Raw genomic sequence first — 1,153,433 nt, 5'->3', positions numbered from 1 at the left:
TTCAGATTGCATTTGAGTTATTTCAGATTAGTGTGAAGAACAGGGGCACTAGAGGTAGGTTTCAACTCACCATAAATCTCGGACCACAAACCTTTATGCCTAATTGCAAAGCTAGGAAATGATAAGGAATTGCACTCCGACGTTGACAGAATGCTCCTTTAACTATTAAAAAAAAAGTAATTGCCAGAATGGCTAAAGCGTGAATTTGGTTAAGCAACATAAACAGACTCTCACAAAGGGACTTGGCATGGCAAACCAGCAGCCTCTGCTCCTCTCACCTCGCTTTCTCCAAAACATACATAAAGGACATCCAACATTGGACATTTTTAAGTTCAGGTAGGCGGTACGGCCATCTTTGTTTGGGCCATGCCCATGATGGGTGAAGTGCTAGAATGGAGGCAGAGGAAGTGAGACACAGAGGCAGGTTAGAGGTGAGAGAAAAGTGTTAAAAGTAAGCTTTTAATTTGGTTTTGAACAAATCCGTGTGGACTGTTTCCCGGATATCCGGGGGAAGAGAATGTCATGCAAGTGGAGCAAGAAGAGAGAACATAAGGAAGATTAAGCACAGGGAGGGCAAGAAGCCACAAAGGTAGTTGAGGAGGCAGGACAGAGATTATGAGAAGGCTTAGAGTTGGACAGAGGAGGATAGATACAGTGGTTCCTTACCATGGATAGACATTTTAATCTTGCCCTGTTTTGCATCATCAGCCATCCAGCCTTGTGGTGGTACAAGCAAGTAGGTGTGAAGTGAGGGAGCTCAAATAGAGTCCGGTAGTGAAGTTGGCGATCTTGTAGAGAGACAGAAAGCATAGTTGAGGAGGCCAAAGAGGATGCTGGCACACTTGTCCAGTTTAGGGAAGACAAGAATGGTTAAGAGATGCTTGGCAGTATTGAAAGGAAGGAGATCCCTGATTTTCCTAATATTTAGGAGGTTGAGGCGAGCTGCTTAGATTTAGGTTTAGATTAGGCGTTTTTCCAACCTACCTATACAGCTTCATAAAAACCCTTGAACTGTAATCACTTGTGTCTGTCTTTACTGTTGCCACCATGAGTTCCTTATAGTTGAGAGGTGTCGTTGCTCCAGGAGACAGAATTGTTGAGGTGCAAGGTAGGGTTCAATCCAGGCAAGGACTTGATCGCAAATCCCAAGTAGAAAGAGAGTAATAAGGAGATCAAAGTGATTGACAGTGTCAAAGGCAGCAGACTGGTCAAGGTGATAGGTTTGAGTGCTTAGCAGAGGCGATGAAGTTGGACACATTCATGAGAGTAGTTGCTGTGGAGGGACAGGAGCGGAAACCTGCTTGTAGGTGCTCTCGAAGGTTGTGGATGTCTAATAAATTGGTAAGTCAGTTGAACACAACCCTTTCGAGCACTTTAGAGTGGTGAGGAAGGAGAGACACAGGGCGAAGGTTAGCCTCTAGGGTCGGGTCAGTCCCCCGCATTATTAGGAGAGGGAAGACCGTTGCTGTTTTTAAAACAGATGGAAAGCAAGCGGAGTCGCAGGACAGGTTGAAGAGTTAAGCAAAGTTAGAAGCCACTATAGGGGCAACAGGCTTGACCAGCTGAGGACCAAGAGGGTCTGATGAGGCACAAGAGGGGTTAGCCTTCATCAATAGAGATAGCACTTTGTCAGTATTGGTGTGACTAAAGTGGGAGATGGAGGCAGAGGATGATGGTAGAGTAGAAAGAGTGTAAAATGTAGGAGGAAGCGAGCGTGAGGAAGGCCGGCAGAGAGTCTCTAATTTTGGTAATGTTTGCAGCAAAGTATTCAGCTAGGTCATTAGATGTGAGAGTGGAGTTGACAGTCATAGACTTAGTGTCATGCGTCTGGGTACCTGGAGGCTGTGGAATAGATATCGTTGGGGCGGCCATTGAATGTTCCATCACGTTTTCTTTAATGGTGTGGTGACTGTCTAGCTTTTTCCTAACTCACTGCTAACTGGGAGGTATTTTACATACTTTCTCCCAGCAACCCGTGCGTTGCAACCACAGAGTTACGCTTTCGCTTTTCTCCCATGGTAACGCTCAGCACTCTGTTCCCTCGCTATTTGGATTTTCTTCCCTTTTGGTTCCTTACAGATTCTATACCCCTTTCCCTCCATTTTCTTTCCTCCTCCTTTTCTATTTGGCGGTTTTCATTCGCCGCCGCTTTCTCTCCTGGTGTTTTTCACAAACTGCCTGCCCGCAGATGTGACGGCGGCGCTCTGGTGTCCAGACCGCTGCTTGGTTCATGACACTTTCCTCCACCTGCCTTTCTCTTGCTGCACGCAACCTACCTCTCAATACGCTGCAGTTTTCTCTTGCACACGCTGCTATCAACTAACTGAAGTCGACCTCGGAGTACACTACAATTTCCGGATTGCTACTGCGCCTGGTTACCATCATTCTCCACGCAACCACCAACAACAGAAGACTTCTGCCTGCAACAAAATCTGGCAATCAGGGTTTTTTCAGCTTCCCGCTTTTTTCCCGAATTTCACCTGCCTTGGTGGTGGAGCCACAGGGCTACAGCTCACCGGTGGCCACTGTGGCTTCCTATCGAGACAGGTCTCTACCACAGCAACGTAACGAGGAACGCCAATACCGACAAAGCCAGGACCACTATCGATCAGACTCCAGTACTTCAGTTGAGGAGACGGAGAAGGGCAGTGGGTCAGAAGAGGTTGAACCAGTCTATGACACTTAGGAGGAGTGAGTTTAGGGTTCCTGGTAGCCAGCGAGTATGGTTGGCGTGAGAGTCAATAAGTGCCAGGTAGAATCCCCTTTTCGCTCAATCAAGCGTGGACTTGAGAGAGTCGGTGCAGAGAGGTGGAGTTGCAGGTCCTCATGCATGTTGGTACGCCTCCATTTGCGCAGCAGCCGACGCATGTCTGTGCAGAGAGAGCGTATGAATGGGGTGACCCATGGTTGAGGATGCTGAGACTTGGGGGTGAAAGTAAGCAGTGGGAAGTGAGAGGAAAATGAGTCATATAGCAGGAATTGAAAGCTGAAGAAGGTGGTGTCGGTGGAAGAGATAGTGAAGGAGGAGAGTGAGAACTGTAGGTCAGAAAGTGGGGAATGGCAGAAGATTTGCATTTCCTTTTAGTAATAGGTGAAGCAAGTGGTGAGGAAAGGGCAGAGAGTGGAAATCAGATGGTGGTAGAAACAACTGAGTGATCACATATGGATGGTGTGACAGCATTAGTGGCAGAGAGAGCAGTGGAGATGAATAAAAGATCTAAAAAGTTACCCCCTGTGTGGGTGTGTAGGTAGGTAGGCTATGGATAGAGGTTTTGTAGCATGTTAAAAAATAAATAAAGTTATTGTTGCATATAAAAGTGTTCTGTAAGCAACACACTCATATCACAGTGATTTGCAAGGTAAATAAGCTTTATTAACATAACATCAAATATCACAATTGTAGCAACTTGAGTGGTCGTAACAACCAATCCGCTTGCTCAGATTGCGGGATTACTCCCACAATACAAACATGGATTCTGAATAAGCTCGGAGCTGCGGGCACTCGCTCTGTCGACTTTCCCCCACTCACTCCAGTCTCTGCTCCTCCACCTCAAACTCCTCCCCACTTATCTAATTCATCTGGCGGCAGCGCTGCACCTGAATCCCAGGCCACAATGGAAATGGAAGAAGGTTCTCCGCTTGGAGCCCCGCTTTCCATTTCATTGGTGACCTACTTAGATAAGTATTTGTTTCAATTAACAGGATGTCGCGAGAGCTCGACCTGTTCATTCAAACAAATATATTACTATCAGCACACTAGATTAAAAACCCAGGGTGCCAATAGCAACACCCGAGCCCGAGAGCCAGATCAAGTGTTAACGGCACTGTAGGCCATCGTTATGGTACCCGTACATTACCATATGATCTGGCACCGCCAGCCTGGGTGTTATTGCTCCAATAATATTCAGAGATAAAAACATCAATACAGCTACCACAAACTGATAATTACCATCAGAGTATGCAGCAGTAATGAAAACCTGAAATATGTTATTAAAATTAAGGGTAGCCAATGAAGTCTATGGATTTCCAAATAAAGGCAATGGAAGAGAATGATCATTAGTCAGGATGCGTTAAAAAACAAAACAAAAAACACTAATGGTTTTCAACTATTCTTTCATGTCAAATCAAAGGTTTCTAATTGAAAATAAAAATGTGTCTTAATTTACCCAAAGAAGGCCATGGAAATGAATGGTCAAATAAGTACAAAATGTTAAAATGTTAGACCTAACAAAACTGCTGCTCTTAAAGTGATCTCGTATACAGAATCACATTTTTTTGATGAAAATACAATTCTATGTCAAGACACGGAGGCTCGTTGTAAGCCCTTTCTTCATCCCGAAGGACTCCTGACCGATATCCTGCCCAAAGACGACGACAACAACCCTGAGACCAAGCGGTAGGTCGAAATCGCTGCGGATGATGTCTGGTGGGGAAGGGACACACACAGGCCAGTCTATCCAACAAGCAACGACGCGGTGAACAGAGGATGCCGTGTTTCTAGTGACAAGTGAACCGCGGCCGACAGGGTGGGGAATGAGGAGCAGACGAGCAGAGGATTGAGTGGACCTGCAGCGGCTAACGTAGCGAAAAGAGGAAAACTAGGGGCACCGGCTTCAAGAGTAAATGCTGGGGTCATACACACGTGTCTCCCCAACCCCACCGAAATGAGGGGAAGCAGGAAGGTCCTACAGACGAGGAACCCAGATGAAACGGGTGGGGGCCATTGTACAACAAAGAGGACACTGTGTTTACACAAGTAAACATCACAGATGCTGGGCTTTTCTCATCTCGAACTCCGGTGAATGGAACTTCCAATGGCACTTTACACGCGGCTGCAGGGCATTCTCCATTATGGCACCCTTCGTTCTGGGAAGAAGGGGGCGGGGCCTGGTGGGGATTATCTAAACTCCTCAGTATGAAGGATCCTGATTGGTCTAGGAGTCTACAGCCCATATATAAACCAGAAAGCAAGGAAGGGCTAACAAGTGTTTCTCCCTTCTGTTTCAGAACAGAGAGAAGGGCGAAGAAGGAACTTCAGAACTGCGTTGGGTTTATGAGGACTAACACCAGGTTCTGTCCTTATCCTCAGAGGAGCCCCAGACCAAAGCTGTATTTGGACTACTTTAAGGAGAGTTATCCTAATATTTATTTTTCAGAGTTTTTTCTAATCAATAAAAGACTACTTTTATTTAAACCCAAATCCTGTCCAGTGTGTTCTTACACATTTTGGTGGCAGCGTTGGGATCCTGGAACACGCCACGGAGGCCATAATCAAGGCCCTAACCGACAGTCGACAACAATTGCAACAACTCATGTAGGTCCAGAGCTACCAAGCGCAGACAGACTAACAGGCGCTACAACAGGCCTTACAGCTAGAAGCAGCCAACCAAGATGCCTTGAAACAAGTCACAGAAGCCATGGCAGCTTCAAGGGCTACAAGTATAGCCCCATCCAATGTGCTGCAGAACTACCAACAAGGAGGTGATCCGGGATATTTCTTCACGAATTTCGAAAGAGTGGCCTGAAATTCACAGTGTCCGGTGGAAAAATGGGGACACTTCATTGCACCCTTGTTAACGGGTCCCATGCAAGGGGCTTATCAGGCTGCCAATCCAGCAGGTGACTCGACATATGCAGACATCAAGAAAACCATCCTGGAAAGGATGGGGGTCGACGAAGAGGCCTACAGGGCAAGGCCAAGAGAAACCAGACTACATAATGGTGAGACGCCAAGACAACTATATTATAGAATCCACGATCTCAGTGACAAATGGCTAAAACCTGCATCAGGATCAGTGAAAGAAAGTATGGATAAAATCAAACTCAAACAGTTTGTAGAAGCCTTATCAGCCGCCATGCAAAGATGGATTTTCCAACGCCATCGATCTACGTTGGCTGAAGCCAGTGACATAGCTTCTGCCTTTCAGAAAGCAGGGCCCTCACGTATAGCTCCTACGGACTCACCCAAGATGGTACCACGAGGAACAAGCACTGGAGAAACCAAACCCTTGCGATCTGAAGCAAGGGGACCTGTTTGGCCAGCCATCAACCGACAGCCCCAATGTTTTGATTGTGGGGAGTGGGGGCATATAGCCCGATTTTGTCCCAAAAAACCAAAAGCAGAGCCAATGGAGATTGGGTGGGCTCAACCAAGACAGTTCCCCCGAAGCGAGCGCCTTATCTCGTAGAAGTCAGAGTGGATGGAAAGCCATGCCAAGGGCTTCTCCACACCGGAAGCGAACAGTCAGCCATAAGACCAGAAGTAAGTGGGGATAGAATGGCTGGGGAACTTATGATAACGATAAAGTGCGTGCATGGGGATACAAAATCTTACCCGACAAAGGAGGTAGACTTAGAGGTCAATGGGGTGCTTTCCAGAATGAGGGTTGCCATAATGCCACACTTACCCGCACCAGTGTTAGTGGGAATTGACCTACCATCATTTCAGGAATGTGTGAACGATACAGAATGGCTCAAAACCAGCCCTTATCACAACTTTGAGATCGAACCACAGGACAGTAAACCCCATAAGACAACCAAGAGAGAAACGAGAGAAGCCAAGAGAAAATGGGCTTTATCCAATCGGTATGTAGGGCTAATAGATTGGTTACCGGAAGACCGGAAGAAAACCTTCTGGAACGAACTGTTGGTGGATCCAACATTGAGAACTGCAAGGGAACAAGCAATCCCCAGTCCTGGGTTAGGAACTGGATACCCCTGGTTCAAGGCAAGGAAGGGTCTTATTTATTTACCGCATAACAGTAGACCCACAAAAAGGGGAAATAGAACAATTATTGATAGCAGCGAGCTTCAGACCCACAGTATTAAGATTGGCACATGATGATGTAGTATGGGGTCATCTTGGCAAGGATAAAACTCAAGACAAACTGTTAAAACATTTTTTTGGCCAGGTATATATAGGGAAGTGGCCAAACATTGTGAAGAGTGCTCAGTTTGTCAGAAGACCAGTCCTAACAAACCTCAAAAGCGCTGCTACATCCCATGCCACTTATAAAAGCACCTTTTTCTAGGATCGGTATGGACCTTGTGGGACCACTAGAGCCTAGCAGCCACAGCCACCAGTATATACTGGTCATAGTAGACTACGCCACTAGATACCCGGAGGCTTTTCCCATGAGTGGTATAAGTTCCACGCAAGTATGTAACCAACTGGTTCCGTTTCTTTCACGAGTAGGGTTACCAACAGAGATCGTGACTGACCAGGGAAGGTGTTTTGTTTCGGGGTTGATGAAAAACGTGTGCCAACAACTACGCATTAAGCAAATACGTACTTCCATTTATCACCCTCAGACCTATGGGCTAGTGGAGAGATATAACAAAACAATCAAAATGATGCTGAAGAGGGTCACCGCACCCACGGGCAAAGACTGGGACAGAGTGTTACCCTGGGTACTGATAATATTGAGGGATACTCCACAGTCCTCCACAGGGTTCTCTCCTTTTGAGTTGTTATTCGGACACCAGCCAAAAACCATTCTAGACATAGCCAAAAACGAGTGGGAAGAACAAGAGGAAGAGATACATCTCACGGACTATGTAATAGATCTAAGAACCCATTTTACCAACTTGAGGGAAATGGCGTGGAAAACCTGGGGAGAGCTCAATCCTCTCAGGAGAAGTATTACAACAAAAACACTAGAGTCAGAACATTCCATATGGGTGACAAGGTACTTGTTTTGTTGCCCACGTCCCAAAACAAAATGTTGGCACAATGGCAAGGGCCCTATAAGATCACAGCTATATTAGGCCCAGTGAATTATCTGGTGGAACAACCAGATACAAAAGAAAAGGTTCAGAACTACTATATCAACCTTTTGAAGGAGTCGAAGGAGGCAATCATACGGTTGCCCATGACCAGCAACAAAAAACAGATATGGGCATTATTAGGCCATGTAGGATATTACAGGCGATTTATACCTCTTTTTTCCAGTATCTCCAGCCTACTCACCGAAGCCCTTAAGTCTGCTTACAAAGGGGATATCTTACAAGACAAGCAGGCCATAACGGCATTCCAGACTCTCAAAGACCACATCACAGCCCTGCCGGTACTACAGTGTCCTGATTTTGAGAAACCTTTCTTTGTACAAGCAGACGCCTCCAGAACAGGCTTAGGTGCGGTCCTGTTGCAAAGTACGGATGAAGATCTATATCCAGTGCCGTTTATAAGCTCCAAACTCTTGACTCACGAGATGGTATATTCACCCCTGGAGAAAGAGTGTCTAGCCATAAAGTGGGCCATTGAAACCCTCAGGTACTATCTGTTGGGTAGACCCTTCACGGTTTTTACCTATCATGCTCCCCTACAATGGTTGGCGATACATAAAGATTCCAATCATAGAGTTTTGAGATGGTTTCTTAGGCATCCAGTTATATTTTCGAATGTAATAATTTCGAAAGTCAAAATGTCGAAAATATAATTTCGAAAATAATAATGTCGAATAAACAAATCGAATTTTTTTTAAATAATTCTACATACATGGTAAGTTTTTTAGTACAGTATATATTTTATTAAACAGTAAAACTGGTATATAGTATATTAAAAAGTAACATTATGTACTTTATTAAATTGTAACTTTGGTTATATAAATATTTTATTAAATAACGTGTATTAAATAATATCATTTATAAATATTTTATTTAAATAATATTTGTATTTGTGAGTTTTAACTTGGATTAAATTTATATCTATTTTCACTACTAGATGGTGACATTTTATCACAAATTGCAATGTATTTATTATTGTTATTCCTTAAAGTTTTGACGTAACTGTACGTCAGCGTTACGTTGACGTAAGCGCCATTTTTAAAGTCCATTTCTTACGCGCTTTTGTTCCGGTCGGGTCTCCTCGCTGCGGGTTCTTGGACTTTTTGTTTTTGGATGTTTTTTTTGTGGAATTCCTGGACCTGATGGATTGTTTTTTTTTCATATGGATTTTTCCTTTGGATCGTGGATTGGAATATGGATTTTGACCCTTTTTTTGCTAGATCCGGCTTTTCGTCCGTGGATTGGGATATGGATTTTGGTTTTTTTCTTCGCTGGATTTAACTTTTTGAGCATGGGTTCTGACTTTTTTTTGGCTGGATTTCACCTTTCGTTTGTGGATTGGGATGTGGATTTTTTTTTATTTTGTCTGTTTTTTACTTTGGACTGTTTGGAATTGTTGGGCACGTTGGATTGGCATCGTTGGTTACGTTGGATTTGCCCTGGAGGATTGTGGATTCTTCAATCTGTGAGTATTTTAAATTATATGCAATTGAGTCCAAGTAGTTGTGTCTTTCTTCTTGTTCAAACTGTTTTACTATTTGTTAAATTCTTTGCTCATAGTCTCGGTATTTCCTTCTTTTCAAATGTGTGTTTTCAAGTGAAATGCTTTGGGATAGTCTAAATTCTTTACTTTTTGGTTTCATTCATTCGTTTAACCCTTACTAATCGTCCTTTTGTGTGTTTTTCGTCATTCATAATGTGTGATATCTACCCATTTATTGTGGAAGGTGAGACGGTTCCGTGGGGGATTGAGGGGGGGTTAGGGGGAACCCCCTCCCATAACAACATTACTGTTTTGGACATTTTACATTGATATTTGAGCATTGCGTTTTCGATTTTTTTTTTTTTCTTTTTCAAATGTTTTTTTTTCAAATGTTTTCTTTTTTAATAAATGACTTTGCCTATTGTATGTATGTAATTTCGACATATTTACGTTCAACATTTTTTTTCGACATTTTTGCTTTTCAGTATTATTTTTTTCGATATTATCACTATAAAGCGGTTTCTTGCTCTACAAGCCTTTTGTTTCAAGATTGTGCATAAACCAGCAGCATTTCACATGGTGCCTGATTGTGTAAGGCCCTTCTTCAGCCCGAAAGACTCCCGACCGATCTCCTGCCCAAAGACGACGGCTACAACCCTGAGACCAAGCGGGAGGTCGAAATCGGTGCGGATGATGTCTGGTGGGGAAGGGACACACACAGGCCAGTCTACCCAACAAGCAATGACACAGTGAACAGAGGATGCTGTGTTTCCAGTGACAAGTGAGCCGCGGCCGACGGGCTGGGGAATGAGGAGCAGACGAGCAGAGGGTTGAATGGACCTGCGGTGGCTCACGTAGCGAAATGAGGAAAACTGGGGGCACTGGGTTCAAGAGTAAACGCCGGGGTCATACACACGTGTCTCCCCAACGCCACCGAAACGAGGGGAAGCAGGGAGGTCCTACAGACGGGGAAGCCAGATGAAACAGGTGGGAGCCGTTGTACAACAAAGAGGACACTGTGTTTACACAACAAAGTAAACATCACAGAGGCTGGGCTTTTCTCACCTCAAACTCCGGTGAATGGAACTTCCAATGGCACTTTACACGCGGCTGCAGGGCATTCTCCATTATGGCACCTTTTGTTCTGGGAAGTAGGGGGTGGGGCCTGGGGGGCTTATCTAAGCTCCACAGTATGAAGGATCCTGATTGGTCTAGGAGTCTACAGCCCCTATATAAACCAGAAAGCAAGGAAGGACTAACAAGAGTTTGTCCCTTCTGTTTCAGAACAGAGAGAAGGGCGAAGAAGGAGCTTCAGAAATGCGCTGGGTTTATGAGGACTAACACCAGGTTCTGTCCTTCTCCTCAGAGGAGCCCCAGACCAAAGCTGTATTTGGACTACCTTTAAGGAGAGTTATCCTGATATTTATTTTTCTGAGTTTTTTCTAGTCAATAAAAGACTACTTTTATTTAAACCCAGATCCTGTCCAGTGTGTTCTTACACTCGTATAATGCTTTCTCACAACTTTACTGTTCGAGCAGCATCATAAAAAACAATAACAAAACTCAGCGCATAAAACTACAAGTTCCAACAGTTTAAAGTCTATTTGTAGTTCTTCTGTCATTGGACAAAAAAAACATGTGACCTTATTAACCAATCTCTATAGTTCATAGTCCATCTCTATATAACAAATCCACCATGTTGTCTCCTACTCTTCCTTTGCTGCTCGGGTATCCAGTTAAGTACATAACATTACTTGCTTGATTGTGAAGGATTATGCTTATGGTGTTATGTTTATGGTACATGACTTATGCGCGCGAGGGATAACGCGTAGCGTTTAGGAAACATGGCAGAGCATATCCGCAGGGGTTTTAGGAGATTAGTTTAATTATAGAATGCGGTGCGACGGGACGAACAGTTCCGGCGCCCGGTTGGAACGCAGAGGGCACTTCAGCCACGGAAGTGCGAGGAGCACAATGGTGACTTATTAAGGTTTCCGGTGTTCCTCGTTTACTACTTCCGTGACTTCGTAGGGATTGCCCGCAACACGGAAAGCCCGACTTTCTGTCAGATAGTGACGGTTATCTCCCCAACATTCGGTTTACAGAGGGGGTCACTGCTTGCAAGATCGAGCGCATCAGAGCATTTCAGGTTGACAGGCCAACACCATAAGAAGCATATGAAGGAGAAGAGCATATTAACGCTGTACCACCACCACCTAGTGGCCGAAAACGGCATTGCAGCCATTAAGAGACTTATGAAACAGACAAGCCTACAAAGCGGCTAATAAAGGTACTAATCTGCCCTAAAATATACAAAGGACTGGTACAGGCCCAAGATACCTGGGATTATTTATATAGTGGAATTACTGTTCCCAAACAAACTCAGCATGTCCAGCTCAAGTGAAGAGGGTAGGGCTCAAGTGAGCCAGGAAAGATTGTAACCCACCATGAGAGAGATATTACAACTAGCTCTAGGTCACAGTATGGGGCACAGCTCCCAACAGCTGGCGATCATGGCGGACTGGATAAAGTTCTCCAGAGGTAATGGAAGAGCTGAGAGGGACAGGAGGTCCAGGAATGGGGGAAGAAAGAAAGCCTGCAAGGCCAAAAAGGCCAAGACCCCCCAGCCCCAGGCTCACCACTGAAAGGCAGGGGAAAGAGAAAGGCTATAAGCCATGACGATAAAGGGCGCAAATGGCGAGAGGACACCTCTGACATCTCAGAGGGGTATAAAGAAGATGAATGGGGGAGCTAATCATCGGAAGAAGAGGTAGAGGGCATATCCTCAGAAGAGGAGGGAGTAAAAAGGGCTTCCAAGAAAAAGAAAATGGAAGACAAGGAGGATAAGGCCGGGGACGAATTTGATCCAGACTCCTTGATACACCCACATTCCTCAGAATAGGAACTGCCGGCCAAGATAGCAGCATATATAAAGAAAAACTGAGAACACTGCTGGCAAAAGATGCCAGAAACAAATTGACGGCACAATGCCCAAGACCTCATCTACCGGAAGGCTTTGCAGAGACCCCAGACATTGATGACAGCATGGTCACATTCATGGGTAGGTATGTACATTATATTAAAAAAGGACTAGACAGATCCTGGCGCTCATGTCAAGATAACATGTTAAATATAATTGGACTCCTTACAAAAATCATGGAGATGGCAGAAGAAGCAAAAGGAAAAAATGAAGCTATAGATCCTACTATACTATCTGGTTGGGCCCAGAGAGCAATATCATTACTGGGCAACGCCAATAGTGCGATTATGGCACAAAGAAGGAGGTCAGTTGTTTGGGAGGAGCTAGTGCCTTCCTGCACCCCCCAAGCGCCTTACAATTAGGCAAGACTTGTGTTGACTGTTTCTAAAGGACTATAGCACTGAGAAAGCCTTTTTCATGCAGATAAAATCACACACAGAGATGGGTGGCCAGTAAATGAAGATAGTTATTATTTGAATATAAAGTCTAAATAATTATTAGTTGACTACTGTCACGCACTCCACTCACTCTCCCTCCAGTTCTTCTAGGGCTCCCATTTCCCGCCTCTGTACCTCCAGTTCCCCCCGTCCTCTGGCCCGGTTCCGAGACTCACATGTGCTTTCCTCGAATCCTCAGGTGCCACGGCGCCAAGTGCCACAGCGCAAAGTTCGGCATGCTGCTTGCTCACGGAGACGCCCGCTCCATTGGTGTCTTCCCTGACGCTTGCGAGACCGGCTTCTTCCGCGTCACATGACCACCGCCTCCCGCTCGCGTGTTTCTAACCTACGCTCACGTGACGCGGTCAAGGCTCATGTGACCGGGAGGAAATAGCAGCGCTAGTATTTAAACGGCTGCATCGTAGGGCTTCGGTGCTTCACAGCTGTTCTCTTGGACTTCTATACAGCGCTATTCTTGTCTTTTGTCACTTCTGGATTTTGGACTCGGATTTCACTACGGACTGCTATCGGATCACCCCTGGCTCTGGTTTCTACTTCTTGGATTCATTGCTACGACCACGGACTGCCTCTCGGATTCCTATCCACTACGTTCCGCCTTCATTGTACGGATTCTGGTACCCGGTGGGCCCGGCTCTTGCAACACTGCTGGGATCGCTACACTGCTAAGAAATATTCCAACACTGCCAAGAAATATTCCAACAAAAAGTGTCCCACCCTTCGCCTCTAAAAAGTGGCCCATCCCTTGCTTCACGACCCTTGAGCTCTGATGACATCATCGGAAGTGATGTCATTTCACCCCACCCAAAGTGACATCCCGGGAAGCGATGAAACACGACCTTTCACCACTTGACAAAACAGGAAGTGGCATCAAATAGCATTGTTCCTAAGTACACTACGAAAAATAGGGTTATGATTTCACTAATGTGATATACATTTAATACAAGAATGGATCACCATATGCATCATTAATATCTGTGTGTATAGATCCATATTGGCAAATTACTGAGAATGCAAGGCCAAATGATAATATGTTATTGTATAGCAGTTACGCTTAAGCTCTTTTTTATAGAACAAATATGCATACAATATCATCCAACCTGTGTTGGTACTCATTTATTGAGCTACAATTTTTTTTCCAAACCAGCCCATGCATGGCCAGAAACCAGCCCCCACGCCCCAGGGACAATTTCGGCCCAGCCACGGGCCGTAAGGCCAGGGGGCCAATCCAACCCTGGGTGTCTCCACCCTCGCCCTCTTCCTCTTCCGCTGGATGGGAAGAACGGATTTGGCTTCCTTTCGGCCTGCTTCCAGTGGTATCTGTCAGCTTGGGGCCTGTTACTTGAGAAGCAGCTGGCGGAGCGGTCCCTGCCTCTTCCAGTCCTGCCAAAAACCAGTCTGCCAAACACTCTCTTCAAAGAGGCTTGGGCTTTATTGATCGCCACATATGAGTTTGCGAAGTTCTTTTATAAAAGCATCACCTAATAGTTTCCCTTTAGCCGAGGCTGCTTCCTCTGATGTGGCCAGCTCACTGAGCTTGGGATCAATCTTGACCAGGATTGACATTCTTCTTTCCACCATAATCGCACTGTTGGCGTTGCCCAGTAAGCATATTGCTCTCTGGGCCCAACTAGATAGTATAGTCGGACCTATAGCTGACATTTTTTCCTTTTGCTTCTTCTGCCATCTCCATGATTTTTGTAAGGGGTCCAATTACATCTAACATGTTATCTTGACATGAGCGCCAGGATCTGTCTAGTCCTTTTTTAATATCTTTTATATACCTCCCCATGAACGTGACCATGCTGTCATCAATATCTGGAGTCCCTGCAATACCTTCCGGTAGGTGAGGTCTTGGGCACTCTGTGTCATGGTTTGTGGTTATGGTCGTGGAAATATGGCTTCCTCTCATGCAGGGAAACCAGGTTGCAGAAAGAACAATGCCGTTTTCACAATACCATTTCTAAACGTACTTTCCCTTTAAGGAAAATCCTCCATATTGGCCGTTTGATGGACAGATGGTGGTTGCCATGGAAACAGTGGCATCCGTTACGCATGGGAGGGACTAGACGAGTCCGGTGATCTGGTCCTTTCAGTTCTGTTTCAGAGGGAGACGGCGCTTTTGAACTTTTCCCAGTACGCCGTACTTTTGTCCTCCATATTTTTGTCCTGGAATCTTCACGTTGCCAAAATTCTTGCCTGGTTTTTGGATACTGTTTTCGCTCTGCCCTTGTTGGATTTGGCGCTTGGTTATTTTCTTGATTCACGAATTACCTGAACTTGGAACGTCCACGTGCTGTCAAAAGCCTTAACCCTTAACTTGTTGCCTTACCTGCTCTTCCGCCCCTGCAGCCTCGAATGGGTTCTAACCGCTGGTCTCCAGTGACTTGGAACTCCATGACATCAGCTGTTCATCTATTTCTTCGTCTTCCTTGAATAAGGGAACTTGCGTAACGATTGAGCACGCCCAACACTTTTCTCTTAGTTGAGGACACGAAAGTGCGCACCGAGGGATCAGCTGTTTCTTCCTTTTTCTCTGGACCATCTCTGAGGACGTGAATGCGCGCAGCGAGGGATCAGCTGTTTCTTCCTTTCGTTGGACCATTGGTGGAAACGCGAACTTTCCGGATTAAGGAACTGCCTTTGGTACACCAAAGTTCAAGCTTTCCATATTTGGCTTTCATGGTTCTTCATCCGTTCTGATTATTTCTTATCATGTTTCATCTGATTCCTGGGTAAGATCTACTCCTACTTATTACATATCAGTGTACCTCAGGTTAGTGTACTTTGCTGATACTTTGCTTTACTTATTTAGATCCAACAACTTCACCTGCCTGTCATGTTCCAATATTCTGAGTCAAGTCATCATCCAGTACAGGTTAGTGCTTAGATCAGGGGTCTCCAACCTTTACGTAAGCTAGAGCTACTTGTAGTGGAGGCCAACAGTGGAGAGCTACTAGCGGGCGATATCAGGGTGGGGATATTTATAAGCCTCGGAATTTTTACCAATATTTTTTTGGCTCGATAATTTCGCCCTCTATAAACAGATGGAATAACATATGCCTTCACGAATATATTAAGAACTTCAAAAACCTCTTTGTTGCATTATTATTTATTAGTAGCTGTCTCAAAAAGACAGATATTTGTTGGACTACCACACAAATATCCTGTAATTTTTGTGCCCCTTCCTTTGTGTTTTATGCAGGCTTTCTACATGCTAGGTACACTATTATTTTCCAAATTAAAAAAAAAGTAATTTCCAAATTGAAAAATGTTGCTTGCGTTCACAAAAGTTTTCTTTGAAATGTTTTTTTTTGTCAGACACCACACATACTCTGTTATTTGCCAGTAAGATAGCTCAGCGGCTTGAGCACTCGCTGCTGCAATCTGAGCACATAAATAACACATCATTATCATTATTTGTGTGCCCCTCTTGCGTTCACAAAAGTTTTCTTTGAAATGTTTTTTTTTGTCAGACACCACACATACTCTGTTATTTGCCAGTAAGATAGCTCAGCGGCTTGAGCACTCGCTGCTGCAATCTGAGCGTGATCTGCAGGTCGCAGGTTAAAATCCCGGCAAGGCCAACTCAGCCTTTCATCCTTCTGAGGTCGATACATGAGTACCAATTTCAGTTGGGTGATATTGCATGTAAATATGTGCTCTGTAAAGCGCTTTGGATTAAGGCGCTATATAAATAACACATCATTATCATTATTTGTGTGCCCCTCTGTGTTTTAGCACAAATTATATTTATAAAGATGTTATATGCTTGTCAAACTGGTTAATCACAAATGCTTCTGTTATGCTGACAGCAGTTTTTAGGAAATTAAACTGTGGGTTCATGGGTGCCAACATTTGATTTTCACAGGGGCAGAAATATCCCCACCTCAGCCCTGAATATCAGCAAGCAACCAGCCCAACCCATACCCTGGCCAAACACATTGTATAGCACTTTTTTTATAATGCATTGCAAAAAGTCATACGATTAACAACCTGTAGTTTTGAATATATAACATCTCAGCATCGGTCTGTCAACCTGCTGAACTACCCTGGTAGGCTTCTACTGTACAGCGTGTCTATGGATTGCTTAATGTACTAAAAGTGGGTGTACTTGTGTCATGAAAGTGATTTAAAGTGGAAATGTACGGTGTGGAATTTGGAAAGAAATTGCACCATATTTTAAATATTATTTTGAACATTTCCAGGCGAGCAGCAGTGCTACTGTGATATTTTCATTGCGTGGTCACAATGATCCTGATCCTGCCCCAGCCCCTCCAACATCTCTGGCAAACAAGAGCAGCTTGCTTAAGAAAGACTGTCGTGGGGGCGCACAAGGCCAACTGTGGTACTACAGGCGGCCTGCAGAAGCATAACGTGATACTGACATTTGTCAGTGGATTTACAAGCAGTTCCAAGTGGCACAGTAGCCAAGCTCTCTGCCTGCAATTGGGCCGGCTAGGGTTCTGAACACGGAACATGGCTGCAAAAAGCTCCATTAAATAATATAACTTAGGATAAATGTTTATTTTTCGGTATCTTCAGCGCGGGCGACTGAAAAGGCTCAGGCGAGCTACTAGTCGCCCGCGATCGACTGTTTGGCGACCTCTGGCTTAGATAGTCTATGTTAAGCACTGTAGTTCGACATTGCCATTAACAGTGCCTTTTTCCTCCTTACAGCCTGGCGTTCCGTGGGATCCATAGTCCAACAAATTAGTCTATCTGTATGTGTATTTAAGACATCCGAGGGTCACGTTGGTGGGAAGACTAATATTCTTCACTACATGTAAAGTAACACGGAAGATGATTTTCTTAGTTTTCTGATTGGCATGATACTCTGCCCTCAATTTGTTTCTGGCTTCTTTTGCCAGCAGGGTTCTCAGTCTTTTCTTTATATATGCAGCTATATGGACCGGCGGCTCCCATTCTGAGGAACAAGGGTGTATCAGGGAGTCCGGATCAAATTGAAAGGTAGCCCAACTTACAGGGGTACCCCTTTAATTATACGGCTACCCCTAATCACGCTCACACCAGATTAAAGTTCACCCCTCTAGGGAAATAAGGCCAAAAGTCTTATCTTGCAAGCATAACACATTTAATCTGTACAAAAATGAGGATGGCGCAAAGAACTCTGCTCCCTGAATGGCATTCTGTCCCTCTTCCGTTCCTGGCTCCTGCAGACTGGTGCTATGCAGGCAGTTTAAATACTCTTGACTTGGTCACTTGATACTGGCATGGCTCATCCAAACTGTCCTTCTTCCCTTACAAGGGGTGCTGCAGTCTTCCTTCCTGCATGGCCGGGTTTCCATTTAAGACAAACTACTTAGCATACTGCTAGCCTATGCAAGAATACATTGTATCTCATGTTTATCATCATTCTACTACATTATAAAAATGTATATATAAACACACCTTACCGCCATACTTTCCACACTGCACTCAATATACTTATATTTTATCTGGTCCAGTAATTCCCCTTAAAACCCTTGTTTTTCATATTGCTGCATTGTGTGCATAGAGCCTTTAGCCTGCATGGGTTTTTGATGGACAGGAAACAGCTGCTGAGTTACCTCGTGCTGTCTGCCAGCCTTAGCGAACACCACAGCAATGCCTTTAGTTGACTTTTAGCACAGGCTGCATTCCTTTTGACACAGAGCCTACTTCTGTCATGCGTTGAGATTTTAAAACTACATAGAATAACATTTACAAGTGTAGTTGTTGTGTTTTGACTGTCGTGTAGTCGAAGAGTCCTCTGTCCACAAATGCCGCACAGAGAGAATCTAAGCCACTCTCTGTACAACCTTTGAGGCCACAGGTGGGAGATGTTCTTCCGGAACTGCGGAACTCGTGGAACCCCGAACCACTGTAAGGAAAACACTGGTTAAGTATTAAGCCAAAACAGCATCAACAACCAATCAACAAATAAGTGGAACGGTCTTACCAGGAGGTGTCTGTGGAGAAACAGTTGTACCTATAGGGGAGGTTCCGAGACCCAACGATACCAAGAAAGAGATACAGACCAGATCAACATCAGAGATGATGTCCCTGAGAGAGCTAGCGAGACTAGTGGGACGCCTGGCATCGTCAATACAGGCGATATTCCCGGGCCCCCTATATTACAGTGCCTTTCTGAGACTAAAAATCCAACACCTCAGGAGAGGCGCATCCTACGAACAAAGGATACCCCTTTCTATAGAAGCGAAGGAAGAATGGTAGTTATAACACATGGATGCCTGGAATGGAAGGGCAATGTTTGGCTCATCCCGGGACCTAGTGATAGAATATGATGCCAGCAGGTGGGGATAGAGAGCCAGATGCAGTGATCTGTCAACAGGGGGCAGATGGTCATGGTCATGGTCAGGGGAAGAATTAAATCTTCACATAAATTGCCTAGAGCTGCTAGTAGGATCCTTTGCGGTGAAATGTTGGACACGAGAAAGCATAATGCTGCATACTCCTCAAGATGGACAACGTCTCGGCAGTCCGTTATATAAACAGACTAGGAGGCACAAGGTCAAGAATTTTAGCAGGGCTATCGAAAGAATTTTTGCACCTGTCCCTGCAGAGTGGGATATCAGTGTCGGCACAATATTAACCAGGCCATCAGAACGAGATGGCAGACTGGAACTCCAGATTCCTCAGGGACGCCAGCGATTGGAAGCTGGATGAGAGAGCATTCCAGACACTGATGAAGACATGGGATCCATGCAAAACAGACCTCTTTGCATCGAGGTTGAACAAGCGAATTGCTTGTTTTTTCAGTTGGAGGCCGGACCCGGAGGCGGAAGCGATAGACGCATTCCTGCAACAGTGGGGTCCGAGCAAAGAATACGATTTCCCTCCCTTTGCAATGATTGCGAGGACTGTAGCGCAAGTGAGGAGACAATGGTACTGATTACGTCGGATTGGAGAGGTCAAGAATGGATCTCAGACCTGCTAGAGATGACTTGCGACAATCTGATAGCATAATCGAGGTTAGACCTCATAGTGAGGGACGACACGGGGGGGGGGGTTCACCCTCTGGTGAGGACAGGCAGCCTCAATTTCATTCCGTGGGCAATTTCAGGGGATCCTGGCTAGGATTATCGGAAGAAGATGAACAGATTATTGATGAAGCCTGGGCACCTGGAGCCAAGAAGGCATACAGAACAGCCTGGTCAGGCTGACACAATTGGTGTGTGGAAAGGGACATACATCCCACTATCCCACTAGAACAGATGTAGTTCACATAGCTAATTATCTGGCACAGCTACCAGCCCAGGGCAAAGTGTATAGGACTATCAACACAGCCCGCTCAGCTGTCTCTGCGGGATACCCAAGAACAGAAGGGATAGCAGTGGGAGAACATCCTCTAATTTGCAGTCTATTGAAAGGAGTTAGAATAATTACACCTCCAAGTCATAAATATGACCATGTATGGGACATAGATAAAGTCCTGAGAAAGTTTATATCGTGGGCAGACAATGACGAATTGACAAGGAAAGTGTTATCAGCCAACCTAGTTATGTTTGTTGTCGTGTAAGAGGTTATTTGACGTCAGTGCATTAGAGCTCAATAGGAGGGCACTATCCCCTCAAGGAATAACGTTTGATATAGTGAAAAGCACAAAAACTTGGTTAAGATCAATATTCTATCAAGCATTCCCAGATCAACCCAAATTGTGTCCAGTGAGATGCATTACAGCATATGAGTCCATGACTAGGGAATGGAAACCACCCGGGGTGAATCAGCTAATCATAGCCATAAGCTAACCTTTTGGGGTAGTAGCATCAGCAACGCTAGCTAGATGGATTAGATGGGTTATGACACAAGCGGGAGTAGATCCAGAATCTTGTGGGGCACACTCAGTGAGGTGAGCCAGGGCCTCAAAGGCTTTTCAAGCAGGTGTCACAAATTGGGGATTTATCCGTAATGTCCAAATCACTTGTAGTTCTTTCCTCCCCCTCCTTCTCACCTGAAGAAATATCCTTGGAGGTTTTCTTTCTTCTTTCTTTGACGGATGATTTCTTTTTTATGAGATATGGTCTACCACGGAACGACGCCACACTGGTTGCGGAAGGTTTCTGGAAACCAGTGGCCCCAGGACCGTGATAGCCAGAACGGGGAAAAAGCTGCGCAGGCAAAAAACCCCGGAACCTTCTTGCAGAAGGGATGGTAACCACAAGGCACTGAAGATCGTTGGAGACACGAAAGCTTTGAGCAGGCAAGTGAGAATCAGGTAGCGGAACGGGGACCTGAGAGAAATCCCTCGTAGAAACGGAAGCGCTCAGGGAAACCTGGAGAAGGCGTCGCCGAGAGCGACCCCACAGGTAAGGGGAGACGAGAAGCCGAGGCAAAGATACGTCAAAGCTTCCCTGAGGGCAGAGAAGAGAGACAGAGAGAGCAAAGGGAGGGGAACTGAGAAAGAGTTCCAGCAGGTAATAGCGTAGAGAGAGAAGGAGAAAAAGAAGGTACGGAGAGAGGGGCGAGTACCCAAGGAAAGGCAGGGCTCAGCAGAGCCAAGAGAAATGAACAGGAGCGTGACAACAGCAGGATAGTGAAACACACACAGTTGCAACGCGGCGAGCCAGCAGCAACTGAACGCTGATATACAGGGGGCGGCCATGTTGGAAAAAGACTATACCGCAGCTCAGAAAACATGTCAAACGTAATGGAACAAATGATGGCTGCCCAATTTCCATCGATCCCAATGCTTGGCGAAAAAGGGGCACATGACAGTATGCCCCCCTCCAGTGCGGGAGAACCCTGGTTTACCCGGATGGGCCCGATAGAACTGTTTTACCAGTCGGGGGGCATGAACATTGGAACTTGGTTCCCAGGAGTCTTCAGATGACGGGTTACCCTTTCAAGAAAGCAGAAATTCCAAACGTCCCCGATGATAACGGGAATCCTTGATCTTGGCTACTTCATATTCTTCCCCCTCTGGCCCTTGTTCCTCCACCAAGGGACCGAAAGGGGCTGTCGGAATGTCAGCCAAAGCCGGGCGTAACTGGGAAGCATGAAACACAGGATGAATTCTTTTCATGCTGTTAGGCAGCTGTAGTCGGAAAGTGACAGATTTATTTGAGAAGTCACTGTATAGGGTCCCACAAACCTGGGTGACAACTTAGATGGGTGAATCCACCTGGGAAGAAATCTGGTGGACAGCCAGACCCTTGATCCTGTCTTAATTGCGGGTGTCTCAACACGTCTTCGATCTGCCAAGCGCTTGCATCGGTCTAGAGCTTGAATCAGGGCTGTCTTGGCCGTTCGGTGTGCCTCCGTGCTGTAGACGGCCCTCAATAGTGGGACATACTGATGCGGAATCTGAGACTGGTAAAATACTTCTCGGATGTATTCCAAAGGTATTGAAAAAAGGACTCAGTCCCGTGGCAGAATGGATGCAATTATTATAAGCAAATTCGGCGGTAGGCAATAGATCATACCAGTTGTCTTGTGTATCATTGGTATAGCATCGAAGATATTGTTCCAATGTTCCGTTGAGTCTCCCGGTCTGCTCGTTTGATACCCAATCTCTGACAGAGAGATGTCCAGAATTTCAAGGTATATTGACTTCCTCGGTCCGAGATAATTTTAGTAGGCAATCCGTGCAACCGAAATATATCTCGTACAAATACTGGGAGGCCGTAGGAATTCCCGGGAAGGGGGAAAAATGAGCGAATTTAGTGAGTGTATCGATAGTGACTATGATACACATGTGGCCTCGAGATTCTGGAAGGTCCACTACAAAATCTGTAGAAATCTGTTCCCAAGGGACCTTGGGTAAGGGAATCTGTTCAAATAATCCAATGGGTTTTTTATTACAATTCTTGTTTCGGGTACATTGAGCACATGCTTGGACGTACTTCTTTATGTCAGAGGACATTCCTTGCCAAAAGAACGATCTTTGAACTAGAGCCTCCGTGTTCTTCATACCCCGATGCCCTGCAGTGGTGTGGTCGTGACACCAAGATAACACCTTCTGCTGCAAGCTGACCTTCGGCAAGAACAATCTCTTGTCAACAAAGCACAAACCGTCTCTCAGGTTCACTTGAATATGAGGTGAAGAAGAAACAGGTAATGGAGCCTTAGTGGTGGCGAACCTGACTTGAGAGAGGAATGACGAGACAATGGCAATAAACACTCTGTCGGGAAACAACCTTTCTTTTTGGATCTGTGAAGGGTCTTCCGTGGAATACCGACGGGAGAGTGCATCTGCAATCACGTTCTGAGTACCAGGTACGTATGTGATCTCGAAGTCAAATGGGCAAAGAAGTGTGCCCACCTAGCTTGGCGAGAGTTTACACATTCCATATTCTGCAAAGACCTGAGATTCTTGTGCTCTGTTCTAATGAGGAAAGGATGACCTCCTCCTTGCAACAGATGCCTCCACTCTTCACAGGCCAATTTGATGGCTAATTGCTCTCTTTCAATAACAGAATAATTCCGTTGGCTGGTTGTGAGAGTCTTCAAGAGATATGCAATGGGATGTTCCTCTCCTTCCTCTTCCTGCAGGAGAACAGCTCCCACTGCGTTTGCTGAGGCGTCCGCCTCTACAATAAACCTTTTGTCTTGGTTGGGTTGAACCAGAATGGGTGCCGAACTAAATCTTTGCTTCAAGGCCAGAAATGCTGTCTCAGCTGCAGGAGACCCAACAAAGGGTTGATTTTCTTTCTTTAAAAGAGCGGTAATGGGAGCTACTGTGGTGGAAAAATCTTGAATACATTTCCTGTAAAAATTAGTGAAACCCAGGAATCTCTGGACCTCCTTTATAGTCTTCGGAGATGGCCAGTCCAAGATGGCTGAGAACTTCTTATTGTCCATCTTTATCCCCTCTTGGGAGAGTATGAATCCTAAATATTGGACAGATGAGACAAGGAATTCACATTTACTGGGTTTTACCAAAAGATGGTTCTCTTGAAGACGATGGAAGACTTCGTTGAGGTGAATGATGTGATCTTGGTGGGTTTTTGAAAATACCAAGATGTCGTCAAGGTAAATGATCACTGAATGAAATAACAAGTCTGAAAAAGTGTGATCCATGAATCGTTGAAAAATGGCAGGGGCATTGACCAAACCAAAAGGCATGACCTTATACTCATACAGGCCGTAGGGTGTTCGAAACGCTGTTTTCCATTCATCGCCTGTCTGGATGCGCAAGAGATGATAAGCATTTCTTGAATCGAGCTTCGAAAAAACTGTGGCTCCTCTCACAGCTTCCAGTATGTCTGCAATAAGGGGAAAGGGGTATCTATCACGAATAGTTACCAAGTTGAGCCCACAATAGTCAATGCAGGGTCTAAGCTCCGTGGAGTCTCTTTTAGCGATGAAAAACAACGGGGCACCAGCAGGAGATTTTGAGGGTTGAATAAGGCCATTGGTTAAGTTGGCATCCAAGTATTTCCGGAGTACTTCCTTTTCTTTCAGGGACAGAGAAAACCTTCTGCCAAAAGGAACTAAGGCATCAGTTACTAAATCGATGGCACAGTCTTCAAGACGGTGTGGAGGAAGTTCATACTCTGCCTTTTCCATGAAGACTTGATCATATACCTGAAACTGAGGAGGAATTAAGTGAATAGTTTGTGATTGAGCTTCGACTGACTGTAGAATCGCAGGTTAGTAGCTTGCAGATTGTAGGCCGGATTGTTGGCAATGTGGTGAAAGGAAACTGAGGGTGTTCTTAGACCAGTCTATGGTGGGATTGTGTAGCCGAAGCCAGGCAATGCCCAGGATGATGCTGCCCGAATAATCTTGAAGCATATGGCCTCCTTATGCTGTTGAATGATAAGGCTGATCAGTTCCGTGGAATGGTTAATGGGACCCGAGCAAAGAGGAGTACCATCAACTCCCTCTACCTTGAGATCTTCCTGATTGAGAACGCGCTGGATACCCATCTTCTCGGCCCACAAGGTGTCCACAAAATTGCCAGCTGCTCCGCAATCTATGAGAGCGAGAGTCTCTACTGACTTATCTCTTCAGGACAAGTGTAGAGTAACCACCATCAAACAGGTGTCTTCTGACTGCGTGGAAGCTGTGATGGATAATGAAACATAGGGAATTTCTGTAATTCCTCGAACCGTGTCCCCCCTAGGCATTTAATTATTAATTAGGCATTTTTATACAGCGCTACGAACCCTCAGGTATCTGAGCGCTGCTTATTATTACCCACGGTGTGTGGTGCTCATTTATCGACCTCGGAAGGATGAAAGGCTGAGTTTGGCCCCGCCGGGATTCGAACCTGCGTTAACAGGCTCTGCACGGATGTCAATGCGAGCGCTCTACTCGCTGTGCCACTTGACCTAGGTTCGAGGCACCCCGTTTCCCGACCTTCTTGGAGGGACTTCGGAACAATCTCGAAGCAGATGTGAAGAGGATCCACAATACATGCAGAGACCTGAGTCTCTGCGTCTCTTCCGTTCTTCTTGAGTAAGTGGAGCCCTCATGGATCCAATTTGCATTGGTTCTTCCTTGCTTAGGGTTGTAGATGAAGGTGAGGGAGGTGGAACGGGGGCAGGAAAACCTGTTATTCCTTTCCCTCTCTTCTCTTGTCTGCGATCATTTATTCAGTGTACCATCAGTAGGACTACTGACACAAGTTCTGAGAAAGAGGCGGGCCTAGGAACTCTTGCCAATTCATCCTTTAGTTCCTCCTTGAGACCTCTGCGAAATATAGTGAATTGCGCCTGTTCTGACCAGGTGGATTCGGTAGCTAGTCGCTTAAACTTTGTGATGTAGGACAAAAGATCCATATGGCCTTGTTGTACCTCCAGGAGCTCCTCACACGCCATGTAGGTTATTTCTGGTCTTTCAAAAGTCTGTCTTAGCTTGGTAAGAAATGCTTCCCAATCTTGTAGGACCGGATCATTTCCGGTAACCAACGGGTTGGCCCAGGCCAAAGCGTTTCCGGACATATTGGAAACTGCAAACCCTACCTTGCTCAGACCTGTCGAGTATGCTGTGGGTCGAAAGGCAAAGTACACATTACAGGCTTCAATGAATTCTTTAAGTGATTTAGGTGTGCCATCAAATCTACCCACAGACAGAGGTAGTGAAGGGAGATCAGAACGTGTTTCCCGTGTAGACACCAATTGTCTAAGTACATTGTTCTCCACCTTAAGGTTTTGTACTTCTTGATTGAGATTACGGACTTCCACATTAAGGGACTGGACTGCAGTAACCAATTCCTGGAGTTGTTCGAGGGTAGCCATCTCGGTTTGTGTTGGGCGTTGCAAACTGTCACAAATTGGGAATTTATCCGTAATGTCCAAATCACTTTCTAGTTCTGTTTCCTCCCCCTCCTCACCTGAAGAAATATCCTTGGAGGTTTTCTTTCTTCTTTCTTTGACGGATGATTTCTTTTTTATGAGATACGGTCTACCACGGAACGACGCCACACTGGTTGCGGAAGGTTTCTGGAAACCGGTGGATCGTGATGGCCAGAACAGGGAAAAAGCCGCACAGGCAAAAAACCCCAGAACCTTCTTGCAGAAGGGATGGTAACCACAAGGCACTGAAGATCGTTGGAGACACGAAAGCTTTGAGCAGGCAAGTGAGAATAAGGTAGCGTAACGGGGACCTGAGAGAAATCCCCTGTAGAAACGGAAGCGCTCAGGGAAACCTGGAGAAGGCGTCGCCGAGAGCGACCCCACAGGGAAGGGGAGACGAGAAGCCGAGGCAAAGATACGTCATAGCTTTCCTGAGGGCAGAGAAGAGAGACAGAGAGAGCGAAAGGAGGGGAACTGAGAAAGAGTTCCAGCAGGTAATAGCGTAGAGAGAGAAGGAGAAAAAGAAGGTACGGAGAGAGGGGCGAGTACCCAAGGAAAGGCAGGGCTCAGCAGACCCAAGAGAAATGAACAGCAGCGTGACAACAGCAGGATAGCGAAACACACACAGTTGCAACGCGGCGAGCCGGCAGCAACTGAACGCTGATATACAGGGGGCGGCCATGTTGGAAAAAGACTAGACCGCAGCTCAGAAAACATGTCAAACGTAATGGAACAAACGATGGCGGCCCAATTTCCATCGATCCCAATGCTTGGCGAAAAAGGGGCGCATGACAGCAGGGGCCAAATTAGAAGACATCATGAAGGCAGCAGACTGGTCGAAAGAATTGACGTTTAAAACATTTTTTTTAAGCCAGTGTCAACGTTGGTGGTAAGTAAGCTTTGAACAAGCGTAATACGAGCCTCTGTGTCTTGGCATAGAATTCAGATTTTCCATACAAACGTTACAGAAAGTCATAATTCTATTAAAGACATGGAGACAAAGGATTATCCCACCCAGTAATCGATGTTATAGATGTTAATGTGATGTCTTCTGTGATGACAATAATGTAAAAATTGTTATGTTGTCAAAAATGATTATGGAATGGTTTTATACGCATGTCGATTACCCACCCTCGAGACAGTAGTTTGAAATATGGTTTGTGTATCCGGTTCAATGGCGGATAATAAATCAACAGGATCATGAGGGTATATCAAGGGATCTGTTAAAGCGTCGACCGGTTGGGATGCTGCAAGTTATAAGAGACCAGACAAAGAAAGAGTAGACAACATGGTGGACAGGATATATAGAGATGGACTATGGACTGTGGTGATTGGTTAATAAGGTCACATGGTTTATGACCAATAACAGAAGAACTACAAAAAGACTTTGAACTGTTGGGACTTGTAGTTTTATGCGCTTTTCAGAGTTTTGTTATCGTTTCTTTATGATGCTGCTCCAACAGTATAGTTGTGAGAGAGCATAATGCTTCGCCTCCGTATCTATAATAGAATTATGACTTTCTGTAACGTATGTATGAAAAATCTGAATTTTCTGTGCCATCACTCCTAGCAGAAAAGGTATTAGAATGAATGGCCCAATATGCAAATCATAATTAAAGTCAAAACAAAGCTCATAACTGATCTTTACACTTTTTTGATACTTTCTTCAAAAGTGTCAAGGTGAAAATAATTTGTTAAAGCTTTACTTCCCGCAAAAAGGCGATGAAAGGGAATGGCAAAAAGTGTTAAAACATCAAAAGGAACTTGTCTTAACATGATCTGTTATGTGTAACTGAGATGGTTTATAGCGAAAGTGGAACTTTCTGTGCCTTCACTCCTGGCAAAGAGTCCACATCATTGAATAAATAAATATGCAAAATGTTTAAAATAAAAATAAAACTACCACCACCAGTGGTTTTACAATTATCTCTAATATATACGCATGTCATCTTTGGATTAAAAAGCGTTGTTAACAGTTTAGAGGCTATAAAAAAGAATGCTATAATTTACAAAACAAATTAAGTCCAAACTAATATCACTGCTTATGTTGATCCCATCACTCATGCATTATGCAAATATTCCTAGATGAAAATAGTTGTTTTGATTTTATTCCCAGCAAGAGCACAATAAAAGTGAACACTAAGCAGGCAAAATATATTAAAAAGTCAAAAGTAACTTCTCGACTGGTGTTCAAATGATCTATAATATATGATCAAGACTTTTTAGATCAACATATTTTTTGTGTCTTCATTCTCAGCAAAGAGGTAATTAAAAGAAATGTTAAAATGTGCAAATATTGCTTAAATGTCAAAACTAGCAACCACCCATCTTAAAATCTTAAAATTATCTTTAATATTTAAACAAGATGTGTTTAAGTGAAAAAAACATGTTTTGAGACTTTACTTCAAAATCGGCATAATATGTTTAAAGTCAAATGAACATTGCTCAAATACATAATCCATGGTGCGGCTTTGGTACGGGGAGTTAGCAAAGAGAAAGGTGACCTGTGGAGAGGCCGACATATGAGCCGATGTGCTTCTGTTGGGCAAGGTACACAGAAGGTTCTTTCAAGTTCACAGTGTTCTTTCAAGATGGTGGCGTGAAAAGAGTGAACTGAATGACCAACTCTGATCAACGCAACAACCGGATAAAGATATTTATGACAAGACAAAATACTGTGAATGCATTAAGAGCCAAAACCCAGAGAAAAACAAATCAGAACTACTAGAGCTACTAACCACTGTATACTGTTAAAAAATCGATTTAAAAAAAAAAGAATCTGTGTATATCATATTACTGTGAAGTAACAGTAACAAATGTTATGATAATAGGGACAACTATTGTATTGGAGTCGAGAAAACATTGAACACCATGCATGATGAATATGCGTGTGTGAGTTTAATGTGCAGGAATGTCCTAAATGCATAATAGTCTAAAACAATTTGTTATTTGAATACAACTTATTCTGCCTTGAGAAAGTCCGGGTACGGCCGAAACAATTCAATTGCTCGTGCCTCCAAATGGAGAATGTTGGCACTACCTAAAAGAGATGCAAGACTAAGGGCCTCATTACAAGTCGGCCGGTATGGAAATAAGGGTGCCTGTAGCAATGTACTGGCACCCTTTCTGGACCGGCAGACTACAACTCTGCTTTCCGGGTCCTCTGCACCTGGCAGGTCTGACCTTCTGGGCGCAACGGCCCCGGAAAGCAGAGTTGTCACGGAAGTACCGGCACCGTTAGCAACGGTGCCGGTGCTTCCGCGTCCCCATTCCCGTGGAGTCCTATTTGACTCCACGGGAATGGGGACTTAACAAATCTGCCGCCTGACTTCCTGCTCCACCGGGACTTGTGTACCGGTGGCACCTGGAATTCAGGCAGTGGATTTGGTGTTACAAGAACACTGGCAACCCGCCGGTAGTACTACCGTTGTCCTCATATTGAGACCCTAAATATCTTTAGTAATAAACCAATAAGAAACCAAGTTTAAAAGTGAATTAATTTTTTTAATTTAGAAGCTAAGGCGCAAATCTCCAATCTACCAACCCACACGATATATAATTTACTAACCGACTCACTAGTGAATATCAGTCAATGCTAGCATTATGCTGCCAAGCAACACCAACCACTCATCAAAAAATTTAAGATGCAAGGCAGGCACACTGAACAATATTCACTTCTTTTTACTGTTTATATTTTGTCCTTCATGCTGGATTCCTTCCACTTTTAAGTGCTGTAAAAGATCTAGGCAACTGTCTACCCAGGGCAGAAAAACATGCCACACATTATGCTTAGTTGGACTTTGCTGGGCACACAGGTGGCAAGAAATGGAAATCATTTTGGCTTATAACTGGAGGCAGGAGTTTGTGGAAATGATTTGAGGGCATGCAGGACACTGCTACAGTGAAGAGATGCACCATTGTGATGCTGGGTGACTCAAACATAATGCATCACTGAAGACTGAAATGGCTTGAATAAACTAAAAACCACTGGTAAAGTGCTGGGCCACCCACCCAAAATAATTGTTCAACCTGCCATGCCACTACAGAAGGGGTAGACGATTATCTGGAGGGTTGCCCACAGCAATGCCAGTGGTTGTGATGAATTTAATACCTTACAGCTATCAGTCTCTAGTTCTATGTCACACTGAGTGAGATAGCTATACCCAGACATGGTGCTGAGACTCTTTTGCATGGAGAAAAGGCTACACTTCTCTGATGATACCTCACAAAACCTACATGATCTAGGCCCAGGAACAGCAGAAACCTCATATGACAAAATGGTTACTTTAAGATCTTTTTCAATAGGTCAAAAGGTCTTGTTATTTCTGACGACTTCTGAAAATAAGTTAATATCTAAGTGGCTCGGACCATATGAGTTATTAGAACAAACAGGACACTGTAACTACAAAAATTCCCAACCTGACTGCCGAATAAAGACCTAGATATATCATGTGAATCTTTTAAAAGAATGGAAGGAAAATCCTACAGAGTGTACTGCCACTATTCTATCCTTTTTGTTGCCTGAAGACTCTGATAACAAAGTCCTAATTCCACCCAAACTTAGTAATAAACAGAAACAAGATCTATATGAGGTCATACTGCAATTTCCTGATGTATTTAGAGAGGAACCAGGGAGAGTGAAGGATATCTACGATCATATCCGTACTCCTGAAGGCAAAGTGGTAAATTTAAAACCCTATACATGACCTGAATATACAAAGGCAACCATCATCCAAGAAGTCAATCAAATGCTTGAGGCTTATATTATTGAACCATCTATTAGCCCCTGGTCGTCCCTCATTGTGTTAGTGGCAAACCCCGATGGGAGCTGGAGATTCTGTATTTACTTTAAGAATGTCAACGCCATCTCTGCTTTTGGTTCGTACCCAATGCCTCACATTGATGACCTAACTCACTGACTGGGTAATGCTGTCTATCTCTCTACCATAGCCCTTACAAAAGGCTATTTGCAGGTTCCATTATACAGTTCTAACAAAGAAAATACTGCCTTTGCAACACCCATAGGTCTGTTTTAGTTTAAAGTCCTCCAGTTCGGACTACATTGGGCCCCCCACTACATTCCAACAGTTGATGGACAAGATCTTACAACCATACTCTGATTTCTGTGGGGCCTATATAGACGATATTGTATTAGACAGTAAAAGCTGTGAAGATCATGTCTACCATCTGTACACAGTAATGCAAGTATTGAGAAAGGCAGGCTTAACTGTGAATCCAAAATAATGCAAATTTGCTCAGTCAGCAATCAAATATCTAGGGTGTTTTGTGGGTAATGGCACTGTACAACCCCAACAGAAAAAAGTTAAAGTCGTCATTGACACCCCATAAAGTCTGCAAGGGCACTCAGTAATCTCTGCAAGCCGACCTGAAAGTGGTCCATGACCACAATATCATCGGCATATGCCAACCACTTAACTTTTTTGTTTCCTAGTTTTGGGGCTACCAAGCCCTTTCCTGCCAACCACTCACCCAAGTCTGCCATAAACAGGATAAAAAGGAAAGGAGCCAATAGACACCCCTGATGGACTCCCTTCTATGAGGCAGTTGGTCTAGAAAGTAGTCCTGATTTCCCCAGCCTTACTGTTAACGTTGTGCCTTGATGTACATGAACCAAAATATTTATTTATTTAAGAGGTTGTCTGGGAGGCACCACTTCTTTAATTTATTCCACAGTTTATTCCTATTCATGGTATCAAATGCACGTGATAGGTCCACCCAAGCTCAGAAGAGGGGAGATCCATCTTTTACGCGAGTAGTAGCAGTCATACAGCCCAAGGTGAAGAGATTTATAATCGTGGAAATTCCTTTTCTATACCTGTCTGTTTCTTCTGTAGAATATCCCTCTGAATGGCTCAGGCCTCCAATTTCCCCAGTAAGAGACCACAAAAAATCTTTCCATCAGCATCTAGCAATGAGATGGGACGGTAGCTGTCCGCCATAAGGCGGTCACCCTTTTTATATAGAGGAATAATAATTGCATTCTTCCAGGAATCTAGAAACGTTTGTGACACTAATATATTTTCAAACAGGATCTTTAGGACAACCGCCCATGTCATAGGATTCTTCTTCAAGATGGAATTGGAAAGGCCATTCGGCCCTGGGGCTCTAGAGCTAGAGGATTTCCTTATTAGATGTACTATGTCGCACACTGAAACCACCATCAGCAAGTTAGTAGTGGTTGCACCATACTGGTCTACAGAGCTAGCCTGGGCATAAAGCCTAGTGAAATATTCCACCCAAACCTTTTCATCTATACACAGTGTTTGTGTAGAGTCAGACTTGGTATGAACCGAGTTAGCAATGGTCCAAAAATTCCTAGAATTACTTATTAGTACTGCTTTTAACATGTCTTCCCCCATCTCTATGAGAAAACAGAAACCTGTGAGTGTCACACATCGGGGTCTGAGTGACCCGCGCACCTCTTCATCACGCCAGGTGAAACAAACCAACAAGGTACCTACCAAAGTTGTGACGCTTCTCCACAATATCCGATGTTTTTCAGCCCCTTACTTCTCTCGGTGGCGGTTACTCTGGAGGTTGGGCTCAACAACATCAAAGGTATCGACAACCTAGCCTTTGCCTACAACTCCCAGGAAACCTAATTTTGCGTGTAGTTCCGACTATTCGGAACATGAGCTCTGACGGGCTTACGGCGCTCCGCCTCCTGAGTATATTAGGCACTGCAGTGGTAAGGACGCTGCTTCTGATTAAAGTTGCAACCGGCATCTGAAGTTTCGTCTTCTGTGCCTTCCAGCATTCCCATGTACCAAATTCTGAGAATTCTCAAATACCTTTGACTTCCTGTGTACCGGACCCTTGCCTGCTCTACGGTTTGCTTGTTTCCTGATTCTGTACTGTTTTCTGCCTACCTATGTACCAGACTTTTACCTGTCCTACGGATTGCTTTCTTCCTGAGTCTGTACCGTCATTAGCCCGCTTGTGTATCGGATTTTGCTGCCTGTTTACTGGATTGCCTTCCTTCTGTCCTGATTTATTTACCACCGCCTTCTCTTCCCAGCTGCCTTCAAGTACTGTGTACTGTACCATTCCAGTGTTCTTTTGTGGATTTCGACTCCATTCCGAGGTTTTGGATTTGCTCCCTCAAGTGCACGCAAGGACGCTTTGCTGATTAAACATAAAAACTAAAACTCTTTTTCTGAAAGTGCACACAGGGACGCCTTGCTGTATACTGTGTACCTACCCGTATCTAGTGCGCCCCTCGTGCCGCCCGGGTATAGGTTCCCTACTAACCTTCCTGTTTATTGTTTTGTACCTCCGTTGTTCTAGTTTAGGTTATTTCAACTCCTGTCCAATTCCTTCTGGTAAGACTTCCTTCATTTCTATTCCTATCTGAATCTATTAATTTCTTACCCGAATCCTCAAAATAGAAGTTAATCTCTTTTCTGTACTTACAGGGGAAATTCTATTTCTGTTCCTTTTCGATGATAAGGGGAGTGGGTGTCCAAGGTACTTTCTTCTTCTGAGAGGCTTTTCTCTTTTGATGATCTTTGCTTTTTCCAAGTATTTACCAATTGTCCTTTTCTTTTTAGCTGGGTCCGTGGTGGTGTGTTCTCCCCGCTCTTTTGGGTGATCAGTCTCTCAGTCTGTAATTCAGTACAGCTGAGGGTCATATCATCAAAAAGAGCTTATTCCCTCAACAGAGAGGAGGCTCAGGTGGAGGCTCCATCTCGAGCTCTTCAATCAACATCCGGTACTTCCTTCCTGGTCGCTTGCCTGAACCACTCGCCGGCCGCTGAGTAACAGTGAGATCTAGCCCAGTTTTTGTATTATTCGTTATTTGCTTCAAAGTCATACTACAGCTTTTGGAGTCCTTTATCAGTTTCTTAATTCTGTTTTTCTCTGCTCTCACCCCTTTCTACTTGTCATGGATTTCGCAGTGTCAAAGAAGTGTTTATGATTTTGGGAGGGACAACTTTCCCCATTATTGGTTTATTCAAGCCCCAGAGAAAGTTGATAGAAGTGTCTGGTTGACAGTATTCCTTCAGCTTTTCCTTACTGAGATCATCCACTGCACCTTCTAGCTTTTGACTCAGAATAAGGCCTCCCTGCTTAAACTTAATTACTCTATTGCATGCCAGATTTGCCTCTAACAGTTGGCTGTATATGGGATAGTTTATAGCATTTCCCACATCAAACACAAAGTCCAACATTACATGATCACTATCCTTATTTTGTATCGCATTCAACTTTAAGCATTTATCAAAAAAATTCCTTGACAAAAAGACGTAATCAATTGTTGAGAAGGACGTCTCTCTGCTCCACTTGGGAACACCCAAGAGCACACCCTTCACATTATTATCCAGCATTAGCATATTCCAATCCCTCATAAAAGCAACCCAACTATAACAATTTTTGGTGTTGTCCTTTACCCTATGAGGAGGCTCATATGAGAGGATACACTAAGCATTAAAATCCCCCAGTATCAAAAAATAATCTGATGGATATTTCGACACAATTGTCACTAAGAGATCTGATAAACTTTGAAAAAAGACTGATAGTTCACTATTCAACGGGTTCCAATACACTATTATCGCTACCCAGTATACATTAGTCTTTTGATCTCTAATCTTCATTCTCACTGCCAATAAGCCTTGCATGGAGTTTGATATCAGAGAGCAATCACAAAACACAACTTTCCTACATGCCATCAGCAGACCGCCACTAGGGCGGCCTTGTCCCCTACTAGTGTCACGTTGCTCAAAAATAGAGAATCCCTCAATCCCAATTACATCAGTTAACCAGGTTTCTTGAAATATAATTAGATCAAAATTATGAAAAATAAACAATCTTTGTGAGTCCTTAGAGAAGGAGTTTAATCCTCTCGTGTTCCATGAGAGACATCTTATTTCCCGTTTGGCTAGAGCTTCTGCTCTGGTAAACCAATTTTTTGAATCACTTGCGCTATAATTTCAGGCACTATTTCCCAGATGTTTGATGCCCCTCCCCAGTTGCCAGTGCGAACAGTCATATTTTGTTGTGGCAATTCTGAATCACTGATTGTATTCTGTTCCATCTTATTTGGAGTAGTTCTGGATATACTAAAACCTCTCTTCTGCCATTCTATACTGGAATCCATCATCGCCTCCAAGGCTAATCTTGATTTCATTTGTAATTTGGCATTTGAAGTCTATGGAAACTCCAGGAAGCTAACACGATCAATGTCTCCAGAGGACAGGTACTTAAGGAGATTCATAGATTTAATTTCATTTAGGATAGCGGGCCGATTTAAGGGATTACCTAGCTTACTGAAGTCCCTATTACTTAAGAACACGTTCAGTCTAGACATGTTGCTGGAAATCTTTTTATTAATCGGCAACTGGGCACTGCTATTGATTGCCGAGGAGGGGATTGCTTCGTTAGACCACATATCTCCCTTACATTACTACTGATAGGGCCTTCACTAGTCAACCTCTCCTCTGTTCCTCGATTTACTTGTAAATCATCAGTGTCACAAGCACCACTTGAAGTCCCAACTTTTTGTAATAACCAAGCCCCTTTTTTCAAAAGTATTGGGGCACTTTTCAAGATAGGTGGGCTCGATTTAGGTAGTTGCTTTTTACATAGATAAATCGGGGCTATTTTCTTCGGCACAACCGGCAAATCCGTTTAACAACTCACTGTTGCTTTTACAATTAACGCTGAGTTTTCCTGTTGGGGTTTCTTAACATCCCCTTCCATAAGATTAGCTTTCCTCGTGGCCTTGACATTAGCCTTTTCAGCATTTTTCAAATCTTTTTTTCAGTTTTCTTACAAATTGTTTACTTGAGGCTTGTCGTACCTTTATCTCCCTTTTCTTCTCCACCACTCTTGGGTTATTCCGTTCTTCCTCCCTTCTCTTCCTCTTTGTCCTTCTATTCATTTTCTTTTTGTTTAAGGGAACCACTACTGGATCTTTATCCGTCAGCAGATCACTGGCTGAACCTTGCGATCCTTCATCCTCTGCCAATTGTGCCAGCCGCATAAATTCTTCCATGGTGGAGGATGACAACGGGGTATCATCCCATAAACCTTCCTCACTCAGATTTTCTGCCTCCTTTTGGGGGATAATTAATCCTTGATTGATGGCGCCTTGGTCCAGTTTTTCCCGTTATCCTGCTCATAGCGTTCCTTAGCTCAGTTCCTTGCAAAATCAGGATATCAAATTTTCCTGTTTGCTCCTTCTGGAGACATTGTAGTACCTCCCACGATTTTTTTTTGTCCTCATTCGTGGCTGATTTTAAAGCCACCAAGTAAGAATCAACTGACTCCAACTCTTTAGTTCATTCTAACAAGATTTCTGAGTCTTGGTCTACTTCCCTCTTGATATTTTCGAAAACCTTTACCAAGGAGCCCGATATGAAGTTCAGGGCCACAATCGTTGGAGGACCCAACTCAGATCCTTGATCACGTATTTGTCTTGTTTCTTTACCCAAATGACCAATCTTCCTTGTCTCCAATGTCAGAGGCGAATTAGTGTCCCCTTCTCGTGGGGACCATACCCCTGGTACCTGATTGAGTTCGAAAGATAGGTCTATTTGAGGAACCTCACCGCCCTCTTCCTCCATTCCAGAATGTACTATACTTATCACAGACTGTTCGTTGATTTCTGGGCTTCTGTCATGATTCCTGCCCCTCATGTCCCCAGCCCTCCAAGATGTCAGGCTGGAGCCAGGCCACAATCACCTACATGGCCCTCAAGGGCCTCTCCATCCCTCCAAAGACCCACTTGGAGTCAGACTTGGCGCTTGTGGCACCAGGCTCACTCACTCCCATAGGATAACATTGGGGATTGGACTTATAGTGCATTGATGGGGACAAGATGGATGCCCCCACATATTTCGGTTCCCAGAACTGCATGTGCAGTTTAGTCTTTTGGGTGTGGTTCAGCCCAGAGACACCTGGGATAACCAGAGATTATTTAAGCCACGACCAGGCTGAGAAACATGCTTTGTGTTTTCTGCACCTGCAGCGTGACACTCACCGTGTTCGGATCGGTCTCCAGTAGGCCTGCATCTTTCTTCTGCGCTCAGCTCCTGCAAGAACAAGAACGCTGTTAGGAACAACCTTACCTTGCGGCGCTTCTGCCCATCATTCATCGCTCCTTCTGTTCTGTGGGCATCTTCGGCGGTGTCATTCCCATCCCGGCACACCGCTTCCTTCGGAAAAGGGAAAAGAACAGAAAAAAAGCACTAGTAAGCATTCAGCAAATCTTCGCTTATTTTTAAAGACTGTACGAGCTTCAAACGCTTACCTGAATCCCAGCCGCTTTGGGGGAACTTTGTCTCCGGAACTTCTCATCCATCTGCAAGAGGGAAAATACACTCCAGGTTAGCGTGGAAACATCTAGAGGCGCCGCATACTGCGCTTACTCACCGCATTTCTTCTTCATAACCGGCATCCACGCTGAAAACGTCGCGGCACCTAAAAGACACAGAAAAAGAACTCAGTTCAATACGAAAGGGTCACATCGCACATCGCCCTCTCACTCACCGTCAGCTTTCTCCCTCCTATAAGTTCATTCCCCCTGGACTGTCTAATACCGACGAGCTCTGGAGTTAGCCCAACAAAGATTAAAGTTGCTACATGAAAGATCTTATTCTACACCAAGGAACTCACCTGAAAAAGCACAGCGAATGTCAAATTTGATGTATACACTCACAGCAAACACAATGAAAAATACCATCAATAATTACTTTAACATTGAACCTGGAACAGCTACAAAGGTCTTGAATGAGGTGCCTTTAGAAGTAAACCTGGAAGAGTTGCAGCAAATCCAGTTAAAGCTAAAGATCTATTAAAAAAGAATGGATTGGATCAGGACGTTATCAAAGATGAGAGAGTCAAAAGTAACCTCTTCTTGGTCAGAGCTGGATAAGCCTAGAGCAAATATTCCAGCCTATTTGCAAAAAGGTATTAACCCAAGGATTAGATTGGAGTTTTTGAGATTTCGGTTGAACTTGGTTCGGACCTGGAAAATTCTGCATATCAGAGACCCTACTGCTTTTCCAACTAATCTATGTGACCTATGCGAGGAGGGGGTAAAACAAACTGTGGCCCATTTATTATCAAATTGCCCAGGGACTTGGGTGATTAGACAGAAAAGGTTAAAGAGATTTGTTCATGACCCCAGAATGCTAAACTCAAAATTGTTCCGGCAAAGGGTGTGTCAGGAGCAGGAATCCTTCCTCACAGCAGAAGTGATAGCAGTGATAATAGAACTAAAGCTGTTGGCCAACTGATTGTGGTGAAATTTGAGTATGTGGTTAAAATTTGGATGATGACATTTCTTTGTAAGATGTTCTTTTAATTCTTGTGTAAAAAGTTGAAAATGTTGACTAATATTCACAATAAAAAAAAAAAAATTAAAATGATGATCCCGAAAAGATCAAGTTGGATGAGGAAGATCAACATTGTTCTACCACATTTAAAGAAACTGCCAGAGCCCCATTGTAAAGAGTATCAGGTAATATTATCCCCACCAATAATATCGCCATATATATGGTCATCGGGAAAGGCCATAGGTGATATTAGTGGGGATAATTTTGGGGGTAAATGGGAGCGGGGATTGCAGGGGTGTCCCCTGCTCCCTTTAAAATATTATGGGGGTTGCGGGTGTGTCCCCCGCAGGTTCAGTGGGTTAATATTGGCACAAAAATACAGCGCCATTCTTGTATGGCGATATTTGTGTGGGGATATTAACACATGGAACCTTGTAAAGGTAGCTGATTTCCCCAAAGAGTTAATCCAGCAAAGGGATGCCTCTTTAATGGGATTAGGAGCTGTCCTCTCTCAAGATTATGATGGACTGGAACACCCCATACGCTACATCAGTGGAAGGTTATTTCCCAGAGAAAAGAACTAGTCAGTTATTGAACTGGAGGCCCTGGCAATCAAGTTGGCCATACTCCATCTGAAATATTACCTGTTGGGATAGAAATTCAGATTAGTTACCGATCATTCCCCCTAGTATGGATAAGCTAACTCAAAGAGACAAACCCAAGAGATATGCAATGGTTCTTGGACCTTCAGCCATACTGTTTCACAGTGGAACGCCTGAAGGGTGGAGACCAGGGAAACATTGACTTCCTCTCCAGGTTTCCCTGTGAAACATTGAGGTCCAACCTGCATAGGTGAAGGGTATATGAGGAACCTGAGGGCATCCTCACTTCTTTTTCCTGGGTATCCTCTTCTCAGGTGGCCTGAGAAAGGCCATTGCTTTTGGATCCCGACCCTGGGGGTGGATAGACAAGGGAGGATCACCTGGGCAGAGGAGACTTAGGGAGTGGGGAGAGGACGTCCTTAGGTGAGACATGGTATCCCCTATTTCCCTTTCACAATGAACCTGCCATCCCCCAAGGTTTTATAGGCTTTTGCCAGCCCTTTACCTGTTCTTCCCCTAAAATGTTCCTTAAAACACACCAGTATATTACTGGGACAAAGAAGAGGACAACTAGAACAACACATCCTCATTTTTTTTAATGCAGACACATATCGACCCCAGCCAGGTAATGAGATGAGGTGGAGGACAACAAGAGTAAAGTAGGACTACTGCTTAAGTGATGAGTGGTCTAATCCTTTTTGGAATAGGCATGGAGGCGGGAACTTTGAAAGCCCGAAACCCTGTGAATGCAGGGTCAGCTGTGGGTGAACGCCCACGAACTGCTGGGTGCTGGCAGACCTCTCTGTTGTAGCGGTGTGGTAGGAGGAGTGCTTGAGACCCGTGGAAAAGTGCAGAGTTTATGCAGTGGGGAGCAAAGGTACATGACGCTGGAGGCCGGTGGCGAGCTGCGGGAAGGAGACCGGCGGGACCGAAGGAAGTGGTTGTGTGAGTCCTGAGTCACAGAGGAAGTACTGCTGGGTGAGCACGAGCCATGGAAGACCGCTGGGAGAAGCCGTGAAGCCCTGCACAGGTAGAAAGGAATGAGTGCAACCAGAAGAGGGGGGACCCCGGGCTGGCCGGCAGTGATAGAAATCAAGTTATTAACATTAAGGTAAATGAAAGAACACGTTGCTATTTGAATGAAAGCTAATCAAAGCCATTTTGAATACCGAGCGAAACAAAAGCAAGTTGTTAACACTTTTGAATCTTGAGTGGAATAAAAGGAAGATTGTGAATCTTACTCAGGGGAAGTTTGTGAACTTTATTGAAACGAAGAACCACATTACATGAAAAACCAAGCATCAGCAACAGCCCAAATACAAAGAACTGTGTTACCTGATAAACAAGTGCTAGTAAAGGCAAGAGAATACAAAGAGGTGTACTGTATAGGAAATACTGCATTGGCCAAAGCAAAAGAGTGCAAAGAACTTTGGTATAAGGAAATAAGTATTGGCAAGAGCAAAGGAAACATAAGAAAGTGTAACAAGTGCATGGTGGCCAGCCAAGCCATGGTACAGCATCAGGAGAGTGTGACACATGTGAATGAAGCAAGCATCACTGTTAAGGAGAACCAGTGAACTGGTGTTGATGGAAAAGCATCCAAAAAGGTGAAACGGTTGTGTGACCCGTAATGTGGTGGACCGTGTGGTCCGACAACTGTGCCTAGAGTAGACCGGCTGCATCTGAATAGAAAAGCCACTGAAACACCTATAATTAAGTTTGTGTTTTGCAACAACCGTTTAGGTGATTTTGAAGCCAAGTGTTGTTTTGAAAAGCTGGAACATTTAAACTCTTGGGGAAGGGAAACCCTGTGCTTTGTGAACTATTCTGAACTTGGCGAAGGGGAAGCTGATTACAAGCCAGGAGCTAGAAGAAGCTCTGAACTCTTTTTTTGAAAAACTATTCATTTTGATGCTGAGATCCCTACACATTGTATGAAGTTAGTTATAAGAGCAAGTATATGTTTTGGACATGGACAGATAATTGCTTTGGACTTCCTGGCGCAGACTATCGTTAGTTTTCTTTAGGTTGGAAATCCCACCTTAGAATAGGGCAAGTTAGGCGTTATTCCACCCTGTCTTTTTGAGTTAATAAAACTTTGTTCAGCAAACCTGAACCTGTTGTCTGTTTCTCACACATGATGCCTTCACAATCTGTATCATTTCTCAATATCTTAACCACCTTTGTTTGGCTTGGGCATGTTTGGTTCTTTTGTAATTGCCTAATTTAATTTCTCTTTTGGCTTTGCCAATGATGGTTCCTCTTTTCTTCGACAATGTCCCTTGTCCTAAATTCAAGTATTGCCCCCTTTGATAGTTGACTCTCACTATGCCCCACAAGCACACTTCTCTGATATTATTATCCAGTTATTAACTCACCCTCTGTGCCTTCTTACATCAGCATGAATCACATTGATGCAGCAAGCGGGTGGTTATGGAGTGCTCTGGGATCACAATGTAAATGTGAACTCACCGGGTTTGGCATGCGCGTCCGTTTGCCTCGCTGCCTTTTAGGTCTTCTGTGTTAGTTTCCTTTGCGTGGCCTGGCAATCTCCTCTGCACGGCTTCCTGTGACTCGCATCTGTCAGTTTCAGAGCTCTCCCGGCTCCCACTGCAACTCGGAACGCCTCTGACTCCTGTGCTCGTCTGACCATGGGAAAAGGTGAAATTGGCACGCCTTCCTCTGCAACTGTAAATTTGCGCCTCTGAGACCCACTCTGGACTAGCATCAATATTACACCCTGCAGAGGTCCCGTCGTCCCCACTCCAGTTTGCATTCGGCCTCTGCTGCCACATGGGGACTATTAAACTGTTTGACTTGCTGCTACTGCTGTCTCCTTCTCATTTACTTCCCTCCTTAATGGCCTGCACCTGAGGGGGCTTTTTATGTCTCCCAGTCCTCCTCAGGTGTGGGATAGTCCTCTTCCTCGTCCCAGTACTCATTAAATTATGGGACTTGAAGTCCCCAGCATCAAGTTTGGTTTCTACAGGGCAATTAATGTTAATATGTACACTACTCTTCCCAAGTATATTAACACATGGAATCCTGTAATGGTTACACAAAGTTTAAGAATGGTATTTCTCAGGATTTGAATTGGTGGCCATTACCGACTCCTCTTCGTAAGACGCCACACAGAGACGGTGAGTCAATCTGAGCAAAGTGGGGACCCCAGGGTGTTTCGGCAACCGTGCCAAATACAAACTGTGCACATTGAAGCTACAGAGAAAGAGACTGATTTTAAATCAAGGAAACCTACAGTGAATTCAATCACCAGCCATATGAATGCATGGAATTCAAATATGGGGCGAAACCACTGAGAATGTAGAACCAATCAACTGTACAATATCCACAAAGATATATACAATTGTGAAAGTGAGAGAGGAACTGTGAATATAAGATGTCTTGGCAAGCGAGTATACCAGGGAATCACAAGTGCATAAGAAGTCCTGGCAGGGGAGTATATCAGCCAGTTGCAAACCTCCAGGAAGTCCCAAGAAATTATATAAACTGTGTTTACTGAATGAGAATGAAATTTTGAAAGATGAAACTACAAAGCTGAGTATTTTTCAACTATCAGGATTATTGTGAACCACAACAAATACAAAGAACTGTTAGACCATGAATTTTTGGCATTACAGAAGAATCCAAGGGAAGGCAATCACCCTCTGGAACAAGATCTGTTTTGCCTTGGAGAACGTTTATGTTGAAACTGTTCTATTTTTCTTTATAAACTATTTTTGCAATCACCAGGTTAAAGACATTCACCTTATGGTTTGATTTGTAGTATGAGGTTCAGTATGGAACGTTTGGGCACAAGGACAGTTTTGATTTTGCCATCCCGACACAGACAGATCCTTAGTTTTTGGCTTTAAGTAGTGTGAAGAATCCTGCAGATGTCATGCACCGTATCCGATCCTGGCGCATGTTGCCCCGGGTTCCCTTACACACCCCTTGAAGCTCCTTTCATGTTCACTTCTACGTACATCCAGCGGTCTAGTTCTTTTTCCGCTTTCGGGTGTACGTAGGTCTACAATAGCCACGCCCCCTTCTGCGCATCGCGTTGCAACCATTTCGGTCTGCTGTTCTGTTTCGCAGCCGCTGTTGCTGTATGCTCATGCCTTTTCTTTCTTGCTTTCGCTCCGGTTCTCTTGCGGAGCATCTTCTTATCTGTTCTTACCTTTATCAACTTCCCTGTTTTCTTTCAGCCCTTCTCCGTACGGCTCATTCCCTGTTCGGTTTCTTCCGCTCTTCTTCCTCTTTCCTATTTACGGTCTTGACTCCTCCCTCTCTTTTCTCCTCCTTTGTTTTGGCTCCTGCTGGCTTGCTCCAGTCCCGCCTGTTTATTGCTGCTGTTTTGTAATTTTTAGCTTCTGGATTAATCGTTCCTTTGGTCATTGGAATCCATTTCCCTTATTCAAAGACCACTCTTCAAAAGGAGCCCAGTTTCCAAGAAGATTCCTGTCTGCCCCATCAATGGGTGTTTTTTCTGCCATTAGCTGTTTTTTCCCTTCATTTGTCCCCAGGGGGGTGCTCTTCACCAGCCTTCATTGTGGTTTCCTCCCGTGTGAGACACAAACATCAGACAAAAAAAGAAAAGGATTACAGAGCCAGAAGATCCCTCAGTCCAGAGGACGAGGATTACAACAGTACAGGTGAGGAGGAGGAGGGAAGTTGGGACATCACAAACACACAGAACACAGAGTCTGACAGCAGATCCTTCACTGGAACCCTGCCTAAAGTCTCCTCTTAGGTGGCCAGTGGAAGGCAGATGCTTCCTGAGCCCTACCCGGGGGTGGTGTACTGCGGGAGGATCACCTGGGTGGAGACAGGGCCCAGTGAAGTGAGGAGATTCCGTGGGATGAGACACAGTATTTTTCCTCCAAGGAGACTCTTAACACTGTACCAAAAGAGGTACTTGTCATTTTAATGTCTCTCAACCTCCTATTAAACCTAAGGTGATGAACGCTAAGGATGTAACAACAAAGTGTACTTTACCAAAAGAAAGACTCTTTTTGGTATCTAAAATGAAAGGCCTTCCTCAACTCCAAGGGTACGATACAAAGGATTGTGGAAATGTTGTCTTCTCTAAACCATCTTCCTCTGAACAAATTAAAACCCACAGCCCCTCTGTTAAAATGACTAAGGGAATTAAATCTACACTTAAAAGTAAACAAGAAGTAGAAAAACATTGATAAGACAAACTACATGTCACAGAATCCTAGTGTGACTGAGATGAAGAAGAGGACTGAAGAGACATGTAGGTATAGCGGTCAGGCAATTAAGCCTAATAACCATTTCAGAAATCAGGCAATTGAGGCTGATGACTCACACTTGAAGCCAATTGTCAAACCTGTGAGGCATAAAAGGCTGCAGCAGGAGAATATGGGGAAGGAGCTGGAGCAGGAGTTGGAAGGCTGGCAGTAGTAGTAGAGGAGAAACACAAGGCTGGCAATTCACAAGTAAGTGGGAGCACAAAAGGGACGCCGGAAGGTAGAGACCGCAGATTTAACCTGCAAGTTCTGAGAGGGTCCTCTGTTCTCAAAACATGTATTGCAGAGGAAGACGTGCTAGAAGTGAAGGTTTCCCCATGTGAGCTGATTTACTGTGATCGTGTGGTAACCCAAGGCCAGAGGCAGAAGGCAAGCCAAAGGTTTTGGGAGCGAAGGAGACTCCCAATTAAGGGGGCCAGACCGGAGACACCCGTGCTGGAGAAGTTTGTGGGTCACAAGTGAGCCCAAAGAAGTAGCAGAGGTCAAGGAAGTCGGGAGAGCGAAGCAGCTGCAACCGCAGTGTCCCTGAGGCCAGTGAGTGAAGCTTGTGCTCAGAAGCACTTAATAAGCCTTGCCGGTAACCGTAACCAGCTGCATATCAACCCGCTTAGAGTTGAAAGCAAGTAAAATGTGTTTGTCACTTTCAAATTCACGTTAAAAATTAAAATGTAGCACGCATGCATATTTTGAAAGCTAGAGTGTTAGCGTGGAAAGTAAAGACCATTCTATTAATTGTTAAACATTTTTCAGATTACCGGAGTAGTCGCGTGCCTTTAATTTTTGGAAAAGGAACGCTGTTTTTATCCATTCCGAAAACTCACAGATACTGTCTTACAAGAGTTACTAGTGAAATGAGCACAACGGAAGGTTGCATGAGACCAATTATGTTTCCCAAACAAAGTCAGAAGTTGCCTATTTACCCTTAGGCAGGAATACAATTTCATTCAGATCTTTAAGTTTGAAAATCTATCTTAAAGAGTGGTCACATGTGCCTAATTATGGTTTCACTTTGAAGACTAAATCTTGTAACATTCTGAATTGACATTCTTTATTCTATGAAGTGGCCATACGGAAGAAAATAACAAGCAATACCCAGGCCAAGAGGTGAATCCTTTTTCCAGTGAAACAAGTACTGTTTAAACCCCTACATATAAAAGGTGAAGTTGTCAACAGTCCGGTGGCCTTGCATTGTTACCTGAAGCTGAAAGAGTGGCACTGCTGCTTCTGGTAATTACTTAGACCGAAGGTGTGTGAACAAGTCTGGGGAATGGGAATTTGGAAGGAACAATGGGGAAATAAACTGTAATGCTGCAGACTGCTGAAGCTGAGAGGAAGTCACTCTTTTGGGCAGAGGAAGGTTACCCGTTGTGGCAGTCATACATAAGGGCTTCCCCCTTTTTGGAAGTCACTAAAGGGAAGAGTGCCTTGCCTACCTGTAGAGGTCAAAGTGTCTTGTTCTGTAACGCTTACCTCTGGGGCCCTGCAGGAGTGCCTGGTCCGGTCTGTCAGCGAACTCTCGTCCGGTCTGTGAATGCCTTTTGTTGATGCCCAAAATGCTCCCTCCACTCTGCTCGCTGCAGGTGAACTCACCCAGCGGTCAGAGGGGCAGGAGTGATCTGGAGGTACGGGATCTGGATCACTCTTATGTTGCGCCTCCGCGGCGTGCTGTACCAAGTCTCTTAGTTTCTTTACTGCCCGGTTTCCTCACTGGCTGGTGTTAGTCCTGCTCAGTTCCTTTCACTGAGCTTTGTAGTTTCCCCGGTACACTCCCCTCGAGTTCCTTCACTGGGGCGTGGCGGTTCCAGTTGCTCCACTGGTGAAATGGGCGCCCAGACCTGCTGCGACCCCCTTATTCGCCGCCTGTAGTGTTATTGTTTTTAATATTAGGCAATGCCCTATTGACTGCGCTACTTAGTTCAATACCCTGTTTCCTCCCTAGGGTTGGTATGCAGATGGAAAAGGTTGGCGTAGATGAATACAGGCACTGCTGCTGATTCAGGTAAAGTATTGCGAGGGTGGCGGGTGGGATTATTGACAAGAGCGCCACTTACCATATGTCTTTTTTTGTCTTTCTTTATTCAGGTTTGATGGATGCAGAACTCTGTTGCGCGGGTGGAATCCAGCGGGCGCTGCAGAGCGGGATGCAGGACTCCGATGCGCGGGTGGAATCCAGCAGGCGCTGCAGAGCGGGCGTTGCTGAAGAAGTCAGAAGAGTCCTGCGATCCGGATTCAGGTAAGATCGTGACCCGCGTAGGGAAGACTCTGTTTTCCCACGTAGTCAAACGCGATGCCTTCACTCGTAGTGCAGATCGGAAGTTCGAATCTTGATCCGTCGTGCAGAATGAAACAGGACCGTGACAGGCAAGCGTCACGCTGGCAGCTGAAGAAAACGCTAAGCACTGGGTGTGGCCCAGGGCAGGTTTTATATAGCCCTGGGCCCACCCAGAACCACTAGACCACCCTGGAAACCAACCCGGTGGCCCTCTACGGGCCATGTTGAATATCACTGTTGGGTTCAGCCTGGAAGCCATCTTGGAGGGGGCCAAAGGCACCCATAAGCCTATGTCTGCGCCAAACAGCCAGTTTCTTAGTCCAGGTGCTTCTCTGGGCCTTTGGGATTCCCGGAATCGTGACATGTTCTTACATGCCTAATAATTCTGAAATATAAAACTAAAGCAGAAGTACCTGAACTGTGGTGGTATATAAATTTGTCAGTGGATGTTACATTGAGGTAGTTTGGAGTAGTGGCAAACTGTGATACAAAGATGACTGAAGGGTGGTTGCTAAGTGGGAAAAAGCAACCCAAACAGAAGCATCCTGACAATTATAGCAAATGTAATGCAGAGGCCCTAACTAATTGTAAAGATGTAGCTCAATAAATTCTATTCTTTGAACTGGGGAAACCAATATTGAAGAGAAGACATCCAGGATTACCATTGAACTGGAAGGGGATCTTTTCAACCAAACCAGAGAATTCTTACCAGTGAATTTTTTGTTTGAACTTTTGGTTTGACTTGGAGTTGATAAGAACTGGTTCAAGACTTTTCTTTTCCTTTGAACATTTTACAGTGACTTTAAAACCTTGGGGAAAGGGATTTTACCAGGACAGGTGAAGGTCATCCAGATATTGTTCATTTTGTGTGTATTATCTTATGTTGCTTTATTATTATTATTCTTTGAATGTTTTGTTGTTTAGAGTTAGGGCCAGTTTACCTATGTTAAGAATTGTTCTCTTAGCCTTCAGACTAGGTAGGGAATTCCCTGATATAGAATGGCAAGCAAGGGTTTATTTGCAAATGTTTTCTTTAATAAAATGTCCAATCTTGAGAAATCTACAAGCAGTTGTCTGTCTCACATTACTGACCACTCACAGTAAGCAAACTCCTCTAGAGCAGGGACAGAGAGGCCTTTTTCCCAACCTTTTCGGTTAATAAAAATCTTTAACCAAAAACATGACAACTTTGTGTCCGACTTTCATTTCTGACCCCTCACAGTTGGTTTCTCTAAACCTTTCTTTAAAGTAAAATAAGAGTTGGGGAAATGCCTTCCTGTCCCAAATACTCGGAGGGGTTTCCCTGACTCTAAATAATAGTCTAAGGATTCTGTACGGATATTAAATCCACCATTGTGTCAAAAACCTATTTCCAACCCTAACACTTATAACTCAAACTAGGGTGCAAAAGAATCTTCTCCTTCACTGGAGAAGGGCCAAAGTCCTTTTCCAGTTCATAAAGCAAAGTTCCAAAAATGGTGCAACTGAACGACTTCCATAAAGATGAATAACCTTGTTCCACGACAGTGTCAGATTCTCACACTGACAAGAGAGGGCTTCCCTTCTCTTAGTTTTTCTACTATGCCCACAAATATCAAGGGGTTTGCTACCCTTTCCCTTGGATTCTGCCAAAAGATGATAAACCTTGTCCGACGTAGTCAGGTTCTCACACTGACAAGAGAAGGGTTCCTTTCTATAAAGTCTTTCTTGGCTATTGTGGTAAATCTAGCAATGTCATCACTCCCTCTCCGGGTAAACTATCTTCCCATATGGCCAGGGAAGGGCAGCTGCTACCTGATCCTGACCCTGGTGGTGGCTGCCTAAGGGAGGACCATATTGGGAGAGATAACCCTCAGGGGGGGGGGGGAGACTCACTAGCAGGAACATGGTATCCCCCTTCCCACTCAGGGTATGACACCAACCCCTTGAATTCCCAAACCTGAATGGAATATTGTGATATAGATCTAGTCCATCCACTTTGCACTGAAAGTATGGCTCTTTCCTGTACTTTTTACAAAAGGACTGAGACGAGGAAACGCACAAGAGCAATGCAGAGCATTGAAGCTGCAGAACTAGAGATGTGCTCTAGCGGTTGGATGGAGCCGATAGGTGCCGGGACATTTAAAACAGGGGCACAGCGTGGAAGATGGGGAACCACTACAGCTGATGCGGGTTGGGAAGCGAGGAAGAAGCCAACTGTAGCAGGAGAGCTCCAACCGGCAGCATCACAAGAAGCTCAGAGTTCAAAGGTACGCCACACGGGGACCTGCAGCAGGAGACGCTGTGGAGAGGAGGCCAAGGCATTGCGGGTACCGGAAAGTAGATGAGATGCCAACAGAAGGAGGAGATGACCAGCTGGAGAAACCAAAAAGCATGGAGAATGCTGAAGCCACCACGAAGAGACCGGTGACCACAGCGAGGAGAATTGGGACACCAGAGCACTTTGCAGCATGCACCGCATGCCGAAGAGAGACAGTGATATTCACAGAGCGTACCTGAGCAACGGTGCTGGGACGCAGAGTGCTTTACAAAATGAAACAAATGAAGGAGGGGGGGTCAAAGACCTGGTGGCTGAATGAGTCAGGCTGTTACATGTGGAGGAAGTCCTTGTAGAAGAGTGTACCAGGCAACATGTTGTGAGTCTGGGACCTGCACCCAATCATAAAGTGAACATTGTGAAAGCCCTGGCAGGAGAGTATAACAGGCAACCTGTTGCAAGTCTGCGACCCACACACAATTATAAAGTGAACATTGTGAAAGTCCTGGAAGGAGAGTATACCAGGGAATGTGATTTTGAGTCTGGGACCCACACCTCAATTGTGACTAACCTGTCAGAGGCAAGAAGAGGAAAGACGACCTCTTATGTGTGTGAAATCCAGGCGACGGGAACCATACCCCCTGGACTGGAAAGTTGATTTAATTGTGAAAGCCATGGAGAGGACGACAACCCCTTGACTGTGTGAAATCCTGGGGAAGGGTACCATACCCCTTGGACTGGAAAACTGCATTTTTTAGGAAATACATCTGTAGTTGTGAACTAAAAAGAGCTGGAGAAGCTCAGGGGAAGGGGAACCCCTCCTGAGGATTGTGGAACTTTGATTATTTGCTTATTTGTGCACCTTTTGGAACGTTCTGTTGGAACTTTGGAGAAAGCAACTGTGATAAATCCTGCAGAGTCCTCATAGAATCCCTGCCTAAAGTCGCCTCCCAGGTGGCCAGAGGAAAGCAGCCGCTACCTGATCCTAACCCTTGGGGTGGTATTAGCTGGGTGGATCACCCCAGGGAATGGGATCACTCCGTTGGGAGGGATGCAGTAGTCACCCTCTTCTGAGGGTGAGGATTCCTTGATACCAGAATACCTAATGGCTTGTTGCCGTAGTAAGACTTCCCTTCCCTCTTTTTCCCAGGTTTTTAGTTCTGAAAACCCCTATCGGAAATGTCAGAATGATACATGGAGGGACCAGGGAACTAATAGCACCTCTTCTGATAATTCTAATTCCATCTCGAGTTTGAATTATGAATTCAAGAATCACCCATACATTCCTTTAAAACCTTTTTCTGCAGATACATTTTATGAATCGTTGAACCAGAGGGAATTAAAAGATGTAAAACGAAACAAGAACATTAGGGACTTCAAGTCCCATAGATGCTCTAGGTACTGGGACGAGAATGAGGCGCTCAGAGGCACAGAACTGCAGTACACAGTGTAGTGGTTCTAATGACCCACACCTGAGTGGGGCATTAGAATATTTAAAGCCCCTTCAGGTGCAGGCCATTAGAAGAAGCAGTAGGAGAAGTAGTCAGCAGCCGTGTATGCAGAAAAGGCAGAGCAATTAAGACGCCAGGATCCGCCGCCGTGTTTGTAGCAGAGTATGGTGCTGAGGGAGTCACAGGAGTTCAAAGCCTGAGCTACAGAGGTCGTGCAGCTGGAACCAGTGATGAGACAGGCTGCCCTGTGGGACAGAGAAGCTCTCCGTATCTCATACCTTACTCCGGTGACTGACGAGCATCGGAGAATGCAAGAAACAACACAGGTTCCTGTTGTGAAAGGCGCAAGACATGGGAATACGACCGTAGCTGTCAGATGCTTGGTACCCGAAGACCCGAAGTACCCGAAGACCAAAGAAGCAGCAGCAGCAGGTTAAGCAGACGTACAAGGAGAGACCAGTGAGTTGGCTTTTGATAGATGACCCCAGGGCGCTCCGTAAGAAGAAGAAGCAAAAGGAGAACGTTTTCAACTATCATTGCCCAAGTTAAGAGGGGGCAATTTTTAAGAAAGACTGTAACTATTACTGCCAAGTAAAGAGGGGGCAATATTGAACCTAAACTGTAACCATCACAGCCAACGAGAAGAGAGGGTAATATTGAAGCAAGATTATAACCGACATTGCCAAAGTAAAGAGGAGGCAATATGGAAGCCAGATAACAACCAGCATTGCCTAAGCAAAGAAAGGCCATTACAAAAAAGGTAAACTGCTTTCTTAAAGAGAGAAGCTTGAAAAAGAGACATTACCAGCAGTCAGCTAGTGTAATAGTAGAAACCCAAAGGTGGCAGGAGAGAAGCCCTCCTTGTGGAAATTATCAAGGGGTAGGGGAACATGACCTGCATTGCATGTGACAAACAAATCAGTTGAACTAACAGCATCAATGTGTGTTGTGTCCTTATGGAAGAAGTTGTAAATCTCAATGTTGTTGAAAGTCAAAGACTTTGCTAGTGTTTTAAGTAAGCCTCACCACTGGGTACCTGTAGTAGTGGCAGTAGTTTTATCCTGGCAGGCGAATATACCAGGAAAGGTATTGTTAGTGGTAGTCCTGGCAGGTTATTGGGCCAGGAAGAAGATATTAAGTACTGCATTGTGGTGAAAGGTTGTGGTGGAACTAAAGTGGGAAGGCCACAAATGTGTTTCATAAAGTGGTAAAACCATCCTGATTAAAACATTGTTGTTTATAAAGAAAGAATTTGAAGTAGTTGTCTTTTCCAAAGAAGAGAAGTTCTATTTAAATATTCCCTGGAACTGTGAAGACACAGACATTTTCGTTTGACAAACAAGAGCTTGCAGAAAACTTTATTCTGAAGTGTGATGATCCTTGTTTATTCATAAACCAATCCAAGTGCCAAGTGAAACCCTCATCAAGGCAAACAATGCTGTGTTGAAAGCAGAACTTGGCTATTGAAATTAACTTTTGTGTTGACCTTGAAGTAAAACTTGACTATTGTAAAGAACTTTACTAATTGGAACTTTTATTTGGAAAATCCTGCATTAATCCTGGGGAAGGGGATCTGACCCTGGTCACAAGGATATTTGGTTATAAGGTTTGTGTTTGAGTCTAAGTATTACTTTGTTGAGTCTGAACAGCCATATCTGTATGATTTTATTTTATTTATGTATTTATTGTTCGCTTGTTAGGCGCTTATACAGCAAGTAAAATACTGCTTCAAAGCACCCACAGGGCAAAGGTGGAGACAAGGAGAGTGAAACACATTAAAACACAATATTGAAAGCAGTGGAGGGAAAATGAAAAAGGAGGAACTGTAACGCTCACCTGATTCCCATAGAGGCGCCGGTCTTGACTGGGCGTTTACCGTATCTGCAAAGGTGATGTGTAACACACGGCTGGCTCTTTGGGCTGGACCTCTGTGCACTGTATGTCTGACTTGAAGGGTAAGATGTCTGCAGATAGAAAATATGGGATTAAGGAACTGGGTTATTGAATGTCTCTCTCTTCTTCCCTTTCTCTTCTCCTGTAGAACCCCAAAGGTTAACGCTCTCACCTTAGGTAAGTGAACGCCGTGCTCTCCATCTGCCTCGGGGCAGGGTGCTGTAACCAGTTTCTTCACTGGATAAGGGGAGCAGGCCTCTTGACTTCAGAGGACTGCTGTCCGTCGTTTACTGCACGACCGGTAAGTTTCGAGTAATTCTAATGTCTTTAAAGTCTTTAGTAATGATGTTTCTTGTTTTGCAGGGTTCCGGCGATGGCGGATGACGGGCTGAAATGAGTTGAAGATGGAGCCCGTGTGATGAATAGAAGCGCCTGGAAGCACGTAAGTAAGCGCTTGTTGCCTGCTTCACGATGCGCTCTAACTGTCTTTTTATTTTGCAGGTACAAGTTCGGAGCGGCTGCAGGGTGCCGGAATACCCACTGGGTTAAATGTGGAAAGGAGTAATGGCACGTGAGTATTAAAGTTCCCCAATGTCTTTAAATGCACCTTGTTTTGTCTTTCAGATGCGGGATGCAGCGCCGAAGGCCTCCGGAGCGTGCGAAGAGTTGGTAAGCTTTTGTCTTTCAGATGCCGGAATGCAGTGTGAAGACCTCCGGAGCGCACAAAGAGTAGGTAAGCCTTTGTCTTTCAGATGCCGGAATGCAGCGCGAGGCATTGGTGACAGCCGATGGACCAGGTAAGTGAAGAGCTGTCACTGAAGACCGTAATGCTAACCTGTTCTTTCTTGTCTTTATAGGTGTTGCTGAAGACTGGATTCAGGATGGTAAGCCTTTTTCCTTAGGCCCAGGATCAGATGCAGAAGACACGATGAACGTTCTGCTGCAGAGGATGCAGAATAACGCAAAGCAAGATTCATCCATCGGGTGTGGTTTAAATAGCCTCCTGTAGTGCTTAGGTGTCTCCTTCCACAGCCACGCCTAGGTAAGAAAAGAGTTCCTGCTTTCCAGAAGAGTTCCAGTGTTCTGAATCTAGGGAGTGGCTCCTGCCCCACCCAACAGGAAAAGTAGTTCCAAACAGAAGAGGATCAGAGGCTCAACTGGCAGGCAAGTAAGCAGCATGGTCTGCTGCAGGTAAGTCCACCCAAGCATTATGAGCCCGGCGCTTCCAGCGCTGGGACTGGGCATATTTATGAGCCTGGTGCCACTGGCGCCAGGACTGGGTCCAAAAGGTCCCAATTGGGACTGGTTGGCACTCAGAACCTGGGTTATGGATCTGCTTCCAAGGGAGTTGGTAAAACCCTGACCTTTTGGAAGCAGAGATCATGACAGTACCCCCCCTCAAGGCCCCTCCCAAACCGGGCTTCTCCGGGGGTTTCGGCTTGTCAGGAAATGTTCGGTGAAATCTTTTGATTAGACGAGGAGCGTGGACATATTCAGCAGGTTCCCAGGATCTCTCTTGGGGGCCGTAGCCTTTCCAGTCAATTAGGTAAAATAGTTTAGATTTGGAGATCTTGGAGTCCAGAATGCTTTTGACTTCAAACTCGAGTTCTCCATCAACTAGGATAGGTTTTGGAGATTTAGTTAGTCGGGTTTGAGGTTGCACGGGTTTTAATAGAGAGACGTGGAAGACCGGATGTATCTTCATGTGCGGGGGCAAGTCCAACTTGACCGCTACTGGGTTTACTATGGTAGTGATGGAATAGGGACCAAGGTATCTTGGGTTGAATGTGCGTGGCCCTTTTAGAGGTAGATATTTGGTGGATAACCAGACTTGATCCCCTACTTGATATTGAGGGACTTCCTTCCGATGTTGATCTGCTCCTTTCTTGTATTGTTCTTTAGCCCTTTGAAGGTGAGAAACAGCTTTCTTAAAGGCTTGGGTGATTGTAGAATGCAGGTAGTCTACTGCTGGTGTTTCAAGATCTTGGAGGGGATCCAACTCCGAGGTTCGAGGGTGACTGCCGTACAAAAGAAAAAACGGGATTTTCCCAGTTCCCGAATGGACAGAGTTATTGTAGGCATATTCGGCTATCCAAAGGATGTCTTTCCAAGTTTTTTCAGTTTGTTGCAGCATGCAGCGTAAATACTGTTCCAGAGTTTGATTGGTCCTCTCGGTTTGTCCGTCGGTCTGAGGGTGGTGACTGGTCGATAGTCTCACATCAATTTGAGCCGACCGACAGCAACTTCGCCCAAAATGAGAAATAAATTGACTACCTCGATCCGAAATTAGAACCGAAGGAAAACCGTGCAGTCGGACGATGTTTTCGAGAAATTCTCGGGCCAGAGTTGCTGCTGTTGGCAAGCCTTTGAGCGGAATGAAATGCGCCATCTTGGAGAATAAGTCCACGATTACTAGAATCGTATTGTATCCGGAGCATGGAGGTAGATCGGTGATGAAGTCCATAGAAAGCGTATGCCAAGGGCGAGGTGGGATGTCAATAGGGCGTAAGAGGCCTGCTGGTCTTTCCTTTTGACTCTTGTTTTGGGCGCATACGCCACAGGACATTATAAAGTCTCTGATATCTTTTTTCCAAGACGGCCACCAGAAGTAGCGCTTGATCTTTTCTGAGGTCTTGGCCATACCGGGATGTCCTTCCATTAAAGAATCGTGATAACAAGAGATTACTTTTTTCTGTAAATCTGTGCTGGGTAGGTATAATCGTTCTTGGAAATACAATAAGTTGTCCTTTACTGCAAAGTCCTTTCCCTGCAGATGCCAATTCTGTATGTCTGCTGGAGTTACAAGTTGCCTGGCCTTATCCTTAACTTCCTCTATGGATTCTGTGGCGATTACACCCAGAATTCTTTGTTCGGGAATGATTGGTACAGGTTTAGGGTTGATCAAGTGTTCTTCCACTCCCATCCGAGAAACGGCATCAGCTTTACCGTTCTTTGTACCAGGTCGATAGGTAATTATGAAGTCAAACTCGGCAAAGAATAATGCCCAACGGAGTTGTCTAGAGGATTGGGCTTTTGCGGTTTTCAAATATTGCAGGTTTCGGTGATCCGTAATCACAGTAACGGTGTGTCGGGCCCCCAGCAGATAATGCCGCCAAGCCTTAAAGGCAGACTTGATAGCCAGAAGTTCCTTGTCAGTAATCGTGTAATTGATTTCAGGAGGCGAGAATTTGCGGGACCAAAATGCCACGGGATGCAACTGATTGGTTACCGGGTCCTTTTGTGATAGAACTGCCCCCATGGCAAGGCTTGAAGCATCAGTTTCCACGATGTAGGGGAGTTCGGGGCGAGGGTGTTTTAAGATTGGTGCAGAGATAAATTTAGTCTTCAAATCCTGGAAAGCTTGTTCCGCCTCGGTAGACCATTCAAAACGTTTGTTTTTCTTTAACAAGGCAGTGATGGGCTGGACTATTCGAGAGAATTCGGGGATAAACCTGCGGTAAAAGTTAGCGAAGCCTAACATGCTTTGCACACCTTTTACGGAGGATGGTGATGGCCATTTGAGAACTGCATCGACCTTCTTTGAATCCATACGCACTCCGCCAGGTGATAATATGAATCCCAAGAATTCAACTTCAGTCACGTTGAAAACACATTTTTCCAACTTAGCGAAAAGTTTGTGTTGACGCAATCTTTCGAGGACCATTTTCACGTGTTTCCGATGTTCAGATTCCGATGAAGAATAAACGAGGATGTTGTCAATGTAAACAACAACACACACATCTATGAGCTCTCTGAGGACATCTTTCATAAAATATTGAAAGGCGGCCGGGGCATTGCAAAGTCCGAAGGGCATGACCTGATATTCAAATAGTCCATACTTGGTGCGGAAGGCCGTCTTCCATTCATCGCCCTCTTTTACTCGTACCAAGTGGTAAGCTCCTCTAAGATCCAGCTTTGTATATATGCATGCTTTTCTGACTTGGTCCAGGAGTTCAGGGATCAAAGGTAACGGATATCTATTCTTAACGGTGATCTGGTTCAGGGAGCGATAATCTATACAAGTTCTAAGGTCTCCTTCCTTTTTTGGAACGAAGAACAAAGCTGAAGAAGCAGGGGACTTGGAAGGACGAATAAACCCATTTGCCAGGTATTGATCCAGGTATTGTCGAAGGTGAAGGTTCTCAGGCTCGGTGAGGGCATAAATTCTACTACAAGGAGGAGTAGATCCAGGTATCAGGTCTATCTGGCAGTCATAAGACCTATGAGGAGGTAGAGAGTTAGCCTGATCCTTCCGGAAAACATCTTGGTATTCTAGGTATTCGGGAGGTAACTGGGGAGTCTCTGAAGAAATTGCTGCCAGTGCAACACCAGGTGGAGGGTGACAAGTAGAGACACATTCTGGAAACTGGACCGTTCTTGCTCGCCAATCGATCTGAGGATTGTGCTTCTCTAACCAAGGAATTCCTAGAATAATCTGGAACTGAGGGGCCTTGATCACATCGAACACGATCTTCTCATGGTGTCCATCTTGACTTACTAGCGTCACTTCTTGGGTGGTATGCGTTACTGGTCCGGAGGCTATCTCCGTACCATCCACCGTAGTAATGACGTCCTTTACAGCCTTTGGACAAAGAGTCAGATTCATCCTCAAAACCATTTCATGATCCACATAATTGCCGATGGCACCGCTGTCGACGTAAGCTTCAATCGCATGTAATCGATCCGGATGTTCAGGGCTAATGAGGACCATAGGTATCACGAAATGCGAGGTCACTGAACTGGTTTTAACGCTCGGCAAGAGGACCTCTATTCTTGTCGGGCAAGGTCGTTTCCCTGCTCAGAGTTTGTGACCCTGGTAACTGCAGCTCCTACTGCCTTCTTGGCTGGTTTCACCGGACAGTCTCGAAGAAAGTGCCCCGAGTTTCCGCAATAGAGGCATAATTGCAGCTGTTTTCTCCTTTCCCGCTCCTTTTGTGTTAGTGGTCCTTTCAGGCCCCCTATTTGCATGGGTTCCCCGGTGTCTACTCCTTTGGTAGGAGTTGGTGGTTTGGAAAATACTCGAGCATCAAACTTGGAACGATCGGCCTTCCTGTTCTGCAGTCTGTGGTCAATTTGAACGACTAAGTCAATATAGTCCGAACAGTCTTGCGGGGGATTCACTACTTGGGCTAACACATCTTTGAGCTCTCCACGTAGACCTCTATAAAACAGCGTAATCCTTTTGTCCTCAGGCCATCGAGTTTCCACTATCAGTCTGTTGAAAGACGCAATATAAGCCAAACGGTCTTGATTACCCTGTCGCAATGAAAGGAGCTCATTGTCCAAGGCCTGCCCCTGTGAATGTCTTGCAAACAGTTTTTCCATACTGAGCTGAAAAGCTTGAAAATCATGGAGAACCGGATCATCTTGATTAACTAGAGGGATCGACCAGTCTGCCGCATTGCCACTAAGGTACGAAAGCACGAAAGCTACCTTAGCTTGATCAGTTGGAAAGGCTGCTGGCCGGCATAAGAAGTGCAACCGGCACTGATTAATAAATACTGCAAACCTCTTTGGGTCACCAGAAAATCGTTCGGGCGGAGCCAGAGGTACATTCCTAGGTAGGTTGATCTGCACTGGGTTCGTAGAGGATGTTGAAGGAAGATTTGCCCCTGATGCGGGTAACGGAGTTTGTCCGGCTTGTGACTGTAGCAATTGTCTAGCGAGATCGTCTGTTCGCTCCTTGGAAATAATCAGTTCCCTTCTTAGAGCATTCGTCTCCTGACGGGCTGCATGCACTTCTGCTCTTAGTTCCCCAAGTAACTGGGCTAGCTGGTCGGTATCCGAGGTTTCCATAGCGCCTGGGTGGGAGTTTTGCGGTAGGCTTTGTGTTCTGTAACGCTCACCTGATTCCCGCAGAGGCGCCGGTCTTGCCTGGGTGAATGCCGTATCTTCAAAGGTGATGTGTAACACACGGTTGGCTCTTTGGGCTGGACCTCTGTGCACTGTATGTCTGACTCCAAGAGTAAGATGTCTTAGGTAAGTGAACGCCGAGCTCTCCATCTGCCTCGGGGCAGGGTGCCGTAACCAGTTTCTTCACTGGATAAGGGTGCAGGCCTCTTGACCTCAGAGGACTGCTGTCCGTCGTTAACTGCACGAACGGTAAGTTCTGGGCACTTCAAATGTCTTAAAAGTCTTTTGTAATGATATCTCTTGTTTTGCAGGGTTCCGGCGATGGCGGGCTGATGAGAGTTGAGGATCGAACCCGCGTGAGGAATAGAAGCGCCTGGAAGCACGTAAGTAAGCGCTTGTAGCCTGCTTCACGATGCGCACTAACTGTCCCTTTTATCTTGCAGGTACAAGTTCGGAGCTTTAGAGAAGCTGAAGGGTGCTGGAATACCCACTGGATTCGGCGTGGGAAGGAGTAATGGCACGTGAGTAATAAAGTTGCCCAATGTCTTTAAACGCACCTTCTTTTGTCTTTCAGATGCGGGATGCAGCGCCGAAGGCCTCCGGAGCATGCGAAGAGTAGGTAAGCCTTTGTCTTTCAGATGCCGGAATGCAGCGCGAGGCGTTGGTGACAGCCGATGGACCAGGTAAGAGATGCGCTGCCACTGAAGACCGTAGTGCTAACCTGTTCTTTCTTTGTCTTTACAGGTGCTGCTGAAGACTGGATTCCAGGATGGTAAGCCTTTGTTCCCTTAGGCCTAGGATCAGAAGCAGAAGACACGATGAGCGTTCTGCTGCAGAGAATGCAGAATAACACAAAGCAAGATTCATCCATCGGGTGTGGTTTAAATAGCCTCCTGTAGTGCTTAGGTGTCTCCTTCCACAGCCACGCCTAGGTAAGAAAAGAGTTCCTGCTTTCCAGAAGAGTTCCAGTATTCTGAACCTAGGGAGTGGCTCCTGCCCCACCCAACAGGAAAAGTAGTCCCAAACAGAAGAGGATCAGGTGTTCAACTGGCAGGTAAGTAAGCAGCATGGTCTGCTGCAGGTAAGTCCACCCAAGCATTATGAGCCCGGCGCTTCCAGCGCTGGGACTGGGCATCTTTATGAGCCTGGTGCCACTGGCGCCAGGACAGGGTCCAAAAGGTCCCAATTGGGACTGGCTGGCACTCGGAACCGGGGTTATGGGTCTGCTTCCAAGGGAGTCGGGCAAGTCCTGATCTTTTGGAAGCAGAGATCATGACAGGAAAATATAGAAGATGATCGGATAACTAATTTCCCTAAAGAAAGTTGTGAATTAAAAGTTGAAGGGACACGAAGTCCAAAGTCTACAGCAGTATTATGTTTCTCCTGTGGATTGTCTGACCATTTAGCTCAACATTGTCTTTCTAATAAAAGAGAAGAGCCAATGGAGATTGGCTACATGATAAGAGATGAATGGGGAGAAGTAGAACGTGTTAATAATTTGTTTCTTGGTAACAATGGCTTTAAAACACACGACTTCGCAATGGTAAATGGAATTCCAGTTAAGGCTTTAATTGATTCTGGGAGTTAAACAGACAGCCATAAGATCCAATTTAGTAACACTTAAAAATCATAAAAAGAGTTATCCAATTAAAGTGATTTGTGTACACGGGGATGAGGAGGTCTATCATAGAACCCCAGTAACTGTTGGAATCCAAGGAAAGGCTACTGTAATAAATGCTGCCATTATCCCAGGTTTACCTGAGGAAACAATTATCGGAACAGACTTACAAGATTTTAAAACATTACAAAGCAATGCCAACAAACCTTTCTTTTCATCTTATTCACCAAAGAATTCTTGGGTACAAGAGAATACCTTCTCAGAAGAGCCAGTGTGGAATTGGGAACATTCCACACAAAAGTCCACTTTGAATATGGGGTGGGGACTGGTGGGTTAGAGGTTATTGGTTTTACAACATATTAAAGTTTCCCCCAACTATCCCTCCTCCTCCTAACCCCCCTTACCCCAGGAGCAACTTCTGAGCAGTCTCTGGTCCATTCCTTCCATGGACGGGTTGCTATAGTTCATTGCAGTTCCAAAAGCTTTAGGCGCTAAGGGCACCATGCTACCCGAAAATCACCTTGGGGAAGGCTAGAGTTTCTCCCCAGTCTTTTGCAAAGTTATGCGCATTGTTCTCCATGGCATACATTGCCCATTTCAAGGCTATGGTTTCCCATATTTTCTGCAGCCAATCCTGCAACATGGGTACCTCTGTGCTTTTCCACCTCTGCGCTATTAATATCATAGCTGCAAGTGTTAGGACCACCCTCGAGGTCTGGGCTATCTCACTGCGGCACCCCCTTTGATTCCTAATAGAATCTGTTCCGGTGGTCTGCTATCCCCCGCTCCGTAGGCCTGGCCCTGCACTCTCTGCACCTCCCTCCAAAATGGCTCTATCTTTGTGCATTTCCACCAGAAGTGCTCCGTTGTGCCCTGCATCCCACATCCCCTCCAGCAATTCCCTTACGCACCCGGGTATATCTCATGGAGGCGAGCTGGCGTATAGTGCCATTCGAGTAGTATCTTGTACCATGCTTCTTGCGGCTGGGATGCTCTTGCCAATTTAGGGATCATCCTCCACAGCCTTTCCCATTCCTCCCTTCCGATATACCTCCCCAGAGGCTGTTCCCACCTTCGCTTGTACGGCCATTGCTGCCTAGGGGTTGCTTCATCTAATACCCTATACAAGTTAGATATCAACCCGTTGGAGCCGTCGTTAGTTAGGAATTTTTCAAATTGCATTATCTTCCTAGTTGCTGCTTCTTTAATTCTGGGGTGCAATACCCAATGTCGTAATTGCGCACACCCAAGCCTCTCTCCTTCCTTCACTGCAAATTCCCTTTTGCATTCCTCAAATGAGAGAATTTCCTCCCCCTGAAACATATCTCGCAGCTTCTTGCACCCCCCTTCCTGCCATTGCTTAAATGCCCCTTTCTTCAACCCCGGTGTAAATTCCCCATTATTGACTATCGGTGCGAAGGGGGAGTGAAAGGTTGTGATTCCCCTGGTCTATCCCAGTTGTCCGCCACTAATTTGGTGATGGAGCTCTTGTATATATGCTTATGCCTGTTCTGTTTCGGTAGCCACAACACTTCTGCCAAGTTATGATGCGCTACTACCCTATCCATTTTCACCCATTGTTTATTTTGCATGTTCTCCCCCTCCTGGAGCCATTCTCTGATCACCCGTAGCTGCGTAGCTTCATAATACTGCTAGAAATTTGGCAGCGCTAGTCCTCCCTCCCTTCTGGGTGTCGTCAGTAGCTGTCTGCTAACTGTCGCCCTCTTACCCTCTCAATGGAACTCGCTAGTCAAAGCCTTTATTTCCTTAAAGAAACTTGCCGGTACCTCCTGAGGGATCGCCTGGAATAGATACAGCATTCGCGGCAGCGTGACCATTTTTACCAAAGCCATTCTTCCCACCATGGGATCCGAAGTGCCCTCCACTTGTGGAAGTCCCGTTTAATGCCTTTCAGCAGCAGGGGGTAGTTAGCTGCATACCAGCTCGCCAGGGTTGCCGTGATTTTCACTCTCAGGTACCTAATTCCCCCTGGGCTCCACACAAAGGGGGTGGCTGCCCTCAGTGCTTTGCGGTCCCCTGCCCACAACGTTAGATTCAGTCATTCTGATTTGACCGCGTTGATCTTCAGGCCTGAAACTGCCCCAAACTCCTCTAACAAGGCTCTGTCTCGCCCTAATAGACTCCGTTGGTGCCGTCAGCGTGAGCCGCATGTCATCCGCGAACGCCGCCACTTTTTGCTGTCGCCCCCCAAATGGGATGCCTCTTATCTCTTCTGTTTCCTGTATTGCCTGTAAGAGAGGCTCTAAATAGATTGCATATAGGATAGGGGACAACCGGCACCCTTGTTTCGGGCCTCTGCTCAGTCTAAAAGGTCTGGACATAGCCCCATTCACTGCCACTCTCACCGAGAGCCCCTGATAGTTAGCCCAACCATTGTCAGGAATTCCCTATCAAGACCCACTTTTTGCATTACCCGAAATAAGAAGGACCACTCCACGCGGTCAAAAGCTTTTTCTGCGTCCAGTGCCAAAAGGACTGCGGGAGTGTCCGTCTTTTGTACCTTTTCCAGTAAGTGGTACACCCTCCTGATGTTGTCTGATGTCTGCCTACCTCTAATAAATCCCGCCTGATCCGGTTGGATCAGCTCCAGAAGGTGGTCCTGAAGCCTGTTGACCAAGATCTTGGTATATATCTTAGCATCTATGTTTATCAATGCAATGGGTCTGTAAGATGTTCTCTCCTCAGGATTTTTGTTTCAGGATGAGGGTTAGTCTGGCCTCTTCCATAGATGGGGTTATTCTACCCGTGGCCCTAAATGTATTAAAGAGGTATGTCAGGTGCAGGGTTAATTCGGCTGCAAATGTTTTATAAAAGGCCGCTGTATAGCCATCTGGGCCCGGGGCCTTATTCGACGGTAGGTTAGCTATCACCCTCCTTACTTCGTCCTCCGTGATCTCCCGGTTAAGAGTCTCCTGCGCCTCCCTCCCAATCCTGCACATCGTCACCCTTTCCAAGAATTCCGTCTGTGGGAGAGCTTGGGGATTTTGGGATGAATATAGGGATTCATAGAATTGTGCTAGCGTTTCCTGAATGTCCCCCGACTGTGTGACCCGCTCCCCTGTTCCCGTTTTCAAGGCTGTTATCGCATGTTTTGATTACGCCCCCCCCCAATAGGCTCGCTAGGAGCGCATCTGCTTTGTTTGCTTTGGCGTAGTATTTTTGACGGACGGTGAGCAGTGCCCCTCCCGCAGCCCGCTCTCTCAACCCTCCCCCTTAGCTCTGCCAACATTACAGCCCCCTCCAATCACCGATCCTCCCGTCCCGCCCCCTATACCATGCTACGTTAAGATCTCCCATCAGGATTATTGGGCCCCGTGCGTTGTCTTCCAATAGCCCTAAAAAAGGGCCTCAGGAATTGCTCCTGGCCTGAGTTTGGTGCATACACTACCGCCATGATATAGGGGAGATCCTGGTAGGTCCCCCTGACTACGATGTACCTGCCCTCCTTGTCTCGTAGAGTTTCAAGGACACTGAAGTCCACAGTGTTTTTGATTGCTAGGGCCACTCCCCCGTTTTGTTTTTTGCTGAGGCATGCAGAATCTGATCGAACCCCTGCAGCCTTAATCTCCCCTGGTCTTTATGCATGAGGTGTGTTTCTTGCAATCCCAGAATATCCGGCCCCTCTTTCCACGTAAATTGTTCCAATTCTTTCCTCTACAGGGGGGTATTAAGCCCCTTGACATTATGGGTCAACCACTTGTATATATATTGATTTAGCCATGCCCCTTCTCTGCTGATAACGCCTGTTTACCCAATCTCTGAGATATTCCCCTGCGCCCCCTTTGCTCAGTTCTTTCTCCTTACTCCCCCCTTTAATGCTCCTGCCCACTTCCGCTCCCAACTCCCCTCCCTGATTTTCCCCAACTCCCCCCTGCTCTCCTTCCCCTCTCCCCTCCCTTTCTGGAAGTACTTGCCCTTCCCGCTTCTCCTCCTCTCTGTCTTCAGGCATTCCCGCCCTTTCTAATTCCAAGATGTTTATCCCCCCTCCCCTGCCCTGTTACCTCCTTCCGAGGCCCACCGCCTCTGTGATATTGCTTGTTTAGGAGTTCTCTTGTTCCCCTGTTCTATTTGCCTCTCCTGCGTCCTGTTCTTTTTCCTTTTGGGGGGGTCTGCCCGCTCTCTCGCCTCTACTCCTTTTTTCCCCCACTGTAGTCCATTCCCAGGTTCTTGGTCTTGGCTGAGAGTCTGCAGTCTTTGCTCCCATTGTTGTGTGCTCTTCATCCAAATCCAGTTGCATAATGTCAGCTCCCTCTTGTACCGACGTGACTCGCTTCTGTCCTCCTTCCCAGTCAAACACTAAGCCGAACGGGAAGGTCCACTTGTAACGCACACCTTGCTCGTTAAGTGCTTTTATAACTGGTGCCATCTGTCGTCTCTTTACGAGCGTTATATTGGCCAGGTCTTGGTACAGTGTTATTTGCTGCCCCTGGTATATAATAGGTTCCCGTTTCCTTGCTTCCCGAAGAACTTTTGCCTTTTGCGCATACCTGGTGAAGGCTGCAAGCACGTCCCTTGGTATTGCCACCGGGCCTTTAACCATCCTGCCTACTCTGTGAAGGCGGTCTAATTCTATGACATCCGGGTCCTCTTCTCCGAGAATTTCAGCAAAGATGTTCTGAACTTCTCCCTTGAGTTCTCTAATCTTATGTTAACCCTGCGGGATCTGTTTTCCATGTCCTCCATTTGAATTTCCAGATTCTGCATAGCATTGTCTAGGCGCTCTATGGCCTCACTGTTAGCCATTGTCTCCTTGTCCACTTCCTGCAGACCTTTTTCTAGGATATCAGTTATTTCGCCCAGCTGTCTCATGTCATGTCGAATTTCCCCCAATGCTGAGGTTAGATCGGACCTTAATAGTTGAAATTGCTCTTGGAAAGTCTTGGCCAGGCTGTCCTGTAATGCTAGCATATCTCCCCTGAAGTCCTCTCTTGACATGGGGGCAGCAGGGTCCGTGTGCTCCAGGGTACGACTTCCATTCATTCTTTCCTGGCTCTGTTTAGGCAGGGCCCTTACATACTGCGCTGGCCAGATGTTTGGTAGAGTGCCCGGCACGTCTCCAGAGGCCTCTGCCGCTCTGCCCCCTTTCCCCTTGTTGTTTAGAGACATGATCCTTCAGCTTCTGCTGGTATGTCCCTCCCAATGGGTTTCTGTGCTGCTCCCTGTCTTGTCCCCCCCCCTGTTTGAAATCGAGGCTCGTGGTGGTGTCCCCACGTCGTCTCCAGCGGGTTTCCCCCACTTCCTACCACAAGCAGCAGCGTGACTGAGCCTTTCCTTTTGTTGGGGTTAGCCCTCCTGTACTGCCCAGGTGCACCTTGGGGCGAATCCTCTTGCGGACCTATTGCAGGCTAAATGGTGTGTTGCAGTCTGTTTTTGGCAGAGACCCTATGTCGGTGGGGATCCAGGGCACTCACTTTCCCTCTGCCCACTCGGCTCCTGTTTCCTGCTGTGGGCCAACAGTTGCCTCTGCTCCCACCTTGCCTGTGTTGGGCTAATTCCCCAAGGCCCCAGCACTCGGCCCCCGGATCGCCCCTCCATATGGAAGCAGCCTTCATCTGGATCGCTGCTGGGCCCGTGCCCTGCTTTTCTTCGGGTTCGGGGGGGAGGGGAGGATCGGCCCCGGGCCCTCCGCAACCTTACGGCGCCTCTCCTCTGACTCCTCTTCCGGCTACCCCGGCCTCCGAGCCCCCGGCACCTGGGTCCGCCTTTGCTTCTACACACTGTCCCCGGGGCCTCCGCACTCACCGTCTCTCTGTGCTGTGTCCTCCGTTCCCCCATGTCACGGACGATCCACACCGATGTTCATGCGGGGAGAGGTAGCAGGGGGGCCCCACTGGCGCTCTCTACTCACTCCAGCCCAGTTTGAGTTGGTGGGTGTGCTGTGCAGTGTCTCTCTGTCCCTCGGGTCGGTGCAGTCTTGCAGAACCTCCTCTCTTGGGTGGGGGTGTCCTCCGCGTTACTTCTACGTGCTGTAGAGCGTGGGTCACCGGGCCTCCCCTTCAGGAGATCACCGGCGCCTGCCGCCGGCAGGGAATTTCCCTTCTTTTTCTTTCTTCGGAGCTGCCGTTATCCACTGGCGGACTTCTGCACTGGCAGACCTCAGCTCCCGATGCAGTGTCCTTTGTAGGTGCCCTTTCGCTGTCGGCTGCTAACCCGCTGGCCGGGTGGTGGGCCCTATATTGCTTCTGGAGACCGCCGTCAGCACGTCTATACTGTGCTGGCCGCCACTCTTCACTTTAGGACTTTTTAATTTCTAACCTGGAGAGAGTGAGACATTTTTCCTACTCTCTCATGTATTTTTCTGTGATTTAGACTCTGTGTTTCTTTTGACCTTGGAGTCTGACAAACTCCATAGTCATCATCTTTACATTGTGACACACAGCACCTTCAGTGCAGTGGCACAGGGAAATCTCTTAGATTTCGCAAAGGTTTAAATACCTTCTCTTGGTGAAACTACTGTTTGTAAGAGCAGTGAAGTGAAATTGATTTTACTTACATTTTGTATCTTTCTAGACCCAGCACACATCTTACAATAGGGTGCTGCAGGGGTTACTTAGTATCCCATTTGTCTAGTTTCTCATGTAACATTTTTTATGTCACCCTTTCTACAATTAATGACTGGTGGCAGTGGTTTACCTTTTTACTACCATTGTATGTTTTTACCATGGGCTGCAATTGCAGCTGCAGTAAAGCACCCATTGGTGCCCATTTTGTGAAAATGGCCCAGTCTTCTTTTTTCACTATTTCTAGTTGGAAAGGTCCTTCTTGAGATTTACTCTGCGCGCCAAACCAGGTTTGGTCCCTTTGTTCATTTTGTCTTTGGCGGGATTCACTGGTGAAGGCCACCTCTGGCTCCAGCGTGTCTGGCAGGGCAGGAAGTGATGGAGGTGCCCAAAACTCCCTGTGCTTAATCCCCTTTGTTACAGGAATGCACCCAAAGATGATTGATTGTCTGGTTGTCCTTGGAGGACAGCCACCCTGCTGTGTGAGGGACAGCTAGGCTGCAAATGAATGGGAGAAACCTGCATAAAAGGCAAGGCTTTTGGCTTGGAAGGCAGAGTTGACCACTGGACGAAGGAATCCAAAGAAGAACTTGGAAGAGATGCTTGCTGCAACTCCTGGACCGTTGGTTTTCCCGGGGAAGCCCTGCTGCATTGCTGAAGCTCTGAATTTTCCTCGAATAGAGAAGCCCTGCAACGGATGACTTCTCCCCTTGGGTTGGTGGAACCAATCAACCTCATAGCGAACTCGTCTGGACATCCTCTCGGAGCTGGCTGTACTTCCATTGCTGCTGCAGGAACCGACTGTGTCTTGTTTTTAAATCGGACCCGAGCTACAGGAAGATCTCCCATGAAGCAGAACTGACCAAGCCTGAGCCACCTCAACAGAGTGCTGGACCCCAGATGCGAGGAAAGTCCATAAGGTATCCGAGAACCGCAGTGGTGCTATTTGCTATTTGCGAGAGCCGCGAGAAGCTGAAACTGCGAAGTGCTGCTGATCTGAAATGTGCCCATTGCTGTTGCTGACCTTCACTTCGTAGTGCAGGAGTCCCCAGACGTCCTCCCTCTTGGCCCCACGACTGAGGCCCAGGAAAAACAGGATCTGTAGACCTACACAGGAACAGAAGCCAGCTTGAACCACTTTCATAAGACCAAAGGTACTGTAAAACTAAGGGGACTTACCTCTTGTTGTGTAGCCTTGCTAGCTCTCAGTTGAGACTTGTCTTGGTTGCTTTTGCAGAGTTGCTTGCAGCTTTGCCTCTCACAAGCCTCCCAGCTTGTGGCCCTACAGTGATTTCATTTTCTACAAATACTTCCAAAACAATGTGCAAGACTTTTTTACTCACCTGTAAGAAGTGCTTCAGCTCACCTAGATTTGTGCTCAATTAATATTGGCTGCCCTGCCTCCCTGAAAGACTCTTCTATCCTCTGACTTGGTGCTTTAACTATCCCTCACCAAAAGACACACATCCTACAACTTGTGTAGCTGGGAAAGGATTAATTTACTTTGCATTGGGGGTTCAAAAGTACTTACCTGCTTAAGATTATTTGTTAACCATTGTTTTATTCCCTAACCCCTTTTCTTTGACAGCAAACTCAGTATTGCTCTAAATGTACTGGTGATATATCAATGTTGACAGTGTCCTAGTTATTTAAGTCACCTCAGGGTGTAGGAAGTGTCTGTGTGCCATCCCAAATGGGTATCTACTGATGTAAAGCAACTGAGAGTGTGTATTTTGAAGTATATCTTTGTGTTACATATGTTTGCTCCCTTCTAAAGAAAGCTTATTCAACTGACTGGTAAATTAATAAATAATTGTTTAATCAAGAAACCTTGAGTGTAAGTGTTCATTTGGATACTTGTCACTGTGAATCTCTATGTTACAACCCTACAGCTCACATTGCTACCTCTTGAGATAAGCCTTGCTGCTCATTAACTCTACCAACTTGTGTAGTACCTGCTTATACCAAAGGTTGGGTTAACTATTGCCAAGTGGACAGGGCTGGTGTAGTCTCCCACAGGGAGGGTACTGCATATGATCTTGCATAACACCAGGTCTTTAGGGGAAGTTTATGTGATGAATCCTGGGAGGTCCTCACAGAATCACTGCCTATAGTCTCCTCCCAAATGGCCAGGGGTACGCAGTCGCTACCTGATCCTAACCTTGGGGGTGGAATGAGCCTGGTGGATTACCTGGGAGGAGAAGGACCCCAAAGGAATAGGATGGCTCTGTTGGCAGAGACGCAGTATTCATCCTTTTCTGAGGGTGAGGTTTGTATTGTATTGTATTGTTTATTTATATAGCGCCTACACACAGGACAGTGTTTCAAAGCGCTCCAGGAGGGTGGGAACAAGGGGAAAAACAACTTTCGCTCAGAGCCCTTGATATTCGCAGACAATAATAGTCTGCAAGGCAGCGTAAGTGCGTAAAATACATTTACGGTTCAGACACAGCAAATAGGCCTGACAGCGATTCTGCAGTTGTACAAGTGCAATTAAGGGGAGAAGACAGGGGAGAACAGACAGACAATCTTCAGGCATGTGCATTTGGATTGTGCAAGTGCATAGAGGGTAACGGGGAGGGGGAGGTTCAAGTGCGCCGAGTCTGTGGAGACTGGGGTAAATGCAGAGAGAGGAACTCTCTCGGGTTATTACAAGTACAAGAGAGGACTGGCAGGATGCCTGGGACCTGTGAGACTCTGAGGTACACCAGGCGGGCAGTTAGAAAGCTGGAAGGAAAAGGAGGGAGAGATGGAAAGAGCAGAGAGCTAGGGTTTAGCAGGTAGAGGGAGAGCGAAGGAAGAGGTGAAGAGGTTTCTTTGATACCTCTGAGTAACCTAATGGGCGTTCTTACTTCTTTTTTCCAAATTTCCTCTGCTCAGGTGGCCAGGGAAAGGCCATCGCTTTTGGATCCCGACTCTGGGGGTGGATATGCAGGGGAGGAGCACCTGGGTGGAGGAGAGTTGGGGAGTGCAGAAAGGATGTCCTTGGGCGAGACACAGTATTTCCCATTTCACAATGAACCTTGAGTCTCAGAAGCCTTTATAGGGTACTGTCAAACCCCCCGTTTCTTCCTTCCAAAATTACTCTCAGAAATACCATCACTATAGAGGGACAAGGAGGAGATCAACTAGGAGGACACCTACTTTATATAGGTAGGTTAAACCCACATCAATCTCCTCTTGTTAATACAGAGAAATTTCAGAGCCATAACAAAACAGGGAAGAAACAACTGGGAACTGGGCCCCCTTCCATTCAGTCTTTTCCTCTTGCACACACACAAACTGTTCCACATTCATACTCCTTTAAGACTGGGATGAGGAAGAGGCAGGTGGATGTTTTGCACACTTCCAGTCATTCAAGCCACTTTGGTACTGAGACGAGGAAGAGGACTATGGAGTACCATTACAATGGCCAGGCATGTCTCACTAAAGTAATTAACTATGGTCAGGCAAAGGACTTGCACCAGCAACCAATTGAGAGGCTACAGGTGCATAAAAGGAGAGACGGGCAGGAGCGAGCTAGAAAACCTGCCTAGGAAGAAGGACGCAGCAACCCAACGTGGAGCAAGCTGGAGAGGGGCCGGTAAAAAGGATGCTGAACGATGCAGATGGGTGAGAGAGACGCCAGGGCCCGAGCGAGCCACAAGAGGGTCGCAACCCCAGCAGTCCCCTCTGTCGTGCGTCCACAGCCGGAGCTGAAAATACTGCACAAGTGAAAAGAAAGTAATGTGCATTTATGAACGCAGTGAAAACAAGTAATAAGCATTGATGGACAGTGTGAAAGTATGAACATAGTGAAAGCTAGTAATGAACACTTACGAACTAAGTGAAAAGCAAGTGATAAGTACTAATGGACATTATCAGAGCAAGGTGGTGAAAAGGAATAAATAGCACGGAATGAACTATGTGAAAGTCATGTTGTGTCATAACGAAGAGACTGCCTTTGTGGTTGCCAATTCTGTAAAACTGGAAATGTTGCACTATGATACTATGTAAACAAAAATAGAACGGCAGAATCACAAAAACACAGGAAATCGGTTCATTTCAAAGCAAAATTGCATCATTATTTATGCCTTGCATTGCACGGCAAAATGTCACTCATTTCTATACAAGCAAGCAAATCAGCACTATCTAAGCATGAGTGAAACTACCCCAGCCCATCCGGCCTCTCTCTAGTAATGCTCTCTAGCATTAGCAAATAGCAAAATCCCCAACACTAAAATTGTGTGACGTCTCTATTCTCTCTCAACCAGCTGTTGAGACGTCCCCTTCCCTCTTGCTAGCTCTCTCTAACAGCAGCTCCCCAACACACTCTGAATCTACTCCTGTCTCCTTCTTCATCTACTGCCGTCTGATCTACTCAACAGAAACCCCCACAGTTATACATTAGCACTGTGGCTATGAAGCACTTTACATATATGCGCAGTAAGCATTTCATGGAAAACAGAATGTGTCTATGTGCATACATGATCGTTTATTTAGAACTCATTGACATGAAATCTTTCTATAGTCTAAAGCAAGCATAGTGTGTCTTTTTGCTCGATTCAGCAGTTTAGTTTGCAGAAACTGAACACGCATTCTCCTCACTCAGAAAGGCCGTTTCTCTGTGGCAAGGAGTAGCTGTCTGCCAAAGGGCAGTTGTTTATCAAAGCATATCTCTCACTCCGTGTTCGCGGCGAAAACAATTCCCCTATCCGTGCATGAAGCTGACTTCATGAATGGACAAGAAGCAATAGTGCTTAGTGCCTAGAAACATGCTACAAATGTGCATTCTACAAGCTAATATATATGTGCATGGTATCTCACCAAATATGGAACCATTATAGCTTGGACCAAAACTATAGTGCTCAAACATGGCCTATTCTAGATGAATTCAAAATGAGCGCATGTACGAATGAATGAATAATGAATGGATTAATGGATGACTTAATGGATTAATCACACGGTAACTATCATAGAAAAATGCAGTTTCACAAACGAGCCTTTTATCATGTGATAATACATTTCATAATACCAATACTAAGACATAAGTGTCAGGTGTCAGTAATAACATGGCTAAGGAACAAGTAAATAGTGTAGCTAAATTCTCTGAAATACTCAAGAATACTAAAGCATACTAAAACAATATCATGGATATTTCAATAGTGCCACTGGAACAGTAATACCATTGAACAAGCATAGTGACACTCTATCAGTAGTGTCCTGGTAAGACCATAAAATACATAGTTGCAAGTGTGTCAGATTTCCGGAAACATGCACATGGCATGAAAAACTAGACAAGCTGTGGCATTCAATAAGCAGGCAGCATCCTAATGATGACTCCCAAACATTGCAATGGTGACAAAACGTGGTGCATTCATTCTAATAACCTGAATTCATTTCTCTAAATGATGCATAGAAATTCGTGTTAATAGCAAACAGCAAATAGCAAAATATAAATATATCTCATCCTGGTGCTCATAATGCATAACTATCAAAGCATATGTATTCAAAATTGAAAACTAAGCATAGCAAATCAAAGCATAGGAAGTATAGCAGGTGTTAGATGACATGCCAATCAGTTTCAGTTTTCTCTCATGTTGTACATTCTCTTTTCTCTTTTGCACACAAGAGACAGTTCTTATTGTTTCCAGTCATTAGCAAGTGACCAAGTGTAACATATGTCTCTAGCTGACCGGACCTGATAATTTCAGTCTGTGGCCAAACTGTATGTGTGTCCTCACATCTGCACAACCCTTACATGGGCATAGCATAGCGTAGTTCCAGTGTCCAGCATATGGTGTGGACATCAGTGTCTATCCAGAAGCCTCACTGACATGGGCTCAATCACGGGATCAAATCATGGGATCAAATCATTGCTCACTTCTCACTGCATTGCAAACAGGCACCTTCGAGCAAAATGGAGCAAACAATACATTGGTTTCATGTGGGTGCCAAACAAATTCTCTTCTCATTCTGCAATCTGTAGTGGCACTTTCCTCAAGCTTTCCCTCAATACAGAAACTCTCCCTAATCTATCCTTTGATACCGATGTATCATGGCATTCTCGCACAGAGCGATTTCTGATCAATTCAGAAAGATTCAAATCTTCAACAGCCCTCATGTTGCTCCAAACAAGGGCAAATATTTCTCTTCTCTCTATCAAAACAAAGCAAAGCACCGGGGGGTTCGTTTCAGTACGTAACTCCATCCCACTAACCCCAACCTCTACCCCTTCATTAGGGTCAAAGGCAAGGTAAATATTTCCAAATTCTTCTGTCGCCGTATATGCAAACAGCTCGCAAAATGGACTTGTGGCAAACATTTCCCATTTCGAAAACAAAGCAAGGAAACATCTTCATGTGCAAGGATTTCTACGAGGCAAATCTCGGTCAACCTGGAAATCAGCCAGCAGGCAAGCTTCTCTCCATGTACTTCTTGAAGCAGAACAGATATCTTGTTCAAAACTTCAAGGCCAAAGGCATTCCGCAGAATTTCGCTGCTTTTTGCGAACATCACGTGGCACGGATGTTCAGTCTCAGGTCAGTCTGTATCGCAATCAGTCTGGGTCCGTCTGGGTCATCAGGTCTCCATGACTCCTGAGTCTCTGTTACATGGGATTGCTGTTACACTTCTTACCTGTGTGGAATAGAAGACGGACATCACTGCTATAAGGACTCAGCTGCACCAGGGTTCTGTCCATCCTCGGGAGAGGGGTCACAGGGCTGCAGTCCACAGGCGGCCACTGTGGCTTCCTCCCGAGGTAGGGCCTCTCTTCTCAAAAAGGAAAAAGATTACAGTTCCACACAGCGTTTGAACCACAGCCGCCTGACTCCAGTGACACAGGTGAGGAGGAAGGGGAGAGTTACGGGTCAGGGGAAGAAGAGAAGGGATTCGACACCATCGCAGTGAGGAGGTCTAAAACATATCTGTTCTGTAGGGCCACTAATCTTATTGCTCTTATTTCTTCTTGTATTGCGCTAAATCCATTCACCGTCAAATTTATTATCATCATGAGCTCCCATCGAGTAATTGGGAGCCATTTTGCATTTGCATATATCTGTGATCCGGGATGCAGTAGTGATGCAAAGAACATTTGTGTCCTGCTAAATAGTCTGTATGATGCTGGTACATCATCCAGCGCAACTTCTGATCGTCCTCATGAGTAGTTCCCTTCTCTCTTCACCCTTTTCAGCCCCTCTTTCTCGTCAGTGCTGTTACGTCATGAGCATGTTATTTGCTGCAGTGACCTCTTCTTTCTCGTATTTCCATTTTGGGGAATTCGTCAATCTTCACATCTTTTCTTGGTACGACCAATGAGGGTATGTTGATGTGCGCCAGGGAGCATATTCCTTCCCAGTCGGCGGGAGTTTGTCATATGCCTTGAATCCATAGACCCAATAGTGGTCCATGAGCACCGCAGTTCCTGTTTTTATTTCAGGGATCTTCTCTATTCATCTGCAGCCTTCATTTTCTCCTACTACGTCTTCGCCGTCATGTTGGTAGCACAAAGCTGGTGTTGTTAGGGGAATGATAGTGAGTGGTCCTTTTTCCTTCTCCACCCAAGTTAATAGACTAGCGCTTTTGTCCCATTCTTTAAGGCACTTATCGTTTTCTTCTTGCACCTTGTTCACTGCCGCTTTCGTTAATGTCAGTGACTTACCTCCCACTACTCCATCCTCCCATCCATCCTTCATATACATCTTTCCATATGCCAATACCTGTGGTCGTTCCCAGCAACCGGGTTCTCCCCCTGTCTCCTTCTCTCTCCAGTTGCATGGCAAGCAATCTAACGTGATACTCTTCGTTTCTCCCTTTTCTGGACCCTCAGTAATATATTGTAGAGCTTCTGTGTGCTGCCAGTAGTTGTTCATCATCGGTAATGTTTTAATGTAATTATCTTTATAAGGGAAGGTTGCCCTGGACATCCATCTGAATGTCGGTGTCTTCCCTTGGAACCTTCCTCGTGTCTGGAACATCGTGAGGTATAGGAGACATTGTGCTGTTGCCACTGTTACTTCAGTTGCTACGAATGTTCTGGCAGTGATCAGTGAGCAGACATAGCAGCTCTCCCCTGTAGTGTCCCTACCAATTTTGGACATGTGCTTATACCACATGTTGTTTGTTACGTGTGCAGTGTCAGTGAGGTATGTGTCAACGCCCTTAATGTCTGTGCCAACACTGCGCTTACCTCTCCTTACCTTATCAGCAGTGTCTTCTGTACCACCTGACACAGTAGTCCATGCAGCTTAGGTGGGGGAAGTGTTAATATTGGATACAGCGTAAACATGCAAGGCGAGGTACAACTGCCAGAGGGCAGTAGCTAAGAGGCCAGTAGATAGCAGTAACCACACAGTTGTTGTAAGCAATTTTATTAACAATGCCATTCTTATTGTACCTACACTGCCTGTTGAGCAACTGATGAGATGATAAAGTTGCCCACCTGAAAATCGCGATAAGAGAGCGTTATTGTGTCAGTTTTTGTAAGTACTCTTAAGCTCAGTGTACTAAATAATCACTTAATACCCATGCACATATTTCTTCCCAAATTTTCTGTATAGAGGAATCTCAGTGTGTAGGCAGCACAGGATATGACTTTGCTCAAGTTGTGGGTACGTTTGGGCCAAATACTCGAATACTTGGTAGTATATCTCGGATGATCATGCTCTAAAATGTATGGGCCTCCTGATGGCGTGGTCAAATTGGTTGGAAAAGGCTTCGGGATGGTCAACAGGGGGCAACATTGAGTACCTTAAGCAACTTTAGGTAATGACAAATATCCCTTACTAATGATATAACAGTCGCAGAACCCTGCATGTGCGAATAAGAAGAATGTTAAGACAGTGCTAACACAGTGTAGTGAACAATAAGAACTGTGCATGCGGAATGGTCAAATTAACTGAGGGTGCTACAACATATTTACTATACTTTGTTCGAGGCAGTGGAAGAGATATTGGACAGGATAATATATTCCTTTTTGAGTATTCACTGTTGTGGGGATGGGGATCACGTTCTTCTACTGGTCAAGTTGCACCAGTGTTGCAGTGGGAATATCGGGGACTTGGGAGCGTCTGACCATTGTGTGGCCAGTAGTCTCTTGTTCACTTTTACTTGGGATGTTATCAAGTTCGGAATTGATTGTGCCTCTAGTACTTTCTTGTACGTTGCTTGTTGCTGTAGCGTTGACCCTGTCGATTTCTGTGGTGGCGCGTTGGGGTGAGGCTGATGCTTTGTAGGGCTTGATGTCTTGGGAGTGTTACCAAACCGGCTTCCCTTGTAATTTGACTGCTCTCTCTGTGATCGCCTCGACAGTGTGGGGACCTGTGAAACGAGGCACGTTCCAGCACCTTGTAAAGTTTGTTAGGAGAACTTGGTCCCCTATTGTAATGGGCGGTTCCTTATGTATCTGTGGGATATTGTCGTCTGCTTGTATACTGTCTTCCGACCTCCCCTGTGTCGGTTGTATCTGGCGAGAGATAAAAGAAGCGCTAGAAACAAGTGAATTCATATATTCATACATTTAATTTCCAATAACATCAGATGCCGATTCACAATCTTTGATCGCCCTCGTGTGCGGAGCCAAAGGGAGATGCATATAGCGTCCTGTTACTGTAAAGACTGGAGGGGGTGTCTGTACTCCTGCTCTCTATATGGTAGAGGAGAGGCACAGAGGACCCCAGGCCAAGAATCTCTATTACGGTAGCAATGGACGAGCAATCGAGGCCTAACTTCTCAGGAGGTGATGCAGGGTTGTTCTTAAGTACAGTGTAGTCCCCAAGCACCCATAAAGGAATGTCCACACACTGTATTAGTTAAAACACAATCTTTATGTAATTAAGGTTCAAAGTTATATACACAATCTCAATAACTCACTTTGTGCTCAGTTAATCTACAATGGCAAATATATACAGTTCTAAATGGTACTACAATTATTATCAGATTTCATTAAAGTGCATCAACTGTACTCTGGTCATATGTCACACAAATTAATTAATAAAGCTAACCAAAAATAGACATAGGAGGAAAGCAGTTGGTTAGAACAATTGGCAGAATACTGGCCCCTACCACTAGACACAGTTCTGTGTGGTGATCCCACCACCTACGCAACCTGTAAAATAAAGATATACTACAAGCCCAGTCCATATATTGTTCAATGAGTCTTATTCCCTTCTAAAATTTTTCTGCCACCCCAATGTACCTATAATGGCAGAGTTCCTCGATGAGACGTCGAGGGATTCTTCTTGAGTGACACCCTTTAAATCAGGAGCCACAGATCATTGATGGGCCTTGAAGAAAGTGAACTCGGTGTCGAGAATCCTCAATGGAATTTTAGCGGCATCGAGGCAGCAGCTTCAGTCATGGCGGTGTTCGTCGATGACGAGTTGAAGACGTCCTGCAAGGAAGAGGCTTGCGGGGCACCTCGATGTCGATAGTTCAGGACCGCAAAGTGTTTGTGAAGAACTTTGGCCCAGCAAGGGCGCTGAGTCGTCCCGCCTCACTACGGTCTTTGGGTGGTGGGAAACCCACCAGCGGATGCTCCTCGGCGCGTCGACGGCCTGGCGTTCTCCGGCGGGATAAGGTGGTCGGCGGTGCAGATGAGCGCATCCAGGAATCAAAATGTCTTAATCAATGGAGCGTGCGGCTCCGCTCGTCAGTGGCACGGCGTCAAGCAGTCCCTGCCTCTGGGCAACACAGCTTCGACGAGCCTCCAGCGGTTAGAGCAAACCTGCAAACCTCGGCGGTCCCCATCTCCGGTCGGCAGCCTGTCGTGGGTCTGACTTCCAGGGAGCTAGGGCGAAGGTCAGCAGTGCTCGATGGTCCCTCGGAGCTCGGGAAGAGGGTGCCTAACCAGGTCCTCTCTTGGATCAGTCTCGACATCACAGCGGCTTTCAGATTGCGGTGTAGGTAACAGCAGTAAACCTTCTTCGGGCTCGGTTTCGAGATCAAGCGTCAGTTTCGAATTCTGACCGAATTCTAGCAGTGAGAGGCCCCCAGATATACTGTAGATCTCCCATTCATTCTGCTGGGTCACACTCATTCAACCAATCACTCAGAAGGGCATTCAGCAGTCAGTCAGACAATCAGGCATACAGTGCATTCAGGCCTTTCTCCTTTCTCTCAGACACTCGCAACAAGGAATGTGTATTGGGGCAAGTACCCAGCCATTCAACACTACACACTACATTCATACCAGTTTCCAGCAGGGCTGTCTCAGTCATTGTGTTTCATACCAGAACCAGACATCCACAACAAGAAGTGCATATTGGTCACACACTCCATTCACCCAGGTCCCACCCACAGGGTGTACCCACAACATACAGTCACAGGGAAGGCTCCAGCCAGTCTGGCCTGGACTTCACTAGAATACCATATATGGAACTTCCACCCAACAGCCAGTCGGGGGGAAGGGACACAGTGGGGCTTCCCAGGTCTTAGGGAAAACAAGGTAACAGGCAATAGAAAGCAAGAGGCCACAGGGGCCATCTTGTTTCCTATTGGGAATGAACTGATTCCAATGGCAGGGTCTGGGTATCCCAAAATGGAGGATACTCAGAGCACCTGTCAAATTCAGTATGGAGCTGCCACCAGCCCATACCCTGCTTTGTGGGCCACACACAGGTGGCCAAAAACATACACCAGCGGCACAGGGTTGCACCCCCACCTATGGGTGCCATAAGGGTATCCCATGGGTCTGTACACCAAACCAAAAATAGGAAGAGCTGCACTGCCAGGGGTATCACATGGACTCCTGGGCAGAAAACAATACAGAACACAAATGAGAAAGGACTACAGGACAAGGACAGGGAGGCCCTGTCCCTCCAATGCATTTACAGCAACACAGTTGCCCCCCCCCCAGACTAGGTTAGGGTGCCTAATCTTCCACGAGATAGACACCCTCATCCAGACGGTCAACATACCTTCTGGAAAGGCCATCTGCATTATCGTGACTCTTCCCTGGTCTATGCTCTATGGTGACGTCTAGCCCTTGCAGGCCTATGGACCACCTGAGCAGTTTCGGGTTATCACCCTTTACCTGCATAAGCAACTTCAGGGGCTTATGATCTGTTTGGACCTTGAAGGTAGACCCCATAAGGTAGGGCCTAAAACACCTAAGGCTCCAAACTATGCTAAAACATTATTCCTTTTCAACAGTAGCCCACCTAAGTTCTCTACCCTTGAGTTGTCTACTGATGAATATGATTGGATGTGCCCTCCCTTTGACATCTAACTGGGACAAGACAGCTCCAATTCCGGTGTTGCAGGCATCCGTCTGGACAAAAAAGAGTTTGCTGAAGTCAGGCGCACATAACACAGGTGCCCTACACAGACTTTCTTTGAAGCCATCAAAGGCCCTCTGACAGTCTTCAGTCCAATTAACCTTCCTAGGCTGTTTAAGTGAAGTCAGAGCTGTCAGAGGTGCAGCTATGGTTCCATAGTCCACCATGAAATTGCGATAATACCCAGTGAGGCCCAAAAAAGGCTCTAACCTGGGTTTGAGTAGTGGGAGTCTCCCAGTCATGTACATCCTGTACTTTACTGGGGAGAGGTTGGATTTGACCCCCTCCTACCTCATGACCAAGATACGTGACTTTCCCCTGAGCTATCTCGCACTTGGTGGCCTTGATAGTGAGATTAGCCCTTTTCAAGCCCTGCAACACCTTATCCAGATGTGCCAAATGCTCTTCCCAGGTGGAACTGTAGACGGCAATGTCGTCTAAGTAGGCCACACAGAAGGCCCCCAGCCCACTGAGCGCATGATTGACCAATCTCTGGAAGGTGGCAGGGGCATTCTTTAACCCAAAAGGCATGACCCTAAACTGGTAGAGTCCCTCAGGTGTTTAGAATGCCTTCTTTTCCTTGGAATGGTCTATCAGAGCTATTTGCCAATAGCCTGAGGTAAGGTTAAAGGTGCCCACAAATTTGGCAGCACCTATGGTGTCCACAAGCTTATCAGCCCTGGGTAATGGGTGCACGTCGGTTTTGGTGATGGCATTGACTCCTCGGTAGTCCACACAGAACCTCCAGTCCTTGGTACCTGCCTGGGAACTTGCCTTGGGGACAAGGACCACAGGACTGGACCAGGGTCTGGTTGAGGGTTCAATAACACCCAGATCCAACATCTTGGCAACCCAAGCCTGGGTGTGGTTCTTAATGGTATCTGATATACGGTAGCACCTGCTTTTGACAGGCACACTGTCACTAGTGTCAATTTCATGCCTACACCACAGTGTAAGGCCTGGTGTCAGTGAAAACAGAGAGGCATACTGCCGGAGCAAAGCCCTGCAGGCCCTCTGCTGCTCTGTCATCAGATATGGAGAGAGATGTACTCCCTCTACTGAGCCACCCTGAGGGTTGCTATGCAGCAAATCAGGAAGGGGCTCACTCTCATCCTCTTCTTGCTCTGAAGCTAGCAAGAGACATGAGACCTCACCTCGCCTATGGAAAGGCTTGAGTCTGTTGATGTGGAATACTTGAGGGGCTACCCCAGAGACTCCCATGTCAACCAGATACTTGACTTCGCCCATCTTGGAGATTATCCTGAAGGGTCCAGTCCATTTGTCTGCCAAAGCTTGAGGGTTGGTAGGCTTCATCACAAGGATCTCCTGGCCTGGAGTCCAATTCACTTGCAAGGCTTTAAGGTCTTGCCAGTACTTATTGAATTCCTGGCTGGCCTTGAGATTCGCTGTCGCCTGACCCATCATCTGTGTCATCCTCCATCTGAGGCCTAACACATAGTCTCCCACTTGCTTGGCAGGACCTGGAGGGGTGGCTTCAGCACCTTTTCTGATCAAGGCAAGGGGCGCCCTCATGGGATGTCCAAAGAGTAACTCAAAGGGGCTGAAACCAACACCCTCTTGAGGTACCTCTCTGTAAGCGAACAGCAGGCATGGCAGGAGGAGATCCCATTTCCTCTTTAGTGGCTCTTCCAAAGCGCCCAGCATGCCCTTGAGAGTTTTATTAAATCTTTCAACCAGACCATTGGTCTGGGAATGGTAAGTGGTGGAGAACTTGTAGGTTACCCCGCACTCCTTCCATGGGAGTTTCATGTAACTAGACATGAAGTTGGATCCTCTGTCAGAGACAACCTCCTTAGGGAATCCAACACGGCTGAAAATGCCCAGGAGAGCCCTGGCAACCACCTTGGCAGTAACAGTCCGAAGGGGTATAGCCTCAGGGTACCTGGTGGCATGATCAACCAAGACCAGGATAAACCGATGTCCACCTGAAGTGGGAGGGCCAAGGGGACCAACAATGTCGATGCCCACCCCCTCAAACGGTGTGCCAACCACTGGCAACTGCTGCAGAGGGGCAATGACACTGCCTCAAGTCTTGCCAGACAACTGACAAGTTGGGCAGGTCCTGCAGTGGGACTCCACTTCTACTCCCATCCGGTGCCAGTAGAAATGGACAGAGAGCCTCTACTTAGTCTTCTTGGTACCAAGATGACCAGCTAAGGGCACCTCATGCGCCAACTGCAGCAGGAAGGGCCTGTAAACCACCAACCTCTTGAGGGCACCAGGTTCAGGCTTAGTGGGCTCACTAACAAAGGAGCTCACCCTCCCAATAGATCCGGAATGTCCTAGGCATTTCTCCTTGTGCCTGGGACAGGGCCTTTTTTCCTCAGACCCTCGAGAGAGTGGCACTCTCTTTGTCCCTTACAGAAGTCCGTCCGGGAGGGTCCCCCTTCAGCCAACAGGCATTGAAGGTCGGGGTGGTCCTCCGGGTTGAGCGCCTCTCCCGCAGGGGGGTCTTCTGATTCTCCTCCCTCAGGAGTTGAGTTTGGGTTTTCCCCTGCACCCAGCCCGTCCGGAGTATGGATCCCAATGGGTGCTGTAGGAACAGCAGGAAGAGAAGGAGCCCCCTTCACAGAGGTGGCCTTCTTGTTCTTCCGTCTTCTTGCCTTAGGCCTCGCCTTTGGCTCTGGTACCTGACTCACAGCCAGACCCTGTGTCACCTGTGACCTAGTGACTACAGCAGCAGTCATGGGTAGACCATCTGAGATCAACCCCAACTCTACTAGATCATTTCCTAACAGAATGTTAGCAGGGACATTGTCCTGAACCAGGACAGGAAGCTTTGCTGTCTTGTCTCCAATCATCAGTGTGATTAAGGCTACAGGCGATAATTTGGGAGGCCCACCAGCTAACCTGGTGGTTCTCAGAGGAGCACCTACATAGTCCTCTGGCTTGAGCAGGGTCCTGTCCACCACTCTCATGCTTGCCCTAGTGTCTCTCAAACCATTAGAAGGCTGGCCATTTAAGAGGACAGGCACTTCTCAAAAGCTATGGGTGTTCTGTGGGAGTGTCATGTTAACTAAAAATATCTATTTATTGTACTTTGTAGATATACTGAGAAGAAAAATAGCTGGTAGATTACTTCTGAAGAAGGGGACATTATTGCCCCGAAACGCGTCAAGTTAAAGGCACACAAGGATTCCCTTAACTTATATGACTAGTATTAATGAACTGCTATGTTATGTGTGTGTGAATTGTGGATAATACAGATTATGCCAATATCTACCGATGAATCGGATCATACCGAACAAATATGTACTACTAATTGATAGTAGCAAACTGTGTGGAAAATATAACAATTTTTGAACTTGCTACATTATGGTGAATGTACATATCTATACCTATATATCCCTTTTTTATATAAAGATTTACTCAGATGACTTTCTTGTTTGAAAAATACTCATATGAAAATTATTTTTCTTTTAAATGTTATGTCAAATACATTAGAAATATTTTGGTTGTATTTACAATCAACATAGGGTGTGCAGGGGATGGGAGTGTTCCACAAGATTGTGGACACCTGCTGTTTTCATATTCTTAGATACAACCCAGTTTCAGGGTTGGCTTTCTCCCCCGCACCCTACTAATTACCTTAAACCACTATTAGTTACTTAAACAGGTGTGCTCTAGACACCTCTTGGGTATTAGCTGTGGGATTGTCGCCAGTACTTCTGCGTACTGGTCCCAGGCCCCAGGGGACACTAGGGAAATCTCTACAGGAGCACTGAATGTGATCCCTGTAGAGGAGGGGAGGACAGTGGCCTTCACCTCAGGCATGGGGTAAGGGTAGGTCAGGCAGACAGCCTGGACTCCAAGTACCTTACCTTTACACTTGGGGTCACCCTTGTTGTGATCCAGAGCCCCACAGTCCCAACAAGGGCCAGGAATGCGGGGTATGGTACTGGAACCACTGGGAGCCTGCTTTGCAGCAGGTGGACCCCTAATCGTATTCCCACCCACAGATGACTTATCCCCACTAGACTTTTGGGTCTTAGGAGAGGAAGGGTTTGGTTTACCAGACTGTGATTGCTTTTGGGACACCTCAGCTTTCTGAGGGGTCCCCTTTTCTTTGCCCTTGTGCTTCCCACTGGAGTCCTTAAAGGACACCCAGTGCGAGACCCACTTGTCAACCATCCTGGCCAGCTTAAAGGGATCCAAAATATTCCGGTCAGTACCCTACTGACGCAGCTCTGGTGAACAAAAGTCGCATGCTCCGCGGGCACCACCGCTGCCTTGTACCATCCACCAGATATTAGAGTAGTGCGTCCCAGTCCGACCTGAAGCTCGGGTGGTCTCCCTGTAGTGAGTAAGTAAGCCACTCCAGCGCCAGCAATGACCACATCTTTACCACCCACTCATGGTCCTGCGGCGGGTCCTTCGCTTTCCATCTGCGAGCTAGGACCATAGTAGCCGTCATCATTATTGCGTAAAGCTTGCGGCCCGTCTTAGACTTAATGGCTGCTAGGGACCCCCCAGGCCCAGCATCGCCAGCCCCTTGTTCTCCCCGTAGTGAAGACCCAAAACTTGTTTGAGTGCGCCCATATCCCCGTCCAATAAGTCTCAGGTTTTGGCCACTCCCACCATATTTGCTCCCAAGTTCCCACTGTACCGCATTGTCTCCAGCAAAGAGGGGATACCCCACGGTACATTTTGTGGCGTTTAGAGGGGGTCACGTGCCATTGGGGGAGCAGCTTCATCCACATCTCCCTTGTTTGAGGTGATCGTGTTAGCTTTGGTATTTGCTTCCATAACCAACTCCAGTCGTCGTCTTCAATGGCGGACCCAATAGCTAGTTCCCAGTTCTTAACATAGACTAGCCGTGGAGGGTCCTCTCGTGCCTTCATGTGCCTATATATGGCTGTGATAGGATGCTTGTCCCCCGAGTCCCTGCAGAGAAATCTTTCAAAGGGGGTTCGTTGTCGAGTTGCTGCTTGCTTTATGGTGGGATGGGTCGGGCCAATGCCCCCCCTCGAACATGTCCCGTACCATCCTGCACCCCCATTGATGCCAACGTTGAAAATCAGATGTGTTATGGCCAGGAACGAACTGTGGGTTATTAAATAATGGGGTAAAGGGCGATGGATGCGATGTTAGGTGGGCTTGTTGCACTGCCTCATCACAGGTACAGGCTGCCAGGGCTAGAATTGCACTACTATATAACCGAGATGGCCTGTCCTGCTTCGGCTTCCACAAGACCCCTTCAAGGTCCTCCCCCAGGACCGCCCTGTCCATGGGCCTCCATATCTTCCCCTAAGTTGTCTTTTTGCCTGTCCCGGAGAACCTTCAGTTGGGCTGCCCTATAGTACCCCCTGAAGTCAGGTGATCCCATGCCCCCACCGTCAGTGGGAGCTCTCATCACCCTAGCCGCTATCCTTGGGGGCTTATTGGCCCACACAAACCTGCTGACAATTTTGTTCAGTGACCTTAAGAAGGCTGGAGGGACGTGCGCTGGCAAGGCAGCAAAGTGATACAAGAGCTTTGGGAGTACAGTAATTTTTAAGGTGTTAATACGACCTAGCCAAGAAATCGCCAAGGGCACGCAGTTAATCATCTTACTCTTTAACTTCTCCAGAAGGGGTGTATAATTCGCCTGATACAAATGTTCCACATTTGTCGTCAATTTTACTCCCAGATAGGTGAGAGAATGCTCCACCAATATATAGGGAGAGGTACGCTTTAAGGAGTGGGCTTCTGGAATCGGGATTGTGAGGTTGAGAATTTCTGTTTTTGAAGCGTTTATTTTCAGGCCCGCCACGCTTCCAAAGTGAGCTAATTCAGCTTCCAATGCAGGAATCGCAGTGCTCAATTCTGTGCACTTCCCCTGTGAAGGGAATACCAGTTATGAGTGGGTTGGAGCGCACAGCTTCAAGGAATGGTTCCAGATGAAGGGCATACAATATTGGGGCAGAGGGCATCCCTGCTTGGTGCCCCTCTCGACTAGCACCGGTTCAGACAGTTGTCCGTTCACCGCCAGTCTGAGGGTGGGGTGTCTATAATTGGCTCTAATCTTATCCATAAATTTGGGGCCAAAACCCATCCTGACCATGGGTGCGAAGAGGAATCCCCACTCCACCCGATCAAACGCCTTCTCCGCGTCAATTGCCATCAGGAGAGCGGGGACTCCCTTCTTGTGGGCCTTCTCTATTAAGTGGGCCAACCTTCTGACGTTGTCTGTGGTTTGTCTACCTCTGACAAATCCTGACTGATCCGGGAGAACTAGGTGTTAGGCAGAAACCTGTGCAGTTCCCTTGGGGAACACTGCAAAAGATTTAAGACCACAGGTAGAGCAGTAAACCCCTTTGGTAGCAGTCCGCACCACCCAGATTTACCTGGTAGCTGTGGCTGAGCAGTCAGACCTCTCTCAAGAAGAGTTAGGCAGTATGCAAAGTATACACAATATGTACCAAAACACAATAGCACAAGCAAACACTGACCAGAGCTTGGTTTCAAAAGAATATAGTTATTTATTTAAAAACACACATAAGTAAAAACACTCTAACAACGAATATGGTAAAAACACTCCAACACAGTTATAATGAAAGTAAATTCAATCCTTTCTCCTATCTAGACAACTCTAGGTTAACACCACTTAATTAAAACAGAGGTGAGTGCTTAACGTTAGATGACACTCTAGTAGTTTCCAAGAAAGGGAGAGAAAAAGCAGAAATAGGTTAGACACACCACTCTAAGGTCCAGAACACTTGCAATAGGCTTAAAGAAGAATAAAGTCACAGGTGAGCAAAAGTCACTAGGCAGGGCCCACTCTTAGAGTAGCCGGAGCAAAAATGTGCCCAAGATCACACTGTTAGTTAGAGATTCAAAGTCTTGCAAAGAGTCAGAAAGAGTTTAGAGTGGCTCAGAAAGTTTAGCCAAAGTGTCCCAGGCACTCCCAGGTTCGAAAGCCGGGGACTAAATCTACCCCGTACAGTCGGTAGCAAGGGAAGCCAGGCGGAACACAGTACCTTAAGCGGAAAGGATCCTCCAGCGGGGGCAGTTGTTCCAGGCAGTGACAGCAAGGCTCGACGTCGGTCAGGGGAGAAGAATATCTCGCTGAAGAGCAGAAGAGAAAGGTCGTAGCACTGCCCGGGAAGAAACCAGCCGCGGAGTCCTCCGGTTAAAGGGTTGGTACCGACTTTCGCGGTATGGGGGTAAAGTGTGGTATTCCGGATGCCGGGGTGCTTGGCACAGGCAAGGCGGCCACGAGATACCTCAAAAGAACGGAAAGAAGGCGAAAACTGGTTGTCCCCACCAGTCAAGGGAAGGAGCCACTCCGTTAAGAGTTCTCCTCGGTCGTCGGGAAAAAGTGGTGAGACGGTTCAGCAGGGCTCCACCGGGTGGTGTCGTCGAAGCAGGTCGGCTCAGCTCTTCCCTCGTCGGATTCTTGGTCCTGTGGCGACTTCTGAAGTCCCAGTCCCCAAAGCCCTGCTTTTATGCAACAAGCCCCCATTCACCCAGCCTAGCTGTCACTCAAACATGCTAAGTGGTGAGCCGGGCGGCTCACCACTTGGGCCAATCAGGACGGAGTGCGACTTGAGTTACCAAGGTAACTCAGTCCAGGGTGCCTAAATCCCCCTCCACCCCTCCTAAGTACCCCAGACAGAGTGGCACCACTTTGGAGGGCTTCTGTGGAGAAGCCCGCCAAAAGTGGAACAAAGGGCTCCACTTTGGGTCAGAGTTACAGAGGCGAACACCAACGCCATTTTAGAATCAAGTTTTGGCAAAAAGTCCCAACCGGAGTTATAAAAATAAATATATAAACCGGCGGTATGTTTAAGGCTACCGTAAATAAATAATTAAATGTGTTAGCCTAAAACAATGGGAAATCCCATAGGAAAATATTCGCGGTCAAATATAAAAAGTAGTTTCCACTGCCACCAGCCAAAACTCGATCAGGGGGGACGGAGACGTGCCCCCTCGACTAACAGACCCTGGGGCAATCGAATTGCCCCAGCCAGTACGTCCACAATATGATGGTTTGTACTGGTTCTGTTCAGGATTCAAGACTAGCAAAGTCTTTGGTGACTTTACATGCCCTGGGAGACAGTAGTCAGTCCCAGGGTATGGAGTCTATGTTGGGGAGTCCCTAGGACACCCCTGGGTCACGGCACAGAGGGTGCTGTGTGACCCACATCACAAAAATACATGAGGCCCTATGGAGTAAAAGACCCCATAGCCCATTCAACACAAGGTTTAACCAAGAAAACACACTTCAACATGTCCAAGAGTGAGGGTAAAAGAGTCTCACTCTTGGCAGGAGAAAAAATTAAACCCCAGAAATCCAGCAAAGCTGCTGGGGGACTCACTAGGTAGGGAAATTCAGCCTAAACAGAGAATTCTCCCTAACACTCGCCCCCCCCAGACTAAGGGACAGGAGGATTTAATCCACTCCTGGATGAACCTCATACCTCTAGTCGATGATATACATCCTAGAGAGTCCATCAGCATTTTGATGGTGACACCTTGACCTATGCTTAAGGGAGAACTCAAAGGTTTTCTTTTGCAAGCTAAAGGACCTACAAACCCTTTGAGGAACATCAGTCTTTTTGTTATAGGGGATCTGGTTGACCAGTCCCTCAGAAGTTGGTACAACTTCTGAACCTATGTTAGGCTTTTTCAAGGGGTCCTTACAAAGGATTCCCTGAGATCTAGAGGGGCCTCCAAGGTTCCTCACCACCTCTCTTGTGGGAGCAGGTTGGGTCTTAGGCCTCTTGGTTGGAGGGGTTGGGGTTAGGCACTGCACCTGCTTCCCCTTCCTCTTAGATCTACCCTTACCTATTTTAGGAGTTTCCCCCCTAACATTAGGATTTGAGTTGGGGTCTTCAGTAGAAGGTCCAACAGTCTGAAGGTTTTTGGCCTTAGACTTTTCTTTTCTGGTTTTCCACCAGCACTGAGAATTACCAGTTCTCTCAGGTCCAGATAGGGGCCTAGTTGGTCTATCCACCTCTTCCTCAGAAGCAGGGGGAGTCAGAGACTCTGAGACTAGGGGAACAATGATGGAGCTTGGTTGGGGCACCCATGTTCCTAGCATACTATCCTGAAATGTGCCTGGGTTAGAGGTCAACTTACTAACACCAGGGCTTGTAGTGGGGTTCTCAGTAGAGGGTCCCACAGGCTTGGAAGGGTCCTTCAAGGTAGCCTTTCTAGCCAATTTGGTTAAGTTCTGCTTCTCCATACTGGGAGGCCTGGGGGTATGTGACACTACTCCTAGAGTTCTTAGGTCATTCCCTAACAGGACCTTCCCAGGTACCTCAGTCTGAACACTGACAGGGATCCTCACTGTCATGTTGTTACACTGAATGAGGGCTGGTAGAATAGGAACCATTTGGACAGGGCCTCCAGACATCTTAGTGGGACCTTTGGGTGCTTTGGCCACATCCTCAGGTTGAAAGAAGCTTTCATCCACTACTGTTCTGCTGGCCCCAGTGTCTCTCCTGGCAGGAGTATCCTGGCCATTGACAAGAACACTGTCCACATAATACACCTTAGAGTTAACAGGTAGGGAGTTATACACAACCCTATTCTGGGGACTAACCAGACCCATAGGCTCTAAGTTTACAGTTGCTTGAAGACCCAAGGGTTCTTCAGCAAAGAGTTCAAAGTGGGCACTAGCCATCTGTACTTCATCCTCAGGAGTGAAGGCTAAGGAGACTGTGCTGATCCCTGCAGGTTTACCCTTGCACTTGGGATCTCCTTTGATATGGTCAGTACCCTGACAGACATAGCATTGTCCAAATGCTCTCTGGAAGGGTGGCTTGCTCTGACCTCCTTCTGGCTTGTGGCCAGAAGGTACACTAGCCTGATTCGGTTTACCCTGGGGCTTACCCTGGTTATTTGGTTGTTTGTGGCCCTCTTGGGTATGGGAGGTATTAGAATTCTCTTTGGGGTCCTTTTTAGGCTGTTTCTCCCCATCCTTCTTCTGAGTTACCCCAGAATCCTTGTGAGTGGCCCTGTTGGCAACCCACAAGTCAGCAGCCTTAGCTAGCTTCCTAGGATCCAATTCCTGTGAATCAGCCAAGTGCTGTCTGAGCTCAGGAGAGCAGGCATCATAAATTGACTCCAACATAAAGAGATTTCTCATCCCCTCATAAGTGTTCACCTTGTAACCCTTAATCCATCCCTCTAAGTTTTTCAAACATTCACTCACCCAGGTAGCCCAAGGGGTACCATCATGCTTTTTGAGGCTCCTAAACCTCTTAAGATACTGGGAAGGGGTCTTCCCAAACCTAGCTATCAAAGCTAGTTTCACACATTCATAGTCCTTCCTATCCTCCTCCCCCATCTCCATTACCACATCAGTTGCAACAGGGGGAAGCCTAGAGAACAACCAGGTGAGTAAGTCATTTCCTGTGATGTTCTGGAGCCCATGATTATATTCAAACAGAGACAACCAATCCAACACATCCAACTTAGGCTCATACATACCAACCAATTCTTTAGGCATCCGGGGTCTTTTAGGACTGGAACTTCTAGAGGAGCCAGAGAGAGAAACATTCTCAACAGATAATTTCTTCATTTCTAAGTCATACTTGAGCTCCATTTCCCTTAGCCTTAGTTCTTTGTCAGTTTGAGCATTAAGTTTCTTATACTCCAATTCTAGCTTCATTTTCTCCAGTTCAAAGTACTGAGGACTAAATGTGGGACCTGGTAAAGGTCCAGTAGGTACAGCAGGTAGAGCAGGCAGAGGCCTAGGGGGGACAGTTACAACAGCCTCACCCTCCTCTTCTGACTCTTCCTCAGAAACATCAACATTTTGCTCCATGTTAACTTCAACACTGTCATCTACAGTTGCTGGAGTGGTAGGTTCCTCTGAACCATCACCCAGACTTTGGTTAGCTAACAATCTTTCAATCAGCTCCATTTTCTTGCCCTTAGTCAGGAGATCCTTATGTTTACAGAGCACTCTTAAACAATCAGCAGTTTTGGCTGCAAGGGACTCTTGACTATAGCTTTCTATAACTGACATGTTAGAGGTTTTACTTTTTCAGTGCTAAGCTTTGTGGTTAGTTGCACTAAGGTATCTAAAGCACAATAAAATGTATACTCAATACAAATCCCACCGCTGTACACCAGTGTTAGGCAGAAACCTGTGCAGTTCCCTTGGGGAACACTGCAAAAGATTTAAGACCACAGGTAGAGCAGTAAACCCCTTTGGTAGCAGTCCGCACCACCCAGATTTACCTGGTAGCTGTGGCTGAGCAGTCAGACCTCTCTCAAGAAGAGTTAGGCAGTATGCAAAGTATACACAATATGTACCAAAACACAATAGCACAAGCAAACACTGACCAGAGCTTGGTTTCAAAAGAATATAGTTATTTATTTAAAAACACACATAAGTAAAAACACTCTAACAACGAATATGGTAAAAACACTCCAACACAGTTATAATGAAAGTAAATTCAATCCTTTCTCCTATCTAGACAACTCTAGGTTAACACCACTTAATTAAAACAGAGGTGAGTGCTTAACGTTAGATGACACTCTAGTAGTTTCCAAGAAAGGGAGAGAAAAAGCAGAAATAGGTTAGACACACCACTCTAAGGTCCAGAACACTTGCAATAGGCTTAAAGAAGAATAAAGTCACAGGTGAGCAAAAGTCACTAGGCAGGGCCCACTCTTAGAGTAGCCGGAGCAAAAATGTGCCCAAGATCACACTGTTAGTTAGAGATTCAAAGTCTTGCAAAGAGTCAGAAAGAGTTTAGAGTGGCTCAGAAAGTTTAGCCAAAGTGTCCCAGGCACTCCCAGGTTCGAAAGCCGGGGACTAAATCTACCCCGTACAGTCGGTAGCAAGGGAAGCCAGGCGGAACACAGTACCTTAAGCGGAAAGGATCCTCCAGCGGGGGCAGTTGTTCCAGGCAGTGACAGCAAGGCTCGACGTCGGTCAGGGGAGAAGAATATCTCGCTGAAGAGCAGAAGAGAAAGGTCGTAGCACTGCCCGGGAAGAAACCAGCCGCGGAGTCCTCCGGTTAAAGGGTTGGTACCGACTTTCGCGGTATGGGGGTAAAGTGTGGTATTCCGGATGCCGGGGTGCTTGGCACAGGCAAGGCGGCCACGAGATACCTCAAAAGAACGGAAAGAAGGCGAAAACTGGTTGTCCCCACCAGTCAAGGGAAGGAGCCACTCCGTTAAGAGTTCTCCTCGGTCGTCGGGAAAAAGTGGTGAGACGGTTCAGCAGGGCTCCACCGGGTGGTGTCGTCGAAGCAGGTCGGCTCAGCTCTTCCCTCGTCGGATTCTTGGTCCTGTGGCGACTTCTGAAGTCCCAGTCCCCAAAGCCCTGCTTTTATGCAACAAGCCCCCATTCACCCAGCCTAGCTGTCACTCAAACATGCTAAGTGGTGAGCCGGGCGGCTCACCACTTGGGCCAATCAGGACGGAGTGCGACTTGAGTTACCAAGGTAACTCAGTCCAGGGTGCCTAAATCCCCCTCCACCCCTCCTAAGTACCCCAGACAGAGTGGCACCACTTTGGAGGGCTTCTGTGGAGAAGCCCGCCAAAAGTGGAACAAAGGGCTCCACTTTGGGTCAGAGTTACAGAGGCGAACACCAACGCCATTTTAGAATCAAGTTTTGGCAAAAAGTCCCAACCGGAGTTATAAAAATAAATATATAAACCGGCGGTATGTTTAAGGCTACCGTAAATAAATAATTAAATGTGTTAGCCTAAAACAATGGGAAATCCCATAGGAAAATATTCGCGGTCAAATATAAAAAGTAGTTTCCACTGCCACCAGCCAAAACTCGATCAGGGGGGACGGAGACGTGCCCCCTCGACTAACAGACCCTGGGGCAATCGAATTGCCCCAGCCAGTACGTCCACAATATGATGGTTTGTACTGGTTCTGTTCAGGATTCAAGACTAGCAAAGTCTTTGGTGACTTTACATGCCCTGGGAGACAGTAGTCAGTCCCAGGGTATGGAGTCTATGTTGGGGAGTCCCTAGGACACCCCTGGGTCACGGCACAGAGGGTGCTGTGTGACCCACATCACAAAAATACATGAGGCCCTATGGAGTAAAAGACCCCATAGCCCATTCAACACAAGGTTTAACCAAGAAAACACACTTCAACATGTCCAAGAGTGAGGGTAAAAGAGTCTCACTCTTGGCAGGAGAAAAAATTAAACCCCAGAAATCCAGCAAAGCTGCTGGGGGACTCACTAGGTAGGGAAATTCAGCCTAAACAGAGAATTCTCCCTAACACTAGGTTCGGGAGCAAATGATCTAATCTTTTTGCTAAGATCTTGCCATGTATTTTAGAATCAACATTGATTAAAGCTAATTGGCGATAGGAGGTGCACTTGGTTGGGTCCTTGCCCTTTTTATGAATGAGGACGACTTTCGCCTCATCCATTGTTCCAGTGATTGCGCTATCTCGCCCTATTTGATTAAAGTGCTGGGTCCGAATGGGGATGAGGGTTTCCCTATGCAGTTTGTAGAATTCTGCCACATAGCCATCCGGGCCCGGCGACTTAAGATTAGGTAGAGCTCTGATTGCCTCTCTGACTTCATCCTCTGTATGTAACGCTCACCTGGTATCCACGGGGACGTCACTCAGCCTGTTCTGACCTCTTACAACCTCAAATCCTTCCCTGGAGTCTACTCGACTGGAGACTGGGCCTGAAACACAGGTTTGGTAGAGTTTAACTCCCTATTGTCTCTGTGTGCTTGAACCTCTTCTTCCCCGGGGTCCAACCCTTCCCTTTGATCCACAGCTCACCTTGTTTTCTTGGAAAGTGTGCTCTCCGTCTTGCTTTCAGTGCAGGGGCGCGTTGATTGATGCAGGCTCGTTGCTGCCTAGTTACTTCACTGGCAAGAGTCCGACAGGTAAGTATAATGAGTCTTTTGAACAGTTCTCTAACTTTGTTCCTTTCCTTCCTTAGATGATGGCCGGCGTCCGGAGATGGCGACGTGCTTCTGAGATGAGTAGCGCTGAAGGTGAGTGAGAGCGCGATGCGACCCTTTCGTATTTGTATTTGTCATGCGCGGGAGGCATACCAGCTCGCTTCCTATCAGACAGAACGTCCAAACCACTACAGACCGGGATAGCAGCACTCCCACTCCCGACAATTCCCCGACCAGCAGTAGCGCTAGACTCCCCAGGCTGCAGGCAGTTCAAGGCTTTAGATTACCTGTGGTGCAGGGGAAGCGGCGTTCCTTCTTGCAACGCAGGGGCATTGGTCATTCTTGCTGGAACCCCCGTTTCCATTGGCAACTTCCCTAGGGAGACTGGGATCGGGTAGGAGGACCCGATCGCATTGGCTTCCTGGTTGCGGGACGCTTTCCCGGTCACGTGTCTCGCCCCCTGCTCACGTGATCGGGAACCGCCGTGCATAAAGCCGGCCAGTTCGAAATGCTTGTTGCTTCACAGCTGTTCTTCGTATCGCTGTTCAGCATTTCGTCTCGGATTCAAGATGTAGGGTACCCGACCTCGGCTTACGGATCACAGACTTCTTTGCTCGCTCCTTTTGTACTACTACTTCAACCGGCACAGACCACATGGATTTTGACCTTTGGACAACGTATACCGGACTGCCCCCGAAACACTCCCTGGTTTGTTGACTTTTTCCTGCTCACCTGGCATCGACCTCGGAGTGCTTTTGGACTTGCCTTTGCCTTGCCCTAATCTGTCACGAATCACGCGCAAGCATTCAAGCCTTACCCTGTGCCACGAATCAACCAGGTGTTTGCAGTCGGCTCAGCCGGCTTCAGGAACTTCACTGTGCGCCCCCTGCAACACAAAAGCGATACCAGGATAGTCTTGCAGGACTTAGGTACAAACACTTCAGTTATTTACACGTGCCTGCATTTCTGTATACTGTGCCTGCTTGTGCTAAACTTGCCTTCCTTCCCACAGTCTTGGGGTCTTCGGTGGCGCCTGGTTCCTGTGCAAACAACACCAACACCTGTGGCTTCAAGGCTCGCACAAAGAGTGTATTCTATCTCTTTGTGGGGAATTTGGGGACAGAGGCCCTATTACTCTTCACGACACAGCAGGTCTGACAGTATTGAACTGAGTTATTTTTCTGTGTCTTTTAGGTGCCGCGATGTTTTCAGCGTAGATGCCGGTTATGAAGAAGAAATGCGGTGAGTAAGCCGGGTATGCAGCGCCTCCAAAAGTTTCCACGCTAACCTGGAGTGTCTTTTCGCTCTTGCAGATGGATGAGAAGTTCCGAAGACAGAGTTCCCCCAGAGCGGCTGGGATTCAGGTAAGCCTTTGAAGCTCGTACAGTCTTTAAAAATAAGCGAAGATTTGCAGAATGCTTACTAATGCCTTTTTTCTGTTCTTTTCCCTTTTCCTTAGGAAGCAGCATGCCGGGATGGCAATGACACCGCCGAAGATGCCAGCAGAACAGAAGGAGCGATGAATGATGGGCAGAAGCGCCACAAGGTAAGGCTGTTCCTAACAGTGTTCTTCTTCTTGCAGGAGCTGAGCGCAGAAGAAAGATGCAGGCCTACTGGAGACCGATCCGAACACAGTGAATGTAACGCTGCAGGTGCAGAAAACACAAAGCATGTTTCTCAGCCTGGGCGTGGTTTAAATAGTCTCTGGGTATCCCAGGTGTCTCTGGGCTGAACCACACGCAAAAGACTCGACTGCACATGCAGTTCTGGGAACCGAAATATGTGGAGGCATCCATCTTGTCCCCATCAATGCACTACAAGTCCAATCCCCAATGTTATCCTATTGGAGTGAGTGAGTCTGGTACCACAAGTCTGACTCCAAGTGGGTCTTTGGAGGGATGGAGAGGCCCTTGGGGGCCATGTAGATGATCGTGGCCTTTGACTCTATCCCCCTATAGAACTGCTATTATCCACCCTCAAGAGTCAGGCCCCCGAAAAAAGAGGGTTTCGCCCATATATATTTTTCCTCCTGGCTCCTGCCTGACATCTTGGAGAGCTGGGGACATGAGGGGCAGGAATCGAGTGTTTCCATCTCATCTTGGGTTACACGGGGCAATGTAACCCTGTCTAGGTACTCTAGTTGGGAGGACTCTCTGGGGTATCAGACGCATACAGCGTGGAATAGAATCAGGCAAATTCCCTTAAGATGTCCTCATTTTTAGTGCTGGTGCTCCCTCCTTCCATCTTAATTTTCAATATTGTCTTCTCCCTCTGGTCCTTTCTAAGCATTCTTGCGGGCAGTTGGTCTGCCTTATTGCCTTTAATATAATATTTCTGCCTAAGACGTAATAGGCTTCGTTCAGCAGCTCTGGTCTGGATCAGGTCCAGCTGAGCCCGAATCACCCTGTACTCCCTTTTAGTAGCCGGGGTCTGATTTATTCCCATGTTTGCGGTAACCCCCCTGAGTGCTTCCTCCAGGCGTGCCTCCTCTACTCTTAGTTCTCTATCCCTTCTCGCCTTAAGCGCTATTATCGCTCCTCTCAGGGTCGCCTTAAAGGCGTCCCACCTAATCTGGGGTGGTGTGTCCTCTACTGGGTTCTCCGCAAAGAAACGTTTGATTTCCTCTTCGATCTCTTGGACCAGAACTTGATCTTTGAAGAGGGCGGAGGGATAGTACCATTTCCATAGTCCCGGGGGTCTGCCCTTCGCTTTCAGGGTTATAATCAAGGGGGCATGATCGGAGAGGGTAGTGGAGCCGATGGTGATATCCAGCACCCTTCCCAGAAGGGTAGCAGACAGCCAGATATAGTCTATTCTTGAGTGGGACCGGTGTGCATGTGAATAAAAAGTATACCCCCCAGGTTCCCCCCGTATCTCACGCCACGCATCCACTAGGCCCAGGTTACTGATTTTCTCCTTCAGATCCTGTGTCGGTCTCCCTTGTGGGCCTCCTCATCCCGCCGATCTATCCTTTGCCGGGTCCCACGGGATGTTGAAATCGCTAGTAAGGACAATAGGGGACTTAGCGAAATTCTCAAGTTTTCCCAATGCGCTCTGAATAAAGGGGTCTTGAGCCGTATTTGGGGCATATATCGTCGCCACAGTGAAAGAGAGATCATTGCCCTCCAGGGATACTGCCAGGTCGTCTACAACCTTCCCAGTAATATGTAGCTCCAGCCCGTCCCTAAGTGCCAGTAGAACCCCCGCTTTCTTTTCAGATTGGGTAGCTTGCATTGCCCTAGAATAGCCTCACAGCTTAACCCTTCCGCGGTCAGCCGTTCGGATATGAGTTTCTTGCAGAGTGATAATGAGCCGTCCGCGCCTGATAAAGCGCTCTACTTTCTTACGCTTAATCGGCAAATTGTGGCCGTTAACATTGAGGGAAAGGATTCTCATTGCTCGTTGGTTAGGCATGGTGTTTCAAAGCCCTACAGTATGGGTCACGTGAGCCCCCTCTTATTGACCCGCCCTCCTCCCTTAGGCTTCCTCCTTTGGTGTACGCTGCAGAACCCTTTCTTTCGCATCCAGATCTCTGGGTCCCCCAAACTGCCTGTCCCCCGCTCCCTCCCCCCTGGCAGCGTGAGACGACTGGCCTCAGCCCCCCTCAAATCCAACCTCAAGAGTCGTCCCATCACTTGCCTTCCCAGTGTTCCAACACGGGACCTCACCATCCCATTCCAAGGAGTAAATGCCCCTCTCCTACCTCCAAAGCCCTTTAGGTATTGCTGAAAACCTCGACCTCGCCTCAGTCTTTCCCGGCTTCTTATGCCCTCCCCAGGCATCCTTGTATTACTTCTCCCTCCGGATTCTATGTTGGTAGTCGCCCCTTGTAAGCTTCTGGGCCATTCTTAACTCCTGCCCCTTCCATTATGATGATTTTTTCAAGACTAGCTTGTCGAGTTTCCGTTCTTCCTAGTCTTCTTTGAGCGGGCCGTAGACCATTCCCATTCTCTACGTCCAGTTCGCTCGGACGGAGTCGGAGTGGGTGGCGATGAAGCATCCTCCTCAAGCCCCAACGGGGCGAGACCCTGTTCACAGGTGGTTATCTTCTGCGCCTTTCCTTGCCATACGAAGGCCTGGCCGAAGGGATGTAGCCATCTATAACGAGTACCCTGGGCTCTTAAGTGTGCGAGCACCTGGCCCATCCTTCGGCGTTTGTTTAGTGTTGCTTGCGCCAAATCCTGATAAAGTGCAATCTCTGTGCCGTTATACGTGATTCTACTTACCTTGCGTGCTGCTGAGAGGATTCCCTCCTTCGTCGAGAAGCTATGCAATGCCACTAGGACATCTCTAGGTCTAGTACCTGGCTCCACTCGTTTGGGGCCCACTCTGTGAATCCTATCAAAGGTCACGTCTATCATGCCTGGCGCCTCCAGGAGATCCACAAAAATGCCCTTAACCACTTTGGGGAGATCCTGATCCTGGGTGTCCTCCGGGAGGGCCTTAATGCGGATATTCGAGCGCCTGGACCTGTTTTCCAAGTCTTCCACCTGGAGTTGTAGGTTGTGCATGGCCATCGCCAGAGTGTCCAGGAGTGAATCCGTCTTTCGTGCATCCTCGGCTAAGTCCTGGATCGCCCTCTCATTCGTATCCACCCTTTCCTCTATTTTACTGATATCTCTCTTGATCTCCTGAATGCCCTCCGCCAGGTCCTCCCAGAGGGCGTCCATTTGCTTTTGGCCCACAGCAGTGATCTTTTCTACAATATCGGCCAGCAGGAGCTTCAGTGCTGATTGCATGATGAGTTGCTCCTGGGCTTCCAGGTCCGCCAGTGGTTCCCCTGCCGGGCCGACGTTGGAAGTCTTTCCCTGGGCATCCTCCGAGTCCTTGGCCCACATCTATGTCAGTGCGTTCTCCTGTAGCCTCCATAGGGGCCTTTGGAGGGATTGGGTGTCGGGTGTCCTTGATTTTGTTCTTAGACATGGTGTCACAATCACACTTACAGGAAAGGAAGAGAGATAGACCGTCTCCCCCGAACCACGGAAGCCAAATGAACTCGACCCTCCCACCGTGGTTGGCACAGACACCTGATATATAAAACAGGTCGCCAGGTGGCAGCCAATGGGGGGAAGAGGGGATAGGGAGAGGTTGTGGATAGGATGGGGAATTTAGGAACACCGGAAAAAGGGTAAGGAACTCCTACTTCGGATGGGACAGGGGAAACACCAGGAAAGAACCCTACTCTGTCCAGCATGTAACACTGACCACGTATATAACCTAACTTCCTACCTAGTACACCTTACTATGTGTACTAACCCCTGTTGTTGGTGTCCTGCTCTCTATATGGTAGAGGAGAGGCCCAGAGGACCCCAGCCAAGATTCTCTATTACGGTAGCAATGGACGAGCAATCAAGGCCTAGCTTCTCAGGAAGTGATGCAGGCTAGTTCTTAAGTACAGTGTAGTCCCCAAGCACCCACAAAGGAATGTCCACAGACTGCATTTGTTAAAACACAGTATTTATGTAATTAAGGTTCAAAGTTATATACACAATCACAATAACTCACTTTGTGCTCAGTTAATCTACAATGGCAAATATATACAGTTCTAAGTGGTGCCACAATTATTATCAGATTTCATTAAAGTGCATCAACTGTACTCTGGTCAAATGTCACACAAATCAATTAATAAAGGTAACCAACAATAGAAATAGGAGGAAAGCAGTTGGTTAGAACAATTGGCAGAATACTGGCCCCTACCACTAGACACAGTTCTGTGTGGAGATCCCCCCACCTGGGCAACCTGTAAAATAAAGATATACTACAAGCCCAGTCCATATACTGTTCAATGAGTCTTATTCCCTTCTAAAATGGTTCTACCACCCCAATATACCTGGAATAGCAGAGTTCCTTGAGGAGGCGTCGAGGGATCCTTCTTGAGTGACTCGCTTTAAAGCAGGAGCCACAGTTCGTCGATGGGCCTCAAAGAAAGTGAACTCGGTGTCGAGAATCCTCGATGGAAGTTCGCCGTCATCGAGGCAGCAGCTTCGGTCCTGGCGGTGCTCGTTGATGATGAGTCGAAGACGCCCTGCAAGGAAGAGGCGTGCAGAACACCTCGATGTCGATAGTTCAGGACCGCAAAGAGTTTGTGATGAACTTTGGCCCAGCAAGGGCGTTGAGTTGTCTGGCGTCTCTACAGTCTTTGGATGGCGGGAAACCCACCGGTGGATGCTCCTCGGCGCGTTGACGGCCTGGCCTTCTCCGGCAGGATAAGGCGGTCGGTGGTGCGGGTGAGCGCGTCCGGGAATCAAAATGTCTTAATCGATGGAGCGTACGGCTCCGGTCGTCGATGGCACAGCGTCAAGCGGTGCCCACTTCTGGGCAACACGGCTTCGATGGGCCTCCAGCAGTTATAGCAAACCTGGGAACCCTGGTTGACGACGGTGGACGGAATGTCTGGTGCTTATCTTCGTTCTCCTCGGCGGTTCCTGTCTCCGGTTGGCAGCCTGTTGAGGGTCTGACTTCCAGGGAGCTTTGGCAAAAGCTAGCGGTGCTCGATGGTCACTCCAGTTCGCGAAGAGGGTGCCTAACCAGGTCCTCTCTTGGATCAGTCTCAACATCACGGCGGCTTTCAAATTGCCGTGAAGATAACAGCAGTCAACATTTTGCTTTGGGCTCGGCTACGAGATCAAGCATCAGTTTCAACTTCAGCTTCTGAACAAATTCTAGCATTGAGAGGCCCCCAGATATACTGTTGATCTCCCATTTACTCTGCTGGGTCACACTAAGGCAACCAATCACTCAGAAGGGCATTCAGCAGTCAGTCAGACAATCAGGCATACAGTGCATTCAGGCCATTCGCTTCCCTCTCAGACACTCACAACAAGGAATGTATTGAGACAAGTAACCAGCCATTCAACACTACACACTGCATTCATACCAGTTTCGGGCAGGGCTGTCTCATTCATTTTATTTCATACCAGAAACCAGACATCCACAACAAGGAGTGCATATTGGTCACACACTCCATTCACCCAGGTCCCACCCACAGGGTGTACCCACAACATACAGTCACTGGGAAGGCTCTATCCAGTCTGGCCTGGACTTCACTGCAATACCATATATGGAACTTCCACCCAACAGCCAGTCGGGGAAGGAATAGAGTCAGGGCTTCCCAGGTCTTTGGGAAAACAAGGTAACAGGCAATAGAAAGCAAGAGGCCACAGGGACCATCTTGTTTCCTATCAGGAATCAAATGATTCCAATGACAGGGCCTGGGTATCCCAAAATGGAGGATACTCAGAGCACCTGTCAAATTGAGCATGGAGCTGCCACCAGACCATACCCTGCTCTGTGGGCCACACACAGGTGCCTAAAAACATACACTAGGGGCACAGGGTTGCACCCCCACCCATGGGGGCCATAAGGGTATCCCATGGGTGTCATGAAATTGCACCACCGCCCCCTTTGGACCTCCTGGTCCCTTCGACAACATGCCCGAATGAACCCAACACCCTCTCAACATGGCGGACGCAGCTCCTGGATGCACGGTACAGTTTTCAGCGCACCTAGATAAGCGCCACACCCCTGCGGTTCTGTGCGTATCAATGCACTCACAATCCCGTGTTCGAGTGTTGTTCCTCGCGCTCGCTCCTAGGGATTTCCCTCACCTGAATTGTGTTTTCCTGGACTTCGGCTACTGTGTCTTCGGCGGCTCCCTTCCAGGACAGCTCTCGCGGTGCCCTCGAACCACCTGCCGCTTGCCCACAATTTTCGGAGCTTCCAGCTTACACCTGCAACTGTGGTCACTGCGCAGCGGCTTCCCTTGCAGGGCTGCTTCCGCGGTTGCATTGGGCCGTCTCACCGCTTGCCAGGATTCAGGAGCTTCCGGGTCTTGCCTGCAACTGCGGCCACCGCACCCCCAGGACTGATCCAGTGGTTGTCCTCGGACTGCCTCACCGCCTACCCAGAATTGCTGAGGCATTCAGGACTTACTTGCAAGGACGGTTGCCGCGCAGCGGCTCTCCCTCCAGGACTGTTCTCGCGGTTGCCCTTGGACCGCTTACGGCTTACCCAGGATTTCTCCTGAGCTTTCAGACCTCACCGCAGCAATGCTCCACACCTCTCTATCCAGGACTGACCTTGCAGTTGCTAGCGAACTGCCACTCTCAAAGGCTGAACCTCAAGTTACCTGTCACAGACAGCGTGGCGTCTGCAGAAGCCCGTCCTTATCTTCACGACACCCGCAGCTCTAGGAAAAGCAGGCAGACAACAAGAATGAAGCCAACCAAGCCTAAACAGGTGAGCCCCCAATCCAGACGTGACAATGGGTCTGTACACCAAACCAAAAATCGGAAGAGCTGCACTGCCAGGAGTTCCACATGGACTCCTGAGCAGAAAACAATACAGAACACAAATGAAAAAGGACTACAGGACAAGGACAGGAGGCCCTGTCCCTCCATTGCATTTCCAGCATCACAGATGCCACCTTATGGGGCGTTAATTGGTGGTCGGACCCAGGGTTGTTTTGTAATTCAAATAGTGCAAAGGGCAGGCAGTGGAGCCAATTATTTTTGGTACTCTGCTGAATTTTGGCTATGCTTTCTTTCAGGAGGCCGCTGAGCCATTCACACATACCATTGGCTTGTGGGTGATATGCACAGGCAAATTTGTGTTTTATTCCTAACAGGGCCCTTATGTGTTGTAACAGTTCATTGGTGAAGTGAGGACCATTGTCAGACCGTAGAACCTCGCATACTCCCCATCTTGGAAATACTTTTTGGACCAGGAATTTGGCAGCTCTGAGGGCATCGGCATGGGAACATGGTCCCGCCTCTACCCATCTTGAAAAGGGGCAGACCACCACAATCATGTATCGGTAACTTTGACATAAGTTGATCATATCCACGTAGTCAATGTGGAAATGTAAAAACAGCCCTTCAGGTCGTGGTATCCTCCTCTTGCTCCTCTTATAACTCTTAATGTGTGTCCAGCAGTGAACAGTTGACACGGAATGCAATTGCTGATGTCAGTTACACCTTTTCGCCGATGGCAGATTAGGCGTCATTGGTCCCTGTGTGGAGCTATGATTCGAGGAAACTCAGGTATTGTCATGATGCCTACCCCCGCAGTAAAAGCCCAGCGGCCCCTTATAGGGGCTCTTTGGACTCTGTTCTGGCGCCGTTGCCGCCAGGCTCATGTTGGACATCAGTCCTGGCGCCATAGGCGCCAGGCTCATAAAGGAAGGTGTTTTGTGCACTTACCTGATGCAGACCATGCTGCAAGATTCAGGCCTCCCTGAGACCTGAAAGGGACTATTTTTTCATTGGGACTATTTTGCCACTCGGGCGTGGCCAGGGAAGGATACTTACCTGGAACTACTTTGGGGGCTATTTAAGCCACGCCCAGACAGTAGCTCACGCTTCGCGTTGTTCTGCATCCAAGCAGCTGAACGCTCACCATGTCTGCGCCTGCATCTGGTCTCCAGCCACGCCCGCCTCGATCCTGGAACACCTATAAGGAAAGAAGAGAAGAGAAAGGTGAAAACCAAGAATTTTATCAAACTTCTTACCTGCATCCGGAACCTTCACGCCAGCGTTCCTGAGAAAAGACTTTCATTTAAAAGCACTGCGTTGCTCGCTGCAGCGCCGCGCTTCACTCACCTGTCCTCGGGAGTTCTTCTGGCTCCACCGCGACTGTCTGCACTGGTCGCCACATCTCTGCGCCTAGAGGAGAGAAGAAGAGACAAAAGGTGAGCAGAAGGAACATATGAGGAAAGCCTAATTTTCCGCCATAACACTTACCGGTCTTCTGTTGGTGGACCATTCCTCATTTCGGGTCGGCGCCGCTTCGTTGGCAGGTACCGCACCCCGGCCCCTATGGGGAAAGGACAAAGGACATTACTGGGGGAATATAAAGACATTAAGAGGAATCGCCCCCATCGCTAACTCACCTGAGTTTACCATCGGCAATTCAATCCCTCAACGCATCGCCTTCATTCTGCACCTGAAATAAAGGACAGATCACAGGTTAGGAAGGCAACAGAAAAGAAGGCTCAACATTTGAACTTTTGTAATCTTCATACTTACGGCGTTCCGCTCGGAAAAGTCAAGTGGATTTTGCCAGCGCCATTCTGAAAACCAGTGAAGTAACTGGAAAAACACGCGCCCCTGCACCAGAAGCAGGATGGAGAGTTCATCCTTTCAAACCATAAGGTGAGCTTCAACCGGGGATTTCGGAGGAAGTTAGAGAAGAATGAAGGGGGGAAGGGGAGAGCAAGCACACTATTCTGCAGACTGTTGATCCCCTTTCTCATTTGCAGAAGGATATTCCTACTGGCCAGACAAGCAAGATTTGCGGGTCCTGTTCAGTCGGTGTTCCGAGTTCTGCGCATCACGCTCGAAGAGGCCACAGCAACCCAGACTAGACCAGCGCCTCCGTGGGAGTCAGGTGAGCGTTACAGGTATAGCAAGGGAAACCTGTGCCAGCCGTCTTGTTTCACGTTGCCGTCAGGAACACGTGATCAGTCATCTGATCCCTCTTAAGGAACCCGGAACTCAGTTCCGGCGCGTCGCTTCTGCTGAATGTGTTGCTCCATAAGTTCGCAGAAATTCTGACCCCCGAACTCCATCCTATCGACAACTATCTAACTCTCTTTTTCTCACTAACGTTCCTTTTGGTTGTAGAATTGTGTCTCGTCTCGGGCTGCTCACTTCCTCTCCCTCGATCAGTCCAGGGGATTATCCCGTTCCTTCAAGCGGGGCCTTCCATTTTGTATCCCGCTCTAGACAGTAAGTCCGCCTAGCGGAAGTAAGTCCCGTTCCTACATTTGACTTATCTTTACCTTGTTTAGAACCATACTTATCATTCTTCCTTTGTCAGTTGTTCTCCTCCTCTCTGGACTACAACTTCTTCAACTGCCAGGAAAGACCCATTCGAAGGATCTAACTCCAGTCATATCTAAAGTTAGTTTTCGTACTCTCCACATCAATTTACCCTTCATTCTGCCCATCTTATAACTCACCTGTAATTCTCTCCTCCTGTAGGTCTCTGTCCACTACACCACCTAGAGAAGGGCCTTCCTGTGAGAAAGCCAGTCCTGACGTCCGGAGTCTTTCCTTCAAGAAAACTGGCAAGATCTCCAGGTTTTTTTCCCCAGAGGGTTTCCCTGGGGTTCGTGTTTCCCCTCACCGATTCTTATATGTTCGGTGCTAGGGGGGAACAGGGATTCCGGGGTGATTCTTCTCCTCTGCAGTTGCTGCTCCGAACAAGTTGGCATCCGATCAGGTTAGTGTTTGTACTCCTAAAATATCCTTTTGGGATTTGGTTATACAATACCGAGAGGTACTAATCTCAACGGATTTATAACTGTAACAGTACGCGACGCCCAAGAAGATAGCTGACAAGATCGGGTGGCAATAACATGGAGCAGCAAATGCAACAATTAATGGCCGCTATGCAGTCTATGTCACTAGAAATGCAAGCTATCAAGCAGGATAATGCACAATTAACGCAACAGGTGACCCTAGCCTTTTCTGAGACTCTCCCAATTTCATTGAGCATGGGCAGGTTTGATGGGGATCCTCATAAATTCAAGGAATTTTTGTATAGTTGCACTGTGCAATTTACATTTAAACCCAGATTCTTTCCAACCAATAAAGATAAAGTGGGATTTTTGGTCACGCATTTATCTGGTCCTGCCCTAGCATGGGCTACCCCTTTAGTTACGTCAGGTAACGCTGTATTAAATTCCAACCCTGCGTTTGTAAACAGTCTGAGATCTATGTTTAGTCGCCAGGAAATTTCAGTTACTACTCAAGAGAAGCTTTTTGATCTCCGCCAGGGAAACAATGACCTTCTTGCTTATATCACCCAGTTTAAACCGTTGTCCTCAGAGGTTGGATGGCCAAATGACGGTCTTTTAACGTTGTTTCGCCAAGGACTCTCTGAGGAACTGAAGGACGAGGTTTCCAAAGTTCCTCGACCGGCCAATTTGGCTGAAATGATAACCCTCACCATGCAAATAGACTACCGGCTTCAAGAAAGGGCGCATGAAAAGAAGAAGCCTAAGGGAATCCGTACTCATTCTGATCCTCTGCCCAGTGTTCTCAAAGCTCCTACGGTGGATGAACCCATGCAGATTGGATCTGTCAAGGGTCCTTTAACACACACCGAAAGAGAACGAAGGAAGACCCTGGGACTTTGTATGTATTGTGGCTCCTCTTCTCACATATTACGTGATTGTCCGATAGTCCCTCCGCGCAGAACCTGACCTCAGATGGCGGGAAACGCCAAAACCCTGCCGTAGAGGGAACCACGGTAGGGAAATCCATTCAGAGTTCCCCACATCATTTAGGATTGTCTTCTGAACAGCCCGTCTTCAACCAATCCATGATTGTACTAGCATTGACCTTTAGCCTTCCAGATCGTTTAATTCAAAATATCCCAGCCTTACTCGACTGTGCGGCAGCAGGAAACTTTTTGGATGACCATTGGGCAGCTACAAACAGCATCGCAAGGTCTCTTAAATCTTGCTCCACACCAATCCAAGGTGTAGATGGCAGTCCCTTAATCTCTGGGCCTATTCGAGAGCAAACCAGTCCTGTGACTTGTCTGATTGCCTCGCATAAGTAGAGTTTGACTTTCGATCTGATAAAGGCTTCCCACTTCCCTGTCATTTTGGGACTCCCTTGGTTACGCACTCATAACCCGTTTATAAATTGGACGGCAGGGACTCTTTTTTTGGGTTTGGAGTATTGTTTAGCCCATTGTATATCTCAAGAGGCGGTCGGAATTCAAGTCCCATCGGAAATTTCCAATATTCCCACAACTTCCTCTATCAATCAGTTAAAGACAGTGCCAGAATGTCATCAGCAATACTACAAAGTCTTTTCAAAACCCCTCTTTCCCTCTTTACCACCTCATCACCGAGATGATTGCCACATCACCCTGCTCCCCGATCAACCTCTTCCGTTTGGACGGATGTATGTCCTGTCCCAAAAAGAAAAGGTGGCTCTCAAGGAATATCTTCATTCTAATCTACAGAATGGGTTAATTACTTAGTCCAAATCTCCAGCTGGGGCCTCTCTCTTTTTTATCCCAAAGAAAGACTCAGAAGAGTTACGTCCTTGCATAGACTATCAAGGACTCAATAAGATCACCGTCCCAGATAAGTACCCGATGCCTCTGATTAAAGACATCCTGGAAGCGGTTCAAGGAGCAGCACTTTACACCAAACTAGATCTTCGCGGGGCTTACCATCTGATCCGAATCGCCCCCGGAGACGAATGGAAAACAGCTTTTCGCACACCCTTTGGACACTTTCAGTATCAGGTGATGCCTTTTGGACTGGTAAATGCACCCGCTGTTTTCCAAAGGTTTATGGATCATTTATTCTCCGACATTCTTCTTCATTTTGTAATCATCTATTTGGATGATATACTAGTGTTCTCTGCAAATGACGGTGACCATATTCGCCACATGAACATCGTCTTGGAGCGTCTTCAGGCTAATCAACTGTATTGTAAGGCCGAAAAATGTGAGTTTCATCAAGCACAGGTCACCTACCTGAGATTCGTCCTATCAGCTCACGGTATCTCCATGGACCAGAGGAAGGTTTCAGCCGTCCTAGATTGGCCATCCCCCACATCGGTTAAAGAGATCCAACGATTTCTAGGATTTGAAAATGTTTATCGAATGTTTATTCCTTGTTATTCTGAGACTGTCTTACCCATAACAAGGTTACTCAAGAAGGGCGTACGTTTCAAGTGGGACGAACAGGCTCAACATGCATTTGATACCTGGAAAGGCCTCTTTACCTCTGCATCAGGCTTGGTCACTCCAGATCAGACTCGTCGATTTATTGTAGAAACTGACGCCTCTCATTATGCGTTACGGGCGGTCCTATTACAACAATCAAGTACTGGTGACAAAAGACACGTAGCCTATCTTTCGAAGACATTCACTCCTTCTGAAGAAAATTAATTGGTTCTTGAAAATGAGGTTCTGGCTATAAAGAAAGCCTTTGAAGAATGGAGACACCTCTTATTAGGTTCTCCCTTCCCAGTAGTGGTACGTACGGACCATCAAAACCTTAAAGTACTTCAGCAGGCCCAAACCACCAATAGCAGACAAGCACGATGGGCACATTTTTTTCTCCCATATCGGATCGAGTTCACCTTTTTACCACGGAATCAGAACCTACGAGCGGATGCTTTATCTCGTAAGAATCCTCATGCTACTAGGTTCTGTTCTGAAAAAATGTTTCCCCGAGCCCGATTTGTCTCCATCATTTTTGACTTTAGCACTTAAATCTGAAACCTCGAATCAAAGTCAACTGTGTGAAGGGTTAGCTACTTCCTACCATCTAACCAGAGATCAGGGATTGTATTTTCATGAAGGCCAAGTATTGATTCCTACTTACCCATTACAATTGGAGGTTCTTCGGATGTGTCATGACACCCGTGCAGCGGGACATCGAGGCATTCAGACTACTCTCGACTTGATTAAACTACACTTTTGGTGGCCTACCCTTCAGTCGGACGTCAAAGATTATGTGAAGGCATGCAGTATTTGTATACAATCGAAGACACTACGGTCTCCTCCCTTCGGATTGTTGGCTCGCATGCCTATACCAGAAAGACCGTGGCAAGTCATCTCTACTGACTTCATAGTCGATCTTCCACCCTCTTCTCAGAATACTACTATTATGGTCACTGTCGACTATTTCACCAAGATGGCACACTTCACTCCATTACCCAAGCTTCCTGGAACTGCTCAGATGGCTAAGATATTCATCTCAGAAATATTCTCAAGACATGGTCTTCCAGATACTATCATTTCCGATAGAGGTCCTCAATATACATCCTGTTACTGGAAGGGAGTATGCCAAGCCTTAAGCATCAAGAGAGCTCTGAGTTCAGGATATCATCCCCAGACCAACGGGCAAACGGAACGTTTGAATCAGACGTTAGAGGGCTACCTCCGCTGCTTTGTGTCGGCTGCTCAAGACAACTGGGTAGAGCTTTTATCTTTTGCAGAGTTCGCTTATAGCAATGCCAGGCATACAGCATTAAAGACAAGTCCCTTCTACTGTTCTTATGGATACCATCCTTCATTTATGCAGTCCATCTCCTCAACCTCATCACGAATTCCTGGAGTGGACAGTTTGATAGCTGATATACAAGAGGGACATCGGACGGCAAATGTTGCACTGCAAACAGCACAAGATCATGCCAAGAAATATGCAGATAAATGCCGTCAAGTCGTGCCAGTTTTGAACCCAGGGGACAAAGTTTGGTTGGCCTCTCGCTTTCTGCCCAAACATCTGATCCCTTCCAAACTATCCTCAAGATTCTTTGAACCCTTTGAAGTACTAGAACGGGTGGGATCTGTGGCAGTGCGATTATCCTTACCTCCCTCTTGGTCTCACATTCACACTGTTTTCCACTTGTCCCAGATCAGGCTGGATGTACCAGACCGTTTCCCTCGGTCCACCAAACCGTTACCTCCTCCCGCTATGACCACTTCTGGGGCTGAATATGAAGTTGCCGGTATCTGTGATTCTAGATATCGTCAAGGCCGTCTCCAATTCCTTATTGATTGGAAGGGTTACTGCCCTGCTGACAGAACATGGGAACCGGCATCAGGTGTACATGCACCTCGATTGGTGCGCCGTTTCTTTCGCCTTCACCCGGGTAAACCGAGTTTGCCTCCCCTGAGGAGGGGGCATACTGTTACACCATTTCGCCGATGGCAGATTAGGCATCATTGGTCCCTGTGTGGAGCTGTGATTCGAGGAAACTCCGGTATAGCAGGGGAAACCTGTGCCAGCAGTCTAGTTGTTTCACGTTGCCGTCAGGAACACGTGATCAGTCATTTGATCCCTCTTAAGGAACCCGGAACTCCGCTCCGGCGCGTCGCTTCTGCTGAATGTGATGCTCCGTAAGTTCGCAGAGATTCTGACCCCCGAACTCCATCCTATCGACAACTATCTAACTCTATTTTTCTCACTAACGTTCCTTTTGGTTGTAGAATTGTGTCTCGTCTCGGGCTGCTCACTTCCTCTCCCTCGATCAGTCCAGGGAATTCTTCCGTTCCTTCAAGCGGGGCCTTCCGTTTTGTATCCCGCTCTAGACAGAAAGTCCGCCTAGCGGAAGTTAGTCCCGTTCCTACATTTCACTTATCTTTACCTTGTTTAGAACCATACTTATCATTCTTCCTTTGTCAGTTGTTCTCCTCCTCTCTGGACTACAGCTCCTTCAACTGCCAGGAAAGACCCATTCGAAGGATCTAACTCCAGTCATATCTAAAGTTAGTTTTCGTACTCTCCACATCAATTTACCCTTCATTCTGCCCTTCTTATAACTCACCTGTCATTCTCTCGTCCTGTAGGTCTCTTTCCACTACACCACCTAGAGAAGGGCCTTCCTGTGAGAAAGCCAGTCCTGACGTCCGGAGTCTTTCCTTCAAGAAGACTGATTCAAGATCTCCAGGGTTTTTTTCCCCAGAGGGTTTCCCTGGGGTTCGTGTTTCCCCTCACCGATGCTTATATGTTCGGTGCTAGGGGGGAACAGGGATTCCGGGGTGATTCTTCTCCTCTGCAGTTGCTGCTCCGAACAAGTTGGCATCCGATCAGGTTAGTGTTTGTACTCCTAAAATATCCTTTTGGGATTTGGTTATACAATACCGAGAGGTACTAATCTCAACGGATTTATAACTGCAACAATGGGTGCATTTAGGTCAGGACAGAACCATGATTCTCCAATGCTTGTTGCAATTACTTCTTTCCCTGTGTGCGTGGGATGATGCAGTAGTGTTAGTGCTGTTTTCAATAGTGCGAGGGGCATCACTTTCTTCCCTGTATTATTGTGTCGCCATAGGGCATCAGTAGGAGACATTGAACATCCTCTTTTTAGCCAGAGTTCTTTTTCATTCATTGGTGCAGCTGCCTGATAAAGCGCTCTACTTTCTTACGCTTAATCGGCAAATTGTGGCCGTTAACATTGAGGGAAAGGATTCTCATTGCTCGTTGGTTAGGCATGGTGTTTCAAAGCCCTACAGTATGGGTCACGTGAGCCCCCTCTTATTGACCCGCCCTCCTCCCTTAGGCTTCCTCCTTTGGTGTACGCTGCAGAACCCTTTCTTTCGCATCCAGATCTCTGGGTCCCCCAAACTGCCTGTCCCCCGCTCCCTCCCCCCTGGCAGCGTGAGACGTCTGGCCTCAGCCCCCCTCAAATCCAACCTCAAGAGTCGTCCCATCGCTTGCCTTCCCAGTGTTCCAACACGGGACCTCACCATCCCATTCCAAGGAGTAAATGCCCCTCTCCTACCTCCAAAGCCCTTTAGGTATTGCTGAAAACCTCGACCTCGCCTCAGTCTTTCCCGGCTTCTTATGCCCTCCCCAGGCATCCTTGTATTACTTCTCCCTCCGGATTCTATGTTGGTAGTCGCCCCTTGTAAGCTTCTGGGCCATTCTTAACTCCTGCCCCTTCCATTATGATGATTTTTTCAAGACTAGCTTGTCGAGTTTCCGTTCTTCCTAGTCTTCTTTGAGCGGGCCGTAGACCATTCCCATCCTCTACGTCCAGTTCGCTCGGACGAAGTCGGAGTGGGTGGCGATGAAGCATCCTCCTCAAGCCCCAACGGGGCGAGACCCTGTTCACAGGTGGTTATCTTCTGCGCCTTTCCTTGCCATACGAAGGCCTGGCCGAAGGGATGTAGCCATCTATAACGAGTACCCTGGGCTCTTAAGTGTGCGAGCACCCGGCCCATCCTTCGGCGTTTGTTTAGTGTTGCTTGCGCCAAATCCTGATAAAGTGCAATCTCTGTGCCGTTATACGTGATTCTACTTACCTTGCGTGCTGCTGAGAGGATTCCCTCCTTCGTCGAGAAGCTATGCAATGCCACTAGGACATCTCTAGGTCTAGTACCTGGCTCCACTCGTTTGGGGCCCACTCTGTGAATCCTATCAAAGGTCACGTCTATCATGCCTGGCGCCTCCAGGAGATCCACAAAAATGCCCTTAACCACTTTGGGGAGATCCTGATCCTGGGTGTCCTCCGGGAGGGCCTTAATGCGGATATTCGAGCGCCTGGACCTGTTTTCCAAGTCTTCCACCTGAAGTTGTAGGTTGTGCATGGCAATCGCCAGAGTGTCCAGGAGTGAATCCGTCTTTCGTGCATCCTCGGCTAAGTCCTGGATCGCCCTCTCATTCGTATCCACCCTTTCCTCTATTTTACTGATATCTCTCTTGATCTCCTGAATGCCCTCCGCCAGGTCCTCCCAGAGGGCGTCCATTTGCTTTTGGCCCACAGCGGTGATCTTTTCTACAATATCGGCCAGCAGGAGCTTCAGTGCTGATTGCATGATGAGTTGCTCCTGGGCTTCCAGGTCCGCCAGTGGTTCCCCTGCCGGGCCGACGTTGGAAGTCTTTCCCTGGGCATCCTCCGAGTCCTTGGCCCACATCTATGTCAGTGCGTTCTCCTGTAGCCTCCATAGGGGCCTTTGGAGGGATTGGGTGTCGGGTGTCCTTGATTTTGTTCTTAGACATGGTGTCACAATCACACTTACAGGAAAGGAAGAGAGATCGACCGTCTCCCCCGAACCACGGAAGCCAAATGAACTCGACCCTCCCACCGTGGTTGGCACAGACACCTGATATATAAAACAGGTCGCCAGGTGGCAGCCAATGGGGGGAAGAGGGGATAGGGAGAGGTTGTGGATAGGATGGGGAATTTAGGAACACCGGAAAAAGGGTAAGGAACTCCTACTTCGGATGGGACAGGGGAAACACCAGGAAAGAACCCTACTCTGTCCAGCATGTAACACTGACCACGTATATAACCTAACTTCCTACCTAGTACACCTTACTATGTGTACTAACCCCTGTTGTTGGTGTCCTGCTCTCTATATGGTAGAGGAGAGGCCCAGAGGACCCCAGCCAAGATTCTCTATTACGGTAGCAATGGACGAGCAATCAAGGCCTAGCTTCTCAGGAAGTGATGCAGGCTAGTTCTTAAGTACAGTGTAGTCCCCAAGCACCCACAAAGGAATGTCCACAGACTGCATTTGTTAAAACACAGTATTTATGTAATTAAGGTTCAAAGTTATATACACAATCACAATAACTCACTTTGTGCTCAGTTAATCTACAATGGCAAATATATACAGTTCTAAGTGGTACCACAATTATTATCAGATTTCATTAAAGTGCATCAACTGTACTCTGGTCAAATGTCACACAAATCAATTAATAAAGGTAACCAACAATAGAAATAGGAGGAAAGCAGTTGGTTAGAACAATTGACAGAATACTGGCCCCTACCACTAGACACAGTTCTGTGTGGAGATCCCCCCACCTGGGCAACCTGTAAAATAAAGATATACTACAAGCCCAGTCCATATACTGTTCAATGAGTCTTATTCCCTTCTAAAATGGTTCTACCACCCCAATATACCTGGAATAGCAGAGTTCCTTGAGGAGGCGTCGAGGGATCCTTCTTGAGTGACTCGCTTTAAAGCAGGAGCCACAGTTCGTCGATGGGCCTCAAAGAAAGTGAACTCGGTGTCGAGAATCCTCGATGGAAGTTCGCCGTCATCGAGGCAGCAGCTTCGGTCCTGGCGGTGCTCGTTGATGATGAGTCGAAGACGCCCTGCAAGGAAGAGGCGTGCAGAACACCTCGATGTCGATAGTTCAGGACCGCAAAGAGTTTGTGATGAACTTTGGCCCAGCAAGGGCGTTGAGTTGTCTGGCGTCTCTACAGTCTTTGGATGGCGGGAAACCCACCGGTGGATGCTCCTCGGCGCGTTGACGGCCTGGCCTTCTCCGGCAGGATAAGGCGGTCGGTGGTGCGGGTGAGCGCGTCCGGGAATCAAAATGTCTTAATCGATGGAGCGTACGGCTCCGGTCGTCGATGGCACAGCGTCAAGCGGTGCCCACTTCTGGGCAACACGGCTTCGATGGGCCTCCAGCAGTTATAGCAAACCTGGGAACCCTGGTTGACGACGGTGGACGGAATGTCTGGTGCTTATCTTCGTTCTCCTCGGCGGTTCCTGTCTCCGGTTGGCAGCCTGTTGAGGGTCTGACTTCCAGGGAGCTTTGGCAAAAGCTAGCGGTGCTCGATGGTGACTCCAGTTCGCGAAGAGGGTGCCTAACCAGGTATCTCTTGGATCAGTCTCAACATCACGGCGGCTTTCAAATTGCCGTGAAGATAACAGCAGTCAACATTTTGCTTTGGGCTCGGCTACGAGATCAAGCATCAGTTTCAACTTCAGCTTCTGAACAAATTCTAGCATTGAGAGGCCCCCAGATATACTGTTGATCTCCCATTTACTCTGCTGGGTCACACTAAGGCAACCAATCACTCAGAAGGGCATTCAGCAGTCAGTCAGACAATCAGGCATACAGTGCATTCAGGCCATTCTCTTCCCTCTCAGACACTCACAACAAGGAATGTATTGAGACAAGTAACCAGCCATTCAACACTACACACTGCATTCATACCAGTTTCGGCAGGGCTGTCTCATTCATTTTATTTCATACCAGAAACCAGACATCCACAACAAGGAGTGCATATTGGTCACACACTCCATTCACCCAGGTCCCACCCACAGGGTGTACCCACAACATACAGTCACTGGGAAGGCTCTATCCAGTCTGGCCTGGACTTCACTACAATACCATATATGGAACTTCCACCCAACAGCCAGTCGAAGGAAGGAATAGAGTCAGGGCTTCCCAGGTCTTTGGGAAAACAAGGTAATAGGCAATAGAAAGCAAGAGGCCACAGGGGCCATCTTGTTTCCTATCAGGAATCAAATGATTCCAATGACAGGGCCTGGGTATCCCAAAATGGAGGATACTCAGAGCACCTGTCAAATTGAGCATGGAGCTGCCACCAGACCATACCCTGCTCTGTGGGCCACACACAGGTGCCTAAAAACATACACTAGGGGCACAGGGTTGCACCCCCACCCATGGGTGCCATAAGGGTATCCCATGGGTGTCATGAAATTGCACCACCGCCCCCTTTAGACCTCCTGGTCCCTTCGACAACATGCCCGAATGAACCCAACACCCTCTCAACATGGCGGACGCAGCTCCTGGATGCACGGTACAGTTTTCAGTGCACCTAGATAAGCGCCACACCCCTGCGGTTCTGTGCGTATCAATGCACTCACAATCCCGTGTTCGAGTGTTGTTCCTCGCGCTCGCTCCTAGGGATTTCCCTCACCTGAATTGTGTTTTCCTGGACTTCGGCTACTGTGTCTTCGGCGGCTCCCTTCCAGGACAGCTCTCGCGGTGCCCTCGAACCACCTGCCGCTTGCCCACAATTTTCGGAGCTTCCAGCTTACACCTGCAACTGCGGTCACTGCGCAGCGGCTTCCCTTGCAGGGCTGCTTCCGCGGTTGCATTGGGCCGTCTCACCGCTTGCCAGGATTCAGGAGCTTCCGGGTCTTGCCTGCAACTGCGGCCACCGCACCCCCAGGACTGATCCAGTGGTTGTCCTCGGACTGCCTCACCGCCTACCCAGAATTGCTGAGGCATTCAGGACTTACTTGCAAGGACGGTTGCCGCGCAGCGGCTCTCCCTCCAGGACTGTTCTCGCGGTTGCCCTTGGACCGCTTACGGCTTACCCAGGATTTCTCCTGAGCTTTCAGACCTCACCGCAGCAATGCTCCACACCTCTCTATCCAGGACTGACCTTGCAGTTGCTAGCGAACTGCCACTCTCAAAGGCTGAACCTCAAGTTACCTGTCACAGACAGCGTGGCGTCTGCAGAAGCCCGTCCTTATCTTCACGACACCCGCAGCTCTAGGAAAAGCAGGCAGACAACAAGAACGAAGCCAACCAAGCCTAAACAGGTGAGCCCCCAATCCAGACGTGACAATGGGTCTGTACACCAAACCAAAAATCGGAAGAGCTGCACTGCCAGGAGTTCCACATGGACTCCTGAGCAGAAAACAATACAGAACACAAATGAAAAAGGACTACAGGACAAGGACAGGAAGCCCTGTCCCTCCATTGCATTTCCAGCATCACAGGTGCCACCTTATGGGGCGTTAATTGGTGGTCGGACCCAGGGTTGTTTTGTAATTCAAATAGTGCAAAGGGCAGGCAGTGGAGCCAATTTTTTTTGGTACTCTGCTGAATTTTGGCTATGCTTTCTTTCAGGAGGCCGTTGAGCCATTCACACATACCATTGGCTTGTGGGTGATATGCACAGGCAAATTTGTGTTTTATTCCTAACAGGGCCCTTATGTGTTGTAACAGTTCATTGGTGAAGTGAGGACCATTGTCAGACCGTAGAACCTCGCATACTCCCCATCTTGGAAATACTTTTTGGACCAGGAATTTGGCAGCTCTGAGGGCATCGGCATGGGAACATGGTCCCGCCTCTACCCATCTTGAAAAGGGGCAGACCACCACAATCATGTATCGGTAACTTTGACATAAGTTGATCATATCCACGTAGTCAATGTGGAAATGTAAAAACAGCCCTTCAGGTCGTGGTATCCTCCTCTTGCTCCTCTTATAACTCTTAATGTGTGTCCAGCAGTGAACAGTTGACACGGAATGCAATTGCTGATGTCAGTTACACCTTTTCGCCGATGGCAGATTAGGCGTCATTGGTCCCTGTGTGGAGCTATGATTCGAGGAAACTCAGGTATTGTCATGATGCCTACCCCCGGAGTAAAAGCCCAGCGGCCCCTTATAGGGGCTCTTTGGACTCTGTTCTGGCGCCGTTGCCGCCAGGCTCATGTTGGACATCAGTCCTGGCGCCATAGGCGCCAGGCTCATAAAGGAAGGTGTTTTGTGCACTTACCTGATGCAGACCATGCTGCAAGATTCAGGCCTCCCTGAGACCTGAAAGGGACTATTTTTTCATTGGGACTATTTTGCCACTCGGGCGTGGCCAGGGAAGGATACTTACCTGGAACTACTTTGGGGGCTATTTAAGCCACGCCCAGACAGTAGCTCACGCTTCGCGTTGTTCTGCATCCAAGCAGCTGAACGCTCACCGTGTCTGCGCCTGCATCTGGTCTCCAGCCACGCCCGCCTCGATCCTGGAACACCTATAAGGAAAGAAGAGAAGAGAAAGGTGAAAACCAAGAATTTTATCAAACTTCTTACCTGCATCCGGAACCTTCACGCCAGCGTTCCTGAGAAAAGACTTTCATTTAAAAGCACTGCGTTGCTCGCTGCAGCGCCGCGCTTCACTCACCTGTCCTCGGGAGTTCTTCTGGCTCCACCGCGACTGTCTGCACTGGTCGCCACATCTCTGCGCCTAGAGGAGAGAAGAAGAGACAAAAGGTGAGCAGAAGGAACATATGAGGAAAGCCTAATTTTCCGCCATAACACTTACCGGTCTTCTGTTGGTGGACCATTCCTCATTTCGGGCCAGCGCCGCTTCGTTGGCAGGTACCGCACCCCGGCCCCTATGGGGAAAGGACAAAGGACATTACTGGGGGAATATAAAGACATTAAGAGGAATCGCCCCCATCGCTAACTCACCTGAGTTTACCATCGGCAATTCAATCCCTCAACGCATCGCCTTCATTCTGCACCTGAAATAAAGGACAGATCACAGGTTAGGAAGGCAACAGAAAAGAAGGCTCAACATTTGAACTTTTGTAATCTTCATACTTACGGCGTTCCGCTCGGAAAAGTCAAGTGGATTTTGCCAGCGCCATTCTGAAAACCAGTGAAGTAACTGGAAAAAAACCATAAGGTGAGCTTCAACCGGGGATTTCGGAGGAAGTTAGAGAAGAATGAAGGGGGGAAGGGGAGAGCAAGCACACTATTCTGCAGACTGTTAATCCCCTTTCTCATTTGCACAAGGATATTCCTACTGGCCAGACAAGCAAGATTTGCGGGTCCTGTTCGGTGTTCCGAGTTCTGCGCATCACGCTCGAAGAGGCCACAGCAACCCAGACTAGACCAGCGCCTCCGTGGGAGTCAGGTGAGCGTTACAGGTATAGCAAGGGAAACCTGTGCCAGCCGTCTTGTTTCACGTTGCCGTCAGGAACACGTGATCAGTCATCTGATCCCTCTTAAGGAACCCGGAACTCAGTTCCGGCGCGTCGCTTCTGCTGAATGTGTTGCTCCATAAGTTCGTAGAGATTCTGACCCCCGAACTCCATCCTATCGACAACTATCTAACTCTCTTTTTCTCACTAACGTTCCTTTTGGTTGTAGAATTGTGTCTCGTCTCGGGCTGCTCACTTCCTCTCCCTCGATCAGTCCAGGGGATTATCCCGTTCCTTCAAGCGGGGCCTTCCATTTTGTATCCCGCTCTAGACAGTAAGTCCGCCTAGCGGAAGTAAGTCCCGTTCCTACATTTGACTTATCTTTACCTTGTTTAGAACCATACTTATCATTCTTCCTTTGTCAGTTGTTCTCCTCCTCTCTGGACTACAACTTCTTCAACTGCCAGGAAAGACCCATTCGAAGGATCTAACTCCAGTCATATCTAAAGTTAGTTTTCGTACTCTCCACATCAATTTACCCTTCATTCTGCCCTTCTTATAACTCACCTGTAATTCTCTCCTCCTGTAGGTCTCTTTCCACTACACCACCTAGAGAAGGGCCTTCCTGTGAGAAAGCCAGTCCTGACGTCCGGAGTCTTTCCTTCAAGAAAACTGGCAAGATCTCCAGGTTTTTTTCCCCAGAGGGTTTCCCTGGGGTTCGTGTTTCCCCTCACCGATTCTTATATGTTCGGTGCTAGGGGGGAACAGGGATTCCGGGGTGATTCTTCTTCTCTGCAGTTGCTGCTCCGAACAAGTTGGCATCCGATCAGGTTAGTGTTTGTACTCCTAAAATATCCTTTTGGGATTTGGTTATACAATACCGAGAGGTACTAATCTCAACGGATTTATAACTGTAACAGTACGCGACGCCCAAGAAGATAGCTGACAAGATCGGGTGGCAATAACATGGAGCAGCAAATGCAACAATTAATGGCCGCTATGCAGTCTATGTCACTAGAAATGCAAGCTATCAAGCAGGATAATGCACAATTAACGCAACAGGTGACCCTAGCCTTTTCTGAGACTCTCCCAATTTCATTGAGCATGGGCAGGTTTGATGGGGATCCTCATAAATTCAAGGAATTTTTGGATAGTTGCACTGTGCAATTTACATTTAAACCCAGATTCTTTCCAACCAATAAAGATAAAGTGGGATTTTTGGTCACGCATTTATCTGGTCCTGCCCTAGCATGGGCTACCCCTTTAGTTACGTCAGGTAACGCTGTATTAAATTCCAACCCTGCGTTTGTAAACAGTCTGAGATCTATGTTTAGTCGCCAGGAAATTTCAGTTACTACTCAAGAGAAGCTTTTTGATCTCCGCCAGGGAAACAATGACCTTCTTGCTTATATCACCCAGTTTAAACAGTTGTCCTCAGAGGTTGGATGGCCAAATGACGGTCTTTTAACGTTGTTTCGCCAAGGACTCTCTGAGGAACTGAAGGACGAGGTTTCCAAAGTTCCTCGACCGGCCAATTTGGCTGAAATGATAACCCTCACCATGCAAATAGACTACCGGCTTCAAGAAAGGGCGCATGAAAAGAAGAAGCCTAAGGGAATCCGTACTCATTCTGATCCTCTGCCCAGTGTTCTCAAAGCTCCTACGGTGGATGAACCCATGCAGATTGGATCTGTCAAGGGTCCTTTAACGCACACCGAAAGAGAACGAAGGAAGACCCTGGGACTTTGTATGTATTGTGGCTCCTCTTCTCACATATTACGTGATTGTCCGATAGTCCCTCCGCACAGAACCTGACCTCAGATGGCAGGAAACGCCATAACCCTGCCGTAGAGGGAACCACGGTAGGGAAATCCATTCAGAGTTCCCCACATCATTTAGGATTGTCTTCTGAACAGCCCGTCTTCAACCAATCCATGATTGTACTAGCATTGACCTTTAGCCTTCCAGATCGTTTAATTCAAAATATCCCAGCCTTACTCGACTGTGCGGCAGCAGGAAACTTTTTGGATGACCATTGGGCAGCTACAAACAGCATCGCAAGGTCTCTTAAATCTTGCTCCACACCAATCCAAGGTGTAGATGGCAGTCCCTTAATCTCTGGGCCTATTCGAGAGCAAACCAGTCCTGTGACTTGTCTGATTGCCTCGCATAAGTAGAGTTTGACTTTCGATCTGATAAAGGCTTCCCACTTCCCTGTCATTTTGGGACTCCCTTGGTTACGCACTCATAACCCGTTTATAAATTGGACGGCAGGGACTCTTTTTTTGGGTTTGGAGTATTGTTTAGCCCATTGTATATCTCAAGAGGCGGTCGGAATTCAAGTCCCATCGGAAATTTCCAATATTCCCACAACTTCCTCTATCAATCAGTTAAAGACAGTGCCAGAATGTCATCAGCAATACTACAAAGTCTTTTCAAAACCCCTCTTTCCCTCTTTACCACCTCATCACCGAGATGATTGCCACATCACCCTGCTCCCCGATCAACCTCTTCCGTTTGGACGGATGTATGTCCTGTCCCAAAAAGAAAAGGTGGCTCTCAAGGAATATCTTCATTCTAATCTACAGAATGGGTTAATTACTTAGTCCAAATCTCCAGCTGGGGCCTCTCTCTTTTTTATCCCAAAGAAAGACTCAGAAGAGTTACGTCCTTGCATAGACTATCAAGGACTCAATAAGATCACCGTCCCAGATAAGTACCCGATGCCTCTGATTAAAGACATCCTGGAAGCGGTTCAAGGAGCAGCACTTTACACCAAACTAGATCTTCGCGGGGCTTACCATCTGATCCGAATCGCCCCCGGAGACGAATGGAAAACAGCTTTTCGCACACCCTTTGGACACTTTCAGTATCAGGTGATGCCTTTTGGACTGGTAAATGCACCCGCTGTTTTCCAAAGGTTTATGGATCATTTATTCTCCGACATTCTTCTTCATTTTGTAATCATCTATTTGGATGATATACTAGTGTTCTCTGCAAATGACGGTGACCATATTCGCCACATGAACATCGTCTTGGAGCGTCTTCAGGCTAATCAACTGTATTGTAAGGCCGAAAAATGTGAGTTTCATCAAGCACAGATCACCTACCTGAGATTCGTCCTATCAGCTCACGGTATCTCCATGGACCAGAGGAAGGTTTCAGCCGTCCTAGATTGGCCATCCCCCACATCGGTTAAAGAGATCCAACGATTTCTAGGATTTGAAAATGTTTATCGAATGTTTATTCCTTGTTATTCTGAGACTGTCTTACCCATAACAAGGTTACTCAAGAAGGGCGTACGTTTCAAGTTGGACGAACAGGCTCAACATGCATTTGATACCTGGAAAGGCCTCTTTACCTCTGCATCAGGCTTGGTCACTCCAGATCAGACTCGTCGATTTATTGTAGAAACTGACGCCTCTCATTATGCGTTACGGGCGGTCCTATTACAACAATCAAGTACTGGTGACAAAAGACACGTAGCCTATCTTTCGAAGACATTCACTCCTTCTGAAGAAAATTAATTGGTTCTTGAAAATGAGGTTCTGGCTATAAAGAAAGCCTTTGAAGAATGGAGACACCTCTTATTAGGTTTTCCCTTCCCAGTAGTGGTACGTACGGACCATCAAAACCTTAAAGTACTTCAGCAGGCCCAAACCACCAATAGCAGACAAGCACGATGGGCACATTTTTTTCTCCCATATCGGATCGAGTTCACCTTTTTACCACGGAATCAGAACCTACGAGCGGATGCTTTATCTCGTAAGAATCCTCATGCTACTAGGTTCTGTTCTGAAAAAATGTTTCCCCGAGCCCGATTTGTCTCCATCATTTTTGACTTTAGCACTTAAATCTGAAACCTCGAATCAAAGTCAACTGTGTGAAGGGTTAGCTACTTCCTACCATCTAACCAGAGATCAGGGATTGTATTTTCATGAAGGCCAAGTATTGATTCCTACTTACCCATTACAATTGGAGGTTCTTCGGATGTGTCATGACACCCGTGCAGCGGGACATCGAGGCATTCAGACTACTCTCGACTTGATTAAACGACACTTTTGGTGGCCTACCCTTCAGTCGGACGTCAAAGATTATGTGAAGGCATGTAGTATTTGTATACAATCGAAGACACTACGGTCTCCTCCCTTCGGATTGTTGGCTCGCATGCCTATACCAGAAAGACCGTGGCAAGTCATCTCTACTGACTTCATAGTCGATCTTCCACCTTCTTCTCAGAATACTACTATTATGGTCACTGTCGACTATTTCACCAAGATGGCACACTTCACTCCATTACCCAAGCTTCCTGGAACTGCTCAGATGGCTAAGATATTCATCTCAGAAATATTCTCAAGACATGGTCTTCCAGATACTATCATTTCCGATAGAGGTCCTCAATATACATCCTGTTACTGGAAGGGAGTATGCCAAGCCTTAAGCATCAAGAGAGCTCTGAGTTCAGGATATCATCCCCAGACCAACGGGCAAACGGAATGTTTGAATCAGACGTTAGAGGGCTACCTCCGCTGCTTTGTGTCGGCTGCTCAAGACAACTGGGTAGAGCTTTTATCTTTTGCAGAGTTCGCTTATAGCAATGCCAGGCATACAGCATTAAAGACAAGTCCCTTCTACTGTTCTTATGGATACCATCCTTCATTTATGCAGTCCATCTCCTCAACCTCATCACGAATTCCTGGAGTGGACAGTTTGATAGCTGATATACAAGAGGGACATCGGACGGCAAATGTTGCACTGCAAACAGCACAAGATCATGCCAAGAAATATGCAGATAAATGCCGTCAAGTCGTGCCAGTTTTGAACCCAGGGGACAAAGTTTGGTTGGCCTCTCGCTTTCTGCCCAAACATCTGATCCCTTCCAAACTATCCTCAAGATTCTTTGAACCCTTTGAAGTACTAGAACGGGTGGGATCTGTGGCAGTGCGATTATCCTTACCTCCCTCTTGGTCTCACATTCACACTGTTTTCCACTTGTCCCAGATCAGGCTGGATGTACCAGACCGTTTCCCTCGGTCCACCAAACCGTTACCTCCTCCCGCTATGACCACTTCTGGGGCTGAATATGAAGTTGCCGGTATCTGTGATTCTAGATATCGTCAAGGCCGTCTCCAATTCCTTATTGATTGGAAGGGTTACTGCCCTGCTGACAGAACATGGGAACCGGCATCAGGTGTACATGCACCTCGATTGGTGCGCCGTTTCTTTCGCCTTCACCCGGGTAAACCGGGTTTGCCTCCCCTGAGGAGGGGGCATACTGTTACACCATTTCGCCGATGGCAGATTAGGCATCATTGGTCCCTGTGTGGAGCTATGATTCGAGGAAACTCCGGTATAGCAAGGGAAACCTGTGCCAGCAGTCTAGTTGTTTCACGTTGCCGTCAGGAACACGTGATCAGTCATTTGATCCCTCTTAAGGAACCCGGAACTCCGCTCCGGCGCGTCGCTTCTGCTGAATGTGATGCTCCGTAAGTTCGCAGAGATTCTGACCCCCGAACTCCATCCTATCGACAACTATCTAACTCTCTTTTTCTCACTAACGTTCCTTTTGGTTGTAGAATTGTGTCTCGTCTCGGGCTGCTCACTTCCTCTCCCTCGATCAGTCCAGGGAATTCTCCCGTTCCTTCAAGCGGGGCCTTCCGTTTTGTATCCCGCTCTAGACAGAAAGTCCGCCTAGCGGAAGTTAGTCCCGTTCCTACATTTCACTTATCTTTACCTTGTTTAGAACCATACTTATCATTCTTCCTTTGTCAGTTGTTCTCCTCCTCTCTGGACTACAACTCCTTTAACTGCCAGGAAAGACCCATTTGAAGGATCTAACTCCAGTCATATCTAAAGTTAGTTTTCGTACTCTCCACATCAATTTACCCTTCATTCTGCCCTTCTTATAACTCACCTGTCATTCTCTCGTCCTGTAGGTCTCTTTCCACTACACCACCTAGAGAAGGGCCTTCCTGTGAGAAAGCCAGTCCTGACGTCCGGAGTCTTTCCTTCAAGAAGACTGATTCAAGATCTCCAGGGTTTTTTTCCCCAGAGGGTTTCCCTGGGGTTCGTGTTTCCCCTCACCGATGCTTATATGTTCGGTGCTAAGGGGGAACAGGGATTCCGGGGTGATTCTTCTCCTCTGCAGTTGCTGCTCCGAACAAGTTGGCATCCGATCAGGTTAGTGTTTGTACTCCTAAAATATCCTTTTGGGATTTGGTTATACAATACCGAGAGGTACTAATCTCAACGGATTTATAACTGCAACAATGGGTGCATTTAGGTCAGGACAGAACCATGATTCTCCAATGCTTGTTGCAATTACTTCTTTCCCTGTGTGCGTGGGATGATGCAGTAGTGTTAGTGCTGTTTTCAATAGTGCGAGGGGCATCACTTTCTTCCCTGTATTATTGTGTCGCCATAGGGCATCAGTAGGAGACATTGAACATCCTCTTTTTAGCCAGAGTTCTTTTTCATTCATTGGTGCAGCTGCCTGTAATTCCATTATTTGAGTTTCTGGTAAGTGATTGTATCCCTCTTTCATCAACATTTGTCTCAACCCTCCCCTTTCTTTTTGTTTTTCTTTTAAATACCACATTTCCCCAAAATATGATGCACACTTTGCGTGATAATTTGCTGCTTCATTCCCCTATGAGATCATTTCCTCCCCATTAGTATGTACTTGGCACTTGACTTATGCTAATTACACTGGATATGTTACAACGTCTATTAGCTCTCCCAACAGTAATGCATGCTGTACAGGTGTCCCATCTGCTCTCCTGAATCCTCTTCTCAGCCATCTCCCTAGTCCTGAATGTACTGTTGACGTCACGTAGGTGCTGTCTGAGTAAATTGTCACGCTCTTCCCTTCACACTCCCGTAGGGCTAGTATTAGTGCCACTAATTCTGCTGCCTGTGCTGAATACTGCAGAGGTAATCAGACACTCTTCACTATTTCACTTGTCCAGTCCTCGTTCAATCTGACCACTGCTGCCCCTGTTCTCCTGATGCCATCACCTTGATCAATTGTTGAAGACCCATCAATATACAGTACCTCTACCCCCTCAAGTGCATCTTCCTCTACCTTCCGTGTTTCAGTGCAAAACTCTATGCGTTCACTGCAGTCGTGAGCCCATTCTCCAGGTTAGTGGATATCTGCCAGGAACTGCTGGGTTTACATTTGTTTGCCTTACTGTTGTCAGTGTGCTTTTAGACCTGTGCAGGATCGCAAAGAGGGCATGCTCAACATAAAGGGTGGTTGTACACCCCATTGTTATTGATGAAACCTTCTCTACTGAGAAAGCTGCAGCAGCCAGGTGTTGTTCGAACAGGAAGTGTCCTTTCATTACTGGATCTAATTGCCCACTGTAATAGGCAATTGGCTTGTGGCCCATGCATGTTTTTTGTATCAGTACTGCTTTCATGACCACCCCGTTGGAATGCGAAAACAGGAAGAATTCCTTTTTATTGTCTGTGGTCCCTAGAACTGGGGCTGCAGAGATTGCTTCCTTCCGCTCGTTGAATGCTTCTGTCATTTCCCTAGTCCAACCTAGTGGCTTTATTTCCCTCTGTGCTTCCTTCAGTGCTGTAAGAAGAGGACATGTGTAGGTGCCTAGGAACCACTGTAACTCCCTTACTGTTTTAGGTTGTGGTGTGTTAAGTATAGTCTGTGCTCTTTTGGGCGCTATGTGTCTGCTGTTTTGGGATATCAACTGTCCAATGTACAGTACCACAATGCCATGAAAACTAATTTTGCGTGTAGTTGGGTAGCGTACCGTGACTGTGTTAAGGTCAATGTCCATTAATTTACACTTATTTCCCTCCTACCGTATTCCCATGTGTGTGATGCCACTTCTTGCTGTACTTACCTTTAGTGTATTCAGACTATCTACAGGGCTTTCCTTAGACTTGTTTGTATTGTTTTGTCCTCCCCCCTTCTTTTTCATCTCTTATTTTCCTTTCTAACTCTGCTTTTATTGCTTCAGTAGCCCTTTGAATTGCCTGCTCATCCTCGTTTTCCTGATCACGTTCTCTTACCATCCTTGCCAACCTTAACTCCTTCATCCTCTTCTCCTCATACCGACGCGTTGCTTGTAATAGTATTTTCTTTTTCCATAACACCATCTCCCTCTCCCTCTCTTTTTCTCCCATGATGTCTATTGCCTCCCTCTCCTTCTCCATCTCTCCCCTTTGCCTCTCCTACCTCGTGTTTATCTCCATTAAGTCTCTACCCTCCCTCTGCAACAGTTTCACCCGCTCCTTTCGGCCCCTGTCCTGTAATTCCAATTTCTTTGCTGTTGCTCTCTTCCGCTCCCTGTCGTCTTCCTCTAGTTTCGCTTCCTCGTCTCCCTGTAATTGCTCTGCCTCTTCTACCTGTGTTGCCCTTCCTCTGCAATCATGTCCCAGCTCCAGCCCTTCTTTTGCCATTGTGGCGCCTTCCGCCTCCCCTGTGGTACCGCTTTTAACTTCAAGAGTATCTGTGCCGCTACCCACTCCTCTGAGCCTATTCCTGCAAATTCTGTCTTTGCGCACCTCAGTCCGTCCTCATCGAGCTCTGGGCTGTCGGCCACCTCACTTGTGCCTCGCTGTCACTCACTTTGGGCATATGGGGGCAGTTTATATGTAGGGTTTGAGTAGCCTTCTGCTGCTTTTAATTCTCTTAATGGATATATGCCCTGCTCCTCCTCCTCCTCTGTGTCATCTGATGTTATGCTAGCTGGTGTGAGAGGTGGAACGGGAGTGTCCGTACCCTCCTCCTTCCCCTCCTGTAAATTCATCATCCATAGCCTGTCCTGGAACATACGCCACAGTTCGAATATCTCCATACGGTTAGCTAATTTCTTTCCTTTGTATGTGCTCTGTAAGTGGGTCAGTAGTGATTGCAGCACTTCCTTGGAGAAACTGCCGTTAGGCGGCCATGGTCTTGCTATTTTCCCTTCCGTGCTTTTGGACCATTGTATACTATATTGTATTATCTTTATAAGGAGGCAGTGTCTTGGAAAGGTGCTGGATGGGAGTCACCGTCCTATACATAACCCCCACACCTCCGTGCAAATACATAACAATTTTGTGTTTTACCTGACCTCTAATTGAGGATTTCGATGCTTCGATGTCAAAGGGTATGTTACAATTTGCGGATGGGAAAAGACCACAACTGGGACAGCGAAGATTTAAACTGTGTTTATTCCTCAGTAACAAACTTAACAACACCAGGAATGTCGAACTTCAGAGTTCAAGATCAAAGGGCCGTCGAGCAACTGTCCCTTCCCCGGCTGGCCCTGTAGAATGTGGCGGTTCCGCCAGACTTTCTTTGAGAGTCTTTGAACCAACCTGGCCCCTCAGGTATAGCCTCCTCGTGGTTCAACTGAACTGAGTTGCTGGCTGTCTCTCCACGTTGCTATTCTTTGACAGTTTGTTTTAATAACAGGACAGGTGGACGTTAGCTTCCTTCTCCACCATATCCACTGATATCTGGATGCAGTCTATGTCCAGGGCAGGTCCCTGGGTTCATTTCACATAGCATCAAGCCTGCAGGCAGACACCTTCCTCCTTGCGGAGCTTTGTTCCCTGATAAGCCGCTCCCCTCCGGATCCTTCAATTCCACACACTCTGGCCGTCGTTCTGCACACAGGCTTCTGCCGCGGTACAGCACCGGCAGGCTGCGCGGCCCTTATTGGCTGCTTGGGACGGGCCTCTCCTGTCGAGGCACCCGTCAGCTTCACGGCCGATGCCGTTGTAAAGACTAGTAGGGGTGTCTGTACTTCCGCTCTCTATATGGTAGAGGAGAGGCACAGAGGACCCCAGCCAAGATTCTCTATTATTGGTACGTGGTCGAGCAATCAAGGCCTAGCTTCTCAGGAGGTGATGCAGGCTGGTTCTTAAGTACAGTGTAGTCCCCGAACCCCCCACAAAGGAATGTCCACACATTGTATTACGGAAAACACAGTCTTTATATTATTAATATTTAAAGGTATGTACACGATCACAATAACGCACTTTGTACTCAGAAGTCAATAATGATAAATATATACAATTCTAAAGTGGTACCACTAATGTTATCCATTCTCATTGAAGTGCATCAACTGTACGGTTAAAATGTCACACAGATTAATAACAAGGAAACCAGCAATAGAGATAGGCAGGAACGTAAGGTGGTTGAAACAATAGGCAGAATGCTGACCCCTACCACTAGGCACAGTTCTGTGTGGAGATCCTCCCACCTGGGCAACCGGTAAATAAAGATATATAGCACAAGCCCAGTCCATATATTGTCCGATAGTCTTACTTCCTCCTATTAAGGTTTTACCCCCCCAATGTACCTGGTGGAGTAGAGGTCTCCGACGATGCGTCGACCGATCCTTCTTGAGTGACTCCCTTCCAGGCAGGATCCACGGATCATCGAGAGGTGTCGAGGACCTTGGCGTTCGGTGTCGGGGAATCGACAGCCCTTCTTGAGAGCCCTCCCTTTAAGGCGGGAGTCACGGGTCGTCGAACGTCCGACGGTGACAGGTTGAACTATGGGCGTGAAGTGGCAGCTTCGTTCCTATCAGTGCTCGTCGACGACAGAGCTTTAGCGTCCTGCAAGGAAGAGGCATGCGGGGCACCTCGGTGACGATAGTTCTGGACCGCAAAGAGATGATGAAGAACTGTGGCCTAGCAAGGGCGTCGAGTCGTCAGCGTCTCTGTGGTCTTTAGGTGGCGGGAAACCCACCGGTGGATGCTCCTCGGCGCGTCGACGGTCAGGCCTTCTCCAGCGGGGGACAAGCGGGTAACGATGCCGACGAGAGCGTTCGATTATCAATGGAAGTTCTTAGGCAAACGGGAGCACGGCGGCTCCGGTCGGCGATGGCGGTCGTCGACAGTGGCGGACAACAGTCTGAGTGCGTCTCTTTGAGATTCCACGGCAGTCCCCGTCTCGGGTCGGCAGCCGGTCGAAGGTCTGTCTACCAGGGAGCTTTGGCAAAGATCAGCTGTGCACGATGGTCCCTCGTAGTTCGGGAAGAGGGCGCCTTACCAGGTCCTCTCTGGGTCAGTCCTTGGAGGCACAGCAGCTTTCAGATTGTGAAGGAGAGCAACAGCAATTCTTCTCGTCCAGCAGGGCTTCAAGGTAAAGCGTCAGTTACTCCAGTTACTTGTTGTAGTGGACTTCAGCTTCTGAACACGATTCCTAGCAGTGAGAGGTCCCCAGATATACTGTTGATCTCCCATTCATTCCGCTGGGTCACACTCAAGCATCCAATCACGACTACGGGCATTCATGCAGGCAGGCAGCCAATCAGGCATACGAGATATTCAGGCCATTCACTTCTCTCCAGACACTCACAACAAGTTATGTGTATTGGGACAAGTACCGAGCCATTCAAGACTCCAAGCTGCATTCATACCGGTTTCGGGCAGGGTTGCCTCAGTCATTGTGTCAACCACCAGATACTAGACACCCACAACACAGAATGCATATTCGTCACACACTCTATTCACCCAGGTCCCACCCACAGGAGGTACCCACAACATACATCACCGGGAAGGCTCCAGCTAGTCTGGCCGGGCCTTCACAACAACACCATATATGGCATTTCCACCCAACAGCCAGTCAGGGGGAAGGGACAGAGTCAGGGCTTCCCAGGACTTTGGGAAAACAAGGTAATAGGTAATAGAAAGCAAGAGACCACAGGGGCCATCTTGTTTTCCATCAGGAATCAACTGATCCCAATGGCAGGGCCGGGGTATCCCAAAATGGTGCCCAAAAACATGCACTAGGGACACAGGGTTGTACCCCCACCCAGGGGTGCCATAAGGGTATCCCACGGGTCTGTTCAACAAACCAAAAGAAAGAGAGCTGCACCGCCAGGAGTCCCACATGAACTCCTGCGCGGAAAACACGACAGAACACACAGTAAAAAGCAGTAAAGGACAAGAATACAGAGGCCCTGTCCCTCTGATGCATTTCCAGCATCACAGTCGTGACTCCTCCTACACGAGGGTGGGGGCCAGAGCCGAGTCGCTCGCTCCCGGCCGCCTCCAACGAACAGCTGATGCCTGCCAGCGCCTGTTCCTTAGCCCTTTCTCTGCAACGGCGGGCTGCGAGGGAAACCCCGTCAAACACAGCTGACTGGGCACAGCTGTTTGTCAACAGAGGCGGCGTACAGAAGGCTCTCCCTAACCTCCCATCACTTCACAGGGTTTTCCGGTTCAACAAGTAAACAAACAACTTGGAACACTTGGCACAACCGGTGCAACTCTTCTTTCTTCTCCTCCAACTCTTTGTCTCCCTCAATACGCCCACTCGTACATAGGCTCTTCCTCTGGGAGGCCCTTCTCTGGTTCCTCCTATATATTTTCACCCACCAGGAAAGTTCAGAAAGTTCAGAAAAAAACAAAAACAAATCCAATATTAAAGTAAAGCACCTCCGGCAGGATAAACACTATCAACCATTGGAGCAGCATAATGTCCATCAAACTAGTCAGTCCCTCCCTCTATGACATCACACATTACGCTTCCTTGCTTGGCTTGCCTTGCCTGGCTTTAATTGGCTCTGATTACCCTTTTCCTCCGGCGCTTTGTCACAGGGTAATAAGGCGATTACAGTTGAATATTTCAGTGCATTTACTGTGCAATATTTAATACTTTTCTCTGCGTACAAGCCTCTGCGGCTCTGTATCTTATGCAGCGTACTCTGTATACAGCCCCGCCTTCACCAGAGCTGCCGTTGTCCGGCACACCACCTTACTCATGCACATGCGTCTTCCACGCACTGCCACTGGTTCACCTGACTACCAAGCCAAATGCTGTACTGCTAACCCTTCACCGTTTACACCGAACCGTCCTATGCACCAACCTGTGGGTGACGTCACCAAGCTAAAATTCAACACATGAGAGACACTTTGTGCAAGCTCAGAACAATGACTCGTTGCTTCAACCACACATCAACACCCCACAAGGACCCCAAAACCCCACAGCTGTCTTCCCACCTCCCAGGAGTGGAGTATACTCGTCAACTCTATTGTTATTAAACTGCACCCGCCGTGTCGCTTGACATGTGATATGTCTCTCACCAGGGAGACTTAACCAGTTAATGCACCTTCCGCAATCTAGGATAGCTCTGGCTAACCCTCACAGGGATATGTCATCTATGCACCTGAACTAAAACGTCCAACTCATAGGAATACCACACACCTACATATACATTCACTGTTCATGTCTATCGAGTGAACAATCCCTACTTAACATAGGAACCTGTTGCATTGCAACCCGATCGCTCAAGAAACAAAGAAAAGGGACTTCTACCTCTGCTCCGGTCCCTACCCCCATGCACGTGCTATCAGAATTTCAATACCAACAGTTATCATAGTTTACATCCTCCCATCCTATTTACACAACCCCCCCACCCAAACAAATATTTGTTGCTGATTGCGTGGACCACACTTACTTTTGTTCAGTGTCTGCCGGCGCCGCTCGGCCGCTAGCTCCCCGTTATCCGCTCGTCTCACCCCCTCTGGACAGCTTGGACACCTCCCCGACCGCGGACGGGATCATTTTGAAGTCCGCTCCCGACGACCAATCCCCGGTTGCGCTGTCCGGTTGTCTCGCAATTCCAGCGAGCATCCTGCAGTCCTCCGAGGTCCAATTGCTAAGGAGGCAGCACCTGGCCAGGCTGACGTCACAAACAATCTCAACAGTGCCTCCAACTTGTTAGGGCGACCCCCAGGCAGGCAGAGCCGTGCTAGGAGTTCGCAGACACCCAGCTCATGGAAGGCCCTAACTCCTTCCCTGTCCCGAAGAAGTCGAGGTCCACACAAATAGCAAAATGTCTCTGCAGTTTTATTACAGACAACAAAACACACGGGCATTATATGCATGGTGGGAAGTCCATGCACATCTCGCCCATTCAGGCTCGCAGGCCAGTTTTCTTACATCGTGACGTCACAATTGCCGTCACTTAGTTGGATGCTTCCCTAAAACCTATTACCACTCAGGATAGGTCGCTGATTGGTAGTCCCCGTATGCGACCCTATAGAAAAGTGATGTGAGTGGATGAGGCTGTGACAAGTGGTACGCTTGTATCATCGCTAACACTGTTACATAAAATTTGTTACAGTGAGCGGACCCTGTGATTGGTCAGTGACCCCTGCCAACTGCCCCTAGACCCAAGGGTTCTGATTGGCCAGACTGCGGGCCCCCAAGCCTGGGACAAACTCAGTTCCCAGCACGCGAAACACCTGCTTGTAATACATGTATACTATGTGTCAGCAAGGTGCACCTATGTGGCAGCGGTTACAATAGTGTGTGGAAGACTAATGTCATGAGAGCATTCCATTCCCATCATACAAGAGTATCTGGAGAGTTGTGAGTTTGTTGCAATCCGCTGTCTGGTCGTGGGACGGTTGCTCCTTCCCAGCCTCCGAGTCCTGGCCCAGTATCAGCTTGGGCGGGTCAAGTGTTTGGAGATCACTCTTGCAAGCTTAATTGCTTCGAATTAGTGTGAATTTTGCAGGGAATATTCCTTGCTGCAGCCGGTGTCACCTTGGCTCTGCGTGTGGAATTTCACTCACAACATTGTGGCCTTGGCTGTGCCGTCGCTCCAGCCGTGGCTGTTCTGCTTGTACAGTATCTTGTGAGGCTTGAGATTGCTCTGAGACGATCATGGCCTGCTGGATTTCTTAAGGCCTAGTCTGGCTTCTAATACCTGTTAGCTATAGTGTCCATAGGTTAGTGCATCATGGCTGCCAGGTCTCAGATCCCTTGAGTGCTCCTGTCACGCCATAGGGTTAGTTGCATGTAATCATCTGCAAGCATGTACACAAGCTCTTCTTGCTTCTTGCGTTTCTGCGTTGCTGTATCAAGCCTAAGTGGCAGAATAATAAACGTGCAGACAGTATGTACATGTCACTGTCCTCTAACTCATAGAGCTGTACACATGTGTTCTTCATGTAGGTTGGATGTGTGAGTGTCCCGAATGTTCGCACTGCACGTGTGCTTCCTGTCTAACGTGGCTGTGTCGTTGTGATGTCTCTAATGACTTGAGGAATGGCTTCTTGGTGTTTCTAGTCGATTCTGTCCATGTAGCTGTTTCCAGCTCTGTCTTGCATGTCTTCATCCACTCTGGGTAGAGTTTGTATTGCTGCAGGGTTGTAAAGTCTGCTGACAGGGTATCTTTTGTGGTAATTGTCTATCATGGGAGCAGTGGGAATTACTGTGAGCTTGTATGATCGATGGCCATATTGTCGTTGGGGCTTCTTCTGGTTGGGGTGTCTTTTGGGACGGAAGGCATATCCTGATTTTCCCTTTTCAGTCTGCGGCTTCGTTCCCGCAAGAGATAAAATCTGTTTGCTTAGTATACGCTGCGCATTTAACAACCACTATGGCTACTGGGAGTTGTAGTGCCTTAATAAGCCTGTCCAATAAGGATGCGTGCTGCACTGGAGTGCGGCCGCATGGAGGTAGCCCCTCCTTTTCCTTCGGGCTAATTCTGTGTGTACGATTGACGTCACATGGGCGGAGTCACTGTACACCGTCACCTCCTGCCCTTCGTGTTTCTCGAAAGTGCCAATAAGTGCTACTAATTCTGCTGCTTGCACTGAAAAGTGAGACGGTAGCCTTGCATTTGCTACAACTTCAAATTCTCCATTTAATCTGTGTCTCACTACTTCTGTGTCTGAATGCCTTTCTCCAATAGTCTGATCAATTTTGGAAGAACCATCAATAATGAGAATTTCCCCTCCCGACCAAAGCATTCTCCTTCACACAGGGTATATCATCATAAAATTCAACATAATTGAGGGGGCGCACAGGTGATGGCAGCCTGAGTGTCATGTTCCCGCCAGGCCGGGCCTTCTAGGGAATTGACCCCCCGCTAGAATGCCCCCCCAGGAATTCTGAACGTGAGGCCAGTGGGGTGATCATCCAAGGTAAACCCAGAGAGAAAGACTGGAGTCAGGGGCTTCCCGCATCTCGGAGAACGAGCCCCCTTCATACCAGACAGGCAGAACGAAAGGCCCTGCATGGAGCGCCCAGGACGGGAGGTCTGGGGCTGGTGTTGAGTGCGAGAGGCCGCAACGGTGTGGAGGTGCGGTTGCCCCCCCAAGGAGGCATCATGATAGGGATTTGGTGGTCGCACTGCCCTCTCCACTACTCGGAGGCACAAGGGGGGAATCAGAATGAGACCAGGCGAAGGGGCACCGGAGCGTGCAGCCCAGCAGAAGTGGCTGGGCGAGCTGGCCGGAACCAAGGGGGGTGCGAGCTCGCCCACACCCCGGGACAGAGCCCCCCCAAGCCAGGTGCAGAGACAACTGGGAAAGGAGGTCCAGAGCGGGAGGAGGCCTGCTGGGTCATAACACGGCTTCTTCTGCATAGTAAGGAGGATCCTGAACAGAGGCATCGCCGGAGGCCAACAGGGAGAAGGGTTCAGGCATCCGTCTTCACAGAATCGCCACGTACACAATAGGCGAGGTGAGCAGCAACAGGACCCCGTGGCCCTGGGCAGAGGACGGGGTACGCCCACTGAGACCTGGGGGTGTGGGGCCTGTGGGAGCCCATACAGGGCGGCTTGACCGCTGTGTCAGAGGGGGAAGCCGCCGGAAATACAAGCAACGATACCTGGTGGTCACCGTGGACACCACCCGGGCCCGGGGAAGGCCTCGGGCCGGGCAGTGAGCCCACACAGGCAACCTTCAACAGTGGGCCGCAAGCATCGCAACTGTTTTAATCCTGACCACTACCTACCACCAGGCCGAGTCCCTGATTCTCGCGACTGGCCCCCGCCCGTGGCAGCCCAGTGGTGTTGGACTAAAACCCCCATTTGGAGATCCTCACGGCAAGCCCAGAGAAAGAGGCTGACAGCACCAGGACAGTCCTCCACACGACAGGCACAGGGACCCTCCCGTCTGAGTGTGCCCTCAGCCCATAGTACTAAGGGGAACAGCCATAGGAAATCAAGCCTCTGTGGACTGGGGCACATAGGAGCAGGGAATAAAGCCCCCCTCCTCCTGGTTCGAGCTCTCAGCATCAGGAGGCCCCCAAGGCCCCTGGAAGGGGCAAGAAGACAACAGAGAAGATGCCCCCCCAGGGCCGGGACACAGCATTTAACTCAGAGAGTGGACCCTGGTCGCACCCGGGGCATATACCCGCCCAAGAACAGCTCACCAGGACAGCTCCAAGCACTAGAACAAGCCCAATAACCAGAACTGTGTGGGGTGTAACGGCTTCTTGGAGAGAAGGGAGGCCCCCTCCAGTCCCCCTACACCAGGTTACCACAGTCCCAAAAGGGATTGGAAGCACCAAGTAGAAACTAATCACACAGGTGGCGTACCTGGTGCTCTGGCTCCCGAGGTTGGAGGGGAAAAGGTGGAACCCCCCCCACTCCGCACGACACCCAGTTAGTGTCATTATACAGGGCTTAATGCCATACATGCTGCATTCGGGAGACAGAGCCAAGGACCCTCACAAGGAGAACCTCCTCCACACCGAGCGTCCCCGGACGAAAAACATCCTGGGATTCCCTCACCAGTAGGTGGGCTCCAGACAATACCAAGCGATCCCTGACAGGATGAGGGCCCCCGAGGATGATCACCGGGGCATGTGCTCGCCCTGCCCAAAGCCCTCACTCTACAAAGCCTGGACACAAGGGGAGAGTACCACAAAAGACGTTCCCAGTTGCGCCCGAGAGAGGGGGAGGGACAGCCCATTCTACTAACCTTGGGATCACAGACTCAATACTCTGCCAGCGACTATACAGGGGCTACATGAGCTGGAGAACAACCCTCCAGGAATTCCGTTTCCGAGAAGCGACGGGGGACCAGAGAGACCCGGCCGTGGAAAACAAAATAGACAAGGCTGAGAATCCTACGGTGAACACCACGACCATGGAACAGTGTTTGTGGCCATACTGCAAGAAATAAGGGACATGCGCTCGGACATTAGTCTGAGGTTTGAGAAAATGGACCACAGAGGGGGCAAAGTGGAAGACAGGTTACAACAACTGGAGACCAATCAATCATCCTCGGCGACCATAGAAACACAGATAGACACCAGGCTTTCAGCCCTGGAGAAGAGAGACGAGGACAGAGCCCTGCAAATGGACGATTTCGAGAATGGGGAGAGAAGGAACAACCTCTTTGGCGTTCCGGAGGTGGAAGGGGAAACAGAGAGAGACATCTGCAGAGTGGTTAGAGATGTGATCCACCTTCTGTTTGGAAATGAGGCAACGACAGAACCCACAATAGACAGGGCACAGAGGGCGGAGGGCAGGGCGGGCGGCCCCCGCTCCATTCTAGTGCGCTTCCATTACTACTCTGAGAAGACACAAGTCCTTGAGGAAGCCAAGAAAGCTTGCAGCATCATGTATAACAATGCTAGGATATCGATTTCCCAGGTTCTGTCAGCTTTCACATTAGCTAGACGTAGACTGTGCCGTCCCCTGACCCAATGCCTGTGGGAAAAGGGGGTGCGATACCGGTGGGGATACCCACCCTCCCTGACCTTCGAATATATGGGCCAGAGAACAAGCCTGGTCTCCAAGGACGACATCCGAGAATACGTGAACACTTCAGATGACCAGAGACAACCCACGGGGGAGGCAGCGGCTGAAACAAGTGGAAAAGGAAACGCAAGGGATAGGAGAAGGATCCCGGGATCCAGAAAGTTTAAGAAACGTAATACTCCCCCACCGACCCGGAGAGAGGCCGGAGAAGCCTTGACGGATGACAGAGACTCCAGACAGAGCCAAGGTAGGTGTCCAGAAGTCGGATTTGTAACACGGCGGCTCCCGCAGAAAATAGCAAGTATAGGGGGAGCCTTCATGAGGGTGTGACTTTCACGATCGGAGGGGGGTATGAGGGCGCTCAAAGCGAGAGACAACTTTGATGAGGGGCCTGGCCCCAGCGGCAACAATGATGGTCCAGTTAAGCACCAGGAATGGTTGAACTTTTTGGCTGGGCTCTGGGGAAGGGGGGGAGAGGGGACATGGGGGGTAATTCTGTAGGAGTTAGTAGGGAGAAAGGGGGGGCATTTGGGGGCAGGCTCCACCCGGGGGGAAGGAGTATGGGGGGCATGGACAAAGGGACACAGTGGTCTCAAACTTACAGCGAGCCGCTCGGGCGTGGCGAGCACAATGCGAAACCAGTCGGGGAATACCAGGTCTCAGGAATGGCTGACAGCCTGCCGATACTGGAGATAGGCTCTCTCAACATTAGGGGAATGAACTCGCCAACAAAACGGTCCCTCCTAGACAGGGAATTTAGAAGGGCTAAGCTGGACCTGCTCTTCCTCCAGGAAACACACTGGGTAAGGGGAAAGGAACCGATCCTCCGAGTTAGAGGGATAGGGGTGGTGATTTACGCCTCGTACAAAACAAAAAAAGGAGGGGTGTCGATCATCATGGCCAGCGATTTCGGCTTTAAACCGGAGGCCTTGATTAGGGACCCAGAGGGTCGCTACTTATTAGTTAAAGGAAAGCTCCAGGGAGCCCAGCTGACCCTTGCGGTGGTATACGGCCCGAACAAGGGTCAGGTACTATTTTGGGAAGAGGTAAGTGACAAGTTAAGACTCTTCATGGAGGGCACTCTAATTGTGGGGGGGGGGGGCTTCAACATGGTAATGCACCCCACACGAGATAGGAAGAGAATGGCCCCCCACTTTCTCCAGGCAGTGGATGACCCCATATCTCGGAACTTCCGCAACATTACTCATGAGCTGGGTCCGGAAGACACCCTCCCGAGCCCGGTGGAAGGTGACCCCCAATACACATATTCCTCGAAAACCCACAAAACTTTCTCCAGGATAGACCATATCCTGATACACAACTCCTTGTTTGCCTATACGAGGGGCCACAGAGTGGACCCAGTCCCCTGGTCCAACCACAAACTAGTTAGGATCACCTTAATGGGAAGCTGGGGTAGACAATGAAGAAGTAGATGCAAATGTAATGACGCCATGCTGAAGGACCCGGTAATTGCCAAAACGGTGCTAGAAAGTATAATACAATATTTCGAACTGAACGGTAATGGAGAGGTCAGCCCACATATCTTATGGGATGCATTCAAGGCTACCATCCGGGGTGTCCTGTTGAAGGAGGGAGCTCAAAAGAAAAGGGAAAGAGACATTCTGGAGAAGGCCCTTTGGGATGAAATAGCAGAACTACAGCCTGGGCAAGTGCCAGGCAAGTCGATCAAACTGGACCAGGCAGCTGCTCTAGATAGGTGTAAGACCCAACTAAAGGATCTCTTACTGTCTAAAACAGTGAGGAGCCTTCAACTCCACAAACAAAAATATTATGAGTAGTGGGACAGGGCAGACAAAATCCTGCCCTGGAAACTGAGGGAATCCCAGAAAAGTAAAATGGTAAAAGCCACAAAATCTGATGAGGGTGGGTTAATCTATGACAACCCGAACAAGGAAGGGGCCTGTGATGCTGGAAATGCATCAGAGGGACAGGGCCTCTGAATGCTTGTCCTTTATTGCTTTTTATCATGTGTTGTGACTTGTTTTCCGCGCAGGAGCTCATGTGGGACTCCTGGCAGATCGGCTCTTCCTGTATTTGGTTTGGTGAACACACCCTTAGGATACCCTTATGGCAACCATGGGTGGGAGTACGACCCTGTACTCCTAGTGTATATTTTTGGGCACCTGTGTGTGGCCCACAGAGCAGGGTATGGGCTGGTGGCAGCTCCGTGCTCAATTGATAGGTGCCCTGAGCGTCCTCCATTTTGGGATGCCCAGGCCCTGTCATTGGAATTGGTGGATTCCTGATGGAGACAAGATGGCCCCCATTGCCCCTTACCTTCCGTCGCCTGTTACCTTGGATTCCTGAAGTCCCGGGAAGCCCTGACTCTTTCCCTTCCCCCTGACTGGCTGTTGGGTGGAAGTTCCATATATGGTAGTGTGGGGAAGTGCCGACCAGACTGGCTGGAGCCTTCCCAACGACCGTATGTTGTGGGTACGCCCGTGGGGTGGGACCTGGGTGAATGGAATGTGTGACGAATACGCATTCTGTGTTGTGGGTGTCTAGTATCTGGTGTTTGACACAATGACTGAGACAGCCCTGACCGAAACTGGTATGAATGCAGTGTGTAGTGCTGAATGGCAGAGTGTTTGTCTGAATCTACATTCTGTGTTGTGAGTGTCTGGATGGAGACCGCCAAGGAGAATGACGAGAAGCACTGGACAGCCGTCCACCGTCGATGACCGCCGTATCCAACCGGAGCCGCCTTTGCCTAAGAACATTTGATCCATGGACTCCCTTGTTCACCCTCGTCGACTGCTTTCGTCCTGCCGGAGAAAGTCTAGTTCGTCGACGACCGAGGAGAATCCACTGGTGGGTTTCGTGCCACGTGAACGCCGATGAAGCTTCTGAAGCCAGCCTTGGTCACGTCCCGTTCACCGACGCCAGACGCCGACGACTCAACGCCCTTGCTAGGCCAAAGTTCTTCCCTACCTCTTTGCAGATACAAACCATCGTCGTTGAGGTGCACCACATGCCTTCCCTGTTGCAGGACATTTTCGATCACTTGTCTATGAGCACTGCAAGGACCGAAGCTGCTGCCACAACGACAACGTTCACCCTTTCTTCATCTCTGAAGTTCGACAACCCTTGGCTTCTGCTTGAAAGGGAGCGCACTCAAGAAGGGCCCATTGCTTCCCCGATGAAGAACTCGACAACACAAGGTACATTTGGGTTGCAGAACTATAGACAATATATGAACTGGGCTTGTAGTGCATCTTCTTTTACAGGTTGCCCAGGTGGGGGGATCCCCATACAGAATTGTGTCTAGGTAACAGGGCCAGTATTCTGCCAATTGTCTAAATCAACTTGTCTTCCTCCTACACTCTATGGTTGATATCGTTTTTCTGTATTGATTCAAATGCTATTGGAACTGAGTACAGTTGATGCATATTAATGGAATCAGAGTAATCGTGGTACCACCTAGAACTGTATATATTTACCAATTGAAAATTTTCGGAGCACAAAGTGTATTATCGTGATTGTGTATTTAACCTTGAACCTTATTTATATAAAGACTGTGGGCCTCATTACACGGTAGGCGGTAAGGGTTTACCGGTACCGCCTTACTACGAGGTCCCTTTGCGGGTTGGGGAATTTAACGGCTGCTTTTTGCAGGTGTTAAAAACCAATCCGCAAAGGGACCCAGGGAGCTAATTACGGTACCGCAATTTGCGGTGCCGTAATAAGCGCCTTCCCCATTCCCATTATGCCCTATGGGGCAAAAATGGGAATGGGGAAGGGCAATGGTGGAAGGGGAATTACCGCCCCGCCAACCTTGGAATGGGGCAGTAAGTCCCCTTTCCACCAAGGCGGTGCCGGTATTTTACCGGCATGAACCATGGCGCTAGTAGCGCCATGGTTCTCCACCTACCGTGTAATGAGGCCCTGTGTTTTAACTAACATAGTGTGTAGACATTCCTGTTTGGGTGCTTGGGGACTACACTCTACTTAAGAACCAGCCTGCATCACCTCCTGAGAAGCTAGGCCTTGATTGCTCATCCATTGCTACCATAATAGAGAATCTTGGCTGGGGTCCTCTGTGCCTCTCCTCTGACGTATAGGGAGCAGGAGTACAGATACCCCCCACAGGTGGTTGCTTTACAGGGCCTTTAAAGGGTACTATGAAAAACTGTATAAATCTGAGTTTGATGGGAATGATGCCCTTCTCGAGGACTTTTTGGGAAAGATTGCAATACCTGGCCTAGCCAGAGAAGCAGCGGACAACTAAGAGGCCCCAATAACGGAGGAGGAAGTTGTTCAGGTGATTAAGGGGATGAAGGGAGACATGACACCGGGGGACGACGGGTGTTCAGTGAAATTTTGCAAGCTGTTCCGGTCCACCCTCGCCCCACATCTAGCTAAAACCTTCAATGCAGTCCTCAGGGGTGAAATCCTGCCTGAAACGATGATGAAGGCCATAATTGTGGTGTTACCGAAGTAGGGTAAAGACCCGGCAGAGTGCTCCTTGTACCGCCCAATATCGTTACTTAATACAGATTTTTTTTTACAACTCTTTTTATTAATATTTTAACAAAACAAACAGACACCATAGTATGAATGTACAATAGCAGCACAAGCAGCGGGGTCATAAGCAAAGAGTGTAGACGGTAAATAATACAGGCTCGACATAAAGACATGGATCTTCACACTCTTTCACCATGGGGGGGGAGAGGAGGTGAGAGAGGGGGTACCAGCAGGTGAGGTTCACCAGTTCTACGGTGGACCTTCTTTGGTGTCCCGTACTCAGTTCCTACTCCTCCCACTTCACCCATATTTTCCAAAATTTCCGAGGCACCCCCTTGCGGTGTAAATGTGTCTTTCCAGGGAGGCACATCTGTTCATTTCGTTGGACCATCAGTCTATGCATATTTTATCTGCAGACCACCATGTAGCTGCAGCTATTCTCTTTACTACCCCTAGAGCCACCCCCAGGAAAGCTTTTTCGTATTTAGTGAAGTCTGTTTCTCCCCACAGCCCCAGCAGTATCAGTTTCGGGTCTCTTGGCACTGGGGATCCCATTATCTCATAGAGTTTAGTAGTGCACACCGCCCAAAATGGCTGTAGTACTCTGCAGTCCCAGATCATGCGGAAAAGGGTGCCCTCTGCTCTTTTACATCGGAGGCATTCCCCATCCCCGCCCCCACCCCATCCAGCCATTAATGCTCTAGAATAGTATGACCTGTCTAATATTCAGAGCTGTATCAGTCTCAGCTTGGCATCAATGCTAATTTCTCAGGGAACATCAACGCCTCCACCCATTCTTCCATCTCCAATGTGCCCAGGTCCTTTTCCCATTTATTTTTTTACCATTTAGTTTTGTGCCAAAGGAGTTGAGCACTTGGTAGAGACTGTAGGTGACCTTAGAGGGAATGCAATCCAGGAGAATGTTTGTTTCCAGCGGGGAGGAGGCGGTTATAGCCGCCAGGTTCGTGAATTGGGTGTTGATGGCATGTGTGAGCTGTGCATATCTGAAGCGGTCCATTGGTTGCAATCCATGCTTCCCTTTCAGGGTTTCAAAATCAACAAATTGCCCTCCCTGAATGATATTCGCCAGTGTGCATACTCCACTCTTCTCCCAAGAACCGAACATCCCATTCTTTGTATTTCGGGGAGGTATGTGTTGTGCCATAAGGGCTGGATCAGTGTTGGCTTGCAGCCCCATCCTATGTGTTGGTGCGCCGCTTCCCAAACTTGGCGGGTATGATGTGTTCTTCTTGGTGTCCCTTTTGAACGAATGTTGTCGTCATATAGTATCTGAAGGGGGGAAAGGGAGCTGCTATAAATCATTTCAACCCAGATATGCGGGAGCCTTGGGTCGCCATGTAACCATTAGTTGACTACCCCTGCCTGTGCAGCCCAGTAGTAGATGCGTATATTTCGTAATCCAAGTCCACCCTCCCATACTGAGCGTTGTAGGGTTCTGAGCGCAATGCAGGGTTGCTTCTCGCCCCAGAGCAGTGTGCGTTGGGTTCTGTCAATGTCCACAAAGGTTTTGTTACGGATGGGGAGTGGGGCGTTCCGTAGGACATAGAGGAGCCTCGGGAGCGTCATCATTTTAAACAACGCCGCCCTCACTTAATACAGATGATAAAGTCCTAGCTAAGGTACTGGGTAAAAGGATGCAGGCAATTATGCCCATCCTGGTCCATGGCGACCAAGTGGGTTTCATTAGGGGACGCCAGGGTTCGGATAATATCCGGAAGACCATAGACCTCATCCACCACGCTCAGGAGTCTGACTTAAATGCTAGCTTGCTTTACCTCGATTCGGAGAAAGCCTTCGACGGAGTAGAATGCCGATATATGATGGTCCTCCTTCAGAAAAAGGGATTCAGGAGAATATGAAGAAATGTATAGCCGCCCTATACAGAGCCCCCAGAGTGAAAGTACAGGTAAACGGGGTGCTTACAGCACCCTTTAACCTCACCTGGGTACCAGGCATGGATGCCCCCTGACCCCCCCTGATCTATGTCCTTATAATGGAACCCCTAGCGATAGCAGCAAGGAGTCTCCGGAAATACGGGGAATACGCAGGGGCCTGGTTGAATTCAAACTCTTCCTGTTTGCGGATGACATCTTGGGCTACATAGTAGATCCGCACCTGTCGCTTCCCACCCTTCTCTCCCTAATTAATACCTTTTGGGTCTTTTCCGGGCTGAAAGTAAATAAATCCAAATCTATGTTGCTTCCACTTCGAGCTCACGACCGGACCTTGGATAAGCTGTCTACCTTCCTTGGGGTTAGGGTCGAAAAAACCGCAATTCAGTACTTAAGCGTGTCTATCCCCAGGGACCTTTCAACACTGGCTTTGGGCAACTATACTCCCCTATTGGCCAACATCAAATCAGATCTAAAACGATGGTGCAACATGATCCTGTCATGGTATGGCCGCAAGATTAATATTTTACTGAGACTCCTGTATTCATTCACCGCCCTCCCCACAATGGTCCCTGAACATATCCTCAAGGACCAAAAGAACGTTTCTCACCCTTCCCAGGGAGGAGGGGGGCTTCGGCCTTCCTGACTTTCGTCATTACCACAGAGCAGCCCAGCTCCGGATCCTCCTGGAGCACATGAAAGATGACAAGGGCACGTATGGGACCTACCTAGAAGATATGGATACCCATCCGATTAAAGGGAGGGATTGTCATGGTTAAAGGTCTGGAGCGCTGTGCTCAGAATTCAAGACCCGTTGTTACCACTAATCGTCAGCTTTTTGCTTTATGCAACAAGCAGCTCAATAAAGGTTTCCCTGACTCAAACAAATATGTTCATCAACGTTTACGAGTCCGGAAGACTCCTTTCCATGGTAGCTGGAAGCTACCATGGAGACTGAGGCGTCCGTTGCTAGGGGGAAGTTACCGACATCCTGGATTCGGAAGCAGGGCTCACGTTATCAAGCCTTCATTAGTCCCGCCCTTGCATTTTCACTCTGCTTCTGATTAGCGTTGTTTCTTGTTGTTTATGAAGTTCATGCTGCCAAACCTTCCTCTGTTTTTTTACCTGCCTTTCCCCCGCTCCTTGTCTGTTTTGGTAACCTTTTGCACTTCTTGATTAACGGACCCACCTGCTACGCTATCGTGACCGCGCTCTGCTTACTCCTTGGTATCGTCTTGACTCGCCTGCTCTGCGACCTGGATTGTCTCACTGGACCACGCGCTGTTAACCGCCTGCTTTTTCGTCGACCCGGATTTCCCTCAGGATACAATTCCCTGCTTCACAAAACTTTACATTGGATTGCCTGATAGTATCCTGTTCCACACACTGACTAGAGACTTCGGTGGGTGTGTGTGTCTTTAGGCGTCCTCGTATCAACGGTACAGGGAATTCTGGACATTAGGTGTCCGTGTGCCGGCAGGATAGACATTTTGTATTTCTTTACCTGTCACGAACTTACCCCATTGTCATATTTCAAGAACTCACAGATTCATCCTGGTAAGACTAATTCTCCTCTTGCTGCTTTATCTGCAAATATATAATTATTTTGCACTAATTGTTTTCCAAACCCTCTTGTTCATAGACCACCAGCTACCGTACTGTGCATCTTTAGAACTGACCTCTTGATTTATCTACCATAATAGCACAGGTCAGTTTAATCTCTGCCTTTTGCCTTGAGTGTCATATTGTAATTATAAACACTAATCATACGTGTTTTCCTTGCAGCCATTGGTGTCTCGGGGGAATCCAGTCTTTCAATTAATCGATCCCTCTGCATGTTTCTTGGTACATCCAGAGGGGCACATTAGTCGGAAGAATTCTTCTTCTACACTATGGGGTCAAGCCATTGAAGGAGAATTCTGACTGGGATCTCTTGTGAGCCCTGCAAAAGGATATCCCGCATAGATTACGAGACCACCCTACGCTAGGCGTACTGTGGTCCCTGTGGAGAAAGGGCACACAAACAGGACACCTATCAACATGGCCCTCCCCAATGGTATCACTCTGGGGCCCTGTTCTTGGGTTGGGAGACAGGGGATTCAGGAATGCACAGGAATGGTCAGAGAGAGGTTTGGAAAGGGATGGCTAAATATTCCGGGAAGGGGAGTTCTTAGCTTCTGAAGAGCTGGGTAAGGCTCTAGGCCCAGACATGATCACAGTATTTGAGTACTTGAGACTGAAGGGTCTCATGTGCAACCAGAAAGGGGGCGAAAACCTCAGGAGATGCCTGACCCCGTCTGTGAGAGCCCTCGACTCAGCCAGATCATGGAAGGGTATGGTTTCCAGGTTCTATAAAGGGATCGACGCTAACAACTTAAAAGTGAGACAGACATTCTGACATTTCTGGAACGACCTAGCAAGGGAGGAACTCACAGAAGAGGATCGGGGTAAGGTTTTTAGAATAGCATTTCATGGGAACATTTTCATAGCAGATATGGAGCATAATTTCAAGGTACTTCAGGGTTGCCATAGAGACCCTCTTAATATATCCAAAATGTTCCCTGGGGTCTCCCCAAGGTGCCCTAGGGGCTGCGGCCACATAGGCTTAAGGGCCCACATGTGGTGGTTCTGCCCTCAAATACAGGTATACTGAGAGAATCTGAGGGGGTGGATGGCCGAGGTCATAGAGGAAACACTCCCACAGGACCCGCTGACAATGTTACTAGGTAGGGGCACAAGAAGCAATATTCAAAGAAATCTGAGGTAACGCCACTGAAACAGTTTCAGAAGCGGCACGCAACACAAAGGGAGGGGTTTAAGAGCAAGAATTCACATGACCGGGCGTAACGTTGGTCTGCGTGAAAGGCGGTACATGGAGAAGTGAAGTGGATGCCAGCATTGCCATGCCAACTTCCAGGCACCTGGCTGAGTCCTTGGCAACACGAAGCGTCTGTGCCTAGGAAGCTGGAAACGAGCTTGCAAATGCTTTGACCCAGAAAGTGCTGTGAGGAGCGTGAGAGAGCTCAATGAGGGCTTCAGTCTCCCATCAGCAGAGAAACGGGAGCGAAGCTTGAAAGAGACCTTCTTTGTATCCATGATTACTCCTTATTCCGATAAGACAAAGCCCAGATACGGTATGGTTGGTGCCCAAAAGACACATTTCTCTAGTTTGACCAGTAGGTGATTCTGTAGAAGGAACTCCAAGACCTCACAAACCTGTTTGTGGTGTACCGATGGATCTGTAGAATATACGAGGATTTCATCTAGATATACTATTACCAACATGAACATGAGGTCTGAAAACAATCTGTCCATGAATCGCTGGAACACAGCGGGAGCGTTAACCAGACGGAACAGCATTACCTTGTAGTCAAACAGGCCAAAAGGCGTGGGGAATGCGGTTTTCCATTTGTCGCCTGCTGTTATCCAGATTAAATGGTATGCGTTGCATAGATCCAGTTTTGAGATCTTTGCTCCTTGTACTGCCTCTATGATATTGGTAATCACAGGCATCGTATACCTGCCTCTTATCGTCACTTTGTTCAGGCCTCTGTAGTCAATAAACGGTCATAGTTTGTCTGAGTCTCGCTTGGGAATAAAGAAAAGCGATGCCCCTGCGGGGGATTTAGAGGGTTCAATTAAACCGTTGTGAAGGTTACTGTCCAAGTATTTCCTGAGGGCACTCCTTTCTACCAGAGAAAAGGAAAACATCCTTCCAAATGGTACTAGTGCATTGGGAACTGGGTCTATACCACAGTCCTCAGGTCTGTGTGGTGGTAATTCCACCGTAACCCTTTCTGTGAACACTTGCTGAAAACGGCTCAGCTCCAGTGGAAGTACATGGACACTCAATGGTTTGTCTGTAGTTGTAGACATAGTTTGCATCTTGCTGTACGCCATCAGAGGACGACAGTGCTGTTTACAGTGTTCTGACTCAAAACTCTGTTGATTCCGGGACCAGTCAATCAGTGGAGTGTGTTGTCGGAGCCAGGTAATTCCCAGAATGATGGGAAAGTGAGCGGCTCTGATAATGTCAAACTGGATCCTTTCAGTATGCTGCGAGATAAAGACCTGGAGTTCTTCAGTAGTTGACTTATGAGACCTGAAGACAGGGGAGATCAGTCCACCCATTCCACCTTCTGTCCTTCCTTGCCATTAACTCTCTGCAGACCCACTCGGTCAGCCCACACAGTGTCCACAAAATTCCCTGCTGCTCCGCAGTCGAGTAGGGCCAATACCTCCAACTCTTCCGGAACCATACTGACCCGGACTGGTATAACCATGAGACGGGAATCTTCTGTAATGCTTGATGATGATACTGACAGGGATACATATGGACTGTTGTTGTTTCCTCGGACACCCGTCCTTCTTAGGAAAGAGGACGATCATTTCCCGACCGCCGTGGGGGTACTTCAGGACATTCACGTAAGAGATGTTTATCTGAACCACAGTATGCACATAATCCCTTATCTCGTCTGCGCTTCCTTTCTTCAGCCGTGGGTGGACCTCCAGCTGCCCCAATCTGCATGGCTACCCGAGGGGGTGTTGTGTAACTCAAGGAAGGGGTCTCTCACTGTCTCCTCCTTTTGCTTCTTCTTTCCAAAAGTCTGAATTCTATTTGAAGGGCTGAGGACAATAGATCCGCAAAAGTGGAAGACCGGCGAGAGCGTGCCACTCATCCTTGATCTCTTCTTTGAGACCTTGTCAATAAATGGCAAACTGAGCCTGTTCTGGCAAGCCTACCTGGGTTGCCAATGTCTTGAAGTTGGATATGTAGGTGAGCATATCCGAAGAGCCCTGGTGTACATCTAATACCTCTTCACAAGCCGAAAAAGGGATCTCGGGCCTCTCGAAAGTCTGCTGGAGAAGGGCTTTGAACCTGTCAAAATCCTGTAAAATAGTTACAAGAGGTGTTGCCCAAGTTAATGCATTGCCAATCATGTTAGATATGAGAAACCCAACCCGAGTCTGGCTGGTGGCAAACGTAGTGGGTCTAAATGTAAAGTATGCAGTGCATGCATCCAGAAATTCTTTGACCTTCTTTGAGGAGCCGTCAAATTTACCAGATGGTAAGGACATGGGAGGCAGTTCGGGGGGAGGAGGTTCCCTAGGTGTGACCATCTGTCGTAATACTGCATTTTCAGTCTTAATGGTCTGAAGCTCTTGTGAAAGTCTCTGTACCACTTCCAGAAGTTCCTGTACCTGCTCCACCGTGGCCATGTTCCCTTTTGGGCGTTGCAATCCGTCAAAACTGTTTGTATCAAGATCACTACCCTCCGACCCGTAGTAAAAGGTTCCCTCCTCCCCTGAATGACTTGAGTCTGAGTTGTGGAAGTGAGGGTTTGTCAATAGGCACAAATCCTTTCCTTCCTTGTGTGTGGTTGCTCTGCCTCGAAGGGAAGCCACAGTGACAGCGCAAAGGCAGTACCCTAGCCCCCCCCCCTCCAGAGCATGCAGGTGAGGGGAAAAAGTGGATGCAGAAAAAAAACCCTCCAAGACGTTATAGATGATGCTGGATGACTTGCAGCAGGCTCCAAACAGGATGAAGTTCCAGATGGCTGTGTAGCTTCAGTAACGCGCTCCAAATGGAAAAGAGATGGATGCGAAATCCGAATAGAGTTTGTAGTAAGGCTCAGTTAGAATGACACAGGAGAAGAGGTTCCGGATACTGGAACTGGAATATTAGCTCTGTGAGTGAGAAAACACAGAGTCGTAGATCTGATAAAGCAGCAGAGGTGGGACTCCGATAGCAAGAGGTTGGCTCAGTAGAGGGAGAGCGTGTAGTTGTGGCTCCGATATGGTTGTGGAGGTGGGACTCTGATTGCCAGGACTCGAAAACGGGCAACAGAGGAAAGGTACGCTGTAGAACAGCAAAGGGGGAATGTAGATACAGAAAAGGTCAGCAGCACGCTGAGGCACGGAAAGTAAAGAGGAAGAATATTAGAGTACAGGGAGCAGGGCAGGGGACGCGCTCAGAGCGGGTGTAGAGCCGAGCGTTAAATTAGCTATCCCAAGTGTAGAAGCTGGAAAGTCACAAACAAAGCTCTGAATTGTGTAGACCAGCAGTCGAAAGGTAACTGTGAGGTTGCAATGCAACGAATGCTGGGAGGATAGGAAATACATACTACCATGTGCATAAAAGACTTGGCCGTCACCACACCCAGTGAGGAAAATGTGATGGAATGCCTAATGGCCGCCCCACCTCCACCGCTTCCACACCCTCCAGGAGATCTGACGCATGACAGTTTCATCAATGCTGAAATGGTCTGAAATATACCTTCATCAGTTTCTTGAGACATTGGGCCTCATTACAACCCAGGCGTTAAGGGGTTAACGGTGCCGTAAAAGGTGTCAGCGCCGTTAAACCCTTAACCTGATTACGAGGTCCCTTTGTGGGTTGCACTTTAACGCCTGCTTTTAGCAGGCGTTAAAAAACCAACCCGCAAAGGGACCTAGGAGCTAATTACGGCACCGTAATGTACGGTGCCGTAATTAGCGCCTTCCCCATTCCCATTGAGCCCTATGGGCCAAAAATGGGAATGGGCCATGGTGAATGAGGAATTACCACCCTGCCAACCTTGGAATGGGGTGGTAAGTCCGCCATTCACCATGGCGGACCCCGGCATGGACCATGGTGCTAATAGCACCATGGTTTAGCGCCGGGGTCGTAATTAGGCCCATTGGGTACTGCTTTGCTCAAGGTAAAATCGCTCCTGGCTTCAGCTTTATTTTAATTTCCCCTATTTCCTTTAATAAACCTACGTCATAAGGAGAGAAGAGAGTAGCCGCCATGGGTCATGGCGACTAACAGGTCCTGAGGGGTAGCAAGTGAACTTACGGCACCAGGTGGGGATTAAAGCATCAAAAAGAAAGGTCTTAAGATGTTTTCTGAATTGTTGCAGTGTCGTGGACTGTTTAAGATGAAGAGGGATTGTGTTCCAGTTCTTAGGGCCCCAGGCCACAAAACTTGCTTCACCCAATTTCTTCAAGAGGGTACGTGGTTGCGCCAATAGCAGAAGACTGTTTGAGCGTAGCGTACGCTTAGGAAGCGCTATCTGGAGCCTAGTTTTCAGATATTCCGGGGCTTTGCCTGAGAGGCATTTAAAGACTATTACTAATCCTTTGAATTTGAGCCGCTGCTCAATAGAGAGCCAGTGTAACTTTTTGCGGTGCTCTGTAATGTGAGTTTGACGACTTAGGCCACATGCAGCTCGAACAGCTCCATTCTGTATAGTTTGGAGACTCTTAATATTTCTTTTTGAAGTGCCTATCAGGAGGCTATTGCAGTAGTCTAACTTGGTTTTGACTATGACTGCTGCAATGGATGCTCTATTGGCTTCGGACAAATATGGTCTTATTTGCCATAGGAGATGTGTGAAGAAGCTGCATGATGACTTGAGGTAAGATACATGCTTCTGAAAGGTCATATAAGTATCAAAGTAAACTCCCAATGTCTTTACGGAGTCTGATACATGAATGTTGTTACCGCCAATTACAAAAGCAGTGTAATCTGGGTCCATATTTCTATGCCTAAACGGTGTACTAATAACCAGCAGCTCTGTTTTTTTGTCATTTAGGGCAAAAGAGTTAAGAGCCATCCATTTTTGAATGGTATCATAGATTTCATTTACAGTAGCTAGATCGTCCTTGTAGACCCCAGATAGTTTAATCACTATCTGCGTGTCATCGGCATTATTAGCAAATTGTATGCCCATTGATTTTAGCAGATCACATAGGCATTTAATGTAAATATTAAAAAGTAGTGGGGATAGGCATGATCCCTGAGGGACACCACATGTCACAGGAATTTTTAAAGATTTAAAAGATCCCTTCGCGACACACGCATTCCTGGGGCCCAGGAAAGATTTTAGCCAGCGTACTGCTTCAGGAGAGCATAAGCTGGTTTTTTGGAGTCTTTCAGCTAGTAGTTTGTGGTCGACCAAGTCGAACACAGAGGAAAGATCCAGCAGGAGCAACAGAGCAGAGTTGCCCTCCTCAAGTATTTCTGTTATATTGGCCTTAAGATCTAGCAGTGCCGTCTCCGTTCCATGATTGGCTCTAAAACCGGACTGTTCCCTGGCCAGAATGTTATTATTTTCGACAAATTTCTCCAGCTGTACATAAGCTATTTTGTCCAATATTTTAAGTATAAAAGGAACATTTGTGATGGGACGATAATTCTCTGGTAGCAGGGGTCAAGATTATCCTTCTTAAGTAGAGGGGTGATCCATGCCTCCTTTATACTGATAGGAACAACGGCTTCCTGAAAAGAGCGGTTGACGAGTTCTGTTACCCATGGGGTGAGGGTATTAGCGAATTCCTTAAAAAGTGTGGTGGGAAAGATATCTCCCTTACATGATGTAGGTTTAAGGCCTTCAATGATCGCTAGAACCTCTGACTCTGTCATGCTAGTAAAGGAGAATGGTTTTATACCATGATGCGGGGGTTCTGGAAGAGAGGGTAGTGATGATTCAGTTAGGCACTGAGACTCATTTTTATCCCTAATGCGTCCTTGATTGAGTTCAGTTTTGTGAGTGAAACTATCGAGTATGTTTTGGCACCATTCATTGTTTATGGTGAGCCTATGTTCATTGTTGGGGTTTTTAAGTTAATTAAGGACTGTAAAGAGTTCTTTGGATTTTATTGCAGCTTTTTCATTTCTGTCATTAAGAGACAGTTGTTTGGCCTCCACCACAAGACATTTGTATTCTCTGGCTGCGACTTGATAGGTCAGTACGGTGGAGGGGGACGGGTGCTTACGCCACTGGCGTTCGCATCTCCGTTTGTTTTTTCTGGCAAATATTATATCGGGCGTGAGCTGAAGTTTAAAGCCTTGCTTCTTCTTACTTTTCATCTGTCAGAGGGGGGCAAGGATATCAAAGGCCTTGTTGGTTATGTTTCTAAAGGCAATGGTAAAGTCTTCCAATGATAAGTTACCCTTCAGAGGGGGTAGCGTCAACTGTAATATTTTTTATATGACGTGATTCAGTTATACTACTGGTTTTTATCGGGGTCAGGTTAAATTTTAGTGCTAGTACGAAGTGCACCAGGAGGTGGTCGGACCATGGGCATGGATCTATGTTAGTAACACTGGGTGTAATATTCCTAGTCAGAATCCAATCAAGTGTGTTTCCAGCTTTGTGGATAGGTTTATCCACTGACTGTACAAACCCGATGGAGGAGAGTGTTTCAAGAAGGGATTGGACTTCTGTGTCGTGAAGGTTGTTTGCCCATAGGTTGAAATCTCCTAAAATAGCAGCAGCAGTATTAATTTTACATATACTTCCTATGAGAGCTAACAGTTGTTCCTCAAAGAGAGGAGATTCTCTAGGGGGTCTATAGATGATTCTAAGGCTCAGAGAGTGAGTTGTGTCCGTATTAAGTTTAAGTTGAATTGCTTCGCATGAATCAAGTTGAGGGGGAGATGATATATAAAAATCTAAAGATTTAAAAATATTCGCAACCCCACCTCCGCGTCCGGACTTGTGGTCAACATGTAAGCACTTATATCCTGCTGGAGTAGCAAGAGCTATAGTATGCAAAGCTGTGTCATGAAACCATGTCTCAGTTAGGACAAGGAGATCATAATTATTATGTATGATGTTGTCAGCAATCTCAGTTGCATGTAGTACCATGGAACGTGTATTCAAGAGGCCACATTTGAGAGTGTTGCCATTTGTATGGGTTGGAGGGTGTTGTTTATTTACTTTTGTTGGTGTGGTTCCCCTTGTGGTATGTCTGTGCTATCACAGTCAGCTGATTTAGTAATAAGGTGCTCACATGTTGTACTAGAGAGAACATAATCACTTACTCCACCAAGTGTGGTATGAGAGGAGTTGTCCTTTTTGAGAGAACAGTTGGCTTCTGCCTGTAGCCGTAATCTACGATTCCTTTGAATCATAGATACGAGTTCTATTTGGGTGTTGTCTTTTGCAGGCATAGCTAATATCTGATCTAATTACTGATTACTAATAGCATACAGAGGATAGAGAAAGTAGGGAAATTGCTATGCTATGCACTCACCTGTAGCGAACCGGAGCAAACCGACCCCTACGCGCCGGCGCTTACGCGCCTGATGTGAGGTTAAATACACGTCAGGACCACAAACGAGATGGGATTTTTAGTTCCTTGCAGGCTCCGCTCAGAAAACGAGTGGAAGCTGCTAATGCCCTTAACACAGCTTCTAAATGCTCTTTCACAGTGAAAAGGCACAGGAGCAGAGCAGAATTCAAATTATAAACTTATTTCAGTTTATTTCAGGTCAGACCTGGCGGCGGAAAGGCACCCGGCCACAGACCTTGTAGTTTGCCGGTCCAGAAACAATGGTACCGGCAAGCATACCAGTACCCTTGTTTCCATACCGGCAAGCATGTAAGGAGGCCCTTTGTCTTTTCTTTCTTGTTCATCCTTATTGTATCTTTGCCTAACTTCCGCAATGCTTTTCCTATCTATTTTAAGTAATATCTGTCCTTCCATCCATTCGTTCTGCACGAGCGCTATCTCGTCAGCTTTATCCTTCTCTCCTTTGCATCGCTTAATCTCCATATCTATTTATGTCAACAGATTCGACCGATCACTCCTTTCTTCTTTGTCTTGTATGATCTTATAGATCTCTTCTTTTCTCTTATTTTCCTCTGGACTATCATCGCTACTATAAGCGGGAGGTTCGTGTATTGGATTACTATACCCTGTTACCGCTTTCAACCAACCCTATTTCTTCTGTACCAGCACTTTTTACTTCGGTTGAGGTAAGGGGAGCTGAGGGCTCAACACCGTCCTCCTTACGCTGACTAAGCATTCACTCCTCAGGTGGCAGATCTTTCCTTTCGTCCTGGTACATTTTCCAGAGCGCTAGAATCGCTAATCTTTTCTTTAATTTCTTCCCTGTGTACACAACGTGCAAATATGTAGTCATGCATTGCAATACCGCTTTTGACAACGATCCCCCTTGTGGCCACGGCATGAACATTTTATCTGCTGTGCCGTTCACCTATTCCGCACTATACTGTTTGAGCTTGGGCATGTGCTTTCGTAATGTTTTATATAAGCGCATCAGAGGAGTATCTTCCATAATGACAACCCTCAATTGACTGTCAATACTTACCAGATTTATGAAATAACCTTTTTACTTAAATCACTACTTTTTGAATGCCTTTAAAACAACAAATATGAGCACGCACCATCAATCGCCGCTCAAGCCACTAATTTCCTAATTAGCTATCTCTACCTTTTAATTGGTACCAATCACTTTGCTAAGCTTAATCACTTTTGCGTCCCAACTTTTTCAATGACTTCACAACTTCTATTGCTCTTCGATATGTTTACTCAACAAACAACATACAGACTGGTCGACATTACACTTTAATTAACACTGTGATCACCTTTTTTTCTCTCACGTTTACTTTTTACCCTATACAGGGTTTCAGACGTCACCTTACGTAAACCTGTTTACGTGTTATGTGTTTCTGTTCTACCCCGTTGTGGTTTGAAACATCTCCTTCTGAAACTCCCTTGAGCCAGGACTCTAGGCTCTACCTTTTCTTCACACAATATTTCCCGTTCCTTAATAGTTATCAGAATCCCATCTCCTTCATTTGCCATTCCTCTTAGTCTATCACCATTCGTTCGTTAATCGACTGAAGGCCTTCGGTATCGACTCCTCCTCCAATCCGACCATTTCGCCTTTTGTCCGCAGAGCGCCTGTGGAAACCGGGCAGGGATTTCATCAAAGGGGGATCTGCCCACCGTCCAGGTTCTTCTTGCAAGTTTATTTCTATCGGGCGCTCTCCACAGGAAACCCAGCGATCTTCCGGCTAATGTCGGAGAATGCCCGATCGCCCGAAACAGTGGAGACAAACTAGTTTGGATCTTTTCCAACCATCCGCACCTCTACTAGGTGAGCATATGGCCATTTGGGTATTGTGCATGCAAAAAATCGGAATGCAGAATAACTCTGACACCAAATAATCGAACCAACTCAGGAAGATGGCAAAGGTGCTTTTTTATTAACAATTATCTAAAACAGGGAGTTACAACGGACATCAACGGACGTTCGTTCAAGCTCTCAGTGCATCAGGCGCAACGTCATACTACGCGGCAAATAAGAAAAACCTATGAGGGATTGTGATAGGTTCAAGGGGAATATCGAAGTATACTTTCTATAGGGGCTGAGATTGTGATTGGGTGTCTACTGTAAGGTGGACAACTTATGCCTACCTCTAAAACATGTAATCTTCAACACTATTAAGCACACGGTATATCATTGGCTCTCAAACTATAAGACCCTTCGTTATAAATCCTTCTATAATTGGTTGGCACGCTCGTGCCACGTCTAGAACATTCGGTTCACTTAGCAGCACGTAAACTCAGACCCAGGTGCCGGGAGGTGGACTTGATTTTACCTCACCACCCAATTTTTATTTATTTATTTATTTAGTTAGTTATTTAGTTATTTCTTTAGCACCGAAACCCGCAGGCATCAGGGCGCATTACATAAAGACAAGGACAACAGGAAAGTGACAGGACAGAAGAGCAGGATTACTGGTCCTGAGTAGATTACTTTACATGGGGCCTCATTATGAGTTTGCTGGTAAGAAAACAAGATTACCGTGTCTGTGTAGCACTGCTGCCAGAATCTACAGTAGATTCTGAGTCAGCGTGCATGCACATTCCAGCATGCCGGTAACGGTGAGGCTCCCAAAACCCCCAATACCAACATCATTGATTCTGCAGGCACCAGCACAGCATCCTCGATGCCGGAAGTACCGGTACCCTGATGCCGATAATACCGGCACTGGAAGCAACGTCATCACGCCGGAACGGGAAAAGCACCGGCGCCCATCTTTAAAAACGCAATCCATTGAAATCCTCAACCTACAGCACCTGGACCAGAGAAATGAGCAGTGTGGAAGCAAGCTGAGGAAGATGGCTATGAGGCAAGGCACAGTCCATCGCAGAAAGCCAAGGTTCAGCAACATCAAGCTTAATATTCTAGCTGATACCTTGGTGGAACACGCTGATGTTGTTTTTTGCGCCGACCTGCAGCGGGGAGCCCAACTGCACAAGAAAGCTGTGTGGGAGGAGGTTGCCCAAAAGGTCTCTGCGGTGGGGACAACACTACGGACTGTATGTGAATGCAGAAAGCGGTGGGATGATCTCTGGCTGCGGGTCCGCAACCTGCTCTCTGCTAATCGCAGCCAGGGCCTGGGCACAGGAGGTGGACCACCATCCCCAATCAAACTTGCCACTTGGGAGGAGACGTGCAGCATAGTGATGAATATGGAGGGAATCGAGGGCGTCAGTGGTGCAGAGACGGAAGTCCCAACATCGGACGATGACGGTGAGAGACCCTTAGCATAATACCAAAGTCACAACACACACCTCCAACTACAACTACAATGGCAAAGTCCCAATGGCAAGTAGATGAGATGTCCCTGCCACGAATACACTCAACAAGCCCCACTGACACAACCCACATGAGTCCTCAATTGCCAACACAAGCACCATCTGCATGTGCACACACACATAAACATCACCGTACAGATGCAGGCCTGACCACTGTGCCATGTCATGGCACGGTGCACACATCACCACTGCCAACTGCACACCTGACCCACCCACCATGCCCATGCATGCAGTGTAAACATCAATGCATCTACGCACATAATGTGAGCACATCTGTCCCACTTCTAAACAACACATGGCACACAGCCACTGGGGCATGGCCACAACACGCAAACCACGAGACACCTGTAGGCCATCCAACAAACACCATGCACAACATGGCTGCACGAGAAGGATGCTCAAAAGCCGCACCCCCCCCCATTCCTGTATGCACCATGGCTCCCCCTGCAACATGTCCATGAGAATGCGCAGGACTCAGAATGTACTAGCATCGATGTATGTAGGATGTATGATGACCCATGACTGATGCCCTGCCTCACTGTCCCCCACAGGCACAGGAACAGACAGCGAGGAAGAACACGCCCCAACAACCAAAAAAGCTGCACATTGGAGCTGTGGTGATGACAACGCCTCCTCCAGCCAGGGGCCTTCGACCTCAAAGGCAGGACTGAAGCGTGCCACAGCTTCCACGCCACAGCCCACCAGCCAAGAGGAAACACAGGCTGTCCAGCAGGCCGAACAGGAACAACCTACCCCCACCAAGGCACCCCAACAAAGACCCACTGCTGCCAGCAAGTCACACCATCCTAAAGCCACTCTTGGCATGAAGGCCCCACGCAAAACAAACACATCTGGGGCACAGGAACAACCTCTGGTGGAAGAACTGGGATCCCCAGTGGCCAGTGACGTGGAGGAGCCACAATCAGCGGCCACAATTGAGCAGAGTGAAGCGGCCCAATCTGCCCAACAGAGTGATGAGGAATAGGTGGCAGACCCCCTAGACAACAGCATGCATGACAACCGCGAAAGTACGCCACCCATGCAGGCAGCCACACGTTACTGTCCGGTACATAGCTCAGCTGGACACAGCACAGTGAAGGACAGTGCCCCTGACAACAACATGGTGGAAGCTGTATACAGTCCCGGGAGCTCATACACCCCACCTCCCATGCAACCACCTGCTGCACAACACATCCAGGATATGCAGGGGCGGCTGTCCCGCATGGAGGGGCGGCAGCAGGCCATGCAGGACATGATTGTGGCAGATGGCAAAGCAACATGGCAGGCCATGCAGGATGGCCTGCAGGAGAATGCCAGGGTAGTGAGCCGGGCTGTGTACCGCATGGTTGGTGTACTCAGTTGGTGACCGCTATGGCAGAGCAGAGGAATACCAACACTGACCCCCAACCTGCTCCATCATCGAGCACGACACCAGCGAGTTCCACACACACAAGCCTGGTGTGTCGCTCCCTGTGATGTATGCGCCGCACAGACGCTCAACCCCCTCCTCCAAAAAGGGGCCGTGAGTAGTTGGACTCACATGTGCATGTTGTGAGGGAGTAGTGGTGAAGTCGTGGTGGGGGTACTGGGGGGTTGTTGGGTTTTAGGGTGCTGGGGTTGGGGGTATTGCGTGTTGGGGTATTGGGTATGAGGTCATAGGGTATGGTGGTAGTGGCATTGGGGGTAGTGGGTTTGGGGGTTCTGGGGTTGGGGGTTGTGGGGGTGGGGGTAGTGGGGTTAATTATCTTGGGATAGTGGTGCACTTTCAGCAATGGCAATGTGTACATAGTTCATTTCTGTTCAATACAGCTGGTGTGAGTAAGGAAAACACATGACTGGACATTGCTTCTTGAGTGTGTGTCAATTTAATTTTGTACAGTGCCTAGTGTCCCCCATTCCCAGTGCCTTATGTTCCTCAGTCCATCAAAAGCATTGTTTAATCAAATCTTGGCGTGCCGCACGTCCTTCATGCACATTGTGCCGCGGGAGATTTCCAGCATCTTCCCCATCTTCATCCTCATCCTCATCTTCAGATGCCATCAGGTCCATGTCAGGGGGCAGGGGTACGTTGCGCCGGATGCACATGTTGTGCAGCATGGCACAAACCAACACTATCTTGCCCACCTTCTCCGGCCCGTAAATGAGTGCCCCACTCGACCTGCTGAGGCAACGAAACCGGGCCTTCAACAGCCCAAAAGTCTGCTCAATCGTGACACGAGTGCGTGCATGTGCACGGTTGTAGTCCTCTTCATGCCTGTTGACTGGTTGACTAATGGGGGACAGGAGCCACAGCTTCAGGGGATACCCAGCATCACCTGCATGGGAACAATGGAACGTGTACTTGTGATTAATTCGGTCATTCCTTGTGACCACTGCCTGTACAGTCTTCATGATTGCATGCAACAGATCATTCATGACTGCACTTGACTTGTTCCTTATTGAAAGACCCACGTAAGTGTACTTAGGGATGACCAATGGTTGGGGGGATGGGTGCTGGTCATGTCTCAGGGACCTTTCCATCAGAAACAGTACTCACACAGATGAAGGCAAAAGGTCCATGATGTCCTCACATCTGATGGATGTGTTGCCAATGTAAATGGACTATGCATGTACAGTGCATCATGACACTTTTGCCTGATGTGCTTCATGATACACAGTGGTTTCCAAATCATGCATTCAACTTCTTGATGTCACCATGTATATGTCCATCAACGCCTTCCCCCATATGACAAAGGCACATTCACATTGGTGGTATGGTCCGCCTGTGAAGGGTGACGTTTCTGTGGTAAGGCTGTGTGGGTACTGGCATGGTGGAAATGAGGTAATGTGGATGAATCCTGCACCACTCAATAATATATTAGTGGTGGTAACTGATTGATGATTGCAATAGTTACCATGCTTGACCCGTTGCATTTGGGAGTGTCCCATAAGGTGTCTGGACAGGTAGACTGGTCTGCGTGTGTATCTGTGTGGTGGGTGCAGTGACTGAGATTTCCCTGTGTGACAGTTGGATTTAGCTCAGGCATGACAGGTTGACCCGTGATTTACTTTGCTGTGCTCATGTATTTCATGCATTGTGAGTGCAGTGTGGTGCGTTGTGGTACCTGTGGTTCATGTCTAATGATGTTCCTGATGCATGTACTGGTGTGGGCACTGTGTATATTGCTTCCATGTACGCACAGCTGTGTAGGCATGCCACATCTTCATCCATTGGCTGTGTCCCACATCCTGTTAAATTCACTAGGGTCACAGTTTTAGGCACCGAGGACACTGGCCCTCATTACGACCCTGGCGGAAAGCAACCGACCGGACCGCCATAGCGTAAATAGCGTTTCCGCCATTGCACGACGGAGCAAAGTGCGGCTCATTCCGACCCATCGGGCACGAGCACCACGCCATGGCGGAAGTGCAAAGTCCGCGATGGCGGAAATGACCCCAAAACGGCCCACACCGCCGCCGTACGGCGCCCTAGGTGCAATTCCGCCACCCATCTTAGCGGTCACCGCAATGAGCGGCAATCGGAAAGTACGGTGACCGTAAATATACGGAAACGGAAGTAAAAACATGGTCCCGGAACGGGAAACATCACGCCGTACACCTATAAAAACACTATTTCCACACAACCATTAAAAATACTACCCTGAGACACATCCCAACCCGACATCCACCCTAGTGAAACCAAGAAAAATGGGAAAAGTAGCGAAGAAAGCGTGCGACCGCAAGCGGCAGGTCCACTTCTCCCGTGAGGAACTCACCGTGCTCACAGAGACCCTCCAGGAGAATGCTGCCGTCGTCTTCTCCACGCAAATGACCAGGACGGCACTTGCGAACAAGAAGGCCATATGGGCCCTGGTGGCACAGCGGGTAAGTGCGGTGGGGACCGCACCCCGCAACCCACAGCAATGCAGAAAGCGATGGGACGACCTGCGGATCCGCGTCCGTAGCATACTTTCTGCCAACCGCAACATTGCCACAGCTACCGGGGGAGGATCGGAATCACCCATCAAGTTGACCCCCTGGGAAGAAATCTGTGCCTCCACCATTGGAATGGAGAGTATAGAGGGAGTCGGAGGGATGGAGAAAGGAGTGCAGACATCCGAAGAATCAGGTAGGTGTCCCAAATAAAACAATGCTAAAACCACAATGTCCAACCATGTGAAGTACCACGTGTCCACATAGTGCAACAGTAACACATGTCCAGGAGACCGTCCACATACATAGGCCCGATAGCACACGTTAAAACTCACATTAAATACATAAATAATTAAAAATCCTAAAAACACCCTCTACACGTGCAGCAGGCACACCCTAACTGCAGGCTGCAAAACAACTGCACCCTCACTCCACACAAAAAAGAAACCACCTCCAAGGCCCCAACCCAAATCACCCTCAGGTACCACCCCAATGCATGTGATACATTGCCATTCCAATTTCCACAGACCCATTTATAACGCTCGCCCTCCTTTACTCCACCACAGGGTCCGATTCAAACGACGAGCTCCAGGACACCCCTACCAGCACACCTGCAAAGAGGGCCAAGACCGACGGCCAAACACCCTCCACCTCAGCTGCACGCATCAAGACACGGCAGCAGCACAAATCAAGTGGCAGCACACAGGAGGGAACTTCAACAGGCACCCCAGCAGCCAGCATGCCCACAACAGCACCACCACAGGTCCCCCCAATGGATGCCACAGTAGGCACTGCTTCTGGTGGCAGCAGCACCATAGGTGACACTGCATTAATGGCAGCATGCTCCGACACAGAAAACGGGGATGTCGAAGTCAGATCCATCCATGACCTGTCTCAATCCCCCTGTCTGTTCCATCCCGTACACCATGAGGATACCACGCAGGGGCACCCACAAGAAGACGACTGGCCATCCCCCACAAGCCCTGTGGCAAGGCAACATGAGGTGACCAGCCCCTCTGTGACACCACCGCAAGTGGCCATGGCCCAGCAGAGGCAACAGTCCCTCGACCAGGTAATCGTGCAACAGCAGCAACTGGCCACGCTCCTCAAGGACCATGCCGATGAATGTGGGGGCACTAAGGCAGACATAGAAACATCAACTGAGACACTTAGGGCAGAAATGGAGAGAAGTACAGAGACACTAAGGGCACAAATGGAGAGTAGCACCGAGAGCCTGAGAGTAGAAATGGAGAGAAGCACCGAGAGCCTGAGAGTACAAATGGAGAGAAGCACCGAGAGCCTGAGGGGGGAACTGCATGCGACGTCCAAAGACGTATGTGCCGAACTTGCCGCTGTGCGCCGTGTGCTCACTGAGCTCTCACAAACCCTCAGGGACATGCATGGACGTGAGCAGGCAGAGACATCATCCGTTGCAAGTTCCGTCCAGGGCAGCCCCCAACGTAGATCTGGGAGGAACCTGCGCTCCACAGGCAGGGGTGCCCCTGATACCCGGAGAGGGGGCTTGCAATAGCGACTGCCCACTGACAATGAGCATCTTTGGACACTGGTGTTCGGGGGGGAGGTAGGAGGGTGGAGGGGGTGTGTTGTGCTCACTTGGGTGGCGGGTCGATGGGGTGTGTAACATGATTTCACATATGCCATAAACAATGCACGATCATCCAATGAGATGTGTGGACATTGATCTTTGTGTACGAGGCCATTATAGGCGTACAGTCCATATTGTGCATGTTCCAGACACACACAGTGCCACAAGTCCCGTGTCCATGTATCAGCCACCAGGCGTGAGTGCTAGAAGCATGCATCTATGATATGCTGACGAATGTCACGGCCCTCCTGTGCCTCGCAGACTCCTTGAGGTGCTGCCACATCCCCACCCTCATCATGACCATCTTCAGGTGCTTGCAGTTCTGCGTCAGGGGGCATGGGCACATTTCTACGTACGCACATGTTGTGTAGCATGACACATGCCATGACCATCTTTGCAACCTTCTCATGGCGGTACAGGAGTGCCCCGCCAGACCTGCTGAGGCAGCGGAAACGAGTCTTCAGTAGGCCGAATGCCTGTTCTATGACTACACGGGTACGTGAGTGGGCATGGTTGTAGTCCTCCTCATGCTGGTCCCGTGGGTTCCGGAGTGGTGTAAGGAGCCATCTCTTCAGTGGATACCCGGCATCACCTGTATGTGGACAATAAAGGATGTTTGAGGAATGCCATTGCTACGTACGCACCCCCCCTTCCTGCCAGGTCATTGCCGCATCACATACCCCACATCATCATGCTTGAAATGAGACTCACCGAGTAGCCAGGATCTGTTCCCTGCGTGTCGCTCCATGTAGCGTGGTATTGTAGAGTTCCTCAAGACCATAGAATCATGGGTTGATCCAGGGAATCGGGCACAACAATGTGTAATGATCCTGTTGGAGTCACACACCATTTGTACATTCAGAGAATGAAATTGTTTTCGGTTGCGGTACTGGGCCTCCATGGCATGTGGGACGACCAATTCCACATGGGTGCAGTCGATGGCACCAATGCAACCCGGTATGCCGCCAAGTGCATGGAATCCCACTTTTGCGTTCGTAATCTCCTGCTCCGAGCGTGGTAGAGAGATGTAGTCGTCTGCGTGCTTCAGGAGGGCATCGAGCACTTGCAATAGTGTCCGTGAGAACAGTGGCTGTGAAATGCCATGCAACTGTCCGACTGTGTGCTGGTAGGTGCCTGTGGCCAGGAAGTGTAGTACAGACACCACCTTCAGTAGGGGTGGGATGGCGGTTGGGCTATCTATCATGCTGACAAGGTCAGCCTGTGTCATGTCCACAATGGCGGTTATGGTGTCCCGGTCCAAACGGTAGAGGGTGTGGATCTGCTCATCAGTGAGGTCGAACGGATGTGCTCGGAGGCGTGGGATTGCGGGCTGCCTGCGTGGTGGTAGTGGCTGTGCTGGCGGCCCTTGCTGGCCCTGCCTTGCCCTCCTCCTCCTCCTGCGTCTCCTCCGTGCGGCCGGTTGTTGTAGTAGTTGGTGTTCGTCTTCTTCTTGAAGTTGTAGTACTTGCAGTGCTATCAGGTCCCCCAGGGCCAACATCGCTAGTCCTGCCGGTAGCATTTCGGAGTGGGTGTGGTTGTGGGAGGGGGTTGGGTGTGCAATTTATGTGTTTTCAGGCTGTATAGCCTCCACCTGTGGTGATTCATTCCACCTGTGCAAGCTGCAATCCCCTTTGGGCGAGCACGTCCCGCACACAACGCTGCAATTCGACGAATGGCATCTTGCTATTGCAATCATGTATTTGTTCCCGATGGCAGTGTAATATTGGTTGATATGTTCATTCTGCTATGGTCCCATTGGTTCACATACTATCTTTGCAGTCGCGAACAGACTTGTGAAGGGTCAGTGGAACGTAGTACTCGAGTTACGGTGGACCCTCTTGCAACACTGTACCGAGGTTCACCGACGGGCGGGTCGTCCCATTTGTGAGTGAAGGCAGTTGCCATTTTCACACACAGCCGCACTAGATGGATTAATTTGTGATTTCAAGCGGCCACAGATGCCTTTTCGACGTGATGTTGCAAATGAGGAATTCGAAGGACAGCGCTTTCGGTTTTCAGCTAGCGGCGAGGAGATGCCCACAGGTCTGACTGCAAATATAACGTTCTATTGTTCAATGTCCTTGGGACAGGGGCCATGGCGAGAATGCAATGATTGATATGAATAGTATGGGATGCGCAATAGCGAAGTGGGCGATGAGGCCGGACGTTCCCAAATACATGTTACTTCACAACACTGGAATTCCGGGCTGGAGCACAGTGGATTTAGCAGGCTGCATAACGCACAGACTCAATGGAAATTTCACATGTTATGTGAGTATGAAATCAGGCGTTTACATTACGGGATGAGGGAATGATGTATGGTTGCATGGACAGATGATTTAATACAGAGTTTGCCATGTACGGGGCTTCTTGGAATATATCCACCTCCCCTGCGCTATGTGATGCAGGGCTGCCATAGTGGGACCATCGTCTATCTGGCCTTGTTGAACCCTCCCTGTCTCGACGCGCCTTCAGACACTTGTGTCTATGCACGTTACTAATCCCATCTGATGGATTCTGTTTTAACAGACGCATGCACAGAAACACTCGTTTGTAATAGTGTTTTCACCTCGATATAGATAGTTATGATTCGCAAGTGGTTTTTGGGTGGTGATGATCCCTTGGAGTGGGCTAGCATGCATATGGCTGTGGATTTGGTGTGATCATTGAAGTGAGTAATTCAAATGCAGTTCTGATGCCCATACTATTCTTTTTCATTTCATTTGGGTGACAGGTATCTCCTCCCCTTTTGCCACTGCCATCTGTATGCCACTCCTGCAGATGGATTTTACTCCCGACACCTGCTGCTTCGTGTTAATCAGTGGAGCACCATTACGATCTTATGGGACGTTCGCCAATGGGCCACATGCCCTTACGCAGTACTAGTGGCTAGGAGCAACATTTCGGCCTTTCAGCTGGACTAGTGCCTCCCTAATGGGACGGCCATGCGGTTCGAGGCGCTTCCATGTTGCCTTTTCGTACGAGAATGTAGGCCCTGTGTACCATGAGGGAACAGGGCGTCACACAAGAAATAGCTGGTCATTTATTGCGGATGCAGCCCACAATGGTGAATTATATTTTTGGGTTCATGGCCTAATGGCTGTATGGGCTTGGTGAATTTGTTGTGCATTAAATTTCTATTCTGATATGAACCGTGTAGCGTTCTTCTTTGCAAGTGATGTGGCATATTCCTATTTGGGGAGCGATGTATTGTGAGGAGATCTGCATTGGGTTCCAGCTTCGGAGTATAGTTGCGTGGTACTGTGCTGGGCGCGTTTGCCTACGGAGCCCAGTGAGGTCAGGGATTAGGGCTGCCAATATGACTGTTTTAATGGTGTCATGCTCAGGGGCGGGGGATTGGCTTTTGTGTAACAGATGCCGGTCAGCCAGGTGGATTGGTGGAATGATGTGATTATCAGAATATGGCTGGTCACAGGTGCCTGTGTTTGCGTGCGTTTCTTGGAGGGAGACTGAGGTCATGTCCATTTGTGTAGCTTCTGTATTCGTGCCATCTGTGCCCTGCAGCTCCCATTGGCCCCTCTTGAGGTTCATTTGTTCGTTGGCAGGCATGGGTGACTTGTACATTTCACTGGTTGCATTGTGTGACTTCATTGCACCTACGAGGAGTTGTGCAATGTGGCCAGGGAGTGGTGTACAGGCACTCAGTAGGGCCGTTTACGGTTGGTTCGCGATGCCGTACTTCTCACCATGGCGGAATGGTACTTTCCGCCGTGCGTGATGGCGTTAGGTGCATGTCCGCTAGGGTCAGAATTTGCGTACCGTTGCGCCATGGTGGTATTTGCGGTTTGGCATGGCGCGCGTGCGCGTACTTGGTGCAGTTAGCGTTGGCGTTCACTACAGTGGCGCTGATGGCATCGTACTTTGCGGTGACGGGTCATGATCGCACCGAGCGCTATTCGATGGCGGTATTGCATTTCCGCCATCGTTTTTCGATTTCCGCCAGGGTCGTAATGAGGGCAACTGTGTGTGGTCTCGTTCCATGTGATATCTTGCTGTGTAGGTTTGGGATGTAGAGGTGTGTAGGTGTGGTCCCTCATGCGGCTTTGACTTCTATAGCCCAACGCAGTATATCTGCACTTCATTGCATTCATTGCATCCCTGCTAATGTTCACGCCTATTTTCTGGGGTGATTATGGATTCATGCATGTGGTGTGCACTTGTGTTGCTCATTCAGGCCATCCAGTGCTATGTTGCCAGCAGTCAGGTTGCCTGTGCTTGTGTTTCCCCCCAATCAACACCCCTCATGGCCCTGTGGTTAGGCTTACCCAGCGGACAGGTACATTGTACAGCATGTTGTGCCATGTAGCGGGGAAGCGTGGAATTGCGCAGCACCATGGCATCATGTGTGGAGCCTGGGAATCTGGCACAGCAATGCGTTATGATTTTGCTTGCATTGCACACCATCTGGACATTCAAGGAATGGTAGAGTTTCCTGTTGTGATACACTGCCTCCACAGCATGCCAGACTACCAGCTCTACATGGGTGCAGTTGATGGCACCAATGACGTTTGGCATGCCTGCCAGTGCATGGAATGCTATTTTGGTTGCATTCACCTCCTCCACGGTCCGTGGTAGTTTGATGTGGTCCCTGGCGTGTTTCATGAGTGCATCTACCACCTGGTTGAGCACACGGGAGAAACAGGGTTGTGAGATTCCATGCAGCTGCCCCAATGTGTGCTGGTAGGTACCTGTGGCAAGGAAGTGTAGCACAGGCACTACCTTCAGCAAGGGAGGGGGAGGCTGTCCGGATGTTGATGAGGCTCACCAGGTCATCATGGATGAGGTCCACTATTGTGGTGATGGTGTCCCTGTCCAGGCGGCACAGGGTGTGGATCTGTGCAGGGGTGCATCAAATGGATGACCTTTTGGTGAGGGAATGGTGGCTGCCTGCGGGGTACAACTGGCTGCGCTATTGGTATGTGCTAGCCCAGTCTCGCCCTCCTTCTCCTCCTGTGCCTCTGCTGCATTCTCTGGTTCACTGCCTGCTCAAGGAGTAGCAGTGCAGGCATGTCCTCTAGCTCTAGTATTGCAACTGCCAATGGTAGCATTGTGGATTTGGGAGGTGTGTGGGAGTGCTCCTTTTGTGCTGTGCCAGACTCCATTGTCTCCACCTGTGCTGATTGTGTGCACCTGTGGCAGGTTTCTACACAGCAGATTTCTAATAACGTCTGCTCCGCGATGCCGGTGTTAACAGCATCAAGGTATCCGTCATTACCGGCATCTCCATGCCGGTATTTGCATGTCTGTGTGACTCTTAATGTGCACTTCGCAGCGGCAAGCCGGTGTCACAGGCATGGCTGCCGCGTGTCCACGCTCATACCGCCAAGGACGAGCCCGGTCACAGTGGGTCCATGTCGATGCCGGTGACACCGGCATCGCTGTTCGTAATACTCTGGTCTGGTAAACGATGCTGGTACAGTCATACCGGCATCGGTTTTACTGGACCGGCAACCTTGTAATGAGGCCCATGGTCTTTAGTACCCATGCCTTCTGCTATGAATATTGTCTTTGAACTTGGCCTTGCAAAGTATTCTTGTCTCTGGGAATAAATGGGAGTGCAGGCTTTCACTATCGTTGTTCTAGGACTCCATGCTCAACTCTATTTCCATCGTGGGCTCACCTGACAGGAGACCACGATTTGGTCCATTTTTGCGGCATTTAAATGTCTTAAATGAATAAAACTTGGTATTGGCACGCTTCATGTTCTTTCTTTGCACCTTAACAAGGGATGATGCAGCTTCTCACGTTCATTGATTGCAAGAATAGATAACTGGCCTTGGCTGCCTCAGCTTTGACACCAGGCATGACAGCCTTGCCATTCGTAACCCCGATCTCATCTTATTTTTGCTGCAACACAGTTCTCTGCCTTTCCTCTCCATGGGTGTGGGTATACCAAATTCATGACACTGATGTCCAGTTTCTATACAATGGTGGCTTCGCCTGCAGTCTACTAACTACATATAGCCAGCTTCTAAGATTACTTAATCTACTTGTGTTACAGCATCTGTGCAGTTATTGAACGGCTTGCATTTTTCGCAGTGCTCCGCACACGTGCAATATTCTTTTCAAACATGAAAGTTTACTCGATTCTTAACTCCGTCATCAGTTTCTGTAAAATCCATGCATTCTTCTTCAGCCAGTATTCTCAAGGTGTCATGTTCGTCTTTCGTGATGTCACCAGCTCCTCTTTCACTCTTTTTCCTATTCCTTCAGGGAGATCCTCCCTTAGATTATCGTCTCTTCGTGGATACATTTGATAAGGTTTTCTCAGTGGGTACCTTCTTTCGAATACTTGCTGTGGTATAGTCACAACTGCTGGTGTTAAGCATGGCATACTCTCAGGCTTCCCACATATAGAAGGTAGGGGCGGGATTTCCTGCAGAAGCATGTAACTGCTCCTCTACATGGTAATGAAGTATCCGGTAGTAAATCATTGTCTCAATGCTCTTTGCGATGAGGAGGCAATTCTCGTGGGGTGACATCTCAAAGATGTCCTGGAAACCATGATAGTGGACTGGGATGGAAAGCGCCACTGATGATGCTAAGGGAACAAACAGACCAGTTTGTATGTCTTCAGTCTTCTTGGAAAGACAAAAACGATAGCAATGTTGAGACCGGAAGTGGATGGTGTTCAGTGTCCAATCAATACTCGGGTTATGCTTTCTTAACCAGGGAATCCTCAATATTACCGGGAAGTGTGCTGCACATATCGGGTTGAAAGAGATATTGTCCTCGTGATTGAACATGGAAACGTGAATTGTACAGGTATCCTGGATGATGGGACCCGAGGTCAACAGCGAACCGTCATCCCCTTTGTCAGGATTGGGATTCTTCTTGTCCCGTCTCAGAATTTTCTTTTCCATGGCTCAGCTAAGATCCATGAAATTACCTGCAGCACCACAGTCTAGCATTTCTTGTACTTTCATTGGTGGTGGGTTGGCTATGGATAACAGTACGCCAAAGACCATAAGTCGGTTGTCTTCCATATCTTCCTTTCTTTGACTGTGGTTACAGGGAATTGTGTATCCTTCCACGTCCTTAGCCCTGGTTAAGGTCGGGGTGGTCTGCTTCCCAGACGTCGAGGGCGTACCTCTGGACAGTTTCTTAATAGATGTTTATTTGACCCACAGTACATGCAGATTCCCTGATCTTTCGTTTCTTTCATTACTCTGGAGTCAGAGGCCCTCTAGCAGTTCCTATCTGCATTAGTTCGTCTGTCACCGGCTTCTCTGCCTGAAGGGGAATAGGTGGAGTGACAGCTTGAAAAACTCTTGTCTTCCTCTTCTCAGTTCTTCTCTCTGCCAGACAGAATTCGATTTGTAATGAGAGGGAAGCCAACTCCTGGAAAGAGGCTGGTCTTGCTATTTGAGCCAGCTCGTCCTTTGTTTCCTCCTGCAGCCCTCTCCGGAATATGGTCTGCTGTGCAGTCTCCGTCCAATCCGCTTCGGTAGCCATCTTCTGGAAGTGTGAAACATAGTTCTGAACGTCTGAGGAGCCTTGTTTTATATCCAACAAGTTTTCAAAAGAAGCAAAGAGGACTTCAGGTCTCTCAAAACGCTCCTTAAATAGACGTACAGAATGACTGTAGTCATTTAAGGCAGGGTCCAACGCTGTAACCATGGGAGTAGCCCATTCCAAGCATTGCCCACCAGATTGGAGATCAGAAACCCAACTCTTGCCCTGTCAGACTCATAAGACCTTGGGTGAAAAGTTAAGTAAACCTGGCAAGCATCCAGTAACTCCTTCAGACGATGTGGAGCGATGTCGTATTTACCAAACGGGAAGGCTAGAGGTGGGAGACAGCTTGTCGTCGTAAGGCAACATTTTCTGCTCTGAGATTCTGCACCTCTACTGTTAGACCTTGAATAGAAGCCTCCAGCTCCTGGTATTGTTCTAGACTGGCCATAGTTGGATCTGGGCGTTGGAAACTCCAAAGATCAGCAGAAGAACCCTCTTCAACCTCCTCACCTGTATCTTCAGAGGATTCTTACTTTAACTCGCCCGTCTTCTTTCTTCTTCATTGTTCGCTCGTCTTTTCTTTCTTTGTGAAGAGGTAAAGGCGAGCTCCTCCGGAGGCCACTTTGCCTGGTTGATCCACAACCAAAGCAGTGTGGGCCCTGTGGAGCCAACCCTCTCTGATCAGGGAAAAGGCCTTGTGGCAAAAAACGTTGTTGAATTAAGTGTGAGGTGGACTTTGTTCTGCGGTGTTCTGCTATCTTTGAATTGTGAATCAAGGATAATGCCTCTTCTTGTAGTTCTTTTGTGGGTTAGAAAAGCCTATTACCTTTGAAGACAAGTCTGTGTTTAGAAGTGAGACAATGTTTTGATAGGAGTTCAGGTTCTGGATGAAGACGTGTGGCATGTCTTACACGATCCAAAAACACAGTTACCTGACAGATGATGTGTCATGCCTGCCAAGGCACTTCCACCTGGTCCGGCGGCAAGCCTGCGTTGATAATGCTGCAAGAGAGGCATTATGCACATAGATCGGCAGTCAGGCCGTTCTATTCATGCTGGCGTCTGTTTGACACTCTCCCTGGTAAGCGGCGCTTACAACAGGGACGCCGTACATGAATCACGTGTTTGCCTAGTTCCAGTTGTCATATGGTTTTGGAGCGAACGTATTTACAGGCATGCCGGGTGACGTTCGCTGTTTCTGATTATTGTTTGTTCCTGGTCGAAGCTGCGGATACTTCGAATCCTTCTTGTTACTCAGTATCCAGTTTTCTATTAGCTGTTTTGCATCCTGTGTTCGTGAATTATAGCAGACTTCTACACAGCTATCCTTTCCATGTTTGTATTACCGAGCGGACTACAAAGCAGCCAGCTGTTCTGCATTCCTTTCTGCGTTTTGTTCCTGAGCAGGGATTTCAAAGGAGCCTGTTCTTCTGCTTGGGTATTACCGAGTGGACTGCAAAGCAACCAGCTGTTCCGCATTCTTAATCATCAAGCGGACAAGCTGTGCCTTACCTCCGGAGTATTCCGAATTGCCAGCTGTATTGCAGCTACCGTCTTTGCACAGTTCTGTCAGTTTGTTTGAACTCAGTTGTTTCCCTTCACACACGTACAGAGTGGAAGCAATAGTGAGTGGAACTATTTGCTTCCACGCACTTAGCTACGTCTTTCTATTTTTGGTTACATTTGCAAGGGCATTGGATTTCTAACCCCTCAGATCCAGGCATTATCACCATCGTAAATTACTGACTACCGACATCACTGCATTGAACCAAGTGTTACTTCATACCAAACTCAGGTCCCTCATTTTTGGTTGTCTTATATGTGCACCGAACTTTGTGGATGCTACCCAGGGGTGCACCAACCCAGTCCTAGTGCGAACCTCGTGCCGTTCGGGTACTATTTTCCTTACTAACTTCCCTTTCCCTGGTCGTTGTTGCCTTTGGATTTTCTGTTTGCAAGACTACCTTGGATCCTCTTTCTGCATTACCCTACGCCCCAACAGGTTAGTTGCTCTTCTAGATTATGAGATAGTGTTGTCATCAATTTAGGATGGACACTAAATGTTGTTTTTTTCTTATACAGCTTGGGGTGTTATTGTTTTCCGTGCCCTTTCCATTGATTCATCGCTCTCACTGTAAAATACTTATCAAACAGAGGGATTCATCAATTGGAAGGTCTTATTTAATTCAAGCAAGACTGTCTCCACCTGACTCTGTCATTTGTACAACTGATAGGAAGATATCTATTCTACAGGGGTAACTGGCCAAGAGTCAACCTGAATCCTTTAATGGTCCAGGTGAGTTCTGCCTTAACCATATTAAAGTAACCCTTAGTTTAACAGATGGTGGTATGTGGAAACATGGCTCTGAGGGAGGTTTTTGTTCCATACGAGTAATCGAAGAGGGTTACAAGGCATCAGCAACCAAATTCTTTGTCCCTGGGAGGAAGGTCAATAGAAACCGGAATTGCAGGAAGAAATAAGCCCACCTGGCTTGGCGTGTGTTCCGGCATTGGCAAGACTGTAACATGAATAGATTCCTATGGTCAGTTCTGATTTCGGTCTCTTTCTCTGCTCCTAAAAGGTAATGTCTCCACTCTGTGCAAGCCAACTTCATAGCTAACACCGAATAATGCACTTCTGCAGGTTGTAATGTTTGGAATAGAAGGCAATCAGATGTTCTTCTAGATCTTCACCGAGTTGTTTAAGTACAGCCCTGACTGCTCTATCAGAAGCGTTGGTTTCAACGATAAAGGTTTAGTGTTTATCTCAGAGTAATCAAGATAGGAGCAGTGGTAAAGGCAGATTTTAAGTTCTGAAAGGCTCTTTCTTTGTCGGCATTCCAAAGAAATCAAGCTTCTTTCTTGAGAAGGGATGTCAAAGGTAGTACGAGATTGGAAAAGGAGGGTATAAACTTCCTGTAGAAGTTTGCAAGACCAATGAACTGTTGAACATCTTTTACTGTGGTAGGTATCTTCCTATGCAAGATTGCTTTGACCTTGCATGGTCCATAGCTATGCCATCCTTGGAAAGTATGTAACCCAAATATGGAACTGTAGAAGCATCAAAAGTATATTTTTCCAGTTTGACTTGTAGATGGTTTTCCTGTAGGCAAGCAAGCACTTTCCTTACATGATCAGAGTGTTCTGTGGGTTGAGAGGAAAATACGAGGATGTCATCTAGATATACGATGAGAACGTGAAAAAGCAAATCTGCAAATATATGGTCCATGAATCTTTGGAAGACAGATGGTGCATTTGCCAATCCAAATGGCATAACCCTATATTCATAATGAATATATTCATAATGACCAAAGGATGTGCTGAAGGCAGTCTTCCATTCGTCGCCTTCCTGGATCCGTATCAAATGGTAGGCTCTACGAAGATCTAGTTTTGTGAAGATGGTAGCATGTTGCACTGCATCCAAGATATCTGGTATAAGGGGTAAAAGATAGCGATCTTTGATCGTAACCGCATTTAAGCCTCGGTAGTCAAGTCACAGTCTCAGCTCGGGTGTCTCTTCTTTGGAATAAAGAAAAGAGAGGCACCAACAGAGGAGACAGACTCTCTTATGAGGCCATTTTCTAGGTTTTCCTGAAGGTAGAGTTTTAGGGTTACTTTCTCAAGCGAAACATGCAGTTAAATGGCACTATGGTGTTTCTTTAATAAGTGGCTGGAACAATCTTCTGGACGGTGAGGAGGTGCCTTTCTTTTTTGAATACTTTCTGGTAGTCCTGGTACTTTTGTGGTAAGGTGATAGCGAGGGAAACAGTTGTAGCAGTCAATGCTTTGGTAGCCCAGAACCAGAGCAGTTTCTAGCCAACTTGGTACCCAGGGTCCAACACCAAAATGCACCCCTCCCGCCCCCCGCGACTGGCACACATCACCCCCAAACTAGACCTATGTGTCGTGCGACAAAACCCCTCCTCAATATGAATAAATAATTGCTATTTAAAAGAAGCTGGGTTCATTACATTGTAATGCAAGTACTTTACAGGTTGAATTCTAAGGTGAAAACACAGCTGTTGTTGTCCAAGTAAATTGATTTACTGTCACCTTGCCTGAAAGCAGCTTAAAACTGTCCATACTGGCACACTGCGGTGTGACCAGCCTACCTGGGTCTGAGGGCCCACTGGCCCTGTGTTGCAGGAGTTCTGTTCGTACCACTTCACGTGTATTTCGCATGGGGCAATACTAGACTAAACATATGAATTATTTTCTCTGATGGAAGTTTATCATTCCAAGAGGGACAGTCTGGTACATTCTTACTTTACTCTTTCAAAATATCTCTATGAGATTGGGAAATGGGACAAATTGCATCAGTGAGGGTTCCTGTATGGTTTGCATTAACTCACAGAGCATTTCAGGACTATTACAGTGATCAGATATCTGTATAATGGATAAACAAGTCTGTGATGAAAGGATTGTATGTGTGAATCTCTAGATTCATAACAGATGCATGGCTTGGTTTTAACATCACTGTTCACAACACTCACTCCAACATTATAATGTTTGTAACCATAAAACATACATACTCATTTGGGCAGCTTAAGTTTTTGGATGTGAGTATAAAATGGCTGCAACATCAGACACTCACATGAGGTACAAGAGCACTTTCACTTCTTGTTTCTGAATAATTTTAGATGAGGAAGGGCTGGGTCTCAGTGTGCGCATGCCCAACCCCCAATACAGAAACATCGTTTGGGAATTATATGTATAGACAATACAGCATACTTTAGATGAGAGACCCAATAAAAAATGCACTGAAAGGCTACACAGAAAGTATTGTACCTCTTACAAACTTTATCCTTACCAGTAATAAGCTGATGAGGCGTTTTAAAGACAATTGGCTTCTAATGCATAGTAAAGGGTCCACAGTTCCTCAGCCACTACCTCCTCACTATTGCACAGGCCCCAGAGGTTATTTCTGCAAAAACTAGCAGGCGCATGCTTTATCTAACAGAGCTGGCATTAGCGTCTCTTATTAGTGCTGGCCTGCAGCTAGTGAAAATCATGGTGTGGCAGTGTAGAAAGGGCATTTGGACTAGCGGCTGTACAATTTGAGGCAACTTCTTTGATTGCTTCATGCGTTTAAGTGTGGGCACGTTATGGCATGCTCTTTAGAGGCACATACACAAAACGTTCCAGTATGCTATTGTATGGACTTTGGACACATCAGACAAAGGCACATAGATGCCATTAACCAACAGGACGGTGGCTTGTGCAGCGCACAAAACATTGCTGCACACATATCACTGCATTGATTTGCCATGGACTACTATCTGCATGGTGACACACAATGAGGACTACGTTCCTAATCAAGGTGCCAAGTGATATTATGTTGCCATCTGGTGTGCTAGCTAGGCAGTGGCTGACTAGTTTAGAAAATTAAAAGACCTTTGATGCTGAGCACACACATTTAGTCCATGTCCCAAAGCAGCCACTACAATACTTAGCAAGAAAATGACAGTTAACCTTTAAAAGTAATATAAAAACACATTTTTGGTGTTTCAAATAAAGAGACATGAAAATAAAGAAAATAGTTTAAACTTTTTCTGTGTGGCATTTTAATTATCTTTGATGAATGCATACGCTTGATCAGCTAACTGATACTTGTACTAGCCTGGTGAATAGAAATGCCCCATGTTCAGTTCTTAAAACTCAAATGCTAAGCACATACACAGCCTCATCACGAGTTTGGCGGTAATCCTTAAATGCGGCGGTAACGCTATTACCGCAGCATTTAAGGGTCTTCCAAATCATGGGTTTGGCAGGATTTACCCCCAGCTCTAAGCTGGGGGTAAATCCGCTGCGAATTTGCGATTTTCCACGCAATTACCGTGCGGTAATACCGCCGACTGTAGTCGCGCCGAAAATTCCCCATTGTGTTAACCCGTGATCCGGCGCTAATAGCGCCAGGGGGTTTGGCAGTAACGCTATTAGTGCCGGCGGTATCCCGGCGGTAATACTGCTGGGATACCGCCCAACTTGTGATGAGGCCTACTGTGTAAAAACAATGGCTTGTTAAATGAGCCATCACTTATAAATTGTCCCACTTGAAAGGCTGTCAACACAAAGAATGAGGGGAAAAGGGTGTGTGATTCCAGAGCATCTCACATGCAGCGTTTGGAATACGCGTTCCTCTTTTTGTATATTCAAGGCATCACACTCATCCACAAGTCGACAGAGAGCAGCCAGCCGCACATTGCAGAGGAGCACCCACCGGCACAGCAGGCTCCTTAATACTTTGTCCAGCAAGATCAGTCAGCTTTCTGGGTGGGCCCCTTAGTGCGCCCCCCTCCTGGGCTGTTTAGCTCTGCTCCCCAGGCTGTTGACTGCTCCGCCTGGGCCAAGAAAAGGGGCTGGCCGGCACCAACACATGTTGAACATGCCAGTTAAGCAATTGGATACCCAAAACTCAGAACCCAAAAAGAGTGTGTGTGCTCTCCAGTTGATATATTGAGATAGCCAAGGAATCCCGAGTATGATGGGGTAGTGTGCCGCTTGAATAAGATCGAACTGGATCAATTCTTGATGGCAGTGAATCAACAATCCAAGTGGTAGAGTGTTTTCAGTAATGGGACCACTTTGCAACAACCGGCCATCCACTCCTTCTATGGGAATATGTTCTTGCTTCCTTCTTTTGTAAGGGAACAGACATTTGTTTGGCCCAAGTATTGTCCATGAATATACCGTCTGCACCTGAATCTACCTTGAATAGAACGTTCTTCCGAGACCTGTAGAGTAACTTGTAAAACCAATAAAGGAGTGGACTCCTTTAAAGTGGTGAATATGACATTGCTGTCTTGCCGAGAGGAAAATTTCAATTGCTCCCAAGCCTGTATCCTAGTTAGGGTCGGGGTTGATATTTTCCTTACGTCGAGATGCTAAAGGGCAAAGGCGAAGTAGAAGAGCATCCGAACTACAGTACATACAGAGATCATTCCGTCTGCCTCTGTTTCGTTCCTCAACCGACAAGGGTCCTTGGGCGGTTCCCAGTTGCATGGGCTCAGATGTTTCCTTGTGGGTTTCTGACGTATTGGTAGTAGTAGCATGGAAACGAGAGAAAGAAAGGTTACGTGATTTTTTGAGTTCTTGTTTCCTCTCCTGTAGTTGGTATTCCATTTGAATCACAAGTTGAATCAACAGATCTAACCTAGGAGGGCGTGGAACTCATGACAGCTCATCCTTTAGTTCTTCTGATAATCCTTTTCGGTATAAAGTGAAACATGCCTGATCCATCCAATCCACTTGTGATGCTAGCTGTCTGAATTTGGCATTGTATGTCAAGATGTCCATTGACCCTTGTTATAACTCCAACAGTTCTTCTTGAGCTGAATGAGTCAAGTCAGGACGGTCAAAAATGATTTTCGAGGCTGCTATAAACCCGGCATACTTTTGGGGAGACCGGGGTCCGTTGCACCCGCTCCCTCTCCCACTTCCTGGCGGATCTACCCGCGCTTTCGCGCTTGGGCGTTCGCTGGGGGGAGAGGTGCTGGGGCCGGTGCTAGAGGGCTGCGGCGCATGCGCGGGAAACCACTGTCTCGGTTCCGCGCATGCGCCGTAGATTGGGCCTCCATGCTGGGAAGGGCTTGCCTTCCAAGCCTCGTTCTGGGTCCGCCGGCACTCGGAAACAAAACGGCTTGCGTTTCAGGCCTTGCGATTGCCGGCGGCCCATAAGAGGAACCGCGAGCAGTAGCAATTTGCGTCTCAACGCGGTTGCTACGGTCGTGTTGCTTGCTCCTGCTTCTTGTGGTTCCTGTTCCCTGTGCCTGGTCTTGCTTCAGCTCCAGCCTTCTCTTTGGTCTCCTTGCCTTGCTGGTCCCCAGCCTGCCTGGTTCCCAGTCTCCTGTTTCCTGCTTGGGCTCTTCTTGGCTCCTGTCTGCTCCACGAGCCTTCCTGGGGTCCAGTTCCTTGTCCCCTTCTTTTCCCTGGGGGACCCCTGTTCCTTGTCCTGGGTTCTCCCTGGGTCTTTCTGGGCTTAGCCTCTCCTCCAGCTTTCCTGGGGCCCTCGTTCACTGTCCTTGGAATTACCTTAGGGATCCCAACTCTTGGTGGTCTCCCCAACCAATCTGGTTCCCTTTGCCTGTCTGGACCTGCATGGTGCCTCATCCTTTTGACCAACTGTACCTCGAGCAGATCAGTCATCCCAGACCAGTTACTTAAAGCTGCTTGAACTTGTCTCCCTGTGGACTGGGGGCCTGACCTTGTATTCATCTGAGAGGTTCCTGGACTATCTTGCTTCATCACCGGATCATATACCTTTGGAATAGACTCTTTTGGACTTCACCCGTATCCAGTAACTTTCCATCAGACTGTGGCCTCTCCTGCCTGTGCTTGCACAGTCCCTTCGTCACGTTAATCAGGAGAGTGCTTTCCGTGACGCTGGGAGTTGGTCCATTCACCACCCTGTGTCATTTGGGTGGTGGAGAGGCTGGTTCCTCGAGTCACATGCTCGTCATTTCACTGGATGCAGCCTGGCGGTCCCAACTAGACCCACTGTCAAGAAAACAGGTACACAGTTCTCACGCATTTCTCTGCTTGACACATAGGAGTCAAGAATGGGGTTGTTTAAATATATATATGAGTAACCATGAAGCCCACTTTTGCCCTATCGGTGTGGCATGAGACTTCTCTGAAAGAAAACTGAACGGCACATGCATATAAGAATTTCTTTAAACGTTTTGGATTTCCTGAAAGCTTTTCAAGAGACGTCAAGGTCCCGGGGAGGCCTGCAGGTTAAGCATCTCGGGCTTGTAGTGCTTGTCTGGGATAAGCATTTTCTGCCTTAACGTTTTGCACTTCTAAAGTGAGGTTTTCAGGGGCCGCCATTAGGTCTTGTAACTGAGCCATCAAATCTTCTTGGCGCTGCAATCTTTTAGGCTTTGTGCTCACCTGTTGTTTGCTGGCGATCTTGCTCATGGTGTCGGGCAAATAGGGATGGTCCTCTCTGCCTACCAGAACTCCCTAAGGTGATACAGGGTGAACTGGCTGCCAGAGTGGCCAGTCCCATGAGGTGAAAAAAGCTCTGTCCACGGGGTAAAAAACCTCTTCTGATTCAGTAGAAGTACTGTAGTAGGATTCTGGCATGAGGAAAGTGTCAGGATAACTCCAGACAAAGTAATATAAAGTACTGTAGCAGGGTTCTGGCATGAGGAAAGTGCCAGGATAACTCCAGACAAAGTAATAGAAAGTACTGCAGCAGGGTTCTGGCGTGAGGAAGGTGGCAGGATAACTTCAGGCAAAGCAATAGAAGGACTGATAAGGCAAGATGAATGGAAAAGAATAACTCAAGACAAGCGGCCGCGATTAAACACAGGAGAACAAAAGGGGCAGGAACAGGAGGAAGCAGGAAGGAAGGCTCTGAGGGTTCAGAGCTGGCAAGAAGGAACCAGAACATGTGGCAAATTAGTGTGTATCAGCAACAAAGTTTCCCCGCGTAGAGCCAGCGTTCTGTTCCAGTATTTGGTTGTATTGGATAGGCTCCTCCCTCTCCAGCATTGGGTAGGTGGCGGCCATCTTGGGATTGGCCGAATTCATACTGCAGAGTCCAGAGTCGGCCATGAAAAGATTGGCAAGGTGCTTCGCAGAGCGAAGCAAAGAGGGAACCTTCTTCCTACGGTGCAGAAAGGACCATAAGGGACGTCGAGACCTGACATCTGTGTGGTGAGGAGATCCTATGGGATGAGACACTTAGCCTCATTACACGGTAGGCAGAGGTCCAAGGTGCTATTAGCACCTTGGTCCATGCCGGTAAAATACTGGCACCGCCTTGGTGGAAAGGGGAATTACTGCCCTATTCCAAGGTTGGCGGGGCGGTATTTCCCCCTTCCCCCATTGCCCTTCCCCATTCCCATTTTTGCCCCATAGGGCTCTATGGGAATGGGGAAGGCGCTAATTACGGTGCCGCAAATTGCGGTACCGTAATTAGCACCCTGGTCCCTTTGTGGGTTGGTTTTTAACGCCTGCTAAACAGCAGTACCTACCCGCAAAGGGACCTCGTAGTAAGGCGGTAAGGGTTAACGGTCACCGATAATGTTACCGGTGACCTCCGTGTAATGAGGCCCACTGTATTTGTCTTTAAAGGGGAAGAACCTTTCACAAGTACCAAGGAATGTAATGGCTTATTGTCATTATGATTTTTCTAATCCACAAATTAAGCATTCTGATGTGGGTCAAGCTAAGATAAAATTCTTAAACATCCTATGTAAATAAAGGCCATCTTAGACTTATAACGGTAGAAACCCCCCAATTTACAGAAGTACATGGAAAGGAAATCTGTTAATAAAGGCTTAAAAGAATTGCCTTCTCCTTTTCAAGTAAATACTGGTGATGATTCCTTAAATATACTTAGGGCAATCAAACTTGTGTTTAAAAGTGGAATGCTGACTAGAAAACCTGACTCTGTTGCTGGGGGCTCCAACTCCCATAATCCCATATGTACTCTGAGGAATCTGAGGGCGTCCTCACTTCTTTCCCCAATATTTCCTTCTCCCAGGTGGCCTAGCAAAGGCTGTTGATATTGGATCCTGACCCTGGCTGTGGATATGCGAGGGAGGATCACCTGGGTGGAGGAGACATGGGCCCTCATTCCGAATTTGGAGGTAAGTAACGCTCCTTACCGGCATGGCGTAAATAGCGTGTCCGGGCAGTCACCAGTCCGCTAATAGAGGACTATTACGACTTTGCGGGCACAAGCTTCACGCCATGCCGGTAAGGTCATTAGCGCCATGCCATTAAAGGCACCTAAAATGCCCTTTGCTGCATCAAGCATAGTGCAGATAACACTACCGACAAGGTCCAATGCGGCATTAGCGGTGACCGCTATTAGCGGTGACCGCTAATAACGGTCACCGCTATTAACGGTCACCGCTAATAAGCGGAACCGGAAGTAGCGTCATCGCACAGGAATGGGAAGGAGCACGGCGGCCATCTTTAAAAACACAATCCATCGCCATCCTCACCACACAGGACCCCTCAGACTCTGCTTTTTTTTGGAAAAGATCCACCTATAACACCACTATGCCAAGGCCCTGAAGAAGGGAGCTGCCCACCTGTGGAAAGAAAGTTTCAATGAGGATGAGCTGCAGATGCTGGTAGACACACTGCAGGAGCATTCTGCATAGTTTTCTCTAATAACATGAAGAGAGAGGCCGTACTGAAGAAGAAGGAAATATGGGCACTTGTTGCTCAGAAGGTCAGTGCTGTGGGGAACATCCCACGCACGATCAAAGACTGTCGCAAACGCTGGGACGACCTGCGACTAAGGGTACGAAACATCCTCTCAATGAACCGCAGCCAGGCAATGGGAACAGGAGGAGGTCCCAGTTCTCCAATCAAGCTCACCCCATGGGAGGACATATGTGCCAGCATGATAGGAATGGAGGGGATTGAAGGTGTTGGCGAGATGGAGTGTGGCGCCACAACATCGGGCGATGGAGGTGAGTGTCCAAAGTAAACATTGTAATGCCAAATCTGATGAAAGTCAATCAATATGTCAGTTCAAAAGAGTCAAGCATTGGTCCAACACACACACACACACTCCCAGCAAAGTAGGCGGACGCATTACAGACACATGCAAATGCCTGCTGCAAGGCAATATCGTACATGACACATACCACACAAAGATGTAAATGCCATGAGTCACACAACGTGCAGGCCCAAAATACTATGCATGTCACATAGCAGTGCTCTTGGGCAACATGAGTGACGCCGACGTATGCCTGCATAAACCACCCATGTATCAAAGAACGTGCTCATCCCAACACAAATGCCTATTACCCCCAATTGTGTGGATGAGCAATTGTCCTAATGTATGTATGATGCCTATTAAAACCTCACTCATGCCGTCCCTCTCTTCGACCCCCACAGGCCCTGACCATGACAGCGATGGGCAGGACACAACCCCTGCACAGTCCACACCCCGGAAGAGGTCCCTAGGATGACAGCAACCGCCCTTCGACCTCAAGGGGACAACCCAGGGGGCGCCGTGTACCAACAGGCAAGCCACCCCAGGTACCCATTACACCGGTGCCACCAAGGCCCGTAGAGGGCGAAGCACCACCACCAACCATTGGCCATCCTGATGATTCTGGCGAGGCACCACGATCCGAGGTGGCAGCCACAGCACCCCTGGCTCTGGAGGACCCACAGGACGACATATGGGTTCCCATGGAGGACGATGTTTTGGAAGTGGTCCATATCCCAAGTCCATCGGCATCCCCCCTTATATCGTCCCTCGTTACAGAGCACGCCACCAGCCCGGATCAGTCGGAAGGCCACTGCAGTCCAATCTTGACCACTAGGCAGGACAGCCAGGGACCCACTGCCTCAACAGGTGCACCCGCAGGGCCGCAGCGGTCTGACCTGCTTACTGCCCTTGTGCGGGAGTTTATCGAGGACAACCGACTGGCCAGACAGGAGTGGCGTGAACTTTGACACTCTAGGCAGGTCCATCACGAACAACACTGCCTCCCTGGCAAAATCTTTTGCTGAGAACACCAGCCGCCTCTGTGAGGAGGGCTCGGCCCTCCACCAGGTCCTAGGTCCGCATAGCGGATGCTATGGAGGCAGGGCATCCTGCTTCACTATCCCAGCAGGCGGCCACACCATCTTCATCAAGCTCCACACAGACAAGCCCGCTCCGCAGGTCGGCACGTACCCTGCGTCGGCAAGACATGCCGCCACCTGGACCTGGGAGTGCCAATTGAGTGTCAGGGCAGGCTCATGTAGGCATTGGAGACTCGATGGGACACGTGTGGGGGAGTTGTGGGGGAGAGTGGGAGGGGTGTGAGGGTGTGTGGGGGAGTTGTGAGGGGAGGGGGAGGGGGGAAGGTGTGTGGGGGAGTTGTGGGGGCAGGGGGAGAGGGGTGAGGGTGGTGGAGGGTTTTTGCACTTGCATTTACATTGTTATAGTTAATACACCCGTTGTGTAGAAAACAAGACCTGAGTGGACATTCTTCATTGCGCATGTGTCATTTATTCATTTACAGTGCATAGTGTACATGTACCCCCACACCCAGTGCCCTCTGTCCAACCATCACGTCACCCTCTGCTGCCAGGTGTGTCCGAAAAATTGTGCAATCACTGACTGGCGCACAGCACGTCCCTCCTGTGCATCGGCACCGCCATGATGTCCAGCCACATCTTCTTCTTCCCCTTCATCATCAACAGGTGGTAGCAGTTCAATGTCAGGGGGGAGGGGCACGTTGCGGCGGATGCACATATTGTGCAGCATGACACATGTCATGATGATCTTGGCCACCTTCTCATGTCTGTAGAGGAGTGCCCCACCCGACCGGCTGAGGCAGCTAAATCGTGCCTTCAACAGGCCAAAGGTCTGCTCAATGACAACACGGGTACGGGTATGGGAACGATTGTAGTCCTCCTCGTGCCTGTTCTGTGTGTTGCGGACAGGGGTGAGGAGCCACGGCTTCAAGGAATAGCCACTATCACCTGCATGAGAGTCAATTAAAGGTCAATGTTAGGCGATTCATGATGGATAGTTGTACTAGTCACACTTGCCTGCAGGTTATCGTTGCCCACATGCACATGTCCCTGGACGTATTGACGCCATTTTAAGTCCCTCAATGTGTCCTGTGCCATGGACTAATGATGTGGGTTGCATCTTCAAGATGATACATGGTGTGCACTGACGTCTTGTTGCACATGCATCGTGTACGCATTCAGCTGTGTCAGTGTCACATTAGTGAGGTGTTGTGTTCTGTGAGATTTACTTAGAGGGAGCATTGGCAGTAGTCTGTGCAATATTGGGCAATCAGTGCTGATCATTCCCATGGAGACATGCAGCACTCGTGTGGGTGTGCCGGCCCTGTGACAGACAGTGGATTCCCTAGTAGGTTCAGTTTGATGCACTCACAGGAATGCTGTCTTGTGTGGTGATACGCTGGAGACAGCACCATAGTGCATATGCACTGCAAGGTGCTGGATGGCCTTACGGAGGGCGACGGCCGCTGATGAGTGGGGCACATGATGTGGGGTGGTTTCCTGTTAGTCATGTAGTGATAGGTGTCGACCTTACTTCATTCATTTGGGATTTGGGTATCATGTACCTTTTGTGATGGTTTGGGGCACAGTTTTCGGTGATGTGCACATTGTGCAGTCACATCAACATTGACAGCATGGTGGTGTGTGCATCTATCCCCCCATTTCAATGCCATGTGCCAGTCCTGCAACTTACCAAGCAGCCAAGCACGTCGTCCAGCATGTCGCTCCATGAAGCGTGGTAGCGTGGAGTTCCGCAGGACCATTGAGTAATGAGTTGATCCGAGATATCGGGCACAACAATGTGTGATGATCTTGCTGGCGTCGCATACCATCTGCACATTGATGGAGTGGTATTGCTTGCAGTTGCATTACACCACCTCCATGGCATGCGGGACCACCAACTCCACGTGGGTGCCGTCGAGGGCACCTACACAATTTGGCATGCCTGCCAGTGCATGGAAGGCAACTTTTGTATCAAATATCTCCTGGGGAGTCCGTGGTAGGGATATGTAGTCCCCTGTGTGCTTGAGGAGGGCATCCAGCACTTGGTTCAGAATCCGATAATATAAGGGTTGTGATATGCCATGCATGTGCCCCACTGTGTGCTGGTAGGTGCCTGTGGCAAGGAAGTGGAGCACAGGCACTACCTTCAGTAGAGGGGGGATGGCGGTGCGTATTTCAATGAGGCTCACTATGTCGTTGTGTATCAGGTCCACCATGGTGCTGATGGTGTCCCGGTCCAGATGGTACAGGGTGTGGATCTGCTCAGGGGTTAGGTTGAAAGGACTGACTCTGATGTGAGGGATTGGGGGCTGCCGGCATGGTAACGATGGCTGCACTGGTGGGGAATGCTGGGCCTGTCTCACCCTCCTTCTCCTCCTGCGTCTCCTCTGTGGTGCCAGCTATTGTTGTTGTTGATGTTGTGGCAATGCAGGCATGTCCTCTAGCTACAGTAATGCTACTACTATTGGAATCATCTTGGTGTGGGAGGGGGTGCGGTGTGTGGGTGTGCTCCTTTTGTACTGGGCCAGACTCCATTGCCTCCACCTGTGCTGATTGTGTGCACCTGTGGCAGTTGGGAACACTGCTCAGGGCACTTTACAGTAGGTCGGCGATGCTGGTATTTACGGCATGCCGGTAACCACTTTTTCCTCCTTCATGCGGCCGTTATTTGCATGTCCGCTTCACTTGTGATCTAGTCCAGTTTGCGGCATTCCGCTATTGCCGGTATGGTGGGTCGCGTGCCCGCGCCCAGACCGCTATTAACGGCACTGTACTTTACGATGCCGCTAGTAGCGGTCTGGCTGGTCAGAATAGCCCGTAGCGGTAATCGATGCCGGTATTCCTTTACTGTCTAACAAACCCACCCTATCTACTCCAGGGTACCACACCTTGACCAGTCCTTCTTCACCCACCACCCTCATTCTCAGACCTACACACAAGCCCCACATTACAATCTATAGCACTCACCGCCACAAGTGTCCCCACGAACGTCACCCCACGCCCACTTCCCACTCCCCATGCCGGCGCCACCTGTTGACCTCCTTGGATCGCTTCCCCCACCACGTCCAAGCTGAAGGACACCTCACCGCCTCCCCCATCTCCACAGAGGGGCCGCTCTTCCCAGCTCCGCCAGGGAATACGTCCATTCACTATTCACACATGCTTCTCAGTGCATGATGGCATACTACATTATACCGCTACTTGAGACCACGCCGGCGCTCCCGGCTGACCTACCCCCTTATATCACTTTCCCCGACCACTGCCAAGATAACGGACACCTCACCGCCCTTCCCGTCTCCTCAGAGGGGCCGCTCTTCCCAGCTCCGCCAGGGAACCCGCCCACTCATTTTTGACACATTACACACATGCTTATCAGTGCATGGCATAATATAATATCCTGCAACTTAAGACCACACGACGACTGCACACGTGTGCAAACCCGCGCAGCCTTGCCCTGCATTGTTTGGCCCCTCGCCAACAGGCCACTAGTCAGCCTCTGAATGCACTCCTGGGCACGACTCTTCACCATTAGGGATCTACACACTTGTGTCACCACTGCTACACGCACAAGCTCTCCTCTGCACTTAGTGCCCCACTACAACACGGTCCCACACACCATCATCACTACGTGCACACCCCACTTGAAACATGCCACGCAACCCACCGACCTCCACATCACGTACCAGCATACATTGCCAAGACAGCAGACACCTCACACATCCTCCCTCCTTCCCCAGAGAGGCTGTCTCACCCAGCTCCCACATTGACTTACCATGGATGAACTAACACACATGTGCCAACATGCTCTTATTTATTCGGACCATTTCCTCTGTTCTAGTGGCTATCCAGCATCCATACTTAAGGACCAGCACCAACCATAAACTCCAGTAAGACATCTTACCAACTAATGATTAAATACAGTTAAACACCAATCACCCAAGCTAACCAAACGTCTCCTCTTCTTTTCTTGTTTTTATGTCCTCTCTTTGGTGCGTTAACCCGCGGTCTCTACAAAATATACCCACAGTTTTTTATAAAACATGTTTCCTTATGTATGAACCAACATGCAAATGTCACACATGTCACTACACCACCCACTGTACTAATCACAATATGTATATGAACCATGTATGCGATTTACAATTCATCAATGTCATACAACATGTTGGGTCGCGATTTGCCATGGAAACTTACCAGGCCACCAAATAAAAACATGCACCTTCGTGTGACCAACCGCTACACATGCCCAATTAACCAAGGGCAATTACGTGCTAATTAAATCAAGACTACATACATGTTGTGGGTGGCCTGCCATGGACATCCGGCAGGCCCCCATAGTGCTGCAACCATGCCTGTGGGGGATTTGGGCCTGCACAGGTCATCCGGCAGGCCCCAGGGTGCTATATGACACCAGCACCATTGGGGGCGGGAGCAGCACTTGCCATGCCCCTGACCATGCGGATCTCTGCCACCGTGCTGGCACGAGGGTCCCACGTCATCAGAGCATGCAGGCCGGTGCCCCCACGTGTAGGCCTGCAGGCCTACATAAATGAGACACGGACTCAGGAGTTCCTCTTCTGGAGTTTGCAGCCGCTCTGTCCACGTGTATGCAGATCTCCATTTTATTAGCTTGGGCCACAGCACAGTCATTGCCCGTGTTAAAAGGGCAATACACAAGGGGAGTGATACATCCCCTTAAAGGGGCAAAACTTGTGGGAGGGTCCCACACCACAATCCTCCTTTTTCATAACAAATAACTATTCCTAAACCTAGACGATCCCCTTCCCCCCCATTACAAACAACCTGTCAGAATTCTCCTTCATAAACTTGACCCCGTAGTGTAGAAGAAGAATTCTTCCCACTAATGTATCCCTCTGGATGTATGAATAAACATACAGAGAGATCAATTAATTGAAAGACTGGATTCCCTCGAAACCTTCGTGGCTGTAAAGAGAGACACGTAAGGCTAATATCTTGACTCAAAACCGTAGTATAAGCGTGCAAGATTAGATAATAACACTAACCTGTGAAGCTAGTGACAAAACCAAGATATTAGGTAGGGAATCTACACAGTAGTCGTGAAAGTTCCTGTAACACAAATCACAACAAGATAGTTGGATATAGTATTACAATATCTGACACAGAAATGAACAAAAGGCGTAAGGCCAGAAACTAAACGAGAAGTATGATGGAGTAACAAATTACTAGGACCTGAGGTAATCTGAGCAATGGAGTTTCTCCAGATCCTATGCCTGAACCAGGTGTCTACTGTGTAAAAAAACCACCAGAGCTAGAAATAAAGAATAGGTAGACAGAATCAGTAAGTTAACGTACCAGAGTTACTTCCACGAAACAATCCCACGTCGCAGCGGAGGCTAAGTCTGGCTCCCACGTTGCAGCGGATGCTGAAAGAATACCGCGGAGCAGCTGAGGCTGGAAAACAACTCCCCCTTAGCAGCGGAGGCTGAATTGGGCTCCCACGTCGCAGCGGATGCTGACTGAATCCCGCGGAGCAGCCGAGGCTGAAAACAACTCCCACGTTGCAGCAGAGGCTGGACTACGTTTGCGGTAAGGAGGAGGAAGGACTAGAGTGGTAAATAAACCAAGAAATCACCAAAAATAGAAATTAAGCGGAAGTCCAAAAATAAAGTTTCAATTAGGGTACCAAAATACACAGGGTCAGGAAAGGAGCGAGTCGAGGCAGTCCGAGTCGAAAAACACAGGCGGGCGGCATCAAGGACAAAAGGAGCAGGCAAAAGACAATCCAGAGACGTAAGACAATAATTCTAATAACCAGGTAGTTCAGGGTACAAAGACAGACAAGGAAGATCCAAAATTCAGGTAAAACAACGTTAGCCAGAAATACGAAGAAAATACGAAATAACCACAAGACAGAAAAAGCTCAATCAGAAGCACTGAAGCCTGGACAAGGCGGGGCTAAAATAGAGAAGGTCATGTGACTAGCGTTTGCTTCCTGAACACCGGTTCCCTCCCCTTGACAACAGCTTCCAAAGTTTCCAAGGTAACCTCCAACCCCTTCTGCAGGTAAAGAGACAAATCCTTTGTTGTTTTTAGTCGTTCTTCCGTGCTAGATAAGTTTTACCAGGGAATTTAGCAAGCTGTGAACTTCTTGAATACTGTCCCGAGTGCCGTGGCATGACACAACCTTATTTGTGCTACTTCCGACTACTAGGATCAACAACAACTAGGATATGCCACGTCAACACACACAGAGCTCACCTGGTCGTGGACATACTATACATACTAACACACTATCCACACAACTCGCGGGTGACAGTCGTGATTGGTGAACCGCTGGTGAAATGTTGGCAATCTGACCACATGTTTCAAAACCCTTTATTAACCTGGGGTGTGGAAACTGCAAACACTGAATGATGCCATTGGTAGCTGCTGGCACCATATAGCCCACCCCTACAAACTGCGAGATCACTGCTTCCTCTGGCTGTCCTTTACTGAAACCACTTTAAGCATATAACTAAGGTGCAGGCTCTCAGCATCAAAACATGTGTTTGCGGAGCCCTCATTGAGCAATTGCAGGACTGCTGGAAACTAGTTCACTTTCCACCAACGTCCGTTCGTGATATTTATTTCCATGGGTCCAGGTCCATTGGTATTACAGTTCACAGAAACCGGCAAAGCTGCACCTGGGGACGCCAGCGGCCCCATCGGCTTAGTCCCTTGATGTTATGGCGGCTTAGTCCTTGATGTTTTGGCATGCAGCGAGACGCTGACACCAGGGCATCTAGTTGGTGCCATATGATGTTGACAAGGCATGGGGTGACAGCATGTTATTCACCCCCCTTCTCCTCTGTCACTCTCTTGCAGACAGGATTGTCACCACTGCAGTGTCACAGGAGGGCGCACAAGCACCCTTGTGGAGCTGCAACCCTCACTTGCTCGTTGCACTTCTTCCTGATGATGGGTGCCAGGGCTGCATGATGTTGGTTGGCCAGACACAGGTGATGGGGTGCATGGGCTATTTCTTTTCCTCCCCCAGGCAGGGGCCTCTGCTGTTGATGGAGCAGCAGTAACGACCAGTCCTTCTTCCAGGCCGGACATTTGAGCTGGTGACATCCAAGCTCGGGGCTGGCAGGAATTAGAGCCAGGGCAACATGTTTCTGGGCAGTGTCAGGGCCATTTCCTGTTCCAGTTTCTCCCTCTCTCTGGGACACCTGCTTGTCGGTGCTCATGCTTGTGGAGGTGGGGTGGCACCCGTCACCTCCACTGGATTGTGCATACACATCATGTGGGGGCTCCAAACCAGGAGCTGGTTGATGCATGGACATGTGACTTCGAAACTCCATGTCTTCTAATCCTGAAATACTCAGATCACAGGAGCTCCCCAATTCACTGCACAGCGCCCAGGATCCTTAGTCTGTGCCAGGGCCAGTCTCTGCCTCTCGTCTGGCTCCAACATGGCTCACCTCCTCCACACTACCAAAACAGCAACACTCCTTCACTTCTGTGCCACGGTCTGTTCAATGGCATGGCACGCACTTTCTTCCAGTGTTGGCTTCCACTTCAGAGTCGCTGCTTGTTTTGCCGGGGCTGAATAACGTCCACAATTGCAGAGACAGCATGGCAAGTATCACTTTCGCCAGACTGCATGCTCGACCGCGTGTGGAAGGATGCATGGATTTGGTTGACCGGGCAAAAACCATTTCCCCTGGCCTGTCCTGCTATTCCCTCCTTGGTAGTATAGGGCATATCTTGCTGCCTTCCTTGTGTCGTTATATACCCTCTCATGAGTAGAAAACAGCAGGCCATTCCCCACGCTGTTCTTGCCTTCTTGCCCTTTCCCATCTCTGGGGTGATTTTGGCAGGGCACACCCTCTTTCTTATTGAAGCTTTGGTGCGTCTCGTGCTGCACCTGGAAAGCTTCTACCTCTTGCTCCTGGCCTCTGGCACTCATGTCTTCCTCTGCCGCTCTCAGAGATAGTGTCTTGCTACCTCTAGTCTTCCTCACACTGTTGCCGTGCCCATAGGCCTGGTGTCAGAACCAAACCGACATCCTGCCTCACCTCCCATAGCTGGCACAGCTACCGACTACACCTTGGAGGTGTGTCATGAGGAAAACCATTTGGAAAGATGCTGGCCAATCCCTGGAATTCACCAAATGGACCTCAGTGTCGGGCATCTGTACGTGGTCAACCCTTGAGGGGCAGTGCTGGGATCCTAGGACTTCTTCAATGCCTTTCGCATAAGTCTGCTTGCATGTCTGGATGAAGACCGTGTGTGACCATGCAGCTGCTGTTAAGGTTCCTTTGGTTGTCTTGGCAGCACCTCCCGGTGTTTTTCAACAGCGCGTTCCTTTTATTTTATTTTTTCACAGAAACCCTCTGGCATCCGATGCTCTATTACCAGAGGGTGCGATGGACAGCACAGTGAAGATCTGGCACACACCGCCCACGGCCGCCAGGGGTACCACAGGAGATTTTCTGGCATGGCGCTATGCAGGAAGGCACTGACCCCTGTAGCCCCACGGTGCACGCAGCCGACTTCTTCTAAAATTTCCCCTGCTCCAATACAGCATTTTATCTCACTACTTTGCTAAGTATGTGTCTGGTTGGTTGATTCCCACACTCTTCTACCGTAACTTCGATCTTATTTCTGGAGGCAAAGATGGATGTGCGAGAGGCGAGGGCCAGTTTTCTGGGGATGCCCTTGGACTTGGACAAACACTCTCCAATCTTCCGGAGGACTCTTTAAGGGATGCGAGAAATGTTCGAGCCGTGTAGCTACGACTTTCATGAACTGTCCTGGTGATGGCCCTGGAGGGGTTCTGAGCCAGGATGACGTGAGTTGGATACATCGGAAAAGGTGTTTTTTCTGGTGGCTCTGTCCCACAGACCGTGCAGCGAGATGCAGAAATTCACTGCTGGCCACCTGCCCCATACCACGTGCAGCTGGGGTTCAGTTTGTCCTGTATTGCATAATAGATCCGTGCGCCCACTGTCACTGAGCTACCTGTGCTGCCGACATACGTGTGGATGGGGCTCTGGCTGCTCTCAGACTGCAGGCACAGAGCACCCCCCACATCATGGAGCCGGCACTCTCTTGCCTCTATTTCTTTCACCACAGGGCGGCCCGGGAGAATCCATCCTGGGCAGTCGGGTCTTACTTTCACCTCTGGCGGCTTGGGTGTTTCTGTTACATTGGTCAAACCTCAGACCACCTTTCAACTTTAACTCCAACACGGAGCTGCTGTGCCACCAATGCTGTCGGCCAAGTCCCGCTTCAGTGGGGCTGCCAGCACAATGGAGTGCTACCCGCCCTACCTGTTGCAGCGGGCAGCCCCTGTGCATCCACGCTCCGACTCGGATAAACTTCTTCATCTCGCTGGCCGCCTAGCCCGGGATCTTCATGAGGGCTTGGCCGGGCGGCCAGCTGGAGATTTCATGGGGCTCTCTGTTGCCGCGTGGGTGGTGAAAGAGGGGGCAGGCACTCACCTCCCTCTCTCTTCGCTCTGTGTCCCCAGCCGTGAGCCTGGGCTGCGGCCGCCCCACTTCTTCTTACGGCTGCGGCTGTGCATCGCTGCATTCCCTTAACGGCATAGGATGCTGCAGGCCGACCCTCCCTGGCCGCACGAGCACCCTCTTCACAGAGGGCCGCGGCCAGGGAGGGTCCGCCAGCAGGGTCCCCGTCTCCCCATTTCTCCACCATGGGAAGGGGGCTGGCACTCACCTGCATCATCCCCGCGGTGGCTGCCGCACCATAATTTACTGAACGGCAGACACTCAAGTGTCTTGACCTTTCACTTACCAAGATCCACTAGATGTGAGTGCATTTTATCACGGATCCAGCGCCAATACTTACGAGATTTCAACTTCCACTCTTACCTCCACATGGGAATTTGTGAGCTTGTCCCACTGAAACCTTGTTCATGGCAGCAGGAAGAAAACAGGCTTTATGAGAACCAGATCAGCGCAGGGGTCTGTCTTTCCTAATAGTTCACACCCATCAATTCCACATTGATTACATTGTAGAATAGTGTATATTTTTTTTTGTAAAGGTATAATGCACAAGTATTGATTAAGGGCTGGAGATCTACGAAGAGCTGAACCTAGTGTGTAAGCCTTCTTTGTACATTTAAACGTCCTGTAAGCCACCACCACTGCACATACATTCCGGGCTATTGTTCGCTTGATTTTGTATTTGCTTTTAAAAAATATATATAATAACTTAATTGCATTTGTGGGGCATTTTGGTTTGTTTTCTTTGTTGAGATGTGCTATATATGGGTGAGATTGTATTCTAATCTTTATTGTTCAAGGCTTTTCAATAAAGTTATTTTTCACATAAGAAGAGGGTCGAAAACAGAGTTATCCCTTAGGATTAAACTACTGCTTTTCCGTTTCCGGCAACTTTTTTTTTGAAGACTTCATTTCCCAGAGTTACCCCTTGCGGGGCGCGTGACGGTAGTTCCGGCGCAGGGTTGTAGCGAGAGCGGCGGGCGTCGGGTCGGGGCTGCTTGTTGTTGGAGCCAAGATGGCGGCGGTGGCGCCGCAGCCCCCCCAAGCTGAGGCGGCTGAGCCTTGGTACGTGGCGCTGCTGGGCCTGGCTGAACATTTCCGAACCTCCAGCCCTCCAAAGGTTAAGCTGTGCGTGCACTGCTTGCAGGCAGTGCTGGGGAGCAAGCCGGGGCCACGGCAGGAGGCCCGGACACACCTGCAGTTGGGTTCCGTGCTGCACCATCATACCAAGAACCGTGAGCTGGCAAGAGGACACTTGGAGAAGGCGGTGAGCTACCGGTGGAGCCATGGGTAGAACACCGCGGTTGTGGGGTTGTTTTACGGTCACGTCCAATACATTGGGATAAGTTGAAGGGGTTGGCATGGGGTAGGTGCTCAATTCCTACTAGCTTCACTACGAACGTGGAGTTGCATGGGGATTTCTGGAGAAAACTGCGAGGGACAGGACTGACTTGAGTGTAATAGACCATACCTTGCAATAGGTACAAGAGTAGGCTGACAAGGCGAGGGGGCGTGAACTTGGATCTGCGAACTAGTGCCAGTTGTTTTCCTTTTGCAATGATTTGAAGCGCAGCAGGCGATATGCAACAAGGGGCCACTACCGCAAGGTAACGTGATGCGAGTATGGAATCTGTCATGTTATAAAAGTTGGAGCACAGTGGGTGGTGTGACAGTCAGTCCCGTTATCGCCAGCTTAAAGTTCAGGGCACCAGTGACAATCTGTGGAAAGAGACCATTCATACTAGGGTGGGTCTGTTTGAGGCTATGTGAGGATACGTTTGTGTTAGCATATGGAGGGCGATGTGGCAGTATCATACATTTCTACACGGAACTGGATTTTGAAAAAGATCACATGTATGTATGATGGTAAGCAGGAGCAGACTGGGGGGCGGAGCTGGGTGATATTCGACCAGAGGAAGACGCGGGTACTACTAGGTGGCGGTACTGTGCCATTCTGTCAATATCTGTGAGGTGGCCTAGGTAACGATAAGTGGAGGGGTTTCAAGTGATGGAAAGCAGAGACACCGGGCCAGTAATCTTTCACGTGGATGGCCTGGACACTGTGTGTGCTTAGAGTTTGGGTAATGCTTCTCGAGCGCACCAGTTTATTTTGTATATCTGTATAGTGCAACAGAACCTTAAGATACAGGTAACGATGGTAAATGGTGCAGTTCGTGCTTCCACGTGGTTGTGAATTTGGTGCGGAGAACTCAATTGGATACCAGTGCTGGAATATTGGAGGAGGTGCACGTCTGCAGGGAGCTCAGAGTTGCTCCGTGGTTATAAAGCTGCTGCAAACAGGCTTTACATTAGTGTGTTGAGGGCCTGTGTATGTAGTGCAAAGCTGATCAGTTGAAAGGGGCAATAGGTTAGTTGTTTATGTTATTGATTGGTAGACTATTTCAGTATAGCGATTTGCGGACTTTGGCGCAAACCATACATTTGTGTTTTCCCCTGACTGGAGCCTGGGTGGGGTGTTGTGGTCTTGACGGTGTACATTTCTAGTCTGTCTATATTCGGCTACAGTTATTGGCGATCATGGCATGAGTGACTCAGACTGTGTAGTTTTTTTTAATTTTGAAAACACTTTTTTTATTTACTTGAAAAAAAACAAAAAAACGATTTTTACAAGTTCTCAAGGAAAAGAAAATTCTAAGTAACTAAAGCAGGGAAAAAGCCAGGAAAAGACGAGCAAATGCAGTCAAACGATGGAAAGGGGCGACGAGACGTGACCAAACAAGAGTGTACAGTTGCATTTAGATGTTGAAAATGGTAGGGGAGATGATAGAACCAAGAGGGACTCTGTAAGTCTAAAGCACAGTCTATGCAGAATAATTCCCCTTAAAAAAGAATCTTTTTATTGGTTTCGTTGCTGCGCCATACAAAGAGACAATAGCGAAAAAAATGAAAACATCCCAACGTCAACTCTCATCCTTGTATAGTGCCATTGTAGGAGCACTTCGATCCACATTTCCCTTACCTGAATGGAGCAAGTTACTTTTGGGGTTGCTTCCCACAGGTATTCCCAGTGTCTTCTTGGGATTGGCTCCCCTAGAGTTTTTTTTTCCTCATATAGTTGCATTGAACATGCTCCTCTTGCTCGTTCAAATATCTATAGAGATTTGACACCCATTTTTTTTTAACCAGTGAGAGTGTTTATATATTATTCAGTCTTGTAGCAGCCGCCTTAATAGCTGGGGTACGTAACCAGTGTTTCAATTGGTTATATTTAAATTGGCCTATGTCCTGGACACATTCCTTGAACGATTAGAGGGTCTGTCCCTGATGCATGTCACATATCTTTTGGCAACCCATCTTTTCCCACTTTATAATTGCCCCCTTTTCCATGCTTGTCTGGAATTCCTGGTTCCCAAACATTGAGTAGAATGAAGATGGCTCCACCGTTAGTACCTCTGTCCAATTGCCGAGTCAGTACTTCACCCCAAGTATCTCACTGATCCTAACGGGGTGTCCGTTTAGTTTATTCAGCCACAGAGTCCTGGGTGGGAAGATCCCTGTCTTGTCATGCCCATATTTTATGTTGACCTCCGGCTAACCATTCCTTAATGACCCGCAGCTGGGCTGGCTTGTACAATCTATACAAATGGAGGAATGCCAGGCCCCCCTGTCCTTGGGAGCCGTAAGTGTGGTCATTGCTACCCTGGGTTGTCTTTTCTTCCAAATGTATGACGAGATGGCCTTATGAAGCGATTGAAAGAAAGTCTTTGGGATCCTGATGGGTAGTGCTCGAAAGTAATACAAATTTTACTGTCATTCTCCACCACCATGTAATTGTAAGAGGATTCCATTTATTGAGATCATCTCAAATTTTTTCCGGTAACTGCAGGTACTTTGCCCCATACATTTGCTCCATTTTTTTAGAGGGTTATGCCTAATTATGCTATTCCTTTTTCCGCCTGTTTTAGTTGCATTCTCGCCCCTAGCCTATCCATCACTTCGGGGTCTACCAATGGGTTCACAATTCCCATTATGCCTTTTTATTTTTTTACCCTGGTATCGCCCCAATTGTTTCCAATTCCTTCATTAATACCGGCAACAAGCATTCCGGGTCGGACAAGGCCACTAGCATATCGTCTGCAAATGCTATTGCTTTATTTGCCTCTCCCGCCATTTCTATTCCCGCCAGCTGATTAACTCCCGAATTCTATCACTAGGGCTTCTAGGTAACTAGCATATATATATATATATATATATAACACAGCAGGGATGGTGGGCAGCCTTGTTTAGTGCACCGTCCTAATTTAACTTTTACTGAGCCTACTACTTTTAGGTTTATGCGAATTGTCGGTGTATTATACTTAGCCAGCACCGTATGGAGAGATTTTGTGCCAAGCTCCATATGTTTCTAGTATATGGAACAGCATGGACTATTCGACCCTGTCAAATGCTTTTTCTCTGTCTAATGACACTAGTATTGCAGAGTTTTGGGTTATTCCCGTCTTCTCTATTAGGTGGCAGATTCTGCGAGCATTGTCAAATGTTTGTCTTGATGGTATGAAGTCCGATTCATCTACTGCTGAAATTTATAGGGCAGGGTCAGTTTCGGCAGTAGTCGAGTTAGCCTATGTGCCAATATCTTTGTATATAAATTTGCGTCCACATTTATTAGCTCTATTGGACAATATGATCCTTGCCTTATTGGGTATTTGCCCGGTCTGTGAAACATTCCCTTAATTTAATACTATTTGAAAGTTAGAAATTGTATTATGTCTGTTTGGAAAAATAGGCTGCAGGTACTTGGGAGTTCATTTTCAAGCTCGCGTTCGAGCCATGTCCCTAAGGTTTATGTGTTGTGCAGTGTTTCTGTATGTCTCCCTTGCATTGCCGTGGTGGTGTGCACAGGTCGGAGCTTGAATTCCTGATACCGCCTCTGATTCCTCTACCCTCACACCTCCAAAGTAGCTCTGCTGCCTTATTTTTTTACCTCTGGTCCTTGGCAAAAGCACTTGAAAGTCCATGCCCCTACAGGCCATGCAAGCTAAATTCAAGTTTGATTCAGACAGCTTGAACTACGTATTGTAGTACTCTGAGCAGTAAGCAGAGGTGAAAGGTTAGTGCTTGGTCCACCTTCAAACTTTCTTTGTAAAATGGTGACCATGAGTGCTGGATTTGTAATGCCTGCTACCCATCACCACCATTTATCTTGTGAGGCACCTGTGCCAAGCATTCTACTGGGTTAGTGAATTGAGGTGGAGCATGGTGGAAGACAAAACACTTCTAGAAGTGACTTGACTCAGCATAAATAACAAATTGACCATAAGTATTTACCAAATGTGCTGTCCACATCTGTAGATGCTGTCTCATTCCAGGGGAAAACCGTGGTGCAAGGAGCCCCATGAGCAATGTGCAATACTTTCTTCTGCCTCTCAGATCCTCTAAACTGATGTTCAGTCCCAGTAACTGGGTAGTTCCTTAAAAAATGAAGATTTTGACACCATGCTCTGGTGGTACAAATTGCATCAATGGTAGCAAGATGTTGTGCAACAAACCAATTGTGAGTTAGGCCCTCCAGAGGAACAGTCTGCCTTCCTCTTTGAGAGTAACTTTTCTCTTATTTGATAACCATCATACTCTAGAGCATGGGTCTGCAACCTTTGGCTCGCCCGACGTTTTGGACTACAACTCCCATCATCTCTAGCCACCATAGTCAATGGTGAGAGATCATGGGAGTCACAGTCCGCATGGGCCTGCAACCTTTGGCTCGCCCGACGTTTTGGACTACAACTCCCACCATAGTCAATGGTGAGAGATCATGGGAGTCACAGTCCACCACGTGGGGAGAGTCAGTTGCAGACCCTTGCTCTAGAGGAATGCTTGATCAGTAAAACAGTAGACCCTCAATCATGCTGACCTACTGATCCGCCTTGTAAAGTGCTTTGTCATTAAAGCGATGGATAGCAATTCAGTTCAGGATACTTTTTCTTCAACCAACATTCTCCAACTGCATGGTGCTGCAAGGCTCCACCCTGTCCTTTTGTCTTTTCCATACTTCTCTCCCTTATACTAGTGGAACGGACCTTGTCTCCTTTCTCCTGGCTTCTACATCATATACTGAAGATGCTCAAATTGCCTTTGTAGCCAGCGACTTCCCTTCAGCTCCAGACCAGATGGTTTTTGGTCTTTCCCTTTTATAAAAGTTTGGCTGTTCAACAGGGATCCTAACTCCTCGCACATCTTAGTTGGTTTTCTTTCCTACTGTGCCCTGGCCTGCTTCACTGGGCCCCCGTCTCACCTTGGTTCAGTCCCCTCAAAACCTGGGAGTTCTCATTGTTAGTTCACTGTGAGCGAGAGGTCAGGTTGTTCCTTCAGGACTACCGTTTTAAAGCCACTCGTTTTGCCTGATTAATTTTTTAATTGCTTTTACATGTTTTTAAGCTGTGACTTAACTGCTTATACTGTTGTACCGCTGCTACTAATTGGGGTGCATTGCGTGTGGTACTGCTCCCCAGAGGATCATTGTTCTCTTGATACTGGTGTTCTCCCCCATACTGGGCTTCCCGACTCACTTCCTATCTTTATTAATTGCTGTTGCACACGCCTTGTTGATTTTTCTCTCTGCCATAAATGTGCAAGAGAGACCGCGCGGGCAGGGGCGCAGTCAGCGTGCCGAATGCGCTCTTAACGCAAGCCTGTCTGTGCCCTTCCGGGCCTCGGCTCTTGCAAGTAACAGCTTCCCCCCCATTGCATTGTTTTCTCGCATGATGCATTGATAGCTCTGGCTCCCACCACAATGAATTGGCGTCTCTCTCTGGCGTTTCTCTGATTTGCCAGAGGCGACTGATGCCCCTCTCACCCTCTTGAAAGAAAGGTTTTCTATTTAATGACCGCTCCGCTGTGGGCCATCGTGATATTTTTTATGTTGTAGATACCTATGGGCCTGATGTCTTGTGCATCACCGAAACGTGGTTTAATGCCCGCTCTGGACCAGATACCATCCAAATGCTTCCTTCCAACTACACAATTTTACAACTTAATCGACCCCCCCAAACTAGGAGATGGAGTCGGCCTGAAATCTTTCAACTGCCAGGTCATTGAGTTCTCACCCAAACTTACTTTAGCTACTTTTTATTAAAATGCAGGCTTCTTCTGAAAATTCTGTGTAATCGCCCTCCTGGTTACGCCACTAACCAGTTGTGGGCGAGTTTGTACAAGCTCTGGCTGATTTCTCTTTAATCTATCCGAAGATAGTAATACTTGGTGATTTTAATCTCAATCTTAATCGCCCACCCGATACACATGCCTCTAAACTTGTCTTTTCACTAGCGGACTACAGCTTTTCCTTAGGTAACCATAGTTGTACGCATCCAGGTGGCAATCAGCTTGATCTTAATTTTTCTAATATCTGTCACCTTCAATCCCTTACCACTGCTCTGGTCAGACCACCATTTGCTCCCTTTTTCCTTTTCTTTTGCACAAACTAAAAATAGATCCAGCCCTCAGCTGAAATATCAACTCTGTTGGTCTAAGTTCCTTCTTGAGTCTATTTTTGACTCTATTGAAACATTGACCCATTTGGGTATTGAGGGTACTAATGCATGCAATGCCTTAGTCTATGCCCTACAGTTAACTCTTTACTTGCATGTGGTGCGACTGGGTCCCATGGATGCTCTGTTGCTGGGCTATGTCAGCTGCTGCCTGATCAATGTCTCCCTGTACTTTGATACATTTGCATAACAGTTCTGTCTTTTTGCTTGGTCTCTTGGTGTATGTTCTTCTAGTTTATTTCTGACTTTTGGCCCTTGAGTTAGGGCGGCTCCTCATGTCTTGTGCATTCCTTGCTCTTGTTATCCAGTCTGCTCTTAGTTGTTACTTCCTTTTTTAGACGATTGATTTCTATTACCGTGATTAACATTGTACTTGTGCCTTCTGTTCACTTGTATCTTCTTTTCTAAGGGTTCGCCATGTGTGGCTCGTTCCAACCTTTTCGCTTATCTGGATTGAACTTGACAAGGCTTTGGAGTCCAGTTTCTCTTTCCTCCCTGTGGTGACACAATACATGTTTACGTAGTTTGCAGAGAAGCCAGATGTCCTATGTTGTCTCTACACCTTGCATAAACTGCAGTCTGAGAAATTGATTGATTGGGTTAGTTTTCCTACAGTCGGGTCAGTTTTGCTAACATATGTTGCAAGTACCCGATAATCTCTCTAGTTGGCAACTTTTCCTCTAGGAGGTGGTACTTTGGCATAGGTGTGCCTGGTGTTGCTGGGGGAGAAAGGTAAAACCACATTCTAGATTCACTCGGATTCATGCAATTTTTGTATAGCCACATTTACTCGCACTGTGGCTTATCATAATAATAAATAATAATAATCTAAAGGCAGCATTATGACATGGGTTGAAATTGGGATTTGTTGACCAGAAACAAAAATCAGCTCTTGGCTATCGGGCATAACCAGTTAGGCAGGAGCTACCTCTGGAAAACCAGGAGCTAGTACATGGCGCGCATCAAATCCCACTTGGCACCAGGTGCAAACTAATTTTTGTCCATTTTAAACTATTCAGTATGCTCTAACTGACCTTTTAGGTGTGTTCGTACACTTTTAATATGCATTCCTGAACATACAGAATTAATATCGCATAGCTAGGTTAGGATGGCACTATTTGACACAGGAGACAAAAGTAGCTCCTGGTAGCTGCTGGTTTAAAGCCTACCAGGGTCCCTTTGGCTATAGCAAGGTGCTAAATAGCTCCCAACTCCTGGCAGTTTCGAACCATGTATGAATTGCTAATTGGATGAATAACTTGTGTATTTATTATTGCAGACTGCGGCCAAAACAAAAAGGTCTAAACCACCTGACCAAATAAAAAAAGCCACTAAATTAATCTGCAAGAAGAAAGTAAATGGCCTCATGAAAGCAGTTGTCTTCCCTGGGATTTTTAAGATGACTTTGCCAGTACTGCCACAACGTTTGTTTTATTTTTAATTCAAACAGGAATTTCCAGGATTTAAAGGAGCACATTTTCAGGTGTCTCTAGCGCGAGCTGGCTTACTTGCAAATCAGATTCATGCTCCTCTCACTGGGACTTTATTGTGAATGACCAGTATAAGCATACAGAAAGCTTCTGATTAGTCAATTTCATATGGCCATTGCACAGTACTTGCACCTGGGGGACAACAGAAGTAGCAGTTGAGAATTTCCTATCATGTCACCAAGAATCATGAAGGCAGCCATGCCTTTAAGCAGTCTGGGCAATTGAGTGTCCAGGCAAGCTGCGTGGGCCAGGTCCAGGAAAAGGTTTTGGGGCAAGCAGAGTAGGAAGATCAGTGTCCAATGGGATGGGAGGCGACCTGTGTCTGTTCTGACCAAATAGCCTCATCTCCATCCACCACTGCATGGGACTGATCACAGCCTGAGTCAGGTTTGAAACTTGTTTGACCAAATTAATTAGTTTCAGCTTGTTTGCCTGGAGGCTAAGGGTGTTCAGAGAGTTAAGCAGTCGCCACAGATATCTGCGTGCAACGATAAGCATACTGACGGGATTCCTGGCAATGCCTTTTCAGGCTGTCCACGGTCCTCACATTGCGTGAAAATAGTGTATTAACACTTAATACATTGCTTAGTATTTGGACGAATCCAGCATAAAATTTGATCTAGCTGCACAACAAGCAAAGGATGTATGTCTGGGTATAGTCCCACTGGAAAGATTATCCTGGCTTACTTGCTCATTAGACCCAGCCTATTACACCCACCAAATCTAACACCATGGAAGACTAAAACTATGTATGATTAATTCGACTGCGGAGAGTGAAGATGGTATAGTAGCCTAAAAAGTTAAAATATTTTGCCACTGAATGTTAAGTGGAGTTTATTTAGTCAAATTGTAAGACTTGCCACCTTTTCCAAATTTGAATCCTGTTAAAAATTTTGACAATTAAATCATGCAGATTAAATCATGATTTGACTCATATATTTAAATTGTCATATATTTAAATAAATATTTAAATAAAAATCCTTGATACCAAACCTTTGAATTGTATCCTCTTGATGTCTTTCCGTGATGGTTATATTAATACCCACACCCAGAGTGTGGGGTCCCCTGTGTCTTTCAGAAAATAAAATATATACAAGATTTGACAATGCCACTATTCTGTATCTAAGCCGCACAGGTAAGTGGGGTTGAGACCTGTCCTACATTTAGACATCTGACTGATTGTGGTCCACTGTATGGAAGATGAATGTATCAAAGTTGGAGGCAAGATGGAGGACGAACTGGGTACTAAAATGGGAGTTGATTTAATGATGGTCATTCATAGCTGCCTTGATTAGCATGCAATATGAATGTTCTGGGCTTATTTATTGGGTTATTTATTGAGCGTGGACCTAGCATTGATGATCAGTGTAGCGCTTTGCAAGTTGTAGGGGGGTGGGGCATACACGGTGAAGAAAGCAGAGTTACTGGGATGCAGTGAAATGACAAGGGGCTGTAGGCGGTTTGTCAGCAAGGGATAAACCGGCAATTAGGGGACAATACAGTGGGAGGCAGATCACTGAGGTTGGGTGCAGTGTGGGTTTAGGAGGAGCCGTTCCTTGAATAGAAGGGGTGCGAGTGCCTTCCTGAAAATGTACAAGTGAAGGATTGAGTCTCGTGTTGACGGGGAGTTGGTTACCGATTCTGTGGTTGAAGAGAGAGGACTGTCCTCTTTCTTTCCTTCGTGTACCATTGGAGTTGGTCTGCACATGTCCTTGCTTCTGGTGGAGCTTAGGCCTCTGAGATGGTCAGCGAGCTAGCTTGGGAATAGACAGTCTTGTGGATGATGCAGCAGCATTTGAAGGTGATATATGCTTCCTTAGTCTTTAGTGATCCGGTCACTTTATGTACTTATTGAGCAGGTATTTGCTAGTGCTCCTGGTTCGTTTTTTTTTTTTTTTTTTTTTTTTTTTTTTTTTGATTGTCTAAAATTATTTCACTCGTAGCAAGTAGGGTGACCTAATGACTGGCATGGAGATGCAATGTTGCTTAGAAGCTTCAAGGGGTGTCTTGCGGTTGATGCCTAGCGTTTAAATTATGTTTTTAAAGTCTTGCATCTTTGCACCCTTTTTGTAAGGTCAAGGCGGGGCGTTACTATGCCATGGATATCACTTTTTAAACAGCCTCTTGAAATTGTTGTAAGAACAGGATTTCTAATGTGCGAGGAACTGTAGACTGAGCGGGTTTGTTTTGAAGGATATTGTTGTTGGTTCAGGAATTGTGGAAGAGAGTTCCACAGGGAGGGCTGTAACTGTCTGTAACCATTGACTCGAGTAGGCTGTTTTCAAACTACTTGGAGGCTTCATGGATGATAAGTATGTTGATTTTAGAAAAGGAGGCTATAAGCAGGTATACTGCCCCACTACACTAAAACCTTGCATTTGTCTTTGCCACCCAAAACACTTGTGAGTAGGAAATTCGTATTACTTAATGTGAACGGGTTTGTGACTGTGTGGGCTAGAGCGAGTGGCTGGCCCACCACAAAACTAGAAGCTGCAAGTACTGTTATTATTTTTGAGCACTGTCCTAGTTTCGAAAAGAAACGGAGCTCTTTTCAGAGATAACCGAACAGATGTACAACGCTGGTAGGATTCAAAAGGGCTTCAGAAAAGAGGTACTGGGAGGAGAGGGGTGGATGGCGTCTAGCGAGTCTTGTGTTGTGTGGGGGAGTTGTGATGGCCTAGGTGTTGAAGAGTCCTTGAAGAGGTGTCACGAGTTCTATTCTGAATTGTAGGAGCGAGTCCGATGCTTATGTGGTGGAGGTTCCATAGTCTTGTGGTGTAGGCAGAGAAGTCTTCTTTTCTGGTCCTAGCCTCTTTTACAGCAGTGGATTTGAAGTCTGCACGCGTCATGGATTCTGGTGTTGCGCGGTCAATAAGAGATGCAGAGTGTCTTCGCAAAGTATTTGGGTGACTTGAAGGCAGCTGCCTTTATAGATGATGCAGCAAGACTAGAAGGTGATTGGTGCGTGTAGCGGGAGCCAGTGAAGGTCGATGAGGGCCGATGTGGCTATAATTGCATAGACCCTTGATGAGGCATGCAGCCGCGTGTAGGACACTTCTCAGGGGCATAAGGGCGGACGACTGAAGGCGTTCAAGGAGGGCATTGCCCCCATCCAGGTGTGATAGGACCAGTGCTTAAATGGTGGCTCTGATGCTGTCCGGAGGGGTGAAGAGCTTGACTTTGCGCAGTAGGTAGAGTCTGAGTTTTCTTTGCTGTTTGTGTCTTGAAGGATAGGTGTTTGTCGATATGGAACCTGAGTGAATTGGCGCAGGAGGTCAGCTCTGGTGTGAAGCCCTCCAGGTTCCTGGTTGATAGACAGGTCTGGATGTCTGGGTGTTAGTGAGGAGTAGGATTTCGGTCTTGGCAGGGTTGAGCTTCAAGAATGCACTGGATATCCAAGACTGGATCAGCGAACAGGATTTGAGTCGGTGGATGTCCTTCATGGAGTCCATCTTGAGGTATCTGTGTATTGGTGGAGGTGGAGGTGGATGTTGTCTGTGGCTAGGAGTGCTCCCAGCGGCTCAATGTATAGATTGAAGGTCATTGGGGGGAGGATAACCCCTGCAGGACTCCACAGGTGATGGGTAGCATTGGCAATCTAGAGGAGTCCATATGAACAGCTGGTGGTTGGCGAGGTAGGACTTGAACCAGCGTAGGACAAGGTTGCTGATCCTCATGCACCGATGAAGGGTGTTCGTGAGCACCTGGTGGTCTACAGCATCAAAAGCATTCGAGAGTTCAAGTGGAACCAGGAGGCAGGGGTGGCTGGTGTGATTTCTCGATCTTCCTTAGGAAGGGAAGATGGGTGATGCAGTGTTAGTAACCTAGGTTGTCCGGATCCAGAGTGGGTTTCTTTAGTGACAATTTCTCCTATCTATAGGGTTGATGGGGAAGGTGCCTTTTTAAAGGAGCGGTGGTTGATCTCCAGGTAGGGAAGGAGCGCTTCTGTGTGGAGGGTCTTGAGGATGGATGCTGTGGAGGGTCTTGAGGATGGATGCAGTAAGGATGTTGTCTGTATACACCATGTGGCTTTGAGGGAGGCCATGGTTTCTATCAGGCCCTCTATAGAGTGTCTTGTCCAGGGTGTTGAAATTTCACAAGGCGAGAAGTTGAGGTGTTTTTGGATGCAGAGCTGATGTCTGTGCTGGCGAATCCTGCTGATTTTGATGATGAAGGTGTTAATGGTGGTGGATTTTTCGATGGATTGTGGTATGAGATGGCACAGGAGTCTGGTATGGTATGGAGACAGGGATTCTAAAAGATAATGCTCATGGCTGTTTGATGGCTGCTGGACTAAGGGCAGCTGGATAACTGGTGTGACAAAGGAGTGGGATGGATGAGAAAGCAGCGTGTCTCGTGCTGTATTTCCACAACAGCCTGCAGCACCCTTAAAAAGCAATAGAACAAGAGGGGATTTGTGGCAGTTGTGAAAACGGTCTAACGTTGGAAGTAGAAATTGTATGGTGAAGGCAGTAAGAATGTTAAAACCAAGAATATAGTTCCTGGGTTTCTTAGGATATGCAGATATGCATGGACACGTCAGAAGATGGAGCAGATGGCAGGCCTAAGAGGTGTCAATGAGAGTTGTGGACGATGGATGGGCAGGAAAGGGTATTTCCCGAATTGAAAACTGAGGTAGGGAATCAGGGAGAGAAGGCAGTTGTGTTGGGGTGACAGCTGGGTCATCTTTAAACTTTAGTAGAAACTAACAAGGGATCACATGGAATTCATGTTTGGAGGTAAGGGGGTGTAGTGGCAGGCACATTAAACTTGCACTATATATATATATTTTTTTAACTTTATTTTAAATCAAGGCAGGATGACAAGTACAAACATTATAAGCAGTGATTATTTAGGCATGTTGATCCCCAGTCCTTTATCTCCCCCCCCCCCCCCCCCCCCGAGTTTCCTCCCTCCCCCCTTGGTCCATCTGTCCCTCAGGCATTGTAGGTGGTCTCTTCCCTCCCGGGCTGTCCAGATTGCGCCTCAGCGTCTATGTATCTTCCTCCGGGATCTCCTGATTTTTTTTAAAGATCCAGCGGGCCCCAGTAGGTTTATAGGTCAGGGCAGGGAAGCGCTGGTCGAATTCCAGCAGTGGGGCCCAGATATTCTGGAAACGATGAAGAGTTCCCGCTTGTGCTGCCGTCACTTTCTCCGCTACCAGAATGTCCCAAAGTTTGGTCCACCATTGGGCTATGTGAGGGCCTTCCGGGGTTTTCCAAACTCTGGCCACCACCGTTTTCCCTGCTAGTAGGCAGTGGGTTAGTAGTTTCGCTCTGGTCCCGGAGCGCGGGTAGGTCCCGGGAATTGGAGCTCCCAGCAAAACCGGTTCTGGTTCCAGGGGAATCGTTGTTCCGGTAATTTGTGTGATGGACCCCAGGCATGCTTTCCAGAATTGTTGGACCTTTGGGCAAGCCCACCACATGTGGAAGAAGGAGCCTGGGTGGCCGCATCCTCTCCAGCAAGAATGATCCACCTGGGGGTTCATATGGTGAAGTCTGAGGGGCGGGTAGTACCACCGCAGCGTGATCTTGTACGCACATTCCCTATTGGTGATACAGGTGGACGAGGTGTGTGTTCTGGTCCATATGTCCACCCAGGTTTGATCCTCTGTCGGGTGACCCAGGTCCGCCTCCCATTGGGCCATGCAGCAGGTTTTTGTGGTCAGAAAGTCACTTGGGAAGCGCCTGTATAGGGTGGATACTCTGCCGCGGTTTGGAAGGTCTCCCAGAGTGAGTTCTAGGGCAGTAGGAGGGCGTGTCGCTGCTTGCAGAGTTTGGGGATGTGAGCACCAGTGGCGTAATTGAATGTATGTGAATCTATCCCTTTCCTGGAGTTGGAATTTCTCCTTGCATTGGGCGAATGTGAGAGGTCCCCCCCCGTATACAGCTGGTCTATGGTCTCCAGCCCGCCTTTGATCCAGTTAAGAAAGTTGCGAGGATTCGTTCCCGGTGCGAACGTTGGATTATGGAAGACCGGGGTGCGTGGGCTCAGTCCTCTTGGCACTCCCTTTCGTTTTAGCGCCCAGTCCCAGGTGCTAAGGGTGTGTTGGGTTGATAGCAGGAGCTCTCTCCATTGGGTCCTGAGGGGGGGCGGGATGTGTGGTAGGAATCGTAAGGGTAGGGGCACTCGTGATTGTTCCAGCTCTACCCATCTAGGGCGGTTTGTCGTATTTTGCCAAGCCTGGACCTGGGCCAGTTGGGCTGCAAGTCTGGGACCCCCAGCCCTCCCAGTTTGGAACTCCCCAGCATGGTTCTGAGAGGGATTCTCACTTTCTTACCTTTCCAGATAAAGTTCAGCATTTTTCTCTGGATCCCTCGAAGAGTTGGTGTGGGGATCGCTACTGGTAGGGAGGCACAGGCGTATAGGAATCTCGGAAGGAGGTTCATCTTGCATGCAGTGATGCGCCCGAGCAGTGAGATCTCTTGGATCCCCCAGCGCTTCAAGTCGCCTTCCAGTTCTTTAAAGAGTCGGGGGAAATTGGCTTTGTACGTGTCTCTTGGGTCAGCCGGGATGTGGACCCCTAGATAGGGGATGGCCCTCTTTTCCCATGTTATCGGGCACATCTTAGTCAGTGGTTCATGTTCTGCTGGGGTGAGGCCGATACCCAGGGCGGATGATTTATCGAAGTTTATGGTGAGGCCTGAGACTTCGCCATAGCTGGTGATTTCACGTATCGCGTGTTTTAGAGATGAGTGGGCCGCCGAGATCGTAAGCAGAATGTCATCCGCGTATAGGGCGATTTTGTGATGCGTGGGGCCACTTTGCATGCCCTTGATTTGGTCATTTCACCTGATCTTTTGTGCGAAGGGCTCCATGGTGAGTGCAAAGAGCAAGGGCGACAGTGGACAGCCTTGCCAGGTTCCGCACGATAAGGGGATCGGGGCCGAGTTATGTCCGTTGATTCTCAGGCTAGTTTTAGGGCTATTATAGTTGGCTAGAACCATCGTTTGGAAAGCTGGCCCGAAGCTGAAGGCCCCTAGGGTGTGTCTCATGAATGTCCAATCCACCCTACCAAATGCCTTAGCTGCGTCGAGAGCCACTAAGACTAGTTTTCGGGCGTTCCGGGAGGCAAGGTCCACCAGGTTCAGGGTTCTCCGGATGTTGTCACCTGCTGTCCGGTGTAGGATGAAACCTGCCTTGTCGGGGTGAATGATCTTCGGCAAGATGCGGTTTAAGCGGGTTGCTAGAATTTTTGAGTATATGTTCGCGTCGATGTTTAAAAGTGCGATCGGCCTGTAGGACATTATGCTTCTCGGATCTTTTCCAGGTTTAGGCAGGAGGATGGTGGTTGATTCCTGCATCGATGGGGTCACCGCTCCCGTTTCCCTGAAGGAGTTGAATAGGGTAACCAGGTGGGGGGTCAGTTGTGCTCTGAATAGTTTGTAAAACCTGGTTGAAAAGCCGTCTGGGCCGGGGGCCCGTGTTTTAAGTGATTTGATGGCTTCCTCAATTTCCTCCCCTGTAATGGGCTCCTCCAGTTTGTCTCTCGTTGCGTCGGAGAGACGGGGCACTGCTGCCTGCTGCAGGTATTCCTTCTGTTGTGGTAAGTTTCGTGGGGTTGCCTTCATGATTTGGGTCAGATAATCTATTGCGAGGCGTTGCTTTTCGGGCTCTGAGTATAGTGTGACCCCGTTGGAATCACGCAGGCCCGTGATTGCGTTGACGCGTCTCTGCTTGGCTAGCTTGGCCACCAGGAACTTGTTCGCCTTGTTACCCTTCGCGTAGTATGACTGTTTGGCCTTCGCCATTAGTTGGGCGGTTTGTTCCGCATAGTGGGCTTCCAGTTTTTTCCGTGCTGTATGAATGATCCGTTGCGTTTTGGGGGACCAGCCTTTCTCCTTATGGAGTGCCTCGGCCTCTCTTAGTTCGTTCTCTAGAGCCGTCTGGGTCTGACGCCTGTCTCGGTGGTAGGCCGCACCATGGGCTATCAGGGAGCCCCTGATTACTGCCTTCATGGCGTCCCAGTTGTTGGCTAATGAGGTGTCTGAGGCTGGGTTTTCGTTAAAGAAATTTCTTATTCCTGTTGCGATCTTGTCTCTGGTGGCCATGTCGTTAAGGATCGGGTCGTACAACATCCATTTGCGTGGGTTATTGAGGTTAGGGTTCTGAACCCGGAGTTCCAGGAGCACTGGGGCGTGGTCGGATATCGCTCTTGTGCCAATGGAGACTTCTTTGACTGAGGGGAACGTTTGCGGAGAGATCAGGAACAGGTCGAGCTTTGAAAAGGTGCGATGGACGAAAGAGTAAAAAGAGAAATCTTTTTCGTCAGGGTGGAACACCTGCCATGAGTCATTATCTCCAGGGTCCTGAAGAGTCGGAGGAGGCTAAGTGCTTGGGCGAAGTCGCCTGGAGTCGGGGGGTGTGACCGGTCTTTGGTGGGGTCGGGAACCCCATTGAAGTCTCCACCGACAATTGTTTGGCCCTCCACAAAGCTAGCGAGAGATGTGCCCAAGGAGTCATAGAAGTGTGATTGTCCAGTGTTAGGGGCGTACACTGAGATGAGAGTATATAGGTCTCCCACTAGGAGGCATTTGACCGCTGTAAATCAGCCATCTGGGCATATTTTCGTTTCCAGGATCTGTGGGTTCAGGTCTTTCCTGAAGAGGATCGCCGTACCTCCTTTTTTGTTTGTGCCAGAGGCGAAGAATTGGAGCGGGAATAACCAGAAACGAAGCCGGGTCACATCTGCCGGCAGCAGGTGAGTCTCTTGGAGCATGGCTATCGCTGCGTCTTCGTCCCGGAGTTTCAGTAGAATTGCCTTTCGCTTGTTAGGGGAGTTCAGGCCATTAACATTCAGGGAGAGGACCCGAAGCGTCTGGAGGTCCGCTGAAGACTTACTCTCCTTTCCTTGGGTTAGGGGGGGGTCGTGGGGCGGTGATTCAACTGCCATGTCTGTTAGGGAATCTCTTGATATCATCCCGCATTTGAAGTTTTAATGCGGAAACCCAATGGGGGCCCGCAACTTTAACTGGGGGGTAGACCGACATTGTAAGTACGGTCGTACCCTCGGCCAACAGGGCCAACTGTCCCATCATGTATCATGTATCGTGTACTGTGGGTTTCCAGGGAACAAAAGTTGGAAAGTATCCTTGGAGTGGGTATGAACCATGGGTATGGCCCGCCGCCACCGCCTTCAAGGTTCCTTAGCTCAAAACCTAGGTGGCGGGTCCTACTTTAGGTAGGAGCATCTGCGTCCAGGCTCAATTGCTGACAGAACCTGGGACCGTGGAAGCGTCCTCGTTCATCTCTTTCTGTTGCTCCGCTGGGTTGACGACCATGGCGTGCGTTTGGGCTTTGGGGAGGGAAGCGGTCCAGAGTCTTCGGTCCCCTCCGGGTTTGGCGTGGAAGGATCTCGGGGCGAGGCTGGATGTAAGATTTTCTCTGCGTCTTCCAAGTGGCTGATTCGGCGTAGGGTGCCATTTATGTAAACTGGAGAGCTGTCAGAAGCAGCCACCTGTAACGGATCTGTTGCTCCTGAAGGAACACTGTCAGAGGCCGAAGTGCTCTTCTTTTCTGGAGAGTAAGTGGAGAGAGGTCCTGGTATATTTGAAGTGGGGTGCTCTGAAAAGTGATCTCATCTCCTTGGCGACTGATATTGCCTCTTTGGTAGTGAAGAAGTGGGCCCTGGTAATAACATCTGGGGGGGGGCTCCGAATCTGTCCCACGGCGCGAGCGCAGTCTGTGGGTCCGGTCCAGCAGGAGCTGGGATTTGTCCAGGTCCGGGTGTAGGGCCTCAAAGACGTAATCTAGCCACAGATAACAATATGTAAGTCTGTGGCTAGGAGTGCTCCCAGCGGCTCAATGTATAGATTGAAGGTCATTGGGGGGAGGATAAAGCCCTGCAGGACTCCACAGGTGATGGGTAGCATTGGCAATCTAGAGGAGTCCATATGAACAGCTGGTGGTTGGCGAGGTAGGACTTGAACCAGCGTAGGACAAGGTTGCTGATCCTCATGCACCGATGAAGGGTGTTCGTGAGCACCTGGTGGTCTACAGCATCAAAAGCATTCGAGAGTTCAAGTGGAACCAGGAGGCAGGGTGGCTGGTGTGATTTCTCGATCTTCCCTAGGAAGGGAAGATGGGTGATGCAGTGTTAGTAACCTAGGTTGTCCGGATCCAGAGTGGGTTTCTTTAGTGACAATTTCTCCTATCTATAGGGTTGATGGGGAAGGTGCCTTTTTAAAGGAGCGGTGGTTGATCTCCAGGTAGGGAAGGAGCGCTTCTGTGTGGAGGGTCTTGAGGATGGATGCTGTGGAGGGTCTTGAGGATGGATGCAGTAAGGATGTTGTCTGTATACACCATGTGGCTTTGAGGGAGGCCATGGTTTCTATCAGGCCCTCTATAGAGTGTCTTGTCCAGGGTATTGAAATTTCACAAGGCGAGAAGTTGAGGTGTTTTTGGATGCAGAGCTGATGTCTGTGCTGGCGAATCCTGCTGATTTTGATGATGAAGGTGTTAATGGTGGTGGATTTTTCGATGGATTGTGGTATGAGATGGCACAGGAGTCTGGTATGGTATGGAGACAGGGATTCTAAAAGATAATGCTCATGACTGTTTGATGGCTGCTGGACTAAGGGCAGCTGGATAACTGGTGTGACAAAGGAGTGGGATGGATGAGAAAGCAGCGTGTCTCGTGCTGTATTTCCACAACAGCCTGCAGCACCCTTAAAAAGCAATAGAACAAGAGGGGATTTGTGGCAGTTGTGAAAACGGTCTAACGTTGGAAGTAGAAATTGTATGGTGAAGGCAGTAAGAATGTTAAAACCAAGAATATAGTTCCTGGGGTTCTTAGGATATGCAGATATGCATGGACACGTCAGAAGATGGAGCAGATGGCAGGCCTAAGAGGTGTCAATGAGAGTTGTGGACGATGGATGGGCAGGAAAGGGTATTTCCCGAATTGAAAACTGAGGACGCGAATGCAGAGGTTATTGCGACGTGCCCTATTTTCAAGGTCTTCGTGTTTGAACTCCAGGATCTCGTATTTGTGGTGCAGGGAATCGATGGTTTTTTGCACTTCCCCCAGTGTGGTAGTATGATCCTGAGAATGGTCCTCGATCTCTCCGAGCCTCTGTTCGATTTCTGTGACCCTTTGGTCCGTCTGATCAACTTTAGCGGTGAGTTCCGAAAGGCAGGCGCGGAACTCCGATTTAATATCCGCCATGAAGGCTATTAGGTCTCCTTTGGTAGCGAGGGCGCCCCTGTCTTCTTGTGGCTTCTGTGGGGTCAGTTTAGGAGGATCCTGTGTCTTGGGTTTCTCCGGCGCAGTAAACATGCCTAGATATGTGCCCTTGCTCACCTTAGTTTGCCTCGACATACTGCTCGTATCAGGCGTTCTTGATTGAGAGAGTAGCAGCGGGGCCCAGGGCGGCGGGAGACCGCACTCGGGGTGTATATCGCACTCGACCTCCACTCTGGGCCAGATCTGGGCGAGTGGGCAGGGGCGCCCCAGGAAGCGTTGGTGTGGGGGAAGGTCTCCGTCGGGAACGGTGCAGGATGGCCGATAGTTGTATGAGGGGGGGGTATGTCGCTACCATGAGGCCCACAGGTTCAAGGCCTCTCTGGATGAAAGCAAGTCTTCCGCTGCCTCCCCGCCCCTCCTCCGGTCTCCATCGGTGGTCCCTCGGTGGTGGAGGTTCCAGGTCCCTCTATGAGCCTCTCGTGTGCGGTTCTGTGATGATGTCGGCTGTCGCTGAGCGGGGGTCCCGACACGTTCTTGGTATGAATCGGATGGTTCTGTGCTAGAGTCCGCTCCCCCTCTCCCCGGCGTTCTAGGGCCCCGCTACCACCAGGTGCGGAGTGTGCTGCTGGGTTCCGGCTTGGCGGCCATCTTGGTTTCTTCGGTTGGAGACGGGGGAGAAGTTCGGCCGCTGAATTCTGGTAGAACGCCTCCTCGGTCGAAGGCTATGTTTGGCTATGTTTGGCCAGGTTGTGCCATGTCGGTTCCGGTCGCCTTAGATGGCATTGGCGACGCGGAAACCCACTTAGAACCGCCGGGATTTGACGGCGGCGGCCATCCCACGGGCGGCCTCAGAGGAGCGACCACATCGATGGCGCTCCAAGCCACGTCCCCTTGCACTATATTTTTTCTTCGCACTGTTTTTAATTTTTCATGGGACAAAAAAAATCATAATACAAGCTGTTGTAAGCCCAAATGACAGCCCCACCATTTTCCTCTTCCCCGCTCAAGAACTACCAAGCCCAACTGAGTGTTGGGGACAAGTACTATCGAAATATTAAGACCAAGTATTGGTTCATGACTGATGTAGTGAGTTCAACAAACCATGCAAAAGCAAATAAAGGGTTTCGTGTCTTTACTATATAAAATCTTTTGCATAGAGACCGTCTTACTTAGAAATTCAAGGGGTGTCCAGAGTGGAACCCTAAGAGATGAGTGTACTGTCATATCTAGCGTCAATTTGCACACTCCACTGCCCACTGGCTTCTGATAATTGACTCAAGGAACACCATTTCTTTTGTGTATGTGGAGTAGTGAGGGTGGTTATTGACTTTTTATGTATGGCTAGTAGCTTACAACGTGACATTTTTGCCTCTTATGTAATCTATTGTAAACCAAACAATAGTAAAAAGCGTCGACAAACTTTCACCCTGTGGAAGTGATGGGCAACCATGCAGGTCAGTGACTTGTACTCGGCTATAGGTCAACTGCCAACCCAAACAGGATATCTTGGAACATGGGGGTAAAACATTCAAGTTGCACGCTACCAGCAAGCCTAAGGCACTTGCCACCTCAATTCAATACATAACACACAATTATTATCTTGCCAAGAGTTCAATATCTTTAGCCAATGGCTAGTACACATTTTACGCACTGTTAAAATGTAAGGCAACCCAACTGGGAACGCTGAGAATCCTGAAGCAACAACATAAGCAGCTTCATACTGTAATATTGCAAAATCGTTAGTTACACACTTCTAAAACCTGTGTGCAACCAGAAATTAGAGGATCAAATTCTTGGATACTGGATGTACTTGGTCTGAGGCTTTACAACAAAATGTTTAATTGTAAAAATGCCATTTCCTGGCTTGACTCACTGGTTAGATAATAAAAAAACTAGACCAAAGCAGGATAGAGTAGCAATGCCTAGTATTGGGGATGAAGGCAAACTTGAAGGCAGTTTGTACATTTTATGTAAAATAAAGTTTGGCACAAGCGTCTTTAGGTCAACACCCCATGCTCCACAACCGTGGGCACGATTTTTCAAAACGCAGTTGCTTTTAACTCAGTTTACTGTCTGTCATAAAAACAGAAGTGCCATGTCTGCAGTGCACCTCTCAGCAACATTTGTACAAGTGGACCATGGATAACGTTGCTTATTTTGTCTGTACTTGTGGACATGGTGGTTCTGATCTGTGTGGCAGATTGAGATTGAAAGCTCTTCTGGGACATTTGTCCAGGACTAAACCTTGTCAGTTGCCTGTGCTGGGACAGTTTCCAACCCATCTCCGAAGGAATTCCAGCTGCGGGATCCGATCTCAGATTGCACCATGTTTATATTTGTTTGCTGATCACACCAAGCTGTACCAAAAGGTGGGGTTTTCAGAATGTTTACTGCCTGGTGTGTTGCAGCTATGGCACCATGAATGGCAGCCCCCTCTGATATATATCCAGCTAAGGCTGAGATTTTCCTCTGTGCATCGGAATGGCTTCCTCTGACAAGGTTTGGTTTTTTTGTTTTGTTGTTGGGTGGAACTTCTGGTCTACCTATTTGGCGTTTTTGTTTGAGATGTATTTCTAAAAATGTTGATTTTCTTTCATTTAAAAAAAAAAAATATCCAATTTCCCCGGCAGTTCTTTTCAGTATTCCGGGCTGGTCCTTGGCCATTTTAACAGGGCGAAAGCCACTACTGGTAAAAGCCCAATATTTGAATTATTTTGTTTCAGAAACCTATTTGACATTGGGGACTAGAAAATGTGCTAGCTTAGTGACTTGAATGTGCACCGGCTGGACTGTGCAGCTTAAGACCGTTCTAGAATGTCATGTGGTAATTACATGATTGAGAGGCTCAAGAGTACCATGGGGACCTGAGTAATATATGCCCTCCTTGCAACCAGAGTCACCCTCCAAACAAGTGAAATACTATCTCTTGTATGTAGAGCATCATATAGGAAACCTTCAAAAATAGATTCCCCTCCATTGAGTGCCCTACAAATACTGTTAGTCTATCAAGATTTGTACGAGGAGTCTGACCTTTATTTTGTCATTTGTATAGCGCGCTAAACCCCTAGGCATCAAGACGCTGCTTACAGAAAAAAGTTAAGCATGAAGGCAAGGCAATGCTTAAGATATAGCTTGTTAACGTCTGTTAACCTCTAGTAAGACTTGCAGGAGAATTGCTCTATTTTCCCATATTATGAAAAAAGCCACGTTTTAAGGTGCTTGTGGAAGGCCCAGTAAAAGTGTTCAGATTTTAATGTTGGTGGGAGTGCATTCAATTTCTTTCCCGCAATAACTGGGAAGCTGAGAACAGATCTTTGAAGTTTGAATCTTGGAGTGGCGAGGAGGTGCATGTTAGGTAGAAGGGGTCGGTCTGGTATACTGAATTTTATTAATATTTTGAGACCGTATGTAGGGGCAGTGTTACAGATGCACTTGTGGGTAATGGCTAGTTTTGAACCGTATCCGTTCGCGGATAGACAGCCAGTGCGCATTTCTTCTAGCTGTGTTAATGTGATCTTTTTTTTTTGGGCTGCTCTGGGTGCATTTTGATTGATTTGCAGCTTATTGATGCGAGTACTGCTGCCAGCAAGTAAGGAGTTGAAATAGTCCAGTCTGGATCCTATTGGTGCTCTTGCAATTGTACTGCAGCTGTTGGAGGGGAGGGATGGCCTACATGCGTTTATTAGCTTGGTAGTGTAGGCTGCCGAAAGAGGCAATTGCGTTTACTTGCTTAGTGACATAGTTGAGGCCAAGTAGACCCTGCAAGTTTTGACTTCCTGATAGACTTGGATAGTGATGCATTGATAATGAAGGGTTAGTAGGCCCTGTCAAGTCCAGGCCTGGATGGTTTGATGTGTCGCACCTAAAGTGTTAGAGGATGTGGATATCATCTCTATACTATAGAGTAGGAGATAACCTGGAGGTCGAAGAGTAGCTTTGTGTAGCCATTGTAAAGGGTAGATGAGACGCAAGAGCCCTGGTGGATGCCACACGTGACTGGGCTGAGGCTGAAGGCGAGAATACTCGGATGGTTCTGTTGGAGAGGAAGGATAAGATCCAGGTAGTTGCCTTAATAAAGAAGTGGGCTGCTGGAGAGGGGTGTTAAAGCCAAAGAGGTTGTTGGATTCCATTTGTGACTAAATCTGTAGGTACGCTGCTCTGTCCTGAAATTTGAGGAGGAATGAGACGGTTGCGAGAGGGCGGTAGTTGGTTGGAATGTTGGGATCTAAAGTGTTATTTAGTAAGGGTAGGACCACCCCCCCTCCCCCCAGCATTGGTTGACTGTAACTGAGAGAGTGAAGAATTGATAAGTGACGAAATTAATTGTGCTAGTGCTTCTGCAGAGTTTTTCATGACTGAGGCAGGGCAAATGGCCCCTTGGCATCTGGAAGGCTTGATGCCTTTGATAATTTTAATTGCCTCCGGTTCTGAGACAGGTTTTACGTCAAGGGTGGTTGTGTTGGGGAGGGGGTTTAAAATCAGTTGGAACATCCTAATGTAGTTTGTTTTTCTTTATCGTGGTCTTTTTTGGTAGTGTTATTTTGTCAAGTCCGCGGCAGTTTGTATATTTGTGCACCAAATGTCTTTCGAACAGTTATTGGACGGGGAATTGGAGATTTATTCGGGTAATATGGCAAAGAGCTCTCGGGTGGGTGGGTTGGCATTATCAATTCAGCCATTCTATGTGCAGCTTTCTACTTAAAGTATGGCCAGTTTGTAGTGTTTCACTAAAGTGGTGAAGTGCGCTTTATGAGGCGGTTGGATCATTCCTCCATGAAGTTTCAGCTGCTCGTTTATTTGTACAGAGTACTTTAAGGGGTCAGGTGAACTAAGTTTTGAGATGATTTGGCTCTGCGTGTCCCCATAGGTGCTGGTGGTGTTGGTGTGCATTAGGGAAAGATTGTAGGCATCTACCGTTGTGGATGGGTCGGTGGGAATTACTTGATAGCGGTTATAGGTCAAAGGTTTGAATCAAAATGCTCGAAATACAATAGGGGGGAATCAAAAATGTCGTTTTTATTATTTTTTTTCTGGGGGGGGGGTGGTGCACCCCAAACCCCCTTTTTGTGGTTAAACCCAAAAAAAGATATATTTCAAAAAATAAAAAAATCCGACCCTTTCGTTTTAGGTCCTATTGACTTGACCCTATGGCATTCGATCCTTTTGGATTCGAAACTTTGACCGGACACCCTTGATAGCCAGTGAGAAGCATTTAACAGGAGCAAGATAATGTGCTGGAGTAATGCTCTGTGAATTTCTAGTTGGAGTGGCCGGCAACGGTGTTGGTGTGTCAAGTGGTTGTTTCCCGATAGGAATACTAAAGAAGATTTAGTGATCAGACCATGGGTAATGCACGTTTGAAACGATCGCGTTAATAGTTTAATTTAGCCAGACAATCTGGGATTTGGCCTTTCATCTTGGGTTGGGTTCAAGATATATTGTGTGAAGCCTAGAGCCTCTAAGGTTTGCTAAAGCAAGGGTGTTGGAGTCTGTGCTGTCGTCGTAGCCTAGGTTGACATGGCCCAAGAGGAAGTTTCTGGAGGAAAGCTTGGGCTTGGCTGAGAGTTGTGTGATGTCTAAAAGTATAGGAACTGCTGGTCGATGGATCAGATGTAGGGTTATGGTGGCGGTGTAGGATATTTTATAGTCAGTAATGCACCTGATTTGATGGCAGATTAGCTCTTCTGATGCTTAGGGAGTATATGACGATAATCCATCGCCCCCTTCTTGTGTCGAATTTGTCTTTGCGGAAGTTGGAATAATTATTGGGGACCTCAAGGGAAAAGGTAGGGCCCGAGGTAGCATGCAGTCAAGTTTCTGTTATGTCTAATAGTTTGGCGTTATTAGATCGAGTCACAAATGTGTAGGGCATGAACGGTCTTTGATCTGGCATATATACGGGTTCCTTTGATCAGAGTGGCTTCTTTCTGGCTATGTTTGGTTAGCTGACTACTCGGCTGTGTATCATATAGGTCTAGATGTAGTGTGGGAGAGGATAATCTTTTGATGGGGCGGGGTTGTAAACTTGTGGTCGGAGTTCGGTAGCGAAGCAGCAGTGTAATTGTGGGGTACGCTGTTAGCCATATGAGCTGGCGCCAAGGCAGGTGGGCAGAGAAGGGGGCAAAAGTAAGTCTAGGTTGCTGGAGGCACTCTCCATAAGCAATATGGTTCTTTGTGAAGTTGCCATTCCTTGTTTCTTTGCTATGCAGTCATGGGCACTGAGCATAAAGGTATGGTCGACGCGGACTGCAGTGAATGGACAGTTTAGAGCATTTTTGAGAGGCACTCTAAGGATACGCGGGGGCGTGCATGCTTGGAGGCGCTTGTTCCCCATTATATTAGGCAATGGTTTGCAGACAGGACCTGAGAAACAGGTTGTATGCACTGAGAGACGCTGAAACCTTGTGCGCCACAGCATGGTTTAGCAGTGCAACAAGCGGAGGCTGTGTTGAATATTCAAGCTCTGTTTGCGACTGGGGGTGAAGTAGGGGAGTTGGGAGGGGTGCGTTGCTGCAGGAGGTTGATAGAAGGGTGGATATATTTGTGTTGAGGCAGGACAGGAGACATTGATAGTTGAAAGGATGATTTGCTAATGTAAGAAAGGATGTACTGTTGGTAGTATGCAATGCTTGTGTGGCCTGATGGGGCCAGACAGGGGAATCTGAAGGCCTTGGCGGTTGATGGGCGTCGCCTACTGGCTCGCATGGATCCTGGGCACATCATCTGGAGCAGGCCAATCAGCTGCTGTAGGAGGCAGGCTTGGAGCCTCCTCCCATCGGAAGGGCAGCTCGGTGATAACACAGCGGCCATTTTAGCTAGGCCTATTTCAAATGTAGGCAAAATTGAATTGATTAATTTTTCAGCATTATTTTGCAGCGATTCATTAAAGGGCAATTTCTTCAGTTGTAGCCCATCAGGGCTTACCTTTGTGATTTGCTTGAAGGTTAATCCTCATCCCTTGAAAAGCCAATCAGCACAGAAATATTTTAGATGGTCTCTGTAGTAATGTTTGGATTAAAAATCATGTAAATGTTGTTGGTCCCTTGCCTGCTAAGTCTGAAGGGAAGCCATGTCTAAAGCACTGGGTGCGTGAGCTAGGTAGACGTTAATAGAAGTTGAGTAAGAACTTTGGGAGAGTGCAAGTGAAAGAGGAATTTTTGTACCCAGGAATTGAGAGAATGGGACACAGGTGAGGGCTAGAGTTGAGGCGATGTGAATTTAAGGCAAGTGGGGAAATTGGGAGATAAGACGTGGTGAGACAATGAGTTGAATAGGAAAAATAAGAGATGAGGTTGATTGTATGGTGGGTGAGTGTTTTTAAAGGGTTCAAATGAGTGAATTGAGTTCAGACATGTACAGGACTACCAAGACTGAGGTCAATGGGCACCTGGGTGGAAGAGGCACAAGATGAGGGTACAGAGTGCATTTTAGATGCATATCGGAATAGATGGTGGTCAGAGTAGAACTGAGGTGGAGGTTGATGAGGGGGTAGACTGGGAGACAAGTGTGATAGGAGAGCATAGTCTAAAAATTAGTACAGAAGGGAAATCGGAGATCTGGTTGAATGAAGATGGAATGGATATGGATGTGAGAATTGTGTGGCCTCAAGGTGAGCATACTGTAGAGGCAATGGCGACGTTTCTGACAGAGGGGCTGATGTAGACTGTAACAGGATGGAGACTGTGGCAGAAGATGAAGAGATGAGTTGGTTGTATGAGGAAGATTACAGGTGAGGGGGCACTGGGTAGAGGTGGGGACAGATAAAGGCAAGGGTGCGATAGATGAGCACTATAAAATCGGGTCAGGCGGAAGGAGGGATGCAAGAGCTTTAGGAAATTAATGTGAACAGAAGAAAGTTATATCCAGGGCGGCAAAAGTAAGCTTTTGGTGAGCTGGCTTACCTGAATGGGTGATGGCGTGAGAACAAGTGAGAATTAGAAAGTGCAGGTCCCACATACATGAATTTAAGAATTGGTAATGGAGTTGAAAGAATGAGGATCCTGGGAATGGGACCTTGATGAATGGTACTAAATAGAATTACCAGTAGAAATTTAAATATGAATTGCAATTCAACATGTTGAATGTCGAACTGCCTCTTTCTGCAGAATTCAGATTTTTCACTGTTTTGTTGTATATTTTCCTGCTCCTATGTCGGTTGTTCCTTGTTGGTATACTTTTTAACCCTGCATCCTAATTTTCTTTAGTCTTTGAGAAGTGTGAGGCTAGCTCTGCCCCCGGCAGTCTGGTACCCTCTAAAGAGGCTGTGTAGTAATTCTGAAGCGGCGAGTCTTGAGGGGCAAGCTAGTCTTTAGGTGATGACTTCAGGGATGACTGTAGCATCGTGTGGGACAGTTAAGGGGGTCATGGGTGGCCGGTGGTGGTTGTGTTTTGTGAGGGTGGCTGGCCCATTCTTGCAGGGTTTAGTTTATTATTTGTAGAGTGCACCTAACCCTGAGGTCTCTGGGCGCTTGAGCTTAGGTGATTGTTACATATAAATACATAAAGAGACAGTTGGGCCATACATAAAGACAGTTGAGACAAAGTTTGTTGACTTGGGTTACAACAGTCAACGTACCAACATCAAGAAAAAAAATACAGCAAGGCTGCAATAGAGGAGCAACTCACAAATATCAGTGGTGGATCCGGTAGGAGTTAAGTTTAATGCTGTTGGGCAAGGAGCCAACCTTTAGATCTAAAGGGCCAAAAAGACAGTTCAGCCCTGATGGAAGTTGGGAGAGAGTTCCAGCATTTCGCAAATAGCGCAGCGAAACTGGAACCACCTGCATTTTTCAGTTTGTGCTTGGGGATGTTGAGACCGTGTGAATAGAATGATCTTGTGAGTGTGGACGGCTGGTTCCTGGTGAATTTGTCAGCCACATATTTAGAGGCTGAGTGTGACGTGCATTAATGCTTGATGACTAGTTGACGCAACAAAGGGAGCCAGCCTATGTCACGTCGAGTGGCAGAGATGTGATTTGAGCGTGGGATATTTAAAGCAGATCTCAGAGCATTGTTCTGAAGAACTTGTAATTTAAAATTTAATGAGATTGTGTTCAGTAGATCCAGTAGAATAAGGTGTTGCAGTAGTCAAATTTAGATAAAAGCAATGCTCTGGCGAGCGTAATGCAATTAGTGGACAAGTAGGGTTTGCAGGCATTGATCAGTTTGTTGGTGTAAGCTGTAGTTGAAGCTGTAGTGTTAACTCGTTTTTTGAGGGAGAGCGAAGAATCTAAGACACCTAGATTTTTGACTTCATTGGCTACTTTAATGATTCCATCAATGTTGAAAGTCTTATATCGAGCCTGAAGTTTGTTTAGATGAGCTAGGGATCCAATGATCAGACATTCTGTCTTGTCGTTTAGACAAAGGCTGTGGGCAGCCATCCACGCCTGAATTTTGAGGTAAACATCAGCATTTTTGAGTCTTTATCATAGCAGTTGGTGAGAGTAATGAGGCCCTGTGTAGGTGACACCCAGGCTATCAAGAAGATCAAAGAGGAGCTTTGTGAAAATGTTGTAAAGCGTGGGAGAAACACACAAACCCTGTGGGACTCCACAAGAGATTGGTACTGGATCTGCAGCCGCTGTGGGTACTAAGACCTATGTTATGTTCGAAAGAAAGGATTGGATCCAACTGGCGGCATTTGGAGATAATGATGCAGCAGTGATCAAATGTTTGAGGATCTGATGGTCAACAAGATCAAACACTGCTGAGAGGTCCAGCAGTAGAAGAATGGGCAGATTGCCTCTGTCTTTGGTTTCATCCTTTTGGATTTTTAGATCCAGGAGGACAGTTTCAGTGCCGTGCCTGGGTCTGAAACCGGATTGATGCAGGCCTAGGAGGCTGTTGTCCTCCAGGTGTTTGTGTGTGTAGATAGGCCACTCTGTCTAGTAATTTTAGGAGGAATGGAATTGTTGGAGGTCTGTAATAGGTACATTTGGATCTAGATTGGGTTTTTTGAGGGGCATAACCCATGCATCTAAGATTATTAGGGACTGAGCAGCTTTCAAAGCATCAGTTAATCAATGCAGTGATGAAAAGAGCTAGATCTCTTGCTCCTTCCTTAATAACTGAGGCTGGGCAGGTATGTCCCTGGCATCTTGGCGGTTTTAGACCACTGATGATGATTTCAACTTTTATGGTGAATGGAGAGAAGTAGAAAATGTGACACGGAGGAGGTTGCTGGTCAGGCAGTTTGCATGAGTGAGAACTTAGGCTGTTTTTAGTCTCGATTTAGCTTGAAGTAAGGTTATTTTGCCAGATGAGGCTTTCTGGATATTGGCGCACCAGGCCGCATCTTTGATGTAGGCATCTGTAGGTGGTGCCTGCCCCTCCAATTCTTAGTAAAGAGCTCTTTCGTACCAGATTTGGCGTTCTGAATTCTGACATTGTAGATCTCTCGTTTGGTATTAAGAATAGCAGCTTTATAAGTAGTAGCAGCAGTAGTGAACTTTTCCTTGTTAAGGATAGGTGTTTTTCTCCAAGTAGCTTCGGATTATCTTTTTAGTTATGGACGGTTTTTAGGTCAGCCATGAACCATTTATTTAAATGGGCTGAGGGTACAGCCTTCCTTAAATTAAATTGGGGCAATTTTATTTAGGGCTTGTCCTAAGGTACAATTGTACAGATCTACCAATGAGAACGGGTCCTTATCTAGATTTTTTAAAGGATCGCTAATGGGCTGTAGAAGGGCTAATACGTTTGTTACAAATTTCTGGACAGTTTGTGGGGCGATAGCAGTGCTGGAATTGGGGCAGGCACCTTCCTGTAAGCTAAAGGTGATGCAATGATGGTCTGACCAGGCACAGTTTCATTGTTGAAGATTGTTGTACAATTTAGGTCTGCTAGCCAATCCAAAGTTCTACCCTTGTTTGTGGGCTCATTGATGCAGTGCTTAAAGCCACGTTGTGAGATACATTTTCTGTGGCTGTGGCGTTAGTCCTTGATGTCATGAAGCCCTAAATAAAGATCTCCCAACAGGATGTTTTGGGATCCAGGTTTTGCGTTTTGGGTTAGGAGGGTAACGTCTTCCTCAAAGTAGGAGATTGAGACAGGGGGCCGGTAAATAAAATGGAGTAGAAGTGTGCAGGTGCCAGGTGCCTGAGGGAGTTTGACGGACAAGTTCAGCCGAGGAGAAGCTAGTTTTGGAACATTCTCTAAAGGCCCAGATGCGATTAGGCTATAAAAAGCCACTCCCCCCCCCCGCTTTGCCAGTGCCTCTATCTGCTCTGATGATGATTTAGTTATCTGGGAGGGCTAAGGACGTTGTTGGTCCTTGCATGTCATGAGTTTAAAGTGCAAGGTACTGTGGTGGCAGCTAAGGAGCAGACTGGTAGGATCTTTTTTGATAAGAGTTGTGATTGTTTACTTTTTACATTGCCGCTTACCTCCACCAGTTATTTAGTCTCCTCAGATTAATGTGTGGGTAATGTTTGTGTGAAAGTGCTAGAAAATATATTTTAATGAGAGATCTGTTCAAATTCTTTGACACTCTAGTATTTCAAGTTTTTAATCCTACCCCCACAACTCCTATTCATCCCCATTCAAGTTATTTGGCATATAAAAAGAAGTCTTCTGTCTTTGTGTGTGTATACAACATATATATATGGTCCTTCCCACGTGTCAGTGGTAGTAGCTATGATGAACTAGGAATGCGACGCGGGCAGAGTGCGATTTGCCGTAAACGTCTATTCAATGAAAACTGGAATGAAAAATACCTCACTGGCCCCAAGGGCCTGTCGTGTGTCAAGATGTCCAAAAGCAAAAATGTCCTGTCAGATATCCTATCCTAGTCCTCACACTCTAAAAGTAACTCTAAGGTGCTACAGGTAATATGTCTCGTTTGCAAAGTGTGCAAATGTTCAAGTTCAACACACAGGTGTAAATCCAACAAAGTTCCAAATTAATAATGTTCAGTCGCAGGGATTCACTCCCTTCCCCAGGTTTCTCTCCACCAAACAAAAGAATAACCACCTTCTCTGTAATTTAAAAGTAAATCGCCCCTCTCCTCTTGATGTTCCAGAGGAAATGGTCTCCCTTTCACCAAGTCCTTCCCACATTCAACATAATCCAACAATCCTAAGGGCATGAATCTTCCTTAGGGATTCTCCGACTTGCACAACACGAACTGGTACACTCCCCTGCCAGGTTTTTTACATTCACTGTAGTTCACTTCACCTTCTTGGCTTTACCTGGTATACTCTCCTGCCAGGACTTCCTTTATATAGTAAACTTTATACACATTTGACTTTGCCTGATACTCTCATTAACCAGATCTTTTCAGTCTACCTGTTGCACGTTTTTCCCAACATGTATTTTCTGACACAATGGATCCCAGATCCTTTTCTAATCACTTCTTTATGTATTTATAGCGTGCTGCAGCCCATAGGCATCGGGGGGGGGGGGCGTGGGCTAAGAGAGGCAGGACAGCATAGGAGGACAGGACAAGCGGGATGGTTGTCAGTTAGTGGGACGCAGCTAAGTAGAGGGGGCGTTTACTTAAACAGTGCCGTTTTCAGATTTTTTCTGAATGTCGAATAGTTGTGATCAAGTCGGAGATCAAGTGGGAGTCTGTTCCATTTAATCGTGGCTAGGCTGGGGAAAGGTCGGCCCAAGCCATTGGTTTTATTTGTCCAGTTTTGAACAACCCTTTATTATTTTGGATGACTTGGCATTGCCTAAGGCACTTTTTGCTGGCACCAAGCATTATGGAGTTTCCATAATCTAGTCTGGATAATATGATAGCTCTAGCGATGTTGGAGCTATTTTGTTGGCTCGGTGGGGATTGATTTGTTTTAAGAGTCTTTGGTGGTATTGACATTTCCATTTAAGGAATGCTTCCTGTGCTTCATCCATGCCTCAACGGAGTTGTAGACCGAATTGAGCCTACTATTGTCCGTGGTGTGGCAGCCAGTTAGTTCTAATACCAGTTGCGTATCTGCGAAGTTCGTGAAGAATATGCCCAAGGTGTGTGTTCTGCCTTGAAAGCTTGAATTGCTAATCTGCTTCGCTTTACATTGCCAGCACTGCAAGCTGCATTGAGCTCTTGCTGGACGCTGCTGCCGCTTCCTGGAGGAGGCGGTCCTGAGGCATGTCACGTGACTGATCACGTGTGAGAACTGCAACCTTAAATTGAGCCGCGAACCACCCTTGCGGCCAAAGCCCCTAGGAGCAAGGGCGAGGAGATTCTGTTTTGCTGTTTGGCTGTAGGGCGTCAAAATGCAGCCTGTCTCTCTGGCAAATGACTTGCTCTCTAAACCTCTGCTGCCAGCTTCTACAGAAGGCACCCGTCGGAAAATAAGGACCTTGTCTTATCCATCTACACGTCTGCAACAACGTCGGGAGAATGAGAGGAACGTTCAACACCTATTACCGCTCACTCCCCAGTTGCCTCGAGTGATTGAAGCAAGTCAAGTAAGTCAATTAAGATCTGTAGAGGAAGAGAAATTCGAAGAGCCTATTGATACGCAATATAATGCAGGCGCTTTTTCTTCAAGTAGGTTAGGGGTAGGAGCGGGTGTCTTGGACTTGACCACCCCTTGCCAGATTGCTCTTGCTGACAAATTGAATTTATTATCACATGACAGCGTCTTGGAAAAAGAGATAAAATGCTTATGAAGGCTGTGAATGACTATGGGCCTAATGTTGTTCCTGTTAGTCTTTCTGCTGTGTTTGCTGTTCCTAGGTTGGATGTTTTGGCTCGCATAGCGACCGAGAAATTGCAAGCTCATCTGTCGTATGAGAGCATTTTGGAACCAGTGTCTGTTTTAGACGCGCCTTGTGAGGAATTTAACCACTGTTCTGGTCAGTGTGGTTTTGTAATGGATCCTGTTCCACTTCCTTCTTCGTTACCTGATCCTCCCAACAGGCGGAATTCTATCGAAATTGTAAACAAACTTTTGGTTGATCTAGAACAAATCAATTGCTCGTGCTAGTCTTAAACATAATAAGACCCGACCTGTTGAGTCAACACAAGCTTCAAATACAAGTAATAGTCAAGGTACTCTGATGGTTGAGTCGGATAATAATTGATTTTCTGGCTCCATCAAACGAAGTAGGATTGAAGTCAGTAAATCTCCAGAAATACATTGTTCACAATCGAGACCTAGACTTTCTAATAGCAAGTCTGCAAATAGTCCTGAGTCCTCTTTCTCTAAGGTTCAGTCTTAACAGCCTATTGGTGTAAGCAGAAATGCCAATATATTAACCATTCCAACAAATACTGAGAATGTTGAGAGTCAGACAACAGACTGCTCTTCTGATGATGAATCCTCTGAATCATCAATCATGGAACGCGCATTTCCTAAAGTTCCAAGAACTTATTATAAAACAGCAGCTCGAATTCCTTGTGAGCCAGATTATGGAAAAAATGTCAAAAGAACTTTTACTGATCCTGATGTCTTCTATGTCTATAACACTTTCACCGTTTGTCAAATTATATGAGCAGGTCCAAGATGGTGTGAAAGATTTGACAATGTTAGTTGCACTTTTGAATACAAAAATGTGTGCAATTGAACATGCAAGTTTGTCGTCCACACAGTTGTTAGGTAAAATGTCAGATAAAATGGACAGCAGTTTAACAAACACGAACGACCAACGGTTAAAAGATGCTGATGACAAGAAATTACTTGCTGAAGTGGCCAAACAGGCGCTAAGTATCCTACAACGACAAAGTTCGAAATCTGCCTCATTTCCTAGTATTGAAGCACCATTTACAAGGCCTTGTAATTCTTCGAGTGGCCGACTAAATGTTTCTGAAGTAATTACTATTCCTCCATCAGCACCCAGTGACTTATTGCCCCCAGATCTCACTCTTCTACCAGACGCTGGCAAAGTCTGTGCTGTGGAAATTTCAGATCTGGCAAATAAAACGCAGCCCATTGATTTACCCGTTACTGTTAAGGACTGTTATGTGAAGTGTTCTACCAGTAAGTAAAGTTTATTCCTTTTCTTCTGCTTAACAAAGTCTTAAGCAACCTGATAATGGTGCAAACCAAGATATCCAGGAGCCTGCAACCTCTAATGTAGCACTCGAGGTTGTTGAAAAGGTTGTTATCCGGGAAGCATTGGCAGATAAGACTACTACAGAGCCCGTTGCTATTTCCGATGAACAAGAAGCATTGTTTGATATATTTAACATCAAGATTAAATCGGATGCTAAACATCAGAGTGTGAAAGTAAACCAGCAAAAAAAATCAAAGAATATAACTAAGAGGAAGCCTCGTGCTATGAATGGTTCTCGCAAGTTCTTGCGAAACTTAAAAGCTATAAGCTTTACCCTCAATCCTGTTACAATCAACAAAGAACAAAATGATAACTTAGTTGAGCCTGAAAAGTCTGCAGTTTGTGTCATCTTCGATAAACCTGTGACTAACTTACCTGAATCTGATGTGGATTTGTTAGATCTTTCAACACATGATCATAATGATGACACTGAAATTGTGACAGAAATTCAATCAAAAGGTTCAAATGACACAAATCAGGTTAACTTGGCTGTAACTTCTCTTCCTAACATCATCTTATCTGAACCCTTGCAGAATTCAAGACTGTGCTTCATTGTGCCCACGAAAGAATCACAACTCGTTGGTAATTTGAAACCTGAAAGCTCGAGGGTTCTTACTTTGGGACAAAGATGGAAAAACCCTATCAATGTACGAACATGGCAAACTGAAGGACTCAACTGCCAATGATGTGTACAGTCGGGTAGGGAGTTCTACAATTACTCCCTTTGACACTGTCGGCTAACAAACAAGAAAGTGAAAACAGGAAGGATCATTTTTCAAGAGCTCTAACAAATGAGCACGCCTTAACACCAGCATCTTCCTCGAAGAATCAAACTAAACTGCCATTCTTTAAAAAGCCGACTTCTAAATAGCAACTGATTTTGGAACATATAGCGTCGAATAATGATGGTCTTACACTAAATAGGAACAACGTCCTCCGTTTACTTCATTATGTACCTAATCTTCGGACAATTGAAACGGGGGATATTAGAACTGTGGAATTCTGTAAAGAACCACAAAACGATATTGTCCGTTTGCATATCGATTCTGGGATCATACGTAACATCCTTTTGGACTCTGCTACTGTTCCTTTATCAATGGGCTTTGACATTCGAGAAGATCAAATTCCACAAGAAACCAATCCATCTGTTCAGAAAGATTGTATCCTTTCAAGGACAATTCAATCTGACTCCCAATTGCAATCAAAGGACGTTGTTGGGTGCCTTGATGGTCTCGGGTCAACCCACCTCATGGGGATTGCAATCGACCCTCCGAGGAGCCTCAATGTTGATGGTCTGCCCCCCAAGACAACAAATGCACCCCGGATGAGTGAACAAATTCAAATAACCTTTTTTTGTGTCGGATCTGCTGCAAACAATAACAGCGCTACGGATGTCATTGCAGTCGGCCCTACACAGTCGAATGATTGGGATTGGATTGCCAAATCCTTGGCTAATAATCAACGAAGCGAATGCCTAAAACCTGGAAATCGAACTTTTGTAACACTAGCATCATGGAACTCTCGTGGGTTTAGCCACTTGTTTTCACACTCCTGGCTTATGGGATTGGACTTTGTGTATATCCAGGAGACATGGCTATCAGAGTCTCCGCTATGTGATGAGTTTGAAGTGGCCTTAAATCCTGCGATCCAGAACAAACGAGGTAGACCTATGGCCGGTCTGCTCACTATGATAAGGAAAAGCTCTGGGTATCAAATCAAAGAGAGTAGAAATATAACACCATATCTTCAATTTGTATCGGTTAGAGTAGAGAACAAAGCAAAATGTCCCGTGGACTTAATATCAATCATTAATGTGTATTGGCAACATCAATCGACTAGTGCAAAAATGTTTATTGATCAAATTTCAACCCTTCTTGATACCATCTATGAAAATGAATTGTCTCCTAAAATTGTTTTGTGCGGTGATTTAAATATTGATTGCCTAAAAAGCAAAGACTAGGACAATAGATGCGACAATCACTACCCAAAATGTCTTGTTGTGGGTTGCAGAGATGTCTGCGCGAGGAATGTCGATGCTTAATGGATGTACTACTGGAGACATCCCTGCGAAACCTACTTGGAAAAGGATGACTCAGAAATCTAATCGTGACTATTTTTATGTTTCTGATGACCTTCATGCTAGAGTGCAGTCACTTCAGGTGGTGGAAAAAAAAGAAAGTGATCATCACTTATTGACATTGGTAATTTCCGCATATGATAAGCCAGTTGCTCATTGGGGACACGATATTTCTGTCGAATCCAATAGGATCCGTCTGCGTTTAGCAAATAAAGAGGTTAAGAACATAAATCAAGCATTCCTAAAAGAACCGAATCAAATTGAATATCAGCATTTACTAACACAATTTAAAGAGACTAACAAGGGACTAAGAAGTCAAACGTTTCAACGATCCCATGTCTTTGACTTGAACATTTTGAAACGTAAACGCCGAATGAGAATGGAGATTAGACGATGTCCAAGAGATTCGACCAGTATGTCCACCTTGCAAAGGAAAAAAATAAAGCAATCATACAAAAACTGGTTAAAACAGCATAGAGCTCATCTGCTCCAACTTGATGCGGAAGCCATGATGTCAAAACTGGCAAATAAAAATACAGAGACTTTTGGAACCTTGTAAACAATCTTAGTGCTCCTCGAGATGCCCTACAAGAAAATATGGTATCAGAGGAAAGATGGATTAATCATTACACATTACTCTATAGTTCCAAAGGCGATGCTAAAAGATCTTTAGTGCCAGAGTTGAACCGTTGGGATCTAAAATTTGAGAAATCTGACATCTTGGAGACCATTACTAAATTAAGTTCATCTCGAGCCCCTGGGCCTGATGGTCTGACCAATTTCGCCTTGAAACAAAATCCTGTGGAATGGACCGACTTTTGCTACGATCTTTTTACCAAGATTGCTCTTATTGCTACACCACCAACCACTCGGAAAAGTGCCATGATTGTGCCATTTTTTAAAAAAGGCAATCGCTTATATCCTAGCCATTATCGACCCATTGCCTTACTTGATGTCTTGGGAAAGATTTATGCAACTTTTCTACAGCGAGATCTACGGAGATCGTCATTATCTAGCAATCATACAGACATCCGACAAACTGGGTTCATTAAAGGTGTTAGCTGTATTCTTAACCTTTTGTTAATTTGTTGAAAATGAACAACCTCCCAGTTGGTGGAAAAATCTATATTGCATCCATTGATCTATCCCACGCTTTTGACAGTATTAATCGCAAATTACTATGGGAACAGGTGTCCAAATGGAACTGTCCTGCCAGCTTAATTCTTGCCATTAAAGATCTACATACCGATACAAACATACGTATTAGGCTGGATAAAACTGGTAGGCTGTCTGAGGCCATCCAGACATTTTGTGGGGTAAAACAGCGCTGCCCCCTGGCAGCAATCATTTTCAATCTCTTTTTGTCGGATGTGGATCAAACTCTGAAAGAAGCTGCCTCATTTCCCCCGAAAATCAATGGTTGTCATATTGGCCATACATATGATTTATGCAGACAACCTAATTTTGATTGATTTAATGCCGATTGGTTTACAACGCAGTTTGAATGCCCTTCAAAAATACGTGAAAAATAATGACTTGGTTATTAACACCACTAAATCCGAGATCATAGTATTGCAAAAGCTACAAGGGTCCCATGCACGAACCCGACAAAAATTTCCATGGTACTTGGGTGACAAACTGTTAACCACTACATCGGAAATTAAATATTTGGGTACTGTGTTTAATTCGAACATAAACGATGCACCATGGGTCAACAACATTAAAACGAAATGTAAAACTGTCAAATCAAGCGACTTGGCTCAATAAAAAATATGGCAAATTTTTGCTTCTACCGGTGTTAGCGTTCTATAAACAGAAAGCTGTACCTGCTCTTCTATATGGAAGGGAGTGTGCTCTTGGGTGCTCAGCTGGTTTATGGAACCAATTGGAAAATATATTTTGATCACATGTTTTATCTCTTCCACGGGGTACTCCGACAGCCTGCATCAGACATGAGCTCAGTCTGATTTCACTCAATGCAAGAGTCTGTTGGTCTACGCTTAATCTGTACCGAAAAATAACACCATCTTCCCAAAACCCCCAATTTGAGATTCTGAACCTGGCGAATCAAACGACGATAGTGTCTGTTTTTTCCATATGGGTAGAGCGTTCTAAGAAGATCCTGAAGGAATTGGGCACTGACACTCGCACTCTGCAGACAAATCCTAACCACGTTAAATTAAAGTTGTGGAGACAAGATTGGATTTTAACGAGTGAGCAATGTCAAAAACCTCGCATAATGAAGAATGTGCCTCCTCTGAAAAGAAGTGTTAATGAAATCCAAAACTATTTAGTGAAATTTCCGGATATACACCGAAGAAAAATTTATATGAAATTTCGTCTAAATGCTTTACAGACGAGAGAACGCTCTAGCCTATGGGTGAACAATGCTACCATGCTGGAATTATGTAGGTTGTGTAACGAATCGGAAGAATCACTTAAACATCTAATAATGACATGCCCAGCCTTATCTGGTGAAAGATGCAATCACCTGGGGAAATTCAGCAATGCACGCCCATCATTGAGTCTAGAGGACTGGTAGCAGGTACTTTTTGATGAAAGTGACAGAAGGCTTACTATAGCCTTGACTTTTTTCTTACAAGCTTTCTTCTCCCGGAAACCCTTGTCTGTGACCTAAATTGGTGATGGACTGTTTTAAGTAACGAATGCTGTATTGGAAAAACCATTCTTTTAAAAAAAGACTATCCCTGTTGTCAGGACGGATTGTAAGATGTGTAATGATGTGTTTTTTCCATTTTTAAAGGTTTGTAATAAACCAAATAAAAAAATAAAAAATATGCCCAAGTTGGTCAGAAGGGTGCAGAGACAACGCATATAGATGTTATATAGAAGTGGTGAAAAACGGTCTCCTTGAGGGACTCCACAATCTACCTGCTGAGGGGCCAATGTGTGGTCAACCCATTGGATCCTGGAGCTCCTATTTCCCAGGAAAGATGCTATCTGTACAATGGCATCTGGTGAGCAGTTGCCTGACTTCTCTAGGGCCTCTCAGTGTTTCTGGTGATCTTACCTTGTAATCGAATGTTGCACAGGTTCTACTTACCTGCTCAGGTTTCCATCAGCTCACACGGTTTCCTTCAGTATGTGGTACTCTCCAAAGCTCCCCTGCACCCCTCAGCGGGCTAACCGGCTCTCGGTAGCAGCTTCGGGGTCCTTCGCGTCTCATATGGCAGTATGTGTCTTGTTATTGAGCCTGTGGAACGCTTTGTTCGCTTGTCTGCTTCCACCTTTCCCCCAGCTCCACTAGGCCTCATCTCCTCCTGGCATCACAATGACTGTGCTCCGACCTGAGTGTGCTGTCGAGTCCTGGGAGCTTAATCTGGAGACAGTCTGCTTCCCTTGGAAGTTGTTAACCGCATCCAAGACGGCGGAACCCCGCTGTGTCTCCGGCAGACATCATCCCAGCTGTGTAAGGAGACAAACTCTGTGCTTCTTTTCCCAGCATGATTTTAAACCATGTTGGGCCAATTTGAAGTCTTCCAACTACTACACTGTTGCCTTTGTTTCACATTGGGAGTAATCCTCATTGCTACTTGCCTTGCTTCCTCCTTTCGGTTCTTCTGTTCTTTGCTCTCCATTTAGGAATATGGTCAGAAAAATTGGTCGGGTTGTTGAAGGGAATAATGGCAGTATGCCAATGGGCTATGACGGATGGAGGGCATATCCTCAAAAGGGAAAGGGGGGGCATTGTATTAAACAAGATGTCATGCCATCCTCCCTCATGTAGCTGCTCCCAGGGCTAGGATCAGGTACAGGCTGCCATCCCCAGGCCACATGAGGAGAGGCTATTCCAGGGGAAGGAGTGATGACATCAGATTCATCACATAGTGCTTTCAGTGGTGAACCAAACTCATGTGAAATAGTAACACAGGTCAGCTACAAAACCACACACAGCCCACAAAAAAATTGGCAAAAGACATAGGCAGCTTTAAGATTGTGTATACCCATATATTGTGGCAGACTATAAAGAGCATAAAGAAAAATAACCATAAACAAGGTTTATCATTTCTTAACGCTACCAGATTTGATCATCATTACACATGCTAAAATTAACGCAGTAAAAAAGTAGCATACTGTCAGCTATAGAGACCGCATTATTGCATAGGATATAAACCTGATTAGCATTTAACAAAGAAAGTACAATTCATAATTTTGAAACACCAGCTTGAGCAATCATGGAGTTCATGTTTTGTTTGTCTAAGCTATACTATTTGATCAGGAATGGAGTGACATAATAAAACACCCCGTCACTCTAACGTATGCAAAGGTTCAACCAACACACTTGAAACTCATGGTTTCCTGGGCTTGCTGCTCTGACCCGCTATCGACTGCTCTTCCCAACCCCACACGATCTTGTGGTTTGCCTGCTGCAGAAACTCCTTAGCCTTACTCTGTTGTGCTTTTTATATTAACCATTGTGACTTAGCCTACATGTACTATGTGTGTCTCTCTCGGTCTGGAGAGAAAGTCTAGAGTCTGAATCTGCTCTTGTGCTTCGGTTTGCATTGCGCACATGATTTACCTATGTGAAAACTCAATCGACAGGTACTGTCTTCACCTCTTGGATATTAACCTTACAGTGAATGTGCTCCCTGTTGGGACAAGAGCAAAGCATGTCATTCGCTCGTTGACCCCTTTAAAGCCTCAATCTAGTGAATGCCTTTTTTTTCAGAGGGAAACGGCTACATTTGTCTTCAGCCACTCTAATTCCTATTTTGGTATTGTTTCCTGCCTTTGGCTTCTTAGCGCAGAAGCAACTCTTTACACCCACAAGCTCATCTTAAAACGAGAAGCTTGTGATGGTCTTTCTTCTGTTTGAAAGGGGAAACACTGTTCACCTTTTGCTGACCCTAACGGCAAGTGCCTGTGAGTTTACAGTTAGTGTCTGATTCTGTCTTTTGGAAGCCAAGCTCGCATTGTGTGAGAATGGGTATTTCTTTGTCCAAAGGACATCCATCGCTTATTACTATGATCGTGTATTTTTCAAGGCATTAAGCTGTTAGACAAGAGGCTTCTATTCTGTGGTTAGGAAGCTCTGCGCTTGCTTTTAGTCTTAACTTTGTCTTTTGACACTAGCCTTTGCCGTATGTGCAACTGTGTACTTCGTATTCACCGCACGCACAGTGAGTGAAGTTGTCTAATCTGTGGCACACCTGCCTTAGCTTGTTCGTAACTTTTGTAAATCGTGACAGTAGTGACAGGATTTGGATACATTATGGATCTGGTGGGAGAGGGTTGGGCCCGAGTCCGTTGTGCAGCCAATGTTTTTAACTGTTGTAGGTAGGTGGGGGGTGCTGAGGGAGTTGGGCCATGGGAGTAGTTGCGAGAGCCGGGCTGTGATTCTGCACACCATGATCGTTTTTCCTGGGTTCAGAAGGAGGTGGTTTCTTGTCATCCATAGGTCTAAATCTCTGAGGCAAGCTGCTAGGATGGGGTCGTGGATCAAAGCCTGTTTTGGATTCTCAGGATAATTTGGGTATTGTCAGCATAGTTCTAGTGAGTGAGGATGTGCGTGCGGATGATACCTGGCAGAGGGGTCAAGTAGAGGTTAAAAAGGAGAGCTGAGAGGCAAGCTCCTTGGGGTACTCTAGTGTTCATGGGGGCGAGCGGTCGATAGCAAAGGGGGAGGAAAGTCTTTCCTTTTGAGGAAAGAGGCAATCCATTTGAGTGCGAAGTCTTGGATTCCTAGGGAGTGGAATCGGTCAAGGAGGATTAAGTGGTTAATGGTGTCAAAAGCTGCTGAGAGCGCTGAGAGAGGGAGAGGAGCCAATAATGCACACCCCATATTATGCCGAAACTTTGAGGTCATCCCAGATCGAGATCAGTGTGGTTTCTGTTCTGTGACATGGCTGGAAGCCTGATTGAGCGGTGTCGAGTAGGTTGTTGGATTCTGCAAAATGGTTGAGCTGAGAGTATGCAGAGCGGCCGAGACTGGCCTGTAATTCATTTGCTGGAGGGGGGTCCATAGATGCTTTTTTCAGCAGGAGGTTGACATGCGCTACTTTGAAAGGTTCTGGGAAGACTGAGGTGAGGGAGTCATTGAGTATGGACGTTTTTGTTCACCTGCACAGGTGGAGAACATTTCTTTGCGGAGAGAGGCTGGACAAGGGTTGGGGGAGGGGGGGCGACCTGGAGGGTCTGCTGTTGGACAGTAATTTGAGGACCTCCTTGCTTGAGATGGGGTTGAGCGTTGAAGGATGACATTACAAGGTTGGAACAGTGGAATCTGGAGGAGCGGGTGTTCGGCAGGGCGTTGGAGTGGAATGTTTGGCATTAAGGGAGGCCTTCCTGCCAGTGCTGTGTTGCGAGAGGTTGTCGCACAACGATTGTGTGGACGTGGTCAGGGCAATGGTGCAGGAAGGCTTCACGAATTCAAAGATGATCCTATAGAGCTCTTTGCTGCTACAGTTAAGTATTCCTTTATCTGTAGTAGGCTTTTTTGGCCTTTTGGATCCGCTATGTAGTTGCAGTGATGGAGTGTGAACACAGACCTGCTGTGATGGGTTTTGGATGCTCACCATTTGCACTCGAGAGAGTGATATTTTTTTGTTGGCTTTTGGAAACCTTCAGGTGGGGTGTGAACCATTTCGGGGATGGTCATAGGTGGGTTGCAGGGGGGCAGGAGGGTGTGAGAGGAATGAGTGCTTCTTTAAGCCACAAGTCAAATGCTTCGATCAGTAAGGGCCCTACAGGAGGCGGGGTGCTGGTAGAGTGCGTAGCAGGGCGCCAGGTCAGGTAGTAACTTGACTTTGTTCCAGCATTTGTGATCTTGTGCAGGAGCAGGGTGGGCCTTAATTGGGGGGGGGAGGGTGCTGACAGAGAAAGGTGTTTGTCCAGATGAGGGCTTTCGGGCTGGATGCAGAGACTAGGTCTGAGGAGTTGAAAATTGCATCAAGGGTGTGACCTCCAGTGTGGGTGGGGCTGTCGTATGTCGAGAAAGGTAGAGTGCCTCTAGACTGTTGACCAGGGGTTGGCTCATGGAGTTGTTGGGCACATCAAACCAAATATTAAAATCTCCTAGTAGTGGGAGTGCTGGGTGGGTGACCAGAGTGGTAGCAAGTTAGTCGCAGAGACTGTTGGAAAAATGTCTGTCATATCCACGTGGCCTATATATTAGTAGGAAGTTGTGAGAGAGAGTGGGCAGCAGAGAGAATCTGACTAGAATAGATTCACAGTTGGCTTTGCATGACTGGGTTTTGGTGAGTGAGATGGAGAAATGGTTTGTGGAGGATCGCTGCTCTGCCACCTCTGGAGGGTCTGTTGTGGGAGGTGAGTAGTATGGAGGGAAAGCCTTGTGCGCGACTGGTTCGAAATCCTTGGAGACCCATGTTTCAGTGATGAAGACAAGATCAGGATTGTTAGAGGATAGGTCAAAGATGCAGTCTGTTTTTGGCCACAGAGCGGGCATTGAGAAGGAGACAAGTGACCCGATGGGACCTGGCGGATCGCTTGATACTTGTGGCGGGACAGGCTCGGTAAAACAGAGTAGCAGGGTGTGGGTGGGGTGTAGCGTGGGGCTGGGACAGTTTGGGGGACAAACTGACAGGGTTGGTAGTGGTGGTTCCGGTCAGCAATACTCTTTGTGGGGGTGGTTATTAGGATGAGCAGCAGGAAGAGGGAGGGAGGGAGGAAGGAAGGGAGTGAGTGGTCAGTGGCTCGTTTGTGTGAGATGAAAGGAGGGGCATAGGCGGTAGGAAGGTGGGCAGTGAGCGCTGCTTGGGTTGTGTGAAGGGTCTGGCAAGTTGTTGAGCGAGGTTCCTGTCCGGAGGCGGCTCTGGGTTCTGGTGTACTGGGCAAGCGGTCGTGTTGAAAGAGGGAGAGTTGTGGAGAGGGTAGCAGGGAGGTCCGGATGGCTGGAGGGGCAAGAAGTGTCGAAGGTGAGGGCTTTGAGTGTTGGTGGGGGTGGTGAGAGGAGGAAGGTCTTCAAAGAGGGCACAGGTTGTGTATGGAGAGGTGGCAAGGCATGCTGGGGGGTGGTGGGGTTTGTAAATGAAGTAGCTATTATGATGGACATGGGCCGGGAGGGGTCCTTTTTGGGTTGCGGAAGAGTTCCTCTCCTTTGTACGTTGGCGTGCGTGTGGTGAGGGGTTATGTGCGGGAGTGGTACTCTGGGTGATTGTGGTGCAGAATGATCAGCGTTGTGGGGGTTGGGAGGTGGTCGTGGTTGTCGTGGTGTCCCTGTCTGGTTGGGATTGCAAGTCCTAGTTGTGTGAGGGATTTGTGCAGCAAGTGAGAAATGTACATATTGCAGTGAATAGCTACAGGTAGAGACTGATTTAGGTCAGTATCTGTGCTGAAGCACCGAAGTCTAAAGACACTGCAGTTTTTAAAGTTGGATCAGGAATACCTCAACGGAAGGAATGGCGGGCTTTTTCCCACAGCAGCAAGCAGTCTGCAGCGAGATGTGAGATACGTGGATGGTTGGAAAATGCCCAGAGGGAGGTAGCATGTAAAATGGAGGAACTAACATTAAGTCCAATACCAATGTGCACAGCGTGAGGGGGCACACCAGTAGGTTCACTAACACATGGATTACGGACAGCAGTAGATTCACTCGTTTTTAGCCTTGGGACACTTGTACAGAGGGGCCCAGAGCGGGGGCACAACAGCAAATGCAGTAACAATTGCTAGACGTGGGAGGGCGCCTAGTGCGGTTGCACAACAGTAAATGCAGTAACACCTAGATTTCGGGCACTTGGCTAGAGGGAGAGATTGCCTAACCCAGGGTTACCAGGGGTACAAACCGTAAATCCAATGACGATGCTCGGAGTGGGGCACAAACAGTAGATTCACTAATACCTAGATTTGGGACATCTGGATAGTTGGAGAAACGTATAAATGGGGGCGGGGGGGTTTCGACAGTCAACGGGCAAATACAGTAGCACCACGATTGCCACCACGAAAGGTCAAAATGCGAGATATGGTGAAGGGGCACAGTCTACCTGGATGCAAGATATGGATAAGTGATTTGTTAAATAGGTTTGTAGCTTGCATGGGGACGATTTAGTTAATTTACAATGTAGAAAATCTATATAATTATAAAATTACACCATGCATGTTGGTTCTTCTCATGTGACTTGCACTGTAATTGGATAAGGCTTTTGCAATTTAAACACATGTATTTCGAAGGGATTGTCCTCCGACTTATTCCTCATTTGTGATGTTACCCATCCCAGCTTGCTGGCCTCGGAATGTTTTCAGTAGAGGGCGCTGTGCGTCAACGTCCTTGGAGTTGCTGTCCTTTGACCGCCTTTGTCTCGGCGCTGACGTCACCGTGCATATAAATAGATTTGCGCAGCGTCCGTTGCTCAGTTCCATTTTTCTGTGCTTCGTGGGCCTCGGAAACGTGTTGCTCAGTTCGTTCTTCAAGAAAATTCACTTATGCTTTGAAGATATCGTCTTAATTCGATGGCTTCTTCATCCGAACCATCGACCCCTCGGCTCCGGCTTCAAAAAGTGTTGATTGGTTGATCAGAGCAATATCTTCGGAACACGCTCAGATCCATCTGGATTATGTCTGCCAATTCCTTCACATGCTGGGATTCTCCCTCAACTTGAAGTCACAGATGATACCATTACAGACTCCAGTTCATTGGAGCAGTCCTGGACACTTCCCTGGGAAAAGCCTTGCCACCAGTGAGGGCTCAAGATATTCTGCAGATGGTCAACAAGTTTCAAAATGCCCAACGTCTTCCAGCCTTTGACTGTTTGAGGTTGCTAGGCCTCATGGCATCCTGCATTTTCCTAGTGCCAGAGGCTTGCCTGAGCCTCCAGTGGGCACTAAGAACCCAGTGGTCGCAATTCTCAGGAAGAATGTCAGATCTCCTACAAGTCCCGGACAGAGTGGCTTGAGACCTTCAGTGGTGGGCTTGTCCGGGGAACATTTTGAAAGAACTGTTTTGGCAACCATGGCCGGAGATAACAGTAGTCACGGATGCCTCACTCACGGGGTGGGGAGCCCATGCCAACGACTTGACCATCAGCGGTCGTTGGTCTCCATCTGAGTCCCGACTACATATCAACCTGTTAGAGCTGAGAGCAATCAGACTAGCGCTGAAGGCTTTTCTGCCATCAGTACAGGGGGGGAAAAAATGTCCTGATAATGACGGACAACACAGTGGCCATGCACTACCTCAACAAAAGAGGGGTAGGATCACTGCCACTGTGCAGAGAGGCAATGCAGCTCTGGTTTTGGGCAATTCGGGTAGGAATCTCTCCATCAGCAGTTCAACTAGCCGGAGAGAAGAACTTGATGGCGGACGCTCTGAGCAGGCAGAGTACAGTTTCCCACGAGTGTCAGCTAGCTCAGGAAGTCTTTCAAGAGATCTTCGCCCTTTGAGGAACCCCTCAAGTGGATCTGTTCGCCACCAGCATCAACAGGAAGTGCGATCAGTTTTGTTCAAGGGAATTTCCTCCGAGAGGAGCTCTAGGAGATGCGTTCGTAGTGGACTGGAGTTTCCACTCCTGTACGCGTTTCCTCCAGTCCCTGTCATTCCTCAAATGATCAGGAGGTTGAGAAGATTCCGGAAAACCATGGTCCTAATTGCCCTATATTGGGCCAGGAGAACGTGGTACCCGGACCTTCTGGACATGTCCATCTGCTCTCCAATTCGTCTTCCGCAAAGAGGATCTTCTCTTGCAGAAGGGCGGTCAGGTTCTCCATCCAGACATCAGAACCCTCAACCCTCACGCTTGGTTTCTGGAAGGTTAAGATACAAATATTGGGATCTCCCGGATGACGTCATGGAGGTGTTGCTTTCGGCTAGAAGGCCGGCAACAATGAATTTATACTGATGCCACTGGAACCAATTTTGCAGCTGGTGTAGAGAAAAGAATATTGAACCCTTTTCATGCAGTACACCTATGTATTTAGCAAATTCAGTTCTTCAAGTTGGTAAGATCAAGGGATACCTCGCAGCGCTATCAAACTTTAAGCGCACTACAGAGGAACCTTCATATTTCAAATTACCTCTGGTAGTCCAATTTCTGAAAGGGTTAACTAATGTTTATCCCCCAAAGCCTTTCTAAGTTCCATTGTGGGACCTAAATCTAGTCCTAAATTTTCTGATGGGTACTCCTTTTGAACCACTCCATTCTTGTTGATAAAGATTTCTCACTCTTAAAACAGTCTTTCTAGTGGCTCTAACATCTGTCAGAGTGAGAGAATTACAAGCTCTATCTTGCAAATCTCCCCATACAAGTGAAGCCCAATTTTCTCCGAAAGGTGGTTTCTGAATTCCACATTACTCATAAAATAACGTTAACCTTAATTCTATCCTCCTCCCACCCAGGGGAAGAGGTTACATAGGCTGGATCCAAGGCGTGCCTTGAGTTTTTATATTGGCAGACTTGCTAGGATAAGGCAAGCGGACCAATTGTTTGTAGGTTATACAGGACACACATTAGGAATGCCAATCACAAAACAGGCCACTTCAAGATGGATTATTTTAACCATTCTAGAATGCTACAAATTGGTAGGGAAAGAGCCCCCTCAACATCTTGGGGCTCATTCAACCAGGGGTATCGCCGCCTCTTGGGCTCTCCAGAGAGGGGTTCCGATTCGGGACATATGTGCGGCTGCCACATGCGCCTCCGCACTTACGTTTTACACAATTGTACAGCCTGGATTCCTCTTCTAGCCAGGAGACAAGATTTTGCAAAGCTGTTATATTCTGTACATTCTTAAAGGGAATATTAATTTTTACTCCCACCTCCTCTTTCACACCACTGCTATGGGAGTCTATCAAAGATGAGGGATAAGTCGGAGGACACAATCCCTTCGAAGAACAAGTTACTTCTTACCTTGTAACGTTCTTTCGATGGGATATTCCTCCTCCGTATTCCTTATCGCCCCTCCCATCCATCCCCGCAGTAAAACTTCCCTTGTGGTTGCAGCTTATGCTCCTTCAAGGTCAACCAATTCTTGCACAGCTAATTTCAAGCTTCAAAACTGAACTGAGCAACGGACGCTGCGCGAGTCTATTCGCACGGTGACGTTGGCGCCGAGACGGAGGCTGTCGAGGGACATCAACTCGAAGGATGTCGATGCGCAGCGCCCTCTACTGAAAGAATTTCCGAGGCCAGCGAGCTGGGATGATTAACATCAAAGATAAGGAGTACGTCGGAGGAAAGTCCCATCGAAAGGACGCTACATGGTAAGAAGTAAATTGTTCTTCTTAGTATTCTGAATTGGCCACAGGGCAGCCAGAAGCTACCAACATCTCTTTGTTGTAATGCCTACGATTTGAATCTATTTAAACGTTGATGGGGTGTGAGTGACTCGTAATGCTGCATGTTGCCGCTGATATTTCAATGTGTCCCCGGCCACAAACTCTAGGTTCTTGACACAGGGAAGCTGGGTAGAAATGTTGTTGGGCTTGCGAACAATGCTGTGCAGGGCTCGACATTGATTGGATAAAATGGGGGTAAAGGCAGCTCCTGGGTATGCACCATCAACCAGTGACCAGGCGCTACCACTGTGGACTAATAGCTTTCTGAATATCTAACTTTCTCATAAAATGGAAACCTATAATTGTCCATTATTTATGACCAATTATGCTTTGAATGTTGTGTACATGTGTCGTAATGTTTGAGATATTTACATCCGTTGGCATGGGTAGCCAAAAGTAGCTCCTCGTGTCAAGCGAACCATGCTCTTCTAGGCTACAATCGGGAGCTAAATAGGTTCCAGCTCCCCTCAATTTTGAGCCCTGCCCTGTATTAGGCTACCTGGACATTTGAGACCTGACCTGGTCCCTGTAGTTGCAGTAGAGGAAATGACCAACGTTAGTCGCCCCTCAGCCGACTCTGGACGGCAGCATCTTTTGCCACTGGGGACTGTTGTGGATTTGTGCTCTGTTTGGTGGACCATGAGCTTTTTACCCACGTCGGAGGGTACTTTCCTCTGACGCAACTGCAGGGCGTGTGGCGCCAGCACTGTGACACAGGTCTCATCTGCAGAACTGTCCGCTAGTGGAGGGGCAGAAACACAGTGCTGGGAGCAAGCATCAGCATCGCGAGAGAAGCCCCCCCACACACGCACACCCACCCCCCTCTGCCAACAAGCACAGATGGAAAGGCCCGACTGCCCAACGGTACATGATGTCGGACACTGCCAGGGCCTCTCACCATAATACCCAACTAGCAGGACAGAAGGGCCTCTACCAGCTCATCACCAAATTTGTAGAGGTAAGGACCCACACCAGACTCCCAACTGTCATCTGTTCTTTTATTATGCAGAGAGCCAGATGTCAAATGGGACATATGGAAGGAGGATTTCAGGACTGTTTTGACCTTACATGGCCATATATAAGAGTGTCATTTCATTTTCCCTTGTTCCCTCCCTTGTCATGAAGCGCTTTGAAACATAGTTTATTTTAAGTATATAGAGCTTATACACAATCACATGTACAGTATAGAGTGCAGCAGGGCCCGTCTGATGCACATCTTAGGTATTGGGGACAGGTGCATTTTAAAGTCTACCAGATTTTAGCTCCTCCTGGTGTTGTCTTTGGTGAAGGTGAGGAGACCCCATATGCTCATGAAACTTTTTTAAATAAATTGGACAAGCTTTTACTGTTTTTTCTTAAGAATGGAAAATTGGGACTTTTTTAAAAGACTGGAGAACTCTAATATAGTCTCTGAGATTACTGAAACATCACTGAATTTTTTATGGCCGAGATGACCCTTTTTGCGTTGGGCTTCTTTGGTTGCACCAAGTGCCATGATCAGGTCAACACTAATGCTACAGAGGATAGTGGAAAGGGTGTTGGGGAAACAGAATATTTGGTAGGTATGGCAACTGTTGACACTTGTGACTTTCATTAGCAGAACTAACTATTTTGTTATGCTTTGCCATATGAAGTAAGGGCTTGTTTAACTTCTGCCATTGAGGAATTCCAACTCATGTAAGGTGTCTGTTTTTATGTCTGGTGTAGAGTGCAGGACTTTCCCTCATGGTGTTGGCCAGGAAAGGGCCCATGAGCACGAGGGGTTAATGTTGCGTACACCATAATGACTGGGGGTGTGGCGAACTGGGGCAATGTTACAATTTCATATGTATCCAGTGTAGTTGGTTATGAATGTAACTTTTTGTTTAGAACTATACATATTGGATTTGCACGCAGAAAGAGAAAATGCTAAAGCCACAAAATGTAACATGAACAGGATTCACACATTGGGTGCTCGGAAGTATGTGGAAACAGAGGTTTTTAATGTGCATGCAAAGATGGGACCTGCCCTGAAGAAACCACTAAGAAGGATATTATTAAATTTACTTGTACACTGAGTAACCTATAAATGGGATTTATAAATGTGTTCAGACTTTGCAGCTAGTAGTTGGTGTGGTGAATTTCAGGTAGTTGGGTAATTCTGTTTCTTCAGCCTTGGGGCTTGACTGGAGAGGCAACCAGTGACCAAGCAGCAGGTTATCTGTCGAACAGGACAGTGGTTTATGGCTTAGTTCTGTAGGGAACAGATGTGATATTTTCCATTGAATTAGTCTTGCCGGCCATTTGCTTGGGCTTGCAATAGAAGACTGGATGAGTTGGCACCTGAGGCCATGGTGTCCGGTGCTCAATTGTTTTCTCATGGTGAAACTAGAGGCCATACATGGTGATGTGGTAGTCGTATAAATTACAATGTTTTAAATGGAGCCAGTAAACTGGGGCGGCTGAGATAACTATTAATTGTTCAAAGAAAACTTGTTTGCTCAGCTTTTCCTCATATTGCTAAAGTATCCATGCAGACCATGTCCAGTAACACTTAAGGTTAAAGGGCCTGGGCCAGTTGTTAATAGTAATGAAGAATGTTTTGTCATTTTGTGACCTACTATAGACTAATCCTAAGAAGTGCTGTACAATGAATATGATCTGAAGATGGTAGTAAAGATTGTTGATGACCAAAGAGAAGAACGATGAAACCTTTTTGTGTATGTCTTGTCCAAGTGTGTGTGGGTGAATTGTAATGAACTATCTGGGAGTGTTTTACGGTTGCACAATTGGACATAATGTATCAACTGATGTGGTTTGTTGAGACTTGGGTTGGTTTGACTCCATGCATCATCTAACTGCTCCCTGGACGATTGTACAATTTTTTAACTTTACGTAAAAAACCTGCACTCATTCCTCACGTGGTGTACCTGCTTTGGTCTATGATAATTAAGGGTTCACCCCCCCCCCCACAAATGCTCACTGTGCATGCCTATATTTATGTATGTTATTGAAAACCAAAAAGTGAATTGCTGGCCTGGCTTTGTTCCAGACCAGCTGCCTAGCTGCTGCCTAAGAAGCAAAGCTCAGTCTATGCAACATACAGGAGCATGGCCTGAACTAAACACAGGGCTTCTGACATTGTATTCTCCTCTTCTATGGGACTCAGTGGAATGGTGACTGCAAATGAGTTTTGGTATGGAAGGTGGCAAGCTGGAGCAACCAGAAGGCACAAGGTCAGCTGCTTTGAGTGTGCCAAAGTAGGCGTGCTATGACGCTCCAAGGTCTGGCCAGATAGCCATGTGCATTAATATGGTAATCAACTCTGGCCTAGGCACTGGAGAAGTCCATAAATGTGGCCCCTTCCTCAACAGGAGTGTGCAAAAGAGGCGCTGTGTGTTTTGAGGGGCGGTGTTAGTAGGAACATTTTGTTTTCACAGAGCAGTCTTAGTTTTTCGCCCCGTCCCTTGTACTCCATACTTTTTTGGGACATTCCGTCCATCGGGATGGGAGTACTTTTGAAGCATCAAAAAATATCTTTTTTCTCATTTTTATTTTTATGCTGGGCCACCACAGGTGATTGTAGCCCCTCCTTCCTGACCTCTGCCCTGCGCATCGCCCTTCAGTCCTTATCTCTGCAGTTGGCGCTTGCATCTTAGGGAATTTTTTCTTTGTTCGCTTGTCCTTCATATTCCTGCTCCGGTTCCATGGTAGTCTTCCATCATCTGTGGCGCAGCATCTAGGATTTGTGTATTGTTCGCACAAGCGTCGTTTCACGAGGGCGAATCCCCATTGTCTGTCTAGAGTGCTTGAGCCCGGAACACCGGTGGTAACCTTGCTTCTACTGAGACTTCCTCTCCGTCCGTGCACTACAGCGTCGGCTTGTCAAATGGGAGCAGGTGTTCCAACAAATTTCTCCTTTGCGTTTATTGCATTTTATCGAAGAAAAAAGCGTCTGGTAAGTTCTTCCTTTTTTTTAGGGCACCCCAGCCAGGGAGACTCCTTCCCGGGGTCTTCTGGTCCTGCGAGGGACTGGTGGCTCTGGTGCCAGGGTTCTCCCTGAGGTGACTCAGAAGGGATCTACTTTCGGGGCGCTGTCGGAACTGGATCTTCATCCGAGGGCTAAAGCTAGGCACATCATTTCTGGGGCTGTCTTCACTGGGTTAGTTCCTGAGGTTTCCAAGTATGAAACTAAATGTACTGAGACTAGTCTCGAGGTTTCCTGTACAGTGACTGAAGGCACCAGGGTTACCACCTGATAAGACTAGGGGCTATAATTAAAACCAGCAATATCGAGGAGCCCCCTTTGTGGGCTCTGTCTACGGGGGGTGACCCAAACCTTCCCACAATCAATCCTGTGGTTAAACTGATTCTTCTGAGGGGGACAAAGAAGGAAGGCAAATTCCTTAAGTCTTCAAGTACCAGCCCTAACGAGGTTCCACACCAAGGGCTAATTCTTCGACAGAATCTAAGGGGTCTCAGAAGCGCTCTAGATCTGCTAGCAGAGTCTCTGCCGAGGATCCCTGTCACAAGGCTAAAATGAACAAAGTCCCCTGATACCGCTGTGGTGACAATGGCCTCACTGACATCTGTGAAGCAGTTCACTTTAGGCAGTAACAATATGGTTGCTCCACTCACGCCGTCTGAAGTGTCCATTTTGATGACCTCTTTCACAACAACGTTCTCGACTGGTGCGGAGGTGGTCTGTTTTTGGAGCATAGCAACCTTTTCCACAGAATGTGGACAATAGGAATCACTTTCGCCCTCCAATGGATTGGCGTGCTCGTTTTCCGTTGCAACAGTCTTTCTCCCTCCTATGTCCACACAGTTAGTTTATGTGGATTCGAGCTGGTGGAGGGCTACCCTGGCAACCAGTCTCTGCAATCCTGGTTGTATGCCCCTCCAGAGTAGCCTCTACCCACTCCTGTGCCTTGATCTTCCTTTTAGGACACTTTTGGCAAATTCCGGCCCTCATGCACTGTGGCCCAACAAAGACATACTTTAAGGATCTATTCATAGAAATGTATCCTAAGCCTCTCGAGCCACAGCCTGCTCCAGCAGCTCAACAGGTTCCGGTTTTGTGCTGCCCCCCCCCTCCACTATTGCCACTGCCTCCACTTTCACCTGTGTATAAGTCTCGCGTTGCGCAGTCAAGTCTGTCCATGGGATCTGAGGGGCCACATGCTGCGGATTACTTCGGTTCTTGCTGCATTGGACAAATATCAAGCGGACCAGGATAGCTAGGACCAGCCCCACTCTGTCAGAGCCTTTCATGACCGGGTTGTGGATATGCTGTAGCTGCTAGATATTCAGATACCTGAGCCTCCGGCTCCACAAGGTGTACTTTCAGGAGCCTTGCCGCTTTTGACACAGGAGCGCAGAGGCCTCTTAATCAAAGGGATGTGCTAGCTGTAGATCACAAGGTCTGGGGGGGGGGGACCCTCATTCCGTGCAGAACCTGAACAGGAAAATTGACACTTGCTACCCTTGCCAGAAGACATACACTTGACTGCATGTCCACTCCCCAACTGTGGTGGCAGCAGCTGTGTGCCAGTCACCCTCAACATACTCTACAACAGCTTCTCTGGTTCTGTCCAAGGAGGACAAGCTTCTTGATGTCATTGGGAGAAAGGTATTTTCCATTTCTGCTGTCAGGCTGCAAATACAGAGGCCTTCCTGGCAGCAGCAAATCTCAAGCTGGGGAAGGCGCTGAGTTTCAGGACTGTATCTCTCCCGATAAGCATTCTAAAATCTTGAAGCCTATCCAATCCCAGATTGCTGGCTCAGAAGCTGCTGGAGGCTGCTGCCCATCATGTAGACACTTCTGCTCTGGGCCTTATGGTTCGAGTAGACTTCTCACGCCAAGCGTTTCTGCGTGCTACAAAGTTATTGAGGGAGGTTCAGGACAAAGTACTTTATCTTCCCTTCAAAGGTAAAAATTGTTTTACTCCTCCACCGTTGAACAAAACCAAGGCAAACACACAAACAGCAAAATCATTGTTGGTCCTTTCCCAAACCCCAGCTAATGCTGCCTATACACAGAGGTCGGAGACTCAAGGTTTCAGAGGGTTCCAGGAGCGCCAGGCCGAAGGTCCCTCTGGTGGGCCTTGCTGCAAGCACCAAAGGCCAGAGTGGCTATTTTTTTTCTCTCGGTCATCAGACTCTTCTTCGGCAACAGCTGGTCTCACCGCTGATAAAACATCTAAATTATGTTTTCCATTGGTCTCATGAGACTCTGGTGGGAGGACGAATATTGTCTCATCTGCAGTCGTGACAGACCATCACAGAAGACTGTTTTGTCCGTCGCCCTAGCGGGTTTGTGCTTGCCCCCTCCTTCATACCCCACCATCTTCAGCAGACTGGGCCTCCTCCCTCAGAGCCAAGGTACAGAAACTCTAGACCTCAGAGAAATGGAACCTCAACACTTCTATTGACTGTATTGTCCTTTATATCAGACCTTGCAGCCTCTGGCATCCATGTATTTTCGTGCACAACATACCTCTCTGCCATTGCAGCTCATCTGTCTACAGACAGTTGCTCCTTTTCACTGGCAAATCCAGTAATGGAGGCATCTCGCAGGTTTTCTTCATCTCATTCCTAGGGTCAGGCCTCCTCATCCAAAATGGGATATGAATGTGGTCCTCACCGCTTTGTATCATAAGCCATTTGAACCTATGCCCTCTAACGAGCTCAATTACCTTTCTTGAAAAGTGGCCTTCTTGATTGAGGTAAAATCTGCGACAAGAATAAGTGAGCGGCAAGCTCTGTCAAACATCCGTTCCTAACATTCCACAAGGATAAGGTTGTGCTACGCACTCCTTCGTTCGTTCAAAAAATTGTCTGAGTTCCAGTATCCTTACCGTTTTTTTTCCCGAATCTGGTTTCTGATGCAGAGAGGGTTCTACAAAACCTAGACTTCAGACGAGCTCTGAAGTTTAACCCCGACAGAACAAGCGAACTTGTCTTCACAACTTTGTGTGGTGACCCAAAAGGGAAACCTGCTTTCGAAAGCATCCATCGCACGCTGGATCGCTTCATGCATCTCCAAGGCTTACACAATTCAAGTGCTTCAGCCCCCAAAGGGCAATCATGCACATGTGGTCTGTGGTAAAGTGGCTGCTGTTGCCTTCCAGAAATATTTCCCTTGTGAGTCCATAGCCAAGGCTGCTACGTGGGCTTCCCTTTCTTGCAGACACTATGATCTTGACCTAAGCTCCTGGACTGATGCCCAGTTCGCCCAGGCAGTTCTCAAGGACCTGTTCTAATGAGGGAAAGTTCCATCCTCCAGTTTCTTTGGTCAGTGCTTGGGGAATCTCCCAAACGTATGGAGGGAAGGGACGTAGGAGTATAACAAAGTTACTCACTGTAGTAACTACCTTACTCCTACTCCATAGTCCCCTTTCCTCCATACGCACGCCCGCCACCCCCTCTAATAAGTAACTGCTGTTTTGCTAAATGGTCTTTCGACTTTGGCGATAGAAATGGACTGATGGGCGATGCTGCGGGCGGTGCTCAGGAATGGGGTGGGCAACGATTTACATGCAGTGGCACTACGTAAAAATAAAAGTGTCCATTTTTGGATGCTTCAAAAGTGCTAGGGTTCTGTCCTGATGGACAGAATGTTCCAAAAAATATTACAAAGGGCACTATGGATTAGGCGTAAGGTAGTAACGTAGTTAGTCCCCCGCTCTTCATCTCCTTCAAGGAAAGGAGGTGCAATTCAATAAAACCACCACACCGGCGCGGAGCACTGTAAGAGGCGCAGTGTTTTGTTTGGTCGCTGGTGCGTGGGCCCGGCATGAACTTCCTACTTTGTGGTGCGAAACTTGTATCTTCTAAACTCCTTACAATGGTTTAGTGACGTGCTCATTTGTTCATTGAGGCAATTTGGGAATGTAGGTCCTGGAACCGGACGCATAGCCCTAACAAGCCTAATCATCATTGCTCAATACAAACGTTTGCGACTATATGCCATGGGAGACACTGTGGGCAACTGAGCCTTTGATCTCCCAGAAAGTTGAACTGCTGGGAATTCCTCTCTTGACGTGTGACCTTAAAGTCCGGAAAGTCGGCGGGCTAGTGCTCTCGGATTGCCTTCATTTGCACTCCACAAGCTTTGTAATCGACAAAAAATCTGAAAGGGAGAGTCTGCAGGCAATTGGCATTTGATCTCCCTTGTTCTAATCTTAACTCAGTTTAAGGTGAAGACGGTCACATTTGGGCCGGTGTATGCGATTCCTGCTACTAAGCTCCTACAAGCTTGAAACCTTCATGAACGACAATTTGTGCTTTTTGCAAGTTTACTCCTTTTTTATTTACGTTGATGAGTAGTTTTTGTCTGTTTTTGACATTTTTTATTATATGGTGCTTGTATTGTCCCGTATTGGGCATTTTTTGTTTATTCTTGACTATTGTGTTTTGGGCATCAGTGGAGGTTGGAACCAGAGTTCCAAATCGCCTAATGTTGGTAGGTCTGAGAAGTGGTAAGTGTCTAATGGAGTAGGGTACAGTATCTTGAATACACCTATTCTGGTCATTTAACTAAACGTTCAAAACACTCCATGCAATCCTCAGGTTGTAAATACTCCTGATGCAATTTCTCTACCTAAATTTGGGCCAATGAATCTTGAAGCCATAAACGTCTGCTCTAATGTTGAATACTTTAAGTTGGTAATGGCTCCGAAAGAGCCTATTGATGTTTCCACTCCCAATCAGGATACAAACCAAAATGGCACACACTAGCCGAACTCACATTATGAATAGTAAGTCACAACCCAAGTAGGGGACTCGTCATGCTTCTTAACTCAGTTGATCGGGAGGACCTTCTAAATTGTGGTGATAATCATTTTATCTGTCAATCATTGCACCAGTGGTATTAACCGAGGTGGGGAAACTTGTCAGATTGTCTTTAGGCCCACCAACTCCACGCTCATTACTACCTCCTTCATTTGACGAAGTTTATTTAATCATGCTAGTGTTCTTCCCAAGTGTTCTGAGGGGATTACTTTGAGTAAAATGTTACTTGTCTGTCTTTGCTCCCCCTGTTACTCATTTCAATCAAGTCACATTGTCATTGCAAAAAGAAAGTGCTCTTCCCCCACAGAGGCTTGAATGAAATGCTGAGATCTTCCCAGTTTGGTCAGGAGGACCATGATTCGAGTCGGAGGGCATTTCGTTAGGGGATTATATCTGTAACGCTCACCTGATTCCCGTAGAGGCGCCGGTCTTGACTGGGCGTATACCGTATCTTCAAAGGTGATGTGTAACACACGGCTGGCTCTTTGGGCTGGACCTCTGTGCACTGTATGTCTGACTCGAAGGGTAAGATGTCTTAGGTAAGTGAACGCCGTGCTCTCCATCTGCCTCGGGGCAGGGTGCTGTGACCAGTTTCTTCACTGGATAAGGGGAGCAGGCCTCTTGACTTCAGAGGACTGCTGTCCGTCGTTTACTGCACGAACGGTAAGTTTCGAGTAATTCTAATGTCTTTAAAGTCTTTAGTAATGATGTTTCTTGTTTTGCAGGGTTCCGGCGATGGCGGATGACGGGCTGAAGAAGATGGAGCCCGTGTGATGAATAGAAGCGCCTAGAAGCACGTAAGTAAGCGCTTGTTGCCTGCTTCACGATGCGCTCTAACTGTCTTTTTATTTTGCAGGTACAAGTTCGGAGCGGCTGCAGGGTGCCGGAATACCCACTGGGTTAGATGTGGAAAGGAGTAATGGCACGTGAGTATTAAAGTTCCCCAATGTCTTTAAACGCACCTGGTTTTGTCTTTCAGATGCGGGATGCAGCGCCGAAGGCCTCCGGAGCGTGCGAAGAGTTGGTAAACTTTTGTCTTTCAGATGCCGGAATGCAGCGCGAGGCGTTGGTGACAGCCGATGGACCATGTAAGTGAAGCCCTGTCACTGAAGACCGTAATGCTAACCTGTTCTTTCTTGTCTTTTATAGGTGTTGCTGAAGACTGGATTCAGGATGGTAAGCCTTTTTCCTTAGGCCCAGGATCAGATGCAGAAGACACGATGAGCGTTCTGCTGCAGAGGATGCAGAATAACGCAAAGCAAGATTCATCCATCGGGTGTGGTTTAAATAGCCTCCTGTAGTGCTTAGTTGTCTCCTTCCACAGCCACGCCTAGGTAAGAAAAGAGTTCCTGCTTTCCAGAAGAGTTCCAGTGTTCTGAACCTAGGGAGTGGCTCCTGCCCCACCCAACAGGAAAAGTAGTTCCAAACAGAAGAGGATCAGAGGCTCAACTGGCAGGCAAGTAAGCAGCATGGTCTGCTGCAGGTAACTCCACCCAAGCATTATGAGCCCGGCGCTTCCAGCGCTGGGACTGGGCATATTCATGAGCCTGGTGCCACTGGCGCCAGGACTGGGTCCAAAAGGTCCCAATTGGGACTGGTTGGCACTCGGAACCTGGGTTATGGATCTGCTTCCAAGGGAGTTGGGAAAACCCTGACCTTTTGGAAGCAGAGATCATGACAATATCTGCCCATGGGACTCTTCAATTGATATCTGCTCCTTCCCAGTATTAACTAGAACTCTGAATTTACTGGATAGGGGGCGTGATAAGACACAATTTGATATCCGGGAGGTTAAGTAAACATTGATATAAGATTCATATAATGGAGGGTTTCATTTTGGTTATGGTTCGGAAAAATCTTGATGGCTTTGATAAGAGAGCTTGCAGAGTATCAACTGCATGTCAGACACAAAGGATAAATGATGATCCTTCAATTCATTCTGTAAACTTATCAATTGGTGTCCAGACCTCATCAATACCAGCTGTAATGCGCTAGAAGTTAATGCGTAAACTGTAGGTAGATGACATTCAGGAGTGTCTGCCATTATGTAAATAGGCTTGCGCAGCGTGTGCAGAATACATTTGGAATCTGTTGGGACATTGTGAACTGTGTCTAAATTGGCAACGATGGAGAGGGATATTCAGACCCTGTTGTGCTCCTTGAGAATGGGCCCTTACACAGAGATCATGGAAACAAGGGTGCGTCTGAATCAGCAGGAGTTAGATTCTTCTCCACCAAATAGTCCCAACTCCATTGATGGAATTAATATCGCAGGGACAAACTACTTGGGAACAGGAGTTGACAAACCCTTCCATCTTGAAGCCTGTATCTCTTAAGTCTCCATCATTAACTATTAACTTCTGCAGAATTAGATGCAAAGAAAACAAAACCAGAAGAAAAGCAAATAACTCTAAGAATTGCAAAGAATAAAAAGAAAAACATTTAAGCTGCTAAAATCCATCGCCTTAATTCTACAATAGTGTCCGTAATTTGCCTATCGAGAATGTGATCATTGATCTGACTACATTGGGCAATACAGTAGAAAACTGCATGGATGTGCAGACTGCCTTTACTCTGTCTGTTATGTGGTTTTATTGAAAAACAATCTGGGAAACTGGAGCAGAGCGCAACTGTGTTCCCTTACTTCAGGTGAGGTAGTTTCATTAACCAAACCCAAGGTCATGCAAGTTAACTCATTGGTCCTGCCATCTCAGGTGAGGGAACCAAATTGAGTAAACTGCCTTTGTTTTCCACATCTACTGTAGCTCATAAACGGGAGACACCCGCTGTTGCTTTATCTGTGCCTACGTTGTCTCCTGTAGCTGACTCCTTTATGAATCATCAAATTGGACCAAAAGCTGAAACCTATTCCTCTAAGATTATGGTATGGGAGAGCGACTTCAAAATGAATGGTACTGGCTGAATAAATAGAGTTGGACCTTTTCAAACAAATACCAATGTTGAGATCACAAACTTCAGATGACATTGAATGGGTTACCCTGCCTCAGAGTAACAATCGTATGTTTTGTGTCAGTACGATCTGTTATTTCAATACCTATATGGGATCAGCGCCATAATGTAATGAGCTTGGGCTATAAGTTTGTTATGGACTCCTTGGATGATGCTACGATATTGTTTAATGTAAAATTGCCTACTGATATAAATATCTTCAACTGGGTGAGATACAGTTGGCTACAATGGACTCTGTGGCAACTCAAATATCAGGATTGCCTAAAGTGGGTCAGGATTGGTCATGGGTAGAACTACCGATAAAACGTTTATGGCACGCCAATGGGGGCTTTCCCAACTCTAGCCATCGATCAATCGGTATGTCATGGAACACTTGTGGCATGAACATTCTTGGTTTCATAATCCAGCGCAACAGATCAAAGCAATGATCTTGATGATCCAGGAAACCATGGTGGGCTCGCATTTTCAGCTAAATGGATATGAGACATAAACTTGTCCTGCCACTAGAGCAGTTACTGGTCGAACTAGTAGTGGATTAGTAATAGCAATTGAGGTCTATTACAATTGACATTGATGGTAATTCATTGCCTATAGTGGACTAACAACTCATGGTTAGTTACGTATGGTCTGGGAACTGAGGGATAATCTCATTCCTGAGCTATGAAATTATGGGATTGAAAAGCTCTGCGGCTAAATTATTCTTGAATTTCAAAGCAACATAAACCCTGAAAAAGAAGAAATCCAGGCGATCAATGACAATGTTTCAAGGGGACTTGGGGGTCTGATGTCACTGATCGCAACCATCTTTGAAAATGGCCAGGATTGGTCATGGGTTCAACCCGTTTTGAGACCCATCGGACAAGGCACGGGCAACCCTGACAACATCAAGGTTGAGCTGATTTCCTGGAATGTGTGTGGAGGCACTCATTTATTCAAATTTATAAAACCTATTAATGAAGGTCTGCTATGCATTTGCATGTTCCAGGAAACCATACTCGCGACTTGATTTCGAACTTGTCGGTTTTCATACTGTCACCAGCCCAGCAGTAAAAGAGTTACTGTGAAGACTCGGGGGGAGGCCTGGCACTGGCCATAGATCATGATCTTGGGATTGAATGTGAATTGGTCTTTCAAAATGAGTGGTTGCTGGCGATCAAGCTACTTTTGGGCTCTAGACAATTTCCTTTATTACTGGTTAATATGTATTGCACCCTGCTTAGTCTTTCGACAATCCAAGATTTTCAAGATCAAGGTTTTCCTGGTGAACATCTTCCAAACATGGTTCGAGGAGGGCCATAAGAACATAATAATCTTAGGGGGGTAGGGGAGGAGACTTTAACTGCGCTTTGGCTTCTCTTTTGATCGATTCTAAAGCTACCACCTCTAACTTGCAATATAATGTTGAATGAGGTATGTGCTGGGATAGTTTTCTTGGTGAAAGATGTTTCTCGTATACCTGGAAAAGAGGAGATATAACTTCAGGATCGATTCGTTTTACATCTTTAATGACAATTGGGCCTGAATGTGCTTACCTGAACTATATTAGTCCTGATTTGGGCAACCATCTACTCCTGTCTTTGTTTGACTCTCCCCTTCCCAATTCTTCGATCTTGGACCCTATTTAGTAGGCCTAACCGAGGCTGGAGGGGGCGTGTCCTTAATTGGAATAGAAAGACTGTGGTGAAACTGAGCCAGCTATTGACGAATTCCTTGTCAAATGTGAGCCCTTACTCCCATTACTTGGGAGCGATCAGTGATAGTGAGTTTGGTACGGCAGATTAGAACTAACTGTCTAGTTGTAACAATTCTTTGCTTCTGGTGTGATTACGACATATCTTCCAGATAGCAGAATCTGTTCATCCAAGAACCTTAAATGAAAAACTCCCTGAGTTTAAAAACCAGCACCTGAGTAGGGTAGACTATTCGGTTGCTAAGAAAATAATCTATCTAACTCATACACATTTCTGAAATCCCTCAGGATTGAATTGTATTTACCTATTCGGACCACGCTTTGCCAACTCTGTTAAGCAGGATCAATACATTTTGGGCTACCATTAATTGAACTCTGTTTTAAGGACAAGGGTACGGGACTATTATGTTAAATATGCACTGCCGGAAAGCTTTGAAGATTCCCACGACCTTGACCTGGGCCCTATTGGTACTAATTCCTGCCCATGGGACACAGTTGACATAATTTGGGCCATCAGTAGATTGAAGCCTTTTCGTACCCTGTGCCCTGACAGCATTTTACTGTTTGTTGTAAAAGCTCTACAGACATGGGCAGAGATACTCAAACCTAATGTTCGATCAAATTTATCTGACCCATGCTATTCCTGTTTCCTAGACTCAATCCATCATTATCCCCATTTTTAAAAAGGGTGATTCTCTGGACCCTAATTACTATAGGCTTATCGCTCTTGAGGGACCTTAACCAGGTTGTTAAACGATCTAAACTGTTTAGCAGATTCCAGATAGGGTTTAGGCAGGACATGAGCACTTCCATTAACGCCACCATTATGGCCCACCTACGACAATATATCCATCGTGCACAAGTAGTGCCTAGCACCTTTGACTGTTAGATCTAGGCTGTGGTATAAACCTCTGGGCATGAATGTGCCTGGATAGTTGGTACAGTTATTTGCTCTTCTCCACACAAATACAATACTGCGAATTTGATTGACTAAGGGGTCCTTGTCGAGAGTGGTAAAATCCTTTGTATTCCTGAAACGGGGATGCACTTTGGCCCCAATAATTATCAATGCGTATGTTAGATGCTTGGGTCTGTGGTAGGGCCCCCTCCATCCCCTATATCTCATTGCCAAGGTTGGGCAACATTAGGTTAGACTGGCTAGCCTTTGCCAATGATTTCATACTCTTTGACAAAATATCTAGGGGCCTGCAAAGCAAGAGAACACTTTCGAATATGCATTAGTTAAGTCTTTCACCCAACACCTTTAAATCTAAGGTGATAGTTTTTTAAAAGGGCACTAAATTGCCCTGGCCCATGCGACCTGAAGGAGTCAAACTGGTGCTTTCAGTGACCTATTTGGGCTACAGTCTTACAAGGCTACTGGGGGTTACTGGGAAAATCTTTCTCTACGTTAAGGTGAGAAAACTGGCCCCTCAAATGAAATGTTTGTTGACTAGACTGTACTTCTACAGATGAGTCATTTCTATCCAACCAAGATAGAACCTGTGATCCTCTATGGCCTAGACATGTCTTCATGATCTGGGCAACCTGCTTAACATCATACAAGGCAAGTTGTGGAAGGAGCTTCTATCTGTGGCTATACCCAACGCAGTCATTGTACACAGACCATGCTTAGCCTCTCTGAATGCTCGTCGTATTTGGGAACAGCTTACGACATACAAGAAAATAGTTGATTCTCATGAGGATTCTGAGGATTTAAACAGTTATGAAGGAGGATTCTCTCACTAAATGTCTTTAGAGTGAGGATGCATAATACTATGTTCTATCGGGGTGTCCGAGTTAGACCTGACAAAGCGACCAGGGGTTGTTAAAAGGTGTTTTTTTTTTTTTTCTTTTTTCTGGCTGATTGGGCAGAGACTATTGATGGCATTGGGACCTATGCCACGTATGGGGATTACTCAATTACACTCATTCCAGAGAATGCATTCCACAGTATTTACAATGCTTTCCCTTCAACCAGATACATGCAAACTATATGCGCTTCTGGTTGAACCAGTTTCACTCGAGCGAAAGGACTAAGTACTGGAAGGACCATCTTAGTAGACACCCATCATTAAATTGTAGATTCTTTGGTAATTCGGACACCGAAACATTGGGCTGCATGTCCACATTTTGTCATTAGTAGGTCGTCCTGTTTTAAGGGAACATGCTTTGCTGCAGACTAATGTGGGGCACATGTTTCTTAAATTTTTGCTTTGAACAATTGCTTGATTATTTCAGATGAATTGAAAGCGCTAATATGATTAGATGTTCAAATGTACGAGCTCTGGGAATTGCATGTAATCTGTTTTCTTGTTTGCTGTTATTTTTACCTTATGTTTCTGTTGCATAAGGTTTTCTGTAAAACATAAATGCAAACAAAATTGCAATTGATAGAAATCTCAAACTTGAGACTTGATTAGTTCATTCTTCCAACTGTCTTTGAGCTGTTAATGTGGACCTATTGGAAGGAAATAAATTGCTATTAGTGACTGTGTATTGAAGCCCAGCAAAGTTTTTAATTGGAAGAGTTCCTCCAAACATTAATGCATCTTTTGGACAATTGGGTCATCTTACATCCTAATAGTTCGATCATAGCAGGTGTGGATTTCCATTGCGATTGCTCAGAGGGTCTAAAAATCAAGAATGACTATGCTTGAATCGGCGACCTTCAAAAGTGTACTTAAAGGAAGTATATGTGACACATCTTGCAGAATGGGAGCTTTGGCAGTTGGATGTGTGAATAAAGTCACCTTTCTACGTATACCTGGCATAGAGGTGGCTCTCACTCAAGGATAGATTATTTCTATGTAATTTCAAATATCAAATCTAATTGTGGGTATATGAATAATAGAGATCATATGATGCTTGAATTTGATTATGTAAAGCAAGGTCATGTGTTTGAAATAAATCCCTCACTTGCGTTTCTTGAATTTGATCGTCCAGTTATCTCCCTAAAATGGAATAACAAATGAAGTACAGTGTTCGTGAATCTGCTAAAATTGGTAGTCTGTTCCTCTGGAGTCCTATGTAAGGAAAATATGTATTATTCGGACAGGGACAACCTGATATCAGATATTGTGATATACAGTCTGAAGACAACTGTTGGTTCAAACAGGCATAGATCTGTAAAGTTAAACTTGCATGCTTAAGATAAGGAAGTTGTTTTGACTAAATGTGACAAACAAAGAAAATGTAGACGCCTTCGAAAGTTGAATCTTCCATCAATACAATATAAAGAAGAAAAGGGACATAAATGCCAGGCCCCCAGGAACCTACTCAAATCATTGAGGATTAACGTGCATACAAGAGACAATCGGGCCATGATCAAAAATGTGTGTAATAACCACACTAGAGCCATTTGCTCTACCAAGAATCAAACCGTTAAGTGTCGGGACAATCTGGAATCTCAGATGAAGTCTGGGTCAAATTATTTTTGGAAAAATACAAATTGCTGCAAACTTTCACTTTTGTGACCGATCCCTGGGACGGTCTACGTCTGCAGGGCCCTTGCCCCTGGGATGAAGACCTCACGTGGGCAGTTAACAAACTAAACCATTAAGAGCGGCTGGCCCAGACTGTGTCCCATAATTTTTATTGAAAAAGACTCCTTACTTTGGGCTTCCATACTAAAAATAAATTGTGAAATATTTATCACACTCTATTCTAAAATCGTGGTCCCAGTCTCTTGTTCCAATCTTCAAAAAAGTTGATCCCTCTGTTGCCTCAAACTGTAGACTTGTAGCCCTTAATGATGACTCATCTAAGGTGTTTGCATATTTGATTTTCAGGGTGCTGGAAAGTATCTTGCACCAGACAGATGCTCTATCACGTTTTCAGGTGGGCTTTCGCAAAAGGATGGGGACTCGCTTGAATGCGCCAATACTGGCACATCAAAAGCATCAAGCAGTCATTTGGGTCCCATATTTTTGGCTTCACTAGATAGGACATCTGCCTTTGTATGCTATGTAATAAGACCAATCTCATGGAACACTCTTGATGATGAATTCCTATGAGATTGGTACAGCTAGTGGCTGTGTTACAACATGACACACTTATAGAATTGGTCTTACACAGGAAGGAGATCTAACAAGCAATTCCGACATACTCTGGGGTTAAGCAGGGTTCTTGTATGGCATCCACCCTATTCTTTATCTTGGTGACATCGATATTGTAATAATAGTAAAATAACTCCTGTAAGAGTGGGCAGCCTAAGAATACTACGACCTCATTTTTTTTTTAAACACACCTATGGAGTTGCAAGCTAAGTTTACATTATTCATGCAGTATAGCACAATAAAATCATCTTCAGGCTAATGCCCTTAAATTGAAAATCGTTGTCTTTACAGTATCCCAGAAGGTAAAAACAATGAGGTGGACTGTGCGCTCAAAATAAAGTCTTGAAACTAAGATATTTAGGGTACAATCTTTGTAACTCCTCATCTATTTGTGTGTGGAAGGAGTTTCTGGGAGCCCAATTATGACCCCTTCTATCTCAAATGAACTGCCTTTTTTTTATTTTTTCACATTTTTTTTTGTTCCTTTTTAGAGCTCGCAAGTTTTCATTGTTGCCAATCATTGATTGTGTTGTAGATTTAGCATATCTTAATTTACGCTTTGGAAATGTGTTTAGAGTTCATATATTCACTTCTATTTAATCAGTGACTGATATGGAATTCAGTCTTTTGTTTTGCCTACTCGTTTGCCCAATGCAATAATGAGGCACGAGTTGGGGTTTAGTCTCTTTATTCTCAAGACTCGGCAACTTGCCAGTTATATGAAAATCCTAGAACCACATACAAAATTCTCTGAGGATCTGGGCTTAATGTTCAAGGAGACTTGCGCTTATTCTGTGAATATTTATGGTCACTGGATGCAATCTCTACTCTGCACTTTTGTCAAGTGAGAAGGAACTGATTCACTGCCCAGAGCAAGTTTAAAAGAAGCTAGATAACCATGATTGGTTTTAAACTGAGTCTATGCGTACCTACAGACTCCATAAAGAGTATGCATGTGCGCTTTCGGTTCAACTATTTCCTAACCAGGGAATGCACCAGGCACTGTCTTTTTTGTAAGACTTAAAATGAGAACAAGCACTGTCGCTTTTGTACATATTCTGCAGAAGTACTAACGTTAAACACTGGATATTAAAATGCCTGCACTTTGGTCCTCTTATATCAGACATTTGGCGTTGATATGTCCATGAAATCTGACTGTTTTAATGTTTTTTTGGTCCTGGCTCATGTGGGGTATGACGTGGCATTTGTAACGCGCCTATACACAAGTGTTTCGAGGCGCGGCGTGGGTGGGTGGGTGGGGGGGCGGGGTAACACGGGGAGACAGACAACGATCCTACTAGGTCAGGTGTCATGCAGATCGCGCAAGGGTAGAAGGGAAGGGAAGGGAAGGGAAGGGAAAAGTGCAGGGGGGAAAGGGAGAGGGGAAAAGTGCAGTACATGGTTAATAGAATACAGGATAAATAACGAGGGCCAGCTAGTGGCAAGTGCGAGGTAAGTGCAGATAAGTGCTGGGACAATGTTGCTCTTGTTATAGCCCTAACTCGCTTTTTAGATGCTGTGAATTTTCAACTGTAGGGACAGGCATCTTTGAACAAATGTATATAGGTTGTTGGAAGTATGTATAGTTTATTAACTGTTTTTTTTTTTTAAATCCTGAATTGTTGGGGGCCCTTGCAAAGGTATGCTGATTTTAAAGGATGTTTTAGATGATTGGTAATTTGTAGATGAAGGATTGGTTTACTCTAAGGAAATTTCAATTATGGTTCTACGATGAAATGTAGATTTGTAAAAGTTGATTTAACTCAGCTAGATACAATAAAAAACAAACCTAATAAAACATTGACATGAGTCCCATTACTTGTCACAAGTGGACATCAACTCAGGCTAATATTGACATACAAATCCCAATATTGATGTGCACAAACACAGGGTGATGCTCGTTTAGGAACATGGGTTAGGAGCATCTTAATCACATGATGGTGGAAGCCCATATGTATACAACCACTAGTTGAAGTGAACATAAGCCTATGGTGCAAGTGTCGATAAACTCGGGGTAATGTCGGCTTACACTCCTACAAAGTGTATCGCTAGACTCTCCACATAACATGGGTGCATACAAAATATTTAGTCAAAGTCTGAAGACTGGATACACGAGTGAGTAAACGCCGGCTGATATTGAATTTTGGAGCCTGAAGCATGTATTAATTGACAGTGTCTTTGGAAGCTCATTATGTAAGAATCGACAAATTAATGTAGTGCAAACATGATGGAAAAGCTCGAAAGCAACCACAAAATCCACATGATTTACCAACCTGGGGTGCAGATTAACTAATGCCCCATGCAGCGCAAAATATCTAGAAGCCTTCACTCTACACGAATACATTAGTCTTTTTAGATCGCCAAACCTCAACATTGCATCAGAGAAATTTTGCCCTGATATTACTAAATTTACTTTACCTCTTTCCTTTTGCCGATTCCAAAATGCCATGCCATGAATGTGCCAAAACACTGATCAATATCATAAACTGTGGCATTAAAACATTTTCATACTGACGCCGCCCCCGACCCCAAACCCCCCTGCCCCACCCCCGGAGTAAAAATATTTTTGCCCCGCCCCCCATCCACCCACCCCTGACTTGAGCGTCGGCCCCCCTCAACAGACAGAAAGGATGCCCAGGGGGCCCCAAGCACTTTAAAATATAAGCAGATTATCTACTGCTTAATATTTCCTAGTCAAAACAGTCCACCCAATCCTTTATATTATAAATCATCGTAATCCCTTTTTAAAGAGATTGCGCACCCCTGGACATGACTTGTACACCCAAGTTATTTAATTGTGTCCCCCAAAGGTATACATAAACGCTGTAATGTTGACAAACTGAATCAAAACGCAGGGAAAATTTGACATTGCACAGAAACCCAGATCAATAGTGACCCAAGCCCCTGACACAAGTATGTATAAACAGGGGGTATTGTTATAATGGGCCCATAACGTGTGCATGAACTCAGGGCAATGGAATGTTAACATGATCCCCTTAGCATGTGTGTGCATAAACTGGAACAGATGCCTGGTTAACGTGGCTCACAGAATGAAGTGTGTAAATCTATGCTAATGTCATAAACTTGTAAAAATGTGACCATTCGAAGTCCATAACTTGCGTGGACATAAACGTTGTGTAATGTTTACTTAAGAAGCCGACGGTTTCAGCGCCTCCTTTTCTCGACAATAAGCACACAGGATAATGTCTATTGAATAGGCACATGTTGACACAAAAGCCCACACCTGAAGAATGTGTAAACGCAGGCCAATATTAGCATTCGAATGTCACCTGTACGATTATAAGGTCCAGCGTTAGTGTTCATAAACCCAATTTAATGACATCCAAATTCATGCCTGGTGAGCGCTTAAGTTCATGGCAATGTACTGTACTGTACCATTACAAGACTGTGCAAAAGCAAATGTTGCCATGCTGTGTTGCAAATTGCATATTTCTCAAATGTTCATGTTAAAGGACATTTGTACCGCGCATTATCGCCACCAAAGTGGTCCTCTGGCGGCTCTGAAAAGGGAAGCGAGGGGGGGGTTAGTGGGAAGGAGCTGGCAAAGTGCAAGAGAGCAGTGATGTGCTGTTGGCGGCCTCAGCCCGGTGGGTCTGTTGGCTGGGTTTGGGTGTTTTGCGGCCGGTAGTCGTGGTGTACTGTTGTGTGTCTGTGTTTTTTGTTTTCTTGTTGCTATGTAGTGAAGTTTGTGCGGTTTGTTGTGCTGCAGGTTTGTGGTTGTTTGGAGTTTAAGAGATGTATGCAGAGGGGGAAATTGTTACTGCAGTTGATTAGTTGGCATCTCTATCCTGACTTGAGGCGGTGGGTTTCTGTATTCTCCCCAGATGGGTTTTGGTAGCACCCCTATGCATCTGTCATGATCTGAGTCCATCCAGCCTTCAAGGTCCCTTTTACATCTGGCCCCCTCCGCCCCCAGCCTGCCTTGCAGCGCTACCCATCTTCCCTTCCCACTCGTACAGCCATTGCACCTGCCTACGAATCCTGACAAGTCCAACCACTAGTACCTGGTGGGAACTAAAGGGCGAGTGTGTATGTTTGGTGGGATTACGTAGGGTTTGTTGATTCCGTCTCCGTGGGTGTCGCCGGTGTTGCCCTCGACCCGGTGAGACTCGTCCGGGTGCCGTGGGAGCTTCCCAATGGGTTCTGGGAGCGGTCCGTGTCTGGTTTAGTCTAGTCATCCCTTTTCGTTTCCGTTTTCAGTTTGTGGTGTTGAATAGCCAGGTTTTTAGTAATTTCCTAAATTTTAGGTTATCTTTGGTGTTTCTCATTTCTTTTGGGATGTCCCAGGTTTTTGCAGCTAAGTGGTAGGAGGTGCCTCCAAATTTTTCTTGAGGTATGGTTTTGGTTCCAGGCGGATTTCGTTGCATGACCTGAGGAATCTAGTAGGCTTGTAGATTATTTTCTTTTGTAGGAATTCTGCTCCTTGTCCGCCGATTGCCCTGTGCGTTATGCACATTGTTTTGAAGGTGATGCAATGTTTTATTGGGAGCTTCAAATTAACAGCAGAATGTTTGGGGGTCCATAAAATGAAAAGGTGATGTAAAGCAAGATCTTTCCCAATACAACTAACCCCAAAAATGGGGTCCTCCATTAAGAATGATTGAGGATGGCACTGATTAACCCTAGGAGCTAGGCATATATGACATGGATTATCAAATACAATACCCTATCCAATAACAATAGCAATATTAAAATGAACAAATCATTGACTTCAAAATAATGAAAGGAGCACCCTACCAAATCATCTGTTACGTTTAAATGTAATTAGCATAAGACCTACTGAAGTGCATCATTTTCTATTTTTATTACCATTTTTGCTTTCAGGTGCTCCAGTTTTGACATTAGAAATGTGTCCGAAGAGGAAAAAATGCTATTTGTTGATACCTCGACTACTGTTGTAGTGCAGAGTTTGCAAGATAACCTATGAGTTTGGACAACCCAAAATCCCAATCTAGACACAGTATTCTGTGCCAATAAAACGCTAAGGTACAGCTTAAATAAAATAGAAAATTATTGGTCTACATCAAAAAATAGTACACATAAAAGGGGGAAGCACAAAACGCAAAGTGCTTCATACAGAAGAAACAAACTTGGATCAATCTCAATTTCAAACAGGGAAAAATAAGGGAGGAAAACACAACTATTTATCATACTTTGGAGGTGTAAATCTCTATAGACCAAGTAAGAAAACCACACTTGAGTGGAAAAAGTGTAGGCTCATAAATGGAAAAGACCCCGTGTGGAGATAGTGTGGGCGGACCCCAGGATGGTCACAAAGTATGGAAAAGGAAAGGGGACAGGTTACATAAATCATAATTCAACTAACAATTATTTGCGATTAAAGCAAAACAATTAAACAATTGTAACGCCAAGTACGCAGGCAGGGGAAGGTGGACAAGTGAGCTAGGGTGGAGCACAAATACTTGTTCAGTAACGGTGGTATCAGGAGAGCACCTATGTCCCCTTGCTGTTAACGCATTTCCATGGTGAATTTGAGCAAGTAGAGCCACTTTCGTCAGGGCGGACTTAGAGGACCCTGTGAAGAAAAGGAGGGGTGGAGTAAATATATACATGGGCTGTGTGAAAGTGGCAACACATACATGGGAATGAGTCTAAACGGGAGGAAGTATAGCTAAAAATGGGGTTACTGGCAATTAAGAGAACCCCTCTTAGGCATTACATGATTCTTGCTGTGAGAAGAGAGCCAAAGACCTTAGAATTGGATGCTGGCCCTCTGGAGCAGCTAAGGCTGGAATGACAAACAGTAAGTACATAGTCGTGGAAAAACCCATCTGGTGCTGCAGCGTCCTTGTGCGTGTTTGTAGACCTATAAAATATCCCTGCGAGTGGTATGAAACGGTGAAAGAAACAAACTGTGTTTAAATGGCGTCCAAACCCACCATGTTTCCATGTGATCGTAACATTCAGCAAGATTTATAATTTCAATTGAAGGTCGTTGCAGAAGACAGACCGTGTATATCTTGCCCAGATTCCACCAATGTGGAATCTGGGAAAGGTGGAAAGCCTTCTTGGCAACAGGTGGCATTGCCTTGGGGACAGAAAAGTCATTGGGGCTGGTTTGAATCATCCACCCTGTGGTTGCAGCCAAACTGGTCTATGAGGGAGACATAAGCGAAAAGGCCATAATGAAGATCACTTTTAAGCAAAACAGAACTCTCTGGCGTCTCGCCTTTTCACCCACTTACCAACGCATTTTCCACGATCCGTAGATTAGTACGGACGTTACCTGTAAGTCAATTAATGCAAATGTCAAACATGCTGCCGTCTGCTGGGAACAGGTCTGCAGACTGTGTAGCAGAAACTCGGCACTGTGGGACCTTGTGCTGCTTAAATTGCTCATGGTGGAGCCGGAATGCAGGTTGCCATGGGGAACCGTAGCCGGCGCCAATGATGCTAGGATATGGAATGAAACGAACAATGTGTGAGCCGCTATGCAGCTGTTTCAACCATGTCTACTGTCTGATTCTCCACAATAGTTAATGGTGAGGGATCATTGGCGTCGTAACCCAGAACATCATGAGAGCTGGAAGTTGCAGACATCTTCCTTTGTTGGACATGCTAGATCATAATATCCCTAATTCTCATGACAAGAATCAGAGCTCTTGTGGTAAAAAATTAACTTTAAACAGGGATTGAAATGAGGATACGAGTAGCAATAGCTACCACTGGGTAACAAGTAACTAGTACTTAGCATGCTACAAATCTAACTTATGCGTAAGATGTTAATGATGGCTTTAATCTATTTTTATATATGACCCATTATGCTATGAATGTTTTCTAAATGTACCCCAGTGTTCCATTATACCAATTCCCAAAGAGTTAATGTCAAACAGATGGGTGTGAAAGTTACCAGATGACCTAGAAGTCAAAAGGCTATAACCAGGAGCTAAATGGCTCCCAGCAATTTCAAGCCCTGTTTGCGCTCCGAGCTGAAATCCGATTCCCTTCAAGAATATATACAGGGCAGTCTTTAAAATATCATCTCTTATTTCTCTTGCCTCTTTACTTGGAGAACTAAATGTAATTCGAAAATTAATTTTCGATGTGTGGTTTTCATCGCAAACGTTACTAGTCATGAGTAATTTAACTTAATCTTGCTTCATTCCCAATGTACCTTTTCCTGGGGAATTGAAATCATCCAGATATATTTTGGGGAGGCGGTTGCAAAATTGAGTCTGATAGCCAATTGGATATAATGTTTGTAAGCGCTCCCCTTTTTGAGTGTTTGTAGATCTAGGCAAATGTAAAAGCGAAGTGTTCATTAACATGGGCTAGTGTTGACATAGGGTGTACATAATATACGTATGCCTAAAAACAGTGTATTACAGGGTTTGAAATTGAAGGGAGCTGGCAGCCATTTAGCTCATGCTTGTAGCCTAGAAGAGCTTTGTTGGCTTGTTACAAGCAGCTGCCCGTAGCTATGTTTGGCTTCCCAGACCAAATTATTCTTAATAAAGCTATTGTGAATTTAACATTCGGACACTATACAACATTTAAAGCATAAGGGGTCATAAATAATGGACAATATGTTTTCCATGTCTGTGGAAGTTAGATTTTCATAACTATGTACTAGCTCCTCATTCCCCAGTGGTACCTCTGTGTCAATCGTTAATGCTAGCTACCCAGGAGCTGTTTGGCTCCTGGTTATTGTGCAGAATCAGGATGGGGCGCGGACATGTTAGAGATTTTTACTGTGTTTAAAGTGAATACATACCCATCTTTCCCTATGTCTAAGTGGTGTTTCCTATTGTACGGTTTAAGTGCTCATCAGTCAGTGTGAATGTCCAAAACCAGCCAGTCCGCTGGCCAAATCGAACCGATTTGAGCCTACCACTAGTAATTATCACAGGGTTTTCTTGGCTTTCATGTTGGGCTCAATAGACCAAGCATAAATAGTCTTTCACAATCCCCCTGGATTAAGTTCTGCAGTTAATTTAGAGCACTGGTTGTATCACTGTCCACTTTCTGGAATTGTTTTCGTTCCTTTAAGGCTCTTTCTGTCTCCCCTGTAGGGCTTGAGGCCATCTGAGCCATCAACATATCTGAGAGGAGAAAAATATACCAATTTCCCATTACACTTCACCTCTTCCCAGAGTGCTATTTCATGTAAACCTTAACTTTGAGCTCATGGGTCTGCACTCCCGAAGTGTCCGTTATCTTCTGCTTATCCTCGGAATATGGGTTGACTTTTCACTTTTCCAAGGGTAGCAAGATTCCCACTCTATTGCTTTCCCACTTTCAGGTTATCGTATTTCTTCTGATATCATTAACACAGTTCTGATTCATCACATTGTTCCCATCTCTTAGCATGAATACTGGGACAAGGTTTGATTAACTTGTACAAGTCACTCTTGTTTTTATGTCCTGTATTATCTTCTGTGTTAACTGGCAATGTCAACTGTACCTGTAGGATGTTGGGCTCTCTTTTGTGTTTGTCGGAGCTCATTGGCTTACCTTCCACCGGATCAATCCTCTGCATTTCATTCTTGCTTTCAGGATATCACTGGTGCTGTGATTCGGTTCATGAGGTGTTTCCTCCTATTGGTGGCATCTTTGTCCTGGGATGAAATTAACATTGTGTAAGCCTGTGCTAAACGCAGCTCCTGGTTATCCAGTGTTAACCAGCTGCTAGGAGCTACCACTAGGGAAAACGTAGCTAATTCATAGCGTTCCCCAAATGTAACTTCCACATAAGATGCAAACTTCACATTTTGTCCATTATTTAGGAACCCTTATTTCAATGTTGTATAGATGTGTGCTAACATTTATTTTTAGTTTGTCCCCAATGCACACAGTTACTTTCAGATGGGTGTGTGCTTGGGGAGCCAAAAGTAGTTAATGGTAGCTGTTGCTTTCATGATAACCAGGCTCTTGTAGGCCACAAGCAGGAGCTAAATGGCTTACAACTCCCCTCCATGTGTATCCCTAGTGGTAATTTTACTGGTCGGCTTCCTACCACAATTACTTTGTGGTCACACCATCACCGAACTCTGTTCCTCCTTACTCTGATTTCTTCCTTTGTCACACAGTTTCTTTCGGCATCAGAACAGCTCAGTCTTATGTCTTATGCATGCTCTGCGTCAGCCCTAGTACATACAGGGGACCCTCTAACCACCCCCTGATTCTCTCGGCTCCGTGTCTCCCCTGGTGCACGCTCTCTGCTCCGTGTCTCCCCTGGTGCACGCTCTCTGCTCCGTGTCTCCCCTGGTGCACGCTCTCGGCTCCGTGTCTCCCCTGGTGCACGCTCTCGGCTCCGTGTCTCCCCTGGTGCACGCTCTCGGCTCTGTCTCCCCCGTCCCGCCACCTGGTGCACACTCTCTTGGCTTGGCTCTGCGCTCCCCCCCAGTGCGTGCTCTCTTGGCTTGGCTCTGCGTCCACCCCATACCCCCCGCCCACGGTGAACGCTCTTGGCTCTGTGTCCCAGTCCCCCCCCCCAAGCTCTTGGCTCTGTGTCCCCCCCCCGTGCACGCTCTTTTGGCTCTGCGCCCCCCCCACCCCCACAATGGTGCACGCTCTTGGCTCTGCATCCCCCTCCAAAACCGCCCCCACCCACCCCGGGCCACGCTCTCTCGGCTCTGCGTCCTCTCGGATCTGCATCCCCCTTGGTGCACGTTCTCTCGCCCCTGCGTGGCCCCTCTGCCGCCTTGGCACAGTCCAATGTAGACTTGGATTTAAAGAGACAGCCTCCGTTTCTGGTTGCTGATAATAGGTACACTTTTTATCTTCAGGAAACTGATCATTTTCTGGTGTATTATAAGTCATTATAAGCCATCACTTGGATGTCACTAGGGAGTTCCTCACTTGTTCCCAAAGGGGTACCCTCTCCTGGTGAGGTGACAATCACGCTAGCCTCATGGGTGGAGGGGGGGCTTCCCTCCATTCATCAAATAATCCAATGTTAATTTTGGTCCTTGTATTGACCTAAGAATATGAAATATGATACATATCTCATTGACAAACTCTTTAGATGTTTGTGTAAACAAGGAGACATTTTTTTATAAGCCTGTAATGATTGTGTAAACTCAAAATAATGTTGATGCGTATTACATTGACATGAGGCCCATATCTTGATTGTTGATGCAAGGCACCCATACGACTCTGCATATAAAGTTATTTTTGGTTTTTTTAAACGTTGCTTTTTATTTGCATTGTAACAATCAATAAGTGTTTCTTGTGTTACACCCATGTTAGATGAAGTTAGTCTGTCAGCCGCCGCGCCCCCCCCCTACCGCATCCCCGCCCCCCTCCCCCACCCTCCTCAATCAGTGCATTCATGGAACAAACATTTAAACAATAGAACCTCTCGGATGGATACACAGGGATAGTCGGTGCATTAAGTGGTCTAGAGTGTATTTGATTGGCTCCTCTATAGGATCTCTTCTGCACTTACCCTCCATCCTGGACAGCAACAGCCCCTATTCCTTTCTGAAGGAATCCCTGTAGTGGTTCACAATGGCTGTCAACCTCTCCATTTTAATCTTGTTACAGTTTACATTCTCATTCCTGCCTCGTGGCCAATCTCCCCACCCCCCAATGTTGGGGCATTGCCAGTCACCCGGCCCTTAACATCACCTTGTACACCCTAGGCAACCGGTACTCTTTGGTCCCTGGTCAGGATTCATAGTAGCATCTGGAGCAGGTTGAGGCTCAGCTGGCCTCCTACAAGGTCCTTGATATAGCTAAGGAGCTCCCAGCAGAAGGTGCGAATTCTGGGACATTTCCACCAGATGTGAGCGAGGGACCCCCACCAAACCACAGCCTCTTTGTCCCACTTTGGGTCCGTAAACATCCCCTTCAGGCTTAGATATTCAAAGATCAAAATCCTGTCACTGCCCAGTCCCTCTTGGATTTCCTCTTAGCACCTAAAGTGGCCTTCTCAAAATAATTGTCCCGCCCTCTCCAGTGCTCCACTGCCATCCGACCACTGTTGGGCACACCTCATCCCCTGCCTAATCCGATGGAACGGGGGGGGGGCACAGATCTAAGCCATCGTTGAGGGCCAGGATGAAAAGTCTGTTTGCACCATTTGTTTTCCACAGGGCCCACAGAACGGCCAGTGTGGGGTGCTCTCTTGCTTCTCTCGGGATGTCCCTTGACAGAGCCCATAGGTAGTCTCTCACCTTAACGGGTGCATTTCCAAGTAAGGCCAGTAGGTCCGAAGGTTCTCCCTCAAATATTCCAGCAGTACTCTGTTGGGCTGCTTTATAATATAGGTACGGGTAGCCAAAGCCCTCCCCCCTGATCCCGTGGGATTGTCGGGGTAACCCACTTCATTTGCATTCTCTTATCCTGCCAGATGAATATGGGATATTACCTCCTTCTGATCCCCAAAGAGGTTTTCGGCAGCCTCAAACAGAGGGCGTTTAACAGAGTAACCTAGGGAGGATATTCGTTTTCACCGCCACCATCTGCCTATACCACGATAGGGTCAAAGGCCTCCATCTCTGGAGGTCATTCTTAATCTTAAGTAATATCGGAACAAAATTCGCTTTCGGGAGGCCAGAAAGATCCCTTGTCAATATTACCCCGAAGTAGGGGTGTCAAGGTTTTGATTTACTAGTGGTATGACAACCTTCTTGCCAAATGAAGGTATACCTTGATTATTGCGGTATAGCATTCACATTTAACCGTAATCTTAAATAATAAAATGGTGCTAAGAAAGGTCATAAAGACTTGCGCCACAAACCAGACTGGTCCAAGATCTCTTTTTATATCCATGTATTTTAGTTCAACAAAGCTGAGCCAAATCTGGACTGACTCTGGTGGTCCAGTTTGACCTTTACTAAAAGCTAAACAAAGTTAGCATTTTGTATGTTGTCTCTGCTGTGACACTCTGACACAGTACATTTTCTTAGGTTTTTGCTTCCTTGCTGATGATCAATTTATGTGGTGCAATATAAAACAAACATGTCCCTTCCTATCTTCCACATCACAGAATAAAGGCGGTCAACGGCAAATGGGCACTGGTTTCCTAAAGAAGCAATCGTCTTCACAGGTGGCAGGCCTCTCCAACAGGTGTTCAATAAAACGTTTTACACTTGTTACTTTGGAGCAATTGACTATTCTCGAAGACGAGTCAAGTACATTATATGGCTCGCATTACACAAATTCAATGATAACCAAGAAAATCTGCTTTCTTAATACGCATTAAGAAGCATGCTCTATTATAATCTATGCACCACGTATCGGTTTAAGCCCTTTAACTATGTTGAAGTGAATTCCTTCATATTTTTCTAACCTATTGATTATGTGAGGTGATCAGGTACGTGTGGTTGGGGAATGGGGTTGCAAAGTGTTAGAACTGAAACTATGTGTACCAAAAAACATTTATTAAGGCTTTTTTCCACTGTTTTACATTGCGATACCTTTAACACCACCACCACCACATCATAAAAATGTCTTACCATATAATTATGTTGGCAGGTTTATCTGGCTGCTGGTCAAAGAGAATCGACATTAACACTCGGTCAGCGACCACATCTTTCAAAACAAGCCCTAGGGGGACGCCCCTTTTTTTGGCCATGATTCTGAAAGGGTTTTGTTTTGGTAGAGCTGAATCTGATCGGGTTTTTGGGAGCGGTTCACTCTCAGGATGTCCGGTGCCTAACCCTCGGGAGCTTTCCCTGGAAAAATCAAGCTTGTCTATATCTGATTAACAAGATGAAAGATCGATCCAAAATATCATGCTTGGCAATTCAATGGCCCAGTGTTATGTACAAATAAAAATATACATGCTTTCAACCTTTTTAATAGCCACGTGACTCCTTACAGACATTGTTGTATAAAAAAACGATTCAGACGTCAAAACCGTATTCAGTGCTGTATACAGATTTTTATTATCAAATTATGTTGGGTTTTTGGCATAAGAGATTCAGAAATAGTGGGTATTTCAGTAGTGAGATTCCTCGACCCACAGCAATAATGGATTCAAATAAGTGCCTGGAAAGGCACAGCTGTGTGCATCAGATGTTCTTGCACAAAATAAAAACCATGAAGTAAATGGATATTATGTAATTTCAGAACCTGATTTAGCAAGTTTGAAAACTTGAGATTCATACCAATTATTTATCATTTGATCACATCAAACATATATGCCACTGAGGTTTACCACTTTTGCGGCATGGTTTTCTCTAACTTACTTGGAATAGCAACCAACCATTGCTTTTACACCACTACTAAAAGTACCTTAAAGATATGAATTCATTAAAGAAGCGCTCTTACAAGTTTTTGAAAACTGGAATGTTGAAGTATAAATTCTCATGTCATCAATTCTTTGTTCATGACCATGTATGTGGTCAGTTGTGTTATTAGTCACAATACACTTAGTAAAGGGTAAATTGTGAAGCATGGGCAACTAAAATATCCCCCCCATTCAGGCAAGGACTTCAGTCTCCCAGTGGTATCTTGACTTTGTGCAGCTCACTTAATACAGGACACCAATGCCTGCTGATTTGTCTTGCATTCTTTTCGCAAAAATATTCACTCTCCACCTAAAAAATTACACTGATTTAAGTCTCACCTCACCAATGTAATATCAGATAAACCCTCATCTGACATGTCAAAAACAAGCACACTTTACCAATAACTGAAGCTGTGCACAAATCTCAGATTAAAGAGGAAATTATTTCGCCCATTGCATAAGCAATTCCAGTTATCCAACTGGAATGCCCCCGCCCCCCAAAAAAAATTAGAATGCCATCCATTTAAATAGAGAATTGCTGATTTTAAAGAAGCCGCGATTGAGGGGGTCTAACCAGAAGATATGCCTCTTGGATTCAACCAACAAATAAGCAAAGGATTCTTTGATACAAAGGTTTCCAGAGAAAAGTGAGACTGAGGTCCAATCATAAAATACCTTCACTGGGATTTCAGTGTCTGTTCTCCTGTCCACTTGACTCGATGCCAGTGCAGTTTCCCCAGGTCTGGTGGTGGGAAGGAACAACTCCTTTTAGGTCGCAGCAGGCGCAAACACTTCTGCAAATCTCTATGCATGCAGGCAGGCCAGGGAGCGCCTTACTACTAGGTGCTTGCAGCCATGCCGTTGGAGTCTACAGTTCTTATACTCTTGGCACAGTGATGGTTGGAGACTACACTGGAAAACTTTCCCAGATAGCGCAGCCAACCACATCAGCTCAGATAAAGTACTGCACGTGCCACTCAAGCTTTTCCAAATAAGGCTAATTTATTTAGGACCTTAACTAATGTGCACTGATGGTACGTGCTGAGGGGGGAGGCAAAGGTTAAGCATACTGGCTCCTGGTTGCTCTCTACCCTCGCATAGCATTTTGTTTTCCACTTGATGACTAAGTAAAAAGGCGTAAAAAGAAATGCTCGCTTTACCACGGCCTACCCTGAAGAAATTTAAATCCCTCTGCCCCACTCATTGTGACGTTCCTGGGATCCTGCAAGTATTGATATTTTATTTGTATCACACTCATGCAAGTGTTTCAGAACTCAAGGAGGGAGAAGAAAAACGATCTTACTAGGCTTAGTGACATTGAGAATGTGCATGTGCGTAGAATGGCAAAGGCCCCAGATAGTTGGCACTGCAGAGCGATTGTGCCGAGCAGGGAGGTTTTCTTGCAAATAAAAGCAGACCTGGAACAAAATGCTTTACTGCTAGATTGCGCATGCAATTGCAGGGGAGCACTGGCACAAAGGGGCTGGTGGCAAGGGCAGCTGTGCACAATTTGTGTAAAACTAAGTTGGCTGAGTTAAAGGAATAGTGCGCTCAAATATTGTCCCGAGCGTTCGGCCATGAGTTTTTAAGCATACATTGATCAATCGTACAAACATTTCCTATGTACCTTACCCTAGTTTTCCTCACTTTTATGTGCGAAATCAGGCAGCAGGGCGTGGCCATCTTGTGCTAATCTTATTGGTTGCTGCATCGCCCTAAAGTGAACTACCCTGGCGGCACTAAATCATATCTCCTGCCCCAGAGGCTGACATCACTAGACTAGTGCGGCCCATTTCACAGCGCCAATGCACGACTCGTGTCAACGTTCTCTGTGCTCCAGCTAATGACATGTCTCCATGGAAATGGCAGGCCACCTCTTTCCTCGGGTATAAACAGACTGCTTCTCATCAGACATCATCAGATTTGCTTTCCCAATCGTTTCACCGTCTTTTATTTGTGTGTATCCTGTGGCTTGTTTCTGCTCTGTTAAGCTTTCTTCGATGCTCGTAGCCCGTGCGAACATATACTAGTACTATCATTACTATCTATTTTAATTTTGTTCCGTAATGGCAACATTACGGCCCTACCAGTACGAGCCGGAGTATTCCAAGGTGGAATTACTCTAAAGAGAAGGATGCAGAAACGATGAGGCTTCGGACAACAGTTGGGAGTATGAATCACCAGATCAAGAGCCTGCGCTTAGTTGCATTGATGACGTCACCACCTGGTGTAACTGCTATCAGTGCGAAGTAATGCCAACCGGGGAGAACTGCTGCTGCAGAGAAAATTCTGTCTGCTTGTCCTACATATCGGAAGACGAGACACGGCTGCCTTGCGTTACCGAGCTGCATGACTTCAGGGCAGCCTGCCTCACACGTTCCGTGTTGAGGATTATGATGGTGCCTATGCACGAACTTCGCAACAGTTCGTCCTCGCAATCCAAGTAACGGGTAAGTGTACTTTAGATGTGATGTCACTTAGGCCACTAATATTTCATGTTTTTCTCCTATATTGTCTTAACTTTGATCTATCACTGCCAAATGAATGTATCTGGCAATTCAATACATTTCTCGCAGTTTGGGTAAATCATAGTGGTTATCTTATGTGTCTTTCACGTACAACCAAGAAACAATATTTCGAAGGGATTGTGTCCTCCGACGTATTCCTTATCTTTGATAATTAGTCTCCAGCTTGCTGGCCTCGGAAAAACATTTTCTCAGAGGGCGCTGCGCATCGATGTCCGAGTTGGTGACCCTCGACAGCCACCGTATCGGCACCGACGTCACCATGCCCATAAATAGCCACGCGCAGCGTCTGTTGCTCAGTTCCGTTTTTCCACGCTTCGTGGTGCCTCGGAATATCGTTGCTCAGTTCTTCAGTCAAATATACTTCATTATTCCTTGAATACCGACTCGTACTCGATGGCTTCCTCATCTGAATAGACGACTCCACGGTCCGGCTTCAAAAAATGTCGAGACTGTGGAAAGAAAATGTCGTTGACGGATCCTCAGAGGATCGGTTTGTGGTACCCGGGAGTCGAGCACCATTGTTCAGAGTGCGAGGACTGCATGTCCATGACGGCGAAAGCCTTGAAGTAGCGTAAGGGGAAGCTCGAGGGAGGTAAGGCAGTTAAAACTTCTTTGAAAGTTTCCTCGGCGGAGTCGAGACTTTCGTCTCCTTGCCATCACAAGACATTCTCGTTCTAGGTCTCGAAGCAGTTCCCATCACTCTTCGAGATTTAAGCATTCAAAAAAGAGACGTCGAAAGTCCCCTTCCTCGTCTTCCGTTTCTCCGAAAAGGGTCTCCTGCCCCACAAAACATAGCTCTCAGGCTGAGTGGGAGGAATTCAGGAGAAAGATGCTTAGCGTCTTCGAGAAAGCGGCCTCGACCCCCTCGAAGACTGCTGAGGGTGATACCTTGGGTGAAAGACCCAAAAAATCAAAACGCCGCTGTTTGGGAGAATTTTCTGTAAAGGCTAATTTCCCAAACCTAGTGAGTCCCCCAGCAGCTTTGCTGGCTTTTTGGGGTTTATTTTTTTCTCCTGCTAAGAGTGAAACTCCCACTCTTAGACATGGTTTGAGGTGTTCCTTTGACTTTGTATGTGTTCTATGGGCTATGGGGTCCTTTACCCCATAGGGCTTCATGTGTGTTTGATATGTGGGTTACACAGCACCCTCCGTGCAGTAACCCAGGGGTGTCGTAGCGACCCCCAAACATAGACTCATACCCTGAGATTGACTACTGTCTCCCAGGGCATGTAAAGTAACCATTGGCTTTACTAGTCTCAAATTGTGAACAGAACCAGTACAAACCATCATATTGTGGATGTACTGGCCGGGGCAATTTGATTGCCCCGGGGTCTGTTCGAGGGGGTACTGTCAAGTCCCCCCCCCCCCCCCGGACCGAGTTTTGGCTGGTGGCAGTGGATACTACTTTTTATATTCAACCGCAAATATATTCCTATGGGATTTTCCCATTGTTCGAGGCTACCACTTCAAACATACTGCCGGTTTATTAAATTAATATAAATTCACCAGTTGGTATTTTTTGCCGAAACTTGTTTCCAAAACGGCGTTTGTGTTCGCTTCTGTGACTCCAACCCAAGTCGAGAGCTTTGTTCCACTTTTTGGAGGGCTTCTCCACAGAAGCCTCCAAAAGTGGTGCCACTCTGGGTACCACAGGGGGTGAGGGAGGGGGTTTAGGCACCCTGGACTGAGTTGCCTCGGCAACTCAAGTTGCACTCTTGTGATTGGCTCACCACTTGGCATGTTTGAGTGACAGCTAGGCGGAATGAATGGGGGTTTTCTGCATAAAAGCTGGGCTTTGGGGACTGGAACTTCAGAAGTCGCCACAGGACCTAAAGAATCCGAGGAGCGAGAAGCCGAGCCGACCTGCAACGACGACACCACCGGTGGAGCCCTGCTGAACCGTCTCACCACTTTTCCTGACGACAGAGGAGATCTTCAGTCCGGAGAGTCTTCTTCCTTTGACTGGTGGGGATAACCAGTTTGGCCGTCTTTTCGCCTTCCTGGACCATCTCATGGCCGCCTTGCCCGTGCCAAGCACCCCAGCAACCGGAATACCATGCTTTACCACTACTGCGAAGAAAAGGGTAGTACCTTGTAACCTCTGCGGCTGGTTTCTTCCTTGGCAGTGCAACGACCGTCATCTTTCCTCCACGTCGAGACCTCCTCTTCCTCTGGACGAAACACCGACTTGCACCCGCTGCCAGGAACAACTGCCCCCGTTGGAGCGTTCTTCCCATTTCAGGTACTGTCCCGCCTGGCTTCCCTTGCGACAGATCGTTTGGGTTGACGGCAAATCCTCGACTTTCTAACCTGGGTTAGCCTGGGGCCCGTTAACTAACTTTTTCTGACTTGATCTCAATCTTTTGTGAACTATCTACAAAGACTCTTTGGGCATAACCCCACTGTGTGAGCCTGGACATATTTCGCTTGCTCTCTCTAAGAGTGGGCCTGGCATTTGAACTTCCTTGCTCTCCAGTAGACTTTGCCTAACCTGCCTCACTGTGGTTCTTTGATAGGTATTGAAATTGTGTGCTTTCATAAATCTGCCTTTTTCCCTCCCTCCCTTTTTCTATAACTTATTAGAATGCCATCTTATGTGAAGCGTTCACCTGTCTGAAAATAAGTGGTGTTTCTCATTAAAGGGATGGTCTAGTAAAAAATTTTATTTAAAAAATAGATAGGCCACATAAAAAAAAATACTAGCATCCTCCGTTTTAAAACTTCCTATGTAAAATTTTGAGCTATTCAAGCTCAAAATTCGAAAAAGCAAGCACAGGGGCGCAGCCATTTTGTGAAATGGAGGCCCTCCTGTGCTGGCTTTTGCGGCACTAATGAAGGAAAAGCCAGCCAGCTGTAGTAAACAAAGTCTACCGCTGGGTGGCTTTCCCTTCATTAGTGCCGGGACTCGGAGGATGTGGACCGGAGACCAGAGCAGGAAAGCTGCAGCTGAATCTCGGTAAGTGCTATTTATTTTTTTTTACAAAAAATAAGCACGAGCTGCGTTTTTTTTCTAAGTTTTCCGGCCTGGAGGAGCCCGGAAAACTTAGAAATAAAACCGCAGCTTTAAAAAAGTTGTATTTATGTTTGTGGTCGCTTTTGAAGCTTATTGTGTTGGAAAACGCTGCGGTTTTTCTTTCCAAGTTTCTCAGGCTCCTCCGGCTCGGAGGAGCCTGAGAAACTTGGAAAGAAAAACCGCAGCCAACACAACCGCGTGTGTTTCTGCCCTTCAAACTGGCATCGATTCTGCTGACAGCATCAGCAGGGCAATGGCAGCAAGTACATCAACACGGAGATTTGCTTGGTTGCGAGAAGTCTGGTTTTGCTCCAGATGTGCAAAGCAGACTCTTGAATATGCCCTTTGACGGCTCTTCTTTGTTTGGTAAGAAGGCGGATGACAGTTTAGAAAAGCTACAAACATCAAAGGCAGCAGCAAAATCCCTGGGAGCTGCAATCCGTCAGACACCATATCGCCCCTCAGGAACCTCTTGGAGAGGTAAGTCTTTTCGCTTCTATTCCGCATTCGGAAGAGGCAGAGGACAGCCGGTTCAAAGGAGTCAGAAAAGATTCACCCGAGGTGGACGGGTTAAAAATACAAAAGCCGCAGCAGGTGCCGCTTTACACTCGGCATCTGCATCAGCTGCCTCCAAACCGCTCTAAGGACTCTCCTCACAAGACACCAGTATGGGGCAGGTTAACTCAACATCTGACGGAATGGCAGGCTATTACGTCAGATGCTTGGGTATTGGAGACAGTTGTCCAAGGTTACTGCCTGCCTTTTCTACGCATCCCTCTGAGTCATCCACCAGGGAACAGCTCTCTGAAAGTTCCAGATCAGCTCCTCTTGCAGGAAATTGTAGACCTTCTAGAGCAGGGGTCTCCAACCTTTACGTTAGCTAGAGCTACTTGTAGTGGAGGCCAACAGTGGAGAGCTACTAGCGGGCGATATCGGGGTGGGGCTCTTTATAAACGTCAGAATTTTTACCAATTTCTTTTGTCCCGATTATTTCCCCTCTATAAACAGATGGAATAACACATGCCTTCACGATTATATTAAGAACTTCAAACCTCTTTGTTGCATTTTTATTTATTAGTAGCTGTCTAAAAAAGACAGATATTTGTTGGACTACCACACAAATATCCTGTAATTTCTGTGCCCCTTCCTTTGGGTTTTAAGCAGGCTTTCTACATGCTAAGCACACTATTGTTTCCCAAATGTGCATTTCACACTTCCATAAAAAAAACAAAAGTAATTCCCAAATTGAAAAATGCTGCTTGCGTTTACGAGTTTTCTTTGAAATGTTTTTTTTGTCAGACACCACGCATACTCTGTTATTTGTGTGACCCTCTGTGTTTTAGCACAAGTTATATTTATAAAGATGTTGTATGCTTGTCAAACTGGTTAATCACAAATAAATGCTTCTGTTATGCTGACAGCAGTTTTTAGGAAATTAAACTGTGGGTTCATGGATGCCAACTTTTGATTTTCACGACAGGGGCAGAAATATCCCCACCTCTGCCCTGAATATAAGCAAGCAACCAGCCCAACCATACCCTGGCCAAACACATTTTATAGCATTTTTTTTTTTAAGGCATTGCAAAAAGTCATACGATTAACAATCTGTAGTTGTGAATATATAACATCTCAGCATCGGTCTGTCAACCTGCTGAGCTACCCTGGTAGGCTTCTACTGTACAGCGTGTCTATGGATCGCTTAGTGTACCAAGTGTGTGTACCTGGGTCATGGAAGTGATTTAAAGTGGAAATGTACAGTATGGAGTTTGGAAAAAAGCCACATGAAAGAAATTGCACCATTTTAAAAATGTTACTTTGAACATTTCCAGGCGAGCGGCATTGCTACTGTGATGTTTTCATTGCGTGGTCTCAATGATTCTGATCCTGCCCCAGCCCCTCCAACATGTCTGGCAAACAAGAGCAGCTTGCTTAAGCAAGACAGTGTAGTGGGGGGGGGGCGCACAAGGCCATCTGTGGTACTACAGGCGGCCTGCAGACGCAGAACGTGATACTGACATCTGTCAGTGGATTTACAAGCAACTTCAAGTGGCAAAGCAGCTAAGCTGTCTACCCTGCAATTGGGAGGACCAGGGTTCGAATCCTGAACACCGACAACGCACCATTAAATTTAACTTGGGCAGTACAGTGCGGGCGTATGAAAAGGCTCAGGCGAGCTACTAGTCACCCACGATCGACCATTTGGCGACCTCTGTGCTAGAGAAAGGTGCCATAGAACCGGTACCTGTAGCGGAGAGGAACAAGGGCTGGTACCCCCCCCTCCCGCCCCCACCCCCTCTCTACTTTCTCATACCGAAGAAAGACGGAGGACTGAGACCTATCTTGGACTTGCGAGAATTGAACAAGTTCCTCAGGAAGGACAAGTTCAAGATGGTAACTCTCTCTCAGATCCTTCAGGCCCGCCAGCTCCAGGACTGGCTGGTATCTCTGGACCTCCAGGATGCTTATTTCCATGTGCCAATCCATCTCAAACACAGGGATACCTGAGGTTCGCAATTGGCGGCTCTCATCAATTTCGAGTTCTGCCCTTTGGACTGACCTCTGCCCCGAGGGTCTTCACCAAGTTAATGTCGGTAGTGGCTGCAGTCTAAGGAGGGGAGGGATTCACGTCTACCCCTACCTGGACGATTGGCTGATCAGGGCTGTATCTTCGGAACAAGTTCAGATCCAGCTAGATTATGTCTGCCACTTGCTTCACAAACTGGGCTTCTCCCTCAATTTAAAGAAGTCATAGAGGATCCCATCACAGAGACTCCAGTTCATCGGAGCGGTCCTGGACACTTCTCTGGGAAAAGCCTCGCCAACAGAGGTGAGGGCTCACGATATTCTGCAGATGGTCACCAAGTTTCAAAATGCCCAACATCTCCCAGCCTTCGCCTTTTTGAGGTTGCTAGGCCCCATGGCATCCTGCATCTTACTTGTGCCAGAGGCTCGCCTGAGAATGAGATCTCTCCAGTGGGCACTAAGAACCCAGTGGTCGCAGTTCTCAGGAAAAATGACAGATCTCCTTCGGATTCCGGGCAAGGTAGCCCGAGACCTTCAATGGTGGTATTATCGAGAGAACATTTTGAAAGGAGAACTGTTTTGGCAACCATGGCCAGAGATAACAGTAGTCACGGACGCCTCACTCACGGGGTGGGGAGCCCGTGCCAACGACTTGACCATCAGCGGTCGTTGATCTCCATCGGAGTCCAGACTACACATCAACCTATTGGAGCTGAGAGCGATCAGACTAGCGCTGAAAGCTTTCCTGCCATCAGGGAAAAAATGTCCTGATAATGACGGACAACACAGAGGCCATGCACTACCTCAACATAAAGAGGCGTGGGATCACTGCCACTGTGCAGAGAAGCAATGCAGCTCTGGTTTTGGGCAATTCAAGAAGGAATCTCTCGATCGGCAGTTCCCCTAGCCGGAGAGAAGAACTTGACGGCGGACGCTCTGAGCAGGCTGGGCACAGTCTCCCACGAGTGGGAACTAGCTCAGGAAGTCCTTCAGGATATCTTCGCCCTTTGGGGAACCCCTCAAGTGGATCTGTTCGCCACCAGTACCAACAGGAAGTGCGATCTGTTTTGTTCAAGGGAATTTTCTCCCGAGAGGAGCTCTAGGGGACGCGTTCGTAGTGGACTGGGAGTTTCCACTCCTGTACGCGTTTCCACCAGTCCCTGTCATTCCTCAAATGATCAGGAGGTTGAGAAGATTCTGGAGGACCATGATCCTAATTGCCCCAGACTGGGCCAGGAGAAAGTGGTACCCGGACCTTCTGGACATGTCCATCTGCCCTCCAATTCGCCTTCCACTCAAGGAGAATCTTCTCTCACAGAAGGGAGGTCAGGTTCTCCATCCAGACATCGGAACCCTCAACCTTCATGCTTGGCTTCTGAAAGGTTGAGATACACGGATTGGGACCTCCCTGATGACGTCATGGAGGTGTTGCTTTCGGCCAGAAGGCCAGCAACAAAGTCTTTATACCGCTGCCGTTGGAACAAATTTTACAGCTGGTGTAGAGATGAGAATATCTACCCCTTTTCATGTGGTACGGTGTTATCCTTTCTACTCTATTTAGCAAATTCAGGCCTTTTATGTTGGCACGATGAAGGGCTATCGCGCAGCGCTATCGATTTTCAAGCGCACTGCAGAGGAGCCGTCGTATTTCAAATTACCCGTAGTAATAACATTTCTAAAGGGATTAACTAATGTCGATCCTCCAAGACCATTCCAAGTTCACTTATGGGACTTAAATTTAGTCTTACATTTCCTTATGGGTACTCCTTTCGAACCACTCCACTCTTGTTCGCTAAGATTTCTCACCCTTAAAACTGTCTTATTAGTGGCACTAACATCTGCTACATAGGGTGAGCGAATTACAAGCTCTATCTTGTAAACCCCCATATACAATTTTTCATGAAGAAAGTTGTCCTACAGGTGAAGTCTAATTTCCTCCCAAAGGTGGTTTCTGAATTCCACATCACTCAGAAAATTACCTTACCTTCATTCTATCCTCCTCCCCATCCGGGGAAAGAGGAAGAAAGGCTACATAGGCTGGACCCAAGGCGGGCTTTAATCTTTTACATCAGCAGACCCGCTAGGATTAGGCAAGCAGACCAACTGTTCGTAGGTTACTCGGGGCACAAATTGGGACTACCGATAACAAAACAGACCATTTCCAGATGGATTATTTTGGCCATTCTGGAATGTTACAAACTAGCAGGGAAAGTGCCTCCTCAAAATCTTAGGGCTCATTCAACCAGGGGTATTGCATCCTCTTCGGCCTTCTAAAGAGGGGTTCCGGTTCGAGACATATGTGCGCCTGCCACATGGTTGTCCGCACATACCTTCACAAGATTTTACAACCCTGCTTCCTCCTCTAGTCAAGAGACTAGGTTTGGCAAAGCCGTATTACATTCTGTTCATTCCTAAAGGGAAACATGGCGTTTTTACTCCCACTTCCAATTACACACCACTATGGGAGTCTATCAAAGATGAGGAATACGTCGGAGGACACAATCCCTTCGAAGAACAAGTTACTTCTTACCTGGTAACGTTCTTTCGATGGGATGTTCCTCCAACGTATTCCTTATCGCCCCTCCCATCCATCCCCGCAGTAATACTTCCCTTGTGGTTGCAGCTTATGCTCCTTCAAGGTCAATAACCAATTCATGCAGGACTTCGCTTATGCTACAAAACGGAACTGAGCAACGGACGCTGCGCGTGGCTATTTATGGGCATGGTGACGTCGCGTCGATACAGTGGCTGTCGAGGGACACCAACTCGACGGACATCGATGCGCAGCGCCCTCTACTGAGAAATTTTCTGAGGCCAGCAAGAACATCCCATCGAAAGAACGTTACCAGGTAAGAAGTAACTTGTTCTTCTGTGTTCCAAATGTAATGCATAGTTCACTTTTGTAATGTGTTTACACTTTAAAGCCCAAGTTGATCTGCGAAGTAACATTTGTACTGGCAACAATCCCATAGGATGCAAAATTGCATTTTCAACTAAGGTTGGATACTTATCTTGTTCGTTTAAATAGTTTCTATCTTTCTCTTCCACAGGCGGTACAGGCTGGTGGCCTATTGTGCGTTTACATGCTGGCTTTATGGAGTGATTGGTACAGGGGATTTTCCCACACTGTGCTGCAACTCGAAGTATGTAATGTGTAGTACACTTGTGCCATCAACATCAGCAACAAAATAAAATACAACTGAACCTTTATGAATGGTGGTTTCAATTTTACAGTCAATCAAGGACACGCTCACTTGTCCGGGCAGGGCGATCTGGGTGGGAATGGGCAAGTTGCCAAACACCATGTATAAGTCAAAGGTATCTTCTGCGCAGGGGCCATTGTGCACATGGCCTCCCCATACCCAGTGTCTCCAGGCAGGCTCCCCTGAAGCAGGCTGCGCCACTGCTATCCACATGACCACACCATATACACATCACTCATTCACATACACACCCACTTTTCTAATTCTTTTTAAACCCCTTAATATTGATCGTGAGAACCTCTGTGCACTGCAAGTCCACTCGTGATCGTGCTACATGAGAACATCTGTGACCACTGGAAGTCAGCTAGTCCTGTTCTCCTGCTACTAACTACCCTGCTTGCTGAATCTAACTGTTGGTCAAGGTAAGGGCAGGCCACCTAATCATCTCCTCTTGATCTCTAAATTCGTATCTATTTCGAACGAATGTACCCAGTCGTGTAATGTTTTAATCTCATTGCCATTACCATTGACTTCTGTTTGATTTGTTCTGTTCTCTATATATAGCAATTGTCATCAATGTCAATTGGGATAGGATTGCATCCTTCGCGGACCGTATCTATAAGCATGTTTCTTTTTGATGCACGATGGTACATTCAAGGGACGAGTAACACGTTGCGATATACACACACCAATCAATTGTGTATGAAAGTTCACCTAGAATAGTCTGCTATGCTACACAGGTTTTGCTTCCGTGACCAAAACATACTTTGCATAGAAAAATGTATGACACAATTCCATGTTTCTTACGCGTTCATGCAAAATAATTTTTTTCACGATGTGGACTTTACTTTTTTTGTAATAGATTTTTCAGCAATGCCTGCTTGTATGGTTTACGGTTGCTGTTTTAAGAGCCATAGCAAACCTAAAGGCACAATAATGCATATATTTCTGAGGAATATAGATCTAATAAGAGAATGGATCAGATATTGCAGATTTGCCCCAGAAGAGCTTGAAAGTAGAGCCCAGTATGTTTTAGGGGACTTGATGGGTGATAGATTCCGCAGCCTGCACTTTGCCACCAATATGTACGATGAATGTACACAAAGAAGCATCGACTCAGAATGTCTAGTAAATTGCTTCCAAATGCAATTCCAACTCTATTCATGCGCACGCTGCCTCAGGTGAGTCACGGTTCATGATTTAGCTGTATGCCTTGGGGTACTGAAGCAATAACTTCATGGATGGATTGGTGCTTTAGGTGCAAATGTTTCTTACTAAACTTTGCATATTTACCAGATTGTAGTGCTTTAGAACTATACCCCTTTTTGCTAGACACATGTCCATGGTTTTAAGAGCATCCTAGAAAATGATTTATGAACACAGAAAACTATGCTATAGTGCCCTTCACACAGCACAATATTTTCTTTAATTGGTTGTTTCACATGTCAATGTAGATGAGCAGACACATCCAGTATAACAATGGTGAGCCATACAGACTTCAAGAAGTTCATATTCTTGAGTCGGATCTTCCCACATCTAATGGAAATCTTTTTTCCCCTTTACCACTTTGTGACAATGCACTGAAAATGAAGGAGCAAGATTCTGAATCCATTTCTTTCCCTGAGTCAACAACTTTGAGCACCTATCGGGTTGTGTTATTTCACTATTCGATTACGGAAATGTAGCCTGCATGGAATTTTAGATGATATGAAATACTTTACATATACTGTCGTTTGTTTACATAATGTTTCATTTCTGTGTTTTTATTGATATGTATCATTGACTTCATCCGATTGTCTCTTCAATTTCACTGTTTTCATCCGTACTAAAACAAGTACTGTTACAGGGTGATGCAGGGACTTTGACTAAAATTACATCATCCTTTGGAGCTGGTCCGGGGCATGGTGTATCCATGCTGACAGTTCACTTGAACGTATATCTTGCATCTGATACTATTAGACCGTGACATTATTATAAACGATCATCTTTTCAGACTTTTACCATTTGAGTTCTAACGTTACAATTCCTACCCTAATGCCGAATGCAATGCAAAATGCTTGAGTGAAACATTACAAACGGTGGGTTTTGTACAGTGATCTCTAATAGAGTACAATAGCCATCGATCAGGTGAATTTCAAAATGTATATTTTGACTAAATGACGTACACATTTTACGAAGTTATGTATGTAAGCGATGTGTGCGAGGATAGAATTTGATTTTAAAAAATGCTTGACTTTTTTTTAATGAATATTCCTTTCAACGGATGTATACAAGGTCTGGAATTAGGAGGCACATGTATCAGAGGTGTTGGACCAGCTTGCTGGTGCAGTCACAGTGAAGAACACCGTTTCACAGAAAATCAAGAAAACAAGGGTAACTAACAATTTTTTTACAAACAGTGGTTTGGGCTGGTGTCTTTATAACATGTTTTAAAAAAAATCTAAAGTGCTATATACTGTACATTGTTTTTACAACCCATCTCCTAGAGGCCCATAAGAAACCGAAGTATGAGGCTCACCTGGTCTCTGCGGAGGCGTTGGGGCATGGTTGCAGCCCTCCCTGAACTTGGATTACCCCCTTCAGGCCACTCCCTCAGTAGAAAAGCTGAGCGCGGTGGTACGTGGTGATACTGATCCTGTGAATTATGGAAGATAAGCTCTCGTCCTGCTACTTCTGGCAGGGGCGCTGAATGGGATCTAGTTCCTTCACTGATCCCTGATAAGGAGGAGTCAAGTCCAGCTGCGACTATGCTCCTCCTTATGATTGGTAATTCTTTCTTGAGCTCTGGTGATGCTGTTCGTTGTTTAATGTCTTTATATGTTGCTCCTATTTATGCCTGCAATGTCTCTTCTGTTTTTCTTCCCTTAGATGGAAATGCGGCCTCAATGCAGCTGTGAGAGGCGGCTGGTTGGAAGATGGATGCTACCGCAATGTTTGACAGCAGGTAAGTGATGGTTTAAGGTAAGGCGTCAAGTATGGCAAAGAGCAACCTTAAACTGACTGTTTTTTCGATGTCTAACCTTCGGTTCGCCGAAGAGATGTACAGGTAAGAACAGCTTCCCCCAGTTGGTAAGTATGCTGGCAGGAAGCAGGATGTCGAGGAAGCAGGATCTTCAAGGGTAAGTCTGACCTCAGGTCACAGTGAGCGTTACACTGCTTGCAAGTGCAGAATAACGCGAAGCGTTTGTCTTGAGGTTTGGGGCAGCTTATATAGCTGAGATCGTGGGCATGCCCATTAGGGCCAGCTTACTAGCCACACCCTGCCACTCCTAGAGAGTGAGCACGTGCGAAGGCAATCCATTAGCAGCCACACACAATAATACACTTGGGGCTGCTTAATGGATGGAATGTTCAAGGTTAATGCATCTGAAGTGCTATGTCCATAATAAAAGCTTTTTGGCATTAAATGGATGTTCTTGTTTACTTTTGTTCACGAGCCTGGCTCCAAAGTAAAGTGTCCACCCAGGTCTCCTGTGCCCCTGACTTCATGACCATGACACACAGACAACAAATAAAATCAAAGATGCTGCTTGCCAACAGATTTCACCATGGAGCAACTACAATGGCCAGAAAAATAATGGAAAGTATCCGGCGAAGCAAGCAGTGTTTTTGGACCATTGCTACAATGTGAGAACTCAAGATGAAGAAACTGAATACAAGGACGATGCTTTTGAATTACTCTGACCACTTCAGACAATCTACACCCTCAAAAAAGGTCCACCCAATAAACAATAGACATTGATGGTTTCTCCAATTCGTGTGCAAATAACACAAGCTGAAATAACAGACGCTGAAGCCTCAACGCAATTGAATGAGGAAATAGCCAACGATCTCCACTTCAGTGTGCCCTGTTTGGCCGATATGGCCATCAGTTGAGTAACAAACCACATTCATGCAGGATGATAGTGTAATAAAGGAACACAAATACATTGTATTCGACATTGCCTGGTACAGATTATACTGATGCTGAAATGTGTCCATCCAGTGAGGTGTGTGGTGGGGGGAGGAGTATGCAGGGAGCCATTGGTGAATGTGATTAGTGTATCACAAGGCATTAACTGGAAAATCCAAGCCACCTGTGCCCTGCTCCATTTTCATGGTCCGCTCAACCTATGCTGGGCAAAGTGCCACCTGGAAATCTATTGTGTGCATCAGCTTTACTTTTCAGTGGCTCTACTTGTAGTAAGTTGTCAAGCTTCTGTCAATTTGTGGGACTTAAATTTCTTGATAAAACGCAGTATTATAAATATCAGAATTTTTATTCCCTGCTATTAGTGAAGCCTGGAGAATTGAACAAATGGCAATTGAAAGGACATTCTCTGACAACAGTTTCAGGCTAGCTTGCGGTGGACAGTGTGACAGCCCCGGATTTTCAGCAAAGTAATGCACATACCACTTTCAGGACATGGAACTAAAAGAAATTTCATTTCGGTGGTCGTGCAGGTGTCTGAATGTAAATCCTCAGTGGCCATGGGGAAACATGCATTTATAAAATCCCTGGAAGAGCCCCAATCGAGGGGAATGCAAATAGACATCATAGCCACCGACATACATGTTTCAATAGCCAAGGCCATGCAAGAGCAGTTTCCAAACAGTCACCATCAATTTGATGTATGGCACGTTGCCAAATCAATCAATAAAAAAAAATCACAACTGCTGGTAAAAAAATAGGTTTGGAAAATATTTTAGTGGTCCCAGTCTTTGAGCAACCATCTTTGGTGGAGCTCCAAGACTTGTGGTGGGTCTGTGGAAAATCTACTTGAAAAATGGTGGTCATTGATGCACCACTGTTTCAATGTTCACTCATGGACAGAGAACCAACATTTTCACCAGTGTGCACATGGACCTTTATCGGAGGAACAGGGAACGCAAGAAGTGGTTGGTTCCATCTTCACCTCCACACAAAGCTCTTGAGAAGATTGTGTTTGATAAAACTCTATCAAGAGATCTGAAGGGACTCACAGAATTCTGTCACACAGGTGATTTGGAGGTGTTCCACAATATGTGCCTAAAGTACAGGCCCAAGAGATTGGATTTCGTCATAGACTGGATGCAACATCGGACTTTACTAGAGGTCTTGGTGCATAACAAGAACGTAGGGAGAGAACAATCGAGGACTGCGGGAAACTTTGGGATGGTTCGTTACACAATGGCCCTTACGAAAAGAAGCAAAAAATGGGTGGTCAAGCCAATATACCAGGAAATGGAATTCTATTTTGTGAAAGATCTTACTTAGACTGTTGGACATACACACTCATTGAATCGCTCATTATTTTGTTCCTAGGACTCCTACATTGCCACAAAACATTTCAAACGTGCCCTATCCACTGAAAGCAGACCTCGTGGAACAGTTCACTTCCCAGTACAAATGATTATATAAACATTGTTGAACAAATAGTTGCTAAAGTGTCCAATTTGTCTTTGAAATGTGTCCTTTGTGTGCAAGAAGTGCCATACAGTGTAACGCTGTGCTTTCACACTTCCTGCTTTCGTCGAGCTCTTGTGGGTCCTTCACTGATCTGGGCAGGGTCAGATGGATATCCGCATGAAACTAACTTTGGGGTTCTGCAGTTGCTTTACCATGCACGTGTCCTAATAGCTGCATAATACGTGTCCCCCAAAGGAATGAGACCTAGGCTACATAAGAAACTTGCCACGCAAGAACTACAGACTGTAAGCAAAACAACGCATCAAAGGGGGCTGTTGGTGAGAAATGGGTATCTTCTGACCTGTATTTTTATGGGGGCATGTTAGGGGTCGTTGCTAGCGGATGCCTTATCCGAAGGGCCGATCTATGGTTTGCGGCCCTCAACGCCGTGGGGATAGGGTTCAGTGTTAACAAAATATGACAATACCTGATTAGGTATATGGGAGGTGAAGCTGAGGAGGTGCGGGGGTAAGATCTGGGGACCATATGCGTTCAAAGGGAACAGGGGTCATGGGTTCAGGGGACCGTAACCTGGCAGGAGGGGGCTGGAGATGGCATGAGTCAATGAGTAGAAACGGATTGTGCACTAGGGTTGGAGCAGGGCCTGCTCTGACATTCTCGTACAAGCGGATTTTGTCAGGGCTCGCTACTTGCAAAAATGATTAGTTGATTTGCTTTGAGAACAGGAGACGGGCTGAGCTCACAGGTGTTTGGTGCTTGCTGTGCGAGGCGCTGGGAGAGAGCTGTTCACCAGAGGAACACTAAAAATAAGGAATTTGGAAGTAAACTTACAGTTTTCATAAAAGAAAGTGAATCACTAGAAATTTTGTGCGGCATTGGTGGATGCCAGCAAACTATTTATTTTCCAAAAATATTTCAGATGCCACTGTGGTCTGCAAGGCTATTTGCTCACATTGGAAGTGAATGTGACAGCGTTTGAATTTTGCTTGAGCTGTGCACACCCACACATCCTACTCAGTATAAGGTTCGATTGTGTTTCATCCTTGGAAGAAAGGGAGGATTCCGAATGGAATGATTGGAGGGAGGTGTGTAATACCGTGAAATATGATAAGGTTCACCATTGCAAAACTGGATCTGAACGGAGTCTGTGCCTTACGCTGAGAAAATGGAAATGCCAAATATTATGTACGTTTTACTATAGACGATTTTATAGACTAACGAGTAAAGGTTTCATTATCGGACCGTTATTGCTGGCTTACATTGTAATGGGTTGTTTGTGGCATATTGCAACGTCACGCAAAAACAGCCTGTGTGTATACTTGTCTTTGTCCCGGTCAAATAGGCAGTCCAGCACCAAAATGCACGTAGTCAACATCTGGGTTCCTCCAGGTTCCACCAACGCCAAATTTTACGCTAATATTCTGTTACAATCCAGTCTTTGTTCTTCGAATTCTTCGGTCAACTTCCGCATCCCATTGCGAGCTAATCATACTCTATAGCACTAACCTCTCAAGCACATCGTAGACTCCAACTTTCCATGATGTTTTCTGTTTCCATTGTTTCACGTTTGTGTTCAGCGTTAGTTTTCACACGGTGCAGAGTTAATGGGTAAATTGATAAATTTAAATAAAGAACGACCACTGAGACACATTTCTGTTATGTTTTCTACACCGCTACAGCCTGCCTTTCTGAGTATGTCATCGATTCCACATACCAATTGATTGCATCTTTAGCCGGCAGCTGCAGATACACTTAAATGGCTGGATGACAATGACGCTGTTTTGGGCCGATATGCCCTTTTGCGGTACCAGCGATAAGGAGCAACCTGACCTAGTTCATAGTTTACGGTGGCTTAGCAGCAAGCTGATGCCAAAGCCTTTCAATTGACGGATGCATCCAATGCGATTCTTATACCCAAAAGGAACACTGTGTGACTCACGATAAACATTTGTGGATTGAGAACAAAGAGAAATTACCAATGTGGTTGAATATGGCAATCGCTGGATGTTCTCGGAGCGTTTATTGTGAAATAAAAGCACATGATAAATTGCAGAGTATTGCGTTTTCCTTTAATGTTTTGTATTCAAAATTGAGACAAAGGTGAGAGGATGTGTTGATATTCCGGTCTCTGCGTCGATATTCCAGTCTCTGCGTCAACTGACTTCAACACGTAGGTGATGACTGGGCACGTCTTGTCTACACTGCACAGTAAAATGGAGATAGGTAGAGAATATCGCTAGGAATGATGTGATGTCAGCCTCATGAGCGGGGGACATGATGGCTAATAAGCTGAAGTTTGTTTATATATTCGAGCCACATCTTGGGCAGTAAAAGATGTTGACCCTCATATTTGTATTCATGGTTTCATGGTATATTAGACCAAATCAGGATACTGTCAGTCCCACAGTGTTTTTCATAAGGGAACATTCTCTCGCGTGTATACCCTGGGGGTCACCAACTAATTTTAACTAATTTTAATTTCAAAGGTAATCAAATGCAAATACTTTCAAGATGAGTTATCTTCTAGATCACAAGTGACAACTCAACCTGCCCTGTGTTGTTGGGGTGTATATCGGGCACAGGGTAATGCTTTCACCTTTCTGGCTTTCCTTGGCCATCTGGGCCCTTTGTTTCCCATCCACCACCAGTCCCAGGTGTGATGACACAATGATCGCCACCCCACTTTTTCTCTTTGTACCCGAAGCCATGAGCACCTCCCCCACCTGTTTTTCCCGAGTCTTGTTTCCTCCCTCCCCCCCTCTTCCAGTGTCTCCTGAACCATGAGGATGTCCATTTTAGCCTGTCTAAATTCCAGTAGGGTTAATGATGGCTTGCTAGGCAAATTTAGCCTTCTGACATTGAGTGAGCCATTAGTGCCATCCCTCCCCTTGAGAAATCATATACTTTTGTGATAGAACTGTCCCCTGAACCACCGAAAAAAGTCAAACCATGTAAACTCCCTCTGGGTGAACCCCAAATTGCCTACTTCTCCCTCCCACCCCTGAGCATCTGACCCAGACACCCGTACCCCTACGAGTCAGGATTGGATCAGCAGAAGGCCAACAGGAGGCTCTCAAACCACATCTTATTGTTTTTGAGCTCCCCCACCCGCAGCAGTCTTCCAGCATAATCATTACCACTGAGATGACAGGGCACGCTTTTAACCCATCTTACTCCTCTCTAGGCCTCCCCCTCATTTGCCCTCAAGTATAGCCCATTGTCGGCCCTCGCTTTAAACAGTGACCCTTGATCTCCCATAGTCAGCCCACCGTCTGCTCTCGCTGTCCAGTGACATTTACCAGCCTCCCCCCTCATATGGCCAGATAATGGGCCAGAGGGCTCCTCATGAGGTATTGAGCTTTTTATACTTACCCCTGCCATCTTGCGTCTATTTCTAGCTACCACAGGCTGAGCACTTTATGCAGCGGTCTCTCCCGTGGCTGATGCTGAGAGTCCCCAATGAGTTCTTCTGAAACTATACTTAAGTCGCTTTCCATGGCTAGTCGGTAGTCTTGGCGTTCAGATTCAAGGATCAGGGAGAAGGGCAAGCCCCAGCGATATCACACTCCTTTTATTGGACAGCCATTTGGTGAGTAAATTGCATCCTTCTCCTTGTAAGAGTCGGCGCTGAGAGTCCTGGAAAAGGGTCACTTGGACATACCCATTTATTTATTTTACATTTGTATAGCGCACAAATAGCCCGTGGGCATCGAGGCACTGTTACTTTCAAGGAACTTAGTTACAGGGAGGGTACAGCAGGTAAATGCATTAGAAGTGTTTGTACACTGATACATGCATGGTACATAGTTTAAGGAGTACAAGTTACACAATACATTTGAGGTCATTCAGGCTGGGTTGATGATTGTGGTGCATATTTATGCAAAGAGCAGTTTTTATGGCTTTGTGGAAAGCCATGAGGGATATTTCTCAGAGGGTAGGAGGTAGAGCATTCCAGTGTGAGGGTGCGATGCAGGGGAAGCTGTTAGGCTCACCTGGTATCCACGGGGACGCCACCCAGCCAGTTGGTCGTTGGTGCCCTTCCCAATGATTCCCTGGTGTGGTCTCGGTGTCGATGGGATTCCGCCTGGAAATGAAGACTAGATTAGGACTGGGCGACCAAGATAAGTTTTCCCTCACCTCCCTTGTGTTTCCAGCCCCTCCAGGTTCTCTTCTCACCTGGCTGTCGGAATCGGTGGGCTCTCCGTCCTGCTCTCTGGGCAGGGGCGCGTTGTCTTTTGTGGGCGGTCCAGTAACTTCACTGACTGCTGCCCTTGTAGTGTCTTTCAGATAGGTCTTATTGCGATTGATGGTGGTGTAATTCTTGCATGCCTTTTCTCTGTTATAAATGTCTCTTTATTATCTCCCTAGGAGCGCGGAGTGTCAGCTTGGAGAACTGGATATGCTGGTTCTCACCGGGAGATGATGGCGAGATATGATGCGGTAAGGAGGCGCTTTGCGTAGCGCAGCCATGTCTTGTCCTCACTGACCTGTGCTTTTCTCTCTTCGTAGGTTGCGGCGAGTTCCCAGCGCAGATATAGTTCCAGAGCTATGCCGGCCGACAAGCAACCAACCAACCAGGAACGACTTTGCGCTTTGTGATTGTAATGTCTCCACTACCTCCTTTAATGATGTCTTTCTCCTTTTCTCGGGTCCTTCGATCTGGGTGTTGAACTCCACCAACAGAGCTGCCTAGGAGCTGCCAGCAGTGAAGGATGATGAATGCGGTTAAGATTCTTCTGCTAACGATGTTCTTGGTTTTTCTGCAGGTCCGGAATTCACCGGGCTCGTGAGAAAGCTGGACACGGTGAGCGTCACTTTGCTAGAAGCAAAGTAACGCGAAGCGTGTTGTCTTGTTCGGGTGTGGTTTAAATAGCCACTGTAAAGTAGTCCAGGTAAAGTAGTCCCTAGGCCACCACACCCAAAACACTAGACCGCATAGCTTGGTTCTAGGAACCAATCTATGTGGATGCCTCCATGTTGGCTGAAAGCCTAAATAAAGTAGTCCCTCAAGCAGATGTCTTTCCTTACTGATGAGCCTGGCGCCAAAGGTGCCATGACTGGCCCCGAGAGGGCCTGAGAAGTGGATGCCAGGCCTTATTAGTGATCAGAGCCTTGATTCCACCTGGCCAATGGGCTTGCCAGTGGGGATCAGGGCTGAGGGTTGTGACAAAGCTAGAGCCACCTGCTCTAGTTCTTTTTACCAAGGGTACACAAAGCATGTTGGTGTAGGGTGATCTCTTTGGTCTTGTTGAGGTGGAGGGGTGGATCCTTTGGATAGATATTCGGGTGCGGTGTGGTGGATGCACTTGCGAGTCAGAGCCTTAAATATGAATCTTTGTCTTATTGGGAGCCAGTGGGTTGAGTTCCTGGCTGCAGTGATGTGCTCCCTTTTGAAAATGCCTTGAGCCGCGCGGAGCACATTGTTCTGGATGACTTATCCAGATTTTTAGTGGCGGTCCCTTGGAAGAGTACACTGCAGTAGTCTAGCCTTGAGCATGTGATTGCTCTGGCTATGTTCGTGCAATTCTCTTTGGATAAAAAAGGCCTGGTTGTGTTGAATAGTTTAGCATGGTACGTTGCAGCGGAAGAGATTGCATTGATTTGTCTATTCATGGAAAGGTTCGAGTCCAGGTAGACTCTGAGGGTTTTGACTGAGTCAGAGACTGGTATTTTAATATAGTCAATAGTGAAGTGACTGTACTGGATATCAAGGTTTTTTTAGTGTCTGGGGAACCTACCAGAAGGAGTTGTCTTGTAGGAATTGAGGCAAAGTCTGTTGTCTGCTATCCAAGCTTGGATGGTGTTGTAGATGTTGAGTGTGGAGGAGTCTGTGTCGTAGTTGCCAATGAGGGTGAGGAGGATCTGTGTATCATCCGCGTAATTGTTGTAGGAGATGCCCAATGCGTAGAGGATGAGGAAGAGTGGGCGAGGAAAGATGTTGGTGTGGGAGAGAGGCAGGATCCTTGGTGTACTCCACAGAGCATGATTGTGGGTGCGGCGGAGGCCAGGTCGGAGAATACTTGCATGGTCCTGCAAGAAGGTGATCCAGGCCCTGGCGTTGTGGGAGAATCTGGCAGTGGTGGAGGCAAAGGACGTTATGGTCTACAAGGTTGAATGCTGCAGAGAGGTCCAGGAGTAGGAGTAAGGCTGGTTTGCCTAGGTCTTTGGCATCGTCCATCTTTTTTTTAGGTCCAGTAGGGTGGTTTCAGTCCCATGCGTTAGGCAAAAGCCAGATTGACGAAGTCCTAGGAGTTTGTTTTCTTCAATGAAGTGTTGCACCTGCAAGTATGCTGCTTTGTCCAATATTTTGAGTAGGAAATGGATGGTAGTGATAGGTCTGTAGTTGTTGGGAGAGGACGGGTGGAGCGTAGGTTTTTTTTAAGAGGGGGCGGTTACCAACGAGGATTTGAGTCTTATTTATTACAATGTGACCCACCACATGTGCTGAAAACATCCTCCCAGGATCATATCGGAACACTTACTGTCAACACCTCTTTCAGATAGACCCCTCCACCCTGCAAATCTATTAAAATCATGACTGTCACCCCATTGCTAATAAAACCTGGGTTGGACCCGAAAGATCGAAGTAACATTAAACCAGTCAAGTTTTGCCGTTTTCTGTTGGAAATCTTTAAGTTTGCTACAGGGCAACTTCAGCGCTTTGTGAAAGAAGAAAACATCCTGCACAAACAACTATCCGGTTTGAGGCAAGCTAATAGCACTGATTGACCTGAAGACCCATGTGTTGACGATAATGGATGAAGGAAAAGCTGGTGTACTCGTGTTGCTTGACTTGTCTGCTGCTTTTGGTTTTATGGACCATGACAAGTTAGTGCAAGCTCTCAAACAGGCTGGACATTGCTCAAAGGGGGCAGTCGATTGGATTCACTCCTTCTTTGCCAACCAAATGTCCAAAGTTCACTGGGGGGACGCTTTCTCGTCTCTAGCTCCCATTAGGTGTGGAGAACCACAGGGTGCCAGTCTGTCACCTTTGCTCTTTAATCCATACCTCTGACATCTCTGCACCCTGTTTGAGGGCACCGGCACAGTCTATTCTAACTACACTGACATTCAGCTGGTCAGAGCGGAGTGGCAACTACTCTCAGGACTCTAGTCAAATCTTGGGCGTTAACAACCTCATTGAGGCATGGATGACCATGAATTGGATGTGCCCAAACGGCAGTAAAACCAACCTCCTTATTTACGGCTCCTTGCAGGTTCTCGCTAAGTTTAGCAGATTTCACTATCTTTTACTATTAAGAACCATACAATCCCTGTCCTAGGCAAAGTAGAAAACTTTAGGCATCTCTTTGGAATACTCGATGAGCGCCGAAGCCCATATCAAATAAAAATTGTCTACGCCTGCTTAGACACATCAGGCCTCTGATCAGTGAAGAAAACTGCACCACAATTACCCGAGTTACTATATTCCCAAGGCTGGACTACGGCAACGCGCTCCTAATTGGGGCAAATACTGCTTGTCTGACTAAATGTCAGAAAATCCAGAACAGCGCTGTGCGTATCCTGCAAGACATTGAGGCGAGAACAAATCTCGGCCAGTAGAAGAAACCTACACTGGTTGAAAGTGGAAGACAGGATTGCTTTCAAATCTAGCACACCAGTACACTGCTGTCTATTTGGCACAGCTCCCCTCAATCTGAAAACACTAATTTGTCCATACATCCCTAGCAGATTGATGGCATTCATGAAGCCCGGGGTAGATCAATATCATTGCCCATAAACTGTCCAACGGTCTGGGCAGTTCCATCCCTGTTAGAGCGGCTAATATCTGGAACAAACTCCCATCTGCTCAAAGACTGGAACGAAATAAGTTGAATTTCCGCCATGCTTAACAAAAAAAACTGCCCTCTAAGTAATCACTAGGATAGACTGTTTTGGACCCTCTTTTCTGTGTCTCGTCACATTTGTCTCCTTTCTCCACGTTGGCGCCCTGGTGCCTGCAGGCTTCGTTACCTTATAAATCTATAAATAAATCAAAATAAAATATGATGGAACACGAGGGGGTTCCAGTTCTTTAAAAAATCGGTTGATGAGGGAGGAAATATTTGGCAAATTTGATTTGATCATGTTTTAAGAGACACGGCGGACTATCTGCTTTAGAGTGGATGGGTTTTCAATTTTAGTGCATTTAGCCATTAGTTATGGCGTGCCCAACTGGTGGCAATTTCATTCTGCGCAGTACCAGGTATATTGGCGGCAAAAGTTGATCCTAAGGGGAGACTATTCTGCCCCGCCAATAGTAGTGATTAACATCTATTTGAATCACTCGAACTCCATCCTGTTGGTTTTTCTATCCTCCAATGTCTGATGTACTGTGAAGAATTAATACCCTATGTGGCCCCGTGGGGATAATTTTGTTGGGGGCGACATCAGCTCTCAATGTATTTGATCAAGCACACAGGTAGGCACTAAACGTAGAGCTTTCTCAGAGTGGAAGGCAATGGAATTCTTTTCTAATAGATTGGGATCTTGTAATGGCGAATGTGGACATGTAAGGGGATGTTACTCGGGCATGTACATGGAAGGGGGGCCTGTCTGGTTCCACTATTGATTACCTTTGTTGAACTGATGACTGGTTTGGGATATGTACATATTTTTGTTTGTGACCGAGGCAGCAGTGATCATAACATGCTGATCAGGTTTTATTTTTATTTTATTTTTGTTTATCCCGTTTTGGATTTTGAAAAATGCCAGTCTAGAGCACTTGGTGTCAACAACGGTACGCACAGAATAGTAAAGTTAGAAAGGCTTGGCGCTAGTTTAAACCATAGCCTACAAACTACTCTTGAGACTCTCAGAATCTGAGCTGAGAATCTTGTGTAATGCCTCTAAATTTTTATATTTCTTATGGAATTCTAACTTCCCTTAACCACCTGCAGAAACCACAAAGTATTGGAGTCTCACAAATTTAATGTAATTTGAGTTACTGCCTGATTCTCCTTGGTTGCGCCATCTAACTAGGGAAAATATTATGCAATTCTTCGCTCTTCCCCTACCATGGCTGCCGGTCTAACTAATCAGATACTTGAATCTGATATTGACGTTTGGTCTAGCGTCCTGCTGGCCTTGTTTAATGAGCTTATGTCTCCCTGAATCGTGGCGCTTGGCCATCATTATTCCAATTTATAAGAAGGGCAATCATACCGATAGCAAACTACCGCCCGATCACTTTTCTCAATGATGATGGTATAATCTTTGCCGGGCAGTTCTGAGGGAACGGGGGTGCTAGTTAGAAATCAAGGACATTTTATCAAAGCATCAAGTAGGTTTCCGTAAGGGTCTTTCAACCTTTTATTGAAATAGTGAGCAGTAAGTCCTTTTCCAGCGGTGGCCCCATTTCATTTTTTGTGCATGCATACACCTTTTGAAGGCCTTTGATGTTGTAAACGGGGCATGTCTTTGGTCTAAGCTGAGAAAAAAAGCAGAAGAGAACAAAATGTTGCAGCAATCGCCTTGTAATTCTTTAAGTTCATTGTGCTTGAAAAATACAAAATCAGAATAGTATAGTTATAACCTTATCCTTAAACCAAGAATCGGGGCATGAATTGTTGGACCTACTGTGGCCTATCATCCAACTTCAAACAAGGTACAATACAAAACAAAGGTGCATTACCCCTATTTCACGTTTCCAACCATAGGAAAAAGATCGCCCTCTGGAAAACTATAATGGATATCAAGAGAAACAAGAGGCTCATGCTTATGCAAAAAAACGGACTGGAGCGCGTCGTGCCACTGTCTGTGGTTGTATAAATACAGCACTTTCTTCCTCCAACTGTAAGATGTTTGGTTTAAGTGTAACGATGCCTTTAAATTCTGGGGTCTTTCGCACAGTCCCCTTTATGCCCAAACTCTGAGTGAGACGTGGGCTAACCGAGCAGGCTTGACTCTCCTATGTGAGGGAATTATATTGGGATCCATGCTTGGATGTCAGACTCTGATGTGAAAAAACCTTTGCATGATAGTCTAGAGTTGGAAGTTAATGAGGCTGACATAACCAAGATATTGGTCGAGCTTAAGGCATCCAGGACTCTAGGCCCGGATGGTCTGGCAAATGTACTAAAAAGGAGCCTACAATATTGGGCTAAACTGTTATAATTCATGTTTGTAAGCATCATTAGTGTTCTACCCAGCAGCCAGCTTAGTTACATGTTGATTTCCAACCACAAGAAGGGTCTTTGACTGAACCCACCAATTTCCTGCTATTAGCAATACTGGGCACGAGCAAAAAATTATTTCTACTATTGTTGAGGTTACTAGCCAGCTGGGCCGAGGAAAAAAAACACTTAAGCACCAACAACTCTGGTTCAGAAGGTGATGTTCCATGACCGATGCCATGTGAGTTCTGCAATTCATGTTTCCTGATGTTCGATGCAGAGTGGACGATGCTCTCTATCTCTGCTTTATAGATTATTCAGCAGCTTTTGACTGCGTGTCACAGGCCCTGCTATGGTAGAAGGTGGAATGCTGCAGCATTAATAAACATTTGCTCCATTACATTAAACTGATATATACCAACACCAATGTTATGGTGAGATGTCTCAGGACGGCTCCATCTCTGCACCCATGGCTTCCAACAAGGAACTCAAGCAGGTGTGCATTATTGCACCCCTCTTATTCAACCTTTGTTGCAGTTAGGGCTGCAGCACTGAACCCGTCTCGTATGCAGATGACAGTGCTGTTGGATCGGACCCCTCTGGGCCGCCAGCGTTTCATGGATGCACTCTTCAGTATACCACATAGAACCGGCTCAGAGTGAATCAAAGCAAAACTAAGATCTTACAGGTTGGGCTGGACGTGGTGGACCAATATCTATCTGGGGCTGCCCTTCGTGTCCCTAATTATTTACAAAACAGGACTCCTCAAAAGCCACTAGCAGGATGTTAAAAGCTTAAGCAGCATGGGTGGTGGTTCGACAGAGGGCTATTGGAAGTGTACACAAAGTCCATCATTCCATGCCTACTCTATGGCCTAGAGACTCTCCCAGGTAAATTGGTTAACTGGTTGAACCCCCTTGAGTGGATGATACTAGGATCGCTCCTAGGGCTTCCTCTCTGACCACATTGTGGGAGATGGCTCGTTTTACATTTGTTACTGATAATGCAAGCTGATTTGTCATCTTCTACTGAAACCATACTAGCCCAGTTTGCTGAACATCTTTGCCATAGGGTTGGTAACACTGCACATGTGATTAAAACGGGTTACATAACTGTAATGTCCAATTGATTGGCGCAAATAAAAAATGTCTTCAAAAACGCCAAGTCCTGCCAAATGATACTATTTGTATCATAAAGGGGATCTCTGGAGAGAGAACATCTCCGCCAGGAGACAGGTTTTGCACTTGCTTCCAGTCTCGGCACGCATACAGTTTAAGGCAGCCACTCTTGTCCACAGATACATGGGAGCACCCCAGCATTCGTGAAAACCCTATAGACCATATACAAGCTCAACTAACCTGCCGCGGGTTAGGTGCCCCAGATTTAAACTAACAAATAGCCTAGGTAGGTCCTTGGCTTTCTTGGCAGCCCATTTCTGGAACTCGCTTCTGCTTAAACTACGACAGGAAGTAAACTTTTTTTTCTGCAAGTCCCTAAAGACTACTCTTTAATTGAAGCAGACGTCCATAGGCTCCACATGTCCTACTCCCTGCCTCCTTCTCCTGTTCGGTCTTCATTTGTACTACTGTGTTTTTGTGCGCTTTGATGCCTGTGGGTTTTTCAGGGCTATATAAATACAAATAAAAAGAACACGCAGGCTCACTTAGATGCCATTGGACTATGCCTTCATGACCTGGAGAATCCTGGTTATTTTTACAAAACCTAAATCACTGCTGGGACTGTGCAGTGTCAGTAGACACACCATCTTCAAAAATACACTATTCATCTACTGAAAATGGTGGTGTTGCCCCAACTACTTTACAGGTGTGCATGGCTCCAATACTCGTCCCTCCGCAGTACCCTTAAACGTAACTACCAGATGTTCCCGGCACTACCACCAGACGACCCTGCCATCGAGGAACTGACCTCCCCCCTCGCCCACTAGAGGTAAAATATCTAGACTATACACAATGCTGCAATCCCGATCTATTCCAAAATTTACTAAGCTCAAGCGGGCATGGGAGGCTGATCTTTGTGCTGAGATGTCGGATGAACGCTGGGCACATGTGTGAACGCATACACCGGGTGCCTTTCAACTCCCGTTTCAAACTGATTCAGTTTAAAGTACTGCACAGGTTCCACTACACCCCGAACAGATTACACCGCATGTCCAGTGATCACCCCTCTAGCTGCCCTAGATGCGGTCAGGAAGCGGCTGATTACATTCACATGATTTGGGCCTGTCCCCATCTTTCACAGTTCTGGAATGCAGTATGCTCGACAGCATCTGCCATGCTCGACCACCCCATCAACCCCTCCCCAGCGGGATGCCTCTTCCCCGACCTCCCAGGCCTTTCCCGGAACTCCAAAAAATTGGCTGTCCTCTGCATGCTTCTCGCAGTACGATCTATATTACTTTGCTGGCTTCGCCCCACACCTCCCACCCATGCCCAATGGCTAAAAGCGGTCACGTGGGCCTCGGACTCTGAGGAAGCTTGGTCTCACCTACAGCCTATCCACCCTAGACCTAGGAACATTTGGCTCAGATTCCGATCTTATATGTCTGACCTGTACGCGACACCGGATGCATCCTCCCCAGCTGCTTTTCCCTCCCAGCTCGGGTCCTCGCTCTCATCATAGCTCTCTTACACACTGTCCATGTTACAAAAATACCCAGTTGTCATGATTATACGTGAAGCAACCTTTGTATGCTTATATTGTGTATAGCTGTATTCACTTTGTACTTGCCTGGCGTTGTTCGCCTGTGTTATGCTTCCACACTGAATAAAAAAAGTAAAAAAAAAATATACACTATTCAGAATGTTAAGCAGGGATCTTCCCCACACAAACCATGGAACTATCTAACAAATATGCAGCTTGTCTCTCCGACGATTCATACTATACCTTTGCTTAAACCTGCTTTCAGTCTTGGAGTAAACCGTAGCGTGGGCCAATATTCCCTGTGATCAAACCTAGTCGACTCTGTAAGGTGCAGGGCCAGACCGGCAGACATACTTACAAGTTATGCAACCCTGTGCGATTATTATGTGAGGGGTTTTGGCCACTCCAGAGAGCATTTGCGCAGATCAGTTTTGGGCCACCATTTACCAGGCTTTGAGTTTAGTTATTGTGGCAGCTGCACTGTTTTGGAGCAGCTATTACTCCAACTGCTGTTCAAATGAAAAGTTGAAATTGCAAATTTTAAGGTTAATGTTATCCTCGTATTGGGGGATGTTTTATAGACTATATACAATGGTGTAATTTCTTTTTTATATTTAAAAATATAGCTTTATATGTATAAAAAAGGCTAGCTATGTTGGCCATACACTTTTTAATAAAACGAATAAACCAACAACCAAACTAGGAATGCATGTTGTAAGCAATGGGCATCAATGAATCATGGATTCATAGCCTTTAAAATCTGACCAGAGTGAATTTTTTGTTTATTTACTTTTTATTGTTAGAGTTGTAAAAGTGGTCACAGTTCATTCTTATCAACCGACAGAAATGCAGTGCATCATGACAGCAGTATATCTTGTTGTGGTGATTCAGGCGTGAAGACAACATTGAACATTGTGGTGAGATATTTAATACCATTATTCTTGCTTTGATCATAATTTGTCTGGTGACAGGGCCGCCAGGTATTATCGGAACTCAGTCCAGTCATTGCTCGGGTGGGACGTAGGAGAAAGTCCAAATACACAGGTCTGGTCCAGGTTAGTGCTAACAACCAGGTTTTAGGACGGGGTGGGGCAACATGCTTCCACTTCAACAGTATGCATCTCTTTGCAATCATACAACCTATATTTACAAATGAGCCTAAGACCTTTGTTTGGGAGCTTATCCCATACTCCAAATAGGGGTCCCATCAGGGTGTGTTCAAGGGAAACATCCACTACATCAGAGAGGGCTTGTAATACTGTGTGCCAGAATGCTCTGTTTGGTGCCGGACCAGAACATATGAATGTGATCGGCAGGGCTAAGTGCATCTGGGACAGGTATGCACCTCTTCCTGGAAAATCTTACTGAGTTTTTCGGGGGTGGAGTATAGTTGGTTCAGCTATTTGTATTGTATGATATGGCATTTGTAATGCGCCTATACACAAGTGGTTCAAGGCGCGATGAGACAAGGGAGGGAAGACTGACACCGATCATACTTGGCCAAGAGACATTAAGATCGCGCATAGGGGAAAAGTGCCAGGGGAAAGGAGAGTGGGCAGTGCTGTATGTGGATTCAATTCAATAATGAAGCGTGGCAAGCAGGTGGCAGTTGCAAGGACAAGTGCAAACAGCAGGTGTCCAAAGGTGCAGGTAGGCGGACTGTAGTGTTGGATACAGACCCAAGTGCAAGGGTTGCCGGGAGGCAGTGTGAGTGTGCAACTGGATGGGCAGGGACCTGGGCCCACAATCGGAGCGTAGCCAGGTGACCAGTGCAGTATCAGACAGGAAATCGGCAGAGGAGAGGGTGAGGAGGCAGAAGCAAGGGGGGGGGGGTAGAAAGGTCTTACAGTGCTTTCTGCAACTGGAGATGGTTCTCCTGTTTCAGAGAGATGGGGAGGATGTTCCAGACGGAGGCCATAGGATCTGAATCTGAAATTCAAGACCACCTGCTTAGTGTGTGCACACATACTATCCACTGGATATCAGACTCTTCAATCCCCATATCCTCGGACCAATCCTGGCGTATTGGCAGGGATGAGGTGTCGTGGGTGTTCAATGTTTTGTAGAGCGTTGACAGGATGCAACGGCTACTGCTGGAGTTGGCAATAAAAGCCAGCTCGGTCTCGGGTGGTGGGGGGGGTTAGGGGTTATGGGTTGGGGAGAAGGGGGGAGAGCTCTGTGGGTGTCATGATTCCTGCCCCTCATGTCCCCAGCCCTCCAAGATGTCAGGCTGGAGCCAGGCCACGATCACCTACATGGCCCTCAAGGGCCTCTCCATCCCTCCAAAGACCCACTTGAAGTCAGACTTGGCGCTTGTGGCACCAGACTCACTCACTCCCATAGGATTACATTGGGGATAGGACTTGTAGTGCATTGATGGGGACAAGATGGATGACCCCACATATTTCGGTTCCCAGAACTGCATGTGCAGTCTAGTCTTTTGGGTGTGGTTCAGCCCAGAGACACCTGGGATACCCAGAGACTATTTAAGCCACGCCTAGGCTGTGAAACATGCTTTGTTTTTTCTGCACCTGCAGTGTGACTCACCGTGTTCGGATCGGTCTCCAGTAGGTCTGCATCTTTCTTCTGCGCTCAGCTACTGCAACAAGAACACCGTTAGGAACAGTTTTACCTTGCGGCGATTCTGCCCATCATTCATCGCTCCTTCTGTTCTGCGGGCATTTTCGGCGGTGTCATTCCCATGTCGGCACACCGCTTCCGAAGGAAAAGGGAAAAGAACAGAAAAAAGGCATTAGTAAGCATTCAGCAAATCTTCGCTTATTTTTAAAGACTGTACAAGCTTCAAACACTTAACTGAATCCCAGCCGCTCTGGAGGAACTCTGTCTCCGGAACTTCTCATCCATCTGGAAGAGGGAAAAGACACTCCAGGTTAGCGTGGAAACATCTAGAGGTGGCGCATACCGTGCTTACTCACCGCATTTCTTCTTCATAACCGGCATCCACGTTGAAAACGTCGCGGCACCTAAAAGACACAGAAAAAGAACTCAGTTCAATACAAATACGAAAGGGGTGCATTGCGCTCACTCACCTTCAGCGCTACTCATCTCAGCAGCACGTCGCCATCCCCGGACGCCGGCCATCATATAAGGAAGGAAAGGAACGAAGTTAGAGAACTGTTCAAAAGACTCATTATACTTACCTGTCGGACTCTTGCCAGTGAAGTAACTAGGCAGCAACGAACCTGTATCAATCAACGTGCCCCTGCGCTGAAAGCAGGACGGAGAGCACACTTTCCAAGAAAACAAGGTGAGCTGTGGATCAAAGGGAAGGGTGGGACCCCGGGGAAGAAGGGGTTCAAGCACAGACAGTAGGGAGTTAAACTCGACCAATCCTGTGTTTCATGCCCAGTCTCCAGTCGAGTAGACTCCAAGGAAGGGTTCGAGGTGGTAAGAGGTCAGAACAGGCTGAGTGACGTCCCTGTGGATACCAGGTGAGCATTACAGTGGGGTACGATGGCCACTGCGATTCCTCGGCCGCTGTAGCCTGTAATATTGCATGAGTTCAACAGACCTATATGCTGTCCAACACAAGCGTCCTAAGGTCTGACTCTCCCACCGCCTGGTGCTCAAGTTTGACATGCAGAGGTTGGAATTCTTCATACCATTAGGAAGCATATTGGGCTTCTGCAGCCAGCCAGTATAACTCTAGGTCAGGAGCCATAAAGTCCTCTTTATCTTACGGGGGGGTCATGTTGACCCACTTTTTCTGGACTGTTCCAGCAAGAACTGAGCAGAGTGTCTGAAGTCTTGAAGGGTCTGCCAGGCCTGGGACATTGGCGAATATACACAATAGTTTGGTAACCAGCACATCTTGATGGGGGGGGAAATTCCCTGCCATTTGGATAGCTTGCTTGTCACTTGTCTTCTACGGCCTCATAGTTGTCATTCAAGAGGGAGGGTCTCACACCGGAGATCCACATTCCTAGATATTTGATCCCATTAGGGGACCAACAGAGGAAACCCCCCAGTTCGTTGCTTAGTGCTGCTAGGTATTGGGAACATTTCTGATTTCAAGTAGTTTATTGTGAACCCGGAGAACCAACCCTGCTAGATAATGTCTTGGGGGCGCATGGAGGCGCAGGGGGGGGTGTTTGGTGGGGGGCAACGGTATCTAGATTCCTTTGAGGATCCCTACATATAGTAGGACATCAGCATAGAGAGAGTTTTTCAGGTTGTCCGCTCATGCGTATCCCCTCACCCCCACTGTTTCCATGGCGAGCGCATATCCTATCCGCCATTGGTTCAATGACCAAAGGTCTTGAGCACCCACTAGTCTGTGGTAATTCCCTCCCATGCGTGAAAGAATAACTGACCCCTGACCGCGTAGGAGAAAAGAATCTGGGACAGTGGACATCCCTGGCGGGTGACTCTGCCACGCTCAAAGGGTTCAGATTTAGAAAGATTGAACAAGAGACTAGCTGAGGGATTAGTATATAGCAGGTTTATATAGCGTAGCATTTCCAGGCTGGCACCCATCTCTGCAAGCACCCCCCACAGGTACTCCCACAAGACAATCAGCCGCCGGATCTATTCTGGCCATTACATCAAACAGGCGACTCATTTTCAGCGGTTGAGTTGCCCAGGACAAAACCTCTGGTCTTTGTGGATCAAATGAGGCATCAGCAGGAGAAGTCTATTGGCGAGAGCTTTGGCATAAATCTTAGTGTCAACGTTCATGAGGGAGAGGGTCCTATAGGAACCACAATCGTTACTCCGTTAGGCTTAAGCAGGCTAGTTATGGTGGCCTCGCGTATGGATGGGGGCAGGGTCCACACCTCGACGCTGAGGGACGAGTTTTTGGTAAAATTCTGATGCAAGTCCATCAGGACCTGGGGCCTTGCCCTTGGGTAGGTTGTAAACCACCGTGAGGATCTCTTCCATGGACAGGTGGGTCTCTAGGGCCTCCCTGGCCTGCGGGTACAGTTGCGAAAAGTGTACTCCCTCAAACATGGAATTTACAGTTTGAGCGCCGTGCTGGTTGTCAGATGTATAGTCATTTCTGATGCTTAGAATCACATGCTGTGCATATAGTCTGACATCTGGTGGTAATCGTGGAGTATTGCCTCTCGTCTTTCGAGTATCGTAAGGGGATGTCGACATGGGCGTGCTTGTAACACTATCCCTAACGTGACATGTAGTGTATTAAAAAACCCTCCTGTGTCGAGGTCCCTCAGATTGTTTTTTTCAACCCAGCTAGCTGGTCGCCTTAAGCGGAGCTCTTAAAAAATGCTAATTAAATTCTTTGTCAAAGACATTCAGTCGTACTTATCTACCACTGCAAACGACCACTCCAGATCTGGCCGACCTATACAGTAGGGAGAGTGGGGTCCGGGGCTCTTGTCAAGAATGGATTTCCTTCTCCCCTTTCTTTGCCCTCGCTATAAACCTTGCTATGGACAAGACACCTTTTTAAATGTTGCCCTTCTTGTAAAGGCAAGGACACGCAGCGGAGGTGGATTAAGTGTCTCCCTCGATCACCACGAGGCGTGCTGACGGTCTTGCCAGCTCGTATCCTAAGACGATTAAAGAACGGGGAGTTAAAGGGTGGGCGGCCTATGCCATGATGCAGGCCGAGGGTAGCTTCCCCCACCGCCTCAGGTGCAGAGGAATTGAGCGACGGCCATGGCTCCGATACAGATGCCATCGATCTATCTTCGGAGCGGCTGCACTCAGTCACCCGGACCTGCCAGGCAGGCCGGCCACCAGTTCTGCTATGGGGAGTGCACCTCCCAGCGACGGGGATGCACACACTACTCACAAAGGTAAACGCACAACCCCCCAACCGCCTCGACTGACTCGTCTGGACGGTCAAAGACACCAATGGGTAGATCTATTTCCTTGGCGGAACCTGCTGATCCGCAGGGTTGGCAGCCTCCCTGCAACTGCCTAAGCGGCATGCATCCGGAGCTTCTACTGACCAGAGCGTCAGCACCAAGATTCACAAGAGTGCCGAGACGCCTCTTCAGAGCATGCTGACGCAAAAACTACTGGCAACTGCGAAGTCTATGGCGAAGCCACTAGAACAGTTGAAACATCTCCCAGAGACGCTGATCATACGGGAGTCTTGCAAAGATTGTCTCGGCGGCTATAAGCCTAAAGGCAGGACGAGGGATAAGTCCACACACCGAGAAAGGCAGGAAGACTATTCTGTATGTCCCCAGCCCCTGGCTAAGACCCTTGCAGATAAATCTCAACGCACTAAGCACTCTGACTCCCAAAAGGAGCCCTTCCCTCCTTGTTGACCAGAGACCGATTTGAAGGCTGTATGGATAGACTTTCCAAATTTGTGGACTTTTCAGAAAGGTTTGCCACACTTAAAAGGGCTAGCGAAGAAGACCTGTGCCCTACTGTATCTAAGTTTCAAATGTCCACCTGCCCTCTTCATGAGGAGGCGTTTCACTTGACGGAACCAGAGGAAGTTCCTCGGGACCTGCATGTTCAGGAAGATGATCCATTTGAGGAACGTAGTGACCCTGTTCCAAATTGGGGGAACGAGCAACCAGTGGATAATGCACAATGGCTGTCACCAACCAATACACCTGATCCAGACACATTGGGCATGGACCCCCCTCCTCGCCTAGAAGGTGGGCATCTCCCATAGATGACAGATGGCATTTAATGCTATTCTAAAGAAATCTGTTGCCAATTTTCACATTGGCACGCAAGAAGCAGTGCTAGACACTGACTTCGTGGAGGATATCCAGAAGGAGAAACCACCTGCTGAACTCCATTAAACGTTGTATCGCTCCCTCTTTGCTAACTCCATCGCAATCCAGAGCTGTGAACCCACAGGTAGAGAAGCTTTTTTGCCCCTCACCTACTGACCCGCTCTACATTCAGGGACATGCCACGCCACATTTCCTAGTGGGGACTACGACCAGGAAGAGAACAGGAGTACCCTTGTCCACGGGCAAAGCTCTGCTGGACAAGGACTGCAGAAAGTTGTATGCCCTGGGGAAGTGTCATAACTGCGGCTGCCTACTCCACCAGAATTGCCAACAATACCACATTGTTGGCCAGCTTCAACGACCTACAGTGGTTCCTGAACCAAGTGTCAAACCTGCTGGCGATTGTGTCAGAGGGGAGGCAGGTAAATCATAATATTCTTAATACCTTAGATGCTACAGAGACAGCAGGTATTACTCCTACGTCCCGTCCCCTTTCCTCCATACTTATGGGACATCTCTCCGTCCTTTGGGGCGGGACCGGAGCACTTTGTAAAAAGCATCAACATTTTTTTCAAAAATGTGTCCTTCTTTCCTGCGCCGGGCCCGGCATGCGGCCGTAACTCCACCCACCTTGGCTCCGCCCCGCGCATCGCCCTCAGTCCTTTTCTCCGCACGATCGGGGCCAGACGCACTTGCATCTTCGGAAGATTTTCTTCCTTTTTTTCCCCCTCTCTGGCTCTCGCTAGCGTTCGTTTACTAGTCTGTCTTTTAAACTAGATTTTCGAGACTGTTCATTGTGTCACCGTCTCTTCGCGAGGGCGGATCCCCATCCTCTTTGTCTAGAGTGTTTGGGTCCGGAACACCGTTGCAACTCCTGTTTTTACTGTGACTCCCTTTCGGTCCGGGCACTTCAACGTCGGTGGGAGGTGGTGTTCGGACGGACTCCTCCTTCTCATTTTCAGGCGTTCATCGGCGAGAAGAAAAAAGGCCCAGTAAGTTCTTTAATTTTCAGAGCACCCCGGTTGGGGGATACCTTCCCGGGTTCCCCTCGGGCCGGGAGGGGCGTTGATTGCTCTGTTACCGGAGTTCGCCCTGAGGTGCCTGTCGGGCCTAATAATTCTACCGGAGGTTTCTCCGAGGGTCTCCGTAAGGGGCCTGTGATCACCGGAGTACGCTCTGAGGCCCCTCCTGTGGGGGCTGTGTGTAGACCCAGTTCTACTGAGTCGTGGGGTACCTGAGCTTGCTCTGAGGCCGCTCTTTCGGCTTCCCTCAAAAACAAAACCGGGGTACGCCCCGAGGTCTTGGCTGGGCTTGCGATTACCGGACGGATGTTCGAGGCCCGTGCCAATAAGACTTCTACCGGGCCTAGGTCCGAGGGCCCGCGTACAGAGGCTAAGGATACCAACAGTTCTGAGGGGCCGGGCAAGGCCCTGTCGGTGACAGCGCACCATCCCGCTCTTGCGGTGACACCAGATCTGTTGAGGGGGCAAAGATCAAATTTTCTTCTTTTACCGGCAGTGCCGAGGCTCTTCCTTCGAAGGCTCAGTTAGCGGTTGGTATGTCGCAGAAACATTCCAGGCCTCATAGTACCGGCTCGGCCGAGGTTCCTTACGTTAAGGCTAAAATTAAGACCCCTGATCCATCGACGGGGACCCCCGCCTCACGTGCCACAGTTCCCCTCAGATGAGGACAAAATGGCGGCCGTTCCAGCCACGACCATGGCGGCCATTTTAGGTACTACCACTACGCCATCGGCCCCTGGTGTAGGGTCCGGTCCTTCGGGTGAACCTAAGGTCCCTTGTGCGCATCCTTACCGGCCGGTTTATGATTGGAACACTCGGATGCTTCTTCCGCACAATGTTTCGTTGCCTGCGGGGGCGGCTCCCTTGATTTATGTGGATACGTCGGCAGAGGGGCCGGTGTGGCACCCTTACCCGTTACGTCCCTGTATTTGTCCACCTCATGAGAGGCCTCCTCAGGTTCTGCAACAATCTCCTGAGGACGCCTTTTTCGGTAAATTTCAAGCGCTTATGCGCACCAACCTCATGAGGGAATATTTCAAGGGGCTTTTCAAGGAGATATGTCCACCTGCGCCTCCGGCTCCACCCGTTCCGACGGTGGTTCCGCCGGCGCCTCCCTTGCCCGTGGTGCCTCCCCCTGCGCTTCCTCCTGTGCCACCATTGTCTCCAGTGGACAAGGCAGTGCCTGACATGGCTCAGCAGGATCCGGACCTGTTAGATGACCCTCAAGGCGATTAGGACAACGTGGACCTGCCCTGCTCTACCAGAGCTTTCCATGACTGGGTACTGGACATGATGAGCTTCTTAGATGTTCCGGTGCCCGAGGCACCTGCTCCGTAGGAGGGCGTGCTTTCTGGGGCATTCACCTTGTCTCCTTAGGAGCGTACCGGCCTGTTCTTGCAGAAGGACATTCTGGCCGAGGTCCGAAGAGTTTGGGAAAAGCCACACTCGGGACGTTTTGTAAATAAAAAGATTGACGCGAGGTACAGGCTACATTCCTCGGAAGAAGTGGCCTGGTTGTCTTGTCCACCTCCCTCCTCCACAGTGGTGGCTGCGGCCATGTTGCAATCCAGACCTGCAGCTTCCTCCTCCGCGACGGCGACTCCGGTCTTGGGAAAGGAGGACAAGCTCCTGGCCTCCCTAGAGAGGAAAATCTTTGCCAATTCAGCCTTGCAGTTTAGGCAGGCCAATGCAGAATTGATTTTGGCGGGAGTTAACATGTGAATGTGGAGAGGTCTGTCGGAGTTTGAGGAGCTTATTCCAGTCGAGAAGCTGGAGGATTTCAGAGGAGGCCTTTCCGATGCGAGGGTCTTGGCCCAGGATCTCCTGGAGGCTGCGGCTCATCACGTAGACACCTCGGCTTGGGGTCTGATGCTAGGGGTTGATACCTCGCGGCAAGCATGGCTACATGCCACTAAGTTCTCGAAGGAGGTGCAAGACAAGGTTCTGGACCTTCCATTTGATAGTAAGGAGCTTTTTCACTCTTCTACTGATGTAGAGCTCACCAAAACCAAAGACAGCACACAGCAAAATCATTGTCTGTTCTGGTTAAAGCTCCCTTCAAGGCTTAAAGGCTGTTGTCACAAGGTCGACCTTCCTCTGGTTTTAGGGGCTTCCTCGACCGCAAATCTCGCAGAGTGGATACTCACAACAACGCACGCTGTTTTTCTCCCGCTCCTCAGCCTCCTCATCAGGTTCAGGTGCCACCGCCACCGATCAGCCTACCAAATGAGGGTTTTCCGCGCTCGCACGAGACCCCGGTGGGAGGACGCATTGCGTCTCATTGGGAGACGTGGCAGACCATCACAGAAGACAGATGGGTCTGGTCAGTCGCTCGAGCGGGCTTCTGCTTACCTTTACCCCCTACCTCACCTCTCAACCCTCCTTTTCAGCTGTTGGGCTCACCCTCCCTCAAGGCCGAGGTTCAGAAACTTCTGCTCCTCAGAGCTGTGGAACCGTTCCCCTTGGGGAGCGAGGGGAGGGCTTCTACTCCCGGCTGTTTACGGTGGCCAAACCCAACCAGGCTGGCCTGCGCACCATCCTAGACCTTTCCTAGTTCAATCTTTCCCTAACCCAAGAGAAATTCAAGATGATCACGCCCGGCCAGATTCGCTCCTCATTGCAGCTGGGTGATTGTCTCAGCGTGGTGGATCTTCAGGATTCGTACATGCATATCCTGATTTGGAACCCACACAGGAGATACCTCTGTTTCTCTTTGGGAGAGAAGCACTTCCAGTTTCGGGTGCTTCCTTTTGGCCTCAGTTCGGCGCCGCGTGTCTTCACGAAGATGTCGGTGATCGCGGCCCATCTTCGTCTCCAGGGTATCTATGTGTATCCCTATTTGGACGACTGGCTCCTACACAGCCCTTGCCCGTTGGCAGCAGCGGGCAACCTCCACTCTCTCCTTCACTTCCTGTTCCTTCTTGGGCTGTTGGTGAACTGGCAGAAATCCTTGACGCTCACAGGACCTGACTTTCCTGGGTTTTCCTTGGAACACGATGGACTGCAGAGTTTATCTGACCGGGGACAGAATGGTAGATCTGTTGGCCACGTGTCAGATGTTCACGCAGTTGGAGAGCATGTCGGCCTGGTGGTTCCAGAGGCTTCTGGGCCTCATGGCCTCGTGTGTACTGGCTCTTCCTCTTGCTCGTCTCAAAATGAGACGGACCCAGATGGCTCTTCGGAGTTCCTGGCATCAGGCTGTGGACTCGGATTCCAAATGGATAATGATTCCGGATTCCATGAGAGTGGACCTGGACTGGTGGTCTGCTCTCAGCAACCTATCAGTGGGCGTGGGGTTCCAGGACCCAGCCCGATGGTGACGATAACGACAGACTCCTCCCTTTTCGGGTGGGGTGCGACGTTAGATCATCTTCAGGTCTTGGACCTCTGGTCACCTCATGACAAGCTCCTGCACATAAATCAATTGGAGCTTCTGGCGATTTTTCTGGCGCTCAAGGCGTTCAGACCCCTCATTGTCAACAAGGTGGTCCGCATAAGAACGGACAATGCGGTGTCCATGTACTACATGAACAAGCAAGGGGGAACGAAGTCTCCCCCTCTCGTGGATCTGTCCATCCAGATTTGGCAGTGGGCCGTGCTTCATGGGGTTTGGCTGCTTGCAGTGCACATCCCGGGCCGGCTGAATGTCACCGCGGATGCCCTCAGCCAGCGGACAGTGGTCAGCTACGAGTGGGAGTTGAAGGCGGAGATCCTCTCATGGATTTTCTCGCATTGGGGCACACCGGAGGTGGAACTCTTCACCACAGCGGTAAACAACCTTCCTCAGTACGCCTCCAGAGGGGGGCTGGGAGCCTCCTCTCCGGGGGTTGCACTTGAGATCCCATGGCACAACATGAGAGCATGCGCCTTCCCGCCTCTTCCTCCGGTTCATCGAGCAATTTGGAAGTTGAAGAGCTCTGTCAACTGTTCTCTTCTACTGATAGCTCCGTGGTGGCCGGCCAGGTTTTGGTTCTCAGAACTTCAAGACCTGTCGGTGTGTCCGCCAATCAGGTTACCAGTAACTCCCGATCTTCACCAAGGGGAACAGCAGATGTGGCACCCCTCCCCACAATCGCTCAACTTGGCGGCATGGTGCCTGAGTTCACGGCTCTAGAGCCTTTGGGTTTGTCTGCGGATAACATGCGCATTATCCAGGCAGCCAGGAAACCCTCGACCAGATCCCAGTACAAGAGTAAATGGCTCAGGTTCTGTCATTGGTGCTTGGAGAAACAACTGGACCTGAGCGTGGCGACGATTGACACGGTGCTGTCCTTTGTCTCCTCCCTAGCGGAGTCAGGGGTTCATGTCTTGTCCTGCAGGACTTATCTTTCGGTGATTTCCGCCTACCGCTCTACAGACCGGTATTCTTATTCGTTAACTAACCCGGTGGTGAAGACATTTTGCTGGTTTGACACGCCTCTACCCTCTGGTTCGTAGTCTGCACCCGCCTTGGGACCTAAATGTAGTTCTGACTGCGCTGTGCCATAAACCTTTTGAGCCAATGGCTACGGTTGACCTCGTACGTGTCCTGGAAAGTTTCCTTTCTAGTAGCTGTTACGTCAGCGAGGTGAGTGAGCTCCAGGCATTGTCGGTAGAGCATCCTTTCTTGGTCTTCCACAAGGACAAGGTAGTCCTTCGGACGAACCCAGCTTTCCTACCAAAGGTAGTGACCGAATTCCATCTGAATCAGTCGATTTCCCTTCCGGTCTTTTTTCCGAACCCTGCCTCGGAGGCGGAAAGGGTTCTACACTGCCTGGATGTCTGAAGAGCTCTTAACTTCTACCTGGACAGGACTTCTGAGCTTCGGAGCTCTTCCCAACTGTTTGTGACCTTCGGTAAACCCCAGGGCAGGCCGGCGTCTAAGGCCTCCATTTCCAGATGGATTGCTGCCTGTATCACAGAATCTTTCACCGTCCAAAAGCTGAAACCTCCTAAAGGTATCCATGCACATCAGGTGCGAGGCAAGGCAGCCGCGGTTGCTTTTCAGAAGTATGTTCCCTGGGAGTCCATCGCTAGAGCAGCTACTTGGGCCTCCCCATCTGCTTTCTGTAAGCAATACTGCCTCGATTTGAGCTCTAGAGCTTACGCTCAGTTCGCCCAGGCTGTGCTGAAGAACCTGTTTCAGTAAGGGGTATTTCCATCCACCCATAGTTCCTGTAAGGAGTGCTTGGGAATCTCCCATAAGTATGGAGGAAAGGGGACGGGACCTAGGAGTATTACCAGGTTACTCACTGTAGTGACCACCTTACTCCTAGTCCATAGTCCCCTTTCCTCCATACGCCCGCCCGCCGTCCCCTCTAATAAGGTTCCTGTTATTGCTAATGGGTCTTGACCCTGCGATAGAAAAGGACCGATGGGAGATGCGCGGGGCGGAGCCAAGGTGGATGGGGTTATGGCCGCGTGCCGGGCCCCGCTCAAGAAAGAGAGGAAGGACACATTTTTGAAAGAAATGTGGATGCTTTTTCAAAGTGCTCCGGTCCCGTCCCACTGGACGGAGAGATGTCCCATAAGTATGGAGGAAAGGGGACTATGGACTAGGAGTAAGGTGGTCACTACGGTGAGTAACCTGGTAATTCACCAGCGAGATGGAAACGCTTACTGCTCCTGTCGTAGACAATCTTTCCCTTGTTCCCCTCACAATCAGTATGGAGCAGGTAACGCATGGTCCTCAGGACAGGCAGGCTGCCTCAAACCAATATCAGTCTAGAGGACAGGTCGTGGCAAAGGAAGGGGTAGAAGCACCACCCCTAGATGCTCCCCGGCCTCATCAGAAATGATTCTCTGATCCCATGCTTCTCTGGTCGGGGGACAGTTAAGATTCTTTCACGCATGGGAGGGAATTGTCACAGACCAGTGGGTGCTCAAGACATTCACCCACGGTTACTGTATCTAGTTCAGCTGACCACCTCGATACCAACCTCTGAAGACCAGGCGGTTGTCAACGGAACATCTGAAAATCCTACTGCAAGAGGTTGAGATCCTGCAGGAAAAGGGCGCAATCCAAGTTATCCCGTTCTACAGGTAAACAAGGGTATTTATTCACTGTACTTCCTTGTACCTAAAAAGGATCTCACCATGCGCCCTGTGCTAGACTTGCGCCCAGCGAAGAAATTTGTCAAACCACAAAAGTTTCGAATAACATAGTAAGAGGTAATCCACTACTAAAATGGGGATTACATGGCAACATGGGACATGAAAGTTGCATACTTTGATATTTCAATGTTGCCGGCGCACAGAAAATACCTAGGTTCATATGACGAGCGCCATCAGTTCAAGGTCCTTCCCTTTGGCATTGCCTCAGCCCCAAGGATATTTACACAGGTGCTGGCAGTAGCGTTGGCTCATCTGCGCAGGCAATCCATGCCAGTTTTTCCTTACTTCGCCTGCTTCATAACGGGGGCTTTTCAAACACCCAAAAGCCTATACATCTACTCTTTAGTCTAGGATTCTCAATAAACGAGAAGTCTAGCCTAGACCTCCAGCCAAGTCAAATAATTTCTGGGGGCTCTGATTCAGACAGAAGACAACCTAGTCTTCCCCTCAACGAAAGAGTTCAAATCCCTCAATATGTAGCCAGTCTGCAGGTGATGGTACGCAAAGCCATGTGACTGTTAGGCATGATGGCCTCCTGAATTTTTTTCGTCCCACACGCATGCTTGTGCATGCGCCCCATGCAAAAGTGGCTCAAGTGGCTCAACAGCCAGTGGTGTCAGTCCAGTGGACAATGGAACGATCTAGTGGTTGTCTCAGCAGCCTTTGTTCTCTCTCTGTAGTGGTGGTCGAGGGGAAGACCTTCACCACCCCCGCAGTAGAAGCCACTCTTATGACGGAGCCATCTCACATGGGGTGCCAGGGGCCCTTCCCTCCTCCAGCATACGGTGCAGTGTTTAGTCCCCAGCAGTAGCGTCCAACCACGTAAATCTGCAGCTGTTAGCAGTGTTCCAAGCCCTGAAGGTGTTTCAGACAGTTACCAGGGAAGACGGTACTAGTCCTCACGGACAGCACCAGTCATGTGAATTACCTGAACAAGCAAGGGGCCACTCGCTCTCCAGGGTTATCCAAACTGTCTCAATGTTACAGGGGAACTGAACCTTCTGGCGGACGTACTCCGCAGACTCTTCCCGCTACCCACAGAGTACAAATGGCGACTACACGAAGACATAGTCTTCAATGTTTTTTCGCAGAAAGGGGCTTCCCAGAGATCGACTTGGTCGCAACTCTGGAGAACTCACAATGCCCAGATTATGCCTCCAGCTAACCTTGGAACCGCTCCAAGGGTAATAGTCTGTGGATAACATGGTCAGGGAAATTTGTTCACGCTTTTCCGCCGACTCCTCTACTCAACAAGATTATGCACAAGATGCACCAGTAACCAGTCACAATGACATTGGTGGCCCCAATGTGGGTCCGCCAACCCTTGTTTTCCCATCTGAGGGAGATGTCAATCTCTGCTCCAATGAAACTACCTTGCCCATACAATATGCTATCGGACAAAGGGGGAGACACTTGATCCATGCCGCAAACTCAATTTAGCAGCCTGGCTCCTGAGGTCATAGAGTTCAGGCACCTCAAGCTTCCTCAGAGATGCATGGACCTACTTGGAGGCAATAAAGTCTAACTGACATTGCTACTCCAATAAATGGAAACACTTCGTCATCTGGTGTAATTCCAAGAGCATCATTCCTATAGACTGTTCACCAAACATATTGGATTATACCCGGCTCATCTACTGGATTTAGGCCTGGTTTTTAATTCTCTGAAGGTCCACTTAACTGCATTTTTAGCATACACCACATTCCAGAAAAAGGCTTGTGGTGGAATATCCCAGTTAAGGGTTTCATTGATGGGGTTAAGACTTAATCCCCCTATTTCAAACCCGGCTCTCGGATGTGACCTAAATGTGGTACTAACTAGACTTGCGGGATCTCCCTTTTGAACCGATGCATACGGCTAGCCTTCAAGCACTCACAAGACCGCCTTCCTGGTGGCAGTCAGTAAGAAGAGTTAGTGAACTACAGGCCCTTTCAGTTTTTGACCCATTTGTCACTTCCACAAAGACAAGGTGGTTCTGCACTCACCCAGGGTTTGCACCCAAATTCTTTTCCAAGTTCAGAAAGAAACCTACACACACACACTATATGTGCGCAGGGCTGTCATCTGGAAAAGACTAGACCACTAAGGAAAACCAACCAGTTTTTCGTCTCAGTGGCATATGGTAGAGAAGGGGGACCCTGTCTCTAAATCAGCCATTTCGAAGTGGATTGTCAATTGCATCACATTGCTACACTCTTGCCAAGAGAGATCTGCTCTTCAAGCCTAGAGCACACTACTCTGGGCACTGGGGCTTCCATAGCATTCATTGCAAATGTCCCTCTCGAGTACCTTTGCAAAGCAGCAACCTGGAGTTCTGTACACACCTTTACAAAACACTACTGCCTGTATACTCGCTCTAGGTCTGATTCTATAGTGGGACAAGCTGTACTAAGACATCGCTTCACTACTGTTCCTTCTCACCTCGCTCCAACTCTTGAGTACTGCTCGTAAGTCTATGCACAATGTGATTCTAAGCAGATTCACAAGCATCAGAAGACATGTATTATTCACTGTAATAGCATTTCTGATGGTTGTATCTGCTTAGATTGTGACATGCACCCACCCGTCGTCCTTGCTCGGAGAAAGGAACATAATGTTACTACTACTTCTCTCTTTCTGTACTCGCTCACGATACTCGTAAGGCTCCCCCACTGCAGAAAAAAATACAATCGGAGGGACCTCCACGCATGAGGGATTTTGTGTATACTACACGTCACGGATAGTGTAACGGGCCCGCCCATGTCGACGCCCCCGTTCGATCCTCAAAAGACGAGATGCAATACTCTGCGATTACCACTAGATGTTGGACTATATGCACAGCATGTGAATCTAAGATACAATAATCAGAAATGCTATTATGGTAAGTAATGCATGTCCTATAGAAGTCGGGGGAATAATTTAAGGATCTCCTGGTCTGACCAGTGGGGGGTTCCCTAGTGTCAATAATGCAGTTCACCTGGGCATGACCGCCTAGGGATTTAGCCAGCCTCGCCAATTTTCCACCCGCCCTCTCACCCGCTCTATTTTCTGGCAGCCCGCGGACAGGAGATATAACGCACCTCCCGGAGGGCGTGTGCCTCGAATTGCTCCAGAGTAGTCCAGCTCCAGGGATTTGAGTTGGGCCTCTGATCGCTTGAGGTCATTTCTTTTTTTTTTTTTAATTTTTTTAAATTTTTTTTAAGATTTTGTCATTTTCCATGTTTGAACATTAATTAGCCCGTTCCCTGCTGAAGTCCCTCCTGCCCATCCCAATCCTCCCCTCGCCCCCCCCCCCCCCCCGATTGCTGCGGCTGAGGGCACCATTGTTCACGGTAGTCTTTGAGGAAATTTTGGACCAGGTCCCACTCAATTTTGAATTTCGCATAATCTCCCTGAATAGTGTAGGTTACCCATTGCAATGAGGTGTGGTGCCATATTTTGGCTATCCATTCCTGTTCATTGGGGATCATGGTTTGCTTCCACCTTTGCGCAATTGCGGAGAGGACACCACACTTCTGACCAAACCACAGAGGGAAGCGTGTATGGTCCTGAGTGTCCAGCACGTTGCTCAGGCCCAGCATAGTTTCTCCATATCCTCTCCGTATTTGGGGACCGAAGATGATTTTTCATTTCTTTACTGACCACTTTCAGAACGGCTTCAGGACAGGGCAGGACCACCAGATAAGGAGCCATGTGCCTACCTCTTTGCATCCCCGCCAGCAAGTCTGAGATACTGGGGGGTATATTTTATGTAGCTTCTATGGGGTTAAGAGCCACTGCACCAGTATCTTGGTCCACATTTCCATGATCTGCATCCCTCTCGTTAATTTGGGTATTCGCTGCCACACTTCTCACCATTGTTCTTCGGAGATCAGGAGAGGTAGCATGCCAGCCCATTGTTTCATATAGGGCCTCTGGGACTAATCTGCTGGCGTGATGACTAGCTTGTACAGTTTGCTTATCACTTGGCTATCGCCGGATTGCCGGGGTTCAATAGCAAGTACCTTTCTAGCTGGGTGAAGACTCTGGCAATGGGTTATTTCATGTCTCATTAGGAGAGCCAGTTCGACAGTTGAGCGTAGTGATACAAATCTTCCTCCCTCAACCTATAGTTTGTTTACAGAGATGGAATGATTTAACCTCCTCCCACTCCATGTCTCTGGCACAGGTGCAGCCCTCCTCTTCCCACCTAGCAAATGCTAATTTCTCCAACCCCGGGGTGAATTGTGGATTCCCAAAAAGGGGGTGAACGATGATGGATCGGGTGTGACCCTTGCCCTCTTAACCATAGCGGCTCTTGTGTTTCCCACCAGGGCCAGTATTCTGCTTCTTTACATGTTTGGGGGGTGGGGGGGTGGCTTGTCAGCTCTGGGGTATAACAGGATCTTGTCCATGGGCCTATCCACGACTGCCCTGTCCATCCTACGCCACATGCTGTCTCGATTCCCATTGAACCAGTCTCTTGATTATGCTCAGTTGGGCTGCTTGGTAGTAAATCAAGCAGTTCGGGACTCCCAATTCCCCCGCCCCTGTCAGTCAGCACTATTAGTTCAAGGTGCTGCCCTTTGGTATAGCTTCGGCTCCATTGGTATTCATCAAAGTACTGGCGGCACACCTGCGTAGGGAGGCAATCCTGGTGTATCCTTACCTGGATGACTGGCTCATCACGGGGGAGACCCCAGTAATTTGCAGGTCAAACATTCAAAGAATGATCGACGACCTCTTTGAATTGGGTTTCTCCATAAACGAGAAAAAGTCAAGTCTGGTGCCAGGCACCTCCAAACAGTTCTTAGGAGCTGTCTTAGACACTCAAGAGGGGTTGGCTTTTCTATCAGAGGAAAGAATTATGAATCTACTACTGCAAATTCCTTTTTACAAGCCCGGTCACCAGATAAGGGTCCGCAAAGCAATGCGTTTGCCAGGCATGATGGCGTCATGGATTTACCTGGTCACCGACGTGCGCCTGCGACCAATGCAAGAATGGTTGGCGAAACGGTGGTCTCGGGCAAGTGGTCAGTGGGATGATCTAGTGGTCATTTCGCCAACACTTGTTCAAAGTCTACTGGTGGACAAGAGAACCTGTCAAAGGGGTAACCCTTCTATGATCCAGAAGTACAGGCTGTAGTCACTACAGATGCATCCCTGTCAGGGTGGGGGAGCACATCTCCTCCTCCTCCACACAGCTCAGGGTCTCTGGTCTCACACAATAGCCAAGAATCGTATCAATCTGCTAGAGGTTCTGGCAGTATTCAGAGCGCACCTGTTGAACCTGTCAGTGCAGAACCTGACAGACAGCACAACAGCGATGTTTTACCTAAACAAACAGGAAGGGACTCGTTCGCCAAATCTATCCAAGCTTGCCCAGAAAATTTGGAGATGGGCACCCAGACGGAACATTTACCTGCCATCTCAACATGTTCCAAGGGATCTCAATTCGCTAGCGGACGCATTAAACAGAGATCCCCTCCCAAGAGAACACAAATGGTGTCTACTCAGAAGTCGTAGAAGACATCTTCACAGTGGGGTTTCCCCACTACAGACCTATTCGTCACAAGCGAAAAAAGGCAATGCCCAGAATTCGCATCCAGGTTCCCCCAGCCAGACTCCAAGGGGAACGCCCTGTGGATTAACTGGTAAGGAATGTTTGCCTACGCTTTTCCACCAACCCCTCATGAGTAAAGTGGTCAACAAGATGCACAGGGAATCAATGACGCTCGTCCTAGTTGCTACCATGTGGCCGAGGCAACCGTGGTTCCCACACCTACGCAGACTAGCAGTGTGCAAACCCATCAGACTCCCGTGCTGGTACAACCTACAGTCCCAGCACCAAGGACAAACAGTGCAACCTCAACCCAACTCGATGAACCTGGCAGCATGGCTCCTGAAGTCAGAGTTTGGACATCTCAACTTACCACAGAGCTGTATGGACATCCTAAAGGAATCTAGGAAACCTAACACGAGGCACTGTTACTTTGATAAATGGAAAAGATTCATTATCTGGTGCCAGAATAAGCAAATCAACCCAGTTGATTGAACTTCCAATATGGTCACTTACATGCACCACCTGCTGGATGCAGGCATGGTATTTAACTCACTAAAGGTACATCTGGCAGCGCTGTCAGCCTACACCACTTCCCACAACAAGGTTTCATGGTGGAAAGTACCAGTGGTTAAAGCCTTCATGGAAGGGGTAAAGCGACTCCACCCTCCAATTTCAAACCCACCACCTGGTTGGGGCCTTAATGTGGTGCTTGCTAAACTCATGGGCCCACCATTTGAACCCATGCATAAAGCCAGTCTTAAACACCTGACCTATAAAACTGCCTTCTTAGTAGCCATTACATCCATAAGAAGGGTCAGTAAAATTCAGGCTCTGTCAGTGCAGGATCCTTTTTTTACTGTTCATAAGGATAAACTGGTTCTGCGTACACACCCTAGGTTCTCATCCAAGTTTATTTCTAAATTCCACGTTAACCAGTCCATCGAGCTTCTGGCCTTCTTCCCAGAACCCAAAAGCTCTGCTGAGGTGAAACTACACACTCTAGATGTGCGAAGAGCCGTCCTCTACTATGTAGACAAGACCAGACTGCTAAGGAAAACAGACCAACTGTTTGTCTCCGTAGCTACAGGCAGAGAAGGAGTTCGCGTCTCTAAAGGTGCCATCTCCAAATGGATAGTCAATTGTATCCGTTTGTTACTCCCTTTCTGAAAACACGCTTTTTATGCCAAGAGCCCACTCTACAAGAGGCGTTGGGGCCACTATGGCTTTCATTGCAAATGTACCCCTTGACACCATTTGCAAAGCAGCTACTTGGAGCTTGGAGCTCTATTCACACTTTTACTCGGCACTACTGCATTGACACTCATTCCAAGGCAGATACTTAATTTGGACAAGTGGTTCTAAGACATCTGTTTGCTCATGACCCTTCTCACATCCCACCTCCTTCCACTGCTCGCTCCTCTATGCACAGCATGTGATCTAAGCAGATTCCACAAACCTCAGAAGGGATACATTACTCACCGTAATCGTATTTCTGATGCTTATATCTGCTTAGATTCACATGCACCTGCCCTTACTTCCCTCTGAGAGAAGGCGCATGGATGCTTGTAGTGTTACATTTCTATCTATCTGCTTGGATTATCTGTACTCGCTCTACTTCTCATGCTACCTCGTGTCAGAAAAAATACAATCTGAGGATCCTACACGCGTGAGGGATCATGGGTACAGTGGATGTCACACTAGGGATAGTATTACTGGCACGCCCTGTGCCGATGTCAATTTTCAAGTTTCGAAAAACAAACTGTAATACACCGCAGCTTCCACTAGATGTCTGCATCAGAAATACGATTACGGTGAGTGATATATATCTCTGTGCAGGGCCTGTGAAGTCCACTGTACTCAAGGTCCTTCATGCGTCCAGGGGCCTCAGATTGTTTTTTCTGCTATCATCGGATTCTAAATTGCAGAGTTCCTATTGGCTAATGCCATTGATTAAAATTGAATACTCTTTCCTTTTAAATTGCGGACCTTCAACTAACATCCAAGGTAGTAATAAGATCCTTCGCCCACAGACCCATTGTACATCAGGGGCCAGTTAAGACCAGATTCACTAGCAGTGACCACAACTCACAAAAGGGCAGGAACACCTAGCCTCATTGGAAGCACCCCCTTCTAAGGAAAGCAAGAACCTTTACAATCGGAGTAAAATGTGGCCACCTCAGCGGCTTTTCAAACAAGGATAGCCAACACCACCACTTTATTGGCCTTTACAACTGCCACAAGTGGGAGTAGATTGCAACACTAATGACCTCGGCTCCGCAACCTCTGAAGTCGCAACTGTCTCTGGCAGTAGCGGATGGAAAAGCAGTCAAACTGCATCCTAAAAAATAACTTGGATGCTGGGGACAATACAGGCAGAATAATCGCTGAGGAGACACTTACTCCTACGTCCCGTCCCCTTTCTTCCATACTTGTTGGACATTCCGTCCTTTGGGACGGGACCGCAGCACTTTTGTCCAAACGCATCACATTTTTAAGATTTTGTCATTGTTTCACTAGGCGACAGCACGTGGCCGTAAATCCGCCCACCTGAGCTCCGCCCTGCGCATCGCCCTTCAGTCCTTTTCTTTGTGTCGTCGGGGCTGGATGCACTAGCATCAGCAGCAATTTTTTTCTTTATTCCCTTTGTCCTTCCTGCTCTGGTTCCCTGGTCATCAAGTCCTCAGTCTGTGCCACACCATCCGGGATCAGTGTCTTGTTCCTCATGCGAATGTAGTTTTGCGAGCGCGGATCCCCGCTCTTTGTCTTGAGTGTCTAAGCCTGGAACATCGTTGGGATGCGTGTTTTTATTGCGATTTCCTCTCCGTCCGGGCACTCAAGCGTCTTCGGTGGAAGGAGCTGTTTCTACACGTTCCCCCACTGCATTTTCAGCTCATTGACGAGAAAAATAAATGCCCTGCAAGTTCTTTACTTTTTAGGGTGCCTCGGCCAGGGGGACTCCTTCCCGGGGTCTTCCAGGACTGGGAGGAGCTAGAGTAGCTCTGTTACAGGGGCATCCCTGAGGTTTCCCACAGTGGCCCTGCCAAATCCAGACGCTCTTCTGCGGTTCCCCGTTTTGGGGCTAAAGTTCAACCCACTTCCTATGTGGCTCTGGATACCGGGGTTCACCCTGAGGTCTCCATTTCTTGATTTTTTTTTTTTTATTCCCCCCCACCCCCCACGACTCAAGGTCCCTCTTGAGGGAGCTATGTCCCGGGTTCCATACTGATGTTCCTGTTCTTGGGCCTAAATCCAGTACCGGCAGAGTTGAGGGATCCTCTTTGAGAGTCCTGTCGGTGACGTACATTCCTCAACCTTCCCACGTTCAGGGTCGTGGTGGTACCAGCTCTATCGAGGGCTCAAATATGGCTGTCACGCACCTCCGGCCTTCTAGTACTGGCCCTGCCGAGACTCCTCAATTGGAGGCTAATTATGGGGCAGTTCCTAAGATGACCAGTAAACACCCTAGACCTGCCTGTACCGGCTTGGCCGAGGATCCTTGTTTCAAGCCTAAAATGTCAGACCCCTGACTACCCAGAGGAGACTGTTGCCTCACTTTCTCCTGTGACATATTTCACCTCAGGTGTTGACAAAATGGTGGCTCAACCTCCACGGTGGCCATTTTGTATACCTCTTACACCAATGTTCACTACAGCTGGTGCTGGGGGGGGGGGGAGAATCCCTTTTGGGGATGGACAGATTTTTCCACACCATGTGGATAACAAAAACCTGTTCTGCCCTTCAGTGGATTGGCATGCTTGGGCATCGCTGCCTCAAGCGGTCTAGCTTCCCTCCTGGTTCTGCACCCCTGATCTATGTGGCTCCAGCTGGTGGAGGGCCTTCCTGGCAACCATCCTCATTGCGTTCATGGGGGTATGCCCATTCCGAGCGGCCTCTGCCTTCTCAAGCGTTTTCTGGGACATTTCACTCATGCATTCTGACCCCCTGAGGTCCTACTTTAAGGGTCTTTTCAAGGAAATTATCTTGCACCTCCTTTGCTGCATTATGCCCTGGCTGCTCCTTCACCGGTCCCGGTGGTGCCACTTCCTCCACCTCTACCTGCTGGACCTCCTCCATCACTTTCTCCTCTGCCTTTTCTATTCCTGATCGAAAAAACATTGAGTGCCCCGCGAGACACTTCAAGACCTGAGTCGCCACGTGCAGCGGATCAGTCTCCTGCTCCTGCTTCACCGGATGAGGGCCAGGCAGATCAGGACAGCGATGAACAGCCCCACTCTATTGGAGCGGTTCATGACCGGGTGCTGGATATGATGGCTTTGCTTGTTATTCAGTGCCTGAGGGCCCCTGCACCACAGGAGGGGTGCTTTCTGCAGCATTTACTCGATCACTGCAGGAGCGCACTGGCCCGTTCGTCCAGAAGGATGTCTTGGCTGAGGCTTGCAAGGTTTGAGAGAAACCCCATACCGGGCAGCATCTCCAGAGGATTGACGCTCGATACAAGCTTAACGTCTCGGAAGAAATAGCCTTGTCGGTTTGTCCGCTCAATCGTCTATGGTGGTGGCAGCAGCCCCCCTCAGTCCAAACCAGCCTCTACATCCTCCGCTGCAGCGGCTCAAATCCTCTCCAAGGAGGGCAAACTTCTTGACGAAATTGGCAAGAAAGTACTTTCCAATTCGGTGCTCCAACTTCAGCTAACACTGACTTCACTTTTAAAAAAAAATAACTATTTGATTGTGGTACACAACATTGCAGCAACATGACATTCCATATATATCTACAACAGATGTTCAGTTTAGGTCATGACATATACAGTATTTACAAACCTGACTCATTTCTGGGCCCTGTCGGGCTGCTACTGGCCTAGACCAACTCATAAAGATGCACTCTGAACGGGGCCCAAATGTCCTTTGGTTTACTTGTATTCGGGAGTGCCATTACATACTGGTCCTCGCACTCATTAACATACATTAGCTCTTTGAGGAAGTGATTTACGTGTTACGCTCACCTGGTTCCCACAGGGGCGTCGATCGGACCCGGACAGCTGCAGTCTCCACCAACGTGATGCGTAGTGCAGAGATGAGTCTGGACTGGCCCGCCTAATCTTGTCTGCTGGACTCGTAGAAGTATTCTGCTGCAAGTGGAGAAAGGCATTTAGCCACCCCTGGACTTTAGTGATGGCCCCCCAACTGTTCTCGTTCTCCCCACTAAGCACCTCCGATATCCCCTCTTGGTAACCTCACCTTATGTTTTTAAATGATGAGCTCTCCATCCTGCATGGCATGCAGGGGCGCGTAGAGACCAGTTACTTCACTGGTTTGAAGGTACTGGAGGAGTTCCGGAGGAATATTGACCCCAGTGTCTATAAAGTTCAAAGAGTTCAATATGTCCGATGTTCACTCTTGTTCCATTCCCTCGTTAGGTTGCAGCTGGGTCCAAAAGAATATTGCCTGGAGGCAGCTGATGGCGTTCATGTAAGAGTCTGTATTAACAAACACTGTCCGGTAAAAGTTGCATGAGTTTAACTTACTGTTTTCTCTCCCTTTTATAGGTGCAGCATAGGAAGATGCAGCGAATTAAAGGATAATGCCTCCGGTGGTAAAGCAGGTAAGCCTATGGTGGCAAGAGATTGTCTTTGTCGGTTTTCTCGGCTCACCTTGTTGTTCCTTTTGTTTTCCCCCCAGGTGCTGGCTTTCGACGAATAAAATGGAGGCAGCGCCAAGTCGAAAGATGTAGTGGACTGGTGAGTATAACGTGGCGTTGCTGCTGGCGAAGCGACGCGTGCTGAAATAATGTCCTTTCCAGGCTCGGAGCTGTGCTGGGTCCGGAATCGGGTAAGGAATCAAATGTCCATGATCTAACCTTCTTTTCCTTTTGTCTAAGAGCTCCGAATTCGAGGCGGGCGTGGCAGAAGACTGGATGCTGACTTGCAGACACGGTGAGCGTTATGCTGCTTGATGCAGAATAACACGAAGCATGGGCTGTTGTTCGGGCGTGGTTTAAATAACCTGCTAAGTAGTCCCAGGTAAGAAGTTCCCCAGAAACACCCCCCCCCCCCCCCCCCCCCCGAGTGAAAAAAAGTCCCTGTAATAAAATAGTCCCATCCAGGCCTCATGTTGGCTTGGACTCATTTGCAGCATGGTCTGCAAAAGGTAAGTAAAGTCTATGAGCCTGGCGCCAGGACTGATTTCTATGATGAGCCTGGCGCCTTAGGCGCCAGGACTGAATCCAAACAGCCCCCAGTCGGGGCTGTTGGGGTTTTAATGAGTATCTGGATGCCTGCTCCCGGGGCTGATGGACTCGATCCGGATGCCCGGGGGTAGGCTTCATGACACGTGTGGTGCCTGTGCGCTCTTCCACTTCTGCAGAATAAATTTCTTGGCCACTGAGCATGTAATATTGAAGAGCCTTCTGGTCACCTCAGGTCTCTTTCCTATATCCCCAAATAGGTATTTTTGTGGTGTGGTGTCTGCCGGGATCTGTGTGACCCCTTCCAGGATTTTCGCTACCTCCCCCCAGAATCCACCTATGTGTGGGCAACTCCAGTACATGTGAAATGAGCCAGCTTGTTCTGTTCTGTATTTCTGGCATCTACCGGGGCAATTTTGAGTACATTTTTGGGGGGTATAATGTAACTTGTTCAAAACCTTAAATTGAATCAACCGGAGGCCTGCGTTCATGAATAGCCTTTTGGTCAGTTCACAGTATCTCGCCCAGGATTCGTCTGTTATGGTGATACCCAGGTCTGTTATCGTGTTTATCATCAGGGTGTTGGCCTGTATGGCCGTGTAAAGTCCTGAGACACTGGTTCCCGACCGGGTGGACAGAGCCACGAGGCATGGGTGTGGTGGAGGCTTGTCCGAGAACAGTGGCCATCTAGCCTTGAAGGCCATTCTCATTCTGTGATATTGCAGTATCATCCAGTGGGGGAAAATGTCTGATTTTAAATTCTCCCTCCGGGTCCCATGTCTTCGTATGATGTTGCTATACCGGGGAAGTTCCAGAACGGGGCCTCCGAATAATATGGCATCTCCAACCCACGCCTACGGTAGATCTTGGACCATGCGTGTACTGTTGTACTGACGTATCAAATGGGCATTCATCTTTGTGTTTGTCTTTAAAGATGACCGACCTTAAGTCGGTTGGGAGTGCTGCGTGTTTCTCTAAACAGATGTGTGATGTGTCCTGGTCATCGTACAAGCGTCTGACAAACGGCCTGTGCCACCAGGCAATATAGTTCACAGTCTGGGGCTGCAATGCCACCTTTTATTGTAGGGTTCCACCATTTTCTCACATTTCATTCTGGCTGACCCCCCCCCCCCCCGACGAACTCCACAGCCATGCATCTAAGAGTATCAAAGAACTGTTTACCATGCCATATCGGGATATTAGTAAATATATTTCTGATGTTTGTTAATCTGCTTAGAATCCCATGCTGTGCATAGGTCCGACATCCAGTGGTCACTGCGGAGTATTGCATTTTGTTTTTCGTAGTCGAAAAGGGGACGTCGACAAGGCGTGTCTAACACTATCCCTATAGTGACGTGCATTGTACACACAATCCCTCATGCGTCAAGGTCCCTCTGATTGTTTTTTTCCGCCCAGCTACTGATCGCCTTTATGTGGAGCTCCTCGAGAGACATTGCCAAATAGTTTCTTCGACCTTTGGTCGTTTGTTATTAATATCAATAACGGAGATCCCTCCCTCGACGCAGAGCCGTTTCTCCGCCGAGCAAGATCTTCGACGGAAGGACGAGCGGAGGGGATCCTTCAGCGCTGCCGAACACGTGGCCTGGCCTCGCCGGCCATACACAGTAGGGAGAGTGGGGTTTTGTGGTCTTTCTTTTCTTTAAGAATGCCTTTCTCTTTCCCCTCCCTCTCTTTCGAGGTCGTAGTCACACTTATTACCCTCAGCTATGGAGAGGACGCCATTTAGGTTTTACCCGCTTTTCAAGGGTAAATATACCTGGAAGGATAAGCACAAACGGTGCAACCGTTGCTTACCCCTCGATCACCAGCAGGACGGCTGTGCGGCCTGTAAATTACTAAAGCCCAAAACTCTAAAAGACCGCAGGGTCAAAAGGTGGGCGGCCTACGCCATGTCTAGGCTTGACTCCTTGCCCGCCGCCGCCAAGTGTGACGAGGACAGTGACTACACGGCCCCCGTAACGGAGGCTGTAGACCTCTCAAAGGAGCGCCCAGCTTATGGGGGTGAACACCCCGGCGACAAGGACGCACACAGAAAAACACCAAAGCACATACCCCCAGGCACACATTCGTCGAAGACGAGGGCAGCCATAGCGCCAACGGGGACGCCGGGCCCACCGACGTCTTCCGCCGACCATAAGGGTCGTCAGCCCTCCCCGCCACCGCTTCCGCGACAGGCGCCTGGGCACTCTAAAAAATAAGGGCGCTAACACCAAAATTTCCGGCGACACGCATCGCAAGAGTGCTCACGTTGCCAACAAGGACTCGACGGGCAAGGGCTCGACGTTTCATAGCGTGACGGCGACCGATCCCTTGGAAGAGAGAATGATCGCCGAAAGCCTCGCGCGCATAGCATCTAAGGACGGCCAAAGACGTACGGCGAGTGAAACGCCGAAAACCGCGCACAAGGCCAAAGATACGCCGAAGGCGCCGGAAAACAGATCCGGCCAGTTCCCGACGCCGACAGAAGGCCCTAGCCAGCAATAAGGCTACTCAGAAGGCGAAGGCTCTTTCTTCGACGTTCTGGGACAGAACCGGACAATTACAGGAGGAAGAAACCCCCTTTTCTTTCCCAGACTGTCCTGGCCGACCTCAGTGGACCTTTGACAGGTTCCAGACCTGTATGGACAAACTAGATGGGTGCCCCGTCTTCTGGGATGGATATGAACCTAAGAGACCAAGGGAGGCACCCCTGGAGAGTCCAAGGGCTAAATACCAGAAGTTTTATAACCCCATACAGGAGGACATATACTCTCACAATCCCACTGAGGAAGACTCCTTCTTCCAAGAGGAAGATGAGTTCACCTATGTTGAGGACCAACAAGAAGAGGAAGGTTTTCACGAGGAAACTAACCTATGTGAGGAAGGATTCCAGGAAGACACAGGCGAGGGCGACCCAAATCCCTGGCAGTCACCGGCTAGGTCGACTGACACAAGCAGTATAGTCATCAGGTCTACTGAAACTACACCAGTCAGGAACCCTTCGCCTGTCGATGATCAACCCACCTTCAATGCACTGCTGAAGAAGGCAGCAGCACATTTCGAGATCGAAACTGGGGAGGTCACCCCAGACACCGATTTTGTGGAGAGGATTATCAAAGAAAAACCCCCACTAGCCAGGTTATCCTCGCCTCAGTTAAGAGACGTATTACACCCGCTTTCCACTCCTGCATTGGTGAGAGGGGGTCAACCCGAGGATTGAGAAACTGTTCTCTCCCTCTCAATCAGACCCATTATATATTAAGGGTCACTCAATCCCAGACTCCCTGGTCGTGACCAACACTAGGAAAAGGGCAGGAGTCCCACTATCTACTAGCGAGGCACCCCCAGATAAAGAGGGGAAGAAGCTATATGCCCTAGCCAAGAGAATCACCACCTCTGCAGCATTCTCTACCAGAATCGCCAATAATAACACCCTATTGGCAAGCTATGCCGATGCTCAATGGGCTAAGCTCAGACAGGACATCGAAGAAGCTCCCGAACCACTAAAGACTAGTTTACTGGCTACAGTTAACGAGGGATCTCTGGTCAATCAAAGCATCGTCAAGAATACCCTCGATGCAGCAGAGACTGCTGGCCGCACTTTGGTACAAGGAATTTTACTGAAGCGTTGCGTCTGGCTTCGCAATTCCGGATTTAAGGCGGAAACACAAGCGTCCCTTATTAATAAACCCATAGAGGAGTCCAATCTCTTTGGGAGAGCAGTGGATGACGCGCTGGAGAACGCGAAGAAAGAATTTGACACAATAAAGACCTTAGACCAAATTTCAAAACCCCCTAACAGGCGGGGATTTGGTAATGAGCGCTTTTTTCGTGGACCAGCAACAAACCAACAACAGTACTCTGCCAGCAACTACCAGAGTAATAGCGGCCAGTACAATCAGAGGGGTCAACGTCGTGGCAAGGGAAGAGGCTGGGGTTCCACCCCCAGAGGCTCCCAAGCCAACAACACCACCAAGTGACGCGAAGATTCACGTCCCCTCCCATGCAACGCCGGTCGGGGGCCGGTTAACATCCTTTCTTCCAGCTCGGGAGGGAGTAACATCACACCTCTGGGTACTTTCCACCGTAGCCCGTGGCTACTGTATAGAGTTCAACAGTTCCCCAACATACAGACCCCCGGTGGGACGCCGCATGACACCAGAACACCTCGCCATCCTTCTCCAAGAAGTGGACCAACTGCTGGAAAAAGGAGCCATAGAGGTTGTGCCTCTATCTCAGGTAATGGAAGGTATTTATTCAGTGTACTTCCTTGTACCCAAAAAGGATCTAAACATGCGCCCTGTATTAGATCTGCGCCCATCGAACAAGTTTGTCAAACCCCAAAAGTTTCGTATGGTGACCTTACAGGAAGTGATCCCACTGCTATCACAAGGAGATTACATGACAACACTGGACATGCAAGATGCCTACTTTCATATTTTAATGTTGCCAGCGCACAGAAAATACATCAGGTTCATGATAGAGGGCAAACACTACCAGTTCAGAGTGCTACCCTTCGGCATGGCATCTGCACCAAGGGTATTCACGAAGGTAGTGGCAGTGGCCCACCTGCGCAGGTTATCCATCCCAGTATACCCTGACCTTGACGACTGGCTCATAACAGGGGATTCTTACAAGATATGCTTCTCAAACACCCAAAAGACTGTAGACCTTTTGTTCCAACTGGGCTTCTCCATCAACGAGAAGTCGTCCAGCTTAGACCCCAGCCAAGTCAAACAATTCCTAGGGGCTCTAATTCGAACAAAGGACGGCCTCGTCTTCCCCTCCAACGAGAGGGTCCAAAACATGCTGTTTCAGATCCCCAATATGTGGCAGGTCGAGAGGTGACGAGGCGCAAAGCGATGCGATTGCTAGGAATGATGGCGTCGTGTATTTGGTACCTCACGCGCGCCTGCGCATGCACCCAATGCAAGAGTGGCTCAACAGCCAGTGATGTCAGGCCAGCGGACAATAGGACGATTGAGTGGTGGTCTCTCAAGCCTTGGTTCTCTCGCTACGGTGGTGGACAAAGGAAAACCTGATAATAGGGAAACCCTTTGCCACACCCGTGGTGGAGGCCATTCTAACCACGGACGCATCCCTCACAGGATGGGGGGCTCACCTATCCCATCAGACTGCTCACGGCGTGTGGTCTCCGAACGTAGCATCCAAGCACATAAACCTACTGGAGCTACTGGCGGTGTTCAAAGCACTAAAAGCCTTCCAGAAACACCTACAAGGGAAGACGGTGATGGTCCTTACAGACAGCACCATAGCCATGTTACTACATCAACAAGCAGGGGGGCACCCACTCTCCAGGACTGTCCAAGCTGTCCCAGAATATATGGAAGTGGGCTCTCAAACACATGTTCCTACTGTCACAACACGTACCAGGGGAACTCAATCTGCTAGCAGACAAACTTCCCCCTGCCCGAAGAGTACGAATGGCGATTGCACGAAGACATCGTCTTGGACGTCTTCACGCAATGGGGATTCCCAGAAATAGACCTGTTCGCAACTCTGGAGAACTCACAATGCCAAAGTTACGCCTCCAGGTACCCCCAGAAGCAGTCCAAGGGGAACGGTCTGTCGATTCAATGGTCAGGGAAATTTGTTTATGCCTTTCCCCCGACTCCCCTTCTCAACAAAGTGGTGCACAAGATGCACCAGGAGCAGGTTACCATGATACTAGTGGCCCCAATGTTGGCCCGGCAGCCATGGTTCGCTCAGTTGATGGAGATGTCCCTATCTCCCCCAGTGAAACTTCCCTGCCCGTACAACATGCTGTCACAGGACAAGGGCAGGACACTGCATCCATGCCCTCAGACCATGAACTTAGCAGCCTGGCTCCTGAGATCATATAATTTGGACATCTACAACTCCCGCAGAGATGTATGGACATCCTCAGGGAAGCCAGAAAACCTAATACTCGCCACTGCTATTCTAGCAAGTGGAAAAGATTTTTCATCTGGTGTAGAGGTAAGGGCATCAACCCGGTTGACTGCTCTCCCACACACATTGTTCTGTACTTTACCCATTTACTGGATTCAGGTCTAGTGTTCAATTGCATTAAAGTCCACCTAGCGGCACTTTCTGCATACACCACTTCCCAACTTAAAGTGTCGTGGTGGAAGATACCAGTTATCAAGGCCTTCATGGAGGGGGTAAAGAGAATACACCCTCCGATAGCTAACCCAGCTCCCGGATGGGACTTAAATGTGGTACTTTCCAGACTGCTTTCCTAATAGCTATCACCTCCATTAGGAGAGTAAGTGAACTACAGGCTCTTTCTGTACTAGACCCCTTCGTAACAGTTAACAAGGATAAGGTGGTTCTACGCACACACCCAAGGTTTGCACCAAAATTAATCTCGAAATTCCATGTAAACCAGTCAATAGAACTACCAACGTTCTTTCAAAACCCTTCCAGCTTGGGAGAAAAAAGTCTGCATATACTAGATGTACGCAGAGCTGTCATGTTCTACATGGAAAGAACCAGACCACTGAGAAAGACTAATCAGTTCTTTGTCTAGGTGGCAGCAGGAAGAGAAGGAGATGCAGTTTCAAAGTCCACTATATCTAGATGGATTGTTCAATGCATCACTCTCTGTTACACTCTTGCTAAGAGAGAACTACCCTTCAAGCCAAGAGCACATTCCACTCGAGGCACTGGGGCTTCCATAGCGTTCATTGCAAATGTTCCCCTTGAGTCCATCTGCAAAGCGGCTACCTGGAGTTCTGTGCACACCTTTACAAAACACTACTGTCTAGATGCACACTCTAGATCTGACTCCCAGGTGGGACAGGCAGTATTAAGACATCTTTTCTCTATTGTTCCTTCTTATAACCCACCGCCAACTCCGGGTACTGCTCGCTAGTCTATGCACAGCATGTGATTCTAAGCAGACTAACAAACATCAGAAGACAATGCATTACTTACCGTAAAAGCATTTCTGATGGTTGTATCTGCTTGGATTCACATGCGCCCACCCTTCCTCCCCGCTCGGATGGAAGGAACATAGACACCTTTCTACATCTCTTTTCTGTACTCACTCACGTATAGAAGGCTCCCTCAGGGCAGAAAAAATACAAACAGAGCGACCTCGACGCATGAGTTATTGTGGGTACAACGCACGTCACTATAGGGATAGTGTTACAGACACGCCTTGTCGACGTCCCCTTTTCGACTACGAAAAACAAAATGCAATACTCCTCAGTGACCACTGGATGTTGGACCTATGCACAGCATGTGAATCTAAGCAGATGCAACCATCAGAAATGCTTTTACGGTAAGTAATGCATTGTCATAATAGCTTTGGTAAGACAACCTTTTTCAATATAGCGACACGGCGGATAAGGGAGATGGGAAGCTTAGCCCATAGGCTGAGTTTGGTGGAAATCGTATTTAATAGTAAGTCATGGTTGTCAGAGTATAGGGATGCCCTGTCCCCCGACACAATAATACCCAGGTATTTTATCTTAACAGGAGACCACTGTAAACCTTGTGTGTTCGGGCACCTAGTAGCAGGAGTCAGGGGAAAGATTTCGGATTTGGAGCAGTTGGTCCTATAACCTGAGTAGTCTGCAAACTCATGTATGGTTTTCATTGCAAACCTCAGGTGTACGTCTGGCTCTCGTATGTACAATAGAGTGCCATCTGCGTATGATATTGACTGGGTTAGGCCAGCCATCTTTATACCCCTTGGTCCATGATGTTCCCTAATAGCTGCTGCGACCGGTTCCAAACAGGCAACCCTGTCTCGTAGCCCTTCCCAATCCAAACCATTCAGACATGGTACGGTTAGTCAGTACCCTGGCTCCCGGGTTAGTATATAATAGCCTTACGCATTTTTGAAAATGGCCGTAGTCCAAATTTCTCGAGCACCATAAACGGTTACATCCATGACACCAAATCAAGCGCCTTTTCTGCGTCCAATGATACGGCTACTGCTTGGGCTTCGGGTTTGATCTGGGCCATGACACCGAACAGCCTTCGGAGATTCAGTGCCGTTGACCTGCCGTTGACCTGGTGGGAATAAACCCGCACTGGTCAGGGTGTACCAGCATGGACATGTTGGGTAGGAGTCTCGTGGCCAAGATTTTAGCAAATATTTTTGCATTACAATTTATTAAGGATAGGGGCCGGTAAGAGGAAATCTTATTCGGCGGACGCCTGGGCTTCAGTAGCACAGTAATTATGGCCTCTCATGGATGTTGGAAGTGTTCCTGTCTCCATGGCCTCCTCCCACACAGATTGTAATACCGGGGGCCAGCTCCTCATGGAGCTCCTTGTATAACTTGGCTCCCAGTCCGTCTGAGCCGGGTGCCTTCCCGCTGGCTTATTTTATTGCTTCCGTTATCTCGTCAATTGTTAGGGGCTGGTCCAGCAGTAATCTATGCTCTTTGGGCAGTGTCGGGAGTGTTATATTGTCCAGGTATTCTCTAGTGGCCGTGGCTGATTTCAGGTCGTTATAGCATATAATTCTGAATAGAAATGTGTGAATTCTAGATTTATGCCCTCCTCACTCATGGTGACTACCGTCTCCCGCTATTATGCTGGGAATTGGTGTATGATGTCTCTCAGCCTTTAACAGGTTGGCCAGGGTGCGACCCGCCCTGTTCCCTTCGCCATAATCTGCGTGTTCTAATTGGAGTCGCCATATAGAGTAGTTCCTTGGTAGCCAATTTGTTAAACTCTTGTAGGTTACTATTGATGTCTGCCAGGATGTTATCTTCATGTGCAGGTGTATATCGCGTTTCTAGCTCTCCCAACAATTTCTCCACTTCCAGTTCAACCCTGACAGACCTCAACAGCCCCGTGGATTTAGAGATCAGGATCCCCCTCACCCATACCTTAAAGGTCTCCCATAGGGTTGCATATTTATCGACTGAACCCTTGTTGGTTTCAAAGAAGTATTCTACCTCTGTATGTAGCGCGTCCGCAGCTGCTGGGTCTTTAAGGATGTCAGGTGGCATCCTCCATCTCCTGACCGAGGGTTTCACATTCCCTAATGTCACATCTAAAAGGATGGGGGAGTGATCCGATAGGGTACGGGCAAGTATCTCGCTGTTATCGATTTGGTTCATAAGAGATGCGGACACCAGCCAGTAATCTATACGAGATTCGGTGTCGTGTACTGAGGAGTAAAACGAGCAGTGTCTTTTATGCGGGTGTAGCGTTCTACAGGCGTCCACCATTGTCAGTTGCGATAGGATGTGTTGTAAAATAACAGTTGTTGTTGTGGGATTTCTGTGTTTAGAGGTGGAGCGGTCTAACGTGATATCTAAAATGGTGTTAAAATCTCCTCCCCACAATATCTGCTCGCCCCCAGAGAAACCTATCTCGTGCACCACATTTGTAGAAAAATCTTGGTCATCCTCATTTGGTCCATACGTATTCACTAATATTAGTTCTGCCCCAGCAATACTGCCCTATACTATGACAACGACTGAGTCTATTTTGCTCTTTACAAATCGGAAGCTAACAGAAAGGTGGATCAGGGTGAGCACTCCTCTTGCCTGTGAAGAGTATTCAGTGCAATATTTGTGCTGCCCCCACCCTTTCAGGAACTCGGCATTGACCCTCTGGAGTGCATTTGTTTCTTGTAACATGATCACCTGAGGGTGGTGTCTGGTGACATAGGCTCCCACCTTGCTGAATTTAGCGCGTTTGTTCAGTCCACGGACATTCCATGTGTGAAGTTTTAGCTTCAGCCCTTGAGCCGTCGCATTAGTGTGTGCCATGTCTGTATACCTTCATGTCTCTTGTTTTACTGTTTCTTAGTCATGTGCTGCGACATGACCACAATTTTTAACTTGTAGGACCCTCCAACTGGGTCCCAGAACCTCAGCACCCCGCCCCCATTCCTACATAGCTCAGCAGAGCGAAACATCCTGTGACATTTTGCCCCCACCCACATCTCCCCCAACTTGACGATGCTGTCACTCGATTCTCGTTCCCTCGAACTGGTGCTTTCCTGGGGGTCGCCTGTTGTAGCCATCTGGCTAGCCCTCCATGGAGGCTCACGGCTCGATTAACCATAAGTCTTTGTTCAGGTCGTCCATGCTAGTGTATGTTTATTCTTGTGACGGTAGGTAAGTGGCGTGTTTTTGTCAATCTGTAGAGTCCCGTCTCATCTCCCGGTTGTGGTCTCGCATTTTGATCAATCGCCCGATTCCCGGGAGGCAACGGGATGGAGGCCTCCATGTATGTCATTGCTTCTGTTGGGTTCTCGAAGTGAGCTCTCAAGGTGTTGGGCAATGTTGGTAAAGTTGCTCCAGGGTGAGGCGGCCACTTGGCATCCTTCTCCGGTCTTGGGATGTCGCAGGCAACGTGGAGCCCCTACCCCCAGCATGGTCTGTTGCTGGTGTTCTCATGGAGCCGCCAGGCGGACGCGCAGAAGCCTCACTGCTGCCAAAAGTTTCAGTGGCAATATCACGACAATCCTGCCACGGATTTGTGCAGTTTTTTTCAGGGAATGTGCCTTTAGCCCTCCGCCACCACATTTTTGCTTCAGTGTGTCTGGAATGGTGCTGAAAGGATGCATTTGAAATAAGGATTGCTTTTGAGCGGAGCACTCCCTTCAGGCAGCTATGTTCGATGTGCGCAAAAGTGCCCCACACACTGACCTCACTTTGGCAGCGGCAAATGTCAGGCTGTGGAGGGAGCTAGCCGATTTACAGTAATGTATACTTGCGGATAGCCTAGAAGACTTCAAATCCAGTTTGTCGGACGCCAGTGTTGGCACAGGATCTACTGGAGGCTGCAGCTCACCATGTAGATAGCTCCCCTTGAGGCCTTATGGTCATGATTGACGTTTCCCGCCAAGCATGGCTCCATGCGACAAAGATCTCAAAGGAAGTACAGGATAAAGTACTGAACCTTCCTTTTGATGGTAAGGAGTTGTTCTCTGCCCCTATAGATGAGGAACTCGCAAATACTAAGGCGAGAACTCAAACCGGCAAATCTTTATTGGTCCTGGCGAAAGCTCCAGCTAAGGCTCCTTAAACACGGAGGTCTTGGTCCCAAACTCAGTCTATTTCTCGAGGTTTCAGGATTGCTGTGTGCCGATCTGAAGCTCTGGTTGTCGGGCCCGCCGTAAGCAACAACGGCAAGGTGGCTGTTTTTTCTCAGTCTCCCTGACGACAAATCATCAAAATTATATCTTTTGTCGGTTGCGCGAGACCCCGGTGGGAGGATGAATTTAGTCTCGTCTGGAAGCGTGGCAGACGATCACTGAAGACTGGTGGGTTTTGTCTACTGTTCGGGTGGGCTTCCGCTTGCCCCCCTCCACCCCACCCTTCAACCCTCCCTTCCAGCTGACAGGGTTGCCCTCCCTCAGAGCAGAGGTACAGAAACTTCTAGAACTAAGAGCGGTTAACCCTGGTCCCCCTCATGGAGCAAGGGGAGGGCTACTACTCCTGTCTGTTCAGTGCCCAAACCGAACCAGGCTGGCCTGCGCCCTATCCTCCATCCTTCCCAGATCAATCTTTCTCTTACCCAATAGAAATTCAAGATGATCACGCCTTCCCAAATAAAGTCCTCTCTTCGGAAGGGTGATTGGCTCAGCGTAGTAGACCTCCAGGATGCATACATGCACATTCTGATTAGGAGCACGCATCTGAAATATCTGTGGTTCTTTTTGGGAGAGGAACACTTCCAGTTTTGTGTGCTCCCTTTTGGTGTCAGCTTGGCACTGCATGTCTTTACGAAGATGTCGGTCATCGCAGCCTTCCTCGGGCTGCAGGGGGTTCATGTATATCCATACTTGGACCATTGGCTCCTTTGCAGTCCTTGCTCAACGACGTCCTTGACCAATCTTCAGTCTCCTTCATATCCTATTCATCTTGGGCTGTCAGCGAATTGACGAAATCGTCCAGGACTGTCTGAGACCTGATTTTCCTGGGTTTCCGTTGGAATACAGTCAGTACCAAGGTGTTCCTAAAGACGGACATGATTGCAGACCCATCAACCACGTATCGGCTCTTTCTCCAGTCCTCGCACATGATGGCCTGGTGGTCCCAATGACTTCTGGGTCTCATGGCCTCTTGTGTGCTAGCTAGATCCCTTGCACGTAAGAAGATGAGACACACTCAGCTAGCTCTTTGGAGCTGCTGGTCTCGGGCATCAGACCCAGATTCCAAGTTAATCCCAGTTCCATCCTGCATGATGGCGGATCTGCAATGGTCTTCAACCTACAACCTTTCAGTGGGGGCCTCCTTGCAGGAGCCCTGCCCACAAGTGACTTACCACGGACTACTCCTTTCTGGGTTGGGGAGGGACGCTGGGTCAACTTGAAGTATTCGACCTATGGACGCCCCAGAACAGTCAGTTCCTTATCAATTATCTGGAACTCCTGGCTGTGTTTCTGGCGCTCAAAGCTTTACGACCGTCTATCACCAATAGGGTAGAATGTATTCGCACAGGCAATTCTGTGGCGACGTTTTACATCAACAAGCAGGGTGGCACCAGGTTACCTCTCCTTGTAAAATTAGCCATACAAATTTGGGACAGAGCCATCGAGCGCAAGGTCTGGCTACAGGCTGTACACATCCCGGGTCACATCAATGTAACTGCAGACTCACTCAGGCGGCAGCCAGTTAAGAGTGAGAAATGAACAGCAAGGTCCTCCAACATTTTTTGCTAATGGGGCACTCCAGAAGTGGACTTCTTTGCAACTTCTACAAACAGGAAATTTCCTTTATGCATCTTGGGACAGCCTCGGAGCGTCCTCCCTGGGGAGACTCCCCTGCGATCCCGTCGCACAACATGAATGCCTATGCTGTTCCTCCATTGCCCCTGATTCATCGGTCGCTCTGCAAGCGCAGGAGTGCATCGAATCGCACTCTCCTGTTCATAGCTCCTTGGTGGCCAGCCAGATTCTGGTTTTTGGAACTTCAGCATCTGTTTTTTCTCCCCCATCATATTGCAGCTGATTCCTGACCACCTTGACCAGAACGATCACCAACTGTGGCACCCCTCCCCAAAATCATTCAGCTTGGTGGCCCGGTGTCCGAGTTCAGATCTTTAGCGCAGTTTAATCTGTCAGAGGACAATATGCGCGGCCAGGAAACCATCTACGAGGGCTCAATATAGGAGCAAATGGCTGTTTTTTTCCACTGGTGCTTGGCTAAACAGCTCGATCCCAGACACGCTAGAGTTGACACGTTCTATCCTTTGTCTCCCCCTTGCAGATTCTGGCATTCATGTTCTGTCTTGCAGAAATTATTTATCTGCCTTTGCGGACTTAATGTCCAGACAGCTGTTCCTTCTCATTGACTAATCCAGTTATCAAGAGGCATTTTGGGGAACTCCTCCATATTTTCCCACCAGTATGCACTCCTTATCCCAAATGGGATCTAAATGTGGTCCTCGCTTCTTTATGCCATAAGCCGTTTGAACCCATGGCCACTACTGATCTTAATTACCTTTCTTGGAAGGTTGCTTATCTGATTGACTTTACATCCGCAAGGCGAGTAAGCTAACTCCAAGCTCTTTCTGTGGAACATCGTTCACAACTTTCCACAAGGATAAAGATGTGCTTCGCACTCATCCTTCCTTCCCAAGGTGGTTACTGACTTTCATTGGCATCAGTCTCTACTTACCATTCTTCTTCCCGAACCCGGCATCTGATGCCAAGAGTTTTACACAATTTGGACGTCAGGCGAGCCTTAAAGTTTTACCTCCATAGAACGGGGGAACTTGGAAGCTCCTCACAACTTTGTCACGTTTGACCCTAAAGGGAAACCAGCTTCCAAAGCATCCATTTCCCGTTGGATTGCCGCATGCATTTCAGAAGCCTATAAGATACAAGGCTTTCAACCACCTAAGGGCATCATGCTCATCTAGTCCACGGCAAAGCGGCTGCTGTTACCTCCCAAAAGTATGTTCCTCAAACTTGTTTCAGTAAAGGGATTTTCCATCCACCCTTGCTACCTCTGGTTGTGCTTGGGAATCTCCCAAAAGTATGGAGGAAAGGGGACGGGATGTAGGCGTATAACAGTTACTGAACGTAGTGACCATCTTACTCAGTCCCCTTTCCTCCATACGCCTGCCTGCCGTCCCCTCTAAAAAAAAGAACCCTCCATTATTGCTTAAATGGTTTCCGACCTGGCGATAGAAAAGGACTGAAGGGCGATGCCCAGGGCGGAGTTCAGGAGGGCCGGGTTTAAGGCCACTTGCTGTGGCCTGGCAAAAAAATAGGACAAAATCTTATCATTTTTGATGCTTTTTGACAAAAGTGCTCCGATCCTGTCCCGAAGGACGGAATGTCCCACAAGTATGGGGGAAAGGGGACTATGGACTAGGAGGAAGTTATAAAACACCACGCATGTCTTTGTCAATCAGGATTTAAACTGGAAACGCTGGCAACACTCTACAACATGCCTATCGGACTGAATGTCCTATTCGGACAGGCCGTTGTAGATGAAATCTGCGAAAGAGTATGACCCTCTTAAATCTTTAGTCCAGCTCACAAATAAACCACCAGGCCAAAGAGGCGGAAACAATTTTTGTTGCTTTCAAGGACGAAACTCGGAGGGATACCAGTTATGGCCAAAATTGGGGCTCATCCTGGGGATCCAAGCGGGGACACGCCTCACAAAGGTTCCAAAGGGGCCAGCGTAGATCTTGTGGCCGGGGGAGGTCCTCCACTTCCAGAGGTGAGGCAACGCCTCCAAAACAATGACCACCCACATCAAGTCCCCTCTTATGTCTCTCCATTAGGAGGGCGCTTAACACTTCACCCATGCATGGGAGGTAATCACCTTGGACAAGTGGGTGCTATCAACCGTTGCGGTTATTGCGTGGAATTACTTCAGCGACCCTTAAACCATCCACCGCGTCAATCATCCATGAAAGAGGAGCAACGCATTCTTCTAGAAGAGGTCGCAATGCTGCTGCTCAAGGACGCCATCAAAAACGTCCCGGCGAACCCGGTAAACTAGGGTATCTATTCAACCTACTTTGTGCCAAAAAAGATCTAACACTGCGCCCAGTATTACACCTGCGCCCTGCAAACACCTATGTCAAACCACAAAAATTCTGCATGACAACGCTACAAGAAGTAATCCCACTGCACATAGAGGCTATCGCAGTGTACCCCTACCTGGACGACTGGCTGATCAACAGGGAGTCGCCCTAAATTTGCCGGCAAAAGAAGCAAAAGAAGCAAAGAGCTTTAAACCTTCTTTGCAAATTGGGTTTCTCAATAAATGAGAAAGTAAAGCCTAGTCTTCCATCAAAGGAAAGAATCAAAAACATGCTACTGCAAATATCTCAGTATGAAGTCCGTCACCAGATAAGCGCACGCAAAGCTATGCGCTTGCTAGTCATAAATGGCATCTTGCATTTGCCTGGTACCACATGCATGTTGGTGAAACAGTGGTCTCGGGCAAGCGGTCAGTGGGACGATCTAGTGGTCGTTTCGCCAACACTAGTACAAGCCCTTTGTTGGTGGACAAAGAATGTTAAAGGGAAAACCCTTCCACGATCTAGCGGTGCAAGTGGTAGTTACAACACTCTAGTCACTTTCCGTGTTGGGGGGGGGGGGGGGGGGGGGGTCACATCACCTTCATTTCACAGCACATGGTCTGTGGACTCGTATCACTGCACAGAACCATATCAACCTGCCTTAACTTCTAGTGGTATTCAAAGCGCTTCAGGTATTCGAAGCACAGCTGACAAATCAGTCGGTACAGATCCTGACCGACAGCACCACTGCAGTGTTCTACTTCAACAAGCAGGGGGGCCGCACATTCTCCAAATCCTTCCAAACTAGCACTGAAAATACGGAAATGGGCACTCAAACGGGGATTGTTCCTAACTTCTCAACAGGAGAACTCAACACTCTAGCAGATTCAGAGATCACATCTCAGTGGGGTTACCCCACATTTGACTGGTTCGCTGCAAGAGCAAACAAGCTATGTCCAGGTTTCCCCAACCAGACTCCAAGGGGAACGCCCTGTGGCTGAGTTGGTCAGGGAGATTTGCTTACGCCACTCCCCCCCCCTCCCCACTCCTCTAATGAACAAGCTGGTGAACAAGATTCACAGAGAACAATTGACTCTCATTCTGTTGCTCCTATGTGGGCAAGACAACCATGGTATCCATATCTGCGCAAACTAGCGATGTGTGATCCCGTCAAACTCCCATGCCAGATCGACAACATTACACCCTCAACCTCACTCAATGAACTTGGTAACATGGCTCCTGATGTCAGAGATTGGACATCTAAATCTACTGCAGAGCTGTATGGATATCCCCAAGGAAGCATGTAAACCAGAATCTTATTTCACCAAATGGAGATTTGTAATTTAGTGCTAGTCTTAACAAATAAACCCCATACAATGTACTCCATCCTTCATTCTTCACTATATGCTCCACCTTTTAGAATCTCAGGGTTTGCTTTTAACTCACCTGGCGGCTTTATCAGCTTACACCACCGCTCACACGAAAGTATCATGGTGGAAGGTTCCCGTCATTAAGGCATTTATGGAGGGAGTGAAGAGACTCCATCCTCTTATTCCTAACCCACCGCCAGGCTGGGATCTCAATGTAGTACTTGCTAAGCTCACGAGACCCCCATTTGAGCCTATGTATAGGTCAAGTGTTAAACACCTCACATATAAAACTGCCTTCTTGGTGGCTGTTACATCCATAAGAAGGGTTAGTGAACTTCAATCTTTGTCAGTGCAAGACCCATTTCTTGTCATCCACAAGGACAAATTGGTTTTATGAACACACCCTAGCTTTTAACCTAAATTTCCAAATTTCACATAAACCAATGCATTGAGGTACCGGTTTTCTTTCATAACCCATCAAGATCAGCTATGAAGAAACTTCATACACTAGATGTAAGGAGGGCATTCCTTTACTATGTAAACAAGACCAGCACGCCTGTAGCACTAGGCAGAGAAGGTGACCGCATTTCCAAGAATGCAGTTTCCAGATGGATAGTCTGATGCATACAGCTGTTACTCTGTATTAAGCAAAACACTGCCTTTCACACCAAGAGCTCACTCCACAATGGGTACAGGAGCTACTTTGGCTTTTATGCAAATGTCCCGCTTGACACCATTAGCAAAACAGCTACATGGAGCTCAGTACACACTTTCACGCAGCACTATTGCATTGACAGTCATTCTAAAGCAGATGCACAGATGGGACAAGCGGTTCTAAAACATCCATTTGCCGCTGGACCTTCTCACAACCCACCACCTTCTAACACTGCTAGCTAATCTTTGCATAGCATGTGATCTAAGCAGATTCCACAACCCTCAGAAGGTATACATTATTCACCATTATCGAATTGCTGAGGTTTGTATCTGCTTAGATTCCCATGCGCCCACCCTTCCTCCCCTTGGAAAGAAGGTGCATACATGTTTATCTAAGCTCGATCTGATGCATATCTGCTTTAATACACCTGTACTCATGCTACACCTCACGCTACCTCATGTCAAACAAAACAATCTAAGGGACCTAGACATGTGAAGGACCATGGGTACAGTGGATGTCGCACTAGGGATAGTATTACAGGCACGCCCTGTCGACGTCCCTTGCTGAGTTTTGAAAAAACAAACTGTAATACTCTGCTGCTTCCACTAGATGTTGGCCTATACATAGCATGTGAATCTAAGCAGATATAAGCATCAGAAATAGCCTTACTTTGAGTAATGTATCATATAGCTATATATCTATCTCTGAGACTGTGGATCGTCCGTGTGTGCAACCTATGGCTCAATCGGGACCATGACAAAGGGCTCTTTAACCCTAAGACCTTTAAAGATCACAGAACAAAACTCATTGCCCATCACGCCATGCAGGCCAAGGCCGTCCTGGACGTGCAGGAAGCCTCCCGTGATGGCAGCGTCTCTATCGTTTCAGAGGGCGACTGTGAACATCCAAGGTCCCAAGTGCAAGCCCCTGACCCTAGAAGAGTCTGGTGGCCCGGTTGTGGGGACACAACACGGCGGCAAGAGCACTTCCTCTTTCCCCACACTAAGCGCACACCCCGCGACGATAACATGCTATCTGCACCACCGACCAATCGCCCAGATTCGGGGAGTAGGGGGAGATCAATAGATTCCCTGTCCGCTGGGCACTTGATGTCCTGGTCGCCCCATGACCGGCCCTGTAAGACATAGGACGCCGTCCACAAAACTCCTTCGACCAAACATCGACTGACGTGGCAGAGGTCCTTCGCAATGCCAAAACTCAAAACGTTTCGTCGAAACTGGCAGAGAATTCCAAAAATACAGGGTTATCACACCTGGTTAAACATGTCCCAGAATGCCTATTAAAGGCTTCCCATTTCAAGTGTTCTGATCGTAGAGATAAGTCTCATAATGACCAAAAACAAGTCTCATTGGGATAAATCTACCCCTTTAACTGTCTTTGTATTGTATTTTATTTATATAGCGCGCCAAGCCCTAAGGCATCTGGGTTCATACATTAATGACACAGGTAAATTACATGTACATACAATGGGTACAATAAAAGGATAACATTAATAGAAGTATTTACAAAGGAACAATAGTCACAGCAGTAAAAAATATTTAGATGTATACAATACAGATTTATGGTATTCATTCTAGTATGATTTTCCTGTCGGGAAGATCAGACCATTTGAGCCAGGTAACTACCTGATTTCTGAAATTATTGAGTGAAGGTTGGGCTCTGATTGGTGCTGGTTGAGTGTTCCATATTTTGGCTGCAAGGACTGGGAAACTGCTGCCGCCTGCCTTATGGAGCTTAAACCTAGGAATGGACAGGCAAAGGGAGTATGCATTTCTGGTAGGCTGGTCCGATTTCCATGAGAATTTGTCTGAGGTACTTGGTTGCTAAATTGTGTAAACATTTGAAAGTAAGCGAGCGGGTTTTGAGACTGATTGGGGGTACCGACAACCAGTGCACACTGTGCCTTAGCTCTGTGATGTGGTGGGATCTGGGGTGATTGGTTGCTGACCTGAGCACGTGCATTTGGAAGATCTGAAGCCTCTTCAGGTTGTTTGTTGGTTCTGAGGTAGAGAGCATTGCAATAGTCGATCTGTGATAAGACTAGGACTCTGGCGAGAGCAGTGCAGTTACCTGTGGTCACAAATGGTCTGCCGGCGTTGATGAGCTTGCATGTGTATACAGAATTGGAGGCTGTTGTATTAATTTGTCCTGTCAATTAGATGGAGGAGTCGATGCAGATACCTTTTACATCTTTTGAGAAGTAATAATATTAGTCAATATTCAAGGCATTGAATTGTCAAGTCTGAGTCTGGTTTGAGTTCCCACAAGGAGCAACTCAGTTTTGTTGTCATTGAGACATAGTCCGTGTTTGGCCATCCAGGCTTGGATCATATGGTAGATGTCAATTTAATCGCTTGGAGTCTGTTTTAGTCACCAGAGAAGAGGATCAGGATTTGGATGTCGGCGTGATTTGTAATCGACACCCAGTTGGTTTAAGTCATCGAAGAGACTCTTCATGAAAATATTGTTTATGGTGGGTGAGGTGCAAGATCCTTGGGCATCTCTGCAGGTGAAGGGCACTGGAGTCGCAGAGGCAGAAGGGAAGAAAACTTTAGTGCTCTTGATAAGATTTTGAGGTGGGAGTATTTTACTCCCTATTTTTAAACTTTGATTTTTACTCTTAAAATAACATTTACTCTCAATTTTCCCCTTTGCAAGAGTAAAAGTATGTGACGTCGAGCCGACATGTGCAAAAACTGTATGGCAATCATTACTATGCGGCAGATTTCTGCATTGTGACAGAATACAACTTTCATTATTACTCTAAGGCAGTGGTCGTCACACTTTTTTGGCCTGGGGCCCCCCTGAGCAAAATTTGGGCAGGCGGGCTCCCCCAAAAGTGCCAGATGGACAGTATGTAGAAATCGCTATGATCTTTTGCGTGCTGTCACCGCACCCTGCTCCCAGTACAGACCCTGGGCTCTCAGCACCCTATTCCCACCACTATCCCAGTGCTGCCGCCCGTCTTGCTCCCACCAGTCCCACTCCCACCAGTCCCATAACACAAACCTACACACATCCATTCACATTTAAATAAAAAAATCTCCATAAACGTACCTTCTGCAGGGGCCTGCGCGTGGTTGCTAAAATGCCCCGCCCCAGGTTGCTCTACCCGTATGTGCGAGGAGACTCAGGAACACCCCCTCGCACATACATACATACATGCAGTGCCCCAGCTAGCATTTCCAATGAGCTGTGCAAGGCTGGCGAAGTAAAACACCACCAGCGTTGCATGGCTTGGTGATCATATGCGGCTGAGGAAATGAACTGTCAAAGGCAAACAGTGTTTCTCTTTGACAGTTCAGCCAGCCCAGGAGCACTCCCTCAGCTGGAAAAAGCAGCCGAGGGAGTGCTCGGTGTTTCACTGGGCTGGCTCCTTGGCTCCTCCATAATGGGTGAGGTGGCCAGTGGTTGGACGCCCCCTCGCCCATTATGGATGAGCCGGCAGGCTTGGACTAGCCTATCTGCCAATAGGGGATGACGTACCAAAAATGCAAAATGCTAGTGTAGGCCAGTCAAAATTGGCGTCTCCTTTGGCCGTTGTGGGCCAGTTTGAGGAGTTACTTCAATATGCAGCTAGTAGTTTTGACCATTGTTGCTGAATAAATATTCTTTAAGTATCACAATTTGTTTACATTTGAACAAAAAAACAACCCCTTGGGTACTATTCATTCTGTGACTAAAGGACTGAATATCTATTTGCAACTGCTGGCCATTTTTTCATTGGTGCGTAAAACTGTTTTATGCTCCGGTTTGACCATGTGAGCTGGCCCTTCCCATTTCCTCCAATCTAACAAGTTTTCACATTTCATGCTGGGCTCTGGCACCCCCCCCCCCCTAAGATGCAGCTGCGTCCCTCTGGCGGGGGGGCGCACCCCACAGTTTGAAGACCTCTGCTCTAAGGTCTGGGCGTTTGATCTCTCCTGTATATATTTAAATGTTGAAAACACAAAAACTTAGCCATTTACATATTAACTGAAACAGGAATTGTATTGTTTTGAGGTTCGATAGCAGAATTGTCTGAGGTTTAATGAAAGTCCTCGTTTCCTGAAGTTGTTACTACCGATTGGTGTGCCAGTGTTATGATATAACAGTGCAGGGAGGCAAGGACTCCATGCTAAATTCTATATCTAATCTAATGTTAAAATTGTAATTTAGGTAGCGCTTTTGGTAAAGTGTATTTATCATCACCAAACTGAAGTCTGTCCTCCTTTATGGACCTCGAAAAGATGAAAGGCTGAGTTGGCCCTGCTGGAATTCGAACCCGCAACCTATAGATCACGCAGAGATCCCAGCAATGAGTGCCCAACCGGCTGCGCTATCTCATTGGCTAAGATCCTTCAGAGGTTGGTTTACTTGGTATCAACTGAGGGATAATAATCAGTGCCTAGATGTTGGACAAACCATGTATGAAGCACTACATAAAGTTAAATACCTATCTGGATTATCACAGGGACAGGTTTTGCTGAGTTTCTATTTCAATTACAAATGTAACTTGTTTGTTTTTTAACAGCGCTTGCACTTCCTGGAGAGTCTGGTTTTGGAGGTTTTAATTGTAGTCTTGAAGATTTGAGAGGCTAGAACACCTGTGATTGGTGTAATGACACACCCTTGAGCAAAGACTCTGCTGCCACTGACCATGTATCGTAATATATCCCATTGACGGCAAGGTTGAATGGATATAACTAGGCCGTGCATAGTCATCATTTTACAGTTTTTATAATTGGAGTGTAAATTAAATTAGAAGTGTAAAAATGATCTGCCTCGGCATGATTATTCAGAGCCCAGGAACTCGAAATATACAATTGTGAAATACTGGTTTGCTTTCACTGGAAAGAAAAGCATCATTTGTTACAAGATATTTAATTCTCAATTGCAATTTAGTTTTCCATTTAGTCCTACGTCCCGTCCCCTTTCCGCCATACTTATGGGGACATTCCTCCGTCCTGTGGGACGGGACCGGAGCACTTTTTAAAAGCATCAAAAATGTTGCAAACATTTTAGTACTTGCTCTTTTATATACGGGGTACTGCACGCGGCTGTAACCCCGCCCATGAGTCCTTTTCTCTGCTCGTTCGAGACTGGACGCACTTGCATCTGCGGAAGGTTTTTTCCTCCCCTCTGGCTCTCGCTAGCAATCGCGTGGTAGACAGTCTATGCCGTTTCAGCTAGATTTCCCGAATTGTTGTTCTTGTCAGCAACGCTTCGCTAGGGCGGATCCCCATCCTCTTTGTTTAGAGTGTTTGGGTCCTGACCACCGGTGGGACTCGTTTTTTTTTATTGCGATTCCCGTCCGGGCGCTTCAACGTCAGTTAGAGTGGTGGGAGGAGATGTTTCAGCGCACTCCTATTCATTTTCATTCCTTCATCAGCGAAAAAAAACCCCTGCTAATACTTTACTTTTTAGGGCACCCTGGCCGGGAGACTCCTTCCCGGGGTCTTTCCGGTCTGGGAGGAGCATCAAAGGCTCTGATACCGGGGCTTGCCCTGTGGTGCCACCTGGGCCTAAAAAGTGTACCATTTTTCTCCGAGGGTCTCCGTAAGGGGCCTGTTTACACCGGATCACAATCCGAGGCGCCTCCTGTGGGGGCTGTTTGTAGACCTATTTCTACTGAGTCGTGGGGTACCGAAGCTCGCTCTGAGGCCCCCTTGTTTGGAGCATCCCTCAAAAGTACCAGGGTACGCCCGGATGCCCCTTCTGCACAATATCTCGCTGCCTGCGGTGTCGGCACCTTTGATTTATGTGGACACCTCAGGGGGGGGGGTCTTCTTGGCAACCCTCTCCTCTGCGTCCCTGGAATTACCCTCATGAGAGGCCTCCTCTGACCGCTCCAAAGTCGTCGCCGAAAAAGGTGTCCTTCGCCAAGTTTCAAAAAATGTATGCGTTCCGACCCCATAAAGGCTTGTTCAGGGAGATATGCCCACCTGCGCCGTCAGTTCCACCTGTGTCTCCGGTTATTCCGACGCTGCCTTTGCCTGCGGGGCCACTGCCCTACTCTTCCACCCTTGCCTCCGTTGTCCCCAGTGGACAAGGTTGTTGTGGTGCCTGATGTGGTTCAGCCGGACCCTGATCTGTCGGATGACACGCAGGGCGATCAGGACAGCGAAGACCAGCCCCACTCTATCGGAGCCTTTCATGACCGGATGCTGGACATGTCTGTTGGATGTTCCAGTGCCTGAGGCAGCCACTCCGCAGGAGGGCGTGCTTTCGGGGGTGTTCACCTTGTCTCCTTCGGAGCGTACAGGCTTGTTCTTGCAGAAGGACGTTTTGGCCGAGGTCCGTAGAGTCTGGGAGGGACCACACTCTGGACTGTTAATTAGAAAATTGACGCACGTTACAGGCTGCATTCTACGGAAGAGGTGGCCTTAGCATCATGTCCGCCCCCTCCTCCACATTGGTGGCTGCAGCCACTTTGCCGTCCAGGCCTGTGGCATCCTCTTCTACGACAGCTACTCAGGTCCTGGGCAAAGAGGATGAGCTTCTAGACTCCCTTGGGAGGAAGATTATTGCTAACTCGGCCCTGCAATTGCGTCAGGCTAATGCAGAACTGGTGTTAGCGGGGGTGAATATGAAAATGTGGAAAGGTGTTTTGGAGTTCGGGGAGTTCATCCCTGCTGAAAAGGCGGGATTGTCGGATGCCAGGGTCCTGGCTCAAGATCTGCTGGAGACCGCGGCTCGGCACATTGACATGTTGGCCCGGGGCCTTGTACTTGGAGTGGATACCTCTCGGCAGGCTTGGCTACACTCCACCAAATTCTCTAAGGAGGTGCAGGACAAGGTTTTGGACCTGCTGGTTGATGGCAAGGAGCTTTTTCATTCCTCAACCGATGTGGAGCTGACCAAAACGAAGGCTGACAACCAGACCGCCAAGTCCTTGTCTGTCCTGGTAAAACCACCTTTTAGGACACAATGACCGTTGTCACAGCCCCGGCCCTCCTTTGGTTTCAGGGGTTTTCTAGATCGTAAATCCCGCAGAGTCGATACCTCTTCGGGTAATTCTCGCCGGAGGCAGCAACGGAGTCGGTTTTTCTCCCGCTCCTCAGCTGCCGCCTCGAGTTTAGGTGGTGCCACCGAAAAAACAGCCAAATGAGGGTTCTCTGCACTCGCATGAGACCCTGGTGGCAGGACGCATTGCGTCTCATTGGGAGGCGTAGCAGACTATCACTGAGGACCGATGGGTCTTGTCAGTCGCGCGGGCTTCCGCTTACCCCGCCCCCCCACCCCACCCATCAATCCTCCTTTCCACCAGTCGGGTTCGCACTCCCTCAGGGCCGAGGTTCAAAAGTTACTGGATCTCAGAGCAGTGGAACCTGTTCCCCTAGGGGAACACGGGGAGGGCTTCTACTCCCGACTGTTTACGGTGCCCAAATCCAACCAGGCTGGCCTACGTACCTTTCGAGACCTTTCCCAGGTCAATCTTTTCCTACCCCAAGAGAAATTCAAGATCACGCCTGGTCAGATGGTCCTCTTTGCAGATGGGCGATTGGTTCAGCATGGTGGACCTTCAGGATGCGTATATGCATATTCTGATCTGGAAGCCACACCAGAGATATCTGCGTTTCTCTTCCAGTTTCAAGTGCTTCCTTTTGGCCTCAGCTCAGCACTACGTGTCTTTACGAAGATGTCAGTGATTGCAGCCCATCTTTGTCTGCATGGTATCCATGTGTATCCGTATTTGGACAATTGGCTGTTACACAGCCCTTGCCTGCTGAAAGCCGCGTGCAATCTTCAGTCTCTCTTCCAGCTCTTGTTCCACCTTGGGTTGTCGGTGAACTGGTGAAAATCTTCCATGACGGTCTCTCAGGACTCCTGGGTTTTCGCTGGAACACGATCGACTGCAGAGTTTACCTGACCAGGGACAGAATGGTGGATCTGTTGGCCACGTGTCGGATGTTTGCGCAGTCAGAGAGCATGGCGGCCTGGTGGTTCCAAAGGCTTCTGGGTCTCATGGCCTTGTGCGTATTGGCTCTTCCTCTTGCTCGACTCGGGATGAGGCGGACTCAGATGGCTCTTCGGAGTTCTTGGCGTCAGGCTGTGGATCCGGACTCAAAGATGATTTTGATTCCGGCTTCCATGAGAGCAGAGGTTCTCTCAGCAACCTGTCGGTGGCCGTGGGATTTCAAGACCCCGCCCGATGGTGACGGTCACAATGGACTCCTCCCTTCTAGGGTGGGGTGAAACGTTGGATCTTCAGGTCTCGGACCTTTGGTCTCCCCAAGACAAGCTCCTTCACATAAATCTGGAGCTTCTCGCGATTTTCCTAGCGCTCAAGGTGTTCAGGCCGGTCATTGTCAACTGAGTGGTCCGTGTCCGCACGGACAATGTGTTAATGTATTCAACAAGCAGGGGCGCACCAAGTCTCCCCCTCTTGTGGACCTTGCCACCCAGATTTGGGAGTGGGCAGTTCGTCATGGTGTCTGGCTGGTAGTGGTACACATCCCGGGCCAGCTGAACGTCACGGCAGATGCCCTCAGTCGGTGGGCAATGATCGGCTACGAGTGGGAATGGAAGGCGGAGATCCTTTCTTGGATATTCCTGTGTTGGGTCACTCTGGAAGTGGACCTCTTTGCAACATTGGCAAACAAGAAACTGCCTCTGTATGCCTCCAGAAACGGTCTGGGAGCCTCCTCTCTTGGGGATGCTCTTGAGATTCCTTGGCATAACATGAGGGCCTATGCTTTCCCGCCTTGGATTCATCGGACGATTTGCAAGCTGAGGAACACAGTAAACTGTTCTCTTCTGCTCATAGCCCCGTGGTGGCCGGCCAGGTTCTGGTTCTCAGAACATCAACACCTGTTGGTGTGTGCACCGATCAGGCTACCGGTGAGTCCCGATCTGCTTCACCAGAGGGATCGACAGCTGTGGCACCCCTCCCACAATCCTTCAGCTTGGCGGCATGGTGCCTGAGTTCAGATCTTTTGAGCATCTCAACCTGTCTGCTGATAACATGCGAATAATCCAGGCAGCTAGACGTCTCATAAGAGCAAGTGGCTTCGGTTCTGTCACTGGTGCTTGGCCAGACAGCTGGAACCCAGGGTGGCTATGATTGACACAGTGCTGTCCGTCGTGTCTCACCTAGCAGAGTCAGGCATTCATGGTCTGTCATGCAGAACTTACTTTTCGTTTATAGCCGCCTACCTATCCACGGACCAGTGCTCTTAAGCACTGTCAAATCCAGTGATTAGGAGACACTTTGCGGGTTTGACGAGTCTTCATCCTCCAGTTCGTAAGCCACACCCGACGTGGGATCTGAATGTGGTCCTTGGGGCGTTGTGCCATAAACCGTTCATACCGTTGGCCATGGTGGACCTTAAGCACCTTTTTGGTCGCCATTACTTCAGCAAGGCATGAGAGTGAGCTCCAAGCTCTGTTGGTGTAGCATCCCTTCTTGGTTCTCCACAAGGATAAGGTGGTCCTACGGACAAATCCTTCTTCCCTGCCAAAGGTGGTCTCTGATTTCCATCTAAATCCATCTCCGTGCTGGTCTTCTTTCCAAACCCAGCTTCAGAAGCGGAAAGAGTTCTGCATTGTTTGGATGTTAGAACTAAAGAGCCCTTCTATCTGGACAGAACATCTGCATTTAGGAGCTCTTCTCAACTGTTGGTTACCTTTGGTAATCCACAAGGTAGACGGGCCTCTAAGGGAGACCATTTCCAGATGGATCGCTGCTTGTATAAAGAGTCTTACACTGTCCAAGGTTTGCAGCCTCCTAAAGGAATTCATGTGCACCTGGTGCGGGGAAAGGCAGCTGCAGTAGCCTTTCAGAAATGTCCCCTGGCTACATGGGCCTCCCCATCGGCGTTTTGTAAACCTGGTCTAGACCTGAGCTCCAGATCTGACGCTCAGATGGGCCAGGCTGTGCTGAGGAACCTTTTTCAGTAAGGGGTTTTCCATCCACCTGTAGTTCATGTGAGGAGTGCTTGGGAATCTCCATAAGTATGGAGGAAAGGGGACGTGGATGTAGCAGTATAACAAGGTTACTCACCGTAGTGACCACCTTACTCCTAGTACATAGTCCCCTTTCCTCCATACGCCTGCCCGCCGCCACCTTTAATAATAATTGTTTGCACCTGGAGTATAAGGACCAGACTTTGTAGATTTGTCCATGAGTCTCGTCTTAATACCGATTACTTTTGGGCAAGATTAGCTTCTGGTAATGAGATGGCTCTATCAATTGAGGTGGGAAGATGTTTAAGGGAATTGAAGTTAGTAACAGATTGAACTGTTTGCGCTGATTTGAATTTCTTTCCCCTTTTTGCTTTTTTTTTTTTATGATGTGTGCTCTATTTAAAGCTTGTAAACGGTTGGATGATTTTTGTTTTTATTTTTCTGTACTGTATGTCGAAATGTTTTAAAAGTCAAATTCTGGCTATTGCATTATAAATAAATTAAAAAAAACATTTTTTGATTCTTTTACAAAGTGCTCCGGTTCCGTCCCACAGGACGGAGGAATGTCCCCATAAGTATGGAGGAAAGGGGACTATGGATTAGGAGTAAGGCGGTCACTAAGGTGTGTAACCTGGTTATTATACCATCCTAAAATGCTAGGAAAATACATATTCACAGAGCCGTTTGCTCCATGAGCATCAACACATCAGAAGCTGAATTGAAATAAATCATTCCTTTTAATCAGTGTGCGATTTTCTTTTTTTTGAAAGGCTTCAGAGAAATACATTCCATTTCAGGGGCTTTTATCTATGGCATGCAATTACATCCATGTAGATAAAAATCAAAAGGTGTTCTGATTTGTGTGAAGTAACCTGATATTTGCACTGCTCTCTGCTGTAAACTTGTGAGTAAATGTACACAGGAAAATAAAGCTGTCATATTTACAAGATTTTCATGCGTAAAAAGGCCTGGTACGCACGTTATGTGGAGGTCTGAGTGGTTCTGTTGAAGGACTGTATCCATGAGGTGGCTTCGTCAGAAAAATGTGCTGCGGATGAGGTGTTTACAGAGGACTTTGTGGTCCACCAAATCAAAGGCTGCTGATGGGTCTAATAGCAAAAGGAGTGCCAAGTTGCCTTTGTCTTTTCTACACGCCATTTGGGTTACTAGGTCTAGCAGGGCTGTCTCCGTGCTGTGTCTGGGACAGAAAAGGGATTGGAGGAGTCCTAGCAGAGTTCTACTTTCCAGGTATTGCTGGATCTCTAAATGGGCAGCCCTGTCCGGAATTTTAAGGAGAAAGGGCCAGTTGTGATGGGTATATAGGTCGTTGGTGTGTCCGGGTCTGTTGGTTTCTTTAGCAGTGGCATGACCCAGGCATCCTTCTGATTTGTTTATACTGTGTTGGTTGCGAAGGAGGCATTGATTAGGGATGTGATAAAGGGCGTGAGCTCTTTGCCCGATTCTTTGATAATTGAGTCCGGGCGAACATCACCTAGTCATCTAGAAGCTTTTAAACGCAGAATAATATTCTCTACATCTTTTTGTTGCAAGAGGAGAACATTTGAATAGGTCATGTTCCGTGGAGGGAGGTACTTGGGCTGTCTGCTGGGTACTGTTGGTCAGGCACGCTCTTTTTCTCTTAGTTTGTTACAGCTAAATTTTGTCTAAGAGAGCCGACTGAATATGGTGCACCAAGTAACGTCTTTGATGCAGGTTGCAAGTGGAGCAGAAGGGGTTTTGAGCTCTATGGATGCTAAATAATTCTTTAGTTTTGGATTTGGCTTTGGAGATTCAATCATTTTAGGAATCTCTTTTGGCTAGGAAGATAGATGTTTTGTAGTTGGTAGCGGCTATTAGGAAGGTTTCTTGGTTAGCTACTGAGGGGAGGATTTTCCAGGTGGCTTTCGCTGTTTTTATTGCGCAGGTTTCTGAAGTGTGGGGTGAACCAGTTGTTAAAAAGCGAGCATGATTTGGCTTTCCGCATTTTTAATGGCTTGATCATGTTGATGGCATTCAGAATGGTGTTATTGTAGAGTCCACTAAGGTGGTTGGGTCGGAATTGGAGATGGCTGGATTAGTGAGAGGCTTGAGGAATGGGAAGTTTTTCTGCGGTTAAATTGCGCAAGGGCTGCCCCATTGCCCCAGCTTTCTGTAACTTCTACATCGCAGACCTTCCTCCGGTCCTTTCCACCTAAATTGTGAAAAACAAAACTAACAAGACTTCTCTGCGCAGACAATCTGATCATGATCGATCAAACCGTAGTAGGCTTCCAAAGACAACTAGACAGCCTCCACCGTTACTTGCTCCAACAACATGGAGATAAATGAAAGTAAAACCAAAATAGTTTGCCTTCATGGTTTTTGGGCACAAAGATCAAGGAAGTGGATTCCATCAGATATCTTGAAGTCATTTTCAACAGTCCCATAGAGGCTCTGGCCCAAGCCTTTTTAAAGAACAAGGTCGGTCTTGATAACGTGGTTGCATGATGGATAAAAGATTAGGAAGGTTCTCCATTATAGGTCTCATCAACTTTTAGAGGAACCAGGTTGTTCCGACAATAATCTATGGAGCCGAATGTCTGATTCACATGCCAACAGAAATCTGGTCAACCCTGGAAGACAAGTTCTGGCTACTGGTCCTAAACTTACCAAATTCATCTGGCACTGTTAGAATCAGAAATGAGCTCGGCTTAACTTCACTTGAAGCGATCGTGGAATGGAAGGCACTAAATCTATATCGAAAAACACTGCCTCCTTTCTGTGCATGAATATTTGAAGTGATCTATGATGAAATTTCTAAAACCTCAAACGGGTTCCTCAACACTTGGGTCAGTAACCGCCAAAACACACTAGAGGAACTCGGGTGCTCAGAAAAGGATTTGTTAACAAACCCTTTGAGAATCGAAAAGAAACTCTTCGAACTTGACTGGATCAAAATAACTGAGAAAGCAAATAAAAGCAGTTTGGCAGAGAATTTGCCAGCAATTCCAATAAAACAACCATCGGAGGCTATTTGAAAAGATTAACGGATAAATCATTCAGAGACATCTTCCTCAATGATTTTAAACTTGTTGAACACCAACAAAACCAACTATATCCAAGCAAGATCCACCTCAAAAACGTGTTGGTTCTGTGCACCAACCGAGGAGACTGACTCAAGCACTTGTTTTTGACCTGTACGAGATGGAAGCCATTGAGTTACACCTGACCCCAATACTGAACAATCATGCGACAATGGACCTGGAGGTTTGTTGGAGGACCCTCCTATGTGGAGAGCAAACCAAAACGACCATTGCTTCGGTCTCAGTAATGAAGTCTAATATTTTAAATTGTTTAAAAGCTGGACATCCAGGAGATTTAGATAGATGTATTCTTTAGCCTATTCTTCCTTTCTTCTTGTCTTTCTTTCTGACGGGATGAAGAGGACATAGTGAAACATTTTTTTGAAAATGTTATTCAATTAATTCAAATAAAAAAAATAATCAAGTTTCTAGAAGGTTCCGGGGGTGCCATAGGTTTTTCTAAGTTGGATAGGTTGGCGTCCTGTAGTGAGAAGATAATAGTATGATGGTCAGACCAAGCACAAGGAAGGTTGGACCGAATGTTGGTATTGCAATTGAAGTCAGTGATCCAGTCTAGTAGTCTACCTTTATCATGAGTAGGTTGGGAGATGCATTGTGTGAAACCTAGCTCTGAGTTACTTTGGGCGATTTATTAATGCATTGGTATCTTTAGGGTCATGAAGACCTAGGTTAACGTCTCCCAAGAGCTTTTCATGTGAGCCTGGCTTGATGTTGCCTTGGAGAAGGGTTAAATCCTCGGAGGAGGCTGGGGGACCTATCTATTGTATGTCCATAGATGGATGGTTATTGTTCGCGTGGGTGTCATTGGTTGCTTGATGGTGAGGTGTCCCCCCCCCCCCCTAAGGGGAAGGTTAGAATGTGGCCGGGTTGTAGTCCAAGTGAGGTATATATATTTTTTTTCAACATTTCTATTTGTTTTTGCATTAAAGAATAACATAAGAAATAGGAGGAAACATGCAGCTTCCGCTAACAACGGATATGTGTTGTCATTGAAGCTTGGTTTCCACAAAACTGGCACAACAGTAGAACTGAAGTCCGAAAAAAGAGAAAAGAAAACAGTGGGGGGGGGGGGCGAGGGGAGACACAGGGAACATCAGTTTTCACAGTGAGCTGTATCTGGAGTATTATTTTTTTTTTTACTGCAACATTTTAGGGCGTTGAGGGTTGTGCCCTAGGCCTGGGTTCGCCTTGCGGTTGGGGTGGTGAAGGGGTTTGTCAGTGTTAGGCTCTGGCCTGGCCTTGGGTGTGTGCCTCTGTTTCGCCTCGGTCAGAAGTCCTTAATCGAGTTTCTCCATCCAATGCAAGGTTGGGGCTGTCTTGCCACTCCCGGGAATTGTTGCGTGTAGTCTAGGAATGGGGCCCAGGTTTGGTGGAATTTGCTTTAGTGATTTTTTTTTTCTTTTCAGCTGCCACCATCTCCCAGAATTTGGCCCACCACTTTGGGATTGATGGGCCTTCTGGGTGTTTCCATAGCCTGCCGATCGATATTTTTGCTGCCGTGAGAAGGTGCAAACAAAGATCCGCTAGGCGGCTGGTTAGCGGGAATGGACAATCGCCTGTCGTCCCCAACAGGACTACTCCAGGGTCTCACGGGATTGTGAGGCCAGTGATTAGTTTGATTTGGTCAAGGACGTTCCTCCGGGATTGGGACGCTTTAGGACAGGACCACATTGGATGGTATAGTGTGCCTTTGTCTGAGCACCCTCTCCAGTAGTGTGGTGAGATGGAGGGGGTTGCATTTGTTGAGGATCTCCGAGACTCGATACCATCTGTAGCATACCTTGAAGGCTCCTTCCTTGTTGGTTACACCTTTGGACCTTTTGTGTACACAGGTCCAGATATGGTTCCATTCCGCTGAGTAGATTTCTCTGCCTAAGTCTCATTCCCATTTTATCATGTATGGCTCCTTGTTTGGGTCCGTTTTGTCTAGCAGTCTGTACAGGGTGGCTACTTTCCCCTTGGGGGGGGGGGAGGAGGCAGTGATGGGGGTGAGCGGGCCAGTCGTGGTTCTATGGTTCCATTTCCGGGCTGCTTTCTTCCAGCTTGTTACTGTATTTCTTGTTCCCGTCAGTGCTTCCTCGTTGGTGGAGTAGTTGGGTCTTATGTGTTTTAAGCATTCTATCGGTACCTTGCACCAATTGTCCTCCAGAGTTGGCCAGCGAGGTCGAGGGTCCTGTAGTTTCCATGCAAAAGCATGGGAGAGCTGGGCCGCGAGGCAGTATCAGTCGACGTCTGGGGCCACAAGGCTGCCCAATGTGGTGCTCCGGAGCACTATGCGCCTTGGTATCCGCAGCTTTTTCCCTTCCCATACGTGTTTAAGGAGGTCTGCCGGCAGCTTTAGGATGGCTTTCTTTTGGACTGTTACTGGGAGGGCCAGGCAGTGGTAAAGTAGACGTGGGATTAAGTTCATTTTTACGGCGGTGATCCTCCCGAACCACGAGATTTCCTGCTTTTGCCATCTGGTTAGGTCCTTTAGGAGTTCTGCGAATAGCGGGCGGAAGTTTGTTTTGTAGCTTCTTTCAGTTTTGTTTGGCTCTTGGACTCCTAGGTAGGTGAGGTGCTGCTTTGCCCATGGGATTGGGTATTTGTCCCCCAGGGAGGCCTTGCGTGCATTCTGCACATTGATGCTCGTAATTGCTGATTTCGTGAAGTTTACCTGGAATCCTGCTGCTGTTTTGAACTTTTCTAATTCCTGCCAGATTGCTTACATGGATTCCTCTCGGTGAGTGGCTGTCGGGAGTACGTAGTCTGCGTAGAAGGGCTACTTTGTAGGACTCTCTGCTGACTGAGAGGCCGTGGATCGCTGGGTTCACACGTATTCTGTCTGTGAAGGGTTCCATAGAGAGCGAGAATATGAGGGGGGGGGGGGTCGGGGACAGCCTTGCCTCGTGCCCCTTGTGATGACGATTCTCTCGGACTTGATCCCATACCCTCTGAGGTGTGTAGAGGGTTGTTGGTAATTAGATAGGATCGATTTGGAGAAGTTTAGGCCAAATTTTTAGTGACTTCGCGTTTCCTCGATGTAGCCCCAGTCCAGCATATCCAAGGCTTTGTGCATCGAGTGACACGATTACCCACTCTGACCCCATTCGGTTAGCCGACTCGATGTCGATTGTACGCCTGATGTCATGTGTGCTGCGGCCCGGGATGAAGCCAGTTTGGTCTGGATTAATCAAGCTTGGGAGGGTCGGTGCTAATCTATTCGCCAGGATCTTTGCAAACAGATTGGCATCGTTGTTTAGCAGAGTGATGGGTCTGTATGAGGTCCATTGGGCCCGATGTTTCCCTGGCTTCAGGATGAGGATTGTCACTGATTCTTCCATTGACCGAGTTGTGGAGCCCGTCTCGAGGAAGGAGTTGAATAGGGTTGCTAATTGGGGGGGACAGGATGTTGGCATATTTCTTGTAAAACTGGGTGGTGAAGCAGTCTGGACTCAGAGCCGTGCTCTTCAGTGTGAGGATCATTTCACCTACTTACTCTGCTGTGATTGGGTGTTCCAGAGTTTCCAGTTGGAGGTGTGGTGGCGCTCTTTGGGCGGGCGCCAGGAAGTTGAGCTGGGCCAGTTTGGATGCTGGCGGGCCGGACATTAATTTCTCTGTCGTGTTGTGCCATGAGATAGAGGATGTCGGCTTTGTGTAGCGTAGGTTGCTGTTCGAGTCTGCCAGGCATTGGATGTTCTGTGAATTAACTTTTTTCGGCTTGTGAACCAGGAGGCGGTTAGCTTTGTTGCTGTTTAGGTAATACAATTGCTTTGTGTAGGACAGGGCCTTGGCTGAGCTATCCGCCAGGTTCATTTCTAGTACAGATTTCGCTCTCTTGAGTTTGCGGCCAGTCGCCTTGGTCTGGCGCCTTTTAAAGGCATCCTCCAGTTCCTTGACCTTTTCCTCCAGCTTGTCTTTCACATATTGGCATAGGTCGTGGTTCGAGATAGGGATCCCCTCAGTCGGATGTTGCGTCGTGATCTGTTTTCTGCATTTTCCTGCTTGGCTTCAAGGGCCTCGCATCTAGCCTCAAGAGCTGTGATCCTGTCTGTGCTCACTCCGATGTCAAAGTTTTTCTCGCAGATGGTGGTTTCAATTTCTGCCGTTCTAGCCTCCATTTCTCCCACTTATTTATTTATTCGTCCAGAGATGTGATTTTGCTTTTCACTTCGTCTGTCCCCCTTTGATATTCTTTGGTGATTGCTGCGAGGAGGTCCTGAAGGTCGGCTTTTGTGACTGTTTGCGCTGCTGGTTCCAGGGCTGTTTCTGGGGAGGGGCCTGCTACTGTGCCTTGGTTGCGCTCCCCTTTTTTGGGGTTCTCCACCATTGGTGTGGTTAGCAAGGCTGCGATATCTGTTTGCTTTGTTGGTTTAGAGTTCCTAGGCATGGTGGTGCCCGACGGAGGCCCTGGTCTGAAGGAGCCCCAGTCCCTCGTTTGCTTTCCAGGCTGTTTAGTACCTCCTTATGAGTTGTCTGTCACAGGGTGGGGTTGACAGGGGTCGCCTAGGGGCCGGGTGCGCTCCTTAGTTCTTGTTTTTTGGCCCGCTGTTATGTCGCCGGCTTTCTGAAGGCGGGTCGAAATTATCGCCGGGGTATGTCGCCTCTCTGTGTAGGACAGACCGCTCCACTATCGCACATGGCGGGGTGCTCAGTCCTGCTGTATGTTTTGCTTTACTGTGGGTGCTGCGAGAGCCCTCAGTAGGGATGGGGGGTGTGGTTGCGCCGCGGGTTCTTGTCGTGGCCGACCCAGGGTCAGAGCGCTTGCCGTTTTTCCCTTGTCAGGGTAGAGTTCAAAGTCTGTGCACCCCCCCTCCCCCCAACGTGTCAGGTGCCGCCTTACCTTCCGCATGTGTGCTTGGGTGCTGCAAGGGTTTGTGGGGGGTGAGTTACTGCACGAGGCGCAGCGGCTACTGCCCACCACATAGTTTTGGATGTGAAGGATGCGGGGGCTGCCTGCTCAGGCCGCTTACATGAGAGTCCCAGGAGGTTCTGTCTGCCGGTTCATGGTCCGAGGTGTGGGGGGAGGAGGGGTCCGGGCTGGTGGATCTGGGGCTCAAGTACTGCCAAGACCAGGATGATGGAGGAGGGTGGCTTGTTTGACTGCTGTATGCTGAGTCAGGGAGCTTCATATCTGCCCTGCATGGACCCTACGTCTCTCCGGCCTGTGTTCTCACCCCCCCCCCCTTCTAACCCCTCCCCCCGCACACCCCTGGAGTATGGAGTAAAGGGGTCCCGGTGTGGCAGGGTCTCCTGCCGAGTTGTATCCTGTGGGGGGGGAAGGTGATGAGCCCCCGTTGCTGGTCAGGCCGCACTAAGTACAGGGGGGGGGGGTGGTTCTGTGCAGATGCTCAGGATTGCCGGTGAGGGTCACGGTGTGTTGTGTGGCGGGGCCGCGTTGGGGGTGGTAAGCGCCAAGCCCACCGTGCCGAGCACCAGCTGCTGGGTGAGTGGGCGCACAAGGGCTCAGCGGGGGGGGGGGGGATGTTTCTTTGGGCGGGTGCCGCGTTTGAGAACTATGGCAGGGATGCCTCAATGAGCCCCAGCCTGGAGACCCAACCGCGTACAGGGCCTTAGCGGGGGGTGTCTCTGCGGTTGGGCGCCGGGGTCCTGAACTGCAGCAGGGATTCTGCAATGCGCCTTGGTTTGTTGCTCAGGCTGCGCCGGGGGTAGTAGGAGCCAGGCCCCAGCCCGGTGATCAGGAGATCAGGCTGCTCCGCTTGATGGTGGGCGGGCAGGGCCTCACCGGGGGGGGGGGGGGGCTGTATCTGCCGACGGGGCCCCGGGGTCCGAAGCTGCGCCAAGAAGGATAACGCGGTGGCCTTCTGTTGTTGTGCGGGCCAGGGCTTGTTGGGCGCCCGCCCATCGTGCCTCGCGTGTCTTCTGGGGATGGGGCTCTTGCCTGCACTGCCGGCCCGGGGAGCTTATTCATACGCGGAGCGGCGACTGCTTCCGCTTCGCCGTGGGCTCCTCTGATTTAGGGTTCCCCTTGATATTGGAGCTCAGAATTTGGCCGTTTTACTCCTTAGAAACACTGCATTCTGTTGCACTGTCTCACCTCATGTTGGTCGTGATCTCATTGGGGCATTACTGCTGGAAGCGTGGTCACGGCCGGGAGCTCTCACTGAGCCAGTCCGTCTGCCATGGCTCCAAGCCACGCCCTCAAGTGAGGTTTTTGCAATAAAGGCGACGCCTCCGCCTTTTGAGGTCCTGTCCTGCATAATGATAGTGTAATTGTCAGACATGGCCAAAGAGAGCGAGGGACCAGAGGTTGGCTGGAGCCAAGTTTCTGTAATGGCTAGGAAGTTGCAGATGTATAGTGCATGGGCTGTAAGTGATCTAGCGTTGAGTCCTCCTTTGATGCACATTGTAGACTCGGGGGCAGCCTTGGATGTGGAGCTGAGGTTGTTGTGACAGGCAATTTTGTCAGGTGTGGGTGCCTGATTTGGAAGCAAGCGGGTGGCTTTGGCACAGTTTTTGTTGATACTTTTGGAGGACGATTGGTTGGTTCTGGGGAGTCTATAACCCAGTCTGGAGTTTGATTCTTGTTGGGCAAGGCTGGTTAGCCTTAGTGGCATATAGTTGGGTCTATTGTGCAGGAAATGGTATAGGAGGATTGATGAGTGTGGGTTTAGGTTGTTGGGTTTCATGCTCAAGTCTAACTGTGGTAGGAAGGTATTGGGCATGACCTTATGCGATAGTGGTAGTTTAGCGGCCATTGATAAACTTGGGATACATCTTTGTTGGGGTGATAGGACGTTTGGTGTTAGTTGACTGGTAGAGAGGCTTGGATGTGTTACCAGAAGGAGCAGCCATGGTGTTGGAGGAGTGAGTAGTCTGGCTGAGTAGTAGGTTTGTGATGCATATGGTAGGAGCATGCCTATGTTAACGGGCACGTAGGTTGGATGTGAAGCGGCTAGGGATAGGGTTAATGCAGACTGTAGTCAAAGTATGAGGTGAAGGCAGATGCTAGCCATGGGTTAGTTGAGGAGTAGGATAAGTGCACATTGCTGGCAGGATGCAGAACATGGGTACAATGCAAGATTAGAGTAGCTGCAAGTTAGGCTCGAAGCAGAACAGAACAAGGAAAAGTATAAAATACGCTATCTAACTGAAGTGTTAGACATTTGTTATATATATGATATATATGATATAAGATATGTGGCAGGAATGGTGGCTGATAAGGGCTTTTGTGGCTGGGCACCAGTACAGAAAATGCAATTGAGCAGTGCAACAAGCAGAGATGGAGTGTCGGTGGAGGGGCTGGTAGCTCTCGTGGATGGAGGCTGATTGGCTAATAGTTTCAGCCTAGTTAACGGAAATTCTCAAGGGACAACTGAATGAGGAGTGGTTAGGTACAGTCTTGTTATAGATTATGGAGGGAGGCACGTAGTTGGCGAACTCTAGCAGTGATTGCGAAGGTGGCCTTAATTGGCAAGGTACAGATTATGTGATTAGAGGTGTCCATGTGGTTGGCAGGTTGTGGGCAGAAGGAGCGGCAGTGTACGTGTTAAGCAGAGAGTGCTGTGATACTAGGAGGTGCAGTGCTTACCTTGGGAGTGGCGGATGCAGGGTGGGGGTGCACAAGCCACTCCGTAATGAACTGGAGCAAACGGGGCCTTATGCTGCCGGCCTTGCGCGGATGAGCCGGCTTCCGCCTGCCAGCGTGTGGTATTGGCTTAAAAGCTAGTAATGCTCGCGGTTGCTAAGTAACCCAAGTAAACAAACTGTGAGCTGCAGCGGCCATTTTGGTCAGCTGTTCGGATCAGCGAGCAGGTCTCCACGAGGTAATGGCAGCTTTCAGTGTCTGAAGATAGCAGGCAGCTGAGGAGATCTTAGTGTTGGAATCAGTCAGCTTGCTTCAATAGCTGCACCGATGATGCAAGGCTCACTCCTTGTGTCCCTGTGCCAGGCCGATAGGCAGCCGTGAGGATCCTTGACTCTGGCTGGAGAGGGACTGATGTGGAGGTGCAGGGCTCCTGCCCTCGAAGTGGCACAAGAGGATGACGGTCCCTTAAGTAAGTTCTTGCATAATAAAGGCCTACCCACATCTACACCCCAAGTCCCTGCCATACCTTACCCTGGGGTCCTCCCCACCTCAGCCCTATGGTCAGCAGAGGCAATAGAACATTTTCTGAACACACCTACTGCTCCGGCCTCAAGCTCTCATCCCCTGTCTTCATCCCAGCCACCAGCAAAGAGATCTTGCACTTCTGATGAGCTTTTACATCCATACAGACACTGAAGGGTATTGGGAGGAATATCAATACTATGATGGGGATGATGAAGCAGAGGTGTTTACTACGTCTTCAACAGGATTCCCTATTGCCTGATTCACCAGTAGATAATTACCGCTTATTCAATGACTTAATAATAAAAACAGCTGAGCACTTCGGCATTCAGATTCAGGAGACAAGACAAACATTTTGACGAAGATATCCTGGGAGACAACTGCCACTCAGTTCATACCCATCCTAAAGTCTGTCCAGAGAAGAATCCAACCTTCACTGGAAACCCCCAATCAAACACGGGCAGTAAACCTGCGGATAGAAATACTTTCCCGCCTGGCTGCATCTGATCTTTTATTTCTGATGCTTGTTAATCTCCTTAGAATCACATGCTGTGCATATGGTCCGACATCCAGTGGTAAGCGTGGAGTATTAAATCTGGTCTTTCTAGGTTCGAAAGATGTCGGCATAGGCATGTCTGTAACACTAGCCCTGACGTGTAGTGTACCCAAATTCTCATTTGCTGAGGTGCACACCTTACATAGAGATGGCGTTATTGTCATAATTATCTACTTTGTCGTTATTCCCGTTAAGTCAATTTGGAAGTTGAATCCTGTGAAACCAGGCCGACGTCTGCTGCAGACTTTCGATGCCTGTTGATCCAAGCGGTGCTGCCGTCCATGTGGCCTGCCTTCTGGCCGGCCTATACAGTAAGGAGAGTGGGGTCGGGGTGGCCATATTCTTTAAAAGTATGCCTTTCCTCTTTCACCCTCTCTGCTCCCTGGGTTTTGTCATCGCTGTACCTGTCTTTCGATGTCGAAAAGACGCCATTCAGATTTTGTCCCTCGTGTAGCGCAAAATATCTGTACTAGCACTCTCGGTGAAACAATTATCTTCCCCTCGACCAGAACGAAGTGGGTTGCACGACCTATAAACTCCTGCGCCCTAAGACGCTTAAGGAGCGCAGCTTGAAGAGGTGGGGGGCCTACGGCATGTCGCAGGCCAAATGTTCTTCCAACGCTGCTGAAACCGCCGAAAGTGATGGGGGGGGGGGGGGGGTGCGGTGACTAGCGATGATCAGGCCTCCGTGTCGGAAGTCACTGACCTAACGGCGGACAGCTCTCGGTCCGCGATGCCTGTCCCCACCAGGCCTGACACAAGTTACGCTATGGGAAAACAACCGGCGACGGGGGGCGCACACGATTTTAACACCAAACACACAACCCAAGGTTCTGCTTCAGCGGCACTGTTGAAACGTACCAAAGAGCCAACGGAACCGTTCAACTTCAACGGGATCCTCTGTTCTCCTGCATGGGGGTCTGGCATGGATTCACATGCTCATGAATATTCCCCGTCGTCAGGCCGGGAATCCTCGGTATAGAAGAAAAATCAGTTTCGTTTCTGATCTGTCTTTCTTAATAGTAACCAATCACTGGTCTCTGGGTCATACTGCCCCCAGCCAATGACTGCCCTCTCCCTAAGCCCCGCCTCTGGCAGCCATCTTCAGATTTTTACCGCACGTTCAAGTGTTGGGGAGTCCTCGTGCTGTAGCTCACAAGCTTTTGCTGCGTTTTCGTGCTTTTTCAGGAGAGTTTTCTCATTTGTCGGTTAAATGGAGCCTCAAGCTCTACCGTTTCTACATCCGATCAACGGGGATCCGTTTCAGAGTTTTCTACGCCCCTCAAGGGTGAAGATTTCGTCGAGTTACGCTTTTGGAGGATTCCAGAAGTTCCAAGGCCTACCCCGGACATGGCCCAGGAGAAAGGAAGCTCGACGCCCGGGAAGCTGTTCAGGACCTGCCCTGGATGCCAGCTTCAGAATGTTTTCAAGGAGGACGAGCATTCGTTATGCCTCTACTGTCTCCATGAGGACAAGACGCACACGGAGGACTGTGCGTTTTGTGGGAACATGTCGGAACGGACCATGAAGGATCGCCACCTCCGTCTCGCCAACTGGCTGGAAGGGAAGAGCCCGTCAGGCGAGAAGAAGAAAAAGAAGTCCGAGCAGTCTTCTAAGTCCTGTGAGGGTGCCCTGGCGATGGGGGCCCAACAAAAGGCTAAGCACCGCAAGTCCGCGGGCACCGGGAGCGCCAAATGGTCGGGCTCCTGGCTGCCAGGCAGGGCGCATCCTCCCCGGCGCCATCAACCACGAGCCAACGCTCTGGCTCGGGTAAGAGGAAGTCCGAGAACCCGGCGAAGCTTCTGAAAAGGCCCCAGTCGTACAGAAGGTGACGATGGCCTTAATTCACCCTGCTAAGACCTCGATTGAGGATGTCGCCGTGGCCCTGGCTCAGCCTATGGAGGCTACACCAGTGGAGGCAACCTCAGGACCCAGTCTCCATGCCACCGCGGAGGGGGGGGGGGGGAGTCTTTCAGGCCCATTGAGAAGACCCCCACGAAGTCCTCGTTGGAAAAGGTGGGGGAGGGGCTAGTGGCCATCGTGGATACGGACACGACCTCTGAAGAAGAGCTCATCGAAGTCGTGGAAGAGGCCCAGCCCATCGGGAGGGATCCCGACGATGAGAGCGACGGTGTCGCCGACGAGGCTCCTCAAGAGCCCTCGCGCCCGTCGTTTCTGGCGCTGCAGGACACTTCGGTGGCCAGTTTGTCAGCGACTCGGTCCTTATGCTCGGAGATGAGGACAAGGTTGCCCCTCCCCCCGACGGAGGTACCTGAGCCTGACCCGACGGGGGAACTGGAGCCAGGACCTTTGGAAAGTCCACCGCATAAGAGGACGACGCATCCTACGCCCTCTCTCCCACCTCTGTCCTGCTCTGCCTTCCCCCGGTCTACTACCCACAGGGATGATACAGGCATGGACATGGCTACGACAGGTACAGATGACGACGGAGGCGACGACGGGACGTGTTCCCCGTCGCCCCCTGCTCGGGCATCCCCGCCCGACGAGATTGGATCCTTTCATGCCATGATTTCCAGGGCATCCAAGCTCTTCCAGCTCTGCCCAGAAGAGAAGACGAGTTCCTTTACCAACGGCGCAAGGCTAAAAGGAAGACTGTCCTCGCTGTACCGCTTCTTGATGACATCTGGGATGAGGGGCTCCCCCTCCTCAAGAACCCTGCCATGGCGCCGGCAAAGAGGGACCGGTACGAGAAGTACCGGGTCCCCGACGCTGCCCCCTTGTGCCTTCGGGCGCAACCTACCCCGGATTCTGTCGTCTCGGCGGCAAAGAAGAAAGCTGGGGGGCATCGGCCTCGACATCAACTTCACCGCCGGACAGCGAGGACAGGAAGCTGGACACGATGGTACGACGGATCATCTCATCCGCAGCGACGACTATCGAGGTGGCCAACGCCCTGGCTATCGTAGCCCGCTACGACAGGGAGTTGTGGTTCAAAATCGCCCCTCTGTTGGACTTCCTTCCGGACGCCAAAAGGGCTGAGGCCCTTGAAATCCTACAGGAAGGTGAGATTGCTTCGGACCACGTCATCACGGTGGCAACAGACATCGCCGACACCGGTTTCCGTCAGTTGAGCAACAGCGTTTGCTTGAGATGACGAGGATGGCTCAAGGCCACGGATTTCCGCCAGGACGTACAAACCAAGGTTTTGGACATGCCCTTGGACGGGAACAACCTGTTTGGGATGGCGGTTGATGAGTCCCTTCAGGCCATCAAGACAAACACAGACTGCCCGGGCACTGGGAGTGCTCCAATAACGTCGGCCGTCCTTTCAGAGGTCCGGAGGCAGACAAGGTGCCTCCAAGGGATCCGGCAGTGGCTCCTCCACGTACCGCCAAGCGGCAAGATCTTCGTCCCAGGAAGCCTACAGGGGATGCGGCAAGTCAGGTGGTGCCCGTCGTCGCCTGGGAGGTCAAAGAGGCTTGGCGGCCTCCAAACAAGATTGAAATGACCGTGGGGTCGTGCCCCTGCCGAAGCACCCCAGTGGGAGGCCGGCTGGCGAGGTTCGTCAGCGTGTGGGAGTCCATCTCCACTGACCGTTGGGTGCTGGACGCCCTGGCCCAAGGGCACGCCCTCGAGTTTCAGAAGTGCCCTCGCGTTCCACCAGTGGCCAGGAAGGAAAATAATGTCCCTCAACTACTGTTGGAAGTAAGGGCGATGCTCAAGAAGGGTGCCATCGAGCTCGTCCCAAAGAGGCTTCGGGGTTCTGGAGTTTACTCAAGGTACTTCCTCGTAAAAAAGACCGGAGGATGGCGCCCCATCCTGGACCTACGACGACTGAACAAGTACATCAAGGCACAGAAGTTCTGTATGGTCACCCTCCAGCACGTGCTGGGACAGCTGGAGGAGGGCGATTTCCTGTCGTTGGACTTGGAGGATGCGTTCTTCCACATCCCCATTCTAAAAAGACACCGAAAGTTCCTCAGGTTCGTGGTCCAAGGGTGGCACTACCAGTTCAAGGCCCTCCCGTTCGGATTGAAGTCGGCACCCAGGGTGTGCACAAAGTGCCTCGCACCGGTAGCGGTGCGGCTGCGCCTACAGGGGATCCACGTCTACCCCTACCTGGACGACTGGCTCATCCGGGCAAGGACAAGGGAGCTCGCTGTGGAGCACCCTGCGAAGACCGTCCAGCTGCTCACGGACCTGGGATTCTCCATCAACTTTCCAAAATCCCACCTGGTTCCGTCGCAAGTCGCCCTGTTTCTGGGAGCCAAGCTCGACAGTGGTGCGGCTGGCCTCGCCGTCTGAGGAAAGGACCAGGACCATTCTGGGGAATGTGCAGCGTCTGCTGGCCAGGGACATGGCCAGGGTAAGATCTATGAAATCCCTCCTCGGGATGATGTCCTCCTGCATTTATCTGGTGCGCCTTTGCAGGCTTAGGATGCGCCCCTTACAAGAGTTCCTCGACGCCCGCTGTGTCAGGTCGACGGGCAGCTTCGAGGACAGGATCCCTCAACGAGACGTTCCGTCAGGTGATCCGGTGGTGGGGTACCAGCTCACATCTGTCGGCGGGCACGGACTTTCAGACCCCAGCTCACCAGGTGACGGTGACGACTGACGCCTCCCTGGAAGGTTGGGGAGCGCACTACGGAGATCTTCACGCGAGAGGCCTTTGGCTCCCGGAGCAGAAGTCACTCCTCATCAACATCTTGGAGCTCAGCGCAGTGTTCTGCGCCCTCGGGTCCTTTCTTCCGTCCCTCAAGGGCAAGGTGGTGAGGATCTTCACCGACAACACCACCACGATGTTCTACATCCGGAAGCAGGGCGGAACCAGGTCCAAGGAAGCCCAGGATCTGTGGCATTGTGGCATTGGCATTGGGCTGTCGTCCAAGGGATTTTTCTGGTGCCTCTTCATCTGGCAGGAATAAAAAACGATTGCCGACTCACTCAGCAGGGAGCTGCGCTCGTGCCACGAGTGAAAACTACGCCAGGATCAAGTGGATCGACTCTTCCGACGATGGGGCGAACCCCAAATCGATCTCTTCGCGACGGCGACGAATTCCAAGTGCCGGAGGTTCGCCAGCAGGTTCCCCCAGCCGAGGAGCATGGGCGATGCTTTCTGCTTCCCCTGGGACAGCCTATTTCTTTATGCGTTCCCTCCGCTGCCGTTGCTTCTCCGGCTCATCAACCAGCTCAAGAGGTCCCGGTGCAGGATGATCCTCGACGCACCGGCGTGGCAGAGGCAGATCTGGTTCCCGGACCTTCTGGACTTGTCAACGTCCCCACCAGTCAAGCTGCCGACAGACGCAGACCTTCTCCCCAGAGAAGGAGGCCCCATTCTTCACAACCCGGAGTCGCTGAACTTGCAGGCCTCGCTCCTGCAGCGCTAGAGTTTGGAGGGTACGACATCCCAGCCGACTGCAGAGAGGTTCTTGCAAAGGCCAGGGCGTCCTCAACTCTCAAGTGCTACGGACATAAATGGAAGAGGTTCTCTGTCTGGTGCCGTGCACAGAACATTACCCATCTGCGGATTACGGCCCTCAAGTACTGCAGTACCTACTGTTGCTTGCCAAAGCTGGACTGGCTCACGCCTCCATCAAAATACATCTGGCTGCAATCTCCCGCTATACCAGGACTACGGGACGGGCGTCCTTGTGGTCTCATCGCCTGGTGAAAGAATTCATGAAGGGACTATTCCGATCATTCCCGCCAGTGAAGGCTCCTGCCCCGGCGTGGGAGCTTAATGTGGTGCTGACCAGGCTCATGGGGGGGGGGGCGCCCATTCGAGCCTATGCATTTGGCGCCTTTGAAGTTCCTGTCATGGAAAACAGCTTTCCTCGTGGCTATCACCTCCGCATGACGAGTGGGAGAGATCAGGCCCTATCTTGCAAGCCTTCATACTTGACTTTTCATGACACGAGGGTGGTGCTGAGGACGCACCCCTCCTTTAAGCCCAAGGTGCCGTCGGACTTCCACCTCAACGAGCCCTTGGTGTTGCCAGTTTTCTTCCCATCTCCTTCGTCGCCGGCCGAGAGGACTTTGCACTCGCTGGATGTAGCTAGAGCGCTGAAGTTCTACGTGACCGCACAAAGAGTTTTCGGAAGACGTTACAGCTGTTTGTGAACTTTGGGACTGTGAATCAAGGGAAGGCTCTCTCGAAGGCTTCCATTTCCAGATGGCTCTACGGCTGCATCATGCACTGTCACCGGTTGGCAAACCGACCGCTGCCCGGCCGTCCGAGAGCCCATTCCACCAGAGCGATCGCTGCTACCACGGCGTTCCTGTCTGGTGTGCCCCTGCTGGACATCTGCAGGGCTGCGACGTGGAGGTCTACGCACACCTTCACAAGATTCTACTACATCGATCGGGACTCCAGGGAGGAGTCCAGGGTCGGCCAAGCAGTGCTGCGCAACCTGTTCGCCTAAGGTGAGCCTGGTGAGGAGGTAAGAGATGCTTAATGTTGAGTTGTTGTATTCCTTAATGTTGAGCCTGTTGCCACCTCCCGCGGTTGTGCATGTGTGTACTGCTATGTAATCTCTTGTTCCTTCTCCAGCATGGGGTCTGGCATGGATTCACATGCAAAACCCTCCCGCCTACCCCTCTGTGGTTTTTCACTTGGTCATACTGCCACTTTACGTGCTACCAAATCTGAGGATGGCTGCCAGAGGCGGGGCTTAGGGAAAGGGCAGTCATTGGCTGGGGGCAGAATGACCCAGAGACCAGTGATTGGTTACTACTAAGAAAGACAGATCAGAAACGAAACTGATACTGATTCTTTTTTTTTTTCTATACCGAGGATTCCCGGCCTGACGGGGAATATTCATGAGCATGTGAATCCATGCCAGAACCATGCTGGAGAACATAAGTTACAGGGAAGTAACTTGTTCCAATGGCAGCCTTCCCTGCAGCCGCGGCCTGCGACTGGGCAATCAAAGGTAAAGGGCGCTAACATTTAAAAGACAAACGGCTGCCGAGGCGCTCCACGAGGGCGCGCAGACGCCGCTTAAGGCCCTGGTGGTGCCGAAATCCACCGCTCAGCCTCTTGTTCAGCCGGTAGATCAACCAGATTCCCTGAGCATTGGCGAGAGCATCGCAAGGATTGCCTCAGCAGTTGGACTGAAGGATCGATCGAAGGAGGCGGCGAACCACAAAGAATGGCCTAGAGATGTGCCGAAAGACACGCCACAGCGCCCCTAACACCACAAGGCCTACGATGAGTTTTCTGCCTTTTGTCAAGTACATTAGGAGACAAATCTTGACATCACAGCGAAGAGCATCACCCTTTCCTCCCCTGCACCCCTCTGGTTCATCCTCATGGACCAGGGAGAAATTTGAGTGATGTATGGACAGATTAGGAAAATTACTCTTCTTCTGAGAAGGTTGCTCCCAAGAGACCTTGAGGACCTTCCTCCCTACGGCTCTATTCAAGTTTCAATGGACCTTGGAAGATCAACATGAGGACTATACCTGTGTCCTCACAGATATTATGGACACATACGATCAGGATGACAGTGCCACCTTTCTGGAAAACTACAATGTGCATGACCAGGCAGATTTTATAGACCATTGGGAAGACAGCCGTCAGGTTGATGCTCATCCTTGGACGTCCCCTTTTCCCACTGCCCTGTGCATAGATTTCCCCCCTCCACTCTGGCCCGCCAAGCCTCCCCAGTGGACGATCAAATGGTGTTTAATGCCATCTAGAAGGTGGCTGACCATTTTCAGATCGCCTCTCAAGAAGATTTTAGTCTGATTTTGTGGAGGATATACTCGAAGAAAAACCTCCTGCCAGTCCATCCCTTTATTGAGAGGAGATTGGCACCTTCCTTGTTCACACCAGCTCAAACCAGGGCAGTGAACCCTATGGTGGAGAAGGGTTTTCGTCCTTCTCCAACCGACCCTGCCTACATCAAGGGACATGCACTCCAGATTCTTTAATGGTTACCACTTCTAGAAAACGGGCTGGTGTTCCCCTGTCTACAGGAGAGGCACCACCCGATAAGGAGTCCAAGAGACTATATGCACTGGGAAAGAGTATCGCAACTGCTGCTGCGTTTTCCATCCGAATAGCTAATAACACGCTATTGGCCGGCTATGCAGACGTCCAGTGGAACTTTCTGCAAGAAGGCCTTCAGGAAGTGCCAGAACCTACATAGACCAAGTTGCTCTCCTTCGTTTCGGAAGCCAAGCAAGCCAACCAGAATGTGCTCAAGAATAATCTGGGCGCTGCAGAGACAGCGCGAAGAACCCTGGCACAAGGTACCTTGCTCAAGTGACATGCATGGCTGAGGAACTCCAGTTTCAAGCCGGAGACCCAAGGAGCCCTGATAAACCTCTTGAGGAGACCAACCTGTTTGGCAAGGCAGTGGATGATGCACTGGAAACAGCCAAGAAAACATGAAACGCTAGAGTTCCTTGACCAGATTACCCAGAAACCCTCTCCTTAGAGGAAGCGGCTCCCGCTGGTCCTTTTGTGGGCAGTCTCGTTTTTCCTCCGAACTGGAATTCGGGACAAGGGTCTAATACCTCCACCACTTATCCACCCAGAGGACAGCGGCATGGGAAAGGTAGAGGACGAGGTTCCAACCCCAGAAGCACACTGGCATCTGGTGAGAAATTACCTTAGGATCCAGTTTCCCCTCCCATGCCACCCTGGTCGGGGGGCATATAATATCTTTCCTTACTGCATGGGAGGGGATAACAGACCAGTGGGTACTCAAGACGGTCGCCCATGGGTACTGCATAGATTTTGTCCGACCACCCCAATTCAGACCGCTAAAACCAAGACTCCTGACGCCGGACCACATGAACGTGCTGCAAGAGGTGGAGACCCTTCGAGGAAAGGATAACATGGAAGTCGTCCCTATTCTACTGGTAAACAAAGGTATTTATTCAGTGTACTTCATTGTACCCAAAAAGGATCTTACCATGCACCATGTGCTAGACTTGAGGCCACCAAACAAGTTTACGAAACTTCAAGTTTCGTATGGCCACTTTACAGGAAATAATCCCACTGTTGAACAGGGGGATTACATGGCAACACTGGACATGGAAGGTGTATACTTTCATATTTCACTGCTGCCATCGCACAGAAAATACATAATGTTCATGCTAGAGGACAGGCACTATCAGTTCAGAGTACTCCCCTTCAGCATTTATATTTTATTTGTATCGCGCTTGTACACAAGTGTTTCAGAAAGCGACAAGTCAAGGGTGGGGAACAAGGGAGAACAAAACGATCTTAATAGGCCCAGTGTCATTGAGAACGTGCAAGTGCATGGGATTGGTGGAGGGGAAAAGTGTATGGAAGGGGGACAATTGGAGAGTGCGGAGCAAAGGAAAACCGATAAATAAAGGCAGCAAACAGTGGTAGTGCAGCGAGCAACATTGTCTTGCCACCGAGGGTGTTCACAAAGGTACTGACAGTAGCGGCAGCACACTTGCGCAGACTATCCGTCCTGGTTTACCCTTACCTCAACAACTGGCTCATAACAGGAGAGTCCTAGGAAACATGCCTATTGAACACGCCGAAGACAATAGACCTCTTATTCAGTCTGAGATTCTTCATCAACCAAAAGAAATCCAGCCTAGACCACAGTCAAGTCAAACAGTTTCTAGGGGCTCTTATTAGGACGAAAGACAGCCTCGTCTTCCCCTCCAACGAGAGGGTTCAAAACATGCTGTTTCAGATCCCAACTGGCTACGTACTGGGGGAAGTAACCGTACGCAAAGCCATGCGACTGTTGGGAATGATGGTGCCCTGAATTTATTTAGTTACTCCTGTGAGTGTGCGTCCCATGCCAGAGTGGCTCAACACCCAGTGGTCAGGCCAGCGGACAAGGGGAAGATCTGTTAGTTGTCTCGCCAGCCCTTGTTCTCTCTCTGCATTGGTGGTCGAGGGAAAACCTCTTGAATGGGAACACGTTCACCACCCCGGCAGTAGAAGCCCCTCTCACGACTGACTCATCTCACGGGGTGGGCGGGTTCACCTGCTTCTGCAGGCGGCGCTCGGCATGCGGGCCCCACAAGTAGCATCCAACCACATACATCTGTTGGAGCGATTAGCGGTGTTCAAAGCACTGAAAGCCTTTCAAACAGTTATGGGGAAAGACCGTCCTGATCTTTACAGACAGCACCACAGCCATGTACTACCTGAACAAGCAAGGCACTCACTCCAGGGCTATCCAAGCTGTTCCAAAACATTTGGATATGGGCTCTCAAACACTGGATGTTCCTGTTATCCCACCACGTTCTAGGGGAACTCAATCTTCTGGCAGACGTGCTCAGCAGAGATTTCCCACTGAACATAGAGTACGAAGGCGACTACACGAAGACATCGTCCCCAACATCTTCGCACTATGGGGCTTTCCAGGGATTAACTTCTTCGCAACTCTGGAGAACGCTCAATGCCAAGATTACCCCTCCAGGTACCCACAGAACCGCTCCAAGTGGAACGGGCTCTGGATAGCATAGTCGGGGAGATATCTTTACATGACCCCAACTCCCTTACTCAACAAGATCGTGCACAAGAGGCAGCAGGAACCAGTCACCACATTATTGTGGGCTCGCCAACCCTGGTTCTCATCTGATGGAGATGTCCTTCTTCCCTCCTATGAAACTGCCCTGCCCGTACAACATGTTATCTCCGTACAGGGGGAAAAACACTGCAGCCATGCCTGCAAACTCTGAACTTGGCGTCCTGGCTCTTGAGGTCAGAGTTCGGACACCTTCAAATCCCTCAGATGTATGGACATACTCAGGGAAGCGAGGAAACCCAACACCCGATATTTTATCTGGTGTAATGCCAAGGGCGTCCATCTCATTGACTGCTCTCCTACTCGCATTGTTTTGTACCTGTCTCTTACTAGATTCAGGCCTGGTTTTTAATTCCCTGAAGGTGCACTTGGCGGCTCAGCCTACACTACGTCACAACAAAAGGTCTTGTGGTGGAAAATACCAGTTATCAAGGCTTTCATGGAAGGGGTTAAGAGGATTAAACCCCCCCCCCCAATTTCAAACCCAGCTCCGGGGTGGGACTTAAATGTGGTTTTGACTATACTCATGGGGTCCCCCTTTGAGCCTATGCATAAGGCAAGTCTTGAAGACCCTATCTATAAGACAAGCTTCCTAGTGGCTATCACTTCTATTGTAAGGGTTAGTTAACTACAGGCCCTTTCAGTGCTAGTGCCCCTTCGTTACTGTTCAGAGATAAGGTGGTATGCGCACTCGACCTTGATTTGTGCCTACATTTATTTCCAAGTTCCAAGTGAATCAGTCAATACAACTACCCACTTTCTTCCAGAACCCCTCTGACATGGCCGAAAGAAGCCTGCACACGTTGGATATGCGCAGGGCAGTCATGTTTTACCTGGAAAGGACTAAACCACTGAGAAAGACCAACTTTTCGTTTCAGTGGCGGCTGGCAAAGGAGATCCTGTCTCTAAGTCGGCAATCTCAAGGTGGATAGTCAAATGCATCACACTTCGTTTCTCTCTTGCTAAGGGAACTGCCCTTCAAGCCTAGAGCACATTCTACTCGAGACAGTTTCTTCCATAGCATTCATTGCAAATGCTCCCCTAGAGTCCAATTTTCAAAGCGGAAACCTGGAGTTCTGTACACACCTTTACAAAACATTATTGCATAGACACTCATTTTAGGTCTGATTCTCAGGTGGGACAAACAGTAGTACTAAGACCTCTTTTCACTACTGTTCCTCCTCACAACCCACCTCCAACTCGGGTACTGATTGCTAGTATATGAACAGCATCTGATTCTAAACAGATTAACAAGCATCAGACATGCATTACTCACCGTAATAGCATTTCTGATAATTGTATCTGCTTAGATGCACATGCACCCACTTTTCCTCCCCGCTATGGTGGAAGGAACATGGACGTCTTGCTACTTTCTGTCTTTTGTACTCACGATAGGCCTTGGGGGCTCTCATTGCAGAAAAAATATAATTGCCGGGACCTCGGCGCGTGAGGGATTTTGGGCAGACTACACGTCACGTTAGGGATAGTGTTACAGACACTCACATGCCAACGTCTCCTTTCGATCCTCGAAAGACCAGATGCAATACTCGACGGTTACCACTGGATGTTGGACCATATGCACAGCATGTGAAACTAAGCAGATGCAATCGGAAATGCTATTATGGTGAGTATTGCATGTCATATCAGGGGACAGCTTGAGCCCGATTCGCTTGTTGTCACAACTACTCTCAAGAAGGCAGGTACACCACTAGCCTCTTCAGAGGCTCCCCCAGACAAGGAGAGCAAGAAGCTCTATACCATGGGGAGGAAAGTTAGGATCGCCAACTATTGCACGCGGTTGGCGAGCTATGACTGCCATTAATGGGACGAGATTACGGCCCTCATCGACTCTTCCTCAGAGCATTTAAAGTCTAGGCTTGCCCTATTAGCAGTGGAAGACGAAGCCACTGCCAGCAGCTTACTGATGAACAGCCTTGATGCTGCGGATAATGTGGGCCGTATTATTGCGGAAGGAACCTTTATCAAGTGCCACGTTTGGCTTCGCCAATCAGGCTTCAAACTTGAGACCTAGGCAAAGTTACTTAACATGCCAGTGGAACCAACTGTACTATTAGGCAAATCGGTGGAGGACGCTCTGAAATTGGCCAAAGAGGAATGATACCCTGAAATCCCTTAGGCAACTTACTAATGAACAAACTGGGTCAAGCGTCCCAGGGTTATCGAAGAGGCTAGCGCAGATCCCACGGCCGGGGTAGATCATCCACTTCGAGAGGTGGAGGAACGCCTCTAAAACAATGACAGCCCGCTACAGGTCCCCTCCTATGCCTCCAAACTTCACCCAGCATTGTGGGGAATGACTACGGACAAGTGGGTGTTATCTACAGTAGCGGGAGGTTGTGTGGAGCTCCTAGAAAAACCATCTAACTGCACCAAAGGAAAAACATCAAAGGAAGAACTCATCCTGGTAGAAGAAGTCAACACGCTGCTCCTCAAGGACGCCATTTAATTTGGCTGTCCATTGAGGTAAACAAGGGTGTTTATTCAACATACTTGTGCCAAAAAAGATCGAACACCCTGCAAACACTTGTATAAAGCCACAAGTTATGCATGACAACGCTACAAGGGGTAATCCCCCTGCTAAAACGGGGGTGGAGGGGGTGGAATTACATATCAACATTGGATATGTAAGATATTTTCATATTGCAATGCTCCTAGCGCACAAACTCTTGCAGTTCAAAGTAGCAGACAGCACTACCAATTCAAGGTGCTAACCTTTGGAATAGCTTCAGCTCCAAGGGTATTCACCAAGGTCTTGGCGATGGTGGCGGCGCACCTGCGCAGGGAGGCAATCCCAGTGTTAGCCCACCTGAAGATTGGTGATCATAGTAGAAACACCCCATCTTTACAAACAAAACACGCAAAGAACCATAAATCTTCTTTCAATTGGGCTTCTCAAACAAGAAAGTCAAGTCTTGTACCAAACACAACAAAACAGTTCCTAGGAACTGTATTACATACAAGAACAGGCTTACTCTTTCCATCCATGGAAAGAGTGCAGAACATGCTTCGGCAAATACCCCAGTATCAAGCCGGTCGCCAGCTAAGCGTACGCAATGCGTTTGCTGGCATAATGGCATTGTGCATATATCTAGTACCACACGCACGTCTGCGCATGCGACCAATGCAGGAGTGGTTGGTGAAACTGTGGTCTCAGGCAAGTTGTAGGGGGACGATCTAGTGGTCGTTTCGCCAACACTAGTTCAAAACCTATGCTGGTGATCGAGAGAACCTGTTAAAGGGAAAACCCTTCCACGATCCGGAGGCACGAGTGATTGCCACAACAGACGCCTCACTCCCTGGGTGGAGGGGCTCATTGCCTTCACCACACAGCACATTGTGTGTGGACTCACATCGTGGTACAGAACCACATTAACCTGCTACAACTGCTAGTAGTATTCAAAGCACTTTAAGCATTTGAAGCCCAACTGACGAACCATGCAGTTCAAATTCTAACGGACAGCATAACTGCGATGTTCTAAATCCACAAACAGGGGAGCACACACTCCAAATCTGTCCGAGTTGGCACAGAGAAAATGGAAATGGGCACTCAGACGGGGGATAGCCCTATGCTCCCAACACGTTGCACGGGTACTTGACACTCAAGCAGACTCTCTGAGCATAGATCCCCTACCAGAAGAACAAAAGTGGCAACTACACTTGTCATAGCCTGCCTCTTCTCTGTGGGTTACCCCGCACTAGACTTGTTCGCTACAGGAGAAAACAAGCAATGCCCAGACTTTGCGTCCAGGTTCCCCCAGCCAGACTCAAAGGGACTCCTATGGATGAACTGGTCAGGGAAATGTGCTTATGCTTCCAAATGCCTACCCCCCCCAACAACCCCCGACTCCATTGATGAGCAGGATAGTGAACAAGATGCACAGAGAACAGATGACACTCATCCTAGTTGCTCCCATGTGGGAAAGACAACCGTGGTATCTACATCTGTGCAAACTGACGATGAGCAATCCCATCGAACTTGGCAGCATGGATCCTGAAGTCAGAGTTCGTACACCTTAATCTACCACAGCAATGTATGGATATCCTCAAGGAGGCACGAAAAGCATACACTAGACACTGTTATTTCGACAAGTGGAGATTTGTAATTTGGTGCCCGTCAAAACAAACCCCATAGAATGTACCCCTTGACAAATTCTAAATTATATGCGCCACTTGTTAGATTCAGGGTTGGTATTCAATTCTATAAAGGTCCACCTGGCGGCTTTACCAGCTTATACCAACTCTCATAGTAAAGTATAGTGGACATTCATGGAGAGAGTAAAAGGACTCCACCCTCCAATTTCAAACCTACCGCTAGGATGGGATCTCAATGTAGTACTAGCAAAGCTCATAGGGCCCCCCATTCCAGCCTATGCACATGTCCAGTCTTAAACACATGACATACAAGACTGCCTTCTTAGTGGCTATTACTTCCATAAGAAGAGTTGGTGAATTGCAAGGATTGCCAGTGCAGGACCCTTTCTTTATCATCCATAAAGATAAACTGGTCTTATGTACTCATCTTAGGTTCTCTCCTAAAATCATTTGCAAATTGCACATTAACCAATTTATTGAGCTTCTGGCTTTCTTTCAGAATCCAACTAGCTCAGCTGTGGGAAAACTCCACTCATTGGATATGAGGGCGGTCCCTTACTGCGTAAGCAAGACCAGGCCGCTTAGGAAAACAGATGAACTGTCTCCATAGCATCAGGCAGTGAAGGAAACTGAATTTCTAAGAATGCCATCTCCAGATGGATAGTCAGATGTTTGATAATGAATAGCATAATTGTATACAAGACACTGCCTTTTACACCAAGAGCTCACTCCACACGGAGCACACTAGCTACTCTGGCTTTTATCGCAAATGTCCCCTTAGACAGCATTTGCAAAGCAGCTACATGGAGCTCAGTACACACTTTCACTCGGCTCTACTGTGTTCACACCCATTTCAAAGCAGATTCGCAGTTGTGACAAGTGGTTCTAAAACATCTATTTGCTGCTATTCCTTCTCTTGACAAATCACCTTCTCCTAATACTCCTCACTAATCTATGCATAGCATGTGATCGAAGCAGTTTCCACAAGCCTCAGAAGGGATACATTACTCACCGTAATCTTATTTCTGATGCTTGTATCTGCTTAGATTCACATGCAATCCACCCTTCCTCCCCTCGGTGAGAAGGCGCAACAATGCTTATCTGATGCATATCTGCTTGGATACAACTGTACTTGCATTGCACCTCATGCTACCTGATTTCAGAAAAATAACATTCTGACGGACCTCGACGCGTGAGATCATGGGTTCAGTGGACGTCACACTAGGTATAGTATTACTAGCACGCCCTGTCGATGTCCTTTTTGAGTTTCGAAAACTAATACTCTGCAGTTTGCACTAGATGTCAGCCTATGCACACCATGTGAATCTAAGCAGATACAAGCATCAGAAATACGATTAAGGTGAGTAATGTATCCCATATATATGAATATGAAGTTCTCAGACAGGAACATCGACTGGGCATGTTTGTAATCTTAGCCCTATTGTGATGCCAACTGTACCCATCATCCCTTATGTGTCGAGGTCCCTCCGATTATTGCTTTCGGCCGTTGTGGACATGTTCTTGCAGAGTCCTGTATATATGCTACTTTCTCAGTTGTTGTATTTTGACGGTTACAGCTCGTCTAACATCTCTACGGACAACCAACTCAACTGCCTCACCAGACGATCATTCTGTTGACTGGCTTGTGCCTGCATCTGGCTTTGGCCTAGCAGTAGGGAGAGTGGGGAGGACAAGACTAATTCCTTTTTAACAAAGAATGCATATCTTCATTTTGCATATTACTGCATCGAATGGAGTGTCCTCCCACGTATTCCTAATCATTTGATGTCTCCAATATCCAGCTGATTAAGCAAAAAGAAATTCGGCAGAGGATGCAGTGCGTCGACGCGCTGTCCCTAGAGGGCCTCTGTCTTAAAGATAATGTATGGTCATCGAAGGTGTGTGTATATATAGGACCTGCGAGTAAGCTTTTGTTTCGTGAACTACGACACGCTTCAGATATTTCTTTGAGAAATTATCAAAATGTCTTGGTCTTTAGCTCCGACAACCCCGAAGACCGAGTTTAAAAAATGGAAGATATCGCTGACGGAACCGCATTGAGTATGCTTGTGGTATCTTGGTGTGGAGCACAAGATCTCAGCCTGTCAAGTGTCATTCAATGACCAGAAAAGCTCAGGAGCGTAAAGCGAAATTGGCGGTAGGTAGACTCCACAAAAAAATCCCCTTTGACTACCCTGTTGAAATACTTTCTTCCTGCGAGAGGCGACCCTCCTCGACAGAAGACTAAAATGTCCAGGTCACGGAGTGGCTCCCACCACTCGTCGTTGAGGAAATCGAAGAAAATGCAGCACAAATCGCCTACTTCATTATCCTCATCCGGCTCCTCCCCAGAGAGGACTAGATCTTGCCACACTAAGGCCTCTTATCTGGCTGAATGGGACTCATTTGCGCAGGAAATGCTTAATTTTCGAGAGCCAGAAACCCTTGAAGCAAGTGGGCCATGCTTCTACCGTGCCTTCTGAAGCCGGTAAGGAAAGAGCTGGAGCCAAATCAACGTGCCCTCGAGCCCCGGACGAAGGCCAGATTCCCATCGAGTGCAGTCGAGGCCTCCACACTATGAAAAGTCATTAAGGAATCCTTTGAACCATTGAAGTCCGTCGTGGACAAAGTCCAATAACAAATCGATGTCTAAGTCGTTGGCGCGCCGGTGCCTTCATCGAAGACCTTGATGACTCCATGGGCATCTGGCTCAAAACCTTCGCCTTTGCCAGAAATTCAGAAGACCTTCACTCCTTTACCTAGGAAGGATTTCTTTGTCACTCATTTCCATTTAAGGACAATGAGCCATCTGATGGTGCACCCATGAGTAAATGCTAATTGGGAAGCACCAGAGTCAAGTCTGGCAGTCGATAAGAATTTGACAGAGATGCTGACTCAAGTAGTGACCCCAGCTACTCGTCGAACATACTACACTAGAAGGTCTGATGGTGCAAGCAGCCACCTCTACCTCCAAGCATGCTGCTTATCAGACCCTCCCACCAGATCGGAATGAACGTATAGAAGCCTGGTCAAGGAAAGTCCTTTCAACTCCACATATGCTCTTGCGAAATTCACTTATACTGCATGAAAATGTTCCAGAACGGGAGGTCCCCCAGCTCCAGGATTGGATGGTGTTCTGGCTGACCTCCGCCCGAGTATTTTCACCAAAATGATGATGGTGGTGGTAGGGAGTCTCGGGATAGGGGGGAGACGTCTACCCCTACTTCGACGATTGGCTGATCAGGGCATGTTCTCCCGAACAAGTCCTGGATCATCTCAGCGTGACATGCCACTCTACACAGAATGGGCTTCTCCCTCAATTAAAAGAAGTTCCACATACCACCTTCTCAAAAGCTCCAGTTCATTGCAGCAGTACTGGAAACATCCTTGGGGAAATAACTTGACACCCGAGGTGAAGGCTCGAGACTTCCTGAAGATGGTCAGCAAATTTCTGAGTGCCCAGCGTTTCCTGGCCTTCGACTTTTTGAGGTTGCTCGGCCTCATGGCATCCTGCATTTAAGTGGTGCCAGAGGCTTGTCTGATAACAAGATCCCTTCAATGCACTCTCGGGACATAATGGTCCCGTTCTAGGGCAACATGTCTGACCTACTTCAGGTTTCAAACAAGGTCGCACAGGATCGCCTGTGGTGGTCCTGCGGGGACAACATTCTGAAGGGAGAACCTTTTGGCCACCTGGCCGGAGATGACTGTAGTGACAGACGCCTCACTCAAGGGGTGGTGGACTCCACGGAAATGATCTGACAGTCAGCGTCATTGGTCTCCATCAGAGTCCAAACTACATATCAACGTTTTAGATCTTAGCACAATCGGACTTGCTCTGAAGGCTTTTCTGCCCTCTGTACGGGGAAAGAATGTACTGATATTGACGGACAACACACTGGCCATGTACTACCTCAACAAGAGGTGCAGGGTCACTACCACTGTGCAGAGGCAATGCAGCTCTGGTACTTGGCAATTGAAGAATCTCCTGGTTGGCAGCTGAGAAAATAACACTGCTGCGGATGCTCTGAGCAGGTAGAGCAAAGTGTCCCATGAGTGGGAACTAGCTCAAGAAGTCAGTGTTCTTCAACCAGTGTGGAACCCCTCAAGTGGATGTGTTCACAACCTGTGTCAACCAGAAGTACAAACTGTTCTGCTCCAGGGAATTTCCCCCAAGAGGAGCTCTAGGAGACGCATTCGTAGTGGACTGGGAGTTTCCACTTCTGTATGAATTTCCTCTAGTCTCCGTCATTTCTCAAATCAGAAGGTTGAGAGCTTGGGAAATCCATGATCTTAATTGACCCGGATTGGGCCAGGAGGACATGGTACCCAGACCTTCTGGACATGTCCATCTGCCCTCCAATAAGTCTTCCACAAAGTGAGGACCCTCTCTCGCGAGAGGGTCAGGTTCTCAATTCAGAGGTCAAGTCTCAACCTTCATGCATGGTTTGAGAGGCTGAGGTACAAGGATTGGCATATCCTGGATGACTTGATGGAGATGATGCTTTCGGCCAGAAGGCCACCAACAAAGTTTGTCCCGCTGCCATTGGAACACATTTTGTAGCTGCTCCAGGGATAAGAATGTGGACCCTTTGCTATGTGTTGCACCAACGTTGTTTTATATTTTCTGCTGCATTTGGCCAATCTGGGGCTGCAGGTTGGAACCATTAAAGGTTATTTGGCGGAGCTTTCCATATTCAAGCGCTTGGCTGAAGAAGCGTCATATTTTGAAATACCCTTGATACAAGATCTAAATGGGCTCAGGAATGTGTTCCCTCCATCTTCTTTTCACGTTCCATTTTGGGACCTTAATCTTCTATAGTTTCTCATGTGTGCACCATTTGAACCACTCCATTCATGTCCCTTGCCTGCCAACTTTAAAAACCATCATTTTGGTAGCGTTCACGTGAGCCTGTAGGGTGCGTGAGTTGCACGCACTATCTTTTAATCCACCTTTTACTGTCTTTCATAAGACAAGGTTGTCCTTGGGGGTCAAACCTTCATTCCTACCTAAGGTCATATCAGATTTTCATTTGGGACAAAAGCTAGTATTACCTATTTTGAACCCGCCACCTCATCCTAACAGAGGAGAGGTTGCACAGACTCGACCCACGAAAGGCTCTAAGGTTCTACATGGCAAGGATGTTAGTTTTGTCTGGATGACCAACTTATTGTGGGGATACACTTGCCATAGGTTTGGACAGGCTGTATCCAAACAGACCATGTCCAGATCAATTTTAGCCATTACCGAATGATATAGGCTGAAAGATCGAACCACTTGCTGTGCAAAGATGTGTTCCTATCAAAATAATTTGTGAAGCAGCCAAATGGTCTATAATTCACACTTTTACAAGCTTGATTCCACCGTAAGTCAGGATGGAAGCTTTGGGAAAGCAGTCCTTCATGCCGTTCAGGACAACCATTGATTACAAAAGGTTTACTCCTGCCTCCAAAATTAAACGCTGGTTTGGGAGTCTATCATAGATGAGGAATACGTTGGAGGACACAATCCATTCGAAGAATAAGTTACTTACCCTTGGCAACATTATTTCAACTCCATGTTCCTCCCACCTATTCCTCATCACCCCTCCCAGCCTACCCTGCAGTAGAATTTCTAGTTGTTATGGCATCTTATGCTCCTTCATAGTCTAGTATGGTGAAATACGCTTTAATGCAGGTAATTCTAATTAAGAATGACACAAACTGAAGCCAACGGGCGCTCTGTGTGCTATATATACCTTCAATGACATCCTCTAGACGGAGTCCCTCGAGGCACATTGAGTCAACCGCGTCTATAGACCGCACACTCTGCCAGAATTCCATTTTAAAGCGCGAGAAGCTGGATTTTTGAACTGTCCAAAGAGGTGTAATAAGTTGGAGGAACATCCAGTCGAATTAACGTTACCCGGGGTAAGTAACTTCTGTCTTGCTGCCCCTACATATCTACATTCACCATGGATGTCTGTCCCAACTGCAACAGGAAATATCCATGGAAAGACGGTGTGCATCACTGCCTTCCTCAAGATCACCAAGAAACCCATTGCTCATCCTGTAAACTTTATAGACACAAGACCCTAATGGAACGTCACAGTAAGTGGTTGGCGCATGCTACGATGGCCAAGTCAGAAACCTGTCCGAGTCTGATCCAGGTGGCCAGGGCTCTGGTTCGAAGCCCGAAGACATCACTAGGCAACAATCAGACTCCCGCGCATCAGTCCCCAGCCTCAAAAGGCAGTTGCAACGCTTTTTATGGGCAGAGCTTCTGGTGATGAGGACGCACGCATGCCCAAACACAACCCCAGGCTGCTCTTCGACAGATGTCGAAAGAAGACTGTACGCCGATGGAAGGCGATGTGCAGCCTTCTGACCAAGTAAACAAGCAGTAAAGAATATGCGTGCGTAAAACACAATTAATCGATGATTCAGAGGCATTGACACATCTGCCGAAGAAGCCAAAAGGTCACATATCAACGGAAGAAAACCAGTTTCATGGCCATACATCTCGCACTCACGCTGCCCCCAAAGAGGTACACCAGTATGAAGAGGCATGTTCCCCTCTGTTCAGTTCTCTTCACAAGAATAAAAGCATGAGACGACCCAGAGACAATTGTCTTTCCCCTTAGCAGATTCACCCTAGACGGGGACTTGAACAAAAGAACACTTTGTGGTAAAAATGTACAAAGTTTATTCTTTTGTTGATTTCATCAACAAGTTGAAATGTCTCAAACCCTACAAACAGGCCAACCCTTTCATCTCAACGCTTTACTTCGCCCACTCATACCTCCACACATAGTCATGGGCACCACCCCTGACTCCCTACAAAGGGGATAATCTGCCAGATCAGGATGCATGCTATGTGCACCAAGACGACCCTAGTCAAGACCCTAATGAATTTGACCAAGATAACGAGGATGATCCGGATGTCACCATCATTAATGCCCCAGATGTTGTATGTCCAATGTCGGGTGCTGCATCTCCTATTGATGATCAGTTGTTGTACGACGACTTACTTAAAAGGGCTGCTCACCATTTCAATATCTACACTGAAGAAACAGTAGTTGATAGTACTGACTTCGCTTTCTTTTCGTTCCGATGGAATTTCAGTCAGCCAGGCCATTCCCTTGCTACAATCTACTGAAAAGAATTGGCCATTTCTTTCAAACCCTTCACTCACTAGGGCAGTATACCCTAGACTGGAAATAATGTTCAGACCCTCGCTTTCAGACAATTATACATAAGGGGACATGTAAAACACCACCAAATAGTGTTCCGCTCTCGACTTCAGAAGCACCCCAACAGAGTGCAAATGCTTATACACTTTAGGCAAACTCATAACTACCTCTAGTGCGTACAAAACCAGAATTGCAAATGATACCACACAGCTTGCAAGTTAAAACCATTCTCAATGAGAGGAGTTGCTGAAACATCTTAACTCGGTGCTAGGTCACACTTTATTAAGATCTCTAGAGGGAAAGCCAGTGATATAAAACATATTTAAAAAATGTCTTAGATTCAGCCGATACTTCAGATAGTCATTGCTGAGAGAACCCTACTGAAAAGACACTTGTGGCTCCATGATTCCGGGTTTAAACTGGACTCTTCCGATTGGCCTAAGAGAATGTTAGCAGCCAATCAACCATAGCCGGCAGGTGAATTCCGGCCCCCCGAAGTAAGGCCCGAAAGAAGGCGCCTGTCCTGAGCCTGTCACAAGCCTAGCAGAGCCCAATGCCAGACACCATGCCCGATTCCTACCAGCGTGGGAACTACATTACGTCATTCCAATCGTCCATCCAGTGACCTGGTAAGACTGCAAGAATCCTGCATTCCGAACAATTGGTGCCAACACACCTGTTGATATACTTAACACTGTCAACTTGCCTTCCACCACATCTGTACTGACTCGCATGCATACTGTGATTACTAACCAGACACAAGCATCACCCTGGGAACATCATGCTAATGTGTAATCATTCCCAAAATGTGCTACATATACTAAATGTATGAAAGTCAATTGTTTACATAAGCTATACTGCAAGCATTTTGTCTGTCTATGCCTCTTGCTACTGGCTTGATGTATGCACCACTATCTGTGGAACCAAACCATATTACATTATTTCCTCAGCACACACTAGCCAGATAACATTCATCCTGCACCGTAACTTGTGCTTAATTACAACTAGTAGCTGAAATTTAACGCAGCGCCCACCCTATAGACCCACTACATTTGACGTGCACGCCCTCTTGCCCCGCGCTCGCATCAGACCATAGCACCGTCCCCAATGCATCAAACATCAGGTCTTTATAGCACCTAAGCTCATATTATGCATCACCATAACAGAGTCACAAACAATCTATTCAGCCTATTGCATTGGGCCATTTTGAACTTGGTCTATTGTAGCCCACTGTGCCTTTGCTGAATTTAGCCTACTGTAACCCACTGTGCCTATTTTTATTCTAGCCTAGCTAGTATGCCACCACTTAGAGGGTGCATCAATTTAGAAAATGCCACCTCTTACATAATACCACATCATGAGCTTCATAGCCCATAGCATTTTAACCTACATATGTCTACTGATCATTACTCACCAGACAGTTGGCAGTAGCCTCCCCACAGCGTTCAAGCGAGTTCTACATTATTCAACCAATATAGTTCTAGCCACCCCTACCATTATGGAACGCCGTGATCCGAGTCCCTCAAGCGGGCCTCAAAGCAATCCATGTAGTCTACTCCTCAAACACTAGACTCCGAGCAAGACTCATGAGACTCCACGAGCCCCTGACCAGAACCATACCTCCCGCCAATAACCAGAAGGTAAATATCACTCACTTCAACATCCTGAGGCCTCTACTCCCACTAAAATAGAAACGACCAATCCACCGCATTGCCCCACCCCCCTTTCTTAAAGGAGGATTAATAAATGCCAGAACCCTGACTGCGCACGCCACGGATATCTGCAACCTGATATCCGTCGATAATCTGGACTTTCTTGCTATCAGAGTCTTGGTTGCACGACGTAGCAGGACCCCTACTTTCTCTAGCAATCCCGGATGGTTATACTATACTGAGACAGGATAGAACTAATATGCGTGGTGGCGGCATTGCTATCATTGCTAAGACTAGCCTGGGCATGAGAACTATGCCCACCATAGTTTCCGAATCATGTGAAGTGCTCAACATCAAACTTCCTCTAACACCCAGACATTGACCATCCACCTCATCTACAGACCACCTGGACCCTTAGGGACATTCAAGGATATCTACAACCTACTTTCCAATAACCTCAAAATTTCTTAACTACTTGTCCTAGGGGACTTTAACTTGGGTTACAATGACCCTCTAGACAAAAACGCCACCACTATTGCCAACAATCTTTCTTATCTGGGCATAACTCAAAAAAACTCTCGAACCCCCTCATAGCAAAGGTAGAATCCTCGATAGGTTAGCACATTACAACTGCACCACCAACATTAAATCCATCGACCCACAACCCTGGACAACCCACTTTCTCATGTCCTTTGAACTATCCACCTCTAGACCACTCTCGCCAGTACCCACCATGGCCAACAAGAAATAGAGTATCACCAAGGATCAAGTGATTCCTAACCAAGTAGCGGATCAATTAGACCCTGAAACACTCGTCGACGAGTATAACAAAATCATGTTAACTACCCTCGACAACATCGCCCCTCTAAAACTTAGAGTAAATCCAATTTAAATAAATGGTTCACCCCCGAACTAAAGGATCTATGAAAGCATAAGAGGGGTTGTGAAACAGCATGGAGGCTAATCCCCTCAGAAGACCACAAAAACAAACTAACGGAAATCTCCTCCCAATACAAAAAGGAAATCCACCTGGCCAAGTGAACCTCATGCAACGTATATCTAATGAAACTAGAGTATGGGGGAACTGTTCACCATCCTCGAGGAACGAGTCACCCCCATTCCGGACACTTGCTTGAAAGATGAAACATGGTGCTCAGATATTCAACAAGCACTATCAAAGTAACAATGCTCCAAAAGAAAATGGCTAAGAAAATAGCCTCTCGCAATCAAATATACCAGACCAACAATCTGAATACTGACCCCCCCTTTCAAAGGAACAGGACTCAGCTGCACGATTCATGTTCTCTAAAACCTCTACCCTTGAGGTAGAGAAAGTCATCCTCTCTCAATCCATCCAACTGCCAGGGCAACCTTTGCCCTGCCGAGCTTATGAAAGGCGCTGCCAGAGGTCTATCCCCATTTGTATTGAAGTTTGTGTATGCCTCATTCGTGTCGGGCACTGTGCCATCCAACTTGAAACAATCTTGGGTATTGCCTCTGCCCAAAAAGCAAACCCTAGACCCACTTATACCCACTAACTACTGTCCCATCACGACACTACCTTTTTTGCTCAAAATTCTGGACAAGATTGCTTGCAACCAAATTCAAAAATTCTTGCAAAATTAGCTCCTAGGAGCACGTCAATCAGGATTCCGACCCCAACATGGCACTGAGACTGCCCTCATGGATTTGAAGGCACAAACAGATGAACTACGAGATAAAGGTAAAATGACTCTTATCCTGCTGTTGATCTTTCGGCTGCATTTGACCTTGTAGACCACAAGGTTCTTTACAGCCACCATGACTCAGCTGCACACTTTTCCAAAGACTCCATCACCTGGATTGAGTCTTTCCTCAGTGACAGGACTGAGGGTGTTCTCTCCTTCGGCAGCAGTTGACCCGATCCCCATCCTGTCTAGAGTTCCTCAGGGCTCTTGCGTCTCCCCTACCCTATACAACATATTTACTAAGCTCCTTTTTTATGATATGGACCTTCTTGGTATGAACTACACTAACTATGCAGATGACACCCAGATTCTCCTCCCTCTTTCCGGGGATTACAACAAGGATTTGGCCTTGGTAAATAGGGTGTATATTATCATCCAGGCATGGAAGGCAACCCATGCTCTATCCCTGAATGATAAAACAGAGCTGCTTATCCTGGGGAGTCATTTTAACCTAAAAAAAATTAGGCCAAGACTACACCTCATTTGTGATTGATGGTAATATCAAGTGGTCCAAGGTGGTGAAGACACTTAGCTTTTATCTCGACTCCACCCTCTCCTTCAATAAAAAGGTGAAGTCTATGGCATCTGCCAGAGCTTACACTCATTAGAGCAGACAAACACTTTTGAGGGGATTGGGTCCTCCTACGTATTCCATATCTATGACCTTAATCACCACAGCTGTGCTGCTTCGGAAAATCTTTGTGTCCTGTGTTGATGACATCGATACGCTGTCCTCGAGGGCCTCCGTCGAGCCGACGTCACCAGATGTTATAAGTAGGACGCACAACCCCGTAGCCTCAGTTCCATTTTTTCTGCGAACGTGTTCCCTTCGCAGATCTCAGCGCGCCTCGATTCTACTGAATCCTGTTCTTTCGCTTCTTCAAACCTGTTTCTTCAATTGCTATCGAATGTCTTCGGGTTGTTCCACCACGCTGTCCGGGTTTAAGAAGTGTCGGGTGTGCGGGTCCAAGATGTCCCTGACGGATACGCACAACGCTTGCCTCTGGTGCCTCGGGGAGGACCATGATACGGACGACTGTCGACTGCCAATCGCTCACTAAGAAGGACTTGGGGGAGCGTAAGAAGAAGCGGTCAGTCGGTAAGGTGGCCAAGCCCCGAAAGTCGCGTTCCACTGGTCTTTCGATGGATGATTCGAGGGGCGACTCTCTGCATCGTTGTCTTGAGTCCGGGGGTTCACGGTCTGGGAGTCGGTCCCGTCATTCCTCTGCCTCTTCGAGGCACTCCAGGAAGCACCGTCACAGGTCGCCTTCCCCGTCCTCTTACGAGGACTCTGCCCGTAGGCGGGTAGCTTGTCCCAACAAGCATTCCACTCCGGAGGAATGGGATTAGTTCCGAAAGGAGATGTTGGTGATTTTTCAATCGCAGGGCTCCGGTCCAGCTGCCCCGTCTGAGGATGCCGGTCGAGGCCCCGCTAGACACCGCTCATCTGCCTTCGGGCTCGAGCAGTCGTCACGACCACCGGGCGCCTTCGAGGTCCTGGTCGGACAAGGATGGTCGCTTTAGGCATGCCTGTTCCAGGTCCCGGTCCTCAACGCCATCGAGACCGCGAAACTTTGATGTCTTCAAAGAAGACATTGACGCCGGCGGCGCCGAGGTCGACAATGGACTCTCTGGAGGCCCCGCCTCCGAGGAAGTCGTCGACACCATCGACGCCAAGGCTGTCGAGACACACTTGGGGCTCCGCCCTCGAGGCCTGTGTCGCAGCTGTCGGCGCCACGCTTGACGTCGATGTTGGGGAGAATTCTCTCATTAAGCTGAATTTCCTAACCTAGTGAGTCGCCCAGCAGCTTTGCTGGATTTCTGGAGTTTGCTTTTTCTCCTGCCAAAAGTGAGACTCTTTCTCCCACTCTTGGACATGATTTATGGTGTTCCTTTGACTGTTGGTGTGTTTTAATGGCTATGGGGTCCTTTACTCCATAGGGTCTCATGTGTTTTTACGATGTGTTACACAGCACCCTCCGGTCAGTGACACAGGGGTGTCATAGTGACACCCCACCATAGACTCCATACCCTGGGACTGACTACGGTCTCCCAGGGCATGTAAAGTCACCATTGGCTTTACTAGTCCCAAATTATTAACAGAAACCAGTACAAACCATCACATTGTGGACGTACTGGTCGGGACAATTCGATTGCCCCGGGGTCTGTTAGTCGAGGGGGCACGTCTCCGTCTCCCCTGATCGAGTTTTGGCTGGTGGCAGTGGATACTATTTATATTCGACCGCAAATATATCCCTATGGGATTTTCCCATTGTTCGAGGCTACCAACTTTAATTATTTAATTCTCATAGCCTCGAACATACCGCCGGTTTATTTAATATTAATTCGCCGGTTGCTATTTTATGCCAGGACTCGATTCTAAAATGGCATTTGTGGTCTCTTCTGTGACTCCAACCCAAGTCGAGCCCTTTGTGCCACTTTTTGGCGGGCTTCTCCACAGAAGCCTCCAAAAGTGGTGCCACTCTGTCTGGGTACCACAGGGGGTGTGGCAGGGGGTTTAGGCACCCTGGACTGAGTTACCTTGGTAACTCAAGTCGCTCTCTTGTGTGATTGGCCCAAGTGGTGAGCCGGCCAGCTCACCACTTAGCATGTTTGACAGCTAGGCTGAGTGAATGGGGGTGTGCTGCATAAATGCATGGCTTTGGGGACTGGAACTTCAGAAGTCACCACAGGACCTGAGAATCTGACGAGGGAGAAGCTGAGCCGACATACCACGACGACACCACCGGTGGAGCCCTTCGGTACCGACTCACCACTTCCCGACGACAGAGAAGATCTCCCGGAAGGCTTCTTCCCCCGACTGGTGGGCACAACCAGTTTACCTTCTTCTCTTCGCACCCCAGACCGGCTTGTGGTCGAATTGCCCGTGCCAAGCACCCCGGCAACTGGCTAGCCACTTACCACTGGACCGCAAATCAAAGGACTGCTCCTTTTACCTGAGAGACTCCGCGGCTGGTTTCTTCCCTGGCAGTGCAACGGGCTCCTGTCTCCCTCCCCGACGAGATCCTCTCTTCCCCCGGACGAAGCACCGACTTGCATCCACTGCCAGGAACAACTGCCCCCGCTGGAGTATTCTCACCACTTTAAGGTACCGTGTCCGCCTGGCCTCCCTTTCTAAAGATTGCTACAAGGTAATAATAACCCCTTAACCTTCTGGACTTGGCTGGCCGCCTTGACCTTCTAACTGCTCCCTTTCTTTGGTCCAACTCCTTTTTGAACCGTTACAAGTTGTGCACTGCAACCGTGTGACCTTGGACACACTTCGTTTTGATCCTCTTAAAGTGGATCCAGCCTAATGAACTGTAACTTCACGGTTTTACTTTACCTTCCTCTCGTGTTCTTGTGAAAGTGTTGGGACCTGTTTCAATTTATTCTGTTTTTCTCTCCCTTTTAAAACGAATTATTAGAGTGCCATCCGCGTTAAGCGCTCACCGCTGTCTGAAAATAAGTGGGGCTTTACTTAAGACTTGTCTAATATTCTTCTAAGGGAGTGTATCTTTTAGTGACCATGTTTTTGAATTGCTTACCATTGGTGCCTGTGTTTTTTCTAGATGTGGTTTTAAATAAATAATTATCTCTTTTACAGCAAGCCCTGGTCAGTGTTTACTTGTTCTACTGTGTTCTTTTGACCTATTGTGAATACTCTGTATACTGCCTAACTCTTCTTGAGGGAAGTCTGACTGCTCAGCCACAGCTACCAAGTGAATCTGTGTGGTACAGACTGCTACCAAGTGGGTTTACTGCCAAACACCTGTAGTCTTAAATCTTGCAGTGGTTCCAGAGGGAACTGCACAGGTTTCTGCCTAACAGTCGATGCCCATTCCATCGACGCCTTTCGAGGCAACCTTGTCGGAGGTACCCCATGGCACAGTAGCACCACCAAGAAAGGCGATGGCTAAGGCTAAACATGTCTTTGTGCTTTTTTCTGTACCCTCTTTCCAGCCTCTAGATTATATTTCTGAGGTGGATGAGGGGTCTGAGGAAGGTGAGGTTCCTGCATTGGTCCCTGATGATTGTTTCCGGTCAGTCAACTTGAGGACCTGCGTCAGTCGCTGCATGACGCCTGTGGTCTAGACACCTCTCCGGAGGTGGAGTTTGGTAGGCCGGAACCTGGCACGCATGCCGAAACTTCATTTCTGATGTTTGTTAATCTGCTTAGAATCACATGCTGTGCATAGGTCCGACATCCAGTGGTCACTGCGGAGTATTGCATTTTGTTTTTCGTAGTCGAAAAGGGGACGTCGACAAGGCGTGTCTGTAACACTATCCCTATAGTGACGTGCGTTGTACCCACAATCCCTCACGCGTCGAGGTCCCTCAGATTGTTTTTTTCCGGCCAGCTTATGGTCGCCTTACGCGGAGCTCCTAGAGAGACATTGCTAAACCATTACTACGGACCTCGGTCCTTAATTATACTTATTATATTGTTAAAGATCCCTCCCCTCGACGTTAGCTGTGAAGCTGTTTCCCCGCCGAGCAAGTTTTCGACGGAGGGGAAGAGACGGAGGAGATCCTTCGGCGCTGCCGAACACGTGGCCAGGCCTCGCCGGCCAACATACAGTAGGGAGAGTGGGGGTTTCGAACTTTTTACCTTCTCGTCGAGAATGTCTTTCTTTCTCCCCTATCTTTCCCTTGGGGTTGTTATCACCAGGTTTTATTGCCTCAGCTATGGAGAGGACACCCTTTAAGTTTTGCCCACGCTGTAGGGGCAAATACACTTGGAAGGACAAGCACAAGCTCTAATCGTTGCTTGCCCCTCAATCATAAAGAGACAGCTGCGCGGCCTGTAAGCTCTTGAAACCAAGAACTCTTAAAGAACAGAAAGTTAAGAGGTGGGCGGACTACGCGATGTCGAATTCCGTTTCCTCACCTGCCGGCGCCGTTACAGAAAGTGACGAGGAGGGTGATAACTCGACGTCCGTTACGGAAGTCATTAACCCCCAGAAGGAGCGCTTGTGCTCCTCGACGTCCGTCCCCGGCCCCGACGGGCCTGCTTATGGGGATGACCATCCCGGCGACAAGGACGCACACAGACCCCATAGGCCTAAGCACACAACCCACGGCTCTTCTTCGTCCAGGACGAAGGATCCACCAGCGCCGAAGGGGACGCAGGGCACTCTGGCGTCAACCTCAGACCGCAAGGGTCTGAAGCCCCACCCGCAAACGCAGCCGCGACCAGCGATTGGGCTTCTATCTGATACGGGCGCTACCCCAAAAACATCCGACGTCACGCTCCATAGAGCGGCCGTCGAAAAACAACGCGCAACTCAGGCAACGCCGACTCCAGAACCTTCGACTGACTAACTCGTCGTCGAGAGTCTGGCGAGAATTGTTTCCGAGGACAAACGTAAGCGGACGACTAAACAGACGTCGAATACCGCACCCAAGGATATAGAAACGCCGAAAAAGCACGAGTAGCCAGGAACTGCCCCATCCATCTAAAGGCACTTCTGAACTACCGGAGGGCTTTTCTGAGGGCGACGGAAACCTTTTGTCGACGTTGTGGGAGCGTTCGAAGAGTTTTGAAGCCGAAAACACAGATTTCCCCCCTCTAGACTATTCAGGGGTTCCCCATGAGACCCTGGAAAGACTCCATTCTTGTATGGAAAAGATGGAGAGGTTTTTGGGTAGCCAAAACCCACCCCCACCCAAAATACCAAGAGAATGGACCCAGGATGACCCTAGGGTCAAGATTCCTAGGCTGTTTACCCCTTCTTCAGATGCTTATGACCTCACTGAAGAGGAGCAATACCTCCAGGAAGATGAGGAGTGTTTAGGTGGAGAGGAAGAACTTGAGGAGGAGAGGTTTGAGGAAGACCCTTACACTAGCGCAGGGGCTTTGGAAGAAGATACAGCTGCCTCACAGCCCTGGCACTCCCCATCAGTGCAGCCTTGGCAATCCCCATCAGTGCACTCAGGCCCTGATGTCTTTCACCCTTCTCCTCCCAAGGACTCACCTATTGGGAACACCTCCCCCATAGATGACCAGCCTTCACTTAATGCACTGTTGCGCAAGGCAGCAGCGCATTTTGAAATAGACACAGGGGAGACCCTTCCGGACATAGACTTTGTAGAAAAGGTTATTAAAGAAAAAGCCCCGGTCAGCCAGTCCATTCCGCTCCTGGCTTCTATAAAGAGAAGAATAACTCCTTCCCTTTCCAATCCGGCCTTAGTCAGAGGGGTCAACCCTCGTATAGAAAAGCTCTTCAGCCCTTCGTCTTCTGACCCTTTGTACATCAGGGGACATTCTATCCCGGACTCTCTTGTAGTCACTAACACAAGAAAAAGAGCAGGGGTACCACTATCTACTAGTGAGGCACCACCTGACAGAGGGCAAGAAGCTCTATGCACTTGGGAAGAGAATCACGACATCCGCTGCCTTCTCAACCAGGATCGCGAATAACAATTCCCTACTAGCTAGCTACGCAGATGCACAGTGGAGCAAGCTGCGCAGCGAAGCAGGAGACGCACCAGAACCCCTGCGTTCACGCCTGTTGGCTACTATATCAGAGGGAACTCTTGTAAACCAGGGCATCGTAAAAAACTCCTTAGATGCCGCAGAGACAGCTGGCCGCTCCCTGGTTCAGGGAATACTTCTCAAACGCCATGTCTGGCTGCGCAATTCGGGATTTAAGCCAGAAACCAGGCTTCCCTAATAAATAAGCCCATAGAGCAAACACATCTGTTTGGGAAAGCAGTTGATGAGGCCCTAGAACATGCGAAAAAGGAGTTTGATACCATCAAGACTCTTGACCAAATTTCTAGGCCACCTAACAGACGCAGCTATGGCAATAGACGCTCCTTTCGTGGCCAACGCCAGCAGCAAAGCCAACAACAATTTTACTCTGCTACCAACTGGCCCTCTAACCAAAGCACCCAGTTCAGTCAAAGAGGCCAACGTCGTGGCAAAGGAAGAGGGCGCGGCTCCAGTCCAAAAGGCCCCACGCCCAATACCAACAAATGACCCAAAGATTCGGGTCCCCTCCCATGCATCACCGGTCGGGGGCCGGCTAACATCGTTCCTTTCAGCATGGGAGGGAATAACGTCAGACCGCTGGATATTATCCACCATAGCCCACGGATACTGCATCGAATTCAACGGTTCCCCGAAATACAGACCCCCACGGAACCGACGCATGACACCGGAACACCTCACTATTCTTCTTCAAGAAGTAGAAGAGCTACTGAAAAAAGAAGCTATAGAGGCTGTCCCCCTATCTCAGGTAACAGAAGGTATTTATTCAGTGTACTTCCTTGTACCCAAAAAGGACTTAACCATGCGCCCTGTATTAGATCTGCGCCCAGCGAACAAGTTTGTCAAACCCCAAAAGTTTCGTATGGTGACCTTGCAGGAAGTAATCCCACTGTTATCACAAGGGGATTACATGACAACACTAGACATGAAAGATGCATACTTTCATATTTTAATGTTGCCAGCGCACAGAAAATACCTCAGGTTCAAGATAGAGAACAAACACTACCAGTTCAGGGTACTACCCTTCGGTATAGCATCTGCACCAAGGGTATTCACGAAAGTACTGGCAGTGGCAGCGGCCCACCTGCGCAGGTTATCCATCCCGGTATACCCTTACCTCGACGACTGGCTCATAACAGGGGATTCCTACGAAACATGCTTCTCCAATACCCAAAAGACCGTAGACCTTTTGTCCCAACTGGGCTTCTCCATCAACGAAAAGAAGTCCAGCTTAGACCCCAGCCAAATCAAACCATTCCTAGGGGCTCTAATTCGAACAAAGGACGGCCTCGTCTTCCCCTCCAACGAGAGGGTCCAAAACATGCTGTTTCAGATCCCCCATTATGTGGCAGGTCAAGAGGTGACGGTACGCAAAGCAATGCGCTTGCTAGGGATGATGGCGTCATGTATTTATTCGGTACCTCACGCGCGCCTGCGCCCTATGCAAGAGTGGCTCTACAGCCAGTGGTGTCAGGCCAGCGGACAATGGGACGATCTAGTGGTGGTCTCGCAGACCTTGGTTCTCTCGCTATCGTGGTGGACAAAAGAAAACCTGTTATTAGGGAAAACTTTTGCCACACCCGCAGTGGAAGCCACTCTAACCACAGACGCATCCCTTACAGGATGGGGGGCTCACCTATCCCATCAGACTGCTCACGGAGTGTGGACTCCGAGCTTAGCATCCAAGCATATAAACCTGCTGGAACTACTAGCGGTGTTCAAAGCACTGAAAGCCTTTCAGGAACACTTACAAGGAAAGACAGTGATGGTCCTCACAGACAGCACCACAGCCATGTACTACCTCAACAAGCAAGGAGGCACTCACTCTCCAGGACTGTCCAAGCTGTCCCAGAATATAGAAGTGGGCTCTCGAACACATGTTCCTACTATCACAACATGTACCAGGGGAACTCAATCTGCTAGCAGACAAACTTCCCCCTGCCCGAAGAGTACGAATGGCAATTGCACAAAGACATCGTCTTAGACGTCTTCACGCAATGGGGATTCCCGGAAATAGACCTGTTCGCAACTCTGGAGAACTCATAATGCCAAAGTTATGCCTCCAGGTACCCCCAGAACCAGTCCAAGGGGAACGGTCTGTCGATTCAATGGTCAGGGAAATTTTTTTACGCCTTTCCCCCCCGACTCCCCTTCTCAACAAAGTGGTGCACAAGATGCACCAGGAGCAGGTTACCATGATACTAGTGGCCCCAATATGGGCCCGGCAGCCATGGTTCGCTTACTTGATGGAGATGTCCCTATCTCCCCCAGTGAAACTTCACTGCCCGTACAACATGCTGTGTCAGGACAAGGGCAGGACACTGCATCCATGCCCTCAGACCATGAATTTAGCAGCCTGGCTCCTGAGATCATAGAATTTGGACATTTACAACTCCCGCAGAGATGTATGGACATCCTCAGGGAAGCCAGAAAACCTAATACTCGCCACTGCTATTCTAGCAAGTGGAAAAGATTTGTCATCTGGTGTAGAGGTAAGAGCATCAACCCGGTTGACTGCTCTCCTACTAACATTGTTCTGTACTTGACCCATTTACTGGATTCAGGTCTAGTGTTCAATTCCATTAAAGTCCACCTAGCGGCACTTTCTGCATACACCACTTCCCAACTTAGTGTCGTGGTGGAAGATACCAGTTATCAAGGCCTTCATGGAGGGGGTAAAGAGAATACACCCTCCGATAGCTAACCCAGCTCCCCGATGGGACTTAAATGTGGTACTTTCTAGACTCATGGGCCCTCCTTTCGAACCCATGCACAAGGCAACTCTTAAAGACCTCACTCTTAAGACTGCTTTCCTAATAGCTATCACCTCCATTAGGAGAGTAAGAGAACTACAGGCTCTTTCTGTACTAGACCCCTTCGTAACAGTTCACAAGGATAAGGTGGTTCTACGCACACACCCAAGGTTTGCACCAAAATTCATCTCGAAATCTCATGTAAACCAGTCAATAGAACTACCAACGTTCTTTCAAAACCCTTCCAGCTTGGGAGAAAAAAGTCTGCATACACTAGATGTACGCAGAGCTGTCATGTTCTACATGGAAAGAACCAGACCACTGAGAAAGACTAATCAGTTCTTCGTCTCTGTGGCAGCAGGAAGAGAAGGAGATGCAGTCTCCAAGTCCACTATATCTAGATGGATTGTACAATGCATCACTCTCTGTTACACTCTTGCTAAGAGAGAACTACCCTTCAAGCCAAGAGCACATTCCACTCGAGGCACGGGGGCTTCATAGCATTCATTGCAAATGTTCCCCTTGAGTCCATCTACAAAGCGGCTACCTGGAGTTCTGTGCACACCTTTACAAAACACTAATGTCTAGATGCACACTCTAGATCTGACTCCCAGGTGGGACAGGCAGTATTAAGACATCTTTTCTCTACTGTTCCTTCTCATAACCCACCGCCAACTCCGGGTACTGCTCGCTAGTCTATGCACAGCATGTGATTCTAAGCAGATTAACAAACATCAGAAGACAATGCATTACTTACCGTAAAAGCATTTCTGATGGTTGTATCTGCTTAGATTCACATGCGCCCGCCCTTCCTCCCCGCTCGGATGGAAGGAATATAGACATCCTCTACTATATTTCTCTCTTTTCTGTACTCACTCACGTCTAGAAGGCTCCCTCAGGGCAGAAAAATACAAACAGATGAACCTCGACGCTTGAGGGATTGTGGGTACAACGCACGTCACTATAGGGATAGTGTTACAGACACGCCTTGTCGACGTCCCCTTTTCGACTACGAAAAACAAAATGCAATACTCCGCAGTGACCACTGGATGTCGGACCTATGCACAGCATGTGAATCTAAGCAGATACAACCATCAGAAATGCTTTTACGGTAAGTAATGCATTGTCATCGGCGCCTCATGTCGAGGGTCACTGAATATCTGGGTTGGTCTGCCCCCCCCCACCTCCCTGGGGATTTTCAGCAGGATGACCTGACTGATATCCTGGACCAAGGTCCTCCAACTGGCCCGGTGCTGCCATTCCATATGGCTTTGCAGAGAAGGGTGGCGGCAGCTTGGACTGCTCCGGAGAGTCTCCCGGCAGTGAGCAAGACCTTGCGGAGGAAATATCACCCAGCCAGTGGCGACCCCTGCTACTTGACCCTGCACCCGATTCCGGAGAGTTTGGTGGTGCAGGCGGCTATGGCCCCCGCAAAGCAGGAGTCGTACCCTACCATTCCTCCTGATTGAGACGACAAACATTTTGACGGCTGGGTGAAGAAGGCATTTTCTTCTGGGGGTATGATGCTTCAGGCTGCCAACTCAGTTTGTGCCTTGTCTCGCGCACACTCTGTGGAACTATATTTCCCTAGGGGCTGATCATATTTCCGAAGGGGAGGAAAGGGATGGTTTCCTTGCTATCGTGCATGATGCCAAGGATGCCATGTGTGAAGCCCAAAAGTCGGGTCTGGACATGGTTGATTGCGTGAGCCCTTCTATGGCGGCAAGCACCATAATGCGCAAGTTTGCATGGTTGTGGTCAGGGTTTGCTCTGGATGTGCAAGCCCGGCTCCTCAACATATACCCTCTGATGGTGACCATCTTTTTGGCAGCAAGGCTGGCGAGAGTCTTGAGAGGTTGCAGACCTCCAAAGCTGCAGTGAAATCATTCGGCGTTGCAGTTCGCCAACCTCTGCCTTTTTGTCCTAGGGGACAGCAATGGAGGGGAGGTTCCTTTCATTATTACTCATCCTTTAGTAAAGCGAGAGGAGCTGCAAGTCAAAGGGGCAACCGTAAGAGTGCCAGAGGTGGAAAACAAGGTACTCGAGGTGCCAAGGCCACGCAAGCAGTTGCCTCTTTGCCCTCGGGTACTGCTGCAGCAGCTCAGTCATGAGGACCATGCTTCTCCGGTTGGGGGAATGCTGGCACAGCATCTCGTAGAATGGCGCGCCATTACTTCAGATGTGTGGGTTCTGGAGATCATAGCCCACGGCTGCTGTCTTCCTTTCCGGCAGAGGCCTCATGACAATCCACCAGGGAACCTGTTTGAAGAGTCCGGATCCGCTCCTTGCGCAGGAAATTCAATCCCTGCTGGAGAAAGGCGCAATGGATCTGGTGCCTGTAGCGGAGAGGAACAAGGGATGGTATTCACCTTTATATTTTGATTTCGAAGAAAGGTGGAGGATTGAGACCCATCATGGACTTGCGCGGTTTGAACAAGCTCCTCAGGAAGGACAAGTTCAAGATGGTTACTCTCAAGTCCTCCAGGCCCTTCAACTTTAGGACTGGTTGGTGTCTCTCGACCTCAATGACGCTTATTTTCATGTGCCAATCCATCCAAAACACAAGTTCCTGAGGTTCGCGGTTGGCGACTCGCACTTTCAGTTTCGGGTCCTGCCGTTCGGATTGACCTCCGCCCTAGGGTCTTCACCAAGCTCATGGCGGTGGTGGCAGCTCATCTCAGGAAAGGGGATTCACGTCTACACCTACCTGGACGATTGGTTGATCAGGGCGCGCTCTCCTGAGCAAGTCCTGGATCATCTGTCCGTCACCTGCCACTCCCTTCACAAGCTGGGTTTCTCCCTCAACCTGAAGTCTCACTTGACACCAACTCAGCAGCTCCAGTACATCGGAGCAGTGCTCGACACATCCCTGGGGCAGTGTTTTCCGCCCCAAGTGAGGGCTCTTCACATTCAGCAGATGGTACACAAGTTTCAACATGCCCAGAGTCTCCTGGCGTTCGAGTTCTTGAGGCTGCTCGGCCTCATGGCATCCTGCATTCTTCTGGTGCCAGAGGTCCAACTGCGGATGAGATCTTTGCAGTGGGCTCTCAAGATGCAGTAGTCACAGTCCTCCGGCAGGATGTCAGACCCCGTTCTGGTGCCGCCCTCGGTCGCTCAGGACCTTCTGTGGTGGGCCGACGAAGGCAATCTGATGGTGGGGGGGGCTCCATTTTGGCTGCCCTGGCTGGAGGTGACGATTGTGGCAGACGCATCCCTCACGGGATGGGGAGCCCATGCCAACGAGCTGACAGTGGTCGTTGGTCTCTGCCGAAGTCCAGACTCCATATCAATCTGTTGGAGCTGAGGGCCGCCAGGCTTGCCCTGAAGGCTTTTCTGCTGACTGTTGCGAGGAAAGAATGTCCTAATCATGATGGACAATACAGTGGCCATGCACCCCCTCAATAAAAAGGGGGGGCAGGGTCACTTCCTCTGTGCAGGGAGGCGATGCAGCTCTGGTTCTGGGCCATCCAGCAGGAAATTTCGATCTCGGCAGTTCATCTGGCTGGGGACGAAAAAGAGACGGCGGATGCACTGAGCAGGCAGAGCATGATCTCTCACGAGTGAGAGTTGGCTCAGGAGATTCTGCCGAAGATCTTCGCCCTTTGGGGGACACCTCGTGGATCTCTTCACCTCTAGTGTCAACCGGAAGTGCGAAATATTCTGCTCACGGGAATTTCCTCCAAGAGGAGCCTTAGGAGCCGCATTCGTGGTGGAGTGGTCCTTCCCACTGCTGTACACGTGTCCTCCAGTCCCCGTCATCCCGCAGGTACTGCGGAGGTTCGGTTCCCGGATGATCTTCATTGCTCTGTCTTGGGCCAGGAGGGCGTAGTACTTCTGGACTTGTCCATCTGCCCGCCACGTCGTCTTCCATACCAGATCTGCTCTCACGGGGGGGGGGGGGGGGGGAGGGTCAGGTTCTCCATCCAGAGGTCGGATCCCTCAACCTTCACGCTTGGCTTCTGAAAGGTTGAGGTATAAGGATTGGGACCTCCCTGAAGACGTGATGGAGGTGTTGCTTTCGGCCAGACGGCCGGCAACAAAGTCCCTGTACCGTTGCCATTGGAGAAAGTTCTGCGACTGGTGCAGGGTTAAGAATGTGGATCCTTTTTCATGTGACATTCCTGTGGTTCTGTCTTTTTTTTTTTGTTGCTTTCTTTAGCCCACAGGGGCTTGCCAAAGGGTACCATTAAAGGTTACCTGGCGGCGCTGTCCATATTTAAGCGCTCGTCTGAGGAGTGTTCTTATTTTAAAATTCCTTTTAATTTCTCAGTTTATGAAAGGGCTCACTGTGTTCCCTCGTCACCTTTCCAGGTGCCCAGTTGGGATTTGAACCTTGTTCTCAAGTTTCTAATGGGTGTCTGTTTGAGCCTTTGCATTCTTGTCCTTTGAGACTGTTAACCTTTAAAACTGTTTTTAGTTGGTCACTTCCGCTCGCAGAGTGAGTGAGTTACAGGCACTTTCAGTTAAGCCACCCTTCACTGTGTTTCATAAGGACAGGGTTGTCCTTCGAGTTCGTCCTTTCTTCCGAAGGTGGTGTCGAAATTTCATTTGAGCCAGAAGGTTGTTCGTCCGGCATTTTATCCTCCTCCACATCCTGGTAAGGACGAGGAGAGGCTCCATACGTTAGATCCTAGGAGAGCTTTAAGTTTCTACATTTCACACATTTCCCGGGTCAGAGTGGACGATCTGCTCTTTATTGGTTACGCTGGAAGGCATTTGGGACAAGCTGTGACTAAGCAGACTTTGTCTAGATGGATTATCTCTGCAATTTCTGAATGTTACTGCCTGGCAGGTAAGGATCCTCCAGTAGGCTTACGGGCCCATTCGACTAGCGGTATGGCTGCCACTTGGGCTTCGGTCCATACTTTGGTACGTCACTACTCCCTTGATTCTATCCATGGGCAGGATCTGGCCTTTGGCAAGGCGGTCCTTTACTCTGCAATTTGATTGGGCATTCTAAATTTGTATATTCTAAATTCTTTTCCCACCTCCTTTTGATTGATATTTTATTTCTATCACGCTCGTACACAAGTGTATCAGATCGCTACAAGGCAAGGGAGGGGAACAGGGGAGAACAAAACAGTGATCTTACTAGGCCCAGTGACATTGAGAACGCTCAAGTGCATGGGAGAGGGGGGAGGAGAAAAGTGCATTGAAGGGGGAGAGGTGGAAAGTGCGAAGCAGGGAGAAACATATAAATAACAGTAAATAAATAATAAAGGCAACAAACAGTGGTAATGGAGCCAGCAATTTGCAAGTGGTAGGTTTACGTCAGCAGACAGTGCAGGAAGAAAAAAGGGGGGGCTGTATGGGTACAGATATAGACCCCAGTGCAAGGGGTGGCCCGGAGACAGTGCGGGAGGGTGACAGGATGAGCAGGTACCTGGGCCCAAAGGACAGAGGGTGGCCAGGTGCATGGTGCCAAGAGAAACAGATCAGGTGGAGAGAGGGGGAGCAAAGGCAGAAGAAAATAGTAAGGTCTTGAGGTGCTTCCGGAACCGAAGATGGTGCTCCAAGTTTTAGAGTGGCAGGGAGACTGTTCCAGATGGAGGCCCCAGCCGAAGACTGAGATCTACCCCCATCTTGTTTCTTAGAAAAATGAATGACCCTGAGAGAGTTGGAGGTAGAGGAGCGAAGAGCTCGATAGGGGAGGTATTTGCGGAGGGATAGCTGAAGGTATTTTGGACCCAGGCCCCAGAAATCCTTGTGGACAATGCAGAGGGTTTTGAATTTAATCTTTGCATCCACTGGGAGCCAGTGGAGATATTTCAGAGCTGGAGAGATACGATCCCAGGGCTTGAGGCCAAGGACAAGTCTTGCAGTCCTGTTCTGGATTAGTTGAAGAGGGCAGAGCGTAGAGGCAGGTAGATTTAGAAAAAGGCTGTTACAATAGTCCAACCTAGAGAGAACCAGAACTTGAGAGACAGTGAGCTTCTGAGAGAAGGGGAGAAAAGGCAGAGTACCTCTGATGAGGTGCAGTCGGAAATTTGACTTGTTAGAGACCTCCGAGATGTGGGCGGAGAAGGAAAGGGTGGAGTCAAAGATGAACCTGAGGTTCTTAGCCTCGCAGGTGGGGGGCCAAGGGAGGCCGGCCAGAGAGTGAGGGGAAAGGATGGTGAAGGTGTGCCGATGAGGAGGATCTCCGTCTTGCTGGCATTCAGACAAAGATCATTGGCAGCACACCAATCTTGATTGGCAGTTAGGCAATCGGAGATGCGAGAGGGAGAGGAGGTGGCAGAGGGCAGCCTGAAAATGAGTTGTCATCAGCGTAGCACTGAAAATTTGAGCAGAATTTACGTTGGTACTACTTTGGTAGTCTGTCATAGATATGGAATATGTCGGAGGACCCAATCCCTTCGAAGAACAAGTTACTCTCTTACCTGGTAACATTCTTTCGATGGGATGGTCCGACGACGTATTCCATATCGCTCCCTCCCTTCCCCGCTACAGAATTTCTTATGCGATTGCAGGTTACGTTTCCGCAAGGCTTTCTTTGTTCATATTGGCAGTAATTTGGTGCCACACGTTCTTGGAAAAAACTACAACTGAGGCTACAGGCGTTGTGCGTCCTACTTATAACATCCTGTGACGTCGGATCGACGGAGGCCCTCGAGGACGGTGTATCGACGTTATCGACACAGGACGCAGACGGCAAAGATTTCCGAAGCAGCACAGCTGTGTTGATTACTCTCATAGATATGGAATAAGTCATCGGACCATCCCATCGAAAGAACGTTACCAGGTGAGAGGGTAACTTGTTCTTCTTTCAGATAACTGCATTGTATAGGCTCGACTATTGCAATGCCTTTTACATTGGTGCTAACAAATTTGTCATCCACAGAATTAAAATCCTACAAAATAATGCCTTGTGAGCAGCTCTTGGTGTGTCCAAAAGGTTGCATATATCCAAGATTAGGCGCAAAAACAACTGGTTGTCTATGCAAAATAAAATCCATTTAAAAGTTGCATCCCACTATATCAATCTGGTGATGACTAGTTGCCCTCTAGCTCTTACTAAACTCCAGAGACTGACGTGTGTGTGTGTGTGTGTGTGTGTGTGTGTGTATTGTATATATAAATATATATCTATCCAACTACTTGATGCCCATGTGTACATATTCCCCTTCTGGCTAGTGAGTTGACGTCCTGGAACTGACCCTCCATGGCTTGTACATGCTTTGCATGTAATCCGTAACCTTGTAATTTAAGACTTGCATATTCTGTACAGCTGTGCCCTGCTACCTTTGGGTTTGGTGCGCATTATAAGTGAATAAAACAAACCAGAAACTCTAGCAGCGCTCATCAACATGCCAATTGAAGATGCTGTCCTGTTCAGAAAGGTAGTGGATGACCAACTTGAGACAACAAAAAGAACATGAGACGATAAAAACTTTAGAACAAATTACCCATATGGCAAAAAGGGTGTCAACAAGCTGCGTACTTTTCAAGGGTAAGGGTTTACTCGATCCAACTAGGATTTGGAGCGTCTGGTTCGTCTTTCTACAGGCCCCAAACTCAGTCTTCCTCCTATCATTCCAACCAAGGGAGTTTTCCAGAGGAAAAGGGCGAGGCAGAGATGCAGTCTCTAGTGGCTCAGCTGCACCGACCACAAATGACATTCCAATTCACGTTGCCTCCCATGCATCTCCAGTTGGGGGCCGCTTAACACTATTCACCCAGCAATGGGAGAAGATAACGTCAGATTGCTTGGTGCTCGCAACAGTGGCAAAGGGGAACTCAATAGAGTTCATCAAAAGACCATGCCACCCTCCACCTCGTATAAGATCTTTAGGCCATTTCCTAATCGCACAGGAGGAGATAAAATAATACTGGAATGAGGAGCAATAGAGCTGCTACCACCTCTAGAGCAAAAGCAACTTTTTTTTTAATTTTGATTTAATTGTAATACAATCTTTACAAAACCAGTCATCAAGGTTGAGTTTCCCTTTCATTGCGTCCAATGTCCTAAAATCAAGGTTTTTATTCAGTGTGCTTCTTTGTTCCAAAGAAAAAGATCTAATGTGCCCAGTTCTGGACCTGCGCCCAGCAGATATATATGTCAAGCCTCAAATTCAGGATGAGTACGCTGCAGGGAGTAATTCCCTCTGCTAAAACAGTGGGATTACATTTTAACATTGAACATGAAAAATGCATACATTCATGTTTGTATGTTGACAGTGCACAAACGATAACTAATATTCAAAGTGGGGGAGAAGCACTACCAATTCCAAGTCCTACCATTCGGCATAGCCTCAGCCCCCAGGGTATTTACAAATGTCCTAGTGGTAGTGGCGCTCACTTGTGAAGGCAGTCCATTCTAGTGTGCCCTTACTTAGACTGGCTAATAACAGGAGACACACCTCAAATGTTTCTGCAGAACTGGCAGGGGGGCAGTGACACGACGTGCCACATAACGTCTTCTCAAACTGTGGGTTCCTATAAATGGACCTCTTTGCTACTCGAGCAAATGCACAATACCTAGACTTTGCGTCCAGATTTCCCCTAGAAAGGATCCAATGGGAATACTCTTAAAAATTGGTCAGGGAGACTTGCATATGCTTGATTCCCCCCCCCCCCACCCCCCCCCCCCCCCCTGCCGCTCCAACTCCTGCCCCCCACGCTTCAACACATCTAAGCAAAATAGTCACAAGCTAGTAACACTTATTCTAATATCTCCAATGTGGGCACGACTGACCTGGTTTTCACACCTACAAATGTCCTGGTGTCCTCACATGAAACTACCATGCACATCCAACGTGTGACAGAATCAAGGGACAGCACTTCACCCATGCCCTCAGGCATTGAACTTAGCAGCCTGGGTCCTGAGGCCATAGAATGTGGTCCATTAAACCTAGACCAAAGATGCATGGACATTCTAAAAGAGGCACACACGTCAAACACAAGACATTGTTATTGTAGGAAATGTAAGCGGTTTGATATGGAGCAAAACATGTTTACGCAATTCAATTGAATGCATACATTCAAATATAGTACACTATCTGCTATATCGGTTACTCAGGCTTTGTCTTCAACTCATTAAAGGTACACTGACTTCTTCTCTTCGGATACACTGATTCTCAAAGCAAGGTTTCATGGTGGTATTTGCCTGTAATTCAAGAATTTATGGAGGGAGTCAAAAAATGATGGCCTCTATTTTCTAATCCTATGCCTGGCTGGGATCTAAATAGTGTACATTAATGGCTCAATTCTCTGCTTGGGTTGTTTTACGGTCAGTAGTTGTCATATGCTGTTGTGAGTCTGTGATTTGTTTTGTTGTTGCAGTGTAGTGACATTTGTGCAGATTGTGTTGTAGGCTTGTGGTTGTTTGGTTAGAGTTTGAGAGGTGTATGCAGAGGGGTGAAATTGTTAGTGGATTGGTTAATTGGCATTGCTGTCGGGAACTGAGGCGCTACATTTCCATATTCTCTCCAGGTGGGGTGTGGGAGCATCTTTGTCTCTGTCCTGATCTGGGGCCGTCCGATACTCCGTCCCTTTCACACATGGCATCCACTCACATTCATAACCTTACCTAACTTGAGCCTCAGCCACCTACGTGACACCTGTCTGTATGCGGGGCAGTCAGGTGTTTGTGCGTGCCTTTAAATCTGGCCCAGAGAGCATTCCCAATCCAGTTAGTGCGCGGCATCGGCTAGCCAAGGCTACTCCATCCATATGTGGCGCCTGGTTGGCATTAATCTTATTCAGTTCATGCAGGCTATCGCTCCCAGCCCCTTTGAAACGTGGCACATGCCAACATATAAGAAATGCTAACAGAGCAGCATACAACAGAATGTGGTGAACTATCAGGAGTGAAAGTGTGAGCAAAGGTGCACCAGTGGAAAGCCCGGACAGGAGAATATACCATGCGGGTACAAGTATACAGGTAAATGCCTGGTAAGGAAACCTACCAGGAAAGAACAAATTATGAAACCTGGGAATAACCAGAAAGGCAACATTGGTCCCAGAACTGTTATTTGCCGAAGGAGCAAACGCCTGCCAGAAGAGTACGCCAGCTATCTTGACAAAACAATGAACAATCTGAGTTGTACATAATTGTGGTGTCAAACAATAAGAAATCCAAGAACTGTTTGTCAGAAAATGTGAAGAATCCAAGAGGAGGGGAAACATCCTCTGGAACAAGGAAACCTATCATTGAGAGACTTTTTGTAGGAGTTTCTTTACCCGTTTGAAGTGAAAAGGAGGTCTTCGGCCTTCAATTTTCAGAGTTCATTTTAGAGTTAATTTCCTTTGAATGTGAGGGTCAGAATAGTAATTGGGTTGCAGGACGATTTTGTTTTGGACTTCCTGATACTGACAGACACTTAGTTTTGAGTTGAGGTAGGGAAATGCCTGTAGGACAGCAAGGTATTTTCCAAACCACTTTTATTAATCAATTAGTCTTCAGCCATAACCATGTCTAACTTACATTGGAATCATTCCTTACTCCTCACTATGGCCAGATGTGATGGAGTCTCCTATTTGGTTCCACAGGGGTGGGCGCCCATAACTTCAAGGAGGTAGACATTTGATTGCAACTGACTGTGCCAACATTTCTGAATCCGGGCCACAGTGCATGCCTAGCACTGCTGGGTAGAGACCCTTCCTTGTCGAGTGGTCTGCGCAAACTAGGTTGTCTAATTGCCTTCCACTTCCTCTCCACTTCACTATCTGGACTGCTGCTGGCTAAACCTTACACCCTTGCTATGGCCTTATCCATCACAGCTCCCATGTTCGAACCAGGCAGCAGAGTAGAGTAATCCTTCGCATGATTCCAGAAGCTGATATACTTCACCCCTTTGAATCACTATTTCAAGGATATGATTAAAGATCTCATGCTGGTTCCAGAGGCTCGGGGAACACTGCAAGCTTCCCTGATCCCAACACTAGAGGTGAACGCTGGGGCTTGAAGGCTCTTCACCACCTGTTCTTTATCCATGGTCTTACTCCTCACTCATTGCAGTATGATGGCAGTGACCCTTCCTTTGAAGGAGGGATTACTCTACTGGAATAGTTAGGTGAGGATATGCTTCTATATCAAAAGACCTTGTTCGAATGGATTGTGTCCTCCCGCATATTCCTCGTCTTTTGATTTTCGATATCCAGCTTCAGAATTTTCTATTTTAGTCATAGGGCGCTGTGCGTTGATGCAGTCGACTCAATGTCCCTTGAGGGCCTCCGTCTCGAGGATGTCACCGAAGGCATATATAGCACACGCAGCGCCTGTTGAGTTAAATTTTACTTCGTAAACTATCCCTTTGAGAAAACTATGGCACGCTTCCTTTGTTCTTCGCGTTATGTCTTTGACAGACTACCCCAAATACCAGGTTCAAGAACTGTCACAATTGTCATTCGGGAAAAAAGTTGTTAACCGACCCACACTGAGTAGGTCTATGGTGTCTCTGGGTGGAGCATAAGACCTCTGCCTGCTGCAAGTGCCAGTCAATGACTGGAAAGGCTTTGAACGAGTGAAATGGGCGGTAGGCAAAACTCCCCAAAAATCTCCATCTACCCCATCGAAAAAACCGTCGTCCGATGTGCTGAGAGGCATCTCCTCAGAGGAAGAAGGTTAAAAGAGCAAGATCGAGGAGTGGCTCCCACCACTCATAGTTGTCAAGGAAGTCGGAGGCACCACAGGTCGCCTTCTTAGACTTTGTCGTCAGACATCTTGCCCCACGAAAAACTCCACCTGCCGAATGGGCAAGCATTTATGTCAGAAATGCTGAAATATTCCAAAAACCCATGGCAAGCCATGCTCCTACTGCTTTTTCCAAAGAAGCCGGTAAGGAAAGGGCCTCAGCCAAATCCTGCTTGCCCTTCAGCCTGGATCGAAGGCCTGATCCTCACCGAGAGCCGTCAACGTGATGACTAGTCATTGAAGGATCCTTCGAGCCGTAAGACCAAACTTAAGTAGAGGTCATCGACGCCAGCTCTACAATCGACAGACTACGCCACCCTAAACCTATGGCGCCATCAAAGCCAAAAGATTTCTACTCCTAGAGTGTTGAATCCAGTTTATTAAGCATTTGATGCCTATACCAGAAAAAAACGATATTCCTTTACCAAGGAAAGATTATTTTAAATCTCTCCTAAATTTGAGGAAAATGAATCTTCAGACAATGATGCGCCTGTTGGTCTCCAGTTTGGTACACCAAATGTGCCTAGAGTCAAGGTTGAAAGATCTTTTTGTTTTTTGTATTGGTTTAGCTGATTACTCAAAATAGAACGAAAAAGATAATTAGTTACATCAGTCATACACAATCAGATAGTTTAAAGCATAATAATAAAAATGATCTCCATGAATCGGAACATTTCAAAAACAAAATAAGGAAGACCTACAGATCAGAGTTTCTAGATTTGTTTAATACGGATGTTTACCAATAGTTAGATCCATTCGATATGTATGGCAAACACTGCATACAGAAAATGTACGACTGCAATGCATATTGGCATCTGATTAGCATTCATAAACATATTCCACCTATCATTATTCAAGGTTCCAAGGTGACCACATAGTTGTACAAATGCCCGTCTAATATGGGTAAAAGCAACACTGGTCTCTTTGAGTGAGTTTCCCAAAATCTACAAAAATGTAATTCTTGCCCGATTTGTTTCCTGGTGGCCAACAGCGCTTTGGTTGGCCAATGTTTTAACCTAAATCTCATAAAGGCAGATCTTAGCGCCACCGGGGAATGTAAAAGAAGATGGGGCTTGCAAATTCCCAGTTTTTTGTCGGTACATATATTACCACAATCTTTATACCTACGACATTGTTCTTCTGTGGAAATCCCAGTCCAAGTATAACGTTTTCTTGGCCCTATCTGGATTTTCCAACAGGGTGGCTAAATCAATATTAGCCTTTAACATAATATCAAAAATAGTATTAAGCCAAGCAATTACCACCCTTTGTGAGGTTAGTAAATGGGATGAAAGAGACCAAAGTAGCATAGTTGTCCTTTTAGCTATAAAACACTTCATAAACCAGGCACACTGTCTCCATTGAAGTATGATGCTTAATGAATTAAGGCCCAATTCATAACGTGCAATAGGTACACATTGCGGGAGGTTTAGGATAGGTCTCTAATATTTGCCTTCAATCTTTTCCAAATTTAGATGTTTCACACTTAGTCATGCTTCCAGTCCGTACAAAATGATGGGAGTTGTTTTGGCTTCATAATAATGGCAGCTTTTATTGAACATTTTCCATATTTAGAGTATCATTTTGGTCTGCGAAATGCATGTGCTTAATTTGGTTTTCATGGACAATAGATGTATTTTATCCAAAAGTTGGTTGTCAAATTGCATGCCTAAGTATGTGTATCAACTATTTCTAGTTTGTTTTGAAAGGCCCATCTCATTGTTGATCTTTTAGACTGTTGTACATTACATATCATGATTTTTGATTTGTTAATGTTTACCACCAATTGATATAAGCCCAGATAGCTTGACAATGCCAATAGTAAGTTATTTAGCCCACTCGGTTATTGTCCATAAGAAATAAATCTGCATAAAGGAGCGCACTTATCTGCTCCACTCCCAATGTTGGCGAATCTGATATCACATATTTAAATGCATCTGGCATATCTAACAAGAAGTTAAATAAGGCTGCAGTGAGAATACATCCCTGCCTTAAACCTATTGTCGTACCAATGGTTCTGGACAGCAGTCCCTGTCTAATCAGTGTAACTGGTAGCAGTGTTTCAGCATGGAGATTTTGTATTATATCCACAATAGTACTCTGGCAAATTTGTTTTCGCAATTTGTTTATTAAAATATGTCTCAAAACCAAGTCAAACGCTGCATTAAAATCAATAAATACAAGATATAATGGGCGTTTTGTCTCATAGTGGAGTTGCTTAATGGCCTATATAGTAGCTAAATTTACAGCCGTTCCCATGTCCGCTATGAATCCAGTTTGATGAGGATCACATTTGTTAGATTTTAAAGTCTGTGCATTGAAATCTTAGAACAAAACGCGCAAAGATGTTCCCAGCCACATCCAACAGGGCAATCGATATGTAATTTGCTATAGCTTTTCTCCATGCCTTAGCTATTGCTCTTATTACTGTGTGAAATATATTTGCTAATATTTTGGCCCAAATCTGAATATTTCGTTTCAATGTGTGATTACTCAAACCATTTGGACCAGGTGCCCTCGAACTACTAGATTTCCTTATAAAGCCTTCTATATCAGCTCATGAATCGACCACAGTAAACTTAATGGGTTTAGATCAATACCTGTCCGTATATTGTCGTATAGTCCCGCAAAATATTGTACCCACTGATCTTCGGTTACACCATTAATCTGGATAAACATGCCTACTGATGAAGTAGCTTGGCTAATCATGGAACAAATCATGGCCGTATTTTTAGATGTGATGGCGCTGAAGAAATGTTCACCATCTAGTTGGTATCTAGAGGCCTGGCGATTTCGTGACCAATTTCTATAAGCACATTTGGCTGTTCGTAGCACTGCTGCTCTTTCGGCTTCTGGTACAGTCCAGATGTTTGCTTTTAGCCGTCGTAATTGCGCTTTTTTTTTCCTTTTTGTTCATGGTCAAAGCAGTGTCTTTTCTGAACCTGGTGTCGATTTGTGCTATTCAAAGGCATATTAGAATGAAGAAAGATTAGATCATATGCTAACTGAGTTTTCTGTTGTCAAGCAATATGCTCAATTGAGTCCCTATTTACACACTGGACAACTCCAAATGTATCCGCTAAACTATATAGTTCATGATCTATATACAGTCAATAATACTAGACATAGCACCTCTGGACCACGTCACATGTGGAGGTACATCACCTGATAGGGAACCATTTGCCATATTAAGGCCTCGCTCTTTCATGAGTTTACCCCATCGGACCTGAGTATTTTCAATTCGTGTTAAAGGGTCTAAACAACAAAGATTTAAATCACCAGCGATTATGGTGTTCGTAATGGACGAGTCAGATAAAAAAATTTTGAAGATCACAAAATAAATTCTTATCAGTTATGGCCATCGGGTTTCGGTACAAATTAATAAGTGCAATGGTTCCAGCTATATGAGAGATTTTAACTAGTTGCATGAAATTGTTAGGTGCTGCCCAATCTTCGACTGTTAAACCTGCACTAGTTTTCACCGCTACCATGAGCCCTGCAGTTGGACGGCCATGAGAAGCCGGAATGGCACCAAGACAAGCAATATCATGATCATCCCATGAAGGTTTATTTACCAGCCAGGTTTCTTGCAGTGCAAGGATCTCATAGTCATTATGATCTAAATTTAGATTTAATAGATGATGGCCCTGCAAGTTCCAACTTGCCAATTTGATTGAGAACCCACAAATTGTTTCATTTTTCTGGCATTGTAGACTATTTAAACTTAGTTATGTCTTCAGGGAGGATGGAATCAATGATGTGGCTTTTTTGCACAGACACCCACATGATGTTGCATCATTCTTTAAATCAACCTTGTCGGCCTCTTTAACATCTTGCAAAATGAGAAATCCTCTATCAAATCAGTTTTAGCCAACAAAATTGTGTTTAACTACTCCAGAGGGGATCCATAGTCTAACTGTGGTAGGGTCATATAGATCCAATAATTCCACCTGGGCTATGTCTCCTGACGTAACATCTTCTAGCCTTGGCACATCTTCAAAAATGCTCAATATAGTAGAGCGGCAAAGGGGAAATTGATGTTGCGGTAAGGGCTGACAACTCATTATTAGGGTATGAGTCTGAGCCCTAATCTGATCTTTATTTGTGCAGGTTTCTGGTGAGTAGCATTTGTCTTGCCCCACACCCAAAGTGAGGGTCAACTACCGCCCTTTGATCAAATGTTTTTATACTTGGTAGTGTCTGAACATCTGCATTGATTTGGAATTTGCATTGCTTTTTTTCAAAAACATCAGCCACAGCATAGACCACTGGCTGGGCAGGAGACTGGGATGCTTGTAAGGACATATATGCATCCACCGCCTCTCTGATTTCCTTTCTTCGTTCCTCTTGCGCCGCCTTCTCACCTACTTATGAGTTAAATGGCACCTTTTTATTTACATCAGCTTCAGAAATCTTTGACTTCATTGCTACCTGGTCATTCTCTTTATCATGGCTGCCTTGAGCCACGTTCAGTACGGATACAAGCTCATCTAAAGGTTGGTAGGGAGGTGTAAAAAAAACTGTGGCTCCCTTTCATTCCTTAGATTTTTGTATTTGTTGACCACTGCACGACAGACTATTTGATTTTGAGGGGCAATCATTTTCATAATATATTGTTTGGACGATGGTTGTGCATTTGTAGGTAAATTTTTCATATTTTTTTATTTCTTACCCTGGATTTTGGGCTGACATTTGTCAATCTTTATGACCTGTGGCTGAACACCACCTTCTCAGGGAGAAAAATATCATATGGCACAGTACCAGGTATCAATTCGATCACTTGTTTTGCCCCCAAGATGTTCTTAATCGGCTGGGGTGTTTTTATTTCTAGAACGGGGCAAATGACATAATCAAAGCAGGGGAGACCTAGTGTGGGTGTCGTTTTCAAACCCATGGGCTCTTGTTTCAAATTAAGGGGTGCCACCTCCGTCTCGTTCGCGTTTTCCACCTGTATCTATTTCTTTGCTAGTATAGTCTTCTCAATGCAGGCCATCCATTCCATTATTTGATTACTCCATATAGCCTGTTATCTAGCTTTGTATTAAGTGATTCAAAAACTTGACTTGAACTAACAATTGCAGTATTTATCGCTGATGAGGTGATCTCTATCAGCGGCTGGGAAGGTGGAGTCGTCCTATCCACTGGCCGAGCCATAGTTCTTTGTGGAGTCGGGGGCACAAAAGAGATGGAAACATTTGGGGACTTTGATTGTTGTGATTCAAACAGAGGAGGGGAGCATGGTAAATTATCTGCAATTGCCTCATTTCAAAGGCTTGAATTTAAGAAATTCCAACACACGAGGACTGGCCCAAGTCAAATTTAGGGCAGTCCTTTGGGGTAGATGAACTAGGAGTTTCCTCAATTATTCTTGTGGGTGAATTTTGTCTATCCTCATAAAATGCCTCCTGTTGTAGACCCTTTTTTTGTTGCCATTTTACAGATAAATCGGGGTTCAATTTCTTCACGGTGGTGTTGCTGTCTGTAGCAACACAACCTTGAACATCTGGAGGTTTATTTGCTTCTCTCTCAAATATGGCCACCTTCCGGCAATTTTCACCTTCACGGGCGGTTCTAGCAAACGCAACCGTTGTTACGCTGGCTGCCACAGTTAAATGCTTGAAATTCCTGTTAGGTTACATGGTGTTCAAAAATCTTGTATGTCCACAGATGCACCGTTTTTTATATTTGTCAGCGTTGGTGTAATAGATTTTTTTGGTAATCCGCCTTACTGACACTTGACTACATGCTGGCATATTTGATTTTAGCGTGTATACGGCCATCGCCAAATTTGTTTGTCAGACACTAAGCAGAAAATGGCATACACCCACAACTATTTTACAAAAACAACCATGTTTTACCTTAGTTCAAAGTAAAAATACAGTATAAATGGTCATAAAGAACAAGGTAAGAAGCCAATTCAACTTACATCCACCCTCATATTAGTGTTATAACAAGGGGAGCCAACGCTGCAACAGCTTTTAAAGAGAACTCCCCTCACCCCTGGCCACCCACAGACAGCCACAGTACAGGCAGCTACCGCAACTTCCAAGCAGGAAGCTTATCCTACTATGCCTCCAGATCGGGAAGACAAAAGAGTAGATGGATGGGCAAGAAAAGTATTTTCTGCAGGGAGCATGGCTCTTAAATCGGCTAACTCCACATGTGCCCTTGCAAAATTCTCTAACTGTATGCGACTGCATTTCCATGGCGGCAGAGCACATTCTGAAGGGGGCGAAAAGACCGGTGCCAAAGAAGCCTTGTGCAAGTCTCTTCAGTCTGGTTTGGATTCTGCTGACTTCATCGTAATACGCAGATTTGCACGGTTAAGTCTGGATTTGCACTGGAAGTGCAATCCAGACTCCTCAACATACCTTTTGACTGGTCTCACCTTTTTGGCAACAAGGCTGAATCTTTAGGTGCCGCTATTAGGCAGCCTCGGGCCCTTTCGTCCCAGTGGATGTCCTTGGAGGGGTAGATCTTTTTGTTACTACTCAGTTTGAAGAGTGAGAGGTATGGTTGGTCAAAGAGCAAGTAAGATTCCCTCGTCGTGGACGAGGGTGAGGTGCGAAGCCCGCTCAAGCGGGGGCATCCTTACCGTCAGCCTCTGCATCAGCCGCCTCAAAACCTGAGGTCTTGAGTCACATCATCAGTGGGAGTCGGACTGTCTCAGCATCTGCAAGAATGGCTAGACATTACTTTGGATGCTTGGGCACTGGAAACCATAGCCCACGGTTACTGCCTTCCTTTCATTCAGAGACCTTGCACCCATCCACCGGTGAGCCACTATTTGAGGATTCCGAATCTGCTCCTTGTGCAGGAAATGTTGACCCTACTAGAGAGGCGCTGTAGAGCCGGTGCCTGTAGCGCAGAGGAACAAGGGATGGTATTCTCCATATTTCCTATTACCCAAGAAGAATGGAGGACAGACAACCATCTTGGACTTGAGATACTTGAACAAGTTCCAGAGGAAGGACAAGTTCAAGATGGTCACACTTTCTCTGCTCCTTCAGGCCCTCCAACTCCAGGATTTGATGGTGTCATTGGACCTCCAGTATGCTTATTTTCATGTGCCAATCCATCTCAAGCACAGAAAATACCTCGGGTTCGCTGTTAGCGTTTCTTATCACTTTTGAGTTCTGCCATTCGGGCTAACCACCACCCAAGGGTTTTCACCAAATTGATGGCAACGAATATCAGGACAGGGGCTATTCATGTCTTCTCTTACCTGGACAATTGGCTGATCAGGGTACGTTCTTTCGAACAAGTCCTGGATCATCTCATCTTCACCTGCCACTCTCTTCACAGACTGGGCTTCTCCCTCAGTTACAATAAGTCACATGGTACACCTTCTCAAAAGCTCCTGTTCATCAAGGCTATACTGGATACATCCTTGGGAAAGAGCTTGCCACCCAAGGTGAGGGCTCTAGACATTCTGCGATGGTTACCAAGTTTCAGAGTGCCCAGCGTCTCACAGCCTATGATTTATTTTAAAGTTACAGGATGCCATGGGGCAGAGCAATTTTCTGGTGCCAGAGGCCTGCCTGAGAATTAGATCCCTTCAGTGGGCCCTCAGAACCAATGGTCCCAGTTCTCAGGAAATATGTTAGACCTACTTCCGATTCCAAGCAGGGTCACACGGACCTCCCGTGGTGTTCCTGCAAGTACAACATTCTGAAGGGAGAACCCTTTTGGCAACCATGGCCGGAGATGACCGTAGTGACGGACACCTCATTCACGGGGTGGGGCGCCCACACCAACGATCTGACAATCGGTGGTCGTTTGTCTCCATCAGAGTCCAAACTACACAAATCTTTTGGATCTGAGGGCAATCAGACTACCGCTGAAGGCCTTTCTGTCACTGTATGGGGAACAAATGTCCCGATAATGACTAACACAGTGGCCATGTTACCTCAACAAGAGGACGTGTAGGGTCACTACAACAGTGCAGAGAGGCAATGCAGCTCTGGTATTAGGTAATTCTACAAGGAATCTCTATCGGCAGTTCACCTAGCCGGAGAAGAGAACAGACATTCTGAGCAGGCAGAGCACAGTTTCACACGAGTGGGAACTAGCTCAGGAAGTCAATCAAGATATCTTCACTCTTTGGGGAACCCCTCAAGTGCATCTGTTCGCAACCAGTGTCAACTGGATTTTCCAACTTGTACTGCCCCAGCAAATTTCCACCCAGAGGAGCTCTAGGAGATGCATTTGTAGTGGACTGGGAGTTTCCACTGCTGTATGAGTTTCCTCTAGTCCCTGTCATTCCTCATGTGATCAGGAGGTGGAGAAAGTTCAGGAAACGTTAATTCTAATTGCCCCGGATTGGGCCAGGACGACGTGGTACCTGGACCTTCTGGACCTGTCCATCTGTCCTCCAGTACTTCTTCCACTAAGAGAGGAGCTTCTCTTGAGCGGAGGGCAGGTTCTCCGTCCAGGGTCAAGACATTCAGCCTTCACGCATGGTTTCTGAAAGGCTGAGATGCAAGGATTGGCACCACCTGGATGCCGTAATAGAGATTTTGCTTTCGGCCAGAAGGCCAGCCACAAGGTCCTTGTACCGTTGCTGTTGGAACAAGTTCTGAAGTTGGTGCAAAGACGAGAATGTAGACCCTTTTCTGTGCAAAACACCAGAGGTATGATCGTTTCTACTATCCTTGGCCAATCTGGGGCTCCAGGTTAGAACTACTAAGGGCTATTTGGCGGCACCATCCATCTTTAAGTGCTCGTCGGAAGAATGTTAATATTTCAAAATCACGCTGGTGCCACAATTTCTAAAGAGGCTTACCAATATGTTAACCCATCTCCTTTCCAGGTTCCATTTTGGGACCTTAATCTGGTACTACAATTTCTAATGTGTGCACCCTTTGAACCTTTACATTCTTGTCCATTAAGGTTAACATTTAAAACCATTCTCTTCGCAGCATTAACTTCATCCCGTATAGTGTGAATTGCAGGCACTTTCATCTAATCCACCCTTCAATAAGGATAGGGTTGTTCTTAGGGTTAAGCCTTCATTTTCACCCAAAATCAAGACCTTTACAATGCAGTGGTTAGCAGATGCCTGTTTGATCACCCAGGATCTTCTTGAAGCTGTGGCCATTACGTTCATACCTTAGCCAGGGAGTGTTGCTCTAGAGGCTGACTTGTGTAGGCAGGCATGGCTTCATGCTTTGACATGACTTTCACTAAGGTCCAGCATAAATTGCAAGACGTTAGGTTTGGCGAAATGATGGACCTTTTCACAGCACCACTGATGGGAGTGTAAGGCTAGTATACTGACAGCCGAAGACAGTGCAAGATCACTTGTTTTGGGCAATTCATGGTGCCTCTTCACAGCAAGTCCAACCATATTGGCGTCTGCACCTTTTTCCAGTCTCTTGGCTTTCAACCTGTATCTACCCACCGAGAAGTACTGGATGATTACTCAACACTGATCCAGTCTCCTTTGAGATTGGATTGGCGCTGTGCTCCCTGCTTGGCTTGAACACAGATGCTTTCTGGACTTTCAGTGAGAGTCCTCCATTTCCAATGAGGTTCTCCCATTGATTGAATGACACTGCATTATTTCTTTACCATGATGATGGTTGTGGTCATGTGGTTTTATTATCTAGAAGATGTGCATGTGTATCCTACTGCGACTGGCTGATCAGGGATCAGTCTCATAAGGTGGCCATGGAACCTGTCCAATCCTTGCTTCATCTTTTTGATCTTGGTCTGTGGGTGAACCTGGGAAGTTGTCATATAGGTGCTCGCTCAGCGACCTAACCTTTATTGGCTCCCGCTGGAACACACTGCCCCCTTTTGCCCCCCCCCCCCCACACTGTAGAATACATGGCACATTCTCTTCACTTGGGAATCAGTCATTGTGGTCAAAGTAACAGATTGAGCAACAGCTTCTGAAACCACGAAGAAAAGCTTCTTGTGTCCTGGCAGGCTTGAATAGGAGTTGGAAGCAGCTCTTTTTGAAAGCTTACTGGTCACAGGCCTCAGTCCACTATCAATGATTTGGGGAAGAAATTGAACCAGATTTGTTCTGGTGGACAGTCTTTTCAATGTGGGCTCCATTTGTAAAGCCAGTTACCCTGGTGACAATTGCAAGTGTTTCCTTGCTAGGATGGGCTATCTTCATGTTTTCAAATTATGGACCATCCATGACCGCATCAATTCCCTCACCGTCCGAGTTGAGGGTCATCTTTTTGGCTCCTCTGTTGGTGTCTGGACAAGGTAGTTACTACGAATGGAAATCCAGGTTTCAAAAAAAGCGGGCTGAACCAAGTTGGCACCCCCTAGACTGCTTGGCAGTTGACCTGTTTGAATGAGCAGGCTCTCTGGGGCATATATTTAAGCGTTGTCTTTCCTGAGCTTGTAGAACAGTGAAGCAGACTGTCTAAGCAATCTGTTCTCTCCAAACCACTAGTTAAAGCAGGGGTGATGCAGGAGCTAGTTTCCCTGTGAAGATCTGTTTGCCAATGAGAAAAAGGAAATGACCACTTTATTCTTTGCAGGTAGACTAACGGCCGAGTTCCTCAGGAAATATGCTTGAGATCTGATGGGAGTGGCTGTGTGCCTTTTGTATATCCCCTTGCCATTACATCATCAAGCTTTGACTTTCCAGTGGTCATGCAGAGAGTAATAGTTGCTTGTATTCTGTCAAAATTGGAATCGTCCAGGCGGCAGAAAGGATTCTACCCAATTGCATCATTTGGCTACCAGGCTAAGATGATGAATCTCAAGGATCAGTTTCATTTCTGATATGCATCAACAATCCATAAAAGCAGTACAAAATACAAAAATACTTACCGATTATGTCACAGTAAAATGCATCATAACGCCTCACAAAAATAGCTAGAAAAAAAATCTCTGTACACAGATCATTGATGGTTGTGTATGCACTTATTTCAAAGTGGTATACTTTGCAATCAATTCCGAAGATAAAGTGCTGATTTCTAGTTTGAGTGAAGACCAGCCCACATGTGGTGAATCCACCTACAGCAAGTATATTGAGGCAGGCTGATACTGTACAAAGCCCAATTCCTGCAATAAGGGTCGTATGAGCAATCCTCTAGCCTTTAAATAAGCAGGACAGAAGAATATCAAGTGGGCCAAGTCCTAGTAAGGCACCCCTCACACAGGGCAAGGCCAGTTTGCATCCCCGTACCATGCTGCCACCACTGCCCGTAAGGGGACACAAACCATGCCCTAGATTAGAGTATGCCATCCGCAGGGAGACCGGCCCTTAGCAAATGGCACTGGACACCTGGGGACATGATTGTCATTAGCCCTCAGTTGTTTGGCTTCAATATTTCCATACTTTCTATGTTCATGCTTACATAATCATAAAAGCGGGCAGTCCATCGGTTTCTCTCCACGGGAAATCATACTACAAGGTGGTGAAAGTAAGCGTCCCCCAATAAGGCAGTTAACCCCCATCAATGAAGGGCAATAAAGGACACCCCAGGAGGGAATGAGACCAGGACCAAGTGCGGTTGAAATTAAAAGGTTTTATCTAAATCTATATAGGGCATGCAAAGGACTCTGCAAACTCCGAGAGCGCTCTGTCTGACAATAGCAAAGACAGTCAGTTATATTACAAATGCACGTCATGCATGAGCTAAGCTATGGAGGCCACATAGTCTTGGGGATTGGATGGCGACGTCTAGCTACTATGTTGTCTATACGCTCGGTGCTCCATGATTGGCGGGATCCACGTGGTGGCATCACAAAGTGCTTAGGTCAGCTGGGCTCGACTTGGAGTTCCAGGGCAATGGTTGTCAACGGAAATTCACCACTTTGGTTCTAAAAACTTGGTGTTTCATACACATTCATCACACATCTATGCCAGGTTATGTAAAACTTCTAACACATCAATCTAATACCTGTGTGGGGACACAAGAAAGCAGTATGCAATAAGAGGCTTCCTCCGTACATCATTGTAAAGTTGTCATTAACAAAGGGTCCAGTTTCATGGGTCCAGGTCTTATAAGGGGGCACGGGTCAAGCTACCTTCATCATTTTATCCTGTTTGATGCAGTAAATGATGGCTCTGGGGGATGTGTGCACAAGGACGGATAACTGTCTGTGGTCTGTTGAATTTTGGGTGGACTGGAATACCATTAGGTCAGAGGGGGCATATAGCTGGCACCTCAAAGGCGGCGGGATTTAGGACCGGGTAGCTCGTAATTCACTTGGACTGGCCATGGCAGTACAGTGGTTGTATGGCGGCCTCTGACATGGGGGGAGGTAAATATTTGAAGCGGGTCCAGCAGGAATGTGGGGAAGTGAAGATGTGTTCGAAGACCAGCAAGCCCCGGCGGGCCGTGGTGGGTTTAGGGAGAGATGGCCTTGTAACTTTGTGCGAGTCTCTTATTCACTGGATTGCACAAATACAGATGTTGGGGCTGGGGGCATTGGGGAAATTACATATTTCCGCTGTTTCCCTGTGCTTACATTACTAGGCTCATAACAATGGAGGTTTTTCATTGGCACATACATTACATAACGTTAATCGGTCTTATGCTTGCAATTCATGAGAAAGGTGAACTTGTAACAAATGTGAGGTAGTGTCAGGTTGGGTTACTTACTCGGGAGCAAGAAAGCAATGCATTGATAAAAATTTCGGTTATAGTAAGGACTGGCTCAATGCCCTATATATTGCTTTTCCATTACCCTTTGTTACAATAGCAGCAAAACATTAGTTGGTACAAAGCGGACTTGCGATTGGTCGTACACTGGGCCTTGGAACATGAAGGTGACTCGGGGGCGGGGGGGGGGGAGGCGCGAGAGATTGGGGCTTGACGGAGGATGGGGAATGGACGGGGGTCACCTCGCTTTAATATGAGTGACTTGCATTATACATTTTAACACTTTTTAACACATCCTTTAGCAGCATGGATAAGACTGAGAGACTCGAGTTTAGCATATATGGTTAACACTTGTTCTGGGAGAACAAGGCTGGGGGGGGTCATGAGCACCATGTATCGCAAGCGCGGGGGTTAGGCGCAGGGTTGGGGTATACTTGATAGGGACGACTTGTTTCCCAGACCTCAACTGCAAGTCCGGTCACTCCTAGGGCAATGATGTACTGTGGAAGGTAAATGATAGTGTTTCTTATGTTACTTGTTCGCGTCTAGTTGCTTGTGAGAACAGGCCTTCAGCGGATCTGCCATGGAGGGAGGAAGGGGGGTGTAGGACACTCTGCACGGTCAAGTGGGGGCCGAGCTGCAGCGTTTGTATGCAGGCTGTTCTACTGGGGCTTGGATTCATTGTGCTCAAAATGGAGTCTTGGTGTGTTATAAAATAGTGTTTGTTATGCTACACTACGGGCCGTGCACCCTCTCGTGTTCTGCAGCCACCCTGCCTCCTGGGCCCAGGTGCATGGAGGGCTGCCGACGAGTCATGAGCCTCACATGGGTGGGCCATGTGGGGGAGGGGGGGTCCCTAAAGACCTGTCCTCCCATACAGTGGGTACAGATGTGTAATGTTAATCGCCCTCAGCTGTTTCTTAATATGGGACAGCCAATGGACCCTACCTTCCAAATCCTTATCAATCAGGGAGATAATCAGTTTGTGGGTACTTGTAGCTCTACCATTGACCCCATAGCCTAAGCCAGTGCATTACTGGCTGCAGGGAGACCACATCCCCCAATCGATGTACAACCCAATTCCACATGTACTTCGAAGTTTAGAGCTGAAGCTGGCAACCCCAGCAATTTCTTGAATTGATTCTCGGGTATCTGAACCGCACTGACATTAGAATAGCCCCACAGTTCCATCCCAAATCTAGCAACTAAGGCCACTTTGCCCTTGTACAACTGCAACAATGGAGCAATTGGACTACCTCTAAAAATGGACATGGCCAATACCACACCTCAGAATCTTCCACCTACCTCTATCACTGCATTGCCCCAATTCAACATTACATCTTTGTCTACCAAAGAAGTAGAGTTGATCATACTCGAGCTCAAACCCTCCATTTGTAAAGGTGATGTTTGCCCAGCTACACTGATCAAAGAAGCTGCTACTGCACTCGCCCCTTTCATTACCGCATTTATGAATGCCTCGTTTGCCTCTAGTACCGTGCCCACCAGTTTGAAAGATGCATGGGTACTCCCACCCCTAAAAAAAGCCTACGCTGGACTTGATCAACCCATCCAACTACCGGTCAATCACTACAGTCCCCTTTCTGCTGAAAATATTGGCTCGAGCAGCTTATCTGCAAATTTAGCAATACCTGGAAACAACTTACTAGGTCGAAGTCAGTCAGGCTTTAGACCCAGACATGGGACAGAGAACACTTATTGACCTAAAGAACCAGATCCAGGCCTTTGTCTTAATACTTGACTTATTTGTGGCATTTGACTTGGTGAACCATGATATACTATGCAAGCACATCATCTGCTGCCCATTTGTCCGACCAAGTCTACTATTGGATCAAATTGTTTCTTGGAGCAAAGACCCTCATAGATTTATTACGATCTGCCTCAGCCCTACCTTTGCCAGTCTCCTGTGGTGTCCCACAAGGATCATGTGTATCACCAATGCTCTGCAATGTATTCACTAAGCCTTTATTTGACATACTTGACCATCAGGGTGTCACATATACAAATTATGCAGATGACACCTAGATACTCATCCCTATCACTGGCGACTACATTATAGACAGCAAAACACTGAATGACATCTATAGCATTATACAAATTTGGATGGCCATACATGGTTTATGGCTAAATGACAGCAAAACCGAACTACTCTTACTCGGTTCCCCAGCTAAATTGAATAAACTAGATGCATCCTTTAAATTCTTCATTATCGATGGAAACACAATGTAGCAAATGTGAAAACATTAGGTATATACATTGACTCTTTATCTCAGAAGACAAACTAATGCCCTAGCATGGGCCACAGCTTACACATGTAAGCTTATTACAGTCGCCCAGATCTATCCACGACTAATTGTATATCAGCAGCAAGAGCCTTAGTGTTATCTAAGCTAGACTATTGCAACACACTCTACTTAGGAACTTCCCAACAGAATATAAACAAAATCCAAGTCATGCAGAATAACGCAGTTGGATCAGTTTGCAACATCCCAAGGAAACACCATATCTCTTCAGCTAGACAAAATTTAAACTGGCTAAACATCAAGCAAATAATTGAACTCAAAACACTCACTAACTCACAAGTGTCTATACAATCGAGCACCCATATACCTCTGACACTTTCTCATGTCATACATCACTATGACAGAACAGCTCAAACACTGTCATCATACCACGTTTCAACCAACAGTGAGCTGATGGAATTAGTTTCCCAGTCCATGCTGCTAAAAAAAATGGAACGCGCTCACCATAGCAATTAGAGCAGAGCCTTTGTTCATGATAACCCAGAACAAGGTTAAAGTCTGGCTCTGGGACCAGGAACATAACTAAGCTGCAACATTTCCACCACCTGCAAGGGCATTATTGTACATACGTCTCTGCATTTGTAGATCTGTATATTTACTATTTTGTTGTATCTTCATTTGTATAATATGTTAATGTTAAAGGACATTTGTACCGCGCACTATCACCACCGTAGTGGTCCCTTGGCGCTCTGTTGGCTCTGAAAGAGGAGGGGAGGTTGAGTTAGTGGGAGGAGGCAGTGATGTGCTGTTGCCGGCCTCAGCCTGGTGGGTCCATTGTCTGGGCCTGGGGTGTTTGCGGCCGGTAGTCTTTGTGTACTGTTGTGCAAGGCTGTGTTTTTTTTGTTTTGTTGTTGCAATGTAATGAAGTTTGTGCGGTTTGTTGTGCTGTAGGTTTTGGTTGTTTGGTTTGGAGTTTGAGAGGTGTATGCAGAAAGGGAAATTGTTAGTAGGGTTGGTTAGTTTGCAGCTCTATCCTGAATTGAAGCGTTCGGCTTGCGTATTCTCCCCTGTTGCGGCTCTGTCCTGATCTGGGTCTGACTGACATACAGGTTCCATACTCCTCTAGTCCTCGCCTCTAACATGCTCTCTTATGGCTCCCCTTATCCTCCATTTAGACTCTAGTGGCCAGTGCATCTGCTAATGACAACCTCTCAGGTAGTGGGGAGATTGCCAATGTCTCGATAATTCCACACCAATGTGGTATCTGGCCGTAATTAAATTACGGGGCAGACGAACGTGTTGGTGGGAATGTCTGGGTTACTTGACTCAGTCTGTGTGTGCCGCCTGTGTTCCTGTCCGATGTCACCCGTCCAGCTGCTGTGGGCTTTACTCTCCCCGGTCAGGGATGTCTGTGTCTTTTCGGTTTATTTATCCTTTTTACCAGTTTCGTTTTCAGGTTTAGTCTGTGGTGTTGTAGAGCCAGGTTTTTAGTGATTTCCTTTATTTTAGGTGATCTTCAGTGTTTATTTCCTTTGGGATGTTCCAGGTTTTTGCGGCTAAGTGGTAGGAGGAGGTGCCTCCAAGTTTTTTCTTGTGGTATGGTTTGAGTTCCAGGCGGATTTCGTTGCTTGATCGGAGGGGTCTCGTTGGTTTGTAGACTGTTATTTTCTTTTGTAGGAATTCTGCTCCTTGTCCACTGATTGCCCTGTGCGTTATGCACATTGTTTTGAAGGTGATGCAATGTTTAACTGGGAGGCAGTGTAGGGTTTTTAGGGCTGGAGTGATGCGATCTCTTCTGGATAGTTTGAGGAGTAGTCTTGCTGCTGCATTTTGGATCCGTTGCATTTTCTTCCGGAGGTATTCGGGTATTCCGAGGTAGAGGCTGTTTGCATAGTCATAGTCTAAACTCTTACTGCATTTCTCATTCTCTAAATTGTGTACTGTATAACATGTAAGAAAAGTACTCAGTTGCCTCAGGGTCTTGATGCGCTATACAAATAGAGACCCCACCCAAAGCCTGCTTAAACTGCTTTGCCTGTTTAGTTGCATGAGCCGTGGCACAGAGAATCTGACCCCCAAATAGTCAACGCTGGTGATCACACTGATCCTACAGTGCATAGCCCTGAATTTGATCTTCTGTCTCCTCTTCCACCAAGCCATCACCGCCGACTTTGCTGCATTCACCACCACATCCAACACTGTATGAAGTTGTCTTAATCAGAGTTGAGGGCCTGCATGGTTCTCGGGGTATGTGCCATCAAAACAGAATCATCTGCGTACACAAGGACCGGTAAGGACCAACTGCCCATCTTTGGTACATTGGGAGAAAACTTTAGGAGATGAACGAGGAGAGCGTTCATGTATAGACAAATAAGTGAGGCGCCAGGACACATGCCTGTTGTACCCCCAATTCAAGTGAGGAAAAACCTGTGCAATGCCCATTACTACCGCTCCTGACACATGCTTACGTGGAGTCATGCCACCGGGCCAGAAGGTTTACCAGGGCCTGAGAGTTCATGGACCTGATCATATCCCGCAGCTTGGCACAATTGACCTTATCAAATGCTGTGCTCGGATCCATGAACTTCAGGAAGAGTGTGTGTGTGGGGTCACCAAATAAGGGTTGAGTACCTGCTCAGCTGTACCCAGCCCTGGCTGAAATCTCTACTGGACTGGGGAGTGAACACCCACTACTCCGGACCGAGTCCTCTAGATGAGTCAGAATGGCACAGCCTAATATCTTAAACAGAGAATGTAGGAGTGATATTGGACTGTCTGAGGCAGGGAACGCCTGGGATCCCTTGTAAATTGGCTGGATAACGGCCATATACCACGAGGGTGATATAGCACCACCTGCACATACTGCGTTGAACCCTTGTGTCAATACTGGGGCCCAGAGATCCAGAGCCATAACCAATAAGTCAGCTGCAACATTATCCAGGCCTGTTAAAATGCTGGCAACCTATGGCCTTCTTGATTTCATCCACCAAAAAACACTTGCCTCGGTGCCCTCCCCTTCACAAAACCCCTGACTGCCCCCCAATCATTAGCCCACCATGCTCAGCCCTCCCCTCCCAGCACTGGATAGGGTGCTAAAGTGCTCCATCTAGGCCTTATACAGTACATTATTTATCGGAGTATCCATTTTACATTTGTAGAAGGGGTCCCACTGGGCAATCTTCCAGAACAGTTTGTTGTCATTGTCCCTCGAGGCTACCACCCAGGGTTTGAAGGTTAGCTCACATTTCCATTTGACTCATTTCTTCTGATATTTTTCAAAACCCTACCTTGTGATGCAGAAAAGGTCCTTCATTTCTCAGAATTGGGGCGGGGGTCAGGGGGGGGGTGGAGGGTATGCTTTAAATTTCATTTTGACTGAACCAAAGAATTCAGGTTCTCAAACCTACCTCTGGAGGGCCTAACCTGAATGCACTTTGATTCATGTATTATGTAGCACTATAATACATGGCTTTCTTGCAGTAGGGCAGAGGTCTTCAAACTGCGATCTCATTTCCGAGGGGGCACGAGAGCCCAAATGGAATGTAAAAAAAAGGGTTTTTTAGATTGGAGGAAATGCGCAGGGGCAGCTCACATGGTCGGACTGGAGCATACAACGGTCTCTGGGACCAATGAAAAAGTGGCCCGCAGTTGCAAATGGATTTTCATTCCTTTAGTCACAGACTGTTTGACTAGTAACCAAGGTTTTTTTAATAAATGCAACCAAATTGTCATATTTATTTAAAGAGTATTCAGCAACAATGATCAGAACTACTAGCTTGGCCAGAAAAGTGGCCCATTTTGATTGGCCCACCCTAGCATTTAGCATTTTTGGTATGGGTATTGCCCTAAAGGCCAATCTGAGCCTGGCAGCTCATCCAGAATGGGTGAGTGGGCGTCCACCCAGTGGCCCCCTCACCCATTATGGAGGAGCTGTGGAGCCAGCCCAGTGAAATACTGAGCTCTCCCTCGGCTGCTTTTTCCAGCTAAGGGAGTGCTCCAGGCCTGGCTGAACTGTCAAATGGGAATCACTGTCTTCCTTTGATAGTTCAGTTCCTCAGCCGCACATACTCGCTGAGCCATGCAAGGCTGTGGGCGTTTTACTTCGCCAGCCTTGCATAGCTCATTGGAAATGCTGGCTGGGGCAGTGCATGTCTGAGGGGGGAGCTTCTGCACTTCCTCGCACATGCAGACAGAGCAGCCTGGAGCAGGGCGTTTCAGCACCCACGTGCAGGCCCCTGCAGAAGGTATGTTTTTATATTCATTTTTTATTTAAATGTTTTTGCTTGTGTTAAGTGTGTATGGTGATGGGTGCTCTCGTGTGAATGATGATTTCTGTGTTCGTTTTTGGTTTGTTGAGCTGATTTTGGCGAGTGGGGGGGGTAGAGCGGCGGATGGAGGATTGCAAACTGTTTGCCTTTTTACTTAAGTGTGCTCTAAAATGCAACATTTTAACCCATTTAAAAATTCACTGGGGCAGGGGAACTTCCTTAACCCCCCTTGATTGGTTCGGGCTCCATCGCTACGCTTTTTCGCTATAGCAGATCTGAGAGAAAAATCCTCAGCCACCACTGGGAGCAGGGTGGGTGGGAGGGGAGCCATGGGATAGTGGTGGGAGCAGGGCTTGGAGAGCCCCAAGTTCTGTGGTGGGCCTAAAAAGTTTGAAGAATGTCTCAGGGCATTCACACACAACCTGTCCGATCATTGTAGATTGGAGTTTGCATATATATGGAGGAAAGGGCTATGGGGACTGTGGACTAGGAATACAGTAGTGAGTAACTTTTTGTTCCTTCTATTAATGTAGTTGTAAGAGGTACCTGTCTTTTAAAGATAGGTCAAAGTCCTTAGTTTGAAGAGATCTTGGGCACCTAAATGGTTGGCTTTGTAACTTGTTCTTTAGTTTCATCAGGGTTCTTTAGTCACTGTTCACATTGCTACTCCGGCAAGGTCACTGGCTAGCATAGGGAGGAGGGCTTAGTGCACCACTGTATGTTTGGATGGAACATGCTATTAATCAGTAGTACACCATAGGTCCTGATAGCTGTACAATGTCTTGAACTTTACTAGATAAAAGTATTTTGTTATGTAAACTGGTCTAGAAATGACGTCTGAGCTGTTTCAAAAGTTCTAGTCTAGTGAATTTCAGGTTATTTCACCAGAAATTATTGTAATCTTCTTTTACCTTTCCTTTTCAGTGGCTGATATCTCAACAAGTATCCTTTACTATCTTGTAAAAAAAAATGATTTTTGAGTTTAAAATGTTCTTTTGTTTGTGAACACTGAATTGCTTATGTGTATTTTAAAGTGTCCTTGATGGTTGAAAGTCTCAAGCTCTGCTCGTAAACTGCCTCCATCCATGACTGCCAATGCCTCGCAGGCTTGTCGGAAGTTTAAAATCTCCTTAAAAGCCACCTACATTTTCCTATCCTGAACATTGATCTAGTTTATATAAAATAGGGTTAACGTTATACTTTTCTTTTTGGAACTATGTTTTTTGATAATGCATTACTTATTGTGACATTGCAGTGTGTCATATGACATGTCTAAATTGTGGACCAGAGTTGTTGAAAAGAGAATTGTACTTTTTGGGGTTCTCTAGACCCTTTTTATGCCACCCATACAAGTGTTGCACTTTCTTTGCTGGTTTCCTGGATTTTTGACTGATTTTTCTGTGACCAGAGCAACCTCTATTGAGGCTTCCCACTGTCTCGAACTCCATTATAATCTATCATTTGGTAGTCCATAGGGCTCCTAAGAGATGATTTTAAACGCCCAACTTTGGTCCCATTCTCTGAGCTTTACCGTGGGTGCAGTCATTTTTAGCATGTTAACCCACTCTCACAGTATGCAGCCATTGCAGTACTCCTATATTTTGAACCACTACTCTACTGTATTTTTGGTCGCCCCTTTGTCTGTGGGGGCCAAGAGATATGGCTAAAATTGTTGTGGGCTGATCCAAGCCTCATCCATGAGAGTAAAAAAGGATCTGGTTGGCAATTACTGGTAACATTTTAGGGTCTCTGAAATGATCTTTAAAAAAGGCACAAATCCAGCAAAGTAAGAGAACTCCTCAGTAGAAATGATATATGCTCTCAAACTATTCTTCTACTATAGTCCCAAAAGGGAGGGTGGGGGGGGGGGGTTGGGGTTGGTAAGGTGTTATAAAAATATATTGATTTTAAATGGGGGGAAACAAGAAGTGCAGTATTGTATGCAAAATCAAGCTAGGTGACCTTTCAATCCAACCCAAAAATATCTATCTTGGCTTTGTGTGTAGCTTGATAGATAAATATATGCTCGCAGTTCTTTGTAAATTAAGATTGGGCTTTCTGAAGGGGTCGAGGGGTGGCTGGAGAGGGTACTTGTTATACAATCAGAGAATGGCCTAGGTCTCAAATCCCCCCCCAATGTATGCCTGCTTCTATTGCTTCGGCTCCTGTCCCCTGACCTTGTTCAAAAACACTGCATATTCTGTTGCATCGCTTTCTATGTAAATAAAAATGAAAAAATTTGATAATGGTTGGGTGGCAATTTTGAAAGTTCAAGTATTTTTTTACGGATGCACATCTCAATTGCCCAAATGCCTCAAGATTGTCCTTGACCACTGACAAATGAGTATTTACAAAAAATTGTATAACATGGATTTTTCAGTGTCTTGAATTATTATCCACACCCTCATTTTCTCCTCCCTCAAATGTAGGGTTTTACTAAGACATGCACAGACTACAAAAAAAGGTAAGCTGTCATTTTTCCCGTAAACTATTTGTCAGTGGGCAAGTGTTACTTTCATTGGGTGTAGGTCCCAGACCCAACTTTATTGGTTTATTTCTTGGGGGTGCGAGAAGCTTACTTCCTGAGTTGCTTTCCTTCGCATGTTTGGCTGGCTGAGGGTATCCTACTACTCCCTTCTGCCCCTACCAACTGTCCTGGTCACTCCTGTGCCTTTTTATGGTCTCTCCCAGTAGTCTTTGGTCGCTCTCTGGGTCTTTCTGATTTGGTTTTGGGCTTCTGCAGCCCTCCCGCGCCCCCTCAGTTTCTCTGCTTCTGACTACTCCTGGGAAGTCTTGACAGCTTGTTCCTCCAGAGAGGGCTAGACTCGTTATCAAGTCCTTTAGTGAGGGATTCTCCTGGGCTTCCTCCAGTCCTTGGCACTTCACCATCATGCAAAGGTTCCCTTTTTCTCTGGCAAGGCCTCTGATCCACAGCTTCTTCTCCTGTAGCATAATTTCCTTGCTCTTTCAGGGAGGGGGTGGGGGGCTTGACAACACTTCCTGGTTTCCTTCCTCTATTTCAACTACTGTTGGGCCGATAGGAAACCAACTGCTGGACAGCTCACTGCCGTTCCCATAGATAATCTCAGCACCTCTCCCCCATAATTTAACATCACGAGCAGCTGCAGGTGAGTGCGCAGGGCCAGCGACCCTTCTGGGCTTGGCTATGCCCCATTTCTGCCCTGTGAAATTCGGCGGAGATGAGGTCCGCTCTCCTCGCAGCCCCCAACCTCCAGGTCTTACCTTCCCGCCTCCCAGCCGCCCCCAGACCCGTGATTGGCTGATGGAGACTCAATAATCAGCTTCCCAGGGCAGCCCTCTGCCCAGTAGTCCCTGCGGCTAATAGCCTCGAGGCAAAGCATGGCTCCTGCATTCGCGGCTCCAAGATGTGTCTGCAGATGTCAACAGGGGACGCATGAGAAGCCAGCAATTACCAGACACCATCAAAAACGGTAAGTGTGGCATGGGTGGGGTGTAGAGCAATTACTCTACACCAGAAAGCCCCCGCCACTCTACCTTACATTTCCATAACACAGACTGCCATAGACTTTGCCCATGCATACTTGGAAAGGTTTTTGACCACCAGCCCAAATCGCTTCATGACAGTATTGGAAAAGTTGCCTTGTATTGCATCCTATAGCCACAGCTGGAGGAAATTGAGAACATTAGCCTGCGCCATATCTGGAAATGAGTGGGAATGTTAGCATGTGCCACACTTAGAATTTGAGAACATTAGTCTACACCGTATCTAGACCGGACAGGGAATTCACCAATGTTAATATGTGCCACACTTCGACAGAACTATGTAGGTCAGCATGTTAAATGTCATTTAACCCACTAACCAATATAAGCTCAAACTCTCTGCATACTTAAATCACTGAAACTCGCACAACAAGCTGCACACACTTCACCACACCGCAACACATGCTGCACCAACAGCACACGCGGACTGACACCTATCCAATAATTGCACCAAAACTCAGCACCCAGTGTCCACCGAGTTGAAGCTGCCAACAGTGTACCACCCCTCTCACTATCCCACTCCCTCTTCACCTTACTAACCCTTCCCACCTTCTCGTTTACAGATCCGCCAGAGCGCCTGGGGACCAATTCCATTGGTGGCGGAGCGCTATATAAGTACCTATAACATCACAGTACTGATCTTGCTGTTCCCTTGTGGGTCCATGGAGGTAGTCTTCGTCACAGTAGTGAGAAAGGGTTCTTCACTTGGATAACTCGTATTCCTTCTTTCTAGAGGAACGGTAGGGTGACAATAACTCATGACCCTATTAGGGAAGGGATTATTGTGAAGGGAGGTCTAGACTCTGGTGCCTTATGGGTATACCTTGTTTTCTCCAAATGGTCGTCCCCAACGTAATAAGTGGCCCCCCTTTTTGTAGAAGACTATACTTTGCGCTTCATCACAATGCATACTTTTCTCTTTTGACGTTGCACGGTTGGGTAAGGTCTCTCACCAGTGGGCTCCAATTTGCAAAGTGAGATTAGAGTGGGTTCTCATCCTTGTATTAGAAAATCACAAAACTATTGTCCTGGGTGAATGAACTTGGCATTCTGTGCATTCTAAATTGCTAGCACTGTTTTTTTTACACCCACACTTTGAGAATTCTGATGTAATAGGTGTCAATATACGTATACAAATACCATTTTTCTGTGAAACATTTCTCTAGTCCTATTTCCAGTTTTTGATAACTGGAGCAAATAAACTGTTTTTTCAAGGTCTCAAGAGAAAGACAGATTACATAGACCGATTTCTTTTTTTTTCTTTTGATCGTAAACCGGCATTGTAAAGGTCTTATTCACTTGAGACGTGCCGTTTTCCTTTTTTTTATATTCAAGGGGTAAGAGGCAAGCCCCCCCGAACCTCCCAACCCCCACACACCAAAACACATACATACAACACACACACCCACACACTTACCCATTCTCCTCGTCCTGTGCTTCTGTGTCCCACAGAGCCGGTCAGCCCCTGCATGCACTTGTGTGTAGCAGGGGCGTGACAGTTTGATTTAGAAAGACCGATCCGTGCCAGCACAGAGCAGTCCTTCTAAATCGATCATTTAGTGAAAACAATCTTTATAAAAAGATTGTTTCATTTGGGACCAAATAAACTGACTGAACTGGATGTGTAGGTGAACTAAAGATCTTTTATACTGGATGAGCAGCATTATGGACAGCAGATTTCCTTGATGGGCTCATGGAAGAGGCTGTTGTGCAACCATGGGCTTCTCTTGTGACTGTCACTGTACCCTCTGTTATTTGGACTGGTAACTGCCCTGGGCAGTCTTCGTATACATCCTTTGTGTTTGGGCAGGAGTTTTTTGTTCCCCCTTCAGGATAGACTGAATGGCTGGTCTCAATAACATGTGTATGCCTGTTGCGCAATTGGAGGGGGCTGCCTAGGCTGGCCCATAGATCCATGTGCAGATCTATGGTTGGTTTTGTGTATGGCTCAGATCAGTTGATATTTGCCAGATTTTCTGGAGAATTTCCCGAAAAGATAGGATGCTTAACGACTAATATGTTTGGCCATCTTGATTGGGCTCTGGGTCCTCTGCCTTTCTAATTCTTTGGCTTTTGGAAGTCCTCCCTAGGCTTTTGCGAGTCAGTCTCCTTGGCCTCTTTGCTGGAATGGACTAGCTGTACCATCCTTTCCTGGGTTCGGCAGTGTTGACTTCCTTGGGTAATAACTTCCCTGGGTAATGGTCGCGGACGAACCACTTCTGGGAAAATGTGATCGCAAATTATTCAACTCTCGCTCTGTCTTGGCGCGCCCTTGGTCGCTATAATCGTTGCGTCTCTGCCGAGATCTTTGTTTTGCCTTTTTGACTTTTGGTTGATGTCATGGTCTGGGTACATTATTCATTCAAATAGCTTGCCTCCGGTCCATGGTTCAAGGTCCTAAGTAGTGTGGTGGGTCAAAAGGAGGCGAACACTTGAAAGACATTTTGAGTGTGGTTTGTAGAAATAAAACCAAGGCCTAACTTTCCCTATTGCTAGAGTGGTTTCCCTGCATATATAAATAACTCAAGGTGCTTGTCGTCTGGAAGTCCAAATGTAATGTGTCCTCTGTCCAAAATGAATTCTAACTGACCCCTACTACTATGGGACTAATTATAATAGGAAAATGTCTACTTTCTGGTTAAGGCAAGGGCTTGTCAGTGAGATCTTCAAAAATAGTTTCTTGAGGGTGCAAAATTGTAGGTCACTAGCTACACGCAAAAGTCACTGAACCCATTTGTGTAGTGTGGTGGATAACGCGTTGCGTGCGCAAACACATCACCAATAGTGTCTCGTTCGCAACAATGGCAAATGCTTATCACATGAAAGCCACTTTGGCTCTGTCAATTGCTTGCACCCACTTTTGTGGTGGTGTTTTCAACAAAGGTATGTAAAGTATGCGCCTTAGAAATAAATTACTAGTTTTCTTACCTTACTGTGTTTATGTGCACTGGCTGTATTCAGTCATTGTTGGGGAGCTGATGTTGTTTGCACCTTTCTATCTTTAAATGCTCTTTCTGGGAGCCATTGTTTATCAATGTGTGCATTATTCTATAACTCTGTATCTTTGCTTTTATATCACAGCAGGTTTACCGTCCTATGCCGACTTTAAGCAATTTAAGTAGCTTGCTTACTTGCAACACTCGTACTGCTATTTTCTCTCTCAAAATGGGTTTTCTGTGCTGCATGTGACCATGAGTAGCACCCGCGCTGGACTTCTCACCAGGGTAAAAAGAGGCCCTGCACCCCGCTGCAACAAAAGGAAGTATGCTGAACGACAGTGTAGTCAGTGCTCCAGATAAGATTGAGGTGGGAGTATTTTACCCTCTATTTTTAAACTTTGAGAGTAAATGTGATTTTCAGAGAGTAAAAGTTACATTTCTCCTTCTCAAGAGAGTAAAATGTATACGGCAGCTTTCTGCATTGTGACAAAATGCACCTTTCATTATTTCTGGCCATTTGATCTCTCCTGTATATATTTAAATGATGAAATCACAAAAACCTAGCCAATTATATAGTAAAGCATACATGAATTTGTATTGTGTGTTTTGAGATTCGATAGCAGAATTGTCTTTTGATGTTTAATGAAAGTCCTAATTTCCTGGAGCTATTACTACCTAATGGTATGCCAATGTTATGATACAACAGTGCAGAGAGGCAAGGACTCCATGCTAAATTCTATATCTAATCTAGTGGTCAAATGGTTATTTATATAGCTCTTTTGGCAAAGCGCTGTACATGGAACATATTTATCACAATTACCACCAAACCAAAGTTGGTACTGCTTTATCGACCTCGAAAGGATGAAAGGCTGAGTTGGCCTTGCCAGGATTCAAACCCGCATACCACAGGTCACTCTGAGATTGCAGCAATGAGTGCTCAACCGGCTGAGCTATCTTATTGGCTAACATCCTTCAGAGGTTGGTTAACTATCGACTGAGGTACAATGATCACAGTACTTAGATGTATGACAAACCATTTATGTGGGGTTAGCTTCCCAGTTCTGGCAACCAAACTGTGGAACACTGTGCCCCTCACCATCAGAAACCTGCACTCCCTGAACTTATTCAAACACAAAGCAAAACTCTGGCTAGTTTCCTCAGACAACCAATTGTCACTCTGAAAACTTGATTACTTCGTACTGCTTGCCTTAACCTGCATTGTGATTGTACTCCACTGCGTAATTTAAATGTTCTTTGTATTGTCTTACTGTTATGTAACCACTGTTTTGAAGATATGCGCCCGGTAGCCTCCGGGCCTGGCTTGCACTATACAAATAAAATAAATACAAATACAAAATTAAGCGCTAGATAAAGTTAAATACCTATCTGGATTATCACAGGGACAGGTTTTGCTGAGTTTCCATTTCAATTATCAATGTAACTTTCATTTGTTTGTTTTTGAACAGCGCTTGCACTTTCTTGAGAGTCAGGTTTTGGATGTTTTATTTGTACTCTTGAAGATTTGAGAGGCTAGAACACCTGTGATCAGTGTAATGACAATCACTCACCCTTGAGCAAAGACTCTGCTGCCACTGACCAGTTATAGTAATGTACCCCATTGACTGCAAGGTTGAATGGATGTAAACTAGACTGTGCATAGTCATCATTTTACACACTGTTTTTATAATTGGACTGTAAATTGAATTAGTGTAATAATGATCTGCCTCTGTATGATTATGCACACAGCACCGGAACTCTGAAAAATACAATTGTGCAATACTGGTTTGCTTTCACTGGAAAAAAAGCATAACTTGTTAAAAAAAAAAAGAAATTCTCAATTGCAACTTAGTTTTCCAACTTATTAATTATACAATCGTAAAATTCTAGGAAATTATGCAGTGCTTCTAAAGCTGAATGGAAAGAAACCATTCCTTTTATCAAGGTGCAGTTTATTTTTTTTGACAGGCTTCAAAGAAATACATTCTGTTTCAGAGGTGGCTTGCAATTACATCCATGTAGATAAAAATCACAAGAAGCCTTCTGGTTTCTGTCAAGTAACCTGACCTTTGCACTGCCCTCTGCTCTAAACCTGTGTGTAAATGTACCCAGGAAAATAATAAAGGTGGCATATTTACAAGATTTTCATGCGTAAAAAGGCCTGGCACTCGCCTTATCTGGAGCCCTGAGTGTAGTGCAGGTAATGTCATTTGGCATTTCAGTCAGGCATACATGCCACTCTTAAGACTGCTCCTAATTGAAGCTTTTCTGGAAATCACTGACACTGATTATCTTGAAGCAAGCCATTGAAGTGAACATGCATACATTCTAAATTGCGTGTGCACGTTCAGTCATACACTCCTGCCCCTTTTAGAACCTGGGCATGTAATTTGTTAAATTAAAATGTTTGGGAAGATTCGGGAATGACAGAGAAGCACCCACCCTCGTCACACCCCTTGCACTGTGCAGTTTTAAATGATTTTCTGGAATGAAGTATGTCTCGTGTTATGTCCCTCTGTTTTCCTACTGGGATTGTTGATAATGTTTGTCACAATGTTAATGCTTTACCCAGCAGTTTGTATCTGTTCTGAGGATCAGCCAGTGGCCTAACGATCATGCCCTATTTCAAACCCCCCATGATATCTGATGGTAATTGCTCTGAACTGGTTGATCCTCAGTCAAAGGCATACTGATCTCTAAATTATCCCCCTCATCCTCCAACACACCCATTGTGCAATTAACACCCAGACATTTGTAACAGCAGGAAATTGGAGAGAAATGTGCGTTTTTTGAACAGCTTGCTGTATGTTTGAAATTTTTAGCTACACTTTGGGGGAGGGGGGGAAACAAAAAATAAACTGCAGACAGATGCCAGGGCTTGCACACAGACGTGACAATTCATGTGTTGTACAGCAGAAGCTTTCCACACGCCTTGAAGCACTAACCCACCACAAACCACCTCTTACCTTTGTGTGTCTGCTGAAGTCCAGTGTGTGTGCGCCGAAGGGAGAACAAGCTCATCTTTGGTCTGCTGTCACCGGACCATATTCTAATCTGTTTCATCTCCAGAATAATTCTGACACCACCTGTTCTCCTAGAAGCACTTTGTGACATGTGCCCAGTAGGGTCCAGCCACCCGCTTATTTTAATCACCGTGGAATCCCTTCAAAGTTGTCTGAGGGTGCACGTCTGTCTTTGGCATGTTATTTTTCAGACCGTAACCTTGTACAGTTGTCGTGGCCGGAGCCGCAATGACCCTGGAAGAGTTTGGGTTAGGAGCCCTATGCAAACTCAGCCTTCCGAAAACACTGAAGAAAAGTCACCCTCCCTCCCCCAATCACGTGTTCTATTAGGTTGGCTGCCACAGGTGTTTCCAGATGGTATGTATTCTGCCTTCCGCCACCTAACAATCTATGCCAGAGTAAAACGAACAGTAGCAGGGCCCCACTTGCATTCTGCCAAGAAGGATGGCCTCGAACCGTTTGTGTATTACTGACATTGTTGGATTTGCTGCAGGGAGTTCTTCCTTACTGTAATATGTAGACCAGCACACGCTGTTACCACTTTGAACCTTCCCTTTCACAGGCTTCCACTTGTCTCCAATTCGCCCCCGTCCCCGAACCCCGATGGTTGGTTACTTACACATGCAAGGTTTGTGCACCTTCTCTTCAGTACAGCAGGTACTTCAGTAGCTGTACGTATGCTGCAAAACTGTCTGTTGCCTCCAGCATCGTCATTCGTGCTTATCAAAGTGAGGGTTCACCCTTTCGGGAGCCCCAGGTGTTCATGGCCGGAGATGCAGCTATGCTATTGTTGGCTTCCACATGTGCGTTGCCACGTGGTGCAGCCCCCGGTCTTCCGCTAGCACGGGCACATCTGCAGCTGATGTGACTCGGTTACAAGCAAGCATTAACCACAGCAAGACCGGCTGGCCATGAAGTACCTGTGCTTGAGTGGAAAATGGGTCCACTCATTCGTGATTTTAAAAGGTGCAGAAATCCAGCAAAAAGTGCTTGGGGGGGGGGGGGGGGAGTTGGAGGGGGATGTGGTGGGGGGTTGGGGGCCTCACTAGGAGAGGGGATGAAGCCTAAAAGTGCTAGTCCATTGTATTAATCGAGTCATAATAGCTCACGAAAGGTCCCAGAATACACATGCAAAGTGAGCCCAGTGTCGCACACTCTGTAAACAAGCAATGAGACCACAAAGTTCCCAATAAGTCACCATGACACTCAGGAAATGATTACCACAGATGACAACCTTAGCGTCCTAAAGGCTCTAGGATATGTAACTGCTGACTCTCCATTTCACAAGTCTATTCTATTGGTATTGCAGCCTCTCGCGCCATCGAGCTGATCCCTTTGCCTCATACCTTACCCAACTACATACCTAAGATACAACCCACATTGGCGCAAACACATTCTACAACACCTCTGTCCAGCCTATGCCTTAGCATGACTGCCTCGATGTTACCATTTTACAGGACACTCCTTGTCCTATAATCAAATATCCTGCCTAGACCCACCCTGCAAACCATTAGTAACCCATCGTAAGAATAGAAGACCCACCCCAGACACTCGCCTCTCCTACCACTAGGCTCACTCTCTACCTTTCACCAACACACAATAGAGAGCAACTATACCCCTCGATCAATTTCAGCCTAGGTGCTCACCTATACAAACATTACTCCATGAACAGCTCAACACCGTGCTAGAGCGCAGCTATACCCCATGGAAAAAAACCGTCTAGCTGCACAAATATACGTCCTACACAGGCCTTATGCCGCCAGAAGCAGTCTCGGAAACCAAGCACCTGACTGCACGCGTTCAACTGATCGCTCACTACCACTGCACCTAATGTTAAGATGCAGCTTCCATCTGACAATTCACAATAGGTGCACCCATACTGAGTGCACCCAAGCACTATATAATACCCTACTCTCTCGACTGACCTGGACTGCGGTCCCCGAGGGTGTTCAACCCACAAGCGCTTTGAGGTCCTATCAATGATGGGAGCACTATATAAATGCCAATAAACGCATGCTTGGCTGTTTAAAGTATGCTTGAACAAAGTATGTTTGAACAAGGGCAGATTCTACAACACCTATGTTCAAGAGGAAGATTGAGTCCCCTTGATGTCTAAAAGAGGTAATTTATTAATATGTAGACAAGGAATCACATTTTTCCAATCTCAGTATTCAACCTTATTTTTAAAAATGTCTGACAGTTTCATAGCCCAATGTCGGACGTGTTGTTAAAGTCCAGTGTCAAAAAGAAATCCTTGATGAGACCTACACACAGATTTAGTTTTCACCAATTTTAGCAAGCCCCGGACATTGGGGTCCAATTGATATTTTGTCTAAATAATTCAGCCCTTTTTTTTTTTTGAGTATTTGACTGCTTAAGGAAACTAAGCCCAGTTTTAGCCTTAACTCCATAGGAGTAGATGGGGGCAGCTTTAATCTTTCTTCAGAAAAAGCCCTGAAGACCACCTAGCCACATTCAATCACTCATGGCGAACGCCTTCAGCCCATATAGAATGGGTGGATAAAATGTTTATATAAAATCAAGGATCCTTGACTTGTAAAACTTGCAGTATGATGGGCAAAATGATTTACCATGTATGTTATCCTGTTTTTCTACTATTCATGACTCGGATGCAAGTACAGCTATGGGCTAGGGTGAACTGAGCCCATGTATGTGTATTTATCCACATACTCAAGAGCTCCCAGGGGAGTTATCATTTCTGTATGGTTTACTTTCTATATCTTTAACATGTTCTTCATGCCTTGATAAGTGTGATCCAGAAGCTCCAGGTCGTCTGCCTATAATTTTTGCAACCTTGGTGCCTATAATTTTTGCAACCTTGGTGCCTCCAATCTTGGGTGAGCTTCCAACTCGGAGACTAGCCTAGGTGACAAGTCTGCCAGGTACTAGTTAAACAATATGGAATCCAGCAAATTACCTTGCTTGTCTCCCCTATGCAAACTCACCTGAGCAGACAGGCTGTCAGTCCAGTCACATGCATGACTTTGTATGCTAGAGCTTAATGATGTAGGGCACTCCATCCCCTCCAGTTTGCGCCATAAAATAGAGCACGAGACAGAATTGAGCGCTGCTCGAAAGTCAATATATGCCACATAGTGACGTGCTCCCCTTGCCAACCGCCCCATGCTTAAATCTGTCCAACAATCTGATATTACTAATTGTAGAGGTCCTGGGGCAAAAGCCTGTTGGGAAAGCATATCAAAAGCCACTTTACTCCATGCCACTTTCCTCCACCCACTTTTGTAGGGCCAAAAGAACAAGAGGCAAAAGGTTTTCCAGTAGAGACGACAAACAGTGATTTACTGGTAGATCTGTCCCCCTTTTTTATAGCCTGGAATTAAAATGGACCACCTCCGGGAGCAAGGAATAGCGCTCAAGACAGATTTTGCAAAACAATACTTAAAATTGCCAACACTTCCGGGTTGCTTTAATGAACAGTGTTTGATAGGCCATTTGGGCCTGGAACCCTGTGGCTTTTTAATTTCGATATTGCTACCACTTTGTCTGCACAATCAATGGAGGCCAATCCTTTACCAAGCATCTGTCATTGACAAGCTGGACCTTGTCCTTTTCTGTACACTTTTAGATATTTTTGCTAGTGAGAATCTTTGATGGGATTTAGCATATTAGATGCTTTTTCCCCCCCTTGGCAGTCAATAGTAAATGCCAACTGAGTGCCTTGCCTCTCCACCCCCAAACGTTCATTGCCCCTGGGCATTTTTAAGTGACTGCTTCAATCGCCCCAACCACTTGTTGTAGTCTTGTTTGATAGATCTTACCTTCTGATTTCTTTCTAATACATCAACCCAAGAGTTCTGAATCTTCTCATCAAACGTTTAGCATCTCTTATCACCATGTCAAATACCTTATGGGACCCATATATAATACCAATAGCATTATTAAGTTTGCATGGGACTGCGTCACTTGCAACCAAACTTACCCAGTCATCTATTTCATTTTTGGTCCAAGAATGTAATTCAAAAGCACCAGAAGAAGCCACACTGGAAATGACGGGCAGCTTTTCTTATTGTTTTCAGACCATATCCGGTGGGAGCCGGCATGTGTGGTGCAATGTTCCCATCATTAGCTTACTCTATTTGTAAACCACCCTATTGTAAGGGAGAATATAGCATCATCAATGTGATCAGATTGCAATAAAGTACAATCAATTACATTTTCCTTAATATTATTCATAAATCGTTACCCCTTGTGGTCCTTATGACGCAAGTGGAAATACATGGGAGTAAGATCCCTGAACTACTCATCCAACATGTCGCCCAAGTGCTTCTCTGATATGTAACTCTTACAACTGTCTAGTTTTCAAAATGGCCACTCACCAAAGTTCTGGCAAAGACTCAAGCCAAAAGATCAACTTATCCAGAATGATACTTTGCTTGAAACTTGATCACAGCATCTTCGTAAGTATTCCAACTGCAGATCTTTCCTAGTATCTGTTTCCCCACTGTTGCCTTCCCTCCCTAGCTATTTCCTTTCTCCCTATTTTAGTTCTATCTTTCACTCCTTGTTAATCTTGCCGCCGAAGGACATCAGCACCACGACTGCAAGACTGCCTGACCTTCCTGTGCGCAACACGTTTCCCATCTCACATCAGATTCAGAGTGACTGTTCTATTGCCTCGTAGTCAAACCAAGAGCATCACGCTCACTGGGAAATCCCTGCGTGGCCCTTCGTATTCATTAGTATGTGTTCCCACTGCTTTCTGTTAGGAGAGATTGCGAGCTTGAGAAGCCACAAGCTAAGAGCTCCTTCTCGTCCAATGCTCAGCATTTCCAGACTTCACACAGCCATACTAACCCCACAGCTCACTAGCAGACATTCTTTCATGTTTCCGGACAACGTACAACGCTTAGGCCACTTGTTTCCTCATGCCACATGAGTTTTAGTCTTTTCTCCTCATTTCCTGCTGCTGTGTTCTGCTTCACCCATAACTTCTACAGCCTCCCCAAGTTGTCTGTGCAACATCCGCACTTAGTGCATTGTCTGCATTACCAATATCTCTCCTTCTATAACTAGTCTTTATGGAATGATGGCAGCAAAAACAAGATGCTTGGATGCTTCTCTGCACTTCCAAAAACCCAGTGCCTACTGTACAGATCAACTATTGGGTTTTATTCCCCGGAGGGTTTCCCAAGCTTTTCCTGGGCTCCGTTTCCACCTTTGAAAGCCTGGTCAAGTGTGGCAAGCTCCCCACTTTCTCCAGATACAGACCGCACAGCACAAAAGTGGATTCCATTGTGATTTCTGTGAATTTCCACGTGTGGTCATAACTATTTCCAAAATAGAAACCCAACCTGGCTACTCTTCTGCCACTACTCCAGGTGAATTCTCCTGGGACGTCAACCCTAGTTCTTCCATTAAGTGTCAATTCTAAGCCACCATGCGGCGCGGACCAATATGGCTGTGTAGACAGAGCGCCACCAGTCTTCAGGGAGGGATATTGGCTTCCCCTTGGCTACAAGAGAAGCACTCTCTAACATTCTCTGGGCAGCAGTTTTGTGGAGGCAGGCCAGACCAAGCGGAGCAGGCAGTATGGCCGGAGCTCCAGGTTTGTTGGAGCACTCGGGAGGTGGTGGTGGTGGGGGGGAGGGGGTGGAACGGCTGTGACAATCAATACTCCTCCCAATCTCTGTGTGCCGGCCCGGCCCTGATGTAGCAGGCCATAAGGATACCCCAGCAAGGGGACCTCTGCGGAGCTGCGTGGGACGCAGGGAAAACTAGTGCTCCGGGCTGTGTGGAGCTCTTGAGGTGAAATCCGGCCTGAGACCAGGACCCAGCCACTGTGGTGGTAGTGCAGAGGCATAATCTGCCTCAGAGAGATCACCTGGGGGGAGGAATCAGATGCCGGCCACTGCCCGGACCTCACTCAAGAGGTGCTGTAGGCCCACATACTGGGCTAACCAAGAAGTGTGCCCCCCCTGCACCCTTTCCCCCTATCCAGTCACACAATATCATAAGACTGACTGGCCAGGCCCTGGCAGCAGTGAGCCAGAGCGCCGGAGGTGGGACTGAGGAGCACAGGGGAGCATAGCGCAGAGCCGCCTATCCCCTCGACTGGTCTATGCAGCACACACTTTGGACTGGGTTAGTGTTCCCCTAAGGACACAGGGGCAACGAGGCACCAGTGGCTCCCTCCTAACATGGAGCCTCGGCGCGCTGGCAGGAGAGGCCGTCACCGGCGAGGGTCAGGCTCCCTGTACCACGGGAAGCGGGTGGCTATGCAGGGCCCAGGCCAGCAAGACCTATTCGGGACTGGAACTGGCCTGAGAAGCCCCATTACACCCTGACACACTGGAGAGACCCTGGGGGCCTGGCCCCACAGCAGAACGGTCCAGGGATAGTGTCCCTACAGCGTTTCAGGAGACCATCAGGGAGGGATCCAGCTGAGGCCCGAGTGCGAAGGACATTATGGGCGGGGGTGCACTTGCCCTTACCACAGAAGATTTAAGAAATTTTCCAGGAAATCCAGGCTATTCCAACGGACATTCAAGCATCTATGTGACCTCAAGGGGTATGTGACAAATTTGGAGTACAAACTGGAAGAAATGATGAAGAATAATCTGCAGGTCGTCCTCCTAGACATGAAGTACAAAGCGCGTCTAACAGACCTAGTCCCGTGAAGAGGACACGCTGCTGAAACTGGACGACCTCAAACTGGGAGCGTTGCAACAACTTGGGCATTCTTGGGGTAAAAGAGCAGAAGGGTGAGAGCTGCATATGTTGGAAGGTGCAAGGTCTGATTAATTCCCTCTTCGTGGCAGATTGGGGGTAATGAAGGAAGTCCAGCTGGAGAGCCCTCAGAGGTGGTGGTGGGGGGGTAGGGGCCTGATGTCGGTAGTGGTCCGCTTCCTGAGAACCAGGAAAACGATGGAAGTGCTAGAAAAAGCCAAGTGGCTGGGCAGTGTTAAATTCGAGGTATACACAGTCAAAGGTTTCCAGGATTGATATGGTCTTACCCTGTCCCAGGGTAGGGATATCCGCCCTCTGACCCAGTGGCTCACAGAGAAGGGCATTAGATATTGCTAGTCCTTGAGGGAAGAGAGGTGGACTTCCGAATCAAATATGGCCAGGAGGTGCAACAGGTTTTAAATTGTTGAAGGATTTTGAATGAAGGCCCCAGAGAAGACATTGGTGGGGTAGCAATGGAACTGAGTCAGGTGGGTAATCTTAGTGTAAAAAGAATGTCGGGGGGACAGAAAATACAAGAAGCTTAACACTCGATGGCGAAATAAGGTTGTGACTCTAGTTGGAAGTGCAGACTGATGCAAATACAGGCCTTAGGTGGCCTGCAATGTTTGTTTAGACTGGATGGGAAGGGAGATAGGAGATGGACGAAGCATTAGTCGCTATTGGTGTGCCCATCACAAGGTGGACATCTTGCAGGGAAGGAGGTGGTCCCAGGATGTGAGTGATCAGGCGAGGGGAGAGGTGTGGAGGGGGTAGGTGGAAAAGGGATTGGGGATGTGAAAGTTTCGCTCTGAGGGGTAGGGTATCGGTGCTGGCTTTGGATGACTCAAGCGTCCCACAGGAGCTCTAAGAGGCAACTGGGTGCGGAGAGGGTGGCGAGACAGTCTGGGAGTAATTGAATTTCTGGTTGTTATTCAGATTAGTGGTCGGGACATTGTTCAATGCCCTGAATGGCGCACATTGACACAGGGAGCCGGGCTTGAATTCACCCTTTAAGTGATCATTACTTGGAAGGGAATTTCATAACAGGGGTATGGATATATTGATGGTACAGGAAACAAGGTTGATTCGAGGTGAGGAAAGGCACATCCTGGGGGCTGAAATTGGACCGGTCTTTTGGGCATTGGGCCCACCAAGAAGGGTGGAGTGGGCATTTTTCTTAATGGGAGAAACTGCTAAGGTGAACCATGGGTCTTGAAGGGCCCTGGAGTGAGTTCAGATGACCCTTATCACAGTATATTGACCGAACACAGGACAGTCTCAGTTCGTACAGGAAGTCATGGTTTAGCTATTTTCCCAAATGGTGGGACTACTCTTTCTGGGGGGATTTTAATGTGGACAGACTGGTCCATGGATCACAGTACTGGTCATGGCCAACCGGAAGGTGGAGATAAGCAAACCAATAGGGGCCTCCTTGGGTATGACATATGACAGATCAGGGTTTGACTGATGTGTGGAGGGAGTGCCACCTGGCTATCGGGAGTGGGGGGGGGAGAAGATTACTTTCTTCTCCCCAGTCCACGGGTCCTGAAAAAGGATAAGATTACTGTTTTGTGCATTAGCAGCATATTCAGAGGGTTACCGCCAGTGAACCGATTTCCATCAGTTGGTCAGACTACGACATGGTTGACATGGGCATATTACTGACAGTAAGAACAGATGTCCAAAATCTTGTGGATCTCACCCTTTCGCCTGCACACCCAATGGTTATTGTGTATACACAATCAATGTTTAGATGTGTTTGCATTTTAACCAATAAAATATTTTCTGACCCACTTTATGTAAAGTTTTTTACTTTCATTGAATACAATCGTATGAATTTCAATTTGTTGGCCACAAATTCACAATGTCATATTTGATCAACCATAACCATTCACAAATTTCAAATCATATTTTGACAAGGAAATTCTTTTGAGTATCTAACTTCCTAAATAGACAAGTTGCTGATAAACCGTACAACACAAGATTCTTATTAGTGTCCACATGTGATGGAGTTCGCAACCCTATATTCATATGTTGAGTAATCCTTATGTATTCCACTCAACACGTTTCGGGGTGATTTATCCCCCTTGAGGAGTTTATCCGCTTCTTTTGGGCTTGTTTAGATCTACAATATACAATTGATAGATACATGAGTTGTGGTACTCTATTTAATCTATAATCCTATCGGTCATGAATCTTACACAGGTAGCCCTTAGTCACCTTGATGTACTGTCCTTATATAATTTCTTCCTTTGGATTCCTTTAAGTTTTAATCAGAATCAATCCTCACATGCTTTTTTTGTGGATGTCCTAAAAAAACAATTCAGAAAAACTACACGTAAACACCTATGTGTAATGAGTCTACAATCTTGGTTAAACCAATCTATGGTATCAATGTAATAAAAAGATGTTGAAGGGAGATTAAAAGTAATGATAATAAAAAATAAGACGGACTAGAAGTCACAATAGTGACGCTACCTTTTTTTAACCTGTGCAAATTGTATCCTACTAGTCGCTTGATCCTTGCTCAATGCAGGATAATGGATGAGCTTCCCCTCAGAGGCTTAGTGTAATCACGCGTTGTGTAGGCAGTGATTCAGTGTCAAATCTAAAAATAAGGATGTAATTTCATGGTTGTACTTATCCACTCAAATACAGTAACAAATGATGGTCACCTGCGGTATTATCAAATATCCATATGGTGAAAACAACTCACCACATGTTGATTTAGCTGGAGCCTGTGAAGCTTATTCTAGTGGTAGCATGTCCACATTAATGTTCTGTTCAATCAACGTTTCATCTGGAAATGCAGATATGTATTGGTTATCTATTAGATCCCAAGTGGATCTCTTCCAATTAGGGTGTACAGTCTGCTTCTAATAGCTCACCGTAACTGGGATTCCCGAGCATTTGATTTTTTTCCTCGCCGCGAGTAAACACTTGAAAACAAGATGGCCACATTATGTGCTGATGTCACTGTGCCATTGCGCAATGACGTCACATTGTTTACATATGTCATCACGTGCATCATCGCATAGCATCTATACGTCACTTTGTAGTTCTCTTATGTCCCGTTGTGACGAACTTCTTATACTGGACTCCAATAAAGTTCAGTGAACAGAGCTGTTTAAGTGGAATATTAACTTCATCATGTATATCATTCTGTGTTAATGTGTTAATGTGGGGAAAAGGTTATAATAATGGTTGTACTTACTAGTATCCCCTCAAAAAGATGTAAGTCTATTGCCAGGTTCTTCACATAAATCTAAGTTAAGTGTGAATCTAATGTCATAGCACCCCCAAAAAATAAGGGGTGGAGGTAATATGATCTCCCCAACGAGAGGTTCATATCTCATAAGATGGTTAAAATGTCTGGATACCTATGTTTTGAAGAATACTAATTGTCTATCAGTATTACAGATGCCTTTTAATATTAAGACCTGCTTTCCTAAGCCACACCCTTCTGTATATCCATTCTGCTTCAAGCAGCTTTTCTTGTCCATTCTGTGGGGGCTGGGCCAATGTTTCCAAATATCTATTTTATTAATGCAAGTTCAAAGTGGTGATAAGGTAAAAGTATGGTCCAGGCTTGTCCATTAGTTTGTCTAGTTTGTGTATAATTACTGCTGCATAGAGGGTCAAACCTCAAATACTAGTAGTTCATCCAGATGACTATTTGGTTCAGGTCATGCTCGGTCTTAAACACATATGGGGAAAAATGAATGCCGGCAACAGTTTTGTTTTATTTACCTAACCCCATATATTCATCTATTCAACAGTTATGAAAACATACGCATTTGTGACCCTTATTGGCATGCACACATTCATGGTCAATGAGTACGTTTTTTGGCTCTATTACAAATAGGCAATTTCATAACAAAGATCCCAAGTTGTACTCTTCATTCATGCTGTTAGGTGCCATGCTGTTTAATTTCTCCACCCAAACAATGTCCCTTTGGTCCAGTCGCTTGGCTTGGTTCCCTCCTCCGGGTGATTTATTTTTTAACAACTACTACTATCGCCTTCAATTATGCAATATTATGCTTGTTCTGGGCAAAATGTCTAGCTACTGGTGATTTCACGTTTGTCCTGATGTAGCTCTTGTGTTCATTCCAGCGTTGCTTTGCCTTCCTTTTTCTGTCCCACGTATAATATGTTGCATGGGCAACTGAGTACAAATGATTGATTTTCGAATCACATGTGGCAAAATTATGTAACTTTATTTCGAAGGGATTGTGTCCTCCGACGTATTCCTTATCTTAGATAGAAATCCTTCAGCTTTGCTGGCCTCGGAAAATTTTTTTCGCCAGAGGGCGCTGCGCGTCGATGATCGCCGAGTCGATGACCCTCGACGGCCTCCGTGCCGACGTCGACGTCATCCTGCCTATAAAGGCCGCGCGCAGCGTCCGTTGCTCAGTTCCGTTTTTCCGCGCTTCGTTGTGCCTCGGAACACCGTTGCTCAGTTCTCGTCAAGATAACGTATATAATAACTACTATTTACCTCGATATCGATGGCATCCTCCTCCGACCCGACGACCCCTCGGTCCGGTTTCAAAAAGTGCCGAGACTGCGGGAAGAAAATGTCGTTGACGGACCCTCACAGGGTCTGTTTGTGGTGTCTGGGAATCACGCACCAGAGTTCGGAGTGTGAGGAATGCCTTTCCATGACGGCGAAAGCCTTGAAGGAGCGTAGGGGGAAGCTCGAGAGAGGTAGGTCAACTTTAACTTCCTCGAAAGCTTCTTCGGTAGAGTCGAGACGTTCGTCTCCTCACCATAAAAAACACTCTCGATCTAGATCACGAAGTGGCTCCCACCACTCGTCGACATCGAGACACTCGAAGAAGAGACGTAGGAGATCCCCTTCGTCATCTTCGTCGAGTTCTCCTGAGAGAGTTCATTGCCCCACAAAACGCAGCTCGCAAGCTGAGTGGGAGGAATTCAGGAAAAAGATGCTAAGCGTCTTCGAGAAAGCGGCCTCGTCCCCCTCGAAGACAGCTGAGGGTGATACCCCGGGTAAAAAACCCAAAAAATCTAAACGCCGCGAGTCGCAGTACCCGGCGGAAAAGTCAACCCGAAAGCGCCTCGAGCCATCGGGAGATAAAGCATCATCGACGCCATCGTCGAAAACTCCTTCGAAACAGAGGTCGGCGCCATCGACGCCGTTGTCGAAGGATTCATCGGCGCATCAGTCGATCGAGTCGACGCCGACGTCGACGCCGATATCGACGCCGGTGAAGGAAAGAACCACGGCTACTCCACAGCCAACGGTTAGACAAAAGACCTCCGACTCGACGCCGAGAACGTCGACGTCGTTCTCGAGCAAGACTCCGATCCTCTCGAGTTCTTCGAGGCCTAGTACACATTTCTCGACGCTTTTCACGGCGCCTTCGAGTACTTTCACGTCGGTGTCGACGACATCGACGTTTTCAAGGCCTGTGATGATGGCTCCTTCTGCATTGGAAATGGGGTTTATACCATTCCAAAAACCAATGTATCCCCCTTTAACCTCGATTTTTGAGGAAAGGGAGGATTCAGACCAAGATATTGATTTACAGAGGACCACATCACCAGAGCCAGAGACTTTCGCCTCTGAGGAAGGAAGATTAAAAAATCTTCAGGATGCACTTCAGGAAGCTAGTGGCTTGGACACTTCTCCTGAAGCAGAATTTATCAAACCAGACCCAGGAGAACATGCGGAGACTCCATATAGAGCTCTGATGTCTAGAATCATAGAATTTATGGGTTGGTCTGCACCTTCTCCTGCCTTTCAGCAGGATGACCTCACTGACATACTGGACAAGGGCCCACAGGAGGATCCTGTGGTTCCATTTCACTCTGCTCTACAGAGAAGGATTTTGACAAACTGGGAAACGCCAGAAATTATCCCGGCAGTAAATAAAAAACTGTCAACAAAATACAGGGTGGCTAGTTCTGACCCTGAATATTTGTCAAAACACCCTACTCCTGAGAGCTTGGTTGTACAGGCTGCAACCTCATCAGGCAGCACATCTGCATACCCCACTGCTCCGCAGGATAGGGATGACAAAAAATATGATGCCATGGCTAAGAAGGTTTTTTCTGCCTGTAGCATGGCGTTAAAGTCTATTAACGCGACCTGTACGCTCGCTAGGTTCAGCCACACCCTTTGGGAGTGCGCTTCATCAGCGGCTGACTGCCTCCAAGAAGGAGAGGAAAGGGACGCATTTTTAAACATCATCAGGGATGGTAAAGATGCGATGTGCGAGACCCTACAAACTGGCCTAGATTCTGCTGACAGTATCAGCAGGGCCATGGCGGCAAGTACCACAATCCGCAGGCATGCGTGGTTGAGGAAGTCTGGTTTTGCCTCTGACGTGCAGACCAGGCTTTTGAATATGCCCTTTGACGGTTCTACCCTCTTTGGAAAGAAGGCGGATGACAGTTTGGAGAAACTGCAAACGTCCAAGGCAGCAGCCAAGTCATTGGGAGCTGCTATCCGTCAGAATACCTTTCGTCCTTCGGGATCATCGTGGAGAGGACGGTCCTTTCGTTACTATTCCTCATATGGAAGGGGCAGGGGACGACCGGCTCAAAGAGGCCAAGGAAGATTTACCCGTGGTGGACGGGGTAGGGGAAAGAAAGCCGCACCCGCAGGAGCAGGAGCCACTTTACCTTCGGCAACTGCATCAGCCGCTTCAAAACCACTCTGAGGTCTCCCCTCACAGAACACCAGTAGGGGGCAGGTTAACTCACCATCTGACGGAATGGCAGGCTATTACGTCAGATGCTTGGGCTCTGGAGACAGTAGCCCAAGGTTACTGCCTGCCCTTCCTACATATCCCTCAGAGTCATCCACCGGGGAACAACCCTTTGAAGCTTCCAGATCCGCTCCTCTTGCAGGAGGTTTTAGACCTGCTAGAGAAAGGTGCCATAGAACTGGTACCTGTAGCGGAAAGGAACAAGGGTTGGTACTCCCCCTACTTCATAATACCGAAGAAGGACGGAGGACTGAGACCCATCTTAGACTTACGGGAATTGAACAAATTCCTCCGAAAGGACAAGTTCAAGATGGTGACTCTCTCTCAGATCCTTCAGGCCCTCCAGCTTCAGGACTGGTTGGTATCTCTAGACCTCCAGGACGCTTATTTCCATGTGCCGATCCATCCCAGGCACAGGAGATACCTGAGGTTCGCAATTGGCAGCTCTCATTATCAATTTCGAGTTCTGCCATTTGGGCTAACCTCCGCCCCGAGGGTCTTTACCAAGCTAATGTCGGTTGTGGCTGCAAGTCTAAGGAGGGAAGGGATTCATGTCTACCCTTACCTAGACGATTGGTTGATCAGAGCTGTATCTTCGGAACAGGCTCAGAGACAACTAGATTATGTTTGCCACTTCCTTCACAAGCTGGGCTTCTCCCTCAATTTAAAGAAGTCACAGATGATACCATCACAGAGACTCCAATTCATTGGAGCAGTCCTGGACACTTCCCTGGGAAAAGCCTTGCCACCAGAGGTGAGGGCTCGAGATATTCTGCAGATGGTCATCAGATTTCAGAATGCCCAATATCTCCCAGCCTACGACTTTCTGAGGTTGCTAGGCCTCATGGCATCCTGCATATTCCTCGTGCCGGAGGCTCGCCTGAGAATGAGATCCCTCCAGTGGGCACTGAGAACTCAGTGGTCACAGTTCTCAGGAAGGATGACAGATCTCCTTCGGATCCCGGTCAAAGTAGCCCGAGACCTTCAGTGGTGGGCCTGTCGGGAGAACATCCTGAAAGGAGAAATGTTTTGGCAACCATGGCCGGAGATAACAGTAGTCACGGATGCCTCACTCACGGGGTGGGGAGCTCACGCCAACGACTTGACCATCAGCGGTCGTTGGTCTCCATCGGAGTCCAGACTACATATCAACCTGTTGGAGCTGAGAGCCATCAGACTAGCGCTGAAGGCTTTTCTGCCGTCTGTACGGGGAAGAAACGTCCTAATAATGACGGACAATACAGTGGCCATGCACTACCTCAACAAAAGAGGAGGCGTAGGCTCACTACCACTGTGCAGAGAGGCGATGCAGCTCTGGTTTTGGGCAATTCAGGAAGGAATCTCTCTATCGGCAATTCACCTAGCCGGAGAGAAGAACTTGACAGCGGACGCTCTGAGCAGGCAGAGCACAGTCTCTCACGAGTGGGAGATAGCTCAGGAAGTCCTTCAAGAGATCTTCGCCCTTTGGGGAACCCCTCAAGTGGATCTGTTCGCCACCAGTATCAACAGGAAGTGCGACAGATTTTGCTCAAGGGAATTTCCCCCGAGAGGAGCTCTAGGAGATGCGTTCGTAGTGGACTGGGAGTTCCCACTTCTGTACGCGTTCCCTCCGGTCCCTGTCATTCCTCAAATGATCAGGAGGTTGAGAAGGTTTCGGAAGACCATGATCCTAATTGCCCCGGATTGGGCCAGGAGAACGTGGTACCCGGACCTTCTAGACATGTCCATCTGCCCTCCAATTCGACTGCCATACAGAGAGGATCTTCTCTCGCAGAAGGAAGGTCAGGTTCTCCATCCAGCCATCAAGACCCTCAACCTTCACGCTTGGTGTCTGAAAGGTTGAGGTACAAGGATTGGGACCTTCCGGATGATGTTATGGAGGTGTTGCTTTCGGCCAGAAGGCCGGCAACTAAAACTCTATACCGCTGCCGTTGGAACAAATTTTGCAGCTGGTGCAGAGAAAAGAATATTGAACCCTTTTCTTGTGGTACACCTATGGTGTTGTCATTCTTACTTTACCTGGCTAATTCAGGCCTACAGGTTGGCACAATTAAGGGCTATCTCGCAGCGCTATCAATCTTTAAGCGCACTGCAGAGGAGCCTTCATACTTCAAAATTCCATTGGTAATACAATACCTAAAAGGATTAACTAATGTTTATCCCCCGAAACCTTTTCAAGTTCCCTTATGGGATTTAAACCTAATTTTAAACTTCCTAAAGGGTGCCCCTTTTGAACCACTACACTCTTGTTCATTGAAGCTTCTCACCCTCAAAACTGTTTTGCTAATAGCATTGACATCTGCTAGAAGGGTTAGCGAGTTGCAAGCCTTATCGTGTAAACCTCCACATACAATCTTTTACAAGGACAAAGTTGTTCTTCAGGTGAAGCCTAACTTCCTCCCGAAGGTAGTCTCGGAGTTTCACATCACTCAGAAGATTATATTACCTTCTTTCTACCCTCCTCCTCATCCGGGGAAGGAGGAAGAGAGACTGCACAGGCTGGACCCTAAGCGAGCCTTGAGCTTCTATATCAGCAGATTGGCTAAGATCAGACAAGCAGACCAACTCTTTGTAGGTTATGCAGGACATAAGTTGGGCCTTCCAATAACAAAACAAACCATCTCCAGATGGATTATTTTAGCCATTCTGGAGTGCTACAAATTGGCAGGAAAGGAGCCTCCTCAAAATCTAAGGGCTCATTCTACCAGGGGTATCGCAACATCCTCAGCCCTTCAAAGAGGGGTGCCAATTCGAGATATATGTGCGGCTGCCACATGGTCGTCCGCACATACATTTACCAAATTCTATAGCCTGGATTCCTCCTCTAGTCAAGAAACTAGATTCGGCAAGGCTGTGTTACACTCTGTCCATTCTGGAAGGGTAACATAACTTTTATTACTCCCGCCTCCAGTCACAATACCACTGCTATGGGAGTCTATCTAAGATAAGGAATACGTCGGAGGACACAATCCCTTCGAAGAACTAGTTACTCTTACCTTGTAACGTTCTTTCGATGGGATGTTCCTCCGACGTATTCCTTATCGACCCTCCCATCCATCCCCGCAGTATGACTTCCTGTGGGTTTGCAGCCTATGCTCCTTCAAGGTGATTATTCTAATCCAAAAACATTACTGGGGACTACAAAACGGAACTGAGCAACGGACGCTGCGCGCGGCCTTTATAGGCAGGATGACGTCGACGTCGGCACGGAGGCCGTCGAGGGTCATCGACTCGGCGATCATCGACGCGCAGCGCCCTCTGGCGAAAAAAATTTTCCGAGGCCAGCAAAGCTGAAGGATTTCTATCTAAGATAAGGAATACGTCGGAGGAACATCCCATCGAAAGAACGTTACAAGGTAAGAGTAACTAGTTCTTTCTTTCCATTCTGTGGATGTCATACATATCCCCCTTTCATGACTTTGTTACAATTGCAACAGTCCAGGCATGGACAGGTGCCTGTCACCTTCAGTGTATCAGTTTGAGCTCTCTCTGCCTTCACTAGTTGGTCCCCGAAGTTCCGGCTCCTTTTATATGCAATAATGGGGGGATTTGGAAACAGTTTGTTCATTTGTGGATCCAATTTAATTATACTCCCATTTTTTAATTATTCTGGTTATATGATGGCTCTGTGCTGAATACCTTAATGCATACAAGAAGGGAATTTCTTTTGATTTGGTCTTGGAGATTAAAAGATCCTTCCTCTCCAACCATCTAGCTTTGTCTTGGGCAATCTCGATAACATCTTCTGGGTACCCTCATCTTGTATTTCTCTGCCATTCGCAGATTTTCCTCTTCCAGATTGTTAGTGGAAGATGTTATTCCTTTCAAACGCAGAAATCGACTGTAGGGTAGATGGTTCCTTAGCTGTTCCGAATGGTGACTCAGATAATGTAGGGAATTGTTTACGTCTGTTGGTTTGTGATAAATATTAGTAATGATGCCCTGTGCTCCAATCTCTAGTTCCACGTCTATAAAATGAAATTTGGGATTCCCGACTTCCATAGTGAATTTAATCCGTTCGTGTGTAGAGTTGATGTACACCCAAAATGTGTCCAAATTTGGTCTAGTTAGTCTGCAGTCGACACAAATGTCATCAATAAAACGTTTCCAAGTGATCAGATTTGTTTTACATCTAGATTCTGCTAGACTCTTGTTACTTTCCAAATAAAACATAGAGGTTAGCATAGGCCGGGGCCATGAAGGAGCCCATTGAAGTGCCTGCATGCTGTAGGAATAATTATTAGTTTCTGAAGTATTTACATTAAAATGATTTTACTCCAACAATGAAGATTTTGTTTGCCTCGCAGTTGTTCATTAATAGTGTCCAATATAGTGCTTCCAGCCCATCCTTTTGCGGAATTGAAGTATACAAACATTGTATTAAAATTTAAAAAATCATGGTTTCCTTAAGATAAGTAGATGTCATTTACACAAGTGGCTGTATAAAGCTTTATCAACATATTTCACCAAAGGATTGAAGATGCTGTCGGTACCTGCGACTTGGGTCTCAATGGTGGTTTCTTTAGGTTTTTATGAATTTTCAGTAACCCATAGATGAGTTTTCAGACCTAGAGAATCCTTGTGGCACTGCAATGACTTTTGCTAAAGAAATTAGGGAGGTGATAGACGATTACTTTAGCTACATCGACACTTGGGAGGTTGACTTGGGAACGGTCTAGGAGGCAGCTAAAGCCACCTGGCGAGGCCTCCTGATAAAAGAGGACGCTGCCAAGAAGAGGATTGAAGGAACTGGAAGTGGGGGAAGGTTGTCTCTGGCCTACAGTTTCTCAAACAGATTATGAGAAGGGAGACCAGGCTGATGCTTTGTTGGGGTTGAGGCTCTGTGGGTCGAGGGCGGATAGGCGGGTTTCTGAAATTGTTGACTCTGGGGGTTGACTACACTCCACGACAGGGGAAGTTGCCCTGCAATTTGCCACATTTTACGTACAATTGTACAGAGAAGAAAGGGTGGTGGAGCACGGGGGCGCTCAATTGATATGGCATAGAAAGGCCAATCACCCAGGAGGAGGTATTGAGGGCAATTAGTGGATTGAAGTTTGGGAAGGCCAGGGGATGATTGGTATACAGCAGGGTTTTACAAGGCATTCTCGGGCAGCCTGGCCCAGCACATGACTAAACTGGTCAACATCTTGGCCTCAGGGAAGACTCTCCCTCATTTGGTAGAGCGCTAACAACTGTCACAACTAAGGCGCGGATGGACCCCCAAGAGCTCTAAGTCAGATGACCCCATTTCCCTTAACGTTAAGATCTTCACTAGGGTTCTGGCTATGAGAATGGAGGGACACATGCCAAAAGGAGTCCATTCCAACCAGGTGGGGTTTATCCAGAGAAGACAAGAGGGCTGATACATTGCGAAAACCCTGCATTTGATGGAAGCCGCAGTGAAAAGGGAGGGTAACCCGGTGCTGATAGCCCTTCAAAGCATTGAACTGGGTGCACTGGGGCCTCCTCTATCAGGTCCTGCAGAAATATGGGTTTGGAGACCGGACCTTGGGGGGAATACGAGCACTGTACGCATCCCAGGTGGCTTGAGTGATGGTCAGTGGGAGATTGTCAAGGCCCATCAACTTGATGGGCACGATGCAGGGTTTACCCCTCTTGCCACTCCTGTTTGTGCTCAAGATGGTGGTGCTTGCGGAATGGCTCTGAAGGGCCTCCCAGGTGGAGGGGATTATGGTTGGGGAGAGGGAATTCAAAGTGGGGCTATACGTGGACGATGTCCTGGTGAACCCATTGAGTTCAACCTCGGCAGCCCTTGAAATAATGGAGGAATATGGGCTCTTCTTAGGCTTCAGAGTGAAGTGGGAAAAGTCAGTAGTTTGCCTTTGCAGGAGATGACCAAAGGGAGGTTGAGGCACTCTGGCCCCTGGGATTGGAAAACAAATTGGAAAGTATACGATACCTGGGAGTCACCATTATCAGGCCAGGGGAAGACATGGGTGAGGCCAACTACTGTCCCCCCCTCCTCCCCTTAATACATTGTTCAATGAAATGGCAGGATGGGGCAAAGGGCAAATCTCATGGATGGGGGATGCTCAACGCCCTAAAAATGAACCTTTTCCCGAGGGTTTTGTACCCGTTTCCGATGTTAACCGTCAGGGCCCCGTGAGGTCAAGCCTGAATGATGCAGTTCTTGTGGCAGAACCAGAAACCCAGGGTGGGTTATGATACAATAATATTGCCAAAAGACCTAGAGGGGTCTAGGGCTCCCTGATATATTATACGGCCGCACAGCTCGGAGCAATGGTCCCACACCTGAGGGAGGACCCCGAGAGACAGTGTTTTTTTTTTTTTTTTTGTGGAAAATTATCATATGTGCCCAGCAACGGTGGGGAATGGCTCTGGGTCCTCCCCGAGGATAATTGAGGAACACCTGTTTCTGCGGGTCTATTGGGATGTGCTGAGTAAGGGAGCCAGGGTGCGTGAAATCACCACATGTCCATCTGAGTCATATCTGGGCCCCGCTGTATGGGACGAGATAGCCCTCGGGTTTGGGTCCAGAGTCGGTCAACTGATAGAGCAAGGGAAATTCATAGGGCTGCAGGAGCTGGAAGTCAGTGCGGGCATTGGAAGGCTATTAGCACAGAGAAATGGAGGAAAAGGATCCGAAGAGACCACCCCTGTGGAGAAGATTCTCGATGACCCATGGACATGAAGGGTCTCATCTCGCTACTCTATAAAGCCTTGCTGAAAACATTGGGGAGCGCAGTGGAGTGACTCCGGCAGAGGTGGGAATGGGATTTGTTCCTGCAATTGAATGACCACTTTTGGAAGCTTATGAGTAGGAGGGCTTTCAAAACATCAATATCCTGTCAGTACAAACTTCATGGCTTGAAGCTACTGCACCATTGGCAATATGACCCGGTGTGGCTGTCTGTTACCTACAGTGAATACCCTGTGCTGGCATGGCTGCGGCGACAGAGGCAACTACTGGCACATGCAGTTGAGTTGCCCAGAGGTCCAGGACTTATTGGGCCGAGGTCCTGGGGAGGATCAAAGATGTGGGAGGGAGACAATAGCTGATGGAATCTGTTAGTACTTTATGGTTTGGATAAAGGACAATGGCACACCCTGCCCTCCATGGTTAATTTCCTTAAACTGGCGGTAAGAGCGTGTAGCGCAAGATATTGGAAGAGAAGGGGAGTCCCTAGTCTAAAGGAATGGTTGGACATGGCAAGGGACATCTATCTCATGGAAAAGATCACAGCAGCAATCCATGGAGGAAGCGAAGATGTGGAGGGTGAATGGCAGCAATTCTCCAAAAGCTTTAGGGATAAGGGGACATGTGTAAAACCAGGAAGTTCCTGCTCTTGCCTCGGGAGGAGTCACAGAGCATAATTTGAGTTCTAGTAGTTTGCTCAACCACTATATATTGGAGGAGTTTGTTTTGAGCAAGAGAATTCACATATATGTTGAGGTGATTGTTGGACGATTTAGTGGGAGGGCACAGACGACGGGGGGAGAATAAGGACAAATGAAGGTTTGTGTTGGAAGCATTTACAGAGGTCATGCGTCCTCCAGTTGGTTTATACCGTTCAGTTACCTTGGAATTCAATAAAATTGAATTTACCAAAGAATGAAATTCCCAATTTTCAGGTAGGAAACCCATTGTCTTCCCTGTTGGTTGATTTAACATTGACACATAATGCTTCTACTGTCAACATTTTTAAAGACTAATATTAATACAAGATCTTTACAGTAGGCATTTAGATCGCCACCAGTAATATTGCCTCGTGATTAGGTAACACAAGCCATTGCGTCAAGATGGCGTTCATATGGAGTCAATATAATCAAAAATATACTTTCAAATTAGTTGAACCAGACTGTGCATAGACATTCACAATTAGTAACTTTCTGGTAACTTCCCCCTCGTTGACCATCTCTACTGCCAGCACATTCCTACTCGTATCTCTAGGGAATATATCAGTCCACTTCAGATCTTGTTACCTCCGTTATGCGGCTGCCAGAGGGTCTGCCACTTTCACCTTGCCTAGCTGGTTCGTGGTGTATGTGAAAGCCTTTGATGTCGATTGGTGAAACTAGCCATGTTTTTTACCTGTTTGATTGCATTGCTGAAGACTAGCCAAGACCACACTTAAATTTCTCAGAGCCAGAATTAGCTGGCTGCGACAGATGATCCACACTGTGCAATAAATACCCCAGCCTTTTAAAAATAACATAATGGGTACAGATCATCTGGGCCGTTTCAGCCACAGCACAGTGCACCTGGGCAACATACAGTTTTTAACATCCAAGGGATCCACAGTCCGAAATCCCCTGAGTTTAAAACCCTCAGTGTAGGTACCTTGTGTAATAATAATCTCAAAAGACCAGAACTATTTTCTCTTCTGCATAGTCACTGGAATCGGTACCAATGGTGACAATCCTAGAATCTCTAAAGATTTAAACCTTAGTTCCTGGACTCTCAAGATTCCCATTGTCATGACATTGATAAAGGGGCACTTGACATATGCTTTCCACAATTCACACATTACTGACCACCATCTACCTTAGCAACAGTTAGACAATCTCACCACAGCTTCCCGCTCTTCCTCTTATTTTTTTTTATTTACTTGTGTGTAATCAAAGAGAGATTGATTTTTACAAGAAGACATATTGAAACCAATGTTCGTGAGATCAAGTGATACACGTGTTCACCCGTACGTTTGTGGAATGTCGATCATCGTTGTAGGATGCCGACAATCCAAGGTGAGCTGAGTTCTTCGCAAAAAGGATCTGAGGAAGCGAGACTTAACTTATCTTTAGCATTGACTTGTATGCTGTTGTGGTGTGGTTTCGATGGGATTTATCTTTGCAAATGCTGCTTCCAATAGCTTTGCAGTGGCCACTGACCATCTAGCTTTTTCTCCTGAAATCAGGCGACACCACCATGTGTCTTCTTCCATAAGTACCGAGTTGGCCCATAGTGGTTCCAGAAAGGCTGTGCGTTCAGCGTTGAACAATGGACAGTTTAATACCAAATGGCGGACTGTTTCTTGGTTATCCGGCATTTTGCACAGTCTGCAGGTTGTGTGGTTGGCATGAATTCTTATCGCTAACATCTCTCTAGTATGTAATAGATTTAGCCGTTCTCTTAGGAAGGTTTTTCAGAGTTTCTTGTCTGGGAATTTAACGCGATAAGCCAAAGAGCTTTTTAGTTTGTTGTAAGTTGGTGGAAGATGTTTCAAAATTTTGGTCGCCACTGCCTTTTCACCTGTTGCAATCCAATCATCGTTTTTAAGCTTAAAGATCACTCTTTGTGGGTTCGCTATTAGGTGTGCGGTGCACGCCAAGTTCTCCAGTTTGCTTTTTTGCTGGTTGGCCCAGTTATGTAGGGTTTGTCATTTGGTCAATTTAAGCTTGTTGTCAATAAGATTGAATATCTGGAGACCGTCCCATATCAGGGTCTTCCTGAACAGTCAGTTTGAGGACACACTGACAGTTGCTTCTAGCGACAGTAGTCCCAGCTCTCGTCTCGCGGCTGACTACTTAGGGAGGCCAAGTACTGATTTCCAGACATATCCTTCCAGTTTCGGCCAGATAGATTTCGGCATGGTGATTGTTGCTTCCATACCATATGTTAAGGCGGTACTATTTTGCCTTTGTAGAAATTGATAGCTGGCAAGAGCGAGAATTTGCCGAATTTTTGGTCAAAAAGCCTCAGTTGTGAAGTCAGATTTTTTGTTTTGTCCCATAAGTACTGTTGCATTTTGGTCTCTTGCAATGACCCGTCGATCACTCTGAGGGGTTTAAAGTTTTGTACAACTTCAATTTGTGTTTTGTTCACAGACCAATTTTTGGTCGTTTTACAGTTTTGGAGAAACTCATGATTTTGGTTTTGCTGTTATTTATCGTAAGGTTTTTTTTACTGTCATGTACTTGGTAGGTTGTCCAGCTGTCGTTGAAGACCTAACGGCGTCTGATCAAGCAGTATCATGTCGTCCACATATAAGATTCGTGATACCTCGATGTTGCCTATTTTCGGGGGAAAGCAGAGGACAGTTAAGATTCTTTGTAGTCCCTAGGAATGCCACAAACCAGGCCGGAGCCAAGGGACAGCCCTGCTTGACTCCTCTTTCTGCTGGAATTTCTTTGGAAAGTAGACCTGGTCTGTTCAGTCGGACATGCATAGATGACTTTGTATGGAGCGCTATTATTGGGTATAAAACTTCTTCGGGACACTTCCAAGTTTTTAACTTTTTCCATAAGAGCACTCTGTCCACCTTGTGAAACGTCTGTGATAGGTCGATGAAAGCTGCATACACCGTTGGTGATCCCGGTTTTATTTTTGCCTTGAGTATGTTTAGAAGGAATATGTTCACAGATGTACTGCCATTCTTTTTAAAGCCCATCTGGAAATGGTCTATGCAGGGGGCCGTTTTCGCCCAACTTTGAAAGTGCTGTAGTAGGAGAGTTACGAATAGTTTACCCATAATATCTAGGAGCGCTATGGGACAGTAGTTTGCTGCATCTTCCCTGCTTCCTTTCTTGAAAATCGGGACAAACGTTGCTTTAGTCCATGACGCTGGAATCTGTCGTGTCTCTGCAATGGTTGAACAGGAGACTGATAGTCTGTCCATTCGTTTATGCAGTTTTTTAAATCGATGTTGGCGAGTCCGTCGGGACCCGGCGCTCTTGATGTTTTGTGCTTTGGATGGCTGAACTTATGTCTAGTTTTGAAGAAAGGTCAATCCAAGGAAACAGATTGGTCTTGGCGGTATAGTATCTGTGTTCAGAGGTGCTGTAAAGAGATCTGTAAATAATTCATCCCATGCCGATTCTGCGACTGAATTTGCCAAGTTGGTTCCTGGGTTTCCCGTGATTTATTGATTAGGGCCTAGAAGTGACCAGATCTTTTAGTCGACAGGGTTCTAAGCATTGTTTCAGCATCATTCTGATACAGTTCCGCTTGGTGGGATTGGAGCCAGGCTTTGTAGATTTTTTATTCTTTGGACCACGTTTTTCAGGTTAGTTAATTGTTTTCTGCTGTTGCTTTGCGTTGTAATTTTCTAAGGGCCCTTTTTTTCTGCTACTGTTTTATCGTATACATGATAGAAGTTAACTGTGGGTTCCTTGCCCTCTTTTCGTTTGGCTTTGTACTTTATCAAAAAGGGTATGTAGTTTGGCCTTGATGTGGTCTTAGTGATTGCTGTGGTGTCCCCTGCTGCGGCATATTGCTGTGTTATAGCCCTTACGCTTGCCGCTGTCAAGCGCAGCCAAGTTTGTTGAGTGTTGGTCTCGAGTAAGGCTGGGTAGCATTTGGTTTGGTGAGAATTGGAGGACCATGCCATACGTAGCATATTGTGGTCACTTGCATTTGTTTTTACGACCCAGAACTCTTCGATTTCTCGAAGCATAGCGCTGGATACAAAAATATAGTCCAGGGTGGCAGTTGGGGTTCCCCTTTCCCATGTGAGGATCTGTGTGTGCCAATCTTTGATCCAAGAGGCGTTGTGAAAATGTATGGAGGTCATCAGGTTCATCCAAGCTTGGCTTCTTTCTTCTGTCAGCGACGGAAGGGCAGCTGGAATCTGGGTGAAAACTGGGTGGAACTTTGGGTGAATGCATTTTGAATTCATGTCTCCAAAGATGATTATACATGTGGTGTTCCATTCAATGACGATGGAGTTGATGGTTTCAGCCACTGACAAAAATCCGTAACCATTGTTTTTTGGGGATTTCAGTAGATGGTGGTTATTGCGACGTTTGTTGATGGCCAAGAGTCTGTTGCATTAGAAGTGATTCCAGTGTATGAGGACAGCCAGGACCCTGCATGATCTTGTGATCCTCTTGACGATCTTCAGGTTCTGTCCTGACCAGACTTTGATGAGTAAGCCTGACGATGGATGACCCATGAGGCCTTTCACTGCTGATGAGATCTCAATTTCAAAGCCGTCCATTGATGGTTTCTCCAGAAGCCATATCTCTTGAAGACAGAGGATATCGAATTGGCTTAGGTCCTCGCTGTTGGGATCAGTTAAGTGGCTGTGGCCTGTGGTGTTCCAAGATGCTAGGGTCAGTGCCTTTTGTAGATACGGTTTGCTGTCGTCGGTGATTGCCATCTCTTGCGACTTGGGATCAGGACTCCCTTTAGCCATTTCCAAGGGCCTCCTACCACCTGTTCTTTGCTTTCACCAGTAGGTGTATCACATGGTTGCTTTGTTGGTGGTTCCCCTCTGCTGTTCCTGTAGCTGTTGGTTCTATTGCGACGGGGGAAGCGTTCCGTGTGGCTTTGTCTACTTTGGTATCCATGTAGCCTGTCGTTGCTCGTGTAGTAAGGTCTTGGTCTGGTCTTTTCTTTAGTGTTGAGAGTGGATTGACTCCATTGTCAGTCGAGTGTTTATGATAGTTGTCGATTGTCTCCTCAAAGTGGGTCTTCAGCTCTGCTCTCCGGGAGTTGATAGTCTTCCGATTTGGGATCATGTTTCCTTGTGCTCACGATTGCTTCCTCCAATTTTTTTTTTTTTTTTAATACGATACCTGGGCTTTTTATTTCTGACAATAGAAAGCCAGCTAGTTTTAGAGTTCTACCAGACTCCTGTGTCAAGTCTCGAATTACTGTTGCCTTGATGTGCAAATAAGCTTTAGCCTTGTTTTCTCTGTGGTACGGCTCGATAAGCTTGAAGTCTTCTGTTTTTAGCTTTTTTTAGGGCAGTTGTGCTTGCTGCTATTCTTAGCACTGATTTTCAGTTCAGAACCATGTATTTGTCCTTACTCGAGACCTTTCCAGTTTGATTATTCAAGTTTTGTTCCCAGTAGCAGCGCCAGTCTGTTTTTTCTGAGGGTCTATTTGCATTTTGGAAGTGCTTGATCGGACTGAAACGTCACAGCCGCTTGACTGGTACTTCTGGTGGTGGCTCTGATGGTGTTGGTGGTGCTGTTGAGGGCAGAGCCGTTTTATGTTGCTGACGATCATGGTCGGTTTTCTGCTGGGGAGTTCTATTTCTCCAGCATGGGGTCTGGCATGGATTCACATGCTCATGAATATTCCCCGTCGTCAGGCTGGGAATCCTCGGTAAAGAGAAAACCAGTATCAGTTTCGTTTCTGATCGGTCTTTCGTAGTAGTAACCAATCACTGGTCTCTGCGTCATACTGACCACAGCCAATGACTGCCCTCTACCTAAGCACCGCCTCTGGCAGCCATCTTCAGATTTTTACCGCACGTTCATGTGTTGGGATCCTCGTGCTATTGCTCTCGAGCGTTAGTGCTATTTTTTCACGTTTTTTCTCAAACTTTTTTTTCGGTCAAAAGAGCCTCAAGCTCCACCGACTCTCCATCCGATCAACGGGGACCCGTGTCTGATTAGTCTGCGCCCCTCAAGGGTGAAGATTTCGTCGAGCTACGTTTTGGAGGACTCCAGAAGCTTCTCAGGCCCGGACATGGCCCAGGAGAAGGGAAGCTCGACGCCCGGAAAGCTGTTCAGGGTCTGCCCTGGATGCCAGCTGCAGAACGTCTTTAAGGAGGACGAACACTCCTTTTGTCTCTACTGCTTACATGACAAGACGCACGTGGAGAAGGACTATGCGTTTTGCGGCAATATGTCGGAGCGGACCATGAAGGACCGCCACCAACGCCTCGCCAACTGGCTGGAAGGGAAGAGCCCGTCAGGCGAGAAGAAGAGGAAGAAATCCGAGTGGTCTTCTAAGACCTTTGAGGACGCCCCGGCGACGGGGGTCCAACACAAGGCCAAGCACCGCGAGTCCGCTGGCACCGGGAGCGCCGAACGGTCGGGCTCTACGGGCGCCAGGCAGGGCGCACCCTCCCCGGCACCTTCAGCCACGAGCCAACGCTCTGGGTCGGGTAAGAGGAAGGGCGAGCACCCGGCGAAGCTCCTGGAGAGGCCCCGGTCGAGCTCGAAGGCCCCATCGGAGGGGGAGCGAGGCAGTGTCCCCCCCCCCCCTCAAGGATAAGGCGGTGAAGGCCTTAATCCATCCGACCAAGCCCTCTATCGATACTGTCGCGGCGGCCCTGGCTCAGCCTGTGGAGGCTACACCAGTGGTGGCGACCTCGGGGCTCAGAGTCTCCCTGCCACCTCGGAGGGAGTCCTCTTTTGTGCCCATCGATTGGACCCCCGTGAAATCCCCGGCGGGGAAGAAAAAGGGGGGGCAGGGCGTCGTCGTAGATTCGGCTTCAACCTCGGAGGAAGAGCTGATTGAGGTCTTAAGCCACGGCCTTGGCGTGGATGAAGACCGGCCCGTCGGGATGGATCCCGACGCAGGTGACGACGACATCGCCGAGGGTGCCGACGGGGCCCCTGATCGCCCGTCGGATTCCCCTCTGCCAGCGCCGCAAGACAACTCGGCGGTCATTTTGTTGGCTATACAGTCCTTATGCTCAGAGATAAGGACGAGACTACCGTTGCCGACGGAGGAACCTCTCCCGTCGGGGGATCCTGAACCGGGACCTTCTGGTGTTCCCCCGCCCAAGAAAAGGATGATTCACCCTCCACCTCCTTTTCAGCCGTCGCGACCCGTCCAGCCCTCCTCCCCGTCCACCCGAGGGGATGATACGGGGACTGACACGGCAGCGACGGGTACGGACGACGAGGTATACGACGAGGATCTCCCGTCGTCACCTCCCACCAGGGTTTCTCCGCCCGACGAGATTGGATCGTTCCACTCCATGATCGCCAGGGCATCCGAGCTTTTCCAACTCTGCCCTGAGGAGAAGATAAAGGAAGGATTCCTTTATCAACGGCGCAAGGCCAAGAGGAAGACGGTCCTCGCGGTGCCTCTACTGGACGACATTTGGGATGAGGGCCTCGCCCTCCTCAAGAACCCTTCCACGACGCCAGCTAGAAGAGACCGGTACGAGAAGAAGTACCAGGTCCTGGACGCGGCCCCCCTGTGCCTCCGGGCGCAGCCTTCCCCGGACTCCGTCTCCGCGGCGGCCAGGCAGAAAGCAGGGGGGGGTGCGGCCTCCACAACGACTTCCCCACCGGACGGCGAGGAAAAGAAATTGGACGCTATGGGACGCAGGGTCATCTCGTCTGCAGCGACGATGATTAAAGCGGCCAACGCCTTGGCTATCGCGGCCCGCTACGACAGGGAGCTATGGTACAAACTGGCTCCCCTGCTGGACTTCCTACCGGACGGCAAGAGGGCGGATGCCCTGGAGATCCTACAGGAAGGTGAGGTGGCGTCGGACCACGCCATCACTATTGCGACGGACATCGCCGACACTGGGTTTCGCCAGTTGGGCAACGGCGTGTGCCTTAGGCGGCGTGGATGGCTCAAGGCTACGGACATCCGTCAAGACGTACAGACCAGAGTCCTGGACATGCCGTTCGATGGGAACAACCTGTTTGGGAAAACAGTGGACGATTCCCTTCAGGCCATTTAAGCGGACACTGAGACGGCCCGGGCCCTTGGGGTTCTACAGCAACGACGGACGCCCTTTCGGAGCAGCGGAGGCAAGGGCGCCTCCAAAGGTTCCGGCGGCGGTTTCTCCACCTACCCTTAAGCGGCCCGCTCGTCTCAGGAGGCCTACAGAGGACGAGGCAAGTCTGGCGGACCCCGCCGTCGTCGCCAAGGAGGTCAAGGCGGCAAAGCCTCGTCGAAACAGGATTGAACCGACCGTGGGGTCGGGCCCCCACCGAAGCACCCCGATGGGAGGCCGGCTGGCGAGCTTCGTCAGCGTGTGGGAGTCCATCTCCACCGACCGTTGGGTGCTGGACGCCTTAGCCCGGGGCCACGCGCTCGAGTTTCAAAGAAGGTGCCCGCGCGTCCCCCCCGTGGCCAGGAAAGAGCTTCACGCCCCTCAGCTTCTCCTGGAGGTAAAGGCGATGCTCAGGAAGGGCGCCATCGAACTCGTCCCAAAGAGGATTCGGGGCTCCGGAGTTTACTCGAGATACTTCCTCGTGAAGAAGAAGACGGGAGGATGGCGCCCCATCCTAGACCTGCGACGTCTGAACAAGTTCATCAAGGCGCAGAAGTTCCGGATGGTCACCCTCCAGCACGTCCTGGGTCAGCTGGAGGAAGGAGACTTCCTGTCGTCGTTGGATTTGGAGGATGCCTACTTCCATATTCCCATCCTAAAGGGGCACCGAAAATTCCTCAGGTTTGTGGTCCAAGGGCGTCACCAGTTCAAAGCCCTCCCCTTCGGACTACGGTCGGCACCCAGGGTATTTACCAAGTGCCTTGCACCGGTGGCGGCGCAGCTGCGCCGTGAGGGGGTCCACGTCTACCCCTACCTAGACGACTGGCTCATCCGAGCCAAGACGAGGGAGCTCGCCGTGGAGCACACGGCAAGGACCGTCCAACTTCTCACGGACCTGGGATTCTCCGTGAACTACGCCAAGTCCCACCTGGTACCCGCGCAAAACGCACTGTTTCTGGGAGCGAAGCTCGACAGTGTCCCTTCTGGCCTCCCCGTCGGAGGAAAGGACCAGGTCCATCCTGGGCAAGGTACAGCAGATGTTGGTTTCCGACGCGGCCAAGGTGAGGTCCATCAAGTCCCTCCTCGGAATGAGGTCTTCTTGCATCTACCTCATTCCCATGTGCAGGCTCCGGATGCGCCCGTTACAGGAGTTCCTGGACGCGCGCTGGATCCAAACGACGGGCGGCTTCGAGGAGAGGATCACACTCGACGAGAGTTTCCGCCGAGCGATCCGGTGGTGGGGCACCCGCGCGCATCTGACGGCGGGCATGGACTTCCAGACCCCAGACCACCAGGAGACAGTGACCACGGATGCCTCCCTGGAAGGGTGGGGAGCGCACACCGAAAATCTGCACGCGAGAGGCCTTTGGCTCCCGACGGAGAAGTCACTCCATATCAACGTCCTGGAGCTCCGTGCAGTGTTCTGGGCCCTCAGGTCCTTCCTTCCGTCCCTCAAGGGCAAGGTGGTGAGGATCTTCACCGACAACACCACCACCATGTTTTACATCAGGAAACAGGGCGGAACCAGGTCCCCAGCACTGTCCAAGGAGGCGCAGGAACTGTGGCATTGGGCCGTCGCCCAAAGGATGTTTCTGGTGCCGTTTCATCTGGCAGGGATAAAAAACACCATTGCCGACTCACTCAGCAGGGAGCTGCGCTCGTGCCACGAGTGGGGAACTACGGCAGGATCTAGTGGATCGCCTCTTCCGACGGTGGGGCACACCCCAGATCGACCTGTTCGCGACGGCGACAAACTCCAAGTGCCGGAGGTTCGCCATCAGGTTTCCCCAGGCGAGGAGCATGGCCGATGCTTTCTCGTTCCCCTGGGAGGGCCTGTTCCTCTACGCGTTCCCTCCTTTGCCACTGCTAATCCGGCTCGTCAACCAGCTCAAGAGGTCACGGTGCAGGATGATCCTCGTCGCACCGGCGTGGCCGAGGCAGATATGGTTCCCGGACCTTCTGGACTTATCAGCGTCCCCGCCAATCAAGCTGCCGGTGGACGCGGATCTACTCTCCAGGGAAGGAGGCGCCATCCTCCACCACGACCCGAAATCGCTGAACTTGCAGGCCTGGCTCCTGCAGCGCTAGAGTTTGGAGGATACGACATACCGGCCGACTGCAGAGAGGTTCTTGCAAAGGCCAGGGCGTCCTCGACTCTTAAATGCTACGGACACAAATGGAAGAGGTTCTCTGTCTGGTGCCACGCACAGAAGATTAACCCTCTACGGATTACGGCTCCCCAGGTACTGCCGTACCTGCTGACGCTGGCCAAAGCTGGACTGGCACACGCGTCATCAAGATTCATCTTGCTGCGATCTCCCGATACACCAGAACCACGGGCCGGACGTCCTTGTGGTCTCATCGTCTGGTGAAAGAATTCATGAAGGGACTGTTCAGATCGTTCCCGCCGGTGAAGGCTCCGGCCCCGGCGTGGGAGCTCAACGTGGTGCTGACCAAGCTCATGGGACCTCCGTTCGAGCCTCTGCACTCGGCCCCGTTGAAGTTTCTGTCGTGGAAAACAGCGTTTCTTGTGGCCATCACCTCCGCACGACGGGTGGGAGAGATCCAGGCCCTTTCCTGCAAGCCCCCGTACTTGACTTTTCAAGACACGAGGGCAGTGCTCAGGACGCACCCCTCCTTCATGCCCAAGGTACCGTCGGACTTCCATCTCAACGAACCCTTGGTGTTGCCTGTGTTCTTCCCGTCGCCTTCGTCGCCGGCTCAGAGGACTTTGCACTCGCTGGATGTGGCTAGAGCGCTGAAGTCCTACGTGGACCGCACAAAGTGTTTTCGGAAGACGTCACAACTCTTTGTGAACTTTGGACCTGTCAATCAGGGGAAGGCTCTCTCGAAGGCTTCCATTTCCAGATGGCTCTCCGGCTGTATCATGTACTGTCATCGGTTGGCAAACTGACCGCTGCCTGGCCGTCCGAGTGCCCATTTCACCAGAGCGATCGCAGCTACCACAGCCTTCCTTTCTGGTGTACCCCTGCTGGACATATGTAGGGCTGCTACGTGGAGGTCGACGCACACCTTCACGAAATTCTACTGCGTCGATCGGGATTCCAGGGAGGAGTCCAGGGTCGGCCAAGCAGTGCTGCGCAACCTGTTCGCCTAAGGTGAGCCTGGTGAGGAGGTAAGATGCTTAATGTTGAGTTTGATGTGATGCTTAATGTTGAGCCTTTGCCACCTCCCGTGGTTGTGCATGTGTGTACTGCTATGTATTCTTTATTCATGAGCATGTGAATCCATGCCAGACCCCATGCTGGAGAAGGAACAAGTTACTTACCTGTAACTGTTGTTCTCCAGCATGGGTCTGGCATGGATTCACATGCGAACCCTCCCGCCTACCCCTCTGCGGCTCTTCACTTGGTCATACTGCCACTTCACGTGCTTCCAAATCTGAAGATGGCTGCCAGAGGCGGTGCTTAGGTAGAGGGCAGTCATTGGCTGTGGTCAGTATGACGCAGAGACCAGTGATTGGTTACTACTACGAAAGACAGATCAGAAACGAAACTGATACTGGTTTTTTCTTTACCGAGGATTCCCAGCCTGACGACAGGGAATATTCATGAGCATGTGATTCCATGCCAGACCCATGCTGGAGAACAACAGTTACAGGTAAGTAACTTGTTCCTTACACCATGTCACTTTCCTCTGAGTGAGACTGTGGCTTAGTGACGTCCGGGTCCCGTTCTAGATGTAGGTAGATTTGTTATGAGACTTGACTGCAAGAAGTCGCTCGTAGTATTGGGAGATTTACTAAGGTCAGTGGGCATGCCCGTTTTGTTTGCTGATGGGCTAGGTCCTGAAGCCATTGTGGTAGATTGAACAGCGAGGATTTTGGGATCGAGTGCAGGCCGTGACAGGAGTTGCCTCACATTTTCTATTTGATCTTTCTCTGATAATTTTAAGGCTTTCTTTCCTGTTCCCAGCCGGTGTTGGTTTCCAGTTGCCTGTATTGATGATGGATTTATCTTCCGCTGCGTTTGGTTAGTTTTTGAAACCATTGTCGGTTGTTTGTGAAATATTGGTGCAGTTACTTTGCTGTCTCTGCTCAGGGTCGTCCGTGTAGATTTCTGCTCAGATGGTCCAAGTGCTACCTCCTTTTGTCTGAGCGTACCCATGCTGGTTTCAGGCTCCACCTCGGTCAAGTCCCGTTTTCTTTGTGATGTCATATTTCAAGTCTATAGCTGTTATGAATCCCTCCAGGAATGTTAGCTTGGACTGAATGAGTGCTAACGTCGCTGTATTGTCTCTGGATGTATCACTGATGGTCTCATAGTTTGCAGAAGGAGGCCATTGCGATAGCTGACATGACTGTCATGTTTCGTCTGTTATTAGGTGAATCTTTTTGCGTGTCTGTTGGAATTTCACTTAGCCTTCTGTTTTTCAGTGGCGTTGCTCTACGCTCTGCGCAGTGTGGATTTGTGACTGATCGCCATGTTTTGTCTGAGGTGAGGCCAGCCTCACCAGGCTGGTGCGACTTAGGTGAGGAGTTCCATGGGCCGGTGTCGTAATATCCTCGGAAGCAAATTAGTTGTAGATTCTGGGAGGTTTAGCTGGAGATTTGGACTTGGGAGGTGGATTTTTGCCCATGGTTGCACACTCGTCGCTCTATCTTGCGGATAGACTTTTGGGTGAAGTAGCTCAAGTATCTCCGGCATAACCTGTGGCTGTGTCAGGGCATTCATCGCAGATGCTTGATCTATTGGTGTCAGTTCAGGTTGAGTGATGCCCCCCTGCGGGCAGTGATGGTTTCCGGCTTGTCATCAGGCTGTCGGATCAGTTCGCCCACCTGGATGTCGTTCCGTTTGTCCGGCGTTGCTAATGTTTTCCTGAGTTTAGGCAATGGTGGGGTTTCTTCCAGAGCTTCCAAAATTTCTGCATCCGAGGGCTCCGTGTCAGTGGGTGATTTCCGTTTGCCTTGCGTTTTTAAAAAAGTTAAACAGGGTGTTGGGGAGCAAAGGGGTCGGTAAGCTGTTTTTCCCAGCACCCCGTTTTTTATTGGTATTTTGGTTAGAGATGTGAACACTGGCTGCAATCTTTTAGCTTGGTTCCGTCTTTTTTTTGTATGATTGGTTTCCTTACTGCCGTGTCTACGGTGCACTTGGATTTACCCCTTCCTCTTTTTCTGTATGGAATCCTTTTTTTTTTTTCGCAAGATGTGGAGGGTTTAGTTTTATGGTGTCAGCCGGAATAGGGTGCTGAATAGGCTCCAGTTCTGGTTCAAGTGGTGATGATTCGTTCTGGTTTGCTGGCCCCATATTTGATTGTTGGGCAGGCGGTCGATGTAGTTCCTCCTGTACCTCTTGCATCGGCCTCAGGGTTTCGGCCAGGGTCTGCTCGGCAGGGACAGAGGACACGCTACTGATGGTCAATATGGAGTCTAAAGGCTCTGTTTCCTCTAAGATCTGTGGCTTGTGCGGCTCGTTGGTTTTGAAATGGGCGACCTCTGGGTGGGCATGTATGGTGGCCGTTATGCTGATCCTGATGGGTGTTGCCTTGTGCAATTCGTCCGGGGCGTCCAGGCTGCCAGGTTGGTTGCTGTTACTTCGGGTCAGGGCCCGTCGGTGGCGTTCGCGACAAGTGGGGCCAGTTGAATGATCGTAGCCAACACGCTGGGCGGCCTCACGCCGCAATTTTCAATGTTTTCGCTATCGGGCAAGTCCGGTTGGGGAGCCGGGTCGCTCACATCTGCCTGCGCCACTGCCCCAAGACCCCACGCGAGGGGTCCTCCCACTCGTGAGAAGGGCCACTTGCCTCGGCGGTAGGGGGGCAGTCGGTACGGGCGATTGTAGTAGGAAGCGCCAGCTCTGGCGGTGTTTGGACTCCTCCCACTGAGCACGGCGTGAGAAGCCGCACTGGAGATGCCGGGGACAGACACTGCTGTGTCGGCGGTCTGATACCTGCTGCTGGTAAGACATTTGGGTTCCTCACTGGGATGTGTAGAGCGCTTTGGACGGTTTCGCCTGCACTGCTGAGTTTCGGTGGGATTTTTTTTAACATGACTCCTGAGGCAGCGGTGTTCTGGGTCCTCCTCCATATTAAATATACGGTGGTCTAGGATCGTAGGTCGGGTCGGGTTGAAAGTGGGTTGTAAGCGCTGTGGACCCAGCCCAATTGAGAAGTTGGAAGTGAGTCTGGGTGCACTTTCAGTGTGCTTTCAGTATGGTAGCGTGTATTGTACAAAGTGTTCAGTGCTCGCCAGATCCCAACACAATCTTCGCCTCCCTCGGGCTTCCTGCAGCTCCCTCGGGCTTCCTGCAGGACGGCTCAACTTGGCTGTGCTCCGTTCCGCTCCGCGGACTGATGCTGGGCTTAAGTGGGTCCTCCCACAAACCAACTGGAAAACAGACTGCTGACTGCAGGACTGCCCAACTTACTCTTGTTAAACTGTCCATCTCTAAATCAAGAACGTTGTGCCGGTTTGTCACCTTTATTGGTAGATTCTGTCTTGATCGAAGACGCATGTTGGTGCCGCCTCATCTCGGGGGGGAAAAACCCGTTGGGCTGTAGCCATGTCCAAACTGATGGAAGCCTCCTTTACCAAACTCCGCTATCGGGCATGGCCCTACCCCTTCTGATTGCTTTCCCGAAATGACCTCTGCATATGTTTGACATGGCCCGCCGTGAGAGAATGTTTTGCTGTAATCGCCCTTCGTTTGTGCGACGCCCATCATGAAACTCTCCCTATTACTCAGGCCCAGTGGGAATTTAATCTATTTTTTAACTCCCCTGACTTTCCGTGTGCCCAGTAGACAGTGCTTTCATTGTAGACTTGAAATTTTGAAAACAAGGATCTGTTTACCTGTACAGCTCATGACTTTCTCCTTGTAAAAATCATTTTTCTTTCTTTGATTATGTACAAGTAAATAAAAAAAAATTAAAAAAAGTAAACTAGGTAATGTGCCCATTTTTGTAGTCTTTTCTTCGTCTCACTTGCTTTTTCCTTATCTTTAATATAGCCTGTGAGGTAGAGACTACAGTTGAATTTAACTGCTCTTGCAGCAATGTATTCTCTTTAGGGATGTCCTGTGTGATGTTTGACTTACAAAGCTGCCGATTTTGGCACCTTGCTAGTCTCCTTTGCTTTCTAGAAAGGTAGATGATTGAATTCTCCTTACTTTCAGCAATGTTTGCTCATCGTCCATGGGCGCCTTCCTGGGCTCTTTTCCCAAAGGTCCGTAGTCTGATTGCACTGAGCCACCCTTTATGTAAATTAGTCTGCATTATCTGGTTCCGTTGCTGTTTTTTAAGTTTGTGTATAACTCCACATAATTTAAGTAGAATTTAACTGAAAATTGCCAGGTGTTAGGAAAGATTCATCTTTACATTTCCTTCCATTTCTGTGGACCGCCAAACTTTTTGCTTTTCTTTTTGAATCTGACCTGTTCTTATTACAGTGCAGTGAAGCCTTAAGCTTCACTACATTGGCTTTTGATAATCGGTTATCGGGAAACCGGCATGTCCTTCAGGCTGTCAGTACTGGGAAACCTTGTTTCCCTTATCCTTGTTACTTTGTTACTAATTCTAGTAACTTGTGATCACCTGTGGTAACTTTACCATTGTACAATGCATCACACTTTTGTTTTTGCCCTAGACTAAATCAAAGGTTTTTTGGTTACTCTAGGTGTGCTAAATGGACAAGCTGGTGGCAGCAGTGACTTTTTACCATTTGTTGGTGCATTTAGTTTTAGTCTTACCGCGTTTGGCTACTAACTGTGGCTAGTGGTCAAACATGGCAATGCCATGAGATTATTTTTGCTTGTCCGTTGCCCATCTTGTCTTTTAGCATTGTTCTTGTTCTGTGAGGCCAGGAAAATCCTTGTATGGACTTCCAGTGCCCGGGAAAGTGGAGGCTTTTGGCAGGGTACTGGAGGGCTATGTTTGCTGCCAGGAAGTGGGCTGGGACTGTCTGCTCCCAATCCACATACTGGTGCCAGCGTGTCTGGGTGGAATGAATTAATTTTGCTGCCAGTGGCACTGATTGGGCCACTACTGGGGTGTGTGTGGGGCAGATCGGTCATTGGCTAATGGGGGCTGCTGCTCTTACTTGGCTTTTTGGATAAGAGGACCTTTGCACCAACGCTAGAGATCCTTGGGGAAACTGAATGAGCCAAGATTCCTGGCCAGCTAGAAATGTGAGGAGACTGGGGACCCGTCGGAAGAAGGCTTGGAGACCAACTTGTGCTTCTGACCTAGTAGAGCCCTGTCCCATGGAAGATCTCCAGCAGTCCTGCTAAGGATCTGCGACCCTTGGAGTGGTGGGAACATCCATTCCCGATGTCCACTTGGAGTCCTACAGAGAGCCACCGGAAATCCTCCAGCACTGCTCTGGGGCTGACGCGCTGAGTTTGGGCTACCGTGCTGCACATGTTGCCGTTCCAAGTTGAGGCATGGAATTTGGGAGATCCTGAGATGGGAGGGAATGTCTGACCGGCAAGTGAATCCCTTTTGGTTGCCATGCATCAATGGCTGTCATCTGAAAGTGCTTACCTGCATCAATGCATGTCCTGAGGGGCCATGCATCGAGTTTTGATGCATTCTTCCACTGATGCAATCCTTGCACCAACATCAGACACAGGCTGGAGAGATTCTCGAACCTGTAACCACTGGGGATCAAGGGCTGAGGCTGACTGTGAGAAACGCACCCTCTGACCTTCAACGGACCTGCCAAGTCTCATGAAGAATCGGAGTAAAGGGGGGTGAGTTATAGCGATACTTACCTGCCCCCTAAACTCCCTTTAAAAGTTTCATAACTTTTATAAAACGTTTCGAACACTTTGAATTTGCCATTGCTTGTTCACACTCGCATACACTCCGAAAGTTTGAAACACGTTCGTTAGCTAGTTTAACACATCCCCCGACACTTCGAATTGTTCACTGGACCCCAGATACACTATTTTCATATATTCCAGCTTAACAAACTGTGTAAACTTTGCTGAACGTTTGGGCACAAGGCCCCACACAATTTAGGGTTGGACTTGATTCTCTGTGGATCTTTCGTGCTAATATTAATCTGTACCTTTCTTTTCAGGGGTTTGATATGTAGTTTGCCCTACACCAGTAATTGTATATATGTATCTAATTTTTAGTATTGTTCGAATATTACCTGTTACAAGATTGGTTGTGGATGCTGTAGACAGAAGCGCAAAACACTTATCTTTATTTCAATATTCATTTGTGTTCATTTAATCTGTGCTGCCTCTACACATGTTTCACCACCCTTTGCATTGCTGGATCCTCAGGCAGTCTTAATAATCTTGGCTTGTGAATGTAGAGTAGCACAGTAATTCTGATTCCATGTTAAGGAAAAGTCAAAGGGTCAAATTTTACAGAGTTTGTGACTTCCAGTGTTTTGGTATCAACCAAAAGTTGTACAGGTGCCTGGGTATGATCAACGGCTTTGAAATCTTTAAATTCGACAAGCTGTTTCCTGTTAGTAGTGATTTCTTTATTTGGCTATAAGTAAAGTCTTTTTATACCGTTTGTCTAAGTGTGTTCCTTGACTGCTCCACTGTGTGCTCATTGTGGACCCCTTACAAGCTAACCACTTTTTGCTAATCAGCCTAGACCACTCGCCTTGCTTCCTTGACCTGGTTTGGCTACAGCTCCCCAGAGTTGTCTCGATCACAATACAGGTTGGCCTTCTATACATCTTTCCACAGTATAGAAAATCAGTCCTAACATCAGGTTTCACAATTACATTTAAAATGAACACTAGTGTTGCTAACGATACCGTTGCTCATGTCATCACCCAGCCTTGCCCCCTACTACCAGGAAAGGTGTCTAGGTCTGGGTATAAATTGGGGGTGCCAGATATTCTTTGGGAAGAGCCTGAACAGGCGGTAGCAACGTAGCAGCCCCTTATCAGCAGTTGGCAAAGCCTCTGTGGGCACATTTCTGGGTGCCTGCGACAAAACCACTTCTAGAAGTGAGTAGCAAAGGTCCAAAAAGGAATTATCGTCAATATTTTCTAAGTCGGAGGCAGAGCAATTTGCATTTACTTGCTGAACCACGGCCTCCACTCTGTTAGTACTGGCTCCTTTACTGACCTCTTCAGGATGAAAAAAGGATGTACATTTTCCCCCTTTTTCTTTAGAATTATCCTTTTTAGGCACATCAGGGTTATTTCCTATCTCCGTGGACACCTTTTGAGGTTGTTTATTAACCGACTCGGCTGCTTGAAATTTTGTTTTGCTGTAATTTCTGGGTTTATTCACCACCTTGCCTGGCTTTTTGTCTGACACAGGTTTTCCACAGCCTGCCCTCATAAACAAAAGCCTCCCACTGAGGAACTATATAATGGCACACCTGCCAATTATCCAAAAGTTTGCTTTCGCGTTCTTAATGGAAGGTTGCCTCACCACACAGAAGGCTATCATTTAACTAGGAAAATCGGTGTCCAAATTTTATTACACCTCACTTTCGCTATGGACTGCTACAGGCCACCCATTCTTCAGCCCCACGTTTCAGCCAGTGGTTATACTAATTATTTGCTCAAAAGCTCGCTGCAGTACTGCGCTACAATCTTTAAAGTGGGTTTGAGTGCATTTTGTTTGCGTGTGCTTGTCAGACTGTTAAAGCATTCAGCGGCAGACTTGGAGGAAGCTCAAGAATCAACCCCTCAATTTCAACCAGTGCCGCATAGCCAGGGACCAGAGCGTAGCATGTACCCAGCATAGATTGTATTGACTCGGACACCTCCAGACTTCTGTCTGCATTAGCAAAGCAGGGTGCACAATGCACTTGCTGCACAGCACTTACTTGGGGGTCAGAGGTCACAGTACCTCTCTAGCCATCTCTAGGCTTGCAGGACACCTGCTGCCGATCTCACCACTGCTTCAGCTTCTCCCCGCTTTTGCACTTCTCTGCTGCTACACCAATGCAGTGTTCCGAGATTTAGAGGAACGGACGTCTTGCCGTCGAGCTGCACTGGCTCAATTCCTCTCCACACAGACACAAGCAGCTGCTTCTGATGGCCACGTTCACTCTCATTTCTACTATTCATAAGGACAAAGTGGTTTTGAGCACACCAACGCTTTGCACCTAAATTAAGTGCCATGTAAACCAGTCAATAGAACTTCCATCTTTCTTTCAAAATCCTACTCATTAGCTTAAAAGCCCCCGTACACTAGATTATAGGAGAGCAGTGATGCATTGCCTCAATAAAACAAAACCACTTTGGAAGACGGATCAATTCTTTGTCTCCTTCCTTGACACTGTTCGAGAAAGGATCCTGTCTCGAGGTCAATCTGTAAATGGATTGTTAAATGTATCCAAATGTGTTGCTTTCTGTCAAAGAGCTTTCCCTTTTACGCCTAGAGCACATTCTACTCTAGGCACAGGAGCTACTATGTCTTTACTTTGGATGGACAAAAGACATAGTAGCCTTTGATTGCTGCATGTAGCCCATATATGCTAAGCTATTGATTGTTGCACCTAGCCCATATGTACACAGCCTTTGATTGTTGCATTTAGTTCATATGAGCAGTTGAACCCGATGCTAATATGCTCAATCACCCATGCTATATGTAACTTACCTATTACTACGTAGTACATACTTCCCCATTAGCGATACATCATGAGCCCTATTACTCTGCTTCTGGTCTATCACCTACCCAATGCTCTTAACCTGCCTAACATCACCCTCCACACTAATATGAATCTCCTACTCAACATACCCTGTACAGACTCCCCCTTCTGTACCATTATGGAGCAAGCCAACCCCATCAGTGGACCTAAGCCAGGAATCTCTAATGAACCCCCAAGTAGACCATGCAGTATACACATCAGAAATCTCAGACTTGGAGCAAGACTCACAAGACTACATGAGCCTTTGACTAGATCCTTCCCTGCCACTAACAAAAGAACTATTACCCAACCATCTAGTACCACTAAAAGTAAAACTAAGGCATCACTATCCACCTCTAGTTCAACCAAACAAACTAACATCTCCACTGCAGCCCCGCCGCTCAAAGGTGGACTAATCCATGCTAGAGCCCTAACGGCGCATGCCACTGACATCTGCGAAATCATACTGTCTAACAAGTTGGACTTCCTCGCCGTCAGAGACCTGGCTACATGAGGCAGCTGGACCGCTATCTCTGGCAATCCCAGCCGGCTACACCATCCTGAGGCAAGATAGAAATAACATGCAAGGTGGTGGCATTGCCTTCATTGCCAAAATCAGCTGAAACATGAGAATTACCCACACACCAGATTCAACTTCCTGCAAAGTGTGTGCTATCAAACTCCCACTCCATACCTCCCAAACCCTGACTATCTACCTTATCTATAGGCCCCCTGGCCCAATAGGCACCTTTGAAGATATTAACTGCCTATTATCGGCCAACCTCAAAATGTCTACACAACTACTCATTCTTGGAGACTTTAATCTAGGTTATAATGACCCATCGGACAAGCATGCCTGTAACATGGCCAATACCCTCGCTGAACTAGGACTAACCCAAAAAATCATGGAACCCACCCATAATAGAGGGAGGACTCTCGATTGGTTAGCAGATTACAACTGCTCTGCATCCATTACCTCCATCTCCACAACTTTGGATGGACCACTACTTGGTAACGTACAACCTATCTACCAATAGGCCTCTCCAGCTGGCAGTCAATATGGCCCCCTCATGCCCTACCAGGAATAAAAAAGTATCGCCAAGGATAAAGTAATTCCTGCTATCTTACCTGTCCTAAATCAACTCTGAGCATCTAGACCCAGGGATGCTAGTTGATGAAAACAACAAAATTATACTAACTACCCTTGACAACATAGCCCCACTAAAACCTAAACCTAGCAAACACAAAGCCCACCTCAATAAATGGTTTACCCCAGAACTGAAAGATCTCCGTCAAGTCAAAAGAAGCTGTGAATCCACCTGGCGACTCAGCCCTTCAGAAGACCACACAAATAAACTCCCAAATCTCCTCACAGTACAAAAAGGAAATTATCCTGGCTAAACATAACTCGTACAATAAGCATATCTCTTTTGGCCAACTCAAGCATGAGGGAACTGTTCTCCATCTTAAAGGAATTAGTCGCTGAGCCCTATCACAGAAATATGCACCAAAGACAAAGCCTGGTGCACAGGAATACAACAAGCACTTGCCAACAATGCGCCAAAAGAAAATAGCGGACAAGAAAGCAACACTTACTCAATCACCAATACCCAATGGAACAAAATGCAACTAACCAATTCAGATTCACAAAAACATATATCTGGGAGGTGGAGAGTCATCCTCTCTCTGAAGCCCTCCAACTGCCAAGGTGGTCTGTGCCCGGCACAACTCATAAAAGACGCCGCTAGATAACTATCCCCCCTTTATAACTAAACTTGTTAATGCCTCTTTCACCTCTGGTATCGTGCCGTCCAATTTGAAACAATCATGGGTATTGCCGTTACTAAAAAAAACTATCCCTAGACCCCTTATCCCTACCCACTTCCACCCCATTACAACAGTCCCTTTTTTGCTAAAAATCCTGGACAAGGGAGCATATACCCAAATACAAAAATTCTTAGAAAACCACAAGCTCCTGGGAGTGAGGCAGTCTGGCTTCCTTCCTCAGCATGGGACGGAGACCGTTCTTATCGACTTAAAAGCTCAAATTGACGAGCTAAGAGAGAAAAGTCAAACAGCCCTCCTACTCTTGGATCCCTCGGCCGCATTCAACCTTGTAGATCACAAAGTTCTCTGTAACCACCTCAACTCTGTGGCGCATTTCTCCAAAGAAGCCATAATCTGTGTTGAATCGCTCCTCAGCGAAAGGACTGTGTGTGTTCTCACCTTTAGATGCAGCGGACCATATTCCCTTCCAGTGCGGTGTCCCCCAGGGCTCTTGTGCATCTCCGACACTATACAACGTATTTACCAAGCCCCTTTTTGATGATCTGGACCGTCTGGGTATCACCTACACTAACTATGCAGATGATACCCAGATCCTCCTCCCACTTTCAGGGGATTACAAGGATTTGGCCTTGGTAAATAGGGTGTATCTCAACATACAGGCAAGGATGGCAGCGCACGGTCTATGCCTGAATGATGATAAAACTGAACTAATCATACTGGGAACACATTCCAATCTCACCAAACTAGGCCAGGATTATTCTGTATTCAAGATCGATGGCAATGCCATCAATGTGTCTAAGGAAGTGAAGACTTTAGGTTTTCATCTAGATGCTACCCCCTCCCTGAACAAACAAGTGAACTCACTGGCCTCAGTCACTGCTTATTCATTTAAGCTTATCAGAGCAGTAAACACTTTATCTCTAATATCAACTGCCTGATCTTAGCAAGAGCTCTTGCTTTATCCAGACTTGACTACTGCAATGCACTGTATATTGGTACCAACAAACATATCCTACATAGACTACAAACGTTACAAAATAATGCCTTGAGAGCAGCTCTTGGCATTTCCAGACGATCACACATTTCTCAGATAAAGCGCAATAATAATTGGTTGTCTGCCCAAGACGACATACTGAAAGTTGCCTCCCTCACACACAGACCTTCAAGAATCTCTAACGCCAACACACTCAACATACCTAGATGTAAATTGTCCAAGGCCAGCGTTGCCAGCTTTCCTGTCCGGGCGGCCCAAGTATGGAACTCACTGCCCCACACTGTAGGCGAAGAGAAGTCTTACTGCAAATTCAGACTCAATTACATCAATCACCTGAAGTCATATATCAACTAGCCAGCGCCTCCCACACCTGGCTGATATTCTAGCTGCTTAACTGTATAATAACCTGTATATGAATCACCACTGTTATAAACTATATATTCTACTAGCAATATAGGTTACCACGGAACCTTCCTCACCCATCACTACCTGCAACCTTTACAAATATCTTGTAGATAATTTACTATTGTTACAACCTGTATTTACTACAATTGTGTGCAATTGGTTATTTATGTACAATGTTTATGTAACTATGTATCCTAAGCTTTGCATATGCTGTACTGCTGCGTCCTCTTAGCCCTGGGTCTGGTGCGCATTATAAGTAAATAAAACAAATATTCCTCTCTATCAGTGGTCTTCAAACTTTTCTGTTCTGGGGTCCCCCTGAGCAGAATGTGGGCAGGCCGGGGCCCTCCAGCCCCCAAAATGCCAAATGGACAGTTGATATCCATTTAGACTATTGCACACTTTCGCCACACCCTGCTCCCAGTTTAGTCGCTGTCATCCCCCATCTGCCCCAGGGCTCCCCTCACCCCAGACCGGGGCTCTGCCCATCCTGCTTGCACTATCCCGTGGCTCCCCCTTTCTGCTCCCCCACCCTGCTCCCAGAACGCTCCCAGGGCCATTGGTGGCTAGTGAATTTTTTGATTGAGGGGCGTAAATATTTCATCCAGATATGCCATAGCGACTGTGTATAGCGGTCCAATCAAGCAGGGGTTTGGAGGGTTTGGGGGATTCTCGTATGGGATCTTTTTTAAATAATGGGCTGAAATGCTGTATTTTAGAGCCCTCTTTAAAACATTGGGTAAAAAACCAAACTGTTTGCTGTTGGCATTGGGGGCTGGTGGCGGGGGGGAGGGGGGCATAGGCATGGTATTACTGCAGGAGTCTGAGTGTCCACCGCATCTAATCGAGAATCTATTTTGTTTATTAGGAAAAAAATGGTGTGGTGGTGTGCCCTTTAAGCATGTGTGTCATGACTCCGAGATGGAATTACCCACATCATTTTGTTATTTTTTATTAGTGGTTTACAAACCTACCACTCTACACATGCCGTACATACAAATTTAAAACATTTAATATGAAAAATGTACAACTGGCAATTTGGCCAGGGCTCATACACCCTTGCCAATTGGTAATCTGTCGCATCAGCAAAGAGGACCAACAAACAATCCTCTTGTCATGTACCCACCCTCAGGAACTCCTTCCCAGTATTTGCCCGGGTTGCCTCACAATTCTGCAATTTCAGAAAGCTCTCAGTGGCTTTTTCACCACCACCTGACCAAGGAATAATCCCAATGCATGCCCAGACTGCAACTCCCAGTACTGCGTTGCTGTTAAAAGATGCCGCCCCAAATGCTAGCTACCAACAAATATCATTTTCACTGCTCCATAGGGTTAATGTGATAAAAATAGAGACATTTCTCCGAGTATATTTTGCCGCCTTGTAGGGTGAAACGTCTGCTTTGTCCTGACAGACTACTTAATAGACTCTAGATTAAAAAAAGAAAAATCCCAGACTGTGGAAGTGACCCCACACATGAGCCCACAGACCTCTTGAGGGTAGCGCCCCACAGTTTTAATATTGCTGCTCTAGATGCTATTTGCAAGGCAGCTACCTTGAGTACTGTTCACACCTTTACACAACAATATTGCTGAGATGCACATTCTAAGACTGATTCTCAGGTGGGTCAGGCAGTGTTCAGACCTGTTTGCCGCCGTTCCTGTAAACCTCCCACTTCCATCTCCTGGTACTGCTTGCTAGTCTATGCATCGCATGTGATTCTAAGCAGATCACAAGCATCAAAAGACATATTTTCCTTACTGTAATCTCATCTCTGGTGCTTGCAACTGCTTGCATTCACATGCGCCCACCCATCCTCCCCTCTTGGAGTTATAGGAACATGGACATTTTACACCTTTCCATCCTTCTCAATTCACTCATTGTCTTCAGGCTCCCTCAATGCTGAACACTGGGAGGACCTCGACATGTGAGGGATCATGGGTTCACTGCACGTCACAGTAGGTGATAGTGTTACAGACCTGCCATCAGGATTACCACTAGATGTCAGATTATATGCACAGCATGTAAATCTAAACAGATTTAAGCACCAGACATATGATTATGGTAAGTAATGTATGTCATCTCCACTGGTTCTTCATAATTGTGTATTCAGTCCTTGATCTTTTTAAAGGTACCTCCTCTTCTTGGACTTTGTGTTTTAGTGGCTGTTTCTCTAAGTAATCCATGAATAAGGCTACCTTTGTCATAGTGACTTCAAATCTGTTTTGTCCCTTCCCCCTGATGAATTTGGGTATGACCCCCCCTGAGGAGGAAAAACAACTTCAACCCTTGTTCTTGTCTGTTTTTCTTTTGAAGTGTCCTATATAGAGGAGCTAGCTTCTGTGTGCGTGGGCTTTGTTTGGCATGTGTCCATGTGTGTTGGCGCTTGTTATTTCGGTTTATTTGTACTATCATTTGGTACAGAGATTTTTTGGGTGAAGGTAGGCGGTAGCCTTTTTACTTGCGTTGAGAGAGATGCACTGAAAGCAGAGTCCCTTTGGCTGACCTACCCTGTAGTCGCTGTGGTAGCCTGTTCTGCCGAGGACATCAACTTTCGACAAAGGTGTCAAATGTTCTTTAAGGCGAAATGTGGTGTTGTACTTGTGGGTATCTCATTGGCAACATCTGAGGCCGCTCCTGACAAGGAAAGTAAAACTATTTTTGACGTTAGCCAAAAGGTGGTACACTCTGCGGTATATCAAATGCACATTGCCAACAATACGTTCTTAATGGCGAGTTTCAATAGAGCCCCAATGTAGAAGAACAGATTGACAATGTTCATGAACCCCTTAAACCTGTTTTCCCCTCTGATAATGCTTTAAGAATATCAACCCGCTAATGTGGTTCTAAAAAACACCCTAGACGCAGCGGATACTGGTGGTAGAATCATTGCAGAGTAAATCTTAATAAAGACATGCTTGCCCCAAACTCCGGCTTTAGAGCAGAGACTCAAACTACATTACTAAATATGCCAACAGAAAGCGAGGTACTATTCGATAAAGTAGTTGATCATGCCCTGGTAACTGCTAAAAGGGACTATGAAACATCGAAAACATTGAACCAGATTCTTTTCATCAAATGGGATTAGTCGAATCAACAGTTTTCAACGCCAAAGCTACGCCAGTTCTGCAGCGCAGGCCACTTAGTCCTCTGGTGCTGGCTCCTCCTCACGTTTCGGTAACCAAGCACAATGGTCTACCACTCATTGCTCGTTTCCAAGACCGTCTAGAGGAGGACAAGGCAAAGGGTGAAGCCAAACCGCAAGAGGCTAGTACACCCCTGCAAAACAATGATTGTTTCAGATCCCCTCCCAAATCACCCCCGTTGAAGGTCCCATAACCTCAGTCACCCACTTATGGGAAGGGATCACGTCCCACATGTGAGCGCTGTCAACCGTAAGAACAAAGTATCGTGTAGCTTCTAGAACTGCCATGCGACCACCTGCCAAGACCCAGAAGAATACCGGTAGACCATTTGCAAATTCTACATAGTGAAGTACAAACATTACTACAAAACAGAGCTATTGAACTCGTTCCAGAGGTAAACCAGTATATTTATTTTGTGTACTCCCTTGTTCCAAAGAAAAATGAAACAAAACTCCCAGTGCTGGGCCTAAGACCAGCAAACATTTAAGCCAAGCCACATAAATTCAGAATGACAGTTGCAAGAATGATGCATTATTTCATATTTCAATGCTGCCAACACATTGAAAATATCTAAGGTTCTAAGTGGGACAAACAGTGCCAGTTCAAGTTGCTCTCCTTTGGGATCGCATCAGTCTCTTTTGTATTCACAAAGGTGCTAGTGGTGTGGCTGCAGCACCTCTGTGTGCAGAGAATAGTCCAGTGTACACTTTGCTGGACTACTGGTTTAACAGGGGAGACACCAGAAGTTTGTCAACAAAATATGCAGAAAACAAACCTTGTGCAGCAACTGCGCTTTTTTTATCAACACTAATTGAAGCCCAAGCCCCAGCAACAAAAACAATTCTTAGGGGTGGCAACTCATACCAAAGGCAACTTAATCTTTCCCTCCAAAGAGAGGGTCCAGAATCCAATACAACCAATCCCTTGTTACACAGCTGGTTGCCAGATAACATCCGGAAAAGTAATGCGCCTTTTCAGCATGATGGCTGTGATGCTGGAAATGCATTAGACGTACAGGGCCTCAAACTGTGTGCTACTGATTTTCTGCACAGGAATCCAGTCTAGACCCCTGGTAGTGCAGCTCTTCATTTGGTTCTTGGAACAGTACCCATGGGATACCCTTAGGGCACCCATGGGTAGGGTTACAGCTCGTTCCCCTAGTATATATTTTTGGGCACATGCATGTTGCCCACAGAGCAGGGTATAGTCTGGTGGCAGCTACATGCTGATGTGACAGTGGCCCAGGTATCCTCCATTTTTGTATTGCCCAGCAATGGGATTCAATGGATTCCTACACTAAGGCAAGATGGCCACTGGTGGCCTCTTGGTTTCTTTTGCCTTACCCCATTTGTTTCTCAGTCCTGAGAAGCCTTGACTCTGTGTTCAGTATAACAGGGGGCCTCACACCTCTTTGTCTGAAGCTGTAACAAGAAAGCTGAAATCTTAAGCTTGCATCCTGGATTCCAGCTGGAGGAAGAATTCTGCGGTTGCTAATCTTTAAGCAATCAGCTGCTGTGCTGACTCAAGGATTGAACCAAAGAGGATCTCGCTAGGTAACTTCTTCCCAAGCTATGAGGGAACATTGTGCTGCTTTTTACCTGATGTGTTGTGGAAGCCAGACCTGTATGCCTGCTGTCTGGCGATGGGATCTTTGTGGGCCCAGAAGAGGAGTTCCTGAACAGTCTGAAGACAAGAAGTTAATCTGTCACCCAGGGTCCGGTAGAGTGTTTGACTGCTGGAATCCAGGTTTCTGAGTATCTCCCAGAAGAAGTTATGGAGATCAGGCAGCTTGTGTTGAGACGCAAGCCAGAAATGACTCGCAGATTGTACAGGCAGTGCAAACACTTGTCTCTGCCTATCAACCCACCTTTTCATGGTACTGCTCGCTAGTTTATGCAAACCATATGATTCTCTGCAGATCCACAAGCCTCAGAAGACAAATTACATACATGTCAGTCTTTCTGATGCTTAGATTCACATGCATGCACCTACCCTTCCTCCCCTCAATGGGAGAAGAAGGCACATGGGCAATGCACACTTTTTTACTAAACACACCATTAGCGAATACTCGTTAAACACTTCATGAAATTGCATTCCAGAAATAAACTGAGGACCTCAACGCATGTAGTAACATGGGAGCTGTACACATCAGCGTAGAAAATAGTATTACAAACACGCCCAGTCAACGTCCCTTTTTCAAATTCGAAAATAAACCATGTAATACTCCTATGCTGGCCTATGCAGATCATGTGAGTCTAAACTGATAAAAGCATCAAAAAAAGACTATTACAGGTATGTAATATTTGCCAGATGTATGTGTACTTGGTAAATCAAGGTGTCCAAATTCTTGGCCTACAGGCCAAGTTTTATGAGGTTGAGGGTGTGCAATTAGCCCTCGGCTCTGTGACAAGTTGACTGTTTGGTGGACAAAATGACTCTGTGGAAGGTGTGAGGAGAGTACCACGTTTGCTGCACCCACATTTGATCAATGAGAATCTTTCCTAAATGTTTCTGGTGCATTTTGTGGATTACTCTGTTTAATAGTGAGAGAGGTGGGGTCAGGGGTGGGAGGGGATCAAAGGGAGGGTGAAGTGTAGACAAACATCCCTGACCTGTACAGCTATGGTGCGTTTCCAAAGGATCCCTCTTGTGGTTCTGGAGGCGTAATCTGCGTCTTTCCAGAGGAATTTTTCTTTTACTCAAGGGCCATATTTTTGTGAAAGCTGGTGGACAGGAGACTGTTAAATGTAGGGGAAATATATATGTAGACATTCTTGAAGTATGACATTTTTCCATAACTCTCTCTACTGTCTGGGCTGAAAGGCCTGGAGATGTCTTCAACCGCCGACTCTCTGGAAACATGAAACCCCCTGGTAATCATTTGTCTCAGGCAAGTTTTCTCCATTGAGTGATCTTCAGTAATAGAACGTATAAATAGTCTTGCTTGAACTCGAGCTTCAATAGTAACAAACTGTGTGAAATGCAAAATATCAAAGGACGTTGACACGTGAAGCATCAGGACTGTACACATCTATTTAGGGATAGAATTACAGGAACACTCTGTTGACTTCTTATTTTAATGTAATACTGTGCACCAACCACTAGATGTCTGATTATGGACATCAAGTGAATCTAAGCATACAAGCCTCAAACACGATTACTGAAAATGTGTTAGTCATATATGTGTATGTTTGAATGTACATGTGTGTAAGTTTTCTAGTATCTGTGTATTGTCCTCTGATCTGTTAGGACAACCTGTACCCTTCTACTAGCCTTTTTTCCTCCAAGTGTGCCCTGATTGCTCTGCCATAGTTATCCATAAAGTTTCCTAGATCTTTGTTGGAATCCTGTCTTTTATTTATTTTTTTTCGGCTTTTTTCACTCGTGTGATAACAATGTTACTTTTATACTTTGTGGTCCTGTTTTCCCTTTTGGCGTATACTCTATTCTTTTTGTTTTTCTTTTTAACTATGGTTTTTATTTGCATTTTAACTATATAGGACAGTGTTTCTTACAACCATGTTTGATCGTCTCTTCCCTCCCTCTACCCCTCTCTCAATCAGTATGTTCATGGAACAAACATTTAAACAATAGGACCTCTTCGGATGGATACACTGTGTTTGTCATTGCATCAAGCATTTGATTGGCTCACCTATCGGTTTCAACCCAGCTGATCTCTTCAGCACTTTCCCAGCTTCTCCCTCACTCCTTTACCCTCCATTCTGGACAGCAATAGTCCCATTCATTCCTGAAAGACTCCCCGTAGTCGTTCATAATGGCTGTCAACCTCGCCATTTCAATCATGTTAGTTTACATTCCCATTCCTGCCTCATGGGCAATCACCCCACATTCCAATTTTGGCCGCTGCCAGTTGGCCGGCCCTTAACGCCTCACACACCCTAGGTGCAACTGGTACTCTCCTTGGTCCCCGGTCAGGATTCCTAGTAGTTTCTGGAGTGGGTTGAAGCTCAGCTGGGCCGCTACGAGGTCCTTGATTCAGCTAAGGAGCTCCTGGCAGAAGATGCAAATTCTGGGAGATTCCCAATACGTGAGCAAGGTACCCCACCAAACCACAGCCCCTGGGGCACATGGGTGATGTGCCTGCAAATATTCTTGACATTTTCAGCGGATGTCTATGCCACCCTTGCAGCATCTTAGTTTTGTTTGGCAGAGGTGTATAGATTGCCGTGGAATGTCACCCGGAAGATTATAGCCCAGTCCTCATCCGTAATTTCACCCCAACTAGTTCCACCCAATATATCTTAAAAGCGTATCTCCCCACCTCTGGAGTTGAGAGCAGCATCTTATATATGCTAGAGCGCCCCTTCAGGTGGTGGTCCCATCCAGCTATTTCTCAAACTGCGTTAGGTCTCTGGATAGGCGGGTGCCCCACTTTGGGTCCGTAATCATCCCCTCAGCCTCAGGTATTCAAAGATCAAAATACTTTCCTTGGCCAGTCCCTCTTGGATTTTCTGATAGCCCGTAAAGTGACCCTCTCCAAATAACTGTCCCACCCTCTCCAGCTCCCCATCCGACCACAGTTGGGCACACCTCAACCCTTGCTTTGTCAGATGGAACGGGGGGGGGGGCCCCAGGACAAAGTCTGTTCGCACCATTGTTCTTCCACAGGGCCCACAATGCCCAGTGTGGGATACTTTTTCTTCTCGCGGGTTATCCTTAGATGGTGCCCATAGGTAGTCTCTCACTTTTAACTGGTGCATTTCCAAGTAACGAGTAACCTAGGGAGGATATTCATTTTCACTGCCTCCATCTGCCCATACCCTGATGGGACCAGGGGCCTCCATCTCTGGAGGTTCTCTTTAATCTTGTATTATCGGATCAAAATTCACTTTGGCAAGCCCCGAGAGATCCATTTTCAATATTACCCCGAAGTACTTGGTTTGGGCTTGTCCGACCCTCATCCCAGAGTATCTGGTACGGTTCCCTGAAACTGGGCATCCTGGACCCACATGCATAATGGTGGATTTATCTACGTTGAGTTTCAGGCCCGAAAGGTGCCGTAGGTATGTTTTTGTTCCAAGACCTTCGGGTGCGAGGAGCCAACCGCGGTGAGATAAACCAAGATATCTGCAAAGAGGGATAGTTTAAACTCTGCCTCCCCACACCTAATAGCCCTGGTTGGTTCTGATCACGATCGCCAGCGGCTTCGTCAAGAGGGCGTATAGCAGCAGCCATGGGGGGCATCCCTGTCTCATCTCACGTGTCGGGCAGAATGCTCCAGACATTATTTCATTCACCCTGACTCGCGTTGTCTGCTGTGTACCTCGCCTCCACCCATTTTAAAAAATCCCTGCTGAAGGCACATTTTCCAATACCAGTTTCAGGGGCAATAAAGGGCCATTCCACCCTGTCGAACGCTTTGAGTCCACAGAGACGAGGCACACGTTGATCCCCTGAGTCTGTGCCTGGTGCAGCAGTTAAATTGTTTTTGGGATGTTATCAGCGCTCTGTCTACCCAATATAAAACCCACTTGATCCCCATGAATCAGGGACGGCATAAAACTCTTCAGCCTAGCACTAAGGATTTTAGCCAGGATCTTCACATTGCTGTTTAGTAGGGATATTGGGCGGTACGAGGCACTTTTCTGGGTCTCTTACCACATGGTGCATTGTTACAATTACTGCTTCCAACATTGTGTGGCAAGGGGTCTCCCGCCAACACTGTTAAATACCTGAGCCATATATGGAGCGAGCGTGGATCTAAACCACTTAGAAAATTGTACTGAGAAACCATCGCTCCCTAGGGCTGTGCCCGACATCAGCCCCTTGATAGACTGAACGACTTCCTCTTATGAGATGGGCTCACCTAGGTGGGCTGCTTCCCCCTGTTGTATCCCTGGTAAGGCCAGGGCATTCAAAAACATAGCTATTTGCCCATCATCACCTTAAAATTCTGATGCATCGAGCCCTTCATAGAACCTGGCAAATTCCTTACCCACTCCCTCAGGGTCATGGACAGCCACCTCATCCTCGCCCCTTATAGTCCCAATCTGCTTCTTTTTCCTCTCCTCCCTCAGTATCCACATAAGTATTTTATCTGCCCTCGCTCCCATCTTTTGTGGTATTTTTGCTTTAGGACCAGTAATTTATTTTCCATGTCCTGAACTAGGAACACCTTGGGGTTAGCCCTATGGACTTCTGCTCCACCGCACTAGGAGGCGTGAGACACGTCCTCCCAGGTCCACCCAGCTGTAGGTCTTTGATCTTGGTCATCAACTCCCCCTCTTTCTCACTTTCTTTTTTTGAGCGCTTATTCTAATGAGCACCCCTGACTGACCCCACCACCCACCCTCCCAAATAGTGGCATTAAAACCCTCCCAAAGGGATTGCACTCCCACCTCCGCCATTATCGTTAAAGTCTAAGTAGTCTGTGATCTCGGTTAATACGGACTGGGAGACCTCTATCTTTTAGCACAAAATCATTGCTGCGCGAGCCACCCAGGGTCCTCGGTCTGTGGGTGTGTTCCACTGTGTAAACCACCATTTAGTGGTCCGACCACAGGACTGGGGATTCCATTGAACCCTTTACATGGGCTTTTAATTCAGCATCCACTAATATTAGATCAATGCGGTAGTAGGAGTTGTGAACGGCTGAGAAAAATGTGAAAGGTCGATCTCCCTCCTCCCCCTCTTCTAGTGAGTCAACAAGGCTCAGGTCCCACTTATTGCTCCCAAATCTCTTGGAGGTGGGACTGCCCATGGTATCACCCGCACCCACTCCAGTCTCTTGCGGTCCCTCATTGGGTACAGTACCATATCAAAATCGCCCCCCCCACCACCCTGTCAGGTCAGCCTAGACCCCTTCCCTGAAGTCTACCTGTCCTGTGTTTTTGGGGCGTATATTGAGCACAGGGTAATCCTGTCACCTTTCAGGCTTCCCTTATTAAACAGTGCCCGCCACGGTCCCTTTGTGTCCCATCCACCACCAGTCGCATGTGTGCTGACAACAATGACCGCCACCCCTCTTTTTTTTCGTACCCGAAACCACGAGCACCTTCCTCGCCTGTTTTGCCCCAAGTCTTGTTTCCTTGTCCCTCTGCCAGTGTCTCTCCTTAACCATGCTAATGTCCAGTTTAGCCAGTCTAAATTCCCGTACGGACAATGATCGCTTGCTAGACCAATTTAGCGCTCTGATATTGAGGGAGCCAATCATCTACTGTCTGTAGACATATCTCCAGTTCCATTCATTCCATTTGTGCCATCCCTTGAGAAATCATACCACTTTGTGTTAGAACTGTTGCCTGAAACACTGAAAAAACTTCAAACCTTTTAAACTCCCTCTTGGTGAACCCCAAACTGCCAATTTTCCCAGCCCTATCCCACCCCTGAGCATCTGACCCGATACCCGTACCGCTACAAGTCGAGATAGGATCACCAGAAGGTGGCGAGTCAACAGGCCTCAACTACACCTTGTTACTGAGCCCTCCTCTGTCCTACCTGCAGTCTTCCAACACAATCCTTGCTCCTGAGTTGACAGGGCACGCTTTTAACCCCTCTTAATCTGCTCTATATTCCTCCCCCCTCAATATATAGTCCATCGTTGGCCCTCGCTTTCAACAGCAATGTTTCCAAGCCTCTTCCCCATATTTGGCCAGATCATGGGCCTGAAGGGCCCCTCGGTGGAGTATTGATCTTGCATCAATTTCTGGCTCCCATGAGCTGAGCACTTGATCCTGCTGTCTCTGCCGGGGCTGCTGCCTAGACCCGTGAGTCCCCCATGAGTTCTTCTGAAACTCTCCTTTTGTCGCTTTCCATGGCTAGGCAGTAGTCCTGGCCTTCAGATTCAAAAATGGGGGAGAAAGGGAAGCCCCAGCGATATCGCACTCTGACAGCCATTTGGTGAGCGGGTTGCACATCCTTGTTTAGTCAGCACTGAAAGTTCCTGGAAAATGGTCACTTGGGCCTCACCATAGTTGATGGGGCTTGCTCTCCTGTCACACTCAAGGATCCTTGTCCTTTGTTTATTGTAGTGGAAGCACGCCACTACCGAGCGTGGGTGCCTTAGTCTCGCCCTGCTCTGTGGGCCCGGTCAATGGTGGGTTCATCCACGGCATACATATCGCGTCCCTGATGGCTCTCCTGATGTCATCCTGTCTCCATCTTTTTCCATGAAGTCAAAAAAAAGCACATTTTGTTACAGCGTTCCCTGTTCTCTACATCAAGTGTTGGCGTAGTCTCCGCCTCCCTATCCAGTTCTGCCAACCTCACTCCTGTTTGGTGCTCCATGGTATCCACTGATTGATTTTGCCTCCAGGCCCTGGATCCTGTCTTCCATTCAGAAAATTATCTGGTCCATGTTTAGTCTTTGGTCCAGAGTCGATCTGATGCTTCGAATTTCCTCCTTGAGGGCCAGCACGTCTGGACTCTGGGGGGGGACTCCCCTGCCTCCCAACCCCAGTGGCTGGGTGCACAGGCACTTGACTTGTGGGGAGGGGACGGTGGGGTGTGGGGGGAGATGGCTGCTGTTTTACGATATTGCTCCTCCAGGGTTCCATGTAATGTCCCCTGACAAGTCGTTTTTTTTTTTTTTTGCTGAGACATTATTACATGTGGGGGACACCCCACAACTTTTTTTAAAATGGGAGCAGGGGACATCCCTGCAACCAGTCACCATATGTCGCCAAATGGCTTTTCCCAGTGACGACATGTATGGGGACATTACTTGCTACATCCTTCAGCCCCCCGCGGCTCCTCCACTGTTGTGTTCTGTCCTTCTGTCCCCAGACCCTCTTCTGGGGTCTCTGGAACCTCCCCAGGGGTGAAGGGAAGGGGCACTTGAGGGTGGTCAAATTCTTTATTTCTGGTACACATCGCCAGTCCTGGGGGACCCTTGCCATCCTTCCTGGCAGCTCCTCGGGGTGTTGTGCGTGTCTCCCATAGCTGCTACATTTTCTGTTCTGGGCACTCGTTCCCCCTCACTCCCCACTCCGGTGCCCGACTCAACCTTTTTTGGGTTTTATTTGGTCGCCCCTGGCGGGCGGGTTACACTGCTGCCATGGACCCATAGGGGGTCCCCAACACTTGCCTTGGGTGGGGGGGCCTTTCGTTTCACTTTCTCCTTCACTGCGTGCTGCAGCTCCTGGACCGTTAGTTTGCCCGGTGAAGCCCATTCTACATTGCTGATGCTCCGAAGTCACCTTGACTAGAGAAGCCCTGCAATGGATGACTTCTCCCCTTGGTTGGTGGGACCAATCAACCCCAAAGCGAACTCGTCTGTACATCCTCTTGGAGCTGGCTGTACTTCCACTGTTGCTGGAACCAAAGTGCTAGGGAGAGGAACACCAGATCGAGTGCATCGCTTTTAAGTCGGACCCGAGCTACAGGAACATCCTCCGGACTTCTCTGAAGCAGGACTGACCAAGCCACCTCAAGAGTGCTGAACCCCAAGGAAAGTCCATAAAGGTATCCGAGAACCAGGATGGTGCCATTTGCGAGAAGCTGCCGCCGACCTTCAATTTGTAGTGCAGGAGTCCCCAGACATCCTCCCTCTTGTCCCCACGACTGAGGTCGAGGAACAGGATCTGCAGACCTACACAGGAACAGAAGCCAGCTGGAATCACTTTCTTCAAACCAAAGGTACTGTAAAATGAATGGGATTTACCTCTTGTTGTGTAGCCTTGCTAGCTCTCAGTTGAGACTTGCCATGTTTGCTTTTGCAGAGTTGCTTGCAGCTTTGCCCCTCACAAGCCTCCCAGCTTGTGGCCTACAGTGATTTCATTTTCTACAAAGACTTCTAAAACATTGCAAGACTTTTTTACTTACCTGAAATAAGTAATTCATTGGGTGTCCTGGCTCCCTGAAAGACTGCTCTTACTTCTGACTTAGCGCTTTATCTTTTCCCCAGGAAAGGGTTCATTTACTTTGCATTGGAGAGTTCAAGAAATACTTACCTGCTTAAGAATATTTGTTACCCATTGTTTTATTCCCTCATCTTTTCCTTTTGACACTAACCTTAGTATTGCTCTAACTGTGCCAGTGATATATCCATGTCCAGTGTCCTAGTTATTTAAGTCGCCTAAGGGTGCATGAAGAGTCTGTGTGCCATTCCAAATGGGCATCTACTGATTTATAGAAACCATGTGTATTTTTCAAATGTATATTGTTACATATTTTGCTCCCTTCTCAAGAAGGCTTATGCAACTGTTAAATTCATAAATAATTTAATAAGGAAACCTTGAGTGTGTGTTAATTTGAATACTAGTCACTGTGAATCTCTGTAATAACCCTACAACTCACATTGGCCAACTTGTGTAGTACTCAAAACAAGGGGTGTTCTGGGAATATCTCTACCAGCATGAACACTGCCCAATGACCTGTTCTTGGGTGAATAACCCCTGGGAGAGAGACTACCAAGACTTTAGCTCACTGTCCCTTTCACAGAGAAGACATTTCCCTGCATATCAGTCTTTGTCCTGCCCAGGGGCAGTTAGCACCAAAATACTAGGCAATTCTCCTCTGAACAAGAGTACCAACAGCAACCCCATACACATGTTCCACTTGGTAAAGTCTCTCCCAGGGGTTATTCACCCGAGAACAGGTCATTGGGCTGTGTTCATGCTGGTAGAGATTCCCAGACCCCTCCTCCCCCACCTTTGTTATACCAAAGGTTGGGATAACTATTGTCAAGAGGACAAGGCTGGTGGTCTCCCACAGGGTACTGCATACAATCTTACCCAACAGCTCCGACCTGTTGACCTCACCAGGTGAAAACTGAACCACCTGTGGGATCCCCCTCCTGAGGATGGCTACTTTCCACATCTCATATTCTCGAGCCCCCTACTTCCCCATTGGCCCATTAAGGTTCCTTAACACCCCCCCCCCCAAACCCCACTTATCTTACTGACCCATGAATCTCCCTGCCTCCTCAAAGCAAAAAACATTACATATGATGCCCCCACCCTTGGGTGGGGACAGAAAGTTACCCAGACCCCTAGGTCCGGGTTCCTTGGGACACTCCTCGATTGCTCTGCCACCCCATTGTGGCCCACCATCACATGTTGCCTCAGGTCCTCTCTGCCTGGGGAGTATTCAGCTTCCTGTACTTCCAGTGCCCATGATTTGCCTTCTCCTTTTTTTTGTTTGCCACTGTCCTCTCTCTCGCCCCTTGAGGTGTGGGCAGGGTCGGTCCTCCTATCAATTTGCTCATAGGCCTCTTAATCTCCTGCTCCCCTCTGCTTCAAACGACATGGAAAAAGGGAGCCCACCTGTATTTTCCCTTTTCATTCAGCCTGGTAAAGGGGGGGCCAGAGCCTTGGTGTGGGAGGATAGGTCCTGGAAGAAAGTCACTTTTGCTGAGCCATACATTAGAGCCCTTCTTTCTTGCCTGTTCTAGAATTTGGAGTCTATTGCTATAGTTGTGGAAGCGAACAAGCACGCATCTGGGCCACCTGCCGCATCCCCAGTCTTGTGTATCTGCCCTATCTTGACCTTGTCGATGGCCTAATTATCAAAGATGAGTTTAGTGATGGTGAAGAGGGTACTTTGCAAGTCTTTCTGTCTCCCCCTCTTTCTCAGGAACCCCAAATAACCGAAGGTTATTGCGCCTCTCGTGATTCTGTCATCCATATTCAGGAGGATTTCCTCCTCCCTTCTTTCTACCTCCGTGCAACACACGTTCACTTGGGTCTCTGTCCAGGGAGGACTAGTTATGGTACACCTCCTCCAATCTTTCCTCAATCTTGTCAATTCTGTGGCCGCTGTGCAATCCCAGAGGACCCACACCGCCACCCCCGAACTCGCCATCCTGCTCCTCCATTCCAATGGCCCTGGTGAGTGGTCACCACTTCTCACTTCTTCACTGCTGGCTTGCCCCCCCAGTATGGACCCCCCCCCCTCCTGCTGGGGGTAACCCACGTCTCCTGTGTCCAGATCAGCACCCCCAGAGGGGCTTGGGTCCTCTCCTACTCCTCCCTGGTCCTCTTGCCTCGCAGGCCTATCAAACTATGGATGACAACCAGACACTTTAGGATTTCTGATTTTAATAGGTTGATGTTAATCTGCGGCAAAACCTCTGATTACTAACTTAACTTGGCCAATAGCCCTGGGAGTCCAACCTGCTGCCCCCACCTCCGTTAAAAAAATCTTGAATGCACCATGGACGCAGATTTATCACTTTACAAAACGCATCAACTCCGCTTCCAGAACCTGTCATTTCCACTTATGTATTTTACATCTAATCTTTCCCTACCCCTCCGAAACTTAGTTTTCGCAATACCGGCCATTTGCATCTCCCGCCTAGACTACGCCAACTCTATATCAGCGTCTCTGCCCGCCAGCTAAGGCAACTCCAACCAATCTAAAACTCAGTAGCCAGACTGCTCCTTACTCTCTCATCCAGAGAACATATCAGCCCCCTCTTGGAGTACTATGCTAGCTCCCTGTTAGCCTGAGAGAAACGTTCAAAGCAATGTGCATCACATACCGAACCCTCCATGGGTGTACTTTAGTAAAACTCCTTAACAAAATACACAAAAGTAATAGTTTGCTTCAGAATTAATTAGGCATGTGAGTTGATGGTCTTTGTGTTCCCAATAGGGTCCTATATAGGCTGCTGAGTAGTTTTGCTGCTTATTTTTTAATCTCATACATTTATATGAACTTTCAGTACTGTCCATTTTCTTGGTGACCTTTTGAAATTTGAAAACACTAAGTTTTGAATGTAAAGTAATAAACCTTTTTAGAATATTAGAACATTCAAGGATAAACCTACTGGTGAGTTAAGACTTGGTGTGAGATTTTTAAATAGAACATGTTTTGTTTGATGCCAGTCATGGGATTGTTTCCTTAACCACTTGTCCTTAGATTTCACAGTTTGAAGACGTGAAATTTGAAGCTGCAAGCCTCCTCTCTGAACTTTATTGTCAAGAGGTAATCAACATGCTTTCTGGGCCACTAGCCAATATGTCCACACTGTCGACACTTTGAAAATTGACTGTTTGGGATGACGGATAGACCTGCATTTTGAAAACTGTTTCAATCTGTAACTAAATGCTTGGGAATCTTATGAAATTGGTTCCTTGCTTTCTCCAGCATGGGGTCTGGCATGGATTCACATGCTTATGAATATTCCTCGTCGTCAGGCTGGGATTCCTCGGTAAAGGAAAATAAATCGGTTTCAGTTTCGTTTCTGAACTCTTTCTCCAAATAACCAATCACTGGTCTCTGGGGTCATACTGCCCCCAGCCAATGACTGCCCTCTACCTAAGCCCCTCATCTGGCAGCCATCTTCAGATTTTTACCGCACGTTCAAGTGTTGGGAGTCCTCGTGCTATAGCTCTCGAGCTTTAACTGCATTTTGCTATTTTAATTTATAATTTTTTTTTTTAAAGAGTTTAACTTCATTTTTTCGGTCAATCGAGCCTCACGCTCCACCGTTTCTACTTCCTATCAACATGGACCCGTTTCGGAATTTCCTACGCCCCTCAAGGGTGAAGTTTTCGTCTAGTTTCGCTTCTTGGAGGATTCCGGAAGATCTTTGAGGCCAACCCCGCGTGGACATGGCCCAGGACAAAGGAAACGCGACAGCCGGATCCAAGCTGTTCAGGAGCTGCCCTGGATGCGGATTACAGAATGTCTTCAAGGAGTATGAGCATTCTCGATGACTATACTTCACGAAGACAAAACGCACGTGGAGGTGGACTGCGTTTTGCAAGAACATGTCCGAACGGACTATGAAGGATCGCCGTATCCGACTCACCAACTGGCTGTAAGGGAAGAGCCCAGCAGCAGGTGATTGGAAGAAGTCCAAGCGGTCTTCGAAGACCTTTGAGGGCGCTCTGGCGACGGGGGCCCAACAAAAGGCTAAGCACCGCAAGTCCGCGTGCACCGGGAGCACCGATCGGTCGGGCTCCTCGGCTGCCAGGCAGGGCGCATTATCACCGACGCCATCAACCACAAGTCAACACTCTGGCTCAGGGAAGTGGAAATCTGAGAACCTGGGTGAGCGACGGAGACAGCCGAGGGGGAGCGAGGCAGTGACCCCCTCCCCCAGGTGAAGGCCTCAGGTGCGCCCAAAGTCGCGAAGGCCCTGATTCACCCAGCTAAGGTCTCGATCGAGGGAGTCGTGGCGGCTCAGGCAAAGCTTGCAGAGTTTACTCCAGTGGAGGCGACCTTGGGGCCTAGAGTTTCCCTGCCACCACAGAGGGAATCCTCTTTTCAGCCCATCGATAAGACCCCCTGTGAAACCCAGGTGGAAAAAGAGGGGGGGGGGCCCGGTGGCCAATAAGGAGCTGGCTGGCGTCGCAAAGATCATGAACAAGAAGTTCGAGGAGGTCCGGTCCTACGGGAGGGATGCCGACGAGGCGGACAAAGCGAAGGCGGTGCCGACGAGGAACCACGAGCCATAGAGAGGACGGAGCACACTCCCCAACCATCGCTCCCGTCGCAGCTGGTTCCTATGCCACAAGACAACTCGGGAGCAATCTTGATGGCGATTCAGGCCTTCTGTTCGGAGATGAGGACAAGGTTGCCCTTACCCCCAGCGGACGATCCAGCGGAGCCTGGACCGTCGGCAAGCCCACCAATCAAGCGGAGGAGACCTCACCCGCCTCCCAGCCCCCACGGCCTTCTCAGCCTTCATCTCCTGCCCGTGGGCGGAGGGATGATACCGGAACCGAGACGGCAGCAACGGGGCTAGATGACAACGGTGGTGACGACGGAATGGACCTTCCTTCACCACCCCCTCTCCGGTCTCTCCGCCCGACAAAATTGGCTCTTTCCACGCCATGATCGCCAGGGCATCCAAGCTTTTCCAGCTCTGCCCCGAAGAGCAGAAGGAAGGCCTACTCTACCAACGGCATGAAGCCAAGAGGAAGACAGTCCACTCAGTTCCATTACGACATCTGGGACAAGGGGGGCTGACGCTCTTGAAGAACCCGTCTATGGCTCCTGCTAAGAGACCGGTATGAGAAGTACCACCGGGTCCAGGACTCCGCCCCCATGTGCCTTTAGGGCTCAGCCGTCCCAGATTCGGCTGTCTCCGGCGGCCAAGAAGAAAGCAGCGGGGGCGACTGCTTAGACTTCCCTGCCGCCGGCGAGGGAAAGAAACTATACGCCATGTGACAGCGGGTCATCTCGTCTGCAGCAACGACGATTAAAGCGGCCAACGCCCTTGTGATTGTGGCACTCTACGACAGGGAGCTGTGGTTTAAGATTGCTCCCCTGCTGGACTTCCTCCAGGACGACGAGAGGGCTGAGGCCCTGGAGATCCTACAGGAAGGCGAGGTGGCCTCTAACCAAGCCATCACGGTGGCCACGGACTTTGCTGACACCGGTTTTCACCAGATGGGTAACAGCGTTTGCCTTCGGCGCGGCTGTTTCAAGGTGACCTATTTCCGCCAAGACGTCCAGACCAGGGTTCTGGACAAGCCCCTCAACGGGAACAACCTGTTCGGCAGACAGTGGACGAGTCACTGCAGGCCAAGGCAGACACGGAGACGGCTCGGGCCTTGGGCGTTCTACAACAGCGACGGCCGTCCTTTCGGAACACCAGAGGCAAGCAAGGTGCCTCCAAAGGATATGGTGGCGGCTCCCCGTCGTACCACCAGGCGGCCCGCTCCTCGTCGCAGGAGGCCTACAGAGGACGTGGCAAGACAGGAGGATCTCGTAGTCACCAAAGCAGCAAGGCCGCGGCCAAGCAGGACTGAACTGGCCGTAGCGTCGGGGGGGGGGGGGGGCCCCACCTGAGCACCCCGGTGGGAGGCCGGCTGGCGAAGTTAGTCAGCATGTGGGTCCATCTCCACCGACTGTTGGGTGCTGGATGCCCTGGCCCGCGGGCACACTCTCGAATTTCTAAGGGAATGTCCCTGTATTCCACCTGTGGCCAGGAAGGAAAACCACATCCCTCAACTTCTACTGGAGGTACGAGCGATGCTAAAAAAGGAGCCATCGAACTTGTAAGAGGCTCTGGGGCTCCGGAGTGTACTCGCGATACTTCCTCGTAAGGAAAAAAAACAGCAGATGGTGGCCCATCCTGGACCTTCGTCGTCTAAACAAGTACATCAAGTCCCAGAAGTTCCGGATGGTCACCCTCCAGCACGTGCTGGGACAGCTGGAGGAAGGCTACTTCCCATCGTCGCTGGCCTTGAAGGATGCCTACTTTCACATCCCCATTCTAAAAGGACATCGAAAGTTCCTGCAATTCGTGGTCCAAGGGCGACACTATCAGTTCAAGGGCCTTCCCTTCAGATTGAAGTCGGCGCTCATGGTGTTCAAGTGCCTAGCACTAGTGGTGGCGCGGTTGCACCTACAGGGGATCCATGTCTACCCCTACCTGGACGATTGGCTCATCCGAGCAAAGACAAGAGAGCTTGCCGTCGTGCACACAGCGAAGACCGTCCAACTGCTCACGGATATGATATGCCATTTGTAACGGGTCTATACACAAGTGGATCTGGGATTCTCGATCAATTTCGCAAAATCTCACTTGGTGCTGTCGCAAGTCGCTCTGTTCCTGGGAGCCAGGCTCAACACAGTGGCGCGATTGGCTTCTCTGTCGGAGGAAAGGACGAAGGCCACCCTGGGCAAGGTGCAATGGCTGTCAACCATGGATGCGGCCAGAGCGAGGTCCATGAAGTGCCTGCTCGGCATGATGTCCTCGTGCATCTACCTCGTGCGCCTGTGCAGGCTGCGGATGCGTCCACTGCAAGAGTTCCTCGACGCCCATTTGGATGCAAGCGGCGGGCAGCTTCGAAGACAGGATCTCGCTCAATGAGACCTTCCGCCATGCGATCCGGTGGTGGGGCTCCCGCGTGCATCTGGCAGCAGGCATGGACTTCCAGACCCTGGCATATCAGGAGACGGTGAAGACTGACACCTCCCTGCAGGGATGGGGAGCGCCCACTGGAGATCTCCACGCAAAAGGCCTTTGGCCCCCGGAGGAGAGGTCTTTTCACATCAATGTCCTGGAGCTCCGAGCCGTGTTCTGGGCCCTCAGGTCGTTCCTTCCGTCCCCCAAGGGCAAGGTGGTAAGGATCTTCACCGACAACACCACCACGATGTTCTACATCCGGAAGCAGGGAGGCACCAGATCCCCAGCCCTATCCAAGGAAGCCCAGGATCTGTGGCACTGGGCCGTCGCCCAAGGAATGTTTCTGGTACCCTTCCATCTGGCAGGAATAACGAACACCATTGCAGACTCACTCAGCAGGGAGCTGCGTTCGTGCCATGAGTGGGAACTGCGGCAGGATCAAGTGGATCTCCTATTTCAACGATGGGGCAATCCCCAGATTGACCTATTTGCGACGAACGCCAAGTGCCGGAGGTTCGCCAGCAGGTTTCCCCAGCCGGGGTGCATGGGCGATTCCTTCTCATTCCACTGGGACGGCCTGTTTCTATGTGTTCCCGCCGTTGCGGCTGCAACTAGACGGTCCCGGTGCAGGATGGTTCTTGTTGCACCGGCGTGGCCGAGGCAGATCTGGTTCCCGGACCTTCTGGACATGTCAGCGTCCCCTCCAGTCAAACTGCCGACGGCCGCGGATCTTCTTGCCAGAGGAGGAGGCACTATCCTCCACCACGACCCGTGGTTGCTGAACGTGCAGGTCTGGCTCCTGCAGCACTAGCGTTTGGAGGGTACGATATCCCGGTGGACTGCAAGGAGGTGCTTGCAATGGCCAGGTCGTCCTCGTCTCTCGAGCTATGGACACAAATGGAAGAGGTTCTCTATCTGGTGCCGTGCACAGATTATTAACCCTCTGCGGATTATGGCCCCTCAAGTGCTGCCGTACCTGTCGCTGGCCAGTTCAGGGCTAGCGCATGCCTCTGTCAAAATCCACCTAGCAGCGATTTCCCGCTACACCTGAACTCCGTGGTGATCATTTCTGTGGTCCCATCGCCTGGTGAAGGAGTTCATGAAAGGACTGTTCCGGTCATTCCCGCCGGTGAAGGCTCTGCCCCCAGCGTGGTAGCTCAACGTGGTGCTGAGCAGGCTCATGGCGCCGCCATTCGAGCCATTGAATTCGGCACCGTTGAAGTTCCTGTCGTGGAAGACAGCGTTTCTTGTGGCCATCACCTCCGCACGACGAGTGGGAGAGATCCAGGCCCTTTCCTGTAAACCTCCATACCTGACATTCCACGAGACGAGGGTACTGCTGAGGACGCACCCCTCCTTCATGCTCAAGGTGGCATCGGACTTCCATCTCAACGAGCCCTTGGTGTTACCGGTTTTCTTTCCTTCGTCGGCCGAGAGGACTTTGCACTCGCTGGATTTGGCTAGAGCGCTGAAGTTCTACGTGGACCGCACGAAGACCCTTCGGAAGACATCACAGCTATTTGTGAACTTTGGACCTGTGAACCAAGGGGAGGCCCTCTCGACGGCTTCCATTTGCAGATGGCTCTCCGTCTGCATCATGCATTGTCACCGATTGGCAAACCGACCGTTGCCTGGCCTTTCGACAGGCCATTCAACCAGAGAGATCGCTGCTACCACGCGTTCTTGTCTGGTGTGCCCCTGCTGGACATTTGCAGGGCTGCTACGTGGAGGCCGACGCACACCTTCATGTGATTCTACTTCGTCCACCGAGATTCCAGGGAGGAGTCCAGAGTCAACCAGGCAGTGCTGCGCGACCTGTTCGCCTGAAGGTGGGCTTGGTGAGGAGGTAAGAGATGCTTAATGTTGTGCCTTGCCACCTCCCGTGGTTGTGCAGCTGTACTGCTATGTACTCTTATTCATGAGCATGTGAATCCATATCAGACCCCATGCTGGAGAAGGAACAAGTTACTTACCTGGAACTGTTGTTCTCCAGCATGGGTCTGGCATGGATTCATATGCAAACTCTCCCTCCTGCCCCTCAGCGGCTCTTCTCTTGCTCCTACTGCCACTTTACGTGCTACCAAATCTGAAGATGGCTGCCAGAGGAGGGGCTTAGGTAGAGGGCAGTCATTGGCTGGGGGCAGTATGACCCAGAGACCAGTGATTGGTTATTAGGAGAAAGACAGTTCAGAAACTAAACTGATTTTTTTTCTTTACCGAGGATTCCCAGCCTAACTGGGAATATTCATGAGCATGTGAATCCATGCCAGACCCATGCTGGAGAACAGTTACAGGTAAGTAACTTGTTCCTTTCTCTGTATAGTTACAATGCTGTTGGGCACAGAAGCGTAGTTTGTTGCTGCAATCTACTTGCTTGAACACATTTTTCCCATTATAGGAACCCCTGCATTAGATACTCCATGATGCTTGTTGAACAGCCAGTCTACCCTGTAGTTAACAAGATTATTTGTTGAATTCAGAGTATTTTCCTGTTCCATTACGAGACTGACACTTTACAGAAAAACTGTACTTTAGAGTTATGTCGGCTTTAAGTGAAGTGTTGTGCAATACACCTCTTTCAGAATTCTGTCGATGCAGCGAAACCTCTCCTACGGAAAGCCATTCAGATCTCTCAGCAGACTCCATACTGGCACTGTAGGCTGCTATTCCAGCTCGCAGTGAGTATCTCCCAAATGTTGCCCTACCTTTTTAAATAAATTACATGTTTGGTCCTAGTTTTAAGCATGGATCGAGTGCAAGTCGAATAGGATATGCCCTATTGGACTGCATTTTGCGTGTGATAGATGCATGCTTATTAAGATGGTCATTTGTTGCCGGGGTGGGATTAATTATAGGGTAAATAAATGTCTAATATTATGAAACACCCTAAAATCATGTTGCTCTTTTACATGAATTCAAATGTTAGTTTGTTCTGAGAAATGTAGTTATGTTCTGTTGCCATTCCGAGTATTTGCATTGCTGTTGGTCTGGTTGGTCATCACAACTTCCTCTCAATCCATTGGTTTTATGAGTTGACTCATCCAAGCATTGTGCAAGTCTAATATTGTGGGCTGTCCAAAAATTGAGTGAAATTGATGAAAAAGCTGTCTGAGCTTTTTTGGAAAATGTCACAAGTTGTGTACTATGGATTCTAGAATCTGTTTTTATAAACCCCTCCAAAGCGATGTTGGCTCAATGGCTTGATTGTGTATTCTATCTGTGGTGTTCAAATCGCACACTATAAATCAATAACATGTTTTTTGTGGTTCATGGGTTCAAAAACATGGTCTTTAAAAAATTGTACATTACATTTTTAGCAACTCCACACGCTGGAGAAAGATTTGGTGTCTGCGTGTGACCTTTTGGGAGTTGGAGCAGAATATGCCAGGGTAGTCGGATCAGAATATACCAGGTATTGAAATGCATAATCTCTGGAATCTTATTTCATTTCCTCATCTGAATAAATTTGTGAAATCACCCTGCTTATATGGGTGAAAACCTTTACGAAGCATGCATTTCACAGTAGTGTTGTATTTCTTCACCGAATCATTGTCTAAAATGCATAAAGACAAAATTGTTGATTATTTGTATAAACTTTTGATATGATATGGCATTTATAACGCGCCTATACACAAGTGTTTCATACTGCAGGGCATGTCTGCTGAAGGATTGTGGTGGCAATTGTGACACAACCAGAGATGTTGATATGCTTGGGTTATATCCCATTTGCATAGTGTCCCTTAAATATTTTGCCTACTAAGAACTTGTGCTTACTGAACATTACTGTAAATAGTTAAAAGATGTGTTCCATGCTAACGTAAAACCTTTTATTTCAGGGCTCTCTTCCTGCTCAGTAAAGGCATGGTAAGTATTTCTTTTTCATTTAATAAAAAGCTGAATGAAAAAAAAAATAGTTTTCACTTGGCTATTAGTAAAGAATTGGTGTTGGTAGAAGTCCTGCCAAAGGATTGAGTCGAACTTGAAGTCAAAATCTGGGAGTGTCCAAAATGAGTTGACCCACTAAATGGCTAATTACCAGTATAGCGAGTGGGAAATTCCGAAACTGTTACAGACGAACTGTTACAATACGCTATATTGGGAGGTATTGAATGTTTATTTGGCATATTTTTTTACTAATTTAGTCTCCTCTTGAAAAATGGCTGTTGTAAACATGCTTCCATTTTAAGGAATTGCTAGCTAGAACATGCCTGTCTTCACATGATACAGCACCATTTGTTGTATGAGTTCAAGCCATTTGCGTGAGTTCCACCTGAGCAGTAAAGATGTTGGAACTGGACAGGCATACATACTCCCCATTTTTTCTTAGTTTGTATTATTGACCTGATTTTACAGAATGTAATGAAAGTATTTTCTGAATCTGAAGTTAATTGTAAAATGTTCCGATTGCTAGGAGTTCTGATCCCTATGAAAGGGATGGCGTGTTTTTAGAACAAGAATAAATCTGACAACTGCAAGAAAAAGCATCACGATGTAGCTTAAAAGCAGATTTTGAATGTGAATTGAAGCTTGACATTAAGTTGCTTTTTTGTGCAGTTGCTTTTAATGGAACGAAAACTGCAGGAAGTGCACCCGCTTTTGACGCTCTGTGGTCAAATTGTGGAAAATTGGCAAGGAAACCCTATCCAGAAGGAGTCGCTCCGGGTCTTCTTTTTGGTACTGCAGGTGACGCATTATTTGGATGCTGGGCAGGTAGGTTGGACTACTTCATACGTTTATTTTTCCATCATTTATATTGATGGTTCTCTTATCAGCTGGGTTTGTAGTCCTAGAAAATGCTTTTGTTGTATTTGGGTCATCTCTTAACGAGTCGCAGATGAAGGCAACATTGTCTTTTCATAGTTGACTGTTAGACAAAATTGTATGCAGTACCCTGTGGGAGACTGCACCAGCCTTGATTTCTTGGTAATAGTTAACCCAACCTTTGGTATAAACATGTACTTCACAAGTTGGTAGTGACTGAGCAGCCAGGCTTATCTCAAGAGGGGTCAATGTGAGCAGTAAGGTTGTGACAGATTCAGAGTGACAATTATCCCAATAAAGACTTACACTCAAGGTTTCTTGATTTAAAAAAAAATATGAATTTAAGTTAGTCGAAGCCTTCTTCAGAAGGGTGCAAAATAGAAGTAACACAAAAATACCCTTCAAAAGTACACTCACTTTATTTAAATAAGTAAATAACCATTTGGGGTGGCACGCAGATTCTTCCTACACCCTGAGGTGACTTAAATAACTAGGATACTGTGGACATTAATTTATCATTGGTACATTTGGAGAAATATGGAGCTTGTGTTGAATAAGGAGAAGATAAGGTAATAATGATGAACAAATATTCTGAAACAGTTAAGTACTTTTTGAACCCTCCAATGCAAATTAAGTTAAACCTTTCCAGGGGGGTTGCGGGGGGTCAGCAAAGCACAAAGTCAGAGGTAAGTCTTTCACAGAGCCAGGATAGCCAATGTTAGTTGAGCAAAAGTCTAGGTGAGCTGAGCCAGTTCTTGATGCAAGGTAAATAGTCTTGCTGAATGTTTTAGGGATTTTTGTAGAAAATGAAATCTCTGTAGGGCCACAAGCTGGGAGGCCTGTGAGGGGCAAAGCTACAAGCAACTCTGCAAATGCAACCAAGGCAGGCAAGTCTCAACTGAGAGCTAGCACGGCTACACAAGGGGTAAGTCCTCTTAGTTTTACAGTACCTTTGGTTAGAAGAAAACTGCTTCCAGCTGGCTTCTATTCCTGTGCAGGTCTGCAGATCCTGTTCATGGGCCTCAGTCAGGGGGACAAGAGGGAGGACGTCTGGGGACTCCTGCACTATGAATGGAAGGTCAGCGGCAGCAATAGGCAAACTTCAGATCAGCGGCACTTTGTGCTTTCAGCTCCTTGCGACTCACAAATAGTAACACAGCGGTTCCTGGGTACCTCTATGGACACTCCTCACATCTGGGGTCCAGCACTCTGTTGAGGTGACTAAAGCTTGGTCAGTCCTACTTCGTGGGAGTCCGGAGGACCTTCCTGGAACTGGGGTCCGACTTGGAGACACTCAATTCTGGTGTTCCTCTACGTGGCAATCGGTTCCTGCAGCAGCAGTGGAAGTACAGGCAGCTCTGAGGATTTCCAGATGAGGTTGTCTTGGTCGATTTTGGTCCCACCAACCCAGGGGAAGATGTCGTCCTTTGCAGGTCTATAGTTGAGGCGAATTCAGAACTTCAAGTCTTCACCAGGCAAACCAAATGTCCAGGAGTTGCAGTAGGCGTCTGTTCCAAGTTCTTTGAATTCCTTCATCCAGTGGTTGACTCTGCCTTTCTAGCAAAAAGCCTTGCCTTTTATGCAGGTTTCTCCCATTCATTTGCAGCCTAGCTGTCAATCACACAGCATGGTGGCTCTCCTCCGAGGACAGCCCTCCAGCCACTCACCCTTGGGTTTATTCCTGTAACCAAGGATACTAAGCACAGGGAGTTTCGTGCACCTCCCTTGCTTTCTGCCCTGCCACACTCTGGAGCCAAACGAAGGGATCAGACCTGCTTTGGCATTTGAGTAAATCTCAAGAAGGACCTTTCCGACAAGAGATGGTGAAAAGATGACCGGGGCCATTTTGACTAAATGGGCACCTATGGATGCTTTACTGCAGCTGCAATTGCAGCCTGCGGTAGAAACACACGATGGAAGGAAAAATATACCACTGCCACCAGCCATTAATTGTAGAAAGGGTAACATAAACATGTTTCCATGAGAAACTAGGCAAAGGATACAAAGTAACCCCTACAGCACCATATGGTAAGGTAGTGTGTGCTGGGTCTAGAAAGTTGCAAATGTAAGTAAAGTCAATTTCATGTCACTGCTCTTGAATATAGTAATTTTTCCAAAAGAAGGTATTTAACCCTTTGGGAAATCTAAGACTTCCCTGTGCCACTGCATTGACGGTGCTGTGTCAAAATGTAAAAATGTCTATGGAGTTTGTCAGAATCAAAAGTCCAAATCACCGAAAAGTACATGAGTGGGGAAAAAGGTCTCGCTGTCTCTCCAGGTTAGAAATTAAGTTATAAAGTCATGCATGCAGAAAGAGCTCGGGTGGTCTGAGGTTGGGAGAATTCTCAGAAATGTTCCCATTCCCTTCTAACATTGACCCTTAAGCTTTGTCAGTAACATGGTTTTTCAGAACCTAATCTGAAGGGTTCTGAGAGGTTACCTTAGTCGTAAACCCTAATGCTACACTAATTCCTAACCAAAAATCTGATGGTAGAGGTGCCGAGCAGTAAGCTTAGACTCTGGAGGAGGTAGGTAGATCTGGTGGAAAGTATACTTGATATTCACCAAGACTGGTAAGCAAACAGTCCACACAGTAAGTACAAAAATGCATGATCGACAGGCTGCATGAAGTTAAACTCACTAACAAAGGCAAGTTAACGCATATGTATTACACTGCCAACGGTAGCGGCCATGTAGTTATGGTTAAGTTGCTAAACTATCGCTCAATTTCCATAACCCCCTTTCTGGGCAAACTCCTGGAAAAGCTGGCCATCTCTCAGCTTAACCTTCATTCAGATTCTGTTGGTTGTCCCCATGACCACCAGTCTGGCTTCAGAGCAGCCAGAAGCACGGAAACTGCTCACCACAATATCCGTGAAGATCTGCTCTACAACCTTGATTCTAACATTCCCTCTGTCCTCATCCTTCTTGATCTCTTCTGCCTTCGACATGGTCAACCACACCATCCTGCTCAACCGTCTCCGTTATGATCTGGGTATCGCTGATCAGGCTCTGGCCTGGCTGACCTCTTTCCTCTCTGATCGACCCTCCCAGGTCCAACTGGGGTCTTTCCTATCATCCATCTTCCTCTCCACCTGTTGGGTTCCCCAGGGTTCTAACCTCTCATCCTGGCTTTGCCATTTTCTGCTCAAATTTCCAGTGCTACGCTGATGACACTCAACTCATTTTCCGGCTGCCCTCGGCCACCTCCTCTCCCTCTCTCATCTCTGACTGCCTAACTGCCATTCAAAATTGGTGTGCTGCCAATGATCTTGGTCTGAATGCCAGCAAGACGGAGATCCTCCTTATCGGCACACCATCTCCATCATTTTCCCTCACACTCTGGCCGGCCTCCCTTGGCTGCCCTCCTACCTCTACCTGCGAGGCTAAGAACCTTGGCGTCATCTTTGACTCCACACTTTCCTTCTCGGCCCATATCTCTGATGTCTCTAAAAAGTCAAACTTCCGACTGCACCTCCTCAGAGGTATTCTGCCTTTCCTCTCCTTCCCCCAGAAGCTCATGGTATCCCAAGCTCTGGTTCTCTCTAGTTTGGACTATTGTAACAGCCTCTTTCTAAATCTACCTGCCTCTACTCTCCGCCCTCTACAACTTATCCAGAACAGGACTGCGAGACTTGTCCTTGGCCTCAAGCCCTGGGATCGTATCTCTCTAGCTTTGAAATCTCTCCATTAGCTCCTAGTGGCTGCAAGGGTTAAATTCAAAACCCTCTGCATTTTCCACAAGGCTTTCTGGGGCCTGGGTCCAAAATACCTTCAGCTATCCCTCCGCAAATACCTCCCCTCTCGAGCTCTTCGCTCCTCTACCTCCAACTCCCTCAGGGTCAGACGTTTTTCAAAGAAACGAGCTGGGGGTAGATCTCCATCTTCGGCTGGGGCCTCGCTCTGGAACAGCCTCCCTAAAACTTGAGGCGAACCATCTCCGGTTCCGGAAGCACCTCAAAACCTTCCTCTTTGCTTCTGCCTTCGCTCCCCTTCCCCCCTGCTGATCTGCTCTCTTGGCACTGTGCACCTGGCCACCCTCTGTCCCCTGGGCCCAGGTACCTGCTCACCCTGCCACCTTCCTGCACTGCCTCCTGGCCACCCTTACAATGGGGACTGTATCTGTACCCATACAGCCCCCCCATTTTTCTTTTTCTGCACTTATTCAGACTTACCCAGTCTGCTGCCTTAAACACAGCACTTGCCACTTGCTGGCTGCACTACCACAGTTTGCCTCAATTTTCTATTTTATTTATCTGCGCTCCTCGACTTCTGCACTTTCCACTCTCCCCCTTCCATGCACTTTTTCCCTATTCACTTTGCCATGCACTTGCACGTTCTCAATGTCACTGGGCCTAGTAAGATCGTTTTTATGTTGTGCTGTGTTCTCCCTTGTTCCCCTCCCTTGCCTAGTCGCGCTCTGAAACACTTGTGTACGCGCTTGATACAAATAAAATATATCATATAAACGCATAGGAAGAGCACTATTTTGGCGGCTTATAACGGTTCCATGTCATTTCATCGTGGGATGTTTTTTCGCGGGGGTTTTTACCATGATTTTTTTGACGAAGAAAGCCATCGGAATTTTGTAAAATATTTTTGGGGGGTTTCCTCCAACCCTCCCATTTTCTTTAATTTGTATTTATTCCCAAACACCCACAACCTATATATATATATATATATTTCCCATTTTTTCCATCAACTGAATGGGGAAAAACTTTGTGCATGGCTACAACCGGAACGGCTGGATGGATTTTCACCAAATTTGCGGTGGGGGCTTGGGCCAGAAAGTGTGCTTTTGTGTTTGGTGGAAGTCGGACCAGTAATTTTTGTGAGAAATACTGAAATGTACGTCCCAATAAATCAGTGTGATATGGGTCCGCTCTGCGGACCCATTTCCCTGTTCGCTCCATGGACCGAAGTCTCATTGGGCTGTGATACGCCGTGCTGTCTGCTAACAGTGGACGTGGTTGGCTGGAGGGAAGCGTGCTGTGCGCGAAAGATTTTGGGAAACTTCACTATAGTGCATCGGAGGACAGTATTGTGGTGTGTGCGCGCGCCAAGGGTCTGCGCTACTGTGTGCATGCCTGGGCCTTTTGTACGTAGCATTGTACATAATAAAATTATTCAGATCTGGCTCCGCTCAGCCGTCCTATTTCCTTGTACGCAGCGCAGTCAAAACTTTGATTGCACTGCAGTGGGCGGTGATGGGATGTGTGGAGGACAATGCAGCGGCGAAAGGATTTGAAAAATATACTGTACAGCATCTGGTGATGGGAAGAAGGGAAGGAAAGGGTGCGGGAGTGAGAAGAGATTCACGTGATGCATATCATTATACAAGAAGACCGTGGTCTGGCGGCACTATCCGTGCATGCTCCGCCAGTGCACGGACACCAACAGGCAACTATCTCGTGTGGTCATTGTAGGCAGCCTTAGGTATGGCATGCAAGCTACAGCGCTGATGTCTTTATTTCATGAGTAGTGGCAGGCACATTTTCAGAAGGGAAGTGCATTCCACGACACTTGAGGATGTAAACATAGCGTGTGCTGTGAGAGGTAAGTCCGCAGCCCCTTGCATGCATGGCTGCAGCCCTAGCACATAACATTATGTCCACTGGTTGAGAGTATCTGACACATTGTTGCTTATTGTGTGCAATTTGGCTGCAATGCACACAATGTTGGTTTTATGTGTGTGGTGATTGGTACAACAACCAACAGTTGTCGGTTAATGGGTGGAGATGGTGCAGTGACCAGTTGTGCAGTGTCTCCACTGCGTGGATTAGCGGACTAGTGTACATATGGAAAAGGTCCTTGTGCAAATGTTTCTTGTATGTGCTTGCGTAGTGTCCATTGCGCAGATTAGTAAGTGTTTCTGTGCAGTAAGCACCATTGGTTCTATGCACATACTAGAGTGGTGGGAGCAGGCTGAATGTTTTGAAGGTTGTCTTGTTTGGTTGGCACGCTTATGCTTTCTGATTGGAAGTGGGTCGCAGTGCCAAACAGTGGTAGGTCACTGCATTATGGTAAGTGGAACACGTGTCCTTGCGTCCCTGCTTTATGGTGTGGTGGTTGAGTGCAAGTGCTGGTGCATATGTTGCCTTTGTGATTTCTGGCACATGCGTACCTGTTCGCCTGCATGGCTGTTAGGTTGTGGGGAGTGTGGCGTAGGCCTGGACTTTTGGGTGCATGGCCAAAAACTATGCACCCAACAGCCTAGGTCTTCATCACAGCCTCCACAATGTAATGCAGCAATTTAGTTGATACTTTGGGTGCATTTGGAGTTGGTGAGTAGCACACAATGGTTGCTGAGGACATTGTGCACTTCGTGGAACAGCAGAATTGAGCTGCTATGTGTACATTATCATATGGTGTACATCGTTGCCCCTGTTGCACAATAGGGAGCCATGTCACCATCTGCGTTTGCTATGGGTAGACCCTTATAAGACCCTTGCTTGAAGTGTTTTACCACATTGTCATGAAGGGAAGTCATCAGCATCAGAAAGTTGCACAATGTACACAGCCACTCACATACTGGTATGCACAGGCAACGCAATGTAATTCAGCAATGTATGCATAGATGTGGCCGAGGGGAAAGTTGGCAGGTGCATTTGCAGATGGCGCCTGCATTACACATGATATGGGAAGTAAAACATAGGTTGCACTAGGGTGTGCAGTGTGTGGTGAGGCCCAGCGGTCAGTGATAGAGCAATGGAAAAAGGGGGGAACCATGGAGAACACAGGAAACGTGCAATGTACACTCCAGTAAGGTGTGTGGTGTGGCCTACACCTGTAGGCCCTTCCATGAATCGGTGGCTACCTTGTACTGGCGAAAAAGTGCTGTGGGAGAAGTAGGTTTTATAATGTTGCCTTAGATGTGCGCTTTGTCATTATTGCATAAAATGTTGCTTGTATGGTTGTGTGAATTGTTTCCAATTCTTACACTGTGTAGTATATGCCTGTACCTGATGGAGTGACTAGTCCTCCAGTGTGTCCTGTGGGAGAAGAGCTGAAGTAGTGGCTGCTTAGAAGTGGCTAGAGATGACGTGCATGTACCTGGCCACTTTTTCACCAGCATAAGTTTATGTTGAGCTGGGTGTGGGCAAGGTCTACATTGTTGATGTATGGCAAAAAGCCTGTAGCCCCGTCACCCAAGAGGCTGGGCCTGCTCAATAGCACGCCACCATAATGCAGACATGCACTTTTACGTATGCATGTCTCCGATGGTGGTGACATTGAAAAAATGGTTCTACAGGACATTTTTAGATGTGGCTGAACAGCACAAGTGAGCTGATATGCCTCTGGTACCATATGATACCCATTAAGCCTCCACCTTGGACATTAGGGAGCCACATGGCGCTACTTGTGGTTGATACGAGTTGCCCTGTGCACTACTCATGTTATGTTTGTGGATTGTGGTATGTGGGAAATGTTCTTTCATGAGGCCATTAGGTTGTGCTGGCTGTAGGTAAGGCCTACAGTATTGGGTACATGGCCCTTTGCCGTAGGACGTTGGTTATGCACCCAAGAGCCTATCCCTTGACGACAGCCAGCATACCATTCTGCAGCCATGTAGATTTTCATCTGTTTCTGTCCGAGGATGGTGACCTTTGAATAGTGGGTGCGGGGAGCATTTTACACTTGGTGGAACAACCAAAGTGAGGTGCTATGCGTTCGCGAGCACATGGTGTAGGTAATTGCACATGTTGCACATTAGGCTGTAATTGTCCCACAGCTGCAGGTCGGCAGGTGTTTTATAAACAGAAGCGGGTGTGCTTTTATGTGCAGTGCTGGGATATGCCGACATTAAGGAGCAAGATTTGCAGTGGTTCCAAGGACATGGAATTTTGTTGCCCTTCATTGGCAATACTGTTTTGTTGCCACTCTGCACCCTGCGTTGCATACAATCCTGTAGAACTGTAAGAGAAGCGTTGACGTTCAGTACGTCCAAGTGTGAGGGAAGGGAACAAACTCGTCGGAAGACATAAACAAAATGTGTAAGCAAGCATGTACATAACAGGAGAACGCCCCCCACCCTCCAAAAAAAACCTTTTCTTGTCAGACCTTACTACAGAACCATCTCCTGCTGTAATAGTGGAGCCTACCCAGTACAGCTGTGCAGACAATTATCTTTTAGAAAGTTGCTTTCCCAGGGTACGATCTATTGAATGCTAGTGGGGAAAATATTTTGTAGCATTGTCAAGCAAAGCGGGGAGTTCCTATGTCGATATTACACTGTGTGACATGGGTCATTGAGAATGTTTGAAGCACATATCACTAACGTGCCACTTCTTTGTAAAAAAGTTTTTAAAGACCGTAATGGCCGCTCAGTGGCAAATACCGTGCGCAGAGGCACTTAGAGCACAGTAATACGCACACTGCAGAAGCATTTCTCATCCCTTAAATTTGTGGTGGTTGCATATGTTGAATGTGGATGCACGCATTTATTACCGAAATTTGTACTGTACGTGCTGGCAAGTGACCGTACAGTAGCAGGCTGACTTTCTAACAGTATTTATGAACTGTTGTGCAGCACAGTGTTCGATTGTAATGTCTTGGATGGCATTGGTGGAATTGTTTGCCCATTTACCCATACCCAATGAGGTGGTGCTGGACAAATGGTAGTGGAAAGGGAAGGAATTCTACTGCTTTCCTGTGCTTTGTATGTGGTTGCCCAATGAACATGGGACTTTCGGGATTATCCAATGAGGTATTGTGGGTGTGGTTCACAGGAAGGGACGTTCAAACTGCTCTACATTATTCACTGCGTAGTGAGGCCGGCTGACATCGGGAAAACCCATTGTGTTGCCTATAGGTGATGCCTTTATACTAGATCTGCACAAGTATGCCCTGGAAAGAAACTTAGATGCCAATTTTGGGTTGGAAGTAGTGATCGCATTGTGGAACGGTGTCTACGAGTGCAGTTTCGCTGACATGGATGCACTTTGCAAAGACATTAAAGTTTCGGTAGAGGCGAGGTCATCGTCCTCCACTACGGCGGCATGCACATTGTTCTTGTTTAGATTTGTTCCATCGATTAAAGAGGTTGCTAAAGCTAGTGAGGAGGCTTTTCCCCCCACTGCCAATGTGCTATTCTCCTCGATTACGTCACGAAGAGTGTGGTCCACTGCTCACGGATGTTCCAAGCCAGACGCAGAAAGGTGTCTCAACTGAAGCATGTATACTTTTTTGTCTGCTGCTGGGATTTTCTTCTGCAACAATGACCTCATTAGTTGTGGAAATGCAGAATTTTTCCAACCAGGTGGCTTGTCTTTGCCTCCCATTGGCAATGCTGTTTTGTTTGCCCTTCTACAAGATGCAGTGAAGTTTACTGTAACAATGACCGCACAAGAAAACAGAAAAAAAAAATGAAAAGGTGTTCCTCTAAAGCATGTAAAATACAAAAAATAACACTGATCTTTTAAGAGCCGCCCCTGATAACAAACTCCCCCTTCCCTGGTTGCACGTTATGCCCCCACGCTCTCACGCAGCACAAAAGCCACATCCTGGGATTTTCAGGATGGCGGCGATGGCAATGGGACTATGGAGCCACAGGGATAGTGCAATAACATTTTTGGGCAGGCTGTGTACGCAGAGGTCTGATGCACAGAACTGATACTGTTACATTGAGACCTTTTCAATGTCATTGGTGGAAGCGTGTTGAACTATTCAACAGTACGCAATGACGGCGTGCTGCAAAGAACAAATTGGAAATGGAAGAAGGAATGTTTGTGCTTCAAGGCCGTTGCTGTCCTTGGGTACCCGCACGTGCCTATACTCCCTTTTTCTGGAAGTTACCAATGACATTGCAACAATGGGGACTATCGATGTTATGGGTGCCACAAAGGACCGTTCATGATTTTCGCCACTAGTGTGCGTACCTACGCACAGTGACATATCTGGTACTAGTTGCAGATGCACTGTAGATTAGCAGATGTGGTGCACCATTACTTGCAGGGCAAACCTATGTGCCGCAATGTGCTGCTCAGAGAAGGTGCAAACACACTATACAGCACTTCTATGGTGTGCCTTTTGGGCAGATTGTTCTGGACATTTTCCACCCGGAAAGCAGCCGTACATTTTTCGTAAACATGCATGTGCAATGGGACATAGCAATGTGTTTGTAAGCCTGCCCTTTCCACAAAATACTGTGTTCATTGCTCAACTGTATACTTTGCCGCTGTTGGAGAGTCTGGCTCCTGTCCCTGAAATGAGGGCCCACATGCACAGTCGGTGTGGTCGGCTAGTCACGTTGGCACTGCTGTCATGCAGCTCGAAAGGCACATCCGGGGACTTTGAGGATGGCTGCTATGGAAATGGGACTGTACTGCCACAGGAATTGTACAACTACGTTTGTGGCCGCAGTGTGTACGCAGAGGGTTGTTGTAAACAAATCCTGTGACATGGAGAGCTCTTCAATGTTATTGGTGGAAGCGTGTGCAACTTTTTACTAGTAAGCAATGCCGCTGTGCTGCAAAGAAGACACAACAAAGGGAAGAAGTAATGTTTCAGCTTCACCCAGACAAGGCCATTGCTGTACTTGGGTCAAAGCACGTGCGTATACTCCTTTTCTGCAAGCTGCTTATGACATTGGGACAATGGGGACGGTTTCTGGTGTGGGTGACAGGAAGGGACGTTTATAATTTTGTCCACTATTGTCCCTGTTCAGCCAGAGTGAAATGGTTGCTGGTAGTTGCAGACGCACTGTAGAACACCACTTTTAGGTATTCCACCATTGCGAAAAGTGAAATGCACACAATTTCTTCTAGAAATGGTTTCAAGAGACAGTTTTACCTCAGCCTACCCAGGCTTGTCATATGCATTGGTGACATACCGCTCAAGAACATTCAGAGGCCCCCGCATTGTTTGTGTACCTGGTGCGGTCTGACTGATTGTGTAGGCAACTGAGTGGTATATTATGTTATTTATTTTTATTCGGCTTTGTAGTGCGCACTAGCAGCCAAAGGGCATCGAGGCCCTGTTGCATGACATTGTCTTAGTTACATAGGGATACTTGGCTCTTGGTTACAGTGATATCTTATAAAAACCTTAAACACAATCCAATCCCTTAACCAATCCGAACACACAAGTATACAATCAATGTACAAAAGAGAAGCTAATTTAAAGCATAACCTGTCCTAACCAAGAAAATCGTTCTCATGGCCACCAAGGAAGGAAGTATCTCCTTCCCTGCCATCAAAGAAACATTGGATTATGAAACCCATTCCATTCAACTAGTACAAAAGCATTCACAAATTGTCTGAACTTATAAAACAAACTGCCAAGTCATAAATGGGATAAATCAACATAAGAGTACTTTTCACCTCCTGAAGATCCACACTTTGTGGCTAAACACGTGTTGAGTACCTTTCCTTCAATAACTAAGGATTCTTTTCTCAAATGATTTTGATGTAGCTGTGTCATACTGTTTTATTACAGACTGTCCCAAATTGCCATAGTTGTGCTTCTTTGGCAGTAGTTGGTGTGGAAGTCAAATGTAGCTCCTGTTAACTGTTATGCTAGACAGGCCCTTCTCTGCTACACATAGCATCTACATTGCTCCCAGCTCACCTGATTTTGGAACCCTGTATTCTAGGTTTGCTCATATTTTGGCCCAATTTTTCTGATGCTTACTTATTTCAATGTAACGTGTATTGTAACACCAAGTACATTTGTTTGTTGCAAAACAAAATCTTTGTCAAGGAACTCTTTGCTCTTTAAAACATTACTGCATTTATCTACTGAGTATACTATTATCACTTACTTGCTCGTCCTTACTCATTGACATGTTTGTTTTACCCAGACCTATCACAGTGGTTAATTCGTACAGAAGTAGCACATGTGTCGAGATCTCATACGTTGTTCACTAGGTTTCATCCAGTTCTGAAAATGCAAAGTGAATGGTGAATTACATTATGTTTCAAGAGGAAATTGTGTTGTGCTGAGGAAGAAACTGGTGACACTATGTACACGTGACTCATTTGGTACTTCTCTTTATCCTGATGGGTAAGAGAATATGGAATGGAGCACACCAGGCACTCCGCTGCTGTGATCTCTTGAAGGCCATATGCCAACTGAAGTTATTTACTGTGATAAGGTCAAAGTTAATGTGAAATCATTTCCTGTTATGTCCTGTCATTTCATTGGGTGAAGTTGATGTGGCATTTCCCGTTATGTCATCAGTATGATAGGTACGATTTTTGAAGCGTTGACATCCCTACATATTTTTGGGCCCAGAATATTGGCATCTATGATTTTGGACTGTCTGCTAGACTGGTTTTGGGTGTACTATGCAAACTGTTGCCAATTTTCGACGGAGTAATAGGGGGCAATACGTGCGCTGTCCATTTTGGGAGGATGCTGGATACTTATATGGTGCACTAGGTGGGATGCATATTTGCATACTTATCTGTAGGACGTGGGAGCACGCCTCGACCACATTAATGTTCCTTTGCATATGCTGCAGAGTGCTGATGTTACCAGGACACACAGGCACACATACACATGCCTGTACTTTCAGTACGCACAAATGTCCGTTCCCATGCGCATTGCTAGGTGGTGGACAACCTGCGGCCATGCGTAGCCTGCTGCCTTCGTACGGATGCGTACATTGTAATTATTCCGTAGGACACTTATCTTTTGCTTAATTGCAAGCATTGCAAGGAGGACTGTGTGCTGCGGAGTCTGAATGCTATTTCAAGAAAAAAAGTATACCACCCAAACACTTAGCAACACTATCATTATTGTTCACTTTTGCACATTCCTACAACCCATGAGGGAAGGGGTAGCACAATTCCATACTTACTGTGGGGAAATACGGATTTGCAGAACTTCGTTGTTGGGGAAAGAAGAGATTGCTGTGTCACTGTTGCTCAGCCATGACATGATTTCCGAGGGCATGGCGGCCTGCGACATGGGGAAGGAGTATAAGTGCAGGTGTGCCACAGCCATTTCATCCAAAACATTTGTTTGTACACAACTTGTAAGTGGGCCCACATTTTTTCCTATTTGCCTTCCAGCCTCTCCTTTTTGCTATTTGCATAGTTTCTTTCCTTTGCTATGCGCAAATGGTGTTGTGCAAGGATTGCAGCTTCCACTGCCTTGATTTCGTTTCCGGTATGTTTTTATCACAATGCAGGAATATATAGTACATAATGTACGCTTGACACTATAGTGCGTACCAATGGGGTTACTGTAGAAAGTCATTCTCTTATGAGGGGACATTTCTTTCCTGCAATTCGAAGTTGCTTGGGGATTGCTGCGTTACAAAGACAAGTTATACATATGTACATACATATGTACTGTTGCATACTGCAACACCTGTGTAATCATTAGATACGGTTCTGCTTCTTTACTACATTGTACTGACATTTGCGCTAAGCTCTTGTCTGTCGTTACTCTGCCTGTTTGTTCCCATGCACAGTAGCAATGCAGTGCGATTGGTGAAGGCAGACGTTAATTTTGTTGTTGATGCATTCCTTTATGGTGTCCTCACAATGATTTTCTCCTGTTTGCTTTGCACGTACACTATTTCTACACCTACTCCATTTTCTCTTGCCATTCTTTGCTATGCTGCTTTCATACATTTTTTGCGTTTGGTGATTGGCACCACTATCTAAGAGCAGGTGCCTTCCTGAGCAGGCTTGATGCCACTCGATGTGCGCAACCAGATGCATAGTCCACGACTGCTGTCTGTGTTACCATGCTGCTAGCAGTTTCACTATGTTGGGGAGTTCTTTAAAAAGAAAGGATATTCAGCTAAAAACCAATGAAATTAACTGGCAAAAAATCTTAACCTTTTAAGTGCCATGGGTTCACCATTGACTCCCCCCCCCCCCCCATCCTCCCAATGACGAGGCCTCTTTTGGTGATTTTGGTATGTCGCCATTCAATGCCTGCTGACTTTTCTGTTACATGAGATATCTCGGCCAAATTTTGCTCCTTTTCCCCCCCACATGTAGGCGGTCATAACGCCATCCAGGAATCCTAGTTTGCTGTAGGGGGGTGAGATGATAACCAAAAAGGCGGGAAATTTTGGGTTTTTAAAAAAAACTGCCAATAAAATGTGTGAAGAAGCCTGTGCTTTTTTTTCTTGTAAGAGCTAGGAACAAATGGTTTGCTGTGCTGAATTCCCCAATTTCCTGGCTTTCAAGAACAGGTTGAGCGGAAACGAAAAAATGTTATTTTGATATGGTGATCAACCGTTTTGTGAGAGGTAGGCGATTTTGCCAATTGGACATGCGTGGATGGAATGGAAGAAAAGGGTAGGAAAACCAAATTGGAGGACAGAAAGGCATACATTTCTGAAAAGTAGACACAATTCCAAGTTTAGGAAGGGGTGATTTGCGCAGGTCAGGCAACAACTAGGTAGGGGAAAATTCCAGTGTTTGGGGAAAAAGGTATGTGGTGGACATTTGGTGGCTTGGTACGGCAATGGCTTCTATGAATTTTGAGAAAACCAATGTTCCACTACGTCTCCCCCCCCCCCCCGACGTTTGCAGTTGAGGAAATCGCACATTTTTTGTAGTGTTTCACAAAACAAGAAATACCACAAGCCGAACACTGAGCCATGGTACACAGGAGTTTTATGCTTTACTGCCTGAACAGAGGTATTTAGCATGTGTAAATCAGGAAAATCAACGTGGTGAGGAACGGCAAGCATACATTTATTCAAAGAGCACAGGCAGACCTTTTCGAGGGTAGGTGACTTGTGCATGTTACAAAAGTGTATGGTGCCTAAAGCAGCGACTAAATGTAGGGCACATTTTGGAAATGAAAGGGTTGTGTGACAAAGGGCCTCCAGCAAATGGGTCGAAACACGTTGCCAACCGATGTCATACCTTCCCGCGTTCCCACTGGTGGCCCGACAAAAACAGTACCTCACGTGTGCACCTACCTGGGCGCAAAGAGGAAAGCCTAAAATACGGTTAACACCAAGTCTTTTTCGACAGCTGATTTTCAGGATTTTTTCTGAAGTGCCCCCCGTACAGATATGAGCTAGGGTGTTGAAGCCATCAAGGAAAAAAGGGAACCCCATGCATTTCTGAAGACACCCGTGGGAATCCAAAGATGTCTGACTTATGCAAATCTCCCCAGAATGTATTACCCACAAGCCCCGCCAAAGATCCACATGGGAGAAGGCTGCCCAAGGCCAGGGTCATTAAAGCCATCTTTGCTAGAGCTCTGGGTGGCCTGAGATACAGCTTCTCCCCACCAGGGAGTCCCGGCAGTGTGCCAATACCTCCCCGAAGGGAAAAGCTGTGATGCAGCCCAGCTGCAACTCCAGGATGGTTGGAGGTTATGTCCCCGGCCTTGGACATCCATGTACCATGTGGGTGTACGTCCCCTAAGCACAGTGGCAGCTCCAGTGAGCGCCGGCAGGATCCCCATTCCTCCCCGGAGGTGTCATCTGTAATGTAGTACAGCCACACGAGCAGCCTGGGCTTGTAGACGGACAACTCACATGGGAGACCTCTTCTCCCAGGGTAACACCAATGTTCTGCTGGCATGGGGGGCAGTTTGTGGCCTGCCCCTGCAATTGTGTCCCAGCCCACTGAAATATCTGCCCAGATGGCCCATTCCCACCCACACCACCAACCATCCAGCCCCAGTCTCCCCCACCCCACTGACAAGTGGGCCTTAACCATAGAATAATAAACATTACTTGCGCAACGTTGCAGCTTCTAACGTAGAAAAAGCTGTAAACGAAACAAACGTTACCTACGGTCACCCCAGCAAAAACTAATCTACACTCATGCCCCCCTTTTTAAGCCATCCATGGTGGTCTACTGAACCTCCCCCCCCTCCAGTGAAAACACATACACATTTACCCCTTCCTATGGGCAAAAATCTGCGCCAAGGGAAGTTTGGTAAACAAAGAAAAAAACTGAAAATGGTAGGCTGCATTTTAGTGGGGGGGGGGCTGATGGACACCCTAAACTGCTAGGGAATTTTGAAATGTAAAGAGGGTTGCACCTCTCCATCCTCCCCCCAAATGGAGGGGCGGGCCATCTCATGTAGCGATCTCAGGTGGGAGGGGGGTTACGGGCAGATAAGGTGGGGGCCTGTCATGCACTCTTCCCTGGGGGTCAGGTGTTCCTTCCTAGGAGTAGATATCTGCCCCAGGGAGGGATGCACGACATTGCCCCACTCCATTTTCGGTTGGGGGGGGCAGAGGGCCACCACCCCTTCCCATTACAAAATTCCCCAGCGCTTTGGGGTGCCCCACAGCCCCCCTTAAATGCGGTCTACCATTTTCACTCTTTTGTTTTGTTTACCCAACTCCCCTTGGGGCAGATGGGCACACTAGTGTGCCGTTCGGCACCCAGGGTGCCCTAAACCTACTGTCCCACCCATTGGGGGGCCTGTCTGACATTTTGTGGTGGCCACCTCACCCCAAATGGGTGGGGGTGGCACCTCATGCAGGCCTCCCTGGGTCTCCTATGCATGGCTGCATTAGGTACACCCCCCCTCCATTTGGGGGTGGGGGCGAGGAGGGCTAACAAGAAATGTGGGACAGGCCCCTAAGTGGGTGGGGCTGTAAAGTTTGGGCTCCCTGGGGCAGATTGGCACCCCATGTGCCAATCTGCGCCAAGACAAGTTTGGCAAACAAAGAAAAAAATTTGAAAATGGCAGGCTGCACTTGGGGGGAGGGAGGATGGGCTGAGGGGCACCCTAAACCGCCAGGGAATTTTGTAATGTGAAGGGTTGGCCCTCTCACTACACCAAATGAAAGGGGGGGCCATCTCATGCAGCCCTCCCTGGGGTCATATGCCCCTTCCTAGGAGCAGGTAACTGCCCCAGGGCGGGGTGCATACCATGGCCCCAGTCCATTTTGGGTGCGAGGGAAGGGACACCCTCTTTCCATAAAAACAATTCCCTGGTGGTCTAGTGGAGGGTGGGGAGGGGGGCACTCCCCCAACACCATCAATTTGTTTCCCTTAATTTTTTTACTTTTCTTTCTTCCAAATTTCCCCCACCCTGGGGGCATATGATCACCCATCTGCCCCCAGGGGGATCTAACCTGCAGACCCCATCTTTTGGAGGGCCTGCACACCTATTCCTGAGGCCCTCCCCTCCAATTGAATGTGGGGCCATATCATTTACTCCTGCCTGGAGACAGAAATCTGGCTACAAGGGGTGGCCCCCCTTTCTACTCGTTGTGGGAGGGTCACCACAACTGGTGCCTAGTGGCCCACCCATCCCCTGTTGCATTTTTTTATTCAATTTTTCCTCTTGCCTGGGGGTAGGTAATTGCCAATCTGCCCCCAGGGTTATCCATATGTGCCCCCTTTGGGGGCCAGGGTGGGAGAGGGCCGATTACTGTAAGCAGCCCACACCTCCCCCGCTTCTAAAACAGTTCCTTGGTGGTCTTGTGGGCATTGCTGGGTGCGGATAGAGCGCTCTGCGCCCAGCTATGCTACATGAAAGTTGTCGTTGGAAAGGGGACATTCTTCGCTTTCCGAAGATGCCTCACTCGATCTCCGGCTTGAAATGCTGCCGGAGATCGACGGTGAGAAAGATGGAGACTCGCCTTTCATTTTCACTGCAGCAGCACGAGATGGCTGCCACAGTGAAAATTACTTTCACGTCGGCATGCATTACACACACCGATGTGAAACTGAAGGTAATCCTGCCCCCGGGCAGTGAGGAGGGACCTCCCCGTTGCAGGGATTGCACAACAACGTGCCAGAAAGGACGAGGTATCTCGTCCTTAGCAACACGGAGGTAATGTCAAGGACGAGATACCTCACCCGTGGCACTTAAGGGGTTAAAGGAACGTTATGGTGAAGCTGCACTAGCAAAAACCTATGTAATTCAATGGACAAATGATGTTACAGGGGTGTTATGGTTACAGGTAAAAATGAGAAAAAAAAAACATTTTCAAGTTATGTTAAAGGTATTTGTACCGCGCACTGTCACCAACGTATTTGGTCCCCAGGCGCTCAGGCGGATCTGTAAACGATAAAGGTGGGATGGATTAGTACGGTGAAGAAGGGAGTAGGATAGTGAGAGGAGTGGTGTTCTGTTGGCAGCTTCAACTCAGTATACACCGGGTGCTGAGCTTTGATGCGGGTATCGGATCGGGGTCAGTCCGCGTGTGCTGTTCCGGCTTAAGTGGTGGTGTGGTGTTGTGAAGTGCGTGCGGCTTGTTGTGCTAGAGATGGTTGTGTGTTTTTTTTAGTGGGATAGGTATGCAGAGTTGGAGCTTAGATTGGTTAATGGGTTACCTGACCTTTGCCATGCTAACATTCATAGTTCTGTCTGAATGTGACACCTGTTGGTCCTCACGTTCCCATCTAGATGCGGCGCAGGTCAATGTTTGGGACTCCATCCAGGTGTGGTCATGCCAACCCTCACACCCTCATCCAGATGCGGTGCAGGCTACTGTCTATAGACCCGTCCAGGTGTGAGCATGCTAACATTCACAACTCCATCTGAGCGCCACGCAGGCCGGTGTTCACAATTCTAGGTGTGGCACATGATGGCATTCATGTTTTTTCTGGGCGCGGGCATGTTATCCTTCAATCGCGGGCCAACGTTTATCTAGATACGTCTGCCGGTCTGGATATGTTCGTCCGGTACGTACGAGTGGGTGAGTCGCTTAGGGCTTTAGTCTGGGACTAGGTATGTGGTCAGTCTCTGCAGCCTTCCTTTGTGGCTATTTTCCATGATGTCTTATGCTCTGTCGGATGGTTGGTTATTTGGTTCGAGTGTTTGTCCGATATGAGAGTGGTCGAGGAGGTTGGATTTATTTTCGTCATTGTTTTAATGTTTGGGCATTCTAGTGCGTCTCCGTTGTGGTTATGCTTTGAAGAGCCATGATTTGAGCAGTTTCCTGAATGCTAGGTGGTTTGTATTTGTATTGTATTTGTTGTAGGTAGGTCATACCAGGTTTTGGGTGCCTGGTGAGAGGACGACGATCCACTGAGTTTTTTTTCTGTTGTAGGGTTTTGGTTCCAGGCGTATGTCGGTGCTTGATCTTAGTTTTCTTGTTGGTTGGTGTAGGCGTAGTTTGTCGCTTAGGAATTCTGCGCCTTGTTTGTGTATGGCTCTGTGCGTGATGCACATGGCCTTGAACTTTATTCGTTGTTTCAGTGGTAGCCAGTGTAGTGATTTTAGCACGGGTGTGATGTGTTCTCTTCTGGGTAGCTTGAGGAGGAGTCTGGCTGCTGCATTTTGTATGCGTTGTAGTTTTTTTAGAAGTCGTTCGGGCATGCCCAGGTATAGGCTATTGGCGTAGTCTACTCTGGACATGATCAGAGCGATGATGGTAATTGTTTTGTTGGTGAATGACAGGAACGGTAGGATCCTTTTTGCTGCTCGCAGGAGGAAGAAACATTTCTTGATTACCGAGTTTACTTGTGGCTCCAGAGTGAGGTGGTTATCCATCAGGACCCCTAGGTTTTTTACAGATGCTTTTTCAGGTTCTGGTGTGGTGCCAAGCTCTATTGGCCAGGGGATGTAGTTGATGTCTCCTCCCTTTCTTGAGACAATCCTAATCTCTGTTTTGCCCGGGTTGATTTTGAGATGGTTGAGGTTCATACAGTTGAACCTGTATATACAATACAATATGTCGCGAAGGCAACAGTGTGGTGTTTGCTTCCTGGGTGTCTTGTATGTTGAAGATTATTGGAGTATCGTCAGCGTAGTTGTAGCATGTGAGGCTGTGTTTTTTGATGAGTTTGATTAATAGGTACATGTAGATGTTGAATAGAAGCGGGGAGAAGGATGATCCTTGTGGTACTCCGCACGTGGCGACTCTGGGTTTGGATTTACAAGGTTTCATCCATATTGTTTCTGTTCTGTTTGTTAGGAAGGATTTGATCCATAGTAGGGCAGTGTCTGTTATCCCTAGTCCTTCTAATCTCTTTGAGGATGGCGTGGTTGACAGTGTTGAAGGCTGTAGACAGATCAAGGAGCATCAGGGTGGTGCTGTTGTCTGAGTCTGCGTTTGTTTTTAGGTCGTCCCATATTGAGAGGAGAGCCGATTCTGTTCCTCTCGGGTCTGAAGCCAACTTGTGCCTGGTCTAGTAGGCAGTGCTCTTCTATAAATTCTTGGGTTATTAGGTAGACGTACTTTTCTAGTAGTTAGGCTATGTAGGGTATGTTGGAGAGTGGTCTGTAGTTAGAGAAGTCCTCTACGTTTCCTGTTATGTCTTTGAGTAGCGGCTTGATGTAAGCCGATTTGAAGGCCTGTGGTACTTTACCTGTAGAGGTTGAGAGGTTGAGGTTGTTTCTGTGGTAGTCCATGGGGGTTCCTTGTTTGAGAATTGCTTTGTTTATGTCCGGGGGGCAAGGGTCTAAGCAACCATAACTTGCACCACCAGTGTGCACTGCAAGGACTAACACCCATGACATCAAAGATGCCATCACAAATTTCACAAATGGACCAGAGAAGTTTGAGGGTTGCATGAACAGGCTGGAAAAGTTTGTAGAATTTTCAAAAAGGTTTGCTCCTAAAAGGCCTCGTGAAGAGAGCCCTTAGCCATAGGTGTATAAGTTCCAGAAAACTTCTAATCCACTTCATGAGGTAGTTTTTTTTTTTTTTACCTTACTGATGATTGAGTTCCTATCGACCCATACATACAGGATGTTGATCCTACTGACCAGCCAGTAGTTGACCCACCTTGGGCGCCCCGTACCCCCGATGTATGGACACCCCCCACCATTACATCAGGCATCACCCTTTGATGGCCAGATGGTGTTTAACGCCATATTAAGAAAGCAGCCAAACATTTCCAAATTGCCACGTAGGAGGCAGTGCCAGATTAAAATTTTGTTGAAGACATTTTAAAGAAGCCTCCTGCCAGTCAGGCTATCCCATTACTTCTGTTAAGACGCATTGCTCCTTCATTATTAACATCCTCAAAAACCAGGGCTGTTAATCCACAGGTGGAAAAGCTTTTTCGCCCCTCCCGACCCCCTTTACATTTGGGGGCATGCCGCCCTGGATTCTCTGGTGGTCACGACCAGGAAGAAGGCAGGTGTCCCCTTGTCCACAGGCGAGGCACCGCCTGACAAAGAATGTATGAAATTGTATGCTCTGGGAAAGAGAATCGCCACTGCGGCAGCATACTCTACCCATATAGCCAACACCACGCTGTTGGCCAGCTACTCAGACGTTCAATGGAACCTGCTGCAGGAGGGCCCACATGAAGTCCCTGTACAGGTGCGTACTTGCCTGCTTACAATTATATCTGAGGGTAAGCGGGTAAACCACAACATTCTCAAAAATACTCTGCTGAGACAGCGGGAAGGACTTTAGCCCAGGGTACCCTGCTAAAAGTCATGCCTGGGTGAAGAATTCCGGGTTCAATCCAGAGACTCGGACGTCCTTAATCAACAAGCCGGTGGACGACTCTAACCTGTTTGGCAAGGCCGTTGATGAGGCACTGGAAAAGCAACAAAGGAACACAAGACTTTGAACCAAATTATTGAAAGACCCTTTCAACAGTGAGAGGAGGTTCTCGCTGCTCCTTTAGTGGCCAATCCTACTTGCTCCCCTCACAACCAATATGCTTCCAGGAACAATTGGTCCTCCACTACCCTGTATCCACCTAGGGGACAACGCTGTGGGAAAGGAAGGGGCCGTAATTCCACCCCAGAGGTTCCCCGGCCTCCAGCCTGACTTCCAGATCCAGGTCCCCTCCCATGACTCCCCGGTCGGGGGACGTATAACATCATTCCTGCATGCATGGGAGGGGATTACAACAGACCAGTTGGTGCTCAAGACCGTCGCCCACGGGTACTGCATAGAGTTCAGCCGACCACCTTGATTCAGACCACAAAGATCAAGACGCGTAAGGATCCTGCTTCAAGAGGTGGAGTTCCTGCAGGATAGTGCGCTATCAAAGTCGTCCCTCTTCTACAGGTAAACAAGGGTATTTATTCAGTGTACTTCCTTGTACCCAAAAATGATCTCACCATGCTCCCTTTGCTAGACTTTCGGTTGGTGATACTGCGAGAGGTAATTCCTCTGCTAACACAAGAAATTACATGGTAACATTGGACATAAAAGATGCATACTTTCATATTTCAATGTTGCCTGCAATACCGAAGGTTCATGATGGAGGACAAGTACTACCAATTCAAGGGCCTTCCTGTCGGCATTGCCTCAGCCGCAAGGGTGTTAAGAAAAGTACTGGCAGTGGCAGCAGCACACCTGCGCAGGCAGTCTATTCCAGTTTACCCTTAACTCAACGACTGGCTCATATCGGGGGATTCCTACGGAACATGCCTGTCCAATACCGAAAAGTTGATAGACTTCTTATTCAGTATAGGATTCTCCATAAACGAGAAGTCCAGCCTAGACCCCAGTCAAGTCAAGCAATTCGTGGACACTTTAATTCAGACAGACGACAGCCTTGTCTTCCCCTCCAACGAGAAGATAAAAAACATGCTATTTCAGATCCTTCAATATGTAGCCGGTCGAGAGGTGACGGTACGCAAGGCCATGCGACTGTTAGGATGATAGGTTCCTCACGCACATGGCGTCAGGCCAGCGGACAATGGGACAATCTAGTGGTTGTCTCGGCAGCCCTCGGTCTCTCTCTAGTTGTGGTTGAGGGAAAACCTCTTGAAGGGTAAAACCTTCAACAGCCCAGCAGTAGAAGCCAGTCTCACAACGGAAACATCTCAGTGTTGGGGGCTCACCTGCTTCAGCAGACGGCGCACAGCGTTTGGTCTCCAACGGTAGCGTTCAACCACATAAACCTGTTGGAGCTGCTAGCGACATTCAAAGCATTAAAGGCCTTTCAGACACAGTTGCAGGGGAAAACAGTCCTAATCCACAGACGGAACCACAGCCATGTACTACCTGAACAAGCAAGGGGGCACTCACTCTCCAGGGCTATCCAAACTGTCCCAGTACATTTGGAAGTGGGCTCTCAAACACAAGATGTTCCTGTTGTCTCAACACGTTCCAAGGGAACTCAATCTTCTGCCGGACGTGCTCAGCAGAGACTTCCCACTGCCCTTAAAATACAAATGGCGACTACACGAAGACATTGTATCCAACATTTTTGCAGAATGGGGCTTCCCAGAGATCGACTTGTTCGCAACTCTGGAGAACGCACAATGCCATGATTATGCCTCCAGGTACCCTCGGAACCGATTCAGAGGGAACAGTCTCTGGATAACCCGGTCAAGAAAATGTGTGGACCCCCAGCCCCCTACTCGACAAGATTGTGCACAAGATGCACCAGGAACCAGTTGCCATGATATTGGTGGCCCTGATGTGGGCCTGCCAACCATGGTTCCCTATCTGATGGAGATGTCGCTCTCTATCCTCCGATGAAACTGCCTTGCCCATACAACATTCTATCTCAGGACAAGGGGGAAACATTTCATCCATGCTCGCAAACTACGAACTTAGCTGCTTGGCAACTGAAGTCCTAGTTTGGGTACCTCCAACTTCCTCAGAGATGCATGGACATACTTGGGGAAGCAAGAAAACCTGACATTGCTACTCCAGCAAATGGAAGCACTTCGTCATCTGGTGCAAATCCAAGAGCATCAATCCCATTGACTGCTCAACTACCCATAGTGTGTTGTACCTGACTCACTTACTAGACTCGGGACTGGTTTTTAATTCCCTGAAGGTTCACTTAGCTGCACTCTCAGCCTACACTATGTCCCAATAGGTGTTGTGGTGGTAGATACCAGTTATTAAGGCTTTCATGGTAGGGGTTCAAAGGATTCATCCCCCCATTTCTATCCCTCATCCCGGCTCTCGGATGGCACCTAAATGTGGTATTAACTAGACTTACAGGGTCGCCTTTTGAGCCTATGCATAAAGCGAGTCTTGGCTCTTGCATACAAAACCGCCTTCCTGGTGGCAGTCACTTCAGTAAGGAGTCGGTGAACTACAGGCCCTTTCAGTTCTAGACCCCTTTGTTACAGTTCACAGAAATGAGGTGGTTCTAAGCACTCCTCGATTTCTGCCCAAATTTATTTCCAAGTTCCATGTGAACCAGTCTATAGAACTGACGACTTTATTCCAGAACCCCACTACCATGGCAGAAGGAAGCCTACACACAGACACACTAGATGTGCGCAGGGAAGTCGTGTATTACATGGAAAGAACTAAACCACTAAGAAAGACAAACCAGTTTTTCGCATCAGTGGCAGCTGGTCGAGAAAGTGATCCTGTCTCTAAACCAGCTATCTCAAGGTGGATTAGCAATTGCATCACACTAGGCTATACTCTTGCTAAGAGAGAACTGCCCTTAAAGCCTAGAGGCACTGAGGCTTACATAGCATTAATTGCAAATGTTCTCCTAGAGTCCAATTTTCAAAGCGGCAACCTGGAGTGCTGTACATACAAAACACTATTGCCTAGACACTCATTCTAGGTCTGATTCTCAGGCGGGACAAGCAGTACTAAGACATCTTTTTATTACTGTTCCTTCTCACAGCCCACCTGCAACTCTGGGTACTGCTCGCTAGTATAAGCACAGCATGTGATTTTAAGCAGATTAACAAGCATCAGAAGACATGCATTACTTAACGTAATAGTATTTATGATGATTGTATCTGCTTTGATTCACATGTACCCACCTTTCCTCCCTGCTCAGATGGAAGGAACATAGACGTCTACTGCTTTTCTCTCTTTTCTGTAATCACTCATGTCTTGGGCTCCCTCATGGCAAAAAAATAAAATCTGAGGGACCTCGACGCGTGAGGGATTTTGGGTACACTACACGTCGCATTAGGGATGGTCTTACAGGCACGCCCATTTCAACGTCCCCTTTTGATCCTCGAAAGAGAAGATGCAATACTCTGCAGTTACCACTAGATGTCACAGTATAGATCTGCTCAGATTCACATGCTGTGCATAATCAGAAATGCTGTAACTGTAAGTAACGAGGGAGAGAATATGCTATGCATAGGCTGACATCTAGTGGAAGCTGCAGAGTATCAGTTTTTGTTTTCGAAACTCGAAAAGGGACATTAACAGAGCATGCCAGTAATGCTATCCCTAGTGTGATGTCTAATGTAGCCATGGAGCTTCACGGACCATCAGATTGTTTTTTTCCACCATCATAGTCAGACGCATATCAGAGTTGCTTCGTGGCTGTCGCCATTACTTAGAAAAGTTAACTTAGTATTTCTTTTTGTCCTGTATACCGGAATATTGCAAGATTTTCGGCAACCACCTCAAGGACGACCTATCTTCGACTACATCTCGTCTCGACGATCATTTGTCACGTCTTTGGAAGGCTGCAACGGGCCTCTGCTCACAGTAGGGAGAGTGGGTGGGAGGTTCATTCTTTAGTCTATAAGAGCATGCATATTCCCCTTTTCGGCCACACATTTTGCCATCCCCATACATAATGGAGAATACAACTTTTAAGTTTTGCTCTTGTAATAGAAAATTCCCCTGGAAAGACTTGCACTTGGTGTGCAATCTTTGTCTCCCCAGGGATCTCGCTGAAGGGCATTGCAAGTCGTGCAAACCCAAAACACTCAAGGACAGAGAAAAACCAAACACTGGGCCCACCACGCCATGCAGGCCGAGGCTGTACCCACATGAAAGCCCCCGACCGCAAAGGGTTGGCCGCAGTTCTGCTACAGGGATTGCAACCGGCGGCACTAGTATGACCAAGTCGCACCGCACCAATCACCTCCCATACCACGGCCGAAAGTCGACCATGCCGTCGACAGGAAAGCCTCGCACAGCGTTAACGGAGAGGTCTGAGATGTCCCTGTCCTCTGGGCCATCGCAGTCACCACAGAGACGAGCAAGTCCATTTCTGCCAGTTTAAAGCTACAAAATCCTCACATGCCGACGACTGGGCGTCAAAAGATGCCTCGACGGCCCCCATACATACCGACCGACTGCTGATAGATGCGTTGAAGGCCTCCTCAAAGACTACACCAAGCTCGAAGATGAGCTAGCTGATCAAAAAGCACGTCCCAGATACACTGTAAAAAAGCAGACGATGAAAAACCATATGTCTTAAAGATTCCAGGGAGAGGGCACTATTTTGGTGGCCCCCGCGCAACAGGGTTTTCAAAGACGCCAAAGAAGCTCTCGAAGTAGGGATAGAACCTTTTCTTCCAGAGGTGGCTCAACACCCCCCAAGCAATGACTACCCGCTACAGCTTCCCACCCATGCTACTCCAGTAGGAGGCTGAATTTCATACTTTACCCACGCATGGCGGGAATCACCTTGGGCAAGTGGGTACTTTCGACTGTGGATGGCAGTTCATGCATAGAACTAATACAACTACCAGACAACCACCCACCAAGACAAAGGAACACCTCCTAGGAAAAACATTGTATCCTGTTGGCATAGGGGAAGGCGCTGCTCTTAAAGGACGCCTTAAAATTTGTCCCAGCAAACAAAGATATTTATTCAATGTACTGCTTTTTGCCAAAGAAATAACTTGCAATGCGCCCGGTCTTAGACCTGCGCCCTGCAAACACCTATATCAAGCCACCAAAATTCTGCATGACTACGCTACAAGTAATCCCACTGCAGAAGCACAGCGACTACATGGCAACCTTGGATATGAAAGAGGCATACTTTCATATTTCAACGTTCCCAGCGCACAGAAGACACTTGCGTTTCAAAATGGGGCACCAACAGCACTAATTGAAAGGTCTACCCTTTAGCATAGCTTCTGCTTCAAGGGTATTTGTTGTGGAGAATGTTCAGTTTAGTGCTAAATCCCTCCCACCTTAGATAACCCCAGCTCTTTTGCTCAACGTTGGGCCTTTGGGACTCTGTACTGTTTTATGTGTTTTCTGTGTTTCAATTGACTTTGGAGTCTGACAGACTCTATTGGCATCATCTTTACATTGTCACACAGCTCCTTCAGTGCAGAGGCACAGAGGTCTCTTGGATTTCCCAAAGGTTTAAATACATTCTCTTGGTGAAACTGTTTCCAAGAGCAGTGAAGTGAAATTGACTTTACTTACAATTTGTAACTTTCTAGACCCAACACACACTTACCATAGGGTGCTGGAGGGGTTACTTATTACATTTTTGTGTTAAAATTTCTCTAGTTCATGGCTGGTATTGGTGGTTTACTTTTTACTACCATTGTGTGTTTTCACCGCGGGCTCCATTTGCAGCTTCGGTAAGGCACCATGGGTGCCCATTTCGTCAAAATGGCCCCAGTCTTAATTACTCGCAATTTTCTGTTGGAATGGTCCTTCTTAAGATTTACTCTGTGCACCAAACCAAGTTTTCTCTTTGTTTCATCTTTGGCGGGATTCACGAGTGAAGCCTGCCTCTGGCACCAGTATGTCCGGCAGGGACAGGGTGTGAGGGAGGTGCCCGACACTCCCTGTGCTTAATCCCCTTGGTTACAGGAATGCATCCAAAGGTGATTCGCAGGCTGGCTGTCCGGCTAGGACAGCCACCCTGCTGTGTGATTGACAGCTAAGCTGCAATGAATGGGAGAAACCTGCATAAACAGCAAGGCTTTTTGGCTTTGAAGGCAGAGTCGACCACTGGAAGAGACGCCTGCTGCAACTCCTGGACTGTTGGTTTGCCCGGTGAAGCCCTGCTGCTGTGCTGAAGCTCCAAATTTGCCTCGACTAGAGAAGCCCTGCACGGACGACTTCTCCCTTTGAGTTGGTGCGACCAATCCACTCCATGTAAAATCCTTCTGGACATACTCTCGAGGCTGGTTGCATTTCCACTGCAGTTGCTGCTGGAACCGAATAGCCAGGGAGTGGAACACCAGATTGTGTGCGTTGCTTTTAAGTTGAACCATGGCGCTCGGACGATCGTCCCCGACTTAACTGATGCAGGACTGACCAAGCCTGAGCCACCTCAACAGAGTGCTGGACCCCATCTGCGAGCAAAGTCTGAAGTGGTGTCCGAGAACCGCAGTGTTGCTATTTGCTGTCAGATGCGAGGAGCTGAAATACTGAAGGACTGCTGAATTGGAGTTTTTCCATTGCTGCTGCTGACCTTCCCATTGCAGAGCAGGAGTCCCCAGACGTCCTCCCTCTTGTCCCCACGACTGAGGCTCAGGAACAGTATCTGCAGAGCTGTACAGGAACAGAAGCCAGCTGGAACCATTTCTTCTAACCAGAGGTACTGTAAAGTCTAAGAGCTTACCTCTTTTTGTGTAGCCTTACTTGTTTTCAGTTGAGATCTGTCTTGGTTACCTTGCAGCGTTGCAAAAGCTTTGCCCTTCACAAGCCTCCCAGCTTGTGGCTCTTCAAGTGTTACATTTTCTACAAACATTGTGCAAGACTTTTTACCTACCTGCAAAGATGATCTTCAGCTCCCCTTGACATTGTGAAATTAACATTTGCTGTCCTGGCTTCTTGAGAAACTTTTTTTTTTCCTCTGACTTTGTGCTTTGGAAGGTGTTTGAAAGTACTTAGCTGTTTGTGAATTATCTGTTAACCTTTGTTTTATTCCTCTATTCTATCGTTTACACCAAATTCAGTATTGCTCTAAATGTACAAGTGATAAATCAATGTTCAGTGTCCTAGCTATTTAAGTCACCTGAGGGTGTAGGAAGTGTATGTTTGCCATCCCCAATGGGTGTAATCTGATTAAGTGTTACATGTTGTTTTGTACCTTTTCTGAAGGCTTACTCTAACTATGAAGTAAACTAATTGTTTGTATAACACAAATGAATATAAAAAGGACAGTGTTCTTGTAAATTGTCAGGAAACCCCTGCCATTAGAGACACCGGGGCAAGCCTTACAATGGTAGATGATAGTTTTTTCAAACTTGAGAATGTGGTTAAGGCACCCAAAGGTCCAATGAAACTTGCAGGAGGCCATATCCAAATGGTTCGTATTTTGCCAGCTCTCATCCAGTGCAATAATATGACTGTTAGAATTCCTGTTAGTGTACAGAATGAAGTGCCAGGGAAGAGTCCTGTTGGGAAATGATTTGCAAACCCACCAGGCCTTCCAGCAAAAAGCAGGAGTAAACAGGATTGGCCAGAGGCTACCATAAGAGACTCTCAGTTTGAGGTTGAGGAGGTTACCAATACCTCCAGCCACATAAAGGCCACCCTTCAATTTCCAGGAAAAACAAAGCAATGGAGAAAGAGGGTGCGGGGGAGGAGGGGAAGAGGTCTCAAACCGAAACCTGTTCATAGGACAAGGACATCCCGGAGAAGACTGTCCCTAGTCACCCCAGTGACCCCTTCCCCAGCTGAGGCTGAGTGAATGGACCAACCAAACTCTGTGGAGACGGTTACTGGTGACGCAGAGCTGGAAGAAAACCTTCCCTGCGTTTGAGATCTAGATCCTAGAGACCATCCTGAGCTGCAGACTTTACTTCAGAAGGTTGCGCCTCTAGGACAGACTTCAGCAGAGGACAGTGTTCTCTCTAGAACGTCTGCAGCAGCACAGCAGACCACTTCCCAGCTAGAAGGGCAGGAGCCGGTGAAGCATAGGCTTTACTGGGAGGATGACCTCCTCTACAGTGAACCTACTGAATCTACCCCAGGGGAATACAGGAGACTGGTAGTTGCCCAGGATGTGAGACAGCAGTTCCTACAGTTAGCCCATGAGATTCCTTTGGCTGGTCACTTGAATTTCAAGAGGCCCAAAGAGAAGCCATCTCTGTACTTCTACTGGCCCAGTATGGGGGCTGACGTAGAAAGATTCTGTAGGATCTGCCACACTTGTCAGAATTCTGGCAACAGTGGGTCCAAGAATGTGTCCTAGACCCTCAAACTTACTCGGGCAACACATTTATATTGGTTGTGGTAGACCAAGCTAACAGGTACCCTGAGGCCATACAGGCAGTGGCTAAGGCCCTCCTTGGTACTTTTACCAGGGTACTTTTACCAGGGTATGTTTTCCTAAGGAAGTAATCTCTGACAGTGGATCAAATTGTAGTCCACATGATCTGCATGTAGTGGGAAGAACTGTGGAGTGACTTACAAGTTCACAATAGCCTACCACCCCCCCAATCCAATGGGTTGGTTGAGAGGTTGAAATGTACCGTGAAGAGCCTGATGGGTGCTTTAGAGGGACCCCTTAGAAGAAAGTGGGACCTTCTACTGCCATGACTTCTCTTTGCTTCTAGGGAAGTCCCTCACGCATGGGTTGAGTTCAGCCCCTGTTGGAGAGAATTCTCAATGTGCCAATGCCCTCGAGCTCTTTTGCTGAACTTTGGGGCTTTATACTTGTTAATCACACTTGTTTTCTGTTTTCTCTTTGGTTATGGAGTTTAACCATCTCCATAGGCATCATCTTGTCACACCGCGCCCTCAGTGCAGTTGCACAGGGAAACCGTTTTAGGCTTTCCTAAGGTTTAAATACCTTCTCTGGGATAAACGGTTTCCCAGAGTAAGTACAGTTCAATTTACTTTTCTATTTTTTTGTTCCTAGACCAAGCACACACTATCTTACAATAAAGTGCTGGAGGGGTTACTTAGTATCCCCTGTCTCTAGATACTCATGTAGCAGTCAAATGCTACCCTTTCCTCTCAGAAATGAGGGAGGTGCCCGAAACTCTACTGGGTGAATGGCAGCTAGGCTGGAATGAATAAGGGAGAACTGAATAAAAGGCAAGTCTCTTGGCTTGGAAGGCAGAGTCAACCACTGGAACGAAAGAACCGAAGACCAGCTTGAAGAGGACGGCTGCTGCAACTCCTGGACCGTTGGTTTGCGCGGTGAAGCCCTGCTACAGGTCCGAATCGTCAAGTTCACCTCGACAGATGCCCCTACAAGGACAACTTCTCCCTTTGAGTTGGTGGGACCAATCAACTCGACGGTAAGCCATCTGGATACCAATCTCGGAGCAGGTTGCATTTTCCTCAGAGTGCTTCAGGGAACCTTATAACCAGGGAGAGGGACACCAGTTTGTGTGTTACTTACAGCCCCCGGAATTGAAGTTTGCCAAGTGCCTGCTTTTTTGACCAGTCCCTGTGCAGTGGTCCCCCGACATCCATCCTCTTGTCCCCACGACTGAGGCACAGGGACAGGGAGATCTGCAGGAACTGTCAGGAACAGAAGTCATCGGCTGCATCTTTTTCTTCATTGTAAGTTACTGTGAAATCAGACTGAGCACTTGCCTCTCGCAGTGAAAGTGCTTGAAACATTTGCAACTCGCAAGCCTAATCAGCTTGTGACCCAAAATATGGTTCTGCTTTTTACAAACTACTTCCAAGAACTTGTGCAGAGACTTTAACGTTTACTTACCAGAACGGCTTCATCCTATCCAAGACTTTAGCCCATTGACTTTTGCCTAGCCTATTTAATTGAATCGACTCTTCTGGTGAACTCCAAGTATTTGCACTGTCTAAGAATAATTGTAACCTTTCATGTTCTAATATTTGCCTTTTACTCCCCTTGAAAAGTATTCTGAACTAGTATTGAAGTATATTTGTGCGTGATTATATTGCCTCCTTCTAATGAATCTTTTATAACTGACAGATAAATTAATAAATATTTATTAAGGAAACCTTGAGTGTAAGTCTATTTGAACACCTGTGATTGTAGACCTCTGTAACATTAGTACTCACATTCCTCTCGAGATAAGCCTGGCTGGTCAGCTCCGCTGCCAAAACTGTGTAGTACAGACTTATACCAAAGGTTGGATTTGCTTACACCTCTAGTCCTAGTTGTGTGTAATGGTCCCAAAGGGTACTGCATACAAACTGCACCTAACATCCCCTTTGATCTTGTCTATGGTAATCCAGTCAGAGGCCCTTTTGCTCTTATCAAGGAACGGTTGGAGAGTGCTCCTTCCCTACAGTCAGTGAGAGTCACAAACTATGTGCTTGGCGTCAGGAAGAGGGTGGCACTCATGAGGGAAGCTTCAGAAAACCGGAAAGCAGGTCAGGCTCTGGTCCAGCATTGGCATGAGCAGAAGGCCAACATGGTGGTGTTTACTCCAGACCAGCCTGTCTTGATGATGGTACAAGGCAGAGGTCCTTAAAGCACAAATTGATTTGACCCTTTAAGATTGTGAGGAGGAAGAGGTTCCCTGATCTCTTCAGGGGGGGGGGAGACACCCCCTCAGATGTGACAATTGAAGTGGTGAAACTCGCTTCGGATTCGACTCTGCAACAGGAGGAGTGCAAGGCCCTGTATCAGTTTGCGTCCCTGTTTTCACTGACACCAGGCTTGACCCCTTAGGGTCAGCATGATATTCCCACTTAGGAGTCTCGCTGTCAAAAGCAGGGGTTACAGGATGTCGGATCATGTTAGAAGCCACAGATAGGAAGAGGTCAAGAAGATGCTTGATCTTGGGGTGATTTAGCCATCTACAAGTTCATGGGCTAGTCACATTTTACTAGTACCAAAAGCAGGAACCAAAGAGTTAAGATTATGTGTGGACTATAGTGCTCTTCATGCAGTCACCACAACTGATGCCTATCCTTTACCCAGGACAGATGAGCTGTTAAACTTGGTTTATCCAAGTTCCTCAGTACATTTGACCTGTCTTCAGGCTATTGGCAACTAGCCCTGACAGATCATGCCAAGGAGAAAATTGAATATTCCACCCCAGGAGTCCTCTACCAGTTTAAGGTTGTCTTTTGGACTAAAGAATGTGCCTGCTACATTGCAGAGGATGGGGAACCAAGTTCTGAATGGGTTAGAGGTCTTCTGCATGGCATAATTGGATCACATTACCGTGTCCAGCCCCACGTGGGAAGAACATCTTCACCACCGAGGATATGTTTTGCAGGCCCTGGTACTGGGCCATCTGATCATAAAGTCTATTAAATGTCAAATTGGTCCGAGTAGTCTACCTTGGACATGAGGTAGGAAGAGGTGAAATAAGGCCATTACCTAGAAAAGTACAAGACTGGGCCCCCCCTTGTACTCCGACTCAAGCGAGAGCCTTCCTAGGTCTCACTGGGTATTACAGGAACTTCATAGAGAAAAATTGGACCGTAGCTTCTCCCTTGAATGATCTCCTTGCCCAAATTCCCCAAAGTGGTCAGATGGAATGAGTGCACAAAGGCATTTGAAGGACTGAAGAAAGCCCTTAGTCAGGGTTGGGGAGAATTCTCAGAAATGTGCCAATTCCCTCTACTTGGAGACCCCCAGCAACTTTGCTGGATTTTGAGGATTTACATGTTTTTAACCTGGAGAGATCCCTGTTCAGACTCATGTATTTTAATGTGATTTCTGAACTGTTTCTTTTGACTTTGCAGTCTGACAAACTCCATAGGCATCATCTTTTACATTGTGGCAGACAGCATCCTGGTGTCCGGTTGAAGGTTCGAATACAAAAGGTTCGAATGCAATAGGGTTGTCAATAGGACCGAAAACAAAAGGTTCACATTTTTTTTCATTCTATATTTTTTGGGGTTTTCCGTATAGGTAAAAAAAGTGTTTTTTTACCACAAAAACAGGGGTTGGGGCGGGGGGGAGGAGGACCCAAAGGAAAATGTAAACTTTTTTTTTTCATCGAACCTTTTGTTTTCGGTACTTTTGATTCGACCCTATTGTATTTCGAACCATTTGACCTATAACCCAGCATTCTTAGTGCAGTGACACAGGGAAGTCTTAGGTTTCACCAAAGTTTAAATACCTTCTCTGGGATAAACTGTTTCCCAGAGCAGTAAAGTTAAACTGACTTTACTTGCATTTGTCACTTTCTAGACCAGCGCACACTACCCTCCAGTAGGGTGCTGGAGGGGTTACCTAGTATCCCCTTTTGTCTAACTTCTCATGTAACACTTTTATGTTACCCTTTCCTCACTGAATGGCTGGTGGCAGTGGGTTTGTTTTTACTACCGTGGTGTGAATTTACCACGGGCTGCGTTTTGTCAATGTCCCTGTTCGTCTTTTTTCGCCATTTCTTTGTGGAAAAGGTCCTTCTTGAGATTCACTCTGCGTGCCAAAGCAGGTTTGGTCTCCTGGTTAATTTTGCCTTTGGCGGGATTCACGAGTGAAGCCTGCCTCTGGCTCCGGGACGTCTGGGGGTAGGCAGGAAGTGAGGGAGGTGCCCAAAACTCCCTGTGCTTAGTCTCCTGGGAGACCCAAAGGCACTCTGTGAGGATTGGCTGGCTGACTGTCCGGCAAGGACAGCCACCCTGTTGGGTGACTGACAGCTAGGCTGCACTGAAACGGAGAGAACTGTATAAATGGCAGTCGACCACTGGACGAAGGAACCGAAGAACTTGAAGAGGACTGATAGGCCATGTTTGTATGCAGTACCCGCTGGGACCACTACACACAACTCTGACTACAGGTATTGGAAACCCAACCTTTGGTATATGCTTGGTACCGTGTTGAGTAGCCATGCTTATCTCAAGAGGGGTCAATGTGAGCTGTAGTGGAGTTGAAGATCCAGTTATAAGTATTCAAATAAACTCTTATACTCAAGGTTTCTTGTATAAACAATTATTAATTTATTAGTCAGAATAAACCGCCTTCAGAAGGGAGCAATATAATATCACACATACACTTCAATACTGTACGCTTAGTTTCTAAATCGGTAAAGACCCTTTTGGGATGGGCCACAGACACAACCTACACCCACAGATGACTTCAATAGCTAGGGTGCTGGGGACATTAATATCTTACTTTTGGCATTTATAACACTCTTAGAAGTTGGTAAAAGGCAAATGTTATTAGAACAAGAGACCACAAATATTCTTAAGCAGGCAAATACTTTTGTATCCCTCAAGAAGAGTCAGACAATTCAATAGGCTAAGCCAATGGGCAAAAGTCTTGTATAGGATGAAGCACTTCCGGTAAGTAAATGGAGAAGTCTTTGCGCAAGTTCTTAGGAGACTTTGATGAAAAGAATCAAATGTAGGTCCACAAGCTGATTAGGCTTGTGAGTTTTAGAAGTTGCAAGCATTCTACAGTAGATGCAAATTTTCTGACTTTTTACAGTACCTTAGAAATGAAGAACAAGATGCAGCTGATGACCTCTGTTCCTGTTGAGCTCTGCATATCTCATTGTAAAAAGCATCTCTAAAGCGTATCAACTAAACTTAAGTTGATAAAGTATTTTAAAGTATATTTGATTAGTACATATATTGCCACTTTTAAAGAACGCTTATTTAAAAATTGATGTTAAATAAAGAACTAAAACCTTGAGTAGAAGTGTTACTTGGCTACTTCTATCTGTGAATTTCATTGCTACAGCTCACATTTATCCTAGATAGGACTATCTGCTCAGTCACAGTACCAACTTGTGTAGTACAGCCCTATACCAAAAGGTGGGTTACCGAATAGTAAGTAGACTAGGGTTTTGTAGTGTGTGATGCTACATCAATTGTTGCCCAACAGCTGCCAAAACTCCTACAGAGATTTTGTTTCCTTAATCAAAACGTTTCCTTTGAACCCAACTCATGCGTGTGGGATTAACTCTCCTGTTCTAATGCCTGCTTCTGTGCCACAGGTGAAAAGCGTCAAACCATGCCTGAAGCAGCTACAGCAGTGCATACAAACCATTTCAACACTTCATGACGACGAGATCCTCCCCAGCAACCCTGCAGATCTGTTTCACTGGCTACCCAAGGAGCACATGTGTGTATTGGTGTACCTGGTGAGTTTCCATCATAATCTTGTACTAAAGATCATCTCCGATGTAGAGGCTAATCCTAAGTCTTTTTTCCACGCCTGCATTTTGCCTCCATGTTCCCAATCTGGGTTCCTTGCTTCTCCTGGAATCTTGTCTGTCAGGTTTTAGATCTCATCTGTGATATTTTGCTGCACTCTTATTTTACCTCTTAGAGGCACTGCATGGTTCTGGTTCCTAGTTACCCATCAGTAACCAGATAAAGCTATGTTTTTATCATTTTAGTGTGGCTTCTAGTTTTTGTTTTATGCATTGCCTTTTTTTTTGCTTGGGCTTTGCTGTGAGTTTGTTTAGCACCCGTTTACCTCTGGCACGTTATAAATGTGCAGATAAATCAAAGCTTCCTGACCTCCATCCGCTGCCTCCAAAGACCCTGAATACGTTGCTCCCACCCTCCCATTAAGTTAGCACCTCCACACTCGTAGCTTCCCACTATGGCTAGTGTTTGGACATTTTTTTTTCCAAATTCCACCCAAAGGACTTTGAAGGACTCTACTTGGGCAACACTGAAATGCAGAGCATCCAGGCTTGGGGGGAGAGAGGACTGTAGGGAAGTACAAACGTGTAGCACACATGGGCCCAAAAAAACACACCATTAGAATTGGGTAGAAATAATGGGGGTTATACAGTTTCAGTAATAACATGGCGATACAAAACCAACACAAGAAGGAAAACCTTTGACGGCATGCAATTGCATTTTAGAATAGTGTAAACAATTTATAGGCAAGTTTGTAATACTTTTTTTAGAATTACGTTTTGTAATTCAAATAGAAGTAATAGCTTTGTATTAAAACTATGTATCATGCTTTTTCAGGAATACAGTTGCACTACCTTCAGTAGCAATTGTGTACAATACTTACTTTTTTTAGAATAGTAGCACAATTCAAAGGTAAGAAGTTGTTATATTTTTGTTTCAGATTCTTATGATAGAAACAACACCAACAAAAGTTAAGTTACTTAGAATTAGATAACGAAGGACTATTGTGAATGAGTGCTGAGTCTCTTTCAGGGTCCAAAGCAAGGTCAACTAGGCAGGCACAATCTGTAGTAACATCAAGTTATTTAAATCTTCTGGAGCATTTAAAGGGGTAGTTCAAGCATATGTCATGGTTTAAAAAGATTGGGCATAATGAAAAGTTCCTTGGTAAAAGGTTAAGGAAACGACCCTTCACATTGGTACCAGGAGGCATTCATTTTGAACAATGACACAGCCTCCTGTGTTCATGTTAACTCTGCTGTCGTGGCACTAATCAAGGAAAAACCACCTACTGGGAGCTTTTGCTTACTGCTGCCAGGGAGCAGAGTTGACAGAAATTTGAAGGGAAACAAATGAGCTTAATGCAGCATTGAGATCGGGATCTGTGGCTCATATTCCTTAGCGGTTTGTTAAATTGGCCTTAAGAAAAGGAAATTTCCCATGCTCAGGAAACTTAAAATGAGAGGCACAGTAATTATGATTCTGATGATTGTTAATCGGCTTAGAATCGCATGCTGTGCATATAGTCCGACATCCAGTGGTAACTGCAGAGTATTGCATCTTGTCTTTCGAGAATCGAAAGGGGACGTTGACATGGGCGTGCCTGTAGCGCTATCCCTAACATCATGTGTAGTGTACTCAAAATCCATCAAGCGTCGAGGTCCCTCAGAATGGTTTTTCCACCCAGTGTACTGGTCGCTATATGCCGAGCTTGTTCTTCCAGAGACATTGCTATATTGTAATATTTATCGACCTTCGGTCGTTTTATATTTTCTCCACTTTTTGATTTCATGGATTCACATGCTGTGAATATTTCCCTGTCAGGCTGGAAAACCATGGGCACTTTTATCTAGCGTTTTCCTTTGGAAAACTTCGACACTTTAGTGTCCTATCAACGTCCTTTTTGGGGTGCTTTAGGCCCCATCAATAGGATGTATGGTATAAATAGCCCCGCCCCTGTGGCTTCCCTTCAGATTTCAACCGTATCCAAACTGTTGGGATCACCTTGTGTTCTTCGTGTGTTTGCACGTGCATCTTGATACTAGAGTATTGCGATGGCTTCAGGGGCTCCGAAGAAGTCTCGTTTCCGGCCCTGTGCTACTTGTGGGTTGAAGGTGTATGAAGGTGACCATATGGATTGCCACTACTGCCTTTACCCTAATCACTCGGCAGACTCTTGCTAGATTTGTAAGGGGTTCTCGCAGAAGACTCTTAAGGACTGCAATCGGCGGCTTGTCTGTTGGCTCAATGAGGGCATATAACCGGCCTCGGAGGTTGGGTTGGTCCGGAGCCTGTCCTTGGAGCGGGCTGTGAAGTCTGGGGGCGCTGGCCCAGCAGGTTATCCGCTGGTTAACCCAGTCTCTTTTGTCTCTCCAAATGCTGTCCACGCTGCAGTCGTTGGGTCAGCTGGTTGCGAGGTTGCCTCCTCCGAATGTGAACCCGGTGGTTCCGGTGGTCTAGGTTCCTGGGGCCCCTCAGCAGAAGTCTCCTCGGGCACAGTTGCCAGTGCTGTTGCTGGTGAGGGAAGTTCGTCCGCAGTCGTATCCAGAAGAGGGCGAGCTACCGGAGTCTGAGCTAGAGTGTTCTGCGGGACAATGTGGCTATGGCTTCGTCTTTGCCAACGAAGGACTACGTGTGAGATACAGACTTTGGAGGTGGAACCGCCTCAGTCTGGCGAAACCATCCACACCAGATGATATTGGGGCATTCCACGCCATGATGTTTAAGGGGTGTGTGTGGAGTTTGGATTGGCACCAGAGGAGGAGCGGAAGGATTTCTTCCTGTTTTATCATATGGACAAGAGAAGAAAGGCTGTCTTCTCAGTGCCTATTCCTGACCATGTGTGGAGGATGGCCTGCGCACGATGCGCCATCCATTTTCAGAGCCGGCTGGCAAAGGTCGGCTTGAGAAGTTCAAGGCCCCAGTCTACCCCAAAATGCTTAATGTCACAGCCCACACCTAAGTCGATGGTGTCAGCGGCGGCCAGCAGTAAGGCCAGAAGTCAACACAAGTGTTATTCCTCCTGACAGTGTCGCCAGGAGATGGGATGCCTTTGGGAAGAAGGTTTTGACTGTTGGGGCGATAGTGAAGGCTGCAAAGTCGTTGGCGATCATGGCCCGATATGATCGCGAAATGTGGCATGGGCTGGCGCCTATTCTGGAACATTTGTCGGAGCAGCACCGCAAGGACGCCATACTGTTGGTGCGTGATGGGGAAGAGGCCTCCAACCACAGCATAAATATTGCCATGGACCTGGCAGTCTGGGTTTAAACAGATTAATAATGGGGTGGTGCTTCGCCAGGCCTGGCTCAAATGCACTGACTTTTGGCAGGAAGTACAATACAAAGACCTCGACATGCCCTGTGAAGGGGAGCACTTGTTTGGTGAAAAGATCGATGAGGCCCTGAAAGGGATGAAGGAGGACACGGAAACAGCTAAGTCCTTAGGTTCCTTACAGTGTGGGCATTCTTTTCGCCCCTTTCGCCCATTCTGGGGTGCTTCAGGTAATGCCCGGTTTGCTTCCACCAGGGACCGTGGTTTCTGTCGGTCCAGTTATTCCTCGCAGGTCGGCTCAGAAGAGTAGGGACTTCCAGGCTCAGCGGAAGCAGGGTTTGCAGTCCTCAGCTTCTAAAGGGAGACAAGCTAAACCGCTACAATGAATGCCTTCAGGGCAATGTACTGGGGGGCAGGGTGGCTATGCACATGGACGAGTGGAGGAAAATAACATCAGATCGATGGGTGTTGGACACGGTGCGTCTAGGCCGCTCATTGGAGTTCAAGTGTACCCCAGATCCCATTCCACCGGTGTTGTACAGCCGCATGTTCAAATCCTGCAGCGGGAAGTGATTCTTATGCTGGAGAAAGGGTCTATAGAACTGGTGCCGGTGGCAGAGAGGGCCCAAGGGGTTTATTCCCTTTACTTTGTGGTGAAGTAGCCAACGGCAAGTGGCGGCCTGTTCTTGATCTTTGGGCGTTGAACAAGGCTCTGCAACGCCTGAGGTTAAAGATGCTCACGCTTCAGGTGGTCATCCGGTCGGTGTAGCGGGAAGAGTTTCTGGCGTCGCTGGACCTACAGGATGCATATTTTCACATTCCCACGCGTCGACAGCACCGCAGGTTTCTGCGGTTTGTAGTCTGCGAGGAACACTATCGGTTTCGGGTCCTACCATTTGGCTTAGTCATCTCCCAGAGCGTTCACAAAGTGTCTGGCACCAGTGGCAGAGTTTCTCCGATGAGAAGGTCATCCTGTATACCCCTACCTGGACGACTGATTGGTGAGGGGTTCGTCACCAGGGAAGGCACAAGACAGCCTGGAGGCTACCATGCAGCTTTTGCAACGACTGGGATTCGCCATCAACTTCGAAACATCATTTCTGATGCCGTCCAAAGAGTTGGTGTTTCTGTGGTTGGAGTTTCTCAACCGGCACAATATGGTAGAATCCTCCAGCGAGCGTGTCAAGAAGTTGCTGCAAAGGGCAGGAGAATGAATGGAAGGAAGGCACAGGGGTGTCGGTCCAAAGCTACATGTCGCTGCTGGGGGCCATGGCTTTGTGTATTCAGCTGATGCCACACTATCGTCTCTTCACAAGACCGATGCAAGAGTTCCTAGCGGACCGGTGGCAAGAATCGCGGATCTTGGTCCGACAAATTGGTAGCCAACAGAAGTCTGGTGGAAGATCTTTGCTGGTGGACATGCACGGCCAATCTGGTATGGGGCATGCCGTTGCTGGAGCCAGAGTTCCAATGTACGATTGTGACAGATGCCTCTCAGACGGCATGGGGGGCTCATCTCTGTGACTTACAGGTGCTAGGCCTGTGGTCTCGGGAGGAATTTGTTGCACATCAATGTGCTCGAGTTGAGCTCGGTACACTGGGCCCTCAAGTTGTTTGTACCTTGCATACGTGGTTTGGTTTTGAGGGTGTTGACAGACAATTCCACCAGTGTTTTATCCAAGGAAACGGGGATAGGGGGGCACACATTCCAGGGTCCTGTCAAAAGAGGTGCAGGACGTTTGCCATTGGGCACTGGCTAACAAGATCAGCATTGTGGCCTATCATCTGCTGGGAGTGTTGAATGTTCAGGCAGACACACTCAGCAGCGATGCTGGCCAGCTGCACGAGTGGAAGCTGAAGGAGCAGTAGGTTTCACTGATCTTCCAGAGATGGGGGGTGGGGGGGCATCCCTGTTGGATCAGTTTGCGATCATCGAAAACAGTGTTGGGTGGGGGGGGGGGGGTTCGCGAGCAGAAGGGCTCATCCAGAGTGTCTAGGGGATGATTTCTTGTTCCTGTGAACAGGCCGGTTTGTGTATGCATTTCCCCAGTTTCCACTCATTCGGGGGACCCGCCAGTGGTTTCAGAAATACCGATGCTGTGTGATTCTGGTGGCTCTGTTTTGGCCCAGGCAGACGTGGTTTTCCGATCTCCTTCATTTGTTGATGGCAGAGCCGATTCCGTTTGGGGCGGCTCAATATCTCCTGACTCAGGACGAGGGCAGAGTGTGGCATCACGATCCGAGCTCTCTGCCTGATGGCTTGACTCCTGACTACTCGGAGTTCGGCCATTTAATTATTTCCCGGCACTGTCGAATGTTGGAGGCAGCATGGGCACCGTCCACAAATATTTCATACCGACGTAAATGGAAAAGGTTTTGCGTGTGGTTTAAGGCCCAGCCTGGTGTGGACCCTGTGAACATTGCCCCGGAGCAGGTTCTCCCGTACCTGTTGCATTTGGTGGAAAAGGGCCTCTGATTGTCCTCCATTAAGGTACATTTGGCGGCGATATCGAGATCACTCTGAGGCGTCCTGCGACTCCTCTGTTAAGTGACCGGTTAGTGAAGCATTTTTTGAAGGGGTTATTTCGAACTTTTCCTCCTATGAAGAAGTTTGCACTGGTATGGAGCCTTAATGTGGTAGTTTCGGTTCTGATAAAACCACCCTTTGATACGATGTCAACGACTTCTTTGAAGTTTGTCATGGAAGGTGGCTTTTTTGGTGGCTATTACTTCGGCCCAGTAGATGTCGGAGTTGCAGGCATTGGTCGTAGCTCCTCCATACTTGAGATTTCTGAAGGAGAAGGTTATTCTGGCAACTAACCCGCACTTTATCCCCAGTGCCAACGGCATTCCACAAACTCTTTTATTGTTTGGCACTTGGTTTTTGCTTCGCCATCCACGCCTGCAGAACGGGACCTGCATTCTCTGGACGTTAAGAGTGCGTTAAAAGTTTTATTTGAATCGAACTCAGGACTTCAGGAAGACAAAGCTGCTGTTTGAGGCTTATGGTCCGTCCAGCCAGGGACAGGCTATCTCTAAACGGGGACTCTCTTGTTGGGTGTTGTCTACTATTTCACTGTGCCACTCTAAAGCTGGGAAGCCTTTGAGGACGGTTCCTAAGGCTCACTCGGCGAGTTCAACAGATTTGTCGGCGGCGTTATGGTCAGGGATTCTGCTGGTGAAAATTTGCCAGGCGGCCTCCTGGGCGATGCCGCATACCTTTACCCGGCATTACTGGCTGGGGCAGCAGCATGGTGATGTACAGGTGGGACATGCAGTCCTGCAGCGCCTGTTCAAATGAGGTAAGCCCCGCAGCTTTGGGGTGTTTATTTTAAACTTTGTCACTTGATGGATTTGTTGTTTCATATGTGATTAAGTGTTCATTGGTTTGCCTTTACACTCTGCCATGCATGATTGGTACTATGTAATCTCTTCACAGCATGTGAATCCATGAAAGATCCAATGCTGGAGAAATGGAGTTACAGGTAAGAAACTACTCCCTCCCGGATTCGTTGGTGGTTACCACCACTAGAAAAAGGGCTGGTGTTACCTGGTCTATGGGAGAGGCACCACCCGATAAGGAATCCAAGAGATGTTATGCACTGGGGAAAAGAATAACAATGGCTGGTGCGTTTACCACCCATATTTTCAATAACATGCTATTGGCCTGCTATGCGGATGTCCAGTGGAACCTTCTACAAGAAGGCCTCCAGGAATTGCCAGAACCTGCAAGGACCAAGTTGCTCGCCATCATTTCTGAAGGCACGCAGGTTAACCAGAATGTGCTCAAAAACATGCTGGATGCTGCCGAGACGGCAGGGAGAACCCTGGCACAAGGAGCCTTGTTTAAGAGACATGCATGGCTAAGGAACTCCGGTTTCAAGCCAGAGACCCAAGCATCACTGATTAACAAACCGGTTGAGGAATCCAACCTGTTTGGTAAGGCAGTGGACGATGCTCTTGTAACAGCCAAGAGAGAGCATGAGACACTCAAGTCCCTTCAACAAATTAGCCGCAAACTTCCTCGGAAAGGAAGCGGCTCCTGCCGGTCCTTTCACGGGCAACCTCGTTTTTCCCAGACACAGTATAATGCAGGAAACTGGAATTCGGGACAAGGGTCCAACACCTCTACTTGTCCACCTAGAGGACAGCGGCGTGGGAAAGGTAGAGGACAAGGTTACGCAGCCCTTGCCCACTGAAAGCCGTGTGCAATCTTCAGCCTCCTCCAGCTCCTGTTACACCTTGGCTGTCGGTGAACTGGCAGAAATCTTCCAGGACGGTCTCTCAGGAATTGACTTTTCTGGGTTTTCGTTGGGACACAATCGACTGCAGAGTTTACCTAACTGGGGCCAGAATGGCGGATCTGTTGGCCACGTGTCAGATGTTTGCACAGTCGGAGAGTATGTTGGCCTGGTAGTTCCAGAGGCTTCTGGATCTCATGTCCCCTTGCGTATTTGCTCTTCCTCTGCTCAAGATGAGGCAGATGCAAATGTGTCTTCAGAGTTCTTGGCGTCAAACTGTGGATACGGACTCCAAGATGGTATTGATTCTGGCATTCATGAGAGCGGACCTTGTGTGGTGGTCGTCTCTCAGCAGTGGGCGCAGGGTTTCAGGACACTGCTCCGATGGTGACGATCACAACAGACTCCTCCCTTCTGGGGTTGGGTTTGACGTTGGATCTTATTCAGGTCTCGGACCTTTGGTCGCCCCAAGACCAGCTCCTTCACATAAATCTGGAGCTTCTGGCGATTTTCCTAGCGCTCCAGGCGCTCAGGCCGGTAATTGCTAACAAAGTAGTTTGTGTCCGCACGGACAATGTGGTGTCAATGTTTTACATCAACAAGCAGGGGGGATCCAAGTCTCCCCTTGTGGAGCTGGCCATACAGATTTGGGAATGGGCGGTTCGGCATGGTGTCTGGCTAGTAGCAGTACACATCCCAGGCCAGCTGAACATCGTGGCAGATGCCATCAGTCGGACAATGGTCAGCTACAGGTGGGAATTGAAGGCAGAGATCCTCTCATGGGTATTCCTGTGTTGGGGCACTCCGGAAGTGGACATCTTTGCAAACTTTCTCTCTATGCCTCCAGAAATGGGCTGGGGGCCTTCTCTCTGGGGGATGCTCTCGAGATTCCTTGGCACAACATGAGGGCCTATGCTTTCCCGCCTCTGATTCATCGGATGATTTGCAAGCTGCGGAACACATTGAACTGTTTTCTTCTGCTCATAGCCCCGTGGTGGCCAGCCAGATTCTGGTTCTCAGAGCTTCAACACCAATCAGTGTGTGCACCGATCAGGCCTCCGTCGGTTCCCGATCTGCTTTACCAGAGGGATCAACAGCTGTGGCACCCCCCCCCCACAATCGTTCAGCTTGGTGCCTGATTTAAGATCTTTCAAGCATCTCAATCTGTCTGCTGACAGCATGTGCATTATCCTGGCAGCCAGAAAGCCCTCGACAAGGTCTCTGTATAGAAGCAAATGGCTCTGTTATTGCTGCTTAGACAAACAGCTGGAACCCCAGGGTGGCTACGAGTGACACTGTTGTCTGTCTTGTCTCACCTAGCAGAGTGGGCATTCATGTTATGTCATGCAGAACTTATCTTTCGTCTGTAGCCGCTTATCTATCCACGGACCAGTGCTCTTATTCTGTCTAATCCAGTGATTAGGAGGCACTTTGCGGGTCTGATGCGTCTTTACCCTCCAGTTTGCAAGGCGCACCCGACGTGGGATCCGAATGTGGTCCTTACTGCGTTGTGCCAGAAGCCATTCGAACCAATGGCCATGGTGGATCTTAAGCACCTTTCGTGGAACTTTTTGGTGGTTGCCGTTACTTCAGCAAGGTGTCGGAGTGAGCTCCAAGCTCTGTCGGTGGAGCATCCCTTCTTGGCTTTACACAAGGATAAGGTGGTCCTTTGGACAAATCCTTCTTTCCTACCAAAGGTGGTGTCTGATTTCCATCTGAATCATTCAATCTCCCTGCCTGTCTTCTTTCCAAACCCAGCTTCAGAAGCGGAGAGGGTTTTGCATTGCTTGGATGTTAGAAGAGCTGTTAAGTTCTATTTAGACAGAACATCTGAATTTGCGAGTTCTTCTCACCTACTGGTGACTTTTGGTAATCCACAGAGTAAATGGGCCTCTAAGGCAACTATCTCCAGATGGATTGCTGCCTGTATTATGGAGTCTTACACTGTCCAGGGTCTACAGCCTCCGAAAAGGCATTCACGCACACATGGTACGGGGCAAGGCAGCTGTGGTTGCCTTTCAAAAATGTCCCCTGGGAGACCATCGCAAAAGCGGCTACCTGGGCTTCCCCATCCACGTTTTGCAAACATTACTGTTTGGACCCGAGCTCCCGATCCTATGCACAGTTTGGCCAGGCTGTGCTGAAGAACCTTTTTCAGTAAGTGGTTTTCCATCCACCCGTAGTTCCTGTGAGGAGTACCATCTCCCATAAGTATGGAGGAAAGGGGACGGGACGTAGGGGTTTAACCAGGTTACTCACCGTAGTGACCACCTTACTCCTAGTCCCCTCCCCTCTCCTCCATACGCCCGCCGTCCCCTCTAATAAGGTTCCTCTATTATTGCTTAAAGGTCTCTGACCTGGCAATAGAAAAAGACTGATGGGTGATGCATGGGGTGGAGCTAAGATGGGCAGGGTTACAGCCGCGTGCAGTACCCCGCGTAAAAAGACACATTTTTGCAAAATTTTGTTGCTTTTACAAAGTGCTCCGGTCCTGTCCCACAGGACGGAGGAATGTCCCATAAGTATGGAGGTTAGGGGACTATGGACTAGGAGTAAGGTGGTCTCTACGGTGAGTAACCTGGTTATTTGTACACATAAGATTTACTTGAAGGGCCACCAGCTGGGAGGCTTGTGAAGGGCAAAGCTGCAAGCAACTCTGCAATGGCAACCAAGTTAGGTCTCAACTGAGAACAAGTGAGGTTACACAACAAGAGGTAAGTCCTCTTAGGTTTAGAGTACCTTTGGGTAGAAGAAATGGTTCGAGCTGACTTGTGTTTCTGTACAGCTCTGTAGATCCTGTTCCTGGGCCTCCGTCGTGGGGACAAGAGGGAGGACGTCTGGGGATTCCTGCACTGCAATGGGCAAAATTCAATTCAGCTGCACTTCGCGGTTTCAGCTCCTCACGTCTCTAGCAAATAGCAACACTGTGGTCTCGGATACCACTTTAGACTTTCTTCGCATCTGGGGCCCAGCACTCTCTTGAGGAGGCTCAAGCTTGGCCAGTCCTGCTTCAGGGAAATGGAAGATCTTCCTGGCGCTCGGGTCAGACTTAAAAGCGATGCACTCGATCTGGTGTTCCTCTCCCTGGTACTTCGGTTCCAGCAACAGTGGAAGTACAGCCTTCTCCAAGAGGATGTCCAGACAAGTTCACTTTGGGGTTGATTGGTCCCACCAACCCAAGGGAAGTAGTCGTCCTTGCAGGGCTTCTCTAGTCGAGGCGCATTCAGAGCTTCAGCACAGCAGCAGGGCCTCACCAAGCAAACCAACGGTCCAGGAGTTGCTGCAGGCAACTCCAATTTCTTATTCGGATTCTTTCGTCCAGTGGTCGACTGCCTCCCAAGCCAAAAAGCCTTGCCTCTTATGCATCTTTAATTCATTCCAATTCATTCCAACCTAGCTGTCAATCACACAGCAGGGTGGCTGTCCTTGCCAGACAGCCAGCCGGCCAATCGCCTTTGGGTGCCTTCCTGTAACCAAGGGGATTAAGCAGAGTTTCCGGCACCTCCCTCACTTCTGTCCCCTGCCAGACATACTGGAGCCAGAGGCGGGCTTCACTTGTGAATCCTGCAAAAGGCAAAACGAACTAAGGGCCCTAACTTGGTTTGGCATTTGAGTAAATCTCAAGAAGGACCTTTCCAACAAGAAATGGCAAAAAGACACCCAGGGCCATTTTGACGAAATGGGCACCCCATGGGTGCCTTTTTGCAGCTGCAATTGCAGCCCGCGGTAAAAATACACAATGGTAGTAAAAAGTAAATCATTGCCACCAGCATTAATTTTAGAAAGGGTAACCACTCCAGCATCCTGTTGTAAGATGGTGTGTGCTGGGTGTCGAAAGTTGTAAAATTTAAGTAGTCAATTTCACTTCACCGCTTTTTGAAACAGTTTCATGAAGAGAATGTATTTAAACCTTTGGGAGTTGGTGAGAATTCTCAGAAATGTGCCAATTCCCTCTACCTTAGAGACCCGCAGCAACTTTGCTCGTTTTTGAGGACTTGAATTTTTTTAACCTGGAGAGTTAGACCCCTTTTCTCACTCTCGTATTTTAATGATTTCTGAACTGCTTCTTTTGGTTGTGGAGTCTGACAAACTCCATAGGTGACATATTTTTCATAGTGGCACACTGCACCTTTAGTGCAGTTACACAGGGAAGTCTTTGATTTCCCCAAGGTTTAAATACCTTCTCTGGGATAAACTGTTTCCCAGAGCTGTAAAGTGAAATTGACTTTACTTAGTATGTGCTGTGTCTCGAAAGTTACAAATCTATCTTTAAATAGGGTGCTGAAGGGGTTACTTAGTATCCCCTTTTGTCTAGCTTCTCATGTAACATTTTTTTTTATTGTATCTGGTTTACAGAAAGTAAACCTTTACAAAACAAATTACAACACATTTTATGTTAAAACATCAGAACATATAAAATCAAAAATACTTAAAATGACAAGAAAAAAAGGAACAGAAAAAAGAGAAGAAAGACTTAAAAGAACCAACTACTTGAATACCATTTTTCACATTCAATAGTTACCCGAGTGAAAATATATACCTTGTCTTGACTTTCCCATCCTACAGTTTATCTCATTGTTTATATTTGTCTTTTTGTTATTCTTTAACAGGGGTCTTGTTCAAGTTCCACAGTATATTTACCTGTTGCTACCAGGCCACACATGTCTATTAGACAATTCACCACGGCCAATTTAAGCGCATTTAGTCTACCGTGCAACATATTCCACCATAGTCTCAATATCAACCCTAGAGGGGTCGTGGATTAATCTACCAAAAGCCTCTAGCCACTGTGGAGCTATTGCTTCGCACTCCAGAAGTAGATGTTTAAGCGATTCAATAGTCATTCCACAGTGGCAGAAGCGACAGGAGATTTGTTGTCGCAACCCACATCTGATTTCTAATATTTCCCCCATAAGGAGAACATTAAATCGAATTTGTAAATAGACTTCTCTCTTTAGTGGGTCTGGAAATTTAATCAAATAGGATTCTAATATACCTAATTTCTTCCCCTCCTAGAAAAGTTGCTTATATATCTTAGATGCAGCAACCACTTCCATTGTCCTCATGAATCCAACCATTGCAACCTTTTTTTCACACCCATAGGGTTAGAAATCAGTTTCATGCGAGTAATCAATATTTTCAAGAAGATTTACACATTATCTCTGTAATTTCAGCAACCACTTTGATTTGGTAGTGCCATTTCTCAGTCTATATCCCAGTAGGGCGTAAAGTGAATTTTTCCTAGACATGATCAGAGTTCGATACAATGACCTTCTTTTCCGCCATACTCTTATATTGAGAGAAAGAAGACCTAGTTCAAAACGTATTGCTGATAAGGGGACACTTGTAGGTAAGTAGTAAATACGTTTTTGCCATATTTTAGATTCCAACTTATCCGCCAATCGAGAGGTTTCAAAGGGTAGAATTTCAAAACCATATGTTAATTTTGGTACTACTTTGAGGTTATAGAACCTAATCGGTGGAATTACTGAGTATTTGCAGTATTTACTAGATAACTAAGAAGTCTCCACCTTCTCCAAATAGAAACTCCAATACATATGGATAGTACCACCCCCAAAGACTGGAAATCCCAAGTAACACAAAGATGTTACTTTTACCAAAGAACATGCATTGATCTTCCATTTATAGCTTAAAACTTTCTTCCTATTGGTAAAAGAGATTACCACAGAATTCTTTTCATTTATAACCAGTGCATTTTCCTCTACATATGCAGTTGGGGCCATTAGTTTTCTCTGCAGACCCACAGGGGTGTTATCGACCAAGAGCAGGTCGTCAGCGTATGCGCTCCAGCATATTTTTAAACCTTCTATTTTAGGTGAAATCTGGGACAAAGTCGTCAGGGGAGCTTTTACATCTGAGGTATAGAGGTTGAACAGGGTTGGGGCAAACAGGCACCCTTGTCTAAACCCATTACTTGTTTGAATCAGTCTAGAAAGGTCACCGGACATAATCAATCTCACTTGAATGGCAGAGTTCTCATGGAGATTGATGAGGATAGCCAGAAGTCCCGGGGGAAGCCCCATGGATGACGGCTTGGTCCGTAGTCTCACCCTATCTACCTTATCAAAGGTGAGGGAGAACTTTCCTCTCACTGCGAAAGTGCTTGAAACTTTGGCAACTTACAGGCCTAGTCAGCTTGTGACCCAACATATGAACCTTTCTTTTACAAACTATGTCTGAGAACTTTGGCAAAGACTTGGCCGTTTAACAACCAGAATTGCTTTATCCTATATAGGACTTTAGCCCATTTACTTTGGCCTACCCTATTGCATTGAATTGGCTCCTCTGGTGAACTCATACTATTTGCACTGTCTAAGAGTAACTGTAATATTCGTTTTATTAAACTATGCCATTTTGCACCTCCTTTAAAGTAGTTTAAATGCCTCAGACCCGTAAAGTAATGAAGTATATTTTGAATGGATTGTGTCCTCCCATTTATTCCTTATCTTTGATAAATCAATTTTCAGCTTGCTGTCCTCAGAATTCTTTTCCCAGTAGAGGGCGCTGCGTGTCGACGTCCCTCGAGTCAGTGTCCTTCAAAGGCCTCTGTATCAGCACCAACGTCATCATAGGTATTTATAGTCGTGCGCAGTGTCCGTTGCTCAGTTCCTTTTTTCTGTGCTTCGTAAGCCTCGGAGACGCAATAGTCAATTCCTCAGTGAATCTTTCCTAAACTTCGATATATTGAAAAATTCTTCGAATCTACCATGGCTTTTTCGTCTGCTTCATCGGCACCGCACTCTGGTTTCAAAAAATGCTGGGATTGTTGAAAAAAGATGTTAACCGATCTTCACAGGAACTGCCTGTGGTGCCTGGGCTCCGAGCACCAGTGCTCGGGAGTGTGAGGAATGTATGTCCATGGCGGGGAAAGCCTTGAGGGAGCATAGGGGGAAACTGGAAAAAGGTAAGACCGTTAAATTCTCTACCCCTTCGAAATTGTCTTCGGCAGAGACATTTGTCTCCTCGCCATCAGAGAAAACATTCCTGCTCGAGATCTCGTACTGGTTCTCAACACTCATCCAGATTGAGACATAGTAAGAGGCTTCATAGACCACCTGCCTCTTCATCACCCAACTCACCAGAAAGGATCACCTGCCCCACTAAACGCAGCTCTCCAGCTAAGTGGGAGGAATTTCACAAGAAAAATGCTAAGAGTCTTCGAGAATGCGGCCTTGTCCCCCTTGGAGATACCTGGAGGTGATACCCTGGGTGAAAGACCCGAAAAAAAAGAAAAACTCTGCCAGTAGTCTATCTTGGCAAATAAAAACTCTTGAGTAGAGACAAGGGCCCTTTAAACTAAACTGTCATCGCCATTGTCGAAGGTGCCTTCGACACATAAGACAACGTCATTGACCCCGATTAAGGAGACCATCTAAGCCTCATGCCCCAACCGCACCATCGGCACTCGTGGTGTCGAAGGATCCTTCGAAGGCATCGAAAGGGGGTTTGCCACATCGACATGGAGTAGAATTCCGATTCCCTCAACGACATCGAGGCCATACTAGAGTATATCGACGCCATTTGTAAGCTTGTCGAGACCTATGACTTCTACATCGACAACTACAACCCTATCTCAAGCAGTGTCTGTTAGGCAGAATTGCATGCAGTACTCTCTGGTACCACCACACACAATTAGGACTACTGGTGCAAGCCAAACCAACCTTTGGTATAAGTCTAACAGTTTCTGGTAGCGAGCTGAGCAGTCAGGCTAATCTCATGAGTGAATGTGAGCAGTACAAGAGGTTACACAGAGGTCTTCAATCACGGTGGTTCAAGTAGACACTTATACTCAAGGTTTCTTGGTAAAACATGTATTAATATATTACGTAATCAATTAGAAAACATTTCACTAGATGTAGGCAACTTAATATTATGCACCAATACACTACAATACAAAACGCAAAGCTTTTTAGACAGTTTGAGCTCACCTGAAATAAGAGCCCAATGGCAGTTCAGTTACTTGGAGGTAAGCAGAAGGTAAGTAAAATAGACCACATATACTTGTTAGACAGTGCAAATAGTTTCAGTTCACCAGAAGAGTTCAAGTCAATAGGTCTAGGCCAAAGTCAATGGACTAGTGTTCTGGATAGGAAAGAGCAGTTCTTGTATCAAACAGTAAAGTCTTTGCAAAGGTTCTCATAGTTTAGGCAAAAGAATAATTTGTTGGGTCACAAGCTGATTAGGCCTGCAAGTTGGGAACGTTTCACACACACACTTTCACCGCCAGAGTGCCGTTCTCTCAATCGGTTTGGCACAGTACCTTAGTATGAAGAAACAAATGCAGCTGAAGTCGTTTCTTCCTGGCAATATCTGCTGATCTCACTGTTGCGGAGCCTCAGTCGAGGAGACAAGAGGGAAGACATCGGGGGGACTCTTGCACTGCACGGGATCGTCTGAAAACACAAACAAAATGGAGTCACTTCAGTTCCAGCCTTGAGAATGATATCCAGGTGGCTTACGAGTTGATTGAGTTGGTGGTACCAAAGGGAGGAGTCTTCCTTGAAGGGGCTTCTGTCGAGATGAACTTGGTAATTCAGACCAACAGCAGGTCTTCACCGGGCAAACCAACGGTATAGGAGTTGCAGCAGCCGCCCTCTTTCAGCTCTAATTCAGATGGTGACCAGATTTAAAAATGCCTGCATCTACCAGCCTTCAAATTTTTTTGAGTTTGCGCGGCCTCATGGAATCCTGCATTATTCTAGTGCCAGAAGCTCGCCTGAGAATATCTTTCCAGTGGGCGCTATTGACCCAGTGGTCAATTCTCAGGACGGATGTCAGATCTACAAATCCCAAACAGAGTAGCACCAGATCTTCAGTGGTGGGCCTGTCGGGGAGAACATCTTGAAAGGAGAATCGTTTTGGCAACCATGGCGGAGATAACAGTAGTCACGGATGGCTCACTCACAGGGTGAGGAGCCCATACCAACGACTTAACCATCAGCGGTCGTTGGTCTCCATCAGAGTCCAAACTACACATCAGCCTATTAGAGTTGAGAGCAATCAGACTAGCACGGACAGCTTTTCTGCCATCAGTACAGGGAAATCTTTTTTGATAATGATGGACAACACAGTGGCCATGCACTACGTCAACAAGAGGCGGTGTAGGGTCACTGCCCCTGTGCAGAGAGGCAATGCAGCTCTGGTTCTGGGCAATTCAAGAAATAATCTTTCTATCGGCAGTTCACCTAGCCAGAGAGAACATCATGGCGGCGGACGCTCTGAGCAGGCAGACCAGTCTCCTACGAGTGGGAACTAGCCCAGGAAGCCTTTCAAGAGATCTTCACGCTTTGGGGAACCCCTCAGGTATATCCGTTAGCAAAGAGTGTCAACAGGAAATGGGAACAATTCTGTTCAAGGGAATTTCCCCCGAGAGGAGCTCTAGGAGGTGCGTTTGTGGTGGACTGGGAGTTTGCACTTCTGTACACGGTTTTTCCAGTACCCGTCATTCCTCGCGTAATAAGGAGGCTCAGGAGATTCCGGAAAATCATGGTTCTAATTACCCCGGATTGGGCCAGGAGAACGTGGTACCCGGATCTTCTAGACATGTCCATCTGTCCTCCGATTCGTCTTCCATAAAGAGAGTATCTTCTCTCACAAGAGAAAGGTCAGGTTCTCAAACCGGATATCGGGACTCTCAACCTTCACACTTGGTTCCTGAAAGGGTGAGATACAAAGATTGGGACCTCCCAGATGACTTAATGGAGGAGTTGCTTTCGGGACAGAAGACGAGCAACTAAATCTTTATACCGCAGCTGTTGGAACACATTCTGTAGCTGGTGTAAAGATGATATTGACCCTTTTTCATCTAGTACACTGATGGTGTTTTTTAGGGAAAATTCTCATTCAATGGCTAATTTCCCTTACCTAGTGAGTCCCTCAGCAGCTTTGCAGGATTTATTTCTGGAGCTTACTTTTTTCCACTTGGTAAGAGTGTGAGCTTTTCCCCCACTCTTACCTGTTTTTTGCCAGTAGCCCCACTCTTTTGTGTTACACAGCACCTTCAGTGCAGTGACACAGGGTTGTCTTTGAGACTTCCCACCGACTCCATTTCTGGGGCTGACTCCTGTCTGCCAGAAAAGGGTAAAGTTGCCATTAACTTTACATAGTCAAATAACCACAGATCCAGTACACCCTATCTTACATGGAGTATTGGAATGGGTTAATCCTTAGCACTTTTTATCTGTCCCTCCTGGAGCATTGTTTTGCTCTTTTAACATTTAGACTTGGCTGGTGGCAGTGGTATCTACCCTAACTCGTTTTAGGCTATTATATTGGCCTCGAACATAAACCCGCTTGACCAAATACTCTTTTGGCTTCGGTCGGGTTTATTTGCCATTTCTTTTTGTTAATGTCCTTCTTGTGTTTTACTTTGCGCAGCAAACCAGGTTTGCCTTCTTTGTTCACCATCTTTTGGCGGGCTTCTGCCAAGAGGCCCCCCTCTAGGCGCCTGGGTGTCTAGGGGGGCTGAATGTGAGGGAGGGGTGTAGTCACCCTTTGCACAGGGTATCCTAGGAAACTCAAGTCGCACTTTGCCATGATTGGCTGAGGTGGTTGTCTGGGCTGGACAACCTGCTGCGTGATTGACAGCCAGGCTGTGTGAATGGGGGATTTTTTTGTATAAAAGGCAGGACTCTTGGGCTGGAAGTCGGAGTCGCCACTGGAACTACAAGGAACCGAAGAGAAGCTGGGAAGGTGGCTGCTGCAACTACCCCATCCCGGTGAGCCCTTCCTGAGCTATCTACCCTTCAACTACCAGAGAAGATCTAGTCCGGAGTCGTCTTCCCTTGAGCCTGGTGGGGTGAACCAGCTCATCTTCCACAGCCAGAGGATCCTCTTCATGGTCAAAATCGCTGCACACTGCTGTAGTGGTCTGGATAGCCATCTGAAGAGCCTCTCATGTTTTTAAAGGAGCGCATCTTTTATTCACTGTCGGTGCTGCTGGCTTCATCCCTGTGTGGTGCAGACCCCTCCAGACGTCCTTCTCGTCTACACGACCGAAGCACCAGGAACCGTGGGTCTGCAGGAAACTACCAGCAACTGCCGTGGCACCACCTTCTTCCTTGAATAAGGTACTGTGTTCTGCTTCAAGGAACTAAGGTGAATCCCTTTTCTCCTCCTAAGGCTCGCCTTTGTCTTCCTTCCCTCTTATAAATTTTGCTTCCTCGGTTGACAATAGCCAAGTACTCCTGGCAACGTTGAATCTTGAACTGTCAGTGTGATCCTCGACCACGTGACACTGGCTCCGGCCTATTGACTTTTGTATTTCTGTCAGCGAGTGTTCTTTGATTGTCTGCCTTGACAAAAGTATTGCCTATGATTTTTGCCCCAACACTCTCTGGTTAGCCCAGGTGCTAAGCGTGTTTTTGCCCCATTAACATTTCTTACCGCGGATACGCATTTCTTTAATAGGACCGAGCTGTTAAAAAGTGTACGTTAACGTCTTTTGTTTGACACTGGTCCGCCAAAACATAAGGTACTTACCTTGTTGTTCTGTACCAAGAGAATTGGTGGTTTGTAGTGTATTTTTGTGTGGTTTTGAATTTGTCGAAGTGTTGTGTTTTACAGATGGTTTAAAAATAAATGTACTTTTTACCTGAAACCTTGAGTCAGTGTTTGCTTGAGTCACAGTAATTGTGGTCCCTTTGTGTAATCTCTGCTACTGATCATATACTCTTGAGATAAGCCTGGCTGCTCCGCTACTTCCACCACTTTAATATAGTAGTACAGGCTTGTACCAAAGGTGAACTTGTATTACCACTTGTAGTCTTAATTGTGTGTAGTGGTCCCTAAGGGTACTGCACAGGATTCTGCTTAACAGTGTTCTCTTTCCTGCTATATTTGGCAAATTCATGACTTCAAGTTGGCACAATCATGGGTTACCTCGCCACGTTATCAATCTTTAAACGCACAGCAGAAGAACCCATCTATTTGAAGTTGCCTCAAGTCATTCAGTTTCTGAAAGGGTTGACTGTCTTTCCCCCAACTCCTTTTCAGGTTTCCATGTGGGATTTAAATCTAGTCTTAAAATTTCTAATGGGCACTTCATTTGAACCTCTTCCTGTCCATTAAGATTTCTCACTCGAAAAACAGTCTTCCTAGTGGCTCTAACTTCTTCCAGAAGAGTGAGTGAACTACAAGCCTTGAGTTTTTACATTAACAGACTTGCAAGGATTAGGCAAGCAGATCAGTTGTTTGTAGGGTATGCAGGACATAAAAACTAGGTTTACCTATCACAAAACAGACCATCTCAAGATGGATAATATCATAGTTCTATAAATTGGCAGGAAAAGATCCTCCTCAACACCTCAGGGCTCATTCAACCAGGGGTATCGCAGCCTTGTCAGCTCTCCCAAGAGGAGTTCCAATTAAGGATATCTGTGCGGCTGCCACATGGTCGTCCGCACATATTTTTACCAAATTCTAGAGTCTCTAGATTCCTCCACTAGCCAGCAGACTAAATTTGGGAAAGCTGTGTTGCACTCTGCATTCAAAAAGTCACTTAATTTTACTCCCGCCTCCTGTACACATTACTGCTTTGGGAGTCTATCAAAGATAAGGAATGCGTGGGAGGACACAAAAGAACAAGTTACTTACCAACTGTAACGTTCTTTCTGCGCCTAGGATGTTCGCAGCATGTCAAGTAGTCTTGGGACTGAGTATGCCTTACCAGTCCATGGGAGGTAGTCGCCAGATTCCCAGCCGATTCCAAAACTGAGTCAGGACAGCAGCGATCACTTCAGCTGGCTTCACTGGTTTCTGGAAGAGGTTGCAGGTGTCTCTGGTTGTCTTAATCTTCGGTTCTTCTGTTCCAGTAGTTGATTTGTCTTCAGCTTACGGATCCAGGCGTTTTATCCAGGAACTGATACAATTTCGGCACTCATGCTACATTCAAAGTTTGTTGAAACTGGTTCCAGGAAGGCATGCCAGAAGACGAAGGGCTGCAGTGTTTCGGGCTCCTCATTAATTTCTTGTCTTCAGACACTCTGGCACCTTGGTGGCCTTCCCTATTAGGGAGATTTTATTTATTCCCTTTTTGTAGGTGCTTGTACAGTAAGTAAATTCTGTTTCGAAACTTCCACAAGGCATCAAGGAGGAAACCTGGCAAAGATGCATTAAATACATCGATATTAAATACAGAGGAGGGGAAAAAGGACTAACCTACCTCACCTTGAGAGTATTCAGAACGTGCAAGCGCGGAAGGGGTGGGGGATAAGTGGTGTTGCCCTTGCGTGAGCAACAGATGAAGTGCAAGGTATGATAAGTGCGAGCCTCCAGGACAGAGGTGGTGCTGAGGATAGACTGATGCAGGGGGCAATTCGGTGTGGGAGGTCGGGGCCCCAAAGGTGTATAAGGGCCCTCTACACCAATCAAAGCAACTTTGAAATTAACAGAGGAGAGAGCGGGAGCAAGGAGGTAAAGAGGACAGTCTTGAAGAGCTTCCGGAATGTAAGAAAATCCTGCTCAAGACGCAGAGGGAGGGGAGGCTGTTGCATAGAAAGGGAGCCATCTGACATAATATCGACCTGCCCTCTGTTTTCTGAACTTGCTGTGTCCATGGATGTTTTGTGCCTAGATTCTCCTCAGTCCACTCCGGCTCGCCAGGCCTCACCTGTAGATGACCAAATGGCCTTCAATTCCATGTGGAAAAAAGCAGCTGAACACTTCCAAATCTCCACTCAAGAGGCTGTGCCTGAGCAGGAATTTGGAGGCTTCTCCTTAAGGATAGCCTCTACATCTTGCCAAGCCACCCCCTCCTTAATTCTAGCAAAAGAAGGTTGGCCCCCTCATTGGTATCACCAGCTCAAACTCAGGCAGTGAACCTAAGAGTGCGAAAAGTATTTCGCCCTTCCCCCTCTGACCCTCTATACATTAGAGGGCATTCCATCCCAGATTCATTGGTAGTGACTACCACCCCGAAAAGTGCAGGAGTACTCCTTGCCACGGGGGAAACGCCTCCAACCAAGGAATCCAAAAGACTGTATGCTCCAGGCAAACGAGTCACTTCGGCTACCGCATACACCACGCGTATTGCTAATAATACCACACTATTGGCAAGCTATGCTGACGCTCAGTGGAACCTGCTTCAGGAAGACCTCCAAGAGGTTCCTGAACCGGCCAAATCCAAGCTTCTCTCCATTGTAAGCGAGGGAAGACAGGTTAACTAGCATGTGATCAAAAACACCCTGGACACTGCGGAAACAGCAGGCAGGTTTCTTGCACAAGGGACCCTACTTAAGACACGCTTGGCTGCATACTTCAGGTTTTAAACCAGAAACACAAGTCTCCCTCATCAATAAGCCCATTGAGGAATCTAACCTCTTGGGGAAAGCGGTGGATGAGTCCTTGGAAACAGCCAAGAAAGAGCACGAGACTCTTAAATCTCCGCAACAGATCACACAGAAACCTTCCCCCCCAGAGAGGTAATAACTCTCGGCGGTCCTTTCGAGGGCAAGCCTGTGCTGGTCAAAACAACTATGGCACGGGGATTTTAAACACAGGACAAACTTCGTGAAGCCCCTCATACTATCTTGCAAGAGGTCAGAAACGCGGCAAAGGTAGAGGCCCCAATCTTAGAGGAGCCACAGCCTCTGGTCAGAAATGACCTCCAGATCCAGGTCCCCTCCCTCCCCGGTCGGGGGGGATTAACATCTTTCCTCATGGCATAGGAGAGGATAACTTCAGACCAGTGAGTCATAAAGACGGTCGCCCATGGGTACTGCGTGGAATTCGCCTGACCTCCACAATTCAAACCGCCACGCTCACAGCGCCTTTCACCGGACCATCTGGATATCCTGAATCAAGAGGTGGAAGCGCTGCTGGGAAAGGACGCCATAGAATCTGTCCCTATTCTTCAGGTAAACAAGGGTATTTGTTCAGTGTATTTCCTTGTACCCAAAAAGGACCTCACCATGCGCCCTGTTCTAGACCTGCACCCAGCGAACAAGTTCATAAAACCCCAGATGTTTCGCATGGCAACACTACAGGAGGTGATCCCATTGCTGAAACAAGGGGACTATATGGCAACATTGGGCATGAAAGATGCATACTTTCATATTTCAATGTTGCCGGGGCACAGGAAATATCTAAGGTTCAGGATAGAGGACAGGCATTACCAATTCAAGGTAATCCCCTTGGGCATCGCTTTGGCGCTAAGAGTGTTTACCAAGGTCCTGGTGGTGGCTGCAGCACACCTGCGCAGACGATCTGTCCCAGTTTACCCTTACCTCGACAACTGGATCATCACGGGGGACTCATTCGACACATGTTTTTCGAACACCCAAAAACAGTAGATCTTCTCTTCAACGAAAAGAAATCCAGTCTAGTCCCCAGTCAAACAAAACAATTTCTAGGAATGATGGCGTCATGCATATACTTGGTTCCCCATGTGCAGCTGCACATGCGTCCCATGCAAGAGTGGCTCAACAGCCAGTGGTGTCAGGCCAGCTGACAATGGGAAGATCTGGTAGTTGTCTCGCCAGCCCTCGTTCTCTCTGCATTGGTGGTCAAGAGAAAACCTATTGAAGGGGGAAGACCTTCACCACCCCTACAGTGGAAGCCACTCTCACTACAGACTCATCTCTCACGGGCAGGGGGCCTCATCTGCTTCAGCAGACAGCGCACGGAGTATGGTCGCCGCAAGTAGCGTCCAACCATATAAACTTACTGGAGCTATTAGCGGTGTTCAAGGCTTTGAAGGCCTTTCAGGTGCAACTACAAGGGAAGACAGTGTTGATTCTAATGGACAGCACTACAGCCATGTATTTATTACCTGAACAAACAGGGGGGTACTCGCTCTGTAGGGCTATCTAAGCTGTCCCAAAACATTTGGATATGGGCTCTCAAACACAAGATGTTTCTGTTGTACCAACATGTTCTAGGGCATCTCAATCTTCTGGCAGATGTACTCAGCAGAGATTTCCTTCTGTCCGAAGAATATGAATGGCGGCTACACGGAGACATTGTCCAACGTCTTAGCAGAATGGGGTTTCTCAGATATCAACCTGTTCGCTACTCAGGAGAACACCCAATGCCTAGACTACGCCTCCAGGTACCCCCAGAACCGATCCAAGGGCAACGGTCTCTCGATAACATGGTCAGGGAAATTTGTCTACGCGACAACCAAGCCCCCCCCCCCCTCCCGACTAGTCTTCTCAACGAGATAGTGCACAAGATACACCAGGAACCAGTTACCATTATACTGATGGCCCCCATGTGGGCCTGCCATCCCTGGTTTGCTCATCTGATGGAAATGTCCCTTTCCCCACCAGTGAAACTACCCTGCCCGTACAACATGTCTCAGGACATGGGGAGACCTTACACCCAAGCCCACAAACACTGAATTTAGCAGCTTGGCTCCTGAGGTCCGAGTTCGGACACCTACAGCTCCCTCAGAGGTGCATGGACATATTCAGGGAAGCTAGAAAACCAAACACACGTTATTGCAAATGGAAACGTTTTGCCATCTAGTGCAATTTCAAGGGCGTCAATCCCATCGATTGCTCACCGACACACATTGTGATGTACCTAACCCATCTGTTGGACACTGGGCTAGTCTTCAATAACCTAAAGGTTCATATGGCTGCCCTGTCAGCCTACACCACAACAAAAGGTTTTGTGGTGGAAGATACCGGTGATTAAAGCCTTTATGGAATGAGTTGAGAGGATTTATCCTATTTCTCACCCAGCTCCTGGATGGGATCTAAATGTGGTTTTAACCAGGCTCATAGGAGCTCTCTTTGAGCCTATGCACAAGGCAAGTCAGAAAGACCTGATCTATAAAACGGCCTTCCTAGTGACTATCACTTTTATTAGAAGGGTTTGTGAACTACAGGCCGAGTCCACATGGATAAGGTAGTTCTGCGCACTCATCCCAGATTCGCGCCTAAATTCATCTCGAAGTTCCATGTGAGCCAATCGATTGAACTACCTACCTTTCTCCAGAATCCCACTAGCATGGCCGAAAGAAGCCTACACACACGATGTGAGCAGGGCAGTCATGGTCTACCTGGAAAGAACTAAACCACTGAGGAAGACAAACCAATTTTTCGTTTCAGTGGCAGCTAGTAGAGAAGGATATCCTGTCTCTAAATCTGCTATCTCTAGGTGGTTTGTCAAATGCATCACACTGTTACTCTTGATAAGAGAACTGCCCTTCAAGCCTAGAGCACATTCCACTCTGGGCACTGGGGCATCCATAGCATACATTGCAAATGTTCTCCTGGAGTCAATTTGCAAAGCGGCAACCTGGAGTTCTGTACACACCTTTACAAAACACTATTGCCTAGACACTCATTCTAGGTCTGATTCTCAGGTGGGACAAGCAGTACCAAGACATCTTTTCATTACTGTTCCTTCTCACAGCCGACCTCCAGCTCCGGGTACTGCTCGCTAGTCTAAGCACAGCATGTGTTTCTAAGCAGATTAACGAGCATCATAAGACATGCATTACTTACTGTAATAGCATTTCTGATGATTGTAACTGCTTAAATTCACATGCGCCCGCCCTACCTCCCTGCTCGGGGGTGGAAGGAACATAGACGTCTTACTACTTTCTCTCTTTATGTACTCACTCACTATAGCTTTGGGCTCCCTCATGGCAGTAAAAATACAATCAGAGGTACCTCGGCGCGTGAGGGATTTTAGGTACACTACACGTCACGATGGGGCTAGTGTTAGACACGCCTATGCCGACGTCCCCTTTCGGTCCCCGAAAGACGAGATGCAATACTCCGCGGTTACCACTGGATGTCGGACCATATGCACAGCATGTGAATTTAAACAGATGCAATCATCAGAAATGCTATTACGGTAAGTAATGCATGTCTTATAGGGCTAGTGAAAGTCTCAAGAGTTTGTGTCTGTATCCTCAGTTCTGTCCTGCTGTTGCTCCCGATAACCACGAAAGAGGGGGAGCATATATCCACAAGTTTGCCCTTCTCTCCACTGCTGTTCTTGGTCAGAAGCCCAAGTAACGTCTCTTAATAACTTTCCCACAGATGGGCATGAGGGCCGCAGCCAAAGCAAGAGTATACACCGCAAGTATTGTGCACAGATTAGCCAGTCTTTGAAAGGGTGGTTGGAAACCATCAAACTTACGAAGCAAACCGGTCATGGGGTCGAGCTCAAGCGTATAATCAAACATATCTGAAATTTCTTCAGAAACACCTCTCCAGAAGTCCTGCAGCTTTGGGCACTCCCATAGCATGTGTATATAACCTGCCCGGTCAGTGCCACATCTCGGGCATAATGAAGAGTGATTCAGTGAAAATGGAGTTTGGCCCGGGTGTAGTGGAACCTGTGCAGCAGCTTGAATTGCAGCAGGTGAAATCTGGAGTTTAGAGCTACTGTGTGGGTCTGTGAACACATCGTCTCCCAGGGCTCATCGGCAATGTGTATACCCAAGTCAGTACCCCAGGCTTTGCAGATTTTTGAGTAGTTTGTGGGCTCAGTTCTGCAGCATGTCTTATATTCTGCACACCGGCCACAGGGCGAGGTCCCTTCTAGTATCGGGTCGATCAGGGTTTCATCGGGGAGGGGACGGGGGGCTGTAGCGAGAACTCCGTCCCTGCTGCTCGATATGCGTGTCTGAATCCAGCATGCTGCAGCCAGGTGGATGGAATTTCCTGCAAGGGTCTCGGTAGGTCTCGCCATTCGATCAAAGATCCCATGTGGTAGACATCCCCCAGTGTAGCACATCCCAATAGCACCCATTTGTCAGCAGCGCCCTTAGTGAATTTGGGTAATGTCAGGAGGCAGTTCCATAGTGGTAGGGCTGGGGGTTGTCTGCAAGTTCCCATAGCTTGCTTCATGCAAGCGCTGTACTAGCAGTGGGGACTGGTGGCATTGGAGCCACTCCATCGCGGTGGCAGGATCGGCGAGTGCGCGTTGCACGTGCCAGCGGCGAGCCTCTCAATCTTGACGTGCGGGAGCTGCAGGTTGTTCCTGAATAAGTAGGCTGCAAATTATGCCTGAGCTGCGATCCAGTATTTCACAAATTCTGCAGCCGCAAGTTCCTTCCCCCTGTTTAGCAAAAAGTTTTACACAGAGTTGGTGCCAAAGGAATGTAGAGGTCTAGATGGAGAATATTTAGTAAGAGTTGCTGATAATGTGGTCTCCAGACCGCCTTGTGGATGATGGAGGTATTTGATTTTAATCCCTCAAGCAACCGGGAGCCAGTGAAGACTTTTCAGGGCAGTAGAGATGTAGTCCCTGGGCTTGAGAGCAAGGATAAGCCTGGCTGTCCTATTTTGGATTAGCTGGAGGGGTCGCAGAGTGGAAGAAAGTAGATTCAGGAGGAGGCTATTGCAATAGTCGGGCCTAGAGGAGACAAGGGCTTGGGTTACATTGAGGTTCCGTGGGAAGGTGAGGAAAGGTAGAAATCCATTGAGAAGGAAGAGCTGAAAGTGGGATTTAATGTCCTGGGTGAAGGAGGAAGGAGAGGGAGCAGTCCAAGATGACTCCACGGTTTCTGGCTTCAGAAGGATGAGCCCATGGAGTAAGGCCAGAGAGACTGTAAGAAGGTGGGAGCAGGGATCCCAATTGGATGGATCTCGGTTTTGCTGGCAGTGAGGCAGAGTTCATTGTAAGTGCACCATGCCTGGATGGCAGATGGGAAGTCCGGGATGAAGGAAGGTGCAACGGGGTCAGCATCTGCCTAACACTGGAAGTTGGGGGAGAAGGAGATGAGTGCCAGCTTTGTAAAGTAGATGTTGGAGCAAGGGGGAAGAGTATGGAGCCCTGGGGGACACCACATGAGAAGTAGGAGAGAAGGTGCCCAGGATGATCTGGGAGGAGCAGTCAGTTAGAAAGGAGGTCAGCCTGTCCAGTGCCTGTTCCGAGATACCAAAGGTGTCATAGACCCTTAGTTTGAGGATGGAGTGGTTGACTGTGTTAAAGCCAGAGGGGAGATGGGTAGTTGGAATCGTCGGATACAAGCAGTTCTTCACTGGTGTTCAGAGCAGTTTCTGTGCCGATCTATGCTCATCCCCTCTCCTAGTGAGAACCCCCCAGCACTTTTTGCTGGGCTTCTGGACTGTTATTTTGTATCCTGAATGAGGGGAGCCTGCCCCCCAATATCCATTTTTATTGGTCTGACTTTGGAACTCTGTTCTGACATTCTTATGGAGTCTACGTTGCCCCATATCTCTTCTAAGGTGTTAAGGATTTCAATCAGGTGACACACACCTTGGTCTCTGCCTGGTATGTAGCGCACAACTGAGAGGCTTTTCTCATTTTATGAAGATTCAATTTGAGATGGTACACAACTTGTATCACACCCCCTTTTAAAACACCCTGCGTCACAATGAGCCATGAACCAGACTGGTTGGTAAAATACAATTTTTATTTATTTTAAAATTCAAAATAAATTGTACAGTTTTTAATGAGGCAGCAATCACCAATGAGGTGATAATTAGAATGAGAATGTAAGCAATGCACTTTGTTTAACCTTCTAGGGGAATGTATACAAAACACCAGGGAATAGGGGCACTTTTTAATTTAGGAAAGATAGCACCCAAGTTAGAATTTCCCCTGCAATGTTCCCTCAACCCACAAATAATCAATTCTGAATGGATAGAAAGAAACGGCAGGTAATCGGGAATAAGAGGCAGAAAACGGAATCAGAATCTGACTTTCCCTCACCAAGTAAGGGTGGAAAACAGATTTTAAACCCCTTGCAATGTTATGAAATGACACTCGGAAATGGACAAATAATGTGCGGTTAAAATTTTAGGGTAAAAACAATTTCTCACTAAAGCAACAATGCATAGACACTAAATCACCAGCAATGGATTACCAAGAGCATACAATTGAAAACAGAGTGGAAAGCTTAAAACGGATTGTAGCCAAATGACAAGTGTAAGAGTTGCATTTCCTTTCATTTTTAGTGTAAATTTACTCAAACGGTTTCTTTAAACAAAAAGTTAGTGGGAAGCAATCCAGGCTGGTTCAGGATGCAAAAGGTACCAGAGATTTCCATTTTTTTAATGGGAGATTAGTGGGTTGATTCTGTATCAAGGGCATTGCTGGGAGTAGGATCAGCAATGCTTTGGTTTTGCAGTGGGCCCTGTAGTACGGTCAGCAATGCTTTGGCCTTGTAGTTGGAATCTGCACTCAGCAGGATGAATGGAATGGGAACGCCAGCGCAGGAAAATCTGGAAGAGTGTCTAGAGTCTTGTCAGGGACTCTTATTTATAATGCATAGTGACATCATCCAAGTATATGGCTGGGCAGACTTAGCTAAGCACACCTCTAACCCACGGGATTGGTCAGGGGTGCTACTCTCTGCCTCGCTCTCAACTGGTTGGATTTCAAAGCAGGATGGCAGATTTATGATGCAAGTTTACAATGTTCAAAAACCTTTCATTTTTGCTGTAAACGGTACATTTATCCAGTGGAAATCTCTCAGCAAATTATGTACACGGGTTACATATTTTGTGTAGAGCATAGCACTCCAACTCTAAAATCTGAGACCACTGTTTCACCCTTCTAATACTTTTTGGTAATTTTGAGCATGAACGATTCGGCCTAAAATTCCATAACTTTATACACGTGTGGATTATCATAAAGGATGAGCGTATAAAAATTTGCATTGGTATCATGGATACTTACCTTGTAATCCCTGATTCTTTGCCATTTTTATTCCCAAGGTGTCAGTGAATTCTACAATGTCTTAAACGAAAGCCCATAAAATAACTTTTAAACTGCAAAATGTTTACATTTTTACAAAGTCTTGCTGCAGAGATAAAGGTCTTTACATTTGTATCATGAATAGTCTGGAAGCAAATGGCAGTCCTGTCACTGGGCCATTTTTATTCTTTCTTCAGCTGCTGCCACCAACTGTAATTTCCTCCAGAGCAAGGTATGGGGTTTGCCATCTGGATTGAAGGTTTATTGCCCCCTCCCCACTTCACACATCCTTGTCCTGGAAATTCTATTGTTAGTGGGTTCAGCCTAGACTAGATTCTGTCCAACCAAGTAATTATCACTGGGGTGTTAATATCTGCTGAGAGGGGCCCTCCTGTTGGTAGCATCCCCTCCAACCTCCCAGCAGAAACCCATTTCTCTTTTGAAACTTGCAAAATCCAGCCAATATAGTTTAACAGTTTTACTTTCTTATATTTGGTCCGGAATTAAACAAGCCAGTTGAATAAAATAACCCAGTTGAATAAAATAACCCATGTGTGTATTCCCCAGCAACAAACCCCTTCACATTGCTAGAAAAAGGCATGCTTTCATTCAACAGGTTACTTTTAAAACGGGCCTTTCTCTCATTGAGTTTGCGAAGCCCATTTTACATGTGTGGTGAAAAGCTGGCATTTCTTTTTAAATTCGGTTTTGCATCTCTCTGGATTCCCACAATGTCTTGCAGCTATAGTTATTTTCTGATATGCAGGAGTTTCGTTTCAAGCACAAATGTATTGAAATTGACATGGCTCAGATAGTTGGATTTTCTTTGAACTAAGGAGCTTTGATACTTTGTGATGAAATTAATGCGTTTTCCCCTGAGGGGGGAAGGGGAGTTCCTTGTTAATTTTTCTCAGTTGATTTGACAGGTCCTTTCATTCAGAAATCATGCCTGGTTTTGCTGAAGCACAATGAGATATACTGGGCCTGGCAGGGCCTTATTAATCAGTGGTTTAAGGAACAACAGATGGAAATAGCGTTGGAGCGACATTTTTTTAAAGGTGAAAACATTTCCTTTTTAATGGGGATTTTAGGCTGTCAGCAAAGCAGTGCTGCCTTTTCACTTTTTTGTACAGGTAAGAACACACCAGCACGCTCCCTCAGTGTGTCCCCTTGTTCTATCCTGCCCATTGTGTGCTTGGCAAGACGGTGCAGCCTTCTTTTTGTTGCTGCAAAACGCAGTTTTAAGGCCATTGTGTTCACAGGAGCCAGCGCAACCATTTTGCTGTTTCTGCGCAAATGCAGCTTGGTTTTGGCAAAATTCTGTTCAGTGGGTCAATGTAGCCCACAAAGGCATCTGTGTTTGACTTTTGCAGCTGTTGGGCACGAATTGTTGTAGTAACCCTGTGGGAGACTACACAAAACTTGGCCTCTTGTTATTGGGTAATCCACCTTTTGGTATACGTCTGTACTAAACAAGTTAGTTGTGTGACTGAGCAGCCAGGCTTATCTCAAGAGGGGTAAAAGTGAGCTGTAGAGCTGCAGCAAGGAAATTTGCAAATACAAGTAGCCTAATAGCATTTAAACTCAAGGTTTCAATTACAAATAGTTATTTAACATCTGTTTCAAATAAGTATTCTTTAAGAGGGGCAATATATGTAACAATCGAGTACAGTTTAAAATACTTTTCCAGATTTTAAACAAAGCTAGTAGATACTCTTTAGAGATGCTTTTTACACACTTCCGACACCCGAAGGTGACTTCACGAAGGACAGTAATGGCATTTATATATCAGTGGTACACTTTGTAGATTCTGAGGTTTGTAGAAAGGAAAGGTTAAGGGAAGGAAAAAGGTTAACAGGTTCTCAGGGCAGGTGAGTATACTTAGATCTTCCAATGAAGTCCAGACGAAACCTTTACCAGCAATAATAGTTGAAAACCTAGTTATCACCTCTGTGGGACTGAAATGATCAAAGTCAGTGGGCTAGAAGAGTGTGCAGAGAGCCTGGACAGCCAAGTTCCATTGGAGCACAGTCTATGCAGCGGAGGCACTTCTTAGATGAAGTCTTGCACAAAGTTAGTTTCTGAAGAAACATGGCTGTAGTGTCACGAGCTGTTAGATTTGTGGAGGGTAGAGCTGAAATTGACTATAGCAAAAGAAAAGCCACTGCAAGTCTCAACTGAGCAGAGCACAGCTAAAGACACTGAGATAAGTACCCAAAGCCTGAACAGTACCTTTTGGTTACTGCAGTAGTCTAACTGGCTTCTGTTCTGTTGCAGCAATGCATTCTGGGTTCCTGAGCCTCAGTCGTGTAGATGAGAGGGAGGACGTCTGGAGGACTCTGACAACAATTTGGAGGTCGGCGGCAGCTACAGGCTCTTTTCGGGTCAGCTGCACTTTGAGGTTTCAGCGCGCAGTACACCGTACCACTGTGGATCTTGGATACCGGTTGGGCTTCCTTCACTCGAGTGATGCACTCTGGTGAGGGGACTCGAGCTCTGGTAGACCTACTTCTGGAGGGTCTGGCTGTTTTAGGGAGTGTTGGATAAGATTTTCACCGACCTAGTAAATCTTCCTGACATAGATCAACCCCAGAACCTTTTTGCTTTACTAGTGAGATTTTTACTTCATACATCAGTGATTGGGAGCCCTTTTCCACACTCGCCGAATCTTACTCTTTTTATGGTGACGGTGATAGCTTGTATTAATTTACTGCTCCTTTACTGCAGGCTGCATTCACAGCTGCAGTGCAGGCACCTAAGGGTGCCCATTTTACCAAAATGCCCCGTCTTCTTTTTTGCCATTTTAGTGGTACTTGTCCTTTCTTGTTCCTTCCCTTGACATCCAGGGAGGGAAATTCCTTTGTGTGATTTGTATCTTCGGCGTGAGTCCCCTGGATTCCCCGCCCAGGCTCCATTCTGTCTGTGAAAGCAGGGAGCGAGGGTGGAGTCCAAAACTCCACAGCCCTTTGTCTTCCTCCTTGGCTAAATGAGGACAAATCCCAGTGGGGGGCTGGCTGTCCTGATTGGACAACCAGAACGCCCGTTATTGTAAAATGTGTGGCGAGAATGCAGAGGTTGTGCTGTAGTTCCTGTGTAATACTTGCAAGCCTGGAAGCTGAAGAAAAGTCGAATACTGGAACCAAAAAACAAAGGGTATGATGAAGGAAAAGCGTCTGAAACTATTTCCAGCGACCAGAGCCCAAAGTGTAACCTGAGCCTACTGTAGCCCTTCCAATCGACCTGGGGACTCCGAAAACAACAACCCTGACCCAGAGCCTGGTGAGACCCACTAAACTCAAGAAGACCTGCATTTTGAGACATCCCACGCGATGCTGCGACCTTGCGTTGCTGCAATACCCTGAAACTTCGTGGGCATCCTGGTGGGGTCTCCAGAGACACGAATCGGTCTGAAAAGTCGCTTTGTAAAAGCAAGAATTCAACTGCGATTTCCTGTCTTCTGTGCTCCTTGAAAAGGCGCCAAATCCACAGAACCGCAGTCGGCCACGAGGAAAGCCTTGCCTAGAGCCTTTTTCATCGATCCCTGCTGCAAAGTTCCTTCTGAGGTTTTGTTTACAGTCACCACGACAAGGAATCCACTGACCAGGTATTTGGCTGCAGACCGTCAAGTCCTCCTGCTGCAAAATCTTCTTCAATGCTGAGGTACTGTCGGCTTGGGTATGTACTTACCTTAAGTCTGTTAGGATTTCTGTATGGCTGTTCGAGTGCCCCTAGTCCCACTGCTAGAATCCTGCTAGGGTGTATTCTGCGAAGCCCCTGCACCCTCTTCTAACCCAGAAGTAATATACTAACTTTTTTGGCCAGTCTTCCTCAGGAACTCTAGTAGCAAAAGTCAAAGAACCTATCCCGACACTGCCTGTTCGACACAAGATACTAGTGACCCCCATTCTGCCACTGAACATTGTTTCCCAAGAATAAGGAAAATACTTTTAAGGGATTGAGCCTTTTGCCTAGAAAAGAAAGTGTTTTAAAGTCAATTACTTATAAAGAGTTGGTTGGTAACTGTAACTCTAAGAGTGAACAGTTGCAAAAGTTCTTAGTTACTTTTGATGTGTGGTGCACTATTCTTAAAAGTATGGCTAACTACATCTTTTCTTTCCTTAAACTGTTTTGCCATTCTAACAGAGTAGTTGTGAAGGTATATTACTCTCCTGTAATTGGGTTGTGCTTCTTCCCAAAAGTAATGTTTTCACCAGATTATTCCTGCAGGGAAATTGTGCGAGTGTCCTCCAACTGGGTCTTGCTTCCCCTGACTTGCTGTTAGCCTGTCCAGAATAAGTCTGTATTAGGTTGTTGCCTACCTAGAATAACTGAGTCATTCAGTAAAGTGTAGCATTAGGGTTTACTTTTCCCTGTGCTATCTAGCACAGAGTTTGTGGTTCTAACTTTCTCTTATGAGTCCTAGATCAGTCACTTGTATAGTTGGGAAATATCTAACCTGGACTCCTTGTGAGATTAAAAAGGTTATATGGGTTTTACTTACCTTGAGTTAACTTATTTTTGGATGGCACACAGCTATCAGTTACTGCGCATCTCAATCTGTGTTTCACTGATCTCAAAAGCTTCTGTACTTGAATATTACATCCATAGGTCTTACTCACCTAGTATAACTTATCACAAAGTAGTTATTCCATGTACAGTAAAAACCTATGTTTGCGAATAGTCAGTCTATTGTCCAGTTGACCGATTATGTGATTTGTATAGAGCAACTGTACAACTGGTAGTCTATTGCCCTTGCTTTACTGAATGTAATAGTGAAAGTAGCCATTGTTTTTTTTTTTTTTTTTTTTACTCCCCAAGAATAGGTGTGACCTATACTGAATGTGTATGAAAAGGTTTTGACTTCCCTAGAACTACTGTTAGGGGTTCCAAATAAGGTTTATATTTTGGTCTGTGTACCTTCAAGAATAGTGTTGTGTTTTTATAATTGATTTCATATAATGTGTAGGTACTTATTTACCCCAAGATTGATCTGGGTCTACATGTATTTAAATCATTTATTTGTGCATACATAGTGCTTGTTTCTTTGGGCCATTTGTGTTCCAAGATTGGAGAAATTGTATCCTTTATGGATTCACAGCATGTGAATCCATGAAAGATACCAGTGCTGGAAAAATGGAGTTGCAGGTAGGAAACTACTCCCTTCACTTGTACTGATTCTACAGCCCTATCTCCCCTTCCTAAAATAAGCCTGGTTGCTTTATACAGATTTATACTAAGAGTGGAGTCTTGCACTGCCTCAGTTCAATGGTTTTACTAAGCCATTAGTTGGACTTCAGAAAAGCTGTCCTAACAAGTGTTATTTTACTTTGCATTGGGGGGTTCAAAAGTACTTTGCTGCTTCAAAATATTTGTTTAAATTGTTTGATTCCCAAACCCTTTTTAATTTGACACCAAACCCAGTGTTGCTCTAAATGTACCAGTGATATATTAATGTCCACAGTGTTCTAGTTAGTCACCTCAGGGTGTAGGAACCATCTGTGTGCCAGCCCAAATGGGTACTTGCTGATTTTTAGAAACTAAGAGTATGTTGAAGTGTATTTTTGTGTTGCTTATATATTGCTCCCTTCTGAAGGCCTTTTCAACTGACAGTTAAATTAATAATTGTTTAATCAAGAAACCTTGAGTGTAAGAGTATTTGAATACGTTTCACTGTGAATCTCTGTGTATAAACCCTACTGCTCACATTGACCCCCTCTTGAGATGAGCCTGACTGCTCAGCCACACTACCAACCTGTGTAGTACAGACCTATACCAAAGGTTGGGTTCCTATTGCCAGGAGGTCAGGGTTGTTGCAGTGCACCCAAAAAGTACTGCATACAATCTTGCTTAACATTGGGCATTGCAATTTTATAGCCAAAAAAAGCCAGTTTAGCCTCCTGGATAGCAGTATGATAGTAGTTAGGCAAGATTGTATGCAATACCCTTTGGGTGCACTACAACCATGACCACCTGGCAATAGGAACCCAACCTTTGGTATAAGTCTGTACTACAACGGTTGGTAGCGTGATTGAGCAGCCAGGCTGATCTCCAGAGGGGTCAATGTGAGCTCTAGAGAAGTTACACAGATTCACAGTGACAAGTATTCAAATAAAATCTTAAACAAGCTTTCTTGAATAAACAATGAATGTATTTCATTCAGAGTAAGCCTTCTTGAGAAGGGAGCTTACACCCTCAGGTGACTTCAATAGCTAGGGTGCTGGGGATATTAATATATCACAGTTGTATTTAAAATCATTTAGGAGAAAGTCAAAGTAAAAGGTCATTGAAACATACAAGAGACCACATATACTCTTAAGCAGGCAAATACTTTCAGATCCCCCAATAAGTCATTCATTGGAACAGGCTAAGCCAAAGCCAAAGTCAATGGGCAAAAGTATTTGCACAATGTTTTAGAAGTCTTTGAAGAAAAGAAGAATCAATGTAGGGCCACAAGCTGTTATATTTGTGAGTAGTAGAAGATGCAAGCAACTCTACAGCAAGAGGGAAGTACTCTAGGACATTTACAGTACCTTTGTATTGACGAAAAAGTGCAGCAGATGACTCCTGTCCTGAGCAGTTCTGCAGATCTCACTGTTCCTGGGCCTCAGTCATGGGGACAAGAGGGAGGACGCTGGGGGACTCCTGCACTGGGACGGTCAAAACTTGCAACCAGCAAACTTCACTTTCAGTGGCTTTTCAGTGTTTCAGCACCTCGCGTCTACCGCAAATAACACTGCGGTTCCTGGCTGTTGAGATGGACTTTCCTTACTTTTGGGGTCCCGTACTCTGTTGGGGCTCAGGCTCAGTCAGTCCTGCTTCCTGGGAGTCTGTAGGATCTTCCTAGAGCTCTTGGGCCAACTTAAAAGCAGTTCACACAAACTGGTGTTCCTCTCCCTGGCTCTACGGTTTTCAGCAGCAACTTTGTGGAAATTCAACCAGCTCCGAGAAGGATGTCCGGGTGGCTTACTTGGGAGTTGATTGGTCCCACCAACTCAAGGGGAGAAGTATTCCTTGCAAGGCTTCCATGTCGATGTGAACTTGGCGATTCGGACCTGCAGCAAGGCTTCACCAGGCAAACAAACGGTCCCGGAGTTGCAGCAGGCGTCCTTTTCAAGCTCTTCTTCGGTTCCTTCGTCCAGTGGTCGACTCTGCCTTCCAAGCCAAGAGGTTCACCTTTTATTCAGTTGTCTCCTTTTCATTCCAGCCTAGCTGTCACTCACCCAGCAGGGTGGCTGTCTTTGCTGGACAGTCAGCCAGCCAATCACGCCAGAGTGCATTTGGGTCTCCTAGGAGACTAAGCACAGGGAGTTTCGGCACCTCCCTCACTTCCTGGCCACCCCAGACACTCAGGCGCCAGAAGCGGTCTTCATTCCTGAAGCCTGCCAAATGCGTAGGAACAAAGGGACCAAACCTAGTTTGGTGCGCAGAGACAAACTCTAGAAAGACCGTTCCAAAAAGAAATGGCGAAAAAAGAAGACGGGACATCTTTAAACAAAGGGGGCTCAGATGCCATCTTGAAAAACATGGCTTCCGCGATTTAACGCTACCTTTGTTTGCAGAATAAATCATGGTAGTTCATTGTAAAATCACTGCCACCAGCCATTTCGATAGGAAAGGGTAGCATTTGACTGCTACATGTGTTTCTAGACACGGGATACTAGGTAACCCCTCCAGCACTTCATTGTAAAATGGGGTGTGCTGGGTCTAGGAATTAAAAAAAAAAAAAAAGTAAAGTCAATTTAACTTTACTTACTCTAGGAAACAGTAGTTTATCCTAGAGGTGGTATTTAAACCTTAGGAGCCTGCAAAGGTTTCCCTGTGCCACTGCACTGAGGGTGCTGTGTGACACACATGAAAGGATACCTATGGAGTTGTCTAAAACTCAATAACCCAAAAAAACACAAGAGTAAACACTGATTTAAAAGTTCACAGTCCCAAAGTTTAGCAAAAGAGCTGGAGGGCTCTAAGGTAGAAAGAAATTAGCACATTTATGAGATTTGTTCCTAACAATCCCTTCACCAGAAGCGGAGAAATCGCCACTGACCCGCCACGGACTGGGGTCCCGGATCGCAGCCCCTGAAAGCCGGAGAGAGACTAAACTGCAGGATTAAAACCGGCGAACGGACTGGACTTGACTGGCCTAGTTTGGTCCAGAGTGCGCCGAGGGTCGGTGAGTACTTGCATCACTAACCATTGGTCCCTGACGCATCCATATATATTTTTTTTTTTTACGCAAGTGTCCTCTGAGGGGCACTCTCCATTGTTAAGGTAGCTGTGCTACCTAGCTATTCTCGATTCTTGGAAATCGCCCTGCCCTCTTGTTGGAGACCTTGAATAGTTGGACCTTACTCTTAATCACCTCACCCACCTTCCTGAGTTAGTACAGCTGCTTGAAGAACCATTTTGAAATTAATCGCACTATCGAGTGCTCCGGCACTGAATGTACTTTTGAGCACAAGGCTACACACTTCTTAGGGTCTGGACTGCCTACTAGTTGGGGTTTAATTTGTTGGACTGCCTAACGTGTATTCCCACTGTGACCCCTTTCTTTGCAATTTGTGGACCTCTGCTTGTGTAATATTCCTTTAGGTCAATAGTTACTGTATGTTTTCTAGTTAGTGTTAGGTTCAAGATTGCTGAGATTTACTTTGTTTCTTTTAAAAGGCCTTTAATAAATGTATATATTTTTGATATATACACCTGACAGAGTAATGTGTGCTGTCTTTAACTGTGTGCTCATTGTGGGCTTTCTATCACCCTCGCCTCTCCTAAGACCTAGTCTTGACTGCCACCAATTCTACCTTGGTTGGTCTGGTGTTGGGAAGGAACCAGGGTGTCCTAGATCCCCCAAGCCACTTTAAAGTTGGGCAAGACCTCATTTTAGGCGCCATTATGGACTGGGGGGAGGAGGGGCACTGGGAAGGCTCATGCAAATATAATCACATACACAGACATGGGGATGCACTGAAGAAGGCGGCAGGTCTTTAAATATAAGGCACAATTAACTGTCAGATCCGAGGCATTGTAAAATCTTAGTATGTGGCCTGTGGGATTCTAGAAATTGACCACAGGTGCTCATGCAGTGTTTGTCACTATGTCCAAGAACTGGCAGCACATGAACTGACTCACCAGCTGTCTACTGTCCGTCAAGGGTCCATGCAGGTTAAAAATAGGATTTACATGTTCTGTGCAACAAAATGCAGAATGGGACAAATTATAAAAAGTGTGAAGGAGACTACAGGGCCCAGATATCGTTAGCTGGAGTGGTGAAATATAGGCAGAATGAATGCAAATTGTTTATAAAAATATTTAGTTTTTCCCTTGTGCTAGACCTCAAGGTTTGTAAAATCTGCAGAGCTGCAGGGTATTTTTGAACAAGCTAGCAAAATGTAGAACGGCATGCTCTGACAAAACCGCTGACAAAGAAGAAAGGCGGCTTTGGAGCATCCCTGTTATGGAAAAAGGTTAAATTGGGATGAATCCATGATCCATATCCAGTGATGCCACTACAGCAAGCCAGCCCTATATAAAACACTGCCTGGCACCATTTTGGCAGGAAGGAACGGAAGAGGGACTGGAGAAGACCATTGAGGCAGCAGTGTCCTTTGCTATCATCCTCATTTTGTAAGATTAAAGTAGTTATCCTAACAAGATCAGCTTTTTGCCTTCTTTCCCTAGAGGGGCGTATTTATTCTGGTGTGAGCGTAATTAGGGACACCCTTACACTGGTTTGTCTAGAAAATTACCCTGTTCCAAAAAACTAGGTTGGCATTCTGAACCTCTACCCTCCAGGTCAGAGTTCAGAAATCCATCTTAAAAAGCAGCAGCGAGAATCCGTGAATAAACCTTTTCTGGAAGCCTACTGCAGCCAGTGTCCAGTTCTTTTGTCCACAGATACAGAATCCAGCGGCCGGGTCCTGTGCTGCTGCCTCCGGAAGGCATCCACCCCAAAGCTCTTTTCTCCTAAGGTACTGCGTGGGTTTGGGTAATACTTTAAGTCTGGTGTGCATCCTGTGAGGCTGAGTGGACGATGCATGTTGTTGGGAGTTTGCCAATACCACTTGCCTAGGTCTAATGCTGGAATGCATATAAGGGAGACTTCTGTGAATTCCATGAACGCTTCAAATAACTCTGAAGCTAATACTAGTTTAAGAAGATATCCTATGGTACTTTGACTTTCCTGCAACTGAAACCTATCCTGACTTGCTTTCAGCTGGCACCTAAACCGCTCTGGTCCCTCTCCTGCCTCTGAGACAGCTTATTCTATGGACTAGGGAATAGGGAATGACTTTATAAGATGAGGACTCTTCTTAAAAGTATAACCAATGTAAAAATACTTACATGCTAAAGAAGTTAGTGTGGTAACTGTGTCTCTGTGAATTGTTACAAAGTGCCATTATGTTTATGCGTACCTTTTTGAGTTGCTTTCTGTCCCCTGAAAAGTATATGTTGCCTTACTAGTTTTGATAGGGGTTTCCCCCTTCTGAAAAGTAATAAGCATTGCTACTGTTTTATTATTCTTAACTGAGTGTAAAAGCTTACCAATAAAGTGTACCATAGGGTTTTGCTTTCCCAGTCTACTTTATACAGATCTAAAACAGTCAAGTTAATATTCTCCTTATGAGTTGTTTGTAGTCCCTCCTAAAAGTGTATGCTGCTTTACTTACCTTGAATATTGTCTGCTCGTCTAAACTTGTAACACTTGGTTTTGCTTTCCCTGAATGGCTTAGTGCATTCTAAAATAGTTATTGTGTAGTCCTACCTATCATGGAGAAGCTTAAGGCCCCTTCAGAAATGTGAGTTAATTACTTGCACTGAATTGTTCTACAAAATAAAATCTGTTACAAGGTGTATATTTGTAACTGGGTTTTTTTTATTATGTGATTTCTCGAACTGTCACTGCATGACTGACCGGGTATATATGATCTGGTATTACTCCCCAAGAATAGCTGACCGCCTTTCTGAATGTGTTACAAGGTTTCACTCACCTTGACTGCTTAGTGTATTATGAAGGTTCTACTTTTTGTAACCCATAGGTATTGAGTTGGTTTTTATAATTGTGTGCATATGATGATATAGTACTTACTTACCCAGGATTTGTCTTGGCCTCTAGTATTTACAATATTGTGTTTCAGTGTTTCTCTGAACCATACATGTATGTTACAATTTCTTCGTACCAAGCTTCAGTTTTCTTTCCCTCCTAAGATAAGCCTGGCTTCTCTGTCCAGTCTACCAACACATTCTCTGGTGGTACAGGTTTATACAAAGAGTGGAGCTTATATATACTGCCTCAGGTATGGTTTTTATGTAGTCTTGGTAGGACTTTAGAAAAACTGTTACACAGTTTATCTGTAACCAGTGGAAGTGCACGGCGCTACTAGTAATACAGTACAACTGTCTTTCTCTGTAACAATTGTAACCGCAAGCAACAGGTAGCAGTACACTGAACCCAGTAAATGCAATAGTCCAAAGAAACTTCGACAGTAAATGTTAAAAATATACATTTATTATTTACACAAGGAAAGAATACAATTCCTTATTTCACTAACCAACACACAGTAATTGTTAATACTTGTTAGGGAGATTTCTCTGAAAAGTGTTAATTCCTTTCTACCTTGATGACCCCCAGCTCTTTTTGCTGGACTTAGGACTTTTTCATTTTTATCCTGGAGAGAGTGATTTTTTTCCCCCCACTCTTGTATTTTTAATTGATTTGAACACTGTTTCTTTTGGAGTCTGACAAACTCCATAGGCATCTTTTTACATTGTGACACTCGGCACCTTCAGTGCAGTGGCACAGGGAAGCCTTTCAGATTTCCCAAAGGTTTAAATACTTTCTCTTGGTTAAACTGTTTCAAGAGCAGTGAGGTGAAATCGACTTTCATTTGTAACTTGCTAGACCCACCACATGCTATCTTAGCCTAGGGTGCTGGAGGGTTGACTTGGTATCCCTTTTTTGTCTAGTTTCTCATGCAACACTTTTATTTTACCCGTTCTATAATTATTGGCTGGTGGCAGTAGTTTACTTTTTCCTACCATTGTGTTTCTACCGCAGGCTGCAATTGCAGCTGCAGTAAAGCACCCATGGGTGCCCATTTTGTCAAAATCGCCCCAGTCTTTTTTTCACCATTTCTTGTTGGACAGGTCCTTCTTGAGATTTACTCTGCGTGCCAAACCAGGTTTTATCCCTTTGTTTGTTGTCTTAGGCGGGGTTCACTGGTGAAGCCCGCCTCTGGCTCCAGCATTTCTGGCAGGGCCGGAAGTGAGGGAGGTCCCCCAACTCCCTGTGCTTGATCCCCCTTAGTTACAGGAATGCACCCAAAGGTGATTGGCTTCGCTGGCTGTCCTTGGAGGATAGCCACCCTGCTGTGTGATTGACAGCTAGTCTGCAAATGAATAAGAGAAGCCTGCATTAAAGGAGAGGTATTTTGCTTGGAAGGCAGAGTCGACCACTGGACAAAGGAATCCGAAGAAGAACTTGGAAGAGATGCTTGCTGCAACTCCTGGCCCGTTTGCCCGGTGAAGCCCTTCCGCAGTGCTGAAGCTCTGAATTTGGCTCGACTAGAGAAGCCCTGCAAAGGACGACTTCTCCCCTTGGTTTGGTGGGACCAATCGACCCCAAGACAAACATCTGGAAATCCTGTGAGTTGGCTGTAATTCCATTGCTGCTGCAGGAACAGATTGCCAGGGAGAGGAACAACAGATCTAGTGTGTTGCTTTTAAGTCTGACCAGAGCTCCAGGAAGATCCTCCGGAACTTCCCTGAAGCAGGACTGACCAAGACTGAGCTGCCTCAGAGTGCTGGACCCCAGATGCGAGGAAAGTCCATTAAAGAATCTGAGAACTGCAATGGTGCTGTTTGTGAGAGACGAGGAGCTGAAACCGCAAAGTGCCACTGATGCGAAGTTTGCCCATTGCTGCTGCTGCTATTTAGAACTTAGGGGCTACCCCACTGCATATTTGCCCAATTGTGCTATTTTGAACTTGGGTGCTACCCCACTGCATATTTGCCAAATTGTGCTATTTTGAACTTAGGTGCTACCCCACTGCATATTTGCCCAATTGTGCTATTTTGAACTTAGGTGGTACCCTTCTGTGCTGTGCCTGCTGACCTGTGCTATGCCTTACGGTCGTCAATAGGTGAAACCGGCTACTTCATGTATCCCAAGGTGGACTCTTGCATTTAAGTGATACACTGCCATAGTTAGCTTATCTTTACCTGTCTTGTCTGCCACTACCTGTACATGTACCGCCTATGATAGCTACATTTAGCTTGCCCACTGAATGCTGAACTTAGCCTACCTATGATAATATGCTGTATTCAGCCCGCCTATGTTAGCTACATTTAGCCTGCCTATTGAAAGATGTACTTGTCAACTGTACTGCCGATTGTACTCTAGTCAATTGCCCCCATCCCAAACTCAGTCGCCATCTACTATAACTGAGTTAACTGCCTCATCCGCACAGACCCTAACCCTGATCAGGCCGAACTACACAGCCTACTCTAGTTCAATCTGCCACCCTCCACGGTGACGTCACAAGATGCAAACCTTACAAGCCACATTAGCCCTTCTCACATTAACAACATTCCTAGTCCACATACCCAGACTCACTCCCACCATTGAATACACTACCCCCAACGCTCAGCTCACTCCCCTGCCATGACACAGACGCTACCTCAACCATTATTAAGTCGGAATGACCAAACTGAAGAACTTCAACCACATAGAACCTTCAAATCTAAACCATGCAATACCATATCTAGAAATGCTAGACTCCGAGCCAGACTTGCAAAACTATATGAACCACGCGCCAGAACACTGACCACATCTAACCGTAGCAAACCCTCACATAATAGGGGCATAGAAAAACCACACAGCCCACACCCAAAGACACAAAATGCATGTATGCACACTCCTGCCACAACCCAGGAAAAGACATGCACACCCTCATCCAACAGCCCACTTCTAAAAGGTGCACTAGTTAATGCTAGGTCTTTGATTGCTCATGCCATTGAGATTGCTGATCTTATCCAGACCGAAAATGTTGACTTCCTGGCCATCACGGAATCCTGGCTACATGCCGCCGCAGGACCAGTCATTATGCTAGCAACCCCCAACGACTACACCATCCTAAGAGCAGACAGAAGCGAAGCCCGCGGAGGGGGCATAGCCCTTATTATTAAATCTAACCTATCCATCAGGCTAGTGCCCTCGAACAACACTAATTCATGCGAAAGCTTAACAGCTAAACTAGCTATTAACTCCCAAACCCTCACTATCCACCTTATCTATATACCTCCAGGCCCTATTGGAACCTTTGAGGAGGACATTTCTACCATCCTATCGCACAACCTAAAGCAATCATCACAAGTCATCCTGCTAGGGGATGCTTCAATGACCAAAATGACCCACAGGCAACTCGAATAGCCAACCTACTCTCTGAACTAGGCTTCTCACAAAAAGTACTTCACCCCACCCACAACAAGGGTAGAATACTCGATTGGGTGGCAGACCACAACTGCAATGCCTCCATCCTATCGATCTCCCCACTAATTTGGACAGACCATCTCCTTATAACTTTTGCTCTAGAAACGATCAGACCCACTACCGCCTCAGTCCAACCTGCACCATGCACCCCAACCAGAAATAAGAAAAACATCACCCCGGGCAACTTACTCCCGCTCATCCTCCCCACACTTAATTCACTACCAGACAATCTGGACCCTGAAACACTAGTGTACGAGTACAACAAAGTCATGTCCTCTGCCTTGGACATAATTGCGTCACTCAAAGTGAGACGCAGCAAACCTAAAGCCCACCTCAACTCCTGGTACTCCCCCCATCTAAAAACTCTTCGTACCAAAAAAAGACAATGCAAGGTCGCATGGAAATTACAACCATCGGAAGAAAATAAAAGCACCCCGAGTGATATATCTACCCTCTACAAAAAGGAAATAATAGCAGCCAAACGGGAAACCTACAACAATAGAATAGCCCAAGCCACCTCTAGCATGAAAGAACTCTTCATTATCCTAAAGGAAATAGAATCCCCCATCCCAGTGCCTGACAACTGTCAAAGATAAAATATGGTGCACCAACATTCAGCAAGCCCTAGCTAATAAAGTAACATCGCTCCAATCTAAAATTGCCACGAAAAAATCCTCGCTCAGTCTCGACACTAAGCCCAAAACAAATATCACCCCTCATAAAAATAGCACCAACTACCCTCGCTTCAAATTCTCAAAAGTATCTACTACTGAGACAGAAAAAATCATACTGTCACTCAAACCATCTAATTGCCAGGGGGATCAATGTCCATCTCAACTGATGAAGGACGCAGCTAGAGACCTGGCTCCCTTTATCTCAAAACTCATTAACGCCTCATTCGCTACAGGGTCCATACCAAGCAACCTAAAAGAATCTTGGGTACTCCCTTTGCTCAAAAAACAGACACTAGACCCTGCCATACCCACAAACTACCGCCCAATCACCACTGTGCCATTCCTCTTAAAAATCATAGACAAAGTGGCGTACTCACAAATACAAAAACACCTTGAAACGACAAATGACGAGATCCACATCAAACTGGTTTTGTTCGTGGGTTAGGGACATCAATCAATCTTATGACTCTTAACTCACTAAAAATGCAAGCACGCTATACCAAAACCCCTCTATTCTTCGCCTTCGTCGATTTAAATGCAGCATTTGACTCTGTCTCCCGTATAAAACTATTTCAAAAACTAAGTAGAGATAATTGTCCACAAGACATAGTAGACATAATATATGCCTTACGTTCTAACACGTCTATTCGAGTTCGATTATCTACCATCGGCTTGCTATCGAAAATAATAGAAACATCTAGAGGATTGAAACAAGGATGTATTTTGGCCTCTGCGCTCTTCAATTTTTTCATTTATGATGTCCGTCAAGTATTTTCCTCAATCTCAACAGATTCACCAAAAATGAATGGCACAGTGATACAAGCACTGTGGTATGCCGACGATTTAGTTTTAATATCTAAAACACCTACAGGTCTCCAGAATTTGATATCTGCGCTTTCAATCTATTTTGAAGAAAATGAGCTCTCTATGAATATCAAAAAATCCCAGATACTAGTGGATATACCAAGACGCTCACCAAGTTTTAAGTTTGTATGGATGGTCAAAGATACTATTCTAGATATTGTACCCAATTATAAATATCTGGGAACACAGTTTGAATCAAATTTAACAACTACTGAACACCAACTGTCTCAGCAAAATAAATTGACGGTTGCTACCTCGCAAGCAAAAATAATTCTTCACAAATATGGCAAATTTTCCATCATGCCTGTTCTATGCTATTGGATACAAAAAGTGACACCTACATTGCTTTATGGTTTGGAAACACGAGATATCATTGATGTCAAAAATGTTGATAGATTGGAAGCTAAATATTGGAGATGCCTACTACATTTGCCTCAATCAACCCCAGTCTCATGTATTAGATACGAATTGGGCCTTACGTCTCTCCGCGCCAAATACCATTGGCAACTTTGTGCACTATTCAGAAAATGCTTAGTAAACATAACTGCGGATACTGTTATAGCTACTCTGTCCAACTACTTATTCTCATCTAATCATAACTTTGTTATAAGATGGACTAACTATGTGTATCAAATTTTGGCTGCAGCGGATATAGACGTTGAGACCTTAGTTCAAAATCCTGAACGAGCGCAGAAAAATGTTTTTTCTAAAAGATTGGCTGACTAACCGAGAGATCTGTTTAGGTTACAAAAATTTTAACATCCTCATCTTCCCTGACAAAAAACTGGGAACTATGGCAAACTATTTGATTAAATCGCCCTCACCACATGTTCGTATGGCGATTATGAAATTGCGTTTCAACTTGTGGCCTACACGAGACATCTTGGCACAGCGTAGGCAACTAGCCGAATCAGATAATGGTTGTAGATTTTGTAACCATCTGCTTCAAAAGGAAACTTTAGAGCACTTAATTGTTGAGTGCCCTGCATTATGTTCAATACGAAACAACATGTTTAAAAGACATTTATCCACTGTTGCTAATATCCAACCTAACCTGAGATGGTCTTGTCTACTAAACTCACCTAACATGAGTATACTTATTGCCTCTGTCAATTTCATGAATAACCTTTGTTTGCCTATGACAATAGATGATTAATTTTTTTTAAAGTTAAATACTATATGATTCAAATAATATGAATGGAAACTTGATGAATTTTAATTTCATGAAAAATTGTATAGATTTTGAATTATTGTATAAAATCATTTTTGTATGACAATCTTGTAAAAAATCATAAATGATTAAATACAAGTAAACAAAAAAAAAAAACCTTGAAAACAACAATTTACTAGGTGTACGGCAGTCTGGCTTCCGTCCCCAGCATGGAACCGAAACTGCCCTCTTAGACCTAAAGGCGCAAATTGACGAGCTAAGGGGTCAAGGCAAACCAGCCTTACTCCTCCTCCTGGATTTATCAGCCGCATTTGACCTTGTTGACCACAAGGTCCTCTGCAGGCACCTGGATACAGCCGCGCACTTCTCAGAAGAAGCCACAAAATGGATCCAATCCTTCCTCAATAACAGGACATTGAGAGTCTTCTCCACCACTGCGGCAGCAGACTCCATCCCCATTACATGTGGTGTGCCCCAAGGATCCTGTGTTTCGCCTACACTCTAACATCTTCACTAAGCCCCTTTTCGATAATCTGGACCTTCTTGGTATCACCTACACTAATTATGCAGATGATACCCAGATTCTCCCACCACTTACCGGTGATTACGACAAGGATTTGGCCTTGGTGAACAGTGTGTCTCTCATCCAGGCATGGATGGCCACACACGGTCTATGCCTGAATGATGACAAAACTGAAATCCTCATCCTGGGCACACCACCCACCCTAAAAAAACTGGGCCCCAACTACTCCTCCTTCAATATCGACAACAACCAAATCACAACCGCCCACGCGGTTAAAACTCTGGGTTTCTACCTGGACTCCACCCTTTCTTTCAACAAGTAGGTCAATGCGATGGCTTCAGGAACCGCCTACACCTGCAAATTGATAAGGGCAGGCACACCCTTCTTATCAAACGATAGCTGCATCACACTCGCTAGAGCGCTCGTGTTATCAAAACTGGACTACTGCAATTCGCTCTATATTGGGGCTAACAAGGAAGTCATCAAAAGAATTCAAATTCTGCAAAACAACGCGCTTAGAGCAGCACTTTGCATTCCCAGGAGAGCCCACATCACTGCCCCCAGACGAGCTAACAACTGGCTCTCTACTCAGGAGAAAATCCAACTAAAAGTTGCCTCTTTGATCCACAAATGCCTTAACAACGCCGCACCGCAGTACCTCTCTGCCAGATTCACCAAACTAAAACCAACACGACTTACTAGATCTGCTAACTCCAATAACCTATCCATACCTAGAGTCCAACTGACTAAAGTCGGCGGCTGCAGCTTTCAGGTGAAAGCAGCTCAACTCTGGAACGCCCTACCATCCACCTTGACGACTGACCAACCCTACCCCACCTTCCGACACAACCTTATAACGTGGATCAAAAATGCAGATACACTTTAGATCATCTACTGCCTGGACATATTCAAGCCTAGGAATCTCTGCCTAGGATCGTAAACACATGCTTTTACACTCCACATGCTGTATATTCCTGTATATTTTGTGTATACTCCTGTATATTTTGTTGTATATTATTCTTGTTGCTCTATTTTTGCTACTTTGTGCCTTGTGATCTTGTAACAAAGTTTTGAGCTGTCGTATAAAATGCGCCCGGTTACCCTTGGGTCTGGTGCGCAATATAAGTAATAAAACAAACAAACGTGGTAGGCAGCTCAACAAAATGGCCGATGTTCCAGAAAAGGACACCTGTTGGACACACCTGGATAACTTCAGCGAAGAACGAGTATCAAGGTGGGACTGACATCAACCAGGTGCGTGGCTTATGGCCTACCCTTCTTATGCACAAGGCTGTTTTCCTTTGCGTCTGTATGTACAGGGTCGGCAGCAGCCTCAGTTGCCTCTAGTAACCCCCTCAGTGCCCTCCTCCTCCTCTTCGGCCAGCGAGGACCGGTTCTTTGAGAGGTTCCTCTGCCTCATGAAGTCTCCAGAAAGGGGGGGGTTATCATCAAGGACGCAGTCAGGGAAGGCCTTCCCGCTATGCTAGCAGCACCAGAGACGCCTCCGCCTCTTGCCCCGGCGCAGCTGTCTCCTCCGGCTCCTCAGCCTACTCCACAGGCGGTTCTATACCAGCCTCTGCCTCTTCCTCAGCCTCTGGCGGTGGTCCCCGTGCCCCCGCCCCCGGCTCAGGATGATACTCCTCCACAGGATCTCCCAGACCCGCAGGATACTGATGAGGAGTATCCTGACACACAATCGGCCAGGGCCTTGCACGAACGTATCGCAGGCCTGTCGGAATACCTGGGCCTCCCACAGCCCCAGGTCGAACAGCCGGCTGAGGGCGTCCTCGCTGAAGTCCTCACCAGGCACCCTTCGGCAAGAACGGGAATTCCACTGCAAACCGATGTAGTCTCCCTCGCCAAGAAGGTTTGGCTCAAACCACACTCTGTCCAGCCAGTCAACCGCTGCCTGGACGCCATGTACAGACAGATGGAGGGGGATACACTCTTGCTCTCCTCCCATCTTCAGCCACACTCCTCGGTGATCGCTGCGGCATCACTGTACTCCGAACCTCAATCGTCCTCTTCTTCATTGACGGCACTGTTAGGAAAGGAGGAGAAAACCTTGGAGGCATATGGTAAGAAGCTGCATTTCAATACGTCCTTGCACTTGAGACAGGCCAACGCAGACACCATGCTGGCAGCCGCTAACCAAAGATTATGGCGGGAAATTGCTGACTTCCTCCTGGAACTCCCCACCCACAGCCAATCACGTTTCAAGGTGGGGCTAGCCGAGGCCAAGCTCGTGGCACAGGAAATCATGAAGTCCATGCTGGCACACATCGATACCTCTGACGTGCACCTGTATTGCCACGAACATGACAAGAATGGCCTGGCTCCGGGCAACCAAGTTCAACTTGGATGTCCAGGAACATATTCTAGATCTGCCCTTCGAGGGCAGTGACCTCTTCCACTCCAGCACAGACGAAGAGCAGGACAAGAAGAATAGCTCTCAGATGGCTAAGTCTTTATCCATTCTGACAAAGGCCATGGCTAAAGCATACTCCCAGTCTCAGCAATGCTCGGATAAGGGTCGCTCATCTGGAGGCTTCCACGGTTTCCAGGAACGGAGGTATAGGCAGCCAGAACGCTTGCTGACCCCCAGTCGGCGCAAGCATCTAAAAGGGGGTAAGGGCCCCCCCCCCGCCCCCTCCACCTCTGTCTCAAAGGGTAAAAAGTCACGACAGACCGACTTGGGTCCATGTATCGCTAGTGGGGGGCAGGCTTGCTCTTCACACACACTTTTGGTGACAGAACTTCGTGGACCCCTGGATCCTGTCAGTATTATCCTTGGGGTACTGTCTACCTATTCCTGACTTTCCTCGCCCTCTCCCCACTTCCCCAAGTTGGGACAGTAACTCTTTTGACAGAGATTCGGTCGCTTGTCCTGAGCCAGGCCGTAGAGGACGTCCTAGCCTCCGAGCAGTGATCAGGCTTTTACTCCAGGATCTTTGCCATTGAGAGAGAGAATTAGGCTGCCCTGAGAGATGTACTGGACTTTTCCACCCTCAACCTCTCCTTACCTCTCCAGAGGTTCAAGATGGCCAGCCTTTATTGCGGTGACACTATGCAGGGGCGACTCGATGTGCTCCCTGGATCTGAAGGACTCCTATCTGCACGTCCCGATCTGGCAACCCCATCGGTCTTTCCTGTGTTACAGGATCATGGGATGCCATTTTCAGTACAAGGCCCTCCCTGTTGGCCTCAACTCGGCCTCTAGGGTCTTTACCAGACTCATGAATGCAGTGGCAGCCCTCCTCCGGGCTCGGGGCCTTCATATATACCCCTACCTAGACGACTGGCTCGTCAAGGCTACAGCTCAGGAAGCAGTTCACTGCTCCTCCCAGGCACTGATGAAAACGCTACAAGACCTGGGCTTTTCGCTCAATCTCAAGTCACAACTGCAACCCAGTCGTTGACCTTCCTGGGCCTCATCTGGGACACGCGATCCGAGCTAGTCTTCCCCCCAGAGGACAAGATCTCGGCCATCAGGAGTGCCACGTCACACTGCCTCAGCCGGGGCTCCACTTGGGCTTGGTGGTACCAGCATCTGCTGGGCCTCTTTGCAGCGGTACTGTTGGCCGTCCCCCACGCAAGAATACAACATCAATTGGTTGGAACTGAACACCATCTGGTTAGTGCTCAGAGCCTTCCTCCCACGTATCAAGGGAAGAGTGGTCCTCATCCAGACAACTCAACCAGTATGTACTACATCAACAATCAAGGGGGGGGGCACCAGGTCCCCTTCCCTGTGCAGACTCGCGATCAGCATGTGGGAATGGGCCTTGGAAAACAACCTCTACCTCAAGGCAGTACACCTTCTGGTGTAATCCAACCTGGAAGCGGAGAGGCTCGGCAGGTTGGGAGCAGACGACGAGTGGCAGCTGAATGACCTTGTTGCATGGGAGATCTTCCACTGTTGGGGCTTCCCCCAGGTGGATCTCTTTGCTACCAGGCACAATAAGTGCCCCCAGCTCGCCTCCTGGCAGGGCCTAGGCTCCCTGGGCAATGACTTATGGCACCAATGGAATGGCATGTCAGCATACGCCTTCCCGCCCACTACACTGATTAACAGAGTAATTTGCAAGTTCAATGAGTCTCGCCAGCTCCACCTCATTGTGATAACTCCGTGGTGGTCAGCACGGCCATGTTTCTCGGAGCTGCTCAGCGCCTCCATAGTCCCGCCAATCCACCTCCCGACTGGCCCAGCACACCTTCTGACACAGCAGGGGGGGCAGGGTCGTCCATCATGCCCCCCAGAAGCTGGAATTCACAGCGTGGTTTGTGAGCAGGTGATGGTCAGCCACCTCAACCTATCCCAAGCCAACCTGGAAATCGTACAGGGGGCTAGGAGCAAGGCTACCAGGGCCCAGTATAAGAGTAAATGGACCAGGTTCTGCCACTGGGCTCACTCAAAGGACATCTACCCACTGGCTTGCTCATTGGGCGACGTGCTGTCATTCTCAGCTCGCCAGCACTGGCGTGCAGGTGGACACCTGCTGCACATACCTCTCAGCCATTGGGGCCTACTGGAACTCGGAGGAAGGGGTCTTCTCCTCCTCCAACCCGATAGTCAGGAGGTATTTGGACAGACTCGCTCGGCTCTACCCGCCCATAAGGAAGCCTCACCCCATGTGCGATTAGAATCTGGTCTTTGGTGCCCTTTTGAGCCTATGGCGACTATGGACTTCAGGCTGGTCACCATCAAGACGGCGCTGTTAGTCGGCCTCCCATCGGTGCGCATGGTCAGCGAGATCCAGGCCTTAGTCGCCTCAGAGCCCTACACCACCTTTCATAGGGACAAGGTGTTACTGTGGACCCATCCAGCATTTTTCCCTAAGGGGCCATCAGCTTTTTACTTAAACGAGGAGATCGTCTTGCCTACATTCTTTGCGGACCCGAAGGACGAGCCTGAGTTCTGCACAGCCTGGATGTCAGGCATGCCCTGAAATTCTCCCTGGACAGGACCAAGTTCTTTCGCAATTCAGATGCCCTATTTATCACCTTTGGAGGCGCCAGGCCTGGGCTATTAGCCCTCTATCTCCTGCTGGATGGTCTTGGCCATCAAGGAAGAGTACGAGGGCCAGCATAGACCCCTTCCGGCGAACATGCATGCCCACGTGGTCAGGGCCAAGGCAACAGCCATCGCCTTTCAGCGCCATGTCCCCTGGCAGGTTATTAGCAGGGCGGCTACATGGGCCTCTCCCTCGGATTCTTCAAGCATTACTGTTTGGATGCCGGCTCCAAATCAGATGCGGCTTTCAGAAAGGTGGTTCTCCGGAACCTGTTTGCTTAAGGAGGGTCTCCTCTCCACCCTGGGACTACATTCAGTTGTAATCGCCCAGGCAGTATGGAGGAAAGGGGATGGGATGTAGGAGTACTTACAAGTGAGTCACCATAGTGACTAACATACTCTTAGTCCATAGTCCCCTTTCCTCCATACGTCCCACCATCCACTCGCCCCCCCCCCCCAACCCCGTAATCTGGTGTCATTAAGCAATGGTAATTCTATTATCGACGTGTCTTTGGGGACTGAGGTGTGGTGCCGGAGGGCGGAGTCAGGGCAGCGCATGTTCCCAGGGCAGCGCCTCCGCTTGCCTCTAAATGTAGAGGGAAGTAGATTTTTGTGGTGAAAAAGGTTCTGTATCCCCATGCAGTATGGAGGAAAGGGGACTATAGACTAAGAGTACGTTAGTCGCTGCGGTGAGTAACTTATCATTTCTCAATTGAAACTTGTCTTGGTTGCCCTTGCATAGTTTCTTGCAGCTTTGCCCCTCACAAACCTCCCAGCGTGTGGGCCTACAGTGATTTAATTTTCTACAAACTATTCTAAAATATTGTGCAAGACATTTTACCTACGTGCAAGAGGTACTTCAGCTCACCTAGACTTTAACTCAACTAACATTGGCTCTCTTGGCTCCCTGAAATACTCTTACCTCTGACTTAGTTTGCCTTTCCCCCAGGAAAGGGTTCATTTACTTTGCATTGGAGGGTTTTTGAAAATACTTACCTGCTTAAGAATATTTAATCATTGTTTTCTCCCTCTGAAACTTTCCCTTTTGATCTCACACTTCGTATTGCTCTAAATGTACCAGTGATGAATCGATGTCCACAGTGTCCTAGTTATTTAAGTCATCTGACTGTGTAGGAAGTGTGTGTGCGCCATACCAAATGGATATCAACTGATTTAGTGAAACTGAGGTGTATTTATTGACGTTTATTTAGTTATACAATTGCTCTCTTCTAACAAAGTCTTATTCAACTGTTAAATTAATAATTGTTTGTTCACGAAACCCTGAGTGCAGAGGCGTTGCTAAGGGGAGGTTCTAAGGGGGCTATAGCCCCTGGTCTTTTGGTTGTAGCCCCGGATAGAATTCCAGGATCTACAACCAAAAGGCTAGTTAGCCCCCAGTCCCGACAGTTCTGACATTAGCGTAGCCCAACACCCTTGCCTGAGTGTAAGAGTTTATTTGAATACTTGTCACTGTGAATCTGTGTAACAACCTTACTGGTCACATTGACCCCCTCTTGAGATGAGCCTGGCTGCTCCACTACACTACCAACCTGTGTAGTACACTTCTACCAAAGGTTAGGTTACCTATTGCCAGGAGGACAAGGTTGGTGCAGTCTCCCACAGGGTGCTGCATACACTCTTGCCTAACAAGTGTTAATTTCATGATACTTTGCTTTTATGCTTAGATCTATAACTATTGCCAGCCCACTGTATGGACGCCCATGTGGTCCTCTTGTAGCAGGTCTAGTAAATGCCTTGAACCAGTCCAGGTGAAAATTATGCCGTTAGGAAAGATTTCTCTTCACTGCACCTTTCCTTCCATACTAATGGATCCTCAAACCTGTTGCTTCTATTTTTGATCCTGACCTGTACTTTGTTGTTCTGTTATGGGGAAACTGACATGTCCTTCAGGTTGTCAATACTGGTAAAACATTGTTTCCCTTAGTCTTGCGACTTTGATTCTACTTTTAGTAACTTATCACATGTGGTTACTTGTATCATTTTACTGCATTGTAAGATGCATTGTTCAATGGGGTACTGTGAAGGTTTCTTCTAGAAAGAGGTCTCTGATAATAACAGGCTGCACAGCAGGGAGAAGCTGAAAGGTTAACATTGTCAGGGCGGGACTTGGGGAAGTGATGGACAGTTTACTCAGTTGATGAAATTCAGATCTGAGGAGAGACGGGGTTCTTTGCTTTAATCTGTTGTGTGTTTTGGTTCCCAGGGAACAGAAGCAAGTGAAGAGGAAAATGTCCGTTATGAGTGGGCATATTAGAAGAACTGAGTTTCTATAATTGAAGTTATTTTTGGATCTGGGCGGAGAGTTACAGGCTGACAGAAGGGAATGTTGCACTGTTGCGCCCAAAAGAACATTGATATGTTGAGTTAATAAGAAGAGAGCCTTAGTTTGGTCATATGGAAAGCCACTGAGTAACTGACAGACCGAGCAGCTTTTCACAGCGAAGTCTGAGGTGTGGCCTTCCGGTATTGACATAAGAGAAATGTAGTCAGCTGTGAAAGCTGAATCCGCTTGATACGAGCGAGGCAAGCGGAAAAAGATTGCAGCGTAATTGACGCCTCAAGGGGGAAGAGTGTTCTCACAGACGCTGCACCTTTGAAGGTACGGTGCTGAATGCCATAAAGAGACAGTCACTATTACGAACCGCAGCGGAACAAACTGCAGAGATATAAACGTTCCCTCTTATGAGTCCTCATCATAGTTCTCTAAAGGAGGAGGTTATAGCAGAATCCAACTATTAAGGAGTTGGAATTACTAAATCCTCTAAGAGAACGTGACATTCTGCAACAAGGAAAGTATTACTATGCATTAAGGGAAGACTGCTGGACCGTTTAAATTTAAGTAAGAGACAGATGATACGATACCTATTCTTTAAATACTAGTAAACCCTGAATAGGAGAAAGAAGAGAGCAAGAACTCAGTAGTTCAAAAGGCTTACAATACTTACCAGAACGAAGAAGAAATTCCTACTTGATCTTGAAGACTCTTCAGTGACATGTATCCTTTATCAAACAAAAGAAAGAAACATGAGTTAATAAACTTCTTGATGTTAAAACCACCTAGTGTTCCCTTATCCCCACAAGTGAAGGTGACATTTGGTGGCGGCGGTGGGAGTGAACACCATGGAGGCCTTAATTAAAACTTTGAGTGAAGGACAACACCTTTTGCGACGAGCATTACAATTGCAGAGCCAACAAGCACAGGCAGATCGTCAAGCTTTCCAACAAGCTCTTCAGGTCCAACAGGCACAGTTAATAGACGCTACAAATGTATGGAGGCAGTCCCAAGTACCAGCCGCCGTACCTCAGATATGCAGCGGGAGAAGACCCTGCTCATTTCTTTGTGCATTTTGAACAAGTGGCCAGAAATGCACAATGGCCCACTGATGGTGCCATTACATCGCTCCACTAATGACAGGGGAAATGCAAAGTGCATACCAGGCAGCGAACCCCACCGGAGATACAAATTATATGGATATGAAACGAGTATTACTTGAAAGGCTCGGACATGATGGGGAGGTTAAGAATAAAGTTTAGGGAAATCGAATTACAGGCTGATGAAACTCCACGTCAACTGTTCTATCGGGTGAAGGAACTCGGAGACAAATGTTTGCAAACAGTCACAATGATGACGCAAGAAATGGCGGAAAAGATTATACTAGAACAGTTCATTGAAGCACTTCCCTTACCCGTACAACGGTGGGTTAGACAGCATCACCGACACAGTTTAGTGGAAGCAGTCAATATAGCTTCATCCCATCAAAAGGCAGGACAAGGTCGACTGGTAACCTATCCAGGAACATCTAGACCCATTGTTGGTCCTTCTCCTTCAACCGCAGACCATCAAATAACCAAAGATGGCCAAACTCAATGATCAGAAGGCCATACTGGGAAAATACCACGACCTACTAGTGACGGTCCTCCCAATATTTGCCAGCCTGGTCCCGTATATAAAGGACCCCAGTGTTTCGAGTGTGGAGAATGGGTGCACCTAGCCAGATTGTGCCCTAAAAGAGTCAAACCGGAACCAATGGATGTGGGGACATTTGTGATTGCTAGGAAGGAGATAACCAGAATATATTCCATCAGCCAAGTCTCCTTATGTATATACATATGATGCTGAGGTCGATGGGAAGTCAACCAGAGCCATGATTGATTCAGGGTGTCTGTAGACCGCAGTCAGCTCAGAACTGGTAGGTGAAATGTCTGATTCAACTAGAACAATTCCAATTGGGTGTATACATGGGGATGTAAATAGTTATCCAATAAAGGAAATAAAAATAAAGCTGGCTGGGGAACAATTGGGAGTTAGAGCAGCTGCAATGCCCTTATTGCCAGAGCCCCTTTTAATCGGGTCAGATGTACCCAATTTTCCTCGGTTAATAATACACCTAGACAAGCTACAAAACCATTATATTAAAAAGTCACAAGTGCCCCTTTTCATGACCAAGAAATAGCCAGTCCTCTCTGTAAAAAGAGGAGAGGAGTCGGGCCGACAGAAGAAAGTTAAAGAGTGGCTAGAAAGAAATGTTTTACCCATCACTATCGACTGGAAGCTATATGAGGGGGGTGATAGTTTTCGGATGGCCCAAGAATTGGATCCACTATTGAAAAACGCTCGAACAGCCGCCAGAGTCCTACTGAGAAACTACCTTACTTCTTTCAGGAGAAAGGCTTATATTACCGAGCCACGAAGGATGAAGGGGTGAAAAAGTCTGACAATTGTTAGTCCCCTGTAAATATTATAAAGCTGTGTTGGAGGTAACACATCTGCAAGTTGGAGAAGGACATTTGAGAACCGACAAAACTACTCAGATTTTGGCGCGATTTTTTTTTGGCCAGGAGTATATGCTCAGGTTGCCAGATTCTGCCAGGCATGTGAAGAGTGTCAGAAGAAAAACAAAGCAAACATCACAAAAGCTCCTTTACAACTGATGGCAATAGTTCCTGAGCCATTTAACCGTATTGGCATAGACATTGTCGGACCCTGGTATCCCTCATCTCGAGGACACAATTACATCCTCGTAATCGTTGACTATGCCACAAGGTATCCTGAGGCTTTTCCGCTGAAGTCAACCAATACACAGCAAATGTGATGTATTAATTCCGTTTATAAGTAGGGTGGGTATACCTAAAGAAATTGTAACTGACCAGGCTACCAATTTCATGTCTATTATTCTTAAACAAGTTTGTAAGATTCTACAGATTGAACATCTGAAAACAGCAGTTTATCACCCCAAACAGATGGGCTTGTTGAGAGATATAATCCAACCATCAAACAAATGTTGAGGAAAACCACTACACCAGGAGAGAGGAATTGGGATAGGGTGTTACCTTGGATATTACTGACGCTTTAAAATACTCCACAATCGTCAACTACGTTTTCACCATTTGAACTTATTTGGTAGGCCAGTGCGAACTTTGTTGGACATATTAAAGGAAGGTTGGGAAGAACAGCCTTCACAAGAGATCTTTCTTACAGAATATGCATATCAACTGAGAGAAAAAGTAGAAAAAATAGTCCGTAGCTCGAGATAATCTGCTACAAGTACAGGGAAGGCAAGAACAATACTACAACCGGAGCTCTCATTTGCGAAGTTTCCAAAAAAAAGATCAGGTGTTAGTTCTTTTACCAGAAAGTTAGCAGCCTGGAGAGGTCCTTATGTGGTAGAAGTAGTACTTGGACCCCTGACTTATAAAGTTTGTCAACCAGATAAGAGAGTACCATTGCAAAGTTATCATGTGAACTTACTAAAGAAATGGGTGGAACCTACTACAACCTTTGCTGTGATTAATGCCAATGAGCTACAAGCGCAACACTTTCCACAGCCGATAAAATGGGAAAAGAAGCTTTGAATATGCATCAAGATTTATCCTCAACTCAAAGACGAACTATCAAAACTAATAGATAAATATGCAGAAACCTTTTCCTCTCTTCCGGTAAGGACTACTCTAGCTTTCCATCACATAAACACGGTACCAGGTACTACAGATAGGATATGTCCCTATAGAATACCTGAAGCCAAGATTCAGACAATCAAGAAGTACAGGAGATGTTAGAGCTGGGAGTGATTGAACCTTCCCACATTGACTGGTCTTCTCCAGTAGTTCTGGTGCCTGACTGGTCTTCTCCAGTAGTTCTGGTGCCTAACCCTGACGCAAGTTCACGCTTTTGTTTGAATGTTTGAAAATTGAATGAAGTTTAGAAATTTGATGCGGATCCTATGCCTAGGATAGAAGACTAGTTAGATAAACTGGGTAAAGCAAAGTTCTTAACCACTATCGATCTTACAACAGGGTATTGGCAAATACCATTGCATCCACCTGATGGAGAAAAAACAGCTTTTGCCACTCCTACAGGACTTTATCAATTTACTGTTCTTCCCTTTGGTTTACATGGAGCACCTGCAACTTTTCAGAGTTTTACGAATACTCATTAAAGGTCATGAGCGATGTGTAGGTGCTTATTTGGATGATATCATTGTGTTCAGCCAGTCTTGGAATGAACACCCATCTCATCTGGAAGCCATTCTCGAAGCTTTACAACAGGCCGGCCTTCATGTGACTTCAAAGAAGACTTATAGCCAATTTTCATGCAAAATATCTCGCCTATTTTATAGGTCAAAGGGTTATCACGCCACAAGAAGAAAAGTTGGGAGCAATTCAACAGCTACAATTCCAATTGAATGCCAGACAGGTCTGAGCTTTCTTGGGATTCGTGGGATATTATCGAAGGTTCATTCCTCATTTTTCAACCATCGCAGCCCCTTTGACCTTTTGAAGACGTCGGCTTCCCCAAAAAAGGAGTGGCTGAATGGAAAAACAAACTGCTTTTAACTCTCTCAAAAATGCTCTCACGGATAAAGCCGTTCTTCGCTGCCCGGATTATACAGCCCCATTTTTTTTACGTACTGATGCCTCTGGAACCGGACTTGGGGCAGTTTCGTATCAAAACCATGGTGAAGCAGAAAGACCCATCTTATTCATTAGCAGAAAACTTCTTCTGCATGAGATCCACTACGTGACAATTGAAAAAGGTCTTGCCGTGAAGTGGGCCATCAAAGCACTTGGGTAATATTTATTAGGAAGAAAAGTCACACTAGTGACGGATCATGCACCCTTGGTCTGGCTTGCGGGGAATAAAGACACTAATCCAAGAGTTTTACAATGTTTTTTCTCTCCAGCTTTTCTCCTTTAAAACTGATCTTCATCTGGGCCGATTGATTGCCCAAGCAGACTTCTTATCACATGCCCATATCCTTCCCGAACGCAAGGGCCCAGAAGGGGTGTGGGGGGGGGGGGGGGTTTGTGAAGGTTTCTTCCGGAAAGAGGTCTCTAATAATAACAGGCTGCACAGAAGGGAGAAGCTGAAAGGTTAACCTTTTCGGTGCGGGACTTGAGGAAGTGATGGACAGCTTACTGAGTCAATGAAATTCAGATTGGAGGAGAGACGGGGTTCTTTGCTTTAATCTGTTGTGTTTTGGTTGCCAGGGAACAGAAGCGAGTGAAGACGAAAATGTCTGTTATGAGAGGGCATATTAGTAGAGAACTCTGTCGAGTTTCTATAATTTGAAGTTATTTTGGATCCGGACGGAGAGTTCTAGGCTGGCAGAAGAGAATGTTGCACTGTTGCGCCCAAAAGAACATTGATATGTTGAGTTAATAAGAAGAGAGCCTTAGTTTGGTCATACGGAAAGCCGCTGAGTAACTGACAGACCAAGCAGCTTTTCACGGTAAAGTCTAAGGAGGTGTGGCCTTCGGGTATTGACGAAAGAGAAATGTAGACAGCTGTGAAAGCTGAATCAGCTGGGTACGAATGAGTCAAGCAGAATCACATCGCGGGGTAATCCACGCCTGAAGGGGAAGTGTTTTCTCAGCGACGCAGCACCTTTTGAAGGTGCGGTGCTGAATGCCATAAAGAGTCACTATTACGAACCGCAGCGGAAGAAACTGCAAAGATATAAACGTTCCCTCTTATGAGTCCTCATCAGTTCTCTCAAGAAGGATGAGGTCATCGTAGAAACTAACTATTAAAGAGTTGGAATTACTAAATCCTGTAAGTGAACGTGACATCCTGCAACAAGGAAAGTATTACTATGCATTAAGAAAAGACTGCTGGAACGTTACAATTTAAGTAAGAGACAGATTGATACGATACCTATTATCTAAGTACTAGTAAACACTGAATAAGAGAAAGAAGAGAGAAAGAACTCAGTAGTTCAAAAGGCTTACAATACTTACCAGAACGAAGAAATTCCTACTTGATCTTGAGTCTTCAGTGACACTTATCCTTTATCAAACAAAAGAAAGACTTGAGTTAATAAAGTTCTTGATGATAAAACAACCTCTTGTGTCCTAGTGTTCTTATCCCCACAAGTGAAGGTGTGACAGGTACACTTATTTTTTGCCCTAGACTAACACTCAAAAGGACTTTTGGTTACTCTGTGTCCTAAATGGACAAGCTGGTGGCAGCAGTGAATTTTTACCTTTTTTGTTATTTGTGCTTTTCGTTTTAGCCTTACCATGTTTTGCTACTAAATGTGGCTTGTGTCCAAACATGGCCATGCCACATGGTTATCACTTGTCCTTTGACCATCTTGTTCTTTAGTGTTCTTCCTGACCTGAGGCCAGGAAAATCCTTATAAGGACTTCCAGTGCCAGGGAAATCGTAAGCTTTTTGCGGGTTTACCAGAGGACTAGGGCTGTTTGCTGGCAGGATGGTGGCTGGGACTGTCCCAAAGTTCCAGGTCGAAACTCGGAACAGCAACACCAGCACAGTAGCCCAAACTCAGTCAGCCACAGGACGATCACGAGAGACTTCCAAAGGCTCTTTGCAGGGTACTGAGCAGACGTCAGGAATGGATATTCCATCCACAGGTCGCAGCTTCCTTACAGGACTGCTGAAGAGCACAAGCAAGGCAGGCCTCCACCAGGATAGCAGTAACAGTTGGTCGCCAGGCCACCTTCAGACGAGTCTCTGGTCTCTTCACAGGTCTCACAGCTCGACAGAAATCTTGGCTCCCTCAGGTTACTCCAGGATCTCTTAAGTATAAGAGAAGCGGTCCTCTGAAAATAAAAGCCAGGTAAGAGCCGAAACTACCACTAGCCAATATCAGTACTAGCCCACACCCACCCCCAGCAGTGACCCAATCAGGACCACTGGCGGGAACATAATTGAATACCACTCAGACACACAAACCAGTTTGTGGATTGGGACCAGGATCCTGAGCTTGTCTTACAAGACTCACCTCAGCGAAATGTCTGCGTCCTAGCTTGAAGGGGACCTGACAAAGAAGGTAACCACCATCCGAAACTGCTTACCTGACTAGAGTCCATTCCCGAGAGGGGTCCTGCATGGAGTTTTGCTGCATTCATCTGAGAGTCCTTGCACCAGCGAAAGACACAAACTGGAGTTCAGCTTGAACCAGCAACCCCTGCCAATCACGGACTGTGACTAACGAGAAAAGCACCCTCAGACTCTCTTCCATTGACCTGCCAAGTCTGGGGAAGATTCAGAGTATGCAAGTTATATTTGTTCTTTCCTGCCCCTAAACTCCCTTTAAAAGTTTTTTCCTAAATGTTTACTAAACTTTTAAGATGCTTTGGTTTTACCGTAGCTTGCTAGCATAAGCATTCTGAAGTTGGGGACACGTCTATTAGTATACATTGTCCACTAAACATTGAAACTGTTTACTGGACCCCACAGACCCTACCGTGATTTTTTTCCAGTTTCACAAACTTTGTCGGAACATTCCTGAACTTTTGGGCATAAGGCCCCAGACAACTTGAGGGGTGAGTGGGGGAGGTGGGGACAATTGAAGTGAACCAATGACTGTGTATATATGTAATCTATTAGTGGGATATTTCTACCTAGTAATTTTTCATATTGTTTGGCCATAAATAAGTATCTATTTGTATACATACTGTCTAACATTGCGTGTGTACTCATTGTGGACCCTTTACAAGCTCACTATCTCTTGAGACTGTCTAGACCTGCGTCACTGTTACCTTGAACTGGTTTGGCTACAGCTCCCCAGAGTAGTCCCTGTCACAATATAGGTTGGCCTTCTATACAACTGTCCACTAGGCCAGAGTATAGAAAATCAGTCCTAACAGTTGTCGTTGTTTGTTGAAACATTATACCATGTTTGGTTAATAAATTTGTTCAGAAGCCTTGGATATATTTGAAGAGCTACATACATTCCAGGATGTTATCAGAATGTTCCTTTGTTTAAGGGTGTTTCAGGCCCTATGCATTTGACTTGCTTGGGTTGGGATGGCAATGTATTGCTTCTTTACTAGATTGACATTTTATTACTCAACATTGTTTTTTTTTTGCCATAACCGTCTTTTTTTTTGTACTTCTCCCAGGTAACAGTGATGCACTCCATGCAAGCAGGCTACTTGGAGAAGGCACAGAAATACACTGACAAAGCACTCATGCAGCTAGAAAAGCTAAAAAGTAAGTTATGCATGATATTGTCAATATAGTTACTGCAGGAATAGATTATTGGAAATTCCTGATTGGATGTATTGGAATCACCTCATTTAAGTAATGGCTTTTAATTAGGCTGGCTGCTGCATTTGAGATTAGATGCAAGTCAGATGTCATATAAATAGGACATGATGGAGAGTTCAGTCAAAAACGAAGGCTTGTTTGTGTCGCAAAGAATACAGACTAGAGCAAGTTTCAAGAAGTTGGGTGTTTCTCCCCATGATGTCTTGGGGGTGCCCTGCCTTAGTTTGAAGCCAGTTAGTACCTATCTTAACGGCCGTTATCATTCATGCAATTGACAAGTGTTGGGGAAAGATTTTCTTTTTGCTAACTTTGCCTCCCTAGTTTCCTATGGAAACCCATTTTTTTGCAGTTTTTATCCTATCCTGACTTCTTAAGGTGGAAACCGATCAGTCCTTCAGACTTTCAGTACTGGGAAACTGTTTCCATTTTACATTTTGTAACTTCAACAGTGCAATGTGTATAGTTTTGTTTCACCCTAGCTTTTCACATGCAGGATTTTGGTTACTTTTATGTGCCTAAAGACAAGCTGGTGGCACCAGATACATTTCTACTATTTTGGGATTATTCTTAGTATGCACATTCGCATTTGCTGCATATGGCTTCTAAACTTGGCTGGTGCCTTTTTAAAATGTTGGCGCCACAAGATATTCACTTTTTTCCTTGGCCATATTGTCGCTGGCCTTCTTCCTGCCTTGCCGGTTAGGAATTCGCTTATAAGCTCATGCAATTGCCCAGGAAAGTTGCTGTTTTCATGCTTTCGCATACTAGTAATACTATTGTGTGTATGTGGGCCAAGTATGGAGTGCAACTGTCTGGTCCCACTCCATGTCCGTGGTGCCAGCGAGTCATGGTGTGGGGCAAGAGGAAAACCAATAGTTGTCCCTGATTAGACACCTACTGGCTGTTTGAATGGTGTTCATCCTTACAATTGTTTGGATTTACTTCCAGCATGGATTTTGGATAAGAGGACTGGGAGCCAAGAATCCCTTGTAGGAGAACAGACTGAAGATCCGAAATACTACTGAAGAGGCCTTGCATCCCTTCCTGCATCTGGCCAATGTGAAGCCTGTTAAACTACCTGAGCTCCGAAAACTTGAAGCAGTGCTTCAAGCCTTGGACAAATGGGACTAACTAGTCTCAATACCTTCTTGAGATCCAGCTGTCTTGAGCCTTCAGAAGTTTTCCTTGGGCCACCCGGTGGACTGGCCAGCTCTCTTGTAGGATACCTTTTGTCAGAACAGTCTCCGTTTTGTGGCTGCCCCATCAACTTTGGTAGTCGCCAGCTTGTGCACAAGTCTCCTATTTGCAATTCAGCTTCCCACCTTCATGGGAACCTGTCCTGGAAGAGCTGCTGTGAATTTGACTGAAGGGACTTCACTGTAACTGTTGGGCAACGTTTGAATGCAGTACCCTCTGGGAACACTACAAACAACTATGAATACAGGTATAGGCAACCCAACCTTTGGTATAAGCTTGTACTACCCAGTTTTGGTAGCTTGTTGAGCAGCCAGGCTTATCTCAAGAGGGGAAATGTGAGCTGTAGTAGAGTTACACAAAGATTCACAATTAGTTATTCAAATAAACTCTTACACTCAAGGCTTCTTGCATAAACAATTAATTTATCAGTCAGTTATAATGCCTTTTTTTAGCAGGGAGCAATATACTAGTAACATACAAATACACTTCAATACTGTACACTCTGATTTTCTGAATCAGACAAGACCCTTTTGGTATGGGCCACAGACACAACCTACACCCACAGGTGACTTCAGTAACAAGGATGCTGGGAACATTAATATCTTACTGTTGGCATTCAGAACACTTCTTAAAAGGTTTGGTAAAAGGCAAAGGTTATCAGAAAACAAATTATAAATATTCTTAAGCGGGGCAAATACTTTCAGATAGCACTTAGAAGAGTCATTCAATTCAAATAGGCTAAGCCAAAGTCAATGGGCAAACGTCTTTGTATAGGATGCAGCACTTCAGATAAGTACATGGAAAAGTCTTTGCACAAGTTCTTAGGAGTCTTTGATAAAAAGAATCATCAAGTGTAGGGCCACAAGCTGATTAGACTTGTGAGTTGTAGAAGTTACAAGCACTTCCACAGTAAGAGGTAAGTTCTTAGACTTGTTTTACAGTACCTTGGTAAAGAAGAAAAGATGCAGCTGATGACTTCTGTTCCTGTGCAGCTCTGCAGATCTCACTGTTCCTGGGCCTCAGTCGTGGGGACAAGAGGGAGTATGACGGACTCCTGCACTGTCAAAACTAGCAACCGGCAACTATACTTTCAGTGGCTGTTTCACGTTTCAGCTCCCTGCGGCACAACAAATAGCAATAAGTGCGGTTTCTGGCTGTCAAGGTGGACTGTCCTTACTTCTGGGGTCCCGCACTCTGCTGAGGGGGCTCAGGCTTGGTCAGGCCTGCTTCGTGGGAGTTTGGAGGATCTTCCAAAAGCTTTTAGGCCAGGTTAACAGTAACGCACACAATCAGGTGTCCCTCTCCCTGGCTATACAGTTCCTGCAGCAACTCTGAGGCAATTCAACCAGCTCCGAGATGGGTGTCCAAGTCGCTTACGTTGGAGTTGATTGGTCCCACCAACTCAAAGGGAGAAGTTGTCCTTGCAGGGGCTTTTCTGTCGATGCAAACTTGGCAAGTAGTCACTGCAACAGGGCTTCACCGGGCAAACCAATGGTCCAGGTGTTGCAGCAGGCGTCCTCTTCAAGCTCTTATTTGGTTCCTTCGTCCAGTGGTCGACTGCCTTCTAAGCAAAAAGCCTTGCCTTTTTATGCAGGGTTCTCCCATTGATTTGCAGCCTAGCTGTCAATCGCACAGCTGGGTGGCTGTCCTGCAAGGACAACCAGCTGGCCAATCACCTTTGTGTTCATTCCTATGACCAAGGGGATTAAGCACAGGGAGTTTCGGGTACCTCCCTCACTTCCTGCCCCTGCCAGACACTCTGGAGCCAGAGGCGGGTTTTACCCATGAATCCCGCCAAAGAAAAAATGAACTAAGGGACCAAACGTTTGGCACGCCGAGTAAATCTCAAGGACCTTGCCAACAAGAAATGACAAAAGACAGGGGCCATTTTGACAAAATGGGTACCCATGGATGCTTTACTGCAGCTGCAATTGCAACCTGTGGTTGAAACACACATTGGTAGGTAACAGTAAACATCTGCCACCAGCCATTCATTGTAGAAAGGGTAACACAAAAATGTTGCATGAGAAACTAGACCAATGGGATACTAAGTAACCCCTTCAGCACCCTGTTGTAAGATAGTGTGTGCTGGGGCTAAAAAGTTACAAAATGTAAGTAAAGTCAATTTCACTTCACTGCTCTTGGAAAAAGTAGTTTCACCAAGAGAAGGTATTTAAACCTTTGAGAAATGTAAGACTTTCCTGTGTGACTACACTGAAGGTGCTGTGTGTCACAATGTAAAGATGATGCCTATGGAGTTTGTCAGACTCCACAACCAAATGAAACACAGGAAACACATAGAATTAAAAGTACAAAGTCCCAAAGTTGAGCAAAAGAGCTGCGGGTCTCTAATTTGGGAGGAATTTGGCACTGAACTATAAATTCTCCTTAACACTGACTGTGTTAAGCGTGCCAGAAGTTATGGTAGGACTGCGCCACAATCTGCTTTCAAGTTGAGGCGTAATCGGGTGTAGGAAGTGGATAATTTGTGAACAGCCCAATTGGATTTATGTTGTAGTCCTTGCTGTATACTTAAGTGTGTGATTAGCCATGCCTGCAAAGTGGTGTTTTATGCATATCATTTCTGCCAATTGGAGGCGTTTTGTTATGGCACCTGCTCAGGTATTTGGTTCATTCTGTTGGTTCTTGACTGTGATAGAACCGGTTAGCTGCAACAGTCTCTGTTCCAACTAATCTCCACAGGAGGCCAGATTCTTTTGTGTGTTAGGTGTTTGATTGCAGTGGAGGTGGCGTTGGTACAATTGCATCGCTGTACTACTATTGTGATTAGCCTGTTTTCTTTCAGTCTGCCTGGTGCAGTCATGCATCGTTCCTAAGACATTGCCTATGAGAGTGCTCTGTATTGGCTGGTGGCACTCTAGGGAAGGGAGGGCCGTGATGGATGTAGGAGAATGTGTGTGGTACGAGTTGCTGTGAACAGAGTCTGGGGTTAGAAGTAAAAAAGGTCAGAGGCACCACAATAGCAGCCGGCACCACCTGGGGAGATGGTTCTTATTGTTTGGGTTGATGGGGCTTTCTGGATACAGCGGTAAAAAGCCAGATTATGAGAGCTTTTTTTGAACGCGGTAGTTTTCAGTGTGGCTGGTAAGAGGCAGTGTGTTCCGGATGGTGGGCGCTAGTATAGAGAAAGCCAAGCCACCAACTGTGGTGGAGTTGTACAGTCGAATAGCTAGGTGGAGAGAACAGCCTTGTCTGAGGTTTCTGGGGGGCTGGTAGTGGATGATTTTGTTCTGAAAGAACTTTGGTCCCGGATGGAGAGCTCTGTGTGATGCCATATGGCTTTGAAGGTTGCTCTTGGTCTAACGGGGAGCAGTGCAGAATTCTGAGTGCGGGGGGCTGGTGAGGGAGGGGGATGTGGTCTGGGTGAGGAAGCGAGGAGCAGTCTGGGTGCTGCGTTTACGCCGAGATAGAGGGAGTTGGCGTAGTCTAGGCGGGAGGAGATAATGGCCAGTATATCGTACATTCGTTGGGGGGTGTTAGAAAAGAATTGATGTAGAAACACTGTTGGGAGAATTCTCAGAAATGTGCTAATTCCCTTCTTCCTTCGAGATACCCACCTATTTTGCTGGACTTTAAGACTTTTGATTTTTAATCCTTGAGAGACAGGTTTCCCACTCGTATTTTGTTCTGATTTGAACCCCGTCTCTTTCGGTTTTGGAGTCTGCCAAACTCCGTAGGCATCATCTTTGTCCATAGTGACGCACAACACCTTCAGTGCAGTGACACAGGAAGTCCTTTGGATTTCTGCCAAGGTTTAAATACCTTCTCTTGGATAAAATGTTTCCAAGAGTAGTAAAGTGAAATTGAATTTACTTACCTTTTTCTCTTTGAAGACCCAGCACACTATATCTTACATAGAGTGCTAAGGGGATAATTGGTATCCCCTTTGTCTAACTTCTCATGCAACTATTTCATTTTGCCCTTTCTACAATTGTCTGGTGGCAGTGGTTTACTTTTTCCTACCATTGTGTTTTTACCGCCGGCTGCATTCGCAGATGCAGCATAGCACCCATGGTTGCCAATTCTGTCAAAAAGGCCCTGGTCTTTTTTCACTATTTCTTGTTGTAAAGGTCTTCCTTAAGATTTACTCTGCGTGCCAAACCAAGTTTGGTCCATTTGTTGTCTTTGGTTGGGTTCACTGCTGAAGCCTGTCTCTGGATCCAGCGTGTCTGACAGGGCAGGAAGCCAGGGAGGTGCCCAAAACTCCCTGTGCTTAGTCTCCTTGGTTACAGGAATGCACCCAAAGGCGATTGACCGGCTGGCTGTCTGGAATGGACAGCCACCCAGCTGTGCGATTGACAGCTATCCTGCGAATGAATGGGAACTACTTGCATAAAAGGCAAGGTCTTTTGCTTAGAAGGCAGTGTCTACCACTGGACAAAAGAACCGACGAAGAAACTGGAAGAGAAGCGTGCTGCATCCTCCTGGACCGTTGGTTTGCCCGGTGAAGCCCTGCTGCATTGCTGAAGCTCCACATTTCTAACTGACTAGAGAAGCCCTGCATTGATGACTTCTCCCCTTGGGATGGCTTAACCAATGACCCCCAAGACTAACTCGACTGTAACCTCTCTTTGCTGGCTGTACTTTGCTGCTGTAAAAAATTAAGTGCCTTGCCTTTTAAGCCGGACCCAAGCTCCAGGAAGATCCTCTGGACTCCTAAGCAGGACTAAGAAGCCAGCTGGAACCGTATCTTCAGACACAAGGTACTGTAAACTAGGGGTACTTAACTCTTGTGTGTAGTTTGCTTGCTCTCAGTTGAGACTTGCATTTGCTGCTGTTAAGCAAAGTTTTTATTCAGTACCCTCTGGGAACACGACACACAACTGTGACTACAGGTGTAAGCAAACCAACCTTTGGTATAAGTCTGTACTACACAGTTTTGGTAGCGTGTTGAACAGCCAGGCTTGTCTCAAGAGGCGAATGTGACCAGTAATGTTGCACAGAATTTTACAATCACAGGCGTTCAAATAAACTCAAGGTGTCTTGGATTAGTACTTATTAATTAATCAGTTATAAAAAATTCATTAGATCGAGGCAATCATATAATAATACACAAATATACTTCAATACTTTTCAAGAGGAGTAAAAGGCAAAGGTTATCAGAATATGACTACAATTATTCTTAGACGGTGCAAATACTTTGACTTCACCAGAAGAGTCAATTCAATAGGCTATGCCAATGTCAATGGGCTAAAGACTTGGATAGGTTAAAGTGGTTCTGGTAATTAAACTAAAGTCTCTGCACAAGTTCTTGGAAGTAGTTTGTAAAAAGAAGAATCATATGTTGGGTCACAAGCTGGTTAGGCCTGCGAGTTGCAAAAGTTTCAAGCACTTTCGCCATGAGAGGTGCTCTGTCTTGTTTTGCAGTACCTTACAATGTACAAAGTACCTTACAGTTCCTGCAGGTCTCGTTGTTCCTGGGCCTTAGTCGTGGGGACAAGAGGGAGGACGTCGGGGCTCCTGCACTGGAACTGGTCAAAAAGCTGGCAACTTGCAATGCTTTGATTCCGGTAGCTGGAGTCAAGCTCACAAGCTGGTGTCCCTTTCCCTGGTTATTCGGTTTCCTGCAGCACTCTGGGGAAAATACAACCAGCTTCGAGAATGGTATCCAGGTGGATTAGTGTCGAGTTGATTGGTCCCACCAAATCAAAGAAAGAAGTCGTCCTTGCAGGGCTTCTCTGTCGAGATGAATGTAGCGTTTCAGACCTGCAGCAGGGCTTCACCGGGCAAACCAGAGTTGCAGCTGCCGTCCTCTTCAACCTAGTCTTTGGTTCTTTCGTTCCAGTGGTGGACTCTGCCTTCCAAGCCAAACAGGCTTTCTCCCTTTCATTCCAGCCTAGCTGCCACTCACCCAGCAGGGTGGCTGTCCTTACCGGATAGTCAGTCAGCCAATCATACAAGAGTGCATTTGGGTGTCCTAGGAGACCAAGCAGAGTTTCGGGCACCTCCCTCACTTCCTGCCCACCGCAGACACTCTGGCGCCAGAGGCGGTCTTCAGTCCTGAAGCCCGCCAAAGGCAAATGAACAAAGGAACCAAACTAGGTTCGGCGGGCAGAGCAAAACTCTAGAAGGACCTTTCCACAAAGAAATGGTGAAAAAAGACCAGGACCTATTTAAACAAAGGGTGCTCAGACGCCATCTTGAAAAACATGGAATCCGCGATTTAACGTTGCCGCTGTTCGCGGTCAGGGTAAATCATGCTAGTTAGTTGTAAAACCACTGCCAGCAGCCATTTCGAGAGTAAAGGGTAGCATTTGACTGCTACATGAGTATCTAGACACGGGATACTAAGTAACCGCTCCTGCACTCTATTGTAAGATGGGGTGTGCTGGGTCTGGGAATTTAAAAAGACTAGTAAAGTCAATTTCACTTTACTTACTCTGGTAAAAAGTAGTTTATCCCAGAGAAGGTATTTAAACCTTGAATGCCTGAAAAGGTTTCCTTGTGCTACTGCACTGAGGGTGCTGTGTGACACAAATGAAAAGATGATGCCTATGGAGTTGCCTATACTCCATAACCAAAAGAAACCAATGCAGAAAACACATTGATTTGAAAAGTTCAAAGTCCCAAAGTTTAGCAAAAGAGCTGGAGGGCTCTAAGGTGGGAGGAATTGGCACATTTTGAGAATTCTCCCCAACAGTGCACATCGCAATCACTAAATCTATTAGAATGTTCTCCAGCTAACATTCTACACTACATGCTTAATTTACTAGACTCCGGCCTAGTATTCAATTCCTTAAAGCTACATCTGGCTGCCCTATCCGTTTACACCACTTCACAGAACAAGGTGTCCTGATGGAAAGTCCCAGTCATTAAGGCATTCATGGAATGGGTAAAGAGGCTATACCCCCAATTTGCACCCCTCTGCCTGGTTGGGATTTAAATGCTGTGCTCTCCAAACTCATGGGGGCCATCCTTCGAGCCTATGTACATTGCCAGCCTAAAGCATCTTGGCTATAAATCTGCATTCCTGGTAGCCATTGCCGCCATAAGATGAGTCAGTGAGCTACAGGTTTTGTCTGTACAAGACCCTTACTCTTACGTTACGTCCCCTTTCCTCCATACTGCATGGGCACCCCTTCCTAGGGACGGGAGGCGGAAACATTTTCACCAGAAAAAACCTTCCACTTTAAATTTCGAGGCGCACTGGGGTGTGGCCCTAGGAGCACGCGTTACCCTGACAACACCCCCCGGCCCCACACCTCGGTCCCTTCTTTTTTTGTATCGACTGGACCGGGCCGAATTCACCAGAGCTCCTGTATTTGGCTTCGGCCATGTAATACCACGCGCTCTTCCCCAGTTTCTTCTATCATTTTGTCGTCTTTTTGTCATTCAAGTATTTGGTCCTCTGGCGTCGCGCTCCTCCCTGGCTCATGTTGACATCACCAGGCATCAGCAGGTGTTAAGTCTGCGAGGGGCTCTTCCCTACGTCCGACCCCCATGCTCTTTGCCTCCGCTGCCTTGGTCTTGACCCCGGATGGGAAGGTTGTACCGTGTGCGACGCTATGACTCCACTCGCACTGAAGAACAGGCTAGCTAGGTGGAGGGAGCTTTTTTCGAAAGGTCGCCTCCAGATGACTTTAAGAACTTCATCAGACAGGTCAAGGCCCAAGGGCCGGCTGCTATTTTCCGTCGCACCCCGTAAGGGCAACTCCTTACCGAGGAAACACCAGAGCAGGGTTCAGAACCTCTCGGGTTATTGTACATCACACGTACCGAGGCTAGTCCAGGTACTGGCTTCACAGCCGAGGGGTCATCGGATCTTTTCAGAATCAGTGCTGAGGGACTGCAAGGTTATTTTACCGGGTGTACACTCTAGGAGCAATACCCTAGTTCCGGCTCAATGTCCGAGGGGGTGCCTGCACGCAGCCCTACTGGCGACGCTGCCGAGGGCAATACACCTTCCAGGCCAAGCCCTGAATTGCAGGGTAGGCCTCATGCTCCACCACCAAGAGTCTTTGAGGAGGCCGGGCCTAGGGAGCCATGCACCATGACTTTGGCACGTGGTAAGCAACTCGACAAAATGGCTGCTTGGCTGATGCCACTCCTAGGAACAGTACATGGGCAATGAGTTTCAAGTTTGGGACTGGCATTATGTGGCCTACAGTTTACCCATCGGCAGCGCAAGGCAGGTTTGCCCTGCAACCTAGACAGTGCGCTCCGGCCCCAGCTGCACCCGGCCACGCCGTCAGTGTCACCTGCCACCTCTTCTGCCTCTGAAGACAGGTTCTTCGAAAGGTTCCTGGCCCAGATGGGGGCTGTTCTGCGGGATGCAGTCGGGGACTTGCTCACTATGGTCACTCTTCCAGCGCCCATAGTCATTCCTCCCATGGCTCTGGCACCACAGTCCCCAGTGCAGCCCCTGCTGGCTCCTTCGATTCTGGCTCCCCTGTCTCCCACAGTACAGGCGGTTCAACACCTACCTCTGCAGCAGCGTTTGGTCTCCACACCCCAGCCCACGGCGTCCAGCACCCCTCCTCCCTCTCCTGACCAGCAGGACACACTGTTGGACGAGTATGAGGACCCTGACACGCCGTCAGCAAAGGCCTTCCAGACTGGCTTGCAGGTTTGGTTGAATATCTGTCTTCCTCAGCCTGAGGTCGAGCAGCCTGAGGGTGGTCTAGGCAGAAGTCATCACCCTTTGACCCCCAAAGGGGTATCCTGATGCAGAAGAACATTGTTGCCTTGGCCATGAAGGGTTGGCTCAAGCCACACTCGGCCCAACCTGTCAATTGGTGCCCCGATGCCAAGTATAGACAGATCCACTCCCGCTGGTTGCGCACCCTCAACCGCACTCTTCGGTAATTGATGCAGCTTCACTTTACTCTAAGCCTCAGTCAACCTCGGCCACCTTGTCCTTGGCGCTGCTAGGCAAGGAGGAGATGATCTTGGAGGTGTACAGGAAGTAGCTGTACTCCAGTGCCTCGCTGCACCTCCGTCATTCCAACACAGGTGCCATGCTTGCAGCGGACTTCATTCCAGAGCTTCGGTGCAGAGCCAGGCACGCCGCAAAGCGGGTCTAGGAGAAAGCCAAGCTGGTAGCGCAGGACATCATGGAATGAACTGTGGCCCACATAGATGCCTCTGATCGGGCCATCTGCATCGCCACAGACGTGAGAAGGATGGCCTGCCTTCGGGCTACTAAATTTAACCCGATGTCTAGGAACACTTATTGGACCTTCCGGTCGAGGGTAGCGGCCTCTTTCACTCGACCACTGAATTAGATAAAAAAGAACAGCTCGCAAACTGCGAAGTCTTTATTGTAACAAAGGTCACGCCCAAAGCGCACACCCAGTCGCATCAACGCTCTGACAGGGGGCGGTCATTCGGCGGGTTCCCGGGCTTCCAGGAAAGGAGGTTGAGACAACCTGACCACTTGCCCAGTCAGCACTGGCGCAAACCACAAAAAAGGGGGAAGGGCTTCTTCCCGTCCCACTCCCCCACCCCAGCCCCTCTCCTCCGCAGCAGCCGCAGAAGGAAAGAAATCATGACGTGTCCCTTCAGGTCCACGTGTCTCCAGTGGGGGGCAGGCGTGCCTTCCACATGCTATTTTGGCGCCAGAACTTTGCCGAACCCTGGATCTTCTCTGTAGTGTCCTCAGGGTTTCGCCTACCGGTTCCTTCCTCCTCCACTCCCACAGACTGGGACGGCAACTCTGTTGGTGGAGATCCGGTTGCTCGTCGAGAGCCAGGCAGTGGAAGAAGTCCCAGCCTCCCAGAGAGGATTGGGCTTTTATTCTAGGATTTTTGCCATACAAGAGAACCAGGCTGGCCTGAGAGTTGTTTGACCTATCCACACTCCACCTCCCCCTTTAGCAATTCAAGATGGTTACGTCGGCACTCATTGTGGAGACACTAGAAAAGGGAGACTGGATGTGCTCCCTGGATCTGAAGGACACCTATCTACACGTCTTCATTTGGCAACCACATCGCTCCTTCCTGCGATCAGGATCATGGGCTGTCTTTTCCAGTACAAGGTGCTATCCTTTGGCCTCAACTCAGCCCCCAGGGTGTTTACCAGACTCATGAATGCGGTGGCAGCCCTCCTCAGGGCCACCATGTCGCGGTTGACTGACTCATCGGGGCGATATCTCCGGAAGGGATTACCCACACCTACTTAGGAGCACACTCCACGACCTGGAGTTTACTATAAACCTCAAGAAGTCTCCGCTGCAGCCCACGCAGAGCCTCAACTTCCTGGGCCTCATCTGGGATACAAGCTCTGCAAAGGTCTTTCTCTCGGAGGACAAGATTACGGCTGTCACGAGGGCCACTACGCACTTCCTTACCATAGCAGTAACCTCGGCCTGGTGGTACCAACACTTAATGGTATCATGGCAGCAGTCCTCCTGGCCGTGCCACAGAGGAGACTCTGGATGAGGTTACAGCTGCACTTCACAGCCTCATGGAATCAGGAAAAGGGCTCCCAAGTGGAGTTGGTAAGCATAACTCCTTCTCTCCACTCGGACCTCACATGGTTATCCAAGGACTGCAACCTGCGGACGGGCAAGCCATCACTGCAGGTCACCATCATTTCAGACTCTTCCCTAGAATGCTGGCGAGACATTTTGGACAGCCACAGCATCCAGTGAGTATGGACCTGGCAGGAGCAGGAGTCACATCAACTGGCTGGAACTCGGGGCCATCTGGCTAGCTCTCTGAGCTTTCCTTCCGCTCATTGGTGGCAAGATTGTCCTTATCCAGACCACTCCACCAGCATGAGGGAATGGGCCCTGGAGAACGTCTACCTCACGGCCATCCACCTCCCGGGGGTGTTCAACTTGGAAGTGGACAGGCTCAGCAAACAATTAAGAATGGCAATTGAACGACCAGGTGCTGCTGGAGGTTTTCAGCAGATGGGGGGGGCACCCTCAGGTGGATATGGTTGCCTCCTGGAAGAACAGGAAGGGCCATCAGTTTGCGTCTTGGCAGATTCAGGGCCCCGGCTCCCTGGGCGACACATTACTGAAAGTGGGATGGCATGGCCGCCTATTACTTTCCTGCTACACCCCTCGCCCATATGGTCTTCCGCATGATAAAGGAAGCTTGTCACCTCAGCATGATTCTGATAGCTCTGTGGTTCTCCGAACTGCTCAGTCTCTCGGGACAGACCACCCATTCTCCTTGCGCAGGGTCCAGCCCATCTCCTGTCCCAGCATGGGGGCAGGGTCATACACCCCACCGAAATTGCCCCGCGCAGCGTTGTTCCTGAGCCGGTCTCCCTCAGGCACTTGAGCCTATCACAGGCTGTTGGGCAGAATCCTATGCAGTGCCCTTAGGGACCACTGCACAGAGTTTAGACTACAAGTGGTAATACAAGTTCACCTTTGGTACAAGCCTGTACTACACTGTTAAATTGGTATCAGTAGCGGAGCAGCCAGACTTATCTTAAGAGCAAATGAGCAGTAGTAGAGATTAACAAAGGATTACAATTACTGTGACTCAAGCAAACACTGACTCATGGTTAAAAAGTAAAAGTACATTTATTTTAAACCATCTGTTCACAAAACACTTCACTTCTATTAAATTAAAACCACACTTCAAATACACTACACATAACCAATTCTCCTTGTGCAGAACAACTCAAGGTAAGTACCTTAGGATTTGACAAGACATTACCGGGAATACATATGCAATCACTTTGACAGTAATGACAGTTCGGTCTTACTAAAGATATGCATACCCACGGGAAGAAATGTTACCGGAGTTAAAGCACACTTAGCACCTGAGTTAACACAAGAGAGTTGGGGATAAAAATCATAGGCAATACTTTTGTCAAGGCAGACCGAATCGGAGAACACTTTCTAACGAGAAGATAAATCAATATGCCTGCGCCAGTGTCAAGTGGAACAGGGTTCCTGTTGTCGAGGATTACACAGTCCGACAGTTCACGATTCAAGGTTGCCAGGAGTACTGTCAAAAGAGGAAGCAGAAGTTATAAGCGGGAAGGAAGAAAAGGACAGGCCTTTAGTGAGGAGGAAAGGGTTGACCCTAGTTTCTCAAAGTCGGACCAATACCTTATTCTTTGAAGAAGCTGGTGCTGCGGCAGTTGTTACTGGTAGTTTCCTGCAGACTCACGGTTCCTGGAGCTTCAGTCGGGACAAGGTCGACTACGTCTGGGGCGATCGGCCCTACCCAGGGATGAGGCCAGCAACAGTGACAGTGAATAAAAGGTGCACTCCTTTAAAACAGGAGAGGCTCTGCAGATGGCTATCCGGACCACTACAGCAGTGTGCAGCGATTTCGACCACGAAGAGGATCCTCTGGCTGTGGAAGATGAGCTGGTTGACCCCACCAGGCTCAAGGGAAGAAGACTCCTGACTGGATCTTCTCTGGTTGTTGAACGGTAGATAGCTCAGGACTGCAGCAGGGCTTCACCGGGACTCAGGGTTGAAGCAGCCATCTTCTTCACTGCTTCTCACCGGTTCCTTGCAGTTCCAGTGGCGACTGACTTGCAGCCCAAGAGTCCTGCCTTTTTATGCGAAAATCCCCCATTCACACAGCCTGGCTGTCAATCACCCCGCAGGAAACAACCACCTCAGCCAATCAACACAAAGTGCGACCTGGGTCTCCATTGAGATCCTGTGCAGGGGGTGACTACTACCCCTCCCTCACCTTCAGCCCACCTAGACACCTAGGTGCCACGAGGAGGGCTTCTCTGTAGAAGCCCGCCAAAAGACGGTAAACAAAGCAGGCAAACCTGGTTTGCCGCGCAAAGTAAAACACGAGAAGGACTTTATCAAAAAGAAATGGTGACTAAACCCGACCAGAGTCGAAATAAAAAGTATTTGGGCAAGAAGGTTTAAGTTCGAGGCTACCACAATAGCCTGGAACAATACCATGTTTATGTAGTATATTCGCGGTAGAAAAGTTAGGGTAGATAGCAATGACATCAGCCAAACCTAAATGTTTAAAGAGCAAAACAAAGCTCAGAGAGGAACAGACAAAAAGGGGTAGGAATTAACCCTTCCCAATACTCCATGTAAGATGGGGTGCACTGGGTCTGTAGTTTTAAAGTGACTATATAAAGTTAATGGCAACTTTACATGTTTCTGGGGGACAGTAGTCAGCCCTAGAAAAATGGGTTCAGTGGGAAGCCTAAAAGACAACCCTGTGTCACTGCTCTGAAGGTGCTGGGCAACACACAAAAAGTGGGACTCATGGAGTGGTGTGCTCCAGAGCCCAAGATTACACAAACAGTAAAAATACACATGCAAAACACATGTAAGAGTGGGAAAAAGGCTCCCACTCTTACCAAGTGGAAAAAATAAACTCCAGAAATCAAGCAAAGCTGCTGGGGGACTCCCAAGGTGAGGGAAATTAGCCATAGAATGAGACTTCTCCCTAACACAGGCTAACCTGGAGATCATTCAGAGCACCAGGAGCAAGGCTACCAGTAGCCAATACAAGAGTAAATTGACTAGGTTCTGTCGTTTGGTGGACTCTAAGGATGTGCTCTCCTTCGCGGCACATCTTGCGCACTTGGGCGTGCAAGTGGACACATGTCGCACCTATCTGGCAGCCATAGGGGCCTACAGAAATTTGGAGGAGATATTCTCTTCCACCCCAATAGTCGAACATCTGGTGGGTTTATCCATGCTCTACCCGCCCATGAAGAAGCCACACCCCCGTGTTGGCCCCAATGGGATGTTGGGCCCCTTGACGCACAAACCCTTCGAGCCAATGGTTTCCGTGGACATCAGACTGGTCACCATTAAGACTGCTTTGCTAGTGGGACTCACCTCTGCTCTCCAAGCTCTGTTGTCCTCAGAACCCTATACCACTTTCCACAGGGATAAGGTGGTCCTGTGGACACACCCGGCGTTCCTACATAAGGTACCCTCCGCTTTCCATCTAAACGAGGAAATAGTCTTACCTATGTTTTTCACTTAACCCAAGGACGAGGCTCAGACTTGCACTGTCTGGATGTCTGGTGCTCTCTGAAATTCTATCTGGAAAGGACCAAGGGCTTCCGCAAGTCGGACACACTTTTTGTCACCTTTGGGGGGGGGGGGGCTCCAGACCCAGGTATCAAGCATCCAAGGCTTCTATTGCACGGTGGATGGTTGCGGTCATTGGCGGTATATGGGGGCAGCAGCACAAGCCGCAGCCAGCTAATAAGCATGTGCGTGCTGTCGGAGCCAAGGCCACTGCCATTGCCTTCAGTAGCAGGTTCCATGGCAAGTCATAAGCAGGGCGGCCACCTGGGCCACCCTTTTGGCTTTTTGTAAGCAATACGGTTTGGACGCTGGCTCCACCCTGGGGCTACATTCAGGAAAGGAGACTAAGGACTGCGGTGAGTAACATATTATTTTATCATCGTACACAAGGACAAGGTTGTCCCCTAAACAGTTCTCACCTAAGTTCATTTCAAAGTTCCATGAAAACCAATCCACATAACTTCCCAATTTCGAATGGATTGTGTCCTCCCATGTATTCCTCATCTTAGATATATATCCTTACCTTTTGCCTTGGAAAATGTTTCCTCTCCAGCAGAGGGCGCTCCACTGGAGGCGATGACATCGATTTCCCTCGACGGCCTCCGTCGAGCACCGACGTCATCAGTTGTATAAAGGCCTCGAGCGCCCCCATTGACTTCAGTTCCGTTTTTCCGTTAGCTTCACTTCGGATCGAGATAAACAGCTGTTCAGTTAAAGCGAATTATGTCGTCTTCTTCGAAACCGTCCGTTCCGAAAAATGGTTTTAAGAAATGCCAAAGGTGTGGAAGAATGTCGCTGACCGACCCTCATCGTAACTGCATCTGGTGCCTCGGTTCTGAACATCGAATCGACGTCTGCGGTTCTGGTCAGTCAATGACCCATAAGGCCTTGAAAGAAAGACGAGGTAAACTGGCGGTGGGGGAGGAATACTCGAAGTTTTGTTCGAGAGGGAAGAAAGACTCGGCTGAGTCTTCGGTGAAACGTCATAAAAAATCCAGATCGAGGAGTAGATCGAGGCAGTCCTCTTCTTCTTCGTCCAAAAAAGCAAAGAAAAGACGGCACCGATCTCCCTCTCCCTCTTCCCCATCGGTGGAAGTTATTACATGTCCAACAAAGCATGACTCCCCTAAAAAGTGGGAAGCAATTAGAGCATCGATGATTAACATTTATGAGAATGCGGCCCAGACTCCCCCACCCCCCCCCTCCTAACCCCCCCCCCCCTCTCAAATGTCTGTTGAAGATCATGCTTCTACGCACAAAAAAAGTGACGGGGGAAGGTCTAAAACTAGCAAATCCAACAAGAAATTTTCGAGGGTGTCTTCTAGGGATTCTTCCCAAACACCTAAAAAGAAAAGCCTTTCATTGCATAAACAGGAGCTAGACCTTAAGAAAAAGACTTTAGACGTTGATACGTCATTAAGAACCTCGACGAAAACATCTTTGAAGCCTCCATCGAAGGCTGGCTAGTATAAGGGGTCGACGACCCAGCCGAAAAAAGTTGCGTCGAGTCCACCATCGACCACTCCTTCGGCATTGATTGTCTCAAAGATACCTTCGACATTCGTAGCGCCTTTGAAAACATCGAAGAATGCCTCGACAACATCAAAGGTAACGGCCACGACTTTGACGCCATCGACGCTTCTCTCGACATCGACACCAATTACAGGAGTGAAACCTATTCCTGAGAAAGTATTTCACCCAGAAAGCAGGCATGATTTTTTCCAAACTATGTCCTCCATATATGGAGAAATGTCTTCAGGAAGTGAGGAGGATGGAGAAGATGATGAACCTGAAGTTTCATCAGCAGGGGTAAAATATGTTGCAAGGGAGAACCTGAAAATGTTTACAATCTGCAAGTGGACTAGATACGTCCCCTGAATATGAGTTTGAAAAACCAGATCCAGCAGAACTTGCTGATTTGGGTTAAAGAAAACTTGTGAACAAAGTGACAGAATTTATGGGATGTGGTAGGAACTCGCCTGTATACCAGGATGATATGACAGATATTTTGTCAGGAGATCCTCAACCAGATCCCATACTTCCCTTTCATATTGCCTTGCAAAGGAGAGTAAATGCTGCTTGGGAAAAATCTGAATCCATTCCAGCAGTAAATCATAAATGGACCTTGTAACTCTGATCCAGAGTACTTGAGTAAGCATCCATCTCCTGAGAGCCTGGTAGTTCAGGCAGCCACTTCAACAAAAAATGCTGCATACCCTACAATTCCCCCTGATAGGGATGACAAAAAGATCAATGCATGGTCGAAAAAGGTTTTTACATCGGGGAGTATGGCTCTAAAATCCACGAATGTATCTTGCACTCTGGCGAGATTCACTTTTCTGATGCTTGTTAATCTGCTTAGAATCGCATGCTGTGCATATGGTCAGACATCCAGTGGTAACCGCGGAGTATTGCATCTTGTCTTTCGGGGACCCAAAAGGGGACGTCGGCATAGGCGTGTCTGAAGCACTATCCCTATCGTGACGTGTGTAGTACCCAAAATCCCACACGCGCCGAGGTCCCTCAGATTGTTTTTTTCCGCCCAGATAACTGGTCGCCCTATAGCAGACTTCTCCATGAGACATTGTTTATCTTACCGAATTGTCGGTTTAATCCCTGTTAAGTCACTTCGCCCATCAAGAACATCTTTCGAAGACTACGGGGGAATAGTCTACGGTGTGGGTTCCGGCGCCTAAGATCTGGCGTTCGGACTTCCACGTGGTCGGGCCTTCGAGAAGCGGTGTTCGGCGTGTAAACTCCTTAACCTAAAACCCTTAAGGAGCGCCGGATGAAGCGGTGGGCCAAGTACGGAATGTCACGCGTGGAGCCTCCCTCCCCTGCCGCGACACCAGCTGAAAGTGACGGGGGTACATCGGATGACCAAACATCCAACGTGGACGTTCTAGACCTTGAGGCAGACTATTCTAGAGCCGCCATGCCCGTCCCCGACCCTTCCAGGCTCGATTCCGCTCTTGCTACAGGGACTACACCCGGTGACAGGGACGTACAATCGCACCGCACACAACCCAAGCGCCCTTCTTGACGACTTCGTCGAAGAAGGCGAAAGCGCCATCTGATGTTATGCCCAACCTCTTCGGGAAGGCGGTAGACGATGCGTTGGAGACAGCCAAGAAGGAGCATGAGACTAAGTCGCTGCACCAGATTTCCCAAAAACCCTCTTCAGAGGGGCAGTAATTCTCAGCGGTCCTTTCGAGGACAAGCCTGCACCGCTCAAAATAATTTCGGCATGGGCAACTTCAACTCAAGTCAACCTGCTGCTAGCCCCACTTACTACCCCCAGAGGGGTCAGAAGCATGGTAAGAATAGAGGCAGAGGCCCCAATTCCAGAGGAGCATCAGCTTCGTGTCAGACATTACCACCAAGTCCCCTCCCATGTCTCCCCGGTCGGGGGGGCGATAAACATCTTTCCTCAAGGCATGGGAGGGGATAACTTCAGACCAGTGGGTCTTAAAGACGGTCGCCCACGGTTACTGTGTGGAATTCGCCCGACCTCCACAGTTCAGACCGCCGAAACATCGACGCCTTTCACCGGAACATCTGCAGATCCTGATCCAAGAGGTGGAAGGGCTGCTGGGAAAGGACGCGATAGAAGCCGTCCCGATTCTTCAGGTAAACGAGGGCATCTATTCAGTGTACTTCCTTGTACCCAAAAAGGATTTCATCATGCGTCCTGTTCTAGACCTGCGCCCAGCGAACAAGTTCATAAAGCCCCAGAAGTTTTGCATGGTAACACTGCAAGAGGTGATCCCATTGCTAAAACAGGGGGACTTCATAACAACATTGGATATGAAAGATGCATACTTTCATATTTCAATGCTGCCAGCGCACAGAAAATTCCTAAGGTTCGTGATTCAGGACAAACACTACCAGTTCAAGGTACTCCCCTTCGGCATAGCCTCGGCGCCAAGGGTGTTTACCAAGGTCCTGGCAGCGGCACACCTGTGCAGACTTTCAGTTCCAGTTTACCCATACCTCGACGATTGGCTCATCACGGGGGACTCTTTCGACGTTTGTTTTTCAAACACCCAAAAGACAGTAGACCTACTGTTCAGCCTGGGATTTTCTATCAACGAAAAGAAATCCAGCTTAGTCCCCAGCCAAGTAAAACAGTTCCTGGGGGCTCTAATTCGTACGGAAGATGGTCTAGTCTTCCCTTCCAGCGAGAAGGTTCAGAACATGCTCTCTCAGGTTTCTCAGTATGTAGCCAGTCGAGAGGTGACGGTACGCAAAGCTATGCGTTTGCTCGGGATGATGGCATCATGCATATACTTGGTTCCCCACGCGCGGCTGCGCATGCGTCCCATGCAAGAGTTGCTCAACAGGCAGTGGTGTCAGGCCAGCGGACAATGGGAAGATCTGTTAGTTGTCTCGCCAGCCCTCGTTCTCTCTCTGCAGTGGTGGTCGAGGGAGAACCTCTTGAAGGGGAAAACCTTCACCACCCCTGCAGTGGAAGCCACTCTCACGACAGACGCCTCTCTCACGGGGTGGGGGGGGCTCACCTGCTTCAACAGACAGCGCAAGGAGTGTGGTCCTCTCAGGTAGCGTCCAACCATATAAACTTACTGGAGCTACTAGCAGTGTTCAAAGCATTGAAAGCCTTTCAGGAGCAACTGCAAGGGAAGACAGTGCTGGTCCTAACCGACAGCACAACAGCAATATATTACCTGAACAAACAGGGGGGCACTCACACTCCAGGGCTATCCAAGCTGTCCCAAAACATCTGGATATGGGCTCTCAAACACAAGATGTTCCTGATATCCCAACATGTTCCAGGGGAACTCAATCTTCTGGCAGACGTAATCAGCAGAGATTTTCCTCTGCCAGAAGAGTACGAATGGCGACTGCACGAAGACATTGTATCCAACGTCTTCACAGAATGGGGGTTTCCAGAGATCGACCTATTTGCTACTCAGAACGCCCAATGCCAAGATTACGCCTGCAGGTACCCCCAGAACCGATCCAAGGGGGGAACGGTCTCTGGATAACTTGGTTGGGGAAATTTGTCTGAACAAGATAGTACACAAGATGCACCAGGAACCAGTCGCCATGATTGTGGTGGCTCCCATGTGGGCCCGCCAACCTTGGTTTGCGCACCTGAGGGAAATGTCCCTCTCCCCACCAGTCAAGCTGCCCTGCCTGTACAACATGTTGTCTCAGGACAGGAGTAGACTCTGCAACCATGCCCACAAACTCTGAACTTAGCATCCTGGCTGCCGAGGTCATAGTTTGGACATCTGCAACTCCCTCAAAGATGCATGGGCATACTGAGGGAGGCAAGAAAGCCTAACACACGTTATTGCTATGCCAGCAAATGGAAACGTTTTGTCATCTGGTGCAGTTCCAAAGGCAATCCCACCGATTGCTCGCCTTCACACATTGTGTTATATCTAACCATCTGTTGGACTCTTGGTTAGTCTTCAATTCCTTAAAGGTTCACCTAGCGGCATTGTCAGCCTACACCACATCACAGCAGAAGGTGTTGTGGTGGAAAATACGTGGGATTAAAGCCTTTATGGAAGGGGTTAAAAGAATGTATCCCCTCATCACTCACCCAGCCCCTGGGTGGGATCTAAATGTGGTTTTAACTAGGCTTATGGGACCCCCTTTTGAGCCTATGCATAAAGCTAGTCTGAAAGACCTGACTTACAAGACAGTCTTTCTAGTAGCTATCACTTCTATCAGAAGAGTTAAAGAACTACAGGCCCTCTCGGTATTGGACCCCTTTGTTACAGCCCACAAAGATGAGGTAGTTCTGCGCACACATACTAGATTTGCGCCGAAATGTATTTGGAAGTTCCATGTGAACCAGTCAATCGAGCTACCTATGTTCTTCCAGAGACCTACTAACATGGCCGAAAGAAGCCTTCACACACTAGATGTGCGCAGGGCAGTCATGTTCTACATGGATAGAACTAAAGCACTGAGGAAGACTAAACAATTCTTTGTTTCAGTGGCAGCTGGTAGAGAAGGGGATCCTGTCTCTAAATCAGCAGTATCAAGGTGGATTGTCAAATGCATCACACTGTTTCTCTCTTGCAAAGAGAGAACTGCCCTTCAAGCCTAGAGCAAATTCTACTCGAGGCACTGGGGCATCCATAGCATTCATTGCGAATGTTCCCCTAGAGTCCATTTGCAAAGCGGCAACCTGGAGTTCTGTACACACCTTTACAAAACACTATTGCCTAGATTCTCATTCTAGGGCTGATTCTCAGGTGGGACAAGCAGTACCAAGACATCTTTTTTCTACTGTTCCTTCTCACAACCCACCTCCAACTGTGAGTACTGCTCGCAAGTCTATGCACAGCATGTGATTCTAAGCAGATTAACAAGCATCAGAAGACATGAATTACTTACCGTAAAAGCATTTCTGATGATTGTATCTGCTTAGATTCACATGTGCCCTCCCTACCTCCCCACTCGGGGTGGAAGGAACATAGACTTCTTACTACTTTCTCTTCATGTGCTCCACTCACTATAGCCTTGGGCTCCCTCATGGCCGAAAAAATACAATCAGAGGGACCTCGGCGCGTGAGGGATTTTGGGTACTACACACGTCACGATAGGGATAGTGTTTCAGACACGCCTATGCCGACGTCCCCTTTCGGTCCCCGAAAGACAAGATGCAATACTCCGCGGATACCACTGGATGTCGGACCATATGCACAGCATGTGAATCTAAGCAGTTGGGCCTGCATGTCAGCGGCAGCTCAACACCTCCCTGAAGGAGAGGAACTTGATGGTTTCCTGTCCATAATAAAGGATGGCAAGGAGACTTTGGAGGAATGCCTTAAAGCAGGTTTTGACACAGCTGACAGTATCAGCAGGTCCATGGCGTCTAGTGCAGTGCTACGCAGATTTGCGTGGCTAAGGAAGTCGGGTTTCGCACCAGATGTTCAATCTAGACTTCTTAATATGCCATTTGACGGCTCAAGGTTGTTTGGCAGCAAGGCAGATGAAAGTTTGGAGAAGCTGCAGACCTCCAAGGCAGCGGTAAAGTCCCTCAGTGCCGCTATAAGACAACCTCAGCAACGCCCCTACACAGGCTCATCTTCCTGGAGGGGTCGTCCCTTTTGTTTTTACTCCTCATTTGGGAGAGGAAGGGGACAGGCCAGTCAAAGAGGGCAAAGGAAATGTCCTCGTGGGAGAGGAAGAGGCGCTAGATCTGCCCCAGCAGCGGCATCTGTCCCTTCAGCCGCTGCTGAAGCTGCCGCAAAACCACTCTGAGGTTTTGACTCACAAGACCCCAGTGAGAGGCAGGATCTCGCAGCATCTGAAAGAATGGCGGGGCATTACTTCAGATGCTTGGGCACTGGAAAAAGTATCCCAAGATTACTGCCTTCCCTTTCTAAAGAAACCTCAGAATCTCCCACCGGAATACAACTCTACCAAAAATCCAGACCCGCTCCTGTTGCAGGAAGTTTTAACCCTGCTACAGAAAGGTGCTATAGAACATGTACCTGTAGCGGAGAGGAAAAAGGGTTGGTATTCCCCATATTTCCTCATTCCAATGGAGGACGGAGGACTGAGACCCATCTTGGACTTGAGAAACTTGAACAAGTTCCTCAGGAAGGACAAGTTGAAGATGGTCACTCTTTCTCAGATCCTTCAAGACTGGTTGGTATCATTGGACCTTCAGGATGCTTACTTTCATGTGTCAATCCATCTCAAGCACAGAGTAACTGAGGTTCGCGATTGGCAATTCTCACTATCAGTTTCGAGTTCTGCCATACGGGTTAACCTCCGCCGCAAGAGTTTTCACCAAGTTGATGGCGATAGTAGCAGCGAGTCTCAGAAGAGGGGGGATTCATGTCTACCCCTATTTGGACGACTGGATGATCAGGGCATGTTCCCCAGAACAAGCCCGGGACCATCTATCCAAGACTTGCCACTTCCTTCAAAAACTTTTTTCTCTGAATTTAAAAAAGTCAAACATACCATCACAGAAACTCTAGTTTATAGGAGCAGTCTTGGATACTTGTTCGGGCAAAGCATCGCCTCCCAAAGAGAGCTCACCACATTCTGCAGAAAGTAACAAAATTCCAGAATGCCCAGTATCTACCGGCCTTCGACTTTCTCAGGTTGCTTGGTCTCATGGCATCCTGCATTTTTCTGGTGCCGGAGGCCAGATTGAGAATGAGATCTCTTCAATGGGCTCTCAGGACTCAATGGTCCCAATTCTCAGGGGAAATGTCAGATCTTTTACAAGTTCCAACCAGGGTGGCATAGGATCTACAATGGTGGACTTGCAGACAGCACATCCTCAGAGGGGAATCTTTTCGGCAACCATGGCCAGAGAGGACAGTAGTGATGGATGCCTTCCTTACGGGTTGGGGGGGTCTCACACCAACGAGTTGACGATCAGCGGTCATTGGTCTCCATCGGAGTCCAAACTACATATCAACCTATTGGAGCTGAGGGCAATCAGACTAGCACTGAAGGCCTTCCTGCCAGCTGTACGGGGAAAGAATGCACCGATTATGACGGAGAACACAGTGGCTATGTACTACCTCAACAAGAGAGGAGTTGTAGGGTCACTAACACTGTGCAGAGAGGCAATGCAGCTCTGGTTCTGGGCAATACAAGAAGGGATCTCTCTATCTGCCATTCACCTAGCAGCAGAGAAATACATAGTGGCAGACGCTCTGAGCAGGCAGAGCAGTCTCCCACGAGTGGGAGTTAGCTCAGGGAGTCCTTCTGGAAACATTCACCCTTTGGGGAACCCCTCAAGTGGATCTTTTTGCGACCAGTGTCAACAGGAAATGCTAACTGTATTGCTCAAGGGAATTTCCCCCGAGAGGAGCTCTAGGAGACTCATTTCGTAGTGGACTGGGAGTTTCCACTACTATACAGGTTTCCTCCGGTCCCTGTGATCCCTCAAGTAATCAGGAGTTTGAGGAAGTTCGGGAAAACCATGATCCTAATTGCCCCGGATTGGGCCAGGAGAACGTGGTACCCGGAACCTTCTCGACATGTCCATCTGTTCTCCATTACGTCTTCCAAAAAGAGCGGATCTTCTCTCGCAAGAGGGAGGTCACGTTCTCCATCCAGAGGTCAACATACTCAACCTTCACGCATGGCTTCTGAGAGGTTGAGATGCAAGGATTTGGACCTTCTGGATGAAATGGAGATTTTGATTTTGGCCAGAAGGCCAGCAATGAAATCTCTGTACCGGTGTCGTTGGAACAAGTTCAGTAACTGGTGCAGGGATAAGAATGTGGACCCTTTTCAATGTGATATTCCAATGGTATTATCTTTTCTTTTATATTTGGCTACTCTGGGGCTCCAGGTTAGTACGATAAAGATACGTAGCAGTGCTATCTATCTTCAAGCGCTCGTCAGAAGAAAAATCTTATTTTAAGATACCTTTTTAATAATACAATTTCTAAAAGGTTTAAAAAATGTTTTTCCACCAATACCCTTTCAAGTTCCTGTGTGGGATTTAAATTTGGTACTGACATTTCTGACATGTGCACCCTTTGAGCCTTTACATTCTTGCCCATTAAGGCTTCTTACTCTGAAAACTACACGTCTAATTGCATTGACATCAGCCCGCACAGTAAGTGAGTTGCAGGCACTTTCTAGTGGACCTCCTCACACCATCTTTCATAAAGATAAAGTTGTCCTTAGAGTCAAGCCTTCTTTTTTGCCAAAAATAGTTTGACTTTCACCTGTCGCAGAAAATAATTCTACCTACTTTCTACCCTCCTCCTCACACAAGTAAGGAAGAGGAAAGAGTACATAGGCTAGATCCTAGAAGGGCTCTTAGCTTTTATATCTCAAGATTGTCAAAAATACGTCAGTGTGATCAACTGCTTGTGGGATACGCTGGTCGTAAATTAGGACTACCTGTAACTAAACAAATATTATCAAAATGGATAATCTTAGCCATTACAGAGTGTTATAGGCTAGCTGGAAAAGATCCCCCCCCGAGGGTTTAAGAGCTCATTCAACTAGGGGCATGGCAACTTCAACAGCACTTAAAAGGGGTGTTCCTGTACAAGATCCATGCATACTTTCATAAAACATTATGCTTTGGACTCCACTACCTCTCGAGGAGGTTTATTTGCCAAATCTGTGCTACATTCAGTACATGACTAAAAAGATATCTGTACTCCCGCCTCCAACTGCTTTGGGAGTCTATCTAAGATGAGGAATACGTGGGAGGACACAATCCATTCAAAGAACAAGCTACTTACGAACTGTAGCATTATTTCGATTGGATGTTCCTCCCACGTATTCCTCATCGACCCTCCCAACCTACCCCACAGTACAGTTTTTGTGGTTTACACTCTGATTTCTTTGAGGCTGGGGTCAAAAGAGGCACGCCTCTAACCTTAGTCATGGGCTCTGATACACAAAAAAACAGAACTGAAGCCAACGGGCGCGCTAGAGACCATTATACAACTGATGACGACGGTGCACGACGAAGACCGCCGAAGGACATGAACGTCTCCTCGAGTGGAGCGCCCTCTGCTGGAGAGAGGAAACATTTTCTGAGGCGAAACTGAAGGCAAGGATATATATCTAAGATGAGGAATACGTGGGAGGAACATCCAATTGAAATAATGCTACAGTTGGTAAGTAACTTGTTCTTCTTTCGGAATCCAAACTCTGCAGAAAGAAGCCTACATACACTTGATGTACACAGGGTGGCCTTGTACTATGTGACCAAAACAAATATCCTAAGGAAAACAGGCCAACTCTTTGTTTTCATAGAGCCTGGTGTGACTGCCACCACATATCAAAGCGCCATCTCCAATTGGATAGTCAAATGCATACATCTCTGCTATTCCCTATGCAAGAAACTTCTACCTTTCACCCCAAGTGCACACACTACCAGAGGTAGAAGCGCTACCTTAGCTTTCATTGCAAATGTCCCTCTGGACGCCATCTGCAAGGCTGCTACAAGGAGTTCCATCCATACGCTTGCATAGCAGTACTGCATTGGCTCACTGTAAAGCAGATTCACAGGTGGGACAAGTGGTCCTAAAGCATCTTTGCTGCAGTAACCTCTAACTTCCCAACTCCTTTTCCAGAAACTGCTTGCTAATCTATGCAGAGCACGTTATCTAAGCTGATCAACAAGCTCCAGAAGGGTTACATTACCATAATCCTATTTTTGGTGCATGTGTCTGCTTAGATGAACATGCGCTCACCCTTCCTCCCCTACTATAGTACAAGGTGCATAGAGGTTTTCTTGGTTATCACTGATTCTGATTTCACATCTGTACTCAAGCTACACTTCATGGAACCTCATGTCAAAAACAAACATCTGAATGGATTGTGTGCTTGCACGTATTCCTCATCTTTGATATTCCAATTTCCAACTTGCTGCTGCCTCGGGAATTATTTTTCATTAGAGGGCAGTGTGCATCGAACCTGGTCGAGGAGTCGTCCCTTGGAGGCCTCTGTCCCAATGTTGACGTCATGACGGGTATAAGTAGCACGCGCAGCGCCCTTGGACTCAGTTCCATTTTTCTGCGCTTCACAGCTTCGGTAACGTAACGCCTTAGTTCTTAGTCAGAAAATGTTTCCAGTTTTTGACACGATATGGCATCTTCATCGGCATAGTCTATTCCTCGGGCCAGATATAAAAAATGCCGGGACTGCAGTGCCAAAATGTCTGCGACAGACCCACACAGGATCTGCCTGTGGTGTTTAGGGTCAAACCATCAGTTTTCAGAGTGAGAGGACTGCTTGTTGACGACAGCCAATGCCTTGAGAGAACGTAGAGGGAAGTTGGAGAGATGTAAGCCTTTTAAATCCCCTTCTACCCAGTCTAAACTTAAATAGTCAGACAAGTAGAAAAATTCTATCAATGTTCTAGAAGTGGTTCGCACCATTCCTTGTCTTCGAGGAATGGGAAAGAAAGAGGAGTCATAGGTCGCCGTCCACCTCCTCATCCAGGTCACCTGATCGGGTCACTTGCCCTTCAAAATCGAGTACCCCAGTATTAGGCAGAATTGCAGGCAGTACCCTCTGGGACCACTACACACAATTAGGACTACAGGTGTTAGGCAAACCAACCTTTGGTATAAGTCTGTAACGCACAGTGTTTGGTAGAGAGCTGAGCAGCCAGGCTTATCTCAAGAGTGAATGTGAGCAGTAAAAGTAGTTACACAAAGGACTTTCAATCACAGTGGTTGAAGTTCTTTGTAGAAACACTTAGTAATTTATTACACAAGCATTTAGAAAACATTTCACTAGAAGACAACTTAATGTTTGATTATTAGGTTTATATAGCGCTTTAATCCAAAGCGTTTTACAATATAACAAGGTACAATAATGAAAGAAGCATATTTACAATCATGAAACAAACCAGTGAGACTATCTAGAACAATTTACATAGATGGAGGAGGAGAGGGAAGGGTGAGCAGGAAGGGAGAGGAGGTAGTAAAGGAAGGGAGGAACAATATTTCAAATATCTGATATAAATTCAGGGGGAGTGTGAAGGAAGGGTAGAAAGGAGAGAGTAGGGGGACAGGGAAGCTGGAGAGGAAATAATGTAGGGAAGGAAGTCAGGGGGGGGCAGTGGAGAAGGGCTTTCAAGGAGGTCCGGAAATACCTTGAGTATGTGTCTATCTGAATACTTATTGTAGATCTTTGTGTAACACCCTTACAAGCTCACATTCCCTCTTGAGATGAGCCTGGCTGCTTAGCTCGCTACCAAAAACTGTGTGGTACAGACTTATACCAAAGGTTGGTTTTGCATACACCTATAGTCTTAGTTGTGTGTAGTGGTCCCAGAGGGTACTTTGCCTAACAGTACACAAGACTGCAGTAGGAGGCAGTTTGTCACAGCATCTGACAGACTGGCAGGCTATTAATTCAGATGCTTGGGCATTGGAAACAGTTGCTCAAGGTTACTGTCTAACTTTCCTGCAAAAACTTCAGTCATCGACCGGATAACAACTCTTTGAAAGTTCCAGACCCGCTCCTTATGCAGGAGATTTTAACCCTGCTAGAGAATGGATGGTATATTTGGACCATTCGGATGCTTACTGTCATGTGCTGATCCATCACAAGCACAAAGTACCTGAGGTTGGACTTTGGTGGGTCTCTATCAGTTTTGGGTTCTGCCATTTGGGCTGACCTCCGCCTGAGGGTTTTCACCAAGCTAATGGCGGTAGTGGCAGCAAGTCTCGGGAGGATTCACGTCTACCCCTACCTAGACTATTGGTTGATCAGAGCCAGTTCCCCAGAACAGGCCCTGGAGCATCTAAACTCCACCTGTCACTCCGTTCACAGGATGGGCTTCTCCCTCAACTTCAAGAAGTCCCACACGATAACATCACAAAGACTCCAATTTATTGGAGCAGTCCTGGATGCATGCCTGGGGAAAAACCTAGACACCAGAGGTGAGGTCTCAAGACATTCTGCAGATCGTGACCAAATTCCAGAATGCCCAAAGTCTACCGGCCATCGATTTTCTGAGGTTGCTAGGCCTCATGGCATCCTGCATTTTCCTGGTGCCAGAGGCTTGCCTGAGAATGAGATCCCTCCAGTGGGCTCGCAGGACCTAGTGGTTGCAATTCTCAGGAAGGATGTCTGATCTCCTACAAAAACCAAACAGTTGCACTGGATCTTGAGTGTCGGGCCTGTCGCAAGAACATCTTGAAAGGAGAACCGGTTTGACATCCATGGCCGGAGTTAACAGTAGTGACAGACGCCTCACTCCCGGGGTGGGGAGCCCGTGTCAACCAGTTGACCATCGGTGGTCGTTGGTCTCCATCAGAGTCCAAGCTAGATATCCACCTAACTACTAAAGGTGAAGCCTACCTTTCTCCAAAAGGTCGTTTGAGTTTCACATTACTCAGAAGATAACATTATTTTTATCCTCCACCTCATGCGGGGAAAGAGGAAGAGACTTCACAGACTCGACCCTAGACGTGCACTGAGCTGGATGACCAGTTATTTGTGGGATTTTCAGGCCACAAATTGGGTCTAGCCATCAACAAGCAAACTATTTCATCTGAGGGACCTCGACGCGTGAAGGACCATGAGTACAGTACACGTCACACTAAGTATAGTATTACTAATTGTGCCGACGCCCGTTTTCAAGTTTCAAAAACAAATCTTGTAATACTCTGCAACTTCCACTAGATGTCAGACTGCGCAGAGCATGTGATATAAGCAGATACAAGCACCAGCAATGATTACGGTGAGTAATGTTTCCATATACAGTCCCAGTAGCCAGTGCAATAAAACCACTATGCCCTCAAAATACTTAAAGAAAAATTAATGGTTAGATTTACATTGGGAGCACACAAGAATACAATTTAACTTTAGAAGTCCAACCCTAAGTTGACTGGGGCCTTGCGCCCTAAACGTTCAGTTTCCAGAGTTTTCTGAGCTAGGAAATTGTTAGGCAAGATTGTATGCAGTTACCTGTGGAAGACTGCACCAGCCTTGTCCTCTTCGCAATGGTTAACCCAACCTTTGGTATGAGCATGTACTACACAAGTTGGCAGAGTGACTGAGCGGCCAGGCTGATCTCAATATGGGTCAATGTGAGCTGTTGGTTATTACTCAGATTCTCAGTGACAAGAATTCAAATAAACACTTGCACTCAAGGTTTCTCGATTAAACAATTTGTTAGTTAAATAAGCTGCCTTTTAGAAGGGAGCAAAATATGTAACACAATATACTTCAAAAATACACTGTTTCAATAAATCATTAGATACCCATTTGGGATGGCACACAATTACTTCCTACACCATGAGGTGACTTAAATAACTAGGACACTGTGGACATTGATACATCACTGGCATATTTAGAGCAATACTGATCTTAGTGTCAAAAGAGAAAGATGTGGGAATAAAACAATATTTAACAAATATTCTTAAGCAGGGAAGTACTTTTTGAACCCTCCAATAAAAAGTAAATTAACCCTTTACTTGGGGAAAGGTAAAGCACACTTTCCTAGCATTTTGGTCTCCTAGGAGACTAAGCACAGGGAGTTGTGGGCACCTCCCCCACTTCCTGCCCACCCCAGACACTCTGGAGCCAGAGGCGGCCTTCAGTCCTGAAGCCCACCAAAGGCATTGAAACAAAGGGACCAAACCTGTTTTGGCATGCAGAGACAAACTCTAGAAGGACCTTTCCAAAAAGAAATGGGGCAAAAAGAAGACTGGGACCCATTTACACAAAGGGGCTTAAGGTGCCATCTTGAAAAACATGACTCCCGTGATTTTTAGCTACCGGTGTTAGCGGTCGGGAAAAATCATGGTAGTTCGTTGTCAAACCACTGCCACCAGCCATTTCGATGAGAAAGGGTATCATTTGACTGCTACATGAGTTTCTAGACACGGGGATACTAGGTTACCCCTCCACCACTCTATCGGAAGAGATAGTGTGTGCTGGGTCTAGGAATTTAAAAAGACTAGTAAAGTCAATTTAACCTTACATTCGCTGGGAAACAGTTTATCCCAGAGAAGGTATTTAAACCTTTGGGAAGTCTAAAAAGGCTTCCCTGTGTCAGTGCACAAGAACACAAGAACACAAGAGTAAAACACGCATCAAAAACACATCAAGGTGCCTGTCCGGAGCCGGTCGATAAGGTAAACACTGGAAACCTGACATAGTTATGCCGAGCACCTAGAAGTACAAATATCGTAGCATATGATAATAGACCAACGCCTACTACGAACACTGACCTTATACCTCCCCTAGTATCAGTGTCAGCGTACTGCATGTTCGTTAGCAGACCAAATACTCAGCATCTGCTGCTTCCAACTTCATTTTGTATTGAATGTGAGCTACCTAATGTTGTACTGTACCAGCACACTAAGTATTTAGCATTTTTTGCTTTAACCTTTGTATTTCATGTAAGCTACTGAATGCCATAATATGCTAGCGTACTACATAATTGGCATATCCTGCTTTAAACACCCTTCTGTGCTGTATGTAAGCTACTGAACGCTGCAATGTACTGGCACATCACGTACTCAGCATTTCCTCTATTTTGAAATACAGTGCACCACTTTTCCCATGTGAAGGTCACCACAGATGCTATCTTGAAACAGTCTGTTATACGATTACGAAACTAGTATATACATAGTACACCCTTGCTAATTGTGCACTTCTAACTTCAGTACATCAGCATGCCTGCTTCCCTAATGTGCATCATGCTCTATACTAAGGAATAATGCACCATACTTTTACACTGGTTTAAACAATAGAAATCCCATCTTTCTGCTACCCTCTTACGAGGTGCTGACCTTGTGCATAGCATGTCTCGTGCATATGCTCACTATGCATTTATACAATTTTATTTGCTTAATAATTTTGCACGATGCTTTCTACCCTTAGCCTGGCCATCTGTAAGGCCCATTTACCACAATGCGTATGGAAAACCGAGTCGTTAACGCAGCAATATTAGTCCGTCTCATAGCTGTAGCATAACACTGCTCATATTGCTGTTCTACGCTGCACTACTGTACCAAGTGCAAGGAACTTAATGCTCATACAACTGTGAAGAAATGGTTCTCTCGCATGCCGCCAGCACCTCCAGTTAACGCCTGTATAGCCTTGCTAGAATTAGCAGGTCCACCCACCTTATCCTATTTACGTTAAAATCAACTATAAGTAACGTTAGGAATTACACATGTGATGGTCCATTCTGCCTAAACTGTTGCTGCCAACACCCATGCATGCACACACTATTAACTTGAACAAGCTTTATGCTCTGATAATATGCGAGTCCTATGTATACCTAGGTTGTGTTGAGTTAGCCTGCTAATCTATGAGCTTATTCTATTGCCACATCCAGCCCACTGTTATTGCGAGTTACTCTCCTCTGGTGCTTTAGTTACTCCACATCACGAAACAGCCTATTTCTGCTGCCATATATGCTCTTCTAGCCATATGTTATATTAACTTAGCCTTTTGCTTCCATATATGCTTTTTTTGTTTTTTAGTCCTGGAAACTCTTTTTAAACAGTTTTCTCCCATTCATTCCAACCTAGCTTTCACTCACCCAGCAGGGTGGCTGTCCTTGCCGGACAGTCAGCCAGCCAATCACGCCAGAGTGCATTTGGGCCTCCTAGGAGACCAAGCAGAGTTTCGGGCACCTCCCTCACTTCCTGCCCACCCCAGACTCTCAGGCACTAGAGGCGGATTTCAGTCCAGAAGCCCGCCAAAGGCTCACAAAGGGACCAAACCTGAAACACCAGAAGGACCTTTCCACAAAGAAACGGAGAAAAAAAATGACCAGAGTATGTTTTTACAAAGTGGTCTTGGGCGGCATATTGAAAAACATGGCAGGCATGATTTTTAGACTCAGTCGGGTAAAAATCATGGTTGTTATGAAACCACTCGGGTGGAGCTAACTTCCCTGTACAAGCTTCCAAATTATGGAACACTATCCCCGTGCCTTTGAGAGCAGAATCCTCATTCAACCTGTTCAAACACAACACGAAGTGCTGGCTTCACAATCTGGACTCTACGACAGCCTAACCTCCTGAACCCAGCATGTTAGACTATTGCCGGCACACTCTGCAATTTAATGTATAGTTGTACGCACTAGAAATACTATGTTTGTACCTATCTAACTGTAATGTAACCATTGTTGACTGCTTTAAATTGTAACTGTAACCAGATCTAACTTACGCGCCCATATGCCCCGGGCCTGGCTGCGCTTTATAAATAAAATAAATACAAAATACAAAGACCATCCATTTCAATAGGAAAGGGTAGCTTTTGACAGCTACAAGAGTGTTTAGAGATAGGGTATACTATGTAACCCCTCCAGCGCTCTATAGGAAGTTGGTGTGTGCTGGGTCTATGAATTTAAAAAGACTAGTAAATTCAATTTAACTTTACATTCTCTGGGGAACAGTAGTTCATCCCAGAGAAGTTATTTAAACCTTGGGAAGTCCCAAGGACACCCCTGTGCCATTGCACTAAAGGTCATGTGTGACGCAACAATAAAAAGATGACGCCTATGGAGTTATCTAAAACTCCATAACCAAAGAACACAAGAGTAAAACCTACTTCAAAATACAGGAGAGAGTGGGGTGGGGGAGAAGGCTCACACTCTCCAGGGGGAACAAAACAAGTTCTCAAAAGCCAGCAAAGTTGCTGGGGGTCTGTAAGGTGGAGGGAAGTAGCACGTTTCTGAGAATTATCCCTAACCGTTTCCTATGTTCACTATAACTAGGGTGGCCTACTAAACTTTGCCACCAGGCCAGAGTTTCGAAATGCATCTGAAAGTGTACAGATTTCAGCATACCAGTGAGATGTATTTCCTTGTGACTGTTGGGAATAACTACCTTCCTGCTTGCCTTCCTCCCAATTGAAGTTAAGCCGGGCTTCTCTACTACAGCTACAGTTGGAGAATCTGGTCTCTTTTTTGGGGTGAAACGGTTTTACCTTTAGGTTGAATGGTTGGTCCTCAAAGTTTCTGTAAAGTGGCTCTCTTGTCGACACTGCAACCTGAATCAAGTGCAGGTTCATGCACTTAAACAAGTAGACACCCTTTCAGTCTCCCCAAAGGAGCAATAAAAGTTTCCTGTGTTAAAATATTCATACATGGCGCAGCCATAATAATGTTTTAACTGCCTTAGGATTGAAACGGGCCCAGGGCAACTAAAGATTAGTGTTTCAGTAACTCCCACTGTACTAGATATAATGGCACCCAAGCTGGCACAGACCTTTTATCGCCTTTAGGACCTGGATGGGAACCCACTGGGAAAAATGTGGAGCACTCCAAAAGTATCCAAATGTGTTGAGATCACACGCAAGGCGAACAGAATGTACTTGAGTTATTTTCAAGGCAATGTACTTCAGTAATTTCAAAATGTTCTCTGATATGGCATAAGTCTGAGAATCTTCACTGTTTTTTCTAACTCTGTTTGTAATGTTTTTTTTCTAGTGCTGGATAGTAGTTCAATATTATCCTCTTTCCAAGTTATTTTGCTGGAGCATATTATTATGTGTCGGCTTGTGACTGGCCACAAAGCTACTGCGCTGCAGGAGGTAGGTTTTCTTGCTTTTTAAAACCTTTTCTGTGCTATAGAGACTTGTGTTTAGAGTTGATTTAGTTTGTCTACAGTTGCACCCAAACGCAGTGGTTAGTGCTTCAGGAGGCTTGAATTCTCAAAGCTTTCAGACCTGCAGGTCTGATGACATGTTTATGCTTGATCAAGTAACTTTTCTATAGTGGTTCTAGGCAGACTGTTCAGCGGATGCATTTTTCATGCAAAGATGTCAGTGCAAATCTTAGGATTTATTATGAAGTTGAAGGCTCCCACTGCAAAGCTTAGGTTAATACATGCGTTATTGGTTGAGAACACATAATTTCATGAAAACATTAAGGTTGATTCATTTTATATAATACCACGTTCTGCGATATCTGGAGATTGACTGAAGGCAGAACAATGGTGGTCGACTATTCCATTTAGACATCCTGATACTTGCCCGTCTGATTTGAGGTTGATCATTGCTTCCAAAAAGGTATATTGACACAATTTCGTTTTTCTGTATCCAACAGATTTCACAAGTATGTCAACTTTGCCAGCAGTCTCCCAGACTTTTTTCCAATCATGCTGCACAGTTACACACGTTATTAGTAAGTACTACAGAGGTTGTGAGCGGACCATTTTTTCCTTTTGCAGCTGTTGGGGGGGGCGGGGCGGGGGGGGGGAGGTCTAGGGGTTTGAAGTTAGACCATGTGCACAATGGCTTAAACTAATCCAGTGTTAAAACCTGTATCCTCTTTGGTGGTTGTCTTGGTTATTTGTTGGGTGGAAGGGCTATCAAATGCAAACTGAAGAGGTTTTAAAATGAAGCACCTTTAATAGCCTGCTGATATGCTAGTATTGTGATGACAATTGTTTCTTGGCTCGACTTCATGCTTAGTATAATAGTTGGTAGTGTAAATTTAAATCTGCTTTACAGGGCAAATGCTTTGTAAATTCCCAATACAGCATAGATTGACGAGCATATGTTGGGGAGAATGTTCAATTTCTGGGCCAGTTCCCCTCAACGAGAGACCCCCAGCACTTTTGCTGGACTCTAGGATTTATCTAGTTCTCTTGAGTGGAGATTTTTCCCACTCACTCATTCCTTTTGCTCTGACATGGGGACCTTGTTTTACTGCTACTATAGTTTATTTTTACTTCAATGGAGGGAGGCATGCATGTTACTACAGGGATCTGCAATTGATTTTTGCAGCCAGCACACAGTACTCTGTGCAGTGTTCCGTGTGTGTTATATTTTCCCATGAGGACTACTGTTCTCGAGGGTAATGGATATATTTTATTTGACTTTTTCTTCAGTGGGATTGGCACAAACCACCTTATGTAGGGTGCTGAGGGGCTACACTCAACTCCATTCCCACTGCTCCTGTAACTTTCTAATTAGTTACAGACTAACTTAAATGGCTGGTGGCAGTTAATGCACGTATCTATCCTTTATATGCACCTCACTCACAGGCGGTTTCCACAGCTGCAGTGAAGCACCCATGGGTGACGATTTTCCCAAAATTGCCCTTGTTTTTTTTTCACCACTTCATTTCTGTGTTCCTTCTTGGGTCTTCTACCATTCCAGTTGGGTTCAGTCCTCTTTGAATTTTGCCTTTGTGGGATCCCTTTTTGAAGCCTGCCAAGGCTCCAGTGTGTCTGCTGAGGCATGAAGTGAGGGAGGAGCCCAAAAATTTGCTGGCCTTTGTCTGAGGGTATGCCTGGCTCCAACCAGTTTGAACTGGGAGGTTGGACGTCGTGCAATGAGAGCCACCGCCAGGTAATTAAAAGCTACATATGACTGAATGGATTTCTGCATAAAAGGCCAGGCTTTTGGGACAGAGGGCTAAATTGCCCACTGGAAATGGTGCTCCAAAGAAGATGACCAGAGACTCCTGCAACACCTCCACCACCTGCAGAAGCACTGCTGCTGCCCTGACCCTGTTTTCGAATTGACAAGTTGTTGGGTAAAAATTCGTAGAGTCCAACTTGTGAAGGACTTTACTGTCTTGGTATTAGGTAACCCACCTTTTAATATAGGCCTGAACTACACAAGTTGGTAGTGTGACTGAGCAGCCAGGCTTATCTCAAGAGGGGTAATGTGAGCTGTAGAGCTGTTCAATGAAAACAGTAAATACAGGTATCCAAGTAAAAACTTAAACACTTAAAGTTATAGTATAAATAAGTATTTATATATACACAATGAATTAGACTATCTTTAAAAAGCCGCTAATATTAATTCCACGGGTTAGGATTCAATTCAACAAGAGCAATAAAGCAGGTGAGTAATATTTCATGTTCTCCAGCATGGGGTCTGGCATGGATTCACATGCTCATGAATATTCCCCGTCAGGCTGGGAATCCTCGGTAAAGAAAAAATCAGTATCCGTTTCGTTTCTGATCTGTCTTTCGTAGTAGTAACCAATCACTGATCTCTGCGTCATACTGACCACAGCCAATGACTGCCCTCTACCTAAGCCCCGCCTCTGGCAGCCATCTTCAGATTTTTACCGCACTTTCAAGTGTTGGGATCCTCGTGCTATTGCTCTCGAGCGTTAGTGCTATTTTTCACGTTTTTTCTCAAAAAATTTCTGTTTCGGTCAAAAGAGCCTCAAGCTCCACCGTTTCTTCATCCGATCAACGGGGACCCGTGTCGGATTCGTCTACGCCCCTCAAGGGTGAAGATTTCGTCGAGCCACGCTTTTGGAGGACTCCAGAAGTTTCTCAGGCCCATCTCAGACATGGCCCAGGAGAAGGGCAGCTCGACGCCCGTAAAGCTGTTCAGGGTCTGCCCTGGATGCCAGCTTCAGAATGTCTTTAAGGAGGACGAACACTCCCTTTGTCTTTACTGCCTACATGAGGACAAGACGCACGTGGAGAAGGGCCGTGCGTTTTGCGGCAATATGTCGGAGCGGACCATGAAGGACCGCCATCAACGTCTCGCCAACTGGCTGGAAGGGAAGAGCCCGTCAGGCGAGAAGAAGAAAAAGTCCGAGCGGTCTTCTAACACTTTTGAGGACGCCCCGGCGACGGGGGTCCAACAGAAGGCCAAGCACCGCGAGTCCGCTGGCACCGGGAGCGCCGAACGGTCGGCTCTACGGGTGCCAGTCAGGGCGCATCCTCCCCGGCGCAATCAACCACGAGCCAACGCTCTGGCTCGGGTAAGAGGAAGGCCGAGCACCCGTCGAAGCTCCTGGAGAGACCCCGGTCGAGCTCGAAGGCCCCATCGGAGGGGGAGCGAGGCGGTGACCCTCCCCCTAAGGAGAAGGCGGTGAGTGCACCTAAGGTGGTGAAAGCCTTAATCCATCCGGCCAAGGCCTCTATCGAGACAGTCGCGGCGGCCCTGGCTCAGCCTGTGGAGGCTACACCAGTGGTGGCGACCTCGGGGCTCAGAGTCTCCCTGCCACCGCAGAGGGAGTCCTCTTTCATGCTCATCGACAGGACCCCCGTGAAACCTCTGGAGAAGAAAAGGGGGGAAGGGGGTCGTCGTGGATTCGGCCTCAACCACTGAGGTAGAGCTGATCGAGGTCTTAAGCCACGGCGTTGGCGTGGAAGACCACCAGCCCGTCGGGAGGGACCCCGACGTAGGAGACGACGACAACGTCGAGGGTGCCGATGGGGCTCCTGACTGCCTGTCGGACTCCCCTCAACCAGTGCCGCAAGACAACTTGGCGGCCATTTTGTTGGCTATACAGTCCTTATGGTCGGAGATAAGGACGAGACTGCCGTTAGCACCAGCGGAGGAACCGCTCCCGTCGGGGGACCCGGAGCCAGGCCCTTCTGGGAGCCCTCCCCCTAAGAGAAGAAGGATTCATCCTCCACCTCCTTTTCAGCCATCGCGCCCTGTTCAGCCGCCCTCCCCGTCCACATATGGGGATGATACAGGGACTGACACGGCCGCGACGGGTACCGACGACTAGGTTTACGACGAGGATCTCCCGTCGTCACCTCCCACCCGGGCTTCCCCGCCCGACGAGATTGGATCGTTTTACTCCATGATCGCCAGGGCATCCGAGCTTTTCCAGCTCTGCCCGGAAGAGAAGAAGGAAGATTTCCTTTATCAACGGCGCGAGGCCAAGAGGAAGACGGTCCTCTCTGTACCTCTACTGGACGATATTTGGGATGAGGGCCTCGCCCTCCTCAAGAACCCATCCACGACGCCGGCTAGAAGGGATCGGTACGAGAAGTACCGGGTCCCGGACACGGCCCCCTTGTGCCTTCGGGCACAGCCGACCCCGGACTCGGTCGTCTCCGCGGCGGCCAGGAAGAAAGCGGGGGTGGGGGGTGCGGCCGCTACGTCGACCTCCCAGCCGGACGGAGAGGGAAAGAAATTAGACACGATGGGACACAGTCTCGTCTCGTCTGCAGCGACGACGATTAAGGCGGCCAACGCCTTGGCTATCGTAGCCCGCTACGACAGGGAGTTGTGGTTCAAACTGGCCCCCCTGCTAGACTTCCTACCAGGCAAGAGGGCAGAAGCCCTAGAGATCTTGCAGGAAGGAGAGGTGGCGTCGGACCACGCCATTACGATTGCGACGGACATCGCCGACACTGGATTTCGCCAGTTGGGCAACGGCGCGTGCCTTAGGCGGCGTGGATGGCTCAAGGCTACTGACTTCCGTCAGGACGTGCAGACCAGAGTCTTGGACATGGCGTTCGACGGAAACAACCTGTTTGGGAAAACAGTGGACGATTCCCTACAAGCCATCAAGGCGGACACGGAGACGGCCCGTGCTCTTGGTGTTCTCCAGCAACGACGGCCGCCCTTTCGGAGCGGCGGAGGCAAACAGGGTGCCTCCAAAGGTTCCAGCGGCGGATTTTCCACCTACCGTCAAGCGGCCCGTTCGTCGTCACAGGAAGCTTACAGGGGACGAGGCAAGTCAGGCGGACCCCGCCATCGTCGCCAAGGAGGACAAGGCGGCAAAGCCTCGTCGAAGCAGGACTGAATCGGCCGTGGGGTCGGGCCCCCACCGAAGCACCCCGGTGGGAGGCCGGCTGGCGAGCTTCGTCAGTGTGTGGGAGTCCATCTCCACCGACCGTTGGGTGCTGGACGCCCTAGCTCAGGGTCACGCGCTCGAGTTTCTAAAGAGGTGCCCGCGCGTCCCCCCTGTGGCCAGGAAAGAACATGCTTTCTCGTTCCCCTGGGAGGGCCTGTTTCTATACACGTTCCCTCCATTGCCATTGCTGATCCGGCTCATCAACCAGCTCAAGAGGTCACGGTGCAGGATGATCTTCGTCGCACCTGCGTGGCCGAGGCAGATATGGTTTCCGGACCTTCTGGACTTGCAGCGTCCCCGTCAATCAATCTGCCAGTGGACGCGGATCTTCTCTCCAGGGAAGGGGGCGCCATCCTCCATCACGACCCGAAGTCGCTGAACTTGCAGGCCTGGCTCCTGCAGCGTTAGAGTTTGGAGGATACGACATACCGGCCGACTGCAGAGAGGTTCTTGCAAAGGCCAGGGCGTCCTCAACTCTTAAATGCTATGGACACAAATAGAAGAGGTTCTCTGTCTGGTGCCACGCACAGAAGATTAACCCTCTACGGATTACGGCTCTCCAGGTACTGCCGTATCTTCTGACGCTGGCCAAGGCTGGACTGGCGCACGCGTCCATCAAGATTCATCTTGCTGCGATCTCCCAATACACCAGAACCACGGGGCGGACCTCTTTGTGGTCTCATCGTCTGGCGAAACAATTCATGAAGGGACTGTTCAGATCGTTCCCGCCGGTGAAGGCTCCGGCCCCGGCGTGGGAGCTCAACGTGGTGCTGACCAAGCTCATGGGACCTCCATTCGAGCCTCTGCACTCGGCTCCATTGAAGTTCTTGTCGTGGAAAACAGCGTTTCTTGTGGCCATCACCTCCGCACGAAGAGTGGGAGAGATCCAGGCCCTTTCCTGCAAGCCCCTGTACTTGACTTCTCACGACACGAGGGTAGTGCTCAGGACGCACCCCTCCTTCATGCCCAAGGTGCCGTCGGAGTTCCACCTCAACAAACCCTTGGTGTTGCCTGTTTTCTTCCCGTCGCCTTCGTCGCCGGCCGAAAGGACTTTGCACTCGCTGGATGTGGCTAGAGCGCTGAAGATTTACGTGGACCACACGAATTGTTTTCAGAAGACGTCACAAAATTTTTTGTGAACTTTGGACCAGTCAATCAGGGGAAGGCTCTCTCAAAGGCTTCCATTTCCAGATGGCTCTCTGGCTGCATCATGTACTGTCATCGGTTGGCAAACCGACCGCTGCCTGGCCGTCCGAGAGCCCATTCCACCAGAGCGATCGCAGCTACCACAGCGTTCCTATCTGGTGTGCCCTTGCTGGACATCTGCAGGGCTGCTACGTGGAGGTCGACGCACACCTTCACGAAATTCTACTGCGTCGGCCGGGATTCCAGGGAGGAGTCCAGGGTCGGCCAAGCAGTGCTGCGCAATCTGTTTGCCTAAGGTGAGCCTGGTGAGGAGGTAAGAATTGCTTAATGTTGAGTTTGATGTAATGCTTAATGTTGAGCCTTTGCCACCTCCCATGGTTGTGCACGTGTGTACTGCTATGTATTCTTTATTCATGAGCATGTGAATCCATGCCAGACCCATGCTGGAGAACAACAGTTACAGGTAAGTAACTTGTTCCTTATACATTTTCCAGCACATTGCGTGACGTCATTTGAGTTCAGTAATAACTTATTTTTGATCACCTTTGCAACATTGAGTTATAATGAGTCAAATGTTAGATCAGAACATACTTTGTACTTTGAAAAACAGATCTTCCCAGAGGGACATAGGCAGTCTTTTATCCCAGCAATACTATTGTTCAATAATTAAAACCTGTAAGGGAAGAAGCATTGCCAAAGCCAAAAGGTTCAGAATGGGGGCTTTAGGGAGCCAGGACAGCCAAAGTCAATGGGTTAGTTCAAAGTTCTGATGCTCGCGTCATAGAAAATCATACACTGAAAATAACAGAAGCACAAGAAGAGCCACCTTGAAGCACAAGCTGCAAGGCCAGTGGCAGTGAGATGACGTCATCTCTAAACTGGGTATAATGGCACTCACCAAGGTAGGAATCACCACAATTGGCAAAAGGTAGTCTTAGGCAAGATTGTATGCAATAACCCTGTGGGCAATAGGTAACCCTACATTTGGTAGAAGTCTGTACTACACAAGTTGGTAGAGTGTCTGAGCAGCCAGGTGTATCTCAAGGGTCATTGTGAGCTCCATGGTTGCAACATAGTTTCACAGTGACAAGTATCCAAATAACACTTATACTCAAGATTTCTGGATTAAATAATTGAACAGTATTTTTTCAAATAAGCCTTCTTTAGAAGTGAGCCAATATGTAATACTTGAATATACGTCAAAATAAACACTCAGTTACAAGAAATCAGTAGATGCCCTTTGGGGATGGCACACACACTTCCTACACCCTGAGGTGACTTCAATAGTTAGGACACTGTTGACATGATATAGACCTGGTACATTTAAAGCATTAATGAGTTTGATGTCAACAAGGAAAAGAGGTTAGGGAAGGAAACAATGGTTAACAAGTTTCTCAAACAGGTAAGCACTTTTGAACCTTCCAATGCAATGTAGATGAACCTTTTCCCAGCTAGATAAGTAACATATGTAGTATGACTTTTTGGAGGATAGTATAACAGTCGGAGGTTAGTCCTCAGGGAGCAAGGACAGCCAATGTCAATTGAGCAAAGTCTAGGGGAGCTTAGGCACTTCTTGAAGGTAAGTAAAAAGTCTTGCACAATGTTTTAGAGTTTTGTAGAAAAATAAATCACAAGCTAGGAGGCTTGTGAAAGACAAAGCTGCAAGCAACTATACAAAAGGCAGCAATTGCAAGTCTCAACAGAGAGCAAGCAAGCTACACAACAAAAGGTTAAGTACCCCTTAGTTCACAGTACCTTAGGTCTGAAGAAATTGGTTCCAGCTGGCTTCTGTTCTTGTTGTAGTATGGCAGATCCTGTTGTTCCTGGGCCTCAGTTGTGGGGACAAGATGGAGGACGTCTGGTGACTCCTATACTACGAATGGAAGGTCGTTTGCAGCAATGGGCAAAGTTCAGATCAGTGGCACTTTGGAGTTTCAGCTTCTCGCGCATAGCACCACTGCTGTTCTCGGATACCTTGCAGACTTTCCTTGTTTCTGGGGTCCAACACTCTGTTAAGGTGTCTCAGGCTTGGTTAGTCCTGCTTCTAGGGAGTCGGGAGGATCTTAGAAAAGATGTAATGGATTATGGTGTTCCTGTCCCTTGGCACTCTGTTCCTGCAACAGCAATGGAAGTACAGCCAGCAGAGAGTGTATTTCCAGTCGAGTTCGTCATGGGGTTGATTGGTCCCACCAACCCTGCAGGAGAAGTCTTCCTTTGCAGGGCTTCTCTAGTCGAGGTGAATTCAGAGCTTCAGCACTGTGGCAGGGCTTCACTGGGCAATCCAACGTTCCAGGGGTTGCATCAAGCTTCTCTTCCAAGTTCTTTTGATTCCTTCATCCAGTGGTAGACTGTCATCCTTGCAAAAGACCTCACCTTTTATGTAAGTCTCTCCCGTTAATTTGCAGCCTAGCTGTCACTCAAACAGCAGGGTGGCTGTCCTCGAAGGACAGCCAGCCGGCAAATCACCTTTGGGTGCATTCCTGTAACCAGTGAGACTAAGCACAGGGAGTTTCGGGAATCCCCCCTTGTATCCTGCCCTGCCAGACACGATGCAGCCAAAGGCGGCCTTCAGCAGTGAACCCTGCCAAAGACAAAAAAAACAAAGGGACCAAATCTGGTTTGGCACGCAGAGTAAATCTCAAGACGGACCTTTACAACAAGAAAAGGCAACAAAGTCAGTCTGTGGGCCATTCTGACAAAATAAGTACCAATGGGTGCTATACTGCAGCTGTGAACGCAGACCGCGATAAAAACACACAATGGTAGGAAAAACTAAACCACTGCCACCAGCCATTAATTGTAGAACGGGTAACATAAAATGGCACATGAGAAAGTAGACAAAGGGGAATATAAGTGTTATGGAGAGTTCTCAGAAATGTGCTAATTCCCTTCTACCTTCGAGACACCCAGCTCTTTTACTGGATCTATGGACTTTTGATTTCTAACCTGAATAGTGTCCTTTTCCTCATCCCCTCATGTCTTTTTTATTTATTTATTTTTTTATTGTGATTTGGACTCTGTTTCTTTTGTTGGAGTTTTTCAGTCTGAAAAACTCCATAGGCATAATCTTTTTGCATTGTGACACATAGCACCTTCAGTGCAGTGCCACAGGGAAGTCTTTCAGATTTCCCAAAGGTTTAAATGCATTCTCTTGGATAAACTGTTTCCCAGAGGAGTGAAGTGAAATTGACTTGACTTAAATTTGTAACTTTCTAGACCCAGCACACAATATCTTACAATAGGATGCTGGAGGGGTTACTTAGTATCCCCTTTGTCTAGTTTCTCAAGTAACAATTTGTTACCCTTTCTAGAATTAATGGTGGGTGGCAGTGGTTTACTTTTAACTACCATTGGGAGTTTTTACCGCGGGCTGCATTCGCAGCTGCAGTAAAGCACGCGTGGGTGCCATTTTGTCAAAATGGCCCGGTGTTCTTTTTTCGCCATTTCTTGTTGGAAAAGGTCCTTGTGATTTACTCTGCGTGCCAAACCAGGTTTGGTCCCTGTTAGGCAGAATTGCATGCAGTAGCCTCTGGGACCACCAAATACAATTGGGACTACAGGTGTAAGCAAAAACTACCTTTCGCATAAGTCTGTACTACAGTTTTTGGTAGTGAGCTGAGCAGCCAGGCTCATCTCAAGAGGGAATGTGAGCAGTAAAAGATGTTGCACAGAGGTCATACAATCTCAGTAGTTCAAGTAGACACTTGCACTCTGTTTCTTGGTAAGTTATTTAGAAAACATTAACTAGGAGGCAACTTAACATCATACACAAACACCCTTCAGTACCAAACCAATATTTATTTCATTTTTTACATTCATATAGCACAGACCGCCCAGGGGCATATTGGCACTGTTACTTGCAGTAGACTTAGTTGCAGTAATCATACGTTAGTGCATTGGAAAGCGGATATGTTATACATGTTATGCATAAAAACGTACACAATTCGTAGTATCTCAGGGAAGGGATGGGCGTCATATCAGAAGGTGGGGTGGTCAGGCGAATAAGGTGGTTTTCATGGCTTTACGGAAGGCAGTGAGCGATGGTTCGGCTCGCAGGGCAGTGGGGAGGGCATTCTAGTGCACTGAGGCTATGCAGGGGAAGCTGGCGCTACCTGCTCTAGCTCTTTTTACCCTGGGTACGGTGAGCAGGTTGGCATAGGGGTCCTGGTTGGTCTTCAGGAGGCGGCAGGGTGGATTCTTTGCAACAAGTATGCTGGCGCGGCGAGGTGGATGCATTCGTGGGTGAGGGTCAGGGCTTTGAAGGTGATCCCCTCCTTTATAGGGAGCCAGTGGGATGCTCTTCTGGCAGTGGTGATTTGCTCTCTTTTGGAGATGCCTTGTGCTGCACGTAGGGCGTTGTTTTGAATTACTTTAAGTTTCTCAGTTTTTTGTGGAGGTCCCTACAAAGAGAACATTAGTCATCCAACTGGCATCCAGTGATGGCTCTCGCTGTGTTTGTGCAGGTGTCATTGGAGAGGAAGTGCCTGACTGCATTGAGGAGTTTAGCGTGGTAGGCAGCCGAGGCGGCAATGGCATTTACTTGCCTAGTCATGGATAGATTTTAGTCCAAGTAGACGCCCAGGGTTTTTACTGACTCGGATACTGGAATTTTGATTGAGTTGATGGTGAAGTGGCTAAACTGGTGAAGTCTTTTGAGTGTCAGGGGAACCTACAAGGAGTTAGGTTTTGTCTGAGTTGAGGCAGAGGCTGTTGGCAGTTCTCCATGTTTGGATGGTGGTGTAGATGAGTGTCGTGGAGTCAGTGTCATAGTTACCTATGAGAGTGAGGAGGATCTGCGTGTCGTCCGCGTAGTTGGTGTAGGAGATCCCCATTGCGTCAATGATGAGAAAGAGGGGGCAAGTGAAGATGTTGAGAATGGGAGAGGCGCAAGAACCTTGCGGTACACCACATAACATGGTAGGTGAGGCAGTGGCTAAATCAGAGAAGACCTGCATGCTTCTACCTTGTAGGAAGGAGGTGATCCAGGTACTGGCTTCCGCTGAGAAGTTGGCTGTGGATGTGAGATGATGGCATAGGACGTCATGATCTACGAGATCGAATGCAGTGGAGAGATCGAGGAGAAACGGCATGACAGGTTTGCCTTGGTCTCTTGTGTCATCCATCTGGTTTTTAAGGTCGAGTAGGGCGGTCTCAGTCCCATGTTTGGGGCGGAAGCCGGATTGTCTCAGTCCTAGGAGTTTATTCTCTTTGAGGAAGTGCTGAACTTGCAGGTATGCTGCCTTTTCCAGAATTTTAGGAAGGAAGGGGACGGTGGTAATGGGCCTGTAGTTGTTGGGTGAGGTGTGGTCAAGTGTGGGTTTCTTTATAAGAGGCCTGACCCATGCTTCCTTGACGGATGAAGGTACTTTCCCTTTGGTGAAGGAGGTGTTGACAAAGGCCGTGAGAAATGGAGCGAGGGAGACGGCTCAGTCCTTGATAATGACGGCAGGGCAGGGGTCCCCTTTACAATTGGAGGGTTTGATACCTTTCATTAGGTTGATGTCTCTTTCCTGGATGGTTTTGAATGAGAAGGTAGGGGAGGCATCCGGGGGGGGAGGGGTTGCGGCACTAGGGGGGGTAGGGAGCGTAATTCTGGTGTTCATAATTCTGTCTTGAAGCAGGTCCAGCTTGTTAAACATGGCTGTTTGAATGCCATCACAACAGGCCTTATCTTTGGTAAAGTTTTGGGGTTTCAAGCTCCCTAAATATTGTGAACATTTCCTTAGTGTTGGATTTTGCTTCAGTGATTCTGGATTCGAATGATTTGGCTTTCGCTTGGATGATGTCTTTGTTGTAGTCTTTATAGCACATTTTGAAGTCAAGTTTCTGTCGTCATGGGAGGACTGCCAGCGTGCTAGGGCAGACCGTTTGTCCGTACGGAGTTTGAGGAGGTCTGGGGTGAACCAGGTATTAGTATGGCTAGTGGGTTTAGATTTCTGGGGTTTGAGAGGGGCAATAGAATTGATTGCTGCAGGTATGGTAGTGTTGTAGTTCTGCTCAAGGGTTTCTGGGTCATTGGAAAGGGGCGGTCTGAAGGCGGGTCCCTGTAGGAATTTTAGAACTCTCTCTCTCGTGAGTAGGTGCGTACTTCTAGTGAGGGCAGGTGGCAGGGGTTGTGGGGTGGGGAACTGGTAGTGTGGATATTGAAGGTTGTTATGTGGTGGTCAGACCACGGGGTGGGAGTATTGCCTGTGATTGTGAGAGGGTGGTTGTGCTGGGCGATCCAGTCAAGTGTTCTGCCTAAGGAGTGGGTAGGGTCTGTGACAGTGTTTATAAAGCCTAGGGTTTCAAGGGATGTGTTGAGTGATTTGGAAGCAGGTTCTTTGGGTTAATTTAGGCCCAGGTTGATATCACTGAGGATGGCTTTGGTTGATTTCAAGATTGTCTGCCAAAGGGTGGGTGAAGGAGGATTAAAAGTCACCTAGAGGGCCCGATGGGCAGTAGATAAGATGAAGCGTAATGGTTCAGTGGTGAGAGATTTTGAGTTGGAGGTAATCACTGTTGTCGTTAGTGAATTTGTCAGTCTTTCTGATGATGATGGAGTCTTTGGCTATGAGCGCAACTCCTCCACCTTTGGTAGGACAGTCTTGTCTGGTGACAGCATAGCCAGGTGGGAGAGTGCGGGGCCTAAGGCTTCATGTAACCATGTTTCAGTGACCAGGATGAGGTCTAGGTTGTTGAGGAGATGCAATGTATCTCTTTTCTCACTAAACAGGCTTGTCTTCAATGGCTGGTGGCAGTGATAGCCTGTGGTAAAGGTACACCAAATTAATACAAGGTGTGTTCACAGCTGCAGTAAAGGTACTTAAAGGTGCTCATTTTACCAAAATGACCCCAGTCTTCTTTTTTTTTGCCATTTAGTGTTTGTCCCATCTTGTTCCTTCCCCTGCCATCCAGGGCGAGAAATTCCTTTGTGTGATTTTTATCTTCGGCGGCAGTCCCCTGGACTTCCACGCATAGGCTCCAGTCTGTGAGGGCAGGAAGCGACAGAGGTGTCTACCTCCACAGCCTTTTGTCTTCCTCCTTGCCTGAATAGGGACAAAATCCCAGTGGGGGGTGCTGGCTGTCCTGATTGGACAGCCAGACTGACCCATCTTGTAAAATGCAGGGAGAGAATGCAAATGTTGTGTTGTAATTCCCATTAAATACTGCAAACCTGGAAGCTGAAGACCAGTCAACCACTGGAACTGAAACCGAAGAGGAGGATGCAGGAAAAGCTGCTGAAACTATTTCCAGCGACTGGAGAGCCTGCTGTGGCCCTTCCTTCCAGTCGACCTGGGGACTCCGAAAATGACAACCCAGAGCCTGGTGAGACCAACTAGACTCAAGAAGACCTGCATTTTGAGCCATCCCATGTGTTGTTGTGATACCCCAATTCCCTAAGACCTTGAGCCACCGTGCAGTGCACGGTCTTCCGAATCTCGCCGAAACTTCATGGGCATCCTGATGAATCTCAAGAGACACGAACAGAGTCTGACAAGCCCCTTCAACATATTTCTCTACCTTTGTAACGAGAATTCAACCACGGTTTTCTTGCTTCTGTGCTCCTTGCAAAGGCACCAAATCCACCGAGCCTCATTTAGTCGTGAGGAAAACCTTGCCTAGAGACTTCTCCATTGATCCCTGCTGCAAAGTACCTTCTGAGGTCTTGCTTTCAGTCACCACGACAAGGAATCCACAGGCCATGCATTTGGCTGCAGATCCAGAAGTCGTCCTGCTGCAAAATCTTCAATGCTGAGGTACTGTTGACTTGGGTATGTACTTCCCTTAAGTCTGTTAGGATTTCAGTGTAGCTGTGGGGTGTTTTCTGTGATGTGGCGGCCTCTCATCCAGTGCACCCAGTCCCACTGCTAGAATCCTGCTAGTGTCATCTGTGAAGCCCCTGGACCCTCTTCTAACTCTTAAGTAAAATACTCACCTGTTTGCCCAGTCTTCCTAAGGAACTCTGACATTTGCTACTTAGGAACCTATACGGACACTGCCTGTTGGTCACTAGATCTTAGTGGACCCCCCCCCTTCTGCCACTGAACATCCTGCTCCAAGAATAAGGAAAATACTTTTAAGGGATTGGGCTTTTTGCCTAGAAAAGAAAAGTGTTTAAAAGCTACTTGCTTGTAAAAATGTTGATTGGTAACTAACTCTAAGAGTGAAGTTATAAAAGTTCTTACTTACCTTGGATGTGCGGTGCACTATTGAATGTATATCTTTCCTTCCTTAAACTACTTTGCCATTCTAACGTAGATGTGTAGGTATATTCTCCTGTGATTAGGTTGTGCCTCTTCCCAAAAGTAATGTGGTGTTTTCACCAGATTATTCCAGTTAGGATAATTGTATGAGTGTCCCCCAACTGGGTCTTACTTCCCCTGACTTGCTGTTAGCCTTTCCAGAATAAGTCTGTATTAGGTTGTTGCCCACCTAGAATAACTGATTCATTAAGTAAAGTGTACCATTGGGTTTTACTTTCTTTGTGCTGTTTAGACAGACGCAAGAACTCAGTGGTTCCAACTGTCCCTCATAAGTCATACATCAAGTAATTGCAAAGCTGGGAAAGTTCTAGCCTGGACTCCATTGTGAGGTTTAAAAAGTATATGGGGTTTACTTTACTTGACTTGAGTTAGCTGTGTGCCATCAAAAAATAAATTATCAGAGTTACTGCTTATCTCAATCTGTGTTTCACTGATCTCAAAAGCACCTGTAATTGAATATTACATCCTCACCTAGTATAACCCATCACAAAAGTAGTTGTAGGTTTTCACTGCACCTGGAATAAGTGTTCCACTATTCACCAAAAGTATATTGTCCAGTTGACTGATTGTGATTTGCACAGAGTCACTATAACTGGTAGGGTCTACTGCCTTTGCATTGAATGTAATTGTAAAAGTAACCATTGGCTTTACTCCAAGAATAGGTGTGACCTATGTAAGGGAGAATTCTCATAAATGTGCTAATTCCCTTTAAAAAAAAATCAAGTCCTCAAAATCCAAAGTTACTGGATTTTGACGACGTGATTTTTTTTTTTAGACTTCCCAAAGGTTTAAATACCCTCTCTGGGATAAACTACTGTTTCCCAGAGAATGGAAGGTTAAATTGACTTTACTAGTCATTTTAAATTCCTAGACCCAGCACACACTATCTTCCTATAGAGTGCTGGAGGGGTTACCTATTATCCCCTATGTCTAGAAACTCATGTAGCAGTGAAATGCTAGCCTTTCCTATCAAAATGGCTGGTGGCAGTGGTTTTACAACGAACTACCATGTTTCCTGACAGCGAACACTGGTAGCTAAAAATCGTGGGAGCCATGTTTTTCAAGATGGCGCCTTAAACCCCTTTGTTTGTCCTGGTAGTCTTTTTTTCACCATTTATTTTTGGAAAATTTCTTCTAGAGTTTCTTGGGCGCCAAACTAAGTTTGGTCCCTTTGTTTTTATGCCTTTGGCGGGCTTCAGGACTGAAGACCACCTGTGGCTCCAGATTGTCTGGGGTGGGCAGGAAGTGGGGGAGGTGCCCGAAACTGTGTTTAGTCTCCTAGGAGACCCAAATGCACTCTGGCGTGATTGGCTGACTGTCGGGCAAGGGCCGCCACCCTGCTGGGTGAGTGGCAGCTAGGCTGGAATGAAAGGGGGAAAACAGTCTAAAAGGCTAGTCTCTTGAACTGGAAAGCAGTCGAACACTGGAACGAAAGAACCAAAGACGAGCTGGGAGAGGACGGCTGCTGCAACCCCTGAACCGTTGGTTTGCCTGATGAAGCCCTGCGGCAGGTCCGAATTGCCAAGTTCATCTTGACAGAGAAGCCCCTTCAAGGACGACTTCTTCCTTTGAGTTGGTGGGACCAACATAGACATTGAAAGGACAAAGGCCAACTAACCAATCCACAAACAATTTCATCCCTCTGCATACACCTCAAACTCTAACCAAACACAACCACAAGCCTATAACGCAGCAATCCACACAAACTTCACTACACTAACAACAAAACAAACCGCACATAAACTTGCACAACAGCACACGACTACTGACTGTAAAACACCCTCATTGCGACAAGTGGTAAACCTGAACGCTTGCACTGCGAGCCACCGAAGGGCTCTCACCAGCTGTCTCACGCGCTTCCTGGAGGAGGCGGAGCTGGGTTGGTCACGTGACCTGGCACGTGACTTTTTGCGGCTAGAAAACACCGAGGCCACTACCCTTGCAGGGCTAAGCCCCACAGGTGCAAAGGGCGCCGGCTGTTCAACGGCTGTTCGGCGCTGACGTCGTGACCAGTGACTGGGAGTCTGCGGAGGGGTAACCATTGATCCTGGCCTGAATAAAAAGCGCACCATACCCTGCGTCATCAGAATATATTATAACGGTACAGCAGAGGTATACATACTTGTCATCAGAGGAGCTGCAGAAACTGCCCATTTAACATTGCAGTGGGAACCGTGAACCACAAAGACATTCTACAGATTTAGACGCACGTGGTAAGTAGACACGGCGTAAATAATTGATCTCTATACCGCATCTCCAGCGCTGTGTATGGATGAAGACATGCGCTTGCGAAGCTCCAAACAAGGGGAAGAGTGCCAAATCAACGAGGACATAAGTCCCGTTATAAAGCACATCCCACGTCCTCATACCCCATGCACACCCAGTCCACAAGTGACGAGTGGGGGATGCCATCACCAGCTCCACCCCCCCCAAAAAACGGTAAACTGAGTGCTATCCCCATTGATTTAACATGCTCAGGGGTGGCTAAGGAAACAACCAGGGGGGGGGAGAACCAGGTCACAGCTGAGATTATACGAATCAAAGCGCTTTCTGTGGCAACACACGGAGCAGTGAAACTGGCCGAGTCGCAGTCTCCCGGAGGGGAGACTAGACAAAACCTTACCTGCGACCCTGCGCACGCCAAGAAGCGCGACATAGACTCTATTGCTGCACTGGGCACGAGCAGTAATGCTCTTACGCAGTCGAACTGGAGCACAGAGTCCTCGTCAACCAGTGATGAGTGTAACGAATCCAGTCTTGAGCGCACAAAGCCGCAGCGAAATAAAGACGACAAGTATATTTCAGTACCAACACACAACGCGAGGGCTCAAGTTCACGCCCACAGTGACGCCGACAATGCACAAGTCCCGTCAGATCAGATAGGGTCACTGCCAGAACTGCAAACAAGCACCTGTGCAGTCAACAAACTATCAAATGCTCACAATTGTAAAAAGAGATCGAGAGACAAATGCACAAAAAGCATCAAAAAAAAGCTACCACAAGCTAGAAAACAACAAGCTATCAGAAGCGGCACGATCAAAAATTTAACATATACAAAACTTCAGAAAAATCATTCCTTGCGAATGTTGACTGATTTTTTTGAAATTCAGCCACAAGCAAAAACTAACATGTGCGGCGAAATCTCTGACGCAGAAATGCTCGCAGCAGAGACTGACTTGCTACCCCCGGCAAAACAAAGAAAATTCGATCATAAAAGCAGAGTCATCCCAGATTTGTCAACAACGCTAGACCCTCAATCTGCAGACGCAGTGGTGCCGCGAATCATGGAAAAGCCAGATGCGCCAAACAACGGAGAAATAGCACAGAAATTGCCAGCCCAAAGTGGAACTCAACCCATGAGTAATGTCCAGGACCAGCACAATATGGAAAAACAAAATAAAGATGAGCATCAAAAGGTAAAAGGTCGGATTTTGGCTGAAAACACCATACCGACCAGTGATATACCCACAAGGGTTAATCCTATCAGGATTCCTCTGCTAAAAGAATCATTTCTAACAGAAACCCCGTTAGAACAAATTGACGGAGTACCAAGGAAAACAAACTTACTCCATCCCCCTGGCGACGACAACAGTGGGAATTCTAATGAAGGTGATCGACAACACCCCACAACCCATAATGACCTAATAGAAGCAGGCATCAGCACTGTAAAATCTAATGCCTCAACAGATTCACAAGTACAGGAGTCCAAGAAAGTAGCTGCTGAACTCACGACATCCACAGACGGATACGCAGAACAAGAGCACTCATTTGCGAATCCTAATGTTTCCGCGAAAAAAACTACGATCCCCAAAAACAGGCGGACGTCGGCAGCAAAGGAAACCACATCTAATCTACATGGACCGAACGCAAGTCGACTATCGACAAATAACGCCACGTCGCCCTCGAATAAAGGAAAAGTAAGTCTCTCAACACAAACACCAAGTAAACGGTATTCTGCTTCTGGGCTAACGCACTACGAATACACGAGTCAGCAACCAGTATACGCAGCACAAGAAGCGACCACAAAGAAAACAGATCTCCAAGGCATAATGTCAGTTATAACCATTGCCTTGAACCCCTTCTGTAAACTTTATGAAACAATGCACGAAACGGTGAAAGATCAGCAAGTGGTTCTAGCCATGATCCTCACAAAAGTGCTGTATTTGGAGACCTACATAACAGCAAAGGAAAACGCTGTAGGGCCAAAAGACCAGTTGGATCCACAAGTCCCATATTCAAAAAATAAAGGTGCACCATTGCATCATCATGCCCAAACGCAAACAAGGAAAGAACACGCTGCACACGAAATTGGAACACAAACCAACATAGTCATTGATCTTACAGAAGAAAAGCGTGTCATCGGCATGCGGGCAACGCAGACAATAGTGCAAAATCAAACTGACAAATGCAATCACAGGGGGAAGTCGCCCCTAAACTCAACAGGTCAGGCTCCCAAAATACTGCTAGTCCTAGACAAGGTACCTGCAAGTAATCAGGTTGAAAAGGACAAAAATGAATTAACATATTCTATTTTCGAATCGACCAATTGCAAAGACAAACTGAGTCTTGAAAGTACATTGGCAAATGAAAATAGCAATTCCACTACGAAAAAGAACACCAAGGTGCCACAAAAAAGTACCCTTAACAGTGATAGCTCAAACAGAAGACGAGCACCGGTAAAAATACCTCCCACCGACAAAGTCAGAAGTTTACTAAAGATAATGGAAACCCCTCAAAACTGAATGAAACAAATGAAAAACAAAACGCCAGAGGCAACTCAGCGGCAAGAAACTATTCAACTGATTCAGATTCAGTAGATGCACTATTGGATCTCAGCGTCTATCCTGCTGACGACTCAGGCTCAAACATAACACCGGAGCAAATCACAAAAGACAAGGCAAGAGGGTATTACACAAATCAAGACATTTCCGCAACCCTGGGAGGAAATAATAAAGACCCAAAGGAGCGCGACTTTGAAACCCTGGAAGAAAGGCGTAATCGCCTAGCATATCACTTTAAAACTAATGAGGCAGAAAAGTGCATGAGGAAAGCAAATAACACAACGAAAACGCCAGACAAAGAAACTACTCATAGATCTAAAATTGATAATCACAGACCCGAGATGGACAAGAGACACAGGAGAGGGAAAGAAAAGATACTTGGGCAAAACAACGAAACTTGTGAGAAACAAAAGAAATTAGAACCATCACCCCAAGATTCACGCTTGATCTCCTGTGGCGATCAAAATAATACATACGACAGACACAACGAAAAAGCATCACGTGAGAGATGCAGACAGTAGAACAGACGAAAAAGAAAAAAATAGACCAAGATCCCGCACTCAGCTAAACCACAGGACTAGGGAACAAACTCCTAGAGACATGTACCGTAATTCAAATAAACATAGAAAGTATAGGTGGCTAATAAGGATGACACAAAGACGCTCTAACACTGATGATATCATCTTAAACAGAAGAACTGTCATGACCATATTTAGCAAAATTGGCAATTTACGTGAAATTCACACTGCAGATATAAAAATCTTGGAGCCATGGCATGACAGGTCAGGAGCAACCACCTTACTTCATGTAAATTCGAACACGGTACACATAAGAATCCTAAAACAAAAACTTGACATTTACAAACAGGGATTCCACATTGAAGATGCCTCGGTCCGTCAGCAACATAAAAGTCCAGACGCTCTATCCCGCAGACAGCAAACTGCATCAAAAGACAGACATGGGAACCCCATGTACAGGGCTCCCATAGATCAAAAGGTGGAACGAGAGCATCAGAAAAAGTCAAATTCCAAAAAAACAGTCAACCTAGATTCACAACCAAGCAAGGCTCAAAATGATACACATAAGGATGAGCAACAAAACTCAGAACACAACCTGGTATCGTATTATTCAAGAGAGAGAAGTCGGGACAGAAAAGAACAAAGATCAGGCAACAGACATAAATCAAACAATAAAACGGAACACAATCAAAGATCCCATTATTCAAGGGAGAGAGGTCGGAAAAGAAAAGAGCAAAGATCAGACAACAGTCGTAAACCAACTAACAATGCGGTCTCGCAAACATTAGAGCTGCAGAAGAGCGCACAAACAAAGACACAACTCGAAATATCAAAACAGGACTATGGGCTTGGTTGCCGAAAGTGCTCGCTAACCATCGTACTCAATAGCCATCCATGAATGGAGGCCCATCAACATGCGACATACCAAAGGAAGGGCCAACACGACTCACCCTCTGCTCCTGGAACACCCGAGGCCACTCCCACCTGACGATGGCAGGTGGGCCAAACCTAGGGGAATACGACATCATTTTCCTCCAGGAAACGTGGCTTCAACAAACACCAGTATTGGAAGGATATCAAATTATCCTAGTTCCAGCCATTAGAGGAAGCAAGGGGCGTCCAACCTCAGGTTTGATGATAGCCTGCCGCAATGGAACAAGAACCCAAATTGAGAAAATCTTACTGACAAATCAATCTCTGCTAGCAGTCGTGATATCTGTGCAAGATCTGACCAAGCCAAAATCAGAATCTAGAAATGTCGTCATAGCTAACGGATACTGGAACCCAGCGGCAATCACAACAAAAAGATTCATCGATCTATGTGAGAACTTGCTTGGCACAGCAATGATCGATTACCCTGCAGCAGATGTCATAATGTGCGGCGACCTAAACGCCACTTGCAAGGAGGCAAAGAAACCAACGGCAGCACAACAGGCATCAGCACAAAGAGGGAAAGAATGGCTAAAGTTTTGCGAGCCACATGGCCTTCATAACCTAGATGATACATTTCCAGCATCAGACAGGCCACCCACGTGGGAGCGTCCACCCGCGACAGCCACTATTGACTATATATTTGCATCGCAGTCATTACCAATCATTGAATCTTTCACGGTACGTCGCACATCCAAGAGCGACCACAATTTACTCGAAACAACTTGGTCTCTAAAAAGTAAAAAAAACATGCATTACACCACTCAAATTGTAACTAACGCACAAGGCTTAAGGCTAAAAATAAAGGCCTCAGACATCTGCGAAGTAACAAACAAGTACACCAAAAATAGACATCCAGACGACAACGATGGAATAGATTATCAACCATTACTGACTCCCTACATGCATCACAAGCGGGGAAACGGATCAGTTTCTGATCAAAGCACCAAGCATGTTTTTAACAAGGAATTGGTTGAGACAAGGCGCAATTATAGAAGAGCGATAAGAGCAGTTCGCAGGACCACGAATACAGACATACCAAACGCCATCAAAGATATAAAAAAAGGTATAAGGACTGTGTCAAATTTCATCGGCACAAATTATATCAAGCGGATGCCGAGAAGATAACCAAAACTCTCGTCACTAACAGCCGAGAATTCTAGTCTCTAATAAGGGACGCAGATAAAACATCGGACAATCAGATCTTAAATAATATTAACCAGGTAACTTGGGTAAAGCATTTTACCAAAGTTTTCCAATCGGCCATCAGTACACCAGCCAAAGAGCAACAAGTAAATAGAGCAACTTGGGTCAATTTAGAACAAGAAGATGACATCCTCAACATCATCAAAAAACTAAAAAACTCCAGAGCCACAGGGCCAGACGGCATTTCAAATGCAGAGTTAAAAAGTCATCCCAAAGAGTGGGCAAGCCTAATGAGTGCCATATTTCGGCGGTGCACCGAAACTCAATCTATACCACACTCTTGGACTAAAGCCATAATCATCCCAATTTACAAAAAAGGCAACATGAACAATCCCGAGGATTTTCTCCCGATTGCCTTATTGGATGTAATGGGCAAGGTATATGCCTCACTCCTTATGACCAAATTTCTAAAATGGGCAGCAGGAGCCAAATGCAACGACCCCTTCCAAGCAGGTTTTAAGAAAAGCGCAGGCACAACCTGTAACATCTTAGCATGTAGCACGCTGAAAGCAAAATCACTACAAAGCAAGTGCCATCTATTTGTCGTATACATTGATTTTACTCAAGCCTTTGACCGGGTGGAAAGACTGACACTATGGGATAAATTAAAAGCGTGGCATTGCCCCGAGATCTACTCGCACCTATCCAAGCCTTACATCGTGACACCTCAATGAAAGTTCGTCTGAACCGTGATGGAATACTATCAGAAGAAATCCACAGCGAACGAGGTGTAAAACAAGGGTGCCCGTTAGCATCTGCCCTCTTCTTGACATACATCGGCGACATCAACTGCATAACTGATACAATCAGAGCCTTTCCACCAAAGCTGGGGCAAACGCAGATCGGACATCTTTTGTACGCCGATGACTTAACAATATTCGATCAGACGGAAATAGGTCTGCAGCGGAAACTTGATGCTCTTCAAATATACGCCATAAAGAATCATTTGGAAATCAACACGAGTAAAACAAAGGTTATGATCCTTCAAAATAGTGAAAACAAAAAAAAAAAAACAACAAAGAAACAACTTTAAATGGCATCTGGGAGAAATCAATCTCGGGAGCGTTACACAATTTAAATACTTGGGAGTGATTATGGACAGCTCTCAAAGAGAAACAGCCATGCAGGCAGAACTTTACGCAAAAACTAAAAACCTAGCTGCCCAAGCCAAATTTGTGGATGGCAAATTCGGAAAATTCTCCTTAGTACCAACAATCAATTTTTATAAAATTAAAGTTGTACCGACAATTACGTATGGCGCAGAAGCAATGCCCACCATACCAACAGGATTGTGGTCCAAATTGGAAGCGCTGTTTTGGCGCACAGTATTACTTCTTCCATCTTCAGTATCAGGGTCAGCTATTAGGCGTGAATTGAGCCTATTATCGCTAGAATGCACAGTCCTCTGCAACTCCATCATGCTGTATAGAAAATGTCGAATGGCACATAATAACGAAGTCTTCAGATTACTAAAATGCGAAATGGACAGTAGAAAATGTAAAATGCTAAATGAGTGGCAGGATAAAAACCAATTGATTCTGAAGAACATCGCATCTGAAGACCAAGAGCTCATAAACAATCCATGCAGAATACTAAAAAAATTGAAAGACAACGATTGGGCTCTGACAATAGAAAACGCTGCCAAATTGAAACTCACTCTGCATCTTCCCGGTAACACGTTAAAAAGGAACGAGTTACAGAGATATGTAAATCAATGCCCAAGCAGATACATACGAAACGCAATCCTGCGAGCACGGCTGAACTTATACAAAACAAAGGAGATTCTACACATTCGAGGACAAGCAGCAACAAACGGATGCCGCTTCTGTGAAAATAATCCTGACCCTCCAAAAGAAACACTAAGGCATTTGATTATGAGCTGCTCAGCCACAACTATCATCAGGCTACAATATCTATCACCTATGGCAGGTTTTGACATCTTGACAGAAGAAAAGACATGGTGGTGTCGACTAATAGGAGGCGAAAAAACTACAAGGCAAATTGCAATGGCACAAATAATTCGATACATCGAAATCAATCTACTAAATGAAAATGACAAGCAATAAATAAAGCATTATGTAGAAAATCACCTGTTCCGTCAACCGGTTGAAATGGATGAAGTGATAGCAAAGATTAATGCTTGTTCGAGCCCAACAACTTTAATAACAAAAAACGAGAAAAGCCTTTGCAAAGTCCTGCCATGAGAAAACGATCTGATGATGATGACTAAAGAACTTATACTTTGTATTGTAAAATCTTATTTTTTGATTAAACAATGAAAAAAAAAACACCCCAAGCCCAGCCAACAGACCCACCGGGCTGAGGCTGCCAACAGTACACCACCGCTCTCTTGCTCTTTTCCAGCTTATTCCCACTAACTCGCCCCACCCTCTCCGTCTTTCAGAGCTGCTAGAGCGCCAGGGGACGACTCCGGTGGTGATAGTGCGCGGTACAAATATCCTTTAACATTAACCAATCAACTCTTAAGCCACCTGGATACCATTCTTGGAGCTGGTTAGGATTAACCAGGGGGAGGACACCAGCTTGTGTGCTTGACAGCTACTCGATCCGAAGATCCATTTTGCCAGCTTGTTTGACCCGTCCCCGTGCAGTGCAGGAGTCCCCCGACGTCCTCCCTGTTGTCCCCACGACTGAGGCTCAGGAACAGTGAGATCTGCAGGAACTAACTTCTTCAGCTGCATCTTTTTCTTCATACTAGGATACTGTGCCAACCCGATTGAGAGAACTTGCCTCTCGTGGTGAAAGTTCGTGAAACTTTCACAACTTGCAGTCCTAATCAGCTTGTGACCCAACATATGATTCTTTTTCATACAAACTACTTCTGAGAACATTGCCAAAGACTTTACTGTTTACTACAAGAACTGCTCTTTCCTATCCAAGACACTAGCCCATTGACTTTGGCCTAGGCCTATTGAACTGAATAGTCCTCTAGTGAACTGAAGCTATTTGCACTGCCTAAAAAAGTATTTATGACCTATTAACTTGTGCCTTTTTACTCCCATTCAAAGTAACAAATGCCATTTTGCTCCTATTTCACGGTAACTTATTGGTTTGGTATTGAAGTATATTTGTGTATAATTTGCCTCCTTCTAGTGAATGTTTTCTAAATAATTGTGTAATAAATTAATAAGTGTTTTACAAAGAAACCTTGAGTGCAAGTGTCTACTTGAACCACTGTGATTGTAAGACCTCTGTGTAACATCCTTGTACTGCTCACATTCCCTCTCGAGATAAGCCTGGCTGCTCAGCTCGCTACCAAAAACTGTGTAGTACAGACTTATACCAAAGGTTTGTTTTGCTTGCTTTATTTATTCAGATGTGTACAGTGCACGTCAGCCCGGGGGCATCGTGGCGCTTGTTAGACATATATCTTAGTTACAAATAGTACAATATTAACAAAGAATACATTTACAGTGGCAAATATGATATTTGTACAAAGAGCAATGCAGTATATTTACATGGATTCGCGGGGGTCACATATTGTGCAAGGAAAGAGGTCTTCAGTTTCCTATGAAAAATCGGGAGAGAGTTTTCCGGTCTAATGTCTGCAGGAAGAGCGTTCCAGGTCTTGGCGGCAATGTAGGGGAATCTTAGGCAACCGGCTTTGGCTTTTTTGATGCGTGGGATGCAGAGTAAGTTGGTGTATTGCATCCTGGGGGGGACGGGCGGCGGAGGGTTTGGAGATGGTCTCTGATAGGACGGGGCGGAGAGAGAGGCATTTGTGAGTGAGGGTGAGGATTTTGAGTGTGATCCGTTCTTTGACCGGGAGCCATTGGGCTGAATGTCTGGCATGGGAGATATGCTCTCTTCTTGGGATGCTAAGAGCGGCCCGGAGAGCATTGTTTTGTTTGACTTGGAGTCTGTTTAGGTTTTTGCTGATGTGCCCGCTAGGAGGGCATTGCAATAGTCCAATTTGGCTCCAATGGTTGCTCTGGCTATGGAGAGGCAGTTTGGTTTGGAGAGGTATGGCTTGATAGCGTTTGAGATTAGTGGTATGTGCAGATGAGGAGGTGATTGCGCTGACTTGTATGTTCATGGATAGAGAGGAGTCCATGTATACTCCCAGTGGCTCTACCGCTGTGGAGACTGGGATGATGTTGTCAATGGAGAAGTTAGCGTACAGTATGTCCAGTTTGTCTAGGGTGCTCTGTTGACCTAATATCATGATTTCAGTCTTGTCTCCATTAAGGCAGAGGCGATTTGTTGCCATCAAGTCCTAATTGTATGTGGTGGTCCCAGAGGGTACTGCATGCAATTCTGCCTGACAACCTATACTGAATGTGTATGAAAAGGTTCGACTTCCCTAGAACTACTGTTAGTATTCCAATTAAGGTTTCGAGGGGATTGGGTCCTCCGACGTATTCCATATCTATGACATGTAATCACCACAGCTGTGCTGCTTCGGAAACTTTTTTTGGCTCCTGCGTCGATGCGCCGTCGTCGAGGACCTCGTCCGACGTCATCCGAGGTGATAAGTAGGACGCACGATGCCCGTAGCCTCAGTTCTGTTTTTTCCGTGAACGTATTGCTTCGTGAATCTCGGTTAACGCCTCGACTCTGTGGAGTTCTGGTCTTCTCGGTTCTTCGAACCTGTTCGTTTTTGTGAAAATCCTTCGTGGGAAGATGTCTTCTACTTCGTCTTCGACCCCACGTCCGGGCTTCAAGAAGTGCGGAGAGTGTGGGTCCAAGATGTCGGTGACTGACTCGCACAACGCCTGCCTCTGGTGCCTCGGGGAGGCCCACGACACGGATGACTATCGACTGCCAGTCGCTCACGTCCAAAGCCTTACGCGAACGTAAGAAGTTGTTGTCGGTAGGTCGGGTGTCCAAGCCCCGGAAGTCGAGGTCTGCAGGGCTTTCGACGGATGATTCGAGGGATGACTCTCCGCGTCCTCGTCGGAAGTCTCGTGGGTCTCCTTCTAGGAGTCGGTCTCGCCACTCCTTAGCCTCTTCGAGGCATTCTCGGAAGCGCCGACACCGGTCGTCTTCCAGGTCCTCTTCGGAGGACTCTGCCCGGCACGTCGCTTACCCCACCAGCCGTGCGACGCCGGAGGAATGGGCTTCCTTCGGGAAGAAAATGCTGGTGATTCTCGAGTCGCAGGGTACTAAGCCGTCCGCGCCCCCGAGTGGGGTCGGTCATGAGAGGTCGAGAGACGCCGCTCGCAAGAGTGGTCGGCACGAGTCACGGGAGAGGTCCCATTCGGACAAGGAGACTCGTTCTCGACGTACCCGCTCCAGGTCTCGGTCCTCGACGCATTCGAGACCGTGTGCACCTGTGAGGTCTTCGAGGAAGACATCGACGTCTGAGGCATCGAGGGCGTCGACAGGCTTTCTCGAGGCCCCGGCTCTGAGGAAGTCGTCGAAGCCGTCGACGCTCAGGTCGTCGAAGGACACGTTCGGGGCTCCGGCTTCGAGAGCTGTGTGGACGCCGCCGATGCTGGCGGCGCTGCATCTGACGCCGATTTCGTCGACGCCGATCCTCTCCGCGCCGATGCCTGTTCTCTCGGCGCCGATTCGCTCGACGCCTTTCGTGTCGGAGGTACCCCGTGGCACGGGGGAACCCCCTAGGAAGGCTCTGGTTAAGAGCAAGCACTCTGGGGTGCCTTCTTTTTGCCACCTGGAATATATTTTAGAGGCGGATGAGGATTCTGAGGGCCTGGTTCCTAGTCAGGTTCCAGATGATATTGTCTCTGGCCATAGTCAGTTTGACGATTTGAGGCAGTCACTGCATGATGCCAGTGGACTGGACACCTCTCCGGAGGTGGAGTTTTGTAGGCCTGAGCCCGGCTCTCATGTCGATTCCTCGTACCGGCGCCTTATGGTTAGGGTTTCTGAGTACTTGGGATGGTCTGCTCCCCCAGGGAAGTTTGTGCAGGATGATCTAATGGACATCCTTGATGTTGGTCCCCCAACTGACCCGGTACTGCCATTCCATATGGTTTAACAGAGAAGGGTGGCAGCGGCGGCTTGGACTGCTCCGGAGAGTCTCCCTGCAGTGGGCAGATCCTTGTCGCGAAAATACCATCCAGCCAGTAGCAACCCCTGCTACTTGACCAGGCACCCCACTCCGGAGAGTTTGGTGGTGCAGGCGGCCACGGCCCCGGCAAAGCAGGCGTCGTACCCTACCATCCCTCCTGATAGGGGCGACAAACGTTTTGATGGCTGGGCGAAGAAAGTGTTTTCTTCTGGTTGTATGGCGCTTCAGGCGGCCAACTCCATTTGTGCCTTGTCTCGTTTCACACACACTCTGTGGAACTGTGTTGCGTTAGCGGCTGAACATGTTCCCGAAGGGGACGAACGGGATGGTTTCCTTGCTATGGTCCAGGATGGTAAGGATGCCATGTGTGAGTCTGTTCAGTTGGGTTTGGATTTAGCTGAATGCGTCAGTAGGTCCATGGCGGCGAGCACCGTGATACGCAGGTTTGCGTGGTTGCGGAAGTGGGGTTTGCTCCTGATGTGCAGTCCCGGCTCCTCAACATGCCCTTTGACGGTGAACACCTTTTTGGCAGCAAGGCTGGCGAGAGCCTTGAGAGGTTGCAGACCTCAAAAGCTGCAGCGAAGTCGTTGGGCACTGCAGTTCGCCAACCTCTGCCTTTTCGTCCTAGGGGACAGCAGTGGAGGGGTGGTTCCTTTCGCTATTACTCGTCCTTCAGTAAAGCGAGAGGAGCTGGCAGTCAAAGAGGCCAACGCAGGGGTGCCAGAGGTGGACGACAGGGTACCCGTGGTGGCAAGGCCGCTCGGGCAGTTGCCTCGTTGCCCTCAGGTAACGCCGCAGCCGCTCCCACTCAGTCATGAGGCCATGTCCCATGGTTCGCCAGTTGGGGGGGGGGGGGGGGGGGGAAGGCTGGCGCAGCATCTTGTAGAGTGGCAAGCCATTACTTTAGATGTGTGGGTTCTGGAGATCATAACCCACGGCTACTGTCTTCCCTTTCGGCACAGGCCTCGCGACAATCCACCGGGGAACCTCTCTTTGCAGAGTCCGGATCCGCTCCTTGAGCAGGAAATTCAAGCCCTGCTGGAGAAAGGCGCCATAGAACTGGTGCCTGTAGCGGAGAGGAACAAGGGATGGTATTCCCCTTATTTTATGATTTCGAAGAAAGACGGGGGATTGAGACCCATCATGGACTTGCGCGGTTTGAACAAACTCCTCAGGAAGGACAAGTTCAAGATGGTTACTCTCTCTCATGTCCTCCAGGCCCTTCAGCTTCAGGACTGGTTGGTGTCTCTCGACCTCAAGGATGCTTACTTCCATGTGCCGATCCATCCCAAGCACAAGAAGTACCTGAGGTTCGCGGTTGGCGACTCGCACTTTCAGTTTCGGGTCCTGCCGTTCGGATTGACCTCCGCCCCCAGTGTTTTCACCAAGCTCATGGTGGTGGTGGCAGCGCATCTCAGGCAAGGGGGGGGATTCACGTCTACCCCTACCTGGACGATTGGTTGATCAGGGGGAGCTCTCCCGAGCAAGTCCTGGATCATCTGTCCGTCACCTGCCACTCCCTTCACAGGCTGGGCTTCTCCCTCAATTTAAAGAAGTCCCATTTGACGCCAACACAGCGGCTCCAGTACATCGGAGCAGTGCTCGACACTTCCCTGGGGCAGTGTTTTCCTCCCCAGGTGAGGGCTCTTCACATTCAGCAGATGGTGCACAAGTTTCAGCATGCCCAGACGCTCCCAGCGTTCGAGTTCTTGAGGTTGCTCAGCCTCATGGCATCCTGCATTCTTCTGGTGCCAGTGGCTCGCCTGGGGATGAGATCTTTGCAGTGGGCACTCAAGAAGCAATGGTCGCAGTCCTCCGGCAGGATGTCGGACTCTGTTCAAGTGCCGCCCTCGGTCGCCCGGGACCTTCTGTGGTGGGCCGCCGAAGGCAGCTTGATGAAGGGGGCCCCGTTTTGGCTTCCCTGGCCGGAGGTGGCGATCGTGACTGATGCATCCCTCACGGGATGGGGAGCTCATGCCAACGGGCTGAAAGTCAGCGGTCGTTGGTCTCCGTCGGAGTCCAGACTCCATATCAATCTGTTGGAGCTGAGGGCCGTCAAGCTAGCCCTGAAGGCTTTTCTGCCGACTGTGCGAGGAAAGAGTGTCCTGATCCTGACGGACAACACAGTGGCCACGCACTACCTCAACAAAAAGGGGGGGGGGGGCAGGGTCACTTTCTCTGTGCAGGGAGGCGATGCAGCTCGAGTTCTGGGCCATCCAGCAGGAAGTTTCGATCTCGGCAGTTCATCTGGCCGGAGACGAAAACGTGACAGCGGACGCTTGAGCAGGCAGAGCGCGATCTCTCACAAGTGGGAGTTGGCTCAGGAGATTCTCCTGGAGATCTTGGCCCTTTGGGGGACCCCTCAAGTGGATCTCTTCGCCTCCAGTGTCAACCGGAAGTGCGAAAGGTTTTGCTTGCGGGAATTTCCTCCAAAAACAGCCTTAGGAGACGCGTTCGTGGTGGAGTGGTCATTCCCGCTGCTGTACGAGTTTCCTCCAGTCCACGTCATCCAGCAAGTGCTGCAGAGGTTACGGAAGTTCGGTTCCCGGATGATCCGCATTGCCCCGGCGTGGGCTCGGAGGACGTGGTACCTGGACCTTCTCGACTTGTCCATCTGCCCTCCACGTCGTCTTCCCTACCGAGACGATCTGCTCTCACGGGAGGGGGGTCAGGTTCTCCATCCAGAGGTCAGATCCCTCAACCTTCACGCTTGGCTTCTGAAAGGTTGAGGTATAAGGATTGGGACCTCCCTGAAGACGTGATGGAGGTGTTGCTTTCGGCCCGAAGGCCAGCAACAAAGTGTCTGTACCGTTGGCGTAAGTTCTGCGACTGGTGCAGAGTTCAGAATGTGGATCCTTTTGCATGTGACATCCCCATGGTTCTGTCCTTTTTGCTTTCTTTGGGCCACAGGGGCTTGCAAGTGGGTACCATTAAAGGTTACCTAGTGGCGCTGTCCATCTTTAAGCGCTCGTCTGAAGAGTGTTCTTAATTTAAAATCCCTTTAATTTCACAGTTTCTGAAAGGGCTCACTAATGTGTTCCCTCCGTCACCTTTCCTGGTGCCAGGTTGGGATTTGAACCTTGTCCTTAAGTTTTTTATGGTTGCTCCGTTTGAGCCTTTACATTCTTGCCCTTTGAGGCTGTTAACTCTGAAAACTGTTTTAGGTTGCGGTTACTTCCGCTCGCTGAGTGAGTGAGTTACAGGCACTTTCAGTTAAGCCACCCTTCACTGTATTTCACAAGGACAGGGTTGTCCTTTGAGTTCGTCCTTCTTTTCTTCCGAAGGTAGTGACAGAATTTCATTTGGCCCAGAAGGTTGTTATTCCGGTATTCTATTCTCCGCATCCTGGTAAGGAAGAGGAGAGGCTCCATAGGCTGGATCCTAGGAGAGCTTTAAGCTTTTATGTTTCACGCATGTCCCGGGTCAGAGTGGACGATGAACTCTTTATTGGTTATGCTGGAAAGCGTTTGGGGCAAGCTGTGATGAAACATTCTTTGTCTCGCTGGATTATTTTGGGCATCTCGGAGTGTTACCGCTTTGCGGGTAAGGACCCACCGGCTGGCTTGCGGGTCCATTCTACCAGGGGTATGGCTGCATCTACTGCCCTGAAGAGGGGTGTTCCTATTCGCAACATCTGTGATGCAGCCACCTGGGCTTCAGTACATACATTTGTACGTCACTATTCCCTCGATTCCATCCGAGGACAGGATCTGGCCTTTGGCAAGGCGGGCCTTTGCTCTGCTATTTGATTGGCTATTCTAAATTTTGATTCTAAATTCTTTCCCTCCTCCTTGCTCTGGTACTGGGAGTCTGTCATAGATATGGAATACGTCGGAGGACCCAATCCCCTCGAAGAACAAGTTACTTTCTTACCTGGTAACGTTCTTTCGATGGGATGGTCCGACGGCTTATTCCTTATCGCTCCCGCCCTGCCTTCCCCGCTGCAGAATTTCTTTTGCGATTGCAGCTTACTTTCCGCAGGGCTTTGTGTCTGACTGGCAGTTGACTAATGTCACACGTTCTGGGGGAAAAAACTACAACTGAGGCTACGGGCGTTGTGCGTCCTACTTATCACATCGGATGACGTCGGACGTCAGAGGAGGTCCTCGACGACGGCGCATCGACGTCATCGACGCAGGACGCAGACGCCGAAAAAAGTTTCCGAAGCAGCACAGCTGTGATGATTACATGTCATAGATATGGAATACGTCGTCGGACCATCCCATCGAAAGAACTTTACCAGGTAAGAAAGTAACTTGTTCTTATACTTTGGTCTGTGTACCTTCAAGTATGGTGGCGTTTTTATAATTGTGTTTTCATGTGTTAGTGCTTAGTCGCCCCTAAACTTATCTGGGCCTACTTGTATTTAAAGAAATACTTTATTTTTACATACATCGTGTTTCAGTGTTTCTTTGGACCATTTGTATTACAATTTCATTTGTACTGATTCCACAGCCCTCTTTCCCTCCTAAAATGAGCCTGGCTGCTCTGAGTATGCTACCACGAACTCCGGTATTACAGCCTTATACTAAGAGTGGAGTCTTGTACTGCCTCAGTTGAATGGTTTTACTAAGCCCTTAGTTGGACTTCAGAAAAACTGCCCTAACAGTAAGTAAAGTCAACTTCACTTTACTGCTCTTAGAAACAGTAGTTTTCCCTAGAGAAGGTATTTAAACCTTTGGGAAATCTAAAGGACTTCCCTGTGCCACAGCACTGAAGGAGCTGTGTGTGACAATGTAAAAAGGTGATGCCTGTGGAGTTTGTCGGACGCCATAACCAAAAAAAATAGATTTCAAATAAAATGCTTGAGGGGTTGGGGGGGATGTTGGGGGCAGGTGTCACTGTCTCCAGGATAAAAAGATGAAGTCCTAAAGTCCAGCAAAAGAGCTGGGGTTCTCTAAGGTAGAAGGGAATTAGCACATTTCTGAGAATTCTCCCTAACAGCTAAATGTTCCCCAAGCCCCACAGTAGCTGTGAACTGAAGACTTTGTTCCAGCTGGATGCCGTCCTCTTCCAGTGTAGCAGACCCTTGTTCCTGGTCCTTGGTCATGGTGACGAAAGGGTGGATGTCTGGCATTCTTCTGCAGCAGCACTCGAGAGTCTGGCTTCTGCAGCAATGGATTCTCCTTGATTCAGCAGCCTTTTGTGTTTTGGTGCCTGTTTCTCAGCACCAAAGCAATAAGAATAGCTCTGGTTAGAAGTTACTTGATCCCTCTTTCCAGGACGCTGGTCAAAGGACACTGGATGAAGAGTTCCTGTTTCTGTAGGGTGTCCTGGATGCCCAATTTGCACATCCAAAGACAATGCACTCGCTGGTCAGGGGCCCCTGGGCATTTGAAATCTGCAGCCTTGAAGTCACAGCAAGTCTAGGGTTGCGCCAAAACGCTTGTCTCAAAGGCTTGTTGGTCCCACCAGCCCGAGGGAGGAAGTCGTCCCGTATGGGTCTTCCCAATTAAAACGAATACAGGGTCAGCACAGCTGCAGGGCTTCACCGGGCACTTCGCAGTCCAGGAGGGTGGCGTCTCTACAGTTCTTCATTGGATGTTGTCCTCCAGTGGTCGACTCTGCCTCTAGTCCGAAAACCCTCACCTTTTAAGCAAGTTCCCATTCATCGACAGCCCTAGGCTATCAATCACTGAGCAGGGTGGTTGTCCTGCCAATCAGAACGGGTTTTACTAAGGCACATGTAGAGACAAAGGACAGGGTAGTTTCAGGACCCTCCCTCCCTCACTTCCTGCCTTTCCAAACACACTGGAGCCTGGGCGGGCTTCAGGGCTGCAGCCCTGGAATGGCAAAATGCACAAATGACTCAAACCCAATTCGTACAGAGTGAAATCCCAGAAGGATCTGACAAATGGCCAAACAAGACTGGGGTCCATTTTGTGGAAGTTGTCACCCTTGGATGCTGTTCTGCAGCTGAGGAATCAGCCTGCAGATATATGGTATAAGGTAGTAAAAAAGAAACCACTGCCACCAGCCATTCAAGTTGAAAAAGGCTAAGTAAGAGGAGTCCTCTTACTGTTCTTGGGAACAGTAGTTCACCCAAGAAAATGTAGTTAAACATAGAGAAGTCCAGGGGACTTTTCAGTGGCATTGCACAAAAGATGCTGTCGCAATGCAAAAAGCAGATGCCTATGGAGTTTTCCAGACTCAGTAAAACACACACATTTTAGTCAGTAAAACACAAGTGAGGGAGAAAAAGGTCCCACTCGGGGGTAACAGCCCAGAGTCCAGCAAAAGAACTGGTGTTCTCTAAGGTTTAAGGGAATTGGCACAGAAATGAAAATTCTCGCTAGCACAGGGAAGTCTCTGTCTAGGACGACTTCCTCCATTGGGCTGGTGGGCATAACAAGCCTCAAGACTACCTTCAATTTGAGCTGTTTCCTTCCTTCATGGGCTGCAGAACCTCAGTACTCTGGGTACTTCGACCATCTTGCAGTGCATTGTCTTGCTGTGATTGAATCTCGCAGGAACTTCAGTGGCATCCATGTGGACCTCCAGAAGGAAGAATCCTGAGTACCCTCACCGGAGTGCAGGACCGAGTAAATGGGAAGATTCCACCTGGTGACGAGTACCTCTCTTGGCTACTGCTGCAGTCCCTCCTTTCGTCACCACAGCCAAGGAACAGGAGATTGGAGGGGGGGGGGTCTGCATTCGTGCATCGTGAAGGCGTCCAGCCGCATCATCACTCTCTGCGTACTGTGGGGGCTCTTGTTAAACTTGGCTTGAGCCATTTGTGTTGCCCCTTTGTTCTGGGAGTGCTGTTTCTACTCTTTAAGGTGCTAGGCCAAATTTAGTTGCCCAGGCGTAAAAGCGTGTGCAACCTACACGGAGGCTTATCTGAAGCACCTGTGCCCTTATTTGGTTGGAAATTGGTCTATATTAAGAGCAACAGGGTATAGCATATCCAATACCAGGTACATATTTAATATTGTAAAACATTGGTTACATCGCACCTTCTCACCAACCGACAATTTTTGGCGACTCAAACAGTGGAATGCACCACTTGTGCCATTAGTCCAAGGGGTCTCGTATAGTAATTTGAAATGCTGACCCATTGCCGCTTTAAACATGCCCATGTATCCCTCCTCGCCCTCCCCTTAGGACGGTGAGAAATAGCGGGCCTTAATATTGTAGGGAAGCTAACAGGCTAGGAGGATGGGAACCCAGCACAGGACAGTGTTACCCCCTGAGGGGGGCTCTTCTCTCCTTAGTCACCCTGATGTGGGGCGTGTGCGTCTTCGTATATGTGTGTGTACGTGTCTTCACGTGTGTGTTAGGCAAAGTTTGTATGCAGTACCCTCTGTGAACAATACCAACAACTCTGACTACAGGTATAGGAAACCCAACCTTTAATATAAGATACGCAGTTTTGGTAGCATGTTGAGCAGCCAGGCTTATCTCAAGAGGGGTCAATGTGAGCTGTAGTGAAGTTGCACAGAGATTTACAGTGAAGTATCCAAAATAAACTTGCACTCAAGGCTTCTTGAATAAACTAATATTAATTTACTTATCCATCAGTTTGAAAAAGCCTTCACAAGGGAGCAATATAACAGTAACTCAAATACACTTCATGAAATACACTCTTAATATCTCTAAATCAGTAGATACCCTTTTGGGAAGGCCTACAGACACTACCTACACCCTCAGGTGACTTCAGTTAATAGGGTGCTGGGGACATTAATATATCACTGTTGCATTGAAGATCATATACTTATAAGTCAAAGGAAAAGATTATCTAGAACATAAGAGACCACAAATATTCATAAGCAGGCAAATACTTTTGGATCCCTCCAGAAAGAGTCATTCAGTACAAAAGGCTAAGCCAAAGTCAAGGGGAAAAAGTCTTATATAGGATGAAGCACCTCTGGTGATGGGAAAGTCTTTGCACAATCAAATGTAGGGCCACAAGCTGATTAGACTTGAGTAGTAGAAGATGCAAGCAACTCTACAGCAAGAGGTAAGTTGTCTCACTTTGTACAGTACCTTTAAAGATGAAGAAAAGATGTAGCAGATGACTCCTGTTCCTGTGCAGCTCAGTGTTCCTGGTCCTCAGTCGTGGGGACAAGAGGGAGGATGTCGGGACTCTAGCAATGTACTAGGACGGTCAAAACTTGCAACCAGCAAACTTCACTTTCAGTGGCGGTTTAGTGTTTAAGCTCTTCGCGTCTACTGCAAATAGCAACACCGCGGTTCCTGGCTGTCGAGATGGACTTTCCTTGCTTCTAGGGTCCTGCACTCTGTTGAGGGGGCTCAGGCTTGGTCAGTCCTGCATCGTGGGAGCCCAGAGGATGTTCCTGGAGCTCTAGGCCAGGTTAAAAGCAATGCACACAATCTGGTGTTCCTCTCCATGGCTATAAGGTTTCCAGCAGCAACTCTGTGGAAATTCAACCAGCTCCGAGATGGCTGTTCAGGTGGCTTACTTTGGAGGAGTTTGGTCGCACCAACTTGAGGGGAGAAGTCATCCTTGCAGTGGCTTCTCTGTCAATGCAAACTTGGCGTTTTGGCATGCAGCAGGGCTTCACCGGGCAAACCAACAGTCCAGGAGCTGCAGCAGGTGTCCTTTTCAAGCTCTTCTTCGGTTCCTTCGTCCAGTGGTCGACTCTGCCTTCCAAGCCAAACGCCTCACCTTTTGTTCAGCTCTCTCCCATTCATTCCAGCCTAGCTGTCGTCACCCAGCAAGGTGGCTGTCTTTGCCCGACAGTGAGCCGGCCAATCACTACAGAGTGAATTTGGGTCTCCTAGGAGCACAGGGAGTTTCTGGCACCTACCTCACTTCCTGCCTACCCAGACACCCTGGAGCCAGAGGTGGGCTTCACTCGTGAATCCCGCCAAAGGCAAACAATGGGACTAAACCTGGTTTGGCACGCAGAGTAAATCTCAAAGGATCTTTCCACAAAGAATTGTTGAAAGACCACCGGGCCATTTTGACAAAAATGGCACCCATGGGTGTTTTACAGCAGCTGCGAACGCAGCCTGCGGAAAATGCACAGCACAGTAGTTAAAACGAAACCGCTGCCACCAGACATTCAGTGAGAAAAGGGTAATATAGTTACATGAGAAGCTAGACAAAGGGGATACTAGGTCTTAGGGAGAATTCTCATAAATGTGCTAATTCCCTTCACCCTACAACTTTGCTGGATTTTGAGGACTTGATTTTTTTACTTTCTCATGTATTTTGATCTGTTGTGTTTTTGACCACTCCATAGGCATCATCCTTTCATGTGTGTCACACAGGACCCTCAGTGCGGTGACACAGGGAAGCCTTTTTAGGCTGTACGAAGGTTTAAATACCTTCTCTGGGATAAACTACTGTTTACCAGAGTACGTAAAGTGAAAGTGACTTTATACTAGTCTTTTTAAATTCCTAAAACCAGCACACCCTATCTTACAATAGTGCTGGAGGGGTTACCTAGTATCCCCTATCCTTAGAAACCCATGTAGCAGTCCAATGCTACCCTTTCCTCCTTGAAATGGCTGGTGGCAGTGGTTTTACAACAAACTACCATGATTTTTCCAGACCGCGAACACTGGTAGCGTTAAATCACCAGCGCCATGTTTTTCAAGATGCCGCCTGAGCCTCCTTTTGTTTAAACGGATCCCTGTCTTTTTCCCCATTGTTTTGGAAAGCTCCTTCTAGAAATTCTCTGCGTGCCAAACTACGTTTGGTCCCTTTGTTCCTACGCCTTTGGCGGGCTTCAGGAGTGAAGACTGCCTCTGGTGCCCGAGTGTCTGGGGTGTGCAGGAAGTGAGGGAGGTGCCTGAAACTCACTGTGCTTAGTCTCCTAGGAGACCCAAATGCACTCTGGCGTGATTTGCTGGCTGACTGTCCAGCAAGGACATCTACCCTGCTGGGTGAGTGGCAGCTAGGCTAGAATGAATGGGGGGGAAACTGGTTAAAAGGCGAGTCTCTTAGCTTGGAAGGCAGTCGACCACTGAAACGAAACAACCGAAGACGAACTAGAAGAGGACAGCTGCTGCCACTCCTGGACCGTTGGTTTGCCCAGTGAAGCCCTGCTGCAGGTCCGAATTGCCAAGTTCATCTCGACAGAGAAGCCCTTCAAGGACGACTTCTTCCTTTGAGTTGGTGGGACCAATCAACCCATTAGCCATCTGGATACCCTTCTTGGAGCTGGTTGCATTTAGAGTACTGCAGGAAACTGAATAGCCATGGAGAAGGACACCAGTTTGTGTGCTTGACGGCAGCTACCGGAATCGAAGACTTGCCAGTTTGCCAGCTTTGCGACCTGTCCCCCAACTTCCTCCCTCTTGTCCCCACGACTGAGGCTCAGGAACAGCGACATCTGCAGGAACTGCAAGGAACAGAAGTCCCCAACTGCATCTTTTTCTTCAATCTAAGGCACTGTGAAAACCTGACCAAGAGAACTTACTCTCACTGCAAAATTGCGTGAAACTTTGGGAACTTGCAGGCCGAGCCAGCTTGTGACCCGACATATGACTCTTCTATGAACTACCTCTGAGAACCGCGGCAAAGACTTTTCCGTTTAAACGAACCAGAACCGTTTTACTTATACAAGACTCTAGCCCTTTGACTTTGGCCTATCTATTGCATTGGAACAACTCCTCTGGTGAACTCAAACTATTTGCACTGTTGAAGAGTACCTCTACTATTCGTTTTATTAACTTATGCCTTTTTGCTCATACTTCAAAGACACTGCCATTTTCCTCCATCAAAGTAGTTTAAATGCCTCAGAAGCGGATAGTGTGAAGTACTGTAGTATATTTTTGTGTGCTATTGATTGCCTCCTTTTAGTGAATGTTTTCTGACTGTGTAATAAATTAATAAGTGTTTTACCAAGAAACCTTGAGTATGAGTCTATTTGAATACTGGTGATTGTAAACCTCTGTGTAACCTCATTACAAGCTCATATTCCCTATTGAGATGAGTCTTGCTGCTCAGCTCGCTACCAAAAAAACTGTGTGGTACAGACTTCTACCAAAGGTAGGTTTTGCTTACACCTGTAGTCGTAGTTGTGTACTGGTCCCAGAGGGTACCATACATGCTTTGCCTAACACTAGGCAACCCTTCCAGCAACCTATTGTAAAATAGTGTGTGCTGGGTCTAGAAAGTTACAAATGTAAGTAAAGTCAATTTCACTTTACTGCTCTGGGAAACGGTACTTTATCGTATAGAAGGTATTTAAACCTTTGGGAAATCTGAGACTTCCCTGTGCCACTGCACTGAAGGTGCTGTGACACAATGTAAAAGATGCCTATGGAGTTTTTCAGACTCCATAACCAAAAGAAACAATGTTAAAAATCACATTAAAATAAATGAGTGGGGGAAAAAGGGTCTCATGTTCTCCAGGTAAAAGTCCTCAAAATCCAGCCAATTTGCTTGGGGTCTCTAAGGTCGAGGGGAATTAGCTCAGTTCTGAGAATTCTCCCTAACGCCTAACAGTTTCCTTTTTGGCATAACTTCAGTATTGTATTTTAAGTGTGAAAGTGATTAATTGCTGTCCAGTTTTTTTTTTTTAAGTATATTTAAGTGTTGCATATTGGCACCTTCTGAAGGCTTATTTTAAAACTGCTGCATTTTAAATTAATACATTATTTTAATCAAACCTTTAAGTGCCATGGGTCCCCGCCCCCCCCAAGTGCTAAGGCCTTTTTTGGTGATTTCGTTATGTCGCCATTCAATGCATTGTAACTTTTTTGCTACATGAGTTATCTCGGCCAAATTTGGCCCCTTTTATCGCCACATGCAGGCGATCGTACAACCACCCAGGAATCCTCGGTTGCTGTATGGGAGTGAGAAAATAATCAAAAAAGGCAATTTGGGGATTTTTAAAAAAAATGACAATAAAATGATGTACAAAGAAGCCTGTGATTTATTTATTTCCCTTGAAAGAGCTAGAAACAAATGGTTTGCTGTGCTGAATTCCCCAATTTCCTGGCTTTCAAGAGCAGGTTGAGTGGAAACAAAAAATATTTAGAAGTGGTTATCAACTGTTTTGTGAGAGGCGAGTGCCCATTTTTGCCAATTGGACATGCGTGGATGGAATGGAAGAAAGGGTAGGAAAGCTGAATTGGAGGACAGAAAGGCATACATTTCTGAAAAGTAGACCAAATTCCAAGTTTAGGAAGGGATGATTTGCGCAGGTCGGGCAACAACTAGGTAGGGGAAAATTCCAAAGTTTGGCGAAAAAGCAGGAAAATGACCAAAAGAAGTGGACCTGTTTGGCCTGGTACGGCAATGGCTTCTGTGAATTTTGAGAAACTATTTTCCGCTACATTCCCCCGTCTCTTGCGCTAGGAAATCATTCTTTGTACTGTTTCACAAAACAAGCAATACCACAAGCCAGAAACTGAGCCATGGTACACAGTAGTTTTAGGCTTACAGCCTGAACAGACGTACTTAGCATGTGTACATCAGGAAAATCAATGTGGTGAGGAAGGGCAAGCATACATTTTTTGAAGGAGCACAGGCAGACCTTTTCAAGGGTAGGTGACTTGTGCAGCTTACAAAAGGGTATGATGCCTAAAGCGACTAAATGTAGGTCACATTGGCGAAATGAAAGGGCTGTGTGACAAAGGCCAGCAGCAAATGGGTCGATGTTATGAAATCCACGCAAACGCAACAAATGTCATACCTTCCCACGCTCCTACAGGTGTCCTGACGAAAACGGTACCTCGTGTGGGTGCAGCTACCTGGGCACCAAGGGGAAAGCCGAAAATGCTGCTAACACCAAGTCTTTTCTGACAGCAGAATTTGTGGAATGGAAAACGGGGAACCCCATGCATTCCCGAAAAGAGAACACCCGTGGGAATCCGCAGAGTTCTGACTTGCGCAAACCGCCCCAGAATTTATTACCAAGAACCCCTGGCGAAGTCCGAAATGTGGGGAAGAAAACACAATTTCCGCACATTACACTCGGCTCACCCACCGAAACGCGCTGCCAACAACACATGGCCTACCTTCCTGCGTTCTTACATGTGTGGGTGCAGCTACCTGGGCGCAAAAGGAAAAGGCTAACCCACTGGTAACTCCAAGCCTTTCGGCACAGCACATTTTGTTCATTTGGGCAACCTACAGATTTGGGCTAAGGGTGTTGAGCCTGACATGCGCTAATCGCCCCAGAATTTATTACCAAGAAACCCCGGCAAAGTCCAAATTTGGGGGAGAAAACACAATTGCTGCACATTTCACTCTGGTGACCCACCAAAACACACCGCCAACAACACATGGCCTAGCATTCCGCGTTCCCACAGGTGTACCGACAAACGGTACCTCACATATGTGGGTGCACCTACTTGGGCGCAAAAGGAGAAGCCGTAACCACGGGTAACCCCAAGTCTTTCAGCACAGCTTAATTTCAGGAATTCTGCACATGTGCACTCTACAGATTTGGGCCTAGGGTGCCCAAGCCACCAAGGAAAACTGGGAACCCCATGCATTTCCGAAAAGATGACGGGTAGGCCATGTGGTGTTGGCGAAGTGTTTCGGTGGGTTTTTCAAAACGCTTCTCTGGTGGTTCAGTGGCATTGCTCGCCACGGATCGACCACTCTGCGCCCCCGATCCACGGCAAGCAATGCTTACACATGGTATAGTTGGAAAGGGGAGCATTTCCCCTTTCCAACGACACCTCCCTCGATCTCTTGCTTGAAATACAGCCCGAGATCGAGGCAGAGGGAAAAGGGTGCTTACCTTCTCTCTTCACCGCGGCAGCTGAAAATGGCTGCTGCAGTGAAAATGCTTTTTCATGTTGGGCGTGTTACGCATGCCGATGTGAAACCTAAGGTAATCCAGCCCCCGGGCAGTGAGGAGGGACCTCCCCCTCACATAACCCGGGGGAGTTATGCAGGGATCACACAAAACGAAGTGCCTAAAAGGACGAGCTATCTCGTCCTTGGCAACCCAGAGGGAATTCCAGTCCTTGGCAATTAAGGGGTTGAGTGTTATTTGGATACCCGTCACTGTGAATCCGTTACAACCCTACAGCTCACATTGACCCCTCTTAATATAAGCCTGCCTGCTCAGTCACTCTACCAACTTGTGTAGTACAGGCCTATACCAACGGTTGGGTTACCTATTGCTAAGAGGTCAAGGCTTGTGTAGTCTCGCACATGGTTACTACATACAATCTTGCCTAACAGATAATTACTGTCCCGCAGGGGTTCTAACTTGGTTTTTAACTATTATTGCTGTTAACGTTTTTATCTAGACTTCATTTGAAGATTTAAGTGCTCCCGTGCTCTGAGAACCTGTCTAACCTTTCCTTTCTACCAACCTCAGAATCTACAAAGTGTACTAGTGATATATAAATGCCATTCTGATGTTTGTGAAATCTGCTTAGATCACATGCTGTGCAAAGGCCGACATCTAGTGAGTATTTTGTTTTTTGAAACTCAAAGGGATGTTGAATAGGGCGTTCCAGTAATACTATTCCTAGTGTGACGTCCCCTGTACCCATGATCCCTCACGCGTGTAGGACCCTCAGATTGTTTTTTCCGCCATACTTGTCGGACACATGTTGCAGAGTTCCTTCAGCGCTAAGCCGTTTTATAGTTCAATTAACGTTAGTACTTCTCCTTTCCCCCTTCCACCGAAGACAGACGCCGGTGAAGATTGGAGAAATGAACCGTCGGCGACTGCCATGACGGACTGCGGGCCTCGGAAGGCCTCTGGGCTCGGCCCTATCAGTAGGTAAAGTGGGGGGTGGTCATATAAGTTTCTATTCCCCTTTTATATTCTCCCCGCTGCCATATTGTACCTTATGGAGAGTACTCCATTCTAGTTCTGCTCTAAATGCAATAGGAAGTTTCCCCGGGTGGATACGCACCTTACGTGCAATCTGTCTCCCACGAGGCTACCCGTCGAGCCTGCAAGCTCTTCAAGCCGAAGACCCTTAAGGACTGCTCAATTAAGCGCTGGGCCCAGTATGCCAGGCAACTAGAGGCCATGAATGTAGAATGGACATTCAGAGAGGGCAAAGGGGTGACTTCGGACACATGCGTGCAGGCCCCCGGCCTTAAATTACTGGCCGGCGGCCATGTTGTGGGGACTACACCCAGCGGTAAAAGCATTACACACTCTTCCACCACTAAATACATCCTCCCGGCCATGACTCGACACGCGTGTCGAGTGATTGGCACCAGACGACACCACGAGAGCGGTCCAATGAGTCTTTGTCCTCTGGGCGTTCCCTTTCGCTTCATGGCAAGGCCCAATCGTCTTCGGTTGAGAAAGGCGTTGCCCGATCAACAGTCCCCTAAGCAGACCATCCACCTTATTGCGATTTTGCGATTTGCAAAAAAATCGCAAAATTTGCCATTTCCCGCAATTGCCGCTATAAATCATTAAATGAGCGCACAAAAGACACTTTAGCTTAGTGTGTCTTTTTTCGCGCTCATTTAATGATTTAGAGCGAACACAGCTGGCTGCTGATTGCAGCAGCTTGAGGGTTAACACCTTGGCTCTGCGTTGCAGGCCCAGGATTGGGGAGGGTCACGCAGGCCTGGGAGATGCACAGCATTTGGCTGTGACCCCAGGCACCTCCAAGGCTCATTGAGTGCCCGAGCTGACAGTTGGTGAAGCTAACCAGGTAAGCACTGGCCTGTCCACTCATCTGCCCCCAACTCAGAGCACCCAAAGAGGCCACTGGACTGTTTTCATACCCGGCGCTCGACAGGAAAGTAAATTACTTTCCTGTCGAGCGCCGGAAAAGAAAGCATAAACTTAATGCTTCCTGACGCTCGTCTACAATTGGTATCATGCAGCCCAGCCTCAAGCCTCAAGGCTTGGCTGCATGATACCAATTGAAGACTCTCGTAGCTGTATTAATTTCAAATTGCTTTACAATTGGTATCATGGGCTGCATACCACCAATTGTAAAGCAATTTGAAAACAAATACAGCTACGAGCGTTTGTATCATGCAGCCCAGCCTTGAATCAAGGCTGGGCTGCATGATGCCAATTGAAGACTCTCGTAGCTGTATTCGTTTCAAATTGCTTTACAATAATTGTAAAGCAATTTGAAACTAATACAGCTACGAGCGTCTGTATCATGCAGCCCAGCCTTGAATCAAGGCTGGGCTGTATGACACCAATTACGCACAAAATTGGGTGTTAAAATTTATGAAAGGCAAATGCCATTCGTCCTGTGCAATTTTGGTGTTTATGCAAAGCCAATTTAATGATATATGCATATTTCACCTTGATATGCTAATTTCTGATGACATCACATGCCATTGCATTTGTTAATGAGTTCCCTCCCCCACTTTAATTTGTAGGACTTGACCCCTGGTAGTGTTGCGATGTTTCATTTCTGTTTGTGGGTGTGTTTAGTCACCTATGTGTGGGTGGCATAACCAAGGAATTATGACCACCCAAGAGAGTTCATTGTTTGGCTAGGTATTATGGGCTTGCAGTTACTGCCACTGCATTGCTCCTGTGTCTTGGCCTCATGGATTCCTTCCATGGAGAAGTGTAGAGTTGTTCCCCCTCTCTCCTGGGGTCATAGGACAAGCGAAAAGCAAACCTATGGGCTTCAACCAGGGTTACACTTTTGAATTCAAGCTGTTTGAGGTAACAGGGAAGTCTAAGGTTTCGGAACCTACCCCAAAGACAACTCATTCCTCCCACTGCTGAGCATATGGGCATCACTCTAGAGCTAGGAATAGTTACTGGTTCCAAAGAGTGGAGCTCAGCAGACATTGACAGGGTCATAACAAGGTTAAAATTTATGGCTAACTTTTATGAAAAGGACCCCAACTACTTCTGTAGTTACTATAACACCCCTCCCACCTCTGCCCCTTCTGGGTCCACATGTGTCCTCTCAAACCTCTACTAAGAAACACCGCTCAGATGCCTCTTTCCTGAGCTTGGTCACAGACCCCTTCGTGGTGGAGCCTTACCACCCTGATTACTAGTGTGACGAGACAGAGCCTCAATATGTTGAGGACCAGGCAGGTGACCCTTATTATGGGGATGACGAAGACCAGGAGGAGGATGATGATTAAGCTGAAGCTTACAACATTGACTCTCTGGTTCCTAAAGACCCCCCGGTGCATGCCTCACCTGTAGACAACCAACCCCTCCTTGGTGAGGTGCTGGCTAAGGCTGCTGCCCACTTCAGTATTGACACACGGGGTGTTCAGGAAGACCAGGATTTCGCTGAGGAAATCCTAGGTGATGAGAAAGCTATTACTCAGGCTATCCCATTGCTAAAGTCCATCCAGCGCAGGATTGATCTCTTGCTGCAAAGCCCAAATCTCACTCGAGCAGTTAATCCGCGGGTTGAGAAATTGTTCGGTGCCACGCCCTCCGATCCCCTGTACATTAGGGGTCAATCAAAACCTGATTCCCTGTTCGTGACAAACACCAGGAAGAGGGCGGGCACCCCGCTTGTTTCCTCAGAAGCACCTCCTGATAAGGAGAGCAAATGTTTCTATGGCCTGGGAAGGAAAGTTGCCTACACTGCGGCCTATCAGACAAGAATTGCCAACAGTACCATCCTTTTGGCAAGCTACAATTGCCATCAGTGGGAGGAAGTGTCGGCCTTGGTTTCATCCGCACCTGACCCCTTAAAAAGCCAGTTGGCTCTGGTGGCAGCAGAAGGGAGATCTGTGTCAGGCTGCATGTTAAAGACTAACTTTGATGCAGTGGATAATGCTGGGAGGTTAATCGGCGAGGGCACTGTTATCAAGCGTCACGCTTGGCTTGGACAGCCCGGTTTCAGGCCGGTCGCTAAAAAAGGGTGCGCAAAGCTATGCGGTTGCTAGGCATGATGGCTTCTTGCATTTACCTGGATCCCAACGCGCGCCTGCCACCCATGCAGGAATGGTTGGTGAAACAGTGGTCTCAGGCAAGTGGGCAGTGGAACAATTTGGTGGTCATTTCGCCAACACTAGTGCAGTCTCTTCGCTGGTGGACAAGAGAGAATCTTACCAAGGGGAAACCCTTCTACGATCCAGCGATACAGGCCGTTGTCACAACAGATGCCTCCCTGGCAGGGTGAGCAGCTCACTACCTTCATCACACAGCTCAGGGTCTCTATTCGAACCCCTCCTATCCAACCAGTCAGTGCAGATCCTAACAGACAGCACAACTGCAATATTTTACTTAAACAGTGGGGGCACTCGTTCTCAAAATGTCCAAGCTTGTCCAGCAAATTTGGAAATGGGCACTCAAACGGAAGTATCTGTCATCTCAACATGTTCTTGAGGAACTCAGCTTGCTAGCAGACGCTCTGAGCAGAGAGCCCCTCCCAGAGGAACACAAGTGGCGACTACGCGAATAAGTCGTAGGAGGCCCCTTCTCTCAGTGGGGTTTCCCCACTATAGACCTATTCACCACAAGCGAAAACAGGAAATGCCCAAACTTCGTGTCCAGGTTCCCTCAGCCAGGCTCCAAGGGGAACGCCCTATGGATGAATTGGTCAGGGATGTTTGCCTACGTTTTTCCACGAACCCCTCTGATGAGGTAAGTGGTGAACCAGATCCACAGGGAACAGATGACGCTCATCCTAGTTGCTCCTATGTGGGCGAGACAACCATAGTATCCGCACCTGTCCAAACTGGCGGTGTGCGACCCATCAAACTCCCGTACCGGAACAACCTACTCTCCCAGCACGAGGTGCTAACGGTGCATCCTCAGCCCAACTCTAACTTGGCAGCATGGCTCCTTAAGTCATAGTTTGGCCACCTCAACCTTCCACAAAGATGCATGGACATCTTGAAAGATGCTAGAAAGCACAACACTAAACACTGTTACTTTCTCAAATGGAAGCGTTTTATCTGGTGCCAGTCAAGGAACATCAACCCCTTAGAATGTACTACAGCATACATTCTAACGTACATGCTCCATTTGTTAGACGCAGGGTTGGTATTTACCTCCCTAAGGGTCCATCTGACGGCATTGTCGACCTACACTGCATGGATGCTTGTGGTTTTATCTAACTTATCTGCTTGGATACTCTGTACTCGCGCTACTCCTCATGCTACCTCATGTCAGGAAAAAATACAATCTGAGGGTACCACACGTGTGGGATCATGGGTACAGGGGATGCCACACTAGGGATAGTATTACTGGCCCGCCCTATTCGACGTCCTTTTTCGAGTTTCGAAAAACAAACTGTAATACTCTGCAGCTTCCACTACATGTCGGCCTATGCACAGCATGTGAATCTAAGCAGATACAAGCATCAGAAATACGATTACGGTGAGTAATGTATCCCTTACTGTACTAGTTAGTGAAGTCACCTCAGCGTGTAGGTTGTGTGTAAGAAGCATCTCTGGAGAGTATCTACTAGCTTTGTGTTCATTCTAGAAAAGTAATTTAAAGTACAATTGATTGTTACACATATTGCCCTTTTTAAAGAATGCTTATTTAAAAACTACTGTTAAATAAATTAATTATTTATAACAAAACCTTGAGTGTAAGTGTTACTTGGTTACTTATATTTGTGGATTTCATTGCTACAGCTCACATTTACCCCTCTTGAGATATGCCTGGCTGCTCATTCACACTACCAACTTGTATAGTAACAGCCTATATGAAAAGTTGAGTTTCCTAATACCAAGAGGATAAGTGTTGTGTAGTCTCCCACAGGGTTACTAAATCAATTATTGCCTAACACTCGCATCTTCCTCATAAAATAAGCCTGGCTGCTCTGCCATTCTACCAATCCTCAGGGTGGTACAGACGGTTCTGCGTTATTTTGCCGCGGGATTTTTCGTCACAGGACTTCATCGCCGTTTTTTTATTGAAAAAAACTCATGTTTTTTGTTTTTTGGGGGGGGGGGGGTTGCCCCCAAACCCCCTTTTTTTTAATTATTCCCTTTCACCCACAAATATTTAATTTTTAACACCCCTCCAAAAAAAAGTTTTTTTTTTAATGAAAAAACGGCGACAAAGTCCCGCAACGAAAAATCCTGTGGCAAAAGAACTTATTACTACTTGTACTGAGAATTGGGGACCTGTATACCAAGGGATAGGTTTATAAGCTGGGCTATTCAAATCATTTGACAAGTGTCAGAACTGGTTATTTGTACTTTGCTGTATAAAAAAAGTGGTAATTAAGATGTCCTAAATAGACTATATGATGCCATATTGCTCTTCAGTCATTCATGTAAAGCTGTATGGATGATCAAAGTTGGGTCATGAATGTTTTTGGAAAAAGTTATTTTGTGTAACAGTGAATCTAGAGTGTATTTCTTTGAGGAAGGTTGGATTTGTTTTTTATAGCTGATTTGAATTTTTTAAATTAAGAGGAAGAAACTGAATTGAAAAAATGTGAATGGTCTTTGATACTAAGGTTCGGAATTAAAGTTTTCACCGGAAAATTGATTTAAGTCTAGGGAACTGATTGCACATGGTGTCTTACAAGACTTGCTTACCCTCAATTGTTTTACAGGGTCTCTATTGCATTTCTGTGAACTGTATGGACAATGCAGAAGCCCAGTTTACGACCGCACTAAGGGTAAGATCTCTTTGGGGGCTTCTACTGCATGGTGAACTGTTCAAACAAATTATGAGGTGACTGAACAAGGACGTTGATCCTTTCCATTACTAATTTAGCTTGTTTGGAATGCATTGCCTGTCCTTACTGCTCTGCCTGCTCCTTTTAGGTGCCATGTTTAAATCTAAAAATGCAACTGATGCCACCTTCCTAAATGTCATTACTTATTTAATGCACAGTGATTGATTTGGTGCCTGGAGTTTAAAGTAAAGGGATGGGAGGGTCCCATTCTTTTCTTTTATTGACCATTCTTGTGCTTGAATCTATGCATATTCTTAGAATGGTATATGGGAAACTTGCATAGATTTGTTGTAAATTAATTTCAGAATATTCCGTGCAAGGCAGTGGCCATCCTACAGTATGTAATTGGTCCTCTGCACGTCATAGCTCAATGTTTTTTCATTTGAATACATGAAGTGAGAGTTGGACAGTTCATCGTTTGAGGGAGGTTATTGTTTTCTTCTTTTTAACAGCTTACAACGCATCAAGAATTGTGGGCATTCATTGTAACAAACCTTGCCAGTGTCTACATCAGGGAAGGCAACCGACACCAAGAGGTGAGGAGGATATGCCCATTCTAAATGTATCATGTGCCTGTACTGCTATTTGGTGTTTGCAGGAGTATTAAAGTAGGGAATCTCACTGCATCAGGCATTCAGGGTAAACCCAGAGATTGGAAATGTAACGTATATGAAGAGTTGTTCATGCAAATTCCTTGGTATTGGGCGTTTCCTACAACTGTAGGCAAGCAAGCTGTAGACACCTGTATTTCAAACCATATCCACTCTGGTTACCTCTGTTGTGGGCTTTGGAACGCAAACCTACAGTGTTCAGTAGGGGTGCACGCAAAGTTTCTACTGGCCCACATCGTTGATGTGGCAGAGCAATTAGGCTTTGCTTATAGTAGAGCAATGTTCATAATTTCCAGATGGACAACACAAGTTGTTAGCCAGTTTTACTAAAGTCTACCTGTGGTAGGACAAGAGAAGACTCACTCGTAGATGTACAGGGTTCCAATTCTTAGATTCGTCCTGAACTAACCAAAAGGTTTGGTAGCAATGGCTGAGCAGCCAGGCTTAGACTAGGAAGGAAGAGGGCTGTAGGAAGACACACAACTCACTGACATTAGAAGTTATATAAAAATAACCTTTATTTTGGATACACTAAGGTTATGGCTGTAAAGCAGCGTAAGAACTATTCACAGTAGAATCAAAGTAAAATAACAGATTGTGCCCTTTAAAACGGAATTGAATAAAAGGAAGCTCACTTTAAATCAAAGTAGGGTAAAATTACTATGAAAAATCTTAACAGGTAAGCAAGCTTATAGATTACTCTCAACTTAAAATATCTCCTGTTTATCCAGGCTTCAGAAGTCCAACCCTATGCTAGGTGAGTTTCAGTGTCAAAGGAGGCACTGGGGGTCCAATGACCAAGGGCTGAGGAGGAAGGAAGCAGGTGACTAGTAGCTAGATTGAAGTGTATGAAGTCTTCTTGTTTGCGCACAAGTACAATAGTTTATAGCAAGATGGGCCCAATGGGTGGTTCACCCCAAAGGGACCTAGGGTGCCCTTAAGGGGGTGCAAGTAACCGCTTAGCTGCAGCCCTCCAGGATCACTAGAACACACAGCAAGACAAGTACGAAGGTTTTAGACAGTACCTTTTCAGTGAAGAATTTGCAGCAGCAGGCTGGGCCACCATGCAAGGCGACAGTTGTCCCTGGTTCATGTTTCTTTTCCTGGGAGGATGAAGGTGCTTTGGAGGGAGCAGACCGATGCACTTTAAAACCTTTTTTTAATGGTATTTAGTTTGAACATAAACAGCAAACCTTTACAGTATTCTCTCTCATAAAATCAGTTTTTACATAAAAACCATAACAAACATAAAAGACTAAGAATACCGATTGCACTATAGTTTGGTTCAACAAGGTACCACATAAAAATTAATAATCATTAAATTGTCACTTGCCTTATACTGACCTATGAAAGATATTTCTGATTTAGCTGCATCATACAAAAATCGGAGCCAACATGTTGTCTGTGTTCATCCCCCTAATTCGTACAAGTCCTGAAAATACTACCAAGCATTATAGTAAGGACATATGATACCAATTCATGATAAACATACATAGATTGTGTGGAGGCCTATTACATTCTGTAATTTTACACACTTCAGGGAATTGCATCCTTCCCAAAAAATGCTCCACCAACAAAAGGAAAGGTTTTATTTTTTGTAGTAAAGCTTTCAAGCGTGTGCAGTGGATTGAGCTTAAATCTCTCATAAATTGAGCGAATCTTGTCACATGGACATTTGATTAGAGGTTTGCAAATCTCTCCTCCTCGAAGACCATGCATACTCACTGTATGATTTATAAGCATGATTAGCGTCAATGTTTGTGTTCCAGTCCATCTCAAAGTTTACGTTTGAACTTCAGAAGGCCCAACACGAGATCTATAGACACGTTTATAAGAGTGCGATTCCTTCGGGCAACACATTTCACCATAGAAGGGAGATTCCCATCTAACATGAGTGCATGTAGACCTTGGAAGAGAGAATTGCGAGGAGGTGTCAAAATGTTCATATAGTCAGTTTGCGGCACTCCATCTAGCAGCTAAAGGTAAACCTATTTTGTGTCAGATAATGGAATTTGCAACAGATGGCGCCAATCCTAGGGTGCCTTTCCACAATTGTCCCTGCACAGTATTTCAGAGATAGTCTATATCCAATAAACAGGTGTCCAAACCCAAAAAGTAAAATTAGGTTCTGCTTTCAGAAGATAGAAATTAATAAGCGGAACCAATGAAAACTTGCAATACTTCCGAAAGATTATTTTTTATCAGATACCAAAGGGCAGACTTTAGATTTTAGGAAGTTGGCTCATGATTTAATGAATTAGCATCTGATAAACAATATCCCAAATACCGTAGGGCAGAGGTGCGCTCAAGTCGGCAATGTGCCAATGATGAGATTTAATCTGCTTTTTGTTGCAAAATGACAATTTTTGATTTGTCAGTTAGCTTTTAAGTTGTGTTGCATATACCTGAAACCAAATGCAATTTGCGTTTTGGAGTCCATAGGGAGTCCTGTCCAACAGGATTAGATCTACAAAACAAATCTAGTGGAGTCTCATCCCTCAGAATCTGACTGAGTATGTGGATTTGTCCAACCATAAAGTATCCATGTCACAGAGGTAAAAATTGAATAATGTGGCGGCCAAATTACAACCCTGTTTTACACCAGTCATGGTGACAATCGGGCGTGTTGGCGCCGCTTCGAGTGACTCTGACCTGAAAGGTGGTGTTTGCATGAAGGAGTGCAATTAATTGGACTAACCTGGGCGGAAACCCCATAGCAAGTAGCTTCAACCATAGCAGTTCTCTAATGTCCCTATCGAAGGCACTTGAAAGATCTAATGCCGCTATATGGTCCAAGTATTGTTGAGTTGAAATTTCGCCAGAACATGGGCTATGATGGTAGCGTTGAGAGACTTGCCCATGTCCTTTGGAAAGCAAGTTTGGTACTGGGAATAGATGCCTTTTTCGACAATTAAAGATTTGAGCTTTTTTAGTAATAAAATGGCGAATACTTTTGCAGCTGCTTCCATTAGCGCAATTGGGCGATAATTGGCTGGATCCTGCGAGTCATCTTTTTTAAATATAGAAATGATCATCGCATTGCGCCAGGAAGGAGAAATGGAGTTACAGCGTAAGATGTTATCGAATTTAGTAAACAAAATGGCAGCCCAAAAAGGAGGATCGGATTTCATTATACATGACGGAATACCATCAGGACCTGCAGCTTTAGAAGGTTTTAAATTTCGAATGGCACTAGAGACGTCCTCATTGGTGAGGAAAATAGACTCTCTACATTGCACCTGAAAAATCCTAGAAACAAGATTAGAAAAGGCCAGGGGTCATTTATACTTGTCCGCAATATGGACCTGCCAAGTATGGGTGGAAATGGATGCAGCCTGTTCATATTGCTTATCGTGCTGTTTGCCATTCGGTAACGACCAGATGTTACGAGGGTAGTTTTTAACAATCAACAACGGCATACCTTGATTAATGGCTAAATGCAAGTGGTGGTTAATCGTTTTAATGTGATTACAATATTTTCGAAGAATCTTGTATTTCCCTACAGTAAAGCTTGCAGCATCCATATTCATGTGTTTAAGAGACCTGATGGCACGATATTTATCGTTTTTTAAAATGGCTATAGCAGGGTTTGGGAAAGCTGAATGCATTGTTTGCTCAGATTGCTCACATATCGAGAGTGCTCATTGTATAATGTGATTATTCCATTCCTTCCTTATGGGCTTGTTGAGTACCAGTGCATTGCCATTATAAACTCTCCAAACATCGCTCTTAAACAGATAGGTCGGATCCCTGCATAACCTGGGAGTCCATCTCACAGATGTTCAAGGACGATCAACCTGAACAAATCCTAGAGATGGATCTACCTTCAGGGGAGCCACCTTCGCAAAAAGATTTAATAGAATAGGAACATGATCACTGTATTGGGAGTGTAAAATACCAGCGGATTCCACCTCTGGCAATAGGGCAGTCGAAACAAAAAAACTCAATAAGATGAACCACCCCTTGACCCAAGTGCCAGGATAGACATCGAGATTAAATTTAACCACATGCAGAATCCATTGTAGGAGTTTTCTCACCCAATAAAGTCCCCTTCTCACCAGCAAAGGTTGAAGTTTAACATTTGACATGTTGCTCTGAGTTGGAATTGAAAGGGGCCCCTAGGGGTCCCTCGTGCTATGGAAACAAGGCAACCATACACGAAAAGATGCGCCAGACACGAGGTTCAAATTCCCAATGCTAGGGTTTATTGCAAGCAAAAAATAGTATCAATTGGCCAATTCTGATCTCACGCCCCGCGACATGAGTTTCCTAGACCTCGAGGGACGCAAGAGAGCGAATTACGTACATCAGTTACATATATACAAAATGCATATCATACAGTCAGCAATGTCATGTTTAACACCCCTCTTTATTAAGTTCCTTTGAACTCGGGATGACGATGGGCATATCCGACGATTATGAACCTTTCGATGTCTATTCTAGAACGATGTGCAATTAGAAAGTGCGGAGGCATCTTTTAGTTGTTGTACAGAACACAGTGGTTCTGTTCTTGGAAGCAAGCTACACACGGGGGAAGAGCCACATTCCAAGCTTTGCTATCTATGAGGTACTATTCGTGTCCCGGGAGCCGACACGTTCTAAAGGGTTTTGCGAAGGGGGGCCGTAGGAAGAGCATAATTCAAGCCTTTAACTGTATTATTCTAACATATTCTACCATCGTACAAGAATGGCAGGCAGCTGTGAAGTGATTAAATGCCCTGCAGCTCTCTCCCAAGGCTACTGAGAGGGAGCGTGGGCATTCCACTCTGGGCTACTCATGAGGAGTTTCAACAAACTCTTCAGTCCCGCGACTTTGTCCTTTCATTTTCAGACAACAATGTTAACAGTTGAGCAGAGTAAGCAGAATCCGCAAGAATTGCAAGCTGCAAAGCAGTTTTCAGACAGAAAGCAATGAGCAATGGTTAACGAGCAAAATGGCGATTCTTGCTACATTTAAAATGGCCGCTCATTGGTCAAGCATAGCAGTTTATATTTCTATAATTCGGTGCATAAGACGGTTGGCCCACGGCCATCAAGTTACGTCTATCATTCAAATGAAGGGTATTCATTTTTCCAGATTGACAGAATAGCAGAAGTGCAGACCAAATTGGAATCACCTCCCATAATCATGCGGTAGTCCGGATTCTCTAAATATGCAGCTTCAATACAGGATCCAAGATGTCAAGGTACTCGTCCATTGACTTAGCTACAGGTTTGAATTAAATACATATAAGTAAGAGTATCCTGCAAATTAGAAATAACATCTTCAATTACTGAGATCTCATTGGAAGACTAGATCAAACGAGAGGTGTAATTGCTGGAGTTATTGAGTAGAATAGCTAAACCACCAATTGGGAGATCTAGGTTACTGTGTATAGCAGATGCACAAAAAGTCGTAAACCAATCAATAATGAGATGCTGAGTGCTCATAAATTCTTAAAAAAAGAATCGTAGGGTACGCCTCGTCATTTTACGAGGCGAGTCCGCTCTGAGATTTTTTTAGCCCACAACAGTTCCAAGATGCGATCTTAAGCTCCCATTGGCTAGGACTGTTTAGCCGATCTGGACATTTCAATAATGGATGACAGTAGGGACGCTAGCCATGTAATGTTTGATGCTGCACCAACTAAAGAGATAATCTGCGAAATCAAATCGCCACTCTGGGAAGAAAAGTTGCCATTCATGGTGCCATTTTGCAATGTGGGCTCCATAACTTCCAAAGGTTCCTGCAAAAAGATGGTTGCCTTTTCAATAGTGCGAAATAGACACAGCTGTAGGCCATGCATTGCAAAATCCCCTCTATGATCCCATAACAATTTTAGAATAATCACTGATTGGCGTGCACTAATGATTCGGAAGTTATTTTGGTTTGCAAGCCTGATCCACTCAATATCGTCTGTGATCAGAATCCGTAATTGTGGATTCCCTTTAAAAATATTGAAAATGTAAGATCTATTTAAGCGTTGAGGCCACACCAGAATGAACATTGAATCCCTGTCGAATTCAATCTCTTCATACTCAGATTTCTGATTAGAGGCTGTCTGCATGCTTGTAGGCCATACTCCCACATCATCCGTACCAGACTTACTCATATTTGGATGGAAATGCTCAAGGAGGCAATTTCCCTCCCTGTCAATAGTAACAATCCCTTTCGAGACCACAGCTTCAGTTATTACCTGTGGAGATTCTGTAAAATGCATTGGGGCTTCAGTTTGGATGGATGGCATAAGCATCAACTGGGCTTTTGGTGTGGGCGGGGGACACGATTTTGCTTAACTATTACTGGAATGGGTTCCTTTGTGACACCAACAGTGGGCACCTCAATCTCATCTCCATGCACAGTGACCACCTGTGGATTATTGGCCACCAAAGGATAATATTTAAACAGTGGTCATTGAGAACTGAGCACATGCACCACACCAGGATTGGTTGTTGCTTTGCACGCGGATTTTTTGGAAGAAGGGAAGAGAGCTTTTTTTGGTTAATACAGGGTCGAGATTAAGCACCATCTTCGATTCTTCATTGAGTTGATTCAAATCGATTTGAGCATCACATGCGGACAAATTGGATGCAAGGGGAATACTCTATTTCTGTTACATATTTTTTTATAAGTGATTGTTTTTTTTTTCTCGTGGGTATCATGGGGTACAAGGTTTTTAAAAAAAAAAAAAAAAAATTGATCCGTTTTAAAGCTCTTGCCCGAGCTCGTCTCATTGTACGTGAAAACATGAACTGTTTAATCAGAGGAGGCTTGATCAGGAAGAGTGTTCTTTGATTCACCAACCTGCACCTCTATAGTGGCAATGTCTACAATTATATCAGTAGCGGTATTGTCTTGACCCACATCATTTTGCTCTATAAAAGCTATTAGCGGGGAAGGACTATTTGGAGAGAAGTCTTGAATGACCACATGCTGCGTGGAAGCACCCACTGTGTTTGAAGTTAAGAAATCGCTATCTACCGCCCTCAGATGTTGTGTAACTAAATAGGGAAAAAACATCATCCAATTTAAGAGAATTAAGTTGGATGGCTTTCAATAGTTAAGAGTCAGACTCCATGCCTACAGGACAAGTTTTGCTGGCCCCAACAGCAACAGCCTTCGCAGAAGAACGCGAAGCAGGATCCTCTTCTAACACCACCTCAGATGTTTGTGTTAATTTGTTGAAACCTGTTAGGCAAAGTTTGCATGCAGTACCGTTTGAGACCCCTACACACAACTATGACTACAGTTGTAAGCAAAACCAACCTTTGGTATAAGTCTGTACTACACATTTTTGTGGTAGCGTTGCTGAGCAGCCAGGCTTATCTAAAGAGGGGAATGTGAGCTGTAATGATGTCACAGAAGTCTATAATTACAAGAAACCTGGAGTGTAAGAGTAGTTTATTTCACAGTCCGTTATAAAACTTTCACTAGAAGGAGGCAATCAATGTCACACACAAATATACTTTGGTACTTCACACTACCAGTTTCTGAGGCATTTAAACTACTTTGGAGGAGCAAAAAGGCATAGGTTAATAAAGAATAGTACAGTTACTCTTAGACAGTGAGGAGTCAATTCCATGCAATAGGTTAGGCCAGTGTCAATGGGCTACTGTCTTGTATATGGTCGGCAGTTCTGATAGTTAAACAGAAAGTCTTTGCCATGGTTCTCAGAAGTAGTTTGTAAAAGATTGATTCATATGTTGGGTCACAAGCTGATAAGGCCTGCAAGTGGCAAATGTTTCAAGCACTTTTGCAGTGAGAGGTAAGTTCTCTCGGTCGGGTTTTCACAGTACCTTTCAATGTTGAGAAAGATGCAGCTGGAGACTGTTCCTGGCAGGTCCTGCAGATCTCGCTGTTCCTGAGGCTCTGTTGTTGGGACAAGAGGGAGGACGTTGGGGGACTCTCCTGCACTGGGACTGTTCAAAAAGCTAGCAAAGGAAAATCTTCACTTCCAGTAGCTGTAGACAAGCACACAAACTGGTGTCCCTCTCCCTAGTTATTCGTTTTCCTGCAGCACTCTGAGGAAAATACAAACAGGTCAGAGAATGGTATCCAGGTGGCTTACGGGTCGAGTTGATAAAGATGAACTTGGCGATTTGGACTTGCAGCAGGGCTTCACCGGGCAAACCAACGGTCCAGGAGTTGCAGCAGCCGCCCTCTTCCAGCTCGTCTCTGGTTCTTTCGTTCCAGTGGTCAACTCTGCCTTCCAGTCCACGAGACTCGCCTTTTAAACAGGTTTCTCCCATTCATTCCAGCCTAGCTGCCACTCACCCAGCAGGGTGGCTGTCCTTGCCAGACAGTCAGCCAGCCAATCATGCCAGAGTGCATTTGGGTCTCATCGGAGACTAAGCACAGGAAGTTTCGGGCACCTCCCTCACTTCCTGCCCACCCCAGACACTCGGCGCCAGAGACGATCCTCAGTCCTGAAGCCTGCCAGAGGCGTAGGAATAAAGGGATCAAACCTCGTTTGGCGCACAGAGTGGCAGCTAAGCTGGAATGAATGGGAGAAACCTGTTTAAAAGGCGAGTCTCGTGGACTGGAAGGCAGTCGACTACTGGAACGAAAGAACCGAACACAAGCTGGAAGAGGACTGATGCAACCACTAGAACGTTGGTTTGCCCGTTGAAGCTCTGCTGCAGGTCCGAATTGCCAAGTTCATCTCGACAGAGAAGCCCCTTCAATGACGTCTTCTTCCTTTGAGTTGGTGGGACCAATCAACTCAGAAGATACCTGGATACCGTTCTCAAGGCTGGTTAGGTTTAACCAGGGAGAGGGACACCAGTTTGTGTTCTTGAATCCAGCGCTACTTGAACTGAAGTGACTCCATTTTGTTTGCTTTCTTCAACGATCCCGTGCAGTGCAGGAGTCCCCTGACATCCTCCCTCTTGTCCCCACGACTGAGGCTCAGGATCAGCGAAATCTGCAGGAACTGGCAGGAACCACGACTTCAGCAACATTAGTTTTCTTCATACAAAGGTACTGTGTCAACCCGATTGAGAGAATGCCACACATTCTTTTTCGCCTAAACTACTACTGAGAACTTTGGCAAAGACTTTACTCTTTGATACCAGAACTGCTCTTTCCTATCCAGAACACTAGCCCATTGACTTTGGCCTGGCCTATTGACTTGAATTGAACTATTCTGGTGAACTGAAACTATTTACACTGCCTAGAAAGTATATATACTCTATTCTACTTACTTTTGTCCTTTTTACTCACTGATAAGTGACTGAACTGCCATTTGGCTCCTTTTTCAGGGGCGTTCAAACTGTCCCAAAAACCTTGGTATTGAAGTGTATTGGTATATAATAAGTTTTCGACTAGTGAAATGTTTTTATAAAATATTGTGTAATAAATTATTGTTTTACCAAAAATCCTTGAGTAGAAGTGTCTACTTGAACCTCTGTGATTGAAAGTCCTCTGTGTAACTACTTGTACTGTTCACATTCACTCTTGAAATAAGCCTGGCTGCTCAGCTCACTACCAACAAACTGTGTGGTACGGACTTGTACCAAATGTTGTTCTTGCTTACACCTGCAGTCCTAATTGTGTGTGGTGGTCCCAGAGGGTACTGCATGAAATTCTGCCTAACACTGGTGTACAGCAGTGAGGATAAAGTATAGTTATTACAATGAGTACTATCACTTTTGTTCAAATAACCTTCACAAGGCTAAGCATCACTAGAAAAGCCATTGTCTTATGCCAAATATCGGTAACTTCAAACAGAAAGCCATGATCATTCCAACAGTAGATCAATTGAAAGATGTGTCAAGTCAGGTCTCTCTCTGTTAAAGGCAAGAAAAACGAATTGATTGAGAAATTGTTGAAGCATCAAAGACTGGGAGGTAGAGCCATAACCCCTATCCCCCCAGCAAATGTGGATAATGTTGATGTTCGAGTCCGGCTCAGATGTTATTGATGATTTTTAGAAGAGTCGGAGGAGTCTCAGGAAGAGAGGCCCTCTTTACCTCAACCAGCTCTAGGCCCTCAACATATAGCCACAGGGACCCTACCAGGTCCAGTACTGAGTCAAGAATGTGTCTCTCTTGAAAAGATGAGACTTGAAATAGAATTTAAAAGGCTCCAAATGCAAACTGAAAGCAAACATCAAAAACTTGGGCTCAGAGAAATGGAATCGAATCATGCACTTGAAATGAAGAAATTGTCTCTAGAAAATGGTTCTCTCCCAGAGTCTTCTAGGTCTTCCAGTCCTAAGAGGCCTTGCATGCCTAAAGAAGCTGTATGTATGAGATGAGACTTGATATTTTAGATAGGTTGGCTGCTTTTGAATATAGGTATGTGATTCAGGGTTTCACAGAGAATGTTGGTTTCTTGGCTTTTGTCTAGGCTCCCCCAGGTTGCAACTGATGCTGTAATAGAGGTGGGGGAACTTGAAAGATTGGAGTATGAGGTTTAGGACCCTCAAAAAGCATGATGGTGCCTCTTGGGCTTGGGTGTGTGAATTTTTGAAAAACTTAGATGGTTGGGTAAAGGGTAGAGATAAAACTTTTGAAGGAATGAGAAATCTATTTTTTTTTTTTAAACTTTATTTTTGGTTTTTACAACTTCGGACACATACATTTGCACCAACCGGGTGCAATCATAACAAGTACAACGTGCCATCTGTTTTGCTCATAACTCCCCCCCCATCCCCTCCCCTCCCCTCCCCACCACACACACTCATCGAATCGGTTCTTAGTTCATTGCTGGTTCCCCTTATCTTGGTCAGTTATTTGCGACCTCCTTGGTTGGGTTTCACCTTCCACTACTGAACATGGTACTTGAGTTTGGGGGTCTGGTGACACGACGGTGCTTAACAAATATGATGCGTAGGGGCCCCAAATGTCGGGGGGGGCGCGCATGTAGCGGTAATGTCCGTATGAATTCGGTGTCCATGTCCTGACAATATAGATGTCTTTTTTCCATGCTGAGACAGTGGGGGCAGGGCCACGGCCCCATGCCATTGCGACCCTCCTGCGTGCCAGTACCAGCAGAAGGGCTGCTAGTTTCCTCACTGCAGGTTTTAGGTTTTTGGTCAAACCAAGAAGTGCCACCAGTGGGGCAGGGGGTAACTCCTCACCCACCACCTCTGCTGTGGTTTGTAGGACAGAAGCCCAGAAGCGATGTACCCCGGGGCAATCCCACGCTAAGTGCATGAAATCAGCGACAGCGGCGCCACACCTCGAGCATTGTGGTGACAGTTCTGGGTGGTGTCTGACTTTTTGCTGGAATGTGGTAGGTCTGGTGTAAGAAATTGAAGTGAATTTGTTTATAGCATGTATTTAATGCGACCTTCTGGGTCTGACGGAGAATGTATGACCAATCCGCCTCGGGGATTGTTGCCTGAATAGCGGTTTCTCACCTTGCCTTTGTTCGGGGGTCAGCGATGGCTCTGTCCGTTAGAAGAGATTTGTATACCTTTCGCCTGAATTACGTTATGGAGTAGGTCCCACGTTGCTGGTTGTTTAGGGAATGATGGGAACATACCTTGCAATGTGTATCATAGTCTAAAGTATAGAAACGTGTCCAATGAGGTGGTACCTCCCCTCTCTTTGGCCATTTGCGGAGTCAGGAACACACCCTCGGGGGAAAGAGGTCACAGAGAGATTGGATGTTTAGTTTGACAAGCCAATTGAGAAATAGTTTCTCTGCTGTTAGGGGGATCCCCGGGATAAATTTGGCTGGCAGCAGGGGGAGAACCTTATGTTTACATCATACTTCTGTGCAATCTTTTTCCAGATTGCATATGTGGATAATACCGTGTTCAGCGTGTTGTGTGGTACTGAGATGTGGCTGATAATGACGGCTCGCAGCAGGTTAGGAGATGCGAGGGCACGTTCCACCTGGACATGCGGACGTATGAAGTGTATAGTGTACCAGTGACTTAGAAATTGTGCTTGAGCTGCCCAGTAATATTTCTCCATATCTGGAAGTGCGAGGCCGCCACTTGATGTGGGTAAGGTTAATGTTTTGTATGCTACTTGTGCTGTTTACCTGCCCATAGAAGTGACAATACGAGGCTTTTGAGCTTTTGGAAAAATGCCCTTAGGAGAAGTATCGGAATATTCGTGAATAGATAAAGGAGTGTGGGGGAAGTACAACCATTTTGATGAGTGAGGCACTACCCCAGAGCGACAACGGGAGAGATCTCCACCTTTGGACCCGTTCTTGTAAGGAGTTAAGTGTTGCCACATAGTTGTCCTTGAATATGTCGTTATGACTAAGGGATATATAAATGCCTAGATAACAGACCCTTGAGCTCTCCCACTTGAAGCCGTGATCATCTGTGAATTCAATGATATTCGGAGTTAGTGGGAACACCACTGATTTTGAATGGTTAGTTTTGAGGCCAGAGACTTGGCTAAATCTGATCACTTCGCGCATTATCGGGTTAAGGTTGTTTTGGGGGTTGCTGACAAACAGCATGACATCATCAGAATATAGGGAAACCACTAGTTTGTGGGGACCTAGTGTAAGGCCTCGGTGCATTTGGTACTTGCTCAGCCTGGAAGGCAGGGGCTCCATCACCAGGGCAAAGATAAGGGCTGAGAGGGACACCCCTGTCTCGTATCACGTTCTAGTCTGATGCTGGGGGATCTAGTATTGCCAAGACTGATATAGGATGTCGGGTTGTTATAGAGCAGTGAGACCAACTTAAGGAAGAAATTCCCTAGCCCCATTTGTTTTAGCGTTGCAAAAAGGAAGGGCCACTCGACGGAGTCGAAGGCCTTCTTGGTGTCTAGAAGCACAGCTATTGCCTGCTGTGTCGGAACCAGTGCCTCAATGACGCCGAAAAGCCTCCTGATGTCGTGTTGCGTCCCGGGATGAACCCGGCTTGATCACCCAGCACAAGTGCTGGCATTATAGGAAGTAATCGAGTTGCTAGGATTTTGGGCAGAATCTTGTCCAGGTTAATCAGAGAGATCGGTCTATAGGATGTACATTCTTCAGGGGTTTTTCCCTCTTTGTGTAGTAGTATCACAGAGGCCTCTCGAAGGGTTGGTGGAAGAATTCCCCGCTCTGTGGCTTCCTCGTAGACCTGAAGTAGTATAGGAGATATGATAGTCGCGTGTGCTTTATAAAATTCTCTGGTGAGCCCGTCTGGACCGGGTGCCTTGGTGTTCGGGAGCTGTTTGATTGCCTCATGGATTTCTTCCAACGTTATTGGAGCGTTCAGGGGTTCACGCAGCTCCTCGGCCACCCAGTACAGTTCAGTGTTTAGAAAGTCCTGGAGCAACTCTGGGTCGGCGCCACCTTTGGAGCTGTATAGGTCCTGATAAAATTTACGAAACACCTCGACAATGCCTCCCTCCGTGTAGACTCGGTTGCCATTGGCAGCACGGATGTATTCCACCCGAGTGGGTTTTTTGTCGATTCTCAGCAGCCGGGCCAGCACCGCTCCTGGCTTCTGGCCCTCACCATATTGCCTGAACTGGTGCCTGTGCCCAAGAAATTTCCGTTCCCGTTCCGCTTGCTCTTTGAATCTTATTAGTTCTCCTTTCAAGTCTGCTTGGGTCTGTGGTTCACTTGAGGCGTTGTTTTTGATTTCGAGTTCCTTTAGACGTTTTTCGCTCTGCCAGCTCATGGCGAATCAATTTCAGGATTCCATTTTCCTTTGCCATACATATTCCACAGACAAAGCACTTTAATGTCTCCCACAAGGTACCGGCGGAGCTGACTGAGAACTGGTTAGTCTCCAGGAAGGACGCAATTTCTTGTTGCAGTTCCATTGCAAACACCAAGTCTGCTAGTGAGCCTGGTTTGAACCTCCAGTTGTGCCTAGGTGGTGATGTATTTGATGACGTGAGTTCTAGTGTTACATTCGAGTGGTCTGAGAAGGAGCGTGGATGGATCTGCCCGGGTCCCCAGACGAATGAGCTGAAGGCTGATGTCAGAATATAGTCGATGCGGGAGCTGGTGTTATGAACCGCTGAGTGGAATGTATATTCTCTAGCGTCTTGGTTGGAGTGTCTCCACGTGTCTATCGGGTCGAAAGTGTGGCATATTTCTTTGACTTGGACACTCGCTTTGGACGGTCTGCTTGTCGTGTTGTGGGACTTATCTATTCTGGGGTCTAGTGGTGTATTGAGGTCTGCTCCCCAGATGATTGTTGCAGTGTCCTCCTTCCCGAGTTGCGCCATGATCCAATCAAAATTGTTTGGTCCGTCGGTATTAGGAGCATATGAGTTTATAAGAACAATTTCTTTCCCAGCTAGGAGGCCCTTTACCAACACTGCTCTCCCTTCCGTGTCTTTTTTGGATTCAATCAGACTGAAGTTGGCTCTCTTGTCTATTAAGATGGCCACCCCCCTGGCGTAGGACGAGTATGATGAAAAATACCTATGGAATCCCCATGACCGGGCCCATTCTGGCTCCGCGGCAGGAAGGTGGGTCTCTTGTAGCATGGCTATGCTGACTTTGTGTCTCCTGATGTATTGGAGGATTTTCCTGGTTTTTGTTGGTTGAATGCCACCTCGGATGTTCCATGTGGCAACTTTAGGCGGCGGCACTAGGTGACAGGTGGGTAGAGGGTGCTGTGCCGGACGTGTTCAGTGGAATTCGTCTGGAGATCGAGTTTGTTCATTATCTCAGCAAGGATTTGTGATCTTGTGATCTTTGTGATGAGGTTGTGGTGATTCTTGATTGAGCAGATGATGGCGGTTCCCTATTACTACTTTCCCTCCCTCCAGAATCCCTCCCTTGTGTGGGCAACCCCCAACTGGCCCACGGTAGTCCCTCCCTTGGAAACATTGCTGCAAACATTGCTGCGCTAGGGGCGTTAGTAGCCCACCAAGAGGGTGCCGGGCTTCTATTGACAACAGGATTTTGTTCCTGTGGTGATCATCGTGGCTGAAAATGAGGGCATGTTGACATCGACCCTCCATAACTGGAGTCCTGTATTACGGGGGGTCCCTCCTCGCTCGATCCTCGCGACGAGGTCTCGGATTGTTCCCACTGGGCCTACATCCGGCCCGGTCTAGATAGTCGCTGGCCTCCTTGGGGGTATTGAAAAATTGTACTTTCCCGCCATGCTGAATACGGAATTTCGCTGGATACAACATGGAATAGAGGATTTGATTATCCTGCAGGCACTGCTCGACAGTTGTATATGATTTCCTCTGTGCTTGCACTGCTTGGGAAAAATCAGGAAAAAACTGAATGGAGTTGTTGTCTTATTGCAGTTTCCCTTTGACTCTGGCAGCCTGGAGCACCGTATCGCGGTCTTTGTAGTTTAGCAATCTTGCTATTATCGGTCGTGGGTGCGTGCCTGGTGCTGGCCTGGTGTTCGGGATCCTGTGTGCTCTTTCTACGACGAACAGCTGAGACAGCGTTTCTTTTCCGAACAGTGCCATGCACATCTGTTCTACAAAGTCCTCCATTTTACCTGGAAGTTGCTGCTCTCTCACGCCAATGATTCTGATGATGTTCCTTTGGGAACGGCCCTCTAAATCTTCATTTTTGGCACACACTACCTTCATCTGGGTTTCAAGTATGGAGACTCGAGAGGTCAGCGCCGCCGTTCCGTCATCCAGGTCAGACACGCGCTGTTCCACATTGTCAAGCCTGTCTGCCTGCTTATCAAGTCTATGTTGGAGCTGATCTACTTTTGTTGAAAGGGTGTCCAATTTGCACCCCAGGCCGCTGATGCCGGCTTTCAGGTCCATCAGGATCTCTCTGATATCTAGATGTGGTGTCTGTGCCTCTGTGGATCCCGCATCTGGTATAGGGGATTCAGGCCTATCGCTGGCTGCGGGTTTGTTCTGGGAGTTAGTTTCAAACTGTAGCTTCTTTTGGGTCTTGTCTATTTTCCCCATGGTGGCTTGGGGAGATGGTCGTAGCCAAGGCTCGAGTTAATTCTGGAGATTGGCGAAGGTATCTGGTCGGACTCAGATATCAACGGTGCTACGATTCTTTGTAGAAGGACTTGTGCGCTCTCCGTTTAACAGATGCCACCGGGTTCCCACGGGGGGCGAGACGCAGCCCCAGACCCCCACAGAGGATCTGGGTCAAGCGAGGCGCGCTGGTGCTCTCCTGAAAGGGCGCTCACAATTTTTTTTAATTTTATTTTCTTTATTTGTTACACGCCCAGACCCTCAGGTGTCACGGCGTGTTTAGAAGACAGCTTAGCAATTAGTAAAATTTAAACGTTACATTCGTTCCTTTACATGATATAAATTATAGAATATTCACAACATTATACAATAGCCTAAATATTCACAGCAGTATAAGATGGACGGGGTCCTATCTTTGGGTGCTAATATTGGTTGAATAACCAGGTTTTTAACTGTTTCTTAAAGATCGTGAAGGAAGATGCTTTTTTGATGTGGATGGGTAGAGTGTTCCAGTGTTTAGGGGCTAAAGTGGTGAAGCTGCTGCCCCCTGCTCTTTGTGTTTTTGAATCGGGGGGGGGGGGGGGGGGTCCAGGAGGAGTTTGTCATTGGATCTAAGTAGCCTCATGTCGGATTTGGGATGCAGAGTGTTACTGAGGTAGATGGGTCCTTTTTTGGTAAGGCATTTGTGGGTGATGCATAATTTTTTTAAGATAATTCGGGCTTTGATGGGGAGCCAGTGGGCATTTTTCCTAATCTTGGATATATGGTATGATTTTTTTTTTATGCCTAGAGCAGCCCTCAGGACTTTATTTTGCAAAAGTTGCATTTTGGCTAGGTTGGTTGGTGCGGCGGGCAGTGCTCTCACCCGCCTCTGCGCTCCCCGGAGAAGGCCCGCAGTCGAGCCCGGTACTTTTCTCGCTTCTGGTTGCGCCAGTGGTCCGCGACACTCGGCCCGCTCACTGGAGCGACGCGGGAGCGGGATTCTTCGCACGCTGTCTGTGGTGGGTCGGATTGTCCTTGGGGGTAGCTCTGTTCAGCCGGCAGCATGCGGACCAGAGCGCGGGCTCCCCCACCGCACCACGGCTCTCACTGTCTCTGCCACTGGATGACGGGGTCGTGGGTCGGAGATTGACGTAGGATGCCTGTGTTGCATTGTAACTGGGGGCTTGTGGGTTGGTGACCCAGAGGTATCCTGCCTGTAGGTGCACGCTGGAAGGGGCTCCACAGCAACTGGTCCGTCCCGCCCGGAGACCTCGCGGGGGACCGCTCCCTCTGCATCTGTCTCGGGATGCCCCGGACCTCATGTCGAGCCCGCAGGGAGCCCGTACAGGAGGAGCGGGGCCGCTCCGCCCAGCGGTCACGTCGCCAAGTGCGCACACAGCAGCGTTCTCCTACCTGGGTCTTCACGGTACTCCAGTACCCCAGGTCGCTGTGCTGCTGGTCTCCCACCAGGCCGCTGCGGGGACGGAGATAGCTCTCTCACTGGTGCCGGCCCGCACACGTCTCCAGCCCTCTTGAGCGGCTTGGTGCACAGCCCCACCGACCAAGCTTGCGCCGAGCGCCCGCCTTGTATGGCAGCGCAAGCACCCGGGGGGGGGGGGGGACTCCTCCCTCACCGCCAGGCGGTCTGCAGGCCTCAAATCCGTGGACGTGTATCTCGAGTTCTGGTTGCCCGTCAGATACGAGATTTATCTCCAATTGGGCAGCGGGACGTTGTGAATGCACACAACCGTGAACTGGGACGATTCAGCGATCACAGGAGCAGCGATTACACAGGATTCATTTGAGCCACACATAGCTCTTAGGAAGCTGCCATCTTGGGTGGCTCTCTAGCGCCCTCACCTATGAGAAATCTATTTTTGTTGGCATTTATTTTTGATGCCAGCTCCCCTGAGCTGAGACAGCACTTAGCTGACTCTATGGAAATTAATCCAAAGAAGTTAGCAAAGGCTGCCGACTCGTGGGTTGCCAACAGGGCTACTCACAAGGATTCTGGGGCAACTCAGAAGGATAGGAAGCAGCAAAAGAAAGATGACAAAGGGAATGCCAATACCTTCAATCCAAAAGAGGGCGCCAAACATAAGAAGGGTAAGCCACATGGGAAACAGGATAGTGACACCTCTGGTGCCAAACCAGAGGGAGGTCAGCAGAGACCCCTATTTGTTTATTCATTTGTAAGGCGCGCCAGGCCCGAGGGTATCGGGGCGCAAAGGTTACAAGGTAATACACAGCTTGGCTTACAGGAATGAGTTACAAATGTCAAAACAGGGATGACGCAATGATACAGGTACAAGAAATAAGAATCAACAAATACATGGATGAGGAGCACAGGCTATAATGCAAGTACAGGAATGCGTATGAATCAATAAATATATGGAAGAGTGCAGGATAGTCGAACATGCTATGTGGGGGCAGCATAGGGTGGTCAATCTGGAGAGTAGCAGGAAGCTGGGCCTCAGTAATCAGTTGACTTGCACAGGATAATGTAATTCTCCAGCATTGGATCTTTCATGGATTCACATGCTATGAATATTCCCCGTCAGGCTGGGATCCTCGGCCATTTTTTAACTTAGTGTTTTCCTATGGAAAACTTTGACACTTGTGTCCTAGCAACATCCTTTTTGGGCGCCTCAGCCATCACCAGTATGATATGATAGTTTATTTATATAGCACCTATACACAATGTGTTTCAAAGTGCTTCAAGGCAAGGGAGGGAACAAGGGAAAATACAACCACATTCTTACAGGCCATGAACAGTAAGGATGTGAAATTAACTATCGTGCTCAGCCTGACGATGTTTCAGATAGTGCAAGAGTTAAGACATAGATAAGGAAGGGAGAGTGGGAACGAAATGGAAACGGGCAGGCGACTACCGTACTAGGCCTGACGACATTTCTGGTAGAGTCGGAGAAAAACAAAAGGTGAGTGAGAGGGGTGCAGAAAGGGAGGGGAGGAACAAAACAAGCGACTATCATACTAGGCCTGACGACATTTCAGATAGTGCTGGAGAGGAAAAAAACAGTAATGGGAGGGTGGAGGAAACAGACGAGGTTGCTATCATATTAGGTCTAGGGACAATTCTGATAGAGTAAGTGCATAGAAGAAAGTAAGGGGAGGAGATAGGAAAAGGGAGAAGGGAAAGGAGGAGAAAAAAGAGAGTAAGCAGTCAAAAAGAGTGGAGAAGCAAGAGTGGAGCGCGACTACAATTGCAGAAGTCAGTAGTAACACATAATGTTGCAAGCCAGGATACAAGATGAAGATGGGAACAGCATGATTCAGGGCCACCATGAGTACAAGATGCAAAGGAAGTACAGCATGAGAGTTGAGAGAGAGTGACGCACCGTGAATGAATGAAGCCCATAAAAGTCAAATCCAGTATTGGCCACAAGACAGTGATGGTGAAGGAAGGCACCAGGTGGGCGGGGCTTGCTAAGTGGTGAAAGAGCAGAAGGCAGGAAGGCACCAGGTGGGCGGGGCTTGCTAAATGGTGAAAGAGCAGAAGGCAGGAAGGCACCGGGTGGGTGGGGCTTAGGCCAGGTGACCTAGATCCACTTGCACCTGCTCCCCATCTGTAGGAGGTTGGGTATAAATAGCCCCGCCCCCGCGGCTTCCTTTTAGTTTTCAACCGTCTCTAGAGTATTGGGATTACCTCGTGTTCGTTGTAATTTCTACACGTGTGGTGCGATTGGAGAACATTTCTTCAGGAAAATCATTGTTCCGGCTCTGTGCGACTTGCGGGCTGCGGAAAATGAGGGGACGGGCATATGCACTGCCTCTACCCCATCATTCGACCGAATCCTGTGAGATCTCTAAGGGGTTCTCCCAAAAGACGCTTACAGACCGCAATCGGCGGTTGGTGTGTTGGCTGAACGAAGGTACTTGCCCTTCCTCTGAGGTGGGCTCGGTGCATAGCTTGGCATCAGAGAGACCGGGCCACGTGGCAGATCATCGCTGGTCAGCATCAGCGGAGCCTCTGGCTAAAAAGTCCTGGCCTGTCCCAGTGGTCGGTGAGTGGTCGCCCCTCAAGTAAACATCTGTCTAAAGGGAAGTCTTCGTCCAAGCATGGTCGCTTGGACCAGTCACGAGGATCTGGAAGTAAGCCGGAGAAGGAATCTCGGGGGAAGGCCAAGAAAGATTCTTCGTCGAGATTCTCCTCTTCAGGGGACCATCACAAGTCCTCCAGTAGGCTCGTCAAAGCTTCGGTCCAGTGGGACCAAGCAGGCGGGATCGCCTAAACTATCTGCTCTGCAGGCTGCAGTTCCTACTGCATCGTCGTCGACAGGAGTCCGTCGTCGTTGACAATTTTGTAATCAACTGCGATACTGTTGTCATCCATGTCGTCTATGGCTCCGGTAGGAGAAAGAGACCCGCTACTGTTGTCGTCGAGCAACCTGTTACAGACGAGGCGTGGCAGGCTTCTGCTTTTGACTAGTCTACCAGACACGATTCTAGATCAGGAGACAGCATCGGAAGCGGAGGACGAAGGGGCATCGATTGGCGGATCCATTCAGCCCTAGGCCTGCAGTGTGTTGGTCCGGCGACATCGGCGGAGGTGGGGGCTGGTCAACCCAGTTACCCTTTGGTGAACCCGCAGGCGATGCGATCGCTCCAGGTGCTGTCCACGTTACAATCTGTTGGGCCAACTGGATTCCAGATTACCTCCTCTGAACGTAGCTCCGGTGGGGCCTACCGTCGATGCTGCAAGTGTTCCTCTGCAGTCTACAGCTTCAGCTGAATTGCCTTGACCCCTACAAGTGCCCCAAGATCGGCCACGTTCCCCCCCTGAGGAGGGTGAGCTACCGGATTCCGGATCGGACAGTGGGCCTAGGGAGACTGTCTGCTGGCTTGTCACCGTCGAGACCCGGCGTGGGATTCAGACATTGGATTGGAACCACCTCGTAGTCCGACGCAGCCTCCCCGAGTCTCACCTCTCCATCTCCCCCCGCAGCCCACAACGATATGGGGGTGTTTCAAGCAATGATGGCTAAGGCATGTGCTGAGTTTGGGTTGGCTCCTGAGGAAGAGCGGAAGGAGTGCTTCCTGTTTGACCACATGGGCAAGAGACGAAAAGGCGTTGTTCTCCGTACCAATCCTCGACCATGTGTGGCAGGAGGGCCTACGTACAATGCGACACCCCGTCTCGGAACCAGCTATCAAAGGGAGGCTGGAGAAGAAGTTTAAGGCCCCGGAATCATCACCAAAGTACTTGGTTTCACAGCCAACTCCTGAGTCGGTGGTTTCAGCGGTGGCTAGCCGAAAAGCCAGGAGTCAGCACAAATGTACCACCCCTCCCGATAATGAGACCAAGAGACAAGATGCCTTTGGTAAGAAGGTTTTGACCGTGAAGGCGGCCAATGGCTCGCTACGATCGTGAGATGTGGCACCGGTAGGCTACTCTGCTGGTGCACCTATCGGAGGAACAGCGGAAAGCGGCTATAATGTTACGCGAAGGGGAGGAGGCGTCCAATCATAGTATAAACATTGCAGTGGACTTGGCGGAATCTGGTTTTAAACAGATCAATAACGGCGTAGTTCTGCGTCAAGCATGGCTTAAGTGCACAGATTTTTGGCCAGAGGTGCACTACAAAGTGCTGGACATGCCATGCGAGGGGGGAGCAGTTGTTTGGGAAGAACATTGATGAGACCCTTAAGGGTATATGGGAGGACTCTGAGACTGCCAAGTCATTGGGCGCCTTGCAGAGTGGGCACTCGTTTAGTCCCTTTCGTGGAGCTTTGGGAAATAACCGATTTGCTTCCCCCCAGAGAGCGAGGCTACGGGTGATCTGGCTACTCCTCTCAGGGGTATAGGAAGTCTGAACAGTCAGCGCAAAAATAGTAGAGACTTTCAGGCGTCCAGGAAAAGAACCGGTCAGGCCTCTTCCTCCAGAGGGAGACAGGCTAAACCGCAGCAATGACCATCAAGCCGGCTGGGGGGCAGGGTGGCACTACACGTGGACGAGTGGTGCGAGATCACGAGAGACCGTTGGGTGTTGGACACGGTGCGCATGGGACACTCCAGTTTAAGTGTTCCCCCTACCCCCATTCCTCCGGTTTATACTGTACAGCCCCACCTTCACATTCTTGAACAAGAGGTGTTAGTTATGCTGCAGAAAGGAGCTCTAGAATTGGTTCCGGTTGCCGAGAGGCCAGGGGGGTCTACTCCCAGTACTTTGTGGTAAAGAAACCCAATGGCAAGTGGTGGCCCATACTAGATCTTCGGGCGTTGAACAAGACTCTGCAACGCCTGAAGTTCAAGATGCTCATGCTTCAGGTTGTCAGTCGGTCTGTACAACAGGGCGAGTTTCTGGCCTCGTTGGATCTGTAGGACGCATATTTTCATATCCCTATGCGTCGGCGACACCACAAATGCCTGTGTTTTGTCGTGGGGGAAGATCACTACGAGTTTCGAGTGCTTCCATTCGGTTTAAAGTCTTCCCCCAGGATGTTTACAAAATGTCTGGCGCCGGTGGCGGCCTGGCTCCGAAGAGAAGGTCATCATATTTACCCATGACTGGATAGTGCGCGGTTCGTCATCAGGGGAGGTGCAGGAAAGTCTCGGCGCTACCATATGGCTATTGCAACATCTAGGCTTTGCCGTGAACTTTGAGAAGTCCTTTCTGTTGCCCTCCAAGGACTTGGTATTTCTGGGGGCACAGTTTCAAACTCAGCTGGCGCTTGTGAGGCCCTCAGGCGAAAGTGTTTGGAAGCTCCTACAAAGCAGCAGAGTGGAAGATCGGTACAAGGGTGTCAGTCCAAACATACATGTCACTGCTAGGAGCCATGGAATCTTGCCTTCTTTTGGTGAGAAACTGTCTCTTCATGAGGCCGGTACAGGAATGCCTTCCGACCGATGGACGCAGAGTCGGGATTGTGGTCGGACAAGGTGGTGATCAACAGTGAACTGGTGGAAGCGCTTCGATGGTGGCAGTGCGTGGCCTACTTGGTTCGGGGTATGCCGTAGCTGGAACCTGAATTTCACTTCACAATAGTGAATGATGCCTCTCAGATGGGATGGGGGGGGGCGGCGGCACATCTCGGAGACTCGCAGATCCCAGGGCCTATGGTCTCGGGTGGAATCACTTTTTCACATCAATGTGCTAGAACTAGGGGCAGTGCATCGGGCCCTAAAATCGTTCCTGCCGCGCATACGTGGGTCGCTCGTGAGGGTGTTGAAGGACAACACCACCACAATGTTTTATCTCGGGGAAACGGGGGCACGCATTTCAGAGTGCTGTCACCAGAAGCACAGTGCCTCTGGCATTGGGCTCTATTGCACATCATCGTGGGCTTTCATCTTCCAGGAGTGTTGAATATGCAAGCGGATTCTATCAGCAGAGAGGGGGGCCAACTTCACGAGTGGCGGCTGAAGAAGCAACAGGTGTCCATGCTCTTCCGAAGGTGGGGCTGTCCTTCAGTGGACCTCTGCGACGAGGGAGAACAAGCAGTGCAAGGAGTTTGCCAGCAGGTGGCCTCATCCCGAGTCTCTATTGCACGCGTTCTCGTTCCTGTGGACGGACAGGTTCGCTTACGCTTTTCCTCCGTTTCCACTCATTCGACGGACAATACAGCGGATTCGGGGATACCCATGTCGTGTGATCCTGGTCACCCCATTCTGGGCCAGACAACCGTGGTTCTCGGGTCTCCATCTGTCGGTGGTGGAGCCGATTCGGTTGGCGGTGACGCCGGACCTATTGTCGCAGAGCAAGGGCGCAGTCTGGCCCCACGATCTGGGATCTCAGCATGAGGACCTGGCTCCTGACTGCTCAGTTTGGACTCTTCCTAGTGACTGTCTGCACATTCTAGGAGCAGCAAGAGCTCCTTCAACGAATGCCTCTTATGCATGTAAATGGAAAAGGTTTTGTGTGTGGTGTAAGGATCAACCTGGAGTGGACCCTTTGAGCATTTTGCCAGAGCAGGCAGGGCTCCAGATAAGGCGAGTACTAGGCCTTTTTATGCATGAAAATCTTGTAAATACGCCAGCATTATTATTTTCCTAGGTACATTTACACACAGGTTTAGAGCACAAGGGCAGTGCAAAGGTCAGGTTACTTGACAGAAACCAGTAGGCTTCTTGTGATTTTTATCTACATGGATGTAATTGCAAGCCACCTCTGAAACGGAATGTATTTCTCTGAAGCCTTTCAAAAAAATAAACTGCACACTGATGAAAGGAATGGTTTCTTTCCATTCAGCTTCAGAAGCACTGCATGTTTTCCTAGAATTTTAGTATTGTATAATTAATAAGATGGAAAACTAAGTTGCATTTGAGATCTTTTTTTTAAACAAGTTATGCTTTTTTTCCAGTGAAAGCAAACCAGTATTGCACAATTGTATTTTTCAGCGTTCCGGTGCTGTGTGCATAATCATGCAGAGGCAGATCATTTTTTCACTTCTAATTTAATGTATAGTCTAATTATAAAAAGTGTGTAAAATGACTATGCAGTCTAGTTTACATCCATTCAACCTTGCAGTCAATGGGGTATATTACTATAAATGATCAGTGGCACCAGAGTCTTTGCTCAAGGGTGCATAATTGTCATTACACTGACTACAAGACTACAAATAAAACATCCGAAACCTGACCCTCAAAGTGCAAGCGCTGTTCAAAAACAAACGAATGAAAGTTAGATTGGTAATTGAAATAGAAACTCAGCAAAACCTGTCGCTGTGATAATCCAGATAGGTATTTAACTTTATGTAGCGCTTCATAAATGGGTCATCATAAATCTAGGTACTGTGATCATTATACCTCAGTGGATAATTAACCAACCTCTGAAGGATGTTAGCCAATAAGATAGCTCAGCCGGTTGAGGACTTGTTGCTGCAATCTCTGCGTGATCTGTGGGTTGCGGGTTAAAATCCTGGCCAGTCCAACTCAGCCTTTCATCCTTTCGAGGTCGATAAAGGAGTACCAACTTTGGTTTGGTGGCAATTGTGATAAATATGTTCTATGTACAGCACTTTGCCAAAAGAGCAATATGAATAACCATTTGACCACTAGATTAGATATAGAATTTAGCATGGAGTCCTTACCTCTCTGCACTGTTGTATCATAAACATTCATATAACATTAGGTAGCAATAGCTCCAGGAAATTAGGACTTTCATTAAACATCAAAAGACAATTCTGCTATTGAATCTCAAAACAGACAATACAAATTCATGTATGCTTTACTATATAATTGGCTAGGTTTTTGTGATTTCAACATTTAAATATATACAGGAGAGATCAAATGGCCAGAAATAATGAAAGATTTATTATGTCACAATGCAGAAAGCTGCCGCATAGTAATGATTTCCATACAGTTTTTTTTCCACACGTCTGCTGGATGTTGCATATATTTTACTCTTGCGAAGGTGAAAAGTCATTTTTACTCAATCACATTTACGTTCAAAGTTTAAAAATAGAGGATAAAATACTCCCACCTCAATCTTATCTGGAGCACTGAGTGCAGGTGTTGCCATATTTGTTGCAGTTGGCGAAAAAGGGCATTGCAATTACCTCTATAAAGGTACACTTGGCGTTAATCTCTAGATTCACTCAAACGGCATGCAACGCCTCGGTTTATACAATCTTATCAAGCATTTCTTAAAAGGACTGTTCCAAACCTTTCCACCAGTCAAGAAGTTCCCTCCAGAGTGGAGCATTAATGTGGTCCTGTCGGGCCGATGAAGCCTCCATTTGAGCCAATGTCGTTGACTTCTTTGCAATTTTTGTCTTGGAAAATGGCTTTTCTAGTGGCCATTACTATGGCCAGAAGAATATCCGAGTTGCAAGCTTTAGTAGTGGACCCTCTATACTTGAGATTCTTCAAGGATAAGGTGGTGTTGGCTACTAATCCGCACTTTATCCCCAAATTTCCAACGACTTTTCATAAACTCTTTTATTACGTAACCATCATTCTTTGCTGACGCCTCCATGCCTGCAGAGCGATCTTTGCATTCGCTGGATGTGAAGAGCGCGTTGAAGTTCTATTTGAATCGTACGCAGGACTTCAGACTGTCTAAGCAGCTGTTTATAGTTTATAGACCTTCCGTCAGAGGACAGGTGATCTCAAAACAAGGCCTGTCCCGTTCGGTGTCTGCTATCTCACTCTGCCACGCAAAGGCGGGGAAATATTTGTAGAAGATCCCGAGGGCACACTTGACGAGGTCTACAGTGTCGGCGGCATTGTGGTCAGGCGTTCTGTTGGCGGACATCTGCCAAGGGGCCTCCTGGGCGGTGCCACATAACTGTACTCGAAATTACTGTCTGGAGAGATAGCATGGTGAAGATGTGCAGGTGGGACGGGCGGTCTTGCAACGACTTTCATTAAGGTAAGCCCTGCAGCTGTGGGGGTATTGGTTTTGATCCTTGTCACGGTATGGACAGCACCGTCATAAACACTCGACTGAACTCTAGTTATAACGCATTGCACTGCCGCTGCATTGCCATTCGATTACTTACCTTGTCCTTACCGGCGACCATAATGTCTTCCAGAACTGCCTCCAGCGTGCGTAACATCCCGTGCTGCCACCAAGAAACTCTCTATGCCTGCAACGTGTTGCTGTCCGTTGTCTTCCTTGGTCCTTCTATTGTCTCTGCGCTCTGACCGCGTTAAGTCTGTAATGTGAGCTGCTGTGCAGAGTCTTGTACCACCTTACAGCTGCAGATTTTGCAGTTAACATTACAGTTGCAAATCCAACTTATTACCACTGTACATACTCTGTATAAATAGAACCAAATGTGGTTGAGCCTTGCTTTCTTAGCTAGAACCACACCTGGTCTTGTGCATTTTGTCATCGTCACATAACTTTTAAAATGTAACATCAGTAGGTATTGGTGCCTGAGTGATATACCCTCCAAACGCCTATGGTGTGTATCCTAGCTCCACGCCACACTTGGCCATTGTGTTCTACTATTTGGTGCCGTCTGCATCTAGACTCATGCTGCCTTGACTCAGGCTGCAATAGGTTGATGTGCATGACTGTTTTGATCCCCATGTATTGTGCCATTCCGACTCTTGACACACTTGGTCACTATATGACTGCTTTTTCTGATACCCATCCACTGTGCAATTTAGTCTTGCACCATTTCCAGTGCCTAATTGCTGTTCTGTTGCCCACTGTATCCAGAATCTTGCTGTATTGAGACTAGATTCATGCTATATCAGGTCACTATGCATTACTACTCTGATATCTACCCGTTGAGCTATCTATACTCGTGCATCCTGGTTACAGCCTCATCAATAGCTACCTTAGCAGGTATACACTCCTATCTGTTGTGCACCTAGCCAATGCTGAATCTGCCCATATTTGTGTACCTTAGCCTAAAATCATAAGCTGAACACCCTTATTGTACCTAATCACCCCTTACCATGCTCACCTGGTTCACCCTCATGTTCCCGTTTTGTCATGCAAGATGGTGTACCTTGCAGCAGTAATTTATTTATTTTATTTATTTGCATTTGTTAAGCGCACTTGCAGCCCATGAGGCATCGAGGCGCTGTTACAGAGGAAACACAGATTAAGATTTTTCTTTGTCTTAGTTACGTATTTATAACGCGCTTAAACACTTGGAGGTTTCTAAGCGCGGACCCGGGGATCGAACCAGTTGTTGCTTTGTGTCGTCTTGCTTCCAAGACGCGCACGCTGCCGCTGTGCTATCCTCCCGGGACGATAACTACATAGCTTTCAGAAATGGGCTAGCCAAACTTGGATGCCTGAGACACTTCCCCATCCCCTGCCCCACACCCTTCCTGCCCACCATATCACCCTTTCCACCCAGCTACCTCCAAAACCAGACTACTAGCGACAGTGACCTCCCAGTTGACACCCCAGCCAACCTTATTACTGACAGAATTTCATGTCACACTACACCAAGTTCTCCATGTCTGACAAGGGGCGCCAGTCCCAATGACACCAAACCCAGCACTAAGCTCTCTAGAACCAAGTTCCCAGGAAACACCCTCATCGTCAACCCTAACCTCACAGACAGGAACAGGCTTGGTACCATACTCCCCCATATGAATAGTAACCTATCTGCCAAACCCCACCCTAACGAGCCCGAACTACTCCCCATAAAAGGAGCTCTACTAAATGTTAGGTCCCTTGTTGCCCATCCTACAGAAATTCGAGACATGGTCCTGACCAATAATCTCAACCTCCTCGCCATAACCTGGCTACATGAGACAGCAGGGCCCTATTTAACCCTAGCTATTCCTGACAACTATTCTATCCTCAGAGCCGATAGACCTAATGCTCGTGGAGGAGGTGTAGCAGTCATCTTTAAATCCTCTGTAGACCTCAGGTCAGTCACCTCCGCTCCACTAAAATCTTGTGAACATCTTACAATCAAGTTGCAAACTTCTCCAAAAAGCACGATCTCCATTCACATAATATATAGACCCCCAGGTCATCCTGGAGCCTTTGAAGAAGACATCACTTCTCTAATAGCGGAGAACACTAAGCCATCAGCACAAACTATCATCCTCGGAGATTTCAAACTCGGATACATTGACCCTAATGACTCTCCAGCCTCCTCCTTAGCCAACGCTCTAGCTGAGCATGGCTTCACACAACTGAGCCCCCAACCCATTCATCAGAAAGGTAGAATTATTGATTGGGTAGCTGTTCTCAATTGTAATATTACTTGCAAGGCTCCCCAACGTCTTGCATGGACTGACCACCATCTCATCGCACTAGATATTAAAATCACTAACATAGAACCTAAAAAATGCCATACTGCACCAGCCTGTCCTACCAGGAATAAGCGTAACATTACTGTAGACGACTTAATAACCCTGGTACTTCCCACTCTCAGCGCACTTCCGGCCACAGCCGACTTTACCCTATTGGTCAACACCTATAACGACTCCATGGCCAAAGCCATCGACACTATCAACCCATTGAAAATGCACAAAGGAAAACCTAGAGCACACTTTAACTCTTGGTACACTCCCGAACTCAAACTACTGAGAAAAAGGAAAGCTTAGCTAGACACTGTGGAAAATGGCACCATTTATTTAAAACCAAACCAATCTTACGAATATCTCTTCCTTATACAAAAATGAGATAATACGTACCAAGAAAGAAGCCTACAACGTGAGGATAAATCAGGCAGGATCTTGCACTAGAGAACTATTCAATATTCTAAAGGAACTAGAAAACCCGAATCCTCCAGTAGATACAAGCACGAAAGACAAACATTGGTGCACTAGCATCCAGAATGCCCTTGCCAACAAAATCACAGGGCTACAAACCAAGATTGAGGACAAACGACAACTCACCTGTAGCAAGTCCACCAGCCCAAGCACACAACCTCCCATTGACACTAGGTTAGGCTTCACATTCAATAAGGTAACTATACCTGAAGTACAAAAAATGATAGCCTCTCTAAAACCGTCCAACTGTAAAGGGGACAGCTGCCCTGCCCATATTATAAAAGACGCAGCCAGAGCTCTATCCCCCTTCATCACTAATCTATCATTTTCCACTAACTCAGTCCCCAGTAATTTGAAACAATCATGGGTTCTCCCACTTCTAAAAAAGAACAATCTCTAGACCCGGCTATACCCACCAATTACAGACCCATCACTACGGTCCCATTCCTGCAAAAAAATCCTAGACAGTTGCTGATCTGCAAATTCAAGATTATCTAGAGACAAACCAACTATTAGGAATACGTCAATCTGGCTTTAGACCTCTACATGGAACAGAAACGGCCCTGGTCGTCCTCAAAAGCCAGATTGATTAACTCAAAGATAAAGGCAACGCAGGCATCCTACTCCTCTTAGTCCTCTCAGCAGCCTTCGACTTGTTCGATCACAAAATCCTCTGCAACCACCTATCAGCAGCTCATTTCTCCTCCTCTGCTGTCATGTGGATACAATCCTTCCTGGCTAATAGAACCACGAGTGTCTTCTCACCCGTAGCGGCAGCTGTCCCTATCACATGTGGTGTCCCAGAAGGCTCATGTGTTTCGCCCACTTTGTAGAATATATTTACAAAGTCACTCTTCGACAAACTGGACCATCTGGGTGTCACCTGCACCAATTATGCAGATGAAACCCAGATACTCATCCTCTCAGGTAACTTTAACACTGACGTCATCCGGATTAACGAAATCTTCACCATCATTCAGGCATGGATGGCCACACATGACCTCTGCCTGAATGACGAGAAAACTGAATTTCTCCTTGTTGGCTCACCCAATAACCTATTGAAACTTGGCCCGAACTATAATAGCATCATTGATGGAAATACCATCCCCATTGTTAAAAGCGTGAAAACCCTTGGCTTTTATCTTGATGCTAACACCAACCTTTCAAAACAAATTAACATTACTGCCTCAGCTACTGCCTACACAGGTAAGGTGATTGGGGCCTGCAGACCTTTCCTGTCCTGTAATAGCTGCCTCACACTGGGCAAGGCTCTTAAACAATCCAAACTGGATTACTCTAACAGTCTCTATAGCTAGGCGCAAAGCAATCCATAATTAATAAACTACAGGTACTCCAAAATAACTCTCTACGAGCGGCATTTAACATTCCCAGGCGCAAGCACATCTCTGCCACTAGAAAATCGTGCAAATGGCTCTCCATACAACAAAAAAATCGATCTAAAAACCATGTCTTGCATACAAAGCTCTGAACCACCTAGCCCCTCCGTATCTCACTAACAAATTTACCCTGAAATCTGCTGCCAGAATCACTAGATCCACTAACACCTTATGCCTAACGGTGCCCAGATTCACCTTAAGAGCTGGAGGATCTAGTTTCACAGTCCTTGCCTCCCAACTTTGGAAAACCTTACCATTGAACATCAAATCCATTGATGCCTTTCTATCATTCAGAATGTCATTAGATGGCTACTGAATAAAAACTACCACCACCTGTATCTCTCTTATGTTCAATGATATTGCCTTATACCTTATGTGCTTATTGTTAGGCAGAAACCTGTGCAGTTCCCTTGGGGAACACTGCAAAAGATTTAAGACTACAGGTAGAGCAGTAAACCCCTTTGGTAGCAGTCTGTACCACCCAGATTTACCTGGTAGCTGTGGCTGAGCAGTCAGACTTCTCTCAAGAAGAGTTAGGCAGTATGTAAAGTATACACAATATGTACCAAAACACAATAGCACAAGCAAACACTGACCAGAGCTTGGTTTCAAAAGTATATAGTTATTTATTTAAAATACACATAAGTTAAAAACACTCTAGCAAAAATATAGTAAAAGCACTTCAACACAGTTATACTGAAAGTAAATTCAATCCTTTCTCCTATCTAGACAACTCTAGGTTAACACCACTTAATTAAAACAGAGGTGAGTGCTTAACGTTAGATGACACTCTAGTAGTTTCCAAGAAAGGGAGAGAAAAAGCAGAAATAGGTTAGACACACCACTCTAAGGTCCAGAACACTTGCAATAGGCTTAAAGAAGAATAAAGTCACAGGTGAGCAAAAGTCACTAGGCAGGGCCCACTCTTAGAGTAGCCGGAGCGAAAATGTGCCCAAGATCACACTGTTAGTTAGAGATTCAAAGTCTTGCAAAGAGTCAAAAAGAGTTTAGAGTGGCTCAGAAAGTTTAGCCAAAGTGTCCCAGGCACTCCCAGGTTCGAAAGCCGGGGACTAAATCTACCCCGTACAGTCGGTAGCAAGGGAAGCCAGGCGGAACACAGTACCTTAAGCGGAAAGGATCCTCCAGCGGGGGCAGTTGTTCCAGGCAGCGACAGCAAGGCTCGACGTCGGTCAGGGGAGAAGAATATCTCGCTGAAGAGCAGAAGAGAAAGGTCGTAGCACTGCCCGGGAAGAAACCAGCCGCGGAGTCCTCCGGTTAAAGGGTTGGTACCGACTTTCGCGGTATGGGGGTAAAGTGTGGTATTCCGGATGCCGGGGTGCTTGGCACAGGCAAGGCGGCCACGAGATACCTCAAAAGGACGGAAAGAAGGCGAAAACTGGTTGTCCCCACCAGTCAAGGGAAGGAGCCACTCCGTTAAGAGTTCTCCTCGGTCGTCGGGAAAAAGTGGTGAGACGGTTCAGCAGGGCTCCACCGGGTGGTGTCGTCGAAGCAGGTCGGCTCAGCTCTTCCCTCGTCGGATTCTTGGTCCTGTGGCGACTTCTGAAGTCCCAGTCCCCAAAGCCCTGCTTTTATGCAGCAAACCCCCATTCACCCAGCCTAGCTGTCACTCAAACATGCTAAGTGGTGAGCCGGGCGGCTCACCACTTGGGCCAATCAGGACGGAGTGCGACTTGAGTTACCAAGGTAACTCAGTCCAGGGTGCCTAAATCCCCCTCCACCCCTCCTAAGTACCCCAGACAGAGTGGCACCACTTTGGAGGGCTTCTGTGGAGAAGCCCGCCAAAAGTGGAACAAAGGGCTCCACTTTGGGTCAGAGTTACAGAGGCGAACACCAACGCCATTTTAGAATCAAGTTTTGGCAAAAAGTCCCAACCGGAGTTATAAAAATAAATATATAAACCGGCGGTATGTTTAAGGCTACCGTAAATAAATAATTAAATGTGTTAGCCTAAAACAATGGGAAATCCCATAGGGAAATATTCGCGGTCGAATATAAAAAGTAGTTTCCACTGCCACCAGCCAAAACTCGATCAGGGGGGACGGAGACGTGCCCCCTCGACTAACAGACCCTGGGGCAATCGAATTGCCCCAGCCAGTACGTCCACAATATGATGGTTTGTACTGGTTCTGTTCAGGATTCAAGACTAGCAAAGTCTTTGGTGACTTTACATGCCCTGGGAGACAGTAGTCAGTCCCAGGGTATGGAGTCTATGTTGGGGAGTCCCTAGGACACCCCTGGGTCACGGCACAGAGGGTGCTGTGTGACCCACATCACAAAAATACATGAGGCCCTATGGAGTAAAAGACCCCATAGCCCATTCAACACAAGGTTTAACCAAGAAAACACACTTCAACATGTCCAAGAGTGAGGGTAAAAGAGTCTCACTCTTGGCAGGAGAAAAAAATTAAACCCCAGAAATCCAGCAAAGCTGCTGGGGGACTCACTAGGTAGGGAAATTCAGCCTAACCAGAGAATTCTCCCTAACACTCGCCCCCCCCAGACTAAGGGACAGGAGGATTTAATCCACTCCTGGATGAACCTCATACCTCTAGTCGATGATATACATCCTAGAGAGTCCATCAGCATTTTGATGGTGACACCTTGACCTATGTTCAATGGAGAACTCAAAGGTTTTCTTTTGCAAGCTAACGGACCTACAGACCCTTTGAGGAACATCAGTCTTTTTGTTATAGGGGATCTGGTTGACCAGTCCCTCAGAAGTTGGTACAACTTCTGAACCTATGTTAGGCTTTTTGAAGGGGTCCTTATAAAGGATTCCCTTAGATCTAGAGGGGCCTCCAAGGTTCCTCACCACCTCTCTTGTGGGAGCAGGTTGGGTCTTAGGCCTCTTGGTTGGAGGGGTTGGGGTTAGGCAATGTACCTGCTTCCCCTTCCTCTTAGATCTACCTTTACCTATTTTAGGAGTTTCCCCCCTAATATTAGGATTGGAGTTGGGGTCTTCAGTAGAAGGTCCAACAGTCCGAAGGTTTTTGGCCTTAGACTTTTCTTTTCTGGTTTTCCACCAGCACTGAGAATTACCAGTTCTCTCAGGTCCAGATAGGGGCCTAGTTGGTCTATCCACCTCTTCCTCAGAAGCAGGGGGGGTCAGAGACTCGGAAACTAGGGGAACAAGGGTGGAGCTTGGTTGGGGCTCCCATGTTCCTAGCATACTATCCGGAAAGGTGCCTGGGTCAGAGGTCAACTTACTAAACCCAGGGCTTGTAGTGGGGTTCTCAGTAGAGGGTCCCACAGGCTTAGAAGGGTCCTTCAAGGTAGCCTTTCTAGCCAATTTGGTTAAGTTCTGCTTCTCCATACTGGGAGGCCTGGGGGTATGTGACACTACTCCTAGAGTTCTTAGGTCATTCCCTAACAGGACCTTCCCAGGTACCTCAGCCTGAACACTGACAGGGATCCTTACTGTCATGTTGTTACATTGAATGAGGGCTGGTAGAATAGGAACCATTTGGACAGGGCCTCCAGACATCCTAGTGGGACCTTTGGGTGCTTTGGCCACATCTTCAGGTTGAAAGAAGCTTTCATCCACTACTGTTCTGCTGGCCCCAGTGTCTCTCCTGGCAGGAGTATCCTGGCCATTGACAAGAACACTGTCCACATAATACACCTTAGAGTTAACAGGTAGGGAGTTATACACAACCCTATTCTGGGGACTAACCAGACCCATAGGCTCTAAGTTTACAGTTGCTTGAAGACCCAAGGGTTCTTCAGCAAAGAGTTCAAAGTGGGCACTAGCCATCTGTACTTCATCCTCAGGAGTGAAGGCTAAGGAGACTGTGCTGATCCCTGCAGGTTTACCCTTGCACTTGGGATCTCCTTTGATATGGTCAGTACCCTGACAGACATAGCATTGTCCAAATGCTCTATGGAAGGGTGGCTTGTTCTGACCTCCTTCTGGCTTGTGGCCAGAAGGTACAGTAGCCTGACTAGGTTTCCCATGTGGCTTACCCTGGTTATTTTGTGGTTTGGGGCCCTCTTTGGGATAGGAATTATTAGAATTCTCTTTGGAGTCTTTTTTAGGCTGTTTCTCCCCATCCTTCTTCTGAGTTACCCCAGAATCCTTGTGAGTGGCCCTGTTGGCAACCCACAAGTCAGCAGCCTTAGCTAGTTTCCGGGAATCTAATTCCCTGGAATCAGCCAAGTGTTGTCTGAGCTCAGGAGAGCAGGCATCATAAATAGTCTCCAACATAAACAAATTCTTCATACCTTCATAAGTGTTCACCTTGTAACCCTTAATCCATCCCTCTAAGTTTTTCAAACATTCACTCACCCAGGTAGCCCAAGGGGTACCATCATGCTTTTTGAGGCTCCTAAACCTCTTAAGATACTGGGAAGGGGTCTTCCCAAACCTAGCTATCAAAGCTAGTTTCACACATTCATAGTCCTTCCTATCCTCCTCCCCCATCTCCATTACCACATCAGTTGCAACAGGGGGAAGCCTAGAGAACAACCAGGTGAGTAAGTCATTTCCTGTGATGTTCTGGAGCCCATGATTATATTCAAACAGAGACAACCAATCCAACACATCCAACTTAGGCTCATACATACCAACCAATTCTTTAGGCATCCGGGGTCTTTTAGGACTGGAACTTCTAGAGGAGCCAGAGAGAGAAACATTCTCAACAGATAATTTCTTCATTTCTAAGTCATACTTGAGCTCCATTTCCCTTAGCCTTAGTTCTTTGTCAGTTTGAGCATTAAGTTTCTTATACTCCAATTCTAGCTTCATTTTCTCCAGTTCAAAGTACTGAGGACTAAATGTGGGACCTGGTAAAGGTCCAGTAGGCACAGCAGGTAGAGCAGGCAGAGGCCTAGGGGGGACAGTTACAACAGCCTCACCCTCCTCTTCTGACTCTTCCTCAGAAACATCAACATTTTGCTCCATGTTAACTTCAATACTGTCATCTACAGTTGCTGGAGTGGTAGGCTCCTCTGAACCATCACCCAGACTTTGGTTAGCTAACAATCTTTCAATCAGCTCCATTTTCTTGCCCTTAGTCAGGAGATCCTTATGTTTACAGAGCATTCTTAAACAATCAGCAGTTTTGGCTGCAAGGGACTCTTGACTATAGCTTTCTATAACTGACATGTTAGAGGTTTTACTTTTTCAGTGCTAAGCTTTGTGGTTAGTTGCACTAAGGTATCTAAAGCACAATAAAATGTATACTCAATACAAATCCCACCGCTGTACACCAGTGTTAGGCAGAAACCTGTGCAGTTCCCTTGGGGAACACTGCAAAAGATTTAAGACTACAGGTAGAGCAGTAAACCCCTTTGGTAGCAGTCTGTACCACCCAGATTTACCTGGTAGCTGTGGCTGAGCAGTCAGACTTCTCTCAAGAAGAGTTAGGCAGTATGTAAAGTATACACAATATGTACCAAAACACAATAGCACAAGCAAACACTGACCAGAGCTTGGTTTCAAAAGTATATAGTTATTTATTTAAAATACACATAAGTTAAAAACACTCTAGCAAAAATATAGTAAAAGCACTTCAACACAGTTATACTGAAAGTAAATTCAATCCTTTCTCCTATCTAGACAACTCTAGGTTAACACCACTTAATTAAAACAGAGGTGAGTGCTTAACGTTAGATGACACTCTAGTAGTTTCCAAGAAAGGGAGAGAAAAAGCAGAAATAGGTTAGACACACCACTCTAAGGTCCAGAACACTTGCAATAGGCTTAAAGAAGAATAAAGTCACAGGTGAGCAAAAGTCACTAGGCAGGGCCCACTCTTAGAGTAGCCGGAGCGAAAATGTGCCCAAGATCACACTGTTAGTTAGAGATTCAAAGTCTTGCAAAGAGTCAAAAAGAGTTTAGAGTGGCTCAGAAAGTTTAGCCAAAGTGTCCCAGGCACTCCCAGGTTCGAAAGCCGGGGACTAAATCTACCCCGTACAGTCGGTAGCAAGGGAAGCCAGGCGGAACACAGTACCTTAAGCGGAAAGGATCCTCCAGCGGGGGCAGTTGTTCCAGGCAGCGACAGCAAGGCTCGACGTCGGTCAGGGGAGAAGAATATCTCGCTGAAGAGCAGAAGAGAAAGGTCGTAGCACTGCCCGGGAAGAAACCAGCCGCGGAGTCCTCCGGTTAAAGGGTTGGTACCGACTTTCGCGGTATGGGGGTAAAGTGTGGTATTCCGGATGCCGGGGTGCTTGGCACAGGCAAGGCGGCCACGAGATACCTCAAAAGGACGGAAAGAAGGCGAAAACTGGTTGTCCCCACCAGTCAAGGGAAGGAGCCACTCCGTTAAGAGTTCTCCTCGGTCGTCGGGAAAAAGTGGTGAGACGGTTCAGCAGGGCTCCACCGGGTGGTGTCGTCGAAGCAGGTCGGCTCAGCTCTTCCCTCGTCGGATTCTTGGTCCTGTGGCGACTTCTGAAGTCCCAGTCCCCAAAGCCCTGCTTTTATGCAGCAAACCCCCATTCACCCAGCCTAGCTGTCACTCAAACATGCTAAGTGGTGAGCCGGGCGGCTCACCACTTGGGCCAATCAGGACGGAGTGCGACTTGAGTTACCAAGGTAACTCAGTCCAGGGTGCCTAAATCCCCCTCCACCCCTCCTAAGTACCCCAGACAGAGTGGCACCACTTTGGAGGGCTTCTGTGGAGAAGCCCGCCAAAAGTGGAACAAAGGGCTCCACTTTGGGTCAGAGTTACAGAGGCGAACACCAACGCCATTTTAGAATCAAGTTTTGGCAAAAAGTCCCAACCGGAGTTATAAAAATAAATATATAAACCGGCGGTATGTTTAAGGCTACCGTAAATAAATAATTAAATGTGTTAGCCTAAAACAATGGGAAATCCCATAGGGAAATATTCGCGGTCGAATATAAAAAGTAGTTTCCACTGCCACCAGCCAAAACTCGATCAGGGGGGACGGAGACGTGCCCCCTCGACTAACAGACCCTGGGGCAATCGAATTGCCCCAGCCAGTACGTCCACAATATGATGGTTTGTACTGGTTCTGTTCAGGATTCAAGACTAGCAAAGTCTTTGGTGACTTTACATGCCCTGGGAGACAGTAGTCAGTCCCAGGGTATGGAGTCTATGTTGGGGAGTCCCTAGGACACCCCTGGGTCACGGCACAGAGGGTGCTGTGTGACCCACATCACAAAAATACATGAGGCCCTATGGAGTAAAAGACCCCATAGCCCATTCAACACAAGGTTTAACCAAGAAAACACACTTCAACATGTCCAAGAGTGAGGGTAAAAGAGTCTCACTCTTGGCAGGAGAAAAAAATTAAACCCCAGAAATCCAGCAAAGCTGCTGGGGGACTCACTAGGTAGGGAAATTCAGCCTAACCAGAGAATTCTCCCTAACACTTATTACATACAAACTGTATAAATGTATAACTTGTAAAATGTATATAATGTATCCTGTAACCACTTCCTTTGCACCATTTACCTCTAGGTCTGGAGTGCTATATTAATAAATAAATCGAACAAACATGGGTCTTGTCTCATGTATGTGATTGTTTCTATATTGGTTTGCATTTGCACTCCACCATGCAGGATGTATACTGCTATGTAATCTATTCATAGCATGTGAATCCATGGAAGATCCAATGTTGGAGAAGGGAGTAGTTTCTTACCTGTAACTCCATTTCTCCGGCGTTGGTATCTTTCATGGATTCACATGTGCCCTCCGTCCGCCCCTGCATGCAAACCTAAATTGGGTTGCCTTCACTTTGGATGTTAAAATCTGAAAGGAAGCCGCGTGGCTATTTATACCAGACGTCCTACTGGTGGTGGCTGAGGCGCCCAAAAAGGGCGTTGATGGGTCACTGAAGTGTCAAAGTTTTCCATAGGAAAATGCTAAGTTAAAAAATTACAAAGGTTCCCAGCCTGACGACGCGGAATATTCATAGCGTGCAAATCCATGAAAGATAGCAACGCTGGAGAAATGGAGTTACAGGTAAGAAACTACTCCCTTACGTCTGAAATTCAGGTAAGATTGAGCTTCTCTGAGTGAAGGTGGCAGGGCGTTCTGTAACTGGGCCGCTTTGACCGGAAAGCTACTGCCTGCTACCTTTTTGAGAGCTTAAATCTGGGAATGGTGAGGCAATTAGTGTTGACAAGGCTTGAAGGTCTGATCGAATTTCTTCTGTGGAATCTCTCAATTAGATAGCTGAGAGTGGCTTTGTTCAGCGCTTTATGGGTAAGCAAAGCAGTTTTTAACTGAATTTTGTTGTAGGTCGAAAGGCAGTTATTTTGATTCCGAATATCCGATATGAGTTCTAGCCACGCCGAGGGACTCTCTAAGGGCATTATTTTGAAGAATTTGGATTCTTTGGATGATCGATTTTTTAGATACAATGTAAAGGGCATTACAATAATCTAGCCTGAGTGCTCTTGCCAGGATAGTGCAGCTGTGGTCTGAGAGAAAGAGTTTACCATTTCTAATAAGCTTGCAAGTGTAAGCAGTGGCAGAAGCCCTGGCGTTTACTTGTTTAGTAAAGGACAAGGTAGAGTTGAGGTAAAAGCCAACGGTTTTTACCTCACTCGCCACTTTAATGAGGTTGTCATCAATTATGAAGGCAGAGTAGTCCTGGCTTACTTTAAGATTGGCGGTGGTCCCCAGGATGATGAGCTCTGTTTTATCATTCAGGCATAGACTGTGGGGTCACCATCCATGCCTGGATGATGAGGTAAATTCTATTCACCAAGGCTAAATCCTCAGCGTAATCCCCAGAAACAAGTGGGAGGAGAATCGGAGTATCATCTGCATAGTTAGGGTTGCCAAGATGTGTCACGCTCACCTGATTCCCACGGAGGCGCAGGTCTGGCTTCGAGTGCTGATGCTTCTTTAATGGTGAAGCGCAGGACTCTGAGGATGGACAGGTAGGGCCCCTCTACTCTGGCTTCTCTGGCTCGCAGGAATATTCCCCTGTGCGTAAAAAGGGAGTATTACCTACTGACGGAATAATGCTCAAGCCTCCCACTCCCTTCCAACCCTCCACGATCCCCTTCCACGATTCCCTGTGAAGTCTCACCTTAGGGTCTGGAAGGATGAGTTCTCCATCCTGCTTCTGATGCAGGGGCGCGTTGAAACCCAGTTACTTCACTGGATTGAGGTTTGATGGGAGTTCAAATAAGCTTTACTATTCAGGTAAGGCGCTGTAAGAGTTCTGTAGCAAGTTCAAAAGTTCAAGCTTAATAATAATGTTCATTGTCTTATTACAGCAAGCGCTAACGCTTATGTCTTTTTCCCCTTAGGGGCCGGGGTTCAGAATGCCGGAGATATGGCGCCGACCCGAAGTGAAACGTGCAGTTCCAGTAAATGACAGTTAAGTTCTCGATGAGCGTTCGGGTAATGTCTTTGCATTCGCTCATTCAATGTCTTTGTCTTTTTTCCCCCCATAGGGGCCGGGGTCCGGAATGCCAGGAAGCGTCAGGACCCGAAATGAAATGGGAATGACCCAACAGGTAAGTCTTAAAAGGAAACTGAGCTTTTCCTATTCCCTTCCTTCTCTCACCTTGTGTTCTTGTCTTTTTCTCTCTAGGCTCTGGGAAGTGGCTGCGGATCCGGATGATCGCTGCTGAAGATGGAGGTGCCCAGGAAAGGTGAGTGAAATGCAGCGCTGCAGCGATCGAAGTGAAATGCTTTTAAAATGATTTCTTCCCTTTCAGGATCGTCGGTGTGAAGTCTCTGTGATGCAGCTTTAGCAGGTAAGGTCTTCTTTCTCTCCAATTCTCTCTTAGCAGGTGACCCAGGATGCTGACAGGCGGGGCTGAAGTCCAGATGCAGGAGCGGACACGGTGAGCGTCCAGCTGCGAGGAGCAGAACAACGCGAGTTGCTGATCGGGCGTGGTTTAAATAGCTTTGGAAGAAGTTCCAGGTATGTATCCTTCCACCGATCAGGTATGTATCCTTCCCCGACCAGGTATGTATCCTTCCCCGACCACACCCAGGTGGAAAGTAGTCCCACAGGTAAAGTAGTTCCATTCAGGCCTCAAGAGGGCCTGGATGTAGCAGCATGGTCTGCATCAGGTAAGTGCACATTAAAACACTTGAACACATGTCTAGCTTTATGAGCCTGGCGCCTAAGGCGCCAGGACAGAGGTCCAACATGAGCCTGGTGCCTAAGGCGCCAGGACTGTGTCCAAAGGGCCCCAGCTTGGGCCCGCTGGCACTTCCCGGGGGAAGGGGGGCGGGGGGGGAAGAATGATGCCTGCCTCTGGGGTTGCTGGGTCGGACCTGGCTCCTTGGAGGTAGGCATCATGACAAGATGGTCCAGATCTCATATATATATAATATATATATCTCTATATATCTATATCAAATTTAGTGCAAGGGCCCCCCAGGACATGTGGTGGTGGGGCACACCACATCCTGCAGGGGGTGTGGGGCCCTCCTTACACCAGTGCCCCCACAACGCCTACTATTCCAGCACTAACCTTAAACATTTGCAGTGGACCTTCAGGATGGGACATCGGAGTACCATCTGCATAGTTAGTGTTGGTTATACCAAGATGGTCCAGATCATAGAAGAGGGGCTTGGTGAATGTTCTACAGTGTGGGGGAGACGCAAGAACCCTGTGGCAACCCATAAGTGATGGGAATGGGGTCTGCTGCTGAGAGGGGAGAAGATCCTCATCCTGTCACTTAAAAAGGATTCTATCCATGTTCTGGCCTCCTTGGAGAAATGCGCAGTTGAGTCTAGATGACTGATTATGACCCTGTGGTTCACATGGCCTAATGCAGCCGAGAGATCATGGAGGAGGAGGGGGGCTGATTTCACTGTCTCTTAACTCGACCTGGGCCTTCAGGCCCATGAGGGCGGTCTCAGTTCCGTGTTGGGGGCGTAAGCCTGATAGTCTGGCTTCCTAGAAGATGATGTAGTTCCATGTATTTCTGGATTTGAAGGTATGCAACCATGTCTAGTATTTTTAAAAGAAAGGGTACTGTCATAATGGGACGGTAATTAGTTGGTATGAGTGGGTCAAGGGGTTTTTTTTTTTTTTTTTTTTTTTTTTAGCAGTGGGAGCACCCATGATTGTTTAAGGTTGGTGGGGATGGTGCCAGATGTGAAAGAGGCGTTGAGTTTGGCGATAAAAGGGGCAAGTTCCCTAGCTGCATCCTTAATTAGCTGGGCTGGCCAGAAGTCGCCCTGGCAGTTAGAAGGCTTAAGTGAGACAATAACTTTTTCTACCTCAAGGATGGAAGTTTTAGTGAAGTTGAATCGGGATGGCGGGTTGTTAGATGTAGTGTTCTTAGGACAGATGTCGGAAGTCCTGTTTTATGGTGGTGGTACGGAGTTAAGGGATAGTGTTTTTGGGCCATTTTATTTTGGAGGGTGTTCACTTTATTGGCCAAAGCCTGTTGGATGTCTGCACACCAGGTTTTGTCTTTAGTACAGGTATCGGGTGTAGGGTTGGAGGTCTCTAATTCTTTTAGAATCTTGAAGAATTCCTCATACTAGAGTTCGCTTGGGAGATGCGAATGTCATACGATTCATGTTTGGCTAGGCACATTTCTTTTTTGTATTGGGATGAGATCTGAGTCAATTTATTTCTATTAGCTTCTGAGGGGAGTGATCTACAGGCAGTTTCACGTTTCCTTTAATTTTGTCGTAAACTTTTTAAATGAGGGGTGAACCACTTGTTCAGATGGATTTTAGGCTTGCTTGGTCTGAGTTTCGTTGGGGCGACATTATCTAGCGAAGTTAGCATGATTTTGTTGTACTCGTCGACGAGCGTTCCTGGGTCTGAACTATCTGCTAGAGAATTCAGGGTAGGGAGGATAGAATAAGTTTGTCTACTGAAATGCGCTTTTTGTTCCTAGTTGAGCTAGGTGGGGTCATGGGAGTGACTAGAGGGAGAGGTTGAGTTGTGGCAATTGCAGAGGACAGGAGGGAGTGGTCCGTCCAGAGTTGGGAGGAGATGGGTGATATTAACAGTGCAGTTGTAGTCAGCTACCCAATGTAAGGTTCTCCCTTTGTGTGTACCTACGTTAATTTTTTGTCAGGCCAAGTACCGTTCGGATGTTGGCAGTGGATGTGGCATGTTTATCCAGAGGGTCGTTAAAATCTAAATTAAGATCACCTAGGAGTAATAGTTGCAAAGTAGTTTTGAGGTTGTTGGAGAGTATGGTATAGATATCCTCCTTCAAGTTTCCAATGGGGCGGGGGGGGGGTCTGTAGATTAGATGAATAGTAAGGGTCTGGGAGTGGACTAGTGGAAGTTTAGCTGTAAGAACTTCACAGGATTGGATATCTTTGGAGATAATGGCAATACCTCCGCCTCATGTCTGTCTTGTCTAAGAATCGTATAGCTGTCAGGGACTGCTAGCGTAAAGTATGGGGCCTGCTGCCTTGTGCAACCAGGACTCTGATGGCCAGAAAATTTGGAAAATATTATGCTTGTGGGTCCACTGAACATGTTAAAGGGGTTCCCAAATTTAAGGTAAACCTGCAGGGATCCACATTGTCACCTTGGCTTTCTCCCCAGAGAAAGTACATGTGACAAGTGGTAATTTTCAAGTACTGGCTGAAGACCCCATTGGAGTCTCTGCCAGTGTTTCTTTAGTGTCCCTGGTTCTTTGGAAACGGCAGAATTGAGATGTTTATTCTTCTATACCAGATAACACAAGAATATTACAAGGACAATGAACTTGTAAATGGTTGGGCGACCCCTGCCATTAGAGCCACTGGGGCCAGCATTACTGAAGTGGATGGATCTTTTTTCAAGGCTGCCGATGTTGCTAAGGTACCCACAAGCCTCACTAAGCTTGCTGGAGGCCCTGTCCAAATGCTTCTTAGACTACCAGCGCATCCAGTGCAACAACATGCCTGTAAAGATACCTGTTAGTGTGCACAGTGAGGTGCCTGGGAGAGTCCTGTTGGGGAATGACTTAACTCTTGGAGTTGTATCTGTGAAAACATATTGTATGAAGAAGCCTGGTTTGTTATCATTACAGAATCATTATCCATTTAGGGATTTAGTTATCCATCATTCTGACTAAGGTGGATGGTCTAATACCTCTACTAGTCTGCCACTTACGTATGCATTTGCTTTTGATAGAATGAGGCCTGTTATATTTCAAGTGCCTTGCTAGTACCATGTAGAGACGCATGTTATAGTTGCTAGCGACATGTAGACACATGTAGAGATGTTATGTATTATGTATGCATTGTAGAGTGTGCACTTAGAGTATGCATTGAGTCTGCATTATAGATAGCGCTTGGGTTTGTGAGAGAGAGAGCATAAGCACTAGAGAAAGAATGAGGCCTATGGCATTATGAAGCCATCCTGAATGAGAGAAGTGCCGCGGCACTGCTGTTATAAGTTAGTGTGAATATGGGATGGTAACTGAAGCACTGATAGCATGGTATAGATATGACAAATGTCACGATGACAGAACACGCAGTAATTGAACAAGTACAAGACATGCATCAGACTTTTGGGCACTGATCAGATTTGGAACTGATGACAGAGAACGAGTGTAACCATAGGGATGTATGTACGTCATTGAATAGTATAACCAGAGCTGAGGGAGATTGGAGTTTTTTAGATCTGGATGGATCTGACTCTGAGATGGGAGTTTTTAGATAATTTGGAGAGAGACGTTTGGATGACTCGGAGGAAGCATTGGGGAAGCATTCTGATGGGAGCTGATGAAATTGATCTGGCAGAGAGGCCAAAGAGAGGCCCTGACAGTCTGGCTGTGAGTTAGCTGGAGAGAAGAGACAGAGCAACACAGAGCAAGAGGGGATTATTGAAAAGACATGTGCGTGGGGAATTAGGACAGACACTGTCACAGCTTTTGGTTTGATAGATGGGGTAATCGGACAGGGATCGTCTTAGAGTGTGAAGTGTGGTGTGGATTGAAGTTATTACTTTACTTGTATTAGAAGCCTGTAAGGCTTATAATTATTGCATTGTAGATTTGCACCAAAAGAATAAAAGGTGCAAATTCTAGATTTGCATTATAGTATTTGCTGTGCATGAATAAATGTGTTCAATTGTATTATAATTGAAACTGCCTTGTGTGTTTTTTATTTGTCGATCTTAGGGTTATGGTATTAGTTTAGGTGTCCATAGTATAGTAACTTAGAAGTAAAACAGTGCGGACTTGCCTTGAGATACAAGAGTAATAGGGCATAGTGATCCACACCACAATCCCCCCCTCCCCTCCCCGAGGTTGATTTGGAGAACTAACAAATGGTTGCCCACGTGGGGATAGGCCAAAGGTAGATTTGTTTTGGATCCACAGTATCGAGCACTCCCAGGCCTCCCAGCAAAAGGAAACCGGAGCAGACAAGGAGGGCCAGGGAGAGTACCTTAGATGGCTCTCCAGAGGATGTTCTAGATTCTCCTGTTGGCCTAAGTTGGGGTCTGATGTAGATAAATTCTGAGGAGCTGCCAAACTTGCCAGACATCAGGCAAGAGTGGAGCCAAGAATATGGCACTTTTGGTCCCCCTCCAATGGTGGGAGTCCCTTTTGAGAGGGTAGGAATCGACATTGTTGGTCCCTTAGACCCTCCAACTTCTTTAGGCAATCGATTTATATTGGTTGTAGTAGACCATGCTACTAGATATCCTGAAGCCAGCCGTATGAGGACTGTTACAGCTCAGGCTGTTGCTAAGGCCCTACTTGGTATTTTTACCAGGGTAGGTTTTCCTAAGGATTATCTCTGACAGGGGATCAAACCTCTTGTCCCACTACTTGCAGGCCATGTGGAAGAACTGTGGAGTGACTTATACGTTCTCAACTGCCTACCATCCACAGACAAATGGATTGGTAGAGAGGCTTAACCGTATTATGAAGAGCATTATGGGTGCTTTAGAGGAACCCCTTAGAAGAAAGTGGGACCTTCTATTGCCATGCCTTCTATTTGCTTATTGAGAAGTCCCTCAGGAGGGCGTTGGATTTAGTCCCTTTGAGCTTCTCTATGGTCATCCAGTTAGCGGTCCATTGGCCCTTATTAAGGAGGGGCTGGAGAGTGCACCTTATCCCAAGCCAGTGAGAGTCATTGACTATGTGTTGGGTCTCTGGAGGAGAATAACACACATGATGACAGAAGCATCTGGTAACTTAAAAGCAGGTCGGGCTCCTGTAAAGCATTGGCATGACCAGAACGCCAACATGGTTCAGTTTACTCAAGACCAGAAAGATTTAGTTATGGTACCTAAAAAGCAGTGGGGCTTACAGGACACATGGATAGGACCCTTCAAGATTGTGGGAAAACTTAGAGGTCCACTATCTGGTGGACCTAAGCAATCCTAAGTAGGTCCCCAGGGTCTTTCACACCAACCATCTAAAAGCGTATGTCGCCAGACCAGAAGTGGGAGCTTTGCTTCCAGCTTCAGCTCAAGAGGAGGAAGAGTGTGAACCTCTACTTGATGATCTCAGGGGACAGCCTTTAAATGAGAAAATAGGAGTTAATCTCTCTTCTAATCTGACACTGGAACAGGAGGAGTGCAAGTTTCTGGTAAATCACTTTGCCTCCCTGTTTTCACGATCACCAGGCTTGACCCCTTGGGGCCAGCATGATATTCTCTTTGGTGACTGTTTACCTGTTAAAAGCAGATTTTACAGAATGTCAGATAATGTTAGAACCCACATAAAGGAAGAGGACAACAAGATGCTTGATATCTGGGTAATAGAACCCTCTACCAGTCCATGGTCTAGTCCAGTTGTGCTAGTGCCAAAGGCATGATCCAAGGAGTTGAGATTCTGGGTTGACTATAGAGCTCTAAATGCAGTCACAAAGACTGATGCCTATCCTTTACCTAGGACAGATGATCTGGTGGACAAACTTGGTTCAGCCAAGTAACTCAGTACATTTGACCTATCATCAGGCTATTGGCAAATATCCCTGACCGACCATGCCAGGGAGAAAATTGCATTTTCAACCCCAGCAGGCCTCTACCAGTTTAAGGTAATGCCTTTTGGATTAAAGAATGCACCTGCAACATTCCAAAGGATGGTTGACTAAGTTCGGAATGGGATGGAGGACTTCTGCATGGCATACTTGCATGATCTAGCATTGTTCAGTTCTACTTGGAAAGAACATGTTGACCACTTGGGATATGATTTGCAGGCTCTTGAGTAGGCCTTTCTGACCATAAAGGCAAGTAAATGTCAAATTGGTCAGAGCAAAGTGGTCTACCTTGGACATGAGGTAGGAGGAGTTGAAATAAGGCCACAAGCTGTACAAGATTGGTTCGCCCCTACTACTCAAACCCAGGTGAGAGCTTTCTTAGGTTATTATAGGAACTTCATTGAGAACTATGGGTCCATAGTTTCTCTTAAATGTCGTCTCCTCACCCAAATTTCCTAAAAAGGTCAGGTGGAATGAGGAGTGCACTAAGGCATTTTTGAAGGACTTGAAGCCCTTTGTCAAGCTCCAGTCTTAAGAACTCCTGACTGCAGCCAAACCTTCATTGTGCAAACAGATGCTTCCAATACAGGTATAGGTGCAGTTCAGAGTCAGCTGGATGAGAAAGGTAGGGAGCACCCCATCTGCTTCATCGGCAGAAAGCTGAATGAACCAGAAACAAGGTGGGCAACCATTGAAAGAGAATGTTTTGCTATTGTTTGGTCACTGAAGTTTAGACCATACTTGTATGGATCTACGTTTGAGATTCAGACTGACCACCAACCCTTGAGATGGTTAATTCAGATGAAGGGGGAGAATCCTAAATTGTTAAGATGGTCGATCACTCTACAGTGGTTTGATTTTACCATTGAATACGGGTCAGGGTGTAATCGCCAAAATGCTGATGCTCTCTCCAGAATGTTTGGCCAACTGGTGTAAGGTGATTCATTCTGGGGTGTATTAAATCCTTGTGTCCCTTAGTCTGGGGGGGAGGGGGAGATGTGCTAATTCTCTTCACCTTAGAGACCCCAGCAACTTTGCTGGATTTTGAGGACTTGATTTTTTTACCTGGAAAGAGTGCAAGCCTGTTTTCCCACTCTTTCATGTATTTTGATGTGTTTTACTTGTGTGTTCTAGGATTATGAAGTTTTAGATAACTCTATAGGCATCATCTTTTCATGTGTGTTACACAGCACCCCCAGTGCAGTGACACAGGGATGTCATTTAGACTTCCCAAAGGTTTAAATACCTTCTCTGGGATAAACTACTTTTGCCCAGAGAATGTAAAGTTAAACTGATATTACTAGTCTTTCCAAATTCATAGACCCAGCACACACCATCTTCCAATTGAGTGCTGGAGGGGTTACATAGTATCCCCTGTGTCTAAACACTCATGTAGCAGTCAACTGCTACCCTTTCCAATTGAAAATGCTGGTGGCAGTTTTACAACGAACTACCATGATACCTGCTCAGCAACATTATCAAAACTGTGTAGTACAGACTTTTACCAAAGGTTGGTTTGCTTACACCTGTAGTCCTGGTTGTGTGTAGTGGTCCCAAAGGGTACTGCATGCAAACTCTGCCTAACTGGCAAGTTGACTGTCCAGCAAGGACAGCCACCCTGCTGGGTGAGTGGCAGCTAGGCTGTAAAGAATTGGGGAGAAATGTATAAACGGCAAGTCTTTTGGCTTGGAAGGCAGAGTCGACCACTGGCCGAAGGAACCAAAGAAGAGCTTGAAGAGGACAGCTGCTGCAACTCCTGGACTCTCGGTTTGCCAGGTGAAGCGCTGCTGCAGGTCTGAATCGCCAAGTTCGCATCGACGGAGAGGCCCTGCAGAGGACGATTTCTCCCTTTGAGTTGGTAGGACCAATCCCCTCCCAAGTAAGCCACCTGGACACCTATCTCTGAGCTGGTTGCATTTCCTCAGTGTGCTGCAGGGAACTGTAGAGCCAGGAAGAGGGACACCAGATTGTGTGCGTTACTTGTAAGATGGCCAAAAACGCTTGGAAGATCCTCCGGATTCCCACAACGTCGGACCGACCAAGCCTGACCCCAACCTGTGCCACCACTCCCATTCCCCCCCCCCCCCCCAGTTGAGTTTGGGACCTCATAAGCAAGGACAGTCCACCTTGACAGCCAGAACCAGAGTTGTTACCAGCGCGGTAGCTGAAACGCGAAACAGCCACTGAAATTGAGGTTTGCCAGATGCAAGCTTTTGGCCAGTCCCAGTGTGGTGCAGGAGTCCCCCCGACGTCCTCCCTTTTGTCCCCCACGACTGAGGCTCAGGAACAGCGAGATCTGCAGGAACAGAAGTCATCGGCTGCATCTTTTTCTTCATTGAAAGGTACTGTAAAATAAGACTGAGAGAATTTACCTCTGGCAGTGAAAGTGCTTGTAACTTTTGTGTCTCGCAGGCCTAATCAGCTTGTGACCCAACATATGATTATTCTTTTTACAAACTACTTCCAAGAACTTGTGCAGTGACTTTTCAGTTTAACTACCAGAACCACTTTATCATATCCAAGACTTTAGCCCATTGACTTTGGCCTAGCCTATTGAATTGACTCTCTGAACTCAAAGTATTTGCACTGTCTAAGAATAATTGGAACCTTTCATGTTCTAATAACCTACACCTCTTGAAAAGTGTTCCGAAATAGTATTGAAGTGTATTTTTGTGTTATTATATTGCCTCCTCCTAATGAGTTTTATAAATGACAGATAAATTAATAAGTAGTTATCAAGGAAACCTTGAGTGTACGTTTATTTGAACACCTGTGATTGTAGACCTCTAACATCATTACTGCTCACATTCCCCTCTTGAGATAAGCCCGGCTGCTCAGCCCCGCTACCGGAACTGTGTAGTACAGGCTTATACCAAAAGTTGGTTTGATTACACCTGTAGTCAAAGTTGTGTATAGTGTTCTCCGAGGGTACTGCATACAAACTTTGCTTAACAGTACCTACCTGGAATAGCTGTATACTATTGTGAATAAGCGTACAAAGTCTTATTTTCCTTAAACCGTCTTTACATTCTAAAAGAAAGTAGATAGGTTAATTTACTCACTTGTGAATTGGGACCCCCCTCTTACCTAAGTAATGCTTTTGGCACAACTGCTATGGTCTACTACCCTGTATTACTGTAAGTAATCCAAAACTAACTCTTGATTTTGACCAGAACTTCAGAACTTCTGTTGGGTGTTACAAATTAGATTATATGCTTTGGTATGTGTATACCTGCATGCATAGTGGTTTTTTGTGTTAATACGATCTGTGATAGTGCATACTCCCCCAAACCCCCCTCCTGCCCCCCAGATTTATCTGGGCCTACTTGTATTTAAATAATCTATTCATTTGTACAATCCATACTGTTGGTGGGGGTGGAGGTGATCTTTAGACAATATTTGTATGACAATTTCTTTGTAGTGCTTCTACAGCCCTCTCTCCCTCCTAAAATAAGCCTGGCTGCTTGGTCTACGATACCATATATTCAGGTGGTACAGCCTTATACTAAGAGTTAAGTCTTGTACTGTCTCAGTTGAATGGTTTTATTAAGCCCTTAGTTGGACTTCAGAAAAACCGCTTTAACTCCTTAGCGTTTTTCAGGATTGCAATGAAACAAGATGATTCAATCTGCTCTCCGTTGAGCCTACCTTCTGAGAGCCCGGTCATTGTGTAAGATTAAACATGTGAACCCTTGTACTAATGCAGATTTTTCCCTTTATTTTGGTATTACAGCTGTTCAGTTTATTGGAAAGGATTAACCCAGATCACAACTTTCCTGTAAGGTAAGACGATTTTCATTTTCCTGATGCTTTTATCAAGTTGATTAATTGGAGTGGTTAAAACCAAGGACTCAACAGAACAAAGCCTTCAATTTCCAGCCAACACTGTAAAGGAAAATATAGTGAGCCTTTTCTTTACCCATGGTTATTCAATGACTACCATAAATTGGAATTATCTTGTAAATCTTGCACCCTAATAAACGAAAAACAATATAGCCCATATGGATCCATCGAATTGCCTTCTGATTTCTATACAAGTATAGCCAATAACTTGGTGCAGAATTCTTTTATTTAAAAAAAAAAAAAAAACATAATTCCTATCTGGAACAGCACTTTGGAACGCCTACCCTGGGTGAACAGGGTTACACTACTTTAGTTTATGCTGAACCACACAAGGGTTTGGTAGAATGGCGAGGTGCAAGGTTTTTTGTAAAGAGGGAAGAGGGGCTGTACTGACTTACAAAGAGCATAGACTTTATCCAACTAAACACTGATACACTTGGCAATTTTTTTAAAAGGAGTTATTTAATATATACACTAAGGCACACTGTAACTTTCTAATAAGTACTATAAAACAAACAATAAACAGACTTGCCATCTTCTTTGGATAGTAATCCGCAGTTGTCGCATTAGAATAGCTTGTTCAGTATCAAATCATACTAAAACTATCAAACATATATGCAAACTTTTAGTAACTTTGTTCCAGCCTGTCTTGGAGTCCAACCCTATCTTATGAGAGTATCGGTGTTCAGAGGGGTCGCTGGTCCACCATTGACCAGGTCTTGGGCAGAAGAGGGTGGAAACAGAGTACAAGGTTCAGAGTGGCCTAGTCCAACAGAATCACTTCTTGGTTTTGCATATAAGTTAGGTTCCACAAGTCAAGGAAATAAAGATGTTTCCATGAAAGGTTGCCCCAAGGACCAATGTCCTAAGGCAGAATGTTCGGGAGAGTTCTCAATTTGCTAATTCCTCTCTACCTTAGAGACCCCAGCTCTTATGCTGAACTTTGGGACTCTCCTTTTTAATTCTGTTTGTTTTCTGTGTTTATTATCTTTGGCTATGGAGTTTTACCAACTCCATAGGCATCAACTTTTATTTGTCGCACAGCACAGTCGGTGCAGTGCCACAGAGAAGCCTTTAAGATTTCCCAAGGTTTAAATACCTATTCTGGGATAAACTACTGTTTCCCAGAGAATGGAAGGTTAAATTGACTTTAATAGTCTTTTTAAATTCCTAGACCCAGCACACACGATCTTCCTATAGAGTGCTGGAGGGGTTACATAGTATGGCCTGTGTCTAGAAACCCATGTAGCAGTCAAATGCTTCTCTTCCCTATTGAAATGGCTCGTGGCAGTGGTTTTACAACGAACTACCATGATTTTTCCCGGCGGCGAACACTGGTAGCTAAATATCGCGGGAGCCATTGTTTTTCAAGATGGCCTCTTAAACCCATTTGTTTAAACGGGTCCCGGTCTTCTTTTCTCGCCATTTCTTTTTTGGAAAGTTTTTGTAGAGTTTGTCTCTGCACACCAAACTAGGTTTGGTCCCTTTGTTTCTATGCCTTTGGTGGGCTTCAGGACTGAAGACTGCCTGTGGCGTCTGATTGTTTGGGGTGGGCAGGAAGTGAGGGAGGTGCCCTAAGCTCCCTGTACTTAGTCTCCTAGGAGACCCAACTGCACTCTGACGTGATTGGCTGGCTGGCTGACTGTCCGGCAAGGACAGCCACCCTGCTGAGTGAGTGGCAGCTAGGTTGGAATGAATGGAAGAAAACTGTTTAAAAGGCAAGTCTCTTGGACTGGAAAGCAGTGTCGACCACTGGAACGAAAGAACCGAGATGAGCTGGAAGAGGACGGCTGCTGCAACTCCTGGACCGTTGGTTTGCCTAGTGAAGCCCTTCTGCAGATCCGAATGGCCAAGTTCATCTCGACAGAAGCCCCTTCAAGGACTTCTTCCTTTGAGTGGGTGGGACCAATCAACTCGTAAGCCACCTGGATACCATTCTCGGAGCTCGTTAGATTTAACCAGGGGGGTGTGGGGGGGGGACACCAGCTTTTGTACTTGAATTACAGCTACACGAACTGAAGTTACTCCATTTTGTCCGCGTTTTCAGACGATCCGGTGCAGTGCAGGATCCCCCGACGTCCTCCCTCTTGTCCCCACGACTGAGGCTCAGGAACAGTGAGATCTGTACGAACTGCTAGGAACTAACTTCTTCAGCTACATCTTTTGCTTCATATTAAGGTACTGTGTCTACCGGATTGAGAGAACGCCGCTCGGTGTAAGTTCGTGGAACTTTCCCAACTTGCAGGCCTAATCAGCTTGTGACCCAACATTCTTTTTCGTACAAACTACTTCTGAGAACTTTGCCAAAGACTGTTTACTTCAAGGACTGCTCTTTCCTATCTAAGACACTAGTCCATTGACTTTGGCCTAGGCCTATTGAACTGAATTGAGTCCTCTAGTGAACTAAAACTATTTGCACTGCCTAAAAGTATTTGTGATCTGTTCTGCTAATGTGTCTTTCTACTCCCATTGAAAGTAACTAAAATGCCATTTTGCTCCTATTTCAGGGGAGCTTAATTTGTTCAGAAACTTATTGGTTTGATCTTGCAGTGTGTTTAGATTATTAAGTTGCCTCCGTCTAGTGAATGTTTTCTATATGTTTGTGTAATAAATTAATACGTGTTTTATCAAGAAACCTTGAGTGCAAGTGTGTACTTGAACCACTGTGATTGTAAGACCTCTGTGTAACCTCTTTACTCCTACGGCCCGTCCCCTTTCCTCCATACTTATGGGACTTTCCGTCCTGTGGAGCGGAACCGGAGAACTTTTGTAAAAAGCATCACATTTTTCAAAAATGTGTCCTCTTTGCGTGGGTTAACACATGTGGCCATAATCCCGCCCTTCTTGGCTCTGCCCAGCTCATCGGCCATCAATCCTTTTCTCTGTGCGGTAGGGGCAAGACACACTTGCATCTTTGGAAGATTTTTTCCTTCCAGTGTTGTCCTCTCCTGTTCCGGTTTGGCGGTCGCGTTGTAGTCAGTCTATGCCAGTTCATTTAGAATGTCCTTCTTGTTCTTGCGAGCAACGCTTCACTAGGGCGGATCCCCATCCTTTGTTTAGAGTGTTTGGGTTAGGATCATCGGTTTACTTGTGTTTATACAGCGATTCCCTCTGGGTCGGGCCACTTCGTCGTCTGGAGCGGGGGGAGGTGGTGTTTCAGTGTGCTGCTCCGCATTCGAAATGTCTGGTATAACATTGTCCAAAGTGCTAAGCCAAGCCAATTGAGATCACGGCAACTACCGAAAACTGCCCAATACTGCTAAGCCTTATATTATTCATAAGTGAGTGGTTGTATTTCATTAAACTGGTCTCACTACATATATGCCAATTCACATTGATTCCATGAGCTGGCATGTTTTCTAGATGCCGCAAAGAGGGGGATATACATGGTTATTTATAAACGTGGTAAAACGATTTAAGTTTCTAGAGCATTTGTTTTGTAGATCATTAGTTGGTAGTAACATTTTTCTTGTAGGTTAGTAAACTTTGGGATATTGTGGGCATGGACCTGATTGGTAAACTGAACAAAACCACAAGGGATAACGATAAGTGAACTTTAGCTTGCGCCGATTCTAGATAGAAATGTGATTGTCAACATACACCACACTTAGAATTCTGAACTTTAGCTTGTCGCATCTAGATAGAAATATGATTGTTAGAATGTGTCACACTCAGTATTCTGAACTTTAGCTTGCGCCGCATCTAGATAGACATGCGAATGTCAGCATGCACCGCACCTAGATGGATTCCCATAATTGCAAGGACAGCAATGCCAACTAACCAACTAACAATTTCATCGCTCTGCATACATCTCTCAAACTCTAACCAAACACAACCACAAGCCTAAAATGCAGCAATCCGCACAAACTTCAAAACAATGCAACAACAAAACAAATCTCACATAGACTTGCACAACCGCACAAGACAACTAGTTTATTTATAGAGCGCGCCAGACCCTGGGGCATCAGGGCGCAAAAGACAGGAATATGTTCAGTTTAGTTACAGGTACATGGTAGGTAGGAAAGTACAGGTACATCAGACATGTTACAGTAGGCTAGTATGTACAAGGCAGGATCTAGATCAAGAAACAGAAATTACAAGGTGCAATTGTTAGGGATAGATATAGGTTAATAATATACAGTTGTATACGGTGTAATGTGAAGTGGCACCAAGAGCATTACATTACAAAAAGAGAGAACAGATTGAAATATCCTGGTAATGAGGTGCGCGTCGAACGTCAAACATCTAATGCTTGAGTTCCTGGAGCAGAAGGTGGGCGTCAGGGGGATGCATCAACAGAGTCAAGCGAGTCGGGGTAGTTGGGTGTCATTTGCTCTCAACCAATTGGTCAAGTTCTGTCTGAATTTCACAAAGGGCTGAGGTTCTCTAATGCCAGAGGGTAGGGAGTTCCACAGCTGCGCCGCTTTGACTGGGAAGCTGTGTCCTCCTATAGTAGAGAGTTTGAATTGCGGAACTTGTAGGCAGTTTGCCTTAGCTGTTCTTGTAGGTCTGGATGAGGTTCTTTTACGTAGCCTGTCCTTGAGGTAGGGTGGAGCTTTGTTGTTGAAGCACTTGTGGGTATGGGAGGCGATCGTGAGTTGAAACTTATCCGAAGTGGAAAGCCATTTGTATTCTCTCCTTACAGAAGATGTATGCTAATATCTGTTAATCTTAAGAGCTGCTCTCAGGGCATTATTCTGGAGGACCTGGATTTTGTGGATGGTCTGTTTGCCCCGATGTATAGTCCATTACAATAATCCAGTTTGGAAAGTATGAGGGCTCTGGCAATCGTGATGCAACTGTCTGTTGAAAGGAATTGTTTGCTAGCTCTGATAAGTTGGCATGTGTATGCAGTAGCTGAGGCTAGAGAGTTAACTTGTTTAGCAAAGTTCATGGTGGCGTCTAGGTAAAAGTCTAGGGTCTTCACTTCCTTAGCTACTTTTATGTTATTCCCATTGATGATGAAATTGGCATAGTCGCGGCTAAATTTGGATATGTAGGTTGGGGTGCCTAGGCTAATGTCTGTTTTGTCATCGTTCAGGCATAGGCCGTGTGTGGCCATCCATGCCTGAAAGATGCTATAGATTCTATTCACTAGGGCCAGATCCCTGGTGTAGTCTCCTGAAAGCGGAAGGAGGATCTGGGTATCGTCTGCGTACGTGTAGGCGATACCCAGATGATCCATTTTGTCAAAGAGGGGCTTTGTGAATACATTGTAGAGAGTAGGTGACACAAGATTGTGGTACACCACATGTTATAGGGATCGGGTCTGCTGAGGCTGATGGAGAGAATACTCTCATAGTTTGGTTACTCAGGAATGACTTGATCCATGTTATGGCCTCTTTAGAAAAATGGGCTGCAGGGTCTAGGTGGCTGCATAAGACTGTGTGGTCAACTAAATAAAATGCAGCTGAGAGGTCTAACAGGAGGAGTAGGGCTGCTTGGCCATTGTCTCTGCACTCATCTATTTGGGCCTTAAGATCGATTAAAGCTGTCTCAGTCCCGTGTTGCGGGCGGAATCCAGATTGGCGGGTTCCGAGTAGGTGGTTGGATTCTAGGAAGTTTTGTATTTGCATGTACGCCACTTTGTCTAGAATTTTTAGGAGAAAGGGCATAGTCGTGATAGGCTTGAAGTTTGTGGGAATGGCCGGGTCAGGGGTTTGCTTCTTTAAAACTGGCAGTACCCAAGACTCTTAAGTTATTCGGTACAGTGCCTGTGGTAAAGGAGTTGATGAGTTTAGTTATGAATGGCGATAATTCTCTCCCTGCATCCTTAATCAGTTGAGATGGGCATTGATCGCCTTTACAGATGGACGGTTTAAGTCCTTTGACCGTAAAACACCCCAAGCCCAGCCAACGGACCCACCGGGCTGAGGCTGCCAACAGCATATCACTGCTCTCTTGTGCTTTTCCAGCTCATTCCCACTAACCCATCCCCCTCTACTCCCCTTTTTCAGAGCCGCCAGGGGACCACTTCGGTGGTGATAGTGCGTGGTACAAATGTCCTTTAACATTTTCAGAGTTTCATCAACGAAAAGAAGAAACGCCCGGTAAGTTCTTCAGTTTTTAGGGCACCCCACCAGAGGACTCCTTCCTGTGGTCTTCCCAGTCCGGGAGGGGCTTCATAAGCTCTATTACCGGGGTTTCCCCTGAGGTGCATTCCAAGCGAAGAAAAGATGCCAGAGTTTTTTCCGAGTGCTTCCGTAAGGGGCCTGCCAACACTGGATTACAATCTGAGGCCGCCTTCTGTAGGTGCTAATCAACGGCCCAGTTCTACAGAGGCAGTGGCTACCAGAGCTTGCTTCTAGGTCTCCTTGTCTGGAGCTTACCATACAGACACCGGGGTTCACCCTGAGGCCTGTGTAGAGTTTTTCTGTACCGAACCAAGGGTCGAGGCCTCTCTTGAGGGAGCTGTTACCAGACTCTGTTCCGAGGTTCCTCTTTCAGAGGCTAAGCTAACCGACAGAACTGAAACCTGTCAAGGTCTTGTTTGTAAGGTGGATTTATGATGCTTGTTAATCTGCTTAGAATCACATGCTGTGCATATGGTCCGACATCCAGTGGTAACCGCGGAGTATTGCATCTTGTCTTTCGGGTACCGAAAGGGGACGTCGGCATTGGCGTGTCTGAAACACTATCCCTATCGTGACGTGTGTAGTACCCAAAATCCCTCACGCGCTGAGGTCCCTTAGATTGTTTTTTTCCGCCCAGATAACTACTCGCCCTATTTATCTTACCGAATTGTCAGTTTAATCTCCGTTAAGTCACTTTGCCCATTAAGAATATCTTCGACGAAGACTACGGGGGAATAGTCTACGGCTGTGGGATCCGGCGCCTACGATCCAGCGTTCGGACTTCCACGCGGTCGGGCCTTCTGCCCGGCCTACACAGTAGGGAGAGTTGTCTCGGGGTTTGCCATACTGTTAAAAATTGTCTTTCCTCTTTTCCATTGCTTTCCTTTTTGGTCTGGTCACCCTTCCCTTCTGCTATGGAAAGGACTCCATTTCCATTCCGCCCTGTGTGTAGGGTCAGATATCCGTGGAAAGACGAGCACACGTCGTGTAACGCTCATCTCCCCCTAGAGCACGACGAGAAGCAGTGTTTGGCGTGTAAACTCCTTAGACTTAAAACCCTTAAGGAGCGCCGGTTGAAGCGGTGGGCCGTGTACAGAATGTCGCGCGTGGAGCCTACCTCCCCTGCCGTGACACCAGCTGAAAGTGACGGGGGTACATCGGATGACCAAACGTCCAACGCGGACGTTATAGACCTTGAGGTGGACTATTCGAGGGCTGCCACGCCCTTCCCCGACCCTTCCAGGCTCGACTCGGGTCTTGCTACAGGGACCACACCCGGTGACAGGGGCATACAATCGCACCGCACAAAGCACACACCACAAGCGCCCTCCTCAAAGAAGATAAAAGCGCCAACGGGTCCGCGGCAAACTTCGGCGGCGCCCATGGATCGGTCTGATCCGAAGCCTTCCCCGCATCAGCAGCAGCGCATGACGACTGGGCATAACAAACATAACAAGGGCGCTGCTACCCAAACTACACGTGCCGGAGTTTCGGTACAAGAAACTTCGACGGTTTCCAAGGCCCATACAGGCCCGAAAACTACGAGTAGGCCTCTACCCGAGAAGCCATCCGCTGGCCCTTCTGGAGCCGTGGAAGCCATTTCCACTGCCGACACATCGGAGGCGTTGTCTCCTGAAGATTCGTGACCATCCGTAAGAGCATCAATAGGATTTCTACGGCGGTGGGCCTATTACCAGTTCCGCCCACAGTTATGGGCCAATCCGCCGAAAAGTTTTCCACAGATTTGAAAGACGATCCCGAAGACTCTTATGAAGAAAGCCAGGTACCCCTCAAGCATCCTGAGGAGATCCTCTCATCGCCCTAGGGCGGAGAACATTGTTCCTACTCAGCTAGGTTCATTTGGGTCATCCAAGTGGACCACGGAGCAATTTGAGGGGTGTATGTATTGGCTGGAGCAGTTTTTCAGGGTTTCTGATCAACCACAGCTGTAAAAAGCTCAGGTAGACCCTAACCCTCAAACACAAGATGTCCAACACCTAAATGTCCAACACATTGTTGACTATCAAGATGTCCAGATGGATGCGTATAGACACACCTATACAGAAGAAAAGGAGTCTTTTCTGGACAACTATGGGAAAGATCGCGGCGCAACGGACAACTGGGAGGACACAACGGTGATATCGTCTGCCTCAACTCTACCTCATCCACCCTGATTCGACAAGCTTCCCTGGTGGATGATCAATTGGCTTTCAACAACATGTTGAAAAAAGCAGCAGAATTCTTTAAAATGGCCATGCTTGAAGCCTTGCCCGAACAAGATTTCGCGGAGGACATTATTAATGAAAAGCCTCCGGCAAGCCAGTCTACCCCTCTCTTGAGCTCTCTTAAGAGACGGCTGGCCCCTTCCTTACTCACACCCGCTCAGATTAGGGCTGTGAACCCAAGGGTCAAAACTTTTCCGACCCTCCCCCACCGACTCGCTTTATATCAAAGGACATGCAATCCCACACTCGGTGGTGGTGACCAACACTCGCAAGAGAGCAGGGGTTCCCCTTGCCATGGGAGAGTCACCCCCGGACAAGGAGTCCAAAAGGTTGTATGCCTTAGGCAAATGGGTTACGTCGGCGGCAGCCTATTCCGTCTGGATTGCCAATAACACGTTACTGGCAAGCTATGTCGACGCCCAATGCAACTTACTCCAGGAAGGCCTTCAAGAGGTTCCGGAACCAACCAGAGCCAAGCTTCTCGCCATTGTCTCGGAGGGCAAACTTGCCAATCAGAATGTGGTAAAGAATACCCTGGACACCGCAGAGAAAGCAGGCAGGTCTCTCGCACAGGGTACTCTCCTAAAGAGGCACGCGTGGCTGCGCACGTCGAGCTTCAGGCCTGAGACCCAGGCATCCATTATCAACAAACCCATCGAAGAGTCCAACCTCTTCGGGAAGGCGGTAGATGATGCGTTGGAGACAGCCAAGAAGGAGCACGAGACTTAAGTCGCTGCACCAAATTTCCCAGAAACCCTCTTCACAGAGGGGCAGTAATTCTCGGCGGTCCTTTCGAGGAGAAGCCCGCACTGCTCAAAATAATTTCGGCACGGGCAACTTCAACTCTAGTCAACCTGCTGCAAGCCCCACTTACTACCCCCAGAGGGGTCAGAAGCGCGGAAAGAATAGAGGCAGAGGCTCCAATTCCAGAGGAGCGTCAACTTCGGGTCAGAAATGACCACCAAGTCCAGGTCCCCTCCCATGTCTCCCCGGTCGGGGGCGATTAACATCTTTCCTCAAGGCATGGGAGGGGATAACTTCAGACCGGTGGGTCTTAAAGACGGTCGCCCACGGTTATTGTATGGAATTCACCCGACCTCCATAGTTCAGACCGCCGAAACATCTACGCCTTTCACCGGAACATCTGCAGATCCTGATCCAAGAGGTGGAAGCGCTGCAGGGAAAGGACGCCATAGAAGCCGTCCCGATTCTTCAGGTAAACAAGGGCATCTATTCAGTGTACTTCCTTGTACCCAAAAAGGATCTCACCATGCATCCTGTTCTAGACCTGCGCCCAGTGAACAAGTTCATAAAGCCCCAGAAGTTTTGCATGGTAAACACTGCAAGAGGTGATCCCATTGCTAAAACAGGAGGACTTCATGACAATATTGGATATGAAAGATGCATACTTTCATATTTCAATGCTGCCAACGCACAGAAAATTCCTAAGGTTCGTGATTCAGGACAAACACTACCAGTTCAAGGTACTCCCCTTCGGCATATCCTCGGCGCCAAGGGTGTTTTACCAAGGTCCTGGCAGTGGCGCACCTGCGCAGACTTTCAGTTCCAGTTTACCCTTACCTCGACGATTGGCTCATCACGGGGGACTCGTTCAATGTTTGTTTTTCGAACACCCAAAAAACAGTAGACCTACTGTTCAGCCTGGGATGTTCTATCAACGAAAAGAAATCCAGCTTAGTCCCCAGCCAAGTAAAATAGTTCCTGGGGGCTCTAATTCGTACGGAAGACGGTCTAGCCTTCCCTTCCAGCGAGAGGGTTCAGAACATGCTCTCTCAGGTTCCTCAGTATGTAGCCAGTCGAGAGGTGACGGTACGCAAAGCTATGCGTTTGCTAGGGATGATGGCGTCATGCATATACTTGGTCCCCCACGCGCGGCTGCGCATGCGTCCCATGCAAGAGTGGCTCAACAGCCAGTGGTGTCAGGCCAGCAGACAATGGGAAGATCTGTTGTCTCGCCAGCCCTCGTTCTCTCTGCAGTGGTGGTCGAGGGAGAACCTCTTGAAGGGGAAAACCTTCACCACCTCTGCAGTGGAAGCCACTCTCACGACAGACGCATCTCTCACAGGGTGGGGGGGGGCTCACATGCTTCAACAGACAGCGCACGGAGTGTGGTCCCCTCAGGTAGCGTCCAACCATATAAACCTACTGGAGCTACTAGCAGTGTTCAAAGCATTGAAAGCCTTTCAGGAGCAACTGCAAGGGAAAACAGTGCTGGTCCTAACCGACAGCACAACAGCAATGTATTACCTGCACAAACAGGGGGGCACTTACTCTCCAGGTCTATCCAAGCTGTCCCAAAACATACTGGATATGGGCTCCAAACACAAGCTGTTCCTGATATCCCAACATGTTCCGGGGGAACTCAATCTTCTGGCAGAGATTTTCCTCTGCCAGAAGAGTACGAAGGGTGACTGCACGAAGACCGTGTATCCAACGTCTTCGCAGAATGGGGGTTTCCAGAGATCGACCTGTTCGCTACTCAGGAGAACGCCCAATGCCAAGATTACGCCTCCAGGTACCCCCAGAACCGATCCAAGGGAATGGTCTCTGGATAATTTGGTCGGGAAATTGGTCTACGCTTTCCCCCCCCCCCCGACTCCCCTTCTGAACAAGATAGTACACAAGATGCACCAGGAACCAGACACCATGATTCTGGTGGCTCCCATGTAGGCCCGCCAACCTTGGTTCGCGCACCTGATGGAAATGTCCCTCTACCTACCAGTCAAGCTGCCCTGCCCGTACAACATGTTGTTTCAGGACAGGGGGGAGACCCTGCACCCATGCCCACAAACTCTGAATTTAGCAGCCTGGCTCCTGAGGTCATAGAGTTTGGACATCTGCAACTCCCTCAAAGATGCATGGACATACTGAGGGAGGCAAGAAAGCCTAACACACGTTATTGCTATGCCAGCAAATGGAAATGTTTTGTCATCTGGTGCAGTTCCAAAGGTGTCAATACCACCGATTGCTTGCCTTCACACATTGTTATATCTAACCCATCTGTTGGACTCTGGGTTAGTCTTCAATTCCTTAAAGGTTCACCTAGTGGCGTTGTCAGCCTACACCACGTCACAGCAGAAGGTGGTGTGGTGGGAAATACCTGTGATTAAAGCCTTTATGGAAGGGGTTAAAATATTGTATCACCCCCCCATCACTCACCCAGCCCCTGGGTGGGATCTAAATGTGGTTTTAACTAGGCTCATGGGACCCCCTTTTGAGCCTATGCATAAAGCTATTCTGAAAGACCGGACTTACAAGACAGCCTTTCTAGTAGCTATCACTTCTATCGGAAGAGTTGGCGAACTACAGGCCCTCTCGGTTTTGGACCCCTTTGTTACAGTCCACAAAAATAAGGTAGTTCTGCGCACACATCCCAGATTTGCGCCGAAATTTATTTCGAAGTTCCATGTGAACCAGTCAATCGAACTACCCACGTTCTTCCAGAGACCTACTAACATGGCCGAAAGAAGCCTTCACACACTAGATGTGCGCAGGGCAGTCCTGTTCTACTTGGATAGAACTAAACCACTGAGGAAAACTAAACAATTCTTTGTTTCAGTGGCAGCTGGTAGAGAAGGGGATCCTGTCTCTAAATCGGCAATAATAAGGTGGATTGTCAAATGCATCACACTGTTACACTCTTGCAAAGAGAGAACTGCCCTTCAAGCGTAGAGCACATTCTACTCGAGGCACCGGGGCATCCATAGCATTCATTGCAAATGTTCCCCTAGAGTCCATTTGCAAAGCGGCAGCCTGGAGTTCTGTACACACCTTTACAAAACACTATTGCCTAGACACTCATTCTAGGTCTGATTCTCAACATCTTTTTTCTACTGTTCCTTCTCACAACCCACCTGCAACTCCGGGTACTGCTTGCCAGTCTATGCACAGCATGTGATTCTAAGCATCAGAAGACATGCATTACTTACAGTAAAAGCATTTCTGATGATTGTATCTGCTTAGATTCACATGCGCCCTCCCTGCCTCCCCGCTCGGGGTGGAATGAACATAGACTTCTTACTACTTTCTCTTCATGTACTCACTCACTATAGCCTTGGGCTCCCTCATGGCAGAAAAAATACAATTGGAGGGACCTCGGCGTGTGAGGTATTTTGGGTACTACACACGTCACGATAGGGATAGTGTTTCAGACACGCCTATGCCGACGTCCCCTTTCGGTCCCCCGAAAGACAAGATGCAATACTCTGCGGTTACCACTGGATGTCGGACCATATGCACAGCATGTGAATCTATGCAGATAGAATCATTAGAAATGCTTTTACGGTAAGTAATGCATGTCATCCTCAGCGGCCCAGTTCTGCAGTTGCCTGGATCCAATCTTTCCTCGCTAACAATTATGCGCATGTTCTCACCTTCAGCAGCTGCTGACCCCATCACCTGCTGCGTCCCTCAAGGATCCTGCGTCTCGCTCACTTTGTACAATATTTTTACAAAGCCACTATTTGACAAACTGGACCGTCTGGGTGTCACCAACACAAATTATGCGGATGACACCCAGATACTCCTACCCCTCTCAGGAACCTATGATATAGACGTTGCGCGGATTAACGAAGTCTACATCATCATTCAGTCATGGATGGCCACACATGGCCTCTGCCTGAATGATGAGACCGAATTACTCCTAGTCGGATCATCTAACAACCTTCTCAAACTAAGTCCTCATTACACAAATATCCTCATCGATGAGAACAGTATACCCATTGTCAAAAATGTAAAAACTTTAGGTTTCTACCTCGATGCCCAGTCTAACTTAACTAAGCAGATTAACATGACCTCATCAGCCACAGCCTACACTGGCAAGTTGATCAGAACCTGTAGACCTTTACTATCCCCCACCAGCTGCCTTACTCTGGCGAGAGCGCTCATACAATCTAAATTGGATTATTGCAACAGCCTTTATCTAGGAGCGAACAAAACCATCTTAAACTACAGATCATGCAAAACGCGCTCAGAGCAGCGTTGAATATTCCCAAAAGAGAGCACATATCAGAAATGAGAAGGCACTACAGGTGGCTCTCTATACATGACAAAATCGTCTTAAAACTATCTGCCTCACTCATAAAGCGCTTAACTACCAAGCCCCCCCCCCCCTATCTCACAGACAAGTTCACTTGGAAGGTATCCAACAGAATCACTAGATCATCCAATATACCATGTCTGGCGGTGCCCAGATACACTCTAAAAAGAGCTGGAGGTTCTAGCATCCCGGTATTAGCCGCCCAGCTCTGGAACACTGTCCCTCAGAATATTCAAACTATTCAAACCTTCAACAAATTCAGAAGCCATGTTATCACATGGATACCTAACAAAATATAAAATAACAGCTCTTGATAACACTAATCGCTAGGTGGTCTGCATAACCAGTATGTCATCCATCCTGTACTACTGTTATGTCCCGATGTAATGTACAATATGCACAATGTTTAATATGTATATATGTACCATTGTAATTTTACCTTGAATGCTCAAACTGTACTCGTGCACACAACTGTCTATACTATGCCATGTAACCATTACTATCCTCTAGCGCCCAATTACCTCCGGGTCAGGTGCGCGATATAAATAAACAAGCAAGCAGGATCAAAAAAACAGATTTGACTATGAGCAGGACAGTACCTTCAGTGGATTAAAGTTACTGCAGGACGGTCCCAGCGGTGAGGTAACAGCAGACCCGGTGTTAAGGAGATTTTTCATGTTTATACTTCATCCCCTCACCTAGTGAGACCTCAGCACTTTTCTGCTGGACCTTTCCTTTCTATCCCGAATGAGAGGAGCCTTTCTCCCCTCATTCACTCTCATTTGCTCTGACTATTGGAACTCTGTTCTGTGTTTTATCTTTACTATAGAGTCTGCTTTCCTCTCTTTAGTCATCCATGTTTCACTTTTGCAGCACACAGCACTTATGTGCAGTGTTGCTGGGAGCCCGTTGAGATCCTTTTACCACCCTTAAGTACTTCAGTTCTTCAGGATAGCGGGATACTTTGTCCCTACTAAAACTGTATACTTTGAGAGGTTACCTAGTATCCCCCCCTTCTCTTTGCTCCTGTGAATTTTTAGTCTCATAGACAACCTTCTAGTTGACGCTCATGGCAGTGGATGTGTGCTTCTTTAGACCAGACTGTATTTAGTTTCAGTTATGCACAATAGGGTCACCTATGTTCTTACATGGTGGCCTCCTTTTTTTTTTTTTCACCATTTCTATCATGGTTGTTCTTTGGTAGCCCTCTACCATTCCAGGAGGGGCCGCTGTCTGTGTGCTTTACCTTTGGCGGGAACCCTTGGATGTCACTGCAGAGGCTCTAGTGTGTCTGCGAAGGCAGGAAGTGGGAGACGATTTTTACAGTCCAGTTCCCTTTGTCTGCTAGAGTGCCGAATGGAACAAATTCCCACTGAGGAGGTGGGGAAGGGGTGTGGGTGGCCTGGCTGTCATGATTGGACAGCCACCTACCCCTTTCTGTAAAATGTTGTTTGCAGAGGAGTGAGTTGCAAAACTGAATAAAGGTGGGGTTCCTGTGGTGAAAGGCAAGTCGACCACTGGAACAGATTATCTGAAGCTGAAGACTACTGGACACCTGCAGACCCTTCCAGTAACCGTGAAGCGACCACTGTTGTCCTGACCCAATTTTCTGATCCACAGAGGAGCTCCGAAGAGGACTCGTTCCCTTTGGCTGGTGGGATCAACCAGCCCTGAAATTAACTACAAATCGAGCCATCTACTGATGTGCTGTCTCTCCAGAGCTGCAGACTGCAAATACCAGGAGACCTCCACCCCATTTGCAGTGCAACGTCTTTGGCCAAATCCGTCCAGAACTTTGAACTCCAGTTGGACCTCCATAGGGACAATCTCACTCAACTTAGCCCTCGCACCAGAGTTCTGGACTTCAGAATCGAAGATCAACCAGGCGAATACCGTCCATTGTTGGAGCTGATAAAAATGAGCCAAAACCACAGACCAACCAAAGAGACCGAAGAAATACGTGCCATGGGTCCTCTCTCTTGAGACTGTTGAGACATTCCATTCAGAGTTCTTATTTTCGTCACCAGACCGAGGAATCGGGATACTGGGTCGGTTGCTGCTGCACATGGGTGAATCTAGCTATGTTTACTTCTTCTAACCGAAGGTCCTGTGGGGCTTGTTAGCGAGAATTCTCAAAAATGTGCCAATTCCAGATTTCCCAGGGTTTAACTACCTTCTTTGGCATGAACTATTGTTTCCCAGAGCAGTGGAGTGAAATTGATTTCACTTAGTCCTGTAAAATTCTAGACCCAGCACACCCTATAAATAGCGTTCTGGAGGGCTTACTTGGTATCCCCTGTGTCTAGTTACTCCTGTAGCATTTGTTACCCTTTCCTCTCAGAATGGATGGTGGCAGTGGCTTTGTAATGAACTACCATGATTTACCCTAACTGCTAACTGTTTGCAGCTCTGGTAACGTTAAATCGCAGGAGCCATGTTTTTCAAAATGGCGCTGAGCCTCCTGTTAAAATGGTCCCCAGTCTTCTTTTTTTGATATTTCTTTGTGGATAGGTCCTACTCAAGTTTTTCTCTGTGCGCCAAACCAGGTTTGGTCTTTGTTCATTCGCTTTTGGCAGGCTTCAGGAGTTAAGCCCGCCTCTGGCTCCAGGGTGTCTGCGGTAGGCAGGAGGTGAAGGAGGTGCCCAAAACTCACTGTGCTTTGTCTCCTCGGAGACCCAAATGCACTCTATGGTGATTGGCTGGCTGACTGTCCGGCAAGTTGAGGGACAACTAGGCTGGAATTAATGGGAGAGAACTGAATAAAAGGCAAGTCTTTTGGCTTGGAAGGCAGTCGACCACTGGACGAATGAACCGAAGAGCTTGAAGAGGACGCCTGCTGCAACTCCTGGACTGTTGGTTTTCCCAGTGAAGCCCTGCTGCAGTGACTAATTGCCAAGTTTGCATCGACAGAGAAGCCCTGCAAGGACGATTTATCCCTTTGAGTTGGTGGGACCAATCCACTCATAAGTAAGCCACCTGGACAGCCATCTCGGAGCTGGTTGAATTTTATCAGAGTTGCTGCAGGAAACCGTAGAACCAGGGAGAGGGACACCAGATTGTGTGCATTGCTTGTAAGCTGGCCTAAAGCTTTTGGAAGAACCTCCAGACTCGCACGACCAACCAAGCTTAACCCCCCTCAGATGAGTGCAGGACCTCACATGTAGGGAAAGTCAATCTTGACAGCCAGGAACCATGCTTATTGCTATTTGCTGTACCGCAAGGAGCTGGAATGCGAAACAGCCACTGAAAGCAAAGTTTGCTGGTTGCCAGCTTTGACCATGCCAGTGGAGTGCAAGAGTCCCCCGACGTCCTCCCTCTTGTCCCCACGACTGAGGCCCAGGAACAGTGAGATCTGTAGAGCTGCACAGGAACAGGAGTCTTCAGCTGCATCCTTTCTTCTTTACCTAGGTACTGCAAAACAAGTCTAAGAGAACTTACCTCTTGATGTGGAAGTGCTTGTAACATCTGCAACTCACAAGCCTAATCAGCTTGTGGCCCGAAATTTGATTCTTCTTTTATTCAAAGACTCCTAAGAACTTGTGTAAAGACTTTTCCATTACTTACCAGAAGTGCTTTCTCCTATCCAAGGCTTTTGCCCTTTGATTTTGGCTTAGCCTATTGAATTGAATGAATCTTCGAGTGAATTCTAAAAGGAATTGCCCTGCTTAGGGATATTTGTAATTTCTTGTGTTTTAAAAACTTTTGCCTCTTGCCAACTTTTTAAGACTATTCTGAATTCCAGCAGTAAGATATTAATATGTTGTTACTGAAGACACCTGTGGGTGTAGGTTGTGTCTGTGGGCCATCCCAAAAGGTTCATGTCTGACCAGGAAACTGTGTACAGTATTGAAGTATAATTGTGTTACTATTCTATTGCTCCCTTTTGAAGAAGGCTTTATCACTGAATGAATGATAAATTAATAATTGTTTATGCAAGAAACCTTGAGTGTAAGCGTTTATTTGAATACCTGTGACTGTGAATCTCTAACTCCACTACAGCTCATGTTTCCCATCATGAGATGCACCTGGCTGCTCAACATGCTACCAAAACAGTGTAGTACAAGCTTATACCAAAGGTTGGGTTGTCTATACCTGTAGTCATAGTTGTTTGTAGTGTTCCAAGAGGGTACTGCATTCAAACTTTGCCTAACAGGGCTAAAGGTAGAACTGCTCTTAAGCTGATGAGTCGCTCCATTATGACTGGAGAGTGTGAAGAGGGCGCCGGTGTTGGGCAGAATTGCAGACAGTACCCTCTGGGAACACCACACACAATTAGGACTACATGTGTAAGCAAAAACAAACCTTTGAGATAAGTGTGTACCACACACTTTGGGTAGTGAGCTGAGCAGTCAGGCTTACCTCAAGAGAGAATGTGAGCAGTAGAAGTTACACAGAACTATCACAGTGGTTCAAGTAGACACACTTGGTTTTTTGGTAAAAATACGTAAACATTTATTTACAAAGTCATTTGGTAAACATTCACTATTAGAAATCAACTCCGTATTCAAAACCAATATACTACAGCACAAAACTATGTTGTAGGGACAGTTTGAGCTTCTCTGAAAAAGGAGAATGGTATCCAGGCGTTTGCTGAGTTGATTGGTCCCACCAACTCAAAGGAATAAGTCGTCTTTGAAGGAGCTTCTCTGTCGAATGGGGATCTAGCAATTTGGAGTTGCAGCAGGGCTTCACCAGGTAAACCAATGGTGCAGTGGTTGCAGCAGCTGTCCTCTTCCAGCTCGTCTTCGGTTCTTTCGTTCCAGTGGTCGACTCTGCCTTCCAGTCCTGGAGACTCGCCTTTTAAACAGTTTTCTCCCTTTCATTCCAGCCTAGCTGTCACTCACCCAGCAGGGTGGCTGTCCTTGCCGGACAGTCAGCCAGCCAATCATGCCAGAGTGCATTTGGGTCTGCTAGGAGACCAAGCACAGGGAGTTTCAGGCACTTTGCTCTCTTCCTGCCCACCCCAGACACTCAGACGCCATGGGCGGACTTCAGTCCTGAAGCCTGCCCAAAGGCTAACAAACAAAGGGACCTAACCTGGTTTAAACACCGGAAGGACCTTTCCACAAAGAAACAATAATGACAGTTGTACTATATTATCGGTACTACTAGGCACTCGCGTTACTTTACAGATAAACGGTAATTGTTGGTAAGCAAAATCAAAACAGATAGTCTTTTGGAAGGATAAAAGGTTGATTATACACACAGTAGCGAGTCTTAATGATGGACACACTTTTCTGAGCTTCTAATGCTTTTTAAATCCAATCTAACTATACAAATATTCAGTGTATGCGTGGAGCCAAAGTTTTACGAAGTAGCAGAATAAGTAAAGCACCTCAGGATACTTTCAGTCACTAGAATAAGATGCTCACTAAGAACACCAGTTGCGTGAAAACTACAAAAGGACTCCCTAAAGGGACACAAGCTGGCAAGCCTGGGTCAGAGGTAGGGTGGACACACGGCTATTGGGGAAAATTCTCAGAAATGTAACAATTCCCTCCACCTTCGAGTCCCCCAGTAACTTTGCTGGATTCTGAGGACTTGTTTTTACCTGGAATGAGCGTGAGCCTTTTTTCCCACTCATGTATTTTGATGTGTGTTTTACACATGTTCTTAGGTTATGGAGTTTTAGCTAATTCTATAGGCATGATCTTTTTATTGATGTGTCACAGCACTTTTTGTGCAGTTGCACAAGGGTGTCCTTTGGACATCCCAAAGTTTAAATACCTTTGAGTGGATTGTGTCCTCCAACGTATTCCTCATCTTAGATGTATTCCATCCAGCTTTGCTGCTCTTCGGAATTTTTTTCGGCAGAGGGCGCTGTGCGTCCATGTCATTGAGTCAATGGTCCCTCGAAGGGCTCCGTCGAGGGTGATGTCATCGGGTGTATAAGTAGCACACGCGGCGCCCGTTGGCCTCAGTTCTGTTTTTCCGCAGTTACGTTGCTTCGGACATTCGGCGCGCCTCAAGTTCTGTGAAGTAATATAATATAATAAGAAATATGTCCTCGTCATTGACGCCGACCACGACCCCGAGATCGGGTTTCAAGAAATGCAAGTCGTGCGTCTCAAATGTCGATCACGGACCCGCACTCCGAGTGTTTGTGGTGCCTCGGAGAAGGCCACGACATGGAGGCCTGTTCGAAGTGTCAGGCGATGACTGGGAAGGCCTTGCGAGAAAGGAGAGGAAAGCTGCAGGTAGGTCGGAAGGATCGAAAAGCCTCTAGCATCGAGTCAAGACCCCATGAGGAGAAATCTCCTCGACGCCAAAGGCATCGATCTAGATCCCGAAGCGATTCATCGCTCATCGTCTTTGTGGTGGAAGTGCCAAGTGGTACAAACCTACTGGAACGAGGTCCTGTCCTGGATTAAGGAGGTAGACGGGATGGAAAGGTCCCTATCCCCCTGGCTAATTTTGTTCGGCATTGAAGTGGAGGGGGGGGGGCGAAGGTGGAATATGACCACATGCTGCACGTGATGCTTGTTGTGGCAAGGTGGTGTTGGGCCCAAAAATGGAAATCGCCCAACCTCTAGGGGAGGGAGAGTGGGTCTCTAAGGTACGAGCAATCTATGACATGGAATTCCTAACCCATCTGATTGAAGAATCTAGGTCCAATATTGAGGGCCTATGGCTTCCCTTCTTTGATAAATATGGGAGACCAGCATAAGACTCGAGAAACACCTGGAACGGCCTCTCTGGACTCGAATATTCCTGTCCAGATAAACCCCCCCACCTCCCGAGTATGAAGGGACAGACTGGTCCTTCCCGAGCGACCCCACCCCCATTTCGAGTTTACCTTATATTTGCGTTATGTCTTCGTGAAAATAATGTGTAGAACCCTGCGGTTATTATTCTTTACTGACCCATGGTGTGGGAGAGGGAGGGGGAGGGAAAGAAAAAGTTGTGATTGTTCATGTTCATTTATCTTGTTGGTTGTATTAATGGATTACTTTTGTTATAATCACGAAAACTTAATAAAAACCAAAATTTCAAACAAAAAAAATCAAAAACGCCGCCACAGGTCTCCCTCCACCTCGTCGTCAGACAAGTCTCCGAAAAGGATGAAATGCCCCATGAAACATTCGTCTTCCGAAGAGTGGGAAGCATTCAGGGTCAAAATGATGGGTGTTTGAGAAGGCGAAGCCTCGGTCCGCGCCTTCTTCGGAAGCCGCCCGGGAGTGTCATCGCTCCGACACTCGCGCGCCCTCGAGCCTGGGTGATCGTAAAAGGAAGGAAAGGGAACCTTCCAGGACGCCGAGCAATAAACGCTTGAGTCGAGTCGACCGCTCGAGGTCACCGACGCCTTCCGACACCTATCACACCTCAAAGGGAAAATCATCGAAGACTGCCTCGACGCCCTTGAAGCAGACCCTGTCGACGACCACTATGTCGTCGACGCCTTCATCGACGTCGACACCCTCGGCGCCAAAGGCTCCAGCCAAGCCAGGGAAACCAGAAAAAGAGAAGGAGAAAGTTACAAAACATGTAATTTCTTCAGAGTCTGCTACTACACCACTTCTTCCTCCTCCTCTTCCAGAGAAGGTTTTCAAGCCTCTCCCTAGGAAGGAGTTTTTCAAATCCTTGACCTCAATTTTTGAGGAACAGGAGAGATCCGATGAGGAAAATGTACCTTTTGGATTCGAATATGGCACCCCAAATGTCCCAGAATGCTTGATCTCGGAGGAAAGCAGAATGAGGGATTTGGTGGAGTCTTTACATAATGCAAGTGGCATTGACACATCTCCTGAGAATGACTTTGGTAGACCAGATCCAGGAGAGCATGCCAGTCCATCTTAACGTCAGTTAATGACCAAGGTGGTAGATTACTTGGGATGTGCTAGACCACCAGCCCAATTCGTCCAAGAGGATTTAAGACCATGGTCCCACTGAAGACCCAGTACTACCTTTTCATGTAGACTTACAAAACAGGGTGGCCAAGAATTGGGAAACTTCGGATTCTATTCCTCCGGTAAATAAGTCCCTTGCATCAAAATACTGCCCGGCCAGTAGCGACCCCAGCTATCTGTCAAAACATCCAACTCCCGAGAGTCTGGTCATACAGGCAGCCACAGCTTCCAACTAACTTGCGTACCCGTTTATCCCTCCAGACAGGGACGAGAAGTGTGTGGATGGTTGGGCACGGAAGGTATTTTCAGCCGGGAGCATGGCATTAAAATCTGCCAACTCCACATGTGCCTTTGCTAAATTTTCGTGCACTCTGTGGGAGTGCATCGCAATGGCGGCAGAGCACATACCAGAAGGGGAAGAAAGGGAAGGTTTCCTAGCCATCGTTCGAGATGGAAAGGAAGCCATGCAGGAATCACTTCAATCTGGGTTGGACACTGCGGATAGTGTAAGCAGATCCATGGGCACTAGCTCGGTAATGCGCAGGTTTGCGGGTTTTGCACCAGACGTACAGAACTGCCTTCTGAACATGCCTTTTGACGGGTCTCACCTTTTTGGCAACAAGGCTGACGAGAGCCTTGAGAGGTTGCAGCCCTCAAAAGAAGCGGCCAAATCTTTAGGAGCTGCTATTAGGCAACCTCGGCCTTTTCGTGCACAAGGGCAATCGGCACGATCCTATTGTTATTACACCTCATATGGAAAGGCGAGAGGAATGGCCAGTCAAAGGGGCCAAAGAGAGGCCATTCGCGGTGGACGAGGAAAACGTGCTAAGGCAACTCCAGCTGCAGCCTCTCTGCCAGCAGCGGCTGCAACATCTGCCACAAAACCACTTTGAGGAATTGCACCACAAAACACCTGTAAGGAGGCAGGCTGTCACAGCATCTGCAAGAATGGCGAGCCATTACTTCAGATGTTTGGGCTCTAGAAATAACCCAAGGCTACTGCCTTGTTTTTCTAAAGCAATCTCCAATCAATCCACCAGGGAGACACCCGTTGAAGTCTTCAAACCCGCTCCTACAGCAGGAAGTTCTAACCCTGCTGGAGAAAGGTGCCATAGAACCAGTACCTGCAGCGGAGAGGAACAAGGGATGGTACTCCCCGTATTTTTGGATCCCCAAAAAGGACGGAGGACTGAGACTCACCTTGGATTTAAGAAACTTGAACAAGTTCCTCAGGAAGGACAAATTCAAGATGGTTACCCTTTCTCAGATCCTTTAGGCCCTTCACCTTCAGGACTGGTTGGTGTCATTGGACCTCCAGGATGCTTATTTTCATGGGCCGATTCATCTCAAACACAGAAATTACCTGAGGTTCGTAGTTAGCGACTCACTATCAGTTTCGCTAACTGCCATTCGGGTTGACCTCTGCCCCAAGCGTCTTCACCAAGTTAATGGTAGTGGTGGCAGCGCACCTCAAGAGAGGGGGGATTCATGTCTACCCCTACCTGGACGATTGGTTGATCAGAGCGCGTTCTGCCGAACAGGCACTGGATCATCTGAAAGTCACCTGCCACTTCTTCCACAAACTGGGCTTCTCCCTCAATTTCAAGAAGTCACAAATGACACCTTCCCAACAGCTTCAGTACATAGGAGCTGTACTAGACACATTCTAGGGAAAGAGCTCGCCTCCCAAGACGAGGGCTTAAGACATTCTTTAGATGGTTTCCAAATTCCAAAATGCCCAAAATCTCCAGGCTTACGACTTTTTAAGGTTGCTCGGCCTCATGGCATCCTGCATGTTCCTGGTGCCAGAGGCACGCTTGAGGATGAGATCCCTTCAATGGGCTCTAAAGACTCAGTGGTCCCAGTTCTCGGGTCAAATGACGGATCTTCAGATTCCGAACAAGGTCAGACAAGACCTTCTATGGTGGACCTGTACAGAGAACATCCTAAAAGGAGAACCTTTTTGGCAACCATGGCAGAAGATCACAGTAGTGACGGACGCCTCACTCCTGGGGTGGGGAGCTCATGCCAACGATTTGACAATCAACGGTCGTTCATCTCCATCGAAGTCCAAACTACATATCAACCTTTTAGAGCTGAGGGCAATCAGACTAGCGCTGAAGGCCTTCCTGCCATCTGTTAGGGGAAAGAATATCCTGATCATGACGGACAACACAGTGGCCATGCCCTACCTAAACAAGAGGTGTGGGGTCACTACCCCTGTGCAGAGAGGCAATGCAGCTCTGGTATTGGGCGATTCAGGAAGGAATATCTTTAACGGCAATTCATCTAGCCGGCGAAGAGAATATGACTGCAGATGTTCTGAGCAGGCAGAGCATGGTGTCCCACGAATGGGAACTGGCTCAGGAAGTCATTCAAAAGATCTTCACCCTTTGGGGAACCCCCCAGGTAGACCTATTCGCAACCAGTACCAACCAAAAATGCGAAAGGTATTGCTCAAGGGAATTGCCCCCAAGAGGAGCCCTGGGGGACGCGTTCGTGGTGGAGTGGAATTTCCCACTATTGTAGAATCAGGTCATCGGGAGGCTGAGATGCTTCGGGAACCGCATGATCCTAATTGCCCCGGATTGGGCCAGGAGAACGTGGTATCCGGACCTTCTAGATATGTCCATCTGTCCTCCAGTACGTCTTCCTCAGAGAGAGAACCTTCTCTCTCAAATGGAAGGTCAGGTTCTCCACCCAGAGGTCAGAACACTTAACCTTCATGCTTGGTATCTGAAAGGCTGAGATACAGGGATTGGAACCTTCCAGATGTTATGGAGGTGTTGCTTTTGGCAAGAAAGCCAGCAACAAAGTCTCTATACTGTTGCCGTTGGAAAAAGTTTTGCACCTGGTGCAGGGAAAAGAATGTCGATCCTTTTCCATGTTCTATTCCGGAAGTACTATCTTTCCCTCTGACCCTCAGACATAGAGGTCTGAATATCGGAACAATAAAAGGTTACCTTGCAGCGCTTTCTATTTTCAGGCGCTCATCGGAAGAATTCTCCTACTTCAAAATTCCTTTGATAACACAATTCTTAAAAGGTCTCACTAATGTGTTTCCTCCTCACCCATTTCAAGTACCGATATGGGATCTAAATTTAGTCCTAAAATTCTTAATGTGTGCCCCTTTTGAGCCTATGCACACATGTCCATTAAGATTACTAACGTGGAAAACAGCCTTTTTAGTTGCTTTAACATCGGCAAGAAGAGTGAGCGAATGGGCAGGCACTGTCTTCTGGGCCATCCTATACTGTGTTCAATAAGGAGAGTTGTATTGAGGATTAAACCATAATTTTTACTAAAAGAAATATCTGATTTTCATTTAAGTCTGAAAATTGTTTTACCCTCATTCTATCCTCCACCACCTCCTTCTAAGGAGCAAGAAAGATTACACAGACTGGATCCAAACAGAGCTTTAAGCTTTTACATCTCTAGGCTTTCTAGGATTAGAGTGGACAACCAGTTGTTTATAGGCTACATAGGAAGGAAACTGGGTCAATCGGTAACAAAACAGACCATTTCACGCTGGATCGTACTTTGCATTTCAGAATGCTACAGACTAGCACAAAAAGACTCACCAGAAGGATTAAGGGCTCATTCCACCAGAGGCATCGCCTCTTCCACAGCGCTTCAAAGAGGTGTCCGAATAAGGTCCATTTGCAAAGCAGCAACTTGGTCTTCACTTCACACCTTCCCAGTCTAGGGAGCTGACTTTTGGAAAAGCAGTGCTTTATTCCGCCATCTAAAAGCATTGGTGGGGAAAAAATCTGACCCCTCCTCCAGAGAAAGTATGCAAAATACTGCTTTGGGAGTCTATCTAAGATGAGGAATACGTTGGAGGACACAATCCACTCGAAGAACAAGTTACTTAGAAACTGGTAACGTTCTTTCGATTGGATGTTCCTCCAACGTATTCCTCATCGCCCTCCCAACCTACCCCTCTGTAGAATTTTCCGGGTTATTGCCATCTCAAATCTCGCAAGGCTGATACCTGTTTGCCGGTACAATCTACACAGTACAAGATCACAGGCAAAAAAAGGGGGAAAAACAGAACTGAGGCCAACGGGCACCGCGCGTGCTACTTATATGCCCGATGACGTCACACTCAACGCATCGACGCACTGCGCCCTCTGCCGAAAAAATTTCCAAAGAGCAGCAAAGCTGGATGGAATACATCAAAGATGAGGAATACATTGTAGGAACATCCAATCGAAAGAACGTAACCAGTTGGTAACTTGTTCTTCTCTGGGATGAACTACTGTTCCCCAGAGAATGTAAAGTTAAATTGACTTTATTAGTCTTTTTAAATTCTTAGACCCAGCACACATTATCTTCCTATAGAGTGCTCGAGGGGGTTACTTAGTATCACCTATGTCTAAACACTCTTGTAGCTGTCAAAAGCTACCCTTTCCTATTAAAATGGCTGGTGGCAGTGGTTTTATAATGAACTGCCATGATTTCTCCCGACCGCGAACAACCGTAGCTCAAAATCGGGCTGCCATGTTTTTCAATATGGCGCCCAAGACCCCTCTGTAAAAACGCTCATCTTTTTTCGCCGTTTCTTTGTGGAAAGGTCCTTCTGGTATTTAACTCTGCACGCCACACCAGATTTGGTCCCTTTGTTCGTGAGCCTTTGGCGGGCTTCTGGTCTGAAGTCTGCCTCTAGTGCCTGAGTGTCTGGGGTGGGCAGGAAGTGAGGGAGGTCCCCGAAACTCCCTGGGCTTGGTCTCCTAGGAGACCCAAATGCACTATGGTGTGATTGGCTGGCTGACTGTCCGTCAAGGGCAGCCATCCTGCTGGGTGAGTGACAGCTAGGCTGGAATTAATGGAACAAAACTGTTTAAAAGGCGAGTCTCCAGGACTGGAAGGCAGAGTCAACCACTGGAACGAACGAACCGAAGACGAGGTGGAAGAGGACAGCTGCTGCAACCACTGGACCGTTGGTTTGACCGGTGAAGCCCTGCTGCAACTCCGAATTGCCAGATCTCCATTCGACAGAGAAGCTCCCTTAAGGATGACTTCTTCTTAGAGTTGGTGGGACCAATCAACTCAGCAAACGCCTGGATACTATTCTCTGAGCTGGTTAAGGTTAACCACAGAGAAGGACACCAGTTTGTGTTTGGAAGCCACAGCTACTTGAGCTGAAGTGACGCCATTTTGTTTGCTCCACCGGTGGTGCCGTGCAGGAGTCCCCCGACGTCCTCCCTCTTGTCCCCATGACTGAGGCTCAGGAACAGAGATCTGCAGGAACTGCCAGGAACCAAAGTCTTCAGCTACATCTTTTTGCTTCACTTTAATATGTGCCATGCGGTTGAGAGATCCTAACTCTCGCGGTGAAAGTTTGTGAAATGTTCCCAACTTGCACACTAATCAGCTTGTGACCCAGCAGATCATTCCCTTTCATCTGAAGTACTTCTAAGATATTTTACAAAGACGTCTTCATCTGTACCAGAACAGTGCTGTCCTATCCAAGAACACTAGACTATTGACTTTGGACTGACCTATTGAATTGAGCTGACCCTCCTGGTACATTGAACCTTTGCATTATCTGAATATTGTTTTCTAACCCCTTGTACAAACCTCTGCCTTTTTATTCCTTTTTAAAAGTATTGAAGTGCCATTCGGCTCCTTTTTTCAGGGGAGCTCAAACTGTCCCTATAACTTAGTTTTGTGCTGTATTATATTGGTGTTGAATATTGAGTCGATTTCTACTAAGTGAATGTTTTCCGAATGATAGTAAATAAATGTTTTGGTATTTTTTACCAAGAAACCTGGAGTGTAAGTGTCTACCTGAAACACTGTGATTGTGATACTTCTGTGTAACTTCTTCTACTGCTCACATTCCCTCTTGAGATAAGCCTGGCTGCTCAGCTCGCTACCAAGTGTGTGGTACAGACTTATACCAAAGGTTGGTTTTTGCTTATACCTGTAGTCCTAATTGTGTGTGGTGATCCCTGAGGGTACTGCCTGCGATTCTGCCTAACACCTACTCGCGGCCATGACACAGATGTCCTAGGTTTGGATTCCCCTCCCTCCCTCCGCTCTGACCCGCCAAGCTTCCTCAGTGGATGATCAGATGGTGTTCAATGGCATCTTGAGAAAGGGCAGCAGATTATTTTTAAATCGCCACTCAAGAGGCCCTACCTGAACAAGATTTCGTGGAGGATATTCTTAAAGAAACTCCCCTACCCCCTCCAGCCAAGCCAAATCTCTCCTGAATTCCATTAAAAGGAGATTGGCTCCTTCCCTAGTCACACCAGCCCAGACTAGGGCAGTAGATCCAAGAGTGGAGAAATTATTTCGCCCATCGCCTACTTAACCTACAGATTTAAAAGGCCACGCCAACCCCAACTCCCTAGTGGTTACCACCACCCGGAAACGGGCGTGAGTACCCCCTGCTACGAGAGAGGCACCTCCCAATAAGGAGTCAAAAAGATTGTATGCCCTGGTAAGCGAATGACCACGGCAGCTGCTTTTACCACACGCATAGCAAACACTATTTTGCTTGTCAGTTATGCTGATGCACAGTGGAACCTTATACAAGGTGGTCTCCAGGAGGTGCCTGAACCCGCAAGAACTAGATGACCCGACGTCGTGGCCGAGGGCATGCAGGTCAACCAAAATGTACTAAACTCTGGATACTGCAGAGACTGCAGGAAGGTCCCTAGCTCAGGACACCCTGCTCAAAACTCGGGCTTCAAGCCGGCTTCCCAAGCAGCCATTATTAAACCGATCGAGGAGTCGAATTCTTTTTGGTGAAGCAGTTGACGATGCTCTAGAGATTGCCAAAAAAGAGCACGAGACTCTTAAGTCCCTTCAGCAAATTACACAAAAACCCTCCCCCCAGAGGAGAAGCCATTCCCGCAGGTCCTTTGGACACCTATCCCGTTTCACACAAAACATGTACAATACGGGAAACAACTGGAACTCAGGACAAGCATCCAGCATACCCGCCAACTATCCACCTAGGGGTCAGTGGCGCAGCCAAGGCAGAGGCCCCAACTCCAGGGGAGCCACAGCCTCTGGTCAGAAATGACCTACGGATCCAGGTTCCCTCCCATGTCACCCCGGTCGGGGGGCGCATAACATCTTTCCTTTCGGCATGGGAGGGGATTACATAAGACCAGTGGGTTCTACAAATGCTCACCCACGGGTACTGCGTGGAATTCGCCCGAACCCCACAATTGAGACCGCCCAGAGCACGACGCCAGACCATCTGCGAATCCCAATACAAGAAGTAGAGGCACTTCTGGGAAAGGACACCATAGAAGCCATTCCTATTCAGGTAAACAACGGTATTTATTCAGTGTACTTCCTTGTACCCAAAAAGGACCTGACCATGCGCCCTGTGTTGGACTTGCGCCCAGGGGGGTTTACATGGCAACATTGGACATGCATACTTTCATATTTCAATGTTGCCAGCACACAGACAATATCTAAGGTTCATGATAGAGGACAGGCACCATCAATTCAAAGTACTCCCCTTTGGCATTGCCTCGGTGCCAAGTGTGTTCTTGAAGGTCCTGGCAGTAGCAGAAGCACACCTGTGCAGACCATCTGTCCCTTTTTTCCCTTACCTCGACGACAGGCTCATAACAGGGGACTCTTACGAAACGTGCCTAGTGAATACTCAGAAGACAGACCTCCTGTTCAGTCTGGGTTTCTCCATCTACGAGAAGCAATCCAGCTTAGACCCCAGTCAAGTCAAACAATTTCTAGGGGCTCTGATTCGGGCAAAGGATGGCCTAGTCTTCCCCTCTGAGAGGGTTCAGAACATGGTTTCTCAGATCCCTGCTAGGAATGATGGCGTCATGCATATACTTTGTTCCCCACGCACGACTGCGTCCCATGCAAGAGTGGCTCAACAGCCAGTGGTGTCAGGCCTGCGGGAATGGGAAGATCTGGTAGTTGTCTCGCCAGCCCTCGTTCTCTCTGCAGTGGTGGTCGAGGGAAAACCTCTTGAAGGGGAAGACCTACACCACTCCTGCAGTAATGCCGCTCTCACAACAGACTCATCTCTCAAGGGTTGGAGGGCTCACCTGCTTCAGCTGACAGCGCATGGTGTGGTCCCCACAAGTAGCATCCAACCATATAAATCTGTTGGAACTGCTAGCGGTATTCAAAGCACTGAAGGCCTTTCAGACAGAGCTACAGGGGAAGACAGTCCTGGTCCTGACGGACAGCACCACAACCATGTATTACCTAAACAAACGGGGGGGGGGCACTCTCTCTCCAGGGCTATCCAAGCTGTCCCAGAACATTTGGTGTGGGCTCTCGAACACAGGATGTTTCTACTGTCCCAACACGTTCCAGCAGAACTCCATCTTCTGGCGGACGTGGTCAGCAGAGATTGCCCACTGCCCATAGAATACGAATGGCGTGCGCACAAAGACATTGTCTCCAACGTCTTCGCAGAATGGGGCTTTCCAGAGATCAACCTGTTCGCAACTCATGAGAACACCCAATGCAATGACTACGCCTCCAGGTACCCCCAAAACCGCTCCAAGGGGACCGGACTCTGGATAACATGGTCAGGGAAATTTGTCTATGCTCAACTCCTGCAAACCACTACCCCCCCTGCCCATCCCAAACCCCCCCCCCCCTCCCCCCCGGACTCCCCGACTCAACAAGCACAAAATGCACCAGGAAACAGTTTACATGATTTTGGAGGCCCCCATGTGGGCCCGTCAACCCTGGTCCCCCCACTGTGAGACTAACCTGCACGTACAACATGTCTCAGGACAGAGGGGAGACTACACCCATGCAAGCAAACTGACTTTAGCGGCCTGGCTCCTGATATAGAGTTTGGACACCTTCAAATCCCTCAGCGATGCATAGACATACTCAGGAAGGCTAGTAAACCTAACACTCATTATTGCTATTCCATTAAGTGGAAACGCTTTGTCATCTGGTGTAAAACCAAGAGCGTCAATCCCATTGACTGCTTGTCTACCCACATTGTGTTGTACCCAACTCATTTGTTGGACTCAGGATTGGTTTTTAATTCCCTAAAGGTTCATCTAGCTTGCTCGATCAGCCTACACTACGTCACAACAGAAAGTGTTGCGTTGGAAGATACCGGTTATTAAGGCTTTTATGGGAGGGGTTAAGAGAATTCACCACCCCATTTCTAACCCAGCTCCTGTATGGGATCTAAATGTGGCTTTGACCAGACTCATGGGATCTCCCTTTGAACCAATGCATAAAGCAAGTGTAAAAGACCTTACTTGCAAGACGGCCTTCCTAGTGTCTATCACTTCTATTCAAAGGTTTTGCAAACTACAGGCCCTTTCAGTTCTAGACCCTTTTGGTACAGTCCACAGGGATAAGGTGGTTCTGCGCAATCATCCCAGATTTGCGCCTAAATTCATCTGTTACATGTGAACCAATCGATCGAACTACCCACTTTCTTACAGAATCCCACTAGTATGGCTGAAAGAAGCCTACACACACTAGTTGTGCACAGGACAGTCATGTTTACCTGGAAAGAATGAAACTACTGAGGAAGACAAACCAGTTTTTCGTTTCAGTGGCAGCTGGTAGAGAAGGGGATCCTGTCTCTAAATTGGCTATCTCAAGGTGGATTGTCAAATGCATCACACTGTTATACTCTTGCTAAGAGAGAACTGCCCTTCAAGCCTAGAGCACACACTACTCGGGGCACCGGGGCTTCCATAGCATTCATTGCAAATGAAATGTTCCCCTTGAGTCCATTTGCTAAGTGGCAACCTGGAGTTCTGTACACAACTTTACAAAACACTATTGCCTAGACACTCATTCTAGATCTGATTCTCAGGTGGGACAAGCAGTATTAAGATATCTTTTCTCTACTGGTCCTTCTCATAACCTACCTCCAACTCTGGGTATTGCTTGCTCGTCTATGCACAGCATGTGATTCTAAGCAGATTAACAAGCATCAGAAGACATGCATTACTCAACGTAATAGCATTTCTGATGATTGATGGATCTGCTTAGATTCACATGCGCCCACCCTGCCTCACCGCTCTGGTGGAAGGAACATAGACGTCTTACTACTTTCTCTCTTCATGTACTCACTCACAATAGCCTTGGGCTCCCTCATGGCAGAAAGAATAAATCGTAGGGACCTCTGTGCGTGAGGGATTTTGGGTACACTACACGTCATGATAGGGATAGTGTTAGACACACCTATGCCAACGTCCCCTTTCAGTCCCCAAAAGACAAGCAATACTCTGCGGTTACCACTGGATGTCGGACCATATGCACAGCATGCGAATCTAAGCAGATACATTCCTCAGAAATGCTATTACTGTGAGTAATGCATGTCATACTCATTTGGGATGGCATACAGCAGAGACCTACACCCACAGGTGACCTCAATTGCTAGGGTGCTGTTGACATTAATGTATTACTGTTGGCATTCAGAATTAGTTAAGAGCAAGTCAAAAGGGAAAGATTATTAGAGCAAACAAGATACCACAAACATTTCTTAAGCAGGCAAATACTTGGAGATCCCCCAATAAGAGTAAATCAGTTAAAACAGGCTAAGCCAAAGGCAAGAGTATATATGGGCTGAAGCACTTCTTTGAAGGTAAGTAGAAAAATCTTTTCACATTGTTTCAGAAGTCTTTGAAGAAAAAGATGAATCAATGTAGGGCCACAAGCTGTTTGGACTTGAGTAGTAGAAGATGCAATTTACTCTACAGCAAGAGGTAAGTTCTCCTAGACGGATGCCTCTCTTGAGGATTGGGAGGGGGGGCACCCTGGACAACCACTGCGTCCATGGCACCTTAACCCGGCAGGAGTAGGAGTAACCCATCAATTGGCTGGATTTGCCAACCATCTAGCTGGCGCTCAAAGCCTTCCTTCTGGTTATCGAGAGCAAGGTCGTTCTCATTCAGACGGACAACTCGACCAGCATGTTCTAAGTCAATAAGCAGGGAGGTACCATATCCCCGGCCCCCCCACTGTGCAGGCTTGCTTTCAGCATGTGGGAGTGGGCCCTGGAGAACATCTACCTCAGTGCGGTCCACCTGCTGGGGTAATCCTACCTAGAGGAAGACAACCTGGAGGCAGACAGGCTCAGCAGACTGGGAGCAGACAACTACGAGTGGGAGTTGAATGACCTAGTGCTGCAGGAGATATTTTGCGAATGGGGTCACCCTCAGGTGGACCTCTTTGCCTCCCAGAGCAACAAGAAATGCAAAATGTTTGCCTCCTGGCAGGGTCAGGGCCCTGACTCCCTGGGTGATGCCTTTCAGATCAGATGGGACAGAATGGCAGCATACTCCTTTCTGCCCACTCCCGGATTCACAGGGTATTATGCAAGCTCAAGGAGTCTTGCTGCCTTAGCATCATTCTGATAGCTCCATGGTGGCCTGCCAGGCCATGGTTTTCGGAGCTGCTCAGCCTCAGTCGCCTCCCATTTGCCCGCTGACGGGCACAGCACATCTTCTGGTGCAGCGGGGGGGGGGGGGGGGGCAGGGTCATCCACCCCGCACAAGAGAAATTAACCCTCACAGCGTCGTTCCTGAACAGATTACGCTAGGACATCTCAGGCTAATCTAGAGATCATACCAGGCCCTAGGAGCAAATCTACCATGGCCCAGTATAAAAGCAAGTGGACCCGGTTCTGCCACTGGGGAGACTCAAAGGGATCTGAGCCTCTGACATGTTCCCTGGACGATGTGCTCTCCTTTTCGGCACATCTCTCCCATTCAGGCGTGCAGGTCGACACTTGCCACACCTACCTGGTAGCCATTGGGGCATACCGAAACTCGGAGGAGAGTTTTTCCTTTTCCAACCCAATTGTCAAGACATTGGACAAGCCTCGCCAGGCTCTACGCCCCCATCAAGGGGCTGCACCCGGTGTGGGACCTCAACGTAGTCTTGGGAGCCCTGGTGCACCAACCATTCGAACAGATGGCGTCGATGGACATCAGGCTCGTTTTTTGCTGAGCCGAAAGACTAGGGACAGAGGTCTGCACTGCCTTGATGTCGGGCGTGCCCTGAAATTCTACCTGGACTGGACCAAGGGCTTCCGCAAGTCGGACGCTCTTTTTGTCGCCTTCGGAGGATCAAGATACATAGCCCGTTGGATGGTCTCTGCCATCAAAGAAGCCTATGAGGGGCAGCACAAGCCACTGCCGGCCAACGTGCATGCCCACGCGGTCAAAGCCAAGGCAACGGCCATCGCTTTTCAACGGCATGTCCCCTGGCAAGTCATAAGCAGGGCGGCCACATGGGCCACCCCTTCGGCTTTCTGCAAGCACTACTGTTTGGATGCCAGCTCTAGAGCAGACGCAGCTTTTGGACAGGCGGTTCTTAGAAACCAGTTTGCTTACAGAGGGTCTCCTCTCCACTCTGGAGCTACACTCTGATGTAATGGCCCATGCAGTATGGAGGAAAGGGGATGGAACGTAAGAGTAATTATAAGTTACTCACTATCCTTAGTCCTTTGTCCCCTTTTCGCCATACGTCCCAACAACCTCACCCCTAATAAAACTGGTGTCATTAGGCAATGTTAAATCTATTGTCGACGCGTTAGTTGGGACTAAGGTGTGGTGCTGGAGGGCAGAGTCAGGGCAGCGCATGCTCCCAGTGCCGCACCACTCTGCGCCTTCAAATTTAAAGGGGAAGGAGGTTTTGTCTGGTGAAAAAAGTTGTTTCCCCATCCCTAGCGATGGACGCCCATGCAGTATAGAGGAAAGGGTCCTAAAGACTACGTTAGTCACTACGGTGAGTAACGTATAATCTTCGCTTTACTGCTCTTGGAAACAGTAGTTTATCCAAGAGAAGGCATTTAAACCTTTGGGAAATCTGAAAGACTTCCCTATGTCAATGCACTGAAGGTGCTGTGTGGTCCGATGTAAAAGATGTCTATGGAGTTTCAGACTCCACAACCAAAAGAAACAGTGCTGAAGTCATAGCAAAAATACATGAGGGAGTGGGGGAAAAAGTCTCGCTCTCTCAGGTAAAACATTAAAGTCCTCAAAATCCAGCAAAGGTGCTGGGGGTTCTAAGGTAGAGAGGAATTAGCACATCTATGAGAATTCAGTTTTGGTAGCTTGTTGAGCAGCCAGGCTTATCTCAAGAGGGGAAATGTGAGCAGTTACAGGTATTCAAATAAACTTACACTCAAGGTTTATTGCATTGTTAGGCAGAATTGCATGCAGTACCCTCTAGGACCACCACAGACAATTGGAACAACAGGTGTAAGCAAGACCAACCTTTGGTATAAGTCTGTACCACACGGTTTGTTGGTAGTGAGCTGAGCAGCCAGGCTTATCTAAAGAGGAAATGTGAGCAGTAAAAGGAGTTGCACAGAGGACTTTCAAGCACAGTGGTTAAAGTAGACACTTACTTTCAAGGTTTCTTGGTAAACCACTTAATAATTTATTACACAATCATTTAGAAAACATTCAACTAGAAGAAAACTTATATACCAATACACTTCAATACAAAACAGTTAGCTTTTGAGACTATTTAAGCTATCCCTGAAATAGGATCCAAATGGCAGTTCAGTTACTTAGCAGTGAGCAAAAAGGACAAAAGTAAGTGGAATAGAGTACATATACTTTCTAGCCAGTGCAAATGGTTTCAGTTCACCAGAAGAGTTCAATTCAAGTCAATAGGCCAGGCCAAAGTCAATGGGCTAGTGTTCTGGATAGGAAAGAGCAGTTCTGGTATCAAACAGTAAAGTCTTTGCAAAAGTTCTCAGAAGTAGTTTAGGCAAAAATAATCATTGGTGGGGTCACAAGCTGATTAGGCCTGCAAGTTGGGAAAGTTTCACAAACTTTCACCGCTCGAGTGGCGGTCTCTGAATCAGGTTGGCACAGTACCTTTATATGAAGAAACACATGTTGCTTAAGTCGTGCTTCCTGGCAGTTTCTGTAGATCTCGCTTTTCCTGGCCCTCAGTCGTGGGGACAAAAGGGAGGACTTCTGGGGACTCCTGCACTGCACAGGATTGTTGAAGAAAGCAAACAAAATGGATTTGCTTCAGTTCCAGTAGCTATAGATTCAAGAGCACAAACTGGTGTCCCTTTCCTTGGTGAATCTTAACCAGCCTTGAGAATGGTGTCCAGGTGTCTTATGAGTTGGTTGGTCCCACCAACTCAAAGGAAGAAGCAGTCCTTGAACGAGCTTCTGTCGAATGGAGTTTGGCAATTGGGACCCAAAGGTCAAGGAGTTGCTGCAGCCGTCCTCTTCCAGCTAGTCTTCGGTTCTTTCGTTCCAGTTGTCGACTCTGCCTTCCAGTCCACGAGACTCGCCTTTTAAACAGTTGTTGCCTTCAGCCTAGCTGCCACTCACCCAGCAGGGTGGCTGTCTTTGCCGGATAGTCAGCCAGCCAATCACGCCAGAGTGCTTTTGGGTCTCCTAGGAGACTTAACACAGGGGGTTTCAGGCACCGCCCTAACTTCCTGCCCACTCCAGAAACTCAGACGCCAAGGGCAGACTTCAGTCCTGAAGCCCGCCAAAAGCACACAAACAAAGGGACCAAACCTGACTTGGCACGCAGAGACAAACCCTGGAAGGACCTTTTCAAAACAAAAAGGCGAAAAAAGACTGGGAACCCATTTAAACAAAGGGGCTTAAGGCACCATCTTGAAAAACATGGCTCCCGTGATTTTTAGCTACTGGTGTTCACGGTCGGGAAAATACATGGTAGTTCGTTGTAAAACCACTGCCACCAGCCTTTTCAATATGAAAGGGTAGCAGTTCACTGCTACATGAGTGTTTAGAAACAGGGGATACTATGTAACCCCTCCAGCACTCCATTGTAAGATGTGAGCTGGGTCTAGTAATTTGTATAAGACTAGTGAAGTCAATTTAACTTTACTTTCTCTGGGGAACAGTAGTTCATCCCAGAGAAGGTATTTAAACCTTGGGAAATCAGGAAGACTTCCCTGTGGCACTGCACTGAAGGTGCTTTGACACAATTGTAAAAGATGCCTATGGAGTTGGTTAAACTCCATAACCGAAAGGAAATGGTGTATAAAATCGCATTAAAATACATGTGAGAGTGGGGAATAGGGTCTCACTTTCTCCAGGTAAAAATATCAACATTTTTGACAAATCTCCCTAACCGTTTGCCTGACGAAGCCCTGCTGCATTGCTGAAGCTCCGAATTTGCCTCGACTAGAGAAGCCCTGCAACTGACAACTTCTCCCCTTGGGTTGGTAGGACCAATCGACCCCAAGACAAGCTCATCTGGAAATCCTCTCAGAGCTGACTGTACTTCGATTGCTGCTGCAGGAACCGAAGTGCCAGGGAGAGGAACACCAGAATCGAGGGAGTGTTTTTAAGTCGGACCAGCGTTCCAGGAAGATCCTCCAGACTGCCAGATAGCAGGACTGACCATGCCTGAACCACCTCAACAGAGTGCTGGACCCCAGATGCGAGTAAGTCCATAGAGGTATCCGAAAACCAGTGTTTCTATTTGCAAGAGCCGTGAGGAGCTGAAACCGCAATGAGCCGGTGATCTGAAGTGTCCATTGTTGCCGCCAACCTTCCATTCGCAGTGCAGGAGTCCCCAGACGTCCTCCCTCCTCACGACTGAAGCCCAGGAACAGGATCTGCAGACCTACACAGGAACAGAAGCTAGCTGGAACCAATTTCTTTTAACCAAACATACTGTTTAATTAACTAAGGGGACTTGCCTCTTGTTGTGTAGGCATGCTAGTTCTCAGGACTTGTCTTGGTTTCTTTTGCAGAGTTGCTTGCAGCTTTGCCTCTCGCAAGCCCCCCAGCTTGTGGGCCTACAGTGATTCTACTTTTCTTCAAAGACTTCTAAAATATTGTGCAATACATCTACTTACCTGAAAGGAGTGCTTGAGCTCACCTAGACTTTAGTTCAATTCACATGGGCTGGTCTAGCTCCCTGAAAGACTCGTCTTACCGCTGACTTTGTGCTTTACCTTTTTCTCCAGGAAAGTGTTAATTTACTTTGCAGCGGGGGTACTTGCCTATTTATGAATATTTGTTTAACCTTTGTTATATTCCCAAACCCTTTTGACACCCAACTCAGTACTGCTCTAAATGTACCAGTGTCCACAGTGTACTAGTTATGTCACCTCAGGGTGTGGGAACCTTCTGTGTGCCATCCCAAATGGGTACTTACTGATTTAGAGAAACTGTGTATTTTGAAGTGTATTTTTGTATTTCTTATAAATTGCTCCTTTGTGAAGAAGGCTTATTCAACTGAATGTTAAATCAATAATTATTAAATCAAGAAACCTTGAGTGTAAGTTTATTTGAATACTTGTCCCTGTGAATCTGTGTAAAAAGCCTACTGCTCACATTGACCCCTTTTGAGATAAGCCTGACTGCTCAGCCACACTACCCACCTCTGTAGTACAGACTTAACCCAACCTTTGGTTTAACTATTGCAAGGAGGACAAGGTTGCTGTAGTCGCCGAAAGGGTGCTGCATACAATCTTGCCTAACACTTGTATTGGTGTATTTCATTGGTGCAGTTCACTTTGACCACTCTCGAGATAAGCCTGGCTCCTTGGTCACATTATCAACTTATGCAGTACAGGCAAATGCCAAAAGGTGTTACCCAATGCCAAGAGGACAAGTGTTGCTTAGTCTCCCAGGGGGTTACTACATCAATTCTTGCCTAACAAGATTAAAAAAGGGAGCAAAAAGAAAGGTCGTCCATAGAAACTACGGAGGGCAAGTTGCCTAAAGAGAAATATTTCCCAGCATCATGCTAAGCTAAAAATGCTATTTGAGAAACATTGTTTTTGGTCATAAGTGGGGATTTGTGGCTTTAGCATTCTCACTACTGGGTGAAAAAATGGTATGCAAGATTATTCTCCATGAGTATTTGAAATGCCCTTCAATTAATAAGGTAATGGAATGGACCTTTCAATAAAGGGGGCTGGTGTGTTTAAAAGAAAGAAAAGAAAGAAATTGGCAACTCTGATATCCGGATGCTTATGGATGTGCTTGTGTTGGACACCTACAGTTGAGGTCCGAGTTTGTAACGTATGCTACTTTTTCTCAGCTCTCATTGCCTCAGAGCAGCAGCATTTTACATACGGGGACTCTTTTCCTTCTTCCAGGGAAGATACAACGAAGCAAAGTGAGTACCAAATTGCCTTTTCATTTAATGAGCTTTCAATTCATGTTCTTTTTCACAGAAAAGCTGTAAGAAGCATCAGTGCTGCAGATGACCATCCTTTCTTTCTGGTTCTCGCTTTTTTATGTATTTATTGTTCATAAATCGGCCTTTTGGTTTATGTGGTTGACTTTGGTAAACTCCCAGTCTCATGGCTATAATTTTTGGTGTCCCGAACCATTTTTGGATTTGCCACGCAACGTTGTAACTACTTTTGGATGCTGTCCTTTGTAGCCCAAGGGAATATGCAGGGGTACCTTTTTAGGACCGTTTTTTAAAGTCCACTCATGGACTTTATAAAACGATACTATTAGGACAGTTTTTCTGTAGTAAAACCATTCAACTGAGGCAATACAAGACTCCACTCTTAATATAAGGCTGTACCACATGAGTATATGGTAGCGTAGACCGAGCAGCCAGCCTTATTTTAGGAGGTAGCGAGTGCTGTAGAATCAGTAGAAATGAAATTGTAACACAAATGTTCCAAAGAAACACTATATGTAAACATAAAGGATTTATTTAAATACAAGTAGGCCCAGATAAATCTAGGGGTAAATAAGTAGTAATACATTATATGAAATCGCAGTTATAAAAACACAAAACTATACTTGAAGGTACACAGACCCAAGTATAAACCTTAATTGGAACACTAACCGTAGTTCTAGTGAAGTCAAAACCTTTGCATACACATTCAGTTTAGGTCACATCTATTCTTGGGGAGTAAAAACCAATTGTTTAACAATTGCATTCAGTAATGCAACAGCAGAAGACCCTACCAGGTGTACAGTGACTCTGTACAAATCACATAATCAGTAAACTGGACAATATCATTTTTGTGAATAGTGCAACACTTATTCCAGGTACAGTAAAAGCCTTTAACTACTTTTGTGATAAGTTATACTAGGCGAGTAAAACCAAAGGATGTAATATTCAATTACAGGTTCTTTTTGAGATCAGCGAAACACAGATTGAGATAAGCAGTAATTCTGATAACTTCTTTTTTGAATTGCACATGGCTAACTCAAGTAAAACCCATATACGTTTTTCATCTCACAAGGAGTCCAGGTTAGATATTTCCCAACTATACAAGTGACTGATCTAGTACTCATAAGGGACAGTTGGAACCACAGACTCTGGGTTAGATAGCGCAGCAAATGTAAACCTGAACGTTACACTTAATGAATGACTCGGTTATACTAGGTAGCCAACAACCTAATAGACTTATTCAGGACAGGCTTACAGCAAGTCAGGGGAAGCAAGGCTGCAGTACCCTTTGGGACCACTACACACAACTAGGACTATAGGTGTTAGCAAAACCAACCTTTGCTACAAGTCTGTACTACAGTTTTTGTAGCAGAGCTGAACAGCCAGGCTTATCTCAAGAGGGGAATGTGAGCAGTAATGATGTTACACGGAGGTCTACAATCACAAGTGTTCAAGTAAACTCCTACACTCAAGGTTTCTTTGATAAATACTAATAAAACATTCATAAGAAGGAGGCACTATAATCAAACACAAATATACTTCAGTACTATTTTTGAATACTTTTCAAGAGGAGTAAAACGCAAAGATTATTAGAACACAAAAGGCTACAATTATTCTTAGACAGTGCAAATACTTGGAGTTCACCAGAAGAGTCAATTTAATTCAATAGGCTAGGCCAAAGTCAATGGGCTTAAGTCTTGGATAGGATAAAGCTGTTCTGGTAAGTAAACAGTAAAGTCTCTGCCCAAGTTCCTGGAAGTGGTTTGTAAAAAAAAATCTTAAGTTGGTTCACAAGCTGGTTAGGCCTGCAAGTTGTGAAAGTTTCAAGCACTTTAACCGCAAGAGGTAAGTACTCTGTCTGATTTCACAGTACCTTACAAATGAAGAAAAGGATTCAGCTGAAGACTTATGTTCCTGGCAGTTCTGCAGATCCCGCTGTTCCTGTGCCTCAGTCGTGGGGACAAGAGGGAGGACGTCGGGGGGGACTCTTGCACTGCACGGCTACTGGTCCAAAAGCTGGCACTTGGCAAACTTCACTTCCGGTAGCTGAAGTAAAGCACACAAACTGGTGTCCTTCTCCCTGGTTATAAGGAAATGCAACCAGCTCCGAGATTGGTATCCCGGTGACTTACTGTCTAGTTGATTGGTCCCACCAACTCAAAGGGAGAAGTCGTCCTTGTAGGGGCTTGTCTGTCGAGGTGAACTTTCCAATTTGGACCTGCAGCAGTGCTTCACCAGGCAAACCAAACTGTCCAATAGTTGCAGCAGCTGTCCTCTTCAAGATTTTCAGTTCTTTAGTTGCAGTGGTTGACTCTGCTTTCCAGTCCAAGAGACTCGCCTTTTAAACAGTCCTCTCCCTTTCATTCCAGCCTAGCTGTCACTCATCCAGCAGGGTGGCTGTCCTTGCCGGACAGTTAGCCAGCCAATCGTCAGAGTGAATTTGGCTCTCCTCGGAGACTAAGCACAGGGAGTTTCTGGCACCTCGCTTTACTTCCTGCCGGCCGCAGACACTCAGGCGCCAGATTCCCCGTTGGCGGGCTTCAGGAGTGAAGATCGAATGAACAAAGAGACCAAACATATTTTGGCACGCAGAGAAAAACTCGAAGGACCTTTCGACAGAGAAATTGCGAAAAAAGACCGGGACCTGTTTTAACATGGGAGGTTCAGACGCCATCTTGAAAAACATGGCTCCCATGATTTAACGTTACCGGAGCTACGAATAGTTTGCGGTCATGATAAATCATGGTAGTTCATTGTAAAACCAATGACACCAGCCATTCTGAGAGGAAAGGGTAGCATTTGATATGATCTGATATTTTAATTATATTTCTATCGCACTCATACACAAGTGTTTCAGAGCGTGACAAGGCAAGGGAGGGGGAACAGGGGAGAACGACCTTACTAAGCCCAGTGACATTGAGAACGCACAAGTCCATGGGATAGGAGGAGGGGAAAAGTGCATGGAGGGGGGGGGAAGAAGTGGAAAGTGCGAGGCAAAGGAGAAACATAAATAATAATAAATAATAAAGGCAACAAACAGTGTTAATGCAGCCAGCAATTTGCAAGTGCTAGGTTTAAGGCAGCAGACAGGATAGGTATGATAAGTGCAGCAAGAAAAAGGGGGCTGTATGGGTACAGATACAGACCCCAGTGCAAGGGGTGGCCCGGAGGTAGTGCGGGTGGGTGGCAGGGTGAGCAGGTACCTGGGCTCGGAAGACAGAGGGTGGCAAGGTGCACGGTGGCAAGAGAGAACAGATCAGCAGGGGAGAGCCAAGGCAGAAGAAGAGAGGAAGGTCTTGAGGTGTTTCTGGAACCGGAGATGGTTCTCAAGTTTTAGAGTGGCAGGGAGGCTGCTCCAGCGGGAGGCCCCAGCCCAAGACAGATCTACCCCCAGCTTGTTTCTTTGAAAAATGACTGTCCCTCGGGGAGTTAGAGGAGCAGAGAGCTCGAGAGGGGAGGTATTTGCAGATGGATAGCTACATTTATTTTGGACCTAGGCCCCAGAAAGCCTTGTGGACAATGCAGAGGGTTTTGAATTTAATCCATGCAGCCACTGGGAGCCAATGGAGAGATTTCAGAGCTGGAGAGATATGATCCCCGGGCTTGAGGCCAAGGACAAGTTTTGCCAGTCCTGTTCTGGATAAGTTGCAGAGGGCGGAGAGTAGAGGCAGATAGATTTAGAAAGAGGCTGTTACAATAGTCCAACCTAGAGAAAACCAGAGCTTGGGAGACCATGAGCTTCTGGGGGAAGGAGAGGAAAGGCAGAGTGCCTCTGAGGAGGTGCAGTAGTAAGTTTGACTTTTTAGAGACCTCGGATGTGGGCGGAGAAGGAAAGTGTGAAGTCAAAGATGACCCTGAGGTTCTTAGCTTCGCAGGTGTGGGTAGGAGGAGGGCAAAGGGAAGCCGGCCAGAGAGTGAGGGGAAAGGATGGTGAAGGTGTGCCGATGAGGAGGATCTCTGTCTTGCTGGAATGCAGACAAAGATCATTGGCGGCACACCAATCTTGAATGGCAGTTAGGCAATCAGAGATTTGACTGCTACATGAGTATCTAGACACGGGATACTAGGTAACCCCTCCAGCACTCAATTGTAAGATAGTGTCCTGGGTCCAGGAAGACTAATAAAGTCAATTTCATTTTACTTACTCTGTGGACCAGTAATTTATCCCAGAGAAGGTATTTAAACCTTGGAAAAGCCTGAAAGACTTCAGTGTCACTGCACAGAGGGTGTTGTGTGACACAAATGAAAAAGATGCCTATGGAGTTGGTTAGGCTCCATAACCAAAGAAAATGCATATCAAAATACATGAGAGTGGGGGGAAAAAGGGTCACTCTCTCCAGGTAAAAAATCAAGTCCTCAAAATCCAGCAAAGTTGCTGGGGGTCTCTAAGGTGATGGAAATTAGCACATTTTTGAGAATTCTCCCCAACACTCATACAATTACCCTGCAGGAATAATCTGGTGAAACCAACACATCTCTTTTGGGAAGAGGCACAGCCTAATCACTGATGAGCAATATACCTTCACGTCTACTTTCTGTTAGAATGGCAAAACAGTTTCTAAGGAAGGAAAGATGTTAACCATACTTTTAAGAATAGTGCAGCACACATCCAAGGTAAGTAAGAACCTTTCTAACTGTTCACTCTTAGTTAGTTACCAACCAACTCTTTCACAAGTAAGTAACTTTTGAACACTTGTTTTTTTTCTAGGAAAAAGGCCCAATTTCTAAAGTCTTTCCCTTATTCTTGGAGCATGAGTTTTCTCAGTGGCAGATACAAATATTCCAAAGAAACACTATGTATGTATGTAAAAATAAAGGATTTATTTAAATACAGGTCGGCCCAGATAAATCTAGGGGTAAATAAGTACCATCACACATTATATATAATCGCAAATATCAAAACACAACACTATGCTTGAAGGTGCACAGGGAAGTCAAAAACATTTTGTACACATTCAGTATCGGTCACACCTTTCTTGGAGACTAGTAACCAATGGTTACTTTCACAATTACATTCAGTAATGCCAAGGCAGTAGACCATACCAGTTGTACACTGACTCTCAGTAACAAATCACATCAGTCAACTGGACTGTTGGGGAGAATTCTCAAATGTGCTAATTCCCTTCTAGCTTGGGGACCCCCAGTTCTTTTTGCTGGACTTTAGGACGTTTCATCTCTCCTGTATTTTTCTGTGATTTGGACTTTGGAGTCTGACAAACTCGATAGGCATCATATTTACATTGTGACACACACACCACCTTCAGTGCAGTGGCACAGGGAAGTCTGTTCGATTTCCCAAAGATTAAATAGCTTCTCTTGGATAAACGGTTTCCAAGAGCAGTGAAGTGAAACTGACTTTACTTACATTTTGTAACTTTCTAGACCCAGAACACACTAGCTTACCATAGGGAGCTGGAGGTGTTACTTGTTATCCCCTTTGTCTAGTTTCACATGTAATATTTGTGTTACCATTTCTACAATAAATGGCTGGTGGCAGTGTTTTACTTTTTACTACCATTGTGCGTTTTTACCGCGGGCTGCGTTAGCAGCCTAGCTGTCAATCCCACAGCAGGGTGGCTTTCCGTGCTTGACAGCCAGCTGGCCAATCACCTTTATGTGCATTCCTGTAACCAAGGGGATTAAGCACAGGGAGTTTTGTGCACCTCCTCACTTCCTGCCCCTGCCAGACCACCTGGAGCCAGAGGCAGGCTTTAATCTTGAATCCCGCAAAAAACAAAACTAACAAAGGCACCAAACGTGGTTTGGTGTGCAGAGTAAATCTCAAGAAGAACCTTGCCAACATGAAATGGCGAAAAGAGAAGACTGGGGCCATTTTGACAGCATGGACACCCATGGGTGCTTTTACCGCGGGCTGGGTTTACAGTTGCAGTAAAACTCCCAATGGTAGTTAAAAGTAAACTGCCACCAGCCATTAATCGTAGAAAGGGTAACCTAAACATGTTACATGAGAAACTAGACAAAGGGGATACTAAGTACCTCACCAGCATCCTATTGTAAGATTGTGTGTGCTGGGTCTAAAATCAATTTCACTTTACTGCTCTTGGAAACAGTAGTTTAGTTTATCCAAGAGAAGCTATTTAAACCTGGGGGAAATCTGTAAGACGTCCCAGTGCCACTGCACTGAAGGTGCTATGTGTCACAATGTAAAAAGACGATGCCTATGGAGTTTGTCAGATTCTATACCAAAAGGAAAGTTGCATTCACAGTAAAATACATGAGTGGGAAAAAAGGTCTTGCTCTCTGCAGGTTGGAAATTAGTCCTAGAGTCTAGCAAAAGTGCTGGGGGTCTCCAAGGTAGAGAGGAATTGGCACATTTCTGAGAATTCTCCCTACCAACTTACCTTGAGTCTTTTGTGATTCCTGTGTAGTTTGTGGTGTGTTTTTATTGGGAGTCCTAGTCCAATGCACCCAGGACCCTGCTGGATTTCTTTTAAGGGGTCTTCTGTAAAGCCCCTGGGCCCCCAACTAACTGTAAAGTACTTACTTTTTCTAACAGTTTTCTTTGGGAACTCTTGATTTTTTTTTTTTGCTACTGTAGAACCTAGCTTGACCTGCCTGTTGGAACACAAGACCCTAGTGACCCCCCCCCCCCCCTAAAAACCCCCCTCTTCTGCCACTAAGAACACTAATGCTCCAAGAACAAGGGACATACTTCTAAGGATTGGGCCTTTTGCCTAGAAAAGAGAATACGTGTTAAAAAGTTACTTGCATGTAAAAGATATTGGTTGGTAACTATATCTGTGAGTGAACAGTTAGAAAAGTAATGTCTTACCTTTAGAAATGTGTTGCCATTCCAACAGAGTAGATGTAAGGTTATATTACTCACCTGTGATTTGGTTGTCGTGTTGGTTAAGATTTTCATAGAAGTGGTAAATCTTCCTTACCTGGGTCAATCGCAGAACATTTTGCCTTACTAGGGGGATATCTTTCCTTAATACCTCTGCGTGGGAACCTTTTTATGGGTGTCATTTTTTTAACTCCCCATAGACTTTTTAAAGTTATCCTCTTTAACAAATTATTGGCAAATTCCTGTTGTTGCTGAATTGCCCTAGGGGCTCCGCTTTTTACTTTCTTTTGCTAACTTTGAGAGAACTACAGTTCCCAAGGGTAGAAGGGATCTTTGGATCCCTTTTACATTTTATTTTGTGAAACGAGCACTCCACACCTTATGTGGAGTGCTGGGGAGATGCAATGTATCCCCTTTCACACAGACTGTAACAATTACGTTACAGGGACAAGCTTACCTTCAATGGCTGGTGGCAGTGATACCTTATATTTGGTGCACCTTTACTGTGGGCTGTGTTCACAGCTGCAGTGCAGGCACCTAAGGTGCTATTTTACCAAAATGGGCCCGGTCTTTTCTTCACCATTTTAGTGTTTCTTGTTCTTTCTTGTTCCTTCCCCTGACATCAAGGGCGGGAAATTCCTGTGTGTGATTTTTAACTTCGGTGAGAGTCTGTGAGGGCTGAAAGTGAGGGAGGAGCCAAACTCCACAGCCCTTTGTCTTCCTCCTTGCTTGAATGGGGACAAAACCCAGTGTGTGGGGCTGGCTGTCCTGATTGGACAACCAGACCGCCCCTTGTTGTAAAATGTGGGGATAGAATGCAGAGGTTGTGCTGTAGTTCCTGGTAAATACTGCAAATCTGGAAGCTGAAGAAAAGTCGACCACTGGAAACGATCCGAAGAGGAGGATGATTGAAAAGCAGCTGAAAAGATTTCCAGCAACCAGAGAGCCTGCTGTGTAACCGGAGCCTGCTGAAGCCCTTCCTTCCAATCAACCTGGGGACTCTGAAAACGAGGACCCAGAGCCTAGTGAAACCAACTAGTCCGAAAAGTTCCCTCAAAGTGCGTGACCTTGTGTTGCTGCAATACCCTGGGACCTCAAGCTACTGTGCAGTGCACAGTTTTCCGAATCTCCATGAAACTTGGTGGGCATCCTGGTGCATCCCCAGAGACACAAAACGAGTCCGAAAAGTCCCCCTAACCAAATGCTGAACCTTTGTAAAGACGAGAATTCAACCGCGATTTTCTGTCTTCTGTTCTCCTTGAAAAGGCGCCAAATCCTCAGAACCACATTCAGCCACAAGGAAAACCTTGCCTAGAGACTTCTCCATTGATCCCTGCCGCAAAGTTCCTTCTGAGGTCTTGTTTTCAGTCACCATGACAAGGAATCCACTGACCGGGTATTTGGCTGCAAACCCCGAAGTCCTCCTGCTTCAACATCCTCTTCAATGCTGAGGTACTGTTTTGGCTTGGGTATGTACTTCCCTTAAGTCTTTTGGGATTTCTGTGTAGCTGTGGGGTGTTTTCCGTGATGGGGAGGCCTCTCATCCAGTGCACCCAGTCCCACTGCCAGAATCCTGCTAAGGTGTCTTCTGCGAAGCCCCTAGACCCTCTTCTAACTCTAAAGTACTAACCTATGTGACCAGTTTTCCCAAGGAACGGACTTTTGCTACTAAAGAACCTATTCTGACACTGCCTGTTGGTCACTCTACAAGAATAAGGGAAAGACTTTTAAGGGATCGGCCCTTTTGCCTAGAAAAGAAAATAAGTGTTCAAAAGTTAGTTTTTTGTGAAAGAGTTGGTTGGTTACTGTAACTCAAGAGTGAACAGTTAGAAAAGTACTTGCTTACCTTGGATGTGTGATGCACTATTCTTAAAAGCAGGGACAGGCCAGCGGGGAGCATAGTTCCACTACTTCTTTTCGTACACTTCGACCACTGGTCACTTGTATAGTTGGCAAATATCTAACGTGGACTCCTTGTGAGATTAAAAACGTATATGGGTTTTACTTACCTTGAGTTAGCTGTGTGCCATCCAAAAATAAGTTATCAGAGTTACTGCTTATCTCAATCTGTGTTTCACTGATCTCAAAATCACCTGTAATTGAATATTACATCCTTAGGTTTTACTCACCTAGTATAACCACAAAAGTAGTTACAGGTTTTTACTGTACCTGGAATAAGTGTTGCACTATTCTCAAAGTATAATTTCCAGTTGACTGACTAATTTGTAGAGTCATTGTACACCTGGTTGTCTACTGCCGTTTCATTACTAAATGTAATTGTGGAAGTAACCTTTGTTTTTTTTCTCCCCAAGAATAGGTGTGACCTATACTGAATGTGTATGAAAAGGTTTTGACTTCCCTAGAACTTGTTAGTGTTCCAAATAAGTTTTATTATTTTTTCTGTGTACCTTCAAGTATGGTGTTGTGTTTTTATAATTGTGATTTTATATAATGTACTACTTATTTAAGCCTAGATTTATCTGGGCCTACCTGTATTTTTATAAATCCTTTATTTTTTCATACATAGTGTTTGTTTCTCTTCGGACCATTTGTATTACAATTTCATTTGTACTGATTCTACAGCTCTCTCTCCCTCCTAAGATAAGCCTGGCTGCTCTGTCTACGCTACCATGAACTCAGGTGGTACAGCCTTATACTAAGAGTGGAGTCTTGTACTGCCTCAGTCGAATGGTTTTGATGAAGTTGGGTTGCACTTAAAAAAAAAAGTGTCCTAACAAGTCCCAATTCAACCCTTACAACTACTATACCAGATATCATGTCAGAAAGCAGTGAAGAGTGTAAAAATGCCTAATTTCTACCTGCAATGCTTGGATCAACTGTGGGACAACCTATCCCATCCCCCACTGCCAGTTGATGATATATTGAGAAACCATCCAGTCCAAAGCAGGATTTTAGCCATGTTTCCTGGAACAACATTGTGCCCCCTTGTATTCCAGGATAGTACCTGAAGTGTCTCCCTAACTAAAGTGTCTGCTCCGGAAAGCCCAACTTAGATTTGGGAAACAATTTCCAGTACCATCACCCATACATTTGATGGCGCAGAGGAGTTTTTCACATTACTTTGCCTATTTTGTGATATATCCTGTTTCAATTTGTGGGGCACCTCAATTTGCTATATAGAACAATTCTTGTGATACTTTAAAGGCCCTCTTTACCCATTCTGCCTCTGCTTTGAGGGTGGCTTCCACCCCCAATCTTGAGTTAAAGTCCAACTCGCAATGTCTATATTTGGGTTAAGAGAAAAGCTGGCAGTCTATATTGGCTGATGAAATGGATTTCAGTTCAGGAATGCCCTTCATTAGTGCAAGTATTTGTCTGATTCTGGGGAACTCTTAATTTGTTATCCCAGGCTATCATTGATCGTCCGTGCCCCTTTCTGTACTTTGTCCTGGATTTTATTTTTAGGTGCGATTGTATTCTTTGGTCCTTGGACAGGGGGCAGATAACGGCCGAGTACTCTATACCTTGATTTTCTGTATTTACTAACTCTATCAGTGGAGGTTGCTTACAGTTATCCAAGGTAATCTCAAGAGTATCTGATCCATCGGCCCAATTTGCTGGTTTTGGTTTGGTACCACTCCTAGGGATACTGCCCCCATCAAATTTCCTTTGGCCTTTTGGTTTGGATTCACACTGTAAACTTTGAGCTTTGGTCTAGTGAGCTGCTTTCCTGACTTCTTGTCCTTTTCTGGTTTTGATTTATTTTTTCTTCCCAAGTGCGAATGGGGTTTGATTCCCTTCTTTTTACTTTTGACCTTTTTACTTTTGACCTGTTCATCAAGGACCACCCCTTTGAAGTTCTAAATTAACTGGTTAGTGTCCACACTCCAGTTCTCCAGTTCTTCTTGTGTTTTTAGAGCATTTGTTCTCCCGGCCTCAGCAAGAAGATTGGCCGCTGCCTCCTTACTTAATGTCCAAGTTTCTTTTTTTTTTACCCATTCTTTTTGTTTCGCTGTTTCCTTTATTTTCGGATTAGAAAGCCCCCTGGCATCCTCGCTATTAGGAATATTGTCCTCTTGCTCGGCCAGTTGTATACATTCTTACATTACCGATGCCGATAGAGGTGTATCATTTGCGTCACTATTCAGGGGGTTGGCCAACAAGGCTGTGAACAGCAAGAGCATCTTTCATGCAATATCCCAATTACATCTTGTCCTAACTTTGCGTTCAGCGTAGTCAACTCTTATTTTGCTCCCTCCCATTGCTGGATCAGAGTATCTATTTTTCCCGATTGACAGTTTCGTTCAACATCTAACATTCAAAGTTTCGCCTAATGAAACACTTTTGTACGAGTGCGATATAAAAAAAATATTTCATTTCATTGGCGGCAGATTTGATGACAGCCAAAGGAGACTTATTTTTCAAATACGTTTACAGGTGAACTTAATACAAAATGTAAGGCAGTTATTGTTGGAGTTCCAAGAGTTTGTGCTTGATCTGGTTCTGTTATGTTGCTTTCTACCACAGGTCTGGTTTCTCTTAATGTTTTATTTCTAAGTCCTTGGCCACTTTGCATACTTGTAATAATGCTGAGATTACATTTAGTTCAAAAGAAGATTCTAGTGGTTGAAAGAGTTCTGCGTTCTCCATTTCTCCTTCTATCATATGCATGTTTTTTCCTTCAATGTCAATCTGAGGTTTGCAGATCCTCAAGGTCTGATGGTCAACTATTAGTTGCTCTTCTGATGCTTCCTTCTCTTGAAACACCTGTCCCGTTGAAAAGTAATCTGATATTGTGTTTCTCATTTAGGTGCATGTAAGTGTACATTCTAGGTTGGGTATTGGAATATCTCTTACCATCTGATGTCAAGGTTTTGATTCTGCAACTGTTTTGATTTCTTATTTCCCGATATCCCCGTGCCTGATCCAGTGGGTAATTGGTTGTCTGTAGGAAATATGCTTTGCGGGGGTTAAAATCTCCCACCCCCTGATTTGTATGGTTTAAACATTGCTCTTTCAAACATGATGACATTTTTGTCCCATCGAAACGGTTCATCTGGTTCCGGGGCTCTAAGATCTTCTCCTGAGACTGTGCTCTGTAGATTATATAATTGTCATTGTTGTAGCACGTATTAAGCCAAGTTCTACCGGGTTGTATGCCCTCGACTCAGCAGGATTCACTCTCACAGCTATCCACTGATAGAGATCTGTTCGCAATACAGGCAGGCAATATGTTCATTCCAAGCCTGCCATACTCTATGCTCCTTAAAGTTCTTTAGCAGTTAGAGAATTACAATAGCACAGGTTAAAATTAAAAAGCCCAGTGTCCCTGGCTAATTTGTAATATCTATTGACTTATTTCAGAAGAATTGCACTCCTTAGATTTGTGGATTTAAAACCAGGCGGGTTAAAGGCGCCAGGCCGCAGTCCCCGCCTAGTTAAAGGTTTCACACTGTTTGTGTGGGGAGCAGTTCCAGTGATCTCATGTGCCGTCTGCTTATTTTGATGATCCGCCGATGTTGCAGTAACACCAGATGGCTTGCTGACGCTTGCAAAAATAGCACGTAATAGGCTTAACACAAGTTCCCAAAAGTGCTATAGTTAAAGTAATATGATTAGAGTATCCAACGACGGAGACCTCGCCTATTTCAGAGTTCGCTTTTGTATTAGATTGATCTCAACAGTGTCAACAGTATCAAGGTTTAAAGAAATAGCATGTATTGGGGAGGGTGAGAAGGATTTGACCTGTTACTTTACGGGGTTCCGTTTCGATTGTGCCACACTGCTTGCACGGACTGCACTGACTGCAGACTTAACTCTGCTGCCTTACTCTGCGGACACAAAGAGGTTTTGTAGAAATGAAACAGCAGCTGCTCTGCTGGCTCCTCCCTTCAGTAAACTATTTCACAAGAAGAAACTCGCACAGAATCACCAGCACTGACTGCACAGTCAATTTAACTTCACTGCTCTTGGAAACAGTAGTTTCACCAAGACAAGGTATTTAACCTTTGGGAAATCTAAGAGACTTCCCTGTGTCACTGCACTGAAGGTGCTGTCACAATGTAAATATGCCGCCTATGGAGTTTGTCAGACTGTAAAAAAAAAAGAAAAAACACATAGGATTAAAAGTCCCAAAGTTGGCCTAAAGAGCTGGGGGTCTCTAGGGTGGGAGGAATTTAGCACTGAACTGAACATTCTCCATAACACCATGCTTGACCCCTTGGGGCCAGCATGATATTCTCACTGGTGGCTGTCTCCCTGTCAAAAGCAGGGGTTACGGGGTTTCAGACAATGTAAGATCGCACATAAAGGAAGAGGTCCACAAGATGCTTGATCTTGAGGTAATGGAGCGATCTACAAGTCCATGAGCTAGTCCGGTTGTACTAGTGCCAAAGGCAGGCCCCAAGGAGTTGAGATTCTGTGTGGACTATAGAGCTCTTAATGCGGTCACCACGACTGATGCCCAACCTTTATCTAGGACAATTGAGCTGGTGGACAAACTTGGTTCAGCCAAGTTCCTCGCTTCATTTGACCTGTCAGGCTATTGGCAAATAACTCTGACAGACCATGCCAAGGAGAAAACTGCATTTTCTACCCCACAGTTTAAGGTCATGCCTTTGGACTCAATAATGAACCTGCTACATTCCAGAGGCTGATGAATCAAATTCTGAATGGGATGGAGAACTTCTGCATGGCATATTTGGATGACATTGCAGTGTTCAGCACCACTTTGGAAGAACCTCTTGACCACCATTGATATGTTTGCAGGCTCTTGAACAGACCCATCTGACCATGAAGGCTAGTAAATGTCAAATTGGTCAAAGCAAAGTGGTCTACCTTGGACATGCAGTAGGAGGAGTTGAAATAAGGCAGGTACAAGCTGTACAAGACTGGGCCACACTTAGTACTCCAACCCAACCGGCTACTATAGGAACCTAATTGAGAACTATGGGACCATAGCTTCTCCATTGAATGTGGTGATCTCACCCAAAATGCCTCAAGAAGGTCAGGTGGAATGAGGAGTACTCATGCCTTTGAAGGATGTAAGAAAACCCTTTGTCAAGCTCTAGTCCTGAGAGCTCCTGACTGTAACCAATCCTTTATTGTATAGACAGATGTTTCCAATACAGGAATAGGTGCAGTTTTGAGTCAGCTGGATGGGAAGGGCCGGGAACAGCCGATCTGCTTCATCAGTAGGAAACTGAAGGACCGTGAGACAAGGTGGCCAACTATTGAACGTAAGTTTTGCCATTGTGTGGTCTGTGAAGAAGTTTAGACCATACTTTTTAGGCAAGTTTGTATGTAGTAACCATGTGGGAGACTACACCAGCCTTGCCCTCTTGGCAATAGGTAACCCAACCTTTGGTATAAGCCTGTACTACACAATTTGGTAGTGTCTTAGCAGCCAGGCTTATCTCCAGAGGGGCCAACATGAGCTGTAGGGTTGTAACCTAGAGATTCACAGTGACATTTATTCAAATAACACGTATACTCGAGGTTAACAATTTAACTGCCAGTTTTAAAATAAGCCTACTTTAGAAGGGAGCAATATGCAACACTTAAATACACTTCAATACACTCCTTTGGTTCAATAAAGTAAGCGGATATCCTTTTGGGATTGCACACATTTATTTATTCGTATTTGTTGAGCGCACAGCAGCCCTTAGGCATTGTCGCGCTTGTTACAGAGGATAATACTTAGTTACAGAGATAGGAGCAAAGCTTAGTTTCAAGGACTCCAACATAGTACATGCTTAAACACCATAAGTTTTACATATTACACAAAGTACATAATGTAGTGCGTGAAGATGTGTTGTGGTGGTGGTGTATAGAAGTAGGATGTTGAAAGGGGTGTGAGTGGGATTAATTAAAGAGGGCCGTTTTCAGATGTTTCCGGAAGGCTGTGAGGGATGCCTCTGCTCTGAGGGCAGTAGGGAGAGCGTTCCAGCGCTTAGGGGCTAAGTATGGGAATCCTAGCCCACCTGCGTTGGCCCTATTGATGTGTGGGATGTTGATCAGGTTGGTGTACTTCGATCTGATGGGCCGTGTATATGGTCCTTGATGTTTCTGACGGGTATGATGGTGCAGTGAGATTGAGACATTTGAGTGATGTTGAGCATTTTGAAGGTGATTCAGTCTTTGAGTGGTAGCCAGTGGGCTGCCTGTCTGGCTTGTGTAATGTGGTCTCTTTTCGGGATGCTTAGTGCAGCTCTAAGCGCGTTGTTTTGGGTAACTTGGAGTTTATTATTTTTTTGAGTTTTGAGGTGCCTGTTAGAAGGGTGTTGCAATAGTCTAGCTTGAGCTTGGCCCCTATCGTAGCTCTGGAAATTGAGGCAGTTTGATTTGGTTAAGAAGGGTTTGCATGGGACCTGCAAAAGACCCGAAGGGCGCACAACAGGACCTACGGTGAGCTGACTGACCACCATAGGCCATACCCTCAGGGACCCGATGACACCAGGTCTGCTCCACCGAAGGGGGAGAAACAGACACTGCCCTATCCGTGGTGGGGCATAGGCGGTGTTCCTTGGAGCGGTGCCCTACCTTAGGCCAATGGGCTGCCCACAGAGGCTATAATCCTACTCGAGTGGCCATGGCGAGGAAAAGCTTAATAGCTAAATTGCCCCTCCTCCCCCAACGAACATAATCTGCCACCACGCTGGATGTATAACGCATTGTCCTGCCGGGGGCCTCCTCCTTTGTCACAAGGGGACTGGACAAGTTTTAATATGCGACAAATGCTGCCTCATTGTTACCTCAGCACCGAATCACGGTGTAACTGAAGAACGACACGAACGCCCCACGCAATAGAGCCACCACTGCATCCAGAAACAAAGGGGGACTGGCAGAGCTTGATTCAGTGGCTTCCCTACTGCCTATAAACTAAAGGCTACACATGGCCCAATACTTATGCGGATCACTCCACCCCCCTTGACCCTACGAACGCAAGGAAGCGGCACCGTACTGCAAGTTCCACTCTCTGGTGTTACTGGCAGCCCCACTTCCACAACCGATTCAACATATACTCCAGCGGTGCCCATTGTGTCGCCAGGGCCGGACTGGGACATTCTGAAATCACCTGAGCACAGCAGTGCCTCCATGTGCAGGACTGCTTCTCTGAGAGTACCTATTATAATCCGTAACCCTAACTGTGTGATCTGGATCCATTGTAGGAACTCAACATCTGAATTCTGCATAAATCTTTACAATTAGAGAGCTAAAGAGAGGGAACACACTCCGTAACTTCCACCCATGACGCTGCGCATAGTGACACTAAGCACATCACAAAAGCAAGACTGTGACACTACCTCAGGTGGCAACTGCAGCAGTAGCAGATAAATGTTGCTGGAATAAGTCGTCCAAAACTGGACACTCCCTCATCCAGACGCCCTACAGGCTGACAATAATACTTACCCTTGGATACACCTGAACTCCAGCCGGCGGTAGATCACAATCCGCACAGCAATAAAACGGTCGGGTCTAACATTTAACTACCGGAGACACGCTGTGATGTGATGGGTAGACCGGATATATAATTACTCCTACCGCTGGCAACATAGGCCTAGGAAACCCGGACCACACCATGGTGTCTACAAGAAGCTCAACACACATCATACGATCAACCCCACATGACCTATCCAGAGGGGCCCCCCTTTTTGTCCTCGGGCATGTGCCCTATTCTCCCTGCGAAGAAACGTGGAGATGCACTTTGTCACCTACCACCCTGCCACACCTCTAAAGTAACTGGAGGGACAGCTCAAAGAGATGTGGGAGGACTTAAGAGCTAATGGTACTGGAAACGAAAGGGGGGCGCCCTACCACATAATTTTAATCACTTTACATATACATTTCTGTAATGACTTAAATATTTAACATGCTTAGTATGAGAGCTGTATTGCTCTCATACAAAAAAGGTGAGCAATCAAGCCCTTAAAGGTGTCACTTTAGCTTATTTGTTTAGCAAGTGTTTCGAGATGCTGATGCAATTCTGCATCAATTCCGCATTGAATTCACATTCCAATTGTAGTGTTACATATTCATATAGAACAAAAAGATTAATTTAATCAACCAATGCATCAATGAAAAATAGTAATCGGGAGGAAGGGGCAGCCCCTAACTGAAGAAGAATTGAAGACAGAGTGGCGTATCAAGGGACTGAGGCGCAGGAGGATTCTGGCTTCTAGACAGTTTAGGAGGATGAACGTATCCCCGGACATGGAAAACTGAACTCTCGATCACGAAGCGCTGACATTACTAAGGTGCGAGACCAACAACGGGCTTCCGCAGAAGGTCACATGTGACCAAGAAACGAGTGAACTCGATGGGGTGACCAAAAATTTGGAAAGGATCCATAATCTTGCGGTATGGAGCATGGGGGGGGGGGGGTACACTGTTTATTTAAGTTGAGTTCCATGACTGCGAGTTGTACGGTACTGACTGGGTGAAGATAACCCAGCTAGATCAGATGCCGCATGGGGAAGGGGAAGGGCAAAGACAGAAGGGGTCGGGGGGGGGCAGGGAGAGCAAGACACACTCAAACTGAAATATGCAGATTTGTAAGGTGGAAGCTAAAAGAGTGCAGATATGGCTACGACAAAAGACAACCAGATGGGTAAATCTGGGTTCCTTAGGGCTGGCACTCAATGTTAAGGGTCTTAATTCCCCCACCAAACGGTCCCTGGTCTCTCAAGAATTCAGAAGGGCGAACTTGGATGTAATCTTCCTTCAAGAGACTAGATATACACGAGGGGAGGAATGTTGAATATTGGGGTTCGGGCCCCTCGCGCAAATCAGGAGTTGGTATTATAGTGCAGAAGGGACTGTCATGGCCACAGGCCCCAGAACACAAAAACCACACATCTAGTGATGGGGGCAATGGGTCACTTGACTTATGCCCCTTTGGGACATATAAACACATGGCGCCAGACTCATATAGAGATGTGAGTAGGAACACTTTATTTCAGAGCTGGAGTGCTTTTATTTTACAAGAACTTTCCAGGAGCTGAAAGCCTTTATTCCAGAGAATATCGTCATGTGCTGACTCATTGGGTGTGGCTGGCAGGCTGAACATGGTGGGCGTGGCTTCAGAAGCTCCGCTATATAAGCTGCTCCATCCTGAAGGCTGGTCCTTCGTGTGCAATGTGATGCTCACCGCCGCTTGGACCAGTTTACTTACCTTTTGAAACCAGGCATTCTACAGCATTCACATGCTCATGAATATTCCCCGTCCTCAGGCTGGGAATCCTTGGTACTGAAAAAATCAGTTTCGTTTCTGAACTGTCTTTCTACTAATAACCAATAACTGGGCTCTGGGTCATGCTGCCCCCAGCCAATGACTGCCCTCTACCTAAGCCCCTTGTCAGGCAGCCATCTTCAGTTTTTTACCGCACATTCAAGTGTTGAGAGTCCTCGTGCTATAGCTCTCTAACTTTTACTGCGTATTGAGTTTTATTCAAAGTTTTGCTAATTTTTCGGTCAATTCGAGCCTCAATCTTCACCGATTCTTCTTCTGATTAACGGGGACCCGTTTCGGAATTTTTTTCACCTCATCCACCCCCAACCAAGGGCGAATTTTCGTTGAGTTTTCACTTCTTTGCGGATTCTGCCCCGCATGGTCATGGCCCAGTACAAAGGAGACACGACGCCTGTTGGATCCAATTTGTTTAGGATCTGTCCTGGATGTGGATTACAGAATGTCTTCAAGGAAGATGAGCACTCACGGTGCCTCTACTGCCTTCACAACGACAAATCGCACGTGGAGACGGACTGTGCGTTCTGTAAGAACATGTCCATCCGGACAATGAAGGACCATTTTACTCGGCTCATTAACTGGCTGGAGGGGAAGAGCCCAGCAGAAGGTGAGAAGTCTGAGCGGTCTTCCAAGACCTTTGAGGGTGCTCTGGCGACGGGGGCCCAACAAAATGGTAAGTACTGCGAGTCCTGCCAGGCACGGCGCAATGTCACCGACACCATCATCCACGAGCAAACACTCTGACTCGGTGAAAAGGAAGTCGGAGAACCCAGGTAAGCTTCGGGAGAAGTCCCGGTTAATCCTGACAGACAGCCAAGGGTGGGGGGGGGCGAGGCGGTGACCCGCGCCCTAAGGTGAAGGCCCAGATTCACCTGGCGAAGGCCTCGATTGAAGGAGTTTGTGGCTACCCTGGCGAAGCCTGCGGAGGCTACCCCAGTGGAGATGACCCCCGAGCCTAGAGTTTCCCTGCCACCCAGGAGGGAAACTTCTTTCCAGCCTATCGGCAACACCCCCGTGAAACTCTGGGATGAGAAAGGAGGGGAAAGGGGGCTTGGTAGCCGTAACGGACACAGATACCACCCCCGAAGATGAGCTGGCTGGCATCAAAAAGATCCTGGACAAGAAGTTTGAAGAGGCCAGGGCCTACGGGGGATCCTGACAAGTCGGGCGTAGAGAGCAACGGTGGGGCCGACGAGGAAGCGGAGGACCCAGCGCCCCAGCCTTCGCTCCCATCGCAACCGATGCCACAAGACAATTCAGGAGCAATCTTGATGGCTTTGCAGGACCTGTGTAAGAAGCTGAGGACAAGGTTGCCCTTGCCATCAGCGGACGATCCAGCAGCGCCTGAACCGTTGGGGAGCCCACCGAACAAGCGGAGGCGAGTCCATCCTCCCTTCCAGCCTTCACCCCATCCCCTCCTCCAAGGGAATGAGACGGCAACGGCGGTGATGACGGGACGGATCTCCCATCACCCCCTACCCGGGCCATCCCACCTGACGAAATTGGCTCCTTTCACGCCATGGTCGCCAGGGCATGAGAGCTTTTCCAGCTATGCCCTGAAGAGCAGAAGGAAGGGTTCCTCTACCAACAACGGGAGGCCAAGAGAAAGACAGTCCTCTCAGTCCCCTTACTGGACGACATCTGGGTCGAAGGACAGTCCCATCTGAAGAACCCGTCCACGGCCCCCGCCAAGAGGGACCGGTACGAGAAGTAGTACCGGGACCTGGACTCCGCTCCTATGTGCCTCGGGGCACAGCCGTCACCGGATTAGGTGGTCTCCACGGCAGGCAAGAAGAAATCTGCAGGGGCGACGGCATCAACTTCCACTTCCCTGCCGGTCGCTGAGGGGAAGAAGCTTGTTGGCAGTGATGACAATCAAGGCGGCCAATGCCCTCGCGATCGTGGCGCGCTATGACAGGGAGCTGTGGTTCAAGATCACTCCCATCTTGGACTGCCTCCCAGATGACAAGAGGGCAGAAGCCCTTGAAATCCTGCAGTGAGGTGTCGCCAGACCAAGCCATCACGGTGGCAATGGACATCGCCGACACCGGCTTTCGCCAGATGGGCAATAGTGTTTGCTTCCGCCGGGGTGGTTGACTCAGGGCCACTGATTTCCGTCAGGACGTGCAAACCAGGGTACTGGACATGCCCTTTGACGGGAACAACCTGTTCGGCAAGGCAGTGGACGAGTCGCTGCAGGCCATCAAGGCAGACAGCCCGCCCGGGTCCTGGGTTCTCCATCAGCGACGGCTGTCCTTTCGGACTTCCTGAGGAAAGTTTCAAGGTTTCGGTGGCAGTTCCTCGTACCTCCAGGCAGCCCGCTCTTTGTCGCAGGAAGCCTACAGAGGCCTCAACAAGACAGGAGGACACATTTGTCGTTGCCAAGGAGGCCAAGGCCTTAGTGAAACAAGACTGAACCGGCTGTGACGTCAGGCCCCCACCCAAGCACCCTGGTGGGAGGCTGGCTGGCGAATTTCGTCAGCGTGTGGGAGTCCATCTCCACCGACTGTTGGGTGTTGGATGCCCTGGCCCACGGGCACTCCCTGGACTTCCAAAGAAAGTGTCCCTGGTTCACGCCTGTGGCCAGGAAAGAGAACCACGTGCCACAGCTGCTTCTGGAGGTACGAGCAATACTGAAAAAGGGCGCAATAGAAATCGTCCCGAAGAGGCTCCGGAGTATACTCTCAGTACTTCCTCGTCGGAATGAAGACCGGCGGCTGGTGGCCCATCCTAGACCTTCGCCACCTCAACAGATGCATCAAATCTATAAGTTCAGCATGGTCACCCTTCAGCACGTGCTGGGACAATTGGAGGAAGGCGACTTCCTGTCGTCGCTGGACTTGGAGGATGCTTACTTCTGCATCCCCATACGCAAAGGACATCGACAGTTCCTATGGTTCGTGGTCCAAGGGTGACACTACCAGTTCAAGGCCCTGCCCTTTGGGTTGAAGTCGGCGCCAAGGGTCTTCACCAAGTGCCTGGCACCAGTGGCGGCGTGGCTGCGCCTGCAGGGGATCCACATATACCCCTATCTGGATGATTGGCTCATCAGAGCAAAGTCGAGAGAACTCGCCGTCAATCACACAGCGAAGACAGTCCGCCTGCTCACGGAACTGGGGTTCTTGATCAACTTTGCAAAGTCCCACTTGGTACCGTCGCAGGACGCCCTGTTCTGGGAGCCAGGCTCAGCACAGTTGGCTTCACCGTCTGAGGAGGAAAGCCATCCTGGGCAAGGTACAACGGCTGTTGACCTTGGAAGTGGCCAGGGTGAGATCCATGAAGTCCCTGCTCGGCATGTCATTGTGCATCTACCTCCGACGTCTGTGCAGGTTGCGGATGCAGCTACTACAGGAGTTTGACGCTTGTTGGATGCAAGCGACGAGCAGCTTCGAAGACAAGATCTCACTCAACGAGACTTTTTGCCAAGCGATCCGGTGGTGGGGCAACCGTGCGCATCTAGCGGCGGGCATGGACTTCAGGAAACGGTGACAATAGACGCCTCCCTGGAGGGATGGGGAGCGCACACCGGAGATCTCCACGCAAGACGCCTTTGGCTCCCAGAGGAGAGGTCACTACACATCAACGTCCTGGAGCTCTGAGCCGTGTTCTGGGCCCTCGGGTCTTTCCTCCCGTCCCTCAAGGGAAAGGTGGGGAGTCTTCACTGACGCCACCACGATGTTCTACATCCGGAAGCAGGGGGGTACCAGATCCCCAGCCCTATCCAAGGAAGCACAGGATCTGTGGCAATGGGCCATGGCCCAGGGGTTGTTCCTGGTTCCCTCTCATCTGGCAGGAATAAAGAACACCATCGCCGACTCGCTCAGCAGGGAGCTGCGCTCTTGCCACGAGTGCGAACTTCGGCAGGATCAAGTGAATCTCCTATTCCGAAGAAGATGGGGCAATCCCCAGATCGAGCTATTCACGACGGCGAGGAACACCAAGTGCCGGATATTCACTAGCAGGTTTCCCAAGCCAGGGAGCATGGGCGATGCATTCTTATTCCCCTGGGATGGCCTGTTCCTGTATGCATCGCCGTTGCGACTCATCAGTCAACTCGGATGGTCCCGGTGCAGGATGATCCTCGTCGCACTGGCGTGGCCGAGGCAGATCTGGTTCCCGGACATGTCAGCCTCCTCCCCAGTCAAACTGCCGACGGACAAGGATCTTCTCGCCGGTGAAGGAGGCGCCATCCTACATCACGACCCAGGATCGCTGAACCTGCAGGCCTGGCTCCTGCCACACTAGAGTTTGATGGGTAGGATATCCCGGCGGACTGCAAGGAGGTGCTTGCAAAGGCCAGGGACTCTTGAGTGCTATGGGCACAAATGAAGAGGTTCTCTGTCTGGTGCCGAGCCCAGAAGATCAACCTTCTGCAGATTACGGCCCCTCAAGTGCTGCCGTACTTGCTGTTGCTGGCCAAGGCAAGCTGGCTCACGCCTCCATCAAAATCCATCTGGCTCCGATCTCCCGCTACACCAGAACTCTGGGGCGGTCATCTCTATGGTCTCATCGCCTGGTGAAGTAGTTCATGAAAGGACTGTTCCGCTCGTTCCGGGCGGTGAAGGCTCCGGCCCCGGCGTGGGAGCTCAACGTGGTGCTGATCAGGCTCATGGATCCCTCATTCGAGCCCTTGCATTTGGCACCGCTGAAGTTCCTATTGTCGAAGACATCGTTTCTTGTGGCCATCACCTCCGCTCGACGAGTGGGCGAGATCCAGGCTCTCTCCTGTAAACCTCCATACCTGACATTCCACGAGGGTAGTGCTGAGGAAGCACCCCTCCTTCATGCCCAAGGTGCCGTCGGACTTCCATCACAACGAGCCCTTAGTGTTACCTGTTTTCTTCCCGTCGCCTTCGTCTCCGGCTGAGAGGACTTTGCACTCGCTGGATGTGGCTAGAGCGCTGAAGTTATAAGTGGAATGCACTAAGAATTTTTGGAGGATATCACAGCTGTTTGTGAACTTTGGACCTGTGAACCAAGGGAAGGCCCACTCGAAGGCTTCAATTTCTAGATGGCTCTCCGGCTGCATCATGCACTGTCACAGGTTGGAGGACCCAGTCTTTCGTGAACAATTAGATAAAGTGATTACAGAATACTTTAAAACGAATGACACAGGAGAGGTGCCTAAAAACATGGTGTGGGAGTCTGGGAAGGCAACGTGGAGGGGCCTCCTGATTAGAGAGGGGGCCGACAAGAAAAGAAAGAGCTCTGATCGGAAATAAACTCCGGAGGGAAATTGCACAGCTAGACGCTGCAGCGCAGACTGATAGGGAGGGGAGAAGGGAGAAAATCGCTGAAGCAGTTCAAAAGAGAGGAACTCCGGCAGCTTGAGGAGGGACTAGTCATACATACACTCTTAAACAAAAACACTATGAGAAAGGTGACGAGGCCGACGCAATCCTGGCCGCCAGGCTGCAGGGACAATGAGCGGAACAATGGGTTACGGCGATTGAAGGAGATTGTGATCTCCAGCCAGGAAACTCGGAACATTCCTGAAGCTTTTGCTGATTTTTATGACCATCTCTACAGAGCTGAATCCCCACAAAGAAAGATAGATCTAGATTGATACATGCATGGTATAAATATGCCTGAACTCTCCCGAGACAAGATGGAGACGTTAGTCCCCTAGAACTTCCGACGAAGTGGAGAGAGCACATGGGAACGATGGGTACACCGCCAGGTTTTATAAAACCTTCCTTACACCTCTCCTCCCCTTTATAGTTGACCTATTCGGCGATGCCCTACAAACTGGATTAGCAACCGACTCATTGTCACAAGCATTAATCTCTGTGATCCCTAAGTCGGCAAGTACCCCAAACAATGCGGATCATACCGCCCCATCTCTCTGCTCAACATTAATGCAGAAATATACACGTGTACTGGCGGCTAGGCTGGAGACCCATATGCCCTTTTTGGTATACCCCGACCAGGTCGGATTTATTTTAGGGCACCAGGGTGCTGACACTACGTGGAAGACCCTCCACTTGATAAATGAGTCGAAGAACATTTTGAACGACCCCTCGCTACTGTCTATTGTAGCTGAAAAAACATTTGACAGAGTAGAGTGGGACTTCTTGGAAGCAGTGTTATATAAAGTAGGGCTTGGCCCGACGTTCAGAAAAGGTGTCAAAGCTGTATACACCTCCCCCCCCCAAGCTTCAGTCATGGTAAATTTAGAATACTCTATATGGTTCTCACTCGGGAGAGGCACAAGACAAGGCTGCCCCATCTCAGCAATACTCTTCGATCTTTCACTAGAACCCTTTGCTCAGACACTCAGAGCGGACTGCCAAATAGGTCTTTCGGTAGATGGAAAAGAATACAAGCTAGCCCTTTACGCCGATGACATTTTACTCCATGTCCAGAATCGTATATCCTCAATACCCCGGGCTATTCTACTGATCGAAGCCTGCGGGTCACTGTCTGGGTTTAAAATCAACAGGTAAATACATACCCTTCCCACTCCATGAGCCAACCCCCGACTCCATCAGTAAGCTCTCTCAGTTGGGTCTGGTGATGGGAGGTCAGACATTACGCTATCTAGAGATCAACCTAACAAGGAACCTGGACAATCTATATCATGCGAATTTCTCCCACGTTCTCGTCTCATTTCAGGCAGACTTGCCAAAATGGCAGTCTCTCCAAATCTCTTGGATGGGACGCCTAAACGCAATCAAAATGGTATGCCTCCCACGATTTCTGGATCTGTTTCAGGTTCTCCCCTTGCAAATCCCAGAGGCTTTCTTTCGAGAGGTGGAAAGCGCCATTAAGTTTCCTGTGGCAGGGGAAGAAACCAAGAATATCTTATGAAGCACTCATAATTCCCAAAGAAAGGGGTGGGGTAGGCCTCCCAGAGGTTAAATTATATTGCCAAGGAGTAGTTGTGTACGGATTCCTCACCTGAGACGAAGAAGGGATCTGTAATGGATCCACCTAGATAGCTACAACCTAGCTTCTGCCACAGTTTTGGAATGGCTATGGGTTCCCAGAGTTGAACTTATGCTGAGACTGAGACCACCCCATACTTCGTTCAATATGGGACATATGGAAGGAGGGAGCGGACATTGGGTGTCACAACGTGGCCGTCACCCCTAAGCAACATATGGACCCTAGGGATCCGTGAGGAAATTCCAGACCACTCACAATATCAATCCTGGTTTGAGGCGGGCCTGGAGAGGGTAGGGCAGATGGAAGGGTGAAGCTTTCCTGAAGATCCAGGAACTAGAAGAGGCTCTCCAGATACATCTGATTCCAGTTTTTCTTTATCTTAGGCTTAAGTGTTCTGTCAAGAGAAGAATGGCGAATGAAAATACAAGAAGTAATCACACCATTAGAAAAATTACTCGATACAGTGACTGAAGCTAAGGGATTGATCAAGAGTATGTACAGGGCACTACTAGATAATGGGTTGAGGTCTGTCACTTAGCTCTAACATAGAGGTGACAACTAGATTTTGGGCATGAGCTACAAGAACACACATGGACAAAGATATGCAAGTCACCCTCACAGTTACCGATTGCTGCACAATACAAACTACATGCTATCAAGTTGCTGCATAGGTGGCAATACGACCCAGATAGATTGTCCAAAATGTTCCAAACTGCTAGCCTCTGGAGAAAGGGCTAATTATTGGCATATGTGGTGGGGATGTCCCCGGGTCCAGCTGTATTGGAGTGAAGTTCTGAGTTGGATCAGGCAGGTTGTTGGAGTCTCCCGGGATATGACCCCTCTCCTCATGATGTTTGGCTTAGCATTTGGGGCTGAGGGAGTGATGAGAGCAAGTGGAATTGTGGCCCCCTTATTAATCCCGGCGCACGCCTGCTTGGTGATCAGATGGAAGGCACTACGACTTCCCTGCAAATCTGAGTGGTTAGGGGTGGCCAAAAATATATGTAATGGAGAGGATCACTGCAGCCCTCCACGAAAGACCTGCCCAGCATGAAGTGCTGTTGTATCACTTTGCAAACGGGTATATCCCTGGCCCCGCAGAGAGCCCTGCACAAGACAATGACGATACCGGTGAAAGGTAACACACCCTAACATTAACGCGATGTGCGAGCCCGGCAACCGATGTGCTAATCTATTGTCAATATTGTGACACTCTGAAAGGACAAGTTAGATGAACACGTTTGAGAAGGGATCTCCTTTAAAAATGAATACAAATGCATGTTATAGTGACTTTAATGCACTGTTAACCTGTCCTGGGGGGTGGGGAGAGGGAATTGAGCAGGGGCGTATCTGCTAGAAGAAGAAAGGAAGAACATGTGAATGTAACTTGATACAAATGCCAAAGTATGTTGTGTAATCTTTCTGTTTAAAATTAGATAAAAGCAGATTTGAAAAACAGAAAAAAATATGAGAGTGGGGGAAAAGGGTCTGACTCTCACAATGTTAAAAATTTAAATTCCTAAAATCCAGCACAGTTTGCTGGGGGTCGCGAACGTAGAGAGGAATTGAATATTTCGGAGAATTCTCCCTAACACAAGTATCCAAATAAAACATATACTGACTTTTTCTAAAACAATTATTTATTAATTTAAGTCGGTTTGAATAAGCCTTATTTAGAAGGGAGCAGATATGTAACACGTAAAAATACACTTCGAAATACTGTTTCAATAAATCAGGTACCCTTTTGGGATGACGCGCGCACACTTTTCCTGCATCCTCAGGTGACATCAATAACTAAGACACTGTGGACATCGATATATCACTGGTACATTTAGAGCAATACTGAGTTTGGTGTCAAGTCGTTCAGTCCTGCTTCCTGGGAGTCTGGAGTATCTTCCTGGAGATCTTGACCAGCTAAAAAGCAACGCACACAAACTGGTTATCCGGTTCCAGCAGCGACCGCAGTGGATACTCGACCAGCTTCGAGAGGATGTCCAGGTGGCTTACTTTGGAGTTGATTGGTCCCACCAACTCAAAGGGAGAAGTAGTCCTTGCAGGGCTTTTCTAGTTGAGACGAATTTGGAGCTTCAGCACAGCAGCAGTGCTTCACTGGGCAAACCAATGGTCCAGGAGTTGCAGCAGGTGTCCTCTTCAGGTTCTAGTTCGGATTCCTTTGTCCAGTGGTCAACTCTGACTTCAAAGCCAAAAAGCCTCGCCTTTTATGCAGCTTGCTCCCATTCATTCCAGCCTAGCTGTCAGTCACCCAGCAGGGTGGCTGTCCATGCCGGGCAACCATCTGGCCAATCACCTAAGAGTGCATTCCTGTCTCCTAGGAGACTAAGCACAGGGAGTTTCGGGCACCTCCCTTGCGTCTTGCCCCAGCCAGACACCCTGGAGCCAGAGACAGGCTTCACTCGTGAATCCCGCCAAAGACGAAACAAACAAAGGGACCAACCCTGGTTTGGTGCACAGAGTAAATCTCAAAGACCTTTCCACAAAGAAATGCCGAAAAAAGATGACAAGGGCCATTTTAACAAAAATTGCACTTTTGGGTGTTTTACTGAAGCTGTGAACGCAGCCCACGGTAAATGCATGCAACAGTAGTTACAAGTAAACTGCCACCAGCCATTCATCGGGGAAAGGGTAACAAACATTTTTACATGAGAAGCTAGACAAAGGGAGTACGGAGTAACACCTCCAGCACCCTATTGTAAGATAGTGTAGTTTCAAATGTAAGTAAAGTCAATTTCACTTTAATGCTCTGGTAAACAGACGTTTATCCCAGAGGAGGTATTTAAACCTTGGGGTAATCTAAGACTTCCCTGTGCCACTGCACTGAAGTTGCTGTGTGACAAAACATAAAGATGATGCCTATGGAGTTTGTCAGACTCCACAACCAAAAGAAATGCAAGATTCAAAATCACAATAAAATACATGAGTGGGAAAAAGGGTCTCTCTAGGGAAACAAAATCAAGACTTCAAAATCCAGCAAAGTTGCTGGGGGTATCTAAGGTAGAGGGAATTAGCAAATTTCTGAGAATTCTCCCTAACAGTCCCTGTGCCTCAGTCGTGGGTACAAGCGGTAGGACGGTTTAAAGGTCGGCAGCAGAAATGGGCAAAGTTCAGATCAGCAGCACTTTGTGGTTTCAGCTTCTTGCGAATAGCACCACCCCGGTTCTTAGACACCTTGTTGACTTTTCTTGCTTCTGGGGTCCAGCACTCTGTTGAGGTGGCTCAGGCTTGGTTGGCCCCGCTTCTAGGGCGTCTGGAGTATCTTCCTTGAGCTCAGGTGCGGTTTAAAAACAATGCACTCGATTCTGGTGTTCCTCTCCCTGGCACTCTGTTACTGCAGCAGCAATGGAAGTACAGCCAACTTCGAGAGGATTTCCAGATGAGTTCCTCTTGCGGTTGATTGATCCCACCAACCGAAGGGGGGAGAAGTCGTCCTTTGCAGGGCTTCTCTAGTAGCGGCAAATTCGGAGCTTCAGCACTGTAGCAGGGCTTAATCGGGCAATCCAACGGTCTAGGAGTTGCAGCAATCTTCTCTTCCAGGTTCGTCTTCGGGTTCCTTAGTCCAGTGGTCTACTCTGCTTTCCAAGCAAAAGAACTCTGCTTTTATGCAAGTCGCTCCCATTCATTAGCAGCCTAGCTGTCACTCACACAGCAGGGTGGCTGTCATCCAAGGACAGCCAGCCAGCCAGCTAATCACCTTTGGGTGCATTCCTGTAACCAAGGAGACTAAGCACAGGGAGTTGCGGGAACCTCCCTCGCTTCCTGCCATGCCAGACACGCTGGAGCCAGAGGTGGGTTTCAGCAGTGAACCCCGCCAAAGACCAAACTAACAAATTGACCAAACCTGGTTTGGCACGCAGAGGAAATCTGAAGAATTTAGAACAAGAAAAGCCATAAAAAGACCACCGGAACCATTTTGACAAATTGGGTACCCATGGGTGCTTTACTGCAGCTGCAATTGCAGCCTGCTGTAAAAACACCCAATGGTAGGAAAAAGTAAACCAATGCTACCAGCCATTAATTAAAGGGAAACCTAAAAATGTTACACAATCATTTAGAAATCATTCACTAAATGAGGCATCCAATATCACACAAATTATACTAGAGTACCGATTACTAAGCAGTTGAGCTCCCTTTAAGTGGGACAAAATAGCATGGAAATAGGAACAAATAGGCATAAATTAATAAAACTAATATTAGTTACTCTAAAACAGTGCAAATAGTTTTTGTTCACCAGAGGATTTGATTCAATGCAATAGGTTTGCCAAAGTCAATGTGCTAGTGTCATCTAAAAGTAAGAACGGTGCTGGTATTTAAAACGGAAAAGTCTTTCTCACGGTTCTTAGAAGTAGTTCATGGAAGAAAGGTTGTTTGTTTGGGTCACAAGCTGACTAGGCCTGCAAGTTGCCGAAGTTGTACACACCTTCACAGTGAGAGGTAAGTTCTCTCGTCTGGTTTTCACAGTACCTTATATTGAAGAAAAAGATGCAGCTGATGACTTCTGTTCCTGCAGATCTCGCTGTTCCTGAGCCTCAATCGTGGGGACAAGATGTTGGGGGGACTCCTGCACTGCACGGGGACTGGTCACAAAGCTGGCAAATAAGCAAATCTTCGATTCCGGTTGCTGTTCTTAAACGACACAAGCTGGTGTCCTTCCCCATGGTTAATCCTAACCAGCTCCGAGAATGGTCGCCAGGTGGCTTACAAGTTGATTGGTCCTACCAACTCGAAGGAAGAAGTTGTTCTTGAAGGGCTCATCTGTCGAGATGAACTTGGCGATTCGGACCTGCAGCAGGGCTCCACCAGGCAAACCAACAGTCCAGGAGTTGCAGCAGCCTTCCTCTTCCAGCTCATCTTTGGTTCTTTCGTTCCAGTGGTCGACTCTTTCCAGTCCAAGAGACACTCCTTTTAAACAGTTTTCTCCCATTCATTCCAGCCTAGCTGCCACTCACCCAGCAGGGTTGCTGTCCTTGCTGGACAGTCAGCCAGCCAATCACGCCAGAGTGTATTTGGGTCTCCTAGGAGACTAAGAACAGAGAGTTTCGGGCTCCTCCCTCACTTCCTGCCTACCCCAGACACTGGAGCCAGAGGCAGGTTTCACTCCTGAAGCCCGCCAAAGTTGTAGGACCAAAGGGACCAAACCTAGTTTGGCACGCAGAGAAAAACTCTAGAAGGACCTTTCCACAAAGACCTGGTGAAAAAAGACTGGGCACCATTTTAACAAGGATGGCTGGACGCCATTTTGAAAAACATGGCTCCCACGATTTAACGTTTCCAGAGCTGCGAACAGTTTGCGGTCGGGGTAAATCATGGTAGCTCATACAAAAACCACTGCCACACGCCATTCTGAGAAGAAAGTGTAACATATAAATGCTACAAGTGTAACTAGACACAGGGGATACTAAGTCACCCCTCCAGCACTCTACTGTAAGAGGGTGTGCTGGGTCTAGAATTTTACAGGACTAAGTGAAGTCAATTTCACTCCACTGCTCTGGGATACAGTAGTTGATCCCAGAGAAGGTATTTAAACCTTGGGAAATCTGGAAGACTTCACTGTGGCACTGCACTGAAGGTGCTTTGTGACACAATTGTAAAAGATGATGCCTATGGAGTTGGTTAGACTCCACAACCAAAAATAAAGTGTAGAAAATCACATTAGAATACTTGAGAGAGTGGGGAGGGCGGGGGAGGGTTTCACTCTCTCCAGGCAAAACAAAATCAAGTGCCCAGAATCCAGCAAAGTTGCTGGGGTGTCTGTAAGGTGGATGGAATGAACACATTTTTGAGAATTTTCCCTAACGGCTCCAAATGTATTTACGAAAGTACTGGTGGTAGTAGCGGCTCACATGCGCAAGCAGTCCATTCCAGTTTATCCTTACTTTGACGACTGGCTAATAACAGGGGATTTGTACGGAACATGCCTATCAAATACCCAGAAGACTGTAGATCTACTCTTCAGTTTGGGATTCTCGATCGAGAAAGTCCAGCCTAGACCCCAGCCAAGTCAAATGATTTATGGGGGCTCTAATTCGTCCAAAGATGGCCTTGTCTTTCCCTCAGAGGGTTCAGAACATGCTATTCCAGATCCCTCACTATGTAGCCAATCGCAAGGCGACTGGACGCAAAGCTATGCGACTGTTGGGGGTGATGGCCTCCTGCATTTATTAAGTCCCACACGCACGTTTACGCATACGCCCCATGCAAGAGTGGCTCAACAGCCAATGGTGTCAGACCAGCAGACAATGGGATGATCTATTGGTTTTCTCGGCAGCCCTTGTTCTCTCTCTGCAGTGATGGTCAAGGGAAAATCTCTTACAAGGGAAAACCTTCACCACCCCCGCAGTAGAAGCTACTCTCACCACGGACTCCTCTCACGGGGTGCGTCGGGTGGGCTCTCCTCCTTCATCACACAGCGCACAGCGTTTGATCCCCAGCAGTAGCATCCAACCACATAAACCTGTTGGCATTGTCAGCAGTGTTCAAAGCCCTGAAGGCTTTTCAAACACTACATTGAAAGACAGTACTAGTCCTCACGGACAGCACCACAGCCATGTATTACCTGAACAAATTGGGGCAAACACTCTCCAGGGCTATCCCAAATGTTCTGAGAAAGTTTGAAGTTGGCTCTCAAACACAAGATGTTCCCGTCTCAACACGCTCAGAAGAGACTTCCTACTACCCAAAGAGTAGGAATGGCGATTACACTGACATCCTATCCAATGTCTTTGTAGAATGGGGCTTCCCAGCAATTGACTTGTTCGCAACTCTGGAGAACGCAGAGTGCCCAGATTACACCTCCAGGTACCCGCAGAACCTCTCTGGTTAACATGGTCAGAGAAATTTGTTTAAGCCCCCCCCCGCCACCCCCAAACACCCTGACTCCCCTAATCAACAAGATAGTTCACAAGATGCACCAGGAGCCAGTCCTGAATGATTCTGGTGGCCCCGATGTGTGCCTGCCAACTCTGGTTCTCTCACCTCATGGCAATGTCAGTCTCCCCTGCGAGGAAACTACCTTGCCCATACAACATGCTATCACAAGACAGTTTGGGGGGAGGGGGAAACCCTCCATCCATGCCCACAAACTCTCAATTTAGCGTCCTGGCTCCTGAAGTCCTAGAGTTCGGGCACCTCCAGCTTTCTCAGAGATGCATGGACTTACTTGGAGAAGCAAGAAAGCCTAACACCAGACATTGCTACTCAAGTAAATGGATGCGTTTCGTTTTCTGGTACAATTACTACAGCTTCAATCCTATAGATTGCTCACCGACACATATTGTCTTATACCGGACTCACCTACTTGACCCAGGCCTGTTTTTTAATTCCCTGCAGGTCCATTTAGCTGCACTTTCATGTTATCTACGTCCCAGAAAAAGGTTTTGTGGTGGAAGATGCCAGTACATAAAGCTTTTATGGAAGGGGTTAAGACTTCATCCCCCATGTCAAACCCAGCTCCTGGATGGGACCTGAATGTGGTATTATCTAGACTGATGGGATCTCCCTTTGAACCTATGCATAAGGCTAGCCTTAAAGCACCCACGGTTTGTGCTTAGGTTCATTTCATAGTTCCATGTGAATTGTTGGGGAGAATTCTCATAAATGTGCTAATTACTCTCTACCTTAGAGACCCCCCAGCTCTTTTGCTGAATTTTGGGACTTTGTACTTTTAATTCTATTTGTTTTCTGTTTCTTTTCGTTATGGAGTCGAACAAACTCCATAGGCATCATCTTTTACAATGGGGTCCCAAAGCGCTCTCAGTGCAGTGACACAGGGAAGTATTCCAGATTTCCCATGGTTTAAATACCTTCTCTGGGATCAACTACTAGACCCAGCACACCCTATCTTACATTAGAGTGCTGGAGGGGTTACTTAGTTTCCACTGTGTCTAAATGCACATGTAACATTTTTTGTTACCCTTTCCTCAATTGACTGGATGGTGGCTGTGGTTTAGTTTTGAACTACCTTGGTTTGCATTTACTGCGACCTTTCGTGGCTCCGGTAAAGTAACCGTGGGAGCCATCTTTTTCAAAATGGCATCCAGCCATCTTTGCTAAAATGATGCCCGGTCTTCTTTTTTCACCAGGTATTTGTAGTAAGGTCCTTCTAGAGAGTTTCTCTGAGCGCCAAACCAGGTTTGGTCTCATTGTTCATTTAACCTTTGGCGGGGTTTCTGAGAGAAACGCGCCTCTGGCCCCTGCGTGACTGGGGTAGGCAGGAAGTGAGGGAGGTGTCCAAAACTACCTGTGCTTGGTCTCCTCTGAGACCCAAATGCACTCTGTGGTGATTGGCTTGCTGACTGTCTGGCAAGGACAGCTACCCTGCTGGGTGAGTGACATCTAGGCTGGAATGAATGGGAGAGAACTGAATAAAAGGCAAGTCTTTTGACTTGGAAGGCAGTGTCGACCACTGGATGAAGGAACTGAAGCACTTGAAGAGGACGCCTGCTGCAACTGCTGGACCGTTGGTTTGCCCGGTGAAGCCCTCCCTGCTGCAGACACTACTTGCCAGGTTTGCATCGACAGAGAAGCCCTGCAAAAACGACTTCTCCCTTTGAGTTGGTGGGACCAATCAACTACCAAGTAAGTCACCTGGACACCCATCTCAGAACTGGTTGCATTTCCTCAGAGTGCTCCAGGAAGCCGTAGAGCCAGGGCGAGGGACACCAGATTGTGTGCATTGCTTGTAAGATGGCCTAAAGCTTTTGGAAGATCCTCTGGACTCCCATGAAGCAGGACTGACCAAGCTGGACCTCCCCACCCCCCCACCCCCCCACCCCCAGTCGAGTGCGGGACCTCAGATGTGAGGAAAGTCAACCTTGACAGCCAGGAACCGCGCTTATTGCTATTTGCTGTACCGCAAGGAGCTGAAACGCGAAACAGCCTCTGAAAGTAAAGTTTGCTGGTTGCCTGTTTTGACAGTGCCAGTGCAGGAGTCCCCCCGACGTCCTCCCTCTTGTCCCCACGACTGAGGCCCAGGAACAACAGTGAGACCTGCAGAGCTGCACAGGAACAGAAGTCCTCAGCTGCATCTTTCTACTTTACCCAAGGTACTGTAAAATAAATGTAAGAAATTATCTCTTATTTTAGAAGTGCTTGTAACGTCCACAACTCACAAGTCTATTCAGCTTGTGGCCCTACAATTGATTCTTCTTTTCTTCATTTACTCCTAAGAACTTGTGCAAAGTTTTTTCCAATACTTACCAGAAGTGATTTATCCTATCCAAGACTTTTGCCCATTGACTTTGGCCTAGCATATTGAATTGAATGACTCTTCTAGTGGACTCTAAAAGTATTTGCCCTGCTTATGAATATCTGTAATTTCTTGTGTTCTAATAACCTTTGCCTTTTACCAAACTTTTTAAGAAGTGTTCTGAATGCCAAGAGTAAGATATTAATGTCCCCAGCACCCTTGTTACTGAACTCACCTGTGGGTGTAGGTTGTCTGTAGGGCATCCCAAAAGGGTCTTGTCTGATTCAGAAACTCTGAGTGTACAGTATTTAAGGATATTTGTTACTATTCTATTGCTCCCTTCTGAAAAAGGCTTTATAACTGTTTAATAAATAGTTTAATTCAAGAAACCTTGAGGGTACGAGTGTATTTAAATACCTGGAACTGTGAATCTTTGTAACTCCACTACCGCTCACATTTCCCTTCTTGAGATCAGCCTGGCTGCACGCTACCGAAACTGTGTAGTACAAGTTTATACCAAAGGTTGGGTTGCCTATACCTGTAGTCATACCTACTTAAGTTCCCATAGGGTACTGCATTCAAACTTTGCCTAACCTGAACCAATCCATGGAACTACTTACCTTCTTCCAGAACCCCACTAATATGGCCGAAAGAAGCCTCCACACACTTGATGCACAAAGGGCAGTCCTATTATCTGGAAAAGACAAAACCGCTAAGGAAAACAAACACGTTTCAGTCGCAGCTGGTAAAGAAGGGGAGGAACCCGGTCTCTAAATTGGTCTTCTCAAAAGTGGATTGTAAATTGCAGCTCACTGCTATACTCTTGCCAAGAGAGAACTGCCCATCAAGCCTAGATCAGCCTGGATTTTGAGGACTTCATTTTTTTTTTAACCTTGGGAAAGTGACACATTTTCTCTCCGTATTTTAATGTGATTTCTGAACTGTTTCTCTTGGTTGTGGAGTCTGACAAACTCTATAGGCATCATCTTTTACATTGTGGCACACAGCACTTTTAGTGCAGTGACACAGGGAAGTCTCTTAGATATCCTTAAGGTTTAAATACCTTCTCTGGGATAAACTACTGTTTCCCAGAGCAGTAAAGTGAAATTGACTTAACTTAAATGTGTAACTTTCTACACCCAGCACACACTATCTTGCAATAGGTTGCTGGAGGGGTTACCTAGTATCCCCTTTTGTCTAGCTTCTCATGTTACATTTTTTTCTGATGCTTGTTAATCTGCTTAGAATCACATGCTGTGCATATGGTCCGACATCCAGTGGTAACCGTGGAGTATTGCATCTTGTCTTTCGGGGGACCGAAAGGGGACGTCGGCATAGGCGTGTCTGAAACTCTATCCCTAGCGTGACGTGTAGTACCCAAAATCCCTCACGCTCCGATGTCCCGCAGATTGTTTTTTTCCGCCCAGATAACTGGTCGCCCTACAGCAGAGCTCTTCATGAGACATTGTTCATCTTACTGAATTGTCGGTTTAATCCCTGTTAAGTCACTTCGCCGATCAAGAACATCTTCGACGAAGACTACGGGGGAACCGTCTACGGCTGTGGATTCCGGCACATAAGATCCGGCGTTCGGACCTCCACGTGGTCAGGCCTTCTGGCCAGCCTACACAGTAGGGAGAGTGGGCTCGGGGGTTTGCCATACTGCTATGTCTTTCCTCTTTTCCACTTCTTTCCTTTTTGGTCTGGTCACCCTTCCCTTCTGCTATGGAAAGGACTCCATTTAGATTCTGCCCTGTGTGAAGGGTCAGATATCCGTGGAAAGACGAGCACACTTCGTGTAACGCTTGTCTCCCCCTAGAGCACTAAAGCAGTGTTTGGCGTATAAACTCCTAAACCTAATCCCTTAAGGAGCGCTGGTTGAAGCGATGGGCCGCATACGCAATAGCTGAGAGTGACGGGGGTACATCGGAAGACCAATCGTCCAATGCGGACGTTCTAGACCTTGAGGCAGACTATTCTAGAGCCGCCACGCCCGTCCCCGACCCTTCCAGGCTCGACTCCGGTCTTGCTACAGGGTCCACACCCGGTGACAGGGGCGTACAATCGCACCGCACAAAACACACAACCCAAGCGACCTCCTCGACGACTTTGTCGAAGAAGGCGAAAGCGCCATCGGATCGATCTGATCGGAAGCCTTCCCCGCATCCGCAGCAGCACATGACTGGGCATAACAAAGGCGCTACTCCCCAAACTACACACGCCAAAGTTTCTGAACAAGAAACTTCGACGAGTTTCAAGGTTTCCAAGGCCCATGCAGGCCCGAAAACTAAGAGTAGGCCTCTACCCGAGAAGCCATCATTGGAGGCGTTGGCTCCCGAAGATTCGGTGACTATCAGTTAGAGCATCAATAGGATTGCTACGGCGGTGGGCCTAGTACCGGTTTCGTCCAGTTATGGGCCAATCCGCCGAAAGGTTTTACACGGTTTTGGAAGACGATCCCGAGGACTCTTACGAAGAGAGCCAGGTACCCCTCTCAAGCACCCTGAGGAGATCCTCTGAATGCCTTAGGGCAGAGGACCCGGTTCCTGCTCAGCTGGGTCCATTTGGGTCATCTAAGTGGACCACGGAGCAATTTGAGGGGTATATGGATCGGCTGGAGCAGGTTTTCAGGGATACTGATCACTTCCGCCGCAAAAAGCTCGGGTAGACCCTGACCCTCAAACACAAGTTGCCCAACACCTAGATGTTCAACACTATGTTGATTATTAAGAAGATGTCCAGAAGGACACATATAGAGACATCTATACAGAAGAAGAGGAGACTTCTTTTCTCGACAATTATGGGGAAGATCAAGGCACAACGGACAACTGGGAGGACACCCAGCAGGATGAGCACAATTCTGATATCGTTTGCCTCGACTCTCCCCCATCCACACTGGTTCGACAACTCCCCTGGTGGATGATCAAATGGCTTTCAACATGTTGAAAAAAGCAGCGGAATTCTTTAAAATTACCACGCTTGAGGCATTGGCTGAACAGGATTTCATGGAAAACATTGACAAGCCTCCGGCAAGCCAGTCTATCCCTCTCTTGAGCTCTGTAAAGAGACGGCTGGCCCCTTCCTTACTCACACCAGCTCAGGCTAGGGCTGTTAACCCAAGGGTCAAAACTTTTCCGGCCCTCCCCCACCGACCCGCTTTATATCAAAGGGCACGCAATCCTAGACTCGCTGGTGGTGACCAACACTCGCAAGAGAGCAGGGGTTCCCCTTGCCACGGTAGAGTCACCCCCGGACAAGGTGTCCAAAAGGTTGTATGCCTTAGGCAAACGGGTCAAGACGGCGGCTGCTTATACCATCCGGATTGCCAATAACACAGCGTTACTGGCAAGCTACGTCGACGCCCAATTGAACCTACTCCAGGAAGGCCTTCAGGAGGTTCCAGAACCAACCAGAGCCAAGCTTCTCGCCATTGTCTCGGAGGGCAAACTTGCCAATCAAAATGTTGTAAAGAATACCCTGGACTCCGCAGAGCCAGCAGGCAGGTCTCTCGCACAGGGTACTCTCCTAAAGAGACACGCGTGGCTGCGCACGTCGGGTTTCAGGCCTGAGACCCAGGCATCCATCAACAAACCCATAAAAGAAGCCAACCTCTTCGGAAGGCGGTAGACGATGCGTTGGAGACAGCCAAGAAGGAGCATGAGACTTAAGTCGCTGCACCAGATTTCCCAAAAACCCTCTTCAGAGGGGCAGCAATTCTCGGCGGTCCTTTCGAGGACAAGCCCGCGCCACTCAAAATAATTTCGACACGGGCAGCTTCAACGCAAGTCAACCGGCTGCAAGCCCCACTTGCTACCCCCAGAGGGGTCAGAAGCGCAGAAAGAATAGAGGCAGAGGCTCCAATTCCCGAGGTGCGTCAACCTCGGGTCAGAAATGACCACCAAGTTCAGGTCCCCTCCCATGTCTCCCCGGTCGGGGGGGCGATTAACATCTTTCCTCAAGGCATGGGAGGGGATAACTTCAGACCAGTAGGTCTTAAAGACGGTCGCCTACGGTTACTGCTTGGAATTCACCCGACCCCCACAGTTCAGACCGCCGAAACATCGACGCCTTTCACCGGAACATCTGCAGATCCTGGTCCAAGAGGTGGAGGCGCTGCTGGGAAAGGACGCCATAGAAGCCGTCCCGATTCTTCAGGTTAACAAGGGTATTTATTCAATATACTTCCTTGTACCCAAAAAGGATCTCACCAAGCCCCAGAAGTTTTGCATGGTTACACTGCAAGAGGTGATCCCATTGCTAAAACAAGGGGACTTCATGACAACATTGGATATGAAAGATGCATACTTTTATATTTCAATGCTGCCAGCGCACAGAAAATTCCTAAGGTTTGTGATTCAGAACAAACACTACCAGTTCAATGTACTCCCCTTCGCCATAGCCTCGGCGCCACAGGTGTTTACCAAGGTCCTGGCAGTGGCAGCAGCACAACTGCGCAGACTTTCAGTTCCAGTTTACCCTTACCTCGATGATTGGCTCATCACGGGGGACGTGTTCGACGTTTGTTTTTCGAACACCCAAAAGACAGTAGACCTACTGTTCAGCCTGGGATTTTCTATCAACGAAAAGAAATCCAGCTTAGTCCCCATCCAAGTAAAACAGTTCCTGGGGGCTCTAATTCGCACGGAAGACGGTCTAGTCTTCCCTTCCAGCGAGAGGGTTCAGAACATGCTCTCTCAAGTTCCTCCGTTGTAGCCAGTCGGGGGGTGACGGAACGCAAAGCTATGCGTTTGCTAGGAATGATGGCGTCATGCATATACTTGGTCCCCCACGCGCGGCTGCGCATGCGTCCCATGCAAGAGTGGCTCAACAGCCAGTTGTGTCAGGCCAGCGGACAATGGGAAGATCTGTTAGATGTCTTGCCAGCCCTCCTTCTCTCTCTGCAGTGGTGGGCAAGGGAGAACCTCTTGAAGGGGAAAACCTTCACCACCCCTGCAGTGGAAGCCACTCTCACAACAGACACATCTATCACAGGGTGGGGGGCTCACCTGCTTCAACAGACAGCGCACGGAGTGTGGTCCCCTCAGGTAGCGTCCAACCATATAAACCTACTGGAGCTACTAGCAGTGTTCAAAGCATTGAAAGACTTTAAGGAGCAACTGCAAGGGAAGACAATGCTGGTCCTAACCGACAGCACAACAGCAATATATTATCTGAACAAGCAGGGGGGCACTCGCTCTCCAGGGCTATCCAAGCTGTCTCAAAACATCTGGATATGGGCTCTCAAACGCAAGATGTTCCTGATATCCCAACATGTTCCAGGGAAATTCAATCTTCTGGCAGATGTACTCAGTAGAGATGTTCCTCTGCCAGAAGAATACGAATGGCGTCTGCACGAAGACATTGTATCCAACGTCTTCGCAGAATGGTGGTTTCCAGAGATCGACCTGTTTGCTACTCAGGAGAACGCCCAATGCCCATATTACGCCTCCAGGTACCCCCAGAACCGATCTAAGGGGAACGGTCTCTGGATAACTTGGTCGGGGAAATTTGTTTACGCTTCCCCCCCAACCCGACTCCCCTTCTGAACAAGATAGTGCACAAGATGCACCAGGAACCAGTCACCATGATTCTGGTGGCTCCCATGTGGGCCCGCCAACCGTGGTTCGCGCACCTGAAGGAAATGTCCCTCTCCCCACCAGTCAAGCTGCCCTGCCCGTACAACATGACAGCGGGGAGACTCTGCACCCATGCCCACAAACTCTGAATTTAGCAGCCTGGCTCCTGAGGTCATAGAGTTTGGACATCTGCAACTCCCTGAAAGATGCATGGACATACTGAGGGAGGCAAGAAAGCCTAACACACGTTATTGCTATGCCAGCAAATGGAAATGTTTTGTCATCTGGTGCAGTTCCAAAGGCGTCAATCCCACCGATTGCTCGCCTTAACACATTGTGTTATATCTAACCCATCTGTTGGACTCTGGGTTAGTCTTCAATTCCTTAAAGGTTCACCTAGCGGCGTTGTCAGCCTACACCACGTCACAGCAAAAGGTGTCGTGGTGGAAAATACCTGTGATTAAAGCCTTTATGGAAGAGGTTAAAAGAATGTATCCCCCCTCCCCCCATCACTCACCCAGCCCCTGGGTGGGATCTAAATGTGGTTTTAACTAGTCTCATGGGACCCCCTTTATGAGCCTATGCATACAAGACAGCCTTTCTAGTAGCTATCACTTCTATCAGAAGAGTTAGCGAACTACAGGCCCTCTCGGTCTTGGACCCCTTTGTTACAGTCCACAAAGATAAAATAGTTCTGCGCACTCATCCCAGATTTGCGCCGACATTTATTTCAAAGTTCCATGTGAACCAGTCAATCGAACTACCCACGTTCTTCCAGAGACCTAATAACATGGCCGAAAGAAGCCTTCACACACTAGATGTGCATAGGGCAGTCATGTTCTACATGGATAGAACTAAACCACTGAGGAAAACTAAACAATTCTTTGTTTCAGTGGCAGCTGGTAGAGAAGGGGATCCTGTCTCTAAATCAGCAATATCAAGGTGGATTGTCAAATGCATCACACTGTTACACTCTTGCAAAGAGAGAACTGCCCTTCAAGCCTAGAGCACATTCTACTCGAGGCACTGGGGCATCCATAGCATTCATTGCGAATGTTCCCCTAGAGTCCATTTGCAAAGCAGCAACCTGGAGTTCTGTACACACCTTTACAAAATACTATTGCCTAGACACTCATTCTAGGTCTGAATCTCAGGTGGGAGAAGCATTACTATGACATCTTTTTTCTACTGTTCCTTCTCACAACCCACCTGCAACGCCGAGTACTGCTCGCTAGTCTATGCACAGCATGTGATTCTAAGCAGATTAACAAGCATCAGAAGACATGCATTACTTACCGTAAAAGCATTTCTGATGATTGTATCTGCTTAGATTCACATGCGCCCTCCCTGCCTCCCCGCTCGGGGTGGAAGGAACATAGACTTCTTACTACTTTCTCTCTTCATGTACTCACTCACTATAGCCTTGGGCTCCCTCATGGCAGAAAAAATACAATCGGAGGGACGTCGGCGCGTGAAGGACTTTGGGTACTAACCACGTCACGATAGGGATTTGTATTTATTTTATTTATAAAGCGCAGCCAGGCCCGGGGGCAAACGGGTGCGTAATTTAGATCTTTTTACAGTTACATTTGAGTGCAGTAAACAAGGATTACGTTACGGTTACAGATAGGTACATACTTAGTATTACAGATACATACATAGTCTGAAATAAATACATTAATTACAAAATGTACCATCGGCAGTCAGTCGTTCTGGGATCTGGAAGGTTAGGCTGTTAGAGTCCATGTTGTGAAGCCAACGCTTTGTGTTGCGTTTGAATAGGTTAAATGAAGGTTCTGACCTAAGGAGCGCGGGGATTGTGTTCCATAGTTTCGAGGCTTGTACGGGGAAGCTAGCTCCACCCGAGTTATGGGGTTTGAATCTTGGTATGGACATAGTGTTAGCTTGAGCTGCTGTAAGTCTTGATGATGTATGAGGTGTAAATTGGTTGGTGAGGTAGGCTGGTGTAAGGTTGGCCCTGGCTTTGTGTGTGAGGGCCAGAGTTTTGAGGGATATTCTGTGCTCTACTGGGAGCCAGTGTAGATTGCGTCTCGTCTCAGAAATATGCAACTTTTTAGGGATGTTGAGGGCAGCCCTGATGGCATTATTTTGAATTACTTGCAGTTTGTTGATATTTTTGTGGCTAGTGCCTAAGTAAAGGGCATTACAATAGTTTATTTTGGACAGGACAAATACTCTAGCAAGAGTAATGCAATTGGGTGAGGAGATGAACTGCCTACATGCAGTGATCAATTTGCAAGTGTAGGCGGCTGATGATGCTACTGCATTAGTTGGTTTGGAAAAGGATAAGGTGGCATCAATGTAGATACCAAGGGTTTTATTGTTGCTTGAAACGGGGGATGAGATTACCATCTATAGTGAAAGATTTGAAAGCGGAGTTAAGATTTTTTTAGTTTGGCGTGAGTGCCAAGGATGATCAGCTCCGTTTTTTCGTCATTGAGACAAAGTCCATGATGTGCCATCCATGCTTGTATTACTGAGTATATTTCATTGAGGGTTTTGCTGTCTGTTTCATAGTTATCTGAGATAGGAATGAGTATCTTGGTGTCATCCGCATAATTAGTATACGTGACACCCAGATAGTCAAGGATATCAAATAGGGGCTTTGTGAATACATCATAAAGCGTCGGGGACACACAAGAGCCTTGCGAGACTCCACAAGGTACTGGTGAGGGTTCAGCTGAATCAGTGGGAGAGAAGACCCTCATGGTTCTATTCGCCAAGAAGGAACTGATCCAGACAGTGGCTGCGTCTGAAAAGTGTGCTGCAGTTTTCAAGTGGTGACAAAGTGTTTGGTGGTTAACCAAATCAAAAGCTGCTGACAGGTCAAGCAGTAAGAGGAGTGCAAGTTTGCCATTGTCTTTTAGGATTTGGATCTGGGTATTGAATTAATGCAGTTTACGTGCAGTGTCTGGGTCGTAAGCCGGATTGCCTTAGTCCCAGGAGATTGTTCGATTCTAGGTAGGCCTGTATTTGTAGATAGGCTGCTCTGTCCAGTATTTTTAATAAGAAAGGTACGGTTGTTATCGGCCTGTAGTTAGACGGGATGGCTGGGTCAAGAGTAGGTTTTTTGAGTAGTGGAATGACCCACGCGTCTTTTAGGTTATCAGGCACTACTCCGGATTTGAAGGAGGCATTGATGAGGTTGGTAATAAATGGTGCCAGATCGTGTGCTGCTGCTTTGATGATCGGGGCAGGGCAGGCATCACCTTGGCAGTTTGATGGTTTAAGTTTCCTAATGATGTTTTCTACTTCCCCCAAATTGAGAGGGGTGAGAAACTGGCTTACAAGTTGACTTAAAGGTAGGTGATTTATTAGGTAGTTGTTTGTAGTCAGGGTCAGCTAGTAGCAGGGATTTCTTCGCATTGATTTTAGATTGTAGGCAAGCTATTTTATCTAATAAGGCCTTCTGAATGTTACTACACCATAGTGCGTCATTAACATATTTGTCAATAGGGGCAATAGGGGGATTCTAATTCTTTTAGAATCTTAAAGTTCTTTTGTGTTGGATTCCGCTTGCATAATCCTTTTGTTGTAGGTGTATTTTTTTAGCAAGAAGGATGGCTTCTTTGTAACTAGTGGATGCTAGGGTTAGCTCATTCTTATTGGTTGCTGAAGGGCACTTTTTCGAGTGTGCCTCTGCAGTTCTCTTAGTTTTGCGTAGTTCTCTTAGTTGCGGCGTGAACCAAGTATTAAGGTGGCGCTGTGGTTTAGGTTTCCGCAATTTTATGGCGGCGATGGTGTTCAGTGCTTTGAGAATTGCCTGATTGTAGATATCCACTAAAACTGTGGGGTCGACGTCTGAGTCAATATTGTTCAGGATGGGGAGTAATATCGGTAGGAGTTTGTCCGGTGTAATGTCTCTTATTTCTCATGCTGGTGGCTGGGGCGATGATGGGAGCCGGGTGGTGTGTGTTGGATTTGATAGAAAAGGTTATTTTATGATGATCCGACCAGATGCATGGATCATTGGATAGGAGATCAAAATAGCAATTGAGGTGAGTGAGCCAGTCCAGTGTTCTACCTTTTGATATGAGTGGGCTAATGAATAATGTGGGTGTGACCCAAGTCGGATCATGTGTTGGCTAGATCATGGGCGTTAGGGATTTTAATCCTGGTTTTAACGACCCCAAGAATACTGAGTAGGATAGTTTGTGAATTAGGTTTAGTGTCAGTGGTTATGAGTGATGCAATGTCCTCTATAAAAGAAGAAATGGGACCTGGTGGTCGGTAAATAAGGTGCATTGTTGCCGTAGTAGTACAAGGTTGGTTTGGTGTTGGTCTGGTGGTAAAGTGGCGTATCCAGAGTGCTGGATCATCCAGGTACGGGTTTGCAGATGTCATGGTACTAGACCACGAAGTGAGGGTAATAGTTACCTTGCGTGTGCCGGTATATGTGTCTTGGTTGGTATGTAGGTCAGGTTGACTGGTCCAGCGACTAGTGTAAATGTACAGTAGGTGGAGGAGCGTAGTTGGGCACCAATACATGGTGTGGGTAGCATTGCTAGTATGCATGAGTTGAAAATTTCAAATATATGGTACTCTTGGAACGTTTTTCAGACACGTTTTTCAGACACGCCTATGCCGACGTCCCATTTCGGCCCAACGAAAGACAAGATGCAATACTCTGCGGTTACCACTGGATGTCGGACCATATCTAAGCAGATACAATCATCAGACATGCTTTTACGGTAAGTAATGCATGTCATGTTAGCTTTTCCTCACCAAATGGCTGGTGGCAGTGGTTTCACTACCGCGGTGTGCATTTACCGCGGGCTGCATTCGCAGCTGCAATAAAGCACCCAAGGGTGCCTTATTTGTCAAAATGACCCGGTCTTCTTTTTTCGCCATTTTTGTAGAAATGTCTGATATTTACTCTGCGCACCAACCATTTGGTCCCTTTGTTCGTTTTGTCTTTGGCAGGATTCATGGGTGAATCCCGCCTCTGGCTCCAGGGTGTCTGAGGTAGTCGGGCAGTGAGGGAGGTGCCCAAAACTCCATGTGCTTAGTCTCCTAGGAGACCCAAATGCACTCTGTGATTGGCTGGCTGAATGTCCGGCAAGGACAGCCACCCTGTTGGGTGATTGACCGCTAGGCTGGAATGAAAGGGAGAGAACTGTATAAAAGGCGAGTCTTTTGGCTTGGAAGGCCGCGTCGACCACTGGACAAAGGAACCGAAGAACTACTTGAAGAGGACGCCTGCTGCAACTCCTGGACCATTGGTTTGCCTGGTGAAGCCCTGCTTCTGTGCTGAAACGGCAAGTTCGCATCGACATAGAAGCCCCTGCAAGGGCGACTTCTCTTGAGTTGGTGAGACCAATCCACTCCAAAGTAAGCCATCTGGACATCCTTCTCGGAGCTGGTTGAATTTCCAGAGTTGCTGCTGGAAACCGGAGAGAGGAACACCAGTCTGTATGCGTTGCTTTTTTTAAAAAAATGTTTATTTTGAACAAGGCAGGAAACAAATACATTTGTACATTACTGTGGCCTTCCAGACACCTTTAATCGCGGTATAAACACTCTACCCCCCCCCTCTCCCCATCCCGCATGTCCACCTGGGTTACGATCCCGGGGGTTGGTGCTCCCCCTCTTTCCCCTAACGCCTTGCATCCCCTCTCGGAGGTGTCTCCGCTATCCAAAATCCGCTTAGCTTGTTGGAGCTTGTATGTGAGAGCCGGGAATTTTTGGTCATAATGAAGGAATGGGCCCCAAACGTTCTGGAAGCGATGGAGAGTCCCTGCCTTCGCCGCCGTAACCTTTTCTGCGATGAGGATATCCCACATTTTGGTCCACCATAAGGGCAGGAGAAGTCCCTCTCTGGCTTTCCAGGAGCGGGCGATTGTTATTCTGCCTGCTAGAAGGCATTGGGATAGGAGCTTGGCTTTGGGCCCTGACCTAGAGTATATTCCCGGGATTGGGGTGCCCAGCAAAATGGGTTCAGGCTCTAGGGGGAGTGTCGTTTGGGTAATATCGTCAATGAAATTAAGGCATTGTTTCCAAAATTGTTGGGCTTGTGGGCATGTCCACCACATGTGGAAGAAACACCCTGTGTGTCCACATTGTCTCCAACATTTCGGGTCCAGGGAACTGTTTGTGGTGGAGCCTCAGGGGGGAGTAGTACCAGCGCAACAATATTTTATAAGCACACCGTCTGTTGGTGATGCAGGCTGAGGAGGAGTGCGCCCGGGACCATATATCTGTCCAGGCCTGGTCCTCTGTAGGATGACCCAGGTCCGCCTCCCACTGTGCTATAGCGCGGGTTTTAGATGTGAAGAAGTCCCCTTGGAAGCGTTTATACAGGGCCGAGATCTTACCTCGGGCCGGAAGGTCCATCAGGGTTAGTTCCAGTGCTGTAGGCGGGCTGACTGCTGCAAGACGAGTCTGCGGATGGGAGCACCGGTGGCGAAGCTGAATGTAGGAAAACCTGTCAGTCTCGTGCAGGTGAAAGGTCTCCTTGCATTGTGCAAACGTCCGCGGTTCCCCTCCTTCATACAGTTGCCTGTGATTCCAGGCTCCCCCCCCCCCCCCCCCCCCCACGATCCAGTTCTCCAGCATGGGGTTTGGCATGGATTCACATGCTCATGAATATTCCCCATCGTCAGGCCGGGAATCCTCGGTATAGAAAAAAATCAGTATCAGTTTCGTGTCTGATCTGTCTTTCTTAGTAGTAACCAATCACTGGTCTCTGGGTCATACTGCCCCCAGCCAATGACTGCCCTCTCCCTAAGCCCCGCCTCTGGCAGCCATCGTCAGATTTTTACCGCACGTTCAAGTGTTGGGAGTCCTCGTGCTGTAGCTCTCGAGCTTTTGCTGCGTTTTCGCGCTTTTTCAGGAGATTTTTCTCATTTTTCGGTTAAAAAGAGCATCAAGCTCCACCGTTTCTACATCCGATCAACGGGGATCCGTTTTGGAGTTTTCTACGCCCCTCAAGGGTGAAGATTTCGTCGAGTTACGCTTTTGGAGGATTCCAGAAGTTCCGAGGCCTCCCCCGGACATGGCCCAGGAGAAAGGAAGCTCGACGCCCGGGAAGCTCTTCAGGACCTTCCCTGGATGCCAACTTCAGAATGTTTTCAAGGAGGACGAGCATTCGTTATGCCTCTGTCTCCATGAGGACAAGACGCACAAGGAGAAGGACTGTGCGTTTTGTGGGAACATGTCGGAGCGGACCATGAAGGATCGCCACCTCCGTCTCGCCAACTGGCTGTAAGGGAAGAGCCCGTCAGGCGAGAAGAAGAAAAAGAAGTCTGAGCGGTCTTCGAAGTCCTGTGAGGGTACCCTGGCGACGGGGGCCCAACAAAAGGCTAAGCACTGCGAGTCCGCGGGCAACTGGAGCACCGAACGGTCGGGCTCCTTGGCTGCCAGGCATGGCGCATCCTCCCCGGCGCCATCAACCACGAGCCAATGCTCTGGCTCGGGTAAGAGGAAGTCCGAGAACCCGGCAAAGCTTCTGGAGAGGCTCCGGTCGATCTCGAAGATTCCGGCAGAGGTGGAGCGAGGCGCGGACCCTCCCGCCAAAGTGAAGGCCCCAGGTGTCCAGAAGGTGACGATGGCCTTAATTCACCCTGCTAAGACCTCGATTGAGGATGTCGCCCTGGCTCAGCCTGTGGAGGCTACACCAGTGGAGGCGCCTTCAGGACCCAGTCTCCCTACCACCGCGGAGGGAGTTGTCTTTCAGGCCCATTGAGAAGACCCCCACGAAGTCTGCGTTGGAAAAGGTGGGGGAGGAGCTGGTGGCCATCATGGATACGGACACGATCTCTGAAGAAGAGCTCATCGAAGTCGTGGAAGAGCCCAGCCCATCGGGAGGGATCCCGACGAGTGCGATTACGAGAGCGACGGTGTCGCCGACAAGGCTCCTCAAGAGCCCTCGCGCCCATCGTTTCCGGCGCCCAGGACACCTCGGCGGCAATTTTGTCAGCGATTCAGTCCTTATGCTCGGAGATGAGGACAAGGTTGCCCCTTCCCCCGAGGGAGGTACCTGAGCCAGACCCGACGGGGGAACTGGAGCCAGGACTTTCGGAGAGTCCACCGCATAAGAGGAGGACAACGCATCCTACCCCACCTCTGCGGCCTGCTCTGCCTTCCCCCCGGTCTATTACCCATGGGGATGATACAGGCACGGACACGGCTACGACAGGTACAGTTGACGACGGAGGCGACGACGGGACGTGTCCCCCGTCGCCCCCTGCTTGGGTGTCCCCGCCCGACGAGATTGGATCCTTTCATGCCATGATTTCCAGGGCATCCGAGCTTTTTCAGCTCTGCCCAGAAGAAAAGAAGAAAGAAGGGTTCTTTTACCAACGGCGCAAGGCTAAAAGGAAGACGGTCCTCGCCGTACCGCTTCTTGATGACATCTGGGATGAGGGGCTCGCCCTCCTCAAGAAGCCTGCCACGGCGCCGGCAAAGAGGGACCGGTACGAGAAGAAGTACTGGGTCCCCGACGCTGCCCCCTTGTGCCTTTGGGCACAACCTACCCCAGATTTGGTCGTCTCGGCGGCGGCAAAGAAGAAAGCTGGGGGGGCCATCGGCCTCGACATCAACTTCCCCGCCGGACGGCGAGGGCAGGAAGTTGGACACGATGGGACAACGGATTATTTCATCCGCAGCAACGACTATCAAGGCGGCCAACGCCCTGGCTATCGTAGCCCGCTACGACAGGGAGTTGTGGTTCAAAATGGCCCCTCTGTTAGACTTCCTTCCGGACGCCAAAAGGGCCGAGGCCCTTGAAATCCTACAGGAGGGGGAGATTGCTTCGGACCACGCCATCACGGTGGCAACGGACATCGCTGACACCGGTTTCCGTCAGTTGGGCAACGGCGTTTGCTTGAGATGACGAGGATGGCTCAAGGCCACGGACGTCCGCCAGGACGTACAAACCAAGGTTTTGGACATGCCCTTCGACAGGAACAACCTGTTTGGGAAAGCGGTTGATGAGTCCCTTCAGGCCATCAAGACAGACACAGAGACTGCCCAGGCACTGGGAGTGCTCCAACGACGACGGCCGTCCTTTCGGATCTCCGGAGGCAGACAAGGTGCTTCCAAAGGATCCAGCAGTGGCTCCTCCACTTACCGCCAAGCACCAAGATCTTCGTCCCAGGAAGCCTACAGGGGACGCGGCAAGTCAGGTGGTGCCCGTCGTCAAGGAGGCAAGGCGGCCTCCAAACAAGATTGAACCGACCCTGGGGTCGGGCCCCCGCCAAAGCACCCCGGTGGGAGGCCGGCTGGCGAGCTTCATCAGCGTGTGGGAGTCCATCTCCGACCGTTGGGTGCTGGACGCCCTGGCCCAAGGGCACGCCCTCGGGTTTCAGAAGAAGTGCCCTCGCGTTCCACCCGTGGCCAGGAAGGAAAATCACGTCCCTCAAATACTATTGGAAGTAAGGGCGATGCTCAAGAAGGGTGCCATCGAGCTCGTCCCAAAGAGGCTTCGGGGCTCCGGAGTTAACTCAAGGTACTTCCTCGTCAAAAAGAAGACAGGAGGATGGCGCCCCATCCTGGACCTACGACGACTGAACAAGTACATCAAGGCACAGAAGTTCCGTATGGGCACCCTCCAGCATGTGCTGGGACTTGGAGGACGTGTACTTCCACATCCCCATTCTAAAAAGACACCAAAAGTTCCTCAGGTTCGTGGTCCAAGGGCGGCACTACCAGTTCAAGGCCCTCCCGTTCGGATTGAAGTCGGCACCCAGGGTGTTCACCAAGTGCCTCGCACCGGTGGCGGCGCGACTGCGCCTACAGGGGATCCACGTCTACCCCTACCTGGACGAGTGGCTCATCCGGGCAAGGACAAGGGAGCTCGCCGTGGAGCACACTGCGAAGACCGTCCAGCTGCTCATGGACCTGGGATTCTCAATCAACTTTCCAAAATCCCACCTGGTTCCGTCGCAAGTCGCCCTGTTTCTGGGAGCCAAGCTCGACACAGTGGCGCAGCTGGCCTCGCCGTCGGAGGAAAGGACCAGGACCGTTTTGGGCAAGGTGCAGCGTCTGCTGGCCACGGACATGTTTCAGTTTCGTTTCTAAACTGTCTTTCTCCTATAAACCAATCACTGAGCTCAGTGTCCTACTGCCCCAGCCAATGACTGCCCACTACCTAAACACCTCCTCTGGCAGCCATCTTCAGATTTTTGCCACACGTTCTAGTGTTGGGAGCCCTTGTGTTCGCTCTTCGAGCCTTCTGTGTATTCCTGTTTTTTGCTAGGAAAACTCTTTTCAGTTCAATTGAGCCTGTGTGCTCCATCGCTTATCCTTTCGATTAACGGGGAGCAATTCTTCGGCATCTTTCATCACCCCGCAAGGGCAGAAATCTTTGAGTGTTCTTGAAAGCTTCCAGAAGACTTCAGACCTACGCCGCACCAGATCATGTCAGAGGAGAAGGACAGAGCTTCCGTCTTCAAACTGTGCACCAGCTGCGGTTTGTGCAATGTTTATTCACATGACAAGGATTCCCAGTGCCTGTATTGTCTACACCCGGCACATAAAGAAGATTGGTGAAGCCACGGCAGATCTCACAATCGCATGATGGATCGAGCCTTCCGGTTGGCACCTTGGCAGAAGACCAGGGCCTCTACCCTGGGTGATTCACAGGGGCATGCCTCTTCCTGATCCAGCCAACCTGAGCGAGCTTCTAAGTCCTTTCAGGGCGCTCCATCCATGGGGGCCAAGCACTGCAAGTCCGCTTCAGTCAGGGTTGCAGCTCAAGCAGGTCCCGTGACGGTCAGGGCGCGTTCATAGTCTGTCGATCTCAATTTCTAGCCACCGTTCCAGCTCTTCATCCAAGAGGAAGTCTGCTACCCCGGGGAAGCTGCAGGAAACACCAGAGAAGGCCAAGTGCGGCAAGGTGTCTGAAGCACCTGTGATGGAGAAGGCCAAGGTGGCCAACCTGCCTGTGAAGGCCCAGGTGGTCAAGGCCAAACCATCCTCGACCGAGATGGTGGTGGCCTCCATTTCGAAGACAAAAGAGGCTGACTGCCATCCACTGTCACGGCGGCAGCCAGAATGTGTTTTTCTCTTTCTCCTTGTGACTGTCTTTTTTAATACAATGGTTTTGTAGCTCTTTCTTTTTCTCTTTCTCTCTTTCTCTCTCTTTCTCTCTCTCCCCCCCTACTCTGGAGAAGAGGATGCCAGACCTTGGGACCCAAAGAAGGGATGGGAGAGGAGAACTACATTTTTACTGACATTTCTTTGTCTGAGGAGGGGAGATTGTTGGTACAGTCGACTAGGATGACATGGGCGCTTGGCCCAGTAACTGGCCCCTAGAGACTTGGCGCAGGATATCCTCTCTAACACTCCACACGCTGGTGTCAAAGATTCATAGGAGACTGCTGATGGCGCCGCCGGCACCAGTGGCACCACCGACCCCGAGACAGCCACTGGCAAAGAGTAGACGCCCTACGACTCCATTCAACCATCACTGCCCCCCACCCATCCCTTAGGGGCTGGGGACGGACACAGCAACAACAGATACGGACAATGACGCAGGACTGGGGGAATCCTGCATTGCCAGTGCTGAGAGCTTCTCCACCGGACGAAGTGGGATCTTTTCATTTCACGATTGCCTGGGCGTCGGAGGCTAAGAGGAAGACTATCCTGTCTGTACAGCTCCTGGGCGACATCTGCCATTAGGGACAGGCACTGCTGAAGAACCCTGCTTCAGCTCCTGCGAAGAGACCGGCTTGAGAAAAAGTATGGGTGTCGGAGTCTGCGCCCAAGTGCCTGCTGTCTCAACCGTCTGGCCTCGGCGGCCACCAGCAAAAAGTTGAGCGTCTTCATCTGTACACCCAGACAATGAGGGGAAGGAATTGGTACATGATGGCTCGGCTCCTAGATTTCCTCCGCGATGACAAACTGGTCGAGGCTTTATGGATCCTCCAGGAAGGCGAGGTAGTGTCGGACCACGCCATCACAGTGGCACTGGACATTGCCGACACAGGTTTCCGCTAGATGAGTAACAGGGTTTGCCTTCGCAGTCATGGCTGGCTGAAAGCCACCAACTTCAGGCAGGAGGTCCAGACAAGAGTCCTGGACATGCCATTTGATGGAGACATCTTGTTCGGGAATGCTGTGGATGAATCCCTCCAGGCCATCAAGACTGACCCAGACGGCCCCGGTCTTTGGCACCCTGCAACAACACTGGCTGTACTTTTGTTCCCGAGTGTTGGGGAGAATTCTCTTAAATGTGCTAATTCCCTTCACCTTAGAGACCCCCAGCAACTTTGCTCGATTTTTGAGGATTTGATTTTTTATTTTACCTGGAAAGAGTGTGAGCCTTTTTTTCCCACTCATGTATTTTGATGTAGGTTTTACACTGGTGTTCTTTGATTATGGAGTTTTAAGATTACTCAATAGGCATCTGTTCATGTGTTACACAGCACTCTCAGTGCAATGAGATGGGGATGCCTTTTTAGACTTCCCAAAGGTTTAAATACCTTCTCTGGGATAAACTACTGTTTTCCAGAGAATGTAATGTTAAATTGACTTTACTAGTCTTTTTAAATTCCTAGACCCAGCACACACTATCTTCCAATAGAGTGCTGGAGGGGCTACCTAGTATCCCCTGTGTCTAGAAACTCATGTAGCAGTCAAATGCTAGCCTTTTCTATCGAAATGGCTGGTGTCAGTGGTTTTAGAACAAACTACCATGATTTTTCCCGACCACGAACACCATTAGCTAAAAATCACAGGAGCCATGTTTTTCAAGATGGCACCTTAAACCCCTTTGTTTAAACAGGTCCTGGTCTTTTTTTGACATTTGCTTGGAAGGGTCCTTCTAGTGTTGGTCTCTGCGCGCCAAACCAGGGTTGATCCCTTTGTTTCCATGCCTTTGGCCTGCTTCAGGACTGAAGACTGCCTCTGGCGCCTGAGTGTCTGGGGTGGGTGGGAAGTGAGGGAGGTGCCCGAAACTCCCTGTGCTTAGTCTCCTAGGAGACCCAAATGCACTCAAGCATGATTGTCTGGCTGACTGTCCTGCAAGGACATCCACCCTGCTGGGCGAGTGGCAGCTAGGCTGGAATGAATGGGAGAGAGCTGAATAAAAGGCAAGTCTCTTGGACTGGAAAGCAGTCGACTACTGAAATGAAAGAACCGAAGACGAGCTGGAAGAGGACGGCTGCTGCAACTCCCTGTACCGTTGTTTTGCCCGGGGAAGCCTTGCTGCAGGTCCGAATTGCTAAGTTCATCTCGACAGAGAAGCCTTTAAGGACGGCTTCTTCCTTTGAGTTGGTGGGACCAATCAACTAGTTAGCCACCTGGATACCATTCTCGAAGCTGGTTAGGATTAACCAGGGGGAAGAACACCAGCTTGTGCTTGAAGAACAGCTACTCGAACTGAAGTGACTCCATTTTGTCAGTGTTTTCCGAGGATGCAGTGCAGGAGTCCCCCGAGATCCTACCTCTTGTCCCCACGACTGAGGCTCAGGAACAGTGAGATCTGTAGGAACTGCCAGGAACCATAGTCTTCAGATGCATCTTTTGCTTCATACTAAGGTACTGTGCCAACCCGATTGAGAGAACGCTTATCTCGCAGTAAAAGTTTGTGGAACTTTACCAACTTACAGGCCTAATCCGCTTGTGAACCAACATTCTTTTTTGTACAAATTAATTTTGAGAACTTTGGCAAAGACTTTAACATTTAATTCAAGAACTGCTTTCCTATCCAAGACACTAGTACATTGACTTTGGCCTATGCCTATTGAACTGAAATGAGCCCTCTAGTGAACTATAACTATTTGCACTGCCTAAGAAAGTAATTGTGATCTATTCTGCAATCTTATGCCTTTTTGCTCCCATTAAAAGTAACTGAAATGTCATTTCTCCAGCATGGGGTCTGGCATGGATTCACATGCTCATGAATATTCGCCGTCAGGCTGGGAATCCTCGGTAAAGAAAAAAATCAGTATCAGTTTCGTTTCTGATCTGTCTTTCTTAGTAGTAACCAATCACTGATCTCTGGGTCATACTGCCCCCAGCCAATGACTGCCCTCTCCCTAAGCCCCGCCTCTGGCAGCCATTCTCAGATTTTTACCGCACACTCAAGTGTTGGGAGTCCTCGTGCTGTAGCTCTCGAGCTTTTGCTGCGTTTTCGCACTTTTTTCAGGAGATTTTCTCATTTTTTCGGTTTAATCGAGCCTCAAGTTCCACCATTTCAACTTCCGATAACGGGGACCCGTTTCGGAATTCTACGCCCCTCAAGGGTGAAGTTTTCGTAGAGTTTTTTTTTTTGTTTGGTTTTTTTTGTTTGGTTAAAAACCTTTACAAAATAATTCAGTATACAAAATCTAATACATTACACTTTACAAATTCTTTAAGATATACATAACATAAATTTAAAAAAGAAAACAAAGTTTACACGTTAAGATTAATCAAAAACATTCATGCATCATAAACCTCATATAAAAAAAACACTCCTCATATATCATTCATATCCTTCAGCTTTGAGTCAATGTTTTAGGATCGATGATCTTAAAATGAGCTTAGTACTGTCATCCAGCATACATCTCTGCCATAATGTTTCACGAGACAAATTAGAATTGGATATCATATAATTCCCAAACCTCGATTGTGGCAAATCTTGAAAATATTCGCAATAGACAACTAAATGTTTAAGAGTCTCGATAATGGACACATTCTTACAAAATCGGCAGGAGCCGTTGTTGGATTGTTTGTAACAGGTGCCCCATTTACAAAGGCGTTCATTGGTGTGAAAAAGTGAGTTTAAATCGTAAGTAAATATTACGACCCGAAGCAGAAGGAAACTGCATGATGTAACCTGCGCTATCACCCCACTTCCTTCTAAACGGGGAAACCTCATAGACCGAAATCTTGATACTAGGTCAACAGAACACCTTAGACAAACTGGACAAACTGTACACTAACTTCTCTATTGACAACTCCATCATCCCCGTGTCCACAGCCGTCAAGACACTGGGAGTATACCTTGACTCTTCGCTATCTATGACTAGACAAGTCAGTGCTATCACTTCCGCATCTGCACACACCACCGAACTCATAAACGCCATCAAGCCCTACCTCTCTAAACCCAACTGCCTCTCTATAGCGAGGGCAACCATTGGAGCCAAACTGGACTACTGCAATGCACTCCTAGCAGGCACATCAGCCAAAAACATAAATAGACTACAAATCACACAGAACAACGCTCTCCGGGCCGCTCTTAGTATCCCAAGAAGAGAGCATATCACCCAGGCCAGGATCTCAGCCCAATGGCTCCCAGTCAAAGAACGGATCACCCTCAAAATCCTCACCCTCACTCACAAATGCCTCTCCCTCTCCGCCCCGCCCTATCTTTCAGATACCATCCTCAAACCTTCCTCCACACGTCCCACTAGGACGCAATAGGCTAACCTACTCTGCACCCCACGCATCAAAAAAGCCAAAGCCGGAGGTCTTGGTTTTCCCTACATTGCAGCACAGACATGGAACGCTCTCCCTTCAGACATCCGAACGGAAAACTCACTTCCCATCTTTCGTAGGAAACTGAAAACCTTGTTCCTTGCTAAATAACTAGCAAACTTCAGGAAGCCATATAAATAAACTGCCTTGCTATTGTATATATTTCCTCTGTAATTTATGTACTGCTTGTAACTATGGTTTCCTTTGCAACTAAGATGTCTGTAACAAGCGCCACGATGCTTCTGGGCTGTTGTGCGCTCAACAAATTTGAATAAATAACTAGTAGGAGCGATAGAACCCAATTCTATCAGCCTGGCAACTCCAGTAATATAAGTACAATTTTTGTTTACAACTAGGTAAACCTAATGTTAGATCATCTTTCAAAATACCAAGTAGAGCCATTAAATTGTTCATTTTTCCAGCATATTTGGTCAAAGATCTCATACAACCCTTAAGAAGATGTTCGTTCAGGTCTTCATAAAGAGAGTTACCAGGGGGATCCAAAATGTTTGCATAGTTGTTCAGAAGCCTCCATTTCCGTTTAGCAGATAAAGGAAGAATACCTAGTTCATGACGAACTATATCATTTGTAACAGATGCAGGAAGTCCCTAAACACTTTTCCAAATTCCTCCTTGAAGAGTGTCTAAGATGTCATCTATCTCGTATATACACATATCTAATATATAAAGTAGTGATGGTTCAACTTTTAGTAGGTAAAATTGAAGAACGGGCAAGAGAGAGACCACAGTATTTACCCATAATTATTCTCATTTGAGAAACTAGGGGTTTGATTTTCTCACACATTTTATCTTTCCACCAGATCTTTGAGAAAGAGTTCGATAGAGGATACCCCAAGTATTCGACTTCTTGGATAATGACAACCCATGTATCTTCCATAAGCCATGTGTACGGACAACTCTTTTTATGGCCATCCTTAAAAATCAAAATTCGTGATTTGGAATGATTTTCAAATTTTGGGCATTGGCATAACAGATGAAAGCATTTAGTTTATGCTGAAGGCCGAAAGGTGTTTTGTCGAAGATAAGGATGTCATCAGCAAAACCACTGTAGTTCAATCTTGTTCGACCAATTAGAATGGGATAATTTCCTTTGCCCAACATTCCTCTATCTCATGTATACAGATTAAACAGCACGGCAGCCAGAGTACAGCCTTGTTTCAACCCAACTTTTGATTAAATTTTGTCAGTTAACATACCTTCCTTATTAAGGCACACTCTGTAAGTGGTGTCAGTATGAAGTAAGCGTATTAGCGCTATCAGATATGCCGGAATGCCCATCACCTTCATCTTCCACCACAAATGATCCGTTAGCACTGTATCAAATGGTGAGCTCAAATCAAGAGCTGCCATATAAACTGCACCCGAGTGATTATGTTTGGAATTCCACTCAATATGGGCAATAAGTGTAGCAGTGAGAGAGCATCCCATTTGCCGATGAAATCCAGTCTGGAATTTTGAGAGAATCGCATTGGTTCTCATAAAGACTTGAAGTTCTTCAAGAATTAATTGACAGAATACCTTAGATGAAGCATCAGTTAAAGCAATAGGTCGAAAGTTACCAGTGTCGTTAATGGGGACTTTTTTGTATATGGGGATGACATTGGCAGAGCACCATGAGCTTGGAATTGCTTGTGAAGAAAATACTGCATCAAATTTATTTTTCAAGATCATTGCCCAGAATTGGATATTTGATCTAAAAAGACATGCCAGGAATACCATTGGGTCCCATAGCCCTAGAAGGATTTAATCTCTTAATTGCCTGTGACATATCTTTAATGCTTCAAGGGGATCGCATAGGTATTATATTCTGAATCACAGTTATGGGATTTTTTTGGAACACAACAGGTAACTCGTATTTCAACCTAAAGTAGTTGACCCACTGATCAGCTGAAATAGCATTTTCTTTCGAACCTTCATTATTGCCATTGATCAGTCTTAATAAGGACCAAATTTTGCATGTGTAACTTTTCAAAATGTGATATAGCATATTCTGATTGTCTTTCAAGTAAAGTTGGGTTTTTAAATTTTTGACAGCAGTTTTATGTGTAGCAAGAATGGTCCTTTTTTGAAAATATTGTGTTGGTTCAAGAGACAACTTAATTAGTTGTCTTAAGTTGTAATTACTAAACTTCTTTAATTTGAAGATTTCAATATTAAATATATATAAATGATGTTTTCTGTCCAGTGCCAGTTTTCTGTGCTTTGACATTTCTATCAGGTGGAATTCGATCTTCTTAGAGATAATTTGATCAACACGTGCAGGATCACGGGCAGTCGATAATAAATTCAAATCAAAGTCCACTCTAAGTCGCTCAGTTATCTGGTGGCATACCGAAGGGTTCCATCTGACAGATAGGCCCACTCTATCATTCTCAACCAATTTTAGAGAAGAATTTGGAGTAAATCCCCAGCCCTCTAATTTTAATTTGATAGAGATAGCGTTATGATCACCAAATCCCAAGTTCTTAATGTTCACAGTATCAGATAACAAAGATTAGATGATTTGAAGAAGTGGTCAATATGAGAATGCAGAACTCCCCTAGAGCAGGTATGTGTGAGCTCCACCTTTCCAGTGGGAATTACCTGGAGGTCCCAGTTAAGAAAAAACTCCACCCATTTTTTCCCATTCTTAGCCGAAATGGAGGCTACATGGAATTGTTGACCCGGGCCTTGATTGTGTGAGACAAGAGGAATTGAAGTCACCCCCTACCACCACTCCACTTACATCATGGAGTGTAAAAACACCTTCGAGGATGGAATCCAGGATGTCGATGATATTGAGCATTATTATCGATCTATTCCAATAGATAGACAAAAAGATGAGGTATTTGTCCTGTGAGGATACAGGTGATAATTCTATGGCTATTACATTAGCATCCTTATAAACCAGTTTCGTTGAAGATTTACATGCGTTGTTTACTAGGATAAACCCCCCAAGGGTCTACCCTTTTCCCCTCGAGTTGCAGGTTGAGAGTAGTAGACAAAACCTTAGACAGTCAATTGAGAAACATGCATTGTTTCCTGTAATAGGATTATGGCAGGAAATTCACTTTCGTCAATGGAGCCCCACCATCTATTAAAGTTAACAAGCCCACAGCAATTCCATGACAGGCATTCAAATAATTGTTTGTGATGAACAGGGCTAGGAAGGTACCGACGACAAAGTCGTAGGCGTTGATTGCGGGAATGTGTGTAAACCAGATAGTGCAGCAGCCATTGCTGCTATTTGTTGGACCAAATCAACACTGATTTGAGGTGGCTGATTTTGCATCGTGTTTTGGTCAATGGTGACTGTAGGTGCAATGGGCTTGTCCAAAAATATTCTTGCATCAGTCAGAATGGATCAAGAAGGGGGTCAAACCAATAAAGACAAAATTTTCTTTTTGTTCCCAAACAAGTTTCATGATCTGGAGTAAAAACCACATGTCATCCTGTTATTATATCTGTTTGCTAGTCTTACCCAATCGATATCATCGGATCCTATAGTTCTCAAACAGGGTATTGTGTGAAAAGCTTTTAACAGGGATGAGCGATTCAGGTTTAGTTTGATATTGATACTGGGATCACTTTCCCATCCAAGTATGTAGGGTGGATCGAGGATAGCCTCAAATTCATTGTGGACCACCTTATGGCTGATATGAGAACTGCCAAACACATTAGATTCGGCCAATTCGATTGATGTCATATTAACATTTCCTTTGGATGGCTTATCTATTGGCGGTGGTGGCTTGGAACCCGAATCAGCGTTTATGTCCTTGACAAATTTCTGGGATCGTAACGGGTCCCTGCCTAATACTCCCAACATCCAGGGATCATCAGAGGAACCATTGTCTGAAACTTCATGAACAGGCTTTATGTTGATATCCCTAGGTGCAGTAACATTACTTTTCACTTTGCTAGAGGAAGTTTGTTTATGACTCATAGGATAAAACTGAGATAGAGACATTTGCGTCCCCCCTTCCCCCCCCTTGGTGTCTGAGGGATTTGAGCTAGATGAGTTCGAATGGCAGTCTATCCTCCCCCTGTTCTTTTTTACATTGTCATTTACTTTATTACTCATTTTTTTGGCCCCATTTGTTTTCTCTTTATTTTTACCAGGGGGATTGATATCTAGTAATACCCTAGATTCATCATCCAATTGTGACAGATTAATCACCGCCTCATTCTCGAATATAACAGGCATTACTTTTGATTGCGCAGTTTGCACAGCCTTCACCTGTTTCTTTGCTAAGGCTTTCCTTTTTTGGGCTCTTCCCACTAGCCTCTTTTCCATCCGGGTTAGGACTATTATGGGTTTAGGTAAGAGATTGCATTCGATGGAATCAGACATTTTTGAAACTCCCATCAGGGAACAGTCACCCGCAAGATCAATTAAATCTGTCAATTGAGAGGGACTATCGGGACTATGAGACTTGTTTGTGTCTTCAACCAGTATAGCAGAGGGAATAACCACTGGTTGAGGCAGTGAAGTCTCTATATTCATTTTGTCCAGATGAAGCTCAATTTTTTGGACTGTGGACAAGACTTTGCACATGTCATCCACAATACCATCGGTCTGTGTACAAATCGAGTTAAATGATCTGGGCTTTAGTGTACCAGCATAGGAGCGCTTTTTCTGCATAGGTAAGTTGAAAATGCCATCAAATTGAATGGCACTGTCCACCATATCCTTTTTCTGGGATTGCCTATCGGAAAGAGCAGCTACAGCGTCACATGTAAACAAAAGGCCTTCAATTGTATTAGTTTTGTTATAGTTCAGCGATTGCTTCTCTCATAATTCCTATTACTTAACTCCGCTTCGATAGTGGGGCCCATCACTGAGCAATCCACAATTTCCTCTTTATAGGAAATATTGGAAATGCTGTATAATCCAATATCATTTCCCTGGATTAAATCAGTTGTGGGAATATCACTAGGAATACTATTGTTCAGGTTCTTTAGCTTAAATTTGGAGTTCCTAGCTGAGGTATCAACCATATTTTCAGCGCAGTGAATCATGGCAGAAACATATTTAGGAACAATACCCATTTCCTTGAAGACCATAGTTTTCTGATCAACTGTAGTGTTATCACTAGCCCCCACTCCCTCTGATGACATAACTTGATGGACCGGTGAAGCCGCAAAATCAACAGGGATGTCCTGGCTCACAGGATGGGAAGGTGTTTTGGTTAGCAGCTCGATGAGTTTCCATCCACTACGCAAGCCATTCACCATTCTGTGATTCAAGTAGCAAAGAAGGTAACCGTGGGGTTGTTCCGTGAGCACACACGCTATTTATGCCTAGGGACACCTTGCAGTGGCGCAAACGGTGCACTACACAAATCAGTATTCTAGTAATGCTCACTAGAATGTGTGTACATTAGGTTGACAGATGAAATACAGAATAAATCACAAGATACAATATTACCGCCATATTACCGCCCCTTGCCCTCGCCGCACAGCCAAACAGCTCTTGCAGTGCACTACCGGGGTGCGCGTGCACGCGTGTTAAAAGCACTGCGAGGAACGGCGGGAGGGAGGGGGCGTGTCACGCTCGCGCTGGATCTACGTGGAAGAGGAGAGAATAAACGCAAGTATGGCTTCTGTAAACACTTGCAAGTACACACGCAATGAGTAACAATGAGTCCTTAAGTCCTTTGTTCCTTAGGTCAGAGCAGAGAGACCAAAGTCCAAAATAATAGTCCACAGAGTTAGAAGTAGTAAGAATATTTACTCTGGTATCAGCAGTCCAGGACACCCGTTTCACCGCACAGATGATGATGGGCTTCCTCTTCGGCATAGGCGTCTTCCAGGCAGAAGTGGAAGTAAAGGCGGCTGCAGGAGCACTCCAACAGGACTGCACAGCAAAACAGCACTTGCAGTGCACTTCCTCTTGGCCTCTCGTCGTTGGTAAAGAAACCCTTTCTTTTTTTTTCTTCATGGCAGAGCTGGAAGAGCTCGGATGCCCTGGTTATCATGGCGTGGAAGGAGCCAATTTCGTCGGCTGGAGAAGCCCGCGGGGTAGGGGAGGTGATGACGGGATGTCTGCTGTGTCATCGTCGTCCGTCCCCGTCGCTGTATCCTCTCTAGGGTCCGACGAGGGGTCCATAGGCCTCACGGGCACAAAGGGCAGAGGGGGGGTGGACTCTCCTCCGCTTGTTCGGAGGGTTTCCCGACGGGCCTGGTTCTGGATTCTCCGTCTGTGTCCATGGTAATCTCGTCCTTATCTCGGTACATAAGGATTCAATCGCCAACAAAATGGCCGCCGAGATATCCTGGGGCTCGGGTAATGCCTGCGACGGATGGGATGGCCGCTTCACTGGGTACTCCTCGTCGCCATCTTCGATCACGTCAGCGGGGACAGTCCCCTGAGATCGAACCTCTCGTTGAGGCCTATGAACCTCTCGTTGAGGCCCTTCTCGGTTTCCACCAGCTCCTCCTCAGAGGCTGATTCCGAGTCTAATGACCACCGTCCTCTCCCCCACCGCCTCCACGTCAGAGGAGAGGACCAAGACCATCCTGGGCAAGGTGCGGGCCTGCTAGCCACGGATGTCGCCAGGGTGAGGTCCATCAAGTCCCTTCTCGGGATGATGTCCTCATGCATCTATCTTGTACCCCTTTGCGGACTTCGGATGCGTCCGCTACAGGAGTTCCTCGACGCCCGCTAGTTTCAGGCGACGGACTGCTTCGAGGACAGGATCCCTCTCGACAAGGAGTTCCGTCGGGCGATCCTATGGTGAGGTACTCATGCTCACCTCACTACAGGCATGGGCTTTCAAACCCCAGCGTTTCAGGAGACAGTGACGACAGACGCCTCTCTGGAGGGTTGGGGGGCCCACACCGGAGATCTCCACGCAAGAGGCCTTTGGGTCCCGGAGGAGAGGTCTCTCCACATCAACATTCTGGAGCTCCGAGCAGTGTTCTGGGCGCTCAAGTCGTTCCTTCCGTCCCTCAAGGACAAAGTGGTGAGGATCTTCACCGACAACACCACCACGATGTTCTACATACGGAAGCAGGGGGGCACCAGATCCCCAGCCCTATCCAAGGAGGCCCAGGATCTGTGGCACTGGGCCGTCGCCCAGGGGATGTTTCTGGATGCCTTCCACTTGACAGGAATAAAAAACACCATTGCTGACTCACTCAGCAGGGAGCTGCGCTCGTGCCACGAGTGGGAACTGCGTCAGGACCAGGTGCATCGGCTCTTTCGACGATGGGGCAAAGAGGCAATTTCCACTGGCGTAGTCTCAGCCGGCTTTGCCAGGGTCGCAGCGACCACTTCGATGGAGGCCTTTGCCGGCTGGATCAAAGCCCTCACCACCTTAGGTGCGTCCTGGGCATTCGCATTGGGGGGAGGGTCGGTGCCTCACTCCCCTTTCGAGATCGACCGGGGCCGCTCCAGCCGCTTACCCGGGTTCTCGGACTTCCTCTTCCCCGAACCAGAGCTCTGGCTCGTGGTTGAACATGCCGAGGAAGACGCGCCCTGCCTGGCAGCCGAAAAGCCCGACCTTTCGGCGCTCCCGGTGCCCGCGGACTCGCGGTGCTTGGCCTTCTGTTGGGCCCCCGTCGCCGGGGCGCCTTCACAGGACTTAGAAGCCCGCTCAGACTTTTTCTTCGCCTTCTCACCTGCTGTGCCCTTCTCCAGCCAGGCGGCGAGGCGGGAACGACGATCTTGTTTGGTCCGTTCAAAAAGGTTCATGCAGAACGCACAGTCCTTCTCCACGTGTGTCTTGTCCTCATGAAGGCAGTAGAGACATCGTGAATGCTCGTCCTCCTTGAAAATGTTTTGTAATCCGCATCTAGGGCAGCACCTGAACAGCTTGGATCCGGGCGTCTAGCTTCCCTTGTCCTGGGCCATGTCCGTTGAGGTAGGCCGCAGATCTTCCGGAATCCTCCAAGAAGCGTAAACTCGACGAAAACTATCGGACATTGCCGATACCGGATTTCGCCAACTGGGCAACGGAGTTTGCCTCCGACGACGAGGATGGCTCGAGGCAACAGACTTTCGCCAGGACGCCCAGACCAGAGTGTTGGACATGCTGTTCGACGGCAACAACCTTTTTGGTAAGGCGGTGGACGAGTCTCTACAGGCCAGCAAGACCGACTCGGAGACGGCCCAGGCCCTAGGGGTACTTCAACAGCGACAGCCCTTTCGGAGCTCCGGAGGCAGACAGGGTGCCTCCAAAGGATCCAGTGTTGGCTCCTCCTCTTCCTGCCAGGCGGCCCGCTCCTCTTCCCAGGAGGCCCACAGAGGTCGCGGCAAGCAAGGGGATCCCGCCGTCGTCGGCAAGGCCGCCTCCAAGCAAGACTGACCCGGCCGTGTCGTCGGGCCCCCGCGGTGGGAGGCCGGCTGACCAAGTTCATCAGCGTGTGGGAGTCCATCTCCACCGACCATTGGGTGTTGGACACCCTGGCCAACGGGCACTCTCTGGAATTCCAAAAAGTGCCCTCGCATTCCTCCCATGGCCGGGAAGGAGAAGCACGTCCCTTAACTGCTGTTGGAGCTAAGGGCGATGCTCAAAGGTGCCATCGAGCTCGTCCCCAGGAGGCTCCGGGGTGTACTCAAGGTACTTCGCCAGAAAGAAGACAGGCGGTTGGCGCCCCATCCTGATCCTGGACCTGCGTCGGTTAAACAAATGCATCAAGGGGCAGAAATTCAGGATGGTCACCCTCCAGCACGTGCTGGGTCAGCTGGAGGAGGGCAACTTCCTATCGTCGTTGGACCTGGAGGATGCTTACTTCCACATCCCCATTCTAAAAGGGCACAGGAGGTTTCTCAGGTTTGTGGTTCAGGGACGCCACTACCAATTCGGAGCCCTACCGTTCGGATTAAAGTCGGCACCCAGGCTATTCACCAAGTGCCTGGCACCAGTGGCGGCGCAGCTGCACCTGCAGGGGGATCCACGTCTACCCCTACCTGGACGACTGGCTAATCCGGGCAAGGACAAGGGAACTCACCGTCGAACACACAGCGAGGACCGTCCGGTTGCTCACGGAACTGGGGTTCGCCATCAACTACCCCAAATCCCACCTGGTTCCATCGCAGGTAGCACTGTTTCTGGGAGCGAAGCTCGATACAGTGGGGCAATTGGCCTCCACGTCAGAGGAGAGGACCAAGACCATCCTGGGCAAGGTGCGGGGCCTGCTAGCCACGGATGTCGCCAGGGTGAGGTCCATCAAGTCCCTTCTCGGGATGATGTCCTCATGCATCTATCTTGTACCCCTTTGCGGACTTCGGATGCGTCCGCTACAGGAGTTCCTCGACGCCCGCTGGTTTCAGGCGACGGACTGCTTCGAGGACAGGATCCCTCTAGACAAGGAGTTCCGTCGGCCGATCCTATGGTGAGGTACTCATGCGCATCCCCCTACAGGCATGGGCTTTCGAACGCCAGCGTATCAGGAGACAGTGACGACAGACGCCTCTCTGGAGGGTTGGGGGGCCCACACCGGAGATCTCCACGCAAGAGGCCTTTGGGTCCCGGAGGAGAGGTCTCTCCACATCAACATTCTGGAGCTCCGAGCAGTGTTCTGGGCGCTCAAGTCGTTCCTTCCGTCCCTCAAGGACAAAGTGGTGAGGATCTTCACCGACAACACCACCACGATGTTCTACATACGGAAGCAGGGGGGCACCAGATCCCCAGCCCTATCCAAGGAGGCCCAGGATCTGTGGCACTGGGCCGTCGCCCAGGGGATGTTTCTGGATGCCTTCCACTTGACAGGAATAAAAAACACCATTGCCGACTCACTCAGCAGGGAGCTGCGCTCGTGCCACGAGTGGGAACTGCGTCAGGACCAGGTGCATCGGCTCTTTCGACGATGGGGCAAACCCCGGACCGACCTTTTCGCGACGGCGACGAACTCCAAGTGCCAGAGGTTCGCCAACAGGTTCCCGCAGCCGAGGAGCATGGGCGATGCTTTCTCGTTCCCATGGGACGGCCTGTTTCTATACGCGTTCCCTCCGTTGCCCTTGCTGCTCCTCATCAACCAGCTCAAAAAGTCCAGGTGCAGAATGATCCTCATCGCACCAGCGTGGCTGAGGCAGATCTGGTTCCCGGACCTTCTGGTCTTGTCAATGTCCCCACCAGTCAAGCTGCCGGCGGACGCGGATCTTCTCTCCAGAGAAGGGGGCGCCATTCTCCATCATGACCCACAGTCGCTGAACTTGCAGGCCTGGCTCCTGCAGCACTAGAGTTTGGAGGGTACGATATCCCGGCTGACTGCAGAGAGGTTCTTGCAAAAGCCAGGGCGTCCTCAACTCTCAAGTGTTACGGTCATAAGTGGAAGAGGTTTTCTGTCTGGTGCCGTGCACAGAAGATTAGCCCTCTGCGGATTACGGCCCCTCAAGTACTGCCGTACCTACTGTCGCTGGCCAAAGCTGGACTGGCTCACGCCTCCATCAAAATACATCTGGCTGCCATCTCCCGATATACCAGAACTATGGGACGGGCATCCTTGTGGTCTCATCCCCTGGTGAAGGAATTTATGAAGGGACTATTCCGATCGGTACCACCAGTGAAGGCTCCTGGCCTGGCGTGGGAGCTTAATGTGGTGCTGACCAGGCTCATGGGGGGGCCCCATTCGAGCCTATGCATTCGGCACCCCTGAAGTTCCTGTCATGGAAGACAGTGTTCCTCGTGGCCATCACCTCCGCACGACGAGTGGGAGAGATCCAGGCCCTATCTTGCAAGCCTCCATGCTTGACTTTTTATGACACGAAGGTGGTGCTGAGGACGCACCCCTCCTTCATGCCCAAGGTGCCATCGGACTTCCACCTCAACGAGCCCTTGGAGTTACCAGTTTTCTTCCCGTCGCCTTAGACGCCGACCGAGAGTACTTTGCACTCGCTGGATGTAGCTAGAGCGCTGAAGTTCTACGTGGACCGCACAAAGTGTTTTCGGAAGACGTCGCAACTGTTTGTGAACTTTGGGTCCGTGAATCAAGGGAAGGCTCTCTCGAAGACTTCCATTTCCAGATGGCTCTCCGGCTGCATCATGCACTGTCACCGGTTGACAAACCGACCGCTGCCCGGCTGTCCGAGCCCATTCGACCAGAGCGATCGCTGCTACTACGGCGTTCCTGTCTGGTGTGCCCCTGTTCAACATCTGCAGGGCTGCTACGTGGAGGTCTACGCACACCTTCACAAGATTCTACTGCGTCGATCGGGACTCCAGGGAGTCGTCCAGGGTCGGCCAAGCAGTGCTGCGAAACCTGTTCGCCTAAGGTGAGCCTCGTGAGGAGGTAAGAATTGCTTAATGTTGAGTTTTGGATGTAATGCTTAATGTTGAGCCTTTGCCACCTCCCGTGGTTGTGCATCTGTATACTGCTATGTATTTTTATTCATGAGCATGTGAATCCATGCCAGACCCCATGCTGGAGAAGGAACAAGTTACTTACCTTGAACTGTTCTCCAGCATGGTTCTGGCATGGATTCACATGCGAACCCTCCCGCCTACCCCCCTGCGGCTCTTCACTTGGTCATACTGCCACTTTGCGTGCTAACAAATCTGAGGATGGCTGCCAGAGGCGGGGCTTAGGGAGAGGGCAGTCATTGGCTGGGGAAGTATGACCCAGAGATCAGTGATTGGTACTACTAAGAAAGACAGATCAGAAACGAAACTGATACTGATTTCTTCTTTACCGACAATTCCCAGCCTGACGGGGAATATTCATGAGCATGTGAATCCATGCCAGACCCATGCTGGAGAACAACAGTTAAAGGTAAGTAACTTGTTCCTTTGCTCCTATTTCAGGGGAGCCTACTTTGTTCAGAAACTTATTGGTTTGCTATTGAAGTATGTTTGTGTATAATAATTTGCCTCCTTCTAGTGAATGTTTTCTAAATGGTTGTGTAATAAATAAGTGTTTTACCCAGAAACCTTGAGTAGAAGTGTCTACTTGAACCACTGTGATTGTAAGACCTCTGTGTAAACTTGTACTGCTCACATTCCCTCTTGAGATAAGCCTGGCTACTCAGCTCGCTACTACAAAACTGTGTAGTACAGACTTATAACAAAGGTTGGTTTTTGCTTACACCTGTAGTCCTAATTGTATGTGGTTGTACCAGCGGGTACTGCATGCAATTCTGCCTAACACTCAGAAGGGAATTCTAGCAGACCTTCAAAGGGTTTCCCGTTCCTCGACCCAGTTAGCCAACAGGGGTTGCTCCAAGGCCTTAGGAGGTGCACCCCGGTGGGAGACTGGCTGGTTAACTTAGTCAGCGTGTCGGAGACCATCTCCACTGATCGATGGGTGCTGGACGCTCTGTCGCCCACGGACACACTTTGGCATTCCAACGTAATTGTCTGCAAATGCCACCAGTGACCAGACAGGAACAACACATGCCCCAGCTGCTGCTGGAAGCTCGGGCCATGTTAAAGAAAGGGGTGATAGAGCTAGTTCCGAAGCGTCTTCGGGACTCTGGCGTTTTCTCAAGGTACTTTGTCATAAGAAAGTAGACTGCGGCTGAATACCCATCCTCAACCTACGACTTCTCAATGAGTACATAAGTCCCAGAAGTTCCGGATAGTCACGCTGCAGCACGTGCTCGCCCAGCTGGAGGAGGGGGATTTTCTGTTGTCGTTGGATCTAGAAAATGCATATTTCCATGTTCCCCATACACAAAGGACACCACAAGTTTCTGCGCTATGTCGTGCAAGGCTCTTCCCTTCGGACTGAAGTCAGCACCCAGAGTTTTCGTGCCGGTCTCCAGTGGTGGGCCATCTACGACTGCAAGGTATCCACGTGTACCCTTACCTGGACGACTGGCTCATCCTGGCCTGGTCAAAGGACGTCCCCGTCGACCACACAGCGAAGACCGTCCAACTGTTGACAAACTGGGGTTCTCAGCAAATTATGCAAAGTCCTGCTTCACTCCATTGCATGTCGCTGTGTTCCTAGGATCCAGGCTTGAGTGTCCTGCCTGGCATCCACCTCGGAGGAAAGGAGATCAGCCACTTTGGGCAAAGTGCAACGGCTGTTGGCACTGAAGGTCGCTACGCTGAGGACCATCAAGTCTCTACTTGGCATGATGTCGTCATGCATATACCTCATTCGACTCTGCAGGTTGTGCATTTGCCCGTTGCAAGAATTGACGCCCGTTGGGTCCAGGTGTCCAAAGGCTTCAGGATAGGATCGCGCTAGACAAAGAGTTGAGTCGAGCAAGAAGGTGGTGGGGCGTACGCTCCAATATCTCTGGATTTTCGAGACCCCCCCCCGTACTAGGAAATGGTCACGACGGACGCTTCCCTAGAGGGATGGGGAGCCCACACCGGCCGTCTTCATGCCAGAGGCCTGTGTCTGCAGAGGGAGAAGACCCTACACATCCACATTCTGGAACTACGGGCGATGTTTTGGGCACTCAAGTTGTTTCTGCCGTTCCTCAAGGACAAAATGATGAGGGTCTTCACAGATGATACCACCACAATGTTTTACATTGTGAAACGGGGGGCACCAGATCCCCAGCGCTCTCCAGAGGCACAGGACTCGCAGCACTGGGCCATCGCCCAGGGGATGCTCCTCATTCTCTTTTATCTGGCAGGAATAAAGAAATGTCGCTGACTCTTTCAGCAGGGAGCTGCGCTCTTGCCACGAGTGTAGGCTTCGGCAGGATCAAGTGGACAACCTTTTCCTCAAATGGGGCAGTCCCCAGATCGATCTGTTTGCAACAGCGACGAACACCAAGTGCTGGAGGTTCACCAGCAGATTCCCCCAGCCGGGGAGCATGGGGGGGACGCATTCTCACTCCCTAGGGAAGGTCTGTTTCTGTATGCATTGCCTCCATTGCCGCTACTACTTGGTCATCAGTCAACTCAGATGATCCTTTTCACACCAGCGTGGCCGAGGCAGATCTGATATCAGGACCTTCTCAGCATGTCAGTTTCCCTGCCAGTGGTCACGGATCTTCTCGCCAGGGAAGGAGGCGCAATTCTACACCACGACCTGAAGGCCTGGCTCCTGCCGCATTAGAGTTTGGTGGCGAAGATCTTCCGGCAGACTGCAGGAAGGTACTTGCTAGGCCAGGGCATCTTCTACCTTCAAGTGCTACGACACCAATGAAAGCGCTTTTTCACTTTGTGCCGTTCGCAAAAGTAACGTGTACCTTGTACTATGTGAGTAAGAACCTTTTGTGGAATATGCTATTATAGTTGCTTTTCAGCTCAGTGGAACCCAGTTGTTAATGGGGATTCTCATTTCTGTGCGAATTCCCTTCAACCTTGGAGACCCCCAGCTCTTTTGCTGGACTTTAGAACTGTTAGGCAAAGATTGTGTGCAGTACCCTTTGGGTGCACTAAAACAACCCAGACCACCTGGCAATAGGAACCCAACCTTTAGTATAAGTCTGTACTAACTGGTTGGTAGTGTGGCTGAGCAGCCAGGCATATCCCAAGAGGGATGAATCTGAGCAGTAGGGTGGTTACACAGATTCAGTGACAAGTATCCAAATAAACTCTTGTACACAAGGTTTCTTGATTTAAAATATTAATTTAACAGTCAGTTTGAGTAGGCCTTCTTCAAAAGGAGCAATATAATAGTATGCAAACACACTCCAAAAATACACTTAGTTTCTCTCAATCAGCAAATACCCATTTGGGATGGCACTCTCACTTCCTACACCCTCAGGTGACAAAGTACAAGGACACTGTGGACATTAATATATCACTGGTACATTTAGTGATGTACTGAAGTTGGTGTCAGAAGAGGTTTCAGAATAGAACAAGAGATGACACAAATAGCCTGAAGCAGGTAAGCACTTTAGGAAACCCCTCAATACAAAGTAAGTTAACTCTTTCCTGGAAAGAAGGTCTAAACACCCAGTCAAAGAGGAGAGTCATTCAGGGAGCCAGGCCAGCCAATGTTAATTGGGCAAAGGTCTAGGTGAGCTGAAGCACTTCTTGCAGGTAAGTAAAAAACTTGCACAATGTTTTTAGAAGTCTTTGTAGAAAAAGTAGAATCCACGTAGGGCCACAAGCTAGGAGGCTTTTGAGAAGTAGAAGATGCAAGCAATTCTACAGGAGCAACCAAGACCAGTTTCAACTGTGATCAAGGAAGGCTACAACGCAAGAGGTAAGTTCTCTTAGACTGTACAGTACCTTTGGTTGGAAGAAATGGTTACAGCTAGCTTCTGTTCCTGTGCAGCTCTGTAGATCCTTTTGTTCCTGAGCTTCAGTCGTGGGGACAAGAGGCAGGACGTCTGGGGACTCCTACACTGGAATGGGATGGTCAGCGGCAGAAAAGGACAAACTTCTATTCAGCGATACTTAGCAGTTTCAGCTCCTCGCGTCTCAGCAAATAGTACCACTCTTGGATACTTCTCTGGACTTTACTCGCATCTGGGGTCCAGCATTCCGTTGAGGTGGCTCAGGCTTGGTCAGTCCTGCTTATTAGGAATCCAGGGGATCTTCCACAAGCTTTGGTCCGACTTAAAAATGATGCACTCAGTTTGGCGTTCCTCTCCCTGGCACTTCGGTTCCAGCAGCAGTGGAAGTACAGCCAGCTCTGATAGGATGTTCAAACGAGTTCACTTTGGAGTTGATTGGTCGCACCAACTCAAGGGGAGAAGTTGTCCTTACAGGGCTTCTTTAGTCAAGACTAATTTTGGAGCTTCAGCACAGCAGCAAGGCTTCACTGGGCAAACCAACGGTCCAGGTGTTGCAGCAGGCGTCTCTTCCAAGTTCTTCCTATTCCTTCGTCCAGCGCTCGACTCTGCCTTCCAAGCCAAAAAGCCTTGCCTTTTATGCAGGTTTCTCCCATTGATGCCAGCATAACTGTCAATCACACAGCAGGGTGGCTTGTCGGACAGCCAGCCGGCCAATCACCTTTATGTGCATTCCTGTAACCAAGGTTTTGATGCTTGTTAATCAGCTTAGTCACATGCTGTGCATATAGTCAGACATCCAGTGTTAACCGCGGAGTATTACATCTCGTCTTTCGGGGACCGAAAGGGGACGTCTGCATAGGCGTGTCTAACACCATCCCAATCGTGACGTGTAGTGTTCCCAAAATCCCTTACGCACCGAGGTGCCACAGATTCTTTTTTTCCACTCAGATAACTGGTCCCCCTATAGCAGAGGTCTTTCAGAAGAGACATTGTTTATCTTACACCGACTTGTCGATTATTCCCCGTTAAGTCGATTCGGTCACAAGAACACCTTTGACGAAGACCTGGGGGCGGATTCATCTACAGCAGTGGATTTCGGCGCCTAAGATCCTACGGCCGGACTTTCCACATGGTCGGTCCCTCTGGCCGACCTTTACAGTAGGGAGAATGGGGTCGGGGTGGCCATATTTTCGATGTCTTTCCTCCTTTCCCCTCTTTACTCTTTCAGTCTGGTCATCTTTCCCTTTGGCTATGGAAAGGACTCCTTTTAGGTTCTGCCCTAAGTGCAGGGTTAGATATCCTTAGAAGGACGAACAGGATGTGCAACGCCTGTCTCCCTTTAGAGCATGACGAAAAGCGGTGTGCGGCTTGCAAACTCCTTCGGCCCAAGACCCTTAAGGAGTGCCGAATTACGGTATGTTGTGGGTGAAACCCCCTTCCCCCACCGCCACACCCGCTGAGATTGACGGAGGCACCTCAGATGACTAAACATCCGTTGCGGATGTGATAGAGCTCGAGGCCGACACTTCTAGGTCCGCCACGCCCGTCTCCGACACTTTAAGGCCTGACTCTGGTCTCGCTGCAGGGAAAACACCCGGCAACAGGGGTGTACAACGCATCACACTAAGCATACAAGCCCCTACACCAGTTTCGATGTCCGCGTTGAAAAAGGTGAAAGCGCCAGCAGGGCTGGCCAAACCTTTGACGGGTTCCTCGGATCGCGCAGATCCAAAGACTTCCCCCGCAACAGCGTCTTGTGACTGGGCAATCTAAATCAAGTAAGGGAGCTACTCTAAAAACTTCACATGTCGAAGCGCAGAAACCCGATGCTCCGATGGCCCCGAAGGCCGCGGTAGGCCCGGAAACTACAACTAGGCCTCTAGTTGAAAAACCGGCCGCTAGACCCTCTAATGCTACGGAAGGTACTATACCCACCGATAGACCATCGGAACATTTATCCCACGCTGATTCGGCAGTTATCGAAGATAGCATCGAGAGGATTACAGCAGCGGTGGGTCTTACCCCGGTTCTGCCTAAAAACATGGGCCAAGCTGCCAAAAGAATTTCGGATGCTGATTTTAGGCCCAGATTCTCACGATACTTGAGGATAGCCAAGAACCTTTTTCAGACACCCTAAGACCATCTCTTCAACGCCGTAGGGTGGAAGACGACGCTTTTCCTCCTGTAGGGCCGTCTGGGTCCTCTAAATGGACTAGGGAGAAATTCGAGGGGTGCATAGACCGGCTGGAAAGAATCAAGTTTTTCTGACCATCTCCAAAAAAGTCTTGTGGAGAGCCCATTCCTCAATTTTTTTCTCACTATCAAGAGGAGCATCCCTCTGTCCCAGTCCAACCTGAAGACTTTGTCCACTTGGACACCTAGAGGGACATTTAGACTGAAGAAGCTTCATTTCTACAAGCTTATGAAGAACAGCAGGATACCACAGACAATTGGGAAGAAAGCCAACAGGAGGGTACAGACCCATGGACACTTCCACTTCAAGTTGAAGACACAGATGTATTGTGTTTAGACTCCCCTCCGGCTCATCAGGCCTCGCCTGTAGATGACCAAATCGCCTTCAACTCGATGTAAAAAGGCAGCTGAACTTCTTCAGATATCTACTCAAGAGGCAGTGCCTGAGCAGGATTTTGTAGAAAATATCTTTAAGGAAAAACTTCCATCTAGCCAGGCCATTCCCCTCCTTGACTCCACCAAGAGAAGGTTGGCCCCTTCCTTGATATCACCAGGCCAAACCCAAGCAGTGAACCCGAGAGTCAAAAAATTGTTTCGGCCGTCTCCTTCCTGAAAAAGGGCGGGGTTACCCCTTGCCACATGGGAGGCACCTCCGGACAAGGAGTCCAACAAACTGTATGCCCTAGGCAAACGAGTCACCTCGGCGGCTGCATACACTACGCGGATAGCAAATACCACGCTATTGGCAAGCTATGCTAACACTCAGTGGAACCTGCTCCAGGAAGGTGTCCAAGAGGTTCCCGAACCCATCAAATCCAAGCTTTTCGCTATCATTGTCGAGGGAAGACAAGTGAACCAGAATGTGATCAAAAACACCCTGGACAGCAGGCAGGTCTCTTGCCCAAGGGATCCTACTAAAAATACACGCTTGGCTGCGTACTTCTGGGTTTAAACCCAAAACACAAGCGTCTCATCAAGAAGCCAATTAAAGAAGCTAACCTCTTCGGGAAAGCGGTTGATGAGGCCTTGGTAACAGCCAAGAAGGAGCATGAGACTCTTAAGTCTCTGCAACAGATCACACAAACCCCCTCCTCCCCCCCAGAGAGATAACAACTCTCGGCGGTCCTTCCGAGGGCACTCCCGTGCAGGCCAAAACTATGGCACAGGGAGTTTCAAAACAGGACGAACGTCAGGAAGCTCCGCTTAATGTCCTATGGGTCAGCGACGTGGCAGAGGCCCCAATCCCAGAGGAGCTGCAGCCTCCAGTCAAAAATGACCACCAGATACAGGTCCCCTCCCATGTCACCCAGGTCGGGGGCGATGAACCTCTTTCCTCACGGCATGGGAGGGGATAACTTCAGACAAGTAGCTACTGCGTGGAATTTGCTCGACCTCCACAGTTCAGACTGCCACGCTCACAGCGCCTTTCACCGCACCATCTGGAGATCCTGAAGCAAGAGGTGGAAGCATTGCTGGGAAAGGACGCCATAGAAGCCGTCCCTATTCTTCAGGTAAACGAGAGTATTTATTCAGTGTACTTCCTTGTACCCAAAAAGGACCTCACCCTGCCCCTTCTGTTGGACACTGAGTTGGTCTTCAATTCTCTAAAGTTTCACCTGGCTGCATTGTATGCCTACACCACATCACAACAAAAGGTGTTGTGGTGGAAAATACCGGTAATTAAAGCCTTTATGGAAGGGGTTAAAAGGATTTATCCTCCCATTTCTCACCCAGCTCCTGGGTGGGACCTAAATGTGGTTTTGACCAGGCTCATGGGAGCCCCCTTTGAGCCTATGCATAAAGCAAGTCTAAAAGACCTAACTTATAAGACGGCCTACCTAGTGGCTATCACTTCTATCAGAAGGGTTAGCGAACTACATGCACTTTCTATTCTAGACACCTTTGTTACAGTCCACAGGGATAAGTTGGTTCTACGCACGCACCCCAGATTTGCGCCTAAATTCATATCGAAGTTCCATGTGAACCAGTCGATTGAACTACCTACCTTTCTCCAGAATCCCACTAGCATGGCCGAAAGAAGCCTACACACACTAGATGTGCGCAGGGCAGTCATGTTCTACCTGGAAAGAACTAAACCACTGAGGAAAACAAAACCAATTTTTGGTTTCAGTGGCAGCTGGTAGAGAAGGAGATCCTGTCTTAAGTCGGCTATCTCAAGGTGGATTGTCAAATGCATCACACTGTTTCTTTCTTGCTAAGAGAGAACTGCCCTTCAAGCCTAGAGCACACTCTACAAAAGGCACTGGGGCATCCAGAGCATTCATTGCAAATGTTCCCCTGGAGTCCATTTGCAAAGCGAAAACCTGGAGTTCTGTACACACCTTTACAAAACACTATTGCCTAGACGCTCACTCTAGGTCTGATTCTCAGGTGGGACAAGCAGTACTAAAACATCTTTTCTCTACTGTTCCTTCTCACAACCCACCTCCCTTCTCCCGGGTACTGCTCGCTAGTCTATACACAGCATGTGATTCTAAGCAGATTAACAAGCATCAGAAGACATGCATTACTTAGCGTAATAGCATTTCTGATGATTGTATCGCTTAGATTCACATGCGCCCTACCTACCTCCCTGCTCGGGGTGGAAGGATCATAGACGTCTTACTACTTCTCTCTTCTTCATGTACTCGCTCACAAAAGCCTTGGGCTCCCTCATGGCAGGAAAAATTCAATCGGAGGGACCTGGGCACGTGAGGGATTTTGGGTACATTACACATCACGATAAGAATAGTGTTACAGACACCCCTATGCTGACGTCCCCTTTCTGTCCTCGAAAGACAAGATGCAATACTCCGCGGTTACCACTGGATGTCGAACTATATGCACAGCATGTGAATCTAAGTAGATGCAATCATCAGACATGCGTAAGTAATGCATGTCGTTTTGAGCACAGAGCTTCAGGCACCTCCCTCTCTTCCTGCCCCTGCCAGACATCCTGTAGCCAGAGGCGGGCTTCATTCGTGAATCCCGCCAAAGACAAAACGAACGAAGGGACCAAACCTGGTTTGGCGCGCACGGTAAATCTCAAGAAGGACCTTTCCTGCAAGAAATGGTGAAAAAATACTGGGGCCATTTTGGACAAAACGGGCACCCATGGGTGCTTTACTGCAGCTGCGAACGCAGCCCGTGGTAAAAACCCCCAATGATAGTTGAAAGTAAACCACTGCCACCAGCCATTGTAGAAAGGGTAATGTAAAACTGTTACCTGAGAAACTAGACAATGGGGATGCGAAGTAACCCCTCCAGCACCCTATTAGTAAGATAATGTGTGCTGGGTCTAGAAAGTTACAAATGTAAGTAGTCAGTTTAACTTACCTGCTCTTGGAAACAGTAGTTTATACAAGAGGAGGTATTTAAACCTTTAGGAAATCAGAAAGATTTCCCTGTGTCACTGCACTGAAGGTGCTGTGTCATAATGTAAAAAGATTATGCCTATGGAACAGTTTAATCACAGTAAAATATGTGAGTGGGAAAAAGGTCTTGCTCTCTCCAGGTTAAAAATGAAAAGGTCCTGCAGTCCAGCAAAAGTGCTGGGGGTCTCGAAGGTAGAGATTAATTGGCATATTTCTGAGAATTCTTCCTTACAAGAGGGACCTCCACGCGTGTGGGCTTTTGGGTACACTACAAGTCACGTTAGGGATAGTGTTGGTCACGCTCATGTAGACGTCGCCTTTCGATCGTCTAAAGATGCAATACTCTGATTGCCACTAGATGCCTGATTATATGCACTGCATGTGGATATAAGCAGATGCAATCATTGGAAATACTATTACGGTGAGTAATGCATGTTAGAATGTAATAGAACTTGACTAAGTGTTTCCTTGTGTGCATATATGTACTGATTTATTTGTACTGCTCTACAGCTCACATAACTCCCTCCTAGATGAGCCTGGCTGCTAAGCCACTCTACCGACTTGTGTAGTACAGGCCTATAAGAAGCTGGCTCCTTAATACCAAGAGAAGTCTTATGAAGTCGAACACCGTTTTGGACTTAAAACATACCCAACAGTTAACTACAGCGTCTTTTTAAAAAAAATAATCTTAATGCTGAAATGCCTCCTTTAAGTATTAGTAAACATTGTAATATTCCAAGCTAACCACTAGATGGCAAAACGATAGCTTGCAACTGTACAGGCCACAATGATTTCTTTGGTAAGTACTGTTCTCCTGCATGGGGTCTGGTATGGATTCACATGCTCATGAATATTCCCAGTCAGGCTGGGAATCCTTGCTAAAAGAGTTCTGGGTCATACTGCCCCCAGCCAATGACTGCCCTCTACCTAAGGGCCCTCCTCTGGCAGCATATTCAGATTTCTCGAGAGTCCTCGTGCTTTGCTCTTTAAGCTTTTGCTGCTTTTATTTTAGAGTTAAACTCTATTTTTCAGTCAGTGGAGCCTTTGTCTTCCATCGATCAGCCTTCCGACTAACGGGGACCAGTTTTTCTGATAATTTTCATTGCCCCTCAAGGTCTGTTTTCATCGAGTGTTCTTCTCGGAGGCTTCCAGAAGATTCTTCAGGACTACACCGCGTGGATCATGTCGGACAAAAAGGCCAACGCTTCCATCTTCAAGCTGTGTGCCGACTGCAGTTTGCGGAATGGATACATGGACGACAAACGTTCCTAGTGCCTGTATTGCCTGCACCTGACGCACAAGGAGGAAGTTTGTGCGTTTTGCAGTGGCTTCTCGAAGTGCACGTTGAGGGATCAACCTCAACGGTTGGAAGCGTGGCTGCCAGCTAAGGCCTCTGCACCAGGTGGTACCCAGGGGCATGCCTCTCCCGGATCTGGAAAAGCTGAGCAGGCTTCTGTGTGCTTTGAGGGGGCCCAACACAAGGCTAAGCACTGCGAGTGCTTCCATTCGGGTCGCCGCTACTGCGAGCCCCACGATGGTCAGGGTGCACCCATCCTCTCCATCCACGCCAATCTCCAGTCAACTGTTAGGCAAAGTTTGTATATAGTACCCTTTGGGAACACTGCAAACAACTATGACTACAGGTATCGGCAACCTACACAGTTTTGGTAGCGTGTTGAGCAGCCGGCTTATCTCAAGAGCGGAAATGTGAGCTATAGTGGAGTTACTCAAAGATTCAGTTACAGGTATTCAAATAAACTCTTAAACTCAAGGTTTCTAGCATAAACCATGTTTCGAGGTGATTGGGTCCTCCGTATTCCATACCTATGACATGTAATCACCACAGCTGTGTTGCTTCGGAAACTTTTTCCTGTGTCGATGACGTCGATGCGCCGTCGTCGAGGACCTCCTCCGACGTCATCCGATGTGATAAGTAGGACGCACGATGCCCGTAGCCTCAGTTCCGTTTTTTCCGCGAACGTGTTGCTTGGTGAATCTCGGTTAACGCCTCGACACTTTGGAGTTCTGTTCTTCTCGGTTCTTCGAACCTGTTCGTTTTTGTGAAAATCCTTCGTGTGAAGATGTCTTCTACTTCGTCTTCAACCCCGCGTCCGGGCTTCAAGAAGTGCGGGGAGTGTGGGTCCAAGATGTCGATGACGTACTCGCACGACGCCTGCCTCTGGTGCCTCGGGGAGGCCCACGACACAAATGACTATCGACTGCCAGTCGCTCACGCCAAAGCCTTACGCGAACGTAAGAAGTTGTCAGTAGGTCGGGTGTCCAAGCCCCGGAAGTCGAGATCTGCGGGGCTTTCGACGGATGATTCGAGGGGTGACTCTCCGCGTCGTCAGAAGTCTCGTGGGTCTCCTTCTAGGAGTCGGTCTCGCCACTCCTCAGCCTCTTCGAGGCATTCTCGGAAGCGCCGACACCAGTCGTCTTCCAGGTCCTCTTCGGAGGATTCTGCCCGGCACGTCGCTTACCCCTCCAGCCGTGCGACGCAGGAGGAATGGTCTTCCTTCGGGAAGAAAATGCTGGCGATTCTTGAGTCGCAGGGTACTAAGCCGTCCGCGCCCCCGAGTGGGGTCGGTCGAGAGACACCGCTCGCAATAGTGGTCGGCACGAGTCACGGGAGAGGTCCCGTTCGGACAAGGAGACTCGTTCTCGACGTACCCGTTCCAGGTCCCGGTCCTCGACTCGTTCGAGACCGTGTGCACCTGTGAGGTCTTCGAGGAAGACATCGACGTCTGAGGCGTCGAGGGCGTCAACAGGCTTTCCCGAGGCTCCGGCTCCGAGGAGGTCGTTGAAGGACACGCTCGGGGCTCCGAGGGCTGTGTCGACGCCGCCGATGCTGGCGGCGCTGCATCTGACATCGACGCCGATTTCGTCGGCGCCGATGCCTGTTCCCTCGACGCCGGCGCCGATGCCTGTTCCCTCGACGCCGGCGCCGATGCCTGTTCCCTCGACGCCGGCGCCGATGCCTGTTCCCTCGACGCCGGCGCCTGTTCCCTCGACGCCGGCGCCTGTTCCCTCGACGCCGGCGCCTGTTCCCTCGACGCCGGCGCCTGTTCCCTCGACGCCGGCGCCTGTTCCCTCGACGCCGGCGCCTGTTCCCTCGACGCCGGCGCCTGTTCCCTCGACGCCGATGCCTGTTCCCTCGACGCCGGCGCCGATTCGCTCGACGCCATTGACGCCTTTCGTGTCGGAGGTACCCCGTGGAACCCCGTGGAACGGGGGAACCCCCTAGGAAGGCTCTGGTTAAGAGCAAGCACTCTCGGGTGCCTTCTTTTCACCACCTGGAATATATTTCAGAGGCGGATGAGGATTCTGATGGCCTGGTTCCTAGTCGGGTTCCAGATGAAATTGTCTCGGGCCATAGTCAGTTTGACGATTTGAGGCAGTCACTGCATGATGCCAGTGGACTGGACACCTCTCCGGAGGTGGAGTTTTGTAGGCCTGAGCCTGGCTCTCATGCCGATTCCTCGTACCGGCGCCTTATGGCTAGGGTTTCTGAGTACTTGGGATGGTCTGCTCCCCCAGGGGAGTTTGTGCAGGATGATCTAACGGACATCCTTGATGTTGGTCCCCCAACTGACCCGGTACTGCCGTTCCATATGGCTTTACAGAGAAGGGTGGCGGCGGCTTGGACTGCTCCGGAGAGTCTCCCGGCAGTGGGCAGATCCTTGTCGCGAAAATACCGTCCAGCCAGTAGCGACCCCTGCTACTTGACCAGGCACCCCACTCCGGAGAGTTTGCTGGTGCAGCCGGCCACGGCCCCGGCAAAGCAGGCGTCGTACCCTCCCATCCCTCCTGATAGGGACGACAAACGTTTTGATGGCTGGGCGAAGAGTGTTTTCTTCTGGTGGTATGGCGCTTCAGGCGGCCAACTCCATTTGTGCCTTGTCTCGTTTCACACACACTCTGTGGAACTGTGTTGCGTTAGCAGCTGAACAAATTCCCGAAGGGGACGAACGGGATGGTTTCCTTGATATGGTCCAGGATGGTAAGGATGCCATGTGTGAGTGCGTTCAGTCGGGTTTGGACTTAGCTGAATGCGTCAGTAGGTCCATGGCGGCGAGCACCATGATACGCAGGTTTGCGTGGTTGCGGAAGTCTGGGTTTGCTCCTGATGTGCAGTCCCGGCTCCTCAACATGCCCTTTGACGGTGAACACCTTTTTGGCAGCAAGGCTGACGAGAGCCTTGAGAGGTTGCAGACCTCAAAAGCTGCAGCGAAGTCGTTGGGCGCTGCAGTTCTCCAAACTCTGCCTTTTCGTCCTAGGGGACAGCAGTGGAGGGGTGGTTCCTTTCGCTATTACTCGCCCTTCAGTAAAGCGAGAGGAGCTGGCAGTCAAAGAGGCCAACGCAGGGGTACCAGAGGTGGACGACAGGGTACCCATGGTGCCAAGGCCGCTCAGGTAGTTGCCTCTTTGCCCTCAGGTAACGCTGCAGCCGCTTCCACTCAGTCATGAGGCCATGCCCCATGGTTCGCCGGTTGGGGGAAGGCTGGCGCAGCATCTTGTAGAGTGGCAAGCCATTACTTCGGATGTGTGGGTTCTGGAGATCATGACCCACGGCTACTGTCTTCCCTTTCGGCACAGGCCTCGCGACAATCCACAGGGGAACCTCTTTGCAGAGTCCGGATCCGCTCCTTGCTCAGGAAATTCAAGCCCTGCTAGAGAAAGGCGCCATAGAACTGGTGCCTGTAGCGGAGAGGAACAAGGGATGGTATTCCCCTTATTTTTTGATTTCGAAGAAAGACGGGGGATTGAGACCCATCATGGACTTGCGCGGTTTGAACAAACTCCTCAGGAAGGACAAGTTCAAGATGGTTACTCTCTCAAGTCCTCCAGGCCCTTCAGCTTCAGGACTGGTTGGTGTCACTCGACCTCAAGGATGCTTACTTCCATGTGCCGATCCATCCCAAGCACAAGAAGTACCTGAGGTTCGCGGTTGGCGACTCGCACTTTCAGTTTCGGGTCCTGCCGTTCGGATTGACGTCCGCCCGAGGGTTTTCACCAAGCTCATGGTGGTGGTGGCAGCGCATCTCAGGCAAGGGGGGGATTCACGTCTACCCCTACCTGGACGATCGGTTGATCAGGGGGAGCTCTCCCGAGCAAGTCCTGGATCATCTGTCCGTCACCTGCCACTCCCTTCACAGGCTGGGCTTCTCCCTCAATTTAAAGAAGTCCATTTTGACGCCAACACAGCAGCTCCAGTACATCAGAGCAGTGCTCGACACTTCCCTGGGGCAGTATTTTCCTCCCCAGGTGAGGGCTCTTCACATTCAGCAGATGGTGCACAAGTTTCAGCATGCCCAGACGCTCCCAGCGTTCGAGTTCTTGAGGTTGCTCGGCCTCATGGCATCCTGCATTCTTCTGGTGCCAGAGGCTCGCCTGCGGATGAGATCTTTGCAGTGGGCACTCAAGACGCAATGGTCGCAGTCCTCCGGCAGGATGTCGGACCCGGTTCAGGTGCCACCCTCGGTCGCCCCGGACCTTCTGTGGTGGGCTGTCGATGGCAACTTGATGAAGGGGGCTCCATTTTGGCTTCCCTGGCCGGAGGTGACAATCGCACGGATGCATCCCTCACGGGATGGGGAGCTCATGCCAACGGGTTGACAGTCAGCGGTCGTCTCCGTCGGAGTCCAGACTCCATATCAATCTGTTGGAGCTGAGGGCCGTCAGGCTAGCCCTGAAGGCTTTTCTGCCGACTGTGCGAGGAAAGAGTGTCCTGATCCTGACGGACAACACAGTGGCCTGGCACTACCTCAACAGAAAGGGGGGGCAGGGTCACTTCCTCTGTGCAGGGAGGCGATGCAGCGCGAGTTCTGGGCCATCCAGCAGGAAGTTTCGATCTCGGCAGTTCATCTGGCCGGAGACGAAAACGTGACGGCGGACGCTCTGAGCAGGCAGAGCGCGATCTCTCACGAGTGGGAGTAGGCTCAGGAGATTCTCCTGGAGATCTTTGCCCTTTGGGGGACCCCTCAAGTGGATCTCTTCGCCTCCAGTGTCAACCGGAAGTGCGAAAGGTTTTGCTCGCGGGAATATGCTCCCAAAGGATCTTTAGGAGACGCGTTCGTGGTGGAGTGGTCATTCCCGCTGCTGTACGCGTTTCCTCCAGTCCCCGTCATCCCGCAAGTGCTGCGGAGGTTACGGAAGTTCGGTTCCCGGATGATCCTCATTGCCCCGTCGTGGGCTCGGAGGACGTGGTACCCGGACCTTCTCGACTTGTCCATCTGCCCTCCACGTCGTCTTCCCTAACGATACGATCTGCTCTCACGGGAGGGGGGTCAGGTTCTCCATCCAGAGGTCAGATCCCTCAACCTTCACGCTTGGCTTCTGAAAGGTTGAGGTATAAGGATTGGGACCTCCCTGAAGACGTGATGGAGGTGTTGCTTTCGGCCCAAAGGCCAGCAACAAAGTCTCTGTACCGTTGCCGTAAGGTCTGCGACTGGTGCAGAGTTCAGAATGTGGATCCTTTTGCATGTGACATCCCCATGGTTCTGTCCTTTTTACTTTCTTTGGCCCACAGGGGCTTGCAAGTGGGTACCATTAAAGGTTACCTGGCGGTGCTGTCCATCTTTAAGCGCTCGTCTGAAGAGTGATCTTACTTTAAAATCCCTTAATTTCACAGTTTCTGAAAGGGCTCACTAATGTGTTCCCTCCGTCACCTTTCCTGGTGCCCGGTTGGGATTTAAACCTTGTTCTTAAGTTTCTTATGGGTGCTCCGTTTGAGCCTTTACATTCTTTCCCTTTGAGGCTGTTAACTCTGAAAACTGTATTTTTAGTTGCGGTTACTTCCGCTCGCAGAGTGAGTGAGTTACAGGCACTTTCAGTTAAGCCACCCTTCACTGTATTTCACAAGGACAGGGTTGTCCTTAGAGTCCGTCCTTCTTTTCTTCCGAAGGTAGTGACGGAATTTCATTTGGCCCAGAAGGTTGTTCTTCCGGCATTCTATCCTTCTCCGCATCCTGGTAAGGAAGAGGAGAGGCTCCATAGGCTTGATCCTAGGAGAGCTTTAAGCTTTTATGTTTCACGCATGTCCCGGGTCAGAGTGGACGATCAACTCTTTATTGGTTACGCTGGAAAGCGTTTGGGGCAAGCTTTGACGAAACAGACTGTCTCGCTGGATTATTTTGGCCATCTTGGAGTGTTACCGCTTGGCGGGTAAGGACCCACCGGCTGGCTTGCGGGCCCATTCTACCAGGGGTATGGCTGTATCAACTGCCCTGCACAGGGGTGTTACTATTCGCAACATCTGTGATGCAGCCACCTGGGCTTCAGTACATACATTTGTACGTCACTATTCCCTCGATTGCATCCGAGGACAGGATCTGGCCTTTGGCAAGGCGGTCCTTTGCTCTGCTATTTGATTGGCTATTCTAAATTTTGATTCTAAATTCTTTCCCTCCTCCTTGCTCTGGTACTGCTTTGGGAGTCTGTCATAGATATGGAATACGTCGGAGGACCCAAACCCCTCAAAGAACAAGTTACTTTCTTACCTGGTAACGTTCTTTCGATGGGATGGTCCGACGACGTATTCCATATCGCTCCGTCCTGCCTTCCCCGCTGCAGAATTTCTTTTGCGATTGCAGCTTACGTTCCGCAAGGCTTTGTGTCTGACTGGCAGTTGACTAATGTCACACGTTCTGGGGGAAAAAACTACAACTGAGGCTACGGGCGTTGTGCGTCCTACTTATCACATCGGATGACGTCGGAGGAGGTCCTCGACGGCGCATCGACGCAGACGCCGAAAAAAGTTTCTGAAGCAGCACAGCTATGGTGATTACATGTCATAGATATGGAATACGTCGTCGGACCATCCCATCGAAAGAACGTTACAGGTAAGAAAGTAACTTGTTCATTTATCAGTCAGTTATAAAACCTTCTTCAGAAGGGAGAAATAGAATAGTAACACAAATATACTTCAATACTGTACACTGAGTTTCTGGGTCAGACAAGACCCTTTTGGGATGGCCCACAGACACAACATACATTCACAGGTGATGTCAGGAACAAGGCTGCTGGGGACATTAATACCTTACTGTTGGCATACATAATACTCTGAATAGTTTGTAAAAGGCAAAGGTGATTAGAACACAAGCAATACAAATATTCTTAAGCAGGGCAAATACTTGCAGATAGCACAAGAAGTCATTCAATTCAATAGGCTAATCCAAAGTCAATGGGCAAACATCTTTGTATAGGATGCAGCACTTCAGGTAAGTAAATGGAAAAGTCTTTGCACAAGTTCTTAAAAGTATTTGATAAAAAGAAGAACCAAATTTAGGGCCACGAGCTGATTAGATTTGTGAGTTGCAGAAATTACAAGCACTTCCACAATAAGAGGTAAGGTCTCGTAGGCTAGCTTTACAGTACTTTACTAAAGAAGAAAAAGATGCAGCTGAAGACTTCGGTTCCTGTACAGTTCTGCAGATTTCACTGTTCTCCAGCATGGGATCTGGCATGGATTCACATGCTCATGATTATTCCCCGTCAGGCTGGGAATCCTCGGTAAAAGAAAAAAATCAGTTTCGTTTCTGAACTCTTTCTCCTAATAACCAATCACTGGTCTCTGGGTCATACTGCCCCAGCCAATGACTGCCCTCTACCCAAGCCCCTCCTCTAGCAGCCATCTTCATATTTTTACTGCACGTTCAAGTGTTTGGTGTCCTTGTGCTTAGCTCTCTAGCTTTTACTACATATTGCGTTTTTTCAAAGAGTTTACTCTTATTTACTCTTATTTTTTTCAGTCAAATCGAGCCTCAAGCTCCACCGATTCATCTTCCGATTATCAGGGACCCGTTTTGGATAGCTCTCCGCCCCTCAAGGGTGAACTTTCGTCGAATTTCACTTCTTGGAGGATTCCAGAAGATCTTGGCGGCCTACCCCTTGTGGTCAAGGGCGAAGACAAAGGAGACTTGACGCCTCGGTTTAGAATCTGCCAAGGATGTGGACTACAGAACGTCTACAAGGAGGATGGGCACTCACAGTGCCTCTACTGACTGCACGCAGATAATTCACACGTCGAGGATGCCTGTGTGTTCTGCAAGTATATGTCCTGTACTATGAAGGACGGTCACAAGCGACTCGCTGACTGGTTGAATTCGAAGAGCCCGGCGGCAGGTGAGCCCCGGCAACCTACTTCTCCGAAGAGAAAATCGGAGCGGTCTTCTAAGACCTTAGAGAGCGCCCCGGCGACGGATGCCCAACATAAGGCAAAGCACCTTAAGTCCGCGGTCTCCGGGAGCGCCGTTGGTACAGACTGCTCGGCTGCCAGGCTGGGCGCAGCATCACGGATGCTGTCAACCACGAGCCAAAGCTTAGGCGCGATGAAAAGTCAATCGGACAACCCAGGTAAGCTTCTGGAGAAGGCCCGGTCAGCTCCGACGGGGAAAGCCAAGGGGGATCAAAGCGGTGGCCCTCCTACTCCCACCTCCTCCCCACAGTGAAGGCCTCGGGCGCGCCTAAAGTCGCGAAGGCCCAGATTCACCAGGCTAAGGCTTCGATTGAGGGAGTGGTAGCGTCCCTGGCGAAGACCGCAGAGGTGGCCCCCAAGCCAAGAGTTCCCCTGCCCAGCCAGAGGGAATCACCTTTCACGCCCATCGAAAATCCCAGTGAAACTCCTGGGCGAGAAGAGAGGGGGGGGGGGCACGATAGTCCTGCCGGACTCGGATATCTCCTCATTGGATGAGCTTTCGGGTCTCAAGTCAGTTCTTGACAAGAAGTTCGACGAGGTCAGATCTTACGTATCCCGACGAGGCGGACATGGAGAGCGACTGAGGAGACTAGGAGGAACGGCAGATCGACAAGGAACCTGAGGACACTACGCTGCTGCCGATGCTCCCATCACAACCGCTACCACCACCGACAGACAGGTCGGAGGACCTCTTATTAGCCTTGCACACACTGTGCAGAGATAAGGACACAGATGCCTTTGCCTCCGGCGGGTGATCGAGCGGCGCCTGGACCATCGGGGAGCCCTCCTTCCAAGCAGAGGTCCACGCCCCCCCCCCCGCCTTTCCATCCTTCACCTCATCCCCTCCACCGAGGGATGAGACAGATGGACGGGGACGGACGACCACGGCGGTGACGCCGGAACTGATCTCCCGTCGCCCCCACCCCAGGCTTCTCCTCCCGACGGAATTGGCTCCTTTCACGCCACGATTGCTAGAGCCTCAGAGCTTTTTCAGGGCCACCGACTTCCATCAGTACGTTCAGACGAGGAACATGCCCTTCGACGGGAACAACTTGTTCGGCAAGGCAGTAAACAAGTCACTGCAGGCCATCAAGCCAGACTCCGAGACAGCCTGTGCCTTGGGCATGCTCCAACGACGGCCGTCCTTTCGGCCCTCCGGAGTCAAGTCACATGGTGCCTCCAAAGGATTTGGCGGCAGCTCTAACTCATACCATCAGGAGGCCCATTGTTCGTCGCAGGAAGCCTACAGAGGCAGCAACAAGGCCGGCGTACATCGTCGTCATAGCCAAAGAGCCCAAGGTGGTAAGGCCTCGGCGAAGCAGGACTGAACCGGCCGTGACGGGGGGGGGGGGGGGCCCCACCAGTGCACCCCGGTGGGAGGCCAGCTGGCGAACTTTGTCGGCGCGTGGAAATCCATCCCTGCAACCGTTGTGCTGGATGCCCTGGCCCACGGGCACACTCTGGAGTTCCAAAGGAAGTGTCCCTGTTTTCCACCTGTGGCCTTGAAAGAAAACCCCATTCCTCAACTACTTCTGGAGGTACGAGGAATGCTAATAAAGGGCGCGATAGAGCTTGTCCTGAAGAGGCTCCGGAGTATACTTGCGGTGCTTCCTCGTTCAAAAGAAGACGGGCGACTGGCGACCCATCCTAGATCTCAGCCGCCTCAACAAATACATAAAATCCCCGGAATTCCGGATGGTCACCCTTCAGCACGTGCTGGGACAGCTGGAAGAAGGGGACTGCCTGTTGTCGCTGGACCTGGAGGATGCCTACTTCCACATCCCCATTCACAAGGGGCATCGAAGGTTTCTGCGCTTTGTGGTTCAAGGATGGCACTACCAGTTCAAGGCCCTCCCCTTCGGTCTGAAGTCGGCCCCAAGGGTCTTCACCAAGTGCCTGGCACCGGTGGCGGTGCGGTTTCGCTTGTAGGGGATCCACATCTACCCCTACCTGGACGATTGGCTCATCCCTGCCAAGTCAAAGGATCTCACCGTTGGACACACAGCGAGGACCGTCGGCCTACTCGCGGAACTGGGGTTCGCGATAAACTATGCAAAGTACTTCTTGAAGCCATCTCAGGACGCCCAGTTCCTGGTGAGCCAGACTCAACACAGTGGCGCGCCTAACCGCACAGTCAGGACAGGATGAAGGCCTTCCTGGGCAAGGTACAATGGCTGTTGACCATGAAAGTTGCCAGGGTGCAGTCCATTAAGTCCCTGCTCGCCATGATGTCGTCATGCATCTACCTCGTTCGGCTGTGCAGACTGCAGATGCGGCCGCTGCAGGAGTTCCTCGATGCCCGTTGGATGCAGGTGACAGGAAGCTTCGAGGACAAGATCACCCTCAACAAGACCTGTCGGGCGATTCTATGGTGGGGGGGGGGGGTGTCTGTGCACATCTAGCGGCGGGAACAGACTTCCAGACCCCGGGATATCCGGAGATGACAATGGAAGCCTCCCTGGAGGGATGGGGGAAATCTCCACGCAATGGCTCCTAGAGGAGGAGAAGTTGCACATCAACATCCTGGAGCTCCGGGCCGTGTTTTGGGCCCTCAAGTCATTCCTTCCGTCCCTCGGGGGCAAGGTGTTGCGGGTCTTCACCGACAACACCACGACTATGTTCTACATTCGCAAGCAGGGGGGCCCCCAGATCCTCTGCTCTCTCCAAGGAAGCGCAGAACCTTTGTCACTGTGCCATCGCACAAAGGATGTTCCTGGTACCTTTTCATCTGGCAGGAGTGAAGAACACGTTCGCCGATTCACTCAGCAGGGAGCTGAGCCCTTGCCATGAGTGGGAACTTAGACAGGATCTGGTGGACCTACTGTTTCGACGATGTGGCAATCCCCAGATCGATCTATTTGCGACGGCGACCAACACCAAGTGCCGGAGGTTCGCCAGCAGGTTTCCCCAGCCGGGGGGCATGGGGGGGATGCATTCTCATTCCCTTGGGACAGCTTGTTTCTCTATGCCTTGCCTCCATTGCAGTTGCTCCTACGTCCCCTCCAGTCAAGCTTCCGGCGGACACAGATCATCTCGCCTTTGAAGGAGTTGAGATCCTGCACCACGACTTGTCGTCGCTGAACCTGCTGGCCTGGCTCCTGCAGCGCTAGAATTTGGAGGATACGAGATCCCGGCGGACTGCAAGGAGGTGCTTGCCAACGCCAGGGCTTCTTTGACTCTTAAGTGCTACGGACATAAATGGAAGAGGTTTACCGTTTAGTGCTGTGCACAGAAGATAAACCCTCTACGGATCACGGCCTCTCAAGTGCTGCCGTACTGGATATCGCTGGCCAAGGCAGAGCTGGCACGCGCCTCTATCAAGATCCATCTGACGGCTATCTCCCGCTACACCAGAACTCCGGGGACGATCGTCGCTGTGGTCGCATCGCCTGGTTAAGGAGTTCATGAAAGGACTTTTCCTCTCGTTCCTGCCGGTGGAGGCTCCGGCGTGGGAGCTTAATGTGGTGCTGACTAGGCTCATAGGTCCCCGGTTCGAGCATCTGCATTCGGCACCTCTGAAATTGCTGAGAGGACTTTGCAGGAGCTCACACATGGTTCAGAATTGAACCGACCAGGAAGTTGGTCCCCCACCCGTGCACCCTGGTGGGAGGCCGGCAAACTTCATCAGTGTGTGGAAGACCATCTCCACTGACCGTTGGGTGCTGGGTGCTCTCGCTCAGACGCACACTAGAATTCCAATGAAGGTGTCCCCGAATACCACTTGTGGCCTGACAGGAAAACCACATCCCTCAGCTTCTGCTGCTGGAGGTGCAGGCCATGTTAAGGAAAGGGACGACAGAGCTAGTTCCAAAGCGGCTCTGGAGTTTACTCAGTGTACTTCTTCATACGACAAAAGACTGGGGGCTGGAGGCCCATCCTCGACCTACGATGACTGAACAAATGCATAAAGTCCCAGAAGTGCAGAATGGTCACACTTCACCACGTACTCCGACAACTGGAAAAGGTAGACTTTGTCGTCGTCGTCGGACCTGGAGGATGCGTACTTCCCGATCCACAAAGGACGCTGCAAGTTCCTGCGCTTTGTCGTTCAAGGGAAGCATTACCAATTCAAGGCCCTTCCTATCGGACTGAAGGCGGCACCCACAGCTTTCACCAAGTGCCTGTCGCTAGTGGCGGCACATCTACGACTGCAAGGGATCCACGTCTACCCTTATTTGGACGAGTGACTCATCCGGGCCAGATTGAGAGACCTTGCCATCGACCACACAGCAAGGACATCCGCCTACTGACGGATCTGGGTTTTTCAGTGAATTATGCCAAATCCTGCTTGACTCCATCGCAGGACGCTCTGTTCCTGGGATCCTGGCTGTTGGGGAGAGTTCTCAGAAATGTGCTAATTCCTCTCTACTTTGTAGACCCCCAGCACCTTTGCTGGATTTTGGGGACTTTTAATTTTTTTACCTGGTGGGAGTGAGACCCTTTTTCCCACTCATGTATTTTTGCTGTGTTGAGCACTGTTGCTTTTGGTTGCGGAGTCTGGCAATCTCCATAGGCAAAATCTTTTACATTGCACCACACAGCATTTTCAGTGCAGTGGCACAGGGAAGTCTTTCAGATTTCCCAAAGGTTTAAATACCTTCTCTGGGATAAACTACTGTTTTCCAAGAGCAGTCGGGTGAAATTTACTTTCCTTACATTGTAACTTTCTAGACCCAGCACACCCTATTTTACAATAGGGTGCTGGAGGGGTTACTTGGTATCCCCTTTGTCTAGTTTCTCAAGTAACATTTGTTACCCTTTCCTCGATGAATGGCTGGTGGCAGTGGTTTACTTTTAACTACTGTGGTGTGCGTTTTCCACGGGCTGCGTTCGCAGCTGCAGTAAAGCACCCAATGGTGCTTTTTTTTTTTTTCAAAATGGCTTCGGTCTTCTTTTTTCGCCATTTCTTTGTGGAAAGGTCATTCTCGAGATTTACTGTGAGCGCCAAACCAGGTTTTGTCCCTTTGTTAGTTTTCTTTGGCGGGATTCACAAGTGAAGCCCGCCTCTGACTCCAGTATGTCTGGCAGGGGCAGGAAGTGAGGGAGGTGCCTGAAACGCTCTGTGCTTAATCCCCTTGGTTACAGGAATGCACCCAAAGGTGATTGGCCGGCTGGCTGTCCGGCCTGGACAGCCACCCTACTGTTTGACTGGCAGCTAGGCTGGAATGAATTGGAGAAACCTCCTTAAAAGGCGAGGCTTTTTGGCTTGGAAGGCAGTCGACCACTGGACGAAGGAATCCGAAGAAGAATTTGGAAGAGATGGCTGCTGCAACTCCTGGACTGTTGGTTTGCCCGGTGAAGCCCTGCTGCTGTGCTGAAACTCCAAATTCGCCTCAACTACATAAGCCCTGAATGGATGACTTCTCCCCTTGTGTTGGTGGGACCAATTAACTCCAAAGTAAGCCCGTCTGGACATCCTCTCGAAGCAGGTTGAATTTCCACTGCACTTGCTGCTTGAACCGAAGAGCCAGGGAGACGAACACCAGATTGTGTGCATTGCTTTAAAGTTGACTAAGAGCTCCAGGAAGAGCTGCAGGACTCACAGGAAGCAGGACTGACCAAGCCAGAGCCACCTCAACAGAGTGCTGGACCCCAGATGCAAGGAAAGCCCATCTCAACAGCCAGGAGTCTGCGGTGGTGTTTGCTGAGACGCGAGGAGCTGAAACTGCAAAGTGCCACTGAATAGAAGTTGGTCCTTTTCTGTCGCCGACCGTCCTGTTGTAGTGCAGGAGTCCTCCAGACCTCCTCTTGTCCCCACGACTGAGGTCCAGGAACACAGCATATGCAGAGCTGCGCAGGAACAGAAGCCAGCTAGAACTATTTCTTCTAACCAAAGGTACTGTACAGTCTCTTGTTGTGTAGCCTCACTTGTTCTCACTTGAGACTTATCTTGGTTGCTTCTGTAGAGTTGCTAACTGCTTCTTTACCTCACAAGCCTAATCAGCGTGTGGCCCTACTTGGATTTCTGCTTTTCTGTAAAGACTTCTAAAACATTGGGCAATACTTTTACCTACCTGCAAGAATTGCTTCAGTTCACGTAGTCTTTAGTCAAATTGACTTTGGCCTGACCTGGCTCCCTGAATGACTCTCTCCCTCTAACTTTGTGTTTGGTCTTCTTTCCAGGAAGAAGTCAACTTTTTTTTGCATTGGGGGTTACCAAAAGTACTTACCTTCTTCAGAATATTTGTGAGATCTCTTGTTTTATTCTAATAACCTTTTTTCTTTGACCTACTCCTAAGTATTGCCCTAAATGCAACAGTGATATTAATGGCTAGTGTCCTAGCAACTTAAGTCACCTGAGGGTGTAGGAAGTGTCTGTGTACCATCCCAAACAGGTATTTGCTGATTTAGAGAAACAAATAGTGTATTTGTGTATTGCTATTATTGCCCCTACTGAAAAATGCTTAATCGGACTGTTAAATTAATAATGGTTTACTCAAGAAACCTTTTGTGTAAGAGTTTATTTGAATACTTCTCACTGTGAATCTCTGTGTAACTCCCCTACTGCTCACATTGACCCCTCTGGAGATGGCCCTGGCTGCTCATCCCACTAGCAACCTGTGTAGTACAGACTTCTACCAAAGGTTGGGTTCTTATTGCCAGGAGGTCAACGTTGTTGTAGTGCACTCAAAGGGTACTGCATGCAATTTTGCCCAACACCGGATCTACACGGTATCCTGCCTGGCGTCAGTCAAAGGAGAGGATAGCAGCCCTCATGCGCTGTGTAACGCCTGTTGGCACTGAAGATCACTACTGTGAGGGCCATCAAGTCTCCTCTCGGCATTATGTCATGCATTTACCTCATTCGACTGCGGTGCAGGGTGCGGATGTCCCCCCTACAGGCGTTCCTCAACGCCAGTTCGGCCCAGGTATCCGGAAGCTTCCAGGACAGGATCACACTCGACGAGGAGTTGCGTCGAGTGATAAGGCGGTGGGGCGTGCGCCCCAATCTTTCCAGAGGCACAGATTTCCAGACCCCACCGTACAATGAGACAGTCACGATGAACGCTTCCTCGAAGGATGGGGAGCCCACACCGGCCGTCTTCACGCCAGAGGCCTGTGGTTACCGGGGAAGACGTTGCACATAAACATCCTGGAACTACGGGCAGTGTTTTGGGCCCTCTGGTCGTTTCTCCTGTCCCTCAAAGGCCAGGTGGTGAGGGTCTTCACTTGAATGCCACCACAATGTTTTACATCAGGACACAGGGGGCACCAGATCCCAAGTGCTCTCCAAAGAGGCGCAGAACTTATGGCACTGGGCCATTGCCCAGGGGATGTTCCTTGTGCCGTTTCACCAGGCAGGAGTAAAAAAGCACCGTCGCTGACTCAGTCAACAGGGAGCTACACTCTTGCCACGAGTGGGAATTTCAACAGGATCAAGTGGACTACATTTTCCTCAAATGGGGCAATCCCCAGATCGATCAGTTTGCGACGGCGACGAACTCCAAGTGCTCGAGGTTTGCCAGCAGGTCCCCCCCCCCCGCTGGGAGCATGGGGGACGCATTCTCATTCCCTTGGGAAGGCCTGTTTCTGTATGCGTGCCCTCTGTTGCCATTGCTTCGAGTCATCAATCAACTCTGCCGGTGCAGGATGATCCATCTCGCACCAGCGTGGCCGAGACAGATCTGGTACCAGGACCTTCTCAGCATCACTGCCAATCAAGCTGCCAGTGTTCGCGGATCTTCTCACCAGGGAAGGAGGCGCCATTCTTCACCATAACCCGGGGTCTCTGAACCTGAAGGCCTGGCTCTTGCAGCATTAGACTTTGGTGGCTACGATCTTCCGGCAGACTTCAAGGAGATTCTCGCAAATGCCAGGGCGTCTACCTTAAAATGCTACAGACACAAATGGAAGCGCTTTGCAATTTGGTGCTGTTCTCAGAAGATCAACCCTTTGCAGTTCATGACCCCTCAAGTACTTCCGTATTTACAGTCCTTGGCTAAATCGGGATTGGCTCATGCCTCCATTAAGGCATATCTGGCAGCGGTCTCCTCCTACACCAGATCTCTGGAACAGTCTTCTCTGTAGATCCACCGTCTAGTAAAGGAGTTCATCAAGGGACTATTCTGCTTGTTCCCGTCGGTGAAGGTCTCAGTGTAGGAACTCAATGTGGGCCACATTTGAACTTATGCATTCAGCTCCGCTCAAGTTTCTGTCATGGAAGACGGCTTTCCTCGAGCCATCACCTCCGCAAGAAAAGTAGGTGAGATCCAGGCCCTGTCATTCAAGCAGCCTTACTTGACTTTTAACGAGACGAGGGTGGTGCTGCGGACGCAACCCTTGTTGCCCACGGTTTCGTCAGAATTCCACCTCAATGAACCCTTGGTGTTATCTGTGTTTTTACTGACGCCTTTGTCGCCTGCTCAAAGAACTTGGCACACACTGGATGTGGCTCGAGCACTGAAGTTTTATGCGGCCCGCACGAAGTTTCTGGAAAACTTCTCAACTTTTGTGAACTTTGGTCCTGAGAACCATGGAACGTCCCTGTCCAAGGCTTCCTTTTCCAGGTGGCTCTCGGGCTGAATCACTCACTGTCACTGGTTGGCCAACCTACCGCTGCCTGGCCTTCCAAGAGCCTATTCCACCAGAGCAATCGCTGCTACAACAGCGTTTGTCTTGTGTGCCCCTGCTGGTAATCTGCATGGCTGCTACGTGGAGGTTGATGCACACCTTCCCGAAATTCTACTGCTTCGACAGGGATTCCAGGGAGGAGTCCAGAGTCGGCCAAGCAGTGCTGCGCAACATGTTCGCGCGAAGGTGCGCCTGGTGAGGAGGTAAGGGATTGCTTCTGTTGAGCCTTGCCACCTCCTGTGATTGTTGTGTGTACTGCTATGTATTCTTTATTCATGAGCATGTGAATCCATGCCAGACCCCATGCTGGAAAAGGAACAAGTTACTTACCTGTAACTGTTATTCTCCAGCATGGGTCTGGCATGGATTTACATGCGAACCCTCCCACCTGCCCCTCTGCGGTTCTCTTGGTTCTACTGCCCCTTTAGGTGCTACCAAATTTGAAGATGGCTGCCAGAAGAGTGGCTTGGGTAGAAGGCAGTGATCGGTTGGGGGCAGTATGACCCAGAGGTCAGTGATTGGTTGTTAGGAGAAAGACAGTACAGAAATGAAACTGATTTTTTTCTTTTTCTGTGTATTCCCAGCCTGGCGGGGAATATTCATGAGCATGTGAATCCATGCCAGACCCATGCTGAAGAATAACAGTTACAAGTAAGTAACTTGTTCCTTTTAATCATAGGGCCAACACATTATTGGTTCTATCCATTAACTCTTCTATGCAAGTGTATACCTTGTACTTTTTGTTTAACCCTTTATACAATTATGATTTGTTTCTAGACGATTTCTTCGGGAGACACTCAAAATGTCCAATGCAGAAGATTTGAACAGATTAACAGCCTGCTCGCTGGTGTTACTAGGCCACATATTTTACGTGCTTGGAAATCACAGGGTAAGTCCATGCTTATGCTACTACTCGGCCAACACATCATTGTCTACCTCTGAGGTTTAAATCCCGAAGGTTTGATTCTATGCTCAGTGTTTAGTTCATTAACACACATGACAGTTTTAAACTTTGTTTTTCTTAAATTGCAATTCTATTGCTCTGAAGTACTAGCCTATTTTTTGACTGAGCTCTAAATGTTTGGCACAGGTGGGAAAGATGTTCTTTGTGTTACTTGCTCTCCATAGTTTCCTATGGAACCACTTTATTTTTGCCCCATTTCCATCCTGCCCTGACTATGATCCTGCCCTGGCCTTTGAAGGAAAGCAAAGCCTTCAGCTTCACTCTTCTTTTCCTCAGATGTTATGGGGCAACAGATTAGTCATTTAGACTAGCAGTACTGTGAAACCTGGACTGCCCTTTGACATGGACTGCCTTTTGACATGGACTGCCTTTTGACATGGACTGTATTTTGACATGGACTGTATTTTTAACATTGCACACAGCATCTTATAATGCAGTGCAATGGGGATACTTTTGCATCATCCTAACTCTTTACGTAGATCATTTTAGGTTACTTTTATATGTGCCTTAAGACAAGGTAGTGGCAGCAGATTTATGTTTGCTCCTTTTGGTGTGCACATTCGTGTTCACCACATATGGCCACTGATCATGGCTAGTGACTTAAAATGACGGTACTATGAGATTTTTGCTTGTTCATTGGCCATATTGTAGTTCAGCCTTTGGTAGTAAAGACTGCTCTTTTAGCAACTTACCCTCCATATGCTATATACCCCTCCCCGCCCACCCCCGCCCTTCATACACTTTCCTTTTGCTTTTTAACTTGGCCTGACTTTTTCCAGCCTTCAACTTCACTGTCACTGGCTTGTTGCTCATTTTGTTATGGGGAAAGTGATCAGTCCTTTATACTATCAATACTGGGAAACAATATTTCTCCAGCATTGGATCTTTCATGGATTCACATGCTTTGAATATTCCCCGTCGTCAGGCTGGGAATCCCCGGTACATTATATAGACCCTTTCCCGTAGGAAAAACTTTTTCGACGCTTATGCGTCCTATCCACCTTGTTTTGTATCATGCGTGCCCGCACCGTCAGGACGTCATGATATAAATACAGGACCCGCCCCCGCGCTCCCTCAGATTTCAACCGTCTTTCAAAGTAGTGGGATCCTCGTGTTTACTACTAGTGAAAACTAGGTTGTTTTTTCTGTTTCGCTTCGGCGAAGTTCAAATTCTGGAGAATTATGTCTGGAAAAGCGTTTTCGCCCGTGTGCAACATGTGGCCTCAAAAAAGTTTATGAAGGAGACGGCCACATGGACTGTATCTACTGTCTCCACCCGCACCACACGGCGGATACATGTGAGATATGCCAGGGTTTCTCCCAAAAAACCCTTAAGGACCGTAAAAGAAGGCTGGTCGACTGGCTTAATGACGGAGCGGGTGCCTACCCGGCTTCGGAAGTTGGCTCCAAGGCCTCCAGGAGCAAGTCGGAGCCTCCATCGAAAAAGGTACGGCCAACGGAAATTCGCGCTGAGGACAAGCATAAGGGGAAACATGCTGGATCTTCCTCATCACATAAAAAGCCCTCCTCCTCCTCATCATCTAAGACGGAGAGGCTAGCGCTGTCAAAATCCTCCTCAGGGGACCGTCCCAGGTCTTCCATGAGTCGAGATGCTTCAGCCGGGAAATCGGCATCGAAATCGACGACGAAGTCCAAGGGCTCGACGACGACGACTTGCTCGTCGACCTCGGTGTCATTGACGATGCCCATTACCGTTCAGGCAGCAGCGGTTGGGATTCCTTCGTCGACGGAGACTCAGTCTATGGCTTGGCTGCCAGAGGTCTATGACCCGATCCCCCCTGAGGTCTTACTGCAGCTGGACACGGCCTGCTCGGCGGAAGGGGAAGGTGACACGGTTCTGCAGCCATCGGATTTAGGCTTACGGCCTTCCACGTCGGCGACGACGAGTGCGAGTGGGGGTATGGTACCTATATCATCCACGTTACTGACCCCCCAGACGGTTTTGTCTCTGGATGTGCTTAATACTCTTCAGAAGCTCCTGCAGCGGCTGGATACGCAGTTCCCTCAACCTGGGACGTCATCGTCACTTTTGTCTGTACCTTCCGTCGACGAGCAAACTTGTACGGCTCGCTCGACGACTAAACACCCATCGGCTCCCCAGGCGGTAAAAGATCGTCCTCGAGCTCAGGAGGAGGGTGAGTTGTCGGAGTCCGACTCTATACTGGGTGACTCGGGGTCAGACATCTCCCTGTCACTGTCGAGGGACCCAACATGGAATTCGGATGTTGAGTTAGAGTCTACGAGGAGCCAGACACAGCCATCGCCCCCGGATGATGTGGGAGCCTTCCATGCAATGATGGGAAAAGCTTGTTCCGAGTTCGGCTTGATTCCTGAGGAGCAGAAGAAAGACTGTTTCCTTTTTGACCATATGGGTCAAAGGAGAAAATCGGTATTTGCCATCCCAATCCTGAACCACGTGTGGCAAGAAGGTCTCAAGACGATGCGCCATCCGTTCTCGGAGCCAGCCATAAAGGGACGGATCGAGAAAAAGTTTAAAGCTCCGGAGTCCACTCCAAAATGTCTAACATCACAGCCTCTGTCTGACTCGGTGGTGGCAGCGGCTAGGAAGGCCAGGGTCCAGCAAAAATGTTCAACGCCACCGGAAAGCGAGGCTAGGAGGCAGGACGCCTTTGGAAAGAAGGTGCTCTCGGTCGGAGCGACGACAGTAAGAGCCGCCAATTCCTTAGCGATCGTGTCACGATATGATAGAGAAATGTGGCACAAACTAGCCCCTATCCTAGAACACCTGCCAGACGAACACCGGAAAGCAGCTATGTTACTGGTGCGGGATGGCGAAGAGGCCTCGAACCACGCTATTAATATCGCAGTTGACCTAGCAGAGTCTGGCTTCAAACAAATCAACCATGGAGTAGTGCTTCGTCGACAAGCGTGGCTAAAATGTACTACTTTCCGTCCTGAAGTCCAGTACAAAGTCCTTGACATGCCATGCGAAGGGGAACACCTATTTGGCGAAAAGGTTGATGAAGCGTTGAAAGGGATGAAAGAAGACACGGATACTGCTAGGTCCCTCAGCGCCCTTCAAACGGGTAGAAACTTTCGCTCTTTTCGCCCCTTCAGGGGTGCTTCTGGAAACTCCCGCTTTGGAGCCTCGAGGGACCGTGGATTTAACAGGCCCTCGTACTCTTCACAAGGGTTCAGACGAGCGTCCCAGTCGGCACGTAGAAGCAGGGACTATCAAGCCTCCAGACGGCGAGGCTCGGGTCCGTCGTCAACGAAGAACAAGCAAACCAGCAACCAATGACGGCCTTCGGAACGTCCTGGGGGGTCGAGTCTCTCATCACTTCGACCGATGGAAATGCATCACCACAGATCGATGGGTTCTAGACACGATTCGCATGGGTCATGCGCTACAATTCAAAGACAAGCCTCCGCGTCTTCCTCCTTTATTCTCGACACAGCCCCACCTCCGAATCCTACGACAAGAGGCGGCGCTTATGTTGCGAAAAGGGGCGGTAGAGAGAGTTCCTGTGGCACAGGAAGGACAAGGAGTTTATTCCAGGTTCTTCGTTGTCAAGAAGCCAAACGGCAAATGGAGGCCCATTCTCGACCTGAGGGTACTCAACAAGTGGCTAAAGAGCCTAAAATTCAAAATGCTAAAGCTCCAAGAGGTTATCAGGTCGGTGTAACCCATGGATTATCTATCGTCACTAGACCTTCAAGATGCTTATTTTCACATCCCAATGCGCCCACGACACAGGAGATATTTAAGATTCGTCGTCGGGAGAAAGCATTTTCAGTTCAAGGTCCTCCCGTTCGGGCTCAAGTCCTCCCCCAGGACGTTCACCAAGTGCTTGGCCCCTATAGCGGCCCATTTAAGGAAGGATGGTCACCATGTCTATCCATATCTAGACGACTGGCTGGTCAGAGGTTCGTCCAAGGAACAAACACGAGACAGTCTACGAGCTACAATGTCCCTCTTACAGGAACTGGGCTTCGCAATAAACTTCAACAAGTCCTCCGTAGAGCCTTCGAGGACCTTGGTCTTTCTAGGAGCGGAGTTTCATACACACACAAGCCTGGTGAGACCATCCAGCGAAAGAATTCAGAAACTTCAAAGCAAGGCGTCGGAATGGAGAGGCGGTACCAAGGTTTCAGTGCGCAAGTACATGTCCCTGCTAGGGACCATGTCGTCCTGCATTCCGTTGATAAACAACTGCCGTCTGTTTATGAGACCTTGCCAGGAATTTCTAGCGGACCGTTGGGCGCAGAGCCGAGGTCGCTGGTCCGACAGACTGGTCGTCGACGAACAACTAGTTCAAGCACTCTGCTGGTGGAGAGTGTCTACTCATCTAACGAAAGGAATGCCTCTACTGGAACCAGAGTTCGACAAGACGGTGGTGACGGATGCATCGCTGAGCGGATGGGGAGCTCATCTGGATATGTTACAGGTACAAGGCCAGTGGTCGTCGCAGGAGTCCTCCCTGCATATCAACCTGCTAGAACTGAGAGCAGTGCGATGGGCTCTGAAATCTTTTCTTCCTCAACTGAGGGACTCTGTGGTGCGTGTCATGACGGACAACACCACTACGATGTTCTACTTGAGGAAACAAGGAGGGACACGTTCCAGGTCCCTCTCGACGGAGGCACAGAAAATCTGGCATTGGGCCCTACAACACAACATGCAAATCTTAGCGTTCCACCTACCAGGCGTGAGAAACGTGGAAGCCGATGCCCTCAGCAGAGAAATGAACGAAGTTCACGAATGGGTGCTGAACGACCAACAACTACAACAAGTATTCAAGAAATGGGGACACCCTTCCATAGACTTGTTTGCGACAAAGAACAGGAAATGCCATCAGTACGCAAGCAGATGGCCTCAGCAGGGCTCACTGGGGGATGCGTTCTCCTTCCCATGGACGAACAAATTCCTGTACGCATTCCCTCCATTTCCCCTTGTCCGGAGGACGTTGCAATGGATCCTCAGGTACCCATGTCGGGTAATTCTGGTGGCCCCGTACTGGGCCAGACAGGTGTGGTTTTCAGACCTACTACACTTAGCGGTGGCGGAACCGATGAGATTCCAGAAGATCCCCGACCACCTGTCTCGACAGGAGGGTGTCGTTTGGCATCACGACCCGGACAGCCTCAAGTTGACGGCCTGGCTCCTGACTTCGCCGAATTTGGTCGGCTAACGATTCCGGAGGACTGTCGGCGTATCCTGCAAGCGGCAAGAGCACCTTCCACAAACGCCTCATACGCGTACAAATGGAAAAGTTTCTGTCAATGGTGTGAGAATCAACCAGGTTTGGCCCTGCAATCGATTAAGCCGGAACAGCTCCTTCCATACTTGCTGTTCTTAGCTCAAAAGGGCCTGTCGGTATCGTCAATAAAAGTACACCTAGCAGCCATTTCCAGGTTTACTCGTCAACGGCATTCGGCACCATTGTTCAGCGACCGCCTGATTAAGCACTTCCTTAAAGGCCTCTTTCGGAGTTTCCCTCCAGAGAAGAAATTTCCGCCGGAGTGGAGCCTCAATCTGGTCTTAACGTCTCTTATGAAGCCTCCTTTTGAGCCAATGTCATCATCGTCTCTAAAGTTTGTCGTGGAAATTGGCCTTCCTGGTGGCCATCACTTCAGCCCGACGTATTTCAGAAGTTCAGGCTCTAATGGTAGACCCACCATACTTACGATTTTTCAAGAACAAGGTAGTCCTAGCCACTAACCCACAGTTCATACCAAAAGCTCCTTCGGTGTTCCATAAACACTCCTCTATTGTGTTGCCTACGTTTTTTCCGGAGCCATGCTCGGGAGCGGAGCGCATGCTACACACATTGGATGTAAAAAGGGCTCTCAAGTTTTATCTTCATCGTACGCAACCGTTCAGAGAAACGAGACAGCTGTTCGTGGCCTATGGTTTGGGTGCTAGAGGAAAAGCCATTTCGAAGCAAGGACTGTCAAGATGGGTGTCATCTCCCATTTCGTACTGCCATTCCAGGGCAGGGAAGCCTCTTCTACGACGGCCAAGAGCTCATTCAACTAGAGCAGCGGCATCGTCGACGGCACTGTGGGCCGGACTCCCTCTGGGGGACATCTGCATGGCGGCTACCTGGGCGGCTACACACACCTTTACCCGCCATTACTGCCTGTCGCAGCAACATGCCGAAGATACCCGGATGGGACAGGCGGTGCTTCGACACCTATTCCAATAAGGTAAGCCCCGGCTGAGGGGTTGCATCCTGTGGAATTTATGATTGTATGTGGTTCGTTTTCCTATGTTAACGGTTACTGATGTATACATGATCATAGGGAACGGGCTTTGCGAAGAAAGTATATGGGTTTGCATGCACGCCTCCTCTTTGGGGGTGGTACTGCTATGTAATCTATTCAAAGCATGTGAATCCATGAAAGATCCAATGCTGGAGAAGGGAATAGTTTCTTACCTGTAACTCCATTTCTCCAGCATTGGTATCTTTCATGGATTCACATGCGCCCACCTGCCTCCCCTGAACATGCAAACCGGTTCCCCCACTACTTTGGGGGCCGAAATCTGAGGGAGCGCGGGGGCGGGTCCTGTATTTATATCATGACGTCCTGACGGTGCGGGCACGCATGATACAAAACGAGGTGGATAGGACGCATAAGCGTCGAAAAAGTTTTTCCTACGGGAAAGGGTCTATATAATGTACCGGGGATTCCCAGCCTGACGACGGGGAATATTCAAAGCATGTGAATCCATGAAAGATACCAATGCTGGAGAAATGGAGTTACAGGTAAACTATTCCCTTCACTTTTAGTCTTATTTTTTACTTTGTTCGCACCTTTTTAACAGTGCCCACAGCATCTACAATGCAGTGCAGCGGGGATGCTTTTCTATCACCTTTTACACTTGGTATTTGTCTGCACATACCCTTTTTACAATTTTTGCATTATTTTTAGTGTGCACATTTTCATTTACTTGGTGCGGCTACTAAATGTGGCTAGTGCCCTAAAATGGGTGTGCCACAATATTTTTCACTTCCTCTTTGGCCATATTGTTTGGTCTTCTTCCTGCCTTCTTGTGTCAACAAATCCCTTAGATAGTAATGAATTCACAACTTTCGCAGGCTACTCCTGGCTTGGCGTGTGTGAACCCAGCATGTTGATGGGACCGTCTTGCCCCACTTCACATGAGTGAACTCGTGCAGAAGGGGGACACTGGTGGTTTTTAGGCAAGCTTATATGCAGTAACCATGTGGGAGACTACGCCAGTCTTGTCCTCTTGATAATAGGTGTGTTAGGGAGAATTCTCAGAAATGTGCTAATTCCTTTCTACCTTAGAGACCCCCAGCTCTTTTGCTGGACTTTGGGACTTTTCAATTTTATCCTGGAGAGAGAGACCTTTTCCCACTCTCAAATATTGATCTTTGATTTGAACAGAGTTTCTTTTGGTTTTCTAGTCTGACAAACTCCATGGGCATCATCTTTTTACTTTGTGACACACAGCATCTTCAGTGCAATGGTACAGGGTAGTCTTTCAGATTTCCCAAATGTTTGAATACCTTCTTTTGATTAAACCACTGTTTCCGAGTAGTAAAGTGAAATTGACTTTACTTATCTTTTGTAACTTTATAGACCCAGCACATACGATCTTACATAGTGCTGTAGGGGTTACTTAGTGTCCCCTATGTCTACTTTCTCATGTTCATGTAACATTTTTGTTAGCCTTTCTACAATTAATGGCTGGTGGCAGTGGAAAATGTTTCCTACCATTGTGTGTTTTTACTGCGGCATGTAATTGCAACTGCATTAAAGCGCCCGTGGGTGCCCATTTTATCAAAATGGCCCGGTCTTCTTTCTTAATTTTTTTTGTTGTAAAGGTCCTCCTTGAGATTTACTATGCGCGCCAAACCAAGTTTGGTCCCTTTGCTTGTTTTGTCTTTGTCAGGCTTCTGGCTCCAGCATGTCTGGCAGGGCAGGAAGCGAGAGAGGTTCCCGAAACTCCCTGTGCTTAGTCTCCTTGGTTACAGGAGTGCACCCAAAGGTGATTATCTGGCCGTCCTTGGAGGACAGCCACCCTGCTGTGTGATTGACAGCTAGGCTGAAACCTGCATACATTTTGGCTTGAAAAGCAGTCGACCACTGGACAAAGGAATCTGAAGAACTTGGAAGAGACGCCTGCTCCAACTCCTGGACTGCTGGTTTGCTCGGTGAAGCCCTGCTGCTGTGCTGAAGCGTCGAATGCGCCTGGACTAGATAAGACCTGCAAAGGACAACTTCTCCTCTTGGCTTGGTGGGACCAATCAACCCCAAGACACGCTCATCTGGAAATCTTCTCAGAGCTGGCTGTAATTCCATTGCTGCTGCAGGAACTGATTGCCAGGGAGAGGAACACCAGATTGATTGCATCGTTTTTAAGTCAGACCCGAGCTCCAGGAAGATCCTCCGGACTTCGCTGAAGCAGGACTGTTAGGGAGAATTCTCAGAAATGTGCCAATTCCCTCTATCTTAGAGACCCCCAGCAACTTTGCAGGATTTTGAGGACTTGATTTTTGTAACCTGGAAAATTAGAGCCTTTTTCCCACCATCTCATGTATTTTAATGTGGTTTCTGACCTCTGTGTTTATCTTTGTTTTGAGTCTAACAAACTCCATATGCATCATCTTTCAAATTGTGGCACACAGCACTTTTTGTGCAGTGACACAGGGAAGTGTCTTAGATTTCCACAAGGTTTAAATACCTTCTCTTGGATTAACTGTTTCCAAGAGCAGTGAAATGAAATTGACTTTACTTATATTTGTAACTTTCTACACCCAGCACACACTATCTTACAATAGGGTGCTGGAGGGGTTACTTAGTATCCCCTTTGTCTATTTTCTCATGTAACATTTTTGTTACCCTTTCCTTGATGAATGGCTGGATGCCGTGGTTTACTTTTAACTGCCGTGGTGTGCATTTACCGCAGGCTGTGTTCGCAGCTGCAGTAAAGCACCCAAAGGTGCCATTTTTATCAAAATGGCCCGGTCGTCTTTTTTCGCCATTTATTTGTGGAAAGGTCCTTCTTGAGATTTACTCTGCGCGCCAAACCAGGTTTGGTCCCTTCGTTCCTTTTTTGTCTTTGGAAGAATTCACGAGTGAAGTCCGCCTCTGTCTCTAGGGTGTCTCGTGGGGGCAGGAAGCGAGGGAGGTGCCTTAAACTCCATGTGCCTAGTCTCCTAGGAGACAAGAATGCACTCTTAGGTGATTGGCAGGTTTGCTGTCCGGCAATGACAGCCACCCTGCTGTCTGACAGCTAGGCTGGAACAAATGGGAGAAACCTGCATAAAAGACGAGGCTTTTTGTCTTGAAAGGCAGTCGACCACTGGAAGAAGGAATCCGAAGAGGAACTTGAAGAGGATGGCTGCTGCAACTCCTGGACCGTTAGTTTGCCCGGTGAAGCCCTGCTGCTGTGCTGAAACTCAAAATTTGTATCGACGGAGAAGACCCTGCAAGGACGACTTCTCCTTTGAGTTGGTGGGACCGATTAACTCCAAAGTAAGCCACCTGGACATCCTCTCGGAGCTGGGTGATATTCCACTGCAGTTGCTGCTGGAACTGAATAGCCAGCGAGAGGAACAGCTGATTGTGTGCGTTCCTTTTAAGCTGGCCCAGAGCTCCAGGAAGATCCTCCGGACTCCCAGGAAGCAGGACTGACTGAGCCTGAGCACCCTCAGCAGAGTGCTGGACCCCCGATGCAAGGAAAGGCCATCTCGACAGCCAGGAACCACGGTGTTGCTATTTGTGGTAGTTGCGAGGAGCTGAAACGCCGAAGTGCCACTTGTTTGAAGATTGCCGGTTGCGAGCAGTGACCATCCCATTGCAGTGCAGGAGTCCCCAGAAGTCCTCCCTCTTGTCCCCGCAACTGAGGCCCAGGACCACCAGGATCTGCATAGCTGCACAGGAACAGAAGTAATCTGCTGCACTTTTCTTCAACCTAAAGGTACTGTAAAGTCTAAGAACCAACCTCTTGTGTAACCTCACTTGTCCTCGTTGGAGACATGTCTTGGTTGCATCTGTAGAGTTACCAATCGCTTCTTTACCTCACAAGCCTAATCCGCTTGTTGCCCTACTTTGATTTCTTCTATTCTACAAAGACTCATTGTGAAAGACTTTCTACTTGCCTGCAAGAAGTGTTTCAGCTCAACTTGACTTTTGCTAACTTTACATTGGCTGGCCTGTCTCCCTGAATGACTCTTTTCTCTTCTGCTCATGGGTTTTGCTTTCCTTCCAGGAAAAGGTTAACTGACTTTACATTGGGGGGGGGAGTTTATTTTGAAAGTACTTACCTGCTTAAGGATAACTGTGTGAATATTTTTTATTATGAACTCTTCCCTTTATTAATGTCCCCAGCCCCCTAACTATTGAGGGCACCTGATGGTGTAGGTTGTCTGTGGGCTATCCCAAAAGGATGTTCAGTCGAAGGTGTTGGACATGCCCTTCGATGGGGACAATTTGTTTGGAAAGACTGTGGACGAGTCTCTCCAGGCCATCAAAGCGGACACTGAGACGGCTCGTGCCCTGGGCGCACTTCAGCAATGGCGGTCGTCCTTTTGGACTTCTGGAGGGAAATTCCAAAGTTCCTCGAAAGGATTCAGAAGTGGTGTCTCGTCCTACCATCTGCCACCCCCCCCCCTGCTAATCTGCCCAAGAGAGCTATAGGGGCCGGGCCAAGTCTGGAGGTGGACGTCGCCGCCAAGGCGGCCCTTCGACATCGAAACAGGACTGGACCGGCCATTGAGTTGGGCCCCCACCCTTGCACCCCGGTGGGGGGCCGGCTGGCGAACTTCGCCAGCATGTGGAAGACATTCTCCGCCGACCGTTGGGTGCGGGACACTCTCCCACGGTCGCACCCTAGAATTCCAACGGAAGTGTCCAAGGATACCACCAGTGGCCCGTCAGGAAAACCACATCCCTCAGCTGCTGCTGGAGGTACGGGCCATGTTAAAAAATGGGGCGATCGAGCTTGTCCCGAAGAGGATCCGGGGCTCCGGAGTGTGTACCTTAGTTACTTCCTCGTCAGAAAGAAAACCGGTGGTTGGAGGCCCATTCTGGACCTCCGCCGTCTGAACAAGTACATAAAGTCCCAAAAGTTTCGGATGTTGACCGTTCAGCACGTGCTAGGACAGCTGGAAGAGGGGGGGTTTCCTATCATTGCTGGACTTGGAGGATGCCTATTTTCACATCCCCATACTCAAGGAACACTGCAAGTACCTCTGCTTCATGGTGCAAGGACAACATTACCAGTTCAAGGCCCTTCCCTTCAGGTTGAAATCTGCTCCACGAGTGGCCAAAAGCCTGGCCCTGGTGGCGCCACAACTAAGTCTACGAGGGATCCACGTGTACCTATACCTGGACGACTGGCTCATCCGGGCGAACTCAATGGACATTGCCGTCGACCACACAACGAGGACCGTCCAACTCCTGAGGGACCTGGGGGTTCTCGATAAACTTTGCAAAATCCTGCTCGACTCCATTGCAGGACGTGCTGTTTCTGGGAGCCTCACTCAAGTGTTGTGCCTGGCGTCTCCGTCGGAGGAGAGGATCGCGGCCATCTTGGGCAAGGTACAACGGCGGGGTCTATCAAGTCCCTACTTGGCATGATGTCATCATGCATATACCTCATTCAGCTATGTAGGCTGTGGATGCGTCCGCTGCAGGAGTTCCTCGACACCCGTTGGATTCAATTGGCGGGGAGCTTCGAGGACAAGATGACACTCTACGTGAGTTTGTCCAGCGGTATGGTGGTGGGGAGTGCGTGCACATCTGTCTGCAGGTTTGGATTTCCAGACCCCACCTCATCGGGAGACTGTCACGACGGACGCCTCCATGGAAGGATGGGGTGTGCACTCCGGAAGTCTTCACGCAAGAGGCCTGTGGCTACCGGATGTGAAGTTGTTGCACATCACCGTGTTGGAGCTGCGGGCAATGTTTTGGGCCCTCGGGTCCGTCCCTCATGGGCAAAGTGGTACGGGTATTCACGGACAACACCACCATGATGTTCTACATCAGAAGCGGGGGGGACAGATCCCCGGCGCTCTCCAAAGAGGGGCAGGACCTTTTGGCACTGGGCCGTAGCCCAGGGGGATGTTCCTCATCCCTTTTCATCTGGAAGAAAACATCACTCTCTCAGCAGGGAGCTGTGCTCTTGCCACAAGTGGGAACTTCAGCAGGACCTAGTGGATCACCTGTTCCGCAGATGGGGCAATCCCCAGAGCAATCTGTTTGCGACGGCAATGAACACCAAGTGCCGGAGGTTCACCAGCAGGTTTCCCCAGCCGGGGAGAATGGGGGGGGACGCATTTTCTTTCCTCTGGGACGGCCTGTTTCTGTATGCGTTCCCTCTGTTGCCGTTCCTTCTTCGGCTAGTCAATCAACTCAGACGCTCCCGTTGCAGGATGATCCTAGTTGCACCGGCGTGGCCGAGACACACATGGTACCCGACCTTCTGGACACGTCAGCCTCCCCTCAGTCAAGCTTCCGGTGGACGCAGAGCTTCTCGCCAGAGAAGGTGGTGTGATTCTGCACTACAACCCAGGATCTCTGAACCTGAAGGCCTGGCTCCTGCAGCACTAGAGTTTGGGCGCTACGATCTCCCAGCGCATTGGAAGGAGGTGCTGTCCAAGGCCAGAGCTTCATTTACTCTCAGATGCTACCGGCTCAAGTGGAAGAAGTTTGCCGTTTGTTACTGTAATCAGAAGATCGACCCTCTACGAGTCACTGCTCCGCAGGTGCTCCTGTATGTTGTCGTTGGCAAAGGCAGGACTGGCCCATGCTTCCATCAAAGTTCATCTTGCGTCGATTTCCCGATACACCAGATCTCGTGGACGATCATCCTTATGGTCGTATCGTTTGGTCAAGGAGTTAGTCAAAGGACTATTTCGCTCATTCCCGCCGGTGAAGGCTCCAGGCCCGGCATGGGAGCTCAATGTGGTGCTTACTAGGCTCATGGGTCCCCCGTTCGAGCCTATGCATTCGGCGCCACAAAGTTTTTGTCGTGGAAAACGGCTTTTCTTGTGGCCGCCAACTCTGCACAACAAGTGGGAGAGATCCAGGCCCTCTTGTAAACCACCTTATTTGACATTCCACGAGACGAGGATGGTGCTACACAGGCACCCCTCCTTCATGCCCAAGGTGCCGTTGAACTTTCATCTACAGGAGCCCTTGGTGTTACCTGTAGTCTTCCTGATGCCTTTGTCGCTGGCTGAGAGGACTTTGCACTTTCTGGATGTGGCTATAGCGCTGAAGTTCTATGTGGACCGCACAAAGTTTTCGGAAGGCGTCACAACTTTTTGTGAACCATGGCCCTTAAGGTATGGTTTTTGTTCCAGGCGGATTTCGTTGCTTGATCTTAGGAGTCTTGTTGGCTTGTAGATTAATTTCTTTTGTAGGTATTCAGCTCCTTGTCCGCTGATTGCCCTGTGTTTATGCACATTGTTTTGAAGGTGATGCGATGTTTGACTGGGAGCCAATGCAGTGTGTTTAGGGCTGGAGTGATGTGGTCTCTTCTGGATAGTTTGAGGAGCAGTCTTGCTGCTGTATTTTGGATCCGTTGTCGATTCTTCAGGAGGTATTCTGGTATTCAGAGTTGGAGGCTGTTTGCATAGTTTATTCTTGACATGATGAGGGCGACGATCGTGAGTGCTTTGTGGGTTAAGGAGAGGAAAGGTAAGATTCTTCTTGCTGTGTGAAGGAGGAAGAAACATTTCTTGATTATTGCATTTATTTCACTCCCACATTTTTTACTACCTTAGATGGTGTAGTTGCCATTTCCGTTGGCCATGGAATATAGGTGTTCTCTTGGTTTTTAGATATCATGATTTCTTTCCTGGGTTGATTTTCAGGTTGTTGGCGTTTATCCAGTTAAAGACTTTTAGACACTCGATTGGGGTTTGAGTGATCGGCTTAAGTGTCTCCAATTTTGTATATGATTTGAGTGTCATCTGCATAGTTGTAGCATGTAATTTTGTATTTTTGAAGATTCTGATTACTGGAGTTTGGTAGATGTTGAAGTACAGTGGTGATAGTGAGGACCCTTGTACTCCAGTCGACTCGTGGGGTGGATTTGAAGGGCTTTATCCATACGGTTTTTGTTCTGTCTGCTAGGAATGATTTAATCAAGAGTAGTGCCATGTCGGTTATGCCTGTGTCTTCCAGTCTTTTGGTTAGGGTGTCATGGCTAACAGTGTTGAAGGCTGCAGAGAGGTTGAGCAGAATCGCGGCTGAGGTTGTCGGAGTCTGCGTTTGGTTGTAGGTCATTCCAGATGGATAGTAGTGCTGTTTCTGTTCCTCTTGTGGGTCTGAAACCGGCTTGCGCTTGGTCTAGCAGATGTTTTTCTACGTGTTCTTGGGTTAATTTGTATACAAAGGTTTCTAGGAGTTTCGCTGGGTAGGGAATGTTTGATCGGCCGGTAGGTGGAGATGTCTTCTATGTCGCAACTTTTGTTTTTTAAAATTAGTTTGATATAAGCTGATTTAAAGGTTCTTGGTACGGTTCCTGGTGCTAGTGAGAGATTTAGGTGGTTTCTGTAATATTCTGATGGTGTTCCTTGTGCAAGGATTGATTTGTAGATGTCTGGTGTGCAGGGATCCATGGGTGAGCCTGCTTTCTTGCTGTTTCACCAGCAAGACGAAAGCCTCTGCTGATATTTCAGGAAAGTTTTGGCATTTGGGTTGTGGTTCTGTTAGGTCCGCTTGGTTGAATTTTATGGTTGGTCTGTTTTGTATGATTTGTCGTTGATTTTGTTCTTGAAGTGGTCTGCCAGATCGTTGGAAAGTTTCTAGGAGGGGGTTGGGATGTTGTCGCAGCCTGGTGGCTTTCTTATTTCTTTGATGTTGAACATTTCTTTTTGTGTTTGTTGCATTGGTGATTGTCATTATGCCTTCTGTTTGCTTTTTGTATTTCCTTCTTGTATGGTGGATTTGTTTCTGGAAGAGTATTTTTTTTTTTTTTTTTTTGACTGGGTAATATTCTTTCTTCCATTCCAGCTCCATCTTCTTGTTCTTATTCATGGTGCTTAGTAGTGGGGTGAACCATTTTGCCATTGACCTTTTTTTTGATGGGTAGAATGTTTTTTCCGGGCGATCTTTTCCATTGTTTCGGAAATCCATTTGTGTAGTAGCTCTGCTTTCCAGTCTGTCAGCCAGCTCTAGTTCTGTAATTTAGGATTTGGTTGTTTTGAGTTGTTGGAATAGGTTGCTTGCTTTGACTGTTTTCCAGTTTCTTTTTGTGGTGGTTGTGAGTTTCGGGGCCTGGATGCAGAGTAGAGTTGGTAGTCTGATGAATGGGATGATGAGATGGTCGCTCCAGAGTATTTGTATCGACGGTGCCGTGGTAAGTTTTTCCTTGGCGAAGATTGCGTCGAGGGTGTGTCCTGCCGAGTGTGTTTCCCCTTTGACTAGCTGTCGTATTTTCATAGTTGCAATATGTCCAATCAGTGAGTTTTGGGAGTTGGTGTGACTTGCTTCAGACCAGATGTTGAAACCCCCCAAGATAATTAGTTGTTCGTGCTTGATTGCTATGTTGGTGATGGCATCTATGAAGTTACCGACTAAGGTTGCATCCTATGACGGTGGTCTGTACACCAGGATGACTGTGATGTTGGTTTTTGGGTTTGCTGATAGGTGTATGACCACGGTTTTGCAGTTGATGAGAGGTTTGTCTGTTTTTATTTTCAGGTGTCATTTGAATGCTATCGCGAGGCCTCCTCCTTTTTTATTTTTTCTGTTTCTTTGAAGGCATTTGTAGTTGGTTGGGAGGCAGCTTTGGAGTGTGATTTTGTAGTTGTCAGCCATGTTTCTGGGATGAATAGGATGTCAATGCCGTTGTCATTGAGAAGGTCAAAGATCTCTGCGTGTTTTGACATGGATCTTGCGTTTATTAGATTGCAGGGAGTTTAGAGTAGTTTGGGCTTTGTTAGTGTCGTCTTGGTGTTTGGGTTTCCTTTCAGGTCGATCACTAGTTGTGGTATTGGTAAAGGTGCGTCTGTGTCGTTGAAGTTTTTCTAGGTTGTCTTGGGTTTTTGTTTTTATCAGGTTCTTTCAAGAATTGTGGGTGTTAAGTGGAGGTTGCTCTTGAGTGGAGGTTGCTCTCGATTTGGTGATGTAAGGTGTTATTGCGTGGATTCATGGTTATTTCTAGGGTTGTCCATTGTTCTTCTGTGTGATGGTTTGGTTGCCTGCTATTGCTGATTCTTGCGTTTGGTTGGTTTGTTCTTTTGACTGGTTGTTTACGAGGTGTGGAGTTAAGTAGAGGGATTTGTCGCTTCTCTCAGCGTTTGTTCGGTTGTTGTTCCTGTCTGTGGGAATGTGTTCTGCAGTTGCAAGTCTTTGTTGCTGTTCCTGTGTGTGTGTTCTTTCTTCTTTTTCTTTCCCTTGCTACAGGTCGTTTGCGCAGCATTTTGAGGTTGAGGGTTGTTTTGGTCTTTATTTTGTTTGTCTTGGTCCGGCAGTCTTGTGGTGTATATGATAGTTTATTTATATAGTGCCTATACACAATGTGTTTCAAAGCGCTTCAAGGCAAGGGAGGGAACAAGGGAAAATACAATGACATTCTTACAGGACATGAACAGTAAGGATGTGAAATTAACTATCGTACTCGGCCTGACGACATTTCAGGTAGTGCAAGAGCTAAAACATGGATAAGGAAGGGAGGGGAGAGTGGGAAGGAAATGGAAACAGACAGGCGACTACCGTACTAGGCCTGACAACATTTCTGGGAGAGCCGGAGAAAAACAGGTGAGTGAGAGGGGTGCAGAAAGGTACGGGAGGAACAAAACAATCAACTATCATCCTAGGCCTGGCGACATTTCAGCTAGTGGTGGGAGGGCGGGGGGAGGAAAAAACAGTAAGAGGGTGGGGTGGGAGACAGATGAGGTTGCTATCATAGTACTAGGTGTGGGGAATTGTCCGCTACACGTTTGGGTCTGTAGGTGGTCAGCTGGTATTGCCGACTTGTTCATTCGCTGTTTTGATTAAGGTAGGGGAGGTTTGTTAGAATTATATCGTTGGGTTAACGTTGGCTGTCTTTAATAAGTTTCCCTGGGCGGGATTCACTTTGGTGAGTCAACTATGTGGGGTTAGGAAGGATAGCTAGTAACTAAAGAATTGTCCTAATGGTCGTAACTAACAAGTCACTGTGACATCTAGTGAGGCGTGAGCCCCTAATCACAGTATCACTCCAGAATAATCAGCGAAGATCTGCCTCACTCCATTGACTCTCTAGATGTGAGTTGATCGGTTACATGAGTGTCCTCTATAGTGGGAGAGGTGCCTGCAATCAACAATGCAATGCGAGGAGGGGTTACCGCTAGATTGGTGCATCCCATATAGTGACGGGGAGGGCTATGCACGACTGTTAGGGAGAATTCTCATAATTGTGCTAATTCCCTTCACCTTAGAGACCCCCAGCAACTTTGCTGGATTTTGAGGACTTGATTTTTTTCCTGGAGAAAGTGTGACCATTTTTTCTCACTCAAGTATTTTGATTTGTTTTACTGTTGTATTCTTTGATTGTGGAGTTTTAGACAACTCCATAGGCATCACCACTGGATCGAAAGAAACAAAGTCGAGTTGGAAGAGGACGGCTGCTGCAACTCCTGGACCGTTGGTTTGCCCGGTGAAGCCCTGCTGCCGGTCCGAATCGCCAAGTTAATCTCGACCGAGAAGCCCTTCAAGGACGACTTCTTCCTTTGAGTTGGTGGAACCAATCAACTCGTAAGCCACCTAGAAGATACCATTCTTGGAACTGGTTGTGTTTTCCTCAGAGTGCTGCAGGAAACGGAATAGCCAGGGAGAAGGACACCAAAAGGACACCTCCCCTCCTCTTTCAGAGCTGCCAGAGGACCACTCCGGTGGTGATAGGTCGCGGTACAAATGTCCTTGAACATTAACAGCACTCCACATAAGATGGGGTGTGCTGGACCTACAAAGAGAAAAGGTAAGTAAAGTCCATTTCACTATACTATTCTTGGGAACAGTTGTTCACACAAAAGGTATTTCCGTTGCTTGTGTAATCTGCTTAGATCACATGCAACGCATAGGCCGACATCTAGTAGAAGCTGCGGAGTATTACAGTTGGTGTTTTCGAAAAGGGATGTCGCCAGGGCATGCCAGTAATACTATCCCTAGTGTGACGTCCGCTGTACCCATGATCCCTCACGCATCAAGGTCCCTCACATTGTTTTTTTCCGCCATCGTGACCGGTCGCGTATAAATTGAGTGCATTTTTGGCTTATGCCATTGACTTTTGAAATATTTTTAATAATTTATCTTTCTGTCCTTCATCAACGCTGTGCCTCGACACGGCAAAGACGAAAAGAAAGGACAGGACTGACTGCCGAACAGAGATCTCGACTGAACCATCCGGCCTCGGAAGGCCCACTGGTCCTAGGCCTTACAGTAGGTGGAGTGGGGGGTGATCATAGCATGTGTTTTCCCACCCCTTCCCTTGGTCACCCGACTGCCTACCCCCAATATGGAACATACGCCAATTAAATTCTGCCCGTCCTGCAATAAAAAGTACACGTGGGTCGACAAGCACAGGGTGTGTAACCTTTGCTTGAATCAAGACAACAAGGCTCATTGTCGGGCCTGTAAACTGCTCCGACCCAAGACCCTCAAAGATAGGACGAAACATTGGGCCCATCACGCCATGCAGGCCGAGGCCGCCATGGATGTCGAAGGAGCTTCCAGCGATGGCAGCAACGCCACGCTCTCGGACGGCGAGGGTGACGGGGAACCTCTGCGTTCCCCATTGCAAGCCCCCGACCCTGGAAGACAGGTCGGTGGTCCTGTTATGAGGTTGTCACCCGGCAGCAAAGGCACCACACTCCCCCCACACCAAGCACATACCCGCGGCGATGTGAATGTCACACGTTAAGAGACGACGTCTAAGGGCAAATCTTCGGGCTGCCTCATGACAATCCCACTAAGTCAAGACACCGGACATAACTCCCTCTCCCGGCCTTCCGACGTCAAAGGATGCCGTGCAAGCCATTCCCGAAGTCGAAACTCGACCCACACCCGAGGAAAAGCTCAGGGAGTCGGACTGTCCTGTCCAGTGGAAAAACATGTCCCCAAGGCCCCTACTACTGTCTCTAGCTCTAAAAAGTCTGCTTTTACGAGCACATATCATAGGTAGAAACATAAATGCAGGGATTCATCTCAAAAAGACAGGCAGACTGTTAGGAAGAATCCTGTGCAGTGCCCTTAGCGACCACTACACACAATTAAGACTACAGGTGGTAATACAAGTTTTACCCTTGGTACAAGCCTGTACTACTATGTTAAAGTGGTAGCAGTAGCGGATCAGCCAGGCTTATCTCAAGAGTATATGAGCAGTAGCAGAGGTTACACAAAGGGACCACAATTACTGTGACTCAAGCAAACGCTGACTCAAGGTTTTAGGTAAAAAAGTACATTTATTTTTAAACCATTTGTTATAAACACAACACTTCTATTAATTCAAAATCAAACGTAAAATATACTACAACCCACCAATTAACTTTGTACGGTATAACTTCAAGGTAAGTACCCTATGTTTTTACGGACCGGTGTTGTGAAACAAAAGATGTTACCGGGAATACATATGCGATCACTTTTTTTTTTATTAAAAACTTTTTTTCAATTGCAATTCACATTACACACGCATGAACCACCCAATGTTACTGGGTATACATATTATAAACTTTGTTTTCTCACATTCATATACATATATAAAGCAGTATATTTTATGGTATTAAACGCATGTTGCTGGAGTTAAGGCACACATTTCAGTCGGTATCAGACTCTCCTGGGTTAGGTGAGGTGGTGAGAAGGTAAGTCCTGAATGCTGACCAAATGTCTTTAGGTCTACATGGAGAGGGGACCAATCCTATGTACGTTTCTTCACATTCGTGCACATATGCCAGTGTTTTTAAGAATTGTTCTGCACAGGGGGCATGGGGACTTTTCCATTTTTGCAAAATACATTTTTTTGCCACTACACATGCGACGTTGAACAGCCTCCTGGTTTTTTCCTGGAGTTTTCCGATGTCGCCAAACAGGTATTTTTGGGGGGTAAGTTGTGCAGGGACTTGAGAAATGTCTTCCAGGATGCTTGCTACTGCCCTCCAGAATCTAATTATTTCAGGGCAGGCCCAGTACATATGGTATGAGTCAGCTTGAGGGTTATTGCATTTGGGGCAGTTTGTCTTTGTGGTCTCCTTGAATTTAGCCATCTTGGCTGGGGTATAGTGAAGTTTATTGAGCATTTTGAATTGTATGAGTCTGAGCCCCACATTGAGGGAGACCTTCTTTGTGAGGAGGCAGTACCTGGACCATGTTCCTTCCTCTATTGTTATACCCATGTCCTCTTCCCAGGAGGACTTAATATTATTGGAGGATTTTGTGTGTGTTTGGACTATGTTGTATAGTGTGGAGACGCCTATGTGGGGCTGTGAGTGAAGTGCCTGGTAACAGGGGTGCTCGGGCGGTTCAGCTGGGTAGGATGGCCAGCGTTTCTTGAATGCCGCCTTCATGCGGTGATATTGTAACGTGACTAGTTGGTCCCTCCCCACTGTGTCAGCGAAGTCTTCAGGGGTGACGAAACTTCCGTTGGGGAACATAGCCTTCATTGTGATGTCATAGTTCGGAATCCAGGCTTTCTGTATACCAGGGTCATATGAGGGGGCAATGCCCGGAAAGTTCCTTAATGGAGCTTGGGAGTCGTAGGGGATGTCGATGTGGAGGCGCTTGCCAATTGCAGCCCAGGCTGCGATCGTGCAAGCTACGGGGTCAAATTTGCATTCGTCTTTGTAAGATGTCACAAACATTATAGATCGCAAGTCCGTTGGGCGGACAGAGTGCCGTTCAATGGGGACATGTGGTGCTTCTGTTGTGGGGTTCTGCCAGTATTTGGCATAATGAGCCTGTGACACAAGGTAGCACAGCTCATAATCTGGCGCAGCGAAGCCCCCCGTGTCGTAGGGTTCCACCAGTTATTCCCATTTGAGCCTTTTAGCCCCCCCCCCGTTCCAAATGAAGGTGGTTGCCAGGGACCGCAGGTTTTCAAAAAAGGGTCTGCCTGGCCATATCGGGACATTATTAAAGATATATAGGAGTTTGGGGAGGATCACCATTTTGAGCACCGCTATCCGACCAGCCAGTGATATATGGGCAACCTGGTCCAGATTTGGAGTTTGATGTGGATCGTCTGTAACGTGGATTCGTAGTTATCTATATATAGTGACGGTCTCTAGATACAAGGATCCCCAGGTATCTGATATAATGAGGGGACCATCTTAGACGTGTGTGCGTGAAGGGCAGGGGGTGTGGACTGTGTCAAAGGGAAGATTTCAGATTTGGCTGTATTGATTTTGTACCCTGAATGCAGAGTGAAGTCCTGTATTACTGCCAATATGGGTTCCAAGTTATTCTCCGGTTTACGTATATACAGTAAGGCATCGTCCGCATATAGTGAGATAGATTGATAGCTGCCGGCCAATTTGATGCCCCTCAATTCTTGTTCTCTTCTGCTTGCAGCCACCATTGGTTCGATAGTGTGAACAGGATGGGGGAGAAGGGGCAACCCTGTCTGGTGCCACGATATAAAGTGTGTAGAGGGGGGTGCGGTTTGTTAATACCCTAGCCTTGGGAGAGGTGTAGAGCAGCCTGACGCAGTGTGTGAAGTATGGGCCAAAGCCGAATTTTTTGAGGACCTCGAACATGTATGCCCATGAGACGGAGTCCATGCCTTCTCGGCGTCCAACGAGACGGCCACTGCCTGCATCAGGTTTGATCTGTGCCATAAATCCGAACAGTCTACGCAGGTTTAGGGCAGTGGATCTCGTCGGGATGAACCCACATTGATCAGTGTGTATTAGGGAAGTCATTTTAGGGAAGAAGTCTGTTTGCGAGCACTTTGGCGTATATCTTGGCATCTGTATTTACAAGGGAGTGTGGGCGATAGGACGAGTAGTTGTGGGCCGGATGTCTAGGCTTCAATAGGACTGTTATGACTGCGTCAGTTATTGACTCTGGGAGGGAGCCAGAGCTCAAGGCTTCCTCCCATACGTGAGTTAGTATAGGGGAATAGTATTGTGTATGTTTTATAGAGGTCCGAGCTTAGGCCATCAGAGCCTGGGGTTTTTCCAGCTGCCAGTGACTTAATTGCCTCAGCGATTTCCTCCTTGGTTATTTCTTGTTCAAGGGCAAGGTTGTCCTCGGGTGCAAGGCTAGGGAGGTCTATCTCGTTCAAGTATGTTGCAATGTCTACCTGACTCAGTGTATCATGATTTGTGTATAGGTTGGTGTAATATTTAGCAAATTCGGCGTTGATTTCTTCCTCTGTGTGTACGGGATCACCGTTGTCTGTCATAATGCTAGTGATGGGGGCATGACTGTTCGTTTCGTAATATGCATGCCAAGTGGTGTCCTGCTCTGTTTTCTTCACCGTATCTATGGGCCCTGGTCGGAGTGGACATGTATTGTAGTTCTTGGGTTGCTAGCTCATTAAATCTAAGAAGGTGTGCATTGATATCAGCCAATATGTTCTTGTCGTGTGCTACACTATAATCGTTTTCAAGAGTTTTCAAGAGTTTTCAGGTGTGTTTCGGTCTTATTCAGGTTGGATCTGACACTTTTCAGGAGGCCAGTAGTTTTAGACATAAGATTACCCCTCACCCAGACCTTAAACGTTTCCCACACCGTAGCCCATTCCCCCACCGACCCCGTGTTCAGCTGAATGAATTCCTCCATCTCTGTTTGCAGTGATTAAACCACGTTCGGGTCCTTCAGGATATTTGGAAGCAATCTCCAGCGTGGGGACGGTCGTTTAATATTCTGGAGCGATATCTCAAGTGTAACTGGGGAATGGTCAGAGAGCGTACGGGGGAGTATTTCACAGCTCACAAAGGAGCTCAGCAGGAGAACGGATATGAACCAGTAGTCTATCCTGGATTCGGAGTCATGGGCTGACAAATAGAAAGTGTATTGACGGTCTGTAGGGTGCACCCCTCTCCAGACATCGGTCAGCGCCCTGTCCTGTAGGGCCTGATGGATGGTGTTAGCAGATCTGATGTGTCCTTTGTCGACTGGAGGACCTGTCCAATAGCACATCTAGGATAGTATTAAAGTCTCCACCCCACAGCACCAATTTGTCAGTTGTGTAGATTTCGTTGAGGAGATGGGCATAGAAGTCGGGGTCGCCCGTGTTTGTACCATAGTAGTTGACCAGTACCAATCTTTCCCCTGCCACTGTGCCCCATACCACTACATATCTACCCAACGGGTCTGTTTTACTTTTTTCGGGGGCGAAACCCAGCGATGGATGTATTAATGTGAGGACACCTATGTTCTGTGACGAGTATTCAGTATAATACCTATTGTTACCCCATTGTTACGAGATCTTCTCATTAGTCTCTCGCAGAGCATGGGTCTCCTGAAGCATTACTATGTGCGGGCGGTGCCTGTTGGTGTATGCACCCACTTTACTGGATTTTGCTCTATTCAGTCCTCGGATGTTCCAAGTTAGCAATTTAAGTGTCAACCCGCTGGGAGTATGGAGTCTCTGTGCCATGTCGATAGACTAAAGACAATCCCGGGAGGACGGGATGACGATTTGGGGGGGGGGGGTCGATCAGTGCATGACTCTGTGACTGCATTTTTAACATTAAACACAACTGTAAACTGCTTCCCAAATTGCCCAACTGGGGCTTTCGACTCGAACGACCATACCTCTGGCCGATTAAACAGACCCAAATTCCCAGTTCCCACCCCCACCATCTGGCCCAACTTGATGATGAACCCCATTTAAAACCCTGTGGTTTCACTCGTGGAGGGTGGCGAGTGCATTAACACCGCTTTCGTAGCCGAGCGCATCTCATCCGGCTGTCTTTAATTGTTGGAGAAGAATAAGAAGCACAAATAGAAGAATAGTTCTGCCTCTTTGGTGAAACGAGGATGAACGATTCGTTGGAGGTAGGAGGTGGTTCATAGCTGCGGTCGGGCAGTATGGAATGTTGGTTACTATACCGGCTGCTGAAGAAGATATTGATCAGGTTCGTTTCTACCAGGAGGTAGGGGAATAGCAGATTCCACGTAGGCCAGTGCGGCTGCCGGAGAATTAAGAAGTGCACATGTCCGCCGTGTTGAATGCGTAGCTTTGCTGGAAACAATAGCGCATATGTGACCTGTCTCACCCGCAGCTGCCGTTTGATGGATTCATAGGAACGTCTCTGGGTTTGGACTCCCACTGAGAAGTCCGGATATATGTGTATGTTGTCGTTGCTGTCTCTCAAAGGGCCCTTTTCCCTTGCCAGCCTCAAAACCGCATCTCGATGTCTGTAATTTAGAAGCTTTGCCACTATCGTGCGGGGGGGGGGGGCAGCCCGGTTTGGGCGGTGGGGCCAGGGTGCCATGTGCTCGTTCGACCAAGAATTGTGGAGAAAAGGAGTCGGCACCAAGGAGGGTCCTCAAAAGGGCTTCGATTTGGGTCTCCATCGGGCCTTTGCAAAAGGATTCTGCTAAGCCGACAATGCGTATATTGTCCCTTGTCGACCTCGACTCTAAGTCATCGCATTTATCACGGAGTTTGTTCATTTCGCTTTTCAAGACAGCAATGTCATGAGTGTTTTTGTGGGTCGAGTCTTTGTTTGCACTTATTCTGTTTTCGGCATCCGTGATTCTGGCACTTTCCTTATCCACCCTGGCTTTGAGGGAGCCTATCGTGGAGACAATATCGTCCAGTTTGACATTTTCCGCCAGGAATCTGTTTTGGACCGTCGTCAAAAGATGGTCAAACTTGGAGTCCTCCGTAGCCGATGGGCCTGAGGCCTCACAGGGTGCTTGTGTGTTCGTGAAGGAATCCATCGGCCCGGTCTTCCTGCCTTTGAGCACGTTTTTCCCAGGCATCACACGAGTGTCCACTTGTTAATGTCCGTTGTACTAAGGATCGTAGGTGGCCACTGAGGGGTGGTTCGCCTCGGACTGTGAGTGGGTCTGATGTAGTAGTTAATCCCGGAGCTGTGATGTGATACAAGGGTGCTGTCGACCCTGGGTCTGTGGAAGATACTGTCCGTGGGGTGAGTGTTGCAGCGTGGACAGCCTTTAATTCAACAGGAGCTTCTCTTCGGGGGTCCATGCGCACTCATCAAGCAGGGTCGTACACAGTGTCCCACCCTGCTTCCCTCGTTTGCCCGCGACACCCGTCCACAGCAGGCCTGTACTACGTGTGCCGGCGTTGGTAACCTGCGCGGTCGTGTTCACAGCCGGCCACAGGATTAGCGTCTGGAACGGCACATTTACTTTTCCTTTTTGTTCCCCCCCCTTCTTTATGACGGCGTCCGGTACCAGCAGTAGGGGTTCCACCCGATCAGGACCGCCCAGGGCCGTGCAGGGGAATCCGGATGCCTCAAGCGCCGGGCCGGGAGAACGGGGCAGGGCGCATGCAGTTCAGGTCTCACGCAAGGCCTTTCTCCTACCAGAAAGGACACCGTCCTCTGAGCGAATGTTGTTCCCTCTCGGGTGGCACTCGAGGCAGTCCGGGTAGAGCCCGGGTACAGGGAGTCCGTTCCACCCGCGGGGCCGGACCCGCCCACAGCAGGGCCCCGCGCTCCTCCCAGAGCCGCGGCACTCGCGTTGGTTACTCCGGAGCTGAGGAGCGGCCCGGGGCCTCCTGTCCGCGACCCCCGTCCGTATCTGGGCACGCCGGGTCCGAATTCACCCGCCGTTTCTCCCGGTAGGTGCAGGATAGGTGCAATGGTCGATTCCACTGGTCTGGTAGCGTGAATGAAGGCAGATAGAGGATATCATTTTAAAAGGATAATACGCCAGAGAGGAGCTCCACTCTTAGGCGGCCATCTTGTTGCGCAACAGCGCCCCCTCCTTTTCTATGCGATCACTTTTTGAAATGTTACCGGGGCAAAGATGCACTTAGCACTGAGAGAGTTGGGGGCAAAAATCATAGGCAATACTTTTGTCAAGGCAGACGGTATCGGAGAACACTCATGGACAGAAATTCAAGAGTCAATAGGCCGAGCCAGTGTCGAGTGGAACCGGGTTCCTGTTGTCGATCACACAGTTCAAGATTCAACATAGCCAGAAGTACTTGGATATTGTCAATGGAGGAAGCAAAAGTTATAAGCAGGAGGGAAGATGATGGCAAGCCTTGTAGGAGGAGAAAAGGGGTTCACCCGAATTCCTCAAGCAGAACAAAGTACCTTATTCAATGAAGAAGCTGGTGCCACGGCAGTTGTTCCTGGTAGTTTCCTGCAGACCCACGGTCCCTGGAGCTTTGGCAAGGACGTCTGGAGGGGTCTGCACCACACAGGGCTGAAGCCGGCAGGCAGCGACCGTGAATAAAAGGGCCTCTCCTTTAAAAACAGGAGAGGCTCTTCAAATGGCTATCCGGACCACTACAGCAGTGTGCAGCGATTTCGACCACGAAGAGGAACCTCTGGCTGTAGATGATGAGCTGGTTGTCGAAGGGTAGATAGCTTAGGACTGCAGCAGGGCTTCACCGGGACGGGATAGTTGCAGCAGCCAACTTCTTCTCTGCTTCTCTTCGGTTCCTTGTAGCTCTAGTGGCGACTCTGACTTCCAGCCCAAGAGTCCTGCCTTTTATGCGAAAGTCCCCTGATCACACAGCCTGGCTGTCAATCACGCAGCAGGGGGGTTGTCCAGCCCAGACAAGGACCTCAGCCAATCATGGCAAAGTGCGACTTGGGTTTCCTAGGATACCCAGTGCAAGGGGTGACTACACCCCTCCCTCACATTCAGCCCACCTAGACACCCAGGCGCCTAGAGGAGGGCTTCTTGGCAGAAGCCCGCCAAAAGACAGTGAACAAAGAAGGCAAACATGGTTTGCTGTGCAAAGTAAAACACAAGAAGGACTTCAACAAAAAGAAATGGCGAATAAACCCGACCAGAGCCAAAAGAAAAAGTATTTGGTCAAGCGGGTTTAATTTTGAGGCTAATATAATAGCCTAAAACAATACTGGTAGAAAAGTTAGGGTAGATACCACTGCCACCAGCCTAGTCTAAATGTTAAGATCGAAACAATGCTCTACGAGGTACAGATAAAAAGGGCTAAGGATTAACCCTTTCCAGTACTCCATGTAAGATGGGGTGTACTGGATCTGTGGTTAAATGACTATGTGAAGTTAATGGCAACTTTACCGTTTTCTGGGGGACAGTAGACAGCCTCAGAAATGGAGTCGGTGGGAAGTCTAAAAGACAACCCTGTGTTACTGCACTGAAGGTGCTGTGTAACACACAAAAGGGGGCTACTGAAGTGGTGTACTCCAGATTCCACAATCCCCAAAACAGATGAAATACACATGGCAAAACATGGGTAAGAGTGGGGGAAAAGCTCACTCTTACCAAGTGAAAAAATAAACTCCAGAAATCCAGCAAAGCTGTTGGGGGACTCAGTAGGTGAGGGAAATTAGCCATATAATGAGAATTCTCCCGAACACTGACAGACAAGATAAAAGGGACAAACCTAGGAAGAGCCAGAACCTGATGAGATTCCTACACAGGTCATCCCTGATTCTATCATGGAGGAGGATGAGCCTGACCTGATCATGTCTTAGAGGAGGAGTTGTACAGTAGCCTACCTACCGCCTTAACCCCTGCCTCTACCGACCTGGGGATTTTCTCCAGTACAGCAAACTGGTCTGCCCAGGATATAGTTGGGGTTATGAAACGTATGACTTTTCTTGCAAATTCTTTTGAAGAACACCCCCAGGCTCTTCAAAGCCTAGCAAACACACCTCCCACTACCCAGACGTCAAGCTCTAAGGCTTCACCTGTGACCTCTCAGTGCCGTTTATCTACACACCCGTCCGGAAAGAGATCTCACTCCCCAGTAGAACTGTATGAAGAACCAGTTCACAAGGCACCACGCTTCTCCACTGGCCCTTGCGACCTAGATGTAGGTGCTTTTGAGTACCCAGTCGAAAATGCCTATTATGATGATGTCGGGGTTGACGACATCTGTGAAGGAGACAATCGGGGTGACACCGAGTCAGTAATCTTTGCCATAGACTCTCCAGTCCTGCCGGACCCTACCTTACCCGGTAGACAACTAGCCCTTGTTTAACGACAAGGGCTGCTGAACATTTTGGTATCAATTCACAGGAAATCCAGCAAGATCAGAATTTCCCTGAAAATATCTTGGGGGGGGGGGGGGGGCCAAATAAAAACAGCAACTCAATTTATCCCCTTACTCAAGTCGGTACAGAGAAGTATTAAACCTTCTCTAGAAATGCCTAATCCGACTAGGGCGGTAAACCCTAGAATCAAAGCTTTTCTGCCCAGAACCTTCTGACCCTTTGTATATAAGCAGCCAACTTAAACCAGACTCTCTAGTAATTACAATTACCTGGAAGAGAGCCGGACAATGAGAGTAAAAAAACTATATACAATGGGAAGAAAAATAGCATCTTCGGTGGCTTATCAGGGACGAATTGCTAATAACCACCGTGCTAGCAAGCTTTGACTACGAAGTGAGATGAAGTTACGGCCCTTGCAGAATCGGTGCTGGAACCACTCAAAGCTAAGCTTTCCCTTGTGGCTGCTGAAGACAAAGCAACGGCAATCGTCAGAGAAACAGGCTACTCTGCTCAACATTCCTGTTGAGCCTAATGATTGATTTATTTGGAAAGGCAGTTGAGGACGCACTAAAGTCCGCCAAGGACAAATATAAAACACTCCAGTTCCTTGGCCAACTAACCAGCCAAAGAAAAGGCAGTCATTTTTTGACGTTTTTGTGGACAAAACGCACAGACACCGGCTGTAGCCTCCTTTGGGAACAATCATCGATAATTGGAAAAGAGAAGTTTCAATTTCAGCCTATCTCTACAGAAGCCATGTTGAAAACCTTAGCCTCCATGAAACCATCCTCATTTGCCGAAAACATTCTCCCTCCCAAGATTATCCTACAACATCCTGAAATCTTTGCCCCACTCTTCACTAAAATTGTCAACACTTCCTTTCGGAACCAAGTCGTGCCTAGTAACATAAAAAAGGTCACCATAACATCGCTATTAAAAACAACCTACCCTAGACCCTCGAGACCCCAACAATTTAAGACCCATTACTAATTCTAATTTTACGCTCAAAATTCTGGATAAAATAGCAACAGCCCAACTCCAGGAGTATGTGGAAAGCCATGAGATCCTACACCCCCAACAATCTGGCTTTAGAGCAGCTCACAGCACCGAGACGGCTATCTGGCTTACAGTCCAGATTGCTGGAAATTATGGACAAGGAGAAGGCCGGCCTGTTGGCCTTGTTAGACCTAAGCGCTGCATTTGACCTGCTAGAATATCCAGAGTACACTGGGGCGACAAATTCTCATCCGACTTTACATCTTTTGTTGGGTACCACAGGGAGCCAGTCCGTCCCCTTTGCTCTTTAACCTATACATTCGCTTCCTATGTGAGCTACTACAAAAACTCCAGGTATATTTTACCAATTATGCTGACGATACTCGGCTGGTTCTAGAACGGAGTGGGGAATCATACTAAAGATAGTAGGACCCTTAACACATTATATGAAGACATCGAAGATTGGATGGACAACAACTGGATGTGCCTGAACGGCAATTGGACTGAATTAATGGTTTTTGGTTCCATTCAGGCTTGTGCTAAACTCTCTGCTGACTATAAGGCATTCCAAATTTTAAAAAAAACAAATTCCAGTGGCAGACAAAGTCGAAACACTAGGCATGACACTGGAAGCCTCCCTCAACTCAGATGCTCAGGCTTTGTACGTTAGCTCTAAGAAGCCTAATGTAATAGTTACAGTTTTTGCTATAAGACCCGCTATTGAGCGAGAAAAACTGCGCCACAATAGCAAGGGCTACCATAATGTCGCGTTTGGACTACGGTAATGCCCTCCTGGTAAGGAGCTAGCAAGCAAAGTATCCAAAAACTCCAGCTGGTCCAAAATAATGCGATTAGAATGGTAAAAAAGAAAGCAAGAAGTGAACACATTAGTGAAGCCAGACGTGATCTTCATTGGCTGAAAATAGAGGATCGCATTTAATTCAAAACCATGTGTCTAACTCACAAGTGCTTATACGGTAAGGCTACTGCCTATCTGAAGTCCAAACTTACCTTCTACCATCCCCCCAGGGCATTAAGATCAGAAGCAAATGGACTTATGACCCCCCAGAAATAAAAGAAGGAACTCGGCATGGGTAGAGCTTTCCCCAACCGTGCGGCAGCCAATTGGAACAAATTGCCGAAGTACATTAGATTGGATAGGTTACCAGTATTTTCGTACCAGTCCTGTTGCATCACATTAGGCTCCCTCTGAGTCATTGTCCTCTGTCTTCATGTGAGCGCCCCAATGCCCGTGGGCGGTCGGCGCTATACAAATAAATAAATAATAAAATAAAGCCGGGGTTCCTCATGGAACAATAACCAACAGGCATCCCAGGGTTATCCCAGAGGACAGTGCTGAGGTCGCGGAAAGGGGAGACGTTCCCCCACCAGAGGTGAAGGAACACGCTCCAAGCAATGACGCCCCGCTACTAGTCCTCTCCCATTCCTCCCCAGTCGGGGGACGATTTTCACATTTCACCCACGCATGGGAGGGGATAACATCAGACAAGTGGCTGTTATCGATGGTAGCGGGAGGTTATTGCATTGAACTTGCAGGGAATCCCAACAAACCTCCCACCGTGCCGAAAAGACAGTCCAGAGAGGAACAACTCATCTTGGTGGAGGAAGTCTAAGCTCTACTCCACAACGACACCATCGAAATTGTGCCGTACGAGGTAAACTAGGGTATTCAACTTAATTCCTTGTTCTAAAGAAAGATCTGACCATGCGCCCGGTATTAGACCTGTGCCCTGCAAACAAATTTGTCAAGCCACAAAAATTCTGCATTACGTTACAAGAAGTAATCCCTCTGTTAAAACGGGGTGATTACATGGCAACATTGGACATGAAAGATGATTATTTTCATATTGCAATGTTCCCAGCGCACAGAAGATTCTTGCGATTCAAAGTAGCAGACCAGCACTACCAGTTCAAAGTGCTGCCCTTTGGGATAGCCTCGGCTCCAAGGGTGTTTACCAAGGTACTGGCAGTGGTGGCGGCGCACCTTCGCAGGGAGGCAATTCCAGTGTACCCCTACCTGGACGACTGGCTGATCACGGGAGAATCCTACCATCTTTGCAAGATAAACACGAAAAGAACCATAGACCTTCTCTTCCAATTGGGCTTCTCAATAAAGGAGAAAAGTGAAGTTTGGTACCAAACACATCAAAACAGTTCCTAGGAGCTGTGTTAAATACAAAGACAGGCTTAGCCTTCCCATCCATGGAAAGAGTACAAAACGTGCTTCGGCAAATACCCCATTATCAAGCCGGACTCCAGTTAAGCGTACACAAAGCAATGCGTCTGCTAGGCATGATGGCATTGTGCATTTACCTGGTCCCCCACGCGCGTCTGCGACCAATGCAGCAATGGCTGGCGAAACAATGGTCTCAGGCAAGTGGTCAGTGGGACGATCTAATGGTTGTTTCGCCTACGCTGGTGGTCAAGGGAAAATCTGCTCAAGGGTAAACCCTTCCACAAACCAGAAGCGCTAGCGGTCGTCGCAACAGACGTGTCACTTTCTGGGTGGGGGGGCCACTACCTTCACCACACGGCCTGTGGTCACAAGTTACTGCACAGAACCACATCAACCTACTAGAGTTATTGGCGATCTTCAAAGCACTGCAAGCTTTTGAGAACCACCCAACAAACCAGTCGGTACAAGTCCTGACAGACCGCACCACTGCAATGTTCTATGTCAACAAACCGGGAGGTACACACTCTCCAAATCTGTCCAAACTGGCTCAGAGAATATGGAGGTGGGGAAACGAGGGATGTCCCTGTCCTCTCAACATGGTCCAGGGGTACTCAACACTCTAGCGGACTCTCTAAGCATAGATCCTCTGCCAGAAGAACACGAGTGGCAACTACACACGGACGTGGTAGACCACATCTTCTCTGTATGGGGCTACCCCTCTCTAAGACTTGTCTGCTACAAGAGAAAAAAAGCAATGCCCAGACTTGCCCCAAGAGAGATCCCCAAGAGAGAACAAGCCATGCATCCAGGTTCCCCTAACCAGACTCTGAAGGGGAACGCCCTATGGATGAGCTGGTCAGGGACATTTGCTTACGCCCCCGTCTCCCCCCAACACCATTAATCGACAGAGTAGTGAACAAGATACACAGGGATCAGATGACACTCATTCTAGTTGTTCCTATGTTTGCGAGACAACTGTGGTATCCACATCTATACAAGCTGGCGATGCGATGTGCGATCCCATCAAACTCCCATACCAGGTCAACCTGTTGACTCAACATGGGAGGACAACGATTCACCCACAACCCCACTCTTTGAATTTGGCAGCATGGCTCCTAGAGTTCGGACACCTCAATCTTCCACAGCGGTGTATGTATATCCTAAAGTAAGTCCGTAAACCAGACACTGTTATTCCCTCAAGTGGAAGAGATTTGTCATTTGGTGCCAATCTAAACAGATTAACCCAATAGAATGTACTCCGTCACACATTCTAACATACATGCTCCACTTGTTGGATTCAGGGTTGGTTTATCAGCCTACACCACCTCTCAAGGTAAAGTCTTGTGGTGGAAAGTGCCAGTCATTAAAGCATTCATGGGGGGAAGTGAAGAGACTACACCCTCCAATCGACCTCCAGTCTGGGATCTCAATGTATTGCTAGCAAAACTCATGGGCCCTCCCTTCGAGCCTTTGCATCAAGCTACTTTTAAACACATTACCTATAAAACTGCCTTCTTAGTGCCTATTATTTTCATAAAAAGAGTCAGCAAACTCCAAGCCTGGTCAGTGCAGGACCCTTTCTTTATCATCCATAAAGACAAATTGGTTTTACGACTCACCCTAGGTTCTCCCCTAAATTAATTTCCAAGTTCCTGGAAACCAATCAATTAAGCTTCCGGCCTTCTTTCGGAAGCCAACTAGCTCAGCGAGGTCAAACTCCACAAACTGGATGTGAGGAGGGCGGTGCTCTACTACATAGGTAAAACCAAACCGCTTAGGAAGACTGATCAACTGTTTTTCTCCATGGCTACAGGCAGACTAAGGAGAGCGTGTTTCGAAAAGAGCCATCTCCAGATGGATAGTCAAATGTATACAATTATGCTATTCATTATAAAACAAGACACTGCCTTCTGCACCAAGAGCCCACTCCACACAGGGCACTGGGGCTACTTTGGCCTTTATTGCAAACATTCCCTTAGAGAGCATTTGCAAAGCAGCCACATGGAGTTCAGTTCACACCTTCACTCAGCACTACTGCATTGACACACATTCCAGGCAGATACACAGGTGGGACAAGCAGTTCTAAAACTTCCATTTGCCACTACTCCTTATCACAACCCACCACCTTCTCATAACACTGCTCGCTAATCTATGCATAGCATGTGATCTAAGCAGATTACACAAGCAACAGAACGAATACATTACTCACCGTAATCATATTTCTGGTGCTTGCATCTGCTTAGATTCACATGCGCCCACCCTTCCTCACCTGAGAGAAGGTGCATAGATGTTATGAGCTTCTACATATGATCTGCTTGGATACAACTGTAGTCACATGACACCCTTGACTTTACTAGTCTTTTTAAATTCCTAGACCCTGCACACACTATCTTCCAATAGAGTGCTGGAGGGGTTGCCTAGTATGCTCTGTCTAGAAACTCCTGTAGCAGTCAAATGCTACCCCTTCCTATCGAAATGGCTGGTGGCAGTGGTTTTACAACGAACTACCATGATTTTTCCCGACCGCTAACAACGGTTGGTAAAAAAAGCGGGAGCCATGTTTTTCGAGATGGCGCCTTAAGCCCCTTTGTTTAAACGGGTTCCGGTCTTCTTTTTTCCCCATTTCTTTTTGGAAAGGTCCCTATAGTGTTTTTCTCTGCATGCCAAACCAGGTTTGGTCCCTTTGTTTTTAGGACTTTTGGCGGACTTCAGGATTGAGGAACGCCTCTGGCGTCTCGAGTGCCTGGGGTGGGCAGGAAGTGAGGGAGGTTCCCGAAACTCCCTGTGCTTAGTCTCCTAGGAGACCTGTTGGGGTATTGCTTTTGTTTCTTTAAGCATTCAGTGCTTGATGTTTTAACATGTATCTGTACATGCAGTCATTTGTATGTTGCTTCATTCTAAATCTGTACTATTGTGAGGCAATGCATTCTCTCTAGAGTGTTGCTCTTTGAGAGTATTCTGAAGGTGGTCAGTTGGTCCCTGCTGCCTGTGGCAGTGCCTGCTGGCATCTTCCTCTAATCTTAATAAATAATCTTCATTAGTTTCATTATCAGCCTGGCCCTAATTCTTAACATTGGTGACGGGGAACGCTTAGGATCCATTGTGTTACTGCCCCGGTGTACGCGTCCCTCATTCACTGTGTGGCCACCGGTTCTCCTGCGGGCGTGACAGCAGGCAGAGAACGAAGTAAACCGCAGGTGGAAGGAAGAGACGGACGAATGCGACGCTGTCAAGAGGCAAGTCTGGGGGTGGGCCCTGGGCGGAAGGAGGTGTCTCCTCGAAGGGAGAGCGCACTGGCACCAGCTCGGGCTTTGCTGCCCTCGAACTGTGCAAGGTGCGCGAGCGGCTGAGTGGCTGTTGCAGACCTCGAGCTTTCAAGCCGTGCCGTGCGTGAGCTGCGCCCTGCCCTTTTCGCCCCGCCCCCTGCTGGATATCCATATCGCTTCAAGAGAAGCGTTCTGAGCCTTGCCATTGTGACGTCGATATCGCCTCAAGGGAAGCGTTCTGAACCTTGCTACTGTGACACTGCCTGGCAGCAACTTTGTTTACACACACCGGCGGCTCCCTGCTTTCTTTAAAGAACGTTCGTTCGGCTGTGCAGCTGACTAATTCTGAAGCTGGAATTGGCTTATTGCATTCTTGAACTGTCCCCGATTTAGCATGGCTGTATCCATACCACCCCCTCTCTCTTTTCTAAATGAACCAGGCCGGCCTGCCCTCAGGCGGGATAATTGGAAAGATGCCTTTGAGAACTATCTGGTGGCTATGGGGGGAGACAGATACTCGGCTGCACGCAAGAAGGCTCTTCTGATGCACAATTTGGCCGTGGAAGGGCGCAGAATTTTTGATGGCCTTGCTGGAAATCAAGTCTCAAGATCTGGCGACATGGATGAATAAGAGTTGGCTCTTGGTCGCCTGCGGGATCACTTTGAGCCAAAGAAAAATGTCAGTTTTGAGAGGCACAAATTCTTCCAGAGAATACAAGAAAAGTCAGAACCTGTGGAATCGTAGATTGCATGCTTGAGGTCCCTGAGCTACTCCTGCGAGTTTGGACAGTTAGGTGACTCAATCAGGGACCAGCTGATCAGGTGCACTAAAAATGCCAGAGTTTGAGAAAAACTCCTTGCCAAAGATATGAGTCTGGATGAGGCAGTGGAGTTGGCCAGGAGTATTGAGCAAACATCTCAGTACCTTAAAGAACTCAGGGTGATTAAATCTGTTGCACCGTCGTTAGCTGTGTGTGCTGTAGATCAAAGGAAGAAGCCTAACTTTTCCAGTGGAAAAAAAGGGAACTGGAACATGAGAAGTTCTTGCCCTCGCTGTGGGAGTTCCAGACACGGCGCAAATTTTCCATCTTGTCCGGCTAAGTTTGGTGAATGCTTCAAATGAAGGGGCAAAGGACATTTTGCTAACGTCTGTAAAGCCTCTGCTGTCAATTGTGTGGAACACAGACCAGAAGATAACAGAGAAGAAAATGTTAGGAGGGGATATGACATTCAAGAGGTGTCGGATGTGAGGGAATCGATCACCAAGTATGTTTTTGAAATATCGTCCTTATCTGGGGAGACGAAGGGCCCGGTGGACACTTTTCTTGTTGATGGGTGCGAGCTGGTCATGAAGGTAGACACATGCTCGCCTTGGACTATTATATCCCGAGATACCCTGGTCAGTGTTTTGAAAGAGTGAAGCTGTGATTCGGCCCACCAGTGTCAGGGCTTGTGGTTATGGAGAATCTGCCATAGACATTCTGGGAGAATTCCCGGCAAAGATACGGTATAAAGAAAGAGGTTGTCGAGGTATGGTACTTGTAGCAAAGAAAGGTACCTCCTTGTTGGGTTGGGAGGAGCAAAAGAACTTAGGGGTGCGAGTTCAGGCCAGTGGTCCCAATCCTGTTACCATAGCGGAAGTTGAAGATATTTGGACCAAGGATTTCCCAGAGGTTTTTTCTGAAAGGTTAGGCAAACTAAAGAAATTTGAGCATCATATAAAGCTCAAAAGCAATGCGCAGCCTGTCGTGCAAAAGGTGCGGCAAGTACCATTTGAAAGTGAGAGATCAACTTAAGGAAGAGCTTATTAACTTGGTTAACAAGGGTGTTATTGAGCCGGTTACGGCCACGGAGTGGTTGTCACCCATTTTGTTAGTAGCTAAAGCCAATGGGAAGCTAAGATTGTGTTGACCTTCGCAGCTTGAACCAGAACATTGTTGTGGAGAGACATCCACTGCCAAACATTTCTGAGACTGTCGACTTTGGGTGAGCCGAAGTTGTTTTCTGTCATTGACCTTTCGTCAGCGTATCATCAGGTTCCGTTATCCAAGGATTGCCAGCATCTCACCTTTTATCACTGTTATGGAGAATTCTCTGTTTAGGCTGAGTTTCCTAACCTAGTGAGTCCCCCAGCAGCTTTGCTGGATTTTTGGGGTTTATTGTTTTTCTCCTGGCAAGAGTGAGACTCTTTTACCCTCACTCTTGGACATGATTTGAGTGTGTTTCTTTGAATCTAGATGTGTTTAATTGGCTATGGGGTCTTTTACTCCATAGGGTTTCATGTGTTTTTGTGGTGTTACACAGCACCCTGTCATGATGCCAACCTCCAAGGAGCCAGGTCCGACCCAGCAACCCCAGAGGCAGGCATCATTCCCCCCAGGGAAGTGCCAGCGGGCCCAAGCTGGGGCCCTTTGGACACAGTCCTGGCGCCCTAGGCGCCAGGCTCATGTTGGACCCCTGTCCTGGCGCCTTAGGCGCCAGGCTCATAAAGCTAGACATGTGTTCAAGTGTTTTAATGTGCACTTACTTGATGCAGACCATGCTGCTACATCGAGGCCCTCTTGAGGCCTGAATGGAACTACTTTACCTGTGGGACTACTTTCCACCTGGGTGTGGTCGGGGAAGGATACATACCTGATCGGTGGAAGGATACATACCTGGAACTTCTTCCAAAGCTATTTAAACCACGCCGATCAGCAACTCATGCTTCGCGTTGTTCTGCTCCTCGCAGCTGGACGCTCACCGTGTCAGCTCTTGCATCCGGTCTTCAGCCACGCCTGTCAGCATCCTGGGTCACCTGCAAAGGGAGATGAGAGAGAATTGGAGAGAAAGAAGACCTTACCAGCTAAAGCTGCATCACGGAGACATCACACCGACGATCCTGAAAGGGAAGACATCATTTTTAAAAGCATTTCGCTTCGATCGCTGCAGCGCTGCATTTCACTCACCTTTCCTGGGCACCTCCATCTTCAGCAGCGATCATCCGGATCCGCAGCCACTTCCCAGAGCCTAGAGAGAAAAAGACAAGAACACAAGGTGAGAGAAGGAAGGGAATAGGAAAAGCTCAGTTTCCTTCTAAGACTTACCTGTTGGGTCATTCCCATTTCATTTCGGGTCCTGCCGCTTCCTGGCATTCCGGACCCCGTCCCCTATGGGGAAAAAAGACAAAGACATTGAATGAGCGAATACAAAGACATTACCCGAACGCTCATCCAGAACTTACCTGTCATTTACTGGAACTGCACGTTTCACTTCGGGTCGGCGCCATATCTCTGGCATTCCGAACTCCGGCCCCTAAGGGGAAAAAGACATAAGCGTTAGCGCTTGCTGCAATAAGACAATGAACATTATTATTAAGCTTGAACTTTTGAACTTGCAACAGAACTCTTACAGCGCCTCATCTGAATAGTCAAGCTTATTTTGAACTCCCATCAAACCTCAATCCAGTGAAGTAACTGGGTTTCAACGCGCCCCTGCATCAGAAGCAGGATGGAGAACTCATCCTTCCAGACCCTAAGGTGAGACTTCACGGGGAATCGTGGAAGGGTATCGTGGAGGGTTGGAAGGGAGTGGGAGGCTTGAGCATTATTCCGTCAGTAGGTAATACTCCCTTTTCACGCACAGGGGAATATTCCTGCGAGCCAGAAAAGCCAGAGTAGAGGGGCCCTTCCTGTCCATCATCAGAGTCCTGTGCTTCACCATTGAAGAAGCATCAGCACTCGAAGCCAGACCTGCGCCTCCGTGGGAATTAGGTGAGTGCAGTAACACAGGGGTGTCAGTGACCCCCCAGTATAGACTCCATACCCTGGGACTGACTACTGTCTCCCAGGGCAGGTAAAGTCACCATTGACTTTACCAGTCTTAAATTCTGAACAGAACCAGTACAAACCATCATATTGTGGACGTACTGGCTGGGGCAATTCAATTGCCCCAGGGTCTGTTAGTCGAGGGGGCACGTCTCCGTCCCCCCTGATTGAGTTTTGGCTGGTGGCAGTGGATACTACTTTTTATATTCAACCGCGAACATTTTCCTATGGGATTTCCCATTGTTTTAGGCTACTATCTTTATTTAATTATTTAAGGTAGCCTCGAACATACCGCCGGTTTATTTAATTAATATTAATTCTCCTGTTGGTAGTTTTTTGCCAAAACTTGATTCTAAAATGGCGTTTGTGTTCTCTTCTGTGACTCCAACCCAAGTCGAGCCCTTTGTTCCACTTTTTGGCGGGCTTCTCCACAGAAGCCCTCCAAAGTGGTGCCACTCTGTCTGGGGTACTTAGGAGGGGTGGAGGGGGATTTAGGCACCCTGGACTGAGTTGCCTATGCAACTCAAGTCGCACTCCGTCCTGATTGGTCCAAGTGGTGAGCCGGCCGGCTCACCACTTAGCATGTTTGAGTGACAGCTAGGCTGAGTGAATGGGGGTTTGCTGCATAAAAGCAGGGCTTTGGGGACTGGAACTTCAGAAGTCGCCACAGGACCTAAGAATCCGACGAGGGAGAAGCTGAGCCGACCTGCCACGACACCACGACCGGTGGAGCCCTGCTGGACCGTCTCACCACTTTTCCCAACGACAGAGGAGATCTCCTACCGGAGAGTCTTCTTCCTTTGACTGGTGGGGATAACCAGTTTCACCGTCTTTTCGCTTTCCTGACGTATCTCGTGGCCGCCTTGCCCGTGCTAAGCACCCCGGCCACCGGGATACCACGTTTTACCACGACCGGGAGATAAAGGTACCACCTTTTACCGGAAAACTCTGCGGCTGGTTTCTGCCCCGGTAGTGCAACGACCTGCATCTTTCCTCCACGTCGAGATCTTCTCTTCCCCTGGACGACGACGCAACTTGCAACCACTAGCAGGATTAACTGCCACCGCTGGAGGATCCTTTCCACTTAAGGTACCGTGTCCCGCCTGGCTTCCCTTGCAACCGACTGTACGGGGTAGATTTAGCCCCCTGCTTTCGGACCTGGGTTAGTCTGGGACACCCTGGCTAAACTTTTCTAAGCCTCTCTAAACTCTTCTCTGACCTCTCTGCAAGACTTTCTAAGCCTAGTGTAACTGTGTGATCTTGTGCGCATTTGTGCTCTGCTCTCTCGAAGAGTGGGCCCAGCCTTTGGACTTTGGGCTCACCGGTGACTTTTTGCTCTCTGCCTTGCTAATAGTGTTCCTGAATCGTAGAGTGGTGTAATCCTGCATATTCTGTCTTTTTCCCTCCCTTTTTCACAACCTTAGTATAGTGCAATCTAGTTAAGCGCTCACCTCTGTGTGAAAATAAGTGGTGTCTTACTGTGATTTTCTAATAAGGGAAAAAGGGTGTATATATCATAATAGTAACTGTGTTTAGAATATTTTACGATAAGAGTGCTGGAGTGTTTCAACTGTGTGTTTATAAATAAATAATTATATACTTTGATACCAAAGCTCTGGTCAGTGTTTGCTTGTATTATTGTATCTGAGTGCCTATTGAGTATACTTTGCATACTGCCTAACTCTTCTTGAGGGAAGTCTGACTGCTCACCCACAGCTACCAGGTAAATCTGGGTGGTGCAGACTGCTACCAAGTGGGTTTACTGCCAACACCTGTAGTCTTAAATCTTTTGCAGTGCTCCCTAAGGGAACTGCACAGGTTTCTGCCTAACAATCACACCCGAGGGTGTGTTCAAATATAACCGCATGCCTTTTGGTTTGGCCTCCGCGGCCTCTGTTTTTCAGAGGGTGATGGAGGAAGTACTCAAAGGTTTAAGAAAAGTCACAGTTTTTCAAGATGACATTCTTATTTTTGCGGAGAATGAACTCGAACATGATGAAACGTTGAGAGCCGTGTTGGTTAGACTCAAGGAAGCTGGTTTGACGGTGCAGAGGGAAAAGTGTAAAATTGCTGTAAAAGAGGTGGATTATTTGGGCCACAGAATTTCATGTGAAGGAATTTCCCACAAGAAATCTCTGGTGGACAGTATTAGATGTGCTCCCCAACCACAAGACAAGGAGCAGTTACGCTCGTTCATGGGGTTGGGGGAGTACTACCACAAGTTTGTTGATGGTTTTGCCACCATGTCCTCTCCTTTGAGAGAATTGTTAAAGGGTACAAAGTATGTATGGACTGATGAGTGTCCGAGTGCTTTTCGAAAGATCAAAGATTGTATTGTGAGTGCGCCCTCCTTGGGGGGGGGGGGTTTGTTGCCAATAGGAAGACTGTTCTAGCAGTGGATGGGAGTACCTTGGGTCTGGGTGCTGCTCTTTCTCAGTTTGATGTTGGCAAGGTGGAACATGTCATCGCTTTTGCCTCGACCTTTGAGGGGGGCTGAAGAAACCGATCATAAGCCATTGGTTCAATTGTTGGGGAAGTGTGGAATGGGCCAAAGGTTTACCCCGGATATCCAGATGGATGGATGGATGGATGGATGGATGGATGATTTGCTAGCTTATGACTTTAGGGTTGTGTATGTACCTGGGAAAGACAGCATTGTAGCAGATTGTTTGTGAAGGCTGCCTGTGCAAGACAAAGACTCCAGGGAGGAGAGTATTGAACATGGTTTGATCATTTATGAAGTTGAATATGAAGCCATAGGAAGAGATCAGTGGAAGGAAGCTGATGATTTGGATGAAATTATAAAACAAGTGAAAATGTGGACCAAAACAGGTTGGCCCAGGAGAGATCTCATTGAGAAGAAATATGAGTGTTACTATGGAATAAAAGAAGAATTAAGCTTGTCAGAGGATGGCTTTCAGCTCAGGAAGGAAGTGAGGGTGATTCCCCCTTGCAATGTTAGACCCAAGTTAGTGAATATTGCACATCAGGGTCATCTAGGCATGGGGGGGCACAAAAAGGCATATCAGGCAGTCTTTTTGGTGGCCAGGAATCGATAGTGAGGTTGAGATGTGTGAGGGGTTGCAGAGAATGTGAAAATAGTGACCAGAATAAAGTTATTAGGGAGACCCCAATGAGACCTGTGAGTGTTCCAAATGAGCCTTGGAAAAAGGTTGCAGTGGATTTGATGGGTCCGCTGCATAATTTAGGAAATGATTTCAAGTACTTGATTGTTCTTGTGGATTATCATTCAAAGTGGGTTGAGTGGAAGCGATAAGAGAGGCCACCACTGCCCAAATGATTACCTTCTTTGAAGAGGTATTTTATAGGGAGGGATTTCCCACAGAGCTGGTATCAGACAATGGGGTGCAGTTCTGTTCTGACAGAATGGTGGAGTTCTTTAAGAGGTTTGGTATCAGACATTACAGAACGGCCCTCTACCAGCCTAGAGCAAATGGTTTGGTAGAGAGGGCGAACAGATTTATAAAAGGAGGGCTGCAGTTAGCCATGGTGTCAGGTCTTAATTGGCAGAATGTTTTAAGGGAAATGGTGTGGAATTACTGCACGACCCCACATTCGTTTACCAGAGTTTCCCCGTTTGTCCCTCAAGGGCAGGCAACCAGGGACCAAAATGTGTCCGGGATGGTTGGACTTGGCGAAGAGTACTTATGTGGACAGAACTAGGGTTATGTCACTTATAAGAGAGGCTCAGGATGAGTACATGGAGAGGGCGAATGCTGAAAGGAAGTCCAAAGCCATAACTTGGAAAAGAGGAGATATGGTTTATATCAAAAACCCCAGATTATCTCCTAAGTGTATTGAGAGAAAATTCATTGGGCCTAAAAGAATTTCTGTAGTGAGAGGAAACGTAGCCATCATGGAGGGAGGTGAATGATGGTCCATGTCAAGGTTGGTGAAATGCAACAATGATCCGGTTGGGGATTGTGGAAGTACTGAGGGTGACAATGATGATAATTTATCTGGTTCAAATGCAAACAGGAGTGTAAACCATAATGTATTAAAGGATAACAATGTGAATGGGAATTTGGAGAGAGTGAGGAGTAAACCTCTCTGGTTAAGAGATTATTATCTTGAATGATTTCAACTTTGTAAGGGAGGAGATGTGTTGGGATATTGCTTTTGTTTCTTTAAGCATTTAGTTCTTGATGTTTTAACATGTATCTGTACATGCAATCATTTGTATGTTGCTTCATTCTAAATCTGTACTATTGTGAGGTAATGAATTCTCTCTAGAGTGTTGCTCTTTGAGAGTATTCTGAAGGTGGTCAGTTGGTCCCTGTGGCAGTGCCTGCTGTCATCTTCCTCTAATCTTCATTCATTTCATTATCAGCCTGGCCCTAATTCTTAACAAGACCCGAATGCACTCTGGCGTGATTGGCTGGCTGACTGTCCGGCAAGGACAGCCACCCTGCTGGGTGAGTGACAGCTAGGCTGGAATGAAACTGAGAAAACTGTTTAAAAGGAGAGTCTCTTGTACTGGAAAGCATTCGACCACTGGAATGAAAGAACTGGAGACTAGCTGCAAGAGGATGCCTGCTGCAACTCCTGGACCGTTGGTTTGCCCGGTGAAGCCCTGCTGCAAGTTCTGAATTGCCAAGTTCACCTCAACATAGAAGCCCCTTGAAGGACGACTTCTTCCTTTGAGTTGGTGGGACCAATCCACTCATAAGCCACCTGGATACCATTTTCAGAGCTGGTTAGGATTAACAAGGGGGAAGGACACCAGCTTGTGCACCTGAATCTACAACTACTGTAACTGAAGTGACTCCATTTTGTTTGCCTTTTCCGACGATCCTGTACAGTGCAGGAGTCCCCCAACGTCCTCTCTCTTGTCCCCACAACTGATGCTAAGGAACAGTGAGATCTGCAGGAACTGCCAGGAACCAACATCTTCGGCTGCATTTGTTTCTTCATACTAAAGTACTGTGCCAACCCGATTGAGAGAACACCACCCTCGCAGTGAAAGTTTGTGAACATTTTTTAACTTGCAGGCCTAATGAGCTTGTGACCCAACAAATGATTATTTTTCGCCTAAAGTACTTCTGAGAACTTTTGCAAAGACTTTACCGTTTGATACCAAAACTGCGCTTTCCTATCCAGAACCCTAGGCCTATTGAATTGAACTCTTCTGGTGAACTGAAACTATTTACACTGTCTAACAAGTATATATGGTCTATTCTACTTACCTTCTGCCTTTTGCTCACCTCGAAGTAACTGAACTGCCATTTGGCTCCTATTTCAGGGGTGTGACCACAAAAGTGATGGGTGGAAGGTTTCAAATGAATCAGAACCACTGGCAATTGCTCTGGGCAACCTTCCACACCACCGTTTTTTAGCCCGTCTGCTCCATTGCAAAAGGGGTCCAGCCATGTGCAAATCAATGATTTTGGCTGGACCCCTTTTGCAATGGCGCAGACGGGCTAAAAAACGGTGGTGTGGAAGGTTGCCCTTAGCAATTGCCAGTGGTTCAGATTCATTCGAAACCTTCCACCCTTCACTTTTGCGGTTCTATTTCAGGGGAGCTCAAACTGTCTAAAAAGCTTAGTTTTGTATTGTAGTGTATTGGTGCATAATATTAAGGTGCCTACTTCTAGTGAAATGTTTTCTAAATGATTGTGTAAATGAATTAAAGACTTCTGTGCAACCTTTTGTACTACTCAGATTCACTCTTGAGATGGGCCTGGCTGCTCAGTCACACTACCAATTTGTGTAGGACAGCCCTATACCAAAAGGTGGGTTACCTAATACCAAGTACACAAGGGTTGTGTAGTCTCGCACAGTGTTACATCAATTCTCACATAACAATAAGGAATACATTTGTTTTATTGAAAGCTTAGTCCAGCTCTTATCAATGTCCCAGACAGCAGTTTTATGTTGTAAAAGGTCCAGGCTCTTAGGGTTATTTGTAACCTCCAATTTGAGACATGGCAATTGCAATCCGATGAATAATAGCTGTGCCCTGCAGACCATCAATAAAAGCATTGGACGTGTTTGTGGAAGGCTCAGTTACAAGTGACAGAAGAGAGCCCAGGCAGGCTGACGCCATGGAACACTATAGTTTACACCTGGCAATCAGCCATGTCGATTTTAAAGACTGGACTCCTAATTCCAGCCTTAAAGCCTCAGACGGCAGAGATTGGGGAGGGGGGGCGCTCTCAAGTTGGACCTCAGAATTTTCCCTTTAAAGGTTTCAAACCGAGGTCTTTTGTCTTCGGGCAGAAAACCTGCGCCAAATAGTGTCCCAGGGACAATGGAGGTGCAGTATGTAGCAATCATTCATTCTATGGTGGATCCTCCATTTCTGAGAATTAATTTCTTTAATATCAGCCACTTGTTCATAATCTTAGGTATATTGAAGTCGTGGAGGTACCTGTTACTTCAATGTGATCTGATATGAAAGCCCAAGTACAAGTAGTTTACTCATGACTTCAATCTGGGAAGAGTTAAGTCTCCAAGCAAAACCAGTGTCCTCTATTAATCCACTTCTAGTATGCAGGATTTTAGTTTTATCAATGTTGATGACGAAGTCATTTTGACAAGCAAATGAACTGCATCAATTGAGCGCAGCAGCCCAATCGGTGTGTACTTAATTAGGAAGGTTTCATCCGCTTAGCTTAACCAAGGAATAGGTTCACTACCAATGGAGGGGGCAAAGTTACGTACTAGAATAATGGCCTGCACCATGTCTGATGTATATAGGCTATATAAGATGGGTACAAGCGCACAGCCCTGTTTTAGACCTAACCTTTTATTTGGCAGAAAAGGATTATTATGAGATACAGGCTCCCTGACAGTTAAATATGTTGAGCAAGGGCTGCAGATTGAGGCAAAGGCTGAGGGCAACCTGCCAACGGTATGTGAATGAGACAGAAGGTTGTTTGCCTGATATCTGCGCACAAAGACACAATTCAACTACAATTAGCATAAAGTTTAATTGGAGAATTCTTGACCAGCCTTTAAAGAATTCTTAAACAGCCTGACACGTGTGGGCTCCAGTTTCACATCTGCGGAGACGCTGATTTCTCTACGCATTGGAAGCGTTTTATTTAGCCGAGCCCACTTGAATTTTTGATCTGGATTACCAATCAATTATTGTCGGGCTGATTCGCAAGGAAGATAAGAATCACCAGCCTCTGATGATGAGCCCCTTAGCTCGAAACACGTGTCAGGCTGTTTAAGAATTCTTCAAAGGCTGTTCAAGAATTCTTCAATTAAACTTTATGCTAATTGTAGTTGAATTGTTTCTTTGTGCGCAGATATCAGGCAAACAACCTTCTGTCTCTGTTTTAGACCTACGTTAGTCTCAATGGACTGGGTCAAATGCCCCTCAATGTTAGTGCAAATTATACAGCGTTGTCGGTATAGAGGGACATAATGAAATGTAGCAATTACGGATTAATATTCCATTTTCGCAATTTAGACCCGAGAGTGATTTAGTATAATATAAATGTTTTAATCCTGTGTATTATGATGCAAGTACTTATTTGACCTGTTAAAGTGTGCGCATCCGAATATATATATATATATATATATAATTTTTTTTTTTCTTTTCAGTAGATTAGGCTGATGTAATTTCCATAGTTAAGCATGTGGATTGTACTTTGTTAGGCTGCCACTCATACTTGAGAGTTGAGCATTGTCGCTCTGTCCATGTTACCATTGAAGAGGGTTGGCTTCCTTTTGTTAGATGTCAACCCCCCACTAAGGTCACTAGTTGTAGATCCCTCAACAGAGGATTGGACAAAAACTGCATGAATTCCCCAAAAGCATTTTTGACCTTTAAAACAATTGGTGCACAAAATATGACGAGCGTCTGAAGTAGCTAGCCCACAAATGTTTGGGCTGTAGAGTTTATAGTATGGCCTGTGAAGGCAGAGCAGGTGCTTTTGGTGGGTAGTATGGTGTGTGGGCTTTATGAATCCTATGTCATAGATAAAAATGAAAAAACTGCTACTTCCTGAACTTTCTACATGTCTCTATTTAAACCAGGAGAGTAATAACATGGTGGTTCCTGCCATGCAGCTTGCCAGCAAAATACCAGACATGTCTGTTCAGCTGTGGTCTTCTGCTCTGCTGAGAGGTAGGTCCTTCTTCCTGAGCGCTATTTGTAGGTGTTCACCTTGATGTGGCGTTCCTCTACTGCTTATACTACACCAGTAGATGATTGACATGAAGTTTAGTGCAATATGTGCAGTTTAGTGCAATATCAGTTGGCAATAAGAATGGTATGCGTATCTATACATCTTGTATAAACTTGATGAATATGTGTAACTGTATGTAGTATGACGTATTTCAAAATCGCCTATTTGATTACATACACATTTCATTTGAATATGTAACACTATAAAACAGTTAACAAATATATGAAACGTGAAGGGCACAAAGCACTCAGTAATCCTAGGCCATCGCTGTTGGATAAGATTTTCATATTTTTTTTTTAATGCTTTATTTGATTTTACAAAACCATAAAGAGCAAAACAAGCTATAATGTACAGTGTCACAAGATGTCATACATCAATTGGAACACCGAACTGTAGATGCCTGTTTCGCCATCCGTACATTACCCCATCCCCTTCAAACAACCCAACAAGCTTTCATTAATCCTCACTGCCTATTCACCCACTGTTTAATCATTGCATTCCACTTGTAACAATATTAATCCGTTATTTCTTGTCATGCCGAAATGTGTCTCTCAGATTAGGGAATCATGGGTGCAAACAAAGACTGTTGGCACATTCCGAGACACAATAGCGTCACTAAATTCGTTTAAGTCCTGTGTAACTGCTTTTTTGCCAAACAGTTGTTTCTGCCAGTGTCCATTTCTGTAAATCTCACCACTACCTCTCTACCACAGGGCCCTTTGGGGATTTCAAGTTCATTGCTATCCTAAGCTTTGCCAAAACATAGGCTAGGTCTTATCGTCTATTCGAGCGTGCAAAAATTCCTACCAGGCAAGCTGCCGGGATTGGACATTAAGGATTACATATCCCCTGGACATTCTACTCACAATTTTTCCCCCAGCATTGTTTTATTTCTGAGCAAGCCCAAAACAAATGCAATATCCCTGCATTCTCCTTATTACATCTAGGGCAGCAGTGTTTGTCTGCGCCTTTAAAACTGGAGATAGTTTGAGGCGTTAAGTAAGCTCTGTGTGTTTATATACATTTGTATTAGTTGCAGTTTGGCATTTCTAGATAATTGTTTGATACCTGATAACCATCTGCCATTCTGCGTCTCTGAAGGGCTTACCCACATCTGCCCCCCCTTTTCTGTCGTTGGGGAGGATTCTCAGAAATGTGTAAATCCCTTCTACCTTAGAGTCCCCAAGCTCTTATTGCTGCACTTTAGGACTTTTAATTTCTAACTTGGAGAGACCAAGACCTTTTTTTCCCACTCATTTATTTTTCTGTGATTTGGACTCTGTTTCTTTTGACTTTGGAGTCTGACAAACTGAATGGGCATCATCTTTACATTGTGGCACTAGGGGTGTCATGGTATTAGTTTTATGACGGTACGATAACCTTCTTGCCAAATGATGGTACATCATGGTTATCGCGGTATAGCAGGTGAAGTTAACTAATCTTAACAAATATTTTCTAAAAAGGTCATAAACTGTCAGATTTATCATCACAAACAAAACCAGGCACCCAGGACCAGAATTGGGCTTTTCAAACATACTTTCCACTGAAATGTCACCCCTTGCTTCCACCAAACACAAACACACGTGTGGAGAGGAGGAGGGGAGAGCCCTGCTGCGACTGGCAAAGCAAACTTAATAGCTTTTCTTACGTGGTCATTTAGGCTTTTGGCTCCCCCACTGGCGACTGGTGAAGATGAACTAGTTGCCATCTTGATAACCTGCACGCCACAGATCAATCGAGGCTGATGGTAGTATACGCATGTGCGCATGAACACACACACGCACTCTCTCTTTATGTGACAGCCTTTAGTTTACTTGCGGGCCAAAGTGTGTTCAGTAAACACGAACATGTCACCTTTGGTATGGCAGCAGTGAATACCCACTGAGATGAGTGAATTTTGCAGTGTGACCTATTATATGTAAATTCAATGATAGAACCAGGGAAATCCCCCATTGTCATATGTTTAGCAAACATTATCCATTATAAATACATAAACCCCAAAGCCGCCATCCCAAAGTAAACCCTTTTATTTCTTGGCACTGTATTTATTCTTCCTATTGCTAACATATTGATTGTGTCAGGCACGTGTGGTTTATGGAATGGCATTAAAAACTGCTCCAACTGAAACTACTTGGCAGATGGCACATCCAACAGTGCAAGACCAAGACTGCGCAGCACTTGCTTTCTGCAGCCTTTCCAAATCAGACTGAAAAGCACACTTAACGGTATAAACGGTATACCGGTATAAACAATGTGACGGTTATTATTGGTCAATTAAGTGGTTCACGGTATCTTTAACGGTATACCGTTACATCCCTATGTGGCACACAGCACCTTCAGTGCAGTGGCACAGGGAAGTCTCTTAGGTTTAAACCGTTTCCAAGAGCAATGAAGTGAACTTGTCTTTACTTATATTTTGTAACTTTCTAGACCCAGCACACACTATCTTACCATAGGGTGGTGGTGGGGGTTCCTTAGTATCCCCCTTGTCTAGTTTCTCATGTAACAATTTGTTACCATTTCTACAATTTATGGCTGGGGGCAATGGTTTACTTTGTACTACCATTGTGTGTTTTTACCGTGGGCTGCGTTTGCAGCTGCAGTAAGGCACGCATGGGTGCCCATTTTGTCAAAATGGCCCGGTCTTCTTTTTTCTCCATTTCTTGTTGGGAAGGTCCTTCTTGAGATTCTCTGGACGCTAAACCAGGTTTGGTCACTTTGTGCATTTTGTCTTTGGCGGGATTCATGAGTGAACCCCGCCTCTGGCTCCAGTATGTCTGGCAGGGCAGGAAGTGAGGAGGTGCCCGAAACTCTCTGTGCTTAATCCCCTAGGTTACAAGAATGCACCCAGAGGTGATTGGCTGGCTGTCCTTGAAGGACAGCCACCCTGCTGTGTGATTGACAGCTAGGCTGGAATGAAAGGGAGAAACCTGCATAAAAAGCAAGGCCAGAACTTTTTGGCTTGGAAGGCAGAGTCGACCACCGGATGAAGGAATCTGAAGAAGAACTTGAAAGAGATGCCTGCTGCAACTCCTGAACTGTTGGTTTGCCCGGTGACACCCTGCTGCTGTGCTGAAGCTCTGAATTGGTCTTGACAAGCGAAGCCCTGCAAGGACGACTTCTCCCCTTAGGTTGGTGGGACCAATCAACCCCAAAGTGAACTCGTCTGGACATCCTCTCTGAGCTGGCTGTACTTCTGCTGCTGCTGGAACCGAAGTGCCAGCGAGAGGAACACCAGATCGAGTGCATCGCTTTTAAGTCTGACCCGAACGCCAGGAAGATCCAAGCCTGAGCCATGTCAACAGAGTGCTGGACCCCAGAAGCAAGGAAAGTCTGAAGTGGTATCCGAGATTCGCTGTGTTGCTATTTGCTATCAGACGCGAGTAGCTGAAACACTGAACTGCTGAATCTAAGTTTTCCAATTGCTGCCGCTGACCGTCCCATTGCAGAGCAGGAGTCCCCAGATGTCTTCCCTCTTGTCCCCACGAATGAGGCTCAGGAACAGGATCTGCAGAGCTGCACAGGAACAGAAGCCAGCTGGAATAATTACTTCTAACCAGCGTTACTGTAAAGTCTAAGAACTTACCTTTTGTGTAGCCTTCCTTGCTCTCAGTTGAGACCTGTCTTGGTTACCTTGCAGAGTTGCTAAAGCTTTGCCCCTCACAAGCCTCTCAGCTTGTGGCCCTTAGAGTGTTCTATTTTCTACAAACATTTCTAAAAACTTTGCAAGACTTTTTTTAACTACCTGTAAAAGATCTTCAGCTCGCCTTGACATTGTGCAATTAACATTGGCGGTCCTGGCTCCCTGAGAGACTCCTCTTTACCTCTGACTTTGTGCTTTGGCCTTTCCCCAAGGAAAGGGTTAATTTCACTCTGCATTGGAAGGTTTCTAAAAGTACTTACATGTTAGTTAATTATTTGTTAACCTTTGTTTTGTTCCTCTATTCTATCTTTTTCTCCAAACTCAGTATTGCTCTAAATGTACCAGTGATAAATCGATGTCCAGTGTCCTGGCTATTTAAGTCACCCGAAGGTGTAGGAAGTGTCTGTGTGCCTTCCCCAGTGGGTATCATCTGATTTAGAGAAACTAAGTGTTTTTGAAGTATATTTAAGTGTTACATGTTTTTCTCCCTTTCTGAAGAAGGCGCTTCTAACTGACTGTGAAATAAATTATGAATTGTTTTTTCAAGAAACATTGAGTAGAAGTGTTTATTTGGATAACTTCCACAACTGTCTCACAACATTACTGCTCACATTGACCCCTCTTGAGATAAGCCTGGCTGCTCGATCACACTACCAACCTGTGTAGTTCACTCATACCAAAGGTTGGGTTCCTATTGCCAGGAGCTCAATTTTATTGTAGTGCACCCAAAGGGTACTGCATACAATCTTGCCTAACAGTCATCTACTCTGCAGCGACAACGATCAAGGCCACCAATGCCCATCATTATCGTTGCACGCTACGATCGGGCGTGTTGGTTCAAGCTCACACCTCTACTGGACTTGCTGAGGATAAGAGTTTGGAGGCTTTGGAGATTTTTCAAGAGGGTGAGGTGCGTCGGATCAAGGTGGCCACGGACATCGCAGATGCAGGTTTCCGCCAGATGATCAATGGCGTTTGACTCCACTGTCATAGCTGTTTGTTTATTCACTTTGTATGCGCACCAGACCCGTAGGTTACAGGGCGCAGTAGTAAGAAAATGCAAGGCTTACAAAATATACAATATAAAGGCTTACATGGTTACAACACATACAAAATATACAATATAAAAGCGTATATGGTTACACAGAAATATGTAATGTACAAATATACAAGTTACAAGGTGACAGAGTTTAACTGGGAAAATTAGGCATGTGGGAATAAGCTGATCTAGGTACGGAGTTAGCCAAATGGTAGGAGATTAAGGGTCAGTAGGGATGAGGTGTTTAATAGCACCTTCTTCTGAAATGTAGGTAGGGTTGGTCTGCTCTTATGTCTAGTGGCAGTAGGTTCCATAATTTGGCAGCCTTCACTGGGAAACTATTGCCACCAATTGCGGTAAGCCTGTATCTGGGTATAGCCAGGCAATTGGCATTGCCAGCTCTAGTTGGTCTGAGAGATTCTTCTGAGAAGTTTTTAAGGTAGTTGGGGGCAGCGTTGTTTAACGCTTTGTGGGTCAGTGATAACGTATTTAGCTGTATTTTGTTGCCAGTAGACAGCCATTTATGTTGGCGTCTAATGGAGGAGATATGGGTTCTTTTGTTTATGCCAAGTGCTGCTCTCAAGGCGTTATTTTGTAATGTTTGGAGCCTCCGGATGGTAGTTTTATTAGCACCACTGTAAAGGGCATTACAGTAGTCAATTCTGGATAATATTAAGGCTCTGGCCAGGATCAAACCACTGTCGTTAAAGAGGAAGCTCTTATCATCCTGCAAGTGTAGGCTATGGTGGAGGCCAAGGATTTTACCTGTTTATCAAAGGACAAAGTGGAGTCCAAGTAGAAACCAAGGGTTTTTACTTCCTTGGAGACTTTGATGCTATTCCTGTCGATATTGAATGAAGAAAATTCCTGGCCTAGTTTTTTGATTTTGGCATGTGTACCCATGATTATCAACTCAGTCTTATCGTTCAGGCACATGCCATAAGTGGCCATCCATGCCTGGATGATAAGATATACCCTGTTCACCAACTCTGTGTTCTTACTATTATCCCCAGAAAGCAGGTGGAGAATATGTTTATCTGCATAATTAGTGTAGATGACACCCAGATGGTCCAAATCATCGGACAAGGGCTTGGTGAAGATGTTGTATAGCGTTGGAGAGACACAAGAACCTTAAGGAACACTGGACAGGATAGGGATAGGGTCTGCGGCTGCCAATGGAGAGAATACTCATGTTTCTCTCGCTCAGGAATGATTCAATCCATCTGATAGCCTCAGCGGTGAAGTAAGCAGCAGAGTCAAGGTGTCTACTGAGGACCTTGTGGTCCACTAAATCAAATGCAGCTGAGAGATCAAGTAGGAGCAGGAGTACTGTCCTGCCTTTGTCTCTCAGCTCATCGATTTGGGTTTTTAAATCAATTAGGGTGCTTTATGTTCCGTATAGAGGGCAGAAGGCAGATGGTCTGTCTCCTAAGAGTTTATGCAGTTCTAGGTTTTTCTGAATTTGGTTGTAGGCAGCTTTATCCAATATTTTAAGTAAAAATGGTACCGTGGTAATGGGACAGTAGTTGGTAGGGATGAGGGGATCTAATGTCCATTTCTTGAGGAGAGGGAGCACCCAAGACTGTTTTGGGTTGGCAGGGATGGAACCTGAGGCAAAGGAGACATTGATCAATTTGGCGATAAATGGAGCTAGTTCTCTGGCAGAATCTTTTATTAGTTGCGCTGGGCAGATGTCGCCTTTGCAATTGGAAGGCTTCAGTGAAAGGATCATTTTTTTCTACTTCCAGGGTAGACATTTTGGTGAAGTGGAATATATTATGTGCCGTCGGTGGGCCACTAGGTGGAGGGTTTTTAGGCAGGTGCTGTAGGTTCAGCGTTTTTTTTTTTTTGCTGTATTTTATTTTGGAGCATGATGATTTTGCTTGCTAGAGCTGGCTCATGGCCACCAATTTCCGACAGGCGGTCCAGACCAGGGTCTTGGACATGCACTTAGACAATCTTTTTAAGCTGTGGATGAGTCCCGACGGGCCAAGGCGGACACAGACAGCTCATGCCCTGGGCACGCTACAGCAGCAGCGTATGTCATTTCGGTCCTCAGGTGGTAAGTCTACCCAATCTTCGAGGGGTTTTGGCATGGGTGTTGGGGAGAATTCTCATAAATGTTCTAATTCCCTTCGCCTTTTAAACAGTTTTCTTCCATTCATTCCTGCCTAGCTGCCACTCACCCAGCAGGGTTGCTGTCCATGCCGGACAGCCAGCCAGCCAATCACTACAGAGTGCATTTGGGTCTCCTAGGAGACTAAGCAAAGGGAGTTTCGGGCACCTCCCTCACTTCCTGCCTACCCCAGAAACCCTGGAGATTCCCGCCAAAGGCAAAATGAACAAAGAGACCAAACCTGGTTTGGCGCACAGAGTAAATCTCAAGAAGGACCTTTCCACAAAGAAATGGTGAAAAAAGACTGGGCCGTTGTGAAAAAAATGGCACCCTTGGGTGCTTTACTGCGGCAGCGAACGCAGCCTGCAGTAAATGCACACCACGGTAGTAAAAACGAAACCACTGCCACCAGCCATTAATTGTAGAAAGGGTAACATAAAAATGTTACATGAGAGGCTAGACAAAAGGGATACTCGGTAACCCCTCCAGCCCCCTATGGTAAGATAGTGTGTGCTGGGTCTAGAAATTGACTTTACTTACATTGGTAAATTTGACTTTACTGCTCTGGGAAACAGTTTATCACAGAGAATGTATTCAAACCTTGGGGAAATCTGACATCCCTGTGTCACTGTACTAAAGTTGCTGTGTGCCACAATGTAAAAGATGATGCCTATGGAGTTTTAGACTCCACAACCAAAAGAAACCGAGTTCAGAAATCACATTAAAATAAAAGAGAGTGGGGAAAAGTCTCACTCTCTCCAGTCCTCAAAGTCCTCAAAATCCAGCAAAGTTGCTGGGAGTGTCTAAGGTAGAGGGAATTGGCACATTTCTGAGAATTCTCCCTAACACGTGGCGAGCAATCAAGGCTTAGCTCTCAGGAGATGAAGCGGGATGGTTCTTAAGTACAGTGTAGTCCCCAAGCACCCACAAAGGAATGTCCATGCACTATGTTAGTGATAAGTCTTTATATAAATAAGGTTCAAAGTTATATACACAATCACAATAACACACTTTGTACTTTGGCAATACTATAAGGGCAAAAATATACAGGTATATGTGGTACCACTCTTAACTATCGATTCCTTTGAAATGCGTCCACGGCTAACAGCCCCAAATATTACCCGAATCACATTATAAGATGAATCAATGATAGACCACAGAAAGAAATCAAGTTAAATCAAGCAATGGCAGAACAGTCTATCCCACTGCCATGAGAAAGTTGGTTGCGAGGATCCCCCACACTTGGGCAACCTGTAAATAAAACGTATTTTACAAGCGACGGTAGTTTGTTGCTACAAAGGGTGAATGAAGAACTTTGGCCCAGCAAGGGCGTCGGCGATCGGGACATGACTACGGCTGGCTATTGGATCCTCATTGGTGTCTTTGAGGTCTTCGGGGGGCAGGAAACCCACGAGTGGATTCTCCTCGGTCGTCGACTACCTTGACCTTCTCTTGCCGGACAAAGTGGTAGACGATGAGCAAAGGAGTCCTTGGATCAAATATCTTAGGCAATGGAGCGTTGCGGCTCCGTTCTTTGAGTAGCACAATGTCAAGTTGTACCCTCTTCTGGGCCATTGTGTCTCCTATCAGGAATCAACTGATTCCAATGGCAGGGCCTGGGTATCCCAAAATGGAAGAAACTCGGGGTACCTGTCAAATTCTGCATGGAGCTGCCACCAGCCCACGCCCTGCCGGCCACACACAGGTGCCCAAAACATACAATAAGGGTACAGGGTTGTACCCCCACCCATGGGTGCCATAAGGGTATCCCAAGGGTCTGTACCCCAAACAAGAAAGAGGAAGAGCTGTACTGCCAGGATTCCCACATGGACTCCTGGGCAGAAAACAATGCAGAACCCACATGAAACAGGACTACAGAACAAGGACAGGGAGGCCCTGTCGCTCCAATGCAGATCTCAAGAGGGGAATGTTAGCAGTAATGATGTTAGAGGTTTACAATCACAGGTGTTCCGATAAACTCGTATACTCATGGTTTCTTGGATAAATACTTCATTTGTTCATTCATTCGTTAGTCAGTTATAAAACATTCATTAGAAGGAGGCAATCATATAAGAACACATAAATATACTTCAATACTTTTCAAGAGGAGTAAAAGTCAAAGGTTATCAGAACATAAAAGGCTACAATTGGTCTTGGACAGTGCAAATACTTTGAGTTCACCAGAAGAGTCAATTAAATAGGCTAGGCCACAGTCAATGGGCTAAAGTCTAGGATAGGTTAAAGCGGTTCTGGTAATTAAACGAAAGTCTCTGCACAAGTTCTTCGAAGTAGTTTGGAAAAAGAACAATCCTATGTTGTGTCACAAGCTGATTAGGCCTGTGAGTTGCAAAGGTTTCAAGCACTTTCGCCATGAGAGGTAAGTTCTCTCTTGTTTTACAGTATCTTACAATGAAGAAAAAGATGCAGCTGATGAGTTCTGTTCCTGGCAGTTCCTGCCGATTTCGCTGTTCCTGCAGGTCTCGCTTTTCCTGGGCCTCAGTCGTGGGGACAAGAGGGAGGACGTTGGGGGACTCCTGCACTGGGACTGGTCAAAGCTTGCAACTGGCAAACTTCAATTTCAGTGGCTGTTTTGTGTTTCAGCTACCGCACTCGTAACAACGCTGGTCCTGGCTGTCCAAGGGAACCGTCCTGGCTTCTGAGGTCCCACACTCAGTTGAGAGGGGTCAGGCTCGGTCGCTCGGTCCGACGTCAGAGTTCGGAGGATCTTCCAAATGCTTTCGGCCAGCTTACAAGTAACTCACACAATCTGTGGAAATGCAACCAGCTCCGAGAATAGGTGTCCAGGTGGCTTACTTGAAGTTGATTGGTCCTACCAACTCAAAGGCAGAAGTCTTTTGCAGGGTTTCTCTGTCGATGCAAACTTGACGATTCGGACCTGCAGCAGGGCTTCACCGGGAAAACCAACGGTCCAGGAAGCGTCTCTTCCAAGTTCTTCTTCGGATTCCTTCATCCAGTGGTCGACTCTGCCTTCCAAGCCAAAAAGCCTCTCCTTTTTATGCAGGTTTCTCCCATTCATTCCAGCCTAGTAGCTGTCAGTCACCCAGCAGAGGGGCTGTCCTTGCTGAACAGCCAGCCGGCCGGCCGATCACCTAGGAGTGCATTCCTGTCTCCTAGGAGAGTAAGCACAGGGAGTTTCGGGCACCTCCTCGCTCCCTGCCCCCGCCAGACACCCTGGAGCCAGAGGCAGGCTTTACTTGTGAATCCCACCAAAGATCAAATGAACAAAGGGACCAAACCTGGTTTGGCGCGCGGAGTAAATGTCAAGAAGGCCCTTTCCACAAAGAAATGGCAAAAAAAGACCAGGGCCATTTTGAGAAAAATGGCACCCTCGTGTGCTTTACTGCAGCTGTGAATGCAGCCCGCGGTAAAAGCACACCATGGTAGTTAAAAGTAAACCACTACCAACAGCCATTCATCGAGGAAAGGGTAACATAAAATTGTTAAATGAGAAGCTAGACAAAAGAGGATACAAAGTAACCCCTCCAGCACTCTTATTGTAAGATAGTATGTTCTGGGTCTAGAAAGTTACACGTGTAAGTAAAGTCAATTTCACTTTACTGCTCTTAGAAACAGTTTATCCCAGAGAAGGTATTTAAGCATTGGGGAAATCTGAAAGACTTCCCTGTGCAACTGCATTGAAGGTGCTGTGTGACACAATGTAAAAGATGATGCCCATGGAGTTTGTCAGACTCCACAACCAAAAGAAAGTGTTCAAATAACATTAAAAAATGCATTGGAGAGTGGGGAAAAAGGGTGTTGCTCTCTCCAGGTTCGAAATTCAAGTTCTCAAAACCCAGCAAAGTTTCTGGGGGGTCTCTAAATTAGAGAGGAATTAGCACATTTCTGAGATTTCTCCCTAACACTTCCCTGTGCCACGTCACTGAAGGTACAATGTAAAGATGATGCCTATGGAGTGTGTCAGACTCAAGGTAAAAGAAAATCTAAATCACAATAAAAATACGTGAGTGAGAAAAAGGGCTCACTCTCTCCAGGTTAGAAATTAAAAGTCCTGAAGAGCAGCAAAAAGTGCTGTGGGGGGGGGGGTCTCTAAGGTAGAAGGGAATGAACACATTTCTGAGTATTTTCCCTATCCATGCTCTCGCCCATGGACACACGAGTTCCAACGAAAGTGTAGCCAAATACCACAGGTGGCCCGGCAGGAAAACCACATCCCTCAGCTGCTGCTGGAGGTTCGAGCCATGTTAAGGAAAGGGGCGATAGAGCTGGTCCCAAAGCGGCTTTGGTACCTCAGAGTTTACTCTAGGTATTTCCTCGTACGAAAGAAGACCAGGGGCTGGAGGCCCATCCTCGACCTGGGACGACTGAACAAATGCATAACGTCCCAGAAGTTCCGAAATGGTCTCCAACACGTGCTCAGACAGCTAGAAGAGGAAGACTGTCGATGTTGGAACTGGAAGATGCATACTTACACATCCCCACACATTCACAAAGGACACTGCATGTTTCTGCGCTTCGTCGTTCAAGGGAAGCACTACCAGTTCAAAGCCCTTCCCTTCAGACTGAAGTCAGCGCCCAGAGTCTTCAACAAGTGCCTGGCGCCTGTGGCAAACCATCTACGACTAGAAGGGATTCACGTCTACCCTTACTTGGACGACTGGCTCATCCGGGCCAGAGCAAGAAAAATTGCAGTCGACCACACGGCGAGGACCTTCTGACAATTATGGGGTTCTCGGTGTACTATGAAAAGTTCTGCTTGACTCTGTCGCTGGACGCGCTGTTCCTGGGGTCCCGACTCAACCCGGTGGCATGCCTGGCGTTGCAGTCGAAATAGAGGATGGCAGCCATCCTGGGCCAAGTGCAGCAGCTGCTAGCACCGAAGATCGCCACGTGAGGGCCATAAAGTCTCTGCTCGGCATGCCGCCGTCATGCATTTACCTCATCCGACGCTGCAGGTTATGGATGCGCCCTCTGCAGGAGTTCCTTGGCGCCCTCTGCTGGAAGAGCGTCAGCGCCCGTTGGGTCGAAGTGTCCAAGACAGGATTGCGCTCGACAAGGGGTTCCATCTAGCGATAAGGTGGTGGGGCGTGCGTGCTCCACTTATCGGAGGCTGTTAGGAAGAATTCTCATAAATGGGCTAATTCCCTTCACTTTAGAGACCCCCAGCAACTTTGCTGGAATTTGAGGACTTGATTCTTTTAACTGGAGAGAGTGAGCCTTTTTTCCCGCTCATGTATTTTGATGTTTTTTACTCTTGTGTTCTTTGATTGTGGAGTTTTAGAAAACTCCATAGGCATACTCTTTTCATACCTCCTTTGCCCGCATGGCCTGTTGGTCTGAGGGACAGCCCTCTAACACCTCACACCTCCCCACCCCCAGCCACCACTACCGCCAGCATGCACGCACCTGAGCAGGGATCCCACTCTCCCTCTTCAGTGTGCGTCCGCTCGGCAGCAGCCCATATGCCATCGAGTGGCCCTGCCCACCAACAAAAAACTATCACTGAATGATACCTCTGCACTCAGCATGCGGACAGAAGTGCCAGGGCCCCTTGTAAACCTACGCAAAGCTCGAAACACCACACCCATTCTGGTGCCTATTCTGATGCCTACTGTAATGTTACCATGTACCACTACCTGTGCCACTACCAGCACCACTGCCACTGTGCCTATAGCCAGGTCAGTACCTATGCTACCTACTGTAATGCTACCCTGTACCACTGCTACTATGCCTCTAGCCAAGTCAGTACCTACTGTAATGCTACCCTGTACTACTTCCAGCACCACTGCTACTGGGCCCTTATCAGAGTCTTACCCCTCCTATTCTTTCTGCGGCCAGTCCGACCACTGCACAGCTGCCAGCCATGCCCAGCATTGTCTCCTCCACTGCTCCCTCCTCCCCACCAGAAGCCCACCTAAAATGTGCCCTCATCAATTCCAGGTCTCTACCGGCGCACGCCCTTGATGTACATGACCTAATCGGCAACATCAACCTCGATCTCCTATTCCTTAGCGAAACATGGTTGACTGATGCATCTGGACTTGCCCTAGCCATCCCCTCTGGGTACACTATATACAGACGTGACCGCTCCTCGCACAGAAGTGGCGGGGTAGCCGTCATTGCCAAAGATTCACTCTCAATCGGAACTATTCAGAAGGACCTCGATCAGAGCTCTGACTACCTTCTACTTAAACTTAACTCTCCCACAACTGCACCATCGCCCTCTACCTCATCTATCAACCTCCTGGCCCTTCCGGTCACTTCAAAGATGCCCTCACCCACTCCCTCTCTGATAACCTCAAAAAATCCTCTAAAATGCTGCTCCTGGGGGACTTTAACCTAGGCCTCAATGACCCCAAAGAGACGCATGCTACAGCCCTTAATAAAGCCTTATCCACCCTAGGGTTTTCGCAAACCATCTCTAGCCCTAGCCATACAATAGGCCGCACCCTGGACTGGGTTGCACACCACAACTGCTCGCTCAGCCACCCTTTGATCTAGACTCTACCCTGGTCTGATCACCACTACATTACATTCAACATTATCACCTCTAAGGACCCTCAACAACCCTCCATCCCCCCTACCGGCTGCACTCTCAGGTAGTTCGAAACTACTCACCCACAACAACCTTTCTCAGCATCTCAAGGTACCTGCCCTGCTACCTACCTTTTCCAACGAGCCTGAACTCCTTGCTAATGGCTTCAAAAGGGTCATATCCCAGGGATGACGTCCTTTCATCACAGGATATATTTTCGCAGGGTTTTTAACGCGATTTTTTTTGCCGAAAGAAAACTCATTGCATTTTTTTGGGGGGGTTGGAAAAAATATATATATTGGGTGTGGGTGTTCGGGGATATATAAATTATAAATGGGATGGGGGTGTTGTGGGGGAACCCCCAAATTCTTCTCGTTAAAAAATCTGCGTTAAAGCCCACGAAAAAACATCTGAGATGAAATTACATGGAAACATATCCCAGGCCGTTGACCTGGTAGCACCTCTCTCCCTCAAAAAAGCAAATAAAACCAAGCACTGTAATGTGTGTTTCACCCAAGTCCTCTTACAGATGCGTGGACAAAAAAGAACTGCTCTCACCACGTGGGTCAATAACCCGATTAAAGCTACCAGAACCGCTTTCAAAACAATCTCTAAGATATACAAAACCACCATTACCAACGCCAAAGCCGCATCATACAATACCAGGATTACCAATGCTAAACATGTAAGCCGGTGAAATCTTTGCCCTATTCAGAGACCTCGAGACCCCCTTCTGCCCGCCTTCACCAATTGTGAAGGACGAAGCCTGGTGCAACTCCATTCAGTCTGCCATGCTAAATAAACTTGAGACCTTACAGGCCAAAATCCTCGCCCACCAAAGGAAGATCACCAAACTTGTCGCCAGTAGTGAAAGCACCCATACCTCCACAACCCACTCCAATTCCTCTCCTTTGTTCGACTTCAAAGATATGAGTGAATCAGAGGTCATCTCACTCCTCCAAACCTTCAAACTGCACAGGTGATGTCTGCCCAGCACAAGTCATCAGGGCTGCCCCATCCCTAGCCTTGATCACGACATTCATTAATGCCTCTTTTCGTACTGGCTATGTCCCACTGGGACTAAAGGAAGCGTGGGTTTGTCCACTCCTTAAGAAGCCCTCCCTTTACCCCTCCATCCCAGTCAATTACAGGGCCATTACCACTGTCCCCTTCCTATTGAAAATACTGGATAAAGCAGCCTACCTGCAAGTTCAGAAATTCATAGAGGATAACCATATCCTTGGACTCAGACAATCAGGATTCAGGCCTCGTCATGGGACCGAAATGCCTCTCCTTGACCTAAAAAAAAACCAATTCATGACCTCTGAGACGCCGGCAAACCTGCGCTCCTCCTGTTCCTCGACCTATCGGCAGCCTTTGACTTGGTTGATGACAAAACTCAATGCCAGTATCTATCCTCTGTGGCCAACTTCTCTGACAAGGCATGCAAATGGATAGACTCCTTTCTAAATGACAGAGCTATGAAAGTCTGACTCCTCCTGCGTTGACCCTATTGCCATCAAATGCAGGGTTCCACAAGGTTCCTGCACGGCTCCTACCCTTTACAAACTCTTCACGAGGCCCCTGTTTAAAATCCTGGACTCCCTGGGCATCTCATACACAAACTATGCAGATGACACCCATGTACTGATGCCCCTCACCCCCTCTCGGGAGACTACCTGTCCGACCAGAATACCCTGAGATCCATTTCCTCAACAATCCAATCCTGGATGGCAGAAAACTGGCTATGGCTCAACAGTGAAGACCGAGCTTCTGCTGGTTGGCTCACCCTCCACCTTGAGTAAGCTGGGCACTCAATACTCCTTTCATCATTGACAACATACCCATCACCGTGTCACTTCATTAAAACCCTAGGTGTCTTCTTAGAACCTGACATGACCATGAATAGGCAGGTCAATGCCATAGCCTCCACATCATCTTACCACTCCAAACGTCACGCAGTCCGACCCTTCCTGTCCCAACAAAATTGCCTAACCATCGCCAGGGACATCATTGGATCAAGGCTAGAATACTGCAATGCCCTATTCATAGGCACCTCTGCCAAGAATGTGACCAAACTTCAAATTGTTCAAAACACGCTCAGAGCCGCCACTGGTCTCTCGCGCAAAGAACACATCTCTGCACTTAGAAGACAAGTCCATTGGCTTCCAGTCAAGCAAAGGATCATCTTCAAAGCCCTAGCGTTGACTCGCAAGTGTCTCCATGACCTCGCTCCTCCCGATCTAGCACGAAGGATCACCAAACCCACTACCTACAAACCTTCCAGGTCCCCGTACTATAACCTGCTGTCCATCCCCAGAACACGGAAAGCCCATGCGGGTGCCTGTAGCTTCCCCTCAGTCACCCCCACTCTTTGGAATGCCCTCCAACCACACCTCAGGCTGATTGATTCTCACTCAGCGTTTTGTAAAGCAATAAAAACAAACTTCTTTGTTTGATGTATCCTGTGATGTAACCTGTGATGTTCCATGACATGTGACTCTGTAATATAAACAAGTTCTCTCATTGGGCGGCTTCATTGTAACCCTTAAGTAAGCCTCCTTGAGCTCTGTTATAGCGCCTGGATTGCCTGCGGGCTGTAGCGCGCTCTACAAATCCAAATAAATGTCACACAGCACCCTCAGTGCAGTGACGCAGGGATGACTTTTTTGGCTGTCCCAAGGTTTAAATACCTACTCTGGGATAAACTACGGTTTCCCAGAGTAAGTAAAGTGAAAATGACTTTACTAGTCTTCTTTCAAATTCCTAGTCCCAGCACACTATCTTACAATAAAGTGCTGGAGGTGTTACCTAGTATTCCCCTTATGTCTAGAAACTCATGTAGCAGTGAAATGCTACCCTTTCTTCTCGAAATGGCTGTTAGCAGTGGTTTTACAAAACCGCAAAAGAAAGACTCTAGGGAAAATGTAAATAGCCCCGAGATTCATCCTCAATAATTGTCTTGCGAAAGCTTCTAAACTTGAGAATCTCGTTGCCTCCATGCTGTTGCCCCTTTAGGAAACTAAAACACCACCCTTTATGCAATTTCAGCACTTAAAGCAATCTCACCATGCACTATATCAATTAATTACAAAAATGTATTATATCAATATAAAAATACAAATTTCATACAACTTAAAACAAAGTGCAGAATAATTTCTGCCATAAAACAAGATTTTTTTTCTTTGTCTCAAAGTGCAATTGAAGCTATAAAAAGATTCTATCTTAATATCCCTTAAAATACAGTTCAAAGAACCCTTTGATGAACAATTCACACTCCCACTTACTATCTAAAACTACCAGAGACCCTGTGTAGTGATAAACACTTCTGTCGAGTACAAAAGACAGTCCCTAACTTCCAGGTTACTCTCTTGAAATGTCTAGTGTCCTCAATAAGCAAATCCTCATGTGTACGTTCATGAGGTTCTGTTTAACTCAATAATTGAGACATGTTGGCAACTGTACAACACCCCAAAACACCAACATGTTAAGTTCTTTCTCCTGCATTGGATCTTTCATGGATTCACATGCTTAGAATATTCCCAGCCTGACGGGGAATATTCCAAGCATGTGAATCCATGAAAGATACCAATGCTGGAGAAATGGAGTTACAGGTAAGAAACTATTCCCTTATCGACGGTGACAAAAATATAAGAACTTCTTCAGGAAAAAAAAGCAATTTAACAGGTCTTCACACTCTTAAATACTTTTCTCTGTGGTGGTCTTCATAAACTTATGGGAAACAGCTTGAAAAAACAGCGATTACGCTGTTGAAAAAAGCCTAAACATGAAGGAGCCATAAATCTCCTACTGATTGCTAACACCTTCAATGGATATGCAGACACATCTTCAAAGTAGACTTGCAATCTGTAGACACAAACACACCCATCAGCATCAACCGTACCACCTTAGTTCCAATCCAAAAAACAAGGCATTTCTCTTCTTTTCTCAGTCCTACATCTAACGCGCTATATTGTTACAAATTTGAACACTTAAAATAGCAGCAGAAATTATTAGGTCCTAGTTTGAACGTAACGTCACCTACTCGCACTAGCTGTAATACATGTAAACGCAAACCCATTACTCTGTCCCTTAAACAACGGCAGAGTTGTCAGGTACTGGGAAAGTTATTGTAGTCATGCAAAATGTCGCTGCTGTCTCGCATACTAAATAAGATCACTAAGGCCACCTACATAATTCCTCTCGCTAGACAGTATTATTACAGACCTTATTCATGACCTGGACTACTTACAGTAGAAATAAAAAAACAAGACTTACCCTCTGTTTGGGGGCATACGTGAACCTACGCTATGCCATGGCAAAAGGTTGCTCCTGGTGCAAAGTCCTAGCATCTCTCCGCTCGAGAGCTGTAAACGCTCTGTCAGTGGTTGCTGTGGAAAGCGCTGTTTGTTTCCACGCATAATCCAAACCTTCATGCAAGAGAACGAATATTAGTAGTCCTTCTCCGACATAACGCTCGGCAAAACCTAATCTCCAATGGAGCGGGAGGCAAAGAAAACACAGGGAAGGAAAACGTGCTATAGGGAGACGGAAGCGAGTTGGAAAAACACACTTGCAGGGTACAAATTCCATACTTACTCGGACCGCGTCTTGAGTATTCCGGCACTTCCGCCTGTCAGTCACGTTATTGGTCACCTGATCCTACGGCGTATCGTGACAGAGGTGTTTTATAACAACGGTTAATCCTGTAGAGCTGGTTGTAGTTAAAGGCGTGTCACACCGCTCGCAGCATTAGGTAAATAAAGACAAATTGATTAGTTAGAAATAAAATACCTTTGACTCATTAAGTGTAGTGCAGTGGCACAGTCCTGGCTGAATACACCGATAAGTACGTTACTCTTTTATGTTGATGTTGGAGCTGCCAAATGCAGTCGATTTTGAGCCAACCAAGTTCCAAACTACACCTCACACTAACGCATCTATGGCTTAATAACGACCGCCCGATTCGACATAACACTTAGATGAAATTCGCATACGTCATGCAAGAAAAAAATATGCATCTTTGGACCGCAAGTTATTTACCTAATTCGCTTCGGAATAATACTCAGATATAAAAATAATTACCCAGGGTTTCTCAGGCCTCATATTTCATACCAGGCTGTTCCAATCAACAACCTCATTCAGCCCTGTCACTGCTGAGTTGCACAAAAAAATCAACCATAGTTCTTTTGCCTGTAATCTTTTAATTACAGACTCGCGGTCATTAGATCGTGAAACGTGTAACACTGTCCATCTAAAGTCATCCATTCCGTGGTCCATCATTAAAAAATGATTAACCATTGGAGCTATGGACACCTTGTTTTTAATGCAGCTTTTTTGCTTCAAAATTCTCACCTTGATTTTGCGTTTTGTCATACCTATATATAATTTCTTGCAAGGACACCATATTGCGTATATCACATTGCTAGTATTGCAATTGGTAAATGTCATTTGTGACCAGAGTTTTCCCGAACCTAGGTCCACTTGTGTGGTTCTACTACTTTGATGGCAATTCATGCAATGCCCACAAGGTGCATGTCCTGACGTGTACAACAAACTACCATGGTTTTTCCCGATCATGGGAGCCATGTTTTTCAAGAAGGTGTCTGAGCAACCATTGTTTAAACGGGCCCCGGTCTACTTTTTTCGCCATTTCTTTTTGGAAAGGTCCTTCTAGAGTTTGTCTCTGCGCGCCAATCCAGGTTGTCCCTTTGTTCCTACGCCTCTGGCAGGCTTCAGGACTGAGGACCGCCTCAGGTGCCCGAGTGTCTGGGGTGGGCAGGAAGTGAGGGAGGCGCCCGAAACTCCCTGTGCTTAGTCTCCTATGAGACCCAAATGCACTCAGGCATGATTGGCTGGCTGACTGTCTGGCAAGGACAGCCACCCTGCTGGGTGAGTGGCAGCTAGGCTGGAATGAATGGGAGAAAACGGTTTAAAAGGCGAGTTTCTTGGCTTGGAAGGCAGTCGGCCACTGGAATGAAAGAACCGAAGACGAGCTGGAAGAGGACGGCTGCTGCAACTCCTGGAACATTGGTTTGCCCGGTGAAGCCCTGCTGCAGGTCCGAAACACCTAGTTCATCTCGACAGAGAAGCCCTTCAAGGATAAGTTCTCCCTTTCAGTTGGTGGGACCAATCAACTTGACCCATAAGCCACCTGGATACCATTCTCGGATCTGGTTGTATTTTCCTCAGAGTGCTGCAGGAAACCGAATAGCCACAGAGGACACCAGTTTGTGTGCTTGACTACAGCTACCAGACTCGAAGATTTGACTTTGCCAGAATTTTGACCAGCCCCTGTGCAGTGCAAGAGTTCCCCGCCGTCCTCCCTCTTGTCCTCATGACTGAGGCTCAGGAACAGCGAGAACTGCAGGAACTGCCAGGAACAGACGTCTTCAGCTGCATCTTTTTCTTCATTGTAAAGTAATGTGAAAACCCGACCGAGAGAACTTACCTCACTCTGCGAAAGTGCTTGAAACTTTGGCAACTTGCAGGCCTAGTCAGCTTGTGACCCGACATATGAACCTTTCTTTTACAAACTACTTCTGAGAACCTTGGCAAATACCTTTCCGTTTAACTTCAAGAACTGCTTTATCCTATACAAGACTTTAGCCCATTGACTTTGGCCTAACCTATTGCATTGAATCAAATCCTCTGGTGAACTCAAACTAGTTGCACTGTTTTAGAGTAACTGTAATATTTGTTTTATTACCTTATGCCTTTTTGCTCCTACTTCAAATGCTCTGAATGCCATTTTCTCCTCCTTCAAAGTAGTTTAAATGCCTCAGAACCTGCTTTTATGAAGTACTGAAGCATAATTGTGTGATAGAAATTGCCTCCTTCTAGTGAATATTTTGTAACTGACTGTGAAATAAATTGATAAGTTTTACCAAGAAACCTTGAGTATAAGAGTCTATATGAATACTAATTATAGAGCTCTGTGTAACATCCTTACAGCTCACATTCCCTCTTGAGATAAGCCTGACTGCTCAGCAGCGCTACCACAAAACTATGTAGTACACACTTATACCAAAGGTTGTTTTTGCTTACACCTGTAGTCCTAGTTGTGTGTAGTGGTCCCAAAGGGTACTCCACACAAATCTTGCTTAACAAGGCGCCAAATCCGAGGAAACTCTTGCCTGGAGCCTTTTTCCATGATCCCTGCTACAAAAGTCCTTCCCACGTCCTGTCTTCAGTATTTTTGACAGGAATCCATCGACCAGGTTTTTGACTGCAAATCCTGAAGTCTTCCTACTGCAACTCTGCTTCTGTGCTGAAGTACTGTTGGCTGGGGTATTTTACCTACCTTAAGCTTTTGATTTCTGTATAGCTTTGGTAGGTTTTCTGTGATTGATTGGGTGGCCGTTAATCCAGTTGATCCAGGCCCACTGAGGAGTCCTCCTAGGGTGTCTTCTCTGAAGTCCCTAGACCCTCAATTAACTTTAAAGTGAAATACTTGTTTGAACAGTCTTCCTCTGGAACTCTGACTTTGCCTGCAACTGAACCCTATCTCACCCTGCCTACAGCTGGCACCTAGACCACGAGAGTCCCTTTACTGCCTCTGAGTGAACTCATGCTATAGAATAAGGGAAGAACTGGATAAGAAAAGGGTTCTGCCTTGAAAAGAATAACAAGTTATGTTAAAGGCACTTATATAGCGCACCATCACCAACGGAATTGGTCCCCAGGCGCTCTGGCGGATCTGTAAATAGGAAGGACGGGGAAGGATTAGTTGGGGGGAGGGGAGCCGGAGAGAGGGAGAAGTGATGTGCTGTTGGCAGCTTCAGCTCGGTATACACGGATTGATGGGCTTTGGTGCTAGTTTTGGATCGGGCGAGACCTAGAGTGCTGTAGGCGATGATTATGTGTTGGTGTAGTAAAGTGCGTGCAGATTGCTGGGAGAGAGATGGTTGTGTGGCTTTGTGTGGTTTAAGTATGCAAAGGATTGAGGGTTGGGTGAGTGGGTCTGTATCCTCCTGATTCAGGTCCTTCTGATTCTGTTCGAGTTGTATCCCTGTGGGTTGGGTCGATGCTGGTTCCTCATGGGCAGATTCGATTTGTGAGTGCTGCGCTGACCCCGCTGTTTCATGTTTGGATTTGATTTTCTTTGGGTGTAGGACTGGGATGGTAATATCTATTCTCTTGTTATCTTGTGTGACACTGGTCAGTTGAGCTTTTGAATGGTTCATGGTCGGGGTGGTGTAGGTGTGGCGTTCTAGTGCTTCCGTCCTGGTGATCCTGTATGATTGGTCGTTCGTTTCCACCTATCATGACTGTCTTTCAGTTGGTTCTTTGGTTTCTGTGGGGTGAGCATCCTTGGGGCTGTCTAGTTGTAGTTTGTGTGATAGGGCATAGTGCTTCCCGCTATGTAGTTGATGGACAGTATGTAATGATGAAACATTTTCTTTCACACCCACTGGATTGGGGCTCGTGGTGTAGTGCTTCCTTTCCCTCTCTGTTGGGAATGGCTGTAGTTTAAGGTCATGGTCCTCTTGATGATTTGTCCTAGTGTTTGTCTTGCTATGTGTACAGTCTTTGGTCGTGTTGCAACTTTCTCATGGTTGGTTGTTTAGTTTGGGTTTTTCCCATTGATTGCTTGGTGTGGATCAGGGTCTCGCTCTCCGTTCATCAATGTTTTGTATGCATGCCCCTGTGGCTGGTCTTTCTAGTTATGTCGTGAAGAGCCAGGTTTTGAGTATTTTCCTGAATAGTAGGTGGTTTCTTGTGTTACATATGTACTTTGGAAGGTCGTTCCAGGATTTCGGGGCTTGGTGAGAGAAGGAGGATCCTCAGAGTCAACTTTTGTTGTAGGGTTTCGGTTCCAGTGGATGTCCATGCTTGATCGGAGCGTTCTTGTGGTTTGATGTAGACGCAGTTTTTCTCTCAGGAACTCAATGCCTTCATTGTGTACCGCTCTGTGCGTGATACACATTGTTTTGAATTGTATTTGTTTTATTGGTAGCCAGTGTAGTGTTTTCAGCGCTGGTGTGGTGTGTTCTCTTCGGGGTAGTTTCAGAAGCATTCTGGCTGCTGCGTTTTTTGAATGCGTTGTAGTTTTTTTAAGTCGTTCCGGCATGCCTAAGTATAGGCTGTTGGCGTAGTCTACTCGGGACATGACTAGGGCGATGATGAGGGTGGTTGTGGTGTTGGCGAACTATAGGAATGGTAGGATCCTTTTTGCCGCTCGCAAGAGGAAGAAGCTTTTCTTGCAAAGGACGTTTACTTGTGGCTCTAGCGTGAGATTGTCCATCAGTACCCCCAGGTTTTTTACAATCGGCGAGGATGGTGGGGTTGTCCCGAGTTCCCTTGGCCAAGAGATGAGGTGGTTTTCTCCTCCATTTTTTGTGACGATCATTATTTCGGTTTTGCCTGGGGTTGATTTTGAGGCTGTTGGAGTTCATCCAGTGGAATACATTGCGGAGGCAGTTTTCTAGCATTGTTTAATTCCGGGTTGTCTTGTATTTTGAAGATTTGTTTATCGTCTGTGTAGTTGTAGCAGGTGAGGCCGTGGCTTTTGATTATTCTGAAAAGTAGATGCAAGTAGAGGTTGAATAGTAGCAGGGAGAAGGTACTCCACAGGTGGAATCTTCCGGGCTAGATTTGAAGGGTTTCATCCATACGGTTTCCGTTCTGTTTGTTATGAAAGATTTGATCCATAGTAAGGAGGTGTCTGTTATTCCCAGTCCTTCTAATCTTGTTATGAGGGTGTTGTGGTTAACTGTCGAATGCTGCTGATGAGTCTACGAGTAGCAAGCAGTGCTGTTGCCCGAGTCTGCTTTCATTTTTAGATCGTCCCAAATTGAGATTAGCGCTGATTCCGTTCCTCTCATTGGTCTGAAGCCAACTTGTGCCTGTTCTAGTAGGCCGTGCTCTTCTATGAAGTCTTAGGTCGTTTTGTGTATATACGTTTCGAGCAGTTTGGCTGTGTACGGGATGTTCTAGATGGGTCTGTAGTTTGAGAGGTCCACTACGTTTCCCGCTGTATATTTGAGTAGTGGCCTGATGTATGCATTTTTGAAGGCTTGTGGCGCTTTACCAGTTGTGATGGAAAGGTTGAGGACGCTCCTTTCTTATTCCAGGGGCGTTCCTTGTTTGAGAATCAATTTGTATGTGTCCGGTGGGCAAGGGTTTTCAGGAGACCCTGAGTTATTGCTTTCATTCACCAGTTTGACGAATGTCTCCACTGATATTTACGGAAAGCCTCGTAGTTTGGGTGTTCCTCCTGGGTGTAGGTGGGGATCGTGGTCTGTTTTGTATGGTTTGTTGGATGCTGGTGATTGTTTTTGAAGTGGTCTGCAAGATCATTGCAGAGTTTTGTGGACAAGTTGGTGTTACGGAGGGTTTTTTATTTCGTTTATGATTTTGAAGAGTTTTTTTTAGTATTTGGTGCATCGAAGATTCGGTTGTCTTAGTGTTTCGTCTTTGCTTTTTGAATTTCCTTTTTGTATGCGCGGTTGTTTTGTAGGAATTTTAGTTTGTTTGTATCGTCGTTCTGTTTTCTCCAGTCAAGTGCTAGTCGCCGGTTTTTTCCTTTTAATCAGACCTTCCAGGATTTTGCGGCATGAAATGGCAAATTGTGCGGCATGAAATGGCAAATTTTGCGGCACAAACCTTTATTAATTGCGGCATTTTTGCAGGACATTTGGTATTAACTGGAGGGTGTAAGATTGCCACATTGCAGGAAATAGAGTACAAGGCTACAACAGAGCCAGGGTATCATTATGTATCTTTTGCATTAATTTAATAGGAATAGTCCCAGATGTCTCTGGCTTGGCAGAACAGTGTTCCATTTGGCTACATTTCTGGTTTAATGTTCATGCCTATTTAATAGTATTAACTAAATTGATCATTATCAATTGTAATGCTGAAAATATTCCCCTTCTATGTTCTCCAATCCCCCAAACACCCACACACCTCTCTCAGCAACACACATCTCACCAACTCTCCATCACAACTTAAATTCCTTAACCTCTCACTCTGTCATACAAATACTCATGTGCTATGTCACACTGTCAAGTCACAATTTGCACTGCCCAGCCCCTACCACACTCCAAATCATACTCCCAACTCACACCTTACACTCTACAATTCCTCCCGCAATATACAGTCCTTCATTCTTTTGTGCTGCTTCTGCATCTTGCATCCTTTCTCCCATTCTATCGCACTCTTCCCTCATCCTTTTTCCCAACCTGCAGCTCACTGCCTCTTTCTGGCCAACCGCTTCCTCTCTGCTTTCTGGCTCACTGACCACACGCTCCCTCTACTTTCTGTACCTCTGCTCGCTCTGATTTCTGGCCCACCCCATCACTGCTTCCTCAGCTCTCTTGTTCAGCGTTTCCTCCTCTGACCCACTGCTCTCCCTGTGCTTTCTTGCCTATCACTTCACATCTCACCCATCACTCTCCCTCTCTCACAGTGTAACCATTTTTTTTATTTTTTTTAAATGTAGATTTTGACCCAGTATCTCAAATAATGGGGCATTTAAAAAAAGAACGGAGGATATGCTATTTTTAGACAGCCCATTTTTGGAAATGAGCAGGTCACCTTATTCTCAAAGGTGACCGGCGCATTTCCACAGGCTTGAGCTGTAGCGCAAATTGTGCGCTGGCCAGCTGCCTTGAATGGTGTTCTGGGTTGTTCGACCGAAGTGTAATTATATACGGCGGAATTGACCGTAGTAAATTATGCTGCAAATTGATTTGCACTTCAGCCAAACAACCCAAAATGTACCTTTCACCACCACCCCCCCCCCCCCCCCCCCACTTAACTGCTTGGTCGCTGCCACTTCCCCTGCAACCCTGCGGTGCCAGATCCGTCCCTCTAACGCGGGTAGGATCCGACTCCTCAGGGTCCCTTTTTCGATATTTTCTTTTTTTTCTGTCCCCGCCTCCAATTTTGAGAAAAAGGGGGAAAACACTTCTGCAACCACCCTAGACCAGAAATACTGAACATGGGGAGCGGGTGACTCCCCCGCAACACATGTTCAGTATTTATAAAAATCGATCAAATAGTACTGGACGAAATAGGTCAAATTGTAACATTCAATAGATTTTTGTCATCAAAATGGGCAGTACTTTGAATAGAATCGCTCTCCCGACAGTGTTCTGCAAGCTCCCAGCGCCTTTCACAGGGACAGGCCCTCCAGGTGCCTGCCGCTGTAAAATGCAACCCAAAAAATGCATTTTTATCCTGTATGAGGAACAGAAATGCAAGAGACACAGCAGTGGCTCATACCTTAAAAGAAATGCATGACAGGGTCAGGAAAGACCCTGTCATGCAGTGGCAGCCCCACATACCGTGCACGTAGGGTTGCCTACAATTTCTGCACATTTAAAAGTGCATCTTGCTTGGAAATGAGGGATGCGCTTTTAAATTGACAAACGCCACTTTATTTGATCAAGGAGGTGAAAAAGGCCATCTGAATGGGCGCGCATATAAAATGTGCCCATTCATGTGTCCCTTGTGGATTAGGCTGCACTTTTTTGGGGCGCAAGTGATGAGATGTGTTAGCGCATTTCATTTCTTGTGTATAAAAAAAAATGAGAACCTGGCACCCTGAGTATTTTTTTTTAAAGATAATGTTTTTGCACAAAACGGCCGTTTTCGCTGCATTTTGCGAGATCGCAAAATCGCTATAAACTGGAGGGTCTGTTTAATGGTGCAAAGTAGTGGGGTGAACCATTTTGCCATTGCTTGTTTATGAGGAGTGAAGGGTTTGCTTTGGCAATGTTGTCTATATTGGTTATAATACAGGAATGCAGCAAGGCAAATTTTTTTGTCCAGGTCATCTTGTTCCACAAGAGTTGGGTGTGGTTTTCTGAGCTCCAGGAATTCAATTAAGTTGGAGTTTTTGATTTTTCTTTTGCTTTTCATGGTGTTCAGTGTTTTTTTCCGGTTGACTCTTTGTTGGGGCAGTGATTTTGATTACAAAGGGGATGATGAGATGGTCGAGGGTGCCGTGGTGAGGAGGAGTTGGAGGAGGAGGAGGAGGAGTAGTAGTTTGCAAAGATTGCATCAAGTGTATGGCCTGCTGAGTGGGTTGCTCCTTTGACTAGTTGTTTCAGGTTCATTGCTGCTAGTTGGCTGTTTAGCGATTTTTGTGTGGTCATAGTTTCTTCTTCAAACCAGATGTTGAAATCTCCAAGGACTATCAAGTGATTGACAAGGATGGTGATTGTTTCTGTGAAGGCGTCTACATGGGTTGCATCCTAGGTTGGTGGTCTATATAATTGTATGAATTTCAGGTTTTGTTTTGGGGCTTACTGTTAGATAAATGCGAATCCCTAATCATATGTCTGTTTAGTGGGTCTTCCATTTTAATATCCAGGTGTATCTTGTGAATGATTGACAGCCCGCCCCCCTCTTTTGGTTTTCTATTTGCTTGGACGCATTTGAAGTGTTCAGGCAGTTGTTGAGGGTGATCTTGTAGTTGTCGCCTAGCCATGTTTCTGTTACAAACAGGATGCCGATCCCTCCATCGCAGAGCAGATCGTATATTTCGGTGGCATGTTTGGACATTGATCTTGCATTGATGAGGTTGAAGTGGATCTTTTTGGTGTGGTTTTGCTTGTTAGTTCCTTATTTTGGTTTGTAGTTTGGTTGCAGTGCATCGTTATTGCCGTTGATTGGGGGTGGATGAGGATCAGCGAAGGCTGCATATTCATTGACGCGGTCTGCTACATTGAAAGCTTGGTTGCTCAATAACGATGCGTCTATATTTATGCCGGTTAGGTGAAGGCCCGTGGGGGCTTCTTCGTTGAATTGGTCTGTTAGGTTGATGTTTGGGTTGTTGGATGTTAGATCTTCGTCCTCATTTTGTGTGGTGTGGTTGTTGAGGGTGTTCTTCTGTTCTTGTGATGAATGGGGTCTGAGTTTATCCACACTCTTCTTGGGTGCTCCCGTCTTTTTCCTGGTTGTCTCGGGCTGTACTGTGTGTGTGTCTTGATCTCTGTCTCTTTGGGGTATCCTGGTTCAGGGGTTGTTGCCAGGTATGGTGTGAGATATAAGGATTTGTCCCTTTGGAAGATTGTTCTGGTTGTTTCGGTTTTGGGCGTTGTTTCCTCCATATTCGGTTTTTGCTTTGGTGGTAGTTTGGGTGTGTGCGTCTGTGTCCTGTGTGGCCTTGTCTTGTGCCCTTTCTCTGCGTCCCTTCCTAGTCTGGGGCATTTTGGTGCTCTGTGCGGAGGTGCCGGTTGAGTGGTTGGCTATGGTGTCTTGTGGTGGGAGTACTGGAGTTACTTTTGTTGGTAGGCTTGGATGCTTTTTTGTGCGGTCTGTTCTTCAAGTGGGTTGGTTTGTATGTCCACTAGCGTTGTCCAGGGGGGCTGGAATGTTGGGCGTACAGTTGTCGGGGGTAGTACAAAGTTCAGTGGCTGTCTATGTAGGTCTCTCGGAAAGGTGAGGGCGGTTGGAACTATATTATCACGGTCTGGTCCTCATTAGGAGTATGTTAAGGTGGATAAGGCTAAGTTTGTGCTTGAGACTAAGTCTAGCTATGTTCTATAGTCCTGTATGGCAGTGGGGACTCTAAGGAGTGTTGTGATCCTTATAATGCATATTTTCTTTGAATTTGTGGAGCAGAAACCCTGCTAGATTTGGGGGCCCTGTATAGTGGAAGAGAGGCCTATTGATGCAATCTGAATATCATACAATGCAGTTTGAGAACAGAACCCCTGCTAAATCTGGGAGTCCTGTACGAGAGAGAGAGACCAGTTTGCATTGATAGAATATCATAGTGTGCTATTAAATTTCGGAACAGCACCCCTGCTAAGTTTGAGAGACCTGTACAGTGGGAGAGAGGTACATGGCCAGTAGGTCAGATGATTACCGGATTTCTTCAGGGTGTGGGGGAGAGAGCGAGCGCAAATGGGAACTAATAACACTGTTTTTATCTATTTAAGTGGCTAGGATTACAGGGTAGAGTGGTTGATCTACTCCTAACCCAGGCCACTCCTACCTTACTGATCCTTGTAGTTGATGGTTGACAGCTGGCCACTGGCTTCCCCAGCGGACGCCTGCTGACACTTCCTGGAGCCGCCCTTTTCCTTGGGGCCCTTAGCCGCCGGGGCTGCACGGGCAGAATGCTGCCCTGGGAGGGTCAGTTATGGTGAGCCAGTCAGGGGTTGTAGGTGGGGTTAAGAGGTAGGGTCAGTAGGCCCGGCTGTGATGCTGCAGGGGCCAATCAGAGCGCGTGTTGTGGGGCAAGCGGCTAATCCGGGCTGGCGGGAGGTGGAGAAACACGGAAGAAGAGAGGGGGTTTGGGGATGGAGCAGCTGGCGAGTGCTGCCGGTCCTAGGGCAGCAGATGCAGGTGAAAAAAACACCAAATCGGGGCCTCATTGTACCAGTGGGGAAACGCACACACTCACCTCTCAAGTTACTTTTAAAAGAAATTGGTTGGTAACGATAACTCTGAGTGAGCAGTAATTAAAGTTCTTACTACCTTGAATGTGTTGCACTATTCTGAAAGGTGTGTATATATAAGGTTAAGTTACTAACCTGTGAATTGGTTGTGCCTCTTCCCCAAAAATAATGCTGTTGGCTTCACTTCACTGTTCCGGTCAGGATAGGTGTACTAGTGTCCCGAATTGGGTCTTGCTTCCCATGACTTGTTAGCCTGTCCAGAATGAGTCTGCCTAAGGTCATACTTACCTTTTAATTATTTGCTGATAGCCCTTTTAAAAAGTATATAGGTTTTCTCCTGGATGGAGTCTGGCATGGATTCAAATGATAATCCATATTCCCCATCGGCTGGCTGGGAATTCTCGGTAAAAAGAAAAAAATCAGTTTGTTAGGAGAAAGACAGTTCAAAAATGAACTATCAATCACTGAGGTCTGGGTCATACTGCCCCTAGCCAATGACTTCCTTCTTTCTAAGCCCCTCTTCAGGATGCCATCTTCAGATTGTTGGCGCACGTTCAAGTGTTGGGGGTACTTGTACTTGCTCTTCCAGTATTTTGCTGCGTTGTTCGCTTTTTGAGAGTTAAGCTATATTTTGGAGCCTGTGTGCTCCATCGATCATCCTTCCGAGTAACTGGGGCCCATTGTTTGGATTTTTTTCATCGCCCCTCAAGGGCTGTTTTCATAGAGTATTCTTCTTGGAGGCTTCCAGAACATTCTGCAGGCCTACACTGCGTGGATCATGTCGGACGATAAGGACGGTGCTTTACTCTTCAAGCTGTGCTCCCTCTGTGTGCATGGACGACGAGCATTACCGGTGTCTGTATTGCCTGCACCCGACGCACAAAGAGGAAGATTGTGCCTTTAGCCGTGGTTTCCGGAAACACACGTTAAGGGACCAACATCAACGGTTGGAAGCGTGGCTGCAAGCCAAAGCCTCTGCACCGGGTGTTACCCACGGTCATGCCTCTCCCGGATCCGGAAAGCTGATTGGGCTTCAAAGTCCTTTGAGTATGCCCCACACGTGGGGGCCCAACACAAGACCAAGCGCTGCGAGTCCGCTTCCATCTGGGTCGCTGCTGCTGCGGGCCCCGCGACGGTCAGGGCACGCCCATCATCTCCATCCACTTTGATCTCCAGTCAAAGCTCTGATTCATCATCCAAGAGAAAGTTGGATAACCCAGGTAAGCTACGGGAGAACCCGGAGAAGGCCAAGCAGGGTACAGTGTCCACCCTGCCTGTGGCAGAGAAGACCAAAGGAGACAAAGGGTCTGATCCGGGCCTTAAGGAGAAGGCCAAACAGGACAAGACCTCAGATTGGGCCGTGAAGAAGGCCAAGTAAGACAAAGTTCCCGGCCTCTGTGAAGGCCCAGCTGCACCAGGCGAAGGCTTCACCCTCCCTCGAGGTGGTGGTGGCATCACTTTCAAAGTTTGTAGGGGCAGACTCGCAGGCTACCCCGACGGTGGCAATGGTGACCCATCTTTCCAGGAGGGAAGCTTTGAATATTCCTGCTGATAAGATGCCGGAGTAAAGGATGCCGGTCCTCAGCCTGCAACTGACCCCTCGGGACCTGAAGAAACTGGGGAGTGGGGTGGACACTGAAGGCTTTCAGGGAACAAATATTTCTTCGGCTGAAGATGAGGACGTCATTTGCGTCCATTCTGTCCAAGAGGACTGAGGCGCCATGGGGACTTGCCCCACAGCGTGGGCGTTGACAACAGGGATACCATCGTTTGAGACAATGACGAGGGGCCCCAGGATGATGCTACTCCCCAGAGGCCTCCTAGAGACTTTGCACTGGATATCATCTCGGCCCTCAACTCGCTGGTGTTGGAGTTGCAGAGGATGATTCCGGCGATCCCACCATCCGCCCCTCCCCAACCCCCATGACGCCATTGCCAATCGTCTTGTTGCAATCAGGGGAACCACTGACCAAGAAAGACACCGGATGCCTCCATGCCACCCTTCTCCACCCTCTCCATCCCCTCAAGGGACAGGGAATCAGACACGGTGACAACAGCGGGATGGGGGGGGCCTGCCGTCTCCTCTGACCAGAGCCTCTCCTCTGGCCAAGATATGATGATCGTTCCACCAAATTATCTCCCGGTCCTCAGAGCTTTTCCAGCTCACGCCGGAGGAAAAGGACGGCTTCTTGTATCAGCGCCAAGAGGCAAAGACTAAGACCATCTTTTTGGTCCCCCTACTTGATGATGTTTGGGACGAAGTGCTGGTGTTGATGAAGAACCCTTCCACAGCCCCAGCAAAGAGAGACCGGCTAGAGAAAGTACAGAGTGCCGACTCTGCGCCCAAGTGTCCGCGGTCTCAACCGTCACCAGACTGTGGTCTCAGCAGCTGCCAGGAAGAAATTGTTGGGCTTTATCCTCTGCTTCGTCCAACCCTCCTGACAGTGAGGGGGAAGAAAGTGGACTTGATGGGTAGGAAAGTTATCTACTCTGTGGCGACCATGATCAAGGCTGCCAACGCCTTTGCCATCGTAGCCAGGTACGACCGGGACCTGTTGTTTAAGCTAGCTCCGCTCCTAGACTACTTCGCCGATGACAAGGTGGTTGGGGCCTTAGAACTCCTTCAAGAAGGCGAGGTGGATTTGGATCATGCCATCACGGACACCATGGACATTGCAGACGTGGGGTTCTGCCAGATGGGGGAACAGCGTCTGCCTTAGTCGCCACCAACTTTTAGCAGGAGGTCCAGACAAGTGTTTCGGACATGCCCTTTGACGAGGACAACCTATTTGGGAAGTAAATAGATGCCACTCTCCAGGCCATCAAGACCAACACAGATACGGCACGCTCTATGGGGACCCTGCAGCAAAGGAGGTGGTCCTTTTGTTTCCAGAAGAGAAGAGTTTCCAGGTCCTCCAAAGGGTAAGCTACCCCCTATAGTCGGTGCTCAACCTCCAAGGAGGCACTCCTAGGTCTGCAGCAGTGGAGGCCAATATCCTCCACCCTCATGCATGCAGATGTTCAAGCTGGCCTGAAACGTCCGGGAACCAGCGCCCTCACTTTCGCACCCCAGTGTGAGGCAGTCTATCTCACTTTGTCATGCAGTGGAGAAACGTTACCACAGACAAATGGGTGCTGGTCTATCTTCAGCAAGGGCACTCTAGAATTTTGAGATGGGTTCCCCTGCATTCCTCCTGTCGTGCCTCATGAACTGCCCATGGCCCAACTGCTACAGGTGGTTTAGGCCATGTCACAAAAAGGGGCAATAGAACTGGTTCCACAGCGCTTTTGGGTGTCAGGAGTTTACTCCAGATCGTTTCTGGTAAGGATGAAGTCGGGTGGGTGGCGACTGATCCTAGACTTCGAATGCCTAAACAAGTAACAAGTTCCAAATTTTCAGGATAGTTCACGTTGAAGCACGTGCTCGACCAACTTGAGGAAGGGCATTTTCTGGTGACTCTCGACTTGGAGGGCACAGAGGACACATGCATCTGCATCCCCATTCATCATAAAAACACTGGTCGTTTCTGCATTTTGTCGTCCAGTGGTGGCACTACCAATTAAATGCCCTGCCCTTTGGCCTAAAATCGGCCCCAAGGGTATTCATGAAATGCTTGACCCTGGTGGCGTCGCACATAAACTGCAAGGGAATACATGACTACCCTTACCTGGATGACTGCCTCATTTGGTCCTGCTCTCATGCACTGGTGACCCAGCACATGGCGGAGAGCATACACCTTCTGACTTTGCTCGGATTCGCCATCAATTATCTGGAGTCCTGTGTGATGCCATCACAGAATGCACTGTTTCTGGGTGCCCGTCTCAACAGTCTTGTTTCTAGCGACTCCCCTCAGAGGGGATGGTGATGGCCCTCCTGGGAAAGGTTCATTGGCTGTCGACAGCATTCATCAAATCCCTGTTGGGCATGATGTCCGCCTACATCCATCTGGTTACCTTTTCCATGCTCCAGTTACGGCCTCCCCAGGAATTCCTAGACGCCAGGTGGCAGCTGGTCATGGGCGCATGGACATTCGCCCTCAACTAGGCATTCCATCAGGTCCTTCATTAGTGGTTGGTTCGTCCACATTGGACTTAAGGAGCTCCTTTACAGATCCCTTACCAGGCTACAGTCGGCACTGATGCCACTCTGGAGGTTTGGGGGGCCCACACAACAATCTCATGCCAGAGGTGTTACGCTCACCTGCTATCCACGGGGGCGTAACACGATACTGGATGGAGGTCTAAGCGCTATCCTGGACCCCTCTCTTCTCTGCTTGGTTATGTGCCAGACGTTGGGTAGCGCCTAAAACGGGAGAATGGAGGGTTGAGATACTGGTTCTGTGATGGGTGGACTCCCACCTCCCTTTGGTTCAAATCCCCTCCCTTGGGGTTATTGCTCACCTTAGGTTTTTGTGCGTTGAACTCTCCATTCTGCATCTCTGTGCAGGGGTGCGTGGTTGGTGCGGGCGTTCCGTGGACCTGGTTGCTTCACTGGTCCGTGTGCCCTTGTGTCGTGTCCAGACCGGCTGTGACTCTGACTCTGCTTGCTGTCTTCCAGGTGAGTTATGGCTTTTCCGTCTTTATTCTGTCTTTCTTTACCTCCGTTTTCTGTTTTCTCAGCGTCTTGCTCCACTACGCTGTTCCCTAACAATGTCTCTTTTTGTTTTCATAGGGATGGTTGCGATCTCGGAGTTGCCGTGCCAATGTCCACAGTGAGTTTTTGATGATCGGAGCGCTGCACTGTTTATCTCTCCCCTCAAAACGGTGGCGGGGGCACCTCATACAGGCCTCCTACAAACGGCTGCGTGAGGTACACCCCCCTCACCCCCTCCATTTCGGGTGGGGGGTAGAGGGACCCCAAAATTGTGGGGCAGGCACCCCCAGTGGGTGGAGCAGTAAGGTTTGGGCACCCCGGCGCCAGATTGGCACACCAATAGACCCTCTGCGCCAAGGCAAGTTTCATAAAAAAAAAAATTGAAAAGGTACACTACACTGTATGGCGGGCTGAGGGACCCCCTAAACCACCAGGTAATTTTCTAATGTACAGGGGGGTAACCCTCTACCCCCCACACCAAATGCAGGGGGGGGCATCTCATTCAGCCCTCCCTAGAGTCAGATGCCCCTTCCCTAGGAGCAGATATCTGCCCCCAGGGAGGCTACAAGGGGTGCCCCATTTCCCCTTGGGGTGACGGGGAGAGGGCCACCCCCATTTCTGTAAAATATATCCCTGGTGGCCCCCCATCCCACCCAAAATTCCCTTTTTATTTTCCCTTTTTTTTTTTGCCGCTTCCCTGGGGGCAGATGATCAGCCATCTGCCCCCGGGGGGGGGGGGCTGCACACTAATTCCTGGTAGCCTTCCCCCACCCCCCAATTGGATGGGGGGGGGCCACCTCATGTACTCCTGCCTGGGGCCATAAATCTGCCCCCCAGGGAGGGCTACAAGGGGCGGCCCCCCTTTCCACTTGGTGTGGGAGGGCCACCACCATTTCATGGGGGCAAAGAAATCCCACCCCCATCACAATTCTATTTTTTTTTTCTTTTTGCCCCCATTCCCTGGGGGCAGATGATCAGCCATCCGCCCCTAGGGTTGTGCACATATGTTCCCCCATGCTTTGGGGGCCAGGGGGGGAGAGGCCTGCTTACTTGAAGCAGCCCCCCTCCCCCCACCCCATGTCACAAACGTTTCCATGGTGGTCCAGTGGGTTGCTGGTCACGGATCGAGCGCTCTGTGCTGATGACCAGCAATGCATCATATATACGTGGTGTCCTTGGAAAGGGGAGAACGTCCCCTTTCCAAGGACACCATTTTTTCGTATATCCCTGGTGGCCCCTAGGGCCCCAAACCCCCTCACACCTCCCCCTTCCCTCGTCTTTTTTTTCTTTTTTCTTTTTTCTTTTTCACCCCTGGGGGCAGTGATCATCTGCCCCAGGGGTCTCCAGCACTGTGGCCCCATGTTTTGGGGCCACGGGGGGAAGGGGACTGCTTACCTAGTAAGCAGCTCCCCCTGCGTCACAAAAGGATCTCTATTGATCCTGTGACATTGCTGCTCAGGGTTCGGGCGCCTGATTCGTGAGCAGAAATGCCACACAATGGGTATCGTTGGAAAGGGGAGAACCTCCCCTTTCCAACGATACCCGCCTCGATCTCTGGCTTGAAATACAGCCGGAGATGGAGGCTGACAAAGAAGGGCACTCACCTTCTTTCTTCACTGCAGCAGCCGAAAATGGCTGCTGCAGTGATTTTACTTTGTTTCACGCCGACGTGCTTTACGCACGCCGAAGTGAAACTGAAGGTAATCCAGCCCCCTGGCAGTGAGGGGGGACCTCCCTCTCACATAGCCCGGTGGTTGGATTACTGTTTTGACCGATCCCTGCTCTGCAGGGATCGCTCAAAACAAGGTGGAAAAAAGGACAAGCTATCTCGTCCTTGCCACTTAAGGGGTTAATGTATCACTGTTGTTGGCATTAATGTATCACTGTTGGATTTAGAATATTCTTAGGAGTAGTGTTAAAGAGAAGTGTTCAGAATAAAAAGTATTCACACAATTATTCATAAGTAGGTACGTACTTTCAAAACAACCCCAATGCAAAGTTAGTTAACCCTTTCCTGGAATGAAGGCAAAACACATAAGCGGAAGAGAAGTCATTCAGGGATCCTAGGCCAGCCAATGTTAAGTTGGAAAAAGCCAAGGTGAACTGAAACACTTCTTGCAGGTAGGTAGAAAGTATTTTCCAATGTCTAAAAAGTCTTTGTAGAATAGAAGAAAATCAAAGTACGGCCACAAGCTGATCAGGCTTGTGACGTAAAGAAGCTGCAAGCAACTCTACACATGCAAACAAGTCCAACAAGGACAAGTGGCTACACAACCAGAGTAATTTCTCTTGGACTTTACAGTACTTCTAGGTTGAAGAAAAAGTGCAGCAGATGACTTCTGTTCCTGTGCAGCTCTGCAGATTTCGCTACAAATGGTTTGGATAGACCCGTAGAGCCCTCCCAAAGTAGTGGGGAATCAATATGATAGGCCTCAAAGGTCTTCAAGACATTTTAGGGACGGCTCGAATCAATCGTAGTTTCTTGCTTGACCTACTCTATCCCATCATGAAGAATTTTTACCTCTAACAACTTTGAGGATCTCATTGCCCCTATATAATTAACTATAGAATGAACTGCCATCTACTCTCTGACCATGTTCACAAGTTTATTTGGTCTTATAGAAGAGAACTGTTGGACTTAAACGTCGCACGTTCAACAATGAGAATGTTGTCGCTGAGTTGTTGCTATTTTACCTATCTAACCAGGACCTGTCGGCTGGGCCCCCTTGTGGGGAATCTGGCAGTACGCATGAGAAGTTATGCATTTCACAGTTATCTATTACTCGAAACAGCAATGAGTTGTCATGGATCCAGTCCCTATTGACAACTATCTTTGCTGCCAAGTCATGTAGGGGTATGACTTGGCTTCAGAGGAACACAGCTTATTGCAATCTCATGGAATTCATGCGGCCATTTAAATATATCAAGGTGGTTCTCTTCTTTCTCCTGCTACATTTCCTGCTTTTATTCTCTTACAAGAAACAATGAAACTCGATGACCTGGTTCTTCCAAGCGTCCGAACCTATTGTTAACATGCCATCAAGGGACGGGAAAGTCGCCCTTCCGGTGGCCTTGCCATCTCTATTAACAATATGTTCGCATGTCAGACCACGCTTTTGTATTCATCTGTTCACCTATTGGCCGTTTCTGTGATATTAGAAGGTGTAGCCAAGCCATTACTACTCATTAGTCTCTTCTGGAATTCTTTGAAGTATGACATTGATGAAATGTTTGATGACATTGATCTTTGTCTAGAAAGTACTTTTATTCGTAAATCCAACTTCAAAACTATCATAGAAGGTGATTTCAATGCTCTGTGCATTGAGAGGCTCGATGGGAAGAACAAATGTCAAAAGGACGGGAACATGAGGGCAGGAACTAAGATTGGGAAATGTCGTTTTTTGTAAGGAATTATCGTCAGAATATACATGGAAATACGGGACGACATGTTCCATGATTGATTTCTTTTGTGTCAACTTCATTAGTATCGATAATTGAACTGGTTACTATATACAAGTAAGTACAGTGACCATGCACCCATTCACTTAATTTTAACAATTTCATACGATGTTCTTAACACGAACTCCTGCAGGCACTAGAAATTAACCGCTCACATTTTTCACTTGGGTGGAACCCTGTATTATGATGGCAACTAGCTGCTTTGGGTCTCATCAGACTTGAGTACTAAAGACTAATTTCTTACTCCTGCTCTCTATTGCCCGCAGTACATGGACAAAATGTCCTCCTCGGTTGCCAATGCATTGTCCTACTTCCTGGCCAAGCAGAAATCCTGCCAGGCACTTACTAAGCACCTGTTTGATCATGATCTAAAATTGCTAAAACGTAAAATAAAAAAGATTTGCGAATGCTCCATAGGGAACAGATAATCGCGCTCCAATTCTCCTACCTTTTTAAAAAAAGAATATTACAAACATATAAAAATAGGGTTAAAGGCATCCACTTGTTGAGGCACAATAAACAGAATTGTGCAATGATTAGATCGATCTGTCAGCATAATACTAGGACTATCTGGTCTGCAATTAAGAATTGTGATTCTAGAAGTGGAGAAGATACTTAAAAACATTATTCAAGTTGAAACATGGAAGGTATTTATTAGTGAAAAATATCAACTCCCAGCTCGATTTGCTTACATCAATTTTGACATATCACAAAGACCACAGTGAATTTTTTAAAGTGTTCTACCCTGGACATTGAATGGACAATTAACAAGCTATCCACTTCATGAGAAGCCGGTCCGGACTGCATTCCCGCCTGCGTCTATAAGACTGACCCATACTTTTGGGCAAAAATCTTGAAAATTAAATTTGATCACAATTTTATGTTATCACCATTGCCCGAGTCTTGGGTAATGTCTATTCTAATCCCGATTTATAAAAAGGGCGATCCAACAAAGCCGGAAAACTATCTGCCGATTTCACCAATTGATGCCGCTGCTAAACTATTTTCAATTCTCATTTTGTACGATTTGGAAAAACACATCACATTACACAATATATAAGTATCAAACAGGCTTCAGAAGGTCTATGAGCACTACGCTAAATGCTACTATTATGGCCCATCTGTTAACAGGGACCAAATATAAAGAACTTAGTCCAATTTGAATGGCCTTAATAGACATTTTATCTACTGGATTGTCAAACTTCATGCAAATACCTCTTATAAGATCAGAATTACCCAGGGGGGAGGAGTGTCAGACTCTGTCGTAGCTTGGTTTAAAGCAAGGTTGCAACCTGGTAGCAACATTGTTTAATTTATATTTGTGCGATATAGATGAACTTTGGAAGAACGGTAACGCGTTTGCTGCCAGGTTGTGTTCCTTGAGGCTAAATTGGTTGGCTTTCGCAGACGATATTCTTTTGTTCGATCTCACTGTCGGGTTTGCAGAGGATGCTTCCCTTATTTGGGAAATTTGCATTTAAACACAATCTTGGACCTAACTCTGCAAAGACTAATATGTTTGACGCTGGCAAAAAACAAACATTATACATGGAAGATCTATGATGAAGCCACATATCAATCTAATGAAATTATTTATCTTGGCTGTTTAAGTAAAACATCTTCCATTACATTTTGGATAGATCGTCTCCAATTAAAGGCAAGACTGCTATTAAGCCAAATGAAGATAATTTTCCACAAATACGGCAGAGTCTCCTTAATCCTGTTGCTGGAATTCATGTCATTAAAAGTGGAGTCAGTTCCTTTGTATGCACTCTATATGCGTCTGTTTAATTTAGTCCTATCTTAATACCTTACAGGGGTGTTTATTTAAATCTGCTCTTCATCTTGCTGCTTCCATCCCAAATTGTATATTTCGTCATGAGCTTGGACTAATATCACTTTCATGCAGATGGGAATGGTGAGCACTTTCCAACTTTAGCAGGTTCCTTGTTCCCTCAGGGAACTCTCTTTATCAAGATATGAATCAGATGTTTATGGGATGTAGCTCCCGCTCTTTCAGGGCCTATCATGCAAGAACGAAATCAGTATTGGATGAAATTGGGGTAGAACCGAATGATTTATGCCTGCGACCTAGCTTTGTGGAAAAAAACGTTTCAAATTAGACTGGTCTAGGACAATGATGAACTTACTAAATATAGTACCTGTAAAGAATATGCCAGGCTCTCTTGGAAAACGGAAGGCTGCTGCTCTTACCTAGCCATCCTCCGCTGTAACATCACCTGCATGTACTTCATGCGTTATAAAAATGAATCAATTTCATACGCTTGAAAGGACAAGCTATTGGGATAAACCAAAAGGCAAGGGAAATGCTAAGACATGTAGATTTCCAAATTGTAGGGAGCCGGAGGAAACGCTTAAACATATGTTCGAATGTCCTCATTTTAGAGAATCGAGAACAGTTCTTTTAATGAGATTCGTTAACATTGAGTGTGTTGACTCACTGTGGAATCGAATGATGTCAGGACAAGAAAAAGCTCTAATCTGTGCATTGAATTGTTGAAGCTGTTTGAAGCCGAAATATCATTATTGCAAATGAACTGAAATCTACAGAGGCACTTGTAATTGACATGTTGATTTTCTGCTGCCTTTTCATTTGTCTGTTTTAGTATAGATTTTTATTTTAATCTGTTATTCTATATCGACAACATTGTATTGTAATGATTGGACACAATTTCTTTGCTGTACATTTTATATGAATACTTTTTTTTATAAAGGTTTTGTTTTAACCATAAGCAAAATAAAAAATGTATTACTGTTGGCATTCATAATTAGTTAAGAGCAAGTCAAAAAGGGAAATATTATTAGAGCAAACAAGATACCACAAATATTTCTCAAGCAGGCAAACTCTTTCAGAACCCCCAATAAGAGTCATTCAGTTAAAACGGGCTAAGCCAAAGTCAATAGGCAAGAGTCCATATGGGCTGAAGCACTTCTTTGAAGTTAAGTAGAAAAGTCTTTGCACAATGTTTCAGACTTCTTTGAAGAAAAAGATGAGTCAATGTAGGGCCACAAGCTGATTAGACTAGTGAGTAGTAGAAGATGCAAGCAACTCTACAAAGTATAAGAGTACTTACCTCTTGCTGTAAAGTACCTTTAAAATGAAGAAAAGATGCAGCAGTTGACTCCTGTTCCTGTGCAGGTCTCACTGTTCCTGGGCCTCAGTCGTGGGGACAAGAGGAAGGAAGTCGGGCGACTCCTGCACTGTTGGGGATAATTCTCAAAAATGTGCTAATTCCCTCCACCTTAGAGACCCCCAGCAACTTAGCTGGATTTTGAGGACTTGATTTTATTAACCTGGAGAGAAAGAGCTTTTTTTTCCACTCATGTATTTTAATGTGATTTTATACACTGTTTCTTTTTGGTTTTCGAGTCTAACCGACTCCATAGGCATCATCTTTTACAAGTGTCACAAAGTACCTTCAGTGCAGTGACATAGGGAAGTCTTTCAGGTTTCCCAAGGTTTAAATACCTTCTCTGGGATCAACTACTGTTTCCCAGAACAGTGGACTGAAATTGACTTCACTTACTCCTGTAAAATTCTAGACCCAGTTCACCCAATCTTACAATAGTGCTGGAGGGGTTATTTAGTGTCCCCTGTGTCTACTCATGTAGCATTCATATGTTACCCTTTCCTTTCAGAATGGCTAGTGACAGTGGTTTTGCCATGAACTACCATGATTTACCCCGACCGTGAACTGTTCGCAGCTCCGGTAATGTAAAATTGCGGGAGCCATGCTTTTCAAAATGGCGCTGAGCCGCCTCTGTTAAAATGGTCCTTGGTCTTCTTTTTTCGCCATTTCTTTGTGGAAAGGTCCTTAAGTTTTTCTCTGTGCGCCACACCAGGTTTGGTCTGTTTGTTCACTCGCCTTTGGCGGGCTTCAGGAGTGAAACCCGCTTCTGGCTTCAGAACATCTGGGGTAGGCAGGAAGTGAGGGAGGTGCCCGAATCTCCCTGTGCTTGGTCTCCTAGGAGACCCAAATGCACTCAGACGATTGGCTGGCTGACTGTCTGGCAAGGACAGCCACCCTGCTGGGTGAGTGGCAGCTAGGCTGGAATGAATGAGGGAGAACTGAATAAAAGGCGAGTCACTTGGCTTGGAAGGCAGAGTCGACCACTGGATGAAGAAACCGAAGATGAGCTTGAAGAGGATGGCTGCTGCAACTCCTGGACCATTGGTTTGCCCGGTGAAGCACTGCTGGAGGCCTGAATCGCCAAGTTTGCATTGACAGAGAAGCCCTGCAAGGACGACTTCTCCCTTTCAGTTGGTGGGACCAATCAACTCCCAAGTAAGTCACCTGGACACCCATCTCAAAGCTGGTTGCATTTCCTGAGAGTGCTGCAGGAAACCATAGAGCCAGGGAGAGGGACACCAGATTGTGTACGTTGCTTGTAAGCTGGCCCAGAGCTCCAAGAAAATCCTCCGGACTCCCACGAAGCAGCACTGACCAAGCCTGACCCCCCCTCGGTTGAGTGCGGGACCTCAGATGTGAGGAAAGTCCACCTTAACAGCCAGGAACCACTCCTACTGATATTTGTTGTACCGCAAGGAGCTGAAAGGCGAAACAGCTGCTGAAAGTAAAGTTTGCCAGTTGCCAGCTTTGTGCCAATATAGTGCAGGAGTCCCCGACGTCCTCTCTCTTGTCCCAACAACTGAGGCCCAGGAACAGTGAGATCTGCAGAGCTGTACAGGAACAGAAGTCTTCAGCGGCATCATTTTCTTCTTTACTTAAGGTACTGTAAAACTAGCATAAGAGAACTTGCCTCTTACTGTGGAAGTGCTTGAAACCTCTGCAACTCACAAGTCTAATCAGCTTGTAGCCTTACATTTGGTTCTTTATATCAAAGACTCCTGAGAACTTGTGCAAAGACTTGTCCATTTATTTACCTGAAGAGCTGCATCCTATAAAAGACTTTTGCATATGGACTGTTGCTTAGCCTATTGAATGAATGACTCTTTTCTTGCAAGCTAAAAGTATTTGCCCTGCATAAGAAAATCTATTTCTTGTGTTCTAATAACCCTTGCCATTTACAAACTATTGAGTATTCTGTATGCCAACAGTAAGGTACTGGTGTCCCCAGCACCCTTGTTACTGAAGTCACCTGTGGGCGTAGGGTGTCTTGGCCATCCCAAAAGGGCCTTGTCTGACCAAGAAACGTAGTGTACAGTATTGAAGTATATTTGTGTTACTATTCTATTGCTCCCTTCTGAAGAAAGCTTTATAACTGACTGATAAATACATTAATTGATTATTCTAGAAACCTTGAGTGTAAGAGTTTATTTGGATACCTGTAACTGTGAATCTTTGTAACTCCACTATAGCTCACATTTCCCCTCTTGAGATGAGCCTGGCTGCTCAATATGCTACCAAAGCTGTGTAGTACAGGCTTATACCAAAGGTTGGGTTGTCTATACCTGTAGTCCTAGTTTGTAGTGTTCCCAAAGGGTACTGCATTCAAACTTTGCCTAACACACTGGGACAGTCAAAACCTGCAATCGGCAAACTTCGCTTTCAGTGGCTGTTCAGTGTTTCAGCTCCTTGCGTCTACCGCAAATAGCAACACTGCGGTTCCTGGCTGTCGAGAGGGACTTTCCTTGCTTCTGGGGTCACGCACTTTGTTGAGGGGGATCAGGCTCGGTCAGTCCTGCTTCCTGCGAGTCTGGAGGATCTTCCTGGAGCTCTTGGCCAACTTAAAAACGCATACAAACTGGTGCTCCTCTCCCTGGCACTACGGTTTCCAGCTCTGAGAAGGATGTCCAGATGGCTTACATTGGAGTTGATTGGTCCCACCAACTCAAGGGGAGAAGTCGTCCTTGCAGGGGCTTCTCTGTCGATGCAAACTGGGCGTTTTGGCACTGTAGCAGGGCTTCGACCGGGGAACCAACGGTTCAGGAGTTGCAGCAGGCGTCCTCTTCAAGCTCATCTTTGGTTCCTTCGTCCAGTGGTCGACTCTGCCTTCCAAGCCAAAAGACTCCCCTTTTATACAGTTCTATCCCTTTCATTCCAGCCTAGCTGTCAGTCACCCAGCCGGGTGGCTGTCAGTGCCGGACAGTCAGCCAGCCAGTCCTTAGAGTGCATTTGGGTCTCCTAGGAGACTAAGCACAGGGAGTTTCAGGCACCTCCCTCACTTCCTGCCTACCCCAGACACCCTGGAGCAAGCATCACTTGTGAATCCCGCCAAAGACCAAATGAACAAAGGGACCAAACCTGGTTTGGCACGCAGAATAAATCGCAAGGAGGACCGTTCCACAAAGAAATGGCAGGGAAAAAAAGACCGGGCCATTTTGACAAATGACACCCATGGGTGCTTTACCGTGGCTGCGAACGCAGCCCGTGGTAAAATCCCTTAGTAGTAGTAAAAAGTAAACCACTGCCACCAGCCATTCAGTGAGGAAAGGGTTACATAAAAATGTTTCATGAGAATTTAGACAAAGGGGATACTACGCAAGCCCTTGTGCTGGGTCTAGAAAGTTACAAATGTAAGTAAAGTCAATTTCACTTTACTGCTCTGGGAAACAGTAGTTTATCCCAGAGAAAGTATTGAAACATTTGGGAAATCTTGAGGACTTCCCTGTTCTGAAGGTGCTGTGTGACACAATGTAAATGATAATGCCTATGGAGTTTGTCAGACTCCACAACCAACAAGAAACAGAGTACAAAATCACATAAAAATACATGAGTGGGGAAAGTCTCACTCTCCAGTTTAAAAAAAAAAAATCAGGCACTCAACATCCAGCAAAGTTGCTGGGAGTCTCTAAGGTAGAGGGAATTGGCACATTTCTGAGAATTCTCCCTAACAAAGACCTACTCAGTCAGTGGCTTAGTCCATCCGGGTGCATCCTCTTTCCAATCATCTCTTCATGGAAGACTGGGCGCTACTACACCATGGCCCGGCGTCGCTGTGCCTCTCAGCCTGTGTTTGGACAGTATTTCTGAAATCCAAGTAAGGGCTTAGAAAAACCATTAAACTGAGGCAGTACAAGACTCCACTCTTAGTATAAGGCTGTACCACCCGAGTACATGGTAGAGCAGGCAGGCGTATCTTAGGAGGGAGAGAGGGCTGTTGAATCAGTACAAATGAAATTGTAATACAAATGGTCCAAAGAAACACTAAAGGATTTATTTAAATACAGGTATGCCCAGATCAATCCATGGTTAAATAAGCACCAACACATTATATGAAATCACAATTATAAAAACACAACACTATACTTGAAGATACACAGACCCAAGTATAAAACCTTATTTGGAACCCCTGACAGTAGTTCAAGGGAAGTCCAAACCTTTTCATACACATTCAGTATAGGTCACACCTATTCTTGGGGAGTAAAAACCAATGGTTACTTTCACAATGACATTCAGTAATGCAAGGGCCGTAGACCCCATCAGTTGTACAATGACTCTCAGTACAAATCACTGGACAATACACTTTTTGTGTATAGTGGAGCACTTATTGCAGGTACAGTAAAAATCTATAACTACTTTTGTGATAACACACATACTAGGTGAGTAAGATCCAGGGATGTAATATTCAATTACAGGTGTTTTTGAGATCAGTGAACCACAGATGGAGATAAGCAGTAACTCTTGTAACTTATTTTTTGGAAGGCACACATCTAACTCAAGGTAAGTAAAACCCATATATTTTTATATCTCGCAAGCAATCCAAGTTAGCTTTTCCAGCTATAAGGATAACTGAAGGATGACTTATCAGGGGCAGTTAGAATAACAGACTCTAGGTTAGATGGCACAGGGAAAGTGAAACCCAATATTACACTTTACCGAATGACTCCAAGTTATTCTAGGTAGGCAACAACCAAATGCAGACTTATTCTGTACAGGCTAGCAGCAAGTCAGGGGAAGCAAGACCTAGTTGGGGGACACTCATACAATTAACCTGCTTGAATAATCTGGTGAAACCAACACTTTACTTTTGGGAAGCGGTAAAACCTAATCACAGGAGAGTAAAATACCTAGACATCTACTTTCTATTAGAATGGAAAAACAGTTTCTAAGGACGAAAAGATGTTAACACTTTTGAGAATAGTGCATCACACATTCAAGATAAGAACTTTTGGAACTGTTCACTCTGAGTTAGTTACCAACCAACTCTTTACAAGTAACTTTTAAACACTTCTTTTCTAGGCAAAGGTCCCAATCCCTTATTCTTGGAGCATGAGTGTTCTCAGTTGTAGGAGGAGGGTCACTAGGAGTAGTGACCAACAGGCAGTGTCAGAATAGGTTCTTTAGTAGCAAAAGTAAGAGTTCCTTAGGAAAACTGGGTAAACGGGTGAATAAGGTACTTCTAGGGTTGGAAGAGGGTCCAGGGGCTTTGCAGAAGACCCCCTAGCAGGATTCTAGCAGTGGGACTGGGTGCACTGGATAAGAGGCCTTCCCATCACAGGATTTGTGTGTAGCTGTGGGTTGTGTTCTAAGGTAAGTATCTTAAGGTAAGTAAAAGCTAAGGTAAAATCTTAAGGCAAGTACAAACCCAAGCTAACACAGTATCTCAGCATTGAAGAAGATTTTGCAGCAGGACGACTTCAGGGTTTGCAGCCAAATACCTGGTCAGTGGATTCCTTGTTGTGGTGACTGAAAACAAGACATGAGAAGGAACTTTGCAGCAGGGATCGATGAAGGCTCTAGGCAAGGTTTCCCTCGCGGCTGAATGCGGTTCTGCGGATTTGGCACCTTTTTAAGGAGCACAGAAGAAGACAGAAAATCGCGGTTGAATTCTTGTCGTTACAAAGGTTCAGCACTCTGAGAGGACATTTCAAACTAGATTCTGGTCTCTGGAGACCCACCAGGATGCCCACGAAGTTTCAGCGAGATTCGGAAGACCGTCCACCACACAGTGGCACCATGTCCCAGGGTATTGGGGTATTGCAACAACGCAAGGTCGCATCAACGCGTGGGATGGCTCTAAATGCAGGTCTTCTTGAGTCTAGTGGGTCTCACCAGGCTCTGGGTTGGGGGTCGTCTTTTTCGGAGTTGCCGGTTCGATTCGAAGGAAGGGCTACCGCAGGCTCCGGTTGCACAGCAGGCTCTCCGTTTTGCTGGAAATAGTTTCAGCTGCTTTGCCTTCGTAATCCCCTTTGGTTTCAGTTCCAGTGGTTGACTATTCGTCAGCTCCCCAGGTTTGCAGTATTTATCAGGCACTACAGCACAACCTCTGCATTCTCTCCCCACATTTTACAAGAAGGGGCGGTCTGGTTGTCCAATGAGGACAGCCAGCCCCCCACTGGGATGTGTCCCCATTCAAGCAAGGCGTAAGACAAAGGACTGGGGAGTTTTGGACTCCGCCCTCGCTTCCTTCCCTCACAGACAGACTGGAGCCTGGGCTGTGAGTCCAGGGTACTCCCGCCGAAGATAAAAATCACACAAAGGAATTCCCCACCCTGGATGTCAGGGGAAGGAACAAGAAACGACAAACACTAAAATGGTGGAGACAGGGGGGGGGGGTCATTTTGGTAAAATGAGCACCCTTGGGTGCCTTTACTGCAGCTGTGCACACAGCCCGCGGTAAAGGTGCATCAAATGAATACAAGTTATCACTGCCACCAGCCATTGAAGGTAAGCTTGTCCCTGTAACAGAATTGTTAGTTTTAATGTGAAAGGGGATACATTGCATCTCCCCAGCACTCCACATAAGGGGTGGGGTGTTCTGGCTTCACAGAATAAAATGTAAAAGGGATTCAAAGATCTTTTTGACCCTTGGCAACTGTAGTTCTCTCGGTTAGCAAAAGAAAGTTAAAAGGGGAGTCCCTAGGGCAACCCAGCACCAACAGGCACATATTGCCAAAAAAGGAGGATAACTTTAAAAAGACAGTATGGGGAGTTAAAAAAAATGACACCCATAAAGAGTTAGATTCTGTGAGTGTGGAAAAAGATTCCCACTCACTGAGGTATTAAGGAAAAATATCCCACTAGCAAAGTAAAAAATTCTGGGGTTGACCCAGGTCAGGAAGATTTACCAGTTCTGTGAAATTCTTAACGAACAGCCTGGCTCCTGCTGCCCCCGAGTTTGGCATGATTCCCTGCTGCTGGTCTGTAAGAATATCCTGGCCAAGGCCAGAGCTTCCTCTACGTTGACATGCTATGTCCATAAAAGGAAACGGTTCACAGTATGGTGCAGGACTCTGAAGATTTCACTGCGCTGTCACAGCTCTGCAGCGCCTTCCATTTCTGCTTTCCATGGCTAAGGCTGGACTGGCTCTAGCCTCCATCAACATGCACCTGGATGCCATATTCAGTTACACCAGGATGCTTAGTAAGACCTCCCTGTGGTCGTACAGGCCCGTCAAGCATCAGTCCCCTCTGAAGTTTCTCTCATGGAATACTGCTTTCCTGGTTGCGATCACCTCAGCCAGGTGGGTTGGGTATATCGGGCCAGGTCCTGTCTTCACAGTTCCTCGGAAGTTGCTGAACCCCACAGACCCAGCCAATTGTTTTTAGAGTTTCAACTGACTACGGAACACCCCCGAGGGAAAGGGGAAATGGGATAAAATAACAAACTCAGACAATACTACTCCTTCCTGGAATGGATATCTGTATGGCGATAAAACACAAGATATTAAATCTGCCTATGCACCTTCCACCTATCTTACCCATGAGATTAAAACTATCCCTGAGAATCCTCTGCTAAATGCCTAGAGGATATGGATTTAGTTGATTTTATTTTTTAAGAGTCTAGATTACAGTTCCAAAGTTATTTTCTTTATAGTTTAGTCTTTGATCTCAGAACTGTTTACACAATCCAAACCAGAATCTACTTTTAGATGAAAACACAAAATCTCGTCTTTATCTTTGACTGGAAATCTAAAGCTTTGTTGGATTTGCTGTACGTATAGGCACACTGAATCCAGTGCTGAACCACCTAACCTAGCACTAAATACTTACAGTACAACAATCAGGAGTTTTCAAGTTGAGTCTTTTGCTGTTTACAGATTGATTTCTGTAATTTCCTGATTTGTGGCCTATTTCCTATTCTTTATTTTTAAATCTATTTATTTGAAGAACTAAGTAAATTAAGTTGTTCAGCAAAACAAATTAGAAATCTAAATGTGTATTTAAATATAGATTGCTATATCAATACTTCATAAATCTATTTCAAACAGACCAGATAAAATATGTAATGTGCTGCACACAAATGCCTGAAAACGACTGTTTACACTTCTGACACAAACAGGCAGCTGAGATGGAAGAGTGAAATTATAATTAATTCATGGAAAGCCATGAGAGATGCCTCGCTTCCTACCGTAGGAGGTAGGGCATTCTAGTGTGAAGGTGCAAGGTAGGGGAAACTGGCACCATCTGCTCTAGCTCTTTTTACTAGGGGCACACTAAGAGTGTTGGTTTACGGTGTCCTGGTTGGCCTTGTGGAGCTGGATGGGTGGATTATTTGCGATAGGTAATCCGGTGTGGAGATGTGGATGCACTTGTGGGTCGGTGTCAGTGCTTTGAATATGATTCTTTCTTTTGAGAGCCAGTGGGCTGATTTTCGGCCGCGATGTGCTCTTTTAGAAATGCCTTGAGCTGTACGGAGCGTGTTTTGGATGACTTGCAGTCTTTCCAGGTTTTTAGTGAAAGTCCCCAAGAAGAGCACATTGCAATAGTCTAACCTTGAGCCAGTGATGGCTCTTGCTATGTTAGTGCAGTTCTCCTTGGAGAGAAAAGGCCTATTGATGAGTTTAGCATGGTACGCAGCTGAAGAGGCGATTGCATGGACTTGTCTATTCATGGATAGGTTGGAGTCCAGATAGACTCCAAGGGTTTTCACTGCTTAAGATACTGAGATTTTGATCGTCAATGGTGAAATGGCTACACCGAGTGTCAAGGTTTTTGAGTGTCCGAGGATCCTAACAGAAGGAGCTGTCTTGTCAGAGTTGAGGCATAGTCCGTTGGCTGCCATCCATGTCTGTCTGGTATTGTATATGTGGAGTGTTGTGGAGTCTGTGTCATAGTTCCATGTGAGGGTGAGGAGGATCTGGGTATCGTCGGCGTAGTTGGTGTAGGAGATAACCAGTGCATCTATGATGAGGGAGAGGGCTTGTAAAGATGTGTAGAGTGGGAGAGGCGCTGGGTCCTTACACCACCCCACATAGTATGATAGTGAGTCAGAGAATACTTGCATGGTCCTGCCTTGCAAAAAGGTGATCTAGGCCGTGGCGTCTGGGGAGAATTTGGTCTTGGAGAAGAGGTGATGGCAAAGGACGTTGTGGTCAATGAGGTCAAATGCCGCAGAGAGGTCGAGAAGTAGGAGTAGGGCTGGTTTACCTAGGTCTCTGGCATTGTCCATCTGGTTTTTTAAGTCAAGTAGGGCAGTTTGTCACGTGCTTTGGCCGAAAGCAGGATTGGCGTAGCCCTAAAGGCTTGTTTTCTTCGATGAAGTGTTGAACCTGCAGGTAGGCTGCCTTGTCCAGTATCATGAGTAAGAATGGGATGGTGTAGTTGTTGGGAGAGGTTGGGTTGAGCGTTGTTTTTTTTTTTTTTTAAGAGTGGTTGGACCCAAGCTTCCTTGAGGCAGGAGGGGACTTCCCCCTTGGGAAAAGGAGGCGTTGACGAAGGCGGTCAGGAATGGTGCGGGGGTATTGGCACAGTCCTTGATAATTGTGGCAGGGCAGGAGTCACCCTTGCAGTTGGATGGCTTTATGGTTCTCATTATGTTGACCATATCTTGTTCTTGTATGGGCTTAAATGAGAATAGTGGGAAGGTGACAGGAGACGGTGCAGGGGTGCGAGGATTGGTGAGCGATTGTATAGTGGTTTGGATTTTGGTTTGGAATGAATCCAGCTTGGTGCGCATGGCTGTTTGTATTTCGTCACACTGCGTCTTATCTTTGTTAAAGTTCTGGGGGGCAGGTGTGGGGGCCTCTAGATCTCTGAAGATAGACCTTTTCTTTCATCTTGTATTTAGCATCAGAAATTCTGGATTCAAAGGATTTGGCATTGGCAAGAATGATTGCCTTCTTGTACTCTGGAGCGAGCTTTAAAGTCAGTTTTGTCTATGCGAGTGGGAGGTTTGCAAGCGTGTTAAGGCGACCCATTTTTCAGTATGGAGTTTGAGGAGGTCTGGGATGAACCAGGCATTGGAGTGCCTGGATGGTTTAGTTTTGCAAGGCTTGAGAGGGTCAATGGAGTTGATAGCTAATTTGTTTGCGGTGTCATAGGATAGGGCCTCTGGGTCAGTGGAAAAGGGTGATCTGAAGGTTGGCTGTTGGAGGAAGGGGAGTAGCTTCTTGCGAGGGCTGGAGGTGGGTGAGATTTTGGGGCAGCGGTATTGGTGGTGGGGATGCTAAATGTGGTGATCTGGTGGTCAGACCAGGGGCTTGGGGTGTTGCCTGTGATGAGAGGACAGTTATGCTGGGCGATCCAATCCAGAGTTCTGCCTAGTGTGTGTATGGTCTGAAATAGTGTTCCTGAACCCGGGGGTCTCAAGGGCTGAATTGAGCGATTTGGCTTCTGGATCTTGTCATTAAGGCCTAGGTGGATGTAACCAAGTAGTATGACTTTGGAGGGTTTTTTCAGGTTGTCTGTCAAGAGGTGAATGAGTGAGGCCTGAAAGTCTCCTATGGGGCCTGGTGGACGGTAAACCAGGTGTAATGCGATGGTAGTGATGAGAGAGGTTAAGCTTCAGTTGGAGGTAGTCGCTGTTGTTGTTGGTCATGGATTTATCAATTTAACGGATAGGCAGTCTTTGGCTATTAGAGCTACGCCTCCACCTTTTGGAAGGGCGATCTTGTCTGGTGATAGAGTAGCCTGAATGGAGTGCCAGGGATAGTGCATTGCCGGAGGCATTATGCATTAGCGCTAAGATGTTCGAAGCGAACTTCCTCGCCGGTGCTCGAGAACTTGGCCAAAAATACTTCACTTGGTGGCCCGTTTTGTGCCAGACCATGGATTCTCCCCTCTGCGTTCCTCTCCTCCTGACTCTCCTTCCCCTTCTCAGCATCCGCACCTTCCTGTTTCAGATCCGTCCAGGCATTGCTGTCTCAATGTACTTCCCATCCCCATGATTGTCTCACTCCATCCCAGTTTGATCTGAAGGTGCTCAAGTCATTATTAACCATTTCCGTCAATTTGTCCATGAGGAACATACTCTTGAGTTTTTTTTTGCCAGTCCTCTTTAGACGTGGCCACCCGACTCTTCCATTTCTGTTCCAGTACCCCCTCACGCCCCATCAGCATGATTTCCCCCATTCTGGGGTATCTGTATATGTCTGAGTCCCTCGGGGGCATGCCTAGTAATATCGTCAGTGGGTCCAGTGGAAGTACTTCCCGGGTGACCTCTGCAGTCCAACCCCTCATGTCTTCCCAGTACCTTTGAATTTGCGGACAGTGCCACCACATGTGTTCCCACCTGGCCACATCCCCTCTGACAATTCGGCACAAGACCCCCACAAACATCTTCGATGGCTTTAGTGGCTCCCTGTGCCATCCTTGTAGGATTTTTAAATTATGCTCCAGGTCCATTGTGAATAGATTCCCATGAAAGCCTTTTTTGAAAAAATTGCTCCATGCCTCTTCTGGAGGACCTCCCCTGCCAAGCCGTTCCAGTAATTGCGGAACCCTCTCCTCGCCATGAGATTGTTGGCGTTCAGTATCTTGTACACTTTAGACACCATCCACTTCCTTGAGTTGACAATGTAACATTTTCTCAAAGGGAGTTAAAGATCTCCTGAGTTTTTGTCCCCAAGTCTGTTCACCTAGGATGCCCTTCAGCCTAAGATACTCAAATATAGAAATCGTCCCCTGGCCCAATGTCTCCACCATTTACTCATATGTCTTAGTCTCCCTCTCTAAACAATTGGCCCACCCTTTCCATACCATTGTCAGACCAGGTCTGTGCATTCTTGAATCCCCCTACTACCCAACTCGAGTGTGGGGCCCCAGAGTGACGTTAACAGGGAGGGTCATGTTGTCAAGTGGTTGGTTTGAGCCCCTTCTTTCCAGATAGACCAGAGTACCCTTAACGTTGAGTGATTCTTTAACCTATTAAGAATTATTTTGCGGCGCCCAAAGGTCGGTCTCGTACCTTAAGTGAAAGAGCATCCATATCCTCCAGGTATGTCCAATAAGTACCCTTGCCCTCTATCATGTGTTCTAGGAGCACCCTTAACTGGGCTGCACAAAAGTAAAGGTGGAATTCCGGCATTCCAAAGCCCCCTTCTCCTCCCTAGGAAGGTTGAGAATCGTCCTCCTAGTCCTTGGGTTTTTACCCGGTCAGATGAATTCTTGAACTTCTTTCTGGAGATCTTTAAAGGTCCGGTCAGGGATACACGTGGGAAGGGCCGTGAAGAGATAAAGTAGTCTTTGTAAGACATTCATTTTCACCGCTGTCATATGTCCGTGCCATGACAGGATAATATTACCCCACAGCCTCATGTCCGTCTCGATCCCGGTCATGGTACGGTTGTAGTTGGCTGGAGCTAGTTTCGAAAGGTCCCTGGTGAGGAGGACGCCCAGATAACTGAGTCTTTCTCAACACTAATCCCCATGAACCTATTTGGTGAGTCCAGCAGTGGGTCCTATGCCCGGATAGGGAGCAACATTGATTGCAATGTATTGATTTTCAGCCCCAGGAATTGGCTGAAGGATCTTGTCAAAGACAGGAGGGGGGAGGCGATTGACGGGGTTCTACCAAGTATGCCAAGATATCATCTGTAAACCGTGAAAGTTTAAATTCAACTCCCTCCCCCCCCATATAATTCCCATGATACCCGGGTGGGTGCTCACTGCTATGGCGAGAGGTTCCATTGTAATGGCATATATTAAGGGGAAGAGAGGTCATCCTGTTTCGTACCCCGCGAGATGTATGAGGCCTAACGCTCTGTTTACCTGAACCCTTGCCGTTGGGGCCCTGTACAATGCAGCTACCCATTTTCTGATACATTGCCCAAACCCCATTCTCTGGAGGAGTAATGTCTTGTACCTCCATTCGACCCTGTCTATGTTCAGCAACATCATCGGCCTACAGGAGGAGCATTCTGTCGTGTCTTTTCCTTCTTTGGACAAAACTTCTATTGTGGCCCCATCATTGTTTCCAGTAGAATTTCCCCCGCTAGAACCGCATTGAACACGTTCGCCAGGTGAGGGGCAAAAGTGGAGCGGAACAGCTTGTAAAATTTAACCGAAAGCCCATCCTCCCCTGGTGATGCACCCCCCTCCCTCCTTCATCCCCCTAATTACCTGCACTATGCCCTCTTCCAATATTGGGTCCTTCATTTCATCTGCCACCTCCCTCGCCAGGGCCGGTACCGGGATGGACTTTAGAAAGTCTTCGATTTGGTTGTCGCCGCCCAAAGCCCCCCACCAGCCTCCCCAACCAATCTGCGGATTTGTATAGCTTTTCATAATACTGGTGAAACCCCCTGCCGCCCCACCCCCAATGCTCGCAGTGTCATTTCCCAATGTCCACAGTTCCGTTTTTATCGCTTTCACCATCCTACTTTTCTGGACCTCCCTCCACTTCCATGCCAGTATTCTATCTGCCCTGCCCTCCTTTTCGTAGTATTTCTGTTTAAGCAATTGAGACTCCTCTTTTTTAACAGGAGTTCCTTCCACTGGAGCCTATGTTCCTCCAGGGCGGTTACCCGGTCCGAGTTAATGGGTTTATCCGGGGACCCACCCGGTTGAAGCTTTGCCATTTTTTTCTCATAGGGTGTTCTCCTGGGCTTCCCTCTTTTATTGGGCTCCTATTTTAACGAGGACTCCCTGTATGGTAGCCTTGAAGGCGTCACAAAGCATGTGTGAGCTAACCTCCCAGTTATCGTTGAATTCCAAATATTCCACAATGTTATCTAGCACAGTTTTTGCAGTAACCTCATCCTTTAGCAGGGTGTTGTTGCACTTCCAACGTCACCTCAGATTACGGCCCCACCCCCTTTCCCCCATCAAGGTAATCAAACCAGATCGTGGTCGGACCAAGGTACAGGGTGTTGGCACATTTTGGAGAATTCTCCCTAATTCCCTTCACCTTAGAGACCCTCAGCAACTTTGCTGGATTTTGAGGACCTTTTTTTACCTGGGGAGTGTGACCCTTTTTCCACCCATGTGTTTTGAAATGTGTTTTACTCTTGTGTTTTATTTGGCTATGAAGTTGTAGGCATTATATTTTCATGTCACACAGCACCCTCAGTGCAGTGGCACAGGGAAACCTTTTTAGGCTTTCCCAAGGTTTAAATACCTTCTCTGGGTAAAACTTCCCAGAGTAAGTAAAGTGAAATTGACTTTACTAGGCTTATTAAATAATTCCTAGACCCAGCACACCCTATCTTACAATAGAGTGCTGGAGGGATTACTTAGTATCCCCTGTGTCTAGATACTCGTGTAGCAGTCAAATGCTACCCTTTCCTCTTGAAATGGCTGGTGGCAATGGTTTTACAACAAACTACCATGATTTATCCGGACCGCAAACACCGGTAGTGTTAAATCGTAGGAGCCATGTTTTTCAAGATGGCGTCTGAGCCCCATCTGTAAAAACAGGTCCCGGTCTTCTTTTTTCGCCATTTCTTTGTGGAAAGGTACTTCTAGAGTTTTGCTCTGCACGCCAAACCAGGTTTGGTTCCTCTGTTCATTCACCTTTGGCGGGCATCAGGACTGAAGACGGCCTCTGGCACCTGAGTGTCTGGGGTGGACAGGAAGTGAGGGAGGTGCCCGTAACTCCATGTGCTTAGTCTCCTAGGAGACCCAAATGCACTCTGGTATGATTGGCTGGCTGACTGTCCGGCAAGGACAGCCACCCTTCTGGGTGAGCGACAGCTAGGCTGGAATGAATGCAAGAGAACTGAATAAAAGGCGAGTCTCTTGGCTTTGAAGGCCGAGTCGACCACTGGAATGAAAGAACCGAAGACGAGCTTGAAGAGGACGGCTGCTGCAACTCCTGGACCGTTGGTTTGCCCTGTGAAGCCCTGCTGCAGGTCCGAATTGTCAAGTTCATCTTGACAGAGAAGACCTGCAAGGATGACTTCTCCCTTTAAGTTGGTGGGACTAATGAACTCGACTCTAAGCCACCTGGATACCTTTCTCATAGCTGGTTGTATTTTCCTCGAGTGCTGCAGGAAACTGAATAACGAGAGAGAGGGACACTAGCTTGTGTGCTTTACTACAGCTATCGGAATTGAAGATTTGCCAGTGCCAGCTTTTTGACCAGTCCCAGTGCAGTGCAGTCCCCCAACGTCTTCCCTCTTGTCCCCACGACTGAGGCTCAGGAACAGAGAGATCTGCAGGAACTTCCAGGAGCAGAAGTCATCGGCTGCATATTTTTCTTCATTTGTAAGGTACTGTAAAACGAGACTGAGTACTTGCCTCTCACCGTGAAAGTGCTTGACACTTTCACAACTAGCAGACTTAATCAGCTTGTGATCCAACGTATTCTTCTTTTTACAAACTACTTCTGAGAACTTCTACAGAGACTTTACCATTTACTTACCAGAACCGTTTTATCATATCCAAGACTTTAAGCCCATGGACTTTGGCCTAGCCTAATGAATTGAAGTGACTCTTCTGGTGAATGCAAAGTATCTACACTGTGTAAGAATAATTGTAATCCTTTTATGTTATGAACCTATTCTTTTTTGCTCCTCCTTCAAAGTATTCTGAATGACATTTTGCTTCTCCTTCAAATTAGTCTGAATGTCTCAAACTTAAGGAGTATAGTACTAAAGTAGATTTGTGTATGACATTGATCTGCCTCCTTCTAGTGAATGTTTTATAACGAACTGTTGAATAAATTAATAAGTGTTTAACCAAGAAACCTTGAGTGCAAGAGTTTATTTGAACACCTGTGATTGTAGACCTCTGTGTAACATCACAGCTCACATGCCCGCTCCGCTACCAAAACTGTGTTGTACAGGCTTATACCAAAGGTTGGTTTTGCTTACACCTGTATTCATACTTGTGTATAGTGGTCCCAAAGGGTCCTGCATACAAACTCTGCTTAACACAGGGTCCACCTTATGGCCAGTAGCGTATGGGAGCAGAGATTTATCAATGAGGATATAATAGATCCTTGAAAAGTAATTGTGTATCCTAGAATGTGTACGGGGGTGGGGCAGGAGGGTCGCTCACATTGGTGCTTGGGAGTGAATCTTCCAGGCTCAAGTCCTGATTGACCTTACAAAAACTTTGCGACATGAGGTAGTCTGCTGCCCGAATGGCCTGAGGTGTCAGCTTTTTTCCTATCGGTGGTGGGGTTCCCCAGACCATGTTAAAATCTCCCCCCACTATCACTGTGCCTTCAATGGAACCTTGGAGTGTAACCCTGACCCACAAAATTGACCCTCCGGGTCCTTCAATGTCGCCTTCGTGTTGAAACCCATATCCCTCACCAATAGGATTGCCACGCCCTTTTTTTTGGTTCTGTTTGATGCGCATAGGACCACTCCATTCCCCTCCCCCTCGCAGGTTGGGTTCTTTCCCCCTTGCCCAGTGTCTCCTGCAAGAAGAGCAGTTCCAGTTTTGCCCTACGAAATCCCTGCACATTAGGGACCTTTTTGTGGGGTTGTTCAGGTGCCTGACGTTCAGGGAGCCCACTTCCAGCACGGGTAGACAATCTGCCATTTTCGAGATTTACCTTCCCGTTCAGCGTCCTTGGAGCCCCACTCCACACATTGTCCCCTCGCCGTTGCGACTTAATAGTAAACCTCTGGTTGCCCGGTACCTTCAGCAAACAGACGACGCAAGATTAGTTCCTAGCTGTAGCAACCTGTCCTTCACTTTGTCCACCCTTTGGTCATTTTCTTCCAGTTTTTGGACTATGGCAGACCTCGTCTCTTATTTCTTGCAGCACCGAAGCGAAGCCCCTTTCCATTGCAGAGGTATCCTTCGGCGTGGGCTCGGACTGGGCTATCTCTTCCTCCTGGTTGTTTTGACTGCTTCCTGACTTGTGAAAACGATACCCTTGAAGGGCTTCCTTCCAGCTCATGGGGCCTCTCCGTACGGTTTACAAGTGCGTTTCAGAGGGTTCTGGCGTGCCCCCTGTTTGGGGCGGGCACACGGGCCAGGCAGAATCCTTTTGTTTGGTCTCGGAGGTGTTTCTTATAGGTCCTCCCTGGGCGGGCACACGCCCCGGACGTGGTCTCGGGGTCCACCACCCAGTTTAGGCTACTGCTTCTTGGATCCTATCTTGGTTTGGGCTTGCAGGAGGGTCAAGTTCCGCTTCTCCCCCAGTCTGTTGAACCTGTTAACGTTCTGCTTCCCTCCCTGACTGCCGTGGGGTTATCCTCTTGTGGCAACGTTAAGCTTCCGTATACTGCTTGCTGAGGGGCCGAAGGATTTGCTCCTGGTACCTCTCAAGTTCTCTGCATCTGGGGAATACTCTGGGGGTGAGTTCTTCGGGGCCAGAGATCGAATGTGGCCTCTGTGAGGGCTCCCCAGGCGGGCACACGCCCCAGGCCAGGGGGGTTCACCACCCAAGTTTGTTGTAGGCTCTGGGGCTTCTCGCTACAGCAGGCCCTCTTTGCGGGTGGGTGCCTGGTCCGCTGACCCTGATTGCGCAAGAATTCCCCACAGGACCCCCCCTCCCTGGGCTCAGCCCGTTCCGTCCTCGCCCAGAGTCCCCCCCCTTTTGGATGGGCTCCTTGGCTCCCTGCATCTGTCAACGTGGGAACACGCCCCAGCATTAACTTCCGGGGGCCCTAGCCTTGTTCCAAGTCGCCTGATGGTGGAAGGCAGGTGGCTGCCCCTTAGACCCTTCCACCACCCCCCAACCCCCACCCACCCATGTCTTCTCTTTGATTCTGCACTGTCCGATAGGGTCCATGCAGGGGGGCTGCCGGTGGGGGGGGGGGCAGTTCCGCACCAATGTAGAGTCCTTACTAGTGGCTGGAGGAACTTGGAGGGGCCTCTCCCAGGCGGGTAAGTTAAGTGTAAGGAAAGTCAATTTCACTTCACTGCGCTTGGAAAGTTTATTCCAGAGAAGTTATTTAAACCTTGCGACATCTGAGAAGACTTCCCTGTGTCACTGTTACTGCACTGAAGGTGCTGTGTGACACAATGTAAAAGATGATGCTTATGGAGTTTGTCAGACTCCACAACCAAAAGACACAGAGTTCAAATCACATTAAAAATACATGAAAGAGTGGGATAAAAAGGTCTCTCTCCAGGTAAAAACAAATCGGTCCTAGAGTCCAGCAAAGGAGCTGGGTGTCTCTAAGGTAGATAGGAATTGGCATGTTTCTGAGAATTCTACCAATGAAAAGGCGAGGTCTTTTGCAAAGAATGCAGAGTCGACGACTGGACGAAGGAACCAATGAAGAAACTAGAAGGTAAGCTTGATGCACCCTCCTTGACCGTTGGTTTGCCCTGTTGCAGGGCTGAAGCTCCAAATTTCAAATGGGCTAGAGAAGCCCGGAAAGGATGACTTCTTCCTTTGGGTTGGTGGGACCAACTGACCCCAAGACAAACTTGACTGGAGCCTCTCTCCTTGCTGGCTGTACTTTGCTGCTGCTGGAACCGAGTGCCAGGGTACAGGAACCCCAGAATTGAGTGCCTCGTTTTAAATCCGGATCCAAGTTCCAGGAAGATCTTAAGGACTCCCTCGAAGCAGGATGACCGAAGCCTGAACCACCTCAACAGTGCTGGAACCCAGAAGCAAGGGGAGCCCACAAGGTGTCCAAGAACCATGGTGGTGCTATTTGCAAGTAGCTGAAACCGCGAAGGGCCACTAATCTGGAGGGAGCCCATTGCTGCTGCCGACCTTCAAACCTTAGTGCACAAGTCCCCAGACGTCCTCTCTTGTCCCTCCAAAAAGTCATAGATGGGTTACTTCTATAGCTGGGAAAGGATTAACCTATACTTCATTGGTGGATTGTAAAGTACTTAACTGTTAAGAGAAACTTGTTAACCATTGTTTCATTCCCTAACCTTTTTCCTTTTTCCATAACTCCAGTATTTCATTTAAGTGTTAAAGTGATATATCAATGTCCAGTGTCCTAGCAATTGAAGTCACCTCGGTGTGTAGGATGTGTGCTTGGCATCCCAAAATGTTATCTACTTAATTGAAACTGAAGGAGTGTCTTTTTGAAGTGTATTGTTGCTGCATGTTGCCCTTTCTAAAGAAGGCTTATTTTAAAACTGGCTATTAAATTAATAAATAATTTTCTGATGCTTGTTAATCTGCTTAGAATCACATGCTGTGCATATGGTCCGACATCCAGTGGTAACAGCAAATTATTGCATCTGGTCTTTCGGGAACCGAAAGGGGACGTCGGCATAGGCGTATACCTATCGTGACATGTAGTGTACCCAAAATCGCTCACGCGCCGAGGTCCCTCAGATTGTTTTTTTCCACCCAGATAACTGGTCGCCCTTTAGCAGAGCTCTTACATAAGAGACATTGTTTATCCTAAACCAACTTGTCGGTTTGTCCCCCCTTAAGTCATTTCGACGCCAAGAACAACTTTGATGAAGACTGCGGGGGACTTGTCTACGGCAGTGGATTTCGGCGCCTACGATCCGGCGGCTTAAGCGTCCACGTGGCTGGGCCTTCTGGCCGGCCTTTACAGCAGGGAGAGTGGGGTCGGCGTGGCCATATTTCCGGTATGTCTTTACTCCTCCCCCTCTTTACCCTCTAGGTCTGATCATCTTCCCCTTTTGCTATGGAAAGTCTCCTTTTAGATTCTGCCCTAAGTGTAGGGTCAGATACCTGTGCAAGGACGAACACAGGACGTGCAACTCCTGTCTCCCCTTAGATCACGTCGAAGCGGTGTGCGGCTTGTAAACTCCTTTGGCCTAAGACCCTTAAGGAGCGCTGTGTAAAGCGGTGGGCCGTGTTATGGTATGTCGCGGGTGGAACCCCCTTACCCCACCGCCGAAAGTGACGGGGCACCTCCGATGACCAAACATCCGTTGCAGTTGTGATAGACCTCAAGGCAGACACTTCTAGGTCTGCCATACAACAGCACTCCACTTGAGAAGGTGACGTGCCCCTAAGACCTTCCTGCTGGGCGCCCATAGTGAGCAAATACACCGCTTCCAGTGTAGTCCGCGCTCAGAGCAGAGGCTGAGACGCTGAGCATGGCTTCCTCTGGAGCCTGCCTGCGGCATGATTAATGCAGCAAAATAAGCCGGACCACTGGTACGCCAATCCGGAGAGGAGAACCGGCATGCAGGAGGGACTGGAGTCAGACGCACAGAGGGCTGGTTAAAACGCAAAGGGGGACAAACGAAACAACAAGGAATCTAACCTATGAAGGTAGACAAACTGGAGGAGAACAAAAGGGGAAAAACAGTGATTGCGAAAAGAGAAAGAGCTTCACTGCAAAGTACCGGCACTAGAGGAATCTGAGGAAGCTTCTCAAGCAGTGTCGCCAAAGAGGGGCGGAGCAGAAAGCCTTTAGACTATTGAGGACAGTGTGATTGCTGGTGCGCGAAGACACATAGTAGTGCCTGCGGATTGTCAGGCTAACTCACTGAAACAGACATCAAACTGTGGAACTAGAATCCTGTTCGCAATAGAGGGTCCAGGTTGCTGAGACAGAGGACCTACAGCCACCGGTCACCAGGCGAGGGGGCAGCACCAGCGAGATACGGTGTGAGCGGAGTTGGGAGCCCATTCACAGACGGAAGCGCTGGCGCCAGAAGCCAGACCTTCGCGGTATTGAACGGAGACATACAGCGACACCAAGATGGCATTCAAGCTGCCCAAGACAAAAGGGAAGCAACCCACATTGGAGGAATTTTGCAAGAACACCACAAGCAGCGGAGGGGGCTAGGAGCAAGGAAAGGAACCCACAAACGGACACAACCTCAACACTTAACAACCAGCAGATCCTGCAGACGATTGCGGACTTGAAATTAACGTGGGAAACTAAATTAGAGGCAGCTATGGCCGAACTCAAAACAGCGCTGAAACTCAGTTGGCGCAGTACAGCTGGATGTGAACCTACTTAGACAAGATGTAAGGGCAATAGCGGAACGCACAGGCGAACTGGAGAAAGAAGGGACCTCAAACACAGCTGCATGCGCATTTCATGCCTCAGAGATTCACATACTGAAGCAACAAGTGAGCAACCTAGAAAATAGAGCGGAGGAAGCTGAAGGGCGCGGCCGGAGTAACAACATGGGAGGAGGGGCGCTCACCCAAGGGTTCGCAGTGGAGGGGGCACATAGAGCCCTGACAAAGAAACCGCCGCCAGACCCATCTATCTCCAATCACCCCCCCCCCCCTCCCCGAAACGCTGAATTACCGAGACACAGAAAATCTTGGAAAATTTCCAGAAAGGCGGCACAATACGAAGGGCATCCACGTCTATTACGGTGTACACAAACTATACACTTCTGGTGCAGAGACGGCGAATGAACTATGGGACGGTGAAGAAAAGAAAGGGTGCGATGGAGTGGTTGGTAGCACAGAATTGCCCTTTGGTAACAAACAGCCAAAAGGAAGGCGGAACGGATAAGTGAGACAGCGATTTCAGGAACCAAGGTGCTGTATAAACTGACATTGGAACTTGAATATATGACAGGGCAATATTGGTCAGAAAAGATGAGCTATGTGCTGTACATGAAGATGTGAACGGGCATAACGTGATAGTGCAAAATTGCAGGAGACGCGAGGGACTCACTCTTAATAGATTAGTTGGGTTACTGGTAGTGTGGTAACCCCCTGCTGTGTTCCTAGTACCGGCTCCGCCGAGAAAGGACTAAATGTGGGATAGCTTGAGACCCAGGGATGGAGCTGGCCAACAGTTGGGAATGGAAAGGGAGGGGAGTTGGAGGGGGTGCAGTGTTGGGGACGGGGTGGTGGGAGGCAAGATGCAGTGGAATTAGTTCGAGAACAAGCTTACACCCACGCGTTATTGCGCGTGATGCGAATGAGAAGGGTTAGAAGGGGGGACAGGATACGGCTGAAAATGGGAGACCTTAAGTAAGTAACCTGGAATGTCAAAGGGCTCAACAGTTATTTGAAAAGCAACAGGATTATGAAGTACTTGAGGAGACAGAAGGTAAATATAGCTCTACTACAAGAAACCCACCTCACTAAACTGGTGATAAAGGGAAAATGGAAGGGGACTACAATTGGGGCAACTTACTCTGCATACGCATGTACCTTTTCAGCTAATACAGTCCAAAGAGGATTCAGACAGGAGGATGGTGGCGATAGGGGATTGATTAAAAATAAAGAGGTGTGCATTATCAACACATACGCCCCCAACCAAGATACTGTTGCTTATTTCAAAACCCTGTATGAAGTAGTTAGCCCGTACCTGGGAGGAGTAGTTATATGGGGGGGGGTGACTATCTGTATGCTGGACCCAGGGATGGATAGACTCCCTGTCAACTTCTAATATACTTCTATTGTATTGGTTGCATAGTAAGATGTTGTTCAGTGTCTTGCTTTAGTTGGCATCAATTTTTTTTTTGAAAAAGGCACATATTTACGGCATCAACCTGAATGCAAGCTCAAAATCCATATTCTGTGCACTATATGCATGTAGCCCTCTCCTGGCTTTCATCAGCAGCCTAGTGGATATCAGTAATCCATCTGTGCAGTTCAAGCAAGGCACGTTGCTTTCACCATACAGTAAATGTTATTGTCTCATTTCACGTTCTTATTCTCTGCGTATCATTTCAAACATGGCTCACGCTTCATTCATTGGCATTACATTCTGAAGCTCTCATCGTGCGGACAGCTTAAAGCCCTTCAGTCTGTCATCCGATGCGCGTATTGATATGCTGTCTAGACCAGTTGCTATGGTTTCTTGTCCATCTGTGCTTGATTTTCCAATATGGCCGCCACGCATCAGCACGCCTCAGGGTCCTTTATGCTAACAAATGAGGCCGTTGGTGAATCAAAAGACGCAGTGCTCTCACGTCTCCCTGCGGGTCAGTAATTCACTCAAACGCTTTTCCCTTCACATCTAATATTGCCAGCTCACTACGCTCACTTCGCTTACTCTCCTTAGACGCATTCAAGGCAGGAAACGCTTTTGTTCACTCCTGTGGCGGTTACAATACTCCAGTAACTGTCTATGCTGTCAGTGCAGGCGCGCAGCTTTTCTGGTCAAACTTGAGGCACTGAACAAACTCCAAGGGCTCAATATGGGAAGCTCCTCGTCGCCAATTGTAGTAATTTAACAGAGGCAAATGGTATATTACCTAAGAGCTTTAATGTAAGAGCCCCCGGAGTATAGCACCGCTGAGAACCTCAAACAAAATCATTCACAACAATCCATTCTAGAATCTCTTACGTGTATCAGTTCTACGTACATACATTCTACAAACCTTACCAATTAACTATAGCAATGGCAGCCCTGAAAGAGTACGGAATGGGGCCCGGGTACCAAATATGGTTTAAATTGATGTATAGCTCCCCACTAGCTAGGGTCAAGATGGGGGCGACTTTTTCGGATAAATGGCAGCTTAGTAGGGGCACCAGACAGGGCTACCACTGGTCCCCGATGCTGTACATCCTTGCATTAGAACCCCAGGCAATATATTTGAGACAATATGAAACGATGGGGATTTACACGAAGGGGACCACATCTCATATCACTGTATGCCGATGATATGCTGCTATACCTGAGAGATCCAGAGGAGAATCTGCAGTACATCTTGGAAGTAATGGAGCGATTTGCGTCGCTCTCTGGGATTGCAGTTAATCCCACGAAATCGAGCCTTTTCCTCTGGGTAGAACCCATAGGAGAACCTACCAGTACTACAGATACCCTGGGAGACTAAATCCTTCAGATATTTGGGGAGTAGACAATTATCACAAAGTGGAAGATGAACATACATATAACACAGAGAGGGCAGTAACAAACTTGGAGAATAGCATGAGGTTCTGGGCGAAGCTCCCCCTGGCCATGGTAGGGAAAGTGGCGCTGTTGAAGATGGTAGCGTTGCCCAGGCAATTACATTTGTTTTGTGAATATTCCCTTTGAGATAGCCAAGCATTTCTTTGATAAATTACAAAGCCTATGCAGGGGCTTCATCTGGCACAACACCAGGAACAGGATAGCCTTATGGAAATTGCAAAAAACGTACGATAGAGAGGGTATAAAACTGCTTTACTTTGAGATCTACCACCTGGCCAACCAACTACAGTATGTGGCGAAGTGGCTGATGAAAGACCCCACAGCGGAGTCCAGATTATTAAGGTCAGAATGTGCCCCGTTTTTCCTGAAGGAGATGATCTGGGTGCCTAAACCAGAACTGGGAGAGCGCTCTAGGCTTTTGGACCTAGGGTGGGAGGGTATGGTGTAGAGCTTGCCGGGCTATGGAGAACTCGACCCCATGTTCTCCGCAGATGCCGCTATATGGGGAAGTGAACGCTGGGATGTTACCTATGTTCTGGGTATGCCCGGAGATCCGGAAATTCTGGGGCGAAGTAGCCCACTGATTAACCGAGAAAGGGATTCGGTTGGATTTGGAATCTGTATGGGCCTGTATGGTGGGTGGCTTTGTAAGGCCTCGTAACCTGACACACGTGAGCAAATTAAAGGACCTGGCCTATATACTGGCCAAGCGTATGGGCTGGAAGTCGAGCCACAGATCCAAAATAGGTGTGGTGGCATGACCTCCAGACATGGGCGGATGCCGAAACAGTGGTGTGGTGTGAGGCGCCCAACAGAGGGGAGGAGGAAACGGAAACCCTACAGGCCAGGAGACACCTAGTAGCCACACTGAACGGGTCCACCCAAGGATGCCTAGATGATCGGGACTCCTCTGGTAATAGACGAGGAGGTACCTCTAGAAGGAACTAAAAGGGATTGCGATGGAGAGTAAGCTTGAGTTAAGGGGGGAGGGTAAAGGGTGAACAGTAGCCATTTTATGGAAATGTACGTGATGTTTAATATCTGTGATATGCACTGTTGGACTTGTTTGTTAAAAAAAAAAAATTCTAGGTCTGCCACGCCCGTCCCTGACCCTTTAAGGCCTGACTCTGGTCTCGCTTCAGGGACAACACCCGGCGACAGGGGCGTACAAGCGCATTACATCAAACACACAACCCCTACACCGATTTTGACGGGTAGGTCGAAAAAGGTGAAAGCGCAAGCATGGCCGTCGAAAATTTCAGCGGATTCCTCGGATCGTTCAGATCCAAAGCCTTCCCGCATCCGCAGCAGCGTCTTGCGACTGGGCATACCAAAACGAACAAGGGTGCTACCCCTAAATCAGGTTTACATGTCGAAATGTGGAAATCCGACGCTACGACAGTCCCGAAGGCCGCGGTAGGCCCAAAAATCACAACTAGGCCTCAAGGCGAAAAACCGACCGCTAGGCCCTTTAACGCGGCGGAAGGCAGTAAGTCTACCGATAGACCTTCGGACCCACTAAATCACACTGATTTGGCGGTAATCGAACACAGCATTGCGAGAATTACTTGAGCGGTTGGGTTTATTCCTGTTCCGCCGAAAAACATGGGGCAGGCCGCAGACAAATCTTTAGATGCGCCATGGTGCCCCTATTCTCACGATACCCATGAGGACAGTAAAGAGCCTCTTTCTAACACCAATGTTCAGCGCCAAAGGGCGGAAGACAACGCTTTTCCACCCGTAGGCCCTTCTGTGGCCTCTAAATTAATAGACCAGGGAGAAATTTTAAGGGTGTATGGACCGTCTTGAAAGAATTATCAATTTTTCTGAGCATCCTTCACCGAAAAGATCTTGTGGAGAGCCTAATCTTCAATCTGCTGCACATTTCCAAGAAGATCAGCCTTCTGTCCCCATCCATCAGGAAGACATCGTCCAGATGGATGCTTATCACGAAGATGAAGAACCTTCCTTCTACAGAATAACGATGAGGACCAGGCAGATGCCACAGACAATTGGGAAGAAACCCAGCAAGTGGGGACAGACCCATGGACGCTTCCCCATCAAGATCAGGACACTGGTGTATTGTGCCTGGATTCCCCTCCGCCCACCCCGGCCTGCCATGCCTCGCCTGTAGACGACCAAATGTTCTTCAATACCATGTTAAAGAAGGCAGCTGAGCATTTTCAAATCTCTACATAAGAGGCAGTGCCTGAGCAGGACTTTTTAGATGATATTCTTAATGAGAAACCTCCATCTAGCCAGACCATTCCCCTCCTTAATTCTGTTGAGGATTGGCTCCCTCCATGGTGTCACCAGCTCAAACCCGGGCAGTGAACTCGAGAGTGGAACAGCTATTTCCGCCAGCTCCTTCGGACCCTCAATACATTAAAGGGCACGCCAGCCCCGATTGTCTGGTAGTGACAAGCACGCGAAAAATGGTCAGGAGTACCCCTTGCTAACGGGGGAGGCACCTCCAGATAGAGAATCCAAGAGGTTAGATGTCCTAGGTAAACCGGTTACCTCGGCTGCCGCATATACCACGCGCATAGCAAATAACACTACGCTACTGGCGAGTTGTGCTGACGCTCAATGGAACCTAGTACAGGAAGGTCTCCAAGAGGTCCCAGAGCCCATCAAGTCCAAGCTTCTTACTGTTGTGGCCGAAGGCAGGCAAGTGAACCAGAATGTAATAAAGAACACTCTGGACATGACTGAAACAGCAGGCAGGTCTCTGGCCCAAAGAACCTTACTTGAAAGACAGCTTGGTTTTGTACCTCAGGGTTTAAGCCCGAAACACAGGCCTCTCATCAGTAAACCAATTGAAGAAGCTAGCCTCTTCGGAAAGGCAGTCAATGAGGTCCTAGAAACAGCCAAGAAAGAGCATGAGACTCCGCAACAAATCACTCAAACACCTTAACCCCCGCCCCCCCCCCCCCCACCCCAGAGAGGAAGTAATTCTCTGCGGTCCTTTCAAGGGCAGTCCCGTGCAAGTCAGAACAACTATGGCTATGGCACGGAAAACTTTAATACTGGACAAACATCAGGAAGCCCTGCATACTACCCTCCAAGGAAGGGGTCAGCGATGTGGCAAAGCCAGAGGTGTAGAGGCTCCAATTCTAGAGGAGCTGCAGCCTCCGGTCAGAAACTATCAGATCCAGGTCCGGTCCCCCTCCCATGTCATCCAGTCGGGGGGGGTTTGGGGGGGTGCTTAACATCTTTCCTCATGGTATGGGAGGGGACAACTTCAGACCAGTGGGTCATAAAGACAGTCTCCCACAGGTACTGCGTGGAATTCGCCAGACCTCCACAATTCAGACCACTGCGCTCACGGCGCCTTTCACCTGACCATCTGGAGATCCTGAATGAGGTGGAAGCGCTGCTGGGAAAAGACGCCATAGAAGCCGTCCCTATTCTTCAGGTAAACGAGGGTATTTATTCAGTGTACTTCCTTGTACCCAAAAAGGACCTCCTCATGCGCCCTGTTCTAAACATGCTTGCAGCGAACAAGTTCATAAAACCTCAGAAGTTTTGCATGATAATGCTACAGGAGGTGATCCCACTGTTGAAACGGGGGGACTACATGGCAACCTTGGATATGAAAGATGCATACTTTTATATTTAAATGTTGCCAGCGCACAGGAAATATCTAAGGTTCATGATATTGGACAGGCATTACCAATTCAAGCTACTCCCCTTCGGCATCTCCTCAGCGCCAAGGGTGTTTACGAAGGTCCTGGCAGTAGCTGCTGCACACCTGCGCAGGTTATCCGTCCTGGTTTAACCTTACCTCGACGACTGGGCCAAAACAGGGGACTGGTACGACGCATGTTTTTTTGAACACCCAAAAGACCGTTGACGACCTGTACAGTCTGGGGTTCTCCATCGAGAAAAAATCCACTCTGGTCCCCAGTCAAAACAAGCTCTAATCCGGGCGAAAGGCGGCCTATTCTTCCCCTCCGAGAGGGTTCAGAACATGCTTTTCCAGATGCCTCAATATTTAGCCAGTCGGGAGGTGATGGTGCGCAAAGTCACGAGTTTGCTAGGAATGATGGCGTTGTGCATATACTTGGTTCCCCACGCACAGCTGCGCATGCATCCCATGCAAGAGTGGCTCAACAGCCAGTGGTGTCAGGCCACTGGACAATGGGAAGAACTGGTAGTTGTCTCGCCAGCCCTCGTTCTCTCTCTGCAGTGGTGGTCAAGAGAAAACCTCTTGGAAGGGAAGACCTTCACCACCCCTGTAGTGGAAGCCACTCTCACAACAGACGCTTCGAAGGGATTGTCTGACGTATTCCACATCTGACATTTAATGTCCACAGCTGTGCACTTTGGAAACTTTTCAGCAGAGGGTGTCTTGCGTCGATGGCATCGAGCCGATGTCCCTCGAGGGTTGACGTCACCGGATTTTATATATAGGACGCACAGCGCCCGTTGCCTCAGTTCCGTTTTTTTCGACAGCGAACGTGTATAGCTTCGTGAAACTCGTCGTGCCTCGTGGATTCATCAATCTCTTATGATGTCCATTTCTTCGACTCCAAGTTCCGGGTGCAAGACTTGCCGGGACTGCAAGTCCAAGATGTGTTGACCGATCCTCACCGTATTTGCTTATGGTGCTTGGGTGAGTCGCACGACACCGACTGCTCCAAATGCCAGTCTCATAGCCAAGGCCTTGTGTGAAAGGAAGGGGAAGTTTAGGGTTTTCACCGACGACTCGAGGGGTGACTCTCTGCGTCGGGAGGAAGCTTGAGGTTCTTGGACCCAGAGTGGTTCCTGCCATTCCTCGTCCTCACGGCACTCTCGGAAGTGCCGACACCTGTCACCTTCCCCGTCCTCTTCGGAGGTTGGCGTCGTGCGTAAGGTAGCATATCCCTTGAAGTCCTCGACTCTGGAGGAGTGGGTGGCTTTTAAAGAACAAATGTTGGCAATTTTCCAGTCGCAAGGCACGATACCTGTCGTGCCTTCTCACGAAACCGGCAGAGAACGCTCTTGATACGCAGCTCGCACACTTTTGTGCTCGCGCCGCGTCTTGCACTGGGAGCCCTCAAGCTCCCGTGTGGACAAGAGCAGTCGCAAGAGACGTGCGTCCAGGTCTCAGTCCTCATCACCTGCGAGACCGTTGCAGCCTGTGGAGGTACTGACGCAGGAGTAGAGCCATTCGGTGCTGGCCCAGTTGGACTCGGACGATGCTTTACTGTCCTAACAGCCTACGCCTGTGGCGGAGTCGACGCAAAGTCGCCGTCGACACCCGCAGCGCATATTCCGGCGTCAAAGCCCTTGACGGACTCGACATCTGTTCTCTGTGCCCTCTGCGCTTTTTGGACATAATGTGTCTGAGGAGTTTCATGGGGCTTCCTCTACGCCTGGGAGGCTGTTATTGGGCCCCAGGCACTCTTCTGTCACACTGGCTGGGTTTTCAGGACCTTTGCCTGACATTTTTGAAGAGGAGGAAAGGTCAGACGTTGAAGATCCTGTTTCTCAGGAGAAGGTTCCGGGATTGTTGGGTGACAATCCATTGGAGGAGTTGCGGCAGTCCCTCCATGATGCCAGTGGCCTGGATACTTCTCCGGAGGATGAGTTTGGTATGCCTGAGCCGGGGGCTCATTTAGACTTTTCCTACAGGCGGCTCATGTCTAGGGTCTCCGAATACCTGGGGTGGTCCAGTCCTCCTGAGGATTTTATTCAGTATGACCTTACTGACATCTTGGACCATGGTCCCCCCCCCTCTGACCTGGTATTGCCCTCATCTTACATTGCAAAAAAAGGGTGTCATCAGCTTGGCAGGGCCTGGATTCACTTTCGGCGGGCAATAAGAATTTGTCGAAAAAGTACTGCCCATCTTTTAGCGACACCAGCTATTTGTCTACTCACCCCGCCCCTGAGAGTTTGGTGGTTTAGGCGGCTACGGCCACCTCGAGGCAGCAGGCGTTCACTACCATCCCTCCGGATAGGGATGACAAGCGCTTCGACGGATGGGCTCAAAAGGTCTTTTCTTCAGGGAGCATGGCACTGAAAGCTGTCAACTCGACATGTGCCTGGGCAATATTTACACACACTCTGTGGAACTGTGCTTCCTTAGCGGCTGAGCATATTCCCAAGGGGGAGGAAAGGGATGGCTTCCTAGCCCTTGTGCGTGATGGCAAGGATGCTATGTGTGAATCCCTTCAGTTGGGTTTGGACACGGCAGACTGTGTCAGCTGGTCCATGGCTGCAAGCACCGTCCTACGCAGGTTTGCGTGGTTGTGGAAGTCGGGATTTGCTCCTGATGTGCAAGCCCGTCTTCTGAACATGCCCTTTGATGGCGTTCAATTATTTGGCAGCAAGGCTGACGAGAGCCTTGAGAGGTTGCAGACTTCCAAAGCTGCAGCAAAGTCTTTGAGTGCTGCAGTACGTCAACCTCTGCCTTTTCGTTCTAGGGGACAGCAATGGAGGGGGAGGTTCCTAGAGGAGCTGCGAGTCAAAAGGTCCACTGTAAAGGTACCCGTGGTGGACAGGGTACTCTGGGTGCCAAAGCCGCTCAGGCAGTTGCCTCTTTGCCCACAGGCACTGCCGCAGCCGCTCCAGCTCAGTCTTGAGGCCATGTCCCATTGTTTGCCGGTTGGGGGCAGACTTGCACAGCATCTTGGAGAATGGCGTGCCATTACTTCAGATGTGTGGGTTCTGGATATCATAGCCCATGGCTAGTGCCTTCCCTTCCTTCAGCGGCCTCATGACAGTCCACCGGGGAAACTCTTTGATCAGCTCCTTGCGCAGGAAATCCTATCCCTGCTGGAGAAAGGCGCCATAGAACTGGTGTCTGTAGCTGAGAGGAACAAGGGATGGTATTCCCCTTATTTTTTTGATCCACAAGAAAGACTGGGATTGAGACCCATCGTGGACTTGCGTTGGTTGAACAAGCTTCTAAGGAAGGACAAGTTCAAAATGGTCACTTGATCAAGTCCTCCAGGCCCTTCAACTTCAGGATTGGTTGGGGTCTCTGGACCTCATGGATGCTTACTTTCATGTGCCGATTCATCCCAAGCACAGGAAGTACCAGAGGTTCGCGGCTGGCGACTTGCACTTTCAGTTTCGGGTCCTGCAATTTGGATTGACCTCCGCCCGAGGGTCTTCACCAAGCTGATGGTGGTTGTGGCAGCGTACCTCAGGAGAGGGGGGATTCAAGTCTACCCCTACCTGGACGATTGGTTGATCAGGGCACGCTCTCCCGAGCAAGCCCTGGATAATCTATCCGTCAACTGCCATTCCCTTCACAAGGTGGGCTTCTCCCTGAATTTAAAGAAGTCGCATTTGACACCTTCTCAGCAGCTCCAATACATCGGAGCAGTGCTCAACACGTCCCTGGGATGGTGTTCGCCTCCAAGGTGAGGGCTCATCACATTCTGCAGATGGTGGACAAGTTTCAACGTGCCCAGAGTCTATCGGCTTTCAAATTTTTAAGGTTGCTCTGCCTCATGGCGTCCTGCATTTTTCTGGTGCCAGATGCCAGACTGTGGATGAGATCCCTGCAGTGGGCTCTCAAGATGCAGTGGTCGCAGTTCTCCGGCAAGATGTTTGATCCGTCCAGAGTCCGCTCTCGGTCACCCAGGATCTCCTATGGTGGGCCGACAAAGGAAATCTGATGAAGGGGCACCGTTTTGGCAACCATGGCCGGAGGTGACGATGCGTCCCTCACAGGATGGGGCGCTCATGCCCAGGATTTGACTGCCAGGGGCTGTTCTTCGTCGGAGTCCAGACTCCACATCAATTTGTTAGAGCTGAGAGCCATCAGGCTGGCCCTGAAGGCTATTCTGACGTCTGTGCGGGGAAGACTGTCCTGATTATGACTGACAACACAGTGGCCATGCATTACCTCAACAAAAAAGGTGGGGGTGGGGGGGGTGGGGGGCAAGGTCACTCCTGTTGTGCAGGGAGGCAATGCAGATCTGGTTCTGGGCCATCCAACAGGAAATCTCGATCTCGGCAGTTCATCTGGCCGAACACGAAAACGCGGCGGCGGACGCTCTGGGCAGGCAGAGCACGGTCTCTCACGAGTGGGAGTTGGCTCAGGAAGTCCTTTTGGAGATCTTCACCCTTTGTGGAACCCCACAAGTGGATCTCTTTGCCACCAGTGTCAACTGGAAGTGCGAGAGATTCTACTCGCAGGAATTTCCCCCAAGAGGAGCCTTAGGGGACGTGCTAGTAGTGGAGTGGTCCTTCCCACTGCTGTATGCATTTCCTCCAGTCCCCGTCATTCCTCAGGTGTTACGGAGGTTCGGTTCCTGAATGATCCTCATTGCTCCGGATTGTGCCAGGAGAGCGTGGTACCCGGACCTTCTTGACATGTCCATCTGCCATACACGCCGTCTTCCCTACCGAGACGCTCTACTCTCACGGGAGGGGTGAGGTGGAGGGGGTCAGGTTCTCCATCCAGAGGTCCGGTCTCTCAACCTTCATGCTTGGTATCTGAAAGGTTGAGATACAAGGATTGGGACCTCCCAGATGACGTGATGGAGGTGTTGCTTTCGGCCAGGCTGCCCGCAACGAAATCCCTGTACCGTTGCTGGAAATTCTGCGATTGGTGCAGGGGCGAGAATGCAGATCCTTTCCAGTGTTCCATTCCTATGGTGGTTTTTCTGCTTTCTTTAGCCCACAGTGGCCTTCAAGTGGGTACCATTCAGGGTTACCTGGCGACGTGCTCGTATGAAGTCTTCTAACTTTACGATTCCTTTTGCTTTCACAGTTTCTGAAAGGACTGTCTAATGTGTTTCCACCGTCTCCTTTCCAGGTGTCGGGTTGAGATTTGAATTTGGTTTTAAAGTTTCTATTTGAGCCCTTACACTCTTGTCTGTTGAGACTGTTGTCTTTTAAAACTGTGTTTTTAGTTTCGGTTACTTCCGCACGCAGAGTGAGTGGATAGCATGCTCTCTCTGCCAAGCCATCCTTTACTGTTTTCCATAAGGACAGGGTTGTCCTGCGGGTGCGACCTTCTTTACGTCCGAAGTTTGTGTCTGAATTTCATTTGAGCCAGAAGGTGATTCTTCCGGCTTTTTATCCTCCTCCGCATCCTGGTAAGGAAGAGGAGAGGCTCCATAGGTTGGATCCGAGGAGAGCTTTGAGCTTTTATCTTTCACGGATGTCCCAGGTCAGAGTGGACGATCAGCTCTTGGTATGTTATGCTGGACACCGCTTGGGTCAGGCTGTTTCCAAACAGACCTTGTCCTGATGGATTTTGACTATCAGTGATTGCTACTGTTTTGCGGGGAAAGACCCTCCGGTGGGTTTACAGGCTCACTCTACTAGGGGTGTGGCTGCCACCACTGCTCTACAAAGGGGTGTTCCTATTCGAAATATTTGTGAAGCAGCCACATGGGCTTCGGTCCATATGTTTGTTCAACACCATTCCCTGGACTCCATCCATGGGCAGGATTTGGCCTTTGGGAAGGCAGTCCTCTTCAGCCATTTGATTGGGTACTCTAAATTTTATAGGCTAAATTCTTTCGTTCCTCCATAGTGTGCTACGGCTTTGGGAGTCTGTCATATATGTGGAATACGTCGGAGGACACAATCCCTTCAAAGAACAAGTTACTTACCAAACTGGTAACGTTCTTTCGATGGTATGTTCCTCCGACGTATTCCATATCGCCCTCCCAGCCTGCCCCTCTGGAGAATTTCCTCTGATTAGTTTCCTTTCTGCAAGGTTGTGGGCAGTTATACTGGCAGGAGATTGGTGTCACACGTTCTGGGGGGAAAAAACTAAACTGAGGCAATGGGCGCTGTGCATCCTATATATATAACATCCGGTGATGTCGACCATCGACGGAGACCCTCGAGGGACATCGGATTGACGCAAGACGCCCTCTGCTGAAAAGTTTCCGAAGTGCATCGCTGTGGATATTACATGTCATAACATTTAACATATATGTGGATTACATCGGAGGAAAATCCCATCGAAAGAACGTTACCAGTTTGGTAAGTAACTTGTTCATCTCTCACGGGGTGGGGCTCACCTGCTTCAGCACACAGCACATGGAGTGTGGTCCCCTCAAGTAGTGTCCAACCATATAAATTTACTGGAGCTATTAGCGGAGTTCAATGTGTTGAAGGCCTTTCAGATGCAACTACTACGCAAGACAGTGCTGATTCTAACAGACTGCACTACAGCCATGTATTACCTGAACAAACAGGGGGGCACTCACTCTCCAGGGCTATCCAAGCTGTCCCAAAACATTTGGATATGGACTCTTGGATACAAGATGTTTGTTGTCCCAACATGCCCGAAGAATACGAATGGCGTCTGCACGAAGACCTCATGTCCCAACGTCTTCGCTGAATGGGGCTTCCCAGAGTTCGACCTGTTTGCAACTCAGGAGAACGCCCAATGCCAAGACTACGCCTCCAGGTGCCCCCAGAACCACTCCAAGGGGAACGGTCTGGATAACATGGTCAGGGAAATGTCTACGCTGACCCCCCTGCCCCCGCCCCTGACTCCCCTTCTCAACAAGATAGAACACAAGATGGACCAGGAACCAGCTACCATGATACTGGCGGCCCCCATGTGGGCCTGCCAACCCTGGTTTGATCTGATCGAGATGTCCCTCTCCCCACCAGTAAAACTACCCTGCCCATACAACATGTTGTCCCAGGACAGGAGGGAGACCCAACACCCATGCCCACAAACTCTGAACTTAGCAGCCTGGCTCCTGAGGTCATAGTTTGGACACCTACAGCTCCCTCGGAGTTGCATGGGCATACTCCGTGAAGCTAGGAAACTGAACACGCATTATTGCTATGCCAGAAAATGGAAATGTTTTGTCATCTGGTGTAATTCTAAGGGCGTCAATCCCATCGATTGCTCACCCACACACATTGTGCTGTACCTAACCCATCTGTTAGACACTGGGAAGGTTTTCAATTCCCTAAAGGTTCATCTGGCTGCTCTTTCAGCCTACACCACAACAAAAGATGTTGTGGTGGAAAATACTACAGTCTTAGGCTCCCTCATGGCAGAAAAAATACAATCGGAGGGACCTTGGCACATGAGGGAATTTGGGTACACTACATGGCAGACACACTTATGCAGACGTCCCCTTTCGGTCCCCGAAAGGCAAGATACAATACTCTGCGGTTACCACTGGATGTCAGACCATATGCACAGCATGTGAATCTAAGATACAATCATCAGAAATGCTATTACGGTAAGTAATGCATGTCATTTTAAAAAGAAACCTTTAGTAGTGTTATTTGAATACTTCTCTGTGAATCCTGTTACACCTCTACAGCTCACTTTGACCACTCTTGAGATAAGCCTGGCTGCTCAGTCACTCTACAAACTTGTGTAGTACATGCATATTCCAAAGGTTGGGTTACCTATTGCCAAGAGGACAAGACTGGTGTAGTCTCCCAGAGGGTTACTACATAGAATCTTGCCTAACACCAGATCACTCATGATGTAGCCAGTCACGAGGTGACGTACGCAAAGCCATGCAACTGTTGGGGATGATGGCCTCCTGTATCTACCTAGTTTGAAACACACACATCTGCGAATGTGTCCTATGCAAGAGTGGCTCTCGAGCCAGTAGTGTCAGGCCAGCGGACATTGAGACGATCTAGTGGTTCTCGGCAGCCCCTTGTTCAGTCTCTGGAGTGGTAGTCAAGGGAAAACCACCTGCCAGGGAACACCTTCACCCTGCATTAGAAGCCGCTCTCACTACAGACTCATCTGACCGGGTTGGGGGCTCACCTCTCATCAGATGGCGCACAGCGTGTGATCCCCAGCGGTAACATCCAGCCCCATAAACTTGTTGCAACTGCTAGCAGTGTTCAAGGCCCTGAAGGCATTCCAACCACACCTTCAGGGGAAGACAGTTCTAGTCATCACGGACAGTAATATGGCCATGTATTACACAAACAAGGGGGCACTCACTCTCCAGGGCTGTCCAAACTGTCACAGAACATATGGAAATTAGCTCTCAAACACAAGATGTACCTCCTGTCGCAGCACGTTGCAGGTGAATTCAATCTTCTGGCGGAAGTACTCAGCAGAGACTTCCCACTACACAAAGTACAACTGGGGATTGCACAAGAACATTGTGCTCAACATCCTCGCAGACTGGGGCTTCCCACAGATGGACTTGTTTCCAACTCTGGAGAATGCACAATGCCCATATTACGCCTCCAGTTACCCTCAGAACCGCTCCCAGGTATCTGCCATGCCTTTACAACATGCTGTCTCAAGACAAGGGGTGAGACACTATATCCATGCCCTCAAACCTTCAATTTAGCAGCCTGGCTCCTGAGGTCATAGTTCGGGCATCTCCAACTCGCTCAAAGGTGTATGGACCTACTCGGGGACGCACCGAAAGCCAGACATTGCTCCTCCAGCAAATGGAAACACTCATCTGGTGTAATGGCAAAAGCATCAATCCTATTGAATGCTCACCAACACACATTGTCCTGTACCTTACTCACCTGCTAGCTTCAGGCCTGGTTTTCAAGTCCCTAAAAGTCCATTTAGCTGCGCTTTCAGCATACACCACGTCCCAGAAGGTGTTGTGGTGGAAGATTCCAGTAATTAAGGCATTTATGGAAGGGGTAAAAAGACTCCTCCTATTTCCAACCCAGCTCATGGGTGCGACCTGAATGTTTTACTTCACCAGCATGGGGTCTGGCATGGATTCACATGCTCATGAATATTCCCCGTCAGGCCGGGAATCCTCGGTATAAAAAATAATCAGTATCAGTTTCGTTTCTGATCTCTTTCTTAGTAGTAACCAATCACTGGTCTCTGGGTCATTCTGCCCCCAGCCAATGACTGCCCTCTCCCTAAGCCCCGCCTCTGGCAGCCATCCTCAGATTTGGTAGCACGTAAAGTGGCAGTATGACCAAGTGAAGAGCCGCAGAGGGGTAGCGGGAGGGTTCGCATGTGAATCCATGCCCAGACCCATGCTGGAGAACAACAGTTGCAGGTAAGTAACTTGTTACTTCTTCAGCATGGGGTCTGGCATGGATTCACATGCTCATGAATAAGAGAATACATAGCAGTACACACATGCACAACCACGGGAGGTGGCAACAGGCTCAACATTAATCAAAATAACTCAACATTAAGCATTTCTTACCTCCTCACCAGGCTCACCTTAAGCGAACAGGTTGTGCAGCACTGCTTGGCCGACCCTGTACTCCTCCCTGGAGTCCCGATCGACGCAGTAGAAGGTGTGCGTCGACCTCCACGTCGCAGCCCTGCAGATGTCCAGCAGGGGCACACCAGACAGGAACGCCGTGGTAGCAGCGATCGATTTGGTCGAATGGGCTCTTGGAAGGCCGGGCAGCGGTCGGTTTGCCAACCGGTGACAATGCATGATGCAGCCGGAGAACCATCTGGAAATGGAAGTCTTCGAGAGAGCCTTCCCTTGATTCAAAGTCCCAAAGTTCACAAACAGCTGTGATGTCTTCCGGAAACTCTTCGTGTGGTCCACGTAGAACTTCAGCGCTCTAGCTACGTCCAGCGAGTGCAGAGTCCTTTCAGCCGGCGACAAAGGAGACGGGAAGAAAACTGGCAACACCAAGGGTTCATTGAGGTGGAAGTCCGATGGCACCTTGGGCATGAAGGAGGGGTGCGTCCTCAGCACCACCCTCGTGTCGTGAAACGTCAAGTATGGCGGCTTGCAAGATAGGGCCTGGATCTCTCCCACTCGTGCGGAGGTGATGGCCACGAGAAACGCTGTCTTCCACGACAGAAATTTAAACGGTGCCGAATGCATAGGCTCAAAAGGGGCCCCCCATGAGCCTGGTCAGCACCATGTTGAGCTCCCACGCCGGGGCAGGGGCCTTCACCGGCGGGAATGATCGGAACAATCCTTTCATAAATTCCTTCACCAGTCGATGAGACCACAAGGATGCCCGTCCCGTAGTTCTGGTGTATCGTGAGATGGCAGCCAGATGTATCTTGATGGAAGCGTGAGCTAGTCCAGCCTTGGCCAACGACAGTAGGTACGGCAATACTTGAGTGGCCGTAATCCGAAGAGCGTTAATCTTCTGTGCACGGCACCAGACAGAGTTCCTCTTCCATTTATGTCCGTAGCACTTGAGAGTTGAGGACGCCCTGGCCTTTGCAAGAACCTCTCTGCAGTCGGCCGGGATGTCGTATCCTCCAAACTCTAGTGCTGCAGGAGCCAGGCCTGCAAGTTCAGCGACTCCGGGTTGTGGTGAAGAATGGCGCCTCCTTCTCTGGAGAGATTTGCGTCCGTCGGCAGCTTGACTGGTGTGGACGTTGACAAGTCCAGAAGGTGCGGGAACCAGATCTGTCTCGGCCACGCCGGTGCGACGAGAATCATCCTGCACCGGGACCTCTTGAGCTGGTTGAGCCGGAGCAGCAACGGCAGCGGAGGGAACGCATAAAGAAATAGGCCGTCCTAGGGGAACGAGAAAGCATCGCCCATGCTCCTCGGCTAGGCGAACCTGCTGGCGCACCTCCGGCACTTGGAATTTGTCGCCGTTTCAAAGAGATCGATTTGGGGTTCGCCCCATCGTCGGAAGAGTCGATCCACTTGATCCTGGTGTAGTTCCCACTCGTGGCACGAGCGCAGCTCTCTGCTGAGTGAGTCGGCAATCGTGTTTTTTATTCCTGCCAGATGAAGAGGCACCAGAAACATCCCTTGGGCGACGGCCCAATGCCACAGATCCTGGGCTTCGTTGGATATGGCAGGGGATCTGGTTCCGCCCTGCTTCCGGATGTAGAACATTGTGGTGGTGTTGTCGGTGAAGATCCTCACCACCTTGCCCTTGAGGGACAGAAGAAAAGACCTGAGGGCCCAGAACACTGCGCGGAGCTCCAAGATGTTGATGTGGAGTGACTTCTCCTCCGGGAGCCAAAGGCCTCTCGCGTGAAGATCTCCGGAGTGCGCTCCCCAACCTTCCAGGGAGGCATCCATCGTCACCTGGTGAGCTGGGGTCTGAAAGTCTGTGCCCGCCGACAGATGAGAGCGGGTATCCCACCACCGGATCGGCTGACGAAACGTCTTGTTGAGAGGGATCCTGTCCTCGAAGCTGCCCGTCGACTGGACCCAGCGGGCGTCGAGGAACTCTTGTAAGGGGCGCATCCGAAGCCTGCAAAGGCGCACCAGATAAATGCAGGACGACATCATCCCGAGGAGGGACTTCATAGATCTTACCCTGGCCATGTCCGTGGCCAGCAGATGCTGCACCTTGCCCAGAATGGTCCTGGTCCTTTCCTCCAACGGTGAGGCCAGCCGCGCCACTGTCGAGCTCGGCTCCCAGAAACAGGGCGACTTGCGACGGAACCAGGTGGGATTTTGGAAAGTTGATGGAGAATCCCAGGTCCGTGAGCAGCTGGACGGTCTTCGCAGTGTGCTCCACGACGAGCTCCCTTGTCCTTGCCCAGATGAGCCAGTCGTCCAGGTAGGGGTAGACGTGGATCCCCTGTAGGCGCAGCCGCGCCACCACTTGTGCGAGGCTCTTGGTGGACACCCTGGGTGCCGACTTCAATCCGAAAGGGAGGGCCTTGAACTGGTAGTGCCGCCCTTGGACCACGAACCTGAGGAACTTTCGGTGTCTCTTTAGAATGGGGATGTAGAAGTATGCATCCTCCAAGTCCAACGACAACAGGAAATCGCCCTCCTCCAGCTGTCGCAGCACGTGCTGGAGGGTGACCATCCGGAACTTCTGTGCCTTGATGTACTTGTTCAGTCGTCATAGGTCCAGGATGGGGCGCCATCCTCCTGTCTTCTTTTTTTATGAGGAAGTACCTTGAGGAAACTCCGGAGCCCCGAAGCCTCTTTGGGACGAGCTTGATGGCACCCTTCTTGAGCATGGCCCTTACTTCCAACAGTAGTTGAGGGACGTGATTTTCCTTCCTGGCCACGGGTGGAACGCGAGGGCACTTCTTCTGAAACTCGAGGGTGTGCCTTTTGGCCAGGGCGTCCAGCACCCAACGGTCGTTGAAGGACTCCCACACGCTGACCAACCTCGCCAGCCGGCCTCCCACCAGGGTGCTTCGGTGGGAGCCCGACCCCACGGTCGGTTCAATCTTGTTTGGAGGCCGCCTTGCCTCCTTGACCTGCCTGTCGACGATAGGCACCACCTGACTTGCCATCTGGTGCAACGGTTTGTCATCTGGTGCAACTTAAAAAGCATTAACCAGATTGTTCACCTACATTTTGTACCCAACTCATCTACTTGACTCAAGCCGGGTCTTTAACTTTCTAAAGGTTCACTTAGCTGCGCTTTCAGCCTACACTACATCACAACATCATGTACCACCCTTCCCACCACTTCACAATCACTGTGCGACTCTCTCTCTCGATCTTTTACACCACAGATCTCGAAAGAACAAACTCTCTAACCAACAAACTAGCTCTTTCACCCACCACACAATCCACCCACCCTACCCGCCAGCCCACCGCCTGACCCAATCAGCTTTCGACTCCTTCAGTCCAATATCAACTGACCAATTTCTCAAACTTCTCTCTGCCCACAAACCTCCCGGCTACCCGTTGGACCCCTGCCAAGCCACAACCCTCAAAGAAATGTTCGCATCTACCTGCGCAAGAGAGCACGCAAGAACCATCATAAACGACTCCCTCTCCTCGGGACTTTTTCCCGACGCATTCAAAACTGTTCATGTCAAGCCTCTTCTAAAAAATAATTTAAAAAAGCCTTCCCTCGACCCTCTCGAGCCCAAAAACTACCGCCCCATCTCAAACACTAGGTTCCTTGCCAAACTCATTGACCGAACCGCCTACTCCCAACTAAACACCTTTGTCGAAGTCAACAATCTCCTAGACCGCGCTCAATCGGGTTTCAGAGCCCGACACAGAACCAAAACCACCCTAACCTCAATCTGGGATGACCTTAAAAACACTGCTGCACTAATCCTTCTTGACCTATCCGCCGCCTTCGACACAATCAACCACTCAATCCTCCTTGACAGTCTCCACTCCCTGGGAATCTGTGGAAACGCTCTCAAATGGATAGCATCCTTCCTCAATAATAGGAACCAAATAACACTACTCTCCACCTATGCTTCCCACGCCCGACCAGTCAACACTGGACTTCCTCAAGGAGCATGCCTATCAGCCCGCCTGTTGAACCTCTATATGGCCACACTCCCACGAATAATCCGCTCGCACAATATCCTGTGCAACAACTACGCCCATGACACACAACTAATCCTAAAACTCCTGAATTCAAAACCCAACTGCCAACCCAACCTCGCTTCCTGCCTCCTTTACATAGATCAGTGGATGACCACAAACCACCTCTTGCTGAACCCCTCCAAAACTGAAATCAAGTTATATGGCAACACCGAACTTCTTCCGCACCCGCTACCCTGGCCATCTGCCATAGGCAATTCGCAGACACCCTCTAATTCAGTAAAAAACCTTGGATGCACCCTAGACTCAGACCTAACCCTCTCGCTCCAAGTCAACGTCTCCAAGTCCTGCCACTACCACCTCAAAACTCTGTCGCATTTTTCCATACCTCTCCTTTCCCAACAGACTCTCTGCGGTCCAATCAATTATGTCAAGACTGGACCATGCTAAACCCCCTCTACTTCGAAGTCCATGCGTACCGACTGACTAAACTACAAAGAGCACAAAACACCGCGGCCAAACTGCTACTAGCACTTGACCCAAGAGATCACATCTCCATAGCCCTCAAAACTCTGCACTGGCTTCCGGTTGCCTGAAGGGTGACCTTCAAAACCTTATGCATCTATCACCGAGCAATGCATAAAACCGGACCTCAATATCTTCAAGACAAACTAAAACCCTATCATTTCTTTATTTTATTTATTTGCATTTGTAAAGCGCACCTACAGCCCAGAGGCATCGTGGCGCTTGTTACACAAATTTTTACAATCAATTTCAATAGGCCAGGTTACATGTGACCGCAAGGTCTCTTGGTTACAGTTAGTCTTCATACATTACTCATTACAGAATTGAGATTACCCATCAGTTTGTATCACAGGAGAAACAGCTGATAGGTTAGATGAATAGTTGTGCTTTGAGTGCTTTACGGAAGGCTGTATGGGATTGAATCATTCTTAGGTTAGGTGGGAGGGCATTCCATTGTGTAGCAGCAATTGTGGGGAAGCTGTATCCCCCTGCACAAGCCTTTTTGGTTTTGGGCACAAGGATAAGGTTAGAGTAGCCTTCCCTAAGAGGTCTTGTGGCAGTGTGTTTGACAATCCTCTGTACAAGGTACGGAGGGGCACCATCAAGGAGACATTTGTGTGCCAAGGAGAGAGTTTTAAAAATGATTGTTTAACCGGGAGCCAGTGGACCTGTCTCCTGATATCGGAGATGTGCTCTTGCCTAGAGGTCCCCGTGGCTGCCCTCAGGGCATTATTTTGCGCTAGTTGTAGTTTTGAGAGGTTTTTGCATGATGTCCCGCATAGTAGGGCGTTGCAATAGTCTAGTCTGGAGCCTATAATGGCTCTGGCTATGGTGAGACAATTCTGTTGGGAGAGGATTGGTCTCGATGCATTAATGATTTTTGCGTAGTAGGCAGAAGGGTATTACCCAAATTGTTTGTTTAATTGTGAAAAGGTCAATTGTCATTCAAACAGTTGTAATACGAACAATTCGTATACAACCGGCTGAAGAGGTGGAAATAGCATTCACTTGTCTGTCCATGGTGAGGTTAGAATCTAGGGATACGCCAAGTGTTTTGACATAGTCAGATACCTTGATGGGTGTGTTGTCGATAGTGAAAGAGGAGTATTCCTGACTGAGGTTACCCAGAGTAGTGGGTGAACCGATAAGTAGGAGATCCGTTTTTTCACTGTTTAAGCAAGGCCAGTTGTCAGCCATCCAGGATTGGATGGTTCAGTAAATGGCAGTGAGATTAGACATGTCAGTTTTGTAGTCACCTGTGAGTGGGATTAACACCTGTGTATCATCCGCATAATTGGTGTATGAAATGCCCAAGGAGTCCAGGATGCTAAACAGTGGCCTAGTGAAAAGGTTATAAAGTGTTGGTGCAATGCAGGATCCTTGTGGGACTCAACATTTGAGGATGCTGGGGGGGGGGTGGCGGAGGCTAATTCAGAAAAAAACTTTCATAGCCCTGTCTTGGAGAAAGGAGGTAATCCAGTTGCATGCTTTAGGGGAGAAGTTAGCTGAGAGGCAAGATGACAGCACAGGGTGTTTGTGGTCGACCAGGTCGAAAGCAGTTGATAGGTCAAGGAGCAGGAGTAGTGCAGGTTTTCCTACATCTCTCATGTCATCCATTTGGTTCTTTAAATTGAGGAGGGCTGATTCCGTGCCATGTTGTGGGCGGAAGCCTGATTGTGCTAGGCCTAAGTGTTGGTTCTCTTCCAGGTACTTTTGTACTTGCACATATGCAGTTTTGTCAAGAATTTTTTAACAGGAATGGGACCGTGGTGATGGGACTGTAGTTCCCGGGGATTGTGGGATCGAGAGAAGGCTTTTTTATTAATGGGCGCACCCAGGCTTCTTTCAGATCTTTGGGAACAAGACCTGTCCTGAAGGAGGCGTTAATAAAGGCTGTGAGAAAAGGAGCCAATGGGGGTGCAGAGTCTTTGATAAGTTGGGCTGGACAGGCATCACCTTTGCAGTTGGAGGGTTTAATGGATTTGAGCAGGGTGATGACCTCCGATTCTGTGATGTTTTTGAATTCGAAGGGGGGAGGGAGTTCTGTGCAGGTGGGGTGGGCGATTGTCATGATCTCTGCTTCCAAAAGGTCAGGGTTTTCCCAACTCCCTTGGAAGCAGATCCATAACCCAGGTTCCGAGTGCCAACCAGTCCCAATTGGGACCTTTTGGACCCAGTCCTGGCGCCAGTGGCACCAGGCTCATAAATATGCCCAGTCCCAGCGCTGGAAGCGCCGGGCTCATAATGCTTGGGTGGACTTACCTGCAGCAGACCATGCTGCTTACTTGCCTGCCAGTTGAGCCTCTGATCCTCTTCTGTTTGGAACTACTTTTCCTGTTGGGTGGGGCAGGAGCCACTCCCTAGATTCAGAACACTGGAACTCTTCTGGAAAGCAGGAACTCTTTTCTTACCTAGGCGTGGCTGTGGAAGGAGACACCTAAGCACTACAGGAGGCTATTTAAACCACACCCGATGGATGAATCTTGCTTTGCGTTATTCTGCATCCTCTGCAGCAGAACGCTCATCGTGTCTTCTGCATCTGATCCTGGGCCTAAGGAAAAAGGCTTACCATCCTGAATCCAGTCTTCAGCAACACCTATAAAGACAAGAAAGAACAGGTTAGCATTACGGTCTTCAGTGCAGCTCTTCACTTACCTGGTCCATCGGCTGTCACCAACGCCTCGCGCTGCATTCCGGCATCTGAAAGACAAAGGCTTACCTACTCTTCGTGCGCTCCGGAGGTCTTCACACTGCATTCCGGCATCTGAAAGACAAAAGCTTACCAACTCTTCGTACGCTCGGAGGCCTTCGGCGCTGCATCCCGCATCTGAAAGACAAAACAAGGTGCGTTTAAAGACATTGGGGAACTTTAATACTCACGTGCCGTTGCTCCTTTCCACATCTAACCCAGTGGGTATTCCGGCACCCTGCAGCCGCTCCGAACTTGTACCTGCAAAATAAAAAGACAGTTAGAGCGCATAGTGAAGCAGGCAACAAGCGCTTACTTACGTGCTTCCAGGCGCTTCTATTCATCACACGGGCTCCATCTTCAACTCACTTCAGTCCGTCATCCGCCATCGCCGGAACCCTGCAAAACAAGAAACATCATTACTAAAGACTTTAAAGACATTAGAATTACTCGAAACTTACCGTTCGTGCAGTAAACGACGGACAGCAGTCCTCTGAAGTCAAGAGGCCTGCTCCTCTTATCCAGTGAAGAAACTGGTTACAGCACCCTGCCCGAGGCAGATGGAGAGCACGGCGTTCACTTACCTAAGGTGAGAGCGTTAACCTTTGGGGTTCTACAGGAGAAGAGAAAGGGAAGAAGAGAGAGACATTCAATAACCCAGTTCCTTAATCCCATATTTTCTATCTGCAGACATCTTACCCTTCAAGTCAGACATACAGTGCACAGAGGTCCAGCCCAAAGAGCCAGCCGTGTGTTACACATCACCTTTGCAGATACGGTATACGCCCAGTCAAGACCGGCGCCTCTACGGGAATCAGGTGAGCGTTACAGCGATTTGCTGTGTTGGCTAGCTATTAGCTTTTCAAGCACTTTTTGGTGGCCAATGATTTTGGATTGAAGGGTGTTGAGCTTGTCTAGCATTGCTGACTGAAGGCTGTTGCACCAGTCTGCATCCTTAATGAGCGTGGGAGGGGGGTGGAGGGTGTTTCCAATTCTCTAAAGATACAGAAAATTTCTTTGGAGTTGGATTTGGCGTCATTAATCCTTGAGTTAAATGAGTGCCTTGGCTTTGATGACATTGTTTTTGTATGACTTGGAGATGGTTTTGAAGGCCTCCCTGTTGGAATCTGAGGAGTTAGCTTTCCAGGTAGAGAGGGCGGAGCGTTTTTCTGAGCGTTGTTTGAGCAGCTCACTGGAGGACCAAGTCTTGGAGTGCTTGATTTTCTTGGCTTTCTTGAGGGCCAGGGGAGCATGGGTGTCTATAGCATTGGTGATAATGTTTTTGAAGGTGCTAGCGAGGATGTCTGGATTGCTGGAGGAGGGCGCCTGAAGCTCGGGAGACATTAGAAATGGCGCCAGGTTTTCCACTGTGAGATTACGTGAGCTCCTGGCGAGTGCCGCTGGGCAAGGGGTGTTGGGGACGGTGTGCTTTTGCTTAGCGGTGAGGTTGGATATAGTGGTGGTCGGACCATGGGATGAGGGTATTGTCAGTAACCAGGATGGAGGAATTGTGCTGGTTGATCCAATCCAGGGTTTGTCCTTTGATGTGAGTAGGTTCAGAGATGGTGGGTGCAAAGCCAAGGGTGGTAAGGGCTTTAAGGGCTTTGGCATGAGGGCTTTGACATCCTCCACATACTCTAAGATCAAGCTCTGACTGCCCCCCAGTCGTACCAAAAACCAACTCGGGTTAGGTGGATCATCATTCGCAGCCCTGGCCTCCACTCTGTGGAACGCACGTCCACCCCACATCCGACTCACCGAGGACCTCATGTCTTTACGCAAATTACTGAAAACCTGGCTCTTCCCCTAAAATCGACTCCTAACTCAAACTGGATAACAGCAATTCCATGACCTTAAAGGAAAGCTGCTATATCATAAATAACAATCCAGCATCATGATCCGAGCGAGAAATCGAAAACTAATTCTGCTAATGTAAATTAAAATGGATAAACTGAATAGAATGAAGTGGATGAAAGTAGTGAATTGGATGAATTTAAGGAAATGGATGAAATAAATGAAGTAGACGAGAGGATGGAAAGGACGTGTACAGGATACGGATGTGAGTGCACGGAATAGATGGAGTGCATGGAACGGATAGATGGCATGACATGACAGTGCATGGAATGAACAGAACAAATGGAATAAATGGAATAGATGAATCGAGTGCGTGGGGCGGATGGAGTGCATGGGGCGGATTGGACAGAGTGCACAGAGCTGAGAGATTACTTGCAACGGATGGAATGCATGGAACAGATTGAGGGCATGGAATGGACATTGGGCATGGAATGGTTGGAGTGCATGGAACGCATGGAGTAATCACAACGAATGGCACAGACTCAACAGATGGAGTAGACTCAGTGTTCGAGTGGTGAAACGGATCGAGTGATGGAAAGCATAGAGGAATCTAACGGACAGGATAGTGGGAACAAATGGAACTAACCGAACGGTTCCAATGGATGGAGTGCATGGAATCGGATGGAGTGCACGCGATGGTTGGAGTGGATGGAACTAATGGAGTCTATGGAACGGATGGAATGGATTCAATGGATTGACTGGATGGAGCGGATGGAGTCGATGAAATGGATTGACTGGGTGGAGTAGATGGAACAGATGGAGTGGATAGAATTGAATGATCAAATCGAGATGGCGGAACGGATGGATAGAACAGATGAAGATGGCTGAACAGCTTATGTAGATGAACGATCAAATGATAGACTAATAAACCAAATAAAGAACCAGGCGAAATGTGTGAACAGACAAAGCCAATAGAACAGACTGAGTGAATAAAACAGATTGACTAAATGGTTCAGATGTGCGCTCTATCTCAAGCACCGACTGAAAACCACCATATCACAACACCACGCGTACTCTCTTCTATACACCACCACTCAACTAGAACACAGCAATACTATGACACATTCGGTATAGCTGTTCTCATACCAACACCTGCCACATACTCCCGATCATCCTAACTAAACACAGATGGCTGCACAGCCGCCAGCCTAGGCATTCTCCTCAGGCCTAACGCAGCCAGAATCGGTCTGGATAACATCCTGCCAGAACAAACACATACTTCTGATCTCCCAACCACCACACCTATCGCTAAGAAGCAGCTATCCTACAAGTGCCACACCTGCTGCACACATATCCGGTGCTCACACGCACCTTATGACTCTCTACTGACTTGAACTACGGTACCCGAGGGCGTTCAACCTACCAGCCACTTGAGATCATACCAGTGGTACATAAGGCGCTATATAAATGCAAAATAACATAACAGAGTGTCATGGTGGAAGATACCAGTTATTAAAGCTTTCATGGAGGGGCTGAAAAGAATTCACCCTCCCATTTCTAACCCGGCTCCTGAATGGGACCTAAACATGGTGTTGACTAGGCTTATGGGGGCTCCTTTCGAGCCCATGCACAAAGCAAGTCTTAAAGATCTCGCCTATAAGACTGCTTTTTTAATAGCAATTACCGCCATTAGGAGAGTAAGTGAACTACAGTCGCTCTCAGTCCTAGATCCCTTTGTAACAGTTCACAAAGTTAAGGTGGTTCTACGCACTCACCCCAGGTTTGTGCCTAAATTCATTTCTAAGTTCCATGTGAACCAATCTATAGAACTACCAACTTTCTTTCAAAATCCTTCAAGCATGGTCGAAAGAACCCTGAACACACTGGATGTACGCAGAGCTGACCTGTTCTACATGGAAAGAACACGACCACTAAGAGACTTATCAGTTTTTTGTGTCAGTGGCGGTAGGAAGAGGAGATGACGCAGTCTCCAAATCCACTCTCTCTAGGTGGATTGTCATATGCATCACACTTTGCTACAGTCTGCTAAGAGAGAGCTGCACTTCAAGCCTAGAGCACATTCTACCCGAGGCACTGGGGCTTCCATAGCATTCATTGAAAATGTTCCCCTGGAGTCCATTTGCAAAGCGGCACCTGGAGTTTGTACACACCTTTACAAAACACTATTGCCTAGACACTCATTCTAGGTATGATTACTAGGTGGGACAAGCATTATTAAGACATCTTTTCACTACTGTTTATTCTCACAACCCACCTCCAACTTCGGGTACTGCTCGCTAGTCTATGCACAGCATGTGATTCTAAGCAGATTAACAAACATCAGAAGATGGGCATTACTTACCTTAAAAGCATTTCTGATGGTTGTATCTGCTTAGATTCACATGCGCCCATCATTCCTCCCCGCTCGGATGGAAGGAACATGGACGTCTTATCACTTTCTCGAAGTAGATACAACCATCAGAAATGCTTTTACGGTAAGTAATGCATATCATAGAATCGCTGTAGGGCCACAGGCTGGGAGGCTTGTGAGGAGCAGAGCTGCAAGAGCAACCAAGACAAGTCTCAACTCAGAAAAGCAAGCCTACACAACAAGAGGTAAGTCCCCTTAGTTTTACAGTACCTTTGGTTAGAAGAAATGGTTCCAGCTGGCATCTGTTCCTGTGTAGTTATGCAGATCCTGTTGTTCCTGGGCCTCAGTCGTGGGGACAAGACGGAGGACGTCGTGGGACTCTTGCACTACAATGGGAAGGTCGGAGGCAGCAATGGGCAAACTTCAATTCAGCGGCTCTTGGCGGTTTCAGCTCCTCACGTCTCTAGCAAATAGCAGCACTGCGGTTCTCGGATACCACTTTGGACTTTCCTCGCATCTGGGGTCCAGCACTCTGTTGAGGTGGCTCAGGCTTGGTCAGTCCTGCTTCCTGGGAGTTTGGAGGATCCTCCTGGAGCTCGGGTCCGACTTAGACACTCACTCGATTGTGGTGTTCCTCTCCTTGGCACTTTGGTTCCTGCAGCAGTAATGGAAGTACACCCAGCTCCAAGAGAATTTCCAGATGAACTTGTCTTGGGGTCGATTGGTCCCAACAGCTCAAGGGTTTTGCAGGTCTTCTTTAGTCAAGGCAAATTCGGAACTTCAGCACTGCAGCAGGGCTTCACCTGGCAAACCAATGGTCAGGAAGTTGCAGCAGGCGTCTCTTCCAAGTTCTTCTTCGGATTCCTTCGTCCAGTGGTCGACTCGGCCTTCCAAGCAAAAAGCCTCGCCTTTTATGCAGGTTTCTCCCATTCATTTGCAGCCTAGCTGTAAATCACACAGCAGGGTGGCTGTCCTCTGAGGCCATCCCTCCAGCCAATCACCCTTGGATGCATTCCAGTAAGCAAGGAGACTAAGCACAGTGAGTTTTGGGCACCTCCCTTACTTCCTGCCAGACTGGCTGGAGCCAGTGGCAGGCTTCACTCGTGAGATCCCGCCTAAGACAAAACTAACAAAGGGACCAAACATGGTTTGGCGTACAGAGTAAATCTCAAGAAAGACCTTTCCTACAAGAAATGGCGAAAAAAGAAGACTGGGGGGGGGCATTTTGACAAAATGGGCACCCATGGGTATCTTAATGCCGCTGTAGTTGCAGTGCACGGTGAAAACAAACCATGGTAGTAAAAAGTAAACTACTACCACCAGCCATTAATTGTAGAAAGGGTAACATAAAATTGTTACATGTGAAACTAGACAAAGGGGATAATATGTAGCCCCTGTAGCCCCCTATTGTAACAGTTTGTGCTGGGTCTAGAAAGTTACAAAATATAAGTATTCAATTTCACTTCACTACTCTTGGAAACAGTTTCGAAATCTAAGAGAATTCTCTGTGCCACTGCACTGAATGTGCGGTGTGTCCCAATGCAAAGATGATGCCTATGGAGTTTGTCAGACTCCAAAGTCAAAAGAAACAAAGTATAAATAACAGAACAAATGCATGAGAGAGTGGAAAAAAGGTCTTGCTCTCTCCTGGTTAGAAATTAAAAGACCCAAAGTCTAGCAAAAAGAGCTCAGGGTGTTGAGGGGAATTTTCTGAAATGTGTTAATTCCTCTCTACCTTACCTCCAGCAACTTTACTGGATTTTGAGGGCTTGAATTTTTCACCTGGCCAGAGTGAGACCCTTTTCCCCACTCTCTCATGTATTTTAATGTGATTTTGAACCGTTTCCTTTGGTTGTGGAGTCTGACAAACTCCATGGGCATCATCTTTTACATCATGTCGCAGTGCAGTGGCACAGGGAAGTCTTTCAGATTTCCCAAAGGTTTAAATACCTTCTCTTTGATAAACTACTGTGAAGTGAAATTGACTTTACTCACACTTGTAACTTTCTAGACCTAGCACACACTATCTTACAATAGGGTGCGGGAGGGTTTACTTGGTATCCCCTTTTATCTAGTTTCTCATATAACATTTTTATGTTGCCCTTTCCTTGATGAATAGCTAGTGGCAGTGGTTTGCTTTTAACTACCGTGGTGTGCATTTACTGCAGACTGCGTTCGCAGCTACAGTAAAGCACCCAAGGGTCCCATTCTTGTCAAAATGGCCCCAGTCTTTTTTCGCCATTTCATTGTCAAAAGGTCCTTCTTGAGATTCTCTGAGTGCCAAACCAGGTTTGGTCCCTTTGTTCATTTTGCCTTTGGCAAGATTCACGTGTGAAGCCCGCCTCTGGCTCCAGGGTATCTGGCTGGGGCATGAAGCGAGGGAGGTTCCTTAAACCCCCTGTGATTAATCTCCTAGGAGACAGGAATGCACTATTGGTTGATTGGCCGGCTGTCCGTCCAGCAAGGACAGCCACCCTGCTGGGTGACTGACAGCTAGGCTGGATTGAATGGGAGAAACCTGCATAAAAAGCAAGGCAGTCGACCACTGGCCAGTTGCTTTGCCTGGTGAATCCCTGCTGCTGTGCTGAGCTGGAACTCCTTTTTGTGATCGACAAGTGATGCTCCGGAAGGGGCGACTTCTTCCCTTGGGTTAGTGGGTCCAACTAACTCAGACCAACTCCACTGGACCATCTTCCTCAATTGGCGGTATTTCTTTGCTGCTGCAAGAACCGAGTGCCAGGGGGTTGAGAAATCTGTAGTAGAGTGCAACGTGTGCAATCCGACCAGAAGCTTCAGGAGTCTCCTTTGGACCCTCCAGAAGCAGGACGACCCGAGCTAAAGTCCCCTCGCCAGAGTGCAGGACCCAAGGAGTGAACCGGTATCCAAGATCTGCGGTGGTGCTGTTTTCCGAGTGCTGAAACCACAGAGTTCCACTGATCCGAAAAGAGCCCGTAGCTGCCGACGATCTCCAAATTGCTAACGCAGAAGCCCTCCAGACGTCCTCCCTCTTGTCCCCACGACTGAGGCTCCGGAACCTAGGGTCTGCTCCACTGCAACAGGACAGAATCCAGATGAACCACTCTTCTTCAAACCAGAGGTACTGTTTATACTTGGGGTACTTGTCTCAGTGTCTTTTTGGATCTGTGATTTTCTCAGTTGAGACTTGCATTTGTTTACCTTTAGAGTTGATTCCAACTCTGCTTTTCACATTCTTAACAGCTTGTGACCCTACAAATGATTTCTACAAACTCTCTAACTTTGTGCAAGACTTTTATCTAAGAAGTGTCTCAGCTCCATAGACTGTTTTAAATTGACTTTGGCTTTCCTGGCTCCATGCAGACTTTTCTAGCCCATTGACTTTGATATTGTTTGTCCTCATAGGTCGTAACTTGTTTTAGACTGTTACTGCTGGAAAAGGCTTGTCTAGATTTCATTGGAAGATTTAGTTGTCCTTGCATATACTGAGAACCTATTTAACCTTTTTATTAAAACTTTCCGTTCTGCAACCTCAGAATCTGCAAAGTAGAAATAGTGATGTATAAATGCCATTACTGTCTTTGTGATTGAAGTCACCTCTGGGTGTAGGAAGTGTGTAATTGGCATCTCTAAAGAGTATCCACTAACTTGTTTTGATTCTGGAAAAGTAATTTTTTAAAGTAATATTTGTTTCCTACCTTGCCCTTTTTAAAGAACGCTTATTTAAACATTGATGTTAAATATCTATTTATAGCTGAAACATTGAGTGGAAGTGTTACTTGGCTACTTGGATTTGCAAATTTCTTTTCTACTGCTCATATTTACCGCTCTTGAGATAGGCCTGGCTGTTCAATAACACTGCCAACTTGTGTAGTACAGACCTATACCAAAAGGTGGGTTACCTAATACTGAGCAGATAAGTGTTATGTAGTCTCACACGGTGTTACTACATCAGTTCTTACATAACAGACGTCAACTGGGAGTGTTTATAATACTATCCCTAGTTTGACATGTACTAGACCCGTGGCCCTTCACGCGTCTAGGTCCCTCAATAGTTTTTTTTCCGCCATCATGGTGTCACTCTTATGCAGAGTCTGTAGCTTTGGACAGTGATATTGTTAATTTCAGTTAATTGTCAAATTTCTTGCATCTTTCCACGAAAGTATCCTCGTCCCACGTTTCGAGAAGCGATATTCAATACCATCGACTGATGTCTTCGACTTCCACATCTCGACTGCTAGCTCCAGCCTACACCAGGCTTTGGCCTTGCAGGAGGGAGAGTGGGGGGACTGAACATTATTAATTTCTCAGAGTTTGCATCTTCTCACTTCCACTTTCTACTACATTTGTCTGGCTACCTTTACATGAAATCATGGAAATAACTTTTTTTGTATTTGTTTAAGTTGCAATTACAACTTTTCAAACTTGTACAACGATAAAAGAAATGTTGTAAACAATATATCATTTAAAATACAATGACATCCTCTTATGGTTCATCACGTTGTCTCATGCAGGTTTAGTTATAGGATTTCATTGTCGGATCGTTCGATTTGCTTACATCAAGATAGATACTTTCAAGTTCATGTCCCTCATGTCACAATTGTAATTTTAACAACTTGATTGTGGCAATACTTAGAGAAACATGCTGAGCATTTAGAATTAAAGACCACATAGCACTGGGTGTTAACGTGCAGTAGTTGAGAAAGAACATTTAAAAGTACTCTTTCGTTATGCTTGATAGTGCATTACAATGGACCAATATGTGTTCCAAGTTTTCCACAGTCTTTTCTAAGTTGCAATATCTACAAGCATTTGTAATATTGCACTCTTTAAATCTCATTGCTATTACAGCTCTGGTTGGCCAAAGATTGAAACGTAGCCTCATTATTTGCAAACGGAGAGCAGCATCAGGAAATTATTGCCGGTATTTGGGGATTTGGTTAATCATTTTTGGAATTAATATCCCAGTTTTGTGGATTTTATACTGCTCATATTTTGACCCTGTATTAGACCAGTTAGTGTACCAGAATTTTCGTTTGGAATGATCAGGGTTTAACAATGTAATATTTGTCTATAGCGTCACTCTACATATTTTCTTTGCAACGATCTTTCCAAGTATTTATCCTATTGGTCTGGTTGGTCTCAAAGGCATGTGATATGAACGTTATAATGATTGGTTTAATCGTGTCTTTCATCAGGAATTTCCTGTAGAGTACGAGTTAGTCTTTAAGGAGATGAGGCCTGATCCATATCTGATGGCTGCAATAGGGAAGCTTAGGTAAAGGCAGTATAGTTTTCCCAAATATGTCCCCTCGATAGTCCCAATTTGGCGGACTTTCTGAAAGTTTGGACTGAGCACCATATATTAGAGCAGGGACAATTTTTTGTTTGTAAAATGTCAGGGCAGGTAAGCAAGAATATTTACCATATTTGTGATGGATCAATTTAGCTTGTGAGCATAGTGACAGCATTTTCTGTTTCATTTCGGCTTTGTACAGTGAATCGTTTATATTTACACCCAGATACTTGTATACATATACAATTGAAAGCAGGGTTTTATTAATAGTCCAGTTGAGCCTAGATGTTTTACTTTTCGCCCAGGCAGTCTGGATTTTTAAGATGTTAGACTTGGAAGTATTTATTCTTAGTTGGTGCACTTGAAGCTTATGCTCTAGAGAACAAAGTAATCTTTGCATGCTGATGGGAGTTTGATCTACGAAGATGAGATCATCAGCGTGAAGTAGCCATGTTATTGGATATGTGCTTATTCTGGGTGGAAAAGATCTGACCAAAGATGCATGTTTTCCTTTGTCTTTATTGTAGAAATTGAACAGTGTGGATGCAAGAATGCATCCTTGCTGAAATCATGCTTCTTAATAGGTAGAGCTAGCAGGCCTTTGCTGTTTAGCGTCACTCGAATGGTTGTTCCGCAGTAAAATTGTTGAAATAAATCCAATATATAGGGGGGCAGCCGGCTAGTTTCATCTTTTCCCATAGCAACGTGCAAGAGATGGAATTAAACCCTTGTATGAAGTCTATAAATGCGATGTATAATGGTTGTTTATTCGCTATCGCTTGTTTCTTTTATGGCTGATACTATGAGAAAATGTGGTGCTGTGCCCAGGCCACTGACACAGCCAGATTGGTGAAGATCTAGCTAATTATTTTGTTTTAGCCATTTGGTTAGGTCTCCAAGCAGTAGCCTTGCATAGATTTTCCCTGCTGTCTCTAGGAGTGCCAATGTTCTGTATTTTCTTGGTTTAATTCGTTCTCCCTTTTTAAAAATGGGTATTAAAATAGATTGCTTCCAAGATGATGGAATGATACCCTCTGTGCTATATTTTGAAAGATGGCGTACATAATTTGGGACCTTTGAACAGAATGTGCAGAATGTGCCTTTATGGTCGCATTGGATATTCCATCAGGACCAGCCACTCTTGATGAGCTTGATCTTTGTGCAAATATCTGAGATGTAGATTACTAAATTTGCAGCATGGTTTTTGCTCTGTTGTGAGGCTGAAAAAGGCTGTCTGCAAATAAGGCGGTGGAATGTTTGAGCACTTGATTTGGTAGTTAGTGCTTGTATCACCTTTTCGTTTTCCATTTGTCTTTTATGTTTGAGTTAAAAAATTCTTATTTTGTGTTGAAATATTTGCAGCTTTTTTCATGTATTCTAGATTCTCAGCTTTGGTATTTTTTAGATCCTGTCTTATCTTTATTTTCTTACTCCTAATGACGGGGTCTTACATACGTACTGGGCGGTGTATCAGGTGATTATTAGGATCTACTTTTTTGAGTGAAGAGGGATAGTGTTAGTATACTCATCTTGATAGCTGCAGAAAATGTAGGGTTGCTCAGTCAAATAAAATGTTTAGTTGGCGAGCTGTCCATTTTATGCGACTCCTACCTTCGGACAGTTCTACAACAGTTTTATAGTAATGTCTTTGAGGGCATAAGTTAGAAGCGCATGTGATTGATAGTGACTTTTACTACAGAGTTAATGAAATTAGTCGATATGAATGCATAATCAAGTATTGCCTGTGACTGGTTTCTCTTCCAAGTCGAGCAAGGAGGGATGTCACCCTCTATGCTTCCATTTAGTGAAGTCATGTTTCTATTGGTCATCATATTCATCCATTTGACAGCCTTGGGTACAAGTGGTGTATCATTTGAGGAGTAGCATCTTATATTCAAGTCTCCTACAATTAACATTGTTTGGATGTTTGATTCATTGCAATCATGTCAAGCATGGTGGTTATATGAGCAAAAAATGTCAGTTGCAATGGACGGGTTCCAATATACATTGAGTATTGCGGTTAATGGAGTCAGAGGATGTAGGTTATTACTGATTTCTATTTTGAGTAACTGTATGCACGGATGTTGGGACAGCCATTAAGAAAGTTTACCATCAGTATCCATCCTGAACGCTGCAAGGAGGCCTGCCATGGGTCTCCATTTGAGTTGTTTTATTGCGGGTACCCAGCATACTTTAGTAGGCCCAAATTGGCTGAGTGGTTATCCAGTTTTCTTGTAGAAGTGTAAGATCAGTTTCGAGGCTTGTGGCATCTGCTTAGATCACATGCTATACATAAGCCGACATCTAGTGGAAGCTGTAGAGTATTAGTTATTATTTTTCAAACTCGAAAAGGGACGTCGACAGAGCGTGCCAGTAATACTATCCCAAGTGTGACGTCCACTGTATCCATGGTCCTTCACGCGTCAAGGTCCCTCAGATTTTTTTCCGCCATCGTGAGCGGTCACATTAAGCGGTGTTCAATTTTGGCTGACGCCATTTGCTCATGCAAAGTTTAAAATATAGTTACTCTTTCTGTCCTCGCAACTCAGTGAGGATTCAAGACAAGGATAACACAGCCCTTCGGACAAAGTCAACTTTTTAACAGACCCCTTTCGGCCTTGGCAGGCCCAACAGGCTTAGGCCCTTACAGTAGGGAGAGTGGGGGGGCGGTCATTATACAATGTATTTTTCTACCCCTTATCGCCTGGCTGCCTTCCCCAAACATGGATAAGACACCATTTAAATTTTGCCCAATCTGTAATAAAAGTTTCCATCGATGGATAAACAGAGTTTGTAACCTGTGTCTAAACCGCAACCACGACGAAGGGCACTAAGCTCTTTGAACCGAAGACCCTTAAAGATCACAGAACGAAACGCTGGGCCCATCATGCCATGCAGGCCGAGGCCGCCATGGATGTGGAGGGAGCCTCCAGTGACTGCAGCGACGCTGCCTTTTTCGGACAGCAAGGGTGACCGAGAACAGCCACGTTCCCAAGTGCTAGCCCCGACCCTGGAAGACAGGTCAGCGGCACTGTTGGGGGGGGGGGGGGGGGGGGACTACACCCAGCAACAAGAGCACTCCATCTTCCCACACTAAACACGCAACATGCAGTGATGTTTTGGCTTCGCTGGACAGACAGAGATTCAGCGTCTAAGGGCAGATCCGTGGATTCCCTGTCCTCTGGGTACTCCAAGACTTGGTCACCTCATGACAGGCCCCATAAGATAAAAGTTGCCGCGCATAAAACTTCTTCAACCGAGCGATGAACGTTTGTAGACGTGGCAGAGGTCCTTCCCAGTGCTGAAACAACGCGTTTCGTCTATCTATAGGGAAGTCAAAAATTCAGGGTTATCACACCTGATAATAAAATGTCACAGAGATCCTTACTAAAGTTTCAAATTCCAAAAAACCTTCGTCTAAGAGTTCTAATCATAAAGACAAGACCCAGAAAGATGGATCTCGTAGGGTAGAGTATGCCCTTTCCAAGGAAACTGTCCCACAAGTGGGGGGAGGGTCTATTAAGTGAGGCCCTACATAATTAGGACCTACCTACACCCCCACACACCTGCTGTATCTTACCCTGGGGTCATCCTCCGCTCAGCCAAATGGTCAGCAGAGGAAATAGAGTGATGTCTAGAATGACTTTCTTTGCAAATTTCTTTGAAGAGAATCCTCATGCCTTAGAAAGTTTACAAAATACACCTCCCACTGATCAGACCTCATGCTCTCGGCCCATGTCTTCCACTACTAAGCCCCTAGCTTCATCCCAGCCTCCAACAAAGAGGTCTTGCACTTCTGCTGACCTTTATGACATGGATGCAGACACAGAAGGGGATCAGGAGGAGGATCAATACTATGTTGATAATAATGACGAGTCAGAGGTTTATACTATAGACTCTCCAGTTCCACAAGATTCCCCCTCAACTGATTCCCCAGTGGATAATCAGCTCTTGTTTAATGACCTCTTAATCAAGGCAGCTGAGCACTTCAGGATTGTGACTCGCGAAACTCAGCAGGACAAAGATTTTGTCGAGGATATCCTGGGGGACAAAACATCTACCACCCAGTTCATACCTATTTTAAAGTCGATTCAAAGGAGGATCCAACCCTCATTTGAAACGCCCACACAAACCACGGCAGTCAATCCGCGAATATAGAAACTATTCCGCTCGGCACCATCTGATCCCTTATATATCAGAGAACCGCTTAGGTCGGATTCGCTAGTCGTCACAACTACCTGGAAGATGGCTGGTTCACCTATGGCCTCTTCGGAAGCCCCCTCAGATAAGGAGAGCAAGAAGCTCTACACCATGAGTAGGAAGGTGGCAACTTCGGGACCATTCCAAGCTAGGATCGCCAACAATTCCACACTGTTGGCGAGCTATGACTGCAATAAATGGGATGAGGTTACAGCCCTTGTTGACTCTGCTCCATAGCCTCTAAAAACTAAATTTGCCCTTGTAGCAGCTGAAGGCAAAGCTACTGCCAGCAGTCTGCTAAAAAAAACAACCTCGACGCTGCAGACAATGCCGGACGCATAATGTCAGAAGGAACCATGCTTGGCTTCGCCGATCCGGTTTTTAGCTGGACACACAGGCAATGTTGCTGAACATGCCAGTGGAACCAAATGTACTTTTCGGCAAAGCGGTGGAGGATGTCCTGAAGGCGGCCAAAGAGGAGTATGATGCTCTCAAATCCCTTGACCAACTTACCAATAAACAAACTGGGCAAAGAGGCAGAAACAATTTTCAACGTTTTCGCGGACAAAATTCCCAAACTGGCTTTAGGCAAAAAAAAAATTTGTCCTTTAACACCAACCAGGGTGAAGCGTCCCAAGGCTATCCTAGAGGCCAGCGCAGGTCCTGCAGCCTGAGGAGATCCTCCACTTCCAGAGGTAGAGGGGCACCTCCCAAACAATGACAGCCCGCTACTGGGCACCTCCCATGCCTTCGCAGTAGGGGTACGATTTCAAAATTCACCCACGTATGGCAGGGAATAACCACGGAAAAGTGGGTTTTATCTACAGTAGCCAGAGGTTATTGCGTGGTGCTCTTTGGAACACCATCAAACCTCCCTCTGTGCCAAAGGAAAATATCAAGAGAAGAACTCTTCTTGATAGAAGACGTCAATGCGCTGCTCCTTAAGGACGCCTCCGAGATTATGCCATGCAACGAGGTAAACAAGGGTATTTATTCAACATACTTCCTTGTGCCAAAGAAAGGTCTTACCCTGCACCCAGGATTAGACTTGCGCCCTGCAAACACTTATGTAAAGCCACAAAAGTTCTGCATGACAATGCTACAAGAAGTAATTCCCCTGCTTAAACGGGGGATTACATGGCAATATAGGATATGAAAGATGCCTTTTTTCATATTTCAATGCTCCCAGCACACACAAAACTCTTGTGGTTCAAAGTAGCAAACTAGCACTACCATTTCAAGGTGCTACCCTTTGGAATATCGGCTCCAAGGGTATTCACCAAGGTACTGACGATGGTGGCGGTGCACTTGCGCACGGAAGCAATCCCAGTGTACCCCTACCTGGACGACTGGCTGATCATAGGAGAAACTCCCCATCTTTGCAAACAAAACACGCAAAGAACCATAGATCTTCTCTTTTGGGCTTCTCGATAAACGAGAAAAAATAGTCCTGTACCAAACACATCAAAATAGTTTCTAGTTGGTGTATTAGGTACAAGAACAGGGTTAGCCTTTCCATCCATGGAAAGAGTGGAGAACATGCTTCGGCAAGTACCCCTGTATCAAGCCGGTCTCCAGATAGGCGTACGCAAAGCTGTGCATTTTCTAGGCATGATGGCATCATGCATATATGTAGTCCCACACGCACATCTGAGCACGCGACCAATGCAGAAGTGGTTGGCTAAACAATGGTCTCGGGCAAGTGGTCAGTGGGACGATCTAGTGGTCGTTTCGCCAACACTAGTACAAGGCCTACGCTGGTGGTAAAGAGAAAATCTATTAAAGGGAAAACCCTTCCACGATCCGGAAGTGCAAGCAAGCGATTGTCACTCTCCGGGGTAGTGGGCTCATTACCTTCACTACACAGCATATGGTTTGTGGACCCAAGTCACCGCACAGAACCATATCAACCTGCTGGAACTACTAGCAGTACTCCAGGCATTCGTAGTGGAACTGACGAACCAGTCGGCTCAGATTCTGATGGTCGGCACAACTGCGATGTTCTATATCAACAAACAGGGCAGCACACACTCTCCAAGTCCATCCATAAAATAGGGAATTGGGCACTCAGGCGATGAATAGCCCTATCCTTTCAACACGTTCCAGGGGTACTCAAAACTCTAGCAGACTCTCTGAGCAGAGATCCCCTACCAGAGGAACATGAGTGGCAACTAGACTCTAGCGTCGTAGACCACATCTTCTCTCAATGGTGTTACCCCACATTGGACTTGTTTGCTTCAGGAGAAAACGAGCAATGCCCAGACTCCGCGTCCAGGTTCTCCCACAGAGGTGTATGGATATCCTTAAGGAGGCAAGAAAACCAAACACTAGACACTTATTTCGACATGTGGAGGAGGTTTGTAATTTGTTGCCAGTCTAAACAAACCCCTTAGAATGTACTCCTTCACACATATTCAACTCTATGCTCCACTTGTTAGTCTCAGGGTTAGTATTCAACTTTATCAGCTTATACCACCTCTCAGAGTAAGGTATCGTGGTGGGGAATTCCATTCATTAAGGCTTTCATGGAGGGAGTCAAGAGACTACACCCTCCTTTTTCAAACCCACCACCAGAATGGGATCTCAATGTAGTACTAGCAAAGCTCATGGGGGGCCCTCATTCGAGCCTATGCATACATCAAGTTTTAAACTTCTAAAGACACTGCCTTTTACACCAGGAGCTCCCTCCACAAGGAGCACTGGAGCTACTCTGGCTTTTATTGCAAATGTCCCATTAGACAGCATTTGCAAAGCAGCTACATGTAGCTCAGTACACACTTTCACTCAACACTACTGCATTGACACACATTCCAAGAACACACAGGTGGGACAAGCGGTTCTAAAACATCCATTTGCCGCTACTCCTTCTCATAACCCACCACCTTCTTCCTTACCCTGCACGCTAATCTATGCATAGCATGTACAGGACAGAACAGGTCTGCAAGAATTGTCCTTGGGCTCCAGCCCTGGGATCGTATCTCTCCAGCTCTGAAATTTCTCCATTGGCTCCCTGTGGATGCAAGGATTAAATTCAAAACCCTCTGCATTGTCCACAAGGCTTTCTGGGGCCTGGGTCCAAAATACCTTCAGGTATCCCTCCACAAATACCTCCCCTTTGGAGCTCTTCGATACTCTACCTCCAACTCCCTCAGGGTCAGTCGTTTTTCAAAGAAACGAGCTGGGGGTAGATCTGTCTTCGGCTGGGGCCTCCCTCTCGAACAGCCTCCCCGCCACTCTAAAACTTGAAGAGAACCATCTCCGGTTCTGGAAGCACCTCAAGACCTTCCTCTTTTCTTCTGCCTTCGCTCACCCTCCCCCCTGCAGATCTGTTCTCTTGGCACCGTGCACCTGGCCACCCTCTGTCCTCCGGGCCCAGGTACCTGCTCACCTTGCCACACTCCCACACTGCCTCCGGGCCACCACTTGCACTGGGGTCTGTATCTGTACCCATACAGCTCCCCTTCTTTTTCTTCCTGCACTTATCAGACATACCCTGTCTGCTGCCCTAAACCTAGCACTTGCAAATTGCTCGCTGCACTACCACTGTTTGTTGCCTTCATTATTTAGTTATTTCTGTTTCTCCTCTGCTTCGCACTTTCCACTTCTCCCCCCTTCCATGCACTTTTCCCCTCCCCCACTCACTTGCATGTTCTCAATGTCACTAGGCCTAGTAAGATAGCTGTTTTGTTCTCCCCTGTTCCCCTCCCTTGCCTTGTCGCTGTCATGATCTCTGCTTCCAAAAGATCAGGACTTGCCCGACTCCCTTGGAAGCAGACCCATAACCCCGGTTCCGAGTGCCAGCCAGTCCCAATTGGGACCTTTTGGACCCTGTCCTGGCACCAGTGGCACCAGGCTCATAAAGATGCCCAGTCCCAGCGCTGGAAGCGCCGGGCTCATAATGCTTGGGTGGACTTACCTGCAGCAGACCATGCTCCTTACTTACCTGCCAGTTGAACCCCTGATCCTCTTCTGTTTGGGACTACTTTTCCTGTTGGGTGGGGCAGGAGCCACTCCCTAGGTTCAGAACACTGGAACTCTTCTGGAAAGCAGGAACTCTTTTCTTACCTAGGCGTGGCTGTGGAAGGAGACACCTAAGCACTACAGGAGGCTATTTAAACCACACCCGATGGATGAATCTTGCTTTGCGTTATTCTGCATTTTATGCAGCAGAACGCTCATCGTGTCTTCTGCTTCTGATCCTGGGCCTAAGGGAACAAAGGCTTACCATCCTGGAATCCAGTCTTCAGCAGCACCTGTAAAGACAAAGAAAGAACAGGTTAGCACTACGGTCTTCAGTGGCAGCGCATCTCTTACCTGGTCCATCGGCTGTCACCAACGCCTCGCGCTGCATTCCGGCATCTGAAAGACAAAGGCTTACCTACTCTTCGCATGCTCCGGAGGTCTTCGCACTGCATCCCGCATCTGAAAGACAAAAGAAGGTGCGTTTAAAGACATTGGGCAACTTTATTACTCACGTGCCATTACTCCTTCCCACGCCGAATCCAGTGGGTATTCCAGCACCCTTCAGCTTCTCTAAAGCTCCGAACTTGTACCTGCAAGATAAAAGGGACAGTTGGTGCGCATCGTGAAGCAGGCTACAAGCGCTTACTTACGTGCTTCCAGGCGCTTCTATTCCTCACGCGGGTTCGATCCTCAACTCTCATCAGCCCGCCATCCGCCATCGCCGGAACCCAGCAAAACAAGAGATATCATTACAAAAGACTTTTAAGACATTTGAAGTGCCCAGAACTTACCGTTCGTGCAGTTAACGACGGACAGCAGTCCTCTGAGGTCAAGAGGCCTGCACCCTTATCCAGTGAAGAAACTGGTTACGGCACCCTGCCCCGAGGCAGATGGAGAGCTCGGCGTTCACTTACCTAAGGTGAGGACGTTAACCTTTGGGGTTCTACAGGAGAAGAGAAAGGGAAGAGGAGAGAGGCACCCAATAAACCCACTTCATTAATCCCATATTTTCTATCTGCAGACATCTTACTCTTCGAGTCAGACATACAGTGCACAGGGGTCCAGCCCAAAGAGCCAACCGTGTGTTACACATCACCTTTGAAGATACGGCATTCACCCAGTCAAGACCGGCGCCTCTGCGGGAATCAGGTGAGCGTTACAGTCGCGCTCTGATACGAGCGCAATAGAAATAAAATATCAATATCTTCTAAGCAGATTCCACAAGCCCCAGAAGGGGTACATTACTCACTGTAATCGTATTTCTGATGCTTGTATCTGCTTATTCTCACATGCGCCCACCCTTCCTCCCCTGATAGATGGTACATATGAGTTATGAGCTCTGTTCTCTGCTTGGATACAACTGTACTCGCACTACACTTCATTCACCCTCATGACAGAACAAAACAATCTGAGGGACTTCGACGCGTGAAGGATCATGGGTACAGTGGTCATCAGGGGATGTTTTGGCGCGGGGTGGGGGGTTACGGTATTTTTTATTGTGAATTGCCTGAATGCTTTATTTTTTTGTCTTATCAATTGTTTTATATTCAACTCCCATGATTGAACGTTTGCTGCCCAGGCACAAGGCCAGTTTGGTCGTGTGATTAAGTTCCAAGCCTCACAATCTTGCAGGCCATGATTCGTGGCTGGGCTAAAGCTTTTAATTTTATTTATTTGTAAAATATCACATTATTTTTATTTAAAAGGGGAAATTAACGAAAGGTTCATTTTATCTACAAACCATGGCCTGCAAGACTCTGGGCCACTACCTTCGAGGTGGTAGCTGGGAGGTGGTAGTGGGCAGGGGGTGGAGGAGCGAGGTGGTAGCTGGCAGGTGGTGGGAGGTGGTAGCTGGCAGGTGGTGGAGGAGAGAGGTGGTAGCTGGCAGGTAGTAGTGGCCAGGGGGTGGAGGAGAGAGGTGGTAGCTGGCAGGTGGTGGGAGACTGTTCAATCATGGGGGTTAAATATGTACTATGGGCTAAAGCTTTTAATTTTATTCTATTTGCAAAATATCACATTTTCTTTTCAAATGGACTAAAATTAAAAGCTTTAGCCCAGCCATGAACTATGGCCTGCAAGATTGTGAGGCTTGGAACTTAACCACAAAACCAAACTGGCATTGTGCCTGGGGCAGCAAAAGTTACATATTTAACTCGCATGATTGAACAGTCTAATAAAAAAATAATAATAAAGCATTTGGGCAATTCACAATAAAAAATACTACACTTCACGCCAGTCACTTGAACCCAAATTATTTTCAAATGCAACACGTTGTCAGGCACAGTTCCTGTCAACGTGCTGCATTTAAAAATAATTATGCTTTTAAATTTGGCGTGAGGGAGTTTAGACGTGGCTGCAATGTCAGCTGCGTCCAAACGTCCCTCGTGCCAATTCGGCGGTGCCAGAAAGGCTCCGTGCCAAAATGGGCGCGGCGAACTGGCCGCTGCGGCCAACTGGCCGAACCGGCCCGTGGCGAAACGGCCGCGCCGAAAGGGGGTGTACCGGATAAAAGCATCAGAAATACGATTACAGTGAGTAATGTATCCCATATAGCCATAGGGTGAAAACTGTTCAGCTTTGTCAGATGTGAACCCTCTCGTATTCCATGCCGCAATTCTCACTGTGTGGGACTTAGATTTGGTTGAGCACTATTTGATTTCTTTGATTGGTTTCTTTGATGGCATTTTGAAGCATGACCATTTAGTTTCTTTAGGGCATTTTGTTTCACATTCAAGCTGTCCTGTAGCAACCTGGCAATTCACCAGCCTGGATTTATGTTCTTGTTGAGATTATGAGGATGGGTTTTCAAAGGTTTGCTCTCTCCCATGGCTTTTTATTGCTATTTCCTGTTCTTTTTTTAACTGATAAATGGAAACTGTGTGCTTTCTTTCGCATTCCTTATTTGTCTCACTATTGAGGGAACTGGCAATATTGCTGTGTCCATCATTCTGCTCTTACTGATGTACAAAGATTCAATGTCATGTGTTTGTATTGATTTTAGTCTGGAGATGCTTCTAAAAAGGGACAGTATTGTCGTTCAATTAAGATGGGGGTCTCTAGTGCCTCTATCGTTGTTGAGGTTAACGTAGCAGATCCTTTAAGATTAACCATCATTTTTTGTTTCCAGTTGATTAGAAAATGTGCTGCTGTTTGAATCTACAAGAGAAATGTTTGTATGTTCTGTTATATTCGTAGAATATTTTTATCTGAGTGTTACAATCTGTATTTATTAGTTTTTAAGGCTCATCTATCTTTTTTGTTCTAATGTTAAAAAGGTGGCATCTTCCGTGCTTTGTTTATGTATGAGCGAGTTTATCAGCAGAGATTTCACATTTAGATGTTTGTGCGTCTGCAATTGTAGGTAGTGAAGTAATTGAATAAGTCGAATAATTCATTAAATCGCTTATCTCATGTTCCTGTACCGAAAGAATCTCTGTATAAGGTGCAGCATTAGCGCTCAAAAAGGTTTTTATTGCTAGGTCCTTATTCCTCTGTTCAGATGTTGAACTATGTGGCATTTTGTTGCCAATGTTACCCTTGGTGGGGAAGGCATGGTTAGACCATTAATGCATTTTTTGGCTCCTGTGGTGTTGTTTTTTATTTGACATATTATTTTGTTGTCCATTCAGCACTTTTGCCCGCTTAGATTTTCTTATGCATTTTGAGTTTAGATAAACTTCGAACATCGGTTCTGGTGCAGCTTGCTGTTTTACAATAGATATGTCTCTTCGATTATGGTTTCACCCTATGATTCAATTCCAGGTTCTAGGTTTTTCCCACACCCAGCAGGTGATGTGGTGCCTCTGGAATCTAGCATAATGGCTTTGTCACATGCAATAACATAAGAGCCGGAGGCTTATCTACTCCAAGGGTCAAAACGGGCATTTGCGTTAAGGAAAGTGGCATTTCCATAGCTCTTGGTAAAATAGTAATATTACGAATTTCTTGCAATCGCAGGTTTTACTGATTCAATTCAGAGAATACATGATCGAATTGTGAGGTTATATTTAATAACAAAATATTACGGTCCATTTTCGTTTCAAGATGCTCGTATATTTTAAGCTGAAAATGCTGTTATTCATTGCGGCCATTGTAATCTCATATGCCGGTATGGGAACATGTTAAGGCCAAATGATGGCCTCAGGGTAGGTCTTACATAAAACATGGCAGATGATACAGTTGAGTTTAAAGCAGGATTAGGAGATATCTGATACATGATGGGAGAATGAGATAGATTAGCTTCAGAGGTGTTGCCTGAGAGAAATTGAATTTTTTAACCATATTAGTTTGTAATGGTTTTTGATAGACCGCCAAGGAATCATAGAAAAAGGAAGGTTTAAACTTGTCACTCACATTTGTAATACTTTCTATCAGTGCTTCTAAAACAGACCAGTCCAGACTGTTTTTCACCTTTTGTGAATATAATATTGGTACGGTGATGTTGTCCGCAGCATGAACTAAGGCATCCGTCTTAATTGGCAATATAAATATTGTTGGGTCATCCAATCACTGGCATGAGACTTCGATGTGTGATTACAGGATATAGAGAATTGTGTCCAACACGCTAAAATATCCTCATACGATATCTGCAGGGAGAGACCGACACCAAGGTTGGAAGAGATGGCGGCAAGAATGACCGATGCATGGTTAAATATGGTTCTTTTGCCTGTTCTTTGGTGTCGCAGATGGATACTTGTGAAGGTTGAGCCGAAAACATTGTGTAGTCTGATCCTTCACGGTGTGAGGCCAGCAATGTCTGTCGGATCCCACCGATTAAATAGTGTGCCCTTTTTTTTTTTAGCTTATTTACATTTGTAGATATTATTTCAGTGGTTTGTACGTCTTAGCGGATCATTGCACGTCTTCTCTGGGAGTTTATCAACGTTCAGGGACATAGTTGTTTTCAGCATATATCGCAACATGAGAGTAAGTGCCAAAAGCAACAGTGCGGTATAGCAGAAAGAGGGGATAGAGGCGTGTGTGGGTGTTTGTTTGCGAGGGCTGTCTGCTGCTCAGCTAAACACTCGCAAAGCATTCACATAATAAGTTCTGTCCTTCATGCAATAGGAAATTCCCATTGAAATACACACCTAGTGTAACCACAGTCTTCCCTGTGACCATGCAGAGAGGCGGTGTGCGTTGTTTAAGCTCTTTTAGCCCAAGACACTCAAAGAATGCTCTACTAAATGGTGGGCGGACAATGCCATTCACAGCCCCAGTCGGAACCCCCACCTGCACCTTTGCCTCAGATAAGGAAGTTCAAGGCAGCTACAACTCCATTACGGACGCTGAAGATATTCAAGAGGAGTCTGCATACTCCCTTGCGTCAGTCCCCAGCCCTGCTAGGCAGGCCCAGCACATGTGGTGCAAAGACGCACGTAATCATGTTCTTCATGGGTGGCACGTGCATTGTAAACACACTTGCCCTAGCTATTCTTTGATCGATCTGTTGAAAAAAGACCACATGACTATTTATTGGTCAGGGACCTGGTTTAGTCGGCCTAAGTTTCCTAGGGTCATCCAGACGTGGACCCATTGCTTACTGTGCTCAGCGAGGCACAGCTCCACCTCACTGAGGCCCAATAAGACTGAAACACATGTTTGGGTTTGCTGTTGGTATTCTTGTTTGTAAGAGAATTGCCATAGCATTTTGGTGCTGGACTGCCCATGTGGGGAGGACAAAGACTGATGAGCAAATGGGTATTTCCCTTCTGTGAAAGGTACAGTGAGCTAAAGTGTGGCTGCTGACTCTCGAGTGGGTACCTTCTCAAAGGACTGGCCATTTACCCGTGTTCGTTCTTGCAGAGGTGCGTTTAGGACTATTTTTTTGATGGCAACAGGAAGAACTTCAAGGCCTTCTTGTCATAAATCTGCTATGCTTCTGCTCTCGTGTCCAGCGTAAGGCAGTAAAGAAAAATCAGGTGCCGATTGCCGTGCAAAAACCTTACACAGAACTTGTTTCCCATTCACCGAAACTACCAGAACTTCTCAGGAAACCTCCAGAGACACCGTACCTTCTGTACCTATTGCAAGTTTTTTATTAACACCCTCTACACAAAAGACCCCTGAGTATACTCGGGCCACCTCTCCTTTATCAGTCTCTGCTTGAGAAAAAAGCAGTGTTGATCCAGAGGCTATCATTTGTCCACTTTTGGAAGCTCCCAGGACAGGTTTATGGTCCAGGAAACGTGTCCTCCTTTGTAACTGTTAGGGCGTTTTACAAAAGTTCACTTTAGGTTGGATGTTAGAAAACTCACATTTGGGACACAGGGTTCCAACTCTTCGTATGGGCCTGAATCGCACAAGTTCTGTTGGTAGCCACAGCAGAGCAGCGAGGCTTATCTTAGGATGGAGGAAGGGTTGTAGGGAGGTACAAAGAACTTGGAGTATACACATAGGACAAAGAAACACAAACACAGTGAAAGTTATATGAAAATAATGGTTTCTTTTATATGTACGCAAAGGTGATTCTTCAGAATGGTAAGTACTGTAACACATAATAGGTTACATAGAAAAACGAAGGCAAACTTTACAATAAGTAAATCACTTTTTGTAATACTTTTAGAATGGCAGTATGCAATTCAAAGGTAAGTTAAACGTTTTGGTAATTGCTTTCAGAATATCTTTCAGGTAATAATGAATGAAACAAAACCAACATAAAGCATGTAAATACTTGCTGTAATTTCAGAGGCTCTAGTAGTCCGTCCCTATCTAATTGAGTGTCTCGGGGTCAGATTGAAGGGTCCAACAGCAAGGCACAAGCTGTAGAAAGTCAGTTCCAGAGGAAGTCTTCAGTAGCAAGTAACAATCTTGGTTGGGGGAAAAGATTCAGGGACCTCGGATGGCTCCTTGAAGGCACACAGGCATTGGGCCGGGGCAAACGTGGGTGACTGAACTGTCAAATACAGGAATCTGCACTCCAGCAACACAGGGGCAGCAAAGCAAACCTAGCTAAGTTCTACCAAGAGGCTCACAGTATCTTATGTTGGGGAGATTTATCAGTTTTATGCATAATCCCCTCTCCTAGTAAGACCCCCAGCACTTTTTTCAGGACTTCTCGACCTTTTTTTCTCCTGACCCGAGGGGAGCCTCTCCCTCCCCCCCCCCCCCCCCCATTAATTCTTAAATGCTGTAATCCTGGGACCTCTGTTCTTTGTTTGACCTTTTTCTATGGAGTCCTTCTCCATAGCTCTTAAAGGCATCCGTTATACCTTTGCAGCACACAGCACCCTCTGTGCAGTGTTGCTGGGGACCCTTTGGATTCTCCTTTTATATTCTATAGGGGTAGTTTGTATCCTTCCCAAAACCTTAACTTAAGAGAGATTAGCACACTAAGGGGATACCTCGTTTCCCCCTTCTCTCTGCTCCTGTGACTTTTTGGTCACCGTGACTGACAACCCTATAGTTATGGTTGGTGGCAGTGGATGTGTTGATGTTTCTGCTATTTTCTACTGCGGAGTCGGTGCAGAGTATCGTGAGTCTGCTTTGCCTGCTGGACTGCTACTGGAACTTTACAGTCCTCTTTCTACTTTTATCAACTGCGAGGGGTGTGCTCATAACCCCCTGTACTCCACGGAGTGGCGCGGAGTCGGTGCAGAGTCTCGGGAGTCTCGGGAGTCTCGGGAGTCTCAAGGGGCACAACCCCCATCGCACAACCCCCATGGATCGAGGAAAAATATCTAAAGTGCTGACAAGAATCATACATCACCCCTTTACCCGTCTGCAGCTGAAACGTGCTGAAGAAGGATCTGAAGGAACTTTACCTGTGTCCTGGAACCGCTTTGCCGTGTCTACTACAACAGCGGGGAGCAATCAAGTAAGGAAATCCAAATCTCACTCTTCCCCAGCCGCACGCATAATATCATTGCCGCACGTGTCAATGGAAGAACTGAGCGTTTGTGCTAGCGACGTGCGAACCACGCATGCTGCTGTTTCTTGTGTAAATCGCCCCCACAGCGAGCCAGACTGTTGCCTTTCTCCCGATAGCCTATTGAGTTTAAAAAAAAAACAGGAAATGTTTGTTAACTCTGACTTCAGAGAGAATGAAGGGGGGCCCTGTGACAGTGAAGTACGGGGAGAAGGTAATGGAGTCCCGCTAAGTAATATGTACATGAGTGTAAGTTATCCTCCTGGGAGTGGTGCACAAGCGCTGGGAGAATCCTCATTTTTAGACGATGTTGTCGGCTCTGACGGAAACCAACCCCCATGCGTATAACCCGTTGACTTGGCAGGGCCTGTATGCTTACCGGGAGCAGCAGTGTTAGCTGTTGATATGCGGGGTTCAATCAATCGCAACGGCTAACCTCAGAAGCTACTGGCTCATGGCTTGAATGTACTTCTGATACTACTTCCCTGATAACCATGACTTCTCACACGGGGAGTTCTTCACTGTCCCCCAAGTCTCTCAACTTCTGTTAGACGCTCCCAGCCCCTCGTCTCCCAATAAAACTTCCTCCAAGGCGGAGGAAAGAGTCCTCGCCAACGAAGTTCTGATAAGTAATTTGTCTGAAATTATGACAGAAGCAGAGGAGCAAGGCGCTTGAAAAGCTAAATGCAACCATCCCTCCTTTAACTGCATCAACCTTAATGACTCAAACTCCTTATGAAGAAAAAAAGCAATTCCTTGGCCATAGTGAACAAACTCCTCTTGGATTTAACAAAAATAAACAGCTCATTGAATGCCAATTCAACATCAAATGACATTGATCCGAATAGTGGACTGACCACCATTGAAACCTGTTCCATGGCAAAAGAGCTTGAGGTTAACGAACGACCAAGTAGCGAATGGCCAAGGGGTCTTAGAAAAAGAAGACAAATTGCTTCCAGTGAATCTCCCCCATACCATGCTCCCAAAATAGAAATCAACGGAATGGAATTTCTTTGGTTCAAACCTCTCCAGCGTCACCTAGAGGTTACACGAAAACCAACACAAGGCTGCCCATATCTTCATGTAATGAGGAGCTGTCTGACTTCATCTTTGGACGAATCGCTGAATGCCTCTCCTATTAGACATCAGCCTCCCAAAGGGAAATCATCCAACTACAGAAAATCCGCCTCCCAAACATTGAAAGATCTCAAGCTGCAGAATATGGTCAAAGAAGCCTTAAATGATCTTAGACCGTTTGTTTTGTCCTCGCTGACCATAGCTATGGCTCCAATGCTCAAACTGTATGAGCAGTTAAATGACAATGTCAAAGATCTAACTACACTTGCAGCATTGACAAACTCCAAACTTGCAACAGCAGAATTGTCGCATAATGGAGGAAATACCAAAATGCAGGATTATATCCAAAGATTTGAAGCCTTAACCAAGGATCTTGCGGATCAGAAATGCTCAAACGTTGATGAGAAACGCCTAATGTCTGAAATAACATTGGAAACGTTAAGTCTGCTGAAACAGGCTCAACCACCAAAGAGAACCTATGATGAGTCCCATCCAGCTTCTTGGGAACCTGAATCTACACCATTAATGGCAGACACCTTATCAACTGTGCGGGAAGGCTGTGTCCTTCACAATAATGATCCAGGAAGGTCGTTGAGGACAATTGCTGCACTTTCAACAATGAATGGACAAGAGGAGGCAAATACTTCTAGGCCTCAAATAACGCAGCCGACTGTGAGTATTCCCCATAGGGTTCCCCTGGGTGATGAAAGATCTATGAGCGAGGGAGCCAATCCCTCGGATGTGTCTCATTCGGATTCATCACAGAAGCTACCACCGACTGTTCGGGTTGCTGATGTTGTTATTCGTCTGTCAGACGTAAACATTATATCACCTCTTATCGAGCAATCTGAAACCTCAATGAAACCTCCCTCAGTTACTCCATCTACTCATCCTGAAAACAATTTGTTGGATGTAAGTATCCCTGTGCCATCTGCGTCTGCTAATGCTGAAGGAATTACTGGATTCTCAGAACAAGAAGCAAGCCGCTGTTTTAATACAAAAGATAAAACTTGTGAAATATTCCAGAAAGCACACATTGCCGATGTAAGCAAACTGCAGGAAAAAAAATCAAAGAATCAAAATTGCAAACGAAAAGGTAACATGGGATCAAGGAAATTTCTAAGAAATCTAAAATCAGTCAATGTATTTGTTAATACAGAAAAAGCAAATTAACCATCTAAAAAGACCAATATAGATGTTCTGCAAAAGTGCCCTGATGACTCTGAACCGACAATTGTGCTAGATGAAAGCGCTGAAACTGATGAGCAAGAGCTCTTAAATTTATCAGTTTATGAAGATGTGACAAATGCTGAAATAGACGATGAGGAGTCGGCACACAAAATCACAAGTCCTCAGGCCTTGGCAAAAATTGATCGGCCAAACTCTTCGAATGGAGCACCCCGAGCCAGTAACGGGCGAGTTTGTGAACTAATACTCCCGCCAACAGAAGCGATCCCGTTGGCCCCCATTGAAAACTCTAACAAATTTGAAACTATGGTGGAAAAAAGAAAACGCCTGGGTGCTCGGAAAGAAGCCCCAAAATTTGGAACTGAAAATAGCTCAGCTTGCTGGAATGACCATAGCAAAACGCAGACTGAAGAAAATGTTAAATCAAAACTTAACATGACTGATACGGCTAGTACAATTCAGCCCATCCTGAAGGATCCCAAAACTGCAACATCAAACGTGGTTAACAAAAACCAACGAAGTTCGCAACAAAACCTCTTCGTAAACAAAGACAAACTGATAAAACCTGCGAAGTATATGCTAATATTGGAAAGAATATTGGACACTAAAGATGGCCTAACTTTGAATCGAAACAATGTCCTTAGACTTTTACATCATGTTCCTGGACTTCAGTCAAAAGAGTCCAATGAAATTCAAACAGTGGCCTTCATCAATGATCATCAGAATGAGAGTCGGTCTGCATATAAATTCCAAACTGGTCTGTGATTTACTCCTAAATGCAGTCTCGTTTCTGCGATCTCTGGGTCGCAGACCCTTGTAGCATGGTAGCAATGGATAACAATCCGTCCTCAACCTAAAAGGTTTCCTTTGTAAACAATGCTAACTTAAATCCTCCCAATAAAGCTGTCATTACAACACCGAACAACAAGCCAGAAATCAACAAGGAACTAAACCGCCTCCCACAGGAAGAAAAACATTTTAACTTGGGAGAAAACATCAAAATTACAATTTTGGGAACAAATTCTGCAGTTGCAAGCGAGCAAAACACCGACTCACAAAATGTGGATGACAATAACACAACCAAAAACTGGAATTGGCTAGCTGGCATTCTGGGAGGGCAATCTAGCTAATGCCATCAGGGACGCTGTAGTCCCCACATGAATGTCCTCTCATGGAACACCCGAGGAAACATGCATTTATTTAATCTAAAAAAAATCCTTTGAATCAAACGGTGATTTGTCTGCAGGAAACGTGGCGGACTCTGTGCCCATTGTCAGATGAGTATGAAATAGTCATGAACCCAGCCATAGCAAGAAAAAAAGGTCACCCATCTGCTGGTCTAATAACAATGGTGCAAAAAAACTCGGGTTGGAAAGTGAAAAGTGCCTGTAATTATACTCCATACATCCAACACACAATTGCAGAGGCTATTTCAATGAATCCCGGGAAAAAAATCCAGCTCAACATAATCAATTTATACTGGCATCATAAAGAAGCTGGTACATACAAATTTATGAATACAGTATTGGATCTAATTGACGCGATTAATAGCGAGCAACAAGTACCCAACATAATCTGCTGTGGTGATTTCAATCTATCATGCTTAAGGGATGTGCAAGATTCTGCAGCATCAACCACAACGCAAAAGTTGGCAGCAAAATGGTGCTCGGCCTTGCAATAAAGAAACAACAATGGCAAATGGGAGCACTAGTGGAGATATTCTAGCAGAAAAAACATGGAAAAGTGGTAAGTCATCTTCCACTATAGACTATTTCTTTATTTCTGACAATCTGAGCCCACGAGCCGTGGAACTAACGGTATTAGAAGATCTAAACAGTGACCACAGTAAGCTAACACTTTCTCCGACTGTAGTGAAACCAAACAGCTGGAGGAATCAGGTTGAAGCAGAATCTAACAGAATTCGCCTGAAAATAAAGCCATTTGAGGTGAAGCGGATTACAGATTTATACTATAACCTCATAACAAACTCAACAGACGCTAGCCTTGAATACACTGTTGTATTAAAACAGTTTGACCATTCATAATGGTTCAAAAAGACCAGACTTTGCTCCCAAACACTGCTATAATCACGAAATTGCAGTAAGAAAGAGGCAGTTAAGAAAAGAGCTAAGACATCACGCACAACTCGATCTTGATCAGCGACAGCTTGCAAAAAAAGCCTCAAAGCAGCAATATAAAAACTGGCTAATTTCGCACAAATCCATCCAATACCAACAGGATAGCGAAGCCATGTTAGCGGTGCTCAGCAACAAGAATTCAGCTGACTTTTGGAATCTGATTAACAACAAAAACTGTCAACAAAGTGCAATTCAGACAAACATGGTCCCGCAAGTTGAATGGGTTACCCATTTCGATTCGGTTTACAGAAAAAAAAGGCTCAACAATTGAACCTAAATTTCTGAAGCTCACCAAGTGGAATTTAAGGTTCGACAAGGAGAACAGAGCATCCTACGTGCATCTTCAAGAGCACCGGGTCCCGATGGATTTACCAACCATCTAATAAAACAAAACCCAGAGGATTGGTCTGAGTTCCTCATGCTACTGTTCACAAAGATCGCAGAAGAAGCCACCATACCATCTAGCTGGAAATCAGCAATTATAATTCCCATCTTCAAGAATGGAAACAGAGCAGATCCGAAAAAACTATAGGCCCATAGCATTATTAGATGTCCTTGGAAAAATCTTTGCTATCCAGCTACAAAACCAACTGATGAAATGGATTGAATCGACAAAACATCTGGACCTCGGACAAACTGGTTTTGTCCGAGGCGTTGGCTGCGGCCTAAATCTGCTACTGTTGAACATTTTGAAAATGGATGCCATAAGAGCAAACAAGAAAATCTATCTTGCTTTCGTGGACTTATCCCAGGCATTTGATAGCATTGACCGGGAATTATTATGGAAGAAAATGGCGACCTGGAACTGCCCTCCCAGTCTACTCTTGGCTATTAAAGCACTTCACACCGATACAGTGATGAGGGTGAGACTGAATCAACAAGGACTCCTCTCTGAGCCAATAAAAACTTATAGAGGAGTTAGACAGGGTTGCCCACTTGCTGCCATAATATTTAATCTGTTCATCTCAGACCTGGGGACTGCCTTTGAAAATAACAATGCCTTCGCTCCAAAAATAAACTGAAATTAAGTAAATTGGCTCCTGTATGCGGACGATCTAGTCCTATTGGATTTAACACCAATAGGACTGCAACGGAAATTGCAGATCCTTGATCAATATGTCACGCAAAACGGATTAACTGTGAATTCCAAAAAATCTGTAATCCTAACTCTGCAAGATCTTCAAAAAACAGAGAGGGCCTGAAAAAGTTTAAATGGAGAATTGAGAAGGAGTCCTTAAAAAGCGTTGACCAGACCATGTATCTTGGCATGTGCATTAGCTCAAGTATCAACGAGTCTCCTCGGGTTGCGAAAACAAAGGATAAATGTAAACAACTAACAGCACAGGCCTGTATACTTAACAAGAAGTTTGGTAAACATTCATTAAAACCTGTTATGGACTTCTATAAAAATGAAATTCATTCCGGCAATTACACATGGAGCCAATAGTGCTCTGGGATGTCCAGACACATTATGGTCATCGCTTGAACATCACTTCTGGTCCAAAGTCTTGCGTCTCCCAATGGGCGTACCAACTGCTTGCATAAGATTCGAGCTAAGTCTCTTGTCAATCAATGCAATAGTAACGTGGACCACTCTAAACGAATTTAGAAAAATAACCTTTGATTCAACTGCTCCTCAATATCAGATTCTAACCAATGCAGACACAGGACCGACAAACTGTATTCTGTCCCAGTGGATAACACGCTGTGACAACATCCTTAGTGATCTATGCACCAACAGAGAGTTACTTCATATGAATTCTGTCAAAGTAAAATTACTACTATGGCAACAAGATTGGATTGACACAGGTTACATAAGAGGAACTCATAGAATTGAGAATATGTCCAGCCGAAGCAAGAAAACTAAATGATCCTCAATCTTACTTGCTTAAGTTCCCAGATACTACCCGTAGACTCCTTTATATTAAATTTCGCTTGAACCAATTTCCAACAAGAGAAATGTTGGCAATTCAACAAAAAGATGGAGCTCCAATATTGACCTGTCGCTTATGTGGGGAGGAAAATGAAACTTTGAAACACCTTATTTTGTTCTGCACACAATTGCGACAGGAATGATCTATCCACTTGAGAAAATATATTGTGGCAAGACCAGCCCTGTCTGCTGAGGATTGGTGGGATATGATGCATCAAGACGTGAAATGCAGCCTAACAATCGAATTGACTTTCCTTCTTGAAAAGATGATCGAAAAGCTGGAAAAACATGAAAACGACATCAAAGTCGCCCTAACTTCAGCTTGAACATTGGCAATCTAAGAGTGTTTTGGACTGCAAATGCTCCATACTTAGTCTTATGCCTCTCCCTTTCCTCTAGTTTTTCTGTCTAGCTTTGCCCTTATTTTCCGATTGGAGCTCCTTCTGCGGATTTTTCTTCAAGAATGAACTTTCTAATGAATTCTGAGATTTTTTCTTTTTTTTCCTCTTCTTTTTCTATTTTTTAAAGGTTTGTAACAAACCAATAAAAATAATAATAAAAAAAAAAATCTACTGCAGGCTGTATTCCTGTCCCTGGTTATGCACATAAGGGTCACCTATGTTCTAACATGGTGGCTCCTTTCTCTTTTTTGCCATTTCTTGTGTAGTTGTCCTTTGTTAGTCCTTCTGCCATTCTAGAACGGGGCAGTCTGAATGTGCGTTTTGGCTTTGGTGGGAACACTTTGTGCCTGCCAAGGCTCCAGTGTGCGTGAGGACAGGAAGTATGGGAGAAGCCTGAAAACTCCCCTGTCCTTTGTCTGCTGATGGGCCTGAATGAAACTTGTTCCCAGTGGTGGGCTGGTGGTCCTGATTGGTCAGCCACCTGCCCCTTTCAGTAAAGTGCAGGTAGTTTGCAGAGGAGTGAATGGGGAATCTGAATAAAAGTGGAGTTTCCTGGGGTAGAAGGCAAGTCGCCTACTGGAACATAAGATCTGAAGACAACCAGAGACTCAGTCAGACCCTTCCAGTAACCATAAAGTTACCACTGCTGTCTTGACAGTTTGCTTATTAACAGAGGATCTCCGAAGAAGAGACCTCCCTTTAGCTGATGGGATCAACCATCCCTAAGACAAACTGCAGATCGAGCCAGCCCCTGACGTGCTGTGACCCTCCAGTGCTGCAAACCGCAAATTTCAGGAGACACAAGGCTGTTTGCAGTGCAACGTCTTTGTGTATGAACCCTCTCATAATTTTGAGCTCCAATTGCACCCCCAGAGGCACTAACCCACTCATCCAAGTCCCCTCGCCAGAGTGCATGACTGCAGACACTGGGAAGATCGACCGGCCGGTAACCTTTCGTTAGTTAAGAATTAATGTAGTCACACTGTGTGAGACTACACAACACTTCTCTGCTTGGTAACCCACATTTTGGTATAGGTCTGTACTACACAAGTTGGTAGTGTGACTGAGCAGCCAGGCCTATCCCAAGAGGAGTAAATCCGAGCTGTAGCAATGGAATTCGTAAATTCAAGTAACACTTGTTGGGAGAATTCTCAATAATGTGCTAATTCCCTCCACCTTCGAGATCCCCCGCAGAGTTGCTGGATCCAGCCTATGTAGCCTCTCTTCCTCTTTCCCAGGATGGGGAGGAGGATAGAATGAAGGTAAGGTTATCTTCTGAGTGATGTGGAATTCAGAGACTACCTTTGGGAGGAAATTAGGCTTCACTTGTAGGACAACTTTGTCTTTGTGAAAAATTGTATGAGGGGGTTTACAAGATAGAGCTTGTAATTCACTCACCCTCCTGGCAGATGTCAAAGCCACTAATAAGACAGTTTTAAGGGTGAGAAATCTTAACAAACAAGAGTGGAGTGGTTTAAAAGGAGTGCCCATCAGGAAATTTAAGACTAAATTTAAGTCCCACCCATCCATCCCGCAGTAAAACTTCCCTTGTAGTTGCAGCTTACGCTCCTTCAAGGTCAATAACCACTTCATGCACAGGAGAGTGAGACCCTTTTTCCCCACTCATGTATTTTAATGTGATTTCTGAACTTTGTGTTTCTTTTGGTTATGGAGCCTGACAAACTCCATAGGTATCATCTTTTACATTGTCACACAGCACCTTCAGTGCAGTGGCACAGGGAAGTCTTTGAGCTTTCCCAATGTTTAAATACCTTCTCTGGGATAAACTACTGTTTCCCAGAGCAGTAAAGTGAAATTGACTTGACTTACAATTGTAACTTTCTAGACCCAGCACACAATGCTTACAATAGGGTGCTGGAGGGGTTACCTAGTATCCCCTTTGTCTAGCTTCTCGTGTAACATTTTTAATGTTGCCATTTCCTTACTGAATGGCTGGTGGTAGTGGTTTACTTTTAACTCCTGTGATGTGCATTTACGGCGGGCTGTGCTCGCAGCTGCAGTAAAGCACCATTTCTTCATGGAAAGGTCCTTCTTGAGATTTACTCTGCACGACAAACCTGGTTTGGGCCCTTTGTTCACTTTGCCTTTGGCGGGATTCACGAGTGAAGCCCACCTCTGTCTCGAGGGTGTCTGGGGTGGGCAGCAAGTGAGGGAGGGGCCCGAAACTCCCTGTGCTTAGTCTCCTAGGATACGCAAATGCACTCTGTAGTGGTTGACCGGCTGACTGTCCGGCAAGGACAGCCACCCTGCTGGGTGAGTGACAGCTAGGCTGTAATGAATGGGAGAAAACTGAATAAAAGGTAAGGCTTTTGGCTTGGAAGGCAGACTCGACCACTGGACGAAGGAATTGAAAAAGAACTTGAAAAGGATGCCTGCTGCAACTCCTTGTCATGATGCCTACCTCCAAGGAGCCAGGTCCGACCCAGCAACCACAGAGGCAGGCATCATTCCCCCCAGGGAAGTGCCAGCGGGCCCAAGCTGGGGCCCTTTGGACACAGGCCTGGCGCCTTAGGCGCCAGGCTCATGTTGAACCCCTGTCCTGGCGCCTTAGGCGCCAGGCTCATAAAGCTAGTCATGTGTTCAAGTGTTTTAATGTGCACTTACCTGATGCAGACCATGCTGCTACATCCAGGCCCTCTTGAGGCCTGAATGGAACTACTTTACCTGTGGAACTACTTTCCCCTGGGTGTGGTCAGGGAAGGATACATACCTGATCGGTGGAAGGATACATACCTGGAACTTCTTCCAAAGCTATTTAAACCACGCCCGATCAGCAACTCGCGCTTCGCAGCGTTCTGCTCCTCGCAGCTGGACGCTCACCGTGTCCGCTCCTGCATCTGGACTTCAGTCACGCCTGTCAGCATCCTGGGTCACCTGCTACAGTGGAGAGAAAGAAGACCTTATCTGCTAAAGCTGCATCACGGAGACATCACACCGACAATCCTGAAAGGGAAGACATCATTTTAAAAGAATTTCGCTTCGATCGCTTCAGCGCTGCATTTCACTCAACTTTCCTGGGCACCTCCATCTTCAGCAGCGATCATCCGGATCCGCAGCCACTTCCCAGAGCCTAGAGAGAAAAAGTCAAGAACACAAGGTGAGAAGGAAGGGAATAGGAAAAGCTCAGTTTCCTTCTAAGACTTAACTGTTGGGTCATTCCCATTTCATTTCGGGTCCTGACGCTTCCTGGCATTCCGGACCCCGGCCCCTATGGGGAAAAAAGACAGACATTGAATGAGCGAATGCAAAGACTTTACCCGAACGCTCATCCAGAACTTACCTGTCATTTACTGGAACTGCACGTTTCACTTCGGGTCGGCGCCATATCTCCGGCATTCCGAACCTCGCCCCCTAAGGGGAAAAAGACATAAGCGTTAGCGCTTGCTGCAATAAGACAATGAACATTATTATTAAGCTTGAACTTTTGAACTTGCTACAGAACTCTTACAGCGCCTTACCTGAATAGTCAAGCTTATTTGAACTCCCATCAAACCTCAATCCAGTGAAGTAACTGGGTTTCAACGCGCCCCTGCATCAGAAGCAGGATGGAGAACTCATCCTTCCAGACCCTAAGGTGAGACTTCACGGGGAATCGAGGAAGGGTATCGTGGAGGGTTGGAAGGGAGTGGGAGGCTTGAGCATTATTCCGTCAGTAGGTAATACTCCCTTTTCACGCACAGGGGAATAGTCCTGCGAGCCAGAGAGTCCATCTTCAGAGTCCTGCGCTTCACCATTGAAGAAGCATCAGCACTCCAAGCCAGACCTGCGCCTCCGTGGGAATCAGGTGAGCGTGACACTCCTGGACCTGTTGGTTTGCCCGGTGAAGCTCTGCTACTGTGCTAAAACTCCTAATTTGTATCGACAAAGAAGCCACTGCAAGGACAACTTCTCCCCTTGAGTTGGTGGGACCAATGTACTCCAAAGTAAGCCACCTGGACTTTCCCTCAGAGCTGGTTGACTTTGCACAGAGTTGCTGTTGGAAACCGAAACACCAGGGAGAGGAACACTAGATTTTAAGCTGGCCAAGAGCTCCAGGAAGATCCTCCGGACTCCCAGGAAGCAGGACTGACCAAGCCTGAGTCCCCTCAATAGAGTGCGGGCCCTAGAAGCCAGGAAAGTGAATCCCGACAGCCAGGAACCGCAGTGTTGCTATTTGCGGTAGACAAGAGGACCTGAGACACCGAACAGCCACTTGTTTGAAGATTGCCAGTTTCGAGCTTGACCGCCCCATTGCAGTGCAGGAGTCCTCAGAAGTCCTCCCTCTTGTCCCCACGACTGAGGCCCAGGAACAGTGAGATCTGCAGAGCTGCTCAGAAACATCGAAAACATAATGCCGAAAAACAAAAATGTCGAATGTAAATGTCGAAATCGTATACATACAATAGAAATACTTATGTCGAAAAAAAACCTCAAAGGCAATGCTAACATACCAATGTAAAATGTCAGAAAAAGTAAAGTTTTTATGGGAGGGGGTCCCCTCCTACAGAACCGTGTCGCCATCCATGAATATAACACATTATAAATAACGAAAAACCCACAAAATGAGTATTATTAAGGGTTAAACGAATAAATGAAAGCCAAGAGTAAAGAACCTTACCTAGACACTGAGGAACAGATGACGGTTGTGACAAACCGTCATTACCTGACAGAACCTAACGTCAGAGCAGACTAAAGGACGAACAGAGCAACTACTTTAGGCAAATACAGGTAATATTACCATACTAAATATATAACTAAATAGGCAATTCGAAAAGGATAGTACACATAATGTGTAACAAATAGTGAAACTTTTTTTGGGTTATTTTAGATTTACAATGACCGAGAACGTGGAGTATATAACTTCGCAGAAGGGAGGACAACAGTTAATTCGCGATGGATACGTTTATAATAAGGAATCCCACAAAAATGAAAAGACATAGTGGAAGTGCACGGAATATGCGAAAACAAAATGTACAGCAAGGGTAATAACTGAGACTTGCAATGATAAGTTAAAAGGAGAACACAACCATCTTCCTGACAGACCCAGTATAATAATTTAAAAAACTCTGAATGAACTAAAGAGAAAAGCAGTAGAAAACCCAATTGAGGCCAGCGGGTCTGTAATTGTTAGAATCTGTGACAAAATGCCATTGTACATCTCAGCACAAATGCCTTCAGAAAAGCACATGCAGCGTACAGTAAACAGGACATAGCAACAGAAAGAAAATCTTCCGCCAGCACCAAGAATTTACAGTAATCTACACATCCCAGATATATTTAAAACAGAAAAAGGAGAACATTTTCATCATGCAACATTAGAAATAAAAGATAAAAAAAAAAAAATCAACAGCAAGCAATTTAAAACAACTTGGTGAGTGCGAAATGTGGCAAAGTGACGCGACTTTCAAGACATGCCCCCAGCCTTTCCAACAGTTTTTTACTATACATGGATCAGTAAATAGCCATCTCATACCCTTAGTCTACACCTTGATGCCCAAATAAACTGAAGATGCCTGCAAAATTGTATTTCAAAAAGTTAGATGCCATACCAGAAACAACACCTGCAAATATCATCATGGATTTTGAGATGGCTCAAATTAAGGCATTCTCATCAGTATATAAAGACACATACATACAGGGATGTTTTTTCCATTTCACACAGGCCGTTTGGAAAAAAAACTACAAAAACTAGGACTCCACACGAAATACAGAGGACAGTGCATATCAACACAATGTGAAAAAACTTTTCACACTAGCATTTGTAAAGGAGGAAAACGTTATACAATTTTACGAACATTTAATCGACAGTGAATATTTCAAAAATAATGAAGAGGAAAATTCGGACTTATTGGACTATATGGAAAACACTTGGTTGGGACAGTTGACAAGAAATTGCACTAGACGAAGACCTAAATATAATATAAAATGGTGGAAAATCCATAAGGTCCAAGAAATCAAAGAAAAAAACATCCAAAAACAACAAATCCAGGAACACGCAGCCCCGAACGCAACGAAAGCTGATACGAACTGGACTTTAAAAATGGCGCCCACGTCAACGTAACACTACGTAAATAATTATAACAAATAACATAAAAATCTACATTAGTTTGTTATCCAATAGCGGTGAAAACATATACGGTTTATTCCAAGTTGCATATCACTTGTAATTATTTATCAAATTATTTTTTAATTAAATATTTATTGTGGTGACCTTTAATAAAATATTTATAGTATTTCCTATTTCATAATGTTATTATATATTATATTTATAATGTTATTATATTTTAAGTATTTATAATTAACTATATACTAATTACAGATTAATAAAATATGGAATATATATTAACACTTACCTTGTATGGACACTTATTCGAGAAAAGAAATCAAAAATAATTCAACTTATTGTTTGACATTTATATTTTCGAAATAATTTCGACATTGACTTTCGAAATTATTACATTCGAAAATATAACTGCACACGTCATCTGCTGCACTTTTTCTTCAATACAAAGGTACTGTAAAAGTCTGAACTTACCAGTTGTTGTAGAGTTGCTTGCATCTTCTACTACTCACAAGTTTAATCAGCTTGTGGCCCTACATTGATCTTTTTTTCTTCAAAGACTACTGAAACATTGTGCAAAGACTTTTCTTTCTTACCTGCAAAGAAGTGATTCAGCTCATATAGAATTTTGCCCTTTGGCTTAGCCTATTCCTCTAATTGGGGGATCTGAAGGTGATTGCCTACTTAAAGAATATTTGTGGTCCCTTGTATATTCTAATGACCTTTTCCTTTGACTTACTCCTAAATGATTCTAAATACAACAGTGATATATTACTGTCCCCAGCACCCTAGCTATTCAAGTCACCTGAGGGTTTAGGTTGTGCCTGGGCCATCCCAAAAGGGTACTCACTGATTTAGAGATATTAGGAGTGTGTATTTTGTGAAGTATATTTCAGTGTTACTGTTATATTGCTCCTGTCTGAAGGCTTATTCTAACTGACTGATAAATTAATAATTGTTTATTCAAGAAACCTTTTGTGTAAGATTTTATTTGAATAGTTGTCACTGTGAATCTCTGCCAACTCCCCTACAGCTCACATTGACCCCTCTTGAGATAAGCCTGACTGCTCAATCATGCTACCAACCTGTGTACTACAGACTTTTGCCAGGAGTTCAGGGTTGTTGCAGTGCACCCAAAGGATACTGCATACAATCTTGCCTAACAACACTCGGTTTCAGTTATAAATATATATTTTTTTTGATTAACATCAACCGTTAAAGAAGCGTTCTTTAAAAAGGCAATTTATGTAACACTGCAAATATACTTTAATATACTTTTCAGAATCAAACAAGTTAGTGGATACACATTGGCTATGCTTTTTACACAATTCCTACACCCTGAGGTGACTTCAATCACAAGGACAGTTATGGCATGTATATATCACACTAGTTATACTTTGCAGATTCTGATGTTGCAGAAAGGAAAGTTTTAAGGAAGGAAAAGGTTAAACAGGTTCTCAGTACATGAGGACACTTTAGAATCTTTCAATGAAATCTAGACAAGCCTTTCCCAGCTGTTGAGGAGAATTCTCAGAAATGTGCTAATTCCTGTCTGCCTTTGAGACCCCTAGCTCTTTTGCTGCCCTTTAGGACTTTTAAGAGAGTGAGACCTTTTTCCCACTCTCTCGTATTTTTCTTGATTTTTAAATACTTTTTCTTTTGGTTTTTGGAGTGTGACAAACTCCATGTGTATCATCGTTTTACATTGTCACACATCACCTTCAGTGCAGTGGCACAGGGAAGTCTTCCACGTTTAAAATACCTTCTTGTGGTTAAACTGTTTCCAAGAGCAGTGAAGTGAAATTGACTTTACTTATATTTGTAACTTTCTAGACCCAAGCATACACTAACTTACCATAGGAAGTTGGATTGGTTACTTGGTATCCCCCTTGTCTAGTTTCTCGTGTAACATTTTTGTTACCCTTTCTACAATTAATGACTGGTGGCAGTGGTTTACTTTTTCCCTACATTGTGTTTCTACTGTGGGTTGAAATTGCAGCTACAGTAAAGAACCTATGGGTGCCCATTTTGTCGAAATGGCCCTTGCCGTCTTTTTTCAGCATTTCTTGTTGGAAAGGTCCTCCTTGAGATTTTCTCTGCGTGTCAAACCGGGTTTGGTCCCTTTGTTCCTTTTGTTTTTGGCAGGTTTCACTGCTGAAACCCACCTCTGGCTCCAGCGTGTCTGGCACGGCAGGAAGTGAGGGAGGGGACAAAACTCCCTGTGATTAGTGTCCTTGGTTACAGGAATCCACCCAAAAGAGATTGGCTGGCTGTCCTTGGAGGACAAGCCACCCTGCTGCGTAAGTTACAGCTAGGCTATAAAAGAATGGGAGAAACCTGCATAAAAGGTGAGGTCTTTTCTTGGAAGGCACTCGACCACTGGACAAAGGAATCCAAAGAACTTGGAGGAGACGCCTGTTGCAACTCCTGGACCGTTTATTTACCCGGTGAAGCCCTGCTGCAGTCCCACAGTTCTGAATTCTCCTAAACTAGAGAAGCCCTGCAAAGGACGACTTCTCCCCTTGGGTTGGTGGGATCAATGGACCCCAAGACGAACTCCTCTGGAAATCCTTTCACAGCTGGCTGTACTGCCATTGCTGCTGCAGGAATCGATTGCCAGGGAGAGGAACACCAGAATAGAGTGTCTTTAAGTCGGACCCAATCTCCAGGACGATCCTCCAGACTCCCACGAAGCAGGACTGACTGAGCGTGAGCCACCTTAACAGAGTTCAGGACCCCAGATGTGAGGGAATCCCAGAAGGTATATGAGAACTGCAGTGGTGCTATTCGTGAGAAGCTGAAACCACAAAGTGCTGCTTATCTGAAATTTGCCCATTGCTGCTGCTGACCTTCAAACCATAGAGCAGGAGTCCCCAGACGTCCTCCTTCTTGTCCCCATGACTGAGGCCCAGGAACAACAGGATATACCATACTACAACGGGAACAGAAGCCAACTGGAACACATTTCTTCAGTCCTAAGGTACTGTAAACTAATTTGTACTTGCCTCTTGTTTTGTAGCATTGCTTGCTCTCAGTTGAGACTTGTCTTGGTTGCCATTGCAGAGTTGCTTGCAGCTTTGCCCCTCACAAGCCTCCAAGCTGGTTGCCCAACAGTGATTTCACTTTCTACAAAGATTTCTAAAACATTGTGCAAGAGTTTCTACTTGCCTTCAAGAAGTACTTCAGCTCACCTAGTCCTTTGCTCAATAGACTTTGGCTGTCCTCTCTTTGGCTGAGAAGAGCACAGCTAACAGACAATGAGGTAAGTACCCCAAGTCTGAACGGTACCTCTGATTTGAAGAAGGGTCCAGCTGGATTCTGTCCTGTTGTAGTGATGCAGATGCAGACCCTGTGTTCCTGAGCCTCAGTCATGGGGACAAGAAGGAGCTTGTCTGGAGGGCTCCTGCAGTGGCACTTTGGAGGTAGTCGGCAGCTACAGGCACTTTTCGTTTCAGCAGCACTTCGCAGTTTCAGCGCTTGGTTAACAGCACCGTTGCCCATCTCGAATGCCGGTTAGGCTTCCTTCACTCCTTGGGTCCTGCACTCCAGTGAGGGGACTCAAGCTTTGGTCGTCCTGCTTCTGGGGGGTCCCTAGGATACTCCTGGAGCTTCCAGCCAGATTTCAGATGTTGCACTCGACTACAGATTTCTCGACCCCTGGCAGTCGGTTCTTGCAGCAGCAAAGAAGTACAGCCAGTCATAGAAGGTGGTCCAGTGGCGTTCGTCTCAGGGTTAGGTGGTCCAACTTACCGAAGGGAAGATGTCCAGAGCTTCTGTCGAATTGAAAAAGGAATTTCAGCACAGCAGCCGGGCTAAACTGGGCAAGTCAAGGGCCCAGGAGGATGCAGCCAAGCTTCATTCATGGTTTTAGTCGGATGTTCTTCCCAGTGGTCAGCTCTCCTCTTGTCCCAAAAGCCTTGCCTTTTTAAGCAGGTTTCACCCATTCATTCACAGCCTATGCTGCCAATCCCACAGCAGGGTGGCTGTCCTGAAGCCAGCCAATTAGGAATGGTTGCATTCAGTCATTCCTAGAGACCAAGGACAGGGGAGTTTCGGTAACCTCCCTCATCCTGCCTTTCCAGACATGCTGGAGCCAGAAGCAAGCACACTGGCAGTTGACAGCCAACCTCGTAATGAGGCACATGTTAGGGAGAATTCTCAAAAATGTTCTAACTCCCTCCACCTTGAAGACCCCCAGCAACTTTGCTGGATTTTGAGGACTTGAATTTTTTACCTGGATTGAGACCAACCCTTTTTCCCTCTCTCTCATGTATTTTTAATGTGAATTTTACCTCTGCGTTTGGAGTCTAACAAACTCCATAGGCATCATCTTTTACAATTGTGTCCCAAAGCACCCTCAGTGCAGTGACACCGTGAAGTCTTCCAGATTTCCCAAGGTTTAAATACCTTCTCTGGGATAAACTACCTTTTCCCAGAACAGTAACGTGAAATTTACTTTACTTAGCAGTGTACTTGCTAGACCCAGCACAACCGATCTTACAATAGTGCTGGAGGGGGTTACTTGGTATCCCCTGTGTCATGGCCATGGGGCGAGGGCCCAGGCCTGGTTATAGGTTATAGTATCGACTCAAAAGGGTCAAATGACAAAAGGGTCGAGTCAATTCGACTGAAAAAAGGATACATTTTTTCAAATAAATTTTTTTGGGGGGTTGCCCCAAACCCTGGTTTCTGCTGTAAAAACAGCTTTTTTTAAGCTAAACTAGAGCAAAAAAATAAATCTGCATTTTAAAAAAAATGTCGATCCTTTTTTTATCGGTCGAATGCACTCACCTTTGGCATTTAATCCTTTTGTTTTCAAAACTTTAACTGGACACCCCAGGCCTTCATCACTCCCAGGGGCCACTTGGATCCAGTCCTGACACCTTTGGCGCCACGCTCATAGGTATGTATGCTTGGAACACTCTGTGCCTAAAGCACATGCATCAGGGCCGGGCGTGGCCATAGAACAGCATTGGGAGGCACGTGCTGGAATCCTTGGGCGAGGCAAGGTGGAGCCACAAGGCGTGGCTAAAGGGAGGGGCCGGAGCCAGCCTATATAAGGCCAGCCCAACCACATACCCTCGCTTCGCGTTACTCTGCTTTGCAGCGTGACGCTTACCGCCGTATCTCACCTTGATTCCGGTACTCCAGCTCTGAAGACCGTCTTACTTACCTGACTTCAGCCGCCCCATCGCTGAAGGTGCGCTTACCTGATCTCAGCCACTCCATCGCTGTACGCGCACCCTAACGGCATTCCGTCGGAGTCAGGCCTCTTCTCTACCGATTCGGACTTCCAGCGATGCGGGTGCCTTTCGCTACTTCTCCCCTTCTCTGCGGTATCTTCCTCCGGAGCCACCGAACTGTCTTCAAGCCTCCGGACTCTGCTCCACGCCGTCGGACCGCTCCTACAAGGGAAAAGAACACAACAGGTTAGAAATCTCATAATCACGAACTCTGGGCTATATTTTACCTGAGTCCTGACTTCCATCATAACGGTCAGTCTACCTGTTGACCTTGAGAGTCCATCATCCTCAGGGGAGTCCCAGGATTCGCTCCACGCTTCCGATCGTCATCTTCACACCTATAGGGAAGAGCAGAGACATTGCAAGACAACATTATTGCTTACCACCAAGTCAAGACTCATTGCTAAAGACATTGAAAAAACAAGACTTACCCATCAAGAGGATTTGTCACAGCCGGTCTGGATCGCCACTTCGCGGGCCACTGAAGCAACTATGCCCATTATACGCGCCCTTGCTGAAGGAAGCAGGACGGAGAGCCCAGCATTATAATTAACAGGTGAACTTGAATGGGAAGGATACTGTTCTGGCATGAAAGGGGCAAGGGAATTTGTAACCCCTCCACTGCATCCTTACTTCCTCTCCTCTCCTCCCAGGGGCAATACCAGCATCCAGAAAAACATTCTCTGCAGCAGCTGGGGAATACAGCCGATACCGGGGAGCCAAGTCGAGGGAGGGCTCCAACCGTGCCCCAACGCCCCAGAGACCAGATGATCGTAACAAACTGCTCATGTAACATTTTTGTTACCCTTTCCTCACAGAATGGTTGGTGGCAGTGGTTTTGTTTCCGAACTACCATAGTTTGCATTTACCGCGGCTGTTCGCAGCTCTGGTAACGCTAACTGCAGGAGCGATCTTTTTCAAAATGGCACAGAGCCATCTTTGACAAAATGGTTCCTGGTCTTTGTTTTTCGCCATGTCTTTGTGGAAATGTCCTTCTAGAGAGCTTCTCTGCGCACCAAACCAGGTTTGGTCTCTTTGTTCATTTCGCCTTTGGCGGGCTTCAGGAGTGAAACCCGCCTCTGGCTCCAGTTTGTCTGGGGTAGGCAGGAAGTGAGGGAGGTGCCCGAAACTCCCTGTTCTTAGTCTCCTAGGAGACCCAAATGCGCTCCGTGGTGATTGGTTGGATGACTATCTGGACGGACAGCCACCCTGCTGGATGAGTGTCAGCTAGGCTGGAATGAATGGGAGAGAACTGAATAAAAGGCGAGTCTCTTGGCTTGGAAGGCAGAGTCGACCACTGAAACGAAAGAACCAAATACGAGCTGGAAGAGGACAGCTGCTGCAACTCCTGAACCGTTGGTTTGCCCGGTGAATCCCTGCTGCAGGTCCGATTTGCAAAGTTCATCTCGATGGAGAAGCCCTTCAAGGATGACTTCTTCATTTCAGTTGGTGGGACGAATCAACTCGTAAGGCACCTGGATACCATTCGCGTAGCTGGTTGTATTTTCCTCAGAGTGCTGCAGGAAACCGAATAGCCAGGGAGAAGGACACAAGTTTGTGTGTTTGACGACAGCTACCGGAATCGAAGATTTGCCAGCTTTGTGACCAGTCCCCGTGCAGTGCAGGGGTCCCCAGACGTCCTCCCTCTTGTCCCTACAACTGAGGCTCAGGAACAGCGAGATCTGCAAGAACTGCCAGGAACAAAAGTCCTCGGCTGCATCTTTTTCTTCAATCTAAGGTACTGTGAAAACCTGACCGAGCAAACTTACCTCTCACTGCGAAAGTGTGTGAAACTTTAGCAACTTGCAGGACTACTCAGCTTGTGACCCAACATATGAATCTTTCTTCTATGAACTACTTCTGAGAACCGTGGCAAGGACTTTTCCGTTTAAACTACCAGAACTGTTTACTTATACAAGACTGTAGCAGTGAGCAAAAAGGACAAGAGCAAGTAGAATAGATGACATATACTTTCTAGGCAGTGCATATAGTTTCAATTCACCAGAAGAGTTCAATTCAAGTCAATAGGCCAGGCCAAAGTCATTGGTCTAGTGTTCTGGATAGGAAACAGCAGTTCTGGTATCAAATGGTAAAGTCTTTATTAAAGTTCTCAGAAGTAGTTTAGACGAAAAAGAATCATTTGTTGGGTCACAAGCTGATTATGCATGAAAGTTGGGAAAGGTTCACAAACTTTCACTGCAAGAGTGGCGTTCTCTCAATTGGGTTTGCACAGTACTTTTTGTATGAAGAAAAAAATGTTGCAGAAGTCATGGTTCCTGGCAGGTCTCACTGTTCCTGAGCCTCAGTCGTGGGGACAAGAGGGAGGACATCGGGGGACTCGTGCACTGCACGGGATCGTTGAAGAAAGCAAACAAAATGCAGTCACTTCAGTTACAGTAGCTGTAGATTCAAGAACACAAACTGGTGTCCCTCTCCCTGGTTAATCCTAACCAGCCTTGAGAATGGTATCCAGGTGTCTTATGAGTTGATTGGTCCCACCAACTCAAAGGAAGAAGCCGTCCTTGAAGGAGCTTCTCTGTCGAATAGTTTGGCAATTCGGACCTGCAGCAGGCCTTTACCGGGCAAACCAAAGGTCCAGGAGTTGCAGCAGCCGTCCTCTTCAAGCTCATCTTTGGTTCTTTCGTTCCAGTGGTCAACTCTGCTTTCCAGTCCAAGAGAGTCTCCTTTTAAACAGTTTTCTCCCTTTTGATTCCAGCCTAGCTGCCACTCACCCAGCTGGGTGGCTGTCCTTGCCAGACAGTCAGCCAACCAATCACGCCAGAGTGCATTTGGGTCTCCTAGAAGACTAAACACAAACAGTTTCGGGCACCTCCTTCACTTCCTGCCCACCTCAGACGCCAGAGGCGGTCTTCAGTCCTGAAGCCTGCTAAAGGCATACAAACGAAGGGACCAAACCTGGTTTGGTGAGCAGAGACGAACATTAGAATGACCTTTCAAAAAGAAAGGTTAAAAAACACCAGGACCTGTTTAAACAAAGGGGCGTAAATCGCCATCTTGAAAAACATGTCTCCCGTGATTTTTAGCTACCCTTTTTCGCGGTCGGGAAAAGTCATGGTAGTTTGTTGTAAAACCACTGCCACCAGCCTTTTCAATAGAAAAGGGTAGCATTTGACTGCTACATGAGTATTTAGACACAGGGGATACTATGTAACCCCTCCAGCACTCCATTGTAAGATGGTGTGTGCTGGGTCTATGAATTTGGAAAGACTGAACAGACGATGCATAATAAAACAGTATACTGGAATCTCTTGGTAGTGCGACAGTCCCGATTATCTGGAAGTGTCTCATTGACTGTTCGCCATAACCCACTCCCATCCCTCCTCCCCCACTTGGGTTGGTGTACTTCACAAGTACAATAGTTTGACAAAAGTATTAGTATCATATGTTTGACACAGTGTCACATCCGGTAGTACCATGGTCGCTGGAAATGAGTCTCATCCTTTGTAGTGTTCCTTAGGTGTAGCATCATTCGGTCAGGTTTTTGGGGGTTCCTCTGGTTGGGAGTCGTAAGTAGGTGTGATATGTGTATTCTTGAAGTCCATCCATAGAGTTTCACATTTCACCGATTTATTGTGCAGGGAGGCAGTGATTATTTCCATCACATAAATGCCCGTGGCCAATTTAATCCACTCTGTCTTACCTGGAATCAGAGGGGATTTCCACTTGGTCGCTATTAGGGCCCTCGCAGCCAGTAATAGCTAGGGAGCCAGGCCTTTGACCCGAAACCAATCCTCCTCGACTCTTTCAAGGCCAAACAGAACAAGGTGTGGGTCAAGTTCTCTATGGATGTCGTCTACTTCTTTGATCCATCCCAGGACCTCAGTCCAAAACACTTTGATGTGTGGACAGCTCCACCACATGTGCCAGTAGTTGGCATTTTCTCCGCAGTTTCTCCAGCACTTTGGGCTCATGGACTGGGACATTTTGGAGAGTCGAAGCGGATCGTATTGCCATCTGTGTAGGAGTTTTATTGCATGGAGCTTATATTGGTTGGATATGGAGGATTTAGGTGCAGCTCTGCACATTAAGTCCTATTTGTCGGGGAGTAGCTCTTCGCCGAGGTCTCTTTCCCATCTGGCCCTAAGGGGTTCCGTAGTACCACTGCCTGCTCCCAATAGCGTTTGATACATTACAGATATAAGGCCTTTCATTTCTGTTCTGGAGTCTAGGAGTTTCTCAAAGGCGGTAAGATCTCTTCTCAGTTTTTCTCTCCATTCGGGTCTCGTGAACACCCCTTTTAGCTGGATAAAGTGGAATGTCGATAGAGTACCTATCCCCAGTGCCGTTGTCAGGTCAGGTAATGTGATAAACGAGTCCTTTCTCTGGAGTTGTCCCACCCTCTCCAGGCCTGCCTCGTACCATGACTGGAACCGCTCTAGGTTCGGGATTTGGTCATTTATGCCAGGAGACCACAAGTGACTGAGCGGGGATGGCCAGGTGGTAACTTCTCGCAACTCTTTCCCAGTGCGCCATATAGCCCATATGGTGGTCAGTATGGGGGTGGTGCTTAATTCTCTTCTGGACCCGTTGGTATGGTGACCACAGCCACTCTGCCACTGTGGCGGGGAACATGTAGTGGTTGCCCATCCGGACCCATTGCAGGCGTTTGTGATCCCTGAAGTGTGGAATTAGGACACGCAACTGGGCGGCATTGTAGTATTTTCTCAGATCGGGAAGACCTAATCCTCCCCTATCCTTGGGGAGAATAAGTGTGTCGTAAGAGATCCTCGGTCTTTTCCCCTGCCAGAGGAACCGCAGCATGATCTTTCGGGCATCCACGAAGAATTTTTGGGGTATCTCTATCGGTAACATCTGAAAGGGGTAGAGGAAACGGGGGAGGTACACCATCTTGACGGCATTGATGCTCCCCAGCAAGAGATCATCAGTTTGCTCCATTTCTCGAGGTCTCTCTCGAAGGAGCGGGGGGAAGTTAGCCTCATAGAGGTCGTCTAGGGTTTTGGTGATCTGTATGCCCAAGTATCGTAATGTCGTGTGTTCTACTTTGAGCCCTAAGGGGAGGAACTTGGTGTCATTATCTGGGGTACCTTGGAGTGGAAAGAGTATGGATTTGGACATGTTTACTTTAAACCCAGAGAACCGACCATATTCTTTTATTAGAGTTAGAGCATGGGGGATGGAGGTCATAGGTTTAGTTAGGTGTAGAAGGATATCAGCGTACAACCCTGCCTTGTATTCCGTCCCTCCCAGCCGTATTCCCTCTATTCGGGGGTCGTTCCTTATTTTTTGGGCTAAGGGCTCGAGGGAAAGTGCAAACAGGATCGCGGAGAGTGGGCGTCCCTGTCTGGTCCCTCGTTGCAATTCAAACCATCTGGAATATTCCCCGTTCACAAATATTGATGCTCTGGGAGAGATGTATATTGCTCGTACCCCATCACGGAATTTGGAGCCTGTCCCTACTTTCTGGAGGACTGCACCCAGGAAATCCCATTCCACCCTATCGAAGGCTTTTTCTGCATCAATCGATAGGAGGGCCGGATCGTTTGGTAGACTGTGCCCCACGTGGACAAGATGTAGAGTTTTACGCATGTGTCGGCGCCCTGCCTCCCAAGGATAAATCCCACCTGGTCAGGGTGGACCAGGTTGGGCATTAAAGTTTCCAGTCTGGCTGCCAATACTCGAGCGTAAATCTTCACATCGAGATTGAGGAGGGAAATGGGGAGGTATGACCCGCATAATTTGGGATCTCTACCCTCTTTAGGGATGACAGTTATGAGGGCTTTCTTAAAGGAATCTGGTGCGATCCCAGAGCTCATCTCATTAAAGAGTTCCGTGAGAAAGGGTGACAGTTGATCGGTGAAGGTCTTATAGAAGCCGGCTGTGTAACCGTCCTCGCCCGGAGACTTCCCCAGTGTAAGCCGTTTGATCACCTCTCGTGTCTCGTGTTCGGTTATTGGGCTATCGAGGAGTTCGGTCTCTGTGTGTGTTATTGTAGGCATAGTAATTGGGGACAGGTAAGAGGATATGTCAGAATGAGCCGCAAGCAGCTCGGAGGTATATAGGTTTTCGTAAAAGTTGGCGAAGCACTCTGGTATCGAGTGGGGTGGGTGCATCGCAGGGTTGGTGGGCTCTTTTATCTCTTTCACCTTGCGTTCTTCCCTCTTTTCCCTGAGCCTGGCGGCTAAGAGTGCATCAGCCTTGTCCCCCTTCTCATAATATGTCTGTTTCAGGAATTGCAATTTCCGCACCATCTGGCCGTGTTCTAACAGCCGTAGTTCCTCTCTTTTACGTTGGGCCATGTCTAGTTTGGAGGAGTCCACCGTCGTTTTGTCTCTTATTTCCGCCTCCAGCTGGTGTATTTCTTTCCGGAGCTTGTTTCCTACGATTTTACGCTCTTTTTAGAGGAGCCCTCAGGTATTAATATACCTCTCCAAGTGGCCTTCCCCGCTTCCCAGATCACTTGTTTGGAGACCTCCCCGTTGTCATTCATCTTGAAATATTCTTCGATCTCGGTCTCCATTTCATTTCTGAATGCCGCGTCGGTCCAGAGGGACTCATTGCATCGCCAGGATCCCCCAGCAGCAGGCAGGTCGGCCCAGTTGACGTCTGCTAGGACCATGTCATGGTCTGTCCATGTTGTCGGGACAATATTGGTATGACTTGTTGACCTTGCAAGGTCAGGTGCGAGGAATATATAGTCTATGCGTGAGAATGTGCGATGGGGGTTCGAGTAAAAGGTGAAGCCCCCTTCGTCAGGATGTTCTATTCTCCACACATCTCGTAGATCGTAAAGCTCTATCATGACAGCGAATTCAGTACGGTCCCCTCTATGCTGGGCCCGCGTGTCGGGGTTGCCTGGCCTCCAGTCAACAGATGGGTCCACCCACTGATTAAAGTCGCCTCCTAAAATGAGTTGGCCTGCAGCACTATTTTGGGAATCATTTTCCGAAGGAATGCAGCTTGCCCGCTATTAGGCGAGTATATTGTAGCAATCGTGACCTGAACTCTTGCGATTTTCCCCACTAGCAGGAGGGCCCGTCCACTCACATCCGACCAAGTCTTTTCTAGCTCAAAGCCTATTCCCTTCTTGATGAGAATCCCGACCCCTCCTTTCCTGAGCGGGCCAGAGCCCCAGAATTCCATACCTCCCCGATTCCCCAGGACCGTTCGCTCCTCTCCTCTGGCAAATTTCGTCTCTTGTATGAGGAGAATGTCAATGTCAGATCTTCGGAATTCTCTGTGCACTAGCAATCTCTTAGTAGGGGAATTCAGTCCCTTCATATTGATAGTCCCAATTCTGAGGAGACCCTTCCCCTTAGGCTTCTCATGTGATGCCATCAGCGGTTTGCAGACTGGGATCTCTCGCCATCAGCGGCCAGAAAGACAAGTGGGTACCCTGTGCCATCTTGACTGTGATACATTGGAGCAAACGTATTATTATCTGTACATGTCCCAAGTGTTTGTTACCTCTCTCCCCTTTTCCCGTATTCCACCATAATTGATGGTGCTCGCTTGAGCTTGCAAACAGGGGATGCTGCATCGGCAGCTGTTGACGGCGTCCAGGACAGACTGGATGAGAGTATGCAGTCCGTCGGCGGACTATCAGTAGGGACCGTTGACCTACGGTCCCGAGCAAATTTACCATCGTAACTTAAGGGTGAGCCCCCATCTCTTCCCCCCCTCCTCCAAACATTATGCAATTTCAACAGTAATAACAACAAACATGTGAAAGTTTCAACGTTGTGTGGCTTTAAAGTCTTTCCGCAGGAGTTCACGTCGTCTCCCATTTCTGGGGGGGTGCCCTGTCTGCAGCAGCACCAAAGCGGCTGATTTCGCCATGTTGCATCCTCCGCGGGAGACAGTGCCACGTGTTTTAGATATGACTGTAGCCAGCACGATTCCGACACAGCTTCTCTTGTTTAATCATGATCGGGGGTGTTGTTGGGGCGTCTAAATTTTCTCGCTCCCTTTACCCTCTTGCGCCTAGGGCCCTGGATCTCCCACTGCGATCCCAGTCGTCCATCGTCGACACCTTCCTTGCTCCGCGGGTCAGCACCGAGGAGATCGACGATGCAGTCTTTAATTTCGTCTTCAGAGCGTAGGACTATTTTCCTGCTGCCGTGCTCAAAGGTAATCGAGAAAGGGTATCCCCATCCATACCTTATGCCCTGGTCCTTAAGCCATTTCGTCAGGGGGCTGCAAAGACGTCTCAGGGCTAAAGTTAGCGAGGATAAATCTTGAAAGATGGTGATTTGAGTGCCTCCCATTGTGAGCAGGCCTCCAGGCCTGGCCTTCTCAAGAATTCTAGTTTTGTCTTGGTATCGATGAAATTTGGCCAGAACAGACCGTGGACCGCCGGGTGGCCCACCGGCTCCATGTATGCGTTCGGTTTTGGGCTCATCGATGTCTTCGTCGGCGGTCAATATTCTAATGATGTCGTGGATGGTGTCTTTGAGATCTTTTTCAGTTTCACCTTCGCGTTCCGGAATGCCAAAAAAGCGGAGGTTATTCCTCCTCTCTCTGTTTTCTAAGTCATCCATCTTGAGCCTCGCCTCGACTTCTTTTTTCGATGTTTCGGATCCGTACATCCATCTGAGCTTCAAGGGTGTCAATCGAGGCCTGGTTATTTTCCACACTTTCCAATCGTTCTTCAAATCTGTCCATCCTCTGAGTGATTTTGTCGATTTTGCCGCCGAGGTTGGCTCCCATGTTTTTTATTTCGTTCAATAGTGTGGCGATGTCATCTTTGGTGGCGGCGGCACCTGCTTCCCATGGGTCCATGGTCATTGCACCTGTAGATCCGCAAGGCGGGACGTACGGTTCGTAGGCAAATCTGGCTAGTTTGTGGCGTAGGTCCATGCGACAAAATCCGGGTTAGAGGAGGCACACGCCCCTGAGTAGGGGGCCCTACCCTCTATGAGGATGCTCGGGTTGCGGGATCCGTATTGTCTCCGGTTTCCAGCACTTCGTATGATGTGGGACAACTCCTCGGTTCAGCTCCGCGGGGGGGGGGGAAATCATGGGTGTCCGCAACGCTGGCCCCTAACGTGGGGTATGTGTGGTTCAGGAGTGTGCGTGGGCAGAGGGGCTACACTGCAATTGGTGGGAGTCCAACAGACCACTCTTATTCCTCCGGCGTAGTATGTTGTGCATGGAGCGTATGGCCCAGATACGCAAGGAGCGTATGGCCTAGATACGCAGGGAGCGGAAAGCCAGTGTGGGGACGGGCGTTTCCTCAAAACCGCAATGTGTCCTTTAATCCGCGTGGTATCCAATGCCCTTCTTCCCTCACAGCATTCAGGGGGGTCGTGTGCAGTGCCACTGCAGGGAGGTTCGGGCAGCACGCAGTCCCCGGGGTACGGTTCACCGCATGAGCTCCGTGGGAGGGTTGGGGGTCACGAGTGTTACGCGGCACCGCCGGGCGTGGGCTCTGGTACCGCGGGGTTTTGCGTAGGTGTCTCACTCACCCCGTGCAGCTGCCCGGTGTCTTTGGGCTCGCTGTCTCACGCGAGCGAGGGATCACCACCACAAGCCTGGGGCACAGCTGTACACCGCGGGTAACGCCTATCGCACAGGCCACACTACGCCAGGCTTCGCGCTCTCCGCAGCGGATAGGCACTTCTGGAACTGCCGAGTTCTCGGTCAAAACGGGTCCGATTTTTGTCGGGTTTTTTCTCAGCTGCGGGTGGGTCCGTTCAGGTCACAGAATTTCGAACTTTCGTGGGGAGGGTCCATCAGCGGGGGCTCATACCGCTTATCGGGACTGCAGGGACTGAGCTCACACAGGAAGGATACTCATCTGTGCGCCCCCTGGTGGCCAGTCCAGAGTAGGTTTTTTAACCTTTGGGAAGTATAAAAGACATCCCTGTGTCACTGCACTGAGTGTGCTGTGTGACACACATGAAAAGATGCCTATGGAGTTATCTAAAACTCCATAATTAAAGAACACAAATGTAAAACACACATCAAAATACATGAGTGGGGGGGGGGGCTCACACTCTTCCAGGAAAATAAAGTTCTAAAAAATCCAGCAAAGTTGCTGGAGGTCTCTAAGATGAAGGGAATTGGCACATTTGAGAATTCTCCCTAACATTGCCCGACACTCCCTGTGCTCAATCCCCTTGGTTACAGGAATGCACCCAAAGGTGATTGGCTGGCTGGCTGTCCTCAGAGGACAGCCTCCCTATTGTGTGATTGACAGCTAGGCTGTGAATGAATGGGAGAAACCTGCATAAAAGGTGGGGCTTTTTGCTTGGAAGGCAGTCGACCACTGGACAAAGGAATCCGAAGAAGAACTTGGAAGAGACACTTAATGCAACTCCTGGACTGTTTGTTTGCCCTGTGAAGCCCTGCTGCATTGCTGAAGCTCCGAATTCCCTTCGTCTAGAGAAGCCCTGCAACAGACGATTGCTCCCCTTCGGTTGGTGGGACCAATCGACCCCAAAGTGAACTTGTCTGGTCATCCTCTCGGAGCTGGCTGTACTTTCTTTGCTGCTGCAGGAACCGATCACCAGGGAGAGGAACACCAGATCGAGTGTATTGTTTTTAAGTTGGACCCGAGCTCCAGGAAGATCCTCCGGACTCCCATGAAGCAGGACTGACCGAGCCTGAGCCACCTCAACAGATTGCTGGACTCCAAATGCAAGGAAAGTCCATTAAGGTTACCTAGAACCGCTGTGGCACTGTTTGCGAGAGCCGCAAGGAGCTGAAACCGCAAAGTACCCCAGACGTCCTCCCTCTTGTCCCCACGACTGAGGCTCAGGAACACAGGATCCGCAGACCTACACAGGAACAGAAGCTAGCTGTAAGCAGTTTTTCTTCTAACCAATGGTACTGTAAAACTAAGAAGACGTACCTCTTGTCATGTAGCCTTGCTAGCTCTGTTTGAGGCTTGCCTTGGTTGCCCTTGCATAGTTGTTTGCAGCTTTGCCCCTCACAAGCCTCCCTGGTTGTGGCCCTACAGTGATTTCATTGCTCTAGAAACAATTCTAAACTTGTTTTTATTCTTTTTTTTTTTTAACCTACCTGCAAGAAGTGCTTCAGCTCCCCTAGATTTTTGCTCAACTAACATTGGCTGTCCTGGCTCCGTGAAAGACTCTTCTTACCTCTGACTTTCTTTGCCTTTCCCCCAGGAAAGGGTTAATTTGTTTTGCATTGGAGGGTTCTAAAAAGTACTTGCCAGTTTAAGAATATTTGTTAACGATTGTTTTATCCCCTCAACTTCTTTTTTTTTCGACACCAACTTCAGTATTGCTCTTAATTTACCAGTGTTATATTAATGTCCAGTGTCCTAGTTATTTAAGTCACCTCAGGGTGTAGGAAGAATCTGTGTGCCATCCCAAATGGGTATCTGCCGATTTAGAGAAACTAAGAGTGTGTATTTTGAAGTGTGTTTTTGGGTTAGTTATATTGCTCCCTTCTAAAGATTACTTATTCAATTGTTTAATCAAGAAACCTTGAGTGTTTATTTGGATACTTGTCACTTTTAATTTGTGTGATAACCCTACAGCTCACATTGACCCCTTGAGATAAGCCTGGGTTTGCAGTCACTCTAACAACTTAACTTGTGTAGTATATGCGTATACCAAAGGTTGGGTTACCTATTGCCAAGAAGACCAGGCTGGTGCAGTCTCCCACAGGGTACTACATACAATCTTGCCTAACCGTTTTACTTACCTTGGTGTGCCGTGCGCCATCCTGAAATAAGTTAGAAAGTTATTGCTTACCTTAGTCTGTGTTCCACTGAGCTGAAAATCAACTGTAATTGTATGTTTCACAAAAAGGTCTTACCTAGTAAGATCTGTGTTATCCTGAATGTGGTTATAGGTTTCTACTGTTCCTTGAATGAGTGTTCTACTATTCGGAAAAGTATACTTGCAGGTTGGTCTACTAGCTGGTTCTGTGACTGAGTGTCACTACACAATTGATAGTCTACTAACAGTAATTTATGGTTTTACTCCCCATGAATAGGTGTGTCCTATACTAAATGTCTTTGATAAAATCTGACTTGCCTAGAAATAGTGTACGTTTTCTGGACATGGTTTATGCTCTGGTGTGCGTACCTCAAGCATTGTATTATGTTTTTATTATGTGTTTAAGATCCTATGACTAAGTCCTTAGCCCCCAAGATTTATCTTGGCCTAACTTGTATTTATAATAAAAACTTTCATTTTTTATAACACTTCTGGTTGTCAGTGTTATACCTTCCTACAACCCTCTCTCCCTCCCAAGATGAGCCTGCCTGCTCTGTTACCATATACTCGGGTGGTACAGCCTTCTAAGAGTGGCGTCTTGTACTGTCAGTTGAATTGTTTTGCTCAACCATTGGCTGGACTTCAGGAACACTGTCCTAACAGTTAGAAGTTCAGAATAGCAGCAGCTATTGAAGACAAGTTAGACCAATATTCTTTTAAGAGGGGCATTGTTAGGGAAATGTATCATTGTTATGCTTCTCCCCCTTTCCTAGTGAGACCCCCAGCACTTGTTGCTGGACTTCTGGAACTTTTTCTCTAAATCCTGAATGAGTGGCTCCTTTTTCCACTAATTCGTTCTCATGGGCTCTGTCTTTTAGAACTCTATTCTTTGAATTCTACCTGTGCTATGAAGCCTGTCTGCTCCATAGCTATTACGGGCATCTGTATTTTACTATTACAGCACCGAGCTCCTTATCGGCAGTGTTGCTGGGGACCCTCAGGGTCCTCCTTTTGATATTATTCACTTATTCTCTAGTGACTACAGTTCTTAAGGATGGAGATTACTGGAACTTTATAGTCTGAGAGATTGGGACACACCACCTTGTGTGAAGTGCCCAAGGGATACTGAGTATCACCCTTCTCCTTGCTCCTGCGACCTTTTAGTCACATAGACCATCTCCTAGTTATGGCTGGTCGCAGTGGACCTGTTTTTCCAACTATTGTGTAATTATTATTCCACAGGCTGACCATAGCCTTGGTAGTGCACAATGGGGGCACCCAAGTACCAACTTGGAGCCACTGTTCTTTATTCGCCATTACTAGCTTGGTTGTTCTTAGTCGACCCTTTTACCATTCTGGGAGGGCTAGGCCTGTGTTTTTTCCCTTTGGCAGGATCCCTTGGGTGTCCCCGCCTAGGCTCCAGAGTGTCTGGGCAGGGAGCAAGTATGGGGAGGGTTGAGGGGGTTTCCACCTCCCTTCCTTTGTCTGCCAGAGGTCCTGAAAAGGACCAGCTCCCACAGGGGATCTGGCTGTCATGTTTGGACAGCCAAATGCCCATTCCTGTAAAATGCGGAGTGAGATTGCAGAGGGGTGTGTGCTGGAACTGTATGAAAGGTGAAGCTCCTGGAGTGGAAAAGCAAGTCAACCACTGGAAGCTGAAGTAACTGATGAAGACAACCAGAGATGCCTGCAGACCCTTTGCAACACAGTGAAGCGATTGCGGAAATTCTGACCCCGTTTACTGTGTGCCAGAGGGGCTCAGAAGAGGATGACCCCTTTCTTTTGGCTGGTGGGAACAAACCGGCCCAAGACTAACTTTGCCATCTCCTGAGGTCCTAAGTTTTCAGAGCTGCAGGGCCCTAATACCAGGAGACCTGCTGCTCATTTCGAGTGCCTCTTTGTGGAAAGGCCGAATCTGTCAATCATTTTTTGAGCACTCAATGACACTACAGAGGTCTGATCCAACTCGCCCAGACCCCTCATCAGAGCGTATAACTGAAGGAAGTGAAGATTGACTGGGCAATCCACGTCATTTGTTGGTGCTGCAGAAAAGATGCCAGAACCGCAGAGTGAACAAAGAAGTTGAGTCCTACTCCAGGTCCTCAGTTGAGACTGCTGCTGATAGATCCTGTAATGTAATTTAATGTAGACTTCTATAGCGCTGGAAACCCTCAGGCATCAGGGCGCATTGACAAGGACAGACGCAAACTATCTAGGGGACCTCCCTAGACCAACTAGGAGAGCTGCGAATCTAGGAAGATGCAGTTACTTGAAGAGATATGTCTTCAGTAGTTTTCGAAAATGTAGATGGTCCTCCTGTATTCCCAAAGTCAATTGAAGGGAATTCCATAGCTAAGCTGCCTGTACTACAAAGGATCTGCTCATGGCTGATTTGAGTTTGTGTACTCCTAGCAGGTTTTTTCCTGCTGAGCGCAGCTGTCTCTTCGGAGTATAGGGTACAAGACTCCTCTTCAAGTAATTGGCTGCTTTTCCAAAGAGGCATTTGTGCACAAGAGTTAGGGATTTGAACTTGAGCCTCTCTGACTCTGAGCCAGTGGAGCGATCTTCTGGCCATGGTAGTATGGTCTCTTCTTGTGAGATGTTTTACTAGCCTTACAACATCATTTTGAATGATTTGACAGGTATGCAGGTCTTTGGCGAGAGCACCTATAAGAAGGCCGTTGCCATAGTCTAGCTTGGATAACACAACAGCCCTAGCGATGGTGGACATATTGTTTTCACTTAGAATGGGTCTGATGGCCCTCATAAGCCGCAGATAATAGGCTATATTTTTTCGCAAGAGGTTGGCATGTGCTTCTGAGTTAGCAGAAGAGTTCATCATACCCAGGGTTTTGACATGGTTGGATACTGTGATGATAGCCTCCTTAATCTGGAATGATTTGTACTGGCCTCCCCCCCTGTTTATCTAGAAGGCGACGGCACCCAAACAACATGACTTCTGTCTTAGAATCGTTGAGGCACATCCAATTGGATTGCATCCAGTCATTGATTTTACTATATATTTGTCCAATCTTTACGCTGTATGCCCTATGTGATCCCGCTAGCTCTATTATAAGCTGCATGTCATCTGCATAGTTAGTGAAAGAAACTCAATTTTCCATCGAGATATCACACAGTGCACGCATATACAAATTAAAGAGCATGGGCGAAAGACTGGCGCCCTGGAGCACACCAAATAGTAATATGATGGGATCCGAAAAATTGTCTCCCCAATGAACTCTAGCTCGGCGATTTGTGAGAAGAGACTAACCACTTCAGTGCCATGTCAGAGCAGCCCACATTGTCTTGCAAAGCTTTGACCAGCAATTCGTGATCGACCAGGTCAAATGCCGCACTGAGATCCAGCAGCATCAGAATCCCAATTTTGCCCTTGTCCAGCAGACCTAGCTTGTGGTTCTGAAGGTCCAACATGGCAGTTTCCGTGCTGTGTGAAGCTCTGAAACCAGGCTGTTGGTGATGTAGGGATGCATGGGTTTCCACATGATCCTGCAACTGCTGCGTGGCTATTTTATCTAAGATTTTAAGTATGACGTTGGAGTTAGTAATCGGCCGTAAGTTCCCTGGGTCCTTGGGATCCAGCCCAACTTTCTTCACTAAAGGTGTAATGGTGACCACCTTAATTTCCACAGGAACTATACCCTCTTTAAAGGAGTAGTTAATGATTCTTAACAAAATCGGAGAAAATTGCTCTTTATTTTGAAGAATAATGTTAGGTGGTAATACATTTTCCGCGCAGGACGTGGGCTTCATATGGCCAAGCACCTCCAGTAACTTTATTTCAGTTATGGAGGTGAATGTGAAGATCTCCTGTCCCATGTTTTTATCAGTCTCCTTAGTACAAATGTCCTGTTGTTAGTTTATTTCTGGCATTAATGATATTTTGCCTAGCTTTAGCTATTTTGGCAGAGAACGCACAATGTCAGTCTTCTTTCGAAGGTGATAGGGGCGGGGTAAGATTTTGCGGTTTCTCTACGCTCTTAAGTATTTCAAAGAGTTTGCTAGTCTTATCTGCTGCTTCAATTTCCACATTGAAGAAGTTGGCCTTGGCTAATCTTATTTTGTCTTTGTAATCTTTGTACTTGTTTGCTGTTTTCCATCTTTGTTTTCAGTAGTCTTATCTAAGTGCCACTTCCTGAATTGTACCATTTCTTATGATTGCTAATTTTCCTAGCTAGCTTAGTTTTGAGTGGCACAATTTCCTCTACCAACTCTTGTATATCTTGCATCCATCGCTTGCCCCATTAACACCGGGCGATCCTGCACTATATTATGCCGCACACAATGGAACCTTCCATGACACGGTCCTGCTGAGCCATGCTTCCTGAGAGGTAGACTGGCCCACGAACACACGACACCTGACCGAGATTTAAAGGAACAAGGTAGGGCTGTGAAGCGTGACTGAGACAGCCTGACATCAATCCCCGTCCGTCGCCCCCCCCCCCAACAACTGCCTAGGTCTCCGGCAGAAGAGCGCAGTGCTCCAGCTGTGTCGCCTGGGGGCGCCCCAACCAACGAGGAAAGACCCGACGCTGTAACCAAAGATTGACTCCCTTAATACAGCAGAGGTCTGGAGTCCCTCGTACTGGCCGGATTCGAACGGGAGGTGAGACTTCCAGCAGACGCCTCCTCTGAGCCCAAAAGGAGAAGCAGTCCCTCTGAGGCTCTTCAGGCAGAAGCAGGATCACCCTGCCCGATCCAGGCAGAGCAACCTGCGCGAGGTGGCTAGAGGTAAGCAGAGCGGGCACCTGCGAGGGGGGCTTGGGAGGAGCCCAGGGGGTGCGGGCACTGTGTCCCGGTGCGTTCTGGACTGTCCCTTGCGGCGCTTCCTCCACTTTGCACACTGCAAGGCGCTTCTCCTCCCTTCTCCCCGAGAACAACCAGGCCTGTGGCAGACAGCCACATTACCTCAGCCCACAACTGTCTGGGAGCTCTGCGCGGGACAGCTCCCCTGCTCATCTCACACTTGCGGGGCGGAGCGGACCGCCATACAACACCTGTGTCGTGGTGCTCCAGAAACACCAAGAGCAGCCAGAAGGCGAGTTGCACAGCGGCGGGATCTCCCCTTGTTTCCACCTGCCTAACGCCCTCCGCAGCACAGCACCAGACCTCGGAGGAGCCTCTCACCTGAACTTTCCACACACACAAGCCACCAAGCAGCTTCCCACATAGGCAGTAGACCTTCTGCCAAGGCTCCCCACCCCTAAGGGGACCATACAAAGAAAGCTGCACCTTTGCCATGCCCCACATGCTACATGCGGCTGAGGTGTCAGCACACAGTCGTGACCCTAAGAACCTCAGCAGCTAAATTCTCCACAAAAGAGAGTACTGGTGCTCTTGCACCCACGAGTAGCCCAGGACATTATCTCCCACAGGATTGATGTCTCGACATCAACGGGCCGAAACATGTCATGAGCCAAACCGGTGCCCTCTAATCTATGGTATCCAAAGCATCATTACTAGCAGTTGTTGAGCACATCGGGATAAGGTGAACGCATGCAGGCCACCGTGAGGAAGAACTCCTCTCCCCAGGGGCTCCTCATCACGCTCACTCATAGACTTAGCCGCCTGCGCGCTCGCACAGCAACCCTGCCTACATCCAGTCTACCCTTGTCTCCCAGCCTCAGAAATGAACGTTTATGCACTAGAATTACCGTTCCATCCACGACAATCCATATCTTGACCTCCTCATGGCGGCAAGCAACACCTCCCTTAGCCATCCAACTCCTAAGCGGCACCTACAATGGATACCACCCTGCAGTGAATGACGTTCATGCATGCTGTCCCACCACTGCAACTACGTATCATGCCATATGTGCCACCCCTGCAACTGTGAACCCTGCCATGTGCGCCACCCCTGCAAATGTAAAGCATGCTGAGGGTGCCGCTACCAACGCTATCAATGAGGGGCATGCTAGCCCTCCTAAGGGTCCTCCACCTCCTCCCAGCACGATCAATACATCTTCTGTACCCACCCCCAAATCAGAGAACCCTGGCACTTCAACCATTCTCAGATGTGCCGTCATCAATGCGCGCTCACTCCCTGCACATGCCTTAGACATCCACGACCTTCTCGGGGACTCCAACCTTGACATACTATTTGTTAGTGAGACGAGGCTTCACAAAGCCTCTGGCTCAGCACTGGCCCTTGCCCTACCCGAGGGTTACACAATTTTTAGAAAAGACCGGGAATCCCAAAAAGGAGGGGGGTTGCTCTGATCGCTAAGCAATCCATCCCCATCAGAAGAATCCAAGGAGACCTAGGCACGAGCTGTGACTACATGCTCATCAAAATTAACCCCTCTCCCAGTTGTACCATCACTGCTCATGTCACCTAACATCCACCAGGACCCGCTACAGACTTCCAGGAAGCACTTGTGCACATCCTCAGCGACAACCTTAAGGCATCCACCATGTCCTTCCTCCTTGGGGACATGAATCTCGGCCTCCATGACCCCTCTGACAGGAATGCCTCCTCCCTCAACGCCCTCGCCACACTCTGCTTTAAACGAGCAATGTCAGAACCTACCCACAATAAAGGTCGCACCTTGGACTGGATTGCCCAACACAACTGTCCACTATCTACTCCAGTCGTCACCACCATCCCTTGGTCAGACCACGCGACCATACACTTCAATCTTAACTACGCTAAGGTCTCAACCACCAGCCAAGGGACTCTGCCACCCGCCCTCACCAGGAGCGCTAAGCAACTCACCAAGGAAAGGCTACTCCCACATCTTCAAGTTCCAGAACTTCAGCATCCATTTACTAATAACCCAGACACCCTCGCAACCACCTACAACCTCATCATCTCTAAAGCCATAGACACTATTGCCCCCCTTAAGCAAAGAAAAGCCAAACCTATTAGACATACCAATTCTTGGTATACCCAGGATCTCCTGAAACTACGTTCACAAAACTTCAGCTCTCGCTGTCTGGCAAGCAAAACCCAATGAAGTCACCAAACTTGCGTTTAAAAACATTGCTAAACAATACTAATCAGCCATCATCTCAGCCAAAGCAAGCTCCTTCAACTCCAGGATAGCCAACGCTAAATCTGGGTCCAAAGAAATCTTCGCCATTTTCAGAGAACTAGAGTCTCCCACTCCCCCGGCCAATCCCTTAAAGACAAAGAATAGTGCAACGGCATTCAAGAAGCCATGCTAAATAAACTGAACACCCTTCAAGACAAAATTATTAGCCACCAAAAAGCCTTAACGCTACAACTTTCCGATCTTCACAAGAACACCCATGATGAAATTCCTGCCTTCTCATTCCAAGAGATGACAGAAGGGGAAGTCCTCACCTTACTAAACTCACTCAAGCCCTCCAACTGTAATGGCGACTCATGCCCTGCCCAGATCAAGGACAGGGCCCCGACTCTAGCACCGTTCTTCCCTGCCTTCATCAACGCTTCCTTCCAATCAAATCAAGTGCCCTCCTGCCTCAAAGAAGCCTGGGTGCGCCCACTGCTGAAGAAACCTACACTCAACCCTAAATCTCCAGCGAACTACCGGCCCATCACGACAGTCCCCTTCCTACTGAAGATTTTGGACAAAGCAGCATACACCCAAGTCCAAAAATATCTAGAAACGCATCATCTGCTTGGCCTCCGACTGTCGGGCTTTCGACCCAACCACGGCACGGAAACCGCGCTACTGGTCCTCAAAAACCAAATTGACGACCTCAGACGTGGGCCAACCAGCCCTCATTCTACTCCTTGACCTCTCGGCAGCGTTCGACCTGGTGGACCATGAGACCCTCTGCCACCGCCTCTCAATGGCGGGCAACTTCTCACCAAATGCCACTGCATGGATCGCATCCTTTCTCAGTGGGAGAGCAATGAAAGTCTTTTCAGACCAAGCTTGCGCACACCCATATCTAATCGAGTGTGGGGTTCCTCAATGGTCCTGCATCTCACCCACCTTGTACAACCTTTTCCCTAGATCCTTATTCAAATACCTTGACTTGATGGGTATTTCCTACACCAACTACGCTGACGACACGCAAGTCCCCATCCCCCAGTCAGGAGACTACGAGGCAGACCAAAAAACCCTCAATTCCATTTACACCACCATCCAGACCTGGATGGCCAAAAACTGGCTCTCCCTCAACAGCGAAAAGATCGAACTCCTTATCGGCTCTCCAACCACAATTAAAAAAATGGGCCCTCAATATAACTCCTTTCTCATAGACAGCTCTCTTATTCCTGTATCCCAGTCAGTTAAAACACTGGGAGTCTACCTGGATTCCAACCTCACCATGACAAGATAGGTGAATGCATTCTCATCAGCGGCAGCCTACCACTCAAAACTTATCACTGCTGCCAGGCCCTTCCTAACGCAACAAAACTCCCTTACCATTGCCAGAACAATCATAGGATCTCGCCTAGACTACTGCAACGCACTCCTACTAGGCACATCAGCCAAGAACATCAAGAAACTTCAAACAATGCAGAACAATGCTCTCAGAGCAGCCACAGGAATCTCGAAAAGAGAACACATTTCTGACACCAGAAAATCCATCCACTGGCTGCCCGTTAAAGAACGCATCCTCTTTAAATCCCTTGCACTCACCCACAAATGTCGCCACGACACAGCAACTCGATACCTCGCGCAAAGATTCACTGCGCCCCCATCAAGCAGATCTGCTAGATATGGTCAAACCAACTGTCTTTCTATTCCCAAAAGCCTCAGGATTAGAGCAGGCGGCTCCACCTTCCCCATTCCTTGCGGCGACAAACTGGAACCTACTACCTCCCGCCATCAGAGGCATGGAATCCCACACAACCTTCAGAAAAGCTTTAAAAACCCTGTTTTTGTAAGCCGCTCGCTCATCATGCCTACCTGTAAGGCATTTGACCACTAAAACACTGTAAAAATGTATAACCTATGATCATTGCAACGCTGCCTGTTAACAATGTATAATTTATGCCTACCCCAACCCCTGTAACTAAGTCATATTCTTGAAACCGCGCCACAATGCCTCTGGCCTGCCAGGCGCTTTACAAATATAAAAATTAATAAAATGTGTGGTATATTTCTTGAGCATTACCTCACAACTATCATGCTCCTAGAAGGAGGTGAGTATTGGATCTAAACATGGCTGGATGTGGTCTGTCAGATTTTTAAATGTCCAGTGTCCTACCTTCAGTCATCGGACCAGGGAATCCAGAGGTCGAGTCCAGAGCTGCAACATCAGAGCATCCAGCATGAACATATTCTTCTAACCTAAGGTATTGTGGTGGAAAGGGTATTGATTCCAGAAAGTCGCTCCAGAGTATTGGAGTGCATGTAGAGGTGTCTAAGACAACCCCCTCTTACCTCCGACTCAAGCAGTTGCTTGTGTTCCTTTAGGGTCCTTTCCCAGGGTCACCAACATTGGTTAAGCCTTCTTGTAGCTTCTTTCCTAAAGGCTAGAAAGTATCCACAGGGACTTTAAACCTGATACGAACTGCCTTTTAGATAGGGTTGCGTTTTTTGTCTTTAATGGACTGGCTGTGCTGCGAAACTGCCTCTAGAACCTGAAGCTCTACTAGGATAACACTAACCAACAGTTTCCTTCCCAGAAATCACTCTTATTTGTGTATGCAGACTAAATACAATTACTGTATTTTGTGGGTGCGCAGTATTACCGATAGAACTGTCAAACTCTGGTAACAACTGTATGCGTTCAGGAACTACCATCTAAGCAGTGACTATTTGAAAGTATTGAAAAGTACATCTGTTTGTGATGGTGTAATGTGCTAAGTATTTAATAGTGGCTCTTGTGTAAATATACTATATATTTTAATGGACATTTAAGTGTAAGTGTTTCTTTGTACTGTATTTACCGGGTTCAGTATACTTACCTACAGCTCGCATTATAAGATGAGCCTTACTGCTCTGCCACTCTACCAAGGTCCTGAGTTCAGACTGATACTAAGAATTGGGGATCTACAAACCACTGGGATAGCTTAATAACGTCATACCATCAAGTAGGACTTTAGGAAAACTTCCCTAACTGCATACAAGCAAGTCAAAGACCAATAACTCCAGGACTGTTTTAGACCTGCATCTGTATTTGACCCTGAATTGACCAAACCAATATTGAGACTTCTCAAAGAACACCGTAATTTGTTTAGAACAACACAAACCTTCCTCTTGGCTTCAGCCATAAGGAGTCTCCTGCTCCTCAGTTAGAAATAATCCACACACGTCTAACAAGGAGTTTTTCCTTCATTGTGTAGATACTTGGGTTGGTTTAGAATATGCTGCCAAAATTAAATGTACATACCATGTGATGCAACCTACGATGTACGAAGATCATTTTGTAATATTATTCTGACTGTCTTGATGTCTATGATTTCCACTCTTTTCTTTTCTAAATTTCTGATACTTGCTTCAGATTTGCGTTTGTATGACGTTTTGCAACAATTTATACACTAGGAGTTTGTTGCAATTTATTATGTAACAAAAAGAATAATATTTAAGATTTTCATTTCATGTAATGGATTTAGTGCAGTGTGTTTATAGCTCTCTGACCTACCTTGGAGCGCACACAAGGACATTTGACCACATGTTAATTAGTAACAGTAGGTTATAGCTCTCTTGTTGCATTGAGCATTTACAAAAGGACACCACACCAGCTGTAAGTCATGACACAGTGGATATAGTGTGTCCAACCTTGAAATCACTCGTGGAGATAATCTACAGTGAGTTATTCCACTTTGACAATATATATTTCTACCTATTGGGACCTACCCCTTGTCGTTTTAGATATGTATAAAGCAGACCAGGGAAAGCCACACCCAATGATAAACTTAAAGAATAACCCAGGGTTATTCAAGGAAGGTGAACCCTATTGGTAAGCTATTACTCATTCAGTTATGCAATCGTACAACAGTATGAACACTTACTACGTTTCATAAGTGGGGGTGGGTAAACGCCATTCAAAGTAAACTTTTTAGAGGGCACAATGCAACTCTTGGACAAGTATTACTTGCGGACACTTTGTAACTTCGTATTTTACAGAGGTAGTTGCCACACTAATTCTTTGAGCAAGTTAGTACTTTCCAAGACTGAAGCCTTTTCTTATCCAGTCCTTCCCTAGTCTATTTCAGGAAACCTCTGAGACAGAGTTCCATAGGGGATCTTCTTAAACAAGTATTCACTTTCAGAGTCGGTGTTCAGGGACTTTTGATAAGGCTCCCTGTATGTGTTCCTGGGCAAGTGGTATGGGCAAACTCCCAACCACACTAATCACCCGCTTGGCCTCACTGGATACACACCAGACTTAAAGTATTACCCAAGCCCGCACAGTACCTTTGGAGAAAAAAATAGCTTCTGGGTGGATGCCTTCAGGATGCAGCAGCACAGGTCCCAGTCCCTGTATTCTTGGTTTGGAGACGAAAGAACTGGATACTGGATGGGAACTTGCAGCAGCAGTTGTCAGACGAGGCTTCCAGCAAAGATTTCATCATAGATCTCGCGGCTCTGTAGATCTGGCATCTTTTACAGAAGCCAGATGAAAGAATATTACTGGTCTCTTCACTCTCTTGGGCCTGCAGTCTGGTGAGGGGATTACAGGTTTTCTAATTGTGTCCCTGGAGAGGCAGGAGAAGTCCACCAAAGTTTCTGACTGATTCGGATTTAGGAAGACCATGAACCGCACAATGGCTTGAGGTCCCACGGTATTGGGCTATTGCAGCGCAGCAAGGGCACAGCACATCATGGGATAGCTGAAAATGCAGGTCTTTTTGAGACTAGGGGAATCCCAGCAGCCTCGGGATAGGAATCATCACGTTTGGGACCCCCAGGTCAATTGGAAAGAAAGGTTACAGCAGGCTCTGGTTACACAGCAGGCTCTCCGGTCGCTGGAAGTCGCAACAGCCATCTTATTCATCTTCCTCTTCAGTGTCAGCTCCAGTGGTCGACTTGTCAGCAGCTTTCAGGTTGAGTATTTTTCAGGAACTACAGCACAATCTCTGCAGTTTACAGAAAGGGGTGTTCTGGCTGTCCAATCAGGACAGCCAGCCCCTCTCCCCCTCTCACCCCCCATTGATACTGCGTTCCTTTCAGGCGAGGTGAAAGACAGAGGGCTGCAGAGTTTTGGATTCCTCCCTCATTTCCTGCCTTCTCAGATACTCTGGAGCCTGAGCAGGGAATGCGGAGGTTTCCTGCCAAAGACAAAACTTCCACTTAGGTCGTTCCCCCCTGGAATGGCAGGGCAAGACCTCAAACAACAAGCAAATGAGAAATGGTGAAAAAAAGAAACAAAATAGTGTCCCTTCTGTGCATTACTAAGACTGATTTAACAGCCTGCAAGTAATAAGACTAAAAAGTCACGAAGGTAAAACCACTGCCACCAGCCATTCAAGTGATCTTATAATTGTAACAAAAATGCTACAGGTAAGTAAGCAAGGTGATGCAGTATATCCCCCCAGCACTCCACATAAGGTAGGGTATGCTGGCTCACTGTAAAATGTAGAGGGGGATGAAAACATAAAAAATGGTACATGAGTAGGTAGGATAAGGGGCTACTAAGTAAACCCCCAGTACTCCACATAGGATGGTGTGTGCTGGACCCACAAAGAAAAAAGGTAATCAATTTCACTATACTTTTCTTGGGAAAAGTAGTTCACACAAGAAAAGGTACTTAAACCTTATGAGAAATCTAAAGGATTTCTCTGCGACACTGCACTGAGGGTGCTGTGTGTCACCATACAAAATGTGTCAGACTCCAAAAAACAAAGGAAACAAATAATCCAGATCCGGTCAAAACGCATGAGGGAGTGTGAGAAAAAGGTCTCACTCCAGGGTAAAAATTAAAAAGTCCTAAAGTCCAGCAAACTGGCTGGGGGTGGTCTCTAAGGTTGAAGGGAATTCACACAGAAATTAGAATTCTCCCTTACCCCCTTCATGTGATCCTCATGCAGAACCCCACACCCAGGGACAGTAAGTCTGCCTTTCACTGGCCACATGAGAATGGCTTCATCCAGGTTCTCTGGGGAATCCTCTCTATCACAGTGCATTGTACCCTATTTCTTCTGCTGATGTTTATTTTGTACACTGGTAACTTGAGCTGTTTATTCTTTTAGATCTGAACAAAGCCTGTGGGAACACCATTGACGCTCATGAGGCAGCCCAAATGCATCAGAACTTCTCCCAGCAGCTTCTTCAGGACCATATTGAAGCTTGTAGTCTTCCAGAACACAACCTGATCACGGTATGCACAGCATATTTGTCCTTCATCTGAACATTATTGAACGTTTGCAGGGTATCTTGGGTATTTGCACATGGAAAGAGTGATTTCAAGTTAATTTGACCATTTATTGTGTGTAATGTAACTGGCTATTGTAAAGCACAACTCTGGGCCCAAAAGGTAGCAAGCATTTGCCTATACTAGTGAACTAAACTGGGAGCATAACCACTTCCTCGGTGTGCGCTAGTCCTCTAATATATGGTATCAGCGTGACTGGTGTGGTGAGGTTATACCCTTAACCTTCTAAGTAGTACAGGTAAAAGTCAAGTACACCCATCACTCGCGCTCCCCTTATAATGATTTGAACTATTGGCATACATCAGTATGAACAGTTGTAGCCATTAGTTCAAATGTATTGAAATGGAGTATCAGTTGTCCTTTGTAGACATCCAACACGTTTTTTGACATTAAGTCTTTGTCAAGGCTGTTGTAGAGGTATTTTCCAAACAAAATTGTATTATTGAAAAATATAGTAATGTATGTCAAATACAAAAATTGAAGAAGAAATGATGCATTCCAATATCATGGTACAGGAATAACAGAGCAAATGGAGAAGAGAAAAAAATTCCAAAACAGAAAAGCAAGGTCAGTACTGTGGTTCAATAAGGTTAGACATATCCAAATGAAAAGCGCAAAATTCTTAGTCAAACTTCACACCATGTTATCACACATCTTAGTCGATGTGAAGCACCCAAAATGACTTGATAATTGTTAGGTAAGCATTGGTGCAGTCACACTGTGTGAGACTACACGCTACTCATCTGCTTGGTATTGGGTAACCTACCGTTTGTTATAGGTCTGTACTACACAAGTTAATAGTGTGACTGAGCAACCAGGCTTATCTCAAGAGGGGTAAATGTGAGCTGCAGAGCTGTACAAATGAAATGATTCAAGTAAACTTTGGAAATACTTTACAGAATCAATAAAGTTGGCGAATACTCTTTGGCTATGCTCAATACACTTCTCCTAGACCCTGATGTGACTTCAATTACAAGGATAGTATTTGCATTTATATACCACACCAATATACTGTGTAGACTCTGGGTTGCAGAAAGAAAGGTTTAAGGAAAAATAGGAAGGTTAGAACAGTTGCTTATAATGTGAGGACAACTGAATCCTCCAATGAAATCTAGGTAAGCCTTTCCTAGCAGTAACAGTATTCAACAAGCTACAACCTGTGGAGGGACAAGCAATGCCAAAGTCAATGGATTCAGAAGTGTTTTTAGGGAACCAGTACAGGAACCAGTACAGCCAAAGTAGTTTAGACATAGTCTATAGTTCTGATATACTTCTTGGATAAAGCCTTTCACAAAGTCAGATAGTTCACAGAAAATCACTGAAGACCGACAAGCTGTTGGGCCTGAGGGGAGTTGAAATCAACTCAGTTAAGCAAGTGCAAATCTCAAGTCAGACAACATGACTTAAAACAGGAAGGCAAGTACCCCCAAGCCCAAACAGTAGCTATGGTTAGAAGAAAAGTGGTCCAGCTGGATGTAGTCTTGCTACAACTGTGCAGACCCTGGTTCCTGAGCCTCAGTGGTGGGGACAAGAGGGAGGAGGTCTGGAGGGCCCCTGCGGCAGTACTCGAAGGACTTTGTTAGGCAAGATTGTATGCAGTACCCTGTGGGAGACTGCACCAACCCTATCCTCCTGCCAATAGGTAACCCAACCTTTGGTATAAGTCTGTACTGCAAAGGTTGGTACTGTGGCTGAGCTGCCAGGATCATCTTAAGAGGGGTCAATGTGAGCAGTAAGGTTGTTATACAGAGTTTCACTGTGACCGTTATTCAAATAAAAACTTGCACACAAGGTTTCTTGATTAAACAATTGTTAATTTATTTAACAGTCAGTTGAATTAAGCCTTCTTTAGAAGGGAGCAATGGAAAATATCACAAAACATACTTAAATATACACTCAGTTTCACTAAATCAGTTGATGCCCATTGAGGATGGCACACATTTCCTACACCCTCAGGTAACTTAAATAACTTGGACACTGTGGACATTGATGTATCACTGGCACATTAGAGCAATACTGAGTGGGAGATCAAAAGGAAAAGTTTCACAGTGAGAAAAACTATGGTTAACAAATATTCCTCAGCAGTTAAGTACCTTTTAGAACTGTCCTGGTCATGAAGTCAGGGGCACAGGCATGCAGAGGTCGTATGCACAGGAGACGTTGGTGGACACTGTCCTGTCGCCTTTGGCACCAGGCTCATAAACAAAAGTAAACAAGAACATCCATTTAACACCAAAAAGCTTTTATTAGGGATATAGTACTTCAGATGCATTAATCTTGAGCATTCCATCCATTAAGCACGATGCATTAAACTTGAGCTTTCCATCCATTAAGCAGCCCCAAGTGTATTCTTGGGTGTGGCTGCTAATGGATTGCCTTTGCACGTGCTCACTCTCTAGAAGTGGCAGGGTGTGGCTGGTAGGCCGGCCCTAATGGGCGTGCCCATTATCTCTGCTAGATAAGCTGTACCGATCCTCAAACGGACGCTTCGCGTTATTCTGCACTTGCAAGCAGCGTACCGCTCGCTGTCGCCTGAGGTCAGACTTGACTTTGAAGATCCTGCTTCCTGGCAGTATACTTACCAACTGGGGGGAAGCTGTTCTTACCTGTAAATCTCTTTGGCGAACCAAGTATTCATATTTACACTTTCCGGAACGCCGAAATCTTCATCTTGGCACCGCAGCACGAAACGCTCCATCGTCAACAGCAGTGCCTGCAAGGAAAAACAAAAAACAAGATTAGACATTACAAGAACAGTCATTTTAAAGTTGTGCTTCACCATACTTCATGCTTTCCTTAACCTATTACTTAACTGTTGTCAAACATTGCGGTAGCATCCATCTTCCATCCGGCCGCATCTTGTGTCTCACAGCTGCATTGAGGCCGCATTTCCATCTAAGGGAAGAAAACAGAAGAGAGATTGTGTAACTAGGAGCAACATATAAAGACAAACAGAACGAACAGCATCACAAGAGTTCAAGAAAGACTTACCAATCATAAGGAGAAGCATAGTCGCAGCTGGACTGGACTAATCCTAATCAGGGATCAGTGAAGGAACTAGATCCCACTCGACGCGCCCCTGGCAGAAGTAGCAGGATGGAGAGTTTATCTTCCATAATTCACAGGAGCAGTATCACCACATACCCCCACTCGCAGCTTTTCTGAGTGAGAGGCCTGAAGGGAGTGGTTCAAGTTCAGGGAGGGCTGCAACTGTGCCCCGACACCTCCGCAAAGACCAGGTGAGCGTAACAAGAACCCGCCAATGCAAAGTAATGTAACCCTTTCTTGGGGGAAAGGTAACTAACAAAGTTAGAGGTAAGAAGAGTCTTTCAGGGAGCCAGGACAGCCAGTGTTGAGCAAAAGTCTAAGGGAGCTGAAGCACTTCTTGCAGGTAGGTAAAACGTCCTGCACACTGTGTTAGAAATGTTTGTAGAAAATCAAATCACTGTAGGGCCACAAGCTGGGAGGGTTGTGAGGCGCAATGCTGCAAGCAACTCTGCAAAGGCAACCAAGACAAGTCTCAACTGAGAACAAGCAATGCTACACAAGAGGCAAGTCCTCTTAGTTTTACACTACCTTTGGTTACAAGAAAAACTGCTTCCAGCTAGCTTCTGTTCCTGTGTAGGTCTGCAGATCCTGTGTTCCTGGCCCTCAGTTGTTGGGACAAGAGGGAGGACATCTGAGGACTCCTGTAATATGAAAGGAAGGTCAGCGGCACTTTGCGGTTTCAGCTCCTCCCGACATTTGCAAACAGCTCCACTGCGCTTCATGGATACCTTAATGGACGTTCCTCGCATCTGCGGTACAGCACTCTGCTGAGGTGACTCAGGCTTGGTCAGTTCTGCTTCATGGGAGTCCAGAGGATCTTCCTGGAGCTCGGGTCCGACTTAAAAAACGACACTCGATCTGGTGTTCCTCTCCCTGGCACTTTGGTTCATGCAGCAGCAATGGAGGTACAGCCAGCTCCGAGAGGATGTCCAGACAAGTTCACTTTGGGGTTGATTGGTCCCACCAACCCAAGGGTAGAAGTTGTCCGTTGCAGGGCTTCTCTAGTCAAAGCAAATTTGGAGCTTCAACAATGCAGCAGGGCTTCACCGGGGCAAATCAACAGTCCAGGAGTTACAGCAAGCGTCTCTTCCAAGTTCTTCTTTGGATTCCTTTGTCCAGTGGTCGACTCTGCCTTCCAAGCAAAAAGCCGAATAGCCAGGGAGAAGAACACCAGGTTGTGTGTGTTGCTTTCAAGTTGTAACAATGAAAATAACACTGGTACACACCTGAAGTTATGAGGGCATCTTGCTATGAAGTTAGGAGTAGTAATGAGGTGCAGAGGAGACGAGCACAACCCTGACACTAGGTGTGATTGTCATAAAAACAGGAAAAATGGTGTCCACAGGCTGTTGAACACTTGCGACCCCTGCACACACTCATATATGGTCTAAAAAAGACAACCAGTACGTAGTTAATGACTTGCTGGATATAAAACCCCAATGCTTTGCAATCCAAATTACTTTGTAAGCAGACTCACCGCTATTGTTCCTTGAATGCTAGTGAGTTATCATTTGACGTGGTTTTCAGTTAACATTCTTATTCTAGTTCACTAAAAAAAAATGTATCGCAAAGAGAATGTATTCATACATATCTTTCTTATTCACAAATCAGCGAGCAACAAACAGGTAATTCTAATACCGAATTTCAAACAAATTAATAGAGTACAATAATAAATGCATATTGTCTATTACATATATGTACATGTACTCTGTACTGTAATAAATTCAGAAAAGAGCTCAACCCGTTTCGGGACTCTAGTTCCCTTCAGGATCAAGAGTGTTTTTAAGTATTCTAATTCCTTCAGGTAAGTCTGTACATTGAAAAGTTACAAATGATGGCGTTTTAGTCGAGCTTTTTTTAAAAACAACTTATATTCTCTCATTAACATGCATTTTCTAGGACTGTCCTACCTCTCATCGGTGCCCTAGGACTGTCTTTTAATGGTGGTATTTAGGTGGAGATTCAAAGTAGAAAATCCAGTAGAGGCCTGAAAAGTTAACGAGGTTTGCCAATAAATACTAATTAAATATTCAAATTCTTAATGTGTACGGTGTAAGGGTAACATTATTTGGGAAATCTACCTCCTTGATTGTGCTGGAATGAGATCTGATATTGTTCGGACATATACCAATAAGCCATGAATCGTAGGCATGGATTAATCTGCCAGATTTGTACACCTATGGTCTATGAAAATAATTATAACACTAACCCAACCTTTTTACAAATGATAGCCCATCTTTTGTCAGGCAATGGTCAACAAATGCATTAGAATATTGCATCAATCCAAAGTTTTAAGCTAATACAAGATAAATTCATAATCTAATTGATGCACAGAAACAACCATCTCTCTTTTGAGAGCGGTGCTAGGAGTGTCAGACTGATGAAGTGGAAGACCGAAAAGACCATGTTCTGGCTCGTTCTTGTAGCATAATATTTTGAATGTTGATATGTGGGCCACTTTTCCTTTGCATATGCTATAACACAGCATTTTTGTGTTAAGCCATGTTTGCTACAAGCTTTTATTCTTGTTTTGGTGCAAGGTTATGTATTATTGAAGATAAGTATGCGTGGGCCAAGATTTGTAAATGCTACAGCACATTCTTTGCCTGATCGCCTTATGCATCAGTGCTCACCTTCATGGTTTCTTTGCCATTTTTAATTGGTAACCCCTCCTGTTCTCTTCTCTTTCAGTGGACAGATGGACCGCCGCCGGTACAATTCCAAGCCCAGAATGGTCCTACCACAAGCCTGGCTAGCCTCCTGTGAAGGACAGGAAAGTCTGTGTACTGTGCACTTCTCCTCACTGACTGGATCCTTCACCTCCTCGATGGACTCTGGGATTGAGGATGGTGCTACCATGAAGCACTGCACACTTTAAAGCAAGGAGGAAACCTGGCCTTTTATCCCCTGACATTTTAGCTGGGGTTTTTAAAATGCCACTGAAGTGTTCCACAATCCCTCTAAGCAACAGCAAGTTTCGACTGCAAGGCAGTCTGCGGATGTGTGAAACCCCCCCCCCCTGCAAGCAACTGGAGCGCGAGTGTTGCAGGTGAAATAAGGCTGTGATTCACAAAAGGACAAGCTTGAAGGAAAGCCGATTTGCTGAAGTTCCAGTTTCTGTCTGGAAGTACTGTGGATTTCAAATGGTGGCTCCACTCAATGCAGTTGCAATGGCTCTTCACCAGCTTCGTCAGGTTGTGGAAACACCAAGTCTGGAATGGCTTTTCTATGAGGAGCATCTTTAAATGAGACTTTGCACTTGGTGTTTTCTCAACATTTCTTTTTGTAGCATTCTCCTCCCACCACTCCAGTTTGTGATAAGTTACTTTGTGAGAGTAAAACTGACTTGCCAGCTGGATGTAAACTATGTAGGAAAATCATGCAAACAATATAGCCAGGTAGGGCGTGCTCTGGCTGTGAGTTCTCCGTGCTCAAGTGCACAAGTCTCACGTCCTTGTAAAGTGTCAGTAAAGTTGAGTCCAATTTCACATGGGTGTTGCCATCTCCAAGTTAGCATAAGTTAAACTGCATACAAAAATATTATTTTAGCCCTTGCAGCAAATTATTCTCGTGATAAATACTTGACCGCTTCATTGAAGATTTGTTGAGGAAATAACATTTGATCGACGCATTTTATTCAAGTTTAATAACCTGATTGCAAACTTATGGCATGCAAGGTGGTGCCATTATGGCTGGAGATTGTAGTGGCGCAAATTAGCCACTTTCACTGTGATATCCACTGGGAAGGTCTCGCTGGTGAAAGCTGTAGGAAACATCTGAGCTTGGAATTAGAACTTTCAACACCCAGTTTAAATTTAATGTACAATGTTTTAATACTACTTTTTCTTGCAGTTTCCAAATGGCACCCTGGGTTTTGATTGTACTATTTATTTTCATTGTGGTTTAGCCAAAAGGCTTTTTGTAGATTTATTTTGCTAAACATTTTTATAGTGCATCAATTGTAATACATTTAAAAGCCTGAATGTTCACTGATTTAGCGAAGTGCGAGGGGCATTTTCTGTAGCTTGAGAGCTACATTTTGTTATTTAGCAAATTACTGCAGTGTTAAAGGAAGGGTTCATAGGTGAAACACCTTCAGTGTTTTACTGAAACAGTTGCATTCAGCATGGTAGTTTGAACATAGGCGTTGATTGCAATAGGAGGTAGAAACATTGAAGTGAGAGTTCCTTGTGATCCGAGCTCCTTCTGCATAATATCTTAAGATTCTTTCTTGCCTACTGATTGCTGTTGTCAGTTTGTGCACACAAATGGTGCAAAGAATACCCACAAAGTTTTAAGTATAGAACCTAGGAAAACCTGCATTTCCTGCTGACGGTGAGCTTTAATCTTCCTTTCTATATGAAGTGATGCCCATTCAAGAAAATGTGGACCAATAGTGGGCACTGATTGAATACCTCCTACCTCTTTTGGCATTCTCCGTAACCTATTCACGCCACTTTTCTCCTGTGAATATGGAGTGCAAACCAAGCTTATGGTTGACTTTGTGAAAGACCAGTCAGTCTTGAGCAGCACAGGAGAAACCCACAATTCTGCTGCACCTTCAACATAACCTAATCTCTGGGATAACTGATCTATATGCTGATAGTGTCTTTCCCTCACGCCTCTTTCTACACAAGTGCGGGTTTTGGTAGTCATGGTCCACCTGAACGACTCTTATAGTGTGATCAGAACTGTACGAACCCTTTGGCAGTTTTTCGTTCAGGACCCCATTTTTTCAACTAATTCACGGTCACCAAAACCTGCCTTATTTTTTACTTATTAATGTTGCTAGCTTCCTGTCCCCTCGTGCACCAGTCATTGTGCTTTAGTTCCTATTAAGCCATTTTGAAAGCCCTACAAACGTTTGTCAAGTTGTCAGCGCCGTGCAACCTTTGTCCTGCAAAGCCAGCGTTTTCTTCACAGCCAGACCTTTTTTGGTGGTAAATGCAGTGCTAGGTCTGCAATTTCAGAAAAGATGGACCTTAATCAACTGATGTGCTTCTGTCTGGGCAGTTGTAAAGGATCATTTGTTTGCGTGATTCAGCCGATTGTGTGCTACATTCTCTTCCATGGGAGAATAGCACGTTTTGCATTAGATCTTCGGAATGTTAAAATCTGGGTTCGGTGTTCTGTGGATTACTTTACAAACACTTACTCGGATGGCGTTATTCTATTTCTTTCCCCAGTCAGCTGTCCTGTGGTAAGGTCATCCCTAATTGGACATTTTGGATCTGCTTCAGACTTTTGCAGTCATTTTTTTAATGTTCATGTTAGCAGATCGGACATTCTAGACTCGCTACCCTGACGTACAGTTATGTCCATCTAGTATGTGAACACTTCCACAGTGTGGCACCAAAACAGGGAATTTCACCCATCCGCTGTTACGGTCAGCTCTTTGTGTTTTGTTATATCATATTTAGCAGTTTGTTCTATGTATCCACTAAAAGGAAACGTATATTTTTACACATTCTTTTGTAACAAAATGCCAAACGGGGCTAACTACTTAATTCACTGCTGATACAGCCAGCTGTTGTACTTCCAGACTATCTCGTGTTTCTGACTTGGCTTCTAGGAATGACGAGATGGGTAACCCATGCTCACTGTTTTCACAGTGCATTTGCTTACTTTAGTTTGGTAGGTGCTTGTTATAGTGGTAGAAAAAATGCCTACCTCGCTACTACTGCACGTTTTTTAATTTCAGTGAAATTTAGACTTTTTAAATGGAAAACCTGGCTTGTGTAACCTTCACTTCCTGAATTGAACGGCTCACAGTCCTGTTCTAAACAAGTCCCTGTGAGTTGATGGACAATTCATAGGGTTGTTAGAGAAACCCTTGAAACAAAACATTTATCTATTGGGGACTCTAGCCCATTGTAGAAAGATGAACTGACTTTGCTCGTTTTCGATCCTACTGATTTGATGCTTGAGGTAGGGGACCTAAACATGAGCGAGATTTAGTCAAGAATGCCTTCTGAAAGGACATTCTATTGAAACAGTATCTCATATCAGCAAATGGTCATTTGTTGTCTGACATTTACTAGGAGGATCCAGCAGTTGGAATAAGAGGCGGAATGGAAGTAAGAGTTAGAAAGGGGTGTGTAGTTGATTGGTGCTTTTAGGGATCAATTCCGCACACATTTGTGATTATTTCGAAATAATGTTTCAATATGGTTGGTCCAATGCTAAGGTCTTTCTTACCTTCCAGTTCATCCACCGCTACTTGCGCATTAGATGTAAGGCAGGGTGACTGGTACATGCTCATGTTGGTGCATAATTATGCATTCTGTACAACCAGTGCAGAAGGGCAGGATTTTAATTCACAATTTTAAGCTTTTTTGCGAGGGGTGGACTGAAGTCACCTGTACACATTTCTTTAAATCTTGTATGTAAATATTTATTATATGTATATGGGTTACTAAACGGATCCCTCAGCGGGGCTGAAGGCAGCAGGTGTGGCACAGTGCCTTACTACACCCTTGAGAAGTCCACATGTTTGCTCATATGCAGAAAGCCTGCAGGGGCTGTGTTGTAAATAAAACTAAAAATGAGTGACTTGAACTAAAATGGGGACATTTTTGCAGTGAGCTCTTTAATGCTGCCCTATTGCATTTATTTTAGTAAATCCCTGGACTGCATCATGAGATGTATAGAAGTTTAGAATTGTGAACCACTGCAACCTGCACCAGTCGCATTTAATCTTACAACAGTCTAAAGAGAAGCGCAGTTACAGCAACATAGTTTGTGTGATGTTCTACTGCCTGTAAGCGCATGTGGCTATTGACATATGGTGAGAAAATCAGTTACAGCACTTTGTGAAAAAATTGTTCAGAAAATGATTACTGAATTATAGATCATTCACACAAATTCTTATGTTCATCACAATCTTTAGAAAATGCTGATTCACAAAGCGAATCCTCCACCCTACTTAAAAAGGTTAATGCTCTTAACTGATCTTTCTATTGCAGAACCTTGTACGCAATCGCCAGTCCCATAGAAACCTATCCCAGAGCCGGCCTGTGAGGGGCCAGCATCTTCTTGTACAGCTGTTTTAAGTTTGTGTATATTAAATTATTTAATAGTTTCATGTGTGTAATAGTGTGTTCTCATAGACCTTATGTTTCCATTAGAAATTAAGAATCTCATCTTTTCAGACTATTCTTGTTTGAAGATGCATATTGCATCAGTCTGTAATCACCTTTATTTACCTATCACGTTTTGACTGGTAAACCCAATGTTTACAGTTTAAAAAAAAAAGCAAACGAACACTGTGTAAAAAATACTTTTGTATTATAAGTAATTCCCTTATAACCTTATTTAAATACCCCTCCCTTTTAAACACACTTCAATGCATCTTTCTAAATATATATAAAGGCCTCTTTCATACAAGCTTTTTTTATAAAAAAAAAAGAAATCCACAGCTAAACAACCTGTACAGTTTCTGTAGCTTCTTTTTTAAGAAATGTTTTTAACCAGATCTGTTCACATTAAGCAGAAACATTTAATCATGACCCTGTAGATAGTGTAAAATAATTTTGTACAGTATTTGAATTTCTGGGCGCACGCATATTTAGCTGTTTCTTCTTCTTGCAACAGGGCTGATTGATGAGGAGGTCCGATGGGGTTAATTAACGTTGTTTGCCCTAAAGAGGCCTCATCTAATTACATCACACGGAAACCTACAATGCCTTCTCACCCTCCATGATTTTACTTATTTTAGTATGTGTTCAGACCTCCTAGAAAGAAATCAATCTATGGTGTTGGGCTTGTGGGTGTGAGGGGATATAAGGTGGTAGATGGGGAGGCCGGGCAACAGAGGTTTTGGTTCACTGATATAGAAGAGGTAAGACCAGCTCAATTTTTCTGAGCTCGGTTTACTTCAAATAGATTAAGTGAATCAATTTGCGCAGAAAATGCGACTATGAACAAGCTGTGAAGGGCAACGAAAATGATGCAAACATATCCTTGTGACCTTCTTTAATACAGGGAGATTGGAGTGCAGAGTGTAACTTCACTTAAAGCTGCTTCTTTTGTTCTGTCAACACTTTAGCAGCAGCCTAGCCTACCCTTTAGCTACTGCATAGAAATACTGTAATTACATTGTAGCATTTATCACGTTCAAATTGTCATAAATTGTTAAGTCCCGATGTAAATGCACTTCCTACTGGATGGTTCAGACAGTTTGTACTTGCCAGAGTTGTGTTGGGGAGCTGACCCTAAACAAGGGCTAATGCCTGCGGTCATTGTGAGATGTGTAGCTCAAGCATTCTGAAGAGCTATCTAGTGACGTCGGGACTGGGGGATACTTTTCATTTGGTATCTTTCTCCAACATTATATAACACAGGTTATTTACATTGTATTTCCTTTGGTTTCGAGCCTGTCTTTTTTTCAGTCTGAAGTGTTTTCTTCCACATACCAATGGTACTTTCCCTCATGTGTCATTGATGTGTAACATTGCTTTTCCCCTTGGCTGTGAGTGATTACGTACCTTTGAAGGAAAACCTGGAAATCCCCAGTTAGTGAACTATTACTAAATAGAATTATGTTGTTGGGCGAGAACTTTAAAGGATTATGGGCCATCACTGTTACTGCTCCAGTATTTGAGGATTGTCCCATATTACAGCATTGTTTAATGAGGTCATATGGTAAGCTCCCCAAAAGGACCTGTGAAACGTCATACCACAAGATGTCTTGACTGTTTTTAACCAAGGTTTCTTCTCTGTGCAGACTAGTTTCCAGAGCAGGGTAACATTAGGCAACAACGTATGACGCATATAACAAAGTGCCCCAGTTTCGAGGGAACCGAAAAAGCAAGGTGCTTGCATCAGCACTGCCGCTGTGTAGTTCCAGGTGATGTGGTTTCCCGAGTCAAAAGACTGGTCTGCAGCATGACCTTTTTCCCTTTCAGTGGAGTTCAAATTTTAACTTGAAGCAAAATATAAAATGACTCCAATCCAAGAGAAAGCACATTGTAATTATGGGTGACAATAACATGTTAAAGCAGCTCAGTGATAAACCTACTACTGAATTAGCCTGTTCTTGGATGTGGTCTTAACTTACACGGTTATGGCAGCTAAAAGATAACCACCTGCTTGCCTTCTGCTAAAACTTTGAAAATAGGTGCAAGTCGTGTATCATGGCAGAAACTAGTTAGTCCTGCCTAGAAATACTCGGGTATTGATGTATGTTAACCTAAATTCCAAGAGGGAGTATAAGGGGCACATTGGGTTTACTAAATTACTGAAAGTTGCATATGGAAAATAATTATTTTCTGTAATTGAACGTTTTTCTAAACAAGTATTGCTACTGTAGCATAGTCTGAGCATTGAGTTACTTCATTATGGCTCAGAAGCATTCCCTGTCTCCTTAAATAGTGGGTTATTTTTACAGTACATCAGTCTAATCTTCAGGAGTAGTCATTTTTACCATCTGCTTTCTTCTGTTCAGGCTGAAAAGCACCTTTTTTTTGTTATTATGTTAATTTGTATTTCCAAGGTGGCAGGAGTCGTGCAAGTTTCCTGCCTCTCGATTTGTAGAATGGTTAATGTTAGACTGGGACCCTTCAGTAAGGGTTATGAAGATTGTGCTACCATCCTCTTTTGGTGTCAACTGTCTTCAGCTTGATTCCCTTGATTGGGAGTTTTTTTTATTTTGAGTTTTCTGTTTGGAGAGATTATTACTTTAAATCTAAAGAACGCCAAAAACAGTGCTAAAATGGGTGAACCTTGTGAAGTGTTACTGGTTAACATCTATAAGAAATCATATGGGTAATGCTTCTAGCTCTGATGCACAGTGTAAGAATGGTACATTTTGCAATCTCTGCACTCAGCAGACAAACCTATTTTGCCCTGAACAGAAGTGTTTTCAAAGTTGACTCCTCTTGATAGAAGTGAAGCTGGTGTACTTTAAAAAAGTAGTTCATTTTATATTGGGGGGGATGGGTAACAACTATTTTCAGAGATTACTTTAGAACCAGATGGACTTAATCATTCGATTTGAAATAAGAATGTAATCTTCCATTTGTATCTGCCTAATTGCCTGATTACGACTGCCAAGCCAATCTTAGCTGCCTGTTTCTGTGCCTGCTGTAAAATTATCGATTTATAGATTTGCTGGCCAAAGCCACGTTATTTTATTTTGTTAGGGATATGGGGAGCAACAAATCTTGGCTTGATGGTTAACAGCAGAGTATCCAAATAATCTAATGCAAATAATCCTCATTTGTATATAAATGTATCTCTTGCACCTGAATTTTTGTAAAGCAAGGTGACGTTCCCTACAAGGTTCAGAACTCGACCTATTGTATCCACAGATCACAAGTCAAGTTTTATGGCCACTCCAAAATGAATTAAAATTGTGGTTCACAAGAGTATTTTGAACTTGATGGATGATTATTTTACTATCCACAAGAAAATTAGAGCACTAGTCAAGATCTGGCACAATATTGTAATTCCATTTAGGTAGGCCAATCATATTACTTTGCTGGAATTAACACAATCTAATTTTGGTTGGATTATAATTCAAAGCAATTTCGCATTAGTCATTTTAGAGAAAGTACTTTTATATTTATGTAAACTTTCTTTACAGGTTTTTAGTGTCCTTGTTGATGGTTTCATTTTAATCAGGGTGTTTATTCCACATAGAAACGTTGTTAGTCCATATAAACAATTGTTAAGATAAAGAAAAAATAAAACCACGGAACCTGCACCCTCAAACTAAAATACATTTTTTTAAGTGCTGATAACATATTGTACAACAGGAATATGTTTTATTTGTAATCGAAAATGTCATATTACCATAACATCCTGTCTAAAATTAGGTGAAATGTATCTTATTCCTATAGAATGTATTTAATGTCCAGACTTAAAACAGAACATGTTAAATTCCCAGTGAAGCCTTAGTGTAAAGATGCGTGAGCTCATTACTTCAAATTAATTTAAAGGAGTTTGTAATTTGTGTCCATTAGCTGGCCTTCAAAGCAGAACTTGGTCTTTGATCCATGGTGGCAGGCTTTGAAAATATGACTAAAACAAAACTAAATATCCATTCAGCATGTCCTGACTGTTTGCAAAGTTGATACAGCAGTGTGAAGTGATTTGCAAATATGTGCACTGTAAAGTGCAAAATGAGTACAACACAAAAAGACTGTTTAATGTCTAATATTAAGGTTCACACGTTCCAATCTCAACATTGCCTGATGAATGCGCAACTCTCAATCTGTGACTTCTAAACTGTATGGATTGTACCCTTGTATCCTTCACATAAATAATCTTTATCTCATCATAGGAATACCAGATTATGTGGGTACCAGGTTGCTTTCATACAACAATGTAATGGGTACCTGGGAGTTAGTCTTGGTATACGACTATTGAACCAACTGCATAGAAGTACCATATTACAATGGTTTATAAAAGGGGCTGGGCACGTTATATCCCTGTGACAGTCATTTAGTAACCTTGATCATTGAAACAAATGGTTGTCTGGAACCAAAATAAAGCCATTAAACCTGAAAATGTACTTCATGAACCTTAATCTAAAAGTGGCGCTAGGTTTTTCATTACTCTTGTGCTTGGCACTAAATTCCTTGTCTGTGATTCAATCTGTCAGATATCTTTACTGATTCTGTTTATTATGCAGTCTCCTACAAAACCATTTTATTGTCACATGGAAAATATTCATAGTCTAAAGTCTAGTGTTGGCACTTCAGTTTCCCTGCTGCGAATATTATTCCTTCTATTTTCCCAGAGCAAATATTTTTGTTTAACTTGTACAGAATGCTATTATGTTTGGATTGAAACAGGAAAGTTCCTTTTTATCCGTGCAACTGTAGATTTCCATTTTCATTTGTAAAATGTTTGCTGCGACGATACACACTTTGTAATGCTCCGACGGGTCTGTACATTGTATTTTTTACTTGTTTCTAGTGCGCTCGCACTTGCGTATAAAAACGTATTGTGAGCATTTGCTTTTAACCACCTAATTAAATCAACCCTGTAAAATGTACATATGGCACTGGAAATAGAACATTACATGTTAGCTTGTCATTGCATTTGGTTTATCTTGTTTTCTATATATTAGAAGAATTTTTAAATAAAAAAGTTTTATTAAATTTCTCTTGTTTGATACATATGGTGTATTGTTTGTGATAATTTTGCTCACCTCGTTTGTGTTGCGCTGAGGCTTTGATCTTTTGGGCTGCTGCTTTTATGCACCCTCAGTTTTGCCGCTGTCTGTATTCCCTAAAGTATGTCTGCTCTCCTCTTGAAATTTCATCCTAGGTGTTGCTGCTTCTTGGCGACTCGGGTAAGTGTCTTAATACCCATTTTGTGGTATATCTGCATTCATGTGGTATTCTTGTATTGCTCGGACTTTGTATTCCTGCTACCTGTTTAATTTTCTACTTTGTGTTCCTCGCTATGTTCCCCATTGCATTTTCCCTTCCCTTCTGATTTTATTTTAGGCTGGTGCCCCAAAGAGAAGCAACGGTCGGCCTTTGTTCGCCATTATGGTTGATCTACCTGGAGCATTTTTCCCTTTGCTGTGTATTACTGTGTTTTTATGCCCCGGATCCCACCAGTTATTGCTTCTTTTGCTTCTTTTGCTCCCTCGCTCTGGACGCCTACTTCATGTGGATATTGATGTGATTTCATCATCGCACCATAGTTGTGGCCCATATTTTCCTTCCACCTTTCCCATATATAGAATCTGGCCGTTCAGAGAATAGGGGTGTAAGTAGAGGGGAATTGCACGTTGTGGTTTCTTGGGCCTGGTTGTCTACATGCCTTGGCTCACAATGGCTCCGTGGAAGGCTCTGGCTGGCAATAAGCACTTTGCACACAAGTCTAGGGTGTCGGTAACCATGACCTAAATTAGAAAAACAGAAAATGTGGTGTTTTACAAACTAGACCAATTCGGATTTCTGACATATAACCCCTCCCAAATGATGTTTGGGGGGGGGGGGATTTAGCCTGGGAAATAAGTGCAAGGTCTTTGCCCCATGTGTGTTATTTTGGGCATGGCTTCAACAGGCCCAGGCTCACCATGCAGTGAATTTACAGACATATCCCCCTTGCACGGAGAACACCTACTCCAACTATGTCTTCTCTTGGCACGCAGCTCCCAATAGAATACAGAGTCCTGTGACCAGTAGGGTCCAATTATATACACAGCTCCTCTGCCTATTTTCTTTTTTGAATTGTATTCATTTTTCTTGAACATCCTTAACATGAGCTGGCTACAAGCCGCGGGTTCATATGTTTCACATTATGAACAGTTTTTGGTAAATTGCCCCGCCCCTCACCCGCCTTCTCCCAGGAGTATTTCATAAGACCGCAAACAATACAGTAGCCTGTAAGCAAGTTAATGTAGGTGGTACGCATAATCCATAAAATTCAGGACATGTCTGAGGTTCAGGGCCCTCAATCTCCTTGGACACGAGAGGGCCTTAAAGTCTGTTTGCATATACGACAAGAACTGTGACCAGATCGCTGTGAACAATAGGTGAGAGTTTCTTATGTTGGCTGTAAGTTTTGCCATACTGCGTCCATCCATAAATGCCAGGGGGGGAATTTCCGTTTTCTTCCAGAGCTGAAGGATATAAACTTATTTTGTAAGAAGTAGATGAATAAGTAAATTCCGCATTGGAGGTGGTGCTTGAGTGTCCAGGGCCAAAAATACCCAGGACGCAGCCCGCCGAGTCATCGGGTACATTAATCTGGAGAATGTCCTTTTATCTTAGATCTCACTTCCAACCAGTAGTCGTGAATCAAGGGGCAGACCCATAAAACATGCAGCAGCGGTCCTTCTCATCCTGCGACCTCTCCAGCAAGGCTTGAAATAATCTGGGTGACTTTGTTGTAATGGAGACAGGGTTTTGTACCACCTTGCATGAGTCAACTAGTCGGGGACCCAAGGCCGTCGTTGACCCTTTGTAAACTGCCTCCCACTCCTCACCAGCAAGCAGCTGGTCCAGTTCTTGTTCCCAGCCCTGACAGTATGTCCTGTAGTCTGGGAGGAGAGGGAGTTGATGCATTTGTACAAACGAGAGAAGTGCCTTATAATCAGCAGTCAACTGGAACACCAACTCAAGATCAGTCAACTATCTGATCGCCTATCATCCTGTCATATTGGATGGGTGTTAGGACACAGTGTCTTGTCTGCACATATCTAAATTTGTCCGCTTCTACCAGCCCCAGCGAGGTTTTACAGTTCTCAAAGCTCTGTATCCTTCCATTAGAAAAGAAGGCCACAATTTTTCCTACCCCCTTTTCCATCCATTGGGTGAGTACTCTTATCCAGTAGCCCTGTGTAAAATCCTCATGTAGCAATTATGTCGCCAACTGGAGCGTAAATGGAGACTGGAATATGATTGAACCTCCAAGTTTAATTATAAACAGTCGTCGTTCTGGTACCAGGAAGCCATCTGTGCTACTAAATCGGAATATTTTGCTGTACAGATTTTTTTCTGCTTCCTGCTCAGCAAAGGAACACTTTAAAGTAGCAAAGAAGCTCTCTTCACGTACTCAACTCAGCAACCCTTTGCGTTCACAAGTCAAATGTGGTGGTGGCTCTTTTTTTGATGAAAAGATCCAACAACTTCATGAATCCATTGTTGGCAATGGGATTGAAGAGTCCGAAGATGGACCCGAGAAGCAGTTGAGAAATGTAAGAATTATTCCAGGGATGGATCAGTTAGCCAGTTACGGACAATACGGTTAGGGTGGCCCTTCAGGAATTGAAGTCTTCTCGGCAGATTCAATTTCCTCTATGGGTGCTCCAGTCTTTACTAGCAGTAATTATTGCACTCTTTACTGCTGCATTACAGACTTCAATCTCTCTGGGCTTTGTTCATGTGCCTTTGAAACATGCACTTGTTTCTCCCTTACTATAAAAGCCACAGCTTGAGCCAGCTGTGGCCTCTATTGTGCCATCTTATTACCCTGTCTCATGAAAAGTATGGAGGTCATAACTCCTCTTTCATGCCATTTAGAATCCAGAGACCTGTTGCATCCGTTTCAATCGGGCTTCCACCCCATGAGTGGTCAGTGATGATTTCAGTCCTAGATGATTTGGCTTGTTTTCAAGACTGCAGGGAGGTTGGAGGGCTGATTCTTCTTTACCTCTCTGCATCCTTTGATGCTATTGTCTATGGTATCTTGTTGAAAGGCCTGGAAAAGGCAGGAATTTCTGGTGTACCTCTTGCCTGGTTCACATCCTTCCCCTCGGTGCATACGCAGACATTGCCACTATTTCCTTTTCAGTCCTCTCCAAGGGCTCTGTTGTGTGGGGTCCCCCAGGGGTCATCTCTGTCCCTGCTGCTCTTTAATCTGTATTTGTCCCCTGGCAGATTTAATACAGCAGTACGGGTTACAGTTTTATACCTATGATGAGGGCACACATCTTCATTTTCGGTTAGGAAAGTGACAACCCCTAACACCCCTGCCCCCGGTCTCAACCAAGGAGCTGCCTGGCAGCAGTAGGGAAATGGATGGAAAAAAACCTGGCTGAAGTTAAACAGAGCAAACACTGAGATTATGGTAACTGGGGTCGCTGAATCGTAGGCAACCTGGACCGCAGACTTCTGGCCAGCTTCTCTGGTCCCCTGCCTGGTCCCGGCAAATTTCATTAAAAGTCTGGGCATTAAAGTCCAGCCCACAGGCTCCCGGGAGCTGCAAATTGCATCACTCTGCAATTCTGGGTTTCTGTATTGAAAAATATTGAGGAAGACGCCATTTCTCACTAAAGATTCTCGAGAAAAGGAGGTCACACCAACAATTCTTGAGTACATTAACAATTGTAACAGAATCTATCTTGGCTAACCAGGCTTTTTGTCCAAAGACTGCAGCTTCTCCAGAACTCTGCAGCTAGTCTAGCTCTTGCAGTTGGTGAAATATCCCACTCCCGAGAACTTCTGTGGCAATTGCACTGGCTTCCAGTTTGCAGCCGTATCGAGTTCGACCCTCTGTATTACTCACTGGGCCTTTTATCAGCTTGGTGTGGAGTATTTGCAGACAAAACTTCTTCCCTACGTTCCATCAAGGCGGCTTCGTTCGGAAGCTCATTTTGTTTTCGAAGAACACGGGTAGGAGGCAGAGCTTTTTCAACTCTGGCGCCTGTTATGTGGAATTTGTTGCCAAATCACCTGCAAAACGATGAGGCTCATTTAGTATTTCGGAAGCCTTTAAAACATATTTTTTAGTTTTCTGTTTTAATGTGTAGATTTCTTGGAGTGGATATCCTTCATGCTGTTTCCGATCGCCTAGATTCCTTTGGCCATAGAGTTGCGTTTTACAAATATTTTTATTAAATTATGAAGGAAGTGAATGGGGAAGGGAAAGTGGATCCCTGCATCCTCCTAACTATTCGAGGCCAGGGATCCCTGAGTGATCGGGTTAATGTATAGACTGAGCTTTCACCTGTTGAAGCCAGGATGGAGTCCATATGACATCCCGCAACCCCTTGCTCCATGCTAAGCCATATCTTATGGCACACCAATCCCCCTTTGTCCATTCCTGCTCACAGTTTGCATCTATTGACCCTAGGGGATGCCCCTTCCATAGGAACTATATAATATAGAATCCTTTGCCTGCAATGTTCACCTGGGGTTAAGGCGGGAGAGAGCCTAGAAGTACAGCAGCCTAGGCAAGATGTTAGTCGGTCCAGGGCTCTTTGTTTGAATGCCGGGTAGTTGGCTATGAAGAGCTCTCATAGCTTGGCCGGAATATTGACTCCTAAATACTTCACCGTCTTGGGGACCCAGGAATATGTGAAGGATTGCTCCAGCACAGCCTTCAGTGATGTTGGAATATTAAGTCCAAGGATTTCTGATTTAGAGGTGTTAACCTTGTAAGGGATTTCAATCGGGCGCACAGCATGTAGTGCGCAAAGGAAACCCTTATGAGTGGTATATCATTCAGAATATTGAACTTAGGAAAACATAAATATCACACCCTTCTCAAAATAACCCCTGCCCCCCATTCACACTGAACCAGGGATCAGGCTAGTTTGTAACAGTAAATATTTATTTATGGATTGAAAATTTAAAACACAATATGTTTTTAGTAGGTAACGGCCATCACCAAGGGGTGACGAGGGCAATGAATAATATCTTTAATGCACTGGGAATTGGGCAATGAACACAAAAAGAATGCAGCAAAGAAAAGAATACTTCTCCAGCATGGGGTCTGGCATGGATTCACATGCTCATGAATATTCCGTCGTCAGGCCGGGAATCCTCGTTATAGAAACAAATCAGTATCAGTTCCGTTTCTGATCTGTCTTTCTTAGTAACCAATCACTGGTCTCTGGGTCCTACTGCCCCCAGCCAATGACTGCCCTCTCCCTAAGCCCCGCCTCCGGTTAAATAGAGCCTCAAGCTCCACCGTTTCTACATCCGATCAACGGGGATCCGTTTTGGAGTTTTCTACGCCCTTCAAGGGTGAAGATTTCGTCGAGTTACGCTTTTGGAGGATTACAGAAGTTCCGAGGCCTACCCCGGACATGGCCCAGGAGAAAGGAAGCTCGATGCCCGGGAAGCTGTTCAGGACCTGCCCTGGATGCCAGCTTCAGAATGTTTTCAAGGAGGACGAGCATTCGTTATGCCTCTACTGTCTCCATGAGGACAAGACGCACAAGGAGAAGGACTGTGCGTTTTGTGGGAACATGTCTGAACGTACCATAAAGGATCGCCACCTCCGTCTCGCCAACTGGCTGGAAGGGAAGAGCCCGTCAGGCGAGAAGAAGAAAAAGAAGTCTGAGCGGTCTTCTAAGTCATGTGAGGGTGCCCCGGCAACAGGGGCCGAACAAAAGGCTAAGCACCGCGAGTCCGCGGGCATCGGGAGCGCCGAACGGTCGGGCTCCTTGGATGCCAGGCAGGGCGCATCCTCCCCGGCGCCATCAACCACGAGCCAAAGCTCTAGCTCGGGTAAGAGGAAGTTCGAGAACCCGGCGAAGCTTCTGGAGAGGCCTCGGTCGATCTCGAAGATTCTGGCAGAGGGGGAGCGAGGCGCGGACCCTCCCCCCAAGGTGAAGGCCCCAGGCGTCCAGAAGGTGACGATGGCCTTAATTCACCCTGCTAACACCTCGATTGAGGATGTCGCCGCGGCCCTGGCTCAGCCTGCGGAGGCTACACCAGTGGAGGCGCCCTCAGGACCCAGAGTCTCGCTGCCACCGCAGAGGTTGTCGACTTTCAGGCCCATTGAGAAGCCCCCCACGAAGTCCGCGTTGGAAAAGGGGGGGAGGGGCTGGTGGCCATCGTGGCTACGGACACGACCTCTGAAGAAGAGCTCATCGAAGTCGTGGAAGAGGCCCAGCCCATCGGGAGGGATCCCAACGAGGGCGACGACGAGAGCGACTGTGTCGCCGACAAGGCTCCTCAAGAGCCCTCGCGCCCGTCGTTTCCGGCACCGCAGGACACCTCAGCGGTCATTTTGTCAGTGATTCAGTCCTTATGCTTGGAGATAAGGACAAGGTTGCCCCTTCCCCCGACGGAGGTATCTGAGCCAGACCCGACGGGAGAACCGGAGCCAGGACCTTTGGAGAGTCCACCGCATAAGAGGACGCATCCTACGCCACCTCTCCCACCTTTGCGGCCTGCTCTGCCTTCCCCTCGGTCTACTACCCATGGGGATGATACAGGCACGGACACGGCTATGACAGGTACAGATGACGACTGAGGCGACGATGGGACATGTCCCCCGTCAGCCCCTGCTCGGCGTCCCAGCCCGACGAGATTGGATCCTTTCATGCCATGATTTCCAGGGCATCCGAGCTTTTTCAGCTCTGCCCAGAAGAAAAGAAGAAAGAAGGGTTCCTTTACCAACGGCGCGAGGCTAAAAGGAAGACAGTCCTCGATGTACCGCTTCTTGATGACATCTGGCATGAGGGGCTCACCCTCCTCAAGAACCCTGCCACGGTGCCGGCAAAGAGGGACTGGTACGAGAAGAAGTACCGGGTCCCCGACGCTGCCCCTTGTGCCTTTGGGCACAACCTACCCTGGATTCGGTCGTCTCGGCGGCGGCAAAGAAGAAAGCTGGGGGTGCATCGGCCTCGACATCAACTTCCCCGCCGGACGGCGAGGGCAGGAAGTTGGACACGATGGGATGACGGATCATCTCATCCGCAGCGACGACTATCAAGGCAGCCAACGCCCTGGCTATCGTAGCCCGCTACGACAGGGAGTTGTGGTTCAAAATGGCCCCTCTGTTAGACTTCCTTCCGGACGCCAAAAGGGCTGAGGCCCTTGAAATCCTACAGGACGGGGAGATTGCTTCGGACCACGCCATCACGGTGGCAACGGACATCGCCGACACCAGTTTCCGTCAGTTGGGCAACAGCGTTTGCTTGAGACGACTAGGATGGCTCAAGGCCACGGACTTCCGCCATGACGTACAAACCAAGGTTTTGGACATGCCTTTCGACGGGAACAACCTGTTTGGGAAGGTGGTTGATGAGTCCCTTCAGGCCATCAAGACAGAGACAGACTGCCCGGGCACTGGGAGTGCTCCAACGACAGCCGTCCTTTCGGAGCTCCGGAGGCAGACAAGGTGTCTCCAAAGGATCCGTCAGTGGCTCCTCCACTTACCGCCAAGCGGCAAGATCTTCGTCCCAGGAAGCCTACAGGGGACGCGGCAAGTCAGGTGGTGCCCGTCGTCGACAAGGAGGTCAAGGAGGCAAGGCGGCCTCCAAACAAGATTGAACCAACCGTGGGGTCGGGCCCCCGCCGAAGCACCCCGGTGGGAGGCCGGCTGGCGAGGTTCGTCAGTGTGTGGGAGTCCATCTCCACCGACCATTGGGTGCTGGACGCCCTGGCCCAAGGGCACGCCCTCGGGTTTCAGAAGAAGTGCCCTCGCGTCCCACCCGTGGCCAGGAAGGAAAATCACGTCCCTCAACTACTGTTGGAAGTAAGGGCGATGCTCAATTAGGGTGCCATCGAGCTCGTCCCAAAGAAGCTTCGGGGCTCCGGAGTTTAATCAAGGTACTTCCTCGTCAAAAAGAAGACAGGAGGATGGCGCCCCATCCTGGACCTACGACGACTGAACTAGTACATCAAGGCACAGAAGTTCTGTATGGTCACCCTCCAGCATGTGCTGGGACAGCTGGAGGAGGGCGATTTCCTGTCGTCGTTGGACTTGGAGGATGCACACTTCCACATCCCCATTCTAAGAAGACACCAAAAGTTCCTCAGGTTCATGTTCCAAGGGCGGCACTACCAGTTCAAGGCCCTCCCGTTCGGATTGAAGTCGGCACCCGGTGGCGGCGCGGCTGTGCCTACAGGGGATCCATGTCTACCCCTACCTGGACGACTGGCTCACCCGGGCAAGGACAAGGGAGCTCGCCGTGGAGCACACTGCAAAGACCGTCCAGCTGCTCACGGACCTGGGATTCTCCATCAACTTTCCAAAATCCCACCTGGTTCCGTCGCAAGTCGCCCTGTTTCTGGGAGCTAAGCTCGACACTGGCGCGGCTGGCCTCGTCGTCGGAGGAAAGGACCAGGACCATTCTGGGCAAGGTGCAGCGTCTGCTGGCCACGGACATGGCCAGGTTAAGATCTATCAAGTCCCTCCCCGGGATGATGTCGTCCTGCATTTATCTGGTACGCCTTTGCAGGCTTCGGATGAGACCCTTACAGGAGTTCCTCGACGCCCGCTGGATCCAGTCGACGGGCAGCTTCGAGGACAGAATCCCTCAACGAGACATTCCGTCAGGCGATCCGGTGGTGGGGTACCCGCTCCCACCTGTCGGCGGGCACGGACTTTCAGACCCCAGCTCACCAGGTGACGACGGAAGCCTCCCTGAAAGGTTGGGGAGCACACTCCGGAGATCTTCACGTGAGAGGCCTTTGGCTCCCGGAGGAGAAGTCCCTCCACATCAACATCTTGGAGCTCCGCGCGGTGTTCTGGGCCCTCAGGTCCTTTCTTCCGTCCCTCAAGGGCAAGGTGGTGAGGATCTTCACCGACAACACCACCACGATGTTCTACATCCAGAAGCAGGGCTGAACCAGGTCCCCGGCCCTGTCCAAGGAAGCCTAGGATCTGTGGCATTGGGCCATCGCCCAAGGGATGTTTCTGGTGCCTCTTCATCTGGCAGGAATAAAAAACACGATCGCCGACTCACTCAGCAGGGGGCTGCGCTCGTGCCACGCGTGGGAACTATGCCAGGATCAAGTGGAACGACTCTTCCAACGATGGGGCGAACCCCAAATCGATCTCTTCACGACGGCGACGAATTCCAAGTGCCAGAGGTTCGCCAGCAGGTTCCCACAGCCGAGGAGCATGGCCGATGCTTTCTCGTTCCCCTGGGACGGCCTATTTCTTTATGCGTTCCCTCCGCTGCCGTTGCTGCTCCGGCTCATCAACCAGCTCAAGAGGTCCCGGTGCAGGATGATCCTCGTCGCACCGGCGTGGCCGAGGCAGATCTGGTTCCCGGACCTTTTGGACTTGTAAACGTCCCCACCAGTCAAGCTGCCGACGGACGCAGACCTTCTCTCCAGAGAATGAGGCGCCATTCTTCACCACGACCCGGAGTCGCTGAACTTGCAGGCCTGGCTCCTGCAGCACTAGAGTTTGGAGGGTACGACATCCCGACCGACTGCAGAGAGATTCTTGCAAAGGCCAGGGCATCCTCAACTCTCAAGTGCTACGGACATCAATGGAAGAGGTTCTCTGTCTGGTGCCGTGCACAGAAGATTAACCCTCTGCGGATTACGGCCCCTCAAGTACTGCTGTACCTAATGTCGCTGGCCAAAGCTGGACTGGCTCACGCCTCCATCAAAATACATCTGGCTGCAATCTCCTGATATACCAGGACGACGGGACGGGCGTCCTTGTGGTCTCATCGCCTGGTGAAAGAATTCATGAAGGGACTATTCTGATCATTCCCGCCGGTGAAGGCTCCTGCCCCGGCGTGGGAGCTTAATGTGGTGCTGACCAAGCTCATGGGGGGGGGGGGCCCATTCGAGCCTATGCATTTGGCGCCTTTGAAGTGCCTGTCATGGAAGACGGCTTTCCTCGTGGCCATCACCTCCGCACGACGAGTGGGAGAGATCCAGGCCCTATCTTGCAAGCCTCCATACTTGACTTTTCATGACGCGAGGGTGGTGCTGAGGACACACCCATCCTTTATGCCCAAGGTGCCATCGGACTTCCACCTCAATGAGCCCTTGGTGTTGCCAGTTTTCTTCCCGTCGCCTTCGTCGCCGGCTGAGAGGACTTTGCACTCGCTGGATGTAGCTAGAGTGCTGAAGTTCTACGTGGACCGCACGAAGAGTTTTCGGAAGACGTCACAACTCTTTGTGAACTTTGGGACTGTGAATCAAGGGAAGGCTCTCTCGAAGACTTCCATTTCCAGATGGCTCTCCGGCTGTATCATGTGCTGTCATCGGTTGGCAAACCGACCGCTGCCTGGCCGTCCGAGAGCCCATTCCACCAGAGCGATCGCAGCTACCACGGCGTTCCTTTCTGGTGTGCCCCTGCTGGACATATGCAGGGCTGCTACGTGGAGGTCGACGCACACCTTCACGAAATTCTACTGCGTCGATCGGGATTCCAGGGAGGAGTCCAGGGTCGGCCAAGCAGTGCTGCGCAACCTGTTCGCCTGAGGTGAGCCTGGTGAGGAGGTAAGATGCTTAATGTTGAGCCTTTGCCACCTCCCGTGGTTGTGCATGTGTGTACTGCTATGTATTCTTTATTCATGAGCATGTGAATCCATGCAGACCCCATGCTGGAGAAGGAACAAGTTACTTACCTGTAACTGTTGTTCTCCAGCATGGGTCTGGCATGGATTCACATGCGAACCCTCCCGCCTACCCCTCTGCGGCTCTTCACTTGGTCATACTGCCACTTCACGTGCTTCCAAATCTGAAGATGGCTGCCAGAGGCGGTGCTTAGGTAGAGGGCAGTCATTGGCTGTGGTCAGTATGACGCAGAGACCAGTGATTGGTTACTACTACGAAAGACAGATCAGAAACGAAACTGATACTGGTTTTTTCTTTACCGAGGATTCCCAGCCTGACGACGGGGAATATTCATGAGCATGTGAATCCATGCCAGACCCATGCTGGAGAACAACAGTTACAGGTAAGTAACTTGTTCCTTTCTGATAATCCTATCTTTTCCCCGATCACCCTGGCTGACCTGCTTTTGCGGCACTAAATCAATTCCCCCGCCCCTGAGCCTGTCATCAGCAGACTCGTACCGCCCATTTCCCAACGCCAAAGCACGTCTGTCAACATTCGCTGCGCTTCAGCTAATGACGTGTCGCAATGGAAATGGCAGGATGCCTCTCTCCTCAATAAGTATAAACAGACCGTTTCACAACACACAGCAGCCGATTTTCGATTCCATTCCTCTCTGTGTTACTTTGAGTATTCTGTGACTCGTTTCAGTGCTCTGGTCAGCTACCTTCGCCGCTTGTAGCCCGTGTGAACAGATGCCAGTACCACCGCTATAAATTATTTTAGTTTAACACACAATGGCTACAATAATGCCCTACATGTACGAGCCAGAGTATACCGAGGAGGAACTACTGGAAAGGGAAGCACGCGAAAACGATGGGGATTCGGACGGCAGTTGGCAGGACGAATCAACAGATGAAGAGCCTGGGCCTAGTCGAATGGACAGCGTCTCCACCTGGTGCACATGCAATCGGTGCAAGCTAATGCCAACTGAGGATGAGAACTGCTGCTGCCGAGAAAACTCGGGATGCCTGGCCTACATTTCGGAAGGCGAGCCACGACCGCAATGCATCACCGAGCTGCCAGACTTCAGGGCAGACTGCCTCACACGGGCCGTGTTGAGAATAATGATGGTGCTTATGCACGAACTTCGAGCAACTGTTCATCCTCGTAATCCGAGTAACGAGTAAGTATACTCTGCTTGTCATGCCACTCCTATTTCATGTTCATCTACTATATCCAAAATTACATCTACATGTCATTGTAACGCATGTAAGTCGTTCAATAGTGTGCATTGTCTAGATAGCATTTGTCCGTGTAAAATGCCATTAGTTACAAGAATTGTCATTGACAACAAACGTTTATTAAACTCATCTTGGTCATTAAAAAACAGTTTTTCATTCCTTTTCACAGGTGGTACAGGCTGGTGGCCTATCGTTCCTTTACATGGTGGCTACACGGGAGGCTTGGACACCGCGTTCGAAGAGTGATACCCGCCTGTGCCGTTCGTGCCATTGGAGAAACGTTCCCGAGTGACAGCGGTCAGTACAGGGGATTTTCTCTTGCTGTGCTGCAACCTGACCTGTATAATCTTTAAAGTCTTGTATTTTTGTGTAATGAAAATAAGATGCAAAATAAAACACCACATATATTTTAACAACGGTTTTCTCGATTTTTTTTAAATGAATCAAGTGTGTCTCCATTCAAGGATGGACGTCGGACATCTGTGCTCCGAATGGGTGAAGGTCTGGTTGCTGTGAAGCAGGGTGGTCACTATCTATCTAAGCTAACATAACATATTCTCGATAATGCATGCACTAAAACACACTTGTTCAAAGTCTTTCAGTAGGTTATGTCTCTATAAAAGTCACACATATATGTATACTAAGATTTACCATTGGATTATACAGTCTTGACCACTATAATACACTGGTTGAAGTGTGGGTCTGTGCTCACAAGAATCTCCGGTATGTGGCATTTTTCATTGATAAGCAACGATATACTATCATTGATATAAAGGCGGTTCGCGCCGGTGGATGCGCGCTGGCATGGGGGGCTGTCAGGGGCGCGAAAGGCCAAGGTGCCAAACTACATGTACACTTCAAAAGGTGTCCCACGCCAAGGGGCCATTCATCACATGGTCTCCTCAGACCCCGTGTCTCCAGGCAGGCCTCCCCTGAGGCAGGCCGCCCCCCTGCAATCCACATAAGTGTGTCTCCATTCAGCAGTCTTCCTGAGCCTTATCTACACGCCCCTGTATCAAAGGCGGTTCGCGCCGGTGGATGCCCGCTGGCATGGGGGGCTGTGACTGGCGCAAGGTGCCAAACTGCATGTACACTTCAAAAGGTGTCCCACGCCAAGGGGCCATTGTTCACATGGTCTCCTCAGACCCTGTATCTCCATGCAGGCCTCCCCTTCAAGCAGGCCGCCCCCCTAATACCACGACATACATACGTCATTCTTTCACAAACACACCCCAGTTTCTAATACTTTAAAAACCACTCGATATGTCTCATGAGAACATCTTTGTGCTTTGCAAGTCAACTCCTGAACCTGCTACCTGAGAACCACTGAGATCTATGCTAATCTGCTCGTCGTCGTGCTATCCGTGAACTTCTGTGACCGCTTCGAGCATACCCATCAGTGCGCTACCTGTGGCCATCCACCTACTCGCCCGCAACATACTGCTCTGCTTGCTGAATCCAACTGTTTGTTGGTCAAGGTAAGGCCATGTATCCTGGTCATATTTCGCAGATTTTTAAATTTCTATCTATTTGCGAGTAGAGTACCCAATAGTGCTATGTTCATTGGTCTCATTGCTATTGACTTGAATTTCCATTGCTATGCTATCAATAGATCTATTGATTTTCATCTGTGTCTATTGTCATCGAATTGCATCCTCCGGGGGTCCAGTCTATAATGTAAGCATGTTTCCTTCTCGTGCAAGACAGAACATCCAAGGGACGAGTCACATGTTCAGATTTCAGTCACATCAATTATACATTTCTGCAACTTATGCAAATACTAAGCCGCACATAATGAACTGGTATAGTTCCTGCGACCAAAACAAACCTTGATTGATCATTGTATGATTCATTTACTTTTGTATCAAATCTTTATTCTTGAAGATTGTATAATAATGTCGATATTTACTTTTCAGATTTATCGACAATGCCTGCCTGTTCGATTAGCGGTTGCCCTTCGAAAACCCATGCGAAATCTGAAGGAACTACAATGCATGTATTCTCGAAAACTGTTGATCAAATAAGAGAATGGGTCAGACATTGCGGATATCCACTGGATGAGCTGGAAAGTAGAGTCCAACAAGTCTTACAGGACAAGAGGGGTGATCGATACCGCATCTGCAGCCGGCACTTTTCCTTAGAATTGTACACAACTTCTTGGGTAACAAAGAAGAATAAACGGCTTAAGACACAGAAATTGCGCGAAAACGCTATTCCCACTCTATTCGTCCACATTCTGCCACCGGTGAGTCAAGTGTCCGGATTTAGCTTTAGGCCTTGCGGTAGTGTGTAGGTAGCCGAATGGATTAATTGATATTGTAGGTGTTCTATCCCTTGTAATACTTTCAACATTGATATGAGTGTATAGCTTTTTGAATAATGACATTTATCAATATATTCTTTTTCGATTTCATAACCCACAAACGCAATGTGTATATATATATATGGGGACAGGGAACTGTGCTGTATTGAGCATTTTTCAAGTATTCTGTCGGCTTACATGGCTATTTTTAATATTGGCATTTCATTATCAATCATTAATTGACCTTTACAACTTCTTGACTATCCCTTGAATCTGAAGCAAGAACATTCTACATCCTTGACGTGGTCGCAATTATCAACCACTTCTAGCGCGTAACAGGTAATCTTACTAGGCTAATCCGCTACATACTTGTTTTATGCATGTCAAGTAATAGTTTTATTCTATCGTGGAATTATCTTACCGAATGTTTGGTTACTGCTTTCCAATTGATATACACCTTAGTTATCGTCCACTGGTGTTTGTTTTCAGTTATAATTAGTGTTATCCATACTAATGCAAGTACTGTCTTTCAGGGAGATGTTGAAGCGTCCGCCACATCTACAACATTTTTAGAGGTATGGATACTGACGGCTCCGTCGAGCGTCATCATCAGGGCTGGAATTCTTGTCATTTGATTGTTCTACACAATGTTTCATTCGTGGTTAGCCGTTGATATGTACCTGTGCTGTCGACCCCAGGTGTGTGTTATGTTTTCACAATTGTAATCCTCACTAATGCAAGTACTATGTTTCAGGCAGTTGATGGAGCGTCAACCCCTGCACTTGATGCAGAGCCTGACATTCAAGTATATGAATCGGCGCAACAGCTTTCGGAAGTGCGCACTACATTTGCAACATCCATAGATATTCTTCAGCAGCACGAGGTATGGATAATGGCAGCTCCATCAGGCGTGATCATATAACGTGATTCCATTTGCTATACTTTCTTCCCTATTAACGCAAGTGCTGTGTTTCAGGGAGACGACGAAGCTTCCACTACAATCACAACATCCAATTTAGATGATGCAGATGTAAATAATTCATTGAAAAAAGTCGATGAAATGTGATCATATTTAGATTTTCCTTGATTCTTTTGGACAATGCATCATTTGCGGTTATCTCTTTATATGTACCTTTGCATTCGACCCCAAGTGTGTGTTGTGTGTCCAATATTGAAAAGCATACTAATGCAAGTACTGTGTTTCAGGGAGATGCGGATGCCTCCTCTCCAATACAACCATTCATGGCAGTCCATGCAGAGCCAGAGGTATGGATACTGACAGTTCCATCGAAATAGATCATCACTGGTCGAATACTTGTCGTTTGATTGTTGCACACAATGTTTAAATCGTGTTTGGCTATTGAGATGTACCTGTGTGTTCGTCCCCACGTGTGTTTTATGCTAACAATATTTTGATACCTAGTAATGAAAGTACTATGTTTCAGGGAGACGATGGAGCCTCATTCCGTGCTGTCTATGCGGATACAGAAAATATAGTCGTTGCAGCGCAAGAGGAAGGGAGGACATGCGGAAACGAAACGGAGCTACAGCGTGCAGATGTTGAAGGTCGAGTCAAAAAAGTTGCAAAGAAAAAAAAAGAAAAGGTTAGTTACAAACAGTTCATAACTTTAAAAAAAATGTTTGTGCTGGGGACTATTTTTTTTTTTCAGTCAATTCTACTACACTCCATCTTGTGTTTAAACTGAACATCCCTTTTCCAATCTCTCCTCCAGTTACCCGTGGGTGTCAGAACTATACACACACACACAGACAGTGAAGCGAATGAGAGATGTGGCTTGCCAGACCGTGTACACTATAGAGGAACTATTAATTGAGGCGAGGCGTGTTCAGGCTCGAGATGCTCATGTCCAATGGCCAGAACATGAATTAACTGTGTTTGGGGACTACAGCAAAGTTGCATTGGACCATAGCTACAGTGCGACCGCACCACCACAAGAAGATGTTATTGAATGTATTGAAGATAGCTCTGAAGTAGTTGCAGATCATTTTACACAATCTACACCCGCCAAAAATTTGCCACCAAAAAACCTGTCGACATTGTTGTGTTCTCCCAATAATGTTGAAGTAATAGATGTCGAAATGACAGAGAATGAACCAGCCGCAGCATCCATAGACGCATCAGAACTTGATATCAGCGATATTACTTTCCAATGTGTTGAAATCTCCACAACGTCACACGCCGAAACAACGTTGACGCAGGATGACAGTCTAATGAAAGAGAGCAAATACATTGTATTCGACAGTTGTTTGATGGAAATTATAAGTATGCTGAAATGTGTGCATTCCATTAGAGGGAAAATATGTGGGAAGCCATTGATTAATGTGACTCGTCAAATAAAAGGCAGTAACGTCAAAATAAATGCCGCCTGTAGATTAAATCATAGGTTCTCATGGTCTGCACAACCGATGCTGGGGAAACTGCCAGCAGGCAATCTACTGTGTGCAGCTGCATCACTTTTTAGTGGCTCCAGTTTTCGAAAGTTAGAGGCTTTCTTTCAGTTTGTGGGACTCCATTTCATTTCTAAAGCGCTGTACTACACATACCAACGTGATTATCTGTTTCCGGCCATAAGTGATGCTTAGAAAATTGAACAATTGTCTCTAGCAAGTACATTCGAAGGCAAACGATTCAGGCTAGCCGGCGATGGACAGTGCGACAGCCCTGGATTTTCTGCCAAGTACTGCACCTACCACTTTCAGGACATGGATAGTAAGAAAATTTGAAGTTCGGTGGTCGTGCAGGTAACACAATGTACATCCTCAGTGGCCATGGAGAAACTAGGTTTTATAAAATCAGTGGAATATCTACAATCGAGGGGAATGCACATCGACCTCATAGCCACAGATAGACGCGTTTCAATTGCCAAGACAATGAGAGCAGTTACCACATATTAAACATCAATTTGACGTATGGCATCTTGCTAAATCAATCAATAAGAAAATCTCGGCTGCAGGGGAAAAAAAGGTTTTGAAAGTATTTTGCAGTGGATACATTCTATCACCAACCATCTTTGGTGGAGATCAAAAACTTGAGGGGTCAGTGGAAATACTACTTGAAAAATGGCGGTCACTGATGCACCACTGTACCAGCGTTCACCGCTGGACAGCAAATGAACATTTCCACCAATGTGCACATGGCCCTTTGTCCCCAGAGGAGGCACGGAAGAAGAAGTGGTTGTTTCCATCTTCACCGACACACAAAGCCATTGAGAAGATTGTTTTCGACAAAACTCTATCAAGAGATTTGAGAGGACTGTGAAACATCGCACTCTATTAGCGGTCTTGCCCATAACAGCAATGTCGGACGTGAACAATCTAGGACTACGGGTAAAGTAAGGATGCCTCGCTACACTAAGGTGTTTTCAAAACGAAGTAAGCAATGGGTGATCAAACCAGTCTGATGAAATGCAGTTCGACTTTGTGAAAGGCCTTATTGTTGCTGTGTTAGAGAAGCACAGATATGGAATTTTGGACGTTTCTGTGCAGAGCAGTGATCCATTGCCACTGTGCCATGCCCACCCGAAGCACAGCTGATTGTTAAGTACAAATCCCGGTTTAAATAATTGCAATACGATTGTCTTTTTGTAAATAAATGTTATTGTACAGTGTACCTGTAAACCTAACCCCTACCTTCACCATCATGGGTGGCGAACAAACTGGGTGTCATCTTTGAATTCTCTCTATTCACCTCACATATGTGTATGTATATATTTTTCTCATGTCTCATCTCATGTAAATGCTGCGCACTGTTAACGGAGGGGAGGCTTGCGTATTGCAAATAATAAAACCAAACAAACAAATCTCACTTTTAACTCAACTCCTGTGGTACTTTATAATTTCCCTGACCTTCCGCCAAAAATTAAATGTCCCAATTTGGGCTGCAAAGCTCGTAGACAACGGGTACAAAATTGGGGCACTTGGAACGCGCCAGCCAAGCGGGCCGTAGCATTTGGGAGAGAAGCCAGTTCGCATTTGCACATTGAGGCGCACTACATAGACGGATTCTAAACTTAGTTCTCACAGATGCCTATACTACGTGATGTTGCAAATAAAGAATGCGAAGGACAGCGCCCAGATGAGGCCCACAAGTCGCACTGGAAGTATAAGGGTCTATTGTTTTTTGACCTTGAGACAGGGACCATGCCGAAAGAACTACATTTGAAGGGAGTGCACAATAACGTAAGTGACGATAAGGCAGAAAATTCAGAAACTAGACCTAGTTTCAGTTTTAGGTCAGTATACGAAAAATCATTGTCAAGAGCACGGTCCGTTTTACAGACTGCATTACAAAGAGACACAATGGAGATTTCAAATATAATGTAAGTAAATTTTTACACGCTTTTATACCGGAATGAAGATGTAATGAATGGATGCATGAATGACTGAAGAGCTAGGAAAAGCAAATAAAACTGTTCGTAGTGGGCACATGGGCATGCAGGTCCACTGGTCTCACCGATCTCGGTCCTTGGCCCAGCCACTTTTCCCTGCTCTACGGGACTGTCTCTGTATCCTTCAGCCCCTTCTCCCGGCATTTACCTTGCACTTGGCACCAGCTGGCCCTATTATTTAATTTGTATTCAACTAACCATGTACAGCCCTTCCCCATGCGCGATCAGAAAGACACCTGGCCTAGTAGGATCGTTGTCTGTCTGCCCTTGTTCCCCACCTGCCTCGTCACGCCTAGAAACACTTGAGTATAGGCGCGTTACAAATGCCATATCATATCATTCCTCACGCATGTAGACTGTCGTTTATCATTGTGTGTTGGCCTCGATTTATATCGTTACTTTTCGCATTGATTTTAGAGACGAACATACTCCATTGAACTATCCTTGCAAGAAAATAGTTTCTGATCGGCCTTAATAAATAAAATGAGTGATATTAATGAAGTTCGGCTAGCGAGACTAATTATAATTTTTTTGTTTTCATAACAGGTATTTGATCCCTTTCTGCCACTGCCATCTGTTTTAGACACCGGCGGATGGATTCTTCAGCAGACACTTGCAGTTTCGTGTCAACAACTGGAGCACGATCACCATATTATGGGACGATCGCCAAGGGCCCACATGCCCTTACGCTGTGCTAGTGGCTAGAAGCAACATATCAACCTTTAGGCTGGACTAGTGCCTAGTTGATGGAACAGCCTTGCGGTTCACCGTGCTTCCAAAGTGATTCTTTTTACGAAAATGAACACCCTGTGTACCATAAAGGAACAGCGTGTGACTCAAGATGAAACGGAACAGTTATTGCGGATACAGATAAACGAAAATAAATGGCTTCCGGAGTTCATATGGCAATTGCTGAATATTCTCTAAACATTTAATGTCAAATAAATGTACTTTACCAAATGTACTGTGTTGCTGTTTCATTTTAAAGTACAGTTTCATATTCCGAATTGTGGCGCGCTGTGTTGTGAGTTGATCTGTGTTGGTTTCCGGGTTCTGTGTGGAGTCGCGCAGAAGACGACTGGGCGCGTTTGCCTACGCAGCACAGTAACGTCACGGGGAGAGGCGGGGAATATGAATGTTTTGATAATGTCAGGCTCAGGGGCGGGGGAATTGATTTAGTGCCGCAAATGCAGGTCAGCCAGGGCGATCGGGGAAAAGATAGGATTATCAGAAAATGGTGCTCCCTGGTGCTTGTTTTCGCATGCGTTTAATGGACGAAAACTCGGTTAAGGTCCATAGGAAAGTTTTCTAAAATCGAGCCACTTAGGCTTAAAAAAACATGGCCGACCCGTAGGGACAATAAAAAATTTTACTAGACCATGCCTTTAATGTTGCGCCTGTTGCCACCTCCCGTGGTTGTGCATGTGTGTAATGCTATGTATTCTCTTATTCATGAGCATGTGAATCCATGCCAGACCCCATGCTGGAGAAGGAACAAGTTACTTACCTGTAACTGTTGTTCTCCAGCATGGGTCTGGCATGGATTCACATGCGAACCCTCCCGCCTACCCCTCTTCGGCTCTTCACTTGGTCATACTGCCACTTTACGTGCTACCAAATCTGAGGATGGCTGCCGGTGGCGAGGCTTAGGGAGAGGGCAGTCATTGGCTGGGGGCAGTATGACCCAGAGACCAGTGATTGGCTACTACTAAGAAAGACAGATCAGGAACGAAACTGATACTAATTTTTTTCTATACCGAGGATTCCCGGCCTGACGGGGAATATTCATGAGCATGTGAATCCATGCCAGACCCATGCTGGAGAACAACAGTTACAGGTAAGTAACTTGTTCCTTTTGGATTGGTTTGGAACAGAGAGCACTGTGGTTAGAGGGTCCCCCTGCGACACCGCTCGACTCGCCAATAGGCAATTTAAATAGATGTGAGGACAGAGCAGGCACTCAGGAATAATACAGTCCAAACAGAATATCACCTCCACCTTCCCCCCCCTTAAACACAAAAGAAAAAGGGATTTAACTTTAACTGTCAGAATGACTTTCTTTGAAACTGGCTGAGCAAAAACACTAGATTTGGTCAAAAATGCTTAAATTATAAATTTCTATGGGAGCCGCTTTGAACAGATGCAAGAAATCAAAAGCAATGATTTAATGAAAAACAGTTGGAATCTCAAAGGCAAAGTGGGAAATAATGTAAAGACAATTTACACATGTGAAACTTTAGCAAAATGTAAATTCGTGGAATTCATTTTCTTAATCCCAAAAATGGTTGCATTACCAGTACTCACCACTATCAGAAAGCCGGCGTTTTAAAACCACCAGACTTTTGTGTAAAACTGAACAAATGAAACCAAACCAGACCAAAGAAAGACTTGCTAAGAGGTGGATACAATGTAAAACTATATTATTAAATGACTTGAAGGAAGTAATTATTTAATGTATATGTAAAAATTGTCATTTTGATTTGAATGTAGAAAACTGGGAACAAAAAGTGACATTTAGCTGAAACCTGGCTTAATGAAACTGGATTCTGCCTGACAACTACCCCCGACAGGAGTTGAAACCTGCTCAGCCACTCCCCTTGCCAAAAGGAGTTGTCACCTCTCTGATTAGATTAGGGGTGGAGCAGCTGGGGACTACAGGCAGTTGAACAAAGGCCTGTCCTGGACTCAGGCAAATGTTATATTGGGGGGCCGTAAAGTGGCTTCCTCTTAGGGGAAACTGGGAGTGGCAGTGCCTCTGCTAGCAGCTGAGCTTGGGGGAAGTGGATAAACCAGTTATTCCACCCTGTGATGTGGGAAGCCACACCCCTTTTTGACCAGGGCATAATTTTAAAAAGATAAATAACTCATAGTGCGGACTTGTCAGAATTATATAAGTAATATCATTATTTTTGTGATTTTTCTGTGAACATTTTGAGAGGCGTTAGGACCCTGTGGTGTATTCTGGCGGGTTGCTAGCGGAAAATAGGGTCTCACTCCAAATGTATGCATGTTAAAAATCTGACACTTCATCAATTAATGTCCATACTCCTTGCGCACATGTGTGTAATTTTGGGTAAATGTCCGATATTGCAAAACCAGTTAAAAAGCGCAAAATGTTGTCATTTTTGAATGCAAGCCCCCAGGAAGATCAGAGGCGGACAAGCATGGACCATAAGGAATATATAATGTGCACATGTAATTTCAACAAATTGTATATCTGGGAAGGATGTATTTGAATCAAATATAGATTTGTGGGCAAACTGACCAGGGGAGGATCCTCTGAACCATAAACAGACTTCATCATGCTGACAATCCATTTCCTTCCCCCAATCATGGGAGAGGGGAGAATTGGGCCAATGACAAGTAGAGAGGGGCAGGCTTAGCTAGGCCCAGGCACGCACCCATTTTCAAAACACATAAAAAGAGACTGCTGGGACAGGTAGGGACATTCAATTCCATTTGCTGCGGAGCATGCTGACCGACGACTTCACATCCAGAGATCCAGACTTCAATCCATCAATCTCCAAAGACCAGAACTTTACTTCAGAACTTAAAGCAAGGGCCTAAACCCACAAACTGAACTCTTCTCAGCAGGCCTCAGCAACCTTAAAATCATTTGCCAACTATTCCACAGCCGGGCGAGCTGTTTGAATTCTTTTGCCAAGAACAATTGCCAGAGACCAGACCAGAGATCCAGAGTGACCCAGACCGCTGTGAGCAGAACCAGAGAGCTGACCCAGATCACTGTGAAGTGCCGAGACCAGAACCGGAGTCCAGTCCAAAACCTAACCAGATCCGTGGCGAGGCCTATTTCAAATTTATATTGTGAGTACCTAGCAGAACTGTGCAGAACCAATCTCTTAGTTAAAATAATCTAATCCAAACTATTTTAACCTAAGTAGAACAGCCTCCTAGAAATCGTGTCATCTGTCATTTTAAAGCTGCACAACTGTCACCTGTCATTACTGCAGCTTCAAGCTGTCACCTGTCATTTTGAGTTTTACTTTAAATCCGAAAAACTACCTTTATTTAATCGTCCGTATATCTGGAACCGTTTGGGCTAGGAACGAAATTTAACTTTCCTCTTAGAATCTCAGCTTTCCAACGAACCTAGAACCGACTTGCTACTCCTTATACTTTTGCCGTAATCACGATTCACGCACTCGAGAATTTTGCCGCGTTTTGCGATTTGGCCTGATTTCTTTACCTGTAAAAAGATAGCAGCTTTTTGCTTTCCCCTGCTAAAAATTTGTTTGCCTCTTAATAACCATCCCTGAATCATTGCTAAAGTGAGCTCATCCCAAGTATCTCTCACTCACCCTGAACCTCCTAAAGGGAATTAAAAGCTTTTCCAGCATATTTCTCACTTCATTGCCACCACATTCAAAGCACTTGGGCCTGTGTTTTAAAACTCATACCGGTTTTCTTTAAGCTTCTTGGGGTGGGAATTGAATTTCGTATTGTATTTGATTGCATTCCTGAGAACTGTGTGTGTTACTTCCATCTCCTTCCATTTCTTACATTGCATAGGGGAGGGTGGTGAATTGCCAGAGAAAAAGTGATTATCATATCTTTTGCTAAAATCATATCAAGTATTTCTGTACTGCATTTTATTCCTCATTGCTTTTCCCTTGAAATCATAAAAGTATTTTTGCTACTTTATCCATCCTATACTAACTCCTCATTGATTATAAAGAAGTGTGCTAGTGCCAGATTACCCATTGTTGATCAACATCATATGTCTAAGTGTACTATCAGATATTAATTTATTATAAAGTGTGATATATATATATATATATATATATTTCTGAGGCTTGTGGAATCTGCTTAGATCACATGCTGTGCATAGGCCGACATCTAGTGGAAGCTGCGGAGTATTACAGTTTGTTTTTCGAAACTCGAAAATGGGCGTCGACACAGGCGTGCCAGTAATACTATCCCTAGTGTGACGTCCACTGTACCCAAGATCCCTCACGCGTCTAGGATCCTCAGATTGTTTTTTTCCGCCATACTGGTCGGAAGCATCTTGCGGAGTTTCCTGGCCTTAGCCATACTTTTGCTTATTATTGAAGTTTAAAATTATTTATTAACATCCTTCCCCACCCCAACGTCGACCCTCGACACTCAACGACGGCTGGAGAAGACATCGACCGTCGGCTGCTGCACGACGGATCTGGGCCTCGGAAGGCCGCTGGCCTCGGCCCGGGCCTAGTAGGCCGCTGGCCTCGGCCCTGCAAGTAGGGAGAGTGGGGGGTGGTACATACTCTTCACTCTTGGTATATAGGTACACCGTTAGGTACACCTTATATATTTTCCTACACTTACCAGCCCGCTGCCTCAAGGTGCGTATGGAGGGTACCCCTTTCCAATTCTGCCCCAAGTGCAACCGCAAATACCCTTGGGTCGATAGGCACGCCACGTGCAATCTCTGCTTGCCGAGGGACCACCCCGAAGCGAACTGCAGAGCGTGTAGTAGGTTTAAGCCTAAGACACTTAAGGACCGTTCGACAAAGCGTTGGGCCCACCACGCCAGGCAGGCGGCCATGGCAGCGGAGGGCGCCTTCAGCGATGGCAGCGACGCCGTACTTTCGGACGGCGAGGGCATTAGGGCGTCGAAAGACTGCCGAGCGCAGGTCCCCGACCTCGGAAGGTTGTCCGGCAGGGCGGCTATGGGGAAGACCCCCGGCGACGCAAGCGCTACACACCCTACACACACTAAGCACACGAAGTCCAACCGAATCTCGACGACGTCGACTTCTCGGAAAGAGGCACAGATAGAACGGTCCAACTCGGTGTCCTCTGGGCGCTCTCGATCGAGATCGCCTCATGACGCAAGGCAATCATCCACTCTTGCCAAGAGTGCCTCGCTCCCTAGATTAACGGAAGTTCGATCGTCGGAAGACGAAGACGACTTCCACCCCCAGGCCGCGCTCCAGGAGACTGAGGCCGCAGTTATCACCAGCGAGGCCCCACGCTCGAAACACACAGATACCTCCCCAGACCCTCCACGACAGCCGTCGAAGGTCTCTGGGGCCTCCAAGGGGCAGGGAAAACATTTTTCCACGCATGGGGAGGGGGGGAAACAGCGGAAAGCACAGCCTTCCACTCTAAGACCATCCTTCCACCTACTGGGACTTCAACATCCAGTAAGGGTACCCTTGAGTCCCCTAAGTTGCCTACTAAAGTCATACCCTGTTCCAAAGCATGGTCCAGTGAAGACATAGACAGGGTCATGTCAAGGATGTCTTCCTTAGCTGATTTGTATGAAAAAAACCCAGACCATTTCCTTTCGTATGACCCTCTAGGGGCCACACCCTCAGGCTCCTCTGATCCTATCCCCCTAAGTAAAAAAGCCCGGTTTGAAAGACCTGAACCCTTCGAGGTGCAGCCTTACTCTACTCCATACTCTACTCCACACCAGGAGTTTGAAATTATGGAGGAACAAACCGGGACTGAATACTATGCGGATGATGAGGACCTGGAGGAGATAGAGGATGAGCAAGAAATTTACAGGGTAGATTCCCCGGTAGAGAGCGAAGCCCCAGTTACCGACTCGCCAGTCGATAACCAGCCCCTCCTCAATGAAGTTCTCGCTCGCGCAGCAGAACATTTTCACATCGACACCCACGGTGTACAGGAGGAAAGGGACTTCGCAGAAGAGTTGGTGGGAGAGAGGAGGCCGGTCGCTCAGACCATCCCTATCCTTAAATCCATCCAACCCAGAATAGATCCATCCCTGGTGAATCCTAACCTCACCAGAGCCGTCAACCCCAGAGTCGAAAAACTTTTTCGGGCAGCCCAGTCTGACCCTCTTTATATAAGAGGACATCTCAAACCAGACTCCCTAGTGGTTACCAACACTCGGAAGAGGGCTGGGACACCTTTATCGTCATCAGAAGCTCCTCCCGACAAGGAGAGCAAAAAACTGTACGGGTTTGGCAGGAAGGTAGCCTCAACGTCCGCCTACCAAGCAAGGATTGCAAACTCCACCACCCGGTTGGCAAGTTACAACTGCCATCAATGGGAAGAGGTCGCGGCGCTCATGCCTCTGCTCCTGAACCGTTAAAGGGCCAGTTGGCTCGGATCTCGGCAGAAGGGAGAGCCGTGTCTGGTTGCATATTAAAAGCAACTTTCGACGCCGCGGACAACGCAGGAAGATTGATAGCAGAAGGTACGGTTATCAAGAGACATGCGTGGTTACGGCAGTCAGGGTTCAAAACAGAAACCCAGGCTTCATTAATAGACAAGCCGGTGGAACACGATCTATTGTTTGGGAAAGCGGTCGAAGACGCACTTAAGAATGCCAAGGACGAATACGAGACTCTCAAATCCCTTGGCCAGCTTACCAACAAACCCCCTAACCAGAGGGGGAACGGTAATTTTCGCCGCCCACGCGGCCAAAATTCACAAAGAGGCAACTATGCCCAAGGACAGGGTACACAATGGAACAACAACCAGCAGTCTACCCAAAGTTACGGCAGGGGTAACAAGAGAGGTCGGGGAAGAGGCAGAGGCAGCCCCAACAAGGGAGGGGGCACGCCTCCACCAAAGCAGTGACGCTCAGTTCAGGGTCCCTTCTCACGCAACCCCAGTAGGGGGACGCATTTCCAACTTCACCCAAGCTTGGGAAGGGATCACCTCAGACAGATGGGTGCTGTCAACAGTGTCCACAGGATATTGTATAGAATTACTGCAGCGTCCCCGGAACCACCCTCCACGACAAAGAATACACTCCTTAGAACATCAGAAGATCCTTCTCGAGGAGATCGCCATTCTTCTACAAAAGGACGCGATAGAGCTCGTCCCGGGACACCAGGTAAACAAGGGTATTTATTCAACTTACTTCCTTGTGCCAAAAAAAGATTTGACAATGCGGCCAGTATTGGACTTACGGCCTGCCAACAAGTATGTCAAGCCCCAAAAATTCCGTATGACCACGCTACAAGAGGTAATCCCCCTCCTAAAAAAGAGGGATTACATGGCAACCTTGGATATGAAAGATGCTTATTTTCATATTTCCATGATCCCAGCGCACACAAAATACTTGCGCTTCAAGGTGGACAGTCGCCACTGCCAATTCAAGGTACTGCCCTTCGGGATAGCTTCAGCACCAAGGGTATTCACCAAGGTACTGGCGGTGGCAGCTGCACACCTACGCAGGGAGGCAATCCCAGTGTACCCTTATCTAAACGACTGGCTCATAACGGGGGAAACCCCAGGAATTTGCAGGTCAAACATTCAGAGGACTATCGACCTCCTCCACGAATTAGGCTTCTCTATCAACGAGAAGAAGTCAAGTCTGGTGCCAAGCACCTCAAAACAGTTCCTAGGAGCGATCCTAGATACTCAGAAAGGGTTGACCTTCCCTTCGGAAGACAGAATTCGGAATATACTACTGCAGATTCCACATTATCAGTCAGGTCAGCAAATAACGGTACGCAAAGCAATGCGGTTACTGGGCATAATGGCGTCATGCATTTACCTGGTCCCCCACGCGCGTCTGCGCATGCGTCCCATGCAGGAATGGTTGGCGAAACAGTGGTCTCAGGCAAGTGGTCAGTGGGACGATCTAGTGGTCGTTTCGCCAACACTCGTACAGAGCTTACACTGGTGGACAAGAGAGAACCTCGCAAGGGGAAAACCCTTTTACGATCCAGAAGTACAGGCAGTGGTGACTACAGATGCATGCCTGACTGGGTGGGGAGCTCACCATCTCCACCACACAGCTCAGGGTCTCTGGTCTCACTCAGTAGCCAAGAACCACATCAATCTGCTAGAGCTTCTGGCAGTATTCCGAGCGCTTTGGGCGTTCGAGCCCCATCTGCTAAACTTGTCGGTGCAGATCCGGACCGACAGCACGACAGCCATGTTCTATCTGAACAAACAAGGAGGGACTCGTTCGCCAAATCTGTCCAAGCTTGCCCAGAAAATCTGGATATGGGCACTCAAACGGAACATCTTCCTGTCATCACAACATGTTCCAGGGGAGCTCAATTCCCTAGCGGATGCCCTAAGCAGAGACTCCCTCCCAGAAGAACACGAATGGGTCCTTCGCAGAAATATCGTAGAAGATCTCTTCTCTCGGTGGGGTTTCCCCACTATAGACCTATTTGCCACAAGCGAAAACAAACAATGCCCAGGATTTGCATCCAGGTTCCCCCAGCCAGACTCCCAAGGGAACGCCCTGTGGATGAACTGGTCAGGGATGTTTGCGTACGCTTTTCCACCAACCCCTCATCAGGAAGGTGGTGTACATAATGAACAAAGAATCGATGACGCTCATCCTAGTTGCTCCCATGTGGGCGAGACAACCATGGTTTCCACACCTACGCAGGATGGCGGTGTGCGAGCCCATCAAACTCCCAGCCTGGTACAACCTACTGTCCCAGCAACAAGGTCAAACAGTGCACAAAGAACCCAACTCTATAAACCTGGCAGCAGGGCTCCTGAGGTCATAGAGTTTGGCCATCTCAATTTACCACAAAGGTGTATGGACATCCTAAAAGAATCCAGGAAACCAAACACAAGGCACTGCTACTTTGACAAATGGAAGAGATTCGTTATTTGGTGCCAGAATAAACAAATCAACCCAGTTGATTGCACTCCTTCCAACGTTGTAACATACATGCTCCACCTGCTGGATGCAGGTTTGGTTTTTAACTCTCTGAAAGTACACCTGGCAGCCCTCTCGGCTTACACCACATCCCATAACAGAATATCGTGGTGGAAAGTACCAGTAGTTAAAGCCTTCATGGAAGGAGTAAAGAGACTTCACCCTCCTATTTCGAACCCACCGCCAGGATGGGACCTCAATGTGGTGCTAGCTAAGCTCATGGGGCCCCCCTTCGAACCCATGCATAAAAGTAGTCTCAAACACCTGACTTACAAAACGGCCTTCTTAGTAGCCATTACCTCTATAAGAAGGGTCAGTGAAATTCAGGCTCTGTCAGTGCAGGATCCTTTCTTTGCTATCCACAAAGACAAACTGATTTTACGCACACACCCTAGGTTCGCACCTAAATTTATATCTAAGTTCCATGTAAACCAGTCCATCGAGCTTCCGGCTTTCTTCCAGAACCCGCAAAGCTCAGCTGAGGTGAAACTACACACCCTTGATGTGCGTAGGGCGGTCCTCTACTATGTAAATAAAACCAGACCGCTAAGGAAAACAGATCAACTGTTTGTCTCCGTAGCTACAGGCAGAGAAGAGGATCGCGTCTCTAAAAGCGCGATCTCGAAGTGGATTATCAACTGTATACAGCTGTGTTACTCTCTTTCTGAAAGAACTCTGCCTTTTACGCCAAGGGCCCATTCCACTAGAGGCATGGGGGCCACTCTGGCTTTCATTGCAAATGTTCCCCTCGACACCATTTGCAAAGCAGCTACTTGGAGCTCTATTCACACTTTTACTCAGCATTACTGCATTGACACTCATTCCAAGACAGATACACAAGTGGGACAAGCGGTTCTAAGACACCTGTTTGCTCATGACCCTTCTCACATCCCACCTCCTTCTTCTGGTACTGCTCGCTAATCTATGCACAGCATGTGATCTAAGCAGATTCCACAAGCCTCAGAAGGGATACATTACTCACCGTAATCGTATTTCTGATGCTTGTATCTGCTTAGATTCACATGCGACCCACCCTTCCTCCCCTCCGAGAGAAGGCGCATGATTGCTTGTAGTCTTACCTTTCTGTCTATCTGCTTGGATTATCTGTACTCGCGCTACTCCTCATGCTTCCTCATGTCAGGAAAAAATACAATCTGAGGATCCTAGACGCGTGAGGGATCTTGGGTACAGTGGACGTCACACTAGGGATAGTATTACTGGCACGCCTGTGTCGACGCCCATTTTCGAGTTTCGAAAAACAAACTGTAATACTCCGCAGCTTCCACTAGATGTCGGCCTATGCACAGCATGTGAATCTAAGCAGATACAAGCATCAGAAATACGATTACGGTGAGTAATGTATCCTATATATATATATATATATATATATATATATATATATATATATATATATATATATATATATATATATATATATATATTGTTTAAATTCTCAAATAAACCTTTTAAACTTGCAAAACAGAACTACTTCTTGGCTCAGTGGGGTCAGGGGGATTCTAAGAGAGGGGTGTTATATAGGGGTAGTCATCCAGAACTCATGAACTGGACATAAAGATATATCAATAAGGGTTTCCATTCAGTATCCCAGACTAGGCATTGACTTAGCTGTAGTGTTGAATTGAATCCTCTTACAACCACATGTATTGCCATTCCTGTTCAGAATATGCTACACAGTTCCACCACATTTTCAATTATAGGGCCAAAAATTAGATTAACTAATCTGCCCATTTTTTATTTTTCACCACTTCTGATAGCGAGTGTATAAGTCTCTAAAACATGTTCATTACATATTCTTAGCAGCAAATGGTCAGCCTTTTGTCGGTCTCTGGAGGCAAGGAGCAGCCCCCACCTTTGGGATTTCCTTCTGCCAGCCTGGTTTACGACCTCTTCTTCACACGTCCATTTCCTGGCCTTTGTAGCACACAAGTCTGGCCTACCCCACAGTTGTGTCAGTGAGCATCTACTGAGATCAATGCCCTCCCTTTGAGTGGAAACTTGTTTTTCAACCTCTTGCAGGCCCAGCCAGCCTAAGTTCATTTTTAATTTCTTGACTTGAAATCCAGCATAAAACAAACTTGTTCCATGAGATGACATAAATTACATTCTTATGTTTAAACCCGTGTGATCAAAACAACTGAGATCCGTGTTCCTTTCATCAACAGGCCTTTTATATTTGCTAATCCGGCAGATCTTTAGTTTTAGACAACTTTAAGGTTGAATCAGGAGAGCCCGTTTGACAGGGGCTGTCACTCACTGGTAGCCCAGTGTGGCTGCACAAAGATTTTTGACAGGAATTGTCATTCACAGGCAATCCAGTTTTGCTGAGAAAATGTTTTGCTCTGAACATTTCAGGACTTTGTAAATTCACAGTGCTTCATTAGATTAACTGAATTTTAGCGCCAAGCAAGCTTTTGAGTGCTGGAAAGTGTTATGTACAGGAATTTTGAAGTTTCAGCAGCACAGTAAATGTCATTTACAAGCACATTTTGGAATGTCACTTGCAAAGCGCTGCTTCTCCCTCTGTACTCGATGTTTACTTGTCCTGGAGCCCACTGGCACTTTTTCTGCAGTGTGTGCTCTGTTCCACCACACATGCACCATGGGTGGCAGGTTGTGCAGCCATCTTTTTGTGTTTTGAAAAAACGCGGTTTTGGAGGTTTTGGCGCACACAAGGATTTTGCTGTTTCTCATACCTTAGATAGCAGAGTGAGGCTGCATAGTATAGCAGAGTGGGCCAATACATCCCACAACCTTGAACCCCGAGTCCAGGCCATATCTATGCTTTTCATCCTTTACCCCTAGTACGGAGGCCTGGGGATCTGTATCCGAGAGAATTACATCCTCTGCAAAGAGTTTGATTTTATGTTGGACCACTCCAAACTAAACCCCTGCAATGCTGTCAACCCTGATCCAGGATGTGAGGAGCTCAATTCCTATTGCAAATGGTAGCAGTGATGAGGGACATCTGTCTCGTTCCGCTGCCCAGTGTGATGGGCTCCGTGAGTGCCCCATTCACAAGCAATCGGGCGGTTGGTGTTATGTAGTTGGCTATTATCATGCAACGCATCACGGGTCCAAAATTTAATCTGCCAAGCACCCCTTGCAAAAAGCCCCACTCAACCTGGTCAAAGGCCTCTGCATCTAATGCTAGTGGTAGAGTGTGCAGGGTTATTACTAGATGTATCTACTACGTGAAGGACCCTTCTGATGTTGTCCACTGTGCCCCTCCCCCACAAAAATCCTGATTGGTCTGGGTTAATTAGGTTATGGAGAAGCCATTCCATCATAGAGGCCAATATTTTATTGAATAGCTTGGTATCTAGGTTCAACAGGGCAATTGGTCTGGAGGAGGAACAAAGAGTGACGTCCTTGCCCACCTTAAGTATAAAGTAACCTGAGCCTCCCTCATAGACTGCAGCAATCCCCCCCCCCACCTAATCCCTTGTGTTAAACACCTCAGCAAGGGGCTGCACCAAGATCTGGCTTGGTGCTCGATAAAAGCCAGCTGTTGGGCCATCCGGTCCCAGAGCCTTATTAGGTTTGAGAGTTTTAATAGCCCTAAGGCCGTTCAATGGGGGCCTCCAAGAGCGCCCATTTCTGATGGGACAGTTATCGCAGCTTCACCCCATTTAGGTACGCTTCCTGATCGTCTCGCGTGGAAAAGCTTGATATGTGTAGGGATTCATAATAGGTGCAGAACATGTCCCTTTTCTTATCTTTCTCCCCCCATTCTCGCCTTCTGTATCCCTCACTGTGTGGATGAAAGTCCGGGTTGTTTGCTGTTTGAGAAGGTAAGCTAGAACATTACCCGAAATGCTTCCCTGCTCATAGTATGTGTCTCAGCCCCAACAAGATTCTTTCCATCTTTTGCACCCTCAGCAGCTTCAGTTGCTGCCTACTGACATTAACTTGCTTGAAATGGAAACTGGTTGTATCTACAGAATAGGATTCCTCAGCTGCCTTAACCTCAGAGTAATTTCCATTCAACTAGGCCCCTGGTCTGCTTCAATGCCACTGCACTTGTTTTGGGAAGGAGAGACGGTCTTCCTACACCCCCAAGCGGTTTAGAATAAGGCAAAGTCTGCGAGATATAATTTAAGGGACGAGAGCAGAGGGGGTCTTTAAAGGACTCTATACAATCACATTATTGCATGCTTCGTAGATGTGGTCCACACGCAGTAACAAACGCCATCATGGATATTAGCAGCCATACTGGAATATAAGGCTTAAACACAATGCATCGGCCAGCATCCCATGTCTAGGCTGCAAACGTGAGAAAAGGAATAGGTTGTGTCCCGGGCCCTGATAAGAGAGCCAGAACCACAGAGATCCATAAACCCTTCATTGTCTTAAAAGTTGCCTGTCTTTGTGCTCTTGGAGGAATGTGCCCTGCAAGGCCACTGGAGAAGGGTTCAGCACCTTTGTGTAATGCAATCCCACGAGGAGGAGGGGACAGGCCTCTGACCTCCACCAGTTATAGCACTCAAATGCCCCAGCCTCAAGACCCGGAATTCCTAGTTACCAGTCATCTCCAGACCACTGATGATAAATCTGTTAGACCCCTGATTGATCAAAAAAGATCAGAAGGCATAACTTTCTGCCTTCACTCCTTGGTCACGTGGTTTGTGCTGCAAGGTGCAGGGACGGATAATATTATAGCCCAGAACGAGGGTAGGGGACCTCGGAGAGATGCTGGCTTGTTTGGGATCGAGAAAAACAAGTGAGGTAGGGGCCAGAGGGAAAAGCAGAGGTCCTCTTATCTGCTTGTGCCAGGTGCATTGCTGCATCGATAAAGATGTATTTTATTCATAATTGCCAAGTAACTGCTGCCTCATGACTGAAGATTGCAGCATCACCCACGTGGAAGATGGACAGAAGGGGCTGGGACCAATGGCCTGCCATCCCTTATGTAGTAGGCAGACTGTGTAGGGTCTTGCCAACCAGCCATGCAGGTTTTAACTGTATGTAATGTCACTGATGATGCGATGTACATTCTTAAAGTGCTTCTCATGCAGACTTTGACAGAACGTTCTGCGGCATCAGAGTTCTTTGTTGGTACTTTTCATTTTTGTGTCGAAATAAACCTGGTTATCCTTGTAAGAGGTGTATTGGGACTTTTTTTCGTTAGTGGGTTGTATTTTTTTCTTATGTGAGCGTCTAGGTGCTTTCCTACATTTGTTAATTAATATCACGCACCCATACCACTCAAGGGCAGTCTCCAGGTTCTAATATGGCTCTGCAAGGAAGAGGACAGGGGTGGTTAGTGAGGGAAGAATGATGGGATTGGTCCAGAACCAGGAGAAACTGGCATCTATGTGCACTGGCTTGTTGTGTCCGTACTGGTAAGGTCCAGTGTCTGGGTTTGTGTGTGTTGCTTGTGTGTGGGGGGGGGGGGTCGAGGTGGGTGTTGTGTGGATCTAGGTTGGCTAGCATTTGGTGTTTGGGTGGTGTGTTTGAGGAGGTGAAATCGGGTGGTTAGTGCTTTGGCTACTCGCTAAAATCTTCTATGTGGCTAATCTACATTGTCCTATCTGTTGTGACAAATGACTAATCTCCATAAATCTAAGTGTGCTGCATGGCTGAACTTCACCTGACCAGACTGTGAAATCCTAAATTGGAGTCGCAACAGTAAATGCAAAACACTGAGATGTGAGATCTGGAGAGAGGGCGAACGCCTACGTATGGGACATAACCGTAAAATATAACCGCCTAAAGGTTGGTAGACAGCAGTGATAGAAAAAATATTTACTAGCTGGCTAATTTTGATATAGGTTCTATGTTATGTAGATAAGAGTGGAGGGGCCTTTTGGAATACAGTGATTGCTGTACTCCCCACCCAGACCACATTTGGCTTGTTGGTTGCTGCTGGTTGACAGCTGGCTACTGGCTTCCCAGGTGAACACGGGAAAACAGACTGGAGCTGCTTCTTTGGGAGCTGCCCTTTGCCTTCGGCCCTTAGCTGACAGGCTGTCCGGCAGGGGCTACCCTGGGGGACACTGTTAAAAAGCACCTCCCTCTGAGGAGGGCCTTATCAGGAAAAGGGGAGACGGGAAAGGGGGCAGCACAGAGGACGCCTAAGAGAGCCAGGTATGTTGGAGGCCTGGAAGGAGAAAAAAGGATGAAGAAATGGGCAGAAAAACTGCAGAAAGTGGCGAAAATGGAGGCATAGAGAGCGAGGGGGCAGTGGACTGCAGCATACTGGTACCAAGAAGCAAGTTTAATGACCCAGACATGATCCTAGCGACCCCTGCGCCGACACAGGCTTCCACGCCTCTTCTCTGAAGGGGCCGTGCCCACCTCCAGCGACCAGTCCCAAGCGTGCAACCCGCTGAGGTGTGCAGGAGCTGTTTTCACAGAATTTCTGTCTGCTCTTTGGAGCGGGTCGCGGCTCCTGGGAGAGTGCAGGCCGTTACTGGGACCCCATGACGGAGGACCTTGGGTGAACATAGACATGAGTACACCCATTGTGAGGGATGAAGGGGCATGGTGTGTGGGGGCGTGTCGTGTGTACGAGTTGTTAATGTTAAAGGACATTTGTACCGCGCACTGTCACCACCGGAGTGGTCCCCTGGCGCTCAAGCGGCTCTGAAAGAGGAGAGGTTGTTAGTGGGGGGAAGCAGGAAAAGTGCAAGAGAGCAGTGATGTGCTGTTGGCGGCCTCAGCCCGGTGGTTCCGTTGGCTGGGCCTGGGGCGTTTGCGGCCAGTAGTCGTCGTGTACTGTTGTGCGAGTCTCTGTGTATTTTTGTTTTGTTGCAATGTTGTGAAGTGTGCGGTTTGTTGTGCTGTAGGTTTTGGTTGTTTGGTTTGGAGTTTGAGAGGTGAATTCAGAAGGGGAAATTGTTAGGGGGGTTCCTTACCCCTCTGGCCCCCACCCCTATCATGCTCTCTCATAGCCCCCACTGTCCTCCCTTCATACTCCTGTGGCCAGTGCACCTGCCTATGTCAACATCTCGGGTAGTGTGGTGATTGCCAGTATCTCGACAATTCCAAAACACTGTGGTACCTGGCGGTAACTACGGGGCGGGCCAAAGTGTTGGTGGGGTTGGCTGGGGTAGTTGACTCAGTTCCGTGTGTGTCGCCTGTGTTCCAGTCTATCCAGTGTCACCCGTCCAGGTGCCGTGGGAGCTTCTCTTTTGGTTCGGGGTTGTCCGTGTCCTTTCCAGTTTAGTCATCCTTTTTCGGTTTTCAGTTTTTAGTCTGTGGTGTTGAAGAGCCAGGTTTTTAGTGATTTCCTGAATTTTAGGTGATCTTCGGTGTTTCCTCTTTTGGGATGCTCCAGGTTTTTGCGGCTAAGTGGTAGAAGGAGGTGCCTCCAAGTTTTTTCTTGAGGTATGGTTTGAGTTCCAGGCGGATTTTGTAGCTTGATCGGAGGGGTCTCGTTGGTTTGTAGACTTATTTTCTTTTGTAGGAATTCTGCTCCTTGGCCGCTGATTGCCCTGTGCGTTATGTACATTGTTTTGAAGGTGATGCAATGTTTTACTGGGAGCTAGTGTAGTGTTTTTAGGGCTGGAGTGATGTGGTCTCTTCTGGATAGTTTGAGGAGTAGTCTTGCTGCTGCATTTTGGATCCGTTGCAGTTTCTTCAGGAGGTATTCTGGTATTCCGAGGTATAGGCTGTTTGCATAGTTGATTTTTGACATAATTAGAGCGACGATAGTGAGTGTTTTGTGCGTGAAGGAGAGGAAAGGTAGAAGTCTTCTTGCCGTGTGGAGGAGGAAAAAGCATTTCTTCCCTGTTGCATTTATTTGTGGTTCTAGGGTTAGGGTGTTGTCCATTAGGACTCCCAGATTTTTTTACTACCTTCGACAGTGTTTGTGTTTCCCATTTCCGTAGGCCACGGGATGGTGGTTTCGTTCTCTTGGTCTTTGGATACGATCATGATTTCTGTCATTCCTGGGTTGATTTTCAGGTTGTTGGCATCCATCCAATTGAAGACTTCTTTTAGACAGTCGATTAGGGTTGAATGGTCGGCATCGGTGTCTTTGATTTTGTAGATGATTTGTGTGTCATCTGCGTAGTTGAAACATGTAATGTTGTATTTTTCAAGATTCTGATGACTGGAGTCTGATCGATGTTGAAATATAGTGGAGAAATTTTGCTGGGTAGGGGATGTTAGAGATTGGCTTGTAGTTGGAAAGGTCGTCTACGTCACCACTTGTGTTTTTCAAGAGTGGCTTGATGTATGCTGATTGGAAGATCCTCGGTACAGTCCCAGTTGCTAGTGATAGATTTAGGTTTCGAGGGGATTGGGTCCTCCGACGTATTCCATATCTATGACATGTAATCACCACAGCTGTGCTGCTTCGGAAACGTTTTTCGGCTCCTGCGTCGATGACGTCGATGCGCCGTCGTCTAGGACCTCCTCCGACGTCATCCGATGTGATAAGTAGGACGCATGACGCCCGTAGCCTCAGTTCCGTTTTTTCCGTGAACGTGTTGCTTCATGAATCTCGGTTAACGCCTCGACTCTCTGGAGTTCTGTTCTTCTCGGTTCTTCGAACCTGTTCGTTTGGTGAAAATCCTTCGTGTGAAGATGTCTTCTACTTCGTCTTCGACCCCGCGTCCGGGTTTCAAGAAGTGCGGGAAGTGTGGGTCCAAGATGTCAGTGACGGACTCGCACGACGCCTGCCTCTGGTGCCTCGGGGAGGCCCACTACACGGATGACTGTATCGACTGCCAGTCGCTCACGTCCAAAGCCTTACACGAACGTAAGAAGAAGTTGTCGGTAGGTCGGGTGTCCAAGCCCCGGAAGTCGAAGTCTGCGGGGCTTTCGACGGATGATTCGAGGGGTGACTCTCCGCGTCGTCGGAAGTCTCGTGGGTCTCCTTCTAGGAGTCGGTCTCGCCACTCCTCAGCCTCTTTGAGGCATTCTCGGAAGCGCCGACACCGGTCGTCTTCCAGGTCCTCTTCGGAGGACTCTGCACGTCGCTTACCCCACCAGCCGTGCGATGCCGGAGGAATGGGCTTCCTTCAGGAAGAAAATGCTGGCGATTCTCGAGTCGCAGGGTACTAAGCCGTCCGCGCCCCCGGGTGGGGTCGGTCGTGAGAGGTCGAGAGACACCGCTCGCAAGAGTGGTCGGCACAAGTCACGGGAGAGGTTCGGACAAGGAGACTCGTTCTCGACGTACCCGTTCCAGGTCCCGGTCCTCGACGCGTTCGACACCGTGTGCACCTGTGAGGTCTTCGAGGAAGACATCAACGTCTGAGGCGTCGAGGGCGTCGACAGGCTTTCTCGAGGCTCCTGCTCTGAGGAAGTCGTTGAAGCCGTCGACGCTCAGGTGGTTGAAGGACACGCTCGGGGCTCCGGATTCGAGGGCTGTGTCGACGCCGCCGATGCTGGCGGTGCTGCATCTGACGTCGACGCCGATTTCGTCGACGCCGATGCCTGTTCTCTCGACGCCGGCGCCGATTCGCTCGACGATATCGACGCCTTTCGTGTCGGAGGTACCCCGTGGCACGGGAGAACCCCCTAGGAAGGCTCTGGTTAAGAGCAAGCACTCTCGGGTGCCTTCTTTTCACCCTCCTGGAATATATTTCAGAGGCGGATGAGGATTCTGATGGCCTGGTTCCTAGTCGGGTTCCAGATGAAATTGTCTCGGGCCATAGTCAGTTTGACAATTTGAGGCAGTCACTGCATGATGCCAGTGGACTGGTCACCTCTCCGGAGGTGGAGTTTTGTAGGCCTGAGCCTGGCTCTCATGCCGATTCCTCGTACCGGCACCTTATGGCTAGGGTTTCTGAATACTTGGGATGGTCTGCTCCCCCAGGGGAGTTTGTGCAGGATGATCTGACGGACATCCTTGATGTTGGTCCCCCAACTGACCCGGTACTGCCGTTCCATATGGCTTTACAGAGAAGGGTGGCGGCGGCTTGGACTGCTCCGGAGAGTCTCCCGGCGGTGGGCAGATCCTTGTCGCGAAAATACCATCCAGCCAGTAGCGACCCCTGCTACTTGACCAGGCACCCCACTCCGGAGAGTTTGGTGGTGCAGGCGGCCACGGCCCCGGCAAAGCAGGCGTCGTACCCTACCATCCCTCCTGATGGGGACGACAAACCTTTTGATGGCTGGGCGAAGAAAGTGTTTTCTTCTGGTGGTATGGCGGTTCAGGCGGCCAACTCAATTTGTGCCTTGTCTCGTTTCACACACACTCTGTGGAACTGTGTTGCGTTAGCAGCTGAACATATTCCCGAAGGGGACGAACGGGATGGTTTCCTTGCTATGGTCCAGGATGGTAAGGATGCCATGTGTGAGTCCGTTCAGTCGGGTTTGGACTTAGCTGAATGCCTCAGTAGGTCCATGGCGGCGAGCACCGTGATACGCAGGTTTGCGTGGTTGCGGAAGTCGGGGTTTGCTCCTGATGTGCAGTCCCGGCTCCTCAGCATGCCCTTTGACGGTGAAGCCCTTTTTGGCAGCAAGGCTGACGAGAGCCTTGAGAGGTTGCAGACCTCAAAAGCTGCAGCGAAGTCGTTGGGCGCTGCAGTTCGCCAACCTCCGCCTTTTCGTCCTAGGGGACAGCAGTGGAGGGGTGGTTCCTTTCACTATTACTCGTCCTTCAGTAAAGCGAGAGGAGCTGGCAGTCAAAGAGGCCAACGCAGGGGTACCAGAGGTGGACGACAGGGTACCCGTGGTGCCAAGGCCGCTCGGGCAGTTGCCTCTTTGCCCTCAGGTAACGCCGCAGCCGCTCCCACTCAGTCATGAGGCCATGTACCATGGTTCGCCTGTTGGGGTAAGGCTGGCGCAGCATCTTGTAGAGTGGCAAGCCATTACTTCAGATGTGTGGGTTCTGGAGATCATAACCCACGGCTACTGTCTTCCCTTTTGGGACAGGCCTTGCGACAATCCACCGGGGAACTTCTCTTTGCAGAGTCCGGATCCGCTCCTTGCACAGGAAATTCAAGCCCTGCTGGAGAAAGGCGCCAAAGAACTGGTGCCTGTAGCGGAGAGGAACAAGGGATGGTATTCCCCTTATTTTTTGATTTCGAAGAAAGACGGGGGATTGAGACCCATCATGGACTTGCGCGGTTTGAACAAACTCCTCAGGAAGGACAGGTTAAAGATGGTTACTCTCAAGTCCTCCAGGCCCTTCAGCTTCAGGACTGGTTGGTGTCTCTCGACCTCAAGGATGCTTACTTCCATGTGCCGATCCATCCCAAGCACAAGAAGTACCTGAGGTTCGCGGTTGGCGACTCGCACTTTCAGTTTCGGGTCCTGCCGTTCGGATTGACCTCCGCCCCGAGGGTTTTCACCAAGCTCATGGTGGTGGTGGCAGCGCATCTCAGGCAAGGGGGGATTCACGTCTACCCCTACCTGGACGATTGGTTGATCAGGGGGAGCTCTCCCGAGCAAGTCCTGGATCATCTGTCCGTCACCTGCCACTCCCTTCACAGGCTGGGCTTCTCCCTCAATTTAAAGAAGTCCCATTTGACGCCAACACAGCGGCTCCAGTACATCGGAGCAGTGCTCGACACTTCCCTAGGGCAGTGTTTTCCTCCCCAGGTGAGGGCTCTTCACATTCAGCAGATGGTGCACAAGTTTCAGCATGCCCAGACGCTCCCAGCGTTAGAGTTCTTGAGGTTGCTCGGCCTCATGGCATCCTGCATTCTTCTGCGGATGAGATCTTTGCAGTGGGCACTCAATACGCAATGGTCGCAGTCGTCCGGCAGGATGTCGGACCCGGTTCAGGTGCCGCCCTCGGTCGCCCGGGACCTTCTGTGGTGGGCCGTCGAAGGCAACTTGATGAAGGGGGCTCCATTTTGGCTTCCCTGGCCGGAGGTGACGATCGTGACGGATGCATCCCTCACGGGATGGGGAGCTCATGCCAACGGGCTGACACTCAGCGGTCGTTGGTCTCCGTCGGAGTCCAGACTCCATATCAATCTGTTGGATCTGAGGGCCGTCAGACTAGCCCTGAAGGCTTTTCTGCCGACTGTGTGAGGAAAGAGTGTCCTGATCCTGACGGACAACACAGTGGCCATGCACTACCTCAACAAAAAGGGGGGGGGGCAGGGTCACTTCCTCTGTGCAGGGAGGCGATGCAGCTCGAGTTCTGGGCCATCCAGCAGGAAGTTTCGATCTCGGCAGTTCATCTGGCCGGAGACGAAAACGTGACGGCGGACGCTCTGAGCAGGCAGAGCGCGATCTCTCACGAGTGGGAGTTGGCTCAGGAGATTCTCCTGGAGATCTTCGCCCTTTGGGGGACCCCTCAAGTGGATCTCTTCGCCTCCAGTGTCAACCGGAAGTGCGAAAGGTTTTGCTCGCAGGAATTTCCTCCAAAAGGAGCCTTAGGAGACGCGTTTGTGGTGGAGTGGTCATTCCCGCTGCTGTACGCGTTTCCTCCAGTCCCTGTCATCCCGCAAGTGCTGCGGAGGTTATGGAAGTTCGGTTCCCGGATGATCCTCATTGCTCCGGCATGGGCTCGGAGGACTTGGTACCCGGACCTTCTCGACTTGTCCATCTGCCCTCCACGTCGTCTTCCCTACCGAGACGATCTGCTCTCACGGGAGGGGGTCAGGTTCTCCATCCAGAGGTCAGATCCCTCAACCTTCACGCTTGGCTTCTGAAAGGTTGAGGTATAAGGATTGGGACCTCCCTGAAGACGTGATGGCGGTGTTGCTTTCGGCCCGAAGGCCAGCAACAAAGCCTCTGTACCGTTGCCGTAAGTTCTGCGACTGGTGTAGAGTTCAGAATGTGGATCCTTTTGCATGTGACATCCCCATGGTTCTGTCCTTTTTACTTTCTTTGGCACACAGGGGCTTGCAAATGGGTACCATTAAAGGTTACCTGGCGGCGCTGTCCATCTTTAAGCGCTCGTCTGAAGAGTGTTCTTACTTTAAAATCCCTTTAATTTCACAGTTTCTGAAAGGGCTCACTAATGTGTTCCCGCCGTCACTTTTCCTGGTGCCCGGTTGGGATTTAAACCTTGTTCTTAAGTTTCCTATGGGTGCTCCGTTTGAGCCTTTACATTCTTGCCCTTTGAGGCTGTTAACTCTGAAACTGTGTTTTTAGTTGTGGTTACTTCCGCTCGCAGAGTGAGTTACAGGCACTTTCAGTTAAGCCACCCTTCACTGTATTTCACAAGGACAGGGTTGTCCTTAGAGTTCATCCTTCTTTTCTTCCGAAGGTAGTGATGGAATTTCATTTGGCCCAGAAGGTTGTTCTTCCGGCATTCTATCCTCCTCCGCATCCTGGTAAGGAAGAGGAGAGGGTCCATAGGCTTGATCCTAGGAGAGCTTTAAGCTTTTATGTTTCACGCATGTCCCGGGTCAGAGTGGACGACCAACTCTTTATTGGTTACGCTGGAAAGCGTTTGGGGCAAGCTGTGACGAAACAGACTTTGTCTCGCTGGATTATTTTAGCCATCTCGGAGTGTTACCGCTTGGCGGGTAAGGACCCACCGGCTGGCTTGCGGGCCCATTCTACCAGGGGTGTGGCTGCATCTACTGCCCTGCAGAGGGGTGTTCCTATTCGCAACATCTGTGATGCAGCCACCTGGGCTTCAGTACATACATTTGTACGTCACTATTCCCTCGATTACATCCGAGGACAGGATCTGGCCTTTGGCAAGGCGGTCCTTTGCTCTGCTATTTGATTGGCTATTCTAAATTTTGATTCTAAATTCTTTCCCTCCTCCTTGCTCTGGTACTGCTTTGGGAGTCTGTCATAGATATGGAATACGTCGGAGGACCCAGTCCCCTCGAAGAACAAGTTACTTTCTTACCTGGTAACGTTCTTTCGATGGGATGGTCCGACGACGTATTCCGTATCGCTCCCGCCCTGCCTTCCCCGCTGCAGAATTTTTTGCGATTGCAGCTTACGTTCCACAAGGCTTTGTGTCTGACTGGCAGTTAACTAATGTCACACGTTCTGGGGGAAAAAACTACAACTGAGGCTACGGGCGTCATGCGTCCTACTTATCACATCGGATGACGTCGGACGTCGGAGGAGGTCCTCGACGACGGCGCATCGACGTCATCGACGCAGACGCCGAAAAAAGTTTCCGAAGCAGCACAGCTGTGGTGATTACATGTCATAGATATGGAATACGTCGTCGGACCATCCCATCGAAAGAACGTTACCAGGTAAGAAAGTAACTTGTTCTTCTGTAGTGTTCTGCTGGCGATCCTTGCGCAAGGGTTGATTTGTAGATGTCTGGGGGACAGGGGTCCATGGGTGATCCTGCTTTCTTGCTTCGTTTTATCAGCATTGCGACAGCCTCTGCTGATATTTCAGGAAAGCTTTGGAGTTTGTGCTGTGGTTCCTTGTTAGGTTCGTTGGGTTGTATGTTGTGGTTGGTTGGTCCCTTTTGTATGGTTTGTCGGCTGTAATTGATTTTTTTCTTGAAGTGGTCTGCCAGGTTGATGCATAGAGGGGTTTGGGGTGTTATCACAGCCTGGTGGGTTTCTCATTTCTTCAATGATGCTTAACATTTCTTTTTGTGTTTTGGTGGCATTGTTGATTCTGTCATCGTAATGTCTTCTCTTTGCCTTTTGAATTTCTTTCTTTTATGCGCGGATTTGATTTTGGAACAGTTTTTTTTTCCCCCTGGGTTGTATTCTTTCCTCCATTCCAATTCCATCTTTTTGTTTTCCTTTGTCATGGCGTTGAATAGTGGAGGGAACCATTTTGCTATTGCTCTTTTTTTTGATGGGGTGAAGGTTTTTTCTGGGGCGATCTTGTCTCTTGTATCTGCAATCCATTTGTGTAGTATCTCTGCTTTTCCGTCTAGGTCAGCTAGTTCTAGTTCTGTAGTTGAGGGTTTGGTTAATTCCAGTTGTTCGAGTAGGTTGCTTTCCTTGACAGGTTTCCAGTTTCTTTTGGTGGTGGTTGTGAATTTCGGATGTTGGATGTAGGCAGAGTGATCACGAATGGGATGATGAGATGGTCGCTCCACAGTATTTGTATTGGTGGTGCCGTGGTGATGAGTTTTTCTTTAGGGAAAATTGCGTCTAGGGTTTGTCCTGCCGAGTGCGTTGCTCCTTTGACTAGTTGTCGTTTCATGGTGCTGAGTTGTTCAATCAGTGAGTTTTGGGAGTTGGTGTGGCTGTCTTCAAACCAGATGTTGAAGTCCCCCAGGATGATTAGGTGTTCGTGGTTGATGGCTAAGTTGGTGATGGCTTCTATGAAGTTGTCGACGAATGTTGCATCATATGTCAGCGGTCTGTATACCAGGATGAATGTGATGTTGATTTTTGGGCTCGCTGTTAGGTGTGTTACCATGGTTTCGCAGTTGAGGATGTTGAGCGGTTCGTCAGTTTTTATTTTCAGGTGGTGTTTGAATGCGATAGCGATGCCTCCTCCTTTTTTTTGTTTTTTCTGTTTATTTGCAGGCATTTGAAGTTGGTTAGAAGGCAGTTTTGCAGTGTGATTTTGTAGTTGTCCAGCCAAGTTTCTGTGATGAGCAGGATGTCAATGCCGTTGTCGAGTAGGTCGAAGATCTCTGAGTGTTTTGACATGGATCTTGCGTTTATTAGATTGCAGTGATGTTTGGAGATGTTGTTTGGTTTGGGCTTTCTTGTCTCGGTCGTCTTCTGCTCGGTGTTGATGTTTCCTTCCTGGTCAATCTCTTGTTGGGCTGTGGGATTCGGGTGTCTGCGTCTTCGAAGAGTTCTTCTAGGTTCTGTCTTGGGTTTTTTTGTTTTCATCGGGTTCATCTTCCGGGAGTTATGGTTGTTGATTGGAAGTTCCTCTTGCTTTGGTGATGTAGGGTGTTATCGCGTCGGTCGTCGTATGAGTGAAGGAGGAAGTTTGGTAAGGCCACATGGTGAAATTTATTTTTACTGCTATGTTTTGTTAATTTAAGAGGCGTTTACGGAGGAAAATGGGAGTGTGGGAGCCTTTCCGGGTAAAGAAGATAATGGCACCATTCTTTTTGTGATAAGGATATAAAGGAAAAATAGGAGCTCCGTATAATTAGTGGGCTTGGTTGTAGTCGTTGTAGCTTATTTTAGTATATTAACATTTTTGGTGAAAATGGTGGAGGCCAGAGGTGGGCCAGTGTTGATAATTTGTTTTGGGAGTCTTTAGTGTGACTGTGTGGGTCTGGAAAGGAGAAGGAGGGAGTGTTAGGGGGTGACTGGGAGGCGGGCACGGTGGACCGGTAGTGACTTTGGTGATAAGTGTGCACAGCGTATAATTAGAGGTTGGGGGCTTGGAGCGCGCAAAGATGGGACGGGATGCCATTGGAGTACATATATAGTGCATTACCTTTTCACAGGGATAAGATTGAGAAGTATCACAGTGGGTGGTAGAGACCCTAGGGGGATGCCCCACTCCTTCCCAAAGGGGTTCACCCACAATAGAGGGATACTAGACCACATGAACACATTTATAACTGCTAAATATAAAGGCAAGCAACTACAAAAGAGATATTGGATTGGTGAAGATGATGGAGGATGTGGAGGACCCTGAATACTGAAGGGGCAGGCCTAGATGCAATATCGGTGACGACACTGGAATGGGACTGTGCCCAACTGACAGCCCCCCCCCCCCAACCTCCCCAGACACAGGGCTTTACTCTCTTGCCCAGCCACTGGGTATACAAACCTGACATGTGCCTACCCCAGCTACCGCCCCACCACCCTATAGACCAACCCTTAGTGCTATCCCGCCCCAGGATAGTAAGGTTCAAAAGGAGTCACTGGGGGCTACACGGTTAGAATTGGCTTGATTGAGGGCAACACAGGAAGGGGAGGGAAGAAGGGGGGGGGGGTGGGTTGGATGAATGAATGAATGGAGAGCAGGAGACATTTTGTTTAGGTTGGATAGTACGGCAATAATGAATGTGCACATTGAAAAGGAGTGGTGACTGGTGAGCAGGGAGTATGTGGGTACAGGACTGTGACGTCTGACAGGATACAGACCAAGAGCTAAGGGAAGACGAATGGGATACCGTGGATTAGATTAAGGCTGATGAAGGGGATGAGCAGCAGGCACTGCAGGTCACGCTGTAAAGACTGGAGGGAGGTTTCTGTACTCCTGCCCTCTACATGGCAGTGTAGAAGCACAGAGCACCCCATCCAAGATTCTCTACCCGGTTGCAGTGGACGAGCAATCGTGGATTAAGCTTTCGGGAGGTGGTGTAGGCTGGTTCTTATTTATAGTGTAGTCCCCAGGCCCCCACAATACTGGGTTCCTATCACCAGACACTTCTGTGTGAGGATCCCCCTCCACCTGGGCAACCTGGAAATCAAGTGTATTAACAAGCCCAGTCCATATATTTTTGGTTCCTTGTTCTTTCATCGCCTGCAATTTCATCCCCTGCCATTTCAATGTGAACATTCTAACGAAAACAATCTTTTTTTATTTTTTGGGGCGTTACCCCACCACCAAACCCCCACCTATTTTTAGCTCTTTTCTACCACCCCAACTGCTTATCTACCCTTTCCCATCCCCCAAATAAAATTTTATGAGCATTTTCGTTATAATGTTCACATTGAAATGGCAGGGGATGAAATTGCAGGCGATGAAAAGAAGTCATACCATATGGTATTGTTTCCTTCTAAAATGTTCTACTACCACAATATACCCAGGTTTAGCAGAGTTCGACAGTTTGTTGACGGATCCCTCTTGAGTGGACTCCAGTTTAAAGCAGGAACCACGGGTCGTTGAGATTCCTATGAAGAAATGTGAACACTGTTGCCGAGGGAGCAGCTTCGAAATTCGCGTTGCTCACAGACGATCAGTCTTGGAAGTCCTGTGAAGATGAGGCGTGCGGTGCACCTCAATGACAAGAGTTTATTGCTGCAAAGCAGATTGATGAAGAACAAAGGCCCTGCAAGGGCGTGGAGTCGTTTGCATAGGTGTCGACGATCGGGACTCTACCACGGCTGGCTTCCAGATCTTCCTCTGCGTCTTTGTGGACTTCGGGTGGCGGGAAACCCACCGGTGGATTCTCCTCGGTTTGTCTGCGACCTTGACTTTCTCAAGCGGGACAAAGCGGTCAACTATGATGGCTAGGGAGTCCTTGATTTCAAAGTGTCTTAGGGAATGGAGCATTGCGGCTCCGTTCAACGAGGTTACATCGGTCCTCTGAGCCTCGGCCGACACTGATGGTAGTTGACAGCCTCGATATCCTGGCGCTTACTTCAATGTTTCTCTGTGGAACCTGTCTCCGGTCGACAGCTGTCTGGTTCTGACTACCAGGGTGCCTTGATGAAGATAAACTGGTGCACGATGTTCCCTTGTAGCTCAGGAAGAGGTCTCCTAGCTAGGTCTTCTCTTGGATCAGTTCTTGGAGACACAACAGCTTTCGGATTGTGTCGAAGGAAAGCAGCAGCAAAGCCGCCCTCCAGCTGGGCTTCAAGGTTAAGCATGAAGTTTCGACTTCAGCTTCTGAACTATTCCAGTAAGTGAGAGGTCCCTAGATATACTGTTCTGTCTCTCCACACTGCTGAGCCAGGCTCGGGCAGCCAATCATTCAGAAGGGCATTCATGCAGGCAGGCAGCCAATCATTCAGAAGGGCATTCATGCAGGCAGGCAGCCAATCAGGCTCACGGTACATTCAGGCTATTCTCTTCCAGACACTAAAAACAAGAAATATGGATTGGGACAAGCACCCAGCCTTTCAGCACACCACACTGCATTCATATCCGTTTCGAGCAGGGCTGTCTCCATTGTCACACGCCAGAAACCAGACATCCATAACATGAAATGTATATTGGTCTCACACTCCATTCACCCAGTTCCCACCCCGAGGGCATACCCACAACAGTCATTGGGAAGGCTCCAGCCAATCTTGCCTGGACTTCCTCACAATACCGTATATGGAACATCCACCCAACAGCCAGTCTGGGGAAGGGTCAGAGGCAGGGCTTCCAAGGACTTTGGGAAAACAAGGTAACGGGCAATAGAAAGCAAGAGGCCACAGGGCCCATTTTGTCTCCTATCAGGAATCCACTGATTCCTATGGCAGGGCCTGGGTATCTCAAAATGGAGCTTACTCAGAGAACCTGTCCAATTCAGCATGGAGCTGCCACCATCCCATACCTTGCTCTGTGGGCCACACACAGGTGCCCAACATACACACACTAGGGGTACAGGGTTGTAACCCCACCCAGGAGTGCCATAAGGGTATCCCAAGGGTCTGTTCACCACAACCAAAAAGAGGACGAGCTGCACTGCCAGGAGTCCCTCATGGACTCCTGTTCAGAAAACACAGAACACACATGAAAAAGGAGTACAGGACAAGGACAGGGAGGCCCTGTCCCTCCAATGTATTTCCAGCCTTACACACACCACAGTTACAAAAGTTTGTGTGGACTGTGGTTAAGTAATAGGTTTGGCTGGGTGGCAGTAGCAAGGAAAAGGCGAAGTGTTGGACATAAAGAAGGGAGGAATACAGATTCCCAGATGCCGTTGTTGCATAATGGCCTAGACAGGATGCACTATGTGCCCTGGGCGCAAATGGATAAGAATAATTTGATTAAGCTGCTCCCGTCCCTTACCTCGGAGGCCGAAAACTTGATCTACGCCTTAGAAAAGCAGACAGCTGGGATTCCCTTAGCCGTGGGAGATTTGAAAAGCCTGCTTCTTGCAATAGTGGGGGACCAATCTGGAGTCTTGTGGGTCAAAGCCAGTTATCGGGGAGTAAAGTTAGACGATGATGCAGACAATGGCGCACCCTTTCAGTATCAGGGCGCAGGTGTGGGACTTGTGTTGCGAAAGTACCCAGACACACCAGACCTGTCTGTTATGCAGTATACCATGGGGGAGGAGGAAGACCCCACGCAATACATTAAGTTTCAGGAGATGTGGTGTGCGGAGACTGGGGACCAGTGGGGTTAGTCGGCTCCTTTTTTAATGTTGTTTACCCAAGGAAGTTCAGAAGGCGCTCGTCGGCATTGAAGCGCAAGGGTGGTCTGAGATTCAAACCATAATCATACACCATTGTAAGAGAATCAAGGAGCAAGAAAAACAGCCCAAAGGCTGCAGGCTGAGGCAGCAAAACGGGTACAGAAAAAGTTGGCTAAAATGGCATTTGAAGGGGCGGTATCATCAAATGCGCAAACGGAGGTGGCAGAACAGACCAACACCTCCATATGTGAGAATAGCTGTGTTTTGGCCAGGACGAGTACTAGGACAGTGGGGAGGTGGACCACAGTACGGCCTACCCGGAGTGGCAGAAAGGTGGTTAGCGCGACAGGGGTGGGTTCAGAGCAGGGATTTGGGGGTGTGGGACCCTTGCAATGCTGGAGCTGTCGTAAGTGGAGGTATTTCACAACAAAGTGTAGGAGCCGGCAGGGGGCGGAATGCAACCCATATAACTATTGCCCACTGCCTCAACCAGTTAGACGCCAAGGGCAACCTCCTACCCTTTGAAATGCACCAGGCCTACAATCAACTGCCACCATGACCGTGAGGTGCACAAGTGCAGGAGCCTCAGATGACACCACCACTAATGCTCCAACAGAAGACCATTTAAAGAAGTAACTTGCCAACGAATAATGGAGAATCGAGCAACATTTTATTTATTCGTATTTGTAGAGCGCGCAACAGCCCGTGGGCATTGTGGTGCTTGTTAGAGTGAGCAGATATACATTTTTTACATATTTTACGTTATACATTGAGATGACGGAGGAGAGGGAGAGAATGAGGTTTATGTGGAGGTATGCAGGGGGTAAGTGTTAGTTTAAAAGGGAGGTTTTCAGGTTTCTCCAGAAGGCCGGGAGAGAGGCCTCGGCTCTGAGGGCAGTAGGGAGCGCATTCCAGAGCTTAGGGGCCATGTACAGGAAGCCTATCCCACCTGATTTTGCCCTGTTAATGTGCGGAATGTTCAGTTGATTAATATAGCGTGTTCTGGTGGGCTAGGAGGAGGTAGTTCTAGATACGGTTTCTGATAGGTAAGAGGGTGCTGTGAAGTTGAGGCATTTGTGGGTGGTAGTGAGGATTTTAAAGGTAATGTGGTCTTTGACCGGGAGCCAGTGAACTGCTCGTCTGGCTTGAGTGATGTGGTCTGTTCTTGGGTTGCTTAATGCTGCTCTCAGCAAGTTGTTTTATGTGATTTCGAGTCTGTTTAGGTTCTTCATGAAGGTGCCTGCTAGAAGAGCATTGCCGTAATAAAGCTTAGCACCTATTGTGGCTCTGGCTATTGAAAGGCAGTTTGACTTGGTTAGGTAGGGTTTTATGGCATTAATGAGTTTAGTGCTTAGGGCAATGGCACTGACTTGCTTGTTCATAGATAGGGTGACATCAATGTGAACCCCTAATGTCTTTACAGATGATGAGATGGGAATGATGGAGTTATCTGTTGAAATTGGTGTAAAGACAGTCTAGCTTGGCTAGTGTAGTCTTTTGGCCAAGAATATGAATCTCTCATCTCCGTTGAGGCATAGGCCATTTGCCGCCATCCAGGCTTGGATAGTGGCGTAGATTTGGTGTAGAGCCTTTGCATCTTGGTCGTATGAACCTGTTAGTGGTAGAAGTACTTGGGTATCGTCAGCATAGTTTGTATATGCAATCCCAAGTGCATCAAGCTTGTCAAAAAGGGGTTTTGTGAAGAGATTGTATAGGGTTGGAGCGGTACGTGAACCCTATGGGACTCTGCAGTGAATGGTAGTAAGAGCTGCATTTTTTTATGTTTGAGAATACTTTCATTGCTCTACCTTCTAGGAAGGAATTGATCCAGGAGGCTGCTTGTTTTGAGACTTGTGCTGCTTGCGTAAGGTGGGTGATAAGGGTCATGTCATCTACAAGATCGAAGGCCGCAGAGAGGTCTAAGAGGTGGAGGGCAGGCTTGCCTTTGTCCAGGATTTGAGTGATTTGGTTTTTAGCTCTAGTAAAGCTGTTTCAGTGCTGTGCCCTTTACGGAACCCGGACTGTCTTTTTCCTAGGATGGAGTTTGTTTCCAAGTATAGTTGGATCTGGCTGTGAGCCGCCTTGTCCATAATTTTGAGAAGGGGGCGGTGGTTATGAGCTGCTAGTTGTTGGGCTGGGCAGCATCAAGTGTAGGTTTTTTCAAAAGGGGGGCGCACCGATGCTTCTTTGAGGTTGTCAGGGAAGATGCCTGATTTAAATGAGTTGATGAAGGCAGTCAGAGGGGCAAGGGCCTCTGCACAATCCTTGATAATCTTGGGTGGGCATATGTCGCCTTTACATAGTGATGCTTTAATGTGTTTGAGGAGGTCTATAACTTCAGATTCTGAGATGTCCTTGAAGGAGATTTTAGGGAGATGGGATACTTTGTGTTCAGGTGGGAATTGAGGGGGCCGATTCTGACTCAATAGAGCTTTCTAGTAATCCTGTATTTTCTTTTGGAGGACTATTTTGTTCAGCATTGCAGCTTGTATGCTTGTGCACCAAGGTTGGTGCAATGAGTTCATTTGAAGATGGTGAATAGTTGTTTGGGAGTTGGCTTTGGATATTCGCAGATTGAAAGAATTGGATTTGGCAGCAAAGAGAGCCTCTTTATGCTTCAAGGCAGTCTATTTGAAATTTTCTTTGGACGAGTCACTGGGGTTAGTCTGCCAGTTTTTGAGAGTCTGACGTTTGTTCGAACGCAGAGTTTGGAGCTCTTCTGTGAACCATGGGTTTGTTTGAAGACTTTTTCTCCTCCTTGCATTCAAGTGGAGCTATGGAGTTCACTGCATTGTGCGATTGTCCTTAAAGATATTTGCTAAGATGTTGGGATCCTGTGAGAAAGCTGGTGATGGCCACGGGGTGTCAAGATGGGGACGGAGGTTGTCCGCAATGTTTTTTTTTAAAGCTTGTAACTTGTGAGGCGGGGGGGGTGTGTGGTGGTTTTGGCACAAGGGACTGTAGGGATGTTAAATTGAATGCTGGTGTGGTCTGTCCATGGATAGGCTAGATTGGATGTGATGGAAGAGGCACAGTTGTGATCAACAACCCAGTGAAGGGTGTGGCCTTTGGAGTGGGTAGGGCTTAGGATTTTTTGGGTGAATCCTAGGTCTGAAAGATCTTTAGCAAGTGTGGTAGCAGCTTTATCATTAGGGTCATTGAAACCTACGTTAAGGTCACCTAAGAGTTTCGTTTTAGTAGATTCTTTAATGTTATCTTTAAGTAAGTGGATGAGATGTCCCTGAAAGTCTGCGGGGAGTCCTGGTGGCCGATATAGGATGTTGATGTTAATAGTATTGTTGGGCGACATTGATAGTTTGACAGGATGTCTGCATTGCCCTTCCAAAGGTGGGGGATGGGCCTGATGGATAAGGCATCTCTGTAGATTAGTGCATTTCCCCCCCTGTCACCCTCCTAGCTTGGATGCCCTGTCTTGTCTGAGGATGGTGTAACCTGGAGGCAGGGCTAGAATGATGGCGGGGCCAGATGCCTCATGTAGCAAGGTTTCGGAGATGCCTAATATGTCTAAGTCTTGACTATGTAGGAGGTCATTTATTTCAAGTGCGTGAGCGGGGAGAGAGCGTATGTTAAGCAGGGCACATTTGAGGTCTGGTGATTGTGGGGTTTTGTCTAGACGTGGTTTAGATGGGCAGGCTTTAGGTGAAGAGTTGGATGACCTGGTGAGAGAGAGTGAAGGCCTGGTGTGTTGTGGCTGAGTCTGCCTTACTTTAGGTGTATGTGGGCAGGTGATGTGAGTGGGGCGTATCGCAGTTGTGCAGGTTCCTAGTCTAAGATCTCTAAGCATGGTAGGTGTGGGGGAAACGATTGTGTGCATCGGTAGAGTGCGTGAACTGAGTCTAGAGAGTCTGGTGGCGAGTCCTATGTTGTATGGGTGGGATCTAATCATATTGGTAGTGAGAGCAGAAGAGAGCTCTGAAGTGGTGTGGGAAGGAGGTGTCCAAGTGTGAATGGAGCTAATAGGAATGGTGGGTTGGTAGGTCATGTCACTGGCCGAGAGGATGGGAAGGGGAGCAGCATGCTGGTTACGAAGAACTTTCAACCTCATGGTGTATTGGATCATAGGGTGAGTGGTGAGGTTGTGCCTTCATGGGTAAGGCATGGTGTGCATGATGCATTAAATTTCTCTGATGTGTAGTTGAATATACTGTTGGGAGTGGCAGCTAGCGAGGACTATAATCACGAATTAGACAGCATGTGTGTGGGTCGCAAGGCGGCCTCGGTAGGGAGGTTAATAGTGTGATAGGATCAGAATAACAGCGGCAAATTAGTCACTTAACACTAAAGGCATACAAGTACAGTGGAAGTTGCACAGTTTGGCTAAATAAGTGCAGTACACATTTAAAATCACCTATGTAGGCACATAGTGTACCTAAGTAGTCGGAACAGACACTATCAGTGTTAAATATGAAGTATGCAAAAGGTGATGCACAAAGGTAGTCTAGTGGTAATTGACATGGCAGGTACATTAGTAGTTAATCATCTCAGCATAAAAAGTACAAATGCATTTTTAGAAAGTCGCATACATAGACATGGTGCAGCTGTTGAGCGGGAGACGAACACGATGGTATAGTCAGAATGGTGATGGCACAGGCACATTAAGGGAAAGGAGTCAATAAGTTGATTTGCAGGTGTGCTTGGGACAGTTCAGGGTAAAAATGAGGTGCTGAGTGGCCCAATAAATGGGACTAGTAGGCTAGTGGATAAGCGAGAGGATGGGAAGTGTTGTATAGATAAGTACAGGATATTAGACCAGGATGGGTCGGGCAATCTGTCTTACCCTGGAAGAGTCATATGCAAGATGCAGGGGTTATGGCCCACGGCCAGGACACTCCGGACAGGCACCTTTGTACGGCGCCTTTGTATGCAAGCCGACTCAGGCCTGCCAGCGTTCTGGTTGGTGGTTAAGATCAGCTGAGCACCAATCTGGCGTCTGAGGCAAGAGCCAAGCCAGAATCCGGTGGGGGAGCTTAGTTTGATATGGCGGCGGCCATCTTACTCAGTGGTACCCCTCATGGAGCACAATGGCGACGGTAGACTCTGATGGGCAGTAAAGTAGGGACATGGTTGTACCCTACCGGGGAGTGAGTGTAATGGGAAATAATCCTTTTATGTTCCCGGGCACCAACACCCATCCTGACTAGGACGGCCTACAGAGAACTCTTGCATGCCCATCCTGTCCATGACAGTCCACCCCGACGAGGAACCCTTGGTGGGTGCCGAGATGGGTAACAAGCAATTCATCTGCATGGTTGACACGGGTGTCACTAAATCATGAATCAGTGAGGGAAACTTCTCCAGCATTGGATCTTTCATGGATTCGCATGCTATGAATATTCCCGGTCAGGCTGGGAAACCTTGTTTACTTTGACTTAGTAATTTTCCTATGGAAAAACCAGACACCTTGCTTGTCCCATCGATGTTGTTGTGGGTGCTTTTGGTACTCGCCAATGGGATGTTGTGTGTAGCTCCTCCCCAGCAGCATCCACTCAGATTTCAACCGTCTTCTGAGCAGTTGGTATTTGTCATGATCTCTGCTTCCAAAAGGTCAGGGTTTTCCCAACTCCCTTGGAAGCAGATTCATAACCCAGGTTCCGAGTGCCAACCAGTCCCAATTGGGACCTTTTGGACCCAGTCCTGGCGCCAGTGGCACCAGGCTCATAAATATGCCCAGTCCCAGCGCTGGAAGCGCCGGGCTCATAATGCTTGGGTGGACTTACCTGCAGCAGACCATGCTGCTTACTTGCCTGCCAGTTGAGCCTCTGATCCTCTTCTGTTTGGAACTACTTTTCCTGTTGGGTGGGGCAGGAGCCACTCCCTAGGTTCAGAACACTGGAACTCTTCTGGAAAGCAGGAACTCTTTTCTTACCTAGGCGTGGCTGTGGAAGGAGACACCTAAGCACTACAGGAGGCTATTTAAACCACACCCGATGGATGAATCTTGCTTTGCATTATTCTGCATCCTCTGCAGCAGAACGCTCATCGTGTCTTCTGCATCTGATCCTGGGCCTAAGGAAAAAGGCTTACCATCCTGAATCCAGTCTTCAGCAACACCTATAAAGACAAGAAAGAACAGGTTAGCATTACGGTCTTCAGTAACAGCTCTTCACTTACCTGGGCCATCGGCTGTCACCAACGCCTCGCGCTGCATTCTGAAAGACAAAGGCTTACCTACTCTTCGTGCGCTCCGGAGGTCTTCACACTGCATTCCGGCATCTGAAAGACAAAAGCTTACCAACTCTTTGCACGCTCCGGAGGCCTTCGGCGCTGCATCCCGCATCTGAAAGACAAAACAAGGTGCGTTTAAAGACATTGGGGAACTTTAATACTCACGTGCCATTACTCCTTTCCACCTCTAACCCAGTGGGTATTCCGGCACCCTGCAGCCGCTCCGAACTTGTACCTGAAAAATAAAAAGACAGTTAGAGCGCATCGTGAAGCAGGCAACAAGCGCTTACTTACGTGCTTCCAGGCGCTTCTATTCATCACACGGGCTCCATCTTCAACTCACTTCAGCCCGTCATCCACCATCGCCGGAACCCTGCAAAACAAGAGACATCATTACTAAAGACTTTAAAGACATTAGAATTACTCGAAACTTACCGTTCGTGCAGTAAACGACGGACAGCAGTCCTCTGAAGTCAAGAGGCCTGCTCCCCTTATCCAGTGAAGAAACTGGTTACAGCACCCTGCCCCGAGGCAGATGGAGAGCACGGCGTTCACTTACCTAAGGTGAGAGCGTTAACCTTCGGGGTTCTACAGGAGAAGAGAAAGGGAAGAAGAGAGAGACATTCAATAACCCAGTTCATTAATCCCATATTTTCTATCTGCAGACATCTTACCCTTCGAGTCAAACATACAGTGCACAGAGGTCCAGCCCAAAGAGCCAGCCGTGTGTTACACATCACCTTTGAAGATACGGTATAAGCCCGGTCAAGACTGGCGCCTCTACGGGAATCAGGTGAGCGTTACAGTATTCTCCATGTTTCTCCCCTGAGAGAAAATTTAATTTCTTCAAAAATTACTATTTTTTTCTTCAAATTTTGTCTTTGGTACAACCGACGTCGAAATGTATCGGTTTCCAGTTCAACCATGGAAACTTCAGGACCTAAAGATGACCACCCTGTCAACGTCAAAGAAAAAAGTTGTCTGCTGAAAAGCCTACGCACCCGGTGACGACCAGGTTGGAAATTTCAGAATTGCCAACAGAAGGCAGCGTATTGGCCCTTAAAGGTATTTAAAACCCCCAACTGGGACCATGATGCAGAGCGACCAGGCTTCCCAGGCAATGTCTCCTATGGAGTACCCAGTTATCATGCCAGAAGACATTCTGCAGCATGAGATTACATCTGATTTTGAGCCTCCATAAGAATGTCAACGTGTCTTTGAATCTGATCCTGAAGAAGAAACGTCTGATCCTCCTATCCAGGGGCTATCTACATCTGCAGGAATAGGTGGTATGCAGACACAATACCCCCTTATAAATCCACACTCGCCAACTTTCCATGCAGGTCCTTACTACACTGTAGTCCGTTAGGTCAGCTTAACGCCAGGCTCCAGCTTCCTCAAGCTCAAGCAATTCAACCTTATGAGAACCTCAAGTTACCCCTCAACAAAGAAATCCAACCTATCCCTGTCAAGACCAGGGCATACGCCTTAGGATTCAAACACCTAGACTTCCACCTCCACGTACATTCAGTCCACGTAGGAGAGACCAAGAAGGGGAATTGGTCGACACAGACCAGGACACTGATCTGAGGGTTACAAGTTCCACCGCCTCCTAATCTCCACGGAAAGCCGATACGTGGGACACAGATCCAGACCAAGATGCACAGGGTAGCCCGGCTCAGCCATGATGTCCAAGGCATGCCAGGAGTTTGGCCTAATTCCAGATGAGGAAAAGAAAGCTTGTTTCCTCTTCGACCATATGGGTAAACACAGGAAGGCAGTCTCTTCGATACCCATTCTGGATCATGTATGGCAGGAGGGCCTCTGTACTATGAAATATCCTTTTACGGAGCTGGCGGTTAAAGGAAAGTTGGAGAAGAAGTTTGTCTCAAGATACTATGCCGAAATGCCTCACTTCGCAACCTGCTTCAAAGTCTGTGGTCTCGGCGGCAGCAAGCCGCAAGGCTCGAACACAGCATAAGTATGCCGCTCCACCAGCCAATGTAAATCAGAAAATTGATGCCGTTGGAATAAAGGTCCTCACCATTGGGGCGATAACTGTTAAAGCAGCCAATGCCCTGGCAATAGTCATTCGATATGATCATTTTATTTCATGTGGCACTGTCTGGCTCCTTTTATTGGAACCCTTGCCAGAACAGCAGAGAAAATAGGCCATGATACTGATACGTGAAGGAGTGGAAGCCTCAAATCATCACAGCATCACCATTGCTGTAAACCTTGCTGAAACTGGGATCCAGCAGATCAACAATGATGTAGTCCTTAGACTCCAGGAATGGCTATATTGCACGGATTTTCGCCAGGAAGTACGACACAAGGTCATTGATATGCCGTATGAAGGGGAAAATCTCTTTGGTGACAATATATGAGGCCCTTAAAGCCATGAAGGCTTACTCGAACACGGCTAGGTCTCTCACTGCCCTTCTAAGCAGGGGGTCCTTTTTACGCCTTTTTTGAGGAGCCTCAGGCAATGCAAGATTCTCCGCCTCCAGAGACGACCACTATAGTAGGCCCAAATATTACTCTCTGGGCTACATGCGGAATGATCAATCCTCCCAGCGCAACAGAGAATACCAAAGGCAAAAAAAGAGTGCATCTGCCACCTCTCGGAGAGGTAGGCAAAATAAGGCACAACTACTGCCACAAGGTGGGGGGAATAGTGGCGCTCTACCTCTGAGTGGCAAATAATAACGAACGACCTGTGGGTGCTAGATGCAATCCAGTATGGCCACTTGTTGAAGTTCATTTGATGATAACGCTGGAGAAATCGAGTTACAGGTAAGAAACTACTCTCTTCCCACTATCGGGTGAAACTCTTGACACAGAGGGGCTTCTCTGGGGCTGTCGACACAGATCCCTACACAAGAGGTGGATATCAAAATAGGAGGAAAGTTGATAAGTGCACCAAGTTGTATTCGGAGAGCTCCCCTATACATTTTCCGGGGAAAGACCTGTTGAGCAAATTGAATATGACCATTTCCTTCACAGACCAAGGAATAGTGTGTGTCAAGCCGGGCATGTGTGCTATAAATGAGAGCAATGATCATAATACGTGCAGGGGGAGGAGAGACAGTGGTTCGCTGTATTCCTGTGCAACCGAATATGTTTGTGTATGGCATAACAGTGCTTCTTGACGCAGTGCCCCAAATTGGTAAGGCTTGTTGGCGAGTGCCACCTGACTTTATCAGCCTGTGGGAACTCCTGAATTGGTGACAAACTATGCAGTCACTGGATTTACAGGGCCTGGTGTTGTCAGCTAAGAGAATTGTTGGAATTAGGATCGACTCGGAATGGTGTGGGTGGCACACAGTGTTATGTATTGACCCCACTGTGCCCCTTAGAGAAATAACTGACCAACTTGATGGCGTTGAGATTGTGCTAGCAATTTCTATTCCATTGCAACGTTATGGTGCTGTATTGAAAAGTCAATGACTCTTGTATTCCCGCCCCCTTCACTGCGACAGACTTAGAGCAGGTCCCTCAAAGGCTCTGGAAAGTAAATGCCCATGATGTGGGGCTCCTACAAGGATTGACCCCAGGCCGACTAACACTCAAGCCAGGTGCCATGCTGCCCTGGGTGAGGCAGTGACCTTTATCAAGAGAAGCAGAGGGCATTCAGGACACTATCTTCTCCTACTCCTGCGGCTGACTCCCACCCTGATACAGCCCTCTCTACCTTTCAATCTGCAACACTCTTGATATTCTTGCCCCAGTCATAAGGGTCCAACTGAAGCCTGCCTAAAAGTGCAACTCTTGGTATGACTCCAATCTGGCTGCTCTTAAACACAAGTGCAGAGCAGCGGAACGGAAATGGGGGATCTTCATGTGCACCCTCTGAAAAATTCGCCTGCCACCGCCTTCAAAGGCAATATAGGCTTTGTATCTGCTCAAAGTAGTCTACATTCAAGCCTGCATCTCTGTGGTTTTAACACAGCCACATTTTTCAAAGTCTGCAAGGAATTGGCCAACCCTATTGCATGTTCTTTCTCTACTGCACAAACGCAGGAACTCTGCACAGCACTGCCTGCACATTTCACCACCAAAACAGGACATTCTGTCCTCTCTTCTGCTTCCCCCTCCTGCACCATCACCTCTTGGTCCCCCTGCGACTGTCCCAACCCTTCACGCTCTTCTCTCCTCCCTCTCCCCTGTCACTCTGCAGGAGGTCACTAGACAAATCCGGTTATGAAATCCTCTTCCAAACAGGTGGACCCCTGCCCCTCCAAAACCATCAAGGACAATATTGACACTCTCGCTCCAGCTTTGGCTGACCTCTGCAACCTCTTTCACCACTGGAGTTTTCCCATCCCCTTTCCTCTCTAGCACTCGTCTGCACCCTCTGCTCAAAAAAACCCCTGCCGACCTGTCTATTCTGGCAAACTATCACCTGATCTCCATCACCCCTTTCCTGGGTCAACTACTGAAGAAGCTGGCTTTTACTCAACTTACCCTCCACACTGAATCTGTTGGTTGTCTCCATGACCATCAGTCTGGCTTTAGAGCATCCAGAGGCACGGAAACTGCTCTTCTGAACACCCGTGAAGACCTGCTCTCAAATCTTGACTCCAACTCTCCCTTTGTCCTCATTCTTCTCAAACTCTTGTCTGCTTTCGATACAATAAACCACAACATCCTGATCACCCGTCTCTGATACCCGGGGCATCACAGATCAGCCCCTGGCATGGCTCGCCTCCGTTCTCTGAATGGCCCACCCAGGTGCAACTTGGAGCCTTTCTCTCCTCTATCACTCCATACTTGTGGTGTCACCCAGAGATCTAATCTATTCCCTTAGTCCTTCAATATCTACATGGCCCCCTTGGCCCTCAGGATCTCTTCCTCTACCACTAACTTTCAGTGCTATGTGTATGACACGCAGCTCTCTTTCAGGCTACCCTTTGCCTTCTCCTTGCTCATCCCTGACTGTCAGCAATGATGTGCTGCCAACTATCTCTGCCTGAATGCCAGTAAGACGGAGATCATCCTCATTGGAACCCTTGCTTTCTGACTTTCACAATGGCCGGACTCCTTTGGCCTTGCGCCCTCAGCTAACAATGATGCGAAAAAACCTAGGGGTCATCTTTGACTCCACTCTCTCCATCTCTTCTCACATCTGACATCGCAAAGTCCCACTCCCAACTGCACCACCTCAGAGATATTCTACCTTTTCTCACTTCCCCCAGAGGCTCACCACCTCAAGAGCACTGGTTCTCTCTAGGCTGGACTATTGCAAAAGCCTCTTTCTTCCTTCCTACTTCTACTCTCCATCCTCTGCAACTCATCCAGAACAGAACTGCAAGACTTATCCTTGGCCTCAAGCCCAGGGACTGCATCTCTGGTGCTGAAATCCCTCCACTGATTCTCCATGGCTGCAAGGATCACATTTTGCATAATCCATACGACTTTCTGGGGCCAGAACCCACATTATCTACAAAGCTCTCTTCCTAAGTAATCTCCCTCTAGAGTTCTCCGCTCGTCCACCTCCAACTCTCTATGGGTGAGCCATTTTCACAGACTGATATTTGATGGTAGATTGTTTTCATCTGCTAGTCTTGAGCCGGAGCACCTTAAGTTCCTGAAACTCCTCAATCCTTCCTCTTCTCTTCCTCCTTCTCTCTCCCTCGCCCCTGCTAACTCTGTTCTATTTCTCTCCACCTGCCTTCCTCATTTCTCCTCCCTAACTGTTCAGTTTTTGTTGACTGGTTGCCTGGTTCACCTCCAGAGCCATGCCGTACAGGTCCCAGGCACCACCGCCAGTCTTTTCGCACTTGCCTCCGGGCCACTGCACTGTGTTTCAGCATTACTGCACTTTCACATACGCTCCATGAGTGGGGCAACCTCTCTGCACTTAACCCAAGACCCAGCTGGACTGGACACGTTTGTTCCCCCTTGACCTAAATGTGCCAGGATTAGTAAGTTTCTGTTCTGTCACTGCGCTCCCCCCCCCCTTTATTTTTTTGTCCCCCTCCCTAGTTTGGTTCACAACTGTAACACTTTGTGCACTTGCACTCAGAGAAATACAGTCAGGCCTAATATACAATTTTTTCTGTAAGATCATTTGGAAACTTCAAGGCCTACGAATGATTACTGTACTCCTGTGTTCCCTTCCTGCCTTGAAGCACACCGAAGCACTCCACCAATGTATAAGCGCTGTATAAATAAACAATTATAATGATCATTATCATTGCCCTACTAAATCGGGGGATAATTGTACCCTCCACCTCCCTATAATAGATGGCTATACACCCGATAAAGAATGAAGGGTGAGAGCTGGAGAATGATTCAGGATTTACCCTTTCTTAATGACATTGTACAGGTAGAATTTCCAGTGGTCCCGAACCCTGTGATAATAGTTACATCCCTAAAGAGGCGACGCACTTTACTGTGGTGGATCTTAAAAACATGTTCTTTTCTGTCCCTTCACCAAGGACTCACAATACCTCACTACGTTTACGCGTGGGGGTGTGTGCTTTGAACATACCAGACTGCCTCCAGGGTACTGAGAGTCCCCTAGCATTTATACCAGGATGCTACACACTGATTTAGGCAACATTCAGGTTACTGGTGTGCATTGTTGGCGAGCACCAGTACAGGAGCAGGAAGGACACCATTATGCTCCTACAGCTCTTGGCCTGCAAGGGATACAAGGTTGATGAGGCTAAACCACAATACTGCCTCCAGGAGGTACTCGGTTTGGGTCAATTGATCTCTGTAAATGGCAAAAGAATAATCCCTGATAGTGCCACAGCTGTGTGTGCCACTCCACAACCCAAAACCGTGAAAGATGCAAATGTTCTTGCGACTTTGCTTTTACTGTAGGGTGTGGAGGAAGCTCAGAAAGAGGACAACAAAATAGTATGGACGGAAGACATGCTCACAAATGTCAATGACCTCAAGGAGGTCCTATCCACAGCACCAGTCGTAGCAACCCCAGACTACATGCAAGAGTTCTATTTATTCTCCCGTTCCAACAGGCAACTGATGACTGCAGTGCTGACGCAAAAAGAGCACCATGGGCCACAAGCCATTTGCCTGTTACAGTGGTATGCTAGACTCAGTAATGCAGGTCCAATTTTCATGTGAACACACTTGCTGCTGTGGCTTTTGCCATTGAAAAAAAGTTCCACTATTGTCATGGGATGCTCTGTAACGGTCTATGTCTAGCATGCAGTTTTTACCATTTCAAAGTGTTCAAAATATACACTGACCACGCAGCGAGCATCTGCGTATGAGGTTCTTATATCGAGCCCAAACGTTCACATTGTATGGTGCAAAACTGTTAACCCTGTGCTCTGACGAAGACTTAGCAAACCACGACTGTGATACTTTTGAGGGAGAAGATGATGATAATCCAAAGGTACAGAATAGACTGCTTGAGAGGGGGGCGGGGTCCCCTTCGTTGACTGGTCTGCCACAATTGACCAGGACACAGGCCTGCAGCACACTGGTCCGGCAGTGATACGCCTGGTGGATGGAGGATATGAAACGCTAGTGCAGAAAAGATTGCCAATGCATTTTCTTTTGGCCCAAGCAACAGAGCTCATATCGCTTACAAGCATCCCAGGGGTGCCACCTAATCATTTACTCAGATTCGGCAAGTGTCACCACTACAGTGCATGCAGGCCTTGCGCGGTGGAAGAGGAGGGGGTTCAGGAGAGCTGATGGATCATGTCACATTATTAGATAAACTCATTCACGCACTGTCCCAATCATCTATAGTGGCAGTCATAAAATGCACCACCCACACAAATAATACAGACAAGGTCTCGGTAACGCTTCTGCGGATGCAGCGGCGAAAATGGCAGCACATCTTCCAGTGCCCCAAATATCAGAGTATCCTGTGTTAACACGCAGCACTGAACAGTTACCAGCACCATAAAATGCCTTACCAATTGCACAGCTGATTGAGTTACAGGGACAAGCACCACAAGAAGAGAAAGAGCTTTGGGTGAAAAGGGGGTGTAAGCAATCCCTGACCGATCTGTTGTGGAGGCAAGATATATCTGGGAAAGCATTTATGCCATGAGTTATTACTGGTCACATTCGACCAGTTACACCATCCATCATATGTTTCCAAATGGCACATTGCAGCAGACATACAGGAGGACTGGTTTGTCCCCCAACTTGCAGGAAACCTTAACCAAAATGGATGTGTGTTGCGCTGCGTCAGTTACAATACTGGGCTCACATTGAGAACTATCAGAGGCACCCTGTCCTGCCCTACTGGGCCGTTCCACGAACTACACATTGATTATGCGGTCATGGGTGAAAGGTGCAATGAATCTAGTTACCTTATTGTGGTCATCTGTCCCTTTTCACGTTGGGTGGTAGTGGGACCTTGTGCACATCCAGATGCTAAATGTGCCTCGAAATTTCGAGTGCGGGAGGTTTTCCCCTCAATGGGGGCATGTGCGATGTAGTAAGATTAGATAACGGCATGCATTTTTAAGAGGTTTCGGCATTACTGGGTATCGGTTGTGCACCATTTACCACCCTAGGCCAATGGGATTGTGGAACGGATCAACAGCCTATTAACGAGCAAGCTATTGAAACGGTGCACCACTTAAAAGGAAAATTGGGTACCCTATTTACCACTTGCGTTACTCAGTTTGTGCACACAGCCCTGCAAAGACGACCACTATCGCCCCACAAGGTGGTAATTAGACGTTTCATGCAAACACTGCTCTCGCCTGTTAGGTAAGCGTCAGATGCTCACAGGGAAGCATCGACCTTGGGGCAGGAATTTACCAAACATTTGTCGTCCCTAACGAAGGCCATACAATGTGTCCTAACAAAGCGCACCTCCCCTGGACTGAGAAAGCAGCCAGCGCTGCAACGGACATGCCAGCAACATCACCCCTCTGCAGTTGTTCCCCGGTGATTGGATATATATATAAAAAATGGTGTGCGCCGAGATATAACGATCCTTACCAGATTATAAATGTCACTCCCCACATTGCTGTTAAAGTAAAGTAACTCTGTTACTGGGTACACCTGTCTGATGTTCGTAAAGCACCCCAGCCCGAGCCCACACCAAAACAATAAAATGCCCCACGCCCAGAAAACCCAAAGTACACACTCCAGCACAGCCTGTGTGTAACCTTTAACAAAGTAAGAAAGTACACCCCCCCATCCTATCCCCAGACAATCCCTAAACAAAGCGGCTACACATTACATTTGCACAGGGAGTGCACTCTTGCCCTCTCTGCCTCTCCTTTCTCTCCCTCCCTCTCGCCCTCGTCCTCCCTCTTTCTCCCCCCCTCGCTTTCTCTCCATCGCTCGATCCCTCTTTCTTTTAACATATTACTTTTCAGGTAATTTCTGTCATACCCATACTGGGTCTAACAATTCCATTTACAATAGAAAATAATTTGTATGGTATTGTCAAGGTTTGGGATATACTGTTATATGGGGTGGGTATGAAAAAGAATGCTAATTAATGGTTCTATGCACTATGTAAATGTAACCATGAACACAGACCTTAATACCCACTCCCCCCGCATTACTAATAAAAAATATAAGTTAAAAAGCCAGTGAAAGTGCAAATGCAGGAGGCTTATGAGCTGTTTTTATGATGGAACTCTTTTTGTAGGGGCCAACCAATGATGCAAAAAGACTTTGCTCATCCCAGAGCTCAAAGGCACTGCTGCAGTAATGGCCTACTACTGGGTGAGTGGACAGCAGGTATTCTTGCGCCTCCCGCCATCATCAAGGGGCTACTGCTCAGTGACCATGTTACACTCAGTGCTTCTTGTGATCCCTGAAGACCACCATGCAGTGGGATGGAAGAACTTGCTTGTCCCAAGTCCAACAAAACGGGGGTCTACCAGAAGCCTGGTGCAGCCCCTCATCTTCTGTGTCTTACCTGGAAAATAAAAGGACCAAAAGCTGCGCAGGAAAAGATCGAATTACCTGTCTCAACTCCTCTGAGCTGCTCAAATAAATGCCCAATGAATATAGACAGTTCGGCAAAGAAAATACCTTTTTCGCATCTCTACTACTGACGGGTTCAGACAGCCTTGAATGCCAAGTGGCTCCAAATTGTGTGGTGGGTGGTCATACAGCTAGTGAATGACAGAACAAGGCCTCAAATCAATGAAGGTTGAGATGTGTACCATAAGATTGATGACCCTTGTTATATTGTATTTTGTTCTCACTGTACATAGATTATCTGTCAATTATGTCACACCATTCCATTAGAACACCAAAGGTGCACCAGAATGTAGAGGTTTAAAAATGTTTGTTCGAATTAGAAGTTAGTTGTGTGGCTCACCAAGGAAAGAAAGCGGCAGCCTTTTACGTGAGTTCTTAATAAAGACTCCCTTAACTACAGAAGTGTCTGTCATCAACATATTATACTGGCGATGAGGTCATTGCCAAGGCTACAGCTGGAACAAGCAAGGTGAAGAACGAATCCACAGAGAGGAAATCTGAGGCCTTCTGTGTTTGAAGATTGAATCCTGCAGAGGTGGTGCAGTACACAACAGAGAGAGCCATCGCAAGTGGGAGGCAGGGAAGAAATCATTCAAGACTGGATTTGAGAACTTGTGCGACACGCGATAACAGGTGGAAACAATCACCAGCTGCGAACTGCGAAGGCACAGGCCTGGAGAGCGAAGCAGTCTCTCAGCGCAGAGCGAGCAAAGGTTGCATCGGCAAGGCCGTGTTCGGATCCTGGTAGAAAGGACAATCCATCCTATTACCACTAGAGTAGTATTGCCCAGAGAGCACAAAGCCCCCTCGGAAATTGGGAACATATGCGTGCAAGCAGAGAGGGTGCGTTGTGGTTCCCATGACAACCACAGCATGCAAGCCTCTGTTGGTTGCGGCGCCATATTGAAGTCCGACAGCAACGTGACGCACTGTGTGAAAGGATACCGGCCACTACTTTAAAGTCAGTTGGGTTGCAAAAATAAAGGAGCGTAGCAGGTGAAAGGACATGAACAATTCATCAAATCATAGTGCGAGATGGCGTTAAAGCACTAAACTGTTTGATAACGAGACACACAATATTTAAGTGTATCAATGGAAGGACATCCCAAGCACAAACCATTATTACAAATATGGCAAATATACCAGGTCCTGCAATATTCCTACCTCAAGGATGTTGTGGGCCCAGGATAAGATGGAAGGAGTGAAAGGATTTAAAAAAAATTGTATTAGCAGTATATTGTCCAAACCATATAATTGAGTGGAAAGACACTCTACTATTTCACTGTTTAGGAAATGGTGGGCAGGAGGTGTTAGAGACTCCCTGAATCCAACAGAAGAAGGAAGAAACCTGAGCGCATTTGATGTTAGGATATTGAAACTTGGCATACAGAACCAGTTCTTGGCTAGATACAAATTCGCCACAAGAGAACAAAGGAGAAACCATCGGAGACTTTCTAACAGTATTGAGAGGCTTAGCTGCAAAGTGTCAATTCATAAAATAAGACTAAAAAAGGGGGCAATACCAGTTACCGCAAAAGTCAGAACAGTTCCATTGGCATGCAAAAAAGTTGAGGCTGAAATTTAGAGAATGTTGAAAGATGGTATAATTGAGAAGACTGAGGCTTCGGAATGGTTTAGCCCGATTGTTATTGTCAAAAAGGCCAATGGCACAATTAGGTTGTGCATAGATTTCGGAGAGCTTAATAAGAACATCACTGAGGGGTTTCCTTTCCCTAAAATAGATGAAATGATCAGTGATCTTAATGGATGCAAAATATATTCCTTATTGGATCTCCGCTCAGCATATCAAGTGAAAATGCATCCTGAGTCGTATGACCTACTCGCCTTCATCCCTGTCAGGTACTGTCAGGTTGGAGTGACATATTCTTTACATACAGTATCATATACTCATTTACATTGGGTCAGGGGAGACACATATTTAGTATAGAAAGGCTTTAGGAAGTTATTATGGGTTATATTTTTAAACAGCCAATTTTGCCCTTAACCTTCATTGCAGTCTATGGAAATTGCCCCAAGCCAAGATGGAGGTTCTCAGTCTAAATTCTGATTGGCTGGAGATTGTTTATAGGGAGGACAATGAACATTCTAAACTGCCTTTCATCGTCCTTGCCCAGCTGAGAGGTTGTGTGCCTTGTAGCTCCTGCTTAACTTTGTCAAGGGTGACAAGTTTCTAGCAGTTGAGCGAAAAATCTGAAAGTATAACAGGAGTCGTGCTTGGAGTTTGGTGGAGACACAGGACAGGAGTCAGAAACTTCCAATTTTCCGAGAAAAGAAGTTTTCAAGTCTCAATCACAAGATAAGTGACTTTCCAGTTTTATTGAACTTTGTAAAAAGGTTATATTTATTTTAAGAGATTGAAATCGCTAATCTGTATCTAAAAAGATTGAAGCGCGTACGTTTGTTTTTATCGCTACGTGTCAATTCAAACAAGCGCGTGAGTTTTTTTTCCCGTTACTTTGAGCCCGCGCGTGTCTTTGCGCGTGAGAGTGAAGCGCGAGCGTGAACTTTGGACTCGCGATTACTGTTCGTTTACGCGAGGGTTTTTATCTGCGTGATAAAATAAGCGCGTGTTTTTTCTCGCGATTTGGTTTTTTGCGCGTGTGCGTATTTATTCGTGAGTTGGACTTCAGCGCGTGTAATTTTTATCGCGTCTTGGACTTTAGCGCGAGTGCGTTTTACCCGCAAATTGGATTGTCAGCGCGTGTGCGTATTTGCCGCGACTTGGAGAAAAGCGCGTGTAATTTTTTATCGCGTCTTGGACTTTAGCGCAAGTGCGTTTTTCCCGCGATTTGGATTGTCAGCGCGTGTGCGAATTTCCTGCAACTTGGAGAATAGCGCGTGTGATTTTTTTTTCCTGCGGTTTTGGATTTTAGCGCGGGTGCTGGCTTTCCACGTGAAGATTCCATCGCAAGTTAAGTTCGTTCCTGAGAAAAAGACACTCTACAAAGAAAATATTAAAAACAAATACAAGAACTTAAAAGAACTTCCTTAAACTTATTTGAAGACCTTGTTCAAGAATCTTAGGGTTGAGCAGACTAACGACAAAGTTAAATTACATTCATGGACCTACTGAGAAGGCTGAATGATCTATAAGATTCTGGTCCACAAGTAAGGAAGTCTTGTCTGCTTATCACTTCTCTGGGCATTCTGAAGAGAAGTACCAGGTATGGTTTTTAAACTATTTTGGTAAAGGATTTAGAGTTTAAGGTTAGTATAGTAACCCATGAGTAATGAGGTGTATTGCATGTTTATGTTTTAACTACAGGTGAAGGAACAGCGAGTTGATAGCTTCCAGCCTGGTGTTTGTTTCTTTGTCCCTTCCCCCTTTCCCCTGAAAGTGAGGTAAACTGAGCAGTTATATATATGTCAGCTCAGAGTGCCACATTTTGGGTGGATTGTCGGGGGTTCAGCAGCTTCTGCAGACACCAGGTTCTCAGCATGACAGTCCCTCACATAGATATGTTTAAATGTGTTCGGATGCCTTTTGGTCTTATTTCGGCTGACAGTATCTTTCAGCGTGCCATGCACAACATATTGGAGGTGTGAAGTTCTATCAAGATTACATTTTGGTGTGGGGAAAAAGATCTCGAACAATATTACGTTAGACTCATATAAGTGTTGAAGAAACTAGAAATTGCAGGATTGACATGAGAAAAATGCAAGTTCAGGAAGAAACAAGTAGACTATTGGGAGAGGGAGTGAATGTTAAAGGATATAGCATATTGGGAGAGGGATTGAATGTTAAAGGATATTTGTACCACGCACTGTCACCACCAGAGTGGTCCCCTGGTGGCTCTGAAAAAGGGAAGGAGGGGGGGCCAGTTAGTGGGAGTAAGCTGGAAAAGTGCAAGAGAGCAGTGATGTGCTGTTGGCAACCTCTGCCCGGTGGCTCAGTTGGCTGGGCTTGGGGTGTTTTACGGTCGGTAGTCGTCGTGTGCTGTTGTGCAAGTCTGTGTGGTTTGTTTTGTTGTTGCAGTGTAGTGAAGTTTGTGTGGATTGTTGTAGGTTTGTGGTTGTTTGGTTAGAGTTTGAGAGGTGAAATTGTTAGTGGATTGCTTAATTGGCATTGCTGTCCTTGCAATTATGTCTAGGTGTGATGTTTGCTATCATTTACTATTCTGAGTGTGGCACTTGCTAATCTTCATTATCCTATCTAGATATGGAGCATGATTCAAGCTATCACAGAATTGCCATCACCTACAAATAAGAATGTCTGTGTTCGTAGGTATGATTGAGTACTATGCTAAGTTTGTGAAAGGGTTAGCAAAGAAAAGTGAACATGAGATTAATGAGAAAAGGGGTCAAATTTGAGTGGCGTGAGAGTTGTGAAAGAGAATTTGAGGCAATAAAGGAAGATATCACGAAAGCTTCAGTGTTGCAAGGGTTTAGGGATAATGCCTGACTATCTAAATTGCATGAACCTCTTACGAGATCCTTACCCCCAATCAACAAGAGGACAAATTGTCCTGTTAGTGTGAAGCCATTTAATTCTAACCAACCCACCTTGGGGCTTGCTTCTCGCACCAATGCCCTCCATCACAAGTCACCAAAACCCAAGCCAATTGACCAGCACACACCCATTCTTATCCAGGTTACAGCCAAAACAGAGGCACACTCCCTCAAAGGAGCACAACTAAATGTGAGATCGCTCATTGCCCATGCCACGGACATTTCCGACCTAATAGTGGAAAGCAATTTGGACTTCCTCGCCATAACTGAGTCCTGGCTACATAACGCTGCAGGACCTTTGCTTATGTTGGACATCCCTGATGGCTTACGATATCTAGACAAGATAAGAGATGGAACCCGAGGCGGAGGCATTGCCATCATATCTAAAGTAAGTCTCTCACTGAGACTAGCCCTCCCCCACAAACCCTGCAATCTTGTGAAATGCTCAGGGCTTAACTCCTCCTATCCAACTCTGTCACTCACTATCCACTTAATCTATAGACCTCTTGGGACATTCAAGGAGGATATGTACAGCATACTGGCCAACAACCTTAAAACAACTACCCAATTAGTACTACTAGGTGACTTCAACTTAGGCTACAATGACCCTGCAGACAAGCATGCCCATGAAATAGCCAGCATTATTACTGCATTAGGACTGTCGCAAAAAACCAACTCACAAAAACCAACAAACCCACCCATATTAAGGGGCGAACCTTAGACTGGGTAGCTGACTATAACTGTACAGCTACCATCACCTCCATCTTGCCGCTAGCGTGGACAGATCACTCTCTTGTGTCCTTCACTCTATCTACTATTAGATCACCCCCTATGGCACCTCAAACTGCCCCACCTTGCCCAACTGGAAATAGAAAGAATATCACAGTGGACAAAGTGATCCCTGCCATTCTCCCTACAGTAAACTCATTGCCTGACAATCTAGACCCCGATTCATTGGTCCATGAATATAAAAAAATCATGCTCACCACATTGGATAAGATTGCACCACTCAAACTCTTAGACCAAGCAAACCTAAAGCCCACCTAAACAAGTGGTTCACTCCACTTGTTTAGGTGGGCTTTAGACCTACGCCTCCTAAAAAGAAAATCTGAAACTAGCTGGAGACCATGCCCGTCCAATGAAAACAAAGGCAGATTAGCTAAAATCTCCATTCAATATAAAAATGAAATTTATCTGGCTAAACAAAA

At 47.3% G+C, this 1,153,433-nt stretch overlaps 1 protein-coding gene across 1 annotated transcript; it reads left to right on the top strand.

Moving 5' to 3' along the window:
* The first annotated feature begins 190,230 nt into the window (after positions 1 to 190,230).
* MAU2 (MAU2 sister chromatid cohesion factor) lies at positions 190,231 to 1,083,677 on the top strand. The gene is made up of 19 exons (XM_069649112.1): positions 190,231 to 190,544; positions 429,073 to 429,090; positions 497,206 to 497,271; positions 503,734 to 503,829; positions 504,469 to 504,563; positions 504,988 to 505,015; positions 505,706 to 505,861; positions 541,220 to 541,366; positions 603,662 to 603,752; positions 637,862 to 637,965; positions 638,480 to 638,557; positions 686,151 to 686,216; positions 686,729 to 686,812; positions 736,836 to 736,885; positions 775,146 to 775,223; positions 869,559 to 869,670; positions 916,109 to 916,199; positions 1,068,341 to 1,068,468; positions 1,074,262 to 1,083,677. Exons 1-19 carry the CDS (start codon positions 190,293 to 190,295, stop codon positions 1,074,334 to 1,074,336), a joined length of 1,815 nt encoding a protein of 604 aa, XP_069505213.1. The 5' UTR covers positions 190,231 to 190,292; the 3' UTR covers positions 1,074,337 to 1,083,677.
* The last annotated feature ends 69,756 nt before the right edge of the window (positions 1,083,678 to 1,153,433 follow it).

The sequence above is a fragment of the Ambystoma mexicanum genome, chromosome 1p (genome assembly GCF_040938575.1).
Source record: "Ambystoma mexicanum isolate Mex_15411 chromosome 1p, UKY_AmexF1_1, whole genome shotgun sequence".
Classification (NCBI taxonomy): Eukaryota; Metazoa; Chordata; class Amphibia; order Caudata; family Ambystomatidae; genus Ambystoma; species Ambystoma mexicanum.
Note: the sequence above shows the minus strand (reverse complement) of the source record. Positions and strands in the feature narration are given on the sequence as shown.

Excerpts from the sequence above, each read along its gene's own strand:
- MAU2 (XM_069649112.1), top strand. The coding sequence starts at position 190,293 with ATGGCGGCGGTGGCGCCGCAGCCCCCCCAAGCTGAGGCGGCTGAGCCT. Across the intron at positions 637,966-638,479 it reads AAGCTACTGCGCTGCAGGAG|ATTTCACAAGTATGTCAACT; the intron begins GTAGGTTTTCTT and ends TGTATCCAACAG. Across the intron at positions 736,886-775,145 it reads GATCACAACTTTCCTGTAAG|CTCTCATTGCCTCAGAGCAG; the intron begins GTAAGACGATTT and ends ACTTTTTCTCAG.